The 983952-nt window shown below is 46.9% G+C and overlaps 1 protein-coding gene, 2 long non-coding RNA genes and 1 pseudogene across 6 annotated transcripts; 2 read left to right on the forward strand and 2 right to left on the reverse strand.

Moving 5' to 3' along the window:
- Positions 1-5457: 5457 nt before the first annotated feature.
- Positions 5458-927386, reverse strand: Tmtc3 (Transmembrane O-mannosyltransferase targeting cadherins 3). 4 transcript variants are annotated; one of them, XM_065440560.2, is made up of 25 exons: positions 927171-927386; positions 799467-799688; positions 600279-600341; positions 430907-431143; positions 363480-363616; positions 353141-353222; positions 291273-291372; positions 289202-289317; positions 235312-235440; positions 232514-232731; positions 196143-196425; positions 168635-168792; positions 153825-153911; positions 151242-151379; positions 135329-135422; positions 127045-127179; positions 125102-125184; positions 120525-120597; positions 119557-119643; positions 118142-118215; positions 97243-97363; positions 47074-47175; positions 34654-34737; positions 22206-22390; positions 5458-10902 (listed from the first exon to the last, which is right to left on the reverse strand). In XM_065440560.2, exons 1-25 carry the CDS (start codon positions 927228-927230, stop codon positions 10785-10787), a joined length of 3186 nt encoding a protein of 1061 aa, XP_065296632.1. In that variant the 5' UTR covers positions 927231-927386; the 3' UTR covers positions 5458-10784. The 4 variants fall into 4 exon arrangements, with proteins under 4 accessions (XP_065296632.1, XP_070392504.1, XP_065296634.1 ...); XM_070536403.1 differs by lacking the exon at positions 927171-927386 and adding an exon at positions 927030-927036; XM_065440562.2 differs by lacking the exon at positions 799467-799688.
- Positions 235329-289367, forward strand: LOC135908701 (uncharacterized). Its single transcript, XR_010566391.1, has 4 exons — positions 235329-235447; positions 235725-235778; positions 238124-238404; positions 289269-289367. It is a non-coding gene; the product is annotated as an uncharacterized lncRNA (long non-coding RNA).
- Positions 477183-480618, forward strand: LOC139057059 (uncharacterized). Its single transcript, XR_011512557.1, has 3 exons — positions 477183-477805; positions 478645-478783; positions 479764-480618. It is a non-coding gene; the product is annotated as an uncharacterized lncRNA (long non-coding RNA).
- LOC135908725 (U2 spliceosomal RNA) lies at positions 768534-768710 on the reverse strand (annotated as a pseudogene).
- Positions 927387-983952: the final 56566 nt, after the last annotated feature.

Here is a 983952-nt window from a genome sequence, read left to right on the forward strand (position 1 = left end):
GCGCTTGACCCGCTGATCAGATTTTCGACGATCGCCGAGCGTGTTCGCCGCCATCGTTGCGCTTTAAGTGTAGCCTGTTTTGTGGGCACAGGTTCGCCCAATAAAAGCTAGTTTTGTCTTTCACAGTACTGCTACTGTGTTCTTTAACGTCACTACCACGTGACAATATCCTAGTATGGTTAAAAAAAAACACCGGAGTTGCCCTTTAAGCATTAGCTTTACCTCGGAAAAGGTGCAGCATTGATCATTGCTTTTAACTATGTATACACTAGGTAGAACCAACGCCTCCTATAATATACTATGCCTGGAACGTGAGCCGCAAACGCGCTGCTCTTCCCTCGCCTGTACTCTCCTCCTTTTGGTACGGTGGCGAGCGCCTCTTGCGGCCAGCCCTTGTAAACACGCAGGTGGCGCGGCTACCGCGAGCGACGTCGGCAGCCAAGCGGCTGGCGCGTCGTGAGCTTTCGGCGGCGGCGGCAGTGGTTGCCATGGGGACCGGTACGGTGGCGCGCGCCGTCCTGCGGCATATGGTCGCAACACTCGGCAGAGAGCTCCCTATGGAAAAGAGAGCGACGTTCCAGGCATATGAGGCGTTGGTAGAACACACACGCAGCCGCGACGCGTACTTGTTCGGGAGCAGATGGTTGACGGCGCAGTGCCGTTAGGTGCCTCCTCCCCCCGTGTGGGTCTCCTCTGCCGTACACAAGCCAACAGACGGGTTTTTATTCGCGTGACCATACAGATGCTGATGTAGTAATAAAACTGGTTTCTATGCAGGAGGTATTTTGCTAGCTATCATATAAACACATCATTGGGGAAAAAAAAAATAGCCGGGACCTCCATAGCTGCAACTCGCATCTGAATGCACCCAGCTAGAGCAATGTTTCTGCATTCGCCGTATCACCTCTAATATTACCCCTTTCCTAAGCTTTTTCATGCTTCCTGATGTATGTACGCAGTTAATAATGCTTGTGGTGAAACTATTTTTTAATACACATCCGTTTTAAGTGAACGTCTTTCCTGTAAACTTCTGTGAAGCACCTTGCGGTGACATTTTAGCCCTCCCCTTTACACAATATTACTTATTACACTTCTGGCCTTATAAAACAATAAGAAGAGGATTAGCTATAACACCACATACATTCGTCTTAGATTGCAGCAAAAACATATTTATTGCCAACTCTCGATGTATCAACACACTAGGTAAGTCACCAAAGATTTTAAAAATGCAACAGACAGAAAATTGCACTGCACTGTGGAAGACTACTTGGAATACAAAATGAAACAAAGAACAGCACACATCAACACATTTCGCAAAGCTTATGCATGAGATTTCATGACAACTGTTGGGTTGCAGCCACACCAGCTGCCAACCTCTGCATCTCCTGACACCACGCAGGGCGCAAATGCTACATGAATAACACATTTTCTCTGGCATTTTCTGCGGAAAACACAGTTGCTCATGTAAAGTAAAGAGCAAAGTGGGCATACGTGAGATTAAAATGTCACAGCAGAAGGTGCACAAACTACCTTTCATGCCTATGAAGGACCAACGTTAAATCAAATGATTAGAGCACTGCTGAAAGCAAGGCTGCAGTCACATTATTGTTTTTCTTGTGCAAAAACAGCAAAATTATCTGGCGATGTGATTATCGCCTGGGATGTGGACTTGACTTTATGGCCAACTATACAGTGAGAATTGATCTCACTAGGTTACCAACCAATGACTAAGGGATATAGAGGGGGCTGGGCCCTGTGGGCCCAACCCCTGCCCCGCCCCCCTTTCTGAGGAGACATGCCAGCTGGCAGTATTGAGCATGCCTGGGAGCCTTCCCTAACACCCCCTCCCCTCTTTCCCCCCAATCTCTGCTTGCTTTGATGCGCCCCATGTCCTTGCAGGCTACCCTGGATCTACCACAGTACCAAATGCGCATGTTTTTACACTATGTGCAAAGTGCATGGTGCAATCTATGTATTTCCTAATGACCAATGACCAAGCACACAACGCCAAGAGCTACTACACCCATCTCTCATTTTTTAGTGCCCACAGTAATGTGCCTGCAAAATTTTGCCAAGCTTGTGCATGCACAAGTGCACAGAAGCAGCAATTTTTTTTTTTTTGCTGTTGGAGCTTTGTACATCGACAGGACTACTTATTATATGGAGAGGGCTATCTATTTAAAGTTTGTAGAAAGCATAAAAAAAGTGAGCTATTCAAGGTGCTCACAATGACAACATTTTCTGTAAGCATGTCTATATTTGGTCCCATTTACTACTTTCGGTCTGACATAGATGACAATAACTCAAACCAATCCTATCAATAGATATGCATTTACCTTTTAAAAGTGCAACAAATCTTTTATGTCCCACATCACTGTGTACTAGAATGAAATCAGTGATTTAACAATACAAAGAAAAGGTGATCAGCAAGAATATTTCCCAAGTTTTCTAATTACCAGCTCTAATAAGTACCAGAAAATGTGCAACTGCTGCACCCAGCTTACTTTTTGTATGTGGTTTCCCTCTTGCCACTCCACGGACTGGAAGACATTAGTTTCAAGAAAGTGGATAATGAAACAAATTGGGCAATTATTTCATGGTTCTGGGACCATCAAAAAAAAGTTCATACTGCATGAGCAAAGAAGCTTGTACACCAATCAGAAAATGCATTGCGGTTACTCTGGATTATCGCAATAAACAGTAGCGATATCAATGTATATTTAGTACCATTGTTGTGTAGAGATTGAATGAAACTGCATACCATTGCACAAACCTTGTAATGATCATGTTGAATAATTACAGCATAGATTGCATACCTTCCTTGAGAACAAATCCAGAATTGCAGTATGTGCACATCAGGCACTCCATGCATACATATCTCAGCTCCATCGGCGTAATGGATGCATGCCACATCTTGTAGCACTTGTGACATGCTGAGTAATGTAATATGTTGTACAACAACATTCATGCGAAAAACAAGACCTTGATTTACACAAAGCCAGCATCAAAGGCATATCTACAATGTAGTCTGCATTTTTCTTAAGAAATACTCATATGTGCTCTTCATATCAGCTGCCTTTAAAGGGCCCCTCACCAGGTTTGGCCATTTTAAACAGACAAGCTCAGCATATATTTTACACACAGGTCGGGTCTGCAAAGTAATACAGCGCTGTGCGCCACAAGAACTGCGGAAATTTTAAACAAAATGCTGCATGTCTTGAGAAAGCTCACAGCCAGAAAGTCGAGGTAACACGTACAAATGCTGTGACGTAAATGCTGTCCTAGCAACGTCTTTCACCATGATAGATTACTTTGGTCAATCGTTCAATGTGGAACGCGCAATGCTGCCACTGGAAATGGGCCACACAGCAAGAAAGGAAGAGAAGAAAAAGATGGGAGGTGGGACTCGCCACACATTAGCCCGACGCAGTGTTTCGGCACCGCTATCGGGGAAGGCGGGGAACGAGTGTCGCCTGCGGATGCTACTGGAGGCGGAGGGAGAGGGTGCCTGTGTTGACAGTGACGCTTGCTTCCTAGAGGTATGGTAACAGGGTGTTCAATTTCATCTATCTCTTCTTCTAATACTTTTGGCAGAGCAATCCCTAGAGAGGCTTTAAGAACTTTCAGCGTATAACAAAAATTTGAAATGGGACCTTGATGAGGGGCTCTTAAAATTTTTTTGCCCATTTACAGCCACCTTTCCCTTAAAAAATTAGTGCTGATTTGATGGCAACCAGGATGCAAAGTCACGATGATAAAGCAGTAAATGAAACTTAGGCTTCACTGCTCAAAGCCATGTATACTTTGATAAAAAAGAAATAGATGGATAGCTGGAGTAATTCCGAGCTTTCTCAGTTTTCATACTCTAACATTCACTAACTTTTCATATTTGAAGGAATGGGTGTACAAAACTTTGACCAATGCTGGGGATCCATTCACCTATGCTGTTGCAGAAGCTTAAAGACAATAAAAATGGGAATGCAATAGCCTTCGTCGTGCGGTAGTAATAGCCATCAACATATATAACAGTAATCCTTGCCAACATGAGCACAACAAAACAAACAGTCATGCACCACATTCATCGTGTAACAGCATGGAACATTTTACAAAACAACGATGTAGGTAATACATACATGCGAGTGCTGTAAATGAATCAGAGTGTCAAGAGTTCTCCTGTCAGAACTACCACATGGAAACAAGAAATAGTAATTTGTTAGGCAGGCTTGCCGATATGAAGTTAACACAGCCTCATACTTTGTGCTGCTCCAAGGGCTTGAGATCCGAATGAGACAGAGGTTCACAGGAAGGAATCAACTGTGGGTTTGAGCAATGTTTCGGCATCCTGGGCTCCTGCAACTGAAACCCTGGCTGCTCCATCTGACCTTCCAAGTTTGGTGGTGCTAGAGAGTATTTCTAGTTCTATCACAGCAAACACGCCAGAAACAAAACATTTTGGGTGGGAGAAATCTACTAATGCCTTATTTTTGCCTTTGAAAAGGCATCACAGAGAAATACTAAGTCAAACTGTATTAGAGAACTATGCATGTGTCATATCATAGCAGCCACTTTAATGGGAGAGGGGCGAGCAAGAAGCAATGCAAAGACCAGTGGAGAACCAGCTGTTCCGGCCCAAGTTGTCGCACCAGCTTGTTGCAACGTCATGGATTTTGATAGGTTCTATTCGGGTGTAGTTTGCTGTTTACGAGTAAAAGAAAAACTATGTTTCCAATTATGAGGCAGCACTAAAGACTTGACCCAGCCGTCACAAATTTCTCTTGTGATGAAGCAGCCACAATAGGTGAGTTCATGCTGACACACCAGCAGTAGGGGTCCGGTTCAAATTACAAAAAGGGGCCTCCACCAAATGAATGACAATAACATTTTAAAAGAATACTGTATCTTAACTGGCTAGGTGTTGCTTTTCAATTCAAAACCTGCTACCAGAATGTTGCTTTACTTTGTTTTTGAAAATGAGGCTGTTGAATTCAGTCCCCAGAACAAGTTTTTAGAAACCAACTCAACATGCAAGACTATAACTAGCTAGATCTATAAAAAGATGAAAACCACGCAAGAACAATGACACACTGAAGACGAAACACACACCACAGGCACCGACTAACAACTCCAATGTGTACGGGTGCATTCCGGACTTTGAAAAGTGCCAGGTCATGGGACACTATAAATGTGCATATGGCCGCCTGAGAGCCGAGGTCTTTGCGAATAGCCGAAGAGGTGAAGCTTGTGTAAGCGACCCTTTCTTAAAGCTCAGTAAAAACAGATCAGCTACCTTGAAAGCGCATAAAAAATCAGGGCTCGTGTTTCTGAGCACGTTTTCTAGTTTGACTGGTCTTTCACCCCATCTGTTTCACCATGCGTCAACGGCTTGTTGGCCACGTGTTGGTTGTTTCCCTGCCCCCTCCCCCCCTTTTTTTTCTTATATTGCTGATTCGCAATAAACCCTCAGTTGTTAGTCAGCGCCTGCGGTGCACGTTTCTTCTGCATGCCACCGTTCTTGCGCTGTTTTCACCTTTTTATGGCAATGCCTAACCAACTAGCCCAGCATTGCACACTTCTGCCATAAATAGCATATGATCAACTGACTAATGAAGAAAATTTTGCCGTCTAAATAAGCATGCGTTTTCGAGCACACATGCTTAGCCATTATACGAGACTAACTGAATGCACCTGTTGTCTGAGGTGCATGCTCTTTAATACCTACAAGCTCTTGTGTGCTAAAACCTGCAGTCCTTGCACTACCAAGTTACCCATGCGAACTACACCTCTTTCAAGGCACATAGGTTTGCAAGATGAAGCACCATGGAGACTGCTATTTTTGGCAATGTATGTCTTGAATTAGTATGCTTACAAGAGTATTATAAAGTTAAACTAAAAGTCACAGGTTTTAACTATGAAACTTGGACTATGAAATGCCATCATTTCTGTTAGTTGTGTATCATATTGATCCGACTCTCAACACACCCCCCATTATTTAAAAAATACCAAATGAACATATGCTACTGAAACAACTTGTTAAATTTTATACTTTGGATAATTAGACCCCATTTTATGGCTCAATCAAGATTGGATTATTGGAATATGTTGAGTGCATGTATTGTAACAACCACAAATAGAATATATTTGTTGCATACTTTTACTATTGCAAAACAAAAATGGAGTGTAATTCTATAAAAGTGCTTCTAGTTTGTATATTCCCATGTGTTACATCTGCAAAATGTGCTGTACTTGTATATTCGACTGGCAGTCTGTATTGCTCACATGAATGCAAGCTATCCACAGCATGGCATCTGCTGCCACCAATGCCATGGTGTTAGTGATTATCATTGTCATCCTGTTAGTTGCTACATCATAAAATGTGCCAAAAAGCTGGAAACATGTAAACCTCAGTGATAACAGTGATAAGACGTGAGATAACACCCCTAATAATTTAAGTTAGCCATGTTTAGAACTATATCATTTTCATTAATTTTAACTTTGGCAGCATTTTTGGATCTGGCATTTTGAATAGCCACCTAACCTCACGCTCATCTTTCTTGAACTTCACTTTAAACAAGGCTCCCACATGGGGGCCAAGATGTCCCGATTTAAATGACCTTTCACCTTGCTAATATCCATTTCACCTTTTTATTTATTCTTTTTCTGGCTCTTACGACCTCTTTCTATGGTCCCATAAAAGATGAACATGACCATGTTTTTAGAGTGTTAAATTTGTTGTTGCAACTTTTTTTCTGCCTTTGAAACCACGCTACAAAGCCAGCATTTGGGCGTTTGCCAAAAGCAATTTTCATATTATTTTTTCTTCCCTTCCCTGAGAAAAATAAATAAGTAAAAGAACATATGTGAGGAGCCTAAGTAAGTGCAACATTATTTTGTCTGAGCACACATTGACCTGTGACCATTAGTTGGTGCTTATTCAGAGATACCAAAATTTGGAGCCGTGTATCATATATTACAGGTGCATCACAGGGTGTTGTCCCAATAAATCTTCATGCATATGCAACGACTATGAACTGTTACTTGCAGAATATGTAGGCATGTTAGAAACAAGTCCTTTACATGCCATATGCATCTGGTAGCTAGTATTCTAAACCCCTCTCCCACTTATAAGCAGGTAGACCTGTCCACAAAAGCTTAGGGACTGGGAAAAGTGCAAAGATGTCTTGCCACCTAATAAGCCTGCCACTAAGGATTTTGCACTTGTACATGAATCCTATGCAGTGCAGGTCTTAAATGGAAGCTTTATCTCACGAGCGACATTGATTTCCTTCTCGAATACATGTGAAAAGCACAAGTGCTCTCCTCAGACAACCCCTGAATCAATTTGAACGAAATGTGCTGCATTTGAGAGAGAAGTATAATTTCTCCCAACTCCTTGAACTAGAATTTCGATTTCGGATCTCAAGTATTTTATAAAAATTGCTAAATATCAGCGATTTAAAATTTTTGAGGCACTTATATTTTACAACTCTTCAAAAACCAAATAAAGTACAGTGAAAAGTAGTTAGCCTTGTCATATTCGAAAAAAATTTATGGGCAGGTGTACGTATCACATGTAAATGTAGTAAGCTTAAGAAAGCGAGCAGCCAAAACACAGCACAATAGAACATGATTCATTCTGCAAAACGTACCGGCAGCAGACAAAATTACGTTCAAGCATAATACTCAAGGAAATTGCACTGCTTCTGCATGGAATGTTGAAGCTACAAGAAAAATGCATCGACATTTTTTGTATCATACAACACTGAAGTACCACTCACTGAGCTTCAACCCAACAGGCAACTGTCTTCAGTAGCTCCCTTACTGCTTCTTAGACAAAGACATGGCGTTTTTTTGTGGATTATAGTTTGCACAGCAAAGGTCCAACTATGAGTAGCTTAAAACATATTTTTTATAGATAACCGTACACAGTATAAAATGCAGTTCCAAACAAATGTAGAATTTACTGTTAGGAACCTAAATGTCACAAAAATTGAATGAAGACGAAGGAGAGAAACGGTCTGCACCATCCACATCTAACCTCAACTTTTTTCATGCATACCAAAGGTGCAAGAGCAGCACAAGAATAACCATACTGGGTTTGATCTGCCTGCTTTTCTTGCGACATGTATACTTGAATTTTTGTTCACATTCAAAATTTATACTGAAAAAGGTGCATGATACTATCTCACAAAAAATTTTGCAGGACACTTAAGCTTCGCCTTTAAGAGTGCAATGCAGTGGCATTCAAACATCCCTGACTGCTTCTCATTCTTTCGGGTAACTATATAAACGTGGTGTTTTCCTGGAAACAGTGGTGGCAAAACAAAGGCGAGCTTTCTGTTTCTCCTTTTCTAATGTTTTCCCGCCTACAGTGGATGCTGCCGCGCAGGCCATCTGGATGGTGTTGCAAGGAATCGAGTGGGGCATGCTGCTCCTACTAAGTTATACCTCAAACGGCAACTGGAAAAGGGGTTTGAGTTTGAGATCCCATGTAGCAGAATCATGTTTTCTTGTATATTCAAATTACAATCTGATGAATATCTGTCATGTCTGTAGGTTTTGCATAAGTTGTACTTTATGAATTTTCTGACGCATTTTATTTTGAGAAATTCAATTAGTTCAGTAATGCCCATGCGCCACGCAGAGAGCCTGCATGGATTGGGATGCGCGGTTCGGGATGATTTTTTTCATACAGACATCGCTGCCGGCGCCAACACCCAATTTTGTGCCACAGGGGCCTTTAACATTATCGGGTTAAAATAGTTCAAACAGCGTGAAATCATCTAAAATATGTTTTTCACATTTTAAACAATAGAGACAAAGCCTACCTGTTAAGCAAGTCAGTAACTGCGCAATCACTGTGAGTTGCGTATTTAAAATAAAAGCTGGAAACTATGTGAAGTAAAGCCTAAAATATCCAGTGAGAAAGATGCAGAGAATGCACAGTGTATGTACAAAATTGATATCCGAGCACTAAAGTAATAAAAAATAACTATGGGAAAGTGAGATCAACCTTTCCACATAATCTATTCTTTAGAGAAATTTGAAAAGTTTATTGTGGCTATTCCTGATGTGTGGATGCAGGGTTAAGAAATGATATGGTAAACTTGGTACTGATATAATTCTGAAGTTCTGCAAAGAAAGGAAATTGCTGTGAGTGATATGTCATGCTAGGCAGCCAACTTCAACAAAAATAGAACTGGAGAAAATCTCAGTTCCTGCACTAAGAAATAAATTTGCTAAATAACAATCCCCAATTAATTTTTGACAGCACAATGTCACCACATATGAACTGTTACAAACTTCCACAGCAAGTCAGCCGCAATGTGGTCCCAAGTGCTGCTAGCAGAAGCAGTTTATTTCATTTCGCTGAATTACTCTCGACTCCTGACACAGCGAACACTTCTACATGTGCATAAATACATCTCTTCAAGTACATGCATTTAGAGTCAGCTTTTTACTTGCGTGTTCTAAAGAGAAGCTAGCCGCACAGTCTCTGTACAGTGGCAACTGTGGTCACAAACAATCCTATGGTACAGCGCAAAGGTCTCTCTTTGAACATGTATGTACATTATGCTACTAACAAGCTGCAAATGTGTAGGTAGGACTTGCCTAAACATTTCATCTCCTGCAGCTCATGTGCGGTGTACATGGCGACTTCTCAAAAATATAATGCACATAGCTTAGCTGCCATATTTCATGGATATTTTACACTGTACAAGACAAACCAAAGTGCCTGCCTTGTTGACAGGCGCTGTCTGTGCTTTATATTTCCCCATTTCACTATTTTCACACCTCTCTTCAGTTATAATGATCATGCACAATAATCTGTGAAACCATAAGTTAGCTCATAAGTTTCCCACTGATATGTTCTAACTGCTCTTGCTAACATTGATATATATGTCTATAGTGCAAGTTGTTATGCTGAAACAGGTTGGTTAATTTACAAAAACAAAAAAGGTATAGTGTATGGTGTCTCTCATTACAATCAAGAACTATATACAAACAACATGAATGCGTGGATGGATTTCCCAGAGCTCTTCTTTCACTATGTTACCTCAAAGCCAACATGAAGGCCATCACCTTCGATTCGGAGAGCCTCAGCTTCATGCACATTTCTCACCTTCAGACCACAACAGCCATTGCCATCTTATTTTCCTGCCATAACAATGTTTCACATATACTAATCACTTCTGCTACATACAATTTGGTCAGGCCAACATTTCTGCAATGGCTAAACACATGTCAGGCACACGCGATTCTGAACCATCTTATAAGGCCAAGCAGCCCTTGTAGGTGCTAATCACGGTTAGTGCCATTCCAAGTCAATTATGCCATTGCCACATATATAAATGAAGGACTTATGGTTTGCTCGTGACTACAGTAAACAGGAGTATTAGGTATACATGATTCTTCTAACTGCCTAATTTGCACTCACATTTTGTAGAAACGTGTCTTTTCACAATACATGTAGCCTCACACTATGTTCAGTTGCACTGCTTGCCTTTTCTGCCAAAATAAAATGGAATTATGCAATTCAGCTGCACAAGCTCACCCAAATGGCCAAACAAAGCACACGTTGGGTTTTGCTTCAGCATGCATACCTGGCGCTTCAATTTACACATTTCGTACACGCAATAAAATGCCATGGAACAAACATCTGCACCTCCACTACCACAATACAAAGAATGCACCAAATTTGACAGTTCATCTGCCGGCTCCTGTAAAAACAGCTTTCTGTATGCAGCTGCACTGACATTTGGCACAAACAACGCTGCTCATGGGTTTCATGTTGCTTTGCTGGTACTCTGTGCTGCATGCTTCGAAGATGATGACGTCATGGGTGGCTCACTTGAGGATGCAGAATGCACAGGCGTCCCTGCTTTCCTCAAATGCTCTTGATACCTAAGGCAATGAATGGAAAGCACTTTTGAGCCAAGGCAGGGGTCGTGTATAGCACACATCTGTAGCACAAGCAACCTATTTGATGCCTTTATAAGGGTTCCCGTAATTTACACAAATTGCGACACGCAAATAATAATACTTTTGGTACAAAAAGAATAAGTGAGTCAACACGACAACACAAGAAGACTAGAAGACCATGTGGTTATTTGGCCTCCATAGTGAAAGAAAATGACTTGTCAGACGTTATGTGTATGCACCAAATAATCCCTCAAAGTCAGAAACCTAGCAAAAATATTAAAAAATTTTTTTACTGGTTCAATAGAGTAATCCTATAGGTTGTATTGGTAATGTACTCGAACTCTATGGGTTTTATTTTAATTCTATCGGTACCAATAGAGTCCAATAGGTGACGTCTATATGCCATCTATTGGACCAACAGAGATTGTATTGGCACCAACAGGCATCATCTATTTGCTGCCTCTTGGACCAAGCCTTTTACCGGCACCAATAGAGTCCAAGAGGTGGTTGCTTTTGACAAATAGGTTATTACTGATACGAATAGGATCCGATAAGGATAAATATTTGTTGCTTTTTTTGTTTCCTGTTGGAACAATGGGGAATGAAAAAATTTTTATCTAGCCTAAACCATGAATTCGATTTCATTTGCTTCAGTGAGACATGGTTCACACCTGATGATGGTTTTTTACTACCGGGATATGACTGTGTGTCAGCCTGTCGTTCATTGAAGTGTAGAGGTGGCGTTGCCCTGTATGTCCGTTCGGATCTGCCATACCAAATTCCACCAAATTATATTATTGTGAACGGAAATTTTGAGTGTGTTTTTATCGCACCTATGTTTATGTAGCGAGTGATTTACTGTGTTATTCAGTAACTGCTTGCATTTGTACATCGCGAGTGACCTATGTTATGTATCGCTGTATATTTACTTGGATGTTTTTCACTTTGTACCCACCCTGCTAAGGTCCTGGGAACAGGACCGCAGTATCAATAAATAAATAAATAAATAAATAAATAAATAAATAAATAAATAAATAAATAATTCACTGCTATAACATAGTTCTTGCTGTCGTGTACCGACCGCCATCTGGGTGTATAAGTGAATTTATGCAGTTTGCAGAAGGAGTAATTGTGCGTAGTATTGAAATCAACCGTGAATGTGTTTTTGTCGGCGACTTTAATGTAGATGCTTCTGAAAATAATGCTACCTTCTTGCATTTCAGAGAACTTTTCGAATCATATGGTTGTTCAAATGTAATTAACGAGCCTACCCATGTCACCCCAAGTACTGAAACGATATTAGACCTGTGTATTACAAGCTTTTGCCATGATGAAGTTAAGTCAGGTGTAATCACATGTGATCTTACCGATCATTTACCAATTTATTGTCTGATACCATCGAAACAAAAGCGTACATTAGAAAAAGAAACACTGGTTAGAGACTACTCGGAACAAAACATGTTAAGGTTTAAAGAACTCATGGAACAACAGAAATGGGATAGTGTCATAAAAGAAAACGATCCAAATGTTGCTTATAATGTCTTTCTGAAGTGTTTCACTTCTGCCTACAATTCCTCCTTTCCGCTAAAAGCTCCTAAAAAACACACAAAACAAGAAAGCCTTGGACATCGCATTAATTATACACCGGAATAAAACACAGGCAGAGAATTTTCGAGACGTTCTTAGACACAAGATGTGAAGGTGATCTTCAAATATTTAAGAAAGTGAGGAACAAATTAAGTGCTGATATCAAAAAAGCAAAATGAGAATTCTACATGAAAAAATTTTCTGAAATTGTGGGAAATTCTCGTCTTGTATGAAAAAGCAATCCAGGACATTATAGGAAAGACAAGTTCGCCAAAACATGTTTTGTATGAAAGTGAGTCCATGAGTGACAGCGAGGTCGCAAACTTGTTTAACGAAGACTTTATAAATGTGGGTGCTTCTGCAGATGACCGCGCTAAAATACCTTGCGAACATTTTGTGAAAACACACTCAAAATACTATATTTACGTCACCCACTGATCAATATGAGACAACTGATGTCATATTGGCTTTAAAAAACGATTGCACCGCTGGAGCTGACGATATTAAAGCTAGACCACTGAAAGCTGTTGCGCAGATGGTAAGCATCCCCCTTATGCATATTCTCAACCTTATTCTTTCAACTGCAGTGTTCCCAGATGCAATGGAGCTAGCCCGTGTGGCCGTAATACATAAAGATGGTTCCGTTAAAGACAAGAACAATTACAGACCAATATCAGTGCTTCCTATCTTTGCAAAGATAGCAGAGAACATAATACATAAAAGACTTTCTGGCTTTCTGACGGCAAACAATATAATAGTAAGTGAACAATTCGGGTTTAGGGAGAACAAGTCATCTGAAAGTGCACTTCTTGAAATAAAGGAGACAACATTGAAAGGAAAATAGTTACCCTGGGGATACTTCTGGATTTTAGAAAAGCTTTTGACTGTGTCCAACACGATGTGCTCTTCAAGAAATTGCCATCATATGGAATACGCGGCAAAGCTTGGTCTTTGATAAAAAGCTACTTAACTTCGAAAGCTGAATTCACATGCATAAATGGCGTAAACTCGGACTTAAAATTTGTAAAATTTGACGTACCATAGGGATCATTACTAGGACCAACGTTATTCTTATTATATATTAATGATATTGTAATCATTAACAAAAATACAAAGTTAATTTTATCTGCAGACATTATGAATGTGTTCTTCTCATGTGCTCATGGAAGAGAGGTATTTCATCGAGCTAACGAATGGCTAACAGGTCTGGATTTGTGGCTTCAATCTAATAGACTTCAATTAAACATCAGTAAAACGAAATACTTACTCTTCCAGCCGCGAGAAAACAACCTGACTGTAAACTTGGATTCAAAATTTCAGAACGTTACCATCGAACAATCTGTATCGGTTAGATTTTTGGGGGTGACATTTCAAAAAAACATCTCCTGGACGCCTCACGTTGACAAGCTCTGAAGTGAGCTAGGGCGAGCTGTTGGAATCTTAAATAAATTAAGATATTATATCCCATCTGCGGTGAAAAGGCAGATATACTACACGCTTATTCACTCCTGGTTATGTTACTGTTTCTTAGTATGGTCAACAACGACTTAGACCAACCTAGACGGTCTTTTTTTCTTGCAAAAGCGAGCGGTGCGTGCAATCGGAAATTTAGAACTTTCTGAAAACACTACACCCTTTTTTAAATAAAATAAAATACTGCCTATTCATAAATTGTATAAATATAAACTGGCCCTAGAAATATTGCATCAGCACCAAACAACACCTATCCAGACCAAATATCAAGTGAAACCTGGTCCGTACTGCCTACGAAAGAATTTAATACCCAGGCCACGTTCCCGTACAAAATATGGCAATCAAAAACTAAGTTTTATGATACCGGACCGAACGAATATCCGGAAATAGCTGAAGCACTCGTTACAGCTACCTCAGTGCATATTCTCAGAAAAATGCTCAGAAATGTTTTTCTTAACACAGACTAAAAATCGTGCCGGACTGATCCCAGTTGGTTTCCGCTTACTCTGTGTCTTGGCTTTTCATTGTGAAAGCCCGATATATTTTCTGTACCCGGATGACTGTTGTTTCGACATACCTGTACAATGTATCTGATTGTATCTGTATTGATGTTATTGATGTAAGAAAAGAAAGGAAGAACACTTGTTGGTGTTTAAGTTTTACCGTGTTTCAAATTGCGGCTGTTGTATTCTATACTTTTTGTTATTAATTTATGTGCTTGTATGACCGCAGCTGCCATGGGTGGCGAGGCCCAGTCAGGCACGTTCAGTGCCTTTTTTCGCGTCCCCCTAGGAATTTCTGTAAGGAATGACTTGAATAAATGAATAAAGAAAGAAAGAGTTCATTGTACAATATGGAAAAAAACATCCGATGGAGCGGTGCTGGTCATGGAACATGCCAGCTGGAAATCTAAAGCAGTTCCGTATACGGTCAACTTGATTCACCAGTAGTCCCTTCCACTTCGTCATGCTGGCGGAGTATGCACAGTAGGGTCGATGGCATTTCCACAACCCAACCACTTTGTGCTAAATGCCCTAATCAGTACTAAGCAGAAAGGGACTGCAGAACTGCGCCTGTGTATCTTCTGCGATGACAGGTAGCAAGCCAACAGGTGCTGGCAGTAAGCACATTGCTCCTCTGTCTTTCAATGTGTTTGCCCCGTTGCTCGTTAAAATAATAACGACAATAATGATAATAATAATAATTTCCATCAGCATATACATATTGACTTAGAAGGCAGGAATAAAAGCAAGAAAATTTTTGATAGAATTTCCACCCTCTTCAACCGAGGTGGCAAAGGGAGGGGGTGATGACAGGCGGCAAATTGCGCACACACAATAATAGTGGTACACGTAACTTGCAGCATATACCAACATTTCATCATTTGTAGCAAATATAAATAATATAAAAATAGATATACATGCATACAAAACTACTGCAGTGACAGTAAAGGAAGAAACAAAGCCTACCGTATGCCCATACAATACACACAATTAGGTGGAGTACAAAGCCCAATTCATCATCAGCCTGGTTACGCCCACTGCAGGGCAAAGGCCTCTCCCATATTTCTCCAACAACCCCGGTCATGCACTAATTGTGGCCATGCTGTCCCTGCAAACTTCTTAATCTCATCCGCCCACCTAACTTTCTGCTGCCAACTGCTACGCTTCCCTTCCCTTGGAATCCAGTCCGTAACCCTTAATGACCATTGGTTATCTTCCCTCCTCATTACATGTCCTGCCCATGCCCATTTCTTTTTCTTGATTTCAACTAAGATGTCATTAACTCGCGTTTGTTCCCTCACCCAATCTGCTCTTTTCTTATCCCTTAACGTTACACCTATCATTCTTCTTTCCACAGCTCGTTGCGTCGTCCTCAATTTGAGTAGAACCCTTTTCGTAAGCCTCCAGGTTTCTGCCCCGTAGGTGAGTACTGGCAAGACACAGCTATTATAGACTTTTCTCTTGAGGGATAATGGCAACCTGCCATTCATGATCTGAGAATGCCTGCCGAACGCACCCTAGCCCATTCTTATTCTTCTGATTATTTCTGTCTCATGATCCGGATCCGCCGTCACTACCTGCCCTAAGTAGATGTATTCCCTTACCACTTCCAGTGCCTCGCTACCTATTGTAAACTGCTCTTCTCTTCCGAGACTGTTAAACATTACTTTAGTTTTCTGCAGATTAATTTTTAGACCCACTCTTCTGCTTTGCCTCTCCAGGTCATTGAGCATGCATTGCAATTGGTCCCCTGAGTTACTAAGCAAGGCAATATCATCAGCGAATCGCAAGTTATTAAGGTATTCTCCATTAACTTTTATCCCCAATTCTTCCCAATCCAGGTCTCTGAATACCTCCTGTAAACACGCTGTGAATAGCACTGGAGAGATCGTATCTCCCTGCCTGACGCCTTTCTTTATTGCGATTTTGTTGCTTTCCTTAGGGAGGACTATGGTGGCTGTGGAGGCGCTATAGATATCTTTCAGTATTTTTACGTACGGCTTATCTACACCCTGATTCCGTAATGCCTCCATGACTGCTAAGGTTTCGACAGAATCAAACGCTTTCTCGTAATCAATGAAAGCTATATATAGGGGTTGGTTATATTCCGCACATTTCTCTATCACCCGATTGATAGTGTGAATATGATCTATTGTTGAGTAACCTTTACGGAATCCTGCCTGGTCCTTTGCTTGACAGAAGTCTAAGGTGTTCCAGATTCTATTCGCGATTACCTTAGTAAATAGTTTGTAGGCAACGGACAGTAAGCTGATCGGTCTATAATTTTTCAAGTCTTTGGCGTCCCCTTTCTTATGGATCAGGATTATGTTAGCGTTTTTCCAAGATTCCGGAACGCTCGACGTCATGAGGCATTGCGTATACAGGGTGGCCAGTTTCTCTAGAACAATCTGCCCACCATCCTTTAACAAATCTGCTGTTACCTGATCCTCCCCAGCTGCCTTCCCCCTTTGCATATCTCCCAAGGCTTTCTTTACTTCTTCCGGCGTTACCTGTGGGATTTCGAATTCCTCTAGACTATTTTCTCTTCCATTATCGTCGTGGTTGCCACTGGTACTGTATAAATCTCTATAGAACTCCTCAGCCACTTGAACTATCTCATCCATACTAGTAATGATATTGCCGGCTTTGTCTCTTAACGCATACATCTGATTCTTGCCAATTCCTAGCTTCTTCTTCACAGTTTTTAGGCTTCCTCCGTTCCTGAGAGCATGTTCAATTCTATCCATATTATACTTCCTTATGTCAGCTGTCTTATGCTTGTTGATTAACTTCGAAAGTTCTGCCAGTTGTATTCTTGCTGTAGGGTTAGAGGCTTTCATACATTGGCGTTTCTTGATCAGATCTTTCGTCTCCTGTGATAGTTTACTGGTATCCTGCCTAACGGAGTTACCACCGACTTCCATTGCACACTCCTTAATGCTGTCCACAAGATTGTCATTCATTGCTTCAACACTAAGGTCCTCTTCCTGAGTTAAAGCCGTTCCTGTTCGTACCTGTCCTGTTCGTGCCTGTTCTGTAGCTTGATCTGGAATTCCTCTATTTTCCCTCTTACCGCGAACTCATTGATCGGCTTCATATGTACCAGTTTCTTCCGTTCCCTTCTCAGGACTAGGTTGATCCGAGTTCTTACCATCCTATGGTCACTGCAGCGCACCTTGCCGAGCACGTCCACATCTTGTATGATGCCAGGGTTAGCGCAGAGTATGAGGTCTATTTCATTTCTAGTCTCGCCGTTCGGGCCCCTCCACGTCCACTTTCGGCTATCCCGCTTGCGGAAGAAGGTATTCATTATCGTCTATTATTCTGTTCTGCAAACTCTACTAATAACTCTCCCCTGATATTCCTAGTGCCTATGCTGTATTCCCCTACTGCCTTGTCTCCAGCCTGCTTTTTGCCTACCTTGGCATTAAAGTCACTCATTAGTATAGTGTATGTAGTTTTCACTCTACCCATCGCCGATTCCACGTCTTCATAGAAGCTTTCGACTTCCTGGTCATCATGACTGGATGTAGGGTGTAGACCTGTACAATCTTCATTTTGTATCTCTTATTAAGTTTCACAACAAGACCTGCCACCCTCTCGTTAATGCTATAGAGTTCCTGTATGTTACCAGCTATATTCTTATTAATCAGGAATCCGACGCCTAGTTCCCTTCTCTCTGCTAAGCCCCGGTAGCACAGGACGTGCCCGCTTTTTAGCACTGTATATGCTTCTTTTGGCCTCCTAACTTCACTGAGCCCTATTATATCCCATTTACTGCCCTCTAATTCCTCCAATAGCACTGCTCGACTCGCCTCACTAGATAACGTTCTAGCGTTAAACGTTGCCAGGTTCATATTCCTATGGCGGCCTGTCCGGAGCCAGTGATTCTGTGATTTCTTAGCACCCTCTGCTGCGTCGCAGGTCTGACCGCCGCTGTGGTCAGTTGCTTCACAGCTGCTGGGGACTGAGGGCCGGGGTTTGATTGTTGTGTTCATATAGGAGGTTGTGGCCAAGTACTGCACCAGAGTGGCCAATCCTGCTCTGGTGAGGGAGTGCGTTACCGGTTCTGGTCACCAGGATCAGGCCACACTCCAGGCCTGCTTATGCAATTTTATCAACACGCGGATTTTTTTTTTAGTCCGGTGGAAAATTGCCGGCACTGGGATTCGAACCACGGACCTCTTGCACGCGAGGCGGGTGTTCTACCTCTACGCCACCGCTGCATCTTCCCAATTAAAGCCCAATTATATGGTCGTAAATGCAAAACTCGCATGCAAACTGTGATGCCACATAAAAAGAGACAACAAAAAGAGGACAAAATGCGATCAAGGTTAAAAAGACAAGAAAAAGGCATGGCATGATGAGGCAAGATCAACATTGTGTGACAAAATCAAATAGTCGTGAATAGTGGAATAAATGATATTGTGTAGGTCAACAATTTTTGCTGGCATTTGCGCCATTGATTCACGGTGGTTGCCTGCAGCCCATATTTGTACAGAAGCACTGTTCTGGCACCCTTACGGCGAATACAATGGGAAGCTTCAGCCCAACGAACTTGACAGCATGACCAATGACTGCAATGACATGAACCACGGAATGGATCCTGATGACCCCATCTGTTGTATCTTTAGGAAGCATGCAAAGCAGACACTCGGTTGTGCGAACAAGAATGAATGTTTATTGAAAAGGCAGTACTTGTGGTTTTATACCTTGGCCATGCGGTCAGAGCATGCGCACTTTCAAGCCTGCAAGCACGGTCTATTATCTGTGTGTGTGTTAGATGATCTTTGATACAGCAGTGTGATCCACCTTAAACGTGCTCACTTTCATAGTAATACATGACTGTCACGAAGGAAGCTTGCCTGGAATATTGACATATTGCCTGCTGTGATAGGTTACATGCTGACGTGACTTGACATCATTTATGTAGGTAGGTGGGGTGCCCCGAGATACAAGTGACACTTCACTTGAAAGTGTGCCACTAAGGGTTTTAGCGATTTGTAGCAGATGTGCGCTTTTTATTCCATTTTTAATGTCACTGCGGACACATCTGAAGCTGTTTCGAGCCTGCATCAGCACCGCATTGACACGACTGTAAGTCGACTCGAATGTAAGTCGACCCCTCCCCCCCTTTATCGCGTGTGACAGGGAAAAAAGAAAGCATACCCGAGGGCGCATTCCACAATGAAAATTTATTTGTAGCTGGCATGGTAACTGGACTACTCGTCTTCAATTGTGCCATCGTCCTCCCTAGCGCTGCCATCGTCATCGCTGCTACAGTCTGACAGCGCGTCGTCGTCCAGCAAAATTCCACATTTGGTAAACGACCACATCATGACATCTTCTGGAACAGCAGCCCATGCCGCATGCACCCAACCACACGCAGCCATGAGAGAGTCTCTTTTGACAGGTCCGGTTGGCATAAGTTTGCAGTCTTCTGCCCCCAGCCAGTCATTGTACTCATGGTGGAGCAGGTCCTTAAAAGGCGAAGATCCAGGCTTGTTTCATGACCATGTCGCACTTCACTGGCAGGGACCGATCACGCATTTCAGCGATGTACGCCACAAGCTTGGCCTACAGCTCCGGAAGGCGTCCTGACTTCAGCCCGTGGGAAATTCCTCACTTGCCATTGCAGGTGAAAATTTTGCTTCGCTGCAGTCGCCGCTCTCGCACCACCCGTTCAGAAACACCGAACTTGCGGCCCGCTGCGCAGTGATTTGTTTCTTTGGCGTAATGGATGGCAGCCCTCTTGAATGCTGCTGTAAATGAGCGCCGAATGTTTAGTGGGCCTGGAGCACTCGTGATGACTGAGGAAGCATGGAAGTAGCACGTACCCAGGGGTGAATCTCTGCATGGCTGCCATTGGCTGTTTTTGAGCAGACACTCTTCGACGCTAGCGCCAAGGTCCCCTTCAGTTACGGCCCTAGCATGAGGGCGATACTTTGGCAAAATGGCGGCACACACGATTGTTTATGTTGCCATGGTAACAGAAACAGCAGGTGCGCGGCACCTCATCACCCTAGCGCCCTTTCTTTTGTCTGTTTTTATTATGACGACCAGCTTCGCTCCATCTCCACCCTTCCCCATGACCCACATGCCTTTACTTTTGCTTTCTTTTTGCCTGTTTGTGGCGCATATCTTTTTTTTATCGTGCGCGGGTGTCGTACATGTTCCTGTTTTAGTCTTCGTAGCGCTCTTTTCTTCCAGTATGCAAAACCAACTCGCCCACATCAAGCTTCCGCTACACCAGGCATTGTTTGTGAACTGGCGCATAATGCGCCAGGGGTTTCTTATGCGTTAGCATGCACGCAGTCTTGTCCATACTTTGATTATGCCAGCATATGCCAGAACATATACAAACTCCAGTTCCAACACAACAGATCTTTGGCCTCATTTTATTGACTGCCACTTCTGAAAACAAATATTTTCGCATAACTTGGTATGATACAAGATCTGGAGATGTGTCATTCGTGTGAGTATGGGTGGGAAGAATGGCATCTTCTTTAGCAGATCCTGGCTAAAGTACTTCTTGATTTCTGTCTTACGATTTAGTGTCATGTTCAAAAGAACTCCAAGAAAAGGTGTGTAATGTAGCACAGGGCCAAGGGAAGCTACTGCTCGCTGCATTAATGATCGACGACATGGCCATTAAAAAGCATGTGTGTGTCCAAAAAGATTGCAAACATGTACTTGAAGATCAGAGTCCATCACATCGCTAAGACGATCAACCAAAAGAACTGCAACAACAAGGTGAGGCAAATGCTCACCAGGGAGATAATTTTCAAGAATCAATAAAGAACATCCACATTTTTTTTTGCCTCTACTCATCAGAGCCTTTTCATCGCTTAGAGACGCGACAAAGCTCGACGCTGCTGGCTACATATCTGTGAAAAAATATTCTTTAATACACCCCTCCTCTGTAGCTATGGCCCATCTTGCAGATTATTTTTCTTCTCTGCAGACGCTTACCGAGACAACTGCTGTGCCAATTATCTTGTTTGATGTTTATTGCAGTCTCTATACTAAATTCGACAAATGTGATTTTCAATCACAACACTGAACATGCCAGGAGTTTGCGCACGCAAGATAAAGAAAATACAGCGTCATTTTGTATTTTCGTTGTTGTTGGTCACAATCTGGGTGTTCTCAATTACATGAAACATATTTGTTCTTTACTAGCTCATAAAATATGCCTGTCGATTTGTATGAACAGCCACGACTTTGGTGGCAGCACGAGAGCGAAGATTTCACCTAGCAACCTGTCAGACACAGCCAACCGGAAAACTCCAGCGTGACAAAGTAGCCGAGAAAAACAAAGCTTTAAGTGCAGCCATAATGTAAAAAAATGCTTTGATCGCCGTAACAAGTGGTAGCGAACGCTTCCAAGCTACAGCCACCCTAGCTCTCCAAGCCACGCAAGCCCCTTTTCCCCAAGCAAGATGGCCGCCAGCTGTGACACCAGGCTTCCCCCAGTCACATAGGTGGGTATGCAGGACCTCCACTCCGGCAGTACTAGTATAACCTCCTTGCTCCTGCCCCACAGATGGCAAGATGCTGGCAACACCCTGCCATTTTGTAGACATGTTGGCGTCTATGGAAGCTTGGCTGTGCCAATTTGAATACACCTTGTCAGTTCTTTCTTCGAGCGGCAGTAGCAAGCCACCGTCACAGCATATCCCATAGGAAAAAGCACAGTGCTCTCGGCAAACATCAACTCACTTGCGTATGCGATTGCGCACGATGGCCAAGTGCTTGGCAACGTAGCTCTCTCCCGGTGCAAGCTTCAGTGCTCGCAGGAGGCAGGCCTCAGCCTGGTACAGTGCACCCCTCTCCACTTGCACCACGCACAGGTTGTGCAGCGCCTGGACATGGTCTGGCTGCAGGGACAGGATGCGTTCGTAGCACTGCAATGCCGAGTGAAAGAGGAGCAAAAGAAAAAAGGAATGTTTCTCACAATTTACAACAATGAGCTGGAAGAGCGACTCCAACCAAAAAAGGGTTCAACGATTACGGTACTCTCTAATGCGAAACTTGAGCATAGCTCGATACATATTTTCATCTTGCAATATATTGAGGCAAAGAATTTGAGATGGAAATCCCCACACCGACTGGCCAGTGCCATCAGCGCCTTCACAGAGGGCTGATGCCGGTGTTCGCAGTATGGGAACACCGGCATGATGAGCAGCCGCGGAAGAAAGTGATGGCAAATGTACAAGCAGTGGCACGAGCTCATTCACGTGATTAAGTTGAGGGACACCGATGAGCCAGCTGTGGTAGAAGACGACAAATCCATGAGCAATGGCACACGGATTCGTAGGATGACGACAAGGGATGCCAACACTCAGCCCAGCAACGGGCGCTTAAGAACTGTGCTCTAAAAGTCGACTTATTAGACCCAACGTTTCAAAACAAACTTGGCTCTTTCCTCAGGCCATCATCCGTTGTCAAGCCCTGATGCAGGAGCTGGGTTCGGTTTGAAACATAGGGTCTAGTAAGTCCGCTTTTTGGTTATAGCGACTCCTAAATTCCTAATGAATTGTCCCAACATGTCGGTTCCACAACAATGAGTGTGATAAACAATAACAAGTGGATGTATGTAAACTTTAGTAAGCACAAACCAGGCAGTGACAGCTTTTCACATATAGAAGCAGCAGGTACACCACCATTGTGTTTTTTCAATGACATTTTCTTAGTGTTTTTAACTTTTGTCAATAACGTTACAATTTCTCTAACAAATAAATGTTCTGTGCTGGAAAAAGTTTACTCTACCCTCTAACTCCCTGCAATGTCTTGGAATCTCTTAGTAATCCAAATCTTCCTCAAAGCCACAAAAAACAATGCCTCTACAAAAAGTGCACAATCATAATTTTACAGCCAGAGCAAGAAATAATGAACTGTGGCACCCCCATGGCATGGTGTCAGGTATGCTCTGCACCACCAGCTGAAATCATGCATTCTCCAATCCTCGTTCTTACTGACAACCTACAGAAGAAATAAATGCAATGGCATGAAAGTCACAATAAGAATAAGGCTCTTTCACAAATCATAAACTCTAACAGATCACATTCTTAATTATAACGTATACCATTAAGACATAGCAACACTAATTTTGCAAACATGGTTTATTAATGTGACAGAATGACCCCAGTAAAATTGGCCTAGTGCTGACCATAGGGCAGTGCTCGGCAGATCGCTGGGAGCCGATCGTATTGGCACAAAGACCTTAGGCTATAAAAAGGCCGACCTCGCTTGGCCACTGATGTCAGCGCGGGTGCCTAGAGCAGCCACAGGCGTGTGCAGGGTGCAACAAGAGGGTGCCACAAGAGCACGCCCAACCCTCCGCACACACAAATTTGCATCCTTGTGTTTTTCCTCTACTCTGTAATGCGATTACATTTTAACACCAACTGAAACCCAAGTCGACAGAGATGCCAAAATTGTTCCCTCAAAAGCTGAACATGTGTTGAGCCCCACACACCCTTGAAGATTCAAAACACATTTTTGTTGTACAGCCGGTGCCATTCTGATGGCACCGGGGCCAAAGCCACGTAACTTTGCTGCAGTGGAAGGCCTTACTGCACAAATGAGAACCCATGCGTATATTTCACAGCAGAAAACTGAAACTGTATATCAGGCTGACAATGGCCTTGGCGCTAAATTCTGAAGCATCTTGCTCAGCCTCATCCTTGAGTAAAGCAATGAAGGGGGCTAGTTGGTGGACGTGTCAGTTCGAAGCTCATTTTTTCGCTTGACGAAGAAAAGCTGCAAATGTGCCTCGGTCTATTTCCACAATCTGTCCATGGATGAATTGCCAAATCTTAGATGTTCTGAAGAGGATTATTGGCATGAGAAATAACAACCTTGAAAACACAATGAGTATTATTTACTCCAGTTTAAGTGTACGTGTAGCAAATACATGGTAATAATGAGAGGTGGGGAAAAAAACATTACAGTCAAACTTCAATATAATGAAGTCGTACTTGAAGCGAAAAACGTAGTCAAATCGCGATTTTCGTTCATTTGAGGTTTTAATGTTTCAGCATTAAAGACAACTTCACAAATTCCCAGTGCATTCTGGGTGGATAATATCTTGTTAGTAAGCACTTATAAACAAATCGCAAGAAGGTCTGCCCATAATAGCGTGGTGATGAGCACCAGTGCGTGCGGTGCGGATCGCACTGCATCGCTGTGGCTCACGGCGTCCAAAATATGTGTGTTGCGTCATGCGGCGCCGCAAATCTTGGACGCCATAGCTGACTGTGCTTATTGCCTGCAGCCGGCACCCACAGGATAAAAACAAAAGTATAAAAAGATATGGGTATTGGTCCCGAGCCAAGAAAGAGGGAAAAAGAAAAGTCAGTTCCGCCATTGATGGCAATAGCAAAGAGACTACACGAAGTAAGAGTCGTTGTGTTATCGGTGTTGCGCGCACTCAGGGAGACATTAACAGCTCTCACTCAATGACCATGAACTCGCAGTCACAATGCGAGCGAGCGCTTCGTATTGTATCTCAGAAACTTGAGATTACGTGACTGCCAACACCAGACGCGCAGGAACAAAAAAAATGGGCGTGAAAGCACCATCCATTTTGGCTCCTGCTTTGCCGCAGAGAGATCACCTCCAAGATCGACATGGACCGTGCACAGACGCGTGCAAGCTGATGCACTTGCCAACCCCCCCCCCCTCACCCCCAGTGCGTGCTTGACCGCATTACTGCGCGTTCACTCCCTCCGATCCTTCCTGTGCAGAAATAACCATCAGCTCTTGTGTTTCTCCAAGTCCTTTACCAATGCAACAAATGGGGCAGCGACTCCCTGCCTACCACGTCCTGGCACGTGTGCTTTGATAGCGGATTTGCCACTGAAACTTTTCATACAGAAGGACGCTTCAAATAGCTTTTGCCGCGGCTGATGTAGTTTTTTGCTAGATTTACTAGCCATAGAAGCTCCAATGGAGCACATGACTGAAATGGTCGAAAACTCTGTTAAATCGAAACTGTGTCACACAGTTACTTTGTTAAATCGAGAAAAATAAATACGCGGTTCTTAATGCAACATCAGGAAATTCAAATAGTTCGTTACATCGTAAATTTCTTTAAATTGAAGTTTGTTATATCGAGGTTTGACTGTAATAGTATTCTCATCAGACAGAGTGGTAAATGGGAACTCAGAAAAAGCTTGGCAAATAGTGGAGAGGTCAGGCTATTAAAAGAGTACTTCCTGACAGCACTGATTTTCATACTGTTGTATTTTGCACTCACTGGTGCATGTCTTTCAAAGCAAATACTACAGAGTACTAGAGGTAATGTCACTTGCCCAATTTCAAGCGGTAATTCCTTTATAATGTACAACTTTGTCAATGACGAAACGAAATCTAGTGCACTTGGAATGCCAGCAAACAAATCACTGAAAATTGATGGGATAACTTAAGCTCGGGACCAAGTCTGATTTCCCTGTTTAAGTACACGCAAAATGCAGCAATGCTTTTATGAGAGAACCACTGGACCAATTTGAGTGAAATTTCAGACAGAAAATTAAGTTCTGGCAGCCCTAGCGATCACAATTTTGGTTTTGGATATTGAACAAAAAAATATGGCCAAATATCAGCAAATAATTAAAAAAGATAGCAGCACGAAGTTTATAAATCATTAACTCTGCACGGAGAACAGATATTGCAGTTCTGTAGACTGCATTTGTTTGAGCATCTCAAGCGGACAAATGCGGTAAATGAATTTGCAAAAAAAGGATACAAAAGTTGGGCGAGTTGGTACCGCAACATGGTCTTGGATTGTAGCGCAAAGGGACACGGACACAGCGCTCATCCTGTCTGCTTCTAGTCTGTGTCCATGTCCCTTCGCATTACAATCCAAGATCATGAATTTACAGCTTCCATAAAATTATTACAATATTCGTGAGGGTTTTCCAAGAGTCTTACTCTCAGATTTGTGATATATTTGTAAGTATGGTCTATAATAAACTAATTTTGTCTGCTTTAGACTAATGATTACGGCAGTTTAAGGAATCGTGACATTTTTTTACTTGATACTTCACATTTTCGAAATTTTGAAACTTCGAAGAACTTTTCAAAAAATAATCATTGCAATAAATTGAAGATCCATTTCCTGCAGTTACTATACTTTATTATCTTTTCTAAATGCAACAAACCTCACTAAAATTAGTGCAGCAGTTGCTGAGAAAAGTGAGTTTTCTTTTCCCATGTATTTAGGTAGGAGCTCCTAAGCCCAAGCTTCTTCTTAATTGGCTCATAAAAGAAAACTTTTGATGTTCTTAGCACCCATCCTGCTAGAAAGCTGCATAAGTTGCTTCCACATATAAAACCAAGGATAATTCATATTGTTGCGCCCACAAAAGGCGTTACTTTGCAGCCGGGTAGAGTTAGAGGCGATGGCCTTGATCAGCTGAGCGCCTGTCGAGATTCAGCCAGCCAGCCACACGTCGTCTTCCTCGTTCACCACTCTTCGGTGCCCCCGCATACTGTTTGTTGAGGCGTGAACCCACTATGCACGTAAGAGCGTAACATTTCCCTCCGCGCAGACGAAGCCCGCCGGGCAAGTCAAACAGACTGCCGAGAAATAAAGGGCTTTAAACGGGCGACATGCGAAAGTTCAGTCTTTGCTGACCGTCGGCCATTTGATGTGAGACGTGCTATGCGGTAGGTTAATTCGCTGATGCGCTCCGGAATTACATAGGGTCCAACATAGTGGGCCAGCAGTTTTTCACATAGTCCACGTTTCCTGGTTGGTTTCCAGAGCAACACTAAATCACCAGGGTCATATATCACGTGTCGGCGTCGGCGGTCGCAGCGTGCCTTTGAGCGGTCTTGTGAAACAAGAGTACGTACAGAAGCAAGTCGTCGGGCTTCTTCAGCAAGACAGACTGTCTCTGATATACAAAGATTATCGTGGCTGGAAAACGGGAAGATAGTGTCTAGTGTATAACGAGGCGGACGAGCGTAAAGAAGAAAGAAGGGACTGTAGCCCGTAACTTCATGCTTTGAGGTGTTAAATGCGTACGTAATGGAAGGTAGCACGCTGTCCCAGTTCTTATAATCTGACTTGACATACATGGACAGCATGTTAGTAAGAGTTCTGTTCGTGCGTTCCGTAAGGCCATTTGTTTGGGGATGATACGGAGTGGAATGTCGAAACCTTGAAGCACATAGACGAAGCATCTCTTCGACCACGTCTGCAGTGAACTGCCGCCCACGATCGCTGATGATGACTCTGGGAGGTCCATGTCGGAGAATGACAAAACGCAGCAGAAAAATACACACTTCGGTTGCAGTAGCCGATGGTATTGCAGCTGTCTCACAGTAGCATGTCAAGTGATCGGCACGCACGATAATCCAGCGATTCCCATCTGATGAACGCGGAAAAGGACCGAGGAGGTTGATGCCAACTTGCTCAAAGGGGGTGCTGGGGGGTGGCACTGGATGGAGCTGACCAGGAGGAGCACTCGTCGGACGCTTATAACGTTGACACTCGCTGCAGCTGGACACATACTGGGCGGTCGTCTGGCGCATTTTAGGCCAGTAGAACCTTTCTTGAAGGCGGTAGAGAGTTCGCGCAGAACCCAAATGTCCAGATGTTGGATCGTCATGCATAGCGCACAAGACGGAGACACGGAGACTCTCCGGGACCACCAGAAGATATCGTGGGCCTGTAGTAGAATAGTTCTTTTTGTAAAGAACCCCATCACGAACACAGAAACGAGTGGATGGTGCTGATTGCCTTGCAGTAATGAGCAGTGGTTCTAAAGTTCTGTCTTTTTGTTGCTCGAGCTTGAAGGTATTTATATCAGGAAATCCCGGCTCCAGTGATGCAATATAGCTGTCGAAGTTGTCCGCGTCGCAGTCCGTCGTTGGAAGCGGCATGCGCGAGAGGCAGTCAGCGTCGGCGTGTTGGCGGCCGCTTTTATAAGAAACGGTAAAGTTATATTCCTGTAAACGGAGTGTCCAACGCGCAAGCCGGCCCGACGGATCACGAAGATTAACCAGCCAGCAGAGAGAATGATGGTCTGTCACTACAGTGAAGGGGCGCCCGTACAGGTACGACCGGAAGCGCTGTACTGCGAAAATAACTGCAAGGCATTCTTGCTCTGTAACGGTGTAGTTACGCTCGGACTTACTTAAAGAACGACTCGCATAGGCGACGACATGTTCTTTGGTGTCGACGCGTTGAATAAGGACAGCGTCGATGCCAACACCGCTAGCGTCCGTATGAACTTCTGTGGGAGCCGCATGGTCGAAGTGTCGGAGAATGCGGTGAGACGTCAGACGAGACTTCAGCTCACGAAAACTAGCTTCACATTCAGGAGTCCATTCAAAGGGAAAGCCCTTCTGGAGGAGGCATGTCAGTGGATACGCGATGTTGGCAAATCCACGAACAAACCGGCGGAAGTACGAGCAAAGCCATAGGAAACTGTGTAGCTCTTTTATATGGCGAGGTTGCTTGAAGGCTTCCACTGTAGCAGTCTTCGCTGGATCAGGTCGCATACCGTCCTTATCCACTAGGTGTCCCAGAACGAGTGTTTGGCGCTCTCCAAAATGGCACTTCTTCGAGTTGAGGACCAAACCCGCTTTGTCCAAGCAGTCTAGCACAAGATCGAGACGTGCGTTGTGCTCACTGAACGTGCGCCCGAAAATCACTACATCATCTAGATAGCACATGCATACTTCCCACTTCAAACCATGCAGGATGTTGTCCATGAAGCGCTCGAAAGTTGCAGGCGCATTACAGAGCCCGAACGGCATCACATTAAATTCAAAAAGTCCATCGGGTGTTACAAATGCCGTTTTCTCCTTGTCTGCCTCGTGCATAGGAATCTGCCAGTACCCCGACCTCAAGTCAACGGACGAAAAGTAAGACGCTGATGAGAGGCAGTCGATAGCATCATCAATACGCGGAAGAGGATATACGTCCTTTTTAGTGATGGTGTTGAGGCGGCGGTAGTCAACACAAAATCGCCATGAACCATCTTTCTTTCTAACCAGGATCACTGGCGCTGCCCACGGACTACAGGATTCTTGGATTACATCCTTATTTAGCATTTCGTGGACTTGGTCATTGATCACCTTGCGTTCCGATGGTGAGACTCTGTATGGTTTCTGTCGCAGCGGTTGGGCAGATCCCGTATCTATGCGATGGTGTATGCGAGAAGGAGGAAACAATGGTGGTCCCTCTTGCTGGAAGAAGTCAAACAGTCGGGCATGTTTTAGCAGAATATTCGCCACTTCGTGACGCTGCTTAGTGCTGAGCGACTTGTTTACCATAGTCAGAAATGAGGAGTGCGCCGCAGGGCAGACATTAGCGAAATGGCGCTCATCCGCAGAATCAAGGGCCTCTGTAAGAATGGCGAGCGATAGCACGTGATCTTCATGGTAGGCGGCAAGTTTCAGACCCTCTGGTAGTATTGCAGGTTCACTGGAACAGTTGACGGCCCATAAGTTGGTGCGTCCCTGAACAACTGATAGCGTGCAATACGGTATCAGTACATTCCTCTTGATGCAACTCAGGTGAATGGGCTCCACGGTAGCATCAAACGTTCCGTCGGTGGTGGGGAAACAGGCGACTGAAACACACGTTGCGGATAACGGAGGCACAACGGTATCCCGGGATACACAAAGCACACTTTCACGATACGGTGGGGCTTCCATAAACGCAGCAGAAAAGCTCGTACCTACACTGATTTCACCCGTTTTGCAGTCGACGGTGGCACCACACAGTTTCAAAAAATCAAGGCCCGGGATTACGTCATGCGTAGAATGAGGTAGAACAGCGAACTCCGCGTTAAATATTTGACCACCCAAGGTTACGTCTACATTACACGTGCCCACAGGATACAACAACTCCCCACTCACTCCGCGAAACGTATCGGCACGGTCCCAGCGAAACATCACCTTTCGTCCTAGGAGGCTTTTAAACGCCAGACTCATCACTGAAACGGTTGCTCCCGTGTCCACTAAGGCCATGGATGAAACCCCGTCAATTAATACAAACACCTTATTCTTGAACATACAAATGGTTGGAGGTATCTCTGTCGACAGCGAAGATTGTCCAGCGACCTCACCTCCAACGGCCGCGCTGGCTAGTTTTCCAGAGGTGGCGACGGGTATCGACGCCGCGGAGAGGGCGATCGGCTTACACGAGGAGCGGGTGGTGGTGTCAAGCTGCGATCGGATGCTGGAGAACGGTTCTGCAGCGACTCCGGGTGCTGGTGAGGCAAGCTTCCTAAGTATGTGTGCGAGGGCGAGTATGTTTCGCCCAGAGGAGTGCGGTACCACCTAGACATCGTCGATCGGTCGAACCTCGGTGGTTGGCGGCGATTGCAGTACCTGGCAATGTGACCTAAGTCGTCACAGCTATAACACACAGGTAAACGACGATCGACGAACTGCCCTTCGAAGCGCTCAGCCGTGGGGGGTCGTGTAGCAGAGCGAAGCGGCTGAGCCTGCTGCACAGGAGGAACGGTCGGTCTGCGTGCAAACCTGCTGGGGCGAGGGTGTTCTGCAGGTCGGTGTTCGGGCGTAAATGTGTCCTCACGTGGCCATGGAGCACCTCTGCGGTTGACGTCTGTGACACATACCGCCGGTTGCCAGGAAGCGCAGGGTGCGGCAGGCGCCATGTGTTGCGTGTAATAAGCGTCAGGTTGTCGTATGACATTGTGCGCAAGTTCCTGGTGCCGCAGCAGTTCCTCACGCACGATCTGCCGTATAGTAGACGAAAGATCGGCAGACGGGCTCTCTTCGACGCTGGCTATGATTGTCACATTCGCCAGGCGTCCAAACTTTGGCACAATGCGACGTGTTTTCAACGTCTCAAACGTACGGCAATGACGCACGACATCTGAGACGGAATCAACGTGTTCCCGACTTATGAGGAAATTGTATACATCTTCTGCAATTCCTTTGAGGAGATGTCTGACTCGGTCTTCCTCGGACATCTGCGGATTTACGATTTTGCACAGTTTGAGGATTTCCTCTATGTATATAGTGCATGTTTCTCCAGGAGCTTGAGCTCTTTGAGCAAGTGTTCTCTCGGCGCGTTTATGTTTGGCCTGGGTGTCGCCAAAACACTTCTTAATTTCCTCGACAAAGTGCTCCCACGTTGTTAGGGAGTCTTCGTGGTTTTCATACCACATCAGCGCTGTCTCACTCAGAAAGAGCGCGACATATTCAAGCTGAGTGACAGAATCCCAACGGTTGAAGCGGCTCACCCTTGCGTAGCCACTCGTCGACGTCTTCGCCCACTTTTCCCGCGAACGAGCGTGGTTCCATGTAGTGCCGCAAAGGTCCAACTGGCGCTGACCTTTGAGAAGGTGAAACTTGAGCTGGCATTTGTCCACCTCCGTCCTGAGCCATAGGGAAGGTCGTTGGCAAGAGACCGGCAAGACGACGGCTCCGGCGAAGTTCTGGATGTTGCGACTCCGTGGTACGTCCTGTCGTACCCCGCACCTCCCTCACTCTGTTGCGCCCACAAAAGGCGTTACTTTGCAGCCGGGCAGAGTTAGAGGCGATGGCCTTGATCAGCTGAGCGCCTGTCGAGATTCAGCCAGCCAGCCACACGTCGTCTTCTTCGCTCACCACTCTTCGGTGCCCCCGCATACTGTTTGTTGAGGCGTGAACCCACTATGCACCTAAGAGCGTAACAATATTCTTCAAACAATAGGCCTGTTTCAATTCTCAATGGAATTAACAATGTTCCTTAAAAATTGTTGCTGTTGTACCGATGTTTAGTGCAAAGTATATTCTTCTCCCTTGTTGACAGTACAGCTTCAGACAAAATCACTCGGCCTCCATTGCTGCTATGAGTTAGCAAAATGCCTTCTTGGGCAACGTTGGCTCCTATAACAGGGAGCTGTGGTGCAAGAGGACGAAACACACTGCACAGGAGAGGCCCTAAGCTTCCAGCAATTGGTCTGTTGATTTCAAAATACTGCAGGCCCCCAATTGCATGAATATTTCAGGAAGTGGAAACCAGTTAATGTGGGAGATAACCGAGGCATAAACCAAACTTGGAGGACAGGTGAATCAGCACTGCATCAATTTTCTTGTCTGGGAAAGAGATTGCTTCCGCACACATGTGAAATCACATTGGGAACTAGGATTCGCTGAAATATTCGTTGCTGATTGTGGCTTGGCATGTGCCAAGGGCCCCTCCGCTTAGTGTGAAATAGTGTCGTGATTTGCTTAAAGAGGAAAGGAACCGTGACTTCAGGTGGGAGGTGAGATGAAGAAGTGGACAGGACGAGCAGTCACTAGCAAAAACACATAGCAGCAAAAGGTCACAGCTGCGTGCAGCATGTCTTGACATACTGAAGAACAAGATGAAACACATGTGGCAGAAAGCACCCTAGATGACTATGGAAAGTGCCAAGGGGCAAAAAAAAAACTATCACCAGTTAATCAAAAACCGGGTTTCTTTATCTAGGAGAGCCACAGAAGGCTTACTTACCCACATGTCTAGGCCAAGTCTGCGATTGTGTGCCGCTTCCATAACTTCTCGCTCAAGTCTAGAGTCTCCCCATCCTGCAATGACGGCTTGATTGAATTTGGGGTAGCAGCCCCAGACAACCCAGACACACCAAGGAATACAAAGGTTGCTATCCCAAATTCAATCAAGCCATCATAGTAGGACGGGGAGACCCTAGACTTGAGGGAGAAATGATGGAATTATAAAAAATTTAGACAACTGATATAATAAACCCCAAATTCAATTAAGCTTCCCACGTATGACCAGACGTGTGACGAGGTCACCAACACTTTGTTCGACAGTGATAGTAAGTGTTCTTTTTAAAGATTTGAAGAAGATTGAGTAAGGGCATATAAACAGACCTTCACTACCTTCGCTACCTTTAGCCACAAAACTTTTTTTGAAGCTTTTCTTAATTTTACATTGAAAGTTATTCCACTCCCTCTTTTCACCCAATTTGCTCTAGATTTTAGGTTCACTATCTCTTGGGATATTACGGTACCTTACTTTCAGCTATTTGTTGGCATTTCATTGCAATTGAAATTATATGGACACTCTAGGCACATTTCCGCCATCGTCATCACCGTTGTCATCACCGTGAAGTTCGATGTAGAGTCCAAGTGCAATAGCATCATTACTGTACGCCGTATGCTGTGGGTGCGAGTGAAAGTGTGCACAAGGGAGGGAAGGTGGGGAGGAGAGAGGGGGGTACTGCTCTGTAGCAGCTGTGGATGATGCAGCTGAGCGCAGCTGTGCAGGCGTGCCGAGGGCTCATAGCTTTGTGTGCACTGTGTTCTTGCCGCTTAGTTCACATTGAAGCGAGAGGCAGTGTCAAGGTCAACGCGCTCAATGCCACTCTTCCTCACGCCAGCATTTTGACAGCAAGTATCCGTGCTCATCGAGTGAGATGTGTTTACGTTTGCCTGTGCGCATGACACCTCGCTTGACATCATGATGGATTTAGTTAGTAAGCAAATGTTTAAGAGTTTATGCGGCCGATAAAACTACTATTCTTATTTTGTATATCTGTCTAACAATATGCTATCGCAATCGACGCTTTGCTTTTTGGGCAAAACTGCAACATTTTCATTCACTGCATATTTATAAATTTTGTCAAGACATCTGACTTTGTCACAAGTTACAGTTTTCAAAATATAGGATCTCTTAACCTAGATGACAACACAGAGAAATGAATTCACATTTTTTTGCTTACGTTATTGCATGCAGTCTATTCCTGCTAACCACTACAATTCATCTCTATCTCCTGTAGCTTCCAGTGTTTCACAGGGTTCAGTTCTAGGATACTTGTTATTCCTTACATACAACAATGATTTACCTAAACAACATTTTCAGACTGTGTGATTACTGTGCACTTGAAAGTGGCTTCTGTGACTTATGCACTCACTTTCCATAAGCAGAAAGGAAACAATCTCAGAAAACAAATTTACATCTGTACAGTGTGTTCAGCGTGCACCTTAGCCATAGTTATATGCTGCTGCATACACAGCTCCATTAGCATCCGTTCTGTTCACTTGTGTTCCCAGCCACATCCGATGTCCCCTTCCTCAGTCTATGCCTCTCTTCTTGCTGGTCGCCTGTTCTGAACCAAGATGCACCATGTGACTTGCCAACATGCAAACTGATAAAAGAATATAATCAAACCGCAAAGGAGAGTACCTGTTGTGCTTTGTCCAGATCCTTTATGTGGTTGATGTAGATGTCACCCAGCAAGATGAGTCCTTTAATGTGATCCGGGTGGGACTGAGAAGAAGATATGCCAAGTATATACACATGGGGTGGTATACATGAGCAAGCAGCACTCGTAAACAGCAAAAATATTTACCCTTATTAAGGGGGGAGGCTACCCTGGAGACCGAACTTTCTTATTTTTTAAGATATCCAGATGAAACTTTCAGGGTATGTTCACACCACCGAACTATGAGGAACTGCAAAGTTTCATGAAGATATGTTTATTAGTTCCAGAGTTATTGAGGTTTAACTAGGTGATTCATGTATATGCCTGAGGAAAAGCCTGGAGAAATGCCAGGACATCGTAGGAAGCTGAAATTCACTGTGATGATCCCTTGATAGATATCCCAGGGGGCTAAAGAGCCCTTTTCTTTAATTTCCCCTCCAAAAAATTTTAAGACAACTTTGAATTTGATGTAGCCAGTAATGACCACATTCATCAAAAATTAATTGCTTATTATAAATTAACTGCACCAACTTTCAAAAAAAGAAGCCTGTTACCCCCTGGCAAAGTCACTCAGGAACAGAATAAAAAAAACGGCGTACAAATCTGATAAGCGGTTCTTGAGATATCGCTTTCCCCAGCACCACTACTAGCGAAAAAATGCATTCCGAGAAAACAGGCCTTAAAGTTGAACACACGTGTGTTTTTATTAGAAAGCTCCTGCGGAGCTTCTAATTAGCTCTTGCGGCTCCAGGCACACTCAGTTAGTCGGATTTTCGACTGGCGACCGTCGAAAGCACAGTTTCGCCGCTGAAAAGCGTCTACGCAGTCGGCACTCTCTGCGGAAGATAGGAAGTTCGATGCTCGTACAAGACGCATATCGCGCTCCCGTGCACCGAAGATCTGCACTGTCTTGGGCTTTGCCGGCATCGCGTGCAGCGAAGAACTAACGAAAAAAAAGAAAGCTGAGCAAATAATCTAAAAGATAGCGCTAGGCGATAAACAGCTCGAAAGCAGGCGAGCAAGGGACGCGAGCGCGCCATCACAGGGAGGAGCCGCCGCCGCCCGCGCAGCAGCCAATGGCAGGCGCGCTTTAGCCCGCGGGATTTGTGCAGCCGCCGCCGCCCGCGCAGCAGCCAATGGTAGGCGCGCTTTACCCCGCGGGATTTGAACGCGCTGCTCCGGCCAATCAGCGCTCCGCATCACATCGCGGGAAAACGCCAATAGTGCCTCAACCGCGCCGACGATGCCATTTTGCAAGGCGGCAAAATAGAGACAAAGAAACCACGGTCAAAACGACACCAAGATGGCGAGGGCAGGCCGCATGGTCCGGGAATGGCGCGCGCGCGAAGTTTGACTTCATTTCGGCATCTGCGCGTGTTTTGTGGGCCGCGGTGGCCTCAAAAGTAGCGTTTTTTCTGTACTTTACGGTTGAATTAGGTGCTGATAATTACAGAACAGGTAGTTTATGAGACATACAACCCAAAAATAAGGTTTTTCAAAAATCGACTTTTTCGCGATTTTTCGGTTTTCAAGGGCCGCGTCCCCCCTTAAAGACCACATCTACAGATATTTGTGCCCTTCTCCAGTTCAAAAATGTACCAACTGCAAAGATGGGACAAGCAGCAGTAGCTGCGAGCTCTTTACAGCACGTGGTGACAATGCCCTTTGGTATTCACTTCCACTTTCCTGTGTTGGCAAAACGCACAAAGATCAAACGAGTCTCAGTGATGAGCTGCAATGTCACAAATGCTTTCTCGGTGCATACCGCACTGCATCTGCAGGGTAATGCGGATGCAATCCAAGATTTCATGAAACAACAGTGGCGGCGCAGAAGTTGCAAAAGGCTGGCACAGCAGGCAACAGAGGCCTCAGCTGAGGACACCGTGGGGACAGTGTGGCATCCACTTCCCTGTCGAAAGAGGAACTCGATTTCCTTTCATAGGCATGTGCCATGTATGGTGCAAAGTTTGACGTGCCAAAGGTGTGCCCATTTGAATGTCATTCTTTCCCTCTTTAATTATGGCTTATATAGTCTGCAGAAATGAACAGTTAACATTACCTTGGCTATTCTTGCTTTTACACTGGATTATGCCCAACCAAAGGGGGTATTTCACAAGAGTCTACCTAGTGGACTGTCCATTATGCCCGCTGCTGATTGGCTAGGGCTGCTCGTCTCCTCCTCTATCGTACAGCTGCACCCAATCAGCAGCGGCCGAAATGGACAGTCCACTAAGTGGACTCTTACGGAATACCCCCCAGCTCACCCAAATGTACATTCTCGACAGTACAGTGCAGTCTACTTATAACGATATGAAAAAAGAGTGAAAAATCCGTTCTTTATAACCGATCATCACTATATCTGGACTGCCATTTAAAAAAAGCTGCCAGACATAACTTTGAAGCCCCGAAACCAAATTTGCCACTTGCGCTAAAATATAGATGTTGTATAATGTAGCTTGTAAAAAATAGAATGTATATTTATGCCTCTAAACAGTATATTAATCGTTAGGCACGCTGAAATAGTAAGATATGTTCACCAGCTTTTGCGAAAGTTTCAGGTTCACAACCACGGAATGCATCGCGTCCAGCGGCTGCGCGAACAGTGGCGGCTATAAATTAGCGTTCATGAAATCAATAAGCGACTCCATCGACGACAGTGCGTGTTGCGTGAACATTGGGGTCGGTGTCAAAAACGGGCCACTGTCAATCTCGTCGTCACTGCCATTGCTGGCATCATCTCCGTCGCACAACGCCGCTGTCTCTGTTGCGACAATGATCGCCCCGTCGGAGATTCTTCGCAGAACGAGGCAGCGCTATCTGCACTCAGAAACTCCTCCATCGAAGCACTGCCTATTTTATCGCCAGTAGCAACGTGCTCCCAGAGATCAGCAATGTCAGCGGCTACTACCGTGTTGGTTTCACAAGTGGGGGGTTTCACACTGGCGCACAAAGCCCACCATTTCTGTTGATTGGCATAGTCACTGGTTCTAGCCTTCATGATCGTGGTGCTCGCGATTTTCAGAATTGTCGATGCCATTGACTGCGCTAGCCTGCAAAATTTGCAAATTGCAAAATTGCAAAACACAGGCAGTCACTCAAAACTAAATCTGACAAGGAACACGGCACAAGACTCACTGCACTGCAACAAGGAACACATTTTATACCTGTGTGAACGAAACATGTGAACTGCCTCTTGAATGTCAGAGCGAGGCCCCTAGCCGTGGCATTTCGAAGACGGAAAAACGCTCTACATTCAAGAAACACAATCATCGAGCCACGGAGGCCATTTTCTGTCACGATGAGGATGTGTGGGTACCTCAGAAGAACTTTGGGGGTTGCGACGCGTATCGGTCGACATCGAAGACCCAGTCATCCCACTACTATTTCCCTCCCCCTGGTTGGAAAATTGAATGTGGTTGTCGCTCAAAGCTGGAGAGGGTTGCCCAGGAAGCTCCTCTCGACGTCCCGACAAGTCCTGGGAGGCTACCGATTCCCCCACGGAATCAGAGACGACTGCTGACTGTGTAGACTCGGAAGTGATACAGTCAGACGAACTACTTAGCTGATGTTTATAACTATGAGAAGACGACGTCACTACAGACGAGTCATCGGAATGACTATCCAGATTTGAATACGAGTACAAAAAGTCTCTATCACTTGTACACACTGTACTATCTGCTGAATCCTTCATCACTAGGGTTAACTTAGACACATGCCACGTCTTCCCATCACTGAGTACAGAAATAGATGGTCCTATCTGGGCCTTAACTGTTCGAAGTTTACTGTACTTAAAAAATCCTTTCCTGTTAAATCTTATTCTGACGGTGTCTCCCACTTTGACACGAGTTGCCTGAGCACCTCTACGTTTGTCTACGTACTGTTTAGTCTGCCACTGTTTCTGCAAGACTCTTTCTTGAACTTGAGGCACAAGACTGTCCTGTTCCCGTAGATCTACACAGAGCCACATGGTTCCATCCTTCTTGCGCACCACCACGAGTGGAGACACACACTCAGAAGCCTCGACGCGCTCGATGACGTCGCAGTCCTCGAGACGTCGCAATTCATCAGAGATGTCATGGAGAGCAAGGGGTAGTCGGCGCAACTTTGAAGATACTGGTTTCGCATCTTACTGCCGATGAATTCGGTGCACAAAGTTGTTGACGAGACCCAACTCGTCACTGAAGAGGTGATCAGAACCCGGAGGCACACCTGTGGGGCTCTGTACTGAAGGAAGCGATGGTAGACGACATGTCAGCGACGTACCATCGATCTGTATGCCCAAGCGTTGGATGGCGTCTAAACCCAGCAGTGATGTTCCTGTAGTCGTTACGTGGAACGTGACAGAGCATGACCTTTGGAAAAACTGGACAGTGGCTTGAAACAGGCCTTGAATGTCAATGCGTTGCTTGGAGAAATTTTTAAGTCCACTGTTGTTTGTGACAGCCTGTGCAGTTGACCAAAGTGGTTTCTAAAATCTTCGGCCGTCATGAATGACACAGACGCTCCCGTATCCACCAGCAGTCGCATGGAGACACCGTTCACTACGACCGGAACTTCCAAATCGTTTTTAGTTTCAAAAGCGCTTACCGTCAAGACAGACGCGGACGGCTGCCCTGCGGAAGTTGAAGACAGCGTCTCTGCGGAAGAGACGTGTTGAACAGTACGGGTTTTTCGGCATACTGATGCAAAATGGCCTAACGTGTGCCAGGCGTTGCACCGCCGATGTCTTGCTGGGCAATTCCTGTACGTTGCAATATGTTTCGTGCTGCCACACCACGCCGAGAAGATGCAGCTGGCCCGAGGAATGCAGTCACGCGACTCCAGCGTATGTCCCAGCGTCGCCAGCACCCTTGGAAGAGGTCGCTCCAGGACGCCATCTACGCGGTGGCGCGACGCCAAGCGGAGCCGCTCCCATTCCAGAGGGCGCTCGGCGTCTCGAACGAGATTTCAGGAGGAGCTCACCTGGGCGGATCGAGTGGCGAAGACCCCCAAGCCCAGAAAGGTAACGCGGTCAGTATCGCCAGAGCATAGTGCAGAGCGGGAAATTCAACTACTACGTCAGGAGATTGCTAGTCTCAAAGAAGAGCTATGCAAGCAGAAAGTTGGGCAGGCCATCCAAAGCGGGGTCGAGGGTGCGAAAGCGGCGGATAATGCCGTGCAGAAAAGCACGCAGGAACCCAAAGTCGAGGTCAGCAAAGCCAAACGTAAGGCCCCCCCTCCACTTGAGGACGACTCGGAGATGAGCGAGTCGGAGATGGCCGGTGCGGAGAGCTCGCAGAACAAAATGCTCCAAGAGTTACTTAGGATTTCCAAAGAAAATCAAGCAAGCATTAACCAGCTCGCGCAGCGCATGGGAGCACTTGAAAGTAAAGTAGGAGCTATAGAGAATAAAGTAGTAGCAGTTGAAAACAAGATGGCTATAAAGGCCAATTCAAAGGTTCGTAGGCAAGCTGCAGCTAATGACGGCACTGGGATAGCCCCGAAGGGTCATCAAAATCTAAACTAGCATAATGGCGGGCACTCAAAAGGATCTAGTAATTTGGCAGTGGAATTGTGCTAGCTTTCAAAGGCGCAAGACTTCGCTGCAACAGTACATTACAGCTGAGGCCAAAAGACCGCAAGTAATTTTGCTACAGGAGACACTGTGTGTTACACCCAGCCTCGCAGGCTACAAATCGGTGGCGGCAAGGGGGGAGTCCAAGAGAGGTGTAGCTACGCTAGTGAGCAAAAAGCTCGCATACGTTGAACATGATATTCAGCCAGGTCGCGGCAGAATGGAGGCGCTTCTGGTTGAGGTTATCCCCAACAGCTGGCTTAAACAAAGCGTGTTCATCCTCAATGTTTACAGCCCGCCATCCGATCAGAGACAGTCTTTCCACTCCCTGTTTATGAAGGCGGCTTCGCTCGCTAGAGAGGCACCGTTAGTAATCGCGGGAGACTTCAACGCCCCACACAACGCATGGGGGTACATCAGGCAGACAGCTAAGGGCACAAATCTAGCGCGGGCCATCGATGACCTAGCGCTAACAGTCATCACCGATCCCCGTTTCCCCACGAGACTGGGCACGTCGGTGGCTAGAGACACAACCCCCGATCTTGCCCTTATCAGGAATGTAGAGCAAACAACATGGGATAACAAGCAAGAAAACCTGGGCAGCGATCACTTCATCATTAGTGTTACCCTTCAGGTCAGAGCCCCACAGGCCAGGGAATTTAAAGTTACGGACTGGGATGCTTTCCGTCAGCTCAGAAAGGAGGACACTGGCGAATACGCCAGCTTCAGCGAACTCGTCGAGAGACTCAGAGCAGACGTTGAAAAGGCTACAAAAACTATTCAAACCGAGCTCGAGGTTTCCAGGATGGACCCGCACCTCGCACATCTCTTGGAAGCTAAAGCCTCTATTTTGAGGCGATGGAAAACACAAAGGCTTAACCGGAGGTTGCGAAAGAGGGTTGCCGCACTTAGCAGGGAGATTGAACAGTACTGCACCGAGTTAGCTAGGCTACAATGGGATGAAATCTGTTCAGCAGTCGATGGGCGCATGCGCACAGGCGGAAAATGGAATCTCCTCAAGCACATGCTAGATGACACGCAAACCAAAAGCAATCAAAGACAGACATTGTGCCGCCTCATTCACAGGTACAAACAAGAAGGAGGAACCGAACAAACGCTCTTAGACGAGGTAGCCAATAGATATCTCCCGCTAGGCGCAGCACACTCAGAGGAATATCCCAACATCGAATGTGACACGGTAAAGGAGCTCGATGACCCTTTCACGGAGTCCGAAATCAGAGCAGTACTTCACAACTTAAATAGCAGGTCGGCCTCAGGTCCGGACGGCATCTCAAACAGACTGCTAAGGAACTTGGATGATAGATCAATTGAGCTGCTAACGAAAGAGGTCAACAAAACTTGGGAGAATGGGTGCGTCCCGGACGAGTGGAAAGCGGCCTCGGTTGTGCTTATCCCGAAACCGGGTAAGCCCCTAAACCTTGACAACCTAAGGCCGATATCGCTAACCTCTTGCGTAGGCAAGGTAGCGGAGCATGCGATCCTGCACAGGATATCGGATTACATAGAACGCAACGAACTGTTCCCGCACAACATGGTCGGCTTCAGGCCCGGCCTTTCCACACAGGATGTAATGCTACTCCTTAAGAAGCAAATTTTCGATAACAGCACTAGGGATGTTAGGGGCATCTTAGCCCTTGACCTGACCAAGGCCTTTGACACTGTATCTCATCGATTTGTCCTGCAGGCCACGGCCAGCCTAGGTCTGGGAGCAAGGTTTCAGGCTTTTGTTAGATCATTCCTCATGAACAGAACAGCCACCATCAGGATTGCACAACTCAAGTCAGATGAGTTCGCGCTAGGGGCCAGAGGCACTCCCCAAGGAGCAGTCATCTCCCCCTTACTGTTCAACATAGTCATGAAGGGCTTGTCAGAAAGGCTCAAATCCCTTCCTAATATAAGCCACTCGCTATACGCAGACGACATCACGATTTGGTGCCCCAGAGGATCACTTGCAGAGGTAGAGCACTCGCTACAATCAGCCCTAGACGCAATGGAGTCCTACCTGGAAGACACAGGCCTCCAATTATCACCAAACAAATCTGAACTGTTACTTTACAGGCCAGCCAGGCAAGGTGTTCGGGGGCTCACCCCCCTAAACCAACTTCCCATATCCCTCTTTGCGAGAAACGGGCAGCCCATTCCTCAAGTCGAATATATCCGAATCCTAGGATTACTGATTGACGCGCGTGGATGTAACGCCAGAACGCTCACGCGCATCACGGCGAAAACCGAGAGCATGCTGAGACTAGTTGCTAGAGTATCCGGACGAAAGAAGGGACTAAGTGAAGACAACCTCCTCAGGATCCATCACGCTTTCCTAATGAGCCACATCACCTATGTAGCCTCAGCCCTTAACTGGACCAAAACCGAAAAGAATAAGCTGAACATTCTCATGCGCAAGAGCATAAAAAAGGTACTGGGGTTACCTGTAAGCACTTCCTCGGACAGGTTAAACAAACTCGGTATGCACAACGACATTGATGAAGTGATCGAAGCGCAGGTCACCGCTCAGGTAGTCAGGCTCTCGTCAACCAGGGCAGGGAGACGCATCCTAGACGAGGCCGGCATGGCTCCAAGAATACTCAATGAACGGAAAATCACCTTATCCAGGGAGGCACGGTCAACCTTTGTGGTCAGCCCATTCCCTCGGAATATGCACCCGCAATACAATGTAGGGAGACGAAAAGCCCGAGCACGGGCGATTTTACAGAAGGCCAGTGAGAATCAGGATTCAACTGTCTTTGTTGATGCGGCTCAGTACGGCAACTCTAGCACGTTCGCTTTGGCAATCATTGACGGCAAAGGGGAATTACGCTCCTCGGCGTCGGTTAGGTTTGCTTCAAGTGGAGTCGCGGAACAGGTCGCCATAGCCCTGGCCATGACCGACCCCTCGCGCACCAACGTTTTCACCGACTCACGAGCGGCCATCAAAGCTTTCGAATCGGGTAACCTAGCCCACGAGGCTGCCTCCATTCTGGAAAAGAGAACAAACCCTGGCACTCACTTCATCTCTTGGTTTCCCGCCCATATGGGTGCGGACGTTCATCAGAACATACCTAACCTCAACGAGCTTGCCCATGACCGTGCGCGAGATCTAACACGCCGCGGCGGCATGGAGGCCTTATGGGGACAGGATGAAATCCAGCAGAACGATCCGCTCCTTACTTTTCACGAAATAACATCTCACTATCGGCTTAGCAGAAGGGCCTATCCTCTTCCTCACCCGAAGTTGGACAGGTCTCAGACAGTTTTACTTAGAATGCTCCAGACGGGCTCATTCCCTTCGCTGGGCTTTCTCAGCCGTATCTACAGAGACGTCGATTCAAGCTGTCCGGACTGCAATGAGATCTATTGTTCCTTAGCGCACATGCTCTGGCAATGCCCCGCGTTACCTAACGGCCCTCTCTCCAGCGAAGCCGACTGGGAAGAGGCACTCCGGAGCCCATCGCTCCAGACACAACTAGAGGCAATCCAGAGGGCCCGAGAAAGGGCGGAACATCACGGCGTTCCTGCCCCGACTTGGACGCGGCCAGCGGCTTCCGCGGGTCCCCGATAGGGGCCTCCGCTGAAGCTCCTCAGGATCAAATAAAGTTCGTTGTCTGTCTGTCTGTCTGTCTGTCTGCCACACCGATCGCATGCACCGCGGTTCCCGGAGGAGCCATGCGCGAAATGTCGGCCCTCTTGGCGGCTTGTCGGAAGAAGTCGGCACTCTTAGCGACTTCTCGGAAGAAGTCGGACATCTTGGTGGCTTCTCGGAAGAAGTCGGCCATCTTGGCGACTTCTCGGAAGAAGTCGGTCCTCTTGGCGGCCTCTCGGAAGAAGTCGGCCATCTTGGCAGCTTCTCGGAAGAAGTCGGCCATCTTTGCAGCCTCTTGGAAGAAGTCGGTCATCTTGGCGGCTTCTCGGAAAAAGTCGGACATCTTGGCGGCTCCTCAAAAGAAGTCATCCATCTTCATGGCCTCCCGGACTACGTCGGCTATCTTGGCGGCTCCCCGGAAGAAGTCGGCCATCTTGGCCCCCTTCGACAAAACGCCAAGTTGAGATGCCTCGATTCTTCGTACATTTTCGGAGCCGAACGCGCGGTTCGCTCGATGCCAGGCTCCTAACGAGTGTCCAATTTCTTCTGCCTTGTCCAGGGACAGGGTTTTGCCATGAGCCAATAACTTTTCGCGAACGCTGACGTTCGCTACCCCATGTATTATTTGGTCTCGGACGCGCTCGTTGTAGCTTGTGCCGAAGTTGCACTGTACCGCCTTCTCCTTCAATGCGGTCACGAATTCCAGGAATCCTTCTCCCTCGAACTGCCTTCGACTGGTGAATTCGTGCCTCTCCGCGGCGAACAGCCGGTCAAGCCGCTGCAAGAGTTTCTGGAACTCTGACGCTGGCGGGACCGCATCACTTGACGTTGATGCTGAGCCGATTGACTGCCTTGCTGCTTCGCTTGACGCTGCACTGGTTAACTGCCTTGCTGCTTCCTGCTCCTCCTCTGCAAAGTACTTCCGTTGTCCCTCATGCCCGAGAGCGCTGACAAGCGCGGGCGCGCTCTTCGCGCGTCCGTCCAGTCGCCACCGCCGGCCGCTTCGAGGTGGGCGAAGCTCGTTGGTTTCCCGGGGCTTCGGTCGGAACCGCTGCGGGAATCCCATCCTCGTCGCCAAAAGATGTTGTGTTGGCAGCGGCACACTCTTAGGCAAAGTTACACCCTTTGGCTTGCCCCTTCTGCCACACAACAATAATCGTTATCTGCCTTAATGCGTTTCCTTTCTTTAACGCTGCGAGTCCGGTAGTTTCCAGTAACGAATGGCATGCGCATTATCGGCATAGAACAGTTTACACCCTTTAGAGTGCCCCTCCTGATAACGCGCGTGCTGTTCGTTACTGGAAAGTTCCGGGCTCGCAGCGTTAAAGAAAGGAAACGCATCAAGGCAGATAACGATTATTGTTGTGTGGCAGAAGGGGCAAGCCAAAGGGTGTAACTTTGCCTAAGAGTGCAGGCAAGTGGGGGCTCGCGCCCAGCGAACGCGCGGCGAGCTCCGATGCAGAGAGGGAGACACAGAGCTAACTGCTCCTGATGAAAACCGGAATGAAGACTGAGCCGGCACGCGGCCGTTTATTACTAAAAAGGACTTCACACGCCAGATGACACTTCCTGATTGGTCCCAGCTTGTCACATGACAGAAGGGGGGTGCGCCATCTAGCTAAACTACTACAAAACATAAATGTATGATAACACAGAGATCTGACAGGGGGCGACACTATACTACAATACTCTGAAGTCGACTTATTGTTGTAACTGATATATCGTTATATGTGGTATCATTATAAGTTGGCTGCACTGTATTTGGTTGTCAAGCGTCAATGCAAGGCACCGAGTGACCATGCAGTTACCATTTTTGAACTCTATGAAACATATATATATAAAGTTTGCATATATCTAAACTACTCATACAATATGACACACCCAAGTAATCTGAACCGGACAGTCGTTCACCGGAAGATAGAGGCTTGCAGTGAGGAGCAGCAGTGGAATAAGCCAATGTTTGGATGAGGCAACACGTCTTCATCAGTTGCTGCCTTACAAGTACCCTTTGTCAAAACATTGGCTTCGGCGATGTTCCTTGTTTGATCACTGCTTGCACACCCATGTAATACGATTTCAGTGCCCCTTTGTGTGTTTAGTACAATACTGCTTGCACATTTTAATCCCATATAATGCAGATTTTCTAGTGCAGTGGCTGTTGTGCTTCTGTTCAGTGTTGCCCGTTAGGTCACCTGTTTTCACATGCCGTTTACCTTTTACATATCTGCAGCTGTTAATGCTGGCGACTGCAAATGGGGCCACAGTGCCCATCAAGCCAGCATCACTGTTGGTGCATTGACTGCATTCTGTTGACAGTACCTCTAGATATAAAGTAAAGCCGACAAGAAGTTTAGGAAAGATGCTGCTTGCATCCACATCATTCTTTTATAAGTCACCAATTGACAAACATATTACTAAAGGGGCCCTAAAGCACTCTTTCAACATTTCAAGCAAACCTGCTCAGTTTAACAGAACAGAAAGTTGGGATAGTTGGTTTACACTAAGCAAGATGGTAAGCATGACTCGGAGCACAAGAACGAATTGAAGGGGCAAAGAGTGTGTGTGCGGGACCCTTTATCATTCGTGTGTGCTGGTTAGTTTCCAGACAATGCTGTCATGCACATACAAGTTTAATGGTTATTCATTAATACTTGCAGTAGGGAGCCTACAATCTTGCTGAATAGATTGCCTGCTTTTTCTTTGAGAGATGCCCATTTTCATGTTTATTCCTATGCACTTATAAACACAATGGTGCTACCTTGTGCCAGAGAACAACACCACTGGACCGCTTGATCTTCAGGTCATGTGACATTAAGGCTCTGCATAATAATAGGTGGAGTAAGGCGGGCGTCGCTTCTGCATGGGTTTCGTGGGACAGCATCGAATGCAGTACAAGAACAACAAAAAGTAAGCAAAGGCAGTGAGAAGGTAGTTGCCAATTACTTATTTCACACAAGGAGCATTCATAAAATATTTCTTAGAAAACATTCACAATTAGACATTGTTTATTTCTGGCTGCACTCCACACCTTTGTAAGAGGTGTTATGCAAGGTACCTTTATAAAGCCCACATCAGAAAGGACTTGTAAAAGGACAGCATTGAACCTAAACATAAGGAACTTCATTTGTACTTTTGCACGTTTGCGTAAAAGTTAGTTTAGCAGAAAAGCTTCCCGTGTAGATTCAGTTCACATGTAACACACTGCTGCCTAATTTCTGGCATCCGACCTTATATCGAGAGCACACTGACCTCAAGAAGTTTTTGAAGGTGTGGAACAGCCTCCAGTGGCCTGTTTGAATCAGTTAAAAGCAGGGCCAGGTTGAACAAGGCACTACGGAAGTCGGCTTTGACCTGCAAAAGATATGAAAAAGTGATACTGCATTTGCAAAGCTGAACAAAGAAATCTTTTCAGCTCTGACAATCATGCATGGAACAAACAGTGAGGAGCAGTCGGCGTGACCTTTATGTTGAAAACAAAAGAAACTACAGCCCAATTACCTAGCAACTCTCATCTTGCCATGTGAGCAATACTTAATTGACAAGACACTTTTATTGCTATGCAAGACCATATTTTTCCTCTCACATAATCTCTAAGACACCTGATGTGTGAAAATGATGCACACATAATGCCACAGATTCACTTGTTAAATGGTGCCACCACAAATTGCATAAAATGTTTATAGTAAAGTACACAGGAGGAAGTTCAGGCAGGATGTAGTATTGCAGTCTCAAGTGACAATATATTTTATAGAAATGCTTCATGTTCATTCTTTATATATGAAGATTTTTTTTTTGCATGAGGAATACTTGAACTTACAAATGCTCATCACCCAAAAATGATTTTCAGACCAATCACTGCCCCAGTGTGAAATGCATCTTTACAAGAAAACTAGCAGCAGACAACCCAACTGAAAAAATGAAAGGAAGAAAAGGTGTACTATCTCACACTATTTAATTGCATGTTTTTCACATGTGACAGAGTCACAGCTAATATGTGGTAGCTCCTAAAACAGCTTATATGGAGAAGTGAGCTTTACAATCTGTATGCCCATATGGTGCAGCCACGGGGGCTTCCTAAAACACGATTTGGATGTCCTACGTACTGTAGGGGTTGAAGGACGGGACTTCGGGATGAAAAACCCAAAACTTGGGAGGATTTATTCTACATTATTTACAAGGAGGTGAGACGTCAAGTAACGGTCGTACAGTCATTACGGGCCGGCAGCAACTCGGACGCTGCGGCCCGCGGCAAGAAGTTCGAGAGAGGTGACACAGGGAATCAGGGCATGTTCCAGAATGCTCAGGTCTCTCTGGAGGGCTTCTTATAAACCCTTCGAGCACTGTAAGTCACGTCATGTTTGACCAATGGGAGAGTCCGCTCCGATGACGCCACTTTCAGCCAATGGTAGGCGCCCGTGTCGCGGTGTCACACCTGGCGGCTCTCTGCGGTCTTGCCTCGCAGACTGGCAATGCACTTCTAACGAGGAGAAGGGGAGGGCTGCTCATGCTCCATTGTCCGAGGCCCACCTGCTAATCCCGGCGGCGCACGAACTTGTTGGCACGTGAACTTGTTGCCTTAAACTTGTTTGCTCGGCCGCTCCTCTGGAATGTGCTTTCCTGCTTCGGCATTCCTCAATTAGCTGTGCTGCGACTCGAAGTGGTTTGGGGAACTCGAAGTAATCGCAGGAAACAGCTCCATATCTAACAGCTCGTCCTCGCCCCGGTTGTTCTGAATGGCCGGTGAACTCAATTCGCTGGCCATGAGGAACGCTGAAAGAAGCTGCACGGTGCTGGGGTCGAGCCTCGTTTGACGAACTTCGGGATCCTAGGCCCTGGAGAACATAAGTCAAACAAACCAAACAACACAGCGCTGCCCCACGTGTAAGCGCAGGCTCTTCACCCCTGACTCGCCAGGCTATTACTGAGTCAAAATGAACCCTGATCTTTTATTTCCCCAATTTTGACAAAACAGTTCCAACCACCCTTCCAAACAGCTATGCATTTCTCCTCGATTGCCGACAAGACCAGACTACTATTGTTGTTGCAAAACAAAAGGGTCGTTGGCGATGCAAACAACAAATGAAAACAGCCGAACATTACTTAAGTGGCCTAACTACACGAACAGCATGTTTCCAATCTATCGCAGTGGCGTACTTATTGCACGTATTGGTGCCACTGAACAATCTGGTCAACCTCACAAGTACGTAATCACAAGCGCACTAGCCTTGTGGTCACTAAACAGAACGCGTACTTGCGTTGTAGGCAAACTTTTCATTTACGCTTACTCACGTTTCTTCCCTGAAGTCCTACAGGACACGTGACTAAAACGAACAATTAAACTTGCGGGACTTACACACTCCGCAGAACTCTTAAAATAATGCGTCTTCTAATAACTAGTTCCAGGCACGCTCACTAAAGAAGTCAGAATACGGCTGCCCTCCACACACACCAGCAACCCAGTCATAAAGTCTGCTTCCTTCCGTCCACACAGGACACGCGCTAATGGAACTAAGAACGCTTCTCAATGCAAATGATGCACTTACTGAAAACCTACGCGCTTAACCTTACAAAATTCAAAAACACTTAAAAAGAAAGAAGGTTAAATAACACACGCGCTTTACCATAGGCCTTTCGACGATAACCTTGACCTTCAGGTTACTCACACACACACACCAAAAAAAGCCTATCTACTTATTAATGAACATCTCGCGAGACTATATGTTTACAGAAACCTCATCTTTCAAATCTCGGAGCTTCTCAAACGAAAAACGAAATGGTGCAGCCACGGGGGCTTCCTAAAACACGATTTGGATGTCCTACGTACTGTAGGGGTTGAAGGACGGGACTTCGGGATGAAAAACCCAAAACTTGGGAGGATTTATTCTACATTATTTACAAGGAGGTGAGACGTCAAGTAACCGTCGTACAGTCATTACGGGCCGGCAGCAACTCGGACGCTGCGGCCCGCGGCAAGAAGTTCGAGAGAGGTGAATCAGGGAATCAGGGCATCTCCAGAATCCTCAGGTCTCTCTGGAAGGCTTCTTATAAACCCTTCGAGCACTGTAAGTCACGTCATGTTTGACCAATGGGAGAGTCCGCTCCGATGACGCCACTTTCAGCCAATGGTAGGCGCCCGTGTCGCGGTGTCACACCTGGCGGCTCTCTGCGGTCTTGCCTCGCAGACTGGCAATGCACTTCTAACGAGGAGAAGGGGAGGGCTGCTCATGCTCCATTGTCCGAGGCCCACCTGCTAATCCCGGCGGCGCACGAACTTGTTGGCACGTGAACTTGTTGCCTTAAACTTGTTTGCTCGGCCGCTCCTCTGGAATGTGCTTTCCTGCTTCGGCATTCCTCAATTAGCTGTGCTGCGACTCGAAGTGGTTTGGGGAACTCGAAGTAATCGCAGGAAACAGCTCCATATCTAACAGTACATCCAAATCGTGTCCCGATGTGTGTGTACAGTTTCGGAAACAAATAGGACATCCACTGAACGTCGAGATTTGGATGTCCTACTACGCATCTCCCAAGGATATCGCACATGGACCTTTCCCAGCATAAACATGAAATCCTCCAAGAGGCTTTGTCTTTGAGTTTCCTTGTAACAGAATTATGTTCTCTTGCATGTTCAAACAACAATATTGTAACGCTGCGCTTGGCCAAGAGGCAACAGCCCGCGCTAGCTTCTAAATCGTCGTCGTCGTCTTCACACTGCTGGCCTTTCGTGATCGCACATATTGTGCCGTAGCACTACCCCCGGCTGCAAAAGCGCCGTCCCGGAGCGACTAAAGATCGGACTCGGAAGCAGTGTAGTAGGCCTTGAGCCTACTGACATGTACGACATCACTAGATGCCACAGGAGAGGACGAGCTTGAGCCCACAGGAGCAATTTCGTAAGTCACAGGCGTCACCTGGCGCAGCACGCGGTAGGGCCCTGTGTATCGCGAAAGAAGCTTCTCTGAAAGTCCGACGTGACGAGAGGGCGACCACAGGAGCACGAGCGCACCAGGTGAAAACTGTACGTCACGATGGCGGGCGTTGTACTGACACTGCTGAGTGGTCTGTGAGGCCGTAAGTCGAGCACGGGCAAGCTGGCGTGCATGGTCGGCGAGGGCGATGGCGTCGCGCGCATACTCGCTTGTTGAGACCGCAGCAGGAGGAAGTGCCGTGTCTAGGGGCAAGGTAGGTTCGCGACCGTACAGTAGATAAAAGGGAGAAAATTCGGCGGTGTCGTGCCGGGAAGAATTGTACGCAAATGTTACGTAAGGAAGGGCAATGTCCCAGTCGTGGTGGTCCTTGGAAACGTACTTGGCCAGCATATCGGTAAGAGTACGGTTTAACCGCTCTGTCAGGCCATTGGTTTGAGGATGGTATGAAGTAGTCAGTTTGTGTTGAATGGAGCAGGAACGCACAATGTCAGCGATAACTTTCGAGAGGAAGTTTCGACCACGGTCAGTAAGCAGCTGTCGCGGGGCGCCATGAAGCAAGATAATGTCACGCAAGAGAAAGTCCGCGACGTCAGTGGCGCAGCTGGTAGGGAGAGCCCGAGTGATAGCGTATCGGGTGGCGTAATCAGTCGCGACGGCTACCCATTTGTTCCCAGAGGATGACGTGGGAAAGGGACCGAGCAGGTCTAATCCAACACGAAAGAACGGTTCCACAGGGACGGTGATCGGCTGGAGATGACCGGCAGGTAACACCTGAGGTGTCTTCCGACGCTGGCAGGGATCACAGGCAGCAACATAGCCTCGAACGGAGCGAGCGAGACCAGGCCAATAGAAGCGGCGGCGGACACGGTCGTACGTGCGGGTTACCCCAAGATGTCCTGCAGTGGGTGCGTCATGCATCTCAAAGAGCACAGTCTGTCGTAGATGTTTTGGCACGACAAGAAGAAGATCAGGACCATCAGGGAGGAAGTTCCTTCGGTACAAAATGCCGCCCTGGAGGACATATCGGCGAACGGATGCGTCGGTAGGTGTAGAGCGCAGACGCTCGATGAGTACTCGCAGCGATAGGTCTCGGTACTGCTCATCGGCGATGTTAGCGAAGGCAGACACAGAGAAAATGCCGTCGTCGGTACTACTGTCGGCGTCGTCAGGCTCGTCAACCGGGTAGCGAGACAGGCAGTCAGCGTCCTTGTGTAGTCGGCCAGATTTGTAGGTGACAGAGAACGAATATTCTTGGAGGCGTAAGGCCCAGCGACCAAGTCTTCCTGAAGGGTCTTTCAATGAGCATAACCAACAAAGCGCGTGATGGTCTGTGACAACGGAAAAGGATCGGCCATATGAGATGGGCGGAATTTCGCAACCGCCCAAACTAGGGCCAGACACTCATGCTCAGTGATGGAATAGTTGCGCTCCGCGGGTGAGAGGAGCCTGCTGGCGTAAGCGATAACACGGTCGTGGCCACGCTGGCGTTGTGCCAGTACTGCTCCAATTCCGTGACCGCTGGCATCAGTACGGACTTCGGTAGGCGCAGAAGTATCGAAATGGGCCAGAACGGGAGGCGTTGTGAGAATGTCGATTAGATGAGAGAATGCAGAGGCCTCGTTATCGCCCCACTGGAAAGGAGCGTCTTTTTTCAAAAGGTCGGTTAGTGGTCGTGCTATGGTGGCGAAATTCCTCACGAAACGGCAGAAGTACGAACAAAGGCCGATGAAGCTGCGCACATCCTTGACACACTTCGGAACAGGGAAGTGCGTAACAGCATTGATCTTGCCTGGGTCCGGTTGCACTCCGTTCGCGTCAACGAGATGTCCAAGGACGGTAATCTGGCGACGGCCGAATTGGCACTTCGATGCGTTGAGTTGCAGACCGGCTCGCCGAAAAACGTCCAGGACTGCTGAGAGGCGCTCGAGGTGCGTAGCGAACGTTGGGGAGAATACGATAACGTCGTCCAAGTAGCACAAGCACGTGGACCATTTGAAACCGTGAAGAAGGGAGTCCATCATGCGTTCAAAAGTGGCAGGAGCGTTACATAGGCCGAACGGCATCACCTTGAATTGATAAAGACCGTCGGGTGTTACAAAGGCAGTCTTCTCGCGGTCGAGATCGTCCACGGCAATCTGCCAATAGCCGGAGCGAAGGTCAATAGAGGAGAAATAGCGAGCACCGTGGAGGCAGTCAAGGGCGTCATCAATCCGAGGTAGGGGATACACGTCCTTTTTGGCAACCCTGTTAAGGTGCCGATAATCCACGCAAAAGCGCCATGAGCCATCCTTCTTTTTTACCAGCACAACCGGTGACGCCCAAGGACTACATGACGGTTCAATAATGTTCTTGGCAAGCATTTTGCGAACTTCTGCGTGAATAACTTGACGCTCAGCTGGTGACACTCGATACGGGTGGCGATGAATAGGAGGGGCATCGCCGGTATTAATGCGATGTTTGACAGCTGTAGTTTGGGCTAAAGGACGATCGTTAAAGTAAAAAATATCATTGTAGGAAAACAAAACGCGGTAGAGTTCACGAGCGTGCTCGGAGGGCAAGTCGGGGGCAATCATTTTCCGGAAGTCAGCGATGGTACAATTTGTCGACTGCGATGGGAGAGGAGTATCGGATGAAGTGTCGTCTACTGCAATGGATGCTACTGAGTGATCCTCGAATGAACAAAGCTGGGCCAAAGACATCCCACGTGGCAGCACTTGTGTCGTCAAGCCAAAGTTGACCACTGGCAGGCAGACGCAATTCGCCGTAATAGATAAAACTGTATGGGGTACTGTGATCCCGTGTGTAAGGAGGACGTCTGGCATAGGAGCCGCGATGTAGTGACCGTCGGAGACTGGTGGGGATGACACTAGGTCAACGTAGGTCAGTGCCGAAGGTGGCAAGCAAACGAAGTCGGCGGAACTGAGGCGACTGGGGTGTGGTTCAGCAGGATCCAGAACAGGCAGGTCAAGGCGGAGAGTACTGGCGGCACAATCGATGAGAGCAGAATGTGCGGAGAGGAAGTCTAAGCCGAGGATGATGTTGTGGGGACAGTGGGCGATGACTGTGAATAGCACGATTGTTGAGCGATCGGCGAAGGAGACGCGGGCGGTACACATACCAATGACGGGGGCTGTTCCGCCATCGGCGACACGGACAACAGGCGTCGTGGCGGGCGTGATAATTTTCCTGAGCCGGTTACGAAGGTCAGCGCTCATTACGGACAAATGCGCCCCAGTGTCTATGAGAGCAGACACAGAAACAGCGTCGACTTGCACGTCAAGAAGGTTCAGATGAGTGGGCAAAGTCAGTAGAGGATTTGGCGGCGTAGGGGGCAACGCAGCGTCACCTCGAGGCGCTGCATCGTCTAGTTTTCCGGCTGGGAGCGGCGTCCGAAGGGAGTCGGCGAATAGGAGCGACGGGGCTGGGGAGAGCGAGATTGTCGTCGTTGGGGCGAAGGCGAACGAGAATAGGGGCGGTTCGTTGCAGGAGAATTAGTGGCGGCATTATCGGAGCGTGCGGCATAGGGACGAGAAGGGCCACCTGAGGGGCGAGAGTAGGCAGTAGAAGTAGACCGGATCGGGGAACTCCAGCGACTACGACAGTGCCGAGAAATGTGCCCGATGCGATGGCAGTGGAAACAAATAGGCTTGTCGTCAGCAGTGCGCCATTCAGATGGGTTGCGGAAACGTGGTGGGTAAGAAGATGCGGGACGGGGCGAAATCGAAGAAGCCGGGCGGGTATCAGGGCGATGGGCCGAGCAGATGGTGTGAAGACCCATGTTTGCAAACTCCTGGCGGACAACTGCCTGGATCAGTGAGACCGTGACTGCAGATGTGGGGGTGGGACTGGAGTCGAAGGCAGCCGGATAGGCGGCCTCGATCTCACGCCGGACGATCCTGGTAACATCGGCAGTGTTGTTGGGACGAGGAGCGTCGGCACAGGAAGATGTCGCTGGGGTGTTGGGCAGACGGGCAAACTGCTGGTCAATACGTCGGCTTTTGGCAAGTTCCAGGCGGCGGCACTCTTTTATAACAGCATCCACCGTGGCTACGTTGTTGCAAACGAGCAAGTTGAAGGCGTCATCGGCAATGCCTTTGAGGATGTGGGAAACCTTGTCTGACTCAGTCATGTGGGTGTCAACTTTGCGGCACAGAGCCAAGACGTCCTGAATGTACGTGACGTAGGACTCCGTTGACGTCTGCACACGACCGGAAAGCGCCTTCTGCGCGGCAAGTTGGTGACCGTAGGGGTTGCCGAACAAGTCTCGAAGCTTTTGCTTAAGCGAATCCCAACTGGTCAGCTCATCTTCGTGCGTCCGATACCAAACTCGAGGCGTGCCACCGAGGTAAAAGACGACGTTGGCGAGCATGATAGTTGGGTCCCACCGGTTATTGCGGCTGACGTGTTCGTAAAGGCTGATCCAGTCCTCGACGTCTTCCCCATCTTTTGCCGAGAATACGCCAGGATCACGGGGAGCGGAGAGGGTGATGTAGGTGGTCGAAGCGGCAGCAGGTGTTGGAGTCGGTGGAGTCGGGTTGGCGTCGCCGGGAGCCATGAAGGTAGGCTCGACGTACCGTCCACTGCGAAGCTCCGTGACGAGGTACAGGGAACGTCCACCTCCACCAAATATGTTACGTAGGAAGACGCAGACGACAAGCTATGTACAAATATATTTACAAGGAAAATAGGCTGCGCTTGGCCAAGAGGCAACAGCCCGCGCTAGCTTCTAAATCGTCGTTGTCGTCTTCCCACTGCTGGCCTTTCGTGATCGCACATATTGTGCCGTAGTAATATGGAGCTATCATGTCTTCAGCCTGTGTGTACTTCATACTTTGCAAATTTTCTGATGCAGCTTATGCTGAAAAGTTCAGTCAGTTCAATGAGCCACTTGTGCGAAGCAGAAGGCCTAGATGAATGAAGTGTATACTGCTATAGGATAGCTAAGTAGGATAGTTGGGGTCGCATTACAGTATCGGAACTTAGAACACAACAAAAGACTAAAGATGAAGACCACCGACTTAGAAAGTAGTCTATAGCTATAGGTGCCATGTGTTGCCACTGTGAATACTCCTTTACATCCATTAATATTGCCACGTGCATAACAGTTGGTTGTGTTGCAGGTTTGCCGCTTCTGCGGTAGCTGAGGACGACGAAGTGAACTGGGTGTTACAATGATGAAGACACACTTTCCGTGAAGGTGTCAGACGGAAACTGTGTGCTTCCATTAGATTAAACTAAGTAGTTTTTGCCATATATATAATAACATGACTGGTGGAGGTGCTGGGTGAATTGTTCCGTGCACTGTGACCTACAGGAAGCTTCCAACTTGGATCGCGACACCGGCGACGCTCACCTTTGGCGCAGCTGGCGAAAGCTAGGGCTACCACCAGAACTGGACTCTTTCAGTAAAGTGTACAGAACCATGACAACCAATTCAATGGCCAGCCAGACTAGAGAGACCACCACTCCACCTGCTCTGGGGATTTTCAACATGCCACGAACGCCAAGGTCATTTCACAGTGATGCTTTCGAGGATGTAGAAGACTGGCTGGACCACCACGATCGAGTTGCCAGCATCAATGACTGGGATGACCACCGGAAGCTCTAGTATGTCTACTTCACTCTCGAGGACTCGGTGTACATCTGCTTTGAAAACCATGAAGCAAGTTTGGTGGCCTCGCAAGAGTTTTGTGGCCAGCTACACCATACCTACGGAAGTTCAGAACGGAAAGAGCAAGCAGAATGTGCTCTCAATTCCAGGAATTAGAGGCCAAATAAGAATGTCGTCATGTTCGTTGAGGACATGTTGTGGCTATTCCGGCGAGCTGATCCCGGAATGATAGAAGAAAAGAAATTCCACTTGTTGATACAGGGCATGAAAGAGCAGTTGCTTGCAGGTCTAGTGCACAACCCACCATGTACCGTATAGCCAAATCGCTCAATGACGCACAACGATGCAGCAACATTGGAGCATATGCTACGGCAGCAGTTGTTGCAGGATGAGCACCCAAGCAGCGTTACGTCTATCTCATAGCTGCTGTTGACAGATCTATAAAACATCCTCCTCCTCCGATATGCCTGCTGACCACCACCGATTCACTTTCACAGCCGCATGCTATTGACTACAGAAGTTTTTCTGCAGACGTCCCCATTTAGGTCAACAACTACCCGGTCACTGCCTTTGTGGGCACTAGCGCCGATTATTCTGTTAGGAGTGCCAGACTAGCCGCTCAACTGAGAAAAGTCACGATGTCAAGTCATGGACTAAGCCTCCGAAGAGCAGGTGGTCCTCTGCTGAAGCCGATTCGGACATGCACCGCCAGGCTTCTAATCTGTCAGTCAACGTACATTGTCTTGTTTATCGTGTTGCGCAAGTGCTCGCGGAAAGTCATCCTTGGGATGAATTTTCTTCGCCAGCACAGTGCTGCTATCGATCTTCGGGAGCTGATTAAAGGGCTTGCCAACAACTACACCCTGGTACTGCAAGATGCCTGCAAGACAGCCCTGCATGATGTTGATGACACTGTGACACTCCCGCAGCGAACTAGCATATGTCCACAACTGCTGAAAGCAGCTGCAACCATAATAGTGGTGGCATCACTGAAGGAAACCTGTCGATGCTCTTGGCTCGGTAAGTCTGTGTCGCCCACAGCATTATTCAACTGAACCGCAGGATGACTGAGCTTTTAGTGATGAACTTCAGTGGCGAGTACTCATCATCATCATCAGAGTGGCTACGTCCACTGCAAGGCAAAGGCCAGCCATGCTGCCTTTGTTGCAGCATGGCTGGCTACGCCCTTATTTTCCCTACTACCCCAGTCATGTGCTAATTGTGGACATGCTGTCCCTGCAAACTTCTTTACCTCATCCATCCACCTAACTTTCTGTTGCCCCCTGCTACGCTTCCCTTCTCTTGGAATCCAGTTCATAACCCTTAATGACCATCGGTTATCTTCCCTCCTCATTACGTATCCTGCCCATGCCCATTTCTTTTTCTTGATTTCAACTAAGCTGTCATTAACTCACGTTTGTTCCCTCACCCAATCTGCTCTTTTCTTATCCCTTAACGTTACACCCACCATTCTTCTTTCCATAGCTCGTTGCGTCGTCCTCAATTTAAGTAGAACCCTTTTCGTAAGCCTCCAGGCTTCTGCCTCGTAGGTGAGTACTGGTAAGACACAGCTGTTATACACTTTTGTCTTGAGGGATAATGGCAACCTGCTGTTCATGATCTGAGAATGCCTGCCAAACGCACCCCAGCCCATTCTTATTCTTCTGATTATTTCAGCCTCATGATCCGGATTCGCGGTCACTACCTGCCCTAAGTAGATGTATTGCCTTACGACTTCAAGTGCCTCGCTACCGATCGTGAACTGCTGTTCTCTTCCGAGGCTGTTAAACATTACTTTAGTTTTCTGCAGATTAATTTTTAGACCCACCCTTCTGCTTTGCTTCTCCAGGTCAGTGAGCATGCATTGCAATTGGTCCCCTGAGTTACTAACCATATCATCAGCAAATCCCAAGTTACTAAGGTATTCTCCATTAACTCTTATCCCCAATTCTTCCCAATCCAGGTCTCTGAATACCTCCTGTAAACACGCTGTGAATAGCATTGGAATAGCTGTGAATAGCTTCTTATTTGGGATATTGTTGCTTTCCTTATGGAGGACTGCAATGGCTATGGAGCCACTATAGATATCTTTCAGTATTTTTACATACGGCTCGTCTACACCCTGATTCCGCAATGGCTGCATGTCTGCTGAGGTTTCGACTGAATCCAACACTTTCTCGTAATCAATGAAAGCTATATAAGAGGGTTGGCTATATTCCACACATATCACCTGATTGAAAGTGTGAATATGGTCTATTGTTGAGTAGCCTTTACGAAATCCTGCCTGGTCTAAGGACTTCTGTCAACCAGAAGTCCTTAGACTTTTGGTTGACAGAAGTCTAAGGTGTTTCTGATTCTATTTGCGACTACCTTAGTAAATACTTTGATGGCACAAGACAATAAGCTGATCTGTTTATAATTTTTCAAGACTTTGGCGTTCCCTTTCTTATGGATTAAGATTATGTTGACATTCTTCCAAGATTCCGGTACGCTTGAGGTCATGAGGCATTGCATATACAGGGTGGTCAGTTTTCTCTAGAACAATCTGCCCACCATCCTTCAACAAATTTGCTGTTACCTGATCCTCCCCAGCTGCCTTCCCCCTTTGCATAGCTCCCAAGGCTTTCCTTACTTCTTCCGGCGTTACTTGTGGGATGTCAAATTCCTCTAGACTATTCTCTCTTCCATTATCGTTGTGGGTGCTGCAGGTACTGTATAAATCTCTATAGAACTCCTCAGCTACTTGAACTATCTCAACCATATTAGTAACGATATTGCCGGCTTTGTCTCTTAAGCCTACATCTGATTCTTGCCAATTCCTAGTTTCTTCTTCACTGCTTTTAGGCTTCCTTCATTCCTGAAAGCATGCTCAATTCTATATTCATATTACACTTCGTTATGTCAGCTGTCTTACGCTTACTGATTAACTTGGAAAATTTTGCCAGTTCTATTCTAGCTGTAGGGTTAGAGGCTTTCATACATTGCCGTTTCTTGAGCAGATCTTTTGCCTCCTGCGATAGCTTACTGGTATCCTGTCTAATGGAGTTACCACCAACTTATATTGCACGCTCCTTAATGATGCCCACAAGATTGTCGTTCATTGCTTCAACACTGGGGTCCTCTTCCGGAGTTAAAGCCGAATACCAAACACCTCGCAAAGCAAATGGCCATTGCTCAGTTTGAAGACATTGGGGATGCAATGGGTTCTACGGTTGTTGAGCTGTCTGCAGCACACAAGAGTGACACCGTGGTTGTCATTACAGCCGATGTAAATCCTGAGCTCTCAACCACACAGAAAGAGCGAATAGGAAGTATTTTATACATGTTGAGTGACTGTTTTGTATCCACATCAAAAGTAACACAGACCCCCATCGTGAAGCGCCGTATTAAAGAGGGCCCGACCCGTGCATCAGCATGTCTACTGATTGTCACAAAAGGAGCAAGAGGCGATTCATTGTCAAATCAAGTAAATGCTTGACGACGACGTAATGGAGCACTCAACCAGCCAATGGACATTCCCCCTTCTACTTGTGAAGAAGGATGGCACTCTTCGATTTTGTGTGGATTACCACAAACTAAAAAAGGTGATGAAAAAACATGTCTGTCATCTTCGCCGCATAGATGGCTCTCTATAGACTGTCTTCGACACATCCGATACTTCTCCTCGATGGGTTTACACAGCAGATACTGGCAGATGTAATTTTATGGATGAGATCGAGAAAAGACTGCGTTCATAATTTCTGACAGCCTGTATGAATTTAAAATTAAGTGCCCAGCCCTTAACGCCTCTCCACCCATCACGAAGGAACAAAGGCAGGAATCTCTCAAGAGCAGCAATCTCCACATTCAACTCTAGGCTCTCCAGAGCTAGTGCCCACGACATTGTGGCGGGACTTCATCTTCTGGTCCTATCGTGGGCGGAGCCACCAACTTGATCTGCGGGAGCCTTCGGCTTCGGCTCCCCAAGATCTCAGTCCCTCAGGACTAAAATAAAGTTCTTGTCATGTCATGTACTCCACTACGGCATGCCTCATAATCAGAAAGAGATTTGGGCACATAAAACCCCATATTTTAATTTAAAAGAGCATGAGTCATGACCAAATTTGGGGCACGACTGTGAGTGGTCAGGATCTATCCTGTTAAGGGACCGAAGAGTGGGATACAAATGGGTTTGCAGAAGTCTGAGTGTGCTAGCCTGAGGTTTGTTCAATTTGGGGTGAGGGAGTGAAAATGTCCTCCTGCCCAGTCGATAACGGGAAACAATTTCGTGGAAAGTACATAATGGATCTTTGTGGATGCTGACCTTGTTCCAAGCCTGGCTACTCCCGACAACGCGGTATGTGAAATCGTGCACTCTCCAGTGTGCCTGCTCGTTAGAATTACATCCAAACAGGTTAATTGAGCTGTCTAGATGGGTTGGGAACCACAAGATGTGGCACCCTCCTTCGCTGCTCTCCCTAGTCCATTGAAGTGCTTTGTTCACAATACTGTTCACCTGTTCAGACACGAGGATGGACGAGAAGGATCTAACTGTGGTGCGCGAGTCCGAGAAGACGATAGTGGGAACTTTTGAGCTGTGAAAAGCCAGAGCGATCGCTGCTTCATCCGCCACATGGGCAAGCTTCGTATGAACAGAGGCTGCATTGACCAGGTTGCCCCCCACGTCTACCACCGAGACAGCAAACTTCACCCCACTGTCATATCTGGCAGCATCGACAAAGAGGGCACCTAGTTTCTGTTGATTGATCTTTTTAAGGATGGAGTAGGCTCTCGCAAATCTTCTACCCTCGTTATGTACTGGGTGGATGTCTCGCGGGGCAGGGTCAACCATGATGCGAATTCTGGTTTCTCGGGTCAAGCTAACTTTGGTCGCCAGTTCATGTCTGACACGTGAATGGCGTGAATGGAATAAGCTGGACCCTACTATTACAGACAGCCCATCGTTAACTACCTTTTTGACATTAGCGGAAAATGAATTGTGTGCTTCACAATTGTGACGTACCTGTGTCACCATTTATTTTTGTGCCATTTTATTTCATTAGATTGTGTACATATTCACAATTTCTTTAACGACACCTTAAACGTATCTTATGGATCGCTACCTCTTGTGTATACCTCACTTTTATAACTTGTATTACTTGCCGTTACTGAGTACTATTGTTTATTTATGCAAATTGTTTACTTCTTTTCCTGTTGTAATTATTGCTTACCACCATTGACATTTGACAGACTACCTCATTACCCCTTGTTACTCTTAAATTTAATGCTATGTATTATTGTGTAATTTATGGCTACTATTTTGTTCACCTTTGTAAATTTTCTACCTTTTGATTACCTGTTGTTGTTTTTTTCGTAACTTTATTACAGTGTATAACGTTACTTTTCTGCCTACTACATTGTCTGCCTCTGCTAACTGCATGTCTAATATACATAGTGTAATATATGTATATTACACTATGTGTAATCTTATTATTGCGCTAATTATTATTGTTACACTGCAAGATAACTATGTATGCCCTTCCTGTTATGATCCCTGATGGGATCGACAGTATGAATAAGTAAAATAAATAAAATAAATGTCTGGGTTGGATTCCCACTTCTTCTAACGACTTGATCCCTGGCTTAGTGGATGAAAGTCTTATTATTTGAGCCGCTGTGTGAGCTTCTATTAGCTCATCGATGGTGTTATGGAGTACCTACCAGCTCCAGCAGCTTCTCAGTGCTTGTGGACTGCGGAAGGCCGAACACACGCTTGAGGCCGGTTCTGATCAGGGAGCCGAGCTTGACCTTTTCCGCTTTACCCCAATTAACGTACGGCGCGATGTAGCTAACATGATTCAGGAAGAATGCCTGATAAGCTCTGAGCAAATTGGCCTCTTTGAGACTGCCTCTTCATGTAAGCAACACTTAGAGCGACTTCAGTTCTGGATGCCAAGTTTGGCCATAGTTGCTCGGTATGCGAACAACACTTTCGCTGGCTAATCCGCCACCTGAAGTGTTTCTTTGTTGAACCAATTGCACATGTATTATTTTCTCTCCTACTCTCTGTAATGCCATCTGGCCTTGAGAGTACTTGAAATAAAGGAATAGTGAGGACACAGTAGCTACTATCAGGAGCGTAGGCACACTGACCACACAGGCCTGCCTTTTACTGTGCATGGATGGATGGATAGATGGTTGGATAGATGGATGTAATGAGCGTTCCCTTAGGAACAGGGTGGTGGGTTGCGCCACCAAGCTCTGGCTATTATACTGCCTAATGTCCTACCTAGGTTAAACAATAAAAAAAGAAGAAAAAAACCCTATCAACTACCACACCCAAATTTTCTGATCTTCTATTTCGAACTGTGCTTTTGTATGTCTCCGTTTTTTATTCGTTTCCCTACTTTTCTTCCACCAATCCTCCAATCGCCTCATACTAATCTTTATTGCAGACATGTTTATTTTTCCAGTGCTCTCGCTGAACCCAAGGTCTTCAAGGAGGCCAGTGGTGCCTAAATCGACCGCTGGGTAGACGTCTTCACATTCTTATAAAACATGCTCCCTCGTTTCCCTAGCTTTGCCACGGCAAGCACATGTGTAATGGGGTTTATTCGGGTCGTAGAGAAGCAGCGACCAACGCAGCAACAGCAGGTAGGGCGCAGCCAGCGAACGAACTGGGTACGAGCCACGCGATGGCATTGGGGCTTTTCAGCCTGCCGATCTTCTTCGTCACAATCACCCCCGGAATTGAAGAGTAGCCATCCATGGTGACCTAGGAAGAGGTGGGCGGATCGTAAAACTGCTTCAGCCGGTCAATGTGCACAGTCTCTCGCCCCCGACGATGCAGATCGGGAGATGGCGATACGGGTTGGACCACGTAGTTCACTGGTGATGTTTGTGCAACCACTCGGTAGGGCCCGTGGTACTTCAGGAGCAGCTTGGACGAAAGGCCAGAAGCACCAACAGGCGGTACCCAAAGCCACATGAGTGAGCCTATAGGGAAGGGGTGAGGAGGTGGGCTTAGGTCATGGCGCTCTTTTTGGCGGCACTGTTGAGCGGACGTCAAAGAACGGGCCAGTTGTCTGCATTTCTCGGCTTGCTGAGCAATCGCAGAAACAGGGGAGCATTCAGCAAGGTCTGGCCGGTACAAGAGAACAGTATCAATGGTGCTCAAGGGATGGCGGCCGTAAAGCAGAAAGAATGGTGAGAATCCAGTAGTGGCTTGAGAGGCAGTGTTATATGCGTAAGTGACGAACGGAAGTACAAGGTCCCAGTTGGAGTGGTCAGATGCAACATACATTAATAGCATGTCACCAAGAGCTCTGTTGAATCGTTCTGTTAAGCCATTGGTTTGTGGATGATAAGCAGTAGTAGTGCGGTGAATAATTTGGCATTCAAATAGGAGTGACTGTAGGACGTCCGAGAGGAATACGCGGCCCCGATCGCTCAACAGTTAACAAGGGGCGCCATGGCGAAGAACGAAGTTGTTTAGAATGAACGAGGCGATGTCTTTTGCTGATGCGGCAGGCAAGGCGGCGGTTTCAGCATACCGTGTCAAATAATCTACGGCGACAACAATCCATCGGTTGCCAGCGCCAGTAGATGGAAGAGGCCTGTATGTATCTATGCCGACACGGTCGAATGGCTGAGCTGGGCAAGGAAGTGGTTGGAGAGGTGCGGTGGACAGATGCAGGACACATTTTCATCGCTGGCAGGCAATGCAGGAGGAGTATTTGTGGACGAAGGTGTACATCCCTCGCCAATAATATCGTAGGGGAAGCCGTGTGTAGGTTTTTGACGCTCCGCCGTGACTACACTGCGGGTCAGAATGAAAAGCGGAGCATAAATCTTGCCGTAGGTGGCAAGGCACTACTAAGAGCAATTTGCGGCCGTCATTGTGGCAGTTGCGGTGGTATAAAAGTCAGTCGCGGATTGTGAAATGCTGCGCCTGTCGGCGTAACGCTTGAGGTGCCGAAGTTGCCGGAGGATTTGACAAAACGTCGAATATCATGACGATCCATGGGTCTTTTCGTTGCTCCGATGCCATGTCCAGGATGTCAAGTGGTGAGATGTCATGTCTGTAGGTAGAAGTGCTGCTGTCTGAAGTAACTGGGGAGCGCGAGAGGGCATTGGCGTCGGCATGTTTGCGTCCAGAGCGATAGACGACTCGGATATCATATTCCTGGATTCGGAGGGCCCACCGAGTGAGGCGGCCCAACGGGTCTTGTAGGTTGGACAACCAGCAAAGAGCGTGATAATCTGTCACCACGTCAAAGCGTCGACCGTAGAGATATGGACAAAAATTTTGAAGAGCCCATACGATAGCCAGGCACTCTTTCTGTGACTGAGTAATTGGCCTCAGTTTTTGTGAGTGTGCGACTGGCATAAGCGACTACGTATTCAGCATTAGTGTTCTTTCGTTGTGCGAGCACAGCCCCAAAGCCGACACCACTGGCGTCAATGTGGAGTTCTGTAGGTGCGCTTAAATCAAAATGGCGCAAGACTGGCGGAGACGTGAGTAGGCGACGAAGCGTCGTAAAGGCATCATCTGAGGCTTCCGACCAAGCAGAAAGTACATTGTCGCCTTGGAGAAGTTGGTCAAGTGGTGCAATCACAGTAGCGAAATTGCGAACGAAACGTCGGAAATAAGAGCATAGGCCAATGAAGCTGCGTAGTGCTTTCATATTAGTGGGCTTCGGAAATTTGGATACGGCGCAAAGTTTATCAGGATCAGGAAGAATGCCTTCTTTGAAGACAACGTGGCCTAATATAGTCAGTTTTCGAGTGGCAAATCGGCACTTTCTTAAGTTAAGCTGGAAACCAGCATTCTGGAGACAGGTCAAAACTTGATGTAAACGCCGAAGATGGGTCGGAAAATCAGGGGAAAAGACGACAACGTCGTCGAGGTAGCAGAGGCAAGTATGCCACTTCAGGCCGCGTAGGATGCCGTCCATCATGCGTTCGAAGGTGGCGGTCGCATAGCACAGACCGATCGGCATTACAGTGAATTCATACAAGCCATCTGGTGTTTTACAAACGCGGTTTTAGAACAGCCAGCATCAGCCATGGGCACCTGCCAGTAGCCAGAGCAGAGATCTAAGGAGGAAAAAAACTCCGCTCCTTGCAAACAGTCAAGGGCGTCGTCAATACGTGGCAACAGGTATACATCCTTTCGGGTAATCTTGTTAAGCCTTCGATAGTCGACGCAAAATCGTATGGTGCCGGCTTTCTTTTTAACTAGGACGACTGGTGATGCCCAAGGACTACTAGAAGGCTGGATGACACCGCGATTGAGCATATCGTTCACTTGGTCGTTGATAACGTGTCTTTCAGTCGCCGATACTTGGTAGGGACGCTGTCGAATTGGTGCATGGCTCCCAGTGTCGATAGTGTACGAAACAGTCATTGTGTGGCCGAGTGATGTTGCTTGGCAATCAAAAGAGGAAGAGAAGGCTTGGAGCAAGGGAAGAAGTTCGTCTCGCTGCGTTGTCATAAGGTCCCTGACAATAGCTGGCGTAAAAGAACATGGCAGTGACTGAGGACGCGATGCCTCGAGAGCAGCAATATAAGTGGAGTTGTCCATCATGTCAAATATTGAAGATTAGGTCAGTGGCTCTGCTCTGCCAAGGCTTTCATGGCGGCGTAAAGTAATTGGTTGAGCCAATGTGTTTGAGACGCACATGAGAGAGGCGCCAGCTTTAAACTTGAGGACCGCGAACGGCAGTGGTAGAGAACGGCAGCGAACTAAAAGTTCAGACGGAGCGAAGAGTACTGTGCCGTCATCTACATAGTCACAAGAGATACTGACAAGAGTGGAAGACCAGGCAGGTATAATGGTGTCTTCTGAAACACAGATTTTGCGACAAATGGTCCTTATGGTCAGCAATAATATTGGTCGAAAACTGAAACAGCTCGATTTCGGCGCGGGCGCAATCAATGATCGCATGATGTGTGGAGAGAAAGTCCCAACCTAATATCACGTTGTGTGAACATAATGGCAACACGATGAATTCTATGATATAGAGAACCTCCTGAATTACGACACGAGCAGCGCAGGCGGCGGATGGCTTGACGTGCTGCGCGTTGGCTATTCGAAGAAACAGCCCAGAAAGCGGCGTCGTCAATTTTCCGATCTTGCGGCAAATACGGGCATCTATCGCTGAAAGTGCAGCGCCGGTGCCGACAAGTGCTAGCGTCAATGTTCCTTCGATTGCGACTTCAATAACGTTCTTCGGGGAAGTGTGAGGCCTTATACATTTCGCTGGTACCGCAGTTCTCGCCTCCTGAACTGTGATATGTAGTTTTCCTGGCGCAAAGGGCTCCGACGCCGGTGCATGGGGGAAAGCCAGCGACAGCGAGGAGAAGGTGAACGGCGAGCGGCTGAGAATGCGGTGTCGACGACAGGAGGAGATTCAAAGCTGTCCGAATAGTTGCGGCGTTGTTGGAAACGTGGCACATATGGACGCACATTGTTGGGGACGTTTGGTGTAAGGAGGCGACAGTGACGTGCTACGTGTCCAGCACGGGCACAATAAAACCAAATCGGGCGATTGTCTTCCGTACACCATTGATCTTGAGGTTGTGCATACTGCACCAGTGGCTGGACTGGAGCGGATACAGGTGAGCGCAAAGGCGGGCGAAGGGGACCGTAGGTCTGTCGTGCAGGCCTCGAAGCGACTTCGGCGTACGTCAGGGGAGTGGCAACCGGAGTCTGTCGGAGAGAAGGTGGAATGTGGTCGGCTACCTGCTCCTTGATGACAGACAGGAGAGCGGGCGCCAACGGAGAATTAGACTGGCCGTGTGTAAGGGGAATCAGAGAAAGCTGACGAGCCACCTCTTCACGGACGAACTCCTTGATCTGTAGCAGTAGTGACGTGTTATCCAGGGAAACAGCCAAGCTTGACGTTGAAGTCGCCTGAGGAAGAAATTGGTGGGTGGCTATGCATTGTTTGCGGGGTGTGTCGAAGCTTTGGCAGAGACTGACGAGTTCAGAGACTGTCGCCGGATTTTTCGCCAACAGCATCGATCTGGAAGGCGTCGTCTTCAATGCCTTTTAAGATATGGCAGATCTTCTCGGCATCAGCCATTGTGACGTCAGCGTGGTTGCAGAGGTCGACAACACCTTCTATATAACTTGTAAATGTCTCCCCGCACTGTTGCGCACGACTGCACAAACGTTGCTCGGCGTGAAGCTTGCGAACGGCGGGGCGCCCAAATACCTCCGTCACGTTAGTTTTGAAGGCTGTCCACGTCGTGAGATCACGTTCATGGTTGCGGTGCCACACGCTGGCTACACCGCTCAAATAAAACGACACGTAATTCAGTTTTTTCGTGTCGTCCCAGTGGTTGTGGATGCTCACTCAATTGTAGTCAGCAAGCCAGTCTTCTACATCATGGTCTTCGGTACCTCTGAAGATGGCTGGGTCGCGTTGACGCAACGGGCCGGGGCAGACCATGGTAGTCACCGGGGCAGCGGATTGTGGTTGCGGTGGTCCTTTTTCCGGCATAATGAAGACTGGCTGCAGTGTCTGGTTGCGAAGTTCCAGAATTCCGGTTGTACCCCGCACCTCCACCAATTGTAAGGGGGTTTATTCGGGTCGTAGAGAAGCAGCGACCAACGCGGCAACAGCAGGTAGGGCGCAGCCAGCGAACGAACTGGGTACAAGCCACGCGATGGCACCGGGGCTTTTCAGCCTGCCGACCTCCTTCGTCACACATGCTTCTTCTTCTGTCTTATATCTTGCTTTATAGGTGCGGGTTCTGAGGCATCCCGATCTCGCTTCGAAAAGTAATGAGCTTCCTTTTGAGTTATCATAATTTGTTTCTTTCCTGATTGCGTATTTTCCTCTTAAGTAGTTACTCATGGCAGGTTTTCTTACCATTGCCGCCAGTCATGAGATTATTTCGGCCTCTCCGACTTTCCGCTTGACCTTCTTTGTTGCTGTGTTGCCCACTGCACAGGCCGCATACTTGCTGGTAAGCTTCCTAGTTCTTTTCCTCCACTGTGAATCTATGTTTATCCTGTACATATACCTGAACACTCTCCCAGCCCATTTACTTTCTTCCATATTCCTCAGCCGTTCTTCATACTCAATTTTACTGCGCGCTTCCCTCACTTCAAAACTAGTCCAGCCCATTTCACCCTGCACAGCTTCATTTGTAGTGTTCCCGTGAGCGCCCAATGCGAAACGGCCCTTTGGTTCCCGTCGAGTCCTGATTGTACCCCTGATTTAAAGCAAACAACCACATTTCCAAAGTAAGTCCTGGAACCATTACACCTTTCCACATACCTCATAGGACCTCGTACCTATTGTATCCCCATAGCGCTCTGTGCTTCATTATGGCTAAATTTCTCTTCCCCTTCACTATTATTGTTTTTTCCTGTGTTTCCGTATATCTATTGCCTTCGTTTATCCATATACCAAGGTATTTATATTCTGTTACTCTAGGTATTTCCTGGCCCTGTATCTCCACTGTCTGTTCACTCTTCTCATTGAATACCATAACACCTCATTTTCTAACACTAATTTTCAAACCTAAATTGTTGTCTTCCTGTCCACGGATATAAGCTAGACATTGCAAATTACTTTGCTAATGTTAGCTAGCAACACAATTTCATCCACATAAAATAAACCTGGGAGCTGCTGCTCTACTACTGTACCCGCCTGTTAGTATGAGAGATTAAACTCGATATTACTTCCTTCTAGCGCCCTCTCCATCCTCACCATGTACATCATAAACAGCAGCGGGGATAAAGGGCACCCCTGCCTCCGTCCGTTGTTGATATGAACGTTCTCCTCGCTTCTCGTCCCTTCCCATTCAACGCAAAGGGTATTTTCTAGGTAAATCTCTCTCAAAATCTGTAGACAATCGTCACCAAAGCCTTCCCCTTTGAGAATACCCCACAATATGTTGCGGACTACATTGTCATAAGCTCCTGTAATCTCTAAGAAGGCCACATACAACCGTCTGCTTTCTACTTTTGATATTTCAATACACTGAGTCAGAACAAATGAGTTATCATCTAAACACCTACCTATACGGAAGCCACTCGGAAGCTCTCCCAAAATGCCATTATTCTCTGCCTATGCTTGAAGCTTTAATTTGATTGCCTGCATTGCTAGCCTGTATATTATCGATGTAATGGAGTTCAGTACGAGCATGGATGGATGGATGCAAGGTAGGAGCGTCCCCTTTCAAACGGGGTGATGGCAGTTGCCACCATGCTCAGCTTTTTATTTTTCCTTTTATATTTATTTACCTGTGCTCTGTGTAATCGAAATTCGCCATTTTCTTTAAATACGTCTTCCTACACTTTTAACCTTATGTCACCTCTCTGCTTTTGAGCCACCAAACCTTCAATCGCATTTTCCTAATTTCCACCGCATATTTATTTACATGACTATTGTTATCTATAAACCCTAGGGCCTCAGGAACCGTGACTGTGCCCGCACCAAAATCGGGATGAATACCATCACATTTTAGTATGAGGTGTTCTATTGTTTCTACAGATTTACCACACACAGTACATGTGTCTTCTTCTTCGTTAAATTTCTTTTTACAGCTGCGCACTCTAAGAGATCCTGACCTAGCTTCAAAGAGTAGGGCACTGCCTCTTGAGTTATCATAAAACGCTTCCTTCCTGATTTGCTGTTTTCAGTATCGATATAGTTCCACACCAAGCTTTTTTTCCATTGAATTTATCCAATTTTTATCTTCCCTGTTTTTAACCAGTCGTTTAATGCTCTGTCTTTTTCTGTCCTCGTGTCTGGCATACTTACTGGTCAGCTTCCTAGTTCTTTTCTGCTATTGTGAGTCAGCGCTCTTTCTGTATAGGTATTTAAACACCTTAGCTGTCCACCTGTTATCGTCCAATTTCCTCAGGTGTTTTTTTGTATAAGATTTTACTCTCAGCTTCCCGTGCTTCAAACGATGCCCAGCCCATATCCCCCTGTACTGCTTCGTTTGTGGCTTTCCCGTGGGCACCTAGTGCTAATCTTCCCACAGCTCTGTGATTTACTTCTAGTCTCGACTGAACCTCTGCCCTTAAACACAGCACCGCATTCCCGAAAGTAAGCCCCGGCACCATTACTCCCTTCCAAATACCTCTCAGTACCTCATACCTGTTGTACCCCCACAATGCCCTATGTTTCATTATCCCGGCATCTCTTCGCCCTTTTGCTACGAGAGACTGTTCATGCTTTTCCGTGTACATCTGCCCATTGTTTATACATGCCCCGAGATATTTGTATTCGGCCACTTGGGGTTTTTCATGGCCTTGTATTATAAGCTCCTGATCAGTTGTATCGTTGAAAAACATCCCACCGCACTTAGCTGCACTAAAACTGAAACCTAGACTGTCTCCTTCGTCTCCACAATAATTAACCAGAGTTTGCAAATCTTCCTGGCTATCTGCTAACAGTACGATATCGTCCGCATACATTAAACCTGGTAGTCGTTGCTCAACAACCTTTTCGCCTATTCTGTAGGACATATTATACCCTAGATTGCTTCCTTGTAGCCTTCTTTCCATACTTACATAAAGCATGAACAGCAGCGGTGATAGAGGACAACCTTGCCCTAATCCTGTGTGTACCTCGACAGTTGTCGTACTCTTAATTCCTTCCCATGTTATTTCAACATTATTTTCTCGATATATTTCCTGTAGGAAATCAGCTACCTCATGACCGATACCTTCACCTTTAATATCTTCCACAGGAGTTCTCTGTTCACATTGTCGTATGCACTGCTTATGTCCAGGAAGGCTAAATACAGAGGTCTATTTTCCGCCTTAGCTATTTCTATGCACTGGGTAAGCACAAACAGGCTATCATCTAAGCGCCTACTACTTCTGAACCCGTTCTGAAGTTCTCGGAGTATTCTATTAATTTCTACCCATGACTGCATTTTTATTTCACCGCCCCCATCGCCAACCTATATATAAGAGATGTTATCGTAATTGGTCGGAAGGATTTTATGTTCTTCTTATCACCTCTCCCTTTTTAATCGAATTCATTTTACTCTGTTTTCAGCTGTGCAGAATTCGCTTATTTGTTATGACTGCCTCCAAAACTTTTATCAGCGATTCCTTGCTTCTTGGGCCAAGTTAATTAACTTGATGGGAATTTCGTCTATCCCCGCGAACGTGCATTTTGGAACATTTGCTTCCGCCTTTTTCCAGTTAAGATTGGTCAGTTCTAAGCTGTTTTCTATTATGCTATCCTGTGTTGCTCCCTCATTTGGGGCGATTACCCTATCGTCTTTCCTAAATGACTCTGATATAACTGAACCAATGTAGTTCACAGCATCATCTCCCTCTAAACAATTTCCTTCGGCATTGTGAATCTGTTCCTGCTTTCTGCTATTTGCTTTACCCGGCCAGCTTATATGGTTCCAGAATTTTATTGACCCCCCTTTAGTTGCATCGCGAACTTCAGCCAGCCAGTGATCAGAGGACTGCTTTATTTTAGCCTGGACGAGGACCTCCACTTGTTTCTTTTGTCGATAATATTCCCATTTTTGGCCTATTTCCACTTCAGATAACTGCGCCGTCTTTGCTTCTCTGTGTTCCCGAGATGCCAACCGTTGTTGTTCGATGGCCTCCCTAATTTCCTTATTCCACCAACTTCGTGGCTTCCTCTGTCCTCTCCAGTGGCTTACTCCTTTTACTTCTTTTATTGTTGTACTAATAAGTAGTTCTAACTGATTATATTCCCGCCTTTCCATGGGATGTTTCTCTATTGTTTCCTCTATGCTGGCTGCTATTTGTGCTATTTGTTCGTCATTTAATTTTGCATACTCTTTTTGATTTCCCTGCATTTCTCTTTTGAGCAGGGCTCCCAACTGTAGACTAATACGCTTATGATCACTTCTGAGGCTGTACTTCCCCTCTTCGTCTATTTCCATTATTGTGAGCTTGCTATACATCCCTGTGACATTATAAGCAGTAGTCAATGGTCATCTGTCTGTTACGGGACTCCCACGTGATTTGTCCCTCAAACTTAGTTTCTCTATTTACTATAACTAGGTTGCGTCGCTCACAGAAGTCTAGCATCAACCTCCCATTAAATATTTGTATTCATCCAGATCCTCGATGTGGCCATTCATGTCCCCCAGCAGAATAATATCGGCACCTTCTACAAACTGCTTTATATCGTCATTGAGACACTTCACTAGATCCTTGTTCACTTGCCTGCATTTGTCCCCTGTCGCTAAATAAACTACTCCTAGCCATGTATTTTTACCGGCAATTGTACCTGATACCCAGACATGTTCTTTGCAAGTTGACTTTATTCTTTGCCCATTTGTTCTTTGATGTAGTATCAGCATACCTACTCCTCCTCCCTCCCTCTCCGTTGTTGTTCTGTTGCTCCCTTCCCAGACGTAGTCTTCAGTAAACGGTGGGTCTTCTAGATCACCTGAGATGTGTTTTGCATAGCGCGCGTATACACCTACTTCTTCATCCTTTAACTGCTGTTCTATTTCTAACAACTTCGCTCTCTTTGTACCACCTTGCATGTTTATGTACCTGATCCTGGTGTTAAATTAATTTTTTGTAGTTTTCTTCCTGCACCTCCTAGAGGCCATTTTATTGGTGTTAGACTCTATTGTTGCGATTTCTACATTGTCTCTACCTATGCCCTGAGCCGCAGCGGACCCCCTAAAAAAGCTACTGCCAGGTGCCAGCCAATCTCGGCTCCTAGCCTTGCATTAAAGTGGATGCCATCGCGTGTAAAGCCTCTGCCAAAGCCTGCTCTATGCACTTCTCTGTTTATGTCTGCCACTTCGATTTCTCCTGGCTTAGCTTTCTTATCTCTCGATTAACAGCCACAACGTCCTTAGCAATTTCTCCGTTGCGTCCTTGCACCTCCGGCACTGTGCATACCACGATCTGGACTTGCTGTGCTATCGCCCTTAAATCGTCAACTCCCTCCGCTAATCTTTCCACTACTTTTGTGGCTTCACCATTCAAGACATCGTTTAGCCCCGCCGCTACCACTACCAAATTGCGCTCTGCAACATTCTTAGGAAGTTCACTTTTTGTCTCTCTCAGTACTGCGTCCATTGTACTGCCTGGGAACGTCCCGACTGCTACCCCCTTATCACCCTTTGCACGCTCCGTTATAGCTCTTTTGCACCTCCTCATATTTTAATCACCACCGATAAGTACTAGGGCATTCCCTCCTTCCCTCCTAACTCCCAGGTTATGCTGCCTCTTATCAATGGCTATGAGCTCATTCCTTGGGGTTAGCTTGTTCCCCTCCTCTCTTCGTGCTCGTTGGCGCCCGTCGTCTCACTCGGGGCGCGTTGCGCTGCTTCACTATAACTACGCCGATTCACCGGCGGCGAGCTGACGACCACTTGCTTTGGCTCCCTGCCTCCCGCTTCGCCTGTTGGGTCTATCCTACTTTCTGAGTTTTTGCCACCGCTTTGTTGTCCGGACCCGACATTCTCCGCTGCCTGCGTCTCAAGCCCATCGAACCACCTTTCCAGATCGGCGCTCCTTTCTTTCTCTTCCTCAAGCTCGGCCCAATCCTTACTAACTTTGACGAAATTGTCAACTTTCGCCTGCAGAGCAGTTCAGTATGAGTTGTGCCACCTGGTGGTGCCAGTTACTACAAATAATTTATTGTGAGCATTGAGTAACGTAAAAGCAGTAAAAGTATAAAAATAGAAAACAAAATCTTTGTGGTAATGTTTCTTTAGCTAATGGACAAAGGGAATGTTATAATGACATTTCCTTGTAAAAACTGAAGAAAAATACACATTCTCTGTAGCTGGATGAGCAAGTTCAAGTTCAAGTTTATTGTTATTGTTATGACATGTACAAAAACGGGCTTACATATTATATACAGCATCAGGAGGTCCCAGAGTGAGAAACTGCCAGGGGGACCTCCTATCATTAGTGGGTGCATAAGAGTGTTAGAGCAGCAAGTAGAGGGCGAACTAACAAACAAAACAAAAGAAAAAAAATGCGTTAAAAAATACAATTCGTAGGGAACAAGTGCAAATAAATAGAAGACATTTAGATATATAGTAAAAACAGTGTTATACAGTAATATCACAATAAATAATCATAAGCAGGAATATCTAGTAATGTAACAAAAATTTGGCTCTTCTGCATATTACGAACTAAGAAAAATACAAAGTGTTTTACAGAAATATGAAGCCCAACGATACAATAATAGAAGTAATGTAAAGAAAATGTAATAAATATGAAAATGTTTTTATGATAAATGAAAAGATGCTTCTGCTAACAGTATTTTTTTCATATTGTGTTTAAAAAACTACAATGAAAGAGATGACTTAATATTAACAGGGATGCGATTCCAAAGCGAAATACCATGGAAACGAAGTGTAAATTTACCATAGTTAGATCTGATTTTAGGTAATAGAAAGTTATTGCGTTCTGCAAACCTAGTATTATTTTTGTTCATGAGGTTATGAAAAGGAAAACTGTCTAAGGTTATTTCACGATGAAAGAGACGAAATGTAATGAGTGACAACTTATGATAGAACAGCTGTTGAATGGGTAAAACGTTAAGACGTTGATAGATAGGTAAAGAATGGCACCGGAATGAGCTAAAGGTCATTAATTTTATTGCCTGATTTTGAAGACGTTGAAGTGGTTTGAGATGAATGGCATATGTATTACCCCATGAAGATAAACAGTATGATAAATTACTGTTAATATAAGCCTGATACAATGATCTAATAATATGAGAGTTGATGAATGCGCGTGTTTTAATGATAATGCGGATGCCAAATGAAACCTTCTTTATTAGCGAGTTCACATGGCTATTGAATTATCGAGAGTAATACCCAGAAATTTAACAGTATCAGATGTCGGTATAACATAAGTATTTAACGAGACAGTTATTGGAGAAGAAATCAGGTGGAAAAGCAAGAACACTGTCATTATCATACAGGCATGAGAGTATTACCATGGTCATAAGAAATTTCCTGCTGGAACCTGAAAGCATGGGACCTTAGGAGAAAAGTTGCAGTGTAAAAATATTTGCTGCATCTACAGGGAGACCACAGGTTTCAGACACCCTTTATGTCTAGTTGATGATGAAAAGTTGTCCCAAAAGTTACAAGTGCTTTTTGTTTTTTAGTGATTGAACAGGAGTTAGCAAACCATGGGTTCGCTTTATCATTAGCTGCCAACAATTTGTCAACTAACACGGCAATGATATTATTAAACAGAAAGCAGTTTTGATCGAAAGAGCTAAAAAAACAACTGAAAAGCGGAAAGAAATGTTTCATTCAAACATGCTTCAAGAGCTATGTTTATTTTGGCATAATGTGCTTTACTGTAATCTTATATTACTTGTGTTTGACTTGCAAAAATTTAGTTGGAACATTAATTCACAAGTACTTCAACGAAATGTTGAACTGGGTGAGTTGGTGTGGATTCATATGTTTAGAAAAGTGCAAAGGAACAAGGACAACAGAAAAAACACAGGGAAGAACTTGTTCTATATTCTGTCATCATTAATGCTTTCCTAACCATTAACTGAGAACTGCTGCAAATAAAACACAGACTGAGGAAGGACAGTCCTGCCTCATGACTAAGAGCTAGGCTAGTTAGTAGATTCCATAATGTGAAAAACGGCAAAAAAGAAAAGCCAACCAGAATCAGAAAATGATGAACACAACTACTGAACCCGGAGCTTGTGCTCTTCATACTCTAATTCTTGTTTGCATCTATTGCACTGTTTTTCACAGAGGAAGAAGGATGCGAGACATTGTGCTTAACACTGCCCAAACAGTTTATGCAAAACAGGGCACAAAGTGGTGCTGCGGTATCTTAAATTGTTGTAGAAATAGTGTCAAGCATTTTCGAGTAAGACTTGCAAACTACATGGATAAAATTGAGGACTAGAATAAAGTCAATAAAGCGACTGAATGCACTGCATGTAGAGGAGTAATGAAACCAGTTAATGTTTTGAAGGTTAAATACCCGAACTAATGAACTTTATTAAGGAAAATGTTAATAGCATCATGAAGAGAATGTATACTATGAAGTGAGGATGATAAACATTACCAACGGCAGCAGCATCATCAACACTTCACGCAACCCGACGCTGAAGTTACGGTTCAGAGCATTGCCTGATGTAACCACTCTAGCTGTCTGTTCTGGACAATAAACCTCCCTTTAATTGGTTGAGGTGCTGGGATCAACTGTCAAGCATCCATCCTGGAACTTCGCACCCGAGTGCTACGGCCCTGCAGCACTGCCTGAAGACGCAACCACGCCCCCTCCGCCTGTCATCTGCTCCGACATGCCTTACCAGAGGGATCTGGTGGTCTTCAGTGGCACCGACGACAGTTATGTGGAGGACTGGCTATCGTCTTAGGATAGGGTAAGCGTCCACAACCGATATGGTGATGCCACTAAACTGAACAATGACTATCTTTCTAATTTGGCTAACCTCTGGTTCAAAAACCACGAGGCAGACTTTCCAACCTGGTCCGTGGTCAAGGCCGCCCTCATAGAAGTGCTTGGGCGCCCTGCCGTACGGCAATGCATGCCGAACAGCGTTTGCGTGAGTGGGCACAGCAGCTGAGTGAGTCGTTTACAAGTTATATTGAGGACGTTCTCGACCTCTTGAAGCACATCAATGCATCCATGCTTGAATCTGATAAAATCAAGCACTTTATGAAAGGCATTGACAATCAAGTCTTTCAGATGCTGCTTGCAAAAAACCCGAGCAGCGTAGCGGAGCTTATCAAGCTCCAGGAAGAGCAGGCCTTGACTCATCACCTAATTACAAACCACAGGAGCCTCGCAGGCCTAGCTGTCATCTCGGACCAGTCAATACTGCTGTCACAGGTCAAGAGGTTCATACACAAGAAAGTAGCTTGGCAGCTCTCACTGGTGCAGTTTGCTCAGCAGCAGCCCCAGCCACATTCTGCTCCATTCCTCTCTCCCACTATTCAGCAGGCGATCAAAGAAGAAATTGCCGACACAGTCCCATCAGCCGCATCCTGTAGCTTGCGTACGCCAACGTCATGACAAGATCTCCTCGAACACGCCCTGCTTTCACATTGCGCCAACCTTGCGCCATAGCCGCAAACCTTTGGCGCACTCCAGACGACAAATCAGTTTGCTTTGCCTGCGGCTGCCCTGAACATATCACCCGCTACTGCCACCGCCACATGCCGCTAGCCGTCTCATATGGCTATCAACCGATGACTCATGAGGCAAGAAATGCGCCACTGTCACAGCATCCAGGTCCTCATTTTTCTCTGTCGAATATCATTGCAATCTCTGCTGAAGGTATCTCAACTCTTGCCCTGGTGTACATTGGAGCCGCTGTTTGTGTCATGAATGGAAGACTTTCTCGCTCCATCTGGCAAGTGACAAGGCCATTTGCTGGCATAGCCCTCCATAGAGCAACAGTGCGGCATGTTCAGCCGTTAGCACCTTGTGCAGCCCAAGTTGTAATTTTCTTTCTCTTTCTTTATTCGATACTGCAGGCCACTTTTTAGTATCCAAGGCAGGAGTGGGTACACGACTCCTACAACTGCTTGGTCCATAAAAAAAAAGAACAATAACAAAAATTACAAAAAAAGAAAAACACATAGGCACATAGTACAGTTTTCTGTGGAAGAAATCAGGAACAAACAAACAAGATACAAATGCGTTACATTCAAATTCAAAAACAGAAAGCATCAAAAGCATACCACTGAAGAATAAAACCAAGCATGCAAAACTTATTGGCTAGAACTTATTGCGGATAAAAATGCATTGGGTGATGATAAGGTGGCTACACGGTTAGGTAACTTGTTCCAGTCGGCTATAGTTCTCGGAAAGAAGGACAGCTTGTATGCACTGGGTTGGCACTGAGGCTTTACAATTGTGTTGTCATGTTTGTGCCGAGTTAGTCATGTTCTGCTGTACTGCATGCAAGTATGAAATTCTATTTTGGTATGATTATTAGCGATGCCAAACAAGGTATTCAAATGGCGCATTTTTCATGGGACTCTAAGGTGGGAAAACCAAAGCAGCCGAGAAGATCAGATGTCGTCACCTGTCCTCAATAGGCGTGGTATATGAATCGCAGTGCCTTTCTCTAAACCACCTCAATACTTTTAACATCCACCTTAGTGTGCGGATCCCAGACCACGTCAACATATTCCAGTAACAGACGCACGAGTGAAGTATAGGCTACAAGCTTTGTTTTAGTGGATGCATGTTTTAACCGGCGCCTTATTAGCCATAGTCTTTTGGGTGCCACTGAAACTGGATGTCGTTTTGTAATACCTATTACTGTATAATTATCGACTGTTTTTTTTTTTCCCTTACCACTCCTTTCTGTAATGCCTTCAGGCCAGGATAGTATCCGAAATAAATAAATAAATAAATGAATAAATAAATAAATAAATAAATAAATAAATAAAAATATAAACTATATATTTAATGTGAGGGCTCCAAGTGAGATTTGAGCTGATCGTTATGCCAAGGCACTTAAACTGGTCCACTAGTTCCAGAAAAATGCTATTTTTTTTAAGAATACTTCAATGTAAATTTTTTCCGGGTTAAGGTCATTTGTTTGCACTTCATGACATTTAATGACATATTCTAGTTGTCACACCAATTACTAACAGCACATAAATAGTTATTTACAATGAGCTGGTCACTTTCAGTATTAATTGTATGATAAACGCAGTCATCTGCAAAAAACAGTCACACACAGGAGAGTCTTCCGGTCATTTAAATATAAACAAAAAGAAGTGGCGCTGTGGCACTCCTGAAAATACTGGAGCGATGTGTGAATTTGAACGGGATATCTGGATGTACTGAGCGTGTTTTGTAGATCATGGAGTTCATTATGCTGCCATCCTGCCCTCGCAACGTCATTCTTGGATGGGATTTCCTCTCACAACACAATGCCATCATCAACTGCAAGCCGGCAGAAGTTGTACTTTCTCCTTTATGCGACCTCTGTTTAGACGATTCTCCCGAACATCACCCTAAATTAGTCGTCACTGCTGAGGCTGACATTTCTCTGCACACCACTGTTGTATTACTTGTGTCCCGTAGAAGCATCTCTGGCGCCACTGTTTTGGTCGCCCCCCTTCTGAGACATCCATCACGAAAAATACTCTACTGCTCCCCTCTACAACCCTCAATTTCTCTGCTTGTTTCAGCCATATTTTTCTATGCAACCTTTTGTCTGCACCACTCACGTTGCTCAGTGGCCAATGTCTTGGCCATGTCCAAGCTATTCAGTCCCTGCACATTGTTGACGTGCCAGATGCTACTCCTCCCTACGATTGTACCGACAAGTTTACCACTGACATCTTTAGCCCATTCATTGCCGACGGCCTTGCATCAGATCAACATTCCGAGCTTATCGCCTGCCTGTGCAATTTTCATTCTTTCGGCGCTATTCAGCCTACTCTTGGAGGCACGTCAACTGTGACACATCACATTGACACAGGCTCCCATTCACCACTGTGGCAACAACCATACTGTGTGTCTCCAATGGAAGTGCCATGTGATTAGGCAGCAGGTCAATAACACGCTTTGCTGCCACATTGTTCAGCCCTCTTGCAGGCTGTGGGCCGCCCCGGTCATTCTCATTAAGAAGGATGGCTCTACTCACTTCTGTGTTGATTTTGGCATCTAAATAAGATCACCTGCGAGAATGTGTACCCTCTACGGAGAATAGATGCCCTTGACTGCTTACAGGGGTCTGAATGCCTCTCTTCACTTGACTTGCGCTCATGGTATTGGCAGGTACCCGTGGCTGACGCTGACAAGCCCAAGACTGAATTCATTACTCCTAATGGATTTTATGAATTCAACATGATGCCTTCTTGCCTCCATAATGCACTTGCAACGTTCAAGCAAATGATGGACACTGTCTTGTGTGGCTTGAAATGGAAAACGTGTTTGTGTTACCTCAACGATAGTGTCATCTTCACTCCGGATTTTACGACACATCTTCACCGTAAAGGTGCATTCCGACATGCCTAACCAATGCTGAGCTGCAACTGAATCTCAAAAAATTCCACTTTGCCACTCAAGAGTTGACCATTCTTGGCCACGTCGCGTCTAAGCATGGCATATAACCTGATCCCACAAAATTGTGCATCGTTACTGACTTTCCAAGACCAACAAATCTAAAAGAGCTTCGCAGATTTGTCAGCTTATGTTTGTACTTTCACCATTTTATTCCCAATTTTGCATCTATAATAAGCACTCCGACGCAGCTTCGGGGTAGCTTGAGTGACCTGTCATCCTGGTCTCTAGCTTACAAAGAGGCAGTCACAACTTTACGCCGTTTTCTCGCCTTGCCTCCTATCCTGCATCACTTTGATCCTTCAGCTCCGATAGAGGTACACAAAGACGCCAGCAACATCGGTCTCGGCGCCATCCAAGCAGAATGAAAACCTGGGCATCCTGAATACGTTGTTGCTTGTGCCAGCCATACACTAACCAAAGCAGAGACCGACTATAATGTAACTGAAAAAGAATGCTTAGCCATCATATGGGCCCTTAGCAAGTTCCACCCTTACTTGTATGGCCACCCTTCTAATATTGTCACAAATCATCAAGCCCTTTGTTGGCAATCAACTTTGAAAGACTTATGTGGCTGCCTTGCTTGATGGGCTCTTCGACTTCCAAGAGTTCGACATCAATGTTGTCTACCACTCTGGCCGCAGGCATTCAGATGCTGATGATCCGTCGTGGTATCCTCTGCCTGCTTACCTTAGTTGCCTTTCAACACTTGCACCCATTGTCTCACCTCTCAACATTGACCGCATTGCTTTAGAGCAGCACCATGACCCCTGGATAGCAGCCCTCCTCGACCTGCTTTCTGACATGCCAATGCTTCCGGCATCGTCACCCAGCTGTTCAATTCGCCATTCGCTACAACCTTCTGCACCGCTGCAACAATGCATCTGCCGGCCACAAATGGCTATTGGTCACATGCTTTCACTCTGACTAGCAGTGCGCCCGCACCAGAGTCTTCAAAACACATGAATGACTTTGACAGCGCTACTGTTGGTGAGGAATGTTCACATACATCTGTGTAGTATAGTGTCGCCCCATGTCAGATCTATGTGTCATCGCACATGTATGTTTTGTAGTTGTTTAGCTAGATGGCGCACCCCCGTTCTGTCATGTGATGAGCATTGGACCAATCGGGAGGTGTCATCTGGCGTGTGAACCCTTTATTAGCAATAAACGGCCGAGGGTGGCCGAGTCTTCGTTCCGGTTTTCATCGGGAGCAGTTCGCTCCGAGTCTCCTTCACTGCGCCGGCGTTAGCCGCGCGTTCGCTGGTCGGGGCCCCTCGCTTGCCTGCCGCTGCCCACACAACATCATTTGGCGACGAGGATGGGATTCCCGCTGCGGTTCCGACCGAAGCCCTGGGAAACCAACGAGCTTCGTAAGTGAAGCGTCCCTTCCGTGTCTGCACGGCCAGCAAATGCCGCCGACGCACTTGGCGTCGCGAGGCTTCCGAGCCTAGGCCTACTCGCCCCCTTGTTCTTACGTGCCCCATTCCTGCGGCGAGCTCCGGCTTGCCTCCTGCACTGCCTCCTGCACGATACCCGGCATGGCTTTTACGGCGAACCTTCCCGTTTTTCTTGAAGTGCCCGGCCCACCGTTAATTCCCTGGTATCGCTGGAAAAAAATTTTTCAGGCCCACCTCGAAGCGGCCGGCGGCGGCGACTGGACGGACGCACGACGTGCGTCCGCGCTCGTCAGCGCTCTCGGGCGTGAGGGACAACGGAAGCACTTTGCAGCTGAGGAGCAGGAAGCAGCAAGGCAGTTAACCAGCGCAGCGTCAGCTTCAAGCGAAGCAGAAAGGCAGTCGACCGGCGCAGCGTCAACGTCAAGTGATGGGGTCCCGCCAGCGTCAGAGTTTCCGAGACTCTTGCAGCGGCTTGACCGGCTGTTCGCCGCGTCAACAAATGTCCTGGCAGAACAGCACGAATTCACCAGCCGAAAGCAGTTCGAGGGAGAAGGATTCCTGGAATTCGTGACCGCATTGAAGGAGAAGGCGGTACAGTGCAACTTCGGCACAAGCTATGACGAGCGCGTCCGAGACCAAACCATACATGGGGTAGCGAACGTCAGCGTTCGCGAAAAGTTGCTGGCTCATGGCGAAACCCTGTCCCTGGACAAGGCAGAAGAAATTGGACGCTCGTTAGAAGCCCTGCATTGAGTGTACCGCGCGTTCGACTCGGAGAAATTACAGAGAATCGAGGCAGCTCAACCTGGCGTTCCGTCGACGAGCCAAGATGGCCGACATCTTCCGGGGAGCCGCCAAAATGGCCGACGTAGTCCGGGAGACCATGAAGATGGCCGACTTCCGAGAAGCCGCCAAGACGTCTGACTTCTTCCGAGAGGCCGCCAAGACGTCCGACTTCTTCCGAGAGGCCGCCAAGACGTCCGACTTCTTCCGAGAGGCCGCCAAGACGTCCGACTTCTTCCGAGAGGCCGCCAAGACGTCCGACTTCTTCCGAGAGGCCGCCAGGACGTCCGACTTCTTCCGAGAGGCCGCCAGGACGTCCGACTTCTTCCGAGAGGCCACCAAGAGGGCCGACATTTCGCACGTGGCTCCTCCTGGAACCGTGGTGCATGCGACCGGTGTGGCAGCACGAAACATATTGCCACATACAGGAATTGCCCCGCAAAGAACCGGCGGTGCAATGCCTGCCACGTACGTTGGGCCATTTTGCATCAGTATGCCGAAAAACCCGTGTTGTTCAACACGTCTCTTCCGCAGAGACGCTGTCTTCAACTTCCGCAGGGCAGCCGTCCGCGTCTGTCTTGACGGTAAGCGCTTTTGAAACTAAAGATTTACAAGTTCCGGTCATAGCTAACGGCGTCTCCATGCGACTGCCGGTGGATACGGGAGCGTCCGTCTCATTGATGACGGCCGAAGATATTGGAAAGCACTTTGGTCGACAGCCCAGACTGTCGCAAACAACAGTGGACTTGAAAAATTTCTCCAAGCAACGCATCGACATTCAAGGCCTGTTTCAAGCCACTGTCCAGTTTTTCCAAAGGTCATGCTCCGTCACGTTCCACGTAACGACTACAGGAACATCACTGGTGGCTTTAGACGCCATCCAACGCTTGGGCATACAGATCGACCGTAAGTCGCTGACATGTCGTCTACCATCACTTCCTTCAGTACAGAGCCCCACAGGTGTGCCTCCGGGTTTTGATCACCTATCCAGTGACGAGTTGGGTCTCGTCAACAACTTTGTGCACCGAATTCATCGGCAGCAAGATGCGAAACCAGTATCTTCAAAGTTGTGCCGACTACCCCTGGCTCTCCGTGACCAGGTAACAAATGAATTGCGACGTCTCGAGGACTGCGACGTCATCGAGCACGTCGACGCTTCTGAGTGGGTGTCTCCACTCGTGGTGGTGCACATGAAGGATGGAACCATGTGGCTCTGTGTAGATTCACGGGAACAGGACAGTCTCGTGTCTCACGTTAAAGAAAGGGTCTTGCAGAAACTGGCAAACTAAGCAGTGTATAGACAAACGTAGAGGTGCTCAGGCAACTCGTATCAAGGTGGGCGACACCGTCAGAATTAGATTTAACAGGAAAGGAATCTTTAAGTACAGTAAACCTCGTAAAGTCAAGGCCCAGATAGGACCATCTACTTTTCTACTCAGTGATGGGAAGACGTGGCATGTGTCTAAGTTAACCCCAGTGATGAAGGATCCAACAGGTAGTACATTGTGTACAAGCGACAAAGATTTTTTGTACTCGTATTCAAACCTCGATAGTCATTCCGATGACTCGTCTGTAGAAACACCGTCTTCTCATAAGCATCAGTTAAGTAGCTTGTCTGACTGTATCACTTCCGAGTCTACGCAGTCAGCAGTCGTCTCTGATTCCGTGGGGGAATCGGTAGCCTCCCAGGACTTGTTGGGACGTCGAGAGGAGCTGCCTGGGCAACCTTCTCCAGCTTTGAGCGACAACCACATTCAACTTTCCAACCAGGGGGAGGGAAATAGTAGTGGGACGACTGGGTCTTTAAAGTCGACCGATACGCGTCGCAACCCCCGAAGTTCTTCTGAGGTACGCATGCGTCCTCATCGTGACAGAAAACGGCCTCCGTGGCTCGATGATTTTGTTTATGATTTTGCCACGGCTAGGGGCCTCGCTGCGACATTTAGGAGACAGTCCACATGTTTCATTAACACAGGTGTAAAGTGCTCCTTGTTGCGGTGCAGTGAGTTTTGTGCCGTGTTCCTTGTCCGACTTTGTTTGAGTGACTGCCTGTGTTTTGGTGCCCAAGACTGGTGCCAGTGTATGTGAACTTGGGCGGGGACGGATTGAATTTGTTGTGGACTTAAGTGTGCGTCTTGTGTGCGCGTTTCACTGTATGTTTACTTTGTTTCCAGGGGGGGATGATGTAGTATAGTGTCGCCCCATGTCAGATCTATGTGTCATCGCACATGTATGTTTTGTAGTTGTTTAGCTAGATGGCGCACCCCCGTTCTGTCATGTGATGAGCATTGGACCAATCGGGAGGTGTCATCTGGCGTGTGAACCCTTTACTAGCAATAAACGGCTGAGGGTGGCCGAGTCTTCGTTCCGGTTTTCATCGGGAGCAGTTCGCTCCGAGTCTCCTTCACTGCGCCGGCGTTAGCCGCGCGTTCGCTGGTCGGGGCCCCTCGCTTGCCTGCCGCTGCCGACACAACAATCTGCAAACTTGTTCGCTCATCTACGGACTGCCAACGTCGAAGATCTCCGCCTCGCCGTTCAGCTGGAGCTTTGCAGCCTCTTCACTGCCCTGCCCACCCATTTGATCATGTTGGAATTGATCTCTATGGACTGCTTCAAATGACACCTGCCAAAAACCGCTGGATCATCGTCGCTGTCGACCATCTTATGTGGTAAGCTGAAGCTGCAGCACTTCCTGCTGCCATGGCACGCAACATCGCCTCCTTCCTGCTCCACTGTTTCATCATCCGTCATGGCCCATCTCGTGGACTCCTCGGTGACAGAGGTCGAGTCTTTTTGTTTGAGGATGGCAAAGCTCTTCTCACTCAGTGCAATGTTACTCACTGAACCACAACCGCCTACCATGTCCAGACCAATGTACTCACAAATGTTTCAACCAGACCCTGGGTGACATGTTGGGCATGTATGTCACATCTGAATACAAAGATTCAGGCATTACTCTACCATTTGTTACATTCGCCTATAACACTGCAACCCAGACAACTACAGTCGAACCCACTTATAACAATACCGGTTATAACAATGAGAAGCTGCTGCACTGTCAACTTTTGTGTGTTTTTCATGGTAAAATAACCTGATTACTACTGTGCCACATTATCAGTTATAACGATGAAGTCTGGCTGCTGGGTGTCCATGCCAAAAGGTAGTGAAATGCAAAATAAGTGAAAAGAAAAAAAATAATACAAGAAATTCGAGCCGCTGAATGATGGCCTGCTGCCCCAACAGTGGCCGCACACTCATCTTCCAGCACTCTCTACGCGCCTCTCTCCCATTGTCCTTCCACCCCTCCGAACCCAAATGGGCTGCGGCCATAGCTCTATGCCACGCCACCCTCTGAAACATGAATGAACCACCCTAACTGTGCTGCTCTCAGATTGCTCGCTGGCTGCTCATTCAGCGTAATTCTGCAAACAGCTTAATCACTCGTGTTCATCTTTGTTGGTTGCGTTGAAATCGTTCCTGGCCACATGGTTTCTCAGCCTTATTTGGCTCGCCACCGAAACGGAAGATGGCTGATCCGTCCACTGATCATCGGCAATGCACAACATTGCCGGCGAAAAGAAGGTGCACAGCTACAGATTTGGAAACTAAGTGCTTCTAACAGATGAGGTGATCATCGCAAACATGTTTGCATAGGATAGCGATGGCGACGACATGAGCGATGACGTGGTGGGGTAGGCTGCCTCTTCGTTGTCCTCACAGAAGGCCCAGCTAATGATTCAGTCCCCCTATGGTGCTTCGTTTTCATGAGGAACCTTCCACTGCACTACGTGGAGCACCTGGATGCCTTGGAGAAGGAGGTCGGCAAGCTTCGTGTAAAGCATGCAAGGCTGACGGACATAAGGTTTTCTCGTGCAAGCCAGTGAGAAGTACGTGGCAAGATGCTTGTGGTGATCTCGCCTCTGCATTTCTATTGGATTTCTCAAGCTGGCAGGCTGCCACGGCAACCTTCTCGAATCTTTTAAAAGGCCCCTTTTGGGGCTACCAAAGCGATGCCTCAGCGAAGCTCGCAGATCGCTTGCCACCCATGACCCCTTTTTGCAGTTATCGTAGTGCCATTCTTTAATGCCGATAGCCACAGCTTGTTACATATGATTAGAGCATCCAGGAAGCAGTTAAATGAGTGAACACAATCAGCAGCCGGATGGAGGAAGGTGGTGGGACGGCGCACTGGCCTTCCCGCCATTATAGTTTTCACCCAACAGCTCAGCCATCCCCCTATTTTGATTTTTTCATGAAACCCAGTTATAACAATTATCGGTTATAACAATGGAATTTTCGTGGCACTTGAATATTATTACAAGTGGGTTCAACTGTACTGGCTTACTGCACTACAGCCGTCGCCCATTCCACACCATGGAAACCATACTGCCCTACCACCCTAATGCTTTGGACTGTGTGCCCATTCCAAAGTTGGCGCGCCACTTCACCACCGCTGAGCAACAGTGCCGGAAAAGGCTCGATGACACCCATGCTGTACAACCTGTTCCCTCTCCCGGCGACTTTGTCTGGTTGTCAGTACCCTTAACATTCCTGGCCTCTCGTCAAAATTTCCTCCCCGCTTCAATCGAGCTTACTGCATTGTCCAGCGCACGTTTTAGGTGACTTATCAGACCACTGATTCCCCCTCCGACTCTGTCATCTTGGACATGACATTGTTCACACAGATCACTTGAAGTATTACCATGAGCCACTCATAGTCACTACTGCTCGAGACGCCAAGATGGCTGCTTTTTCTACTGGGGGTGAGTGTGATGAAGAAGATGAACGCCACGAACTGGAGATGATGAACACCACCAAGAGTAGCACAATCGTCAATGTTTCATGCAAGATGACGCTAGAGTTATGGTTCAGAGTGCTGCCTGACGTAACTGCTCCAGCTGCCTGTTCCAGACATTAAACGTCATTTAAATTGTAATACTTTAACAAAACAAGTACACCACATGAAGGAATCAGATGGGCGGTAGCAAGCCCCTGTCAAGAGCTTCTCAGATGACGTTGAATAGGCAAATCAAACAATTTCAAAAGAGGAACATTAGCATTGACGAGGCAAGTTGGAAGCATTTATTATGGCACGACTTTGTTGGCACTAGCTTAGCATATAAAATTACTCATCTTTTTAATTTAATGACAAAAAGTGGTGGTGCGTCACCATCAGTATCCAACGCGAGAGCCTCATGTGACATGTTGTGATGACGATGGCGATGATGCAGACAGTAGGCTGTCGTGAACACTGTGAATACGGTTTCAGTTTCATGCCCAACTGCACCATGCAAGCAAATATCGGACCAATTTTGTTGGAAAAAAAGCATGTGCTGGAATCAGACACATATGGTAATCAATGAATTTCAGACCATAATACTGACAGGAAACATGTGCTACAATATTTTTGTTTGTGTGGCATCTTTCTCGATCACTTTTCAATATGCAATACACAATGATAGGCAGTATGAATGAGCACCAACTAACCTTGTTCATAGCATTGCTGAATCATACGCTTCCCATATCTGCATTATTTTCTCATAACCCCCGGCACACTTGCTCACATCATGCTGAGGCATATACCATGCATAGAGTGTTTGTGGACAGACACGAAATATCTCCAGTGAATTTTGGACGACTCTGGGGCTACAAATTTCGATACTAGAAGGACATCAGTTCCTGTAACGGGGTAGTTCAGCAGTTTCAGTTACAATGTGCCTTTTGGAAGTCTATGCAAGACCCTGCAAGAAAGAAAAACCTTACACACTGCTGCACATGGCAATTTACCACTAAAATTTAATTGGGCATATTAATCAGTACTTTGCCAAGGAAGCAATTAAATTCCATTACACTTGAAAAGAAACTAAGAATTATACACCAAGTGATGGAACGGAAAAGTAGGGCAGGTGCAGCTGGTATTCGAAATGCCATTCAGAAGTGCTTCGACTGGGGCTAGTTGGAATAGCATGACTGTAGGGTATTCTAGTTCACCATGTGTTACATGTAGTTTTGACAAACCTAAACCTAAACCCTAAACCCTAAATAAACCGTGGCCAAGCAGCTACCTCTCTGCGTCGCCTCCCACAAATTGGGGACACCGGACAACCAGGCCCAATCATGCCAGCGTTAGCACACCGACTCTAACAAGGCGAGAGTGACCTGGCCTCACGCGGTCCAGCAGACATCCCGCAGTTGTAGGGTGTCCGGGAATTCTACATCGACTTGACAGACATCCGTTTATCCAGCTGGACACCTACTTCTGTATCAACAAGGTTCCAGGCCTCGGCTGCATTTCAGGCTCCGGCTGCTACTTCCCAGCCCGGACTTCTACGACGACTTAAAACTTGCAGGCAGCCGTCTTTGCTCAGTACACCATTTCAAGCGCTTAAGTCACAACAGTTCTCGTTATTTGAAATTTTGCGTCATTCTGCGTATTGTCGTCCCACATCACCTGCACCCACCCGTGCTGATAGTCAGCACATGCCAGCCCCAGCATCAGACCTCTACTCGGTCCATGAGCCTCCTCCCCATTTCAAAGGCAGCTGCGTGACGACTCTCTCCAAGGGATTCACTGGGCCAAATGCAACCACTTTCAGCTAATCTATGGCCTGCGGCTCTTCTCCCTTGGACATTCCTGCAAAATATCTGCTTTCCGTTGGGGGGACACCGCACTCATCACCGATTCAGAGGCTCTCCCACCTGCTCCACTAGCCGCAAATTTCACTCTTGCAGGCGTGGCAACGCCGCAAGCACAACCTTGGCATTGCCTTCAGTGACCACCACAAGCCTGATACTATCGACATTCAAGATTTCGCTGCCAGCAGCAGCAGGCAAGTCTTCTGATATTCTGTGCTCGTACCTTCCACGGATGCATGGCCTTCCCGAAATTTTGCAGAAGCAGCTCTGCCATCTGGTTTCTTCAGCTCGAGGATCACTTCTACATCAACAACCTGAGCAACCAACACTTAATTTTTGCACTATCTCCATGCAAGTCGCGAGCTGCCAGACAGTTTTCTTTTGAAGCTCTGACTTCCAGGCCTGAGCATCTACTGGAGCTCTACCAGGCCTGGGCATCACTGAGAACCTGCAGTATGTCGTGGTTTCGCACTATGGCATCACTGTTGCTGCACCTCACTCACCACCTACGCTGATGGTGCTGCCTTGTACATCTCTCTCGTGAACCTGACCCTACCAACGAAGACAGTATCTGCTTTCCATACCCCTCTGAAGAAAGCCCTGGCAAATGAGGCACCAAAAGAGCAGCTGCCGGACTGACCATGCCATCTCGAGATCAAGGTCTTGCTGGTCTTGCTAGCCCTGCACAATCGTACCCGCACTAGAAATGGTGATGTAGCATGATTCAGCAATGGCAACAAGGCACAGCACCACTCACAGTCCTTTACCATTGCATGCCGTTTGACCAGACCGTCTTCTGCGTTATTCCCCTCGACGGACTGAACTCTTGGCACACACCAAGAACTGGCCAATACACCTCAACTGTGTTTGCTGAGTTGCACTACAATGGGCACGCAGACGTCGACAAGGCAAGACGGCGTCCTCAACACACAAGACAATGCGCCCTCTTTCCAGACACTCTCAGCCACGACCACCAGATAGCTATTTGTGCCCTTCATCGCAACACGGACTTTACTTGGACTTCATAACGGACACTATGAATTGCCCCCCATGTATATAGGCTTGCAGCCTCTGTTCTTTCTATACGAGCGCCTTTTCAATCGCGCTTCGCACTAGGAGGGTGGCCCTGTAGCGGCATGACAATCACCTTCAGAGCCGGTAAAGGTGGAGACGGCTTCCGTGCATGTTGGCACCTAAAAAAAAACACGCTAGCACACTCCACCTGAGCAGCTACAGTATTGGCCGCTCCTGAGATCCCACAGCACCATGGCCGGCCGGCCTAATAAACCATACTCATGGCAGCTCCCTCTTCACGCCACCTCCCACATACTCTTACTACTGTTACGTATTTGGCGGCTAGACGTCAAAAGTGGCAGGACGACCAGCCCAAAGAACAGATGACCCACACGGCGTCAGGAAGACAATCACCTTTATTCCTTCAGTGATGCGATTTTTGTGTGCTAAGTAGCCAATCCAGGGGTAGCAAAATAAAAAGAAAAGATATCGCGGCAAGCAGGGCAATCTTATCTACAGACCGCAACATGGAATGTGACCACCACCACAAATGTTACAGATCGGCCAAAGCTACCGGTTTCGGAAGGCATTCAAGAGGATGACGTATCTTGAACAATTGGAGGTGGGAACAGGTAGCCAACGATGGAAACAAGATTGTCCAAGCACAGCACTGACGCATTTTGCATGACCACATTGTCTGTGTGCTTGGAATTGGTGAAGATGCCGAGGTGCATGGTGGCACAGGCGGGCAAGTTGAGCTAGACATCGCAGGAAGGGTGGAGAAGGCACTGAGCATCTTCAGGGTCGAAAAAGAGGCCCGTGGAGAAGGGCTGGCATGCCCAGGAGGAGGTCACGCTCATAATTAGCACTGCTTGCTGAGTGCCGAAAGGCTGCCGAGCACATAGCAACAGGCAGCCGGCCGCAGACCTCTGGCGCAAGGTTCATCCCGTCAGCCTAAATGACAGGATCTGAAGTGGCGTTTTGAATGAGCGGAAGAAATGCAGTAACTACGTCCGAAGCAACCTCGCGCCCAAGCTTAGGAAAGCCTGGCAGTCGAATTCACTGGGAGCGGAACATATGAAAACAGAACATGAGAATGAAAAAGGCTTGCGTAGACTTCATGCACATGAGCAAAATAAAAAAAAAGCTAGGGACTGTGGCTAAGGCAGTCAGCATTTGCATGGCATTTGCCTTTCTTCTGTCACACTAGGAAATCAAACTGTTGAAGTGCTAGACTCCACCTCATCAAGCGACCATTTTTGTTTGACATTTGGTTCAACCACACTAAGGGGGAGTGATCGGTTTCAGAAACAAAGCAAGAGCCTTTCAGATAACACGAGAGCATTCTTTTTTTGTTTTGCTGTAGGCTTGCTTGCATAACATTAGCTTTCGACTCGCATAGACAACAGGGTGCTCCTCGAATTTTTCGTTCACCTGGCTTAAAACAACTCTGACAACAAACAACACTTGACAACAAACCAGATTTGTTCTACATATTAATGATATTGTTAACACGGTTGAAGGTGGTGTACAGATTCGATTATTTGCCGATGATTGTGTGCTCCTTAAAGATATTGTTTCTCTCCATGATCAAACTAGTTTATGTTGTAGTTTAAATAACATTCTTGCATGGTGCGGGTGCTGGGGAATGACAATAAACACACACAAAAGCGTATTACTGCGAATGACACATAAGAAATCACCCCTGCTTTATACATATAAGTTAGGTCCATCACCTCTTCGTGAAGTCACTAGCTATAAATACCTAGGAGTGGCCCTTAACAATTCACTATCATGGAATGATCACATTTGCGCTTCAGCCATCAGAAAACTATGCCTGCTGAGACACAAACTTAAGAAAGCCCCACGTAACGTTAAAATGCTATGCTACACGCCCCTAATTAGACCAACGCTCGAATATGCTTGCATAGTTTGGGATCCATACACAAAAACTAATATCAATAGTCTTGAGAGAATTCAGAGAAAAGCGGTCAGATATATATTTAACAAATTTTCCAGATGTGATTCCCCCACCGAACTTATGAAAATTAACAACCTTGAACCACTCGAACTTAGAAGAAAGAACCAGAGACTTGAATTCCTTAAACTACTCCACACTAACAATTTATCCCTTGACCCATCTGAACATTTATCGCAGTTATCGACCACGCCACCGCAGACATGATGCATTAACCCCTTACTTTGCAAGAACAAACAGATATAAGTTTTCTTTTTTTTCTCCTCAAACTGTAACCGAATGGAATTGTATAAATTGAAACCGCTTCCTAATCTTGTTTTTCATTGTTCTGTTTGTTTTGTCAATCTGACTTTCTTTGTATGTACCATATGTCTCCCTCCCTGCTTGGACCACGTGTCCGCAGTATTCAATAAATAAATAAAGTAAATAAATTACGCAGTCACTGGCGACATACTGAACTAAGACAGGGAGAGAGTAATCTGGTGCCGCAAGAACCGGTTCACTGACAAGAATCTTTTTAATTGCAGCAATAAATCATTACGCTTTGTATTCCAATGCACAATAGTAGGCTCGGTCTTGCGCAGAGCGTCTGTAAGAGGACTAGTGATATGTGCGAAGTTTGGAATGTAGCTTCTGTAGTAGTCAGCTAAACCTAAAGAGGAATGCAAGTTAGTCTTTGTTTTTGGCAAAGAAAAGCTAGTGATTGCCTCAACTTTTGGTTCAGAAGGACGTCGCTTCCCTTGGCCAACTACATGCCCGAAGTAGTGGACTTCAGTGCTTGCAAGACAACGTTTGCTCAGGTTGAGAGTCAAGCTTGCTTCACGGATTCGAAGGAATACCTGTTGCAGATGTTCCAAATGCGGTGGCCAAGTGCTCGACAAAACAGTGATGTCATTGAGGCACAGCAAAAGACTCGGTGCCTGTGAGCACTCGATTCACTAGTTTTGAAAATACGAACGGTGCACTCTTGAGGCCAAAAGTGAGCACCAGAGGGCGATGTGTGCCTGTCTGAGTCATGAAAGCGGCGAGCTTACTGGCGTTCTCCGTGAGTGGCACTTGCCAGAAGCCATGTACCATATCTAACGTAGAAATGTACAGTGCCGCAGAAACTTTCTCGATCGAGGCCTCAACATTAGGAATAGGAAACATCCTCGTTTTTGTTATCGCATTCAGCTTGCGATAGTCAATGCAGGGTCGGGGTTTCTTGCCAGGACTTTCTACGATAAACATTCGTGACATATATTTGCTTTCCGCTGGCATAATTAGACCCAGTGTCAACATGTTCTGAACGGAATCGTTCAACAGCTTCTCATGACAAGCTGAAAATCTGTGCATCCTTGTACAGAAGGGTTGGTCAGATGTCAACTCAATATCGTGTTCCACAAGGTTTGTCCCACTGGGATAGAGACTGAACAAATCGCTGAAGTTGCGTACAAGCACTTTTAACTCCTTTCTTTGCTTGATTGTTAAAGAAGCTTGTTTAGCGACAGATTCAATGATTTCTTCTGTTGACGGGGAAGAGCAAGGGGTCGGTACTTAAGGGACTGGAACATTTATTTCCCCTGGTTTGTTTAGGACAATGCTCAACGTTTCTGTGTGTTTGATAAACAGCTTCATTCGACTGCAGTGGCAGAGTGTCACATCATTGCATTTACCGGGCATCGTTACCAACTAGTTGGTGTCAGAAAGCTTTTGCTTAACCATGACTGGCCCATCCCATGCTACTTCCAGTTTATTTGCCTTCAACGACTTCAAAATCAGCACTTCGTCGCCTTCCTTGAAGGTTCGAGTGCGTGCAGATCTGTCGTAGTACACTTTTGCACATTGCTGGCTTCCGCCATGTTGATCTGCGCCAATTCTTGAGATTCACGTAGGCGTTTCAACAAGGTCAGCACGTACTCGACAATGGGTTTGTCTACAAATTTCTCTTCCCACTTTTAGCAAGGTGTGCGGGGAGCGAAGCGCTCGACCGTAAACAAGTTCCGTCGGGGTGAGTCGAGCTGCTTTGTGAGTGACGGAGCACAGAGCAAAGAGCATTGCGGGAACAGCTGCATCTCAGTCGGTGCCCTTCTCGAAGCAGAGCGCACGCAGAATGCGATTCATTACCGAGTGAAGTTTTTCGACTGAATTGCTTTGCGGGTAGTAGACAGTGCTGTGGTGAATGGGTATGCCACATCTCTGCAAGAATGTCGTGGTAAGCACACTTGTAAACACAGAACCTTGGTCACATTGGATTTCACTGGGAAATCTGATTCTGGAAAATACGCCGAGTAGCGCATTTACAACTGCTGTGGAGCTTAATTCCAGCAACACCACTGCTTCCAGGAACTTCGTGGCAGGGCAAATGAGTGTTAGCAAGTATTTGTTGCCCACCACTGTTACTGGTAATGGACAAACAATGTTGACTACCAATCTGCGAAAAGGTTCACCAATCAGAGGCACTCAGACTAGAGGTACCTTGTGTTGTTCATTTGGCCCTCCTGTCCTTTGGCGAACGTTGCAAGAACGTACCCATTACTCAGATTCCTTGAGCACATCGGCCAGTAGTAGTCGTTCAATAGTCTGCTCTTAGCTTTGTTTATTCATAAATGGCCAGCCCAGCTATTGCTGTGAACCAAATCGAGAAGTACAGCACGATACTTTTGGGGAACTACCAGCTGTTCAAAAGAGCGGCCTTTCTTGTTTTTGAACGTTTGGTACAAGAGACAGTCTTTGACAGTGAACAATACCGGTCCCTTTTGGTTACGACTTGATCTTTCCCAGCACGTTTGCAGTGACTCATCATTCGCTTGATCAGTTTTGAGAACCTTTTGTCTACCTTTGTATGAAGTTGAAAATTTTCACTAACTGGGTTTATTGTTTTGTCTCCGGGGCGCAGAAGCGACCAGGGAGTTATCAACAACTGGTGTGGCTGGAACGGTTTCGCTCACTGCGGCAGCTTGTGACGGATCACTTTGCTTTGGAATTTTGGTGGCACGAGTAGCATTAGTAGTTTGCACTGTTGTGCGGGACCTCATAATGACCATTACAGGGTCCGCATGAAAATCCATTCCTGCGTTTTGGAAGTTCCTCATTGATCTGCTAGAAAAAATATAAGGGATTTTTGAAAGAGCTGGTCTGAAACAGCAACTTCAGTTTGAAATTTGCCAAATGCGCCCATCATGTCAACTTTGGCTACCGGCAAGCACTTCGTGTTGGGCTCTAGTGTCTGATGCACCCATACACACGATCGGGTAAAGTCCTCAGGCTTAACAAACGATGGACTGACGATATCAAATGTTGCTCCCGTGTCACGTAGAACCTTGCAACTGATGCCGTTCACCATCATATCATAGGTGTAAGGCAAGAGTAAATCGCTCTCTTCAGTTAGCAAATTAACGGACACATGTGCTTGTTGGCACCCTACTGCGATATGGCCTGGTTGTTGGCATTTGCGACAGACTAACGGTCGTTTTTCTTCAAACTTGGAACTTTTTGGTTCACTCGAGTTGACCGCATGCACTTGGGCGGGGACATTGTCGGGTTTCCCTTGGTCTGTTTCTGTCGCTCCTTTCTGAAACTTCTTGAATGCTCCCGATGGTTTCTTTTGCAGTTCTTCCGAACTTTACATTCTGCGGGAACAGTACTTGTCAGCCAAACTAGCTGCCCTTTGCAATGTCTCCCCGTATGACTTGTGTCCTGAATCCACAGGTGCATTTGCTGCAGAATAGACGCATAGTATTGCCCTAGTGCAAACACTTCAGTCAGACTCTCCTTGTTCTCGTATGCGTTCGAACCTTTAAGCCATTCTTCAACAAGCTCATGGATATATAGGTGCATTCTGAGAATGACTCCCCTTGACTACGCTTCGTGTAATTAAACTTCATCCTTAAGGCTTCTGTAGACAAGCTGTACCTTCACCTCAGCTGAAGCTTTACTTTATTGTGGTCACGTGCATATTCATCTGGCATTCTCGCAATTACGTCTGCTGCTTCGTTTGGAAGCAGCGTCAAGAGGCGCTGCGACCAGATCACTTCTGCACGCGCTGCTCTAGTACAAGTCCTCTCAAAGTTGACGAGGCACAAAGTGATGCCACTACCAGCCTTAAAAGGTTGCATGTATCCGTGAATGTCGAAACTGTCAGTTCAGTCAAGGCTATGCAGCTGCATCTCATTTAACTTCAGTTCTACCTCTCGTGGGTTTAGCTGTTGGGAAATTGTCTTCCAACATTCCTCGACTTTGTGGTCTTTCACTCCGCATTTGGATATTGCTTCAATAATTGCAAGTTTACGCATCGACTTCTGTACAAGGATACCTAGCTCTTCAGCTAGCAACACTAGGTTGGGTTTCGTTAACAATGCAAGGTTCATGACTGCTGATAACAAGTGCCACTCTTACATGTACTACTTATATTCAGCAAAGTCAAAATGCCTCGACTACCAAGTAAATGTTGCTAATGATCCCAATGAAGTCCAGTAAGCCGTGCTCTCGCCAAACTGGACGCCAAGGCCACCGCCAACGTGCGCTCCATCCACCATCCCACTCCGCTGCCGCCAGCTGTTATGTATTCGGCGGCTAGACGCTGAGGGCGGCAGGATGACTGGCCTACGGAACAGATGACCCACGCAGTGCCAGGAAGGCAATCTCACCTTTATTCCTTCAGCGATGCACTTTTTGTGGGCTAAGTAGCCAGCCAAGGCGTGGCAAAATAAAAAGCAGGGCAAGCAGGTCAATCGTACCTGCAGGCCCCAACGTAGAATGTGACCAGCACCGCGAATGTTACACCACATACGTATGAACACCTGCAAGTACAGTTATTTCCCTCACAGAGTAGGCTGTTGAAGGAACTCAATAGCCTGGAACATTCACTCACTTCTTTTAAGTCTTGATCTATGTAACTTTCCTTCCTATTTGTTAGCATTTGTTGCTGATGCCTGATGTCAATGAATGTACTTTGTTTTGCTTTGTTTTGCCTTCTCTTGTTCTATTGTGTGCTCACTTCTGCCATAGTCCTCTTTTTCCATAGGGCTGCAATGTGTACATATAAATAACAGGCAGAAGACGCCACCTACTTGTATGGCAGAGTGGAACCATCGTTCTGCTTCTTCCATCTTTTTGTCGTCCATGGAGAGCATGCCAAGGTTGAAGTAGACACGCTCATTAGCTTTACCCTTGCGAAGCAACAGCTCCAGTCTGCGGCATCAGAACATAGGAGAAGTACTTCACTGGAGACAACCAATACCTTGTGGAAAGGAAAGCACGCTTCACTCAAAGGAAAGTTTTCAAGATCCAACAAGCTTGAAAGAGTGCATGCCGTTGTAGTAAAGCAGGTGTTTGTACACAAAGCTATAAAACAAGCATTCAGAGTAAATGTAAAATTGTTTAACTCTTTACTTAACACAGGAAATGTGCTCATTCTTTATTATTCATTATCATTTTTATTTTATATATACTGTATTTTAGACCATAGGTAATACCTTAGTGTTTTATTGTCTTATTTGAAGAAGTATAAGAACAATAATGAATTAGGCGAGTTGGTATTCAATAATCCTTTCTACAGCACAAAGGACAAAACTTGAAGGAACCACAGCAAGCACAGGACCATGTTTCTGACAGGCAACTGACGTTTTAGAGATCGGAAAAAGCCTTAGCAAATCACACAGGAAAATTCTGACACATTTATATTGACATAATAAGTTTTAATATTCTATGTATAAGATGTTTGTTAGTTTGATAGGAGTTATATTAGTCCAGTACATTTGTTTATTATTTTTCTCTCACTCCAATAGGAATTTACACTGAGCACATATTAGTCTATAGGTAGTTTGTGTTACTGCCTTTGTACATTGAATGAGAAGAAGGAAAACCAAGGGCCCAATTTTTACTAGCCATATCATAAGAAGCCAACAAAGAAACCAAGGGCAGCATAGGGAAAATTACTTGTACTTACTAACTGAATTGGAAATTAAAGATGGAAATTGAAAATGGAAATTAATGTAGATAAATAAACAACTGCCTGCAGGTGGGGCACGAACCCACATCTTCGCATTACGCATGTGATGCTCAGGAGGCATGTGTGGGTTTGCTGACCCATTGTCTCTTCACCCAAAAGGATCCTGTGATGCCTGAAAGGACATCCGCTGTCAAGGGCACGAGCGGTGGCATTGGCTAGCACTCCCAGGTTTAGTTCTAGCAGATAAGCATAAATACCTCAGAAAGTGGATGGGAAAATGGCGCCATAGTAGCTCAATGGGTAAGAGCATTGCACGCGCAATGCGAACACGTGGGCTCGTACACCACCTTCGGCCAGTTGTTTTTTCCTCCACTTTCATTTTCATTAATTTATCATTTCTTTATATCAATTAGTAAGTACGAGTAATTTCCCCCATGCTGTCCTTGGTGTCTGTTTGTTGCCTTCTTATGATATGCCTACATATACAATGTGACAGATGGTACTTGCTTAGTAATAGAAATATGCTTTAGACCCACTGCAAGTAAGGACAGTTACAGATACAGCTTTCTGGCCTTGTATGTTGCAATACCAAACTATAAAGTCATGCATACTTGTGTTGGAACCCATATTGAAATTAGACTAAATGCCAGTTCGTTTTGATGGAGGTAAAGGTGTCAGTGGGTCTTAATAGGCACCAATTTCAATTCGTCCGTTGAGTATAGTGCCTGTGAAGAAATAAAATAGTTAACAATAATGTCAGAAAAATTATAATTTCAGTTCTCGAATAAGATATTTTTGTACTTTGTAGATATTATTGTAGTTCACCCATTTATTCTTCACCATAACTAGAAACAAGCGCGAAAAAGACCAAACTAACCAAACAAGCGCGAGTGGTGCAAGCAGACATAGTATGAAATGAGCGGGTACGCATAAGACCAGTTTCTCGCACGCACTTCACTGAAGGGACCGCTCTCATTGGTCTCCGCCTATTATGGCTCGCGTCTTCCACCTTCCACTCCGCGTTCGCTCTTTCATCTTCCGCTGCGTTCGTTCGTCCCCCCACAATACGCGCCACCTTACGGAAACTGCATGAAGCGCACGCAAAACCATTATGCTGGAATGGGTGCCGCTCACACACCTTTCGTAGTATTCGTACACTGTGGTTCTTCTTATGGGAACATATTAGGTAGGCTATTATTTGTCAATATCCTTACAGGCTGCTAGTTCACCTACAGGAACTTTTGCTAGGATAGGCTCTTTCCTCATGCGATGTGCCATATCATCACTGTCATCATCTAAGAATTAAGAATATTTCAGTATAAAAGTAACAGCGAAATCTGTTAACTAAGCAGTCAATCTACTAACAGCACCATTTTGCTGTTCAAGAAATTTAGCTACTGACAGCTGACTCACATGTTTTCCCTTTCCTTGGTATATAATGTCTCCATTATATCCTACTACTATTTCCCTCTATATTTCCACAAGAAAGAGAAACACTGGAGGCATTACATATCAGCAAAAGCAGAGATAAGCATGTAAATGCACTGGTCCTGTCACTTCTGTCTCTCCTGTGGCCTCCGTCCTTTGTGCTGCAGAAATAATGAAAAAGTATTAGTCACAATTATGCTACCATGTGATACATGAAATTGTAGTGTAATCTTTGGTGTTCTACAGGAAAATAAAGCACAAGCAATTTCTGAAAAAGATTTTGATAATTCTGATCTGAAATTTCAAAGCAGCTCCCCAAGAAGAACATCAGAATGACCATTTTGTGATTTCACTGAAAGGTACCAGGTGCGAATAAGGTGAAACGTTCAATATAGGTGCTTTTCCCATGATTTTCATCTTCTACAAGCTCCCTCAATGAAATATTGCTATAAAATTTTTTTAGATGAATGTTAACGCTTGTTAGACCTGGGATGTCTGGGAACACCCAGACTCCGCAAATGTGTTTTCATATCAAATCAAATCAAACTTTATTCCAACATTCGGGATGATTATGCAGAAAGGAGGTATGGCATGCAGACAGGACACAAGAGTAGAGAAGTGGACAACACGAACGCCAACTATCAACTAAAGGGAGCACTGAGGCGAAAAAAGAAAGAAGACACAAAACTCATCTGCACAAACTCAGGAATCGTATCACCACATGTCAGTCGGGTACACGTGCTGGTCTACATGAGAGATGACTGTTAAGGCACTTAATCTCTTCTTTATGTAAAGTAATCGAAGGCTGACTCACGCACGCACTTCCACCATTATAGATATGCCATGCCTCCCCCATAAGATGCACATCTTCATTTTTGTGCCTGTACAATATCGCGCATTCATCTAGCTCTGGTGTGCAGTTACAATCTTGGCAATGTAGGTAAAGATTAGAAGGCGATCCACCGGTTAACAACCTTTTATGTTCCATTAGCCTCTGATTGATACACCGTCCCGTTTGCCCTATGTAGAACTGGCCACAGCTAAGGGGCATTTTATAAACCACACCCTTACGACAGTCAGTAAGCCTGTTGTTCTTACTGTGCTCCACTGGACAAATATCTGTTCTTTTTTTGCCTTTTACCTGCTCCTTTTTCATCTGTAAGGCAGCGCATATCTTACCTAGCTTATTGGGAGCAGTGAAAGCAACACTACCATCATATCTACTTGTCATATATACTTGTCATCATATCTACATATCTACTCATATCGTGGTTTAGTCGTAATCGTGTCATCCCATTGGAAGTTCAAATGATGTGAGGCTTCCTTCAACCATCAAGTAGGCATACCAGGAGGATTGGAGCTATTCTTTTCGCTGAATCATGGCGCCAAGTTAGGTTCTATCAGGAGTGTCTAAAGGTCCGTTGCGTGGCCCTGGGATATGGTCGCCATTGGAACCGCCCCTACGTCGATTGGAATAGGGTAGCCGTGCAACACGCGGACTTCCTGTGGAGGATGAAACTTCTGGAGCTTCAACAAGTAAGAGGAAACGCCTTTCTAATAATTCACCATCAAATCACCTACTGGTTCTTGGAGGCACTATCGTAAGTGATACCCATATAAAACCCTTGCTTTAGGTCGTAAGCACTGTTTTAAGCCTCAAATAAAACCCGTTGACGTTTTAAGCATACCGCGCTTCATAACCAGGTTTATCCTGGAAGATGAACACTCACGCTGTACTTCAGATTGCATTGCTTGCATTAAACGATCAAATTCTCATTTTAAGACGTCTGACCCTGTCCGACCGTTAGCTAATAGTTAGTTAGATCTTGGGGGGATGCAGCGGTGGCGTAGAGGTAGAACACCCACCTCGCATGCAAGAGGTCCATGGTTCGAATCCCGGTGCCGCGCGATTTCCCACCGGATGAAAAAAAAAAAAAAATCCGCGTATTGATAAAATTGCATAAACAGGCCTGGAGTGTGGCCTGATCCCGGTGACCAGAACCGGTAACGCACTCCCTCACCAGAGCAGGATTGGCCACCCTGGTGCAGTACTTGGCCACAACCTCCTATATGAACACAACTATCAAACCCCGGCCCTCAGTCCCTAGCAGCTGCGAAGCAACTGACCACGGCGGCGGTCAGCCCTGCGACGCAGCAGAGGGTGCTAAGAATCCCTGGCTCCGGACAGGCCACTATTGGAATATGAACCTGGCAACGTTTAACGCTAGAACGTTATCTAGTGAGGCAAGTCTAGCAGTGCTATTGGAGGAATTAGAGGGCAGTAAATGGGATATAATAGGGCTCAGTGAAGTTAGGAGGCCAAAAGCATATACAGTGCTAAAAAGCGGGCATGTCCTGCGCTACCGGGGCTTAGCGGAGAGATGAGAACTAGGATTCGGATTCCTGATTAATAAGAATATAGTTGGTAACATACAGGAATTCTATAGCATTAACGAGAGGGTGGCAGGTCTTGTTGCGAAACTTAATAAGAGGTACAAAATGAAGGTTGTACAGGTATACGCCTCTACAACCAGTCATGATGACTGAGGTGTTGACCAAAGGTGGAAGTCAGACTCCAGCCGTCCCGAAGTAAAAAGCCGTTTATTTAGCATATACAACCAATATATATAATGAAGAACAGAAGCGACCCCTGGGGAATAAAGAACTGAAACGAATAACGAAACTGAATATAACATACTCCCTCCCTTATTTTTAGTGGTTAGTTGTTAGTAAGTATTAGTAATGAAAACCCAAAAGCATGCACACTGTACCTATTTACACATATTTACAATGGATGGATGGATGGATACAACTTTCTTGTACGTCCGGCAAGGTTTAACGCGACCCGGGCTCAGGTCTCCCATGGAGGAACGTCAAGGCCCTGCCTCAACGCCGCCTCACGGGCTTGCTGGACTGCCCACGTCTGGATTCCGAGGTCCGAGCTGCGCAGAGCGGCGGCCCACCTCGACGACAGGGTCTCCGGAGTAACTGCCATCCCTCCTATAACTACATTGCACTCCCACAGCATGTGTTTGAGTGTTGCTGGTCCTTCCTGGCACAGTTTGCACGTGTCGTCCTGATGCTTATCTGGGAAGATGCGTTTGAGACGGAATGGATTAGGGAACGTGTTTGTCTGGAGTTGTCGCCAGGCGACGGCCTGCCTCCTGTTCAATTTGGGACTCGGCGGGGGGTATATCCTTCTGGCGTTCAAATATGCACTGGTGATGTCGTTGTATCTTGTGAGCCTGTCCCGTTCTGCTCGAGAAGCGTTCGCTATCGTGCGAGAGGCGTTGCCCTGTTCGGCGCGGCGGGTCATGTCTCGCGCCGTCCGGTGCGCCGTCTCGTTTAGGTTCGGGAGCGCGTCGCCTTCCGTGGTGACGTGCGCGGGGAACCATATGATCCTCGAGCTCGCGGTTTTGGATCTGCCCGCTTTGGCCAGAATGGACATGGCTTCCTTGGAAATTCGACCTTTGGCATAATTCTTTACTGCCGTTTGCGAGTCACTTAGTACGACTTCGCATTCCTGTTCTGTGAGGGCTAGCGCAATCGCTACTTCCTCCGCTATTTCTGAGTGTTTGGTGTATACACTACATGTGGTTCTGATTTTTGATTCTGCGTCTATGACTACGGCGGCGTATGTTTGGCCATTCGCATATTCGGCTGCGTCGACAAAGCGCGCGTTTCTGTCCCTGCCGAATGAACGGAGCAGAGCCTCGGCTCTTGCCTTTCGTCTACCTCGGTTGTAATCAGGGTGCACGTTTCTTGGGATGGTTGCCACCGTAATGGTCTCTCTGATTTTGTTGGGGATTTGCATTTTCTGCCCGTGCTGGTTGTGGTACGTTATGCCGAGCGTGTTCATAATGTGTCTTCCCGTCGTGGTGGTCGACAGGCGTTCGAGCTGCGAGATGCGTTGTGCTTCGGCTATTTCTTCTATGGTGTTGTATATGCCCAGCTGAGTCAGGAGCTCGGTGCTCGTCGATTCCGGTAGGCCCAGGGCTATCTTGTACGTTTTCCTTATGAGCGTGTTAATCTTGTTCTTTTCCGCGACGTACCAGTTGTGGTAGGCGGCTACATAGGCGATGTGGCTGACAACGAATGAGTGGATCAGTCGAATGACGTTGTCTTCCTTCATGCCCGCGTGTCTATTGGTTATTCTCTTTATGAGTCTCATGGCGCTGATGACTTTGCCTTCGATCTTCCTCACGGTTTCACCGTTAGCTCCGTTGGCCTCAATGATCATTCCGAGGATTTTGATCTTGTTCACTTTGGGGATTGTGTTTCCGTCTTGGGTGTACAGGCGGATTTCCTCGTACTCCCGGGGTCCTGTGTAGCTCTTTGGTGGCATGCCTCTGCGCGTGGGCCGGTAAAGGAGTAGTTCGGACTTGCTCGGGGAGCATTTGAGGCCCGTTCCTTGGAGGTACTCTTCCACCTTGTTAATGGCCGTTTGTAGTGCGTGTTCAATTTGCCCATCACTGCCGCGGTCTGCCCATATCGTTATATCGTCTGCATATATAGCGTGGTGGATTCCTTCGATTTCGCGTAGTTTGCTGGGGAGACCCAGCATGACTAAGTTGAAAAGGAGCGGAGATATAACTGAGCCCTGGGGGGTACCTGCACTTCCCTGGGTTCGTTCTTCGGACTCGAGGTCGCCAACCTTGAGGGTGGCTTTGGGATCGTTCAGAAAGTCCCTCACGTAGTTGTAGGACCTTTCCCCCAGGTTCAGATTAGACACTTGTTTAAGGATCGACTCGTGAGCGACGTTGTCGAATGCTTTCTCCAGGTCTAGTCCTAGGATGGCTCTGGTGTTTCTTGTCTTGTCATCAAGGATCTGGTTCTTTAGTTGTAACATGACGTCCTGCGTGGACAGGCGGGATCGGAAGCCTATCATGGTGTGGGGGTAGGCTTCCGTCTCTTCTAGATGGCTGCTGATACGGTTCAGGAAGGCGTGTTCCAAGACCTTACCCACGCACGACGTGAGAGAGATTGGGCGTAGGTTCTCCAAACTCAACGGCTTTCCGTACTTGGGTATGAGGATAGCCTTGGACCTCTTCCACTGCTCCGGGATGCGGCCTTCTCTCCAGCACTTGTTCATATAGCCCGTGAGTTTGGTAACAGATTTGTCGTGCAGGTTTTTGAGCGTTTTGTTGTTAACCCTGTCCGGTCCTGGGGCTGACTTGCTGTTGAGTCCTTGGAGTGCCGTTCTGATTTCCGCCTCACTGAAGTCTTCATCTAACTTGGGACTAGGACTGCCAGTGTACCGGCCGTGCTCGACCGTCGGTCGTTGCGGGAGGTATTTGTCGCAGAGTTTCATGACGATTTGCTTCTCGCTCGCCACCCCTTTTTCTTTGTGCAGAAGTCTCTGCATGTCGGCTCTTTGCTTGGATTTGCACTGGGTTTCGCCCAGTAGGTGCCTCAGCAGTCACCACGTATATTTACAAGCTATGTACACAATGACAGACCACCAACTAATTGGTCTGATAGTCTTGAAGCCAGGCCGGTGGCCGGAGCTCTCGGGTCGGCCGCATTGGACGTCGCACTGGCGACGGGCTCGTTGACTGCTGCTGTGGTATGCCAGGAGACAGCGCCTGCGTACTAGGAGAAGGAGGCTGTAGCACGGCAGGCTGCAGCACATCAGGAGACAGCAGCTGCGGTGTGGCAGGCTGTAGCGCCTCAGGAGACCGCGGCTGCGGCGTGGCAGGTTGCAGCGCCTCAGGAGACCGCGGCTGCGGCGTGGTGGGCTGCAGCGCATTAGGAGACCGCGGCTGTGGCGTGGTGGGCTGCAGCGCATCAGGAGACTGCAGCTGCGGCGCTGCAACCTGCCACGCCGCAGGCGCTGTCTCCCAATGTGCTGCAGCCTGCCGTGCTACAGCCTCCTTCTCCTAGTACGCAGGCGCTGTACGCCCATCTGAATCGCACGCTGGAGTGCACGATTGCTTTGCTACAATTTCACTGTTGAATACCGCAAGGGGTCCACAAACACTGTAGCAGATGCACTTTCTTGGCTACCAGCACCTACCTCGTAGGCAGAGATTGCTAAGGAGGAAGAAATTGTCTCATTCATTGAGCCAGCCTGCGTGACTAAGGAGAAGTTCAGGCAGGCCGCCCTCGACGACAGTTGCCTGGAAACCGTCAAGTCATTCGTGCTGAGTTCCTGGCCGCCAAAGAAGTTCATACGTTGATACGTTCATAGTTCAGAAGAGGCGAAACCATTCTACGCCATTCGGGAAGAACTTTCTGTTGTCGATAACCTGCTACTGCGTGGAGAGCGCCTCGTTGTTCCGTCCTGCCTCACTGCTCAGATCATCAGCACCGCGCACGAGACTTATCCGGGTATCACGCACACGAAGGCGTGACTGCGTGAGCGGTTCTGGTGGCCACGAATGGATCAGCAAGTGGAAACGGCAGTAAAGAACTGCCATATCTGCCTGCAGGCAGATAAGTCCGCCAAAACATCACCAGCACCGTTGCAACCTGTTGAATGGCCTGAGCGACCGTGGCAAAAGCTTGGCCTAGACATTGTTGGTCCTTTGGAGCATGCAGCTTACAACAGCAGATTTGCTATAACGCTTGTTGACTACCATTCTAAATGGCCAGAGGTGTATTTTTGCAGCGAAGTGTCCACGAGCACCGTGAAAGACTTTTTAAGAAGTGTTTTTGCCCGTTAAGGCTACCCGGAAGAGAGCGTTTGTGACAATGGACCTCAGTTAACTTCGCGTAAGTTCACAACTTTCCTGCAACACAGAGGCATCAGTCTTTCACATTCTTCAGTATACTATCCCCAAGCCAATGGGCAAATAGCAATGGGCAACAGCAATAGCAAAATGGCAATGCGTTGCTACGGCTTGAATGCGGCGGCTCTGGATGCCAGTAAGTACACGTTGAACATCTGCTCCCACTGCTCCCATGGCAATGACGGACGGCCGGGCATCGGAAGGAAAAACGGTGGCAGAGCAAGCCCGGTGAAGCTCATGATGGGCGGATACGGACGGCGCAGCGGGGCTGGGGGTACGTTCACGACATCCTCGTCGCCAATGTGGTGTTGACTGAAAGTGGAAGTCAGACTCCAGCCGTCCCGAAGTAAAAAGCCGTTTATTTAGCATATACAACCAATATATATAATGAAGAACAGAAGCGCCCCATGGGGAATAAAGAACTGAAATGAATAACGAAACTGAATATAACAATGACCAGGAAGTCGAAAGCTTCTATGAAAACGTGGAATTGGCAATTGGTAGAGTGAAAACAAAATCCACTATACTGATGGGCGACTTCAATGCCAAGGTAGGCAAGAAGCAGGCTGGAGACAAGGCAGTAGGGGAATATGGCATAGGCACTAGGAATAGCAGGGGAGAGTTATTAGTAGAGTTTGCGGAGCAGAATAATATGCGGATAATGAATACCTTCTTCCGCAAGCGGGACAGCCGAAAGTGGACGTGGAGGAGCCTGAACGGCGAGACTGGAAATGAAATAGACTTCATACTCTGCGCTAACCCTGGCATCATACAAGATGTGGACGTGCTCAGCAAGGTGCACTGCAGTGACCATAGGATGGTAAGAACTAGAATTAGCCTAGTCCTGAGGAGGGAGCGGAAGAAACTAGTACATAAGAAGCCGATCAATGAGTTAGCAGTAAGAGGGAAAATAGAGGAATTCCAGATCAAGCTACAGAACAAGTATTCGGCCTTAACTCAAGAAGAGGACCTTAGTGTTGAAGCAATGAACGACAATCTTGTGGGCATCATTAAGGAGCGTGCAATAGAAGTCGGTGGTAACTCCGTTAGACAGGACACCAGTAAGCTATCGCAGGAGACGAAAGATCTGATCAAGAAACGCCATTGTATGAAAGCCTCTAACCCTACAGCTAGAATAGAACTGGCAGAACTTTCGAAGTTAATCAACAAGCGTAAGACAGCTGACATAAGGAAGTATAATATGGATAGAATTGAACATGCTCTCAGGAACGGAGGAAGCCTAAAAACCGTGAAGAAGAAACTAGGAATTGGCAAGAATCAGATGTATGCGTTAAGAGACAAAGCCGGCAATATCATTACTAATATGGATGAGAGAGTCCGAGTGGCTGAGGAGTTCTATAGAGATTTATACAGTACCAGTGGTGCCCACGACGATAATGGAAGAGGTAATACTCTAGAGGAATACGAAATCCCACAGGCAACACCGGAAGAAGTAAAGAAAGCCTTGGGAGCTATGCAAAGGGGGAAGGCAGCTGGGGAGGATCAGGTAACAGCAGATTTGTTGAAGGATGGTGGGCAGATTGTTCTAGAGAAACTGGCCACCCTGTATATGCAATGCCTCATGACTTCGAGCATACCGGAATCTTGGAAAAACGCTAACATAATCCTAATCCATAAGAAAGCGGATGCCAAAGACTTGAAAATTATAGACTGATCAGCTTACTGTCCGTTGCGTACAAAGTACTTACTAAGGTAATTGCAAATAGAATCAGGAACACCATAGACTTCCGTCAACCAAAGGACCAGGCAGGATTCCGTAAAGGCTACTCAACAATAGACCATATTGACACTATAAATCAGGTGATAGAAAAATGTGCGGAATATAACCAGCCTTTATATATAGCTTTCATTGATTATGAGGAAGTGTTTGATTCAGTTGAAACCTCAGCAGTCATGGAGGCATTGCGGAATCAGGGTGTAAACGAGCCGTATGTAAAAATACTGAAAGATATCTATAGCGGCTCCACAGCCACCATAGTCCTCCATAAAGAAAGCAACAAAATCCGAATAAAGAAAGGCGTCAGGAAGGGTGATACGATCTCTCCAATGCTATTCACAGCGTGCTTACAGGAGGTATTCAGAGACCTGAATTGGGAAGAATTGGGGATAAGAGTTAATGGAGAATATCTTAGTAACTTGCAATTCGCTGATGATATTGCCTTGCTTAGTAACTCAGGGGACCAATTGCAATGCATGCTCAATGACCTGGAGAGGCAAAGCAGAAGAGTGGGTCTAAAAATTATTCTGCAGAAAACTAAAGTAATGTTTAACAGTCTCGGAAGAGAACAGCGGTTTACGATAGATAGTGAGGCACTGGAAATGGTAAGGGAATACATATACTTAGGGCAGGTAGTGACTGCAGATCGGGATCATGAGAAATAAATAATCAGAAGAATAAGAATGGGCTGGGGTGCATTCGGCAGGCATTCTCAGATTATGAACAGCAGGTTGCCATTATCCCTCAAGAGAAAAGTTTATAACAGCTGTGTCTTACCAGTACTCACATACGGGGCAGAAACCTGGAGGCTTACGAAAAGGGTTCTACTTAAATTGAGGACAATGCAACGAGCTATGGAAAGAAGAATGATAGGTGTAACATTAAGGGATAAGAAAAGAGCAGATTGGGTGAGGGAACAAACGCGAGTTAATGATATCTTAGTTGAAATCAAGAAAAAGAAATGGGCATGGGCCGGACACGTAATGAGGAAGGAAGATAACTGATGGTCAGTTACGGAATAGATTCCAAGGGAAGGGAAGCGTAGCAGAAGGTGGCAGAAAGTTAGGTGGGCGGAGGAGATTAAGAAGTTTGCAGGGACAACATGGCCACAATTAGTACATGACCAGGGTAGTTGGAGTAGTATGGGCGAGGCCTTTGCCCTGCAGTGGGCGTAACCAGGCTGATGATGATGATGATGATGTTATAGACCTTGTGGAGCATAAACTTAGACCAGTAATACCTGACAGAAAGGTTATTTCGTAATTATGCCAGATGATATGTTTTCAGAAAAAGCGATTTCAGTCATAGAAAAGAATATACAGGCAGTAAAACTTAAGCCTTCGGCAGTTAAGCAACGTGCGGTTGACCTCCTGTCAAGACATAATCTTGAAATGGTTGTCTCTAATGTCAAGAAAGCAAAATCCCTCACCTTAGAACTGTTTTTCTCGGCGAAGACCCACAAGCAAGAAATTCCTTTTCGTGCTATAGTGTCAGAGAAAGCGGCGTGGCAGGTCTGTGTCACTAGTTACCTACAGAACTGCTTAGCTTCACTAGTTTTTTCAGATCACTTTTGCTTGCGTAATTCTCAGGCACTAGTTCAGTATTTAAGAGAGGAAAATCCTGGTGATGGTACAACTTTTAGTATGGATATCGAAGACCTGTATTATTCCTTGCCGCATGACGGGTTGTTAAATTCCGTAAATGAGTGCATTAAAGAACAAGTGCAAGAGTCGGCTTTTACTGACAGATGCGGTGTTTCCACAGGAGCTTTTCTAGAAATTATTTCAATGTGATTGAAGTCGACGCCGATTGGGTGGAGAGATGGCGTTTTTCTGCAGAAATCAGGCGTTTGTATTGGCTCAAAGGTTGCCCCTATTAGCGATATTTACCTGAGTAAGGTTGACAGCTGCTTAGAGAAAGCCTAAGGTGATAGCGTTATCAAGATATTTCGTTACGTTGATGATTACCTGATTTTCTGCAATAGGGAAGACTCCGATTCCGCTGCTACCTCAGTAGGTGAGCAATTTAAACTTTATGGAGGAGGATTAATGTTTACCAAGGAATTTCCTCAGCGACGTGTAATTCAGTTTCTTGACATTTCCTTGGACTTCGAACAAAATCATGTTTGTTGGCAGTACTCTCCAAGATCTTCGAAGCCGTTGCTAAACTTTCAATCTAAGCATTCCAAAGTAGTAAGAAACGGAATTGCCATGTCGTGCCTTAAGTCGTCTCTCACCAGGTCCTGCATGCACAAAATGAGCACCAGTTTTAATGCGCAGGTCCGGCACCTATTAGAAGCAGGTTATCCTAGCGTAGCAGTGGCCACTGTGGCTGAGCACCTAAAGAAGCTGGTTTTCGAGGGGAACGGACGTGATTACAGAAAGCAGTAATAGAAAAAAAAGAGTAGTAGCTGTTCCGTATATTCATTCAGTGTTGCACAGGATTAAAAATGTTGCAAGTAGATGTGATGTTAATGTTTCTTTCACTGCTACCAATGAGCTAGTTAAGATATGCACTGCCGTGCAGAGGAAAAAGGAGCAGGTAAAAGGCAAAAAAAAAAGACCAGATATTTGTCCAGTGAAGCACAATAAGAACAACAGGTTTACTGACTGTCGTATGGGTGTGGTTCGTAAAATTTCCCCTAGCTGTGGCCAGTTATACATAGGGCAAACAGGACGGTGTATCAATCAGAGGCTAATGGAACATAAAAGGTCGTTAACTGGTGGATCGCCTTCTAATCTTTCCATACATTGCCAAGATTGTAACTGCACACCAGAGTTAGATGAATGCGCGATATTCTACAGGCATAAGAATGAAGATGTGCATCTTATGGGGGAGGCATGGCATATCTATAATGGTGGAAGTGCGTGCGTGAGTCAGCCTTCGATTACTTTACATAAAGAAGAGATTAAGTGCCTTAACAGTCATCTCTCATGTAGACCGGCACGTGTACCCGACTGACACGTGGTGATACCACTCCTGAGTTTGTGCAGATGAGTTTTGTGTCTTCTTTCTTTTTTTGCGTCAGTGCTCCCTTCAGTTGATAGTTGGCGTTCATGTTGTCCACTTCTCTACTCTTGTGTCCTGTCTGCACGCTTCACCTCCTTTTTGCATAATGAATCCTTACTAACTAGCTCAGCTTTCTGTCATTCTAAGATTCGGGATGACGAGGGGTCAAAAAGTCGTTACACGGGCTTGATTAGGACCACAACCCAGTACAAATGACAGGGACAGGCAGATGCAGCAACATAAGGATGCATATAAAACAAACAATTAAAATATACAAAAATAAAAAAGATTTGCGCATAGTTAACCAAACAATGACCTCAAACATATTATAAGCACAGATCCAAAAGAAACTTAATTACAATGCATGGTGTTAATGTTAAGAGCAGTCGATGAATACACTATATTCCAATAAATGCAACATCAGCAGTAAAAAATAGAACATACAAGAAATATAAATGTGATGGACAGAATCCATCGGTATCAAAGAAAAAAAAGTAAAACAGGGATTAGTTCAGTAATAGCATAATAAAAGCGATTATATGGCATTAGCAAAATAGTACACTAAGTGTGAGTTCAACAACAACAACAACAAAAAAACAAAAAAAAAACGATGAAGGGCTGTAATTGGTATTTTCAGATATAGCAAGCTTCTAACTTGCTTCATTCTATGCAGGGTTCCAAAGCTAAAATTGTTACGAAAACGTAAAAGCTAGGAAAGCTTTTGAAGCAATGCCTGTCAAAATGGGGAACATCCAATGCCTTTTTTGTATACACTTGAACCTCATTATAACGAAGTTGAAGGGGCAGCCGAAATTGCGTCATCATTACCACTTATTGCAATATATGCCCAACGGGGTGCACAACTGTAAACAAGGAAATAGGAAGACAGACTTGCAATCCACGGAACTACTACACGGCCACGCATGCAATGAAATTTGAATAAAGTAACAAAAGAATCCTGCGCATGTGCAACACATGACCTGATGAGATAACCTTTGGATGGCTGCCTTCTGTTCCACTGTGATGGTCGTTCGTGCCCGCTTTCCACTGAGCTCGTCACGGTCAAACAGCATGTGGCACACAACAGAGCGCTCTGTTATGTGGTCGAGGAGGCAAGCGAACTTCGCCGTGCTGGCTTGATTTGGCTTGGCCGGCTCATGGCCTCCGAGATTGCCATTGCGATCTCTGAGGCCATGCTCAGCTGCTAGGTCGTGCGGTGTGGCACAGGGAAAGGGATAAGTGAATGCGCAGCCTGGGCGTGACCCCTGAAATTGCGCCCGGAGGTCTCTGAGGCCAGGCCCAGCAGCGACTGTCTGCGCGGCACGCCGTGATAGGCAGAGAGAAGTGAATGCACTAATCCTTTGCACCGCTGCGCATATAGACGTGCAGCTTGGTATGGCCCGTGCAGCCAGGCATGCGCAAGAGAGATAGCGGGAGGTCACTGGAGAAGTGTGATAGTGAGCTGATGCTTATCCTCAGGTGTGCAAGTTAGGCATGGCGGTGAGAAGGACCAGTCTTGCTCGACAATCAATTCCACCATAGTTATATTGCGCTTAGTTTTACACTGACAATATTAAGTGAAGGACAGGACGTGGACGAACGTAGCGCAAGCTACCAACTCTGTGCGAGTTGCGAGTTGTGAGATGTGAATCTGCGAGTTGGTAGCTTGGGCTACGTCCGTCCACGTCCTGTCCTTCACTTAATATCGTCGGTGTAAAACTAAGCTCAATATAACCATGAACGTTCACCAACTAGGCCCCTTCATTGCTTTACTAAACAAATTCGACATGGGGATGCAGGAGTTTTGAACTGCCACGACAAACGAGTACCGTACCCCACAGAAAGTGATGCAATCTGCATGCAACAGTCGGATATTTCTTTGGTTTCGGAGATGAATCTAGTTCATTATATGCATTAGCAGGACAATTTCACTTCATTAAAATGATGTTTTAAATACATGGATCTCTCTGCAGATTTCAAGCAGAATTTTATTTACTCCCTTCTATTTGTTAGTATTTCGTTACATCCTGTTTCGTTATAACAAGGTTCGAGTGCATAAACACAGTGCTGTGTTAACATACATACGAGCTCACTATGCCAACTGGCCCAATTTATTATGTTTCTTAGGCTTGATTCAATGTGCTAGATCTGCTTTTCTCTGTAAGGAAGCTGGCCTCGTCATGCACTTTAAACTAGTATTGGAGCTTGTGTGTTCTGTGATTATTATCCTTAGTAAACAATACAACCATTTGCACAGGCTGTATCAAACAAAAAGCCAAGTCTCTGTGAAAGGTCAGCCTGAAATTGACCGTGTGCTTTTCTAGAGTGAAAGATCTGCACAGTGAAGAAGTCACTAGATTATAATGTTATCTTTTAAGCAAAGCAAACCTTATCAAAGTTTGTACAGTGGTTGTCGAGAAATATGATTTCTCCTTCCCCATGTATTTACGTAGGAGCCCTCGAGCTAAGCTTCCTCTTAAGAGGTGAAGCATCACAGAAAGAGGTGCATTTTATGCAAGAAGAAATAAGAGAAACAGAAATATAGCAAATGATCCAACAAAATAAAATACGATAATTATAGTTTATATGTATAGGCACTAGTGGAGAAAGAAATGCAGTCAAAGGAGTTACAGTAAAAGATAGCATCAGTGATGTGGAATATACACGGTGAAAAAATGCACCCAATGACTGGTGACAGAGAGAGTGTTATCGGCATAAATTCAGAAGGAATGAAGTTCTAGTTATCAGTAGTACTAGGCGCAAATTAATAAGAATGTGCTTTTGAGCCCATACATTCACTATAGCAACAATCACGCTTCGTCTGAAAGGTGGATTGGTCCAAGTGGTTGAACTGTTGCGCCTGCACATGCGGTGCCGAAATGCAGGCCAGTCAAGACAAAACAACTTTCTCGCACAGCCTTGGTGCAAGCCTATGGTGCACCTGCACAGCAAAGAGGGCAGTTGCTGCCCTGAGCCATGTTGAGATGGTGACTTTGCTGGCCACTAGAGCATAAGGTCAAGATGAGACTGTTAACGTGGGGCAAAAGTGTTCGACAACCTAAAAGGAATGATCCTAAAATTTAAGGTTGAGGGGCTGGCACTTGTAAACCGTAATTAAGTGTCAAAACCTGATTGTCATTCAATATTAATACTGCATATTTTAGAAAGCCTTTCCTTAAAAAAAAAGACAAGAAGAGAGCGTGTGTTGTGTTGTGTGTTGTGTTGAGAGCATCTACAAGTACTGAAGCATGCATAGCAACATTTGGAAATATGGCGATGAGAGGTGCATGCCAGACATACAAGGAAAAAGATAAGGTAGTGACTACAGTGACGGGGCCCGGCACTTTAACATATGCACTACAGTGACGGGGCCCGGCACTTTAACATATGCACTACAGTGACGGGGCCCGGCGCTTTAACCTCAGCCCTGCAGTGACGGGGCCCGTCTCCTTAACCACAGACGGGACCGGCACTTTACGTCAACACTGTAGCGACGTCAATGGCCGCACTTCTTTCAAACATTCTATGCAAACAACTTCGAGCACTTCACGGCAGGCAGTGAACTTTATTAAGGTCCTAAGGAGCGACTCCGAAAGCCCCTTAAGAGGAAGGGGGCTGCCGCGAGCCGTTCCGACGTTGGGACGGGCAGGCCGTGCCTGACCGCCTCCTCCCACTCTTCTTCCGTGGTGAAATGACCGTGGTCCCGTAATGAGGGACACCGCCAGAGCATGTGTTCTAAAGTGCAGAATGGATCTCCGCAATCCGGACACCTGCCCCACACGGACGCGGCGTTAGGTTGCCCCTGTGATCCACCACAGCCGCCGCAAACCGGTCAGACGAACCGTATTGGGCGACGTCGACGAACGCGACCGATCGTGGATCGTCGGCGACGGATCCGAGGAGTGCGGCCGCTCGTGCCCGGCGTGTGCCTACATTGCGTTGCGCGTGCACGTTGCGCGGGAACGGCGAGACCGTGACGGCCTCCCGCGACCTCGCGTCGAGCACGCACCGCCTTTCCCTGACAGGTTAAAGTCCAGCGCCTCCAGGATCCGCCTCCCTGCAGGCGAGGAAGCGAGCCTGACAACCTGGACTATCTTCTGTGACCCAAGCTCATCGAAGGTGTTGTGGACCCCCAGCTGCATGAGCTTCTCGGTGCTGGCGCCTATGGGAATGCCAAGCACTTCACGGACCGTGGTATTTTATTCCAGTACTGTCCACAACACCACGTGAATTTCACGATGTCAGCAACTTCCTTGCAGTAATGGAATACATTGATTGCACACATACGGATCGAACGATCGCAATGGGTACTTGTCTATGAATGTGCAATCTTTTGCGTATGCACTGTAACACCTATGATGATTATAATAAAGAAAGAAAGTTCACTCTAATGGAAGGGGAACGGTAAAAACACATTAAAAAAGGCACGGCACATGTTCCTGCTTGTGTAGCACCAGACAATGAATATTCTACTGAATTAAGAAAAAGAAGCAGCGGGTAATTGCTCGCTTAGAAGACCGATAAACATGCAGTTCGATGAAATTTGAGAAATAATGATATTGAAGCTTCCAAGACTTTAGAAGAAAAGCAAAAAAAATTAAGACTGAATCATCGCGATGGAACATATCTCAAGTCACTGTAGGCGTCAAAGACCCTAGCTATAACGAAATTATTTTTGAACAGCTCCGATAGTGTCCATGCAACAATGGTTGCTTGCGTACTGTCAAATGTTCATATGCTGTGGCATAAAGCTCACGGCATGGTGCGAAAACGTGCTCGGAGCGAAAGCGATTGACATGCATGCAGACGCGAAGTCGGTCACCGCGAACCCGTGCGATCGCTGCATTGCAGCTTCATTCTGTTATGCTATATTTAGTTACACAGACAGCCATCCCACTATAAGAACATATTTCACATAGTTTTCTCAGCGATTGCTTACGTTTCACGCAAACCGGTTCGGTGGAATCGATTGCGGCGACCGCTCGCAGTGTCCCAGCTTACTGTACGTAGTAGGCAAAGAGATAGTGTTTGTAAACCATTCTGTGCTTTCTGTTTGTCCAACATGATTATTTTAAAGGTAAAATACTGCCATTTCGAGAGTACTTGCAACATTGTTCAGGAGGGCTGCCACGTAGTATGTTTATTTAGCCTTTATTTAACGCCGACGCATGTGAGGTGCTTCCGACAGATGGCAACTCCGTAAGTCGTCCTCGCCATAGAGTTTCCTACAAGAATTTTGTAGGAAACTCTATGGTCCTCACTCCCAATACCGACATCTTTATAGTGACGGCCCCGTCGGTGTAGTGTTGTTGTTAAAGCGACGGGCCCTGTCACCGTAGTGTGGATGTTAAAGTACCGGGCCCCGTCACTGTAGTGCAGATGTTAATGTGCCGGGCCCCGTCACTGTAGTCACTACCAAAAGATAAATGCATTTTGCTCAAGTTTACTCTCTGCTTAACACTGCAGAAAACCGTCGTTATAATGAAGCGAATCGGATGGCGGAAAAATTTGATATAAGCGGCAATTTGATAAAAGCAACTACCCAAAAAAAGCTAAGAAAGTAGAGCTGAAATAGCACAAATCCTCCTCCAATATCCACCCAAGTCACGCAGCACATTTTCGATCGTGATCAAGCCAGATCGGGATCGAATTTCTCGGTCACGGTGGGCTCCTTTATATAGGAGGCCATGTCTCGGGTGACTTTGGGCATGCCAGCTACACGGAGGGCGGTGTGGAGTAATATTTGCTTGTTCCACTTTGTGCACTGCTTCCACAGTGCCACTCGCCACTGTGAGAGAGTGCAGCAGGGAGGAAAAGTGTGCAGGGCAGGGAGGTGCTGCCATGAGTGCGCGCCCGCAGCTGGAACAGCGTGGACAGTGCACAGGTGGCGGGGCTGGCCACAGAGCCGGGTCGCTCTGTGTGGAGTGCCGCCGCTCCTTGCTCCAAGCGGTGCAGCTTATCAGTATGCTTTGAGTCATCAGCCTATTGCTATGTACACTGCACGACGAAGGAGTCTTTCAGCACTCTCCAATTACAGTACCCATGTGTTGCACTGGCCAATTCTAACATGCACCTGCAAATTTCCTCATTTCATCACCCCACCTGATTTTCTGCCGTCCGCGACTGCGCTTCCCTTCCCTAGCTGGTACCTATTCTGCAACTCTAATGGTCCACCGGTTATCTGCCCTGCGCATTGCATGCCCTGCCCAACTCAATTTCTTCCTCTTAATTAATGCCAGCTAGAATATCGGCTATCCCCTTCTGCTCTCCTTCCCATCTTTTGACATTACATTTATCATTCCACCGCTCTTTGTGTGGTCCTTAACTTGTTCTTGAGCTTCTTGGTTAATTACCCTTTAGGTTTGTAACACATATTGCACAGTTTTCTATTCAACGACAGTGGTAAGCTCCAGTGAGGATTTGGTAATGCCTGCTGTATGCACTCCAAACCATTTTTTCTGTAAATTTCCTTCTCGCGATGAGGATCCCCTGTGAACAATCGACTTAGATGAACAAACTCCTGCACAGACTCTAGAAGCTTACTGGCAATCATGAATTCTTTCTTTCTTGCCAGACTATGCATTATATGCTTGAGTGGTAAAGGCAAGGCGCAGAAGACCCGGACTCAAGAAGAAGAACACAAACGACAGGACCGGCGCCGGTTCTGTCGTTTGTGTTCTTCTTGAGTCCTGGTCTTCTGCGCCTTGCCTTTACTACTTCAAGCATGAACCAACTGGCCCAAGCAAGAGTTTTACTTATGCGTTATATGTTTTGGTTAGGGTCCTCAATCACATGTTGCAATTCATTCCCAGTTAAGAAACATTGGGAATAAATTGCAACAAATGATTGAGAACCTCAACTGAGCAAATGTAAGAGTAGAATTGAAGAATAATATGCAGAAGACAAAGGTAACATTCAATGCTTGAACTATTCCGGTCTAAAATGCACGCATTTAGGTTGAGACCGGGAGAAATTTTGAATTAAGAGATAATTTCAGTAAAGCGGCTTCATTATAACGAGGGATTAATGTACTGTAACAGTGCCCATAGTGCCACTCGTCCTGTAGATTTGACTGAACTTACGGATCGAAGCAATACAAACAAGATTATTACCTTTCAAATGCCAGCTGACGGAGCTTTGAGTTCCCACTTTCTTGAATAAGAATGGCAGAATTCATCAGCGCTTGCTGCAAAAAGAGCAATAAGAAATAATCAATTTCAATGTCTGTTGTGTTTGAGGCCAATGAGTGCCAACACTAGTCACCACTCACGCACTCACCATCAGCCTCTCACTTTCAAAAGCACTCAAATGGCAGAAATGCTAAGCCCCCCTTTACACCATTTCTGACATTTTGAACACATTTGTTAAGTAAGCATGCATGTCGCTTGCAGCATCGTGACAATAATCTTTGGTGAGTGCTACGTGAAGCAGGAAGGCCACAAACTCCCGTCTCCTCTTGGCACGTCATGATACCACCACAGTCATGTGTCTGACGTCATTGGCGGATTTGTTGACCGGCGAGGGACAAGAGCACCAATGTGACGCAAGCCAGCTGTGTGTTCCGAGAAGGCTGCCGATCGTGTGGCACTAATCTGTCTTCCGCCAAGTTTGCATTCAGGTGGTGTCACACGGCCAGAGGTGGACAGTGGACGTCTTCCCTTGCCTGGCTGACTTGTGCCACCTTCCCTGCACTCCGTGGAGCACAGCACGGCAGTGAGGTAGAGAGAGTGCCCGTGTGGAGGGAATCGAAGGCGAGCAAGAAGCTGCAGCGGTTGTGCGGTCATTTATCAAATACCTGTAATTTTGTTATTTTTCAGTCACTTCAAAAAATCCTTATGGCTGCATGTCCATTGTATATTGGTGTGTGGCCACTACTATAAAACAAATTGTCATGCTTGGAGTAGTTTAGAAGCCCTTAAACGGATTGTAAATGCAGCAACAAAGTCAGCCTAGACTGATACACCATTGTTAAATATAAAAGATGGCCTGTGACTGAATTGTCGTAAGAAAGGAAATGACCTTCCAATCATCTCAATCTCCTTACTTGTCCTTTGTGTTCTCTCGCATCATTTGCTGGCACAATAGACCAACTTTTCCAATCATACATTTTGACCACTTTCTATGGCAGCACTTCAAGCTTGTTCCACATGCGTTACCACTGAAAAAAAATAAATAAAGAATGCGCTTTTTTTTCTGCATTCCTCCTTGAACTCCCTCAGCAATGACTTGACCACAATTGAAGGGCAAGTGGGAAGCCTGCAATCCTTGAGTGGTCTTCTTGTTTAACAAAACTAGCTGCATAGGTAGTTTTGTTAGCTTAGTGGGAGTTCCTTAACACATCTTTACTTGCAAGTTAGTGCTTTTGTTGTGCCATCTTGCATTCTGTCCTGTGCGTGCACTATACCGACGCTACACCAAGTGGCATGCGTTTCTACATATTTGAAATAAAAGGTTCTTACACCTGAGCAAAAGCGTATGTGACGGCCACAAGTGGCTGAGAAATTTTTCTATAGCCAGTTTCAATCACCTCGTGATCGGGATCCAACTCCAAGGCCTTGTTGAAGTACATGAGGGCATCCCCTGGCCTGCCTTGCTCCAGGAACACAACGCCAAGCTGAAAGTAGTGCAGGCTTGCATGGTGTACCTGACATTTCAAAGGCGAGCAGGTGCGACTTGACACAGATGTGCTTTGTTTGGCTGCACATGTGCAACAATTTTCACATTGCACATGTAAAAATACTGCACATGTGCAATCTTTTTTCCTAAGAATTGTTTCAAAAGCTTTGGAAGTTTATATTCTATGCTGACTGAAATTTTTTTCTGTAACATGCAAAGCTCTTCTGGCCTACCTACACACACAGTCAAATGCAGCGTAAAGGTTTGAAGCATGCTTCATGAATGCCAACATTGTATTTCTTTAATTTTTGGAAACTTGTGCAATACGACAGGACAGCGCTTAAGGGTGTGTCTTCCTTCTGCTTGTGTTTGTTTTGTGGCCTGTTTACTGTCACAGTAAGTGCACTTCATCTGTTGTTGTTCTTTTGTGTTGACAAAGCAGCACAAAAAGGCGATTTACATTTTCACTGTGAGTGGAGCATTCGTCATCTTCGTGACCACCAAAGGCCGAACAGAGGCACAGGCACTCTCTTTGTTTTAGGAGGACTGTGCCCATTCATGTGCTCATCACATATTCACAGCACAAAAATTTCAGCCCTCATCCTGTCTATTCTCAGCTGTGTTTCTATTTTTTTTACACTGAGAATAATACATGTCTACTCAGGCCCTCTTTAATAGACAGCACCTGGCTAATGGTTGGCACAAGTGTATCTGTATGAAGTTTGTTCAAATGAAAGCAGAATAGACAGGACAGAGAATAAGAATGTATGGGCTTATCTTGCAAACCAGATAAGGCTTCAATACATTACAATGTTACTTTGTTTCTGAAGCTGTCCACACCTTATAGAAAACATCAGAGAGTAAAGCTGGCCAACATACATTGTAGAAGATGTCGGGGTTGCTGGCGTCCAGTGAAAGTGCTCGCTCGTAGACCTCCTGTGCTTCTTTGGTCCTAGTTGAAGAAATGCGTAAATAAATGTGATTTGTTTCATAGAAGGAAATCAATGCACGAAATGGGTGTAGCAATAAACAAGAATTGATGTAGTATTTAATATTGGAAAGTTACACAAATTCAAGGCCTAAAGGATTTCAGAATTGAAGCAGGCAAATCTAGTCCCCCCACCTAACTGGGATGCTTAGAATACCTCTAAGTGGTCCGAATGTACCGAGCCAAAAGAGCGCAGTAATACTGATGTGTGATATTTGCGATGGAACTTTAGTACAGTGATGAAAGTGGCTTTTGGTGTTTTGGAGCAGGCTTTGGAGCAGGAAGAATAGCAGTTCAGAGCAGTAATTTATGCTTTTGGAGCACAAAAATTAGCGCTTGAAGCAGAAATTTATGCTTTTGGAGCAAAAAGAATAGCAGTGTGGAGCAAAAAACACAGTTTGGAGCAGTAACTGATGGCTTACCTGCACGTAGCAAACTGCATCTGCAATTAATATGACAAAATAATCTACGTACTTTAAAAAATATCTGTTTTTATTATTGATCACATATTGCACTGGTTCATTTTAGTAAAGAACAGAAAATGAACACATTCTAAGGAAAACTCTCATGATATATTGAACATTCCCTTTTTTACGTATAATAAAAGCACCACAAAGAAATACAATTTAATGTCACAATAAAAATATCAGCTGAGCTTAAAAATTTAAACGGGTTATTTAGCATGAATAAAATGATACTCAATATCACAGTTAAATGTATCAGTGAGCAAATAAATTGAGATGAGTCCTTCACTGCACATTTTCTTTTTGATTCTTTAAGCTTGTGAAGGCTGCTTGTAAGTTTTGTTTTGCTTGCCCCTGCTTCAGAAGTGCTTATCCACTTTCAATTCATTAGTTAATTTACTCATAAAGTAAATGAACTAATGAACAAATACATTTCCAGCCGTATCTTAACTTCTAACCCACAAGTCCCCTGGTATAACTCTCGCATTAAATTAGTTTCTATTCGTAAAAAAGCGTATCTATCACTCAGCTAAGTTGTCGTCGAGTGCTTCTCGTTGGGTGACATACAAGGCGGCTTCTAACGAATATATTCAAGCGTGAAAACTTGTTAAGCGTACTTTTCTTGCTGTTACTCTTCTATCAATTCTTAAAACAAGTATTAAAATTTAGGAAAACAATTAGACCTGTGTCTGATAACTTAATCTTATTAGACGACTCTGCTCGGCAGCCTGTTCCAAAAAATGGTGCTGCAACTCACCTTATCGAAGCCTTTGTCAAAAATTTTTCGGGAGCTCTTAGTGAGGAACTTCCATAGTTACGTAACTATGATGATCCAGCCATGTTCCTAGTAATATTTCATACACCTGGTGTTGCTAAACTTATCAACAAACTCGGCTACAATTCTTCACCTGGCTTTGACTCAATTAACAATAAGTTCCTAAAGAACAGTTCCGCTTACAGTTCTATGATACTAACGAAATTTTTTCGCCAATCACACAACACAGGCGCTTTAGCTTATCAGTAGAAGGTTGGGAAGGTGATTCCGCTTCCAACATCTGGTAAAAAAAACATAGCAACCAACTACTGCCCCATCTCATTTGCCAGCACGTGTTGCAAACTGCTAGAAGACATTGTATTCACAAACCTCGTTGACTAAATTTCTTGAAGATAACACATTTTTTCACCTGCACAACATGGCTTCAGGAAATCATACTTATGCCAGACTCAACTGTATCCTTCACTCATCAGTTGCATCAAATTCTTGATTGTTCGTCCTGCGTCCACTGCACATTTTTAGACTTCACAAAAGCATTCGATAAAGTCTGTCAAAAACTTATAGTCCACAAACTAACCCATTTGAATATTGATGCTAATCGTTTAAAATGGATCGAATGTGTTCTTGTTCATTGCTCACAATACGTTACTGCTAACGGCTACAATTTACCTGTGTGCTGCTCTGTTGCCACCGGAGCGCCCCAAGCATCGGTTCTTGGTCCTTTATTGTTCTTAATATATATTAACGACCTTGCATCACAAGTAACTTCTAACATTCGTCTCTTCACTGGTTTTTTCATCTTTAGAGAAATAACGACAGATTTTGATACTGACCGTCTTCCATCGGACCTTGATACTATAATATCTAACTGGTGCAGTTTATGGCAAATAAAATTAAATGTCTAAACATATATGCATGTATCTAGGACACCTCACGTCTCTCAGGTATACTATTTAAATTACCTTCCTTTAGAACACGTAACTTCGTGCAAATATTTAGGAATTTATATTACACACGACCTTACCTGTGCACCTCACATCATTAATATCGTTAACAATGCTAACCGCGCTTTTGGTTACTTAAATCAAAACATTTTTAAGGCTCCACACTCTTCGAAATTATTGCTTTATAAAAGATCATTACGCCTGGAATTAGAATACGCTACATCAGTCTGGCATAACCTAAACTTAATTAATGCATCAGAATTAGTTCAGGTTACCGCTGCTCGTTTTGTTCTTTCGAATTATAACAGAACTGCCAGTGTAACAGCCATGAAAACTAGCCTTTCTTTTCCATCTCTTGCAGCTCCACGTAAAATTTCCTGTTTATCATTATTTCAAAAAATTTTTCCCCCTACAACACTGCGTGATGTATTCATTCATATACTCCACACTACGTATCTCGTCGCATCGATCATTCTTACAAGGTTCACTTCCCTTCTTGCAGCACAAATACATTTTCCCAGTCATTTGTATGTCGGACGTCACTAGAGTGTAACCACCTTCCCGTAAACATTGCACCCATCAGCGATAATTTCTCCTTTCGTGATGCCTTAACCAACATTACTTGCTAGAATGGGGCTCCATGTACTTGTATATCTTGTCTTGTTTTTGTAATAGCTTTTGTAATTGCTCATCGTATTCCTACAGAATTATTTGTCAAATTGTATTTTTATGTTGTGTTTTTTTTTCTCTTGTAATGCTTACTGTTGGAATTTACCTGTAACCCACTCCCCTCTGTAAAACCTTCACAGGCCTTGAGGGTATAATAAATGAAATAAAATATCATCAAGCGTTTTGGTATTAATGTAATGAGCAGTTCAGCATTTGTAAGCATCTTCTTAGCAGAATCAATCTCCATATGTTCATTCTCTTTTGCTTCGAGTGGGTCTTGGGAAGGCTCTAGGCTGCAGGCCCACTTTCTGCAGGCCCCTTTTGAATGCCCCGAGAACGAACTACAGGGGAGCTGCGAGCACCGCTCCCATCACGTCAGGGCATGGACTCGCGCTTGTCGTCTGGTACAGTCCAGGCACTTTCTGCAGTGTTTTCGTTTGTTTGCCCTCATTCTCTCTGCTTGTATACTTATGGCGGTCGTTTCAAATATATTTTTACGACGTTCTTGTTCGTGAAAATTTATTCAAAGAGCTTATTTCTTAGATGACAATGCAGCTCTCAAAGGCAATGCTACAGTGCCAGCCGAAGGAGTGCAGACCATAGCCCATTGCGGCTTTTGCATGCACGGATCAACAACCGCAAAAACATAGCATATAAGAATTCAGTTATGATACCATACTGCTGTGGTGCAACAAGTATGTCACAAACGCTGGCTATATATGACTTCTACAACAGTTACCTTGATTTTGATCAGCTAAAACAAGTTTGCTCACAACGAGTGGTTCATGGTATAATATCGAATTTTTTCATTTCTTCACAGAAATGCTCGGCACTAACATGAATAACACTGCGGTTTAGATTCTGCCAGCACCACTTGCTTCATTAACTGCTTCTCAAAATTAGGCAGTTCTTCACGTGTTTATATTAGGTGGCGGTAATTTGAAGTAAAGCTAATGAAGGCTTACAGCTATTTGCAGAATACGAAAAGGAACGTACCAATATATAAGTATTCCCTTTTCCATGCTACACGTTCAACTCACTTGTGAAATTTACTGGTGCTTGTTGCTTGAGGAATATACATGCTAAATCTGTTTGGTGAACTGACACAGGCTGCTCGGCCCAAATCTTTTAGTGAAATATGCCTTTTGGACCATATGGCTGCAGTCAGAAAGAAGTTGAAGCATCAATCATTAGTAATATGGGACATATCGAAGATGTCATAATTCCCTGGTGGAGGGTCAAAAATCAAGTGAAATACGTAAGGCTTGTGGTGTTTTCTTTATGAAGGTTTGCTACTATTTATTGATGTTACAGAATGAAATCTGGGAAAATTACAATATATGAGCCAATATCGCAATTTTTGTGTGTTGCCTCCATAGAAGAACATGTAAACAATGGAAACATACCGGACGCATCATCTGTCGTGCTGCGGCGAAAACTGCATTTTCTCCTCACCCGACCGTAACTTTATCGTGCTGCCTGCTTGCATTGTTTTGGCCCTAGCAGGTTCCTCTCCTCAAATACTTCTTTCCCCAGGATTCAAGCATCGGTACTTTCACTAGCATGAAACTAAGGCGTATTGAAGGCCTGAAAAGAAGTGCATGCATCATTCCTACCTGTTGAGTTTGATAAGGATATCTCCCCGGTTTATGTATGCTTGGATGTAATCCGCACGCATGCTGATTGCCTGGCGGTACAACTGAAAGAAAAACGTGAGCAAATTATTAAATGACACAGTAACTGGCAACTTAGACAAGATGATGCACAGGGCCAAACAAAACCTTGAGAAGTAAATTACAGCTAGAATTCTTGCAATAATGGAGTAGGCAGCATATGAGATTGTGTGCCATGAGGCTTCAAGGGTTCCTGAAATGATTTATGCCGTATCTAAGAGTACCATGTAGACATTGGGGTCGTTAGAATGCTCTCTCACAAGAATTTTGAAGGAGCTACAACTGGCTACACATTACACTCCTCCCAACTTGTATTGTAGGCTGTCATGCCTGTATCCTTCCTCCTTTGTGTACAACTTTATGCAGTGATGCAAGTGTCCAGTAGATATGAACAGTGGCTGTTCCCATGTCTCTTTCTGATGCAGTTATTATTTAGGTAGGGTTGAGTAAGTTCAACTGGAGAGATTGGAAGCAGTACACCTCAGGCTACTCCATTTCACTTATACTGCAAAAAATAAGTTTGCCCTAAAATAAATTTAAAAATATAATAACAGTAATAAATGAAAGGGAACACTTAAGACTGTACAGACACTCACGTTTACAGGAGTGAAAAAAAAAAAAAACGATACCTAACACTGAAGGTGAGTCACTGCACAGAATCATCCCTAGTACATTTTGCCCACATGTTCGTACTCATAAAGAAGTTATTCACTGCACTGACAGTTGTTTTTGTTACTGTCATGGTGGTGGCCTTGAAATGACATGCAGTGCGCATGTCTTCTGCAGCACTTTACTCGCTGCACACACCTGCAGCACACAAAAAAAAAACATGCATGACAGAAGAGATAGCCGCACCTGTGTTCATACAAGTTTACACCTCCATGTCCTGCTGGCCACCATTGCTAATGAATTATTATGTATGCATGTATCTGTTTTGCTGGGCACAGGTTCACCCAATAAGCAGTTAGTTGCATGACTTGTGGTGTGAATGAATTAATTCTGGGCTTTTACATGCCAAAACCACAATTTGAATATGAATAAATTGTATATGAATACAATTTGAATTTTGAGCACCTGGGTTTCTGTAACGTTCCCCAGTTGTAGGGATGCAGTCGTTTTTGCATTTCGCCCCCCATGTGCTAATGTGGTTGTTCACGGGCACTACAACGAGACAACATTAACTTCTGTCACATTCCCTTTCACTACTGGTACAGTCTGCCAAGCCTTTTGAAAGAAACTCCTTAGTCCACTCCTTTCCTTGAAAGCATGTACAAATGCATGTGTACAGGCCAAAACTGCAACAAACAATCCGCATTCTCAGTGTGAAGTATACCACTTGTTTGAAGAAATGCCTACATTTATTGCCATTGCATTTTTAGGTGTACAGGTAAACAAATTACTATGTATAAATACATTATTTTAAAAAAACTTAGCAAAGAAACAGGCTTGCCCATGGTGACATCATCCGGGAGATCACTCATTCGAGTGTAACGTAAAATTGACAGAGGTGGATGAGAACAATGGAAGTGGTACTGCTGCAACCTGTACTGACGTAGATGTTTAAAACTTCATAAGAATGAACATGGTTTATGCAGAGCACTTAAGTTTAGTCCTGGATGGCCTCAAGGACCTACCCTGATGACTCAGTGCTATTTGTATGCAACAGTAAAGGTCGTTTCAGGGTCCCTTGGTGTGCAAATTAAAAGCTGGCAACAAAATAAAGACCACAGATGCCACAAACAGGGTCAATTTTATTGATTTGTCATTAGGAAAAAAAAAATTGATATATTGCACTTTTTATGATAAGAATTCCACCAAAAGTACAGTGCTGTAATGGCCAACAGTACGTTAAAGTATGACAAATATTAGAGTAAAACACCACTCACACCATCGGCTTCTTCAAGACGTGAACTATTTCTTGATATGAGGTTGGCTAAATTCAGGAATACATTAAGATGATTCGGAGCTATTCGTGCCTTGTATGGCTCGCCTGGCTTTGGTCGAGGCAGCAAATCCTTGGCCTGCAGAGAGAGAGAAAAATAAACGCAAAATACGTAAGACAAGTGAGGGTAAATCTTGGTAAATGTCTCAGTTATGATTTTGAAACTCAAATGCTCAGACAACCTAAGCAGTATAGATTTCCACTCAACATGGCAATGTTCACAAATTTATTCCCGGCCTTTACCACTTATCCTTATGGGAACCTGACTCATATCATGCGAGAGGCTCCCATGCCCTAAAATTACCTGTTGCCAAGCGTGTGAAGAATACAGCCATGGATTGAACTGACAAAATTCAACAAAACTGTCCACAATATAATATACACCAAACATTTTTTTATATGGATAGAGCATGTATAGCATGGCAAACAGTACAGATGACCAGACAAGGAAAAAAGACAGGACCGAGGAAAACCGGGGGGAAATCGGCGGTTTTGCTGTGTGGCAGCTGAAAGTTCCAGATTTTCCTGGCAACATTTAAAAAGACATAATAGAAGCGATAGTTGCCTTTTGGACAAAAACATTCCATCTAAACAAGTGAAGTCGCTCACAGGAAGATGTATTTAAAATGAGAGCTGCTCAAAAATCACGTAACAAACTAATCTGTACAAATTACTGTTATCAGGCATTATTATTACATTTATTAGAAAGCACATTAGTAAAAACAACGAATAGAGATGGATATGTGTATTGTTTCTTTTGTTCCACACACTTTTTAATGACAAAGACAGTACAAAAAAATGGATGTGGCTTAGCTACGGTTAAGCCCAGGATGCGAAGCATACTAGCCTTTATTTTAGTTGTTGAACCACTGCTTAGCCTGGTGAACTGCTGTTGCTTGGCTATATTTGGTTCGGCTAGACGAAGAAACAACTCATGCAGGCGAGCGCACGAGCTGAGACCCAGCTATGTAGCTACGTGGCCGCAAGCGAGCGCACGAGTTGAGCCTCCGCTTTTGCAGCTGCTATGACGTCATATGGTAGCTACGCGGCCGCGCGCGGCGCAGCAAGGAAGAGCGTGGTTGTGCGGCTAGTATGCTTCGCATAAAAGCGCACAGGGGGCACGCTTTGCCAAAGTGTAATGATTTTCCTCATCTTACAAACTCTCGTTGATGTAGATCATCAAATGCATTGGGAGCATTTCTGAGTCTATCCTAGACCTGTCATGTCTTTAGTCCTCGTATGTCATCGTACTGTTTAACTAGTTTCTAATATACGCTCCTGCAACAAAACTAATGCAATAACCACTAGACAAATAAGCAATTGTTCGTTTAATGTGACATAGTTGGGCAAATGTCTTCTCACTGTCAAAGCTACTGCTTGCAATGCAGAGCAACATCGGTGCTGCATTAATTCACTTTTACGTGCAAGCGTAGATGCCCCGTCAGTTAAATCAGCGAGATGACATTCATCACCGCGAGGGAAACATGCACCGGATGAGGAAGGTGCCTGGAGGTGGAGAAGGGAACCGCCATGTTCGCGCCCTTTCCATTTGTGCTTCGGCACTGCTGCGCTCCCTGTTCATGGTGTCCCCTCGTCCTCGCAGGCGCAGCAATGCACGCTTTCCCTGAGGTCACTGTGGCCCTTTCCTTTTGGTGCTTTGATGCCATGGTGCTCACTGTGCATGCTCGTGGCATTTTTACGCTTACATGCAACCCGCATTCACAAAGTGAAATGTCACTGTAACTTTATTCGTGCATTACAGCTATTTATATGCATGCAACCTGCTGGAAACGTGACATTATTTGCCACTGTCTTATTCATGTAAGTGCAGTTACTATAAAAGCAACAAGCTTTGGACAAGTCATGGTAAGCAGGCAATGAATGCAAAGTAACCTCGATATAGTGAAGTCAGTAAAATGGACTATTTGCTTCATTATATTGTAATCTTGTTACTTTGAAATTTGCTCTTTTATGCAAATAGGTGCAGTCGCCCATGGATTTTTCTTAGACGGATTGGTCCGCAATATTTTTGGAATTATCGGGCAACCAGAAAAAGCATACCTGAATGAGAAAAAAAAGAAATCATTTTGTTGAGCGTCAGCGATGAAAGATACAGTTTCATGCCATGTTGGTAGACATCTTCGCATTGGCAGTATGAAGTGAAACCAGCCACGCTTTCGCACCCACATTGCCCCCGCGGCTGACAGTGTCGCTCGCAGTAGGACACCAGGCCACCACGAGAAGTGCCAGCAGTGGGGAGCGAATGCTTCATCCGCCTCTCACTTCAATGCGTCTCCGTTACTCGAGATTGTAACCTCCAGTTCTATATACACACGGGAAGACAGCACACATGGTGCCATGCTCACTCTTTGCAAACACAGCAGATAAGAATGGCAATGAATAGTGTGCAGAGGACGAGACATTAAAAACCAGACACACGCAAACGCGCTATTCGATGCTGTCCGAATCATGCATCAACAAGCCCAAAAAGCTACACTGTTGATCAGCAGAATACGTCTAAAAAAGTGCGCAGGCTGCATATGCACGAAGTCGCGGTGACAGCCATGCGCTAAAATAGGAGACACCCACTGAGCTGGTCCTCCTTCTCTCCTCGCGCATGCTTGATCACATTATCGCAAGATCGCTCCCCCCTTTCGGCTTGATTGTGCAGGAAGATGGAGTCCTTCAGAATACGATCCTTCTCGGAGTACCCTCGCATGCTTACACGTGCACCCAAAGCATACAGGACGAGGTGTGGAGGAATCCTATCGCATGTGGACTTTTATATGGAGCATGATGCTGCTTCACTTCGGTGGTCATTGTAGGTCGCAAGGCGCACAATTTGAACGATGCTTACACAAAGACGCCGCTTGTAACTCAACCATTTTACCATCTGAGTTCGCGAAAGTTTCCATTTATTGTCTCCGTATTCTTGCGGAGTGGGAGTGAAATTTTTTGTATTAAGATTGTGCGTAAGCACATTTGCGATACAGAGGTTCTAAATATGTGGTGCTCTATGGAGAAGAGGTTATAAAGTTAAATACTTCGTTTTATCAATAATTTTGTTATATATTGAAGTTCGGTATATCCAGGTTTAATTGTACTGCATTTTTGTATATCTGGGTTTTCTCTTGCGTGTCAAGCAAACATGAGGCACAGACCACATTCATATATCAGTAACAACAATAATATGATCTATTTTGACCACTTGCTCACAGAAGGTTGGCAGGGTTCATAGTTTTGCAACACCTGCATTCATTATTAACCTCAACGAAAGGGCAAACTTTTGAGAAGAAGTCGGGTTTAACCTGATTCTCATAAATTTTTTGCAGATGCGAAAATCAGGAACTATATGGGTTTTACCCCAAAACAAAGGACCTTAGTTATAGGCAGTCTCGTTTTAACAAAATCTGATGGCATTTGGAAGAGCTGTACAGTGTTCAGAAACACCTTATGAAACTGGTTCCATAATGCTATGTTTAGCATAGTTCTCTTTTCCAAGGCTCTTAAAAAAGCAGGTGCATATAAAAAAAAAGACTAATAAATAAAGAATTTGTCCCTGCACATTTGAGCATTGGGATTGCAGCCCTCTCAATCATGATTTCAAAGTAAGAAACCTGCGTGCCTGTAGCAGAAACAAGTTCGGCATGGCGTCCAGTGTAAGCCAGCTGTGTCAGCATCGTCGTCGCAAAGATAGATATCTACAATGGTGCTAAATGATAAGCCACGTACTGGTACTGAAAGTGTATCTGAACACTCTCGTTGGCTCTGTTCATACGAGGGTCGATTGAGAAGTAAGGCTCCCATCAATTTTAGAAATAGACAACATTGTATTCTCATAAAAATTTACATCATTGGAAAGAAGAAACTTTGCTCTATTTTTCCACATAATCGCTATCTTTTTCTGCGCATTTTTCTAGATGGCACTCCAATTTCTGTATGCCAGGAATGTCGTAGAACTCTGCTGCCAACCCATTGAGGAAGCATTTCACCTCTTCTTTACTTCATCATCGCTCCGGAAACGTTGGCCACTCAAATGTTCCTTTAACTTGGGGAAGAAGTCATAATCAATAGGCACGAGGTCTGGACTGCACGGTGGGTGGGGGGGCATGACAGTCCACCGAATGTTTGTCAAAAGTTCCTGGGTTTGACGGGAGATGCGAGGTCGGGCGTTGTCATGAAGCAGCATTAAACCGGCTGCCAGTCGTCATCACTGGCAGTTCTGGATAGCTCGCCTGAGTTTTCTTAGTGTTGCACAATACCTGTCTGAGTTGATTGTTGTCCCATGTTCCATGAAATCAATCAGCAGTATCCCCTTACAGTCCCAAAAAACACTGGCCATGACTTTGCCAGCAGAAGAAGTTCGTTTGAACTTTTTTGCGACTGGTGACTCTGGGTGACGCCACTATTTGGATTTTTGTTTCGGGAGTGAAATGAAACACTCACATTTCATCTCCCGTAACAATGGAGACCAACAAACCTTCCTTATCTTCTTGACACTTTTGAAGAAACTGGTGAGCTCAGCCAATGCGTTCCTCCTCGTGGTCTGATGTCAACAGCTGCGGCACCCATCGAGCACAACGCTTGTGATACTCTAATTTTTCAGTCAAAATTCTTTCCACTATACCATAAGAACTCTCAGGAATCTGAGGAGCAAGTTGACGGACGGTGACGTTATGAAGCACTTCGCGTTGGACCATCTCGATAATCGCCTCCGCAACTGATGGTCTTCCACTCCGTTCTATATTGTGGACTTCCTTCTGACCGGCACTAAACTTCCTGCCAACTTTTGGGCGTGTTGAATGGACTCACATTTGTCACCACACACCTCTGTCAACTGACGATGAATATCCACAGGTGGAGTCACTTTGGCGTGCAAAAAGCGAATTACTGAACAAATCTCGCATTTGGCAGGATCAACAATGGGAACCTCCATGTCGGATGGCTGCTGAGCCAAGAATGAGCGGCGAAGCGCAGCCGGGGGGGAACAGGGAGTGGGGGAACGGCCGTGCACAGCAGTATTGCCGCCATTTCGCCTCGCACCTTCCCGTGTGGCTGGAGCTCTTTGGGAACCTTATTTCTGGATCAACCCTCGTATAAACTTGTTTCTTTGGAAATGCTACTGATGGAACTGCAATTGAGAAGCTCAAGCACACAATGAATTCATTGTTTAAAAATATTTTGTGAGCTCCCTTTGAGGGAGCTCACTTTAAGGGAGCCCCCCCCCCCCCCACTGCCCGCCCATGCCACCACTCCTCACACACATTCCTAAAGCGCCGCCAAATCAATGTTGAGATTTCACAGCTATTTTGCGGTCAACGTATTGCTGCATTTTTCAATCCTTTCGGTTGGTGGTAGTTATCGGCATCTCCTGGGGTGTGAAGGCCAGTTTTCTCATAGATTCGGTGCCCGCGCGATTAACTCGAGATGCGTTGTGTTGTCACCACCTATTCAACGGTCACGCGCATTGCTGTTGGTTCGATAGTTCAACCTTCTTTGTTTAGACTGATCCAGGGACCAGGAAAGAGGTTTGGTTCGTAGGCAGGTGGTGTGTCCGCACGAGAAACGAGTTGCGGCCGGACAGAATGCCAGTTGCGTTTAACTTGTCATTTTGCTTCATTATTTCCTCGAGTGACGGCTCGCCGCGATGGTGGCAGATCCTCGGAGCCATATACTGGCGATATGGGTTAGATAAGGTGCAAAATAATATAATGTGAAACAGCGTCCATCATCGAACCCTGCAATAACCATTAAGGGGAAGCTTTAGCTCGGGCCCAACTTCGACGCGGCCTATTCAAATACATGTAAAACACAAAAACGCTTTTTGAGGTAACCCATGGACTGATTTCAAAGAAATTTGTTGCGTTTGAGAGAGAGAGCTAAATTCTATCGACTGTTGGAAGTGGAATTTCGATGAATGGCCTGTATTTTGTGAAAAAGATTTTCAAAAATTAGAAAGCTTGAAAAAAAAAGTGACGCATGAAATTTATAAATTAATAGCTCTGCATAAAATCAGATATCACAGTTCTGCAAACGTCATCCATTAGATCATTCAAAGCGGACAAATTCGATACGTCAATTTATATCTTACGTTAATTTGTTGCGTTGTGAACAAGGGTTCAGCAAAAGCTCTATTTCCATATTACAGATTTTTTTAGATTCATGTATAACATATAAATGTTGTCCTCTTTAGATGTAACATCAGATGCAATTCACAGAATTGTGATATTATTTTTTCTTGCTGAGTTGGAGAGTTGTAAACTTGATGGTTTCGTTTCCTTAAAATTTTTGATTTTTGATAATTTTTAAATAAAATATTTACAATCTAAATCAAAGTTGGCAACCAAAAATCACTAGATTTTACGTTTCTCTTCCCAATGCAACAAACCTGGTCAAATTTCGTGCAGTGGTTGCCGAGAAAAACGAATTCTCTTTTCGCATGTGTTTAGATAGGAGCATAAGCAATATGACTGTCACCCGTTATCTCGTCTGGTTTTTTCGTAACTGTACAGCACTTTTCGTGCAAAATTGGCAACTAGAAACAAGAGTCACAAGGAGTTAAGAAATTAAGCGATCTACTAGGGGAAAGAGCCAAGGCAATAGCCAAACAGGAAGAAAAAGCGAATGTTAACAAATTTAACAGTTGTTCATGAAAATCTTTATGGATCAACATCTTTTTATTTAAAAAGGAAGCAGAGAAAACGCCGCCGGAAGTGGAGAACAATTCCATGAGTTTTGAATGACGCTTCTACAGTTATCAGTCGAGCCGCCTGACGTAGCCACTTCTCTGCTGTGCTTATGTTTAGATGGTTTCCTGACCTTCTGCGGTGGGCGCAGTACGTCTAGAACCGCAGTGTCCTGCACTCTACACGGTTATACGGGACTGGCGGCCACACATCGTTACGCAACTTCCCAAATAACAATACGAGCCGGTTGTGCCGCTTGGTAGAGCAGTAAACGAGGGATCCAAAAGAACTGTGATTGTTCCGCAAATGTATATTCCTCCATAATTCTTCCAGAGCTAATTAAAAAAACGCTGCTATAATCGGATACAACTCAAGTCTACAGTGCAGCCCCGCTCACACCCTTATAACCGCCAGCCACTGTTCCTCCGCGAGGCTGCAAATATTTCGTACTTAAAACTTTTTCTGTTACCCAAATCAGGCGGTAACCACAAATATAAAATTATTAGCCCGTAAATTTATACGTTTTCTCTCGCCTATTATGTTCATTGACGAATGCCTAATTCGTTATTGAACTGAAATAAAATGCTTGCTTCGCTGCAATCATGCAGTATATTGTCAAGCTGCACTTCAGTTGGCAGTGAAGTTTCATGAGGAAAACGGGCTCCGCAGTGAAATGAACTGTACTGCAGACTTTTGAAGATTTAATTAAATAATTATGGAAGTTTACGTGCCGAAACCATGAGGCATGCCTTGGTGGGGGACTCCGGAAATTCGGACCACCTGGGGTTCTTTAATGTCCACCTAAATCTAAGTACATAGGTGTTTTCCCATTTCACTCCAATGGAAAATGCGGCTGCCGTGGCCGGGATGCCGGGCGTGGCAGCCCAACATCATAGCCACTAAGCAACCATGGCAGACTTTTGAAGAGTGAAATGCTCAGACTCCATACACTTTGTCCACGCCCGTTGCACACCTAATTCTTTCCGTTGATGAAAAGACTCTTCAAGAACAGCAGACACTCTGGAGATATCAAGCACGATGCAATTTTGAAAAAAACCGCATGACGACGATTTTGTTTGCTTCTGTGATTGGCTGGTGGAGTAACACAACCCTGTGCAGGCCGTGTGCCTTGGTTGTCAACTGCTGTTTTTTTTTATGTTGTATGCTACCATAGAAATCATTATTTTACACTTTCTATTTTTTAATCGTTTTTGGCAGTGTTCTTCATGTGCTTCTTTCCTGCGCGAGTCCATTTGATCTGGTTACTTGTTTGCCTAGTAAAGGAGAGGTGTATCTCACAGGCGTACCTGTGACATACACCTTATTTCATTTCTCTTTTTGGAGTTTACGCGTCATTATGGTGAATGGCGGGTGTTATTAACATTTGTATAAGCAAAGGACCCCCCCCCCCCCCCTTGCCTAGAAAAGTTTTCGAGGGTTGCCCCCCCCCCCCCCCAGAAAAAAACAGTCATGGTGTGTTCAGTAGCTCTCCTGCTGCAGAAAGCAGACCTGCCAAAGCAAACGAAGCCATGCTGTAGTCACCTTCCTAAAGGCAGTCTCCGCTTCTTCAAACATCAGCAGGTTGTTGTACGTACGTCCGACGTTCATGTGAGCACCAATGTCATCAGGTTGCACACTGCAGAGAGAGAGCGAGTGAAAGGTGTTCACCGTAGGCACTTTGCTTGGCACACTTCAGCAATGCTGTGTTTATTCAAAATGTTCCGGTAAAAGATGGGAACAAAAAATGGCACTCATGGAAGCAAAGGTGCCATCTATTATTTATCTTTTATTTATTTCATCAATACAAATATTTAATTTTCAGCTAACTGTTCCTTACCATAGCACAAACTCAAATGTGCCAATCCTGCTTCTCCTTACGATGCACAGTAGACTCAGTGCTAGTGACCTCGCTGCCACAGAAAATACTACATAATGTAGACTGGCAGCAGCGGCATTGCATGACCCACATCTCAGCCTGAATCCTCTGTTTGCACAGTTGTCCTTGTCGGGCACTGTTTCTTCGGTGACCATCGTCATGGTGCCATCCCACCGCCTTGCATCTCTGGACGGCACTGAATCATCCACACAGGGTGAATCTGCGACTGCGTGCATCGGCAAATTCACCACTGCAGATTGCAGTGCGCCCTATAAACAAGAGCAGACATCGATGCCTGCTCTTCATTGGCAGCAGCGGCATTGCATGACCCACATCACAGCCTGAATCCTCTGTTTGCGCAGGTACTGTTAAGTTTTCCTTCTACTCCCTTTTTTATTTCTGCTGCTGCTGCTGCCATCAACCATTTGTTTTTTCTTTCTTTTTTTATCCGAGTCTCTGTTTAATACTCGTACCATGCCGACGAATGCAGAACTATAAAAAAATATTTACGAGCTGGATGTTAAGATTAACAACATGGCCAAAAGCAAGCATGGACTCGTCTTTGGTAAGATCTTGCTAAGAATGAAGGAGTCTGGGACTGATGTTGTCGAGTTAAAAAAAAGAAGTTGATTCCTTGAATACAAGTGCTGAGCACTTCAACGGACTTGTAGAAGAACTACGTAGCCAATATGCTACCCTAATTATCGAGAACAAACAATTGAAAGCTCAGAACCAGTCATTGACTCGGAAGATGGAGGAGCTTGAACAGTACTCTCGCCTTGGCAATATCGAGATCAAGGGCATTCCCTGTTCTCAAGGAGAGGACTGCGTTGCAATTATGAAAACAGTACGGGACAGAATTGGTTGTCGCATATCACCTAGTGATCTGGACATTGTTCATTGCATTCCCACCAGATCTAATGACAAAAAAAAAATATCGCTCGTTTCTGTTCTAGAACTAAGAAAGCGGACTTTGTTAGTAAAGCACGTAAAGCCAAACTTTTTCTTAGCGACATTAGATTCTCCAGCTCTTCCAACGCTCCTGTCCTTGTAAACGAGCATCTGACCCCGTCTAACAAGGCTCTATTTTCCAAAGCCCTAATTTTGAAGAAACAAAGGAACTGGATGTCCCTTTAGACGGACAACTGCCAAATGAAGGCTAGGAACACTATCAACAGCAAAGTTCACTGCATTCGAGACGTATCTGACCTAACCAGAATAGACCAGAGCTCATTTTTTAGCAAATCGATGTAACAATTATGGCTTCCTTACTGAAACCCCATCAAGTGAATTCCTTCTTTCGGGGGGATGCTAGGCTGAAGGGTCAACTTTTGAAATGCTCAACCAATTTTCATGAAGTTTGCAGGGGTAGTTGATCTTGTTGTCATTAGAATATCTTTCAAATGTCAGCACCCTAGTGCAAGGAGAAAAAAGGTTATAACTGTGAAATTTAGCAATCTTGTGTGTCAACTTAGGAAAACTATCGTTTACAAAATAATGAAAATATACAAATTATTTGTGATTAGATACCTTCTGGATGGTTTATAATGCAGGATAAGGTCAGTTGCACATTTTTTAAGTCATTTTTGTAAAAATGCCATCACTCTGAAAATGAAGTTTATTTTTTTCACTGTCGTTACATGACAAAGATCTGCTAAATATTATAAGTTGGAAAAAATTTAGGCATCTGAAAAGTACTTTATCTCGTTCCTCACTAAATTTCAGTCTAGAAAAAACGTTGGAAGCAGCATTTGGTGAAGCAGTTTGGAAATGATACTTTTCCTGAAGCTCTTTTTTTGCAAGAAGTGCAAACTGAGAAAAATCAGTTCAAAGATTTCAGAGAATGGCATTTATTCTTATGATCAGAAAAAAATTAATCGAAGTGCCCTGCTGCATATGTCAGGCTCTCCTCTTCAACAAGATGCTGCTCTGCAGTGATCACTTCAAGGTGTCGTATCTTTTTCTTTCAGCTTTAGAGCTATCCATCGCACTTGCCTGCGCTCGTGAAATGGCTTGCTTCATTGCTTCCTGAACGTGCTTATTCGTCTAGACTCCATATTCAACGCCCAGTTTGTCGAGAACTCTTGATGCCACGTGCTCCTTCATTGAATTCTAGCACAGCCAGGGCTGCTGCAGTCTCCACTGTCCTCAGTGATTCAAATTCTGTCTTTGGGCACCTTTTCCATTCAAGAGCATTGAAGGACTCGTTTGCATTCTGTGTCTACATCCTTGAACATCGCGCAAGGAGCTCTGGCTTACTAAGCATGTTGTAGAGAGGCACCAGCTCTTTGGAAACATCTCTGCTTAAAGCTGGACGATGGGATCTTGGCACTCATGTCTTTTCCGCTGCAACTATGGCTCTGTGTTGATTGTAGTGGCACCAAGAGTCCTCGCCAACTGGGCAAGCGTCACGTCATGGGACTTGCAACTCTTGAGTAGGAGTGAAAAAGTGTCGCAAATACTCCTCGTTGCATTTTTTTTTTTTTACATCTGGAGCATTGCCTTTCAGGGCAGATGCATAGTAAGCAGTGAGTTTTTTTACAACACTTTCTGTCAGCTTCCCCTTGCCTCCTAGACCTTTTGTCGTTTTATTTAGTTTCTCAATTTCTGTACAAAGCATGAAAAACAAACTTCCTATTGTGGGCATTCACTTTGCGTTTCGTTTCTTGCCCACTATGCGGCCGCGTCTGGAAAAAGATTGTTCAGAGTCGCGTCCGACGGAAAAGGCATGCCGGAAACTTGTGAAAAAAAAATATCATACTATTCAGATAACTACCAAACTTGGTGAGAAGATTCTTTATTAAACAAGTAATTCAGAACAACTCAGAATAAAAAACACGTTTTTTTTCACCGAAATCAGTATTTTAGCCCCGCATCCCCCCTTAAGCGGATTTCATTCCATCATTCACTTTAATGCGAGGAGTCTTCATAAGCACTTCGACGCAATCAATAATTTCCTATAATTGCTAATTATTTTGTTTTCACTAATAGCCATTACTGAGACTTGGTTATCTGACGACAAAAATTTGCATTGCTTCCTTAACTATAAATTGGAATACTGAAATAGATTAACGAGCAGCCGCGGTGGTGCGGCCATATATGTTTCTCCTAATATTGCTTATCGAAGAAGACACGACCTATCCTTAACCATTACTAATTGCAAATCTGTTAGAATTTAATTCAGTAACTGCTTTCTTGCTCAGGACAACAAGAATTTCGTATTTGGCTGCATTTGCCGTTCTCCTTCATCGTCAGTTAATGATTTATGTACTACCTATCTTGATCTTATTTTACACACTGTACCACTAGAAAATAAAAATGTTGTTATAATGGGTGATATAAATATTAATTTACTCGATGAAACATCATTCATCTGCATTCACTATAATAGTTTGTTCCATAGCCACGGATGTGACTCCTTAATTGACGTTCCCACACGCGAAGTTTCTATTGGTACAGGTACACTTATTGATCATGCTTTTCTAACCTGCTTCATTCACCAGAGGCAAAAATTTTGCACATCGACATCACTGATCATCACCCCTTGCTCTTACGCTTCAATTTCAACGTACGACCTTGCCCTCCTTCACATACTAAAGATGCCCTGGACAAAGTCGGCTGCATAACTGCTGTTGCTAATACAAACTGGTCTCAAATTAAATCACTAAACGACCGACAGAAGGCCTGTTCTACCTTTTTTTTTCACACATTATATCATATCTACGACAGTTCACCTCCAAAAAGAAATGTAATAAAGCTGTAGCATTTTCTAACAATACATGGATCACGCAGCAGTTATTAACAGCATTGCGCAAATGGGATAACTTGTATAGGAAAACCAAAAGGCAACCGTTTAACGTGAACTTACGTGCCTGATATAAAAACTTCTGTAACAAAAACTAAAATCAGCTAAACGACAGTATTTCGAGCCAAAGATTTTACAGGCAGCTAATAACACTGAAAAAAAAAAGGAGGAGATTGTGAACTTTTATAAATGGGAGAATGCCTTCTTAAATAGTAACTCACGACTAAACCAAGTATCCAGAATTTTAAATGATGCAGAAGGTCTCAATTCCCCTGCCAATATAGCTGAGGCTTTTAGTAGTTTTTTTTTAACAATTTACCTTCCCCTACACAGACCATCAGCATGAACCGTCTACCTCATTCATTCTTTTTATTTCCTACAACGCCAGAAGAAATAGCTGCTGTTACAAATAATCCAAAAGTGACAAGTACTGGAATTGATGAGGTCCACCCTGCTAACATAAAATTAATTCTACACTTAATTTCAGATATACTTTCGTGTATTGTTAATTTATTATTTAAGACTGGTTTATTTCCTTCTGAACTCAAGCATGGCAAAATCATCCGTTTTTAAAAAAGGCGATAGCTCATTATTAAATAATTACAGACCTATTTGCATTCTACCATTTTTTGAGAAAGTTTTTGAGAAACTAATTGAAATACGGCTAACGAAATACCTTTCTAAATTTAATATTCTCTCTTCATGCCAGTTTGGTTTTCGCCACAGTTATTCCACAGAGCTGGCACTCATTAACCTTACTGATCAACTGAAAAAATTAATAGATGAAGGATTTCTCGCCGCCTCAGTTTTTATCAATATAATGCAAGCATTTGATAGCATAAATCATAATATCCTTCTTTCGAAGCTTGAAGCAATTGGCATTTGTGGGCCTGCTCTCTCACTACTAAAAAGCTACTTATATAACAGAGTTCAAGTTGTTTCCATTTCCAACGTTTATTCTCGACAGCAAATTACCAATGTTGGTGTGCCCCAGGGATCTATTCTGGGGCCACTTCTGTTTTTTGTTTATATTAATGATTTACCTGTCTTTCTCCAACAAAATGCATTCTGTACGCAGATGACACCACTATATTCAACTTTCATAAAGATATCTCATTTCTCGTTAATAAGTTAAATGCTGACTTAGAAAATATCCTAAGGTGGTGTAATGTTAACATGCTATCAATTAATGCAACTAAGACTAAATTTGTTGTATTCTCTTCTCATCAGCAAAACATACCATCCATTCCACCTATCACTTTCGGTTCTCACCGCCTTCCTCCAAGTTCATGTTCATCTTTCCTTGGTATTCTACTTGATTGTAACTTAGGATATCACAATCATATTGCTCACATAAAAAGGAAAACATTATGGTACACGCATCTTAATCAAAACATGCCCTTACTTCACACGTACCACTTTACTCTCACTTTACCACTCTTTTGTCCACTCTCACATTACTTATGGCATAATATGTTGGGGTAACACCTGTAATACTTGCATTGCATCTCTCCAGACAGTTCAGAACCTAGCCATAAAAATAATTACTTGCAGTTCACGCATTTCTAATGCCACTTCCATACTACATGAGAATAACATCCTTACCATTTCTGGACTGACTAAATATTACCTAGGTATTTTTTTCTACAGATTTGTGAATAATGAGCTACCGTCGATCCCATTTTCACCATCTAACCTGATGATTCAAAGTACCACCAGATTTGCATTGAATAACAATTTTCTTTTATCAAGAATCCTCACTAACTATGGTAAACAGATACAACAGTAGAATTCACTTCCATATCAATATGGAACACTCTTCCTTTCATAATGAAAAATGCAAGATCTTTATTGCAATTTGAAAGAGAACTAAGAATGCATTTATTATTGACAGATTAATGACAAGGATTACTGTATTCGATCTTTGTTCGCTTTTTCTTTCTCTTTTGTTGTTGTAAATAAACTGTTGGTATTTTGTTCCTGCACAATTTTTCCTGCTACCATGAGATACACTAAACCTTGATATTATTTGTAATCAATTTTGTATTTTGTTCTGTAACCGTTCTTTTCTTGTTGCTTGCATACTTTCTTGTTATATGCAATTGTTGCTTTAAGATGTTAACTATAATAATTGTTCTTGTACAGGAGGTCCCTATACAGTCTCTGACTATGGGACCTCCTTCTGCCTACTAAATACTTGTTATGTGACCCAACTTCTAATAAATTCTGATTCTGATGTGAAATGTGAGCGTCAGATGTCACACAATTCTAAGACGTTGCAGAAATGAAGTTCACTATCACGACACTTTGGGCTTGTTGGTATGCCACTACTATACTCAGAAAAAGTTGGTTAAAAGTTCTTTTAGCACAAGTATGTGACAAAAAAGAAGCAATACAGAAGACCGTTAAAGTGGAAGTTAGGCCTTCGTCTTAATTATGTACTTCACTTTTGTGGTAAATAAACTTTTTTTAGTAATGTTGCTGAACTAGGTGCAGAGTTTTCTCAATCACCCTTTTTTACATTATGCTTTGCTGCAAATCCCTAAAATAAAATAAATTGCTGGCTCTCAAGTCGTTATTAAGAGTAGAAGTAAGCATGAAATGACAACCGGCAAAGCAGATTGGTGCCCAATTTTTTAACATCACTATTGGAAATGACAATTAATAGTGCAGCATACTATAAGTTACAGCTTGAATGAGATTGTGGACAAACATTAGGAAAAACTTGGAGGTAGCATTTTTCGTAACTTGTTTGGGCAGTAGCTAGCGTATGTAATGAGGTCACATACAAATGATTTGGGGTCACAGACCGCATTTTCTGAAGTTTTTGAGTGTTCACATTTGATGTTCATGTTTGAGTGCCTGAATAATGGCTCTGGGTTTTTGCTCAAAGTCACATGAAGGTCGCCGACAATGGGAGCTAAAAGCTGCAACCAGTACACATCCTTCTCTGTACAGCAGGTGTCCTTAATGCAGCTATAAAAAAAACAACATCAATGCTTCAAACCTGCCTTTAGTAATCCAGGCCACTATAACCTCTTGCACAAATCCCATGCAATTACCCAAGTCTGCCAAGAATGCTGGTACTGATGAACTCCTTGCCTGGTTGATAGAGTGCTGACCCTAATATCAACCAGTTCAGGGTTAGCTTCCCAACTTGATTAGTGCTCATGCATATTCCTTTGTTAATCTATAAATAAACCTAGCCATCCTTTGCAAAATTATATTGAACTTATCATGTCTATACAGTGCCTTTTCCACAGCAAGGATGGCCCAGTAACAATCGAAATTTGCACCTATATCTTTCAAGATTCATAGAATGCCTTAATCTAACCACATTTTAATATCTCTGGCATTCAGAATGCCTCATAACAGGCTCCGAACGATGGCAGCAGCAGGCTCCCCTCATTCCGAGAGCTTCTCTGCAATGCACGCAAGGCCATCCCACGTGCTGCTCTACCACATGTATGCAGAGTTTGTGAAAACTTATTTGCAATGCACACAATGTTGTCCTCATTCACTACAGTATTTACCCAGTGAGAACACTTCATCCGTAGAACATCCACATCATGTGCCCATGCACTATTTTGGAGAGAACAGGACATCCGCTGGACATCCAGTTTCGAACATCCTACCATGCATGTTCCAAGGATATCGCACGTGGAACTTTTTTGGCAAACACGTGAATATTCCTCCAGGAGGCTTTGTCTGAGTTTCTTCAAAACGGAATTGTGGTTTCTCACATATTGAATTACAATCTGAAGCTATCATTTGTGCAGCTTGCGTGTACATTGTACTTTGCCAATTCTCTTGTAAAACTACGGTTAGTTCAATGAGCCACTCGTGCATGGTGGAAGGCCTAGAAGAATTTGGAGTGTACTGAACTTCTGCTTGCGTGTGTGCATAATGTGCGCACATGGTGCATCTGTTCTTGATGCGAGGGTGCTCTGACCATTGAATCTATCACAGCATGTGCTGCGAACATAAGGGACATTAAAGCAAACACTGCAGAAAAGGTACTGGCATATGTTCCATATACACAGCATGTCCCCATGACGTCCCTAGCATACATCCAAGGAATGTCTGCAGGACATGGATAGTGTGGCCAAACGTCTGTGTGAGGGACATCCTGAGGATGTGTTCGGCACCCCTAGGATATCCATGTCCTGGCAGTGAATGCCCATAGGAGTGGACATCATTGTTGCCACTGGATAGCTAGAATATGCTGTCTGGTTAGCTGGCTGGGTATAGTGTTTTCATTTGTTATGCTGGAAAAATCCCTGTGCCACGCTGGTATTGCCTGTTCAGGGGCGGAGGCGGCCTGCAGTGGTTTGAAACAGCCCTGGGAGTAGAAAAATTCCCACCTGTATGGAGCAGTACAATTTCCATTTTGGGGTAGCTTGGTAAAGCTCAACCAGGGTCTAAATTTATAACGAAAAAATAATTTTTAATGCGTTAAGTCTAGCTTGTTTAACAATGGGCACTTCTCCCACTTTTCGGGGTGCTGGGTTTGTATGCATGTACCTAGCTGTTTTCCCACCTGTCTGGGTCACTGGGTAGTCCATAGTAGAATGGGCAGCACATGGGGCTGCTGTGCTGAACTAATAGGGTTCGAAACCAACCAGCAGACCAACTTGGGTCTCTGAGTGTGTGTAGATATGTGCCACTCTTCAATGAACTTTTTCACGCCGGCTTGAGTCACCACACATCCCACTGGACCACAAATATCCATTGGACACCCCATTAATATCCAAATGCCCCAAGCCCGGACTGGTCATTCAGTTAACGTACGTGGGACATCCCCTTTTGGTGTTAAAGAAATTTCCTTTGACTGTGTTCCTGTAGAGGTCTGCTGGATGTTCCACTTTGGATGTGTTAAAAGTTCTGTGTGTTGTTCCTTTAGTTGTCCTTTGTATGTAGGAATCTTTCCTTTAAATAATGTACATACATGCCAACATTTTTTATATGTATTTGAACGATGATATGCTGTGAACGCATTGCTGACGTCGTGTAAACCTGACGCTTAACTACTAGGTGGATTTTTATGGGCAAGAAAGAAAAAATAATTAAGCACAAAGAATTATTCCACAACTAAAGATTCCTCTCAATCTGTCCCGAGTGAAATGGAAACACATGAACGCAAACTGCCAGCTAATGAACGCTGTGTGGATGCCCATTTGATTTGCATTGGCCATTTTATGTAAGGAACAATTGCAGAGGGCATCTCAATCGTTACAGTAGCCTCTAAGACCCCTGAATAAAACAAAACCATAGCAACATTTTGCTCCATAAACTGGCGAGGCAAGGAGGTGCGAGCCTTCATGTTGTTGGAGCGGTGTCAAGTGGTTGTACTCGGGCCGTTTCCAAAACAAGCGCGCAAGCGTCGTTCTTTTTTGATCTTTTGCTACCTGCATCGGTGCCATAACATTGGCCGTGCTCCTCGCTGCAGTCAACGCAGTGGTTGCAAGGAGCGAGCTGATAGGGTGAGCAGCGAGAAGGGTGCTTTGTGGTCTTTCTCTTGAAGACTATAGCACCTCGCCAGCATTGTGCACCTCGCTAGACCTTGCCATCGTGGTGTTACGTGTGCCTCACATTGCTCTCGCTTTGAATAGGCACACGGTTCCAAACACGTGACCAAGTGCCTTATTTGCAGCATTGTTGTCCCGCCGTATACGGTGCCATGAAGTGCTATCGTTCTGTGGTAGTGTGAAAAGAGCTCTCCTGTAAAGGTGAGAGTACAGTCAAACCTCTTTAATGCATAATCCGCCAGGAATGACATTCAGGTACGCACTAAATGATGTATGAATTAACTGCCAATGCCAGTTCAGAAGCTACTTACCGGCCGGAAAAGAACTACGTCACAATGCTCTCGAACACGCACACTAAGACAGGATTTATTGGTAGGTGGGCGGCAAAAAATTGGCGATCTTCACTTGCCACCGTGCTGGCCTTGCTGCAACACCTTCGAATTCAGTAAGGCCATGAGCGAGTTTGTCTGCAACGACACTGTTGTTATCTACTTTCACTTCAAGAAGGAGAAGCAAGGACATTGCTGCTGACTCTTAACATAAGTAGATCAATCATTATCAAAGCATTAATCAATTAATTGGAAGGATAATCACTCGATTGCCCAGCCCTAGGAAAAATGCCATGTCAGTAGCCAAGCATTACACATACTTCTGGCGCAGATAAAGTCAGCCGGAATTGATCTGACTGCATGAGTGCTTTTTCTTCCGAACTTCGCAGAGGAGTACACGGTGGTTGTCGCGTGCTTTACTACTTGCCTTGTGTACAAAAGAGGCTGCGCTTGCAGTTACAGCCTTGTTAATTTGGAAAATTAATATAGAGCGAGTCAAGGTGAAGTTTACGCTCCTTCATCCAAAAAATAAACCATTAACTTATCGTATCAAATTAGAATTCATCAACTCACGTATTGAACAAGTGCATAGTTTTCAGTTTCTGGGTGTATGCTTCCGCAGCGACCTAGGGCGGACAGATCATGTAAATTATATTAGAATGAAAATAGCCAGATCTATTTGTATAATCTATCCTATCAGGTATCTTCCTCCACAGCAAGTCAAGCAACAATTATATTTTGCTCTCGTTCATTCCCATCTTGAATACTGTAACCTAGTATGGGGTACGTGCAATAAAACCGATTCCTTTAAGTTGTTTTCCCTTCAAAAAAGAGCCCTACGAGTGTTGTGTGCAGGCCCAGCAGTCGAAGCAAATGTTTTTGAGACTTGTCACGTTCGCAATTTTTTTCATTCCTATAACTTGACTTTGGCAGTTTACATTTTCTATAAAAATCAAGCAGGATCTTGACACTTTCTGCAATAATGAAAGGGATATAGCATATCATTTACGTGTTGTTGCATTGTCCACCACTAGATCTAGAACCAACTATGGAAAACAATGTTTACATAACCAAATCGCAACCCTGTGTAATACGTACCAATCGATTATGGAAATAGCTGTATAAAGTACTAGTGTATAGATGTTTAAGAAAAAAGCAAAGATGCTTTTTCCTTCTGTATAATCTTGAAACATATAGATTGGCATCAAGTGGTTTGTTCTGTCTTTAGTGATTTACTAATTATGTTTTTGTTTTCACTGTAGCATTTTCTGTATTTCGTTTACTGCTAAATATTTTGTCCAGTATTTTATCATTAGTGTTGGTGCAAGTTTTGCTGTCTTTTCTTGTGTTATTAATTTTAGTGAGCAGCATTCCTGAGAATTAAGTGCTTTGCCTCTCGCCACCGGTGCCACAACTTGTAATACTTGTAATCTGGGGATAAGGCCTTGTCAGGAGGCATGGTATGGGTATCTGCCTCCTTTAGCCTCCTCTTGGGAACACAATGAATATATATTGTATAATATGGCCGAAACAAAATGCTGCTGCTGCCGCCGCCGCCGCCTATCTAGCTAGCTAGCCGCCGCCTCTATCTAGCTAGCTAGCTAGCTAGCTAGCTAGCCGCCGCCGTTGCCGCCGCCGCCGCCGCCGCCGCCGCCGCTGCCGCCGCCGCCCGCCCGCCCGCCCGTTCGTCGGTCCGTCCGTCCGTCCCTCTGTCTGTCTGTCTATCTATCTATCGCCTCACCAAACATGTGCATAGTTAGATGACATTAAATGCTGACTAACTCGGAAGTCTTTCATCGTGTACTGCTTAATTTGGCGAGGCCTCAGAGCACAGTGAATACAGCAGATGTGCGGCTCAAAAGTGGTGCACAAATTGAAACAAATCGATGGGGTAAGCGCTGCTACAGTCATAACTAGAAAATTGACGAAATTTATGGTGATGATCACCAGGAAACTACTATAAAATGCTCGGTGATTTTCTTTTGTTTTTGCTTTGTCCTGTGCCATGTATGACACCACATTAGTGGCATGCCTGCAGAACTATGTGATCACTCGTGTCATGAGTGCAAATTCATCCACCATGGTTGCAGTGGTAGTTGTAAAAGCAGAATGTCAAAAAAGAAATAGAGCGGGGTACGGGATGTAACACCTCGTGGAAGGTATTGAAGAATGCTGCGCTCACATTACAACTTGCAATGCACAGGTATTTTGCCAGAAATTGAAATGCAAATCCAAAGTGTGCAACTACAGTAGAGCCTCGTTGATGTGATCCCATATTGTACAATTTTCTGGCACCAACGTTCAGCATCGAGAACACAAAAAAGTACAGTTGTGCTTATTTTTTACCAGCTAATACATTCCTGGACAACACAATCTTTCGGCCCCGACATTAAGTACATCGCCAAACTGCAACAATATGACACGTTTTCCACTACTAGATCTCATGTGAACAAAAAACAGCAGGAGGCACACATGATTGGGAGCAGTAGGCTGCTGCTACAACAGCTTCCTTCCCTGTAGTGCTTGCCCACCCGCAGCCCGTGAAAGTGCCGGCACGCACTCCCAGTTTCCCTAACGGTGTCAGCAAATCCCCTTGCGGGTTGCATTCCCAGCTATTGCCGCCAACCCTATTGCTATGAGCATCTTTACCTACCTGTTTCACAGCTTGTGTGGTACTGTGTACCATCGGACACTTATAAGTTTTCTTTCTGCAAGAGGGTTTCATGTATTGAAGTGATGCGAGAACAGAGTGAAACTGCTTCCGTTAGCCATGCAGTCTGATTCGATAAACATTGCTCAATCTCGTGCTCGCACGGCTTCATCAGTGCTGCCTCAATACATGATAAGCTTCAAGCAAGTACGCAAAGAAAGAGACAGGAGACCGGTGCACGTAGTGCCGTATGTGCACAAGTTATTGCGCAACTTAAAGAAAGTGTCCAACCAACATAATGAGAATTTACTTTTCAGTGCCTCTTGCTAGCTATCTACGGTGTGCAATCGAATAAAAAGGCATAATAGTACTTACTGCACCACCAATCGTAAAACTGGGTTCCCCGATTGCATGCGCAATGTGATTTATAAAATGCCCTTGAGCTGTGGTAAAGTATATACATAAGACAAACGGGACAGTGTTTTAATGATCGAGCATGTCAATACTGCAATAATACGAAGAATGGGCATGGAAGCCATTTGGCGGGCCATTCTGGTAAGTGCGCATGCACTCCCATGTCTGAGACGTTCCCAGAGAAAGGAGAAACTGTGGAGGGAGAGTGAAACGATAAGGGGCATTTTATATTAGAAAGGTTCGAGACAGCTGCGTGAGCACGCCTTCTTGCGTTATCAGAAGAAAAACCATGGCCTTTTTGCGTGATGGACTACGATTGCATCTTGTACATATATTTCTGTACACATGCCTATTCTGGGCTGGGTATATGAAAGGTGACGTTCTTCGATCAGCACTTGTTCTTTGGTATTTGTTTCTCTCTGTGTCCTTGTTTAAGCTGCGCTGTTTGAGAATAGTTCTGAACACTTTGATAGGCGTGCAAAGATTTATTTGCCTGCACTAGAAAAAAACAAAAAAAACAAGAACCCCTCGAAGTTCTTCAAATCAAAGTATGCGTTGTGGGGATGCGCGACCCTCGCACCTCCCCTGATGTTTTTCCTGCATAGCGCGTCTCCTGTACTCCCGCTTTGCCGCGTGGCCTGCGTGACGTCCGCGCGGTTGATGTGGTTGAAGCGCAGTGCGAGAGATGGCGCGAGTGTTGCGCTGCTAACGCCGCAAGGTTACTTGGGCGCCGAAAGGAAGGCGCTTGCTCTCTTGGGGGTTCGGGAAGCGAGCGGGACGGACTTGCCGTGCCGCGCGCCGACCGATGCTTCGGCGAGACCGTCTCGCGTGGCCGCCTTCGAACGCGCCACGATTCGCATGACTATACACGCGAACGACCAGGCGTTGGGATCCAGCATGGGGCGAACATATTCGCTCGCTTCCGGTCGCGGTGAGTCGGACTTCTAGATTTGACGCGCGCCCATCGGCATGTTTTGTGGATAGCAACTCGGCTAGCAGGCATTGATGTATGAAAGGTGCAATAAATGCCCTTGTGATTGTTTGCACTACTGTGTTGTCGTTCCTTTGTCCCAAGAGTACGGTGTGAGATATCCCACATCAGACCCCACAGCGTTGCTAGGCTAGTCAATTCGTAGTGAACAAGTTGAGATCTATGGCCACTTAGCACAGAATGGAAATAAAGAGGGGAGGGGACCAGTTGAAATTTAGCCCACTCACCTAGTCCCCTCCCTACTTTTTTCAATTTTGTGCTAAGTCACCATACATCTTATGGTCTGAAATTGTTCAGTTTTGCATCATGTGACACTACGTGTGTGTGGCTCTGGTCTCATGTGATGGACTCCAGTTGCCTGTGTAGTGACATTTCTCTTTTTGTTTGGCTCCACGTAACCGTACTACTCCTGTGACGCATGTAGTAATGCGTTCGTGAGCCAATGGTAAAAACCCAACAATATACACACCGGTAGATTAAAACAGTGCCGAGACTGCTGATGCGGCTGTAGGGGAGCAACTGTGATTCGAATCTTTACGGTGCTGGTGTCATGCTGTTACCCGAATGCAGATTTGCCTAACTCAGTGACCATTGCGTGATGGCTCACCAGTAACATAGCGGAACTTGACCATGCGTGCTGCAGCAGTGCAACATGTCCAACACTCTCACGCCAGTGTGCGCAATCGACAGCACAGCAAGTGTCTGGCAAGAGGCCCGTTAGAATTACAAACGGTAAGCCTATGACTCAAGCGTTCATTTGCAGAGTTGTTTTCGTCACAAAATGGCTTGCAGTCTTCCCCACGAACTGCAGAAGTGTTTCCTTCGCCAGTATCATCACCTCCAAATGTGAAAAATTATTGCTCAGTCCATCAAAGCTGAGAAAATTGCCGTGGATCACCCACTCACTTTTCGCACAGCTGCCCTGCAGCAATGGCGGTGCAGCTTGGCTGCAGCTGGGAGCGAGAGTATACGCAGGCGCCAGGTCCATTCTTGTCAACGTCAACACTTTCCGCCACAATGCCCTGTCCAAGAAAGCTGCTGACCTTGGCTGAATGTGGTGTGCGCAAACAAAGCTTGCCAAAGCCACAAAAATGACAATGCGCTGTCTTAGAAAGCTCGGACCCCACCAGCTCGGTGAACATTGTGCTGCAACAATTTGGACAATGCGCCGCATTACGTAGATGCAGTTGAGTCTGCCAAGTTTGTTTGCGAATTTAGGTCGTAGGTTTTCCAGGTTGGTACGCCTCTCTCATATTTTTTCCGCAATGCATGAATGAGGTTATACTGTATAGTGTGGTTCCGACGGCAGTTATAAGGAGCGTATTTGTTTGGATGCCCACTACATTTGATCCAGATCTGATGGCTACAATGTGGCCAATGTGTGTGGTAGTGTAATTTTTCTTTCCCTGTCACACGACCTCTGGCATCACCATTTTGATCAAAGGCTGGCAAGTGGGAGCAGAGTGGCCTAAAAAGAAGTGGCCGGCCTTTTGAGCGCAGCAACTCTGAGTTAATAGGAGGGAGAGTGCCGAATGAGCTGCTGCATTTTGTGGGGAAGGCAGTCCTTCCCTACCGTACGGATACATGCCTCACAGTGACCCATGTCAGTTGCACTCAAAATATGCATCATTATCAATCAACATATTGAAAGTCCCCGTGTGACATGGCCACAGCAAACAGCTTAATGTACAAGGGGCTAAACAAACGGAGACCAGACATAGTATAAAATGTGTACCAAGCTAAAAAACGTTTTACAACTTCAAGTTGATTCCTGCATAGACAACAAACGTGCTGACGCAAGGTACAGATGCAATCATTCAGACGTAATGGTGCTAACAGCCAGCATTGCGTAGAATCCCCACCTGGCAGCTTTGAGGAAGTACTCGAGCGCTCGGGCATAATCCCCCTGTCCCTCCAGTGCGTGGCCCACGTTGTTGTACAGCTTGGCATTCTGGCTGTTCACCTTGAGGCCTGCCATGAAGATGCTGTACTCGGACTCCCTGCACCGCCAACAGGGAAGACTTGGCATCAGTGCTCAAACAGTCTAAAGCCACGTAGCTGTAAACGATTCACGCGAGTTGCATTTGCTTATGCTAATGCCTTTCTATATAGGTTTTAAACGAAGGGTTGGCAAGTACATAACCAGGAAGTTCACATAAGAAATAAGAAAATACAGTAACCATAATATCAACGAGCACAGGAAGCCTTATAAAATGCAAGAATGAAACATACAGAAACCTGCAAATACAAGGACAGAAAAATAGCAAACACAATTGAGAAAACAATGAACACAACTAGAAGCTGAGGAATGCACAATAATGAGGTTTAGTTATTGCAAAGGATCAGCACAAAAGAAACAAAAGCACAAAATATGACCATGAAAGAGAAACAATATTAGCAGTGTTGTTCAAAGGCAAAGCATTGAATTTTAGCAAGGTTGCAGTTGAGCTCCTCGCACGGTGCTCAAACGGTACGTGGAAGGTGAACACAGCATGCAAGACTGGTGCACAGCAGGAATCCTGACCGAGCACGTCCAGCTCGTGCAATGGGGAATGCAGTGCAGGCAGCGCAGAAAGGGTGCAACTGTCAGCGTCTGTCAGTGCCTCCAGCCAGAACGCTAATGCATGTGCGCACAATGCCAGCACTGCTGCTCTGGCAGAGCCAATCGAGCAGAATGTGACGATGCATCCAATTTGATTTGTCACTCTTGCTTTGTCATTTTTGCAGCCAAATGCAGTGCGCACTCTGGAGACATTATGACCCAGATATTGACGATATGCATTGTCAATACCAGAACAGTATGGCGGTGCCAGAGACAACGGTGAAAATGCACCCTGAGGGTTCGTACTGACTGCTATCGAAAAAAAAGAAAGCACCGTAAAATCACAAAATTGACAGTAAACATGAAAGCTGGTAACAGGATCACCAAAATGGTATACTTGAAATAACAATAATTTTAGCAATCTCTGTTGAGAACCTTCGTGTACAGAATTAAACTAAATGATACGATTCTGTCCTGGTGCCTAATGAAGATTTAGGTGCACCACGAATTATGGAATGATGATTAAATTGCCACTAATCATTCCCCAGCAGCCTTCCCTCTCAATGCGATGTGCAGAGGGGCAGACAATTGACACCACAAATTGCTTCATACAAAGTTCAGGCATCTCTTAGATCTGCACTGTGCACATTTATTTATGTAGTGTTCAGCTCATGCTTTTTCAATATCCAAGCACAATTTGTTGCTCAGCATTTAAACATGTAAAGCAGCTCCTTATATATGGGGTTTTTACAAATTATACAAACATGCATTTTTGTTCTCTTATTTGATACTTCTTTGCGGTGAGGTCATGGTCTCCTGGATCTCTTTTTATTTATGAAGCTGTGATCAGAATTCGCCATTTTATATACTGATCATAATCATAGCAAAAGACCTGAATTAGGCAGGTTCACTTGTTGCACCAGCGCAGTCTGTACTGGCAACAAGGCCCTGGAAGTAAGCTAGGCTCTCTACATGCAAAACATTTCAGTTTGCACATCCTGCTCATTTCAAGTGCAGTGGTAGGAAACGAAAATTGGCACGTGGTCACTAATGTCCAATGTCACTATACCACCAGATGATTCAGCATTCAAAGTATTAATGAAACAGACATAAATCCGAGTAAAAGTACCTGCTGTACCCATTGGTCACTCAATGTTTTCAAAGCAACTACTGAATTAGGTGACAAGGAGTAACAATATATTCATGTTTATATGAACAATGAGCACGGCATTCTGCTCATTAAGAGATAAATAACTGCACAATTTTTCAATAAAGCTGATAAAGGCATTTATGCATGCAGTGATCCAGGAAGCAGGAGATGAATCCCTATTCAATATACTTAAGTTGGAGACTTCGAAGTTAAGTTGCAAAAGAACACTCTCTCAGGTTTCAACTTCAAAATCTCACAATTCTTGTTAAGGGCAGCAGGTCAATAAGGTTGGTCTTGGGGCATTCCTTGAACCCCAAAGAAGCCATTGATGCCTCATTTAGCAAAATCTGAGGAACTAATATTTTGCAAATCTTTGCAGAACATTAATAGGAGGAAGCTTGTATAAAACTAAATAAATTGAGTTAAACAAAAATAGACCTCACATTCGAAATAAACGCATAATATTACATATATGTATGAGTTTACAGCACCATAACTTGAATAAATTTTTGCAAAGGGTGATAAGAAGAACATGGTAAAACCGGTTCTGGTTCCGGATGCATGAGACTTGATATCCAGAGTGATATATTTACCCAATCGAAGCAATACCTAATTTTACCTTGTCTTTAGGTCTTCCATGTTTGTGTTTAGGCAAGGAAAAGTGGACCACTGAACTCTGAAAAGTGAACATTCGTGGAGTGGGATAGCAGTGAGTAACACTGAGCAGTTGCGAATTCCACTGACAAGTCTCACCATTCAAAGTTGCGCACAAATGTCTTCAGGGAGTGCGTCACGAGCAGAAGGAGGAGCCCGAACCACAAGAAGTTCTTGGTCAGCCGACTGCACAGTGGAAGAGGCAAAAGGGGGCAACTACTTAGCGGTGTACACCTTCACCTGCACGTCACCAAATGGAGGACGTCTCTTTCCCATTTTACCTGAAAGCATCTGAATCAGCAAAGTGTTATATTAATATTCTTATCTTTATTTACAACACTGTGAGCTCCTGTGGGCTGTGGGAGAATTTTATGCCATACTATGTACAATGCAGCTACACACGTTGCTGAAAAGTGTCAGCTGAATGACATTCCACAAACACATCAGAATCAAGCTCTTTCAATTAAGAAAAAAAAAATAAAGTTCGCTGCACTAACCCTTGTAGTATAGGATAAAATGGTACAAGGATCATTAGTACACAATGACAGTCTTCCTGGAGGGCACTAATAAAAACTAGAATCTAACTTTAGTGTTTTCTTACACAGTTGCTACAGGAATGTCAGGCGTGCAATCTGCTTATGCATAGACAGCTTTCGAAGATTAGCTCGGTGAAGTAGAGTCACTGACTGCATTCTCTGGAAGCATGAACCTGGCTGCCTGTTCCCGCTCATTAACTAGCCTTTGACTGCACAGATCCCTAAATATGCTGGACCTTCTCTTAGGTTCGTCACATTATAGTTTTATCAGCCAGGGGCTTTGTTTCAGGCACAGCATCTCTCAATTTTCATCTTAAAACAGAAGCTTATGTAACACTAAATTTATTGTGGCCTTTAAGCTAATAAAATGAAATGAAATGAAAGCTTGCATTCAGCCAAACCAGGCATATATTCTATGTACTTGTTCCAGTTTAAATTTGAAGTAAATATAATGCCAAGGTATTTTAACTGACTGGGTCACCTAACTGCTTTATTGGTAATTTTATATGTAAGCACCAATAGATCTTTCTTATTTGATACAGACGACTTTGTCAAAATTGATTTTCATGTCTTATTTTTCACATCACTCTTCAACCGCTTTCAAAAATCATTGAGCAGGACAGTTTTCGTGCGAGAAAATAACACACTGTCATCCGTAAACAGTTTCACATCAACAGAAGAGTGAACATTTTTTGCAATGTCGCTGATATATAACAAAAACAAAATAGGCCACAAGAACAAAGCTTGCGGGACCTTCCTTCTGGCAGAACTCTTGCCATCAACCAACCACTGTTCCTTCTTGTAATGACACATTAAAGATTGTGAACAAAAAATGTGAGACTCATTCATAATATCATTTTAAAGATCATTTGGTAACGTATCAGGACATGCTGATATTTTGGTGCCTAATCGTAGTAACAAAGGCAATATACCCTTCTTTTAAAATAACATTTAGGTTGATACTTTGTCTGTCACATACTATGGAATAGAAGGGTCAGTTGAACATTTTCCCATAAACATTATCACCATGCGTAAACGATTTCATCTCGTCTAAATATTTTCGAGCACACCAGTACACTTTCTCATGCAGATTGTTACTGGTTAATAGCGGTGTTTGAAAAGTGAAATTTCTGAATAACATTGAATACTAATATCTGAAAAAAAGCGATTACCGAATATTGAATCAAATATAGGATAATTTCTCATTATTAAAACAATGTGAAATATGAAGTTTCCCGACATCCAGGCAACTGAGGAGGTTGTAATGACAAAGAAGCAGGATTTGTACAGAACATCTGATTCAAAATTCAAGGACTTCAAGAATGCCAGGCACGCAGATCGCTCTCAAGATACGGCTGTGCGACCGTGTGCAGCCGTCACATGCGCAGCCGTAACCAGAGTAGAACGCCCCCCCCCTCCTCCTTCCCCTACCCCTGGTGCCCTTGCGCTCGACAGAACACTGCGCGCTTCCCCCTCGCTTTCGTCTCTTTCGCGTGGGCAGGATTGAGCAGTGATCGTTGGCTCCCCTCACACATACAGCGTAGAACGCATGGCCACGGTGTTATCGCCCTTGGGCTTTAGACGGAGGTGACGGCGACGGCGGAAATGCGCTTGCAGTGTCTGTGTAATAGCTATTGCAATAAAAGACTTTATCAGGTCTGGTGCATATTTGGGACGACTAGTTGATCAGGTTGGTGAGTTTACCAAAAGAGCAATGTTATTCAGCTTCGCAGTTTAACTGTTTCCTTACTGGGCCCAAGGAAATTGATAAATTTGACTGACAGTTTTTCGACGCGTTGTTAATCATTGCCATTGGAATTCTTTCCTGAGCAGTGCCATGCACCTTAGAAAATGATTGCACCTAATTTATTGGCAAAACTTGACAACATTAAGCACATTGAGGAGTCTGAAAAGAAAGCTTCGACAGGAGGTACTATTGAAAACAGCCTCGAGTGCTTCTAGCACTTCTTCATTAAACAAAGATCAATTGCTTTGGTTGGTCCAGCAATAAAATTTTAAAATTATACCGGCATTAAACACACAGAAGCTCATGACAGGTTGTCTAATTTACCGATCCGACGTCTGCCCTGAATCAACTACATCTCAAACATCATACGTACGTACATGCTCAGGAGTGCATTTTGCACAATTGATTTCCAGCAGAACGTTCTGACACGGACAGGAAGAGACGACGACACATGTTGGACTAGCAACTGAATCGTGCGTCGTCGTCTCTTCCTGTCCATGTGAGAACGTTCTGCTGGAAATCAATTGTGCTATGTGCAACCAACGAGCTCAGGCAAACATTATTCTGAAGTGCATTTTGTTTTGTTGATTGTGTTCGACTAACATTGAGGGCAACTTAATTTTTTCTTGGCACGTGTTTTTATGCCCCAGGATTTCAATAATACATGTACAACTCACCATGAGCAAGCAATATTTCATGCCGTGTCGAGTTTGCACTCACACAAGAGTGCGCAATCAATTCCAGACTGACCTTCGGCAGAAGCTTTACTAGCCCTTACATTCTGAACACTGCCTGTGCAAATGTCCACATTCCCATTGTTGTACAATACTTCACAACACTGCACATTACTGTACAATGCTCTACAAGTGCTGCGCAAAGCATGTGAAGGCTTCAGTGCCACTTCGAGGGACATGACTAGACCTGCTTCTTTGCGCAGAAAAGCTGATCGCACAAAAAAATCAAATAAGAGGATACTTGTGCACACTCCCCAAGCTGACAATGATTACTTCGAGAGCATAAAGAATGCAGTAAAGAAGGAACTCATGGCTTGCTGCCATGAGTGAATACGAATGCTCCTTGCACTGTAGGCGTGTTGTCACATTACCGGAGCTATGGTTCCTGCCCCCCCTCTCCCCAACACAGCATAGGCATCACATCAATAATATTCATGCCACCAAATCTCTATCACAATTTTTGCATGGTCTAACTTACAGAAGTTGGGAAGTAAGAGAAAGGCACATATTTTGTACATTTCACACTTTTTCACTCATGATTATTAATTTCATTCATGCTTCTTGACAAGTTTCTCTGAAGTTTCATGTAAGAATTCTCAAAATCTTTCTGAGAAATTATTTCTCCTTTACTTCGATTCAAATCACCCATGATAAGGAAACAATTTAATGTATAATTGTAGACATTGTGAATGATAAGCCTTCCAATAATGTTAAAACATAAAAACACAGAAAATGAGCCCATTTCTTTTCTCTGATCCAAACCGCTCTCTTTTTGTCTCTTAACATTATGCCTAGCAATCTTCGTTCCATCGCTCTTAATTGCATGGTCCTTAAATTTTTTTTAAGCTTCTTTGTCAGTCTCCAAGTCTCTGCCCCATAAGTCAGCACTGGAGTGCATCCAGTCCCCTTTCTCCAGCACTATTTCAAATCACATTATTCACTAAGCTAAAATGTTTAGCGAATAAAAAAAGATTGTGCTGGAAATTGCATGAAAGTGGTAGCCCAGAGCACTAGTTCTTACTGGCATCTCACAAATTTTTCAAGAATCCAACTACAGAAGCAAAGTATGTTTTTTATCATAAAACATTTTTGCTTCATTAAAACTTCTTTCTGGGCGAGTTGGTGCATACTTGACATAAAAACGTTTACAGCGCAAACACATGCAACCACAAAGTAGGGGACGGGACACAAGCGCTTGTGTCCCGTCCCCTACTTTGTGGTTGCATGTGTTTGCGCCGTAAACGTTTTTATGTCAACATTTTTGCTAGTAGATGAAAATTCTGGCATAACCAATCTCACGATGAATGTCTAAGTTAATGCAATTTGAAATAGTGCTGGAGAAAGGGGACTGGATGCAGTCCAGGACTGGATGACCATCCTGTCATGGCGTAAAGAACTATTTGGTCACATGAATTTCTCTCATGGTAAAGTTTAACCTATCCTCTAATTTAAATCTGTCTCTTTTTCTCGTTAAGAATTTTTTTTTTCTTTTTGCATGTGAACCCTCCACTCATGTCGGTGGAAATTTTTAAACATTTTTCTGAGGCGTAGTTTATTTATCCAGCACTTTAAGGTGTTGTGTACACAATTATCTGCACCAAGATAGTGCATGAATAGCAAAAGCATTGTTGAAAATAATTTATTTCTTTTATGTATTTATTTCATACTGCAGATCATGTTACAGGTCCAAGCAGATCAAATACAGAAATTGATAACATAGGGTCAAAAGTAGCAAGTGAAAAAAAAATATGCAACATCATAATGCATTGTCAGATATTGTGTCAGCAAATTCCACTCTCTAATGCTATGCGGGGAAAAAGAAAATTTGAATGTGTCAGGGTGAGCAAAGCAAGGTGCTAGTGAACCGGGTTGATGGTGACGTGCGCGGCGTGTGGTTAGAAACGATACATAGGGTGCAGGATGAAGCGCCAATGTTTTATTTATTGGCAAGGAAAGAAATTCTGGACGCATATTTTTTCTTCTTGTTTCAAGGAGTTGGACACTGTTATTTTTCAATAGCTCAGACAGTGAATTGAACGGGGAAAATTTTGAATAAGTAAACCTTATGGCTTTCCTTTGAATTCTTTCAAGTTTTTTAATATTGGTTATAATATATGGATCTCACACTACGCATGCATACTCGAACTTCGGCTTGATTAATGAGTTATATAAGCCAATAGTTTAACCTGAGTGGAAGCTATCGAAAGTTTATTCCGTAAAAGACAGTTTTCAAAAGTCGGACGAGCAGATATTTCCAACATGTGAATTCCATGAGAGATTGTTAGTTATTGTTACACCTAGGCATTTAAAACTGGAGACCATGTAAGGGTGATTGTCCAAGGAGATACCTGTGATTGAAAATAAATTTTTTCCATGATACGCAAAGGAAGTTCGTTTCGTCTTTGTTTAGAACCATACCTCGTTCCTGGCACCATGCTAGGATGAAAGAGTTATCTATGTCATTCTAGTGATTAGAACATGTCACGATACAGCATGCAATCATCCGCAAACAAACAAACCTCTACACCAGGAACAACTGTCTCAATGATGTCGTTACTGTAAACAAGAAATAATAAAGGGCCTAGTACACTCCCTTGAGGCACACCAGAAGTGACTGCAAGACCGTCCGACTCTTTTTCATCAATTGAAACACACTGCTTATGGTAAGTTAAATAGTCTAAAATCCAGACAGCTAATATTTCAGGAAGGCAAATAGTTTTGGCTTTAAAATTAATTTATCATGAGAGACTTTATCAAATGCTTTGCTAAAAACTAAGAATATGAGATCAACTTGGCCATTACTGTCTAGGGTAAGTATGAGCGAATGAACGATTGTTATTAATTGGGTTACTGTTGAATACCCTTTACGGAAACCATGCTGAAATTTGGATACAATACAGTGCTGATTTAAGAATTTATGCGATTAACAATGACATGCTTGATTAATTTACAGCATGATGAAATTATGGAAATTGGGAGATAGTTAACAGCAAATGATCACCTTTCTTGGGTACCGGAACCATTCGGGCAGTCTTCCAGTCATCTGGCAATTTCGCAGTTCGCAAGGTTGCTCGAAAGATCACACACAAAAACTTTGCAACTGATTCAGCACAACATTGTAGAAAAATGGTTGGGATGTTGTCTGGCCCACATGTTCTTTTGGTTTCTAGGTTCAGTAACATTGAAAATACCCAGGCACAAAAACAAAATTTACTTCTGCATCATGAAACTGTGCGGCTGCAGGGGTACATGAATTGGAATTTGAGAAGACTCTTAGAAAATAGGTATTGAAATGATGCGCAATGGCTCTCTGGTGAGTGATTATGGAACTGTTAACTGATATCCGAGACACAATGGGCTTTCTTCCACTTATGTATTTCCAGAACTTTACTGGCACGTTCTTTACAGAGTTTGGCAAAGACGTGCTGGAATGGTGGTAAGATTCTCCTGTAGTATCTTGATTAGCCCCGGTAGCGCTCGCTGCTTTTTTAATCATGTTATTTTGCGTTTCTGGTGTATAATATTACATGTAATTCATGGTGTGTGCTTGTTAACTTTCTTTCACTTGTTTGGCACAAAGTTATCAATGGCACATGCACTTAAAACGGTCTCACAGAACACAAATGTCTGTCATCGAATTTAGTCAGACAGCTTTCCATACATTCCACTATGCAGGCATCATTGGAACATGAGTAATCTTTAACAGATTTAATCGAGGAATCATAACATTTCTTAAGCGATAAAAGGGGAAATCACACACCCACTAGATAATTATCAGAGAGCCCCTGCTCAACATGCACAGAATATTCAGTGATATCACAATTTATGAATGCCAAGTCTAAAATAGAACTGCTCAAACCACGTACATGTGTTGACTTATCCACCACTTGTACCAAACCATGCACTAATATTACATCAAACATGACATCGATACTTTGGTTATGATGCGAACATGTTTGCATTAGCTCCCACTTGATGCCAGCTAGATTAAAATCTCCAATTAGTAGAATTGGGCTCTTTTGGAATGGTGACATGTGTATCTGGAGCTTGCTTAAGTAGTTCGGTGGAGATTCAGGAGGCCTGTAGATTGCATAAAGAACAAAGCTATAAACCCAGCATGTCGACTTTAGGCACAAGCATTCAAGGTCAGCAACATCGTTCAGAGTGAAAGCATCTATTTGATTTTTAATAAGCACAGCCACTCCACCTCCCCTAGAAGACCTGTGCTTTCGAAATACTTGATATGAAGGAGGGAAACATTTTGTCATTTATTTCACTGCGAAGCCACATTTCCATTACTACAGTAATGTGAAGGTAGAGCTGGAGTGAACCTATTTCAAAGAAGTCTGTTTTACTAATGAGGCTACGGGCATTTATGTTTGGCACATGTTTCTTTTGAATTTGAGAATGATGTCACGCCTCAGATTCCACGCATTTTACTGTGTGAAGTGTGATGAGTCATAAGCTGGACGCACCTGTTTTGCAATTCAACCCAAACGAAAACATCTTTTTTGATCCTCAGCCTATTATGCACACGAAAAACTTTCCTTTTAGCATCTCTTTCCGCCTTCGCACTTTCCCATAGCAGCTTGCGTTTTGTAAGACTTGAATGAGAATAGTCATTTTTAATGATATTAAAATGCGTTGCTTACATCTAGAAACACTTTTGATTCGAATAGTGCTGCAAGTTTAAATATAACGAGGAAAATGCTACAGCAAAATGAAAGGGAAAATGGATGGTTGTGTGTTTTTGCTCGGTGTCAGTATGTCATTGTGTGTAGTGGGTTTACTTCCATGCTTTTGTTTTTCACAATGATTATCACCAGGCATTATTTTCAAGTGACTGGATAGGTGCTCTTCAGGATTGCTGGACATGAAATAGTTGATGTTATCATTTTTGATGTTCCCGTAATGAGCTTTTGCATGGGATCCACATTCTGCAAGCTCAAAAAAACTTACTAAAAAATTGAAAATTCTTAATCTATTTTGCAAGCTGTGTACTTTTAATGATTTTGAAGGTTCAGGAAGTGCCATGAAAGTAAGCTTTCAGAGAACAGAATTAATCGGTGCCTGAGAGGATTAAAAGCTAAGGGCAATAAAATTTTGGTCCACGCAAAAAGCTTAGTTTCAGATAGCGTAAATATACAGGGTGTTCACGTAACTTCATCCAAACTTTAAATATATGCAAATGTCACGTAGCTGGATGGAACCAAGGCAATGTCGTTTGTGGTTGCTTGGAAATACTCAGATTATTTTTTGCATTATGCCTAATTAGATACTTCGTCTTAATTATTTATAAACTTCTTAATTATTATAATTAGATGAAAAATGTAAATGAGCAAATGGTACAGCAACATGAAAAACTCCCGATGCAGCTTTCTGTTGCTCAAAACACAGTTGTTGTTTAAAAAAAAAAGTTGTTTAACTGCCATGCGACTGGCTGCTCGAGGCACTTTGCATTTATTTGCGGCTTTCTTTCGCACATGGAAAAATACATTAATGTAGCACGTATTGAGCAACAGAAAGGTGTATTGGGAGTTTTTCATCTTGCTCTGTAATTTTCTCATTGACACTTTTCATCTAATTATGGTAATTGAGAAGTTGTTTAATTAACTAATTAAGACAATCTAATTAGGCAGAATGCAAAAAATCATCTGAGTATCTCTGTGTGACGGTAAACAACATTACCTTGGTTCTGTCCAGCTGCGCAGCATTTGCCTATTTTTGAAGTTTGGCTCAAGTTAGTTGACACGTACACCCTGTAGAGAGATCGCATGCAATTATTTTTTATTCAGTAAATACTGTGGACTGTTACAATTAGCTAGTGGGGGCAGCAAACTTCAAGCCACTCCTCATTTCCTGCGAGGAATTGCTTCAGCTTTGTGAAGCTAACAGTACGTCCCATCAGTGAGACCAGCAGTGACATCATGCTATGAGACATCTGACAAAGAATACGTGGCTTGTAGATGTCGCTTGGCCACCGACCTCGACACTGGGACTAAGGAACTCCAGAAAAAAAGCTTTCCATGCCACTGCCTTACGGCCGCTGCTAGCCACCGAAGCCAACCATGGTCAGATGAACCAGCTAATTGCTGGGCCATTCCATAAGCTAAAACGCATCAACTGAGGCAAGCGTAAACCCTTCTCTCAACGAGAAAGTCAGAGAACTGCGAGGTCGACAGCACCAGTCGCAGCAGCAGCAGCGCAGCAGCAGGGAGAAAGAACGGAGGCAACGCCATCCGAGATGGTTCAGCTCGGAGGGCGAGCGGAGCCGATCCCGGAGCCGATCCCGGAGCCGGTCACGGAACGTGTCAGGGAACGGGTCACGGAGCCAGTCACGGAGCCGGTCCCGGTCCTTCCCACCCCTGCCGCCCCCGGCCATCGAGGGCCAGCAGCAGCAGCAGAAAAAGAAGCCCAAGGGTGGCACAAAGGTGAGCTGGGAAGCAGGCCCTCCCAAAACTTTGTTTCCGTACTCGGGTAATAACCAGAACAACAGAGAGAAACAGCTAGAGGAAGAAAACAGGGCACTCAGGCGAGAGCTAGAAATTAGCCATAGAGTGCGCGAAGAGCAGGACGCAAAAATCAATAGACTAATGCAAGAAGTACAGGACCTCAGGTCAGGTAGCGCTCCCAGGCCGCCATCAACACCCCCGCAAAGTCAACCTACCGAAATGACTCAGGCCAACTTCACCAAGTTTATAGCAGAAATACAGCAAGCTATGCAAAGAATGGAACAGCGGATAACCATGCAGGGAACAGAAATCCGCACCCTACGAAAACAGAAAATTACCGAAGGCGTCAAAGACAAGTTCAACCAGAGACGTCCGGCGTTAGAAAACTACAGTACTAGAGACGACGACCCCAAAATTTAAGCATGGACAGTACAACCAGAAGAACTAAAAAAGAAGAAAAACTAGAAATATGGCAGTGGAACTGCAGAGGATATAGAAGAAAACAACCACTACTACAACAGTACATCAACACACAACTAACTCCACCCAACGTAATAGCTCTACAAGAAACAGGGATTACCTCAACACTACAGGACTACAGGTGCTACGAGAATCCTGAGGAAGGGAGAAGAACGGCAATCCTAGTCAACAAAACCCTCATCGCTATAAGCCATGACAGGATAGCCGACACAGACGTAGAGCACGTAATAGTTGAGATCATACCAAAAAATAAAAGGAAGGAAGGAAGCATATTCATCGTAAATATATACAGCACCCCGAGACAAAGCAGGGCAAAATTCGACGCGCTGTTCAAAGGAGCAGACAAGCTGGCTAAAGGAAATGCACTAGTCATACTGGGAGATTTCAACGCCAGAGAAGAGAGCTGGGGATACACGAGAATGGATCAAAAGGGAAGAGCGGTAACCGAGGCAGCTGACAATATCGAGTGTGAACTCATCACGGAAGTCGATACCCCTACGAGGATCGGGAACAGCGTGAACAAGGACACCTGCCCCGATCTCACGTTCGTCAAAAGAACAAGGCAAGCGGAGTGGGACAACCTAATGGAAAACCTAGGTAGCGACCACTATATCCTCAAGATGCAAATCACAATAGCAGACAAAATTAGACGACAAATAGGGAAAGCAAACATAACGGACTGGAAAGCGTTCAGAGAAGCATGTGGCGATACAATAAGAAGCATCGAATCTACAACAGACTGGGGGAACATGCTCAAAGAAACACAACGCAAATTCACCAAAGAAATTGAGCGTACGCCGCAGACGCCAGACGTGGACTCTAGACTTCTCAGACTATGGGAAGCCAGAAGGGGGCTCACAAAAAGGTGGAAAAGACATAAATACAACAGAAAGCTCGAGCTAAAGATCGCGGAAATCACGAAAAAAGCAGAAGAGTACGCGGCGCAGCTAGCGAAGCAAAATTGGCAACAATTTAGTGACTCTCTAAACGGAACCTTGAGCACTGCAAAAACATGGCGCGTACTCAAGGCACTCCTAGATCCGGCAAAATCAAAGACCGAAAACAACAAAGTCATATACCGACTGGTGCACCAGTATGAGGGAACAGACTCGGAACTATTGGACAAAGTACGCAAAAAGTGCTACGGCGACGGCGACCCAGCAGCCTACACAGGGCGCTACAAAGGAGAAGAAAATGGAAGGCTGGATAGACCCATCACCCGGGAAGAGGTGTACGCGGCGATAAGAAGTGCAACAAAGAACACAGCCGCAGGTGAGGACAAGATCAAGAACGCGCTCATCCGCAACCTCGGATTCGAGCTAGTCGAAAAGCTAACCGAATACCTCAATGGACACTGGCAAGCGGGAACAGTACCAGAAGAATGGAAACATGCGGAAGTCATCATGATCCCGAAACCAGGCAAGAAACTTCAAGTGGAAAACCTCAGACCAATCTCTCTTACATCATGCCTAGGCAAGATCTATGAGAGAGTGGTTACGAGGAGGCTACAAAATCATATGGAAGAAAACGAGCTGTACCCCCACAGCATGTTTGGAGTCAGAGCCAGGCTCTCGACCCAAGATGTACTGCTGCAAATCAGAGAAGAGGTACTGAGCAACATCCCGCTCAACGGAGAGGAGATCATCATGGCACTGGACGTCAAAGGCGCCTTTGACAACGTAAGCCAGAAAGCCATCCTGACAGGACTAGACAACCTAAATTGTGGCATGAAAATACACAGCTACGTCAAGGCATTTTTGTCCAACAGAACAGCAACAATCGGCCTGGGCGAGCTGAGATCCGAAAAGTTCAACACCCCAAACAAAGGCATACTGCAGGGATCGGTCATCTCACCCATCCTGTTCAATGTTGCCATGATTGGACTGGCCCAACAACTAGACCAAATCGACGGCGTACGCCACGCCATGTACGCCGACGATATCACTGTATGGGTCACCAAAGGCTCACTCGGGGAAAAGGAAGAAAGATTACAAGAAGCTGTGACATGCGTAGAGGAATATGTCAAGGCAAGAGGTCTAGCCTGCTCAACGGAGAAGTCTGAGCTCCTAAGAGTATGGCGAGGCAAGAAGAATCGCACCGTCCCAGAGGAAGTAAACATGAAGTTGAACATCCACCTCGAGGGACAGCCAATCCCGGAGAAGACGGTCATCAGGATATTAGGAATGTGGATACAATCGAACCAACGATGTACCAACACCCTAACACTACTTAAAACTGCAGCCAACCAAGTGGCCCGCATGATAACGCGGGTCTCGCGGAAAAGACACGGCATGAAGGAAGCAGACACACTCAAACTGGTCAGAAGCCTGGTGGTCAGTAGAGTGACGTACAGCCTCCCGTACTACCACTGTACAAAGCACGAAATGCAACAAGCGGACGCAATCCTGAGGAAAGCCTTCAAGACGGCGTCCCACCTACCGCAGTCAACATCGACCGACAAACTCCTGGCCCTGGGGCTACACAACAGTCTCGAGGAGCTCCAAGAAGCGCAGATAATCGTGCAAATGCAAAGACTAAAGCTATCGGCAACGGGCAGAAGACTCCTGAGCAGATACGGCGGTGAAGCTACCATAAGGAGACACAAAGCACGGAGACGATACCGGACGAAAACAGAAACACCATCAAAGTAGGACCGATACCCAGCAATATGGACCCGAACCTACACATGGCATGAAGACAAGCAAGAGCAGAGTATGTACAAAGAACACTGGCAACTAGACATGACACAGTGTACGTAGACGCCGCTACCTACACTCAGGACAGAAACCACAAGAAAAGCAAAGTCGCAACGGTGATCAACTCGGACCTAAAGGAAATCACCAGCGCATCAATTCGGAACTGTACGGTAGTTGAGGCCGAAAAGGCAGCCGTGGCTCTAGCGGCAGCGGAGGGCTACTGATCCAAGAGGTCCTTAACCATACTCACAGATTCCCAAGCGGCATGCCGCAACTACCTAAATGGCAGAATCAGCCACAGCGCGCTCCGCATCCTCCGCTCAAGTGGCAAAACCGTCAACAACCAGGCCAAACACACGATAGTTTGGGTGCCGGGACATACCGACATTACGGGAAATCAGGAGGCCGATAGGATAGCTCGAGGGCACGCAACAAACCGAGCATCCAACAATCCCGAACCCGCTGAGGAACCCGAGCCGGTAGCCCAAAGCTATTCAGAGATACTAAACTACTACAGAGACATCAGACGAAAATACCCGCCCCCTCACAAACAACTAAACAGAGAAGACGCCGTAGCATGGCGACAGCTACAAACGGGAACATTCCCGTGCCTAAACATGCTAAGCAAGATCTACCCCACGCAGTACGAGAGCAAGTGCCCATGGTATGGAGACAAACCAGCCCTATACCATACCACATGGGCTTGCCAGAAAACAGAAGGGCTAGCCATAATAAAAAACCCGAGCGCGGAGCAGTGGGAGAGGATGCTATCCAGCGACATCCTGAAAGTCCAACAAGGACTAGAAAGGCGTGCACGCAGGGCAGCTATCCTCAGCGGAGCCCTGGACTAGGGGAACCGACCCTGGGGAGAAGATGGAAGACTCCATCTGAAGCCACAAAAATCACTGCAAAATAGAGCAAATAAACGTTTTTCATCATCATCCTTACTCTGGGACAGTGAAGTGCATGTGCCTGAGAGTCTACTTCTCCAATCGTGTTCGTGGAACACAGGTGCCGGTGTGATGGCGCACACCCTTGCTGTTGAGGCGGAGCTTTCGGCGACTTCGGACGCTACGACTGGAGGAAGGTACGAGCTTAGGTTTTCCTGGCCTAGGGATCTAGGGAGGATGGGGGACTGAAGCAGACTTTTTCGGCTCCTCTGGGGTGTTTTTCGAGATCGATGTAGTAGCGTTGACATGTATATTCTACGTGCTATGATGTACTGGTCTCTGTGCTCCTGCCAGTATGAGTATGACTTTTCTCTGTGAATAAATTGGCCTCTCCTATGTAAATAAGCCCCCTGTTCCGTTTCTCCATCCTCTAGTATCCATCAGGAAAGAAGCAACCCTCGTCGTGAGAGTTCGGACGACGGCGTGGGCCCTTATACCTTGTGTGTGATGTCCCAGCAGCGCAGGACAGCGGCCCGTTTTGAGACGCACCGGCTGCATAGGCTGGAGAGCGACCTCCAGCGTGATATCAGATTCCAAGACCCTGACATCCAAATTCTACCGGAACAATAAAGGCCCAAGCAGTAGAGACGGTACAAAAACAGCCCACATATACATGAAGCATTTTAAAAGTTAAGAAACAAAAAATAAAGCAATATCCACAATAATACAAAAGTAAAACACAACTTCAGTTCACTCAAGTTCACGCAATAATTCACTCAAGAGGCATAAAAAAATGTGAACTTTTTGGTAATGCATTTCGCTCGGCGATTATCTCAGAGCAATACTTGTATAGATTGGCGTGCGCGAGAATGTTGGAAATACAATTGGATGTTCTACAGGAAGCTCACAAACACAGACACTTCTGGCAATACCAAAACTGAAGAAAAGGCTGCAATTAGCCCTCGCCAGAAACGATGCACTGCCCAGAATGTTGAGAATCAGTGCGGCTTCTCAGCACGACCTCTGAGATTAAACAGTGCCCATGGCATGCTGAAAAATTTTATGGTGACATGTTGGGATTTGCGTCGTGCCAGCTAATGATCAGATTCATGTCTCCTCACCTCAGATGCTGTTTAAAGGCTGTTAATGAGAAAATTAGACAATTACTAATCCTGCACCATTGCCAAGACTGCTCCGGTGTTACTCATTGATAAACAATTTAGCCGGAGTAAAATTTCGTAGCAGTTCTCCTTGAGATTTGGATTCCCCGTTAGTGTTAGCTTTAGAAGTTCTATAGAGTCCATTTAGGAAAACTTCGAATGAAGCTGCATGTCAGCAATGCACATTTACTGTGCGCAGCAGCCAAGCGTGTACCTGTCGGCGTAGTTCTTGATCAGCGTGTGCCAGCCATGTGCGACGAGGAGGCAGAAGCCCATGCTGGGCATGTACAGGACACGTTCAGCCACCACGAAGCCCACGGGAAAGAACAGGTTGGACGCCGGCAGGAAGGGAAACACCAGCAGGGAGAGGCTCTGCAGCACAAGACACCTCTCTTAGTCATCCTACGAAATTATTTTATCTACAGCTGTACATCCTGGTACTCACATAATTAAACTGTTTCTGTCATTAGGCTGCACATTATAAAACATGGTTTATTAAAAATCCGTAGGGTAGCATTAGAAATAGCTAAGCAGCTTAATATGTAAACTCAGGGCTCTTCAGAGCCCATGCAGGCATGCATTACCGCACAAAGTTAATAAAGATAATCTTCTGGGTCAATGAATACCTGTGTATATTGACATGCGTGCTTGTTCATCTTTCTCCAGTGACCGCTGTTCACCAAAATGTTAAACGTTATTGCTCAGTGCAAGCCGCACCTGCATGATTTGGAAGTTACGTGAATGTTATCATTCATTCTGTCTGTTGTGTATGTCCTCGCTGAACCTCGCTGAACCATGATTGCATGCGCGACACATATTGTGTAGTAGTTTCTGCAAATCAGGCGGGAACCAACTGTTACACTAGAACCTTTGACGAGTGATGTACAAAAGTCGACGCGCTTGACCCACTGATGAGATTTTAGACGATCTCCGACTAGTTCACCGCTATCAATGTGCTTTGATTGTAACTTGCTTTTGTGTGCACAGGTTCACCCAATAAAAAGTCCGGTTATCCACAGTTTCACTGCTGTGTTCTTCCTTGCCACTGCTACGTGACAATATCTTCATGACCAAACAAGAAATGCATGTCCATTGCACCGATAACAGAGCAAAAGAAAAGACACTTTTTCAATTACTTCACATGCTCCTGCCAGATGGTGCGACTATTATATATCAAGTACGCTGCAATTTGAAACATATTCAGATTTCAACCAAAGGGTGCTTGATCTACAAATACTTCATCACCTCGATTATGGTTAATTCGATCCAAACCAAAGGTTTCCACAGACGCTTATGCATTTCTATTGGCCTGAACCATTACATTTTGATCCTAAAACTGGCCTTCACCAGACAATTCAAACTTGACTTATCAGCAAGCATACGTGAGACATCTACAGTGATCTTATTGTGACCCTTTTAATATCAGCATTTCTCGACGTAGCTTAGGGAACAGCGAACGTGTTGAACACACATCATCTCCTGTCAAAAGTGCCAATTTTCGGCCTGTCCTAGGAAAATTTTTAATCAGGGTAGCTCACAATGTCTGATTACAGTATTTACATGATCCTAATGCGTGCCTTTTTTCCGTCATGAGAATCAGGCTGGAAATTGCCTGAACAGTGCAATCGGGTGCGGAACCAAGACAGCGCTTGAGGTGTTAGTATACGCTAGAAGCACAAATTTATTGCACAACACAGCTGTATTGCGGCTAAACTGACTCTGAAAGCTGTGCGGCAAAGTTGACTATAAAAAACCGGCTGCCACTGGACCCTTGTCCATTTTCCTTGTTAAAAAATCGGGTGTGTTAGATTTCTACTTTGCTTGGACCTTTAGTGTCATTGCTACGTTACTTTGGTACTTTAGACACATAGAAAGCGGGCGCACGCTTAACCTGGGGGCGTGTGAGAATCAGCCAAATATATTGCCAGATGAATCAGCGGTGTGTTTTGGAATTTTTTATTGCGATATTCAAGGCTAATTTTTGCCATCGTTTTGAGCTCCTGTATAAAGACCAAATGCAATAAGATCGCAGACGCGCGCTGTATGCTGCATGTGCGAGGGACTGTGGTCAAGGGTGAGCTGACAAGGATTGACACGGCGGCATTTTCTCTCGCGTGCATGCAGGGAGGGGAACATCTTTTGCGCATGTTTTTTACTGTGGCATCACATGGTGCTGCCCCATCTTGGCGGTAATCTGTGGGGCTTCGTGTGCGTGTCTTTTCGCACCTAGTTCGCATTGAAACAGGATCAGCAGGCAGCATGAAGGGGATTGACCGCTGCTGCCACTCTTCATCACGTCAGCATTCTGGCAGTGACTGTTCACGGTCATCGAATGAGATGTGTTCATGTTTGCCTGCTCGAGCGTTACACCATGCTAGTTAATAAGCGAATCTTTGCAGCAGTTTATATGACCGATAAAACAAGTATCCTTACTTCGTATAGCTGTGTCGAAATTTGCTATTGCACTCAATGCTTCACCTCTTGGAAAAAACAGCACCCTTTTCTGGATCTTGATTAATTCGACCCACCAGAAAATTAGGATCAGTTTTGTTGGTCCTGTGAGGGTCAAATTAATGGAAATCGGCTATAGTAACACCAACAATACGCATTGCTGAATGCCACGTCTAAACAAAATTTTATTGCAATTATTCGTCATTTTCTATGAAATATCTCGTTCTCGTGAGAGACTCAGCATGCTTCAGTATATTATGCTCACTGTGCATCGAATGAAATATTTCCCATTTTTGCTTGGATTTCATCCTTTCTTGCACACAGACGATGACATGAAGTATTAGAAAACTATTTGAAATATATTTTGGATTTTTGAATGGTGATCGACTGTACAATTCAATCACAGAATCAAATACGACAGTATTCAATTTGTTATTCGAAAGCTTCGAATGCTAAATGAATGCCTCAGTTTTTAAGGGTATGTCAAATAAACAAACAAATAAATAAATTTGCACATCCCTATGCATGCACAAACAGCCCACCCAGCTAATGTGGTGCTATAGAAACAATAGTGTAATAGTGTTCGACATGTTTTTCAATTTGTGTGTGGGAGACTTGTGCTCATAGGGCATCAACTCAGGCTTTCTTGCTCTGAGCTACAGATCAGGTTTCTCGTTAACGTGATTAATAGGGGTGTGCGAATACCGAGTAGTAGGTGCGGAATCGAATCAAGAAAAGAAAAAGCTGAATCGAATATCACATATCACAAACTTAATCACGAAATTTAAAGCTTACAAATATTGTGGAAAAAAAGAAAGAACAAAGCATGATGCTGCACATGCTCGGGAGTCTACTACAGCATGGCATATAACAACGCTGCAAGCTATCGTTACAACTTGGGTGCCTAGGAATACAGGCGTAGAGTATTACTCCTATTAGTATGCCAGCACGTATTGTTGACAGCTCAGTTCTACTTGAAAGCCTGAAAAATATAAATTTTTTCTCGATAGAACATCTGTTGAATATAATCAATTGCTTTTTTGACCTTTGAAGCTGAAGAGGCAGTGAAGTTATGCGTACTGTATGCGTACATGCGTGCAGCGCATTCGCACCATCATGCGCCCTGACTCGAATGCGCCCTGATTACAGTGCTCTCATGAGTGATTTGTAAAAATACCGCCAGCACTTTCCCTTCACTTACGAAAAAGGGCTTCAACCGTTGCTCGGTTCTCACTTTACCGGCAGCGGCTGGTGACGGTGCTCCGTAAATGCGCTTCTTCAGCAGCCACTCGCGCCTGTTGCCGAAGAACGCGCCATCATCAGCCGCTTATTTCGATATGACGAGAAAAACTATTTTTTTACAACGTTCAAGTCGATGCGGTATAGAAAATATACACACAAAACATGCGTCATACATCTGGAACCTGTGCGAGAGGGAGCATAATTTGTTACTCTTACAATGCTGCTTTTCTTCCAAGCTGTGCCAGCGGCTAGATGCGTGTGAGCTCGACTGTCTATTACTGTCGTGCCACGTAACCCTTTCGAAGAATTTGTTTGCAGTGCCTAAGGCATGCCGTACTCAAGCGAGCAGAAGGCGAACGTGGTCTTAGCCTTGGCAGTGGCACGGGGTGACAAGAGGAAAGCTGTCAAGGCATACCGAAATTGGCAATGTGGGAGAGACCTAGTGCGAACACAATTAGGAGAAGTTACTTGACCCTGAAAAAAACAGGTAGCTTCAAGAAGACGCGGCACAGAAAGGGGACCATCAGTAAAATGGCTGAAGGAGACATTTTGGCTGTCATGTCTGCAAACCTTCATTCCAGCGTGCGTGATGTCAGTGGTGAGGTCTGCATTTCAAAGTCTTCAATGTCAAGAGTTCTTAGGAAGGCTGAAATGCATCCGTATCACCTCCAACCGCATCAAAAGCTGCAAGAAAGAGACTTTCAATGGCGGCTTGGTTTCTCAAATTGGATCCTTGTGAACAGTGAGGAAATACCAGATTTTGTTGACAAAGTTCTTTGGAGAGATGAGGCAAACTTTTCCGGAAATTGTCAAGTCAACATCCATGATGCGCATTAATGGAGCAATATGAAACTGCATTGGGTGACACAGACTAGACACCAGTATCAATAGTCACTCAGTGTGTGGTGCGGTATCTTTGACGGAAGAAAAATTGGCCCCATATTTTTGACCAGATGCTCACTGCTCAGCAGTGAGCATGTGGTCAAAAACCGGCAGCGCTCTTTACGGTTTTGTACGTGAAAGACATCTTGGAAGGCCCAGTCGAAGGTTTTCGCTGTGATTTTCCTGTTGTGTTTTTAAAGCAAACTTGGTATCAGCACGACGGTGCGCCAGCTCAGAGCAGCAGTCTTGCCCGAGCCAGGCTTGACGAAGCCTTCAAACGCCAGTGGGTCGGGCGACATGGACCAGTGACATGGCTCGCAAGGTCACCGGACTCGACGCCTCTTGACTCCATCTTGTGGAGACATGTGAACGACCGAGTGTACCGCAAACCTACAACTACACCATAAGCACTAGAGGCAGAGGTTGCTGAGGCCTGCCACGAGATACTGTCTTGCGTCATCAATAAAGCTACATCGGACGTGCTGAAAAGGTGCCAATACTGCTACATGGCAGAGAGCGACTTGTTTTAACACATTCTTTAGACAGACATCATAGCCAATAAATCTCTACAACTGTTATCCACGAAAAGAGCCATCTGTGTGAAACTTTTGTACAGTGTGAAAAAGGCACGCAAGTAATATGAAATTACAAATTCTCTGCCGACAAGGAATGAAGCTAAAAAGCAACCTTCTGTGTCACTTTACAATTCTTCTTTTTGTGACAACCAGCGTAATTCACACAACATTATAAAGCTTGTTATGTGTGTTTGCTTGTTGGGGTCTTGCTCCCAAATTTGAACTCATGAGCTTGTCATTTTTTTCTCCACATGCATTCTGCTAGCACGAGAGAGCAATTATTATTGCAGAAACGGGAGCCGCGCTGTATTTCAACTGCCACCTGAACCCACTGGTGTTTATCTCGGAACCAAGCACAAGACGAAGCTTTGTCGTGGGCAGCACAAAAGGCGCGAAGCAAGCTATGTTTTTTACAAAGCACGGTTGAGAACGCTGTAATCGTGGTGCATTTGTGTGCACAGAGCATGCTGTCACGTGGTATTTTTTAAACTATGTGGGCTTTCGTTTTCCCTGAATAAAAACAGCCATGCTTAGTTTCGTTGGAAGTGCCTGGGCTGGGCAACATTTGTGGAACTCCACAACTTTCCTATTGACGCCTGAACGTTTCAAGCCATATTTGAAAAGTTAATTATTTATCTCAGCTAATTACTGAAGAAAAGACGAGCAAAAGAATGGTACTGTAAGTTTAGATAAACGCTAATAACATCCACGCGATTTCTGTTCTGAAGAACGCATAGGTTTTTTCAAAATCTTGGACCAAGTTAGCTGGGACACCCTGGATAATGGCTACTTAAAAAACTGTTTTCGCCCCCCGTGGTCCGACCGCAGTGAAAGAATTCGTACCAATTACTCTGCATTCTGTTACGCGAGGAAGATGAGAACATGAATGGAATGTTGCAGTTCTTTTTCTATAACAATACGAATTCCCATAAATCTGAGTGCTGGGTGCCCGATGGGGCACATTTGTTTTACTTGCTTGAAGCAGAAAGCAGGAAGTTTACATATGTTTTTCCATCTGGGTTTTGTAAGACCTACTGATGGAAAACTATATGCAAAAAAATACAGGCGGGAGATGCAGGCTGCTTGAAGAACAAGAAAAACATTTGTTCTCCAAAGGGACCCGTACAATAACATAACAGAATAGAGTTTTATAATAGGGGCCCCAAACCTTTTGGGGCCCCTAAGAATAACGTCGAAGTCACTGCGCACATGCGAGACGCAAAGTGCGTTTGGGTTTTGCGTTGGACGGGCAATTTTACTGATTTAGCATGATCCCGAAAAGTTGCCCAAAAGATATGCTTAAACAAACATGACGGCACCCATCCAAGCAATGGCTCTAACCTAGCACCAAACTGGTTTCGATTCACGGTAACGCATGAAGTTCGCAAGCTAGGAGAAGTGGCTGCAGTTATTGCTTTCTTTCAACTAGCGTGTGTTATGGAGATTGATTCATTAGACGCTGCTGACTCCGAATTCGATTGCGGATCTTATGGCTTGTAGGCATAACACAGCTTAGCTTGGCTGGTAAAGGCACGTAAAGTTGGTTACTCAAAACTAAGCGCAATTAATTGTTTTCTGCTTACAGAATAACCTCTCAATAGTAATTAATTGCGAGTACAAGAAAGTCAGAATTACTATTATCATAATCTGGCACATTTTATTTAATTATTTCTAACAGTTCTTCTTTAATGCCGTAGTGGCGCTGTTAGTGCAAGACGCTATCCGCAAACGCAAAGCCCTATTCTAAAACTCTTCACTCCTGCGAGCCCCAATGCTAACACCCACAAAGTGCTTTGGTGCCCCTAACTATTGCGGCCCCTATTCTAAAACTCTCTACTGTGGCAGTGCTACAATCAAAGTGGGCTGAGTCACATCAAGGTCGTGCCGTTGGAATCTGCTGGCGATTCTTGTCCACGTGCGCAAGCTTGTCATAGTAGCAGGTGGGTTAAATGACGTCCTAAACAGGAAAGGGACAGGACTAGCCCAGTGCTTGGCGAAGGGGGTGGACGACTGTGAGCTATCCCCTCAGGTGCAGATCGTGGTGTGCACGGTACCGGAGGTGCCTGTGTGTGACAGTCACATACAAAGAGCTGTAGTGGCTGCTGATGAGGCGATATAGAAAATGAGCCGAGAGAAAGGCTTCGAGATTGTCAAAGTAAACAGGGAAGTGAGAAGGTGTGGCGGTTTTAAACGAGACGGGATCCACTTCAATTACAGGCTGGCACGAGAAGTGGGCTGGTGATTTGGTGGTCGCGCTGTTGCTTCTTTAGGGGGCCCACGGGCCATCAGGAGGCCAGAGTAGATAGTAATGAAGAAGGTCCCCTAGGGGAACATCATACTTCTCGGAAGGGTCATTCATACTACTTCGCAGTGCTGCTATATGCATTCAGACCGTTCAAACGGTGTTTATAATGTATTCATTCCTAAGGCACGAATACATGCCCAATTATATATTACAGTATTATATATATTATATTTATCCAATTATAAACGCCGCTTGAGCGGTCTGAACGCATATCATCATCAGCCTGGTTACGCCCACTGCAGGGCAAAGGCCTCTCCCATATTTCTCCAACAACCCCGGTCATGTACTAATTGTGGCCATGCCGTCCCTGCAAACTTCTTAATCTCATCCGCCCACCTAACTTTCTGCCGCGCCCTGCTACGCTTCCCTTCCCTTGGGATCCAGTCCGTAACCCTTAATGACCATCGGTTATCTTCCCTCCTCATTACATGTCCTGCCCATGCCCATTTCTTTTTCTTGATTTCAACTAAGATGTCATTAACTCGCGTTTGTTCCCTCACCCAATCTGCTCTTTTCTTATCCCTTAACGTTACACCTATCATTCTTCTTTCCATAGCTCGTTGAGTCGTCCTTAATTTGAGTAGTACCCTTTTCGTAAGCCTCCAGGTTTCTGCCCCGTAAGTGAGTACTGGTAAGACACAGCTATTATATACTTTTCTCTTGAGGGATAATGGCAACCTGCTGTTCATGATTTGGGAATGCCTGCCAAACGCACCCCAGCCCATTCTTATTCTTCTGATTATTTCCGTCTCATGATCCGGATCCGCCGTCAATACGCATATAGCAGCACGCAAAGTAGTACGAATGACCCTTCCGAGCAGTATTGCCGGCAGTTTCCAACGGCGCAACCTTGATGCGGCTCAGTTTGCTTCAATTGTAGCACGCCACAGTATTTTTCATCGTCACGCGCCTCACTGCACAGCATGTGCCGGCCAAGCCGTTCGTTCCACTCAACCGTATCCTAGTACACTCTAGGCCTCGCTATAGCCTCGTGTTGGGCATGCACTGCGCCACCTGGCAACCACGTGGAAGGTTGCATCTGCGCCTCCAAGGGGAGGTCAGGTACCCCAAACAAATGATGCAGAGAGCCAACTTGCCCCTTTCAACTTTTATAACTCTGGTTGCTTTCATAGTTGCACTGCATTGCAGAGCTCCTCGTTCGGGGCATCTTTGAGTAAGATGAGAAGGTGTGCATGAACAGTACCTTGCAAAGATCGCTGCATATAGATTACAATAGTTGGATCGGCAGCATTTTTTTTAATCAGGTATTTTTTTTTTAATTTGTGCACCGCCATATATGGCAACGTTCTGTTTCGTGGTTTCATACATCACTGCGTAAAGCCTGTTTCAGATGCAAGCAATTTTGGGCCAGAAATGGCGCAGCGCCCACTGTGTGAGCAAGCCTCCTTTCCCAATACCAGTTTTCCGAGCATCGCTGTGATCACATACTCAACATTTGGAAAAATTCGCAAGCGGCTAGAGCAGCAACCAATGGCTGAATGCCTTGAGCAGTGACGTTGAGATTAAGTGGCAGGGGCATGGCTGAAGCGCGGGCGGCCAGGGGAACCTCGGCACTCGTCGCTCGAGCAGACGGTTCTAGCAGATGAAACTTGTAGCAGACGACGTCCGCTGCCAATTTGTAATGTCTTATGGGTATTCAACGAGCTGTTAATAACTCAAGTTGTGCAGTGTCCACTTGTTTAGGATGCTAAAATGAAGGATTTTCGAAATAAACAGGAGGATTCTTTGGGGCAAAATTATGGACTGAAGCCGAAGATACTCGTCGTCGCAAGTGACCACGGTGTACGAATATACTGAGGAGAGGGAGTATCAGCAAAGTACGTGGAGTGCGTGCAGCGTGATGAAGAGTTAGCTGGAAAGAGCGGAACTTGCTTTGAGGCCGCCACGCGGAAAAAGCAGGAGCCCAGGGGACAATGCCCCGTGTCGAATCCGAATCACGCGGAAAAGGACAAAAGCAAGCAGGGAGAGGTAGGAGAGGGTGAAAGGGTGATTATCGCCGGCGACTCAAACCTGGCTGGGTGCTCAAAAGCAATTGTGGAGAGGGTGAAAGACAATAAAAGAGCGGCGGTAGGAACGTTTCCAAGGCTGGGTTCTGTCATGGAGCGAGCAAAAGAAAAGCTCACGGAAAATGTCCACGTGCGCAAGCTTGTCATAGTAGCAGGTGGGCTAAATGACGTCCTAAACAGGAAAGGGACAGGACTAGCCCAGTGCTTGGCGAAGGGGGTGGACGACTGTGAGCTATCCCCTCAGGTGCAGATCGTGGTGTGCACGGTACCGGAGGTGCCTGTGTGTGACAGTCACATACAAAGAGCTGTAGTGGCTGCTGATGAGGCGATATAGAAAATGAGCCGAGAGAAAGGCTTCGAGATTGTCAAAGTAAACAGGGAAGTGAGAAGGTGTGGCGGTTTTAAACGAGACGGGATCCACTTCAATTACAGGCTGGCACGAGAAGTGGGCTGGTGATTTGGTGGTCGCGCTGTTGCGTCTTTAGGGGGCCCACGGGCCATCAGGAGGCCAGAGTAGATAGTAATGAAGAAGGTCCCCTAGGGGAACATCAGAAGAGCATCACCGTCGATAACAGAAAAAGGAGGAAAGCAAGAAAGAAAGCACGCCATGCAATAGGCTACATAAACATGCAGGGTGGCAGAAGAAAGGAAAAGTGGACAGAGATTAAGGAGCAGTTAAATAGCGGACAAATAGGGGTGTATGCGGTTACAGAAATGCACCTTAGAGACTCAGAAGAACCGCCAGTGATTGAGAATTATGTTTGGGAAGGGTGCAACAGAACTAAGTTGGAAAGAAAGGTAGGGGGAGTCGGAATGCTCATCCATCAGGGAGCCAAATGGAAAAGAGTAAATTCACAATGTCAAGGGCATGTTTAGTTATCAGGTACAATGAGTGGGAAAAAAACTTGGCTGGGCGTTACGTATTTGTGGACCGGAAATAATTGCACAGAGAAGAATAAAGTGTTAGTGGAATGCATAAGCGCTGATATTCAGGGTTTCGGGAATGGTGCTGAAATTGTCCTATTAGGTGACATGAATGCCCACATACAGGATTTAGATGGCTATACCGACAACAGGAAGACAATGCTAGACCTCTGTGAGCTACATAACTTCCTTATCACAAATACAGGGCTTAAGGGTGAAGGACAGATCAAGTGGGAAGTGGGAAACCAGCAATCGACCATTGATTACTGTCTGATGACGGAAGGAATTCATGATAAGTTGAGAGAAATGGTCATTGATGAGGAAGGGTATAGCAGTATAGGGAGTGATCATAAACACATCATTTTAAAAATGGAATAAGTAGCTGGGAAAGAGAGCAAGGAGCGCAAAATGGTCAGTCTAAATTTGAAGGCTGAACAAATAGCAAGTATAGTCACTAGAGTCGAGGAAGAACTTGGCAAATGCCCAAGAAAGAGTGGGAATATGGTGAGCTCCTAAGTGTAATAACGACAGAAACATGGAAAGAGAAACAACATGTTCGTTGGAAAGGAAAAAAGAAACCGAAAAGCTGGTGGAACAGGGAGATACGAGAAGCAATTGCCGAATGACAGAAAGCATCTCGAGAGCACAGGCAGGCAAAGAAGGCGCAGTTGCCACAGGATGAAGTAACCAGTAAATGGGAAATATACCGGGAGAAAAAGTCTATGGTTCAAATACTGGTGCAAGCAAAATTAAAAGGTGAAAGTGAACATTGGTTGTCAGAAACATGTGAGAAAAAGAAGGCTGCACCTAGAATATTTTGGAACCACATAAAATTATTAGGCAGGAAGTCAACAATACCACAACATATCCTAGACGAAGATGAAAACAAACTGGAAGGAGAAGCGGCAACAAATTACATCCGAAAAGTAACAGTAGAAAATTTCCAAGGCAATGACGAGGTTGTATTTGAAGAAAAAGAGAGCATGAAAGAGACCCAAGTGGAAAAGGAGCTGGTGCTGACAAACTTCAACTGGAAGAAACTGGAAGAGAAAATTCCTAAGTGCACAGCCACAGGGCTAGACGAGGTTCCCATTAGGCTGATTAATGAACTAGGACCAAAAAGTAAGGAAGCTCTGGTGAAAACAGTGGAAAAAAATTTAAAAGATAGACGAATACCAGACAGTTGGCGACAAAGTAGAACGAATTTAATTTATAAAGGTAAGGGGGAGAAACATAGAATTCACTTGTATAGACCGTTGACCATTACATTGGTAATATACAGGCCAGCAATGCAGGCAATCAAATTAAAGCTTAAAGCATGGGCAGAGAATAATGGAATTTTGGGAGAGCTTCAGAATGGCTTCAGAATAGGTAGGCGTTTGGATGATAACTTGTTTGTTCTTATTCAGTGTATATAAATATCAAAAGTAGAAAACAGATGGTTGTATTTTATTTATTTATTTAGCAATACTGTAAGCCTTTTACAGGCTCATACAGGAGTGGGTCACAATCAAAACAACGAAACATTGTTGGTCAAAACAGAAGAAAGCAATGAAACACGCCAATTATTACAATTCAAAGATATAACACACAAACAAAACGACAGACCAAAACAATTAGTACAAGGCATATAATACAGGGAAGTGGTAAGAGCTATGAAAAATTCAGATGTGGTGGGAAACGGCCAAAACACAGTTGCGCAACACAACGTTGTAGCGAAGCAGTACATAATCGTAAACAGACCTAATCATAAAAAAGTGCACGTATCTTGGTTGCAAATACTTCGATGGAGTCAACATGTGCAATTGGTTCCGGCAGACGGTTCCAGGCTTCAATTGCAGATGGAAAAAAATGAATATTTAAATGTGTTGCAACGCGCAGAAAACTGTCTGATGCACTTAAGGTGATTTGTTCTTTCCGAATGTTGGAAGGGTGGTCTAATGTACTTTGTTTTATCTATATTTATGTTCCCGTGATAAAGAAGGAAAAGAAACTTCAAGGCAGCGATACGCCGTCCTGATATTAGAGTCGGGATATGTGCTTGTTCACGTAAAGCAGTGACGCTGTCGTACGAAGAGTGTCTGGAATAAATGAAACGGAGTGCCATGCGCTGTATTCTATCAAGTTTATCAATGAGGTAAGACTGCTGCGGGGACCATACAATGCTGGCATACTCAAGTATTGGCTTTACGAGGGTTTTGTACGCAGTTAGTTTGACATCGGATGGTGCTGTTGCCAATTTCCGACGTAAGAAATTGAGCTGCTTAAATGCCTTTGCACATGTGATGTCAATATGAGTGTCCCATTTGAGCGAGCTCGAGAATGTCACACCCAAATATTTTACAGCATCTGATCTTATTATAGCCGTGCCTCTTATGTTGGAAGTGAACATGTTAGGTACCTTTTTATGTGTAAAAGTGATGCATGCTGTTTTACTGATGTTGAACTTCATTCCCCAGTTATCACACCAATTGGCAATGCTGTTTACTGAGGTGTTCAGTTTAATTTGATTATCCACAGACCGAACAGTTGTGTAGACAACACAATCATCTGCAAAAAGACGTACGGTTACGTTAGGCTCAACACATGATGGGATGTCGTTGACATTTACAAGGAAGAGCAATGGCTCCAGCACGGACCCCTGTGGCACACCAGAAAAGACTTCAAGGCTCTCTGACTTATTATTGTTTACTGATACATATTGTGATCTGAGTGCGAGGTAAGATGCTATCCACGCAACAGTGTTAGATGCAATTCCAATAAGTTTCAAGTTTTTCGATCAGTTCACAGTGAGGCACGCGATCGAAGGCTTTCGAGAAATCGACGAATATGGCGTCTCCTTGTAGTCCAGAATTAATTATCTCTGCAAAGTCATGCGAAATTTCCAATAGCTGTGTCACTGTAGAAAGGCCCTTCCTGAAGCCATGCTGTTTAGGGTATATCAGGTTATTGTTTTCTAAGTAACTAATAATGGATTTGTTAATAATGTGCTCCATTAATTTGCAAAAACAGCTTGCTAAAGAAATTGGTCGGTATGTGTCTATGTGCAACCTATTGCCACCTTTGTGAATTGGGATTACTTTTGCGACGAGCCAGTCTGAAGGTAATGCAGCTGCTTGAAGAGACGCCGTAAAAATCCTGTATAAGAACGGAGCCAGTTGGGCAGCAAATCTTTTTAGAAATGTATTGGAAATATTATTGGGGCCGGGCGTTATCTTTGTGTCAATGATCAAGAGCAGGTTCAATATGCCTGGCTCAGCTATAACTACGTCAGGCATCACTGAATCAGATGCAGACGAAACATCACTTGGACGGGGAGAGCGTGTGAACACGGATTAGAAATGGGCATTAAAAGCGTTAGCAATAGTGTGTGCATCATGGGTAGGAACACCTGCGATTTCAATTTGTACTATTGGGTTTTCAGGTTTTGACAAACAGCGCCAGAATTTGTGTGGCTGACTGTGCATGAAGTTCGTCAGAGTATTCGAGAAAAATTTATCTCGCCTTTTTTAATTCAAACTTCAACGCAGCCGAAAGATGCGCGATTTCCACTGGGTTATGTTTTTTCCTGCGCATCCTTTGCAATTTTCTTTTCAAGTGGATGATACTGCGGGTAATCCAGGGTGTTTTCCTATTTGTTCGTTTACGTATTGTGGGGATAAAATTTTCTTCACAATGTTTTATGGCACCCTTAAATTTTTCCCACAATCCGTTAACATCATATGAAGGCATTAGTGTGAAATCCTCAAACACAGTTTCTAAATAATCTATGATGCTGACGTCATCTGCTCTTCTATAGTCTTTAAAATCAGTGTAAGGATGATCTTGGTGACCCGCCTGTGACGTGAGCCCAGAAAAGGTCAACAAAATCATTTTGTGATCAGAAATACCATCTTCTATGCTAATTTCTGGTTTGAAAGTGTTCGAGACAAATGCCAGGTCTCGCACTGATGCGACGCCTCCCTGCTGCCTTGTTGAATGGTTAACTAGCTGCGATAATGAGAAGCTAAACATTATTTTCAGCAGTTGGTCACAGCTTTCCTTTTCCCTAGCCCCAAACGTTAGGTTATCCCAGTTTATTCCTGCCAGATTGAAATCGCCGGTTAATATCAGCTTGGTTCTGGCATTTACCTTGGTGTGGAGGAAATCGTGCAATTGCATCATGTATTCGATGGAAGCGTTAGGACGCCTGTACACACCACCTATCAGAACAGACATTCTGCACACGTTAACGGTACACCAGATGCTTTCATGACCAGGTATGCCCTCTTGTTTTTGAAATAAAACGCTATTTTTTATTACTAGGGCTACGCCCCCACCGCGACCATCACGGTCTGTGCGAAGGAGGCTATAAGCCACTGGAGCTACTTCAGAGTCATGAATGTCGGGGTGCAGCCAGGTTTCGGTAATTACCATGATGTCAGGAGAGTACAACAAGACAATTTCTTCTAATTTTTCTCTTTTGTTCACAATGCTACGTGCATTAAGGCACAACAGTGTGAAGGGGCTTGTGTTTTGCGGTCATTTATCAGTTCCGGGGGGAGCAGCGTCATCGTCAACGTGTGTACGCTTAATCCCAGTTCTTCTATTTTTCTCGCCGTCCGACGTGTACCAGCTGTTGCCAATCTTCATTTTATCAAACCGAAGGCTCACCTTTTCACCTTTCGCGCGATCAACCTTCGACGACTGCCGCAATTTTTTTCGCACTTCCCGAACAGCTGGCGAAAAATCCTCAGAAATAGATATGGTATTGGTTTCCAGTTTGAAACAGTTACGAAGGACGGCAGCTTTTTCAGAGAAGTCATACAAGCGTAGTATTACTGGTCGTTCTTTGTTCTTAATCTTTTTACCAATGCGATGAATGCGTTCGAGTGATCGCACCTCTACCCCAAGCTTTTCCTTAAATATGCTCTCCGTGACATGTTTTGCCAAGGATGTATTAGTTTCATCATTGTCTTCCTTTAGACCAAAGATGACAACGTTATTGAGGCGACTCCGATTTTCTAGATCATCCAGTTTTTTGGCCATGTGTGACACTTCTTTCTGTACGGCCGTAATTTCTACTTCACACTTATCAACATTCTCCTGGTATAGTTTAAGTGATGTGAGTGTTCCTTCAATTTCTGTCAGCCCAGTCTGCACAATAAGTAACCCGGTCTGAAGAAGCGTTTGAGAGGCCTGAATTTCAGTAACCACTTTAAGAACTTCGTCAATCTTAGGCCCCGGATTTTCCTCCACATCTCTGCTCAGTTGTAATAGCAAACGCACAGCATGCAATGATTCACAGCAACAGCGGAAAAGACAGCCGGGGCTTGGCAGCACCACTAACCCAACAGAGCTGGTTCTCAAGCATTTAGAAAAGGACCATTTATCACCAACCTGTATGAAGACGAACAAAGGTTTGAGCATTGCGTCTCGGATGGTGCCACCAAGCCCACTGAAGTCGGCGCGCCGTTGGCTCTCAGTGTTATACTGTCTCGACATTTTCGCCTTCGTCGCCGGTGCGCAGAAAGGACGGTCCACCTCCCATGATGACTCGGGTGGTGAGTCAGTCGACTCGACAACGTGCGCAATCGGCGCAGCGTAGGGCATGTGTAGGCATGGTACTGATGACGTTGTCGAAGGAAGATGTTCAATCAGTATCGGAAGGCCATAGCCGATGCGCAATTGCCCTTGCACGAACACCTGCATGAAGACGAACAAAGGTTTGAGCATTGCGTCTCGGATGGTGCCACCAAGCCCACTGAAGTCGGCGCGCCGTTGGCTCTCAGTTTTATACTGTCTCGACATTTTCGCCTTCGTCGCCGGTGCGCAGATAGGACGGTCCACCTCCCATGATGACTCGGGTGGTGAGTCAGTCGACTCGACAACGTGCGCAATCGGCGCAGCGTAGGGCATGTGTAGGCATGGTACTGATGACGTTGTCGAAGGAAGATGTTCAATCAGTATCGGAAGGCCATAGCCGATGCGCAATTGCCCTTGCACGAACACCTGCATGAAGACGAACAAAGGTTTGAGCATTGCGTCTCGGATGGTGCCACCAAGCCCACTGAAGTCGGCGCGCCGTTGGCTCTCAGTTTTATACTGTCTCGACATTTTCGCCTTCGTCGCCGGTGCGCAGAAAGGACGGTGCACCTCCCATGATGACTCGGGTGAGAGTTAGTCGACTTCACAACGTGCGCAATCGGTGCAGCGTAGGGCATGTGTAGGCATGGTACTGATGACGTTGTCGAAGGAAGATGTTCAATCAGTATCGGAAGGCCATAGCCGATGCGCAATTGCCCTTGCACGAACACCTGCATGAAGACGAACAAAGGTTTGAGCATTGCGTCTCGGATGGTGCCACCAAGCCCACTGAAGTCGGCGCGCCGTTGGCTCTCAGTTTTATACTGTCTCGACATTTTCGCTGTCGTCGCCGGTGCGCAGAAAGAACGGTCCACCTCCCATGATGCCTCGGGTGGTGAGTCAGTCGACTCGACAACGTGCGCAATCGGCACAGCGTAGGGCATGTGTAGGCATGGTACTGATGACGTTGTCGAAGGAAGATGTTCAATCAGTATCGGAAGGCCATAGCCGATGCGCAATTGCCCTTGCACGAACACCTGCATGAAGACGAACAAAGGTTTGAGCATTGCGTCTCGGATGGTGCCACCAAGCCCACTGAAGTCGGCGCGCCGTTGGCTCTCAGTTTTATACTGTCTCGACATTTTCGCTGTCGTCGCCGGTGCGCAGAAAGAACGGTCCACCTCCCATGATGCCTCGGGTGGTGAGTCAGTCGACTCGACAACGTGCGCAATCGGCACAGCGTAGGGCATGTGTAGGCATGGTACTGATGACGTTGTCGAAGGAAGATGTTCAATCAGTATCGGAAGGCCATCGCCGATGTGCAATTGCCCTTGCACGAACACCTGCATGAAGACGAACAAAGGTTTGAGCATTGCGTCTCGGATGGTGCCACCAAGCCCTTTTTGGCCTTTTTAGGCATTACAGGAGCCTATGACAACGTAGACCACAGTATTTTGTGGAATATTCAGGAAGGGGAAGGCTTAGGTGACGATTGTCTACAGCTTTTGAGAGAGAGTTACCTAGAAAATACCGTTTGCATTGAATGGGAAGGGATGAGGAGCGAGGAGAAAGTTCATATCAACAAGGGACTGAGGAAGGGGTGCCCTTAATCCCGCTGCTGTTTATGATGTACATGGTAAGGACGGAGAGGGCACTAGAAGGAAGTAATGTCGGGTTTAATCTCTCATACAAACAGACGGGTACAGAAACAGAGCAGCAGCTCCCAGGTTTATTTTATGCGGACGACATTGTGTTGCTAGCTAACAAGCAAAGTGATTCGCAATGTCTGGCTAATATCCGTGGGCAGGAAGGCAACAATCTAGGTTTAGTGTTAGAAAATCAGGTGTTAGGGTATTCAATGAAAACAGTGGACAGACAGTGGAGATACAGGGCCAGAAAATACCTCGAGTAACAGAATATATATATACCTTGGTATATGGATAAAGGAAGGCAATGGATATATGGAAGCACAAGAAAAAACCGTTACAATAAAGGGGAAGAGAAACGCAGCGATAATGAAGCACAGAGCGCTATGGGGATACAATAGGTACGAGGTCCTCCGAGGTATGTGGAAAGGTGTAATGGTTCCAGGACTTACTTTTGGAAATACGGTTGTTTGCTTTAAATCAGGGGTACAATCAGGACTCGACGGGAACCATAGATCAGTGGGTCACCTCGCAATGGGCGCTCACGGGAAGACTACAAATGAAGCTGTGCAGGGTGATATGGGCTGGACTAGCTTTGAAGTGAGGGAAGCTTGCAGTAAAATTGAGTATGAAGAACGGCTGAGGAATATGGAAGAAAGTAAATGGGCTGGGAGAGTGTTCAGGTATCTGTACAGGAAAAACATTGATTCACAGTGGAGGAAAGGAACTAGGAAGCTTACCAGCAAGTATGCGGTCTGTAGGGTGGGCAACACAGCAACAAAGAAGGTCAAGCGGAAAGTCGGAGAGGCTGAAATAATCTCATGGGTGGCGGCAATGGAAAAGAAACCTGCTTTGAGTAACTGCTTAACAGGAAAAAACGAAATCAGGAAAGAAACAATTTATAATAACTCAAAGGGAAGCTCGTTACTTTTTGAAGCGAGATCGGGATGCCTAAGAACACGCACCTATAAAGCGAGATATAAGACGGAAGAAGAAGCATGTGCTTGCTGCTGTAAAGCTAGGGAAACTATGGAGCATGTTTTATTAGAATGTGAAGATGTCTACCCAGCGGTCGATTTAGGCACCACTGGCCTCCTTGAAGCCCTTGGGTTCAGTGGGAGCAGTGGTAAACACATCCGCAATAGGCATTGGTAAGAAGCGATCGGAGGATTGGTGGAAGAAAAGTAGGAAAATTACAAAAGACGGAAACGTACAAAAGCACAGTTCGCAATAGGGGATCAGAAAATTTGGGTGTGGTAGTTCATAGTATTTTTTTTCCTTTTTGATTGTTTAACCTAGGTAGGACATTAGGCAGTATAATAGCAAGAGCTTGGTGGCGCAACCAACTACCCAGTTCCAAAGGGGACGCTCATTCCGTCCGTCTGTCCGTCCGTTCGTACGTCCGTCCGTCCATCCATCCATTTGTCCCTCAGTCCATCCGTCCGTCCGTCCATCCATCCATCCCGACCAGTGTAGCCTCTTTCCATTGTCACCGCCACTGATTGAAGTAGTGAGCTGTACTTTTTCATGTGTTAAATTTACTCAAACATTGTGACTGTTTAGTCTCTACACCCCTCTAAGGAGAGGTCTGCGTGGAAGTGTAGAGAGTGCACCGGGTGCTGTACTTGTGGGTATTCAAAACACACTGAAGAAATCGAGAGAAGCACACCGTTGTAAGCAAGCTTGCCTGTATGAACTGATCGAGACCAGAATACTCGAGCTGACTTCTGAAGCTGACGCGCCCAATAACAGTGACAGTGACCAGATTTACTCCCAGGGAGAAGTGCATGATAGCATCTCATAGTACTTTTCAGGCTGTGCACCACATAGCCTAAAAAGTAGTAGGAGATGCTATTACGCACTTCTCCCTGTGAGTAAATGTGGCCACTGACACAGTTTTTAGGCGAGTCAGCTTCAAAAATTAACTCGAGCATTCTGGTCTCGATCAGTTCATGCAGGCGAGCTTGCTTACAATGGTGTGCTTCCAAATTTACACATTATGTTCCCATTACATCCACATATATACTGACGGTTCGTGTCATAAAAATTCCTTCTCAATTTACTCATTATATCCCCAGTACATCCACGTATATACACAAGGTTAGTGTTATAAAAATTCCTTGACTTCAGCATTCGTCATTCCACATTTGGCGCTAGAGCAAATGTTTAAATTATCCCGAGAGACATCTTCCACCGTGGCAGAACTGTTCGCAATCCTGTGTGCTTTGTGTTTCATGACATCAGAAAAGAATGAGCAAGAATGGGTTATTTTTAGAGATTTGCAAGCTGCTTTCACATTACTACAAAGCAATGAGAAAAATCCTTTGAACACTTCGCTATTATACGAGATGCTCAAAAAACATACAAAATCAAGTGCCATGAATCCCGCAATTGCATTTTAGTGGATACCCAGGCACTGCAATATGCCTGGTAATACTGCAGTGGACACAGCTGCAAATCGGGTGCACAATAACGCAGAGGCAATTGATCTTCCCCTCTTGCATAGTGAAGTCCGTCTGCTTCTGAGATGTCGGCTCAGAGAATCTACCTGGTTTGATCAGCAATCCAAGAACTCAAAGTTATACTTTATAGACCCATCTATAAACCTGTCAACTCCGGAGAATCTAGAGCAGAAAATTTGAAACATTGGTGCACCACCTGCAGCTTGGAACTGCATTCACGAGACACTTCTTATACAGAATAGAATGTGCCTCTAGTCTGCAGTGTTCTTGTGGACATCCAGACAAAGATGTGTATCATCTCCTTCTCGAGCGCACTAAGTACGATCCATAACAAAGGGAAATTTGTTGCTTTCGACAGAAGACCATTCACTCTAAATAAGATACATGGTACATGGCCAACAGCGGGCCTTCAGAAAAGAGCACATCTTGCTTTGAGGAAGTTTTTTGAGGACACCAACATTCTGGGGAAATATTAAGTTTCAGATGACCCTAATAAGCTAAATGAGTGATACGGGTGTTGTTCTGGGTTAAAGATTGATTTATGTGGTGGATTTATGTGGTGATCGTGATTTCTACACAGTGTGTGATTGCGTTCTGTGCTTGCAGTGTAATTGCATGTGTTGTGTGTGTGGCTATTCAAAATATCTGTCTTTATATATGCAAATGTGTACTGAACTGATGCACAAAACTCTGCAATTACTGTACTGTTAGACTGTATAGTTTTTATTGATGTGGCGTGCTACTGAGCGCCATATTCTCTGTCATTATTCTCCCTTTTTGTGCATATTTGTTTCCTTCGCTAAATGACACGGAGTAGCCGGTGCCACCATAAAGGCCCCGACCTCTCCTAATATTCATTAAACACAAAAAAAATATGCGGTGTACAAATCCTCCAAGAGCATAACTTGCCCTTCCTGTATGGAAGATATCAGCTCTCCAGTGCCAGTTGTTGGCAGTGACTCATACCTTACAATGTACAAGAGCTTCAAGCAAGGGTGCCTAAAGCATCCAACCAAGAACATGCTACAGTTTACAAATACTGCAAACAAAGCAATTTCTACTTCCTTAAAGAAGGTTCCACTTCGGGGGATATCTTTTGGGACATGCTAGACAAGCTGGAATTGCTAAACCTTGCATGACTTGAATGTGCAGAGCACATGGCCACTTTTACATGGCAGGTGCGGCATTTTAACGCGATAGCGTTAAGGAGCTCGTGTCGCAGAAAAGCCGGTGTCGTCGGCGTCGGGTGTCGGCGTTTGCGGCGTTGACCGTGAGCGATAAATCACGGCAGGCGCTTCATAAATAAAAAGCAACTTCAAGATTGGCCCGGTGGGAATCGAACCAGGGTCTCCGGAGTGTGAGACGGAGACGCTACCACTCAGCCACGAGTTCGATGCTTCCAAGCGGTGCAAACGCGCCTCTAGTGAATGCGGTGTTGCCTTCGAAACGAGCCGTGGAAAGTTATATTGCGGTGTATATCGGTAATTATGAACATGTAACGTACAGAAGTCACAATTACACGAGTTGCGAAGTGCGTTTCCGCTGCATTTCTTCTGCGCTTTCCGCACACGCAGAGCCATCTTGCGGCAAACACAGAAGACCCCCTTCTTCTCAATGTACGGCGCTGCCCCGACAGGAGGCGCGCCGCGCGCGCATTGGGACCACTGCCAGGCGCGTCGCGGGACTCCCTCTCCCCTGACGACGCTTCGCCGTGCTCCCGGTTTAGATAACTATCTATCTCTCTGCCCGTGCCGATCACGACGTTTGGCTGGCGCAGATCGTTTCCCCTCCGAGACACCGAGTTCTTTGGTTCGTTCCGTTCGCTCAGGCGCACGTTTCGTTGCCACGCCGAACGCTGCGTTGCTCGACGCTCACCGCGTGATAGGTGGGCGCTAAGTCCGATGCGGGGCGCATCGTAAGTGATCGCTGTGCCGTAGCGCATTGTCGACCCCTTGGCGGGTCGACGGGAACGCTGTCGCGTCCCACTCTTGAAGGCGAAGCTTAAGCGTCCTCCAATTTTTGTCATAGTGACTCGCATACATTTTTATGTGAGAAACAGGAACCGCCGGCTGGAAAACAGAGAAAAGGCTGCCGTTGCAAATAAAAAAGCTATTCTTTTGTAGCTATTCCCACCATGCTTTCGACTATGTTTGTCTTCATTTATTGCTTGTTTGTGTTGACTGAAATTACCATTCTAAAATTTAGCATGCAATACCCTGCTCTAGTCTGTCCGGTGCTCCATGCGTCGGCAACAGAGCGCGGAATTTTGTGACTATGGTCTAGAAACAAAACGGAACATAGCTAAATAAAGCTTTTCCTAACTGTTTTGTGCATTCCTCTAAATAAGGGTTACTCTAACAAACACTAAAATGTTCAGGGTAAACGTCGGAAGTCCGTGCGATAAACAAAGCGCGAAGAAATTAAGCGATGAGTTCTTCGGGATCTTGCATTAGGCCGCTATTTATCTCCCCCTTACCACTCAGGCCAAACAGTTCTTTAACCATGAGACTGAAGTTTCAATGTGACAGCTTGAAAAAGGCTGGCGGAAAAGGCTCTCGCCACAGCTGCCGAGCGCGAGTGCTTCGGGCCTGACAGCGACAGCAGTGCTGCATAGTGAGTGGAGACGAAAGGGGGCCACCTTCTCGTGCGCGGCTCGGGGGAGCTAGCAAACTGGAAGGAATCTAAGAACGTTGGGGAAACAAAGCTGTGTTTGCACGCCGCAGCGCTGCTCTGTGGCTTGCCTGTGAAACAGGTACTATGCATTGTTCAACAGGAAGCTTTAGCGTGAGTCCACATACCGTAATGCCTATTCGAATACACGTACAGCACAAAAATGTTTTTGTGAGAAAATCGCTTTAACGATTTTATAGCAGTTTGTTACATTTAAGAGACAAAGTTATATAATGACTACAGCAAGCAACATTTTGATGTAGGGCATGTAATTTTTAACAAGAATTGCCATAAGTCAGTTAAACTGAAAAAGAAAAAGAAGCACCAACTTTACAAATATGTAGCTCTGCATCAAAAACACATATGGCATTTGTGTAAACTGCATCCCTTAGAGAATTCAAAGTAGACAGATTCGGTGCACAAATGTGCAGTTTATGTGAGTTTGTTACAATTGTTGGAAGGGTTTGGTGAAAGCCATAAGCACAAATTAGTGGTGTATTTCAGGGCAGCGTATATCATTTTTGTCCACTTTAGATGTATTACTAAGGAGAAAGCCTTAAGTGGCTCATACATTTGATGGTCTGGAAAACATGGCGTGCTGTGACAGAAACATGACAGAACTCACGTAACAGGTGAGCTCACTGTCACGTGAGCTCACCTCGCGCAGACACGGGCTCGTGCCACTGCTCGTGCGTTCGTCGTCGCTGCCTTCTTCCACAACTGACTACGATGCTGCTCATCATGCTAAAAAGAGGCAAAGTTCATAGAGCCCATTGGGGCACTCGAACCCACGACCTTCAGTGGGAGTCGAACTGTCGAGCTTTTGGAACCCGTGACCTCTGGTGTTAAGGCGAAGTGAAATAAGGCACAGTTAATTAATATAGAGTCAATTAACACACTCGAGCCCACGACCTTTGATGGGAGTCACACCCTCGACCTTTGGTGGGAGTAAAACCCACAAACTTTGGCATTAAATAGAGCAAAGTTAATCAAGGCACAGTTAATTAAAGCACTCGAACCCAGGGCCCCTGGTGGGAGAAAACAAGTAACAAGAAGCAACAGCGCATTTGAATGAGAATGTCAGATAATTGAATTAATGTCTATTGAGCACACAGGCCCTTGCCTTCCCTCTCCTTGGCCTATGCTAAAGTGACTGGCAATTATTAGGTGCAGTTTACAGAATTGCGATATTTTTTTCATTGCTAAAGTAAAGAATTGTAAACTTCAAGTTTCGTTTTTTTTTATATTGCAATTTTTATTAATTTTCGTAATTAGGTTGACAGCGAAATAAACAGCTAGCTTCCTGCAATCACTTCATGTGAACTTGCTCTTTTAAATTTAACAAATTGAACAAAATTTTGTCCCACGGTTGCTGAAAGAAACGAGGGCACATTTCTCATGTATCTTAATAGGAGCCGCCGTGCTAAAGCTCTCTCTTAAGTTGGAGTTAGAACACCGTAAGTGCATGTAGGATATGTTAGAATCAATGTAGAATCGGCTGTTATTCCATCTTCTCCTGCCACTTTTCCTCGTTTCATGCCTCACAAGGCCCTTCTAACTTCCTTGGTAGTTATAGAAGGATCCTCTGTAACCTGTTAATTACTATTTCGAATTTACGCCAAATGCATGTAAGCTCGGTGCCAGGTTCAGTCCTCTCAGGACACCGGAAAACAATGTGTATAAACTCTGTATAACAGTGTTGAACAAATGTAACTTTTCAAAGTTGGTTTTAACTGGCACTTTAAAAAGTGCCTTCTGAGCACACCTAAAATTCTCCTGATTCCTTTAAAATTCAAGCTATATAACGTTTTCAGTTATTTCAAGACATTATGCAAACTAGGTGCTCGTGTAATACTTGTAAGGCACTTCTTGCAAAAGATTAGGTACTCTATGTAAGGGAGAAATATAATTTCTGGCCCATTTTGAGTTTTTGCGCTTCCTCGCTAATTTTGAGGAGGCCAAAATGAAGATATCTTGATCAGAGGCCTGAACGTGGGCGGCGCTCAATTCAACAGAATGTAAGATGTCAGTTGTACCTGAGGAGACAGTTGTGTTTTTTATAAAATTGGTGATGGGTGTGCAGAAATGGATGAAAAATTTGATTGTAGAGCAATATGTGTGATGAATAAACACAAATTTTAAATTTAGTTTTGCAACGTCATGATAAAACGCTATTGGCACTACACCGGGCAAATTACCTGTTTGTTGAAATGCACTGATGATATCGTTTAATGTAGAGAAGCTAACTGTGCAGCGTCACTAGTGTTCCGTTTGCATGGCACTGACTCAGACAAGTGTACTGTAGAAGCAAAAAAATTAAATTCTGGGGTTTTACATGGCAAAAACACCATCTAATTATGAGGCACGCCATAGTGAAGAACTTCAGGCGAGTTTGGACCACATGAAGTTCTTTGATGTGCAACCACTGCGGGCATTTTGCATTTCGTCCCCATCGAAATGCAGCCAGGATTAGATTCCACGATCTCATGCTTAGCAGCGCAACAGCATAGCCACTAAGCTGCCATGGCAAGTGGAGAAGGAAAGTAACAAAAATTAATGGTTTCGATACGTAATTAGCACTTTACATCCACAGAGGTTTGTGAGTGGTGGCACTAGGTTAGTTCTAGTAGCAGCACATGAATATCCCAGAAAGTGGATGGAAAAACCTCTTTCCATTCCATCAAGTTATCATTTCTTTAATTCAGTTAGTAAGTACCAAGTAATTTCCCCCATGTTATCCTTGGTGTCTTTGCTTATTGGCTTCTTATAATATGATCAATAAATATCAGGCCCCTGGGTTAACCCCCTTGCTTCTCGTTCACACACACAAACATATATATATATATATATATATATATATATATATATATATATATATATATATATATATATATATATATATATATATATATATATATATATATATATATATGTACACGTGGAGGTTGTACACCACACAAAGACAAATGCCTAGCACTCCCCGCACAAGAATATTCTAAAGATGAGGATGCTCGCTTTTACATTGCCGAAACAACATTTTGCTTACCTTCTGACAAAAGTTTTTCGTTATTAAGGCGTGCAGCACCTTTTCACCAAATTATGCTATCATCCTTATGCTATTTTTAAAACTGAGAACATTAAAAAAGCTAAAATTCAGTTTACAAATTGATGCATTTACGTAATGTAGCGGATTGTAGCAATGAACCGCGGCGCGAGATGCGAGGAAAGACCACCATGTGTCGTTTATTGTGTTGTGCTGTTTCGCTGTGCCGATTCACCAAAGCTTCGATTACATTGATTCCCACAGTGCATCGAATTTGTACGAAGTTCTTAGTGTTCAAACAGGCAACTTTGATGTACTGATGCGCTCCCTGGAGGAAAAGTATAGAAACTAGGAATTCCACGATAAAGGAAATATTCTCTTAAGCCTATTGAATGAAACTTGATTCCAGTGGCATAGCCAGAAATTTATTTTGAGGGGGGGGGGGTCGTCAGTTTCCCTTTTTCTCGTTCCCACCCCTCCACACACACACACGCACACACACACATGAGCGAGAACAAGGGAAACCGAGGGACCTGATTCTTATTAGTCATACCATAAGAAACTGACAAAGACACCAAGGACTGCGCAGGAGAAATTACTTATATTTATGAGATTATTTAAAAAATAATAAATTAATGGAAATCAAAGTAGATGAAAAAACAAATGGTCGCAGGTCGGATACGAACCCACATCTTTGCATTACGCATGCAGTGGACAACGCAGTGGACGCGGTGTTATTGGCCCGTCAACTTTCTGGGATATTTATGTTTTACCACTGGACCTAACCCTGGCAGTAATGAACCAGAGGGCGGGCACTATTTTTCAAGCCGCCTATCACTCAATTGCGCTTTCGGCATTGTGGGCATGCTATATTATTCTAGATTTGAAAATACAGGAACGAAGCTTTGTGCTAGAACTTCAATAGTATAATATGATGCAAGTGTCACACACTTTCGGTGACCTGCTGTCTAACTTGTTTGAAGAGATGTTTGGAAGTATTGGAAGTAACTTGCAATCATGGTATTGTAGTCATCATACGACGCACATTGTTATTTGATCACACTCGGGAATTGATAAGGCTGACAGTCCGAAGCAGCACCTGCTTCCCGTTTAGAAGCCTTTGTGAAAATTAAGGCATCCGTAGTTCGCAGCAAAGCAAGGACCAGTAGCTCCGAGAGATCTGGAACCACCGTGTCTCCTGAAACCCATCTATTCTGAAAATTGCCGAGACGTTTATTCAGGATGGGCTCTCCACAGCAAGCAACACGTGTTAAGATGGGGTAGGTGAGCCTCAGCTACGTGACTGGCCACGGCCGTCTGGCGTTGAGTGATCGGGCAGTGAATAGACGCTCTTCCTATGTCCATAATTATTCGCCGACTTCGTTCTTGAGGCCTTTTATGCACATCCCCCCCTGTTGCTGACGCCAACACAGGAACGGGCAGCTAAGAGCTGCGCTCTAAAATGTTAACAAAAGGCACGCTGCACAGTGAAGTTGTTCGTGTTGGTGATGAGTGTGACTGATGGGGAAAGACGATTCCACTCAACGCTTGCACTATGGATGAAGGAATGATTCTTTAAGAGAGTGCTAACATGACGTTTCCAGTTTATTTTTTTTTCATTACCTAAATGGACGTCTTGCACTAGAAGCCCTTGGAAGAACACTGACAATTGAGCCTCAAAGGGCTCTACATAATTGTAAGAATTAGCTTTTCTACAAATTAGTTTCGGTTTCGTTTCTGATTAGGTGCACATCATGATGTCATGACGCAGATGGCAGTAATGTGGGAACAGTAATGTGGAACAGTAATGTGGGAGCAGACAACCAAACGCAGTAACTTTAGATGCGCGTTGATACCATGACAGCACAGCGGCACGAATATGCCTGGAACGTCCGTATAGTCACTAGGAAGCAGACCTCGAGCTACCCACCAGGAAGATGGCATTCTTCTGGTCATCTGTGGCGGGGGGCCGGCGGCGGCCGGAGGAGGAGGAGAAGAGTGCCACGTAGGCCAGCGTAGCCAGCACTGCGTACAGTGATAGCGTGGCTGCGTTCCGCGGGTCAGCCATGGAGCACACCAGTGGCACGCTGCCCATCGTCCAGTCGCAGCAGAGCGCGTGAGGAAACAGCAGCAACCACGTGTTCACTGCCGGCAGGTAGTGGAACGTCAGCTGTCGCACGGGGCTGGGTGCCACGGCCGCTGGGTTGTCGAACCTGCAGCAAGAGATATGCACCTGGTTGACCATTTCTACTCGCAACATGTGTGCCATCAGGGTCAAACGAAACGCGGAGCGCATGGCTGAAACCTCAAGTGCCCTACCGCCGGCCAGTTACCATGGTAGAGACAGGCGTACACATTTGGTTCGCGCACCGGGTGCGAGGATGATCGGCCTAACTGCGATTATATTGTTTCTGTTTTCGTAGATTTGAAAGCGAGAAAACGGAAAAAAAAACAGAAGGAACACAATCGTAGTATAATGAGCCTCTACTGTCAACCTTTGACACTGGATCCCAAATTTTTTATTGCCTTAATCTAGCAAACAATTATACTTGCACTTATATGTGCAGTTACACTTCGCATTACACGTTAGTCCATTTCAGTGATCGCACCGTGCATGGCTGGAAAAGTGTAAATGTGATTAAAGGTAATAAATAAGAGTAATCTGCAGTATTTGTCACTCAGGCATGTGACCTGGACCACCAATGACATAAACGTGAGTGAAGCTCTAGATGAATTTGGTGAAAGACAATGTCTTCCGAGGCAAGAATGAGGTGTATAAACCGCATCATTCATTGAGAGCCGCGCTGGAGTGACAACGCTTGATCCACCAGAGGTTGAATCGCCTTGTTTTTTTTAGTGCATTGCATAGCAGCACTCTCTGCAAGTTGCCACTGTTCAAAGTCCGCTTCCATCATCAATTTCTTTGGGTCTTTGGGCGGGGCATGGCAGTGGGAAGGTGCGATAGCGCCTGTCTCATTCCATGCCACTCCTCCAAATGCAGACGGCACTTGGTCATCGTATGAGGGGAGTAGGAAGAGCATCCCGTACCTTCGACATCTACCCGAATTTTGTTGCGAGAGCAACTATATGGACACTTTAGGCGCATTTCTGCCATCGTCGGCATCACCTTGGTGTTCTGCATCAAGTCCAAGTTCAATAACACCATGGCCGTGCAGTATGCTGCTGGTGCGAGTGAAAGCATGCGAGGGTGAGCCGAGGCTTGATCTCGCGTGCGCAAGGCGGAAGGTGGGGAGGGAGCATGCCGTCTTCCGCCACGGGCAAGGCAACGTGGGTGGGGGGTGGTATACACTGGCGGCGGCTGCGTATGAGACGACAGAGCGAAGCCACGCAGGCCCTAGCTTGAAAGTGATGTACAGGGTCTATGGGTGCACCAAGGGCTCATAGCTTCGTGTGCGCTTTGTTCTCACCGCTTAGTTCACGTTGAAACAAGAGGCAGCGTGAAGGTCAATTCGGTCGCTGCTGCTGTCGCTCTTCGTTACGCCGGCGTGTTGACAGCGAGTTTCCACTCATCGAGTGAGATGTGTTTCTGTTTGCCTGTGCGTGCATGACACAATGTTTGTTAGTTTAGTTAGTAATCGAATGTTTATATGAACTCATACGGCCGATAAAACTACTATCCTTACTTGGCATAGCTGTCTGCTAATTTGCTATTGCAATCGATGCTTCACCTTTTGGGCGAAACTGACCTTTTTTAGAGAACACTATCTCCGAGATCGACCCACGAGAGAGGCTTGAAGTTAGAAAGTCATAACCCTTATGAAAAAGTGGAGGCAATTCACCAAGGAAGAAATTGTCTTCAAAACAAGTAACACACAAGTAGCTGTAGCCTTCCAATAACCAAGTCAGCCCCTAAGTCTCATCCATCCAGATTTGCTGAGCCTAGCTTTTATACTTTTTTGTCAGCCCTTGGTGCCCGCTGTACAAGTACAAACAAAGGAAGGACACACTCCAGATTTCAAAGTATACAAAATAGCTAGTGCATGCATGCATGATGCAAGTAAAAATTAGAAGAAAGAAACTAACCTTGCCTTCTTGCTCTATATCTTGGTAAACGTTAGACATGTCGAATCAACTTAAACTCAATTGACTACTCACAAAAACAATTATTATTGGCACTGTTTGGTACAGTGCATCACAATGAAAATGACAGAAAACAGCAATTTCAACCTGAACAAAAATTTCCCACATTTAAGATTGCCAAGAAATAGTAACTGTAGAGGCGACAATTAATCCACACACACTGAAGTTTTCCTGCGTATTACTTATGGGGAGTCTGCACTGGAGTTTCGAGATGACATGCAGCACCCCCTTGCAGGCATCACGCGCTCATAGTTTAGTCACAGAAACAGAAGAAAATGTTCAGCGGCGTACAGTGGGGAATGTGCAAAATTCGCAAAAGAAGTTTGAAGGCCGTTGTTACTGCATGGTTAAGTGCCACAACTACAAAAGCGATAATATAGCCTTACCATATCCAATTATTTTTAGTGAAGTCTATGAGCCTGAGCGACGGCGACATTTGATTCAGGTAGGCACAATCACACGCCGTTTCAACTATTCTATACAGCTTTACCGGCAAAATATCCATGTGCATTTGCTTTTACTGAAACAGAAAACGGCAATGCTTCTAGTACAAAGATAAAGATATATGCATGTCATCAGTACAAAAATGTATACAACCGCTAAGAGTAATATTAGTATCAGCTGGTGTTTCCGGCGGTATGTGCATGGAGCATTTGACAGCACCTGGTGACAAATTGAAAATGAAGAAAGTGATAATGACACAATCTCATAGCTAACATGCACGGTGAACACTTCGTGTTTACTGCAGAAGCAGCGCATCGACGTTTCACAGGTGACGCTGGTTATACAGCTTCTATTCCTGGTAAGATAATGTCCACTAGAGTGGAGTGACGCATATTGTTGGTTATGTTTATTATTTTCACATACTGTCAATCCTTCATGGGATTATAACAGGAAGGGCAAGTACATATGGTAGTATTTGCGAACAAAGAATATAAATAGATTATATAATCATAAGTGTGTTATTGCAAAGGTTTTGGTTTCACTGAACAAAAGAAATACCGTATAATGCGGAATATAGGTCGAGGCGCGGAATATAGGTCGACCCCCTTACACTGAAGCAAAGAAGTGAACAGAAAAATTATAAGGCACAAAACTTCATTTTATTTAGTGGTGCCGCCAGACTCGTCACCTGCTCATTCGTTTGAGCTGTCTGAACTCTCGTCCGAAGACGACTGCTTTTCACTGGCTGCGTCCCGCAACATGTCATCCTCGGTGCCGTCCAAGGAGTTGCTAATGCAACACTTCTTGAATGCCCGTACCACCACATCGTCGGGCAGCGAGCGACAAGCCTGCGACACCCATGTGGCCACAGTGGCGAGAGGCGGCCTGCGCAGCCGGCCGGTTGGGGTCATCGGGTTGTCGCCGGCCATCCACTGATTATATTGTTCACGGGCACGGTCTTTAAAGGGCTTATTGAGCACGACCATAGAGAAAGAAATTCAACAAGAGGGGACACTCTTCAAAACCTGGCAACAGGAAACACGTCACGCCTAGTTTCAACAACATCCGTTAGTTGACGCAAGCATCAGAAAAAAAAGAATGTGAAATAAACTTCCAGACAACGTTTTATTTTTTTTTATTCCTTCACACTAAAAGTGAAAGAGTTTTGCATGTAAATGAACTTATACTTTGCAACTTTTTGTTGCGTTGCCTAGCAACAAGCTAGCGGCACGCCAGACACGCGTGCATACGTCATGCGCCAGACAAGCCGCAGGAGTGAGGGAGGCCGGTCGGGTAACACTGAACTTGGTGTCACACATTACTTCCCCCCCTTCCTTTGGCTTCTGCATTAGATTGGTGCGGCTCGCTATGTGCTTACGCGCACTATTTTGAGCGCAGATTGATGTGCGCCTGGTTTCTGCACTAGGCTTTTATACAAGGTTGACGACTGGGCGTGTTGGTATAACATATTGGAGGTTGGAATGCGCAACAGTTTGACGATACACACAGAAGAGACACACACCACAGAGCACTCTGTGGTGTGTGTCTCTTCTGTGTGTATCGTCAAACTGTTGCGCATTCCAACCTCCAATATGCCTTTATACAGTCGCTTTTTCGAGCGCAGATTGGTGTGCGTCTGGTTTGTGCACCGCGCTTTTATACGATCGCTTGTCGCTGCTTTCCTTTCCTCTGGCTTGATTCGGTGCGGCTTGGTGCAGGCGCACATACTTGGTGTGCGCCTGCTTTGTTGCGCTGGTCTTCGAACACATCGCTCGCTGCTCGCGCCTATATACAGTAAAAGCTCGTTAATTCGAACCGCAAGGGGAAGCCGCTTCAGTTCGAATTAACGAAAGTTCGAACTAACGAAAGTGAAGGAGAGCAACAGCACACTGCGATTTGGAAGCAGTAGGGCATGTCAGAAATTTGGTGTGTCAGAAAGTGGTGGCGTGTGCCGCGGGCACACGCCATCTTCAAGTCGAAGCTCTGGGTCCGACTGTGCCACACCACCGATGTCCACCGAAACGAACGTTAGCCGAGGCTTAACACCATCACAATGAATCGAGACGGCCGATACCTCCTAAGCTGAAAACAGAGGTGCACAACCGATGAAGACTGCCGAGACAAACACGCTGAACATGTGACGGTGGCGAAGGCCCTGATTCATTGGTTCTTGATAGGAAGCGCAGCTGCGACGTACTTGATTCGCTGTGTTTTGGCACTTGCCGTGCCATCTCCGCACAGCCTTAGCAGCTGTACAAGATTTGCAAAGCCTCCGAGATTCGCAACGGGCAAGAAGTCTCGGAGGTTACGTAGAACGGAGAGGCGGCAGCCGCCGCTGCCTTTTGTCCATGGAGTAAGATATTCAGGAGGTGAAACTCCGGTCAGCGCGGGCGACCAGATAAGGTCCCAATTTTTGTATGCGCCGACGGGGCCGTATACAGTGGCCGCACCGTGACGCGCGTCGTAGAAGCCGCAGCGAAAAAAAAATGCAGCGCCCGGGCAGGCGGCTCCGGCAATGCTCCGGCGCGCTCTAATTTCTTTCCAGGCCACCAGCACGATAACGGCTCCGCGGGCTTGTGACCTTTTCTGGTCGCCGCAAACAGCGGAGTTTCCACTCCTAAATATTTCTTCCTCTGTGCTTCTGGCTGACCCTGCGTCGGTTAGATTTTTTTTCCGATTTTGCCTTCTCTCGCCGTTCTCTCCGTTTCGGAGGCAATACAGCCTTGTGTGTAGGCAGTAGGCGCATTTTTCTGGCCGTGTGCCTGGCGAGCGTAGTTCGAATTATCCGTGAGGGAACCTTCTCGCGTTCGAATTAACAAACTTTTTTATACATAGACTTCTGTGGAGCTTGGCCGGACCAAATCGTACAGTTCGAATTATCCATAAATTCGAATTATTGAAGTTCGAATTAACGAGCTTTCACTGTATAAGGGAGTGCTGCGCCGCGGGCGTACCGTGTATGTAAGCACGCCAGAAAACTGTGTTTTCCATTACTTTGTCATGTACCTTACCACTGGGTAGCACCGAGCGATCGCTTCTAACAAACGCAGAAATGAGTCTTTGCAGCGCGTGTGGCCATTAATTGACTCCCACCATGTGAGGTGCGACTCCAGCAGCGGTGCAGTTACCCTGTAGCCGGCGGAGAAGAGGTGGCGCTTCAGTTTATTAACTTGCTATTTTTTGCGTGTGAACGCCCGTGATAGCTCGTGAGGTCGTGCAGGACTAGCTGCTGGCGTGACCCCCACTCAGTGGCCCCGAAGGATTGTGCAAATTGATGAATGCCTCCTTCGCGGCAAGCGAAAACACAATCGAGGCCCCCTGATGACGGGCGACAATGTTCCGCCGAGCCGGCAATTAAAATCACAGCGGCATTGCAGATCTTGGACCATGGGTATTCGGCATGACCTGCGTGACCACCGGGCAGCTCCGACTATTCAAGGTCGACAGTCGAGACGCGGCGACGCTAGGCCCCATTATTGCAGCCAACGTTGAACCGGGGACCACCATCCACATTGATGAATGGGCCGCATACAACTGCATCCCGAACTTCGGAGTGAGCCTCAATCTGCAATCGGAAACTAAACCACAGCATGAAGTTTGTGGACCCGATCACGGGCGTTCACACGCAAAAAATGGAAAGTTATTGGCATGCAGAAAGTGAAGCGCCACCTCCTCTCCGCCTGGAGTCGCACCTCACATGGCTGTGTTGGGTAGTCAATTATGGGCCACACGCGCTGCAGACTCATTTCTGCGTTTGTTAGAAGCGATCGCTCGGTGACCCAGTGTGAAGGTACATGACAAAGTAATGAAAAAAAATTACCGACGATTACGTTACTTCCTAATGCGAAATTTGAGCGCAGCAAATAAGCTGTTTCACCTTTTCGATAGATTGAGAAAGAAATCGAGCAACACATGTATGCGCTATCACAGAATTTTCTTTTTAATTTTTCACACGTATTCCTTTAACAAAGACTCTACTAACAGTTCTTGACAGTCATGAAGGAAGCTTAGTGGTCGGAGAAATAGACTGATATATGTTCGACTTGGTACACCAATGCTTGATTCTCAAAGACGAGATCTATACAAGTGCCTCACGAGGTTGTCACAGCCGTGGGACGCGTTACGAGCGAGAGGAACGGGATGTTCTCCCGCATAAGTGTTAGGAAATTGCTGTTTGTCTTTATGTCAACATTAAAGTCCCCCACTACTAACATCGGTGTGGATCGATGGACGGTTAATGCGAGTTGCAGGAAGTGCACGACGTCTTTCGTGAGTGCGGTAGCGGACTCACGAAAGCGGTACCAGTCGGTCGCTGCTAGCGCTGGGGGGATGAAAGGGGGGCGGAGCTGGTTACCAGGCCGACGATAACGCCGACGACGACGCGAAACCCAGGAACGGACGCCAAAGAGCCATTTGTGTAGCCAGCCCTCCTCCACAGTCTCTCCTCCTCCCTTCCATCATCCTCCCTCGCCCGGAGAGCCGACAGCGCGCATGCGCGGTGGCGGAGCAGCAGATTCGTCGGCGAGCTGGTTACGAGGCCGACGACAACGCCGACAACGCCGACGACGACGACGACGCGAAACCCAGGAACGGACGCCAAAGAGCTGCGCTCTAAAACAAAGCGCAGTGTTCTGACCCTTTGCTTTTGTATGAATGTTTCAGGGCATTGCTGCGCGCTTACGTACACGGTACGCCAGCGGCGCAGCGTTTCCTTATACATAAGCGCGAACAGCGAGCGATGTGTTCAAAGACCAGCGCAAGAAAGCAGGCGCACACCAAATGGGGCTCTTGCATTGCCCAGGGGGCGCTGCGAAAAAGGTGCTAAAAAGCGCCCTCTGTCCTAAAATGGGTCGTACCAAGCTCGGTCGTCTGCTTCGGAAAGCACGTTTACAATATGGACCCGCCACTTTCGGTTGTGTTGTATCACGGCCTGCAGCGGATAACCGGTGCCGAAGATTTTTTCAGCGGTGGCACGCTGCGTAAAGGTAAGAAATTATGCAGTGCCGAATACCTGTATGCCGTTCAAGAATTAAGCGGCGAAGTTTTAGCGCGGTGTCAATCGCAAGTGAAGCGAGTCGCGTACGAAGTGGAACTTCAGGTTAGGTTTGCACGCTGCTAGGTTCAGGCGCACAAACGCGAGGAAATGCTTGATATAAATGAACCCACAGCAGCGATAAGCAGACATCATGTGTACGGAACTGCTCGAGCACACGATCGTACGCGCCGCGAAGGCAGCGGTCTTTCAACATGCCGCGGAACGGCGGGCCTCCTGCAATCTTTGTTGACTGAATGCCGCTAAAGAAGTAGTTATGCCTGCGTTGTCGTAGCGGCCATCTGTCCCTTTTAGTAACTGGTAATAACTGATGCAATGCATATGAGCTCGCATGCGAAACGCGCTGCAGCGCGAGCTCGTGCGCTGCTCGCTTGACGTAGCTTTTAATGACAGCGCTCGAACATCGATCTGCTGTAATCAATACTACCTTGCTGCGCTGCCTCATCATGCTGTGTTGAGGTCAAGTATGAGCACATTTAACTCTCTTAACCTGTGCTGCTCGTAGTGGGGTAGTGAATTGTCACCGAATCAGCCCGGCCATTTGTGGTCATTTGCACACACCTGGCCACTTGACCACTTCGCATCGGTCGAATTGTTCATTGTCGCTGTGACCGGGTCTCGAATCGTGAATTACCAGCCATGCCTGCTGCTATGTCGGTGTGCTGTCGGGACTAAAGGTGCAAAAGACCGAAATTTAGAACGCAGATAATCAAGCAAGCTTCAAGACAGGCGAAGCAGTCAGCATGGCGTGAAGTTTCGCTTACTCAGCGCGACGAACTGCAGCTATGCAGCGCGCCCGACGCTCCACTTCGTGAGGCCTTGAAGGAAAACGGCAGAATCTGATGTTGGGATTCAGGCCTTCTTGTTCATGGCAGCTCACAAAGCAAAAGTAATGACGGTGACGCCTTCTCGAGGCTGGGCTAGGTCTCTCCGGATCGGCGTCACCGATTCCGTCTGCAGCATTACGTCCCTCGCAGCATTACGTCCCACGGCACACGGAGAGCCCGTTTTCGTAAAACTACAGGCTGCGGCGAGCTCGCAGCGTGGTCGGCATGGCCTGTGAGAAGTGATGAGCCTTTTCGCACTCGCAACAGGGCAGAAAAAAGTGCGGATCGACGCAAAACTCGGCCTAGAAACGTGCTTCGCCACAGCCAGGGCTCAATACGACCCAAGCTGGTACAACCCAGATGTCGTTTCCCGTGCCGCCAACAGGCGCTGCTAATATACCTCAAACTCCAGCGCAAGACGCCCATATGCACGCTGTAGGGGTTGAAGGACGGACTTCGGGATGAAAACCAAACTGGGAGATTTATTCTACATTATGTACAGGGAGGTGAGCGTCAAGTAACAGTCGTACTGACATTACGGGCCAGCAGCAACTCGGACGCTGCGGCCCGCGACAAGAAGTTCGAGAGAGGTGAATCAGGGAATCAGGGCATGTCCCAGCATGCTCAGGTCTCTCTGGAAGGCTTCTTATAAACCCTTCGAGCACTGTAAGTCACGTCATGTTTGACCAATGGGAGAGTCCGCTCCGATGACGCCACTTTCAGCCAATGGTAGGCGCCCGTGTCGCGGTGTCACACCTGGCGGCTCTCTGCGGTCTTGCCTCGCAGACTGGCAATGCACTTCTAACGAGGAGAAGGGGAGGGCTGCTCATGCTCCATTGTCCGAGGCCCACCTGCTAATCCCGGCAGCGCACGAACTTGTTGGCACGTGAACTTGTTGCCTTAAACTTGTTTGCTCGGCCGCTCCTCTGGAATGTGCTTTCCTGCTTCGGCATTCCTCAATTAGCTGTGCTGCGACTCGAAGTGGTTTGGGGAACTCAAAGTAATCGCAGGAAACAGCTCCATATCTAACAGCTCGTCCTCGCCCCGGTTGTTCTGAATGGCCGGTGAACTCAATTCGCTGGCCATGAGGAACGCTGAAAGAAGCTGCAGGGTACTGGGGTCGAGCCTCGTTTGACAACCCTTGGGATCCTGGGCCCTGGAGAACATACGTCAAACAAACCAAACAACACAGCGCTGCACCACGCGTAAGCGCAGGCTCTTCACCCCTGACTCGCCAGGCTATTACTGAGTCAAAATCAACCCTGATCTTTTATTTCCCCCAATTTAGACCAAACAGTTCCAACCACCCTTCCAAACAGCTATCCATTTCTCCTCGATTGCCGACAAGACCAGAGTACTATTGTTGTTGCAAAACAAAAGGGTCGTTGACGATGCAAACAACAAATGAAAACAGCCGAACATAACTTAAGTGGCCTAACTACACGAACAGCATGTTTCCAATCTATCGCAGTGGCGTACTTATCGCACGTATTGGTGCCACTGAACAATCTGGTCAACCTCACAAGTACGTAATCACAAGCGCACTAGCCTTGTGGTCACTAAACAAAACGCGTACTCGCGTTGTAGGCAAACTTTTCATTTACGCTTACTCACGTTTCTTCCCTGAAAGTCCTACAGGACACGTGACGTAAACGAACAATTAAACTCGCGGGACTTACACACTCCGCAGAACTCTTAAAATGATGCGTCTTCTACTAACTCTTTCCACGCACGTTCACTAAAGAAGTCAGAATACGCCTGCCCTCAACACACACTAGCAACCCAGTCATAAATCTGCTTCCTTCCGTCCACACAGGACACGCGCTAATGGAACTAAGAACGCCTCTCAGTGCAACTAATGCACTCACTGAAAATCTACGCGCTTAACCTTAGAAAATTCAAATCAACTTAAAAAGAAAGAATGTTAAATAACACACGAGCTTTACCATAGGTCTTTCGACGATAACCTTGACCTTCAGGTTACTCACACACACACAAAAAAAAGCCTATCTACTTATTAATGAGCATCTCGCGAGACTACATGTTTACATAAAAACGCGTCTTTCAAATCTCGAGCTTCTCGAACGAAAACATAAACAAAGCTCAAACCTTACACATTGAAAGAAATCCCAGTCTCAAATCGCGAAAACTTTCCGATGCTCAAAAATAAAACAAAACACTTCCTTTCTACGGAAGGGCTCCTGGCCTCCTTTTCCGAACGCTTATGTTTGACTCTTACTCTGAGCCGTCCCCGAGCTGGTCGCGGCTTGAAAACTGCTCTGGCGGCCGAGAGACAACAAAAGGGCTGACTAACTATCAGCTCCCCCAAGACGTTACAGTCTCCTGCCAATTTGCGTCCCCGCGCCCCGCTTTAAACACGAACTCGATTGACCGCGTCGCTACTCCCCACCTGGTCTCGTCCTGCCACCTTGCGTTTCTTCGAACTGCACGCTGAGCTGTGAAAAGAACTACGGAACGACGAGGAGTTTAGCTGCCTCGTGCCCTTTGTCCGCGTCCGTGCAGAATATTCTTCGCGGTCCCCCTTTGACCGGTGGCTTGAACGTTTTCGATGCGTCAACATCGTCCGAGACGACCGCATCTTTTTCCTCGCGCCCTGCCCATTTGGGTTTCTCGCCATCTTTGGCGGCGTTACATTAGTTACCGACTTTCGGTCTTTACCGCGCTTCTTTTTACGGCGCTTTCTCTTTGCACTCGCCTTCATGTCGCCTTCTCGTGCCTCGTGCGGGCCGGTACACATTTCGTCGGCCCGGATCGGTCTCTTACCTGCACAGTCTGAGTGATTTACATTTAAATCTACTCTCACTTTGCCTCGACTGGCGGACAGCCCAACCGACTCTGGCACAATGCAGCAGGCTTTACTCGAGTAAGACAACTCGCACTCTTGCGAACTGCCCTCTACTACATTGCCCAGCTCACGCTGTGAATCGGCACACAGCCCGTCGGTATCGATCGCTGTCTCACGCGCACAGTCCGACTGATTAATAACTGAACCATCCCTATCTAGGCCATCTAGACTGGCGGAGAGCCGCACCGATCCCTGAACAATGCAGTTGTATTCTCTTGAGCTACACAGCTCGCAATCCTGAGAATTACCCTCAACTGCACCGCTCAGCTCGCACTTCACTTCTGCACGCAGATCTGGCTCTACATGGGTGCTCGCTTCTGTCGGGTCAGAAGTACCCTTTTCTTCGCTAGCAACCTCGCTAACATTACCAGCGACGCACACACGCGGTAACTGTGCCAATTTGTTCGCAGCTGGCCTAGCTGTCTCCACAGTCACCTGTTAGCACAGCACCTCGTCGCTCTCACTACGGCCTTCAACGGCCTCTGTTGCCACTAAGGCATCGTTAGCAGCTAGCCTTTTCCCTTCACTTATGATTCTGCAGCTAATCTCACAGGCACTACTCTTCTCGTCGGCTTCTGGGAAAAATCCGCTCGATGCTGCCTCATTCTTTCGCTCTGTACTACGTACAGAATTCTCAGACAGCCGTTGTCTCTGTGCCAATAACTGATCACAATACTGTATCTCTTTGATCAGTGCTGCCTTCTCTCTCTCATACTTTTGCTCACGCTCAAGCTTACGTTGATTCTCACGATCGTGAAGCTCACACCTAAGAGTAAGTTCTTGAAGCTCATGCTTCCGTTCATTCTCACGTTCTTCACGCTTATGCTTACTCCTAAGTTCACGACGCTCTCGCAAACGTACACGCCGCACACGCTCCCGTGGCTCCTGTATCACCTCCCAAGCAAGCGCAATGCTTTTGTCATCATTGCCACTATCATTAATCGCCTTTATGATAGCTGGCGTTTCCATCCGTTCGTCTGCCTCAACTCCCAAATCGTCGCACACCAACAACAAGTCTAACCTCGTCAACCTTCTAAGATCCATGGCAGCTGCCCCGACAGGTGGTTAAAACTGTTTTCCTTAATTAATTTGTGCAAACACACAATGCAACAAACTCCCGATTCCCAGAACTATCAAAATTGAACACACAACCTTTGAGTCTGGCGAATCATAAGGAAAAAAACCACGCGCTCACTTACGGTTGCAGCACCCTGCCATCCGGTTCATTTGTCCGCTGCTCCCGGTTCCTCCGGACTCCCTGGGTCGAAGGCTTGCTCCTTCTTCGCTACTCCCAGTTTCTTCGGACCTCTTTCGACGAAGGCTCTCTCTTCTTCGCTCTTCCCGGTTCCTTAGGGTCTCTCTCGACGAAGGTTGATCCGTAGCGCTGCCACCAGCTGATGCATTCGGAGGCAATCCTACCGCTGCCAACCAGATGTAGGGGTTGAAGGACGGACTTCGGGATGAAAACCCAAACTTGGGAGGATTTATTCTACATTATGTACAGAGAGGTGAGCGACAAGTACCAGTCGTACAGTCATTACGGGCCAGCAGCAACTCGGACGCTGCGGCCCGCGACAAGAAGTTCGAGAGAGGTGAATCAGGGAATCAGGGCATGTCCCAGCATGCTCAGGTCTCTCTGGAAGGCTTCTTATAAACCCTTCGAGCACTGTAAGTCACGTCATGTTTGACCAATGGGAGAGTCCGCTCCGATGACGCCACTTTCAGCCAATGGTAGGCGCCCGTGTCGCGGTGTCACACCTGGCGGCTCTCTGCGGTCTTGCCTCGCAGACTGGCAATGCACTTCTAACGAGGAGAAGGGGAGGGCTGCTCATGCTCCATTGTCCGAGGCCCACCTGCTAATCCCGGCAGCGCACGAACTTGTTGGCACGTGAACTTGTTGCCTTAAACTTGTTTGCTCGGCCGCTCCTCTGGAATGTGCTTTCCTGCTTCGGCATTCCTCAATTAGCTGTGCTGCGACTCGAAGTGGTTTGGGGAACTCGAAGTAATCGCAGGAAACAGCTCCATATCTAACAACGCCTGCACCTAGCCGCGCCGAATCCAACCAGAGAAAAGGAAAGCAGCGGCAAGCCTAGTGCAAAAACCAGACGCTGTTAGATATGGAGCTGTTTCCTGCGATTACTTCGAGTTCCCCAGACCACATAGGATTGCAGCACAGCTAATTGAGGAATGCAGAAGCAGGAAAGCGCATTCCTGAGAAGCGGCCGAGCAAACAAGTTTAAGGCAACAAGTTCACGTGCCAACAAGTTCGTGTGCCGCCGGGATTAGAAGGGGCCCTGGGACAATGGAGCTCAATCGTCCCCCTTCGCCTTTGAAGAAGGCATTTGCCACTGCTGCGGAGCCGAGTCACCGGGAGCAGGTGGGCTCTTGCACAATGGAGCATGAGCGCCCCCCCTCCTTCTCCTCGTTAGAAGTGCATTGCCAGTCTGCGAGGCAAGACCGCAGAGAAGCCGCCAGGTGTGACACCGCGACACGGGCGCCTACCATTGGCTGAAAGTGGCGTCATCGGAGCGGACTCTCCCATTGGTCAAACATGACGTGACTTGCAGTGCTCGAAGGGTTTATAAGAAGCCTTCCAGAGAGACCTGAGCATTCTGGGACATGCCCTGATTCCCTGATTCACCTCTCTCGAACTTCTTGCCGCGGGCCGCAGCGTCCGAGTTGCTGCCGGCCCGTAATGTCTGTACAACTGTTACTTGTCTCACGTACCTCCCTGTACATAATGTAGAATAAATCCCTCCCAAGTAGGGTTTTTCATCCCGACGTCCCGTCCTTCCAACCCCTACATCTGGTGGCAGCGGTGGGATCGCCTCCGAATGCATCAGCTGGTGGCAGCGCTACGGATAAACCTTCGTCGAGAGAGATCCTAAGGAACCGGGAAGAGCGAAGAAGAGAGAGCCTTCGTCGAAAGAGGTCCGAAGAAACTGGGAGTAGCGAAGAAGGAGCGAGCCTTCGACCCAGAGAATCCGGAGGAACCGGAAACAGCGGACGAACGAACCGGATGGCAGGGTGCTGCAACCGTAAGTGAGCGCGTGGTTTTTTTCCTTATGATTCGCCAGACTCAAAGGTTGTGTGTTCAATTTTGATAGTTCTGGGAATCGGGAGTTTGTTGCATTGTGTGTTTGCACAAATTAATTAAGGAAAACAGTTCTAACCACCTGTCGGGGCAGCTGCCATGGATCTTAGAAGGTTGACGAGGTTAGACTTGTTGTTGGTGTGCGACGATTTGGGAGTTGAGGCGGACGAACGGATGAAAACGCCAGCTATCATAAAGGCGATTAATGATAGTGGCAATGATGAGAAAAGCATTGAGCTTGCTTGGGAGGTGATACAGGAGCCACGGGAGCGTGTGCGTCGTGTACGTTTGCGGGAGCTTCGTGAACTTAGGAGTGAGCGTACGCGTGAAGAACGCGAGAATCAACGGAAGCAGGAGCTTCAAGAACTTACTCTTAGGTGTGAGCTTCACGATCGTGAGAATCAACGTAAGCTTGAGCGGGAGGAAAAGTATGAGAGAGAGAAGGCAGCACTGATCGAAGAGATACAGTATTGTGATCAGTTATTGGCACAGAGACAACGGCTGTCTGAGAATTCTGTAGGTAGTACAGAGCGAAAGAATGAGGCAGCATCGAGCGGATTTTCGCCAGAAGCCGACGAAAAGAGTAGTGCCTGTGAGATTAGCTGCAGATTCATAAGAAAAGGGAAAAGGCTAGCTGCTAACGATGCCTTAGTGGCAATAGAGGCCGTTAAAGGCCAGAGTGAGAGCGACGAGGTGCTGTGCCAACAGATGACTGTGGAGACAGCTAGGCCAGCTGCGAACAAATTGGCACAGTTACCGCGTGTGTGCGTCGCTGGTAATGTTAGCGAGGTTGCTAGCGAGGAAAAGGGTACTGTTGACGCGACAGACGCGAGCACCCATGTAGAGCCAGATCTGCGTGCAGAAGTGAAGTGCGAGCTGGACGATGCAGTTGAGAATAGCTCTCGGGGTGGCGAGCTCCGTAGCTCACGAGAGAACAACTGCATTGTTCAGGGATCGGTGCGGCTCTCCGCCAGTCTAGATGGCCTAGATAGGGATGATTCAGTTAATAATCATTCGGACTGTGCGCGTGAGACAGCGATCGATACCGACGGGCTGTGTGCCGATGCACAGCGTGAGCTGGGCAATGTAGCAGAGGGCAGTTCGCAAGAGTGCGAGTTGTCTAACTCGAGTAAAGCCTGCTGCATTGTGCCAGAGTCGGTTGGGCTGTCCGCCAGTCGAGGCAAAGTGAGAGTAGATTTAAATGTAAATCACTCAGACTGCGCGGGTAAGAGGCCGATCCGGGCCGACGAAATGTGTACCGGCCAGCACGAGGCACGAGAAGGCGACATGAAGGCTAGTGCAAAGAGAAAGCGCCTTAAAAAGAAGCGCGGTAAAAACCGAAAGTCGGTAATTAATGTAGCGCCGCCAAAGATGGCAAGAAACCCAAAAGGGCAGGGCGCGAGGAAGAAGGTGCGGTCGTCTAGGACGATGTTGACGCATCCAAAATGGTCGAGCCACCGGTCAAAGGGGGACCGCGAAGAATGTTCTGCGCGGACGCGGACAAAGGGCACGGGGCAGTTAATCGCCTCGTCGTTCCGTAGTTCTTTTCACAGCTCAGCGTGCAGTTCGAAGAAACGCAAGGTGGCAGGACGAGACCAGGTGGGGAGTAGCGACGCGGTCAATCGAGTTCGTGTTGAAAGCAGGGCGGGAGGACGCAAATTCGCAGGAGACCGTAACGTCTTGGGGGAGCTGATAGTGAATCAGCCCTTTTGTTGTCTCTTGCCAGCCAGAGTAGCTTTCAAACCACGCCCACCGCGGGTTCGACTCAAAGTATGAGTCAGACGTAAGCGTTTGGAAAGGGAGGCCAGAAGCGCTTCCGTAGAAATGAAGTGTGTTGTTTTTTATTTTTGAGCATCGGAAAATTTCGCGATTTGAGACTAGGTTTTCTTTCAATATGTAAAGGTATGAGCTTTGTTTGTGTTTTCGTTCGAGAAGCTCCGAGATTTGAAAGACGCGTTTGTGTAAACAAGTAGTCTCGCGAGATGCTCATTAATAAGTAGATAGGCTTTTTTTGTGTGTGTGTGAGTAACCTGAGGGTCAAGGTTATTGTTAAGAGGCCTATCGTAACGCGCCTGTGTGTTATTTAACCTTCTTTCTTTTTAAGCGTTCAATTTTCTAAGGTTAAGCGCGTAGATTTTCAGTGAGTGCATGATTTGCACGGCGAAGCGTTCTTAGTTCCATTAGCGCGTGTCCTGTGTGGACAGAAGAAAGCAGATTTATGACTGGGTTGCTCGTGTGTGTTAGGGCAGCCGTATTCTGACTTCTCTGATAAGTATGCGTGGAACGAGTTATTAAAAGACGCATTATTTTAAGAGTTCTGCGGAGTGTGTAAGTCCCGCGAGTTTAATTGTTCGTTTACGTCACGTGTCCTGTAGGACTTTCAGGGAAGAAACGTGAGTAAGCGTAAAATGAAAAGTTTGCCTAAGACACAAGTATGCGTTCTGAATAGTGACCACAAGGCTAGTGCGCTTGTGATTACGTACTTGTGAGGTTGACCAGATTGTTCAGTGGCACCAATACGTGCGATAAGTACGCCACTGCGATAGATTGGAAACATGCTGTTCGTGTGGTCAGGCCACTTAAGTTATGTTCGGCTGTTTTCATTTGTTGTTTGCATCGTCAACGACCCTTTTGTTTTGCAACAACAATAGTATTCTGGTCTTGTCGGCAATCGAGGAGAAATGGATAGCTGTTTGGAAGGGTGGTTGGAACTGTTGTCAAAATTGGGGAAGTAAAAGATCAGGGTTGATTTTGACTCAGTAATAGCCTGGCGAGTCAGGGGTGAAGAGCCTGCGCTTACACGTGGGGCAGCGCTGTGTTGTTTTGTTTGTTTGACGTCTGTTCTCCAGGGCCAAGGATCCCGAAGTTCGTCAAACGAGGCTCGACCCCAGTACCCTGCAGCTTCTATCAGCGTTCCTCATGGCCAGCGAATTGAGTTCACCGGCCATTCAGAACTACCGGGGCGAGGACGAGCTGTTAGATATGGAGCTGTTTCCTGCGATTACTTCGAGTTCCCCAGACCACATCGGATTGCAGCACAGCTAATTGAGGAATGCAGAAGCAGGAAAGCGCATTCCTGAGAAGCGGCCGAGCAAACAAGTTTAAGGCAACAAGTTCACGTGCCAACAAGTTCGTGTGCCGCCGGGATTAGAAGGGGCCCTGGGACAATGGAGCTCAATCGTCCCCCTTCGCCTTTGAAGAAGGCATTTGCCACCGCTGCGGAGCCGAGTCACCGGGAGCAGGTGGGCTCTTGCACAATGGAGCATGAGCGCCCCCCCTCCTTCTCCTCGTTAGAAGTGCATTGCCAGTCTGCGAGGCAAGACCGCAGAGAAGCCGCCAGGTGTGACACCGCGACACGGGCGCCTACCATTGGCTGAAAGTGGCGTCATCGGAGCGGACTCTCCCATTGGTCAAACATGACGTGACTTGCAGTGCTCGAAGGGTTTATAAGAAGCCTTCCAGAGAGACCTGAGCATTCTGGGACATGCCCTGATTCCCTGATTCACCTCTCTCGAACTTCTTGCCGCGGGCCGCAGCGTCCGAGTTGCTGCCGGCCCGTAATGTCTGTACAACTGTTACTTGTCTCACGTACCTCCCTGTACATAATGTAGAATAAATCCCTCCCAAGTAGGGTTTTTCATCCCGACGTCCCGTCCTTCCAACCCCTACAACGCACACCAATCTGCGCTCGGAAAAGTGATAGTGTCAAAGCCTAGTGCACACAGCAGGCGCACATTATTCTGCGCTCGGAAAAGCGCGCGCAAGCAAGTAGCGAGCTGCGCCAATCCAATCCAGAAGCCAAAAGAGAAAGGGGGAGTAATGTGTGACACTAAGTTAGGTCTTACCGTGAGTTTCGCGTGTGCTGAATCTTACTTAATTGCAGCGAGTCAGGTAAAGTGGCTGCTGAATGTGGGACAAAAACAATAATGTTGTCAAGGTAACAAAGACAAGTGGTCCATTTGTAGCTCCACAGAAGAGAGTCCATCATATGTTCAAATGTCGCAGGAGCATTGCATAGGCCAAAGGGCATGACTCTGAACTGATATAAGCCATCCATTGTGATGAAAGCCGTCTTCTCGCGGTACATTTCATCAACTCAAATCTGCCATTACCAGGATCGAAAATCGATGGACGAGAAGTATTTAGCTCCATGCAAACAGTCCAAGGCATCATCGATGCATGGTAGTGGGTAGACGTCTTTTCGCATGATCTTGTTTAAGTGGCGATAATCAATGCAAAAACGCTAGGTACCACCTTTCTTTTTCACAAGGACGACAGGCAAAGCCCAAGGGCTGGCTGATGGCTCGATGACCCCTTTGCGGAGCATTTCGCCCCCTTCTGTTCGGATGACTCTATGTTCAGTATGCGATACACGATAGGGACGCCGACGAATAGGACTCGTGTCTCCAGAGTTTATACGGTGCTGAACAACAGATGCTGGACCTAAAGGCCTATCACCGAAATCAAAGCTGTCACTATACGATTCAAGCAGGAGACGTATGTCCGTGGCCTGTGCAGAGGTGAGGTCAGGTGCAATCATTTTTGTGAAGTCATTCGTTAAGGAACCAGAGCTGTCAGCTGCAATTGGCGCTAATGAGCCACTCTTGGCATTCAGACTCTCAATGTCAAATTCACAACCACTAGAAACGCTAGCCAAGAACATGCCAGCTAGAAGCAGTTGAGGGCACAGGTTGAAATTAAGAAGCAGTAGAACGACGTCGTTATTAGTAACCATGACCAACGTATGCAGAACAGCAACGTTCCGGTTCAAAAGCACATCGATGATGGGGTGAAGCACATATTCGCCATCAGGAACCTGTGGCTGGGCGGTCAAAGTGACGTAGGTAACTGCCTCGGGTGACAGATGCACATCTTGAAGCGAGCACAAGCATGGTGGGGCGGTACTCGGAGCATCGGCGAGTTGAGGCAATTCTAACTAAAGAATGCCGGTCGCGCAGTCAATGAGAGCAGAATGAGTGGATAAAAAGTCCAAGCCAAGGATAACGTCATCAGGGCAGTTGTCGATCACAGCAAAGAGAACAGAAGGAGGGCGGCTGGCTATAATTAAATGCGCAGTACACATTCCAAGAACAACTAGCACGCCACCGTCGGCCACACGAAGCACTCGCGCAGCTGCTGGGGTGAGGACCTTCTTTAAACTTCTATGTAGGTGGCACTCATCAAAGACACGTGGGCTCCAGTGTCGACGAGTGCTTGGACAAGTATGCCGTCTATTTTGACGTCAATTACACTTCTCCTTGTGGGCACAGACAGAGGATTTGCTGCAGTAGTAGACAATGCAGCACCACCTCCGAGGGATGCATTTCTTAGTTTTCCAAACCGGCGCGGCCAAACGCCACAGGGGACGAAAGGTGACGTGGCTGCGGCAAAAGGGAAGATGGACGACGTGTTTGCGGTGAACGACACTGGTGTCCACGTGGCGACTGTGAGCGGCTGTGCCAGGTATTCCTAGCAGAGTTGTCAGCGCTGTTAGACTCAGCGGTGGGCCGAACATTGCGGGCATTTCCATCAAAATGGCTCAGGTTGGTCGGCGTGCGAGGGGTTCTGAGGGCCACAAGTTGTGACTGTATTGGGTGACATGAGCAATGCGACGACAGGTGAACCATATTGGCTGGTCGTCTGCAGTTCTGCACTGAGTCGGGATGCGATAACACGTAGAGAAGTGTCGGTGTGGAGCAAAAATAGTAGAAGGGAGTTCGTTAGCTCTGGTATTGGTGACAGCACACACAGACTGTAAATCAATGTTTTGAAGTTCCTGGCGGGCGATGGCTTGTATGAGGGGAAATGAAAATATGGTCATCAGGGCTACATTGCATCCAGTTCACGTCTAACGATTCGCACCATGTCCTCTGATGGCGACGCATGCTGCTGTGTGGGTTGATCTTAACACGTCGCCGTTGCGGCAGTATTGGGAAGTGTAGCGAATGGTCGCAAGATCTGTCGGCTTTTGGCCTGCTCGAATTGTCGGCTCCCTTTAATGATAGTATCAATTGTAGAGCAGCTTTTGCACGTGAGCGGATTAAAGGTGTCGTCAGCAACGCCCTTTAGCACGTGCCTGACCTTCTCAGCTTCTGTAATGTCGTGATAAGCCTGACGACAAAGTGCCAGCACGTCCTGGATGTACGAGACATAGGACTCCGTGGGAGTAATACTTGTTGGGGGGGCTAGTTGGTGCATGTTTCCAGAAGAGGGTCATAGCGCCGAAAAAACACAAACGTCTCGCCGTCTCGCTTGCTGTGTGTTGTGTTTTTTCGGTGCTATAACCATCTTCTGGAGACTCCGTGGGAGATTGGGCACGGGAGGCCAGTTCCCGCTTTGCGGCAATTTTACGGCCGGCTGGTTTGCCAAACAACTCTGTCAATTTTTCTTTGCATTGGTCCCAACTGGTGAGCTTCTCTACGTGGTTTTTGTACCACACCTTTGCCGTGCTTCTTACGTAGAAGAACAAGTTAGCTAGCGTAAGCGTAAGATTCCATCTATTGATTCCACTCATGCGTTCGTACATAGCCACCCACTCATCATCATAAGTGCCATCGGTGCCGGATAAAGTTCCAGGATCCTTGGGTTGCACAACGACAACCGAAGGTGACAGCCATGCAGCTGGCGACGGTGACGTTGGAGGCGCAACGACATTGATCCCGGGTGCCCACCGTCATTAATGGTGCGGACAGTGATGCGACGACTGCTGTGGAGCTCCGTTTCCAGCCGTGGTACCCCGCACCAGGAGTTCTATAGAGATTTATACTGTACCAGTGGCACGCACGACGATAATGGAAGAGAGAATAGTCTAGAGGTATTCGAAATCCCAAAGGTAACGCCGGAAGAAGTAAAGAAAGCCTTGGGAGATATGCAAAGGGGGAAGGCAGCTGGGGAGGATCAGGTAGCAGCAGATTTGTTGAAGGATGGTGGACAGATTGTTCTAGAGAAACTGGCCACCCTGTATACGCAATGCCTCATGACCTCGAGCGTACTGGAATCTTGGAAGAACGCTAACATAATCCTAATCCATAAGAAAGGGGACGCCAAAGACTTGAAAAATTATAGACCGGTCAGCTTACTGTGCGTTGCATACAAACTATTTACTAAGGTAATCGCAAATAGAATCAGGAACACCTTAGACTTCTGTCAAGCAAAGGACCAGGCAGGATTCCGTAAAGGCTACTCAACAATAGATCATATTCACACTATCAATCAGGTGATAGAGAAATGTGCAGAATATAACCAACCCTTATATATAGCTTTCATTGATTACGAGAAAGCGTTTGATTCTGTCGAAACCTCAGCAGTCATGGAGGCATTACGGAATCAGGGTGTAGACGAGCCGTATGTAAAAATACTGAAAGATATCTATAGCGGCTCCACAGCCACCGTAGTCCTCCATAAAGCAAGCAACAAAATCCCAATAAAGAAAGGCGTCAGGCAGGGAGATACGATATCTCCAATGCTATCCACAGCGTGTTTATAGGAGGTATTCAGAGACCTGGATTGGGAAGAATTGGGGATAAAAGTTAATGGAGAATACCTTAATAACTTGCGATTCGCTGATGATATTGCCTTGCTTAGTAACTCAGGGGGCCAATTGCAATGCATGCTCACTAACCTGGATATGCAAAGCAGAAAGAATCCGCAGAAAACTAAAGTAATGCTTAACAGTCTCGGAAGAGAACAGCAATTTACAATAGGCAGCGAGGCACTGGAAGTCGTAAGGGAATACACCTACTTAGGGCAGGTAGTGACGGTGGATCCGGATCATGAGACGGAAATAATCAGAAGAATAAGAATGGGCTGGGGTGCGTTTGGCAGGCATTCTCAGATCATGAACAGCAGGTTGCCATTATCCCTCAAAAGAAAAGTGTAAAACAGCTGTGTCCTACCAGTACTCACCTACGGGGCAGGAACCTGCAGGCTTACGAAAAGAGTTCTACTTAAATTGAGGACGACGCAAGAAGCTATAGAAAGAAGAATGATGGGTTTAACGTTAAGGGATAAGAAAAGAGCAGATTGGGTGAGGGAACAAACGTGAGTTAATGACAGCTTAGTTGAAATCAAAAAAAAGAAATGGGCATGGGCAGGACATGCGTAATGAGGAGGGAAGATAACCGATGGTCATTAAGGGTTATGAACTGATTCCAAGTGAAGGGAAGCGCAGCAGGGGGAGGCAGAAAGTTAGGTGGGCGGATGAGATTAAGAAGTTTGCAGAGACAGCATGGCCACAATTAGCACATGACCGAGGTAGTTGGAGAAATACGGGAGAAGCCTTTGCCCTGCAGTGGGCGTAGCCAGGCTGCTGCTGATGATGATATAAAAAAAAAACATATGCATGGTCAAACGTTCAGCACCAACGAGAGTTGCAATAATATAAGTCGAGTTCTGCTGTAGTGAGTGGCTACTGACGGTACACAGTGAACAGTGTTCGCATTGCAGCTGCCGGAACCGCAAATATCAGTATGTTTTCTTCGTGTGAAATTACGGTGAAGTAAAGTGACAACAACGGCAACAAAACATTGCTGCTAGGGAGCGTCGGCGGTTTGTTCCGAAGCGCTGCCAGCTTCGAAGTGAACCGTAAAATCCTAGCGACGATATCGGTGGCTTGCGATCAGCAGCGGTGAGGATGCCGGAAACACCAGAACGTAGCCTCGACTAAGGCCGTACCCAGGAATTTTTTTTTGAAGGAGGGATCGTGTGCAGAACGTCTGCCACTTTGGAAGACTTATACTGGCTTATTTACGTGTCTGAATCAAAAATATCGCTTACATATAAGAATTAAAGGGTACTTTTAAATTAATTATATCTAAATAAGTAAAAAAAAAGAATTGGTGAGTTAAATTTGATTTCTAGTTAAGGCAAGCAATACAAGTTCTGATTATAACACCGCCGAAGCCGTGGACACCGCTATGTGGATGCCGTTACTGTGCACAGTGCCTACATAGTAGAAGCTGCGAGCAAATCAGTTTTAGGCAGTCAGTGAAATGTGTCTTTCGTTGCATTTCCGAACGCTATAGTTGCAAATTCTATGTTGATGAAAGCACGCACTCGCCACTGCCATTGAAAGAGACTTAAGCATTTTTCACAGACTCAAAGCCGTCAAGTGCGGTCCGCACAGGCGAAGAACTTCTCGCGCGGCAATGGCCAGGGACCCAATAAAGGAGCCGCCACGGGGTGAAAGGAGAAAAAATAAATAAATAAAGACATGAAGGAACGGGAGGGTGAGGTGTAAAGCTGCGCAAGAGAGAGTCAGTAATGAGAGTGTGCTGAGGTGGTCTTGTAGAAGAAAAGGTTTGAGGAAAGGAAGAAGATGGAGTAATATCAGGAAAGTTATAGTGTGTGAAAAGTTTGGGCAACTGGTGTTAGCTGTGAAGGCATGTATATATTTACTAATCCCTAAACAGTTAAAGCACGATAAAGATGTTGGGGGAGGAGTTCAGCCTCCCCCTTCCCCCCACCGCTAGTTACGGGTGTGGTTGCAACCACTCCTCTGGTGCTGAAGGGCCATGTCATTGTGCGACACGGAGGTCTCGGCGTTTGCCAGCAAGACCGCTGTCGGCCAGCGGTCTGCAAACTGCTAACAGTGTGCAGCGAGCTATAGGGGCTTGTTGGTATGGCATATCTTATTTTGTTGTAGTGCAAGCTGAACTGGGTCGACAGAAAGGCATACCTGACACACACAGCGCTAACTTTCAACGACAGATTTATTTCCCGTTTTCGTCGCTATATACACACCCTTGAAACGTTAAACAGCACATGTAAAATTTTGGTAAAAATCAACAAAAAATAAACTGGGAACCACACATAAGTAGTTTTTTTACTTGCATATTCACAGACATGTAAGTCGCCGATTGATTTTGCAGGCTCCGAAAATTCGAACATGCTCGATTATTCGGTCTGCTTCCCGCCACCGCCATTCTCCCCATAGACCATAATGCATAACAACTGCGAAAGTTCGGACACCTTGCAACCTCTCGTCTGATTTTTCGGACACTCCTTGAGCCAACTCGATCGAGAGCACCATGCACAGATTCTGACCGGTGCATAGTTCGACTTGCAGAACACCATTTTTGTTTTGAATGGAGCTTCCTTGCTGCCCCACGAAGTGGCGCTACTGCAAATCCCCGCTCATCACCATCGTTTCTGCCTGGTTCGATAGAGTGGCTACAGCAGTTCCGGTCTCAGCTTAGTAATAGCGTCCTCGATCAACCGCACCAGTGCGCACCGGTGCGCCTTGGTGCGCACTTTCATCCTCGATTAACCGCACCGGTGTGCACCGACCATCCTCGATCACCGGAAGCGCACCCTATTGGAGCGGTTTTCCATTGCCCAGTCTCGCACCGAGAAAATCGGCGGTGCGCCGGGGTGCAATCCCAGCAAGCACTGAAGGACCCGCGCGCGCACTGCCGACTCCAGAACCGCGGATGCTCTGGCCCGATAGCTGCGGTTGCAACGGAGTTGACAGAGTTAGCTAGTGGAGATGTCGGCAATGAGAGAAGAAGCACTGCTAATTGCCGCAATCGATGAGCTTTTTTCAAGTTCGTCTGACAGTGAAGACGACATGCTGATCGACCTCGTCCAAAAACAATGTGGTGAAGAGCGGCCAAAAGTGGACAGGTTCGTTGAACCGGCCGTCAGGATTAATTATAAAATCTATTGGTGTTTGCTTGCAACAAGGTATGTCGGAGCACGCAGTTTGACAAGGTTCGAGCGCTTGCCGCAGGTGCTCAGCACCTGCAGACAATAAAGTGTGCGTGCGCACGTTTTGTGCGCCAGGGGCAATGTAGCGCCGCATGCAAGCACCCTGCACGGGGTGTTTTATCCTCGATGTTGACCCTCCGCAGTGCGCTACCATGGCGGTGCAAAGCGCACCATTCTGGTTTCGGGGCAACCCCGGGGCAAGGTGACCGACGACGCTATAAGCCACATCAAGACAATCCAGCAGATGATTTGCTTCTTCTTCGTGCACAACGCCCACGTAGACGCTGCGAACAAGCCATATTTTTCGTTTGTGCGATTACTGTCGGCGGGAGGGCGTTTGCTTTTTGTGCTGTGTCAAGTTTGTGGTGATCCAACACGGCATACGGAAACATTGCGTCAAGTGTCTAATGGCGCCGACAGTGTCCGCGCAGACTGCACTGGGGAATGCCGGCAAGCGGGTGCCGGGAGGCCTAGGATTTTTCGCCTTCCGATGTGCTCCCTACTGACGCCGAAAATGTTTTACTGAGACCTGCGCAATGGTTGCATTGCGATTCCGAACACTGTATTATTTGACAGTTTCAGAGGTGCTGGCAAAGCTGTACCACGGCCGCTCGATCCAAAAGCACAAGGTGCGGCCCGCTGCGTCGTGCCTGAACGGCGTCTCGGGCCCAGTTCTCCGTGCGCCCGCTGCGGCGCCACTGCTCGGGGATGGCTGCTGATAGAGAGCGCCTTCACAGCTGCGTCGGCACGCGCGATCTCCACTCCAGTCAAGGCGGAAATAATGCGTTTTATATTCGGAAATTGCAGACAAAATCTTTTAAGTCGTCATTGGAAGTGCTGATTACGCCACAAACGCCAACAGATTGTCACAGGGGTGGAAATCTGTTATAGAATACGCCTGAACGCTATCCGTGACGGTTGCCCGTACGATGCACGACCGGGTGATGCACTTCTATCGAGAGGTTCTGCTTGAAGCAATCTATCAGTACTTTTATTCACTTATCGTGAACACGTACGCAAAGTAAAAACTTTACATAGGGAGAACTTGTATTGAGTTTCCCAAGCAATGCAAACTAACTTAGATGAAATAAAAACGCTTATCATTGCAAATAATCATCAGTAGATCGTTTCTCATGAAAACGAAGCATATTTAGTGATGCTAGAGGTTATCTAACGAGTGCGCCTCTTTTAATGAAGCTTCAGAAGGCCTTTGCTTTGAACATGCTCATACCCTTTATTTGAGCACGCTTTCCATAAAACACATTCCCGCACGATTCTTTTGTTGTAGGCAGTTCTTTTTTCTCCCTGAAGTGGCCACTTGGTTGCTGATAAAAAGAGCAGCTTTGTCTCCCTTTTCCGCTCTTTGTAATACCTGAACAAAGGACTGAATTTCGTTGTTTTCATAAACTAAGAGGCGGTTTTTCATTTCGTCCTGTTCAGACTGCAATTTTTTCAAAAGGCAACCTTTTTTTTAATCTCTTGACTGCTTTCTTTGACTGTTCTAGGACGTCCACAATATCTAATGTAGTTTGGCAGGCATAGTCAACAGAAAAACTACGTTCAGAGCATGATTCTAAGGCAGTCTCTAGAACTAAAGCTTCCACCTCGTCGCTGAGAAACTGCAAGGCGCTTTTGATGTTGGGGCTTCCTCCTGAGCTGCCGCAATTATCACTTGCCTCAAGTACTGTGTGATCAGTAAAGTTCCTTCGATGTCGCTTTTTGGGCTGCACATTCACTTATTGCAGGTACTGTGGATATTTGCAAAACACGGTCGGTATCGCATTCGGAAGCAGGAGCCCAAGTTTCGTGTTCTTTTTAAAGTCACTTTCTGTAAAGGGCAGGAAACATACCAGAGACCTGTTGCTCGGTTCCCGCTTGCTTCATTTTCCCGACACTCCTTGGCGAGAGATATTTTTTAGCCAATCCTCCCTCCTAGGGTGAAGCGGGCTCTGACTCGGTTTACCGTTTCGGAAAATAAAAGTTTAGTTCTCTCTCTCTCTCTCTCGATGCTCCAAGTCGCAGGGGAACTCGTGATACTTCACAGTCGGGTCCTCTTTGGGATTTGTGTCGCAGAGTGGCACACAAAAGTTGCGCGGCATCGCGCCACATGAACGAGGCTGACTACGGCACACACGCACACCGAATAGCTTTAACAAAGCACAGCAAGCACAGGCAAACTTGCTCACCCACACGCACGCGAAAAAGCACGAGATTAATGCATATCGCACGAGACAAACACGTTCTGACGCGAACCAACTTGCTCACACACTCGCACGCGAAAAAGCACGAGCTTAGTGCATAGAGCACGAGGCAAACACGTTCTGACGAGAGAACCAATGCCCGCTTAGCCCCGGCGCGAAGTCGCGAAAGCATCCCTGAGCAGTGGCGCCCTCACCAAGAAAAGCAGTCGCAACTGTAAACTCGGCCGAGACACGCCCGCCTATTGTCCGTGGCGCAACGTAGCTGGCCGCACCTTGCTGCATCGAGCGGCAGTGGCTGTACTGACATGTGCAGAACTCGACAACGGCGAGATCATTTGTCAGGTTTCTGCAACACCGCCGGACGATGACTCCCAGTCGGCTCCGATGATTACGAGTAGAAGCAGTGACTACTTTCGGCCACCTATAGTGACCGTACGACCCCCTCCGAGATTCAGGCTTATCTAATTGCGCGTAAACGGAACAGCGCGTAAACGGAACAGCGTGCAATGGCGCATTCACGATTTCTTCAAGCCTACTGCTGAGCCCGAATAAATGCGTGGAAATAAATGACTTCTTTTTTTTTTCTTAATCTGCTTTTTCGGACACCTGTTTATTCAGACATTTCCGCAGTCCCCGTGAGGTCCGAATAAACGGTCGGCGACTATATGTTCAGCACGAACAAACATAATTGAGCTCTTTTGAGGATAATGAAATGGAAGGTTTACTGACACATGCGTCGGCGTATGTTCTTATGTGTCTAGCTTCTATTATAAAGCGCATTATCTCACACCTGCTTCTACTCATGATAACTATTTCTTTAAATCTAGGTTTGCATTTGCATCTCTGGCAATCGATGGCAAAAAACCCATCAGCGACCAAGTTGTTTACTTTGTTATTGTGTTCTTATAGCCAGTCATTTATGCATCTACCTGTTTGAGCAATGTAGGATCACCCAAATCCGAGAGGAATGCAGTATACAACACCTGCGATGCAATCAATGAACTTGTTTTTATGTTACTTTTCGCATGCGGTACGTGCGATTCTTTCTGACCTTGTGTTTCTACCCAGGCTGACCAATTAATTAGGCGCCGAAAATACAATGTCGATGCCGCTCCTTCCAGCAATCTTCTTTAATCTATGGGAGAACCTGTGTATGTAGGGAACAACAGCAACCTTTCTTTTGTTTATGTCAGTGCTTGCGCCATGCACCTGCTCTGAACTGCTTTCCTGTGCCTTCTTAAGCAGTCCTTCTGCGACTGACACAAGCACGTGGCTCGGCTAACCAGCAGACCTTAAAGGGCCCCTGAAACGGTTCGGACAAATTTTGTAGGCGCATAGGGTACAGCTTAAGTAGAACATTCGCACCACAATTTAAGTGAAGCGTTACGTATTAATGGAGTTACAAGCGATTAGAAGTTACCCTCCTCCCTAGCCATGCCTTTCCTCCTCAACTCGCTCGCCGAGCGAGCGGCGCTAAGCTCTGCCTTCACTGGTCCTGCGTCACGATGCGACGTCACATCGTCTACTTCCGGTTGTTGGAGTACGCCTCCTCCCGCGCGAGACCTCTCCACTGGCCGCTTGGCCGTCGACCGAGAGCCATCGAAGCAGCGTGCGTTGCGAGCATTCTGTCGTAGTGCCGAAGGTGGCCGGTATTCCGGTAACCAGAGGCAAGCTGGTCATTTCGGCAAATGACTGGAGGCATAAACTCAAGCTGATGAAGGAACTTCAGAGTAGACGTACGTGAGCAGCCTGATCGGTCTGCACTGTCCAGACACTTGCTGGCGCAGCGCTTAACCAGTCAAACGAAGCGCTAATATTGCTCTAACCAAGTGTAAAACATTTTAAACATTTATAAGAACAACGTGTTGATGATTACACTCCTGCGAAAAATACACACCAGCAGCAAAGAAGAATGCACTTCGTTGCTGCTACTGTGTATGGTTGAGCTCTGTGCCACCAGGTGGCTGCACCGTGCAGACCATTCACATTTACCTTTCTGCTCATCTCATGGCTTAACCCGGCGCAGTCAAGCGGCCAGACCCTGTCCCCTTGCGCTTGTGTTTGCCCTAATACCGGACTTGCGAAACGCTATTGCGTTAGTAATCTTCCGCTGTAAAGTGACGGCCACAAACACGCAAATCGTGGCGCCTATCGGATAGCCGCAGTCCGATGCGCAGCAGCAGTTCGCTCGTATGATGCCTTGCAGAGAGACACGAATTCGCAACTTCACATCTTTCCAGTCGCTATGTCTGCAGCCCACAACGCAACAAGGGTGATTCATCGTGCTCACGAAAAGACTGATCGACACTGACGGCGGAGCACTCGTCAAAGACTGCGCACGTTGTAACACAAGCAGACGACACTTGCTGTGTGCCAGAAGTGCTCAAGTGTACTAAAAAACTATTCTTGTGTATTCTCTTTAAGTTATTTTCTTTTTACAAAAACAAAGTAACTAACATTCCAACTATTACGAGCATCATTTGTTCACCATAAAGTTGGAAAAATTATCGACCACGCGCCCTGGTCAGCCAATCAGATAGCTCGCCCATGTGACGTCATATGGGTTATTTGCATCATATGGGTAGGGGCGGCTTAAAATTCCGCCGAGCAGTGCGCTGCGATCGACAGCGATGTGCATTTTTAAAACCTTATAATAAATTACATGCTTTACGCAGAGCACTTAGATGTGTCAATTAATGATCAGAAGGACCTACTTTAACGACTCAGTACGTTTGTAGAAAATCGCCAAAATCGTTTCAGGGTTTGCTTGCAAAATCGTTTCAAGGTTCAAGGCTTGCCGCCGTCCGAAGCTATCGTGCATTAGGTGCTGGCATAATATCTTCAGTGCTTCGCTGAAACACATCTTCGTGATTCCCCTATTCACAAGCTTTGTATGCGCAGAATGAAATGGTAAAAGTGGTTTACTTGCTCTAGGTTCGTAACACCAGCAGGTTTTGTTATCGGTGAGCACAAACTTGATGTCAAGTAATCTAATCCTCCCGGCACATGGCATTTCAAAGGTCACTTCTAATGGGGTAAGACAGACATGAACAGCGGTAAAAATGGGAGTGCATTGATTAGTAAAACAAGCGGATGTGCAGTGAATAAGAACTAAAAAGTCAACAACATATCTAAAGACTTTTACAACCTTAGATTCGTGAAGCCGCTCTGACAGGTCTCTGTCCAGTTTGTCTAAAAGTATATTACTTAGCACTGGTACTAGCCAAGAACCTATACACACTCCCTGTTTCTGCAGACACAGGGTACCGTTGTTTTGGATAATATGTAGACCACAAATAAAACCTAAGCCATTCAAAAAATTCTCAATGGATGTACCTGCTTCCGTACTAAACCTAACGGCACCATATGTACCAATGCAACTGTCAATACAAGGTAATAATTCTGATTGTTGCAGAGAATAATAAAGGTCTTTAACATCCGTGGAGAAGGCTTTTACACCTTGATTTTCATGAGCTCTTACCAAATTTAAAACGTCCTCGGAACTTTTTGTCAGGAAAGGATCATTGATATCTAGCAAGCATAGTTTTTCTTGTAGGTACAAGGCGACAGATTTCTGCCAAACTAAACTTGATAGACATCAATGACCCTTTACTCACAAAAAGTTCTGAGGAGGTTTTAAATTTTGTAAGAGCTCATGAAAATCGACGTTTCAGAATTATTAACCTGTATTGACAGTTGCATGGATACATATGGTGCCATTAGGTTTAGTACAGAAGCAGGTACATCCATTGAGAATTTTTTTTTATGGCTTAGGTTTTATTTGTCGTCTACATTTGTAGAAAACAACGGCACTCTGTATCTGCAGAAACAGGGAGTGTGTATAGGTTCTTGCCTAGCACCAGTGCTAAGTAATCTGCTTTTAGCCAAACTGGACAGAGACCTGTCAGAGCGGCTTCACGAATCTAAGGTTGTGAAAGTCTTTAGATATGTTGTTGACTTTTTAGTTCTTATTCACTGCACATCCGCTTGTTTTACTAATCAATGTGCTCTCGTTTTTACCGCTATTCATGACTGTCTTAACCCACTAGAAGTGACCATTGAAGTGCCATGTGACAGGAGGATTAGATTCCTTGACATCAAGTTTGTGCTCACTGATAACAAAACCTGCTGGTGTTACGAACCATGAGCAAGTAAACCACTTTTACCATTTCATTCCGCGCATACGAAGCTTGTGAAGAGGGGAATCACGAAGATGTGTTTCAGCGAAGCACTGAAGATATTATGCCAGCACCTAATGCACGATAGCTTCGGACGGCGGCAAGCCTCGTGTTTAAGGTCTGCTGGTTAGCCGAGCCACGTGCTTGTGTCAGTCGCAGAAGGACTGCTTAAGAAGGCACAGGAAAGCAGTTCAGAGCAGGTGCATGGCGCAAGCACTGACATAAACAAAAGAAAGGTTGCTGTTGTTCCCTACATACACAGGTTCTCCCATAGATTAAAGAAGATTGCTGGAAGGAGCGGCATCGACATTGTATTTTCGGCGCCTAATAAATTGGTCAGCCTGTGTAGAAACACAAGGCCAGAAAGAATCGCACATACCGCATGCACAAAGGAACATAAAAACAAATTCATTGATTGCATGGCAGGTGTTGTATACTGCATTCCTCTCGGATGTGGACGATCCTACATTGCTCAAACAGGTAGATGCATAAATGACTGGCTATGAGAACACAATAAAAAAGTAAACAACTTGGTCGCTGATGGCTTTTGTGCCATCCAATACCAGAGGTGCAAATGCAAACCTAGATTTAAAGAAATAGTTATGAGTAGAAGCAGGTGTGAAATGACGCGCTTGAAAACAGACACTAGACACATATGAACATACGCCGACGCATGTGTCAGTAAACCTTCCATTTCATTATCCTCAAAAGAGCTCAATTATCTTTGTTCGCGCTGAATGTGTACATGTATGTGAATATGTGAGTCAAAAGAACTGCTTACGTGTGGTTTCTAGTTCATTTCTTTGTTCATTTTTACCAAAATTGTACCCTTGCTGCATGACATTTCGAGGGTGCATATATAGCGTCGAGAACCAGAAATAAATATGTTGTTGAATCTTAGCACTATGTGTGTCAGATGTGCCTTTCTGTTATTCTTGGTCAGCTTGCGCTACAACAAAATAAGATTGAACCATATAGTGGCTCCAAGGAAATCAGCGTCACTTTGCTTATGAAGGAACTGTCTCTATTTGCATCTCTAATGTGCAGAAATGGAACAACTAACCACTAGCTTGAATTCCTATGGCATTTATAGCTTCTTCACTGGTAAGTAGTATTTCGCTGAAACCCTGAGTCATCGTTGTCACGTATCGATTTTCTCAACCTGAAAACTTACTTACTACATGACATGAAATCGTCGCCCTTCTCAAGTTACTTTGCTTTAAAGAGCTCTTACAGTGAGCCAATACGTTTGAAACTGGACAGCAACATCATGGGCAACATAAGCTTGCAGTTGCTGGTGCATGGCTCTCACGTAGCTTTCTGCGCAAGACACTCCAAGGTCGCATTTCACATAGAAATTCGTCGTCGATGATCGTAGCCTCTTCACCGTTTTCAATTTCAGACTGAGAGAGACTACAAAGAAAACTTTATACGATGCTTAAGCTTCGCTTTTAAAAGTGGAACGCAATAGTATTCAAAGATCCCTGACTGCTTCTCACGCTTCCCGGCAACTGCAGCTTACCTAACCGTAATGTTAACCGGGAAAGGCTACCGGCGAACTGTATGCACGAAGGCGAGCTTTCTGGTTGAAACGTGGCCTCTTGCGTGGACGAATCTCCTGTTATGGTTTCGCACATTTAATATTTCAGTTGGAGAAGATCTAACATAAAAAAGTATCACTGTCAGTGTTTTTTTTTTCATGACATTCATTTGTGTGCTGTCATTCTCAAAATTCTGAGAAATAATTTTGTAAAGAATGAGCAACAAGGTATGAGCAACTTTGGTGATAAAAGAGCCATGGGGTATACTCATGGTTTGCAATAATTTTTTGCAAAAAGACGGTCAACGTTGGATGTGGTTACATTTTCGTAAAACTTAAAAACAACGTGCCCCCTGTGGTCGCACGTTTGTTTGGGAGAATAAAAGTTCCGGCGTTTTCTAACTTCCGGCGCTGACGGACGTTTTTTACGACAGCCCCCAGGGAAGCGCTAGTTTCCCATAACATACCTGTTACTTCTGAAAAATATAGATACCGTATTTATTCGAGTCTAGGCCAATAATTTTTTTCAAATATTCATATGCCAAACCCTAAGGTCGGCTTAGATTTGAGAATTAAAAAAAAAACGCGCCAGTTTTTCATTGAAACTGCTAAATATGGTGCATAGCTAGCGCCACCTAAAAAAGTCAGTATCGCAGCCGCTACTAGTCGTGCCAGTAGCCAACCATACACAAGCCAGGTTGCCATTTTTACGTGTCTTGTCAGCCGTATCGGTGTGCGGCATGGTGTTATCACGATGGCACCAAGAAGGAGATGCCACTACAGTGTCGCTTTCAAGCCAAAAGTTATGATGGCCGCAGAGGCATCATCGAACCTTCAAGCCGGGCGGGACGTCGGCGTTGACGAGAAAAACATTTGTCGTTGGAGGGGACAACAACAGCAACTTTTTGCGTGCGTCGCAACGAGGATGGCATTTAGCGAACCAAAGAAAGGCTGTCCCCACGAAGTGAAGACAGTTTTGGCTGACTTTGTTCGGACACAGAGAGCAGCTGCCGTTCTAGTGACAACAGAAGTGCTCCAAGCAAAAGCTAGGGGACTTTCGAAGGAGCGAGGCCTAATGCCAAAGGATTTCTGAAGCCAGCCGGGGCTGGCTTCAGAAATTCATGAAGCGCTTCGGCTTTAGCCTCCGACGTCGCACTTCAATCACCCAGAAGCTGCCAAGTGATTTCGAAGAAAAGCTGATAGCTTTTCAGTGCTACGTGCTGCGAAAGAGAGAAGCGGCAGGCTACAACCTTGGGCAAATCGGCAACGCCGACCAGACGGCTGTGTATTTTGATATGCCAGTGGCGTACACCGTGAATGAAAAGGGTGCCAAGGAGGTAAACGTGCGCTCTGCGGGCTATGAGAAGCAGCGCGCAACTGTGATGCTGTGCTGCACAGCTGATGGACGTAAGCTCCCTCCTTATATTTAAAAGGAAGACACTGCCTGCTCGAGATACTTTCCCAAGAAATGTCAATGCGCGGGCAAATGAGAACGAGTGGATGACGGGTGCGATGGTGGAAGAGTGGGTTAAGGCTTCGTGGCGACGGTGTCCAGGAGCCCTTTTCACAATGAACTTGCTCCTTGTCGTCGACTCTTACCGTGGGCACTTGACCGACAACGTGAAGGCTACGCTCGCCCAATCGAACAGGGACCTCGCTGTCATACCGGGCGGCATGACGGGCCAGTTGCAGCCACTTGACGTCTGCTGCATCAACAAACCTTTCAAGGATCGTCTGCGGAAATATTACACGGACTGGTTGACCGATCAAGACCACATGCTAATGGCAACAGGCCGCATCAAATGTGCATCGCTATCGCAGCTGGCGGGCTTGGTAGCTGCAGCATGGGACTACTTTGATAAGTGCAGCATATCTAATGCGCTTGATGGTACCGAAGATAGTGCACTGTTTGAAGGTGACAGTGACAAAGAACACAGCGATGAGTCTAGCAGCGACGACGACGTTGAATGAGCTCTGCACATTCAGATTCAATAAATGCTGTTTGCATTTTGTGAACGCTGTCCTCGCTTTTTTTTGTTCGGCCGAAATTTGAGGTAATATTTATATATTTTTTTGGCTTCTGACTTTAGGGGGTCAGCTTAGAATCGGGGTCGACCTAGATTTGAGTAAATAGGGTAAGCTGCCGTGATTAGTTCAGTCACTGAAGACTCTATTATCACGCACAAATATAGGGTGAAAGAAAACAAGCGTTCAGTAATGATTTTCCTTGCTTGTAATTAAGCTGGAACGTGAAAATTTCACTGTAGAATAAAGTTGAACTTTCCCTTATTTTCACCGACTTTGACAATGGTGTCTTGTACAATTGTTTGAAGTCTTTGGGAAACGTTGTGACTAATGGCGGTATGACACACTGGAAAGCTTGGACAAGTAACTTTTCGCAAAGGTTTTAATTAACCTGCAGATACTAAACCATTATCGCTTGTAACTCACAACATGCTTCCTACGGCAACAAAATATAAACATCATGCTTCACATATTTCACAGAGGAGAAAAGGCGAAATCAACTACATTTCTCGTACAAAGCATAAACATTGGAAAACGACAATGCAGTAATTTTCAAAGCACATAATAAAGCTACACCTATAAAACTTTACTTACATGTCAACTATAAAGTGGCCCACATTTCCTCAAAATATGAAATCTTCAGCATTCTTGGTCATTCCAGGGAAGCAGAAACACTTTTGAAGCACTTCACAGCCGAAAACGATGGTTTCACAATTTTCATTTAACCCTTAACTGATACACACATTAACAAAATATTGCTGCGTATTGCACCTAATATTCATCGCATTTACGAAAGATAAATTTCATAGGGATATAGTTTTTTTTTTCAGAAAACTAAAAACTGTCATATAATATTTTTCACTGCTTCTAGTTGCTTTAACATCTTCACTGAATGATTGTATAAGAAAATGGAGCGTTTATTAGAACAACGAAAGGAAGACAACAATGAAAGCAAAAAAAAAACATGCACATGTTTCTCTGTTCCTCCCTAATTTTGCAAGATTTTTTTCCAGCATTGACACATGTACTGAGAGGACAACATATCGAAACTACTAGACAAAGTACAAGGCCTCAGGCATGAATCAGTAAAACACCGGCATATGTTAGCATTTCTATGAAAATTAATGGAATGAAAATGAAGGACTTGAGAAATGTCGCTGGCCACAGGACAACAGCTCGCGCATCTCTGGAACCGCCTGGTGTTCGCCACCGTGCTGCTGCCGTCACAGAAATAAAGCCCAAAATCACGCTACACGGTTGCTCACTTGGTGAACACGGGCAGCTGAGCGCCCATGATGTGCAGCCTGACGGCCAGGAGCAGGAGTGCGCCGAGGGAGAGCGCGCCGATACGCTGCGTGCAATGCCACAGCCAGCCGCAAGGCGGCACTACAGACGAAGAGGCCAACGTGGTCGACGACGGAGAAACACATACTGGGCTCCCGGACAGGGAACGAAGGCCCCGAATCACGTGGTGGGGACGAATCTGCGCAGGAAAGAAAGAGGCATTCATTAGGCTGCGAAGGATGCAGTCATGTCGGGCAAGAAACGGACACCTGGTGAAAGAGAAATGTGGGCATTGCAGAAACCAGGACTGCGCGTACATCCACCAACAACACAATGCGCATAACTTGAATTTTCATGTTTAGAGCAGTTGCTGTTTAGAGATTAGTCAACATCAGTCAGTTCAGAATTGAGCTCATCTAGCACTTTCTGGGACTTGACAGTAAAGTTCGCAACCTTCTTATCTGGAAACTAGAAGCTGCTCTCAACTTTCTTGTCCGGTAACCAATACGAGCTATAAACATTCCTATGTGGAAACCAGCACCAGCTCTCTATATCCACAATTAGCTGAATGTTAGCGCTTGTCCTGTCTCGACGTGCAGCTCGTCCCTACTGTATTATGTACTTACATTACGATGAATAACCAACATTCCCAAACCTATTCCATTCCACCAGCTCTTAACTATCCTACCTAGAAACCAGCACCAGCCGTAAACCTTCCAACCTGGACACCCACATCAGCTCTCAACGTTCCTGCCCGGGAACTACCACCAGCTCTCAACACATGCAGTAAGATGCAGAAGAGGCCAAGCTGCAAGCTTAGATTCCTGTAACACAAGATCAAACGAAAATCGGAAGTTTGCTGTGTGAAATGCATAGCGTTCCTTTGCCTCACGAGGTCGGGGCACTGCTTCAGTGCATTGTACAGAGAATGCAGAGAATTATCTTTTATTATTATTTTGAAACATTGTTTCTTTGTCAAACATATGGATTTCTTTGGACATGTATTTTTAGAGCGCAGCCCTTTGGTGACTGTTCTCGCATTTCACGGCGCCGTCGGCCTCGCCGTAACCAAGGTCATCATCAGCGCGCGCTCCTGCTGCCATCGCTCGCGCGCGGCGCGAGCCTAGCTTGCTCCCCCCTTGCCCTCCAAAGCCGGATCACGTGTTCTCGCCCCCTTCCTCCGCGCGGCGCCGTTGCCGCTACCGTCCATTCCGCCCTCGCCGTCCTTCTCCCGCCATCTGCTGCGGTGCCGGCGGCGGGCGCTCCTTGCCGCCGCGCGCGTGGCTGTACGGCTCTCAGCCGTGTCTCGCGCTTCGCGGGGCGCGTTCCTCATTTGGCAGTGCTTGCGCCTGGTTGTCCTTCTTCCGCCTCCACTCTTTATTTATTTTATTTGTTTACATTACCCCTAACGGCCCTCATGCGAGGGTATTACATAGGGGAGGGGGGGGGGGACAGATGAAATGTACACAAGAAATAAAACTACATGAAATAAACAGCACACACAAGGAACATAAAATATATAGATATGAACAGCGGGTATATGCACTAATCCATGAAATCACAAGAGCTTCTTTACACAATATGTTAATATGTTCATATAACAATAAGTAATAGCTATTCCAGAAGAGGGTTGTAGCGCCGAAAAAGACAACACACAGCAAGCGAGACGGTACAGGTGCATACCGTCTCGCTTGCTATGTGTTGTCTTTTTCGGCGCTACAACCCTCTTCTCGAAACATGCACCAACTAGCAAGTATTGCTAAGTAATAACTAATCTACTACGTACCACTAACCGTTTTCTTGCAACAAGGTTTGAAAAGATCGTAAGTTAATTTAGTAGCTATGCGTGACGGCAGGTTACTCCATTCTATTATTGTGCGAGGAATAAATGGTCTTGCGCAGAGCGATGAGCGGCACGTGATGCGTTTTACTCTGTTAGCGTGCACGGGAAGACTGCGCGGGGCTGGTGAAAAGAAGTCACCGTGAAGCGTGGAATGGTAATGAAGTTTATGAAATAAGGTTAGGCGAGCAAACCGGCGTGGGCGTGATAGCGGATCCAACTCGGCACGTTGTTTTAATGACGCTAGCGAAGATGAAGCGAACAGCACAGTTTTGCAGAGATTCAATGTGGTTGCTAATGTATGCTTGATCGCCATCCCACATGGCAGAAGCATAATAAATTTTTGGGCGGATCAGCGTGATATAAGCAAGTTTTTTTAAGTGTGAAGGTGCGTGTTGAGGTTACGCTTAAGAAAACCGAATGCTCGGTTAGCCAATGCTAAGACGGTGTTAATATGGTAATGCCAAGTGAAATCACACTGAAGATGAAGGCCAAGATAGTTGTAAGCTGGCGCAAGTTCTACGCTAGCATTATTGATAAAGTAGGCGGTGGGAAGTCGAGTGGAATATGGTGCCAAATGACATTAGGTTGGTTTTGGCGTATTTGACGTCATACCACGAGGAGCACCAAGCAGTCACCGCATCAAGATCAGTTTGTAGGGAAAGGCGATCAGCGCGTCACTATTAATATTACGATATATAACGCTATCATCCGCGAAAAATCTAATTCCAGATGAGACACATTTAGGTAGATCATTATTAAAAATTAACAAAAGTATACCTGTATACCTCCCCTTACCTGGCGCAGAGGCGTTGCAGTGACTCATAGGACAGTTATGGCGCTTCGTTCTCTGACTTCCCATCCCAATTATGGAGGAAGGAAAAAGCATTACGTCACGCAGCCAGCCTTGGCAAGCGAACGCACGGCCCAACACGTCACCTCTCGCGTCGAGATCACGGAGACGTTCGGTGCGCGCTCGGCCGGCTGCTGCTCATCGATGGAAGCCTCGGTGGCTGCTCTGCCTGCGTCGCATTTTTCTCTGGATGCTTGTGTCGCTTCAGTCATTTCCTGCAAGGTATGTGTTCCGCACTTTGTGCGAGTTGTGAGAGGTTCCCAATCCAACATCAGTGCACTTAGGCTACAGCTAGGTATACTTCGGCCGAAGTAAACAGACGTCCTGAGCCATAATGAGCGATAAGTATTTGCCACATTTTTGACCGAGGCATTGCCCGCGTGTGCCCTGTTATGCGAGGTTTATTGATTTGCATTGTCGTTGGATCAGTGGCATCTTACGCATGAAGGTTTTCATGCATGCGATTTATCGTACTGCGGTAACGGAGTCATCCTTGCAGGCCAAACGCGGTGGAGCTTATTGCCTCAGATGACGCTGACTCACGCAAGAAACGGTGAGTTGCATTTGCTGCGTACGTGCTATGCTGTTCTCTCATGAAACGCGGTCCCTTGTCAATTTATCTGCTGCCAAGAAAAGCAGCAGCAACTGGAAACTGCGCTTGTTCCAGCTTTTGGCGTTTGAGACCGATATATGGCCGGGTCATGCGGTCTCCGCTATGTTCTCAAGCACTGGCCCTGCTTCGAAGTGTGCGTACTGCGAACACGAACAAACGGTAGGTCATCGGACGCATACGACCTTATTAAAAAAAAATATGATCGAGGTTTAGGTGCCGAAACCACGATCTCGTTATGAGGCACGCCGCAGTGGACTGCAGAACAATTTGGGCCACCCGTAGTTCTTTAACGTGCATCTAAATCTAAGTACACGGGTGTTTTCGCATTTCGCCCCTGTCGAAATGCGGCCGCCGTGGTCGGGATTCGATCTCGCGATGTCGTGCTTAGCAGTCCCACACCATAGCCACTAAGCAACCACGGCAGTTAAAACATAGCGTGTATCGGCGAACGAAAGCGAAAGGTGCAATCCAACTCGTAAACTAAACATTGCTTTATCCCTCACACGAGAACTCACCAGTTTATGAAACAATTTGTAGCCACCCTTTATAAGTGAAGGATATGCGTGCTTTGCTTCTGAATGACTATGCAATTTACTGCAACACAAACCGCTGCGCACACTTACCGCAAAAAACAGTCAGCAGTGTAGCAACGCCGCGTACCTTTCGGAGAGGCCTGCTACATTTGCTTTCTTCAACTTCCGACACGCTTGAGAGGCTTTCTCTCTGATGAGGCTTGCCGAACGGACACGCATGGCGCAACGCTGCGATTTGACGCCACAATCGAGAAACTTGAGCGCGGCATAAAGCGAAACTGCCGCGGTGGTAGCCATGTTTTTGTTTATTTGAAGAGTTCCGAATGTGTATAGAAAAAAAAATCAACCGGGAGTACTAAAACATACCGCGCGCTCTGACGTTTTTGTCACGCGCTGGGCCGCCACAACGGGTTCAATCGCAGTGCGGCATGCTCCCTCCGATTATTTCCTTCCTCCTGTTAGGATCGACCTGCAGCTATTTCAGCCCGCTGCAGGTGCGTCGATCGATCCGGGGTGGTGGCGCCCTTCAGAGAACCAGCGAGGACAGCGCTAACCAACCGTGAACTTCCTTTGGAGAACTGCGGACTACGGCAGCTCTGGAAATTAGGGGCGCCGGCCGGGTTCGGGCGTGAGCACCTGACTACGGGCACGCAAGACAATGGATACCACGACGACTGCGCTGCAAAGGTCGTCGGCCCTCGGAGAGAGCACTGAAACCTGTGCGGCATGTGTGTTTGTAAAACCCCTACCCCCTTCTCTCAAAGGCGGCCACGAGGACTTTCTGCGATGACGTCGAACGATGACGTCGAACGGAGTGTTTATAAGCAGCGGTTGTCGGTTGTAAGAGTGTGCACGACGTCGTGCTCTGTGATCGTACTCGTCAGCTGTGTGCTCGTTTGCTGTATGCTTCGTCTTGCGGGATCCATTTAGGAGTCACGCTAGACTGTGTAAATGTATCCCATGTTTAAAATGTAAATACTGGAAATAAACGCTGCTCGCCTAGTCCTGTCGCCCTAAGTTCCTCCGATCGTCCTACAAGCCTGACACCAAATCTTACACTCCATGACCCCAACCTTATGCGGCCACATTGAAGCCTGTCTGTGAGTGTGTGACCTCTACTCAATACTCCTCTACCGCTTCCTCATCCCACCTCAGAAAAAAACGACTGCTCCCCCGTCCCCCTCCACGCTGTGGGGACCCACAACCAGATGGCTCGATAGCGGCGGATCGCGGCGTGTGCTGCCCAATCCGAAACGCAGAACCGCCTCCGTTCGGCACTGCGTGTTCTGTATGCGGTTGCCTGTTGTTGAAATAAGGCAGCAGCTGCGCTCAAAGATCGCATTCCCAAGAAACATTATCGTCGGACAATTTTTTGTTTTTGATATACTGATTCTTCTTTCAGAGGGCTTTAAAAATGTCAGTTTTGCAAACCTACGTTTATAATTTAATAAACTTTTGTTTCTTGAAACTTATGTACTTGGAAACACGAATTAGTTTTTAGCGATTTAGAACGCTACATTAATGCCACAAAGCGTTGTCTATTACGTGTAAGTTGCGCTGTTATCACCTGCCTGTGTTCTGCGTGTGACGTCACTACGGATGGGCGACGTACGCCAAGCTACATTACCACGTGATGTCCCCCAAAGTGTACATTATCGACCATCACAATAACCAGGGGCTTTTTCTTTTTTGCCACCCAGAGCACAGCTTGTCGAGTGACTCTTTCCGACACGCATACGCGGTCGTACGCAGTGTCAGCGCATGGCGTCAGAAGTGGGCGGCGGTCAACTACCTTGCTGACGCCGTGAACGGCGGCACCGGAAAGGGAAAACAAGCCCGCGTCAGGACCAGGGAGCCAGCGTGGACGCCGTAGCCCGCCACAAACGCCCACAGCACAATCGAGGACGGTCTGCACCGGCAACGCCCACCCGACGTCGGCCTGCCCGGCCAGAGCTTCCAAGTGCCATAACTGTGACAACAGAGGACACTTTGCGAAAGCATGCCTCAAGGAAGCGGTGCCAGCACAAAGAAAGGTACGCGTCTTGATTCTCCAACACGACAACGGAGAAATTTTCCTTGGTGCGATTGACACGGTCGGGAAAGCGTGCTATGTGCACGTTCATATAAACTCCGTGCCTATCCTCACTAAGGTTGATTCGGGGGCACAAGTGTCGGCTTTACCGTCTACTTTTCCAAGATTGCCCGCTTGATAAGGCAGACAAAATACTGCAGGGGGCTGGCGGCAACAAGCTCAATGTCAGGCACGTACGCAGGATTTTTTTTTTTCATAGGTGGGGGACAAATCCAAGGTAACATTTTTATACAAATGAGGGGGAGAGTACTTTTACTAGTACAAATGTCAATAATGACCACCATTTGCCATAAGGACGCGTAAAGGTGCAAAGGAGAATTGAAGTAACGTGTATCTCACAGGCACGCCTGTGAGATAGACCTCTTTTTTACTTGGCAAACAAAGAACCACATCAAATGGACTCGCGCATGAAAGGTGCGCAGGAAGAACCTTGCCAAGAACAAGTTAACAAGCGAAAGTGCAAAATAAAGATTTCTAGTAACGTTTTCTGAACTAGCTCTGGAAGAATTTTAGAGGAATGTATATTTGCGGAACAATCACAGTTCTTTTGGATTCCTCGTTTACTGCTCTACCAAGTAGCAAAACCGACTCATGCTGTTATTTGGGAAGTTGCGTAACGATGCGTGGTGACCAGTCTATAGTACAACCGCGAAGAGCACAGGATACTGCGGTTCTAGACGTACTGCGCCCACCACGAAAGGTTAGACCCCCCCACATTAGCACGGCAAGGAAGTGGCTGCGTCAAGCGGCTTGACTGATAACTGTAGAAGCGTCCTTCAAAACACACGGAATTATTCTTCACATCCGGCGGCGTTTCCTCTACTGGCTTTTTAAATAAAAAGATGTTGATCCATAAATATTTTCACTAACAATTTTCGCTTTCCACCCTGTTTGGCTGTTGCCTTTGCTTTCTCCCTTAGTAGATCGCTTAATTTCTTATCTCCTTGCAACTATTCTTTCCAGTTGCCAATTTTGCATTAAAAGTGCTGTAGAATTAGGGAAAAATCAGACGAGGTAACGGGTGACAGTCATATTGCTTATGGGTTGAACGGTTATTGCAGGGTCTGATGATGCACGCTGTTTCGCAATAATTAATTTTCCACCTTATCTAACCGGAGATATATGGTTCCGAGGATCTGGCATCTTCGCGGCGAGCCGTCACTCGAGGAAATAATGAAGCAAAAGGAAAAGGTAAACCAAACTGGCGTTTTCTATGGCCACAACTCGTTCCACGAGCATACAGACCAGTCGACCATGAACCGAATCCCTTTCCTGACCCCTGGATCAGTCTAAACAAAGAAGATTGAACTAACGAAGCAACAGGGATGCGCGTCATCGTTGAATAGATGATGACATAAAAAATGTGTTGGGCATTATAAATAAAATAAAATATTATAATTAAAACAATAAACTACGTCCTGCCTGCAGAAATATATGGCGACAACTGAACAACTGAATTCATCTTGAGTTGATCGTGCGGGCATTGAATCGATGAGAAAACTGGCCTCCACACCCCAGGAGATGCCGATAACTACTGCCATCCAGAAGGAGTGAAAAAAGTAACAACCTTTCCACTCTCTGGAGATGGAATGGCAGCGAAAGCTGACGACAATCAAAGCTTTCAAACGAAACGCAAAGTGTTTCACCTCACTCCGGGTCGGTCTGAAGATAGTGCACAATATCGGGCCGACCCGCGGCGAAGGTGAAGCAGGCGTGGGCGGCCCCGAAGATAGCGCAACACCGGAGACAACAGCGGGAAGATGAAATGCACAAGATTCAACACTCCCAAGCCATGCACATGGAAGTTTGAGACAATAGAGAGTTTTAGAGGGGCCCCAATAGTTTGGAGCCCCAGGGAGCTTTGCAGGTGTTTGCGTCGGGGTACGCAGGAGTGAAGAGCTTTAGAATAGGGCTTTGCGTTTGCGGATAGCTGGATGGATGTTATGAGCGTCCCCTTTGGAACGGGGCGGTGGGTTGCGCCACCAAGTTCTTGCTATTATACTGCCTAATGTCCTACCTAGGTTAAACAATAAAAAATATAAAAAAACCATGACCTACCGCACCCAAATTTTCTGATCCTCTATTTCGAACTGTGCTTTTGTACGTGTCCGTTTTTTTATCGTTTCCCTACTTTTCTTTCACCAATCCTCCAATCGCCTCTTACTAATCCTTACTGCGGAATGTTTACTTTTCCAGTGCTCTCGCTGAACCCAAGGCCTTCAAGGAGGCCAGTGATGCCTAAGTCGACCGTTGGGCAGACGTCTTCACATTCTGATGAAACATGCTCCATAGTCTCCCTAGCTTTACCGCAGCTTTACCGTCTTATATATCGCTTTATAGGTGCGTGTTCTAAGGCATCCCGACCTCCCTTCGAAAAGTAATGAGCTTCCCTTTGGGTTATCATAAATTGTTTCTTTCTTTATTTCGTTTTTTCCTCCTAAGTAGTTACTCATGGCAGCTTTCTTTTCCATTGCCGCCAGCCATGAGATTATTTCAGCCTCTCTGACTTCCCGATTGACCTTCTTTGCTGCTGTGTTGCCCACAATACAGGCCGCATACTGGCTGGTAAGCTTCCTAGCTCTATTCCACCACTGTGAATCAATGTTTATCCTGTACAGATAGCTGAACACTCTCCCAGACCATTTACGTTCTTCCCTATTCCTCAGCCGTTCCTTCATGCTCAATTCTACTGCGAGCTTCCCTCACTTCCAAACTAGTCCAGCCCATATCACCCTGCACATCTTCATTTGTAGTCTTCCCGCGAGTGCCCAATGCGAGGTGACCCACTGACCTTTGGTTCCCATAGAGTCCTGATTGTACCCCTGATTTAAAGCAAACGACCACATTTCCAAAGGTAGGCCCTGGAACCATTACACCTTTCCACATACCTCGTAGGACCTAGCATCTATTGTATCCCCATAGCGCTCTGTGCTTCATTATGGCTGCATTTCTCTTCCCATTCACTGTTATTGTTTTTTTTGTGTTTCCATACATCTGTTGCCTTCGTTTATCCTATATAACTAGGTATTTATATTCTGCTACTCGAGGGATTTCTTGGCCCTGTATCTCCACTGTCTGTTCACTGTTTTCATTGAATACCAGAACAACTGATTTTCTAACACTACATTTCAAACCTAAATCGATGCCTTCCTGCCTACAGATATTAACCAGACGTTGCAAATCACTTTCCTTGTTAGCTAGCAACAAAATGTCGTCGGCATAAAAAAAACCTGGGAGCTGCTGCTCCACTACAGTACCCACCTATTTGTATGAGAGATTAACCTCGATATTACTTCGTTCTAGCGCCCTCTCCATCCTCATCATGTACATCATAAACAGCAGCGGCAAAAAGGGCACCCCTGCCTTAGTCCCTTGTTGATATGAACTTTCTCCTCGCTCCTCATCTCTTCCGATTCAATGCAAACGGTATTTTCAAGGTAAATCTCTCTCAAAAGCTGTAGACTATCGTCACCTAAGCCTTCCCCTTTCCGAATATTGCACAAAATGTTGCGGTATACGTTGTCATAGGTTCCTGTAATGTCTAAAAAGGCCACATACAACCATCTGTTTTCTACTTTTGATATTTCAATACACTGAGTAAGAACAAATAAGTTATCATCTAAACGTCTACTTATTCTGAAGCCATTCTGAAGTTCTCCCAAAATGCCATTATTCTCTGCCCATGCTGAAGCTTTAATTTGATTGCCAGCATTGCTACCCTGTATATTACCGATGTAATGATCAAGGGTCGATACGAGCGAATTCTATCTTTCTCCCCTTTACCTATATAAATTAAATTCATTCTACTTTGTCGCCAACTGTCTGGTATTCGTCTATCTTTTAAAGTTTTTTCCACTGCTTACACCAGCGCTGCCTTACTTTTTGGTCCTAGTTCATTAATCAGCCTAACGCGAACCTAACGAAATCTTATGATATCGTCGCCGCCACGGAGGCCCGAAAAGCACGTCCATTCGCCACAAAATCCAAACAACTTCACTGTCAATAACGTCTTGCGCTGACAGCACCACCATAGAGTAACATAGTAAACGACAAGAGCGGACACTCGAGCCGTTTCATGGCCGAGCTATGCAGCTTCGTCGATTCCGTTAGGTGACAGAGCACATCAAAAAGAATGACATAACGACATAATGAAAAATGACAGAATACTCGGAGAACTTCAGAATGGGTTCAGAAGTGGTAGGCGCTTAGATGATAGCCTGTTCGCGCTTACCCAGTGCATAGAAATAGATAAGGCGGAAAATATACCCCTGTATTTAGCCTTCCTGGACATAAGCGGTGCATACGACAACGTGAACAAGGAACTTATGTGGAACACATTAAAACATGAAGGTATCGGTCATGAGGTAATTGATTTTCTACAGGAAATGTATCGAGAAAATAATGCTGAAATAAGATGGGAAGCTTTAGATACGGGACCTTTTCACCAAACCACATCGAATCGCGCCACAGCTAAGGAGCGCAGAAGCACGTATACGTCATTCCCGAGGCGCGGTACATGCAAGCAAGTTGGCCGCCCCCACCTCGTACGCCGCATCTGGAGCTATTCATTGCTTGACTCTTCCCGAAAGTGAAGCGAGAGCCTGGCACTGTTCCAGGTAATGTGGGTCCAAGAGGCAAGACGGGTGTAATGCACCGTGAAGCCCTGGCAGCAATCCCCCCCGTCCGCCTTTGTCACGGTAGTGTTAAGCATGGCGAGCTGCAATGCAAGATTGCCACCCAGTTACGACTGGGGAAAACAACATCTCGGGAGCATCGCCGCGAACTTCTAGCCACAGCGTGACTAAAACGACTTTGTGTCGGGGAACAAGACGCGCATCCCCCACTCTCCGTCGCTTCAGCTAGGATGCGTTCGATGAAGCGGGCTTTGTGGTGACACCACCGCCATCTTCCTCTCTCATCGCCGTTGTGACGGAACGAGTTCGGCGGGCGAACTATTGTGCCCGAGCTCCCCAGCGCGTACCTGATCTGCTACGCGTGAGCAAGCTGCCGCGGGAAAGCCGTTTTTTGTTGCTTCCCACGCGCCGTCCGGGACGCAGGACAACGAGCTGCCCACCATGGCTCCGAGCTTCCCGGAACGGCGCCCCTCTGACGTCGGCGCCGGACATCGGAATGTCTGTGCCTATGTGTGCGTAAACTGTTCTGCGGGGCGGCGGCAAGTTGACAATGAGTAAACGAACGTTCGCGTCACCTTGTATCGCGGGAGGACCGAGTGTTTAAAAACTGCTGTGGTGCGAATGCTCGACACACTTCTGTCGTGCAGTCATGTTGGACTGACACTCTTTTTCTCAAGCAGTCATGTTAGACTGATTTAAATACTGTAATATTCCTCGTTCTCGATGAGAAGCAGTCCTTGCCTTCATCAACGTCCTCAGCGTGGATAAGTTGGACGACGGCATGGGCCAGCTACCTTCGAATTCGTACCGGACTCCAATCTTGACAATTTTGACAAACAATATGACGCCACTTTTGCTTTTAACGGATATGGCGTCACATTATTTTTCCTTCCACCGGAAGTGCTCCCACCACATACTGATGGCGCTAAGCCCCACGAACCGCCGAAGAACCGCCATGTTTTGAACGTATGGGCACCTATGGAAGCTTCGCTACCAGGTATACTTATTTTGGTGTCACCGCATAGTTTCTTTAACGTTATAGAAAAATAGTCATTTTTTCTTGGTAACTAAACAGTCTGCAGGACCTTTAATAAAGTTCATCCAATCCAAAATCCGAATCACATGGAAGCAGAACGCAAACTCTCTTAGTGCGAAGTCACCAATTTATTGTCGTCCAGAAGTTGAATGAAGCACATTCCAGCTTATCACTTATGGAGCAGCTACATTTCGAGATAATTCTAAAATCGCATACTCGTATTTCCGCTATACGTGAGCCATTTTTCCTATGCGAAACAAACAGTTGACAGTGGCACCTTATCGGGTTCTGATTGTTATCATAAACTTCCCGATGTTTTGCAGGCAGCTCGTCCTGAAGCTAGCCGTCACAACGTGCCTTCGGCTGCTCTCACCGCTGACCTGGCCGCCCAGTGGCCGTAATCGAAGCTAGAAAATGGCAGCGAAATCATGGTTCAACCACATCTCTAAAATTAGCGGATATAACGTCGCGAAACTGCGCAGTCACGCCGTAGTGGAGGGCTCCGGAATAATTTTGATAGCCTCTTCCGCGTCGTACGAGTTGATGCGAGCGCTTTTGGATTCAGCCCCAGTCAGAATGCTGCCGCCACATCGCGGCATATCTGGTTCGTATGCGTGTCTGAATATAGGCGCCCGACATCTGGAAACCCGCACCGAACATTTGCATCGCTTCGGTTTTGCATATTACAACTGCACTGCTTTACCTGGATCACGCTGAGCACGACTGCGGTGAAAAGCGCGGCCACCTCTTCAAGTGAATTCAACGCCAAGTCTATGGTCGAGCCTCAATGAAAAAGAAAAAAAAGGGGAGGGGGTTCGAGCTGTACATTTGTGGTGGACCAGTATATATAAAAACAAGTTCCACTGCAAAAAACGACCACCTAAACTGCTCTTCTAGCACGGCAGAAAAAAAAGCACAAAGTCTGGAAGAGATGAAACGTGATCAGGGCGGACGTTTTTCTCAAATGTTTTACAGGCTCAGAAAGCTGCCCGTCTGAAGTATCATCAGCGCGGCCTCGAGATTTCCAAGTTCGCCCAAAACGCCAACCGGCACTGCGACGCAAACCCACGAAATTGTGCATACAAATACGAAATTTTGCTCACCGGGATTATGGTAATGCAACGATGTTTGAGATGGCTTGGCTGCCCTGTTGCACTTTATGTTTAAATAAGGTAGCGTTAGAAGCTTTGACACACGTGACAGCGAAAATTCCCAACACTCCAAATAACTTGGGCTCACAAACTGGAATAGAATCGTTTTAGCTTTGAAGCGAGTGTGAAGTTATGAAATTTCGAAACAACATAACCACCAAAGAAGCAAAAAATGATGCTACTGGAAGCAGAATACTAGAAGTATTAAATTGTAATGCAAGAAGGAAAAAAACGAAAACACCGCGAGCACAACTGCAACCATAGTGTCTCCAAAATTCGGAAAACTCGACGAAATTTCATAAGGAAGTCCTAAAGAAAGCACGAGGGCGTCAAATAACGCGCGGTCGGCGGGACCTGCTACGAGGGTTCGAGAATTGGGCCGAAACGCGAAACCCGCCGAAACGCCGCGCCCATCCCCACAGGCGCGCGCTCAGAAAAATCGAGGCAATTGAAAAGAGGCCGGCACAACCGCGAGGCGACGGCGACAGCTGCGCGGCGCGATCGCACTGAGCGGAACCCGTGGGGTGCAGCGCGAACCGTCTCGTCGAACCTGCCCGCACGCCATGTACAGAATGTGAACCTTTCCGGCCGCCCGAGTGAAACAGAGCTGCGAACGCTCTCGTCGCCCTCCCGCCTCGCAAAGCGCTCGAGGACGTGTGCGACTTGGCGCGTGGCTGCGTGGTGTGTTGGCACACAGCAGGGCGAGTTGCTGTCGGGCGACAAAATATTATTCATTTTCGTGCCGAAGAAAACATTTAATAAAATCTGGGCCCCGACCGTTTTGCTGGAGGCTACGCGGCTAGGCTGACATTAACGGTGTCGGGATTGGGGGCTCAATTTCATCGCTCGTGATCCGTTGTCAAGATTGGAGTCGGGCATGAATTAGAAGGTAGCTGGCCCATGCCGTCATCCAACTTATCCACGCTGAGGACGTTGATTAAGGGAAGGACTGCTTCTCATCGAGAACGAGGAATATGGGTTTATTTACAGTATTTATATCAGTCTAACATGACTGTTTGAGAAAGTACATCAGTCTAACGTGACTGCTTGAGAGAGAGTGTCCTGAGCAGCCGCACAACAGCGGTTTTTAAACACTGGGTCCTCTCCCGATACAAGGTGATGCGAACGTTCGTTTAGTCATCGCAAACTAGCCGCCTCCCCGCAGGACGGTCTACGCACACAAATGCACACACGTTCGAATGTCCGGAGCCGACGTCAGAGGGGCCCCGTAGAACTCGGAGCCGTTCCGGGTAGCGCGTTGGGGAGTTTGGGAACAATAGTTGGCCCGCCGAACTCATTCCGTCACAAAGTCGATTTAGTCACGCTGTGGCTAGAAGTTGGCGGCGACGCTCCCGGAATGTTGCCGTCATAGTCGTAAGTGGGTGGCAAACTTGCACTGCAGCTGGCCGTTCTTAACAAAGGCGAAAAATATGGTAGCGACGATTTTGCTAATTAACAAAAATAAGAGAATAACATCCTAATTGCTAACTTTAGGGCTCATATATTTGCGGAATCGAAGCCGACAAGCAGTAAGTCGTGCCACTTTAGCGGAAATACTAGGCTAGCACGCCTCTGGGATATGCGACTGCAGACGGTGCTATGAAATACATAGGCGTTCCCGCTAACACTTTCCTAAAAGCGCGCCTTTAACGGTTTGGGATCAGCTTAGCTGAAGTGCCGAGGCATTACTGGCAGATTTTGTGGATTTTGTGATTTTGAAATTGATGCTAGTCTCCGGATTTTTACTGAGCTCGTATGCCTTCCCTACTCGTTCGCTTCAATTCCGCCGTTACATATGTGCCCCATGGTTAGTACCTGAAAGTAGCCAAATTTTGAATGCAATCTTTTCTTGCTGCTAATGTCCGCCTAGTCACGCATAGCATACCTACAATAGACGGCAGGAGCTTTATTTATTTTTAATATGTCGCGCATACAAGGGATCACAACGCGGAAAACCAACAATCAAGGAAAAACTAAACTTTTCCTCGCTTTATTATAGCTCTAGCAAGTATATGGACATTCCAGGCACATTTCTGCCGCCGGCATCACCGTTGTTGGATCTGGAGGACAATCTTAATTGCTGTCCCCCAGATATTGGACCTTGCCGTTGAGTGCGGGAGTTGGCCGAGGTTGAGGAGCACTTGGAGATGAAAACTGGAGGTTTATTTACATTATTTACAGTAAAGATACAAGGAAATTAACAATAATAAAGTCATTGCTGGCCGGCAGCAACTCGGACGCTGCGGCCAGAGGGAAGAAGCCTGGCTTTTAACCCCTTCGGTGTCTCGGAGTCCCGCCACGTTCGGCCAGTCGGCGATCCCGCTCAGTTGGCGTCATTTTCGGCCAATCGGCGAGCCCGCTCAGGTGGCGTCATTTTCCGCCAGTGGTAGGCGCCCGTGTGAGTGCAAGTCAGATTCGGCTCAGAGGGTCGCTCCATTGGCTCCACTTGTCCGAGGGATTACTTGTCTGTGGTATTGCCTTCCTGGTCTGCAACTGCCATCACAAAAACGGATGGTGGGGTTGCTCTCAGGCCTTCACGGTGCACTAAAGCCGTCTTGCCTCGCGGCTTGCAAACGCTCACCGGGGGCAGGCGGTTTGTTCTCGAGCGACCTTTCAGAGCCGCAAAGCAGCTTTGCTCGGGACCTACGTTTCCTGGAACCATGCCAGGCTCCCGCTACACTTTCGGGAAGAGTCAAGCAGTGAATAGCTCCACATGCGGCGCACGAGGTGGGGGACGCCAACTTGTTTGGACGTGCTGCGCCTCGGGAACGTGGTAGATGTGCTTCTGCCTTCCTTAATTAGGTGTGACGCGATTCGATGTGGTCTGGTTAGCTCGTAGGAGGCTCAGGAAAAGGTCCCGTATCTAACACCGTGAAGTTCCGTTTAAAGTACAAGGGCGATAAAATCGTCGCCGCGCGCCGTTTGTGCCATCGAAAGCGGGCGAGCGCGGCTCAATCTCGCGAGCGAGCAAGGCTCTCCTGTCGCGCGCGGGGTTTTCGGGCGGCTGCTGCCCGGCCCTCGATCTACGACGAGTGCAAGCGGGCCTCATCTCCAAGGCGATCTGCGATGTTTGCAGAGTGCGCGTGGTGCAGCTAGCTTCGCATGCCCTGCGCTTTCGACGTTTCGTTCGCGTTCAAGCGAGAGACGCACGAAGCTAAATTCGCTCGCTGCCGCGATTCCTCAATCCAGCATTTCAACTGCGAGTCCCCGCGGTCATCGAGCGAGATGGGTTCATGTTTACCTGTGCGCGCGTGACACCGTGCTTGTTAATTTAGTTAGTAAGCGAATTTTTACAAGTTTATACGACCGGTAAAACTACTACCCTTATACTTCGTATAGCTGTCTGCTAATTCGCTATCGCAACCCATGCTTCCCTTTACGGGCGAAACTTTTTTTAGTTGGGAAGATGTGCTATCTCTAAAAGACGTGAATAAGGCGTATAATGCATTTTTGTTCAAAATAACAAATGTCTATCACATGTTTTCCGCAAGTCCGTCCGCGCAAACGCAATCCTAAAAAGCAGTTGGTTACGCAAGAACTGCTGCGCAAAATAAAAACCACGGAGAAAATGTTTGCGCAATTCATAAAATCGCGCCCGCCTTCCAAGCTTGAGAAATATATAAAAAAAAAACGAAATCAGCAAAATCGAGCACTAAGAACTGCCAAGTTAAAGTACTTTAGTAATGCTTTTTCCGAGGGATCCAAAAGAAATGTTCACAACCAGTGCAACCAATTGAACAAATTACTAAATCGCACCTGAAAAACAACTATTACGACAATAATGAAAGATGGCATACCAATAAGTGGGGATCAACTGTGTAATGAATTTAATAATTTCTTAATGTAACCAAAACATTATGCTGTCGCTCTGACAACTGTGGGTTACGCGTACAAAACGCCATGGATTCCTGAATCCCTGTTCATGTATCCCACACATGAAGACGAGATCATAACAGCGTTTAGAAACCTAAAAACAGCAGAGCTGAAGATAAAGATGGCTTTCACGTCAAACACTTCAAGGTTGTAGTTGACATACTAGCCCCAATGCTAATGCATATCTATAACCTAGCTTTAGCATCTGGCGTCTTTCCAAGCGAAATGCAGGTAGCGACACCGGCGGTCATTCACAAAGGTGGTGCTACCTCGGATGTGGCTAATTACAGGCCTATTTCAATTCTTCCGATATTATCCATAGGTCTGGAAAATATTATTTACGCGAGAATTCATAGTTCTCTAGTTACACATTAAGTTTCATCAGACAGTCAATTCGGTTTCAGAAAACAAAGGTCCACGGAAGTGGCACTAATTAAGCAAAAAGAGATAATAACAAATGCGTTTGAGTAAAAGCTCCTTGTACTCGGAATATTTGTTGATTTTTCAAAAGCATTTGACCTGCTTAATCACGATTTACTGGTACATAAACTCAATTACTATGGCCTTAGAGGAACGAGCTTATCTTTAATGCAATCATATTTGAAATATCGTAGACAAATGGTCTCCCTTAATCACGCTATATCAAACTGACAACCTGTCCCCTCTGGTGCACCCCAAGGCAGCATTCTGGGGCTGCTATTATTTATTATCTACATTAATGATATATTTTCTGCGTCTCTTCCTGTATACATAATAGCGTATGCAGAGGACCTCACAATGCTTGCCTCAAGTAGTACAGAAACTGACCTACTAGCACTCGGCAATCAGTTCTTAGAATTCCTGCACCAATGGTCCTTTAGGAATTTCCTAAAAGTAAACATTACCAAGACGAAAGCAATATTATTCCGAGCTAAAAACAGAACGTTGCGTGCAAATCTCGACCTTCGGTTAGCAAACAAAAAAATGAGGTCGTACAAGTTGTGAAATGTCTTGGTGTTATTGTGACCGAGTCTCCTAATTGGGATAAACGTATTGCGAATATCTGCGCTAAAATAAACAGGATTAATGGCATCCGATCTCGCCAGAGGCACACACTTCCCCCTAAAGTGAAGATATTATTTTACAATGCATTTATATTGCCACATATCTCTTGTAGTCTCATGGTCTGGGGGACAGCAACCAAGCAGAACCAAATGAAAATTCTAATTGCTCAAAAACGAGCAATTAGATTAATAGCTAATGTACTGTGGTGTACTCATACGGGTCCCTACTTTGCAAGGTTTAATATCATGACAATATCAGAGTTACAATACAACGCTATACTACAACGCCGCAAATTGAACAGACGACAATACCCACCTCCAGACAAGACCCACTCACGTGAAGACGCCGTAACATGGCGACATTTATTTATTTATTATTTATTTCAAAGTACCTTACATGCCCCAAGGGGAGCATTGAGTAAGACGGGCGTCATTGGCCAAATGACAAGAAAAAAAAACAGATACATGAGCGCTAAAAAATGTGAGAGCTAAAAATGTTTATAATGATGACGTGCTTGCAAAACAGTGTAACAAACAAAAACACTAAATCAATACAAACAATTGTCGGGAAAGGAATAAAAAGCACAATTGACGGTACTATAAAAAGCGATGTAACACTGGCGCGAAGTAACGTACATAGCACGAGCACATAAAGCAAAGAAAATTGAAACAACAATAACAACAACGAAAGAAAGTCATGACCCGTGTGTGACAGGTATTATATGACATGACATATGTACAGATGAATATATTTGTTATGATGAGGACTGTAGGTTCAGTAGTTGTCTGAATTTATCATTGCTTATTTGAGCGACAGTGCTGTTAGGAAGCAAATTCCATAACCGAATCGCTCGTGGTAGAGCCGAGAAGTTAAATGCGTTTGTGTTGCCATAAATGCGAGTGAGGCTTAAATCATTATAGAGTCGTCATGATGTGCAAGACGCGCGTTGCAGTGGCAAGTTTGATGGCTTGATTTGGTGAACATATCTATGGAGCAAGGACAGCAGTGCTATGTCACGTCGGCTACTCAGTGGTTGAAGCGAAAGGTCGAGTTTTATTTGAATAATGCTTGACTGGTAGCTGTAATTTCCGGAAATAAATCGACTCGCCCGGTTTTTGATGGCGTCTAACATGCGGATTAAGTATTTATGGTAGGGAGACCATATAGGGGACGCGAACTCAAGCTGAGGGCGTACAAATGATACGAATGCTAATTTACGGATGTTAGACGGCCAATTATACGCAAGTTGCGACGGATATACCCAAGAGATTTGGAAGCGTTTGCGCATATGGCTTATTTGGCTAATTTACGGATGTTAGACGGCCAATTACGCAAGTTGCGACGGATATACCCAAGAGATTTGGAAGCGTTTGCGCATATGGTTATGGCCTATTTTCTATCTATCGCCTATCGCACCGTTTAAAGAAAATAGGCCAACGTGCGAATGTTAGGGTTGTGTTTTCAGCTGCTACAAAATTGCAATGCCTGTGCAGACTCACCAGACCAGGCCTCTCTGATAAGCGCACGTGCAAAAAGAAACACCAGGAACCGTTTGTTGAATGTGTGGAAGTAGTTGTTTATAACCTTCCTTTAAAGTGTGGGAAGAACTACGCCGGGCAAAGCGGAAGGTGCCTCAACGAGCGTTTAAAGGAACACCGGCACAATGTAGCAGAAAAGCGGGGCGGGTTCCTTGACGCCCACTGCAGGCATTGCAGCTACACTGTTGCCGGGGTGGATGATGGTGACCACTCGACGTGTGCTCCATTGTGGGAAAAGCCCGAGGTAGGATAACTCGCGAAATTATAGAAGCAGAAATGATTGATAGGCTTGGCGATAACTGTGTGTCTAAACCATCAATTGCCCTTTCCCGCAACGAGTTATCGTATCTGCGCAATAGTGTGTAAAGGTTTTTTTTTGTAAACAGCGCATGTATGATGTACGCGAAACAGTTGTATATATGTATGGGTCCCTTGCTCGAAATAAAGATTGTTGCAAGTTAGCGCCTGTATGTGTCACGCCTCACTTTCGTCCTTGTCTTTTTAACGCGCTATAAGCCTCACTAGTGTTCACGTTTTTCTTATGATATTTGGCACGTGCTTCTGCCAAGTTATTGTGTGCAAATGTTCCATTGTTTATTTTGGCTTGCACTATCTTCACCCTTTAATACCTCATCCACTACATTCTTCATTGGTCTTGTGATAATCCAACTGTACAAGCCCATTGTTTTATGCCTTTTTCGTATAATTGTAGAGTACTGAATTCTTTTGGAATGGGGATGCGTAAACTCGGTAAATGGCAGGCAGATACTTGCGCATTTGAGTTACGTTATTTCGTGTGAAAAGACAGAATATTTTATAGTCTCTTTAATGTTTCTTTGTTCCACAGCCGATGTGCAAGTATATTTGCATTTGGTGCAGTTATGTCTCGGGCCATTTTTATTACCCAATTTTTTAATATAGGGGCATACGTGTAAATGCCGCTTAAAGCCTAGTCTCCTTTCCGTTTTGGTATTTGTTCCTTGTTGACTAGTCATTTTCAATGAAATTTGAGACGAACATATCATAAGTGTATGCAATACTGCCACTCAATAAAGTTTACTCATTTTTAAAAGCAGTGTAATAATTTGTTTCATAGGTGTTTCAATTTAGGTACCTTGTTTCTTTTACATGCAGCTAAAGGTAGAGCAGGATTTGGCAGGCTAAGCCAAAGTTTCGACTGTGCCATTCCAGGTACCTCAAAGCTACTTTATAGAACTGTGCTCTAGTAGGCAACTGTTGGGAACTGCCAGGGACCCAACTGCTGCTAAAATTTCTACTTTCCCATTGTTGGTATCACCGCAGGCCACATGCCAAGGCTGTGCTCTCAAAATAATGTCGGTGGTTTCCTCCTGATACAAATGCATCAGCCAGCTTGGCATACCACCTCAGTTTGTACTAACAGGGAAAAGCAGAAATATTGCAGAAGTGGGAACCCATAGACAGTTTCCTGTCTATTAAAACACTGTTTTACATAAAAAGCAGGTCTGAAAATACCTGGAACGGTGCACCGGATATAGCCATGACGGTTATGTGGATCAACGTTCCAGTAACTGAAAGAACCCTTTTATTTGGAACTGGGTTCCATATACTCTTATGTGGAACGATGATCCACATAATTAATAAGTAAAAATAGGTGGTGCACTGTTCCATCTACTATTTAAAGTATGTGGAACATGGTTCCAAATATATAAACGGAACTTTTTGCAAAAAGGTTCCAGCTACTGAGTGGATCTTATGTGGATCCAGATTAAGAGTGTATAAAGAGAGATATAAGACGGAAGAAGAAGCATGTGCTTGCTGCGGTAAAGCTAGGGAAACGATGGAGCATGTTTTATTAGAATGTGAAGACATCTGCCCAGCGGTCGATTTAGGCACCACTGACCTGCTTGAAGTCCTTGGGTTCAGCGAGAGCAGGAGAAAAGCAAACATGTCCGCAGTAGAGATTAGTAAGAGACGATAGGAAGATTGGTGGAAAAAAAGTAGGGAAACAAAAGAAAATGGAGACGTACAAACGCAAAGTTCGCAATAGGGGGTCAGGAAATTTGGTTGTGGGAGTTGATCGTGTTTTTTTCTTTTTCTTTCTTGACCTAGGTAGGACATTAGGCAGTATAACATCATGAGCTCGGTCGAGCCACCCACCACCCCGTTCCAAAGGGGACCCTCATAACTTACTTACTTACTTACTTACTTACTTACTTACTTACTTACTTACTTACTTACTTACTTACTTACTTACTTACATCCATCCATCCATCCATCCATCCATCCATCCATCCATCCATCCATCCATCCATCCATCCATCCATCCATCCATCCATCCATCCATCCATCCATCCATCCATCCATCCATCCATCCATCCATCCATCCATCCATCCATCCATCCATCCATCCATCCATCCATCCATCCATCCATCCATCCATCCATCCATCCATCCATCCATCCATCCATCCATCCATCCATCCATCCATCCATCCATCCATCCATCCATCCATCCATCCATCCATCCATCCATCCATCCATCCATCCATCCATCCATCCATCCATCCATCCATCCATCCATCCATCCATCCATCCATCCATCCATCCATCCATCCATCCATCCATCCATCCATCCATCCATCCATCCATCCATCCATCCATCCATCCATCCATCCATCCATCCATCCATCCATCCATCCATCCATCCATCCATCCATCCATCCATCCATCCATCCATCCATCCATCCATCCATCCATCCATCCATCCATCCATCCATCCATCCATCCATCCATCCATCCATCCATCCATCCATCCATCCATCCATCCATCCATCCATCCATCCATCCATCCATCCATCCATCCATCCATCCATCCATCCATCCATCCATCCATCCATCCATCCATCCATCCATCCATCCATCCATCCATCCATCCATCCATCCATCCATCCATCCATCCATCCATCCATCCATCCATCCATCCATCCATCCATCCATCCATCCATCCATCCATCCATCCATCCATCCATCCATCCATCCATCCATCCATCCATCCATCCATCCATCCATCCATCCATCCATCCATCCATCCATCCATCCATCCATCCATCCATCCATCCATCCATCCATCCATCCATCCATCCATCCATCCATCCATCCATCCATCCATCCATCCATCCATCCATCCATCCATCCATCCATCCATCCATCCATCCATCCATCCATCCATCCATCCATCCATCCATCCATCCATCCATCCATCCATCCATCCATCCATCCATCCATCCATCCATCCATCCATCCATCCATCCATCCATCCATCCATCCATCCATCCATCCATTAACAAGCCCTTGTTATTATATTGCCTAATCTGCTACCTATGTTAAAAACTGAAAAAGAAGAATCCACGAAGAATTTCCATCCCCAAACTTTTTGAACCCCTATTGGGAACCTAGTTTTTGCGCGCCTCCATTGTTATGTCGTTTCCCTACTACTCTTTCACCAATCTTCCAGTCGCCTCTTACTAATCTCTACTGCGGATATGTTTACTTTCCCCCTGCTCTCGCTGAACCCAAGGACTTCAAGGAGACTAGATGTGCCTAAATCGACCGCTGGACAGATATCTTCACGTTCTAATAAAGCGTGCTCCATCGTGTCCCTCGCTTTACCGCAGCAAGCACATGATTCTTCTTCCTTCTTATATCTCGATTTATAAGTGCTGGTTCCAAGGTATCCTGATCTTAACAGTGATGGCGCCACCATCAAAAAGCGGTGAAGCGAAGCACTGCATGATGACGCTAAAAAGAGCCGCAGTGAGCGCGTTGGAGCTTCCGCTGCTCCAACGCGGTGTAGCCGGGTGTAAGCGATGCAGACCTACTGCTGCGATGACGACGCAGGTTCCGCACATGGTTTGTCTTTCGCGTCCATTTTAGCCTGCGACGCGCTGTCGTCTACCGAGTGGAGCTTCAACATGCATCAGCAATGCTTACACGTCACTTAAAGAAAAAAAAAAGAATTGGCTGGGGCAGCTGAGGTTAAGCCTGGATATCTCGAAGCGAAAAGGTTCGGTGATGTTTATGGTTTAGCTTATGGTTATGCTTTATGATTTAGCCAATGGATATGCTTACGGTTTAAGTTATGGATATGCTTATGGTTTAAGTTATGAATATGCTTACGGTTTAGCTTATGGTTATGCTTTATGATTTAGCCGATGGTTATGCTTACAGTTTAACTGATGGATATGCTTTGCTTAGCTTATGGTTATGCTATACGTGTGCCTTGTGTAGTTATGTAAATTGCTAATCAATACCATAAGTTATGCAGGATTATTATACCTCTTTATTCATCATTGTAGAGCACATTGTCTTGCGATTTCTGTACAGCCATAAACAAAGCTCTCTGTATCACTCTTTTGTCCTTCCATGTTGAATGCGCACGCCTATTCTCTGGCAAGCGGTCATATAGTCGGCCTCTGTTATAAACACGCGCTTGCGGCGAACGTCAAACCATGACGCGTAGCGCGGGGCAGTGGCCACCTGCGCCGACTCCGAACACGCACATTCACACCGAAAGCGGAGCGTCTAAGCGGACAAGCGGATTTTCAAAGCGGCGAGGCGGCGAGCGCCCGCGCCTGTTCAGACCAGCCGCGTTGTCTGGCTGTCCGCGCCGCCGAGAAGGCGGGGCATCTCGCAATATCTTTAGCAATGTCAGGGGCATGCCGCCATCTCGCGGCACTTTGGGTTTGTACGCGCACTTTCTATATTTTTTTTTCGTCGCTGGTTGGCGCGCTCCCGTCCGCTATCTACTTCTGCAAAATGATGAGCTCAGACGAAGAAGACGAGATCGTCGGTCGCTTGTATAGTCGCCTTTCAATATTTGTTACAGCGCAACACAAGACAAGGACAAAAGAAGGTATAAAGCGAGGACACGGCGCCGTGTCGTCGTTTTATACCTTCTTTTGTCCTTGTATTGCCTTGCGCTGTAACAAACCTTAGTATAAATCCCAACCAACTGGCCCAACTTGCCATTTTGACGCTTTTCAAGAACAGAAGCGAAAAGTCCAGAGAAAGACATTCGTTTACATTCGTTCACCAGCGCTTCCGCGGTGTCGGGTTCTGATTGGCTGCGGCCAAAGCGGCCAACTTGTCCGCGCGGAAAAAATCGGTCCGGGCGCGATCCGGCCAAGCGGCCGTGTATTTTCCGCAAAGCGGAAAATCCGCGGCCGCTTGGCCGGATCCGTTTCTCCGCTTGTCCGCTCCGCCTTCGGTGTGAACGAGCCTCTTTATTTAGGGAGCCAATTCCGAAATACGCCGGCTCGCGCGAAGCGCGGTGTTGACTAGCGTAGTGAAGCTTTTCGCTTAAAAAAACTGCTACGCTACGTCGACGGGCGAATCTCGCTTTGGCCCTCCGAGGCACACCAGAGTGAAGCAAAACACCCTCGCGCGTTCGCGGCGCACGCGGCGAACTCGAATCGCTGAAGCCTCGCCAGGCTGCCCCCCCGCGCCGCTGCGGGCCAAAGTGCTCGATCGTTGAACTGTACGCCGCCGCGTGCCAAGCGAATCCGCAACGCGGTCGCCGGCCCGACAATCCTGCGCCATTCGCTGCAGCAGGCCGTGAGTTCACGAAAGCATTGCCAACTACATGTGCCGTATTATTATAGGGTGATCCGGAAAAATCCCTCGATTTCGAAAAATGTGTCTGAAATAGTTTGACATACACATACGACGTTGTTTCACGGGGCGGCAGAGCTCTGCGCGTTTAAATGTATTGTTGAATGATAAAAGGGATCATAGACGTGGCTCACTCCTCTCAATTTGGGGGGCTATTAACTTTCACGCAGGAAGTAGTTCAGGTTGAGAATTGTTTCATATCTTTCTGGACGCCACGCAGAAATATATCTCTCTTGTGCAGAGGCGCGTAATAAATCACATAGTCTTCAAGTGTAATTTGTACGCCAGTTCTGTTCTTCATTTAAGGTGCTACGCTGAGGTGTGGAGCGCTTCATGCCTTCACTCTTCTACAGGCTGCGGTGTGTGCTGTAGCATTTGCTCTAAAACTGTCTCCGCCATTTGAGTGCCCATATTAAGGTACTTATGGACTACCTTACCTGCGAACTCGTTCAAATTCAAGCCAAATCGTCCCTATGAAATACACGCGCTGTACATAGTTGCCTATATTTCAGCCCTGTGTGTTTCACTGACATGCGCAACCGGCATCAAGTGTGCAAATCTGCGTCACAAGCCTTGCAGTGAAAATACACTCTTCCGTTCTTGCTTGGCGATAGCCATGCTTTGTACTTTGGACCAGATTCCCACTTAACTAAGCACACCTGGTCATATACCTTTGGTTTCCTTACTTAGCTCACCTTGCTCATCGCCACCCGTTCCTCAAGTTGCCATTCACTTTGGTGGTGCGTATACTGTACACAGAACTCTTGGAACCACGAACGTATGAGGTGCTATCAAAGTAGAGATATTGTAAACTGGAAAGTTCTCGAGCGCGCAAAAGATACAATTGGCCAAGCTTCAGAAGTTTACACGCGCTGATTCACCCGCCGTGGTTGCTCAGTGGCTATGGTGTTGGGCTGCTGAGCACGAGGTCGCGGGATCGAATCCCGGCCACGGCGGCCGCATTTCGATGGGGGCGAAATGCGAAAACACCCATGTACTTAGATTTAGGTGCACATTAACGAACCCCAGGTGGTCAAAATTTCCGGAGTCCTCCACTACGGCGTGCCTCATAATCAGAAAGCGGTATTGGCACGTAAAACCCCAAATATTATTATTACACGCGCTGCGCAGCATCTGTACCAATAGCCAGCCGCGACAATGCTCCCTCTCTCGGGAAGAGGAGAAAACGAGGCTTTCCATAACGAAGCACAGGCGGCAGCGCCGAACGCCCTTTTTGGTCAAAAGAGAGACTCTATGCTACTAGGGCAGCCTCAATGACAAGACTCTGCCGGAGGACACGTCCCACACGACCGTCAAGGGAACAGCGACACCCGCTCCACCCGTTCCTATTATGTTGCCAGAATTGAAAAGTGTCGCGACTGACTACAGCGCGGCTAGTTCTAGATGTGCTCAAGTCTCTGTGGTTACTTATGCATACGCATAGCAGCGAAAATGCAGAGATAACTGCATTTTTAAAAATCCCTAGGTACTTCGAGAAAGACGTTAAATCACTACACAAAAACATCCCTTAGATCTAGAGAGAAATCTATAGAGTTGGCATCACTGTTCACACGATGCAAACATGCAACAGCTTCTGTGAAGACACGTTCCCCTTTCGTGTTCTATCGATACCTATGAAAGATGGATCAACCATATGTTTCTCACTAATAGCCTAACTGCTGTAATAACTAATTCATTGTTAAGTCGGTCTCTTAAACCATCCACAGTTGAAACCTTACTTCAGCATATCAATAACGCAGCTATGTGCTTTGCATGAAGGTCCCCGCGCTTCAAAGAACATTTCAAGGCATCGAACTCAGCGTGCTTATATTATTATTACATGCTTAAATATATCCCGAGTGAACCCTGACGTCAACACATGGATCAGGAGAAAGCCCACTAATCACTCACAGCATGTGCATGTCAATTAACATGGCTTCCAATGAACTTCCTGTAAAATCAGGTGACCCTCAAGGTTCCGTACTAGGCCATGCTCTTTTCTTAATATGCCTTAAGGAGTTCTACATATGATCAGTAAAAATCATATGTTTATCGTCACTTGTGTTGTTTACCGACTTTGCAGTTAGAGACGCTAGTGCCAAGATCTCATGACAGCGTGATCTAAAGAGCATTTAAAGCAGTTGCTTGTTGGTTCTAAACCTAAACAAATGCACATTGATGTCAATGTCACGTAACCACCTAATCTTTTTCTAGGCATGGCATGGCAGCATTTGCTGCCATGCCATCTAGGCGTTATGTAGGTGTCTTGGGAATATTCTTCTACAGAAAAACTCACAAGATTGAATACCCCTTTAGGGCTATTTCTCTGAGAAAAGGGCTTGGCAGGTGCAAGTATAAGGCACTATGAGCGCCATTTATGCCAACCGCCTCTAGATGATCTTTTCCTCGTGCGGAGCTCAAGTGGAGTTGTGCAGAATATAGAAGAAGGGACATTAGAACGGTGTGTACACGTTTTCACTGGACATGGAAGACGTATCATGATGGCCTAGCAGGCTATGAGATCACTACTTGGGTCAAACGTCTTGACTGCAGGTCGATCAGCCACGAGGAATGTGGAGGACACACTCCGACAAGATTCGAAACGTTGCAGCGGAGAGCCACACACAGCCTTTCCAAGATTTTATATAGGCAATGATGAAACGTCAGCTTCAGCGTGAAGAACACATGAAAGAAAAATACATGCGCACTTTTTCACAGTTCCCAAGACGATGATAAGGTATTCTCTTCTTATTTCGTCTTGCTCCAAAAAACTGCTTCGACCCAGACGCCGAACCCGACGAGGAAAAAAGATGTTGCCCCGATATGTCAGCTCGGCGAAGTAGGGGAGAAAAATGATGTAGCCCGGGTAAGGGCTGATAGCCGGAAACCTCTCGAGAAATACACCATCCAGCACTGAAGGCACAACGGCAAATGGGAACTGGCTCCAACGGTTCGGCCTGAGTCGATGGAACAAAAATCGTTCTCACTTTTTTTTTCTTTTTTGTAATAAAGCGGATCAGCCATAGCGAGTTTTCATAGCTTTGAGAACTTGGGTGGCCGTAGAACACTCGTTTCCGACGAGATAACCTCTTAAAAAATTTCATATTCCGAAACACCGTCTTACGGCCACCAAAGTGAACAGGTGATCGAGTCTGCCCTTAAGTGCCACCTGACTATAAAGCGCGAAAGAAGTCATCGAGTCCAGCGTTCATCACTTCGTGCTACGAAAACCAAATGGTTCATATAGTTTTAAAGACACAGGCGTAGAAAACAAGGACACAAAAGCTATGAAAACGTCAACACAAGTGCCGGCTATAAACTGAGAGGTATGGCGGCAAAGAAGGCAGAGATCCCTCTTTCATCGGAATCGGTCGAACACGAAACGTGTCTTCGCAGAAGCTGTTTAATCTTCGAATCTGCTGCAGCGCGAGGCGCACAATTTGCGTGTCGGCGACCGTGTTTGTCTGGCGCGCGGCGTCCTGCTGCCGAGTCTCTTCGGCGAAGCATTGTGGTCCGCGTGTCCTGCTGAGCTGCGACGCGCCCAACTTCAGGAGTTCGCAGCGTGCGCCGCGAACGCGTTCGCTTCCTGCTGGCGTCACGAGGGGGCACTCGGCGAGAGCTGGCAACCGGAAACACGCCACGCTTATGTCAATGCAATACGTTAGTTGACGCGACCATCGGAAAAACAGAATGTAAAATGACCATACAGACAACGTTTTACTTCTTTTATTCCTGCTATAACTAAAAGGTGCTGCGCATAAATGAACTTCTAGTTTGCGACTTATTTTTCTTGCGTTCCCTATAGCAACAGGCTAACGGCACGCCAGACGCGACAGAGGCGACAGATGCATGCGTCACGCGCCAGACAGGCCACCACTGCCAGCGTGGTCGGTGAAGTTCGCCTGTTCGGCGACCCGTCTCTTTTGGATGTAGCGTGTTTGTTGGGCTCCTGGCATATTGCGTTCTTTCTGCACTTCGACACGGCACCACTGCGCTAATGGACTGCGGCAGGGTGAGAAATTTTGTTTGACGATCAGCGACGCATTTCAAGCAATTTTGGCGTTTACGGCAAGGAAGCGAGACTTGTGCTGCAGTTCGCGAAAAACAGCTGGGCCATCCTGGCGTAGTTTATTTGACTTAATGACTCATACTGGGAGATGTTTGCGACGCTTTCTATGAGCCCCAACATTCTTATAACTTATTCCGCTAGTTTTTGGGCACGCTCGCCGCACCTGGCTTTGTGACGCAGTTATGGAAAAGCAGCTCCGCCGTGTGACGAAGATTCGCGTGTACTGAAATCTACGGGGACAAGTTTTGGCAGTCGAACATTATTGTAACTAATTTCGTTACTTTTTGGGGTACTTTTCAAGCACAGTGGCGGCACCCGGCGTTGTGACGCAGTTAGCGAAAAGCAGCTCGGCTGTGTGCCGCAAGCAGTTAGTTTCACGTGTACTGAATCTAACTGGGACAAGTTCGTGATGCATTCTCTGACCTTCAAAATTATTGTAATTAATTTCATAACTTTTTGGGATAGTTTTGAGGCATGCTCGCCACGCCTGAAAGGGTTGTGAAGCAGTTGGCAAAAAAACAAGCCGCTCTTGGTGTTAGTCAGTTTGGCTTGTACTGAATCCTTAGTGAGCCAAGTTTGTGACGCTTTCTATGGCCCTGCAACATATACCTTCTTTCGGTACTCGCGCTTGTTGAAGACGCGACGCGCGATTGCCACGAGAGAAAACAATGGAGTGTGTTGCTTGCGCCGGCAGAACGTGCAAAAGATAATGCCGAGGAGCTCAAAAACCAAGAACTCGAAAATTCTGTCTTCTGAACGACTGAAAACAGCCTTTGCCCCCCCCCCCCCCCCCCCCGAAGTTCTCTTGAGTGCGAGTAGAAGACATTCTGCGAGTGTCTGGCATGGTCTGCCTAAGAGCCTGTGTCGTGGCAACCTCTCTGTGTATACAGACCGTTTTTTCATGGGCGCCACCATATTGCTACGCGGTGGAGCCATCTATGGGCAGTCGGGATGCTAGCTTGGGCGAGTGCTCACTCTTGCATGGCAGGTATACGCTCGGCAGTAGTTTCTGGCGTTTGTTTTCGCGCTCGTACGGTCTATTTAATATAAGGTGCATCTTGTACGTGGTAAACCGTTCTGTGAGACGTGCTGAAGTGGTGTAAGTCGGCATGGCCGGACTTTCTCCTGGCGCTGAGGCGGACGGAACACGCAGCGCGATGTGCGCGCGCATATCTGAGCCTAGAATCTGGTTTGGAGATCAATTGTGTACTTCTGAATGTTCCATTCACTAATATGAACTTATTGCAGCAGTATCCTCTAGTGCTAAGCCGCGGTTTAGGAGCAATGAAACATACGCGACGATCGTAACAGCGTGGGTGCCGTACTGCTACGATAGGAGCTGTGCTGTTATACTTCGACATGCGTTCAAACTGTTAGCTCATCATCCACCGAACCAAGTAATCACTGAGTGATTACTTGGTTCGGTGGATGATGTTTCCACCCATGAATAAAATGGCTTTGGTTAGTAATAACAGCATACCTTACAGTGTGAATTATACTTGTCCAGCAAAGCAACCGTTTACGAATTGCGCGAGCGTCCTAAGCAGTGGTAGGTGCTAGATGACAGGTATCTTTGTTCTATATAGCGCATGGTCCAAGCATGCGGCATCAACGTTTATTGATCTATAACCGTTGTGCGGCGTGTCTATGCGAGGTCTTATTGCAGCGTTAGCCCATTTTCTTTCTTTTTCGAGAAAGAGGATGTGTCACAAAATGCGTGCCCGCGCCTTTATCGAGATGGCCGACATTGCCGCCGCAGCACCACTTACACAGGGGGAAAGGGAGGAAAACTAGGGAGGAAAGCTCCCCATTGTTCCTGATCTCGCCAGACCGTTTCGTCACGTGGGTTGCCGGAGCGTGACGAGAGATGGGCTAGCCTCGGCGAGCGGGCACAGTGGTTTGGAAGCATGGTCGCGCATCGAAAGACAGCTGAAGATGCGGTCTGCAGGCTGAAACCCCCAGGCGGGAGTCTTCGCCGGTAGATTGACAGACGGTGCAAGTCCGTCAAGATCTTTCGCAGCGAGGTACCAGCAGCCCGACGCTTCTTCAGATCGGGATCTCGGCGAGCACGTCATAGATAAGTCTCGTGTTCCAAGCTGCTCTCAGAACTTACCGCCGGACTCTTTTTTTAAAATCGCGTTTCATCTTTCATTTACATATTCATCGCGGGTTCATTTCTGTATGTTCTCTTAGTGTAGTGTTTACCGCGTTTATTGTCGCGTGTATTTTTCATTTGCGTCGCGTACTTTTTTGATTATTTTGCGAGTGTTAGAAATTCACAAGTCGCGGGCTTTGTGTCGCGCGTCGCGTCAGAGTTGGTGTTGTGTGTGACCCGCACACATTCCGCGAGGCTTTGCAACATCTGCTTTGAGTTTGCGTATTTTGTTTTCATCATGTCTCTGGCCTGATCTTATTTTATTAAATGGAGCCTGTGTTTTTACGTCGCCTCCCGTCTCATGCCTGTGGTCCACGGTCGATCAGGCGAGAACCTCCGGTCAGGCATGAGCCGGTCAGCAATCGAACCATCCGTAAATGCACCCGGGGTGGGTTTGTTGTCGCCCCATCCCCTCCGTTTCGGAGAGTGCGAATACATTAGCACCAATCTTTGACAGATTAAATGAATTTTTTTTCGGTTGTGTTCATTCCACCCGGGGCCGGCCCCCAAGCCACGACGCACTGGACCCACAAGTCTATCAGGGAGTCCCGATATCGAAGGTCCACTCACTTCAAGTCCTCGGAGTCCATATACACAAGGACGGGTCCGGCTCCGCCACACTCCACAGGCTACACAACACCGTGGCACAGCTTACTCATCTAATACGACGGGTGGCCAATCGCCGCAATGGCCTCAAAGAGCACGACACTTCGACAATGGTACAAGCCCTCCTTTACAGCCGCATTACATACGGAACTCCTTACCTCAACTTGAAGACAGCCGAGAAACGAAAGCTAAGCCTTCTAATACGAAAGGCCACGAAGCTTGTCCTAGGACTACCGACAACCGCCTCCACTGACCGATTGCATTGCATGGGAGTTCACAACTCCTAAGAAGAATTCGCGGAAGCGCACCTCATCAACTAGACCGAGAGACTCAAGCTCACAACCACAGGCCGAGCAGTCCTCCGACGCACAGGATATGTAATCAATCTAGAACACAATGGCGAACGTAAGGAAAAGATCACATCGAAGCTGCGAGAATGTCTACAAGTTCTTCAGATCCCTCGGAACATGCATCCAGAACACCACGGAGGCAGACCGCTCGCCAGGCTAAACGCCATCAGACACAAGCACCGTAACGACCCGCAGGCGCGCTACGTGGACGCAGCCAAGTATCCGGGCCGAAACGCCTTCGCCATCAGCGTCACAGACTACAGTGGGACGACACTGGCATTGGCGACAATTCTCGCCAAACGCGCGGACACAGCTGAGGAGGCCGCTATAGCACTCGCCACCCATACAAGCGAGGATGCCATAGTGGTCTTCGCCGACCCTCAAACAGCGGCACGCAACTACATGAAGGGCAGGATATCCATCAAAGCGATCAACTTACTGAAACGTGGCGATACTCCTCCCCCCTACACCTGCATCATGTGGGTTCCGGGACACGAGGGACTCGAGGGGAATGAAGCGGCACAAACCACGGCCCGGGCAAGCATCAACCGGGCTTCCCCGCACGACATTCTAGACAGGTCCCGCCCACTCAAATCAGCGGAGAAAACGGAAACAATACCGTTAACTTACCAAGCCCTAGTACAACACTATCAGCTTGGACGCAGGGTATACCCTCCATCACATCTCAAACTAACAAGAAACGAAGGCATCGACTACAGGCGACTCCAGAGCAATAACTTTACCCACGGAATCTTACTGCATCATTTCCACCCGACGCTATAGACGAGCGCACGCCAAGTTTCGCCCGAGACGCCAGCGCTCGTTTCTCCCCTGGCGGCACGGTTTCCAATCCCCCGGGGGTTTGCTTCCGCCGGTTCCCTTCGCTCGCGCTGAGCCAGAGGAGGCCAGGCTGAGCGCGCGCTGCACGAGAGAAGGCTTTCTCGCGCGCGCTGCACGCGAGAAGGTGTAGGTTTCCGTCGCCGCTTCCCTTCGCGGTCGCGCCCGCGTTCAGTTCGCGCTGCGCGCGAAACGTCTCTTGTTTGCGACGGCGCCTCTTCGGATGACCGGAAATTATTATTGTGTTGTTAACTGTCACGACAGCAATGTAAACATGAAAAGGTTGATGCCACCAGTGAAATTATACCGATTCACAAGAAAATGGTACGAAAGAAGCAGACGACAGACATGGATTACTGCGGTGCGCCGAGCGAAGTAAACATCTGGCAAACGAAGCGAGATCGTTTATTGATCACTCCTGAGTGTATGACGGTTTCTATATCTAACCCACGTGAAATTAATAATTACTCGGTACATAATCCTTTTATTCATACAAAAACTTTAAGTTCAACGAGTGCTTGTCCTGTCTTCTTTCTCGTGTTTCGTTTGTGTGTGCGCTGTCTAAGAATGGAAACCACGTCTGTTGTATGCGCTAGCAGTGGCCGAAGTTCACGCGTGCCGAGAAATTGAATATGTGCATGATGCATTGAACATGACCGGAGTTCATTCCCGCTTCACCATCGCACCGATCGATCGGGTTACTGGACGATACACACCCGCGTCTTGGTCGCGCCGGCATTGCTGAAGCAGGAATGATTAATAATACTTTCAACTTCCGTCTCTTGAGTACTGTTAAAAAATGACCAAGCTGTCTACATTGCTGCCTCTATTCCATATTGTAGGGGACGTACTAGTTAAAGTTGTGTGCGCATGTCGTACTTGTGCTATGCAGCGATATATCTTGTTTATTTCCGCACAGTGTCGATAGAAGTCCGTTGTCGCCATCAGAGACAACACGGATTTGTAGCAAACATAATGTGAGAAACTGCAAAAATGACTTTAGCTCGTAGGTGCCGTATGTATGTGCCGCATCGTATGTGCTGACGATTTTTCCGGCGGCACATACGATGTCGTTTCCAATTACCTGCTCAGCGTCCCTTACATGGTTAAGCAGACGCTGCCCTTTCGCCGCATTGCAGCCATATAAAAATAATCGTCAAGCGTACCGATCTTCTTAAAGGCAAATATAGCGTGTGCAGTTTGTTTCACACTAAGGGGAAAACTCGGAATGTATTGCATCGCGATGCGGCAAGCAATGGAGTCGTGCGGCGGCAGCAGCTCCAGCAGGCGCACACGCTTGAGGGGCGGTGTCGTGATCTGCGTCGTCTGCTACGGCGGCGCGCGCTGGCCGCATTTTCGGGAAGCGTGGTACTGTCAGGGGCAGTGCACCGATTTCATCGGTACTGCGGGAACTGAGCTGATATTCTTTACTAAACGTTGTGCGTCGCCACACTCTGATCCTTCATTGGCGCTAATGGAGTTCCACAAACTTCTTTTGACAACATGGTTCATTTGTTCTTTCGAAGGGCCGGAGTACTGAGCGTGTGCACGTATATTTCTTCACTGTGTGTGCTACCGTAATGAGCAGCGACAAAACGCACCAAGATGTGCGCGCAACGTGCTCAGTCTTTGTTTGACTCGAAAGGAAAACAAAGCACTCAACAATGGGAGTCCACGGTGAAACAAACGGACACGATTAAATGAACGTTTTAGGTTCAGACAATGAGCTGGAAGTGATTTTTCTCGATAATCATTCGCTACACCAGACAGACCCTGCCCGCCGGTGGGGAATTGGACACGTCACGCTCGGAACTTCAGTTAGTATCTCGTCATGTCCCCAGCGGCAGGGATGACAGCGCTCATCCTGGAAGGCAGTGAAGTGTAGAATGACTTGATCAGGGATGTGTTCATTCGCTGCACGTCTCAGTCACTGACGATGGTGGATCGAAGCCTATCCTCGGGCGACTGATAGAGGGGATGTTGCGCCAGCGATACTTTCAACGAGCCTCAGACATTTTAAATGATGTTGGCGCCCGGGGATTGAGGCGGCCGCTCCAAGAGAGTGACTGCGCGCTCTTCTAGCAGTTCTTGCACAGCACGAGCAGTGTGGATCGGCGTCCTATCGCGTTAGAATATATAGTCGCCTTCCAGAAACGGGCCGTCAAGAATGTATGGAATCAGTACGTCGTCTATGACTGCCATGCAGCGATGAACTTACATTCGAGGCGTATCAGTGGGCGTCGCGCAACGCTTAGCAAAGAATACCGGCTCCTTTCACGCAGTAACGATGTGATCAGCGCCCTGCACCTGACAGTAGAACGTTTCTCGACAATGCGGCCAGCGTGCGCCGCCGTAGCAGACGACGCCGTTCAAGATCCCGCCCCTCGAGCATCTGCGCGAGCTGCTGCGCTTCGAGTTTTTTCCCCTAAATGTGAGAGAGACTGTACACCGCCCTTCGAAGGAAATGTCCACGCGCACACACCGCGCGCGGCGCGAAACGTGCCCAAACACGCGCAGTGCAGGAGGCAATCAAGGCGGCGCGAACGAGAGATGGGAGAGGGGTACCACCGCTAATAGAGTTTTGCTCCGCATGCGGCGCTCTCAACGCCGGCGCAGCAGCGCCGCTCTCGGTGCCGTTCTTGTCTATACAACTACACCTGTCCACACTGCAACGTGCCAGACACCCTGGCGCACCTCCTCCTGCAATGCAAGAACACCCGAGCAAGCACAGCGACACAACTAATAGCAGCAGACGCAGACCTAAACCTCCTCGCTGGAACGTGGGACGCTGCGATCTCCAAGCCGGACCTGGTCGACCAGCGCCAACTCGTAGCCCGGGCCCGGAGGGCGATCCAAGCCAGAGGGTTCCTGGAATAAGGGACCCTCCCACTTCGACTGACAAGTCACTACTTCAATTAAAGGTTTCATTCTCTCTCTCTCTCTGTTCGTTCCTTTCTCTACGGCGCTACTCACGCTGCCCACGCGGATCTGCCAACGTGATCGCATGTTCATGCTTGTTTTGAAACAAACGAATGGCGCAAGTTTTGCTGTGTGGTTTCAGACCAATCTAAAACTTAGACGGTCGGATACGCCCTGCCATTCGTCGCAAAGAGGAAAAGCTCTGCGCTGCCGGGCACGTTCACAGCGTGAATGAAGTCGCCGGTGTGACTATGCTGGCGAACTGCCACTCCCAGTAAGGCAAAAGGCATACACAACTACAGCGTATCTCTGGCCTGAGTACACTGAACTATCATCTTATGCTTTGATGAAGCAGCTAAATTGAGTGTGTGTGCTGCAGGCATGGCTGAGCTTATTAAGCGTAAGGCGTAGGTGTTCTTGGCCAACCATTTGAGTTACCGTAAACAAAACGTGTTCTTCCGTGGTGCTCTTTTGACAAGCTTGCAAAGTCTCAGTGGCCACGGATGATAGGCGCCATCTTTTCGAACTACTAAAAGGCTCTTTTAAACAACTTGCACACAAAATGTATTAGACCGCCAAGCTACTGCAGTACTTTGCTTACAACTGCCGAGGCACCGTCACGACCTTGGGCCACTCCGGCACGCTTCCCCTTTACACGCAGTATTCCCATAAGGGCTAAATACCAAAATGACACATGCTTGTAATTTACTTTCTTCAGCTGATGCCGGCCGGTGGAGGTTTGTACGGGAACTACTGCTGTTTACCTGGTGCCACAACGTTGGATGAACGCACAAAAAGCTTTGAACGAGCATTTATATACAGCAAAATAAACATTTCCTAATTTACAAGACGTTTTGCGTCTACTTTATGAAATAGCACGTGACGCAGATTCGATGGGGACTTGTAGAGATCGTTCGCAATAATTTTATTTAAATAAACGATTCCGCACTAAGATCGCGTGCGAATGAGCAGCAGAAGAAGGAAAAAAAAAAGCGCCGAGTAGCGCAGCCGGCGTAGCGCGTGCCAGCTGGCGTTCAAAACACGCCCGCCTAAAACCGAAACCGGAAAAAGTCAATCTCTTCCGCTTGGTGCGCTACAGTCAATTCGGCCGCTGGGCTCTAACGAGCAGGGTTGCCAGATTGGGCAATTAATAGCCAAATTGGGCCACATTTTATGCGGGTTGGCGTCGAAAATCCCGAGTTGGCTACACGAATATATTCGGGCTGTTTTTGTCTTGTAGACTTCCGAGTCCCGAGGACAGGTAAACACGGACGAAATCCCGGAAGGCCGCCGTAAAACCCAAAGCTCATTGCTGCTACAGAGATATGTAGGCAATCTCGAAGGCTGTGTTTTTAGCAATGCTGGCGCTGGGAGGATGACGTTAAGTCATGGCTGCCATATTTGTACGTCATTCGAGCGCTAAGCTCTCTTTGTTTCGTTTTGGTTTCGGCACCATCTGCTGCCGGTTCACGTGCGGTTCAATAATAAAACGGCGGACGTGACAGCTGTATAGTATGTGTTCCGTGCCGGCTGCTATATACAGCAAACTATCACGTCGACTTAACACAAAAGCTCAAGTGTTCGCACGCATGTCGTTGAGAGTCATTTTCGCTCGTGGTCATTCAATGTTTATCAAGGTGTTCCTCGAAGCCTATTGCTTGTTTTTACGCGAATCACCGCGTTATTTACTTACCCAATAAATTTACGAAAAAATCTGTCAGTCGTTTTAAACGACAAGGCAACGGTTCGAGTCTTTATGTACACCCGTGAGAAAAAGTATACAGGTCACAGGGTCGCCGAAGAAACTGAATTTCATCGTAATTAACGAAAGTAAACTGGAATTAATGAGTACGCTAAAAAGTCCACAATGCCAAGTTTAGACTGTAGTCCTCGATTTCAACTTGCCTTCACAGGCAGAGGAAAAAAGTGGCTTTGGTCCGTATACCTAGTCCATATGCTTTTGCTCACGGGTGTACATGCTCAGCAATGGGCAGTAATCTCCGCTGTTAATCAAACCGAAATATTCTGCTCTAGTATCACCAAGCATCAACAAGCATTAGGAATGCAAAAAACATTGCCGGAAAACTAATGTTCCCCCTGCTGCCTGAGCTCGCTTTGCGCCTACTTGCGCAGCCTCTTTCGAACGCACCAGACCAACGCGTCTTCAGCCAGGCTTCGTTGGCGAAGAATGATTTTTTGAGAAACCGCATGTCGGATGAGACACTGCAAGCTCTCCCTCACGTTGTTTTGTCTGGCAGAGAGTGGGCACCACTGCAAAGATTTTCAGCCAGATAACAGTATCTGTTGCGTTTCAACTCTGCAGTTCTATATGGTCGAAGTGGAACTAGAAGTTAATTGAGTGCACCCGGCTAAATGCTGTTCGTTTGTGCGCGGAACGCTTGGTAGCAGTGCAATCCCGACGCGCAAACGGGCATGTCATGTGGTACTATTTTTTTTATTCGCAAGTTAAGATCACGGTCTGGATCCCGAACACGCAACTCACAAAAGCGAGTCACGTATGCAGACGCTGCAGGAGGAAATACACGAGCACAAGAACTCACGGAAACCGAACGAGATCTCTGAGCACAACTTCAAAATCAGCAAGCCCTCATTGACAAGTTCATACAAAGATGCAAAGAACAAAAGAGCGCCAATCAAGCCCCGAAACCTCAAGGAATGCCAAACATCTCACCGCCCCTTACGGAAGAAAGAATCAAGGAAATTGTAACAATGGAGGTGCAGAAGCACGTACAGGAGGCCATGACCACTTTTGCAAAGGAGATAACACAACAGCTCCAGGAACACATTACCGCTCAGCTGGCCCCTATCCATGCTACCCTCCAAGACCTCAGCAACTTCATGTCCTATGCCAAGCAGAACCACGTAACGAAAGCGACAGTAGAAAAGCTCCTCAACAACACCGACACGGCTCGCAAGAAAACACGCAAAAACCTCCACAATGCAGTCAGACCGGAATCTATGTCCCGGGGCGAAAACAACGATATCGAACAAGATGGCTAGTAATACTAAGAAGAGATTACCACAACCACCATTGAAGCTGTGGCAGTGGAACTGTCGCTCTATGCGAACGAAAAGAACGAACCTCCATGAACTGACCAAACTGGAACAACCATATATCACCGCTATCCAAGAAACTAACACACCAATCTGCGCACACAGGGATATGATACACGCACCGGATCTCGGAGAACAGCCATCCTGACGAAGAAAAATCTCACCACGCAAAATCACGCAATCCAGGGAACAACCGTGGAACACACCCTAGTGGAAGTGTTACCTGAGAAGAAGACACACCAAAGACTATACGTACCATGGTTATATAGTCCACTGTTAGATATGGAGCTGTTTCCTGCGATTACTTCGAGTTCCCCAAACCACTTCGAGTCGCAGCACAGCTAATTGAGGAATGCCGAAGCAGGAAAGCACATTCCAGAGGAGCGGCCGAGCAAACAAGTTTAAGGCAACAAGTTCACGTGCCAACAAGTTCGTGCGCCGCCGGGATTAGCAGGTGGGCATCGGACAATGGAGCATGAGCAGCCCTCCCCTTCTCCTCGTTAGAAGTGCATTGCCAGTCTGCTAGGCAAGACCGCAGAGAGCCGCCAGGTGTGACACCGCGACACGGGCGCCTACCATTGGCTGAAAATGGCGTCATTTGAGCGGACTCTCGTATTGGTCAAACATGACGTGACTTACAGTGCTCGAAGGGTTTATAAGAAGCCTTCCAGAGAGACCTGAGCATTCTGGGACATGCCCTGATTCCCTTATTCACCTCTCTCGAACTTCTTGCCGCGGGCCGCAGCGTCCGAGTTGCTGCCGGCCCGTAATGTCTGTACTACTGTTAATTGACGCTCACCTCCCTGTATAGAATGTAGAATAAATCCCTCCCAAGTTGTGGTTTTCATCCCGAAGTCCGTCCTTCAACCCCTACACCACCCAGGGATTCGTTATCCGACTTTGTAAACTTCATCACGCAAGCCAGAAGACTAGCTAAAGGCCATAAACTTGTAATAATGGGGGATTTTAATGCCCCACACACAGCATGGGGTTACCAGCACACGACCGAGAAAGGAGCGCGAGTGCACGATTCGGCGCAACAAAATCAACTCACCTTCTGGAATGATCCGAAACTAACGACTAGAATAGGCAACAGTGTGTCCAGGGATACAAATGCCGCCCTCACCTTTACAATAGGAATAACCAACGCGGAATGGACCCGACTGGAAGAAAATCTCGGCAGCGACCACCACATCCTTCAGCTTGAAATCCTGCACCATAAGGAGCCGAGCAGAACCGGAACGGCAAGGCTGATGCACTGGAAGGCCTTCCGAGAACATGACAGAAGAAAACATCGAAAATATTGAAGAGTGGCTCACCAAAGTGGTCAAGACAGCGGAGAAGCACACGAAAGTCATTTACCTCACAATGGACACGCCGGCCGTAGACTCTCACCTCTTACATATTTGAGATGCCAGAAGAGGACTACAGAAGCGGTGGAAAAAGATGAAGCTTAACCGCAAACTGCAGAAACGGATCGCTCACATAACAAAGCAAGCAGAAGAATACGGAGATCGACTTGGCAGCGGCGAGGCAACCAGGAAGGACACATCTTGAAACAGCATCTATTTTCAATTCCACGCAGATAGCCTGGTGTCAGCGCAGGCTGCTGGATAAACGCTGCCCGATACCGCATCGCGGAACTTTGGCAAGCGCGTGAACAAAGCCACGTGCCCTCAACGTCGTCATCGTTGGAAAGGGTTGTGTCGTGACATACCTCAGTTGCGCAGCCACCGGAACTACCTGCGTGCTCTAAAACTTGAGTGACTTCGCCCGGATTGATCACTTGGACGCGGCGAGGCAACCAGGAAGGACACATCTTGAAACAGCATCTACTTTCAATTCCACGCAACCCTGTATTTTTCTCACCTCTTCTTTTTTTTCTTGCCTCACTGCTGGCAACAAGTGTGACTTGTTTTTTGCTATTTTGTGAAGTTGCATAATGTCACCTCGCATTGACGAGCTCAGGGAAGAGCTCAAGAAGGATCGTAAAGAATTCAAATTTAAACTCGAACGAGATGTCAGAAAGGATTTAAGAGACTTTGAAAAAAGCCTCGAGCACCTCAATGAGACGTGTGAACAGATAATTAAAAAAAATACTGTACTTGAAAAGGAGAACGAAATGTCAAGGAAGACCAATGAATCGTTGATGAATGATTGCACTTGTATGAAACAGGATCTTAAGGAACACGGTCTAAGAATGACTGCTAGTGAGCAGTATTCACGGCGGTGCAACATCGAGATTAAGGGAGTGAATGAAGAGGAAACAGAAGACCTCAAGAAAGTTCTATGCCAGTTAGGAACACTTGTTAATGAGCCTGTGATCCCGGATGACATTGAAGTTGTGCATAGAGTCAAATTCCGAAACGACCAAGCCTGCCCTAGTATTATAGCTCAGTATAGGAGCCATGCAAAACGCGACTCTCTTCTTCAGAAGTCTAAGAAAACACGTGTGTCAACGTATGACCTCGGCCGTTCATCGGGCTCCCCTGTGTTTATAAATGAGCATCTTTGTCCCCTTCTAAAACGGCTCCTGGGAAAGACAATAGAGAAGAAGCGAGTCTGTAGTTGAAAGTTCGTCTGGACGAAAGATGGAAAGATTGTGGCACGGAATGATGAAAACTCCCAAGTAATTCATGTTCGCAGCCCACGTGATCTTGAAAAAATGGTGTAGGGCCAAAACATGCAGGATTATTGAAAAACAAGACAAATTGAAAAATAGCACTACACAGGGATGATGTAAATAAGATATACAACGCTGAACCTATAAAAGGAAAAAAAAAATGTTTCCATCTTAACGTGCAGTCAGCAAGTAAAAGGCAGACGAACTATCTACTCTCTTGGAAAACATTAATTTTACTTTTGACATTGTAATGCTCACGGCGACATGGTTCACATCAGACAAAGATGTAATGGATTCAAGTTATTCAACGTTTTCCATAAACAGAACTTGCAGATCTGGTGGCGGACTATTAATACATGTAAAAAAAAAGCCATCGAATGTAGTATACTTGATCAATTTGCTTTTGTATCGAATGATATCGAAAGTCTTGTGGTAAAATCCAAGAATTATGCGATTGCTACAATGTACCGTGCACCTAGCGGGAGCTTGTCAGGGTGTCTACCAAGTTGACGTTTCCAAATTCCCTGAGTTTTCCAGGTTTTCCCTGAGTGACTTTGCACATTTCCCTGAGTGATGTAGAACTATGTTTTATGTCAAGACGGGCTGAAAACATATCGCCTGATTCTGTCACTCTCGAGTCATCATCATCATCAGCCTGGTTACGATGATGACTCGAGAGTGACAGAATCAGGCGATATGTTTTCAGTCCGTCTTGACATAAAACATAGTTTTGCATCACTCTCGAGTAAGCACATTAAAAAAATAAAAAGGCGACTTAATCCAATTTGAATACTAAGGAGTGGTGTTTATTCAAAAAGAGAATAGAAGGCAGGGGTTAGTAAAATGCACAGCAAATAAAGTGTCTTCGAAAAAAATTGCAAATGAAGTCGGACATTCACAAATACGAATAAAAAGGAGATGCACATAGACGCAATATATTCGAATATGAGCTATTTCTATCAACTGATAGCAAGCTCAGTGGTATGAGGCCCGAACTCTGTCACAATTGAGATTCTCTCTCAACCACTCGTAAGTGAACCTCAACTGTCCTGATGTACTCTCAGCCCAAGCACGACGCCTGAGTGTTGTGTTTCAGTGCTTTAACGAGTTTATTTTTGTTTGGATGAGGGACGCCTCCATCTCGGCATCAGCCAAAACTTTGTTTTTTGAGCTCAAGCTCCTTCAAAACGGCGACAGCAAGCTTCCTTTTCTGTTTATTCCTCAATGCGTACATCATTTCTGTTCTTGTACTCCTTCTGCCACTCGTTCGCCTCAGGGACCGTTTGAAGCATCTTGGTCAGTTGCACAGTCCACGGCCGATTTTTAGAACTCCCTAGGGGTCGCGAAAATGTTCGAAAAATCCGCCAGTTGGAAAAAAAAATGAATTCGTGTCATTTACTGCCCATAGGGGCTGAAACCGCCACAGGCACGTTCGAAAACGCTCTGAAGGCATGTCGGTACACATATTAGGCATATCGGCGCACGTACTGTGACAGGAAATACCGGGTGCACGTGTGTATAATTAAGGAATACATACTGTTTTCAGTGGCAATAGCCCCTTCCCACGCTTGTTATGCTTCACTGCAATACTTTTGCGTATGCTTTGCCAGCTGTGCGACCAACTTCAAGGCACACTCAGCACTAAGAAGACCTGGTATATACTGTCAGGATCGGGGGCTCAATCCCGTCGCTCGTGATCCGTTGTCAAGATTGGAGTCCGGCATGAATTAGAAGGTAGCTGGCCCATGCCGTCATCCAACTTATCCACGCTGAGGACGTTGATGAAGGGAAGGACTGCTTCCCATCGAGAACGAGGAATATGGGTTTATTTACAATATTTATATCAGTCTAAGATGACTGTTTGGGAAAGTACATCAGTCTAACATCACTGCTTGAGAAAGTGTCAGTCCAACATGACTGCTCAAGAGAAGTGTGTCGAGCATCCGCACAACAGCAGTTTTTAAACACTCGGTCCTCCGGCCATACAAGGCGGCGAACGTTCGTTTCCTCAACGCAAACTAGCCGCCTCCCGCAGGACGGCCTACGCACACAAAGGCACACACGTTCGAATGTCCGGAGCCGACGTCAGAGGGGCCCCGTAGAACTCGGAGCCGTTCCGGGTAGCGCGTTGGGGAGTTTGGGACAATAGTTGGCCCACCGAACTCATTCCGTCACAAAGTCGATTTAGTCACGCTGTGGCTAGAAGTTGGCGGCGAAGCTCCCGGTATGTTGCCGTCATAGTCGTAAGTGGGTGGCAATCTTGCACTGCAGCTGGCCATTCTTAACAACACTGCGAGCCCTTCTAGCTACCACCAAAACCAAGACCCAACAAAGACATGACCTCAAGAAAACCATTAACTCCCATCCAGGAACTGAAAAACAAATTCTGGACGAAATCAAACGTAAACTTGTCGGAGACAATGCCCCCAAGGTTACCGATCCCCGAACGTACAAAGGTGAAGCAAACCTCACCCACGACAGCCCTTTCACGCTTCCTGAACTCCATGCCGCCCTTGCCAAATTGACCGTAACAGATCGCCAGAAAATGACAGGGTGACGAACAAGATCCTACGAAACCTCCCAGACAAGGCCCTAAATAGACTCCTCGAGTACATGAATAAGTGCTGGGAAAAAGGTGAGCTCCCGGCAGAATGTAAGCACGCAGAAGTCATTATGATCCCAAAACACAAGCCACTACAAATCAGCGAGCTACGGTCCATCTCCCTTACTTCCTGCGCTGAAAAGCTTCACGAACACAAGGTTCACGATCGCCTCACCACATACCTCGAAGATTTAGGACTCATGCCTGAGACAATGTTCGGCTTCCGACAGCTCTTCTCAGCACAATATATGCTACTACATCTCAAGGAAGACCTTTTGGACTACCTAGAACGCCACAAAAAGTTCTCTATTTTAACAATAGATGTAAAAGGAGCATTCGATAATGTGAAGCATGAAGCAATTCTCCAGAACCTCCAAGACACCAACTGCGGAATCCGGACCTACCAATGCGTACACAACTTCCTCAAAGGTCGCACGGCTACGGTGGGTATCGGCAACATCCGAAGCGACAGGTTCGAAATGCCCAACAAAGGTCAGTCATTTCACCTTTGCTGTTTAATCTTGCCATGATTAGGCTCCCGCAACAACTCTATGGCATCGAAGGTTTAGGATATGTAATATACGCCGACGACATAACGTTATGGGCAAAAGCACCCACAACCGGCCAACAGCAAACTACCCTCCAAGAGGCAATCGATCACATAGAACAGTACCTCTCAAGATGCGGTCTCCAGTGCGCCCCCGAAAAATCAGAGCTACTTATCCTCAAGGCAAGGACCCGGGGAAGATCACCAGCCTACGTCGCTCCAGATCCCAAGGTCAGACTCAATGGAATCGACATCCCTCAAGTTGGCTCCCTCGGCGTCCTTGGCCTCATAATACATAAAGATGGTTCTGGCGCAGCTACACTTCCGAAGCATCAGAAGACCCTAACAAAAGTAACCCATCTCATTCGGCGTATTTTTATATATTTATTTGAGTAACCTACGGGCCCGTTGGGGCATTACATAGGGGGGGGACGGAAAAGTTCAAGCATGAGTGAAATCTGTACAATGTAAATATATGAAGGCATTAGGAACCATAAAAAACATCTAGCAGAAGCAAACAAAAGAAAGAAAAACAGAAAGAAAGAAAGAAAGAAAGAAAGAAAGAAAGAAAGAAAGAAAGAAGAAAAGAACGAAAGAAACGGGTAACAAAGTTCATACAATGTTTAGTAGCGTGAAACACGCATAAGAATCTAAAATGCGATGCAAACAATCAGTACCCATCAGAACACGAGTTTAAGGATACAATAGAATAATTATTTAGGAAAACAGCCTACACGGATACATATCAGATGAAACGGAATGAATTTTATACAATGCCAAGCACTTGAAAACACTGTTTAAGTAAATATTCAAGGAAATGTGGGTTCGGACAGGTTGAGACACTCTAAAAAGGTTAGCAGTGCTGCATGATATGATGATGATTCCGTAAGCGACGCAATGTTTGCAGGTAGCGAGTTGCATTCGGCAATAGATAACCACCCAAAGAACAGGACTTAAAGAGCAAGAAACCATCCAATTAATCCAAGCACTCCTTCTAAGCCGGATCACGTATGGCACCCCGTATGTACTCATCAATAAAGCTGAAATTGAAGAACTCAACATCATCATCGGAAAAGCAATCAAGAGCGCAGTAGCACTTCCCAGTACGACCTCAACCACGACACTCCTCAAACTTGGCCTCCGTAACACCTGGGAAGAAATGAGAGAAGCGCACAGAGACAGCCAGCTGGAACGCCTTAAGCTGACTCAAAAAGGCAGAGGAGTACTTCGCAAACTCGCATACAGCGAAAACTTCATAGCAGACTCAGACGCGAAAGCCCGATTGCCGCCACTTATTTGTGACTCTATCTCAGTCGCTCCAATACCACGCAACATGCATGCAACATACCACAAAGACAGAAGACAAGCAAGAGTTAGAGCGTTCGGCAAGAAATACTCAAAGAACCGCTACACGAGATATACAGATGCGGCAAAATACCCAGGTAGAAGAGCATACGCAATCACCGTGACCAACAACCAAGGAAATGAGCTAGTCGCTGTCACCATACCGGCCACAAATCCAGAAACGGCGGAGGAAGTGGCCATCGTCCTCGGCATCGCCACATGCAAAGACACAGCAATTATCTTGAGCGACTCGCAAACGGCATATAGAAACCTACGACAAGGCTGAATTTCTGCCGCAGCATTGACGATTCTAAAGGAAATAACAAGGCGCCAAGAACTGCCCGAAACCTATGTCGCATAGACCCCAGGCCACGAACACCTGGCAGGAAACGAAGCAGCACATGCTGCCGCCCGAGTGCATACCAGCCGGGATTTCCTGCCGCACGGTCTCCGAAAAGCGACGAGTGTGGAGGACGTTCCCATCAACCACGCCACAATATTGCAACATTACCGACTGGAAAGAAGAGAATATCCTCTACCACATCCAAAATTCAGCAAGGAAGAAGCCACCGCCCTCCGCAGACTACAAACGAATACGTATGTCCATGGAATTATCATGCACCGGATGCACCCCACGAAATTCCGATACCTATGCCGATATAGGGAGGTACCAGATACCCTCCAACATATGGTGTTGGTGTGCCCACACCACGAGAACAACAATTAAGATGATGCCTCAGAACCACTACAAGCGATCGAAGAAACGTGGGAGGCAATGTTAAAGGCAGAGAGCCAAGAATATCAGCGAAGTCTGGTGGACTGGGCCAGGGCTGCGGCATTAGCCAATGGCTTTCTGGACTAAGAGAGCCGCCCACCTAGGGCGAAGAAAGAACACTTCCTCGCTGTTTCTCAATAAACGTTCATTCCTCCTCCTCCACGCGGGAATCCGCAGTAAGCTGAAGAACATTAATACTTAATAGATAGAAAAACAGAAACTGTTTATTCGGACGTTTTGCAAACCGCTCTGCAGCTTTCTAATTGGAACTTTTTTCCTAGCTTCGCTGCTTCAGAAGTTGCTTTATTAATCTTGACTAATCATCTAATTAGGCAAAATACAAACAATAGTGTGACACACTACATACAAAACTAAGCAACATGCATTTGGTCGCGTCGTCGAAGAGTGCATCGGCATATTTTTAAACTATGGCTACAGTTAGCTGAAACACCCTGTATAGTCTTCTACTGACTTCCTATTCTTCTATGTGCTTGAATTTGCAGTAAAACACGTTGTGAGGCTAGTTGGCGCATGCATAGCTTTCAGATGATGAATCGCCAACAGCGACCGCACATTAAAAAGGGAACAAAGACAGGGCAATGGCGCCTTGTCGTGTCTTTGTTCCTTCTTAGTGTGCTGTCACTGTTGACGCTTCATCTTCTGGAATGCTTGAATTTATTAGAGAATGAGTTTACATTCTACTTGACTTCACGAAAGCTGTGCGCGACCCATATATATCGATTTTCTGTGTCCCCTAGTGAAATTACATTAATTTTTTTCCAAGTGCCACTGAAAGTAAGGTATCTAGGCCCCCTCGGAACTTTGACAACATGCGCATTCGGGCCTGTATTCGCAGAAACTTACGTACACGTTTTCAAATTGAACGAATCTTACCAGCGAATGAGTGCTTAAATATTGCACCGTTATACGCTTTTCGATAGTAACACCACCTGAATTATTGCCAGCTCCGTAATGCAGGTGGCAATTAAAACCATAAACTTTAATTAACCTCTTTTCTTTTGGGCCAGCAGGTAATTCTGTTTGTTCCCACTCAAAGGCAAATTGCAGTCATAACTTCCGCTTCTTCGCACAAGGAAAATGCGAGAAAGTTTCAAGTTTTCTTCAGAGTCCAGTGTGTCTCCAAGCGGCAGCATTTGCTAACTCAGCTTCGAGCTGTATTTGAGTAAATTAAAGAAAGAAAGAGATAGCAGCAGAAAGGTGGCATATTTATTGTGGAAATCAAGCTTAGGAAAGGCATCCCTATTTTAATGCCTTGAGCTCGAACCGCCTCGCGGGCACCCGATCGTGAATGGTCGAAGCTGATCCTCGAGGTTGGAGCTGGGAATATTTTGCCTGACTCTTATAGAAGAATGTTCGGGTGCGTGAATTAAAGTTAGCTAATAACGTGGTTCAGTAAATACCGATAACGTCATGAGTAAGTCGGAAAAGAAATCCTTCGGTTCATTGTAATATTAAGTGGTGTCCAAATCCACGTCTGAGTGGCAGCTCTCACTAGAATTTTTTACGCAGATGTTGAGGCCAGTGTTGTGCTGCTTGCATGCGGCGGAGGTAATTTCGGAGCCGGAAATACGCGGACAGTTTTCGGAACCATTTACACCATCTATAAGGCGACTGCTGAACATTATAAAACTTTTTGGCTTTGTTTTTGGCTACTTTTCGCTCACGAAAAAATTGGATGTGGCTATTTTTGGTCTAAATTTGAGATAATTTGGCTATATTTTGCTGGGGACACCTGGCAACCCTGCTAACGAGACGTTCGTTTCAGCGATCGCCAGCCGTTTGGGCGCAGGTGCGAGTAAAGCGGGCACGAGACAGAAAAATACTGGGAACTCTGCCTAGGCCCTACGGAGGAGGTTTCTTAGCGCGTGTTGTAGGCGTGTGTCCCTAGGCGTGCCGGCATTGCGGAGTGGGGCCCAGTTTGTGTACGCTCGGACACTGGCTGCCGGCGCGGTAAAATAGATGAAGCAACGTGCACTGACGCCCGATTTGGCGACCACTGTATCGGACAGAATCAGAATAATCCGAAGACTGGGCTGGGGTGCGTTTGTCAGGCATTCTCAGATCATGAACAGCAGGTTGACATTATCTCTCAAAACAAAAGTGTATAACAGCTCAGTCTTACCAGTACTCGCCCACGGGGCAAAAACCTGGAGGCTTACGAAAAGGGTTCTACCTAAATTGAGGGCGACGCAACGAGCTATGGAAAGAATGTTGGGTATAACGTTAAGCGATAAGAAAAGGGCAGATTGGGTGAGGGAACAAACGCGAGTTAATGACACTTAGTTGAATTCAAGAAAAAGAAATGGGCATGGGCAGGGCCTGTAATGAGGAGGAAAGATAACCGATGACCATTAAGGGTTACGGACTGGACTCCAAAGAAGGGAAGCGTAGCAAGGGGCGGCAGAAAGTTACGTGGGCGGATGAAATTAAGTAGTTTGCAGGGACAACATGGCCCCAGTTAGTGCATGAGCGGGGTAGTTGGAGAAGTAATGGAGAGGCCTTTGCCCTACAGTTGGCGTAGCCAGGCTGCTGCTGCTGATGATGTCAGACAGACTGTCTCGTTCCTGCGGCGCTCATGCTAAGTCTGCCGTGGCGGATCACAGCTTTTTCGCCCCCATACGGCGATCTAGAAGGCAGAGCGCCTAGCAAGCCCGGTTGAACGGAAGTGGCTGAAAGGCCGCCGGTGTCGATGGCTCAGCACCAGCGCCGCAGGCGCGAGAAAGTCTGTCCGACGTAACTTCAGCGGCAGAGTTCTGACTGGCGTTGCAGAAGTCACGGTAGTGCTGAACTTTGCGCCGTAAGTAGGCGGCTGGACGTAATTATATTTATACAATCGTCTTTCTTACTAATTGTAACGACGCGTAATTATTTTGCATTATTGGCGGGCGCTTCCAGGACATCGAAGCGGGGACACCAAAGCGAGAACCCGGACTGGTCCATGGGTTAGGACTCGCCGAGGCCCCAAACCACGGGCCACGCCGCTCCCAGCTTTGATGCACCCGCTACCCCTTGGGTGCCCTGGATATCCTGCGCCGCCTGCCTTTATTAAAACCTCAGGTGATCTGTCCTGTGGCCTCCGTTTACCGGTTACACGTGGCCTCCTGGAGCAGTGCTTATAAAAAATCCAATCTAACGTCGGGAAGAAAAACGCGACCTATACAACTCCAGTCAGAACCTTAGCCCTTCAGACACAGCGATCACCGAATGATGCGACCAGTGCGTCAGCGCGCAGGTAACCAGTGGCGGAGCGTAAACAAACTCGACCGCACTCCGCAATGCCGGCATGTCTAGTGGAGAAACGCACACAATACGCGCTAAGAAACCTCCTCCGTAGCGCCTAGGAAGAGTCACATATTCAAGGAGCAAAGGCCCCCACATTTTTATCTCGCGCCTGCTGTTACTCGCACCTGCGTACAAACGGCTGGCGATCCCTGCAATGAACGTCTCGTCGTGTGTTGAGGCCGAAGCGTGCCAGGGGGTGTTCGCATAAAAAGATGCCTGTGTGCGACAGCGGACAGCCGATCTTATACACGCCTGGCAAGCGCAGACATCGACGGCGTCCTGGATGCGTCGTTTGGTGTCCCGGAGGCACCGCGAATAATGAGAAATAATGACACGTCATTAGAAATAGTAAAAAAAAAAAACACGATGGAATAAATATAAATACGTCCAGCCGCCAACTTGCGACGCTAAGTTCAGCACAGCCGCACCCAGCGAATTCTGCAACATCAGCCAGAACTTTGCCTTTGAAGGTACGTCGGACAGACTCTCGCGCCTGCGGCGCTGGTGCTGGGTCAGTCATCGTCACCGGCGGCCTTTCAGCTACTTGCGTTCAACCGCTGCTGCTTAGGCGCTCTGCTAAGCCCTCTAGATTTTCAATATATGCGGCCCAGGCTCTACTACAGTTGCTACTGCTCCCACAGAAACATCTGTGACGTTGTTTACAAGGTACATCTCCGTAAGGTGCGAGAAAGCCACGACTGACTTAGCCCGCTGCTTCAGCTACGGCACCGAGCCTGCAGCCAGCGTCCGAGCGTAAACTCGACCCACTCCGCAATGCCGGCACCCCTAGGGACAAAAGCCTACAAAGCGCCAAGGTTCCTCCGCAGTACCTAGGCAGAGTCATACATTCAAGAAGCAAAAGCCCCCGGATTCTCTCTCTCGCGCCCTCTCTTGCGCGCGCCTGTGCACAAACGACTGTCGATCCCTCAAATGAAGGTCTCGTTCGCACAACAAGTGCAATGAGCGGAGACGTGAATTTCCGAATTCGGTACGTACGGGACGGGAGAATAATAAACTTGTACTGCAGATTCCATTCTTCAGTTTTTATGCGTTTGTTCACACGCTACGCACCAAATGAAGTGCATTTACACGTTTGCTTCGTCCGCCTTTGCGAGTTGTCAGTGCTAGGAGGTGTTCGATCCCCACCAAACGACGAGGTCGTCACAATTGTATTTTGTTCAGTAGCACGCGAAAATCGGGTTTACGGAGTAGCTTGAACTATTTCAACCTCGGTAAGCGCAAATGACAAAACAGCAAAGCACCCGAAGTTTCAATGTTGTGCTGAAAGCCGTACCGTTCAGTTGCATTTTGTTGTCGGTTTTCAAGCGTGAATTTCCTGATGCAACTTGAAAGCTTATCTTACCTCTTATTAAACTTGACAGAGCAAAAGTGTAGGCTATCGTAATGAATTTGCTACGATAGCATTAAATCTGTGGCTTGAATAAAATATTACATGCACGTTACGTTGCACCTCTTCTCAGGAGAATTTTTTTTTTTCTTGCACAGAAACCAATAAACGCTGACTATGATGCGGACTTTGTATCCTTACTGCATCTGTATTAACACTTGCTTTGAAAGGTAATTAACTCTACAGCTAGTAGATTAAGTAAATTACTTGCATGCTATAGTGGCACAGTGACAACGTACCCTCCTGCACAATCATGTAGAACGCGTGCAACAATGCGAAAATCAGGCAAACGGCCTATTCTTGTAGGGATAAAACAGTATCAAACGACACGCTGAAGAAAAGTAAATCAATACTGTGCAGTTAAGTCAGCCAATTCGGCCAGTACAAGCAGTTCTTGCACGTTCACAACTGATCAAGTGTGCAGGAACATTCATGCTTTACATGTTTCTAATAAGTTCGAGATCACATATGTTAGTGTGTAAACCTATATAACGATACATGCTGAGATTACTCTTTATAAGTAATGAAATACCATGCTACTTGCAAGAACATATCACCCGAGGATTTTAGAACAAATTTTTGCATTTCAACTATACACAATATGTGGTTTATTCAATAAAGGACCACGAACTGGGCTTTTTTGCAATGACAAACTTATTCCAAATTTTACTTACATACAGGCAAGAAAAAATCTATAGACAAAAATATTGTTCTTCAATTTATTCACCTGCCACTGTGGCTACAGCATTCTGCTGCTAACACAAGGCGAGGGGTTGATTTGCCAGCCATGGAAGTCGCATTTCGATGGGAGTCATAGGTAAAAAAGAAAAGCCCTTGCCCTTAGATTTAGTTCACTACCTTTTATTGAACCCCTAAACTTCAATATACTATTGCATAGTGGGGCAAGCTTATGCAAAATCTAACACTAATAGAAAGCAAAGGGCAGAATTGTAAATCAACCATCTTTCGTGATAATTCGAGTGTGTAAATATTAATTGCATCAATATATATTGTTCAAGAGCACTGCACAAATAAGCATAATCAGGTATAGCAAGTACTCTGTCAGGAAGCTGGTTCTACAGATGTGTAAATATCAAGGCATGAATGCTCATACTACGCCGCACACATAGCACAAAGAAAACCTTTTTCAAGAGTTCTCTCTTTTGGAAGATATGAGTAGGCCATCAGCAGCAGAAACATTATTGCAGGACATTGCGTAACACCGCTTATGAAAGAATTAAGAGAGTGAAGAAGCTTTTAACAGCAGTACCTCATGCTACTGTAATAAGAGGAACGATGAGCAAAAACATTTCTGGTAGAGCACTTAAACAGTAACTTTCGGAAAAACAGAAAATTCCAGGTGAGAGTTGAAAGTACATTTCGCCCACCCACACCAACACAGGCATACTACAAGAAGCACTACAGCCTATGGTGGGAGTCTATGGGAAAGCTATCTTATACAGAAATTAAGAAAGATGCAACAAGCCCTCGACAACACTGCAGACTTTCTTGGCCAGTCTGGCCTCTCGCTTTCTGATAAGTCGGCTTACATCGACGTCGGAAAAAAGACTGGAATCAAGAACTACTCCAGATTGCACATTGTGCTCCGAAAAGCTGGAGAAACATACCCGCAAGTCAACATCCACAAATCCTCAGCTAGTGTAAGACCATGACAGCAGAGCCAGCATGTGGGTGAAACAATTATGCCATGCCTGGATGCAAATTCTACATCTGGGGAAAAGAATAATCTTGAAATCATGGGGGATGGACGAGTGGATACTATTGAAAATCGCAGATGCTGTGCTTGTGTCCAAGGTATGGTACGGCATGAATTACCAGCAGCACACAAAAAGACAACTCATCGAATACAGGCATCGGGTATCAACAGGTAATTCCGACTCTACCATGCTTGAAGTCCTCTATGAGAAAGAGCAAACGAACAAGCACCTAGACAGAGTAGAGTTGCAGCCGGCAGCACACATTCTTTGCCTCAAGAGTTTAGAACCTGGTCCCAAGATACTATGCCAGCTAGCATATGAGATGCAAGGATGACTACACCTCCCTTCAGAAACATCCTCAGGAGCACCTGAACTTGAAAAAAAAAAGAAAACAGGCCCATACCGTGAAATATGGGGGCAAACAATTAGGCCAGGAGACTATGCTACTGCCGAACACAGAGCGGATGTTGCTAATCATGAATATGCAAGCAAATATCAGGCACACATAGTACACTGATGTGGCAATAGCAGTGTAACAGTAGTATGACACTACATAAAACTAAACCCCATATAAGTGAGTACCATTCCAGGTCACCCTACACATAGAAAAGCTGAGCTGAAAGCAATCAAAGGAGCACTTGTAGTGAAGGTTACACCCTGCACAACACCCTGCATGGATTCACGAGAAACTGTCTGGGTCTGCACATCACACAAGGCTGTCAGGAAAATCAGAAGATTGACACGCAACTTGTAAGCACATGGCCAGAAATTAAATGACAGTATACATAGCCATGCACATATTCCAGGACACAAGCGGGCTATGAGCCCGACATAATAACTGAAAACTCCATGAGTTTGTGTGTATTCATTATTAACTAAAGTGCAACAGCGAACAGACAAGAATGAAGCGCTTTGTGTGTTCACTTCTTTCTTGTCCATCGTGTTCGTGTTGCACTATAGTTAATGGTTAATGAATGCATAAGGCTGCACGGGAGCAGAATGGTACCTCTGCCCAAGTGCCCGATTTCACATCCAACTCCGCACACACACACACACACACACACACACACACACACACACACACACACACACACACACACACACACACACACACACACACACACACACACACAAATGTTGCAAGAGTGCATAGCATGAAGCACTATCAACAGGATGACACTAGAGATGGATAAAGACTAACTTTCAACTGAGGTTCCTTTGTAACAATGTGGCGATTTATACAAATTACCAGCAAAAAAAAGGCGATGCGCAAAACGACTACAAGGTGAAAGCAGGAGCCAACGTTTTGACAAATGGACTTGTCTTCTTCAAGGTCCACGTGTGGAAACGTTGGCTCCTACTTTCACCTTGTTCTCGTGTTGTTCATCGTCTTGAATTTCCATCTCCTGCCTTCCCTGAGTTTTCCCCAGAAAAAGAAAGACATCTTTGAAGGATAGATGAAAATTGGTGCTTGATGCAGCCAAACATCAATAAAAATGCTGCAGAAACAAAATAGGGAAAAATTTAAAGTGCAGGAAAAAAATCATTACAATTGCCAACCCTGCATGCCAGCACCTTTCAAGAAACACTGTTGTTATTCCAATAGACAGACTGACAGCTTGCTTATGCAAGCACATTTTTCCATTTCCAGACACACATCAGTTTTTGCTTCTGCTTTTTGTGTAACTTCGATTTATTGCTTGTCAACCAGCACTTACTCGGCATATTCAATAAACTTTCATTTGTTAGTGCGCCTTGGTCTCTAGCAGAAAGGTGTTTATTCTTTTTTACAGTGAAACTGTATATGCCTAGGCAAAACACTCATGGTCCGATCCCAAAAACCCTAGTGTAGGGGGATGAGCCATTGTTTAGGGGGGTGTGAACCATTGCATTCGTCTTGCATGATGGACGGAGAAATTTCTTGTTGGGTAGACATAGAAATGCTTAGGCATTTCAAACGTACATTTATCTACGTATTATTGCAGGGAAGGTTCACAGAGGGGGACGGGGTTAAGACAAGATCATGATGCCATTATTATCTTGCAGCAAAGGTGTGGTGGGCCAATGGCTATACCGATAATGACGTCTTTTCTCTCTAGCAGCAGAGCGCGCGTGAAGCAGTTTCTCTCCGACTTCCCAATTGGTTCAAAAATGTGTCCATGCATTTAATTAAATGAAATGTGCAGCCCCGGTGTGTCACTTGTAACTACAGTGCATAACCGAGTCATAAACATTATGATCAACGCATTACAAAACACAAATGCGTAACATAATTAAGAAAGACTTTGATGGACTCGCTGGATTAACACAATGAACCACTCATTGCACTTTCCATGATGGTGATCTTGCAAAGTGCGATGTGTGGCAGTCCAAATATTCCATGTGATAAACCCAAGCCAAACGCGTGCACAACTTTATTTATTTAAAACAATATATGTAGAGACATGGCGGTGACACGGGCGATGAGTTTCCTATGCGCGTATAAAGCACAGAGATTGAACTCAGCGGTGTATTATTGAAATAAATTAATAGCCGTCACTTGCTCTAGACACGCAGACAGCTAAGTGCACGAGCAGCAGGGCTGCACGCGCATAAAACACGAACGCTGTTGTGAGTGCACAAAGGAGATACCAGCATTGCCGCAATTTCATTAATGCCAACCTGTGTTCTGCAGATTTAAGAGACGGTATATACGCATAAAAACACGCGAATACACGAGTCAGTGACCAATTGTGTCACCAAAACACGCATGAGATACCATCCTCAGAAGTATCCGTTTTGTTCGCGGCATTTTTTTTTTGCAAAATATACCTTCGCTCAACTAGGGACAACCTGTCCTTGCGCATAAACATAGTCAAAACCAGCTAGCTGTAGTGTGCCAGAACCCTGCTGGGAGAGCCACAAGACAGCGATCGTGTCCTGTTGTCATACAAAACTATCTCCGCGGTAACAATAAACACACGCCAATAAGCGTGTGTGTGGCCCTTGAGCGAGGTTTTGTGACCTTCACACTCTTAGGCAAAGTTACACCCTTTGGAGTGCCCCTTCTGCCACACAGCAATAATCGTTATCTGCCTTGATGCATTTCCTTTCTTGAAAACGCCGTGCCCGCTACATTCCTGTCGGGAATGCTATCAGGCTGATAACGCGCATGCCGTTCGTGACAGGAAAGTATGGGCTCGCCGCGTTAAAGAAAGGAAACGCATCAAGGCAGATGACGACAATCGTTGTGTGGCAGAAGGGGCACTCCAAAGGGTGTAACTTTGCCTAAGAGTGCACGACTCCAGGATAGCCCGAACGATGGAGCTGCGGAGCCAGTGGCTGCACGTGAGGTGTTTTGCGTGGTTCACGCTTGTGCCTCGCGTGTTTCAGCAGGTTTTGCATAGATATTCACTGAGCCGTTGCGGCGCTCAAAGTACTGGAGAGGCAAGCTCACGCAGCAGCATTCGATACATTGCTCTACTAATTGAGGGCACTGACCTCCTGAACGACGAATATCTCGTAGGTGAAGCAGACGGCAACCACGGTGATGCCTTGCTCCTTGCAGAGCGTCGCCACCACCACGAGAGCCACGCACGCCGCAAGAGGGCGCCACTCTGTGCGCGGAACAGAAAAGGACGTGCAGCAAGGGTCCGTTACACGTTCGCACCCAGCGGACTCTTATGCTAGCTCGAAGGAAACGGCCCTCACCATGTGGAGAAAGAAAAAATAAAGCATTGAAACACAGAGAGGTAAGCGCGCAAAGACAGGGCTTTTGGACGACGTCCGTTACCCAAATTTGTTTTAGTTGTAACAAGCCTCAGGTCATTGCTTATCCCTTTCGAGACGAATAAAAGGTCTAACAAGAAATTTCCCTGCATAAGTTCTGGAACGTATATAGTTGACACTCCTAAGTATAGTTACAGAAGCCATCTCGGCAGTTCTTAAATTTCGTGTACTGACGTCGCATAGCACAAAATTGACGCAAATCCCATTTAAAGTTTTGCAAATTTCTCGTGCAGGCACGACACTGCAATTACACTTTTCCTTCGGTTAGTTGCTTCCGGTCAATCACGGTTTCGGTGTTTCGTCTTTAGTTTCTTACGTATATGCAACCAGAGCTGGAACCAAAGACATAGGGCAGCGGTCTAAAAGCGGCTGAAAATTAGAATAAATTTTGGGGTTTCACATGCCTAAGTTGCGCGGCGAAGTCTGCTGGTGAGGCAGCGGGATTCGTTTCGGCCACCCTGGGTTCTGTGACGTGCATCCACTGCGCGGGGGCACGAGCGTGCTCCGCCTCCCCCCCCCCCCCCCCCCACCGGAATGCGGCCGCGATTGAAGCCGGAGCTCAGCAGCGCAACGTCACTACGGAGGGTCAGCAGCAGTGGCAGCAAGCTTATGGTTGAAAGTGCGTTGCATTTTAAGCGGACAGTTCTCCAATGGGTTTGAAAAGTCCAGCAGATTTGCGCGACGTTGTAGAATCACGGCCCAATTTCCAGCGACAGTGCCTCTTTCGAGTAGTTACCTTAAGTTGAAGGCAATGACACCGCTAACCTTAAAACGGGGAACGCATAGGACTGAGTCACCGGGAAGAAGACATCGGATGTGGTCCAGAAAACGGCTAGGTAGATTGTGCAGAGGGTCTCCTCCACACTGGCTCCGCCATTAAAAACCGTCTATATATACATACAGTCTTATTCCTTCCCGTAACAATATTCACGTATGTTTCTTCTACACTCTTAGACACCCCAATGCGTTCAAGATTGCTCGTATATCTGTTGATTCGAACGTGTCTTGGTAATCTGTTAACGCCATATAGAGAGGGTAGCATATTTTTCAATGACCTAATTGATGTCATGTATTTTATCCGTTGGATGCGCTGCTGCCGTCGCCGATTTTGTATCTGTGGTTTAGTGACGGCCTCTTCACACTACATGGTTGCTTCTTGAGCCACGTGATCGCGATCGGCAAATGGGCGAGCGAACCACGTATGGAAAACAAACGCGCAAGTGTGCTTTCTCTGGGAACATACACAGGAACTCTTACATTGCGGTGACCTCAACGATCACTCCAACCAATCCTGGCGCTCCACCTTTTTGATTGTATCTGATCCTCTCCTCATTCCTTCTCTCAGTGCGGTGTCCGCCGGTGAAACACATGGCTTAAGCCGCCGACTGCAATTATCACGTGAGTTACAATGACACACGATTCGTTAGACAAAGCCAACATCACACTTACACGCTTATGTCAAGGACCAGCCTGAAAGAGCTCTAAACCACTTTTTTATTGCATTTGATATGCATTCAGAAAGCACGACACTATGAAGTTAGACCCTTTCAGATGGCTGACGTAAGCATTGCTATTTTAATTTTTTATCCTTTTCTAACGGCGAGTTGCGACTGTGAGCGTTTCATGTTTCACCGTATTTGTAATCGTCTACCGCATCTACTTGTTTCGTAGAAATGTGAAAGCTTTCAAACTCGACAACATTTCCGTCTGCCTCGCTTAGAAGGCGCCGGTCTTTGCAGTGTTAACAGAAAAAGCAGCAAGTCTTAAAGGTCGGTGCTCATACCAGTGCGTTTGGAGCTGTCGATGGCTCTGTTGTAGGCCAGAAAGGCGAGCAGGAAGAAAACAGACGAGAGGGACTCGGCTCGGCCAACCACGCCAGTCACCTGCACGGAAAGAGTGAGAAGTCGAGTTTCGACACGCGTCTCACCAGAAACAAAACTCCCACATATGGTTTATTTCAACGAGCATGAAATTTCCAGGGGGTTTCCTTGTCGGTAAAAAAAGACCCATCTTCACTAAGGTATATGTACCCATGGTAGCGAAACTTAGACAGAAACCCCTACGTCGTGCAATGGCGGCTTGGATGGATCGATGGAAGGATGGATGTATAGGGCTGAACTCTCTAAACCGAGCGGCGGCTCGCCCCACCTAGCCATAACTAGCATAATATATTAACGCGATAGCGTTAAGGCGCTCGTGTCGCAGAAAAGCCGGTGTCGTCGGCGTCCGCGGCGTTGACCGTGAGCGATAAATCACGGCAGGCACTTCATAAATAAAAAGCAACTTCCAAGATGGGCTGAATGGGAATCGAACCAGGGTCTCCTGAGTGTGAGACGGAGACGCTACCACTCAGCCACGAGTTCGCTGCTTGAAAGCGGTACAAACGCGCTTCTAGTGAACGCGGTGTTGCCTTAAAAACGTGCCGTAGATAGTTATACTGCGGTGTATATCGGTAATTATGAGCATGTAATTTACAGAAGTCGCATTTACACGAGTAGCGAAGTACGTTTCCGCTACATTTCTTCTGCGCTTAGCGCACACGCAGAGCCATCTTGCGGCAAACACAGAAGACCCCCTCCTCTCAATGTACGGCGCTGCCCCGACAGGTGGCACGCCATGCGCGCATTGGGGCTGTGCGCGGACCGGCCCCGACTACCTCTCCCCTGACGACGCTTCGCCGTGCTCTCACGCGGGTTGCAGAATCAAGCGCCGTTCCTTTCTTTAGATTACTATCTATCTATCTGCCCATGCCGATAACGACATTTGGCTGGCGTAGATCGTTTCCCCCTCCGAGACACCGAGTTCTTTGGTTCGTTCCGTTTGCTCAGGCGCACGTTTCGTACTGAGTATTAATGTACGGGTCAGCGCGGCAGTCGCCGTCTTCGATGCAGAACTGCCGGCGTTCATGTTCGCGGCTGCCGTCTTGCATTTCCCATACACGCTCGCGCGCTGCGTATACGCTCCGCTGGGGAGTGCTTTCCAGCGGGCGTAAACGCTGCTCCGTAAAACCGATGGCCGCCTCAGCGTGGTGCGCATGCGCAGTCGCGTCTCCGCTCGCCCGCTCCGCTCCGCTGGCCGTAAACCCGCTGGGCTAAAACTCTCTATTGCAGCGCCGAAGGCTGCGTTGCTCGACGCTCTCCGTGTGATAGGTGCCCGCAAAGTCCGATGCGCGGCGCCTAGTAAGTGATCCCTGCGCCGTAGCGCGTTGTCTTACACCCCTTGGCGGGTCGATGGGAACGATGTCGCGTTCCACTCTTGAAGGCGAAGCTTAAGCGTCCTCCAATTTTTTGTACTTAGTGAAGCACGAAATTTCACTTTTGCCTCGATTTAGCCGCAAACCAGATGACTTCCCTCTGGTTATTTATACCCGCTTGAAGTCTATTTTGCCTACACTGTCCCTAAACCCCAATGCTTAGCAAAATCAGACCCGTTGCTTTGAACTGTAGGACAAAGCCTCTTACACATGAGGCTTACGGACTTGTGGCTTGTAGGCGCCGCAGCGCTACCTACGTTTCGCGCAACTAACTTTTCATTGGGGAAGAAAAGTGTTGACCATTTGACGTTTGTTGCGCTCACATTTACTACCTACACAGAGGACATAACAGTATAAATGAAGCGTACGTGAGAACAATGGCCACTACGTCGTGTCATAATCCAACACGAATTGCTAGCTGATCAATCTGTATTTGCAGCCCACATTCTTTAACAGGAGCAATTACACCGGTGCGCATTGAAGTTTTGCGTGAATACAGAGCAGGGTGCTCACCTATATTTTGAACTAAGTACTGCTTGCATGGGCACGTGTACTAAAGCACATCTATCATTAATGCGCAAGTATTCTAAGCCCAATGAAGTCGAAAATCAGGCGAGCGTCCGGCGTTAAGAGGAAGCTTTAGCTTGGGTTCTCCTATATAAATACATGAAAAAGGAGAATTCGTTTTTCTCGGCAACCACGGCACCAAATTTGACGAGGTTTGTTGCATTTAAAAGAACAGCTTAAAAACGAGTGACTGTTGGTTTCGAATTTTTTAGTTAGGTCGTCAACTTTTTATTAAAAATTGGTAAAAATCAAAACTTTTCAAAAAACAAAACTATCACGTTTACACCTATGTAACTCAGCAATAAAGAACGATATCACATTTATGTTAATTGCATCTAATAGTAGATCTAAAGCGGTCAAAATTAGTATGTTAACATGAATCTCAAAAATTTAGTAATATGGAAATACAGCTTTTGCAGAACCCTTGTACAGTACGTAACAAATTCACGTAATATATAAATCAACATAAAAAATTTGTCCGCTTTTAATGATCTAACACATGTAGTTTACAGAACCGCGATACCTGTTCTTGATGCAGAGCTATTGATTTGTAAACTTCGTAGTTCCATTTTTTTAAAACTTTCGAATTTTTGAAAATTCCTTTAACAAAATTCTGCTTCCAACAATCACTAGAAGTTCACTTTCTCTCTCAAATGCAACACATTTCATTGAAATCGGTCCAGGGGTTATCTAAGAAAAGCGTTTTTACGTTTTACATGAATTTGAATAGGGCGCGTCGGAGTTGGGCCCGAGCTTCCTCTTCACATCCGATGGCACCGAAATCGACGCGACCGAGCGATGACGTCACGTTCCCGGTGCTGGACCTGCTGCGGCTCGCACTGCGAAATCCCACGGCGAACAGCCACGGCGTCGGGCGGACGCCCACAGACAAAACATTGACTTTCCCCAGTTAGAAAACTTAGCTGACCCACGTTCAAAACCGATCTGGCTCATCCTAGAACTGACTTCGCCCACCTTCAAATTGACTTCGCCCAATTAAAGCATGACCAAGTGAAAAGTATCATACGGAAGAGCCACATTGTTTTCGCATTCAATGCACATAAGTAGACTCAAGTGCCTTTGTAATTTTTGTCGGTGACAAGATAAAATCAACGCTTATAGAAATAATTCTCAAAAGTTGTACTTTGATACTAACACAGCACCCGTGCCACACGTAGTTTTTCTCTGCTACGGAATACGCTACTAAACCATAGTATTTAGTGAAAAGGCAGCTAAAAAGTAAAGTTTCTGATTAAATTGTATAAAGTTCATATTATATACATTGCCCTTACTTTTATGGGTACGCATAAGACAGCTTTCACCAGTTTTGACGACATTACAGTGTTACGACACTGCCGTTTGGCGACACTACAGTGTCGGGATCCAGAGTTGGCGTTGTACAGGAACCTTCAACATTTCTGCGTATTTGCGCCATTCCTCGTGCCGATGTAGAAATTTGTGCTACCACAGTGCTGTGCTCAAAGGTCTTTTAATTATTCCTTCATGGCCGTCAACAAAAAACGGCAAGGCAAAATGTATTTTGGCTTGTGAAGCGAAAACTTTGAGTTATCTTAATAATATTATTTGGGGTTTTACGTGCCAAAACCACTTTCTGATTATGAGGCACACCGTAGTGGAGGACTCCGGAAATTTTGACCACCTGGGGTTCTTTAACGTGCACCTAAATGTAAGCACACGGGTGTTTTCGCATTTCGCCCCCATCGAAATGCGGCCGCCGTGGCCGGGATTCGATCCCGCGACCTCGTGCTCAGCAGCCCAACACCATAGCCACTGAGCAACCACGGCGGGTGTTGAGTTATCTTGATTTGTGTATGCAAATAAAGCAATAGCGACATTTTACCCAAATTTCTCGCGTCAGCTTCTCTTCTCAAAGCTGCTACTCACATCATTTCCAGAACGTGCGTGCTGACGCCTGATACTTCCCCCAATTTCTTTTCAACACAGGCAACGAAGCATGCAGAAATTCGTAGTGATACTGCAATGTGTCCCCCTTTCAAGTGGTGTGCTTTCCACTTGTGCAAAATGTAATTATTAGAAATCTCCTACAATGTGATGATGGCATGGTACTGTTTACAGAAAACTATCAACATGGTCCTCGGCGGGTCAAAATACGTTGTTGCGGGTCGAACCTTGCATGTATACAATGCACTCACATCTACAAGCGCAGCATACTATGTATTTCATCAACTATTTTGTGTTTTGCACATTTAATCCTAGAATTTCCAAGCTTGTCCCAGCTTTTGTGCATCGTGCTTTTTATATTAACTGCTGCAAGCTGCCTTGTGTAAATGACTTGTGGTGTAAAACAGTACGGCGGCAAAGGTGATTTATACGCTGTCATTCGGACTGCCCTTGAATATTAAAAATATAGAATTTGAGACGAAATGTTGATTTCTGCTGAACAAGATTTATAGTAATCGCAAAAGAATTTCCGCAATAATCGTTAGTATGAATATATTTGACTGATCAGCATGTAAATAACCAATCGTGGCTAACGGCAGAGCTGGTCAATCAGCACTCTATATGCGTTTGCTGTAATCATTCTGACACAGAATAGTTCGAAAAACTTACAGTGCAAACATGCCATAAAATGTATTGCTGTTAAAGTTGAGACATTTCTTTACTGAATTTTGTTGCCGGTACAGCAGAAACAACAACTGAAACAGCCACGCACTTTATAGCAGATTCTGACTTCCAATTTCTCCAATCTGGTGCTAGGCATAATTTATAGCAAATTGGTACGCTTTCAGTACTGGCTGCCTTCAATATGCAATGACATGTCCCCGAAAGAAATGAAATAAGTTCATTAGTAAAATTTCCTATGCCAAGTTTCCTTCTCACTGATTTCATGCTGCGCCCATTTTACTGCTTCCTCAGACTTTCTGATGCTACAATTTCTAATATCCCTTATTTTCTCCTTGTTGATCAGTTTTGACAGTTCCACGAATTTTATCTGATTTCTTGAGTCGGACACTTTCACTGTTTCTCACTTCTTTATTAGGGCGTTCGCTAATTAGGAGAGCTTGTCTACTGGTTGCCTTGGTGCTTTACCTCCCATTCAATTGCTGCTTCTGAAGTCAGCCTATGTACGGTTTGATTTATTACCCCTATGTCATCTTCACCTCTACATTCTAAAGCTGCATATTTGTTTGCAAATATCAGCCTGAATTGGCCTGCTTTTACCCTTACTGCGTCTAGGTTGACCTGTTTCTTCTTGACCAATTTTACTCTTTATCTCTTCAAATTGAGGAGAATACCAGACCTTACTAACCTATGATCACTGTATTTTACCCTACCTAACACTTCTACATCCTGCATTATGCTGGGATCAGCAGAAAGTATGAAGTCAATTTCATATCTTGTTTCACTATTAGGGATTTTCCAAGTCTTTTTCTCGATAGATCAGTGCCTTAAATGCCTATATCTTCGGAAGCAGGTATCATGATTGCGTTGGTAACTGAAAGCTGTTGAGATTCGACCGATCTTTTCAAATAGAATTTTTTGTAAAGTACCGCTCAATTAGGTACGCTAGTGCATTGAGGTGAAGTTTGACGGATAGCCGAAAAGTCAGTGCGCTGAATTCATGGGCATGCGCAGAAGGGCGCTCGGGTGAGGATTTGCAAGACTGTATGCCTATACGAAATGTTGGGAAAACACGGGGAATGCGGGGGATGGAAATTCAAGACGATCAGCAAAACGTGAACAAGGTGAATGCAGGAGCCAACGTTTCGACAAGTGGACTTGTCTTCTTCAAGGAAGACAAGTCCAATTGTCGAAGCGTTGGCTCCTACATTCACCTTGTTCACGTTTTGCTCATCATATACGAAATGTTAGAATACAAAAATGGCTACGTGCACCAGTTCTAAAGATTACTAAATAACTTTTCATTTAAGGCTAAAAAAATTGTGAGAATATGCCCCTTTATTAAATATTACGTGAGTAAAGGTTCCAACTTTATTTCTTATTCATAGGTAAACATATTTGTGAGAATATGCGCCTGTATTAAAGGTTACTTAGATAAACGTTACAATGCTATTTTTATTTACAGGTGCATAAAATTGAGAGAATATGCCCCTTTATTAAACGTTACCGTGCTAAGAGTGTAGGTATGTACCACTTCCCTCTGTAGTTCCACTGGCCCAGATGATACCGCAGATAAATAAATAAGTAATCACACCAACATATTACAATCTTGGCGGTGCACCATCCAAAGATACATCAGACAGCATTTGTGCATCCATGCGTGGCGATAAATGATCAATAGCAGCAGAACTTTCATTGGCATGTCATATTTCTATAAACTAACGCTGACAAGATCTCTGTATTTAAAGACAGAACGGCATTTGCGAACGTTAGCATTGGCAACGTTACTCCTTCCCAAATTCCTCGCACCACCTCATATTTATTGTAACCGCGATGTGCTCTATTTTTTTATAGCTGAGTTCTGCTTCCCCTTCATCGGCATTGGTAGAAATATTTCCTGCGCTTAAGTATGCGCACAGGCATTCACACTGACTGACTATGGGTACGGCTTGCTGTCGAATCGATGCCGCGCGTTTACTCGTTTCTTCGCATTTGCACACTTTCCAATATGAGCCTTCTGGCATGCAGTAAGCAGATTAAGAAGGCAAGGAGTGCCTGCACAGCATTAATCACCGCTTCGACCTGGCGCTCTTCGATATCGGTGGATCCTGGCATCAGTAAATACGATTTCCGCCGCACACTGCGCACACATGGCACACGACCTATGTACCCAAACCACCCTTTGCAACAAAGGTGCATGCTGCGCGTACGATGTCAATCTGTAAGCTATTTTATATCGAATTTCGCAAATGCTTCAACAGAGCTAGGCGCAACTATGCGGGCTATAACTTGGGGCTGGTCGGAAGGAAGCGAGCAGAAACAGCGCCAGACAACAACGTGTCGCGGCTGAGACCGACGACTTTCAGCCGATATTTTTACTGCGCACGCAGCAATATGCAGGATGTCCCAGTTAACTTCAGCCAGAGTTACTTAAAAGATAGAAACTACCTAATCGGACATTTTGCAAAACGCTCTACCAATTTTTTACTGAAATCGTTTGCCTAACCTCGTTGCTTCTGAAGTTGTTTAATTTACCTTGACTAATTATGCAATTACGCAGAATACAAGAATAGTGCGACTTGCTCCATACAGTAATCAGCAACATGGATTCGGTCACGTCGTCTTTGAAGTGCAGTGGCATATGATGAAACTCTGGCTAAAGCTAGCTGGGACACTGTACATTGTTGTGTGCGCAATAAAATATTGGATGAAAGTCAGCGCTTCGTCTGTCTCAGTCACGTCCCGCTCGCCGGCGCTGCAACTCGCTTTCGTCACACACTTTAAGCTCTTATTTAAAAAATATCGGCCACGGCAGCCGCATTTCGATGGGGGCGAAATGCGAAAACACCCGTGTGCTTAGATTTAGGTGCACATTGGAAGAAGCCCAGGTGGTCCACATTTCCAGAGTCCCGCACTACAGCGTGTATCATAATCGGATCGTGGTTCCGGCACGTAAAACCCCATAATTTAGTTTAATTCGATTTTTGACATTAAGCTTTTTGACTATGAGTAAATAACCAACCGACAATTTACCATGTACGTTCGACCATTTGCAAGCACATATACGATGTCGCCTTCCATTCAGCGAAAACAGTACGCCTGCTTTCTTCGTCGTGGTTCCTATACGTAAGTTACCGCGGCGATCGTAGCTTTTATGCCGAAGGCATCAGCTACACGGAACCGAAAAATTGAGGTATACGTGAATAGGATATGAGGCTGTAACGTTAACTTCTTCACCGCTATTGATATGAACGAATAATTTGCAGTCGTCTCCAGTGCAATGTCATGCGCACGTTTTGCATCACAGCACTTCTATTACCAACTCTAACAAGTGCCAAACCATTGTTTGGCGGCGTGGGCAACGTTCATAATTTTTTTTCACACGGACGACATGGGCAATACTCTGCGGCAAATGCGGCATCGTGCCTCAGTCGCACAGAATTCACAGTCCACAATAATGCACGCGCTTCATTGGCATTTCACGCGTGAATTTAGGTCCGGTGTGCGCTCTTGCTTGGAGGGGGAAAAATCTACCTCGCCTCGAGACGGATTTATAATTAAAGCGTGAAAAGATAGTAAGCGGAGAAGCGAGTATTCAGGACAGCACGTGCGGGCATGTTCATTTTGATTCCAGGCGGCACTTGCCGTGCCTTTTCACCGCCGTTGAGGCGTGGAAGTGTTGCTACCGAGCAATGAGAGAAGCTCCGACGCTAATCCTCAACCCGCGACGCTCTGCCGCTGTTCGCATCTCTCGGATTCAACCGGCGAGAGAAAGACGACGCGCACAAACCGAGAATGTCTTTACCGCCCGAGGGGCTCAACGGGGGCTCAGGGCGAACAGAGATGCCGCGATGGGCGGCACACGGCGACTGTGCGAGGATTTGCGGACCAAAGGCCTCGCCTTGTTCCGTGGAACTCCCAAGTTCACGCGGACACATTCCCCGGAAGGAAATCCCCGCCGCTTCAATCTCTCGTGAGGAGGGGGGGGGGCGCAACCAGCGACCCCGCAATCACGCTCGCAAACCGGCTCCTCCCGCCGCATTAAGCCTCGCCGTCGATGACACCGCGTGCCTTTCGCGCAGCTGGGCCGTCCGAACTAGCGCGCAGCCGGCATACTGTCTTGCTAGACGGGCTCAAAAGAGTACGTTGTTCAAACCAACTTACAATGTGCCTTGAGAAGACAGCGGCCCAGAGTTACAAGCGTTTTATGAGACTTCTTGGATAACGCACTGATGAGACAACTTTTGGAATTGGGTTAGGGTTGGGGCTTGCCGACTCGCTCTACTTCCATCAGTGAACGAGGAAAGGCACCGAAGGCACTTCCAGCAGCGGCACTGACCAAAGCCCTCAATTTATACGAGGTAGATACTGTTCGTCTTATCGTTCAGTGAATTCGGCTCATGAGGACGAAAGATGTAAGCCACTTTGCTACGTTACACGGCATAAAAAACGGCAAAAAGGCACCGGGGCATTCCCCCCCCCCCCCCTCGAGATTTGAAAACCCCACGGCTTTGCTGAAAGAAATATATATTACACCGACGATTACAATACTCCCTAATGCGAATTTCGAGTGCCGCTGTTTAGGTGCTTTAAATTCCCTATGTACCGTGGCAAAGAACTTCTTTCCGAATGACAGGGTGCTCTCGTTGGCGGCGCTCTGCATCTACTCGGGCAGCTCGTTTAGCAGCAGCGGCAGACGAAGAGCTTCCGCCGGTTGCGTCGCTCATTGCTCAGAAGAAGGCGTGAACGCGCGCCTTTTTTAGCGGCAGCGGAGCCACAGGCGAAGCAACTTATGTGCAGTGGGTCCGAAGCCACCACCAGTGCTGTTTCTGCGCTCGCGCAAGCGTAGTCTCCGCCGGCACTCCGCTTTCTTCCTCACCATTCCGCCGTACGCTTTCCGCCTCATGGTGCCGTTGCAACCCTGCTCTCCACTTGCCACCTCGCGCCTCCTCGCTGTCGCCACATTTGTTGCGATAGACACTCCAGGCGCACGTGTGCCGTCCGCGTCGCCCTGAGGTTCCGTATAAAGTCCAAGGGCGATAATCGTCGCCGCACACTGTGCGCTGTATTGCGAGTGAAAGGCTGCGAGGGTGAGGCGAGGATCGAGGCTCAATCTCGCGCACTCAAGCGAGGGAAGCGGGGAGGAAGCGCGTCGTCTTCTGTCGCTCGCAAGTATCCAGGGAAAGGGGGGCGGGCGCGTTCTACCCCGAGCGGACCGGGAGGCCGTGCGCACCCATCCTGGCCGCTGCATCTTAAAACGCACCTGCGACGGGGACAGCCAACCGCGCGCTGTGTTTCGCTGCTTAGTTCGCGGTGAAGCGAGAGGCAGCAAGGAGGTTGATTCGCGAGCTGGTGCTACCGGGCTTCCTCATTACAGCGTTTGGCAACGAGTTTTCGCGGTCCTCGAAAGAGATGCTTTCATGTTCCCTTGTGCGCCCGTAGCACCACGCTTGTTAATTTTCTTACTGTGTCTACGTGTACAAGTTCATGCGGCAAATAAAACTGTTATCCTTGCTTGGTATAGCTAGCTGTCCATTAATTTGCTACCGCGATCGATGTTCGGTTTTCGGGTGAAGGTGCGACATATTTTTGTCATCCCCCGCTCCGCGCCGCATTCGCTCTCATCTTTCGCTGTGCTCGTTCACTCGGTTACAAGCGACGCCGACGCTTGCCGCAGGAGCGGCCACCCAAGAGCGGCGCTCTAAAAACACCAGCGTGAATTCCTCGCAACGGCGCTCGGATCGATCTTTCGCACTCGCAACACGCAGTGAGGTGCCATCATCGCTTCCAAATGAGAAAATAAAGCGTGGTGACAGGCGAATGGGAAATATTAGAGGGTAATGCTCCAGGCCAACTCAATGACGCGCGGTTTGCTTAAAATTCGTTCGAGCACGTGCACCGTGTTTTGCCAGGTGCGTTCGGCATGTGATTCGCGCTTCGAGTTCTTTGGATCGAGGAAAAAGCTTGGCTACCGTCGTGCCGCTACGGTACCATGTGCTCTGTCTGCCAGCACATATTACGCCTCGTATGACGTTTTATCCTAGTGACGAATTAACAGAAGTCACAAACCGAGAGCTTTATCGCGGCAGCATACGCCAGCACGTGCTCGCCGCTGTTCGTTAATGCAGCTCGTGCCTTGAAGCGATAGGAATGCTCGGTGACGTACACAAACGCTCGAACTTAACGTTATTACATGCAATGCTGCGAAACTGAAGAAAACATAAACACACACGTCCTTCGTTGTACGCGTCTCTGCATATTTTCTACAGAGTGTAATCTTTTCTGTGAAACACTTTAAAAATCTACTAAATTTAATTGAATTGTGTCAGTACGAATAAATTGTCTGCTCACGCGGACATCGATTTCAAGAAACACCAAATCGATCCATTCATTAAAAAGAGAGCTACTTACATCAGTATACTTCTTTATTACAAACGTTACTGCGCAGGCGTTGTAGGGGTTGCAGGACGGACTTCGGGATGAAAACCAAAACTTGGGAGGGTTTATTTTACATTATTTACAGAGAGGTGAGAGTCATTTAACAGTCGTACAGTCATTACGGGCCGGCAGCAACTCGGACGCTGCGGCCCGGCGCAAGAAGTTCGAGAGAGGTGAATCAGGGAATCAGGGAATGCTCCAGAATGCTCAGGTCTCTCTGGAAGGCTTCTTATAAACCCTTTGAGCACTGGAAGACGCGTCATGTTCAACCAATGGGAGAGTCCGCTCAGATGACGCCACTTTCAGCCAATGGTAGGCGCCCGTGCGATGGTGTCATACCCGGCGAAGAGAGTCGCCGCTTGGGCCCCCTTGCTTGATCACTTGATCCTCCTGCGGTCTTGCCTCGCAGAGTTGCAATGCGCTTCTTCGAAGGAGGAGAAGTGGGGACGCTCATGCTCCATTGTCCGAAGGCCCACCTGCTCCCGGTGCTACGGCCCCGCAACGGTAGCAAATGTCTTTTTCAAAGGCGAAGGGGGATGATTGGGCTCCATTGTCCCGGCGGTACGAACTTGTTTGCAAGTGTCCTGCCTCAGGAATGTGCTTTCCTGCTTTTGCATTCCTCAATTAGCTGTGCTGCGGTTCGATGTGGTCTGGGGAACTCGAAGTAGCCTCAGGAAACGGCGCCATATCTAACAGCTCGTCCTCGCCCCGGTTGTTCTGAATGGCCAGTGAACTGAATTCGCTGGCCATGAGGAACGCTGAAAGAACCTGCAGGGTATTGGTGTCGAGCCTCGTTTGACGAACTTCGGGATCCTGGGCCCTGGAGAACATACGTCAAACAAACAAAACAACACAGCGCTGCCCCACGTGTAAGTGCAGGCTCTTCACCCCTGACTCGCCAGGCTATTACTGAGTCAAAATGAACCCTGATCTTTTATTTCCCCAATTTTGACAAAACAGTTCCAACCACCCTTCCAAACAGCTATCCATTTCTCCCCGAATGCCGACAAGACCAGAGTACTATTGTTGTTGCAAAACAAAAGGGTCGTTGACGATGCAAACAACAAATGAAAACAGCCGAACATAACTTAAGTGGCCTAACTACACGAACAGCATATTTCCAATCTATCGCAGAGGCGTACTTATCGCACGTGTTGGTGCCACTGAACAATCTGGTCAACCTCACAAGTACGTAATCACAAGCGCACTAGCCTTGTGGTCACTAACAGATCGCGTACTTGCGTTGTAGGCAAACTTTTCATTTACGCTTACTCAAGTTTCTTCCCTGAAAGTCCTACAGGACACGTGACTTAAACGAACAATTAAACTTGCGGGACTTACACACTCCGCAGAACCCTTAAAATAATGCGTCTTTTAATAACTCGTTCCACGCATACTCATCAGAGAAGTCAGAATACGGCTGCCCTCAACACACAAACTAGCAACCCAGTCATAAAGTCTGCTTCCTTCCGTCCACACAGGACACGCGCTAATGGAACTAAAAATGCTTCTCCGTGCAAATCACGCACTTACTGAAAACCTACGCGCTTAACCTTGCAAAATTCAAAAACACTTAAAAAGAAAGAAGGTTAAATAACACACGCGCGTTACGATAGGTCTCTCAACGATAACCTTGACCTTTACGTTACTCACACACACACACAAAAAAAACCTACCTAGTTATTAATGAGCATCTCGCGAGACTACAGGTTTACTTAAAACGCAACTTTCAAATCTCGAGCTTCTCGAACGAAAACACAAACAAAGCTCATACCTTTACATATTGAAAGAAATCCTTGTCTCAAATCGCGAAAACTTTGCGATGCTCAAAAATAAAAAAACAACACACTTCATTTCTACGGAACGGCTCTTGGCCTCCCTTTCCAAACGCTTACGTCTGACTCATACTTTGAGTCGAACCCGTGGTGGGCGCGGTTTGAAAGCTACTCTGGCTGCCGAGAGACAACAAAAGGGCTGATTCACTATCAGCTCCCCCAAGACGTTACGGTCTCCTGCCAATTTGCGTCTTCGCGCACCGATTTCCTCACAAACTCGATTGACCGCGTCGCTACTCCCCACCTGGTCTCGTCCTGCCATCTTGCGTTTGTTCAAACTGCACGCTGAGCTTTGAAAAGAACTACGGAACGACGAGGAGATTAACTGCCCCGTGCCCTTTGTCCGCGTCCGCGCAGAACACGCTTCGCGGTCCCTCTTTGACCCGTGGCTCGCTCGTTTTGGATGCGTCAACATCGTCCGTGACGACCGCACCTTTTCTCTCGCGCCCTGCCCTTTTGCGTTTCTCGCCTTCTTTGGCAGCGCTACATAGGTTACCGTCTTTCGGTCTTTACCGCGCTTCTTTTTACGGCGCTTTCTCTTTGGACTCGCCTTCATGTCACCTTCTCGTGCCTCGTGCTGGCCGGTACACATTTCGTCGGCCCGGATCGGTCTCTTACCCGCACAGTCTGAGTGATTCTCACTTAAATCAACACTCTCTCTGCCTCGACTGGCGGACAGCTCAACCGACTCTGGAACAATGCAGCAGGCTTTACTCGAGTTAGACAACTCGCACTCTTGTGAACTGCCCTCTGCTACATTGCCCAGCTCACGCTGTGCATCGGCACACAGCCCGTCGGTATCGATCGCTGTCTCACGCGCACAGTCCGAATGATTAACAACTGAATCATCCCTATCTAGGCCATCTAGACTGGCGGAGAGCCGCACCGATCCCTGAACAATGCAGTTGTATTCTCTTGAGCTACGCAGCTCGCAATCCTGAGAATTACCCTCATCTGCACCGCTCAGCTCGCACTTCACTTCTGCACGCACATCTGGCTCTACATGGGTGCTCGCGTCTGTCGGGCCAGCAGTACCCTTTTCTTCGCTAGCAACCTCGCTAACATTACCAGCGACGCACACGCTCGGTAACTGTGCCAATTTGTTCGCAGCTGGCCTAGCTGTCTCCACAGTCATCTGTTGGCACAGCACCTCGTCGCTCTCCTTGCGGCCTTTAACGGCCTCTGTTGCCACTAAGGCATCGTTAGCAGCTAGCCTTTTCCCTTCACTTATGAATCGGCAGCCAATCTCACAGGCACTACTCTTCTCGTCGGCTTTTGGCGAAAGTCCGCTAGACACTTCCTCATTCTTTCGCTGTGTACTACCTACAGAATTCTCAGACAGCCGTTGTCTCTGTGCCAATAACTGAACACAATGCTGTATCTCTTTGATCAGTGCTGCCTTCTCTCTCTCATACTTTTGCTCACGATCTCGCTCAGGTTCCTGATACTCCCGTTCGCGTTCACTCTCACGTTCGTGACGCTCACACCTAAGAGTAAGTTCTTGAAGCTCATGCTTCCGTTCATTCTCGCGTTCTCCACGCTTGCGCTCACTCCTAAGTTCACGACGCTCCCGCAAACGATCACGACGCTCACGCTCCCGTGGCTCCTGTATCACCTCCCAAGCAAGCTCAATGCTTTTGTCATCATTGCCACTATCGTTAATCGCTTTTATGATAGCTGGAGTTTTCATCCATTCGTCCGCCTCAACTCCCAAATCGTCGCACACCAACAAGTCTAACCTTGTCAACCTTCCAAGATCCATGGCAGCTGCCCCGACAGGTGCTTAAAACTGTTTTCCTTAATTAATTTGGGCACACACACAATGCATCAAACTCCCGATTCCCAGAACTATCAAAATGAACACACAACATTTGAGACTGGCGAATCATAAGGAAAAAAAAAAAACCACGCGCTCACTTACGGTTGCAGCACCCTGCCATCCGGTTCATTCGTCCGCTGTTCCCGGTTCATCCGGACTCCCTGGGTCGAAGGCTCGCTCCTTCTTCGCTACTCCCAGTTTCTTCGGACCTCTTTCGACGAAGGCTCTCTCTTCTTCGCTACTTTCAGCCAATCGTAGGCGCCCGTGCGATGGTGTCATACCCGGCGAAGAGAGTCGCCGCTTGGGCCCCCTTGCTTGATCACTTGACCCCCCTGCGGTCTTGCCTCGCAGAGTTGCAATGCGCTTCTTCGAAGGAGGAGAAGTGGGGACGCTCATGCTCCATTGTCCCAAGGCCCACCTGCTCCCGGTGCTACGGCCCCGCAGCGGTAGCAAACGTCTTCTTCAAAGGCGAAGGGGGATGATTGGGCTCCATTGTCCCGGCGGTACGAACTTGTTTGCAAGTGTCCTGCCTCAGGAATGTGCTTTCCTGCTTCTGCATTCCTCAATTAGCTGTGCTGCGGTTGGATGTGGTCTGGGGAACTCGAAGTAGCCTCAGGAAATGGCGCCATATCTAATAGCGTTTACAATAGAAAGTCGAAGGCGACTGCCGTAAAAGTCCAGTAGTACGCTTCTACGTTCCAGAATGGCCGCGTAGACCCTGGCGACAAACGATTCGTCCAACTTATCCGATGGCGCGTGCAGCACCGCGAAGTGCCCCGTGACGTATACGGCGCGAAATGAATAAACGTTCAATGGGGAGGCTGCATTCCACACTACGCCAAGTTTCAGGGGTTGACAAGAGCCGCGCTGCATGGTGCCACGTCAAGCCAACTGTCTCGGTTTGCGTGCCCATTTTCACTCGCAGCTAGACCTCTGTTAGACCTTCAACTCTGCTAGACTGCTAGACCTTCAACTGTTTTTCATGAACATGTGTAGTAAGGTTTGCATTAAGCTAATTAAGTAATGCATTAGTTTATTAGTAGTTCAAGTACTTTGGTTTCTCCTTGCAAGTTACGTCCGCCATTGCATATAATTCACCTATACTGACGTAATTCGAGTAAACTTTGGACGCTTAAGATAAAAAATTTTTTACGTACAGACTTGGTTTAATGTCAGTACGTATACCAACAAGTCGAAGACGCAGACAATGAACGCATAAACGATTCCGACACATTGCGCTCCAACATACGACAGTGCTGAGCGGTGATAATTAACCGTGAATGACGCCAGCTGCTCACTAGTGAGCTTTGCTTCGGAGACCGAGTCGTTTTATTCCGCCAAAGTGTATTTCTAAAGGTCCGCCGCATGCCCAACTTGCGGACCTGGTATTTTCAACCAGTTTCCAATGGTTTAGGTTTCGCTTCTCTCGTAAAATCCCGGCAAGGGGCGCTGCCGGTGTCACTGCGCAGACATCGAAAGTCGCTCCCATGGCGTCGCCCCACGCGGCGCGATAAAAGCGTTGTGCTCAAAACTGTGCGGCACCTGCACTTCAATTTAGTGATGATGACTCGAGCTATGCTTCCAAAGGTGACATCAAAGCAGAATCAAGCTCTGATGGCGACGATGTTTTCAGTCAGCGTCGGACATCCGCAGCTGTTCATCGGCGAGTACATATCCTCTACGGCCTTGAGCGGTGTCCTTCCTTGTGCGCGCTTATTTGCCGATCTTTTTGCACGAGCTGGGAGCTATACCGGTCATCTTCAGGGTGCAAACTTCGCTTGGTTCTGTTGTGCTGCCATCGGCGGCAGAGAAACTTTCGATCCCGCCAAGAAGGCCGCGCATTGCACATCTCGGCCCAGCACTGGCGATGCCGCGCAAGGCAGTTTACAACGGTGTGCGATCTTTTTCTGCTATTCTTCTCTGCAGAGGCGATAAAGACAATCTGCAAAAATGCAACCACATATGCTTGGATGCAAAAATCTTGTAGTTGCCCAGCTACGCTGAGAGCGATCGGTACCTGAAGAGGTGCACGACTCTAACGAACTGGTGAAGTACGTTCCCTGAACTTCTCATTGGACCATCCTCAGACGATGCTGAAAAGACGGAACTGCGAAATTTGCTACGAGGACTGCAAAGATGAACTAATACCAGACATTTTGTGGGAAAAGTGCGGAGTGCACCTATGCTTTACAAAATCCAGGAATGGCTTCACCGCATCGCGTGAGCGATGAACTGGTCTTAGTGTCTTTTTTGAATCCGAAGAACGGCGGTGTACTGTGCATTTATTTTTTTCAGACGCTATCCCTTTGTGATTTATCTTTGAAATGCATATTCGGAATTTCTTTTGATATTATTATTTTTGCTGAGATCATGTTTTTTATTGTTGTTTTATAAACTAGCCGAAATAATGGCGCTTTCTTGAACTTTTATGTTTTATCTGATACAGTTCTTTTTGTTTCACTACTTATGTTTTTGGAAAGAGCCGGACTGCGGTGGCCGGGATTCGATCCCGCGACCTCGTGCTTAGCAGTCCAACACCATAGCCGCTAAGCAACCGCGGCGGATTTTTTTTTGTTTAACAGCCTTTTTCGTGTTGCGCTATATCCAGGTGAGCGCTTCTTTTCGGGAATTTTACGGGTTGCTACATGATGCTAATTTATTTTCGAAAAGCTTCCAGTACGATCAAACAAACCAGACATACAATCATCTAAAAACAATTCAAGTTCTGTATTATTTGAAGTACGATCTGCATTCGTGTAATCGCCTATTTTCTTAAGGGTACTTGTTCTGATTGTGAATGCAGCTGTTACAGAAAAATGAATGAAACACTGGTCGCTCAAACCAGGGGAACACACTGAGTGACCCTGTAATATCTGGGACAGTCGTAAGAACTAAATCGGGTGTGTTGGCTGATGTCGGGCCGATTCTAGTTGGTAGGGAAATGAGCTGCGCGAGATTAACATCTAGACAAAATCTTATGCAGGCTGCGCTTTCGGATTATGATTCTGTAAGAACGGGGCAGGAGATTGACCAGTTTATTTAAGGGAAAGTAAAATCACCTAAGACTGATAAGGAAGCGCACGGAAAACGCAATATTAAATTGCTTAGCACACGGTGCAACTGTTGACGAAAATCTGAGCTTGCACATGGGGGACCGTAACATGCACAAAGTACCATATTCTGATAGTTCACTCGGGGACGAACACAACCGAGCTCCAGTGGCGTACTGAGTACGACAACGTTGGAAACAAGATTGTCCGCCACAGCAATGTGTATCCCGACACCAGATCTGGCATCTCGATTACAGCGTTAAATGGCGTATCTTTTGTCACGTTTTAAACAGTTGATCATACCGATTCTTGCGGATAGCCAGATTTCCGTGAGCACTAAGACGTCAGCCAAGCATGTGTCAACAACAGAAGATAAAGCGTCACCTTTGCTTAGCATGCTCCTAATGTGAACGAACAAGAATGACAAACCTGTGTAAGGTGTATTGTGCTGCACATTGTTATTTAGGATAACAATGTGTCGCTACCGGCAAGCGAAGAGCCCGAAGCGTTCTCGTCTGTACTCAGGTTATGGCACTGACGAAGTTCAGCAACGCTGTCAGCTGGTGGAAAGTATACGCAGCATTTCTTATTTATGTCAAGTTCATTATATCGCACGGAGAACTGGCTTAATCAAAAAGCTTTTTTGCGGAAGTTTCTGGTTGTCCGGCAGAAATTTTCACTAACGAATATTCTGCAAGTTTCCAGGTTCCTGCGTGATAAAAGTACGTTGTCTCTGAATTTGAAAGACAGAGACCAAAGTGGCCGACATTTTCTTGGAACACACTTTCTCAATCGATGCGTGTGAAGTATGCGGTCGTCACCTCTGTTCAGATTTAAATTCAGAGCATATGTTCTGCTCAGATTGCGCCCGCGTTACTGCAGGACTGTTAGCGGTACAGTGAAAGATTCCTCTACGTAAACGGTCTTCGATGTCGTCGAGGCAGTGGTTCAGGTTAGTAACCAGCGGTCTGTTTCAGCTCTTACCGAGAGTGAAGCGCATTTTAACGAACAGGCCACTTCCTGACGGTGAGTGCCAATCATCGAAGTCATGCCTCCAAGGCCAGCCTGAGGCAATGCCGCGTGGTCTGATAAACCCGGTTCCGTGCCTTCTCCCTTTTCTCGTCAGCGCGAAAAGGCAAGGAGCGCCGCTTCACGCCTGCAACCTACACCACGTGCCGCGGCCTCTAAGATTACCGTCTCGGAGGTCCGCGCGAACGCTCGCTAGGAGGCGCTCCCGCATATCGGCGCCATCGACGCGCCGGCGCAAGCATTCAGCCACCGCCGGAAGAGACGAGTACCACCGCACGGAATTTGTGCAGAACCTTAAGGAGCCGCCGCTACAAAGGAAAAGCGCGCGACGCCACGGCCGTCTGGTAAAGGATGCATTGCCCGAGGCCTTGCACAGAAGTGGTATCGGCGTCTGCGTAAAAGAATGACATAAGTCTGTGGCTGCCGGTGACAGCTATGTCGAAAACAATAATTACATATGCCAACTTTCGTGCTCCTGACCCACCAGGTAGTGGGTCAGGGGAAATCGTTATTCAATGGCTATCGTATATCTTGCGAGATGAACGCACAATGCTTATTCAGAAGCGCGATGCATCTTCATTTTGTCCTGAGGATCGGAGACCCGTTATGCTCCTGATGTTGATTAGGATGATACTGGCCTTCGCGGCCAGTAGCCTTCAGCGCGTAGGAGGTCTGATGACATGAGTCTCGCTGTTAAGTTATGAGGTACTTGAAAGACAGATGCACCCAACGCCCCCTTCTTAAGACATACTTGAGTTTCAGAGCCCCCATGCCCGCCCAATAGCCGGCGGGGCCGTTGGGCGTGCTGCCGCTGGAACTACTGGCGCTGCAGTCGCGTTTTTCGTCACGCGTATGCTGCGATGCGTCGTTTACCCCAACTAGCCTGCACCGCTTGTCCATCGGTAAATGTAGTCTCTGAGTTTCGTGACAAACCTGCCGCGCTTAAGTAATAGAGACTTGACTGTGTCTACGTGTACCTTGCGGGCTCACCCTACGTCTCCCGCACGACGTCGGCCGCGAAAAGCGGAGCTTCACGACGCGGCACGAAGCGTACGGCGATAGGCCCACCACAGGTTCGAGCACCGAGCCGAAAGCCTGGCCGGCTCTGACCGTACGTATGGGTGCTCTCCAAGGGACACGAGACGTCCAGGGGCCCTACAACGTAAAACTATTCCAATATGTTTCTATTCCAATCTCCTGACGTCAAATTTGCGCAACCACCAACGCAAGCACCGGGCGGTCACCCGCTGGGTTGTTTGAACAGACCAATCAAACGCTCTCCTCGTTCATAGGAGGTCACTTTTGTTTGCTTGAAAAACGAATAACATCCTACACTGAGCGGCTTGTCGTATCTAATTGGCTGACAAGAAGCGAGGCGAACGCTCAAGTGGAGAGGAATTCGACGGGGCCGAGTCACTGCTCTGAAAGTCGATAACCGATGAAGAGGGTGGTGCCGGCGTCTACGATTTGTCGGCTTTCCCTTACTTAGCTTGCGGTGGCTGGTCGAAAATCGCGGTGGCATGCAACGGAAGCTCAAGAATGACGCTAAAACGGACCCTCAGCAAAGAAGAGTTCGCAGAACGAGGTCGTTCACGTGCCGAAAGTTCTCGAAAACGTTACACGGCCACGCAAAAAGTTTTATTACATGCAAATAAACCCATGCTCTCCGGCAGGGGCGAGTAGCTAGTGCCGGAGCCATCGACGGCAGCCATCTTTTATGCCTTTCGGAACGGGGCAGCCTGCGGCTATTCCGAAGAAAATTAAGTTTTGCTCGGCATATTAATGCATCTTTATCGCGTACGCGTTACTTTGACGCGTTGAGTTCTTGCGGTTTTGTGACGTCGCGTGACAGGCAGGTGAAGTGGGTGCAACCCGAAAACTCTTTACCAATAGCCAAGGGCTAATGACGAAAAGGGGTCGAATCAGAAAAAACGTTTTTCTTTTTTCTGTCAAATCATGCATAATAAGCGTGATGGGGAGGTATCGCGGTTTTCGTGACGTCGCGCGACAGACAGGTGAAGTGGGGGTGGTCTAAAAAAGTTTTTGACTAATTGTGGAGGGCTGATAGCAGAATTGGAATAGAAAAGTTTGGAATAGCTTTACGTTATAGCGCCCCAGGACAATTAATTCACTGATGGTTACAATGTGGCCAGTACATACAAAACTACCCTCAACCACGACGGATGGATGTTATGAGCGTGCCCTTTGGAAGGGGGCGGTGGGTTGCGCCACCAAGCTCTTGCTATTATACTGCCTAATGTCCAAACCAGGTTAAAGAAGAAAAAAACCACAATGAACACCCACAACCAAATTTTCTGACCCCCTATTCGAACTTTGCTTTTGTACGCCTCCGTTTTCTGTCGTTTCCCTACTTTTCTTCAACCAATCTTCCAATCGCCTCTTACTAATCGCCATTGCGGACCTGTTTACTTTTCCCCTGCTCTCTCTGAACCAAAAGGTTTCAAGGAGGCCACTGGTATGTATGCCCAGTGGATGTATGCCCAGCGGTGCCTAAATCAACCGCTGGGCATACATCTTCACATTAGAATAAAACATGCTCCATCGCTTTCCTAGCTTTACCGCAGCAAGCACATGCTCCTTCTTCCTTCTTATAGCTTGCTTTATAGGTGCGTGTTCTAAGGAACATCCTTCGGTGGGCTCGGTGGGCTCGGCGACTGCGCATCTGCACAGCTCGCTAAACCTTTTGCTCTTGCAATGCAGATCGTCACCTTCGCTACCGTGCGTTTCCTGCTGCCTACGATAACCGCAGCTGCTATGTCAGCTTCGTCGAGGTGCGTGGTCGAGTGCCAAGGAAGCGAGCCAGCCAACATCCAGGTTTTCCGTACCAGCGATGCGTCATACCCGGACATCCTACAGAAGAAGTGGCGGCCGGTGGTCCTCAGTCGGGGGTGGCAATCCCCATCGTCATCAAGGGCAACGGAGTCATCAGATATAAACTGGCGGCGGCCGTCGACACAGCTTTGTGGGCTCGGCGACTAAGCATCTGCACAGCTCGCTAAACCTTTTGCTCTTGCAATGCAGGTTAGTCAACCATACGCTCTCTTTGCTAAAAAGTCTAGCAATTATTTCCTGATGCAGTTGCCGAGCCCGCACTGCTGTGTCGCCATTGCTGTCGAATGTGCTCATATTATTCACGCCTTGCTGATTTTGGCCGGTAATGTGGAAACAAACCCGGGTCCTGACATTCCTGAATACCTACTAACCGAATTGCGAAAACTAACCGCCGGTCAGAACCAGCTGATCACCGAAATTCATGGTCTTAGGTCGCAACTTACTTCTACCGATAAAGCAATTACTGATCTACGTAAACGAATGAACGATCTTGAGAATCACTACCAGACGCTTTTGCCCATTCGAAACAAAGTGGATTGAATGCGCACCATGACTGAACAGGCTCCTTTTCGCATTTCAGAGCTCGAAGCACGTATCGACGATGCCGAAAATCGCTCACGGCGGGACAACCTAAGTTTTTACGGCATTCCTGACCCTTCCAGCTCGGAAACCACTGCCGACTCCGAAAGATCGATTGTGGAACTTTGCCGCGATAGGTTGCAACTAACCATCAACCCAAAAGAAATAGAACGTGCACATCGCATCGGTCGTCACTCCTCCAATCACTCTCGCCCCCTCATAGCAAAATTTACTTTCCACAAAACCACAGTTCCTTTCGAGTGGCCGAAAGCTTAAGGGCATTGACTACAGTATTAGCGAGGACTTTTCGCCATCAGTACGAAATTCCCGAAAACATCTCGTTGCTTTCGCAAAAGGTAAATGCGTTCCGTTTTCACTCCGCTTAAGACTTTGTTCATCGGTTCAAGAAGATACACCTTTGATGCCGCCTCGAGTAGTGTCAAAGAGTTGGCATAGCAGCTACATCACCCCAAACAGAAAAATAACATAACACCGACTCGCTCCAGAGATAGTGCTTCGCTTTCTATAATATACACGAACGTGCGCAGTTTCCTCCCAAAGCGTGAATAGGTGTCCAGCATAGTTTTATCTACCGGTAGCAACATACTATTACTAACTGAGACATGGCTGAGCAGCGCCGTCACTGATAGCGAAGTTCTAGCCGACGTGCCCGGTTTCTGCCTTTATCGGAACGACCGCGCAGGAACCCGTGGTGGTGGTGTGCTAGTCGCTGTTCGCGAGCAGTTGCCATGCTCGTTAATTAACGTCACATCAGATCTTGAGATGTTATGGGTCATAATGCATACCTATCCAAAAAAACTGCTACTTGGTATCTGTTACAGACCGCCCAGTGCTACTTCTGAATTATGCCATCAACTTAACAACGTCATAAGCGAACTGGTAACCACCCACCCAAACGCGCAAATCCTCCTCTTCGGTGACTTTAACTTCCCACAAATAGAGTGGCGTAACATGTAAAAATACTGAAAGATATCTATAGCGGCTCCACAGCCACCGCAGTCCTCCATTAAGAAAGCAACAAAATCCCAATAAATAAAAGCGTCAGGCAGGGAGATACGATCTGTCTAATGCTATTCACAGCGTGTTTACGGGAGGTATTCAGAGACTTGGATTGGGAAGAATTGGGGATAAAAGTTTATGGAGAATACCTTAGTAACTTGCCATTCGCTGATGATATTGCCTTGCTTAGTAACTCAGGGGACCAATTGCAATGCATGCTCACTGACCTGGAGAGGCAAAGCGGACGGGTGAGTCTGAAAATTATTCTGCAGAAAACTAAAGTAATGTTTAACAGCCTCGGAAGAGAACAGCAGTTTACCATAGGTAGCGAGGCACTGGAAGTGGTAAGGGAATACATCTGCTTAGGACAGGTAGTGACCACGGATCCGGATCATGAGACTGATATAACCAGAAGAATAAGAATGGGCTTGGGTGCATTTGGCAGGCATTCTCAAATCATGAACAGCAGGTTGCCACTATCCCTCAAGAGGAAAGTGTATAACAGCTGTGTGTTTACCAGTACTCACGTATGGGGCAGAAACCTGGAGGCTTTCGAAAAGGGTTCTGCTGAAATTGAGGACGACGCAACGAGCTATGGAAAGAAGAATGATGGGTGTAACGTTAAGGGATAAGAAAAGAGCAGATTGGGTGAGGGAACAAATGCGGGTAAATGACATCTTAGTTGAAATCAAGAAAAAGAAATGGGCATGGGCCGTACATGTAATGAGGAGGGAAGATAACCGATGGTTATGAAGGGTTCGGACTGGATTCCAAGGGAAGGAAAGCGTAGCAGGGGGCGGCAGAAAGTTAGGTGGGCGGATGACATTAAGACGTTTGCAGGGACAACATGGCCATAATTAGTACATGACCGGGGTAGTTGGAGAAGTATGGGAGAGGCCTTTGCCCTGCAGTGAGCGTAACTAGGCTGATTATGATGATGATAAATGAGTTTGCCGACGCACTGGCGTAGTAATTTTTCGGCAAGGTTTAAGTGCAAGTTGCCGCACTGTAATAAATTGCATATTTCAGCACCTCAAGGGTCTAAAGACTGCATGACTTCTGTAACTACACTAGAAGCATAGCGCAGGGAAGGATGATCGACAAAGACTAAACAGGACAAGCGCTAACTTTCAACGCAGCGTTTATTGCGGAAGAGGACCATATATATGCAACTGATTCTGCTAAGGGAAAGAAGGACATAAAAGCTTAACAAAAACGCCACATGCCGTCATGCCATAAATTCAAGCTCTATACTTGATAATGCCACAGACGCCTTGCTGGCGCATAGATCACCTGCCCATGCAATCTCAAATGCTTCCTTGATTTCTCTTGTCACGTCTTTGCGGTGCCGGTACAAAATGACCGTGTTATCGAGCAAGGGATGGCAAGGTGGTTGTGCAACAGACTTTTCACAATGTGCCGCCAGATGACCGTCTGTAGAAATATTGCCCACAATATTACTGTGCTCTTGGAGACGCACATTCAAACATCTGCCCGTTTGGCCAACGTAGTACCTTCCACACGAGAGTGGAACTTTGTACACAACCCCGCTCCTGCAAGGCACGTAAGCAACTCTGTGTTTAATTCTGCATTGAGGCTTCCGCGTTCGAGTAGGCCAGCTCTTTTTGCAGACACTCAACAGCTTTCTTGGTGCCGTGAAAACCACTTTTACGCCAGATCGTTGGCCTACCTTCCTTAGATTGTGAGACGTTATGCAGGTAAGGTATCAGGGCAGCCTTTTCTTTCTTCCTTTTTTCTTCCATTTTCCTTTTCTCTTCCGCTCTCTGCATGCTCGTCGTTCATACGTGATGTAATTTTCTTTCTGCGATGCAAACTTTCAGCGACGGAGACAGTTATACGTTTGGGATAACCCGCCGCCTACAAACGCTCTACCTGCTTATGTGCACTTTCTTCGACGGCATGTTCGCATGACTTGCAGAGCGCGTTCGACAAGAAGGAAAGAACAGTAGTCCTCTTTACCAGCTTTGAGCGAGCAGCACTGAACGGCAAAGGAGGCCTGTTAGCCCTGGGCTCGTACACCCACCAAGCACGATCGTAGTTAAAACGCAACCGCAGATCTAAAAACCTAATGCTGTCATGCGCGGGCAACTCATGAGTAAACGTAAGCGGGCTAAAGCATACGTTAAAGGAGTCGAAAATACGAGAGACAAAAGGATCTGAAAAAGCTGGTCCACTTAAAACTATTGAAAAGTCATCAACATAGCGAAACATATTTAAAATCCTCAGATCATCTAGTCATGGCATGACGGCATTTGGCGTTTTTGTTAAGCTTTTATGTCCTTCTTTCCCTTAGCAGAATCAGTTGCATATATATGCTCCTCTTCCGCAATAAATGCTGTGTTGAAAGTTAGCGCTTGTCCTGTCTAGTCTTTGTCGATCGTTCTTCCCTGCGCTATGCTTCCAGTGTAACTATGTATTACCAACCAGACCAAGCCTATACTCTCCTGAAGACCATTTCTGTAACTGCATTTCAGAAAGCAAAAGCTTATCACGGAATGAAAGCTGGTGTGGGATCTATGCATTGTTCTAGAAGTTTTGGAGTGGCAGAAAAATATTTGATGCTCAATTTCGAGGTACTAACAACAATAATGAATTCGGTAGCTGAGACTGGATCAGTCGCTGACAGGGTTACTGAGCATGAAATTATTAGCGATAAAAAAAAGTTGCAAGAAAGCCCAACAGTGCTGCGCCTAAAACTATAGATACTGCGCAGCTTGATGCTCGGGGAACAGTGCGTATATACTTTATGGTGAGGACGATATCCCAACAGCCCCACTTGAATAGACGGGACACGAAACTTGTTATGTGACAATAATGCCGTACTCACACTAAGCTTCTCTCGAAGATTTCGCACACGAATGAATATTGAGTCCCTGACAACACCTTGAATTCAAGCTAAGGAAGAACCTGCAAAAATCACATTCTTGTAATTTTCGCGGATACTGGTCCCCGCTGTCGGTGCACAGTAATGAATACCCGAGCGGACAAGACGGGATGCACCCAGCCAAGACAACTTCTAAATCAATCCGATCCAGCGGTATATTTCCCAGTAGGAACAAAAGCCAGCGCTTCGCAAAAGAGACGCCCGGCGAAGACGGCTCTTCGCAGGTGACATAACAACCGACTGAGACAACCGGGGGCACAACGAGCGGTTCTTCTCTCTGCGGGATTCCTCGGCACGATTTCGACGTCCAATTACAGAGCACCGCTAGACAAGACCAAGACATAAGCGCTCGACGATAACAAGCGGAGGGTGGTTGCGCGCACCGTAGCATGCGCCGAGAGAGACTGCTGCGCCGAATTCAATGCAGCAAACCTGCGAAATCCGCTGTTCTTGTGAAGTGTGACGTGCATTAGAAACCTCTACGCACGAGCGGTAATGATAACCAAGAGAGAAACGTATGCAAACCAAAACGGCAACGCGGCAGTTTCATTTTTTAAGAATGCGAAAAGTAGCTGGCATCCAAGCACCGTTACTGCAGTTGCGTTCAAGGACAGTGCATCAAAACGCGATGGTAAAAGCGAAAAAAAAGCAACAGACAAAGCGTATCAGAAAAACCATGACCAGCATCGTGCAAGATGCGACAACAAAATATTGAAGAATTTTACTATGACACCAGAAATTTCGAAAGCAGATTCATAACGGTGGTGTTTGCGTAGCGCACGAAAGTAGTAAAGCAAGGACAGAGACGAGTAAAGAGCGCTAACATCCAACTGATCTTTATTTGCGGACGAGCAGAATATATATGCGCAGCAAACAGGAAAACACACAGAAATAAAGGGGGGATACGAAGAGTCAAGTCAAATCACTGCACCTGCCCACGATTGCCCTGCGCTCGGCCAGGTAATCTCGCTCAGGTCGTGAAAGAGCAATAAAAGGGGTGCTTACACAGCGGTCAGCTCCGCTTCCATTATTTCTCGGTTTAACTGCGACCACGACGGTTAACCACGACCAATTCGCCCAAGCCCCTACCCTTATTCGAAAGCAGATCGTTCTCATATTTAAAGAGAAATACAGTGATGAATAACACACACACACACACACACACACACACACACACACACACACACACACACACACACACACACACACACACACACACACACACACACACACACACACACACACACACACACACACACACACGCACGCACACACACACACAAATAACAAAATAAAACGTCAGTTCGGATCTAAAAGATGCTGAAACCACGGTGGCTTCAACTCTCACGCGAAGGCTAATCTCTACCCTGCAAAAAACCTGCTTGGCAATATAGAAACACCTGATGCTTCCACAGTACCTAAAAAGATTCGAAATCCTTAACTTCCCCTCTTCAAATTCTCTACTGCTATAACAATATCAACGAATACGACCGTGTTAACGATCATAATCACTGAATTCGAAAGCTAACGAAATCACCAATGATTTAACCGGTAAGTCAGAATTAAATTACGGGATTTTAACTGCCAAAATCACGATCTCATTATGAGGCACGCCGTAGTAGGGGACATAAATATTGTGTTGGGCAATAAAGTTTAATGAAAAATAAAAATAATTTAAGTAAATACTAAGCCCTGCCTGCTGCACCTACGTATTGCAGGCTGCCAGATTAGGAAGTTAAATGAAAAGGACCGCAGTTAAATAATTTTGTGGTAAAAAAAAAACAAGGGGGGGGGGGCGGGTCGACCACCAGGGAAACCACAGCCAAGGGAACGGATGGTTGCGCGATTTATTGCAAATGATGCATAAACCACAATAATACATAATTAAAGTAATAATGTATTGTCTTGACTTACAAAGTTTCTTCTTTTCCTTTCTTTCTCCTTTGCATGCAGACATATACAATATTAAATCTTCTTTCTTGATCTTTTCTTCACATACAGTCATTGATTTTGAAGTCTTCTGTTGATGATGTCCCTGTTGTCTTACCCTTTCTTGTCTTGTCTCTATCTTGTGTTGGTGATATCTCCTGTCGTGCTTCATGACGTCTTCTTTCCCCAAGATCATGTACAAACCTTTCCCCCTCTACCAGTCTCCACAGCCTGCATAAGCTCACGATAATATATCCTGCCTTCAGGTATCTGACCAAAATTGAATAGTATAATGACCGAAAACACTCATTCTCCGCCTCTTTCGTTTTCCTTCATTCCAGTGTGTGCATACATGCATTTCCCTTATCTCCCTCTCTTTTCTTTTTAAACCTGACCTCATTTCTTCTTTCCTTTCTTGTATTCTTTTTTTAGTTTATTTAATATACATTTTCCTTTTGTTTTCCGTGTATGTCTTTCATCTTCTCCCTTACACACTGTATCTCTTTTCCGGAATTATTGATCAATGACATACTCAAAAATAAAGTGTCAATAACCGGCACCACGATGCCAATAGGACCAAGGAAGCATAGAGTCTGGAGGAGTGATTGATTTGGTTCTCTCTATCCTGCGATGCAGCATGTCAGACACTCCAACCCGAGGGGTGAGGTCACATCTCCCTCAATTCAAATTTCATTGACCACATGGAACAGGCTGTTCCGACACAATTTGCAGTCCAGTTTTCTATCCGCTATCCAGACATTACTCATGTGGGATGCATTTAATCACTGTGAGCCCTCTCTTTACTCCGGTGGTAGCCGCAGCCGTCATACCGTTTCATTAGAGGAACTCAACAGTTTGTTAGTATTGTGACTTCGGTGGTAGCCATCGCCGTCATGCCAATTCATGAAAGGTGAACAGTTGTTGATATCGTTCTAATTCGGTTGTAGCCTTCGTAGTAGGGGATATATATTATTTGGGAGCTCAAAGAAAAATATAGGAGAAAGGTGCTCCAGCGAATAGTCGTAGTAGGGGACATATATTATATGGGAGCTAAAAGAAAAATATAAAAGAAAAGTGCTCCTCGTAGTAGGGGACAGCGGAAATTGGGACTAGCTGAGGATCTTTAACGTGCACCTAAGTACAAAAGTGTGTTCGCATTTCGCCTCCGTCAAAATGCGGCCGCCGTGGCTGGGATTCGATCCCACGACCTCGTGTTTAACAGCCCAACACCAGAGGCAATCACGGCCGGTACCGGTGGTTTCTGTCAAATGCACGCACGAGCGCCTGACGGTGAGCTTCATTCCACGCTCCTCGGTCATAACGAAATTTTTTTGAGAGATATAGAACGCCACCGCGCAGCTTTCCGCCACCAAATGATTTAGGTTATAAATACGCTATTAAAGACGCCAACATTTTACCAAGACTGATTTTATCGTATCTCTTTTAGCAGCATCTATCATGAGGAGCAGACTAGAAGGTGGCAAAATTTTATTTTGGTGTATACAAAAGTGCCCTATTTTATGTGCTCAAATCTTTTCGCACACAACGCTGACACGCGTCTGCTCGTTTAAAGTTTCACCGCTTGCCACATTTTACTCGTAATGAATAGAGAGCTTTATAGCATAATCAGCAGTGAATTTAACAGTTGGCTCTTGCGAAACCCAGTTAAAGCTTTTTAGCGAAGAAATTACATTTTAAATTACATTTGAAAGGATTCCTTATTTCTAGAGCCGGAAATGTATGTTGACGCCTATATTTGAAATTTATGTAAATTATGCAACAAATTCTGGCAGAGCCCACGTCAGGATGACTGTCGGCGCTAATGTGACGAGGATTGAAGCAATGTAGCTCAACAAAGCCACCGCCGAAACGTGTGCGATTCCCGCATGCGGGATGGATGGATGGATGAATGTATGTTATGAGCGTCCCCTTTGGAACGGGGCGGTGGGTTGCGCCACGAAGCTCTTCCTACTATATTGCCTAATATCCTACCTAGGTTAAACAATGAAAAAAAAAAACACTATGAACTGCCACGCCCAACTTTTCTGATACCCTATTGCGAACTGTGCTTTTGTACGGCTCCGCCTTTTGTCGTTTCCCTACTTTTCTTCCACCAATCCTCCAATCGCCCCTTACTAACGTCTATTGCGGACATGTTTGCTTTACCATTGCTCCCGCTGAACTCGAGGGCTTCAAGGAGGCCAGTGGTGCCTAAATCGACCGCTGGGTATACGTCTTCACATTCTAATAAAACATGCTCCGTCGTTTCCTTAGCTTTACCGCAGCAAGTACATGCTTCTTCTTCCTTCTTATATCTCGCTTTGTAGGTGCGTGTTCTAAGGCATCCCGATCTCGCTCCGAAAAGTAATGACCTTCCCTTAGAGTTATCATAAATGGTTTCTTCCCTGATTTCGTTTTTTCCTCTTAAGTAGTCACTCATGTCAGGTTTCTTTTCCATTGCCGCCACCCATGAGATTATTTCAGCCTCTCTGACTTTCCGCTTGACCTTCTTTCTTGCTGTGTTGCCCACCCTACAGGCCCCATGCTTGGTGGTAAGCTTCCTAGTTCTTTTCCTCCACTGTGAATCAATGTTTTTCCGGTACAGATACCTGAACACTCTCCCAGCCCATTTAGTTTCTTCCATATTCCTCAGCCGTTCTTCATACTCAATTTTACTACGAGCTTCCCTCACTTCAAAACTAGTCCAGCCCATATCACCCTGCACAGCTTCATTTGTAGTCTTCCCGTGAGCGCCCAATGCGAGGCGACCTACTGACCTTTGGTTCCCGTCGAGTCTTCATTGTACCCCTGATTTAAAGCAAACAACCGCGTTTCCAAAAGTAAGTCCTGGAACCATTACACCTTTCCACATACGTGGGAGGACCTCGTACCTATTGTATCCCCACAGCGCTCTGTGCTTCATTATGGCTGCGTTTCTCTTCCCCTTTATTGTAACGGTTTTTTCCTGTGCTTCCATATATCCATTGCCTTCGTTTATCCATATACCAAGGTATTTAAGTTCTGTTACCCGAGGTATTTCTTGGCCCTGTATCTCCACAGTCTGTTCCCTGTTTTCATTGAATACCATAACACCTGATTTTCTAACACTAAATTTCAAACCTAAATTGTTGCCTTGCTGTCCATAGATATTAGCCAGACGTTGCAAATCACTTTGCTTGTTAGCTAGCAACACAATGTCGTCCGCATAAAATAAACCTGGGAGTTGCTGCTCTATTACTGTACCCACCTGTTTGTATGAGAGATTAAACCCGATACTACATCCTTCTAGCGCCCTTTCCATCCTCACCATGTACACCATAATAGCAGCGGGGATAAAGGGCACCCCTGCCTCAGTGCCTTGTTGATATGAACTTTCTCCTTGCTCCTCATCCCTTTCCATTCAACGCAAACGGTATTTTCTAGGTAAATCTTTTCTCAAAAGCTGTATACAATCGTTACCTAAGCCTTCCCCTTCCAGAATATCCCACAAAATGTTGCGGTCTACGCTGTCGTAGGCTCCTGTAATGTCTAAAAAGGCCACTTACAATGGTCTGTTTTCTGCTTTTGATATTTCAATACATTGAGTAAGAACAAACAAGTTATCATCCAAACGCCTACCTATTCTGAAACCATTTTGAAGCTCTCCCAAAACGCCATTATCCTCTGCCCATGCTTGAAGCATCAATTTGATTGCCTGCATTGCTAGCCTGTATATTACCGATGTAATGGTCAACGGTCTATACGAGTGAATTCTGTCTTTCTCTCTCTCATTATAAATTAAATTAATTCTACTTTGTCGCCAACTGTCTGGTGTTCGTCTATCTTTTAAAGCTTTTTCCACTACTTTCACCAGAGCTTCTTTACTTTTCGCTCCTAGTTCATTTATCAGCCAAACGGGAACCTCGTCTAGCCCTGTGGCTGTGCGCTGAGGAATTTTCTCTTCCGCTTTCTTCCACTTTAAATTTGTCAGCACCAGCTCCTTTTCCGCTTGGGTCTCTTTCATGCTCTTTTTTTTTTGGTCAAATATAACCTTGTCATTGCCTTGGAAAGATTCGGCTGTTGCTTTTTGGATGTAATTTATTGCTGCTTCTCCTTCCAGTCTGTTTTCATTTTCGTCTAGGAAATGTTGTATTGTTGTTGACTTCCTGCCTAATTATTTTACGTGATTCCAAAATATTCTAAGTGCGACGTTCTTTATCTCACGTATTTCTGACAACCAACGTTCATTTTCATCTTTTGAGTTTGCTTGCACCAGTATTTGCGCCATAGACTTTTTATCCCAATATATTTCCCATTCACCGGTTACTTCATTCTGCGGCAACTGCGCCTTCTTTGCCTGCCTGTGGTCTCGAGATGCTTTCTGTCGTTCGGCGATCGCTTCTCGTATCTCCCTGTTCCACCAGCTTTTCAGTTTCATTTTTCCTTTCCAACCAACATGTTGTTTCTCTTTCCGTATTTCTGTCATTATTACACTTAGAAGCTCACCATATTCGCACTCTCTACTTCGCCTTTTGCCAAGTTCATCCTCTACTCTAGTGACTATATTTGCTATTTGTTCAGCGTTAAAATTTGGACTGGCCATTTTGATCTCCTTGCTCTCTTTCCCAACTACACATCCCATTTTGAGAATGATGCGTTTATGGTCACTCCCTATACTGCTAAACCCTTCCTCATCGATGACCATTTCTCTCAACTTATGAATTCCTTCTGTCAACAGACAGTAATCAATGGTCGATTGCCGGTTTCCCCTTCTCACGTGATCTGTCCTTCACACTTAGGCCCTGTATTCACGGTCACGAGGTTATGCTGCTCACAAAAATCTAGCATCGAATTCCCGTTGTTGTCGGTGTAGCCATCTAAATCCTGTATGTGCGCATTCATGCCACCTAATAGGACAATTTCAGCACCATTCCCGAAACCCTTATATCAGCGATTATGCATTCCACTAACTCTTTATTCTTCTCTATGAAATTATGTCCAGTTCGCAAATACGTAATGCCCAGCCAAGTTTTTTTCCCACTTATAGTACCTGCTCACCAAAGATGCTCTTGACATTGTGAATTTACTTTTTTCCATTTGGCTCCCTGATGGATGAGCGTTCCGACTCCCCCTCCCTTTCTTCCCGACATAGTTCTGTTGCACCCGTCCCAAACATAATTCTCAATAACTGGCGGCTCTTCTGAGTCTCTAAGGTGCGTTTCTGTAACCGCATACACCCCTATTTGTCCGCTATTTAACTGCTCCTCAATCTCTGCCTACTTTTCCTTTCTTCTGCCACCCTGCATGTTTATGTAGCCCATTGCATGGCGAGCTCTTTTTCTTGTTTTCCTCCTTTTTCTGTTATCGACGGCGATGCTCTTGTGATGTTCCCATAGGGGACCTTCTTCATTACTATCTACTCTGACCTCCTGAGAGCCCGCGAGCCCCATAAAAAAGCAACAGTGCGACTACCAAGTCGCCAGCCCACTTCTCATGCTAGCCTGTTATTGAAGTCGATCCCATATCGTTTAAAACCACCACAACTTCTCACTTCCCTGTTTACTTCGACAACTTCGAAGCTCTTCTCTCGGCTCATTTTTCATATTGCATCATTAGCAGCCATTACGGCTTTTTGTACGTGACTGTCCCGTACAGGAACATCCGGCACCGTGCACACCACGATCTGCACCTGAGGGGATAGCTCGCGCAAGTCATCCACCCCCTTCGCCAAGCGCCGGGCTAGTCCTGGCCCTTTCCTGTTTAGGACGTCATTTAGCCCACTGCTACTATGACAAGGTTGCGAACGTGCGCATTTTCCACGAGCTTTTCTTTTGTTCGCTCCATGACAGAACCCCGTGTCTGGCCTGGAAATGTCCCTACCGCCACTCTTTTATGTCTTTCACCCTCTCCACAATTGCTTTTGAGCACCCAGCCAGGTTTGAGTCGCCAGAGATAATCACCCTTTCACTTTATCCTACCTCACCCTGCTTCTCTTTGTCCTTTTCCGCGTGATTCGGACTGGACAAGAGGCATTGTCCCCTGGGCTCCTGCTTTTTCCGCGTGGCGGCCTCAAGGTAGGTGCCACTCTCTCCAGCTAACCCTTCATCAGGCTGCATGCTTTCCACGTATTTCGCTGACCCTCCCTCGCCTGTCGCGCCGGGGGTCTGTGTTCCATTGTCATGCACATTCTCGGTCACAATGGCGGCACTGTTCAGCTTTTCCTCGGCTGCTTCAAGTCTCTTTTCAACTACCTTCCGTGCATCATGCTCCCTCTTTAGCTCATTTTTGAGGTTTTGCACCTGTTTCAGAAGCTCTTCCTGGAAAGCCTCCATTTTCTGCAGCCTAGTATCGACATCACATTGTGTGCCGGTTGATTTGACGCCCTCTCAATTCTCATCCATCTCCTCATCTGCCTTGAGGGACCCGCCGCGTACTGCCTGCTTTACCGGCTTTCTCGCCATGTATTGCACGGCTTTTTGCAAATACTATAATACTGTAATAATGTTCTACTGATGTAAATACTATAATACTATATCAACGCAGAGCACGTGCCTTTTAGCAAATACCTATACGCACCGGATCGAAATCCTCAAAATGCCGCAAAGCAACTCTCACTACTGTTTCAAAAACAATCAATGCCACGGAGAGCGAAGGTATGACACGCTGTCGCACGCACTCAACCACGTGGCCACGCTCTCACTTTTCTACCAAAACACGCACAGTAAAAACCACTAATAGATATTTGTCTTGCCACTTCCAAGCTACCATTTAAAACTACAAACACTCAACGTCCCACCCGGCTATAGTGAACTGTAACCCGGTTGCACGTGTTGGAGCAGGTGGCACGAAAGGACGCTCTAACAATCCTGCAAAACAAATGTACACGAAGCACACCCGCGCACCCGAAATACGAGATACAAAAAAAAGAAAACCACCCAATTACTATTCAAAGGCGAAAAGCCAGCAAATAAAAAACAGAAGCAAGCTCAAAGCATGCACAAAAACTTATGATTTCGTCGCCGCCACGGATCCCCGAAAAGCACGTCCATTCGCCACAAAATCCAAACAAACGCTTTGCAGCCTCTCGACGCGGTGCGCCACGTAGGGGCGCCGCCGCGAAGGGGAGGGTTGATGCCGCTTTAGTGGTCGCAGACCAGCGACTAACGACACGTTGTCAGTGGCAAATGTGTTGTATTCTTGGTCATTGCGAGGTTTACGTCGGCCACTGTGATTCCGTTTCATGAAAAGTGAGCGGCGGTTGTCGCCTAGTGCGCATTGTCATCGGCTAAGGACCAAGGGGGCAAAGCGTGTCCTGCTCCGTAGTACCAGAGTCCTTCAAGATTATGGAAGGACTCTGGTAGCGTCTAGGCGCAGTCCCCAGATTTTAATGCGTAAGCTATTTCTCTCGGAGATCTGTCAGTCCACTGTCCATTTCCCTGTAATGCGTCAAACGATGCGCTGCGTAGGCTCCTGTGAGGGCGTTATGACTAAGTATGACTACCGAGATTTATGGTTGTGACTGAGTACTGAAGAGTGACTACTGAAGTGGTGTTAAGAGTAATTGAGGTTAATAAGAATAAGATTGATTATGATGAAATCATGCCTATACGATACTCCTTAGGACTACGAAGGGTAAACAATCCTAAGGAAGATTGGTTGGTTTTTAATATCTCACTTAAGTAGCCCAAGCAAGAATAGCCAATGCTAAAATTATTAGGCCTCATTTCGGTTAACACTAAATTAATTAAGGCTAATCTAGATTAATTTGGGGCATTAGGATGACCTAAGCCTAATGAAGATTAATTACGAATACATTGCTTAAGTTCAATCATGATTACTAAGGGTAATCAAAATTCATATTAGAACCCTTCACCATAATTCTAATTATTACGGTTACATTATTTCCGACCGATAAATAAATTCGCACCAATTAGGCTCAACAATAGGTGAAGTGAAATACTCGTTGCGCACTATCCGACACGCGTGGGGAGAGTTGCTTGCCGCGATTCTTTTCTCTCTCCTCACACGCGTGCGCCGCGTGCACAGGGAGCGCCGACCTTCACAAAACCACGGACCTCGACCGCTCCAGTGTAACGACAGCACCCAGTATCTCACCTGCCGTTTTTAGAGCGCAGCTCTTTGGCGTCCGTTCCTGGGTTTCGCGTCGTCGTCGGCGTTGTCGTCGGCCTCGTAACCAGCTCCGCCCCCCTTTCATCCCCCCAGCGCTAGCAGCGACCGACTGATACCACTGGATGCCGCTGACGCCGCTAGAGAGTCAAGATAACGTGACTGCATAGAACACCGTCGCCGCCATGCAGAAAGAGGAGGAAAGGGTCCCCTCCCCCCTGTTCTTGTGTGGCGGATAGGGTGCTCTTCAGTTGCCGACGCGCCGGTTATTTCACGTAGGCCCCGGCACGTCGACGAATACGTGACCACCTTCCCACGGCTAGACCTGGTTCTTAGCGCTGCGGAAGCGAGGGTATCATATTGTTTGTGTCGGCTTGCCAACTCCGCAGCTGGGGTTGACTCACTATCGGCGTCAGCGGCATCAGTCAGTTGCTGCTATCTCTTCCCTCCTCCCTTTATCGTGTTGTCCGCTTGCTGCGCGCGCTTCTGCCCCCATCGTTTGCCGCTGGGTGTACACGCCGCCCCCCTCCCCCCTCTTCCTGCGAGTCTCCGGTTGTCAAAGCGCCGGCTCGAACTTAATTCCTTTCTTCGCTCCTCCTCCAATGCAACCCCTGTGCGGTGGCAATCAGAGAGCCAGATCGGTGGCGGCGGATCTGTATATGTGCACCGCCCGAGCCGAAATTGCCGCTGCCGTTCGCCCTGTGCGGTGGCAATCAGAGAGCCAGATCGGTGGCGGCGGATCTGTATATGTGCACCGCCCGAGCCGAAATTGCCGCTGCCGTTCGCCACTGCGAAATTATCTGCCAGTTCTTTCTGAGCCATGAGCGAGACGACCGATGGAAGTCCTCCGTCTGCTGCTGCTGCTGCTGCTGCTGCTAAACGAGCTGCCAGAGCAGAGGCCCAGCGCCGTCGCCGTCAGAATCCAGAGGTGCGTGCCGCCGAAGCAGAAGCTTACCGTCGCCGCCATCGAGATGATCCAGGAGTACGCGTCGCCGAAGCAGAGGCTAAGCGCCGCCGCCGAGAAGACCCTCCCGTTCGCGCCGCCGAAGCGGAGGCTCATTGCCTCAATCTATCGAAAAGGTGAAACAGCTTATTTGCTGCGCTCAAATTTCGCATTAGGAAGTAACGTAATCGTCGGTAATTTTTTTTCATCCATTTGTTGTATAACGTATGCAGTTAAAGCAACAAAAAATTTCCCGTGTGCTTTCCTTGGTGGCATTGTTGGTTAAGGATACTTACTAAAACAAAAAAAAAAATTCGGACCACTATATGTTCACTCTTGTTCTTCACATACCGGGTGTTTCAGCGAACACTTTCAAAAATGTTTAAACGTTGCTTGTGCCAGATAGCTGAATTGTAGTTTGTGAGCCGGTCTACTCGAAGCGGCGGACACTACTTGCAAAAAAAAATGAAATGCGGAATCGATTAATTACCAAGAATGCACTAATTAACTTTTTAGCTGGCTCTCTTGTGACCCATATTGCAATTTACAAATTGTAGCAGTGGTCTTCGCAAGGTGGATCCACTTGGAACGAATTCTCAGGACGACATCACTTTCGAGATATAAATTCCCGAACTTTGCGGAGAAATGCATTGGCGTTCTAGTTACTCGTGTGCTTCAGTGCATGAAACGACGTTTTGTAAACAATTTAACTGGAACGCCAATGCATTTCTCTGCAAAGTTAGGCAATTTATATCTCGAAACTCGTGTCACCTTCGAAATTCGTTCCAAGTGGATCCGCCTTGCGAACTCCCCGGCTACAATTTGAAAATTGCAATATACATGGTCATTAATGTAATTAGTTAAACACTTGATGAATTAATGCATTTTTATAATTTGTCGATTTTGCATCTCAATTTTTGGTGCAAGTATTGTCCGCCGCTTCGAGTATATCAGCTCATGAACTGACAGTGTGATATCTGCCACAGGCAACATTTAAAGCTTTTTGAAAGTGTTCGCTGAAACACCGTGTGCGTGCGTGCATGTGCGCGCGTTTGTGTGTGTGGGGGGGGGGGCGCATAGATATGTATAGTGCAACTAACGGTGGTTTTCTCGGGGCCACCGTCAGTTGCACTACGCTCCTCGAAGAGGCAGGACGTGTCGAGCAAGCTCCTGAACGACGCATGGTTTGGGTACGGGCTAGTTGGTATTCTATGGTATCAATCGTCACTTGCAGCGCATACATAGACGAGGGACAAAAAAGGACGACGAAGACCTTTTGTCCCTTTTGCCGTCCTTTTTTGTACCTCGTCTTTGTATGCGCTGTAAGTGACGATTGATCCTGAACGTCACTTTGCAATGTGGCGAACGCGCCTTGATGGACCCGGGACGTCAAACGACGTAATGATTTCTGTCTCATTTACCGCTACTCACGTTTCTCACCCCGGCTCATTCAGCAAGCCACTCTCAACAAGAAGACGGCGGGTTGGGTACACGCCCATCGTAGAGCTCCCGCTACCTTCATTGATTAAAGGGCCCCTGAAACGGTTCGGACAAATTTTGTAGGCGCGTAGGGTACAGCTTAAGTAGAACATTCGCACCACAATTTAAGTGAAGCGTTAAGTATTAATGGAGCTGCAAGCGATTAGAAGTTACCCTCCCCCCTAGCTATGCTTTTCCTCCTCAACTCGCTCGCCGAGCGAGCGGCGCGTCACAATGCGACGTCACATCGCTCACTTCCGGTTGTTTAGGAGCACGCCCCCTCCCGCGCGAGACCTCTCCGCTAGCCGCTTGGCCGTCGACCGAGAGCTATAGAAGCAGCGTGCGTTGCGAGCATTCTGTCGTAGCGCCGAACGTGTCCGGTACTCCGCTAAAAACAGGCAAGCTGGTCATTTTGGCAAATGACTGGAGGCATTAACTCAAGCTGATGAAGGAACTTTAGCGTAGACGTACGTGAGCAGCCTGATCGGTCTGCACGGTCCAGACACTTGCTGGCGCAGCGCTTAACCAGTCAAACAAAGCGCTAATATTGCTCTAACCAAGTGTAAAGCATTTTAAACATTTTTAAATCAACGTGTTGATGATTACACTCCTGCGAAAAATACACACCAGCAGCAAAGAATACACTTCGTTGCTGCTGGTATGGTTGAGCTCTGTGCCACCAGGTGGCTGCACCGTGCAGACCATTCACATTTGCCCTTCTGCTCATCTCGTGGCTCATCCCGGCACAGTCAAGCGGCCAGACCCTGTCCCCTTGCGCTTGCGTTTGCCCTAATACTGGACTCGCGGTTTGCAGGTCGCTAGGTTTGCAGTCCACAAGGCAACAAAGTCGAATCATAGTGCTCGCGAAAAGACTGAGACCGACTCTGACCGCGGAGCTCTCGTCAAAATGGAGTACGTTGTAACACAAGCAGACGACACTTGCTGTGTGCCGGAAGTGCTGAAGTGTACTAAAAAACTATTCTTGTGTATTCTCTTTAAGTTATTTTCTTTTTACAAAAACAAAGTAACTAACATTCCAACTATTACGAGCATCATTTGTTCACCATAAAGTTGGAAAAATTATCGACCACGCGCCCTGGTCAGCCAATCAGATAGCTCGCCCATGTGACGTAATATGGGTTATTTGCATCATATGGGTAGGGGCGGCTTAAAATTCCGCCGAGCAGTGCGCTGTGATCGGCAGCGATGGGTATTTTTAAAACCTTATAATAAATTACACGCTTTACGCAGAGCACTTAGATGCATCAATTAATGATCAGAAGAACCTACTCTAACGACTCAGTATGTTTGTAGAAAATCGCCAAAATCGTTTCAGGGTCCCTTTAAGTCCTAAGCAACGCTATCGCATGACGCCCGACTGACTCGCCTTCGGTTGCTGTTGCTTTCTCACAACTGATGCGCTCAAATATTCCCAAGTCCGAACGTAGCCATAGCGTATCGCCTATACATGCATGCAAAATCTCAGGTCCAAATCTTTATTACCGTGCTTCGACACTTTCAACGTGTAATTGGACATATGAGGAGCCGCTCTTGTATACCCGCTGGTAGTTGGTTAATTTCTATTTATTCCCTTTCGTTCAAGGGTCTTACATTGCGCAGGCATGTTGTGCGAGGCACAAGCTATATTTCAACGAGTCTCCAATCTTACTTACCGAGTAATTATATATACAATTGTAGCGTTCCTAACTAGAACGGCAGTAGAAAAGACATAATCCCAGTGAGACGGGTGTCGCCCGCCATTTTATTCTAACTTATTCTTCCTCACTTCTACCCTAGCCCACTTCATCTTCTTTCATGCACTCAGCGCAGACCGCCTCACACTACCGGACTTCCTTTGATTACACACCTCCTGAGGTAATACTTGAACAAGTTTCGAATAGAGGCTGACTCTGTTTGACCCGACGCTCCGGTGCACCAGACTTTCTTCAATATTCCATGCTGTGTTGCAGTCTTAATCACTTGAAATGGCCTGTAAAATATATAATTTGAAAGGTACAGCTCCTTTCCTTACAAGGGAATCGTTTCCAGGTTGTTTGTGCGGTATCTCGTCACTGTGCTTTTTATCAAAATTCCTTTTCATGCGGCGCTCGTAGACCTCCTCTTCTTTGACAGTTTTCCTTAATTCAGCGAGTTCCAGGTTCCCTAGGAGGTCTAGCTCACGATCTACATGAAGTATAGACGCTGTACCCGAAGTGGCGAAATGAGGGCTGCAGCCTAACGCAGTTGTGTACGATCTTTTGTCATGTTTAGCTGCGGCCTCGAGACAGCACTTCCAGCCACCGGCAAAGTCTGGATACATCTTCAGATACTGTTTCACGTCTCGTGTGGCACGTTCCGCTAGGCCGTTTGCCATCGGGCGGTATGGAGAAGAATACTTGATCATTATGCCATGCTCCTGTGACCACTTTGAAAATTTGGCACTCCGGAAAGCCGGCCCGTTGTCGCAGACGAGCGTCTTTGCGTGTTTAAAACATTCAGCCTTGAGGAGATCAATTACGCTGTTCGCGTTTTCTTTGCCAGCTTTAGCCGCAACCGTCCTTGTGCACTCATCTATGGAGAGCAAGAAAGCTTGCATTCGCTTGACTCCTTTCCCCTTCCTTTTGAGCTCCGCGAAGTCCAAATGAATTACTTCGAACGGGACGCTTGAATATTCATCGTTTGCCACAACGTCTGTCGATTGCTTGAATTTAACTTTGTTCACCTGGCAGAGGTGGCATATGCAGATGTAATGACTGATGTCGTTTTTCATGCCCGCAATGTAAATCTCATTAGCAATTTTTTATAAGTGCGCCGAAAGCCATCATGTCCACCGGATCAGGAGTGTCGTGGTACAGATGAAGACTCCTTGGAACCATAGTTGGTGGTACGCGATACTTTCCGTTGATGAACTAGAGCTCTTCGGTACCTTCCCACAGTTTAATATGATTGATTGCATCTGCATTCTTGCTTGATTCATGTACAAGTAATCTTGATAGTGCGTCACCGTCAGTGAGGCGTGGGCTGGGACGGCGCGAAATTAAGAAATCAAATTGTTGCAGATAGTTCACCCACCTAGCAATGCGACCTCTTGGCTGGGCCATGCTCAGAAGTTGAGTCAGTGCTTGATGATCAGTGAAAAGTTTGAATTTGGCACTTTCCAGGCAAGTACGGAAGTATTGCACAGCTTTTAAGACGGCCAGAGCTTCCTTTTCTGCGGTAGAGCAATAGATTTCAGCGGGTTTCGGGTATAGCTATAATACCCCACAACGTAGTGTTTGGTTTGGTCAACTTGTTTTGAGGGTTTATGGTATAGAACTGCACCGGTAGCACAGTGTTATGCGTACGCATTCAGCACGAAAGGCAGAGGAAAATCACGTATTCGCAAGATAGGGTCCGACGACGCTAGTTTTACAAGCTCACAATAGAAAGCTTCGCACTCCTTGTTCCATTGAAAAGCTACGTCTTTCTGAGTTAAACGTATGAGGCACCTTGTTCCTACTGCACATTCTTTGATAAACGCTCTGAAGTGTCCTGCTAGGCCAAGAAAAACGCGAAGGGGAGTGCACGTCCTAAAGCTTTACTAACTTGGAGATTCTCTCTACCGATTTTTCCTTAGTGCTTTTGGAGTGTCCATCAAACACCCTGCCAAGAAATACCGCTGTATCTTGAAGGAACGCATTTTTCTTGAAGTTTACTTTGAGCTGGGCAAGACTGAGAGCGTGAGGAACTTTGGAAGATGACTACGGTGTTCTTCCTTAGTCTTAAATTGAGTAGATGATGATGTCGTCGATGTACACATTGCAAAATGTGCCCAATTAAGGTTTCAGAATGTCGGTAATAATCTTTTGAAACCACGCAGGGAAGTTTTTTCAATCAAATGGTAGGCGGTTGTACTGACACAAGTCAAATGGGGTTATGAACGCGCGGTGTACTTTTTTGTTTCTTCACTTAGTGGAATCTGCCAAAGGCCCTTGCAGAGATCTAGTCGTGAAAAGCGATGGCAGCCACCAGTTTCGTCAATGGTGTCGTCGATTCTCGGCATTGGATAAGGCATTAATTCAGTTTGACGATTCAGAACCCGGTAGTCTGTGCAGAGGCGGAATGTCCCGTCTTCTTTTGGTGCAATAGTTATAGAAGCAAATGGGGATGCAGAGGGCCGGATGATACCTGCATCCAACATTTATTGCAGCTCCTTTTCTAGCCACACCTTTTTATCTCTCGGCATATTATAGGGGGGCTCTAAGAACCACTGTTTTATCTGCGAGTTCGAAAGGAACAACATGCGATATCACTGCTGGAGGATAGCTCCCCATGAATGTAAGCGCTGGGTACTATCTTGATGTCGTCCTGGTGAAAAATCAACCTCGATACACTATAGGTTCTTCACCAGGATCTTCAGTTCTTTTGGTGTCTTCAGCCATTACTTTGTCGTCCCAATATAGGTTTATCTTAAGCTTTTTCATGTGTGGGCGGGACAAAAGAAAATCACAGGTGACATTGGGAATTGCCAATACGTCACTGGCAATAGAATGTGCCTGGAATTCAAGAGCCAGGGTTACCAATTCGCCATGCATAGTCACTGATACATCGCAGGCTTAGACACGCGATGTCCTACCAGCGTGCAGACGACTGGAATCCACTCATGTCTTGCTGATAATTGATACCGAAGCCCCACTGTCGACGAGAGCCTTCACTGCAATGCCGTCTACCTTAATGTGGGCATACAGTAAGCTTGAAGACACCAAATACACTGTCTCACTGAAGCTCTTTCTCTGGGGCTTGTGATCCACAATGGTCAGATGATGTGGAACTAGTTTGTCGTAAACTGGGGTAATTGTCTCTTCATCATCCACACAGTCATGATTGACGCTTCCCAGAAGTTTATTTATGAAGCAATCTTCACATTGACATGACGGCAACGACTCAGAATGTACACTCAGCTTACGAGAATCAAGTTGCTCTGTTCTCCCACAATGTCTGGCTGTCTTCTCAATGTAATTCTTGGCACTGAGGTCTGTAGAAAGTTCAGAAAGTCACCAAACGTTCTTGGACCTTTGAGCTGGGCGTGACTACGGATCTCGATACGTAACCCTTGCGTTATCAAGTCAACAGCAGGAGGAGACGATAGCTTCGGTTCTGCACAATATAATAGGCGGCACTTCTCAAGACAGTACGTAAGCAAAGAGCCACGTGAATACCTTAACTGTAGTGCAGCATCCCATCTTTCTACTGCATTGCCTTCGAAAGCCGCTAAAAAGTTGCTTTTCCACACTTCCCAAGATGTTGGTCCCTGAACCATGAGTTGCACATATACAAATTTTGTGGCTATAGCGCCCAAATAGCGGCGCATATTCAAAATTTTTGCCTCGTCGGAGTGCCACATATTCTTGTCACAGGTGTGCTCGAAAGACCACGGCCAGTAGTGCGCACTTTGCGAGTTCCCGTCAAAAACATCCGGCTCAACAATGCCTCGTGCTGGTTTCTCTCGACTAAGCGCTTGGACCAAAGTTCTCAGTATTTCATTCTGTTGCATGATGTGCCTTTGAAGTTCTATAACAGTCAAGTCTAGGCTCACTTTCTCGGCAGGCGTTTCCTCAGTAAGGGCGCCACGTCGTATGGGTTCCAGAACGAGTTCGCTCAGTGCCTGGAGCTGTAGATTCACCATCATTAATCTAGTTTGCACCAGGGCTTGGCAACTGATTGCACCTTGTTGCAGCACCACGTTGATCGGCACGGTAGAACTAACTACGAGAGGAAGGTCCGTCGCTGGCTGACCGTGCACTTGGTATCGGGTGAAAACAAGAGACTCCGATGATGCATGGTTGACGAAAAACGTCACCCGCATGTCCGGTCTTCGAAAACTATCGGCTGCGCCGAATTGTAGCGTTCCTAACTAGAACGGCAGTAGAAAAAACATACTCTCAGTGAGAGGGGTGTCGTCCGCCATTTTATTTTAACTTCCTCGTTTCTTCCCTAGTCCACTTCATTTTTTTTCATGCGTCCAGCGCAGACCGCTTCATGAATTATATAAATTTATGAAACCTTCGAGACGCATTCATTAAAGCATATTTAATTAAGTTTCGTGGCTCGCCTATTCAGGCTGCAACCAGGAAGTTTTTGCACTTGTTCTTCCCGATTAGCCTATTTCCTGCTAGCTTTCAAACTGATCGGGCAAGCTGTTTCTTTGTGCAACACTTTTAATCCTGTACGTGGCTTTGGCTGCCATTTATTGCCAGGGTAAGAATGTCCAAGAACTCAGCAATATAACTAATATTTTTGTAGCGCTGCCTGCCCATATCACCCAGGAACGTTTTCTTTTGACACCGCTTCTGATCCCTGTCCCCAAAGAGCCAGAAGAAAAAAGAAGAAAAGCAGCCGGCTGCGACTTTCGCTCTTGCCGCAACCAATCTTGACGCATCACGGTATTTCGTGGCACAAGTTTTCGCAAGACGGGACATGCTTTCGCCGCACCCATTCGGAATGGCGAGACGAGAGCGGGTCTCGCGAGCGAGCACCGTAGGCAGGCAAAACGAGCGCGCGATTCGCGACGACGAGAGAAAAGCGCGACCAACGGGCACGGCTCTCTCGTCACTCGCAGCGAAGTCGCTTTGGACCCAGCGATTCTCCCTTCTGCCGAAGCTGCTGCGGTTGCGGAAGACGTCATCAGGAGCTTCGAACGCGCCCCCCACGAGAAAAATAATGACAGCGACTACATCTGGTCACGGTGCAGCCGGGAATGAACGACGCATCTCAGTACGCATTTCTATTCTCATTTTTCTCTGCGGCTGCTTCACCGCCAGACAGTGGTGGAACGCTGCGTCGCCCAATTGTCTCAATTACTTCGATGGTGTAAGGTCTTTTCTAACAAGGCCACGCACGGTTCACACGTGACGGACCAACTTTTCGGTGTCGCCCTCTCTGTGAACAAGGCTGTCGGGTCAGACGAAACAGCCTGCAGCTCCTGACCACAGCTCGGCCTCGCCCGCTTTGGCGCACAACAGGGCTGCTCATGCGCGACCAAGACGCATTGCGCGCGCGCAACGACAGCAGCAAATGTGAACCGTCTTGGCTAACGTAGTACTCACAAAATTACGACTTCTATATAGATATGGAAATATCCAGCTGTGGGGTGATGATGAAGCTTGCTGAAAACAGCGGTCGTAGGGAACAGCCGGAAAGCACAAGGAACCGCGATCGCAGAAACTCGGCACAATCTGAATTAGCATCACAATGGTAGAGAGTATCATCATGTAGCAGGAACTGGTTGAGGGACGAGTGCAATAAGACCCCCGAATATTGCATTCGTAGAGTGGTAGGTGTAAGACCGTCACCATGCACATATTGCGTCTTCTACACTTCCTAAAGAATTGTTTTAGTAAGAAGCACAAACAAGAGAGCAATCGGTATCTACGACGGCTGTCGCACAGAGGCCTCTGTAAACTCAAGTTATCCTTCCCTTTAGTTGCTGTATTGAGCCCAATCATCAAAGATCGTGAGAAACGCATATATATATTATGACCTATGTTCAAGTTATTGTCTTTTTGCTTTTAACCAGTCATCATGACATTGTCTAAGGAAAAATACTGTCACAATAAAACATGCATTTATAATCAGCGAAGCCCACGATGCTGTCCTTTATCGCAGATAGCACATACAGATGTGGTCTATGTAGAAGCGTAATTGTCCCAACATTCTGTCTTCGCAGCTGACGACTCTAATGTAGCACGTGCTGCTTAAGTACCTTTATTCAAGTGCGTAAGTTGGCCTATGCAACAGTAGAAACGCCGTCACGAACTTTTACTGGTAAGTCATGCACCTGAGCGGAATTTCACTGTAATGCACATGAGCGAAAAGCGAAGTTAATTATATTACGACATCTCAAATAACACTTGCCCCAAATAAGGCCATAATTCCATATATGTGTTGTTGCGCTATTGTGAATTGCGATATAAGGCGGCCGATTTTTCCAGCCATCAGCCTGATTTATAGCGCCTCACTGGAACCGAGATGCAGCAGACGGCAACAAGCCATTGCAGTACGGTGTTACGATTGGCGATGGGCAAAAAGGATGTTCAAAGACCATGCCTAATCAAATGCACTTCACGCCATCCTCCATCGCCCACTGTGCCCCGCAAGGGAAATCGCCCGTGATCGCCTACTGAAAACCCAAGAGAGTCAAAGGCGTTTGTAAGACCGGCGACACCGAGACGTGCACTTGCGGACTGGTTCTTTGGTGCTTCTATGGTCTCCGTCGCATCAGGTCGGCCTGCCAGAAAAACTGTTGGCTCGTTACACAGGCCCATACCGAGTGCTTCGTGCCGTGACTACCGTCACCTACGAGATCGCCCCTGACGCCTCATCTGCTTCCCAGTCCAGTGATATCGCGCACGTTACGCGACTGAAGCAGTATCACCCTCCCAGTGATTTCACTTAGACGCTCCCGGACGTCGCTTCTGCCGCCGGGGATTATGCTACATGCGTGTGATATTTGATTGTTTGAAAGATGCGCGTGGGCGCCATCAATCGAGAAACGATGAGGAAGAACGAACTGGGCTCGCGCTGTGAATCTAACCAGTCAGCGCTGCAACCGCTGTTGTAAATATAACCTGTAAATGGTTGGTCGTCTTACTGACTCGTCCTTCGCGTAACAATATCAATTGGCGCTACGTATCTTCTGGGGAGGTACGAAGCCGTGATTTTTCTTTAACGGTTGACGGAAGTTTTGAGTACATCGAGGTTGTTATAGACCGAAGAGTTGGGAGCACTAAGGGCAGCCATGAACTTGAAGGCACTAAACAAGCTGGAGTTTAGCTTTGCCAGAAAATTGGGCCTCTAAATTGCCGCATCGAAGAGAAAGCCGGAGAACACTGAGACGATCGAAGTGATCAGGGCAGACGACGATGAACTGAAGGAATGCCTAGAGAGCATTGCGGATAAGGAGGAAGAGCGTAAGCGTCTAGAAGAAAAGGAAGAGCGGGAGCGCCTAAAAAAAAAGGAACGTAAGCGCCTAGAAGAAAAAGAAGAGCGCGAGGGGGCAGCACGTGAGGCCAAACAACAGCGCGACCGTGTTGCACGCGGCACACTCGAAATGAGGCGCCTAGATATTGAGTTTCTGAAGGCTCAAAATACTGAAAGACCTAGCACAGAGGCACGAAAAAGAAAGCCCAGAATGACAGACTTGATGGCCCCATACGCGGTAGGAGGGAACATTTTTGGTGCAGTTCGAGCGCGCGTGTGAGAAGACATAATTCGCGAGAAACACGTGGCCGCAACACTTGCTTACGTTGCTGCCACGTGAGGTAGCTGATATCATTGACCGCAAGGGGAAAAAAGAAGGAGTGGACTTCGATAAAGTCAAAGCGAGTATGCTGAAAAAGTATAGATTAACAGCAAAGTATTCCGGCGAAAATTCAGGGAGGTCGAGAAGACCAAAAGTGAGTCATACTCAGATTCCGCATACACCTTGGAGGTAAACCTGAAAGAATGGCTCAGAGAAGAGGGTGCACTCGGCGACGGCGAAAACACAATGCAGTGCGTTGCTTTAGACCAGTTCTACCGCCGGCTGCCAGAAAACATCAAGTGTTGGGTTCAGGATAAGCCAGGCATAGACAATATCACGAGAGCGGCCGATCTCGCTGAGGAGTACGTAATTCACTGTGCGTTTGAAGGCAACCAGGCTCCTCAAAAGAAGATAAATAAATACAGACCCGATAAGCCAAAGCGATGGTCAAAGTGGAGTCAGCATAAATCAAAGGAAATGTTAGATTCAGTAAAAAATAGTGACGAGAACAGAAAGTGAAAGGAGGAGTCATCCGAACAGAGGGCAGAAAGGCAAAAGAAAAAAGCTTTCGAGGCAAAGAAGCCAGTAGTTTGTTACGCTGCCAGCAAACAGAGCATGTCTCTGTGGGGTGAAAAAATCCCAAACTAGTGTTGATGTCACTATGTGGTAAACTCGTGGTAAACGGCGAACCGTGTCGCGTGCTTCGCGACTCGGCAGCCACAATGGACCTGGTGTACCCGTCGTACGTGGAGGAAGGCCAGTTCACGGGAGAATGTGCTTGGATAAGGCAAGCTGTAGAGGCCTCCAGTGTTTGTCTCCCTGTGGCAAAGATTCGCATCGAAGGCCCTTTTCCAGTACCAGACACTGAAGCCACCGTCTCGGCACATCTCCCACCGCAGTATCCATATTTGTTTTCTAACAAGTCAGAGGATTTGCTGCGACGTACGGGAATCGGGTATAGTGAGGGGATAGTACAAGCCCTAACTCGTTCCAAAGTAACGGAGTTCGCGGCCAAGGTAGAGTACGAATGTCCAGTGGTGGAGGAAACAGGTTTGACGGAGGATTCGTCAACCAGCACAAAACAGGACAGCCCTATAGGGGGTATGCGGAAAGTACACTAGCTAATGAAGAGGTCAGGAAAGCACCGGATCCTGAATTGTCTCGAGAGTCAGAATGCAGAAGAAAGTTATTGAATGTAAGCCCTGCCACATTGATTGCTGAACAGGAAAAAGATTTCACCCTGCGGAACCTAAGGCCAGACGCGAGAGAAAAATGAAATTATGGGGTTTTACGTGCCAAAACCACTTTCTGATTATGAGGCACGCCGTAATGGAGGACTCCGGAAATTTCGACAACCTGGGGTTCTTTAACGCGCACCTAAATCTAAGTACACGGGTGTTTTCGCATTTCGCCCCCATCGAAATGCGGCCGCTGTGGCCGGGATTCGATCCCGCGACCTCCTGCTCAGCAGCCTACCACCATAGCCACTAAGCAACCGCGGCGGGTGACGCGAGAGAAGGTGTGGCCAAACAGACCATAAAGTTCCTCAAGAGGGCAGGCGTCCTCTAGAGAAAGTACGCAAGTTGAAAGGGAGTGCAATTCTACCAACTCGCGGTACCACATCCCTATCGTGAGCAGCTACTGCATCTGGTCCACGGGGGCTTTTGGACAGGGCATCTGGACATTCAGAAAACAAAGGACCGCTTACTGCAGAAATTTTGCTGGCCCGGCTGCTTTCGGGAAGTGAAAGCATTCGCGAGGAGCTGCGACACATGTCAACGCATAGGCAAGCCCGGAGATAAGGCTGAAGCGACAATGAAACTGGTTCCCATTATCACGGAGCCGTTTCGCAGGCTCATAATAGACAGTGGGACCACTTCCTTCAACGTAGTCTGGCTATTGGCATATTCTCACTGTGCTATACCCCGCAACGAAATTCCCCGAGCCGGTGCCCCTCAAAGAACTAAGCGCAGTGGAGATCGTCAACGCGATTTTACTATCTTCACGCGAGTCCGTTTTCCCGCAGAAATACAGTCAGATCAAGGATCCGTCTTTACGAGTGCACTGACCTGGACGTTTCTGGAAACGTGCGGTATTAAAATTATTCATAGATCAGTGTACCACCCGCAGTCAAACGCGGTAAAGAAAGTCTACACAGTCATGAAACAGCTTTTGCGAGCCCTTTGTTATGAGCACAAAGCCGATTAGGAAGTTTGCTTGCCTGCAGCAATGTTTGCGCTTCGAACTGCACCGCACGAGTCAGCAGGTTTTTCACCTTCAGAGCTCGTTTACGGTCGCTGCCATCGGTCTCCTCTTCGCATTGTTCGAGAAATCTGGGAAGGCCGGGCAGACGACCCTTCGGTTAGCCTACGTGCAAGAGCTGTTAGACCGACTGCACACATTTCAAGAATTTGCAGGGCAGGAAATGCGCATAACCCAAAGCAATGCTAAGTATTACTATGACAGGACGTACAACGCGACGCTTTGAAGCAGGGGAAAAGGTAACAATCTTGAAACCCTCATCGAAAAGCAAACTAGAGGTTCAATGAGAAGGACCGGTTGACAAAATTCAGAAAATATCTGAAACAAACTATACGTAATCACGGTACCGGGAAAACGAAGGACGCCAAAAGTGTACCACAGCAATCTACTTAAACCCTACCGGCAGAGGGAGGCCATTGTGAACATGTCACTTAACCAACCTGAGGAGATGCCTGTCAACTTTCCGGAGTTAACATCAATAACGTGGGTAAAAGACATTCACGCAACCATTGGCAAGCTAGTAGAGCAGGCGGAGTTGAATCCCAATCAAACGGCCGAACGTGTTTGAATTTAAAGACATTTTCGCACACACCAGGCAAGACCACTGCGATCGTTCACGATATCGATTTAAGCTCATCGGGCCCAGTTCGTTCGAAAGCTTATCGCGTTTCACCTCGTCAACATCAAGTCATGGCCGCTGAAATAAGCAAGATGTTAGAGCTAGGTGTAATCGAGCCAGGAAACTGTGATTCTACCTCGCCTCTTATGCTGGTTGAGGTCCCAGGAAATGAGCCGCGACCGTATATAGACTAGAAGAGGCTCAACGTAATCACGAAGGACCAGACTCACCCAATACCGCATATATAGGAAAGGCTTGAGAGAGTGAGCAGTGCTAATTTAATCTCTACGCTCGATTTATTCAGAGGGTACTGGCAGTTTTCAAAAGGGTTTCATGAAAAAAGAGTTAAAGACGAAGACAAAGTCAAAGGTACAAATACTACAGGACTGGCGCTACTTCCAACTGGCGTTTATTACAAACGGGCATCTACTTATGCTCTGCGCATCACGTACATCATGCACTCATTATCATACACACAAAGATTGAAATGAATCACATCATACATACGATTGTACGGTCAATCCGTTCAGGTCTCTAGATATGTCGACGGAGACGTCACTTCTTTCTGTTGCAAACTCAAAGATGTACAGCTGACGCGCTTGTCGTCTGCTGTCCTTATAAAATATGCCTCAACTATTTCTCTTTCTGTTTATTGTGTTTCCTTTCCTCAGGAAAGTTGTGTCACGAAACAGCACTTTTTGAAGTGCTCAGCCAAGTGACTACTGTATAATTTTCTGACATCATTGTTGCGCTATCTAGCCCGGTCACAGAAGTACTGGCCAGTTTGTCCTATATAAACGTGTCCAAAGTCTAAGGGCATTTGATACACAACACCTAAAGTGCATTCGGTGTAATTGGTCCGGTGATCAGTGTGACATTGAGTGCGTTTCTGGTGCGTCTTGTTTTGAAGCTTACACACTGCTGACAATTTGCAAGACGCTGAAAAAACTAGACTGACATTGTGTCGGTTAACCACCTTTTGCAAATGATGTGAAACTTTATGGAGGTATGGAATTACATGTACATGTCTTTTGTCGTGATCTTTAGTCGGGCACTTCCTTCCCCGTTTTAATTTTTGAAGCAATGCTTCATAGACATGAAATGACAGACACTGGAAATCCTGCAAGTTTGAATCTGTCCACTTGGTGTTAGGAATGGCCGTACGGGGTGGCAAAGTGCCAGCTTTCAGCCCGCTGCACGTGTTCCAAGCCCACCAAACGAGGCGCCCTTCCGAGAACTGCGGATGACCGGCAGCCACGTGGCACGCGGTCAGCTCAGGAATGTGGTACTCCGCCGCGCCACCCGGAACTGAGCACAGTTCTACGAAGCCCTCGGTCGTCGACACCGAGAGCTATGCGGCACCGAGAGTTCTACAAAGCCCTCTGACGTTGGCTCCGGAGCCTTTGTGTGTGTGCGCTCGAACTGTGCTTGGTGTGTGTGGGCCGTACTGCGGGACGGCGGCAAGGTTACAATGATTGGACGAACGTTTCCGACCACTCGGACTCCGTCCACGCCGAACGATGACGTCGAACTATGACTTCAAGCGGAGAGCTTATAAGCAGCGTTTGCCGGCTGCTAGAGCGTGCTCGTGTCATGCTCGTCGTCGGGAGCTGAGTGCTCGTTGTCATGCACGAAATGTAGTAGTGAGCTGTGTGCTCGAATGCTGTTTGCTGTATGTTAATCTTGCGGGCTCCATATGGGAGTCGCGCTAGACTGCCAACGTATCTTGCTTTTCAAATGCTTAATATGTAAATAAATCATGTTAACGGAGTTCCTCATCTACGACCTTCAACTCCTTCAAATGGTGGCAGCGGCGAGATAGTCCGACGACTCCTACATCTGGTTGACAGCGGTAGGATCTTCCGTCAAATCTAATATTGGCTATAGACATACTATGCTCAATTTGGTGAACACATAATTTTTGCAAAGCAGACTGAATGCATGTGGTGGCTATGCCCCTCTTTAGCAATTTCGAATGTGCGCTATCGAAAGGCAAAACAATTTTCTTTCATCTTGGACCGTATCTCCAGCATGCATGGTCATCTGATGAAAATAAAATTTTAAGATCGAGAAACTGAATACAGTTGCCATTGGGCTGTTCAAAAGTAAACTTGATCCCCTGGGAAAATTTGGTGAAAATTTTTTAACAATCTGCTACAGCTTCGTCAAGACACCGGACTGATGAATTGTTAAGGACTATTATATAGTCACCGACATACCTGAATACACGAATGATTGATTTTCCGGTTAGTTCCGCATTAACGCGGCTGTGAAAGGAGGCTAAAAATATATAATGTTGGCGTTATTGACGAACCAATAGAGATTCCTGTGCGGTGAATGTAATAACAGCCATTGTGACTAATGGCAGCCGAATCCAAGTAAAATTCTAACAAGGTAAAAAAATTGTCGCAGTCTTGCATACTAAGTTCTGGAATTTTACTTCACCCATTTAATCAATTTTTTCCCGAATAGCACGTAGAATGCCTTCTCGCGTCACAGAATTGTATAAGTCTTCAACGTCTAGTGAGAATGCTGCCACAGATCCCACACCATCTTGCAGTTCTAGGATAATGTCATCAGAAAACCTCACCATGGAGGGATCTTCGATTGGCAGTCGCTTCAGGTGCGCTTGCAGAAACTGTCCTACTTGGAACTGCCCCAACGTCTTCTCTGAGACGACTACGCGCAAAGGATATCCGGCCTTATGGGTCTTGCATGTAAAGAAGGCTTCCAGGTAATTATTTTCCGAAAATTACGCCCGCTTTTTCACAGAGTCCAACTGCATATCTTTCAACAGTTTGAGTGTTGCTTTCTTTTGTTTCTCCGGGTTAAAGTCGGTTACCTTAAAGTTCTTGCTTATAGCTTCATTAGCCTTGTCTTCTATGAGGTTTTCTGGCAACACCACGAATTGTCCTTGTTTATCTGCTTGGAGAATGGCAAATTTTTTGCGGAGGTCTGGGCGCCGTTCCAGAATCAGCTTTTTTCACGACGCAGTACACGGCTTCACTGGTGACTCGGCTACCCTCACTTTCTTCTGCTGTAACGCCTACGTTTCTTGCTAGAGCCAAGAGCTGCTGCCCACTGAGGTGCGGCTCGAAACTGTATTTCGGGTCTTCTCGAGGATCTTGCTTATGGTGCCAGTAGACTAGCATCTCCAATGATGGCGACCGTGTTTGCTTTCGAACTTCTTGCCGGCTGTTTAGGTAACGTGAGCCTTGTATGTTGCCAAATGAATTCCGCAGTCTGCCCTACTAACTTTTTGTAGTGTCTCAGCTTTCTCATGTCTTTGTTCGGGTCGTTACCCTCATGAACAAACACCTTCAGCCAGTCATTGTAGATTCGGATTTGGCGCCACTTCTCCGATTTTAAGACCTTGCACGTTCTTCTGGTGGATCGACAAGCCCGAAAATGGCCTGAACTTCCGGATGCACGAGTCTTTTCTTGGGATAGTACGACAATATTCTTGACTGACAGGTGCATATGGCAATACGGTTGATGCAGGTGATTGCACGGTCGATGGTAGCCGGCGATGAGAGGATAGAGCCCATAGTAGAAGAAATTTGTTGCAACTCTTTGATTTGGGCGAGTTGGTTCATCTTGACGGTTTAAAAAAAAGCGCTCAAGACGAAGACAAAGTCAAAAGAACGCATACGACAGGACTGGCGCTAGAGATAAATACATCACCATTTGTAATAAACGCCGGTTGGAAGTAGCGCCAGTCCTGTCGTATGTGTTCCTTTGACTTCGCCCTCGTCTTTAGCGCTTTTGTTATGAGAACCGTCAATATAAGCCAACTCGCCCAAATCAAGGTACTGTTGCAACAAATTGCTGGCAGGTTCCGTTGACCGAGAGGGCAAGGAGGCTTGCGGGCGTTCATTTCCCCGATAGGAACCTATCGGCCGAAAGTCCTGAGCTTTGGATTGAAGAATGCTCCCTATTGTTTCTCTAGCCTTATGGACCAGGTGATACGGGGAATGGAGGACATTGCACTCCCGTATCTCGATGACATAGCAATCTTTTCTTCATCATGGGCGGAACATAGGCAACATTTGCGAACCGTGTTGTGCCGTCTACGAGAGGCCAACTTCACTGTCAAGGCTTCCAAATGCCAAATGGGGCGCACGGTGGTAGCTTATTTAGGTGAAGTAATAGGACAATGCCATCGTCGGCCTTCAGAGGTTAAACTGGCCGCAATAGACAACTTCCCGCAACCACGCACCAAGCGGGACATCAGGTCATTCTTTGGTTTGGCAGGTTATTATCAAAGCTATATCCCGCGTTATTCCAAGATTGCAAGTTCTTTAACAGGTTCAGAAAAACAGAACCGTAAACGGTAAAGTGGGATGACGAAAAAGAAAAGGCTTTTAGTATGCCGAAGAAAGCATTAACGAGCCAGCTAGTGTTGAACGCGCCTGACTACTCTAAGCCATTCATTCTTCAGTGTGATGCCAGCGACCGGGGTATGGGGCTGGTGCATTGTCAAAAGAGAGATGACGAAAATGAACACAAAACAATGAATGACGAACAGCGCTGTCCTGTGTGTTCCTGACTTCTGTCATCGTCTTTTCGCGCTGCCCCTTCAAGATGTTCACCCCGTACTGCACGCCAGTAGGAAGCTTTCAGTTCGTGAGGTAGCACACAATGCATCAGAAAAGGAATGCGCCTGCGTGGTATGGGCAGCGCAGAAGCTAGCTTGCTATGTTGCTGGTTCAACGTTCACCATAGGGACTGACCTAGCAGAAAACTAAAGTAATTTTTAACAGTCTCAGAAGAGAACAGCAGTTTACAATAGGTAGCGAGGCACTGGAAGTGGTAAGGGAATATATCTACTTAGGGTAGGTAGTGACCACGGATCCGAATCATGAGACTGAAATAATCAGAATAATAATAATGGGCTGAGGTGCGTTTGGCAGGCATTCTCAAATCATGAACAGCAGGTTGCCACTATCCCTTAAAAGGAAAGTGTATAACAGCTGTGTGTTACCTGTACTCGCATATGGGGCAGAAACCTGGAGGCTTACGAAAAGGGTTCTGCTGAAATTGAGGACGACGCAACGAGCTATGGAAAGAAGAATTATGGGTGTAACGTTAAGGGATAAGAAAAGAGCAGATTGGGTGAAGGAACAAACGCGGGTAAATGACATCTTAGTTGAAATCAAGAAAAAGAAATGGGCATGGGCCGGACGTGTAATGAGGGGGGAAGATAACCGATGGTCATTAAGGGTTATGAACTGGATTACAAGGGAAGGGAAGCGTAGCAGGGGACGGCAGAAAGTTAGGTGGGCGGATGACATTAAGACGTTTGCAGGGACAACATGCGCACAAGTAGTACATGACCGGGGTAGTTGGAGAAGTATGGGAGAGGCCTTTGCCCTGCAGTGGGCGTAACTAGGCTGATGATGATGATGATGATTTAGGGGCCCCACAATGTTCCTTTTCAATTTATTCATTCTCTTCTTTTATATCCTGCGCCAACCATTGAATAAACTGCAACTTTCGCACTGGAAATCGTCTCGTCCCTGCCGGGTCGCCATGGTCTACTGGACGCCTGCAGCCTGCCGACAACGCCACGCTACCCAATAGTAACACCAGTCGAGGTTCGAGAAATAGGCGTCGCAACAACGGGCAATATCTGGCCGTGTTAACCGTGCCTTATTATCACCAGGTAGGAGATGAAATAACGCAGCTTCTCCCCAAGCTTTCTTCGTTCGCTTTCAAGTTGTTGAATGTGTTCTGAAAGTTACCTCTGAAGAAGAATACCTGAAAGTATTCACAGGGAATTCGTGAGAAAAATTGCTCTTCGATGACGATCGCCTTCGTTTAACAATATAATTAATTCTGCGAGAAATGTTGATTCAAAAACTCGCCAACATGTTTATGTGATCGTGAAATTATTCGTTATCATTTATCCCGGACACGTTACATAGTTTTCTTGCACGTACTTCCTTGGTTGTTCTCAATTTAATTTAACAATTTCATACGGCGAGGCAACTATGCAGGAAATAATGAGTTCATTCAACATGCAAATGAGAGCAAAATCAGATTTCATTGATGACATTGAGGGGCTGCAGAGCTCAAACGAATAATACTCGGAGAGGACGACCCCGCGTTAGCACCAGTCAATTTGCCTGACGCGCCCGCAGCATTAACTGCAGCAAGGAACCGTGCCAGTACTTGTTTTTTTTTTTTACGTTCTCTGCGTAGTAACCTGCTTTGCATTTCTGTTGAAGCGGCAGGTATAACGGGCACTACTATAAAGAATTTTGTGCAGTTCCAATGCACATGCTAGAATTTATGTGAATCGAAGGCGTAGTGAAGTGGCTAATTAACTTCTATCCACGTAAATGAAATACCTACAATTGTATTCCAGCGAAGCTGTACACGGCTAGGTTTCTATTTTTTTTCTGCATGCGTAGAAGTTCGCGCAGACCAAGAAACCCGCACCGCAACGCCGGTCGACTCCTCCCCGACGTGCACCGCGCTGGGCCGCCCGCGCTGCTGCTGTGCTCAACGGGTCTTCGCTGTGAAGTCACCGAGCGACGCTATCAGCAGGTGCATTCTGGCCGTGCTGTAGGTAGGACACGTATGCGCACATGTATTAAATCAATATAGTCATCACCAGGCACAGCTTCGCTGGTGACCCCACAGAGTGGAATGGCACTGCATTTTTTTATCTAATGTAACGTACTCTCATGTAACGTTTTGTTTATGCATCACACTGGTCACAGCCTTATATGCAATGCTAACGTTTATGCATTACACCAGTCACAAGCTGCTCAGAAAATGCGGTATTCGAAAGCGTAGTAGACAGCGTGCCCAGCTCTCAACTGCACACAGCTGCAGTGACATGCGTTCGAATCTCGGTGGCGGTGGTTGCGACGAAAGATTTCTGTGCCCTTTGGTGACGGTGAAGCTCGAAATCAGGAGGCGGCCTGACGACAACGGTCGTCGTCGGCGTAACAGAATAAATGGATGGCCGAGGCAAAAAAAAAAAAAGTTTTTTAGCACTTAATTGGCTTCCACAGTAAAACACTGCGGCGACGAGTGCGCCTGAAGGGCCTGGTCAACCAATGTGTTTCTCACTGATATCACAGACTGTGAAAGCAAAAGCAAAAACTCATGTTTGCGGAAAGCTGTCATTATAGTAATTATGAAAATCACAACGGCCAATAAATGTGCGTGCAACAGTTTTCCGGCGTCTATCTCCTGTTTCCTGAGAGTAGGAAAGTTATATAGAAAAGACGTCAGTATGGAACTTTTGCCTCCAGTTGGACAGAAACATCACCCGTTGACATGATTGGACTCCGCTGACGATGACCAACGCCCAAGCTGGATTCAAATAGCAAGATTCACCGCGCAATGTAGTTTGAAATATAGATTTCACGTCTACCGCGCTTTCTAGTTTCTGCTCTGGTAAAGAAGAGATTTATGAACGACGATAACATCGCCAACGTAACACAGGAGAGTGGCATTGAAGCTGGGACACAGCGCAATGCCATTTTGTTCGTTTATTGCACGTGATACTTAACATATTTGAGCAAGGTGACGGTCCTTGTAAGCTTTTAGGTAGGACATTGTAGTCGGCTTGCTAAAATTAGTGTGCTGCCCAGCCGGCCGCCAACGTTACGATTTCCAATAAAATTTTACAATTTATTCTGTGGGAGGTTACCACAGTCCCCTATAAGTTCACTGCGTGTGCGCTCTATATTAACTTGCTTCACTATACTCAACAGTGTCATTATTATTCAGACGAGAGCTCGTGGAAGAACGACGCATAAGTGAAACATTTCGTTAATTAAGTTATACGGGATTCAGTTACACTGGTGAAAAAGCGTACAAAAAAAAGAAAGAAACAGACGAATTACTGGGTCGTATAGAGCGCATCGGTCTATACGCGTGAAAGTAGGTTTTCTAACTATTATTTGCAATATTTCAGAGTGCAGTTGCTGGCGGTGGATAAGTGCTAAGGGACAGAAGCACAGGGATGTCGTGTACTGTGTTGGTTGGGGCTAGGGGTAAGGTGCGCAGAGGCTCAGAGCATAGACATCAACGAGGGCAATTGACGAGCGGGCGATCCACGTACGGCTCCCGCACGATCATTCTTGGTGCTGCTGTTTGGGCAGGCAGGTCACTTGTGTGACCAGGCAGGGAAGCACCCCCACGACTCTATTCAGCGGTCGTATCTAAAGACGAAAGTATATTCAGAGGCAACATGGTAAGTTCCTATGGACAAAAAAAAAAAACAGTGATGAGTAAAGAGCGGTGTCGTAGCGCGAGAAGTTACCCGCGAATGTCACCAAAGACATTCTCTATGACCGGTAATCACCAGAAATGTAGTCCGAGAGCATGTCGACTAGCGTGTCATTGGGACTCGATTAATGTCATCGCGTGTCTGTGTTGTGTCGAGCACGAGCGAGTATAGTGTCAGTGATGCTACTGGAGAGAAAGCGGTGAGCTCAGTCCACGGTAAGTACTCGAGGATAGCCGTATTGAACGATGCCATCACGTAGAAGAAAGCCTGCGAGATCTGTAGCTCAGGTGGCCGGGAAGGCTCGAGTGGTAGCTTACCGTTGGGCGTACTTGGTAACCACAGCGATAGAAACACAATTTGTGCAAATAAACAGGGAAAAGACCGAGTGAGTTGAAGAATAACTCCATGAAAGGGCTATGCCAGGAGAGGGAAGGCTAGATGAACGGATTTTTCGAGCTCTGGCAGAAATCGTATGCGGAGGAGATAACGCCGCACGGAACCATCGCGGTCATCGCGTGCCACGCCATGGTCCTCTGCCGCCAGGGCATCGTGGAGTTGTGCGATGACGGTGTATCATGGGTGCTCGAGGATAACAACTAGCACATGCAAGGCATCAGGGGGACGTTTATACGGTACAAGATCACGCCATGAAAAAAAAAAAGAAAGCTTGCAAACAGAGACATCAGAAGATTGAGGACTAAGGCCCTTGTTGATGTTGTTCATGACATCAGCGTTTCAATAACCTCTGCTTCTGAGGAAATGAGTTCAAGATACGATTATTTGCACCAGGACGCGGTCGCGCTCAGGAACAAAAATGAAAACATTTCACTTAAGGGCGCCCTTGCACCATGTGTTCATTACATACGACAATGATAAATAGTACGACAATATTAAACAAACAGAATTGAATAAAGGGAAAATTACTTCTTCTCCACCTTGCGGGTTTCCGCAGAACTACTACGTCAAACAGAATTATAAAGCAAGTTAACGAAAACGAGTGTAGTAAAAAAGATGCACCTGCGCAGTATAGCTTTGGAAAACACAAGGAACTAACAGGCTGAAAAACAGACAATTCGCAGCCTGGCAACAGAGTAATGTTGCTCTTGAAGGCACAATTAAATACGAGTTGAGTCTCGAAGTGACGACACGGGACTGTTGGCCAACAAATAACGAAAATTTTTTAGACTGCAAATTTACATGCTTAACAATCCCGCTCATTAACGGAACAGTTTCATTCCAAGTGGGAAAAAGCGGCAGTCGTGACCACGGTAAAGGTGACGGCTTAAATCCCATGGAGGCGGCATTATTGGGAACTCGCCAAAAATATTCACGCAGTCCTCAAGATAGGCCGGAATCGGTAATGATTACAAGAGGCTGACGAACAGCAAGAAGGAAGAAATTTGCAGAAGGTGACAGGAAAATAAAATGACTTTTTGAGCAGCATGGTCAAAGTAGGTTGAAACGGTTAAAACATATGTCAAAAATACCCGAAAATATGAAAAGAGGCCGACAAAAAGGTGAATGTCACGGTAAAGGTGAAACCACTGGTAATTTCAGGACAGCGCTAGTTGCTTTCTCGGGTAAAAAACCCATAACGCTAACAGGGTGGCCACATTTCGCGATAAATAAGTTGGCTGTACAAGGAGTTGAGCTGAAGCCCTGTGGTGCGAAATAAGGCGAGAAGGTCAGCGTCGTTGAACAGAGGACCAGTCGTCCATGAAGAATCAATTGGCCATATCTTGTGCGCCTGCCCGCAGTACAGTCCATAGACGGCATGCCTTCGCCACGCACTTGACCAACTGGACGACCAACCGCTATCCGAAAAAAGAATTCTACAACATCGAAAGAACCTACCGTCACAGAAGAAGGCCGTGCAAGCGCTATTGCGCTTTTTAAGATCTACAGGCCTGTGTGAACGACTTTAACTGAAACGCCTTTTGTGTGTGTGCCTCCATGTATGCGCGTTTTCCCCCCTTTTTTTTAGTGTTTTCCTCTGCCATCTTTCTAACCCCTATCCCCCATCCCCAGTGTAGGGTAGCAAACCGGAGACTCATATGTGGTTAACCTCCCTGCCTTTTCTCTTCATTCTCTCTCTCTCTCTGAAAACAAGTAACAAAAAATAAATCCTGGAACCTTACTGAACATAGGATATGAATGTGAATTCGGAAACACGACGAAATCCGCACGAATTCGCGACCACGCTGGACATCATTCGACGATTATATCACTAACGGCATGAAAAAGCGAAAATTTCCGCACGTGATGTGCAGGCTACGAAGCAAAACGCAGCTGCGCCGCAACTTTCACTGATTTGTTTGATTGGGCTTCGTAAACGTCTATGCAGACCTCACAACGAATACACTAGGCAAGGTAATCGTGACTTGGAGGGATGTGCGCGTGAGTCTGCATTTTTTATGTGATAGAAAAAAAAAAGAGCACACGGAAAACGCCGTTTGCAAGCTTCAGTATCGTGCAAACGATGAAAAAAAAAAACGAAATATCGAATGCGGGTGACATTCCCCGATTCTCCAGCCTTTCTCTTGCCTATTTACATTCACAAATTGGGATATGTCTATTCTCTCAACTGCCTCCGACACCTGCACGCGGCTGCACGCCTAGGCTAAACAGGGCAGTGATGGCGGCATGTAGGGAGCAGCCACGCTGCTGCGTGCTCGAATGGGGCACGGCATGCGTGCGTGCACGGCAAGCGACAGGGGCCGAGATGGAAACTGAACACGACAGCCCTGCTGCGTAGACGGGGCTCACGCGTCTCTACGGCACTCACTCCGGCAGCTCGCGGGCCCCACGGATGCCTCGTGCGCGCACTTACCGCTTCGGTGTGCACCGGGTGAACGGCGAAGAGCAGAGCAGCGGCGACACTGGCCCTGGCGGGGACCACCATGGAGCAGACCCTGCGGTTGAGGACAAAACGAGCGACGAACGCGCTTCACACGACTGCTTCCGAGGCTGCATCTAAGCACAGGGGCACGTTCTTCTCGGCAACGACTGCACCACTTTTGATGGGGTTCGCTGCATTTAAAAGAAAAAAGCTAAAACGTAATGAATCGAGGGAATAGTGAAATCTTTCGTTTAGGCTACAATTTCTTTTATTTCTTGAAATTTACGGCATTTTAATAGACAGTTTTAGTATAGCGTACGCTATACCATTGCGTACGCTAAAAAATAGCGGGTCGTCACTGCGCATGCGCTGAACGCTAAACGAAATAGCGGGTATAGCGGGCGTACGGAACGCAAACGAGTTAGCGTTAGCGCTTTTGCGTGGTTTGCGGAGTTTGAGGTAAACATGGCGGCGGTCCCGGCTGCCCGCTTCGAATTGAATTTGGCGTTGCTTTTGTAAAATGCGCTTCGTTCATAGCAAATGACTGTGTAAACGGCTTTCGCTTAGTCTCAGGCCGCTTCGATGACAGAGTATTATGGATAACCTCACGGTGTTTTCGAGATCGCTTCTCGTTTCGAACAAGTCGAAGCCTAACGAAAGAAACGTTCGAGATGTCAGCGCCGCCTATCGCTACAGGTGCGAAATAGCCGCAACGACTGCATATGGCCTCTAAGATCAGAAAATATCCCCGGTCAACTAAAATTGTAGAAAACGTGCGCTGCTTAGCATACGCTATATTAGAGCGTATAGCGTACGCTATAGTTGCATACGCTAAACTAAAACTGTCTAATAAACCAACGAATTAGGTTTACAACTCTGTAGGTCCACGTATAAAACACAACACAATTCTGTAAGCAGCGTCTAATAGAACATCTTGTTACGTTCGACCTGCGGAAGCTGACGACTTCGGGGAAGCGACTGTTCCAAAACCGAACGGCGCCACCATGTATACTGCGGCGACTTGCTTTGAAAGGACAACACTACGACAGTCCCCAGCCCATCGGCGCCACCATGTCTGGGCGCGGTTGGCGGACCAAGTATTGTTAGTGGATTCGTCGTCACCGTCACGGTTTGTTTCAAGCGGTGAAACACCTGGAAGAAGGTGCTTTGCGGCACCGTCTCACAGGTCTCAGCAGTCGTCAGTCAATGGAAAGACGCAGCGGCCACTGTCTGCGGGATCAACTCTGGGACCAAGAGGCCCCTGCTCCGGGCAGGACCCGTGTCTGCGAGAACCCTCTCACCTCAGCGTATTCAGTGAAAACTGTGCGGACGTGAGGGTGTAAACCCTCCCACTCAAAGCAGGGTCGGTTGCGATGACTCTGGACGCTCCGAATCAGACGACGGTTGATCGGCCGTTTTCCCTCGCTAGGGACCTAGGCAGGACAGGGTGTTTATAAGCAGCCGTGGCGCGGCTGCTGGGGGTGCATTCCTCTTTCAGTCATGCTAGACTGATGAATTGTAACGTTCTCATGTAGATACTGTAAATAAATCCGATATTCTTCGTTCTCGATGAGAACAAGCCTCTCCCTTCAACAACGTCCTCAGCGTGGATAAGTTGGGCGACGGTATGGGCCAGCTGCCATCTATTTCATGCGCGACCACAACCATTACAATCTAAAGCGGGAACATATTAATTTATTATACGCTACTATGAAATACTTCTGCGAAACCCTCGTAAACATTGCAACCATTTCAATTAAAGGGCAAATTCATACATTACGTTCGTACGCTTTGGACCATTCCATACAATTACTTTTATGTTTAAATATACTTCAATTTATAATTGCGCTATTCGATTTTTGACGAATCCCACTTGGTTACGCGCCACTGTCGTATAAGGCACTACAGCTACTGATACAACACGAACCACTTTCCCACCGTTGGTCATACTTACGAGTGAATGAAATGCGACAGTAGCCTGAGCGTCCCTCTATGAGCATGTGATCCATGTTTTGCCTGCTGCGGCTTGCTGTCTCAGCAAAGGAAAAAGTCTGAGAGTGATGGCATCAAATTATCGCTGACAAGCTCATTGCTCTTATCAGCCACCAATGGCAATGTAAGGTACCGTTCATGTATATATATATATATATATATATATTGTCACGAGCTCTGTCATGGATGTGTTATTTCCGCACTGCGTGGTCTCAGTGACCGATGGATGCGCGGGGCTGTGGGCGCTAAACTGTTCCACTGAAGCAGCAGTGCTACCTCAAGGCCTAAAGATTGCCATGGTTCGGGCAGACTCGCCCGTATCGGTGGCGGCACTTACAGAGCTACCCGATGGAGGAGCAACCAGTGTCTCGAGACCCGGGAGCTCAAAGATACTTTCCATGATAGAAAAATCAATCAGTGATCACGAGCGTCGAGTGTTGATGGCCCTGCTTACAAAACACACCTCGGTATTCGACTTTGCGTAGCACGATGGCTCGCCATCGATTCCTGCGTCCAGAACTCGTCACTGCATCAACACAGGAGCCACCCTGCCAATCCGGCAAAAACACTATCGTGTGTCCCCGTCAGAACGCAAGATAATCAGCGATCAAGCCCGAGAAATGCTATGCAAAGGCGTCAGTCGAGAATCATCTAGTCCTTGGGCAGCCCCCGTGATATTAGTGCAGAAGAAAGACGGTACGTGGCGGTTCTGCGTTTATTATCGTCGCCTAAACGCCGTTACTGAGAAAGATGTATATCCGCTCCCACGAATTGGCGACGCCATCGACTGTCTCTTTGCGGCATCTTACTTTTCCTCTACTGATTTACGGTCAGGTTACTGGCAAATTCCTATACACAAGGACGACAGAGAAAAGACAGCATTTGTAACGCCCGACGGTCTATTTGAGTTTAATGTGATGCCTTTCGGGTTGTTCAACGCGCCCGCAACGTTCGAAAGGTTCATGGACACGATATTACACGGTTTAAAATTGGAAGTGTGCATGTGTGACTTAGACGACGTTGTGATCTTGGGGCGAACGTTTAGTGAGCACAACAAACGTTTCGACTTGGTCTTGAACAGGTTGGAGAAAGCGGGTCATGTACTCAATTAAAAAAGTATGCCGTCTTGGGGAACGACAGGCTCTTGCGCTAAGACATCAGGTCGCTAAAGAAGGCATCCGACCAGATTCACAGAAGACTGCGGCCGTGGAAGCATTTCAGGTACCCAACTCTGTCAAGCCGTTAAAAAGTTTCTTGGGCTCGTGCTTCTACTTTCGCTGATTCATTCCCCGGTTTGCTGACATGGCTCATCTCTTAACACGCCTTCTCCAAAAAGACGTTCAATTTGAGTGGGCTGCTGATTGCGACTCATCGTTTCGGCAGCTCCCACGACCTACAACAGAGCCATCAGCACAAGAACTACGCCGAGGCCGTCACCTCGTCGGACTTTCGCCGTCGCGCTCAATCATGGCCACACAGCAAATTACTCTCACCAGCCGTGCCTTGGCGAGCCCAGTCCCTATCCAGCACTACCGAGAGCCACGCACGTTCTTGGCGAAGGCAGAGGAAGATGTGAATGAATGGCTAAGCCATTACGAAAGGATAAGCCAACACAATAACTGGAACACTGCCACTCAGCTTAGGAACGTTGTTTTCTTCTTGGCCGGCACGGCGTTGGAATGGTATGACAACCACGCGGACATGCTAACTACATGGGCACGCTTAGTTGAGGAGATCGAGAAGTGATTCGGTGACTTGGACGCAAAGAAGAAACGTGCGGAATTCACATTAGCCCAGAGATCTCAGGTACCCGGCGAGACTTGCACTACCTATATCGAAGAAATTTTGAAGCTGTGCCGAACCGTCAACCCTTAAATGAGAGAGGAAAAGTGGAGCACGTCGTAAACGGAATAGCGGATAACGTGTATAGCTTTCTCATTGGTAAAGAGAACTTGAACACTGTATCAGAACTGATACGGCACTGCCGCACATTCTAGGCACTGAAGACTCGCCGAATTACACCAAAGTATCGACGGCTGGCGAATGTAACGACCGTAGCAAGTGTTGACACGACTGCTCCTCAACAAGACCTTTCGTCCGGCATCCGCCAGATAGTCCGCGAGGAGCTCCAGCGGCATGACGAACAGGCACGTTATGCGGCGCCACGTTGCAGCTCCTCCGTTTTCCGAGACACTCTTTGGGAACCCCCTTCGGCTACTTGGAACCACTCGGTGAACGTCGCAGATCTTACCGGATCCAGAGAAGAACGGCATTGCGGTACGACCGAACCACCACGCAATGATTCGCCCCCTCAACGTTTTGAACCACGCCCGCGCAACTTTCGTTCACGAAGACTTGCCGCTACCTACGACTTTCAAGGGGAAAAGCCTCGTTACGCTCAACGGATGTCTTCGGCAGAATACTTATATCCGCATTCTGAAGTTCGTCCTTTGCCAGTGTATTACTTCTGCGGCATGCCTGGTAATATAGCTAGCAGGGGCGTAGCCAGGGGGGGGGCTTATGGGGCTTCAGCCCCCCCCCCGAAATTTTTTCGTGCTGTCCATGCACCGCCGACCAAAGCGACCCCCGGCGCCGGAAAATAAAGTTTTTGACGCTCGAAAAGACATTTAACCGCGAAGATTGCGAACTCGGGCTGGATTTCGTGGCAACGCCCGTACACCGGCAGTCACATAACGCCAAGCAGTGCCATCCGAGCACAAAGTTTCAAGGGCGCTTTGATGGTGAGCAGGCTCGCCACGGCATCTCACTGAGGCCACGGAATCTATGGAGCGCATGGATATCAATTGCGAAACTTTATGGGTATAAATCTCATAAGCTCTTGATGTGAAACGTGCATAGACATTTCCAAAGTTGTGCTTTAAATTTTGAATTGGGGAACTTTGTGGGTTTAATGTTGTTATAAACATTTGACGCCAAAGGTCCATTGACTTTTCTAAAGTCTTACATCGGAACATACAACGAGACAAGCCAAATCAACACACTAGCAGACGAGTTGACGAAGCACGCAGCGAGGTCCAATGAGACGATGCATTGGGGTGGTTCATTTGTGCCATCATGTCACATAAAAAAAAAATCAACATTGTTTTTAACCTACGCCAGAAAATCCATATCAAGACACTAAAGCCAGCCAAAGTAACTACGTTCTTATTTATTTTTTCTATTTTGACTTTTATTCGCTGAGGACACATTAAGCCTCTTAAATTTTTTGTTGTCCTCGCTTCCCTACCCGCGGGCTGCCAGAGCGAGCCAGAGCGTATATGTTTTTCTCGTATGGCCCCGACCACCGCGCGGTGCACTTCGGTGAGCGTTCGGTTTGCTCTGGCCGAGTGGATTTTCACCTGACAGAGTTTTGGAAGCTTTCTGGCTAGCAGACGAGAAAAAAGAAAGAATGGTCGCTCGCCGCCATCACTGTGGGGACTCGAAGGATTGCGCCGCGTTCCTTGAGCGGAACCTTTCCGGAAAGTCTTGTTTCGCCGGTGTAGGATACTGAGCAGTATGCGTATGGTTCTCAGTGGGCCAAGCGTCTCATGTTGTCTTCGGTATTAATTCCGTAGCCCGATTAGGTGCCCGATGTAGGCATTCGATTCTGGCCAACATACTTTCCTATGCGTTTTTTTTTTTAATTTCGGTGCCTCCGCTCCACAGAAAAAAAAAATACATTGTTGCGGCGCAGCGAATTGTCGCATGGTGAAAGTTCGATTTTGATACTTCTTTTGCGGAAAGTAATGGGGGACGGGACGCTTCAGTTGCCGGATATGTTTATTATATTATTGCGAAAGCAATTATATGGACACTCCAGGCGCATTCCTGCCGTCGCCGTCGCCCTCATGTTTCGTATAAAGTCCAAGGGTGATAAAATCGTGACCACGCGCTGCATGCTGTATGTGCGAGTGAAAGCGTAGGCGGGGAGGTGGAATGGGTGAGCCTACGATGGTGGCTCAGTCTTGTGTGCGCAAAGGAGAAAAGCGGGGAGCAAGCGCGCCGCCTTCCGTCGCGCGCAATACATCGGGGGGAGTGGATGGAATGGGGGCGGAATCTAGGATTCTGTGAATGTATGATTGCGCAACATGTTTATTTGCCTTGTTTGACGCATTATATACAGTTACTTTTTCTTACATACATAGACTCATTGGAGACTTATACGTATACTTAAATATCTTGTTGCGAGGTTTTGTGTATACATGCAGTAAGCTTTGTTTCCAGTGACACTTTTTTGTCCTTTATCAAGCCGTATTTTCGCATTTGTGTATCCCATCGTATCTTTGCATTTCTAATGTACGAGCGCGAGTCAAATGCAAGTGAGCCCACCCTAACCGTGCAATAATGGTTCGGTTCATTATCTGCGAGGCATGCGCGTAGGAGAACGGCATGTCTCATTTACAAAAGTGACACGCGTCACATAATGGGCACTTCAAAAGTTGAACAGCTCGGTGTCGCGAAGTTTTTGACAGCTAAAGGTGTTTCCAAAACAGAAATTAATCGCCGTATGGCTGCCGTTTACGTTGAACACGGCATTTCATTGACCACTGTGAAGCGTTGGAGCAAACGGTTTAAAGGACGTTGTAAAGACATTCCAAGACCGGGCCAAAACCATCGTGCAATCACCCCCCACAAAATTTCAAACGTTCATGAGCTGATGAAACAAGAACGGAGGATAAGCATCGATGAACTGGCAGACGGTCTGAACATCAGTCACGGTTCGGTTCACGCCATAATTCATGAGCTTCTCGGTTATCGGCTCTTTGGTGCGCAATGGATCCCCAAGATTTTGATCCATCGCGAGAAGACGGAGAAGTTTCGCGCTGCCTTGACTCATCTGATCGGGTATCACAATGAGGATGACGACTTCTTGTTTGCAATTGTGATCGCGGACGAACCTTGGTGCCACTACTACGAGCCTGAAACACGACGGCAAAGCTTACAGTGGAAACATTCGAATTTACCACGTCCAAAGAACGCAAAGGCCATCATTTCCACTGGAAAGGTGTTGTTGACTTTTTTTCGGTCGTCAGGGTCCATTACTGATAGAATTTGCTAAATCTTGAGATGCTATCAATTGTTTCCGATATTGTGAAACGCCAGAACGGCAGCGTGTCGCAATCAAGAACGAACAACGTGGAAAATTGACGAATGGGGTCATCTTGTTCCACGACGATGCCTGTCCCCACGTCGCTTATGTGGTTAATACAAAACTGGCAAAGTTCAAGTGGGAAACGCTGCAGCATCCGCCATACAGCTCAGACCTGTCACCTTGCGACTTCTACATTTTGGGGCAACCGAAAAAACAGCTCACGGGAACAAGATACAGACTTTTTAAAGCAGCAACCCAAGGAGTTTTATAAGACGGAAATCACGCGACTCGTTAGTCAATGGGGCAAATGTCTAAATTCTCATGAAGACTACTTTTAAATAATGTACCCCGTTGTTGGCTCACATTCATTTGAGTTGCCCTCGTATATCTTGCAGAATTCCTGCTTTTTATACGTGCCCTCTGTTGCGACTATAATTTCGGTGCAATTACTCACGATACACGACCGGTGACACCTGCTCCTGCGTAATACGTTAAAACAAATTACAGCGTCATTGAGATTTTTCACTGGCCATTGCATATATACAAGAATGTAAGCACGGTTCTTGAATGACAAAGTTTCATTAACATATTTGTCCTCAACTTGTTCAGTTCATTGCCTTTTAATTTTTCATATCAGCGGCATGCACTGCTTTCCTGGTTTCGAACTGATATAGTTCTAAAGTTCGTGTGATATTTTCTTTACTTAATAAATAGACAAAAATATGGAAGCATTGATATCAGTTATTTTGGGCAAAATTTTTGGCACATACGAGTATATTCTTTTATGAAAAAATACATATTTTATTGTTTTGACTGTGCGTAGGGTTCAAGAATTCGTTTCCAGCATCTTTGGCAATGGCAATGCAGTTATTATTCGTGGATTTGATCCCTTGACAAATTGTTTAAGAAGAAGCTTTAGCTCGGGCCCAATCCGATGCGGCCTATTCAAATACTTGTAAAACGCAGAAACGCTTTTTTTAGACAATCCTGCTCATCGCTTTTATTGAAATTGGTTGCATTCAAGAGAGAAAGTTAAATCCTAGTTCTCTTGGAAACACAACTTCGATTTAGGGCCTGAATTTTGTTTAAAATATTTTGAAAAATTCGAAAGTTTGAAAAAATAGAAGCACGACGTTTACAAACTCATAGCTATGCGTGAAGAACAGACATTGTGGTTCTGTAACCGGCATCTATTATAACAGTCAAAGCGGACAAGTTTGCTATGTCAATTTGTATATTACGTGAATTGGTTACGTTGTGTACAAGGGTTCTGCACAAGCCGTATTTCTACAGTACTAAATTGTTTTGAGATTGATGTGTAACATATCTATTTTGTCCGCTGTAGATGTACTATTGGGTGCAATTCACAGAATTGTGATATCATTTTTCATTGTTGAGTCACGGAGTATATATTTATATTTCGTTTATATTTAGTTTCGTTTTTTGAAAATTTTTGATTTGGCCAATTTTAAATAAATAACTGACCACCTAAATGAAAAATTCGAAACCAGTAGTCACTAGAAATAAACTTTTTCTTTTAAATGCAACAAACCTCCTCAAATTTGGTGAAGTGGTTGCAGGGAAAAACGAATTCCCCTTCTACATGTATTTAAATAGGAGCACTCGAGCTAAAGCTTCCTCGAACAAAATTTCTGGCTACGCCACTGGCCCCATATATATATATATGGGGCCAGTGGCGTAGCCCCCCCCGAACAAAATTTCTGGCTACGCCACTGATAGCTAGGTACTGTAGACGACGCCGAGCATCGAACCAGGGACCATCAGCGCCGGCTATGCGGTCTAGCGGTCGTACACTGCGCACTCCGTGACCAGGAGACTCCACTTCAGGAAGCCACTACCGCGAGGACCGATGCACCGCCCAGAAGACCTACTTTGGAGAAGAAAGCACCCGATGAATCCGGTTGATAGGCGTGTTTCTGAGAGCGGTCCCGCGGCAGCTTGGCGAACGTCGTTCTCCTCTTTCTTCCACCTGGTTGTCTGCACGGCAGCCGCGGCTCATGACAGAGCTCGTGACAATATATATATACGCAATGAGCAGCTGCTTCAAGGTGTACCAGAAAGAAAGACTCCCAAATATTGCGATGCTGCATACCTCCCTTAAAGCTTCACTAGGGAAGAACTGGTCTGAAGGTGTCTCATCTCTCATGAAATTAAATCAACACCGAAATTTCCATCCCCCCGTCTAAGATCCACACAAAAAGTTTCCATTTCGTGATTTTGGCTGACGCTGGTTTCTGTTTTATGCTTTCTGTGAGCTTCGGATCTCTTCTATAGGATCTTCGGATCTCGGCTATTTTATAAGGTAAGTAAAACTGTTTCTATGTTGCCTTCCTTTTTCCACTGAGTGGTTTTTCAACTCTTCTTATCCCTGATTATTTAGTCCACAACTCTACAGGAGCTTTTTAATTCAGGTAGTGTGCCCTCTGAGCTCAGCATCATTGGGATTCAATGCCCACTTTTTTCTATTGCATGCTACTCGCTGCTTCTATGGTTCCTCCTACTACCCGGTTCTTGACTTATCCTGCTAGTTGGTACAGATCATAGCTGGGAATACTCATAACTACCTTTTGCTTAGTGCTGCTGTAGCCCTATACGTTAATATATTGAGCTTTTTTCTTTCTTTCATATTCGAGTACCGAGACAATGAAAACGTTGAGAAATTACGTTTTGTAGCCTTGGGCTTTCATCAAATCCAACAGCCATTGTCTCCATGGAACCGCTTTAGATGGGCTTGAGCTACAGAAACTTCTTTATTGCAATTCACAACATTTTTAGGGAAGTTGCCTCTATATTCTATGTGCTTCTGCTTATTTATCATAATTAAATTTTTCGGATGATGTACCCCTAACAGATGTCTATCATCCGCTGAATTCTTGGACGATCCCACCGAGGTGGTAGGTGCCAATGGCTATAGGGTCATTACCAAAACTATTATCAGGGACGAAAACCACTCCAATGTGAAATTTCAAAAAGAAAAAAAAAACAAAAAACAGAAGAAAGGATTATTCTGTCTTTCGCGATTTCTATGCATTTTAGAAGTTGTCCCAAAATTCTTTTCATTTTCGCTATCTTTTCAATGGTGGAGTTTCTTTAGCTCTCACCCATGCTGTTATATTCTTGGTCGGCTATGATAGTATTCGCTAAACAAGCACCGTTGCACGATTACCTGCTTTTTGGGCATTGTGAGCCATTGTCCGCTGACAAGGTCTCTGGCGAGTGGCTCACCTGAGGAAGAGCACGCAGACCAGCGAGTGGAGAAGCACGTTGCCCACGTGGTATCCCATGGGGCGCAGCTCGTGCAGCCAGTAGTTGAGCCGGAAGGTGAGCACGCAAAGCGGCCGGTAGGACTTGTGGCTCTGTTCCTGCAACCACGTTTGGCCAACGGTCAGACGAGGGACGCCGAAATTAGACTAAACATACGTGCGCATTAGTCGAAATGAAGTGCATTATTAGGCGGCAATAAGCGTAGCAAGAAAAAGAACTAGGCCACAGCTTAGAACCGCTAACCCTCAAAAAGTACGCGGATTAAGAATGCGATGATTCTCACGACTCGAAACCTGCGGGAGCGTGCCTCACGGGCGACTTTGCACACTCTCATTTATCAACGTTTCCGTACGTCTTATGAACTCGCGATGTCGTACACACTGCGACGTCCACTCGGATGCGCTCAAAACACCTCAAGTTTTCCGTTGGACACCTCTAAAGCGGATCAAATCCACCTATATTGCCGACAGTGGGACCAAACCTGTCTTCCAGCACCGAGGCACACATGCGCCAGTCAGTGGGCCACGTACGTGCTTGGGCCGTGCGAAAGGCGCTCTTCGAAACACCTGGCGCATGCATTACCTGCCAGTTCCTAGCATTCATAAAAATAAAGTTATAGGGTTTTAGGTGCCGAAACCACTTTTTGACTATGAGGCACGCCGTAGTGGATGGCGCCGGAAATTTCGACCACCTGGACGTGCACCTAAATCTCGGTCCACGCATTCTTCCCTCGTTACAGCTAGCGCTTTGAGAGTATGTGTAAGACGTCGCTCCTTTAGGGATCGGCTCACATTTTCACTTAGACACCTCCAAAATGGGCCAAGTCCGTCTATAAGATTGCGACATTAAGCTCATGTTGCACCGTAAGGAACCATCGCTCGTGCAGCACAGGCTGGTTGAGAGCAAATGACAGGAAACTTTGTTGAGTCCGCGCTTGCTATCGCATCTACCCTGGCATGTGGCGGCCTCAACGCAACCTATCGCTTTCATTCTCTGCGTAGTTATTTGCTTCTTCTCGAGCTTCTTTGCTATCTTACAAGCTCCATCCCCATACGTCTGGTATAGCAGGCCATGACTCTATTTGCTATATTTGCCATGCGACGTTATACATTGACACGTGTATTGTAGCTTACTTATATTTAATTGAAAAATCTTGTATGTTGAAGCCAATTCTTTGTTTTGTCATAATTATCGGTAGGTGACTAAGTTTTGTGTATAGAGCAACATCTGTTAGATTATGTTCAGAAGTTGTTGCTCAAACGGCTGCGCAAAGCAGGCAGTATTGCACCTTCTTTGGCAGCTACCCAAAAGGGCCCCATTGTCAGGATTGGGGGCTCAATCCCATCGCTCGTGATCCTTTGTCAAGATTGGAGTCCAGCATGAATTCGAAGGTAGCTGGCCCATGCCGTCGTGTCGTCCAACTTATCCACGCTGAGGACGTTGATGAAGGGAAGGACTGCTTCTCATCGAGAATGAGGGATATCGGTTTATTTACAGTATTTAAATCAGTCTAAAATGACTGCTTGAGAAAAAGAGTGTAAGTCCAACATGACTGCACGAGAGAAGTGTGTCCAGCATTCGCACCACAGCAGTTTTTAAACACTCGGTACTCCCGCAATACAAGGTGACGCGAACGTTCGTTTACTCATTGTCAAATTGCCGCCGCCCCGCAGAACAGTTTGCGCACACATAGGCACACACATTCCGATGTCCGGCGCCGACGTCAGAGGGGCGCCGTTCCGGGAAGCTCGGAGCCATGGTGGGTAGCTCGTTGTCCTGCGTCCCGAAAGGCTTGTGAGAAGCAACAAAAAACGGCTTTCCCGCGGCAGCTTGCTCACGCGTAGCAGATCAGGTACGCGCTGGGGAGCTCGGGCACAATAGTTCGACCGCCGAACTCGTTCTGTCACAACGGCGATGAGAGAGGAGGATGGCGGTGGTGTCGCCACAAAGCCCGCTTCATCGAACGCATCCTAGCTGAAGCGACGGAGAGTGGGGGATGCGCGTCTTGTTCCCCGGTCGTAACTGGGTGGCAATCTTGCATTGCAGCTCGCCATTTTTAACAGCGCCTCCATGGCCCGAAAAATCTCGACTGTCTAGCGCTGACAACCGCTAGGCAGGAAGAGAACGGCTGGTGGTCAGGGGGGGATTGATGTCTTGGCTCGCAGGGACCACTTGTGCATTGATGTCAACGCCCCAAAACATCCAACAAGGACAGGGAACTGCAAAATGAACCCCACAACACGGCTCTGCGCCGAGATGACGTGCATTGGCTCTCACTTTAGACCCACTAGGCTTCAAAAAAAAAGTGCAGAAACAAAAAAATGCTGCATTTCGCTATGCCAATTTCTGAAGCAAATTCCTGCTGACAAATTCAGCAATCATGGAGGGAATCCTGCTAAATGAGAGGGGATCTTCTTCGCTTAATAAAATTAACACTAGTAACCCTAAAATTTAGGCGGGACTCTCAAACGCAGAATTCAAATTAGCCTGCTCAAACCAACCGCATTGCTATGCAACTTTCCCTTCTTATACCTAACGGAGAAGTTGTACTATTGGAGATTGAGGCTCCATCGGAGCAAGCGGCCATTTTTGTGTGACATTTGATTGAGCCACGTGAGAGGACAGTGGTCGGTCTCGAAGATGACCTTCGCTCCGTACAAGTAACACGACAACTTCTGGGCGGCCCAAACTAAACAAGCACATTCCTTCTCTGAAACGCTGTAGGCTTCCTCCCTTACATTTAGTTTACGGCTAGCATAGAGGATAGGATGCTTCTCGTTATCGTCGCCGACCTGACTAAGTACCACGCCCATACCTCTGTCGCTTGCGTCGCATTGAACTATGAATTCCTTTGTGTAGTCTGGCGCGCGAAGCACAGGACGAGAAACCAATAGCGTTTTCAAACTTTCGAAAGCGTTCTCTTTTTCCTTACCCCACTGTACGTTACTCGGTGCTCCCTTTCGGAGGGCGTCTGCTAATGGACTTGTCAATTGCGAGTAATTCGGAATGTACCGTTGATAGTACCCCACAATTCCCAAAATTAACGAAAGTCCGTTTTCGTGCGCGGCTGAGAAAATTCTCCAATCGTAGCTATTTTCAGCTCAGCCGACCGTCTCATGCCCTGACCGACAACATGGCGCAGATAAGTAACCTGCAAACAACCAAAGCTACACTTTTCCGCTTTCATCGTTAAGCCGGCTTCCCTCAACCGTGAGAACACCTGTTTGAGGTGCGATACGTGTTGTTCCCAGCTGTCCGGAAAAATGGCCACATCATCAAGATAAGGCAAGGCGAACTCCTGCAAGTCTTTTAGGACAATATCCATTAATTTAGAGAAGCTAATCGGCGCGTTCTTCAGCCCGAAGCTGAGTGCGAGAGGGCGAAAAGTGCCTACAGGCGAGATGAATGCGGCATAGCGGCTGGCACTTTCTGAAAGGGGAACTTGCCAGTACCCCCGCACGAGACCTATAGTTGAAATGTATTTAGCAGCGCTAACTCTTTCAATTCATTCCCCAATGTTGGGTATCGGGTACAGCTGATCCCTAGTGATGGCATTTAACTTCCTGTAGTCAACACACGGACGAGGGTCCTTGTTAGGGGTTTCTACGAGTATTAGCGGTGACGTGTAGTCACTCTCAGCGGGCTCAATAACTCCCAACTCTAGCATGCGCTGTATCTCTGCCTCCATAATCTCTCTCTGTCTTGGAGACACCCTGTAAGGTTTTGATTTTACTGGTTCGGCAGAGGTCAGCTCAATTTCATGCGTTATCAGTTCGGTTCTACCCGGCCGATCGCTGAATCTCTCGAGATATTCCCCTAACACCCCTTTTAGCTCATCTAGCTGCTCGGGTTTTAGAGCGTGCGAGCTTACCGAGTGTTCCACTACTTCTTCTAGGCCGATTTCAGAGTTGGAGGTCGCCCTATATTCGTCAAACTTGGTACTAGTGCCATCCGGCTCTTTGACGGTATAGTTAACGACTCCGCTCCGCTCTACATACGGCTTCATCAAATTACAGTGATATATCCTCACTTCCTTCCTGCGACCGGGCATTCTCAAAGCATAGTTAGTATCTGAAAGCTTGTGCAACACTTTAACGGGCCCGTCCCAGTGAACTTCAAGCTTGTTCTTTCTTGAAGGTTTGAGGATCATTACGTGGTCTGCGGCGTTAAACGTACGAAGCCTCGCATTCTTGTCGTAATAGAATTTGGCGTTCTTTTGAGCTATTGCCATGTTCTTTCCGACTAGTTCTTGGGTTGCGCTTAGCCGTTCCAGTAAATTTAGCACGTATTCAACCACTGTTGGACTCTCCCCTCTTTCCTGCCACATCTCTCTTAACATTCTCAGTGGAGAACGGAGTGTCCTCCCATACACTACTTCTGCTGGTGAGAACCCTGTCGCTTCATGCGGAACAGTTCACAAAGTAAACAAAGTTGCCGGCAGACAGTTCTCCAAGTCCTGCTTGTGCTCGTAACAGAGCACTCGCAAAACTCACTTAAGCACCGAATGCCACCTCTCTACACTGTTTGACTGAGGGTGATAGACAGAACTGTGTATTAACTTTACTCCGCACTTCTGCAAGAATGTGGAAGTAAGTGCACTCGTGAATACTGACCCTTGATCTGCCTGAATTTCGGCTGGAAACCCAACTCGTGCAAACACTGTCAAAAGCGCGTCTACTACTTCGGTGGAGCTGAGCTCTTTCAAAGGGATTGCTTCGGGAAATTTGGTAGCCGGACACAGCATGGTAAACAAGTACCTGTAGCCCGATTTTGTTTTTGGAAGAGGCCCTACCGTGTCTATCACAAGTCGTCTGAAAGGCTCTGCTATTAAGGGCACTACCTTCAGTGGAGCTTTCCATGTCTCTCCTGGTTTACCAGAACGCTGGCAGGCGTCGCATGATCTTACAAAGTTTTCTACGTCTTTGAAACAGCCAGGCCAGTAGTATTCCATGAGTAATCTTTCCTTTGATTTGTTTATGCCTAGGTGGCGGGACCACCCATTTCCATGAGAGAGACTGAAAAGGTCCTCCCTATACTTAGTAGGTACGACTAACTGATCTAAAATCCTACCCTTTCGATCTCTGTAATGCCGATACAACAATCCTCCTCTCTCATGTATCGTCACGTTGCGCTTAGCAATGCCTTCTTTAGCTGTGTCATCTAATTTAGCTAAGCTCTCATCATTCTTTTGCTCAGCTGCCAGTGACTCTCTATCCACACGTAAGAGCTGATCAAAGTTCTTCGAGGCCGGTGATAATAAAGACCCTGTCTCGCTTGTGAGTGCTTCAGCTTGCTCTTCCTGCAGGCTAGAACTTTGACACTCTAGTGCTACGCTCTCATTGAGCTGGTCAGCTGGCAGGCTCTCCGCAACTGTTCTTTTGTCCCTCGGGCATAGCTCGGATTAGGGTATTGAAGTTATCTCCTTTTCTGCTTCCGCTGGAGGAGCTTGAGCATTTTCAGCCGAAAGCACCACGATCTTACGAGCTTGGCCTCGGGTCAATGCTTGTACTATGCCCTCTCCCAGTTTGAGCCCTTTGGCACGCAGTAACTGATTCGAACGATTCGAAAAGATGTAAGGATACTGCAGTTTGTGAAATTTGGAAACTGCAGCCTCAGTCTGTAGCTCCCCGAATGGTCCATTGATTTTGACTTTGGCCATAGACACACGCTCTGTTCTTCTACAACCTGTTTTATCCCTGCTATTTCTCCGGTGAAATCATCTACCGTCACGTAAGACGGATGGACAATGTCCATCTTGGCGGCACTGTCTCTTAGCACTCGGCATGGTTTTCCATTACCTTGCAGGACGTGAAGATATGGACCTAAAAGTTCTATATTCTCATCTTTTTCCTCCACGTCGGAGAAAACTACACTAGATTTCTCGCAGTTTACAGCTATATGTCCCGGTTTGTGGCATTTGTAACAGCGAATTGGTCTAAAAGATTCGAATTTTCTTTTCTGTTCTTTTAGTGCGGTTTCTCCGTTAAGGTTCTCCTCGCTCTTTTCTGCGGGCTTTTCCGCCATGTCTACAGGCTCCGATCGTCTAGTCTGCGCACCTTTTTTGAACGGAAATGGTTTCCGCGGTCCATTTCGACCGTCCCAGTTTCCTTCCTCGGCATTCAACTTTCTGCGGGTTGCGTACTCTTCGGCTAATTCAGCCGCCCTTTCCACAGTGTTTACATTACCTCTATCTTGCACCCACAGTTTCACAGCTTCGGGGATGGTTTTGTCAAACTGCTCTAGACACATGGATTCAATGATCATGTCTCTGCTGTCGTACGCTTCCGCGCTTTTAAGCCACTCGACTAGGTTGGCCTTTAAGCTATATGCCAACTCCGGATACTTTAGTTTTCTGCAGATTAATTTTCAGACCCAGCCTTTCGCTTTACCTCTCCAGGTCAGTGAGCATAAATTGCAATTGGCCTCCTGAGTTACTAAGCAAGGCAATATCATCAGCGAATCGCAAGTTACTAAGGTACTCTCCATTAATCCTTATCCCCAATTCTTCCCAATCCAGGTCTCTGAATACCTCCTGTAAACACGCTGTGAATAGCATTGGAGAGATCGTAGCTCCTTGCCTCACGCCTTTCTTTATTGAGATTTTGTCGCTTTCTTTATGGCGGACTACGGTGGCTGTGGAGCCGCTACAGATATATGTCAGTATATTTACATACGGCTCGTCTACAACCTGATTCCCTAATGCCTCCATGACTGTTGAGGTTTCGACTGAATCAAACGCTTTTTCGTAATCAATGAAAGCTATATACAAGGGTTGGTTATATTCTGCACATTTCTCCATCACCTGATTGATAGCGTGAATATGGTCTATTGTTGAGCAGCCTTTACGGAATCCTGGCTGGTCCTTTGGTTGACAGAAGTATAATTGTGTTCCTGATACTATTTGCGAATGACTTAGTAAATACTTTGTAGACAACGGACAGTAAGCTGATCGGTCTATAATTTTTCAAGTCTTTGGCGTCCTACTTTCTTATGGATTAGGATTATGTTAGCGTTCTTCCAAGATTCCGGCATGCTCGAAGTCATGAGGCATTGCGTATAGAGGGTGGCCAGTTTTTCCAGAACAATCTGCCAACCATCCTTTCAGAAATCTGCTGTTACCTGATCCTGAGGTCCTCGAGGTCCTGAGGCCCTGGGGTACCTGAGATCAGTCTATCCTTGAAACAAGCAAGATGACGACAGCGTCATCCACTAAATGTGTGGAGAAGGTGAACACGAAGCAGAGGCGCGCAACCGCTGTCAGTTCATGTGGAATATGAGAAGATAATAGTTGGCAGCAGCGGTTACGGCTACGTGCACGCATACTGAACCACTTCTTTCCACCTGTACAGATCATAGCTGCAAGGAACTGCTGGCAAGAAGACTTCATCTACCCCGGCTGCGCCGCTTATCGCCCCAAGAAAAAGCATCCTGACAGTGGCCGTGACTGCCGCCTACCGTCTACCGCAACGCGCCTGCGCGGAATCCCAAGCCCCTTGGTTTAAAAGCCCTGCAAGAAGCATGTTCGCATCAGTTGGCGGGAGCGGTTACGGCTACGTGTACGCATACTGAACCAGTTCTTTCGGCCTGTACAGGTTGGTAATTTTCACGCCCCTCCTAAATAGTGGGACGCACATTCGGCCGTAGCTGCTGCCGCCACATTCTTGTTCATGCCACATTGTTGCCACATTCCTGTTACTGTTGTTTCCGTTATTTATCTCGCGTTCTTGTTCGCTTATCTCCGTTTTGTCCCGCGCTCTGGTAGCAATAACAGGCAAGCAAGAGCTCTCTAAACTTCTCGAAGAACTTAAACGTGAGTTGAAGAATGGATTTAGAGAACTGCGCGAAGGCCTGGAAAGAGACTTAAGGAAAGAAATTAGAGAAATGAAAGGATTCTCGGAATTTGCGAACAAGAACTATGAGGAAATGAAAACATCTGTCAGTGAGCTGAAAAATGAAAACTCTGATCTAAGGAACACAGTGGAGAGTCTGGAAAAGGACCGAGATGCCCTGCTCGCAAAACTCAAGGATCATGAAGTAAGGCTCATGCAAAATGAACAGCATACCAGGTGTTTCAACAGAGAAATCAAAGGTGTACCAACGAAGCCAAAAAAAAAAAACACCCTGGATATAACCAGAAAACTTGCAGGTGCACTTGATGTACCTTTCGAGGATTCTGATGTTGAAGTTTGCCACCGAGTTAGGACAAGCGGTAACGCTAATTGCCCTAATATTGTGGTGCAGTTCACACACAGGGCCAAGCGCCAAGTTTCCTAGAGAAAGCAAGGAAAAAACAGCTGACAACAGAAGATATTCAGCTGGAGCCCACCACTCCGATTAACATCAATGAACACTTATCTCCTCCCATGAAACACTTGTTTGGAGCGGTCAACAGCAAAAAGAAAGAACTCGGCTGGAAATATGCCTGGTATCGTAATGGCAAGATTTTCGCCCGGAAATCAGACGGCAGCCCCATTGTCCCCATTTGCCATCTTGATGACTTGCAGAAAATGACGTAGGAACAACAGTGGAGTCCATTTTTTTCTTGTAGCTCTTTATCTAAAATATGGGTTATGTACCATCCGAGGTAAAGGATTTTATATCATATAAACAACCAGCAATGACATTTTTTCATTAAGACTGATGAACTCACCATGTCAATACACAGCTTCGGAATACCGATTACGGTCATAATGTTAACCGAAACGTGGTTAACGCTCACATCACAATTGTTCCAGCTATCTGGTTATCAGTCGTTCTTCTGTAGTCGACAGGATAAGCGAGGGGGCGGTGTAGCGCTTTTGCTCAAAGATAATATTTTAGCTGAACCAGTCGACGATTTCAGTGGTGTAACTTCTGATTATGAGGTACTAACACTACAAAACCACACAAACTTGTTCTCTGTTGTGTGCAGATCACCATGAGGCGATGCCACCCGCTTTCTTGCTTTCGTTGAAAAGCTTTTCAGTTATGCAACAGAAGAAAAAATAAATCTTGTTTTAGGAGGTGACGTCAATATAAACATGCTGTTATCTTCGCTGCAAAACGATTTCCAGAGTCTAATTACAACTTGCGGTTTTTCAAATACAATTTCTACAGCAACACGCATAACTGTTGACAACGCCTCCTTATTAGATGTGTTCATATCAAATATAAATATTCATTCATTAAAGGCCAACGTTCTGTACACTGATATCAGTGACCATCTAGGCATCAGACGACTAGTTAGTAAAATCAATCGTGTGACTCAGAAAACTAAGGAACCAGTTTATATTCAGTCGATTACGCCATCAAATCTGGAGGCTTTCGCCATGCCATTGCTCAGCAAACTTGGAATAGCGTTTACTGTGCACAAGACAGCGACTCTGCATATTCCGCTTTTATTAACATTTTCAAACCATTGTATGATACGCATTTCTCACGCAAGAAAATTACGAGGCCACCTGAAGCGCGGGAACCTTAGCTGACCCCTGAGCTTCTTGACATGATTAAACAAAAACATGTTTTATATGCCAAATTCGTGAAATTTAGGGATGAAGCCTTGCTTAAGAAGTTTAAGAAATACAGAAACAGTTTACCAAATAAACTTAGAGCGGCCCAAGATGCTTATTTTTTAGGAATATTTAGTGAACCTAACCTAAGCTAACCAACGAAGTGATGTACTTTGGCGCAAATTGAATGTCTTGTTACAGCCCAACTCTTACTCAGCTATTCCTGATATATTGGAACATGATGGGCAAGAAATTTCCGGAGATGCAGTACCAAATGCATTTAATGAAGTCTTTACTCTAGCTCCGCAACAAGACCTAGAACATAGCCTCACTAACTACGCTCAGTTTCTACCAGTAAACAGGAATGGAGCATCGCTTTTCCTTGCTCCAACTACTTCTCCTGAAGTTTTTTCGTGTATCAGAGCTACAAACAACAGCAAGTCACTAGACGCCGACGGTATCCAGTTTCGCCCCGTAAAGTATGTGCTCGATATTATAAGCCCTATTCTAGCCCATGTTTATAACATATTATCATCAACCGGTGCCTTTCCTAAGAGAATGCAAATTACGCGCTTTGTTCCCGTTTCAAGCGCGGTGATAAAACAGCATTAAATAATTATCGGCCTATATCAATAATTCCAGTATTTTCTAAGGGCATTGAGAAAATTATGCATGTGCGATTACACTCATTCTTTAACCGTCACCATTTGATTGCACTTTCAACATGGTTTTAGAAAGCACCGCTCTACGTAAACAGCCCTCCTGAGCCAAAAAGAAATAATTTTAGATGCATTCAGCCGGAAGCATATGGCACTAGGCATATACATAGATTTCTCTAAGGCTTTTGATTTAATTAATCATTTCATCTTTCTTCACAAATTAGAAATGTATAGTGTACGTGGAACCGCCCACTCGCTTATGACATCTTATCTGTCCCACAGATGACAGTACGCAGATGCCAGTAACACAATATCTTCAAGGAAGACAGTTATCACTGGTGTGCCGCAAGGAAGCATTTTGGGCCCACTTTTATTTTTGATTTATATAAACGACATTGTACGCTGTACAGATAACGCTACATTCATTTCCTATGCCGATGACACAACCGTTTTTATTACAGGCAACGTGGAAACAGATATAGACATAAAGGCTAATAAGCCGCTGTCTGACTTAGAACGGTGGTCCGCGATAAACTGCTTTAAAATCAATCCTAAGAAAACAAAAGTAATCTTGTACGCGCCTAGAGGAAAGTTGTTGGTAACTAATATGAATTTGTTTCTGGGCAGTGAGCAGTTAGAGATAGTGGATTCCCTTAATATTGTCATGTGGTGGTGACGTTAAGAACACAGTAGCAATACTGTGAAAGACAAAACTAACTTTTATTGGGCGAACCTGTGCCCACAAGAGGCTGCACTTATAGCACAACGATAGCGGCGAACACGGTCGGCGATCGTCGAAAATCTGATCAGCGGGTCAAGCGCGTCGGCTTTTACAGAACAGTCGTGGAATGTTCCAGATTAACCGATGGCACCCGCGTGCCTTCCACAAACTTCTACACTATTCGCGTCGCGCATACATGCAATAAGATTACACAAGTTGCGGTGAAAGACAGTTGAGGGAACCATCGATAACATTCCAGAAACTTCTTTTACATGCAGGCGCGTCCTGCGCTGCACGATAACATTTGTTAGGCGGCCAAACGTGGTCGCCCGATAAAGATAAGTACACGTGTCAACATCCTTGGGGCACGTTTTACAAAGCACCTTACCTGGAATGAGCATGTTGATCATCTCCAATCGAAATTGTCATCTGCCATTGGTGTTATTGCTTGTCTGCGTCGCTTACTCCCGACCAAGGTAAAAATAATGCTATACAATGCTCTGGTAGTATCTTCCATGCAGTACTGCGTCATGGTGTGGGGCACAAGTGGTTTGACAAACTTGCACAAATTACATTTGCTACAAAAAAGTGTTGTGCGTTACATAGCTGATGTCCATTATACGCACTCCACAAAACCACTGTTTCCTAAATATAAAATTCTTCCTGTGTTTTGTTTTTACAGTTATAGGTTGATGTTGTGCTACAAAGGTTTCGTAAAATTTGGCATTGATGATACAATTGATCTGGAAAAACTTCGAGAGAATACAAATATTCGACAGACCCGACATAAAGAAATGTGGTTCGTACCCACCCCGAGAACCTCCTATGATGAGAAATCTTTATCTTATACATTACCTTCGCTTTAAACCTAATAGACCGACAAAATTTTGATCCCTCCAGAAACCGAAACTCTCGCATTAAACGTTTTCGTCAACTTACTTATTTGCTAGACTAGACCATGCCTTCTTATTCTCCTAATTTTGTTCCCCACTGTTATTTATGAGTGTTGATTATTTCTTGCCGTCTTGTTTCACTCTGTATTACCCATTACTTTGTGATGCTTTTGTCATTTGTTGTGCATGACTGGCTGTCATCTTGCTGTTATGCCAACTTACAAGGGGTTGGGACCTCGTCAAGCTGTCCAAGCTTTTAGTCCTGTACTCCTCCTTGTTTAAGGAAATAAAATTATTGATTGATTGATTGACGGATAATTCAATAATTCAAGACGGCCCCTAAAACGGGAAAGCCGAGCCGCTAGAACGCGAAGGAGGCTTTGACGACAAGCCAATGCAGTGCACAGCCGTATAAGTCGAGCAGGTGTCAGAAAATCAGAGTGGCTGCTGGCGCAATTGCGCTCTCCAGGTTCCTCCAATGCTCAAGCCTTGCTGGATTGAAGGAAAAGAAAATGCGGATGAGACATAGGATATCGACTGGCAATCTCAGTATCTGGTACCCTGGCGGGACAATGTGGATGTTTTCTTGATTTGTGAGTTTCTTACAAATGTTTCGGATTACACGGGTACCGGCACCAGTGGAGCACATCGAAACGATTAGGGGAGCCAGGCTTCAACAGCCGTCACCGAAACACGCACCATTTTGGATGCCATACGCACACCAGAGGCTGCCATATAATAATGAGTGGGAGGAATCATCAAGGAAGCAAAACTGCAGGTTCAGAATGCACCACGACAGCGAGAGAACTGAGATGTGACGAAGCCCGCGGCACGACGATAAGCTTGCGTTCCAATCGGTGAGAAAGGAATTGAAGTTACAAATTCGTTCACGTGCACGACATAGATGGCCACGTTGAAGAACCACCTCTCGCGAGCAGTGCTATCAAAATTGTTCGTTCAAGGCTTCTCAATTTTCAACGAGCTAGCAAGGAAAGCACGAAGGATGAAAAGAGTAGGAAACCACACGGCGATCAAATCTAGGCCTTTAGGACACGAGAGAAGCAACACACACAGGAACGCAGGCACGAGTCATGCAACAACAATAAGAACGATTTGGAACCGCGACACGTATGCGAAGCACCGGCCACTAAGGGGAAACATACATCCGGAAAACAACGTTGTCAAGGTGAAACTAAAAGACACACGGCGAAAAGTCCATTCGCGCTTCGTATGCCATCGAGAGTAGAGGCGGCTATGTGATTGAAAGAAAATGGTTCGAAAGACATGACCGTCAAACAGGCGGCACGCGTAAAAAGAAGCCTGCTCACCCTTTGCGACAGAACGAAAGTTGCGGGAGCAGCGTAGCGAACAGCCGGTGGGAGGCGCGACCGACCACGCCACCGTGAAAGGTTCCAAAACGGGTCGCTCGAATGTGTCGCCCACGTTTACGACTCTCCGATAACTTCTTTCCACGCTGCCAAACAAGTTCGCCAGCGAGCATTCTGCAGTGTGGGCTTTTTTCACCAGCTGCTCACGTTCGAGACTGTCCCGTAGGTTTGCTTGTTCGCCTTTTGCGAGTGCAGCATAATCACCACTGCACATTACAATGCGTGCGGAAACAAACAACAAATGCACAGGCGCAGGGGTCGTTCGCCGAAGACGGCCGGCCCAGTGCGCTTTGACCCGCTCGTTCTTGCTCGAATCATCAACAAAGCTGGCGCGCGGTGCAATGCACTCGTGCGGCTTGCGAAAAGTGCCTGGCCCGTCAGGGTGAGAAAGCTGCCTAATAATAATCGAGCAGGCGCAGCTCTTCTCCGGCCTCGTCAGTAAGACGGTGGCAGTCTGCACGGTCACCGCTATTCACAAAAGGCACGGAGTTACAAAAAAAAGCGGACAGCGCCAGAAAACGTGGCGCGTATTAAGAGCGCTGCTGATGGCAGCGTCGAGAGTTCGGCATGCAACATTATGTTCCCGGCTAAATTGCTCAAGTCGCTGAAACTTGGATAGAGAACGGGAGAACTGCCCATCAGCACAAGAGGAGCACCGATACGGAAACTCGTTTCTTTTCACTACCTTACCTGCCACAATTTCATCCTACCTGCTCTCGTACACTGCTGCCAAGCGCCGAAAGCCTTAGCCATAACCATTAATGCATCTTAAGTGCGTATACTTCTACTCACTCGCGTTTTGCCCCCATTTGTTGAGCCGGCGGAGTAAGTACTCCAGCCCGCGGTCACGTATTGCGGCTAGCCCACCCTTATGAAAATGACTGTTGAAATGTTGTTGGCGTACTGTTGACTCAATAGCCTTTCAACAATACCTCAACAATTATTGAAACCATAGAGCAATAATTCAACAGTAAAGTTGTTGGGAAGTTCACAACAAGAAAGTCGTTGACTAAATTTTGTTGGTATATTGTTGAATAGTATTGAGTATTATTGAGCCATTGTTGAGTAGGTGTCAACAATAAAGTCGTTGACTGAATTCTCTTGATATATTGTTGAATAGTATAAAGTATTATTGAGCCATTGTTGAGTAGTTTTCAACAATATGGTCTTTGCCTAAATTTTCTTGATATATTGTTGAATAGTGTTGAGGATTATTGAGCCATTGTTGAGTAATTTTCAAAAATAAAGTCGTTGACTCAATTCTGTTGATATATTGCTGGATAGTATTGAGTATTATTGAGCCAATGTTGAGTAGTTTCCAACAATAAAGTCGTTGACTAAATGCTGTTAACTTATTGTTGAATAACATTGAGTAACGAGGAAAATTGAGTTTCGAAGTATATGTGAAAAACAGACGCACATGCGTGTGTGTGTGTCTTTTGCACATATATGTTGCTTTACTGATCACTTGATCACCATTGCATATATACAGGGTTTTGTTTCACGTTACTTGAACCATAACGTATATACACGTGTTTCAGCTAACTTTACTCAGAGTTTAAAAATATGCCGATGTACCATAAAACGATGCGACCAAATGCATGTTGCTCACTCTTGTATGTGTCACGCTATTCTTGTATTTTTCCGTAAGTAGTTAATTAGTGAAGAAAACTAGCCATTTTGAAGGAACAAAGTTAGGCGAAAAATTCTAATTGGAAAGTTCTAAGCACTTTGTAAAACGTCCAATTAGGCAATTTCTAACTTTTTATCTATTAAGTGTTAGTGTTTCTCAGCTTACTGCGGATGCCCACGAAATACAAAAAAATATCACCTGACATACCCGCTTGCGCGCCGTGCTTGCAGCGCTCCCAAACGAGCATACCATCTATCAGGGTGTGTTGCCGCTTAAAAGGCGACCGGGCAGTGACGAAGGCGTTGGCTGTGGTATGGACGCCAGCGACGGGCTTCCCTCGCTGCGGTTCATGATTTGCGATAAGCAGACGGGTGTTCACACCGGTTAAATGGTATGTTTTCGTTTGTGCGCGGAAGGCTTAGGAGCAGTGCAATCACGACTCGCAGGCGGGCATATCCGGTGGTATTTTTTGTATTTCGCGAACATCCGCAGTAAGCTGAAAAACACTAATACTTAATAGATAGAAAGACAGAAACTGTTTATTCGGACGTGCTGCCAACTGCTCTGCAACTTTCTAATTGGAATTGCCTAACTTCCTTGCATCAGAAGTTGGTTAATTATCCTTGCCTAATTAGCTAATTAAGCAAAATACAGAAATAGCGCGACACGCTACACACCAAAGGGAGCATGCATGCATTTAGTCGCGTCGTCATAGAGTGCATACAGTTTACACTCGGCCTAAAGTTATCAGAAACACCCTGCATATATATATATATATATATATATATATATATATATATATATATATATATATATATATATATATATATATATATATGCAGTTTGCGAAGACAAACGTCCCTGCAAGTAGTGACACACAACCGATGATTGGACGCATCCTGCGTTTCCATCGGCGTCAATTACAAGGGGCCAGTGCCCTGGCTGTGTGTTAGGAAACGGCATTGCATGCCTCCATGTTAAATATGGTCAAGGTGGCGGAGAACGTTAACAAAATTCAAGTCTGGGGTTTGGGCTGCCAAAACCACGCTTTGATCATGAGCCGCACCGTAGTAAGACACTCCATATTTATTTTGACCCTCTGGGGCCCTTTAATCTGCATGCACCGAACGCACAGTACACGGGCGTTTCTGCATTTCACCCCCATCCAAATGCAGCCGCCGCGGCAGGCATTAGATCTCAAGCACTTGGGTTAGTAGCGCAACAACTCAGCCACTATGCCACCACAGCGGGTGTGGCGGAGGAAGGAGTGAACATCGTTTTTACAGAGTGTGTTTCGCTTAGATGTTACCCGTTAGCGCGCTACAGAACGAAATGAAACGCTTGGCCGACATGTACGACATTGAAGTAGGTAATGGTAAGGCGCAGAAGACCAGGACTTAGGAAGAAGAACACAAACAATAAGACGGGCGCCACTCACAACTAAGTTTATTTTCGCAACAAGCCTGCCTTGTGTAGGTCATTCACGCCGAGTCACGCACAAAACCTTAGAAGTAAAAAAACAGCAATCTATCGACCATTCAGGAATGTTATCTGCACAGCTATCGAAAGAGCAAAGAAGAACCACCCTTTCTTTCTTTCATCAAAGCTTTCGCACCGATCCTGCCATTTTGTGCGTCAACTTCATCGCCGTCTCAGCTTACCAGTCTCGACTGGTGTCGTATTGCTTGAGAAAAAAGCTGGTGCCTTTAGAAGTACAGTCTATCTTCGGCGTCTTGGAACCGTCTTCTGGGCACGTCAGGCGCGTATGCAAAATTCTCAAGTCCGAGTATTGGAGGCAAGTTAGATTGTTTCAAGATTGGCTGCGTGTGCTTGTTGTTCTCGGGAAACAACCAGAAAGCGAAAACAGGAGGTTGCAGCAGATGAAGGGTCTGGCAGCAACGTCCACTGAGTTTCTTTGGCATCGAGCGTTAGTGAGCCTAATATCCCGGTCAAAAAAGTCTCACGATGCAAGCACCGGCCAGGTCACCGTGCTAGGAGACGCAGCTCTGCCTAGACAAGTAGAGCGCTTTTTGAAAAAGGACCGAAGTTCAGCCTCGCACAAGGATCCCAGCGTCAAGAATTGCCTGCCACGGTGAGAAGAGTGGCTAGCGGCGGAATGAACCAAGAAGAAAAAGAATTGTAAGTGACGGTGTTTCCTGCCTGATGGCGAGTGGTGCATCCATTCCGCCGAGAAAGCCTCACCTCCAGAGGATTTCACAGGATCTGAAGGACAAGGACCATGTGGTGCTACAGGCCGATAAGGAGGACGGCTTTGCTGTTATGCCGACTGGTGTTTTTCGTGAGAAGGCCTTGGTTGCTCTAAAGAAGAACTTCAAACAAGTGGCGTTCAAGGTTCGGAAGCAAAAAGGTCAGGCTCTTCAACTTTTGGGAGAAATGCATTTGGAAAACTTGCACAAGATGGCAAAGGAGGAAAAAAGCGAGGTTTCTAGAGATCTTCTTCACTGTGAAGACACAAGCCTGAATGTCCGCTTCGCACCATGGTTTCAGAAAGGGGAACATGGCAACGTCTGGTTAGCCGGTACCTTCAGACACATCTGCGAAACGTGGTGAGCGACGACCCTTTCCTGATGCGTAGTTCTGTGGAGGTGCTGAAGGATCTGGACAACCTGCCGCCTCGTCAATACAATGCGTTCTCCATAGACATTGAAGATCTCGTCTATTCGGTCCCTCACCAAGGTCTCTTAGCGGCGGTCAGGGACAAGATCCAATGAAATGGTGAAGTCCGCTTCCAGAATGCGGCAGGTGTAAGCGTGGACAATTTCATTTCCTTATTAGAGTTCTACCTGAACTCAACCGCCATATTGTTTGAAGGCAAGTTTTATGTTAGGCAAGTTTTTACTGAAATTCGCACACACCATTCAACCAACAAATAAGGATTGTACAGTGATCCATTTTCAGTTAGATTTTTTTTTAACGTTGTCTATGCCAGGTAGCATAATTCTTGAGCTGGATTATTCACAGGTGGACATTACTAGCACAAGAAATGGAAACATTAAACTGATTCTCAAATTTATTAATTCACTTATAACATCACGGCACATATTTAAGTTTGCAAATTGTAGCCAGTGAGTTTGAAAGACATTCACTTCAACTTGATATAGAGGATGACACCAGTTTCGAGATATTTCCACAAATGTGAGAGAAATACATGGGCATTCCAGTTACTTTTGTGCTTGAATGCATAACAGTGCATTTTGTTAAAAAAAAGTAAGTGCTGCAGCAGTGCATTTCTACAGCCAGTTTGATGGCATGTGTCTCATTACTGGTGTCATTCTGGAAATTCATTCTAAGTGCACACGCCTTTCCATTCCATTCCATTCCTTTATTTCAGCATTCAACTTTAGATGTACAAATGCTAGGACAGGAGCAAAAAGCCGCTATTTTAAGCGGCTTGACAAAGGTCCCTGCCCCTACAGTATTTGGCAGCAGACACTTTTCTTTTCACGTAACAATACACGGGTACATAAAATATATCTTCAGAAACATGTCTAAGGGAATGATAACATGCCTTTTGAAAACACACTATAACCAACATTTTTTTTAACCAGCAATACATGCCTTCTCTTAACAGAAAAATACAGAGTTATGTAACGTGGTGAAACAATATTTTTCTAATTACATAACAATATAAAAGCACTTTCACATACAAGACAAATACAAAAACAATTCTATACTTAAGTTACAACCAACAAAAGGAAATGCAAATACAACATACTCTAATCACATGCAGTCGCACGGCTAATGAAATATTCCTTCAAAATTCTACCTGAAACAGTCCTAAGATCCATGTTTTCTTTTTCAAGACTGTTCAGTAATACCGATATGCGGTACGGTAGTCTGTCCTTACCATGATTAGTTCGTGAAAAAGGCACGGCCCAAGTTTCTCGTTCCCGAATGTCGTAGTTGAGTTGATGAGGTTTGCTTAGATTGCAAAGGCCAGTAAATCCCGAGTCGCCTCGTTTTACGCTTTCTTCTTATTTCATAGCAAGATTAAACTGATAATTGTAATGAAATGGAAGAACATGAAACTGAGAAAAGAATGTACTTGTATGACTGCCGTAAGAAATACAAGCAACGTGGCGCAATGCTTTTTTTTGTAAAAGAGATAATGTCTGAATATTTTTTGTGACGTTGTCCCCCATACAAGAATACAATAATTTGCATGAGAAATAAATATGGTGTTATACAGCAATAGCCGTAGTTTTAACGGAAGCACATCTCCAAGCCTACAAAGCGCACCGCACGCTTTTGCCATACTTGTTGCCACGCGTTCTACGTGTTTGTCCCAACTTAAATGCTGATCAAAAATCACTCCCAGCGTTTTCACGTCCGCGGTGACGTCATTTCGTTCTGAGCGATAGCATATGTTTAGATTACGATTTACATTTTTTTGGGCGGGTGCAAAAAGAACAGCTTTGGTTTTTTTAGAGTTAACTTGTAAAGAATTTGCCTTGCTCCACCAATATAGTTTATCAAGGACGGTGTTTGCTAGTTGTGATAAGTTATCAGCATTGCATGATTGGAAGAAAAGACTGGTGTCATCTGCGTATATTATATAGTGTGGTAGGTTACTGATGTTTGTTAAATCATTTATATATATGTTAAACAATATAGGTCCTAATATGCTTCTAATATAACACCAGCTTCTAAATTCAAGGGGTCTGAGTATTCTTCTGAGATGTAAACGCATTGTTTCCTATGGGTTAAGTATGACTTTAGAATGTCCAGGCGTAATCCACGGAATCCGTAATGCTCGAGTTTTTTTACTAGAGTAATATGATTGATCCTGTCAAAGGCTTTGGAAAAATCGATAAATACACCTAATGTTAATTTTTTTTTCTTCATAGCCGTTCAAGATTAAATCCTTCGGTGTTAACAGTGCTAGTTCAGTCGATCGGCCCTTACGAAACCCAAATTGATGCGGAGATAATAACTGATATTTTTCACAAAACGACATAACCCTTTTACAGATAACCTTCTCTAAGCCTTTTGATATGACAGGGAGCACTGACACCGGCCGATAATTTGACACGTCAGTTCTGTCCCCTTATTTGAACAGAGCAGTAACCTTTGCCTGTTGCATTTTTCTAGGGAAAACACCAGTAGACAAGCAAACATTAAATACGTGGGTGAAAGCGGGTACTAACAAGTCTATTGCACATTTATTTGGTTTAATCTGGAGACCATCGATGTCACGTGCCTTACTGTTCTTTAAGGATATAAAAACAGAGTAAACCTCGTCCGGTGTCGTAGGCTCAAAAAATGCTGTATTTACACTAGGCGCACCCAAGTAATTGAGAGCATCTGTATTGTAAGCGCTAATAACTAAATTTGTAAAGTGTTCATTGAGACGATTTGCTAATTCTTTACCCTTTAGCTGCTTCCCATTCTCTGTAATCTCGAGCTCTTCATAACGACTTCTGTCGCGATTTAGGAGCTTATTAAGCGCACGCCAAACTAGGTCGCCTTTGGTATCAGCATTACTAAATAGCTTTTCCAGATACTCTTTTTTTGTATCTCGAAGAAACTTAGTTACGTAGTTTCTGTATTTCTTAAATGCAAAAAGATCATCAGGGCTTCTAGACTGCACAAAGTTAGAGTACAATTGTTTTTTTACGAATTAGCTTTAAACACTCATTTGTTAACCAAGGTTTCCGTATCTTCCTAGATGTTTTTACCTTTTTTAATTTAAAACTACTAGTGTATGCATTTTTAATTATATGCATGAGCGTATCATAGGCCGTATCAGCATCGTTACACTCGAATACTGGTGCCCAGTTTGCACCTCGAAGTTGGTTTCGAAAGTCAGTCATTGTTCTTGGGTTTATTTCCTGAATGACGAAAGATTTACATTGGTTTCGGCTCGCTTTAAGTGAGCTATTTCGTTTAGAAAACATGTATATCGGCAAATGATCACCTAGATCGGCGGCAATGATACCAGCATTGATATCTAGCATTGGGCTGTTCGTAATAAATAAGTCGATAAGGGATTCAGACAGGCACGTGACTCGAGTGGGTGTTTTTATCACGTTCGCACAACCAAAAGAATCAAGGAGTAAGATCAGATTGCGGGAAACTGTATTTGATTGCAGTAAGTTTATGTTAAAGTCACCGCCTCTGTTCATGCACAGTCTATTCTGGTAAGCATAATACAGTAATTGTTCTAAAAAGACAAGAAATCTTTCACTATTACCATCAGGTGGTCGATACAAAACAGCGAAGATATAGGATCCACATTGTATCGTAAGCGCTTCGTAGTCTGGTGTGCTTTTTGAGAGATCTGCAATCAAGTCTCATGAAAGCCTTTCTGATACCATCTGCATCACACCTCCACCTCGGCGGTTTGGTCTATTCAGAAAGAAGCTTTGGTATCCGGGCAAGGAAATGACATCATCTTCCGAATTGTACCATGTCTCACTTATCATTATTATGTCCAACCTGAACGTGAATTCGTTAAGAGGAAACTTTAGCTCGGGCCCAACTCCGACGCGGCCTATTCAAATACATGTAAAAACGCAAAAACGTTTTTCTGAGATAACTCCTGGACCGATTTTAATGAAATTTGTTGCATTTGAGAGAAAAAGTTAAATTCTAGTGACTGTTGGAAGTGGAATTTCGATTTAGGGCTTAAATTTCGTTAAAAGGGTTTTCAAAAATTCAGACGTCTGAAAAAAATAGAAGCACGAAGTTTACAAACTAATAGCTCTGCATCAAGAACAGATATCGCGATTCTGTAAACGGCATCCATTAGACCATTCAAAGCGGACAAATTTGTTTTGTCAGTTTACATCTTACGTGAATTTGTTACGTTGTTTACGAGGGTTCTACAAAAGTTGTAATTACACAATTCCCCATTTTTTGAAGTTCATGTGTAACATATCAATTTTGTCCGCTTTAGATGTGCTATCAGGTACAATTCACAGAATTGGGATATCATTTTTTCTTGCTGAGTTACGGAGTTGTAAACTTGATAGTATCGTTCACTAAAAATTTGCGATTTTTGCCAAATTTTTATAAAAAATTGACGACCTAAATCGAAAATTCGAAACCAACAGTCACTAGATTTTAAGTTTTTCTTTTAAATGCAGCAAACCCCGTCAAATTTAGTGCAGTGGTTGCCTAGAAAAACGAATTCTTCTTTTACATGTATTTAGATAGGAGCACCCGAGCTAAAGCTTCCTCTTAAGAAATGCTTCTATCTGATCGTGTTTATTACGGGCAGACTGAACATTAAAATGCAAAAACGTAACAGAGTCTGCGTAACCAGGACGAACAAGGTTGCGTGGCACGATCATAGCAAAATAAGGTACAAAAAGTGTTGGTTGCTAATCGCCACTAGCAGATTTTAGCTAGGTCTGCCTCGCATGTAACTTTAACAACGCTAGACTCTTCCGTTTTTCGCGCGAATACTTTTCCGTCCCTCACCCATACAAAGCGCCATTTCATTTCCTTTTTCCTTCCTACAGTCATACCAAGCAGTTGCTTTAGTTGAGGGCACAAATGCTCGTTCACGAAGGCAGACTGCTTGGAAGAAAAACCGATGTCTTCTGCGGTGATCCTTGCTTTTCGCGCTTTTTTGATCACAGCATCACGTTTGGACAGACGATTGAAAGGCACTACTATGTTCTTATCAGTATCAGAATTTCGCACAGGAACGCGATGGCAAGCATCAATATCTTGCTCAGATATCGGCACGCCAAGCACTTCCCCGACCTTCTGCAAAACGTTCCCAAGGTTCTCATTCTGCAAGCAAGGAATACCTTTCACCTCAATGTTCATATTTCTCGAATATTGATCCTGTGTTACTATCTTTAGGGAGTTCTGACACACTTGCTTTCTCAGCTTCTCAACTTCTTGCAAAAGAGGCTCTTGTGCTGCTTTTAGGTTGACATTTTCCTTTCTAAGTGCTTCACATTCTAGTTTGAGAGACTCATACTGTCCACTAGTAAATTCTACACTTTGCCTGAGCTCTCGAAGCTCCTTACGGAACTCACGTTTGAGATCCGCAATTTCCCGTTTAAGTTCGTCATTTCCCATTTTGAGCAACAGCAGAAACACACGGCAAACAAGCAAAAAGTGCGAGCACCTCAGACAAAAGTTGGCAGCAGGGCAGCAGAGCAGAAAATAGGACTATAAGCAAAACAATTACTGGCTACAATTCACAAGAACTTTATTAGGAACTGAGTTTTTGTTCATCAGCTGACTATGATGTCTTGATTTCTCATGCAAGTGGTGTTTGGCACTCTGTATCTAGAATTATGTTAGCTGCAACAGCCAGTCTTTAATAAATTCCATGAAACTTAAATATAACCACCCTGCATATCAGGTCGCAGTTGACTGCTGTGGGCTCAAGCAAATCGTGCCATGGTTATAGTACTACTGGCTGCCTAATAGAGAAAGCAAGTACCTTTTTTGAGTGTCCTTATATACAATCATGTTAGTCAGCTTGTACATTTATTTATTTAGGTATTTATTTTAAATTTATTTCTTTTGGGAAATGTGTTTTACTTGAGGGCCACAAAGACTACACCTTCAGTATTCAATTTTGTTATGGTGTTAAGCTGCAGGAAGTTCGTACTTTTAATTTTTAAGAAGTTTCTGATGTTCTCAAACTACAAATGGTTGTACATTTACACAGTTCACCTAAAACAATGGTTTTTGTCTGCATCAGTTCAGCACTCTTGATTTTGTGGAGGACCATTCACTCTGACAATTGAAAAAAGTGGCATAACAGTACTGCTAGCAGGTTTACAATATGGTTTATTACAGGCAATCTGGGAGCATGCTTTTGTTATGAGCCCATTGTGACAGAGGCCTGCGATACAAAACGCCTGTATTTAAATTTTATCCCTATCCTCTCACAGCAAACATACACACGTGACATCAAAGCTAATTATATGCAACATAGCTCAGCAGTATTTTAAGGAAAGTGCAGGTTTAAACTGCTAAATACCCAGTGGGGCATAAAGGGCTTTCAACATAATTTGAGTGTTGATGTTCAACAGATCTGCAACAATTCTTCCATAGGCTTTCAATATTGACGAACAACGCATTTCAACAGTACCTCAATGGGCTTTCAATTTTGAGACTCAACATATCTTCAACAATGCTTCAATGGGGTTTTAACATTGACAAAAAAAAATTTCAACAATACCTCAATGAGCTTTCAATTTTGAGCTTCAACAATGCTTCAATGGGCTTTCAACAATAACAAACAACACATTTCAACAATACCTCAATGGGCTTTCAACACTGACAAACAACACAGCTTCAACAATGCTTCAATGGCCTTTCAAGATTGAAATACACCATAGTTTTAACGATATGCCAATGATCTTACAAATTGAGAGGCCACAATGGTGTTTCGACAAAATGTCGCGGGCCAATTATCAACACCTGTCAACAATTTCCTCAACGATGTTTCAACAATTCCCCAATGATCTTTCAAGGTTATTTGTTGACGTTGAACAATGATATATCAATAGCCTTTCAACAATTTTTTTGTAAGGGCAGTAGCATGGGAAACTAATGCTAGACGTCATGATAACGATGGCAGTATTAATGTATCTCAACACCCCCATAAAGCTTGTTCTTCGGTGGTCCACAATGTCATGGTTCGCTTTAGTTGACGTTTGGCGATATGCCAAAGCCGCACTATGTTTATGTACTTGCATGACCACATCACATGCTCACGGCGGTGCTAGCTCTCAGATCAAATGCAACCATAAGCTAGGACTGCCCCGAACATACGAAGCCATCTTGCAGACTATAGTTGGACGTGGCGTTAACCAACGCCTTCCGCACAGGAATGGCCGACAAATCGTGCTTTGCTTGTAGTTGCAATAACAAGAAAGCCGGCGTTACAGTAGCATAGGTCGAAAGACAATGTTATTCCGGGAAGACTAGAGCTTAAGCATCGATGTCACGTCCTGATTGTGGAATGATCGCCGCTGCACCTGTGCGATAGCCACGAGGAGTGGTTTGTACAAACTCACTAATTATGGTTGTCTTGTTTGTGGCAATACAAGTGTCGCACAACGGAGGAGGGTCATCGTGAGTCGTGGTACGTCACTCTCTAGTGAAAAGATTATTAAAAGCAATGGCCTCCGTAATGTGCTATCTTTTACAGATCCTGGCTTTCTCTGGCTGAGTCGCGAGCTCTGAAACAGAGTTCAGCTGAGCGTGCTCCTGCATAATCGGAGTGGGCGTAAAGCCTGTTTCACATGATGCGATTTTCTTCGCACTGGAAGTGCGATTTCCGTCGTTTGCGATGAAAATCGCAGTCGCAGTGCCGAGCCCCCAATTTTCAGCTGCGACCAACCGGTTGGTCGCACAGTCGCACCGTCGCACCGATCGCTGCGATTTTCCGTCGAAATTGCGCGGAGAGCTGCCAACGGAGCTATTCCGCCGGTTTGTTTTGGAAAATGGCGTCTCGCACGACAAGTGCAATGTGCGGAGACATGGATCGTCGAATTCGGTACGTACGCGAAGGGAGAATAAATAACTTGTACCGCATATTCGATTCTCCCATTTATGTATGTTTGCTGACACGCTACGCAGCAAATAAAGTGCATTTTCACGCTTGCTTCGTACGCCTTTGCGAGTTGTCAGTGCTAGGAGGTGTTCGATCCCCAGCAGACGACGAGGTCGTCACAATTTTCGTTTGTTCAGTAGCATGCGAAAATCGCGCTTACGGAGCAGCTTGAATTATTTCAACCTCGGCAAAGGCAAGTGACAACACAGCAAAGTACCCGAAGTTTCAACGCTGCGGTGAACGCGGTACCGCTCAGCTGCATTTTCTTGTCGGTTTTCAAGCGTGGATTTTCCGATGCATCTTGAAAGCTTATCTTACCTCTTATTAAATTTGACAGAGCAAAAGTGTCGGCTATCGTAATGAATTTGCTACGATAACATTAAATCCATGGCTTGAATAAAATATTACATGCACGTTAAGTTGCACCTCTTCTCCGGAGAATTTTTTTTTCTTGCACAGAAACCAATAAACATTGGCTATGTTGCGGACTTTGTATCCTTACTGCATCTGTATTAGCACTTGCTTTGAAAGGTAACTAACTCTAGAGCTAGTAGATTAAGTAAGTTGCTTGCTACAGTGGCACAGTGACAACGTACCCTCCTGCACAATCATGTAGAACTCGTGCAACAATGCGAAAAGCAGGCAAACGGCCTATTCTTGTGGGGATAAAACAGTATAAAACGACACGCTCAAGAAAAGTAAATCAAAACTGTGCAGTGAGGTCAGCCAGTTCAGCCAGTACAAGCAGTTCTTGCACGTTCACAGCTGAACAAGTGTGCAGAAACATTCATGCCTTACATGTTTCTAGTAACTTCCTAATAAGTTTGTGATCACATATATTAGTGTGAAAAGCCATATAACGATATCCGCTGCGATTACTATCTTTATAAGTAATGAAATACCATGCTACTTGCAAGAACATATATCACCCGAGGATTTTAGAACAAATTTCTGCATTTCAACTATACACAATATGTGGTTTATTCAATAAAGGACCACAAACTGGACTTTTTTTGCAATGACAAACTTATTCTAAACTTTACTTACATACAGGCAAGAAAAAAAAAATTAGACACAGAAATATTGTTCAATTTGTTCACCTGCCACTGTGGCTATAGCATTCTGCTGCTAACACAAGGCGAGGGGCTGATTTGCCAGCCATGGAAGTCGCATTTCGATGGGAGTCGTAGGTAAAAAAAAAGCTCCTGCACTTAGATTTAGTTCATCACCTTTTATTGAACCCTTAAACTTCAAAATACTATTGCATAGGGGAGCATACTTATGCAAAATCTAACACCAATAGAAAGCAAAGGGCAGAATTGTAAAACAACCGTCTTTCGTGACAATTCGAGTGTGTAAATATTCATTGCACCAATATGTATTGTTCAACAGCACAGCACAAATAAGCATGATAAGGTATAGCAAGTACTCTGCCACGAAGTTGGTTCTGCAGATGTATAAATGTCAAGGCATGAATGCTCATACTCCGTCGCACACATAGCACAAAGAAAACCTTTTTCAAGAGTTGTCCCTTCTGGCAGATATGAGTGGGCCATAAGGAGCAGAAACTTTATTGCATGACATTATGTAATACCGCTTATGAAAGAATGAAGAGAGTGAAGAGGCTTTTAACAGCAGTACTGCCTCATGCTACTCTAATAAGAGGAACGATAAGCAAACAAATTTCTAGTAGAGCACTTAAACAGTAACTTTCTGAAAGAGAGAAAATTCCAGGTGAGAGTTGGAGGTACATTTGGCCCACACACACCAACAACACGGGCATACTACAAGAAACACTACAGCCTAAGGTGTATTACAGTCTACGGGAAAGCTATCTTCTATAGAAATCAAGAGTGATGCAACATGCCCTCGACAACACTGCAGACTTTCTTGGCCAGTCTGGCCTCTCGCTTTCTGGTAAGTCAGCTCATATTGACGTCGGAAAAAAAGAAAGACTAGAATCAAGAACTACTCCAGATTGCACATTGTGATCCACATAGCTGGACAAATATGCCCGCAAGTCAACATCCACAAATCCTCAGCTAGTGTAAGCCCATGACGGCACGTGGGTGAAACAATTATGCAATGCCTGGACGCAACTTCCACACCTGGTGAAAAGAATAATCTCGAAATCATGGGGTGAACGAGTGGATACTATGGAAAATCGCAGATGCTGTGCTTGTGTCCAAGGTATGGTACAGTATGAAGTACCAGCAGCACACAAGAAAGACAACTCATCGAATACAGGCATCAGGTAGTAATAAGAGGTCTTTCCAACTTTACCATGCTTGAAGACCTCTATGAGAATGAGCTAACGAACAAGCACCTAGACAGAGTACAGTGGCAGCCTGCAGCACAAATTCTTTGTCTCAAGAGCTCAGAACCTCGTCCCAAGATACTATGCCAGCTAGCATGTGGGATGCAAAGACGACTACCCCTCCCTTCAGAAGTACAACCTCGAGAGTACCTGAACTTGAAACACAAAAGGCCCATACCGTGAAATATGGGGGCAAACAATTAGGCCAGGAGACTATATGCAACTGCCAAACACACAGAGAAGGTTGCTAATCATGAAGATGCAAGCAAACATAAGGCACATATATGTACACTGACCTGGCTATAGCAGTGTAAGAGTAGCATGACACTACATAAAACTAAACCCCATATAAGTGAGTACCATTCCAGGTCATCCTACACCTAGAAAAGCTGAACTGAAAGCGATCAAAGCAACACTTGTAGTGCAGATTACACCCTGCACAACACGCTGCATGGATTCACCAGAAACTGTCTGGGCCTGCACATCTGGGACCCCTTCAGTAGGACCAATATTAACAACATTGAAAGCGTACAGAAAAAGGGTGTACGATTCATATACACAGCTTTGGACGTTCTTCTGTTTCTGCCCTTTTAACCAGAGCAAACTTGCCACAAATAACGCAAAGAAACCGGTCATCTAGGCTCAAATTTATGTATCAGATTGTAAAGGGGCACTGTAAGTTAGACACTTCAGACGTAATAACCTTGTCATCCGGGTATGCCACTAGACAAAGACACCAATTAACAATTGCTCCGTTTCGCACACGTAACAACTCCTTTAAATACTCTTTCTTTCCGCGGACAATAACTGAATGGAACCAGCTTACTAACACCCAAGTTCAACAGCCTTCACTTACCTTGTTTACATCGTGTCTAACTTAGTACTTACCATATGCCTTCTATTTTAGTTTATATTAGTTTATTTACTCTTACGTACCTATGTATTTGTCGGCTGCCTTTTTTTGTGATCTTTTCAACATTTGTACACTCTTTCCAAAATCCCCAAAGTGGGATTGCAGTATCAATAAATAAAAAAAAATGTTAGAAGAGCAGTGAAGCGGCAAATCATTTTTGTATAAGAAAAAAAGGAGCGGTCCAAGGACAGAGCCTTGGGGCACACCTGATGTCACATCAACAGTAGCGGAGTCAGTCGAACTGAAAGAGACGAACTGGGAGCGAAATGAGAGAAAGCTTAAAATCCAGTTAAGTAAATGAGAATTATTCAGTACAGCATTAAGTTTAGCAATAAGTTTAGAATGTAAAACGGTGTCAAATGCCTTCGAGAAATCTATAAAAATGGCATCAACCTGGTTGCCTACGTCAAGGTTAAATGAAATGTCATGCGTGAACTCAACTAGCTGCGTTAACGTGCTAAAACCGCGCCTAAACCCATGTTGCATGTTAGACAGTAAATTATTTGATTCCAAAAAGAGCGTGATGTGCTTATGAATGATGTGTTTCGACATTTTGCATGACTGTGACGTCAGTGAAATTGGTCTGTAGTTCGACAAACACTGCTTATCTCCAGATTTATAAAGAAGGAGCACTTTGGCTAACTTCCACGAAGAAGATAGAGTAGAGGATGATAAGGACTTTCTGAATATGACTGACAGATATTTTGATGACCACAACGAATAACGAACTAGAAACGCGTTGTGTACCCCCGCTGGACCGGTGCATTTCTTAACATCCATGTTAAATATAAGGTTGAGGACGCCTTCGCACTTTATCTCAACGTCACTGATTGATTCAGAAGGAACTATATTGGTAAGTGTCAGGATAAAGTTGTTATCGGAAACAAACACGGATTGAAAATACTTGTTGAAAGCATCGAATATCACCGCCGGGTCGTTGATGACGTCGTTATCTATTCTGAAAGAAGTGGATGAAGCATCGCGAGGTAAAATAGAAGACCAAAATTTTCGTGGGTTAGTTCTTAACAAATTGTGCAGGCGAACGCGAAAAAAGAAATCTTTGGCATTGTGCAGCTTAAGATTGAGTTCTTTCTTTGCCTTAACAAATCTATCCAACGCCATGGAATCAGTGCCTCTTCTGGAACGCCTTAACCTGCGAACGCGACGGGACAAATGCAATATATCACGAGTCAACCATGGAATGTTAGAATTTCTTTTCTTAGTTTTAATGGGCACAAAACGTTGGACACATGATATGACAAGACGCTCAATGTAATTAGCAAGGCAGTTGACGTCCTGGTTGTCTGCAAGTGCACCAAACGTATCGAAATGTTGAGATAAGACATCAGTAATGGAGTTGTCGTCCGCACGAGTGAAATCAGGAAAACAAGTAAACGTGTAGGGGCATTTAGAAATTGGACAGGAGAGTGACACTTAAACGCCTTTATGGTCTGAAATACCATCAATTACCCCGCAAGAAATGTCACGTCACGCAAGAAGTGTCGCACTTAAAAAAAAACTAAGTCAAGGACGGAATTTAATCTGGTTGCACTAGGAACAACCTGGGTGAGACCAAAGGACAAGGAAATGTTTATTAGTTCTTTACAAATAGCTGTTTCGCGACCGGCTGCAGACAATGATGGCCAGTGGATGCCAGGCGCGTTGAAGTCACCCATGCAGATTAAACTCGACGAAGCGATGTTGATCTCGCTCATGAAATTTGCAACAGCATGAAGAACATCAAGAGTAGAGCTGGGGTGACGATATATAACACTAATCACAATACACCGATTATGAAGGTAAATTTCACATTGATGACATTGATGACGATTGTCAGGCAGATGGTAAGAGGCCATTAAAACCTAGACTAACGTTGACAACACAACCGCTTATTCGCCACGTCACATGGTCAGGTGTGTTACTATTAGAAATATCGTCTGTCAATGATGTGCTCTCGAAAGATAAAGAGCACCCCAAAAATGCATTTTCAGATGCTAGACTCATAAGTAGACATATATAGACACAATAGAAAGAAATGGGCATCTACAGGCACAATAATATCAGCGCTAAGACTGTTCTTAATTCATGCTTCGCGTTCATATGCCAAACAAGTGCGGCTCTGACGCCCGGAAAGGAAAGGCATTTGCCTATAATCCGGTCGTTAAGAAAAGCCACTACGACGAACGGTCGACAACAAGACCAGTAGTACTTCCGAAGGGTGCGGTAACTTGCCTATATAGCTTTGCTGTCACAGACTGGTATACACATGCGAAGAAGCTTGGGTTAATTATCACTGCCACTTCAGTTTTATTATTACTGTGTTTTGCGTTCTTTTCCAAGAGTTTTCTGTTAGCTTTGTTACTTTCCATTGAGTTTGTTTATCAAAAGGGTGTGGATATATCTGCGTGACAGATTGAACTTCACTCTACCACTGTTGCGGCCTGACCGACCATCATTTTCTGCTCACTTTCCTAGATGGCACGAATGTTTTATCATTATGATGTTGGCTATCCTTATCACGCCTCTATTTTTTTCTGTGGATAAACCACCAGTTCACAGCCAGCGGTCCTAATGTCTCTCCTTCCTCTGGTCCTGAAGTTAGCGCTCTTTCTTTCGAAATATAGATAAAAATGAGACTGAGAAGGAGGCGAGGTGAAGTCGAAGTTCAACAGGCCTCTCATGCCGCCAACCGCTGCACAGAGTAGAGAAGCCACTGATAGGTGAAATGGTTCAAGTGTCGCGAAACGAATACAAAAAGAAAAAGATGACGCCACATGCAGGACGACGTGGGAATGAGCCAGCGGCGACGATCGCAGCGGCACGTGATGGGAGGCATGAAGGCGGCGTGCGCGAGCGGAAGGTAGCGTGGGCCCGCGCGGCTCGTCGTTTGGGCGCGAACGAAGACAACAACAAAGCTGGCCTGCGCCAGAGCTACGACCGGCTTGCTTGTGCCGTATGCCGCGTCGGCTGCTCCGTCTGCGGAATAGCAAGCCACTGCAGCGATCTTACAAACGCCGAGAGTTGCCGAAGCGAAGAGCGTGATTAGGCGAATATATGTCCAAATCTGTTGATGTTAGGTATGCTCGGTCTTTATTAAAGGAAGACGTGTAGAAACAAACACATCGTTACCGGAATAGAACTTCTCTTTTACCGTGCAGCGCTCTGTATGCTGTACAATCGCGACCTTGCTAAAAATACACGATAATCTGAACACTGAATCTGAATTTCTGAATAAGCAGTGCCACGCCAAATGAAGGTCGGCTGACAGGTTAATAATTATGCTGTCTACTACGAAATTTCGTAGGGTATTTGCAGCACTCGTTAGTCCAGTCGCTCACAATGCGCAATTTTAGCAGCGCCAGAATAATTCACCGGCTGTCCAGAGCCTGCTTTGCAATTAGTCTACAAGGATTGGCTCAACTTTACTGCAGAATGTTCAACAACATATGCTGAGTTTCAAAGACATAGCTACAGTGTGCTTCCGTTTGCGTACACTGGCCGAGATTGGGCTGTCAGATACAAGGTAAGCCGATGACGGTTGTTACAATATATACGTTGAAAATTTTGACTGTCTGAGGCAAGGGTTTATTTCAAGTAGTTCTCAATCGCGTCAACTCCATCAAGATACCTCCAGCAGTTTTGTGCATCTCTTATGCATACACCACGTAATGAATTTTGTCCCTCTGTCTCTTAAGAATGGTTGCCACTTATTTGCTTCCGTTGCTTCTTTTTTTGGAGAGCAGGCTGTACTTTTCCACTAGAAGCAAAAAATGCTGCAGACCATGCCCGAAAATGGCGCTGTTCCAAGGACTCGGTAGGTTTGCTCTCTACCCACACACACATTGGGCGCTATAACGTAAAACTATTCCAAACTTTTCTATTTCAGTTCTGTAATCAGCCCTCCGCGAATGGTGAGAAACTTGTTCGGGCCACGCCCACTTCACCTGTCTGTCACACGACGTCACGAAAACTGCGATAGCTCCCCATATGATATGACGTGAACAGATTGATTATGCACGATTTGACCGAAAAAAAGAGAAATAGTTATTTCTGATTCGACGCCTTTTCGCCATGAGCCCCTGGCTATTGGTAAAAAGTTTTCGGGCTGCACCCACTTCACCTGCCTGTCGCGTGACGTCACACAACCGCAAGAACTCACCGCGGCAAAGTTACGTGCAGGCAGTAAAGATGCATTATTATGCCGAAGAAAACTGAATTTTCTTCTGAAAAGCCGCAGGCTGCTTTGTTCCGAAAGGAATAAAAGATGGCTGCCGCCGATAGCTCAGGCGCTTGCTACTCGCACCTGCCGGAGAGCATGGGTTTATTTGCGTATAATAAATCTTCTTGTGTGGCCGCACAACGTTTTCAAGCACTTTCGGCACGTTTATGACCTCATTCTGCCAACTATTCTTTGCTGAGGATACGTTTTAGCGTCATTCTTAAAGGGAAGCTGAAGCGTCTGTCCAATTCAATAAGACGCTCATATACGGATGCGGGAACCTTATAAACCACGAAAGTAAAAATATGGGGGGGATTTTTTACTTAGGAGCGACGTAATCGTCGGTTAAAATTGCGGTGTTGCTACGCCCCGTCGAGTGCCGCGGGCTGCTGCTGACGCTGACGATGCGAGCGGAGACCGGAAACCGCGGCGAAACTAGCGTGACGCATGCTTTATCAATTTAAGTTGATGTATTTTGCTGAAGAAGGAGCATAAAATATTTCTGAAGGTCTTGCACTAGGTTCTTATTCTTGCACGTGTAAAATTCTATAGTTTGCTCGTTCCGTGCGACAAACAGCAGTATTTGAGTTATGTACATCTTGTTTCGGCTTCGCACAATTGGCTACTCGCTCATAGCATTTCCGGGCGACGAGCGACGAGTTCTAGATTTCTAGAAACGAGCGATCGAGCGACAACAGCGAGCGATTTGTTCATGCGACGGCCCGTTTTATCGCTCGAAGCCGTCGCCCGTCACCGTCGCGCGCAAAATCGCTCTCGTAGAGTTTAGACTTAACGCCGAACTCCTCAGAGAAACGCAAGCTCTCGAAAATTTCCATGACCGCCTCAGCAAAACACAACCAAACTAATTTGCACCGTGCTTCGTGTGTAGCGGCAGCAGTCGGTCCGGATGAACACCATTGTCGACGTCACGAGGCGCCCGACCAATCACAGGCGGAAACGAGGCGCGCGAACTGGGCGTGTCTGCTGCCGCACTTTTCGTCGAAATAAAATATGTTTGCGCTTTCTTTCACTCAATTTCGTTGCGATATACGAATTTAGAGGGTTGGAAACCACGGCGTACTGATCTTCACTCATTTTTTTTCTGGAAAACATTTCAGCTTCCCTTTAAGTTTCCGTTGCATGCCGCCGCGATCTTCGACAAGTCACTGCAAGCTCAGGGAAAGCGGACCAATCTCAGACGCCGGCACCACCTTCTTCATCCGTTTATCCACTTTGAGTGCAGTGGCTCGGGCCTATCAAATCCCTCTCCACTTGAGCGTGCTCCTCGCCTCTTGTCAGCCAATTAGAAAATACAAGCCGCTCAGTGCAGACAGTGCTATTCGTTTTTCAAGCAAATAAGAGTGACCTCCCATGAACGAGGAGCGCGTTTGATTGGTATGTTCAGACAACCCTCCGGGTGACCGGCCGGCGATTGCGTTGCCGGTTACGCGAATTTGACGTCAGGAGATCGGAATCAAAACACATTGGAATAGTTTTACGTTATAGGGCCCATAGTTTGTTCTCGCTGTACGGTTTGCGCCCGACATAGACAGCGCAAAAAGCTCATTTTGCTTGTCCCATTTTTCTGTATACAGTGACAGTTATAGTGCTCTAGTATTTTAGTCATCACACTTATGTCGCTGCAGGTTCAACCCCCGCTGGTTCTGAAACCACAATAAAAATAAAAAAATAAGAATAAGAAAAGAATACCCGTGGGAGCATGCGTTGGTGGCCTGCAATAGCGAAATACGTTTTTATTTGTTTACTTTCGTTTTGAAATCATTTGTCAGCTCTATCTAAAAGAAGAGCCTACGTGTAGCACGGCTGGCATTTTCAGCTTATCCCGTAGAAAAATGACTGTTGATTAACCATTCATATATCGTTGGGGAAATGTTGAAACAACAGACTTTAACAAATTTTCACAAGCAATTGATTTCGCTCAACGCTTGCACAACAATATTACCGTTGAGTGTTCTCAATAAACAATTTATTGGGTTATTTGTGTTGATTTTTGTAGTTGTTTTTTGTTGTGCAGCAGTTCAGTCCAGTATACAATAATTAGGACTCGCATATGAAGACATTCCAAAAATTTATTGCGAAGCGTTCCAACCTCATTTCTGTCACTTTGCGGCAGGTAGGTTCTTCTTTCGCCTCATTTTCATAAAAAGAAAATAATGCGTGACCGATGGGGTGGCATTGAACGTCGGCCGTCGATCCCGGTGCTCTAACCATTAGGCCACGAACGCGCGCATGCTCCTCTCGTTCTACAGCCAGTAAGTTCTGAAATGCTTGGCGCGTGCGGAGCGTGCCACTTTCTCGTGTTGTCGCTAAAGCTGGCGCTTTCAAGCGCCGATCTCCGTGACCGCCCCACTTTCGTAGCCGTTTTCTCTCTCTAAAAACTGCAGCGTTAGACTAGCTTCATGACCGCCCACATTCATAATGATTTATTTCTTCGCCGGTGTACAAATGCCATCGTCGTTTTAGCATACACTAGATGACATAGCAATTGGTACGATCCAAAATGAGCACGTTTCGGGGAGCAGAAGAATGCGAAGTTCACTCGCAAACACGGTGACTACGCGCATGTGGAGTTCCTCAAAAGTAGACACGGCGCCGACACGCGACGACGCTACCTTCGAGCATCCGACGTGCTGTGGGAACCGTAGGATGCAGGCGGCGCACACGCTGCGAACATACACGTGAAAAATCTTCGAATTTCCTGGGACGCACCCTCTGCCCGGAAAGTAAATATAGCTTTTTTCATCCAACGGCCGTAGTACTAGATCAAACAACGAACACGCTTTGAGATCGCAGCGCGCAGCCGCTGTAACCATTGGCTTCAAAGAGCTTCTGATTCAGAAACAGCCGCAACAGTATCGCAGCTAATTGCTGTATCTGCGGCTGCTCCCGACTCTCGTGTTGCAAGAAGCATGCGATTTATTTGAGCCTCGCCGAACTGTCATCCTCTCGTCTCCCATGCCTGCAGGACAGGTCCCGTATGTTCAGTAAAATAGAACACCAAAGGGAAATGAAAGAAATACAGGTAACGGACTCTTACCATACCTTACTTGTCACCTCGTCATCTGCAAAGGTGCTATAAACTATTCTAATAACGTTACTTTTGTAAAAATAATAAAATGAGTAGTAATTTTTATTTCTAGGTGGCGCTGCGAACGTCAAGGTAGCATTCGGGTGTGTGTGTGTGGGTGTGCGCGCACGCGGTTGCAACCATTGTAGCTTCGTTTTGAGCGCACTTTTGCAACAGCACACATCGTTACCGCTAGTTTCGTTGTTGCATATTTTGGTCGTAGTATTTATTGTTTACGCTACAACTTAGGTTGTTCTTAAAACATTATGAAGGTTAGAGGATGAAAAATTATTACTAATTAATTAGTGGTTTTCCCGTGCGGTTATATTGAGTTTGAAAGGTTTTTATAACTCCATACGATAGTGAAACTGTGAACGGCTTTCGCACTCAGTTAGTTGGTTGCCGTTGTGTGGTGGATCACGCCTCGTGCTTTTTGATGAAAGTATTTTTTTCTTTTCGGACATCATGACTCACATTTTAGTGAAATGCTTTAACGACGATAAGCGGGATGTTTATCCGTTGATGTCGTTGGCTGACCCAGCTACTAGTCTTCGACTGATGTGCGAGCCTGGCTGTTTTGATGAGTTGCGCGGTAGAGGTCATGATGCCTGTTGGAGAGAAGGCACCCCAAAAGAGTCGCAGCCGAGCTTCTGAAGATAGGTAAGTAATCTCGTTTTCTTGGGCACGCAGCCTTTTTCTATTTTTACATTGACAAGCGTGAGACGTTAAGCACACCGTTCACTTTCTTCAAGCAAACCGTATGCCCCGGAGCGAAAGCGCGCGATACTAACGCTCGCTGCCGCCGTCACTTCGTTTTGAAACAATAGTAGGCGAAGAGGCAGCGGCGCCCACGTGCATAAAATTGCATTGCTTCATTTGTTCCTGCCTAATGACCTTACCTTAATTTGTATGAGATAACATAATTGGAACGTAAGGATCAGTTTCTCTGAGCAGTAATAATTTTGTACAGTGGCGAAGCCATCTATCATAGGGGCTCACGTGAGCCGTCTTAGCACTTGTTATCGCGTTCGGATACGTGAGAGGCGCTCTGCCTTTCAAGGTATTTAGGCAGACACTACGAGCTTAGGCGAACCACGACAAATAATTGTGCAGCAGGTGTGCAGCTGTGCTACTTTTGTAGCACACACATACCGGAAGGCGGTGTTGCACGTCACGCTTACGCATTTCGTAACTATGGCGGCCGCCGTGGCAATTTGGGGCTCGAGGTCGTGGATATGATCCCTGCAGCGGCCGCTTTCCAAAAGAGCGGATTGGAAAAACGCTCCTGTATTGTGCATTGTATGCTCGTAAAAACTTCCAGGAAGTCAAAATTAATACGGAGTCCCCAACTGCGACCTGCCTCATAAAGAGATCGTTGGTTTCGCACGTAGGACATCATAATTATTTTTTTTAATCCGCAGTGGCTCATCGTATATCATAGGGTTAGTGTGATCACCTTTTGTGTCGTAGCGGTTAAGCGCGCCTTGATTTAGGTTGCGCCTAAAGATGCGGCGCACCGCAAAGTATATTTCGCCTCTTTGGGATTTGCGGAGAACGGCCAACCGATACGTCGCAGCTTCCGCGCAGTGACTGTTCACGGATACACAGCGCAAATGAACAGAGGTGTGGTGACGACGTCGGCAAAGAACACAGCTGCCGACGGGCTCAGCTTATCGCCTATCACCGCCAAAACTACCGCAGTAAGCATCTTTATCTAGCGCGGCACGTTTCCGTTGAAGGCGTACTGTACAATTTTAATTGGGGATAACCGAAACAAGCCAGCGTTTTCTGCTGCCTCTTTGAGCTGGACCGATCCGAATGTGCGTTGCTTGCAGAAGCGAAAGGAGCGCCACTCGGCGCGTTGTCGCTTCGAGCACCGTTTGCGCGGTGAAGAATGACGCGTGCATGAAGCTAGCTCACTGCACAGACGCTACCGCGCAAAACGCGCAAGGGCGTGTACGCAACGTTCTGCACACAAATCGCGTGGGATGATCGGAGACACGCCGGAGCGGCTAGCTTCAAAGAAGCGGTGCATGTTCTCAGTCGTACAGGCATGTTCACACTCGCATTGCTCTCGGCGTATTTTTAGGCCATTCCTGCTGCCGGACTTCTACCCAAAGATTCTATATCTGCTTGGTATCGGCTATGCACTGTCGCGTGGTCTTTGGTTCAGCGAGAGAGCTGGGAATATTCCTCCCCGCTGTTAAACATCGCTGTGCGTGTCTTAGCTAACATCTACCGTAGCAATCCATTTCTTCCTTTTCTAGACGGCACTCGTAAAGAGTCGCAAATTTTTGCTTGCCAGTATAGTGTGTACTTCTATTTTGTGCGTAGTTATCTGCAGTGTGTGGCAGATTCTGAATCCGCGCAATCTCATCGCAAGCCACGCATGCAGCAAATGCCCAGATGCTAAATTGTTCTACGTCAAGAGCAGCTTGGCGTCGTGCAAGAGACACCCGTTGATATGTGGCTGATTCACTAGCAAGGTCGCATCTCTGTTGCCACTCTCTGTCAAGAGGGATTTTTAACTATTTTTCTTGTTGCTGTGTGGTGTACTAGCTGCCGCATGGCCGCTGTGAAGGCTTACTTTCGATTTGGTCTGGCTTGGGAGGTATTTTCTTTTTCTTGCGAGAATGTTTACCAGCCTAACCAAGTGATACGTGCGTACTGGAAACAGCAGCGCGAACAGAGGCGGACGACGGACTACGAAATTGGTAGGAGCACACACGAGCGCAAGTTTATTTTTGAAGACACGGGTATTAAAGGCGCTGGCCAACTTGACAAAGGTAAAGAGCCGTGCCTGCGTGGCAGAAACAGCCACGAGCGACAAGGAAAAAATATGAAAAAGCCATGTCATGTAGAATAAACGTGCGTGAAAAACGAGAACTATCGGACAAATCTTTTGAAAAAGCGAAATATTTGTCGGGTGAGTGATACTACACAACGAGAAATACTCTAGAGAACTGCAAGTCTTTCCCACTAAGGGCAACACATAACTTGGTTATGCATTTATTTCGTTTGTGATCAATAACTATTGCTTCAGGAACTCCTCTGGTGTGGAGGTATAGAGCAGAGAGAACGGTTGTTTCATGACAAAGACCAGAACACAAGAGGACTTATGGAAGAATTATTTATTGATCACGAAGAAAAATTCATAAGCAAGATTTCTGTGACCCTTAGTGAGAAAGAGTTGGTGCAGCATTTCTCGTTAATATCGCTTACAGGACAAACCTTTCAGTTTTCATCTGTCTTTTTTTTTTTGACGCACATGTTTGTTCTACAGGACATGTCTTTCGGTCTTTTTTTGTTGTGCCGGGTGGTTCCTGCTGCACATCCGTGGCTTTTTCTTTTTGAAATTGGCCAGTGTGTTTAAAATATTTGTCTTCAAGAATAAACTTCTAGATGAGTCAGCGTTAATGTGTGTTCCTACCTTAATTCATCCTTCTCGTCTCTGTTTGGGTGGTTGTCAAATATAAATGTACACCGAATTGGCGAAGCGTCCATAGAATTGATACATGAAATATTTGCGCTGTGTATTTCAGGAAGAACGCTATAGGGTCTTATCTCCTCTGTCTTTACCAGTGATGTACATTTTTCTAGTTCAACTTCAAGGAGTCCCCTGAGGAAGCCAATAAGAGTGATGGTAACTTCATTTGTGTAAGATTTATGAATTTCATCCATTCAAGGCATGCCATCTCAAATGCCTGCAGGTATGCAAGTATTCGTACTTTTTAAACATACTAAGCTCTAGTTTTCGCTTCTCGTGACGCTGCTTTGTACTGTGCTGCATTCTCCAGGCGCAGGAACCTTCTTTTATGCAGTCAGTGCATGTGTTCTTTTTGTATATACTGGTGAAAAAATTGTCTTGAGCTTAAATATTGACACGTGTATTTATATTTATCGGGCGACCAGGTTTCACCGCCTAACAAATCTTATCGCACAGCGCGGGACGCGCTTGCATGTATCCGAAGTTTCTGGAAAGTTATCGATGCTTCTATCCGCAGTCTGTTGTTGCCGAACCTTGTGTTATCTGATTTATTCGCCTGACGCGAATGATGTAGAACTTTATGGAAGGCACGCGGGTCCCAACGATTAGTCTGGAACATTCGACGATTGTGTATAAAAGCCGACGCGCTTGAACCCCTGATCAGATTTTCGACGATGGCCGACCGTGTTCGCCGCTATCGTTGTGCTATAAGTGTAGCCTGTTTTGTGGGCACAGGTTCGCCCAATAAAAGTTAGTTTTGTCTATCACAGTATTGCTACTGTGTTCTTAACGTCACCACCACGTGACATCTGGTGGAGGTGCTTTTGGTCCATGTACCGGACGCCCCCGTGTCAGGATTGGGGGCTCAATCCCATCGTCCGTGGTCCTTTGCCAAGATTGGAGTACGGCATGAATTCGAAGGTAGCTGGCCCATGCCGTCGTCCAACTTATTTACGCTGAGATCGTTGATGAAGTGAAGAACTGCTTCTCATCGAGAACGAGGAAAAGGGTTTATTTACAGAAATTAACTCAGTCTAACATGACTGCTTGAGAAAAAGAGTATTAGTCCAACAGGACTGCATGAGAGAAGTGAACCAGTCTAACATGACTGCTCAAGAGAAGTGTGTCCTCAGCATTCGCACAACCACAGTTTTTATACACTCGATCCGCCGTTCCTACGACGCGGCGACTGTTCGTTTACACATCACCAACTCGCAGCTGCTCTGAAGATCAGTTTACGTACACAAAGGCAACCGCGCTCTGTACACAGAGGCAACCGCGCGGGGTGCCGTTCCGGGAAACTATCGTTGCCGATCGAGCGTCGCTCATTGTTCCGTGCCACTCCGAACCGTGAGAAGCACAAAAAACGTCGTCCCCACGGCGGCTTGTCCAGGCGTGTCAAATCAGCTCCGCGTTGGGGAACTCTGGAATCATTGTCCACGCACCGAGCTCGTCCCGTCACAATGTCGAAGGGGCTGGAGGAAGGCGGCGGATTCCAGCGCAAAGGCCGCTTCTTTGAACGCCTCCCAGCTGCGGCGACGGAGAGGGAGAGGTGCGCGTCTTGCACCCCTTGTCGTAATCGGGTGGCAAGGTGGCAATCTTGTTGCGCAACTCGCCATTCTTGACAGCGCCTCCATGGCCCGAAAAGTCTCGACTGTCTAGCGCTGACAACCGCTCGGCAGGAAGAGAACGGCTGTTGGTCAGGGGGGGGGATTGATGTCTTGGGTCGCAGCGACCACTTGTGCATTGATGTCACCGCCCCAAAACATTCAACAAGGACAGGCAACTGCAAAATGAACCCCACAACACGGCTCTGCGCCGAGATGACGTGCATTGGCTCTCACTTTAGACTCGCTAGGCTTCAAAAAAAAAACAACAACATAAGTGTAGAAACAAAAAAAAAATGCTACATTTCACTATGCCAATTTCTGAAGCAAATTCCTGCTGACAAATTCAGCAATTAATGGAGGGAATTCTGCTGAATGAGAGGGGATTTTCTTCGCCTAAAAAAAAGCTAACACTAGTAACCCCAAAATTTAGGCGGGACCCTCAAACGCAGAATTCAAATTAGCCTGCTCAAACCATCCGCATTGCTATGCAACTTTCCCTTCTTATATCTAACGGAGAAGTTGTACTCTTGGAGAGTGAGGCTCCATCGGAGCAAGCGGCCGTTTTTGTGTGACATTTGATTGAGCCACGTCAGAGGACAGTGGTCGGTCTCGAAGATGAACTTCGCTCCGTACAAGTAACACGACAACTTCTGGGCGGCCCAAACCAAACAAGCGCATTCCTTCTCTGAAGCGCTGTAGGCTTCCTCTCTTACATTTAGTTTACGGCTGGCATAGAGGATAGGATGCTCCTCGTTATCGTCGCCGACCTGACTAAGTACCACGCCCATACCACTGTCGCTTGCGTCGCATTGAACTATGAATTCCTTTGTGTAGTCTGGCGCGCGAAGCACAGGGCGAGAAACCAATAGTGTTTTCAAACTTTGGAAAGCGTTCTCTTTGTCCTTATCCCAGTGTACGTTACTCGGTGCTCCCTTTCGGAGGGCGTCTGTCAACGGACTTGCCGATTGCGAGTAATTCGGAATGTACCGTTGATAGTACCCCACAAGTCCCAAAAATGAACGAACGTCCGTTTTCGTGCGCGGCTGAGAAAAATCTCCAATCGTCGCTATTTTCAGCTCAGCCGGCCGTCTCATGCCCTGACCAACAACATGGCCCAGATAAGTAACCTGCGAACAACCAAACCTACACTTTTCCGCTTTCATCGTTAAGCCGGCTTCCCTCAACCGTGAGAACACCTGTTTGAGGTGCGATACGTGTTGTTCCCAGCTGTCCGAAAAAATGGCTACATCATCAAGATAAGGTAAGGCGAACTCCTGTAAGCCTTTTAGGACAATATCCATTAACTTAGAGAAGCTAAACGGCGCGTTCTTCAGCCCGAAGCTGAGTGCGAGAGGGCGAAAAGTGCCTACAGGCGAGATGAATGCGGCATAGCGGCTGGCACTTTCTGAAAGGGGAACTTGCCAGTACCCCCGCACGAGATCTATAGTTGAAATGTATTTAGCAGCGCTAACTTTTTCAATTCGTTCCTCAATGTTGGGTATCGGGTACAGCTGATCCCTAGTGATGGCATTTAACTTCCTGTAGTCAACACACGGACGAGGGTCCTTGTTAGGGGTTTCTACGAGTATTAGCGGTGACGTGTAGTCACTCTCAGCGGGCTCAATAACTCCCAACTCTAGCATGCGCTGTATCTCTGCCTCCATAATCTCTCTCTGTCTTGGAGACACCCTGTAAGGTTTTGATCTTACTGGTTCGGTAGAGGTCAGCTCAATTTCATGCGTTATCAGTTCGGTTCTACCCGGCCGATCGCTGAATCTGTCGAGATATTCCCCTAACACCCGTTTTAGCTCATCTAGCTGCTCGGGTCTTAGAGCATGAGAGCGTACCGAGTGTTCTACTACTTCTTCTAGGCCGATTTCAGAGTTGGAGGTTGCCCTATACTCCTTAAACTTGGTACCAATGCCATCCGGCTCTTTGACAGTATAGTTAACGACTCCGCTCCGCTCTACATACGGCTTCATCAAATTACAGTGATATATCCTCACTTCCTTCCTGCGACCGGGCATTCTCAAAGCATAGTTAATTTCTGAAAGTTTGTGCAACACTTTAACGGGCCCGTCCCAGTGAACTTCAAGCTTGTTCTTTCTTGAAGGTTTGAGGATCATTACCTGGTCTCCGGCGTTAAACGTACGAAGCCTCGCATTCCTGTCGTAATAGAATTTGGCGTTCTTTTGAGCTAGTGCCATGTTCTTTCCGACTAGTTCTTGGGTTGCGCTTAGCCGTTCCAGTAAATTTAGCACGTATTCAACCACGGTTGGACTCTCCCCTCTTTCCTCCCACATCTCTCTTAACATTCTCAGTGGAGAACGGAGTGTCCTCCCATACACTAGTTCTGCTGGTGAGAACCCTGTCGCTTCATGTGGAACCGTTCGCAAAGCAAACAAAGTTGCCGGCAGACAGTTCTCCCAGTCCTCCTTGTGCTCGTAACAGAGCGCACGCAAAACTCGCTTAAGCACCGAATGCCACCTCTCTACACTGTTTGACTGAGGGTGATAGACAGAACTGTGAATTAACTTTACCCCGCACTTTTGCAAGAATGTGGAAGTCAGTGCGCTCGTGAATACTGACCCTTGATCTGCCTGAATTTCGGCTGGAAACCCAACTCGTGCAAACACTGTCAAAAGCGCGTCTACTACTTCGGTGGAGCTGAGCTCTTTCAAAGGGATTGCTTCTGGAAACTTGGTGGCCGGACACAGCATGGTAAACAAGTACCTGTAGCCTGATTTTGTTTTTGGAAGAGGCCCTACCGTGTCTATTACAAGTCGTCTGAAAGGCTCTGTTATTAAGGGCACTACCTTCAGTGGAGCTTTCCAAGTCTCTCCTGGTTTACCAGAACGCTGGCAGGCGTCGCATGACCTTACAAAGTTTTCTACATCTTTGAAACAGCCAGGCCAGTAGTATTCCATAAGCAATCTTTCCTTTGATTTGTTTATGCCTAGGTGGCCGGACCACCCATTTCCATGACAAAGACTCAAAAGGTCCTCTCTATACTTAGTAGGTATGACTAACTGATCTAAAATCCTACCCTTTCGATCTCTGTAATGCCGATACAACAATCCTCCTTTCTCATGTATCGTTACGTTGCGCCTAGCAATGCCTTCTTTAGCTGTGTCACGTAATTTAGCTAAGCTCTCATCATTCTTTTGCTCAGCTGCCAGTGACTCTCTATCCACGCGTAAGAGTTGATGAAAGTTCTTTGAGGCCGGCGATAATAACGACCCTGTCTCGCTTGTGAGCGCGTCTGCAGGCTCTTCCTGCAGGCTAGAACTCTGACACTCTAGTGCTACGCTCTCATTGAGCTGGTCAACTGGCAGGCTCTCCTCAACTGTTCTTTTGTCCCTCGGGCCTAGCTCGGATTCGGGTATTGAAGCTATCCCCTTTTCTGCTTCAGCTGGAGGAGCTTGAGCATTTTCAGCCGAAAGCGCCGCGATCTTACGAGCTTGGCCTCTGGTCAATGCCTGTACTATGCCCTCTCCCAGTTTGAGCCCTCTGTCACGCAGTAACTGATTCGAACGATTCGAAAAGATGTAGGGATACTGCAGTGACAAAAATTTGGAAACTGCCTCCTCAGTCTCTAGCTCCCCGAATGGTCCACTGATTTTGACTTTGGCCATGGGCAGACACACGCTGTGTTCTTCTACAACCTGTTTTATCCATGCTACTTCTCCGGTGAAGTCATCTACCATCACGTAAGACGGATGGACAATGTCCAGCGTGGCGGCACTGTCTCTTAGCACTCGGCATGGTTTTCCATTAACTTGCAGGTCGTGGAGATATGGACTTAAAAGTTCCATATTCTCATCTTTTTCCTCCACGTAGGAAAAAACTACGCTAGACTTCTCGCAGTTTACAGCTATATGTCCCAGTTTGTGGCATTTGTAACAGCGAATTGGTCTAACAGATTCGAATTTTCTTTTCTGTTCTTTTTGTGCGGTTTCCCCGTTAAGTTTCTCCTGGCTCTTTTCTGCGGGTTTTTCCGCCATGTCTACAGGCTCGGATCGTCTAGTTTGCGCACCCTTTTTGAACGGAAATGGTTTCCGCGGTCCATTTCGACCGTCCCAGTTTCCCTCCTCGGCGTTCAACTTTCTACGGGTTGCGTACTCTTCGGCTAATTCAGCCGCCCTTTCCACAGTGTTTACATTACCTCTGTCTTGCACCCACAGTTTCACAGCTCGGGGGATGGTTTTGTAAAACTGCTCTAGACACATGCATTCAATGATCATGTCTCTGCTGTCGTACGCTTCCGCGCTTTTAAGCCACTCGACTAGGTTGGCCTTTAAGCTATATGGAAACTCCGGATAGCCCTCGCTATCTTTCTTGCCTGTGCTCCTAAACCTTTGCCGAAAAGCTTCGGCGGAAAGGCGGTATTTCTTCAGGAGACAAGCCTTAACTTTTGCATAATCATATGCATCCTGCGCACTCAATCTGGCGATTACTTCCGCCGCCTCACACGGCAACATAGACAGCAACCGCTGTGGCCATGTACTCGGGCCGAAGTTCATCTTCTCGCAAGTCCTTTCAAAATTGCTTAGGAACAAGCCTATGTCGGTCCCGACCTCAAATGGCTTCAATAGCCTGTCCATGCGGTACGATTCTGCCTCACTTGATCGTCCCAGAGCGCCTTCACTTCCTTGAGACAACTCCAAACGTTTGCTTTCAAGTTCAAGTTGCATTTTCCTTAACTGAAACTCGCGATCTTTATCGCGTTCCTCTCTCTCTTGCTTTTCTCTGTCCCTTTCTTCTCTTTCTCGGTCCCGTTCTTCTCTTTCTCTTTCCCGTTTCTCTCTCTTTTTGAGAAGTTCCAATCCCATTTCAATATCTTGCTCACTGGCCTGATTGGAAATTAGCTCCAATAATTCCGATTTGAGCATTTCCTTGCGTACATCTAGGCCCAGTTCCTCACCAACAATCAACAACTCGTCTCTCAGCAGTGTCCTTAACTCCATGACTGCTGCTTTACTGCCTTGATTCTGCTCTCTAAATCTAGCTAGGAAAACACAACCTAGCTAACACACAACAATCTAGCTTCCCTACTGTTCTAAACAGAACAACCACAAAATGAAGCCTAGAGAGTCAAAGCAAAAACCAAGCACTCACCGCAGATACAGCACCATGTCGCAAAGTCCATCTCACCGCTGTCAGCCAGTTGTCAGGATTGGGGGCTCAATCCCATCGTCCGTGGTCCTTTGCCAAGATTGGAGTACGGCATGAATTCGAAGGTAGCTGGCCCATGCCGTCGTCCAACTTATTTACGCTGAGATCGTTGATGAAGTGAAGAACTGCTTCTCATCGAGAACGAGGAAAAGGGTTTATTTACAGAAATTAACTCAGTCTAACATGACTGCTTGAGAAAAAGAGTATTAGTCCAACAGGACTGCATGAGAGAAGTGAACCAGTCTAACATGACTGCTCAAGAGAAGTGTGTCCTCAGCATTCGCACAACCACAGTTTTTATACACTCGATCCGCCGTTCCTACGACGCGGCGACTGTTCGTTTACACATCACCAACTCGCAGCTGCTCTGAAGATCAGTTTACGTACACAAAGGCAACCGCGCTCTGTACACAGAGGCAACCGCGCGGGGTGCCGTTCCGGGAAACTATCGTTGCCGATCGAGCGTCGCTCATTGTTCCGTGCCACTCCGAACCGTGAGAAGCACAAAAATACGTCGTCCCCACGGCGGCTGGTCCAGGCGTGTCAAATCAGCTCCGCGTTGGGGAACTCTGGAATCATTGTCCACGCACCGAGCTCGTCCCGTCACAATGTCGAAGGGGCTGGAGGAAGGCGGCGGATTCCAGCGCAAAGGCCGCTTCTTTGAACGCCTCCCAGCTGCGGCGACGGAGAGGGAGAGGTGCGCGTCTTGCACCCCTTGTCGTAATCGGGTGGCAAGGTGGCAATCTTGTTGCGCAACTCGCCATTCTTGACACCCGACAAGCCGTGATCCAAGCCCGGAACGCAAAGACAACACCAACGCAGTCCCGGACCATCGAGCAAGCCGCCGTCTTCAACAACTGCCCCCGGAGCACGGACTTTTGCCTGAGACGACCAGAAAGATTGCCACCAAGTCCACCCCAATGGCAGCCCCGGCATCGCCCATCGTGCTACAGCTGCCCAGGGAGCCTCCGACGTTCCGTGGTTCAACTTTCGAGGACCCGGAAGGCTGGCTTGAGACGTACGAGAGAGTCGCTACGTTTAACAACTGGAACAGCGACGACAAACTGCGATATGTCTACTTCGCATTGGACGACGCGGCCAGGACGTGGTTCGAGAACCGAGAAGCCACCCTAACGACGTGGGAACTTTTCCGAAGCGGCTTCCTGCAGAAATTCGCAAGCGTCGTACGCCGAGAACGAGCCCAAGCGCTATTGGAAACCCGGGTGCAGCTACCTAATGAGACGACCGCGATTTACACGGAAGAAATGAGCCGTCTCTTCCGCCACGCCGACCCTGAAATGCCCGAGGAGAAGAAAGTCCGCCTGCTGATGCGTGGTGTGAAGGAGGAACTTTTTGCCGGAAAGGTACGAAGCCCACCGAAGACCATCGACGAGTTTCTTCACGAGGCCACCAGCATCGAGAAGACACTCAAGATGCGAAACCGGCAATTCGACCGCCGCACGACCTCGACAAACTACGCCGGAGTTCAGTCACTGGCCGCCGACGACCTACGCGAGACTATCCGAGCTGTCGTGCGGGAGGAGATACAAAAGCTGTTCCCATCATCACAGCCTCAAGTGGCTTCGATTGCCGACGCCGTGCGTGAGGAACTCCAACAACAACTTGGAGTAGCCCCTGAATCGCCGCAGCGTGAGCCGCAAGCGATGACCTACGCCGCCGTCGCACGTCGTCAAGGACCCCCTCCGCGACCGCGCCAGGGCCCTGTCACGCAACAGTTTCGTCGTCCGCCGCCGCCGCCGCCAGCACGACCACCCGTCGCACAGCGCACCTCCGCGAGGAAGACGGACATCTGGCGTGCTCCTGACCACCGCCCGCTCTGCTACCACTGCGAAGAAGCGGGTCACGTCTACCGACGATGTCCGTACCGGGAGATGGGACTGCGAGGTTTCGCCGTCAACGCGCGGCGTCCACAGCTTGGCGAGCGCCCACGTCACATCGCCGATTACCTCGCCGCTACTCAGTGGAGCCTTCGACGGCCGTCCCGTTCGCCATCACCAGGCCGCTACCTGTCGCCGCAGCGCCGACAATACACTGGCCCAACCCGGGGCCGGTCCGCGAGCCCATATCCGGAAAACTAAAAGCAGCAACCGATGGAGGTGCGGTTGCTGTTCGTCGAACTGACGAAGATCCTCCGCTGCCGACGAAGACGACGACGAAACGATCTCGACGACATAACAACGACACGCCGCCGTCCCGACGAAGTCAGGAAGGCAAGACTACACCGACGAACGACGACTTGACGACGCGACGTTCCAACTTCAGTGCAACACGACGCAGCCGTGATCCGACGCCACGACCTAACTGCAACGCCAGACAAAGAACCACCGACCTCGACGTGCTTCTCGACGGCCACGCAGTCACTGCCTCAGTCGACACAGGGGCTGATTACTCCGTCATGAGTGGACACATTGCCGCCCAGTTGAAGAAAGTTAAGACTACGTGGGAAGGCCCTCCAATTCGAACCACTGGAGGACACCTCATCACGCCGTCTGGAGTCTGCACGGCAAGAATTACCGTTCATGACCGAACTTACCCTGCCACCTTCGTTACCCTCCAACAGTGTTCACGAGACGTCATTCTCGGCATGGACTTCCTGAACCAACACGGCGCAATCATCGACCTGAAGTCGAAGTCAATAACGCTGTCGGAAGATCAAGCGATACCGCCGGAGAGCCCTCGTAGTCACCACGCCTTGAGGGTGCTCGAAGGTCAAGTGAGCATCCCGCCTCGCTCCAGCATTGTCATTTCGGTCGGCCCCGAAACACCCGTTGACGTAGAAGGCGTCATCGAAGGCGACCAACGTGTACTACTCGACCGTGAAATTTGCGTCGCAAGAGGGATCGCTCGACTGCACGGAGGAAACACGAAGGTGTTGCTGACAAACTTCAGCCAGGAGTTCAAGCACATCAACAAGGGCACGACGATCGCATACATCGAGGAATTTCAGGAAACCAGCGATGCGTTTGTCCTCTCGGATACTGTTCCATCTACCCCGACGACCGTAGTTCCCGAGCCAGACTTCGACATAAATCCAAGTCTCCCCGTGATTAAGAAGCAACAGCTCAGAAGTCTGCTTCGACGATACAAAGACTGCTTTTCGACGTCATCGAGGATTCGACAAACCCCAGTCGCAAAGCATCGCATAATAACCGAAGAGTGCGCTCGACCACTCCGCCAGAGCCCTTACCGAGTTTCGACGCGAGAACGCGAAGCTATAAGACACCAAGTCGACAAAATGCTGCGCGACGACATCATCCAGCCGTCGAAAAGCCCGTGGGCGTCTCCAGTTGTTTTAGTGAAGAAAAAGGACGGAACCCTACGTTTCTGCGTCGATTATCGTCGATTGAACAAAATCACGAAGAAAGACGTATACCCCCTCCCACGGATAGACGACGCATTGGATCGGCTCTGCAATGCTAAATACTTCTCATCGATGGACCTCAAGTCTGGCTACTGGCAAATAGAGGTCGACGAAAGGGATCGCGAAAAGACCGCCTTCATCACGCCAGACGGCCTCTACGAGTTCAAGGTTATGCCATTCGGACTGTGTTCGGCGCCTGCAACGTTCCAGCGCGTCATGGACACAGTATTAGCAGGACTGAATTGGCAGACCTGTCTCGTTTACTTGGATGACGTCGTCGTCTTCGCCGGGAATTTCGACGATCACCTCAAGCGGCTTGCGACAGTACTAGAAGCCATCAAGTCGTCAGGGCTTACTCTGAAGCCGGAAAAATGCCGCTTCGCTTACGATGTGCTTCTGTTCCTAGGCCACGTAATCAGCAAATCTGGTGTCCGTCCAGACCCGCAAAAGACAGCTGCAATCGCACAGTTCCCGCAACCCATTGTTACGTTTCGCCTACGACGCGCGGTAAAGCCAGCGCGGATGCAACGTACGCCGGAGCTTCCTTCCAAGCGGCGGACATTTTGGCCCGTTCGGAGCGGCCGCGAGCGCGCCCCGCCGAGCGCGTCCCGGCATGTTCAGTGCCACGTGTCTTTGTGTGTGCGTGTGTGTGTGTGTGCCCACGCTTGTCAAAGCGCGGCAGCCGGGGAGAGGAGCTCCCCCAGTGTGAAGCGAGGAGGTCTGATCGGCGCCGGCCCGTCTGATGCGTCACCTCCTTGTCCCAACGTGTCTCTCAGTCCGTCCGTCGCGGCCGTCACGTGGTGTCATCTCGTGACCTTCCCTCTTGCTCTCAACTTCGAGAGTATAAGAGCAGCTGCCCCCGGACGCCAGGAGAGAGGCTCCGATTTCTTCTGTTGAGTAACGTGCTCTCCCGTCTCTCTACTTCGGTCGACCTGACCGCCCGCTCTTTGCGATGCTAGAATAAACAAGTTGTTCTGTTAGCAGTCGCCTCATGCTTTGCTGGGACCTTCGGATGCTTCCAGTGTGCCCCAGGCCGCCAGGCCAACGCTACCCTTGGGGCTTGCGGCCCAGTTGCAATAACGGGCGTCAGCACTGAGGTTCCAACAGCTGGTGGCCGCGCTGAGATTCCAACAGCCGGTGCCATCGGTGCGGATCAAACATCTGGTTGCCAGCGGTGGGATCGCGACAACGGAGGCCAGCAGCGAAGAAATGCGGTTGACTGTATGCTGAGCAGCACAACGACCATCCGGGAGCAGTGCAACGAGCCCTGTGTGATGACTGGTTGCCTGCAGCGGAACGACTGCGCTGAAATCTTGGCTGCGAGGTTTGGTGAGTGCGGGACTTTCTTCTTCTGAGTTTTGCCAGGCTTTTGTTAGTGTCAGAAACAGAGCTGGTAATTGTGGTTGTCGTTGCTGCCGGGTTAGTTGCGGCAAGACAATAGTAGGCAGTAGAAAAAGCAGCATTCAGAGCAGCCATGGATTTGAAGTCGTTGCGCAAACCGAAATTGTTGGAGCTTGCAAGAGAGTTGGGTCTGGATGTCTCAGACAAACTCAGAAAACCAGAACTGCTAAGGGTTATTCTTGAGTTAGGAGCTGAGGATGACGAGCTGTCGGAATGCCTTGAGACCATTGAGGAGAGGGAGACTGCAAAAAGACAGGAGCGCGAACTTAAAGAGCAAAAAGATGAGCTTGAACGTAAAGAACAGAGAGAGAGAGATGAGCTTGAACGTAAAGAACAGAGAGAGAGAGATGAGCGCGAACGAAAAGAGCAGAAAGAAAAAGAACAGCGCGACCACGCTTTGGAAATGAAGCGTCTCGAGGTAGAGATGGAACGCGCTCGTAATGGAAGTCAGGCACACGGTGCAGGAGAACGAGTATTGTTTAAAATGACTGACCTGATGCGGCCGTTTAAGCTTGGAGAGGACATTGGTTTGTTCCTGGTTAACTTTGAGCGAACGTGCGAGAAGCGGGGGTTCTCTCGGGAAACGTGGCCACAGCGCTTGCTCACTTTGTTACCCGGCGAGGCGGCCGACGTAGTCGCTCGCTTGGAGAGAGAGGAGGCAGAGGATTTCGACAAAGTGAAATCGAGTCTGCTAAAAAAGTACAGGCTGTCCGCGGAGGCGTTCCGTCGGAAGTTTCGAGAAAATGAGAAAGGCAAAAGTGAGTCGTATACAGAGTTTGCCTACAGGCTTATGTCAAACATGCAGGAGTGGCTCAAAGAAGAGAAAGCGTTTGGTGACCACGAGAAAGTTCTGCAGTGTTTCGGGCTGGAACAGTTTTATAGTCGGTTACCTGAGAACGTGCGGTACTGGGTCTTGGATAGGCCAGACGTTAGTACGGTGGCTAGAGCCGCTGAGCTAGCCGAAGAGTTTGTGACGCGTCGGGCTCGCGGAGCTAAGGACGGTCAAAAGGGTGGATTTGGCTCTAAGTTCGAGAGGCCGAAGTTCACGCCCATGAGAGCAAAGGGGGACACACGTACTGCGGATGCGAGTGAAAGCAGTCCGACCGAACGTAAGGAGACGGCGGCAGCCGAAGCCGAACGCAGAAAGCGGTTCGAGACGAGGCAAGCGCGCGTGTGTTATACGTGCCAGAAGCCGGGTCATTTTTCGGCGCAGTGTCCAGAAACAAAAACAAAAGTTGTGTTTTTGTCATTATGCAGCACTGACGAGAACATGAAGCTTCTCGAGCCTTACATGCGAGACCTCCTCGTAAACGGGAAGGAGTGCCGAGTGCTTCGCGATTCCGCAGCTACGATGGATGTAGTTCACCCTTCTTACGTAGAACCCGATATGTTCACGGGCGAGTGCGCATGGATCAAGCAAGCCGTGGAAGCTCATAGCGTGTGTCTGCCCGTAGCAAAAGTGCTTATTGAAGGACCTTTCGGAGCACTTGAGACGGAGGCGGCAGTGTCATCTATGCTGCCCCCCCAGTACCCGTACCTATTTTCGAACAGGTCCGATCACCTCCTGCGCGAGAAGGGGCTTTTGTTTGGTGAGGCTAGCGTTCAGGCCTTAACCAGATCGAAGGTTCGGGAGCTCGCTGCAAAGGCGGTAGTTGCGGGGCCGACGTTGTCGAACGATGAGAAAGGGTCAGAGGCGCAGCAAGCTGATATTCAGAGCACGCCCGAACTGAATAAAATTGAGCCTGTAGCGTTAAAGGCACCAGATACTGGAGAGGAAATGTCTGACACGGGAAAGTTAGAAGAGCTATCTGAAGATTTGCTCATCGCGCCTACGTCAGACGGACTTAATAGGTTGCTAAAAGTCAGCCGGTCGGCTTTGATAGCCGAGCAAAAGAAGGATGGCAGCCTAGAAAACATACGCTGCATTGTCAAGGAAGGTGTCGCCAAGAAAAATGCTCGCTTTGTGGAAAGAGGTGGGGTTCTGTACCGGAAGTATGTAGACCGCAGGGGAGTGGAGTTCAATCAGCTGATCGTGCCTCAGTGCTATCGTCAGGATCTGTTGCGCTTGTCGCATGGGGGTTCGTGGTCCGGACACCTAGGAGTTAAGAAAACTAAGGACCGTCTCTTGCAAGAGTACTATTGGCCAGGGTGTTTTCGGGACGCAGACCACTTTGTGAAGACATGCGACACCTGTCAGCGTGTGGGCAAACCAGGGGACAAATCGAGGGCGCCGTTGAAGTTGGTACCTATCATTACGGAGCCTTTTAGACGGCTCGTTATTGATACAGTGGGACCTCTGCCGGTAACAGCCACGGGGTACAGACACATTTTGACTGTGATCTGCCCAGCGACAAAGTTCCCTGAAGCAGTGCCGCTTAAAGAACTCGGCTCAGTAGAGATAGTCAGTGCACTACTGTCCATATTTGCGCGAGTTGGTTTTCCTGCGGAAATCCAATCAGATCAGGGCACAGTGTTTACTAGCGCTTTGACGACGGCCTTTCTCGAAAGGTGCGGGGTAAAGCTGCTACACAGCTCAGTGCACCACCCCCAGTCGAATTCCGTTGAGAAGCTCCACTCCGTCATGAAGCGCGTGTTGAGAGCATTGTGGTTTGAACAGGAAACTGACTGGGAGCTGTTTCTGCCTGGGGTGACGTTTGCATGGAGGACCGCGCCGCCTGCGGCTACGGGGTTTTCGCCAGCTGAGCTAGTGTACGGTCGCTCGCTGCGATCTCCGCTTCGCATGCTTCGAAACGGATCACTGCTCTCTCCAATGGCTGCAGACCATCTCTTTCACAAATGGCCGCCTCCTGCGCTGGAGCCTCGATATGCAACCGTATTCCTTTGAGGTGCGTTACAAAAAGGGGAGTCTCAACGGTAACGCCGATGGCTTAAGTCGAAGCCCCTAACGTGGGAATCAGCCTCAAAATTGTTTCTTATTGATGTTTTTCTTCCTGAGGCAGGATTTTTAACATATTGCTTTTGTGTAGTGTTTCAAAGTGATGATGTGCTTTCTAGTGCAATTCTCCAATTTGTGGACGCGTTCTGAGTGCTGCTAGACTACTGTAAGGAACTAGGCAGTAGTATTAAAGGGGAAAGAGCCTGGCATGGCTTAGTGAGGGTTGTGCCGTGCTTGCTGACTGAGCGGCTGAGTTTCGGCGTAGTTCTAACGCTTGCTGGGAACGAGAGAAAAATGAGAACTCTCCCGAAGTCACTTTGCAGTGTCCTCTGTGAACCTGAACGTGAGAACGAGGCCTTCTCGGTGCGCTGCGCTCAAGAAACGCCGAGGGACGACCGACTTCGGTTATGAGCATCATCGAGCGACATCCCTCCGGACAGCGGATGCAGTCCCCTGACCATCGGGATCTCCCTCCCCCGGCGGGGCGGTCTGTTACGTTTCGCCTACGACGCGCGGTAAAGCCAGCGCGGATGCAACGTACGCCGGAGCTTCCTTCCAAGCGGCGGACATTTTGGCCCGTTCGGAGCGGCCGCGAGCGCGCCCCGCCGAGCGCGTCCCGGCATGTTCAGTGCCACGTGTCTTTGTGTGTGCGTGTGTGTGTGTGTGCCCACGCTTGTCAAAGCGCGGCAGCCGGGGAGAGGAGCTCCCCCAGTGTGAAGCGAGGAGGTCTGATCGGCGCCGGCCCGTCTGATGCGTCACCTCCTTGTCCCAACGTGTCTCTCAGTCCGTCCGTCGCGGCCGTCACGTGGTGTCATCTCGTGACCTTCCCTCTTGCTCTCAACTTCGAGAGTATAAGAGCAGCTGCCCCCGGACGCCAGGAGAGAGGCTCCGATTTCTTCTGTTGAGTAACGTGCTCTCCCGTCTCTCTACTTCGGTCGACCTGACCGCCCGCTCTTTGCGATGCTAGAATAAACAAGTTGTTCTGTTAGCAGTCGCCTCATGCTTTGCTGGGACCTTCGGATGCTTCCAGTGTGCCCCAGGCCGCCAGGCCAACGCTACCCTTGGGGCTTGCGGCCCAGTTGCAATAACGGGCGTCAGCACTGAGGTTCCAACAGCTGGTGGCCGCGCTGAGATTCCAACAGCCGGTGCCATCGGTGCGGATCAAAACACCATCAACAAGAAGGCAGTGCGTAGGTTCCTTGGCATGTGTGCCTACTATAGGCGCTTTGTCAAGGACTTTTCACGCATCGCGGAGCCGCTAACACATCTAACGAAATGTGATGTCGAGTTCAAGTGGGAAACACCGCAGGCCGACGCATTTGAAGAACTAAAACGACGCATGCAGTCGCCGCCGGTACTTGCGCACTTCGACGAGTACGCCGATACAGAAATCCATACTGACGCCAGTAGCCTAGGCCTCGGTGCCGTTCTAGTCCAGAGGAGAAACGGAGTCGAACAGGTGATAGCTTACGCTAGCCGGTCGCTGTCAAAAGCGGAAGGCAACTATTCTACGACCGAAAAGGGAATGCCTCGCCATCGTTTAGGCTACAGCTAAATTTCGCCCTTATCTTTATGGCAGGCCATTCAAAGTCGTCAGTGACCACCACGCGTTGTGTTGGCTAGCGAATATAAAGGATCCTTCAGGACGACTCGCACGGTGGAGCCTCAGACTACAAGAATACGACATCACTGTCACCTACAAGTCCCGACGAAAACACTCCGATGCCGATTGCCTATCACGCGCCCCCATTGACCCGCCGCCGCGAGACGACGAGAATGACGACGCCTTCCTCGGAATGATAAGCGCAGAAGACTTCGCTGCACAGCAACGGGCAGACGCGGAGCTAAAAGGCCTCGTCGAATATTTGGAAGGGCACACCGACGTAGTCCCCAGGGCATTTAAGCGCGGATTATCTTCCTTCACGCTTCAAAACAATCTACTCGTGAAGAAGAACTTCTCCCCAGTCCGCGCCAACTACCTTCTTGTTGTCCCGTCAGGACTTCGTCCAGAAGTATTGCACGCCCTACATGACGATCCGACCGCTGGACACCTCGGTTTTTCCCGGACACTATCGAGGATACAAGAAAAGTATTATTGGCCTCGCCTGACCGCCGACGTTGCCCGTTATGTCAGAACGCCATTGCTCTCTTCGCCATTGCTCTCAACAACTAGGCTTTGACATCGACCCTCATTTAATAGAGCGTGCTCACCGTCTCGGGCGTCACTCATCTAATCGTACTAGGCCTATCATAGTAAAATTCACATCGTTCAAAACTAAAGAAAGCATTCTATCATGTGGTTATAAACTTAAAGGCACGAACTACAGCATTGGTGAAGACTTTTCCGCTTCTGTCCGTAACACTCGCAAAAATCTTGTAGCCTATGCCAGATCGGTATCCGATAAGTTCTCCCTGCGCTTCAAAACTTTGCACATTGGTCCGAAACGCTACACATTCGATGAAGCTTCACAAACAGTAAAAGAAGTGAAATAGCAATCATCTCGCCGTCAATCGACAGGCCATTCTAAGCATGTTCAACAACAAGCACTTTCATTGTCAGCTATTTTTTCTAACGTGCGCAGCTTCATTTCAAAACGCGACATTATTTCAAATATCGTCTCATCTTCCGCCAGCAACCTACTAATCTTGACGGAAACGTGGCTAAACAGCGACATCTGTGATAGTGAAGTCCTTGCCGACCTGCCTAATTTCCGTGTCTTCCGCAAGGATCGCCCAGATAGGAGGGGAGGGGGAGTACTGATTGCAACCAGACATGAACTATCATGTACAACAATTAATATTTCATCAGACATAGAAATGTTATGGGTCTTATGTCACGCTTCACCTCAGTCCGTTTTGATTGGCGTTTGCTACAGGCCTCCTAACAGTCCGGATTTCCCCACAAAACTGAATAATGCAATAAATGAAATTAAAACGAAGCATCCAAACACCTGTACTCTTTTATTTGGAGACTTCAATTTCCCGAGTATTGATTGGCATAATCTAACTACCACAGGTAACAGAGATGCTAACGAATTTCTTGATGTTTGCCTTAATTTTAATCTTGTTCAAATTATATCGGAGCCAACCCGTGTAACTGAGGACTGCGCTAACATTCTCGACCTAATATTAACGGATAATCCGGAATACGTTCATTCCATCACGCATCTACCAGGCGTCAGCGATCACCAAGTCATACAAGCCGACTTCACCATTAAACCATTTTCACGGACAACTAGCAAACGTACCATCCGGCTTTATGATAAAGGAAACTATACTGCCATAAATAATGAACTTCGCACATTCTTACCCCGTTTTCAGTCTGACTTTAATCAAAGAACTATCCACGATAACTGGCACTTGTTTAAGACAAAAATTGAAGGTTTGGTTGACAGGTTTATTCCGAGCATAATTATAAGAACTAACCCCCTAAACCCTTGGTTCACAAACTCACTAAAACGCCTTGAAAACAAAAAGAAGCGTCTTTTTCGTTCAGCCAAGTTGCGGCCTAGTCAGAACGCTTGGGACAAGTATTATGCAGCGGAAAAAACTTACCTACAAAATGTGCGAGAAGCCAAGCACTCTTTCTTTCAATATGACCTGCCAAACATGTTGTCTACTAACCCCCGTAGGTTCTGGCAAGTCATTAATCCCCAGAATACACGCACAATTTCCCTCACTGATGCATCAGGTGAAACTATCCGTGAATCCGAATGCGCCAACATTTTTAACGCAGCGTTTGCATCCGCGTTTACTAATGAAATCGATCCGGTTGTTTCTTCAAACCTCGCAATTATTCAGGATACAATGCCTTCGCTTGTATTTTCTTCAGAAGGGATTTTGTCCCGAATAGAAAACTTAAAGCTTTCATCCTCTGCTGGCATTGACAACATCAACGCTAAGATTCTGCAGAACACCAAAGATACATGTTCATCCCTGTTGTGCATGTTATTCACTCAGTCACTCCTCACAGGCCAACTGCCCAAAGAATGGAAACAAGGGAAGGTCGTTCCAGTCCACAAATCAGGTAACAAGAACTCGCCTCTAAATTACCGTCCCATTTCTCTAACTAGTATTCCCTGCAAAATCATGGAACACGTCATCTATACTCACATCATGACATTTCTCGACACGAATAACTTTTTCAATCCTGCCCAGCACGGGTTTCGCCGTGGTTACTCCTGCGAGACTCAGCTTGCCGCTTTCTTACACGATCTGCACTCTAACCTTGATTGTAATCTTCAGTCTGACGTAATATTTTTAGATTTTGCTAAAGCCTTTGACAAAGTGCCCCATAAACGCCTTCTTATAAAGCTTTCCCGCTTAAATTTTGACCCTAATATACTAAAGTGGATTGAAGAATTCTTGACTAATCGTTCACAATTCGTCACCATTAATAATAGGAATTCTAATTCAGTCTCTGTAACTTCAGGCGTCCCACAAGGATCCGTGCTGGGCCCGCTACTTTTCCTAATATACATAAATGATTTACCATTAAACGTAACATCTAGCATACGTATGTTCGCGGATGACTGTGTGATATATCGTGTTATTAATTCCACCGCTGACCAATCTTCTCTTCAAAGTGATCTTGATGCAGTCCAGGACTGGTGTAACGAGTGGCTAATGGAACTTAACCCGCGTAAGTGTAAATATTTGTCCATTCACCGTCGCCGTAATTCCCTCCTATTTCCTTATGTAATATCTGAAGTTCCGGTAGAACTAGTTCATTCATACAAGTATTTAGGAGTAACAATTTCGAGCGATCTTTCCTGGAATCCTCATGTTACCAACCTAATATCATCCGCGAACAGGACTTTAGGATTTTTAAAACGCCATCTGCATCACGCTCCTCAACATGTAAAATTGTTAGCCTACAAATCATTTGTCAGGTCAAAACTAGAATTTGCATCGCCTATTTGGAATCCTCATCAGGCATACCTAATTAATGATCTTGAATCTGTACAAAATCGCGCCGCTCGTTTCATCCACTCATCATATTCCTTTGACATCAGCGTTTCCTCCTTAAAAACTGCATCCGCATTATCCCCCTTATCGCTCCATCGTCGCATTGCCAGCCTAGCTTTATTTCACAAATTCTTTCATAGCCATATGCGCATCCCACCTTATATCCTTCCTCCTACACGCATATCTCACCGCACCAGCCATCAGCTACAGGTTGCCCGTCCACGCGCACGCACTGTCACGTTTTCAAATTCTTTTTTTCTTCGCACAGCTGCAGACTGGAACGGCCTTCCTAACGACGTTGCTGTCATTATGTGCCCATCCAAGTTCACCGAAAATGTAAAAAACTTCCTGTTATTGTGACTATGTATTTTTATTCTTGCCACCCCTTATGTAACGCTCCATTTATTGGAGCCTTTAAGGTAATAAAATGAAATGAAATGAAAAAACATGCCGAGACTGTCAGCGACGCAAGACACCGCCGACAAGGCCAGCCGGATTTCTACAGCCAATCGAGCCTCCTTGCCGACCATTCCAGCAGATCGGGATGGACTTGCTGGGACCCTTTCCGACGCCAACAACCGGAAATAAGTGGATCGTCGTGGCGACGGACTACCTCACCCGCTTCGCTGAAACTAAAGCACTGCCGAAAGGTAGCGCAGCCGAAGTGGCGAAATTCTTTGTAGAAAACATCCTGCTGCGACATGGTGCCCCAGAAGTCCTCATCACCGACAGAGGAACGGCCTTTACAGCGGAACTCACCAAAGCCATTCTGAACTACAGTCACACAAGGCACAGGAGGACAACGGCCTACCACCCGCAGACGAATGGTCTTACGGAGCGGCTGAATAAGACCCTCGCCGACATGCTAGCGATGTACGTGGACGTCGAACACAAGACGTGGGATGCCGTCCTGCCGTACGTAACATTCGCTTACAACACGGCGGTGCAAGAAACAACACAGATCACGCCGTTTAAGCTGGTTTACGGCAGGAATCCGACGACGACGCTCGACGCCATGCTGCCCCACGTCACTGACGAGGAAAATCTCGACGTCGCTAGCTATCTCCAGCGCGCCGAAGAAGCCCGACAACTCGCCCGCCTGCGGATCAAGAACCAGCAGAGGACCGACAGCCGACACTACAACCTCCGACGACGCTTTGTCGAGTACCAGCCCGGTGACCGTGTTTGGGTATGGACCCCTATACGCCGACGAGGACTGAGCGAGAAGCTTTTGCGTCGACATTTTGGACCGTACAAGATCATCCGACGTATTGGTGCACTGGACTACGAGGTCGTGCCAGACGGCATTTCGCTGTCACAGCGGCGCCGCTCACGACCTGAAATTGTCCACGTTGTGCGGCTCAAGCCGTACCACCAGCGTTGACGAACTTTGGGACTTCGCGTAACTGACCTTTGGACTTTATTTCTTTTCGTTGTTTTGTTACTTATCCCAGTTGAAAAAGACAACAGGAATTCCTGTCGCAACTACAGAAATTTCTGTTGTACAACAGGATTTTTCTGTAGTAACTACAGATTCCTGATGGAGCGACATACTTTTCTGATGTACAACAGACATTTGTTGTTGCTACTACAGAAGTACAGTCTGTCGTATGTCTGTTGTTACAACAGAAAGCTGAAGCTCTACAACAGATTTTTGTAGCACTACAGAAAAATTTGTCATCACTACAGGCACCCTGTTGTCCCAACAGAAATACTCCTGAAGTAACCCGAAAAACTTCTGTAGTGCTACAGAGAGCTGTTGAAATACTACAGAAACCTATTGTGGCAACAGGCCCCCAATTGTCACAACAGAAGTGTTCCTGATGTAATGCGACCAACTTCTGTTGTACTACAGAAAAATGTTGTACGACAGAAACCTATCATTGCAACAGGCCCCCAGTTGTCATAACAGAAGTGTTCCTGAAGTAATGGACAAACTTCTGTTGTACTACAGAGAACTGTTCCACAACGGAAACCTATCGCCGCAACATATACCAAATGATGACAACAGAAGTGCACTGAAATTGTGTGATGCGACAAGCTTCTGTAGTGCCCGGTTGAAAAAGACAAAAGGAATTCCTGTCGCAACTACAGAAATTCTGTTGTACGACAGAAGTTGTTGACATTTCTTAATTGGGAGACATTTCTGACGTTACGACAGAAATTCTGATTTCGCAACAGAAGCATTCTGTCGCGACAACAAGAGTTCTGAAGTCGGAACAACAGCTTTATATCCTGACAGCGACTCCGACGTTACGACACCAATTCTGACGTCGCAGCAGAAACATTCGGTCGCGACGGCCAAGAGTTCCGAAGTCGCAACAGAAGCGCTTCCCGTCGCGGTCCTTTAAAATTGTATGTTTTTGCATCGGTAGTGTACACTGTACTTTTCTCCTGCGCGGTATTCAATCGCACTTCTCTGAAGCCGGCAATGCTGACACCGATGGCACCGACACCGGTATTAAAGTCGACGTGGCGAATAATTATAATTGTGCCGTGACGACGCGGCACCAGCAACGCCCTACCGGCCTCCTCAAAATCGGCCGCTGATCAAAATCATACCATCTGCGGGAATGGCTGCGTATCCGTTTTTTTTTTTTTTGGTAAGATGTGGCACACAGGCCTGTGGACTTACATGTGCTGTTACACTGACACATTAGTTAATTTCCCAGGAATATTTCACAAGCTTATGCGAAGCGGAAAAGAAGATTTCGGTTGTTCCACAAAGTTGCGTGAAAAGCTGTCTCGCTCGGGTCTCATTAATCTGATACAGTGCTGCCATGAGAAGCCAGTATGCTGTCAGAAAGAACTCTCATTCACGAATGTTTATGTAGCTATTTTGCATTGAACACACGAATTATATGCGCGCTCAAAAGTGTAAAGAACGAGAGACAACTGTCGAAACTAGCAGTAATAACCCTAAAAGTCAACGTTGTCTATTTCTGAATTTCTTATTTAATATGGATATCGTACATCAAAATCGATGTTCTAGCACTGCACGATGTACTTGTCGATGGTACGAACACTCTTGCTCTTCTAGAGATGCGGCACTTGACGCGGAGGAGTGATAGCGGATCTTGGCTCTCAAAATGCAAATGTAAACATCAGTGCATCAGCACGTCGTACTATTCATATGGCCAAAACGTTCACTCGAAGAGCATGTCAGGGGTGGTGCAGTGGTAAGATGCCGGGCTAGGAATCGTGAGGTCGCATGTTCGAATCCTAGGCAAAGACGTTTTTTTTTTAAATTTTTTTTTACTTTTATGTTTTTCTTTTTTGTGCTAACAAATTTACATATTCTTACGGACGTCTCTGTCAATTTTTAATTAAATATTGATCAAGAACTACAGAACTTTCTACTACAGGACGTCACACTACAGACAACAGAACAACAGGCAACAGAACTACAGACAACAGAACTACAGAAACAACGTCCCAAAATACAACAGACTGGTAAAATTTCCTGTTGTGTTTTTCAACTGGGATGTTTAATAAGTGTCCCTTTGTGTTTCGCTCTCTTTGTAGCATCGGGACGATGCTTTCTAAGAGGGGGGTATTGACACGTGTATTTATATTTATCGGGCGACCAGGTTTAACCGCCTAACAAATCTTATCGCACAGCGCGGGACGCGCTTGCATGTATCCGAAGTTTCTGGAAAGTTATCGATGCTTCTATCCGCAGTCTGTTGTTGCCGAACCTTGTGTTATCTGATTTATTCGCCTGACGCGAATGATGTAGAACTTTATGGAAGGCATGCGGGTCCCAACGATTAGTCTGGAACATTCGACGATTGTGTATAAAAGCCGACGCGCTTGAACCACTGATCAGATTTTCGACGATCGCCGACCGTGTTCGCCGCTATCGTTGTGCTATAAGTGTAGCCTGTTTTGTGGGCACAGGTTCGCCCAATAAAAGTTAGTTTTGTCTATCACAGTATTGCTACTGTGTTCTTAACGTCACCACCACGTGACAATATGCATGTATGTCACTTGTAATTTTTTTCAACATGGGTGCTGTATCTCCCATCGTCTTTGTTACTGCTTTGTCCCAATTTTTATGCAAGTTTTAACTATTTTATGCAATACAATTCTGGTAACATTTTAATGACTTTTTACCTGCGCAATTGAGGTCATTCGTTTTTCGTATACGCATTTAATTGCGTTTTTCACTGTCTCACCAATATGGCTGTGCAGTGATTGAAACCTTTTCCCATCCTTTATGACTATTTCTGGGGTACTTGATACTGCAAGTGCAGGTGAACATCTATTTGGCGCTTTGGAATTGTGTTAGCCGTGTGTAACTACCAATTTTCTGTGCTAAATAAGTATTTTTTTCTCTTATCGTTCAAGGTTTTAGTTTGGCTTATATTTTTATTGACTGATGTACAACTTAGTTGCTGGGTATAGCGAAAAAAGCCCCGAACAGTGCTCTAATAAAACTTGTGCAAGTCTAGAAAAATTAACTGAAAATGAGCTCACTAAATTGAGGAAATGCCACCAACAAACTCTTCTCTACATCAATTCAACATATACAAATGGTGTACTGTTCTTGCAAACCTGGCTCGTCAGAAACATGATTCAGGTGTTCCCCATGCCCGACAACTTTCTAAATGATGTCTCATTAATTCATGCCTAAGTTGAGTGATGTTATTTTATAAAATAGTTGGGCAACCTGAAAATATATACATCTCGAAGACAAAAAGCTCAGACAAGTCTAGTTTGGTACTTCATTAAATTTTAATCACGGTGAAAGACGTGTGCTAAAGCTTGTATATACCTACGTAATTTGTTTTAAGTCTGTTATTTTGCCCTCTCAAAGTTAGCCGTAACTGTTCCTGTGATGGGTTAGTGTGCGAAACATTTTATCTAACGTATTAGATGTCTTGTTAGTATTCACACGCAAGCACCTTCAAGCGTTCATGTGTTCAAAGTTGGTTGTTAAAAGGGTATGCGTAAGCCTTGCCTTTTGAGTCGCTTTGCCTTCTAGCCATAAACTTAGGTCGCAATTGAAGACCACAAGGATCGTTTTGATAGAATTTATATGTATAGGTTTTTTCAGATGTATTTACACTGTTAAGAGTGCTGTAGGTACTAGCCTATGTCTCCAGGTTCAATACAGTGGTGCCTTATGTACTGTAATAATGTTTCATGGGCGCGCATCTTTAGTGTAAATAAAGGTATTTCAAATTGATCAGTCTCTACTTTGCTTTTGTTTGTGAAAGTTAGGAGCAGGCACCGGGGCATGCAAGTGTGAATAGAAAATCAATTTCAATATATGAATAAAAATCAACTTGCCCAACGAAATGTCAATCACATTTCAATGGCGACTTCTGAAATCTCAATGCCATCTCAACTGGGCCACAACGTACTTTTCAGTGCTGAGACAACAATAACTCAACAGGTCAACAGAACTGCCACAACGTCAGCTCAATGCAGCATCAATGGTAACCCAACAACCATTCAACAAAATGAACACAACGAGCCGTCTAAGCGCAATGTAATTTCCATGGTAACTTAACAATTACTCAACATTGAGACACCCAATGGTGTTTCTATTAAATTTCAGTAGCCAATATTCAAGACTACTCAACAGTCAGCCCAACAATTCTCCAACAAAATTTCCCCAATTTCCCAATGAAAAACTCAACATTGACCAATGATAATTCAATGCCTTCACAATAATTTTTTTGGTACGGGATACCGCTCGCTTTCTCGAGCAATAAACCATCGCTCTCTCGAGCAAGAAACCATGTGCTAGCACAACACAACGTCTTGATTCTTACGACTTTCCCTTTGCGCACGCATCTGCCTTTATAGCTATGTGCATTCATATTCGGTATAACTTTTTTGCTCCCTTCAACTACTGGAATGACTGGGCGCAAATAGAAAGTCACGAAAACACGTCGCATGTGTAGAAGCCACACAAGTGACATGGCGAAGTGACAGTGACATGAAACTCGGGTACCGGCCTTGGTTGCTTAGTGGATATGGTGTTGGACTGCTAAGCATGAGGTCCCGGGATCCAATGCCGGCCACGGCGGTAACACTTCGATGGGGGCAAATTACGAAAATATCGGCATACTTAGATTCATGTGCACGTTAAAGAGCCCCAGGTGGTACAAATTTCCGGAGTACTTCACTATGACGTGCCTCATAATCATGCCGTAGTGAATCACGCGACGTGCCAATCACATCGTGGTTTTGGCATGTAAAACACCATAACTAATTTTGTTATGAAGCTCGGTTTACACGAGGCGGCTGCAATTACGTTCAGAGTAGTGTCAAAACGAAAGACTGCAGTCAGGGCCACTCCCTGCCGAGTGCGCAAAGCACTTATTTACAAGACTTCAGCGATTACTTCCACGGCAAAAGAAAACGGAGTAGGACGTTTGGCCCAGGAAAACCGCTTGAACCGAACCGCCTTCCTTCATTTTCGTTTTTAGCGAGTTGTTGTTTTTAGCCACAAACCAAGATAAGCATGTAGCAGTCAAGGTAGGCACAGGAAGATGGCCAATGACATACAGTTTCATAAAACAATTACCAGAGGGAACTCTGGCGCTAGTGTCTACGGGAGCTGCAATGATTGAGCCAGTATGGCATTATGGTATACGTATTTGCCTAAACGTCGTCATTCAGACTTCAAATGGCTTCGTCACTTTGTAAACTGATCATTTTCAACAATGTGTGGCGTAACAAATTATAAAAAAAACGTTATTAAAAGTGTCCGACAGCAGGATTTCAGCACAGCACCACCACACAGGATCCTGATATTGAAACCATTACGCCACGGACGCACACACCAGCAGGCGATGTTAAACGCCCTTATGAATTTATCGCGGGCATGCCAGTGCTTTTCGACGCTTAGCGCGTTTCGATTTGGCCACCTCACCAAGCTCTATCATTGCAGTTAGTAGCGATTGTGCGTGTTCGCTACGATTCTTGCGGCGATTCAATGGCGACTTCTGAAATCTCAATGCCATCTCAACTGGGCCACAATGTGCTTTTCAGTGCTGAGATAACAATAACTCAACAGGTCAACAGAACTACCACAACATCAGTTCAGTATCAAGGGAAACTATATAATTTACGCCGATGATACTAGCATATTCCTGATAAGAAAGTCGGCGGATGAATTAGTTGAGGAAGCAAACTTAATTCTTCAAAAATTGCATGAATGGACACGTAAAAATTGTCTTAAAATAAACACAAACAAAAGGAATAATTTTTCGAAGCAAAAATAAAAGTGTAATAATTAATACGCCTATATTGCTAAATTCAACACCTATCGATATAGTTCCGTACTTTAAAACCTTAGGTGTTATCTTTCAAGAAAACTTATCCTCGGATATGCACGTAAATTCCTTGGCGTCAAAATTATCTCAAATAATCGGGCTTGTTTACCGTAACCGTCATATACTGCCAAAAAAAAATGATGCTGATTTTCAACACACTCTTTCTTTCTAGTCTAAACTACTGTCACTTAGTTTGGGCTACTACCACACAGGGAAATTTGGAAAAACTTTATGTACTGCAATAAAAAATTCCTACGAGTCGTAGATAATGTTCCAAAATATGTTCATACGCGTGAATTTTTTATAAAATACAATGTAATTCCAATTACCGGTATGTACGATTATCGACTCTGTAGAGCGTACAAACAAGACATAAAAAATGGAGCCAGCTTTCTAAGAACATTAGCGGATTCAAAAATCAACATTACAGCATATGCGACAAGGTCCAGAGAGTTTTGGAAAGTAGAAACCGTCAAAACAACATACGGACAACAAACTATTCGTAACAACCTGCCAAGGTTACTGAATAAATTACACAACGAAACCACTGGATTGGAAAATACCTCTCTTAAAGCTCTGTATAGTTATTTCTGCCTGCACTAGATTGTTTCCCTGGCGTTCGCAAATTTTTCCTTATCGAAAACAACTAGTCCCATTGTATAGCTTATATTCTTGGTTTTTTCATTTGTTTAGTTTGTATAAGAAATGTTATTGTTACACCTTGTGTTATGATTATATCTTTCTCACCCTTGTGTTTCTTCTTTTTTTTTGAACAGTTGCGATACCATTGTGCCTATCATTGTTTTTTATCCTTATTGGTTCGAGATGATTTTTACTATGACCTGTTAGAGCACATCTTTCTTTTTCTTCATTTGCTTCGCATGGTTCGCGATGCTCACTATTGTGTAAAGGACATATCTAAACAATGATGTACTACCTTTGTGCTCGCTAACGCCGCGCAAACGCCAATGCGGGGGCCTGCGGCTTCGTGAAGCTGTCCATGTGGCAGCTTTTTCTGCATGCTCCTCGCGTCATGTACTGATGCAAATAAACATCATTGTCATTGTCATGCACTTCGAAAAGTACAGATTGCTCTGAAATTGACGACATTTGAAGCATATGAAGAGTAAAAAACAAAGCCACAAGAACGTCTGGATCCATAAGTACGAAGATCAGAGAAATCCGCGCACTTCCCATCATTCCAATGGTGGGTCGGCGACTGCCGTGCCAGATTTACCTCTAGTATATTGTAAGAATCACTATAAGCAATGGCACAGCAAAGTGCGCCGGTCACTGCTCCTACCTTGTGAATCGGTGTTCCCCAGAAATCGTTCGCAAACAGGCTGCCAATGGGCGTCGACGGCCGAAGGTCACGGTTGTCCCGCACGGCCGATGCGTCGTCGAAGACGAATCCGCAGCTGAGCGCGTTTACGTAGCACAGCCACGAGAGTGCACACACGGTCACGTACCAACGCCAGCCGACGCGGCTGCCGCCTGCGCACAGCCGCCATGCTGGGCTGCGGTCGGCACTGGACGGCGCCTGGGAAGACACACAACGCGTCGGCGCTAAAGCACACGGCCATGGGAGTGGGCGTAGCGTGGCGCAGCTTGCACACCGTGCGGGCGCAAGACAGCGCATCGCAGCTGCACGCTGTTCAAGCCAGGAGAGCTTGCTCCTATTGCTACGGCACAGAGTGACGGCGACAAGAACTACCTATCAAGAAAGAGGACAGGCAAGAAGACGCAATCTCTCCAATTCTATTCACTGCATGCTTAGAAGTATTCTAGCCATTAACTGGGAAGGCTTCAGAGCGAGGATTAACGGCGAATATTTAAACTACCCTTCGTTTAGAGATTACATGGTTCTGTTCAGCAACACTCGTGAGGAATTTCAACAAATTATTGAGGACTTTAACTGAGAAAGTGTGAGAGTTAAGTTGAAAGTTAATATGCAGAAGACAAAGGTAATGTCCAATACACTGGTAAGGCAGCAAGAATTCATGATCGCCAGTCAGCCTCTAGGCTCTCCGCAGGAGTACGTTTACCTAGGCCAGTTACTCACAGAGGCCCTGAACATAATAACGAAATTTACAGAAAAAAAAATTAGATTGCATTACATACGGCAGGCATAACGAAATCCTGACTGGGAGCTTACCACTGTCAACGAGAACAAGTCTGCAATCATTGCATTCTACCGGTGCTAACATAAGGGGCAGAAACTTGGATGTCAAGAAAGAAGCTCGAGAACAAGTTAAGCACCGCGCAAATAGCAACGGAACGAAAAATGTTAGGCGCAACGTTAAGAGACGGGAAGAGAGCGGTGTGGATCACAGGGCAAACAGGCTTAGCCGATGTGCAATTTAGCATTAGGAGGAACATCGTATTTGGGCAGGCCATGTAACGCGTAGGGCAGATAACCGGTGGGCCATTAGAGTTTCCATTTTATTTCATTTATTTCACCTCAAAGGCCCGAGGGCACTACATCAGAGAAGGGCGCCTGTTTGTGGTTCACGTGACCTAAAGCAACAATAAAAGAAAAGCAATAGAGGGGTGGACTGTGCATGTTACACTGAAACATGTAACATAATAATCAGCAATAAGAATAAAGTAAGAAATAGACATAACGAAGAAAATAGCATAGAAGCTAAACTCGCAGTTTGGTGTGCCCTTTTTGTACGTCGGCGGGTTATCGAGGGCTATGAAAAATTAACTGTGAGTTTTTCACGAAAAGTTGTGCGATCAGTGCACGAGGCTATGTATTCTGGTAGGGCACTGCCGCGCTTCATTGCTTGCTGTAAAAATGAAGAGTTAAATGCCGAACTGCCGTCACCTATATTCGCAATCTGATTACTATGATTTAGCGTGAAGATGGCCACGATATCGGATGAAAGTCAAAGGAATGTAGAAGACAGAGGCGCAATACCATGCAGTGAGAAGGAGACGTTGTCATAATGTCAGAATTGGTTCCAGGGAAGGGAAGCGCAGTCGAGGACGGCAGAAAATTTGGTGCGGTGATGAAAGTGGGAAATTTCGAGGAGCAAGTCGGCATGAGCAAGATAGGGTTGATTGGAGATCACTGGGAGAGGCCTTCGTCCTCCAGTGAACATAAAGAGAGGCTGTAGGGCCGAGCGCATTTGGTGGCTCCAGCTGTTTGTGGAACTTGCGCGCACGGCGCACAACGACCACCTTGGAATGAAATTACACTGATCAAGCCAGGCCGCTCTTAGTGCAACGCACCGAAGCTGGCGGCGCTTACGACATCAAATGCGTGATTGCTGTGCAACGAGAGCCGAATAAGGATTCGGAAATGATGAAGATGGCACGAAAACGACGGTGTGAGGACAATGGGATGACGACGATGCTGTGATGTGATGCTGATTTGTGCATTGACCGCTTGACAACTCTGGCACGTCGCTTCTACTTCGGTGGCTCAAACCGCTCGGTCGTGGCGATTAAGGCAATGTGCTTCTGTGGGTCGAACGGATGAGTCGTTTCCTGAAACCCCTTGCTGCGGCTTTCCCGGCATGAGGAATACTTTCTTGGCGGAGTAGGCGTTTCAGCTGCCGATCTCGAGCTCATCGGAACACTCGGGGACCTCGGGGTCCTCCTAATGCCGCAAGGGCACTACATCACTACATGGCCTGCACGGTATACAGCGGCCGCCAGCGGTTCCTTTCTGCCACTAGTCGTTCAAGAGAACCGAGCTGGGTATCACCCTGTCCCCTCTCAAACGACAATTTTGGAATAGCGTTTGTCGCCTTACGTACATTAAACGCAAGTAACTTTACGGGATGTTACGGCACGCGTCTCTTCAAGAATTTTAGTTCGGCGAACGGAAGATCAAACACAGGGGAGACAGTAGAAAACCGTCTTGTTCCTAGTATATCCAAGTCCAGGCAATCCATTGGCAACCACCCTGCCATTTCTATGCGGACGCGTCTCGTTAGGCGTTATTAGATTTGGCGGGTGATCCTACCGCTGTCAAGCAGATGTAGGACTCGTCGGACTAACTTGCCGCTGCCACCATTTGAAGGAGTCGAAGGTCGTAGAGATGAATTCGGTGAACAGGATTTATTTACATATTAACATATTTTAAGACAAGACATACATCGGCAGTCTAGCGCGACTCCCATATGGAGCCCGCAAGATTAACATTCAGCAAACAGCATTCGAGCACACAGCTCACTACTACATTTTGAGCATAACAACGAGCACTCAGCTCCCAACGACGAGCACGACACGCGCACGACACGAGCACGACACGAGCACGCCCTAGCAGCCGGCAAACGCTGCTTATAAGCCTCCGCTTGACGTCATCGTTCGGCGTGGACGGAGCACGAGTGGTCGGGAATGTTCGTCCAATCATTGTAAACTTGCCAGCGCCCCGCCGTTTGGCCCACACACAAAGGCTCCGGAGTCGACGTCAGAGGGCCTTGTAGAACTCTCGGTACAGCATAGCCCGCGGTGTCGTCGACCGAGGGCCTCGTAGAACTGTGCGCCGTCCCGGGTGGCGCGGCGGCGCACCACATTCCAGAGCTGACCGCGCGCCACGTGGCCGCCGGTCATCCGTAGTTCTCAGAAGGCGCCTCGTCTGGGGGGCTTGGAACACGCGCAGCGGGCTGAAAGCTGGCACGTTGCCACCCCGTACGGCCATTCCTAACAGCGTGCAGACGCCGGAATCACCGAATGACCTCAGAAAATGCACGCGCTATGTGCTCATAGCTAACGCCTCAGGTGAGTTTAGACGAAGCGAAAGCTCGTTTGAACAGTTACTGGCGAAAAACGATGGCCAGGGCGCAACCATCGCGAGAATTCACGCTGACTTCATCGGTTCGTTTCGTTTAACAAAGCGACACTACCTCCACAACATAAGAATTCACGATCCTTGGCTCCAGCGATTATGCCACACAAATTATGGAAATCACTCGTTATCATTCCAACCAGCTGCGCTCTTAAACAAATATGCCAAACAGGGCGTAATCACTGCGACTGCATCCACGCGCACGTTTTATTTGTTCGTATCAGGTCAAGATATACTTAGCTCACATGACCATCAAGTAGTTTGCTGGCTTGCTGCTTGCTTAGTTTCAGCAATACTGCGTATTATTTATTGCAGTAGTCGCAGAATGCTGTCAAAGTGTACTTGTATCAAATTGTATTTGTCAATGGTTGTCTTATTTTTCTCGAAAGCTGTTTGGTTTTCGTGGGACCGAATGTTTGACTATACGTCCAAATTTTTCTGTTTCCATGTATCTTTTTTTGCGCTTTTTCTTGATCTTTATTCTTTTAGAATTCTGAGTTTATGTTACTTGACAGGTGAGAGCAAATGGCAAGCTCTCTTTCGTTGCCTCTTTGTTTAGATTTCACCTGCTCGATGCGACACTGATTTTTAACCTTATATTTTGCGATATGTTTATATATTTTTTTTTTATTTCCTAAATTTCTGAGCTTTGTAATTCGTTTTGATCCCGTATCTCAGAGATTTCCACGTTGCATGACAAACTAAAACCCATTGCGCTTTCTATTAAGAAATTATACGCTGTTTTCGTATCTTTTGTCAAAGTGTCTTTTTTCAATAGGCATGTTTAGTTGCTTCCCATAGACATATTATTTAGAAGTGTACCGCGGCTCACTAGCTGCTAGACTTTGTAGGGGCCGGAGCCTTGTCAAGCTGCAGTTAGCGTCTTTTTCTTCCGTCTTCCTTATATTTCTAGTGGAGAAATGAAAGTTTCTTTGATTGAATGACTGAAGAGGGAGGCATAAGTGTTGCCATGTTGCACAGCGCTATTTCTCAGCGGATATATACTTTAGGTGCGTTAAGGTCGTCAGTTAACTTACGTTATCATAGCGTACGTAAACCGCCGAAAAGCAATAACGTACGGAGCATGAGCAGTTAGAACTACGCTATTCCTTTAAGTAGGCAATGCGCTTACGTTTGGTTGCGAACGTTAAAGCAGTCTAGTGGCGGTAGCGCACGCACTATCGCGCACGCCATTCCACCAAAGGCAGCCCTTTCTGGCGCGAAGGCAAGGTCTGCGCCAGGAAACGGCGCGAAACTCGGCAACGAGCCCAGAAAAGTGAACGCTTTCAAAGAACTGGCTTGGTAGAACTGCCGCCACTTCGGTTCTAAAGGAGGCGTCTCATCTTCACCGAGGAACTTGCTGCACATTAAAGCAGCACTTCCAGCTGGGCTTGTTAGTTCTGTTATGATTGACCTAAGTTTTCCAAGAAGCCATCGACTACGACATCTGGGGTCGGGGGGAGGCCCCACGAGCAATAAGCAGCTGTCACGGTTCATGTTCACGCTCATCATTTACTTCGCTTAAAACATTATGCAGATCCCACGCGCTATAGGAGTCGGTGTAAGCGAAGCTTTCCGTGCTGGATGCTTTGATTGACGATAATTAGCGGTGATGGTGACGGCTAAAGTTTAATTTCTGCAACGTTTAGGCTAAAACGAGAGTGGTGAGTTGATGTTAAACGTTCCATTGCGTGCACAACTGCTGTTTGTCTGCGTAGTACACAGAACACGCCGGGAGAGGTGTTTGCTTGAGGCGTTGCTGTGCGCCATATTTCATAACCTCTGAGAGGGTTGAGCGTTGCCATTTCCTCACATGGCACATCGCATTCTGGCAGACGTATTAAACTGGAATTGGATTGTGGGGCTATACATGCCAAAACCGCACTCAGATTATGAGGCAAGCCGTAGTGGCGGACTCCCGATTAATTTTAACACCATGATGTTCTTTAACGTGTCCCCAAATCTAAGTGCACGTGCGTTTTCTCTTTCGCCCCCGTCGAAATGCGGCTGGCGCGATTCGGGTCAAATACACGACCTCTAGCAATGCCATAGCCGCAAAACTAACGCGGCGGGCTCAGAAGTGTTGATTTGACGGTCGACCGCTTCCGTAGCGTCTCCTGGACAGTGCGGTGCGCTTTAATTATTGTGGCTCTGCTTCTGCACGCCCTGCGTAAGTCGCCCACTTGACGTATGTGCATGGCGTTTATTTTTCAGAAATGGCAGCAACTAACTGTACCGTACCTTGAACTTCAGCTTATATTGTTTCCCCGCAACCGCTGTCGTATATATTGTAACGTGGATTGGAGACGAGTCTTATAAAACATACGCTTCTCTTTAATGGCGGGCCAGAAGAAGAGCGTAAAGCGTATGCGCTTCGTCGTGGCGTCCATGGCGCCGGCCGTAGCGCGCGCCGTCCCGCGGTGCGGGAGCCCCACATCATTGTGTCAATTGCACCCCATGCGAAAAGCGACCGTCTCGTTCGCGTGAAAAAGTTCTTTCGGCGACGACAACAAATGGAGCTCCTCAGGTGCAGCTCGGCGTTCACGTACGCGGATAGTAGGGTTTCATGCGCACTACATCAACAACTTCAGCGCCAAGACGACGACGGGGAAAACCGGGGTCAGAACTGCAGGGGACGACTTCGTAGGTAACGTAACTGAGGCGGCGTGTAGCCTTGTAGGGACCAAAATACCGGTGGAGCAACTTTTCCGAGAGTCCACGGCGACGGATGGGCGTCCAGACCCCCACGAAGGCGCCGGTATTGTAATGGACGTCGCGTCGACTCTGATTGTACCGAAGGGTGTCGGCATGCTGTTGGCTCCGGATACGGTGCCGAGCAAGCTGGCGGGCTTCTTCAGCTCTTTGTACAAACTGTTTTACGTGTTCGCTGGTCGGGCTATTATCAGCCAGACGTAGCATGGGGTCAAGTGTAGACGTGACGTGACGGCCGTATACAAGCTCGAACGGCGTGTACTGCGTAGTCTCCTGTACAGCAGTGTTATACGCGAAGGTCACATAGGGTAAAATATCCTCCCACGTCTTGTGCTCTACGTCGATATACATGGAGAGCATATCAGCCAGCGTTCTGTTCAGACGTTCCGTTAATCTATTGGTCTGACGGTGATACGCAGTGCTCTTGCGGTGAGAGCAATGCGTCAGCCGGAGAGCGTCCTCCATAAGTTCGGCTGTAAATGCTCTACCGCGGCCGGTGATGACAACAGACGGTGCACCATGTCGTATAGGACGATGTGGCGTACAAAGAACTTGGCCATTTCATACGGCTTTGCTTGCGGAATAACTTCGGTTTCGGCGTACCGAGTTAAGTAGTCGGTAGCGACGACTATGCATTTGTTGCGCGAAGAGGTTCCTGGGAATGGCCCAAGTAGATCCATTCCTATTTGTTGGAACGGTGCTTGAGGAGGGTCCACAGGGTGGAGAAAGCCAGCCGGCTTAACTGGTGGTTTCTTGCGGCGCTGACAATAGCGGCAGGTCTTCAGGTACCTTTTCACAGAAGAATAAAGCCGGGGCCAGTAATACTTCGGTCGTATTCTTGCTAATGTTTTAGCGAATCCCAGGTGTCCCGCGCATGGCTCATCATGGCAGGCTTGCAAAATGTCTTGGCGCAGCGCCGATGGCACGACAAGGAGGTACGTATTGGGACCGCTTTCGCAGTTTTTCCTGTAAAGGACGCTGTTAGGCAAGCGGTACATGATGAGCCGCACGCGAGCGAGCGCGGTAAAACACCTGCAACTCCTTGAAGGTGCTCGATCAACGGCAGCAGCTCAGGGTCAGCGCACTGGTGCTCAGCCATCTTTATGGCGTCAATAACGCCGACAAATGACAAGTCATTGTCAGGGTTCAGGAGAACATTCATTTGGGCTAGATGGTGCATACTTGAATTAGGAAGGAACAGCGCCAACTAAGACGATCACAAGAGGGGAGAACGACACAGGACAAGCGCCAACTTCATCTATCTTTATTCACCGAAAATTCAGCAAATATAGGAAAAACACAGACATGCGCACAATGACCATCATGCGTATGAAATATGAAAAAAGGTGGCAAACAGACACGGCATCCCAGTCGTGTTTTCGGCTCCTCGAAAACAAGCTCAGCTCTGCCCCCGCGTCGCGAGCGAGGGTACGAGGAGCAACTGCACCAAAAAACATGGAAAGCAGTTTGTAAAGTGCTGCACCGGTGTGGTATATGAAATACCTTTGACGTGCGGGAAAACATATGTGGGCCAAACGGGCAGATGCGTGAACGACCGTGCTGCTGAACATGTGAGGTCGCTGAAAGAAGGAGGTGCGCATCTTTCGCAACATTGCGCAACTTGCACCGTGTGTGACCAAGCGGCAGAACATTCGCCACAAAAGCAATGCCAGTACTGCAAGAAGTGTGAACCACGGTTCGGAGAGATAAAGATTCTTGGCAGAAGTAGGGAAACTAAGGCACGTGAGGTTTTAGAACATTCCATATAAAGAAAAAAGGAAAAAACTGTGTTAGTGATACTTCCGTGACCCTCTTCAAAAGCGAAATGTCATATCTGGAACGGTTTGGCAGATGACGCATGATGGTCATTGTGCGCATGTCTGTGTTTTTCCTATATTTGCTGAATTTTCGGTGAATAAAGATAGATGAAGTTGGCGCTTGTCCTGTGTCGTTCTCCCGTCTTGTGATCGTCTTAGTTGGCGCTGTTCCTTCCTAATTCATTGTCAGGGTCCGATGACATCGTAGGGAGTGGTGCACGTGACAAACAGTCAGCGTCACTGTGCTTGCTCCCTGATCGGTAGACAACTGTTATGTCGTACTCTTGTAAGCACAGGCTCCAACGGGCTAGTCTGCCTGACGAATCTTTGAGGTTGGCAAGCCAGCACAGGGCGTGGTGATCGCTGACAGCCTTAAAGGGTCTACCGTACAAGTAGGTTCGGAATTTACCGATGGCCCACACAACCGCTAAGCATTCTTTTTCAGTGGTTGAGTAGTTCTTCTCAGCCTTGGTGAGAATGCGGCTTGCATAAGCAATGCGGCGTTCCGCACCAGCTTGCCACTGCACAAGAACTGCACCGAGACCCGTATTACTGGCATCAGTATGGATTTCAGTGTCAGCGTCTTCGTCGAAATGAGCAAGTATCGGGGCCGATTGCAAACGCTGGCGCAATTCATTGAACGACTGCTGCTGCTCGTCCGCCCAAATGAAAGGCACATCGTCCCGTGTAAGCCGTGTCACAGGCTCACCAATTCTCGAGAATCCCTCGACAAAGCGCCTATTGTATGCGCCGAAACCAAGGAAGCGTTGGACAGCCTTCTTCTCTGTGGGTGGCGAAAACTCGGCGACGGCAGCTAACTTGTCGGGGTCTGGTCGGACGCCTTTAGGACCAACGACAAGGCCAAGAAATTTGAGCTCTTGGAACCCGAAGTAGTTCTTTTCAGGCTTGATGGTGAGGCCGGCAGTGCGGGTCGCAGCGAGGACACTCTCGAGTCGTGCGAGATGTTCGTCAAACGTGCTCAAGAACACGACGACGTCGTCCAAGTATACGAGGCAGGTTTGCCATTTGAGTTCAGCAAGCACGGTATCCATCATCCGCTGAAAAGTGGCAGGTGCGGAACAGAGACCGAAGGGGAGAACTTTGAACTCATAAAGCCCGTCAGGCGTCACAAACGCTGTTTTTTCACGATCCTGTTCACAAACTTCGATTTGCGAATACCCTGATTTAAGGTCCAACGAAGAAAAAAACTTGGCATGTTGTAGACGATCTAATGCGCTGTCGATGCGGTGCAACGGATAAACATCGCGCTTGGTGACACTGTTTAATTTCCTGTAATCTACACAGAACCGTAGTGTGTTATGTTTTTTTCTGACTCACACTACGGGAGAGGCCCACGGGCTTGTGCACGGCTGGATCACGTCGTCTTGGGGCATCTGTTTTAGTTGATGCTTGATCGCTTCCCTTTCCACAGGAGACACTCTGTAAGGATGCTGACGAACAAGACGTGCAGACTCGTCCGTAATAATGTAGTGCTTTGTGATGGACGTGCGTCGTACTTTGGACGATATTGAAAAACAGTCCGCAAATTTATTCACGAGACTCAGTAGAGGGTCTTTCTGATAGTCTGGCAGAGCAGCGTTAACGTGAATCCGTTCTTTTTGGCTGGTTAACTCAGATTTCTGAGACGATGCGATTTCCAATGTGGCAATGTCAGTGACATCAATGATTTCGCGAAGAAATGCGATAGTCGTTCCTCGCTGTACATGCCGATATTCGTTGCTAAAGTTTGTTAGCAAAACGACTGAACATTTGTTTCGCACCTGAAGAAGCCCGCTGGCTGAAGGAAATCCATGCCGAGTATAAGGTCCTTTGAACATTCAGGAATAATGACGAAGTTGCCGATGTACGTGAAGCCCCGAATGTTGACTCGTGCCGTGCACCGGCCCATTGGAGTTATGAGGTGCCCTCCTGCAGTACGAATTTGAGTTCCGGTCTATTGTGTCGAAACTTTGTTCAGTGTGCGCGCGAGATTCTGGCTCATAATAGACGTGTCCGCACCCGTGTCGATTAGCGCCGTGTCTTCGTGGTCATCTATGGTACGTCTTAAGATACTGACACCGAACTACACTGCTTTCTCTGCGTCTCAATTACGTCATTTCGAGGTCGTCGTAATGGAGGATGTTCAGCGTTCACAACGTCAGCGTCCTCACCTCCGCAGATCACTGGACTCAGTTTTCCCGAGAGGCAGGGCTGGGTGAGCGACGCCTTCTTGCGCTCGGCGTGAAGACGGGGCTGGAGACCTGTATCGGGCAGGTGACGGTGACCGGGGGTGACGGAATCGTGGGCCAAACGAGCTCCTGGCGGCCGCGAGGTAGGCTTCAATCTCGAGGGGGCGTTCACCATTGAGTGGGCAAGGCGCATTCAGCGAAAATCCACGGAGCCAAGCTCGGCGGTAAGGACAGGCCCTATAGAGGTGATCGGCTTCACCGCAATGAAAACACAAGGGTCTCCGGTCTGCAGTGCGCCATAGGTCGATCTTGCGGGATGCTCGTGTTTCAGCCATGAATGGCGTGCGGGGAGTCCTGAAGTCGGCAGTTGGTTGTTCAACGGCGCGCACACCATGAAAGTCCGGGACATCGCACGCATCGTGAAAAGTCGGAGACAACGAACTGCGCGCAGCTTCCGCATACGACATGCGACGCCGTGGCTACCGTAACTCATGCTGTGGTGCCTCGCTTCGCTCCGGGACTTGTACTGCCTACCTGATTTCTTCCCGGACGACCTCATCCAGGGCGAGTCACGGTACCGACACCGGAGCCACCTCAAACTTTTGGAGCTCCTCTCGGACAAAAAGCCTAATGAGCTCCCGCAAGGCGTCGGTATTGTCCAAGGGTATAGCGAGAGGCACACGCGATAGGGTCGACACGTCGCGGTTGTACTGCGTTGTTCGTTGCTGCAGTGCTTTTTCCATTGATATGGCTTCCGCGAGAAACTCTGCGACGGTATTTCGTGAGTTGCGTATTAGGCCGCCAAATAACCCTTGCTTGACACTAGGCATCAGGTTCCCGACCTCCTTTTCTTCCGGCATGGATGGATCCGCGCGTCGGAAAAGTCGGCACATATCTTCGAGACACATTGCGACTCTTTCGTTCGGCCGCTGTACTCTTGCCTGAATTGCAAATTCAGCTCGCTCCTTGCGATCGAGGCTGGCGTATGTGCTGATTAGCTGGCGTCGGAATTCGTCCCATGTCGGTAAGGCCGCCTCATGGTTCTCAAACCATGTCCGCGCGTAGTCCACGAGGGTAAAGCAGGCGTTGCGTAGCTCGCGCTCTGGAGTCCAGCCGTTGAATTCTGCGACACGCTCAAAGTGATCGAGCCAGTCCTCAACATCCTCGAAAATGGCCCCTTGGAAGGATGTGGGCATTCACGGCTGGTTAAGGACGACCTCGGTCGGTGCCGTTGAGGAAGAAGACGGAACTGATGTACTCATCTTTCCGACTCGATTGGGTAGAGGCTCGTGCTCAGGTGGCAGTCTCTGAAGTCGATGGCTTACCCGTACGCGAACAGGAGTCAGCTCGACCAGACATCGTACTGGGCTTGTAGACAGCGTTCGATCTGGGCGTGGTAGCATGTACCCAGCACCTCCACCAGAAAAATGTAACGTAGATTGAAGACGAGTCTTACAAAATATACGCTTCTCTTTAATGGCGGACCAGAAGAAGAGCGTGACGCGTACGCGCTTCGTCGTCTTCCATGGCGCCGGCCGTTGCGCGCGCCGTACAGCGGTGAAGGAGCCCCACAGCAGTGTCAATATATAGTAGTGGGGTTTCTGTGCCTTCTCACGTCACCTCCTCCCCCTCTCTTATATGGGAACTGCCTTTTCTTCTCCCTCTCCTTCTTCTCCAGTTCTCCTCTCTACAGTTCTATCTGCGTCCTATCTGACCTCACACGTTAGTAGAAAGGGCAGTGCTGCCGTTTCTGAAAGGCTTCTGAGGGGAGTTACAGATAACTACAGCTGTCAAGCGGCTAATGCAGCGAGGGCACGTGGTTCCAGAGAGCATTGTGCACATTTGACGCGGTGGGGTGAAAACGAGTTTCTCCTGTCGCCTTTCATCTCTTAGTCGCCCTTTCATCTATATACACGCTCTGAACCACCCCCCGAGGGGTGGTTCACACCGCATTGTTCAAATCGCACTGTTCAGAGCGCGACAGCAGCGCACAGTGCTGCTGCTGTCACGCACTGATGCTGCTGCTGCCGCTGTCCGCGACAGCAGCAGCAGCAGCAGCAGCAGTGGGAAAGTCCAAGGAAGAGGCAAAGAAAGCTTCTAAAAAAAAAACAGCAACGTCGCAGTCCTGAGCGTCACGAAGTGGCCACTGATCGATGACAGGGCACTCGTCGAGAACTCCCGGGGAAAAGCGTCGACGACAGACGGTTGCCTCCTATTGGGCCACGTTGAGGACAGTTCCACACGTACACGAGCAACTCGTTGAAGACATGAGCACCCCGAGCAGCACTGTGGAGGGCGACAGAGGTGGTGAACGATTCGGCGTTTGTGACTGGCCAGTGGATTCTCTTAACGAGGGCAAGAGGGGTTATTTAAGGCCGCCTTGGCCCCTGTGTTAATCATAACCACACGAGACTCGGAGGAGAGCCCCAACCATGTACAACCAGCTGCGCCGCCGCAAGTATGTAACTCAGCCATAGATGAGGACGAGCTATTTTTGGCTTTGAAGTCTATGAAGCATAATCGCAGTCCAGGATACAATGGTCCGAAAATAAAATTTTATGTGAAGTTTTGGACACTGTTAGGGAAGCCATTCACATCGCTGGTGAACAGGCTTGAAGGGACTTTGTCAGCATCTCAACGAGAGGGTCTAATCACTCTCCTTTTTAAGGACGAGTCGAGAAACTCCGATCTGACAGCATGGCGTAAAATCACACTTCTACTGCGATTACAAGCTCATAGCAAGGTGCCTGTGTATGCGACTCACGGCAGTACTCAACACTGTTTTGGGTCCATACCCTGCATGTTGTGTCCAGGGGCACTCCACTCTGCTTCACGGTTTAGCAGTGAGGGATCTTCTCCTGCGGGCAAATACCAGCAAACTTCCAGGTATTCTGTGCTCCTTCGATCAAGGGAAGGCTTTCGATATCATTAGCCATAGGTACCTTTCCTGTGTTCTGGAATAGGCTACTTTTAGTGTAGGTTTTCGGCAGATGGTCCACGCTTTGTATTCTCGACCAACGTCTGCTGTTCTCATACAGGATCCCACCTCGGAGGCATTCATTGCGGGACGTTGTGTAAGGCACACCCGCTCTCCGTGGCCCTCTGTGTACTCGCTTTTGAACCGCTTCTGCAGAGGTTGTCCTGTGACAGTAGTATTGGTAGGTTCCTACTCACACCACCTGTTGCACTCTGCCTGTGCGGATGACTTGTCTATTGTCATCCCGGACAAGGCATCAGCTTGCAGCGTCTTGGAGGTCATGGTCAGCTAATGCAAGGTGAGCTGTGCAAGGTTGAATAGGTTGAAAAGTGTAGACATGTACTTGAACTCCACTCTATCCAGTCCGCAACCCTCTCATGGTCTCCCCGTGAAAACGCGGTTGCGCATTCTAGGTTTCCGATTCGAACCAGACAGTCTCTCTACTGAAAACTGGCAACAGGCTAAGGAGAAGCTTGAAACCACTATTCAGGAATCCAGCGCGTTGTCATGCCCATTGATTGCTCGAGCAACAATTCTCTGCTCACTTCTGTTTTCCTTCCTTACGTATGCGGCGTGCGTGTCTCCTGTTCCAACCCTAACCATGTTTATCCTGAAGAGGGTCCTCTTTCGCTTCCTCTGGAAAGGCACAACTGGCTGTGTAGCTAGGCAGGTGCTGAAGTTGCTCAAGGATAAGGGAGGACTCGTATTTCCGACCTGGGCACCGTGGCTACTGCACTACCACCATTTATGCGGCGGCTGCCAATTCTCTGATAAGCCTCCGGCATCGACATAGTTTCCATTCCAATCCAAGAACTAGCCGATATCCTCAGCCCAAGTCTGCCCCTCCGTTCCCCGAATTGCCAAAGGTACGATCTGTCCATCCACAAGCCAAGCTGGAAGCTCATTACGGCCAGTTTCCTCGATGCTAGACGAGCTACGTTCATGTACCGCCTGGCACGAGGGTGCCTGCCCTTGAGTTACAGGCCCTTGACAACCATCCCGGCTCGTGGAGTGTGCCCTTTTTTGTGGCGGTCGTGAGGATTCGATTCATATGAACTTGAAAAAAAGGTGTACCAGCGAAACTCAAAGGACGCGCACACAAGGAAAAGGCGTTAGACACGGATGGACGCTGGACGGAGCGGAGCGTCCGTCCGTGTCTAACGCTTTTTCCTAGTGTACGCGTCGGTTTTGTTTCGCTGGTACCCTATTTTTTCAAGTTCATCATGCACCAACTGGCCCAAGAGCTTGCGCTAATTCGGTTCATATATTTGCGCAGTTTTTGCTTCCTGCAGCTCTTCGCCAAAAGATTGGTAGTCTCTTTGAGCTCCCAGGTGTTCCATATCAGATTGTTCGATTTTTGCACCCTTTGCCTATACAGGCGATGGACCAGTACGTGCTTCTTCTTCGACTGCTCACACCAAGTTTGGCTGGCACGCTGTGAAGCGGTTTACGGGGGACAGGCCTGCACGAAGTGCTTGCGAAAGCACAAAACAAGGTCTGGTTCCACCTCTCCCAGGAGCATTATCGCTTGGGCAACAAGAAGTTTCTCGAAGTGAGGGCTCGCCCTGCCGTTATTTTTGATTAGTCAGGTGGAAATCTCTCCATTAAGTTATGATGCATGCTCCTAAGGGTGCTTGACTTGGCCGTGTGTGCCAGTGGATACACGGGGTTTGGTTTGGTGCAGTGGAACCCAGAGCCGGAACCGGTCGTGGCGCACCCTCGTTTGATGGTCGCGCTGATCCGCCGATCGCTTTGGTGATCTTCATGGTTGTATGCCTTGACCTCTTTTGCGTCAAGGCAGTCCGAGAGTCAGTCAGTCAGTCCGAGAGTCAGTGAGGCCTGTCCTGTCAGTCCTGTAAGACCGACATGGCTGTTCGTGTGTTGAGTGCATTAACTAAGTTATAATAACTAAGCAGCCCCCTTGTCCGGGAAGGACCGTTGGCCAGAACCAAAGCCCCCGCCCAGTAAGCCCAGGTAGAGGGGTAATGCCGGGGTCAATGTACCAAATGATGCTGGGTTGATGAGTACATGAAAGCTCTGGGACGCGGCACCTCCGGGTGCCAAGTCCTCTTCCCATCTGACAACGGCGCGCGGACCAACGAAGTGAGCACAATCTTTTCTACTTTATTTTTCGTCATCAGTATGCCGGGCTTCGTCGTCGTGTCTTGATTCTTGCGGCGAAGACCCACCTCGCCAGGTCGAGATCGTATCAATACGTATGCGGTGAATCTAAAGGACGACTCGTCCGGTCCTCTTTCTTCGTCCGTGCTCCAGGTTGCGCGCTACTTCATGTTTGCTTAGTATGGAAATGTCCTCAAAACGGGAGTGGTTGTACGCAATCCCGCACATTGAGTACAATTATAATTCTGCGGTTTTGTGTGCCAAAAGGCCGATCTGATTATGAGGCGCGCTGTAGTGGGGGAATCAGGATTAATTCTTGAACGTGCGCCCAACGCACGTCCCACGAGTGTCCTTTCATTTCGCGTCCATCGAACTGCGACCGCCGCTGCCGGGAATCGAACCAACGACTTTGTGCTGGACAGTACAACGCCACAGCGCTGGGTTCACTTTCCGAACGTTCAGAGAATCCACGAAATCTGCTAGAGGCGAAGGTCAACGGCGATAAAAACGATTGCATGGCGCTAAGTGAATTCTCAGTGCCCCACAGCGAAGCAATAAATAAAAACGCAGGGAGGCATGGCCATTGGACAAAGCCTGCTCGAGCTACAATGCAAGTAAAATATGAGATGGCAGACGACGTCTCTCCACGCTCCCCACGTGGCGCAGCCAAGCGGTGAGCGAAGCGCGCTAATTACAATTGATTACCCATCAAGCAATCCCGAACGAGGCGCCCACGAAAAGCCAACGTGTGATCCAACTGGTCAAAAGGAAGGAAAGACGTGAGCCAGAAGGAGAAATATGTTTCTACGTACAGGCGTTTTTCACATACGCAGGAAAAAGAAAACGCGAGGATAAAAGGCACCGGCTCTGGCGAAACACTCAGGAGGTAATTTGCAGTTCCTAGACACAGCGACCAGCAGATGTTGTCATATTCGCTTAAAATATTCTCGAAGACTAAAACTACAGACAGAAAAAAGAAAAAGAGGGAGGGAAATAGAGGAAAAGGAGGTCTTCCTACCTGTACGCTGTCGGAAAAGCAGGCAAACCCCAACTAGTTTCCGAAGTTGCCAATACCCGCGGAAGAAACCTCGCTTTGTGTCAACCAGAAAGGACTCATTCCAGAGAGGTCAGTGTCTTCTTGTGAAAAGTGCAACGGTATGTAACACCCAGTAAGCGCGTGTGCAAGATATTGAAGTCTGAATGACGCTTGATCTTTTTCTTTTTTCTAGGATTTCATTGCGTTCAGCTGTGCTGCTAAATATCATGCTCCACAATTCCAAAGAGCACTGGTTACAGCCAGTAAGCACGAATGCATTAACACAAAATACAGTGCCTTACAAATGAGGTTATGAAGCTACTGCGATCCTACAAATTTAACTAGCACTTCACAATATACCAATAAGTGGTTGTAAAGATAAATGATATAAGCACAAGAAAAAGTTGCTTATATTGTAACAAAGAAAACTTCTGATCGTACATTCTGAGCTAAAGCGGCGCGAAATCACTGGTTATAATTTACAGATACAACCTATTCGGGAAAGTGGCTGCAGTCAACGGGTGAGCAAGGCAAAAAGTACAGAAAAGAATTATTTAGTGCACATGGTCCAAAACCAACATTACAACGATGATCAATTCGAGGAGATGCGTAGTGTGGTTGATAAATTAGCTCCTTGCGTTGAAGCGAATGATGGTAAAGCTGGTGAAAAAGAGTTAAACCAGAGATGTTGCGACAAAATGATAGTGTCGTGAGCGCCGAGCTACTTTTCACAGCAGATGCACTGAGTTACACGAGATGAAAGGAGTGAATCATTCTGAAATTCTAATGAAGCTTATCCTTACACAGCTTTTGCATATTCCAACTTACGAATAACTAGATTCAGAGACATAGGGGATGCTAAAAAGCTACGACCCACATAGCCTAGCATGCGGGTAGCATTGTTAATTAGATAATTGCTACGCACCGGCCATGCTAGGTTGGTGGTGATGAAGACACCTAGCTATATATACGAGTCTACGAATTCCCGGGGAACATTATTTCACAGGCATGCAATCTGCCATTTGCTGTTCGCGATCACGCGTATCACATCGCATTTTGTTCCATTAACCGATCTTCGCACCAACATTACTGAGGTCCGACTGGTTGGCATCATCAGCAGTAATTATTTTTCGAAATATAACGCAAGCGTCGGCCGAAAGGAGAATATTAGCGGAAAGCGTGGAAAGCAGACCGTCAATGTAAATAAGGCACAAGAGACGCCCCAGTAGCCGACTCTTGTGGGCCATCGGTGGTTACATTCCTTGGGGGCGAGTTATGAAAATTTCTAACAAAAAAGTGCATGCTATTAGTAAGGAAACATTGAATGCGTATTAAAGATAACTGACGAGGCTAAAATTTTAGTTTATAAGGCAGCCTTCCAGAAGAGGGTTATAGCGCCGAAAAAACACAACACAGAGCGAGCGAGACGGGACAGGCTTCTGGAAACATGCACCAACTAGCCCCCCAACAAGTATAAGGCAGCCGCTTACGACATCATTTATCAGATTTTTTTGCGAAGTCTAAAACAATGCAATTTGCTAGTGTCAAGAACAAATGACCTCTGACCTGCTACTTCAACAACCCTTTTGTGAGGTATAACGGTTGCCAGTCATGTACAATTAATTATATGCAATATTAATCCAGCCCAGCATACTCATATGCCTAAGTATATCGGCAACGTAATTCTCAGTCACGCGTCGTTACAGCCATATAGTTATATATATACAGTTATATATTTAGAACAGCGGACCGCCTAAAAGATTCGAATTTTCTTTTCTGTTCCTTTTGTGCGGTTTCCCCGCTAAGTTTCAGCTCGCTTTTTCTACGGGCTTTTTCTCCACGTCTACAGGCTGCGATCGTCTAGTCTGCAAACCCTTTTTTAACGGAAACGGTTTCCGAGGTCCATTTCGACCGTCCCAATTACCGCCCTCGGCGTTGCGCACTCTTCGGGTAATTCAGCCGCCCTTTCCACAGTGTTTACATTTCTTCTGTCTTGCACCCACACCTTCACAGATGGTGGGATGCTTTTGTAAAACTGCTCTAGACACACGCATTCAATAATCATGTCTCTGCTGTCGTAAACTTCTGCGCTTTTCAGCCAATCGACTAGGTTGGCCTTTAAGCCCATATGCAAACTCCAGATACCCCTCGCTGCCTTTCTTGCCTGTACTTCTAAACCTTTGCAGAAAGCTTCGGCTGAAAGGCGGCATTTCAAAAGACTGGCCTTGACCTTCGCATAATCATATGCATCTTCCGCACTGAGTCTGGCGATTACCTCTGCATCCTCACACGGCAACATAGACAGCAACTGCTGTTGCCATGTGCTCGCACCGAAGTTCATCTTCTCGCAAGTTCTTTCAAAATTGCTTAGGAACAAGCCTATGTCAGTCGCGACCTCTAATGGCTTCAATAGCCTGTCCAGGCGGGATGATTCTGCCTCACTTGATCGTCCCAGAGCCCCTTCACTTCTTTGCAGCAACTCCAAACGTTTGCTTTCAAGTTTCGGTTGCATTTTTCTTAACTCGCGTTCTTTATCGCGTTCCTCTCTCTTTCCCGTTCTTCTCTGTCCCGTTCTCCTTTCTCTTTCCCGTTTCTCTCTTTTTTTTTCAGAAGTTCCAACCCCATTTCAATTTCTTCCTCACTGGCCTGTTGAGAAATTATCTCCAATGATTCCGCTTTTAGCATTTCTTTGCGTACATCTAGGCCCAGTTCCTCACCAACAATCCACAATTCGTCTCAGCAGTCTCCTTAACGCCATGATTGCTGCTTTACTGCCTGACCCTGCTCGCTAAATCTACCTAAGAAAACACAACCTAGCTAACACTCAACAATCTAGCTTCCCTACTGTTATAAACAAAACAACTACAAAATGAAGCCTAGAGAGTCAAAGGAAGAATTAAGCACTCATCGCAGACACAGCACCACGTCGCAAAGTCGATCTCACCGCTGTCAGCCAGTTGTTAGGTTTGGGGGCTCACTCTCATCGGTCGTAACCCGTTGTCAAGATTGGAGTCCGGCATGAATTAGAAGGTAGCTGGCCCATGCCGTCATCCAACTTATCCACGCTGAGGACGTTGATGAAGGGAAGGGCTGCTTCTCACCGAGAACGAGGAATATGGGTTTATTTACAGTATCTACATCAGTCTAGCACGACTGCGAGAGAAAGTGCATCAGTCTAACATGGCTGCTTGAGAAAAAACACTGAGCAGCCGCACAACAGCGGTTTATAAACACACGGTCCTCCCCCGATACCCAGGTGGTGGAAACGGCCGACCAGTCATCGTAAACGAGTCGCCTCTCTGCGAGACGGTTTACACACACTCATACACACACTTCATTGCGCGAGGTTCACGGTCCGGAGCCGACGTCAGACCGACATCGTTGAACTCGGGGCTTGTGTCAGGAAAGGTGCCTTTTATTCCCCGAGCTGACCCCCGCAGCGCGGCCGGGTGCCCATTGTCATGCGTCTTGGACGGCGCGTGGGAAGGAACCTCGAACTACGTTCCCGCGAGCACTCCGCCACTCGCGGCAAACCAGGGCGGCGGTGGCGGGCTCAGTAACATTAGTTGGTCCGCGGAACGCATTGAGTCACAACGGCAACGAGGCTAGAGCGTAACGGTGGCGTTTCAAGAAAGGTTGCCGCCACTGTCGCAACTGGCTAGCAAAACTTCCACTTCAGCTGGGCCGTTCTTGAAAGTGTCAGCACCTGGTCAATGTGAAATCATGCCGGAAATACTACTCATAGCTTACGATGCACCGTTTGTGCCGCCTGGGTTTATTCTGAGCCGTGATCCGGGGAAGAAAGACTGCAGCGAGAATCGCTGGCGCTGCGCTACGCTTTGCCTGAAAACAGGATCCCGCGGCGACACACCACTACAAACACACATCTTGCGTGTTTGTGTTACATGTTGTTTTATTTTGCTCCCGAGTGAAGTTACGAAGAGCAAAGTTTGCCAAAGTCTGGTGCCTACTGTTAGCCGCGGGTGCGTTCCTGTACTGTGTCACTGCGTTTTTCGCCTGACGGGGTGATGTGTTGAAGCAAAACAATTTCCAGGAGAAATGAGAAAAGCGTGCGCGCATGAAACAAACCTACGAGTGTCTCATCAAAACATATTTGCAAAAGCAGCCTCTAACGCAAACACTTGCTGCCGTCAACTTAGCCTGAACGATCGATGTCAATAATGAGATAGCCGAGCATCCAGCGACGGTCTTCCAGCGTTGTGCAGCAAAGTCGCTTTATTGCTGTCCACCAGTGCTCACAGCGCGCGCAAGATGTAGAATGCGTGCTGTGACACAATCGCATGTAAGGGTGTGCTGCCAGCGCTCGATGTGCTTTCCGACAACACAGCCCCGCGCTGCTTTTCGATTCTCGTGATATGCTGCTATTAAAGATTCCTAGAACAGTGTTAAGGGAACGGCCAAAAGAGAGAAAGAACATACTATAACGTAGGCACAGCAGCTTGTGAACCCGCTCCTAATACCTCTACCCGCACCTGTTTTAAATGTGTGTGTGCGTGTGTGTGTGTGTGTGTGTGTGTGTGTGTGTGTGTGTGTGTGTGTGTGTGTGTGTGTGTGTGTGTGCGTGCGTGCGTGCGTGCGTGCGTGTGTGCGTGCGTGCGCGCATGAGTTCTTGCATTTGTGTAATTTTTTATTCATCCCATTTCTTTATATTTGAGATTTTTTTAGTTTTCGCGTTTGTGTGTGAATATGTGCCGGCTTCCATGCGTGTTGGCGCTTACTCTTATTTCTGTCCTTTTTACATTATATTAGCATTTGTTTTCGGAAGTTTTCTTTCAACAAAGTTCTTTTACACATTTTTATTAACACATCTCATTCAAAGCACCAACCTCTGTAAACAGCATGGCTGGCCTTTTCCATTTCATTAAAACCTTACTCACTGGTCTACCTCATCTTCTAAATTTGCCTACTCGCTGTGTTTTCTGTCCTTCCTTCTTGTGTTGTTGCCGCAGTGTGATCCACCAACTTGCAGAAAACAAAGTTTGATCAGCTATGAAAACAGAAAGGTTTACAGATACATTTTCTTAAAAGCGTCACGTGGGTCGCCGAGAATCTTTGCCTCTTACCTCTGTTCATGTTTATGCATCAGTGCATGCGGCAGCTCGCCAGGAGTGTACATGAAGAAGTACCATATTGCGAAACAGCACCTTGCTATGCTGTTGCATTTTTCACGCTTCCAGTTTTAGTAAGCAGACAGTTTCGCTGCCCATCACATATGCTGGTACAAAGTTTCAGCATGAATAACATTGTGCAGTGGGGTGTCATTTTCTGTCTGACGCTTCCATCGTTAGACATTTTTCAGTGAATGGAGCCCAGCAAAGCAGTGCACCGAGAGCTTGTACAACTATGGCCATTTATTACTTCAACAATGTCATTGTCTCAATCGTCTCAATCTGGCCGTCGCCATGCCGACGGCTTGTGAATTAAAAATTGCCTCGATAGAACACACTCAACATTACTCAGCATTTGTTTAGTAAAAACGCTGCTAGAAAAGCTATTCAGGGTGAATAATTGTGCTTGCATTCGTGTTACTTGCCCAGTCAGATAAACAAATTAAACAATGGCTACCGTATGACTGCGATTTGAAGTGCAAGCATGCCCTCGACTACTGCCATTAATACCCTCCTGGTGTTAACAGGGCGAAACGTATACAGGACAGGACACGAGACGAGAAGTGGGGAAAGGTATAAGAAGCCGTATTTCTTTCAAATAAGCGTTGTTGAAAGTCAGCGCTTGTGGTGTCGTCTTGTCTTCTCGTCTCGTCTCCTGTCTACTTTTGCACTGTTAACACCAGGATAGAAAACCAAGAAGCCCAAGCTGCTATTCTAGTGCTATTATTAGCTACCCGAATGAGTATTCTGGGCCCCACTAAGCTAATCATGTTTGATAATTGTTCTCCTATTCAAATTAATTGCCTGAGCCAGATAACCAAAATAAACAATGCCACTACATAATAATGCTTTGGCATGGAAGCTGCTAAGAGTAGGTGTCAATTTCGCGTTGACTACTGCTGTTTCAGCTATAATAGCTGCGCATGACTGCCCTTGAAAATGCAGACTGCTAGAAGAAAGATAACCTTTATTGCACGAAGGAACTCCGTGTGGTTACTCTCGGATGGAACCCTCTTGTGGAGCCAGACAGGCCGTAGCGGCTCGCCGGGCCTGGTCCAGGGTCGCAAGTTGGCTTCCCAGTGCCAGCTCAGCAAGTCGTGCCTCCCGAGACCACCTTGTGAGTGTTTGTGATGAGCTCACCAGCCTGGATACTGTCTGGGCTGGGTACTCCGTACTCTGGTAAGTAATGTGTGTCAGTGTGGCTGTATGGTCTTTACACCAGGGACGCGCCTCTGCAAAGATTACGTGCCGTCTCCATATGTGCGGATATGTGTTTGTTTGAAGGCGGCGCCAATCCCTGGCTTGTTGACTGCTTCAGTTGGGATGGGGAGGAGTGCACTTCCATCTGGTCAGGCGCTGGTCTTCCAAAATCTGCCTGCTAGGGATGGTTTCTTCATGGTAATCTGAAGGGGGTCCCGAGGAGGGTTCTGCGGGTCGGCACTTAAGCCCTCGAGCTATGCATTTCGCCTCCTCGTTGCCCCCAAGATCCGTATGCCCTGGGCACCAGGCGACGGCATGGCCCTCAGTCAATCCGGGGCCCAGGAGTGACGCACCTGGGTATTGTGCCTCTGAGGTATAACCGACAGACGGCTTGTGAATCCATCAGGATGTATAAGGGGCGATCCCTTCGTTCTGCTTCTCTTATTGCGAGGTCTGTGGCTGCTGCCTCCGCGGCGGCGCTTGATCTGGTCCGTATAGACGCGCAGGACACCACCTTGTTTTCGTTGGTTACTGCCATTGCGTATGCCTGTTTTCTGGGGCTTTTCAGTGGTGTGTAGTAAAGGCTAGCGCCGGTGTGCTAGGTCGCTCGTTCTCTGGAGGAGTTTTCGTGCTCGCGCTTGCCGCCGCTGCATTCAGTATTTCACTGCTGGTACCCTAACACAAACCTTTACACAAGTTGTTTGGATGGCATAATCAACATATCTTAAATAAGCGACGGCAACAGCTAAATAAAAAAACTGCTGCCTCGGGTACTGCATTGGTCTAAAATATGCATTCTCACATGCAGTGGATACAGTCCATAGGATGGTTTACCCACAGGTATGAAATGTAACTGCAACATGTGATAAAATTTAAATAAGATCAGCTGAATACCATAAAGAAAACCTTTAATGGGGTATAGTTGGTGCAACATGCCATGATATTTATTTATTTATTCATTTATTTATTCATTTATTTATTAAGGAACCCACAGCACCAAGGCATTACAGAGGGGGGGGGGAGGCACCAGAAGAAATACATACGACACCTCTGCTCTTGGACGGTGTTAAAGTGATAACAAAAGAGGAAAAACAAAAAAGGCAAAGCCCTTAGCAATGCACATCTACAATCTACAACATCAAAAAGAAAGCATCATTTGATTCAACCCTCACGATATCACTCGGCAGTCTATTCCATTCCCCAATTGTTTTAGGAAAGAAAGACATTCTAAACAATTCAGTTTTTGGCACAATTTCACGGACCTTAAATCATGGTCAACATGGTTGGATCTATAAAAAGGCTCTTGCACACACTTTTCGCGATCAACCCGAACAGCTGAATATTAAATAGCATGGAAAAACTTCAGACTCAACTTCTTACGGCGCATGTCAAGCAATTCCCAGCTGAGTGCTTCCTTCATACGCGATGCACTGTACCGAGCCCCGCGTATGCCAGATACGAAACGAGCGGCAATGTTCTGCACCCGCTCCAGCTTATCTTTATCTCTACGAGTTGGCGGGTGCCAAACCGTACACGCGTATTCCAGAATTGACCTCACATAAGTCTCGTACAAAACGTTCCGACATGACTGTGGAAAAGTGTTTGCATTTCGGCGAAGAAATCCCAGGGTTACGCATGCTTTAGCAATTTGCATGCATATTAGAAGTTGTGCTGTTTTATTCACACACATGCACGTAAATGCAAGGTACACATACATTTGTGTGTACGTGTTACTGTGTGCATAAATGAACAGCACAACTTATACAAGACATAAAGACAAGTTTTTTTGTACCAGTCTAATTTCTATTAGCTACGCAGTGATTTTTTTCCTCACATGCAGCAACTCAATTCCGTGCACAAGTTAAGCTGATGTTGCTAATCTAAGCAATATATGGGTGTCATTTTCAGAATATGATAACGAAGTGACCATGTGTAGGGGCCTAAAATTGATGGTTTGACAAGATCTTCTCTGGCTTAGTAGTAAATTCATGTCAAAAAAAGAAAAAAAATGTAGCACACTGACAAAACAAGGTGGCTAACATATATAAGGAGCAGACACTCTGCCGGCAGAGTCACTCAAACATATTGCCAGCAGTTCATTCTCATTAGCTGGCTTCGATCACATTTAATGGTGACATAGTTGTGAAAACTTGCGTTCAGGATAAGGTCATGGCAGCCAATAGGCACGTTTTACATTGTGATAGCAGCTGACTTCTCAGGGGCAATGCACTCTGGCCATGAACATGCTAAAGAATGAAAAGAGGCGAGTCACCTCTTTTCATAGTCTGGCAGCACAGCTTAAGACAATTCAGTTAATGAGGAGAACCGTGCCCTGCACAAAATAAAGATAACTGAGATAGCCACTTATAGTGTCCAACATCCTACACCCAAGAATGATAGGCTTACAGATAAGCTTACAGATAGAGGAAAGTTCACCGGAAAAACATTCAACGGACATACTCTGCAGCCCCAAGTCAGTTTATTGCATATTATTTGCTAATGACTGTTGGCAGAATGAACACGAGGATAGAAAATAAAGCACTTATCAGGCACATAATGCTGGATTTTGTGCTATTATTCACTTTAAACTGAAGGCTCGTACAAAACAGGTGACACGAACCAGATAATCAAATAGAGATATATACAAAGTAACGCCAAACTTTCGCTTACGCAATTTTGCCTGCATTAGTAAAACGACCATAGCTAGCCAGTGAGGAAGAACTCTAGGCAAAATTTCTTTAACGTAGTTCTGCTGGCTGCTAGCAGAATATCATATATGACCATACTTGTGACACTTACTTGTTATTACTTGTCTTGCGTGTTCACTTTTACATTCATATTGATTTTTGTCAGCAAACGTAAAATTTGTATTTAATAAGAAGGAAGCATGCAGTTCTTGCCTATAACATATTCATCTACCATGCCACTGGTGCCTTCACACACTCTGTGCTTAGTCACCAGCCAAAAACAAGCAGTTAGGATTTTTGGGTATGTAAGCCGCTTCCATCACAAAAATATAAAGCAATTTACTTCATAAAATCTAGAAATATTGCTATTCACACCGATGTCTACATGATAAAAAGCAAGGCTGCCCGAAATTTCCATTCATGACATTAGTGCTATCATGCGCGTCTACATTTCAGGACAGCGCTGTATGTCTTGACGTACGTAACTACTATGATGTTCCCTAAACTCCACCACGATCGAACTACCTTCAAAAGTCCAGTAACTTCTGAAACAAACGATACATGCACGAAGCAGAAAAGGCCGGTTCGATAGGGCTTATCTATAAGGGTACTACATATGAAAACACGATCGGCAACACTTCTGCACAGTTTAATTGTGAGCGCACGCACATCGCGTAGAAAGAGCACTTCTACACCCAGCAACGCTGCGACACATCGCACATATACCGTATATCACGATTTGTAGCTTGCGAACACACTTCAAACAGCAAGAACACAGCTCTAACGTCGCGGTCACCTCGGCGCATCACAGCCAGCAAAACAGCTCACACGCTATATAGCACACGCGGAATGGCAGCGATAACGAGGCAATAAAACCTTATCGCTACTGATCGTATCATTACTTCTGAAAGTTGCGAGGGACTGAAGTTCACCAATTACACAGAACCGCATATACAGAACAGATACCAATCGCGTACCCTGGGTGCGCCGATCGGACACTACTTATTTCGCCACGCACTGAACATGTGTCCTGCTCAAAATGCACGTATATGTGATGGACTCCTCGTTTGCGACGCGCACGCGATGCATGAAAAAAAAAAAAAATCACGAAGTCGATGGCTTCAAATATTTCTTCCGACGCTCTCGTAAACACAACACACTTACTGCGTCCGTCTGTTTCTGTCGGCGATCGCACGCACTGACGACGCCTGGAAGGGTGCACCGGCTTGCCGCCTCCGGTGAATATCTCCGTGGGTGACAAATAACTCTAGTAAAAATCATAAGAAGGAGAAAAATAAGCTGTTTCTGACGCGGCTGTAGCTTAGGCCTCGCGTCCTCGCTTCGCTTCGAGCACGCGCCATGTTTACTCTGACGGCCCCGACACCGTCCGCCTCGGACCAGCCAATAAGAGACGAGCAGGCGTGCGCACGGGAAAATTGCGACCGCTCGGCGCTCTCCACTAGAGAGCCATCCGCACACGGGCGGACGAAGGCGGGACGGACGGGCGGATTGACCATGTTTGGGCCTGTGGTGTTGCGCTGCTAAGCACGAGGTCACGAGATCAAATCCCTGCCGCGGCGGACGCATTTTGATGGGGGAGAAATGCAAGAACGCATGTGTCCCGTGCATTGGTGTTACGGTAAAGATCTCTTTGTGGTCAAAATCAATCCGGAGTCCTTCGCTACAATGTGCCTTATACCCAAATCATGCTTTTGGGATGTAAAACCCCAGAATTTAACGACAGCACTGCGGCGACACGAACGGGTGTGGATGGCGGAGCAAGGAGCATTGATGACGGAGGCAAAGTACTGCTGCGTCATCAATGTACTAAAGATCAGCAAGTACTAAAAATCAAAAGTACTAGAAAAAGTAATAGTTTTCTTCTAGTACTTCGAATACTCTCTCCGTTATGTCTGCGCACTCAAAAATAGATAAAAAAAAGTATTGCCGTTTCCTGCCTCAGGGCAGCGCTGACCCGTTCATAATATGAGCGGGTGGCTAGTATCATCATGCACCAAGTGCACAGGCTCCCTCAGTCTAGGTAACCTGTGGCCCTGCTAGCGGCTGTTTGAGAAACGTGGCCAAGGCAAGGGCAGGACGCGACGCACTGGACGAAGGACCTCATGCGAGGAAAGCCGTCATATACCATAATGTTTCGCACAGATTGACCAAGGTCACAGCTGAAATAGGCGTACGCGTTTTGATCAGCACAAGGGACAAGCCCTCAGCGCTATGGCGCAAAGTCAACAAGGAGGGCCCTAGAAAAGTAATCTGGCAGAAAAATACACACCTTTCGTTGACTGCGGACACGCAGTTGTTTATAAGATTCTGCTCAAGTGCACTGTACGCTGATTACGACATCGGCGAAGCAGGCCGATGTTTTAATGATCGGCTAGAGATCATGCGTACTAACTGAAAGGGTCCGTACCTAGTCATTCAGCACAGCACTCCAAAGAATGCGGTTGCAAACCAATCTTTGGGAAATGCACAATAGTAGGCAGATATACAGAGCAAAGAGCACGCGAAATTTGCGAAGCGATTTGCATCCAATGGCATGGAAACCTCTGCGTCAGCATACCCTCTCTTTGCCTGCATAGGTGCGAGAGTAACTATTTGCTAAAAACACGACAGCCTGCTATGACGATGACCGAGATATGATGATTTCATTTCCATCCGGGCGCAGAAATTTTTTTTTTCTTCTTCGCTGAACCAGTGTTTTCTATATATTGCATTCCCCGCAATGAACCGGTGGTTGCTAGTTCATGGCCTTAGTCCAGTGCCAGCGCTTTTTGTTCCCGTTCCAACGATGTACCAAATAGTCCAGACCAGCACACTCCTTTAGAATGCATGTCAACGTCGAACAAAATATGAGGGATGCCGTCCTTCCGTACGTAACCATCGCTTACGACACGCCAGTGCAAGAAACAACTCAGATCACGCCGTTCAACCTGGTTTACGAAATGAACCCGACGACGCCTCTCGACGCCCTGCTGCTACACGTCCCGGATGAAGAGAATCTCGACATCCCCGCCTATCTGCAGCGCGCCGAAGCCCGACAACTCGCCCACCTGCGCATCAAGAACCAGAGATGGACGAACAGCTGACGCTAATAAACTCCGACGACACTACGTGGAATCCCTCCCCGGCGACCGCGCTTGCGTTTAGACCACGATACGCCGATATTTACTAAGGTAATCGCAAATAGAATCAGGAGCACCATAGACTTCTGTCAAGCAAAAGACCAGGCAGGATTCCGTAAAGGCTACTCAACAATAGATCATATTCACACTATCAATCAGATGATAGAGAAATGTGCGGACTATAACCAACCCTTATATATAGCTTTCATTGATTACGAGAAAGCGTTTGATTTTCTCGAAACCTCAGCAGTCATGGAGGCATTACGGAATCAGGGTGCAGACGAGCCGTATGTAAATATACTGAAAGATATCTATAGTGGCTCCACAGCCACCGTAGTTCTCCATAAAGCAAGCAACAAAATCCCAATAAAGAAAGGCGTCAGGCAGGGAGATACGATTTCTCCAATGCCATTCACAGCGTGTTTAAAGGAGGTATTCAGAGACCTGGATTGGGAAGAATTGGGGATAAAAGTTAACGGAGAATACCTTAGTAACTTGCGATTCGCTGATGATATTGCCTTGCTTAGTAACTCAAGGGACCAATTGCAATGCATGCTCACTAACCTGGAGAGGCAAAGCACAAGAGTTGGCCTAAAAATTAATCTGCAGAAAACTAAAGTAATGCTTAACAATCTCTGGAGGGAACAGCAATTTACAATAGGCAGCGAGGCACTGGAAGTCGTCAGGGAATACATCTACTTAGGGCAGGTTGTGACGGCGGATCCGGATCATGAGACGGAAGTAATCAGAAGAATAAGAATGGGCTGGGGGGCATTTGGCAGGCATTTTCAGATCATGAACAGCAGGTTGCCATTATCCCTCAAGAGAAAAGTATATAATAGCTGTGTCTTACCAGTACTCACCTACTGGGCAGAAACCTGGAGGCTTACGAAAAGGGTTCTACTCAAATTGGGGACGACGCAACGAGCTATGGAAAGAAGAATGATAGGTGTAACGTTAAGGGATAAGAAAAGAGCAGATTGGATGAGGGAACAAACGCGAGTTAACGACATCTTAGTTGAAATCAAGAAAAAGAAATGGGCATGGGCAGGACATATAATGAGGAGGGAAGATAACCGATGGTCATTAAGGGTTACGGACTGGATCCCAAGGGAAGGGAAGCGTAGCAGTTGGCAGCAGAAAGTTAGGTGGGCGGGTGAGATTAAGAAGTTTCGAGGCACGGCATGGCCAAAATTTGTGCATGACCGGGGTTGTTGGAGAAGTATGGGAGAGGCCTTTGCCCTGCAGTGGGCGTAACCAGGCTGATGATGATGATGATGACGACGCCGATCGAGCACTCCGTGAGATAAACTTGTGCGACGCTATTTCAGACCCTACAAGCTCATCCAACACATTGGTGCACTGGGCTATACGGTCGTGCCGGACGGCATTACGCAGTCACAGCGGCGCCGCTGACGACCTGAAGTACCACGCTGTGCGTCTTAATCAGTTTCACCAGTGGTTGAGAATTCCGGGACTTTGTTTCTTTGTTACTTTTGTCTACTACATGTGCTTTAGATTTTTGCTCTCATGCCTGTAGCATGGCGACGGTATTTTTAATGCGAATAGCATTCTTCGCTTAGTTCAGCAGTTTTAAAGCTATCTATCTATCTATCTATCTATCTATCTATCTATCTATCTATCTATCTATCTATCTATCTATCTATCTATCTATCTATCTATCTATCTATCTATCTATCTATCTATCTATCTAGTATCCTGTCTAACTCCGTTAGACAGGACACCAGATACTGATATCCACACTAGTTACTGATACTAGTTACACTAGTTGACACTAGTGACACTAATGACACTAGTTACTGATATCATGTCTAACTCCGTTAGACAGGATATCAGTAAGCTATTGCAGGAGACGAAAGATCTGATCAAGAAACGCCAATGTATGAAAGCCTCTAACCCTACAGCTAGAATAGAACTGGCAGAACTTTCGAAGGTAATCAACAAGCCTAATACAGCTGACATGAGGAAGTATAATATGGATAGAATTAGGCATGCTCTCAGGAAACGAGGAAGCCTAAAAGCAGTGAACGAGAAACTAGGAATTGGCAAGAATCAGATGTATGCGTTAAGAGACAAAGCCGGCGATATAATTACTAATATGGATGAGATACTTCAAGTGGCTGAGGACTTCTATAGAGATTTATACAGTATCAGTGGCACCCACGCCGATAATGGAAGAGAGAGTAGTCTAGACGAATTCGAAATCCCAAAGGTAACTCCGGAAGAAGTAAAGAAAGCCTTGGCAGGCTAAGCAAAGGCGGAAGGCAGCTGGAGAGGATCAGGTAACAGTAGATTTGTTGAAGGATGGTGGGCAGATTGTTATAGAGAAACTGGCCACCCTGTATACGCAATGCCTCATGACCTCGAGCGTACCGGAATCTTGGATGAACGCTAACATAATCCTTATCCATAAGAAAGGGGACGCCAAAGACTTGTAAACCTATAGACCGATCAGCTTACTGTCAGTTGCCTACAAATTATTTACTAAGGTATTCGCAAATTGAATCAGGAACACCTTAGACTTCTGTCAAGCAAAGGACCAGGCAGGATTCCGTAAAGGGTACTCAACAATAGACCATATTCACACTATCAATAAGGTGATAGAAAAATGTGCGGGATATAACCAACCCTTACATATAGCTTTCATTGATTACGAGACAGCGTTTGATTCTGTCGAAACCTCATCAGTCATGGAGGCATTACGGAATCAGGATGTAGACGAGCCGTATGTAAAAAAATGGCTGTGGCTTAGGTAAGGTTAAGCCCAGGATGCGAAGCATACTAGCCTTTATTTTAGTTGTTGAACCACTGTTTAGCCTGGTGAACTGCTGTTGCTTGGCTATATTTGGTTCGGCTAGACGAAGAAACAACTCATGCATTACTGCTTCGCCTTCAAGAGTGGAACGCGACAGCGTTCCCGTCGACCCGCCAAGGGGTGTAAGACAATGGGCTACAGGGCAGCGACTACGCGCCCCGCATTGGACGCGGTGAGCGTGGAGCAAAGCAGCGTTCGGCGCGGCAACGAAATGTGCGCCTGAGCAAGAGACGCACGCCTTAGAAACAGCTCGTTTCTAAGGCAACACCGCATTCACTAGAGGCGCTTTTGTACCGCTATGAAGCATCGTACTCGTGGCTCAGTGGTAGCGTCTCCGTCCCACACTCCGGAGACCCTGGTTCGATTCCCACCCAGCCCGTCTTGCAAGAGTTGAGCCAAAGCCACTTCTCCTCTGTCGTGACGTCACGGTGTCACGTGGTTTCATGGCGACACCGCCGCGCCTGAGGAGCTGGGTTGAGCTCTCGTAATATGCTTCGCATAAAATACTGAGAGCTTTCTATAGCGGCTCCACAGCCACTGTAGTCCTCCATAAAGAAAGCAACAGAATCCCATTAAAGAAAAGTGTCAGGCAAGGAGATACGATCTCTCCAATGCTATTCACAGCGTGTCTACAGGAGGTCTTCAGAGCCCTGGATTGGGAAAAATTGGGGATAAAAGTTAATGGAGAATACCTAAGTAACTTGCTATTCGCAGATGATATTGCCTTGCTTTGTAATTCAGGGGACCAATTGCAATGCATGCTCACTGACCTGGAGAGGCAAAGCAGAAGAGTGGGCTAAAAATGCATCTGCAGAAAACTAAAGTATTGCTTAACAATCTCGGAAGAGAATAGCAGCTTACGGTAGGTAGTGAGGCACTGGAAGTGGTTAGGGAATAAATACAGCTACTTAGGGCAGGTAGTGACCGCGTATCCCGATCATGAGACTGAAATAATCAGAAAAATAAGAATTGGCTGCGGTGCGTTTAGCAGGCATTCTCAGATCATGAACAACAGCTTGCCATTAACCCTCAAAAGAAAAGTGTATAACAGACGTGTCTTACCAATACTCACGTACGGGGCAGAAACCTGGAGGCTTACGAAAAGGGTTCTACTTAAATGGAGGACGACGCAACGAGCTATGGAAAGAAGAATGATAGGTGTAACGTTAAGGTATACGAAAAGAGCAGATTGGGTCAGGGAACAAACGCGAGTTATAGATGTTAGCTGAAATCAAGAAAAAGAAATGGGCATGGGTAGGACATGTAATGAGGAGGGAAGATAACAGATGGTCATTAAGGGTTACGGACTGGATTTCAAGGGAAGGGAAGCGTAGCAGGGGGCGGCAGAAAGTTAGGTGGGCGGATGAGATTAAGAAGTTTGCAGGGACGACATGGCCACAATTAGTACATGACCGGGGTTGTTGGAGAAGTATAGGACAGGCCCTTGCTCTGCAGTGGGCGTAACCAGGCTGATCATGATGATGATGACAAACCTTGCTCTTGTGGGAATGCGCGACCCTCGCGCCTCTCCTGATGTTTTTCCCGCATAGCGCGTCTCCTGTGGTCCCGCTTCGCAACGTGGCCTGCGTGACGTCAGCGCGGTCGATGTGGTTAAAGCGCACTCCGAGAGATGGCGCTAGTGTTGCGCGGCTGCGGAGTTACCCTCGGCGGGAGAGACGAGGCGCGCTCTCTTGGCTTCGAGACAGCAAACGGGCTGCACGTGCAGCAACGCTCTTCCCCGGCGGGTCGCCGAAGCAGCGCGGACATTCCGCGCGCGCGCGGCGACCGATGCATCTGCGAGACCGCCTCGCGTGGCCGCCTTCGAACGCGCCGCGATTCGCGTGACTATACACGCGAACGACCAGGCGTTGGGATCCAGCATGGGGCGAACATATTCGCTCGCTTCCGGTCGCGGTAAGTCGGACTTCTAGATTTGTCGCGCGCCCATCGGCATGTTTTGTGGATAGCAACTCGGCTAGCAGGCATTGATGTATGAAAGGTGCAATAAATGCCCTTGTGATTGTTTGCACTACTGTGTTGTCGTTCCTTTGTCCCAAGAGTACGGTGTGAGATATCCCGCATCAGACCCCCACATCTGGCTGCCCAACGTGGGGCTCTTGGGGCATGGGACGATAATTTTAAGTGTTGCTTCGTTCTAGACCTTTGTTTGAACCGAAGCGTAGGCCTAGCGTGGATTTTGATCGCTAGCGTCAGCGGCGTGCTTTCTTGAGCGAGGCGGCGGTGGCTGTAGTGTGTTTGAACATGTCAACTTACTAAGCCTTTTCGCAAGTGTTTTTTTTTAATGGCATTCGTTGGTACGAGAGCCACGTGGTCTGCATCCTGGGAGAGCGAGGCTGAGCGCCCGCGGAGCAGTGGCAAGCCTGAAGCGAGTGAGTACGGAAGCCTCGTGGGTGGTCCGAATTTCCTATGTAAATATGTAAATAGCTTCTTCTATCTCTTTGACTCTGATGAAGTCGCGGCTCTGGGAGCCGGGTGGCCGCGGGCCACGGGTGCCACGACGGGCTGACTGGTATTGCGGCCTGGCACCGGGCGCTCCGACACCGTCTGGGACGGTGGGCGCCGTGAACTCGGATGCTGTGTGCACCGAGCGGAGTAGGACCACCTCGCAGAGCTGACGTCTCCTCGCGGCTGCCTGTTTTGCGCCCATTGTGGGTGTTGTTTTTGGATGCCGGTTGTTGTCAGGGTAGCGACACTTTAGGCCTAAGGCTTTACGAAGCTGCCTGTCGCACGTGGAGGAACACAACCTGGTGGACCGTGGCGTTGAGGTGTTGCACTTTGCTTACCTCATTCTAGTTAGCCTCGCACGAATTGAAATTACTCGTTCGACTCAAGAAAGCGAGCTTCGTTCACGTGAACTTAGCATCTGAGTATAGCTGCCCGATCTTTTGCTAGCCGAGTTGAACATCGTACCACGTGGGCGATGCGCATGCAGACTTCCTCTCCCTTGCACTACTTTAGTGTTTGCCGAGTGTGTTGAGTTTACGCAGTGTGATTGGAGTCACCCCTGGTTTGCCGTCGCCTGCACATCGTCTGCGCTGCTGCCCCGGACTACGATCGAGCCACCCCCGGGCGATGGTGATGCTGTGGCCAGTTCGGCGCGACGACTTCGGCGGCCTCCTGTATCCAGCTCGCAACCCTCGGCGGCGGACAAAAGAGCCGGCGGTCACCGAGAGCTACTGCGGCTCCCGCCAGCAGGGCGAGTCGGCGCGAGCGACGCTTGCTCGTACCGACTACTGCGTCGTCGTCTCCGGAGTCCTGGCCTGGGATCGTGCCGTCAAGGCTGCAAAGCCGCTGCTGTGACCGGCGGACGCCAGCGGTGTACCCAAGGACAATGTCGGCTCGCATGCTATGGACAGCGTGTGGACATTTCCTCAGCGCGATCACTGTTGCATGTACCACCCTGTTCGCGAAGCACGGGTTAATGTTAGACCGTGTCACATGTTTCGCCGGAATAAGAAGTGATTTAAGGTTGGGGGGATGTGGGAATGCGCGACCCTCGCGCCTCCCCTGATGTTTTTCCCGCATAGCGCGTCTCCTGTGGTCCCGCTTCGCAACGTGGCCTGCGTGACGTCAGCGCGGTCGATGTGGTTAAAGCGCACTCCGAGAGATGGCGCTAGTGTTGCGCGGCTGCGGAGTTACCCTCGGCGGGAGAGACGAGGCGCGCTCTCTTGGCTTCGAGACAGCAAACGGGCTGCACGTGCAGCAACGCTCTTCCCCGGCGGGTCGCCGAAGCAGCGCGGACATTCCGCGCGCGCGCGGCGACCGATGCATCTGCGAGACCGCCTCGCGTGGCCGCCTTCGAACGCGCCGCGATTCGCGTGACTATACACGCGAACGACCAGGCGTTGGGATCCAGCATGGGGCGAACATATTCGCTCGCTTCCGGTCGCGGTAAGTCGGACTTCTAGATTTGTCGCGCGCCCATCGGCATGTTTTGTGGATAGCAACTCGGCTAGCAGGCATTGATGTATGAAAGGTGCAATAAATGCCCTTGTGATTGTTTGCACTACTGTGTTGTCGTTCCTTTGTCCCAAGAGTACGGTGTGAGAATCCCCCACATCAGACCCCACACTCTCTCCTTACGCCGACAAAGTGGTCCCCGTTGTTTACCTGCTTGGACCACTAGGTATATGTGGTCCTGGTCGTGATGCCGCCGAGGTCTTTACAGACTCATCATTCGAGCTTTGTAATCTTACTGTCATGTCATGCATCGTATCCACTCCTTTTATACCGATACAGTGACAAAAGTTGTGTTATAGCTTGGGTCACTACGTATGGACTCGTGGTCGTGATGTCGTCGTCGTCGTTCCATCATCGTCATTGCAGCTTTGTAGTCCCATACTCGTCGTGCCGCCGTCTTCACGCCAGCGCCGTCATACAGTGGTCATTCATTCGTAGTCACACCGCCATAGTGATAGTGCCGTGGTTGTTCAACTGTCGTAATTCGAGCTTCATGATCTGACATAAATCATGCTGTCGGCATCAGGCCTGCCGATGTCACGTCAAGCCATGGGCGCCATGCCGTAATCGCGATAGCATCTTCGTCATTCCCTTTGCGTAAACCTTCCTTCGTCATTACTGTCGTCATTCAATTGTGATTACCCCACACTTGTCACGCCACCGTAATAAGACAGTCGCTATCATGCCTTCATGGCCAAAGCGTCGTTGTAATACTGTCGCGGCCATGCCATGGTCATCCCTCCAGCTTCACCATGCGACTCTCGTCATGCCGTCGTCGTGACGAAGCTTTCGTGATATTCTCATCGTCACGTCGTTGTCATCATACTCTCGTCGTCATCCCGTTGTCCTCGTGCTGCTGTCATGCCATCGTAGTCATACGTTCGTTGTCACACCGTCATCGGGATGTCGTAATCGTCGTTACGTCATCATCATTGTAAATTTGACATCCCACTCTCGTCAGGGCGGTGTCCTCGTTGCACCATCATCATTTCAGTATCGTCGTCCCACTGTCATCATGCCGTCGTCGGTCCATCGACGTCATTCCTTGTTCGCCATTCTACTGTAATCCTGCTGTCGTCATTTAATCATGATTAGGCCTCCGTTGTTATGCCATCTTCGTCATCGCTCCGTCGTCAAACAGACGCCGTGATGCACCCGTTGTCATAAGATCGTCGTCGTTCCTGCATGTTAATTCGATTGTCGCCGTACCGTCCTCGGCGCGCCAGTGCTGTCATACAGACATCATCATCTCGTTCTCCTCATGTAGTTATCGTTGTACAATCGTCATAATTCACGAATCGACATGTCGTTGTCGCCCCGTCATCGTTATTCACCACTGTCGTCCCATCGATATCATTCGTTCTTCCTCATTCCATTGTCAGTGCGTCGGCGTCCACAGTCGTCATCGTGCCTACGTGCTCATGGACGACTTTGGCAAGCTAGCTCCATAGCAAAGTGGGACGACATTTCAGTATGTGGCATCGAAAGTCTCAGAATTACTACTGCAGGTGTTAAATAAACGTGAATTCGGAAATACGGCTTCTGCTACGTTGCTCGATAGTAATTCGCATTACTACTACCACTCATCGTGAGAAGAGTTCAGCCATACGTTCTAAGAGTGAGGCACTCAGACGTGCACTTATTTAGCATTTTCCCGGTGACTGCATTTCATCTGCCTTACAACAAAGTTATCGCTCAGCGCAATACGGCCTGCATGATTTAGAATACCCGAACGTTACCGTTGATTTTGTCTGTTGTGTATGGTTTCAGCGAGTTTTGTGTATTCACATTGTATGCGCAACGCGAATAGTGTTGCACTGTCTGGGAGGCATGGGAGCACAAGCAGCTGCAGCTGCTCTAGAGCCCTGCTAAATTTTTTGAATGCACTGCCATGCTTAGCGCAGCCAAACGACACGAAAACGGGAGGATGTCTTGCAAGGATCTATCCTCGTCACAGGTCCTCCGATTTGAGGCTCATGGGGGCAACCTCCCGGCTAGTACACGTCAGCGCAGTGCACGCGATGCATCGCTCCGCTCACGATGAGGGAAACGAACTAAGCTGGCGGTAAAGAAAGGATCCACCTTGAATTTCGGCGATAAAACAAATAAGCGATTCCGGACGGAGGAGGACTGCGCTAATGGAATGCCCTCGACGACAGAGCATGTTTCCCACACCACGATCGCTACAACATCGAGATCCATGCGTCCTTACTTTCAAATGCAGAAGAAAACCCCTGAACGCACAGAGAGACCCAGGGTAACCGTATCGTCGCATGGAGCTCACACAAAACTGCGGCTAGAAAAAAAACGGGAAAAGCGTGTGCCAAAAATGAACATTGTGAAACAGTTCACGAAGCCCATGCCAATTAATCACCTGAAAAGTCCTACCACGAGGAAGATTAATCGATCTCACCTACTCGGTATTAAAAGTACGAATCAACAGAGGGCACTGGATAACCTCCCTCTTTTGCGCTCCCTCGGTCATTTGACGCATAGGTCCCTCGTTTACCAGCATACATATGCTTTCTTTTTTCCTTTGTGGACCGGGAAATTCACCTTCCTTCCCTTCTTGGTAAATTTTTATTGCCTCATATTAGCACCACGTCTGCATTTTGCATTATTAGCTTGTTATAAGCACCGGTCTTTGTTATTCTTTTTTTATTTTTCAGTCGGTATTTTGTAAACTCTCCGACGTCCTACGCCTTTTGGCTTAAAGAGAGGTAGGCGCCAGTGCTCACAACATGATTTCAGCAGCTGGGTCTGGATAACTCTGTGACGTTATTTCTGCAACTTAGATCCGTATTGCTGCATCGAATTCTATATCCGCACTTTAATGAATGTATAAAGAATAAGCTGCGCACTACCGATTAAATTACCTAGCAAGAAACGCTGTGCGAACGCTATCTCTTTTAATTTGCGTTTTTTTTTTCTTTCGCCACGCTGTAAAGCTGCTAGTGGGGAGCTATAAGCCATTTGATCGCAGTCCAATCATGGACATATTCGAAGAAAAAAATGAGAGAGAGAGAGAGAGAAAACGACCACAAAGGCTTGACTTCACATAGCCAACAGCTAAGAACACGAAATTGGGAGAAGGCTGAAGAGACATCGGTGAACACAACCGAAAAAAAAGGAACGGCTGCACCTCTGAGCTACTAATGGCCGGAAAATGGGAACCACGCCGAGGGACCGTATATAGGCGCACCATTAATCGTTTCGTCCTTTTAATAAGGCGCAAAGAAAGAAATGCCACGAATAAGGCAAGAGGAATCAAACAGGGGCTGCGGTCACAGCTAACAAGACGCCAGGCAGCGATACTCAACACACTGGAACGAGAGTCAGAAGTACGCGCCAACAGTTGATGCCATTTATTCCTCCTCCTCTATCTTATGGCTCCACTACACGTGAAGATGACGCGAGGGGGGGGGGGGGGGGAGCGCCACCATGGCGGGCTGTACGACGGGCGAAAGACATTGACGCCGCGGTGGCACAGAACTGAGAGAAAAACGCATTTGCTGGAAAGCAGAATACCATTTCTCACAAGATGAGCGCTATTGCGGGATGGCCGAGCAATGCGCTCTACCAGGGAAAATGATTTGCCCGTAGTAATGAATGTGCTCGGGCGAGCGGGTGGCACCCCGTACACCCACTTACGGGCGGAGGTGCGAAGAAGAATGGCGGTGCGGCAGAGAATCGATAAACAAAGGACTCTCGTCCGGAGAGCAGGTGCAAGCACGAGACAGGTACACTGTCGGGCCCATAACCAATATGATTTATGTCAAGTGTGCCGAAAGTGTCATGGCGGCTTTCTTCAAGGGCCTTTTTTTGTCACCTCGGTTTTACCATGCCCTGTCTGCAGAAGAGCCGTTCAACATGCTTCCCGCAGTACGCAACAGCCCTCGCGGCAAAGCAGACACCACAGTTTCATACAATTGCTTGAGGGAACTGTGGCGCCAGATTCTGCAGGAGCTGCAGGTTTCAACCAGGATGGGGATGATGGGTTGAACATGGATTTGCCTAAACTTCGTCCTCCTGCAGCATCAAATGGCTTCGTCACTCAGCAAAGTGATTCATTTTTAAGAAACTACTGCGTAGTAAATAATTAAACGAACATTATTAGAATTGTCCGGCGGCAGGATTCGAACATAAGACCTCTATCACAGAAACCTGATATTGAAGGCTTGTCCATGGATGCATGGACAAGCGGAGCCACTGCAGTTAGCAGCGATTATGCGTGCTTCCAGTTTTTTTTTTGTCTTCTATATTAAAAGACGCATATACTGCTTTGAAACTTCGTCTACATTAGGTCCAGATAAAGCGTAATAAACGAAGTCACAAGACCATCTGAAGCCCGCAAACACGGAGATCAGACAAATCAATGTCTTGCCGATAGAAGGAAAGTCCATTCTTCCGGTAGTATATATATATATATATATATATATATATATAATGCGAAAGCATTCAATGCCCCAGTGACCGGAATATACGGCATTGGCGGCGTAACGAAAGTATCGTACAAAAAAGCTACGAGCCCTCGACCTTTGGTGGGAATTGAACCCACGATCTTTGGTGTTAATCAAGGCGAAATTAATTCAGGCACAGCTATATAAGTAAGATATATTTAATTAGGGCGCTCGAACCCGTGACTTCGGTGGGATTCGAACCCTCGAGCTTTGGTGGGAAGGAGCGGCTGAAAACCCACAGCGGGGATACTGAACAGGAGAGGGGATAACACTGAGCCCAGTGACGCGCACCAGTGGGAAAGGGTTGTTCGTGGCTTCGACCCGGCCTCTACGATGGCTGTTGTAGTGACTGTTGAAGCGAGATTTCGATTTAGCGTCTGAATGTTGTTAAAAATATTTTCGAAAATTCGAAAGTTTATAAAAATATAGAAGCACGAAGATTATTTAGAAATTGATACCTCTGAATCAGGAACAGATTTCGCGGTTCTGTAAGCGGCACCTATTAGACATTCCAAACGCACGAATTTGATATGTCATCCTATATCTCCCGTGAATTAGTTACGTTGTGTAGAAGGGTTCTGCAAAAGCTGTACTTTCATATTACAAAATTTTTTGAGATTCATGTGTAACATATCAATTTTGTCGCTTTAGATGTACTATTAGATGCAGTTCACAGAACTGTGATATCGCTTTTCATTGCTGAGTTACAGAGTTGTAAGCTTGAAAGTGTTCTGAAAAGTTGCTATTTTTGCCACGTTTTATTAAAAATTGACGACCTAGATAAAAGATTCGAAACCAACAGTGACCAGATTTTAAGTTTTTGTTTTAAATGCAACAAACCTCGCCAAATTTGGTGCAGTAGTTGCCGAGAAAGCGAATTCTCATTTTAAATGTATTTAGATGGGAGCACCCGAGCTAAAGCTTCCTCTTAAGACATAAAGCGATAATAGCGGAGAGGGAGTTGCGCGTCGCTGGTTTGTACCAGCGACGCCTTTTCCAACGTTTCAGCAGGCTACGCCGGGCTTCCCACATGTGGAGAAAGCGAGCGTGGATGCATGGAGTTGTGGCGGATGTTTCGAGTGCTTTTGTGTGGGTCTGCACATCTTGGCGAAGCTGAGTGATGAAGTCCCGAATCAACTGGTGCTGTTGGCTGTGTTCATTTGAATGCCTTTGTGCTCTTCACTCCAGTAGATTGGTCCAATTCGAGAGGCGAGCAAAGCCTATCGTGGCTTTGTATTCGAGCCCATGGAGAGTGGTGGCTAGTAGCACGCGGTCGCTGCCAAGGTGCTCTTTGATATTGGCCCTGCATGCTTTGGGGGTGTTTCTGGTGAGGGTAAGGTCGGCGTTGGTGTCTCTTGTAACACTTTTGCTGAGCCTCATGCTGTTCATGCTGTTCCAACAGCCCCGGTTGTTCCACTGCTACACTGTGGTTCGACCTGGGAGTCCCCCGCGCTTACTGCATAGATGTGGTGGAGGAGCCATCTTGGTTGTAATGGGGGGGGGGGGGGGGAGGTGAGGGGTTGCTTGCATTAGATGTGGTTCTGGAGAGTATGGAAAGTCTGGTGCGGTCTGGTAAGTTTTTTTTTTTTTTTCAGGGGGGGCACCGTTGCTGTAGAGCTTCCAGCGGTAGCATACGTTCCTCTAGTCTCGTGATGCATTCCGACATCTGAATGTTAGATTGTTGTTCTGCCGCTGACTGTTGTACAGGAGTGAGGTGTTGCATGGTAGCTTGTGGTGATGTTAAAAGGATGTGAATATCCTTTGCTACTATCGTCTCTACCTTCTGGGGAGCGGCATATTGGACGGGTGTGGTCTGACTCCTTGCGGTGTAGTAGTGCGCAGCTGCTCGTTGCAGGTGTCGGATTTGGAGTGACTACGAACTCTGGCTGTTCTTCGCGTTTCCGCTATTAGGGGGCTGGGTTTGAAGTGTCTTTTGAAGGGGTAGCTCTATTTCTTCCTAGCAATGGCCCTTTAAGAGCTACGAACTTTGAGTGTACGTAATTGATTTCTGCTAGTATTGCGTCCTCTTCAGTGAGACACATAATGTGTGCGCGTGCTTATGCCATCTTCGCGCAAAAAAAGGGAGGGGGTACGAGTTTTGGGAGAAACAGCTTGTGTCCCGTTCACCTACAGCGTGACATGCGCTGTTCCATTGTTTCCCCTCCTGCCACCGGCGGAACGACCTCGGCTCAAGTGCTGGGCAATGTAGACCGGTCGCGGAAATAGGGCAATCTAACCCGGCTCCTGAAAGCGGGAGCTAGCACAAGGTGACGAGAAAACAAAAACTGCGCTATATATATAAATATATATATATATATATATATATATATATATATATATATATATATATATATATATATATATATATTATAGTGCGGAACATGCATGTGGCGCTGCGCGGACTGCCACCGCTGCGGCGCGAGACCCGAGCTCGGGCTGCTGATGCGAACGGCTAGGACTCGCGGTCAAGAGTTACTTGCGATCCCTCGTACGAGCTGCAATAAACCCCCTTTCATTTGGTGAGATGCGGGGTAGACCTCGGAAACTGGAACTCCGAAGCCGGACGCTACCGACTGCTGCGACCATGCCTGACGAAACCACCCAGGAAGATGCACCACAACCTCCGGCGGTCATCGCTTCCGGTGTGTTGCGCCAGCGTGATCCTGCCGTCTTTAGCGGCACCGATGATCATGACGTGGAGGATTGGTTGTCATCTTACGAACGGGTGAGCCAGCATAACAAGTGGGACGACATCACCAAGTTGCACAACGTGTTGTTTTACTTAACCGGCGTCGCGAACCTCTGGTTCCGAAACCACGAACACGATTTCGCAACGTGCAGCACATTCAAAACAAGTTTTGCAGAAGTGTTCGGGCGCCCCGCTGTGCGCAAGCTTCGCGCAGAACAGCGCTTACGGGGGCGTGCGAAACATCATAGGGAAACTTTCACAAGTTACATCGACGATGTCATTGACCTGTGTAAGCGCGTCAATCTGTCAATGTCGGAACAAGACAAGATAAAACACATTATGAAAGGCATTGATGAGGACGCCTTTCGGATGTTGTTAGCGAAGGATCCGCGTACCATGGCCGAAGTTATCAATTTGTGCCAACGTTTTGACGAGCTACGGAAACAACGCATCTTAGCTCGGCGCCCACCGCGTAGGGAAGATTCGTTAGCAGCATTAATTATTGGCGACAACCACACAACTTTGCTGACGTAAATAAAAGAATTTGTGCGCGCGGAGGTCGCACAACAGCTCTCGATTTTGCCGACCACGGAGAATCCTCCTCAATGTTTGGCTCCGACAGATCATTCAAGAGCAAGTGACCGAAGCTCTTCCACCTCCGTGTCAGCCGGCGGCCGCGCCTCTGACGTATGCAGAAGCCGTTGCACGGGCGCCTCGTCTACAGGGGTTCTCTCCTCCGCCTTCAGCGCCTCGCCCGCCGGTGTTCTCTCCTCCGCCTTCGCCTCGCCAGCCGGCGGATCCCTTTTTCAGTGCACAGCAGCAGGGTCCAAATCCTCGGCGCACTGCTGACAACCGCCCAATATGCTATGCCTGCGGCACCCCGGGTCATGTAGTGCGCTTCTACCGCCGGCGATTGCCGGCCTTCGTGGTGTAGGGGTTGGGGACGGACTTCGGGATGAAAAAAACTTGGAGGTTTATTTTACATTATATACAGAGAGGGGAGAGTCAAGTAACAGTCGTACAGTCATTACGGGTCGCCAGCAACTCGGACGCTGCGGCCCGCGGCAAGAAGTTCGAGAGAGGAGAATCAGGGACTGCTCTGGTCTCTCTGGAATGCTTCTTTTAAACCCTTCGAGGACTGGAAGTCGCGTTATGTTCGGCCAATGGGAGAGTCCGCTCAGGTGACACCATTTTCGGCCAATGGTTGGCGCCCGTGCCGCGGTGTCACACCCGGCGGCTCCCTGCGGTCTTGCCTTGCAGGCTTGCATTGCGCTCTTCAAAGGCGGACAAGGGGGGACGCTTGGGCCCCATTGTCCGAGGGCCCACCTACTCCCTGCGGTCTTGCCTTGCTGACTTGCAATGCGCTCTTCGAAGGCGGACAAGGGGGGGGGGGGGCTTCAACTTGTTTGCTCGAGCGCTCCTCTGGAATGTGCCTTTCGCGTTTCTGCGCTTCTCAATTAGCTGTGCTGCGATTTGATGTGGTCTGGGGAACTCGAAGTAGGCGCACGAAACAGCCCCATATCTAACAGCTCGTCCTCGCCCCTGTTGTTATGAATGGCCGGTGAACTCTATTCGCTGGCCATGAGGAACGCTGAAAGAACCTGCAGGGTATTGGTGTCGCTGATGTGACGAATGACTATTGCTTGAGAATCGGCGAAGGATTCTTTAGGATTGCGATCATGAATAGCACAAAATATCAGATTGTTTCGGCACGAGTGGTTTTCGGTGTTGTCTATACGGGATTCAAGGTCATGATACTGGCGAGTTATTTCAGCGCTTAAAGTATTGAGGTCATCTAATTCAGTGCGCACGCTTGAGAGCCGACTGTATTGTGCTTCAAGGTCAGTCAAACGCTTCCATATGTTAGTCAATGTTACGTCCGTAGATAGCAGGTCTTTAACAGTCTGAAGTTCGGAGATTAGTTTGCTTCCGCTTGTGGACACAATTCTTAGTTCAGCGAGCACGGAATCAAGCGTGGGTCCCGTATTAGTTTCAATATCCCCTGACAAAAGCATTAAAGAACGGATCACTCGCGAACATTCGACAATAATAACAACGCAGCACTGCGGGCTTGCCAGCTGTACTAAGAAGTAATTGCTTGATTTTTTACAAAACAGAACCTGCGAGTTCCCAACCTGCATGATAAAGATGAACGGATTAGTAGACTGTGCTTTCACACAGCTACCAAGCCCACAGAGCGGTGCAGACGAGTGGCACTCTCTTATAGCGGCTGAGGTTGACGTTTGTTTCGTTGTGATTGGCCAGGCTGTATCGAAGATTGCGACATCTGGTGGCGGGAGAGTACCGTGCAGATTGGTCAGTGGATGGCGCCAGTTGTGACAGCCACCTTAGAAGTAGTTGGGGGCGGGATTCGATGCAAGTAATGCTATGTTCAGACTACGTTCGTAAGGCGCCGATTTTTCGTAGCATGCGTAAGCGGAAGCGCAACAAGCGTGTGCGTCTAGTTCAGACTGCGAACGTAAAGGTACCAACGTGCGCAATTCACGCAAAAATCGTGGGTGAGAGTGTTAAAGGGTCGGCAACATTTACGACTGTTATGTTACGACCGTTGCGACACAGCCAATGACCGATAAGCTTTCGGCTTTCAACAACCGGTGACGACACTTCCGTCCTCCCGTCTGCAGACAGCTCCGGGCACGGGAAATGCCATTCCGCCATTCCGTGCGCACGATTTGGTTGGCTGTGTTCGTGAAAATTTGTACAATGCGCCTTCCGAGACTGTTTTCAGTTCATCTGGTTTATCCGCCGAGGAAATCGATGGCCGCAGATGCGTGCTCCGCACTTCGATGAGTGGCCTCACTAGGTTTTCAAGAAAGCGGAACTGCTGGAGCGACATGCGCATGAAGTTATCAAACATCACAGCGTTACCAACTCGGAGCTTGGCGAAAAGGTTGTGAAAATCGCCGTCCACGGCCCTGTCGAGAAATACTTGCCGCTCCCAAACCCTTCTGCGTCGCCTTCGTCGTCTTTGTGCGATTGAATACATGACTATAAGTTTGTTTTGAGCGTGAATTTTTTCGATCTCGGACAGCGCTCGCATGTTGACAGGAGCCATATTGGACCGCTGGTGACGTCGATTCTGCAGCTCCGAATTTGATTGGCCTGTTGTAAAAGCCGTAATTTACGCAACAGTAAATGTGAACAAACGTGTCAGCTTAACTGCCGTAACTTTTTTTACAGCCGTTACGTTCGATACGCCGAAAGAGCTGTTAAGGGCAAGATATAGTCCGGCGTAACGCGCGCGCGCGGCCACGCGCGTCGCGGTTAAGCGACGTCGGTGATAAACGCGCACTCTACAGTTCGGCGTCACGGCGTAGCCGGCGTGCCCAGGCGCGCTTGGCGAACACAACGCCGCCGGCGCGGAGATAGAGCGTGTTCTATTTCACGCGGCTGACGCTAGATCACAATGCACTGCGCGCAGTAGCGGCAGCGAGCAGAAGGCAGAATGGCGGCCTGCGGTGCGCGTACTGACAGTGCGGCTGCGGTTTTTTCAACATCCGTGTTTGATGACAGCGCTAGTGTGGACGCCTGTTTGAAGCGATTAGCAACCATCCATGGGCCGTATTCTGTAGCGGTTCCTTTGGGAACCGGTTCCTTTTGGCTGTTGCCATTGGTCGGCGCTTCGATGTCGTCATCCCTGGTGGGCGGGACGACAAATTTTGATGACGTCACGCAGGTTGCCAATCTTCTGGAAAGGAACCGGTTCCCTGCTTGGAGCAGAACCGCGGAGAAGTGGTTCGTTTGAGAGTCGCGCGCGGGATCGAGCATGATGTCGAGGGTTGCTAGGGCAACCGCGGCTGCCGGCTAATCTCGCGCCAGCTGACGAGCCGGCACCTAGACGAGACGAGACAGAGACGGCAATGGCGGCTCCCTTGGTTGTGCTGCTGGCGAGTGCCGAAAGACAACGACGCGACGAGAGGCAACGACGCGACGCGTTCGGCATGGCCGAAGAAGAGTTTCGAAGGCATTTTAGTCTCTCCAAAGACATAGTGCGACGTCTTTGCGATGAGCTGGAAGGACATCTCGGACCTCAAAGATTGCGTGGTGTCGACACTACGATGAAAGTGCTGTGCGCGCTGCGGTTTTTTGCCACCGGGAGCTTTCAACAGTGCGTCGGGAATGAAGAAGCGATTGCACTGTCGTAGCCTTCGGTCAGCCGGATCATTACAGCCGTCGCCAAGGCCATTACGGTTGTGGGCAAGGAAAAAGGATGGGTTAGATTCCCATCCACGGCGCAACAGAAAGCCGCCGTCAAGGAATGCTTTCTTAGCCGTGGAAAAATTCCAGGAGTTCTAGGATGTGTGGACGGGAGTCTGATAGCCATCGTTCGCCCTAAGAAGCTCGGCCCCGGCGAAACGGAATCGTACTGGAGCCGTAAAGGGTATTACACCCTCAACTGCATGATCGTGAGTATTGTTCATTGACAAATATTTTCGATATGTGTTTGCGCGAGTGCACGTTGTAAAAAACTTCGTTTCGTTATTTTTCATCAATTGCCGGTAATACTTGCGTTCCTATTAGAGAAAGTAGCGTTTGTGTTGTATGTGTAATGACGACTTTGATCTTTGCATAGAACACGGCCGCACTTTTTCAGTGCTCTCCAATCACAGTTGAATAGCCTTTTCGATGCTACAATGTAAACACATTACGCGCGACTTAAACCGGAATAGACGCCGTAGCAGCGAAGGGAGTCTTCGTCTGCGAGCGATCCTAACAGAAGACGAGCCCTTCTGATTCTTATTCGACGTAAAACTAAAGCATTGTGGCCAACAACTGTAAACGCGAAAAGGAGCATCCCATCAATGAAAATGGTGTGAGGGAGAATGAGAATGTGTGGACACCCATTTGCTCAAGCTGTCAATACGGCACATGCTGTTTCCGCGTTCTTTCGCTTGTAATAGGCACTTTGTCTGAAAAAAAAAAAACACAGGTGGCACTCTTTAGCAGAATCTTGTACAATATGGACGGAAGAAACTAAAGGAATTATTTTGCACATTGTGTTGTTACCGTATGCCATGCATGAGCATGTGAACACATGCCAACATTGCATTTGTAGGTTAAGATGACATTGTTATCATGCTGATCATTAGTTCAACTGCCTACTGTGTATGTTGATATCTCCTTTTCTGTAATTGTGTTCACTGACTGAACAGTAACTGATTGGCAAGTAGTGTTGTAAGCAAAAGGTTGTGCCAGATATTTGTTGCAGCGACACTGACACCTTCTCTTTGCTTTCCCTTATGAGGTGTGCGACGCGAAGCTGAATATCCTGGAAATTGACCCACGGTTTCCGGGATCGTGCCACGATTCTTTCGTCTGGAGGCATCCTGCATTTCGCCGCCGCCTCACTCGTGGCCTGTTACTTCATGGAGAAGTCTTGCTTGGTAAGTGCACCTAAAGTAGCAGTGCTTCTTCCACATGTAAAACATACACAGTCTGCATCCTAGCAAGCTTTAAGAAAGCGTGATTTGCTAGAAATGTGTTGTGAATGCAGCAGTACCTAATGAACCTGCAGCGACTATCGAGAGAAACAAGTCTCTCTTAAAAGGCAGATATTTATACCAGCATGTATACAACAGCCGACATGTTATGCTGTTTATTTATTAATTTCAATACACTGAATACCATGTGGAGCGCTACAGGCAGGGGTGGAATTCTACAGAACACGTCGAAATGGCAGTATTCAAGTATAGTGGAAAAGGGTTGGTGACAATGGACTCGGGGACCTGGTCCCTGTCCTTGGAACAAAGGAACAAGCGTGTGCATGAAACTTTCGGCATCGACGTTAGTGATCGGTGTAGTATATATTGTAGAATGGTGCAAGTTGCGTTATTTTGCTTTGCGTCGCAATGTGTGCGATTTTTTTGTTACAGCGACATGTGGTGCTGGAGTGATTAGAAAGGATCAAACGGGTAGCTCGATTTTGGGTACCTTCATGAGAAGAGGTACGAAAGGTAGAGCAAGGATCCCAGATACTGGCAGCATATTCGAGAGTAGACCTTAGAAGTGTTTTATAAAATAACACTTCTGAAGAGAGAAGAGCTAATAAGTTTTAGTGGAAGATGTACATTTAGGGAGGGGCAAATAGGATGAACGGAGCAGAAAACCACGAGTATGAAATAAATATTACATGTCCAACTTAACCTGAGAACGAGATTTGCAGCCAAGACAACAGGTGAAATTGGACTTTCTTTAAAATGAGTTGAACTTTCTTTACAACTTTCCGGGAAGGTCAATGTTTGATAGATATTGCAACAATAAATCCAAGACCTGCTCCTGTTGTAAAAGGGCCCTGGCGTAGACTGTGTTCTTGCATTGTGCCTTAATGTATCCATTTCGTTCACTGACATGCAACACTTTACAGGGGACTCTGGGTACCCGCTAGCGCCATGGATCATGACTCCTGTGCCTGGTCACCCAAATCGCCTCACAGCAGAGGGGCGCTATAATGAGGCACACGCATCAATGCGAAATGCTGTTGAGCGGTGCATAGGAGTCGTCAAGAGCCGCTTCCGATGCCTGCAGATGTATCGGGTGCTCCACTACTCGCCTCAGAAAGCAGCCACTATTGTTGCAGCTTGTGCAGCGCTGCATAACCTCTGCCTTGCAGCAGGCGTGCCTCTGCCAGACGACCCAGATGATGACGGTGCACATGACGACAGCGCACAGGGGCCAGCCCAGGCACAAGTGCCGCTTCAAGTACAGGTGCCACCGCAGGCGCACCCTGTACAGCCTTCTCGAGCTTTGTTTCAAAGAGGCCGTGCGGTGCGCGAATCCATAGTTGGTGTGTTTCGGCTGCCCAGAAATTTGCGCATTGCCTACCTGCAAAGTGTGCGCCGGCGCATTCGCTGGCAAATAAGGCGGAGACATGTGCTGGTGTAACATGTTTTATTTTTCTTTTCATGAAGTAAATAGGCCGTGCACTTCAACATAACACATTGCGTGTGCTCACATGTGGCTAATCGTAGTATGCTGCATACTGCGGTAGTGAAAAGCACATGATTTGTCTATGTTGAGCATGACAGATACACATGCAGTGACAAATAGCCATGTGCCATTATGTTACTCCTTTGCTTTGTTCACTGTGCTTTGGAATATTGTCTCGCCAGGGAATTTTCTTTAAATAAAGGTTATTTCCAAGGTGAATGGCAACCAATCTTGCATAGTTGAATATTGCTTTGCGATGCCTATTTTACTGTGCAGTATGCATTGTTCCAAAGCTGAAGGCGTCTGTTCATGTGTGACACACAAGCACAGCACAAGTTGCACAGCAACTGAAATGTCGTTCAGAGCAATCTGTATAGCACATATTGAAACGTATAGCAACAAACGAGACATGCCAAGCACTTTTTGGAGCAGGATTTCTTTACATAGCAGACACTCATGCTTACTACTGCTTTGTTTAAACTCAAGAGTTGCTTCAACATTGTATTTCTTGCACGCATGATTTCACATAATGCTCGTAATTGCTGCTTAACAAGGTGCAACTACGCTATAACACAATATAAACAAAATCATGACAATGAAACATTATTTTATTCACTGGGTACCTGCTTCACCATTCAGGCATTACAGCAGGGAGGGTACAAATCATATAAATGAACACCCAAAATTACATTCATAAAGCATGGAAGAAATCATCATTTGAACACATACACACAGTGTCAGGTGGTAGAGTATTTCAATCCCTTATAGTACGAACATAGAAAGAGTAGCGGAAAGCGTCGCTTTTAACCCTCTATTGCATGGCGTCCCATATTTGGCACATACCAGTTACCATTCTTTTTCGCGTGTGTGAGATTCCCAGTTGAGAATGTGATACCATCAGAGTAAATCTCATAGTTATGTGCACTTATTATGGGCAAGTGCTGCCATCTCTTGAGCGATACGCAAAACAGAGGTGAAGTAGATTTTGGGATGCAACATGAAACTTGGAGGGGGCAAACACGAGCAATTGGTTTTTTTTCCTCTGAAAATTTTGACCGCAGAAGCATAGAAAAATTATTTTGGCATATTTTTTGGTCTCGTCAATTCAAGGCAGTTACTAGTTTTCTCAATTTTGCCTGCAACTACAGCAGAGAAACCGAAATCGGTGTGTCCCAGTTGAAAAAGACAACAGGAATTCCTGTCGCAACTACAGAAATTTCTGTTGTACAACAGGATTTTTCTGTAGTAACTACAGATTCCTGATGGAGCGACAGACTTTTCTGATGTACAACAGACATTTGTTGTTGCTACTACAGAAGTACAGTCTGTCGTATGTCTGTTGTTACAACAGAAAGCTGAAGCTCTACAACAGATTTTTGTAGTACTACAGAAATTTCTGTTGTACAACAGGATTTTTCTGTAGTAACTACAGATTCCTGATGGAGCGACAGACTTTTCTGATGTACAACAGACATTTGTTGTTGCTACTACAGAAGTACAGTCTGTCGTATGTCTGTTGTTACAACAGAAAGCTGAAGCTCTACAACAGATTTTTGTAGTACTACAGAAATTTCTGTTGTACAACAGGATTTTTCTGTAGTAACTACAGATTCCTGATGGAACGACAGACTTTTCTGATGTACAACAGATATTTGTTGTTGCTACTACAGAAGTACAGTCTGTCGTATGTCTGTTGTTACAACAGAAAGCTGAAGCTCTACAACAGATTTTTGTAGTACTACAGAAAAAATTGTCATCACTACAGGCACCCTGTTGTCCCAACAGAAATACTCCTGAAGTAACCCGAAAAACTTCTGTAGTGCTACAGAGAGCTGTTGAAATACTACAGGAACCTATTGTGGCAACAGGCCCCCAATTGTCACAACAGAAGTGTTCCTGATGTAATGCGACCAACTTCTGTTGTACTACAGAAAAATGTTGTTGTACGACAAAAACCTATCATTGCAACAGGCCCCCAGTTGTCATAACAGAAGTGTTCCTGAAGTAATGGACAAACTTCTGTTGTACTACAGAGAACTGTTCCACAACGGAAACCTATCGCCGCAACATATACCCAATGATGACAACAGAAGTGCACTGAAATTGTGTGATGCGACAAGCTTCTGTAGTGCCCGGTTGAAAAAGACAAAAGGAATTCCTGTCGCAACTACAGAAATTCTGTTGTACGACAGAAGTTGTTGACATTTCTTAATTGGGAGACATTTCTGACGTTACGACATAAATTCTGATTTCGCAACAGAAGCATTCTGTCGCGACAACAAGAGTTCTGAAGTCGGAACAACAGCTTTATATCCTGACAGCGACTCCGACGTTACGACACCAATTCTGACGTCGCAGCAGAAACATTCGGTCGCGACGGCCAAGAGTTCCGAAGTCGCAACAGAAGCGCTTCCCGTCGCGGTCCTTTAAAATTGTATGTTTTTGCATCGGTAGTGTACACTGTACTTTTCTCCTGCGCGGTATTCAATCGCACTTCTCTGAAGCCGGCAATGCTGACACCGATGGCACCGACACCGGTATTAAAGTCGACGTGGCGAATAGTTATAATTGTGCCGTGACGACGCGGCACCAGCAACGCCCTACCGGCCTCCTCTAAATCGGCCGCTGATCAAAATCATACCATCTGCGGGAATGGCTGCGTATCCGGTTTTTTTTTTTTGGTAAGATGTGGCACACAGGCCTGTGGACTTACATGTGCTGTTACACTGACACATTAGTTAATTTCCCAAGAATATTTCACAAGCTTATGCGAAGCGGAAAAGAAGATTTCGGTTGTTCCACAAAGTTGCGTGAAAAGCTGTATCGCTCGGGTCTCATTAATTTGATACAGTGCTGCCGTGAGAAGCCAGTATGCTGTCAGAAAGAACTCTCATCCACGAATGTTTATGTAGCTATTTTGCATTGAACACACGAATTATATGCGCGCTCAAAAGTGTAAAGAACGAGAGACAACTGTCGAAACTAGCAGTATTAACCCTAAAAGTCAACGTTGTCTATTTCTGAATTTCTTATTTAATATGGATATCGTACATCAAAATCGATGTTCTAGCACTGCACGATGTACTTGTCGATGGTACGAACACTCTTGCTCTTCTAGAGATGCGGCACTTGACGCGGTGGAGTGATAGCGGATCTTGGCTCTCAAAATGCAAATGTAAACATCAGCGCATCAGCACGTCGTACTATTCACATGGCCAAAACGTACACTCGAAGACCATGTCAGGGGTGGTGCAGTGGTAAGATGCCGGGCTAGGAATCGAGAGGTCGCATGTTCGAATCCTAGGCAAAGACGTTTTTTTTTTAAATTTTTTTTACTTTTATGTTTTTCTTTTTTGTGCTAACAAATTTACATAATCTTACGGACGTCTCTGTCAATTTTTAATTAAATATTGATCAAGAACTACAGAACATTCTACTACAGGACGTCACACTACAGACAACAGAACTACAGGCAACAGAACTACAGGCAACAGAACTACAGGCAACAGAACTACAGGCAACAGAACTACAGACAACAGAACTACAGACAACAGAACTACAGACAACAGAACTACAGACAACAGAACTACAGAAACAACGTCCCAAAATACAACAGACTGGTAAAATTTCCTGTTGTGTTTTTCAACTGGGGTGCCATATTTGGCACAGTATGAACTTGAAATACAAAATATGGTAACGTGCTGCCATCTGTTCAATAGCCCGAAGTTGCAGGTCACTCTATCACAAGATGGAATTTTGACGATCGGTACGGTAAGGGCGAATTGTCTACCAAACAGCCGCCTGAAAAGCAAAAAGGAACTTAAATGTAAAGGACGTGGTGCTTCAGAGGCACTCACAAGCGCAATAGATGACGTGGAGTTATCGTGTGTGCGTTGATACGATAACCGCGCAGTGACATTTCTGCCGAGCTTTGTTGGGAGAGATCCAGTCCAAAAGACTAAGCGCTGGTTTACCTCCGCCAAGGTGTTTCGCGAAATTGATTGCCCCAGCGTAGTAAAGGTCCATAACAGGCACATGGGTGGTGTTGACCTGCTGCACTCACTGTTTGGACTTTACTGCATACATATCAGAGGTCGAAGAAATGGCACTTTCGAATTTTTACGCCTATGCTAGACTTATCGGTAGTAACAGCATGGGTATTGTACAGGAGGGTGCAGGAGCAGCTTAGGAGGAGACAAGTACTACCGCTGGCTCATTTAAAAGCAGAAATTGCAGAAGGCCTTACCTCGCATAACAAGTGCCTACCCAACTAGCGACCAGGAAGGACTTCTAGTCAGGACATCGAATTCCAGGTTCAAGTCAAAAAAGCACAGGGACCAGCGGCTGCAATGCCACCCAAAGACGACCAATCTGACCAAGTCGGCCACTGGCCAGAATTTGACGAGAAAAAACAAAGATGTAAGCGGCCACCTTGCACAAACAAGTCGTTGGTAAGATAGAGGAAGTGCAACATTCATCTGTGCCTGAACGCAGCAAACAACTGTTTCATTTCATTCCCCACATCGCACTAAAAAAGACCACCGTCCGTGAAGCTTTGTTTTCCGCCCATGGCAGGAAGAGCGCTCAGCCATCTTCATGGTGTGCCATATTTGGCACAAAGCTTTATCTTTATTATTACAGTCGTGTTTGTTCATTCAATCAATAATGAAAGCTGAAAAAAATGACTTTTCATAATTCATGCAATAGAGGGTCAAAAGGAATCTCACATATTTTTAATTTGTGATCTCGCCTTTGAGAAACATGTGGGCGGCTGAAAATACAATTACCTGGCTATCCCCGCATTAGAGTGGTATATGTTATGAAGAAATTTTAATCTGAGGTTTCGGCGACGGTGTTCAAGAAGATGCCAATTTAATGCCTTTTTGCTTTCTGTCATGCTAAGCATCCTGTCATAATTGCCAAGGACGAACCGAACTGCCCTGTTCTGCACTTTTTCTCGTTTATCTACAAGTTCTGTAGTATATGGACCCAGCAAACACACACATACTCTAGTGTACTGCGCACATGTGTGAAATACAGTTGCTCCCTAAGTTTCTGTGGCAAGCTACTAAAGATACGTTTCAAGAAACCTAATGCTCCGACAGCCTTGTTCCTAACATGAGTAACGTGTCTGTTCCACCTTAGATCAGCAGAAAAAAATACACCTAAGTATTTATATTCTGACACTTGTTCAAGAGTAGCATTATTTATAGTGTTACGATTGCTGTCATATGAGCGCTTCCCGGTAAAGGTGACGTGGACACTCTTTTGCTCATTCAATGACATCTTCCATTTTTCACACCATGTGGCAATCAAATCCAAATCATGTTGTAGTGCTTGTTGGTCAGATTCGCTGTTGATGACCTTATATACTATACAGTCATCTGCAAACATTCTAAATATTTATTTATTTATTTACGTGTACCTTACAGGCCTTCGAGAAGGCATAGTGTAAGGGGGAAATACGGTAACATATTAGTATGGAATCGGGAAAGAAATAAACATCAGCATAATGAAAGGAGTGCACACAGAACATGGAAAATTAATACATTAGCAAATACAATATGTAGAGCAATAAAAATAAATGGTAAACAACAACATAATAGCATAACAACATTGTAAACGTTTTTACATGTTATACAGTAGTAAGTATTGTAAAAAAATTGGGAGCACTGAAATTCTTTAACTTGTAGAAAAAAATGCAAGTAAATTACAAAAGACATGACGTGTTTAGACGGTTGAAACGGCATATTGATTGCTTAGCAGATTGCGAAATGCAGTGTGTTTAGATTGGCATGCAATGGTATCTGGTAGTGCGTTCCATAAACGGACCGCACGGGGCAAAGTTGAAAAATTAAAAGCGTTGTGTGTTGCCATAAATTCGGGTGTAGCTGAACTGATTGTTCAGTCGTTGTGATGTCGAGGATGCTTCTTTCAGGTTTGATAAGGTTAGGCCAACTGTGTGAACAAATCTGTGAAATAATAATCGTACAGAAGATGACATATTGTTCGGCAAGTCGTTAATGTAAATTAAAAAGAGAAGAGGCCCAAGTAAACTGCCTTGAGGTACACCAGAGGTGACGTCAAAGAGGCCAGAGGAAAAGTTAGCAACAGTGAACTGTTCGCGATTAGTAAGAAAATTACGAATCCGTGATAGGGTTAGTGAGTTGAGTTTAATTGCTGAGAGCTTTGATATCGGGTGACTATGGGCTAAACGATCGAATGCTTTCGAGAAATCCAAAAAGATGCAGTCAATTTGTTTATTACTGTTCATATGAAAGTGTAAGTCTGACGTGAATTCTAGTAGTTAGGTTTCGCAAGAAAATTCTTTTTGGAAACCATGCTGTAAATGATGATGTAATGCCCGAAGTGGTGCCATGAATGTGACTTCTGGGGTACCCCAGAAGTCACAGGTACGTATTCAGAAGAACATCCATTGAGAGCCACAGACATCTGTCTTGAGCAAAGATACTCGGCAATACATGCGATAACCTTCTCATCCAATTTGTAAAGTCAAAGTTTAGCGATCAGTAGACTATGCGTAACGACATCAAAAGCTTTTCTGAAATACAGAAATATACAATCAACAATTTGTTTCTTGTCGACTGCTGAGACTAGCTCATTAGTGAATGCAACCAATTGTGTCGTACACGAAAAACCCTGCCGAAACCCATGCTGGCTAGGATGAAGAAGGTTATTGTTATCAAGATGAGACATGATGCAGGTATACACATGTGCCATAACCTTACATACATAAAATGCTAGTTAAGGATACTGGTCCGTAATTCTCAACTCTGTTCCTCTGTCCACTCTTATGAATTGGCACCACTCGCGCTAGTTTCCAATCACCAGGAACAACGCTGTTATTTAAGAAATTTTGAAATAAGCGACAGAAGTACAAAGATGCCCGAGCAATTTATAAGGAATGATGTAGGGATATCATCCGGACCACACACTTTTGTTCGTTTCAAACTCTGTAATAATCACTCGATGCTCGTCACACTAAATACCTCAGACATTTCGCCGGCTCCGACCGGAAAATCAACTCTATTAACCCCCCTAATGTTTGAATGAGTAGACTGAAATACTGATGAAAGGTATTTAACAAAAATGTCGACCTTGCTTGACGCAAGCGATAGTAAATAGCTTGACGATTTCCGCTCAAGCTCGGGCCATCTTCTGAGCGGCAACACTAGCGCGCGACCACACATCAGCCATAACGGCAGTGATTGAGCGAATCGCGACAGCACGTCGACTTGGCGTTGACCTATTGAAACCCATGCGCCTGATGTTCACCTCTTCGTCGGGCTCAAAGAACGGCGGGCAGACTCCGATGGCGCTCGCCCGCCCTCGCGGTCCGGGCAGGCTGCCTCCTCCGGTTCCTCTGTGATTAACACGTTTGTTAGAATATGGTGCGCAAAAGCTCCGTCAACGAATGTGCTTACCTGGCTGCATCACGGCGGGCGTTATACACGTCTTTCTTCCCCACGCCGCGCCATTGGGCTGCAGTTTTCACTGCCGGGCCCTCAGCGTTCAGCAAGGCAATCACTTGCTGCGAGAGCACCTCCTTGCGCGCCGCCGTCAGCTGTTGACCCAGCACACACGACGCCTTCGCAAGGTAGGGGTGCTCTTCAACAAATGACACGAGTATATCGCGTTGCCTCGCTGAAACATGAGGACCCAGCCGCCTAACCTTCTGCGAGGACAACGTTTTGGATCCGCGGCGCGCTAACTGGCAAGTCCAAAACGTAAACAAAGCGAGGCAACTTGTTTGCATAACGTATGGCACACCACCTAGCGACTAAATAAGAAAACAACACAAATAAACTTACAACTCCCAGTAGCGGTCTGCGCCGCAAGCTCACATTTATTACTGAAAATATATTTGCAAGTGTTCTGTACAAACCAATGTTTTTTTATCAAACCAACAACATCCTTCAATTGCTATACCGTCCCCCAAGTACAAACAAAAATGATGACGTGATTTTCCGGCAGACCGCCGCTCGTTGATTGGTTTCCCTCACGCCGCCCCGTTCCACTCTTTCTCCGAGTTACGTAATCCAGACGTAATAGCCAAAAGGAACCGGTTCCCAAAGGAACCGTTACAGAATACGGCCCCATGTGTACACGATGTGAAACGCATGGACTACCGCGACACAGAGCGGAAGAACAACGCGTGGGAAGCTATACGAAAGCAGTGTGGTCTCGCCACAGGTAAGCTGCATTTCGCAGCTCCTGTACTAGCTGGTGGTAGTCGCCGAGTTGAAGGCGCTTGTCGAATAGCTTTCGCATGTACATACATGGTCGGCTTCCGTTTTTGACGTAGCCGAAGTACTAGCAATATGAGTGCGATGTTCTGGCTGTCAGGCACGGCGGCCGCATTTCGATGGGGGGAAATGCGAAAAACACCCGTGTGCTTAAATTTAGGTACACGTTAAAGAAGCCCAGGTCAGAAAGAAAGTGGTTTTCGCACGTAAAACCTTGTTTTTTTTTTCTGGCTGTCAGGACAAGTTAACACCATCCCGCAAAAGTTTTCATTTTAGCGCACAAACAGCGCGCGGAGCGAGAAGCACGCGCGCTACCCGAACGACGCGCATGCGCCATGTAAACAGCTGTTCGCCGCGGTGAAGTTGCGCTCCCGGACGCACAGATGGCGCCAGCCTCGAGCTGCGCGCGCACGCCGAACTCTAGAGGAAGCAAATTTCTTGCACCCCTGGCGTCGCTAGCGCAGCGTATCCGACTTCGCCTGCCGCGACCTGGCGCGCCGAGAACGCCGGACTATATCTTGGCCTTTACGCGCGTTACGACCGTAGTGTGAACATAGCCTAAGGCGTAAGCAGGCAGGAGAGCCACCAGCAGCGTGCTGGCGACGACGGTGAGTGTCTGCATGGTAAAGATGAACGGATTAGTAGACTGTGCTTTCACACAGCTACCGAACCATTGACACCTGTACAGACCCATGGCACTACCACAGCGCTTACGCGGTTAGACGTCATTTTCAAAGAAGCGTGCGGAGAATCACACATGGCGTGATGCGACGAATTCTCGAGCAGGCTTTTTTATTACCAGCCGTCATGCCAAAATTACTTGCTCTGAGCTCGTGCAACTAAACTTCACATCTTCGCAATGGGAAGCGCAGCATGACACGTTCTCTTGTCGTTTCTGCTTCTTGTATAATTCTACCTGGGCATATTGAATGCGGAGATCATATGCCAACAAGCCTAAATTCTTCATCAACATTTGATACCCTCGTTACCGGGACGACAGGTATCCTATGCAAAAGGTAATTAACGAGATAAAAATTCTGTGAGTGCTACTCAAAGAAACGACAAAAAATATGGCGCATGCAGCAACTATCGATAATTATGCTCAATGTAAGTGAATAGCGTAAAGTATTTGAAAAGTATTCGTTTCATTAAGGGGATGACTCGCTTAAAGGCATGTATTTGTTTCAGCGAGGATAATGTAGTAACGTTTGTTGCCTGATTGCGTAATTTCGCACAGTACGCAACTGTTAGCCACGCACATCTGAAGCGGCCCCATTGGTGGACAGCAGGTGCGTCGCGATCGGCAACGACAGTCGGCAATTCAGCGACGAACGACCCCGTTGCATAGGCGGGCGAAAGAGGAAATGCGCACTAAACGGTGGCCATTTCATAACAGGCATCTCCGACTGACAACGCGTGTTCATTCATTGGTCTCGCGAACCGCAGAACCAGAATGGCCGAGCGGCTCGCTCCTCCGGCCGTTCGAGTCGCCACGGGCGAACCAGTGGCCCACCGTACGAATCGACTGCACCGAGCCGGAGGACACAAACTGAGATCGAAATGTGGCATTTCGAGAGGCCTTAAAGCGAAACTGTGGAATCGAGGCGATTTTTTGCGACGCCGTGACCGGCGGTTGAACTTTGTTAAGAAAAATAATGCGGAGGCACACTAGAGACAGGGATTGTGCAAAGGGGGGTGCGTGCGGCGAAGGCCGCCCAGTTTGCGCTACAAGTGCAGACGTGCGCCTGCCGCCGACGCTCGGACTACGCAATTGAGCATGCGACACAATGCTTGAAAACACCAGTCATAAAACGCCCTATTTGACCATGCTTTTGCGAGCACGATTCGGGGCAGCGTGTTTTCAAAGGCTGGTTCGCAAACACCAGACGCGGCGCACTCCGGCAGCTGCCAAGGAACGAGCGTCCACGCTGTGGCAGAGCCGCCTCTCCCCTGAAGGGGAAAGTAAATCAGCGGGCCGCGTCACCGTCGCTGTCGAAACAAGGCCAACCCTTTGCGTAACGGCTGCGTCATGCTGCTATACAAAAAGCAACGTCACCGGTTCGATTCGCGGCCGCGTTGATATATGTGTGTGCGCTGAATGTGAGAACGATCCTGTACCGACATTCGGGTGCTCGAGAAATAGCCCTACAGGTGGTGAAAATTAAACCAGAGACGTACGAAGACTGTTTGCCTGACGACGTTCAAGGTCAAATTCTATTTTTTGACAAGTGCCGTGTCGACATCCCCTCTCCTTCCCTGTTCGAAAACAAAATGTGCAGCTGCGAACTCGGAATGACGGGATTTAACGTGCCGAATCCACTCTATTAGGGACGCTCTATAGCTAATTTCGACCACCTCCGAGAGCGCCATTTCCTGTCCGAATGGTCTAACCCGCGACCATACAGCGCGGCACAGAGGCAAAGTCGCTCGCTTCAGTGCAAGCCGCCTGCGCAGCGGTGCACGCAATCTACGCTGGCGGGCGAGTGTTCCGCGTCAGCTGCAGGCACCACGTCGCCGCTAATTACCCGGTTCGCCGTGCTATGCAAATGCAGCCGGGCGTCCCCTGGCCGCGTGGGCCTTCCCTTGTGCCACCCTCGACCCCGCTGCTGGCGGAGATGGCGTCTGGCACGCCCAGCGCATCCTTGGCAGCGCAGAAAAGTTCTGCCATTAGACGCCACCGTCCAGACCATCACTCAAATCTCGATCCACCGTGACTCAAGTTTCCCATCTGCTGCACTGCGTCCTGGCGACGCATAATTGATGCTGAGACACAAGTTCACTTGCGGCAGTTTTTGCGTTTCACTTGTTCACCAAAATGTCTCGTTATTTCTCAGATTACTTTCTCGGCCGCAGTGGGGCGGTATCGCGGTTCATCTCGAATGGCGACTGTCGATGCAGGAAGAGTACATGCGGACTGTGTTCAAGAACACCAGTGTGCTCGATCAGAAAAAGAAAACAGATTTTACCGAGATTATCGTGAATCCATCCTGTGTCTTCGTGAAACTTATTTCGATTCCTTATTATATCTCGCAACGAGCAATTTGATGTTCCGGTGCTTTTTCGGCAAATGTGATTTCACTGAAAAAAAAAAATGTATTGCGCCGTGAAGAGATTTCGTTACACAAACAAGGCACAGCCCGTAAGGCATAACGATAGACGCATCAACTCAAGCTCGGGTCAGTCGATGTCAGCACGGGCACCAAATGAAATGCGGAGCATTTTCTTTCCTCTCTTTTATAATGCGACGCTCGCCATACGCCATCATATTATTAAGTGTGGAAAGACACTTACGAAAGAGTTTATTTACACTGTATTTACACTGGAGCCAGAAAGCCGTGCCGAAAGCCCAGACATTTGATCGTCGCTATCACGGCGGCTCGCCGTTTTATCCGTCGATGGTAGCGTACCCACCGGCGGCAAAAATGTCATCCAGGTGCTGTCAAATATTGACACGTGTACTTACCCATTTCTCGGGGATTGCATTTCACCCACTAACAACTTAAAGTACTCGCTCAACGCAAGACGCGCCTGCGTGATTATAACTTACTGGAATGTTATCGATGGTTGTATGCGTCGTCTGTTGTCACCAGAGCTTGTGTAATCCGACTGCATGTGCGGCGCAAATTGTGCAATACTTTCTGCAAGACACGCGGCTACCAGCGATTACCCTGGAAACTTCGATGACTCATGTATAAAAAAGCCGGCACGCTTGACTCGCAAGATTAGATTTCAACGATTGCCGAGCGTGTTCGCCACTATCGCTGTGCTTTGAGTGCAACTGGCTTTTTTGTGGGCACAAGTTCGTCCAATGAGAAGTTAGTCGTCAGTTGGTTTTCTATTAAGTGTGACTCTTCCATCTTGTTAGAAGGTAATTATTCGCCTCCAGTATCTGAGCTAGCTTGGAGTCCATTTTTGGGACTTCGATTTCTGTTGAGAATGCTGTAGTAGCTGTCTTAATCATTGTCTTTCGTTGATCTAAAAGGTCCTCATAAGATTCGCCATCTATGCTGGTTTCCTTACGCAACTTACGAAAGAAATACCTGTCCACGTACTCATATTTCCTTAGTCGTGGTGGTTGCGTCTGTAAGATGACCTCAATTATCTAATGATCACTTCCTAATTTTCCTGCAGATTATCCCACGAGCCTTCGATTCCCCGAAGGAATGTTAGATCCTGGGTTGTATCTCCGGTAGCGGAGGTAACAGTTCTCATGGGGAAGTTAGCATCTGTAATAAGAGCAAATTTTAACTCACAGGCCGAAGTTACTAAATTAGTACCCGTGACGCTCAGGCGTGCGATCTTGTACGCGTTCCAAAATAGAACGGAGGCGGTCCGATCCACCGAGCCGCACATGATTGGTCAATTTAAACCGTGACGAACGCCATGACGTCAATTGTGACGTGTTTGCTGCAGTCAATCATTCCGTGTCGTCTGATAGCGAATGAACGCAACGAAACGGACCGCCTATTTCGTGACGTAAAGAACGGACCGCCTCCGTTAGATTTTGGAACGCGTACAAGATCGCACCCCTGATGACCATAGTCCCATTCTTTGTTGGGAGCGTTGAAGTTCCCAGCCACTACGAGTGGGGCTGTACCTGCCTTCTTGGAAATGCGGGCCAAGAGGGTCTTAAAATCTTTTTTCCTATCTGCCGGAGAGCTATAAACGTTAGCTATAAACATGCTAGCTGCTTTCAGTTCTTCAGGAGGAGTTCGATCATTTGTGCTTCTGGACCAACCTTGTTCTTGGGAAGCTCGTGAGTTTCATAGGAAGTGCCCTTTATAACCAAAGTCGCTATTCCCCGACCCCCTGGAATAATGAAGGTTTCGGAACTGTAACCCGGTAGAGAGATATCCTCCTGAGCTAGTGTTTCTTGTAAGAGAATAACGTGCGGCTTAACTTTGGCTAATATATTGAGCTGCTGCAGGGGAGCCTTGCGCCTACGGAAACTCGCACAATTCCACTGCCCGATTTTAATGTTATTGCTGTCATTTGCAGCCATTATGATACCATTGGCTGACTACCCGAACCCCTAGAGTCTGCGCTCGTGCTACCGTTTGTGCCTCCGTGAACTGCCGATGCAGCCGCTGCGCTTGCCTTTGCCTTAACTTTGGGCCTTTCTAGTTGACCCACTGTAGCATCTAGATTAGTGATGAGCTTCATGATTTTCGTCAGAGTCCTGTCTACTGTTGCTAACCTTGCAGCTAGTGCGACTTTTCTTTGGTTTGGGGGGTGCCTCACTCTCTCCTATCTCCTCTGCCTCAGTGGTTTCTAAATCTTCCTCCGCCGTTTCGCTAATGAGAACAGGGTGGGAGTTTTACGTTTGGGTCTGCCGCCCAAGGGTTGCAGCCGTTGTCTCCATCTGACTACGGGGTGTTTCGGACCCTCCTTTAAAAGATTTGAAAGCTTCCCTGAGCTCAGACAGTTCTTGCCTCAATTTCCGATTTTCGGATTCTAATGCCAATATTCGGGGATTTCACTCACGTTCGGGCTGTGCCCTACCGTTAGTACTTTTAGATGTTGCACTTGTCGCTTGTCCTGGTTTCCCAGGGCCTCCGTTCTTGACTCGGTCGGCCCAGGTTGCTCTTGGGGTCGACTGTGAACGGTACCTCGATCATGCCCCAGGCCTTCGGGGTTGCTAGTCGACACCAGAAGATTCTCCAGGTCGAGAACGGCCCCTGGAGCGTTGGCACCCTCGTGAGCTGGAGCGTCCTCTCACGCGAAAGCGCAAGTTGGCGTCATTTTTTTGTATAATCCCTTTGTGCTGGGAATCGTCGCTGTCGTCAATGTCGTCGGCTACCTGTGTATAGCACTCTTGCTGTCGTTGGCGCCTTCGACGCCTTTGTCTCACGATATAAGGCATCTGGAACCTTCGACTACGCTATCAGTCCCCAGTTGGGTGTACGCCACGGAAAATAGCACACGTGGGGTGACATTGATGATCTTCAGGTGGGGAAGTGATTCCACAGAGCCGACACTTTCTAACACTTGCCGGATTGGGACACACGTCGGATCTAAGTGCAATCTGACCACAGCTCTAGCACACATCTATCTGTCGTCGGTAGAGATTACCATGAGTAGGTTACCCCAAATAACGTGGTTTGGTACTCTTTGTCCCTCAAAAAGTACCACCACTATTGTAGTTCTTCTGCTGCTGGTGTAAATTTTTCGCAGGAGTGTAATCGTTAACACGTTGTTTTTGTAAATGTTGAAAATGTTTTACACTTTTACTTTTTTAGCGCACGAAAAGAGACGAGAGACAGAAGTACGACGTGGACACAGCGGTAACTACCAACAATTGTTTTTTTTTTATTCCATGAAGCGGTACACACTTATATAGGGAATAGACAGCAGCGCACACATGCGCATATGTACTGGTTTTGAACAAATAAGATAGCAACGAGACATGTGTAATGGAAAGTTAAGATGATATCAAAGATGAAAAAGGCGACCATGCACAACCCCCCCCCCAAAAAAAAATTGTAACTGCAAGAATAAAATGCTATCTGCATCAAGCCACCCTCTGTGTCACGTTTAAAAGACGCGACGCAGAGCCAGTGAAGGCGGAGCTTAGCCCCGATCACTTGGCGAACGAGCTGAGGAGGCAATGCATGGCTACGGAAGAGGCTAACTTGTAACCGTCCGTAGCTTTCTTAATATGAGACGTATGACACAAATTCTGGTGCGAATTATTAACTTTAGCTGTACCCTACGTATCTACAAAATTTGTCCGAACCGTTTCAGGGCCATTTAAGTATGCTTGGTACGAGCTCCAAATCAAAGAGGCGTAAACCAACTGCGAGCGCACTAATGTGGAGTATGATAAAATCTTTGTGTCTGCATTAGCTAAATGCACTATGCGTCTGAGGCTGTTCTGTTCATAATTAGTTTAAAACAGTATTTTTTTTAGCTATCCCGTAACTTGCCCCAAGGCAACAATCGTTTCCTCGCCGAAGAGAAGCACGGTATTAATTGCAACTTTTTTATGTGTGTTCGTCACTGAGTTTCTTGGTTATATTTTGCTTATTTCATGATTTCTTTCTCTGCTCTGTATTCCGCTTTACTTATTTTTTTGTATAACTTCTAAACCAAGGGTCCCGGTGCAGTCTCTGACTTTGGGACCCTTGTCTGTATACCATATTTTGTAACAAGTTGTTATGAACGAATAATAAACTGAAACTGAAACTGAATGTTTATAAGGTTTGTTTTATATTATGTCGCTCGAGGTCCTTGTGAGGACGAGCGGGTCAGAAGTTATTGCCACTCATCAAGGCTGTCTTGGAGCAGGATATGCAGTAGCAGCGACATCTTCATCTCCCTTGTCATGTCCACAAGCAAAAGGTGCGCCTTATTATTATTTCGGGGATAAGTAACAAGGTCGATCAATAAATAATAGCTTCAAAACAAACGACGCTCCTATTAGATATTGAATGATACCTCAGAGGGACTGCACACCTATGTGTACATATTGATGGGCCGGTCTCATTCCCAAGCTTCACAGGTGCCGTAATAATTCCGGCAACGCCAATCGCACTGAAATTTAAATTGTCACGTGTAACATTTATGGCGGGAGAGGTTGCTGCCGTGGGTGCTGCTAAACCATCCAACCCACAAGAGCGACCTGACAATGTTTTGCGACTGATAGACGTTCCGAGTTTTCAGTTTACCTCACGACTCACGAGCAGTTGGCACAGGAGACAAGAAATTATCGCCATCAAGCTCTCAAAAAGGAAACGACATAATGCTTCAGTGGTCGCGACAATTTACTCGCACTGTACGAGTAATGACTTCCCCGACAAGGCTGCCCGTCCCGCCCATGAGCCCGAGTGACTCCGATCCACCTACTGAAAACTAACGCTGCAAGGAAGCTTTCTTTCTTGGTTTCGACGATCAGGCCACATTATTGATTGCCTTCTAGTTCCTCGAAATATCGTCCACATAAACTGGATCTTTCTTTAAGCTACAACTGCCAACAAAAATTTTCACTTTTAGGGAACATTCTTATTCAGCATCTGGATCACGGCGCCCTCCGTGAGAGCACATTGTTTCCGCGTTGGAATGAGTGAAACGCGTATGTGCAGTACGTGCGAGGACGAAAAAACTACTGGAGACGTCCTGTGCTTCTGCTCGTTTTAAAGGACCCCACACCGAGCCCCAAAGCAAACTTTGGTTATACGCTGGAAGTTGTTACGTGTCCTCTAGGGAGCATTTTGCCGCAAATGTTTTTTTTTATTCGGCCCATTAATAGCCGAGACAGAAATATTTAATTGTCGCGAACCCACGATTTTAGGAGGCGATCGAGCTTCACCGCAAACATCAACGCTCTTTCCACTTGCACTGTCTAGCCTCTGCAAGCGAAATGCCTTCCTTGCGTTCTCCCATACCGGACCTCCAGGTTCGCGTGAGGTATACGTCATGGGCACCACCTTCATTTTTTTTTTTCTCCTCGCTTGTTTTGCGGCGCGGCGCACTGCACGAACACACTTCACTAGCGGTATAAGTCAGTGCTACACGAATACTAAGGCAGACACAAGCTGATTAAAATTACATTATGGGGTTTTACGTGCCAAAAGCAGTTTCGGATTATGAGGCGCGCCGTATAGTGGAGGACTCCGGAAATTTCGACCATCTGGGGTTCTTTACCGTGCACCTAAATCTAAGTACCACGGGTGTTTTCGCATTTCGCCCCTATCGAAATGCGGCCGCCATGCACGTGCTTCGATCCTAACACCATAGCCACTGAGCAACCACGGCGGGTGACACAAGCGGACAATAGAGCATGATCCCGAACTGGAACACGGCAGAAAATGACATAGAATCGGTGTCTGCGTGCGAAACGGAAGTATACCTCTCTTGTTGCGGTGCGAAGTAAAACAAACCATGCAGACATTTAGTTGGCGTGTTTTATTATTTATCTAATCTTTATTTCATCTATTCTAGCAACATATTATTACGATATCATGGAACGATGCTCAAGAGACGAGCCACCGGGAGAACGACGAAATTGGTCGGTGCCCTTGGCACGAGCGAGTGTCAGCCTGGCTGCCTGACTGAAGTGTAAATAGCGTGTAAATAGCATCTTTCGTCTGTGTCTTTCCACACGTAACAATAGTACACAAATGACAGATGTTGGCTTGACTAATTCTAGAAGTCACTTGTCAACACAAGCGACATCACAACACGTGTACGTAAGTGCACTAGCACGTGTACATCATCCTCCGGCTTGGAGCGCAGCGGCCGCGAGGAGAACGGAAAACGGCATTCGGTTTGAAATTTCAGATCGTTCCGCGGTTGGTAGCGATGTAACACTTTGCAGATACGATGGTTGTCGCGCAATGTATGCTCTGCGTTTGTCAGCTCAAAATGGTCAGACCTGGTGAGGGGCTCTTTGAGACATGCAGCACCACCCACTCCTCACAGGCACTGGCGTAGCTACAGCAACAAAGTCGAGACGTCCCTGGCGACCATTTATGGACTTGATGCACACCTTCAACATTGCGCGCAACTTTGTGCTTTCTCTTTTCGGCCCTTTATTTGCCATCCCCGCGTGCAGGGTAGCAAACTAGGTATTGTTAAGCTCTCTGCCTTTCCTTGCTTCGCTCTTCATCTCTCGTTAAACAGACCATTTCCTTTCTTTTTCGTACAGTGGACACGATATTAGGACACGTAAGACACTCTAAGACGTAAGAATAATAAGTTGGGCTAGTTAGTTTTAGTTTGTGGTGAAATGCACGTTTACTAGCACAAAAGAACTCACACGCGTTAAGCACGTCAGGGAAAAAGGCTAAGGACACATGCATGCTGCACAAGTAGGCTGGTTTGTTACAGCGCAACACAAGACGAGGCCTAAAGAAGGTGTAACGACCACACGGCGTTTTATACCTTCTTTTGTCCTTGTCTTGTGTTGCGCTGTTACTAACCTTACTATGAATCCCAACTAACTGGCCCAACTTGCCGTCTTGAGGCAAGTAGGCTGTTCTACCAGAAATACATAGGAATGTGTGAGGCACATGTGACTGATTCGTAGAGAGCATAATGAAACCTCGTAATAAAACCTCGTAATATCTTTTTGTCTACAATTAACCATTCTCTCAGTGCAAGTTTTAGCAAATGTAACTTATTGAGACGAAAGCGTTATACGCCTCACGAAGCGGAAAATCCGGCGAGCGTCCGCCTTTACATTCGATGACAAGAAAACCCTCACTGAACCTGCTGCGGCTCGCAGTGGGAAATCCCACGGTAAAAAGCCCCGGCGTCGGATGGACGCCGTGGCGCACACCCCAAAAAGGTACTTTGACCAATTAGAAAATTGAGTTGACCGCTGTCAAAACCGACCTGGGCCACTCTCAAAATTCACTCGGCCGGCCGCCAAAGTTTGGGCGGCCCACACCCAAAAAAATAATGCAGAAGCTCCAATGGAGTTGTCCAGGTATGCGTAAGCATACCCCCAAATTTCAGCTGGCCCACCCAGAAATTTAAGTTGGCCCACCTCCTAATTTAATGTTGGCCCACTTCCAAGCTAAAGTTGACCCACGCCCGAACATTATGTTGGCCCAAGCCCTAATTTAAGTTGGGCCAATTCCAAATTTCAAGTTGGCCTACCCACAAATTTCAGTTGGTCCACCCCCAAATTACAGTTGGCGCACATCCAAATCTCAAGTGGGCCCACCACCAAATTTTAAGCAGGCCCACTCACAAATTTCAGTTGGCCCAACTCCAGCTTTCAGTTTGGCCGAACCCCAGATTTAGGTTGACCCCACCCCCCCCCCCCCTCGATTTCAACTTTGCATATTCCCCAATTTAAGCTGGCCCTCCTCCAGATTTAAGTTGGTATACCCGCGAATTTCAAGTTGGCATACCCCGATATTTCAAGTTGGCCCATCCTGCACGATCGGCAAGCGGGTGTAGCGACCTTCTGGCCTCTCCAGCCCCGCTGCGACGAATAGCTTCGTGGAGCCAACAGGCTACAACGCCAGTAAGGCTAGACACGTTTGGCGGACCGACTATTAGAGTGTTTCAGCTGAGCGTCCTTACGGTCCGCTCCGAGATGGCCTGCTAAGCCACAGTGGAGCGGCGGGCAATTTTCACGTTTTAATCACACGTTTAGCGTAGCGGAGCAGGCGGATGGATGGACGGATCTTATGAGCGTCCCCTTTGGAACGGGCCGGTGGGTTGCACCACGAAGCTCTTGCTTAGTGGCGCAACCTACCGCTATTACTACTACTATTATACCTTCTATTATACTGCCTAATGTCCTACTTAAGTTAAACAATAAGAAATTAAAAAAAAAACACTGTGAACTACCACACCCAGAGTTTCGGATCCCCTATTGCGAACTGTGCTTTTGTACGTCTCCGCATTTTTGTCGTTTCCCTACTTTTATTCCACCAATGGTCCAATCGCCTCTTACTCGACTTTCGTGGTTGCAGCGCCCTCTGACCAAATTCAGGATAATGACACAAAATACAGCACCTATTGATCACTTTTATAAAGTAAATATATGTATATATATAGTTCGTTAATCAGCCTAACGGGACCGTCGTCTAGCCCCGTGGCTGTGCGCTTAGGAATTTCCTCTTCCGCTTTCTTCCAGTTGAAATTTGGCAGCACCAGCTTCTTTTTCACTTGGGTCTCTTTCATGGTCTTTTCTTGTTCAAATACCAGCTCGTCATTGGCTTGGAGAGAATCGGATGGGACTTTTCGGATGTAATTGATTGGCGCTTCCCCTTCCAGTCTGTTTTCATCTTCGTCTAGGATATGTCGTTGTATTGTTGTTGACTTCCTGCGTAACAGTTTTACGTCTTTCGAAAACATTCTAGGTACGGCATTTTTTTTCTCACGTAGTTCTGACAACCAACGTTCACTGTCAATATATATATATATATATACATACATATATATATATATATATATATATATATATATATATATATATATATACATACATATATGTCTATATGTAGATATATATATATGTATATATACACACACACACATATATATATATATATATATATATATATATATATATATATATATATATATATATATATAACTTGTCCATGCACTATCTAGACGTGCGCTTGTAATTCGCTACCGGTCCATTTTATCCAGTAGAACATATAAAGGGCCGTGTTGTTGGACGCCACGTGATAGCCAGCGAGCTTGTTTTCAGCATCCAATCCAATCCTCTGTGACGCAAACGCTAGCCAACGCGCTGCACAGCATGCTGCTCATGCAGCTTAAGCTGTTCGTGTGTGTCGCTTCGCTAGCCCTCTTGCGGCTAAGCGGAGGGTACATGCGCATTATCGCTGCCGCTCCACTTAGCTGCTGAGCGGATTGTAAAAACGCCAAATTAAACACTCTATTGTTAGTTGGTTCGCTGTCGCCTTCACGGACCAATTGGAGCAAGAAAACTCCTGGAAAGCTTCTTCTATGGCGTTACCCCACGGACTCCAGTAATCGTCACGGTCGTTTGACAGACGCAGCCACTATCTACTGCGTCAGCTCAGGAACCAAGACGTGCCCGCTTGAGTCAAGCGTGACAAACCCTATCTACGAGGCCCCACACCTTTTCGTGTTTTCAGTGAAACAAAAGTGCAGGAGTGAGTGTGTGAACTGCCCCACTCCTTTTGGTGTGTTCGGTGAAACAAAAGTGCGGGAGTGAGTGTGTGAACTGCCCCACTCTTTTTGGTGTGTTCAGTGAAACAAAAGTGCGAGAGTGAGTGTGTGAATTGCCCCACTCCTTTTGGTGTGTTCAGTGAAACAAGAGTGCGGGATTGAGTGTGTGAACTGCCCCACTCTTTTTGGTGTGTTCAGTGAAACAAAAGCGCGGGAGTGAGTGTGTGAACTGCCCCACTCTTTTTGGTGTGTTCAGTGAAACAAAAGTGCGAGAGTGAGTGTGTGAATTGCCGCACTCCTTTTGGTGTGTTCAGTGAAACAAAAGTGCGGGATTGAGTGTGTGAGCTGCCCCACGGCTTTTGGTGTGTGGAGTCAAACAAAAGTGCGGGAATGTGTGCGAACAGCCCCACTCCTTTTGGTGTGTTCAGTGAAACAAATGTGCGGGAGTGAGTGTGTGAACTACCCCACTCGTTTTGGTGTGTGGAGTGAACCAAATGAGCGGGAATGTGTGTGAGCTGCCCCACTCCTTTTGGTGTGTTCAGTGAAACAAAAGTGCGGGAGTGAGTGTGTGAACTGCCCCACTCCTTTTAGTGTGTCCAGTGAAACAAAAGAGCGGGAGTGAGTGTGTGAATTGCCGCACTCCTTTTGGTGTGTTCAGTAAAACAAAAGTGCGGGATTGAGTGTGTGAGCTGCCCCACGGCTTTTGGTGTGTGGAGTCAAACAAAAGTGCGGCAATGTGTGTGAACTGCCCCACTCCTTTTGGTGTGTTCAGTGAAACAAATGTGCGGGAGTGAGTGCGTGAACTGCCCCACTCGTTTTGGTGTGTGGAGTGAAACAAAAGAGCGAGAATGTGTGTGAGCTGCCCCACTGCTTTTGGTGTGTATAGTGAAACAAGAGTGCGGGAGTAAGTGAACTGCCCCACTCCTTTTGGTGTGTTCCGTGAAACAACAGTCCGGGAGTGAGTGTGTGAACTGCCCCACTCTTTTTGGTGTGCTCAGTGAAACAAAAGTGCGGGATTGAGTGTGTGAGCTGCCCCACTGCTTTTGGTGTGTGGAGTGAAACAAAAGTGCGGGAATGTGTGAGCTGCCCCACTCTTTTTCGTGTGTACAGTGAAACAAGATTGCGGGACTGAGTAAGTGAACTGCCCCACTCTTTTTGGTGTGTTCAGTGAAACAAAAGTGCGGCAGTGAGTGTGTGAACTGCCCCACTCCTTTTGGTGTGTACAGTGAAACAAGAGTGCGGGAGTAAGTGAACTGCCCCACTCCTTTTGGTGTGTTCAGTGAAACAAAAGTGCGGGAGTGAGTAAGTGAACTGTCCCGCTCGTTTTGGTGTGTCCAGCGAAACAAAAGTGCGGGAGCGAGTGTGTGAATTGCCCCACTCCTTTTGGTGTGTTCGGTGAAACAAAAGTGCGGGAGTGAGTAAGTGAACTGTCCCGCTCGTTTTGGTGTGTCCAGTGAAACAAAAGTGCGGGAGTGAGTGTGTAAATTGCCCCACTTCTTTTGGTGTGTTCAGTGAAACAAAAGTGCGGAAGTGAGCAAGTAAACTTCCCCACTCGTTTTGGTGTGTCCAGTGAAACAAAAGTGCGGGAGTGAGTGTGTAAATTGCCCCACTTCTTTTGGTGTGCTCAGTGAAACAAAAGTGCGGGAGTAAGTGAACGGTCCCGCTCGTTTTCGTGTGTCCAGTGAAACAAAAGTGCGGGAGTGAGTGTGTGAATTGCCCCACTCCTTTTGGTGTGTTCAGGGAAACAAAAGTGCGGAAGTGAGTAAGTAAACTGCCCCACACATTTTGGTGTGTTCAGTGAAACAAACGTGCGGGAGTGAGTAAGTACACTGCCCCACTCTTTTTCGTGTGTTCAGTGAAAGAAAAGGGCAGGAGTGAGTAAGTGAACTGCCCCACTCTTTTTGGTGTGTTCAGTGAAGCAAAAGTGCGGGATTGAATGTTTGAGCTACCCCACTTCTTTTGGTGTGTTTTGTGAAACAAAAGTGCGGGAGTGAGTAAGTGAACTACTCCACATCTTTTGGTGTGTTCAGGGAAACAAAAGTACGGGAGTGAGTAAGTGAACTGCCCCACATTTTTGGTGTGTTCAGTGCAAAAAAGTGCGGGAGTAAGTGAACTGCCCCACTCCTTTTGGTGTGTTAAGTGAAACAAATGTGCGGGAGTGAGTAAGTGAACTGCCCACTCCTTCTGGTGTGTTCAGTGAAACAAAAATGGCTGTGGCTTAGCTAAGGTTAAGCCCAGGATGCGAAGCATACCAGCGTTTATTTTAACGCGACAGCGTTAAGGAGCTTGTGTCGCAGAAAAGCCAGTGTCGTCGGCGGCGGCTCAGGCGTGCGGCGCTTGCTCAGGCGCACATTTGGTTCTCACGCCGAACGCTGCGTTGCTCGACGCTCTCCGCGTCCTATGCGGGGCGCGTAGTCTTTGCGCCGTATCAAAGCCACCTAGAAACAGTCTCTGTAGCACGCCGCAACCTTCGCTTCTCATTCCAAAGAGCAGCTCTGCCTCCAGGAGGCATTTCACCTCGTGAGTGTCTAGCAGAGGCAAGCGCAGCTGCTTATATACCGCCGCGACGCCGCGATCGACGGCGCAAGTTGCAGCCCCGTTTCTCCTCTGTCGTGACGTCACGGTGTCACGTGGTATCGAAGGCGACACCGCCGCGCCTGAGGAGCTGGGTTGAGCTCTAGTAATATGCTTCGCAAAAAAGTGCGAGAGTGAGTAAGTGAACTGACCCACACCTTTTGGTGTGTCCAGTGAAACAAAAGTGCGGGAGTGAGTGTGTGAACTGCGCCATTCTTTTTGGTGTGTGGAGTGAAACAAAAGTGCGGGAATGTGTGTGAGCTGCCGCACTCCTTTTGGTGTGTACAGCGAAACAAAAGTGCGGGAGTGAGTGTGTGAACTGCCCCACTCCTTTTGGTGTGTTCAGTGAAACAAAAGTGCGGGAGTGAGTAAGTGAACTGTCCCGCTCATTTTGGTGTGTGCAGTGAAACAAACCTGCGGGAGTGAGTAAGTGCACTGCCCCACTCTTTTTCGTGTGTTCAGTGAAAGAAAAGGGCGACAGTGAGTAAGTGAACTGCCCCACTCCTTTTGGTGTGGTCAGTGAAATAAAAGTGCGGGAGTGAATAAGAACTGCCACACTCTTTTTGGTGTGTTCAGTGAAACAAAAGTGCGGGATTCAATGTTTGAGCTACCCCACTTCTTTTGGTGTGTTTTGTGAAACAAAAGTACGGGAGTGAGTGTGCGAATTGCCCCACTCCTTTTGGTGCGTCCAGTGAAACAAAAGTGCGGGAGTGAGTTTGTGAACTGCCCCACACCTTTTGGTGTGTTCAGTGGAACAAAAGTGCGGGAGTGAGTGTGTGAATTGCCTCACTCTTTTTGGTATGTTCAGTGGAACAAAAGTGCGGGAGTGAGTAATTGAACTGCCTCATTCATTTTGGTGTGTTCAGTGAAACAAAAGTGCGAGAGTGAGTGTGTGAACTGCCCCACACCTTTTGATGTGTTCTGTGGAACAAAAGTGCGGGATTGAATGTATGAGCTACCCCACTTCTTTTGGTGTGTTTTGTGAAACAAAAGTACGGGAGTGAGTAAGTGAACTGCCCCACTTCTATTGGTGTGTTCAGCGAAACAAAACTGCGGGAGTGAGTAAGTGAACTGCCCCACACATTTTTGTGTGTTCAGTGAAAAAAAAGTGCGGGAGTAAGTGAACTGCCCCCCTCCTTTTGGTGTGTTCAGTGGGACAAAAGTGCGGGAGTGAGTGTGCGAACTGCCCCACTCCTTTTGGTTTGTTCAGTGAAATCAAACTGTGGGAGTGAGTACGTGAACTGCCCCACACCTTTTGATGTGGTCAGTGGAACAAAAGTGCGGGAGTGAGTGTGCGAACTGCCCCACTCCTTTTGGTGCGTCCAGTGAAACAAAAGTGCGGGAGTGAGTGTGTGAACTGCCCCACACCTTTTGGTGTGTTCAGTGGAACAAAAGTGCGGGAGTGAGTGTGTGAATTGCCCCACTCTTTTTGATGTGTTCAGTAGAACAAAAGTGCGGGAGTGAGTAATTGAACTGCCCCACTACTTTTTCGTGTGTTCAGTCAAACAAAAGTGCGGGAGTGAGTAAATGAACTGCCCCACTCATTTTGGTGTGTTCAGTGAAACAATGTGCGAGAGTGAGTAAGTGAACTGCCCCACTCTTTTTGGTGTGTTCAGTAAAACAAAAGTGCGGGAGTAAGTGAACTGCCCCACTCCTTTTGGTTTGTTAAGTGAAACAAGAGTGCGGGACTGAGTAAGTGAACCACCCCACTCCTTTTGGTGTTTTCAGTGAAACAAAAGTGGGGGATTGAGTGTGTGAACTGTCCAATTCTTTTTGGTGTGTTCAGTGAAACAAAAGTGCGGGAGTGAGTAAGTGAACTGTCCCACTCGTTTTGGTGTGTCCAGTGAAGCAAAAGTGCGGGTGTGAGTGTGTGAATTGCCCCACTCCTTTTGGTGTGTTCAGTAAAACAAAAGTGCGGGATTGAGTGTGTGAGCTGCCCCACTGCTTTTGGTCTGTGGAGTGAAACAAAAGTGCGGGAATGTGCGTGAGCTGCCCCATTTCTTTTGGTGTGTAGAATGAAACAAGGGTGCGGGAGTGAGTAAGTGAACTGCCCCACCCCGTTTGGTGTGTTCAGTGAAACGAAAGTGCAGAGGTGAGTAAGTGAACTAGCCCACTCGTTTTGGCGTGTCCAGTGAAACAAAAGCGCGGGAGTGAGTGTGTGAACTGCCCCACTCCTTCTGGCGTGTTCAGTGAAACAAAAGTGCGAGAGTGAGTGTGTGAACTGCCCCACTCCTTTTGGTGTGTTCAGTGAAACAAAAGTGCGAGAGCGAGTGCATGAACTGCCCCACTCCTTTTTATGTGTTTAGTGAAACAAAAGTGCGGGATTGAGTAAGTGAACTGCCCCACTCAATATGGTGTGTTCAGTGAAACAAAAGTGCGGGAGTGAGTGTGTGAACTGCCCCACTCCTTTTAGTGTGTTCAGTGAAACGAAAGCGCGGGAGTGAGTGTGAATTGCCCCACTCTTTTTGGTGTGCTCAGTGAAACAAAAGTGTGGGGGTGAGTAATTGAACTGCCCCACTCTTTTTCGTGTGTTCAGTGAAACAAAAGTGCGGGAGTGATTAAATGAACTGCCCCACTCCTTTTGATGTGTTCAGTGAAACAAATTGCGAGAGCAAGTGAACTGCCCCACTCTTTTTCGTGTGTTCAGTCAAACAAAAGTGCGGGAGTGAGTAAATGAACTACCCCACTCATTTTCGTGTGTTCAGTGAAACAAAGTGCGAGAGTGAGTAAGTGAACTGCCCCACTCTTTTTGGTGTGTTCAGTGAAACAAAGTGCGAAAGTGAGTAACTGAATATTTTATACGGCTTCAGCCGATTTAAAATTGGAAACTTCCATACCTTTAACACGGTTTGCAAGAACACCTGCTCTTTGATTTCCGTTTATACGGAGGTGGCTTGGATCCTCGCAGAACATCGAAGCGTATATTCTGAGACTTCGGGAATTCATTAAATGGCATCAGCACGTATAATTTACGAATTCGTTTTTAATTCATGCAAGCTTTATTTGCACTAAAACAGCCAGTAAGAATAATTGCTTTCCCAGAGAAAGAGAGAAGAAACTTTGTTCAATTAAAAATAGATTGTTCTCAAGGGGGAGCCGTAGTCGAGAGCCCCAATAGTTTTAGCCGCCCGTCCAACCTGGTCGACCAGATCAGAGCTGTACAGCCGCGCTTCCCACTTCACGAACGTGCGTTGTGCTGTCAAATCTGTCTGTCAGGTGTGAGGGCCGTTTTGAGCCGGCCCAGGTAATGCGAAAATGTGTAGGACTTTCACCGCACAAAAAGCAGGAACCTCGATAGCAGGCTTGGAACATCGGGTGTTCTCTTTTCAATTGGGACAAACCCATGGTTGAATTTTTCTCCAATTGATGACCTCCTCTTCTATTAGACGTTTATGGGGAGGGGCACCTACTTGTCGGGCAAAACGCTGATGGGCGAGCAAATCCCTTGCGATTGCAGGGTTATAATTTTGACAGGGGGCAGTGGTTTGGAAGTTTTCCCAGGGGCCCAGTGTCGCCGCTCGGAAAGTTAAGGCGCGAGCCGCGGCCCCTGCCGTCCAACCTCTGGTGTTCGGGCACCAGAAGATCAAGTGGTACGTGGTTGTGGAGGCGATGTTGCATCACAGCATTACAGTTTTTGGAAATTCTGCGTCGTAGTAGGAGGCGACATGCGACCTGGGAGTCCGTGACGATGCTGCTATCACGTCCTGTACAGTCACCGTGTGTATCTCTAGCGCAATAGCTCTGGTCTCCGCTTCGGTCGCTGAGGACTCCCTCAAGCAGTGCGCATTTACCCTTTCGCCGTATTCGGTGAGCACCACAGCGACGAAGTGCTAGTGGTCGTGGCATTGCCTTTGTGGGTTAGCTGGTCTGTGTGGGGCGACGTAGACAGAGTAGACTTCCACTGTATTCACATGGCGGAGTAGTGCTCGTAGCCACACTGTTTCCTGAATGCAATTTTCTGTTATATTCTCCAGTGCTAACACAATTGCGAACAGAGGGATAGTTGACCTCTCTCTTTTTCATATCCTTGCAAGCAAGCAAATGATATCACACGCATACAAGGCAGGGAGGTCAACCAGACGGGATCCCATAGTAGGGGCGTATTTCTGCCATTAATTACTGGTATTTCTGGCAAGCCTCTTTTTACCCTCAGTTCTTTCTTGCCATTCCACAGCCAACAAACACTATAGCTATTTCACTTCGGCTCTGCGTAGTGCACGTTGTCATCGCACTACGACATTTCGTAAAAATCCCTTTGCTCTTTTCTTGGAGTCGTATGGACGGATATATTCCGAGACTAAAGTTACCAGGTGACTGTAATGATTGTGTGAACTTAAAGGCTGCAATGTGCCAAGCACTGATCGAGAACGTCGCACGCAAAAGGACACACTATACTAGTCATGCTAAGCGCAGGCCTGTGCGGGGAATCTGCGATAATAAGCGAAGAAGATTATTTGCACCACTATGCAGGCAGCGGCACGACTAAAGCAGCCACAAAGAGGGGAAAGACAGAGGGCGGGGTTAAAACTTTCATAATCTATGCCGACAAAGTAGGTTAAATTCACTCAGCTTTGCAAGTCCATTATGCAGAATTTCGCAACGTGGAGGAAGCTTCATGAATGAAAAAACCGACATCCACCCGTATATAGCACGAAGCTATAATCTACAAAACAAAGCTTTGCTCTTGAAGAAAAATTTGTCCTGGTCCTGGCCGACGAGTTTCTGAAGACAGCAGAAAAACCAAACAAATAACGGCTTCGAAACGGCGTTGCGCTAATTAAAAAAGGTGAGTGTCAGATAACGTCCGTTTGCGTTGCTTAGAAACCGCTCTCACGCACTTTAAGCACACCGCACAACTCATCGCCTGTCATTCGTGGACGCATGCCTCTTGTCTCGAGCGTCACTATTCCGCTCATCCTGAGAGTCGCGTGATGTATTTTCCTTTCTTTGCAAAATCGTCTTGGCTATGAGCACCCTCTAGACTTCACTTAGGGTCGCCTCAGCACGGATCCATTCGCTGCGTTAATTTTGTAGTGACACACGCGACGCGCGGGAACAGTGTAGCCGTGTATTCCAATGTGCTGGCATCGCGAAGCAGCCGACGATACCTTGAGCAGCGGCTGCAATAAAGCGATGATTTTTTTTTTCTCATTGCAGACAAGCTTTGTCCGACTAAAACTACAGAACGCTCACCGTGCTAGAGAACAAAATAGTACGTATTTGCGAGAGATCAGAGTCGAAAGTAATTAGGCTGACGTGTTTCACAGTCCTATAGACTTATTCAACGCCACCCTTGCCCTTGCTTATGATTAAAGATTACCGTGAATTAAAACATACAGTGACCAAGCACGAGCATACAAAGCACAATAGCTCAGCAATAAAAACTAAAGCAAAGGATACCAGCGCGCGTTCATGCATGAGCAAAATAAAGTACATGCTAATCTGAAAGTTAATTAAAGAAACTTCGCTTGCCTACTACAGACAAGGTACATATTTGATGATAGGAAATAGAAGCCGAATTGATCCGCTATCATTAATAAGTAAGTGAACCGATATGCGACTAAGAAGCAGCAGTAGATTCATGAAGGATTTATAACTGAGAAGATGGTAAGCCGGCCGGCGCTGTTTCATTCACCATCAAACTTTCATGCTTGCATTATCTGAGCTGCACATATAAGGTGTTCCGCCGCACCACGAAGTTTCCTTTTTCCAGAAAGGTGCAGAAGAGTTCCAGAAACGCGTGTAGTCGAAATACAAGTGCTGAATTTCTTTAAAAAAACGTTGGCGGGCTAATGGATTTCAATCCATGATAAAATGTGTAAGCGCGACTGAATGAGTACGTAGAAACAGACAGATACTGAGAGGCAACGCTACTTTGAACTATCTTTGAGTTTGAGTTTGAAAACTTTGAGTTTTATTTTCGCACGCGTCGATAAATATATACCAAACGACCGGAAAGCATACGAGACAAAAAATAACATTCAATGGTGCATGCTGATGAACCATACATGCGTCCAAGGCATGATCAATGCATACACTGCAATGATTGCCGCGATAAACCGAGGAATCATATCTCTTTTTCAGATAGCGACACTGACGGCTTGCTCACGAACTTTCTCTCTAATTTTGAAAGGCCTTCACAAACTCCCTTGCCATCTTGCAATGAGCCCTGTACAGAATAGAAGTACCTTCAAACACGCGTTTGCAGGGGCAGCCTCGGCAATGAATGGCCAAATGGCCCGAGATTACTCTAGGGACGTTATAGTGATGCTCTTTTAGTCTCTCATTGAGGCATCTGCCAGTTCGGCCAACATACGTTCTTCCGCACGAAAGCAGAATGGCATGGACAACGTTATAAGTGATCACAAATTGTTTGTGATGTAGAGTAGAACATGCGTTCATTTTGTTATTATCCGAATTAACCTGTTTGCATAGCTTCTGTAGACGCTCAGGGGCAGAGAAAACCATGTCCACCCCCTACTTTGAAGCTATTCTTCGGAGATTATGTGAAATGCAGTGAATGTATGGGACCACATAAAGTTTGCTTGCTTTAGCAGTGCTACTGCTTCCCTTCGATGCGTTTTTATACTTCCTGCTCAAGTCCTCTGCGAACGAAGTGAGGATACGCATCGGGTAACTAGCATCTGCCAGGCGCTTGACCTGATCATTGAAACTGGTTTCCACTTTGTGGTCACATGATTTCATGAGAACATACTCACCTCAATCATTTTCTCCATGATCTTGCGTAAACATCTCGTGAGATTCAAAGGACGAAAAGACTGAAGAGAAAGAGATGTTTCACGAGGCTTGAGTATAGGTATCACACGAGCTGTTTGCCAAGAGTTAAGGGACCCACTCCTTTTTCCATTAGTCATTGAGTAAGTCCAGAATTGCCATCCGAACATTACGCCCCATGAGTTGCAACACAGTGTAAGTAGCAAGGCAGAAAGTTGGGCGAGTTGCTTCAGAATGTTTCAGAATGTCTTTTCTTCCATGCGTATGTGCTGAAGTTGCGCTTTTCCACCACCACACGTTCATCATCATCATCATCATCATCCGGCCTGTTTTTTGTCCACTGCAGGACGCAGTCGAGGACGGCAGAAGACAAAGTGGAGCGATGAAATTAGGAAATTCGCGGGCGCTAGTTGGAATCGGTTGGCGCAGGACAGGGGTAATTGCAGATCGCAGGGAGAGGCCACGACACTTTATGTAACAGAACATGGAGCGCACATTTTTGTTCACTTCGGGAATTCATAGACCAACTGTACATGCTATGACTGGAAATACGCAACTATTAGTTTCGCCATTTTAACCTAGTATTGAAACTCAGCACAAGCGACAGAAACGCTGGTGCTAGTTATATGTTCGCAGAATTCATCAGCAATTATCAATTTTGAAGTTGCCGTGACTATTGCGAGAGCACGAAATGGGTTGTGTCTGAACAACAGGGCCAAGTAAAGCGCGAATAGTCATCCATACTCAAGGAATTGGCACCAATGGCGCAACGTATCACAGAATTCGCGCCATTTCTTTTCCCTAAACCTTTTGTAGTCGTCAACTCATGAGAGTGGACTTGCTTTGTCTATCAAAACGTTTATAGATAAAAAGAAAAATAAAGTGCAGAAAGCGAGTGGGTGGGGCCCCTAGTCCAGCGCCCCACTGGCTTGAACGGTTCGCCGTGCCTGGTCGAGGAGCACTAGTTGCATCTTCCAATCCTCGCTGGCAAGCCAAGTCTCCCACTGCTCCCTTCCGGAAAGTTTGCCAGTTAATATTGGTGTATTAATTTTGGGTGGCCTGTTCTGGCAATCCCACATAATGTGGGCGAGAGTTGGCCGGCCTCCGCACCAATGGACAGCGAGCGCTGTACAGCGTTGGGTGAATGGCATGTTTCAAATAAAGGTTTGGAAATGTGTGGGTCTGTATTCGGCGCCAGTCATAAGAGTCCCGCCTGGATAGGTCTAGGTGTGGTGGACTGTACTTTCGTCGCTCGCGCCATTTGTGCTGAAGGATGTCTCGTGGTAAGAAGGAGTAGTTCGTCAGAGTGGTTGGCCGCTCGGTTGACAAAAGCACGAGCTGCGCCGTCCACTCTCTCATTGCCCTCGAGTCCTGCGTAAGCCGGGCACCAGATGATCAAGTGTTTCTGCGTTAGGTTGGATCCTAATAGGTGAGTGGTGCTGTGTGGTAGCCTCCCGGTGAGGAAGAGTCTACATGCGACTTGGGAATCTGTAAGAGTTATCGACGATTGTCCCAGAGCGTCCTTAGTTTTAATAGCTAGCGCGATGGCTGAAGCTTCTGCGGTATTCGCAGATGCAACTCTAGCCGTGGCACAAGTCACAAGCCCTTGATCTGGGGCCGCTCCTACTACTGCGAGGGCGTGCTTGTAATCATCACATCGAGCGACATCTGTGTCTACTGTATCCGGGTTTCCACCGAATTGCTGCATTAACTTTCGAGCTCGAGCACTTCTACGACCACGGTGGTATTTCGGACTCATGTTCTTAGGTATCGGGGCTACTACGATCCTTTCACGAAGGACTTTGGGCAGAGATTCGAGTTCTTCTCGCGCATACTGTGGACGAGTAGGGTAACCTACGCGGCAAAGTAATTTTCTGCCAGAGGAGGTTAAGCTAAGCCTCTCCCGTTGAGATATGAGCGTCGCTGCCCGTAGTTCCTCGTAGTTATTGTGAATCCCGAGGGCCAGCAGGCGCTCAGTAGAGGTTCCCTGTGGTAGGCCGAGAGCCGCTTTGTACGCCGTTCTTATACACGCATCTAGGGTCTTTAGTTCTATTTTCGTGGGGTCCTGAAAGGGAGGCGATATGTGAGACGACTTAGCACAAAAGCCTGAACGAGCCGGATCGATCACGCTTTTGTGCTAAGTCGTCTCACATATAGCCTCCCTTTCCAGGAATTGCATTGTCCACTTCGGCCGATTAGCTCCCCCTTTGCGATCTTCTGGCAGCTCGCAAATATTCACATTCTCGATCAATTGATATGTACTAATCAGAAATGGGCCCTTGTTTCGTAGACGTTTTCACTGTTTCTTGTATCGCTGACGTGAGTTTCCCTATATCAGCTTCATAATCCACTCGACTGGACAAGCGTTGACAAAAAAAGTGCCAGTTTCCTGTTTCCGCGCATCCTCGTTTCGCAGTACCTTTCAATCGTGGATGTCACATAAAGATTGGGAAGAGATCACTTCCCGCGTTTCCGCGTCTTTTCCCCCAGCGTCGATAACGAGGTCATTAAATGTTACGTCTGTGCAACTGGCGATGCGATATCCACGCATATGTGTCACAAATCCATCGTTTAATACTGACAGATTGCCTATTTCAGAGGCGCATTGAACAATATTCCCACGGGCGCATCACAGTGATTACTCCCCCATGTTACGTTGTGTGCGTTGGAGTCCACACATATAATGTTTGAGCTTCTGATGCTAAAAGTGTTTGCAAAATTTTCAGCCGTGTCGCGTCTTTCTTTTCTTCAAGTATCGCGTTTTGCTTGCGGTAACTTCCCAAAATCATGAAGCACCAACTGGCCTACACCCAAACTCTGCTACGTTACATTACTTCAAAAGTAGGCACTTTGATGTGTTCACCGCTTCGTGCACCAACCCTTCCTTCAAGTCTCGTGTTTTGCTTGCGCAAAGCGAAGCATAGCCCATATGCAAGAAAACGGATTCACAAGCGAAGTGCGACCTTGTCAAAAGGGCATAATGAACCTCGATCACTGTACATGATGAAAAACGAACATTTGCGTCATATAGGTTTTGATCTCGTGGTTAACAAACCTAATTTTCCAACTGCAGATGGCTCCGAATGGGTCCCAAACGAATCAACCAAGATATACTCTAATCATTTCGTCAATTGAGAACAATGCTTATTCCGCATGTTTACGAAGTGCCGCAATCTGACGAGAATTATCTGAAGAATAAAATGACCTGATAAACAAGGGCTCGTTAGTTTCACCAATTGCCGCGCGAAGCGACTCGTGGTTGCGCCGACTACGTCGGCAAGTAGGTCCCGCTTCTGTGTTCAACAGTGAGCCACAACCGGCCGCTCACAACTGCTTCAAGACCGCGAAGGCATTCGTTTGACGCCGTGCCAGACGACGAAGGGCAGAGAACATTAGAACATCATGGTGGTCACACAGTCACTTTCAGTCAAGATCGCGCTCGACCGGATCACATTTCTCAATTTCTTTCGATCAAGCATGGTCACTGCTACATGGTCTAGCAATTCGAATCGAGTTAGGCTAGCTCCCTCGGCATGACGGTGCTGACGACAGCCTGCGATCGCGAACGTGAAGCTCGAGCTCGATGCGCGGATCACGATCGACTTAACGCCGACCGAGCAACATCGCCGTGCAATGCGACCGTGCAGATGTACCCGGTCCAGATCGAGCTGTATGGCGAGCTAAAGTACCAATGTAACATGGGTTTCAATTATTAGGCCACGGCGAAACGAGACGTCCATCGCCAACAGTCACGCGTCCATTAAATATCGGTCAAGCTATCAGAAACACAACGTTTTCAGGGTTGCAGTTTAGTGACCTCATTGTTAGTGTCACAATGGGTTTATTCATGTGCAGGATGACTTCGTAGGGTTGTTTTCCCTGCTGCGAATGACACTTGGCGTGAACGTTCAGGCCGTCCACTTCTTTCGCGGAAAGAACGTGTGAAGTAGCGTACGGCTTGTCTCCGCTGGTTAACGCAGCAGAATGAAAGTACTCTACTTTTCCTTTAATATCTCTGAACCCGCAAAAAGTATTTACGTCGTCCCCGAGGCCCACGACGGTTGCGCCTTCAACGATTGTACACAAAAAACGCCAAATGACTGATATGCGTGCGGCTTTCGGCGACATGTGCTCGTCGTTTAAATTGCGCGATCCTCTCACCTTCCCACTTTCGCGCAGCTCGCCACAGGCGGCGCTGAGCAGCTGCTGCTCAGTGGCTGTTCACTGGATGGAGCCTGTAGGACCATGCCTCGCAGCGTGAGCGACGGGAAGAACGCTGTAGCTAGAAGAAGGCACGACAGCTATTAAGCTAGAAACCACGACGGGTCGTGTACACAAATAGCCGACCCCTTGCGCTCGTGTACATTTCGACTGCCAACGACTGTGCTGTGCTGCTGTGCTGTGCGACTGTGCTGCTGTGCTTTGAGTGCAGGCTGTTCTCCTAGTTGCAAGTTCGCTCCATAAGGAGTCAACTTCTTAAATCGCGCCATCCGCAGCGCCTTCAACGTCACGACAACGTGTCAATTTGCTCGATGTTTCTTTATTGAGCCGGCGATCAGATACCCGCCCTCTTTATTTAAGTCATTATTACCACTGTTTCGCACGCAGTGTTGCACAGATACCCTGTACCCTGTGTATCGCATTTGCCGGCGAGTAGGAACGCCGCGACAGACGACTAACGCAGTTTCATCAATCGGCGCCCCTAATAACCGTTTGCTCCATAGAACCCAAGCGGAAAAGCTAAGTGACTGCGCGAACCATTTCGCTATGCAGCTGGGATTGTCAGGGGTGCCCTGTTTTTTCTTTCCTACATGGTACTAAACCACGCACAGCGTTGATACGAGAACTCGGAGGAAGAACCGCCTACCTGTAAGGCTTATCCAATACGCAGGAAGAAGAATACAAAAGCCGCTCGACGAGCAGGCATCTGAGCGAAACTTTATCTACGCGGCACCAGCGCCAGTCACTGCCGCCTCGCAAGGCACCGTCCCCGTATCGGCGCCATTCTTCTCGACCTGCTGCAAGAGTTTTCCGGCATGCAGGCTGGACGGCAGTGCGTCGCATATATATCCTGCGTCCTTCCCGACAGCCTGCGGTGGTAACGAGCGAAGTGAACGCATCTGCCTGGCGGCCACGCAAGGGACGCTTCTCTGATATGCAAAGTTCTCGCAGCGATCCTCCCCGATCGATGCCCCCACCCCTGGTAGCGAACGCCCGAGTTCCCCAGAGGTGTCGACTGGCCGGATCAATGCACGACGGGCAATATGCACGCACCAGGGAGTTATGAAGGCGCCGAGAGCCAATATCCCAAGCGCCACTAGCTAAACACACGCGCGGCTCCAGCACTGCACTTCCAACGCCTCCTGTGTATTATTTTTGCATTATTCTAGCTGAGCGCTGATTGAGAAACAATGAGGGCTTCGAGGGTAAAGAAGCTGCATACAATGATTAAAATGAAACTGTGAACATTTACAGCAAAATCATATCGTAGCAATTAGCAAAAAATAAGCACACGGCGTGGCCGTAATAATAATAAAAAAAGCAATGTAACTGTGCGTGTGCGTACAAATAAGTAAAAACTAATTACAAAAGCGTCTGATTTTCTCAGAAAAGTATGGCCCCTCGCGATAGCCGTCGCCTGGTTTGAAATGAGTATAGTGGCGGGCATCGACGGTGAGCCTGGCCTGCTGCGAGTGAAAAAAGAAAAGTCAAAAGTGAGGTGAAAGCTGCCGACTTGCCAGAGCACAAACCCTGCGCAATCAGCCGCATCAGCAATATATATGTATACGCGAAACACTAAGGCCTCCACGTGCAGAAACCGTAAAAATATAAACTAGCAATATGGATTTGCGATGTTGAAAACTTGCGCGACCAGCCATTACATGGCTCACATCGTGCGATTAACGCGCCTGAGAGACATACAACTTCACTCCTTCAAATCACTTCACCATATTTCTGACTACCGACTGCTTTTAACAAGTGACACGATTGGACAAACGAAGCCATTTTAATCATTTGTTCCACCGTGTTCGCCAGCACACCACTCAGTGCACTATCGCGTTCACTATACGCAGCGGAGGCACATGTGAGGGATTCAGTGAAGAGACCACGCATGGCTAGTCAAAATGAGAAAGAAAAGTCGTGCAGTTATCTCTTATACCCAGGAGGTGCACGTGTTCCTTTGTTCTTTTTTTTTTCAAACGTGTTCAAACAAGCTGTTCAAACAGCTTGTTTTGCATGTAAAGTGGAATGACACGAGAAGAATGGAAAATGAAATTGGAAGGAAAGACAACTCGCAGCTTGTGGTATATATCCAGATCCGGACGGTTGTCCCATATCCACCGGCACTGCCATAAGGCAGACGCTCCCAGGTCTATAGGTGCGCTGCACACACACACAAACACCAGAGTAATTGAACGGGAGGAAAGCCATTTGGAGAGCTCTCACCGGCGGGAGAAGTGGTCATCGAACCGCCAGAGTTGTGCAGGTTGGCAAGAATTGTGCAATACTGGCGAGCACTGGATGTCCAACGAAACCCGAATGGGAACGAGGCTGGAACCGAGCCCGGACCGAACGTGAACCAGGAAAAATTAATAGCGCCTACGGGCTGGCGATACAACACGACGGGTATACAGGTTTCTGCCCACAGGTTGCCAGCACATATATGTGCTGGCAACCTGTGGGGAGAAACGCACGCTTGCACTTCTGAACTTGACTTTTGCAAGCCGTGTGCCATGCCGAAACATTCTTTTAGAGGCTCCGTGGAATCACTATTTCTGCCGAGCTTCTCATTCAGCCGTTAAGTCCGGCGACCTTAACGCAAAAGGTGAAAAAGAAGAGAAGTTCGTCGCGCTGGGTATGTGGGAGAGAGCAGGAGAGTACGTGGTGCCCCGTTCGCGCACCAACTCGCTGACCGGCGCCCGTTCTGTCAGCGCAGTGCCGGCCACCCGGCACAGCTGCAAGCTAGAGAACGCTTTGCAAGAATTGTGGGTATCACCGACGGAAAAGCCAGCTGCTTACGGGATTCGGTCTTATACTACCTGTCCGCGGAACAACGTTGCTTAGGGCTGTTTTGCACAATGCAGGTGCAAGGAATGCAGCCTCGTTGCGATATATTTAAAGTTGCGAGAAGGCAAGCTAATGTCGTGCCAGTCAATGCACACGCAATCTTCCTTCCACTGTGGGCTGTCGATTTTCCCAGGCCAATCTCCTGCAATTATTTCAACGCAATCTCTTCTCTGCAATGTAGTTCATAAGTTCGTAATATCAGTACGTAATAGAACGTCGCAGCAGCACGCCCGAAGTTCACCGGGTTGTCACATCTGGAACGCTAGTGACTAATGTCTGCTTGTTGGAAAAATGTGGTCTGGCTCGACGGACGACGTCATTCATGTTTGCAAGATCTGCGTTACTGTTGTCATGCCAGGATAAGTTTTGATGAATCAAAAAGCTAACCTAGCGCTCCCTGCTCCCACAAACTTGCCACTTTTTCTGCATATAACGCACTTCATGTCATTGCGTGCGCGACGGTACCGCCCGCTTTCAGTGCAAATGTCACGCCGACTGCAAGGAGCGCCCTTTCATTCCGCTAATGCACAACCGGAGGCATGCGCGACGTGTGCCATCTTTGTGAACGAAAAACCACGTTGAAATGGGGCAAAACGAATCCTCTCTCCCGCATACTATTGACATGTCTTTGTCTAGAAAATTTTGCAGCGCCTCGCGAGAACGGCCGCGCCTTTCGTAGCGCATCTTTCTGTGTCGGCCAGCCACTGCATTTTTATTTCGGCAAGCGCGCTTCCCAAGAGCTTTTCGATTACGTCGATGGCGGATTTTCATGCAGCAAGCGTGACGGTAGCGACACCCGCCAACGGTGTCGCTCAACCGGCAACTTCTGCACGATGATGATGATGATGAGCTTCTTCACCGTTCGCGTGCCAAGCTGTTGTTGTATACGGGGCGATTATTTTAGGCTTTTACGGAATTCTTATAAATTGCCGATAACAGAATTCTAGTCCTTGAGCTTGTTATTCTGAGAGGAGGACATTACTTGCAAGAGAAATCGAAACATATTGTCAACTAATTACCAAAATTTATTATTTCACTTGTTAATTACTTTACGGCACATGCCGCGATTTACGAACTGTAGCCGGTGATTTTGCATGGCCTACATACTTGGAATTTCCCGGATGACACCAGTCTGAAAATAAGCGCCCACAAACTTACCCTAAAAATGCCCAGTGCCACATAACTATTTCACAAAAGGCTGTTTTATGGACTGAACTACAAAAGTAACTGAAACGCCTATTTATTTCATGCCCCACTTTGGGATGTAGTGCCTGGAAACTGGTGTCCTCCCGGAAATTCACTACCCCTAACGAACTCACCGGCTACAATTCGTAAATTGCAATATGTGCCGTAAATTAATTAACAAGAAAAGGAACTATTGCATTTATTGTAATTATTTGAATATGTGTTGCGATTTATTGTGCTAGTAGCGTGCGCCTCTTGGAATATTCCTGCTCAAGGACCAGAACTATGCCATCTGCCTGCCACCAGCGAACGAGGCAAGCGCCGGGGCACAGCGGCGTGTCGGGCGAAGCAGTGCGGCACCGGGGAGGCGGCTTATGAAAGCCCCCTGGAAACTCCCGTTGCAGGACAAACCGGCCGCTGCGCCATTGACCAAACGGGGGAGACCGATAATAACTCCCAGAAGGCTGCACGTCCTTCACCGCACTGTAAAGCCTGCTCTTGCCAGCCGAGATTTCATAATGTCAAGACAAAGCGGCACATTACCTATTGGAAGCATTCTACAAAAAAAGAAAAAAAAAATTCGTGCTCGTGTAAGTGAGACTTGTGTGTTATCCTGTGCAGCACGGAGCACACTTTATTCACACCTTTCAAATGATCCTGCTAATTCTGATAATCGTACTCTGTAACCAGTCCAAGGTGGTCGGTGCGCCTGCGCGTTGGCAATAGTTGTACCTCGCTGTCTTTCGAATAAATTTGTCACTTGCACCTGCGTTCGTGTATCTCAGTGATTTCGCGCTACAATATATCGTAAAGCAAACACCAACGATCCCAACAACGAGTCCTCCCGATTAAGACGAAGGTTCACTCGGGGGCTCCTACATAAAGCCCATTAAACTTCGTTAGGTAGCGACAGGCTTTGGAGAATGCCGCCTCATCCTCGTGCACTCTGGGGTGTGTTTACCGCCTGCTTCACCTCTACAAGTCGGCGAAGCACTGCACTATCTTTGGGATCGGCTCACGTATGGGGAGTGTTTAACGCCTGCTTCACCTCTGCTGCCAGTCGGCGCGGTATTGCACTATCTTCGGTATCGGCTCACGTATGGGGAGTGTTTAACGCCTGCTTCACCTGCACCGCAGGTCGGCGCAGCATTGCGCTATCTTTGGGATTGGCTCACGTCTAGGGAGCGTTTAACGCCTGTAGGATTTGTCGGAAGATCTCGCCGCTGCCACCATTTGTAAGATTTCGAGTCGGGCTTGTAGAACGATCGGAGGAACTTGGGGCGACAGGACTAGGCGAACAGAATTTATTTACATTATTTACATTTGAACATGGGATACATTTACAGAGTCTAGCGTGACTCTCAAATGGAGCCCGCAAGACGAAGCATACAGCAAACGAGCACACAGCTCACGAGTACCTTGACGAGCACACCCTAGCAGCCGACAACCAGCCGTTTTTAATCACTTCGTGTTCCCTAGATCCCTAGGTGAGGCAATACGTTCGACGTCATCGTAAACCAGCCGCCTCTCTGCTGTACGTTTTACAAACACACACACGCAAACACAGGTTTCAGTCCCCCCTCCACGGGCCGACGACCTTTGCAGCGGAGTCGTCGTGGTGTCCATTGTCCCGCGTCCCCGTAGCCAGGTCGTCACGCCCGAACCCAGCCGGCGCCTCTCAATTCCAGAGCGGACCTGGCACAGTGGCGTCCGCCGCGGTCCATTGCCTGGTGTCTCGTAAATCGCATGTGGAGGTTCCGCCAATTACCTCCCCTCGAGAACTCCCCTGAGCTGACCCTTGCCGCGTGGCTGCCGCTTGTCCGCAGTTCTCTGAAGTAAGTTCATGGTTGGTTAGCGCTGTCCTCGCTGATTCTCTGAAGGGCGCCCCCACCGCGGGTGGATCGAAACACGTGCAGCGGGCTGAAATAACTTGCACGTTGCCACCTCGGCAGTCCATTCCTAAAAGCTCCTCCATGGCCCGGGAAATCTCGCCTGGCCAGTGCTGGCAACCGCTGGGCAGGAAGAGAATGGCTGGCGGGCAAGACGATGGCCTTGCTCTCTGCAACCCCTGCGCACTTGCAATGCCTTCAACCATCTCACAACAACTGGCACAGACGAGTCGATCCCGGCAACACAATACCACTCAGCGTGCAAACGCCCGGAATTAGCTGTTAACCCACCAGGCTTCCTATCAAAATTTCAATGCAAGTCACTTAACTGCGAAATCACAAATTTTGGCCCAAAATTTCGTGCCGCCAAAGCGAGCGTTCACGTTCCTCTTGAGTTTCACCAAACCCGACCGTCGCACTGCACAAGAATAAAGGTTTACGCAGAACCGAACCGAAGGCTCTCAACCACCAATACCCGAAATTATCTTAAGCAGCCTAACTTCACGAACGGCCTGTTCTTACCCTATCGCAGTGGCGTATTTATCTCACGTACTGTTGCCACTGAACAGTCTGGCCAACTCCATAGGCACGAAATCACAAAAGCGCTAGCTTTGTGGTCCCTATTCCGAACGCGTACTTGTGTCTTACGCAAACGTTTCATCACGCTTACTGACATTTGTTCCTTTAGTCCACACAGGACACGTTCCTTAAATGAACAACCAAACTTGCGTAACTTACGCAACACAGAGCAACCTTCAAACAAATGTGTCTTCTAATAACTCGTTCTACACACCCGTACTAGAGAAGTCAGAAAACGGCCGCCCTAAACACACACGAGCAACCCAGTCAAACGTTCTCCTTCCTTCCCTCCGCGCAGGACACGCACTAAAGGAACTAAGAACGCTTCTCAGTGCAAATAATGCACTCACTGAAAATCTACGCGCTTAACCTTAGAAAATAAAATAAAAAACAAAAACAAGGCTAGCTAATACGCACACGCCTTACCATAGGCCTCTCACCGATAACCTTGACCTTCAGGTTACTCACATACAAAAAGAAAGAAAGCCTTTCTACTCATTAATTAACACTCGCGAAACTAAAGTTTTACCTAAACCGCATCTTTCAAACCTTCGAGCTGCTCAAACACACCATAAAGCTCATACCTTACTTATTGAAAGAAACTGAAATTGCGAAATTTTTCAAAATGCTCAAAAAAAAAAAGCACATTTCACTTCTACGGACGCTCTTTTGGCCTCCCGTTCTAAACGTCTCGGACTGACTTATACTTTTGAGCCAAACTCGACGTGGTCGCGGTTTGAAAACTATTCTGGCTACCGCGGAACCAAAAAGGGCCGACACACTAGCAGCTCTTCAACACGTTATAGTCTCCTGCCAATTTACGTCCTGGCGCCATGCTTTCATTACGATCTCGACTGACCGCGTCACGACTCCGTACCCCCTCGTCTCGTCTTGCTACCCTGCGCGCCTTCGCACTACATGCTCCACTCCGAAAAAAACGACGGAACGACGAGGAACGTAACTACCCCATGCCCTTTTTCCGCATCCGTGCAGAACATGCTTCTCGATCTCTTTTTGACCGGTGGCTCTAACGTGTTTGATGCGCCAACGTCGTCAACGACGACCGCACGTTTTTTCTCCTCGCGCCTTGGGTTTTCGCGCCTCTCGCCCTCTTTGGCTGCGCTACCTTATCTACAGCTTCCCGATTTTTACCACGCTTCTTTCTGCGGCGCTTTCTCTTTGAACTCGCTTTCATGTCGCCTTCTGGCGCCTCGTTCTGGCCGGTACACATCTCGTCGGCCCCGGTCGGTCTCTTACCCGCACAGTCCGAATGATCCTTAACTAAATCATCCATCTCTTGGCTACCTAGACTGGCGGAGAGCTGCACCGATCCCTGAACAATGCAGTTGTTTCCTCTTGAGCTACACAGCTCGCTATCCTGAGAGCTGCCCATCGTCCAGCTGGCACTTCACTTCGGCACGAAGATCTCACTCGACATGGGTGCTCGCGCCTGTCGGGTCAACAGTACCCTCTACATCGTTTGCAACTTCGCTAACATTACAAGCGACGCACATGCGCGGTAACTGTGCCAATTTGTTCGCAGCTGGCCTAGCTGTATCTACAGTGTTCTGTTGGCACAGCACCTCGACGCTTTCACTCTGGCCTTTAACGGCCTCTGCTGCCACTAAGGCATCATTACCTGCTAGCACTTCGAGTTCACTTGCGAACGTGCTGCTAATCTCTCAGGTGCTGCTACTTCTCTCGGCTTTCGTCCAAAATCTGCTGTCGATTTCCTCCCACTTTCGCTGCGTCGAGCCTACAGATTTATTCAACCGCTGTTGACTTTGTTCGATTAACTGCTCGAAACCTTCAATCTCTTTGTTCAGTGCACCAATGTACTGCCTCGTTACTTCTATTAGGCCTTCTTCCTGCGAAATACGTTTTAGTTCCTGCCTAGATTTTTCCTGTTTTTGCTTAAATTCATCCTGTTCTTGCCAAATTGCTTCCTGTTCCGGTTTTTTACTTAAAATTCGTTTGCCCGCTTGTTGTATGAATTTCAAATCATTCTCACTTTCGAGAATTGTCTTACGAATTTCTTACGGCAAGTCCTCCTCTACGTGTACCTCAACCTCTTCACACAACCACAACAGGTCAGCTCTCGTGAAACACATTAGGACCATGGTCGCTACATAGAGCTTTGGTTCTGCTGTTACATAATACTTCCTCCGATACCCACGCAAATCAGAATAAAAGTAAAAATATCCCAGCTAATCAAATCTACACACACATACAAATTGAAGCCTGGTAAATCTTACAGCCAAAACCAAACGCTTACCTACTGAAGCAGCACCATATCACCAGTCCTTCTCCGCCGTACCCAGTCAGTTGCAAGAGGTGGTCTAATTCAAAGTCGCCTTCAACTTGATCGGGATACCGGTCGGTCACCATGTGCGACCGCGAGCTGCCGTTGCTGTCTCCCGAGCCATAGGCCAATCTAGGAGCCGTAGGCCGACCTCTGAGCCGTAGGCTGATTCCACCGCTGTCAACCAGATGTGGGATTTGGGGGACGATATCGCCGCTGCCACCATTTGTAAGATTTGGAGTTGGGCTTGTAGGACGATCGGAGGAACTTGGGGTGACAGGACTAGGTGAACAGGATTTATTTACATTATTTACATTTGAACATGGGATACATTTACACAGCCTAGCGTGACTCCCAAATGGAGCCCACAAGAAAAAGCATACAGCAAACGAGCACACAGCTCACGAGTACATTGACGAGCATAGAGCCTGACGACAAGCACACCCTAGCAGCCGACAACCAGCCGTTTTCAAACACTTCGTGTTCCCTGGATCCTTAGGTGAGGCAATAGGTTCGACGTCATCGTAAACCAGCTAGCCGCCTCTCTGCGAGACGTTTTACAAACACATACACGTACACAAAGGTTTCTGTGCCCCCTCCGCGGGCAGACGACCTTTGCAGAGCAGCCTTCGTGGTGTCCATTGTCCTGCGTCCCCGTAGCCAGGTCGTAACGCCCGAACCCAGCCGGCGCCTCTCAATTCCAGAGCGGACCTGGCACAGTGCCCTCCGCCGCGGTCGATTGTCTAGTGTCTTGAAAAGCGCATTGTGGATTAACGCCGCCGTAGTCAAGTTCTCCAAAGGACGTTCAGGGTTGGATAGCGCTGTCCTCGCTGGTTCTCTGAAGGGCGCCCCCACCGCGGGTGGATAGAAACACGTGCAGCGGGCTGAAATAACTTGCAGGTTGCCACCTCGGCAGGCCATTCCTAACACGCATGCTTCACCTGCACCGCAGGTCGGCGCAGCATCGCGCTGTCTTTGGGATCGGCTCACGTATGGGGAGTGGTTAACGCCTGCTTCACCTCCACCGCAGGTCGGCGCAGCATTGCACTATCTTTAGGATCGGCTCACGCCTGGGGAGTGCTTAACGTCTGCTTCACCTCCACCGCAGGTCGGCGCCGCATTGCACTATCTTTAGGATCGGCTCACGCCTGGGGAGTCCTTAACGCCCGCTTCACCTCCACCGCAGGTCGGCGCAGCATTGCACTGTCTTTGGGATTGGCTCACGTCGGCAGAGTGTTAACGCGTGCTTCACCTGCCCCGCAGGTCGGCGCAGCATTGCACTTTCATTGGGATCGGCGCCCCAACGGGGAGTCTTCAACGCCTGCTTCACTTGCACCGCAGGTCGACACAGCATCGCGCTTTGTTTGGTATCGGCTCACGTCTGGGGAGTGTTCAACGCCTGCTTCACCTGCCCCGCAGGTCGACGCAGCATTGCACTATCTTTGGGATCGGCTCACGTCTGGGAAGTCCTTAACGCCTGCTTCACCTGCATCGCAGGTCGGCGCAGCATCGCACTATCTTTGGGATCGGCTCACGTCTGGGGAGTCCTTAACGCCTGCTTCACTTGCACCGCAGGTCGGCGCAGCATTGCACTATCTTTGGAATCGGCTCACGTCTGGGGAATGTTTAACGCCTGCTTCACTTGCACCGCAGGTCGACGCAGCATCGCGCTATCTTTGGTATCAGCTCACGTCTGGGGAGTGTTGAACGCCTGCTTCACCTGCACCGCAGGTCGGCGCAGCATCGCGCTATCTTTGGGGTCGGCTCACGTCTGGGGGGTGTTTAACGCCTGCTTCACCTCCACAGCAGGTCGGCATAGCTTTGCACTATCTCTGGGATTGGCGCACGTATGGGGAGTGTTAACGCGTGCTTCACCTGCCCCGCAGGTCGGCGCAGCATTGCACTTTCATTGGGATCGGCTCCCCAACGGGGAGTCTTCAACGCCTGCTTCACTTGCACCGCAGGTCGACGCAGCATCGCGCTATCTTTGGTACCGGCTCACGTCTGGGGAGTGTTCAACGCCTGCTTCACCTGCCCCGCAGGTCGACGCAGCATTGCACTATCTTTGGGATCGGCTCACGTCTGGGAAGTCCTTAACGCCTGCTTCACCTGCCTCGCAGGTCGGCGCAGCATCGCAATATCTTTGGGATCGGCTCACGTCTGGGGAGTCCTTAACGCCTGCTTCACCTGCCTCGCAGGTCGGCGCAGCATCGCACTATCTTTGGGATCGGCTCACGTCTGGGGAGTCCTTAACGCCTGCTTCACTTGCACCGCAGGTCGGCGCAGCATTGCACTATCTTTGGAATCGGCTCACGTCTGGGGAATGTTTAACGCCTGCTTCACTTGCACCGCAGGTCGACGCAGCATCGCGCTATCTTTGGTATCAGCTCACGTCTGGGGAGTGTTGAACGCCTGCTTCACCTGCACCGCAGGTCGGCGCAGCATCGCGCTATCTTTGGGGTCGGCTCACGTCTGGGGGGTGTTTAACGCCTGCTTCACCTCCACAGCAGGTCGGCATAGCTTTGCACTATCTCTGGGATTGGCGCACGTATGGGGAGTGTTAACGCGTGCTTCACCTGCCCCGCAGGTCGGCGCAGCATTGCACTTTCATTGGGATCGGCTCCCCAACGGGGAGTCTTCAACGCCTGCTTCACTTGCACCGCAGGTCGACGCAGCATCGCGCTATCTTTGGTACCGGCTCACGTCTGGGGAGTGTTCAACGCCTGCTTCACCTGCCCCGCAGGTCGACGCAGCATTGCACTATCTTTGGGATCGGCTCACGTCTGGGAAGTCCTTAACGCCTGCTTCACCTGCCTCGCAGGTCGGCGCAGCATCGCACTATCTTTGGGATCGGCTCACGTCTGGGGAGTCCTTAACGCCTGCTTCACCTGCCTCGCAGGTCGGCGCAGCATCGCACTATCTTTGGGATCGGCTCACGTCTGGGGAGTCCTTAACGCCTGCTTCACTTGCACCGCAGGTCGGCGCAGCATTGCACTATCTTTGGAATCGGCTCACGTCTGGGGAATGTTTAACGCCTGCTTCACTTGCACCGCAGGTCGACGCAGCATCGCGCTATCTTTGGTATCAGCTCACGTCTGGGGAGTGTTGAACGCCTGCTTCACCTGCACCGCAGGTCGGCGCAGCATCGCGCTATCTTTGGGGTCGGCTCACGTCTGGGGGGTGTTTAACGCCTGCTTCACCTCCACAGCAGGTCGGCATAGCTTTGCACTATCTCTGGGATTGGCGCACGTATGGGGAGTGTTAACGCGTGCTTCACCTGCCCCGCAGGTCGGCGCAGCATTGCACTTTCATTGGGATCGGCTCCCCAACGGGGAGTCTTCAACGCCTGCTTCACTTGCACCGCAGGTCGACGCAGCATCGCGCTATCTTTGGTACCGGCTCACGTCTGGGGAGTGTTCAACGCCTGCTTCACCTGCCCCGCAGGTCGACGCAGCATTGCACTATCTTTGGGATCGGCTCACGTCTGGGAAGTCCTTAACGCCTGCTTCACCTGCCTCGCAGGTCGGCGCAGCATCGCACTATCTTTGGGATCGGCTCACGTCTGGGGAGTCCTTAACGCCTGCTTCACTTGCACCGCAGGTCGGCGCAGCATTGCACTATCTTTGGAATCGGCTCACGTCTGGGGAATGTTTAACGCCTGCTTCACTTGCACCGCAGGTCGACGCAGCATCGCGCTATCTTTGGTATCAGCTCATGTCTGGGGAGTGCTGAACGCCTGCTTCACCTGCACCGCAGGTCGGCGCAGCATCGCGCTATCTTTGGGGTCGGCTCACGTCTGGGGAGTGTTTAACGCCTGCTTCACCTCCACAGCAGGTCGGCATAGCTTTGCACTATCTCTGGGATTGGCGCACGTATGGGGAGTGTTTACCGCTTGCTTCACCTCCACCGCAGGTCGGCGCAGCATCGCGCTATCTTTGGTATCAGCTCACGTCTGGGGAGTCATTAACGCCTGCTTCACCGCACAGCAGGTCGGCGCAGTATTGCACTATCTTTGGGATAGGCTCACGTCTGCAAAGTGCTAACGCCTGCTTCACCTGCCCCGCAGGTCGGCGCAGCATTGCACTATCTTTGGGATCGGCTCACGTGTGGGGAATGTTTAACGCCTGCTTCACTTTCCACTTCTGCCGCGGGTCAGCCCGGTTTTGTACCATCTTCGGGATCGGCCCACATATGCGAAGTGTTTAACGCCTGCTTCAACTCCGCCGCGGGTCGGTCCGGCGTTGCACTATCTTCGGGATTTTTTTCTACAGGCCGAAACGATAGTGGGGAATGTAGCCATTAACAGCTTCACTGTAAAATCTCAGCTGATTCAGAAAATAGCGCTGTCGAAAAGTTTAAGCAGTCCGACGCTCCTCCTCATGCAAGTGTGGCCGTGGGCCCTGCAGCCTTTTTCCTACGCTGAACTCACTCAGGAAGGCATTGTCTTTGATCAACGTCAACTAGAGGATAAATCGATTTGCAATTCTATTTTTTATTCGATCTGAAAAAGGGCAGCGATATTTTACAACACTGCAGGTTAGACAGAAGCCAGCTCATCCCAGCCTACCTAGGGAAGAGGCAGCATAATGCTCACGAAATTTCAAACCAACCGCTACGTCCACGGTATCCTATTGCACCGAATCTCACCTATTCAGCATTCATACTTCTCTCAGCGTTGTAAGAGTTGGGGTGGGGCGTGTAAAGAAGGGTAGCTGGCCCATGCCATCGTCCGACTCATCCACGCTAAGGAAGTTGTTGATGGGAGGAACGTGTTCTCCTCGATATCGCGGAGTACTGGATTTATTTATACAATATCTACAAGAAGAGGGAGAACAATACATCTCATCAGCCTAGCGTGACTGAAAAGGAAGCACACTGAGGAGCCGGAACTGCCTACTTAAAATCCCCTTTGTCCATCCTAGATCTCAAGGCCAGGGAAACCGCCGTCCAACCTTCGTCCCGTCGGAGCATCCAAAGTTGTCGACCGACCCGCTTTGAGGGCGAGAGTTGACACAATCACTCCTGCACCTTTGTTGACCGAACACACATAAAGCAGGGAGCTTCGTAGACAGGGGTTGCCGCGCTTGGCTGAAGTTGGCGCGTCTTGGTTCGTCGGATGACCCTGTAGTAAGCTGGAGGCGTTTGTCAAACGGCCGTGGCGATTACCGGGGTCCGTGAGGAAACGCCGTAGAAGCGCTTTTTCTAGGAGGTTTCTTGCTACCATTGGTCCGTCAAGGCGACAGTGTACCAGCTAACAATACTCGGTCCGCCAGACGTGTCTCGCCTTGGTGGCATCGCATGGTTGTCGGAAGGTGACGCATTATTGGTGCCCCGAAGCGATTCGCCGCAGAAGCCACAATATCGCTATCACCGCTGGCCGATCGTTACGCCGATAACTTGGCCTTCTCTTTAGCGGCCGAACGCCAGTGGCAGTGAGCCGAGTAGGTTGGTGGTTGTTTTGACCAAACTAGGGCGAGAGGATGGTCATCGAAGGGGAGGCGACTAACGTCACACTGTGTACGTCATAAGCGCAACGGGAAGGAAGGACGCAGGATTCTCAGTTTCAAGCGTAGACAGGTACAATAGCTTATTATATGGCAGTAAAATTTCGGAAATAATCAGGGATGACGATCGCAGAGGAAAAACTTTACCATGAATAGATGGCCAATGCATTAGGTACATTCAGCATGATTGCTTTCCGTTGCTTCGTGTGCTGAAATTCTCGGCCAGAAGGGACAAAAGCGAGCACAGCGCCACCGTTTAGCAACACTAAGTTACCTGTTTCCAGTCAAAGACAAAGATGGAACCGTGCCATGAAATACACCGTATTGGGGCGCTGAGTGACACGTCTATTTGTGCGCAGCAAGGGCCGCAGAGAGCAGACGACAGAAAGCTCAATGTGGGAGGCAGCGGATTGGGACCAAGAGCAATTCTGCCATCGAGCTTATTTCTCTTATTTACCTGGCAACCTGCACGGTCGCCGTTACGTCTGGGTTAAGTGGAGCCTATAAGAAAGAAACGACAACACGTGGCAGCTGGGACAGCAATGAGGTCGAAAAGGACGCAGAGGGCGAGTCTCGGGAGCACACAAATATAAGGACTGAACGAGGAGCGCCGGCCGGCAAAGCAGACACGACGTTTGTTTCCGTACGGATCGGAAAGGAAGCGAAGATCCCACCGTTGTTTTTCCTACAGAAGGCGGAGAAACGATGCCTGGATGCCCCGGACTGCAATTTTCTTGCCGAGAAAAAAGCCGCGACTGCGCTGCTCACATCGCTGGTTCTACGTTGACGGTCGGCAAAGAGGGGTGGGAGAGCAATGATTGAAGTCTCCTTATCTCGGAGGCGTTGCCACCACCGACGACGTTGGAACGTCCCGCTAGCCATTTGCGCAGTTCTGCAGGAGGGAATAAGAGTGCGCAATTTCGCTTCCCCACAAGAAGGACGCCGCCCATATTGTTCGACCGGAAGAGCAGGCGACGGCATTAGGGGATTGTCGCCGGAGTCTCCTGAAGCCCACAGGCGTGTAACGAATTGGGCGAACACTCACGATCGCAGAGAAAGAAGCAGTTTTTTTTTTTTTGTCATCCCCCGTATCACGGTTTTTCCGAAGACGTAGAATCATTCAAGGATGGGCTTGCCGCCCTGCCGGTAGAGGACAGAGACGATTCGTTTCAAAGATGCAAGATTAGATTAAAATGTAAGCCATATAATTCAGCAGCTGCAAGAGAACGTTTCGGCTGCAAGCATTGCTTTACTGAGTGAATGCTCAAGTGTCCACTCAGTTTCTAGCCGACAAAGTGGAGTACTACGGCATCGCGTTGTTTGTAGAATATTATGCTACCGCATTGTCGCTCTAAAGCCACCATGAGCTTTAAAAAAAGAGGTGGGGGGGGGGGAGCTATCTAAGTCACGATTGTCAATGCCAGCCAAAGCCGAGCGCTCACGGCAACATTGAGCGCCACCATATACTGTAAGCGTTAATCCTTGCTCGACCCGACGGCATCTTCATCCCTTTTTTGGATAATTTTTCGGTGATAACGCGTATAAGGGTCTTTTCGTGGCATCCTTCCCTCCCCGTGCTGCCCGAAAGTGAAGCGACCTTCCTTAGAACGTTGTCGTCCTCCTTACCTGCCCATTATTGTTCGCTAGAAACAGAACTGACACCATGTGGCAATAACATTGCTAATAGTTTCTCTTTTTCCACCCCCTTTATGAAATCAAATAATGCAAGGAACTCGTCCGTCACAACATGCTGGAAATAACCGTACGCGACAGTGTCACGAAGCAGCGCCAGGAGGACATAACGCCAAGACGCACGGGTTCATCCGTCCACAGCCGATTTCCCCGCTGTCGTCGGCAGCATGCGCGAAATCGCGCAGAACCAGGACAAGGCGGGAAGGTCTTGGATGGTGATGGGAACGCGCGTCTCCAAAGCCGGATCAGCGCAAGTGTAAATCTCATTGCGCGCTTCTTATTGTGCCTGCCGCAAAAGCGCCTGCGCTGCTTCTCCGCGCGAAATAAGCGTCCCGGTAACGCGATTTGTGCGCAGGTGTACGGAAGGAGGACGCGGCGTCACCGGTACACGAGGCGAAAGAACACCGCGAAATTCGCGCGCCTGCATTTTCATTCAGCACGGGAAAGTAAAAACGGAGGGCGTAAGCTCCTAATGCAGGACTTGTGAAAGAAACGAAAATAAACAAGTACTCCCGCACGAAAAGGAAAGAAGAAAAGGCAACAACGTGGAAAAGAAAGCGACACTATCCCGCTCGGAATTCCGCTACATTGCGCAGTTATTTCCGTTAAACGCATGTCGACTTCCATACCGGTCTGCCGTTACTGCCCAAAACTACATTTCGGTGAGCTAGGCCATATAATTTATCGTTTTTACCGCAGGCTGGTCTGCAGTGAATCTGGCCTTTAAAACAGACATATTGACACGTAGATATTTGCACAGAACGGCTATATACAATCGCAACTGGCGAATACATTTTTTCGAGAGATGCACTGGATAAGCGTTCATCCAGACAAGTGAGATCCAGACAAGTCATCGAGACAAGCGTTTGGCCGTTAAGCGTAAATATTCGTGTCTGTCTGCATGACACGCCACTCACATACACTTATTTTGCGAATGTAATAGAAACAGTACTTTGAAGGTAAACAGTTATATGTTGAATTACATTACACACTTAGCCACTTTTACGAGGAACGTGAGCTAATGCTGGCATTCCTCATAATTCTTCGGTTTAAGTTTAAATGGCCAACTAACGAAGGGGGCCGGCAAGAGCTCCACCACATTTGGCCGACAAATTCAAATGGCATTGCTATAACTCCACACCGATGGCCCCTTCGTAAGTTGTTTCCACCAAATCAATTGGTGACGATTTTTTTACCTTTTACCTACCAGCTCTGCGAGCTCGAAGAAAAAATGCGGAGGACGCTTGTGAGTGGCAGAGATCGCGCGACAGTTCTGGCCGCAACGCGACCGTCCCAAATGGTCGCATTGTTCGAAAAACGACGGTCGCTGGCCAGTCGCGAACCGCTAAACCAATCAGCGATGCCCCGAAAGTAGCGCGCGAGACTTCGTGCGTCCGATTGTCACTGCCTACGCGCTTGACGTGCAAGTACGGCCGCGGTGCACATCAAAACCGCCACGACATCATCACTCCGGTCGTCGTGGTACATCGCGAACAGCGAGCAACTAGAGCACACCGAGCTCGAATGCCGCAGACGCGGCAGACGAAACGCCCGCGCGCGCGCGCGACCGGCGTCGCGAGAAGGCGCGAGGTGGTCCTGGCAAGTGTGAACGTCGGTGTTGTCGAGCCGCTGCCTTGTCGCGGGCGACTCGCACGACCTTGCTACTCGCAAGTGCGAATGCGCCCTTAAGCTTCCGCTTTAAGAGAGGAACGCCATAGCATTCAAAGATCCCCGACTGCTTCTCACGCTTCCCGGCAACAGCAACTTATGTAGCCGTAATGTTTACCGGGAAACGCTGGCGGCGAATGCTACGTACGAGCACGAGCATCCAGGCAGAAACGTGGCCTCTTCCGTGGGCCCATCGCGGAGGTAGTGCACAGCCACGCCAAAAGATTACGTGGTTTTGAGGCTTATGTTATAGTTTCGCATTTTTAATATTTCGGTCTCAGAAACTTTAGCATAAAAATGGCATGCACTGTCGGTGTTTTGTTTCATGGCATTTGTTTGTGGGCTGTGATTCTAAAAATTACGAATGATCTTGTCAAAAATGTAAGCCAAGGTATGAATGATTTTAGTGACATAATGGTGCGGCAATATAACCCACATATACCGCATGTCATATATAGCAAGGCATGGCATATACACACACACATATCTATATTCCTATGATCCACCTGTCAAGAGCCAGAGACATTCAGGCGTACTTTCCCATGACAAGATGACTTTACTCGTCCCAGAAAAGGCTTTAACGGTATGCCTGGACCTCGAACTCTCAAGTGTCAGAAGCGTTCAAGCGGGCGTCCCCATGTCAAAATAACGGCCCTCTATTCCAAAACAGCCTCACCTCTTTTATTCCCCGAGCTGAGACAAAGGGAAGCACGAAGGGGAAAAAAAAAATCCTAAGGTCAGGTGCTCGACAGCAGAACCTGAAAAAAGCACTAATACTTCCACAGGCTCCCGAAGACGTCGTCGACAACCGCAAGACTACAAGGTTATTCAAGGCCGTCCTGGCGCCCGTGTTAACCAGAACCACTCGAGGCTTTGATATGGGTAAAAAACATCTACCAACGAAGCGACTACAATCTTTTCTACTTTTTTCATCATCACGATGCCCGCCTTAGTCGTCGTTTCCTTATTCTTGCGGTGAAGACCCAGCTTCCCCGGTCGAGATCGTATCAATATATGCATGCAAGACGAAGGGTTTCGCTTGAGAACCCAAGGTATACCATTCAAAAAAGAAAAGAAAAGACGAACGTTATGGCATATGCTTCTACTGACGTTTTGGCCGGAGGACCGGCCTTCGTCGAAGTGAGACTATGACGAAGTACTCAAGTAATGATACTTGTTTACGCAGGTAATGTTTCTGTCCAGGTACGAGACCTCATATCTAGGCAAACTTTATACCCAGATACGTGCCGGGCGAATGGAAAATGGCACATCTAGAAAGTTTTGAGACTAGCGATCGTTATCGCCTAATTTCACAGGCGACCATTCCTTCAAGTCACTCTAACACGTCACCTGATGCACGCTAATGGCTCACCTAGAGTTCAACAACCTCTTTTACCCTAAACAGTGCGGGATGACGAAGCGGTCATTTGTATGCGAGACTAAACTCGCTGACTTCGCAATTGACATCTCGCAATTTATGTACTTTCATTTGTGAATTGACCCTTGCTTTCTGATTACACGAAAGCGCTTGACCGCGTTTCCCATAGTCACCCTCTTCGAAGTCTGTTATCTATCGGGCTGTTACATAGTCTGCTTTCTTGGCAGGAACCATTCTCCAGGGAGCGAACACAGTTTACCTAATTAACTATTGCCCATCCCTCAGCAGCGCGTCATCTGGCGTGAACCTACCACACCAATAGGGTCAATTCTGCTGCTGCATGTATCGGAAGTCGTCGTCGTAGCCAACCGGGCACGAGCTTGCATGGTTAACCTCCCTATCTTTCACTCTTCGCTTCTCTCTCCCTGTCAAAGAATCGCGTGTCCACTGCTAGAGTAGGCGTCATCTATCTGGCACATTTCCCAATCATACCGACCCGTGTAGTTGTTAATGCGAAGGCATTAAACACCCAATTCCGCGAAAATCCAGCGTCGTAGTGGGCGGCGCGACCAAATGACGGTCGACGGGGCAAACAAATGGTAAACAGGTAAACAAATGCTCGGATTGACCGCTAATTTCTCAGGGAGGTTCCAGTAAACAAAGTAAATGGATGCCTTTGAAAATTTGAAAGTTTTGTAAATTTCCGTTGGCGCAGTAGACGAACGCGGGCCTGCGCGCTGCAAGACGCCCGCTCGCACCGACGGCTCCGTGGTGGACCGACAGTGTGCGTGGCGTCATCGGGCACGCAGCGGGGGCGCAGCCAATGGGGTGGCGCCACGTTACGAGTGTACGAAATGAGCGCGTTCCTGACGTTCCTAGGCGTGAAAACGGTATAATGCTTTCGTATACCCACCCGTAAGCAGCGTTAACTGTCTCCGCCGAAGTTTTAATCCTTTTCTCGGGGACTGCATTTCACCTTTGGCAGCAGTGACAGTGGTGTGCGCACGCTTTCACAAGCATCCATTGCATTTCCCAGGGCGTAGCACCGTGGGATATCGATAACTGTCAAGCACTGCTGAACGGCTGCGAAAACCACTATCTCATCGACGCATGCGAAAGAAAACGACGACTGACCGCAAGCGACTACTGGCGGACGAGGCCTCAACTGGTCACGGCGTCTGGTCCTCATATATCCAGCACCGCCCCACGGATCGGCACTTTGGCAGCAGTGACAGTGGTGGGCGCACGTTTTCACAAGCATCCATTGCATTTTCCAAGTTGGTGAACATGTCTTTGCATTGATCTGACATAGCTAGTATAATACTTAGCCGCTGTCCCTGCTGCCTTGTGCCCTTTCTTTTGTGTGCCTGTTGTACCTATCATGTCAAAAGAGTTCGCAAAGCTGTTGCAAGATTTTAAAGAAGAAATGAGAGCCGAGTGGAAAAGCACAAAGGATGCTGTCGAACGAAGCATGAGCACAGACGAGCGAAAGATGCGTGCGGAACTTGAAGAGATAAAATCTAGCTTGAATTACGTTAGCTCAAGTCTCGATGATGCGAGCCGTCGACTTGACTTTGTTCTCAACGAGAACAAAGGTATTAAGAATGAAAATGAGGCTCTCAAACTCAGGATCCACGCTCTCGAAAAAGATGTTGCCGACTGTCAAATAAGCATGCTAAAATCGGAGCAATACTCGCGAAATCGAAATATTGAAATTTCCGGCCCATCATTGCCAAACTTTCCTGCTTTAAAACAAAAGAATCCATCTTGTCGAATGGCCGCAAGCTTAAAAACACTTCATACAGCATGGGTGAGGATTTTTCTAAAGCGGTACAGAACGCACGAAAACACCTTGTCGCTTTTGCACGAAACCAATCAGTTCCTTTTTCTCTCCGCTTTAAAACATTATTCATAGGATCAAAACGCTACATTTTTGATCCAGCTTCCCAATCCGTGAAAGAACTATAGCTATCGCGTTGTCACCAGCATTTGTCCCGACGTGCTCTGCCTGTCCCCCGAGAACCTTTTTCAATCTCCGCTATTTTTACTAACATAAGAAGCTTTCTTCCAAAAAGGCAACAAGTATCCGATCTAGTATCTTCGTCTGGCAGTGACTTACTCATACTAACTGAAACATGGCTTACCAATGATATAACTGACAGTGAAGTTCTGAGTGAACTACCGAATTTCGATGTTTTTCGTAAAGATAGGCAGGGTACTCGGGGCGGTGGCGTTCTTATCGCAGTAAAAAAACATCTAATGTGCTCCACAGTTAATGTGGCCACTGACCTAGAAGTTGTGTGGCTTATCATTCGCGCTAATCCGCAGCTACTACTTCTTGGCGTCTGTTATCTGTTATTCTATCAATCATTTGAATTAGGTTTTGAAAATCGCTCAATGCAAGAAAACTGGTTACTCTTCCAAAATAAGATGACTAACCTCGTTGCGCAGTTTATACCAACCACCTTACTTCGCTCTAATCGCAATAAACTATGGTTCACTAACGCACTAAAGAAACTGGAAAACAAAAAGAAACGTCAGTTTCGCTTCGCTAAACTGAGGCCAAGTCCTAGCTCCTGGGAAAAATACTATGTATCTGAACGCGCCTACCTGATAGCTATCCGGCACCAGAAGCACTCATTTTTTCATTCAGACCTACCCCGCATGCTCAGCAGTAACCCAAAAAAATTTTGGCAGGTTATCAATCCCCAGTCATCCCCTGGTGTCAGAATTTCGAACGATGGTGAAATCTTACCTGATATTGACTGTGCTAAATTGTTTAACAATGCATTTTCATCTGTGTTCACTACCGAACCACACGTGCCTCTTCCTGTCTTCACTGTTGCTGCCATGGCTCCATTGCCGGATATTATTTTTTCGCCAGATGGAATATCCTCACTAATTGATAATCTTAAATTATCTTCATCAGCTGGTGTTGACGATATCACGTCAAAGCTTTTAAAAAACACGAAGCGCATCTCTGCCAAGTATTTAACCCTGCTGTTTTCCCAATCACTATCATCAGGCACGCTTCCTAACGAGTGGAAAAAGAGCAAGGTCGTTCCAGTCTACAAATCAGGTAACCGTAATTCACCCTTAAATTATCGTCCAATATCCATAACTAGTATCCCTTGCAAAATAATGGAACACGTCATATACTCACACGTAATGAATTTCCTAGACAGTAATAACTTTTTTCATCCGTCGCAACATGGCTTCCGTAAAGGGCTGTCATGTGACACTCAATTAGCTACATTTCTTCATGACCTACACTCAAATCTCGATACTAACACTGTGACCGATATAATTTTTCTTGACTTTGCAAAGGCGTTTGATAAAGTAGCTCATCAACGCTTATTATTAAAACTTTCTCGCTTGAACTTCCACTCCAATGTCCTAGCATGGATAAAAGAATTTCTTAGTAACCGATCACAGTCCGTCATTGTTAACAATACTACCTCAGAATTTCTTCCCGTAACATCAGGCGTACCCCAAGGTTCAGTCTTAGGTCCCCTACTGTTCCTAATATACATTAACGATCTTCCATTGCATGTTTCCTCTCAGATTCGTATGTTTGCTGATGATTGCGTTGTCTATCGAACTATTACTAATAGTAATGACTGCATTTATCTTCAATATGACCTGAACAACATTACAGCCTGGTGTGATCAATGGTTAATGGTACTAAACAATAATAAATGTAAATCTATGTCAACTTCCCGCAGCCGTAATCGGCATGACTTTATCTACACAATTAATGACACCCCAATCGACACTGTAAACTCTATTAAGTACCTAGGCATAACGATCACGCATGATTTAAACTGGTGCTCGCATATAACTAACATCATATCATCTGCTAACAAAACCTTGGGATTTCTGAAACGCAATCTCCGCAACGCTCCTCAACAAGTAAAACTACTAGCATATAAAACACTGGTTAGGCCAAAACTCGAATACGCATCACCCATATGGCATCCTCACCAGATTTACCTCAGCAACGCATTAGAATCCATACAGAACCGCGCCGTAAGATACATTCACTCGACATACTCTTATGATATCAGCGTATCACCATTAAAAGTAGAGTCTGGTTTGGACACATTAGCGCACCGTCACCGTATCGCGAGCTTATCATTATTCCATAAATTCTTCACAAGCTCGCTTCGCCACGCACCTTACATTGTACCACCTTCACGCATATCGCTGCGCACGGGCCACCCACTAAATGTTGCTCGCCCTAGCGCGCGCACTGTCACCTGCTCGTCATCATTTTTTCATCGTACAGCTAAAGACTGGAACGGCCTTCCCCACCACGTCGCTGCCATCACCACCTCATCTGCCTTCGTGGATGAAGTAACGAGTATTCTGTCTTCAAAATAAGATAGTGGGCAACCTCCTGTATTTTTGTACCACCCACCCCTTATGTAATACCCCGCAAGGGGTCTTTAAGGTAATAAAATGAAAATGAAAAATGAAAATGAAGGGAATAGTAAAAGCAGATGATGAGAACCTTTCACAGCTCCTGACGAAAGTTGGTGAAGCTATGGGAGAACCCATATCAGCCTGTGACGTCGTTATGTGCCACAGGGTGCCGACTAAAGATAAAAATAAACCGAATATCATTGTCCAGTTTGAACGCCGGGAAAAACGTCACAGTGTTCTCAACGTCGCTCGAAAAAAGAAGATAACGAACACTGCCATCGGATTGCAAAACGGCGCTCCAATCTATATAATGAGCACTTGTGCCCGGCAATGAAAAGAATCCTGGGGATGGCAATTTCCCGAAAGCGCGAAAACTGTTGGAAGTTCGTTTGGACAAGGAATGGGAACATCTTTGCCCGTCGTACAGAGACGTCACCTATCATTGCTATCTGTCGCGAAAGTGATGTGGAAAAGATTAGCAGCACCTCACAGTTGTAGTGTTAGAACCATACGATGATGCCTATTCGCAATGTCATGTCGGCTAGTTATATCGCCCCTGAGGACATTCAACACGTTGTGAAATCGAGGAAAAACGGTATTAAGTTGTTCAAAGTGATGCACTTAAACGCACGGTCACTTCAGCCAAAAAAAGAAGACATCACTTTGCTGTTGGAATCATGTGGTATAAATTTTGACCTCTTAATGTTCACAGAAACGTGGTATACTAGTGAGTCAGAACATTTCCTTCTGCCGGGGTTCAACCATTTCTTTTTAAAGCGCACGGAGAGTAGAGGGGGTGGCATTGCCATTCTAACAACTCTTGAGTTCTGTGAAGTAATTGAAAAATACAGCCTTATCACAAAAAAACTACGAAACCTTATGTATCAAAAAGGGTACAAATGTATTCGCCGTTCTGTACCGCCCTCCTAGCGGTTCTATGGCTGATTTCCTAACATTTTTTGATCGTCTTTTGTCACATGCAAATGCTATGAATTATATGCTTACTGTCGGTGGGGATTTTAATATAGATGTTTTGAAGAACTCAGTTACAAGTAATGAATTTTTATCAGTGCTTGAGTGTAACTCTTTTGAAAATGTCATTACTATGCCAACACGAGTTACTGAATCAACAATGTCATTGCTGGACATGTTCGTTACCAATTCTATAACAGAAGAAAGCATTTCAGGGGTACTAAGTTGCGACATAAGCGATCACTTGCCTATATTTATTTTCCTGAAAATGCGCACCAAGCCGGCCTACGTGAAACCAGAAGAATTCAGGTACCGCTGAGTGACACCTGCAACATTAATGCACTTTAGACACCGTATCAAGCAATTACATTGGAATGATATTTTGGCCGATGGAGATGCAAACAACTCGTATAATAACTTTATAACAACATTTGAAGAACATTACTTTGAATCGTTTCCGCTAAGACATATCACAGAACAAAGAAATCTCGGAAACCATGGATAACAAACTATCTAAAGCGACAGATAAACCATAAAAATAAAGTTTACCAGCAGTTCGTTAAAACACGTAATGCGGACTTATGGACTGAATACAAGACTGTTAGAAATAAGTTGAATAAAGAAAAGGAAAGGGCAAGAAGGGACTACTATTACCACATATTCGATCCACAACATCCAGAGCGACGTAATGCCATGTGGAACAAACTAAATGAAGTACTGAATAAAGGAGCCACTCCCACTAAAATCGAAAATCTGGAAGTAGTCGGAAAAACGTTAAACGGAACTGAGCTTGCAGAACAATTCAATGATTTCTTCGTGAAAATAGGGAATGCCAGCCACAGCGCACAAACAACAACCGGCATAAATCCGATACCAAACACGCTTTTTCTTAAACCAACTTCCAGTTCTGAAGTAATTACACTATTTAGTAGAATAAAAAATAGTCGCAGCTGTGATTCTGATGGCATAGAAATGCGACCAATAAAGTATGTATTACATATCATAGTGGAAGTACTAACACATATCTACAACTTGGTGTTGTCAACAGGTATTTTTCCAACGCTCATGCAACTAGCAAAAGTTACCGCAATATACAAAACAGGAGACAAAAACAATTTAAGCAATTATCGCCCAATATCCATACTCCCCATTTTCTCGAAATGCCTTGAAAAAATAATAAACGATAGAATTGATATCTTCTCTAGAAAGTACGATCTTATCACTGAATGTCAGTATGGTTTCAGACAAAAACGTTCAACTGAGAGCGCTTTATTAGCCCAAAAAGAAATCACATTATAGAATATCAAAAACAGGCTTTTGACACTTGCATTATATTTGGACTTCAGTAAGGCATTTGATCGCGTAAGTCATGAATTATTATTAAATAAATTAAAATGCTATGGATTTAGAGGAATCTCGCTCAAACTTGTTCAGTCGTATTTGAGTGCGCGGTCTCAGTACGTTGAAATAAATGGCTTTAAATCACGCACACAATCAATTAAAATCGGGGTGCCACAAGGCAGCATTCTAGGGCCTGTATTATTTCAATATTACATCAATGACATAATGAACATCGACGAAGATTGCAAATTTATAATTTATGCTGATGATTGCACACTATTTTTTACTGGAAGAAAGTTAGGTACTCTCGAGGCACTAGCAGCGAACACCTGTTATAAGATTCGCGATTGGTGCACTAAAAACAATTTTATGCTAAATGAAACAAAAACAAAATGTGTCCTCTTTCGAGCCCTTGGCACATCCCTACATTTACCTCCCCATATTACCCTAGGCCCATACAAAATTTCAGTAACCAAATCAGTTAAGACGCTTGGAGTGAGTTTTAATGAACATGTATCCTGGAATGAGCAAATAGATCAGATTAGCTTAAAGCTGAGACGCGTGGTTGGCGCTTTTAATCGTTGTCGATATCTTTTGCCTCTTGCCATAAAGCGACTTATGTACCAAGCTCTCTTCCATGCTCACTTGAACTACTGTGCTTCAATATGGGGAAACACTACATTAACCAATTTGAACAGGCTAAAAAATACTTCAGAAAAGAGCTATTAGGGCAATAGAGAACATACCATACCTTGAACACACCAGCCATCTTTTCGTGAAGCATAAAATTGTTACGGCGAACAATATATACAAATGCAGGCTGCTACAATCCTACATTAGTGCAACTCGCGGGAAGCTTGACACATTTCTCATACTTGCAAATCTTGAACCTACACAAAGTATTTACTTCCATCGGTATAAACCCCCCTGGAAAACTCCATTCTCACGCACTATTTACGGAACGCAAAGGCTTAGCTACACACAGGGTGTCTACCAAGTTGAAATTTCCGAATTCCCTGAGTTTTCCAGGTTTTCCCTGAGCACCTTTGCAAAATTCTCTGAATAAGCCAGAACTTTGGTTGATGTCAAGACAGGCTGACACTATGCTGCCCGATGCTGTCACTCTCTAGTAGACATGTTGAAACAAAAAAAAAATGACTTAATCAAGTTTGAATAGTAAGGAGTAATATCTATCTTATTTAAAAGAAAACAGAAGGAAGGTATTAGTAAAATGCACAGTGAAAAAAATGGTAAAACGCATTCCAAATTGAGTCGAACATATTCAAATACGAATGAAAAAGAGATGCATACAGAAGTAAATATTTTCGAATATGAGCTATTTCTATCAACTGATAGCAAGCTCATCGGTATGAGGCCTGAACTTTGTCACAACTAAGATTCTCTCTCAGTAGCTGGGAAGTCAACGTCAACTGTCCTGACATACTCTCAGCCCATCCGAAAAATCGGGCAGTCCGAAAGAAACGAATGTCTTTAACTGCCCTTAAGGGCTAAAATTGCCACAGGCACATCTGAAAAAGCTCTTAAGGCCTGCCAGCACACTTATTAGGCATATCGGTGTTCGTACTGTGACAGGAGACGGGGGTGCACGCGTGTATAATTAAGGAATACATACTGTGTCCCGTGACAATTGCCCCTTCCTACGCTTGTTAAGCTTCACCGCCTAACACTGCTCTACTGAGGCGAAGCTAACTTTCGGAGACTGGCATTACGCAACGCGCAGTGCTTTACGAGCTTCGAAGCCAATCGCGAGGATTACAAAGGCGGAGTCGGTGCCATTGCTGACAGCGGCAAATTCTTTCAATCAAAAACACGGCAACACATGGCAAGAAGCTTAATAGCGAACGCAGAAGCAGCTAGGCCTAACGCTGCCGCGGTGGTGGCCACGGCTGCCAGCGGACCTGCGTGCGAGAGTGCCGGTTCGAGGCGGCGGTGGTGGCTTTGATTAATACCATTTCAGAACTGCAGTCAGGGCGATATGCATTGACTATATGGAGTACGTGGTGGTGCCGCGAAGCCGTGCGAATCATTGGGCATGTCCGAAAAACCGGGCGTCTGGAAAATCGGTCGTTAACTACTCTGGAAATACCTCGTGCCGATGACACAGCGTCAATGACGATTCGTTGCAAATACTGGAGCCAGCGCTAACACGCCTTTTGGTCCCTTTCAATAAAATTACAGCTAATTTTCCCTGATAGAAGCACAAATTGCCCGAGTTTTCCCTGAGTATTCCCGGTTTTCCCGGTTGGTAGACACCCTGTAAACATTACCAAGCACCCTTAACGCATATGAGCAGCAAGACATAGAAATCAAAACACTAAACCCAACCAATGTAGTTAGCTTGTTTCTGTAACTGCGCATTCCTTAAATTGTACTGCATTATATCATTGTTTTCACTAAGCGTAGAAGTACGATGCCAATTTGTCTCCTCTTGCTTTATTATATGCAAAAATGACCCTATTTGTACAATTTTTCGTACTAGAGTATAATAATTATTTGCTTTCGCTTAAGTGTTTACCCTGTCACTTTATTTATTCACTTTTCGCTTGTATAATTCTCTTTTTGCTTGTATATTTACCCTGTCATTGCTCCTACAGGGTGGACGGTGCTTAGTCAAGCTGCAGTATCCGCAGCTTTTTCGCCATCTTCCCTTTTTCACAGATGTTTTTGTTTGGTGAAAATAAAACACTGACTGATTGACTGACTGACCCGATAACAACTTAAAGTTATCGCTTAGCGCAAGACACGCACGCCTGCACGATTTGGAACTTAGTCGAAGGTTGATGAAGTCGAGGGTACGACGGAAGCCCGACTGGCCGGGATGAAACACGAAACAACATAACGACAAACCCCGATCAAAAGAAATGCTGGAAGGGAATAATTCTTTAAGAGGTTTCGGCTTCGCTACGAAAGCCTTGTTCAGAATGGGCTCGAAGGTTACAGAAGGGCATCGTTGATCCTACCTGTTGCGTCTGTTGTCGCCTCATCTGGTTGTACGCGCGACGCGAATCGTGTAGTATTTTCCAAAAAACGCGCGGGCACCAGCGACGGCGCTGGAACTTTCGAACGTGTCGTGTATGAATAGCCGACTGTGCTCGCCGCTATCACTGTGCTTGAGTGCTGTTTGTTTTTCTAGGCTCAGGTTTACACAATAAAAAGTTGGGTTTGCGATTCACAGTTCTGCTATTGTATTCTTCATCGTCACCACAACATGACAATATATCACATTTGAGAGAGAACCAGTATAAGCCGCGCTACTCTATAACTTCCGAATGCTCTCGTGAATGCTCTCGTATTCTCTCGTGCAGTTGAAACGTAGTTGCATTTGCATTGTTTGCTTCCCGCCGGGCCTTCTCTCATCTCTGGTCTCTACTCCTTTTTCTTCTGTTTTTTTTTTTGCCATCTGCACTCGGGGCACTCCCTGTTAAATCCACCCGTACGTGCAACTTCCCGCCGCAACCACTGTTGTCCAACAGCACTCTATCATTATCACTTGGACATCTGCTATGAACACCGCATTCTACCAGGACGCAACACACACCCTGGTGTAGTCTACGGGAAAGCAGAGTGCCATGTAGTGACCCTAAATCATTGCGGGAAATGTCATCTTTTAGCACAGCACGGTCCCGGGCCGACGCGAAAGTCCGCTACGGGCCGCCCGAAGCGTTTTCTAGTGGACCCGGGCCGGGCCTCCTGACTAAAGGACCGAAGTCACGCCTTCGAGCACACGCGGACATTATGCATTGCATGATACAAGCCATTCTGTGCCAAGCTGAAGTGACACGTTCAAAGAGCTGCCTCTTAGTATGCCTTAGCGAAGGAAATAGAAAAACAGATCAAGTTCGACGTTTTTCTTTTCCGTAAAAACGAACATTGTTTTCCAGTAAGGAAAAATGAATTATAAAAAAAAAACAGCTCTTCAAGCCACTTCCCTGCTACCGCTTTTCAGATTGCACTATTATAACTCTCGATATTATAATATTATTTTAACGCTAACGCAAGGGGTGTCTCTTTCTACTTGTGCGTTCATGTTATGCTGTATGATCGTGAATTCGTCTGTTCGTACATACGATGAACTCTCGTTAAGACTAACTCGGTGAAGTCGAATTCTCACATATAACTAACATGGGAACGTTTGCTTTTCCATAGACTCAATGCAAAAAAAAAAAAGAATCCGCCAAGACGAACCGCCTAAAACTTACACTTCGGTTAAGACGAACATTCAGAGTGACCACCACCGCTACAGATCTTGGAGGGTGCCCTGATGCACCCTACTAAAGCCCTGCGGCGCACCTCGCCCGGCGACAGGGGCGAGAACAAGACGAGGAAACAAAACGAGACAGTGGCATTTTACTTCGTGAACGCGGGTGACGCGCAAGCATACGGTTGCCATAGCGGACACGAAGCTATCGGCCCTCGGCGCGCCTTGACTGTCCGCATCGAAGATCGCATTCAAGGCAGGACTCACACGGCCGCGCCATACGCAGAAGCCGCCAGGGTAGAACGCCCCCTTGTGAACATTCGCTTACGGACAAAACTAACAAACATGGTATGAGCGCGCACAGGGAAACATGGACACATCACACTCGATGACCGCGGACGCTCGCTGTCAAAAAAAAAAAAAAAAAAACACTGGCATGAGGAACCGCGACGGCATCAACGAGCGAAGTGACCTTCGTTCTGTCTATCCCTTCAACGCAAACCGAGTGGCGGCAACCAAGCGCAAGCAGAGCTACGAGCCGTCGGCGAAGTCCGGTGCCATGCGCGCGACCAGAACACGCGCGGCGGAAGACGGCGCCTCCTTCGCGCACGCGAGATGGAACCGCCATCGTGCGCCCACCGACGCACTCATTCACTCGCGCACACAGCGTACGGCGCGCGAGGACGACGTTATCGCAAGGCGAAACCTGCAGCCAAAGGAGGTCAAGCCAGCGCGCCTCTGCCTACGTTTCTCTTCGCGACTTTTCGCCTCGTTTACCATTCCCCACTTCGCTCAACCTCACGTAGACTTTCCTCTAGGTTGCGTTGCTTAACCGCACCCGCACACCTTCGTACTTTCGCTAGCTCGGAGCCTGTACCGATGACCTGCGAGGCCGCAGATGCCTGCTTCAAGCGGAAGCTTTAGGCTCGGGTGCTTTTATCTAAACACGTGTAAAAGGAGAATTCATTTTTCTCGGCAACCACTGCACCATATTTCGCGAGGTTTGTTGCATTTGAAAGAAAAGCTTAAAGTATAGTGACTGTTTCGAATTTTCGATTTACAGCGTCCATTTTTAATTAACAATTGGAAAACATAAAAAAAATTCATAACACGAAAATATCAAGTTTACAACTCCGTAACTCGGTAATCAAAAATGATATCACAATTCTGTGAACTGCACTTAACTGCAAATCCAAAGCGGACAAAATTGAGATGTTACACATCAATCTAAAACATATTAGTAATATGAAAATACAGCTTTAGTAGAACCCCTGCTCCCAACGGAAAAAACTAACGTAAGATATAAATGACATATCGAATTTGTCTGCTTTCACTAATGGGTGCCGTTTACAGAAGTGCGATATCTCTTCTTGATGCAGAGTTATTAATTTGTAAACTTCGTGCTTCTATTCCTTTTCCAACTTCCGAACTTTTCAATGTTCTTTTAACAAAACTCAGGCCCTAAATTAATATTCCACTTTCAACGCTCACTAGAATTGGACTTTCTCTTTCAAATGCAACAAATTTCATTAGAGTGGGTCCAGGGGTTATCGCAGAAAAAGTTTTTGCGTTTTACATGTACTTTAATAGGCCGCGTCGGAGTTGGCCCCGAGCTAAAGCTTCCTCTTAACTCTCTAGTGAAATTTTTCCAGCAGCACAAGGACACAAAATCACTTTTAAGGTTGTTACGTGAGATGACCTCGTTTGTGGCAGTTCGCCGATTTGCACAGAAGCGCCAAATATCCATCGCGCTCTGGATGAAATAAAGCAAGAGTATCACTTGCAAACGGTTTTCTATTAGGTTCAACCAAATAAATGCTATTATGTTATATATATGCGCACGCTAAATAACCTCACGGGACCAAATCGCGCGATCAAAGTGCGCACCACCGGAAAAATAACAGCGCATGCAATACGCCAGGTCACTGATGTTCCTATGGCAGAAACGAAGATCTCAGTCTTTTATTTCCTATATACTGCAGCTGCAGAGGTGAGGCTACACATACGGTACAATCTGTCAGAAAAAAAAAAAGTTTTTTTTTTCTGTGCTTTTGTAGTGACAGGCCGGCGTGGTAATGCACACGTGGGCCTTCGCTAAAATGAACGCCAGTGCCAGGGTCATGTACAGCCATGTACGCCCGGGTCGGGCTTGTGCAGTGCTGTAAGCTATCGTGCCTACTCTTCCCAAGCATATTCTTCACCTACTCCGAGATACCTGTGCCGTATTGACAAAAATATTTTATGCTAGAATTGTTTGGGAGAAATCATAGCGCAGATGCCAGCCAATGGCAAAGATGACTTGCGAACGACGAGCTTTGTGAAGTCGCCCCCACCCATTTCTTTTTCGTTGCCTACCTTAACGACAATAGGTTATATTTTTCGTAAAGTACTTTGTGAGTTTGCCTATTCTTTAATATATATATATATATATATATATATATATATATATATATATATATATATATATATATATATATAGAGAGAGAGAGAGAGAGAGAGAGAGAGAGAGAGAGACTTGGTGTACTGTCGTTATGCCTTGGTCGTTGGAATGTTCCGATATTGTAACGCAGAACCTTCCCGAAGAATAGCACGTTCTCTCCCGTGTTTCTGTCATGTCCACGAACTCTAGGAGTTTGTGCACGCATCCCGAGTGTAACCCCCTCTGGCAGATGTGCCACCGGTGCCTCTCGTACGGCGCGCTGTTTCCGTTAACGCTGCCTCCGCCTGTCCTCGACAAGCGCTGTGCTACTCGACCTTCGAAATCGCCAAGCTCCCCCAATAAAGTAGGCAAGTAGACGCGATGAAACCACAGGAGGAACATTATTGAACCTTCTGGGAAGCCATGACTACAGCTGGGGAAAAAACCCGCAGAGTGCGGAGAACCGCTGGGGCTTACATCTCTAGAATGCTTCTTAGGCTTCGTTCCTTAGCGTGCTTACCAAAAGTTGGCAACGGGCGCCAACTTTGATCCTATTCGAAACAAAAGCACGGCAATGCCGATTACGCATTTCTCATCGCTAGGCGGCGGCCACAATTCGTTCGAAACTGTGCGCATGCATATGAGTAATGCCAACGTCTCACTTGAGTGGGATTGAAAACTGCGTGTTTGCAAGGAGAAGACAATGAAGGTGCCTTGCACGCAGGTGCTATCGCATGAAACAAAGCGGCCACTTCATATTGGCCACAAAACTGAACATGCCGTTTCGTATTGTGGTGCATTGCGAATGTCTCCTGTCCCTATTTCCTTCCGCTCCTAGGCGAGGCACAAGGAAAATGGGTATGAAGCGGAGAAAGGACATAGGACTGTGAGAACCCAATCATGTTAAAAAATAAAGAAAAGAAAAAGAAAGGAAACTATTCGGCGGATCATACGCACTGCGAAAATCAGTTTAAGCGAGGCCTTGATCGGAGAGGAACCGTCTTTTTGTTGAGCAACCATTTGCAAGTATCAAGCACACGTTCAAGTTGGACGCATTTTCACCTCACTCGACATAAATTGATGGCGTTGGACCCCAACGACGACGACGGCCTGGCGGCGAGTGAACGACAGTGCGGACAACGAATGCACCACGACGGCACGGACTAGCGATGTCGATCAAATTAGGACGACGGTGGTTTGCGCTGTAGCTCATGTCGACGCTCGCATAGATCAGCCGCCGCCCCAGGCTGGCGTGGTTTCAAATAAGTTCCGTTTACCAAACGTAAAAAAAAGAAGTAAGTAAGTAAGTTGAAAAGTAAGTTTCACATTAAAAAGCATCAAACAGGGAAACGAACCAGACATAACTGACGAAAAACACAACAGTAACTTGGCACGCGCACTATGTCGTGACACTGAGAAGTTCTTGTAGTTTTCCCAACACCGAAATAAGATTAAACACACTCACGAAGACAGCCAAGAGTGGCCACACGTCACTTCCCTTTTCACCGTCAGGCCCCGAAGGCCATTAGGGCGCAGAGAGGGGCGCCTATTGTTTACCGAGCCGCTCGTATTTCAAGAGCTCTTCTTGCCCCGGGGCGAACGCACCACCGCGAGACCTGCGTGCGGGTTGATTTTTTCGGCAGTTGAAATTCTCTCAAAAGGGTTCGTCGACGGCCTTTGAGATTTTGGGGGAAAAAATGCAGAGCCACAAAAAGATAGCGCCAAGTAATATCACACAGCAACGGCGCTTCGCACTTAATGTAGCGACAACTCGGCGCCCACCATATGAGCGACGTATCGACCACTTCACGGGGGCGCACGGTTCGAACGGCGGCACAACCTGAGACATGCTTAAGCTCGGTCGTACGGAAAAATGTCCGCTATCCTCACACCGGTTCTGGCAGAGGGACGCTGACAGCATCATTTCGTCAGCTAACCGATGAAGAAGAACAACTTTATTGAAGAATAAAACGCTCAATAGGTGGAGCCCCTAGACAAGGGCCCCACTGGCTTCCGCGCACCGTCTAGCTTGTCAAATGATGGCCCTTTGGACGTCTTGCTGTGAACTGGACAGCGCCGCCTCCCATTGTGTATGCTCCGTAATTTCTGTGTTTGTCTTTGGTGTACATGCTGTGCAAGCCCATAAGATGTGGTCTACGGCTGGCGTGGCTCCGCACCATGGGCATGCGTCCGTATATATTTCGGGATGAATTTTAAGGATAATGTGCAGGTTGTTATATGAATAGGTTTGCACCTTTCTCCATATAACATGTTCTTCCTTACTGAGGTTCTTATCTGGGGTGGTAGTTTCATTCTATTTCCTCTGTGATAGTTTAAATTTGCATAGTAGTTCTGTTCAATCGGGATCAAGTCGTCAGAGGCGTCCTGTGAGCACCCACAATGTGTAGCATGCGCACCAGCTACTATGTCAGCCTCTTCGTTTTCCCTGATTCCCTCATGACTGGGTACCGATAAAAGGTGAAATCTGGCTCGGAGTTTTATATTTCGTATGATACTATCAGCTGCGGTGCATAAACGTCCCCTGAAGGAAGGAAGGAACGAAGGAAGGAAAGAAGGAAAACTTTATTTGGTCCTGCAAGTAGTGATAATTAACCACTAAGCGGGCCGCTCCTACTTCGGGACCGGAAGGCCAAGCCTCACGGCCAAGTCGTGAGCCTGCTGGATAGCCCAGAATTGTTCATCCAGGTCCGGGCTGCCAAGTGCAGCCTCCCACCTGGATGAAGCTACCTCGTCCCCTGAGGTAGCTTCTGCATGCCACTTGAGAGTCTGATAGGATGGTTATTTGTTGTTGGTTTGGTTCCGTCGCTTTAATACCAAGGGCTATTGCGATTTCTTGTGCTTCCACTATAGTGGCCTTGTGAGTGGAGGCGATAGTGATTTCTTTGCCCAAGTAGTCAGTGACAGCAGCTACCGTTCTTGTACGCCTTCCTGGGTATCTCGCCGCGTCCACAAAGCGGGAGTTTGGTTTGTCTCCGTGCGTTCTCTCAATGTATGCAGCTCTGGCGTCTCTTCTGTCAGCATCTAGAGTTGGGTCCATATTTCTGAGTATGGGCGTCACTTTGATGCTGTTTCTGATCCTTGTGGGGATGGGTTTAGCTTCATTGTGTTTCTCTAGGAGCTCGTGATACCCGAGTCTGCCAAAGAGTTTCCTACCCATGGTCGTTTGTGAGAGTCTGTTTCTTTTAGTTATCAGTTGAGATTCGCCCAGTTCCTCGAATGTATTATGAATCCCGAGAGACATGAGTTTTTCGGTTGAGTCGCAATGCGGAATTTGGCGAGCGATCTTGTATGCTTTCCTTATGCACGAATTGATCACATCACTCTCTGCTTTCGGTAGCTGGTAACACGGCAAGGTGTAAATGAAGCGGCTAGCCACCAGACTTCTGATTAGGCGAAGGGTGTCTGATTCCTTCATCCCCGTCCTTTTCCTGGCTACCCGCTTTATCGTTCTTGCGACTTGTGTTGCCGTCTCGATGAGGTTAAGCCAGCGTTGGCAGTACTGATTTGATTGTAGCCACATACCTAGTGCCCGGATTGTGGTCTTCTCAGGTATTGCATAATTTGCAAGTCTGATTTCCAGTTTAAGGGCACCGTCCCTCGGGACGTTACGATTTCCTTTGCCTCTCCAGACTCGTATATTCCCCAATTTCTCTGTCGTGCATTGCGGCCCTCTGGCTCGCACGTATGTTTCAATTTCATAGGTACCTGCTTGTAATCGTTCTTCTTTTTCACGTAGCGACCCGGTGACATACCAGACTGTAACGTCATCCGCGTATAGGGCATGCTGGACACCCGGGATGGCTTGTAGTTTCCTTGCAAGGCCTATCATCGCCACGTTAAATAGCGTTGGCGAGATCACTGCACCGTGGCGAGTGCCCTTGTTGGCTGCCTTGAAGGTCTTGATTTCTACTGCGTCAAATTTAATCTCAGCGGTTCGTTTGTTTAAAAAGCTGCGAACATAGTTTTATACCCGCTCTCCGCAGTTTGTTTCAGCCAGGCCACCGAGTATTCCTTGGTGACTTACGTCATCAAAAGCGCTCTTATGCTGATGGCCACGACAACGTGTTCGCTTGATCTTGGTATATTTGTAAGGACTTCTTCCTTCAATTGCAGGACGATGTCTTGAGTTGACAGCTTGGGTCTGAATCCAAACATAGTGTCTGGAATGATGTCATTGTCCTCTAAGTAGTTTTGTAATCTGGAGTTGACTATTCTTTCACATAGTTTCCCCAGACAGGAAATTAAGGAGATTGGTCTAAAGTTACTAATTGCTAATTTCTTGCCCGGCTTCGTAATTAAAATTTCAGCATGCTTCCAGTGCCCTGGAATAGTACCCTGTTGCCAAAGTTCATTTATAAATGTAGTATATCCCTGTACACCCTCATCGCTTAGGTTTTTCATCATGGGGTTAGTTATCGGGTCTTTGCCAGCCGCTGTGTTTCGAGTCATTTTCACTATGGCAGCACTAACTTCTTCGATGGTGATGGGTTCATCGAGTTCAGGGTGAGGCACCCCCCTCCCTCCCGTAGTTTGTCTCGCAGGGTGGGTGAGATAGGTCTGTTCCGAAGCAATTGTTATATAATTCTTCTTTGAGTTCTTGTTCCGTCCCTGGGTACGTATGGATTAGCCGTTCTACTGCTTTACAGCCCTCGTTCTTGGTTTTGGTTGGTTCCATAATTGCTCTTAGTATGCGCCAAGTTTTTGCGGTACTCAGTATGTCATTAAGGGAGTCACAGAAGCATTCCCAATTGGACATAGCTAGTTGCGTTGCGTACTATTCCGCTTTCCGATGAAACGTTGCGGGTGATTTCTGCAATGCGTACTTTTAGTTTCCGGTTGTGTTTTTGTCACTTCAATCTTTTCGTTAGTCCTCTGCGTGCCTCCCAGAGATGGAGTAAGTGAGGCACCTCAGGCACCTCACATGTGCGGGCTAGTTCTTTTGCGACTTTATCCTTTTGTGTTCTCATACTTTTACGCCATTTACTTAAATCATCGATTGTGGCGCTTTGCTTGTTTTGCATCCGACGGTGTTTCACCCAGTCGGTAATTTTGACTATTACCACGTGTCGTTTGAATTTCCCAGTCCGAATTGTGGTACTGATTATGTAATGGTCGCTACCTAAATCATTTAGGGTGTTTATCCATTGCGCATCTTCACAATTCTGTACTATCGTGAGGTCAGGGCTGGTGTCCATGGTCACAGTGTTGCACTGTCCAGTGGGCACTGCATGATCCGTCATAATTGTCATGTCGAGTTGTTCCGTTTCTTCCCGAACGTTTCTGCCTTAGCGTTCTGTTTCGGGTATCCCCAGCTAGGATCTTTGGCGCTGAAGTCGCCTACTATCACAAGCGGTCTTTCCTTTACAAGGCGGGAAGTTTCCTGCAGGAGGCTGTCAAACTTTGTCTTTCTCTGGCTTGGTGGACTGTAAATATTTAGTATAAGGCACCCTTTTTTTTTCAAGCCTCTATATATGATCTCTATAAGTAAATGCTTGCGAAAGTAAAGCATGCGGCCCTGGTTTGGGGCCCATATCAAGTGAGACTTCGCGAATGTACTAGAATCCGTTCCAAATCGCGCTGCCAGATTCATTCACTCGATCGTCACACCGGCCCGACATCAGCTTCTCGGCACCGAAAGCACAACCAATCCTATCCTTCCGTTGTTGTATCGCAAACTACTGCTATTAACTGCGCAGCCTACATCGCGCCCGTTTCACGCATTTCTCGTCGTATTGGTCAGCCCCTTAAGGTTTCGACCCGTTCACGTACCCATACAACTTTAACGCTTCGTTTTTTTTTTTTCGACCAGAAATACCTCATGGAAAAGGGTGTTTTACGGCGTTTCCTCACGAACTCCGGTAACCCTCACGTTGGTTTGACAGACGCTCCAGCTAACTCTTGGGTCATCCCAGGAACCAAGACGCGCCCTCTTGAGTCAAGCTCGACAATCCCTGTCTACAATCCCTGTGTATTCAATACACAAAGGTGCGAATGTCAGTGTGTAAAGCCTCGCCCTTAACGCGGGTCCTTCGACGACATTGGACGCTCCGATTGGAAAAAGGTGAAAGGGCAGATTTCCCTGGTTCTACGGGGCCCCTCTGACGTTGGCTCCGGACATTCGAACGTCTGTGCATTTGTGTGCGTAGGCTGTCCTGCGGGGAGGCGGCTAGTTGAAGGTTGAAGGTTGAAGGTTTATTTCCGCAACTGGTGTTGCGAGGACAGCCAGGGAAAAAGCTGTATAGACAGCTTGAGAGGTCCTGGCTTCCTCTTACAGTGCAGCATTGACGGCGGCGGAGTACAACAAACAAAACGTGAGGAGAAAAACAAAAAAAAGCAAAAAAAACACGTACGTTTGGTACAGAGAATGAGACATGCACGTTCAGTACGCACTACATTGTACTTGTACAGTACAAAACTACACGAACATTTGGGGCAATTCTTTCAGAGAAATATTATATAAATCAATATTCTCGTAGCAGTACAAATGATTCAGAAGTGTCGGTAAGGTATGCTGCAACATTTGTTTGCCATAGTTTGTGCGGCATTTCTTAACATTCCAAGGTTCTGTTGTGCGGGTATCATACACAGTTCTGCTCTGCTCTAACCCAGCAAGTCTAAGCAAGGAGTCATCATTTTTCATCATGGCGAGTTTATATTTATAGCACAGTCTGTAGTTATACATGGACTTCATCTGTATAATGTTGTGTTGATGGAGTTTGCGATGACGAAACGAACGTTCGCATCACCTTGTATCGGGAGAGGACCGAGTGTTTAAAAACCGGTGTTGTGCGGTTGCTCAGGACACTCTCTCTCAAGCAATCTTGTTAGACTGATGTACTTTCTCAAACAGTCATGTTAGACTGATATAAGTACTGTAAATAAACCCGTATTCCTCGTTCTCGATGAGAAGTAGTCCTTCCTTTCATCAACGTCCTCAGCGTGGATAAGTTGGACGACCGCATAGGCCAGTTACTTTCTAATTCATGCCCGACTCCAATCTTGACAACGGATCACGAGCGATGGGATTGAGCCCCCAATCCTGACAATCTGTGCTTTTCCGGATAGAGAACAAATGTCACGCTAAGAATTTTTTATTGACTTACCCTGGTTTAGCTGCGTTCACAACGCCCACATGTGAAGATCAATGGTTGTTTTTATGTTTGTGAACGACATCGTTACTGTTTTGTTGAAGTTAACTTCTATCTACCAGGTGTTGCTCCACTGTAGTGCCCCGAATGACTCTTGCAACATCATTATTATAAATAATAAATAAAGGAGGTCCAAGCACAGTGCCTTGAGGCACAGTAGAAACCAGCAATATGGGTCCATTGGCGGTATTTCCGGGCCGTCGCATTTGGCGAGAGCGACAGGACCTCCGAAACTGGTTGCCCGAGAATAATGCTAGAACACTGCAGATCGGTAACCTCGCACTAATACACATTTGCACGTTCCTACAATCCTACGCATGGCTACCTAATTCTTCCCATAGCATCCGACTGCCGCAAGGTTCTGCAGTAACGTACTCTGGTTCAGAAATCAAACATTTCCAGAAAAGTGAAAGGCAACTAGGTATCTCTACGTGGATGAATGAGAAAGCGTTGAGACGTCTTCCCGATTACGACTCGTTTTACGAAACGTAAAGGCGTTGTTTTCACGTCGCCTTGTGCCATTTATCGCATCACGTGCATCGGCCACATTCGCGTACTTGCGTGGAGGTGCAAAGGAGCCGGGCGCAGCTACAGACTGAGAAATCGGCCGACAGAACCCACCCAGATCCCCGCACCGACTGGCAGCTCCGCGACGCGCGGCGCTACGTACAGACCAGCACATAGGCCAGCTGCCGGCGTGGCCTGCATCTGTGACCACCTCACTTTTTGTGCCATCTCCGTCGAAGATTAGTCCATCGGAGCGCATGACAGAACTCACCGAAATCAGCACACCGACTGGCAGCGGTCCAGTGCCGTCAGCGCTTTAGCAGAGGGAGGGGCAGTATAGAAACGCTCGCATGATGAGCGGCATCAGAGCCATGGGGGAGGGGGGGGGGTTCTTCTCTAAGTGTCCACCTAGTGGACATGCCCATTTCGTGTGCTGCTGGAGTGCTCACTGGCTAGGGGCGCCCGTCTTCTTCAAACGCGTACCCCAGCCCAGCCAATCAGAAGTTCAGCAGCAGACGAAATGGACAAGTCCACTAGGTGGACACTTACAGAATATCCCCCCGCTCTGCGACAACGTGACTTTTTGTACGATCTCCGGCGATACCGCTGGATTCTCCGTTTCATGAGACATATAACGCTCGCGCATTAATATAAGCACTGAAATATAATTCAAACAGTGCTCATCCTGTGTCCTTCGTCTTTGTTGCGTTGCCGGTGTTTTCTGCGCTTATTCAAAGAATGTATCAATTCCAACTCGCCCAGCTTTCCACCTTACTAAATTAAAAAGTCCTAGGCCGCTTCAATGCTGGCGTAAGCTAAGTTGAACGTGAGTCATGTCGTCGTCTTAACAATATCTGCTGGTATACGCTGCGCTGACAATATTTACATTCTTTCGCAAACTAGCACCCACAGGCCATACCAATAAAACAAGATCATTTTTTCAACAAGTGAATGGTTGTCCCTCCATAACGACGTGGTTTGCGCGAGAACACATCAGTTGTTTTCGGATTTAGCTACAAAACAATTACATCAACCTGAGCCACTGTTTTCATAAATGTCTCCTTTGTGATCAATGCGTGATTATCACCGAATAGCCCAACGCCATGTTGTTTTCGACTTAGGTAGGCTGTTGTTCGGTAAGACACCAGCGGCAGCCTGCAATAACCGCTGGGATCCCAAAGCAACTGACTGTCTGTTACGGGCAGTGGGTGCTTTGCACCGACAATCTATTCGTTTTGACTGCAACTCGATGATCGACAGCGACCTCGTCACGTCGAGGCTAGAGTTCTTATGCGCAATACAATAGCTAATATAACTGCGTTTTCAACACCTCATATTGCACCATTACGTTGCCATGGGGACCGTAATTAAACAGAGTTGCGGCTCAGCGCGTTTGGCAGCCGGACTAACGCGCTGTGAAGGTGCCGAAGGCCCAGCGACCGCGGCGCACCGCAAACAGCAGCCCGAAGGTGAGATAAACGACGGCTGCCTGCGGGGTAGCGCTCAGCGAGCCGAGGTTGGGAACCCTCGCTCCTGGTCCCGCCACAAATTAGCTGGCAATGTCATAAATGGCCAGCGGGTGCGCAATGGCTTCCACGCAGCGACGCTGCATATGCACGAAGCAGGCGCCACGGTTCGACAAGCGTTTGCAGCGCAAGACTGAAGGAGGAGCGCGGTATCGAGCAACGCGAGTACACGACCGCCCAGAGATCCGTCGCAGCGATGGTGCAAAGGCGCAGAAATATTACGCGGACAAGGAAAGGCGCGGGAAAGGAAGAACCGGAAATTGCCGCTACCGACGGCCGTGAAGTCGGGGAGGGCGCAGACGGCGAACGTGCTCTAGTAACGGTGCAGATAAACATCGCAGCAAACCTGGAACTAGCGGCACCTGAACCCGCTACGGTCCCCTAGTCAATAAAAGAAAGAAGGAGAAGAATGACAAAAAGGCATCAAAAGAGTCGCGGCCTACGACACGCGCAACTGCAAAAGCAAGAAGGGCTGCGTAAGAGGGGAACTCCGGAACACAAGCAAGCATACGAAGACAGCCGCAGGGCAGCGGGCGCCTCGTCCGGAAGCCGCTTCCGCATGACAAGGACGTGAACGCGGCACATTGAGCTTCCGCCAACTGCACGGAATTCGTTCTTTCTATGGCCCCTGCCTTGAGCGTGTGCTTGTTTTTTTCTCAGTTTCTCTTTTTCAATGTCCACCGTTTTCACGGGACACACAGCCTGGGTCTCCATATTAAAGTTGCTGGCTCTTGTCTGCAACATTACACAACATCAAATTCCGGCAATTCAGCGAAAGGACACGCGAGAAAAAAAAAAACGAGGAAAGCAACCCGAAGCAAAAAGGGAAAGAGAAGAAACCTTCAAACTTGCTTGCACAAGCTATATACGGTTCCTTGGCGCGGCAGATTCCTTTCAGTCCACGTTTAAAAAGTCACTGATCCATGTTGCGCCTGGAAATCAGTCAAGAATACACGTCCTCGTGACGCTTTTTCAGAGTGCAGCTCTTAGGCGCCTGCGGCGAGCGTCGGCGTAACCGAACGAACGAGCAAAACAGCGAAGAATGAAAGGGCGAACGCCGAGGGGCATGAAAGACGCGAGGAGGAATGCGGAAGAGGTGGGCATGTCGAAAGCGTGAAAAGCAAAGCGCAGCGCTGCGACAACGCGTACGAGATGGTTGCAGAGTAGCGCGCTTTGTCTGGGAGGTCTGTCTGCGGCGGCTGCCGTGAATTGCGCCCACGCGTCACCGACGAGCGGCCTTTTGCGATCTCGATCTTAGCGAGGCAGTCGGGCCACACTTGGCTCCGTTTGCAACGTGCCGCAAGAGACAGGTTGTCCCCGCTAGCCAATATATCGCGAAATGAAAACACGTATACAGATGCGCTCAAATTTTGCATCAACCGGTATCGTAATCACCGGTGAATTTTTTTTCAATGAGAACTGCGATGTGCTTCGCGTTGCTTAGCAGAGCGGGAATGCGAAAGAAGTAAACGATTATGGAATTCCGGTGCACGAACACCGCGAATAATGGCCGTGCACGATACGAATGGCAACCCGCTTTCATTCACGCCGGCTTTTCTACCCGGGCAAGAAACAACTTGGATGGCGCTTCCGACATGCTGGTATGATAACTGCGTTTGGCGTAGCTAGGCGCCGATGACATTTACCTGCACGACACACGCGCAGTTTACAGTACCATCAGAGTGCACTCTGCGGAAATGACCGCATGAGCGCAAACAGTGCAAGGACGCTAAGAAATCGCGCACGCTGAATGCAGCTCAGCAGCTCGCGGTTTGCAGGAGACATTAAGCAATGCTGGAAGTGACACACAACCGAGTACGCGCTGTCAGTTCCGCAGGTGGTGCGCCATTTCTATGCAGTCAGGCGCGGGAGGTGCCGCCGCCTGTACACCCATGAGCAAAAGTATGCGGACCAGGGACTGCGCGATGAAGCCGATTTTTTCCTGTGCCTGTGAATGCAACTTGAAATTAGGACTGCAGCCAAAACTTGGTATTGCGAATTTTCCAGAGTGCTCGTAAATTCTAGTTTATGCATGTGAATTACAGAGAAATTTAGTTTTTTTCGGCAACCCTGTGTCGGTCTGCCTCGCCGCGAAAGTGGAACACACCAGTTAATTCGTTTTATTTATGTTTCGCGCAATGGTCATTTCTGTCCTAAAAAGTATACCGTAAAAAAATTCCGGCAGCACCCATCCCACGATGAATGCCAACGACAACGCGGTTAGCGGTAAAGGAATGTGGGGACACACAGTATGCACACCGCAGACATATGAAGTACTTGCTGCTAAGCGTGCACGATACCACTTGATACCCCGACACAGTATATCAATTTATATCAGTAACTGGCCCGTTAGTCCTAAAAAGGGCGCTTTCGTCCCTCAAAGGACTAACTGCATGAATGTGCGTGCCGTGTGCCAATTTTGTAGAGTAAGTGTTTAGTCCCTGGTTGGAAAGAGAGCAATGGGAGGACGAACGGCAACAGTTACTCCCCAGGCACTTCGCTGTTTTCGTCCGTGTCATGGAGCGATGCGGCGAAAACGGTATTGTCTATAAATCGTGAATGGTTCGAAGTTTGTGCATTGTCTGTTGAACTACATGCAAAGCAGCACCTTGCCTCTTCGTGAGAAAATTGCGTGAAACTTGAAAGCTGGAATGTGAAGAGCCATGCCCTTCGTGCGCACACCGTAAGTGAGCGATACCCATTAAACGCGCAAGTCATTGATAGAGGGCTAGATTTTCTTGGTCAATAGTACCTATTCCTTCCGTTTCAAGGAGGTTGCGAACTGAAGCGATCTGTAGCTCAAATGGGACACGCTAAGTGACAGAGGAATTGGCCTTCTCTGTCGTCTTCGGTGCCCCGTTTGAGCTCGCTACACGTATACATGGCGTAGTGCCTCAGTTTAAATCACCCTAAGAATACTCGGGCTTATTTCTATCCGCAGTCACTTATGGTTGCAAGTGACTCAACGTTAGACTCTCACTGCATTGCTTGCACAAAGTGCGGAGTCGCTTTTATATTGCCACATATGCGTTCCCATGTTTAACCATGTCTAAATATCCTGTCCTGTCAACACAGCGGCGTGGTGAATTTAAAAAAAGTGAAACGCGGCGTGGTGAAGTGGTTAGAGTACCTGACTTGTAAGCGAGAGGACGCGAGTTCGAATCCTAATATTGGGCACATTCTTTTTCAGCTCATTAATTTTTTAGGGTGTAATTGCCTAATTTCATTAATTGCACCTTTCCGGAGCATCGGAACGAATTACCGTTACTCCCTTGAGGCGCATCGGAAAGGGCAACTGTTAGCCCTCGAAGGAGTAAGCGCATGGAGAGTAACAGTTCCTCCCATGTCAGTTCGTCCCCAAAAGGACTAATTGTTCAAAAATAACGTACAGCGCAAAGAACAAGGACAGTGATAGACGACATACACAGCGCTGTGTATGTCGTCTATCACTGTCCTTGTCCTTTGCGCTGTACGTTATTTTTGATCATGAATTACCAACTAGCCCAAGCAACCACCCTAGACTAATTGTTGTGGCAAATCAGTTAGTCCTCAAAAGGACTAACCTCCCAACCCCTTTTAGTCCTTTTTTTTTTCCTTAGAGATCACTACACTTCTCTTGAAGCTCAGTAGTACCGTAGCTGCAACTTCGTTGCAATGGCTATCCATCAAACAGGCGCGCTCGACGTGGAGGTATGCCGATGGGGCTCTACAGCTTTCACATGTAAGGCTGCACACCTTTGTGCCCGTCCATTGTGTGGCACTGCAAACGAATACACACGTCTCATATAGACAGTGCTGAAGGTGTCCGTTCCGGCACGTGCCTTCTTCTCAGCAAGACAACAGTCATCACATAAGTAGCGGCACAAGCTATATAATCGGACAGTTTGACTCACTAGGCGAAAGGCGCTTGACACACACCCCAAAGTGGGTACAGTTCCCAAAGACCGCTAATTGTGTCAATAGGAGTTCGTAGCCTAATCGTTATTTGCGTCCCCGCCGACGCTAGCATCGGGCGGTCACCCGCAGGGTTGTCTGAACAAACCAATCAAATGCTCCCCTGGTTCATAGACGGTCACTTTTGTTTGCTTGAAAAACGAATAACATTACCTGCACTGAGTGGCTTGTCTTATCTAATTGGCTCATAAGAGGCGAGGAGCAGACTCACGTGGAGAGGGATTCGATAGGGCCGAGCCACTGCACTGAATATCGATAACCGGATGAAGAGGGTGGTGCCGGCGTCTGCAATTGGTCCGCTTTCTCTTAGCTTGCGGCGGCTCCTCGATAATCGTGGCGGCATGCAACAGAAGCTTAAGAATGACGCGAAAACGGATCCTCAGCAAAGAAGATTCGCAGAACGAGGTCGTACACGTGCCGAAAGTTCTCGAAAACGTTACACGGCCACGCAAAAAGTTTTATTACACGCAAATAAGCCCATGCTCTCCGGCAGGGGCGAGTAGCTAGTGCCGGAGCCATCGACAGCAGCCATCTTTTATTCCTTTCGGAACTGGGCAGCCTGCGGCTATTCATAAAAAAAAATCAGTTTTGTTCGGCATATTAATGCATCTTTAACACGTACGAGTCACTTCGACGCGGTAAGTTTTTGCGGTTTTGTGACGTCTCGTGAGAGGCAGATGAAGTAGGTGCAGCCCGAAAACTTTTGACCAATAGCTGAGGGCTAATGGCAAAATACGTCGAATCAGAAATAACTGTTTTGTTTTGTTGGGTCAAATTATGCATAGTCAGTGTGTACACGTCATATCAGATAGGGAGCTATCGCGGTATTCAGTGACGTCGCGTGACAGACAGGTGAAGTGGGGGTGATCCAAAATAGTTTTCGACTAATCGCGGTGGGATGATTGCAGAATTGGAATGGAAAAGTTTGGAATAGTTTTACGTTATAGCGCCCCATGTTGCGGTTCCGCCTTTATAATATACCCGCAATGTATACTAGCAGGTCATCATCATCATCATCATCAGTTTATTTTATGTCCACTGCAAGACGAAGGCCTCTCCCTGCTATCTATAATTACCCCTGTCCTGCGCCAACCAATTCCAACTAGCACCCGTGAATTTCTTAATTTCATCCCCACAACTAGTCTTCTGCCGTACTCGACTGCGCAACCTTCTCTTGGCACCCATTCTGTAACTCTAATGGTCCAACGGTTATCTAACCTACGCATTACATGACCTGCCAAGCTCCATTTCTTTATCTTAATGTCAATTAGAATGTCGGCTATCCTTGCTTGCTCTCTGCAGATATCGAACGCCAAGAAGGCTGCCCACATATTCAAAGGCCTCGCGCACAACTGCTCACACATGTATTCAAGAGTTGTGCGACTGTCATGGACATCATTAAGGAATGTTTTCAGTTCGAGCAAGGTGACAGTCAGCGCATGAGACAATTTGTTCGCATACTCATTGCGCGAGAATCGGTACGAGCTGTCGAAGAATGTCACCTTGAGTGCAATGTATTTGATGTGACGGAGTCCACGTCCCATATTACAGACCCGGCTCACCCTGTAACGACTGACGACATGGGCATCTCGCTTATATGCTGACCGACAGTTTGCGGCCGCTGGCGTAGGCCACAGGGCCGCCTGGACCTCTCGTCAATACTTTCCCACTATTCTCGCCTTATTTCGCACCATCAGGTATCAGCTGAACTAGTTCTACAGCCATGTGTGCCCAAATTTGGCCACCCTATCATTGTTATGTTTCTTTTTGTCTTTGTTATCTTTTATACTTAAGTTAGTGCTGTCCTGGAATTTCCAGCGGTTTCCCCTTTTTCAAGACGCCCGCATTTCCGTCAGCCTCTGTGTGTTAATATTTTGGGGGATTTCCGATAGACGTTGAAGTCATGGCACGGCACCCTGACCATGCTGCTCAAAAAGTCATTTTCCTGAGGCGTTCTGCTAGTTTCTGCCTTCTTGCCTTTCATCCACAATCCACTGCCAACTGTAGCCCATTTTTACGACGCCGCCGCCACAGAAGTCGGCAGTCATGCAACAGCCATGGGATTGAAGCCGTTTAAATAAATTCTGCCGTGGACGGGACAGCTGCTTTTTCCCACTTCGAGTGAAACTACGCCAGGAATGAGTGCCATTCTTCAGCATATAAATTCACAGTCTAAAAAGTTATGCTGATCCCACGTACTGTAGGAATCAATGTAGGCGAAGCTTTCTGGGCTGTTAATTACGATAATTAGTGGTGATGCTGACTCCGAATGTTTAATTGCCTCAGCGTTTAGTGCAATACGAGAGTAGTGAGACTATGGAAAATGTTCCCTTGCGTGCACCACTGCTATTTGTCTGCGTGGTACACAGATCATACAGTGAGATGTGTTTGCTTGAGGCGTTGTTGTGCACTAGTGTTTATAACCTATGAGACGGTTGAGAATTGTCACTGCTTCACATAGCATGTCGCAATGTGAGAGAAGTGTTGGCCGAACTATGTGGCTGTGCGTGCTAAAAAAAAAAGTCACGATCGGAATATGAAGCACGCCGTAGTGGCGGACTCCACGTTAATTTTGATACCTTGGTGTTCTTTAACGTGAACCTAAATCTAAGTGCACGACCGCAGGCGCTATAACGTAAAGCTATTCCAAACTTTTCTATTTCATGTATGCAATCTGCCCTCCATGATTGGTCAAAAACATTTGCGGGCCACCCCCACTTCGCCTGTCTGTCCCACGACGTCAAGAAAGCTGCGATAGCTCCCCATCTGATATGACATGTACACACTGATTATGCATAACTAGACGTAACAAAAGAACAATAACTATTTCTGATTCAGCGCTTTTCTTGCAACAGCCTTCTGCTATTGGCCAAAGTTTTCGCGCTGCGCCCACTTCGCCTGTCTGACCCACAACGTCACAAAACTACAAAAAACTCACCGCGTTAAAGTGACATATACGCGTTGAAGATACATTAATATACCGAAGAAAAAATATTTTTTGAATAGCCTGAGACTGCCCCATTCCGAAAGGAATAGAAAATGGCTGCCCGTCGCTCGCTCAGGCTGTGGCTATTCGCATCTGTCCGAGAGCACAGGTTTAAGGCATGTTGTTGCGCTAGTCGGTTCGTAGATTCAGCGAAAAAGAAGACGGGACGAGAAAAGAAACACACGCGAAGCGCAGTGTGTGTGCGCTTTGTGTCCCGTCTTCTTCGCCCAGTTTAATATTTTGCTGAAGCATGGATTTATTTGCGTATGTTATTCTTTGCGTGACAGTATAAAGTTATCGAGACCTTTCGGCCCTCTGCTAACTCTCCTTTGCTGAGGAACCGTTTTAGCGGTATTACATGCCGCCGCGATTTTCGACTGGCCACGGCAAGCTAAGGGAAAGCGGACCAATCGCAGACGGTGGCACCACCCTCTTCATCCGGTTATCGATTTTCAGTGGACTGGTTAAGCCTCATCGAATCCCTCTCCACTTGAGTGTGCTCCTCGCTTGTTGTCAACCAATTAGGTAAGAAAAACTGCTCAATGTAGTCACTTTTATTCGCTTTGAAAGCAAAGAAAAGTAAACTCCTATAAACGAGGAGAGCGTTTGATTGGGCTGTTCAGACAAAGCTGCGGGTCACCGCCCGATGCTTGCGTCGCCGCCTGTTTAAATTTGTCGTCAGGAGATTGGAATAAAACCGGGTCGAAATAGTTTTACGTAATAGCGCCCCATTTTGTATTTCGCGCCTGTCGGAATCCGGATGCCGCGGCGTGGATCGAACCTGCGACGTCGAGCAATGCCACAGCCACATCGCTACCGCGGCAAGGCACAGAAGTGTTCATTTGACAAGCGAGCGCTTTCGTAGAGTTGCCTAGACAGTATATATACGGTAATTTGGTGCGGCTTTGCGGCTGCACGCTCCACATCAGTTTTCCACTTGACAAATTTGCATGGTGTTTATTTTTAGGAAATAGCAGAAACGTACAGTACCATACCTTCAATTTGCCCGCAACCGCTGGCGTCTCAATAGTAGTATCGTTTGCTTCCGCAGTCCCCTGTGTTGGATGCGAGCGAAGAGTGGGACGACTGTTAACGCGAAAGCTTTACTAACTTCGTCGAGCCTAGTTTCGCCGTCGCCGCGAACTTGACCTTCATTTGACTGCAGCTGCGCCGTAGCCATGGCAACGCATCACGTGACTCGCTGCGCGGAGCTCCGGCGCCGCCGGTGCGATAGCCGCCGCCTGACAGCAAGACTCACCGCGCACCTGGCTAAGAGAAGCACCACGGTCTCGGTGCGCGCTTTGCCGTGGATGAGAGCACGGTGTAATGCCCCGTTCACACTGAGACATTCGGCGTCTGGAGCGGCGCCCAGTTCGGCGGAACCCAGTTCGGCGGCGGCAAGATCCGCCGGAATAGCCCCTTCCGCGCCCATCGCTCCCGTACCGATTTTTGCGGCAGCTGCCGCCGGATTGCCTCGCCGCCGCGCGGCGCTGACCAATCGGGGAGCGCGAAACAGAACTTCCAAAGATGGCGGCCGAGTCTCACGTCATGTCGCCGCCGTCTCTTCGGCGAATGCTTCTGCGCGTCATGCATCGCCCGAAAGGTGCTTGCCAACAGGCCGAGCAGTACTGCCTCTTCTTGCTCGGGGTTCATCATTGTCTTTCCAAGTAATGGTGGAGACGCGCAACATAAACACACAACTCGACGCGAGCGGAGACAACTGCGCAATTTCGAGCCGCGCGAACATCCGGGATATCCCACGCTTGATTGGAGGTTAGCATTTTATGGGGCAGATGGCGCTGTATGTCTTTCCGGCGGCGCGGTCCGCAAGCAGCGTGAACTACGCGATTTTCGGCGGCAGGAGAATTCCATTCGCTGTAGACGCCGGATTCCCCAGTGTGAACGTACCATAAGAGGTGGCCACTTCTCATACCGTGGGTGAGAGCGAGGCCGGGCCGTCTTCTCTGAGCGTTCCGCGGGAGGCTTTGAGCCTTCGTCGCCAAGCGGCGTCTGACCACCCCGCGGATAGCGCCCGGCGAACACTGGAGAGGGTCCGGAATGCAAAAGGCGTCGCACCGTCGAGATCAATGTAGCGGCCGCGTTCGCGCCCTGTCCGTCTGTGCTTCGACGCTGCGCACGTTGGCGGCCCCTTTTTGCATGTCGCGCACTTGCTCTTTCCCTGTGGCACAACAGGCGTCGCACTGTCGAGCGATGCGTGCCTACCCAAGCCTAATCACAGTCACGTCTAGCCAGCGACCTAGGCACAGCCGTCATACCTGTCTTAACAATGAATGTATATCTAAGTATAATAACTACAGCTAAATATCAAAAGTTAACCAAGTGAAACAAAGACTTAAGCAGGCTGCAACAAGCTTTCGCTTTGCATATCAGGGGTTATCTTAGCTAAGCCGCAGCCGATTTTTATTCACTCGTTTCACGACTGCCCCGGTTCTACGCATTCTCTGCCAGTTCTCCCTGCCCCCTCACTAGCTTCCATTACATCTGCAGGACTATTCGGTTCAGCCAAGCTTCTCTGCACCTTCTGCACTCATCCACCGTGCGCTGCGCCTAAACCTTCGATTCTCCGAGGCACAGCGGTGGCCCCTACACTCTCGTTCTCGATTGAGCGGGGGTGAGGTTAGGTGTTGCCGCGATGCAGCGCACATGTGAACATTGCTGCGACGAAGTCCAGGCGCACAAACCACCGACGTAACTGTCATCGCAGACACGTTGCAGACAACGGCAATGACAATGTTTGTGGACAGTGACGGCAGCCTGACAGAGTTATTCCACATTGTAGATGACCTTGGCGTGACAGCCTTTGACAGAGACGCCGAGCTTTGCACTGCAGCAGGTAACCTTGCCATTATCCTCTGTAAACGCTCGTGTACATTTGAAGTGGCGACATTTCTTGCCATCTTTTTGGAGATGGGAGGGTGCGAGTCCTTTCCACGCCAAGCGGTTCTACCGCCGCTTCCGCGCGCACACAGCGGCCTGGAGGGACAACTTGCGGAGACGCCACGCCGTCGACGCCTGCGACCACTGAATCTGCTGCCGTCAGCCATGACGCCTGCGCAACGCGACTCCGAGGAAGCTTTGTGGAGCGGCCGAAGGAGGAAGCCGCTTTTTGAACGTTATAGGGAGCATTTCCGCCGCATAGGGCGAAATGGCGGTGCTTGATGAGGTTTGTGTTTGCACTGCATTTTGTACTGTTCTGTACGCAGGAACAAGTCATGAATATGTGGGCTCCGTCACCGTCCTTGAAAGCGGAAATCGCTTGAGGAGCCTATAAGAAAGCTCGGGTCAATAATGATAAATCTGGCAACGCACCTGCCCAGTGCAGTTTTGAACGGTAAGTGTTCGCAGTGCTGCTTTTATTTTATTCATGGTGCCGTACACGAGTGCATAGTTCAGCTGACACCTAACGTCAGTGTTGCACATGATACATATGCAGTGAAAGAAGGGCTTATTCACAGCTTCTACACCAAATTAGTAGCAAAACTGGCTGTTTCCGGGCTCAAGGAGTCCCTGAAATACTTTACGCTAAAGCATTCAAAAATGAGCATGCAACACCAACAAGTGTCAAATTCAGAGAAGAGCTTCTTCTAGTGTATCGTTGCCCATGATTCAATTTAGGGAAAATTGCACCACTGTCGAATGCAGTGATGCTTTCTGTAAGCCATTTGCGCAATATGGCTAAGTGATTTGTTCGACGCCTATGTTTCGCACTCCTGGTCACTGTTTGCCCTGGGAGATATAGAAGTACATACAAAGGAATTAAAGAGCAGAGACTTCTTTGTGTTTTGCTACAATGTGAAAAGTTTTGCTTGTGCAAATGCACCAGTGTTACTGGTGTACAAAAGTTCGATGCCACTTGCATTTAACCTTTTAGAGACTTGCAAGACCTTATGCAAGACAACGCCATGTGTGTCCTGTTGTAACATGTGCACATGGATGTCGAATGGTGCCAAACGACTGGGAGAGGAGAGCGTGGTGATGCAAAAGTGGCAACTCTAACGTGTTGCATCCTGCGTGCTGTCTGCAAGGACTCATTGTCCTGTCCGACTCGGGGACCGCAGCTAGTACACACCTATTTGTAATTGCGATCCTATGAGCTAGTTTAGTATGCGGTGTGGCCTTAAGAGGCACTATAGGGCATTCTTACACCACATTCGGCTAAATGTTGCAAGTAATACAAAATTCCTAATGAAACCAAAACGCATATGGTTAACACTGGTGCCATGCGTGCAACGGACGTGATGAAATAGCCCACTTAATGTGTGCTTACAGGCGATTTACTTTAGAAAGCAGAGCCTCACAGTCCACACTGGACGTTCAGTGACTGCCATCTCTGCAGCTGTCACACTCTTGGCCCATGAACTAACACTGCCTGAGTGTCTCGTGTCAGTGCAGGCACAAGACACTGGTCTCATTGAGGTACTTTAGTCTGTTGATTGTGGTGGTATATGTGATGCGATGCGCACATTTTGTTTTTGATCATACCAATCTTAAGCAATATGCTAGTCATGCTGCCAGGTAAGTCTCTCTCTCTAAAGAAGTGTGAGGTTCTACAAACGAACACTGCATTTGCTGCATTGAACTGCAGGCTACAGAAGCGGAGCCCAGCCAAGCCGGAAGTGCAGAAAACACGCACGAGGAGCTCCATAAACCAAAGAAAGACCCACCCTTAGTGCAGCTGCTGCAAAAACTTGATGAAATCTAAAAAAAATAGGGCAACTCAGCACACAGAGAAGATAGCCCTTCTGTAGCGCTTTCTGAGCGCATACCGAGCCAATAAACACCTTATTTTCATGAAATATTGCTTTCTGCCATTTATACAACCCATATGCAAAACAGAAGGTACAGAATGGAGCTTTACGTGCCAAGACCAGGATCAGATTATGAGGCAGGCTGTAATGAGGGACTCCGGGAATTTGGACAACCTGGGTTTCATTAACGTGAACCTAAATCTAAGCACCCGGGTGTTTTCACATTTCCTCCTAATCGAAACGCGGCCGCCGCGGCCGGGTTTAGATCCCGCGACCTCGTGCTTAGCAGCACAACAGAAGGTACAAAGCTGCGAACAGTGTAATGCATGCAAAACAAAATTACAGTGGGCGGAATAAGCCAGAAAGAAAAGTTCGCGTTCTTTAGAAAAGTGGAGTCTGCAGCAGTAAACTGTCAGCACTGTGTTTCACCAATATTCTTGCGTATAAGCTAGCACATCTGCTTAACAGCTCCGGTGCTTGTGATGGCTCCATCATTTTCACTTGCGATGGTCTCCTCACAGGAGGGGGGGGGGGAGGGAGCACTCGCAGTCATTTAACATATCAACGTTGCTGCTACACAGGTTATGTAGCACACATACTCCAAGTACAATGAGACAACGCTAGTGCGCTTCACAATATACACAGGGTGTCTACCAAGTTGACATTTCCAATTCCCGGAGATTTCCAGGTTTCGCCTGAGTGGCTTCGCAATTGGCGGCGAGGAGTTACGGAATCGCCTCTGTCGGAAGCGCCGCCCTTGCGTAGTATGAGGGATCACGCGCCACGCTCCTCAAAGGTTTCGCTTACGGCGCTCAATAAAAACACCACGTGGCAGCCCTCATGGACTTTTATGTAAGTACTATCGAAAGGAGGGAAGCTTTTGACTGTCGATATAATAATCTTGGGCAAACTGAAAGCTCAGAAACGTTTACAGACGTTATCTCTTTACCGAATACGTACAGTAAACACCACTGCGCGCGATCACCGCGATGGATCCTTCCGAACCGGCTTCTTGCGTGAAAGGTAGGTAAAGGCTGACAGCAAACTATGTGAAATATGTTCTTATAACCTGTCTGTATAACCTTTGTAGGGTTTGGAGGACGGGACGTCGGGATGAAAGACCAAACTGGGAGGGATTTATTCTACATTCTATACAGGGAGGTGAGCGTCAATTAACAGTCGTACTGTCATAACGGGCCAGCAGCAACTCGGACGCTGCGGCCCGCGGCAAGAAGTTCGAGAGAGGTGAATCAGGGAATCAGGGCATGTCCCAGAATGCTCAGGTCTCTCTGGAAGGCTTCTTATAAACCCTTCGAGCACTGCAAGTCACGTCATGTTTGACCAATGGGAGAGTCCACTCCGATGACGCCACTTTCAGCCAATGGTAGGCGCCCGTGTCGTGGTGTCACACCTGGCGGCTTGCTGCGGTCTTGCATCGCAGACTGGCAATGCACTTCGAACAAAGAGAAGGGGAGGGCTGCACCTGCTTCATTGTCGGATGCCCACCTGCTAATCCCGGCGGCGCACGAACTTGTTGGCATGTAAACTCGTTGCCTTAAACTTGTCTGCTCGGCCGCTTCTCTGGAATGCGCTTTCCTGCTTCTGCATTCCTCAATTAGCTGTGCTGCAATCCGATGTGGTCTGGGGAACTCGAAGTAATCGCAGGAACCAGCTCCATATCTAACACCTTATACTGTCTGTATAACCAAGTGCGGCATAACAGAATGAAGCCTCAATGCAGCGATCGCACGGGTTCGCAGCGACCGACTGCGCGTCTGCATTCATGTCTGCGCACAATGTTTTGCTTTCGCTGTGAGCATGTTTTCGCAGCGTGCCGCGAGCTTTAGGCAGCAGCATATGAGCATTTGAGAGTACACTAGCAACCATTGTAGTGTGGACGCCATCAGAACTGTTCAAAAATAATTTCGTAATAGAGACTTCGACGCCTACGGCGACTGTGATGTGACGCGCGACAATTCAATCTATCTTGTCTTCTAAGTTCTTGGACATGTCCATATTATTTATCAAGTTTCGTCGCAGTGTATGTTTATCGGTCTTCTCAGCAGGCGATCCCCTTTTCTTTTTCGTAATCCAGTGCATTAATTCATAACAGAAACATGACCATCTCCCATGCCTTTTCTTTAATGTGCGTCTTACCGCTCCCTCTCCGTTCCAGTGAACTTGCCAGTATATCTAGCATCAAGTTCATAGACCAAACCGTCATGGCATTAACCGGTGTTAAGAAGGGCCAGCTGCAGTGCAAGTTTGCCAGCCATTTAGGCCAGCGGTGGCAACCTCATCTCGGAACGCCGCCGCCAACCTCTAGCCACGGCGTGAATTCGTCGGCTTTGTGCTGAAACCGCCACTGTTACGCTCTAGCCTCGTCGCCGTTGTGACGGAATGAGTTCGACAGGCCAACTATTGTTACCGAATTCCCCAAAGCGGACCTGATCTGCTACGGGTGGGGTGTTGCCGCGGGAACGTCGTCGTAGGCTCCTTCCCACGCGCCGACCAAGACGCAAGACAATGTGCTACCCGGGCGCGTTACCCGGTTCGGCTCCGAGTTCTGCGAAGCCCCTCTGACGTCGGTTCCGGACCATGCACCTGTGTGTGTGCGTGTGTGTGTGTGCGTCTGTGTGTGCGTGCGTGCGTGCGTGCGGGCGGGCGCGTGTAACCCGTCCCGGGGAGAGGCAGCCTGTTTACAATGACTGGACGAACTTTGCCGTCCCCTTGGAATCAAGGGGGGACCGAGTGCTTATAAACGGCTGTTGTGCGGATGCTCGAGACACTTTCTTAAGCAGTCATGTTAGACTGAGACACTCTCTCAAGCAGTCGTGTTGGACTGACGTACTTTCTCTCGCAGTCATGCTAGACTGATGAACTGCATGTAAATACAGTAAATAAACCCTTATTCCTCGTTCTCGATGAGAAAAAGTTCTTCCCTTCATCAACGTCCTCAGCGTGGATAAGTTGGACGACGGCATGGGCCAGCTACCATCGAAATCATGCCGGACTCCAATCTTGACAACGGATCACGAGCGATGGGGTTGAGACCCCAATCCTGACACCGGGCAGCGGGCGCGGGCGAGCGCCTCAGTACGCGTTTTGTGCTACTCACCGAATATGGCAGTCCCGGCGCCGTAGTAGAAATCTTCCTCGCCTCTGTGCTTGCTGCATACCCGAGTTGCAGCCGATGGCTGTCTGTCGGCTATACGTTTCGCGAGCCAAGCTTCACGCAGCTCCTTGTCCTGCAACTACGTGTGAATAAGGCTGACAACGGGCTCCGTTGCGTACGTCGGGCACTGCGGCACTCAGCAGTAGCCTACGATGCTGCACGCCACCAAAGGCAGCCGCTACCTATTATAGTACTTTCAAATGTTGTCAAGCAGACACCCAAGGCGATAAAGCCTAACCACTTAATCAAAACCGCAGCGCAGCTGGGTCGTTTAACTTTCGTTTTCAGCTCGCTTCGGCGCTTCCGAAGCAGCCGACGCGGCCGCTGTGTCCACGTGATTTCTTATGCCACGTCACGCCGACGGTGGCGCCAGCTCTTCCAGTGGTGGAGCGCGAGGACAATATTCCCTGAGTGACACAGAATTTGGCTTTACGCCAAGATCGACTGACACTGTGTCGCCGGATGCTGGCACTCCTTAGTAAGCATGCTGAAAAATAAAAGAAACGGCTTAATCCAGTTGGAATAATGACCTAATTCAGTTTGCATAGTAAGGAGTAGTGTTTATTTTATTAAAGAAAGGCGAGGAGTTAGCGAAACGCACAACGAAAAACATATCTTCGAAAAAAAAATGGTATAACACATTCCAAATAAAATTGTACATTCTCAAGCACGAATAAAAAGGAGATAGGAATAAAAAATAAAACTACGAATAAAAAGGGTCGGCAGGTTGACGGGATTGCTGCTGCCACTGGTCCTCGGTGGAAAAAGAGCAAGCAAGCTGGCGGCATTCCTCGGCATGACGAGCAGCTTCAGATAGCGGAGTATTTCCAGACGCGTCAGGTGTATATGAAAGAATGGTATCGAGCGTAGTAGAAGGTTCTCGTCCGTATAGAAGAAAGTAAGGGGAAAATCCAGTAGTACCTTGGGCCGCAGTATAGTACGCATACGTCACGAAACGGAGAACTTGGTCCCAGCTTGAATGATCAGAGGCGACGTACATCGAGAGCATATCGCCAAGAGTACGGTTGAAGCGCTCGGTCATGCCGTTAGTTTGCGGATGGTACGCTGTACCGGTGCGGTAGACAAGTCGGCATTCGTTGAGTAGTGCCTTCAAAGCATTGGAAAGAAAGGCGCGGCATCTGTCACTCAGAAGTTCGCAAGGCGCACCGTGGCGAAGATCGAAATGTCGTAACAGAAACCATGCAACGTCGGGGCGGTTGTTTCAGCCTAGCGGGTCAAGTGATCCACTGCAACAATAATCAAGCGGTTGCTTGCTGGAGTGGAGGGCAGCGGTCCCTATATGTCTATACCAACACGATCAAAGACCGACTAGGGCAAGGAAGAGGTTGTGGCGGGTAGACTTGTCCGGGAGGTAATTTCCGGCGTTGGCACTAAGCACAGGAGCGAATGAACTTTCGGGCGCAGTTATACATGCAGCGCCAATAAAATCGGATGCGTAGCCGAGCATAAGTCCTGAAGAGGCCGGCATGCGCGCACTGAGGGTCTGCGTGGAAAGCGTCGCAGATAAGGTCACGGAGATGGCTGGGTATCACATGAAGCCACTTGCGACCGTCAGTGAGATAATTACGACGATAAAGAAAGCCGTCGCGAATGCAGAAGAGGGTAGCCTGGCGGCGAAGAGCGCGAGATGGTGAAGAGGTGGTTGGATTCGAAAGGATGCTGATGAGAGCCAAAACGGCCGCTCTGCCAGACGGAGCGTCCAAAGTCAACGTAGCCGACCCACCTTTGAACGGGAGGGTTTACGCTGTCACTTCCGCACAGGTTTCATTGACCACACCGAGGTGAGAGGGTTCTCGCAGACACGGGTCCTGCCCCGAGCAGGCGCCTCTTCATCCCAGCGTTGACACTGCAGACAATGGCCGCCGTGTCTGTCCATGACTTCTAAGCCCCGTGAGACGGCCGCAAGACATCTTCTCCAAAGATTTCCACCGCTTCTAACAAGCCGTGATGGCGACGGCGAATCCACTAACAATACTTGGTTCGCCGACTGCGTTTAGTCATAGCGGCGCAGAGGGGGTATTGATGCGACACATCGTCGTCCCTACAAATTCGGGTCGCCGCAGCAGGTGGGGAAGGGTTCCACGGTCGCTTCTCGGAAGCTCGCCACCTCCGCAGATGCAGCTGGCTGGGAAAATTTTGTAGGTTGGTACCCTTGCAGGGCGTTCGTAACAGGGCCGAGTGAGCAAGTCGGCCACATGGGTCCTTTAGGGTAGACAGCCAAGCCAACAAAGGGCGTGATGACCAGTGACGACATCAAAAGAGTGACTACAGAAATAAGGAAGAAATTTTCGAAGGGCATTTTCCAAATAAGGGCTCAGCACTTTCTCTCTAACAGAGTAATTAGCCTCGGCCTTTGTTAGAGTTCGGCTCGCGTAGGCAACGACATATTCATCAAACCCCGCCTTTCGTTGCGCAAGTACGGCGCCGAGTCCGACGCCGCTGGCATTGGTGTGGACCTCTGTGGGGGCTGCAGGATCGAAGTGGCGGAGGATAGGTGGCGAGGTTAGCAGGTGGCGTAATTTCGTGAAGGTGTCATCACAGGCGGGCGACCAAGTGGAAAGTTCTTTGTCACCACTTAGAAGGGCTGCCAGGGGTGCACTGATGGAAGCGAAGTTTCGAATGAAACGTACGAAATACGAGCATAAATCAAGGAAACATTGAAGCTCGTTTAACTTCTATGGTTGTGGAAAGTCGGTGACAGCTCGGAGCTTGGCTGGATCCGGAAGGACGCCGTCTCGCGATACAACATGGCCAAGAATGGTGAGATTTCGGGCGCTGAAACGACATTTTTTAAAGTTTAGTTGAAGTCCTGCGTCAGTAAGGCATTTCAGAACGTGCTCGACACGGCTGAGATGTGTTAATAATCCGTCAGGTGTTACAAATGCTGTTTTAGGTCGATCAGATGGTGCCAAAGGGCTTTGCCAGTATCCGGAACGTTAATCCAGCGAAGAACTTCGCTCCCTGAAAACAGTCGAGGGCGTCGTCGATGCGCGTTAACGGGTAAACGTCCTTGTTCAGACGTCAATAGTGGACGCAAAATCGAATAGAGCCATTCGTTTTCTTAACGAGAACGACCGGTGATGCCAAGGGACTGGTGGAAGGCTGCTCAACGCCACGCTTGAGCATGTCAGCAACCTGGTGGTCAATGACACGGCGCTCAGAGGCGGATACTCGGTAAGGGCGTTGCGGTAAAGGTGCATGACTTCTGGTACCTATCTCGCAAAAAACGGTCGATGTGCGGCCCAAGCCGGAAGCATGGCTGTCGAGAGAAGCGCATAACTTCTGCAGGAGAGCGATAAGCTGGCTCCGTTCTGAAGATGACGTTCCATCGTCGATGGAGCAGTAGAAAGCGTCGAGGAGTGACTGATCAACCGCAGGGTCACAAGTAAGGTCGCCGAGGTCCGCAGAAGTAGAAACGGCAGGAGCGTCAAAGATGCAAAAGGTGTCGATCGGTTGAACGAGGCCTAGGCATTCACCATGAAATAAAGGTAAAGGGAGGCCGTGGGATTGTCCACGACCATTTTGGTGACGCCGCTGCGAAGAATAAGGAGAGAAACGGGCAGCGGAGAACATCGACGGCGAATGAACACCTCAGAGGGCATAAAGAGAACTGTGGCATCAAAAATAGCGGCGCGTGACACAGGCATAAGCAGGGAAGAGCGTGGAGGGACGGCATTGTCTTCGGACACAAACAGTTTAGCACTAGAACGGCCGTTTTCCATAGTCTCAAGGCCGGGAAGTGCAGGAAGTTCGAGTTCGGCGTGACAACAGTCAATAACGGCGTTATTATTTGCAAGGAAGTCCCAGCCTAATATAATGTCATGGGAACACGAGCGCAGAACGACGAATTCGACGATATACAGTAGTCCTTGAATCAAGACGCGGGCAGTACAGGCAGCGAGAGGCGTAATACTTTGAGAGCTCGCGGTTCCAAGGGAGAAGTCGGAGACAGGCGTCAAAACCTATGGTAGTGTGCGGCAGAGTTCTGCGGAAATTACAGATACGGTGGCTCCTGTATCTACAAGTGCCAGGACGGCGACTCCTTCGATAGACACTTGAATTACCTTGGCTGGAGAGGGACGAGGACTTCACCATTGCGACGTGGACGCACTTCGTGCCGCGGGAACTGCGGCCATCAGTTTTCCTGCTCGGTGCACACGGGACGGCACCGCATGGGAGAAAGCGAGCGACGACGGGGAGATGGTGACCGGCGGGTAGACGCGGTTGGGCGGTCAGGAGGAAAGGAAGAGGTAGGAAGGATGGAAGCCGAAGAGGAAAACGGAGCGGGGAAAGGTGGCGCTCGCCGGATGTTCCAAAGAGGAAGCATGCAACGACGACAATGGCGCGCCACGTGACCAGCACCACCACAAGCGAAACATATTGGGCGGTCATCGAAGGTGTGCCACTGGTGGGGGTAAGGTCCGAGTCGCGATTGAGGAGTCGGAAAATGCTGTCGGTCGAGTAGCGGCATAGGAGTAAAATGCTGTCGGTCGTGAAGCGGCATAGATGGCGGCAAAGATGTCGGCGGTCAATGCATAGAGCGCGTTTGTGGACGAGATCGGGAAACTGCTTCAGCGTAAGTGAGAGGTGCAGAGACTGGTGTCTGCTTAGCGGCTGGAGGAACGGCTTGCGATACTCGCTCTTGAATGAAGTCGCGGATCGTAGAAGGCAAAGCGGGTACTGGTTCCGGGACAGAAGATATCAAAAATAACTGGAGGGCGACCTCTGCGCGAACGAATTCCTGAATTTTTATGAACAGAGCAGCACGGTCGTCGTCGACTCCAAGGCTTGACAGAGAATAGGCGGGCGGAGTGGGACGTCGGGTGTGAAGCCTTTGCCTGCGTCGTAACTCTGACATTATTCTATCACTTCGGCGACATTGTGAGGACTCTTCGATAATAACATTTGGAACGCGCCATCCTCAATACCCTTCATTATATGTTTGATCTTCTCCTCTGACATCGACGAGTTCACCGGTTTGCAAAGGTCAACAATGTTCTCAATGTAGCTCGTGAAGTTCTCTCCGACCTCTTGGAATCGTGTGCGCAAACGTTGTTCAGCGCGAGGATTCGTACTGCTGGCCGACCGAAAAACTGGGTAAAGCTGGTCTTGAAGACCAACCAAGAAGTGAGGTGGGCTACATGGTTTAGAAACCATAGATTCGCAACGTCCATAAGATAGATTGCGACGTTTCTCAGCTTGGTAACATCGTCCCTCTGGTTATGGGATCTCACTCGCTCATAAGAGAAGATCCAATCTTCAACGTCTTTGTCATCTGTGCCGGAGAAAATAGGGGGATCTCGCTGACGCAAGGCACCGGCACAAACCAAGCTGGCCGACGCCGTTGGAGGAGTTGGAGGAGTACATGCGTCGTCGGGCATGATGAGGGCTAGAGTGCAACACCGAAGTTGCAGGGTGGTCGAAACCAAGCACCTCCACTACTTGCTAAGATATTTATTAGCAACGGGCGCAGGCGAATGGGTAGCAGCCACAAGCGTTCGGCCAAGGACAGCTACCACGAGCTGATACCGGTAGCGAGGGTGCTTTGGCGCAGGCAGGCTCCTCTTATTCGTTACAATATCAACTGACAGCGAACTCGTTGGTGTGAGGCCTGAACTTTGTCAAAAGTGAGATTCTCTCTCAACAGCTGGTAAATCAACCTCAATTGTCCTGATATAATCGCAGACCGTGCACAACGCCTCAGTGTTACGTTTCACTGCTTTGAAGAGTTTACTTTAGCTTGGATGAGGGATACCTGCATCTCGGCGTCAGTCAACACTTTGTTTTTTGAGCTCAAGCTCCTTCAAAGTAACGGCGACACGCTTCCTTTTCCTGTTCATTCCTCAATGCGTGGGTCCTTTCTGTTCTTGTCGTCGTTACGCCACGTGTTCACTCCACAAACCATTTGACGCATCCTCTTAGTCAGTTGTACAGTCAACGTCCAATTTTTCGAATTCCCTAGGGACCCCGAAAACGTCCGAAAAATCGGGCAGTTCGAAAAAATGAATGCGTCTTTTACTGCCCTTAGGGGCTGAAATGGCCAAAGGCACACCTGAAAAGCTCCGAAGGCCTGCCAGTACACTTACTACGCATATCGGTGCTCCTACTGTCACAGGAGATGGCGAGTGCACGCGCGTATAATTAAGGAATACACACCGTGTCCCGTGACAATTCCCCCTTCCCACGCTTGTTATGATTCACCGCGTAACAACGCTGTATAGAAGCGAAGTAGACTTTCGGGAACTTGCATTATGGAACGCGCCCTGCTTTCCTAGCTTCCAAGCCAATCGCGAGGACTACAATGGCGGAGTCGGCACCATTGTTAACAACGGTGAATTCTTCTCTTGAAAAACACGGCGCCGAACCACAAGAAGATTGGTAGCGAACGTCGAAGTAGTTATGCTTAGCGTTGCCGCGGTGGTGGCTACGGCTGCCAGCGGAACTGCCTGCGAGAGCGCCGGTTTGAGGCGGCGAGGTAATCAAATAGGCGGCGGTGGTGGCTTTGATTAATGCCGTTTCGGAACTGCGGTCACGGCAAAAGTCCGGAAAATCGGACTGTGAAAGATTCTTGCGCCCAAAATTTGATACATTGTGATACACTGATTCCGTGGGGTACGTGTAGTTATGATCGACCTGTCGGGTGTGAGAGACATTCAAGCGGTCGTCCCCACCTCAACATAATTGCCCTCTTCTCCGAAACAGCGTCAATCCTTTTATTCCCCGAGCTGACAGAAAGGGATGGACGAAGGCAAACAGAAGGGTGGGACGCTGTCGAAGACACAGCTTGACGAATGCTTCCACTGGCTGCCCAAGAAGACGTCGACAACCACGATACCGAAAGGAGTAATTAAGCCCATCTTATGGTTGACCTGTCCAGTGTGAGAAGCGTTAAAACGGGCGTCACAATGTCGACATAATTGTCCTCTTCTCCGAAACAGTGTCCACCACTTTTTCTCCGAGCTGACACAAGCGGCGGACGAAGGAAAAAAAAAAAACCGACGGGACGAGTGGACGGCAGAACCTACTACCACAGGCTTCACCCGGGAAGACGTCGCCAACCACAAGACCAAAAGGCGTCAACCCCGTTTTTCTCGAGACACAAAGGTACAGACGAAGGAAAGCAAACCCGACGGGCAGGGTGGATGGCAGAACCTACTCCCACAGGCTCCCCCGGGAAGATATCGCCAACCACATGACTAAAAGGCGTCAACCTCTTTTTCCTCGAAACAAAAAGGGACGGACGAAGAAAAGAAAACCCGACGGCAGGGTGGACGGCAGAACCTACTGCCACAGGCTTCGCCCGGGAAGGCGTCGCTAACACAAGACCAAAAGGCGTCAACCCTTTTTTCCCCGAGCTGACACATAGGGACGGACGAAGGGAAGAAAACCCGACGGTGTTAGATATGGAGCTGGTTCCTGCGATTACTTCGAGTTCCCCAGACCACATCGGATTGCAGCACAGCTAATTGAGGAATGCAGAAGCAGGAAAGCGCATTCCAGAGAAGCGGCCGAGCAGACAAGTTTAAGGCAACGAGTTTACATGCCAACAAGTTCGTGCGCCGCCGGGATTAGCAGGTGGGCATCCGACAATGAGGCAGGTGCAGCCCTCCCCTTCTCCTTGTTCGAAGTGCATTGCCAGTCTGCGATGCAAGACCGCAGCAAGCCGCCAGGTGTGACACCACGACACGGGCGCCTACCATTGGCTGAAAGTGGCGTCATCGGAGTGGACTCTCCCATTGGTCAAACATGACGTGACTTGCAGTGCTCGAAGGGTTTATAAGACGCCTTCCAGAGAGACCTGAGCATTCTGGGACATGCCCTGATTCCCTGATTCACCTCTCTCGAACTTCTTGCCGCGGGCCGCAGCGTCCGAGTTGCTGCCGGCCCGTAATGTCTGTACTACTGTTAATTGACGCTCACCTCTCTGTATATAATGTAGAATAAATACCCCCAAGTTGAATTTTCATCCCGACGTCCGTCCCTCAACCCCTACATCTGGTTGGCAGCGGTAGGATCGCCTCCGAATGCATCAGCTGGTGGCAGCGCTACGAATCAACCTTCGTCAAGAGAGATCGTAAGGAACCGGGAAGAGCGAAGAAGAGAGAGCCTTCGTCGAAAGAGGTCCGAAGAGACTGGGAGTATCGAAGAAGGAGCGAGCCTTCGACCCAGGGAGTCCGGAAGGAACCGGGAACAGCGGACAAATGAACCGGATGGCAGGGTGCTGCAACCGTAAGTGAGCGCGTGGTTTTTTTCCTTATGATTCGCCAGACTCAAAGGTTGTGTGTTCAATTTTGATAGTTCTGGGAATCGGGAGTTTGTTGCATTGTGTGTTTGCACAAATTAATTAAGGAAAACAGTTTTAACCACCTGTCGGGGCAGCTGCCATGGATCTTAGAAGGTTGACGAGGTTGGACTTGTTGTTGGTGTGCGACGATTTGGGAGTTGAGGCGGACGAACGGATGGAAACGCCAGCTATCATAAAGGCGATTAATGATAGTGGCAATGATGATGAAAGTATTAGGCTTGCTTGGGAGGTGATACAGGAGCCACGGGAGCGTGTGCGTCGTGTACGTTTGCGAGAGCGTCGTGAGCTTAGGAGTGAGCGTCAGCGTGAAGAACGCGAGAATGAACGGAAGCAGGAGCTTCAAGAACTTACTCTTAGGTGTCAGCGTCACGAACGTGAGAAGGCACGCGAACGTGAGCGAGAGGAAAAGTATGAGAGAGAGAAGGCAGCACTGATCAAAGAGCTACAGTATTGTGATCAGTTATTGGCACAGAGACAACGGCTGTCTGAGAATTCTGAAGGTACTACAGAGCGAAAGAATGAGGAAGTGTCTAGCGGACTTTCGCCAGAAGCCGACGAGAAGAGTAGTGCCTGTGAGATTAGCTGCAGAGTCATAAGTGAAGGGAAAGGGCTAGCCGCTAACGATGCCTTAGTGGCAACAGAGGCCGTTAAAGGCCGTAGTGAGAGCGACGAGGTGCTGTGCCAACAGATGACTGTGGAGACAGCTAGGCCAGCTGCGAACAAATTGGCACAGTTACCGCGTGTGTGCGTCGCTGGTAATGTTAGCGAGGTTGCTGGCGAAGAAAAGGGTACTTCTGACCCGACAGAAGCAAGCACCCATGTAGAGCCAGATCTGCGTGCAGAAGTGAAGTGCGAGCTGAGCGATGCAGTTGAGAGTAGTTCTCGGGATGGCGAGCTCCGTAGTCCACGAGAGAACAACTGCATTGTTCAGGGATCGGTGCGGCTCTCCGCCAGTCTAGATAGCCTAGATAGGGATGATTCCGTTGTTAATCATTCGGACTGTGCGCGTGAGACAGCGATCGATACCGACGGGCTGTGTGCCGATGCACAGCGTGCGCTGGGCAATGTAGCAGAGGGCAGTTCGCAAGAGTGCGAGTCGTCTAACTCGAGTAAAGCCTGCTGCATTGTGCCAGAGTCGGTTGAGCTGTCCGCCAGTAGAGGCAAAGAGAGTGTTGATTTAAATGAAAATCAATTAGACTGTGCGGGTAAGAGACCGATCCGGGCCGACGAGATGTGTACCGGCCAGCACGAGGCACGAGAAGGCGACATGAAAACTAGTGCAAGGAGAAAGCGCCGTAAAAAGAAGCGCGGTAGAGACCGAAAGTCGGTAATTAATGTAGCGCCGCCAAAAATGGCGAGAAACCCAAAAGGGCAGGGCGCGAGGAAAAAGGTGCGGTCGTCAAGGACGATGTTGACGCATCCAAAAAGTTCGAGCCACCGGTCAAAGGGGGACCGCGAAGGATGTTCTGTACGGACACGGACAAAGGGCACGAGGCAGCTAAGCTCCTCGTCGTTCCGTAGTTCTTTTCATAGCTCAGCGTGCAGTTCGAAGAAACGCGAGGTGGCAGGACGAGACCAGGTGGGGAGTAGCGACGCGGTCAGTCGAGGTCCTGTTGAAAGCGGGGCGGGAGGACGCAAATTGGCAGGAGACCGTAACGTCTTGGGGGAGCTGATAGTGAATCAGCACTTTTGTTGTCTCTCGGCAGCCAGAGTAGCTTTCAGACCACGCCCACCACGGGTTCGACTCAAAGTATGAGTCAGTCGTAAGCCATCGGGAACGGGAAGCCAAGAGAGCTTCCGTAGAAGTGAAATGTTATTTTGTTTTATTTTTGGGCATCGGAAAGTTTTCGCGATTTGAGACTAGGTTTTCTTTCAATATGTAAAGGTATGAGCTTTGTTTGTGTTTTCGTTTGAGAAGCTCGAGATTTGAAAGATGCGTTTTAAGTAAACGTGTAGTCTCGCGAGATGCTCATTAATAAGTAGATAGGCTTTTTTTGTGTGTTTGAGTAACCAAGGGTCAAAGTTATCGTTCAGAGGCCTATGGTAAAGCGCGTGTGTTATTTAACCTTCTTTCTTTTTAAGTGTTTTTGAATTTTGTAAGGTTAAGCGCGTAGATTTTCAGTGAGTGCATGATTTTCACTGAGAAGCGTTCTTAGTTCCATTAGCGCATGTCCTGTGTGGACGGAAGAAAGCAGATTTATGACTGGGTTGCTCGTGTGTGTTAGGGCAGCCGTATTCTGACTTCTCTGATAAGTATGCGTGGAACGAGTTATTAAGACGCATTATTTTAAGGGTTCTGCGGAGTGTGTAAGTCCCGCAAGTTTAATTGTTCGTTTATGTCACGTGTCCTGTAGGACCTTCAGGGAAAAAACGTGAGTAAGCGTAAGTGAAAAGTTTGCCTACAATGCGAGTACGCGTTTTGTTTAGTGACCACAAGGCTAGTGCGCTTGTGATTACGTACTTGTGAGGTTGACCAGATTGTTCAGTGGCACCAATACGTGCGATAAGTACGCCACTGGGATAGATTGGAAACATGCTGTTCGTGTAGTTAGGCCACTTAAGTTATGTTCGGCTGTTTTCATTTGTTGTTTGCATCGTCAGCGACCCTTTTGTTTTGCAACAACAACAGTGCTCTGGTCTTGTCGGCATTCGGGGAGAAATGGATAGCGGTTTTGAAGGGTGGTTGGAACTGTTTTGTCGAAATTGGGGAAATAAAAGATCAGGGTTGATTTTGACTCAGTAATAGTCTGGCGAGTCAGGGGTGAAGAGCCTGCGCTTACGCGTGGTGCAGCGCTGTGCTGTTTTGTTTGTTTGACGTTTGTTCTCCAGGGCCCAGGATCCTGAGGGTTGTCAAACGAGGCTCGATTCCAGTACCCTGCAGCTTCTTTCAGCGTTCCTCATGGCCAGCGAATTGAGTTCACCGGCCATTCAGAACAACCGGGGCGAGGACGAGCTGTTAGATATGGAGCTGGTTCCTGCGATTACTTCGAGTTCCCCAGACCACATCGGATTGCAGCACAGCTAATTGAGGAATGCAGAAGCAGGAAAGCGCATTCCAGAGAAGCGGCCGAGCAGACAAGTTTAAGGCAACGAGTTTACATGCCAACAAGTTCGTGCGCCGCCGGGATTAGCAGGTGGGCATCCGACAATGAGGCAGGTGCAGCCCTCCCCTTCTCCTTGTTCGAAGTGCATTGCCAGTCTGCGATGCAAGACCGCAGCAAGCCGCCAGGTGTGACACCACGACACGGGCGCCTACCATTGGCTGAAAGTGGCGTCATCGGAGTGGACTCTCCCATTGGTCAAACATGACGTGACTTGCAGTGCTCGAAGGGTTTATAAGACGCCTTCCAGAGAGACCTGAGCATTCTGGGACATGCCCTGATTCCCTGATTCACCTCTCTCGAACTTCTTGCCGCGGGCCGCAGCGTCCGAGTTGCTGCCGGCCCGTAATGTCTGTACGACTGATACTTGTCTCTCACGTCCTTGTACATAATGTAGAATAAATCCTCCCAAGTTTGTGTCTTCATCCCGACGTTCGTCCTCCAACCCCTACAACGGGCAGGGTGGACGGCAGTACCTACTTCTACAGGCTTCCCCGGGAAGACGTCGCCAAACACAAGACCAAAAGGCGTCAACCCCGTTTTACTCGAGACACAAAGGGACAGACGAAAGAAAGCAAACCCGACGGGCAGGGTGGACGGCAGAACCTACTCCCACAGGCTCCCCCGGGAAGATATCGCCAACAACATGACTAAAAGGCGTCAACCTCTTTTTCCTCAAGACACAAAGGGACGGACGAAAGAAAGAAAACCCGACGGCAGGGTGGACGGCAGAACCAACTGCCACAGGTTTCGCCCGGGAAGACGTCGCCAGCCACTAGACCAAAAGGCACCAACCCCTTTTTCCCCGAGCTGACACAATGTGCAGCGGTGGCGTAGAGGTAGAACACCCGCCTCGCGTGCAAGAGGTCCGTGGTTCGAATCCCGGTGCCGGCAATTTTCCACCGGATTAACAAAAAAAATTCCGCGTGTTGATAAAATTGCATAAACAGGCCTGGAGTGTGGCCTGATCCCGGTGACCAGAACCGGTAACGCGCACTCCCTCACCAGAGCAGGATTGGCCACCCTGATGCAGTACTTGGCCACAACCTCCTATATGAACAACACAATCAAACCCCGGCCCTAGGTCCCCAGCAGCTGCGAAGCAACTGACCACGGCGGCGGTCAGACCTGCAACGCTGCAGGGGGTGCTAAGAATCACTGGCTCCGGACAGGCCGCCGTTGGAATATGAACCTGGCAACGTTTAACGCTAGAACGTTATCTAGTGAGGCAAGTCTAGCAGTGCTATTGGAGGAATTCGAGAGCAGTAAATGGGATATAATAGGGCTCATTGAAGTTAGGAGGCCAAAAGAAGCATATACAGTGCTAAAAAGCGGGCACGTCCTGTGCTGCCGGGGCTTAGCAGATAGAAGGGAACTGGGCGTCGGATTCCTGATTAATAAGAATATAGCAGGTAACATACAGGAACTCTATAGCATTAACGAAAGGGTGGCAGGTCTTGTTGTGAAACTTAATAAGAGGTACAAAATGCAGATTGTACAGGTCTACGCCCCTACATCCAGTCATGATGACCAGGAAGTCGAAAGCTTCTATGAAGACGTGGAATCGGCGATGGGTAGAGTAAAAACTAAACACACTATACTAATGGGTGACTTTAATGCCAAGGTAAGCAAAAAGCAGGCTGCAGACAAGGCAGTGGGGGAATATGGCATAGGCACTAGGAATATCAGGGGGAGTTATTAGTAGACTTTGCGGAACAGAATGATATGAGGATAATGAATACCTTCTTCCGCAAGCGGGATAGCCGAAAGTGGACGTGGAGGGGCCCGAACGGCGAGACTAGAAATGAAATAGACTTCATACTCTGCGCTAACCCTGGCATCATACAAGATGTGGACGTGCTCGGCAAGGTGTGCTGCAGTGACCACAGGATGGTAAGAACTCGAATTAGCCTAGACCTGAGAAGGGAACGGAAGAAACTGGTACATAAAAAACCGATCAATGAGTTAGCGGTAAGAGGGAAAATAGAGGAATTCCAGATCAAGCTACAGAACAGGTATTCTGCTTTAACTCAGGAAGAGGACCTTAGTGTTGAAGCAATGAACGACAATCTTGTGGACATCATTAAGGCGTATGCAATGGAAGTCGGTGGTAACTCCGTTAGGCAGGATACCAGTAAACTTTCGCAGGAGACGAAAGATCTGATCAAGAAACGCCAATGTATGTAAGCCTCTAACCCCACAGCTAGAATAGAACTGGCAGAACTTTCGAAGTTAATCAACAAGCGTAAGACAGCTGACATAAGGAAGTATAATGTGGATAGAATTGAACATACTCTCAGGAACGGAGGAAGCCTAAAAACAGTGAACGAGAAACTAGGAATTGGCAAGAATCAGATGTATGCGTTAAGAGACAAAGCCGGCAATATCATTAGTGATATGGATGAGATAGTACAAGTGGCTGAGGAGTTCTATAGAGATTTATACAGTACCAGTGCCACCGACGACGAAAATGGAAGAGAAAATAGTCTAGAGGAATTCGAAATCCCACAGGTAACGCCGGAAGAAGTAAAGAAAGCCTTGGGAGATATGCAAAGGGGGAAGGCAGCTGGGGAGGATCAGGTAACAGCAGATTTGTTAAAGGATGGTGGGCAGATTGTTCTAGAGAAACTGGCCACCCTGTATACGCAATGTCTCATAACGTCGAGCGTACCGGAATCTTGGAAAAACGCTAGCATAATCCTAATCCATAAGAAAGGGGACGCCAGAGACTTGAAAAATTATAGACCGATCAGCTTACTGTCCGTTGCCTACAAATTATTTACTAAGGTAATCGCAAATAGAATCAGGAGCACCTTAGACTTCTGTCAAGCAAAGGACCAGGCAGGATTCCGTAAAGGCTACTCAACAATAGATCATATTCACACTATCAATCAGGTGATAGAGAAATGTGCGGAATACAACCAACCCTTATATATAGCTTTCATTGATTACGAGAAAGCATTTGATTCTGTCGAAACCTCAGCAGTCATGGAGGCATTACGGAATCAGGGTGTAGACGAGCCATATGTAAAAATACTGAAAAATATCTATAGCGGCTCCACAGCCACCGTAGTCCTCCATAAAGAAAGCAACAAAATCCCAATAAATAAAGGCGTCCGTGCAGGGAGATACGATCTCTCCAATGCTATTCACAGCGTGTTTACAGGAGGTATTCAGAGATCTGGATTGGGAAGAAATGGGGATAAAAGTTAATGGAGAATACCTTAGTAACTTGCGATTCGCTGATGATATTGCCTTGCTTAGTACCTCAGGGGACCAACTGCAATGCATGCTCACTGACCTGGAGAGGCAAAGCAGAAGAGTGGGTCTAAAAATTAATCTGCAGAAAACTAAAGTAATGTTTAACAGTCTCGGAAGAGAACAGCAGTGTACAATAGGCAGCGAGGCACTGGAAGTAGTAAGGGAATACATCTACTTAGGGCAGGTAGTGACTGCGGATCCGGATCATGAGACAGAAATAATCAGAAGAATAAGAATGGGCTGGGGTGCATTTTGCAGGCATTCTCAGATCATGAACAGCAGGTTGCCATTATCCCTCAAGAGAAAAGTGCATAATAGCTGTGTCTTACCAGTACTCACCTACGGGGCAGAAACCTGGAGGCTTACGAAAAGGGTTCTACTCAAATTGAGGACGACGCAACGAGCTATGGAAAGAAGAATGATAGGTGTAAAGTTAAGGGATAAGAAAAGAGCAGATTGGGTGAGGGAACAAACGCGAGTTAATGACATCTTAGTTGAAATCAAGAAAAAGAAATGGGCATGGGCAGGACATGTAATGACGAGGGAAGATAACCGATGGTCATTAAGGGTTACGGACTGGATTCCAAGGGAAGGGAAGCGTAGCAGGGGACGGCAGAAAGTTAGGTGGGCGGATGAGATTAAGAAGTTTGCAGGGACGGCATGGCCACAATTAGTACATGACCGGGGTTGTTGGAGAAATATGGGAGAGGCCTTTGCCCTGCAGTGGGCGTAACCAGGCTGATGATGACACAAAGGGACGGACGAAGGGAAGAAAATCCGATGGGCAGGATGAACGGCGGAACCGACTTCCACATGCTTCCCCCGGGAAGACGCTGTTAACCACAAGACCAAAAGGCGTCAACACGTTTTTCCTCGAGACACAAAGGCACGGACGAAGGAAAGAAAACACGATGGGCAGTGTGGACGGTAGAACCTATTGCCACAGGTTTTGCCCGGTAAAATGTCGCTAACTACGAGAACAAAATGCGTCAACCCCTTTTTCCGCGAGCTGACACAAAGGGACGGACGAATGGAAGAAAAACCGACGGGCAAAGTAGACGGCAGAACCTACTTCCACAGGCTTCCTCCGAATTGGCGTCGCCATCCACAAGACCAAACGGCGTGAACCGCTTTTTCCTCGAGACACAAAGTGACGGACGAAGGAAAGAAAACCCGACGGGCAGGGTGGACGGCAGAACCTACTTCCACAGGCTTCCCCCAGGAAAATATCGCCAACCACAGGATTAAGGGGCGTCAACCTCTTTTTCCTCAAGACACAAAGGGACGGACGAAAGAAAGAAAACCCGACGGCAGGGTGGACGGTAGAACCTACTGCCACAGGCTTCCCCTGGGAAGACGTCGCCAACCACAAGACCAAAGGCGTCAACCACTTTTTCCTGGAGACACGAAGGGACGCACTTAGGAAACAAAACAAGACGGGCAGGGTGGACGGCAGAACATACTGTCACAGGCTTCGCCCAGGAAGACGTCGCCAACCACTAGACAAAAAGGCGTATATCCCTTTTTCCCCGACCTGACACATAGGGACGGACGAAGGGAAGAAAACCCGACGGGCACGGTGGACGGCCGAAACCTACTTCCACAGGCTTCCCCCAGGAAAATATCGCCAACCACAGGATTAAGGGGCGTCAACCTCTTTTTCCTCAAGACACAAAGGGACGGACGAAAGAAAGAAAACCCGACGGCAGGGTGGACGGTAGAACCTACTGCCACAGGCTTCCCCTGGGAAGACGTCGCCAACCACAAGCCCAAAGGCGTCAACCACTTTTTCCTGGAGACACGAAGGGACGCACTTAGGAAACAAAACAAGACGGGCAGGGTGGACGGCAGAACATACTGTCACAGGCTTCGCCCAGGAAGACGTCGCCAACCACTAGACAAAAAGGCGTATATCCCTTTTTCCCCGACCTGACACATAGGGACGGACGAAGGGAAGAAAACCCGACGGGCACGGTGGACGGCCGAAACCTACTTCTACAGGCTTCCCAGGGAAGACTTCGCCAACCGCAAGACCAAAAGGGGTCAACCCCTTTTTCCCTTAGCTCGCACAAAGGGACGGACGAAGGAAAGAAAAGCCGACGGGCAGGGTTGACAGCATAACCTACTTCCACAGGCTCCCCGTGAAGACGTCGACAACCAAAGGACCGCCAGGGGTTATGTAAGGCCGTGGCGGCCCCGGTGATAATCAGGGCCGCTCGAGACTTCGATAAGAGCACGAACTATGTACCAGTGAAGTGAATACAATCTTTTATACTTTTTTTTTCATCCCTACGATGCCCGCCTTCGTCGTGGTTTCTTGATTCTCTCGGTGAAGACCCACCTCAACCGGTGGAGATCGTATCAGTTGTGGTGCCGCGAAGCCATCGGAATGATCGGAAGTCCGGAAAGTCGGTCGTTGACTGCACATTGGTTATTCTTCCAGCCGTCGACACGGCGTCAAAGAAAATTCGTTACGATTCGTCTCTGTTACTCAAGCCAGCACTACCGCGACTTTCATTCCCTTTCAAAAAATTTCAGCAAGTTTTCCCTGATAGAAGCACAAATTCCCTGAGTTTTTCTTGAGTATTTACACACTATTAAATCGCTGGGAATTCCGTTTTCCCGGTTGGTGGACGCCTTAATTGAATGCACTCTCCTGGAACAGTGTTTCAGAATTCCAAATACACGCTCAACTGCCACATGTGGTTGGCTGTGCATCTTGTTGAAATTCCGCTTGCAACGTTCAAACGTTGCCCCATTATCCTTACACGGTGGCATCAGCCGTGGGACACGCGGACACGCTGAGTCCCCCAGTCGTCAGCGCACCGCCACACACAGAACTTTCAGCACGCGCGCATCGTGTGCGCAGCCTTAACAGCCAACGAACATATTGAGGCTACTTAAATCACAGATTCCTTGCAAAACGATTCAAGCTCCTGTTATAGCATGACGCAGGGGACTCTTTCCTGTGAGGGATTTCCATGTAACAGCCGTCAACACACCCTATAGTATTTCTTGGTCCTTTAGCGTTGTTTCTAGCAAGAAAGCGTGCTTTGAGATTCTCCCGCTCCTGATCCCAAGGCCAAGCAATCACTTCTTTGCTGATATCACTTCTTTGCTCTTTTGCTGAAGTCCTGAATCATTTTGAGGCACAGAGACACTGATGACTTCGACACATCGCAGCTATCAGCAATTCTACAGATACTGTTCTGAGTACCTAAATAACTCAAACAATGGCTTGAGTTATGCGGCTTGTCTTCTAGAACCTGTCTGTCATGCTGTTTCAATATACGACTTGTACGTTTAAGTATTTGCGAAAAATCCGCTCGTTCCATAGAAAAATGCGCTACCTTGGCGCTGTGGCCGTTAGCGCGACGGTTGGTAACTGTCCAGAAAAGCTGGATAGCTGGAGAAGCTGGAAAGTTCTTCCCACCTTGGAGACATAGTTCTTTATTTCATTTTCCTTCCCTAAGCCTTTCGCCAGGACAGAAATATCCTGCAGTAGCAAAGTCCGGAAAGATTCCTCTAGAGAGCTTCGTTTTACAAAAAAAAAAAGTCAGTTTTTCTATAAGAAGCCATACAAGACCCAGGTCGTAAGAAGGAACTGCGGCGAAATAAAAAAATAAAGAATAAGAAGAATGCTGTCAGCGCTGCCATAATGGTCACAGAATAATTTTTTAGACGAAGTTCCTCATGTGCGTAGTTAAACGAGCAGTGCTTTCGGTAATCACCCTTGCAGATTTCTTCACCCGTCGTACTAAGGGTTTCCGAAACGCCTTTTCTTTTACACCTGCCCTTGGTAAGTGACGGCAATAATATTTCTTGGCCTCATTCCCAGAAGCGAGCCCAGAGCACACCGCAAGATGTCCCGAATAAGGCGGCTGGTCACTCTGACCCAGAGGCACCGACAAGCAGCTCAAAGTGCGCCAATTTCAAGCCGGAAGCAATGTTTCCTGCCAGTGCACACAGCTGTATTAATAAGTAATTTACAAAGCATAATATTCATTTGACAAAAACAAGACAGACTGAAGAATTACAAGTACACCACGTTTCTGTAAGCATAACAATGCTGAATTTTGAGGCCGCCCTGTGAGAAAAGAATTCAATTGCGTGTTTTTTTTCTTGTTTTTTTTTTAAAGCAGCCTGTCTGCTGGCTTACCACTTTTTGTCTTACCCTTAAGTAGTACCTCTTTGATGAGGCTGGGAGCTAATCACAAGAAAGCAATTCTTTCCTTAGCAGTGGAGTGTTAGATATGGAGCTGGTTCCTGCGATTACTTCGAGTTCCCCAGACCACGTCGGATTGCAGCACAGCTAATTGAGGAATGCAGAAGCAGAAAGCGCATTCCAGAGAAGCGGCCGAGCAAACAAGTTTAAGGCAACAAGTTTACGTGCCAACAAGTTCGTGCGCCGCCGGGATTAGCAGGTGGGCATCCGACAATGAGGCAGGTGCAGCCCTCCCCTTCTCATTGTTCGAGGTGCATTGCCAGTCTGCGATGCAAGACCGCAGCAAGCCGCCAGGTGTGACACCACGACACGGGCGCCTACCATTGGCTGAAAGTGGCGTCATCGGAGTGGACTCTCCCATTGGTCAAACATGACGTGACTTACAGTGCTCGAAGGGTTTATAAGAAGCCTTCCAGAGAGACCTGAGCATTCTGGGACATGCCCTGATTCCCTGTTTCACCTCTCTCGAACTTCTTGCCGCGGGCCGCAGCGTCCGAGTTGCTGCCGGCCCGTAATGTCTGTACGACTGTTAATTGACGTCTCACCTCCCTGTACAAATGATACTTGACTCTCACGTCCCTGTACATAATGTAGAATAAATCCCTCCCAAGTTCTGGGTTTCCATCCCGAAGTCCCGTCCTCCAACCCCGACATCTGGTTGGCAGCGGTAGGATCGCCTCCGAGTGCATCAGCTGGTGGCAGCGCTACGAATCAACCTTCGTCGAGAGAGATCCTAAGGAACCGGGAAGAGCGAAGAAGAGAGAGCCTTCGTCGAAAGAGGTCCGAAGAGACTGGGAGTATCGAAGAAGGAGCGAGCCTTCGACCCAGGGAGTCCGGAAGGAACCGGGAACAGCGGACAAATGAACCGGATGGCAGGGTGCTGCAACCGTAAGTGAGCGCGTGGTTTTTTTCCTTATGATTCGCCAGACTCAAAGGTTGTGTGTTCAATTTTGATAGTTCTGGGAATCGGGAATTTGTTGCATTGTGTGTTTGCACAAATTAATAAGGAAAACAGTTTTAACCACCTGTCGGGGCAGCTGCCATGGATCTAAGAAGGTTGACGAGGTTAGACTTGTTGTTGGTGTGCGACGATTTGGGAGTTGAGGCGGACGAACGGATGGAAACGCCAGCTATCATAAAGGCGATTAATGATAGTGGCAATGATGACAAAAGCATTGAGCTTGCTTGGGAAGTGATACAGGAGCCACGGGAGCGAGAGCGTCGTGTACGTTTGCGAGAGCGTCGTGAGCTTAGGAGTGAGCGTCAGCGTGAAAAACGCGAGAATGAACGGAAGCAGGAGCTTCAAGAACTTACTCTTAGGTGGGAGCGTCACGGACGTGAGAATGAACGCGAACGTGAGCGAGAGGAAAAGCTTGAGAGAGAGAAGGCAGCACTGATCAAAGAAATACAGTATTGTGATCAGTTAATGGCACAGAGACAACGGCTGTCTGAGAATTCTGTAGATAGTACAGAGCGAAAGAATGAGGAAGCATCTAGCAGATTTTCGCCAGAAGCCGACGAAAAGAGTAGTGCCTGTGAGATTGGCTGCCGATTGATAAGTGAAGGGAAAAGGCTAGCTGCTAACGATGCCTTAGTGGCAACAGAGGCCGTTAAAGGCCGCAAGGAGAGCGACGAGGTGCTGTGCCAACAGATGACTGTAGAGACAGCTAGGCCAGCTGCGAACAATTTGGCACAGTCACCACGTGTGTTCGTCGCTGGTAATGTTAGCGAGGTTGCTAGCGAAGAAAAGGGTACTTCTGACCCGACAGAAGCGAGCACCCATGTCAGGCCAGATCTGCGTGCAGAAGTGAGGTGCGAACTGGACGATGCAGTTGAGAGTAGTTCTCGGGATGGCGAGCTCCGTAGTCCACGAGAGAACAACTGCATTGTTCAGGGATCGGTGCGGCTCTCCGCCAGTCTAGATAGCCTAGATAGGGATGATTCAGTTAATCATTCGGACTGTGCGCGTGAGACAGCGATCGATACCGACGGGCTGTGTGCCGATGCACAGCGTGAGCTGGGCAATGTAGCAGAGGGCAGTTCGCAAGAGTGCGAGTTGTCTTACTCGAGTAAAGCCTGCTGCATTGTGCCAGAGTCGGTTGGGCTGTCCGCCAGTCGAGGCAGAGAGAGTGTTTATTTAAGTGAGAATCACTCAGACTGTGCGGGTAAGAGACCGATCCGGGCCGACGAAATGTGTACCGGCCAGCACGAGGCACGAGGCGACACGAAGGCGAGTGCAAAGAGAAAGCGCCGTAAAAAGAAGCGCAGTAGAGACCGAAAGTCGGTAATTAATGTAGCGCCGCCACAGATGGCGAGAAACCCAAAAGGGCAGGGCGCGAGGAAGAAGGTGCGGTCGTCTAGGACGATGTTGACGCATCCAAAATGGTCGAGCCACCGGTCAAAGGGGGACCGCGAAGAATGTTCTGCGCGGACGCGGACAAAGGGCACGGGGCAGTTAAGCTCCTCGTCGTTCCGTAGTTCTTTTTATAGCTCAGCGTGCAGTTCGAAGAAACGCAAGGTGGCAGGACGAGACCAGGTGGGGAGTAGCGACGCGGTCAATCGAGTTCGTGTTGAAAGCGGGGCGCGGGGACGCAAATTGGCAGGAGACCGTAACGTCTTGGGGGAGCTGATAGTTAGTCAGCCCTTTTGTTGTCTCTCGGCAGCCAGAGTAGCTTTCAAGCCGCGACGACCGCGAGGACGGCTCAAAGTATGAGTCAGACGTAAGCGTTTGGAAAGGGAGGCCAAGAGCCCTTCCGTAGTAATGAAGTGTTTGCTTTTTATTTTTGAGCATCGGAAAATTTCGCGATTTGAGACTACAGTTTCTTTCAATATGTAAACGTATGAGCTTTGTTTGTGTTTTCGTTTGAGAAAGCTCCGAGATTTGAAAGATGCGTTTTATGTAAACATGTAGTCTCGCGAGATGCTCATTAATAAGTAGATAGGCTATTTTTTGTGTGTGTGAGTAACCTGAGGGTCAAGGTTACTGTTGAGAGGCCTATTGTAACGCGCGTGTGTTTTATTTAACCTTCTTTCTTTTTAAGTGTTGAATTTTCTAAGGTTAAGCGCGTAGGTTTTCAGTGAGTGCATGATTTGCACGGAGAAGCGTTCTTAGTTCCATTAGCGCGTGTCCTGTGTGGACGGAAGGGAGCAGATTTAGGACTGGGTTGCTCTGGCAGCCGTATTCTGACTTCTCTTATAAGTACGCGTGGAACGAGTTATTAGAAGACGCATCATTTTAAGAGTTCTGCGGAGTGTGTAAGTCCCGCAAGTTTAATTGTTCGTTTACGTCACGTGTCCTGTAGGACCTTCAGGGAAAAAACGTGAGTAAGCGTAAGTGAAAAGTTTGCCTACAATGCAAGTACGCGTTTTGTTTAGTGACCACAAGGCTAGTGCGCTTGTGATTACGTACTTGTGAGGTTGACCAGATTGTTCAGTGGCACCAATACGTGTGATAAGTACGCCACTGCGATAGATTGGAAACATGCTGTTCGTGTAGTTAGGCCACTTATGTTATGTTCGGCTGTTTTCATTTGTTGTTTGCATCCTCAACGACCCTTTTGTTTTGCAACAACAATAGTGCTCTGGTCTTGTCGGCAATCGAGGAGAAATGCATAGCTGTTTGGAAGGGTGGTTGGAACTGTTTTGTCGAAATTGGGGAAATAAAAGATCAGGGTTGATTTTGACTCAGTAATAGTCTGGCGAGTCAGGGGTGAAGAGCCTGCGCTTACGCGTGGTGCAGCGCTGTGCTGTTTTGTTTGTTTGACGTTTGTTCTCCAGGGCCCAGGATCCCGAAGTTCGTCAAACGTGGCTCGACCCCAGTACCCTGCAGCTTCTATCAGCGTTCCTCATGGCCAGCGAATTGATTTCACCGGCCATTCAGAACAACCGGGGCGAGGACGAGCTGTTAGATATGGAGCTGGTTCCTGCGATTACTTCGAGTTCCCCAGACCACGTCGGATTGCAGCACAGCTAATTGAGGAATGCAGAAGCAGAAAGTGCATTCCAGAGAAGCGGCCGAGCAAACAAGTTTAAGGCAACAAGTTTACGTGCCAACAAGTTCGTGCGCCGCCGGGATTAGCAGGTGGGCATCCGACAATGAGGCAGGTGCAGCCCTCCCCTTCTCATTGTTCGAGGTGCATTGCCAGTCTGCGATGCAAGACCGCAGCAAGCCGCCAGGTGTGACACCACGACACGGGCGCCTACCATTGGCTGAAAGTGGCGTCATCGGAGTGGACTCTCCCATTGGTCAAACATGACGTGACTTACAGTGCTCGAAGGGTTTATAAGAAGCCTTCCAGAGAGACCTGAGCATTCTGGGACATGCCCTGATTCCCTGTTTCACCTCTCTCGAACTTCTTGCCGCGGGCCGCAGCGTCCGAGTTGCTGCCGGCCCGTAATGTCTGTACGACTGTTAATTGACGTCTCACCTCCCTGTACAAATGATACTTGACTCTCACGTCCTTGTACATAATGTAGAATAAATCCCTCCCAAGTTTTGGGTTTTCATCACGACGTTCGTCCTCCAACCCCGACAGGAGGCTGATGCCCTGCTACTGATCTACCTGCACAACGGGTGTACTTTCCGCGCACCCAGTGGTGCTCCAGCCAGTTTAGGAGTTGGAGCAATTTTTGAAGCAGAAAAAAATGTCGTTCTCCAGCAGTTTAAGAGCAGCCACGCCAGTATTTTGGAGCAGTTTCGGAGCAGAAAAATTTGCCATTTTGGAACTCTAGGAATAGCATACCAGTAATCTGCAGCTACTTGACAAAACTTATTACTGTGCGGTCAGTTAGTGCTGCTCAGCAGTGAAGCAAGATACAAAGCCACACCAGACACAGCTATCGTATTAGACCTAATACTCACAAGTCGGCCAGACAGTTTATCGTCAATTACCTATCTGTAGGAAATTAGCGACCATAAGTTTATTCACGCTTCCTTTCACATTGCGCCAATTCCACGCCAGAAACTTCAGAAGACAGTACATCTTTTTAACAAAGGCAACTACGAGGCTATACGCGATAATCTGTACGACTTCTTTATTTCATTTGAGGCATCCTTTAACAAACAGGATATCCATACCAACTGGCAAAGGTTCAAAGAAAAAATAAACGATCTAGCTGACAGGTTCATTCCAACGATAACGTTTCGAACGCAACTTCAGAAGCCATGATTCACCAATTCTTTGAAGAGACTTGATAATAAAAAAAAAACGTTTGTACCATGCAGCAAACGTCAGGACAAACACATGCGCCTGGGATAAATACTACGCAGCGGAACGCGCATACTTATCAGCTATTCGGGAGGCAAAACAGTCTTTCTTTCACGAAGACCTACCAAAAATGCTAGTCGCTAATCCAAGAAAGTTTTGGCAGGTAATCAATCCTCGGGAAATAAGCAGTATTGTGTTAGTAAACGAGAACGGTGAAACGGTCGATGATGTTGAATGTGCTAATCTTTTTATACAGCTTTTGTGTCAGTCTTCTCCTATGAACCTAGCTTGTCATTTCCCTCTACAGTTAACAACTCAACTAGTGTCATGCCATCAGTAACCTTTTTTGCCGATTGTATTTTGTCTCTAATTGACAATCTTAAACTAACATCCTCAACCGGAGTGGAGAACATGAACTCAAAAGTGTTAAAAAATACTAAAGACATCAGTGCTGCTCATTTGTGCTTGCTGTTCTCGCAGTCACTCTCTACTGGCATCATACCACATGACTGGAAGGTGGCGAGGGTTGTTACCATCTACAAATCAGGTGGCAAAAACTCTCCACTTAACTATCGCCCCATCTCACTAACAAGCATACCTTGCAAAATCGTGGACCATGTCATCTATACAGAAATTATGAAATTTTTAGACGAAGGAATGTTTTTTCATTTTTCACAGCACGGATTTCGCAAGTAATTTTCCTAGGAAAAGCAATTGGCACTTTTCCTTCATGATCTTCACAGTAATCTCGATGCTAACCAGCAGACAGACGCAGTATTTCTAGACTTCGCGAAAGCATTCGATAAGCTACCACATCAACGACTATTACTAAAGCTAACGCTGGCGAACGTGCACCCCGATATATTGCGATGGCTTACAGCTTTCCTTAGTAACCGCTCACAGTTTGTCCTTATTAACAACAGCTCATCCGTTTCTCTACCGGTAACTTCTGGAATTCCACAAGGATCTCTCCTCAGGTCTCTCCTCTTCTTAATATATATTAAAGACGTATACCTCTACATGCATCCTGCAATATTCGCATGTTTGCAGATAACTGCGTCGTTTACCAAACAATCACTAATATGTCTGACCGAATCTTCCTTCAGGAGGATATTAACCGCTTGCAACAATGGTTCGATTGCTGGTTAAGGACACCTAACCCACATAAAGGTGAAGTAGTAGTATTTTCCCGCCGACGTAACCCACTAGCTTACCCATACACAATAAATAACGCAGACGTAGAAACTGCGCAGTCTTACAAATACCTTGGTGTTATCCTTACTATTGACTTGACTTGGAGCACACATATTACTAACGTCGTCTCATCTTCTAATAAATGTCTTGGTCTCTTAAAACGAAACTTAAAGCTAGCACCCAAGCATGAAATTACAAGCCTACAAAAGCATAATCAGACCTAAACTCGCATAAGCACGTGCCGTATTGAGCCCTCATCAAGCATTATCCAATCAACGCACTTGAATCGGTGCAAAACCGTGCCATAAGGTTCATCCATTCAACGTATTCATATGATGTCAGCGTACGTGTCATCATTAAAAAAAGAATCCGGATTGGTTACACTCGCTGATAGCTGTCATATCTCAACACTCGCTCTTTTTCGTAAGTTTTATCATACTACACTTAATCAACCACCCTACATTACACCCGCTGCCCGTACATCGCACTCGGCACGTGTACCGAGTTGGCCGCCCTCGCACTCATACTGCCACATTTTCAGGCTCGTTCTTCTTTCGAGCAGCAACAGATTGGAACAACCTGCCCCACCAAATTGCCGCCATAATATGTGCACCTAATTTCATGCAAAAACTAACAGACCATTTATCAGAATAAAAATAATGTACGGAATATGCTATCTATGCGTGTACTAGATGGAATTATGTACCTAATTTTCACGTGTGTTGTTACATATGCTCTGTTATTCTTACACTGATGTATAATAAATATATGTATGCCCACCCCTTATGTAATGCCCCTATGGTGCTTTTAAGGTAATAAAATGAAAATGAAATGAAATGAAAGCCAACGGTGACCAATTAAGCTTGCCTTCCCACGGTTGATATACCATGCACAGTATGCTGCAAAGATATTTATTTGGGTACTCAAGGAACTTAATTTTGTAAAGCAGTTGAATGAAATTTCGTAGACTAACGAAAACAAAGACGTGTCTCGGTGCAAGATAGACATAAAATTACCAATGAGCCAGAGCAATTTCCGCCGTCAGGCACAAGACAAAAAGTGACAGCAAGTGTCCTCTGTCCATTCCAAATGACAGAGGCGCTTTATTTATTTATTTACTTGCTTACTTACTTCTTTATTTAATTTTTGAAAATTCCCAAGAACAGCTCTACGCCTTGATATATTGGTGCATTTGTGTTACAGAAAGAACATAAAACCGAAAAACAAAACCGAATATCTCAAACAACAGTGGTACAAAGGGATACAGAAATCTGAATTAATCAAAGGCAGAAGATAATGAGCAAGTAGTAAAGCTGAATATATTTCGCAGGATATTTTGTTGTGTTACAAGACGTATTATAGCCTTAGAGGTGCAAGATGAATTCACGTAGAAAATGCTAGGATTACGCAAGTTAGGGCGAGGCACACAAAACGTTACAGCTGACAGTAACCGCGGACAGGGTGCGCCTTGATATGCTTTATCACGCTGGAAGGAAATGTGTATTGCGCCTCGAGAGGAGACCGTGCATCTGTGAACGGCGAGACGCCTCCGTACGGTGTGTCGCAAAGATGGCGATTGCGGCGGAGAACAACGTTCGTACCATGCCGTACACTCGCCTTCGTTGTGAGGAAGTATGTCGTGTGCCGTGCGGCCTCTGCCAATAGGTACGAGCTGATTGGGCCTAACTTTTGTCGCCCGTACGCGAGCGACCTTTCAATGCACTATCTTCTACTGCCTCCAAAGGATCAAATGGTCACAGGCGCACGTCCGAAATAGCTATGAAGGCCTGCCAGTACAATTGTTAGGCATATCGGTGCTCGTAATGTGACAGGGGACGGCGGGTGCACGCGTCTACAATTAAGGAATACATTCTGCGCCCCGCGATAACTGCCTCTTCCCACTCTTAATATGCTTCACAGCAATACTTCGCTGATGCTTCACCGCGTAACGAAGCTGTACTGAGCGGAAGCTAACTTTCCAGAACCGGCAATATGAAATGTGTCGTGCTTTCCGAGCTTCGAAACCACTGGCGAGGATTTAAAAGGGAGTCGGCGCCACTGATAACAGTAGCGAATTCTTTTAATGGGAACCACCGAACAGCAAGAACTTTGGTTCTTGCTTAGAACCTTGGCTGGAAGCGGAAAAGCGCGCGAAAGCACCAGTTCAAGGCAGCGAGATAGCTAATCAAAACGGCAGCGGCGGTGACTTCATTCAATACCGTTTCGGACCTGCAGTCAGGGCAAAAAGTCCGGAAAATCTGATGGCGAAGGGTTGTTGCGTCTAATTTCAGGCGTTCTTAGAAACTGACTGTATGCGGTACCATGGCGGTGTCGCGACTGCGTCCGAATTATCTGGCATGTCCGAAAAATCGGACGTCCGGAAAATCAGTCGTTGAGAAACCCCACTGAAAACATTGCATTGCCGTGCAAACGCGAAAATATCGCACACTTGTGCGTAGTTGGCGCAAATGGCAGTTGAGTGGACGCAGCCAGGAGCAGGCAAGTCGAAATGTAGCAGAGTGGAGCAAATGGCACAGTTCGACCACCACTGCGCCCCAAGACTTTCCTTCCCTCGCGCCAGCCACGTTGGGGAAGTCTCAGCAGCAATGTCTGCCTTCTCCTTGTGCCTCGCGAACGAAACGAATGGCTGGTGCGCGTTCAAAACGTTCCGCTACACCGGAATATCAGCTGCAAGGACTCTTGGCAACGCTAACCAAACGCCCGACTGGTGTGTTTCCCTACTCTGCTTCACAGATCACACACTCACTAAGGCTTTGGACCTGTGTGGTTCGCGCGGTGTGCAGAGCTTATCTAACGCGCTTTGATGCACTCGAATCGGAACGCCAGGGCCATGCATTAGCGACTAACTCATACATCAGCACCAACAAATTGTACACGTGCTCAGCTGCATCAGTTGAGCACTGTGCCTCGGCACTTTGCGCCGAGTTTCACAGAAGGAAAATAAGGCAGTCGGGCTTAAGCCCCGTGCAACGCAGCACCTACGACAGAAGCCGATTTTACACTTTCCTAAAGACAAGCACCACTAATGTTCGCTTAAATAAGCGCTGGGAGAATGCTAAGGCTAGAGGCCTGAGCTCGATAAAGATCTCTTTTTTTTTCATGAGTAATTGGAGGCGTTACGCGCTCGGAAAGCAGGTAACGCTGTTCTACGGTTTCTTGGTAATTTAGAGCGCAGCTCTTGGGCGTCCGTTCCTGCGGCGAGCGTTGTCCCTCGTAAGCGAGCGAACGCGCAGCGCAGCCGGAGGCGAAAGAAGAGAGCACGACGAGGAAAGCGGAGGAGACTACAGTGAAAGCATGAGGCGGGAAGCTGGGAAGAGAGTGGAGCGAGGAGGAAAGCACAGTGCCGCACGACACTACGAGATGGCGCCATAGTAATTGTAATCTGATTGTATGCGCGACGCGAAATGTGTAGTACTTTCCGGAAGCCACGCGGGCACCAGCGATCAGACGGGTACCTTCGACGAGGCATGTATGAAAACGGACGCGCTTGACCCGCTGATCTGATTTTCGACGATCGCCGACTTGAGTGCTACTTCCTTTGCATGAGATAGATTGTCTGCCCGAGCCAATATATCGCGAAATGAAAACACGTATAGAGCTGCACTCAGATTGCGCACTAAGCGTGCATGATACAAACTCAGCTGCCCAGTGCCGAGTATCTTGGTGGAAGAAAATGTGCAGAAGGAAACTCACGTGGGTCGGGCTGACGTTCGACGATGAGGAAGGCTCTCTGCAGCCGGAGCATCCCCCGTCGCCCTGCGAGGAATAAGGACAGCAGTCAGGGGTGCTGTCCTAGTGCATACCAACACGCACGTCACATGTTTGCCGGATTGTTGCTTAAGAGATGTTGAAATGAAAGAAGCGGCGACCTAAGGACCAGTCTGGCACAAAATTACAAGAGTGCGCCCTCCCCCCCCCACCATAGTGCCAACGGCGAATGCTTATTTTTCTTCAGCGTTTAGTCGACTAAGAGAGTGATGAGTTGTTAAACGTTAACTTGCGTGCAACACTGCTGTTTTTCTGCATAGTAGACGGAACACACAGCGAGACGTGTGTGCTTGAGGCATCGTTTCGCGCCGTTGTTCATAACTTCCATGATGTTTAGCATTGCCAGTGCCTCACACGGCACATCGCACCGTGGCAGAAATGGTAACTGTTAACCGAATTATGGCGTTGCATATGCCAAAACTACAATTTCATTATGAGACACACCGTAGTGCCAAACACTGCATTAATCTTGACCACGAGGGTGTTTAAGGTGCACCTAAACCTCAGTACACGAGCGTTTTACAAGGAAGTTGTTAGCCTCTCATTGGTGGGCACTTTTCGTGTCATCGACCGTGGGAAAACATGTGGGTCGATACCGGATGTAGTGCAACACCGGGCCGACACGCGGCGAAGGTGAAGCCGGCTTCAAATACTCAGCAAAGTCAGGCGAAAACTGCACACATTCTTTGGAATCACGCATACAACATAGAAAACAGCATTCGTTTCAATAAAAAATTAACAAAACAAGCATCCGAATCACAATTAACTGATGATAAGGTGTTCCCTATAACAGTGCGAAGGGCGTAGCGCTCATCCTTCCCTGGTAAAGGTTACTGTTGCACAAGCTACCGCGGCGACGGCAACTTGCGACGCAGGTAGTGACGTCACTAGGCTTCCGTATACAGACGAACCAACCTAGCATCTGATTTCATTCTTGTTGCAGCACCGCTATGGGTAGGCAACACATAGTTAGGACTTCCGAGGAGCAGCGTGAAACCAGCAGGGGCAAAGGAAAAAAGAAACGGATATGCGACCACCGGCGGCGCGCCGTCAAAATTACTATTGCTCCCATTACTCTAAATTACCATTTCTGTCATTACTCTAAACCAATAAACATTGCCTACCCCACCCACCCATTGTAGTAGCAGTTTTCAACAGCTTCGCCAGAGATCCACTTTCGCAGAGCCGGGATTGGAAGTCTTTTTTTTAATTATTTCATCCCCGTTGTAATGCGACTGCGACGTTGTGACTGGCACAACGTGACATGCTTGCATTATTTGACTAAAATCACTGCTTCGGTGAGCGTCCATGTATTTATCGAAATGTAAATTATATGCTCTGACAGCATTAAGCATGCAGCTGAATAGTAATGGCTGGGGGAACGATGTGGAAACCTAATGATGAATGTGGCAAGCTTTCATGTAGTTGCAGCTCTGCAAAGAAGTGATGCCTATTGGGATGGTTTTACAAGGTTATAATCTACATTTCAAGAATGCCCAATGTTAAGATGTGGTAGGTGCACGTTAGACGGCACAGCAGCAGCATATTCTAGGACAATAGGATGCACAAATACGATGCAGGTGAGCCAAATAAATGGTCGCGCGTTTAGCTCGACATTCGAAGGCCGGCTTCGATGCTGTCATGTCATACCCACTTGGCGCAGCATTGTGACCCCAGTTTAATATATATATATATATATATATATATATATATATATATATAAAATTTAATTGGGACTCCCTCCGCGATAGCACACTGGGCCACAACTGTGGCGTCATTGCGAGAACGCAACGAAGCGGAAAACTGGGACGACACCCGAAATGCATGTTTCCTCCCGAGTGACACGTCACAGTATGTACAACTAGCAGTGCATCTTCATTCACGAAAGGCACTCAAAAGTACCTAGTATCAGCAGCCGAAGTCAACGCGAAGAAAATGTCACTTGACCTCCAATGTAGCCTCAACAAACGCATGGAAATCACAGAACCGAATCTTACCTACAAGTTTTTATCTGCCTCGTTCTGGTGTCGGTGCTGATGGTTAAAAAAAATTAAATTATGGGGCTTTACGTGCCAAAACCACTTTCTGATAATGAGGCAGGCCGTAGTGGGGGACTCCGGAAATTTAGACCACCTCGGTTCCTTTAACGTGCACCGAAATCTAAGTACACGGGCGTTTTCGCATTTCGCCCCCATCGAAATGCGGCCGCCGTGGCCGGGATTCGATCCCGCGACCTCGTGCCTAGCAGCCCAACACCATAGCCACAGAGCAACCACGGCGGGTATGTGCTGATGGTACTACGTACTGCTTGTGCAATACACAGCTCCGCTCAATTACTTGCATTTTCCGGATTTGCTGAAAAACAGGCATTACCCCAGCAACCGCCATACCTTAAGAAAAAAAAAAAGAACCAACAACGCGATCTGGCTAGCGGCGCAATATAAACAGATCTTTCTGATACTTTTCCGGTTTTCTTTGTTTGTTTGTTTGTTTTTATTTTGGCGTCCGAAAATCGCCGCGATCCGTGGGACGCAGTTTCAAAGAGAGATCGACACCTGGATTGCAATTTCCATCGCATGCGACCAAAAGCTCATGTCCAGTGCGATAAAAATTGCATCATGTGAAACGGCCCGTTTCTCAGCTTTCCTGGCTGCGCCGGTAGATAGCGCCGACAGTTGTCGGGCGAAAGAGGAGTCCCGCTGCAGCACACGCCTCACACGTGACTCGTTTAGACAATGCGTTGTGTCGCTCTATTGATTCGATGATCACCATCGACAGTGCTCGTGAGATGGCTTTCACCTACTTTATTACTAATTTCTTCCCTTTTCCAGATATTCCTACGAGCTGAAAGGGACGTCATCTTTTGTTTAGACGGATCAGTTTGCCTTTTCGTTGAATGCAAACAAAGACGAGCCGCATCAGCAACAACGTCAGACAGCTATCTGTAACGCCTCTACGAAGCAAGCTGCAGCCTCCTTTGCCAAGTTGTAAACAAGGATCTGATTGACAGTGCGCACGCATGTGTTGTGTGTTCTCTGTTGCGTGTATGTGGGTGTGTGCTTGTAGGCGGGCAAGCATAACTTGAATATCAGCAAGCCATGCACGAACTGAACCAAGCCAAGACTCTGCTGCACAAGAACAGTGTCTAAATACAAGCCCATGACTTCTCCCTTTTTCACGGAGACCATCGGTCTGCAACCCTCCACATCAACGAAGACGAGGAAACAAAAATGACTACGCGAGAACGCAAGACCGAACGGCGGGAGTTAGCGCACAAGTTGTTGCACTAGTCAAAAGTGCTGCTGAAGCAACCAGAAAAATGAAACGCTGCTCGAATGAACTAGCTCCTGGAGCGCTGCAGCAGCGGTCCAGCACGAGAAGCAGCAGCGGGAATCCAAACGAGGAGCACCGACTAGGACGGAAACGAGCGACGCGTTTGCGGCTCCGTATATATCTGCTCGCAAGCGGGAGCAGGCGATCGTCAGCGGACGGACGTTCGCGGCCCGATGATAACAGGTATCCAAACGTGCACGACGGAGGAAACTTGAACCGACCGCACCGTAAGAGTGGAGGAAAAACAAAATATTGCCTGAAGAGTAACGACTTAGAAGCCGGCTCAAGGAAAGGCAACCCACACGGCAATAGAGCAAAATGGTGGGAGGCAAAAAACAGACACGGAGAGGCGCTAAGGGTGGCGGCCTGATCGAACGCGTCCCTAATGACGTCCCCAAAGGCCGTCCGATAACAATGGCAGAGCGATCAATCAGCCGAGTGCCCGGCGATCCCCGATCACCGGTGGTCGATGGCGAGCGCGCACTCGACTACGGGCAGCAGCATCGCGTTGGGAAACCGCTCGGAGATGACGGCGGTGCTCAAGAGAGCGCCCGCTGCAGCACCAGAGACCTGGCGCTGCCGTGGCCGCAAGGGCTGCAGCACGGCGGCGCACACGTGACATTCTCTGACGCTGTTTGACAAAAGGCCATCGAACGGGCCGCACTGACTGCAGCGGCCATGTAAGCCTCCCCTGGTGGTGCTCTTCTTCACCGATATCGGTACTCGCGAGACTCGTCTTCCTACTCCAAGTAGCTTTCATACACGACATCACAAGCGCATCTCAAGCGAGAATGAAAAAAAAAAATAAAAATCACCGAGTACTCGACCTGCTACTACTAGCATGGCAAATGCAGCAGCAACATGTCGATTGCCTAGAGACGTCAGTGGTTACCTATTTGACGACGACAGGCGCTCAGGGCAGGCATTGAGTGAATAAATAACGAATGAGACACTGAGGTCCTCAGTCGTCCGTTAGAATTCATCGCCAACATTGTTGCACAGGACAACGCCATCGCACCATCCTATTCTCAACATTAAAGTGGCCCTGAACGACTTTTTACCGAAGTGGAGAAATGCATTTCAAGTGAAAATAGGCTACTTCAGAAATATTTTGCCACAGAAAGTACTTCAAGGCGTTCGGAAGAAGCGTAATTATTGGCAATCAAACACGGTCTGCGCTGTGCTCCCGTGCCTTCTCCAATGTCTTGCACTGCGAAGGCTACGACGCAGTGCAAGGGCGTGTCCACAACGTTCCGCCTTCTAGATGTCAAGGTGACGTGCAGTTCAAAGTTCATTTTGGAGACGCCACGACTTCCCCATTTGGTTCCTGCAACGCGCTAAACAAGACAAACGCGGCTGACCCCAGAGAGTCGCAGTGCGCTTAGCCATGGATGGATGGATGGGTATTATGAGCGTCACCTATGGAACGGGGGCGGTCGGTTGCACCACCAAGCTCTTGCTATTACACCGCCTAATGTCCTACCTAGAACAAACAATAAAATAAGAGAAAAAAACACTACGAACTGCCCACCCAAATTTTCTGATCCCCTATTTTGAACTGTGCTATTGTACGTCTCCGTTTTTTGTCGTTTCCCTACTTTTCCTCCCCCAATCCTCCAGTCGCCTGTTACTAATGTCTATTGCGGACATGCTTGCTTTACCACTGCTCCCTCTGAACCCAAGGGCTTCAAGGAGGCCAGTGGTGCCTAAATCGACCGCTGGGTAGACGTCTTCACATCCTAATAAAACATGCTCCGTAGTTTCCCTAGCTTTACCGCAGCAAGCACATGCTTCTTCTTCCGTCTTTATCTCGCTTTGTAGGTGCATGTTCTAAGGCATCCCGATCTCGCTTCGAAAAGTAATGAGCTTCCCTTTAAGTTATCATAAATTGTTTCTTTCCTGATTTCGTTTTTTCCTCTTAAGTAGTTACTCATGGCAGGTTTCTTTTCCATTGCCGCCACCCATGGTATTATTTCAGCCACTCTGACTGTCCACTTGACCTTCTTTGTTGCTGTGTTGCCCACCCTACAGGCCCCATACTTGCTGGTAAGCTTCCTAGTTCTTTTCCTCCACTGTGAATCGATGTTTTTCCTGTACAGATACCTGGAACACTATCCCAGCCTATTTACCTTCTTCCATATTCCTCAGCGGTTCTTCATACTCAATTTTACTGCGAGCTTCCCTCACTTCAAAACTAGTCCAGCCCATTTCACCCTGCACAGCTTCATTTGTAGTGTTCCCGTGAGCGCCCAATGCGAGGCGACCCACTGGCCTTTGGTTCCCGTCGAGTCCTGACTGCACCCCTGATTTAAAGCAAACAACCGCTTTTCCGAAAGTAAGTCCCGGAACCATTACACCTTTCCACATACCTCGGAGGACCTCGTACCTATTCTATCCCCATAGCACTATGTGCTTCATTATGGCTGCCATTTCGCTTCCCCTTCACTGTTATTGTTTTTTTCCTGTGTTTCCATATATCTATTGCCTTCGTCTATCCATATACGAAGATATTTATATTCTATTACCCGAGGTATTTCCTGGCCCTATATCTCCACTGTCTGTTCCCTGTTTTCATTGAATGTCATAACACCTCAATTTAACAATAAATTTCAAACCTAAATTGTTGCCATTCTGCCGCATTTCCAAAAGTAAGTCCTGGAACCATTACAGCTTTCCACATACCTCGGAGGACCTCTTACCTATTGTATCCCCAAAGCCAGACGTTGCAAATCACTTTGCTTGTTAGCCAGCAACACAATGTCGTCCGCATAAAATAAACCTGGGAGCTGCTGCTCTATTTCTGTACCCGCCTGTTTGTATGAGAGATTAAACCCGAAATTACTTCCTTCTAGCGCCCTCTCCATCCTCACCATGTACATCATAAACAGCAGCGGGGATAAAGGGCACCCCTTTATCCCCGCTTCTTCTTCCGTCTTTATCTCGCTTTGTAGGTGCGTGTTCTAAGGCATCTCGATCTCGCTTCGAGAAGTAATGAGCTTCCCTTTAAGTTATCATAAATTGTTTCTTTCCTGATTTCGTTTTTTCCTCTTAAGTAGTTACTCATGGCAGGCCTCAGTCCCTTGTTGATATGAACTTTCTCCTCGCTGCTCATCCCTTCCCATTCAACGCAACCGGTATTGGCCTTGAGCTCCACCACTGGAAAAGCTGGCGCCACCGTCAGCGTGACGCGCTAGGAGGGATCACGTGGACAGAGCGGCCGCGTCGGCTGCTTCGGGCGCGCCGAAGCGAGCTGAAAACGAGTTTAAATTCCCTCGTACGCTGCGGTCCTCATTTAGTGGCGAAATTTTCCCGCTTCGAATGTCTCCTTTACAACGCTTGAAAGCACTACAATAGGTAGTGGCTGCCTTTGAAGGCGCGCAAGATGGTAGGCTACTGCTCGGTGCCGCAGGGCCGGACGCACGTAACGGAGGCCGGTGTCAGCCTTATTCACACGTAGCCGCAGCACCAGAAGCTGCGTGAAGCTTGGCTCGCGAAACATAATATCGGCAAACAGTCATCGGGTACAACTCGGGTTTACAGCAAGCACAGACGCGAGGAAGATTTCTGCTACGGCGCCCGGTCTGCGATGTTCTGAAAACGCGCACTGAGACGCTCGCCCGAGTCCGCTGCTCGACTAATGTCATGACGGTTTGGTCTATGGACTTGTCGATGCTATAGATACTGGCAATTTCAGTGGAGTGGAAAGGCAGCGGTAAGAAGCACATTTAATAAAAGCATGGCATATGGTCATGTTTGTGTTATGAAGTAATGCACTGGATTACAAAAAAGGAGCAGCGGGGAATTGCACGCTGAGAACACGATAAACATACAGTGCGACGCAACTCGAGAAATAGTATTGAAAGGTCAAAGAATTTAGAAGAAAAAAAAGATTGAATCGTCGCGACGGCACATCACAGTCCCTGTAGGCGTCGAAATCTCTACAATGAAATAATTTTTGAACCGCTCTGATAGCGCACACACAACAATCGTTGTTTGTATACTGTCAAATGCTCATATTCTGCGGTCTAAAGCTAATGGCACGGTGCGAAAACGCGCGCGCGGAGAAAGCGAAACAGTGCGCGGACAAGCATGCAGACGCGCAGTCGGTCGCTGCGAATCTGCGCGATCGCTGCATTGAGGCTTCGTTCTATTACGCTCCATTTAGTATACAAACGCTATTAAAACATATTTCACATAGTTTGCTCTCACCGTTTACCTACTTTTCAGGCAAGAAGCCGGTTTCGGGAGACCATCGCGGCGACCGCGCGCAGTGGCGTTCACTGTACGTGTTCGGTAAAGAGATAGCGTCTGTAAACGATTCTGTGCTTTCAGTTTGCCCAAGATTATTATTTAGACAGTAAGAAACTTCTCTTGTTTCGAAAGTACTTACAGAAATGTCCGGGAGAGCTCGCGCGTAGTGTTTTCAGTCAGCGCTGATAGCAAAATCTATGAGGAGCGCGCCGCGTGATCCCTCATACTACGCCAGCGAGGCGTTTCCGATAGATGAGGACTCCGTAACTCCTCGCCGCCAATTTTCTAGGTAAATCTTTCTCAAAAGCTGTAGACAATCGTTACCTAAGCCCTCCCCTTCCAGAATATCCCACAAAATGTTGCGGTGTATACGTTGTCGTAGGCTCCTGTAATGTCTAAAAAGGCCACATACAACGGTATGCTTTCAACTTTTGATAGTTCAATACACTGAGTAAGAACAAATAAGTTTTCAGTGGACTCGTGGCGGCACCCCGCGGCGACCCCCATGTAGCCATGTAGCCTACCGCAACTTGATGCCAGCTATCGGCCAATAGCAGCCGCCTAAGGAAATGACGAAACAAAGCGTCCAGAGGGAGTGAGCACGGGGCCTTCTACTGTAAGGAGAGCGCTTGAGAGAAAGGTGACTTGGCGATCCGCTCGCGAGCTCGCACGCACGGCGTACGACAGCAAAACTTGGCTGAGGTGTTCACAGCAGCGTACGCTACTCGCGGCCTATGTTATTTCACCAAACCGGAAGGGTGGTTCAAGGCCCTTTTAAACGCGTCGTCACTCGCACGAGGAATACAGAATTCTTGCACCGGTTCCAGGAAATAAACTTGTAAGTGGCACTAGCGCTGTTGTCGACTCTAATTTGTCGCCTTGTTTCATGCCATTTGTACAAAGCCAAGTACAATGGTCCTCGGCACGTGTAAGCGCGGGGAAGTATGCCTACCTGTGGGCGGGCGTGACTAAAGCAGAGTGTGGGCGCGAGTCAGTGCTGACAAGCCTGAATGCAAACATGAGTGAGTGCCGTTCAGGATAAATGGACGTGAATACCAGTAAACGCCGGCGAGTGTTAGCGGGCGTGAAGATGAACGTGTGCGTGTGAGCCGACGAGTGCGCAATTTCAGTAGGCGTGAGCATGAACTGTGGAGCGAGCTCTCATTCAGTGAGCGAGTGACTGGGATGATTCAGATAAGCTTCCAAGTTCGAATCCAAAGAGCAAATTCCACGACTCTTTAGGACTCTCAGCTCATGACTTGGCTGCTAACTAGTGTGTCTGTAATTCCGTGAACCTGAGTTGGCTCGAGCGAGTGCGGATCGGTGAATGAACCAATAAATCTTTATTTGCATGCATTTACAAAAAAAAAGGTGCTACAACAGGAACTAAAAGCTGCTTGTTTGCAGCTTGAGATTTTTGCCTCTATCCATGACAACAAACACAAATACAAGGCATAACATGAAACAGTGTGTACAGTGACGCTGTGAGTAGATGCAGCAAATCTATACATCCATAAGTTCAAGAGGGCCTGCATTAGTCTGATACTGGTGAAGTTGTACGAGTGAACCCGGCTGAGTATGGTCTTAGTGAGTCTGAGTAAGGTGAGCCGGTCTGAGTGGAATTTTGGTGAGTCTGAGTGCCGTGTCAGCCAACAGGTCTTTTTTAGAGGGTCTCAGTGAATACTATTTGTTTTGCCACCTAACTCCAGCACCCAGAAGTAACGAAATAGGTTAAACACATGCGTATTTATAAAATGCTTACTTATAAGTTGACAGGAAGGAAGTTCACTTGGTACTAAGGATTTCTGGTAAATAATTTCACCACGAGCATTAATATGTTAGTGCCGACAGCGCGAAACCAAATGGAAATATTTTTTTTTAAAAAAAAAGGAAGAAAGAGAAGTGAAAACTTTATGCCCAAAAACATGTCCAATCTTTCCTTAATTTTCCGCACCAAGAGCAAACATTTTTTAGCGCCAGCAAACGAGGACGGAAGGCAGACGTGGACACCACAACGCACACTGTGTAATTGCTCGAGCCTTCCATTCGTGCTCGTACGCTGTTGCTAAAACTGTCGTCCAAGCTAGAGTACTAACATGCCCAACGTACAGCAGTATCAAGGGCAACATGGTCGGCACGACCGAACGTAGAAGAGCAGAGCGGGGGGTGGGGGGGGGGGGAAGGCGGGGGTAATTTGCTTTACTACAGGTTCAGTTAGAGGTAACGGCTGTTAGGATCGGCATGCAGCTATTTCAGCCCGCTGCACGTGTTACGATCCAACCGGGACGATGGCGCACTTCAGAGAACTGCGGTTAACTGGCAGCCACGTGGCGAGGGGTCAGCTCAGGGGAGTTCTCGAGGGGAGGTAATTGGCGGAACCTCCCCATGCGCTTTTCGAGACACCAGACAATGTGCTACCCGGGCACGCCACCCGCGACGGCTCCAAGTTCTACGAAGCCCCTCTGACGTCGGCTCCGGACCATTGCACCTATGCGTGTGTGTGAGCCCTCATCCTCCTCCAAGTCGAGAGCCCGCCTTCTTCAAAAGGGCGGGTCATCTTCAATGACGTCGAACTATGACGTCGAGCAGAGTGCTTGTAAGCAGCGATTGTCGGCTGCTAGAGGGTGCTCGTCATCATGCTCGTTGTCGTGCTCTAAATTTACTCGTGAGCTGTGTGCTCGTAGGCTGTTTGCTGTATGTTCGCCTTGCGGGCTCCGTTTGGGAGTCACGCTAGACTGTCGATGTATCTTATGTTCAACTGTAAATAACATGTAAATAAATCCTGCTCTCCTAAGTTCCGACGAAGAGTCAAGCTCCTTCCTACAGCTACGACTGCCAAATCTTACATCTGAATGGCAGCGGTGAGATCGGCCTACAGCTCTTAGAACGTCCGACAACTCTAACAAATGGTGGCAGCGGCGAGATCGTCCGACGAATCTAATACGACTCAGCAAGAGTCTTTCGGCATTGGCAAAATTCGCACGCCGTTGGTAGCAAACTTCGCAATGTGAACGATACGTAAGATAATTTATTATTCAGGCTGGGTGCAAGCTACGCCTTACTGGCGAGCGAAAGAGGGCTGTTGCAGACGAGCGCGTTTCGTGCCGAAACCCTACAGACAAGGCCACGCGAGGGCGCTGGACGGCCCCGCGGCTTTCGTGCTGTTCTGCATCGCTGCGTGCCCAGCCTGGTTCGTCCGCCTCGCGATGCACTTTGAATGAGGACGCAGCGAACGACGCACCTATAGCGTTATCGAGATTCTTAAACTCTGCTCAAAAGGGGTAAAACGACTGCCGGCCACGTTTTCGAGGAAGTCGCCCACAACCAACATCCTCCTTCTCGGTTGTATTGATAAAATTTAAGCAGTAACGACCAGTAGAGATCATTATTCATCGCACTTTTCGGCATCTCACTTTGTTTACTGCGGCATAGGTTTGGGGTAACGATACCCAGAAATCCACTAAAGCTGAGTGCTACTGCAAAACATGAAATAAAAACAATAAAAGTCTTACGTTAGGTTCAGAACTTGTCTTGGAATGCTCGTGTTTGACTTCCAAAATCAGAATCATAAAGCTCACTTGGATTTTTCAGCCCTGCATTGTGGTCGTAATAAAAGTCGAAAGTCCCAAAAGCAAAGCACTATCACATCCAATTGCTAACTTACATGTTAAAACATCGTCCCGCACTCTTTCTCATTATGAACACTGGTATGTTGTTATGCCGCGAACTAATATACTTTTCAATTATTGCAGCACATTCGTCGAAATACTCTTAACAAAAACAAACGATTGAATAGTTGCTATCACCAGCACTCAAGTTATACTATTTATTTCAAAAAACGTCGACTACTAGGTAACATATAGCATTTCAGTGCAGTACTATATTTTAAGTTTGCTTTCGCTGCCCTTTATATTTTGTACTTTTGCACTAGCTCAGTATAGCGAATGTACAGTAAGTGGTCTTTACTTTGTACAATACTACATATTGCAGTACTGTAGTACTGGGTCTTTATTTGTTTCTGTACTACAGATTCGCTTCAGGATGTGTGTAGTGCTTGTGTGGGTTGTGCGGTCATCATGCGCGCTGCCTGCATTCTATAGTTAAAGTTGCCTCGAAGCCTGTTCCACCTCGGGTTCCTCACAACACCTCGCGTAAGTGTAGTGGCTGCTGCAGAAAAAAGAACTAAATCGGCTTAGTCTCAACAGACGCAGGCGGATGGCAACACGCTCATTCGAGGCACACAACAGCAAAGGCTGAGTGCTGAAAGAAAGAGGAAAAAAAATATAAAGGGAATAAAGTAGGCTTATTTTGTTACTGGAAATGTGCTCCAACATATTTATTCATGACAGTGTCCCTAAGGTTTGGCGAGATAAGCCGGCTACGCCGTACAAGCAGTCACGAACTAGCATACAACTTGAACGTGGGACGATGTTCAGAACGGGAGCTCGCTTTTACGCCAGATCGGAAGCGGTCAACGGCAGCGCCGTTCGGCAAAGCTGTTGTAAACACAAAGGAAGGCTCCACAAGAGCCGCCCCGATCAGAAGCCCCTAAAGGTCCCAACTCGCGCCAGGGGAGACAGACCACGTAGCGGCGTGTACGTGCCGGCGAGCCTTGCCAGCCTCGAGCGGGAACTTCCTTCGAGTGCGCCCAGGTCGTACGTCCTCGCTTCTCGCTGCAGTCGATTCTCCTTGCACCACACCTACGACTCGAAGAAATGCAGGCACAAGCCTTGTGCCTGTATTCCTTCGAGCCTAGTGCAAGTCTAGGTGCAGCCGCCTATTTAATATAGCGCTAGCGGGTGTGCGCTCTCAGTTCAATCGAACGTGCCCGGAGCCGTCGCCTCCAGAAAGACTGGTAACACGGTCAATTACGCACCGGTGTAGTGTCTCCACTGCAGAGTTAAATGCGCTTTACACGTAAGTAACACGCCAATGCAAGAGAGTCCATAAAGTGATTGTTCTAGTTTTACCACTAAAGGCAGGATGTGCACCAAAACTGGGTGCCATTTAGTTGGTCGACTAAAAGGTAACCACTAGGCCCCCGCAACGGCAGGTCAGTAATCGCTAAACTCACCAGCACCCTTCAGGGAAACGAGCGAGCCGATAACATAATGCAGCAGTGGATGGGCCCATTCTGAATGACTAGCCGAATAACCACTTTCGGATCAAGAAGAGGCATATTCACCGGCTACGGGCCTCCGTGCAAGCTATCCCTTTGCGGACTTCGAATGCCGTATTTGAATGGCATTAAAGGCCGATTCCTGCTGTCACGGCGGACCCGGCGCGTGGAGAGGTGCAACTCCGCTCGGCAGCTGCTGTCCCTGCGCGCACCAAGCAGTGGCGCTCGTACCCCACGCATGCAATGGTGCGAGCGAAACGGATAGGATACCTCCAGCGAAGGTAAACAGCCGACCCTGCCACCCCGATGTGGTATTCTGTACACCAGCAAGATGGAGGCTGGCGGGGGTTGCCCGATTCCTCACAAATGCCCCTGGCCAGCCAATCAGCCGATGGGACTCTTACAGAATGTCCCTCCACCTCTTAGTATGCAGATTCATATGCAATTTTATGAGGGAAACGTTGCCATGCACCACCGACTGCGGCACGAAGCAACAACGGAAACCCATTCTCTAAACATTCTTACCCCTTCGTGGGTGTATAAACGGTGTTTCATTGTCCCATAGATAATGCCCTGATGCTTAAGATTTCAGATCAAACTGTTGGTGGGGACCAATGAAGGTATCTTGTTTGGCGAATTTTTCTGGCAAGTAAAAATGATGATAGGCGCGTGACACGGAAAGTGCATTAGGCAAACTTTGAATACTACTGCTATCGAATTCTCTTTTAAGACGTTTCTGTGCGCCCAAGGCAGCCAGAATTATTGTACAGTTGTCAGCCACGCCTGTTTTCATCGTCTGTCGAGTTAGAGCTCGTTACCGTGCACTATAAACATTGTTAAAAGCCTAACGGTGTTAACCATGGGTCGGGCAGAGCCTCCTAAGCATGCAAGATTTTGTGCAGTGCATACGCGTTTCGTTTCGTGGGCATAGTGGGCTTCAGCAGAACTGATTGGTCATATGCAATTTAAATGTCAGCATAGGTTTTTTTTTATCTACACCCCTTATTGTCGATAATACCGTTTTCGTTATAACTACTTGATCTGACACAGCTCATCCTGCACCCTCACAAGGAATTTCACTTCCCCTTCATAGAACCCTTCCTCTTTTACAACTTTATGTAACGCCCCTTCCCTGCGTGCAGTAGCAAGGGATCTGTGCGTCTGGTCTTTCTTTTCCTTCTCCTCCTTGTATTATGACTTTCCATCTTCTTCAAAGCACCTCGAGCCATACGCTCTTTCCACAGCAGCTAAAAGCAGGAAACTGCCATGAAAGCCACGACGACGGTATAACGTCGTCGCCGTCAAGCGACCTCCACATTCGCCACCTGGCCACAGAGTGAAGAAAGAACTTGGTTCACCATCGCCACCGCAGTGTTCCCCGCTGGATAAAGTCCAAGCGGTAACAAACCAGCTTATATCCCAAAAAATCTGCTCCGGCTTATCGCCATCCAAGCTGATATAGCACTGCGTTTTAATCCACAAAGTAGGGCCAATGAAGTGCCCTCCCTTGTGCGTTGGCAAACAATAAATCACCACAAAATGCCAGCATGTACATAGTTGTATAATAGATAAATCCAAAGCGTAAATACGTTTTAATGGAAGAGCGCATCCACGACAACGTTAGAGCGTCGTAACACCTAAGACGTCGCAACACACAATGTGTTCCTAGAACGCATCGAGGACAACCGAATAAATACTGAAAACAAAGACCAACCACCATCTCTTGCACCCTTTAGGATATGGTGTACTGGAGTGGGGCAGTGTGTCGTCTGCACAGCAAAACAATGTGAAAACCGGGGACGCTTCTGCGATGACGCCGCCAGTAGGGCGCTGCGATCGCTCGACGTGCCTGCCACGCGAAATTTAAACATGTTGTGCTAAACTTCCTGCATTTATAAACTGAAACGCTCTCTAAACAAAATTGAAATTATTATAATTTGCAAAAGATAAATTATACAAAATGTTGGGAGACATCAATGATGCGTATAAGCTTGCATATTTCGAACCACAGATAGAATAGAATAGCTTTATTTCCATCTACTTGATGGAGGAGGCTGCAAGTAAAAGCTGCTCCAGTAGGCAGCTTGACGAGGCCCGCAGCCCCCTCTACAGAATATTCGGCAACAGCATACATGCAAGCACATATGCATCATACATACATATATACACATACACATATACATACGTAATGTATACATACATATATAAACACATACTCGTATATACTCTCATGAACCCACATACTCGCATTTACACATGCACACCCATATCCATACAGAGCCACTGGTGACTAAACCAAGAATACTTAGGGTAGCTTGTGTGGTTCTCGTGGTGAATACAAATCAGACAAGAATACGCCGCTGAACATTATATACACACATATAAATACACACACATGCATTCATATACCCGTATATGCATACACACTCGTATGCGTACCTACGCACACACATATACAGAAGCATATATACACACTTTATATACATACTAGCCGAGAGGATGTACACTCAACCAGTAATTTAAAAATCCTGCATATACAAGTCTCTCAGTTGTTGGGCTGTTATTCGGGTGATATCAACGCCTAGATTATTATATTTATTTAGAAGCATTGGCATTGTGTGTGACAGCTTTTCCCTTAAATAATTTATTCTGGGTGTGACCACCCGCCATATCTCTTTATGACGGGTAACATAAAATTTGTCATTAAGTTCAAGGTTAGAAAGTTCTCGTAGAAAGGAGCAGTTCAGTTTTACTTCCCGCCTAAACGCAGTTGTTAACTTGTACTGGTATAACTTTAACACAGGAATTATGTTGGCTTCCTGAAATAAGGTTATAGTATGGAAGTTGTAGGGGACATTAAAGAGTAGCCGAACAAACTTCTTTTGCAAGACAAGTAGTTTATGCAAATTACCAAAGGTAGTTGTACCCCATACCAATAAGCAATAATAGAGGTACGAATAAAAAAGCGAGTTATAAATGAGAAGTTTAACTTTAAATGGCAATAGTGATTTACATTTCCACGTCATGCCAATAACCCTGGATAACTGGATTGTGACTGCGTCAATGTGTTCATCCCAGAGCATATTACTCGAAAACGTTACGCCGAGAGTTCTCATACTACTAACCATTTCTATCGTTTTTGCCCCGTACATAATGTTAATATTTGAATTCACTGGCTTATTTTAGGCCTAAAAAGCACAGCTTTGGTTTTGTTTGTATTTATTTCTAATTGGTTCATTATTGACCAGTCCCTCAGCTTAGAGAGCATGAGGTTCGTTTCTTACTCTATATCTGTACAGTTTGTTCCTGAAACAAATATACTGGCGTTATCAGCATACAGGACATATTTCGCGTTTAGGTAAATATTAGTTACATCATTGATATAGGCGTTAAAAAAAAGGGGCCCCAAGACACTTCCCTGCGGAACTCCTTTTGAAATAGGCTTTATACTTGAACAATGCATATCTATCTGAACAAATTGCTGTCTGCTTGCTAGGTAAGATTTAATTAGTGCTAAAAAATGACCTCGAATGCCATAGCTATGAACTTTCTCAATCAATGTTAAATGGTGAATATTACCAAATGCTTCGCTAAAATCCACATAGACGCCAAGCACAAGTCTTCTTTCTTCGAACTGGGATAAGATGAATTCCTTTTGTTTTAACAGTGCATATTCGGTGGACTTAAACTTTCTGAAGCCGAATTGGGCAGGTGATATTATATTGTTCTTCTGGAAAAAATTATTAAATTGGCGATGTAAGATTTTTTCCAGGCCCTCAGGAAAGATAGGCAATATGGATATAGGCCTATAATTTTGGATATCATTTCTGTCTCCCTTTTTAAATAAAACACTCACTTTAGCGATTTGCATTCTTTTCGGAAAAGTTGCACTGGACAAACATAAATTAATAATATATGTAAGGTACGGTGTGACAGTATCTAACACGTACTTTATCGGTCTAATTTGCATGCCTTCAAAATCACACGAGGAACTATTTCGCAGTGACGTGAAAGCAGAGAAAACTTCATGTTCAGAGACAGGCTCAAGAAATAATGAGAAGGGGCTAGCAACAGGCTTCAACTTAAGCAATGTCGTAGATGAACTGTTTTGATTGTTCCTAACGAAGTGATCATTAAACATAGTGACGAGAGGGATACCAGATATCTCATCGCCATTTATGTTCAGTTTTTCTATACGAGAATACGATTTATTACTATTAAGGACAGTATTTAACCTTTTCCATAAGAAGTCAGGTTTTGGTGCAAAGCACTCAAATTCAGACTGAATGTGTCGCACTCTACTTAGTTTTATTTCTTTATTCAGTTTATTTCGATAAGTTTGAATTGTTTCAGTGTATCTGGGTCCTAATTTTGAATAAATATATGATACAATTCGTTTTTGCGATGTATTTTCGCAAGCAGTTCAGGCGTTATCCAAGGTTTACGAATTTTTTTGCCTGAGGTAATTCTTTTTTTCGGGAAAGTGGTACTTGTATATACCAGAAATTATATCTATGAACTTTGTATATGCCTCTTCAGCGATCGCGATTTGACCGATAACTTCCAAGTCACAGGTTAACATCTGAGTTCTAAAAGCCTCAACGTTGGCTGCTTTGATTGGCTGAAAAGTGAAGCATCTCACATCCCTCTTGTCTCGAAAACTATGTTTAGGTATCATAATAAATATTGGAAGGTGGTCGCTTATGTCGTATAATAGCACACCGGCGGTTATGCTGTCGTTTTGCATATTTGTTATGAATGAGTCGAGTAGAGTTTCACTGCTGTCTATAATTCATGTTGGCGAAGCAATCAGATTTTCAAAACCATTTGACGTTATTATAGTGATCATTTCTTTCTGGTACGTGTAATTTACAGACAGATCTATGTTAAAAGCACCACCAGATATTAAGAACAAGTTATTCTCGGAAACAAAACGCAGAAACTGCTCATAGAAACAGAAAAAGCTAGGAAGACTGCCATTTGGGGGCCTATAACAAACAGAGAACACGTATTTGCCAGCACGTGCCGTAAGTATTTCGAAGTCGTCACATACACTACAGAACGATGGGAGCAATTCGCAATTCATTGCATCTTTCAATAGCAACATAACACCGCCCCCTCGACGATTTGGACGATTTAAAAAAATAACAGTGATAAGAAGCCAAGCTAAGTGCGTCGCGGTCTTTGAACCACGTCTCCGTGACCATGACGGCGTCGAACAAAAAGGAAAAACTGGAGATGAAATCCACGATATCTGTTAGTTTAGTGCAGAGCGAGCGCGCATTCAAGTGCAGACATTTCAAGGAATTTTTATGTTCGGTTATACCAGCTGCATCTAATTCTTGCGAAAGAAAATATCTATGTTGTGTCATACTGGACATTTAACAAAGCAATGTGCAATCATGAATGTACAAACCAAGCGGGAAGGTCATGTGCATTTCGTCTCCCCTACGGTGCCTCGTCAACTCGCCTACGGTGCCTGGACGGCCGTTTCCGTCACCTGAGTATCGGCGGAGGACCGAGTGTTTATAAACCGTTGTTGTGCGGCTGCTCAGGACACTCTCAAGCAGTCATGTTAGACTGATGAATTTTGTCAAGCAGTCCTGTTAGACTGATGTACCTTCTCAACCAATCATGCTAGACTGATGTAGATACTGTAAGTAAACCCATATTCCTCGTTCTCGATGAGAAGCAGTCCTTCCCTTCATCAACGTCCTCAGCGTGGATAAGTTGGACGACGGCATGGGCCAGCTACCTTCGAATTCATGCCGGACTCCAATCTTGACAACCGATCACGAGCGACGGGATTGAGCCCCCAATCCTGACAACTGGCTGACAGCGGTGAGATGGACTTTGCGACGTGGTGCTCTATCTGCGGTGAGTGCTTGGTTCTCGCTTTGGCTCTCTAGGCTTCATTTTGTAGTTGTTAAGTTTAGAACTGTAGGAAAGCTAGATTGTTGATTGTTAGCTAGGTTGTGTTTTCCTAGCTAGATTTTGAGAGCAGGATCAAGGCAGTAAAGCAGCAATCACGGAGTTAAGGGCACTGCTGAGAGACGAATTGTTGATTGTTCGTGAGGAACTGGGCCTAGATGTACGCACAGAAATGCTAAAAGCAGAATTATAGGAGATAACTTCCGAACAGGCCAGTGAGCTAGGAAGAAACTGAAATGGGGTTGGAACTTCAGAAAAAAAGACAGAGAGAAACGGGACAGAGAAAAAGAAGAACAGGACAGAGAAGAACGGACACAGAGAGAGAGGAATGCGATAAAGATTGCGAGTTAAGAAAAATGCAACTTGAACTTGAAAGCAAACGTTTGGAGTTGTCTCAAGGAAGTGAAGGGGCTCTGAGACGATCAAGTGAGGCAGAATCATACCGCATGGAGAGGCTATTAAAGCCATTTGAGGTCGGGACCGACATAGGCTTCTTCCTAAGCAATTTTGAAAGGACTTGCGAAAACATGAACTTCGGCCCGAGCACATGGCCACAGCGGTTGCTGTCTATGTTGCCGTGTGAGGCGGCGGAAGTAATCGCCAGACTGAGTGCTCAGTATGCATATGATTACGCAAATGTTAAGGCTAGTCTCCTGAAGAAATACCGCCTTTCAGCGGAAGCTTTTCGGCAAAGGTTTAGGAGCACAGGCGAGAAAGATAGCGAGGGATATCCGGAGTTTGCATATAGCTTAAACGCCAACCTAGTCGAGTGGCTGAAAAGCGCGGAAGCGTACGACAGCAGAGACATGATCATTGAATGCATGTGCCTAGAACAGTTATACAATAACATCCCACCATCTGTGAAGCTGTGGGTTCAAGACAGAGGAAATGTGAACACTGTGGAAATGGCGGCTGAATTAGCCGAAGAGTACGCAACACTTAGAAAGTTGAACGCCGAGGACGGTAATTGGGACGGTCGAAATGGACCGCGCAAACCATTTCCGTTCAAAACGGGTTCGCAGACTAGACGATCGGAGCCTGTAAATGTGGAAGAAAAGCCAGCAGAAAAGAACGACGAGAAATCAAACGGAGAAACACTCCCAAAAGAGCAGAAAAGAAAGTTAGAATCTTTTAGACCAATCCGCTGTTATAAATGTCACAAACTGGGACACATAGCTGTAAACTGCGGTGTTAAGAATGGCGAGCTGCAAGGAAAAATTGCCACCCAATTACGACTGGGGGACAAGACACGCATCCCCCACTCTCCGTCGCTGCAGCTAGGAGGCGTTCGAAGAAGCGGGCTTTGTGCTGAAAACCGCCTCCATCCACCAGCCCCATCGCCGTTGTGACGAAACGAGTTCAGTGGGCGAAATATGGTGCCGGAGCTCTCCAGCGCGGACCTGATCTGCTACGCATGAGCAAGCTGCCGCGGGAAAGCCGTTTTTTGTTGCTTCCCATGACCCGATCGGGATGCAAGACAACGAGCTACCCACCATTGGCTCCGATGCTTCCCGGAACGGCACCCCTCCGACGCCGGCGCCGAGCATCGGAATGTAAGCGCCTATGTGTACGTAAACTGTTCTGCGGGGCGGCGGCAAGTTGACGATGAGTAAACGAACATTCGCCGCCTTGTATCGCCGGCGGACCAAGTGTATAAAAACTGCTGTTGTGCGGATGCTCGATACACTTCTCTTGAGCAGTCATGTTAGACTGATACACTTCTCTCGTACAGTCATGTTGGACTAACACTCCTTTTTTTCAAGCAGTCATGTTAGACTGATTTAAATACTGTAAATCAATCCATATTCCTCGTTCTCGATGAGAAGCAGTTCTTCGCTTCATCAACGGCCTCAGTGTGGATAAGTTGGACGACGGCATGGGCCAGCTACCTTCGAATTCATGCCGGACTCCAATCGTGGCAAAGGATCTCGAGCGATGGGATTGAGCCCCCAATCCTGACAGCGGGAAGCCCAGTGTAGTTTTTTCCTACGTAGAGGAAAAAGACGAGAATATGGAACTTTCAAGGCCCTATCTTCACGACCTGCAAGTCAATGGCAAACGATGCCGAGTGCTAAGAGACAGTGCCGCCACGATGGACATTGTCCATCCGTCTTACGTGACGGTAGATGACTTCACCAAAGAAGTAGCATGGATCAAGCAGGTTACAGAAGAACACAGCGTGTGTCTGCCCATGGCCAAAGTCAAAATCAGTGGACCATTCGGGGAGCTAGAGACTAAGGCTGCAGTTTCCAAGTTTTTGTCACTGCAGTACCCTTACATCTTTTCGAATCGTTCAAATCAGTTACTGCTTGAAAAAGGGCTTAAACTGGGAGAGGGCACAGCACAGGCATTGACGCGAGGCCAAGCTCGTAAAATTGCGTCGCTTTCGGCTGAAAATACACCAGCTGCTCCAGCAGAAGCAGCAAAAGACACAACTTCAATAACCGAATCCGAGAAGACTCGAGGGATGAAAAAACGGTCGAGGAAGGCCCGCCAGCTGACCAGCTCAATGAGAGCGTATCGCTAGGGTATCAAAGTTCACTCCTGCAGGAAGAGCCAGCTGATGCACTCGCAAGCGAGACAGGGCCGTTCTTATCACCGGCCTCAAATAACTTTGATCAGCTCTTACGTGTGGACAGAGAGTCACTGGCAGCGGAGCAAAAGAATGATGACAGCTTAGCTAAATTACACCACACAGCTAAAGAAGGCATTGCTAGGCGCAACGTGACGATACATGAGAGAGGAGGATTGTATCGGCGCTACAGAGATCGAAAGCGTACGATTTTAGATCAGTTTGTCGTACCTACTAGGTACAGGGAGGACCTTTTGAGTCTCTGTCATGGAAATCGGTGGTCCGGCCACTTAAGCATAAACAACTCAAAAGAAAGATTGCTTATGGAATACTACTGGCCTCGCTGTTTCAAAGACGTAGAAAACTTTGTAAGATCATGCGACGCCTGCCAGCACTCGGGTAAATTAGGAGAGACATGGAAAGCTCCACTAAATGTAGAGCCCTTAATAGGAGAACCGTTCAGACGATTTGTGATAGACACGGTAGGGCCTCTACCAAAAACAAAATCGGGTTACAGGTACTTGTTTACCATGCTGTGTCCGGCTACAAAGTTTTCAAAAGCAATCCCTCTGAAAGAGCTCAGCTCCAGCGAAGTAGTAGACGCGCTTTTGACACTGTTTGCACGAGTTGGGTTTACAGCCGAAATTCAGGCGGATCAAGGGTCAGTATTCACCAGCGCACTGACTTCCACATTCTTGCAAAAGTGCGGGGTGAAGTTGATACACAGTTCCGTCTATCACTCTCAGTCAAACAGTGTAGAGAGGCGGCATTCAGTGCGTAAGCGAGTTTGGCGTGCGCTCTGTTACGAGCACAGGGATGACTGGGAGATCTGTCTGCGGGCAACTTTGTTTGTTTTGCGAACGGTTCCACATGAAGCGACAGGGTTCTCTCCAGCAGAACCAGTGTATGGGAGGACACTCCCATCTCCACTGAGAATGTCAAGAGAGATGTGGGAGGAAAGAGGAGAGAGTCCTTTAGTGGTTGAATACGGGCTAAACCAGCTGGAACGGCTAAGCGCAACCCAAGAACTAGTCGGAAAGAACATGGGAGTAGCTCAAAAGAACGCGAAGTTCTATTACGACAAAAAAGCGAGGCTTCGTACGTTCAACGCCGGAGACCCAGCAATGATCCTCAAACCTTCAAGAAAGAACAAGCTTGAAGTTCACTGGGACGGGCCCGTTAAAGTGTTCCACAAACTTTCAGATACTAAATATGCTCTGAAAATGCCCTGTCGCAGGAAGGAGGTGAGGATATATCACTGCAATTTGATGAAGCCGTATATAGAGCGGAACGGAGTGGGTAATTGTACCATCAAAAAGCAGGATGACAAAAGTACCAAGTTTAAGGAGTATAAGGCGACCTCCAACTCGGAAATCGGCTTAGAAGAACTAGTACAACATTCCGTAAGCTCGCACGCTATAAGACCCGAGCAGCTGGAGGAGCTAAAAGGGGTAAGGGAATATCTCGACAGGTTCAGCGATCGGCCAGGTAGAGCCGAACTAATGAATGAATGAATAAAGCCTTTATTTTAAGGAAGGGGACGGCTCTATGCGGCTGATGGGGTTTAGGAGGGAAGGAAATGTGGGTTCCCAGACTGTTGGCTGATGCACATCTTCATCTCAGTCCTAGGTCTTCCGCTTTATGCAGGCTCAGGCGCATGTTCAGTTCCGCCGATCACATATGGCCTGATCGACCCCTTCTACACTACTCGAAACAGGCCACATTGTCTGCCATATGTCGCAATGACTTTCTGTGTTTCAGGGTTAGTTTGTACTGCAATTCCTAATGTTCTGATGGCTCCGTGTAGTAAATGCTGAATGTTAGATCTCCCTTGTGAAAGAGCTGCACAGCTCAAAATGCGGTGTTGAAAGTCTGCTCTGCATGACTCCTGGCAATGTGTGCATCGGGTATAAGTCTTCGCAATTGTAGCTTGTCTGGGTTGGTGCCATTTCTCAAGTATGTGTGGTGTGTATGCAGCGTTGGCCATAACCTTAGTAAAAACAACTCTACCATGCGAGCAAGCGCGCCCTTGTCGTCAAACACATGTACTGGTGTAGCTTCTAATAATCTCTGTTTAATGTCTGCTTTTGTTTTAGTACGAATGTGATGCATCAGTGCTCTGCTAGGAGAGGCTTCGGCCAATATCTTTAGGTATGGATTTTGGTCCGCGGGGTTCGGCGAGGAAATGGAGTGTGGGGAGCAGTACTCGTAATCAAGCCCACCCGCTTGCGCGGCAGCTGCGTGAGCGGCTGCGTATCCCCCATCCGTGCCGGTGTGCCCCGGTGTCCATAGAATTTCAACATTTGTCCCATTGTCCTGTATTCTCGTTAGCTTTGTTCTGGTGTCGTTGGCCACCGCATCATCTGTCGTAGGCCCCATTAATTCGGTGACTGCTTCGTACGAATCAGTAAGGATCCAATAATTATTTCGCACACTGTGCTCTACCATGTCTCCCATGTCAATGGGAACTAATAACGCACGAAATAGAGCTGACATCAACCGAACCCGTAAGATCAAAGCCTTACACGGTGTCTCCGAGACAGAGAGAAATTATGGAGGCAGAGATACAGCGCATGCTACAGTTGGGAGTTATTGAGCCCGCTGAGAGTGAATACACGGCACCGCGAATACTGGTAGAAACCGCTAACAAGGACCCTCGTCCTTGTGTTGACTACAGGAAGTTAAATGCCACCACTAGGGATCAGCTGTACCCGATATCCAACATTGAGGAACGACTTGAAAGAGTTAACGTTGCTAAATACATTTCCACTGTAGTTCTTGTGAGGGGGTACTGGCAAGTTCCCCTTTCAGAAAGCGCCAGCCGGTATGCCGCATTCATCTCGCCTGTAGGCACTTTTCGCCCTCTCTCACTCAGCTTCAGGCTGAAGAACGCGCCGTTTAGCTTCTCTAAATTAATGGATATTGTCCTAAAAGACTTGCAGGAGTTCGCCTGGCCGTATCTTGATGATGTAGCAATTTTTTGGACAGCTGGGAACAACACGTATCGCCCCTCAAACACGTGTTCTCACGGTTGAGGGAAGCGGGCTTAACGATGAAAGCGGAAAAGTGTAGATTTCGTTGTTGGCAGGTTACTTATCTGGGCCATGTTGTCGGTCAGGGCACGAGACGGCCGGCCGAGCTGGAAATACTTACGATTGGAGAATTTTCTCAGCCGCGCACGAAAACAGACCTTCGTTCATTTTTGGGACTTGTCGGGCACTATCAACGGTGCATTCCGAATTACTCGCAAATGGCAATCCCTTAACGGACGCCCTTCGAAAGGGAGCACCGAGTAGCGTACATTGGGATAAGGACTAAGAAAACGCTTTCCAAAGTTTGAAAACACTATTAGTTTCTCGTCCTGCGCTTCGCGCGCCAGACTACAGAAAGGAATTCATAGTTCAATGCGACGCAAGCGACACAGGTATGGGCGTGGTACTTATGTAGGCGACGATAACAAGGAGCATCCTGTCCTCTACGCCAGCCGTAAACTAAATGTAAGAGAAGAAGCCTACAGCGCTTCAGAGAAGGAATGCGCTTGTTTAGTTTGGGCCACCCAGAAGTTGTCGTGTTACTTGTATGGAGCGAAGTTCATCTTTAAGACAGACCACTCTCCTCTGACGTGGCTCAATCAAATGCCACACAAAAGTGGCCTGTTTGATCCGCACCGATGGCACCGGCTGTTGGAATATCAGCGCGGCCACCAGCTGTTGGAACCTCAGTGCTGACACCCGTTGTTGCAACCGGACCGTTGGCGCCCGTTGTTGCAAATGGGTCGCAAGCCCCAAGGGTAGCGTTGGCCTGGCGGCCTGGGGCACACTGGAAGCATCCGAAGGTCCCAGCAAAGCATGAGGCGACTGCTAACAGAACAACTTGTTTATTCTAGCATCGCAAAGAGCGGGCGGTCAGGTCGACCGAAGTAGAGAGACGGGAGAGCACGCTACTCAACAGAAGAAATCGGAGCCTCTCTCCTGGCGTCCGGGGGCAGCTGCTCTTATACTCTCGGAGTTGAGAGCAAGAGGGAAGGTCATGGGACGACACCACGTGACAGCGGCGACGGACGGACTGATAGACACGTTGGGACAAGGAGGTGACGCATCAGCCGGGCCGGCGCCGGACAGACCTCCTCGCTTCACACTGGGGGAGCTCCTCTCCCCGGCTGCCGCGCTTTGACAAGCGTGGGCACACACACACACACGCACACACAAAGACACGTGGCACTGAACATGCCGGGACGCGCTCGGCGGGGCGCGCTCGCGGCCGCTCCGAACGGGCCAAAATGTCCGCCGCTTGGAACGAAGCTCCGGCGTACGTTGCATCCGCGCTGGCTTTACCGCGCGTCGTAGGCGAAACGTAACAGGCCGCTTGCTCCGATGGAGCCTCACTCTCGAAGAGTACAACTTCTCCGTTAGATATAAAAAGGGAAAGTTGCATAGCAATGCGGATGGTTTGAGCAGGCTAATTTGAATTGCCATTTGTTGGGCGTGTTGGTAAATTGAAAGCATACTTAGCGCCAGCAAACAAGGATGGAAGGGAGAGGAGAACACAATGCGCTTCAAGTTGTTGAAGTTAGCCCATTGTGTTGTCCTCTCCCTTCCGTCCATGTTTGCTGGCGCTAAGTATGCTTTTAATTTGAATTCTACGTTTAAGGGTCCCGCCTAAATTTTATGGTTATTATTGTTAATTTTGCTAAGCCAAGAAGAACCCCTCTCATTTAGCAGGATTCCTTCGCTCATTGCCGAATTTGTCAGCACGAAATTGCTTCAAATATTGGCATAGCGAAATGCAGCATTTTTTGTTTCTGCCCTTGTTTTCTTCGCCGCCTAGCGGGTCTAAAGTGAGAGCCAAGGTACGTCATCTCGGCGCAGAGCCGTGTTGTGGGGTTAGTTTTGCAGTTGCCTGTCCATGTTGGATGTTTTGGGGCGGTGACATCATTACACAAGTGGTCGCTGCGAGCGAAGGCACCACCCCCTGGCCACCAGCCGTGCTCATCCTGCCCAGCGGTTGACAGCGCTGGACAGTCGAGATTTTCCGGGCCATGGAGACGCTGTTAAGAACGGCCCGATGACGTGCAATTTTTGCCTGCCAGTTGCGACAGCAGCGGCAACCTTGTCTCGGAACGCTACCGTTACGCTCTGGCCTCATCGCCATTATGTCTAAACGGGCTCGGCGGACCAACTATTGTTACTGAGCCCGCGGGAACGTCTACTGAGACCCCTCCCCACGCGCCGGCCAAGACGCAAGACAATGGATGCCGGCGGGCGCGCTGCGGGGGTCAGCTCGGGGAATAAAATGCCCCTACGGTGTCTGGTCGTCTCCCCTACGGTGCCTTGTCATTTCCCCTACGGTGCCTCGTCAAGTCGCCTACAGTGCCTCGTCAACTCGCCTACGGTGCCTGGACGGCCGCTTCCATCACCTGGATATAGGGGGAGAGCCGAGTGTTTATAAACCACTGTTGTGCGGCTGCTCAGGACACTCTCTCTCAAGCAGTCATGTTAGACTGATGTACTCTCTCAAGCAGTCATGCTAGACTAATGTAGATACTGTAAATAAACTCATATTCCTCGTTCTCGATCAGAAGCAGTCCTTCCCTTCATCAACGTCCTCAGCGTAGATAAGTTGGACGATGGCATGGGCCAGCTACCTTCCAATTCACGCCCGACTCCAATCTTGACAACGGGTTGCGAACGATGGGATTGAGCCCCCAATCCTAACAGCCGGCAGATGCGAGGCAGGTCAAAATGTCATGCAGGCGAGCGAGGTGTGTCGGAAAATCGGTTGAGAAGACTACGATGTCGTCTACATAACATAAACAGGTCTTCCACTTGTGGCCACGAAGGATGGTGTCGATCATACACTCAACAGCAGCAGGCGCGTAGCACAACCCGAAGGGCATGACGTTAAACTCGTAGAGGCAATCGGGTGTAACGAATGCGGTTTTCGGACGGTGAGGCTCGGCCACTGGAACTTGCCAGTACCCGGAGCGCAGATCCAAGGAACTGAAATATTCTGCGCCTTGTAAACAGTCGAGAGCGTCACCGATTCGAGGCAGAAGATAAACGTCTTTCCTCGTTATCTTGTTTAGGCGTCTGTAGTCGACACAAAAGCGAATGGAGCCATCTTTTTTTCGCACCAATACAACAGGTGAAGACCAAGGACTTTGAGAGGGACGGATGACTTTACGTTTAAGCATGTCGTCCACTTGTTCCCTGAAGATCCGGCACTTTTCGGCGGAGACAGGATACGGGCACTGTCGCAAGGGGTTGTGGCAAGCGGTGTCGACGGTGTGATAAACACTGGTGGCATGGCCCAGTAACGTCTGATGACAGTCGAAACAAGAGGCAAACTTGTGAAGGAGCGCGAGAAGTTGGCGGCAATGAGATGAGGAAAGAGCAGGGTCGATGGCGTTGTCAAAACCCACTGAAGGTGATGAGCCGGAGACCGAGGCGATGGCGTAAACGTGACGGAGGGATTCGGTAGGAACATCGAGGTCGTCGACGTAGTCGACCGTTTGGGAGTATCCTACGGTCTCTCCGCGCAGTAGGCTGATCGGGTAATGGTAGTGTTAAGAATGGCGAGCTGCAATGCAAGATTGCCGCCCAGTTACGACGGGGGAACAAGATACGCATCCCCCACTCTCCGTCACTTCAGCTAGGATGCGTTCGATGAAGCGGGTTTTGTGCTGACACCGCCGCCATCCTCCAGCCCCATCGCCGTTGTGACGGAACGAGTTCGGCGGGCGAAGTATTGTGCCCGAGCTCCCCAGCGCGGACCTGATCTGCTACGCATGAGCGAGCTGCCGCGCGAAAGCCGTTTTTTGTTGCTTCCCACGCGCCGTCCGGGACGCAGGACAACGAGCTACCCACCATGGCTCCGAGCTTTCCGGAACGGCACCCCTCTGACGTCGGCGCCGGACGTCGGAATGTGTGTGCCTATGTGTGCGTAAACTGTTCTGCGGGGCGGCGGCAAGTTGACAATGAGTAAACGAACGTTCGCGTCATCTTGTATCGCGGGAGGACCGAGTGTTTAAAAACTGCTGTGTTGCGAATGCTGGACACACTTCTCTCGTGCAGTCATGTTGGACTGATTTAAATACTGTAAATAAACCCATATTCCTCGTTCTCGCTGAGAAGCAGTTCTTCCCTTCATCAACGTCCTCAGCGTGGATTAGTTGAACGACGGCATGGGCCAGCTACCTTCGAATTCATGCCAGACTCCAATCTTGACAAAGGATCACGAGCGATCCCCAATCCTGACAGTAGTACTTGGTGACTAGCATCACATTTGACCTAGATGTTACAGTAAGCACGGCAAACGGAAGAACAATGCCCTTGCGTTGAGCAAGCACATCGGACAGCGTGAATACTACAGTGCGTGAAATGCGGCATCAGAAGACAGGACAACAGCCATCGACGACTCAGGAGGTATGGTTGTGTCAGCATCAACAGTGAGTTTGCCGGCAAAGTGAGGAGAGCTGGTCCGCAATGATTCACATAGTGGTAAAAGCGACACTTCTGCACGCGAACAGTGAATGACAGCATGATGACGTGACAGGAAATCCCAACCAAGGCTGAGATCGTGAGAGCACGATGGTAGCACGAAACACTCGATTATGTACAGAACGTCGTTGATGATGACACGGGCCATGCATACAGCTGAAGGGCGAATTCGCTGCGCGCTGGCAGTGGCGAGCACCAGGCCAGAGCGAACTGTAGTCACTTTTTGTAGCTTGCGGCAAATGCTCTCGTGAATGACGGAAACGGCTGCTCCGGTATCGATTAGTGCCACTGCCGTTACTCCCTCTACAAAAACAGTAACAATATTTTGCGGCGAAGATTGAGGTCTTGAAAACGTCGATGTATTTGCAGTTACTGCCTCATGAACTGCACCAGTCAGTTCTCGACATTACTTGACGACGCAGGGGCGAAATCGAACGCCGACGAGGGGAAGGGGAACGCCGAGCTTCGGACCGGCGATCAGTGTCGAGACGTCGCGGTGAAAATGGAGGCGTGGCGGCGTATTGTGGCGCGTAGCTGGGCGCGTCAAAGCTGGTACGCGTAGTTGAGGCGCGGCGGCTACAGAAGCGCGCTACACGGCCAGCAATGCCGCAGGCGAAGCAGATAGGCCGGTTGTCTTGAGTGCGCCACGTCTCCGTGGGACGAAAAAACTGCGGTAACGGTCGGGCAACTGGAAATGAAGCCGGATGCATGGGCGATGAAAAGGAAGCTCTCTGCGCAGGTGGCCGTGCAACCACGGCTGCGTAACTGAGCGGCAGCGACGGAGGGTGAGCGGCAAAGTTGGTATGGGCCAGCGGCACACTCATAGAATTGGTTGGGGGGGGGCGAGGGGGGTTGTAGAAGCTGCAGGAAGCGCTTCAGATATCTGAGTTCGGCTAGCTTGCTGCAGCGTTGGCGGCAAAGCTGCCGTAGGTGCGTCACTGTGAGGCCGCAGCCAGAGCTGCCTGGCCACCTCTTCACGAATAAAATCTTTATTATGCTGCGAGAGGGTCCAGTAGGTTACTTCGGTAGAGACCGCGATGCTCGAGACGGAATCGGCGTGCTGAATGTTTTGGCGGGTGATGGAACGTCGGCGGCGCAGCTCGTCAAAGTTCTGGCAGAGGTTAATGGGGACGGATACGCTAGTTGGGCTTTTGGCCAGCAACATCTGGAATGCGCTGTCCTCTATATGCGCTTGAGGGTGTGTTTGATCTTGTCATGCTCTGACATGCTGGGGTTTACCCGCTTGCACAAATCGAGAACATCCTCGATGTAGCTGAGGAATGTCTGTCCAAGCTGGAGTGCGCGCTGGCGTAGACGCTGTTCAGCTCGTAGCTTACGCACAGCTGGGCGATCAAACACTTCAGCAAACAGAGTCTTAAACGCGGTCCAGCTTGTAAAGTCTGATTCGAGGTTGAAAAACCAAAGTTTGGCTACGTCGGCTAGATACAACTGCACGTGGGCCAGCTTAGACTGGCCATCCCATTTATTATGGGCACTTACACGTCCGTACGATGACACCTAGTCTTCCATGTCGTGTTCGGCGGTCCCGCTGAAATCGGGTGGGTCACGTTGACGAGGGACGCCAGCGCAGATGACAGTGGCAGCCGGTGGTGAAGGCAACGAGGTGACGGGATCAGGCATAGTGCAAGGCGATCTTGTTGGCAGGGTTCGAGTGCGGAGGTCCAAGACGAGGCGAAGGATCTCAGCAACCTCCACCAAATGCGACGAGGTTTATTGTCGTTTACAACGTTGTGGAACGCTAGGTAAATCAAGGCACTGCAAGGGCTGTCCGTAGCACGGGGCTCACTCGCGATCACGGCACGGCCCTTCGTCTTCCTCTTCAATACAGCCAGTGTTCTCATTGTGCAGCCCGGAGTTGTTCCGATCATTATGCAGGAACCTCAATGCACACAATAAAAAAAGACGTGTACAAACCCAGCGCTTGCCATGCACATAAAGCATGTGCGAACACGGTATGAACAGCCACAGCGAGCAATGGGCGAGCTGCGCACGTACACGAATGGCCTCCGCGTCAACCATAACTGCCAATCTCGGAAGCCCTGTGTTGCACCATTATTTTTCCTCTTGCCAGCAGTGACTCCAGGCTGCAGCGACAGATGGCACTGCAGTAGACCAGCGTGGTCCAACGCCCCAGGCTGTCATCGAAACAGACGCACGTTTTCGCCACCGGTCTTACACACTGCCCTATTCCAGTACACCATACTTAGGAGCAGGATGCGCAAGCCGCGGGGCCAATTGGCTATCTTGTATGACCCAAGATAGCTGCGCTGTTTATGTGTGTATTTCGGAGGTCATAACATTCAACAGTGTAGCAGGCGGTCTCTGCCTAACAACGAGCGCTGTGGAGCATTGACGCACGCATTCTAAGGCGGTAAGGTGTAACGCGATTCCGGCAAGTGACGGGACATTTCGAAAACAAGCGCAGTGCGCGTTCGGCTCGAGGTGTGACACCTTGGGCCGCAGACTGGCGCCAGCAGAAAGGGCAGCGTCTCGTTTAGCGCGCTGCCGATCGCGACGTGTACGCAGCCCGACACCTCGGGCCACGTGGCATGGTCATCCCGACAACGTGTCCCAAATACAAGCCGCAGACTGACGCGTCGCGCTGTCAAAAGAAAAAGAAAATTGAAAAAGAACGAGAGCGAAGCCCATCGTCGTCGCGTGCCACATCATCTCAATTGCGGCCTGTCGCTTACCACAGGCGCACTCGACGAAAGATCACGACACCCCCCCCCCCCCCCCTGGCAACTCGAGAGGGCGCTGAATCGAAAGCGCGGGAGGGAAGGCGCAATGTCCGAGCCCGCAGCACGGCATGTCGGGACGGCGCGCAAAAAGGCCGGTATCCTTTTCAGATCACGTTTCGCAGCAAGCGACGACCTCTCGCCGATGTCACTGCGCCTATGGCGGCACTACCAGGACGGCGATGGACGGCAAGAGCGCCACGCCCTCAGACGATGCAGACCACTAAATAGAAATCAAACAAGATCCCGATTAAGCAGAGAACGCAGACGAGGAAGCGAAAGCACCGCTTTCGGGAAGCGATGAAACAATCGGAGCGCCTCGACCGTGCGCGCACCACGAAACCACGTGGTCATCGAAGGATGCGTCCGCGACGACACTGGGGCAGCAAGAGCACACATCTCGGGACGTACTGAACTGCGACCCGCGAGGCGGGCACGCGAAGCCACAGCCGGCTCGCGCCAAGGCCGTCGACGAATCTGGCGGCGCAGGGAGAAAACAGCGCGAGCTGCGCTTTCAGACGGACCCCAGTCGAGAGAGCCGTAAGTGAACCGTACGGGAGTGTCCCACATTCGAATTTAATTGCTTCGAGGACGCCCCTAACCTGAGCTCGCATGGCAGGTTTGACAAGTTAGAAATTTTGCGGTGGGACATTTACCAGAACGCCAATAAGGATCAAATCGGGGCACCCTTTGCAAGGTACCACTAATAATAAAGTAGAGGATATTTGCTTATTTTGCCACGACTCCAACCAAACGCGCAAAGGCTAAGCATTTCGTTGAATCTTCTATTAACCTGTCAAGTAAATCAATTTTCGTGCATCTTTAATTATATATTAAAAAGGCTGGAGATTAATTTCGCATCCAATATGACATAGTGCGACAATCTCACACACTATATTTTATATTTTAGCGCGGTACTGCGCTGCTTACCTTTATCTACAGTTTTGTTTCTGTTATTTCCGACACTTAAAAAAGAAAAATCCAACAAAACGTACTCAACTTACGCGACTGCAAAACAATTATTCGCCCAGGCAACCAAAGCAACCCATGCGGTAGGTCAATTAACCACATAGTGGCCCGTATTTACACAATCCAACGTACTACGATGTCATGTTTAACTTCTTTATTTATCATACCCTCTGAGCCAGAGCCATTATAGAGGGCAGCGGTACAATATATGGTACATAGTGAGCAGCAAATGCAGTGACAAAGGAACAAAGAAAACAATACCAAAGTGAGATACAAAAACTTCTTAATATGCAATATTACATGCGTCATGAAAAACAAACAAAAATAGAAAACGTTCCTAGTTATACAATGTTGGTTGAAAATTTATGAAAAAAAAGTGTTATCGCTAATAGCCCAAATATCAGCGGGAAAGTGGTTCTAATCTACAGATGTGTGCGGCAAAAGACGCTTCGAAAAATGCCAGGTATGACATACACCTGTCCTAACATTATGACAGTAATCAGTACCGTAGGACACATAATGCGAACTCGTACAGAACTGTGCGAGCAATGCAGGATGATGTTAAAACCTCTAAAACAGTGCCAAACGTGCAATCCTACAGCGAAGAGACAGGAAAGGCACACCAATATTATTTTTCATTTATGTGGCACAAGCGCTTCCGTCATAATCAGAACAGATAAAACGAACAGCGCTAAGCTCTCAGGAAGTCATTACAATATCATGCCCTGGATCCCGCACGGATGCCGCATATGCTAATTTAGACTGCATTAAGGTTTCATGTAATAGGTGTTTTAGATCAGATTGAGCTCCAGAAAAGTTACAGCGCAGACACACTAAGATGCGATTAGCATTGTTAATAACGTCGTCATCATCATCATCATCATCAGCAGCAGCAGCAGCAGCAGCAGCAGCAGCAGCAGCAGCAGCAGCAGCAGCAGCAGCCTGTTTTATGTTCACTGCAGGACGAATTGCCCCTTGTAAAGAACGGCGAGTTGCGCAACAAGATTGCCACCTTGCCACCCGATTACGACAAGGGGTGCAAGACGCGCACCTACCCCTCTCCGTCGCTGCAGCTGCGAGGCGTTCAAAGAAGCGACCTTTGCGCTGGAATCCGCCGCCTTCCTCCAGCCCCTTCGACATTGTGACGGGACGAGTTTGGTGTGGGGACAATGATTCCAGAGTTCCTCAACGCGGAGCTGATCTGACACGCCTGAAGAAGCTACCGCGGGAACGTCTTATTTTTGCGCTCTCACGGTTCTGCATGTTGCAAAACAACGAGCGACCCTCGAGCGGCGTCGATTTTCCGGAACGGCACCACCTTCAACGCCGTCGCTTGGGCTTCGGAATGTGTGTGCCTTTGTGTCTGTAAACTGGTCTTCAGAGCAGCTGCGAGTTGGTGATGTGTAAACGAACAGCCGCCGCGTCGTAGGACCGGCGGATCGAGTGTATAAAAACTGTGGTTGTGCGAATGTTGGACGCACTCTTCTTGAGCAGTCATGTTAGACTGAGTCACTTCTCTCATGCAGTCATGTTGGACTGTTACTCTTTGTCTCAAGCAGTCATGTTAGACTGAGTTAATTTTCTGTAAATAAACCCTTTTTCCCCGTTCTCGATGAGAAGCAGTTCTTCACTTCCTCAACGATCTCAGCGTAAATAAGTTGGACGACGGCATGGGCCAGCTACCTTCGAATTCATGCCGTACTCCAATCTTGGCACTTGGACGAAGGGATTGAGCCCCCAATCCTGACAACTGGCTGACAGCGGTAGGATGGACTTTGCGACGTGGTGCTGTATCTGCGGTGAGTGCTTGGTTTTTGCTTTGACTCTCTAGGCTTCATTTTGTGGTTGTTCTGTTTAGAACAGTAGGGAAGCTAGATTGTTGTGTGTTAGCTAGGTTGTGTTTTCCTAGCTAGATTTAGAGAGCAGAATCAAGGCAGTAAAGCAGCAGTCATGGAGTTAAGGACATTGCTGAGAGACGAGTTGTTGATTGTTGGTGAGGAACTGGGCCTAGATGTACGCAAGGAAATGCGCAAATCGGAATTATTGGAGCTAATTTCCAACCAGGCCAGTGAGGAAGATATTGAAATGGGAATGGAACTTCTCAAAAAGAGAGAGGAACGCGATAAAGATCGCGAGTTTCAGTTAAGGAAAATGCAACTCGAACTTGAAAGCAAACGTTTGGAGATGTCTCAAGGAAGTGAAGGCGCTCTGGGACGATCAAGTGAGGCAGAATCGTACCGCATGGACAGGCTATTAAAGCCATTTGAGGTCGGGACCGACATAGGCTTGTTCCTAAGCAATTTTGAAAGGACTTGCGAGAAGATGAACTTCGGCCCGAGTACATGGCCACAGCGGTTGCTGTCTATGTTGCCGTGTGAGGCGGCGGAAGTAATCGCCAGACTGAGTGTGCAGGATGCATATGATTATGCAAAAGTTAAGGCTAGTCTCCTAAAGAAATACCGCCTTTCAGCCGAAGCTTTTCGGCAAAGGTTTAGGAGCACAGGCAAGAAAGATAGCGAGGGCTATCCGGAGTTTGCATATAGCTTAAAGGTCAACCTAGTCGAGTGGCTTAAAAGCGCGGAAGCGTACGACAGCAGAGACATGATCATTGAATGCATGTGTCTAGAGCAGTTTTACAAAACCATCCCCCAAGCTGTGAAACTGTGGGTGCAAGACAGAGGTAATGTAAACACTGTGGAAAGGGCGGCTGAATTAGCCGAAGAGTACGCAACCCGTAGAAAGTTGAACGCCGAGGAGGGAAACTGGGACGGTCGAAATGGACCGCGGAAACCATTTCCGTTCAAAAAGGGTGCGCAAACTAGACAATCGAAGCCTGTAGACATGGCGGAAAAGCCCGCCGAAAAGAGCGAGGAGAAACTTAACGGAGAAACCGCACAAGAACAGAAAAGAAAGTTCGGATCTTTTAGACCAATTCGCTGTTACAAATGCCACAAACTGGGACATATAGCTGTAAACTGCGAGAAGCCTAGCGTAGTTTTTTCCTACGTGGAGGAAAAGGATGAGAATATGGAACTTTTAAGTCCATATCTCCACGACCTGCAAGTTAATGGAAAACCATGCCGAGTGCTAAGAGACAGTGCCGCCACGCTGGACATTGTCCATCCGTCCTACGTGATGGTAGAGGACTTCACCGGAGAAGTAGCATGGATAAAACAGGTTGTAGAAGAACACAGCGTATGTCTGCCCATGGCCAAAGTCAAAATCAGTGGACCATTCGGGGAGCTAGAGACTGAGGCTGCAGTTTCCAAATTTTTGTCACTGCAGTATCCCTACATCTTTTCGAATCGTTCGAATCAGTTACTGCGTGACAGAGGGCTCAAACTAGGAGAGGGCATAGTACAGGCATTGACCAGAGGCCAAGCTCGTAAGATCGCGGCGCTTTCGGCTGAAAATGCTCAAGCTCCTCCAGCTGAAGCAGAAAAGGGGATAGCTTCAATCCCCGAATCCGAGCTAGGCCCGAGGGACAAAAGAACAGTTGAGGAGAGCCTGCCAGTTGACCAGCTCAATGAGAGCGTAGCACTAGAGTGTCAGAGTTCTAGGCTGCAGGAAGAGCAAGCAGACGCGCTCACAAGCGAGACAGGGTCGTTGTTATCACCGGCCTCAAAGAACTTTGATCAACTCTTACGCGTGGATAGAGAGTCACTGGCAGCTGAGCAAAAGAATGATGAGAGCTTAGCTAAATTACGTGACACAGCTAAAGAAGGCATTGCTAGGCGCAACGTAACGATACATGAGAAAGGAGGTTTGTTGTATCGGCATTACAGAGATCGAAAGGGTAGGATTTTAGATCAGTTAGTCATACCTACTAAGTATAGGGAGGACCTTTTGAGTCTTTGTCATGGAATTGGGTGGTCCGGCCACCTAGGCATAAACAAATCAAAGGAAAGATTGCTTATGGAATACTACTGGCCTGGCTGTTTCAAAGATGTAGAAAACTTTGTAAGATCATGCGACGCCTGCCAGCGTTCTGGTAAACCAGGAGAGACTTGGAAAGCTCCACTGAAGGTAGTGCCCTTAATAACAGAGCCTTTCAGACGACTTGTAATAGACACGGTAGGGCCTCTTCCAAAAACAAAATCAGGCTACAGGTACTTGTTTACCATGCTGTGTCCGGCCACCAAGTTTCCAGAAGCAATCCCTTTGAAAGAGCTCAGCTCCACTGAAGTAGTAGACGCGCTTTTGACAGTGTTTGCACGAGTTGGGTTTCCAGCCGAAATTCAGGCAGACCAAGGGTCAGTATTCACGAGCGCACTGACTTCCACATTCTTGCAAAAGTGCGGGGTAAAGTTAATTCACAGTTCTGTCTATCACCCTCAGTCAAACAGTGTAGAGAGGTGGCATTCGGTGCTTAAGCGAGTTTTGCGTGCGCTCTGTTACGAGCACAAGGAGGACTGGGAGAACTGTCTGCCGGCAACTTTGTTTGCTTTGCGAACGGTTCCACATGAAGCGACAGGGTTCTCACCAGCAGAACTAGTGTATGGGAGGACACTCCGTTCTCCACTGAGAATGTTAAGAGAGATGTGGGAAGAAAGAGGGGAGATTCCGACAGTGGTTGAATACGTGCTAAATTTACTAGAACGGCTAAGCGCAACCCGAGAACTAGTCGGAGAGAACATGGAAATAGCTCAAAGGAACGCCAAATTCTATTACGACAAGAATGCGAGGCTTCGTACGTTTAAAGTCGACTTAACGATGAAAGCGGAAAAGTGTAGGTTTGGTTGTTCGCAGGTTACTTATCTGGGCCATGTTGTCGGTCAGGACATGAGACGGCCGGCTGAGCTGAAAATAGCTACGATTGGAGAATTTTCTCAGCCGCGCCCGAAAACGGACCGTTCATTTTTGGGACTTGTGGGGTACTATCAACGGTACATTCCGAATTACTCGCAATTGGCAAGTCCATTAACAGACGCCCTCCGAAAGGGAGCACCGAGTAACGTACACTGGGATAAGGACAAAGAGAACGCTTTCCAAAGTTTGAAAACGCTATTGGTTTCTCGCCCTGTGCTTCGCGCGCCAGACTACACAAAGGAATTCATAGTTCAATGCGACGCAAGCGACAGAGGTATGGGCGTGGTACTTAGTCAAGTCGGCGACGATAACGAGGAGCATCCTATCCTCTACGCCAGCCGTAAACTAAATGTAAGAGAGGAAGCCTACAGCGCTTCAGAGAAGGAATGCGCTTGTTTGGTTTGGGCCGCCCAGAAGTTGTCGTGTTACTTGTACGGAGCGAAGTTCATCTTCGAGACCGACCACTGTCCTCTGACGTGGCTCAATCAAATGTCACACAAAAACGGCCGCTTGCTCCGATGGAGCCTCACTCTCCAAGAGTACAACTTCTCCGTTAGATATAAGAAGGGAAAGTTGCATAGCAATGCGGATGGTTTGAGCAGGCTAATTTGAATTCTGCGTTTGGGGGTCCCGCCTAAATTTTAGGGTTACTAGTGTTAATTTTATTAAGCGAAGAAGATCCCCTCTCATTTAGCAGGATTCCCTCCATGATTGCTGAATTTGTCAGCAGGAATTTGCTTCAGAAATTGGCATAGTGAAATGCAGCATTTTTTTTTGTTTCTGCACTTATGTTGTTGTTGTTTTTTTTGAAGCCTAGCGAGTCTAAAGTGAGAGCCAATGCACGTCATCTCGGCGCAGAGCCGTGTTGTGGGGTTCATTTTGCAGTTGCCTGTCCTTGTTGGATGTTTTGGGGCGGTGACATCAATGCACAAGTGGTCGCTGCGAGCCAAGACATCAATCCACCCCTGACCAGCAGCCGTTCTCTTCCTGCCTAGCGGTTGTCAGCGCTAGACAGTCGAGACTTTTCGGGCCATGGAGGCGCTGTAAAGAACGGCGAGTTGCGCAACAAGATTGCCACCTTGCCACCCGATTACGACAAGGGGTGCAAGACGCGCACCTACCCCTCTCCGTCGCTGCAGCTGCGAGGCGTTCAAAGAAGCGACCTTTGCGCTGGAATCCGCCGCCTTCCTCCAGCCCCTTCGACATTGTGACGGGACGAGTTTGGTGTGGGGACAATGATTCCAGAGTTCCTCAACGCGGAGCTGATCTGACACGCCTGAAGAAGCTACCGCGGGAACGTCTTATTTTTGCGCTCTCACGGTTCTGCATGTTGCAAAACAACGAGCGACCCTCGAGCGGCGTCGATTTTCCGGAACGGCACCACCTTCAACGCCGTCGCTTGGGCTTCGGAATGTGTGTGCCTTTGTGTCTGTAAACTGGTCTTCAGAGCAGCTGCGAGTTGGTGATGTGTAAACGAACAGCCGCCGCGTCGTAGGACCGGCGGATCGAGTGTATAAAAACTGTAGTTGTGCGAATGTTGGACGCACTCTTCTTGAGCAGTCATGTTAGACTGAGTCACTTCTCTCATGCAGTCATGTTGGACTGTTACTCTTTGTCTCAAGCAGTCATGTTAGACTGAGTTAATTTTCTGTAAATAAACCCTTTTCCCTCGTTCTCGATGAGAAGCAGTTCTTCACTTCATCAACGATCTCAGCGTAAATAAGTTGGACGACGGCATGGGCCAGCTACCTTCGAATTCATGCCGTACTCCAATCTTGGCAAAGGACCACGGACGAAGGGATTGAGCCCCCAATCCTGACACCCTGTCCTGCGCCAATCGATTCCAACTGGCGCCCGCGAATTTTCTGATTTCATCACTCCATTTTGTCTTCTGCCGTGCTCGACTGCATTTCCCTTCTCTTGGAACCCATTCTGTAACTCCAATGGCCAGACGGTTATCTAACCGGCGCATTGCATCACCTGCCCGGGTCCATTGTTTTCTTTTAATGTCAATCAGAATATCGCCTATACCCGTTTGCTCTCTGCTCCAAACCACTCTCTTTCTGTCTTTTAACGCAATGCCTAGAAATCTTCGTCCCATCGCTGTCTGCGCGCTCCTTAAGTTGTCCTCAAGCTTCCTCGTCAGTCTCTGCCCCATATGTCAGCACAGGCAAAATGCACTCATTGTACACCTTCCTTTTCAATAATAATGGTAAGCTTCCAGCTAAGAGCTGACAATGCCTGTCGTATGCGATCCAACCCATTTTTTCTCTTCTATCGATTTCCTTCTCATGATCAGGGTTCCCTGTGATTAATTGACCTAGGTAAACGTACTCCTCACAGAATAACGTACTCGCTGTGAATGAACCATGACAGGTTTCTTGTTATATGAACACCCACATATCTGTAATAGTAGACTGTTTCAGGAGAAACGTTGTTTATGCAGTACACGTTTTGGTGGCGAGCCACTCGGGACACATGTAGTACTTTAAGCTTATTAATATTCAGGGTAATCAACGAAGAGTCACCCAATTCGCTCGCATCGAAAAAGCAGCATTTGGCAACAGAGGCAGCGCGAAGGAAGTACGTCTCACATTTCCCTGATTGATTTTCCAGGTTTGAGACTTTACCATATAGTGAAACTAGTCGATCTGTTAGCTTGCTGTCTCTGTTGTCAAACCACTGTTGTATTTGACTGCCTTTTATGATGTCAATGGAAGTGTCAAACTTAGCAAGTGAAATGCGCAAGGAAATAAGGGAGCTTAAAGCTAGTCTTGACTTTATCAACAAAGAGTTTGAAACACTCAAGCAGAACTGCGCTGAAGTGAAAGCGGGAAATGTAGCTCTGAAAACATCACAACTAGAGCTTACGCAGGAAGTCGAGCACTAAAAAAACAACCGCATGATACATCGCTCAAGGTCACTGTTCAAGACCAATACTCTCGGAACAAAAACATCGAAATTAGGGAAATTCCGCATGAGAAAGTTGAAAATCTAGTTGATGTGCTAGGCAAAGTAGGCGACGCACTTTGCCTAGCACGCACTGGGTGAACCGATTAAGAAGGAAGACATTGAGATTTGCCATCGAGTCGCGTGACGAAGGGCGGACACGGAGCAGAGCATTGTGGTTGTTTTCAACCACCGCGCAAAGCGTGAAAAAGTGCGTGAGGAAGCACGGAGGGCTAGTATTAACTCGAGTCACCTAAGATTTGACAAGCGGCAAGCAATATTTGTAAATGAGCATCTTTGTCCGCACCTAAAGAAGCTTCTAGGCATGGCTACCGCTAAGAAACGGGAACTGAACTGGCGTTTTGTTTGGGTGAAGGGCGGTAAAATCTTTGCACGGAAAACCGAAACATGTCTAATGTTATTCGAATTGGTAGCGAGGCAGATGTGCAAAAGATGTGCGAGTAGACACGCCTACATAAAGATTTGCTTGATCTGTTCCTTATCTTATTTGTGCCATAGCAATGGTTTCACCACAAGACGTCATAAAGCCGAATTTGCGCGATTACATTTCATTTCATCCCTGTAACGCACAATCAGCTAGGCATGACGAGTTCATCGCGCTTCTCGGTGACTTCCCGTTTCAATTTGACAATGCAATGATAACGGAAACACGGCGCAGATCAGACGAGGAAGTGTTTAGAATGCTTCGTTTCCAAACCTTTTATTTCAACCGTTCTGATAGGTGTGGCGGAGGTATATTACAGCTTGTATCTGATCAAATTTCATGTAGCATGCTTCCAGCTTACTCTGCATTGACAACAGATTAGGAAGTGTTAAGTCTAGAATACCACAAGTGTGTTTTCACTGTTGTGTATTGTCCCCCTAGCGGCGACATTGAGAATTCTTTCGCGTTTCTTGAAAGATTGTTGTGCTTTATCAGTACAAATCACTTGTAATTTGTAATTGGCGTGGACTTCAATATTAACCTTCTAGTAAATACACCGAATTCGCGAAGATTGCAGATTACTCTCAACACTTTCTGCTGGAGAAACGTAATTACGGCACCCACACAAATTTGTGCCAACTCTGAAAGCTCACTTGATTTGTTCATCACAAATAGCTCGGACGGCTACGTGCAGTCTGGTGTAATTCAAGGAAACATAGGAGATCACTCGCCCGTGTACATAACATATAAGGTTAACTGCGCATTTTGGAAGTCTCATCGTTTTGAGCCACTTCAGATTCAAGCAATTAATCAGAAAACGCTGAAAAATTTCGCACGGAAATAAAAAAAAATACGCTTCAGCTCTGTACTTTACTGCACAGAAGCAAATGAAGTCTGTAATATTTTTATCCATACACTTTTAAACGTTTACAGATTGTTTCCCGTACAAAAGAAAATAAAAATCGAGAAAAATTACGAAACCATGGCTTACTGAAGAATTCCTCCGAATAATTCGCGAAAAGCATTCTTTGTATGCAAAGTTTCTTAAGACTCGGGATCCTGCGGACTTCACTTTCTTTAAAAATACAGAAACTGTTTAAATAAATTCCTGAGAAATGCCAACAACAGACATTTCGAAAACGTTTTTAATAGAGCGATGTCGTTTAATAAGAGCGATGTCGTTTGGCGCGAAGTAAATAAATTTCTACCGCCGGAAATCTCATAATAAGCAGGAATTAGAGCTGACAATTGACAACAAAGCAAGAAGTGGATAAGAATTAGCTGACAAATTCAACAAACACCTTACGCCTTTAACCTTAAGCATGCATAATAAAAATGCAATTTCCTTTCTGGGAAATCCCCATACTTACACAGCTTTTTTTGAACCCCCAACACCACAAGAATTATACTCGACCTTTATTTCCTTAAAAAACGGTACATCGCGTGATATAGATGGATTGCAGATTAAACCCATTAGATTTGTGCTTGATCTTTCGTTACATGTGCTAACTCACATTTTTAACATTTGCTTATTCAACGGCGTCTTCCCTGAGAACATGCAACATGCGAAAGTGATTGCTATATTTAAGTCCGGAAACAAATACGAGTTCTGTAATACTTCCTGTAATTTCCAAGGGTCTCGAAAAGATCATTTGGGAAAGAATTAAGTCATTTTGTGATACACATATAGCATCCTAACAGATATGCAGTTTGGTGTCCGGTATGAAATGTGCAGAGCTTGCCCTGCTGAGGCAAAAAGAAATTTTAAATAACTGTGAGAACATGACGTTAACTCTAGGTGTATTCGTTGACTTTTCCTAGGCTTTCGATTCGATTAACTATCAAACCCAATTTTCAAAATTAAACCATTATGGCTTTCGCGGGATTCCCGTTAAACTTTTGAAATCATATCTTGAGCACAGAAGGCAGTGCGTCGCATTGGATCAAAACTTTCATCAGCAAGGAAATTAACACAAGGCGTTCCACAAGGAAGTGTACTTGGACCGATTTTCTTTAACATATATATTAATGACATGACGAATATTAGTGAACATGCACAATTCATAGTCTATGCGGATATTACCCTTTTTTCAGATCACTTGGTATTGCGTAACTTACAAATAAGGCAAATAAAACATTAAACCTATTACTATTAGTAATATTGGTAATCTACTCATTACTATTAGTAACTAGTAATAAAGTATTAGTAATGTAACTCATTAGCAGTTAGTACGAATAAAACTAAGGCTGTGTTGTTTACGCTACCACAACAACAAGTAAACGGCAATGCTGCTCTTTACCTCGGCACAGTAAGGATAGAATTACTTGATAATGTAAAAACGTTAGATGTAATTTTTAATTAACACTTAATTTGTGATGCACACGTTGAGCGTATTCTGTCCACTTTGGCGAGAGCATTACGACACATACTGCCCTCTAAGTTAAAACTGATGTTATATAACAGTCTCTTCCTTTCACACGTTAGCTATTGTAATCTAGTGTGGGGTACAGGGCAAGATATAGTCCGGCGTAACGCGCGCGCGCGGCCACGCGCGGCGCGGTTAAGCGACGTCGGTGAAAAGCGCGCACTCTACAGTCCGGCGTCCCGGCGTAGCCGGCGTGCTTAGGCGCGCTTGGCGAGCACAACGCCGCCGGCGCGGACATAGAGCGCGTTCTATTTCACGCGGCTGCCGCTAGACCAGAATGCACTGCGCGCTGCAGCGGCAGCGAACAGAAGGCAGAATGGCGGCCTGAGGTGCGCGTACTGACAGTGCGGCTGTGGTTTTTTGAACATCCGTGTGGGATGACAGCGCGAGTGAGGACGCCTGCTTGAAGCGATTTGCAACCTTCCATGTGTATACGATGTGAAACGCATGGACCACCGCGACACAGAGCGCAAGAACAACGCGTGGGAAGCTATACGAAAGCAGTGTGGTCTCGCCACAGGTAAGCTGCATTTCGCAGCTCTGTACTAGCTGGTGGTAGTCGCCGAGTTGAGGGCGCTTGTCGAATAGCTTTCACATGTACATACATGGTCGGCTTCCGTTTTTGACGTAGCCGAAGTACTAGGAATATGAGTGCGATGTTCTGGCTGTCAGGCACGGCGGCCGCATTTCGATGGGGGCGAAATGCGAAAAACACCCTTGTGCTTAGATTTAGGTACACGTTAAAGAAGCCCAGGTCAGAAAGAAAGTGGTTTTCGCACGTAAAACCTTATGTTTTTTTTTTTCTGGCTCTCAGGACAAGTTAACGCCATCCCGCAAAAGTTTTCATTTTAGCGCACAAACAGCGCGCGGAGCGAGAAGTACGCGCGCTACCCGAACGACGCGCATGCGCCATGTAAACAGCTGTTCGCCGCGGCGAAGTTGCGCTCCCGGACGCACAGATGGCGCCAGCCTCGAGCTGCGCGCGCACGCCGAACTCTAGAGGAATCAAATTTCTTGCACCCCTGGCGTCGCTAGCGCAGCGTATCCGACTTCGCCTGCCGCGGCCTGGCGCGCCGAGAACGCCGGACTATATCTTGGCCTTACGGCATGGCAAGCAAACATGCGAAGCCTAAAACATTACAAAAGAAAACTGCCCGTAACTGCACGTATTCGGCAAAGGGGCTTCGGAAACAGAGGGCATGGGCAAAAGTCTTCCCAGTTGTGGAACCTCTGTCGATAACAGGCAACGGACCGGCCAGCGCCTGCAAGAATAGGCCGAGCAACGAGGAACCACATCGCTAGCTTATGCGTCATAGCAACTACAATCCGATGGAGTGATACCGAAACTTGAGCCTGCAGGAGGCCGACGGCCACAGGCCGCCAGTACCGATCACGAACGGACGCTTGCGTCGGCTGTGTTCCATATTTCACTGCGTTCGGAAAGTCATCGAGGCCTTCAGCTAATGAACAGCTCGGCATACCAGCGGAGGCTAACCAGCGACATCGCGAGCAAATTACGTCTCGACTGTCACCACAACACGCAGGCACCGCGTATACAACCTCCGACGGTGCAAAGCACAACTGCGCTTGGCAGCGTAGCAGTGCAGTAGGGAGCGGATGACGTCAGCGATGACGGCGTGCTTGATGGCCTTGTGCCCTTTTAGGATGAATAACTCTTCACGCATGCGCTCACTTCGAGAGAGAGAGAGAAATTTATTTGCCATTGCAGGGTTGCGGGTAGGCCTAGTGTGGCTCCCAGGTGGGGGCGACGTCTTGGGCCCACGAGACGAGTGCCAGTTGTGTTTTCTTGTCTGCTGTTGTCCGCAGCTGATTCCAATTAACCATCCTCGGAGAGAGCTGGCAGTAATGATTGTGAAGGAGGGCTACCCTCGCATCCAGAGAATGTGTGCCCGAGTGGCGAAGACTCCGTGGTCGCACTTAGTACAGACGCGGTCGTACGTAATCCCCGCCATTGAATACATAAAGCCTAGAATGACTGGGAACGGAATCGGTCTGCAGTCTGCGAAGCATGGTGGTTTGCGCTCGATTGAGGTGGAGAGGCGACTAGACGCGTCTCGTCTCTTTGTAGAGGTTAGTAATTTCAGCATTATATATATATAGGATTTGGGGGCCTCTGTGAGAGCATCCGGGTTCTAGGGGCCTGCCGCCCGGTCCGTTATGCCTCGGGCTAGACGGTCAACCCCTTCGTTCCCAGAGTTCCCCGTGTGATCAGATACCCACACTAAGCTTACAGTTCTGTCAAGAGCACAACCGCGGTGTATGTGTGCGGCGGGGAGACAAAGTGGGTTTTTCGACAAATTTTGGATGTCTCGTTTAGAGTCACTGAGAACCATGCGTGTGCGGGGATCCGCGATGGCTAGCGCGATGGCGACCTCTTCGGCAGCGGTGGAGGAGTGTGTGCGCACTGTAGCGGCACTGATGAGAGTGGTAGCTGGCGTGGCTACGCAGGCCATGTATGTGTTAGAGTCACATTTCGCCGCGTTCACGTACATGGCTTGTTCGTCGGCGGAGTAGGTGACGTCTAAGGCTTGTGCCTTCAGTTGGCGACGCCTATCGTGGCGGCCGGTTAACATATTCATGGCCATGGGATTGATGACCAGCCGACTGCAGACTCCAGTCGGGAGGGGAGCAGTAGGGTCGATGGCACCTTTAGGTTTGATGTTAAGACGGTTAAGAATGTAACGACCGTGTTTGGTGCGAGAAGGACGGTGTATCTGTGCAGTCTTGTGTGCCTCTATCAGCTCTGTGAGGGTGTTGTATACTCCAAGCTAGAAGAAACGCTGTGTGCTGGCAGACTGGGGCAGTCCCATTACCGCCTTGTACGCCGAGCGGATGATGCTATTTACCGCCTCTTCGTCTTTGCGGCGGAGGTGGTAATAAGGGTATGTGTAGACAATCCTACCAATGAGGTAGGTTTGTGTGAGGTGGCAGAGGTCGGTCTCCCGCATTCCCCTGCGGCGAGTGGCGATGCCGCAGATAAGGACGTTGATTTGGTGGGCTGTGGTTCGGAGGCCTAGGATGGCTTCCGAGTTCTGCGTGGTCTGTACGAGGGGTATGAGGTGGGTGGCAATGTGGAGCGCGATCGGCTCTTGCGGGTCGGGGACGGGTCGGCGAACAAGTCTGTCCCGTATAACTAACAGTTCAAATTTGGCGGGCGAATAAACGAGACAGTTTGTCTGCACGTAAGTGTGGACGGTGTCGATTGCCTGGTAAAGTGAATCTTGTGTCTCCCCGTCCGAGCCAGAGTTTGTCCCGAGGGTGATATCGTCGGCGTATATTGAATGCTTGATGTGGAGCACGGTATCCAGAAGTGAGGAAAGGCCTCGCATAGTAATGCTGTAAGGTCGCTCTGATTGTTCGTGTTCTTAAGTGTCACGAATCGGCCACGTGCTGTGTGTATAGAGAGGGGGTGCCTTCTCCCCCCCCCCTCCCCATGTCAGCGGGGCAACCATTTCTGCGTTATGTAGGGTCACGGACCGCGCGGTGTTGGGTGACGCGTCGCGGCAGGCGCCAGGGGGGCGAGTGCCGATTCCGGGAAGTCGGTATTGTGCGCACGGTGTTGGCAGTCCGCCGACGGTCACACAGACCAGCCTTGAAAGGGACCTTGAAGGTATTGTGGGTCTGGCACCCGAGTGCCTGACTAATTGGAGGCGCCGCCGAGGTTAAGAAGGACTTAGCAACTCTGACCCCGTGCCGCATGCAGTGAGCATGGACCTAATCTTCTACGCGTCCGGAACGCAATCGCCAGCCTTGTTGTTGGGTGCGACTGCCTGTGTGGTGTCGAAGGCCAGCTTACCGTGCACGCTGTAGGAATGCGGTGCACACGTAAAGAGTGCATTCGGACGACGGCGTCTTGGAAACACGCACTCGGAGAACTTTGTCTTGTAGACAATAAGTTTGAAGGACAAGGAGGGCCATCCGTCTCCCACACGGCCAAACTTTGAGTACAGCGGCACTACGTGGTGTCGATGCCCCTGCTTCCGAGACATTTGCGCCTAGACGCCGTTGGGATTTGAGGCGGTCTAGCGATAACTTGTTCGGGCCTGGCGTGTTTTGCTGAGCCCGTCACTAACTACGGAGAAATGAGAGGGCAACGGAGTTTTCGGGAAGAAGGAAAAGAGCTTTGTTTTCCAATATGTTTATTTTTAAGAGTAAGCCCATCCCTGTGGGTTGTGGCTTAACAAACGGTTGACTCTGATTGGCAACTGAACCTGTGGGACGGGCCAACGGCCCTACCGCCTTTTTTTCTTTGTATATTTTGGGCTATAAAAATCGGGACGACATGCTGTCCCTCAGACTGGGCTGAAATCAGGATTGCTGATAGATCAGTGAGCCTCCGTACTATGTACGTTAAAACGAGTCTGGGCTCTAACAGTCACTGAGACAGTAGAAGAGTGAGACTTTGTTTCTCAATTGTTCAAATTTGTAATGTATTTGTTTTACCTGCCATGTATATAGAAAAGTTTACGTATAAATATTTCTTGTACATCTGATCTCATCGTTTCCTGCCTGCGGTTGATCAACAACTGCCGATCATCGTCCGAGAAACTTCAAGTTCCAACGGGGAAGCGAGGACGGAGAACGAACGAAACTTTACTAATGCTGAATAGGAACAGGAACAAAACAGCTCCCGGTGCTGTTCCCCGGGTGCCCATTGTGACTTTGTCGCAGCAGAGGTCTCCAATGTGGAGTTCAGCAGTGCCGTTGTGGAGAAAGTTGGCAAAATAGTTATAGGTGCGAGTGCCTACATTAATCTGCGAGATGTTGATCAGTATAGGAGGGTGCCACATGTTGTTAAACGCTTTACTGACATGGAGGCCAAAAATTGAGCCGGGTCGAGTATGTCGTGTTGTATCTGCCACATGATGTCCTGGGAGTCTAGCCCGGAACCCAAACACGGTGGAGGGGAGGAGATGCGCCTTGTCTGCGTGAGTGTGGAGTCTATAGAACCACGTGCTCCATAACCTTCCCCAGGCAAGACGTGAGTGAGATGCGCCGGAGGTTGCCCAGATCGAGTGGTTTGCCTTTTTTAGGTATGAACATTACTTTGGCATGCTTCCAGGAATCTGGAAGGCGACCTTCATGCCAGTGGTATTTGAAAAGGTCCGCAAGTGCTGCGACCGAGTGGTCTTTGAGGTTGCGAAGCATTTTGTTGATGATAAGGTCGTCGCCGGCAGCCGCGGTAGTCTTGATGCGGTTGACAGCGGCGCGGACTTCCGACGCCATGGTGTCCCTGTACATTCCTGGGTTCTGGGAGCCTTTTTATTCCAAGCGGGTCGGAATGTCAATAGAGGTGTTGATGTATTTGTCTTTCAAGGTAACGAGTAGTTCCTCGGTCACTCCAGGAAACGCGTGTATGACGCGGTTGAGATTCTTGTGTGATGCAGACTTGGTGTGGGTCGGATCAAGCAAGTGCTTGAGCAGAAACCACGTGTCCTTGCATCCCAACTGCCCGTTGAGTCGGTCGCAAGTTTGATGCCATTGTTCCTGACTAAGTATGGTAGGGTAGGCTTCGATCTCTCGTTCGAGGCGAGCGAGGCGAAGCTTGAGAGGGCGGATGTGTTTGCATCGAAGCCAGAGAGCGTGGAGGCTGCGCTGGGCCTCCCAAATATGCATGAGTTTAGCACCTGCGGTGGGTCCACCTTCCTCCTGTGGAGGTAGCGTTGGCTGCGTCGCGGAGCAGAGCATCTGTCCATGTGTCGAGGTCGTCTACGGGGCTTTGCGGACGCTGAGCTCGTACGTACCGGAAAGCGTCCCAGCTGGTGTACGTGTTCGAATCTGCGGCGGGGGCCCTTGCTGTGTGTGGCTGCAAAGGTAGTGCTGAGGTCATAGTGATCGCTGCCTATGTTCATACCGAGATTTTCCCAGCGCACATGAGGGATGTTCCGGGCGAAAGGTCGGGGCAGCTGTCTTTCGTGTGGCTGTTGCGGAAACGGGTGGGCCGTTCGAGGAGGAGCGTCAGAGCACTGGAAAAAATTGAGCCAGCAACAGCGATAACGAGACGGCTGCTTCCCAGCCCACTGGACTCACGGAATGTCTTAAGGAATGCATGATGAAGAAATACAGTGTCGTTTAGCGCTGTTTTATTTTCCCTAACCACTGCAGTGTGTGTGTCGTATACAGCGGTAGTTTCCTTATTATACTATAACCTATTTCTTAACGACCGGCCCGCCGCCTTCTTGGCTCAGAAGATAGTGGTGGTAGCGTGTAGAGCCAGCGTATACGTCTTGGCATACCAGACTGGCTAGAGATTCCTGGAGCGTCCACATATATTTAAAAAAGGAACAAAAAAGCAGCGCTCATGTGTTTATCCATACCTGTCTTGGTCTTTTTCAGCGTTCTCCTTCTTTTTCAAGCATAACGTCAAGCATGAAGTCCACCTTTCTCTGCTATAGTGCGAAATACCTGAAGTATTCCTTAAAAGCGCCGAAACGTTAGTATTCGAATTATCCGTTATTTGTACCGGCGGACGCACACTATCCAATTGTTGGCGGTTAACCACTTCGTTCTGACAAAAGTACAGGAATGAAATGCTTGAATAGCTACTTCAGACCAAATTTTTTTATCGCAAATTGCTCTTCGGGGTAAAGGTCACCAGTTTCACGGTATACGTCACGCATCGGTGGCGAATCTCCGCAATGGCGTTGCCCTCACTTTTTCGCGTTTTCCTAAGAATTGTGGGTCAAAATTATGTGCACGACCGGAACGTTTCGCGGATGTGTTCGAGAGGGACACGTCGGGTAGGAGGACCGTGTGCTCAGCGGACAGAGCTCGAACGGCGGCCGGCTTCAATTGCTCGAACGCAAAAGCTGCGTCTAGAAGGTGATGTAAAGTTTAACGAAATACGGTTCGTAGCTAACTATTTATTTAGGAATTAGATTTAGAATTGTTGTCGCATTGTGCTGTCCAGAATAATTTGTCCATGCAAATACTATCAAAACACAGTTAATTATTACCATTACCATTATTACCATATTAATTATTTATCGCTCGAATATCTGGCATGTATACGTTGCGCAGCACCAATATAGCTACTCGGCCCCGAGCATTCAATAGTTCTTGTATACCTAGAGTTCTACTATGTCCGCGCAACCTTGAGCGATCGGAAAGCGCGTTTTCCCCTCTTGGCCGGCGGAGAATGGAGGCTTTGTTTCCGTCCGCAAAGCCCTCCTCGTCTCAGTAAGGTGCCTGGTGGTGGTCTCGCGCGGACGATGCCCTCTCGGTGAGCGCATATACCCCACTCATCTTTTAAAAGGTTCAATACTTACAAGCATTTGTCTCGCAAACCATATTTACTTCAAGAGAATTTTCCACGTCTCAATAATTTCTCTCGTCGTATTCGAGTGCTGATTGCCGTGTTCTAGTTTGTTAACGAAGCTTTCCCCTCAAGTCTAAATATTTTAAGGAAGTGTGTCGTGTGCATACCATGGCCACGCACGCTTATATCGTCTTCCGTTTCTCTATCACGGTTGCGCTTTAAAACCACGGCGCTGCAATTTTGCTTTCCTTTCCTTCCTTCTTCTCCGCCCTTAAACTGGCTCTCTTAACTACTACACGCAGAGACAAAGCAACAACGCGCGCATTAGATCCCATAGATGAGATGAATATTTACCATTATTATTAGGGTTATAATTATATTCGAGTGCTGATCGCCGTGTTATAGTTTGTTAACGAAGCTTTCCCCTCAATTCTAAATATTTTAAGTCATTGGTTAAATGATATTGCGCGACATAAAAAACGACACGGACGTGAAAGAAGACGACACACGCTTGGTGTGTCGTCTTCTTTCACGTCCGTGTCGTTTTTTATGTCGCGCAATATCATTTAACCAATGGATTACCAACTTGCCCGGAATGCTGCTCTCATTTTAAGGCAGTTTTCCTGGTCTATAAAGCCGCTCGAGTTCGCTCTTCTCCTCGGGCGGCCATTTTTCCATGAAAGTATGCCTTCCGACCACTCAGCGACTATCGCGGACAACATCAAAAAAAGCGACTATCGCGGACAACATCAGTCCCTTTCCACATAAGTATGAGGCTCGGAGCAGGAGCTATGGCGCTTGAAAGAAACGTGGGGCCTGACGAACCAACCGACTGAGCTATCTTTCCGGGCAACATCCAAGGGTCACGAGTTCAAATCACCTGTTATGTTCCTTTTTTTTCTCCCCCCCCCTTTTTTTCTTTTTGTTTCTTTCTGTTTATAGTCTTTTCCTTTATTTTATCACAGTACGGGAACCCTCCTAAAAAAATTATATATATCCTCAATTATGTATGGCCACACATGTGCAGGTCATAAATACCAGGTTCTCTAGCCGAGTGGCATCCGTGCGGTATAAGCGAGCTCAGATTGGCACACCTTGACTGATCAAATAGGGCACCACTGTAGGTTAAATGAGGCGTAAAACTCCTGCGGGACCCGCCGTGGTTGCTCAGTGGCTATGGTGTTAGACTGCTGAGCACGAGATCGCGGGATCGGATCCCGGCCATGGCGGCCACATTTCGATGGGGCCGAAATGAGAAAACATCCGTGTACTTAGAATTAGGTGCACGTTAAAGAACCCCAGGTGGTCGAAATTTCCGGAGTCCTCCACTACGGCGTGCCTAATGATCAGAAAGTGGTTTTGTCACAAAAAAAAAAACCATATTTTAATTTTTTATTTAACTCCTGCGGGGACGGTAGAGTATCCGTCTCCCGTGCAAGAGGACCGTGGTTCAAATCCCGGTGCCGCGCAATTCTCCACCGGAAAATACAAAAAAAAAACCGTGTGTTGAGAAAATTGCACAAACAGGCCTGGAGGGCGGCCTGATCCTGGTGACCAGAACCGGTAACGCACTCTCTCACCAGAGCAGGATTGGCCACCCTGGTGCAGTACTTGGCCACAATCTCCCATATGAATACAACAATCAAACCCCGGCCCTCAGTCCCCAGCAGCCGCGAAGCAACTGACCACGGCGGCGGTCAGATCTGTGACGCTGCAGAGGGCGCTAAGAATACCTGGCTCCGGACAGACCGTCATTGGAAACTGAACCTGGCAACGTTTAACGTTAGAACGTTATCTAGTAAGGCGAGTCTAGCAGTGTTATTGGAGGAATTATAGGGTAGTAAATGGGATATAATAGGGCTCAGTGAGGTTAGGAGGATAAAAGAAGCATATACAGTGCTAAAAAGCGGGCACGTACTGCTGTGCTACCGGGGCTTAGCGGAGAGACGAGAGCTAGGAGTCGGATTCCTGATTAATAAGGAAATAGCTGGTAACATACAGGAATTCTATAGCATTAACGAGAGGGTGGCAGGTCTTGTTGTGAAATTTAATAAGAGGTACAAATTGAAGGTGGTACAAGACTATGCCCCTACATGCAGTCATGATGACCAGGAAGTCGAAAGCTTTTATGAAGACGTGGAATCGGCGATTGGTAAAGTCAAAACAAAATACACTATACTGATGGGCGATTTCAATGCCAGGGTAGGCAAGAAGCAGGCTGGAGACAAGTCCGTAGGGGAATATGGCATAGGCTCTAGGAATAGCAGAGGAGAGTTATTAGTAGAGTTTGCAGAACAGAATAATATGCGGATATTGAATACCTTTTTCCGCAAGCGGGTTAGTCGAAAGTGGATGTGGAGGAGCCCGAATGGTGAGACTAGAAATGAAATCGACTTCATACTCTGCGCGAACCCTGGCATCATACAAGATGTAGACGTGCTCGGCAAGGTACGCTGCAGTGACCATAGGATGGTAAGAACTCGAATTAGGCTAGACCTGAGGAGGGAACGGAAGAAACTGATACACAAGAAGCCAATCAATGAGTTAGCGGTAAGAGGGAAACTAGAGGAATTCCGGATCAAGCTACAGAACAGGTATTCGGCTTTAACTCAGGTAGAGGACCTTAGTGTTGAAGCAATGAACGACAATCTCATGGGAATCATTAAGGAGTGCGCAATAGAAGTCGGTGGTAACGCCGTTAGACAGGAAACCAGTAAGCTATCGCAGGAGACGAAAGATCTGATCAAGAAACGCCAATGTATGAAAGCCTCTAACCCTACAGGTAGAATAGAACTGGCAGAATTTTTTAAGTTAATCAACAAGCGTAAGACAGCGGACATCAGGAACTATAATAAGGATAGAATTGAACAGGCTCTCAGGAACGGAGGAAGCCTAAAAACAGTGAAGAAGAAACTAGGAATAGGCAAGAATACGATGTGTGCGTTAAGAGACAAAGCCGGCAATATCGTTAATAATATGGATGCGATAGTTCAAGTGGCTCAGGAGTTCTATAGAGATTTATAGAGTGCCAGTGGCACCCACGAAGATAGTAGAAGAGAGAATAGCCTGGAGGAATTCGAAATCCCACAGGTAACGCCAGAAGAAGTAAAGAAACCCTTAGGAGCTATGCAAAGCAGCTGGGGAGGATCAGGTAACAGCAGATTTGTTGAAGGACGGTGGTCAGATTGTTGTATAGAAACTGGCCACCCTGTATACGCAATGCCTCATAACCTCGAGCGTGCCGGAATCTTGGAAGAACGCTAACATAATCCTAATCCATAAAAAAGGGAACGCAAAAGATTTGAAAAATTATAGACCGATCAGCTTACTGTCCGTTGCCTACAAAGTATTTACTCAGGTAATCGCAAATAGAATCAGGAACACCTTAGACTTCCGTCAATTAAAGGACCAGGCAGGATTCCGTAAAGGCTACTCAACAATAGACCATATTCACACTATCAATCAAGTGATAGAGAAATGTGCAGAATATAACCAACCCTTATATATAGCTTTCATTGACTACGAGAAAGCGTTTGATTCAGTCGAAACCTCAGCAGTCATGGAGGCATTACGGAATCAGGGTGTAGATGAGCCATATGTAAAAATACTGGAAGATATCTATAGCGGCTCCACAGCCACCGTAGTCCTCCACAAAGAAAGCAACAAAATCCCAATAAAGAAAGGCGTCAGACAGGGAGATACGATCTCTCCAATGCTATTCACAGCATGTTTACAGGAGGTATTCAGAGACCTGGAGTGGGAAGAATTGGGGATAAAAGTTCATGGAGAATACCTTAGCAACTTGCGATTCGCTGATGACATTGCCTTGCTTAGTAAGTCAGGAGACCAATTGCAATGCATGCTCACTGACCTGGAGAGGCAAAGCAGAAGGGTGGGTCTGAAAATTAATCTGCAGAAAACTAAAGTAATGTTTAATAGTCTCGGAAGGGAACAGCAGTTTACGATAGGTAGCGAGGCACTGGAAGTGGTAAGGGAATACATCTACTTAGGGCAGGTAGTGACCACGGATCCGGATCATAAGACTTAAATAACCAGAAGAATAAGAATGGGTTGGGGGGCGTTTGGCAGGCATTCTCAAATCATGAAGAGTAGGTTGCCACTATCCCTCAAAAGGACAGTGTATAACAGTGTAACCAGTACTCACATAAGGGACAGAAACCTGGAGGCTTACGAAAAGGGTTCTGCTGAAATTGAGGACGACACAACGAGCTATGGAAAGAAGAATGATGGGTGTAACGTTAAGGGATAAGAAAAGAGCAAATTGGGTGAGGCAAAAAACGCGGGTAAATGACATCTTAGTTCAAATCAAGAAAAAGAAATGAGCATGGGCCGGACATGTAATGAGGAGGGAAGATAACCGATGGTCATTAAGGGTTACGGACTGGATTCCAAGGGAAGGGAAGCGTAGCAGGGGGCGGCAGAAAGTTAGGTGGGCGGATGACATTAAGACGTTTGCAGGGACAACATGGCCACAATTAGTACATGACCGGGGTAGTTGGAGAAGTATGGGAGAGGCATTTGCCCTGCAATGGGTGTAACTAGGCTGATGATGATGGATGATGGTATACCTAGGAAGCCGTCGAACAGAGAGACAAAAATGGCTGTGGCTTAGGTAAGGTTAAGCCCAGGATGCGAAGCATACTGGCCTTTATTTTAGTTGTTGAACCACTGTTTAGCCTGGTGAACTGCTGTTGCTTGGCTATATTTGGTTCGGCTAGACGAAGAAACAACTCATGCGTTACTCTGCTTCGCCTTCAAGAGTGGAACGCGACAGCGTTCCCGTCGACCCGCCAAGGGGCGTAAGACAATGGGCTACGGCGCAGCGACTACGCGCCCCGCATTGGACGCGGTGAGCGTCGAGCAAAGCAGCGTTCGGCTGCTTGCTCGACGCTCATTTCGTACGCATCGACGCAGCATTTCGTACGCTGCTCAGGCGTACGAAATGTGCGCCTGAGCAAGAGACGCACGCCTTAGAAACAGCTCGTTTCTAAGGCAACACCGCATTCACTAGAGGCGCTTTTGTACCGCTTTGAAGCATCGCACTCGTGGCTCAGTGGTAGCGTCTCCGTCCCACACTCCGGAGACCCTGGTTCGATTCCCACCCAGCCCGTCTTGCAAGAGTTGAGCCAAAGCCACTTCTCCTCTGTCGTGACGTCACGGTGTCACGTGGTTTCAAGGCGACACCGCCGCGCCTGAGGAGCTGGGTTGAGCTCTCGTAATATGCTTCGCATAAAAATGGCGTCACGACATGACCATTCGCAACGATAGTGAAGTGCTGAATTGATTCGGCAACCACGTGTCATAAAATCGAATTGGAAAAACTTTAAGTCATAAGGGAAGAATTAGCGAGGCCCAATATTGTTTTGTAAAACAGAGCCTAAGGACGAGCTTCGCGCGCTCGGAGGAGACGCTTGCAGCCACAAGAATTATATATGCGCGCCGCCCGAACGTCGTCGTGCTATATGCGCGAGAAAGGCGCAAAACAAGGTGGATCGATGCGGTGCATCTCCTGCGATTCGCAGTTGTTGCAGTGAAAATGATGCGGGCCCGCCGAGCTGCAGGCTGTGGGAGGAGGCCTGCGGTGCGGCAGATACTACAAGCGAGCTCAACGATCCGCGTCGCGCGCTTTCCTTTCCTTTTCTTTTTTTTTTTTTCGCGCACGGCGCTGGCCACATAATCGGCGGGAAGCACGCGCGCGCCACGGCGGATTCCGCGTTGACACGCCGATTAACGCGAAAAGGGCAACACGACGACGAATTGGGCACGCGCACGTCTGGGGCCCCGGGTCGCCTGGGCGGGCAGCGATGGTGGCGCCCACAAGCGGCCGCGGCACAGCAGCGCTGCCTCCCCCGCACCGCGAGAGAGCGTGCTCGTTCCGCCCAGCGCCCGCTGTGCGCCAATTAGAGCCGCGCCCGGCAGGCGCACGTGTTGCGCGCGTCGGCGCTGCTTGCCGCCAACCGCGGCCCGAGCGCGTGAAGCTCTCGAAATGCGGCCTTTCGCGGGACGCGTCGCATAAAGCGGCCGTTAAATTTCTTCCGCAAGGGCAGTCGCGTTCCGCGGCGAAACTGAAACACGTGACACGAGCGTGTCGCCCAACAGAGCGCAATATTGTCGCAACGCCCAGTCCTTGATTTCACGTGGCGAGTTACGGGCAACCGGTAGGTAACACGTAATCAAGTTTTATTTTCGCAACATTTGTATAACGCGTCCGCAGTGTATCTCTTATTTATTCCGAATAACCTCTCCAGTATTGCGTTCATAAGTTATCCTTTCATTTTTCCGATATCCCAATACAACGCGCAGAGGGGGTACATGGCGGCCCACAGTATTGCCAGTTGTGGTGCAATTTGCGCTGTAGAAAAAAAAAAGGAAAAATCCGCGCGGCTCGTGTTCTCTTTGTAAAACATGAAAACGAATGTTACGGAGGTGACAGCCAGTAAACACAATGGGCTACGTGGCGACAGGATCAGCCATCGCACGCAGGGCGACTCGGAAGTCGGACACGAGTTTCGCGCTCGTGGCGGAACCGCTTCGAAAGAAAACGAAGCGGTTCCGCCACGAGCGCCCCTTCTTCTTAGTCGACGACGTTCGAATTCGTACAGAGCATTCCATTCGTTGATACGTGGTCAGTTGATTCGGCGATGCCGATCGTCACAATATCCTAACGCGGGTGGAGGCGGACATACGTTATTCGTACGCATACGTGGGAAAATGGTGAAATCTCCATCTTTTCTGCTGCAATCTCTTACAGTTAAGCAGCTGCTGAGTCGGAGGTCGCACATCAAGTTCTTCGGGTGACCTCTGCCTGTGATCACGATTACTGGGGACGGCGCGAAGCAACGGACGACGAGCGGAACAGCCCTCCTCGCCTGTGTTCTCTTGCTCCGAGCTGCCGCTCTGCCCGTGACGTTTCAAGGTTGACTTTCGCACTGTATACAGTGATGCCAATCGCCCTCTCGAATGATGGGTGGTAGTGTTCGGCTAAAGATGCTCGTCGTGCTGGAGCCAAATGGCAGACGCTCACCATGCTGCAGGCGTGTGAAGAGGCTCAGAAAATGGAGCCACGGTGGCTGCGGTGTGAACGAGCGACAACATAACCAAGTGCACGACTTGGTAAAGTGATCTGGCACGCCGCTTTCTAGCTGTGCCACGGCAGTGGCAATTTAAACAAAACTGTCATTGGTGGCTGCGGACATGCGACATCGCAATCGTTTAGCGACAGTCTTAAAAAGAAGATATCCAGGATTGCTGACCGATAGACAGTCTCCATGGCATAACGTAGGCTAGGTGCGGAGTTTCTTACTTTGAATCCAGAAAAGATATCCTGAACGTCAGATCTGAAGGAAATCAACGAGTGTGTTTATTTTCAACGAGTCCTACAAGGACACTTCAATCTCTATTTCTCAATTCCGGGGTTTTTCGAGGAGGAGCGCGAACCCTGGAAAGTGACTACTGGTACGTATACAGAGACGTGACTGCAGCCATAGGAGGAGGTTGTCCCCGGCGGAGGTGCTTGACCACCCTCTTTTGAAACACAATACGAGACCGACTGAACAAGTGGTTGACAGAATGACGGTGCACATAATAGCACCCTAAAACAGTGCCGTCGATTAGTCTCCGGACTTATTCCGAGCACACGTGCTTCGCTCGGAAAGGAGCGTCGTTTCGGGATGCGGCCTCCGAATGGAAGTCGGCAGAGGTGACCACTCGACCCTGGACGTGGGAATAGGCTGCTGCCGATGACGACGCGTGTCCCGTAGCCAAGGTGCGTCACTTGGGATCCAAAAGAAGAGCAGCCGCAGCAGGTCGGCCTGAGAAGGAACACGCCGCGACAGGCCGGCAGCGCGTGGGACGCTCAAAATGACGAGCGGCCAGGCGTCGAAGACAACGTTGAGGCGCGTGCACACACTCCCGTACGCCGGGGATGTTCTCGGATACCACGTTGGCAACGCACACTGGCCACAACTCGGGCAGGCCAGAACAACGTCGCCTGCACGGTAGCGGCCACGTTGCGCGCGCTTAACTAATTGCCACGTCGCACGCAGGCGCTGTGCCAAGAAGCGCGAAAGCCCTCGGGGCGCGCGTGGAGGCCGCTCGACGCGTTGCATGCGGGAACCGTGGGAGGCCGCAAAAGACGCGCAGCAGTCGCCGGTGAGCGAGCTGCCTGCGCCCATTCCACAGGCAGCTCGGAGGTCTCTCAAGGCTATGAAATGTGTTAAACACTGCACAGTGCGAGACAATGACGCACACGCCTTCATCAATGGTTGCGGTATCTCAGCAGAAGCCTTCCTTGAACTCCCTTCCTTTTACTTGAGATGTACCTTTGTTTCATAGAAATGGGGTGTGCATATACAAAAATCCGGGGTATGCATTGGTAGCCCCTATCATTAGTGACATTTTTCTAGGTTGTGTTGATAGGCAATTAGAGGGCCACCTTGCTAAACTTTCCAACAGGGTTTGTCGCTATGTTCATGACTTCGTTATATTTTTTTACCAGAGACATTCACGCCGAAGGTGTTGATGAAATTTTAACGTTATTCAGGCAGCACGGCATGGGCCTTGATTTTACTTTCCAAGTCCCTAAGGACCATCAACTGCACTTTCTTGACCTGAGAATAATTTTTGGTAAAAATCATGTGCGCTGGAAATATGGTCCCAGGTCGGTTAAGCCCATTTTGAACTATCAATCCGGTCATTCCAAAGTAGTGAAGCGGGCTATAGCGAAGTCTATCCTGAATACTGCATTAAAAAAGTCGTGTTTTCATATGACGAAGGCTGCTTTTTCCGATCAGGTAATTCGTTTACTGGACGCTGGTTACCCCGAAGCGATCATTTCATCTGTGAGTGAAAGTATGGTTCGCGGCGTCAAGGGCATAAATGACCAAGGTATTCAAACTAAATTAGAAGAAAAAAGAAAAAACGCAGTTGTACCGTATGTACGCAAGCTAGCGCACGGGCTTAAGAACGTTGGTTCAAGGTACAACATTGATGTTCGTTTTTCTGCGAAACATAAGATAGGTCGTATATGCCCGTTACTTGATAATTGGCTGAAGAAAAAGTAAGTGAAGGGAAAATGCACTGCCAAACATGTGAACAGATATATCAGTTGTGCTATGCAGGTTGTGTATGCCATTCCATTATCTTGTGGTCGAGAGTACGTGAGACAAACGAAGCGATGTGTGAGTGGCCGACTTCGGGAGCATGAGCTCTCTCTTCAAGGGGTTGCGCCACTTCATCTCCCCGAGCATTGCAAGTCGTGCGGTTATCGCCCTGAATTTAAAAGAACTAATGTCATTTCTAAACACGCAAGCCAATTGACAAGGGAAATCGCCGAAGCTCACAATATAATGATTAGGGACAAAGCGTGTATCAGTGAACCATCTATCACTCTTTATGACAAGGAACTGCATTACCTATGGCAATTTTGATTATGTGTATCTAGGCGTATGTGCATCTATGTGTATCTACTAGGCGATGTATCCACTGGGAATGATTTTTCGGAATGACAGCAGTTTCGAGATATTCATTGCCAACCCGTGCTATAATATACAAGGGCATTCTAGTTACTTTTCAGCTTCAATGCATGAAATAGCGCTTTGTTAGAAAAGTAAAAGGAACAACCCTGCATTCTTACCGTGAGTTTGGTGGCGCATATCTCGAAACCCGTGCCATCCTGAAAATTTGTTCTAAATGGATATGCCCTGCAATTCACCGGTTAGAATTCGTAAACTGCTATATGTGACTTCAATTAATTATGAAGATTTTCGTGATTTTTTTTTCCAAACAGTTGATAATGTATATCGATTTCTTGTACAAGTAATGTCCGCCTCTTTGAAAAAGCCAGCTCAACGACTAAAATTACATTCTCTGTCACGGGCAATTTTAAATATTCTGTGGTGTACTGAAATCACGCATCGAATCTTACATTTTTTCATAAGCAAAATGTAGTGTAAAGAAACGTATTTACTACTCAGACAGTGGCACGTAAACACCGGCAATGTTGCACAAATTGTGTTTTAGAACTTTATCGACCGATGTTTCGGCCTCAGTTTTGGGCATACGAGACACAGCCACTTTTGCAACACTTGTTGTGTAATGTCAGGTACGTCTCCACCGCTTACAGGTAAACAAGGATTACATGGTTGCGCACTCAAATTGGAGATCGGACGTAGGATTACAAAAAAAAAAGGCTTTTCTTAACTTTAGATTTACATATGTTTACGAAAAAAGAAATAAAATCGGAACGAAGCTCTCAAAGTCGAGCCAGCATCGCCGCAAAGAGAGAGTGCGTCACTGCAATCGTTTCTTGCGCACTGCTCGCATCTCACGGCGAACGCCAATTTGCTAGCAGAGCGCAGGGGAGGAGAGTCCTCGGCAAGCATCGAGCGTCCACCCTTGATAGTCAAAGAAACGCGCGTCGCGGTTGGGCAAACCGCCCGGAGACAGTGCTGACGTTTCACGTGGGAAGGTGGGCTTCATGACTTCGGCAAAGCACGTGGCACAGGTACGCATTTGAGATGAAAGGAACCCGCTGATGCAGGCTCGATTAGGCGAACACGATGGGTCAGCCCCAAAGGCAACCTCGCAGCCAGTTACTGCAGCTCTTCACTTTGTTTTGTTTCCGATCGCTTACATTTCAACTGAGAAACGACGTTCACGACGCCAGCTGCAATGCGCTGCCACCGTGTTTACAGCGATGGTCCGCCATGGCAGAACGCAGCACCGGAGAAGCAACGGCCCAAGCAATGGATCCAGCCGACTCGTGGAAGAACGACAGCTACATGCTCGGTGTTTTCGTTGAACTTGTTCTTATGAAAAACGGCCACGTCGCGCAGTTACCTGTATTACGTTTCCTTTCCACTCGGCGCTGCACGTTTTATTCGGGAATCCAGGCGTAATGTGTACGAAGTTCATGAAAGTAAATTCGAATGGGTAACGCAACTGAGTGGCGCATTCGGACGTTAAAACCATGACTTAGGCCAGCAGATACGTCTCGCACTTCCACTACGTTGCCAGAGCTGCCACTAACAGGCATTAATAATTTTACAACCTCTTGGAGCAAGCAAAGACATGCATCCGGCGCTGTGCTGACGGCGATACAGCAAAGTGTTGCAGGCTTCCGTTCCGTTCTACACATTCCCCCTTGAGAATGGTTGACGCGTTAAGGAGAGTTCGCAATCCAAAATATGTGCTCTTGATAATATGTCAAGCGGTTACGTGAAGCATGACCAACTACTGAGTTTTCGAAAGCAATAGCCCATGTTAGGGACGGCTGAGGCGGCACATCACAACGTGACGTGCTTTAGTACACTTCACTCCATTACAATGGTGTAACGTGGTGAAGATTATTGATGGGACAAATGCGAACCTGGCACGTAAAGCTCCCGCGAACAACGTTGTCAAGAAGTCATCTGGAAGAAAAGACCCAACCATGCAAACTGCTTTGGTGAGGACGGGAGCCTTCACATCGTCGTTGATCCTGCTTCTTGGGCAATAAAATGTGGAACTGTGTTTTGTCTTTCTACCATACGAAAAGCAGCAGATTCTCACCGTCGACACGAATAGGTATAATGTGAGTTAGATTGAAAGGTTTCTGCAAGCAGCGCATCTTGTAAGGCGAGGTCGGTATCCCCCAGACCTAAAGCACCTTCACACCACAAGGCATACTAGTTTTTATAAGAGGGAGTGCACAGCCACAAAATCGTTCTACATTAACTAAATTCTGTTTTCCGATCGCGCCCCTGGAATCCTGATATGCCTTCCATGGCGGAACGCTTCGGGCACGACGCCGACTTGCGCACCAGTTGGACGTGTTCTCGCGCCTGCCGCGTGCAGCACTGGCGCGGAAGTCGGTTTGCTCACGAACCTGAAAGGAAGACGCCGGTAGGCATCCTGCTGCACGTGCGTTCTATAAGAAATTTCTGCCCTGTTGCTGCGTTAATTGTAGTTTGAGGAACAGGTACGTGTCCCATTCACAGTGAAAGCACCTACAACCGCCAGCTCCTCGGCTTCATAGGCGCGGCCTGCTGTACACATGAGCTCTACTGACTGACTCGTGACTCGGGTACGTGACTCTTTACCCTTGAGGTAAAGAGTCACGAAAGAACGCGTCCGAGTTCAAGGAATCCTGTCATTACGATCCCCGTTGTTTGTTGCCATAACGTGCACCACGCCAACCTCGCGCGGCCGGTCGCACCGGCAAACTTCCAGTTTTCACCACCCCACCTAGTTTTCTGCCCTCCTCTAGAGTGCTTCCCTTATCTTGACACCCATTCTGTTACTGTAATGGTCCACCGGTTATTTACCCTACGCATTACACGGGCTGCCCAGCTCATTTTTTTTTTTCTCTTCTGGTCAACTACAATATCGGCTATCGGCGTTTGCTCTCTGACCTACACCGCTCTCTCGCTGTCTCTTAAATTTACGCCTAACATTTTTCCTCCCGTGCTTCCTTGCGCATTCCTTAACTTGGTATCGAGCTGCTTTATTAACCTCCAAGTGTCTGCCCCATATGTTAGCACCGCTAGAATGCAATGATTGCAGACTTTTCTTCTCATTGGCAGTGGTAAGCTCCGAGGCAGGATTTGGCAATGTCTCCCGTATGCACACCAACCTACTTTTATTCTGTAAATTTCCTTCTCATGAATAGGACCCGTTTCAGAAACTGACCTACACGACACGCATGTCACCGTGTCTTCATTCAACTTTGGTTACGATAGGTAGCGGGGCAATGGAAGTGGTAAGGGAATAACTTAGAGCAGGTAGTTACCGCGGCTCCGGATCATGAGACTGAAATAATTACAAGAATCAGAATGCGCTGGGGAGCATTTGACAGGCATTCTCAGATTATGAACAGCAGGTTGTCATTATCCCTCAAGAGGAAAGTGTATAACAGCTGTGTCGTACCAGTACTCAGCTATGGGGCAGAAACCTGGAGGCTTAGGAAAAGGGTTCTACTTAAATTGAGGACGACGCAATGAGCTACGGAAAGAATAACTGTGGGTGTAACGTTAAGGGATAAGAAAAGAGCAGATTGGGTGAGGGAACAAACGCGAGTTAATGACATCTTTGTTGAAATCAAGAAAAAGAAATGAGCATCGGCAGGGCATGTAATGAGGAGGGAAGATAATCGATGGTCATTAAGGGTTACGGAGTGGATTCCAAGAGAAGGGAAGCGTAGCAGGGGGCGGCAGAAAGTTATAAGTGGGCGGGTGAGATTAAGAAGTTTTTAGGGACAGCATGGCCACAATTAGCACATGACCAGAGTAATTGGAAAAGTATGGGAGAGGCCTTTGCCCTGCAGTGGGCGTAGCCAGACTGATGCTGATGATGATGAGTGACCGGAGACTCGAATAGCAAACAAACTCGACGGTGGGTGACTTGTCGATTTTACTTCCAGTTTACATTTCACGGGTGTACTGTCGCCTGTTCCGTGGCAAGGCGCCAACACTGATATTACAATAAAATATTTCTTTTTACCAAGCAGCTCGTCTTAAACGGTCCCTGAAACGGTTTTTATTGTATGCCTTTGACACAGAGAGTATCTCTCAAGCAATGTGTTCTCACGTTTTTTTTTTTTTTTTTTCGTGTCAGCGCACTGTAATAACGCATGTACAAGTGGTTAAACATTACCCTCCCCTCTGATAATCACTTTCGAACAAACACTTTCGGAGTGGAAGGCAGAGACGGTACCACTACAGTAGGTTTTTATAGTTATTATTTTGCTTACGCTCACGCTTTTCTGCCTAACGTCTCTTAACGCTGTAAGGCGTGCATGTCCAAATGCCTTCGAAGCGCTTTTTGTCCCCGTATCTCGGTTTATTAGGATAGTTTTCTTTTGTCATTCTAGTCAAATCATACATAAAACAGCTTTCTCGCAGATGTGGAACTTGCGGTTGCCGCTAGAGACGCTTTTCCTTTCAAAACTGTGGGTGACCGCTGGGCGAGGAGGCTGGTGTTGACGTGCAGCGCTCACCCTTTCTACACCGCGCCGTTACTTCCTGCTCGCACATGCAGCGCAATGCGAGCATGCGTTCCTGAAGCCAACAAAGACATCACCGCACTTGCTTTCACTCCGCGCCAATGGGCCGCCGTCGCCGCAGCAGACGATCGGCGTTCTCAGGCGGAAGTGGGCAATTGGTAGGAAAAAAGGAAAAGCGTTCGTACTTATTGCGTGTGCGTATTTAATTTTAGGATAACGCAAATTACTGCGCATACGTACGGTTTTTAAAACGCTATGCAGAACACACGCACTGTAGGAATCGATGTAAGCGAAGCTTCTTGTGCTGGTTGCTTTGACTGACGATAATTAGTGGTGACGACATCGAAAGCTTATTTTGTTCAACGTTTAGTCTGACACGAGAGTGGTGAGTTGATGTTACATGTTACCTTTCGTGCACCACTGCTTTTTATCTACGTAGTACACAGAACACATAGGGAGAGGTGTTTGCTTGAGGCATTGCTGTGCGCCATAGTTCATAACCTCTGAGAGGGTTGAGCACTGGCATTGCCTCACATGGCAGATCGCATCGCGACATAAGTATTAAACATGAATTGCATTTTGAGGCTGTACGTGCGAAACCACAATCGTATTACGAGGCACGCCACAGTGGCGGACTCTAGATTAATTTGGACACCGTGACGTTCTCTACTGTGTCCCCAAATCTAAGTGCAAGTGCGAGTTCTATTTCGCCCCCGTCGAAATGCGGCTGCCGCAGTCAGTATCAAATCCACGACCTCGAGCAATACGATAGCCGCAGAGCAGGGCGTCTACCAAGATGGCATTCCCAAGTTCCCTGAATTTTCCAGGTTTTCCCTGAGTGCCATTGCAAAAGTCCCTGAGTGATGCAGAACTATGTTTTATGTCAAGAAGGGCTGAAACCATATCGCCCGATGCTGTCACTCTCTAGTAAGCATATGAAAAGAAACAAAAAAAGACCTAATCCAATTTGTATACTAAAGGGTACTGTTTATGTTATTCTAAAAGAGAATAGAAGGGAAGGGTCAGTAAAATGCACAGAAAATAAAATGTATTCGAAAAAAAACTGCAAATCGACTCGGACACCCTCAAATACGAATAAAAATGAAATGCATACAGAAGCAAATATTTTCAAATATGAGCTATTTCTGTCAACTGATAGCAAGCTCAGTGGTATGAGGCCCGAACTTTGTCACAATTGAGATTCTCTCTCAACAGCCCGCAAGTCAAACTCAACTGTCCTGACATACTCTCAGCCTGCGCACGACGCTTCAGTGTGTGTTTCATTGCTTTGAAGAGTTTATTTTGGTTTGGATGAGGGACACCTGCATGTCAGCATCAGGCAAGACTTTGTTTTTTGAGCTCAAGCTCCTTCAAAACGGTGACAGCACGCTTCCTTTCCCGTTCATTCCTCAATGCGTAGGTCCTTTCTGTTCTAGTCCTCCTTCCGCCACTCGTTCGCCCCACGGACCATTTGAAGCATGTTCTAGGTCAGTTGCACAGTCCACGTCCCATTTTTCGAACTGTCTAGGGGGCAGGAAAACGTCCGAAAATTCGACAAGTCGGAAAAAATAAATGCATGTCATTTACTGCGCTTAAGCGCTCAAACCACCAAAGACACATTAGAAAACACCCTGAAAGCCTGTAGATTTACGTACTAGGCATATCGGTGCGCGTACTGTGACAGGAAATACCGGATGCACGCGTGTATAATTAAGGAATACATACAGTGTCCCGTGGCCATAGCCCCTTCCCACGCTTGTTATGCTTCACCAAGTAACATTTCTGTACAGAGGCGAAGCTGACTTTCGGGAACAGGCATTGTTAAGAACTTGGAGGCGCTGTTAAGACCGGCCCAGCAGAGGTGCAAGTTTTGCCAGCCAGTTGCGACAGCGGCGTCAACTTTCTTGGAACGCCACCGTTACGCTCTAGCCTCATCGCCGTTGTGACTCAATGCGATCAGCGCACCAACTATTGTTACTGAGCACGCCACCGCCGCCCTGGTCTGCCGTGAGCGCGGGAGTGCTCGCGGGAACGTAGTTCGAGGCTCCCTCCCACGCGCCGTCCAAGGCGCAAGACAATGGGCACCCGACCGCGCTGCAGGGTCAGCTCGGGGAATAAAAGGCACCTTTTCTGACACAAGCCCCGAGTTCTGCGAACTCCGTCTGACATCGGCTCCGGACCGTGAACATCGCGCAAGAAAGTGTGTGTGTGAGTGTGCGTGAAAACCGTCCCGCAAACAGGCGACTCGTTTACGATGACTGGTCGGTCGTTTCCGTAACCTGGGTATCGGGGGAGGACCTTGTTTTTATAAACCGTTGCTGTGGGGCTGCTCAGTGCACTTTCTCAAGCAGTCATGTTAGACTGATGTACTTTTCTATCGCAGTCATGCTAGACTGATGAACTGCATGCAGATACTGTAAATACACCCATATTCCTCCTTCTCGATGAAAAGCAGTCCATCCCTTCATCAACGTCCTCAGCGTGGATAAGTTGGACGACGGCATGGGCCAGCTACCTTCTAATTCATGCCGGAGTCCAATCTTGACAACGGGTTACGAGCGATGGGATTGAGCCCCCAATCCTAACAGCATTACACAACGCACCGTGCTTTCCAAGCTTCTAAGCCAATGGCGAGGACCACGAAGACGCAGTCCATGCCATTGTTGACAGCAGCGCATTCTTTCAATAAAAAACGCGGCACACAACGGCAAGCTTCATAGCGAACGTCGAAGCAGCTAGGCCTAGCGTTATAGCAGTGGTGGCTACGGCGGCCAGCGGATGTGCGTGCGAGAGCGCCGGTTCGAGGCGGTGAGGTAATCAAAATGGCAGCGGTGATGGTTTTGAATATTGCCCTTTCGGACCTGCGGTCACGGCATAACTTCCGGAAAATTAGACGGCGAAGAGTTATTACGTCAGAAATTTCAGACGTTCTGATACAATGACTCTATGGGGTACGAGGTGGTACCGTGAAGCCGTCCAAATTATCGCGAATCCGGAATGTCGGTCGTTGACTGTACACTGGAAACTCCTCCAGCCGACGACAGGGCGTCAAAGACGAATCATTACGTATCCCATCTGTTACTCGAGTCAGCATTACAGCGACTTTCGACCCTTTCAATACAATTACAGCTAATTTTCCCTGATAGAGGCACACATTCCCTGAGTTTTCCCCGAGTTTTTCCAGGCTACTCAAATTCCCTGAGAATTCCCGGTTTTGCCGGTTTTCTCGGTTGGTAGACACCCTGCCCGGGTGTCTAACAAGTTTAGATTTCGAAATTCCCCGAGTTTTCCAGGTTTTCCCTGAGCGGCTTTGCAAACTTCCCTGACTGACATAGAACTATGTTCTATGTCAGTCAGGGACATAGAACAATGTTCTAGTCAGCCTGTCTTGACATAGAACTATGTTCTATGTCAAGACAGGCTGACACCTTGTTGCCTCATGCTGCCACTCTCTAGCAATCATGCAAAAAGATAAATAAAACGACTTAATCCTGTTTTACTGGTAAGGAGTAGCATTTATTTTATTGAAAAAGAAATCAGAAGGGAAGGGCTAGTAAAGTGCAAAGCGAAAAAAAAATGGCTGTGGCTTAGCTAAGGTTAAGCCCAGGATGCGAAGCATACTAGCCTTTATTTTAGTTGTTGAACCACTGTTTAGCCTGGTGAACTGCTGTTGCTTGGCTATATTTGGTCCGGCTAGATGAAGAAACAACTCATGCGTTACTCTGCTTCGCCTTCAAGAGTGGAACGCGACAGCGTTCCCGTCGACCCGCCAGCGACTACGCGCCCCGCATTGGACGCGGTGAGCGTCGAGCAACGCAGCGTTCGGCGCGGCAACGAAATGTGCGCCCGAGCAAGCGACGCACGCCTGAGCCTTAGAAACAGCTCGTTTCTAAGGCAACACCGCATTCACTAGAGGCGCTTTTGTACCGCTTTGAAGCATCGTACTCGTGGCTCAGTGGTAGCGTCTCCGTCTCACACTCCGGAGACCCTGGTTCGATTCCCATGCAGCCCATCTTGCGAGAGTTGAGCGTCGCCGCGAGCCCCGTTTCTCCTCTGTCGTGACGTCACGGTGTCACGTGGTATGGCAAGAGGTCAAATGTCATTGAAGGCGACACCGCCGCGCCTGAGGAGCTGGGTTGAGCTCTCGTAATATGCTTCGCATAAAAAGATATCCTTAAAAAGTAAGTAAGACTCATTGCTAATCGAAATGAATATTATCAAATACGAATAAAAAGGAGATACATGTGGAAATAAACATTTTCGAATATCCCCTTCAGTCCCGCTTTATTAATGGCTGTTGATACATGTGAAAAACATAGATGTTGCCTGAGACTCCACTGAAAGGAACAAAATGACTCTTATAGCATTTTATTATGAGTCATTGTAATTACAGAGCAACTAAATATTTCAATAATGTAGTCAGTCATGCTATGTTTTTTCATAAAAATGATTAAATACCCTGCACGAATTACATGGACAAGTTGTTCATTGGCTTCAAGTATGTAAAGAAAGAAAATATATATATTTCGAGGTTGATACCGACATGCACCACGTCAAAAGTCACGTAAAACACGGTGGTGCCTTCACCAAAGCAGTACTCTGTGATGATACAAATCGCTTTGAAGTAAAATGGAAGTAATTTAGGTTATCAGAATGTTCAATAAGCTTAATGTTTGTGCTCTATTCCTTGCTACCTTGCCCAGAAATGGCAAAAGCAAGCCGCGTTCACAAATGCGGACAGCGTGACCTAAGGGGATGTGAGCTATTTTTGTCAACTGATGGCAAGCTCATTGGAATGAGGCCCGAACTTTGTCGCAAGTGTGATTCTCTCTCAACAGCTGGTGGGTCAACCTCAACTATCCTGACGTACTTTCATCCTGCGCACAACGCCTCAGTGTTGCGTTTCACTGCTTTAAAGAGTTTATTCTGCTTTGGATGAGGGACACCTGCATCTCGACGTCAATCAACACTCAAGCTCCTTGAAAGAAGCAGCGACATGCTTCCTTTCCTGCTCATTCCTCAATGCATAAGTCCGTTCTGTTCACGTCCTCCTACCGCCGCGCGTTCGTTTCACATACCATTTGAAGGATCCTCTTGGTCAGTTTTACAATCTCACCAGTTAACATACAGATTTTTTTTAGACACAGATATCCAAGTAACTAGTGAAATAGTTGAGGCATAACATATTAGGAAAAGGGGTAGCGACTGCGTCAGTGAGACAGCCGGCCATCACACTGCACGATAGAAAGTATGCGTATATATATATATGCAATTACGATAAAATTTTGAGGGGTCTGAAGTCTTGGCGCTGATGTGACGAGTCTCTGATCTTGCTTTGCTGCTCATGCGCGAGAATACTGCAATGTCTTTATAAATATTTTTCTGTCCATCAATAAATTCAGTTGAGATTCAAGCCAAGGCCGATTCAAATAGTTCGCGAAGATTCGGGCGAAGAGCGGTTCAGAACAAATTATCACCGACATCAGCCAGGGTGGTTATGGGAGCAGCAATTGAAGCACGACTATGTTTGGAGGGAACGAACAGTAGGAAAGAAAAAAGTTTTTTAATTAAAGCAAGACACAGATTCATTCAACGAAAGTAATGTTCCTTATCAATTTTACATATCGGTGACGAGTAAAGAGAACTCTATTTTATTTTATCATTATCAATAAATACCTCTTTTCAGAGCCCATCTATCCCCTGCATCGACTGCAAAGCAATGTAGCCCTTGAAGTGTGCAGAAATGCGCGCTCGCAAAGTTAACCTGTTACATCACGCCCCCCTAACACGTTGTGCTCTTTTGCTAGTCGACTTTTGTCTGAATTTGGAGACGCGGGTATCTTCATTATTTCTCAACCTGTTCATTGAAAAGTAGTGAGTTACGACCGCTAGATAATTGCTTACTTGAGTTGCTTTCGCGCGACTGTCACATCTGACGAGGTGCGGGTGGTCCTACAAGACCTACGCCGCAACACGGCACCGGGAGCCGACCACATCCGATTCGCCACCCTTCGTAACCTCGGTGACGCGGATATTAACCACCTCACCCATATCTTCAATGATTGCTGGCGCAAGGGCATGCTTCCCCAAGCATGGCGACACGCTGACATCACACTCATCCCCAAACCGGGCAAGCCTGTTAAGGTTGAAAACTTACGACCCATCTCCCTAACATCCTGCATTGGTAAGCTCATGGAGTATGTACTCTTGCGGCGTCTGCAGCCCTTCCTCGAAGAAAAATCGTTCTTTTCTAACTCTTAATACGGATATCGGGGTCATCTGTCTGCCAAAGATGTGCTTATACAATTGCGGGAGGAAGTCATACGACCTCCGTCGTCCGCCCAAACGAGAGCACTCATCGCCTTAGGCCTAAAAGGGGCATTCGATAATGTTGAACATGACCTCATCATTCGCAATGTTGCACATTCTCACTGTGGAATTCGTATGTACAACTATATCCGCGCATTTTTTCGAGATCGCACAGCCACTGTGGGAATGGGACGGCATCGATCCGGTACGATTCGCCTTGCAGGACGTGGGACACCCAAGGGCTCAGTTCTTTCCCCTACTCTATTCAATATCGCACTCGCAGGGCTCACCCGGCTACTCGACCCTGATGTCGCCCACGCTATTTATGCGGACGACATTACTATCTGGTCGACACGGGGTTCCGACGGAGCCATCCAGGACCGACTGCAGCAAGCAGTCGATACAGTTTCCGAGTACGCGAGAAAATGCGGCTTAAGATGTGCTCCGGAAAAGTCGGCGCTCAAAATCATTCGCCCCCGGAGCCGTTCCTCTACTCCCGCTATCACTGTGCACGTGGATGGCACACCGATACCACAGGTTAATCGCGCTCGTATCCTCGGCCTACACGTCCAAGCGGATGGCAGGTCAAACTACACTGTTTGCCTTCTATCCAGACAGATTGAGCAAATTCTAGCCATGATCCGGAGGGTCTCTAACAGGCGCTTGGGCCTTCGAGAAGAGGACCTGCTGCGCTTGGTGGAGGCATGCGTGATCAGCCGCCTTACATACCATCTCCCATCTCAGCGGTTGACCTAAGCGCAACAACTTCGCATAGACGCAATGATTCGCAAAGCGACGAAGCTGGCCCATGGTCTCCCGAACTATGCTTCCACACGCCGTCTCCTTAACTTAGGGACACATAACAAACTAGGCGAGCTGCTAGAGGCACATTGAGTCAGCCATCGCCAGCGCCTCCTACTCACTCCTACTGGCCGCCATCTTCTCACAAGGCTAGGATACTCTGTCCCAACCCTTGAGTCTGAAACCCATCCAACGATCTTGTCGTCAGCGACACGCCATGCACTAAGTATTCATCCATTGCCACATAATATGCACCCCGAGCATGACAAAGGGCGGCGCAAAGCCCGTGTACGATACATTGGCCGCATGCTTGCAAACATCCCGGAAACACATACTTTATACACGGCCACATCACGCACTCAAGAGGGCGATACCTCGGTAGTTTTGGATGGCACCGAATCCCCGAGAGACTCTGCTGCGATGCGCGGAACAAATGCCGCTTACGGAGAAATTCTCGGTGTTGCTCTTGCAATTCGATACGCCATCCGTGTTCCTGAGGAAGTGTATATATTGACGGACTCGCAACAGGCTTGCCGGACGTTCCTATCAGGACATGGCATCTCGAGAGCGGCGCACCAAATTCTCAAACAGATCGCGCAAAATACATCAACCGCACCTCCCCGCATCCACTTACTCTGGACCCCTGGTCATACCTCACTGCCGGGTAACGAACGCGCACATGCGGTTGCCCGAGAAATTTCCCTCCGGGCGACTCGGCGTGGCGAGGCGACAAGTTCAGAGTGGGGGGATCCCTTGATCCGTTACAAAGACATACTCCGTCATTATACATGCATTCGCCGCACCCACGCCACACCACCACCGTCCTTCTCGCGGGAGGAAGCAGTGGCATTACGCCACTTACAAACCGCAACTTTTCCAAATCTTGTCTCTCTCAATAAATCCTACCCACACTCTTATGCCGATCGTTGCCCTGGCTGTGGCAGCTCGCCCACAATCTTCCACATCACGATTGAGTGCACTGCAAACCACTTTCCTCCATTGCCAACTCTCCTTTACCCCCTACGCAACAAAGAGCTGTGGGACGATGCCCTCCGCGACGGACCTGCCGAGGTCCTCCCAGCTGTGATACAACGGGCTCGAAACATCGCCGGAGTCATATTAAGGACACGGGACTAAGGGTTCCTCGCACACTGCTCTCGCCATTCAAATATTATCAATAAAGATGTTTTACTCTCTCGCGCGCGACTGTGTAGGCTAACGGGCTTGGCATCCGGCGATAGAACAAGCACTCAACACCTAAAGCTTTCGGCTGCCTCTAGACAAGCTACGTTCGGTGCAGGGGTGCAATGTTGACACCCGTACGGCTGCATTTATTCTGCTTTCCACGCTGACAGCTCGACCATCAAGTCGAATGGCGAGCCACTTAAATATAGAGCTCTAATGCTAGACCACCAAAACAAATTTCGCGCCTTTGCGAACAAAATGACGCCACTTCTGTTTTTAACTGATATAGCGTCACATTCTTTTCCTTCAACCGGAATTGTTCCCTCCTCGTGCAGGTAGCGCTAAACCCCATGAACCACCGAAGAACCGCCGTTGTGAGGATTGGGGGGGGGGGGGGTGACGTCAATCCCATCGCTCGTAACCCGTTGTCAAGATTGGAGTCGGGCATGAATTAGATGGTAGCTGACCCATGCCATCGTCCAACTTATCCACGCTGAGAACGTTGTTGAAGGGAAGGACTGCATCTCACCGAGAACAAGGAATATGGGTTTATTTACACAACCTACATAAGGACGTTGCAGTTCATCAGTCTAGCATGACTGCGAGAGGAAGTACTCTGAGCAGCCGCACAACACCGGTTTATAAACACTCGGACCTCCCTCGATCCCAAGGTGAGAGAAACGTTCGACCAGACATCGTAAACGAGCCGCCTCTCTGCAGGAGAGACACACACTTCCGCATAGCTTCACGGCCCCCACCGACGTCAGACGGTCTTCGCAGAGCTCGGGGCTTACGTCAGGAAAAGCGCACCTTATTCCTCGAGCTGACCCCCACAGCGCGGCCGCCGTTTGTCCATTGTCTTGCGTTTTGAACGGCGCAAGGGGAAGGGGCCTCCGAAAACGTTCCCTCGGAAACTCCCCCGTTCATAGCAGATCGGGTCGGCGGTGGCGGGTTCCGTCACAAAGCCTGGTTCGTCGAACTCATCTCGGCAATCCCGCGACGCAGAGTGGGGGACGTAGCGCATTGTCCTGAGGACACAGTAGACTTAGTGACGCCGTGTGGCTAGGGGGTTGCGGTGGCGTTCCAGGAAAAGTTGACGCCGCTGTCGCAACTGGCTGGAAAAACTTGCACCTCAACGGGCCGTTCTTAACAGCGCCTCCATGGCCCGGAAAATCTCGACTGTCCAGCGCTGACAACCGCTGGGCAGGAAGAGAACGGCTGGTGGCCAGGGGGTGACGCCTTGGCTCACAGCGACCACTTGTGTAATGACGTCAACGCCCCAAAACATCCAACAAGGACAGGCAACTGCACAACGAGCCCCACAACGCGGCGCTGCGCAGAGATGACATACCTTGGATCTAACTTTAGACCCGCTAGGCTTCAAAGAAAACAAGTGCAAGAAACACAAAATGCTGCATTTCGCTTGGCCAATTTTTTAAGCAACTTCGTGCTGACAAGTTCAGCAATCACGGAGGGAATCCTGCTAAATGAGAAGGGATCTTCTTGGCTTAACAAAATTAACAATAGTAACTCCAAAATTTTGGCGGGACCCTTAAACGCAGAATTCAAATTAGTCTGCTCAAACCATCCGCATTGCTATGCAACTTTCCCTTCTTATATCTAACGGAGAAGTTGTACTCTTGGAGAGTGAGACTCCATCGGAGCAAGCGGTAATTTTTGTGTGACATATGATTGAGCCACGTCAGAGGACAGCGGTCCGTCTCGAAGATGAACTTCGCTCCGTACAAGTAACACGACAACTTCTGGGCGGCCCAAACTAAACAAGCGCATTCCTTCTATGAAGCGCTGTAGGCTTCCTCTCTTACATTTATTTTACGGCTGGCATAGAGGACAGGATGCTCCTCGTTATCGTCGCCCACCTCACTAAGTACCACGCCCATACCTCTGTCGCTTGCATTGCACTGAATTATGAATTCCTTTGTGTAGACTGGCGCGCGAAGCAGAGGACGAGAAACCAATAGCGTTTTCAAACTTTGCAAAGCGTTCTCTTTGTCCTTATCCCAGTGTACGCTACTCGGTGCTGCCTTTCAGAGGGCGTCCGTTAATGGACTTGCCATTTGCGAGTAATTCAGAATGTACCGTTGATAGTACTCCACAAGTCCCAAAAATGAACGAAGGTCTGTTTTCGTGCGCGGCTGAGAAAATTGTCCAATCGTAGCTATTTTCAGCTCGGCCGGCCGTCTCGTGCCTTGGCCGACGACACGGCCCAGATAAGTAACCTGTGAACAACCAAATCTACACTTTTCCGCTTTCATCGTTCAGCCGGTTTCCCTCAAGCGTGAGAACACCTGTTTGAGGTGCGATACGTGTTGTTCCCAGCTGTCCGAAAAAATTTCTACATCATCAGGATAGGGCAAGGCGAACTCCTGCAACTCTTTTTGGACAACATCCATTAATTTAGAGAATCTAAACGGCGCGTTCTTCAGCCCGAAGCTAAGAGCGAGAGGGCGAAAAGCGCCTACAGGTGAGATGAATGCGGCATAGCGGCAGGCACTTTCTGAAAGGGGAACTTGCCAGTACCCCCTCACGAGATCTACAGTGGAAATGTATTTAGCAACGTTAACTCTTTCAAGTCGTTCCTCAATGTTGGCTATCGCGTACAGATGATCCCTAGTGATGGCATTTAACTTCCTGTAGTCAACACACGGACGACGGTCCTTGTTAGGGGTTTCTACGAGTATTAGCGGTGATGTGTAGTCACTCTCAGCGGGCTCAATAACTCCCAACTCTAGCACGCTCTGTATCTCTGCCTCCATTTTTTCTCTTTGTCTTGGAGACACCCTGTAATGCTTTGTCTTACGGGTTCTGTTGATGTCAGCTCTATTTCATGCATTATTAGTTCGGTTGTACCTGGCCGATCGCTTAACCTGTCGAGATATTCCCCTAACACCCCTTTTAGCTCATCTAGCTCCTCGGGTCTTAGAGCGTGCGAGCTTACCGAATGTTTTACTACTTCTTCTAGGCCGATTTCAGAGTTGGAGGTCACCTTATACTCCTTAAACTTGGTACTAGTGTCATCCTGCTCTTTGATGGTGCAATTAACGACTCCGTTCCGCTCTACACACGGCTTCATGAAATTGCAGTGATATACCCTCACCTCGTTCCTCCGACCAGGCATATTCAGAGCATAGTTAGTATCTGAAAGTTTGTGCAACACTTGTCCCAGTGAACTACAAGCTTGTTCTTTCTTGAAGGTTTGAAGATCATTACCTGGTGTCCGGGGTTAAACGTACGAAGCCTCACATTCTTATCGTAATAGAATTTGGCGTTCTTTTGCGCCACTCCCATTTTCTTTTCGACTAGCTCTTGGGTTGCGCTTAGCCATTCCAGCAGATTTAGCACGTGTTCAACCACTGTTGGACTCTCTCCTCTTTCCTCCCACATCTCTCTTAACATTCTCAGTGGAGAACGGAGTGTCCTCCCATTCACTAGTTCTGCTGGCGAGAACACTGTATAGCCTCATGTGGAACCGTTCGCAGAGCAAACAATGTTGCCGGCAGACAGTTCTCCCAGTCCTCCTTGTGCTCGTAACAGAGCGCACGAAAACTCGCTTAAGCACTGAATGCCACCGCTCTATATACACTATTTGACTGAGGGTATAGGCAGAACTGTGTATCAACTTTACCTCGCACTTCTGTAAGAATGTGGAAGTCAGTGGGCTGGTGAATACTGACCCTTGATCCGCCTGAATTTCGGCTGGAAACCCAACTCGTGCAAATAGTCTCAAAAGCGCGTCTACTACTTCGGTGGAGCTGAGCTCTTTCAGAGGGATTGCTTCAGGAAACTTTGCAACCAGACACAGCATGGTAAACAAGTAGCTGTAACCCGATTTTGTTTTTTGTAGAGGCCCTACCGTGTCTATCACAAGTCGTCTGAAAGGTTCTGTTATTAAGGGCACTACTTTTAGAGGAGCTTTCCATGTCTCTCCTGGTTTACCCGAGCATTGGCACGCGTCGCATGATCTTACAATGTTTTCTACGTCTTGGAAACAGCCAGGCCAGGAGTACTCCATACGCCATCTTTCCTTTGATTTGTATATGCCTAGGTGGCCGGACCACCCATTTCCATGACAGAGACTCAAAAGGTCCTCCTTGTACTTAGGTACGACAAACTAATCTAAAATCTCTGTAGTGCCGATACGACAATCCTCGTCTGTCATGTATCGTCACGTTACGCCAAGCAATGCCTTCTTTAGCTGTGTGGTGTAATTTAGCTAAGCTGTCATCATTCTTTTGCTCCGATCCCAGTGACTCTGTCCACACGTAAGAGCTGATCAAATCTCTTTCAGGCCGTTGATAATAACGACCCTGTCTCGCTTGCGATTGCGTCAGCTTGCTCTTCCTGCAGGCGTGAACTTTAACGCTCTAGTGATACGCTCTCATTGGGCTGTTCAGCTGGCGGGCTTTCCTCGACCGTTTTTTCATCCCTCGAGCCTAGCTCGGATTCGGTTATTGAAGTTATCTCTTTTGCTGCCTCTGCTGGAGCAGGTGGTGCATTTTCAGCCGAAAGCGACGCGATTTTACGAGCTTGGCCTCGCGTCAATGCCTGTACTACGCCCTCTCCCAGTTTGAGCCCTTTTTCAAGCAGTAATCGATTAGAACGATTCGAAAAATTATACGGGTACTGCAGTGACAAAAATTCGGAAACTGCAGCCTCGGTCACTAGCTCCCCGAATGGTCCATTGATGTTCACTTTGGCCATAGGCAGACACACGCTGTGTTCTTCTACAACCTGTTTGATCCATGCTACTTCTCCAGTGAAGTCATCTACCGTCACCTAAGACGGATGGACAATGTCCATCGCGGCGACACTGTCTCTTAGCGCCCGGCATGGTTTGCCATTACCTTGCAGGTCGTGAAGGTATGGGCTTAAAAGTTCCACATCCTCGTCTTTTTTATCTACGTAGGAAAAAACTACGCAAGGCTTTTCGCAGTTCACAGCGATATGTCCCAGTTTGTGGCAGTTATAGCAGCGGATTGGTCTAAAAGATCCGAATTTTCTTTTCTGCTCTTTTTGTACGGTTTCCCCATTATGTTTCTCCTCGCTTATTTCTGCGGGCTTCTCCTCCATGTCTACAGGCTCCGATAGTCTAGTCTGCGAACCCTTTTTGGACGGAAATGGTTTCCGCGGTCATTTCGACCGTCCCATTTACCGTCGTCGGCGTTCAGGTTTCTACGCGTGGCGTACTCTTGTGCTAATTCCGCCGCCATTTTCACAGTGTTTACATTTCCTCTGTCTTGCACCCACAGCTTCACAGATGGTGAGATGCTTTTGTAAAACTGCTCTAGACACATGCATTCAGTGATCCTGTCTCTGCTGTCGTACGCTTCCGCACTTTTCAGCCAATTGACTAAGTTGGCCTTTAAGCCGTTGTAGGGGTTGGAGACGGACTTTGGGATGAAAACAAACTTGGAGGATTTATTTTACATTATATACAGAGAGGTGAGAGTCAAGTAACAGTCGTACAGTCATTACGGGCCGGCAGAAACTCGGACGCTGCGGCCCACGGCAAGAAGTTCGAGAGAGGTGAATCAGGGAATGCTCTGGTCTCTCTGGAATGCTCCTTTTAAACCCTTCGAGGACTGGAAGTCGCGTCATGTTCGGCCAATGGGAGAGTCCGCTCAGATGACGCCACTTTCGGCCAATGGTAGGCGCCCGTGCGGCGGTGTCACACCCGCCGGCTCCCTGCGGACTTGCCTTGCTGACTTGCAATGCGCTCTTCAAAGGTGGACAGGGGGGGACGCTTGGGCCCCATTCTCCGAGGGCCCACCTACTCCCTGCGGTCTTGCCTTGCTGACTTGCAATGGGCTCTTCAAAGGCGGACTAGGGGGGGGGGGGGGGGCCTTCAACTTTTTTGCTCGAGCGCTCCTCTGGAATGTGCTTGCTGCGTTTCTGCGCGTCACAATTAGTTGTGCTGCGATTCGATGTGGTCTGGGGAACTCAAAGTAGGCGCAGGAAACAGCCCCATATCTAACACCGTATGCAAACTCCGGGTACCCCTCGCTATCTTTCTTGCCTGTGTTCCTAAACCTTTGCCGAAAAGCTTCGGCTGAAAGGCGGTATTTCTTCAGGGGACTAGCCTTAACTTTTGCATAATCGTATGCATCCTGTGCAATGAGTCTGGCGATTACTTCCGCCGCCTCACACGGCAACATAGACACCAACCGTTGTGGCCATGTACTCGGACCAAAGTTCATCCTCTCGCAAGTCCTTTCAAAATTGCTTAGGAACAAGCCTATGTCGGTCCCGGCCTCAAATGGCTTTAATAGCCTGTCCATGCGGTATGATTCTGCCTCACTTGATCGTCCCAGAGACCCTTTACTTCCTTGAGACAACTCCAAACGTTTACTTTCAAGTTCGATTTGCATTTTTCTTAACTCGTGTTCCTCTCTCTCTTTGTCCCGTTCTTCTTTTTTTTTTCAGAAGTTCCAACCCCATTTCAATTTCTTTCTTGCTGGCCTGTTCGCAAATTAGCTTCAATAATTCCGATTTTAGCATTTCCTTGCGTGCATCTAGGCCCAGTTCCTCACCAACAATCAACGATTCGTCTCTCAGCAGTGTACTTAACTCCATGACTGCTGCTTTACTGCCTTGATTCTGCTCTCTAAATCTAGCTAGGAAAACACAACCTAGCTAACACACAACAATCTAGCTTCCCTACTGTTCTAAGCAGAACAATCACAAAATGAAGCCTAGAGAGTAAAAGCAAGAACCAAGCACTCACCGCAGACCGAGCACCACGTCGCAAAGTCCATCCCATCGCGGGTAACCCGTTGTGATATTGGATTCGGGCATGAATTAGATGGTAGCTGGCCCATGCCGCCGTCCAACTTATCCACGCTGAGGACGTTGTTGAAGGGTAGGACTGCTTCTCATCGAGAACGAGGAATATGGGTTTATTTACAGTATGTACATAAGGACGTTACAGTTCATCAGTCAAGCATGACTGCGAAAGAAAGTACCCTGAGCAGCCGCACAACAGCGGATTATAGACGAGCGCACGCAAAGTTTCGCCCGAGACGCCAGCGCTCGTTTCTCCCCTGGCGACACGGTTTCCCCTCCCCCGGGTGTTTGCTTCCGCCGGTTCCCTTCGCTCGCGCTGAGCCAGAGGAGGCCAGGCTGAGCGCGCGCTGCACGCGAGAAGGTGTAGGTTTCCGTCGCCGCTTCCCTTCGCGGTGGCGCCCGCGTTCAGTTCGCGCTGCGCGCGAAACGTCTCTTGTTTGCGACGGCGCCTCTTCGGATGACCGGAAATTATTATTGTGTTGTTAACTGTCACGACAGCAATGTAAACATGAAAAGATTGATGCCACTAGTGAAATTATACCGATTCACAAGAAAATGGTACGAAAGAAGCAGACGACAGACATGGATTACTGCGGTGCGCCGAGCGAAGTAAACATCTGGCAAACGAAGCGAGATCGTTTATTGATCACTCCTGAGTGTATGACGGTTTCTATATCTAACCCACGTGAAATTAATAATTACTCGGTACATAATCCTTTTATTCATACAAAAACTTTAAGTTCAACGAGAGCTTGTCCTGTCTTCTTTCTCGTGTTTCGTTTGTGTGTGCGCTGTCTAAGAATGGAAACCACGTCTGTTGTATGCGCTAGCAGTGGCCGAAGTTCACGCGTGCCGAGAAATTGAATATGTGCATGATGCATTGAACATGACCGGAGTTCATTCCCGCTTCACCATCGCACCGATCGATCGGGTTACTGGACGATACACACCCGCGTCTTGGTCGCGCCGGCATTGCTGAAGCAGGAATTATTAATAATACTTTCAACTTCTGTCTCTTGAGTACTGTTAAAAAATTACCAAGCTGTCTACATTGCTGCCTCTATTCCATATTGTAGGGGACGTACTAGTTAAAGTTGTGTGCGCATGTCGTACTTGTGCTATGCAGCGATATATCTTGTTTATTTCCGCACAGTGTCGATAGAAGTCCGTTGTCGCCATCAGAGACAACACGGATTTGTAGCAAACATAATGTGAGAAACTGCAAAAATGACTTTAGCTCGTAGGTGCCGTATGTATGTGCCGCATCGTATGTGCTGACGATTTTTCCGGCGGCACATACGATGTCGTTTCCAATTACCTGCTCAGCGTCCCTTACATGGTTAAGCAGACGCTGCCCTTTCGCCGCATTGCAGCCATATAAAAATAATCGTCAAGCGTACCGATCTTCTTAAAGGCAAATATAGCGTGTGCAGTTTGTTTCACACTAAGGGGAAAACTCGGAATGTATTGCATCGCGATGCGGCAAGCAATGGAGTCGTGCGGCGGCAGCAGCTCGAGCAGGCGCACACGCTTGAGGGGCGGTGTCGTGATCTGCGTCGTCTGCTACGGCGGCGCGCGCTGGCCGCATTTTCGGGAAGCGTGGTACTGTCAGGGGCAGTGCACCGATTTCATCGGTACTGCGGGAACTGAGCTGATATTCTTTACTAAACGTTGTGCGTCGCCACACTCTGATCCTTCATTGGCGCTAATGGAGTTCCACAAACTTCTTTTGACAACATGGTTCATTTGTTCTTTCGAAGGGCCGGAGTACTGAGCGTGTGCACGTATATTTCTTCACTGTGTGTGCTACCGTAATGAGCAGCGACAAAACGCACCAAGATGTGCGCGCAACGTGCTCAGTCTTTGTTTGACTCGAAAGGAAAACAAAGCACTCAACAATAGGAGTGGAACACGGTGAAACAAACGGACACGATTAAATGAACGTTTTAGGTTCAGACAATGAGCTGGAAGTGATTTTTCTCGACAATCATTCGCTACACCAGACAGACCCTGCCCGCCGGTGGGGAATTGGACACGTCACGCTCGGAACTTCAGTTAGTATCTCGTCATGTCCCCAGCGGCAGCGATGACAGCGCTCATCCTGGAAAGCAGTGAAGTGTAGAATGACTTGATCAGGGATGTGTTCATTCGCTGCACGTCTCAGTCGCTGACGACGGTGGATCGAAGCCTATCCTCGGGTGACTGATAGAGGGGATGTTGCGCCAGCGATACTTTCAACGAGCCCCAGACATTTTTAAATGATGTTGGCGCCCGGGGATTGAGGCGGCCGCTCCAAGAGAGTGACTGCGCGCTCTTCTAGCAGTTCTTGCACAGCACGAGCAGTGTGGATCGGCGTCCTATCGCGTTAGAATATATATAGTCGCCTTCCAGAAACGGGCCGTCAAGAATGTATGGAATCAGTACGTCGTCTATGACTGCCACGCAGCGATGAACTTACATTCGAGGCGTATCAGTGGGCGTCGCGCAACGCTTAGCAAAGAATACCGGCTCCTTTCACGCAGTAACGATGTGATCAGCGCCCTGCACCTGACAGTAGAACGTTTCTCGACAATGCGGCCAGCGTGCGCCGCCGTAGCAGACGACGCCGTTCAAGATCCCGCCTCTCAGGCATCTGCGCGAGCTGCTGCGCTTCGAGTTTTCCCCTAAATGTGAGAGAGACTGTACACCGCCCTTCGAAGGAAATGTCCACGCGCACACACCGCGCGCGGCGCGAAACGTGCCCAAACACGCGCAGTGCAGGAGGCAATCAAGGCGGCGCGAACGAGAGATGGGAGAGGGGTACCACCGCTAATAGAATTTTGCTCCGCATGCGGCGCTCTCAACGCCGGCGCAGCAGCGCCGCTCTCGGTGCCGTTCTTGTCTATAAACAGTCGGTCTTCCCTCGATCCCAAGGTGAGGGAAACGTTCGACCAGTCATCGTAAACGAGCCGCCTCTCTGCGCGAGGGATACACACACTTCCGCACAGGTTTACGGCCCCCACCGACCTCAGACGGTCTTCGTAGAGCGATTTCCCGAGCTGACGTCAGGAAAGGCGCACCTTATTTCCAGAGCTGACCCCCGCAGCGCGGCCGTCCATTGTCTTGCATCTTGAACGGCGCGTGGGAAGGGGCCCCTAAGACGTTCCCTCGGCAACTCCCCCGCTCATAGCAGATCGGGTCGGCGGTGGCGGGTTCCATCACAAAGCCTGGTTCGTCGAACTCATCTCGGCAATAAAGAGTTTTAGTATAGGGGACGCAAGCGGCTTGCGTACGCAAGAACTTGGGGCGACGGCACTGCGCAAGCGCAGACCGCTACGTCTACTTGCGTCCTTGGGTTGTTTGGCCGGCCGAACACATCACTGCCCCTAAGTGGTCACGTTACCCACGTGACTCTTGCGGTGTATGAGAACTTACGAGTAGCTAGCGGGTAGATAATCTAATAAATCTTTCGCCAAGTGTCGACAGACGTCGTTTTTATGTATTAGAGAGGTTTAGCGTGTCTGGTATTCGGATAAACGCAGTTGGGGTGTTGGGGCGGAGCCATAAACGGGAGCGTCCTGCATGGTGCATCCACCTGGCGGCGCAAAGCTCAAATCGACAAAAGCAGCTAATATTGCTGCAACCAAGTCTATTCTACTTCGCTGTTGGTGTAAATTTTCGGCACTGGCGTAATTGTGTTGCTGCTAAACATTTATACCCGCAGCAAAGTAAAATACACTTGGTTACTGCAATATTAGGTGTTTTTGTCTGTTTGAGCTTTGCGCCACCAGGTGGCAGCACCATGCAGGCCGCTCTAGTTCGTGGCTCCGCCCCAATGCCCCAGCCTGCGTTTACCCGATTACCGGACGCTATAAACCTCTCTATTAACTGCTTTTAATAAGAATAGTTTTATGTGCTTTACTTCATATGCTTGATTTCATGTTTTAAAAAATTATAACACAGCAAAGATCAGACGTTGATGGCGCTGCGAGCGCATGCGACCTCACTGCGGCTTGCGTTTGGGGCCGCTAACCTATAACGTGTTTCTGCTTGCGTACGTAAACGCGAACGCACCCAAGCACAAGGGGCCCCAACGCCTTGCGTCCCCTACACTAAGGGCCCGTACATGGTCGCTCCGCACGTCCGTTCCGCCCTCGTCCGGTCGCGTGCGGATAGCTCTCTACTGGTGAGCAAGGAGCGGACGCAAGTTTCCCGTCCGGCCGCCTGCTCGTCTCTCATTGGCTGGTCCGAGGCGGATAGTTCGGCTGTCGTCACAGCAAACATGGCGCGTGCTCGAAGCGAAGCGAAGCTGGGACGCAAGGCCTAGGCTACAGCCGCGTCAGAAACAGTCTATTTTTTTCTCCTTTTTGTGATTTTTACCAGAGATATGTGGCACCCACGGAGATAGTCATCGGAAGAAGCAAGCCGGTGTACGCTTCCAGACCTCATCAGTGCGTGCGATCGCGAACAGAAACAGACGGAGCGCAGGAAGTGTGTGTTGTGTTTACGAGAGCGTCGGAAGAAATATTTGAAGCTGTCGACTTCGTGATTTCTTGTGCCATGCTTCGCGTGTGCGTCGCAGACGAGAACTCCATCACATACACGTGCATTCTGAGCAGCACACACGTTCAAGTCGTGGCGAAATAAGTAGCGTCCGATTTGCGCACCCAGCGTACACGTTTGGTTTCTGCTCTGTGTATGCCGATCGTTGCCGCGGTGTGGTGAACGCCAGCCCTTCGCAACTTACCAAAAGTAACGATACGATCAGTAGCGATAAGTTTTTATCGCCTAGTTATCGCTGCCATTCTGCGTGTGCTGTACTGCGTATGAGCCGTTTTGCCGGCTGCGATGCGCCGTGGTGACCGCGACGTTCGAGCTGTGCCGTTATGAAGTGCGTTTGCGAGCTACAAATCGTGATATATATGTGCGATGTGTTGCAGCGTTACTGGGTGTAGAAGTGGTCGTACTACGCGATGTTCGTGTGCTCAGAAGTGAGCTGAGCATAAGTGTTGCCGATTGCGTTTTCTTATGTAGTAGCCCGATAGAGAAGCCCTATCACACCGGCCTTTTCTGCTTCGTACATCTATCGTTTGTTTCAAAAGTTGTTACTGCACGGTTAAAGATGCTTCTATCGGTGGGGGGAAATTAGGGAACAACATTATAATTGCATACGTCAAGACGTTCAGCGCTGTCGTGAAATGTGGACGCGCCTGAGAGCACTAATGTCATGAATGCAATTAAAATTTCCCGAGACAGTATTAAGAGAACGGTTAAAAAAGAAAACATATGAGAAGGTAAGCACAGCAACTTGTGAACCCGCTCCTATAATACCTCGACCCGCGTCTGTTTGTAAATGTATGTTTTCTTGCGTTTGTCAATTTTTTTTCTATTTCCCAGATTTCTTTACGTTGGAGTTCTTCTTAGTTCTCGCATTTGTGTGTGAATACGTGCCTGTTTCCATGCGTGCTTGCGCTTACCATTATTTCTGTCCTTTTATATTATATTAGCATTTGCTTTTGCTAGTTTTCTTTCAGGAAAGTCATTAGACATTTTCATAAACCAATCTCATTCAAAGCACTAAATCATGTACACGGCAGGGCAGGCCTCTTCCATCTCATTAAAACCTTTCTCACTGGTCTACCTCGTCTTCTCAGTCTGCCTACTCGCTGTGTTTTCTGTCCTTGCTTCTTGTGTTGTTGCTGCAGTGTGATTAACCAACTTGCTCAAAACAGATTTTCATCGCCTATGAAAACAGAAAGGTTTAGAGATAGATTTTCTTAAAAGCGTCATGGGGGTTGCACAGCAACTTAGCCTCTTACCTCAGTTCATGTTTATGCATCAGTGCATGTGGCAGCTCGCCAGAAGTGCACATGAAAGGGTGCCATATTGTGAAACTACACCTTGCTATGCTGTTGCATTTTTCATGCAATCAGTCTTAGTAAACGGATGGTTTCGCTGCCCATCACATATGATGGCAAAAAAGTTCAACACGAATAACATTGTGCAGTGGAGTGTCATTTCCTGTCTGATGCTTTTGTCGTTGCAAAGACATTTTTCAGTAAATGGAGCCCAGCAAAGCAGTGCACTGATAGCTTTTGCAACTTTCACCATTTATTACTTCACAAATGTCATTGTTTGAACCTGGCCGTCGATCACTATGCCGATGGCTTGTGAATTAAATAATTGCCTCAATAAAACACATTCAACTTCACTCAGAATTTATCAGTACAAACAATGCTAGCAAAGCTATTCAGGGTGAATAATTGTGCTTACATTGGTGTTACTTGCCGTGAGATAAACAAATACAACAATGGCTGCGACATGACTGTGATTTGACGTGCAGACTGCTAATGGCGCGTTTCAAGCGTGCCCTCGACTACTGCTATTAATAGTTGCCCGACTGAGTATTTTGGGCCTAACTAAGCTAATGATGTTTGATAATTGTTCTCCTATTCACATTACTTGCCTGGGCCAGGTAACCAAAATAAACAATGCCACCACATGAATGTGTGTTTGCATGCAAGCTGCCAACAGTGGCTGTCATTTTCTCATTGAGTGCTGCCGTTTCACAAACAGTGGCGACGACTTGACTGCGCTTTGACGTGCAGACTGCTAATGGTGCCTTTCAAGCGTGCCCTCGACTACTGCTGTGAATAGTTACCCGACTGAGTATTTTGGGCCTAACTAAGCTAATGATGTTTGATAATAGTTCTCCTATTCGCATTACTTGCCTGGGCCAGGTAACCAAAATAAACAATGCCACCACATGAATGTGTGTTTGCATGCAAGCTGCCAACAGTGGCTGTCATTTTCGCATTGAATGCTGCCGTTTCACCAACAGTGGTGACGACTTGACTGCGCTTTGACGTGCAGACTGCTAATGGTGCCTTTCAAGCGTGCCCTCGACTACTGCTATGAATAGTTACCCGACTGAGTATTTTGGGCCTAACTAAGCTAATGATGTTTGATAATTGTTCTCCTATTCGCATTACTTGCCTTGGCCAGGTAACCAAAATATACAATGCCACCACATGAATGTGTGTTTGCATGCAAGCTGCCAACAGTGGCTATCATTTTCGCATTGAGTGCTGCCGTTTCACCAACAGTGGCGACGACTTGACTGCGCTTTGACGTGCAGACTGCTAATGGTGCCTTTCAAGCGTGCCCTCGACTACTGCTGTGAATAGTTACCCGACTGAGTATTTTGGGCCTAACTAAGCTAATGATGTTTGATAATAGTTCTCCTATTCGCATTACTTGCCTGGGCCAGGTAACCAAAATAAACAATGCCACCACATGAATGTGTGTTTGCATGCAAGCTGCCAACAGTGGCTGTCATTTTCGCATTGAATGCTGCCGTTTCACCAACAGTGGTGACGACTTGACTGCGCTTTGACGTGCAGACTGCTAATGGTGCCTTTCAAGCGTGCCCTCGACTACTGCTATGAATAGTTACCCGACTGAGTATTTTGGGCCTAACTAAGCTAATGATGTTTGATAATTGTTCTCCTATTCGCATTACTTGCCTTGGCCAGGTAACCAAAATATACAATGCCACCACATGAATGTGTGTTTGCATGCAAGCTGCCAACAGTGGCTGTCATTTTCGCATTGAGTGCTGCCGTTTCACCAACAGTGGCGACGACTTGACTGCGCTTTGACGTGCAGACTGCTAATGGTGCCTTTCAAGCGTGCCCTCGACTACTGCTATGAATAGTTACCCGACTGAGTATTTTGGGCCTAACTAAGCTAATGATGTTTGATAATTGTTCTCCTATTCGCATTACTTGCCTTGGCCAGGTAACCAAAATATACAATGCCACCACATGAATGTGTGTTTGCATGCAAACTGATAAAGTGGCGGTCAATTTCGCGTTGACTACTGCTGTTTCACCTACAATGGCTACGACATAGCTGCGGTTTGAAGTGCAGATGCTGAAGGTGCCTTTCAAGCATACCCCGATGACTGTTATTTCATGGTGTACTTGATGTACACAAACGTGCACAGCTATTATAAAAATTAACATAGCATTACAACATTGGCTCATGTCATTTAGAACATACTCAAAAATTTTTAGAAGTGGAAACAAAGTTTCCACTTACCATATGCTCATCGGATACAAAGGCTCAACTCTTTGTATCCCAGCTGCAACACATGTTGCCATTAGGAAGAGCTGCACCACAACTTCTGTACTGTAGTTGGACCCCACTGAAACACATGTTACATCAGTGCTTTGATACAGCCACACAGATTGCACAACCTGAGGAGCAGTTACCCGCCGTGATTGCTTAGTGGTTGTGGTGTTGGGCTGCTAAGCATGTGGCTACGGGATCGACTGCCAGCCACAGCGGCTGCATGCAGAGGAAGATGATTTACGTATGTAACAGTTACTCATCCCTTGAAATGTGAATGACCCAAACCTTCGCGAGCATATCAGTCGCAACCATCCAGCAGCAGAAGTGGGAACACTTGTGCTATCACAAACGAAAACAAGTAGAATAGTACCACCGTCTCAGCTGGTTTGTTGTGATTACCTTGCCTGCAAGTTTCTTGTTTATATTGGATAGGCTTCCTACTTCCTACAAATAGCTTGTATACATATTTGACCTGCACCACAAAGAGCTGATGTGACAAAAATGTGTACACCGTAGTGTTATGTTGCTTTTCATGGTGTCTCAGTTTACTTAATACAGTTTTGAATTTACAGATTGCTTCACATGTTTATAGCTAAACACCACTGAAAACTACTTGCATTGTGACTGCGAGGTCACAACACGAGGATTTGTGTGGTATCCTTCCTGTTCATCGGTGTGTCCTTGCGCTATAAATGTAAAATGTCACACCTGCAAACCTGAGCATCCACCCTTACATTTCAAACACTTTTTTGAATGCTCGGCAGTTATGCTTACAAGCACATTGTGACAGCAAATCTACACCACCTTAATTTAAGTGCGATGTAAAGGATTGTTTGTGCATATCCAAGCTGTTCTAGCGTGCCTGCACGGATACAGCATTGTCCAGTGGCACCGTATAGTTCAGGCGTAACAGTGAACTAGTAAACAAAACGGCTGATAATACTAAGCTGACCCATATGTAGGAGCATTATTTTATCTAACCCACACGCAAAGTTGCTTTCAGTGTACTGAATAACCGCAGCTTTGATTTACCAAGTTATATTACTGCACACACAGAGCGCTGAAACAAAGTCTGTACAATGGTGAGAAATGTGCCAAGGAATGAAAGATTACTTGTGATGTGTGGATTTGAATAGCAGATGTGAATGCATACCCAATCCACCAGTATGCATGTTTTCTTTTGGAACAATTTTACATTTGGCACAGAGGCTGAGCCACTGTGGCCTCTTGACTGCAAATTTCTGTGCTCTCACAGTGCTAATGGGGAGTATCGTTCATTTGGCTACCCAAATAGTGTATAGGTAATAGAGCACTACAATCTTTCAGTTTTACGCAGAACACCTTGTGCATTATTCACAAAACTGAACCTAAGGAACTATTCGCTGGTTTGTTATGGAAATAAAAAAATGACAATGAATGTTTCCTCGCTTTTTGTGTGGCCCTGTCTTCTGCCCTACGCACCTTCATTTCATTGTCATGTGCATGTTAAAACAGCAACTAAGTAAGAAAGACAAACACAAAACTACTAACTACATCAACCTTTTCACACCACAAGAGGTCACTGAGCTCACTGCTAAGCTACACTTGATAATGTCGGTTTGCTCTCAAATAAATACAGGCACTAGCCAGCTGTTTATGTTATGCTATGCATTTTTCATTTTCCTAAAATATGGATGTGCATGTGCTAGCAAGGTTGTTACTACATAAATACATAAACAACATGCAGCTCATGCCCAACTAACTCATATAACCTGATTAGAGCTTATTTTTTATAAGTAGAGTAATCAAAATAGAACACGCATGTATGATGCCGACAGTATCAAACAATCTCTAGTCGAACATCCTTGTTTGGTGCCATGGGTGAGAGAGGGAGCATGCCTGTCAAGGTACTGCTTAATTTTGTATGCTTTGGTAATGTTTGTACATTGTTGAAATGTTAAATTAGGTATGTTAAGTAGTAAGCTGGCAACATATTGGGTAGCCAGGCTGGCAAGAAAGAATGCAATTGTTTGATTTCACTCAAAATAAGTTTTCCTATCAGCAATGTAAATTATATGCTTTCAAATAAGTACTCCCCTTGGAAACATATCTCATGAGTATGCATATATCTGCATAAGGTCACCGCTATACATACATATTGCTTTAAGCCAGTCATAATGAATTGTAGATTCACTGCTTAACCTTCAATTCCTTGCTGCATGAAGTTAACCACTTATGCATAACTTTTTTTTTTTTTGCACACGGTGAGAACTTCAGTCATCGCTGAGCAAATAATTTAAGGAAAAGGCATTCCATGAATCCAACTGCTTTAAGCACTCTCTTAAAATTGGCAGAGTGAAAAAAAAAAAGCAGGAGCAAGCGTGTCAGCAAGCTGTACTCCGAGCCTCACACGCGTGCTCAGTGGTAAAAAGGTGCGTCTTGGCTTCCTACGCAAATGCATTCCGCGACAGATGTGCGTGTGTTCCGTATTCTTGCAAGCTGTCACTAGCACTACAGAAACCGCGCCACCGCGCATCCGGCGACACTATCAGTTTCACGTGACGTAGAACGCATCACGTTGGATAATTAGAGAGGTTTTGTTCAACCAGCCAAGGCAGCGTGCACTGAAAGTAATCATCCGAGAATACGTCGCGTGCTGCGACGTGATGCGATTGCAATACATCTGTAAAAGGTGGCGCAGATAAGACGACTGTGCAATGTTTCGAAGAAGGATGACGGTGCCAATGCAACACATACGGCTGAAGAACAGAATGTGGCAGCCTAGAGTCGCATTTTCACCGGAACGCGGAAACTTGAAATCAGATCTGCAAAAATATGCCAGTGTCGTCTGCTGTCAAAGGTCGTTGCCAACCTTGAGCACCTTTGCTCCGCCGAACGGTTGCCAGCTGTCAACAGGCCGCGTCGCCCAATAGGAGTGCGCGTGCGTTCCGGTCGTGCGGATTGAGCGTGCATCGAATTTTGCGACACCTTCCGCCTTTCGGGCTTCCGCACGCGGCCGGGCGAGGGCGGAACGGACGGGCGGAGCGACCATGTACGGGCCCTAAAACTCTCTAATACCGCGACGCAGAGTGGCGGACGTAGCGTATTGTCCTGAGGACACAGTAGGCTTAGTGAGGCCGTGTGGGGTTGCGGTGGCGTTCCAGGAAAAGTTGACGCCGCTGTTGCAACAGGTTGGCAAAACTAGCACCTCAGCGGCCCGTTCTTAACACCATGTTTTCAACGTATGGGCTTCTATGGAAACTTCGCTAGCATGTGTCAAGCGCCGGCCAGTCTATTGCCCTATCTGTGTCCCCTGTGCGCTTCAGTATAATTCTGCTTAACTGTCAGGTGCGGCTAAGCGGAGACACGAGCACGAGTTTGGCACTTTCGTTTTCGACATTAAAGAAATTAAATGATATGGTTTCACGTGCCAAAACCACTTCCTGATAATGAGGCACGCAGTAGTGGAGAACTGCGGAAATTTGGACCACTTGGGGTTCTTTAACACCTACATCTAAGTACACGGGCGTTTTCGCATCTCGACCCCATGGACATGAGTCCACCATGGCCGGGATCCGATCCCGTGACCTCGTGCTTAACAGCCCAACACCACAGCCACTAAGCAACCACGGCGGGTTCGTTTTCTAGGTGTATCTGCTCTTCCCGACCGATTGATTCGATCGCAAATGTCTATATTATATGGCATCTATCAACTCTTTCCTTGTGAGGGTCACAAGGAAAGGCTAGTGTGTTTTTCTGCAGGCCTATGATCATGGATGCATGAGCTACAGTTGGCCGGTGTTGTCGGTTGACAGATAAAAAGGCACCAAACAAAATAAAGACACAATCCAGAACTGCAATCATGCTTGGGCGATTCAGAAATTTCTTGCTCTTATTTATTTTTTAAAAGCCGAATTACGGCAGCAAATGCGAAGTCAACATATCCATTCCCTGCGGTGGGCCTTTCTTGGACCGGCCCGGCCTGATCTGCCACTAGCTCCGCGGCACGGCGCTGCTGTAAGTTAGTGACAACAGTGAAGGGGAAGAGAAATGGCAGCCATAATGAAGCACAGAGCGCTATGGGGATACAAAAGGTAAGAGGTGCTCCGGGGTATGTGGAAAGGTGTAATGTTTCCAGGACTTACTTTTGGAAATGCGGTTGTTTGCTTTAAATGAAGGTACGATCAGGACTCGATGGGAACCAAAGGTCAGTGGGTCGCGTCACATGGGGCGCTCACGGGAAGACTACAAATTAAGCTGTGCACGGTGATATGGGCTGGACTAGTCTTGAAGTGAGGGAAGCTCGCAGTAAAATTGAGTATGAAGAATGACTGAGGAATATGGAAGAAAGTAAATGGGCTGGGAGAGTGTTGATGTATCTGTACAGGAAAAACATTGATTCCCAGTGTAGGAAAATGACTAGGAAGCTTACCAGCAAGTATGCGGCCTGTAGGGTGGGCAACACAGCAGCAAAGAACGTCAACTGGAAAGTCAGAGAGGCTGAAATAATCTCATGGGTGGGGGCAATGGAAAAGAAACCTGCCATGAGCAACTACGTGCGAGGGAAAAAAACGAAATCAGGAAAGAAACAATTTATGATAACTAAAAGGGAAGCTCATTACTTTTCGAAGCGAGATCAGGATCCCTTAGAACACGCGCCTATAAAGTGAGATATAAGAACAAGCGTGTGCTTGCTGCGGTAAAGCTTGGGAAATTATGGAGCGTGTTTCTTTAGAATGTGAAGACGTCTACCCAGCGGTCGATTTAGGCACCACTGGCCTCCTTGAAGCCCTTGAGTTCAGCGAGAGAAGTCGAAAAGTAAACATGTGAGCAAGAGGGATCAGTAAGAGGAGATTGGAGGATTGGTGTAATAAAAGTAGGGAAACGACAAAAAACGCGGACGTACAAAAGCACAGTTCGCAATAGGGGATGAGAAAATTTGATTGTGGGAGTTCAATGTGTTTTTTTTTTCTTTTTTTTATTGTTTAGCCTTGGTAACACATTAGGCAGTATAATAGCAAGAGCTTGGTGGCGCAACCCACCACCCCGTTCCAAAGGGGGCGCTCATAACATCCATCTATCCACCCAAAGATGGCTGTTGTGCTTGCCATTTCCGCGGCGTACGAGCAACGAAGTGCGATTCATTTTCTATGGAGCAAGGGTCGAACGCCCGTCGAAATCCACAGGGAATCTCAGCCCACGCATGGGGAACGGCGTCTCGCTTTGACGAGTGGGATGTGGTGGTGTTGTGAGTTTGCAAAAGGTCACGAAGACTTGCACGACAACCAGCGTTCCGGGAGGCCACGTGCGGACGAATTCTCCCACAGGGGCATCTCAAATGTAGTGCTGCGACGGGACAAATGTCTGAACCGGTGTGGGGACTATGTGTAAAAGCAGTGTAAGGTGCGTAGAATTGTACGTATATTTCTAATTACAAGTATGTATCCCCTTTTGGCTAATAAAAAATAGGGGCAAATACTTTCTGATTCACCTTCGTATCTCAGAGCACCTACGCTGTGTTCCATTTCTTTACCGTAATACTTTCACTCGGAGCACTCGAGCAATGAGATAACAATCGAAAGATTCTGTAGACTTGCCTGTACAGTGTGCTTGCAGATGCGACTTACGTGATATTATGGAATCGCAATAAAACGTGACCGGCACTCTAGTATAGATTTCGCTGGCTATCGAAGTCGTTTGCTGCGACATTCAGACTGTCTCGATACAAATTTCTGTAGTGCAAGAAAGTTTAATTCATCTGAATTTATACTACGTTTACCAAATCACACATGCCTAGGGAACGCGCTGGACATTGCGCATCATGACATAGCTCGAATAAGTAAGCCAGAGTCGACGCTCGATCTTCTACACTCCGTACCCAGACACATGCGTTAAGAGGAAGCTTCAACTCGGGCCCAACTCCGATGCCACCTATTCAAATACATGTAAAACGCAGAAACGCTTTTGTGAGATAACCAGTTAGCCAATTTTAAAGAAATTTCACGCATTCGAGAGAAAAACTTCAACTATGGTGACTGCTGGGAAAGGAATTTTCATTTAGGACCCGAATTTTTTTAAAACGAGCTTTCAAAAATTGGTAAGCATGAAAAAAAAATGGAAGCAGGAAGTTTACGAATTCGTAACTCTGCACCAAGAACTGATATCGCAGTTCTGCAGACTTCATCCGTTAGAGCATCCAGAGCGAGCAAATTTGATTTATGAGCTTGCATACTATGTGCGCTTGTTACATTGTTTGCAAAGGCTTTGCAAAAATCCCACTCACATATTAGTGGTCCAATGGAGAGCCATTTATAATGCACCAATTATGTCCGCTCCAGATGTACCACTATATACAATTTACAGAATCGTGATATCATTTTTCCTTGCTGAATTAGAGTTGGAAGCTTTATAGTTTCGTTGGCTGAAAATTTGCGATTTTCATCAATCTGTATAAAAAGATTGACGGCCTAAGTAAAAAATTCGGTACCGATAGTCACTAGATTTTAGCTTTTTCTTTTACATGCAACAAACCTAATCAGATTTGGTGAAGCGGTTGCCCAGGAGGAGTCTTTCTCGTTTCCCACGTACTTAGACAGGAGCCCCCGAGCTAAAGGTTCCCCTTAATTTGTTCTCGGTTGAGACTCGTGCCACTTGCACGCGACACAAGCTACTTCGCAAAGGCGCCAGATTAGAAGAAAGGAAAACCGTCCACCACCGCTGCGAACGATTCGGCGCGTACAAAGTGAGAGCCCCGACAGCGGCAGCGTGCGGAACCAGCTTCCCTTTGCGGCGAGCACCCCAATGATTCTCAATCAGCCCGCGCGCAGCAGGCGGCGCACTCGAACGGCAACAATGGGAGGAGGCGACCAACAACGGCGATGAAAGAGGAGGGCGTAATGGAGTCGAGTATCGACGAGGCGGCAAACCCGCCTCGGAACACACGGCGCCAGCACAAGGTGGGGGCCGGGTACCGCGCTTTCTCGCGCACAGCCCGCGCGCGGGTTCCTTCGGCGCGAGATCGTCGGCGTGCTGCGCCGCAGGCAGCGGTGCTGCGGACGACGGGGACGGTTGCTTTCTTGCCGAACTGTGCTCGTTCGAAAGCACACGCCCATAGAGTCTGTTTTGAAAAGTCACGGAGAAGTCACCTATGCATGAAAAAACGAAGTTTAGAAAAAACTGACACCGGGACCTCCTATGATCACATAACTAGAAAAATTAAATAAAGAGCGCAGCAAAAAAACAGAGCGCGGCCATGTGAACACTATAAATAAAATAACGTAAATTGACTATACCTAACAAAAAGAGTTAAGTACATACTTTATTGTTATTACCAAAAGGTAATCAATGCACAAGCACGTGAACAACACCAACAAACACCAAAAAGAATAATAACCTTCACATACCAGGCAACTCAATTCATTCTATGAAATATCGCTTAGCTATAGATGCTGATAAGAACGCGGGCGTGGGTCGAAAAACAAATTGCTCCACACGTTGCAAGCGTTTTCTGTTACGGCTGCTAACAACTTCTTTAGAGATCTACGCGCGCTATTCTGGCCCAGTAGGAAACGATACGTTACGTGTACCATCCAGCATAATAGTGTTAAAGGCATAACGCAGCGATTCTCGGCGCAAGAAAAATAAAATAAAAAAAGCAAGTAGAATTCACTACGCGCTGTGTGCCTTTTTTTCTTCTCCCCAAATAATGACCCCCAGTCAACGCAGGCGATTAGGCGAGAAGCCGGAGGGGGACGAGGCGAAAACAAACAAGTCAAGAAGCGCTTCCGATTCGCGAGCTGTCAGGCGGAGAAATACGGAGGAGGCATGCAGGCCGCGCGTCGAGTCGGTTGCGCGCCGCGCAGCATCGGGTGCGATTCTTTCCTTTTAACAATACTGTTTCTTTTTTTTTTTTTCATTTATATAAAATAAAGCTAGCTATGAGGGTGAGGCACCTGTCGTCTTTGCATACCACGGCGAGGCGGAAATAGTTTGCCCTGCTTAAGTTACCCTGCAAAAACAAATTCACAATTTATTAATTAAGCTTTTTTATTATTGACCGGGCCGGTCGTTTAAACGGCAGACTTGACGGAAATCGCATTTTCGTGCACCGTATTTTTTTTAAGGACCTTGAAAATCGCCCTTAATTCGACATATATTTACCGTCGAATTTCAGCGGAGAATCCGGGCAACATTGAAACAGCGGGCCCCGGGAGCAGGCGGCAGCGCTATTATAGAGGCTAGAAGGTTTTCCTAGTGTCACGACCGAGCCGGCGCAGCTGAAATAACTTGCTATGCGCAAGGGAGATGGCGCTACCGCCCGCTGGCGCGCGGGCAGGCGCAAGAAGCTCTCATGGGGGTAGTGCTCTTTGGTTCAGTCGGTTGATCGTGTGTGTGCTGCTGTCACTGCTTTGACAAGGCGTTAAAGTGCTAAAGACAGTGCAAACTCTGGCATAGGTTCTCTTGTCATTTAGATTCGACACGGACTATCTGTAACGCCGAGAGCGTGCCGCGGCAGGAGTAGGTCGCGTCACTTCGGGCCCCACCTACTGCGCCGTAAAGAAGCGTAAGAACACATCTTGTGCATGATACCGAAACGAGAAAATGAAGCGGGACAAATTGCAGGGCGGAATGTCTTTATTACACAAGGTTCCATGGCAACAATATACTAATGCCTTTCCTTGTGGGAAGTGCCCTGTGCGAGGCTACCGACAGCGCCTCATTTTCAGCAGCTTTTTCTTTTATCGCTGCGCGCTTTGTTTACTGACTTTACAAGAAAATGCATCCTAGTCAAGGCGTAAAACTTCATCACTTCTGTCGTAATTCGACGTCCATGCTCCTCGCAGCTCTCACCTTGAAGCTCACGTCCCTGACGAAAATGCAGAAAGCTGACCATGCTATCTGCGTGTAGCTTATTGCGACTGAAAAACACCGTAAATGCGTCCTCAAGCTTTGCTATGAGCTGTTCAATTCGCCTTGATGGATAAACTAAGCCTCCATGGTCAAAATTTCGAGTAAGCGAGGTATTGTTGTTTGACTCGGCTTGCAAAGACAAAGTGCTGAAACAAGTTGCACATTGAGGCCAAGGAAATCTTTTAAGTATTTTTCATACAACATACCCAGCTACATAAAAAGATTAGTCTGCTGTCACTTTTTTTTTTGTCTACACAGCCCTGAGGATCGCTCAGGCTGCTGTGCTCCTCGAGCAGCTCTGCATGCAGCAGAAGCCAAGTTTCCGCCATCCAGTAAATTATCGACAAGTTCAGTTATTCGCGCATTTTTTTCTTTGGGGACATGAGATGGCTGCAAGAGGGCAGTCACTACTTCTGCAGGTACTCTTGCTCCTTTTGGAGGCTTTGCGAGGCTGTAGAAAACCAGGTTGTTGATAATTATCAAAAACTGCCCCACTATTGGATGATCATTGCAACCGAAGCACTGGCACGCAATACCAAATACATTCTCCATCCTGTCTTGGCTTAGGTTTGCGGTCAACAATTACTTGTATTGCAGGGACGTGGTTAGGTATTTTACAAGCGGCAGTGTGCTTTGCAGCGTTACACGCAGCCCAAGGGCAGTTCCTGCACTTAAAAAGCCGCCACCATGCTGTGCAGCATATTCTTCCCATTCATTGAGAAAAACAATAAACTCATTAAAAAACTGTGCACTTCTTGAATCAGCACGAAGGCCTTTTGATGGGATTCTAGACGACATTATAAAAATTAGTCTTTCCATTAGTTTTAGAAACCGTTCTGTCGTGTCGATGTTTCAGACGTTGTCCCTTTGCAAATGCGGATCAGGAGCTGTAGGCTCCTCATCCGCATGAGGATACATTCCAACACCCACAGCTGATTGAACCGCATGCCCCGGGTTGACTTTCTGGAAGCTGCCTCGAAACATGCCTTCACACCAAGGCGCTGCTTTGGAGGAAGGCCTCCGATTTTCTCCTCCAGCACAATAGTTGGGATGGACTGCGGGAGTACCCGGAGGTCTTTGACGGTCTTGCTGAAAGTTTTTTTTTTTTGGGGGGGGGGGGATTAAGTCAAGGGATTTTCGCTTCCTTGCATTTAATTGTTTCAAAGTCGTTAGTCGTTTCTTATGCTGCCAGCTGAACTGGTTCAAGATAAGCTTTCTTGAGTATTTGCATCGTAGGCAAGTATTGCATATCGTACGTCGTCACAGTGCAGGGTTTCGAGAAATACGCTTTTCCATACTGTGTATGTTGGCCAGGTGAGAGAGGCTCAATCTAACAGCCGGGACAAAGTAGCAATTTATCTCGTGCTTTGAACGTAGCGTTCGTTGAAATGCCTTGAGCACACGACACAGGTTTCGTCGAGAGCCTTGTCATCTCGCGTTATGTTTCGAGCCCATTCTTGCGACCGATGAGGGTCGGACGGGGCGCGGAACGACACTTTTTCTTTCGACGACTTGTAGCCACCTTTGCAGAGCGGCACGAAACACGTGCGACCTTTTTTGTCGGCATTATTACACGTGCATCTAGAGGCACAAACAAATCACGCACAAATCCCAGCCCGCGCGCACTTGCCAACTGGCTGGGCGAACGGCGCGCCTAGAACAGCGCCGCCAAAACTCGCCTGGTAGCTGCAGCGCCACCTACGCAGTGCATCCAAACTGGTTTCACAGGGGCCCCTTGAAATGGCGGCCGTTCACGACACTAGGAAAACCTTCTAGCCTCTGTTACAGTGCTCTAGAATATGGGTAGTGGGTTCAGGGAGCGGCCGCCGGTGAGGCGGCTTGTGTCGACGATACCAGATGGCGCCACCAGAGCATAGGCTGTATGAGATGCGGCGCGCTGCGCCGTGGCTGCGCACTGTGTATAGAATTGTCGCAGAAATAAACAAGGCTCTGTCTTTTAAAAGAGGTCCTACAAATAGGTGAGGCTGTACACAGATATTGTCGGCGAATCAAGAGAATTAGATATAGTAGTAGCCAACAGCCGATAGCGCGGTTGTGCGGACGAGCGGCCCCGTTGATCCTTCGCAACGCTGATCGCGCTCTTTTGCAGGTACGGCTCCCATATTTCAACGTTAGTGCATAGTAGTATTATCGCCGCCCATAGGAAAGGCTGAGTAAAGGGAGAGGAGTAAACATTCTATAGATCATCGGGGTTATCCAGCCGCCCACTCGAAACTGTCGGCAAACGTGGCCGAGCGTACTCCAGCTTGAGCCATCGGAAGTGTTTTAGTAGAGGGGCGGGGCAACGAGAAATCGCAATAAAAAAAAAAACGCTTCACTTAGAGACCGTTGTGTGTACCGCGAACTATATCCGAATGCGATAATATTAAGTGTGGTATGCATGCCCCTGCTTTAATTGTTCTGATGCATGCATTTCTTTTTCTTCAAAACGAAGGGTCAATTGCCGCCGATGTATAAACGCTGATGAATGCAAGACAAGACAAAATAACTTTTATAAAATAAAGCACTCCTTTATTGCAGCGCTCCAACTATGCCCAATGTGAAACATATTCTTGAATTTAGCCGCGCGACTATGAGCACTTGCCCATCTTAGCATGAAGCTTCTTTTTCCTTCGAGCTTCTCGCGACTCATTGATTGATTGAACATAAAAATGTAACCTTGTCAAAACATAAAACTTGACAATGCTGGCTGTGAGCGCTTCTGAATGCTGGCTGCACCCTACACCACATGAAATCTGAGATTTGCCCAGCACCATAACATCTACTATTCTGAACCTGCACAGGCTTTCCTGACTAAAAAAAGTTGTGAAAAGGTTTTCCAGCCTTCTCACCGTCAAAAAAAGCACGCGGGACGGGTAGAGCAACCCTCCTTTGTCACAAATTGCAGTGAACTCATTGTCCTGGCTTTTCTCATTTGGCGCCTGTAGCAGCAAGTTTTTGCATTCAACACAGTCAGTGCGTGCAATGAACTTGCGCGCTACATAACCTGCCATGTAGTGTATTAGCCGGTCATCGCTGTTTTCAATGACATAACCGCTGTGATCTGGAGATATTTGGCGTAGTTTGCCTTCAGCCAATGAGAGATTGCCCGACTCTATGAGTTTGTCAATGTCTTCCTCTGCAGTGTTGGCATCATATGCATCCAGCAAGGAACTAAGTGGCTCATTGCTGTCGGCGTTTCCTGATCTCACTACGCTCGCTAGATTATAAAACGAAAGACAATTCACTACAATCAAAAAATTGGGTTGGTGTAGGGTGATCGTTAGATCCACAGGACAGCCTTACGATACCGAAAAAGTTCTCCAATAGATCCTGGCTCAAGCGCGATGTCATTAAATACTTAAAGCCCTGTGTACTCAGGCGGCTGGGTAGGACTGCTAGCCGCGCGGGCGGGCGCGCCGAGCCTACAGCCCACGCTACAACAGCGCCACCGCTTAGATCCGGGACCTGTCGACACTCGCCGCCTCACCGCATCGCATGGAGCGCGGCGGCTCCTGAACCCACTACCCCATATTCTAGAGCACTGTACCTCTGTAGCGCTATCCTGTCGGACCGCCACATGACGACGCTTCGCCTGGCAAGCCGGACTTGAGGCAAGCCGCGCCATCGTTCACATTTTGCCGCACGGGGCGCTGCCGTCTGACGCGCAGTGGGACGCGCTCTGTCTCGATATCGCCTGGATTTGGCCAACTTCCACGATAATTATCTCAGCGAGCGTGCGACATTTCGGATTTGCAGATAACGGGTATGCCACAAATTGTGACGCCCTACAGATTTTCCATATAAAGTGCCCTCGAGTTACTAATAAAAAGCTCAATCAACAAATTTTTCTAGTCTTTTCAGAGTAACTCAAGCAGCGGCAAAGTACTATTTCCGCCTCGTCGTATAACTGGTATGCGAAGACGACACGTGCTTCAGGAAAAAAAAAAATCTTTATTGCCTAAAAAAAAACACCCTGTGTAGTACGTGTACGCACCCGCAGACATGCAGTGATGGCCACATTGTCATACAGTCTCAAGTCTCTCGTTCTGAGCGAATTCGTACGCATAAGCGATGGCTGGCCTGAGCTATAGACTGTTTCCTTCCTGTCAGGGTGTCTACCAAGTTGACGTTTCCAAATTCCCTGAGTTTTCCAGGTTTTCCCTGAGTGCCTTTGCGAAATTCCCTGAACGACACAGAACTTTGTTTTATGTCAAGAGGCGGGTTGACACCACGTAGTCCGATGGTGTCACTCTCTAGTAAGCATGTTAAAAATAAAAAAAAACTACTTAATCCAACTTGAATAGTAAGGGGTAGTGTTTATTTTATTCAAAATAAAAACAGAAGGGAGGAGTTAGTGAAATGCACAGTGAAAAAAGACATAATGGAAAAAATGCGTAAAACTCATAGTGAGACATTCTCAAATACGAATAAAGACGAGATGCATAGAGAAGCTAATATTTTCCAAGATGAGCTATTTGTATCAATTTTATCCCAAGGTGCCGGAGATTGCATATGAAGGCAAGGCGGGAGCCTTTGAATTTTATAGTGACCTATCGTAAATACATAGTATGGTATGCAGAACTTTATTTAGGTCCTGAGGGATCAGTCTGGGACTGATGCGGGCCACTCCCACGTCGGTACAGAGAGGCCGAGCCCCTCTGCTATCACACGGGCCCTCTGACTAATATTCATTAATTGTACAGTGAGTCGTGCTATGTTTCGTCAATAAATATATTGAATCGCCCGCTCAAATTACTTGCAAAGATTAATTATTGGGCCCAAGCATTATATCAAGGGAAGAAATAATCTTTTGCGGTTACTATCGAAATCCCCCAGTTCGCTTTCACGAAGGCATTACTTTCTTTCAAGGGACGTCAAAGAGGGCAATGCCTTCGTGAAAGCTGTCGTTTGAAGCGATACATTTCACTGAGAAGTGGAATGGGTGTACCTTAAGAAAGCCGAATGCGCAATTTACTCAAAGCCTAATGTTCACTGTCTATTCCTTGTGACCACTACACAGTTATGGCAAAAAATAAGTTACGTTCGCAAATGTTATGCTGTGACTGAAGGGGATATTACGAGATTCGCAGTTTGTTTCACCGGTGTTCTTGGTGAGCTAAACAAGGCACCTTTATTTCTAGGGGAAATTAGGGGCATGGTATGGATAAGGTGTAGGCAGTGCTCCAAATGGGTGGGTTAAATGCGCATTTTCAATTAGAATAGGTATGCAAGTGGCCCACAGCCTTATTAGTCTGTTTTAAGAGCGCTGTAAGACAGACTGCTGCGCGTGCATAATTATAATAACTGAGATAAAATTGTGCGAACATAAGGGGAACAATACGCCAAGTTTATGTGCGATGGTACATGCGTGTTGATCAAATACAGCATCAAAAAATTGTGAACAAGTGTTCGAAATTATCACGCGACTACTACTTTCCCAATAGAGCTTAAGATACTTTATACTTTGAAGGAACAGGCAGCATTTCAAGTGGAATCTGTCGCATAGTTTTCATATTTCCGGGTTATCGAGAAGCGTTACGATTAATCATTGAACCCTCTTTTTTTTTCTTTGTCATGCGTGATATATTAGTTTCTGTCGGTGTCCTCATTGAACTAATGAAGGCAGCTTCGTTAGGTTTGGTGACTGTAAGGACAAATTAATGGGTGAGGGGGAGGTGAAGTTCAAAGTAGATGGCTTTCGTAATAAATTATGTATGCGAGCACTCCAGCGTGCTTGAGCGTGTCTAACGAGAGCGGAAGAATTGAGCCCGGTGCTCTGGCAGCACTGTAAAAGCCGCCAAGACCAAATTTAGCAAAAAATTGGTGCCCAATGGAAACTTCTTGTGCGAAATGGTCGGATCAAATACAGCCTTCGTAAAAATTTTCTTATTCAAGCAATAGAGCGTGTGATATAGCCGCTATCAACTGTGCTTTCCGGTGTCTCGACATAGCTGTAGCTTACAACAGGTTCATATTTTGTGGAAAGTGGAGGGGGGCCATTGTAACTGCAATGTGTGACAAAAATTTTACACTCCTGGTCCGGTTAAAAGCGTAAATAATAATGAGCCGTCGTTTTTATTTCCTTATTTTCATGCGTCATAACACCTTCCGTCCTTGTTTCAGCGATGTCCTCCATGAACTAAACAATACATTTTGTTTATATTTGGAGAAAATAAAGGGCGCGTTATCACCAATATGTAGGCAAACTTCAAAGATAAAGAACTAATTATGACATTTTTAGTATATTACGCATGTAAGCTATTCGGAGCTTTATGAATGTGTTTTGCGAACAAAATTTATCCCATTGCCCTAGCATAACTGCGAACTCTGCAGACATCAAATCTGGTGGAAATTGAGTGTGTGGGAAGGAGGGGGGGGGGGGCATTATAAAGCACTAAAGCATTGCATACCCCTCTCAGCAGTTGTAGTGGTGGTTTTTAGCAGCTTTGCTGGACGTTCACTGTCGCAGGGCCGGGATGGCGAGTCCATCTTTTTGTGTGTGTGTGTGTGAATATTGCAAGTAACTTATGTTGATTGTACGTCGTCGCCTATAACCTCGCCAGTACGATTACATAAACTAGCGATACATTTATGTTGTAGACTTAAACAGCAAGTACAATTCTTTGTTGAATTATTTAAATTCTTTGTAGCAAATGTGCCTTTTTATGCACGCGATACTGCTGCTACTGGGTGAGATCCGAGACCACTATGGGTGCACTCATTGCCTTTTGTCCCTGTACCATCGATATGTTATATATATAGTTGCAATAGATAAATGTAAATTCAGCTCATTTTGCTGGCCCCGTGGTACACCATGTGTAAGTAACAAATAGGTCTCTGTCGGTTAAACATACTTATAACAGAAGCATTTCCAGGCTATTTCACTTATTGTAATAGTAATTAGCAATATATATATATATATATATATATATATATATATATATATATATATATATATATATATATATATATATATATATATGGAGAGAGAGAGCGAAAGGTTAGACCTCCTGCAGTTTCCCCCCCCCCCCCCACGCACACGCACTCTAGAAATAGTACACCACTGCATGTCTTTTACTGCCGCAGCACATCAGAAAAAGCTCTGAAGACCTGCCAGTACACTTATTTCATCAAATCGATGCTCATCCTGTGACAGGAGGCAGCGGATGCACGCGTGTTCAATTAAGAAATACATACTGTATCCCGTCACAATTGCCCCTTCCCACACTTGTTGAGCTTCACCGCAATGATTTGCGCACGCTTCACCGCGCAATATTTCTGTAGTGAGGCGAAGCTGACTTTTGGCAACCGGTATTATGCAACGCGTCGTGCTTTTCGAGCTTCGAAGCCAATCGCGAGGACCACAAAGGCGGAGTCGGTGCCATAGCTGACAGCGGCGAATTCTTTCAATGAAAAACACGGCACAAAACGGCAAGAAGCTTAATAGCGAACGCAGAAGCAGCTAGGCTTAGCGTCTGCGGTGGTGGCTACGGCTGCCAGCGGATCTGCGTGCCAGAGCGCCGGTTCGAGGAGCGACGAGGTAATCAAAACGGCGGCGTTGGTGGTGGTTTTATTATTGCCGCTTCGGACCTGCCATGACGGCAAAAAGCCCGGAAAATCGGATGGCGAAGGGTTCTTGCATCAGAAATTTCAGACGCTATTATACATAGGCGCTATCGGGTACGTGGTGGTGCCGCGAAGCCGTCCGAATTATCGGGCATTCGGAAAGTCGGCCGTTGACTAAACACTGGTAACTCCTACTCGAGCCAGCTTTACCGCGACTTTCTTTCTCTTTCAGTAAAATTACAGCTAATTTTCCCTGCTATAAGTGCAAATTCCCTGAGTTTAATTCCCTGACTTTCTCCAGACTATTGAAAATTCCTGAGAATTCCCGGTTTTCCCGGTTTTCCCGGTTGGTAGACACCCTGCCTGTTGACTCCGCCATTATCATCATCGTCATCATAAACATTATCGTCACTGTCGCTGTCATGAACGGCGGCGCCGGCATAGTGCTCCTTTACGTCCTGTCACCGTCGATGCCCAAGCAGGACAACTGACGGGTAGGAATAAGCTTAGAAGAGTCTGGCGTCGGGCCTGTTGGTACGCAGAGCTTGACAAACGACGAAACCCAGCCTTCGAAGACGCGTACACAAGAGGAGAAAACAGGCAACCACACTTTGTGGGTCTTTGCAGCAAAGACCCACAAAGTTCATTGCCCGTTTGGAGCCATTGTGACTGAGAAAGGGTCTTGGCAGCAACAGCTGGGACTTTACCTACAATGTTGGCTCAAGACGCTAGATGCATCACATCCTTTTGCTGTCACATATTCGCACTGTGTCGTGAACTTTTTGCGTGAACAGTCTGTTGCTAACAGAGTGTTCTCCCTAGACCGTGAGGAATCTTTATTTCAGTGCCACATGCCGAATTGTTTGTAGCGCTTCGTGAGCTCATTAAAGAAAATGGTACAGTGTAGCTCCAGAACGCCTGTGGCGTCTCTGTTGACTCGTTCCTGTAGCTTTTAACCATGGACTTGTCATGGACGTGCACTGAATTTGAGGACAGTTTGTTCAAAAGAACGGAATTTGTATAGGGTTCAACGTGGCACCCGTATTGTTCAATATTTTTCTTTCTAAATTTGACAATGCTTTGAGTTCCTCGTTCGTTGACCATAGGGTGGGAAAGGTCTTCAGGCATGTTGATTTTTTATTTTGTTAAACCTGAAAAGCCCCGAAGATCTAGGTGTGGCATGATGTGACATTTATAACTCATTCAAATCACGCAGCAAATATGTAAGTTACACCAAGGAACTGGCGTCAGAGGACGCGATAAAAAGAAGAAAACATTATGGGGTTTTACGTGCCAGAACCACGATCCGATTATCAGGTACGCCGTGGTGGGAACTACGGAAATTTGGACCACCTGGGCTTCTTTCACGCGAAGAATGCAATAATGTTTTTAGACTTGAAACTGACTTTCTAACACCGGACACCATTGCTAGATGAGTGTTCCCCGCGCAAAGCAGCAGCTCCTACCATTTGAGTCGTCACACTCAAAATTAGTCGATTAAGGCATAGTATATAGCCCTGTGTTTAATTACTACCCTCAATAAAAGCTGCCACCGTTCAATGCAGGAAACTTTTCATGAGCATATTCAGCCTCCATAGGCGGCCAGCTTCCCTGATACCAATTTCAAGGCGGTAGCCTAAACCAAATTGAAGATCTTGAAAAAATTGGAGGACGCTTAAGCTTCGCCTTCAAGAGTGGAACGCGACAGCGTTCCCATCGACCCGCCAAGGGGTGTAAGACAATGCGCTACGGCGCAGGGATCACTTACGAGGCGCCCCGCATCGGACTTTGCGCCCACCTATCACACGGAGAGCGTCGAGCAACGCAGCGTTCGGCGCGGCAACGAAACGTGCGCCTGAGCAAACGGAACGAACCAAAGAACTCGGTGTCTCGGAGGGGGAAACGATCTACGCCAGCCAAACGTCGTGATCGGCACGGGCAGAGAGATAGATAGTAATCTAAAGAAAGGAACGGTGCTTGATTCTGCAACCCGCGTGGGAGCACGGCGAAGCGTCGTCAGGGGAGAGGGAGTCGGGGGAGAGGGAACCGGACCGCGCACAGCCCCAATGCGCGTATGGCGCGCCACCTGTCGGGACAGCGCCGTACATTGAGAGGAGGGGGTTTTCTGTGTTTGCCGCAAGATGGCTCTGCGTGTGCAGTAAGCGCAGAAGAAATGTAGCGGAAACGTACTTCGCTATCGTGTAAATGCGACTTCTGTAAGTTACAGGCTCATAATTACCGATATACACCGCAGTATAACTTTCTACGGCACGTTTTTAAGGCAACACCGCGTTCACTAGACGCGCGTTTGTACCGCGTTCAAGCATCGAACTCGTGGCTGAGTGGTAGCGTCTCCGTCTCGCACTCCGGAGACCCTGGTTCGATTCCCACCCAGCCCATCTTGGAAGTTGCTTTTTATTTATGAAGTGCCTGCCGTGATTTATCGCTCACGGTCAACGCCGCGGACGCCGACACCGACGACACCGGCTTTTCTGCGACACGAGCTCCTTAACGCTATCGCGTTAAAAACGAAACAGATGGTAGCGCACACGCACATGGAAATGAGGATCGTAAGCGAGTGCAAGTAATTCCTTATATCTACAAGCTTTCACACGACGTGAAACAAGTAGCCGCTAGGCATGGCGTACGGGTTGTGTTCTCGGCACAACTCGTAGCCTTTGCAGACTTTGTGCCAGGATTGAAAATCTGAAACTTAAGAGCTCCTGCGGTATTCGCCATGTTTCTAAATTCACAGACTGCCCCACCAGCGTTGCTTTTCACATACCGTTGTCGTACGTGTGGTAGAGTTTACATAGGACCGACCGGGCGCTGCATCTGTTCGCTTAAAAGAACATGAAACGTCTGTGACGTCAGCTGCAGGGTCGAACTTGCCTGCTTACTGCCCTCACCATCCTGTTTATTAATATACCTAAATTATTGGTAGGCGAGACTCGAAGTGCGAGAGAGATGTCATTGAAGCACACCAAATCCAAAAACGCGGTCACAATCAGTGCGTGAACGTACCCTCCTTATCGCTATCATGCAAAGAAGTGGCTTTTTTTGGAAAAATGGCCACTATAGAATGTGTCATTCACTGATGTTCTTTATGACTGCCTAGTTTCTTTATGGCGCATGCACGCATTGGTTTTCTTTTCGACGCAAGTATTTCATTAAACTCTGTTGCGTGTGTGGTCCTCTTTTCCCTCCTCGTGTGTACGCGTCTTCGAAGGCTGGGTTTCATCGTTTGTCAAACTTATGAATACGCGCTGCCTGTTTCTTCCCCCGGCGGCCGTATTTTGAATCGGAATCTTTCATCGACACATTTTTCAGTGGATGTTCACTAGGCGGCCGAATGCACATCGCTCTAATAATTAAGGCGTCGAGCCGGACATGATCCCGTCACGCAAAAGTGAAAGTGCACCGGTAACTCCGGAATACGGCCCCTTGCCTTGTGTGCGTGCTTCTTGAAGACGAACACTTTGACGTTTAATTGACTGCGGAACAGAAAACAGCGCCCTATAAACGCGATACGTGCAGCTTCACTGTGAAACACGAGCTGAACACACTTATCTGAAAGATACGCTCCTTCAGGCCATCGCGTCAGTTTGCCGACAACGCGTCACCACTGACGTCACGCTTGTGGGACGCCCGTTGCTGACCCGCCTTTCATTCGGGGCGCCTGACAGCCGAGCCAATGCGGTACATGGGGCCAGTTCGCGAAGGAGATGGCGGCCCGCAGTTGCGGCTGCCACAGGCCGTTACTCTTCGCCATACATTGCGACCTGTCAATGGGCGCACCCCATTCTGGGGCCTATAGAGAACGATGGCGCACCGTCATTAAGACGCCGCCAATGGCCGCGTGCTGCTGGCCAAAGTGGCCGCCGAGACAGGGTCGCCGACAGCAGCCAATATTGTGCGGGACAACCACACAGAACACAACGTCCCGTGCAACCAGAGTGGAGCGCGGTTTAGGGCACATCAAATCGTCTTCTGACTGGCGCCACTCTTGATCGCGCCGTTCTGTGTGTGTGTGTGTGTATATATATATATATATATATATATATATATATATATATATATATATATATATATATACTCCCAGACTTCTACTAGGACACGTAAATGGGGAAACAGCGCCGCGGTAGTTCAATTGGTAGAGCATCGCACGCGAAATGCGGAGGCTGTGGGTTCGGTTCCCACCTGCGGCAAGTTGTTTTTTCATCCACTTTAATTTCCATTAATTTATCGTTTCTTTAGTTAGCCTAAGCTAGTTTATTTAAACTAGCTTAGTTTACGGTAACTGCACCAGATCATCATCCAGCGCGAAGTTATGCGCTTTACGTGAAGTCATGGTACCGCCCATACTGGCATCGGCGCATGTTGCTTCCGCAGGAACTCACCACGTGCCTGACACTATCAGAAGACCAGTGCCGCAGAGGACGATAAGTGTGCATGACAGCAGCGCAACTGGCATATCTAGCTCGATGCTAAGCCATCTTTGCTTTATCGTGCAGGTCAGCAGACACTTGCCTACTCACTCCTAAGGAAGCGATAACCAATTCTTGCTACTGCTGCCATGCTTATTGATTTCTCGAAATTTATTTGTGCATTCAAAGTTAGCCGCTTGGTATGTGGTGACATTGAATCTTATCTAGGACCGACGGAACAGGAAATGCTGACACAGCTACTTTTAGGACAAACTACATAACTGCATTGATCCATAATATGTTAACTAAGCAAGGAAAAAGCGAACGCTATATTATGAATTTGAACGAATTTGTTGGAAACTTAGAACATCAGCTGGCCCTCTTACTTTCACTAAAGAAGAAAGTCGATGAATTGAAATTAACAGTAGCTCAACTTGAAAAAGTCGTTTCTTACTTGCAAAATATGATGAAACAGAAAACCATAGCAGGAGAAATAATCTAATAGTATACGGTATTGAAGAAACCTCTGAAACTACTGAAAGCCCTACCGATGCCATCAGAGATGACTTGGTCCTAAAAAACATATAACTATTAACAGCATAGAGCGATGCCATACATTAAGTAAGCAAACAACTAAAATCGTTCTGTGATATTAAAGTTATTAGATATTCCTGAAAAAAGTTCTACACTGAAGGGGTGCTTAAAGCTTAAAGGATCTTCAGTTTCAGTTTCAGAGCATTTTTCTGCCAGTGTAAGCGAAACTAGAAAAACAAAGAAAACTGGAACATTGCAACACATGAGAAAACAAATGGTTCTAAAGTCAAGCTTGCGTTTGATAAGCTCAGTGTGGATGGCATTATTTATGGCTGGGAAGAGGTTAAAGGAAAGTGGTGCAGAATTTCTAAAGGTAACAGGTGACACCCCAAACCAAGTGTCCAGAAACTATCTCAAAATTGCCGCAACACTGCAAATAAAGCAGCGTAGTTTGAAGCTTCCTTTCCAACTCATGAACCAGGAATTGCTGCGTTCACAGAGATTGGGCTATGCAAATATTTTACACAGCGAATGTGTTCCGAAAAGTTGCATGTGCTTGGGTAAAGATCATGCCAGAACGAGTGGCACGGTTGCTATTTTATTTACAGCTCATCAGAATGCCCAACGTTTGAGACGTTGACAGCATTTTTTCTACTACATGCATAACAAAATGCGACACATCCTCGGAGCCATTTATAGGCCCCTAAGCTCCTGTCTCGGTTCTTGAGATACAGGAGACAGAAGTCTTAAGAATTACATGTGCTCTCATATAAAACTATAACACAGATTAATTTTAGCCGGTGATTTGAATTTTCGGAGTGTAAATCGGAGCAGTTTCTTTGCGGATTATTCAGATTTTATTGACATTAAAATGCTAGACATTGCTTTTAATTTCGATTTGTTACATGTTGTATTCGAAACCACCAGAACTCAATATGCCATTTCATTCTTAGATCTGTTCCTTGTGAGTGGCACTGTGAAAAATCATGTCTCGTGTGACGTCACACCTGGTACATCTGACCACTAAGCTGTGGTGTTAACCTTAACTGATATTTTTTACGATCAGCGCATAGGAAAACGCCATTTCCCGAACTTTCATCGTGCCGATGATGAATCAATCATTGACTTGCAGGATTATTATTACTATAATGATTTATAAGTAATCCTTGGCTACCTTTCAAAAACATTATTCAGGAATGTATGGTACGCTTTCTGCCAATAACTAAAAAATCTACAGGTACCAAGGATTATATTACTCGATAAACACTACCGCTACAAAGCGAGCGTAGGAGACTGAAAAAGAAAGAAAGCTATACATGCGGGTAGCCCTTTGCTACAAGAAGCCATTTGTAAAGTATATCAATACAATAGAAACAACAAACTGAGAATGATCAGGCAAAATACTACAATAAATAACTTCCTTCTTTCATTAAGACATCCCCCAACAATTCTAGAAGTCGATTAAGCCGAGTTCATTTCGTTTTCATTTAATGGCCACTTTCTGTGCGATGACTCTGCTGTTTGTCAGTAACAGTCACATCTCCAATGCACATAGCGGCGAAGGGGTCTTTTCTAGATGAAAGATGTCACCAGAACTTAGCAGGCGATGAGAGAAGAAAGTTTTTCCTAGTTATATTGTGGTAATTATGTTTTGCGCTTTTTATACATGCCTTACGCTGTTGACGGATTTCATTAAGCTTTATAACATTAGCCGCAGAGAGAGTTGGACCTGTTTTCTTATTTATTTACTTTTGCGTTTTGCGTTTTAGGCGTACCATTTCTTTGATGATCCAGGGATTAGCACTCTGCAGAATTTTGCAACTACTTGGCACATATTCATTTAGTAAACCAATGAACAGTGAACCAATGAAACCAATGAATGAACATTAATTAATGATTACGTTGCGCTTAGTGTTACACTGACGAACATAAGGGACATGAAGCGGACCCGTACGTACGTACCATTAATCACGATATACATTTATACAAAAAGCTTTTTAACAAATAACTCCAGATTGTCGACAGAGCATGCGTCGTGCTCATAATGGGAAATCGGAGCCATCCATCTCATTCAAAATCCCGATGTCACTGGTACGTGTGAAGTTCAGAAATACACGTTCTCCTTTCTTGCATTTCGTGACGGTACTGAGAAGTAGATTTAAGCATATCATCTTGTGGCGAGATTTGTGTGTTATGACCTGCACCTCTGGCTCACGACAGAGCAGTTCACCAGGTACGAAAAATAAATCTAAGATAGGGGCAGTGCCATTTTGAATGTGTGTAGGTTGCCCGACTAGCTGACTTTAGTCATGGAAAAGAATGATTTAAACAAAACTCTAAATTTTCATACTGCTTGGGGCAATCTTTCGTCCACTCGATCAATGGTATATTACAATCAACCCCTCTTTTTCTAATGTCATCCCACTCAGACAGCTCATTTTGGACCTTAATTTTATCGTAGACTAATTCAACCTTCCCTCCTGATTTCCTAATTTCGGACGTGCTATCCCACAGTTTCTTTCTCTTTTGCGTAGCTGGCACTGATAATTCTTCTGAAATCCAAGTACCGATATCTTTCAGGTTAGAATATTTTTTGCCCCGAAATAGAAAGCTGTTGAGTTTACCAAAGAATGTATTGTCTCCATTAGATGGCCCATAAAATACCCCTACAGTTAGATTTAGCTCATCCAAGCAGATATTGATAACGACGGACTCAATACCAGATATGTCAGGCAACCTAATGGCTAGCAGTGTTTCTCTTAGCAGTATGGCAACTCCGCCACTTCTACATATTCTATCCTTCCCGTGGACTCTGTAGCCTGGTAGTGTTACCTCGAGATAGCCGATTTCGGAGTGTAACCAACTTTCGCTTATAATTGTTGCACGAGGTTTGTTCGTTATTATTACTTCCTACAACCTCCAATATATTTACTATGCTCCGGGGCTTCAGGTTTAAATACTGAAAATTTATTTGAGTACTAGTATGAATTCATTGTTCCGGTGCTTGTTTTGTGCGCCGAGGGCGTTTACTTGCGGGAATTCTCTTATGTCCAGTGTCATCCCACTCAGATAACTCATTTTGGACCTCCATTTTATCGTGGAATAATTTAACCTCCCCTCCTGATTTCCTAATTTCGTACCTGCTATCCAACAGTTTCTTTCTCTTCTGCCTAGTCTTCTGAAATCGAAGTACCCATGTCTTTCAGCTTATAACAAGTCTGCAGTATGCGAATCTTTTCGCGATGGTCGAAAATCTTTCGAATTACAGGCCGTGGTCGCAGTGGCTGTTTGCGGTCTATACGGTGTACGGTGTATACGGTGTGTCTATACGGTGTAAACAGAGTTATGGCCACTCTGTTTATAAACACGCGTTGTCCTACTATTGGGGTAAGCTGGTCGGGTGTTTGTTTCATCGGCTTCTTCGGAAATGCCATAAACGAGAATATTGTTCCGTCGCGAACGGTCTTCCAAGTCAATGAGCTTGCTTTCGAAATTTCGGACACTTCTTTCAATGTCAGACACACTGGTGCTGACTTCTGTTATAGCTGCTGAGGTAGCTTCAACCTTTTCCAGTTTTGATTCAATATCGTCCGGCCTTTTCTGTAGGTTCTTCTGGCCCTCCAGTATTTGAGACAGAAGTTCGTCAGCGGTGGGACCTGGGTTGGATTCTATATCCCCACAAAGCATCAGTAAGGAAAAGAGAACGAATCATAGCCGTTTTTGGTACAGTAGAACGTTCAATTGCCATTTCAAATATGTTTTTTACGAAAGATAATTGTCTTTCAATGTTCAACATGTCTTTATTACCTATACTGGATGTGAAAATTTTTGAGCACGGCATTTTCAACCTTTCACTGCAACTAGACGTTAAAATAGCTCCCTACCGGGATAATATCCCAAATACTTTTTTAAAACGGTATGCTGAATGGTGTACGATGTACTTGATTGTATTGTTTAATGAGTCTCTGAAAAATGGTGCATTGCCTTACGACTGGAGCAGAGCTAGAATCAAACCATTGCAGAAATTCGGTGGCAAATCTCATATAAAATATTTTCGACCCATTTAATTAGTATAAAAAATCTTGCAAAAATTTCGAGCACATAATTTAGAAACGTATTGTTGAGTTTCTTGAACACAAAGTGCCAACAAACGCTCAGCACGGCATTAGGCGCGGTTACTCAAATAGCACACAACTAATTGGAATTACGCAAGATTTCGCAACCGCAATAAATAAATGAAAACAAGCTGAAGTTATATACATAGATTTTAGTAAGGCATTTGTTTAAGTCCCTCAGAATGAAGTACTACATAAATTAGGTTTCGTAATAACAAATCACAAACTGCTAGCATGCCTAAAAATTTACTGATCAAACCACTAGCAATATGTTTCTCTAAACAGCTCTTTCTCAACCTGCGTTGGCGTTGATTCTGGTGTCCCGCAGAGGTCCGTGCTCGGGCCTCTATTCTTCTTGATTTTTATGAATGACATCATTACTGATATTAATCCAGTATTCCCATCGGCGTCTACTGTAAGTGGCCAGTTCTCTGGCTGTACGTTAGGAAACGGCCTTGCCTCTAGGGTAAATATGGGAAAGATGGCAGAGAAAGTTATCAAAGTTGATGTCTGGGGTTTCACATGCCAAAACCACGACTTCATTCTGAGGCACGCGGTAGAGAGGGACTCCGGATTCACACTGACCCCCTGGGGTTCTTTAACGTGCACCCGATGCACGGGCGTTCCAGCATTTCAAGTGCGGCCGCGACCAGATCCTGCTCGGGTTCAGCAGCGCAGCGGCTCGGCCACTCCACGGTGGGTGCGGCGGAGAAGTGGTGAATATGTTTTCATAGAATGCGTTTCGCATAGCTGTTACCCCTTCGCGCACAACAGAAACAAAACCTTGGCCGATGTCTACGGCATGGTGCTCATGCTTTAGATGGAGGCCAAGGTCTTTTTTGTGACATAAACGGGCCAATGTGCTTGAATCTGCTTGGCCATCAATCACAATCTGACCCACCGCGCTGGATCTGTGGCTATGGTGTTGAGTTGATGAGCAGAAGGTCGCGGGATCGAATCCCGGCCGCGGCGGTTGCATTTCGATGGGGGCGAAATGCGAAGGCACCCGTGTACTTATATTGAGGTGCACGTTAAAGAACCCCAGGTTGTCGAAATTTCCGGAGTCCTACACTACGGTTTGCCTCATAATCAGAAAATGGTTTTGGCACGTAAAACCCCATAATTTAATTTTTATTTCAATCACAATCTGCGCTGCTATACTTTTCCGGTGGCAAATTGTATAGCGCGGAAACACAGGCACAAATGTTTAAAGAATGTGATGAAAGACGGTCTGCGGTTTGCCATGGGGTTGAACTAACGACAGCGATAATGCTACGCGTTCCTGCCTCTTCGTCGTCTTGCGCTGCCCCTTCAAGATGGTCAACCAGTGCCAACTCGCCCAAGCGTCGATTCTTAGACAATCCTGCACTTTTGGGCTCAACAGTTCAGTTCGCACCGGTTGCTGTCTGTATTACATACATTCTTTAATCCAAACGATGAACACTGCGCGCGCACACAGGGTGCGGCGTTTGCGATGTTCGAGTGTTCAGCCATTTCCCGCGCACTCCGCCGGCTCCGGCCGGTGCACTGCATTACTGAATGTGAAAATTTTTGAGCACGGCATTTTCAACCTTTCACTGCAACTAGACGTTAAAATAGCTCCCTACCGGGATAATATCCCAAATACTTTTTTAAAACGGTATGCTGAATGGTGTACGATGTACTTGATTGTATTGTTTAATGAGTTTCTGAAAAATGGTGCATTGCCTTACGACTGGAGCAGAGCTAGAATCAAACCATTGCAGAAATTCGGTGGCAAATCTCATATAAAATATTTTCGACCCGACTGCGACAAAGAAAGTAGTTCGTCAAAGAAGCCCCGTAGGAAACTTTCACACACTTCGAAATAGTACCAGTTGTTAAGCAATAACAATATAGTACAAAATGTGTTAATAAATATTACAATTTTGGTCGATATAACAGTGTGTTTGTATGCGTCTACTTGTATGAATGCGCGTTTGCGCTGTTGCCTCTTCGGCGCATTGCCGGAGTTCGTTCACGCGGTGTGCTTGAGAGCTTCCTGCGTTTCTTTCTGTGCTGTGTTCTGACTTCTTCGGAATATCCCTGCGTGTTGCTGGCGTCTTTCTTTGGGGGGGGGGGGGGGGGGGCTGTTGCTTCGAAGATGACCATGACCAGCTCTGACTCGGCGACATCGCAGGTGAATGAGTGTTTCGAAGTCCCCTTGTTCGTCCATTGCGAGGCGGTGAAAAGCGCGAAAACGCGTACAGCGCCGTGCGTGTCTGCCACACGCCTCTACGGTAGTTTTTATTCGTAGTACCATCTTTCCGTTGCGAGAATCGGTTGTACGGCACTAGGTTTGTGGTTTTGAGCACAGAGTGTTGTCCTGGTTTAACATCACGGTGCGCTTGTGGCGACGTAAAGCAGCTACGTGGTGCCAGTTAAAAGAGGGAATGTTGTGGGCACGCTCTTCGAGCACCGATCGAGTCGTTAATGAGCGCTCTGCCGACGCGAAAGCTGCAGTCGGAGACGTTGGCGCCGTCCACTGCACACGGCGTGTGGGCGGGCTTGCAGCAGCCACGGGCGGTGGGACCGCGCGGGAAGCGATTTCTTGAAATGTCCCGTTTGTGGATCGCGCATACAGCATGTAAAGCCTTGCCGCTTAGCAAGGAGAGATCGTTCACAAGATGAGCCGCAAATGCTAGTCAACAAACTATGCCGCCTTTTATTAATACGAAGGGCAAGCGACGTCAAGCGCCGCAGTCTCGCATTTTTTTTAACATGAACGCGGGTTGCCAATCACGCTCGACCACGACAGACTAAACGCGGAACTTTCATAGCCGTGCATGCTAAGGCTGTCGGTCGGCAGTAACACAAGCAACACCACAAGAATTTGGTCATGCTCGTGCAATCACGAAGGTGTTTTCCACTTGAGTCGTCATATGTTTGTGTTCCAGGGCGCCCTGCTTCCCTGCATGCCGCACAGAACTGCAGGGCGACGTGTCCTTCACAATGCTTTGCGTGAACGATATCAGCGCCCTTTCTGGATTTACTGGCTACCTAAGAGCGAATGTTTCCTTTTGTAAACTGTATGAAACGCATCTTTTAACAATGCAGGAATCCTTGACAAATTTAACACGTATTTATTTTTTTTATTTATTTATTTACAGATCCTGCCAGCCCTTACACAGGGCTATAGCAGGAGAGGAATACGAACAATTATAAATCACATATTTTGTACATGGAAAATTGTACACTGAAACAAAAAAGGGACAATTAAAATTAATAACACCAAGAGGTAACAGCGTAAACGGCTGAAGATAACAAGAACACAAAGTTAAGCATATTATTTACAAACTAGGATATTTCCAATTTGTTTTGTGAAGAAATCAATTGATGAGGATGAAACGGCTTCTTCCGACAGGGAGTTCCATTCTTTGATAGCTCTTGGGAAAAAGATGTACTTGAAACAATCGGTATGTATAACAGGGGGACGAATAAACATTGAATGACGATGTCTAGAGGTTTCACCCGAAAGAATTCCAAAAGTCTGTATGCCTTATTGAACATGATGATGAATGATTAGGTAAATATATTTAAGTCTTTCATATTTAGATCTAGCCTGTAATGTCGGTAGGTCTGCCTGTACACAAAGTTGAGAAGGGGAGTTCGTCCGCCGATATTTATTGAATATAAATCTGACTGCCAGATTCGTTCGATTTTTGATATATTTATGGCAGTGTAAGGGTCCCAGACCACCTTAGCATATTCAATTATAGGTCTAATTAATGTTTTATAGGCTAGAAGTTTTGTTTCTTGAGTTGCGAATGGCAAATTGCGCCTCAGACACCAGAGTGACTTGTTGGACTTGGCACGCACATAATCGATATGGTGGTTCCAGCGAAGATCACTTGTGAAAATGATGCCAAAATACCTCTGCTGATCAACTCTTATCAGTTCATGATTATTAATAAAATAAGAGTAGTTTTAAAATTTTAATTTTTTAGAGACTGTCATAACTACAGTTTTTAACGAATTTAGCACCATTTGCCATTCATCACACCATTTGTTTATTTTCTGTAAATTTGCTTGTAATTTAGCCTGGTCTCTATACCGCATCAATTTTATTGTATATAATGCAGTCATCTGCAAAGAGCCTGATGGAAACGCCTATTTCATTCGGGAGGTCATTTATGAATAAGAGGAATAAAAGGGGGCCCAAAACACTGCCTTGGGGAACTCCCGACTTAACGCATGAAATCTGAGACCTTGTACCACTAATTTCGACATATTGCTCACGAGAAAGAAAATAGGATGAAAACCATTGAGTAATAGCAGCATTTTTGAACATAACATCAATTTTCCTTAGTAGTTTATGGTGAGACACTTTATAAAATGCCTTCGCAAAGTCCATGAAGATCATATCCGTCTGTCCCCGAGAGTTAATTGTTTCTGAAAGATCATGGGTTAATTCGATGAGCTGAGATGTTGTGGATAGGCCTTGACGAAAGCCATGTTGGTGGATAGATAACAAATTATATTCATTAATATAAGTTAACAGATGTTTCGAGATGATATGTTCAAGCATCTTTGAGCAGGTACTAGTGATTGATATAGGGCGATAATTTGCTAAATTATCAGCGCCGCCGCTTTTGAGGACAGGAATCACTTTAGCTTGCTTCCATACCTTTGGTAAAAAACCGCTATGAAGTGATGACCGAAAAATTAATGCAAGATATTTAGAATTCCATTCGGCATAGCGATAAAGAAACTCGTTAGGGATGCCATCGGGTCCAGGGTTTTTTCTATATGTTCCAACGAAGCAAAAGGTTGAGCACACCTTGTTCAGAAATTTAAACGTCAGCAATAGGCGGCCTGTCAGATGGAGTTTCAATACTCGGCATAATCCCGTTGTCTTCAGTGAACACAGATGCAAAATAATCATTGAAACTCTCGGAAGAAGGACGCTCATTAGATTGTGTCGTTGAGCGAACATTCGATGATGGATTACTATATCTCCAAAATTTACCCGGTGCTTCTTTTAGAAATTTTGGGATTGTGATGCCAAAGAACCTTTGTTTGGATTCTTTCACAAGTATCTTAAGATTCCTTCCAAGACATTGAATGGTGGAGCGAGTCTGAGAGCTAGGATTATTTTTACAATTCTTACGTTTTCGTTTTATTAGCCTCTTTAAGTGTACTATTTCTCTAGTTATCCAAGGGCTTCTATTGCTAGTTTTCTTTAAACGCTTAGGTATATACAGTTTTATAGAAGACATGACCAAATTAGCAAAGTACTCCCAGAGACAATCAGGACCTTGATTACGCATATAAACTTCAGAGAATCTCTCATAAGAGTCCTCAAGTTATTCTAGAACCCCAACATCATCAGCTCCAGCAAAGTTTAACACGACATTTTTGCGGGGATGGTTTACAGTATTGGCGGAAAGGCTCAAAGACAGTACTACAAGTTTACGGTCAGAGATGCCATCACTGGTCTCACAGTCTATTAGTTAAAGGCAACAGGTGATTAGACACGAAAACAAGATCGAGGATAGACGAAGAACGAGCACTGATTATAGTATAGTCGGTCACCACTTGGTTTAAACCAAAGCAAAAAACAAGATCAAGAAGCTCACTGCAATTCAAAATTTCTGTATCTCCAAGAGAGTACGCATTCCAGTTAATTTATTCCAGGTAGGTTGAAATCACCCAAAAGTATAATATTGTCTCCTTGTTGCATATTGCACTCCATAAAGTGCCGGAGAGAAGAAAGAACCTGGACTGGTGAATTTGGTGGCCTATATATGCCGCCTATGTGGACTGAACGATTCTTACAAATTATCCTAATCCAAACTGCCTCAATATCAGCGGGGCCAGGAAGTATAATAAAGTCAATGTCATCGCGAATCATTAACGCAACTCCACCACCTCTACCATCCCGGTCCTTCCTTACCATTACATAAGACTTTGAAGTTACCTCGCTATCTAATATACCTTTATGAAGCCATGTCTCAGTAATCAATGTAATATCCGGATCATGGTCTAAAATCATAGCTTCGACATCCTCGACCTTATTTAGTATGCTTCTTGCATTCACATTCAATATCCTGAAGGAATCGCTTTCCAAAATTCAAGCAGGGTCATCCTGAGGGCGTGCTTGACACTCAAAGCGCTCTTTAGTGATTTCATTCCACGCATAAAGGACATTATTGACTTTTATTTTGTCATATAGTAGTTTAACTTTCGCTCCCTTTGACCTTTCCTCCTGTGTAGAAACCCAGAGAAATTATTGTACTTCAACAATCCTTTTTGAATGATCCTCACTGATGCTTATATTCGTACCCTTAAGCATAAAGCAATGACGCAAAATTTTAGATTTGTCTCTGAAATCAGCCACCCTCATGATTATGGGACGGTCTCTACCTTCAATTTTTTTACCTAGGCGCTGGATTCTTTCAACTGAATTGATTTTCAACTTCAAGATGCCACTAAACACATCACCGCTCAACTTTTTCAACAAAACATCATCAGTTTCCCGTGCGTCCTCACCAATTCCTCTTATTATCAAGTTATTTCGCCTGGACCTGTTTTCAAGTTGATCAACCTTTCGGTTGAGAGCATCTAAATTCCCGTCATGTACATGCAGATAGTCCTCAATTAACAACGTCGAATTCCTTCAAGCTTTCTTCTACGGAAGAAAGCCTGGTATTCATTTGAACCAACTTTGCTTGAGAAGAGGCCTGTTTTTCCTGGATTTCAGAAAGTTTACCCAAAATCACTTTCTGCGTATCAAGAAGTTCCTTGATCATTTCAGTGTTAGTAGGCCCAGGATTTTTTTCAACATCCCCTGATAACGACAACAACATCCCTGCAAAAGAGAAACATTCGCCGATACAACTCACAATAGTATGTGGACACGGCAGCACGACCAGACAAAGGTAATCGCTACGAAATACATATTTCTTATCACTAACCTGCATGTACAAAGGTACGTCAGCCAACATTGTCACGGCCGTGCCGCCGAGTCCACTGAAGGCCGTCACTGCTGCAGCTTCTTTTATACCCAAGAATCTGTCATGCCGATGTCTTCTTAGTGACGTCAGGGTGCTCCAGGTGGGTGCGCGGCAGACAGTGTCCACGTGTAGATGGAACGATGGCTTGCCAAAAACGGCACTTGCATTGCGGAGACAGCCTTGATCGACGCTAGACGTAGGCGAGATCAGCGGCGCTTTCACAGAAAGGTGCACTCCATCCGCCCGTCCCACGGATCCGCCACCGATGAAGCAGCTCTCGAAGACAATCTGCATGTACAAAGGTACGTGAGCCAACATTGTCGCGGCTGTGCCGCCGAGTCGACTGAAGGCCGTCACTGCTGCAGCTTATTTTATACCCAAGAATCCGTCATGCCGATGTCTTCTTAGTGACGTCAGGGTGCTCCAGGTAGGTGCGCGGCAGAGAGTGTCCACGTGTAGATGAAACGATGGCTTGCCAAAAACGGCACTGGCATTGTCGAGACGGCCTTGATCGACGATATACGTAGGTGAGATCAGCGGCGCTTTCGCAGAAAAGTGCACTCCATCCGCCCGTCCCACGGATCCGCCACCGATGAAGCAGCTCTCGAAGACAATCTGCATGTACAAAGGTACGTGAGCCAACATTGTCGCGGCCGTGCCGCCGAGTCGACTGAAGGCCGTCACTGCTGCAGCTTATTTTATACCCAAGAATCCGTCATGCCGATGTCTTCTTATGTTGAATTCCAATGGCGGAGTCGGAGCAAGTTTTTTTGCTCGTTTCGGAGCAAGTTTGTTCCAATGGCAGAGTGAGCGCGGGAGTAAGGTGTTCCAATCAGAGAGTCGGAGGGGATTCAGAGCGGGAGTCACTCCGTGGAGCAGAAAAAGATGCCACGCCAAAATCGGCGGAGTGGACCGGAACTCTGCGTGACATATTTCCTTTACCACGTTTGTCTGGTGGGAGGCGCCACCGGTCACGACTCGCGAGGAAGCAAGAGCTGCTGCACACTTGACGAGATATCCATTCCGAACTTTAAAAAAAAAACAGGTGAACGGTGGTGAAGAGACAAGTGACCGGTGCGGCGGTGCTGGGAGCAAACAGCGGACGGAAATGACAACACGCAAGGTATCCTGGGTAACTATGTGATAGAACTTCCGCTTCCGTCTTGCTCCGGCGGCGCGGGTTGTGTTCCACTCGTGGATCTGGAGGCGTTGCTCTGCCCCAGAGTCGAGTGCTCGCTCGCGGAGTCCGTCGGCTGCTCCGACTCCGTCATTGGAATTCAACATTAGTGACGTCAGGGTGCTCCAGGTGGGTGCGCGGCAGACAGTGTCCACGTGTAGATGTAACGATGGCTTGCCAAAAACGGCACTTGCATTGCCGAGACGGCCTTGATCGACGATATACGTAGGTGAGATCAGCAGCGCTTTCGCAGAAAGGTGCACTCCATCCGCCCGTCCCACGGATCCGCCACCGATGAAGCAGCTCTCGAAGACAATCTGCATGTACAAAGGTACGTGAGCCAACATTGTCACGGCCGTGCCGCCGAGTCCACTCTATATTTGATATTTATATACAATGGTATTATCAATGGCTTGCAATAGTAAATATCAATGGCTTGATATTTTATATGCAATGGCATATAAATTATTTTAAATTTATTATTACAATACGGAATTAAAAAAGTGAACCTTTGTCCGAACCTGCATATATATCATCTCGTACTGACCATCGGCATAAATTTAGCGTTCCACACTGTGTTATGATTGGGGGTTCAATCCCATCACTCGTGATCCGTTGTCAAGATTGGAGTCGGGCATGAATTCGAAGGTAGCTGGCCCATGTCGTCGTCCAACTTATCCACGCTGAGGACGTTGAAGAAGGGAAGGACTGCTTCTCATCGAGAACGAGGAATAAGGGTTTATTTACAGTATTTATATGTCTAACATGACTCTTTTGAGAAAGTACATCAGTCTAACATGATTGCTTGAGAGAGAGTGTCCTGAGCAGCCGCACAACAGCAGTTTATAAACCCTTGGTCCTCCCCCGATACCCAGGTGATGGAAACAGCCGTCCAAGCACCGTAGGTGAGTTGACCACGAACCGTAGGGGAGACGAGGCACCATAGGAGATACAAGGAACCGTAGGGGCATTTATTCCCCAAACTGCAGCGCGCCCGCCAGCCGCCCATTGTCTGGCGTCTTGGTCGGCGCGTGGGAAGGGGTGTCAGTAGACGTTCCCTCGGCTAAGTAACAATAGTTGGTCTGCCGAGCCCGTATAGTCATAATGGCGACTTCGTCAAACTCGGCTCCAGCGACGGGGAGTCGCGGACGCAAGTATAGTTGTTCACACACATTCGACTTAGTCACGCCGTGGCTAGAGGTGTGCGGCGACGCTCCAGGAAAGTTGCCGCCACAGTCGCAACTGGGCGGCAAAACTTGCACTGCAGCTCGCCGTTCTTAACAACTGTCGCACGAAATATTTTTTTATTCATTTATTCATAAAACTACCGATGAATGGAATCATCTGCCGGCCTCAATTGTTAATATAACCGATACATCTGCTTTTAGAACTACTATTGATAAATACTTTTGTTAATCTGTACTTTCTATTTATTTCTATATCTATATTTTTATTTCTATATCTATCTATCTATTTATTATTATTATACCCTGTTATATGCACATGCTCTGTATTTCGTTCCACTCCCATCTGTAACGCCTTCGGGCTTTGAAGGTACAGTAAATGAAATGAAATGAAATGGCAGAATGGTTTACCCGACCCACACCAAGCAGAAGCCTCGTTGCGTTAGAACGTGAGTCTCTTAGAAACAAAACGCAAACTACAGCATCGCTTCTCTGTCATCTGTGTTGCAGACGAAGCCAGCTTCGTAGTCGTCTGCATTCCGGGCCGGCAAGCTTGTGTACGTGTCAAAGAAAGGCCAGTGCTGACACATAAATTTAAAAAAAGAATTCTCCCCGTTTAGAAATATTTTAACTCCACGCATACGTAGGAGAAATGTAGAGCTATTAATGATGTATCCCATATTTTTAGGTCAAGCACCAAGGCTGCTTTTCTAACCTTGAACACAAAGCTACTTGCAAAAGATTAGAACTTGCTTTTTTTTTTACAGGCAATCGGCTGAACCTTCAAATACTTTCCTGTCAGGTCAGGTCAGTTTATTTCCTTAAAGGCCCCTTTATCAGGGGTGTTACATAAGGGGTGGGGTACATCTTGTAACAGAAAATTCAACATGATAACAAACGAAACATTTGAAAAGTGATACATACTTTGTACAAACAAGTGTTTACTCGTGTCAAATTGTCAATTAGAATAAAGAAGCAACAGTAAATTTGGCCGAAGAGAAGAAACAGTGGTAATGGACAAATCATTTTAGTAACTAGTGTAACATATGAAGAAAGGTAGATACATTGAATACAATCAAAAAAGTACAGTAGGTGATGAATTTGTACAAAATGTTAATTAATTTGACAAAATAGAAGCAACCTCAGCAATGAACACATGGTGATTATTTGTATATACAACATGGTTGGGAAGGGCATTCCAATCAGTTGCTGTTCGCAAAAAAAAAGAAGCAGAGAAGGTAGTTGTGTGTGAGCGTGGTTTTAAAACTTGGAGTGGATGACGAGCGCGTTGCGATATTCTTGCGGGTGGAATGATGTATGGCTCACGATTAAGGGAACTGTAGAAAAACTTATGAAAGAGAGCAACGCTGGCTATCTTACGGCGGTGCGAGAGAGGCTGTAACTCAGATTTCTCTTTTGAAGATGATGTGCTTACGTCATATGAGTAGGATGAATGAATGTATCTTACCGTACGATTTTGGAAGCGTTCAAGTACGTTAACGAGATATTTTTGATATAGGTTCCAGATTGGTGACGCATATTCGACTTTAGGCCTGATAAGCGATTTGTACGCTGCAAGTCTGACATCCTGAGGCGCATGACGCAAGTGGCGCCTCATAAATCCGAGTGTTTTGTTCGCCGATGATACTATGGTGTTGATATGCGTGCCCCAGTTGAGATCACAGGAAATTATGACGCCTAGGTACTTGAATGATTTTACTGTTTCAATCTGATTGTTGGCTATTGTGTAAGAAGGTAAGAAGGGTGTACGACTACGGGTAAATGACATATGTTTACATTTTTTGGGATTAAGAGTCATTAGCCAATGGGCACACCAAGACTGTACATGGTTGAGATTTTGTTGCAAAATGTCTCCATCAGTGTCATTGATAATGGTATGATAAAGCACGCAGTCATCAGCGAACATCCGAATTTTGCAAGTTACATGAAGGGGTAAGTCATTGATGTATATTAAAAATAGAAGTGGTCCGAGAACAGACCCCTGAGGGACACCTGATGATACCGGAAGGTTGACGGAGGACTGGTCGTTGATAGTAACGAACTGCTCGCGGTTAGTGAGGAACGTTTCTAGCCATTTTAATACATCCATGTCTAAATTCAAGAAAGAAAGTTTATGTAATAAGTGACGGTGGGGGACTTTGTCAAAAGCTTTTTCGTAGTCGAGGAAGATAGCATCAGTTTGTTTATTACAGTCAAGATTCGTATGAAGGTCGTGAAGGAAAAGAGCTAGCTGGGTCTCGCAAGAAAAGCCCTTACGAAACCCATGCTGAGCAGGATGGAAAAAATTGTTGGCGTCTAAATGGTCCATGATGAGTGAGTAAATGACGTGCTCCATTATCTTACATGGAAGACTATGTCGACAGGGCTACCATTCTATATTTAATTTGTCTTCTGAATTGTTCTGCGCTGAGAGAAAAAATTCAAACACTGCAATTTTACTTGTTTCTGTCGCTGCTAAAACCACTCGAAGTATTCAAATATTTGAAAAATAGACTATTTTGGCAGTCACGTCACTTCACCGTCTTTCCATGCACATTATTTGAACGCCTCGATCCATACAATGTGCCTCTGAAAAAAGTAATGCTGACTGATGCCTTCTTGCTCCACTGAGCAGCAAGAATAATCAGTCAGCAAAATGGTACAAAATCTTTGGCAAAAACAAATAAAAGCGGGGAAGGAGTTTTGAACTCCAGTAAACATGTTGAACTTTTTCGAGCTATATCTTCGGCGCTCGTCGATTTGGCGTGGAATGACCTACCTGCAAGTGCATCTGTGTCATATTCTGAGTGTTCAATAAAAACTGTATTTTAGAAAATATGTGGGCAAATCGGTTTATTTTCATACTGAAAATACATGAGTTAGAATTAAGAGGTAGAAGTTAAATTAAAAAAAGCTACAGAAGCTCCCCAGTAATGGCAATGATGTGCCTTCCACATATGCGTGAAACCAGAGTTCTTGTGAAATCTTTCATTATTTTTGTGGCATTGAAAGAAATATTGCAATGGACTCACATGAGGAATAACTTTTTAAAGTCTTTAGCAGGTCACAAATAGCTATGGTTTTTCATATAAAATCTGATGTAGTCAAAATGAATATGTCGCCTGACATGGGATTACCTGCTTAGGCACCTAGTTACCATGGCAGAAAAAACTGGATCATGCAACATAAATGCAGCGTAATGAACTATATAATAAACTGCTCTCATGGCATCACTTATTTCACTTGCCATGTTGTCTCAAAAGTAGATAATGTTTCGTGAATTTGGCACGAACAATTTAGCCAAGAAATAAGGATTGTACTGTCATCATTTTTCAGTCTTAGGGAATTTTTTTAAATTGCGCGTGGCAGATAGCACAGTTCTTGTTCCCGTGCTGGATTATTGAGAGGTGGACACTACTAGCACAAGAAATGGAAACACATTCAACTGATTCTTACAAATTTACTGATTCACTTAATTACATTACGGCACATATTGCATTTTACAAAATGTAGCCGGTGAGTTTCCAAGACGTATACACTTGAAATTAATCTCCAGAATGACACCAGTTTCGAGATTTTCTACAAAAATATAGGAGGAAATACCTCAGCGTTCTAGTTACTTTTGTGCTGCAGTGCATAAAAGTGCGTTTTGTTTGAAAAGTAAGCGGAACAACAGTGCATTTTTACGGCCAGTTTGATGGCGTGTATCTCGTCACTGGTGTCATTCTGGAAATTGATTTTAAGTGCATACGCCTCGTAATCTCACCGGCTACAACACGTAAATTCTAACATGTGCCGCAAGGTAATTAGGAAGTAATTAATAAATTTTTGTTAATTATCTCAACAAGTATTTTGATTTCTCATGCAAGTAACGTCTAGCGCTCTTCATAATCCAGCTTGCGATCTAGAATTGTGTTAGCTGCAACAGCTTGTGTTTAAGGATTCCGTCGAGCGTAATGATGACCACCCTGCATATCACCGTCTAATGCCGGCTCATGCGAATCGTGCCATGCTTATTTTACAGCTGGCTACCTAATAAAGGAAGCAAGAACCATTCTTAGGTGTTCTTCTTTACTGTCATGTAAGTCTGCTTGTACGTTAATTCGTTTAGTTATTTATTAAATTTTTAAATATATATTTCTGTAGCGATATCTGTTTCACTTCAGGGCCACTCAGACTACCTCTGTCAGTATTCAGTTTTGTGTCAAGCTGCAGGCAGCTTTTACTCTGCTATACTTTTTGAGGAGTTTCTGATGTTTTCAATTAAGCTCCAAATGGTTGTACAATTACACAGGTGTTTGGTTACAGATAAACACTTCACCTAGAAAAATAGTTTTTGCCTGCATCAGATTTTGTGAAGGAAGAGTGACTCTGCCGTATACGTCGCCTTGAAGACGACAAGTCCACTTGTCGAAACGTTGGCTCCTGCATTCACCTTGTTCACGTCTTGCTCATCGTCTTGAATCTCCATCTCCCCCATTCCCCGTCTTTTCTCTGCCGTATTAAGCCAGTTGAAAAACAGTTCTGCTAGCACTAGTTTATTGCAGGCCATCTAGGAGCATGCGTTTGACCCCAGGGTGACCCAGGCTTGCAATATAGAAGCACCTGTATTTAAATTTGCCCCTGTCCTCTTATATGCCAAAACATATCAACGTGACATCAAAGATAATGCTATGTGATGCTACATAGCTTAGTAATCCACGGAAGACGCGGGGACTGCAAGATATGAAAATTCAAGACGATGAGCAACTCGAGAACAAGACGAGAGCAGGAGCTAACGTTTCGACAAGTGGGCTTGTCTTTTTCAAGGCGAGATATGCACTCCTCCGCACAATATATATAGGTGCGGTTCTTCTAAAGCGGGGAAGAGGTAACTCCCGAGGGTGTGTTAGCGGCGATGGGGTAGAACTGAATCGCTACCTCACATTCCTCCACAGACTTTCAGTAGCGCATCATCTTTCTTTTCAAACACGTCCTCTTGCGCAAGCTCCGATGCGGCGGAGGCAAGCGCCACACGGAAGTGCCGCTGCGTGGCCTCCGCGATGTTCGCGCGCGCAAATGGGAGACCGGTATACGCATGGTAGAAACGCTGGGAAAGGGGTTTGAGTTTTCGCGTACCAGAATTATGTTTTCTCGTATATTCAAATTACAATCCGACCCTTCTGTAGGTTGCGTATAAGTCGTACACTACGATTTTTCTATGTATATTAGCGCCACATGGAATTCCCGGGTTCGGAAATCTTTTTGCTGAAACAGCGCCGGTGTCGGATGTTCTGCGACAACGGGCCCTTACAGCTATCACGCTAAGATGCCGTGGCATGACAGCGCCGACGACCGCAGCCACAGTAACTAGTACTCAAACTGCACACGCCTAAACCGAAACAGGAAGTTGTCGACTCCCGCCGCTTGGCACGCGACAGTCGATTGGCCCGCAAGGCTATAGGAGAAGTGCCATGGCTCAACGAGGTAAAGCCGACCAACTCGCGGTAGTCTGTGCTCAAGCTGTGCCGTTCGGCGTCGTCCCGCGGAGCTGTTAAACATTATGCTTGACGTCGGCTCCTCCAGCACGTCGCGACGTTGTGCCCGATTCACGGAATGCACACACGTAAACTTAAGTAAGGCACTGAGACTAACCTTTGATGAAGTGCAGTCAGCGGCTCCACACTATATTAATCATAATAATAATAATAATACACGGTTTCCAATGATCAATCATTTAGTAAAGTGGACCCGGTGACTCCATGCAGTATTCGTCGTGGCAATACACGGTTTACAATCGTGTAGCTTTGGGCAGGAAATTGATAAAGCATGATTCGGTGTACAAAGCGGACACGAGAAAAAAATGGAGAAACGCGTGTCCCCGTGCTTGCCGCGAGCTGCACGCGGCGAGGAAGAATAAAAACGCCGACTGTGCATCAGTGTCGGCAGCAGCAAGCGACGCCGCTGACGGAGAAGGCCTTCTAGTTATATCCTCGGACTATATGTACACGATTTGCAAATTGAGTGAAGCTAAAGACTCCCTGTGGAGCTTAGACGAATCCTCATGACTTGCATTAAACTTAGTTATATCGCGTGTTGGTGACGACGTTCCGTTATCGGCAGCACCGCATTTCAACTTCGCGGAATACGGATTTTGTTGCCTTGTTGTTTTTCCCCCTCACAGCGGGTGCGCATTCCGTTTGCGGCTAGTGCGCACGCGCGCGCCCGGCTCGCAAGACGCCGGTAAACAGATTAGAGCCGCGTCGGCAGCGCGCACATCGGCGCTCCGCAAATGGCCCGTCGCGGAACAAACACGGCCAGCACGCAGGCCACTTATCGCCCCGCAGTGACTGCAGGGTACGGTGCAGCGCCCTTCGAAACCTCGCGTGTCCACGCGCGGCGGCGCTACCGGCGACGCGAAAGCTCGAAACGCTGCGGCGAAACGCGCATCCTCGAGTCGCCGCAAAATGCCGACAGCGACGAGGCGCCACCGGGGACCGGTCCGGAGGTCGGTGCACGCGAATTGCGGGGAGAGAAGACGGACGGGGGCAGATGTAAGCGCGAGGCACACACGCGTAATCCAAATATCAGCTGCACCCAGGCGAGGAAGCGCATCCATTTAGCGCGCCACGATATCCCCGGCGAAGGCCCAACCTCCTTCGTCGACAGTTTGCGTGGCGCGTCACACGAATGGTCGTGCCGAGCTTCGGAAACGCGATGCGCAGCGCAACAGATCCAAGCCAAGAAAAGACGAATCGAGGCGTAACACGCTACACGAACACCGGCAAGGGTCTCTTCTGTTGACCCTATGCTACGCTGGACATTCCCTCATTCGCCACGTCGCGTGACGTAGGCATGACGCGCCCATCATGGCGCCACGCGTAAAGACACACATATATATATATATATATATATATATATGTGTGTGTGTGTGTGTGTGTGTGTGTGTGTGTGTGTGTGTGTGTGTGCAGATATTTCACTTGACAGGAAGAGATTTTAAGGAGGAGTGGTCGGAGCCCCCCTGTCCAGGGCCCCACTGGCCTCGGCCGCCTGCCTGGTTCATTAAGGATGTTTGTCCTGCCAAGTGGGAAAGGGCGAGCTGTGCCTCGCATTGCTCCATTGTGTTATTGCTACCTGGCCTATGAGGGCGCTTAGTTGGTATGCCACCGCGCCAAGACCAGTTGGCCCTATAACGAGTGGGATACATGACGTTTAGCAATTTTAGATGGGGGATACGTGACAGCCTGTATTTTGCGCCAATCGGCGGCCTCTTCCCCGCTTAGTTGTGGGTGAGGCGGCGGGTATTTTCTGCGGACTCCGCGCTGATGAGCAAGGATGTCTTTGCCATTTAATTGATGGTATTTCAAGAGGGATAGTGCGAATGGTTAGAAGAAGACACCGTCGCTTGGTCGGTACACCCTCGAGCTAACGCGTTGGCCTGTTCGTTCCCTTGTATCCCCGCGTGTGCCGGGCACCAGAGTAGGCGATGACGGTGGTTGAAAGGGTGCGTAAACGTAAGCTTACCATTCGCTTTCGTAAGGAGAAAGAATGTTGACTCATTTTAAATTGCACTGAGTGGTACTACTCACAGTAAATGACACAAAGAGACACACCACAGAGGACGAGAGAGCGCAAACTACCGACTGGCTTGTTGTGGATGAAACGATTCCCTTATATCGGCACCCTACAGGTGTAACTCTGGTGTATAGATGGATGATATGAGCATCCCCTATGAAACAAGGCGGTGGGTTGCGCCACCAAGCTTTTGTACTTATTCTGCCGAATGTCCTCCTTAAAAGAAAAAGACACACACACAAACAAATTCCCAGCCTCAAACTTTCCGAACTACTACTGGGAACTTTTTTCTTGTGCTCCTTTGTTGTTTGTGCTCTCCCTATTTTTCTGCCACCAAAACTCCAATCTACTCTTGCTAATCTCTATTGCGGAGATGTTTACGAATGTGACATTCCCCCGCTCCTTTGTGTGTGTGAGTGGGTGCCTTCTTTTTTCTTCGTCTCCCTCTATTTCTATGTGTGTTCCCTTTCTCTTTGTGTCCCCCTTTACCCTTACCCGGTGCAGGGTAGTAAAGTGGATATCTGATTTCCGGTTAACCTCCCAGCCTTTCACATCTAATTTATCTTTCTTCTCCCTGTTATTGCTGAACGCAAGGGCTTCAAGGAGGCCAGAGGAGCCTAAACCGACAGCTCGTTGGATATCTTCACATTCTAATCAAACATGCTCCATTGTTTCTCTAGCTCTCCCGCAGCAAGCACATGCTTATTTTTCCTTGGTGTATATCGCTTTATAACTACGCGCTCTAAAGCATCCCGATCTCGTTTCGAAAAGTATAGTTTCCCTTTGAGTTATCATAAGTTGTTTGTTTCCTGATTTCGTACTTTCCTCTTAGGTAGTTATTCGCAAGCATATGCTTATTTTTCCTTGGTGTATATCGCTTTATAACTACGCGCTCTAAAGCATCCCGATCTCGTTTCGAAAAGTATAGTTTCCCTTTGAGTTATCATAAGTTGTTTGTTTCCTGATTTCGTACTTTCCTCTTAGGTAGTTATTCAGCAGCACATGCTTATTTTTCCTTGGTGTATATCGCTTTATAACTACGCGCTCTAAAGCATCCCGATCTCGTTTCGAAAAGTATAGTTTCCCTTTGAGTTATCATAAGTTGTTTGTTTCCTGATTTCGTACTTTCCTCTTAGGTAGTTATACAGCAGGTTTCATTTCATTTATTGGGGCAAAACAAATACAAGGTTTGCTCGCGAGGCCGGTAAGGCAAAAAGAGGGCGTAACCCTCCTGACTAAGGTTTTTACCTCGCTGGAGCAGCAGAAGTAGCAGTATACTAATAATACAAAGTACAACTAATAAGGCAGAGAACTTCAAAACTATTTACAGCAAAATTTTAAACACATTGAAGAGTATCAACCGTATACCAAATAGCAAGTAACTAAATAAATGCAGCACTGCAAAAATAAGAACATTCTGGTATTAACGAAAGTTATACATTCAGAATATAACATTAATAGCGTTACTACTCACATTAAACAAACTCCATTAACATTCGTTAAACACACTATGATCAGAGAATATTATGTTTTGCATTGCATGTTTAAATATAAGATGTTCCGTTGCCTGTGTGCGTGTGTGGTCTCAGGGAAATGTGCGGAGACTTTTTTAGAATGATGGAAGGTAAATTGACGCAAATAGACAATTTTCGTGCATAGGAATAGGAATTTTCCTGCAAGGTACGGCACATTACTGCCTCGCCCATCGCTTTGGTTTATTTCGTATCATTCACATTTCAACACAAAACCCACATTCTCGACGTAAGCTGCAACACGTCCGCATCAAAGCTCCGAAACCTCCTGTATGGTGGTGTGCAGAAACGTTCACAGCAAGGCTCCAGGCACGAAACGTTTTTGTCGGCACAGACATCGGCGAAGCAGCGGCCAAAATCCTGTACCAAGTTTGTTCGTCGAAGCAAGTCCGCAACATGCTCTGTATTTTCGCTAAACTTGTTATGATGAGAAACATCGTGGAGTTGTCTACGGAGCGTTTGTTTTCCACTCGGTTGCGCTTGTTTCGTTCGGGAGGCTACGCGTAAGTGCATGAAGTTGAGGAAAGTAATTTCGAATGCTTGTGGCTGCTTAGGAGCACTCGCAAGTAGAAACCGTTATGAAGGAGATACAACTCCGGAAGTGTCATTACCAAGCGTTAATTGTGTGATAACGCATACACACGCGTGTGTTGTGATCGTGATGACAGCTACATGCGGACGTCTTGCAGGCTGCCACCCCGTTGCACTAGACATCTTTCTTTAAATATTATTCACACGTGAAGACGAGTTGAACATTCCCAAATCTGTGCCCTTGATAATCTGTCAAGCGGTTACCTGCGCACATGACGCACCACGTGCTGGGTTTTTCAAAGCAGCAGCACATGTTTTGAAACGGTTAAAGCATTACGTGCCGACGTGACGAATGTGCTTGAATACAATAATAATAATAATAATAATAATAATAATAATAATAATAATAATCCTCATCATCATCAGCAGCAGCCTGGTTACGCCCACTGCAGGGCAAAGGTCTTTCTCATACTTCAGCAACCCCGGTCATGTGCTAATTGTGGCCATGTTGTCCCTGCAAACTTCTTAATCTCATCTGCCCACCTAACTGTCTGCCGCACCTGCTACGCTTCCACTCCCTTGGAATCCAGTCAGTAAACCTTAATGACCATCGGTTATTTTCCCTCCTCATTACATGTGCTGGTCATTCCCATTTCTTTTTCTTGATTTCAACTAAGATGTCATTAACTCGCGTTTGTTCCCTCACCCAATCTGCTCTTTTCTTATCCCTGAACGTTACACCTATCATTCTTCTTTCCATAGCTCGTTGCGTCGTCCTCAATTTGAGTAGATCCCTTTTCGTAAGCCTGCAGGTTTCTGCCCCATAGGTGAGTACTGGTACGACACAGCTGTTATACACTTTCCTCTTGAGGGATAATGACAACCTGCTGTTCATAATCTGAGAATGCCTGCCAAACGCTCCCCAGCCCATTCTTATTCTTCTGATTATTTCAATATCATGATCCGGATCCGCGGTAACTACCAGCCCTAAATAGATGTATTTCCTTACCACTTCCAGTGCCTCGCTGTCTATCGTAAACTGCTGTTCTATTCCGAGACTGTTGGACATTACTTTAGTTTTCTGCAGATTAAACTTTAGACCCACCCTTCTGCTTTGCCTCCGCAGGTCAGTGAGCATGTATTGCAATCGGTCCCCTGGGTTCCTAAGCAAAGCAATATCATCAGCAAATCGCAACTTACTAAGGCATTCTCCATTAACTCTTATCCCTAATTCTTCAGCATTGGAGAGATCGTATCTCCCTGCCTAAAGCCTTTCTTTATTGGAATTTTGTTTCTTTCTTTATGGAGGACTACGGTGGCTGTGGAGCCGCTTTAGATATCTTTCAGTATTTTTACATACAGCTCGTCTGCACCCTGATTCCGTAATGCCTCCATGACTGCTGAGGTTTCGACTGAATCAAACGTTTTCTCGTAATCAATGAAAGCTATATATAAGGGTTGGTTATATGCTGCACATTTCTCTATCACTTGATTGATAGTGTGAATAGGGTCTATTGTTGAGTAGCCTTTACGAAATGCTGCCTGGTCCTTTGGTTGACAGAAGTCTAAGGTGTTCCTGATTCTATTTGCGATTGCCTTAGTAAATACTTTGTAGGCAACGGACAGTAAGCTGATCGGTCCATAATTTTTCATGTCTTCGGCGTCCCCTTTCTTATGTATTAGGATTATGTTAGCGTTCTTCCAAGATTACGGTACGCTCGAAGTCATGAGGCATCGCGTATACAGAGTGGCCAGTTTCTCTAGAACAATCTGCCCTCCATCCTTCAACAAATCTGCTGTTACCTGATCCTCCCCAGCTGCCTTCCCCCTTTGCATAGCTCCTAAGGCTTTCTTTACTTCTCGCGTTACCTGTGGGATTTCGAATTCCCCTAGACTATTCTCTCTTCCATTATCGTCGTGGGTGCCACTGGTACTGTATAAATCTCTATAGATCTCCTCAGCCACTTGAACTGTGTCACCCATATTAATAATGATATTGCCGGATTTGTCTCTTAACACGTACATATGATTCTTGCCTAGTCCTAGTTCCTTCTTCACTGTTTTAGGCTTCCTTCGTTCCTGAGAGCATGTTCAATTCTGTCCATATTATACTTCTTTATGTCAGCTGTCTTACTCTTGTTGATTAACTTGGAAAGTTCTGCCAGTTCTATTCTAGCTGTAGGATTAGAGCCTTGCATACATTGGCGTTCCTTGATCAGATCTTTCGTCTCCTGCGATAGCTTACTGGTATCCGTTTAACGAAGTTACCACCGACTTCTATCGCACACTCCTAAATGATGCCCATAACACTGTCGTTCATTGCTTCAAAACTAAGGTCGTCTTCCTGAGCTAAGGCTGAATACCTGCTCTATAGCTTGATCCGAAATTCCCCTATTTTCCCTCCTACCGCTAACTCATTGATCGGCTTCTTATGTACCAGTTTCTTCCGCTCCCTCCCCAAGTCTAGGCTAATTCGAGTTCTTACCCAGGGTGTCTACCAAGTTGACATTTCCAAATTCCCTGAGTTTTCCAGGTTTTCCCTGAGCACCTTTGCGAAATTCCCTGAATGAGCCAGAACATTGTTTTATGTCAAGACAGGCTGACACCACGTTGCCCGATGCTGTCACTCTCTAGTAAGCATGCTGAAACAAAAAAAAATGACTTAATCCAGTTTGAATAGTAAGGAGTAATATCTCTTTTATTTAAAAAGAAAACAGAAGGAAGGTGATAGTAAAATGCACAGCGAAAGAAATGGTAAAGCCCATTCCAAATTGAGTCGAACATTTTCAAATACGAATGAAAAGGAGATGCATACATTAGTAAATATTTTTTAATATAAGCTATTTCTATCAACTGATAGCAAGCTCATCTGTATGAGGTCCTGAACTTTGTCACAACTAAGGTTCTCTCTCAGCAGCTGGGAAGTAAACCTCAACTGTCCTGACATACTCTCAGCTCGTACACATCTCAATGTTGGGTTTCAGTGCTTAAACAATTTATTTTGGTTTTGATGAGGGACACCTGTGTCTCAGCGTCAGTCAACACTTAGTTTTTTTAGCTCAAGCTCCTTCAAAAACGCGGCGGCACCCTTCCTTTCCCGTTAATTCCTTAGTGCGTCGGTCCTTTCTGTTCTCATCCTCCTTCTACCACCCTTTCACCACATGGATCATCTGAAGCATCCTCTTGGTCAATTGTAGAGTCAACATTTGATATTTCGGACTTCCGAGGGGCCGCAAAAAAAATTGAAAAAGAAACGGGCAGTCTGAAAAAAATTAATGCATGTCTTTAACTGCCTTTAATGGCTAAAATTACCACAGGCATGACTGAAAAAGCTCTGAAGGCCTGCCAGTACGCTTATTAGGCATATCAGGGCTTGTACTGTGACAGGAGACGGGGTGCACGCATGTGTAATTAAGGAATACATACTGTGTCCCGTGACAATTGCCCCCTTCCCACGCTTCTTATGCTTCACCGCCTAGCACTAATGTACTGAGGCGAAGCTAAATTTCGGAGACTGGCACTACGCAACGCGCTGTGCTCTGCGAGCTTCAAAGCCAATTGCGAGGATTACAAAGGCGGAGTCGGTGCCATTGGTGATAGCGGCGAATTCTTTCAATGAAAAACACGGCACCGCACGGCAAGAAGTTTAATAGCGAACATAGAAGCAGCTAGGCCTAACGTTGCCGCGGTGGTGGTTACGGCTGCCAGCGGATCTGCCTGCGAGAGTGCCGGTTAGAGGCGGCGAGATAATCAAAATAGCTGCGGTGGCGGCTTTGATTAATGCCATTTCAGACCTGCAGTCAGGGCAATATACATTGACTATATGGAGTATGTGGTGGTGCCGCAAAACCATGCAAATTATCGGGCATGTCCGAAAATCGGGCGTCTAGAAAATCGGTCGTTAACTACTCTGGCAATACATCGTGCCGATAACACGGCGTCAATGACGATTTGTTGCGATGCCTCTGTTACTGAAGCCAGCATTAACACGACTTTCGTTCCCTTTCAATAAAGTTACAGCTAATTTTCCCTGATAGAAGCACAAATTCCCTGAGTTTTCCCTGAGTTTTTCCAGACTGTTCAAATTCCCTGAGAATTCCCGGTTTTCCCGGTTTTCCCGGTTGGTAGACACCCTGTTACCATCCTATGGTCACTGCAGCGCACCTTACCGAGCACGTACACATCTTGCATGATGCCAGGATTAGCGCAGAGTATGAAGTCGATTTCATTTCTAGCCTCGCCATTCGGGCTCCTCCATGTCCACTTTCGGCTATGCCGCTTGCGGAAGAACGTATTCATTATCCGCATATTATTCTGTTCTGCAAACTCTACTAATAAGTCTACCTTGCTATTCCTGGAGCCTATGCCATATTCCCCCACTGACTTGTCTCCAGCCTGCTTCTTGCCTACCCTAGCATTGAAGTCGCCCATCAGTATAGTGTATTTTGTTTTGACTTTACCCATCGCCGATTCAACTTCTTCATAGAAGCTTTCGACTACCTGGTCATCATGACTGGATGTGGGGGCGTAGACCTGTACGACCTTCAATTTGTACTCCTTATTAATACAAGCGTGTAATAAGATGAAGTATATTGATTGGGTGAAGGGACGCGTCGGCATTTCGCTTGCTCTAGACGACGGCACTCTTTGAACACACTGTCAGTTGCGGACACGTTAGCTGATTGAACGCGTTGTCTACGATGGCTTTCAAAATATGGGCTATCTTGTCAGCCTCGGACATCTTCTGGTCATCTTGTAGACACAAGGCTAACACCTCCAGTATGTACGGCAAGCAATGTTCAGTTCACTTCTTTTAAGCTACCGACAGTTGTTTCTTAGCGACGGGCTGTCGACCAAATGGGTTGCGGAAAACGTCGCGGAGCTGCTGCTTGAACGTGTCCCAGCTGGTCCTCGCGCGTCCGAAACCAGGCGCGAGAGGTGCAACCGTTTGCCAGCATCGTGGTTGGATCCCAGCCACTGTGTTTGCTGACAGGCTCGTATACATGCTGAGCCACTCGTGCACGTCAGTGCTGTTTGCCCCGGATAAAGCCCGGGACCGCGGGGCTACGAGAGGGTGATAAACTGGGTGGTGGTCGCAGGCATAGCTGGAGGCGTCGTGTAATAACCTGGAGGCATTGTGGTAAATCCAGTGTGGCGCCCACTGCGAAGCTCCGGCGTCAGAAAGTGATCCCAGCACCTCCACCAAAGAATGTGACGTGAAAGCAAAGTAGGTAAACTATTGTTCACAGTGTACTTACAAGGGGCAGCAAGCACTGGCCAACATGGACGCCAGCCAACATTAAGCAAGGCGCATCGTCAGATCAGCCAGAGGCCGCTTACGGGTACTTCCCACTCATTCCAAGTGTCCACATCTTGAAATCATCAACAATCATCAACAGCAGTCGGGTCATCTTGGTTAAAAAGCGCAATACATACACGGACAAGAGGTAAGGAAGTGACGAGACAGGTGCTGAACTCTCAACTCAGAGGTTTATCGAAATGAAAACAATTTTTTAAACACAGACAAGTCGCGTGAACTCTGATTGCGATACAATAAGCGTGAAACCATTTCCTTTATGAGGCTTGCATTATGAGGCGCGCTATACGTGTGGGACTTTTGACCACCTAGGGTACTTTAATGTGCACCGAATGCGTGTTTACATTTTGCCGTTTTGTGATGCGGCCGCCGCGGCCACAATTTGAAGCCGCGCCCTAGAGCTTCGCTGCGCAACGCCAAAGCCGCTACACCACCGGGGCAGCTGTGTTCGGCTATCGAACCGTCTGTATCTGTGTCTATACCGTGAAAGTTGTAACGCACAAACTGACGAGGTGGCTTGCAAGGATACGCGCGTTAGCAAGCTTTCCGGGCCAATTTGTCAAATCCTTGATTTCTGGCTCCCGATTAGATTATTCGCACATTTATGTCGCCCAGTCCGAATAACTGTACATGTAAAAAACAAGCTTCACTGTAGCAGTTTCTATCGCCACAATCAACAGTTTTAATACTTCAGCTGTTTGTCAAGTTGTGAGTTAGTGGCCCTTGAACTTTCGCGCTTATTTGCCTGTTTCGCTCGTAATATTGTACATGGAATAATGGCTTTACTGTAGTATTTCGTGATCGCTGCGTTGTTGAAATAGTAAAATGCTTTACTGTATCGAGGTAATCAACAAGCGCCCGACAATTACGGCTCATTCCGTTTCTCTGAGGGAGTGCCTCGCGTGTCCGACGACTGCTTTTACGCAGCAGACAAGGCGTTTCCGAATCTTATGTTTTATGCTGATTGCTTCAATCTTATTACGAAGGAAAACGTGCTCGGTGGAGAGACGTATACAGGCTCGCTTCTCCCATTCCAGTTTGTGAGCAAATACGTCACGATTGTTGAGTAAGCCGATGATTTGGACAGTTGGGTGTTCACCCAGCTGGAGCTGGCAAGAACGACGTAAAAAAATGATAAAAAAATCAGAGACCTAGCGATAATTAATCATTCAGTGCATCCGCCGCTTTGTTAACGTGTACTTCCACTTCCAAGCTATTCACACCTGTTTGTTGTGTTGTTAGCTTCGGCGTTTGCGCATGCTTGCGTGACTGCAGCCTATATGCACGCTGTGCATTGCCAGACGGTGCCACTGTCTGCTATTAAAAAGCGGCACCACACATCCATTCTGGCGTCTGTTGGGGCATTGCCTCTAAAGTCGGGCAGCGCGCGATTTTGGAGGCGACGGTTGGGGTGATTCGGCCTCTAACATCGCCGCGCGAGGTTGGCGCAGTGCTCGTTCTGGCAAGCGTGGGCATAGCGACAGGACGCGTTCTTTCGCAGCGCTAAGCTCACGCTTACAGCTGGCCACGTAGTTTGTTAGTTGGCGGTTGGAAAACCACCGGGACGTCTCAAACTTAACCGTACGTTTTCTTACGTCTTCACAATTGAACCTGTTAACATATTACCTCGCTTCCCTCTTTCGGATCATGCAGTCATGCCTGATATTACCTTTGTTCCTTACGGCATTGAGAAACTAATCGATTCATTAAAACGTACATCATCGTCTGGTGTCGATGAAATAAATGTTAAAATGCTGAAAAACACCAAAACAAATGTGAGCGCGATGTTATGTTCTCTTTTTCAGCAATCATTGTCATCAGGAGTGGTGCCGGAAGACTGGAGAGTAGGCAAGATTGTTCCAGTCCCCAAAAAAGGCCCTCCATCGTTGTGCTCTAGTTATCGTCCCATTTCACTCACCAGTGTTTGTTGCAAACTAATGGAGCATGGTATTTACTCTCACATCGTAAACTTTTTAGTATCCAATAACCTCTTTCGCCCAGCCCAACATAGCTTCCGTAAAGGTCTTTCATGTGACACCCAACTAGCTTTATCTTTTCATGATCTAAGCTCTAACCTCGACTTGAACGTACCTGTAGATGCGATTTTCTTAGACTTTGAAGAGGCATTTGACAAAGTTCCACACAAACGGCTACTCCTAAAACTTTCCCGTCTCAAGATTAATCCATTTGTACTAGACTGGATACGTTGCTTTCTCACTAACCGACAGCAGTTTGTATTTGCTAACACACACCCATCTGGAGGATCTTCTGTAATTTCGGGCGTACCACAAGGCACAGTTCTCGGACCACTACTCTTTCTAATTTACATTAATGATCTTCCTACTGAGATCTCCTCTAACATTCAATTGTCCGCAGACGATTGTGTAGTTTATCGACACATAACTAACACTTCAGACATGGATTTGCTTCAAAAAGGCCTAAAACGCATTGAATTATGGTGCAACGAATGGTTGATGTCTTTAAATACCAAAAAAACCTCCTTTCCATCGCAGACAGCATCGCCAATCAGGGAAATACACCACATACGGCGGCGAAATGTCATCCGTAGACTCGTATAAATACCTCGGCATAACCTTTTCAACTACCCTAAATTCATCTCATTAACTTAGCCAATGCCGCGAATCAAACCCTCGGTTTTCTCCGCCGGAATCAAAGACTTGCTCCTCCATCAGTAAAATTGTTAGCTTATGTTACATTTGTCCGGCCTAAGTTAGAATATGCATGCTCTGTCTGGGATCCTCATCAACATAACCTATCTAATACTCTGGAATCAATTCAACACCAGGCAGCCTGGTTTATCTACGCTGAATATTCTTATCATGCAAGCGTCTCTGAACTAAAAACCAGTGCCGGTTTTACTAATCTAGAATCGCGACGTCTTATTTCTAGACTGCCTTTTTCACAAATTCTATCATTCACCACTCCACATTTCAGCTATATTACCAGCTCATCGTCACTCCAGCCGCATTAACCACAGCAAAGCCGTGTATCCTCCCCCGGCGCAGACTACCTCTCGCCTACGATCATTTTTTGTGAAAACCGCCAGGGAATGGAACGGTCTGTCTGCCGACATCACGCACCACTCCGACGCTCATCACTTCAAGGCTGCTCCCGAATCACTGTTTTGTTAAACTAAGCGCATCCCTCATGTAATACCCCATCTCTGGGGCCTTTGAGGCATAATAAATAAATAAATAAACTATAATCAACGAAGCGAAAGAAATTGATTATAGAACTTACCCGCAACATCGAGCCTAGTAACAACCAAAGCGCGACTGCCGCTCCAGGGTGGCGGGAAAATGTAAACAGGCTGTTGGTCGGCGATGCGTGCTCGGTCGTCATGGGACGCCTATCCGGCTTGAAGAATTCAGTAATGCTCAAACGGCTCGATGGCTAGCCACGCTTTTTTGAGGAAAATAGTGCTTAATTAGCGGCAACCGGTGCTTTAGGATTGGGGCATATCGAATACCCGTTACTCGATGCGATTCTTGCAGAAACGAACGGCCTTTAATACAAACTCACGTTACCCGATCCAGTTGCCGATGAAAAAGGGCTGGTTTTCGAATGGCAACAAGCCCAAATACAGTTCAGTGGCAGGAGCAACGGCGATGCGAAGGTTCTCGTCCGGAGCGAAGCAGTTTGTATGATTGGCTTATATTATGTTCCGGTAGTCGTTTTGGCAACCGTCTTTCGCGGTAACCCTACCTGCCAAGTTATTTATTTTATTTATTTATTGAATACTGCGGGCACGTGGTACAAGCAGGGAGGGTGACATATAACCCTACCTGCCAAGTTATTTTATTTATTTATTGAATACTGCGGGCACGTGGTACAAGCAGGGAGGGTGACATATGGTACATACAAAGAAAATCAGATTGACAAAACAAACAGAACAATGAAAAACAAGATTAGGAAGCGGTTTCAATTTATACAATTCCATTCGGTTACAGTTCGAGGAAAAAAAGAAAACTTATATGTGTTTGTTCTTGCAATGTAAGTGGTTAATGCATCATGTCTGCGGTGGCGTGTAGCTCTGGTCGATAGCTGCGATAAATGTTCAGATGGGTCAAGGGATAAATTGTTAGTGTGAAGTAGTTTAAGGAATTCAAGTCTCCGTTTTTTTCTTCTAAGTTCGAGTAGTTCAAGGTTGTTATTTTCCATAAGTTCGGTGGGGAATCACATCTGGAAAACTTGTTAAATATACATCTGACCGCTTTTTTCTGAATTCTCTCAAGATTATTGATATCAGTTTTTGTGTATGGATCCCAAACTACACAAGCATATTCCAGCTTAGGTCTAATTAGGGAGATGTAGCATAGCATTTTAACGTTAGATGGGGCTTTCTTAAGTTTGTGTCTCAACAGGCATAGTTTTCTGAAGGCTCAAGCGCAAGTGTTAGTTATGTGATCATTCCATGATAGTGTATTGTTAAGGGTCACTCCTGGGTATATATAGCTAGTGACTTCATGAAGAGGTGATGGACCTAACTTATATGTATAAAGCAGGGGTGATTTCTTATGTGTCATTCGTAGTAGTACGCTTTTATCTGTGTTTAGTGTCATTCCCCAGCACCCGCACCATGCAAGAATATTATTTAAACTACAACATAAACTAGTTTCATCATGGAGAGAAACAATATCTTTAAACAGCACACAATCATGGGCAAATAATCGAATCTGTACACCACCTTCAACCGTGTTAACAATATCATTAATATATAGAACAAAAACAAGAGGACCGAGCACACTTCTCTGGGGAATACCCGATGTGACCGGAAGAGCAGCGCGATTTTTCGCCAATTATCTTAACGAATTGTTTCCGGTTAGACAAATAAGCAGAAAACCAAGAGATAAACATCTGAGGGATTCCTGCATTTTCAAGCTTTAGAATTATTTTTATCATGAGGGATCGTATCGAATGCCTTACGGAAGTCAAGGAAAATTATGTCTATTTGTCCGTTCTTGTCAAGGGTTGATGCAAAGGAATGAACTACAGTGACCAGCTGTGTGACAGTCGAATACCCTCTTCATAACCCATGCTGAAACTTAGTTAAAATTGAATGCTTTTCTAGATATGTGGTTATGCTTTTTGCTATGATATGTTCGATGAGTTTGCAGCATGATGACGTTAAAGAAATAGGATGGTAATTATCTACAAGTAGCCGGTCTCCCTTCTTATGAATTGGTGCTATTCGGGCTATTCTCCAGTCATTCGGTAATTCAGACGACAATAATGAAGCACGGAATATTATAGCAAGAAACTTTGATAAGGTTACAGCACATCTACGGAGAAACATATTAGGGATATTATCAGGTCCACTGGAACATTTCGGTTTTAGGTTCAGCACCGTAGACAGTACACCAGCATACGATATAATATTCACATCAAATGTTTGGTACACTGGGCAGTTAGGTGAATAATTACTGGGATTTGAGAAGACACTGAGAAAAAACATATTAAAGTGATGAGCAAGTTCAGCCTTCTCCGTAACCATCTGTCCATTTATTGTATTTGAGATATTGGTTTCTTCTTCTCGGCAATGTAATTCCAAAATTTACTTGGATCGTTTGTAATAAAATTAGGCAAAGATGAGTTAAAATAATAATCCTTTGTTTTACGCACGGCAAGTGCAAGCTTGTCTTGTAGTTCAGATATTAAGTTTGGCTGCGTACGGGCCTTTTTCGATCTCTTGATTTTACGTTTCATATGAATAATGTTGCGATTCATCCATGGTGTTTGCTTGTTAACTTGTTATTTCTTATTTGGTATGAATTTATCAAGGCAAAAATGACACATGTCCTTAAAGCGTGTCCAAAGTAAGTTAACTTTATTTTCGTCAAAATCAGTTAGACAATTTTCCAAGTAATCAATCACGCATGCATCGTTCGCACGAAAATAATCTTTGACAAAATGGACAGATGATTTTTTTAGTTTTAGCACAGGAAACAAGCTGTAAACAAACACAAACAAGACAGTGGTCGGATAGCCCCTGCTCGATCACCATCGTGAATTCAGCGAATTTCCGAGCAAAGAAAACCAGGTCCAAAACTGAAGATGAAGTACCTTGCACACGTGTCGCTTCAAGAGCAACTTGTCTGAGATCATGTGTTAACATGATATCAAAGAGTACATTAATATCCTGGCTGTGATGTGGCCCAGGCTGAAGGCGCATCCAGTCTACACCGGGCAAATTAAAATCACCTAGTAGGATAATCTCACTGTGTAAATAGTTATTCATACAAGACCGTATTTCATGCAACAATTGAGGAGGGAAGTCAGGTCTGTAGATTGCGAATATAACGATGGTATAACCCCGAAGAGATACCTTAATGCATAAACATTCCAAGGTAGGTATTATGTCCAGAACGACAGCGTCTATCGGATCTTTAAGTAGGACCGCCGAACCTCCTCCCCTAGAAGACCTATCCACGCGACAAACACTATAGTAGCGAGGAAAGATGTCTTGGTCGTTAATATCTTCGCGAAGCCAAGTTTCCGTAACAACAGTAATGTGAGCGCCGTGTTGAAGCAACAGTATTCCTAAGGAATCTGCTTTATTTACAATACTTCTAGCATTAATATTTAATGATCATAGTTGCGCATTCCTTGAAGGTTCATTCTTTCACGACTGCGTTTGCTGAGGGCGAATATCTGCAACCTGTATCCGATCGTTAGCCCTCGCCTAAGTTGGAGCGTCCGGGAGGCAACTCCTTGTCAGCCATCAGACGACGTGACGATGCTCGAGGCTGCATAGCCGGCTTCTCATAAACCCACGCTATCCGAGACACCGGCTGTTTCACTGATCCTTGCCGTCGTCTCTAGTGTCCGCGATATGAACACTTCTGACGCCGCGCAGGTCTCTGCAGGCCGGCCTCGTCGCGGACCGTATGTCCTTCATTGTTCCTGAAAGCCGTCGAAATGGAGAACACCGGTTGATAAACCTGTACAATACCATAAAATTTCTTTTTGGACGAGTTCGTTGATATGCGCTGAAGCCACTGTAGCGCAAAAAAAAAAACGGACAATGAAGAGGACAGCACACCACGGACGCTAACTGCACAACGAGTTTACTGGGGTGCCCGACAAAAAACAGGACATAATAGGTACACAGAGCATAGCATGTGCGTACACCTTCTTCGTGGCAGAGAATAAGAGAATTCAGAACCGTGTCTTGCTACCAAATAAGCAGATCGACGCGTTGTCAGGATTGGGGGCTCAATCCCATCGCTCGTGGTCCTTTGCCAAGATTGGAGTACGACATGAATTCGAAGGTAGCTGGCCCATGCCGTCGTCCAACTTATTTACGCTGAGATCGTTGATGAAGTGAAGAACTGCTTCTCATCGAGAACGAGGAATATGGGTTTATTTACAGAAATTAAATCAGTCTAACATGACTGCTTGAAAAAGAAGAGTGTCAGTCCAACATGACTGCATGAGAGAAGTGAATCAGTCTAACATGACTGCTCAAGAGAAGTGTATCCAGCATTCCCACATCAACAGTTTTTATACACTCGGTCCGCCGGCCATACGAGGCGGCGACTGTTCGTTTACTCATCGCCAACTTGCTGCCGCTCCGCAGAAGAGTTTACGTACACAAAGGCACACACATTTCGATGCCCGACGATGGCGTTGGAGGGGTGCCGTTCCGGGAAGTATCGGTGCCAATCGTGGGTAGCTCGTTGTCCTGTGTCTGGCCGAGGCATGGGAAGCACCAAAATACGGTTTTCCCGCGGCAGCTTGTCCATGCGTATCAGATCAGGTCCGCGCTGGAGAACTCCGGAACCATTGTTCGCACACCGAACTCGTTCTGTCACAATGTCGATGGGGCTGGTGGAAGGAGGCGGTTTTCAGCACAAAGGCCGCTTCTTCCAACGCCTCCTAGCTGCAGCGACGGTGAGTGGGGGATGCGCGTCGTGTCCCCCAGTCGTAACTGGGTGGCAATCTTGCCTTGCAGCTCGCCATTCTTAACAATGGGGGATGCGCGTCGTGTCCCCCAGTCGTAACTGGGTGGCAATCTTGCCTTGCAGCTCGCCATTCTTAACAGCGTCAATGACGCAATCCGCGCCTCTTTTTCTAATGCGATAGGCTTCCGAAAATTCATGAACAATAGTAGCCTTTCTTCCGCCTAGAATATTAAGCTTACGTAACCATGGTAGGGCAGGCAGATGCGCAGGCAGATGCGCATTGCCTTTATTAATAATTGACAGTTCGTGCCCCCATACTCGGTCGTTAACGCACCTCCCGGTTTTATATATAGGCGTTCCCAGACTACAGCGGTATCATATCGAAGACACCGGTGGCGCATTTAACATAAAGCCTGGTATACTTCTGGCAATCAAGCCTTCTTTGTTTGCAAAGAATGCGTGGGCACGGGCCTGCTAGTTTGCGCGGCGCCGAAAAAAACTAATCGTACACTGTACCTACTGGCAACCTTTTTGATGTTGTGGGACAACACACGCACGTAAGGGACTACATCGGCCATTGTCTCTTTTCGGGCTGAGGTGCTGGGAGTGCGTCTGGGCCCTCTACCTTTTTCAGGAGGGTCTCCGAGACAGCTTCCAAGACCGAGCACAGATAGCCTGCAGCAATGAGCTTTGCCCACTGTTTCGCAAAACTGACCTGCATTGTATGTGGGCAGGATTTCATAAGCGCGGACTGTATGCATAGGTTCGCAATTCCTCTATGAAAGGGCCCCGCATCAGGCCCCATAGAAAACGTTACTTATACGCTGAAAGATTTTACGTGTCCTCTAGTGAGCGTTCTGCCGGAAAAATTTTTGAAATCGGCTGATTATTAGCCGAGGTATAAATATTTCAGTGCCGCGAACCCATGATTTCGGGAGACACGCGCCACTGTATAGCGAGGCACTATCTCGCTCCGTTTAGCCTCCACAAGCGAAATTCCTTCCCTGCGTTCTCCCATACCGGATCTCGAGGATCGCCTGACGCATACGTCGCGGGCCCCGCCTTATCTTTCTTTCGGCGCTGCGCGCGAGTTGTTATTGTCTGGTTTCGTGCAGTCCAGAACACGCGAATCGCAGAGCATGACCACGCGTTGGAACACAGTAGAAAATGGCATAGTTTCGGTACCTGCGCACGTGACTACACGACCATGGGAACAAGCAGACGAAGCGGAAGTACATCTCTCTTGCTTCGGTGCGAAGTAAAACAAAAAACACGCAGACATTCTGTTTGCGCGTTTTATTATTTCTCTAAACTTCAATTCGTCAATTCCAGCAACAGATCGCTCAGATAACGCAGATGTTGCCATGAGTAATTCCCGAAAGTCTCGAAGTCATGTGTCACCACGAGCGACGTCAAACTCCGCACCCGAGTACGTAGGCGCAGCGGCCACGAGGAGCATGGAAAACGGGGTTCGGATTGAAATTTCAGACCTTTCGGTGGCGCGTAGCGACATAATTCTTTGCTAACGCGATCGTTGGTGCGCATTGTATGCTCTGCGTTTGGATGGATGGATGTTATGAGCGTCCCCTTTGGAACGGGGCGGTGTGTTGCGCCACCAAGTTCTTGCTACTATACTGCCTAATATTCTACCTAGGTTAAACAATGGAAAAAGACAAAAAGAACGCTATGAACTACCACGCCCAAATTTTCTGATCCCCTATTGCGAACTGTGCTTTTGTTCGTCTCCGTCTTTTGTCGTTTCCCTACTTTTCTTCCACCAATCCTCCAGTCACCTCTTACTAATGTCTATTGCGGACATGTTTGCTTTACCACTGCTCCCTCTGAACCCAAGGGCTTCAAGGAGGCCACAGGTGCCTAAATCCACCGCTGGGTAGACGTCTTCACATTCTAATAAAACCTGCTCCGTAGTTTCCCTAGCTTTACCACAGCAAGCACATGCTTCTTCTTCCTTCTTATATCTCGCTTTATAGGTGCGTGTTCTAAGGCATCCTGATCTCGCTTCGAAAAGTAATGAGCTTCCCTTTGAGTTATCATAAATGGTTTTTTTTCCTGATTTCGTTTTTTCCTCTTAAGTAGTTACTCATGGCAGGTTTCTTTTCCATTGCCGCCACCCATGAGATTAATTCAGCTTCTCTGACTTTCCGCTTGACCTTTGTTGTTGTGCTGTCCACCCTACAGGCCGCATACTTGCTGGTAAGCTTCCTAGTTCTTTTCCTCCACTGTGAATCAATGTTTTTCCTGTACAGATACCTGAACACTCTCCCAGCCCATTTACTTTCTTCCATATTCCTCAGCCGTTCTTCATACTCAATTTTACTACGAGCTTCCCTCACTTCAGAACTAGTCCAGCCCATATCACCCTGCACAGCTTCATTTGTAGTCTTCCCGTGAGCGCCCAATGCGAGGCGACCCACTGACCTTTGGTTCCCGTCGAGTCCTCATTGTACCCTGACTTAAAGCAAACAACCGCATTTCCAAAAGTAAGTCCTGGAACCATTACACCTTTCCACATACCTCGGAGGACCTCGTACCTATTGTATCCCCATAGCGCTCTGTGCTTCATTATGGCTGCATTTCTCTTCCCCTTTACTGTTATGGTTTTTTCCTGTGTTTCCATATATCCATTGCCTTCGTTTATCCATATACCAAAGTATTTATATTCTGTTACCCGAGGTATTTCTTGGCCCTGTATCTCCACTGTCTGTTCACTGTTTTCATTGAATACCATAACACCTGATTTTCTAACACTAAACTTCAAGCCTAAATCGTTGCCTTCCTGTCCACAGATATTAGCCAGACGTTGCAAATAACTTTGCTTGTTAGCTAGCAACACAATGTCATCCGCATAAAATAAACCTGGTAGTTGCTGCTCTATTACTGTACCCGCCTGTTTGTATGAGAGATTAAACCCGATATTACTTCCTTCTAGCGCCCTCTCCATCCTCACCATGTACATCATAAACAACAGCGGGGATAAAGGGCACCCCTGCCTCAGTCCCTTGTTGATATGAACTCTCTCCTCGTCAGCTTTTGTCAGCGTTTGTCAGCTCAAAATGGCGCGACCTGGTCAGGGGCCCTTTAACGAACTTCGAATGAGCAGGATCGTGTGGAGTGAGAGCGGCGAGTATTGCTCATGCCCGTCGTCTGCTAGCAGAAGCCCGTTGCGGCGCCAGTGCCCTCTGTCCGGAAGTCGTCCACGTGCCGCGCGAGACGTTAGCAGGGGGGGGGGGGGGTATAGTTTCGGAACTGACGTTTGTTCGATAAGCGTTCACTTTACGATTCGAGAAGGCGTCGCAGAAGCCACCGCCGCATACGATGCTGTCCGACCCAGCGTGATTCGCTTCCTAGCTCTCTCTTGCACGAGCCGCGCGACGACACAGCAGCAACGCGAGGAAAATACACCGAGAGCAAAGCGCCGACAACGGACTGGCCGCCTCGTCCCGAGCGGTGCAGGAGTCGCCTCTCGAGCCTGCCGCTTATCTCCGCAGTGCGGCCTGGCCAGTGTGGACATATATCAATTTCATGTCCTACCAAGTTCGACGTACGAAGTTTAAAATACACGCGACTCTCTCCGTGATTGGCAATTGTTCAACAAAAGCAATAATTCGATTTATCGGTGTTAGGTATAAAGTATACGGAACCCGCCAGAGTAGAAGCGTGTCCGTTCTACTGTCGCTATTTCACGAGATAAAACTGCCGAGATGTGGCCAAGTAGGCATATGCACGCGTGCGGCAGGCAGCAACTTCGCGTCATGCAACTCGAAGGCGACACCTTGGCTCATCTTTTTTCACCGATACATTGAAGGGACGCCGCTCCCGTAGGTTACAGCAACGCGAGAGGTCATAGTTAATTAAAAAGGCAGTAATTATAAAAGTCGGAACAAGGTTGTACTATTTAACCATAATCATTTCGAGTAAACGCTTACAATAAACGCAATGATTGCTGAAGACATTATTTCCGCCATCTTCCGAGAGCTATGCAATGACCATGAGTATGAATCGTAAACGGAATAACTTGACGGCCCGAATACGCCGGCGGAAATTCACTCGCAACCACGTGGCGCATAAACACGTGCAGTTCGTGGCACCCAATATTATGGCGGTAAACGTGGCGATCTAGCACAACGTCCGGCAACGTCAAAATGACGAAAGCCCGTGTTCTTCGGGCAGGGTGCACAAGTTGAACCAGCCCGGCGGTCATTTGTTAAACAACGATCACACTTCAGCAAGGAAATAAGGCAATCCATTCAGACAGAAAAAGGACTACATGTACGCTCTCTCCTCTAGCGCACAGAATAATAGCCGTAGCGGAGGTTTCAATAGAACACGACGTGTCAGAATAGTGCAACTGGACCAGATTCTTGAATACCACGCAGCCTCCTAGCGTTACAGCACGAGCTGGCCAAAAGAAAGAACCGCGTCAGCGCCGACTAATGAGGCCAGTGTTGACAACTTATCATTGGCTTCTGCAAAAGCCTCACTGAATAAAGGTGTCTGGTCTTTGTGCGCGCATGTCTGCGTAGTCCAGCTGCTCTCGCTCAGCTTCGCGGGGAGACGAGCAGCGGGGCCATTGCGCGCCCGCCGACGGTGCTCTAGAGCACAACGAGCGAGGGGTAAAGCAACATATGCCCGAGAAACGCACGTGTCTGCGCTCCCCGTTTCCTCCTTCCGTGTCATCGGTGAAAAACGAGAGACGCCTATTCGCGCGCTGCTTACTGTGCTCGAATGGTCCCGTGCTGGCACTCTTATATCTCTCCGCGTAAGTTTGCGCTCGTACCCAGGCGCCATTTCTCCAGACCGCCTCGGCCGACGCAGTTTCAGAAACAACAAGACGAGCGAGCTGGGCACGAATCAGAGGCCAGCGACCGATTGCGCGCCTGCTGTTGTGCGCCAGCCCCCGCCTGCCTCGCGCGCTAGTCTCTCCGGGCGCAGCGAGGCGTCGGCAGCGCACTGCCAGTGTCACTTGCGTTGGCCGACTCCACCACATTCCCGCAAAAAACTTCTTAAAATGAACTTTTTCTCGAGAGATAAGTCACTACATAAAACCTCAACACATAATTTCGACTAATAACCGTATCTCGGAGCACACCAGCATCTCAATGGCGCATCGCATTCCAATATTTTATTTTAGTCTTCTTTTTTCTTTAGCCATAGGTATGTGCATGCCTCTCGGTGCGGTTTAGCATTCGGTATATGTGCCCATTCTTGAACAATCCTTTGGAATCAATTTGCGTCCCTGCGCCGCACACAACGGAATCCCCCCCCCCCCCCAAGTGCGGAAACACACACACGCACCTTTGCACTGCACACAACTGCCGCTGCTCCTCCTTCCATCGAGAAGCGTCGCACACACCACCATCGTCCTCGTGACGCCGCTTCGTGAACGTCTCCCACTCTGCGGCCGCCTCGCCTGATGTTGACATTTCGACATAACTTGCAAGCGGTGAGTGCACAAATCGAAAGCTTGCATGGAATTACAGGCCACCATGCACTCAGGTCGTGATGACTGGGCGTTTTCTCGACTCAAAAGCCACGTGCGAGCAATCTCGTCGAGGCAGACGTCCCGGAGTTTAGTGTCGTCCCTCCCAGTGGTTAAACGCAGTTCGAATAAACCAGCCAATTTCCGCCTGTTCACAGCTGTCGCGATGAAAAGCCGTTTGCACTCGCAGATTCTGAAGCGTGAAATAAGTCGGCGTCGCCTCTTCGATGCCATTCCTCGCAGTCATCGTTTTAAGCATGAAATTATTTTATCCCCCTTTGTCGGCAACCTTCGAGAGACCTTGAGCTGAGATCCAGAGCCGTTATCCGGGCACTCAATACGAGAATGGGGCGAGAACGAGACGAGGACATCTGGGCACCTTTGCGAGAGCAAAATCAGATGATGCGGGCAACCAGTCAAAACTTCAGCAAATGCGGTCTTTCTTATTTTCCAACCCCTTGTGCTGGACCGCCTTATATATGCTATATATATATATATATATATATATTGTAAGCACTATTAACGTACTTCGTCGTTTTCATTTGTACATAGCCATCATCATCTTCCCTCTTCGACTTCTTCACGCGTGAGCTGCGGGCGCTGCCTTTTTTGGAATAAACAGCGCTGGGCAACTTGATCGGTCTCGGTATTATAAAGTGGTGGAGGTACGTCGAGATCCCGACGTCCTCTCGCGTTCCCGTCCTCCCTGGAGCTCCGTTCCGGTCGCCGCCTGCACCCAGCTACCCCTAGAACAATGGACACTTCCAACCCCGGCCCTTCCGGCGCCTCTAACCCTACCACAGAGACGACCCCGCCTGCGGCGCCCTCTTGGACTGTGACGAGCCCTCAGCGCGATCCCCCTGTCTTCGCAGGACTCCGCGGTGATGACGTAGACGATTGGATCGACCACTACGACCGCGTGAGTTCTTGCAACAAGTGGAATGACACCCAGAAATTGAGGCACGTCGCCTTCTACTTGACCGGTGTTGCAAAGACGTGGTATTTCAACCACGAATCGGACATCGCGGATTGGTCCACGTTTACCTCGAAGCTGCGGCAAATCTTCGCTTCCTCGTCTGGCCGTGCAGAAGTCGCCAAACAGAAGCTGGGAACGCGGCGCCAACATCCCCAAGAGTCTTACACCTCATACATAGAGGATGTCTTGGCTCTGTGCCGCCGTGCGAATCCTAACATGACGGAAGCCGAACGCGTTCGCCACATCTTAAAAGGCATTGGGCCTGTCGCATTCAACGCCTTAATCGTGCAAAATCCGGCTTCTGTCCAAGACATCACTTCAACGTGTCAACGCCTCGACGAGCTGCAGTCTATTCGTCTTCCACATGACAGCAGCGATCCTCAGGTTCCCCATTCTCCAGATCTACGTGCTCTTATCCGCACCATCATCCGCGAAGAGCTTCACCTACAAGACCTCAGCCGTCCACCTGCTGCCTGCGCCCCAACCCCCACCTTCGACTTGCGCGAGGTCGTAAAGCAGGAGTTGACAGCGATGACCACACCCACGACGCATCTTGCTCCGGTTGCGCGCTCCACACCTACCTACGCGGATGTTGTTTCGCTACCCACCCCTACCGTGCCTTCCGTGCCTTCCGTGCCTACTGGCGTTTCCTATGACCATTTGGCTTCGATGGGACCCAGAGCACTTGCTGCGCCATCGTACCCTCAGTGGCGTCCACCTCGTCCGGTTTGTTTTTACTGCGGTATACGCGGCCATATATCCCGCTTCTGCCGCCGGCGCCAGCAGGATGAAAGGCGAGGCTATGCTGAGCACGAAAGAGACCGCACTCGCCGATCAGCCGACTACTATCCCGGACCGTACTCGTCCCCGCCACAGCGTTCTCCGTCTCCACCAGCTGCTCCCAATCTGCCTCATAGTTCCCGTTCGGCCAGACGTCGTTCTCCATCCCCTTACCGGCGCTCTACATCACCGCTTCGCCCCACTTCCCATTTTGTCGACCAGCACTCGGAAAACTAACTGTTGCAGTTTTTGGAGGGGAAACTGCTTCTTATCGGTCTTCAAAAATTCCTCCTGTTCGCCCGGCCAACATGCTTTCTGTGACTGTCGAAGGTGTTCCCGCGTCAGCTCTCATCGATACCGGTGCCGCCGTTTCTGTTCTGCGGACTGATCTGTGTTCGCGGCTCCGTAAAGTAAAAACGCCTTATCTTGGACCTATTTTGCGTGGTGCCAATAATGCATTCATTCACCCTGACGGACAGTGTACTGCTCGTGTTCTCATCGACGGCATACGCCACCACATCGAGTTTCTCATCCTTCCAACGTGTATCCATGAAATTATACTGGGTTGGGACTTCCTACATTCTGCTTCAGCCGTCATTTCATGTAGAGAGGAAGTTGTCCAGATCACGGATACAGAGCTTGAACCTGTTGCGGACTCTTCACTTTCATGCGTGAACTTGACCATCGCTGCCGACTACGTCCTGCGTCCTGGTCACGAAGACGTTGTAGCCGTAACATCCAGTCAAATCGCCGACGGAGACGCCCTAGTCGCCCCTTCTTCCCGCTGTACTTCTCGCGGAATTCTCATTGCCACCTGTCTCGTCCGGTTTTCACGCGGCTGCGCCCTTCTGTCTGCTTGCAACACGACCCCAGATCCTGTGATGCTGCCCAAAGGGATGACTGTGGCAACCCTCGCCGACACTCAACCTATCTCTCTAGTCACGCTTTGCCCGTCTTCATCGCCAGCCCCAACCTCAGGTTTGGATGATTCTTTCCCTCCTCCAGCCGTTCTTGGTTCTGACCTAACAGCCGCGCAGTCCGAAGCCCTAATGGTGGTCTTGGCAAAACACAAAGCCTGTTTCGACAGCTGTTCCCCTGTGTTGAGCCAAACTCCTGCGGCTACACACCGCATCGAAACCGATGGTTCCGCTATTATACGACGACGCCCCTATCGCGTATCGCCGTCCGAACGAAAGGTCATTGAACAACAGGTTGCTGACATGCTTGCGCGGAAGATAATACGACCTTCATCTAGCCCATGGGCGTCTCCCGTGGTCCTGGTAAAGAAAAAAGATGGCTCAGTTCGCTTTTGCGTGGATTATCGAGCGCTCAATAAGATTACACGCAAGGACGTATATCCAATCCCTCGAATTGACGACGCTTTGGACACACTACAAGGGGCGGAGTATTTCTCCAGCCTTGATCTTCGGTCAGGATATTGGCAAATTCCGATGAACGAGACTGACAAAGAAAAGACCGCATTCGCTACACCGGATGGCCTTTATGAATTTAACGTGATGCCTTTTGGCCTTTGTAATGCTCCTGCCACATTTGAACGCATGATAGACAACGTCCTTCGTGGTCTAAAATGGAAGACATGCCTCTGTTATCTGGACGATATTGTCATCTTTTCGTCTGACTTCAGCCAACATCTTCATCGATTAGACGAAGTTCTCAAGTGCCTTGCGAATGCTGGTCTCCAAATCAATACAAAAAAATGCAAATTTGCAAGCAAAACAATAAAAGTATTGGGTCACGTCGTCTCAAAAGCTGGCATCCAGCCTGACCCCGAAAAGATTAGTGCCGTTCTTCAGTTTCCTCGCCCCCAGCAACAGAAAGATCTACGTAGTTTCCTCGGCTTGGCGTCATATTTTCGTAGATTTATACGCAACTTCGCAGCAATAGCAGCTCCTCTACACAAGCTACTGGTTACCGGTGCCTCTTTCACGTGGACTAGCGACTGCGAGTCGGCTTTTCAAGCTCTCAAGCGGCATCTTACTTCCGGACCAGTGCTTCGCCACTTCGATAATCGTGCCCCCACCATACTCCATACTGACGCAAGCGCACAAGGTATTGGCGCAGTACTTCTGCAACGTAATACAGAATCTAAAGAGCAAGTCATAGCATATGCCAGCCGAACACTTTCTCCAGCTGAGCGGAACTACACCATTACAGAGCAAGAGTGCCTGGCTATCGTTTGGTCGATTCAGAAATTTCGCCCATACCTTTACGGCCGCCACTTCACCATCGTCACCGACCATCATGCTCTGTGTTGGCTGTCATCAATGAAAAACATGTCAGGACGCTTAGGACGCTGGATACTGCGCTTGCAGGAATATGACTTCACTATAACATACAAGTCTGGAAAACGCCATCATGATGCAGACGCATTGTCTCGCTGCCCACACTCACTCTCTCCCGGTAACGCGCCGTCGTCTTCCCAACCACGTCGTTCCGATGATACGCTTGCCTCCCACCAACTCTCGATAACGCCCCTGGACCAAGTTACGCTTTCATCACGCTCTGATTTCGTCTCGCTTCAGCGGGCCGACTCCTACTGTCGAGCTCTCATGGATCGCCTTAGTGGGTTCACCGAACCACCCAACAGCCGCTTGCGACGCCAACTTCGACAATTCCGCCTTCAAGGTGGCGTGCTACACCGCTACGTTTACCACCCAACAGGTCACCGGTGGGTCCCAGTTCTACCTCGCTGCCTTCGCTTGCGGGTATTAGAGGCACTTCACGACGATGTATCGGCTGGCCACTTAGGCTTCCACAAGACTTACGACCGCATAAAGACCCGCTGCTTCTGGCCTGGCCTATCAACAACGGTGGCCAAATACATTGCCTCTTGTGCGTCATGTCAGCACCGCAAACGCTCGACATCCCCTCCTGCCGGTTTACTACAACCTCTCCCTTGCCCGGACGCACCTTTTGAATTTGTTGGCATTGATTTATATGGTCCCTTGCCGTTGACACCCTCCGGTCACCGTTGGATTGTCACTTCGGTCGACCATTTAACAAGATATGCCGAGACTGCCCCTCTGCGATCCGGCACCGCTTCTGAGGTCGCCGACTTTTTCTTGCGCGCCATCGTCTTGCGCCACGGGGCTCCTCGCGTTCTTCTCAGTGACCGTGGCAAGGCGTTCATTTCACAAGTTCTCGAGGAAGTTCTTCGAGCCACTAATACCGTCCACAAATCTACTTCTACTTATCATCCGCAAACCAATGGCCTTACTGAGCGCTTCCACCGTACGCTGTCTGACATGATTGCCATGTACATCCGTCCTGACCACACTGACTGGGATAAAATTCTTCCTTTTGTGACATTCGCATATAATACTGCTATTCAACGGACTACCGGCTACAGCCCTTTCTTCCTTGTGTATGGACGATCTCCTTCCACCATATTCGACAGAGAACTATTTTTCGCACCTTCTTCGCCTAACGCGTCGCTTCCAGAAGATTTTGCTGCCCGAGTTGCACATTGCCGTCAAATCGCCCAGCAAAGCACTGAAGCTACCCAAGCTGAGCGCAAGCGTTACTGCGACAACAAACGCCGTGACCTACGTTTTCACCCAGGAGACCAAGTCCTGCTTTGGACTCCAGTCCGCACCCCAGGCCTCTGTGAGAAGTTCCTTCCACGCTACATTGGTCCATACACCGTTGTGCAGCAAACATCTGCAGTGAACTATCTCGTCCGCCCAGTACACTCCGTCACTGACCGGCGCCGCCGGAATGCCGAAATCGTTCACGTGTCGCGGATGAAGCCCTTCACTCCCCGTTTAGATAATCTCTAATCTGCGGCCAGGCTGGCCGCTTCCATGACGGGGGGAAGTTAGTGTAAGCACTATTAACGTACTTCGTCGTTTTCATTTGTACATAGCCATCATCATCTTCCCTCTTCGACTTCTTCACGCGTGAGCTGCGGGCGCTGCCTTTTTTGGAATAAACAGCGCTGGGCAACTTGATCGGTCTCGGTATTATAATATATATATATATATATATATATATATATATAGTCATATCATAAGAAGCCAACAAACACTGACACCAAAGACAACATAGGGGAAATTACTTGTGCTTAGTAAATTAAATAATGAAATGATAAATTAATGGAAATTAAAGTGGATGAAAAAACAACTTACCGCAGGTGGGAACCGAACCCACAACCTTGACATTTCGCGTGCGATGCTCTACCAATTGAGCTACCGCGGCGCTGTTTTCCCATCCACTTTCTTGGGTATTTGTGTCCTAGTAGAACCCTGGGAGTGTTAGCCAGCGCTATTTTACTATTTTTTAATTTACTAAGCACAAGTAATTTCCCCTATGTTGTCTTTGGTGTCAATGTTTGTTGGCTTCTTATGATATGACTAATCAAAATCGGGCCCCTCGGTTAACCCCCTTACTTCTCGTTTATATATATATATATATATATATATATATATATATATATATATATATATATTGCTCCTGGTTTCTTCCTAATGTTTCTTCACCGCATCACAAGACGCTCTTAGTACACCGATGTTTTGTCATTTCCAATAGCGACGTTCAAAAGGCAGATGCTGTCACATGTTTGCGACGCTGCGCGACCAGGCCGGCAGCGTCCGGCTAGAGTGTGCCACGCCCGAATGTGACGAGCGGCGCTCTCTCGCTGACGTGTGGAAAAATTGTGCGAGGGCGCTGCGAGCGAACTGGGCTGGGGCGGAGACGCGGCATATTCAACGTAATTTCGCTGCGAGCGCTGAGACGGATTGTGCGCGTTCGCTCTGACAATGGTGCTTTATTTCAAGTGCACGTTTATATTGACGCCTTTTTGCTACGTATACATATTTGACGCATAAGTTATACAACATGACGCCTTCAATATTGCCGTCGTTGTCAAGTGCGTCGTCCCCTAGCGAGCACGCGTTCGTTACGCGGACGCTGGCGAACACCCAGTTTTTCTCGTAGAAAGTCAGTGCAGTAAATTTTTTGATGTTTTTGCTTGCTTTGGTGCGCCCGCGACTCTTGTCGGCAGGCACCTATTGTAGATTTAGCCAGGTTAACTGTTACTTTGAACACTGCTTTTAAAAAGTAACACGTAATTTTTGCCACAGAAGCCGCCTATCTATAGTATAAAGCTACGAAATAAAATGGTAATAATATCGTGCCATTTTAAGCATTGTTCTTGTTGGTGCAATAATGATCAGGGACAATCATCGAAGAAAACAATATTACAGTGAAATACGCCAGGTTTGTTGACTGCATGGCGCGAAGAGATGCAGATAAATCTAAGGGTACGCAGGCATATATATCAAGTACGTACACACAAGAGAAAAGTAATCAAATTTCTAAATCCACTGACTGAAAAAGTGAATTCTTTTAAAAGCTGCAGCAGCCCCAGGTGAGCCAATCGACTTCCTGATAAAATGAATCAAGGCAAATTCGACGTTAATATGGACAGCAGTGTTCGGGAAAATATATTGCATTGCATATGTACTGTAGGGGTTGAAGGACGGACTCCGGGATGAAAACCCAAAACTTGGGAGGATTTATTCTACATTATGTACAGGGAGGTGAGCGACAAGTAACATTCGTACAGTCATTACGGGCCGGCAGCAACTCGGACGCTGCGGCCCGCGGCAAGAAGTTCGAGTGAAGTGAATCAGGGCATGTCCCAGAATGCTCAGGTCTCTCTGGAAGGCTTCTTATAAAGCCTTCGAGCACTGTAAGTAACGTCATGTTTGACCAATGGGAGAGTCCGCTCCGATGACGCCACTTTCAGCCAATGGTAGGCGCCCGTGTCGCGGTGTCACACCTGGCGGCTCTCTGCGGTCTTGCCTCGCAGACTGGCAATGCACTTCTAACGAGGAGAAGGAGAGGGCTGCTCATGCTCCATTGTCCGAGGCCCACCTGCTAATCCCGGCGGCGCACGAACTTGTTGGCACGTGAACTTGTTGCCTTAAACTTGTTTGCTCGGCCGCTCCTCTGGAATGTGCTTTCCTGCTTCGGCATTCCTCAATTAGCTGTCCTGCGACTCGAAGTGGTTTGGGGAACTCGAAGTAATCGCAGGAAACAGCTCCATATCTAACAGCTCGTCCTCGCCCCGGTTGTTCTGAATGGCCGGTGAACTCAATTCGCTGGCCATGAGGAACGCTGAAAGAAGCTGCAGGGTACTGGGGTCGAGCCTCGTTTGACAACCCTCGGGATCCTGGGCCCTGGAGAACATACGTCAAACAAACCAAACAACACAGCGCTGCACCACGCGTAAGCGCAGGCTCTTCACCCCTGACTCGCCAGGCTATTACTGAGTCAAAATCAACCCTGATCTTTTAGTTTCCCAATTTTGACAAAGCAGTTCCAACCACCCTTCCAAACAGCTATCCATTTCTCCTCGAATGCCGACAAGACCAGAATACTATTGTTGTTGCAAAACAAAAGGGTCGCTGACGTTGCAAACAACAAATGAAAACAGCCAAACATACCTTAAGTGGCTTAACTACACGAACAGCATGTTTCCAATCTATCGCAGTGGCGTACTTATCGCACGTATTGGTGCCACTGAACAATCTGGTCAACCTCACAAGTACGTAATCACAAGCGCACTAGCCTTGTGGTCACTAAACAAAATGCGTACTTGCGTTGTAGGCAAACTTTGCATTCACGCTTACTCACGTTTCTTCCCTGAAAGTCCAACAGGACACGTGACATAAACGAACAATCAAACTTGCGGGACTTACACACTCCGCAGAACTCTTAAAATAATGCGTCTTTTAATAACTCGTTCCACGCGTACTTATCAGAGAAGTCAGAATACGGCTGCCCTCCACACACACTAGCAACCCAGTCATAAATCTGCTTCCTTCCGTCCACACAGGACACGCGCTAATGGAACTAAGAACGCTTCTCAATGCAAATGATGCACTTACTGAAAGCCTACGCGCTTAACCTTACAAAATTCAAAAACACTTGAAAATAAAGAAGGTTAAATAACACACGCGCTTTACCATAGGCCTTTCGACGATAACCTTGACCTTCAGGTTACTCAAACACACACACATAAAAAAAAGCCTATCTACTTATTAATGAGCATCTCGCGAGACTACATGTTTACTTAAAACGCATCTTTCAAATCTCGAGCTTCTCGAACCAAAACATAAACAAAGCTCATACGTTTACATAATGAATGAAATCCTAGTCTCAATTCGCGAAAACTTTCCGATGCTCAAAATAAAATACAAAACAACACGTTTTCCTACTACGGAAGCTCTCTTGGCCTCCCATTCCAAACGCTTACGTCTGACTCATACTTTGAGTCTGACCCGAGGTGGGCGTCGTCTGAAAGCTACTCTGGCTGCCGAGGAAACACAAAAGGGCTGACTCACTATCAGCTCCCCCACGACGTTACGGTCTCCTGCCAATTTGCGTCCTCGCGCCCCGCTTTCAACACGAACTCGATTGACCGCGTCGCTACTCCCCACCTGGTCTCGTCCTGCCACCTTGCGTTTCTTCGAACTGCGCGCTGAGCTATGAAAAGAACTACGGAACGACGAGGAGTTTAACAGCCTCGTGCCCTTTGTCCGCGTCCGTGCAGAACATTCTTCGCGGTCCCCCTTTGACCGGTGGCTCGACCATTCTGGATGCGTCAACATCGTCCTTGACGACCGCACCTTTTCCCTCGCGCCTTGCCCTTTTGGGTTTCTCGCCATTTTTGGCGGCGCTACATTAATTACCGTCTTTCGGTCTTTACCGCGCTTCTTTTTACGGCGCTTTCTCTTTGCACTCGCCTTCATGTCGCCTTCTCGTGCCTCGTGCTGGCCGGTACACATTTCGTCGGCCCGGATCGGTCTCTTACCCGCACAGTCTGAGTGATTCTCACTTAAATCAACACTCGCTCTGCCTCGACTGGCGGACAGCTCAACCAACTCTGGAACAATGCAGCAGGCTTTACTCGAGTTAGACAACTCGCACTCTTGCGAAATGCCCTCTACTACATTGCCCAGCTCACGCTGTGCATCGGCACACAGCCCGTCGGTATCGATCGCTGTCTCACGCGCACAGTCCGAATGATTAACAACTGAATCATCCCTATCTAGGCCATCTAGACTGGCGGAGAGCCGCACCGATCCCTGAACAATGCAGTTGTATTCTCTTGAGCTACGCAGCTCGCAATCCTGAGAATTACCCTCAACTGCATCGCTCAGCTCGCACTTCACTTCTGCACGCAGATCTGGCTTTACATGGGTGCTCGCTTCTGTCGGGTCAGAAGTACCCTTTTCTTCGCTAGCAACCTCGCTAACATTACCAGCGACGCACACACGCGGTAACTGTGCCAATTTGTTCGCAGCTGGCCTAGCTGTCTCCACAGTCATCTGTTGGCACAGCACCTCGTCGCTCTCACTCTGGCCTTTAACGGCCTCTATTGCCACTAAGGCATCGTTAGCAGCTAGCCTTTTCCCTTTACTTATGAATCTGCAGCTAATCTCACAGGCACTACTCTTCTCGTCGGCTTCTGGCGAAAATCCGCTCGATGCTGACTCATTCTTTCGCTCTGTACTACCTACAGAATTCTCAGACAGCCGTTGTTTCTGTGCCAATAACTGATCACAATACTGTATCTCTTTGATCAGTGCTGCCTTCTCTCTCTCATACTTTTGCTCACGCTCAAGCTTACGTTCCTGATACTCACGTTTGCGTTCATTCTCACGTCCGTGACGCTCACACCTAAGAGTAAGTTCTTGAAGCTCATGCTTCCGTTCATTCTCGCGTTCTTCACGCTGACGCTCACACCTAAGAGTAAGTTCTTGAAGCTCATGCTTCCGTTCATTCTCGCGTTCTTCACGCTGACGCTCACTCCTAAGTTCACGACGCTCTCGCAAACGTACACGACGCACACGCTCCCGTGGCTCCTGTATAACCTCCCAAGCAAGCTCAATGCTTTTATCATCATTGCCACTATCTTCAATCGCCTTTATGATAGCTGGCGTTTTCATCCGTTCGTCCGCCTCAACTCCCAAATCGTCGCACACCAACAACAAGTCTAACCTCGTCAACCTTCTAAGATCCATGGCAGCTGCCCCGACAGGTGGTTAAAACTGTTTTCCTTAATTAATTTGTGCAAACACACAATGCAACAAATTCCCGATTCCCAGAACTATCAAAATGGAACACACAACCTTTGAGTCTGGCGAATCATAAGGAAAAAAACCACGCGCTCACTTACGGTTGCAGCACCCTGCCATCCGGTTCCCTTGTCCGCGGTTCCCGGTTCCTCCGGACTCCCTGGGTCGAAGGCTCGCTCCTTCTTCGCTACTCCCAGTTTCTTCGGACCTCTTTCGACGAAGGCTCTCTCTTCTTCGCTCTTCACGGTTCCTTGGGATCTCTCTCGACGAAGGTTTATCCGTAGCGCTGCCACCAGCTGATGCATTCGGAGGCGATCCTACCGCTGCCAACCAGATGTAGGGGTTGGAGGACGGACTCCGGGATGAAAACCCAAAACTTGGGAGGATTTATTCTACATTATGTACAGGGAGGTGAGCGACAAGTAACATTCGTACAGTCATTACGGGCCGGCAGCAACTCGGACGCTGCGGCCCGCGGCAAGAAGTTCGAGAGAAGTGAATCAGGGAATCAGGGCATGTCCCAGAATGCTCAGGTCTCTCTGGAAGGCTTCTTATAAAGCCTTCGAGCACTGTAAGTCACGTCATGTTTGACCAATGGGAGAGTCCGCTCCGATGACGCCACTTTCAGCCAACGGTAGGCGCCCGTTTCGCGGTGTCACACCTGGCGGCTCTCTGCGGTCTTGCCTCGCAGACTGGCAATGCACTTCTAACGAGGAGAAGGAGAGGGCTGCTCATGCTCCATTGTCCGAGGCCCACCTGCTAAACCCGGCGGCGCACGAACTTGTTGGCACGTGAACTTGTTGCCTTAAACTTGTTTGCTCGGCCGCTCCTCTGGAATGTGCTTTCCTGCTTCGGCATTCCTCAATTAGCTGTGCTGCGACTCGAAGTGGTTTGGGGAACTCGAAGTAATCGCAGGAAACAGCTCCATATCTAACAGTACTCAGACTGAATCTGGGAGACCGGGAAGTCTTTAACAATGTAATCATCGTGGCTTGACTGGCGATCTCCTTCAACCTGACAGCAGGAGAAATGAAGTAGAAACATATAGTCTAATCGAATGGTATTTGCCATTCAGGTCGTATTCGACTTCCGAATGCACTATTAAAAATTATTGAGTAGCCGTTTCCGTTCGAATGTAACGCATAACAGCACTTTCGAAGTGTCGAAGGTGAGGGCCCGATGCAAGTGAGGACTCTTATTCCTAATGATTGGGCTACTGGAGAGTCGTGGAGGTCATGCTGAGGCGCACCATGCAGTTCTTGAGAGAATGAACGAACGGGTGCTAATCAGTTCTACTTAACAAGTTCCTAGCTGTCATTCAATATAAACGCCCCGTTTTGGGGCAGCCTGTAAACCTAACTTGATTCAGGCAACGAAAACATTTTTTTGACAGTATCACCATGCCTGCAACCCATTAAAACTGGGTGCCTAATCTAGTACCACTTCAGCGAACACAGCAGATCTAGAAGTATCTCGACGTGTATGTGAGGCATGCGGTTCCTTTAATTGCCTCATTATTGTTCTTATGATAGTGCACCGGATAACTGAAAGCAGCCGTTTATATTTATTTTTTATTTTATTTATTTATCATACCCTCAAGGTGCGGTTGTACATTGCAGAGGGGAGGGGCAAAGTAAGTAAATACAGAGGCAAATCACAAAATAAGGAAGGAAGGCTAACAACATCGCAGAAAACATCGTATACAAAATAAGAATGGTAAATAGAAACTTGTAAGCGTGGCAAAAATACATGGCGTAATAAAATAAAGAAAGGAAAGAACATACGATATAAAAATACAAGCAATAATGTAAAAACAATGGCATAAAAGCAGTTATTATACAAAACAAGCAAACGCAACAATAATTTATAACATGAAGCTTTGAAGTGTGCTTTTAAAGTTATTGGTGTCAATAATGTTTGTAAGTAATGCGGGTAAGTTATTCCAATCTTTGCTCGTTTGGGGAAGAAATGAATATGAAAAGCCGACAGTGTTGCAGTGCGGAATGTTTACCTTTTGGCGGTGGTCTATGCGAGATGAAATGTATGGTGGGGGTTGGACAAAGATAGAACGTAAACATGTGTTATGGTAGTAGATTTGATGCAAAAGACATATGCGAGATAGTTTTCTACGGGTTGATAACAGCGGGAGGTGAAGGAGAGCTTTCATGTTAGTGACACTCGCAGTTCTTTGGTAGTTGGTGGGAATGAAACGGGCTGATCGATTCTGTACTGCCTCTAGAGACTGTATGAGGAAGCTGCTCAGAAGCTGCTCAGTTGAGCGAAGGTACAGTTGGGAACGGCATGAAATTTAGGCACGGAATATAAGGTAAACGCAAGATGTTCTTAGAAATCAGACTCAATAATAATTTGTTTCGTTTAGACCCCTGAAAAAGGCCGAAGGACTCAACTACCTCCTTTTTTTGTATTTTTTAAATCAAAATATTCTGCAGCTTTACGTCTGGCGATACGATTCTGAGGCACCCTGTTCAGTTCTCACCACCTGGGGTACATTAACGTGCACCTAAGCAGAAGTAGACGAGCGTTTTTCCATTTTGTTCCCATCGAATTCCGCGACCTGGTTTCCACCGGTGAGCTTGATTTTAGCAGCGCGACGCCATATCCACTATGTAGCCACTAATTAGGCTTTTTTTGCACTTGCTAAGGGTGGACTGGACAGAAAAATTTCACGCGGCTTACGGGGCAAAGATTAGGATATTTACCGGCCACCTACAACTGTTTACGGCGCCCGAAGCCCGACCGCAATAAGAGAACCCGTGCCAATTACTCCGCATTCTGTTACGCGAGGAAGACGGCAACATGAATGGAATTTTGCACTGCAGTTTTTTTTTCTTTCTTTTGCTATAACAATAACTTCCGTAAATTTGAGTACAGGGCGCCGGATAAGGCCGATATGTTTTATTTCTTTTAAGCGACGCGCAGGAACTTGAAATACGTTTTTGCGTCTGCGTTTGGCAAGACCTACTGATGGAAAACTACATGCGCAAAAATACACACGAAATACATGCTGCTTTAAGAAAAAAAAAAAGACATTTGTACTCCAAAGGAGACCGCACAATAACATAATAGAATGAAAGCTGACACTGCGGCCACAATGCGCGCACAATCACTGGGCGGCGTTAAAGATCAAAAATAAACTGAATGAAAGAAGACAAAGGAAGGCATTTATTGCTAAGGCATGAATACATGTCATACCCAATAGTAAACACCGTTTGAGCGGTCCGAATGCAAATACCAGCGCGCGAAGTAGTACGAACGACTCGTCCGAGAGGTACCGCCAGCAGTTTCCAACGGCGCGACCTTGCTGCCGCCACAGAACTGCTTGTTGGCCTCGTTGGTGCTTGCTAAAAGACTTTGCCGCAATTGAACACACACAAAAGGAAGACACATAAACACGCACGGGCGGCTGCCGCCCGTGTTGTCTTTATGTGTCTTCTTTTTGTGTGTGTTCTATTGCGGCAAAACGCATGTCCTCTAGCTTGCTGCCGCCCGATCCACTTCGATCGCAGCGCCGCCACAGTATTTTTCGTCGTCTCGCGGCTCGCTGCAAAGCACGCGCATTCTATAGGGCGCTCTAGTGCGCTGCGTCGCGATTGGTTGCGAGTAATCGTCCTAGTCACTCCAACCAATCTGCTCTGCCGGTACCTATTTCATGCTTACATCTACTCACGATACGGGATAGCCAGCGTTTTTTCTTTATTCTTTTTTTTTTTTCGGGAGGCTTCCGAGTTTTGCGGCAAGCCATCGGATTCACCGGCTGTCACGGTTACCTGGAGTCAGTTGCGATTCAGGGGCGGCCTCCGTGCTGCTTGGTAGAGTTAAGTGCACTTCATCCAGAGCCTCCATCAAAGTTATCGCGTGATAAAGGTTAACTCCGACTTCACCCTTTCACGTGAGCCAGAACAATAACCCTAAGCTTCTCGTCGACCTCGCAGTCCAGCCTTCAATCTCTTCTGCTTGCCGGGCCACTGCATTGCGTGGCAACACATGGTGCTGTTAAATAGGGTGTCCCAGCTGCCGTTATCTAAGCCATTAACAGAACAAAAAATAAAAACAGATTTAAAGAAGACCGTGCAACGTATAGATTTATGAACTGCGGTGTTCGGTAGTAAGACCTGAAGCGACCGAGCACCATAGGCCTTATAATGCTGTCTCGCACTGCGTCCTTTTTTCCCGTCAGAAGCATGGATAACGTAGCGGAGACACACGGTACAGAAGCAGTTATTCGCAACTGTTGCATTCGCTTCATTTGAGCCGCAATACATTACCACCGACGTGGCACTGCACAGCATTTATGTGAGGCTGTCAAGAGCACGTTTGTGTTGCAGGTTCATTTCTATCTGCTGTCATCGTGCTACCGCAATCTACTATCACGCTCACTATGCGCTACATTTGCACATCGTATTGACCGCACATAAAGAGGAGGACAGCGAAAGCCCTGGCGTGTGACAAGTCCTACATAGGGCAGACAGGACGGTGCCTAAATGATCGAGCCAGAGAACATGAACAAAAGTTAAACAAAGATGAATTGGCGCACTTGCCTGGCGCACTGCAATGCCTGCCCCTAGCTGTGCACCACTGTTTAAGGAGATACAGATTTTGGGGAGAAGCCAGGACCAGAGTGCACGCGAACTGATGAAGGCATACCACATAAATAAGAAAGGCCAAGACACTTCCATTAGGTTGTTTTAATATGAGATAATTTTTTTGATAACTGGTTGCCCCGCTAGGCTGGTGGGAGTTCTTGTTTGCTGCGTTCTGCATATGTTCTTATACACCCACGGATCGCCGTGAATAAACCAGTTGAAAGTTACCGCCCGTTGTAGTTTTCGTGTTCTCTTCTACTCTCGCCGTCTTTATTTGCGGTCAATATCATCTGCAGTAAACACCAACTAAGCCAAACTGAAGTTCTTCTGGAGCTACACTTGGCAAAGCGGTCGCGCGTTGGAGCTCATACTGAGCGCGATAGTACGCACTAGGTCGCATGGAAATTTAGCACATCAGTGGTTCAGTGTTGATGTTCTTTCTTACTTTTAGGAAGATTATGTCACCGATGCAATCCTTGAAATCCCGTGCAATAAAAAGGGTTTGCGCAGAGCACCGAAGAGAGAGAGGGAGAGGCAAAGGAATGACAGGGAGGGAGAATGACAATCTCCGATTGGCTACCCTCTACTGGGGGAGGGGATGCAATAGGTGAGAGAGAGAAGGATTTAAAAAATTAAGAAAAAAAGAAAAAACACACACACGCACGCACACGTACACATAAACTGTTTCTGTGGGCACTGTCACGCAGCCCGCAAAGGCGTTCCTAGTGTTATGCAGCGTCACCGTACAATCCTGCGTCACACAGTGAAGTCACAATCTGTCAGAAAGTCCAGTGTCGTTTAAATACCGCAGCAGCGCCTTCATAGACGATCGCGCTGATGTTCTCGTAGGCCAGTTTCCAAGGATCAAAGTGTTACACAGAAGATAGTTTAGTACATCCCAGCCCAGAAACCGAAAAAAAGCTCCCTTTTTTACTTTTCTGGTTTTTTGCCCATATGAATACAGTTGTTAATGAATTTATCGCATATATGCGTTGATTTCTACTCATTAGAAACGTTATGAGCAGCATGGGCAATTAATTCATGCTGCGATGGACTGAGTGCCGTAAATTACAGCAAGAGCGAGCACTTCTGCATGCTATGTGCTATACCCGTTGAAGATAACCCCGAACAATTATAATTTTTGAACCGCTTGCCTTCGGAACCACGGAGAGTAAACTACTTACGCACTTGACTCAGTCGGGGCCGAGTCAAGCGGAGCAGTGACCACTGTACTGTGACTTAAGCCTGCATTTTCTTCGCTGCTCCGCCATAGATGATTGCGTCAGTGCTGCATTAAATTTCAGAACGTTTTAAGTAAAATTCCTCTAATGAAACATTCTCAATACAGTGTCCTGCATCTTCAGTGATTTAGTGATTCAGTGAAACAAGATTTAGTATACAGGGAAGTAGGCACAAGCTACACCTGCCATTGATTTTGGCCAACTTTTCGTTAAAAACAATTTTGTGGCCGCAATGGAGAGCTGTATTTTCCGTGATATTGATATGATAACAAATCTGGCTACTAAAGCCCAAGAATGAATGGCCACAAGTAAACTGCAGATGCGTACGACTGGCACAATTAGACGGCTATGAAACAGACAGGGGTAATGGGAGATGGCGGGGGGGGGGGGCGGCCTTCGTTCTGCAGTGGACATAAACATGATGATGATGATGATGATGATGATGAATCGTAAAAATCAGCTTTGTGCCAACACTCGATGCTACAGTGTTTCACCATTTGCGTTATGTAGGTGCTCCCTGTCTGAATCCTAATAAGACAATGGTGGCAGCAAGAATTGTTGGTCCTGCAGTGGCTACGTCCTAAGGTCAACATTAAGCTGTTCAGCACTTACATTAAATGCTAGTACCGGGCCAACGATGGCATCCACATTCTGTTTATGGCTATGGTTCCGTGCATCTTTGTCCTGCGTGTGCGGGCCGATCTCGGAAACAGTGCAATACCGGACCGACCCGCGGCGGAGGTGAAGCAGGCTTCGAGCACTCCGTCAACTTGCAAAAACATCTTGGGACCAAACAGGTCCCGTATACGATATTAAGCTGATAAGAACTGATATACCACACTTTCAGCCGCGTCGGCCATGTCTACGCCATGTAGCGCCTGCGTATCTACTTTCCTTCCGCCCTCCCGCGGTGGCGGTCCCGTCGAAACGTGACGCGTGTCTAGTTTCCTCCGGCTCCTCGGGGTGGCGGTCACGTCGTCCACGCGAACGTATACTTACCAGTCACGGTAAATGAGGATTCTGTGTGACCTCTGTGTCGTGTGCTAGAGAGCTTCGCTGGTCATCCGCCTTCACATAGTGGAAGGGCTCGCGCTTTCTTTTCAGGCTATTTTCGCACAACTTCGGTGTGCTCCCCGTGGGAAAGCAGGCGCCATGGATGCAGCCGCAGCAAAGTGTCCTCACAGATGCGACGACTGCGGCGAGAGTACGCGAGAGTGGAGTTCATTATGAGGTCTACTTCACCGAACCCCGAAAGTATAAGGGATCGCACTTCAACACCGTAAAGGATTGATTCGCTCAGTAGTGAACGGCCACCAGTGTTTTTCGCGAGTCAACTATACGCCGTCTAAACGAACGTAGAGCATCCTCTAAATATATCACACGCATAAACGATTCGTATGATAAAGCCTATCAAAAACCAGAACAGAACAGCTAGCTATTAAAATGAGCAGTAAAAGCCTGAGGTAGATTAAAACACCGTTCTTAGATTCCTTCCAGTTTGCAAGCCACCCCAAGCCGCGCGAGGGAAGGTGACCTCCTCCCGTTTCCACTCACCACGCGGCGCTGCTGTCCCTGTCGGCCCGAAGCACTAGCGCTCGGCAGCAGTTGAGAGAGCTTTCTCCGCCGGCCTTTTCTGAGCTCCAGCTCCGTTGAAACTCCAGTCTCATGGTTAAATAACTGTTTGCCCTGAGTGGTAAGGGCGAGATAAATAGCAGCCTAATGCAAGATTCCCGGAGAATTTATCGTTTCATTTCTTTACGCTTAGTTCATCGCACGCTGATGCTTGCGTAACAATGAATGCCGAACCATCCCAAGTGAAACGCAACGAAGCACTTTCCGTCTGGCCAAAATGCGTCTATGTTGGTATCACCCACAATTACGATGGGAGTAGAGTCCATAGGAGTGATGCACCCAAACGTGCATACGCTTGGCGTTTGCGGCACGACCTTCTTTCGTACTGCGTGCCACACGCCGTCACTGCACACATTCCCGCTTCTGTTCACGACGGGGTTTTTGATAGCCGCGCTGTACTTCCGCAGTGCTCACCGCATGCGGCCTATCCATTGCACGGGTGGCAGGGAACTGAAATAAGGTTACATCGTTTGCCTATAGAGCCCCGAACATTTTAGTGTTTGTTAGAGTAACGCTTATTTGGCGGAGTGCACAAAACAATAAGGAAAAGGTATAACTAGCTATGTTCCGTTTCTAGACCACAGTCACGAAATTACGCGCTCTGTTGCCGACGCGTGGGGCACCGCACAGACTAGAGCAGAGTTTCGCGTGCTAATTTTTAGAATGGTAATTTCAGTCAACACAAATAGGCATTAAATGAACACAAACTTAGTCGAAAGCATGGAGGCAATAGCTAGAGAAGAAGAGCTTCTTTTATTTGCAACGGCGGCCTTTTCTCTGTTCCGCAGCCGGCGATTCACGCCTCTCGCATAAAAAGGCATGCGAATCACAATGACGAAATGCAGTGCTTGGCATGTAAAAGTGGCCATATGCTCTGCACATCCAACTCGAGCAAGGTATAGCGATTCCAGCTCCTCCAGCACGTCCCAAAAGATATCCCCCTTAAAAGGGACCTTCTCATAAGGAAATAGAAACTGCTTTGTTTGGAGTATTTGTAAACTGTATGGGATGCTTTAAGCACCCTTGCTTGAAGCTCTTGTACACCATCAGGTATGAGCCAACAACTGGCACTGGAGAGCTGAAATCATCCATACAGGAAGGGCAAGCTGTGCTCTTGGAGAATGTGTGCACCGCATAGCCTGAAGAGTAATACGAGATGCCATCATCCACTTCTCCTTTGGAGTAAATGTGGTCACTGTCTTTGGGCGGGTCAGCCTCAGAAGTTAACTCGAGCATTCTGGACTCGATCAGTTCATGCAGGCAAGCTTGCTTACAAAGACGTGCTTCTCTCGATTCCTTCGTGCGTCTCGAACACCCACAAGCACAGCAGTCAGTGCGCCCTCTACACTTGCACGCAGACCTCTCTTTAGAGGCGTGTAGAGACTAAGCATGCAGTCGGAATATTTGAGTGCCCACGTGAAAAAGTACAGCTCGCTACTTCGATCAGGCGGCCAAGGGAAGGGACCGCGGCGGTCGGGCTGGAGCGTCCCCTTTGAAACGGGGTGATGGCAGATGCCACATTGCTCCACTTTTTATTTTTGTTTAACTGTGTTGTGAGTCACTAAAATTCGCCATTTTCTATAAATACGTCTTGCTACACTTTTAACCTTATGTCACCTCTCCGCTTTGAAGCCATCAATCTTCCAATCGTTTTTTGCTAATTTCCACCGCATATTCACTTACATGACTATTGTTATCTCCAAACCCTAAGGCCTCGGGAAGCGTGACTATCCCCGCATCGACATCGGGATGAACACCATTTAGTATGAGGTGTTCTATTGTTTCTACAGATTTGCCACACACAGCACATGTGTCTTCTTCTTCGTTAAATTTCTTTTTATAGCTGCGCGTTCTTGCCCTGCGCGTTCATGCCCTACATTTTTACCTAGCTTCAAAAAGTAGGGCATTGCCTCTTGAATTATCATTAAACGCTTCCTTCCTGATCTGCTGTTTCCAGCATTGATATAGTTCGACACTAAGCTTCTTTTCCATTGAATTTATCCAATTTTTACCTTCTGCGTTTTTAACCTGTCGTTTAATGCTCTGTCTTTCTCCATTATCGTGTGTGGCATACTTACTGGTTAGCTTCCTAGTTCTTTTCCGCCATTGTGAGTCAGCGCTCTTTCTGTATGGTATTTAAACACCTTAGCTCCCCACCTGTTATCGTCCAATTTCCTCAGGCATCTTTTTTTATATATATAAGATTTTACTCTCAGCTTCCCGTGCTTCGAACGATGCCCAGCCCACATCCTCGCTGCACTGCCTAGTTTGTGGTTTTCCCGTGGGCACCTAGTGCTGATGTTCCGACAACTCTCTGATTTACCTCTAGTCTCGACTGAACTTCTGCCCTTAAGCACAGGACCGCACTGCCGAAAGTAAGCCCCGGCGCCATTATTCCTTTCCAAATACCTCTCAGTACTTCATACTTGTTGTACCCCCTCAATGCCCTATGTTTCATTATCCCGGAATCTCTTCGCCCTTTTGCTATGAGAGACTGTTCGTGCTTTTCCGTGTACATCTGTCCTTTGTTTATCCATAACCCGAGATATTTGCAATCGGCCACTCGGGGTATTTCATGGCCTTATGTTGTTAGCTCCTGATCAGTTGTATCGTTGAAAAACATCCCACCGGACTTCGCTGCGCTAAACTAAAGCCTAGACAGTCTCCTTCGTCTCCAGAATAATTAACCAGAGTTTGCAAATCTACCTGACTATCTGCTAACAGTACGATATTGTCCGCATACAATAAACCCGGTAGTCGTTGCTCAACAACCTTTTCGCCTATTCTGTACGACAGATTATACCCTATATTGCTTCCTTGTAGCCTCCTTTTCATAGTTATCATATAAAGCATGAACAGCAGCGGTGATAGAGGACAACCTTGCCTTAATCCTTTGTGTACCTCGACAGTTGTCGTACACTTAATTCCTCATGTTATTCGAACATTATTTTCTCGATATATTTCCTGTAGGAATTCAATTATCTCATGGCCGATGCCTTCATCTTTTAATATGTTCCACAGGAGTTCCCTGTTCACGTTGTCGTATACACCGCTTATATCCAGGAAGGCTAGATACAGAGGTCTATTTTCCGCCTTAGCTATTTCTATGCATTGGTTAAGCACGAACAGGCTATCATCTAAGTGCTTACCATTTCTGAACCCATTCTGAAGTTCTCCGAGTATTCTATTACTTTCTAAGAAGAAGAGCGCGGGCTAGAGCCATCCTTCGACGAATCGATCCTTACGGGGCAGATGCATTCTTCGTTGACGCCGCCAAATATGGCAGCGAAGACAGGTTTGCAATCACAGTCGTTGACGCTCGCGGAACACTTATCAGCGCCGCATCAATCTACGCTAAACACGCGAACGAGGCGGAGGAAACCGCGATAGCCTTGGCTCTTCAGGGCCGATTTACGCTCGAGCCCCCCATCGCCGCAAGCTGCACCGCACGCGTGCGGTCGCGCAAAAGATTGCACATATCAAACACTTGTGCACTAATTTCGGTTTACAATGCGTAAGGTATACACTGTGCGCACAGTGTAAATGGTAATTTGTGCACAAGTGCTGGATACGTGTAATTTTTCGCGCGACCGCAAGCGTGCGGTGCGGCTTGCGGCGATGGGCGGCTCGAGCGTAAATCGGCCCTCAAGCCGCAAAAGGCCCGGCGTCCATTTTCTCCGACTCACGCACGGCGGTCAGGGCTTTCTCGTCCGCTCTAGTTTGTAAACACGCAGCCGACATTGTTAACAGATGCTTTCGTATTAATACGCGACAAGAAACTGCAGGTCATACCATAGCATGGTTCCCGGCCCACATGGACGATGCAACTAACCGAGCGGGTTGCAACCCTAACGAGCGGGCCAACTGCCTGGCGCGTGAATTCACGAACCGCGCCCGAGCTAGCGGTCCGGCTCTCCCACAGGATTGCCCCTTCAAAGATAAACTTACAACCTTTCACGAATTTACGTCACATTACAGACACAGCAGGAGAAAATTCCCTCCCCCCAGCCCGAAACTGAACAGGGCTCAGGTTGTTACTTTCAAGCTTTTACAGACGAGATCGTACCTCACCCCGAGAGCGCTTAGTTGGATAGACCCGAACTTTCCGCAATCGTGCTCCAAATGCGGTCACGCGTGCTGCTCCTTCGACCACATGCTCTGGCTGTGCCCGTACAACGGGGACTCCGACTTTCATAACAAGTCCAAGTGGGACACCTTGCTGAAGAGCTCGTATTTCCCAAGCCAACTACAGGCCGTCCAGAGGGCCCGCGACGTCGCGGAGAGTCACCATCTCCCTGTCGCGTCGTGGGCGGAGCCACCAACTTGATCGAGGAGCCTTCGGTTCCCCCCAATCAAGTTCCTCAGGACACTCTAATAAAGTTCTTGTCACTGTAACTGTCTATTACTTTCTACCCATGACTGCATTTTCAATTTAACCGCCTGCATAGCCAGCCTATATATAGCTGATGTTATCGTAATTGGTCGGAAGGATTTCATGTTCGTCTTATCGCCTTTCCCTTTACAAATCGCATTAATTTTACCCTGTTTCCAGCTGTGCAGAATTTGCCTACGACTGCCTCCAACGCTTTTGCAAACAGCGCCGCCGCGCGGCAGAAGAGCGACAGTCCACGCGCCGCGGCCTTCAAACTGAATGTAAAAACGTCGCTTTAAAGAAGACTGGCCACGGAACCTAAGCGGCTTGGTCAGCAGCTGGGCAACGCCGAGTGCCGTGCACTGCTGTACAAGTGGCGTCCGCCTGGTGCACTGTACGCGGCAGACCAGTTTCGCAAACGCCATTTCGAACAGCAAAATGAAGCGCCTGTACTGGTAGCCAGGTACACCCGACAAAATTATTCACCACGAAGCACGTAGAGGAAGTTGACTTGCAATCGCAGATGTCCTTACCTGTTTGTGTGTACAAATGCGTCAAAGTAAACCTGAAAGCAGGATTGAACGTCTCCGAAAGGTTCTGGTCGTTTTGTTTTGCCTCCGGTCCAACGTGTTTCTTTTTACGACACCTCGCCCAAGAATCCAAAGGCAGAAAGAACTGCTATCGTCTCTCAACCAGACGTGTTCATGAAAGGCGCGCTTTTTGGAGGAATTATTGCTTGAACAGACGCGGCCCCGGTGTTCTGTTGGGCACCGAGGTTTTTCAGGAGAAAGAACAGGCCACTGTGTTGTTTCAGCCTGCCCAGTGTTGCTTTTTCGAATGCGGATTAGCGCTGCTCCCCGAGCTTTGCGATGTAGGTGCTTTGTCTCCAAGCAACATGCGCTGCATCCGCCAGCACCAGCGGCAGTTTCCCGACCGTGTGTGCAGGGAGCGAGAGACAGCCAGGCGAGAAACGCCCTTCGTCTGCACCGCCGAGGCGGACGTGCAAGCAAGCCCGAGTGGACCCGTTCCAAAACAACTCATCCGCACAGTTACTTGAACGCAATTGGAAGTTTCCGCGACAATAAATTGTTGAATGATTGCATGACGACGAACGACTATGTGTGATTATTATTATTACATTTTTTTACGTTCAAAATATAAACACACGAACACACTCAGGTAGAACCCATGTATCGGCGATATTCAACGTCACTGAGAAAGCACTATAATGATGACTCAAGTATCATCAAGAATACCGCAGTATCATCATCACCATCACGAGCACAAAAACGGAGCGTCCTTAGGCCATCGTTGCTCTCACACACGCAGCGTGCGCGCAGGACGACGACGAGGATGAACATTTATATCCGCATGCCCTTCGAAATGGAGCGGTGACAAATACTCATCCAGCCTGCTTGAACTAATCAGGTTTTACTGTAACCTTAGCGGTCTGAAATTTTGCCTGTCTCTTTTCCTTTAACGTAAGGTACCTTACAGGCCCATTTAAGGGCATTGGGTAAGGAGGGACACAAAGTAAGCGTTTCAACAGAAATAAACGATATAAATATTAATACAAGCAGTCACAAGATAAGCAAAGTTAAAAATATGTTTGCCTAGGCTAAGCTTTAGACAGCGTAAACACAGTAATATACTCATACACACAAAAAATACAAAAATACAAGTCTGAAACACAGGGAAGGAAAGCAGGTCAATAATATCCTTATACAATGTTTCTACAGAAAGCCTTGCAATTCTTCGCGAAAGGCGTTACGATTTGTTAAGCATGCAATGTTATGAGGAAGACTAGCTGTTCCAAACGGTTATGACACCTGGCAGTGCTGATGCGTTAAATGACGTGTGTTGCCAAATATGTGCATGAAACTATGGCTATGGTTAAGGCGACGTGACCATCTGTCGTTCACGTTTTCTTTCTAAATTAAAATCTATATCTCTAGATTATACAGTTGCATATCACCTCGGTTTTATCTGTCTTTTCCCTGCTTTTTTTATTCTTCTGCCGAAACTCGAAACATATTTTGCTTATCTTGGCCGCTGGTCGAATACTGTAGCCAACATAACCAATTCCAATAAGAGTCAGATCACAGAATGCCAACCAGCCCGGTCTCCGCCATTTCTGCTAACAAAGCTTCGGGTTTCCCCCGTCGTAATCGCCTCGTGGCGCCGTATTGCGTAAAATTAGTCGCGTGTGAGGCCGTCTTACGAGCCACACTTGCATGTGCATGTCCCACACTAATCAAACCTCAATAAAATCAATTCAGAACCGCGTTGCTGTATTCATTCTGCGGGACTACTACTACCACGAAATCTACACTATTCGCGACTCCAGGTTCCCGCAGTCGAGGCTTACGGCGACTCACTCGCTTCTCGACAGCTGCCGGGCGTCAGCTTCCGCGCCCACAGGCATAAAAGCGAAACACGTGAAAAACATGACAGTGTCACGTATTCACATTTCTGGGCGACACATAACTGATGGACACAGGGTGGCATATTTGGCGCAGGCGCTCTGTCGGAGCAATTGCCGGCCAGGCCTGCCACACTAACCCTGCATGTAGCAACCACCACCAACGTATTGCGACGCTAAGTAGCGAAAAACAAAGAACGCAGTTCGCATGGCACGGCCTCCGTGCGTACGCGCCAGCTCTCTCGGCAGCACACGCGCTGACGAGCGCCCACCGACGAAACGCGCTTCGCATCCCTGCACGCAGGGCTGTCAAAGCAGCCTTCACATCCAAAAGGAAGGCTGCCCATACTTGCAATTTATGGCAGAAAACTACGTAACATCCACACTGGCAAGTTTCGCCGCCAGTCACAGTGGGACACAGTATTGGCGTTCATTGCTTCTTCTTGGCTTTTCCTCAGCTCATAAAACACGATGGTGCCTCGCACCAGGCTAAGAGTTTGTTTTTGTAGGTTCACCAATTTTGACGACCGGTAATAAATCCTAGGTTGGTGACGTCAGGGCCTGGAGCCCCTACTACGCTGTCTGCCATGACCCAAGGGGCACCTCACAGAAGTCTATAGGCTAATCAGACAACATCAACACGATGCTCAGCACCAAGGTTGCCATAAATTTAGCAGCCTCATAAGAACACGTGCTCAAGTGCACGTCAGAATACTGCACAGCACCGTACAAGGAGCAGGTAGCGATTCGACATTCTAGCCGTTACGAATAGGTTCTAGCCGTCGATCTTGCGCCACGGTCACACTTCGTTCAGAGCAGTCACTGCTCATACGGTATGATGTCAAGGTGGAGGTATCCAAGCGGCGTCCGACACCGTGCTGTAAACATCCCAATGCGGCTTCGCAGAACAAAGCGAATTGCGGCTCAAGAGCAACAGTGCGTTAAAATTCCGCACGAGCTTTCGATGCTGTAAAACGTCGTCAGCGTGCTTTTATGTTCCCTGCAGGACGCAGGTATCTCCAACCGATCTCTAATTACGTCAGCTAGCTGATTCCATGTCATGCCGGCCTGTGAAGTGCCTCGAGCGACTGCAGGTCACGCGACGATTTTGCGCCTATTCGCGGGCGCACGCATTGAGCGAGAGAAAGCAGTATCGGGAGTTTTTCACCTTGCTCTTCAATTTTCTCATTGACACTTTTTATTTATTTACACATTGGAGAAGCTGTTTAACTAACTAATTAAGCATGATTATGTAACTATGCTGAATGCATTAACTAATCTGAGTATCTGCAAGCGATGAAAAACATTACCGAGGTTCTGTCCAGCTGCCTGGCATTTGCATATACATATATATTTAAATCTTGGCGCATGATAGTGTGTGTGTGTGTGTGTGTGTTCGTGTGCGCGCGTGTGTGTGGACCTCATGCGGCAATACTTCGCTTCGTTCATGAGGTGTGCTTTATTTTACAGCCCACTGTTGTTCAAGCAGTCTACATATGTTTCGTATCAATGGTGGTACATAATTGTATTGGCGCTTTCCTTTTGTTGAATGTCATCTTATTGACGTCCCGCTTCTTATCATAACAGGATTACCATCCGTCGTACCCATACGTGCGCTCGCACCACATGCCACAGGATGAGAAAAACCGTGGGCAGAGACACTATATACGTCGCTTCGACTGGGAGCTGAATTGAAATTATGAGTCATTTAATTCAAGGCTGAGGCTAAGAGTACGAAAGACAACAGCGAATTGTACAACAGCAACAAGTTTCGATAATTACAAACGTTTAGGCGCTCTATCGTTTGTTTCATCTCGCATGTAAAATTATAGCCTCAAAAGAGTCTGGGAAAATAATCATCCGCAATGCTATGAGCGTGAGAAAGCTCAAACTAGAAAAAAAAAGGAAACGATAGAAGTACTCAAGCCACATCAACGACAAACCTGCCGGTTGTCAGGGACACACACGTACACTTCCAATAGCCGCCACCTAATGGAGTGTCAGGCTCTTGAGCACACAGCGAAACGCAGCCTATCAGGCACTATAGGCAGAAGTTCGCTGCACAGCATTAATGCCACTGCCTTCCACATCAGCGCACGCCCAATACAATTGTGCACCAAACTTGCGCAATGCAGGTGACAAAGCAGGCACCGCCATCCTATCTATCAGTTGCCCGGTCGCCACAGCGCGTTCCAACGCGTCCGCTCGAGCGGCGCAGGTAGACATAATACGCTATTCCGGTAAACGGGAGTGGTTTGGGCGGATTACCGGATGGTCGGGGCGCAAACGGGAGCGGTGAAGCCGCCTGGTGTTGTAGAGCTCAACCAGACAAACGCATAGCTAAAACTGCAGTAACTCACCATATCCTGCTTCGCCACTCGCGCAAATTTTTGGCAGCGGTGTAATTGTGAACACGATTACGCCACTGTCGAAAATTTACGCCAGCAGCTAAGCAGAATATAGTAATTAGCTCTGTGTTTGTGTGGTTGAGCTTTGCGCCACCAGCTGGCGCCAACAATCTGGCCGCTCACCTTGACGCCCCCGCTAAACCGGAAAACCACCCGCGCTTGCCCGAATACCGGACACACTAAAAGTCTCTAATGGTGTTCGTAACAATGCTACAACCCTGTCGCAAAAAATTTCTTCTTACGTCGGCAGCTGCGACGGCTGCTTAGGTTTCGTGAATCGACTTACGCTCACTATACTGCCGCGAGTACTCAAGTTGGCACCTGTGCTAACGTTATACATACGCGCCTTTTTTCGGCTACAGTGCTTTTCAGCGGCAGGCATCGCCACCTCGCTGATCTTACAAGCAGTCTTAGCTTTGTGAATACGCTTTTGTTGTACGATATTTCTTGCGTCAAATTTGTTCGTAATCTCGGTAATTCCGCCCCTGATGCCGCTCGCTGCGTATAGGCCGGGGCTTTGCACGCACAGCGAAACTATTTCCGCCATTCGGTCGCTCAAATCCTTGAAACCAATTTAACTAAGGTGATCGGCAGCAACGACCCTTTCGGCCTACACGAGGCACTTCGATTCGACACCATAAAAGAAAAACGTGAGCAACAGCAACAAGCGAGAAATCCGCCGTGAAGCCGGATGTCGTAGCTATCTTTGTTTATTTGGGCAGTTTCGCCAGCACAAGTATCGGATTCTGTATTTGCCAGTAGACAGGCATTCTACTCTTGCGTCCCATAGTCAAATTTTTCGCCTCTGTCTCTATCAGTATTATTTTTTCGGTGCACGTCACGAGGCAGTCGGTACATCGTGTTCTTCACACAGGTCAACCGAACACCGTTGCCCAGCTGCAGAAGCGCACAACGTTACATTCCTGCAGTAGTTCTTTTTTTCTCCGAGCCACTCGATCATCGAGACTGCAACGACCTTCCGAGGCGAACTGCACTGATCAGCGATACAACGCGCCTTAGATCTGTCAGTGAGGGTTGCGAGTCATCTTTGTAACCGCCATCATCAATTATACCCTTCATACGGCCACTGGTCAAGCAACTCGGAGACCCTTAAGTAACAAAGAAAAACAGACTTCTAATGTGTTAAGGCTGCCATCGGTTTGTAAGGCACATGACAGCTTGAGAAGATGAGCGTTGCCAACGAAGGCCGTACAATATAAGAACGGTTTATGGCAAGACTTGTCCGTTGTGTATAGCCGATCGTATGTACAAACACTTTCTGCCTCTCTGTGCCCCCGCGTGCAAAGACCGCGTCATATGGCTGCTCTTTTGACATCTCTCGCGAAAAGGTCAAAGAATGAAAACTTGAATAAAGGGGTGATTGAGAAAGCTACAGCAAGCGTATACAGCGCACATGGAGAGGCCCGATGGCTGCACTTGCGAACAACGCCTATTAATTTTCCGGAAGAACAGGAAGGCCCGTTTTCATCTTGGAAAGTCCGCAAAGAATGTGCCCTGTCACCTGCAGCGCCACCAATGATTCCGCAGGCACACTGATCAGCTGCCCGATGGGGAGCTATCCCTATTTTATTATTCAATCGCTCCGCAAATGCAAAACATGTCCGCCCCTGCAAATGTCGGGGAACCCACTGGGAATGAACAAAGATAATGTTTATGCAAACACAACCGCGACGGAAGCAAAGCAGTAAAGCAAAACGCGGAGGTTGTTTGAAGCGGAAAGAGTGCGGAACAGCGGCCGCGTTGTCGGGCAAAACAAATGTCGGCGCGCGAAAAGCAGAGCGCGGGTCGCTCGCGATTGCAAATCGCGCGACGCCGCCGGAGGCTCAACGTGGGGCCGAAACAAAGCCGAGATACTTTGCGAACTGGTGGCGATCGTTTCCTTGTTCCCCGATCGTGGCGAGGGGGCGGCGCCCGCTTCCTAATCACGCGGAATGAAAACACGGCGCGGCCCCATCAAAAATTGATTGTCCCGGCCTTCGAGAGCGCACGGTCCGAGTTCACATGCGAAGCAGCCGCCGAGGAAGAAAGAGAGAACTCGGCAGGCGCCGGCGGCAAGTACACGCGCAGTGAGGAGGGGAATGTCTTTCATGAAAAATGGGCGAGACTCGATTCCCGAAGCCGGGACAGCTCACCCCCCCCCCCCCCCCCCATATCGTCAGCAAAAGGCGCGACGGGAGCTGCTGCGGCGCAGTGCTTTTGCGCGAGCAGATTTTGGCGACGGGATTTTCAGTTCACGGGCCAAACAAGCAGAGCTGTCAAGTTGAGAAACAACTCGAAGGGGTAGTGTACTACACCTCAAGAGCGGGCAAGATTGCTAGCTGATTAGCTTAGCGTTAGGCCAACAGAGCCCGCGTGCGTGTGAGCGGGGCAGCCGACTGGGTGATCCGAGTTCGCTCGAGCACAAGGAAACGAGACACGGTGCGAGACTCTCGAGAGGCAGCACCTGCTGATCCCTCTCCGGAGGCATATGGCTCAGGCGGGAATAAAGCAAACCGCGCGAACGAAACGTGGCGGGGGCGGCAGAAGCAAGACGAATGCTCTAACCAACAATTGAGGTTTATGAAAGCCACAATATGCAGAAAAGTGAGCATCACGAAGACCTGAACGTGACGCAAGCTTCGCGTAATGAAAATGTGAAAGGAAAAATGCAAGCACAAACAGGAAAGCAAAATGAACAAAAGCCGACATAATCTCACCATGACTGCCGATGACAAAAGGAACAAGCTTTGACCAAAATGTTCACGCAGTGAGTCCTGGAAAAAGTGAGTGAGGGTGTAACGGTATGTTCTCTGACTCTTTCCACTATAAATGACCCGATTAAACTGTAATACGAGCCGGACGGCTCTCTGACAAGGCAGAACATTAGGTGTGCACTTCTCGTGCAACCCATTTTCCCTTTGTCGAAATGGAAATCGACGAACCGACGGAATAGACAATCAATATCAAATTTGTTGTGAAATTGGTCAATAATTACACAGAAATCAATCCGATGTTGCAAAATGCCTACAGATTACGCCCTAAAAAACAGTTGCGTTCAAGTGGGCCCAGTGTTTTCGGTGACTCCAACGCAAGATGGGCACACCGCTCAACCCCGTGTGACGATGAAAATGTGCGCTCTTTCACAACATGTTTTCCTTGCTCGTGCTTCGTAGTTGTGGCAGCGTCGGACTCCTCGCGGCGAACAAGAACGCAGTGGCGCGTTCTTACTGGCTGCCACCCCGTCACGTGCACCGGCTGTCCGCGGTCGCACCAAACTATGACGATTGAAGATTGCCCAGTTTCTCAGGCATTAGAATCGCCAAAGCAGCGCAAAAGAAGAAATAGAACGGGAACACACCGAAGCAGTGAAAAAATGAAGAGAAAGTCAGGAAAAAGGTTTTCGCTGTTTTTGTGCTGCTTGGCCAAGCTGCGTTTAATGTGTGCAGCGAAATATCTGCAACATGACTGCCGGACTTCCACGTCCTATCTTGCTGCAGCACACTTTATTTGCAGGGCGCACTTGCATCGCAACTGGCAGCCGCTTTCTGCTTTGTACACTGTGCCAACTTATACGAAGTACGCACCCCGATAATGCCCGTGCCACACCGATAATGCGATACTTCTTCAATCACTGAGGCAACGACACTGTCAAAGTGGCGATTAGAACAAAACACCAAGTAAACGGCCGCATAATGGAAAAAAAAAGGATTTGATAAAATATCTCGAAGCGGGTAATTGCAAACACAGTTCACGTCGCTCACGAGATGGCGACAACCAGTCCACATCAGGAAATAAATTTCAAAATACAATCGAATGAAATAGGTGCTGTCACAAAGTGCGTGCCCACGTCTGTCTCGAGATGGCCGCCATTACCGCCGCAGTGCCGCTTACACAGTGGTGGGGAGGCAAGCTCCCTATTGTTCCCGAGCTCGCCGGACCGGTTGGTCACGCGAGTCGCCAGCGCGTGACAAGCTGGCCGCGGATAGCGGGCAGAGTAGTTTGAATGGATGGATGCTACGAGCGTCCCCTTTGGAACGGGGCGGTGGGTTGCGCCACAAAGCTCTTGCTATTATTCCGCTGTCCTACCTTGGTTGAAAAAGAAAAAAAAAACACTATGAACTCGCACAACCAAATCTTCTGACCACCTATTGCGAACTTTGCTTTAGTACGTCTCCGTTTTTCTCGTTTCCCTACTTTTCTTCCACCAATCTTCCAATCGCCCCTTACTAATCTCTATTGCGGACATGTTTACTTTTCCCCTGCTCTCGCTGAACCCAAGGGCTTCAAGGAGACCAGTGGTGCCTAAATCGACCACTTGGCAGATGTCTTCACATTCTAATAAAACACGCTCCATAGTTTCCCTAGCTTTACCGCAGCAAGCACATGCTTCTTCTTCCTTCTTATATCTCGCTTTGCAGGTGGGTGTTCTAAGGCATCCCGATCTCGCTTCGAAAAGTAATGAGCTTCCCTTTGAGTAACCATAAATTGTTTCTTTCCTGATTTCAATTTTTCATCTTAAGTAGTTACTTATGGCCGGTTTCTATTCCACTGCCGCCACCCATGAGATTATTTCAGCCTCTCTGACTTTGCGCTTGACGTTCTTTGTTGCTGTGTTGCCCACCCTACAGGCCGCATACTTGCTGGTAAGCTTCCTAGTCATTTTCCTCCACAGGGAATCAATGTTTTTCCTGCACAGATACATCAACACTCTCCAAGCCCATTTACTTTCTTCCATATTCCTCAGTCGTTCTTCATACTCAATTTTACTGCGAGCTTCCCTCACTTCAAGACTAGTCCAGCCCATATCACCGTGCACAGCTTAAATTGTAGTCTTGCCGTGAGAGCCCAATGCGAGGCGACCCACTGACCTTTGGTTCCCATCGAGTCCTCATTGTACCCTGACTTAAAGCAAACAACCGCATTTCCAAAAGTAAGTCCTGGAACCATTACACCTTTCCGCATACCCCGGAGCACCTCGTACCTATTGTATCCCCATAGCGCTCTGTGCTTCATTATGGCTGCATTTATCTTCCCCTTCACTTTTATTGTTTTTTCCTGTGTTTCTATATATCTATTACCTTCGTTTATCCATATACTGAGATATTTATATTCTGTTACCCGAGGTATTTCCTGGCCCTGTATCTCCACTGTCTCTTCACTGTTTTTATTGAATACCATAACACCTGATTTTCTAACAGTAAATTTCAAACCTAAATTGTTGCCTTTCTGCCCACAGATATTAGCCAGACGTTACAAATCACTTTGCTTGTTAGCTAGCAACAAAATGTCGTCCGCATAAAATAAATCTGGGAGCTGCTGCTCTATTACTGCACCCGCCTGTTTGTATGAGAGATTGCGGTACTGGATGGATGGATGTTATGAGCATCCCCTTTGGAACGGGGCGGTGGGTTGCGCCACCAAGCTCTTGCTACTATACTGCCTAATATTCTACCTAGGTTAAACAATTAAAAAAGACAAAAAAAACACTATGAACTACCACGCCCAATTTTTCTTATCCCCTATTGCGAACTGTGCTTTTGTACGTCTCCGTCTTTTGCCTACTTTTCTTCCACCAATCCTCCAGTCGCCTCTTACTGTCCAAAAACAGTGCCGCCACCTAGCGGCCGCCGAGACAGACCTCAAACGGCCGCTCGAAAAGTGACGTCGCGAGACAGAGCGCACCTGCAGCTGGCGTAAAGCCCCTTAAACTTCGTAAAGTACTGCCACGCTTTCAAGAATGCCACTTCCTCCTCGCGCGCTCTGGCCGACGCCGCGTCGCTATTGGCCTAACAGCATCACGCGGACCCTCACCCCGTGCATCAGCGCCATTTTTGCTCGAGAAGCGTCAACGGAGTAGCGAGGAGCGCATGTTGGCGCCGTTGCTACGCTCGAGCAGTGTAGGCGGCGCCACGGTCGAGGAGGGAGCGTCAAAGAGAGGAAAAATGAGGAGGAAAGAAGGCGGAGGAGGAGAGTGTCACTACGAAGTTCTGAAGCTGGCGGCGCGTGGACTGACGCCAAGCGGCGCAGCCCAACGGCGAGGTCCAAGGAGAAGCAGCCTGGCAACGCATTTCGCTGTGTGCAGGCCACGTATGCCTGGCGAAGAGCAGCGTGAGCAATGGCAGGTGGGAAAGAAATGGCAGTACGGCCAGCAGCCGCGCGCTGCAAAACTCGAGGAACTTCGTCTGCGGTCAGTTGGGGTGGTGGTACTCGTCTAACGTTGGCTGTGCTTGTCTAACGTCGACAACAGCTTCGCTGTACATACACTTTCACAGGGTGGAATACAGGCCAATTTTCTTTTTCAGCCAAGTGATGGTACTGATACTGTTATCATTAGTATTATACGTTTGGTATTATATGATTTTGTTGTTGCTGCTGCATTATACAAGTTCGTGGTACTTCACTACTCTCGTTACTGTACCACTATTGCATTATTCTGCTTTCTCTTCTGTACTACTTAGTTTTTCTGGCCAAGTGCAGCTATTGATCTGGGACGACAAATTCGTTACTATATTGAAATGATGGAACTGTGTTTATGTTGTACCTAATTTCATTACATGGAATATGTTTTTTCTTGTACTGCCCTCCTTACACATTGCCTCTCACAATGCTAGTAAGGTATTCTTAAATAAATAAATAAATACTGAAAACCACTCTCAACCATCATTGGGTCGAGTATTCTTCCGTGAATTTAAGTAGTACTCAGTGCATTATAAAACGTACAGTAACGGTGCTATGCTGTCCAAGATAAAATGGCATGGGACCCGTGCCAAGCTTTCGGTCTCGTCTCCTCCTTATTTTTTGATGAAAGGGAACAGAGCAGGTGTGCCCACACGCAAACCTCAAGGTTATGACACAGTTATACTCACGTTACACCGACGCATGGCACCGTCTCTTGTCACGGTCTTGCGTTCCGTAGGCGGCTCTCCCCGCGTAGTGAGGAAGACTACTTGTATCACAGGGGTTGGAACGCCAGTGCGAACACGTCACCGAACAATTGTTCAGTCATGAACACGGTAGCTGAGACGGCTTCAGCGGCTGGCCCACCAGGCTCGAGCGGACTGTCACGTTGCTTCGCCGGCGAGAAAAAAAGAACGGTACTGCCTTATGGATCCTCTACTGCCGCTCGACGGCTTGTCCGCAAATTTACACTCGCAAAGTGCTTAATATATATAAGCGGATGAGTAAACTGCGTACTGCCCGTGTACGAATCAAGGGGTAATGAGCGCGCAAATTTCGATGAACGCATGCTGACACATTTCGGCGCTCCATAGTTTGGCGGTAACAAAACCGCCAGAGCCAGACAATTGTATCGAAGCTGACGTTTGAACGCCCGCCTAAATCCACCAAGCGGTGCACTTCGTGCAGGCAACGACGATGCCGAGAGACTGTTTCGGCAACCTGCCTACGAACAGTGCGAAGGATTACCAGAATGCTATTCCTAAGGGAACGGACAAGTTCATCCGGAGTAGACGATAAAACAGCTGTTCCTCAATGAGCCTTCAAGACAGGCAAGCGTAGTTCCTTAGCCGAGAAACCCTTTCACGCTTCATGGCCGCCCTCACCGAGATACAGATGCTCCGAAAGCGGTCTCGATAGAGCACACTAGGAAGTTACGTCTAGGTGCGCACACAGCAGTATTCACAAGCAAAAGTTTCAAATACGTGAAACTCTACACAGTTCAAACTCTACAATCTCCTTCCTGCTCCATGTGACGCAATGAATGTCGCTAAACCCTGCGACCAGGGCTTTTGGGCACTTGCGGCTGAAAAGTAATAGCATTAATAAATAAATAAACAGGTGTATTTGTGAAACTCGATGAAATTACCTGGTGCGAAGGAAGAGAGATTATTTTACACGTAGTGAGATTTCAAAGGCTGCACAAGACCTAAGTTTACCCTGCTGCGTAATTCGCCCTGCAGGAGTCAGGTCACAGTGGGAACGCAATCTAGCCTCAGAAAGAAACGCGCTCGCGAAGAGAAAACGCTGCGCACCGCCACGAGGGCACCTGTGCAGCAGTAATGACCACCAGCTCCCAAAAAGGTGGGCAAAACAGCGATTCTAACGTGCAAAGGACGTACGGCAGCGCAAGGCAGACACAATTGACCACGGCCGTTACGTGAAGAAGGCTTGTAAGAAAGGTCGCTTGAAACACTCCACGAAAATCTACGTGTGACCGCAGCAGTACAACCTAAGATGTCTAAAAAACCCTGCAACAAGCAGATGCAATGTCCGAGAAAACTGCGGGTAATGAATGTGGCCGCTACTTGCTGGATATCAAAGTGAAGCACAAGAGTTCACATCTTTCGTGCAACAAATCCAGCGTTGAAGGGCAAGTCACCCGGCAACGTTCCTTTCAGAGACAGGGAGTACAGACGACTTCGTGCAATAAAGGCGTCATAATGGATTTTGGGGCAACGTGTCGCTTATAACAACTTTGCATGCAATTCAGGACCAAGCACTGAATACGTTGTGGCTTGAAGAGTTCAGGCGCAGCTACTTCCTGCATGCCCAAGTCGAAGCTTCCACTCCGACATTTCTCAAAAGCGCACGGAGGGCGCACAATGCAAGTCTGCGAACGTTCCTTTCTCGCAGACGATGCACAGGAGGAAGGTGTGAACACACCACGGCAGGGCTTACCCTGCGCACCGCACAGCAGCACTACTGCGACAAAACCAACCTTTTCAATGGCTTGCGTTTGTTGTGTCTGCAAAGCGCCAAGTCTCTGAAAAAGCAATATATCTCCGAGGAAAGCTCGTTCGTCTGTCATTGATGTGAACACGCAAACTCAGAAGATGGCAAGCCGGGTAGTCAGAAAATTACACACCGTAGTAAACAATCTATGGCATCAAAGTGCAAGTAAATCGGCCTCGTCTCCACCCACAAATGTGGAACCGCAGACGACAGATACTACGGGGGATACTTTCCCTAATTATTCGGCGTACTGCACGACTTACACTTTGAAGGCAAACAAAGCCATGCAAGATCGTGCGGAGCCTGGAAGATGAACAGCCTGAGTGCCTGATGAGGCTCGAATAATCAGGTTTAAGCTAACATTTTGCCTCAATGCGCGAGTCTGGATGTACTCAAGTTGATGAACATATCTGCGCTCTTGGAGAAGGCAATTGGAAATCCTGGCGAGGTATGCGACGCACAATCGTGTAGACCGTCTTCAAGTTCCCTAGATGCACCGATACATCTTTCTCAGCGACTTAACATCGCCAACCGACAAACAGGTGCAGCCCGTCCAGGCTGTTGTCCTGGGGCGACGGCGAGCGTCCGTCTTAACAAAAAGGTCAAGAGAAGAAAACTTGGGCAGCTCCAAGTTCCTCGACAGTTCAGAAAGAGCACAAATAATTAACCTGCCAAACTGCGTCAGTGACGGCAAGGTGTTCCTGAAATACGAGGCTGCAAAGTATACATAATCCGTAAACTTGGCACGAACACTTGAAACGATCCACGGTTCACATCACAGCCGACAACGACGAAATCGCCGCGACAATGTTAGAACAGCTTTGACGGCAACACCCAGGGAAGAGCTTCGATGCAGCGCAAACGTGACAGCGAATGGCCACGACGACTGCGGCGCAGTGGAGCTCCGGACAAGTCCGCACACGAGGTGGCTCGCCGCACCGAAAGCAAGCCACGCGAGTGCGCGCCCGGACCGAAGCCGCCGGCACGTTGACTCGAAAGTGGGCTGACTGGAGCGCCCCTGGCGGCGCAGTCAGCAAGCGCTCGCTGCTTGGCCGCTCTCCTCCCGGAGCGTGTTTCGTCCCTGGAGAGCCGTCCTTCTCACCCGGCACGGTTCTTTCCCGCGCGCGAAGCAACGATCGCTGGCACGTTTGCGGTGTGCTCCGGAAAGGCGCCGAACGCCAGCGGAGCGCACAAACGAACATCGGAGAGCAGCACTTAACCTCAATCAATTACGTTTGCCCGACTGTCAGTCGCCGCCATTAACGAACTTCACCCGAAGTGCCTGTTAGAAAGAAAGAAAGCATTCCCTACAATTCCAGTCGGCTCAGGGAAACACGGCTGCGGCCGACACCGCACTTGTAACAAGAAAGTAGACATTTCCCCCGTGATAGCGAGGCATGCAACAACAACGATTTAACGTAGGTAAACCTGTCCGCGTTGTTATCGTCGCGTGGACTGCACTTTCCTACAGCAGTTTCAATTGGTAGGCGACTCTCATTATCGCTTTGGTACGCTCGCATAAAATATGTCCTTAATTCATTGATTCGTCGGATCTGCCTAAGGCATATGTAGCAAATAATTTTCAAAATGCTCTAAGGAACTGCTGGTTCTCCCGTAATCGAGAGTAGATGTAAGCATGAAATGGGAACCGGCAAAGCAGATTGGTTGCAGATGATACTACTCACAATCTTAAAAATTGGAGGACGCTTAAGCTTCGCCTTCAAGAGTGGCACGCGACAGCGTTCCCGTCGACCCGCCAAGGGGTATAAGACAATGCGCTACGGGACAGCGATCACTTACGATGCGCCCCGCATCGGACTTAGCGCCCACCTATCACGCGGTGAGCGTCGAGCAACGCAGCGTTCGGCGCGGCAACGAAACGTGCGCCTGAGCGAACGGAACGAACCAAAGAACTCGGTGTCTCGGAGGGGAAACGATCTACGCCAGCCAAACGTCGTGATCGGCACGGGCAGAGAGATAGATAGTAATCTAAAGAAAGGAACGGCGCTTGATTCTGCAACCGGGAGCACGGCGAAGCGTCGTCAGGGGAGAGGGAGTCCCGCGACGCGCCTGGCAGCGGTCCCAATGCGCGCGCGGCGCGCCTCCTGTCAGGGCAGCGCTGTACATTGAGAGGAGGGGGTCTTCTGTGTTTGCCGCAAGATGGCTCTGCGTGTGCGGACAGCGCAGAAGAAATGCAGCGGAAACGCACTTCGCAACTCGTGTAATTGTGACTTCTGTACGTTACATGTTCATAATTAGGGAGTTTTAGTGTTGGGGACGCAAGCGGCTTGCGTACGCAAGAACTAGGGGCGACGTACTCCGCATGCGCAGACCGCTACGTCTACTTGCGTCCTTGGGTTGTTGGAGCGGCCGAAAACATCGCTGCCCCTAAGAGGTCACGTTACCCACGTGACTCTTGCGGTGTAGGAGAACTTACGAGCAGCTAGCGGGTAGATAATCTAATAAATCTTTCGCCAAGTGTCGACAGACGTCGTTTTTATGTGTATTAGAGAGGTTTAGCGTGTCTGGTATTCGGATAAACGCAGTTGGGGTGTTGGGGCGGAGCCATAAACGGGAGCGTCCTGCTTGGTGCATCCACCTGGCGGCGCAAAGCTCAAATCGACAAAAGCAGCTAATATTGCTGTAACCAAGTCTATTCTACTTCGCTGCTGGTGTAAATTATCGGCACTGGCTTAACTGTGTTGCTGCCAAAAATTTATACCCACAGCAAAGTAAAATACCCTTGGTTACTGCAATATTAGCTGTTTTTGTCTGTTTGAGTTTTGCGCCACCAGGTGGCAGCACCATGCAGGCCGCTCTAGTTCATGGCTCCGCCCCAACGCCCCAGCCTGTGTTTACCCGATTCCCGGACGCTGTAAACCTCTCTATTAACTGCTTCTAATAAAAAGAGTTTAATGTACTTTACTTCATATGCTTCATTTCATATTTTATAACATGATAACGCAGCAACGATCAGACGTTGGTGGTGCTGCGAGCGCATGCGACCTCATTGCGGTTTGCGTTTGGGGCCGCTAACCTATAACACGTTTCTGCTTGCGTACGCAAACGCAAATGCACCCAAGCGCTTGGGGCCCCAACGCCTTGCGTCCCCAATACTAAAACTCTCTATTACCGATATACACCGCAGTATAACTTTCCACGGCTCGTTTCGAAGGCAACACCGCATTCACTAGAGGCGCGTTTGCACCGCTTGGAAGCATCGAACTCGTGGCTGAGTGGTAGCGTCTCCGTCTCACACTCCGGAGACCCTGGTTCGATTCCCACCGGGCCAATCTTGGAAGTTGCTTTTTATTTATGAAGCGCCTGCCGTGATTTATCTCTCACGGTCAACGCCGCAAACACCGACGCCGACGACACCGGCTTTTCTGCGACACGAGCTCCTTAACGCTCTCGCGTTAAAATGGGTGTAGCGCATGTTTGCAACGGCGCACCCCATCACACCGCACCACGCCCTACTGTGTGCACTGGTTTATATGAACACTGCCCAGCTAGAAGAAGAAAACCGGCTCAAGGCTGCACTACAGGCAGTGAAACACACCAGGGACACAGAGCACACTGCCCAGCTAGAAGAAAAGTGCCTCAAGGAGCTGCGTGGCACCATCTCTCGACGCAACGCAACACCCGTATCGTGGAACTCACGGATCGCTAGCGTTCAAAAGGGCACAGGCAACACGGTCGCAGCGCCAAAACATGAAAATGAAGTGCATGGTGCCCTGTGTCTGCCTTTTGAACATCGTTATTGGAAATGAGACATAAAACTTAAGCGTACTAGAAGTTGCAGCTTGATTACATTGCGAACAAACATTAGGAAGAATTCTGAAGCAATATTTTTGTAGCTAGCTTGGGCGTATGTAATGCGGTCACGTACAGAGGGTTAGGGGCTTCCTCGGCACAATATTCACAGGTAGGGTTCTTCTAAAGGGGAGAGGAGTAAGCCGGGTGGGCGAGGCAACGCCCGATGGTGTTTTAGCGGCGAGGGTGTAGAATTGAAAACAAAGGTGTGCTATTCAACATCGGTGGAGGAATGAATGTGAAGTAGTGCCATGTGTCAGCCAGTTGACGTGTAGGTCACTCTGGCTTACGCACGCCACTAATAGCACACCTTAGTTTTCAATCCCACACCTTCGCCGCTAACACATCATCGGTCGTTGCTTCACCCAACTGGCTTACCCCCTCTCCCTTTTATAAGAACCCAACCTATGAATACTGTGGCAAGGGAAGCACATGTTGCCTTGAAAAAGACAAGTGCACTTGTCGAAACATTGGCTTCAGCTTTTACCTTGTTCTCGTTTTGCTTAGCGTATACGTGGCATCACCTGATGTGCCCTGTTACAATCGGCCAGTGGGGGTAGTGACGAATCGCTTCGTGAAACTGACAATGCGTCCAACACAGACAGCCCGCCCTCAAGGCGGGCCCTGCGACAACTTTTGAAGCTCTGACTGGATGAAGGTTGGACGGCAGTTTCCCTGGCCTATGGATCTAGGAAAGACAGAGAGAGTTTTAAGAAGCCCGTTTTCGGCTCCTCGGTGTGCTTCATTTGAGCCATGCTAGACTGATGAGATGCAACGTTCTCCGCTCTTCATGTAGATATTGGAAATTAAGTCTACTACCCCTCATTCTCGATGAGAACACGTTTCTCCCTTGAACAACGTCCTTAGCGTGGATAAGTTGGACGACGGCAAAGGCCAGCTACCCCTCTTTACATGCCCGACGCCTACTCTTACAACCCGCACTATGGTTGTAGCTAAGTGAAATTTCTTAATCGAATCGATCAAATACGAATATTCCAGAAAGATACCCCCAAATACCAAATGGAATGTTGAATATTTGCTCAATTCTGAAGTACCATAAGAAACGAACATTCCATGGAGTTTGTAAAAACAGGCAGATCAAGCTTATATGCATTGATAAATACTGTTCGCGAAAGACGTCCAAATAACTGAGAAGCTAGTAAATTACAAACGACTGCTTTAGATTATCGAGTAGCACGGGCACCACGGCAATGACAGTAATACAACCAGGGAACAGAACCCTCTGAATTGTACTGGCGTTTTGAAAGAATTGGTGCATTGCCTAAAAATGTCATTGCTGTTGCTTTGCGGTGACGTTGAGACCAATCCTGGACCAAATGTGGACCAAATGCTGTCGCAACTGCTGGCTGGGCAGGCCCGCATTAGCCAAGATATAGCTAGCCTATCTGCAACGGTTGCATTCTTTGATAGTCGTCTAAAAAATGTTGAGGAAATGGCGGCGACTATGTCAAACATTGCACCACATGTAAGCGAACTGGAGCACACCGTCGGTGCACTTCAAAAACTAGTAGGCAAGCTAGATCGTCAGAACGATGAGTTAGAAAATCGACTCCGTAAAAAGAATTTGGTTATTCATGGCTTGCGTGAGAAGCCTTCCGAGTCGGCTGATGATCTGCTTAAAACTGTATTGGAACTCATATCAGTTAAACTCGGTGTAAAATGTGATGACATAGAGCGTTGCCACAGGCTTGGAGCTGAAAGAAGGATGAACCTCGGCCGGTAATCATTAAATTACTGGATTTCAGAATAAAGGTTGCTATATTGAACAACGCCCGGAAACTTAAGGGAACTAATATATATATAAATGAGGACTACTCTGCACGGGTACGGATGGCACGTAGAGCGCTGTGGCAGAATTCGCAAGATATGCGCAAGAATGCTGGTAAATTTAGACTTAAACACGACACACTCACGATTGATGGTGTTCGTTACATGTGGGACACTGATAAGAATGTCATTGTTCAGGTTTCAGCACGTTCGCCTTCAACAGTGTCAGCCTCTGTGCCTTCGGCTCCCGTTAAATCGGCTTCTGCAAAAGTGACTGGCAAGAATAGAGCTTCGGCTAATACTGCTTCGGCTCGTGTTGACTGACGCTGCGAGCAGAATATAACTGTCCTCAATGTAAATGCGAGGAGTGTACTCAACAAAGTTGAAGCTCTCAATTGTTTGGTGGAAAGCCACAACCCATCAATTGTCTGTCTTACTGAGACTTGGTTACATGAATCTGTTATTGATATCGAAATTTTGCCTCCCGGTTATGCACTACTTCGGAAGGACAGAGATGTTGGCCGTGGTGGTGGTGTGGCAGTTCTCATTAAAACAAGCCTTAAATTTTCTTTATTACCTGAACTTCCTGGCATTGAGGCTATTTGGTGCAAAGTATACAGCAGAGGTATTGTAATAGTTGTTGGTGTTATTTATCGCCCTCCGAACTCTGACGATATTTTTCCTGCTATCGATGAGTACCTTATTAGTAACAAGTTGTGTGGTTGCAAATTGTGGTTAGCTGGGGATTTCAATCTCCCATGCATTAACCCATTAGGGACCGGAGCACACTTACCCCAACTGGCCGTGATATGGCGCTTTGTGCTTCCCTGATCGACCTGGTTATTTCATTTGGGTTAACTCAACTTGTGGATTTTGCAACGCGCGAAAACTCAATATTAGACCTTGTATTTGTAAACCAACAACTCTTATCGCACGGAGTTAAATGTGAAGTCACCGAAGGCTTATCTGACCACAAAGCAGTTGAAATTGCCTTGAACTTAATGTGCCCTCGACTAAGACCTGCATTCACAACCGTTTTGAACTTTTCTGCAGCTGACGATACTTCCGTACTTGACACATTAGCCTCAACTATTGATGACTTCCAATCCTGTAGTGAACTGTACAATGTAGACACGCTGCTCCTTAAATTTTGTGACATTGTCCATGAATGCCTGTCAGAGTACGTGCCCCAAAGATGTATTAAACGGAACCATAGACACCCTTGGTTTAATAGGGAGATAATTCAGCTCACTCGTCGCATTAAGCGGCTGCGTAAGCAAAGCCGATCAGAGTGTAAGAACAATGCTTCTTTACTCAACACGTTCAAGTCTAAATTAAGAGCGAAAATGCAAGAGGCTAAGAGCTTTTACTTTAATAATACATTGGCTACATTTATGAAAAAAAATCCATCTAGGTTTTCGAGATCGATTATTCCTGCATCGTCTGTACCTTCTTCCTTTATTCTTAATGACCAATCCTGCTCCCAATCTGAAACTATAGCCAATGCCTTCAACAACTTCTTCGAATCTGTTTTTTCTACCGATAATGGCACCAATCCCCCATTTTCCGCGTGCCGCAATCTGCCCCCTCTTCCAAATCCTGATGTAACCTCCTCTGGAGTACATAACCTCATATTAAAACTTGATGTAACGAAAAGCCCAGGCCCAGACGGCATTCCAAATATGTTCCTAAAGAGGTACTCGGAATGGTGTGCAAGCTATCTGACTATAATATTTAAAAAATCAATAGACTCTACAACAGTTCCCCGGCTGTGGAAATTGGCTAATGTCGTGCCCGTATTCAAGTCAGGAAACAAACAAATAATACCGAATTATAGGCCAATATTTTTACTTTCCACCAGCTCTAAACTCTTGGAGCACATTATTCACAAGCACATTGTGGAATACCTAATTGCCAACAATATTCTTTCCCAATCGCAGCACGGTTTTTGTGCTGGCTATTCCACTGCTACGCAGTTGCTTGAATTTATGCACGACATTGCTTCTTCCCCTAACAGCCGAGGACAGCTTGATGCCATATTTATTGACTATTCTAAGGCCTTCGATTTGGTTTGCCATGCTAAGCTTTTAGTTAAACTTCGTACATATTTTGGTGACAGCAAGCTGGTTGATTGGATAGCTGATTACTTATGGTCGTGCTCTCAGTTTGTTAGTCGTCAGAGGTACAGATTACATCTGGGGTGCCGCAAGGCTCGGTGCTGGGGCCGGTTTCGTTCATTATTTTCATAAATGACGTAGCAGAAATCATTGGCAATACTCAAGTTAAACTTGGAATGTATGCAGACAACTGCGTAATCTACAACACCATCTCTGATGCTCATGATCAGGTTGCGCTAAATAACGTTTTTTCCTTGTTTTGTAACTGGAGTGAAACCTGGCAAATGTCTATTAACCTAAAGAATACTGCAGCAATGACCTTTTCAAACAAGAAACAGCCCCTTTCTTTTACTTATACTAATGACGGGGTCGGTCTAATACATGTTACGGAGTTTAAGTACCTCGGTGTAACTCTAGCGTCAAATTTAAAATGGCGCAAGCATGTTGAAATAATCTGCAATAAGGCTCGTCGTAAACTTTGGTATCTCCAGCGCACGTTAAGCAACTCAACAAGAGAATGCAAATTGACTGCGTACAAAACTTTGGTCAGGCCCATACAAGAATATGCATCGGTTGTTTGGTCACCTCACCTCAAGCACGACATAGCTATGTTAGAATCTGTCCAAAAAAAAGCAATCAGGTTCATTTTTTGTCGCTATGACCGGCAATTCTCGCCTACTTCGCATGCACACGTTTTAACGTTGCAATCTCTCGAACATCGGCGTAATTCTGATCGCGTTATCCTTCTTCATAAGATAGTTCACACCGGCTTGAGTGTTCTGGCGCTGATTTCTTTTGTTGCAGCTTCTGCACGCTGTACTCGACGATCTGATCCCCTGAACATTGCGCCCTTCCGGTCGAATATTGATTCCTTTAAGTTTTCCTTCTTTCCGCGGACGGTGGATTTATGGAATAAACTTGATGGCTGTATCGGACTGTCCCAACCCTTTTCACAGTAAATAAATCCATTCTAGATCAGTAACAATATAAGCAGAGTGGAACTGCACATTCGGTGGATGGCACACTAAGAGGAACAAAGACAATTTGATTAGTCAGAATATTTCCAGCACAAAGGAAAGGGTAAATTTGTCGCTTACTGAGATTTCAATCCCGCATGTCTAGGCTCACATGGCAAGCTTTTCCGTTAGGCGTGGGTCCTTTCAAATGTTTCAACATGGCTGTTTACGCTTAAGGGTGGTTTCAGTAGCCACAAGAGCCCGTGTGAGTCTGAAGCCTAGGCACATCCAGTATCGCATGTTGTCCGAGAATCGCACACTCATCGATTCCACCAAGCGGGAAAAATCTGCCAGCGTTATCTAGTTCTACTGGTCTGCTCTGTAAATATGTGTTGCACTTTACCTTGGAGCCACATGTATATAAAGGTGCGTTGCAGTACATTAAAGGGGTCCTGAACCACCCCTCAAACTTGGTGAAAAAGCACATTCTGTGAATAGCATACGCTCCTGTCAACGTCTCAGTCAAATTTTGTATGCGGGAGCTGCACGTGGGGCTCATCACAAGCGGAGCAGGATGTCAACTTTCATTCTTAAATGCTCTCTTTTCAACAGAGGCACCTTCTCCTCCACCATTTTGGGGCTACCGTCAACGGCTGTCATATGTCATCATATAGTAGATTGCTATAAAGCACTGCCATTGATGGATACAAGAATCGTGTTTCAGTCAGTGCGCGTCTTCATCTGTATCATAGTTGTAGTAGTGAACGGAACAGGCTGATGTTAGCGAAAATCTGCGCTTCAAATTTGGTTAATATTATGCACTTCCAAAGGAAGCCAACCATCGTCTGCTTGCGCTCGGCCGAGCCCACCCATGTAGGAATGAATCACTGACCGCTTTGTTTATCGATGGCGTATAGCCATCAGGTCTCACTAATTTCGATTTGCAGCAAGCACCAAACTGTGCAAAAGTTAAGCTCAGACCACGCGTGTGCTATGTCAGCCGCGCCTTGCGAGGAATGATGGATGTTAGCATCGACACGAGTAAGCGCGCCAGTGCACACTAACTAGTGGGTATAAGCGGGCTTCGTATTGACCATTTTACTGAGCGCTAAAAAATAGTGACTCTCGATTTGCCTAATATCAATGCAAAACAAAGCCGGCCCGCTGCCCATAGAGCGGCCAGACAGGAAAATGGGGGCGTGCACTCCAGCTTTGCCGTGCACTTACAGTTGTGCAATCTGCGTCTGCTGAGCGTAAATACCATGTGGGCTGTTGTGACAAGCCCTCTATAAGTGGGACACTGCCACTTTAATGCATGCGGCGCTGCCCTGCTCCATCAGAATGGAGGACGTTGAAATCGAATGGGAAAAAGATAAATATTGCCAGTGCGGTATCTACGTTCATACACGGTCTCCCTGTAAAATTATTTTGGTAATATTTTCCTGGACGTACCATATTTGTTCCAAGGCGATTTTTAGGCATGAAAGAAAATTCACGAACGGTTTCGACCGTTGCGAAATGCGAAATTTGAGCGCTACTCTATATCTGTCTTGTGCGGCAAGTTGCAAACAGAGCTCTAGCGTGGGCCGGCTGCCTCGCTAATCTCGGGATTGCAAGAGGCAGCGAGCACAGTGTGACGTACGGGCACGATTCACAGCAGCTGCCGCAGATGGACCTTCCTCCCAGACGACGCATGCTACTCTGGCACGATCTTGTAGCCATCGTTGCTTTTTTCCTCAACATTTCGCCATACCCTCCACCCCTGCTGTCATCCTCACGTCTTTCATTCCCCGCTGCACTCTGCGTTCGCTCTTTCATCCTTTGCTCGTTCGCTCGGCTGGGCCGACGCTCACCGCAGGAATGGGCGCCTAAAACCTGCGCTCTATAACTTGGAAGACGCTTAAGCTTCGCCTTCAAAAGTGCAACGCAAAGCATCCAATGATCCCTGACTGCTTCTCGCGCTTCACGGCAACTGCAGCTTGTGTAACCGTAGTGCTTGCGGGAAAATGCTGGCGGCGAACGCTATTACCCTACAAAGGTGAGCTTTCTGGTAGAAACATGGCCGCTTGCATGGGGTGATCCCAAAGGTAGTGCATAGCCGCACAAAATGAATTACATCATTTTTAGGTTTCTGTTGTCGTTTCGCACTTTTAATATTTAAGTCTGAGAAGATTTAACATAAGAGGTATGCACTGTTCGTGTTTCATGACATTTGTTTGTGGGCTGTCACTCTCGAAATTCCGAGGAATAACTTTGTCAGGAATGTAAGACAAGGTATGAGAAACATTACTAATAGAATGGTGTGGCAATACAACCCGCATATACTGCATGTCACATAGAAAGGCGTGGCATATACATATACCCAAATATATACGGGGTTTTAGCTCACTAACAACTCCACTGACGCTGGATTTTTTGCGACAGGGGGCCCTTCACCCTATTGCATTAAAAGGCAAGATGTGCTGTTGCGCTAGGGTTATATATGTGTGTTTTGGATAACAATGTTAGGTTGTTGGAAGTCGGCGCTTGTCTCCATCGTTTCTTCCCGCCCTTCATCCCCTGCAGAGCAATGTGCACATATTCAAAGAAAGATGGTTCAGGACCCCTTGAATACAGGTTCATCATCATCATCATCATCAGCCTGGTTAAGCTTAAGCTATACTTCTCCAACTACCCTGGTCATGTACTAATTGTGGCCATGTTGTCCCTGCAAACTTCAACAGGTTCAGGGCCCCTTTAATACAAAGCTCTCCCATCCTTATCTTCACAGTCACCGAGCAGCTGGTCTCTGATGGGCGTAATGCATCTAGTCTGCGCTCTTCCTCTTATCGATCTTGTCCCAAGTTTTCAACAAATTGGCCTGAGTTGTTAGCATTTTCTGGGGACCGTGACTATGATACTTAAGGCAAGTTGAAGCGTGTCTTTTCTTTAATATATACGGCTGTTTCTCTAAAGTTCATATTTGCGCTATAACTGACCGACTGGGGACACACGACTGACCGACCAAGTGATAAACAGCTTTGCATAAAAGCTCTAGGCAAGCCTTGGCCATCATACCTTCCTTCCTATGAGTGGCTTATTCAGGCACGCCCTTGCACCCCTCAGGGAATGACAGAAATTATGACGAACCGACTGACCGACTGATAAGCCGCTTTACATAAAAGCTCTAGGTAAACCTTGAATATCCTGCCTTTTCTTCTGTGTGTGTGTGAGCGGCTTATTCAGGTTCCCTCTCACACCCCTCAGAGAAAAGGAAAGCAATATTAGTGAAGATTTTTATGCATATGTGACCATCAGCACTACAAAGCCAAACAAGACCTGGTATGTTAGTTGGCCAGTGTGAGTTAAAGGCGATGATCTCAGTCCCCCGAAATGAGCATGCACGAAAGGAAGTGTGAGAGAAAGAAGCAGAGCACAATACCCAAGCTGAGAGAGAAGAAGAGCCCAGCACTGCCGGAGAGAGGCAGCAGGAGCAGCAGTCGTGCCACCGATCTCCGCCCAAGCAGCCAGTCACCAGGGGGTCGCATGCAGCTACACAAGAGCAGGAGTCGTCCTCAGAGCTGCTCTCCCAAGGCTCAGGAGTCGAAGCCAGTCGACGAGGCAGGTTCGGACCGTCCATGGCACCACTCAGAAGTGCACTCACCTGCAACGATACGCAGCGAGACAGAATATCACACCCTGTGCAGTGGCTTTAATAATTGCTCGAGTGGACTGCACATCAACAAGTCACTGAAGATTTAAAACAGTAAGCTGCAGGGCTAGTTGATATTACATGATTTTCGCAAAGGGGAGCGCAGAAGTGTTGCAGAAAAAGGAGACGTAGAAAGGAAAGACGCTCACTTGCAACTAAGTCAAGGCCAGCACAATCACTCTTCTGAATGGCTTGAAACTGGAAGCCTTGTGCAAGCTCGTAAAGTCTTGCAAAGGCAACGGCCTCAGGGTATTCGTTGCTGCAAAAATGCACAAACCACTATGTCCCTTCCGATCCATAGTAACAGAAAGAGACATTTGGTGTATCAGTGTATTTCAACATCAGTGCATTTTCTTCTGCGTCACCTCAAAGCTCTCGCACCAGAGCACCCATTTGTGCTCAAGCATTTGGGCAGTCTCATGCAGACCTTGAGGATGGGAGTATCGGGGGTGAACTTTGCAATGTCTGTGGACATAGAAGACTTATTTTATTCTGTAAGGCATGATGAATTTTTTGTAAATGTCCGGGAAGCAACTGATTCATACGGTGTTGTTGCCTTTCAGAACGACTGCCTTATCCCGGCATTTTCTTGAGCTTTTCGACTGCTACCGCACGTCTACCATTGTTAACTTTGACAGTAAGATTCACATACAGAAAAAGAGTATATGTATTGGATCATGTGTGGCACCCATTCTGTCTGAAATTTTCTTAGCCAAATTTGACTGTTTGCTTCAGCAAGAATTGAACCAGGACATTGTTCTTAAGGTTCATAGATATGTGGACGGTTTTCTTGTCTTTTTATCTGTTCTGCATAATGACATTAAGACTGCAGTAGCTGAGCAAGTGTTGCTTTGTTTCAAATAATGCTCACTCTCGTTATCTTCCACAATAAAACATCCTGACAATGGCACACTCCGGTTTTTAGATTTAGCGCTCCATTTTAACTGTGATGAACACCTTCGTTGGGAATATTTTTCGCATTCTAAGAAGGCCACTCTACCTTTTGACTCATCTCCCACCAAACTGGTAAAATGGGGTACAGCATCCTTATGCCTCAAGTCATCCCTCACCAAGTCTTGTGCACACAGGGTCGGTCATAGTTTTAACCTGCAAGAGTCTCGTCTGAAAGCCTCGGCATTCCCTTCGAATGTGCTAGTCACAGTGGGTTCGGCTCTTTTAAAGAAGCTCCAGGCTCCACCAAATGCTATGCAACGCCAGAGGCCAAATAAGTGTGTCGTGATACCATATGCCAGATGATTTCACATAACCTAAAGAGGATTGGGCAAAACACGGCATCTTCACACATCCTCTCAAGCTTGCTCAGTTGTGCGCGCTTGCAAACGGCCATAAGAAGAACAAGACCTGGTAAAAGAAACACACAAAACTCCTCGCCTCCTGTGCCGCCGAAGTGCTAAATGAGGTACCGCTCGACTGTGGGAAAGTTTACATTGGGCAGATGCGGCGCTGTCTAAATGACAGGCTAAAAGAGCATTCCTCATTTTTAAAGGCCCTGAGCAACTCCGCACATCTTCCTGCGCACTGCAGGGATTGTGGCTGTAAACCGCTTTTTGATAAAACTGAAATTATAAGCAAATCTAAAGGCAGACTTGAAAGGGAAATCCTCGAGGCTGGTCAGATTCACGCTCATGCTAACCTTTGTATTAGTGCACTGTTGGTGCATCTGATGGATAAGGAATTTACGTTTCTCGCCCATGGCTGAAGTTTCTACGCCCCTCTCCTCTGTCCCCCTTCCACCGAAGGTTTTCTTGGAATGATTTCTGTCAGGCCTTGCACATGCCATTGTTGCTATCACCTACACTAGCTGTCATTATTGACGTAGTGGTGCATGCCGCGTTGTTACATGATTATTATATATAAAAAAATTTTACACTATTTTTTTAACAATTGTCGATGGCAGCGCATGCGCAACAATACTCCTGGTGGTTTGTCTCTGAACTTAGTTGCAAGTAAGCATCTTTCCTGTCCACTAATCCTATTACCGCAATGCTTCTGCACTCCCCTTTGCAAAAATCACCAGGGATGTTGAGAGATCGATGCCTTGGGAATAACGTTCCCACAGAAAGTCATTCCAGAGACCACCACTTTCAGCAGTGTGGCCGGAAGCCCCAAACTACGCACATTTATAGCTCCGGTTTCCCTTGTAATTTGGTTGCCAAGTCCTGCAGACTTTTAAAGCAAAGCTTTCTTTGCCTCTTCCTTCGACTTTTCCACTGCTGCTGCTGCTGCTGTGGCTGCTGCTGTGGCTGCTGCTGTCAAGCACACCGTGTCAGAAGGGGGTGGTTCAGTGTATGTAAATATGACAGGGGTGAGTTAGAGAGGAAAAGCAACTCTAGAAACTCGTTTTCAGCCCACCGCGTAGAATGTGCACAATGCCTTGTGGAGCTCCCTGGTAAGCAAGCGGGCAAGCAAACCGCACTACAATACGACGGTGGTTGCGGGGAAACTGGATAAGCTTAAGTTCAAGGTACAGAACAGTACGTTGCTGCTATTTCTGAAAAATAAACACCATTCAAATATGTCAAGCGGACAAACTGTGCAGGGCATGCAGAAGCAGAGCCGCATAAATTAAACTGCACTGCAGGGTCCAGGTGACACTACGGAAGCGGTCGACCATCAAATCAACACTTCTGTACCCACCACAGTAGCTTTGCTGCTATGGCATTGCTAGACACTATGTATTTGATCCAAACTGCGGCAGCTGCATTTTGATGGGGGCAAAATAGAGAATAAACATGCACTTGGATTTTGGGATAGGTTAAAGAACATCACGGTGTCAAAATTAATCTGGAGTCTGCCACTACAGCGTGCCTCATAATCTGGGTGTGGTTTTGGCATGTACAGCCCCATAATCCGATTCAAGTTTAATTCATCTGCCACAATGTGATGTGCTATGTGAGGCAATGACTATGCTCAATACTCTCAGAGGTTATGAGATATGGCGCACAATGCCTCAAGCAAACACCTCTCTCTGCGTGTTCTGTGTACTACACAGACAAAGAGCGCTGGTGCCCGCAAGCTAACGTTTAATATGAACTCTCCACTCTCGTGTTAGACTAAACGTTGAAGAAATTAAGCTTAATCGTAAACATAACCACTAATTATCATCAATCAAAGCATCCAACATGGAAAGCATCACTTACATCGATTCCCACAGTGCGTGGGATCTGCATATTTTTTATTTCTTTTCACCTGCTGTAAACGAGAAGCCTCTAAAACCTACAGAAGAGTAGCTGGTCAGTAGTATTATTACACGTCTTTACGCTGTCACACCAGAATGGTGAACTACCGGCCGACGAGAGAACAGCAAAAAGTGGTAACCATCGCCAAGACAGCATGGTGTAATAACCGTCAGGGCTTGGCTATATATCACTAACATACTTTCTGCGAACTTCTCGAACATGTGTAACTTCCTGAGCAGGGTGTAACTCTGAGCAGTTGGTATAGCATGATGGTATAGCCTGTACTTTGAAAGCGTGTAATCTACAACCACAATAAACCAACAGACAATGAAGCCAAGGAAAGCATAAGAGAAAATGACTGATCTACACGAGTAGCGTTATTGGCGAGCTTCGTCTGCTTTGTCATATAGAACAATTTTGTATGTCGCCTTTTCCGAACCATTTGCGGGAGCACAACAACTGCTACTTAAAAGAAAGGAAGATGCCTTAAAATTTCTTCGTTCTTCCACAGAATCGAACAGGCATCCCAAGGGTTCTGCGAACACAGATGCCCTGAGGCTTTAATAGCACTGTGCCACGAATGGCCGTAGGCAGTGAGGGAACATTTCTCAGCACCAGCCACGGTGACTTAGCAGCTATGTCCGTTGCTCTGCTAAACCCTAGCGTGCGAGATGAAATCCCTGCTGCCGCGGCTGATTTCGGTGGGGACGAAATGCAAGAACGCTCCTGTGCCATGCATCAACAAGGTTGCATGTCAAAGAAACCGAGGTGGTCAAAATTAATCCGGAGTCTCCCCACTATGGCATGCCTCATAACCAGATCATAGTTTTCGCATGTAAAACTCCAGATTAGTTTTTTTTTAATGTTTTTAAGCATTAGCACACACCGGCGCAACACTAGATGGCGCTGTGCCAGACTGTGGGAAGAAGACTGAAGCAAGGACGTCCTCTGTCTCCATTGTTGCTCACGCTTTATGTTAAGGGCATAGAAAGACGAGTGGAAAACAGTCAATTAGAACTTGATTTACCATGCACGCGTAGTGGACAAATGGTACAGAACGTTCCCGCACCGGTGTATGCGGACAACATGCAAGAGATTTACAGACACTGGCCAATATGTATGGAAATGCAACGACAAATCTATAGCCGTAAATTTAGCACGCAGAAATTGGGAGATATGATCTCTAATGAAGAGACAACTAACTACGTGGTGTCGATTCACGGGCAAGTCATACTCATAGTTAAATACTTCGGCATATGCGTGAATGAAGGAAAGACTTATTCAAGCATCCACAACGATATTCGAAAACAACCGCGCGGATGGACAAAAGCTGCTCAAAGGAAACGCTGTGCCAACCATCTTTTCATTCTGACTTAAGTTGTACCATATTTTTCAGTAGTGATTACTTTTGCAATGCATACCACTGTTGCTGATCTGTTAGTGTACTGGCGCAATTGAGGACTAAGCACGCATACTTCTCTACCTTGCATATCTTTACTTGAAGCTGCTTGCCGTTCATGCAATTGGGAAATTATAGTGTCATCTTTCGATGCTTTTGACTGAGTCCATTAAGCTCTAAATATTAATTTCCTGTTTATTGTGTAGCTTTAGTTCCCCACCGAAAGGAGCCGAAGGAAAGAAGCATATCTGTTCTAACATCTACACCCATCACAGTGGTGCCACAAGGCGAACTGGAAGTTTCTGCAGCTTTTGAGGTGTCTTCAGCATCTCATCTAGATTCTTTGCCAGTCCATTCTGGCACTGCACAAGACAGCACGAATTGCAGTCAGGAGGCAGTCTGCAATGAGTCGCAAACACAACAGGAGCAAGCATGCAATCGACATTCTTGTGCCGAGGTAAAAAAGCAACTAGACGATGCAAGACAAAGCTACATGCAGCTTCAAGAAGTTCACAAGGCTAACGTGACTATTCAGTCCCTAAAAAAGAAGGTGCGAAAACTAGAAAGTAAAATAGAAGCCTTTGAAAAATGAACAAAATTTCTTAATGAAGACCAAGTGCAGGCACTTTCGAGAAGCAGCAGTCAAGTTTCGATGTGGTTGCTGCAGACAATTAAACAGGGGCTGCAACTGAAGTTTGCTTGCGGAAAGTCTGGCTACAGAGCTCTGATACAGCTTGGGTATCCACTGCCGACAGATAGAACATTGAATCATCGCCTTCAGGGGTTGAAATTCTCGCCGGGAATTTTGAATGATGTTGTTGAACTCTTCAGGATCAAAGCGCAAGGCATGGAAAACATTGAAAGAGGCTGTGTTTTGTTTCTTGACGAAATGGAGATAGCGCAAGGGTTTCAGCTTGACCGTGCTGAAGACACTGTGTTCGGAGGTGTGACGCCCCCACCTAAGCCAGATAATCCCGCTAGTCATGCACTGGTGTCCATGGTAGGAGGCTTCAACAGCCGATGGAAACAGGTGATCGCATACCATTTTACTGGGAGCCACGTCGACGGCAGTACTCTCAAGGACTGCTTTCTCGAAATTGTCCACCTGTGTGCAGATATTTCACTCAGAGTCCGAGTAGTAACATCGGATATGGGCGCATCAAACCAAGCGATGTGGCGCGGTCTCGAGTTTTCCAGCCATTGGAACTCCAAGACTACGTGCTCTACAACACATCCGTTATTCGGTGAAATGGAGTTAGTTTTCAATGCAGACGCTGCCCATGTGCTCAAGAATATCAAGGGTCAGCTTCTAAACTCTATCGTGTTCACATAAGTGATGCAACCGTCAGCGAGCACAACCTGCCTTCACAGGATGATAAACTAGAGCATGTACGTGCTGTCTGAAGGTTTGACAAGGAAGGGAGCTGAAGCTTGCGCCGAAGCTTTCTGAAGCACATGTTTCCTCAGGACATTTCACAAAGATGAAAGTGGGACTCGCAGTGCAAGTTTTCAGAGAACAATGTTGCAATCCGGTACTTGGTGAAAGAAAAAATACTGGAGCAAGAAGCCGAAACCACAGCATGGTTTTTAAAACTTGTATCAAAGTGGTATACTCTGATGTCATTGCGTCACCCCTTCGTATCTCTTAGTCTTCAAGACATGGACAAGCATTATGACGCTGTCTGTACTCTCAAGCTGGCTATCAATACTAAGCATGAATATGGGCAGCACCTCGCAGTGGAAGCCATCAAAGGCAGGCCTTCTAATCACCACTACTGCTATACTTCAACTTGAGGACACCCTTTGAGCTCTGAAGTTTACGCTTTCTTTCGCACTAGCAGAATACTACAAGATTGCCTTGAAAACGTTTTCACTGCTGTTTGTCTGAAGAAGCCACTTCCAGATGCTTTGGACATGACACATGCTCTCAAACTTGTGTGCATTAGCCAATTTTGGCACACGCCGAAACAAATCACCTATGCTGTCGATGATTTGGAGTATTTGGTTGATCTACTGAAACATGGCAAGTGCAAGCTAGCTGAACCAGACCCATCTGGAATCGATGACTCTGAGATACTCTTCATTGAAGAGCTGACATCTACAGAATGTAGCACCCTCTTTCATAATGCCAGATTCCTCGTGAAAGGCATTACCAAAAAGATAAGCAGTTGCGAGCAGTGCAAAGCTGCTCTGTTAAGTTTGACAGACAGTCAGCATTCTTATCTGACAAGGCTAAAAGAATATATCCGGAACGGCGACAACCTGCACTATGCCAATGCTCAAGTTATGTTATGAGTATTCTAAAGTCATGCTAAGAACTATTCAAGGGGATCACGGAATGGACCAAAAGCCTTTTTACTGTGCAATCTCCTTTACAGGCTGTTGTGACAAAGTTGAGCAAAATTGTTAAGTTCAACGTGAATGCTTGCCAAGTGCACAGTGCAACTGTTCAGAAGCTTCTGATCTCCACCTATGCCCAAATTAGGTTACGCATTCACATGCGTCAGCTTGAAAAAAAAGATGTCAACGGCCGCTGAAGCAAAATGTGTGCTGGAGTCAACTTACAGTGACACCAATTTTGATATTGTCCGTAGAGCTGGTGTGCATTTTTTATAACATTTTTCTATAGCATTTCCATATTTTCCGCACATTGTTGTAATAAATTGATGGAGTGGTGTGGCAAAGCTTTTTATCACGACACCGTATTTTTTGCGGATTCTTTCAGTGATTTCTACATAAGTGGTTTGATGTAATGAAAAATAAATATTCAGTTATCGCGGCGCGAACTTTTCACCAAAGTAGGCTCAATAGGCTGGCATTGTTCGTTAGATCGGGAGTTTTTAATGGCTGCACTTCCAGCAAACTTTTTTTTGGTGGGTTAAGAAACTGCTGCTCAACGCTGTCCCGATGCAGTGGCTCAGTGGTTAAGGTACTTGAGTACAAAACCGGAGTACCCGCGTTAAAACCCGACTGCGGCGGCAAAGTTTTGATGGAGGCAAAAGGCAAAATGCAGGTGTGTGCTGTGCATTGTCAACGAACATGAAATATCCCCAGGTGATCGAAAGTATTCCGAAGCCCTTCACTACGGCACTACTCTCTTTCCCTACTCTACTGCATCGCCCACAGCGCGGTTGAGGTGTGCTCCTAAAAGAGAGTGGCAGTTACCACACTGTCTGTTTCCTATAACCACAATTGTTATTTTTAAGGCCAGATAAAATAACAGGTTTCGCAAAATATCGTAAAATAGTGTATGTCGCAATACATTCCAAGTACCGCACTTTAGCAATGTTTGTGTGTGTGCTTCCGCAGAATGACTGCCTTCTAATAGGCAGCCACTGAGGTTCTTGACTTCCCCAAAAGTATGACATTTTATCATTTCAGTCATTCGCCTTCTATTCATAATGATACGTGTCGCTCCGTTAGAAAAACAGCTTACTCTCAAGGAAGCGCGTTCGGCCCCAGTGCGTGCTCCCGAAGCGCAATGGAAGGAGTTCGCACAAATATGGCAGACTCCGTAGCAGACGACGTGGTTGCCGCCATCCTCCACAGAACGGCAGAGGGGGGCGCGCGCATCGGGGCAGCCTAAAGGACACCCGTGAGGCAACACACGGGCACAAAAGCAGATGTTTGCTCGGCCGTTTTCATGTAGCGTCCAACCTACAGATACCGATCCCTGGCAAGCACAGAACAACTGAGGCACAAGCGCCACAAGGCGAAGCACAATTCCTAAATGTCACCAAAGGTAACTGACAATTCTTAGTTGGGTTTGTCGATTAGCCAAATGTTGTTTGCAATTTCTAGTGCAACCAATGTCTCTTTCTTGAATAAAGCTAGCATAATCACATTGCCCTGGTTTTCTAGAATAGAAAGTTCGCATGTGGAGTTGATACAGGAGGCGGTATGTTGTTACGTTTGACCGGTGGGGGCTGTCGATCTTCGGGGAAGCGACCATCGGAAAAGGTGCCGGCATGTCTGCGGCGGCAACTCGCTTTGTAAGGACGGTAATGCACCGCGTGCCCAATGGAAGGATTCCGAAATGTCTAGATGCCGTCGGCGGACCAAGTATTGTTCGTGAATTCGCAGTCCCCATCACGGTTTGCTTGAAGCGGGGGAACTCCAGGAAGAAGAGGTTTTGCGGCGCCGTCTCACGAGCCTTAGAGGTCGTCAATCGATGGATAGACATGGCGGCCACTGTCTGCGGGGTCAACAGCGGGATCAGGAGGTGCCTGCTCAGGACAAGACCCGTGTCTGCAAAAACTCTCTCACCTTAGTGTGGTCAGCGCTACCTGTGCGGAAGTGAGTGCGTAAACCCTCCCCCTCAAAGGCACGATGACTTTGGACACTCCAAATTGGTCGAAGATCGAATGGTTGTTTTCCCTCACCTAGGGGTCTAGGGAGGACAGAGTGTTTATAAGCAGCTGCTCCGCGGCTGCTGAGTGTGCATTCCTCTTTCAGTCATGCTAGACTGATGAACTGTAACATTCTCACGTAAATACGGTAATTAAATTTCATATTCCTCGTTCTCCATGAGAACAGTTCTCTCCCTTCAACAACGTTTTCAGGGTGGATGAGTTGGACAACGGCATGTGCCAGCTACCATCTATTTCATGCCTGACCCCAACAGTTACAACTGGCTGACAGCGATGAGATGGACTTTGCAACCTGGTGCTGTGACTGCGGTGAGTGCTTGGTTCTTGTTTTGACTCTCTAGGCTTCATTTTGTGGCTGTTCAGTTTAGAACAGTAGGGAAGCTGGATTGTTGAGTGTTAGCTAGGTTGTGTTTACTTAGGTATGTTTAGCGAGAAGGACCAAGCAAGCAGCAATCATGGAGTTAAGGACACTGCTGAGAGACTAATTGTTGATTGTTGGTGAGGAACTGGGCCTAGAGGTACGCAAGGAAATGCTAAAACTGGAATTGTCGTAGCTGATTTCCGAACGGGCCAGTGAGGACGACATTGAAATTGGAATAGAACTTTTTAGGAAAAGAGAGAAACGGGACAGAGAGAAGCACGGGATAGAGCAGAACGCGAGTTAAGAAAAATGCAACTTGAACTTGAACGCACACGTTTGGAGTTGTCTCAAGGAAGAGAAGGGGCTCTGGGACGGTCAAGTGAGGCAGAATCATGCCGCATGGACAGGCTGTTAAAGCCATTTGAGGTCGGGAATGACAGGATTGTTCCTAGGCAATTTTGAAAGCACTTGCGAGATGAACTTCGGTCCGAGTACATGGCCACAGCGGTTGCTGCCTACGTTGCCGTGTGCGGCTGCAGAAGTAATCACCAGACCCAGTGCGCAAGATGCATATGTTTATGCAAAGGTTAAGGCTAGTCTTTTGAAAAAGTACCACCTTTCCGCCGAATCTTTTTGGCAAAGGTTTAGAAGCATGGGCAAGAAGGATAGCGAGGGATATCCTGAGTTTGCATATAGCTTAGAGGCAAACCTAGTCGAGCGGCTGAAAGGTGCAAAGGCGTACGCGAGCAGATACATGATTCTTGAATCCATGAGTCTAGAGCAGTTTTACAGAAGCATCCCACAATCTGTGAAGCTGTGGGTACAAGACCGAGGAAACGGAAACACTGTGGAAAGGTCAGTTGAATTAGCCGAAGAGTACGCAACGCGTAGAAGGCTGAACGCTGAGGACAGAAATTGGGATGGTCGAACTGAACCGCGGAAACCATTTCCATTCAAAAAGGGCTCGCAGACTAGACAACCGAAGCCTGCAGACGTGGAGAAAAAGCCCTCAGAAAAGAGCGAGAAGAAATCAAACAAGGAAACCGTACAAAAGAGCAGAAAAGAAAATTGAATCTTTTAGACCAATCCGCCGCTATAACTGCTCCAAACTCGGACATATCACTGTAAACTGCGGGAAGCCTAGCGTAGTTTTCTCCTACGTGGATGAAAAAGTCGAGAGTATGGAACCATTAAGCCCATATCTTCACGACCTGCAAGTTAATGGCAAACCATGCTGGGTGCTGCGAGACAGTGCCGCCAATATGGACATTGTCCATCCATCTTACGTTACGGTAGATGACTCAGGGTGTCTTACTAAGTTGACATTTCCAAATTCCGTGGGTTTTCCAGGTTTTCCCTCAGTGCCTTTGCAATATTTCCTGAGTGATGCAGAACTATGTTTTATGTCAAGACTGGCTGAATTCATATCGCCCGATGCTGTCACTCTTTAGTAAGCATATGAAAAAAATAGAAATAAACGACATAATCCAAATTGAATACGAAAGAGTAGCGTTTACATTATTCAAAAAGAGAATAGAAGGGAGGGGTTAGTAAAATGCACAGCAAATAAAACATATTAAAAAAATTGCAGATCGAGCCGGACATTCTCAAATAGGAATAAAATAGAGATGCATGCACAAGCAAATATTTTAAATATGAGCTATTTCTGTCAACTGATAGCAAGCTCAGTGGTATGAGGCCCGAACGTTGTCACAATTGAGATTATCTCTCAACAGCTCGTAAGTCAAACTCAACTGTCCTGACATACTCTAAGCCCACGCACGACGCCTCAGTGTTGTGTTTCACTGCTTTAAAGAGTTTATTTCGGTTTGAATGAGGACACCTGTATCACAGTATCAGCCAACACTTTGTTTTTTGAGCTCAATCTCCTTCAAAACGGTGGCAGCACGCTTCCTTTCCCGATCATTCCTCAATGCATAGGTCCTCTCTGGTCTTGTCCTCCTTCCGCCACTTATTTGCCCCACGGACCATTTGAACCATCTATTTGGTCAGTTGCACATTCCATGTCCGATTTTTCGAACTCCCTAGGGGCCCCGAAAACCTCCGAAAAATCAGCCAGTTGGAAAAAATAAAGGCATGTCATTTGCAGACCTTAGGGGCTCAAACCGCCACAGGCACATTAAAAAACGCTCTGAAAGCCTGTCGGTACACATATTAGGCATATCGGTGCTCGTACTGTGACAGGAAATACCGGGTGCATGCTTGCATAATTAAGGAATACACACTGTGTCCCGTGGCGATAGCCCCTTCCCGCGCTTGTTATGCTTCACTGCAATACTTTTGCGCATGTTTCACCAAGTACAACTCTGTACAGAGGCGAAGCTTACTTTCGGGAACTGGCATTATGCAACGCATCGTGCTTTCCAAACTTATAAGCCAATCACGTGGACCACAAAGGCGGAGTCCATGCCATTGCTGATAGCAGCGAATTCTTTCAATAAAAAACACGGCACCCAACGGCAAGAAGCTTCATAGCGAACGTCGAAGCAGCTAGGCCTAGCGTTGCCGCAGTGGTGGCTACGGCTGCCAGCGGATCTGCGTGCAAGAGCGCAGATTCGTGGCGGCGAGGTAATCAAAATGGCAGAGGTGGTGGCTTTGATTAATGCCGTTTCGGACCTGCGGTCAGGGCAAAACGTTCGGAAAATCGGACGGCGAAGAGTTCTTGCATCCGAAATTTCAGACGTTCTGATACATTTATTTATTTATTTATTTATTTATTTATTTATTGATACTGCAATCCCAGTATCGGGATTATAGCAGGGTGGGAAAAAGAATTAAGCAGTTTCACAAAAATGGTAAAATGTAAACAAAAGAAATAAGGGTGCAGGTTGAAGCTCTGCAGCCAGCATCAGGAATACATTTGAACAAGATATCAAACAGTAAAAAAAATAAAATACACAATAGAACAGTAAAGTGATGAAATGCAGTAACACAGACTAGGTAGCATGTTGAGCGAATAACATCAGTGACGCTTGCAACACTTCATTGTTGGTGAGGTTATTCCAATCGGTAATAGTTCGTGGAAGAAATGAGTATTTAAAACAGTTATTACGGATGCAAAAAGGAGTTAAAGTTAGCTGATTTCGTTGTCGGGTCGCACAGCCAGAAGAAAAATGAACTAAATGGGTGAATTCAGTGCTATAGTGTCCTTTAATTAATTGGTACATGAATTTAAGTCTTGCAGAACGATTTCGCTCATTTATTGTCGGCAGACCAGCTTTGATTAAAAGATGTGTTATCGATGTACGTCGGTAATTATTAAATATGTATCGAGCAGCGCTCCTTTGAACCCTCTCTACTTTGTTTATGTTAGCCTTAGTGAATGGGTCCCAAACGATAGCAGCATAATTTAAGGCAGGCAAGACAATACATTTGTAAGCAAGGAGGCAGACAAATGGAGTGGATAACCGCAATGGCCGTCTTAAGAAAAGCATTGACTCTATGAGGTACGTAGTGGTGCCGCGAAGCCGTCCAAATTATAGGGAATGCGGAAAGTCGGTCGTTGACTGTACACTGGCAACTACCCCAGACGACGACAGGGCGTCAAAGACAATTCATTACGATTCATGTCTGTTACTCGAGCCAGCATTATACCGCGACTTTCGACCCTTTCATTAAAATTACAGCTAATTTTTCCTGATAGATGCACAAATTCCCTGAGTTTCCCCTGAGTTTTTCCAGACTACTCAAAACCCCTGAGAATTCCCGGTTTTCCCGGTTTCTCGGTTGGTAGACACCCTGTGACTTCAAAGGAGAGGTAGCATGAATCAAACAGGCTGTAGAAGAACGCAGCGTGTGTCTGCCCATGGCCAAAGTTTTATAAAATCAGTGGACCGTTCGGGAAGCTAGTGACCGAGGCTCCACTTCCCGAATTTTTGTCGCTGCAGTACCCTTGCATTTTTCCTAATCGGTCAGATCAGTTACTGCGTGACAAAGGGCTCTTAAACTGGGAGAGGGCGTAGTACAGGCGTTGACGCGAGGCCAAGCTCGTAAAATCGCGTCGCTTTCGGCTGAAAAGGCAAAAGCTGCTACAGCGGAAGTAGCAAATGACGTAACTTCTGTAACGGAATCCGAGCTAGGCTCGAGGGACAAAAAGAAGGTTGAGGAAACACTACCAACTGAGCAGCTCAATGAGAGCGTATCACTAAGGTGTCAAAGTTCCCGCCTGCAGCAAGAGCCAGCTGATGCACTCGCAAACGAGACAGGGTCGTTACAATCGCCGGCCTCAAAACACTTTGATTAGCTTTTATGTGTGGACAGCGAGTCACTGGCAGCGGAGCAAAAGAATGATGACAACTTAGCTAAATTGCATCACACAGCTAAACAAGGCATTGCTTGGCGCAACGTGACGATACAAGAGAGAGGAGGATTGTTGTATCGGCACTACAGAGACCGAAAGGGTAGTAGTCTAGATCAGTTAGTCGCACCTACTGAGTACAGGGAGGACCATTTGAGTCTCTGTCATAGAAATGGGTGGTCTGGCCACATAGGCATAAACAAATCAAAGGAAATATTGCTTATGGAATACAACTGGCATGGCTGTTTCAAAGACGTAGAAAACATTGTAAGATCATGCGACGCCTGCCAGCGCTCGGACAAACCAGGATAAACATTGATAGCTCCACTAAAGGTAATGTACTTAATAACAGAACGTTTGAGACGACTTGTGATAGAGACGGTAGGGCCTCTACCACAGACAAAATCGGTTTACAGGTACTTGTTTACCATGCTGTGTCCGGCTACAAAGTTTCCAGAAGCAATCCCTCTGAAAGAGCTCAGCTCCACCGAAGTAGTAGACGCGCTTTCGACAGTGTTCGCACAAGTTGGGTTTCCAGCCGAAATTCAGGCGCATCAAGCAAGGGTCGGTATTCACCAGCGCACTCACTTCCACATTATTAGAGAAGTGCGAGGTAAAGTTGATACACAGTTCTGCCTACGCCCTCAGTCAAATAATGTATATAGAGAGGTGGCATTCAGTGCTTAAGCGAGTTTTGCGTGCACTCTGTTACGAGCACAAGGAGGACTGGGAGAACTGTCTGCCGGCAACATTGTTTACTTTGCGAAAGGTTCCACATGAGGCTACGGGGTTCTCGCCAGCAGAACTAGTGTATGGGAGGACACTCCGTTCTTCACTGAGAATGTTAAGAGAGATGTGGGAGGAAAGAGGAGAGAGTCGAACAGTGGTTGAATACGTGCTAAATCTGCTGGAACGGCTAAGTGCGACCCAAGAACTAGTCGACAAGAACATGGGAGTAGCTCAAGAGAACGCCAAATTCTATTACGACAAGAATGCGAGGCTTCGTACGTTTAACGACAGAGACCAGGTAATGATCCTGAAACCCTCAAGAAAGAACAAGCTGGGACAAGTTCGCTGGGACGGGCCTGTTAAAGTGTTGCACAAACTTTCAGATACTAATTATGCTCTGGAAAATTGGAGGACGCTTAAGCTTCGCCTTCTGTCGCGTTCCCGTCGACCCGCCAAGGGGTGTAAGACAATGGGCTACGGCGCAGCGACTACGCACCCCGCATCGGACGCGGTGAGCGTCGAGCAACGCAGCGTTCGGCGCGGAAACGAAATGTGCGCCTGAGCAAGCGACGCACGCCTGAGCCTTAGAAACAGCTCATTTCTAAGGCAACACCGCTTTCACTAGAGGCGCTTTTGTACCGCTTTGTAGCATCGAACTCGTGGCTCAGTGGTAGCGTCTCCGTCTCACACTCCGGAGACCCTGGTTTGATTCATACCCAGCCCATCTTGCAAGTTGTTTTTTATTCATGAAGTGCCTGCTGGGATTTATCACTCACGGCCAACGCCGCCGACACCGACGCCAACGACACCGGCTTTTCTGCGACACGAGCTCCTTAACGCTGTCGCGTTAAAATGCCCGGTCGCAGGAAGGAGGTGAGGATGTACCACTGCAATTTGTTGAAGCCGTACGTGGAGCGGAGCGGAGTCGTTAACTGTACCATCAAGGTGCAGGATGACACTAGCACCGAATTTATTGAGTATAAGGCAAGCTTCAACTCTGAAATCAGCTGGAAAGAAGTGGTAAAACATTCGGTAAGCTCGCACGCTCTTGGACCCGAGCACCTAGATGAGCTAAAGAGATGTTAGGGGAATATCTCGACAAATTCAGTTATCAGCAGAGTAAAAACGAACTAATAACGCATGAAATAGAGCTGACATAGACCGAACCCGTAAGATCAAAGCCTTACAGAGTGTCTCCAAGACAGTGAGAAATTATGGAGGCAGAGATACAGCGCACGCTAGAGTTGGCAGTTATTGAGCCTGCTGAGAGAGACAACACGTCACCACTAGTACTTGTAGAAACCCCTAATAAAGACCCTCGTCCGTGTGTTGACTACAGGAAGTTAAATAAATGCCATCACTAGGGATCACCAGTAGCGCTGCTAAATACATTTCAACTATAGATCTCGTGCGGGGATACTGGCAAGCTACCCTTTCAGAAAGTGCCAGCCTCTATGCCGCATTTATCTCCCCTGTAGGCACTTTTCGCCCTCTCGCCCTTAACTTCGGGCTGAAGAATGCGGCGTTTAGCTTTCCCTAAGTAAATGTATATTGTCCTAAAAGACTTCCAGGAGTTCGCCTTGCCATATCTTTATAGCGATTTTTTCTGACGGCTGGGAACAGCACGTATCGCACCTCAAACATGTGTTCTCACGGTTGAGGGAAGCCGGCTTAACGATGAAGGTGGAAAAGTAGAGTTGGCTGTTCGCAGGTTACTTATCTGGGCCATGTTGTCGATCAGGGCACGAGACAGCCGGCCAAGCTGAAAATAGCTACGATTGGAGATTTTTCACAGGCGCGCACGAAAACAGACATTCGTTCATTTTTGGGACTTGTGGGTTACTATCAACGGTGCATTCCGAATTACTCGCAAATAGCAAGTTTTTTAAAGGACACCCACCGAAAGGGAGCACCGAATAGCGCGCACTGGGATCAGGACAAAGAGAACGTTTTCTAAAGTTTGAAAACGCTATTGGTTTCTTGTCCTGTGTTTCGCGCACCAGACTAATTCATAGTTCAGTGTGACGCAAGCGACAGGGGTATGGGGGCGGTACTTAGGTCGGCAACGATAATGAGGAACTTCCTATCCTCTATGCCAGCCGTAAACTAACTGTAAGAGAGGAAGCCTGAAGCGCTTCAGAGAAGTAATGTGCTGGTTTAGATTGGGCTGCACCGAAGTTGTCGTGTTACTTGTACGGAGCGAGGTTCATCTTCGAGACCGACCACTGTCCTCGGGCATGGCTCAATCAAATGTCACACAAAAATGGCCACTTGCTCCGATGGAGCCTCACTCTCCAAGAGTACAACTTCTCCGTTAGATATAAGAAGGGAAAGTTGCATAGCAATGTGGGTGGCTTGAGCAGGTTGATTTGAATTCTGCGTTTAGGGATCCCGCCTAAACTTTGCACTTGTTATTGTTAATTTTGTTAAGCCAAGAAGATTCCCCCTCATTTAGCAGGACTCCCTCCATGATTGCCCAGTTTGTCAGCACTAAATTCCTTCCAAATTAGCGTAGCGAAATGCAGCATTTGTTGTTTCTGCACTTACGTTTTCTTTGAAGCCTAGCGAGTCTAAAGTGAGATCCAAGATACGTCATCTCGGCGCAGAGCCGTGTTGTGGGGTTCGTTTTGCAGTTGCCTGTCCTTGTTGGATGTTTTGGGTTGACGTCATCATTACACAGCTGGTCGCAGCAATCCAAGGCATCCCCCCCCTTGCCACCAGCCATTCTCTCCCTGCCCAGCGGTTATCAGCACTGGCCAGTCAAGATTTTCCCTGCCATAGAGGAGCTGTTATGTTCGACCGGCGGTGGCTGGCGATCTTCGAGGAAGCGACCGCCAGAAAGGCGCCACCACGCCTGCTGCGACGACTCGCTTTGAAAGGACGGCAATGCGCCACGTCCCTAACGGAATGGTTCCGGGATGTCCAGACGCAGTCGGCGGACCAAGTATTGTTAGTGGATTCGCCGTCACCATCACGGTTTGTTTGAAGCGGGGGAACACCGGGAAGAAGAGGCTTTGCAGCGCCGTCTCACGGGCCTTAGCAGTCGTTAGTCAATGGACAGACGTAGCGGCCACTGTCTGTGAGATCAACACTGGGATCAAGAGGCGCCTGCTCAGGACAAGACCCGTGTCTGTGAAAACCCTCTCACCTTGGTGTGGTCAGTGCAACTTGTGCGGAAGTGAGTCCATACACCCTCCGCCTCAAAGGCGGATCGGATACGATGACTTTGGACGCTCCGAATCGGTCATAGGTCGAACGGCCGTTTTTCCTCACCTAGAGATCCAGGGAGGACAGAGTGTTTATAAGCAGCTGTTGCACGGCTGCTGAGTGTGCAATCCTCTTTCAGTCATGCTAGACTGATGAACTGTAACGTTCTCATGTAAATACTGTAATGGAATCCCATATTCATCGTTCTTGATAAGAACAAGTCTCTCCCTTCAACAACATCCTCAGCGTGGATGAGTTGGACGACGGCATGGGCCAGCTACAATCTATTTCATGCCCAATCCCAATCATTACAACATTAAAACTGATGCATTCTGTGGTTCTTTTATGGAATGATCATTTCAGAGGAGTAGCAGCATCCAGCCTCCAATGGGCCCCGTGACAGCCGATTGGACAGAAACACCCACTCTGTCCAGCGTGTGTCTCGGTTCAATTTTCCCCCACCACAGACGATACAGAGCAAGCCCAGAATCGGCGAAGGCCTTGGAAATGCTTCCGTCGAGTGAACAATGCACTTCCTTTGAGCCGAAAGGTGGAAACAAGAAAGGCAAGTCGCCGGTAGGGGGATATGAGCCACACAGGCAAGGCGCCGGATGCGTCCGTTGAAATGCGCTCTCGCACCGCCTCCTGACACAAAGCAGCCTGTATACAGTCCGAGTGGTGGTGGCAGATAATAGACGCGGCGGCGAGAGACAAAGGTCCGCTTCCGAGGAGAACACCGAGTTGCACACACGACGCAATTATTGCACCGCCGCGAACAAAGCCCGCCGCGTCGATCACGCGTCGTTGATCCCGCGCGGCCATTTTTCGTTTCCTAATCTACGCGTCCGCTCGGCAGCTGCAGGCGCCGATAAAGCGAGAGAATTTCTCGCAGGGGGGGAAAAATTGTTCGTCGGGCCGCATTGCGCCGGCAAAATCTCGACAGCAATTTGCCACCGATGCCTCCGCAATCAGCGCTCCCCCTGAAACGAAATATTGCGGACCCGTGCTGTCGCAGGATGCGCTAAGCTACGTCGTAAAAGTATAGCTCCGTTTTCTTTCCAATACCACCATTGAGTCCTTTCCTAATTTCCTTTACTGTTTGCAAATATTGATTTAAATTTCACCACTGTCTTTCGATCTCCCTCTTTCATACTATTTTATGAGGTTTAGTAGCTTGCCGGGCGACCTGCTTCCGTTGCGGGTGGAGAGATTTCGGCGGACAGGACTGAATTCACTCAAAACTCATGTTTCCCTTATGTGCCCATTAAAAGCTTTAATAACATGCTGCTTGTAAGTATAGCGGCTGGTATATTATTCTGCAGCAGTGTGTGGTGGAGAGCAGTGGGGGGACCATTCAGATAAGGACAGTGACGGGGCAGACCGGGCTATTTCTTTCGGTGAACGAAACTTTATATATAACAGCCGAATCACTACAAAACTCGTAACCGAGCTACTTTTTTCAGAGCACGTCTTTGTTACAGCGTTGAACAAAAGGGAAAGTTGCAAAACAGCGTTGACACAACTGAGCGATGTCACGACTTTTGAAATAATTTTACGACATAATAAGAACATCATTTGCAGGTGTGTGCCGATGTGAGGAAGTCGCGCTCGAAAGGCACGGAAGCTGTGCGTACAAGCGATTCGATAGAGTTGGCCGATGACCGCCATGCGCGTCTCTCCATCGGCGCCGTTGTATCGGCAGTGAAAGAGCGACCCCCGCAGACACTGACCAAACAGCCAAACTCGCTTGAAGAAGCGAGCGCGTCGCTAGAGCGCTCATATACACCACGTATTTGAACTTTTTGTTCGGTCATTGGTCGTACGCTGCAGTGCGGCATTTCTGTCAATAATTTTTGTCCTCAAAATAATTAAATTATGGAGTTTTACATTCCAAAACAACGATCTGATTATGAGGCACGCCGTAGTGGGGGACTCCGGAAATTTGGGACTACCTGGGGTTCTTTAATGTGCACCTAAATATAAGTACACGAATGTTATCGCATTTGGCGCCCATCGAAATGCAGCCGCTGTGGCCGGGATTTGATCCCGCGACCTCGAGGCCAACATCGTGGCCGCTGAACAACCACGGCGTGAGGTCATTCTTGTCCTCCAGAGACTACGTAATCCAACAAGAAAAATTATGTCGTACGGAAAGGTTTTGTTTTTGTTACCGCGAGGAACGTGATAATGATTAAATAGCTTTTGAAAGCGGGTTATTTTTTCATTTTTTTTTTCAATGTTCGCTGTATAACACCTAAAGAACTACTACATCCTAACAAGCAATAAAGCAAACAATTTCCAGCCTGGCTTTTTACATGATGCGCAATTTTCGGCCAAGAAAACAAAGAATCCCGTAGACCTTGGTCGCGTCAGCTAAAGAAGCATGGAAGTAGCAAGTCAAAATAAAGTACTTGTGGCCGGAGACTCACGATTCTTAATGCGATACAAAACATCAGGCAACTGACGAGTACCGAATGTACACTAACAGCACACTGGAATGAAGGGGGGGGGGGGGGTGACGTACAACAACAATACCTCAAACCGACGCCTTGCGATCTGAGCCAAATAGAACAGCTGCTGGTAAATACATAAATCAAAGCAAACTGCTTCTTTTTAAGCGCGTACAAACCACTTTCCAACAAAACACGATACAAGAGAAGGCAAATGACAATCCTCTTTATCCAGGCAATCATGTACAAGTTGTCCGGGACGGTGGCGAAAAGGCAAATAAATGTGCGGCAAAGCGCCAGCTGCACATTCATTGCACTCATTACACTCATTACACTACATTCATTGCGCATAACAAAGGAGAGAACGGAGAAGGAGAGAACTGGATACAAAAGAAACTCAATGTAAAAAGCTAAAAGTGATTGACACATATACGCAGGTACAAGGGTACACGTTATATGCAAGATATTATGACATCAAAAGCTGAAGACTATACAAACACTAATCGACATAATGAACCATAATAAAAACAAGACGACAACAATTCTGTACAACAATTATTTGTCAATTGCTTACTCTGTCCATCGCTAGTGTGGTAGGTAAGGATTCTTTTTTTTTTCACGGCCCGATTAGAAGTGCTTCTCACGATAATTGATAGTGCAATGGGCAGGGTTATCAGATCATTTCAACCACACATCGCCAAACAGGCCGCCATAGTAGCCAAAGCGAAAATTTTCAGTATTCCAAAAGTATCCAATATTTCTTTATTTTATTGTAATTTTTTTTGTGTGTGTGTGTGACGAGATTGCGGGCGTAATAAACCATTTCTCGCAAGGAAATCTGCCCATTATTTTCTCTCGTAGAAATCAGAAGACAAAGATTTCGCCAGCGGCTTGCGCTTGAGTCCTGCGCTAGAGTCCCCGAATAAGCTTCCCAGAAGGCACTAAGTAAAAGTTCCTTTTAGGCAGTGTCTTTTTAGCAGCGAATCTGGTTGACGCGCTTCAAGTACTTCATTGTGCGCGGAAAAATACTGAAATATTCCGCAGGAGGTTCGCTCGCTTCTTCTGGTTCTCTGGAAGGAAGCCACTCCGGCGAGTGGCTTCCTTGGTCCTTGGTCTTGGCGACGCTTCAACAGAGATTAACAGTGGGCCTGGCGAGCACGATGATGCGCCGAGCTGCTCCGATTGGCTGACGCCACTGACCGATGGCACGCCATTTTCCTCTTTGCTTTTTCGCTCCTGGTGAGCACGACTCAGAACAAGGTTGGTTTCCCTATAAAAAAAAATTCCAGCGAAACTCATCTCACGATGACCGTTGAAGGCGGTGCGAATAGCATTCGAGCAATATAACGACAGATAGTAATTCTGGAGTGAAACTGATTTAACACTTTCTAGTAGCAACTCTGAAACTTACGTTGATTCGGGTATATGCACTATACTCCGATGTCATTCAAATTTACTTTGGCACTCGCTTGCCAAGTTCACCCATGAACGTGGGGGCATGAAATGAATGGAAAGAGGCGCCTCTCTCCGCAATTTGGCAGTGCAGCTTAAAACGTTTCGGTCAATGAGTGGAACCATGGCCTGTGCAAAATAAACGCCAACGGGCGCTTAAAGTGTCCAACATCCTACACCCACGAATGATTGGCCGCGATACGCTTATAGCTAGATGAACTACCACCGCAAAACACTGTGGGCATTGTTGCGGCTTGGGGGGTATTCAGGGCATGGAATCCACCAAGCCTATCGACTACGACGTCAGGTTTATTTACCTTAGTTACACGGCTCCAGTGCGGAACCTCATTGCATGCAGGAGCAAGTTAACATCTCAGTCCACATCAGGAACCTCTCTCACTCTCGAAAAGTATCTGCTTTTAATCCCGTCGTCTTCCCTAGGCGAGTCGACTAGAGGATCTTAAGACTGTGCAGCAGCAAATAACCATCGTCGACTCCGTTGCGATACCACGCCCAGGCTATCCATAACCCGAAGTAACTCCGCCTCGAAGAAACTGGTTTGGAATTTGCGGCAAGAAGAAATCATCCGGGCAAAAAGAAATCATCTGGCGACACATGGTTGGTTCGTCGTGGCCCACCCCGTTCTTTGCACAGTATGCAAGGTGAAGGTCAGCCTGACGACGTTTCGTGGAATCCTGTAGCAGCCGATTTGGGCGCCGTCTTTCTTCTTCGCTCGGCCTGCAAGGTGAGGCGCGTCTAATTAACTGCGCTTATCTATTCGTTGGCATATTCCCTCTCGTTCATCCTTTTCTCCGGTTTCCAGGTAATAGGAGATGGGGAGGGGGGGGGGGCGGTGTAAGCACCTCTAGTCGTTGTCCACGCCGCGCTTACGTCTGCTTAGCAGGTGCGGTGGTTTGACACGTGGTGAACGTATCAATTAACACCCTTGGTGGTGTTGAGACCTAACAGCATACTTTCCAGGCACGAGACTGATTAAGACACATTATTCGGCACTGACGGTCCGCAGATTCAACGAAAGCATAGAAGCTAACTCATTTCCTAAGCAGATTATGCTGGTACTAGTAATAAGGCTTTTGGCCTTAAACTGAAGGCCTTGAGCCAAAATTGATAACGCGAACCAGAGAACAAACTAGGGTGGATCAACGAAGTAGCGGCAAACTTTCATTTAGTTCACTCTCAGTGCATAACCAACGTGATAAGCTAAACTGTAAGAAAGAACTGTGGGCACAATTTCTCCTGATTGCAGGCTACTACAGCAGAACGATTCTGCTGGCTGCTAGCAGAATATCATATATCACCATACCTTTGTTCAGTCTTGGTTGTTTATTTTTATATGCCAATTGATTTGTATAAGAAAACGCACACTTGTACAGAATCAGAACAAAGGCTCTAGTTCTTACCCATAATATTGTCACGTAGTAGTCACGGCGAAAAAGGGAGAAAAACTGTGAATGACGAAAGTAGCATTTTATTGGGCGAACCTATGCCCTCAAAAACAGGCTACGCTCAAAGAACAACAATAGCGACGAACACAATCGGTGATCTCCGAAAATCTGTCCAGTGGGTCAAGCACGTCGGCTTTTATACGTGAGTCATCGAAGGTTCCAGAGTAATCGCTGGTGCCCGCGTGTCTTCCAGAAAGTACTACAGAATTCACATCGCGCATACATACAATCAGATTACACAAGGTCCAGTGACAGTATGCAGCGGATATAACCGTCTATAACATTTGAAAAACTTGCGATACATGCAGGCGCGCCCTGCAGTGAGCGATAACATTTGTTAGAAGGTGAACGCGGTCGCCTGATAAACAAGCACAGGTGGCATGCCTCCATCTTAAAAAAGCATCGTCCCGATGCTACAAACACATAAGCGAAAACAAAAACATGCATAAAAACAATAACAAATTAATAGAAATGCCAAGTCCCTAAGTTCGTCAGCGGGCGTAGACAGGCTTAAGGCGCAGCACGTAGGTGACTTCAGGTCGCTGCTGTGATTGCGAAATGCCGTCTGGCATGACCTCATAGTCCCGTGCGCCACTGCATCGGATGATCTTGTAGGGTGCGAAACAGCGGCCTAACAGTTTCTCGATAAGTCCTCATCGGCGTATCGGAGCCCAGATCCAAACACGGTCGCTGGGCTGGTACTCGATGTCACAGATTGTAGTGTCAGCTGTCGGTCCTGTGCCGGTTCTTGATGCGCAGGCGGGCGAGCTGTCGGGTTTCTTCAGCGCGCTGGCGGCGACGTCGAGATTTTCTTCGTCCGTGACGTGTGGAAGCATGGCGCCGAGAGACGTCGTCGGCCTTCTGCCGTAAACCAGCTTTGACGGTGTGATCTGCATTGTTTCTTGCACCGTCGTGTTGTAATCGAAGGTTACGAGCGGCAAGACGGCATCCCAGGTTTTCTGTTCAACGTCGACGTACATTGCAAACATGTCCGCAAGGTCTTGTTCAGCCACTCCGTAAGACTCTTCTTCTGTAGGTGGCAGGCAGTTGTCCTCCTGCGGCTTGTCTGGCTGTATATTAAGATGGTTTCGGTGAGCTCTACAGTGCAGGCCATTCATCTGTCGGTGGTGAGGAGAACTGGGCCACCATGTCGCAGCAGGATGTTCTCGACGAAGTAATGAGCGACTTCGGCAGCACTCCCTTTAGGCAGAGCTTTTGTTTCGGAATAGCGAGAGACGTAGTCGGTAGCCACAGCGATCTACTTGTTTCCAGATGTTGACGTCAGAAAATGCCTTAATAAACCCATACCGATCTGCTGAAATGATCGGCAAGGAGGCTCAATCGGCTGTAATAATCCCGCCGGCCTTATCAGTGGTGTCTTGCGTCGCCGACAGTCTCGGCTTGTCTTGACGTAACGGGCGACGTCGGCGGTGAGGCGCAGCCAACGATACTCCTCTTGTATTTTTGCGAGCTTACGGCAAAACCCGAGGTGCCCGGCTGTCTGATCATCGTGCAGGAACTCTGGCCGGAGTGCTGCAGGCACAAGAAACTAGTCTGCGCGGGCTGGCGAAAAGTTCATCACCAGGGTGTCGTTTCTTAAGAAAAACGAATACAAACCGCGCCTAAATACCCTCAGGACAAGTCGGCCTTGCCTTGCAAGTACTTAGAAATGCTTCTGGGCTCCAGGTCCGCTCGCTGCTGCTCGGCAAAGCCGTCTGCACTTATTGTACCTAAAAAGGCGGCCCCGTTTTCGTCATCTCGGGGCGGCGGGTCCACGGGAGCGCGAGACAGACAAGCGGCGTCAGTGTGTTTCGTTCGGACTTGTAGATTACAGGGATGTCATACTCTTGCAGTCTGAGGCTGTACCGCGCCAGGCGTCTTGAAGGGTCCTTTAATTTCGCCAGCCAACACAACGCGTGATGGTCGCTGACGACTGTAAACGGCCTGCGATAGGTAAGGGCGGAATTTTGCTGTAGCCCAAATCATGGCGAGGCACTCCTTTTTAGTCGTAGAATAATTGCCTTCTGCTTTTGACAGCGACCGCATAGCGTAAGCTATTACCCGTTGAAGTCCGTCTTTCCTCTGGACTAGGACGGTACCGGGGCCTAGGCTACTGGCGTCAGTGTGGATTTCTGTATCGGCGTCCTCGTCGAAGTGCGCAAGTACCGTTGCCGACTGCATGCGTAGTTTAAGTTCTTGACATGCGTCGGCCTGCGACGTTTCCCACTTGAACTCGACACCACATCCAGTTAGATGCGTCAGCGGCTCAGCGATGCGTGAAACGTACTTGACGAAGCGCCTGTAGTAGGCACACATGCCAAGGAATCTACGCACAGCCTTCCTGCAGAGGGGCTGCTGGAACTTCGCGATGGCAGCTGTCTTCTGCGGGTCGGGGCGCACACTCCATCTAGATTTGCTGATGACGTGGCGCACGAACAGAAGCGTAAGCGTAGCGGCAATATTCCGGCTTCAGAGTGAGCCGACTTGATGGCCTCTAGTACTGTCGCAAGCCACCTAAGCTGATCGTTGAAATTTCCGGCGAAGACGACGACGTCATCTAAGTAGACAAGACAAGTCTGCCACTTTAATCCTACTAACGCCGTGTCCATCACGAGCTGGAACGTTGCAGGCACCGACCACAGACCGAATGGCATGACCCTGTATTCGTATTGGCCGTCTGGGGTTATCAAGGCGGTCTTTTCGCAATCTTTCTCGTCGAATTCTGTTTGCCAGTGCCCAAACTTGAGGTCCAATTTAGCGTTGCAGAGCCGATCCAATGCGTCGTCTATCCGTGGGAGGCGGTATAGGTCCTTCTTCGTGATCTTGTTCAGTCGACGATAATCGACGTAGAAACGTAGGGTTCCGTCCTTATTCTTCACCGAGACTACAGGAGATGCCTAAGGACTTTTCGACGGCTGGACGATGTTGTCGGACAGCATTTCGTCGACTTGTTGCCTTGTAGCTTCACGTTCTCGCGTCGAAACTCTGTAAGAGCTCTGGCGGAGGGGTCGAGCGCACTCTTCGGTTATTATGCGATGCTTTGCGACTGGTGTTTGTCGAATCCTCGATGACGGCGAAAAGCAGTCTTTGTACCGTCGGAGAAGACCTCTGAGCTGTTGCTGTTTACTCGTGGGGAGACTTGGATTTATGCCAAAGTCTGGTTAAGGAAGTATGATCGTCGAGGTAGATGCGGCAGAATCCAAGAGGACAAACGCAGTGCGGGTTTCCTGGATTTCCTCGATGTATGAGATCGTCGTGCACTTGTTGATGTGCTTGAACTCCTGGCTGAAGTTTGTCAGCTTCACTTTCGCTTTCCCTCCGTGCAGTCGAGCGATCCTTCTTGCGACGCAAATTGCCCGGTCGAGCAGTAAACACTGGTCGCGCTCGATGACGCCTTGTACGTCTGTGGGTGTTTTACTGCCGACGGAAATGACGATGCTGGAGCGAGGCTGACTTGGTCTTCAAGTACACTCAAGGCGCGCTGGCTGGAAGGCCTCTCCGTCGGTACCGCTTACTTTGTGCACAAGCGTTATCGACTTCGACCTCAGGTCAATGATTGCGCCCTCTTGGTTCAAGAAGTCCACGCCAAGAATTACGTCTCGCGAGCACTCGTGGAGCAGAACGAACGTCGCAAGGTAGGTCCGGTCATGAACTGCAATTATTGCCGTGGAGATTCCCATCGGCGGTATGAGGTGTCCTCCAGCTGTCCGAACTTAAGGGCCGACCCATGCACTCTTTACTTTCTTCAATTTGGCGGCAAACAATCCACTGCTGACGAGTAGTCGGCTCCTGGGTCCACTATCAATCAATCAATCAATCAATCAATCAATCAATCAATCAATCAATCAATCTTTATTTCGCATTCATCCATTTACAAAAAGAAAACGCTGGGACAAGAGCTAAAAGCTGCTTTTTTGCAGCTTGACAAGGTTCTTGCCCGTATTCATCACAACGGGGACATAATAAATTAAGATTTGTACACTTTGGTGCGTGCAATGTACAAATGTATAAGTGAAAATGTGTAAGGCGAAATGTACAATAAGTGATACAAAGCAGTGTGTTTAGTCAGAACAAATGACATATACGAATATACAGTATATAACAGATATACATAATTATTTTAGATTGCTGAAACATTTATCATATAACATTATATTAACATACGAAAACATAAATAGCAAATGAAGGTTTGTATAAATGTCTTGCAGGTTACATCTTATATGCCAAAATGTCGCCAAACGTAAAACCACTTAATTAAAGGAGGTAAGTAGTGACTTCCCCTAGCCAAAGGAACGTTTAAAAATAATTACTCAGCTTGAATTAGGAAGTCTCGTATTGTTGTCCTAGTAATGTCAGTTATCTCGACACCGTTAAAATGAAGTTTATTTAACAAGGATGGTAGGCGATTAGATAAGCGATTTGATTCATATCTTGTACGGGAGAGTGGTCGCAGCTATCTCTTTCTTTCCGTAATGTTATAGGATATATCGGTTGGTTCTGTTAGGTTTCACAACCCCAAGAACGCTTCATTGTTATACTTACCTCGGGTATCTTTAGGGCAAGGTTAACTTCATACAAACTTGCTAGACAAACGATATTAAACTTCGAAAATAGTTCAGATGTATGTGCTTCGAATGGCGCGTTTGCGTCATGAAGAACAGCCCTTTTATTTTTTGGAGCAGTAATAATTTACTGATATTTTGCTTTGACATGGTACCCCACGCAGGGTGGCAATACATTAAATGAGAATAGTGCATTATAAAGGATTAGCTTAACTTTCGATGGTATCGTCTCACGAAGTCGACAAAGCACGCCGCATGCTTTGGCTAAATGAGATGCAGTAAGTTCCACATGTTCATTCCACATTAATTTTTGATTAAATATAACACCCACAGTTTTGACGTTAGGAACAAGTTCAATTACTTCAGAGCCAACCTGTGACAGTAAGTCTTTACTCAGATGTTTTTGTGGAGGTACAAAAATACCAGCTTTTTTTTTTGTTGTATTTAATTTGAGAGAGTTGACCATGCTCCATTCGGCCAATTGATTCATGCTATCTTCGGCTGGTCGTTTCTGAGCACTCTGGAGCGCTCTCGCGAGCGGCGTCGTCTTCGGCTGGTTGAAAGAGGGTGCGCGCCCTGCGTTCGGCTGGTTCTTCTCGATTGTTCTCCTCTATCTTAGAGCGCTCTGAGGCGCTCCGAGCTCTGTCGTTGGAGCAGTCATCGAGATTGAAACGTCATCGCAGCGCCGCGTCGCTGCTGTTGGCGACGGCACACCGTAACCTTGGCAACCTAGGCCACTGCATGCTGGCGCCTCGACGAACGTTCGTCCCGCCGGCACGTCCGCTGGTTTTTCCGGCAGCGCCGGAAGCTCTGGATAGGCGAAACAACGGACGTTGGCAGTAGTCACGTGGTTTCGCATCAGCAATTTCCTCCTCCGAGAGCGAGTTGCACGTTCGGCTTGCGCGCTTGTCGCCTACATTGGAGCTCGGGAAACGACCGATCTACCCGACTCTGCTTCGGGGCATACAGGCGACCAGTCGAAGATACCATTAGTGTGACATTTGCCAACAACGAGAGATCGCCGATATACGAGATTGAAAAAAAAGGCTGATGTCGTCCGCATAAATGATAAGTTCGCGTCATTAGAAATGTCGACTATGTCGTTAACATATACATTAAAGGGAAGCTGAAACGGTTTTCAATTTCCATGAACTGCGGGGATTGGGAAGAACAGACCTAATAATTTACGGTTCCGAAACTTTTTTTTTCGTTTTGTTAATATAAGGGGCGGAAATCGCTTTCTAAATCACCCGCGCGGACACGCCCCCATCGCTTCCCGGAGCGCCGGGTGAGGTTGTTGCCAGAGGAGAGAACCGGCGAGAGTGACGTCACGGGCGGAGGCCGAGCCAACCGAGCTGCGGACCGGCGTGCTGACATGTGCTGGCATGCCTCTTTCCGTCCTGCGCTTTACTGAACGACGCTACGAGAGATCTGCTGCCGCCACCGCCGCCGCCGCCGCCGCTCACGTTCGTTTTGCGATTTTCGTAAACTGTTCTTTCCTTTCTGTGCTGCGTGAGTGCCTACAGCCAAAGGCGCCCAACATGCCCTCGTTCTGTGCAGCATTCGGCTGTGCGAACACAGGCGGGCGAGACGATGTGGTGTTTCACAAATTCCCGAAGGAAAGGAAGCTTGCAGCGCAGTGGGTACGTGCGGTGAGGAGAGATAAGTTCGTGCCGACGAAATCAACTGTGCTGTGCTCGGACCACTTCCGCGACAGTGACTATCATCGGAGCTTGACAACGATGCGGGCAATCGGTATTCCAGTTAAATCGGCGCGACTGAAGCCCGGCGTTGTTCCGTCTATATTCTCCTACAAGAGAAACACCTCGCCACCTCCAAAAGCGGCCTTCGCCAAGAGGAGAAAGCGTGAGGTAAGGGTTTTAATGTGCACACGGGCAATTTTTTACCAGATCATCACCTTAGTGTCGAACAAACGGTCTACGACGAAGCGAGGTGGAGGCACAGGCGGGAATATGCACCTACGTGCAAAGTGCTTGCCGTTTTCATCCTGTTTTAACGCGATAGCGTTAAGGAGCTCGTGTCGCAGAAAAGCCGGTGTCGTCGGTGTCGGCGTCGGCGGCGTTGACCGTGAGCGATAAATCACGGCAGGCGCTTCATAAATAAAAAGCAACTTCCAAGATTGGCCCGGTGGGAATCGAACCCAGGTCTCCGGAGTGTGAGACGGAGACGCTACCACTCAGCCACGAGTTCGATGCTTCAAAGCGGTGCAAACGCGCCTCTAGTGAATGCGGTGTTGCCTTCGAAACGAGTCGTAGAAAGTTATACTGCGGTGTATATCGGTAATTATGAACATGTAACTTACAGAAGTCACAATTACACGAGTTGCGAAGTGCGTTTCCGCTGCATTTCTTCTGCGCTTTCTGCACACGCAGAGCCATCTTGCGGCAAACACAGAAGACCCCCTCCTCTCAATGTACGGCGCTGCCCCGACAGGAGGCGCGCCGCGCGCGCATTGGGACCGCTGCCAGGCGCGTCGCGGGACTCCCTCTCCCCTGACGACGCTTCGCCGTGCTTCCGGTTTAGATTACTATCTATCTCTCTGCCCGTGCCGATCACGACGTTTGGCTGGCGTAGATCGTTTCCCCTCCGAGACACCGAGTTCTTTGGTTCGTTTCGTTCGCTCAGGCGCACGTTTCGTTGCCGCGCCCAACGCTGCGTTGCTCGACGCTCACCGCGTGATAGGTGGGCGCTAAGTCCGATGCGGGGCGCATCGTAAGTGATTGCTGTGCCGTAGCGCATTGTCATATACCCCTTGGCGGGTCGACGGGAACGCTGTCGCGTCCCACTCTTGAAGGCGAAGCTTAAGCGTCCTCCAATTTTTGCATCTCCGCTTTGTCACGGAACACTGTAGTACAGCTGTTTGTTCGGCGCTGTTCTGATACGGTGAAATAACTGGCCGGGGGTACGCTTGCGCATTCAGTGATATTTGTTATTCGTCCTACCTCGCGGTGCCCGCAGACTTAGCTGTTCAGCATTCGTGTTCAAATCGCACGACATGAGGCGTTACGGTTATATTTTCATGTTCGCGTTAGAGTAGTTGAACTCGGCGTGTAAAAAACTTCGTTCCGTAGATTTCGCACTCACAGCTTGCTACCAGCAGTGAAATGCCGCAAAAGCGAGCGTCGGCACAGCCGCGCCCGTGGCAAGGCGAACGGGCTCAAATAATGAAGTAACGTTGTGAAGTATTGAAGTTATCAGCGTTCGACGTGGTCTAGCCCAATACAGGCATCGCTGCTTGGCAAAAAAAAATTTCTTGGCCTTGTTCCTAGGGAACTAGCTATGCATCACGCATGGGAAAATTATTATGTGAAAGTAATTATATTACATTACTCATTACTGTCTTATTACGCTCATTGATTTGAATGACACGACCAATTACCGCCTTAAAAAAGTAATGGTATTACTTTACGATTGCTTCCAAAAAGTTTTCATGCATACAAGAAGCAAAAAGCAAAGTATAAAGGGACGCCAACCTTTCTTTAAGGTAACATACACTTTCATGCCCTCCCCCCATGGTTCTCAACGACACCTCACCACATTACCAACATTCTGACGCCGTACACAGCCTACTGGTGCATATTTAGCGCAATTACTAAATTACTGTAGCCATGAAGTTACAGACAAAATATTTCACATTACTATCACTAGACAACTAATCCATCACATAAATTACTGAAAAAGTATTTCAATTATTGTAAGTAATCCAACTGCTGTCATGTATACTGATATGCTGAAATTCATGACATCCATGCCTTGCACTCTTTCAGATACTAGCAGAGCTCCTTGAGAACCGAGCCCCTGATGAACCTGTTCCACTACCATCACCAATCGAAGATTTTGAAGCAGCCAGTGTGACACAGGCAGATAATGAAGAGTTTGAAGCTAAGATTTCCAACACGCGAGAAGGTGCACACATCGCTCTCGCTGTTGGCACGCTCAACATCGTCGTTGCCGCCGTTGCCGCCATCGTTTTCCGTATCGGCTGTGGGTTCAAACATGTACGGGGAAAATACAAGCTGTCGGAGACAGCGAGAACGTTCCATCTTACAACTCAGCTATGAAGGCAGAACACCATAACCGCGTGCTACCAGGGAGAAAGGAATGGTGCTACGCTCTGAAACGGAGACATGCAGCGGCGCCGACCAGCGACTACCGCCAACGACGTCACAGCGGCCCCGACCAATCACGAGCAACAGCGGCGTTGGCGCGATGCCCTGAGGCGCTGGTGCGCGTTACCTTGAAAAAACAGCCGCTTGCGTTTGTTTCCGCCCTTTTTGAACCTGATATTCGTGTTCAGGGGACTCAAAACTGTAGAATGCCGCAGAGAACTCTTTTTTTTTAAGTGTTTCAGCTTGATGAGCACATAATAAACAAGATAAATTAAAAGTGTTATTGCAAGATTTCAATTTCCAGTTTGACATTATGGTATGTTATGTCATGTTCACCTAAACCTGGTTCAAGTCAGACAGTGATGTCATAATGGATGCAAACTACACATTTTTCCTAAACCGGACAACCAGACAAGGAAGTAGAAAACTAATGCACATCACGCGACGCGTTTGCTTCGAATCGCTGGACACGTGCATTTCCTTTTACTACCAATGATACTAACAGACTTGTTGTGATGTATAAGAACAAGAATTTTGCCATTGCGGTGATGTACCGTCCACCTCATGGACGTTTATCTACTTTCTTTGACCATATGAAAACACTTACTTAATTATGCAAACCAACATAAACTTACACTTATCCTTCGTGGCGATTTCAATATATATATATTAAAGATATCAACATTACAGCACAATTTTGAAACAATATTGCAGTCACATGGCTTCACTAATGTAATCAAAGCGGTGAAACGTATAAAGCCTAATTCAACTACATTACTTGATCTTTTTTATTACTAACCTAGATCCAGATGACACGTTAGGAGGCGTTCTCTCTTCAAGGATCAGTGACCACTTGCCGAATTTTTCGCTTAAAAAATCTTATCAAGCTGTCAGAAAAGGATCTTTTATTGATCGCGAAGCTCGAAACATTAATCAAAATACATTAGAAAGCTTTCGCACTACGTTAAATAATATAGCTTGGGATATTGTATATAACCCAAAGACGTCGGACGAGGCGCACGAAGCATTTCTATCTTTATTTAAGGAAGCCTATAATCAATCATTCACGGCGGCCGCATTGCGATGGGGACGAAATGCAAAAACACCCGTGTACTTAGATTTAGGTACACATTAAAGACCCCAGGTGGTTGAAATTTCCGGAGTCCTCCACTACGGCGTGCCTCATAATCAGAAAGTGGTTTTGGCACGTAAAACCCCATAATTTAATTTTTTATATTCAATCATTTCCTTTAGTTTCAATCAAAAGAGCAAACCGGTCAATAAAACCTTGGATAACAAACCACTGCCTCAATATGATAAAAAAGAAAGATAATCTTTTTAAGAAGTTCTTGACCACACGTAATTCTGCAGACTGCAAAAAATTTACACAACACAGGAACAAAACTCTGCTGCGCAATGCGAAGCGCAATTATCTGTTCAACTTTTTCTGAGTGATCAGAATAACAAAGCAGGTGTTGTATGGAGGAAAATTAACGAACTTTTCAAGCGGCCCTGTGCACATAAAAATAATACTGAAATAATTTTAAATGAGAAATCTGTTTATGGTGACAACCTTGCAGTAGCCTTGAATAACTTCTTTGTAAACATGATCAATAGGTCTTACAACCCTCTGCAAGCTTGCAGTGACGCCTTTCACCTGCAAAAGATGCCGAAAGCGAAAGGGGCTATACTAATCCAGCTACAACCAAATTAGGAAGGCCAACTAAGCTTCAACAAGACACTCTCTCACCAGAACAGGAATTGGCCTCCCTGGTGCAGTATTCGGCCACTCGCTCCCAAATGACACACTCAATTACCCAATGGCCCTCAGTCACCGGCAGCTGCGGAGCACCTGACCAAGGCAGCGGTCAGACGTGTAACGCAGCAGAGGGTGCTAAGAATCTCTGGGTCCGGACAAGCCGCCAATGGAAACAGTACCTTGCAACGTTTAACACCCGAACCTTCTCGAGTAACGCTAGCTTAGCAGGACTCCTTGAGGAACTATAAGACATTGTTTGGGATATCATAGGCCTCAGTGAGATTAGAACTAGTGAGGCTTATACACTGCTGAATAACGGACATGTCCTCTGCTATAGAAGTCTCCTGGATAAGAAGCAATACGGAGTAGAATTCCTAATCCATAACGTCATAGCCAGCAACATTGACGAATTCTACAGCATTAATGAGAGGGTAGCCGTAGTCGCAACCAAACTTAATGAGAGGTATAGATTAAAGGTAGTACAAGCCTATACTCTCCGACATCCAGTCACGATGATGAGGAAGTAGATCAGCTTTATGAAGATGTTGAATCAGCGATGAGAAAAGTGCAAACTCAGCATACCGTAGTAATGGGCGACTTTAATGCAAAAGTGCGGAAAAAGCAGGCTGGTGAACAAGCAATTGGCAACTACGGCGTCGATTCTAGGAACGCTAGAGGAGAGATGCTGGTAGAATTCGCAGAAAGGAATAAGCTTCGAGTAATGAACACTTTTTCAGTATGCGTAGCAACAGAAAGTGGACCTGGAAAAGCCCTAATGGGGAAACAGGAAACGCAATTGACTTCATACTTTGCGCTGATCTATGCGGAGTGCAGGACGTAGAAGTGATAGCTAGGGTAAAGTACAGTGATCATAGGTAAGTGAGAGCTAATATTTACCTCAATTTTAAGAGATAAAGAGCGTAATTGGTCAAGAAACAGGTCAATCTAGAGGCAGTAAGGGCAAAAGCAGACACACTCAGGCTGGTACTTGCAAACAAATATGCAGCCTGTTAAGAATGGCGAGCCGCTAAGCAAGATTGCCACCTTGCCACCCGATTACGACAAGGGGTGCAAGACGCGCACCTCTCCCTCTCCGTCGCTGCAGCTGGGAGGCGTTCAAAGAAGCGGCCTTTGCGTTGGAATCCGCCGCCTTCCTCCAGCCCCTTCGACATTGTGACGGAACTAGTTCGGTGCGTGAACAATGATTCCGGAGTTCCCCAACGCGGAGCTGATTTGACACGCATGGACAAGCTGCCGCGGGAACGACGTATTTTTGTGCTTCTCACGGTTCGGAGTGGCACGGAACAACGAGCGACCCTCGAGCGGCAACGATAGTTCCCGGAACGGCACCCGCCAACGCCGTCGTCGGGCATCAGAGCGCGGTTGCCTTTGTGTACGTAAACTGTTCTGCAGAGCAGCGGCGCGTTGGTGATGAGTAAACGAACAGTCGCCGCGTCGTAGGACCGGCGGATCGAGTGTATAAAAACTGTGGTTGTGCGAATGCTGAGAACACTTCTCTTGAGCAGTCATGTTAGACTGAGTCACTTCTCTCATGCAGTCCTGTTGGACTAATACTCTTTTTCTCAAGCAGTCATGTTAGACTGATTTAAATTCTGTAAATAAACCCCTTTTCCTCGTTCTCGATGAGAAGCAGTTCTTCACTTCATCAACGATCTCAGCGTAAATAAGTTGGACGACGACATGGGCCAGCTACCTCCGAATTCATGCCGTACTCCAATCTTGGCAAAGGACCACGGACGATGGGATTGAGCCCCCAGTCCTGACAACTGGCTGACAGCGGTGAGATGGACTTTGCGACATGGTGCTGTATCTGCGGTGAGTGCTTGGTTTTTGCTTTGACTCTCTAGGCTTCATTTTGTGGTTGTTCTGTTTAGAACAGTAGGGAAGCTAGATTGTTGTGTGTTAGCTAGGTTGTGTTTACCTAGCTTGATTTAGAGAGCAGAATCAAGGCAGTAAAACAGCAGTCATGGAGTTAAGGACACTGCTGAGAGACGAGTTGTTGATTGTTGGTGAGGAACTGGGCCTAGATGTACGCAAGGAAATGCTCAAATCGGAATTATTGGAGCTAATTTCCAATCGGGCCAGTGAGGAAGATATTGAAATGGGAATGGAACTTCTCAAAAAGAGAGAGAAACGGGAAAAAGAAAGAGAAGAACGGGACAGAGAAAAGCAAGAGAGAGAGGAACGCGATAAAGATCGCGAGTTTCAGTTAAGGAAAATGCAACTTGAACTTGAAAGCAAACGTTTGGAGTTGCCTCAAGGAAGTGAAGGCGCTCTGGGTCGATCAAGTGAGGCAGAATCGTACCGCATGGACAGGCTATTAAAGCCATTTGAGGTCGGGACCGACATAGGCTTGTTCCTAAGCAATTTTGAAAGGACTTGCGAGAAGATGAACTTCGGCCCGAGTACATGGCCACAGCGGTTGCTGTCTATGTTGCCGTGTGAGGCGGCGGAAGTAATCGCCAGATTGAGTGTGCAGGATGCATATGATTATGCGAAAGTTAAGGCTAGTCTCCTGAAGAAATACCGCCTTTCCGCCGAAGCATTTCGGCAAAGGTTTAGGAGCACAGGCAAGAAAGATAGCGAGGGCTATCCGGAGTTTGCATATAGCTTAAAGGCCAACCTAGTCGAGTGGCTTAAAAGCGCGGAAGCGTACGACAGCAGAGACATGATCATTGAATGCATGTGTCTAGAGCAGTTTTACAAAACCATCCCCCAAGCTGTGAAACTGTGGGTGCAAGACAGAGGTAATGTAAACACTGTGGAAAGGGCGGCTGAATTAGCCGAAGAGTACGCAACCCGTAGAAAATTGAACGCCGAGGAGGGAAACTGGGACGGTCGAAATGGACCGCGGAAACCATTTCCGTTCAAAAAGGGTGCGCAAACTAGACGATCCGAGCCTGTAGACATGGCGGAAAAGCCCGCAGAAAAGAGCGAGGAGAAACTTAACGGAGAAACCGCACAAAAAGAACAGAAAAGAAAATTCGAATCTGTTAGACCAATTCGCTGTTACAAATGCCACAAACTGGGACATATAGCTGTAAACTGCGAGAAGTCTAGCGTAGTTTTTTCCTACGTGGAGGAAAAAGATGAGAATATGGAACTTTTAAGTCCGTATCTCCACAACCTGCAAGTTAATGGAAAACCATGCCGAGTGCTAAGAGACAGTGCCGCCACGCTGGACATTGTCCATCCGTCTTACGTGATGGTAGATGACTTCACCGGAGAAGTAGCATGGATAAAACAGGTTGTAGAAGAACACAGCGTGTGTCTGCCCATGGCCAAAGTCAAAATCAGTGGACCATTCGGGGAGCTAGAGACTGAGGCTGCAGTTTCCAAATTTTTGTCACTGCAGTATCCCTACATCTTTTCGAATCGTTCGAATCAGTTACTGCGTGACAGAGGGCTTAAACTGGGAGAGGGCATAGTACAGGCATTGACCCGAGGCCAAGCTCGTAAGATCGCGGCGCTTTCGGCTGAAAATGCTCAAGCTCCTCCAGCGGAAGCAGAAAAGGGGATAACTTCAATACCCGAATCCGAGCTAGGCCCGAGGGACAAAAGAACAGTTGAGAAGAGCCTGCCAGCTGACCAGCTCAATGAGAGCGTAGCACTAGAGTGTCAGAGTTCTAGCCTGCAGGAAGAGCAAGCAGACGCGCTCACAAGCGAGACAGGGTCGTTATTATCACCGGCCTCAAAGAACTATGATCAACTCTTACGCGTGGATAGAGAGTCACTGGCAGCTGAGCAAAAGAATGATGAGAGCTTAGCTAAATTACGTGACACAGCTAAAGAAGGCATCGCTAGGCGCAACGCAACGATACATGAGAGAGGAGGAGTGTTGTATCGGCATTACAGAGATCGAAAGGGTAAGATTTTAGATCAGTTAGTCATACCTACTAAGTATAGGGAGGACCTTTTGAGTCTTTGTCATGGAAATGGGTGGTCCGGCCACCTAGGCATAAACAAATCAAAGGAAAGATTGCTTATGGAATACTACTGGCCTGGCTGTTTCAAAGATGTAGAAAACTTTGTAAGATCATGCGACGCCTGCCAGCGTTCTGGTAAACCAGGAGAGACTTGGAAAGCTCCACTGAAGGTAGTGCCCTTAATAACAGAGCCTTTCAGACGGCTTGTAATAGACACGGTAGGCCCTCTTCCAAAAACAAAATCAGGCTACAGGTACTTGTTTACCATGCTGTGTCCGGCTACCAAGTTTCCAGAAGCAATCCCTTTGAAAGAGCTCAGCTCCACCGAAGTAGTAGACGCGCTTTTGACAGTGTTTGCACGAGTTGGGTTTCCAGCCGAAATTCAGGCAGATCAAAGGTCAGTATTCACGAGCGCACTGACTTCCACATTCTTGCAAAAGTGCGGGGTAAAGTTAATACACAGTTCTGTCTATCACCCTCAGTCAAACAGTGTAGAGAGGTGGCATTCGGTGCTTAAGCGAGTTTTGCGTGCGCTCTGTTACGAGCACAAGGAGGACTGGGAGAACTGTCTGCCGGCAACTTTGTTTGCTTTGCGAACGGTTCCACATGAGGCGACAGGGTTCTCACCAGCAGAACTAGTGTATGGGAGGACACTCCGGTCTCCACTGAGAATGTTAAGAGAGATGTGGGAGGAAAGAGGGGAGAGTCCAACCGTGGTTGAATACGTGCTAAATTTACTGGAACGGCTAAGCGCAACCCAAGAACTAGTCGGAAAGAACATGGCAATGGCTCAAAAGAACGCCAAAGTCTATTACGACAAGAATGCGAGGCTTCGTACGTTTAAAGTCGACTTAACGATGAAAGCGGAAAAGTGTAGGTTTGGTTGCTCGCAGGTTACTTATCTGGGCCATGTTGTCGGTCAGGACATGAGACGGCCGGCTGAGCTGAAAATAGCTACGATTGGAGAATTTTCTCAGCCGCGCCCGAAAACGGAGCTTCGTTCAATTTTGGGACTTGTGGGGTACTATCAACGGTACATTCCTAATTACTCGCAATTGGCAAGTCCACTAACAGACGCCCTCCGAAAGGGAGCACCGAGTAACGTACACTGGGATAAGGACAAGGTGAACGCTTTCCAAAGTTTGAAAACGCTATTGGTTTCTCGCCCTGTGCTTCGCGCGCCAGACTACACAAAGGAATTCATAGTTCAATGCGACGCAAGCGACAGAGGTATGGGCGTGGTACTTAGTCAGGTCGGCGACGATAACGAGGAGCATCCTATCCTCTACGCCAGCCGTAAACTAAATGTAAGAGAGGAAGCCTACAGCGCTTCAGAGAAGGAATGCGCTTGTTTGGTTTGGGCCGCCCAGAAGTTGTCGTGTTACTTGTACGGAGCGAAGTTCATCTTCGAGACCGACCACTGTCCTCTGACGTGGCTCAATCAAATGTCACACAAAAACGGCCGCTTGCTCCGATGGAGCCTCACTCTCCAAGAGTACAACTTCTCCGTTAGATATAAGAAGGGAAAGTTGCATAGCAATGCGGATGGTTTGAGCAGGCTAATTTGAATTCTGCGTTTGAGGGTCCCGCCTAAATTTTAGGGTTACTAGTGTTAACTTTTATTAAGCGAAGAAAATCCCCTCTCATTTGGCAGAATTCCCTCCAATAATTGCTGAATTTGTCAGCAGGAATTTGCTTCAGAAATTGGCATAGTGAACTGTAGCATTTTTTTTTTTTGCTTCAGCACTTATGTTGTTGTTGTTGTTGTTTTGAAGCCTAGCGAGTCTAAAGTGAGAACCAATGCACGTCATCTCGGCGCAGAGCCGTGTTGTGGGGTTCATTTTGCAGTTGCCTGTCCTTGTTGGATGTTTTGGGGCGGTGACATCAATGCACAAGTGGTCGCTGCGAGCCAAGACATCAATCCCCCCCTGACCAGCAGCCGTTCTCTTCCTGCCTAGCGGTTGTCAGCGCTAGACAGTCGAGATTTTTCGGGCCATGGAGGCGCTGTTAAGAATGGCGAGCCGCTAAGCAAGATTGCCACCTTGCCACCCGATTACGACAAGGGGTGCAAGACGCGCATCTCTCCCTCTCCGTCGCTGCAGCTGGGAGGCGTTCAAAGAAGCGGCCTTTGCGTTGGAATCCGCCGCCTTCCTCCAGCCCCTTCGACATTGTGACGGAACTAGTTCGGTGCGTGAACAATGATTCCGGAGTTCCCCAACGCGGAGCTGATTTGACACGCATGGACAAGCTGCCGCGGGAACGACGTATTTTTGTGCTTCTCACGGTTCGGAGTGGCACGGAACAACGAGCGACCCTCGAGCGGCAACGATAGTTCCCGGAACGGCACCCGCCAACGCCGTCGTCGGGCATCAGAGCGCGGTTGCCTTTGTGTACGTAAACTGTTCTGCAGAGCAGCGGCGCGTTGGTGATGAGTAAACGAACAGTCGCCGCGTCGTAGGACCGGCGGATCGAGTGTATAAAAACTGTGGTTGTGCGAATGCTGAGAACACTTCTCTTGAGCAGTCATGTTAGACTGAGTCACTTCTCTCATGCAGTCCTGTTGGACTAATACTCTTTTTCTCAAGCAGTCATGTTAGACTGATTCAATTTCTGTAAATAAACCCCTTTTCCTCGTTCTCGATGAGAAGCAGTTCTTCACTTCATCAACGATCTCAGCGTAAATAAGTTGGACGACGACATGGGCCAGCTACCTCCGAATTCATGCCGTACTCCAATCTTGGCAAAGGACCACGGACGATGGGATTGAGCCCCCAATCCTGACAAGCCTTAGAACAGAGAGATGATCATGACATAGAACAAATGAATGAAACCGTAACTAGGCTGCCTTCAGAGGCAGCAACTGAAGTGTGAGACAACGCACCAAGGCAACCAGTAGGCAAGCTATCCCAAGTAAGAAAGGACCTAATAAAGAAACGACAAAGAATGGAACTGTCCAACTCAAGAGATAAGATAGAAATCGCGGAACTGTCAAAACTTAACAAGGCGAAAATAAGTGATATTCGTAACTATAAGGAGAGAAACACAGAAGCCGTAAAATATGGACGCAGCCTAAAATCAGTGAGAAAGGAACTTGGCATCGGCCAAACCCAGATGTATGCATTGAAAGGTAAGCAGGGTAATATCAGCAATCTCGAAGATATAGTAAAAGAAGCGGAGGAATTATCTACTGACCTGTACAATACCCATATGAGTCAGGATACCTCCATTGGAAACATTAATGAACAGGATACAGAAACTCCTCCTATAACTAGCTGTGAGGTCAGAAGGGCCTTGCAAGACATGAAACGAGGAAGGGCGGCATGAGAAGATGGAACAGTCGATTTAATCAAAGATGGAGCAGACATAATTCTTGGAAAACTGGCGGCTCTTTATACGAAGTGTCTATCGACTGCAAGGGTCCCACAAAACTAGAAGAATGCAAACATTATATAACAGGCAGAGGCGGGCTAGTTGGCGGTCGATATTGGAATGCATTATGTAACCACGCAAACGACAACGGACGAAGAAGGCAACACACAGGACAAGTGCGAAACTTCAACTCAGATTTACTACAGGAAAGCCCCACATTGATACATGTATCATAATCAAAATTGATAGTCATCGGGCAATCATCACAGTAAGCTTCATAGATTTCTCGGCTTGGTTGTGACGCAAACACCTTCAAGACGTTTTAGGTCGCGGAACCTAGGCGTGCAATTACGACAGTGGCAACAATGGTCAGCCAGTTTGCCACCCTCCGCCACTCCTAACCCTGCGCCGTGCTTCTGCAGTGTGACGTTTAAACACCATCCCGTCTGCACATTGACATGCGGGCGTGACTGGCACAAATTTTTATGTAAATAAAAATTGAAGTGATTATGATTATGAAGTGTGATTATGATAAATGTACAAATGTGTGGCTTTCCTGTAGTAAATCTGAGTTGAAGTTCCGCGCTTGTCCTGTGTGTTTTCTTCTTCGTCCATTATCGTTTCCGCGGTTACATAAAGCATTCCAAATATTATACTAATCCATAAAACGGGAGACGTTAAAGAATTGAAAAATTATAGCCCCATTAGCTTACTCCCTGTATTATATAAGATATTCACCAAAATAATATCCAATAGAATAAGGGCGACACTGGACTTTAGTCAACCTGGGAAATAGGCTGGCTTCAGCAAGGGATACTCCACAATGCATCACATCCATGTCATTAATCAGGTTATGAGAAATCAGCAGAGTACAATAAGCCCCTCTATATGTCTTTTACAGACTACGAAAAGGCATTTTACTCAGTAGACATACCAGCAGTCATAGAGGCATTACGTAATCACGGAGTACAGAGCGTTTACGTAAATACCTTGGAAAATATCTACAGAGATTCTACAGCTACCTTAATTCTACACAAGCAGGAAGATGCCTATAAAGGAAGGGGTCAGACAAGGAGACACAATCTCTCCAATGCTATTCACTGCATGCTTGAAGTATTCAAGCTATTAAACTGGGAAGGCTTAGGAGTAAGGATCGACGGCGAATATCTCAGCAACCTTCGGATTGCCGATGACATTGTTCTACACAGCAACAATACAGACGAGTTACAACAAATTATTGAGGACCCTAAGAGAGAGAGTGTAAGAGCGGGGTTGAAGATTAATAAGCAGAAGACAAAGATAATGATGAATAGCCGGGCAAAGGAACAAGAGTTCAGGATCGCCAGTCAGCCTCTAAAGTCTGTGAAGGAGTGTCATCATAATTTTTATTTTCACTACTAAACACAAGGTGAAAAAAATTAGTACGTTCACCTAGGTCAATTGATCACAGGGAACCCTGATCATGAGAAGGAAATTCATAGAATAAAAATGGGTTGGATCACATACGGCAGACATTGTCAGCTCCTGACTGAAAGCTTACCATCATCATCGAAAAGGGAGGTGTACAATCAGTGCATTTTACCACGGCTGATATATGGGGCAGAGGCTTGGAGACTGACAAAAAAGCTTGAGAACAAATTAAAGACCGCGCAAAGAGCGATGGGACGAAGATTGCTAGGCCTAACGTTAAGAGACAGAAATACAGCGGTTTGGATCAGAGAGCAAACGCGTATAGATGATACTCTAATTGATATCAAGAGAAAAAATAATGGAGCTGGGCAGGTCACGTAATGTGCCGGTTAGATAACCGTTGGACCATTAGGATTACAGAATGGGTACCAAGAGAAGGGAAACGCAGTCGAGGACGGCAGAAGACTAGGTGGAGCGATGGAATTAGAAAATTCGCGGTCGCTAGTTGGAATCGGTTGGCGCAGGAAAGTGGTAATCGGAGATTGCAGGGAGAGACCTTCGTCCTACAGTGGACATAAAAAAGGATGATGATGATGCTACAAGAATGGTACCAAGGAACATAAACAGCTTGTATCTTAAACCGACAAATGAAGTAGAGGTTCATGCAATATTCGCTTCATTAAGCAATACCACGTCATACGACATAGACGGCATAGAAACAAAACCTATTAAATATTAGCTTGGCTTAATCTCAGCACCACTTGCTCTTGTCTTTAATTGGGCTCTTTCTATAGGAGACTTTTCTAAAAAGATGCAAGTATCGAAAGTTATTGTGATTTTTAAAAGGGTGATTCAAACACAACTTGTCGAACTACGCCCAATTTCTACTCTGCCCGTATTTTCTAAAGGCTTGGAAAAGATAATACATGACCGAATTTCAAACTTCGCTAAAAAATTCAATCTAATATGTACCGCTCAATACGGCTTTCGCAGGGGAAGGTCCACTGAACAAGCGCTATTAGCTCAAAAAGAAATAATACCCAAAGCCTCTGAAGAAATGAAGCTGGTAGCTTGCTTATACATCGATTTTTCAATATAGAACTGGTACAGCGCAACATACAAAGGAAGAAACAAGCCGAGCCGGCCAGATAAAGGAACATAGCGCTAACAGAACTGAGCGCGTATAGCCGGCTCGGCTTGTTTCTTCCTTCGTATGTTGTGCTGTACCAGTTCTAGAATGCAATACGAACTCACCCAATCCTCAACGCTAGGATTTTTCAAAGGCATTCACACAACATTGCTCAATAAACACGAACTTTATGGAATACGAGGCTTGCCTTCAACACTTACAACTTCTTATCTCTCATACCGCATGCAAACCCGCCGCGGTTGCTCAGTGGCTATGGTGTTAGGCTGCTGAACACGAGATCGCGGGATCGAATCCCGGCCACGGCGGCCGCATTTCGATGGGGGCGAAATGCGAAAACACCCGTGTACTTAGATTTAGGTGCACGTTAAAGAACCCCCGGTAGTCGAAATTTCCGGAGTCCTTCACTACGGCGTGCCTCATAATCAGAAAGTGGTTTTGGCACGTAAAACCCCATAATATAATTTTTTTAATACCGCATGCAAAGTGTTGGTATAGATGGAACTTTGTCTACACTTAAAACAATAAGCACAGGAGTTCCCCAAGGGAGTATTCTTGGACCACTGTTGTTAAATATTTATGTCAATGATATTACCAGCATAAACCAAAAACCAACATTCATCATGTACGCGGATAACACAACACTTTTATTTCGTCATACTGATTGCAAATCGCTTCAACGAGACATAAATGAATGCCTTAAAAACTTGAGCGCAGGAGTACATTGAACGCATTAGAGATAAATGCTAACAAAGCCAAAGCCATTCTTTTCATTCCAAGAACATCGAGCACCGCACTAACGCACTAAAAGGAAATCTTATTTTTTAACAATTCTGCTGCGGAGGTGGTTGACTCGGTTAGAACCCTTGGTGTATACTTTCTTAAAAATATGTCCTGGGATATCCGCATCAGTTACATAATTACTCGGATATCAAAAGCTGTCGGCATATTGGCAAAATTCCATATTTTTCTAACATCTAGTACTAAATTGTCTATCTACTATGCACTGTTTCCTCTCACTTGAATAATTGCCTGCCTATGTTTGGGGTAAAACAACTTGAACAAACACACACCGTCTGCACGCGCTTCAAAAGAAAGCACTTGACGCACAGCTGGTGGGCCTTTCCACGCCCACACTAACCCCCTTTTCGAGCGTTTTAACCTTACCTGCGTTCCCAGTCTTTACGCATATACACTGGCAATAAAATACAAACAAAATGTTATCACCCCTGAGAAGATGGTAGGTTCTATTGCTCATTTAACATTCAATACACGCATTTACCCTACACGTCATTTTGAGCGTGCCATATACCCTTACATATTGTGGTACGCAGATGCTACGACACTCTCTCCCTGTTCTTCTGCATTACCTGCATGAGAACGAGCTTGCAATAGAAAATGTAAATAAAAAAACATTAGGCACATTCTTTTTATTCTGCAACTGTAGGACACCTTGTATTTATATTGTGTATATTTTGTATATTTCTCTCAAATTACACTCATTCACATTGTTATATGCTTTACATTCTCTTTTGCGTCCCTTTAGCTTCCTCATACCTGTGCTTGTATCACACTTGTATAATAATTGCGACTGAATTGTATTACTAAGTGCTTTCTTTTCTTCCAAGTCACCACGGCTGTTTGTTATGTAAAGGGCGGCCTGAACCTTCGTCAAGTGAACTAGTTTTCGCTTTTTGTTCAGGCATGCCCCCATTTCTTTATGGAAAAGTATGCTTGATTTGATTTGGTCATCACCATGGTCTTGCTGCTCTTCTCACACACAAGCTCGCTTCACACATAGATGTTCGTCTCACAAAAGACCCCATGGTTCACCTGGTAACGCTTTGCACAATCCGAAACGTTGCTGGGTAGCCAGTTGCTAGCAAAACGCTTCGCACAGCAGCGATCCCCACAGTAAGTAAGATCTGCTTCCTTTCATCTTCGATACGAGAATTTTGAGCTCATTCTTACCATCTTCGCACTACGCTCGTCTGGCTTGTCACTGCAAACGTTGCGGGCTGAAGTGACCTTTGGTCAAATTGACTTCTGCATACGGTCCAAGTACAGAAAAGCATCGGGTGGCCTCATTGGCTACCGCAGAGTGGGCGCGGTGTTCGCAGTTGTCGTTTGCCGCTGGTCCGTAGGTTCATTCACACTAGATAGGCGGTGGTAGAAAAAAGTCCCGTTTGCACATGTGCCATCAAGTAGGCAGCCGAGCAGCCGCAAACAACAAATTACTTATTGCGAGAGGCAGGTCCATTTATACAGTGGCAAATCAGGCTTGCGCAAGCGTAGCAAGCGTGTTCTAGATAACAACCAGCCTGGCTACAGGATGATGGCCAAGAACCTGATGGAACTAAACGAGTGGCCACTGCATACAGTTTTCTTCTTATCCTCTCGAAAGCAGATAGTCGCGCGCAGCTACAAAAACTGCGACAAAATGTTGCGAAGCTTCAAATAGTTTTGCTTTTAAAAAAAAAAATGTGCCCTCCGAAATTCGTTGGCGTGATGCCGAAGGTAAAAACGATGGTAACAATGAACGACTAGTTTCTTCTAGCGTCCTTGCAGGCCCCTGACGGGTGTACAGCTGACGTTTTCGCTAGCGGTGACCGCTTCATAAAAGACGGAAATCTGGCGATACGCTCATGGACTTGCCTACAATTTGGCACGGATTCGTTGACAAAAGCACAACAAGCTTCTTTTAGTGTACCTTGTGGTTACGTTTCATGCAGCTAAATCAACATTATTTTTGCGAATCTGTCATTCCTAATTCTTTTTGACACTCCTAGTAATTATTTTTATTTGCGAGGTTTTCAAAACAACGGAATGGTAGAAATCAGTATATTTCAGTAATCAGTAAATTTTGTAAAAAAGCGATGTAAGTACTGAACGCGACCATCAAACCCGTTGATAGGGCAATCCGTAAGATAATTCGAAGCCAGAAATTCGAAATTTAGGCAAATCCACGTAAAAAAAAGAATGAACTTGTGGAATTTGAAGTGCCAAAACCACGATCTGATTACGAGGCAAACCGTAGTTGGATTAGTTCTGACCGCCTCGAGTACTACCTCAGGATTTCCACGTAGGCCGACGGCGGAGAGACGCGTGCATTCCGCCGCGCTGCGATCCCAAGATTGCAGGCATCGCGGAGCACGGTCGCTTCAGCATTCCCGGAACTTGCATGTCGAGCCGCAAGCGCTGAAAGAATGTCCCATCATTCTCTGGCGAAATGATGGTTGTAGGGAGGACGAGCCTCCCTCCCACCCTGCTCGGTGTGTTCTTTTGTAGCGCGCGAGACGCCGCTCCAGAGCCAAATGCGCCGGTGAGAATAGCAGCGATTAAAACGGCGCGCAGTCGCAGTGGATCGATGGCTTAACACAACGGCTCTTCGAGGCAGGCGTCGCTTCTCTGTTCAGTTATTAACACCAAAAAAAATTACGGCAGAACTCATCCGACGATGGCTGTCAGCGGTGATACGAATTATGATCGAGCGATGTCGCAGCGACAGCCCATATAACTCAAGTCCCGTTTATTTGACACGTGCAGTGCATGGTAATTGTGGGTCTTGCTACTCCGATATCGTCCCACTTTGCTTTCCCACTCGCTTGCCAAGGTCACCCATGAGCATGGAGGCATGACAACGACTGTGTGGCGATGACACAGTGACGATAGAATAACGAATTATGTTGAAACTTGTACCTACTTATCTTTCTCCGGTGACCCCCTTTTCACAGGTTAACAAATGCTCAACATTATCGCTCAGCGCAACACGCGCCCGCATGATTTGAAACTTAGTCGAACGTTATCATCGATTCTATCTATTGTGTATGTCCTCGCCAAACCTTGTATAACCATACTGCGTGGACGATACGAATTGTGTAATAGTTTCTGGAAAGTACGCGGGTAACGGCGGTTACACAGGAACCTACGACAAGCCATGTGTAAAAGCCGACTGTGCCCCGACTGTGCTCGCCGCGATCGTTCTAAATTGAGCATCTCTTGCCTCATATGTCTTTGTCAATGGAATGACAAAGGTGCATAACGACGACTGCGTGACCGCAACCGGATGAAGAAGCGACAGTGACGATCATCGCATGGACGGGACGACGGCATGCACGACAGCGTCCGTGTGACGCAACGAGAGCAGCACGATTACGACGGCGTGACGACGTTGGCATAACGGTACTGGCGTGGTGACGATGCAGTGAAATGATGCAGTGACCACGAGGACATGGCGACAACAACGTGACGACAAATGCCTGACCACTGTGTGGCTGCGATGCAGTGACGACATGAGGACAATCGCATGACGATGACTTCATCACGAAACCTGTATGACGACGACGACGGCTTGACGAGTGCGATACGACGACTCACGATGACGGTCTGGCAATGGAGGCATGATAGTGACTGATGATGACGGCCTCACAAGGGCGCCAAAAGCTCTGCTGAGTGACGACAATACGATTACAAAACAATGACGGAGAAAAAAATTACCGACGATTACGTTACTTCCTAATGCGAAATTTGAGCGCAGCAAATAAGCTGTTTCACCTTTTCGATAGATTGAGGCAAAGAAATCGAGCAACACATGTATGCGCTATCACAGAATTTTTTTAATTTTTCACACGTATTCCTTTAACAAAGACTCCACTAACAGTCCTTGACAGTCATGAAGGAAGCTTTGTGGTCGGAGAAATAGACTGATATATGTTCGACTTGGTACACCAATGCTTGATTCTCAAAGACGAGATCTATACAAGTGCCTCGCGAGGTTGTCACAGCCATGGGACGCGTTACGAGCGAGAGGAACGGGATGTTCTCCCGCATAAGTGTTAGGAAATTGCTGTTTGTCTTTATGTCAACATTAAAGTCCCCCACTACTAACATCGGTGTGGATCGATGGACGGTTAATGCGAGTTGCAGGAAGTGCACGACGTCTTTCGTGAGTGCGGTAGGGGCGAAGTAGGCAGCTACTACCAGCAAGCCGTTGGGCAACTTTGCGGCGCACAGTTCGCCAACTTCAAAATTCGAGCCGGCGCTTTGACAACCGGAGACTCGCAGGAAGGGGTGGGAGGGGGGCGGCGTGTACACCCAGCGGCAAACGATGGGGGCAGAAGCGCGTGCAGCAAGCGGACAACACGATAAAGGGAGGAGGGAAGAGATAGCAGCGACTGACTGATGCCGCTGACGCCGATAGTGAGTCAACCCCAGCTGCGGAGTTGGTTTCAGGGACAACGCCGCCGATGCCGACACAAACAATATGATACCCTCGCTTCCGCAGCGCTAAGAACCAGGGGGGGGGGGGGGGGGACCCTTTCCTCCTCTTTCTGCATGGCGGCGACGGCGTTCTATGCAGTCACGTTATCTTGACTCTCTAGCGGCGTCAGCGGCATCCAGCGGTATCAGTCGGTCGCTGCTAGCGCTGGGGGGATGAAAGGGGGGCGGAGCTGGTTACGAGGCCGACGACAACGCCGACGCGAAACCCAGGAACGGACGCCAAAGAGCTGCGCTCTAAAATACAAGTCGATACGACTACGAAGGCGGTATGACGACTATGGCGTGGCGACGATGGGGTGACGTTACTGAAGTGATTCATATAAAACGACAGCGTGACGACGATGACATGATGAGAATCTGATGACAACGCTGAAATGACGACGATGTAATGATTTCGGTGCATCACGACCCTTGTAAGGATTGTGGGGGCAATCCCACCGCTCGTAACCACTTGTCAAGATAGGAGTCGGGCATGAATTAGATGGCAGCTGGCCCATGCCATCGTCCAAATTATCCACGCTGAGGATGTTGTCGAAGGGAAAAACTGCTTCCCATCGAGAATGAGGAATATGGGTTTATTTACAGTATCTACATAAGGACGTTGCAGTTCATCCGTCTAGCATGACTGCGAGAGACAGTACACTGAGCAGTCGCTCAACAGCGGTTTATAAACACTCGGACCTCCCTCGATCCCAAGGTGAGGGAAACGTTCGACCAGGCGCAGTAGACGAGGGCTGACACACACACCTCTTTGCGCGAGGTTCACCGTCCCTAACCGACGTCAGCCGGCCTTCGCAGAACTCGGAGCTGACGTCAGGAACGGCACATCCGATTCTCCGCGCTGACCCCCGCAGCGCAACCGCCGGTTGTCCATTGTCTTGCGTCTTGAACGGCGCGTGGGAAGGGACCTCCGGAGACGTTCCCTCGGCAACTCCCCCGCTCATAGCAGGTCAGGTCAGCGGTGGCGGGTTCAGTAACAATAAGTGGTCGGCCGATCGCGTTTAGTCACAACGGTGCCGAGGCTATAGCGTAACGGTGGCTTTCCAAGAAAAGTTGACGCGGCTGTCGCAACTGGCTGGCAAAACTTGCACCTCAGCGGGCCGTTCTTAACACCATGTACACATAATTGAGACCCAAGCTATTTTTACTGGGTTGGAGTAAAAGGTGTGACGACGACAGCACGAAGCTAGAGTGACGACGATTGAACGACTACGACGGCAACACTATTGCTGTGTGACAACGAATGACGGCATCAGGAGTGTCGAATGACAAAGGTGAAATGACGCCGGTGCAACGAGCCCGATGGCATCACGACCCCATGCCTGTTGGCCCCAGCTATTAGACAACTTGGGCGGCTGGATCGGGATGTCGAGACAGAGGGCGTGACGAAGATGACATGGCCAGAGTAAGATCATGAGGCTGGAATGAGGACAGTGTAACGACTACTATGGCATCTCGACCATCAGCATATACCTAGTAGCCCAGGCAGGCAGACAACTTGGGCCAATTGGTTCCTGTAAGATGCTAGGAAGAAAAATTGATAGATGGAACGACACAAAACGGCTGAAGTGGAGAAATAATTCTATGGGCATAAGGAATTCAAGTGAACCACGATTAGCCCCGACAACCATCCAGAGGGGCGCTGCGAGCGCCGCTCGCGTGACGTCAGGGCACTGGCTCGCGCGTGTCGTCTGCTGCAGTTCGGGCGGTGTCCGGGCGCCTTCTGCAGTGTTTCCGTTATTTCGTTCTCGTTCCGCATGTTTGTATACTGATGACAGGCACCTCAGATACGTATTTTACGACGTCTTCGTTCATGAAAATGTAATCAACGAGCTTATTTCCTAGATGACAATGTATTTCTCAGAGGCAACACTATAGTGCCACGCGAGGCACCTCAGACCAGCCCGTCGCTGGTTTTTCATGCGCGGATCGACACTTTGCAGCGGTAATAATATATGGGGTTTTACGTGCCAAAACCACTTTCTGATTATGAGGCACGCCGTAGTGGGGGACTCCGGAAATTTTGACTACCTGGGGTTCTTTAACGTGCACCTAAATCTAAGTACACGGGTGTTTTCGCATTTCGCCCCCATCGAAATGCGGCCGCCGTGGCCGGGATTCGATCCCGCGACCTCGTGCTCAGCAGCCTAACACCATAGCCACTGAGCAACCGCGGCGGGTACACTTTGCAGCGGTATAGCTCCGGTGAATAATAAAAGCATAGACGCGAAAACGGCATATCAGAATACAGTCAGGATTCCATACCCACCATGGCGGAACATGTGTGTCACAGTTAAACGCTGGCTATATGACTTCTGCAACATTTATCTCGGTTTTAACCCGCTAAAACATGTTTGCTCACGACGAGTAGTTCAAGGTATAACATCGTTTTTTTTATATTGACATGTGTACTTGTTTGTCTTTATCGGGCGACACGTTTTACCGCCTAACAAATGTTATCGCACAGCGCAGGACACGCCTGCATGTATCGGAAGTTCCTGGAATGTTATCGATGCTTCTATCCCGTGTCTCTGACCGAACATTGTGTAATCTGATCGCATGTGTGCGCGACGCGAATAATGTAGAACTTTGTGGAAGGCACGCGGGCCCCAGCGATTACTCTGGAACATTCGACGACTGATGTATAAAAGCCGACGCACTTGACCCGCTGGTCAGATTTTGGACAATCGCCGACCGTGTTCGCCGCTATCGTTGAGCTATAAGTGTAGCCTGTTTTTCTGGATACAGGTTCGCCCAATAAAAGTTAGTTTTGTCTTTCACAGTATTGCTACTGTGTTCTTCAATGTCACCACCACGTGACAATATATTTCTTCACAGAAACGCTCGGCAGTAACACGTGGACTTAACACTGCAGTATAGATTCTGCCAGCGCCGCTTGTACTTTTTCACTGCTTCTCAAGATTAGGCCGTTCTTCACCGGTTAAATTGAAGTGGCGGTAATTTGAAGTGAAGCTGATTGAGGCTTATGCTGTTTGCGTCACACGGAAAGGGATGTGCCAATATTCATTCCCTTTCCGTGCTACACGGTCTACTCACTCGAGCAATTTAGTGGTGCTTTTTGCTTGAGAAACAGACGTGATGATTCGGTTTGGAGAGCTGACACAGGCTGCTCGGGCCAAATATTTGACGGAAATATGCATTTCGGAGTGTGGGACTGCAGCCAGCAAGAAGCCGTAGCCTCGTTCATTAGTAGTGTGGAACATATTGAACATATCACTGTTCCCCAGTGGAGGTCAAAATTCAAGTGAATTCGTGTGAGGCTTGCGGTGTCTTCTTTATCAGGCGAGTATGGTAGGTACTTTTGCGTACTGGCGAAGTGAATAGTTTTCTATTTGTATAATTAAACAACGCAGGATTGAGACATGGTGTGGCAGGATGTGTCGGAATCTTTCAAGGCAGCCTAAGCTGCACTGTAGTTCCTCGAGTAGGCTATAGGCATTTTAATTGGCGCTGTAAAAAGCTACTTCATGGTTTCAATTTGAAGTGAACTGCTGGGTTTGGCGAACAGTGCATGCCATATTATCGATAAAAAATAGAGCCACTATGGCACAATCAATGGCTTGCAGTTTATTGGTTCTCGATCTTAACCACGAAATTTTCTTTCATGTGATTGCTGCTATGGTATTCGTGAAGTATATATATACTATACATGATGCACCGTCATGTTAACAGCCAATGCGTTTCTGGGTGCCTGTTTCAGAGAACGGTGAAAGTAGTATCAAACCTTTTCACGCAGAATGCGTGCCCAACTCTTTCTTTTAGGCCTTACACAGTTGCCACATTCGACTAAAACAACTCACCAGAGTGTTAACAGCCAATGCGTGTCTGGGTACCTGTTTCAAAGAAAGGCGAAAGTAGTATCAAGCCTTTTCACACAGAATGCGTGCCTAACTCTTCCTTTTAGGCCTTAGAACAGTTGCCACATTTGACTAAAACAACTCACCAGAGCGCTGCAACCACGACGCGCAAGTGGGCATGTACATGGCATTTTTTTTTCTTTTTTTTTGTAGTTTGCGAACATGTGTAGTAAGCGGGAAAACACTAATGCCTGATAGATAGAAAGTTAGAAACTGTCTAATCGGACGTTTAGCAACGCGCTCTACAATTTTCTAATGGCAATTTTTTGCCTAACCTCGTTGCTTCAGAAGTTGGTTAATTACTGTTGACGCAATTACGCAGAATACAAAAAATAGTGTGGCTCACTACCGCAAAAGTGAGCAACATCGTCGTCTCTGGCGAAAGTAGGCTGGGATACCTTGGATAAGCTCCATGCCGCGACGTCTTTGTGGAGTCACAGATGCCACACTTGTTCTGCAGCATGTCGAAGGCAGCAAAATCCTGGTGAAATACTTTTCGAAATTTCCGCAGTACGCACAGTAGCAGCTCGACCGAGAACCACAAAAAGTATAAATACTCGCAAAAAAACAACAAAAAAGATCCCACGACGCCTTCACACATTGACGGCGCACGAAACGACGCCACCGGGGGCGGCACCGCATATATCCGAGAACGGTCCATCACTGTTGACCCTGATGAATTCCCAGAGTAAGAATGGAGTAGCGCGTTCACGGTAGGCCAAGTCATGACCGGCAGCTTACCGCTATTCTTGAAGACAAAAGTGAGTGCAGTGATTACATGCTATCGTCACTAACAAAGAGGGCGAAGCATAGAGGTCAAGAAAGGAGCGTGACAAGTTTAGAAGCGCACAACGAGCGATAGAACGAAAAATAACAGGCATAACGTTAAGATACGGGAATACCGCAGCGTGGATTATCGAGCAAACGGGGTAACCGATATTCTAGTAAAGACGAATGGATTTGGGCACGCCATGTAATGTGGGTGCCGATAAGCAGTAGCAGAATGGCTGCCAAGTCAAGGAAAGAGCAGTCGGGGACTCCATGTCGCAAGTCGTTTGTAGCACTGACGAAGGTGTGAGGCATACAGAGCAGCGGAGTACTGTTCCGGGCGTCAGATTACAAAGTTTTGTTCTTGATCTGTAAACGATAGGTAACAGCGATAATTGACATGCCCGGAGCTTTGCGCATGAATGCCGTATATCGCACATTCAGCAGACGCTGAGCAGACGACGCGGCGGGATGAACACATCTAGAGGCGCACCCGTGCTTCATATTGACGACGGAGCCTCGCAGCATGAGGTGAACACTTCTGTAACAGGTCCAAGGCACGGCAAATGAATACAAACTTTCCCAAAACTGTCTCCATGTCGTTTACACGACGCTCATGCTCTTCCTTATTTGCATATGCCTTTAACAATATTACTTTAAATAGAATCTTCGAATTCAAATACTTGGGTATCCTGTTAACCCACGATTTGTCATGGTCGCAACACATTGATGTCACCTGCAACAAGGCCCTTAAAAGACTACGTTACTTACATCGCACACTGCGCCTTGCTCCTAAAGAAGCTAAACTTCTTACACACAAAACCCCCATTTTCCCCATCATCGCATATGGCCGCGTTGCACAGAGTCCATACAAACACTGTGACGCCAAAAAAACTTGAATCAGTGCAAAAAAAAGAAGGCAGTGCGCTTTGTTTGTAGGAGATATGACAAGAAATTTTCGCCGTCTAACTCCCTTTGCCAACTCGGTCTCACTCCTCTTGCAGAGCGTCGCAAACTTGAATGCCTAAAATTCATTCACACGATCATCAATTCTCCTCGCCTCTCCTCTCAAGATAAGTATTTGTCTTTGTCCAAGCCCTCATGCACGAGGAGTCACCTTGCGCTAAATATCTCAACCTTTTTTGCCCACACTGATTCCTTTAAAAATAGTTTTTTTTTTTCCATCAACAATTGAAGTATAGAATTCATTACCGGGCAACATCCGTTGACTACCACTGAAAACAATTCACGCAAGCTTGTTTATAAATGTTTGTGTTTGTTCCTCCCACTCCTGCAATAGCCTCTTTGAGGCTGCAGTATGTATAAATGAATAAATAAATGAAATAAATAAATAAGCTGGTCTCAGCTGGGCTTTCGTCCTGCAGTGGGCATGAATAGGGCGACGATGACGATTCCTTTATTGTGCAGGAAAGATGGCAGCGGCTGTATAATAGACCCCTCTGTCCAGAGCTCCGGATTAATTTCCTGCATTGCGCCTCCGTGCGGGTGCGGCAGACCCCGCTGCTACTCGGGCGGCCGTTCAAAGAAAGGCGCTCGTCGTGAGCCCAGGGCGATTCCGCCAAGAAGCAAAAGCTGCGACGGGCGAAAAGCAAGCAAAGCCGCAAAGCACAAGCCCCGCGATGCCTTGCTCCAGCCGGCGAACACTTTCCAACGACTCGCAGCGTCAGCAACGTGCCACGAACGTGCACATTAGGACCGTAATGGTTGGAGATAGGAATAAAATGCGCAGTGTGTCGACGTTTGCAGACATTGTCACCGTTTCGGGAGAGCGGCCATGAATTAAAAAGAAAAAGAAACCGCCCACTGTGCCTGCAGGAATGCGTCCATTTTCTTGTTCTTTTTTGCTGCTCGAAATGTTCCGATTTATGCGACTACTGCGATATGTGCAACGGCGCCAATGTCGCTGTCTTTTCGCCGTGCGCCGTGGTGAGGCCGCTTGACGCAAAGCGATTTTAAACAGAAAGTTCTTTTACTCGCAAAATAAACTGAAAGTAGCACAAACCTTCCGAACATGTTGAAAATAATTTTGATTCTTTCCTCTCTATGACTCCTTAGGCTGGGACGGAATTATTCGTCGCTCTCTTTGACGACTTTTTGCGACAAGCTTGAATGGAAACAAGTTCGCCACGTGCGGCCGCTGTGCGCGATGGCGCTCCGTTGCATCGCTTTCTGCGGCCCTTCTAAAGGGGCCCACTGAACAGGAGGAATAAGGTGCCCTTCTCTTGTGCACTGCGGGTGGGCGCCAGCAATGCAATCCTAAAAGGCATCGATCTTTCGCCGCTTCCCGCATTATGGTCGCATGACCCACGCGCTACCATCGACTCATTCCGTACTGCGCCGTCGGGATCACGCCGAGCATCGTCGAGTAGGCCCCACACTATTGGCAACGGTGCATTCGCATAAGGTGGCGAGAGTGAGGCCGCAATGCGTGCTGGAACCCACTGCCAGTGAGGACAACTTCTTACGTGCGATTGCCGCGAGACAAAACACCATTTCATGAAGATTATTCACGGAAACACCAGTACTCACCTACGGGGCAGAAACCTGGAGGCTTACGAAAAGGGTTCTACTCAAATTGAGGATGACACAACGAGCTATGGAAAGAAGAATGATAGGTGTAACGTTAAGGGATAAGAAAAGAGCAGATTGGGTGAGGGAACAAACGCGAGTTAATGACATCTTAGTTGAAATCAAGAAAAAGAAATGGGCATGGGCAGGACATGTAATGAGGAGGGAGGATAACCGATGGTCATTAAGGGTTACGGACTGGATTCCAAGGGAAGGGAAGCGTAGCAGGGGACGACAGAAAGTTAGGTGGGCGGATGAGATTAAGAAGTTTGCAGGGACCGCATGGCCACAATTAGTACATGACCGGGGTTGTTGGAGAAATATTGGAGAGGCCTTTGCCCTGCAGTGGGCGTAACCAGGCTGATGATGATGATGATGATGATGATGATGATGATGATGATGATGATGATGATTCACGGATTGATTTACTCGCGGAAATAGTTGTATAGAAACACTAGAATACAAACATTTTTGAAATCCCGCTTTGCTTTCTTCTACACTCAGCTTCCTCATCAGTTTTCTGCAGTTAGCTTTCTTTCGTGGTCATGCGTGCTGGGATATGTCAAGATGGTATTATCGTATTTCAGACTGTGATATCGCCAAAAGTGTCATATGTATGCCATAAAAAAGTTGTCACAATATCTACAGAACGAGCTTTGTATAAGTTTAATCGGTGATTTACCTTTGGAAGCGTCTTACTCCTCTAGTATAGCTATGTGTTCGGTATCAGAAAGAACTGCAAGTGGTACGTCTGCTAAGCCACTTATTTGAGAGCGTGGCCTGACTGAATTATTTTGATAAGCTGGTGCTTCTTCTGTACATCGAATTAACCGACGTGCGCTGGTTGTGTTGACGCATCTGGTTAAGAAGAAAGCGGCTTAAATTGACGAGAAACACCCGAAGGCTAACCTGTGGCTATCTATCGTTAAGGGCCGTTTATAGTCCGACGTAACGCCCGCGCGCGCGCGCACGCTACGTTACGTCGGCGAAAACGACCCCTCTATATAGTCGGGCGCACCGGCGCAGCTAACGTAACCGGCGGCTTCCAACGCGCCCCGGCGGGCCCGGCGACGATATGGCTCCTGAGCCATTCGCGCGTCGAAGTCGGCGTAAAGGCACCTTCGCAGTCCGACGTTATCGGCGCGCGGGCGAGCGCCGTTCGGGGTCAGTCACGCTACGTCGGTTGCGCTGCGCCGGCCGAGATGCCATCACCTCTATACTTCAACGCGCGAACCGTAGGCTGCTATCTTCGGAGCATGCGCAGAAGCTTCGCCAAGTCGCGCGCCGTCCGCAAAAGCTGTCTGCGGAGTTGTGTTGGCGACTTTTTCTTCGCGCGCAATGCATTGTGGGTCGACGCAGTCGGCGGCGACGGCGTGCGAATAGAGCAGGAGCCAAATTTGCGCAGGGCCCGTCGGGGCGCGCTGGCAGCCGCCGGTTACTAAAGTCCCTTGATAATTTGAAAGTACCGCCACTCTTTGAACTCTGCCGCCGCTGCGCGACCTCCTCGCCTCCTCCTCGCCCCTTGCGTGCCCCCGTTTTTCTGCACGACGATTGGTCTCCCTACCGTTGCCCTTGGAAACGCGCGGATCTTGAGTTTTGCTTGTGTTTTTCTTTTTCGTTCGCGCCATTTTCCTCCTGAGCACTGCTGGCTCGGTGCTTTAGCTCGGCGTAGCGAACGTTGTACGCAGTGTTTCTGGTCTATGTGCTAGCGCTATGCCAGGCTGTTGCGCATATAGCTGCAGTAAGAAGATTGAAGATGGTTATGCCGTTTTAATGATACGACAACGAAAGCGTGACGGCTTGCGTAGGAAGCAGTGGCGGCATGACATTGGCCAAAAGAACTTTGTTCCGACAAAGAACAACGTTGTTTGCGAGCTGAGGAGTCTTTCTTATAGCTCGTAGCAAAGCTTACCGTAATGCTGCATTTCTTTTTTTCATTCTTCCGGCCTGCTCACCAGCGTTTTTTGTTGCGGTTGTCCTCAGTATGCTTAATATTCTGGGGCGGCCCCATCACTTCGCACGTCGCTAACTGTTGTTATTCAGTCGGAAGTGCAGTATTATTGATTTTGTTTAGCACCCTGAAAAATTTAGTGGCAAGTGTACCCGTAGTATTGTAGGTGATGAGCGTTAACAAGTCAAAATTGAGCTTTTCTTTAAGTTTTAAGGCAAAAGCCTTTAGATCTTTATGTTTCAAGGTCGCGTTGTAAACTGGAAGTATCACGTGACCCAAGGAAGGCCAGAGGGGACCCAAAGCATGTCCACCCCTGTATGAGAGAATGATTACCCAAGTTAATTAATGAATCATTAGTGGTTGACATAAAGTGGATTAGGGAGGATTAAGGTTGATTAGAGTGTATTAAAGAAGATTAAGGTGGATTAGAGTGCATTACGAAGGATTAAGATGCATGAATAAAGATTTAGGTGCGTGGAGGAGAATTAAGCGGATTATGGTGGATTAAGGTGAAGTGTTCATGAAAGAGTATTAAGACAGATTGGGGTGGATTAGAGTGCATGAACGACAATCCAATCACTAATCAATCATTACTTTGGTAATCAATAATCATCTCTTATACGCGGCTACACATGCTTTGGTTCACTTCCCGCCTTCCTTCGGTCACGTGATATTTTCTGTAGCTCACAACGGGACCTTGAAACAGAGGTCTAAGGCTTTCGCTTAATTAGCCACACACAAAGGGATGTGTCACAAGCAATACTAGACCAGACGCACGAAGTAAAGCATCTCATCATGTGGCAGAAAAATTGTCTGGAGTATAGAACTCGCCTCAAAGCTCCCTTTAAATCAGTATACCCCGTTCATACGGCTTTAAGAAAAAACCAACCTCCTCATAAACGTTGCCTCCAGCATTATCGATGCTGTAATTAGCATTTCTCAAAATTTTCAACCCCACTGGGGCGCGCAACTGGCTCAATATAACACGCCTCCATAGAATCATGCGGCCCGTCCGCGGGACCCTAGGAGGAACAGCGTGCCGTGCGCAGCCGGCGGGCGAGGAGAATCGAGGAGGAAAGCGCCGTGAGGAGGAGAGTGTCGCTACTTTCAAATTATCAAGGAGCTTTACCGGTTACGTCGGCGCTGCAGTGCGTCGGACTATAGGGCCGTTTATAGTCCGACGTAACGCACGCGCGCGCGCACGCTACGTCACGTCGGCGAAAACGACACCTCTATAGTCGGGCCACGGTGTAAGAATACACCGTGGGTCGGGCGCACCGGCGCAGCTAACGTAACCGGCGGCTTCCAACGCGCCCCGACGGGCCCGGAGCCGATTTGGCTCCGGAGCCATTCGCGCGTCGAAGTCGGCGGAACTCTCGCACCACAATGCATTGCGCGCGAAGAAAAAGGCGCCAACACAACTCCGCAGACGGCTTTTGCGGACGGCGCGCGACTTGGCGAACCTTCTGCGCATGCTCCGAAGATAGCAGCCTACGGCGCGCGCGTTGAAGTGTAGAGGGGATGGCATCTCGGCTGGCGCAGCGCAACCGACGTAGCGTGACTGACCGCGAACGACGCTCGCCCGCGCGCCGATAACGTCGGACTATAAACGGGCCTTATAGAAGGAGTTGTTTTCGCCGACGTAACGTAGCGTGCGCGAGCGCGCGCGCGCGTTACGTCAGACTATAAATGGCCCTTAACTCCCGCACCACAATGCACTGCGCGCGAAGAAAAAAGGCGCCAGCACAACTCCGCAGACGGCTTTTGCGGACGGCGCGGGACTTGCCGTACGTTCTGCGCATGCTCCAAAGATAGCAGCCTACGGCGCGCGCGTTGAAGTATAGAGGGGATGCAGGCACGTACCCAGGGGGGGGGGGCCCGGGGGGGCCCGGGCCCCCCCCGAAATCAAGTGGCATACCCCCCCCCCTCCTCCCCACCCACGCCACCACTCCTCACACATTCCTAAAGCGCCGCCAGATTAATGTTGAGACTTGGCAGCTGTTCATCGGTCAGCCTTATGCTGCCTTTTTCACTCCTTTTAGATGGCGTTAGTTATCGGCATCTCTTGTAATGTGAAGGACAGTTTTCTCATAGATTCCGCACCCGCGCGATCAACTCGAGATGCGTTCAGTTGTCACCATCTATTGAACCGTCACGCGCGTAGCTGTTGCTTTTGTTAGTTCAACCTTCTTTGTTTATGCTGATCCTGGGACCAGAAGAGGAATGCGGTTGTTACTCAGCTGGTCTATACTCTCATGGAACGAGTTGCGGCCGGAGAAAACGCCAATTGCGTTTAACTTTTCCCTTTGCTTCATTATTTCCTTGAGTTACGGCTCGCCGCGACGCTGGCAGATGCCCGGAACCATATACACGTGATATGGGTTAGATAAGGTGGGAAATAAAATGATGTGAAAGAGCGTCTATCATGAAACTCTGCAATAACCCTTAAACCCATAAGCAAGATGACTGTCGCCCGTTACCTCGTCTGTTTTTCCTTAATTGCATAGCACTTTTCGCGCAAAATTGGAAACTGGAAACAAAATTCGCGAGGAGTTGAGAAATTAAGCGATCTACTAAGGGACAGAGCCCACGCAACAACCAAACTGCAAGCAAAAGCGAATAATAAAAATGTTAACCGTTGTTTATGAGAATATTTATGGATCAACATCTTTTTGTTTAACAAGGAAGTAGAGAAAACGCCGCCGGAAGTGGAGAATAATTACTTGCTTTGAATGACGCTTCTACAGTTATCGGTCGAACCGCCTCACGTAGCCACTTCTCTGCTATGCTTACGTGGGTGTTTTTCTAACCTTTCTTAGTGAGCGCAGTACGTCTAGAATCGCAGAGTCCTGCGCTCTACGCGGTTGTGTGGGACTGGCGGCCGCACAGCGTTACGCAATTCGCGGAACTGTCAAAACTGATCCACAAGGCGACAATAACTGATATTCGAAACTATAACATGAGAAAGACCGAAGAAGCCGTAAAAAAATGAACGCAGCCTGAAATCAGTAAAGAAGAAATCTGGCATAGGACAAACCATGATGTATGCACTAAAAGATAAGAGGGATAATATCATAAGCAATCTAGAAAATACAGTAAAAGCAGCGGAAAAATTCTAAGCTGACCTGTATACAGTACCCAGAGGAGTCACGATACCTCACTTAGAAACAGGAATGAACAGGATACAGAAACTCTCCTTTAACTAGCGATGAGGTCAGAAGGGCCCTGCAAGACATGAAACGGTGAAGAGCGGGAGGAGAAGGTGGAATAACAGTCCATTTAATCAATGATGGAGGAGACATAATGCTTGGAAAACTGGCGGCTCTTTACACGAAGTGTATATCGACTGCAAGGGTCCCAGAAAACTGGAAGAATGCTGACATTATACTAATCCACAAAAAAGTAGACGTTAAAGAATTGAAAAATTCTAGGACCATTAGCTTGCTCCCAGTATTATATAAGATATTTACCAAAATTATCTCCAATAGAATTAGCGCAACACTGGATTTTGTCAGCCAAGGGAACAGGCTGGCTTCAGGAAGATATACTTTACAATGGATCACATCCATGTCATCAATCAGGTTATCGCGAAATCTGCAGAGTACAATAAGCCTCTCTACGTGATTTATATAGATTACGAAAATGCATTTGATTCAGTAGAGATACCAGCAGTCTAGAGGCACTACGTAATCAAGGACTACAGAACGCTTACGTAAAAAGCTTGAAAAATATTGCTACATGCGTGTGGTATTTGTTTGTTTTAACGAGGTGCGTGGGCGCCATCACTCCAGAAAAGAGGAGGAAGAACGAACTGGGCTCGCGCTGTGAATCTAACCGGTCAGCGCTGCAACCGTTGTTGTAAATATAATCTGTAAATAGTTTCTCGTCTTACTGGCTCGTCCTTCGCGTGGGAATATATACAGAGGTTCTACAGCTACGATAATTCTACACAAGAAAAGCAGGAATATACCTATAGGAAATGGGTCAGACAGGGAGACACAATTTCTCCAAAGCTATTCACTGCGTGCTTAGAAGAATTCAAGCTATTAAACTGGGAGTAAGGATCAAAGGTAAAGATAAATAGGATAAGTAAGGATTAAAGGAGTAAGGATCGACGGCAAATCTCTCAGTAACCTTAGGTTTGCCGATGACATTGTTCTATTCAACAACAATGCAGACGAGTTACAACAAATGATTGGAGACCTTAACCGAGAGAGTGTAAGAGTGGGGTTGAATATTAACATGCCGAAGATGACGATAATGATAAATAGCCGGGCAAAAGAACAAGAGATCAGGATCGCCAGTCGGCCACTAGAGACTGGGAAGGAGTACGTTTACCTAGGTCAATTATTCACAGGGAACCCTGATCATGAGAAGGAAATTCACAGAAGAATAAAAATAGGTTGGATCGCATACGGCAGACATTGCCAGCTCCTGACTGGAAGCTTACCATTAATATTGAAAAGTAAGGTGTGCAATCAGTGCATTTTGCCAATGCTGACATATGGGGCAGAGGCTTGAGAATGAGTTAAGGACCGCGCAAAGAGCGATCGAACGAGGATTGCTAGGCATAACGTTAAGAGAGAGAAAGAGAGCGGTTTGGATCAGAGAGCGAACGGGTATAGACGATATTCTAATTGACATCAAGAAGAAAAAATGTAGCTGGGCAGGTCATGTAATGTGCCGGTTAGATAACCGTTGGACCATTAGGGTTACAGAATGGGTACCAAGAGAAGAAAAACGCAATCGAGGACGACAAAACACTAAGTGGAGCGATGAAATTAGGAAATTCGCGGGCGCTAGTTGGAATCGGTTGGCGCAGGACATGGGTAAATGGAGATCGCTAGCGGCTGGCCTTCGTCCTGCAGTGGACAGAAAACATGATGATGATGATGATGATGGTGATGATGATGGAGGAGGAGGTGGTGGGCCCCCCCCGAAAAAAAATCCTGGGTACGTGCCTGAGGGGATGGCATCTCGGCTGGCGCAGCGCAACCGACGTAGCGTGACTGACCGGGAATGACGCTCGCCCGGGCGACGATAACGTCGGACTATAAACGGGCCTTTACGGATGAAGCGCCGTCAGTGGAAGCAAGGCGTGGCATTGTGGTATAGCGCGAGGGTAAGAGCGTTTTCGCAGCAGGATTACACGTGCACGCCAGGCGAAATGACGCGGCTGCAACGTGCGTCTTTCTTGCGCAGCATGCGCCTGCCGCTTCGGCAGAGCACACGCAAAGCAAGAGCGACGCGTTCGCAGCAGTATAGTGCCTAGAATATACTGTATATTCTAGGCACTATAGCAGCAGTGCGCAAGCCGACGACGACGCAAAGTTGGTCGCGCGCCAGGTGGCGCTGCGGTGAAACGGCGCATCGGCGAGCGGAAGTAAAACGCCCTCGCGCCTTCTTTCCACGGGCGGTGCTGTTATAATATACAGGTTAGCAATGCAGGCGATTAAATTAAAGCATGGGCAGAACATAATGGCACATTGGCAGAAAGAATGGCTTCAGAATCGGTAGCCGTCTGGACGATAACTTTTTAATGCGAAGCTTTCTTTCCTCTTCTTTCCACTTTCCCGCTGCCGCTGTGAGCTGCTGTCGCGCACACCGCGTCGGGGGGTGCTTAAGAGCGCGTATATAGACCGTTCTTTCATGGGCGCCACCATGAATGGATGGATGGATGTTATAAGCGTCCCCTTTGGAACGGGCCGGTGGGTTGCGCCACCAAGCTCTTGCTATTATATTGCCTAATGGCCTACTCAGGTTAAGGAAGAAGAAAAAAAACACTATGAATACCCACAACCAAATTTTCTGACCACGTATTGCGAACTTTGTACGTCACTATTTTTTGTCGTTTCCCTACTTTTCTCCGACCAATCATCCAATCGCCTCTTACTGATCTCTATAGCGGAAATGCTTACTTTTCCCCTGCTCCCGCTGAACCCAAGGGCTTCAAGGAGGTCAGTCGTGCTTAAATCGACCGCTGGGCAGACGTCTTCACATTCTAATAAAACACGCTCCATCGTTTCTCTAGCTTTAACGCAGCAAGCACATGCTTCTTCTACCTTCTTATATCTCGCTTTATAGGTGCGTGTTCTAAGGCATACCGATCTAGCTTCGAAAAGTAATGAGCTTACCTTTGTGTTATCATAAATTGTTTCTTTCCTGATTTCGTTTTCTTTCTGCCCTTAAGTAGTTACTCATGGCAGGTTTCTTTTCCATTGAGCCACCCATGAGATTATTTCAGCCTCTCTGAGTTTCCGCTGGACGTTCTTTGCTGCTGCGTTGCCCGCCCTACAGGCCGCCAGGGGCGTAGCTGGGGGGGGGGGGGGGGGGGTCTTATGGGGCTTTAGCCCCCTAACATTTTTTCGTGCTGTCCATGCACCGCCGGCCAAAACAACCCCCGGCGCGGGAAATCATGCTCGATTTTGTCTATAATGTTCTTTTCATACTCGAAAACACTTTTAGTTGAAACAATGCGAAATCGGGCTGGATTTCACGGCAACGCCCATGCACCGGGAGTCACATATCGTAACGAAAGGAGCTCCATCCGAGCACGAAGTTGCAAAGGCGTGGCGGGTGGGCTCGTCGCGGCATCTCGCTGAGGCAGCAGAATCTAGGGAGCGCTTGGATTTCAATTCTGACACTTTATGGGTATAAAGTTCTAATAAACTTTTGATGCGAAGCGTGCATTACCATTTCCAATGTCATGCTTTAAATTTTCAATTCCGGAACATTGTGGCTTTAATGGTGTTATAAACATTTGACGCCAAAGGTGCATTGACTGTTCTAGTCTTAGATCGCAACATACAACGAGACAAGCCAAATCAGTACACTTTCAGAGAAATTGACAAAACACGTAGTGAGATACGATGAGGTGAAGAATTGTGGTTCAATTTTGACGTCATGTCACATAAAATATTATCAACATTTTTTTTCACCTACGCCAAAGCACCCAAGTCAAGACACTGAAGCAAGCCAGGGTAACTGCGTTCTTATTTATTTTTTCTACTTTGACTTTTATTCGTGAGGACACATTGAGCCTCTTAATTTTTTTTATTACCGCTACCTTACCCGCGGGCTGCCAGAGCCTACCACAGCACATGCATTTTCCTCGTGTTGCCCCGGCCACCGCGCGGCGCACTTCGGTGCGCGTTTGGTTTTCTCTAACCGAGTGGATTTTCGCCTGGCAGAGTTTTGGACGCCTTCTGGCTAGCAGACGAGAAAAAGAAACAATGGACGCTAACCGTCATCACTGTGAAGACTTGACGGATTGCACCGCGTTCGCTCAAGCGCAACCTCTCCGGAAAGTATTGTCTCGCCAGTGTAGGATACCGAGCACTATGGGTAAGGTTCTCGGTGACCAATCCTCTCACGTTTTCTTCAATATTCTTTCGGCAGCCACCTTAGGTGCCCAAAGTAGGCATTAGATTGTGGCCGAAATACTCTCCTTCGCGTTTTTTTTTTTTTTCCATTGCGGTGCCCCCGCCCCACAAACGAAAGAAAAATATACATTGTTGCGGCACAGCGAATTGTTGCATGGTGACAGTTTATTACTTCTTTTGCGGAAGGTAATCGGCTAAGGCACGCTTCAGTTGCCGGATAATATTATTATATTATTGTGATAGCAATTATATGAACACTCCAGGCGCATTCCTGCTATCGCAGTCTCCCTCATGTTTCGTATGAAGTATAAGGACGATAACGTCCTGACCGCGCGCCGCATGCTGTGTGTGCGATTGAAAGCGTACGAGGGGGGGGGGGGGGATAGAATTGTTGAGCCGACGATGGTGGCTCAGTCTTGTGTGCGCAAAGAAAAAAAGCGGGGAGCAAGCGCGCCGCCTTCCGTCGCGCGCTACACATCGGGGGGAGTGGATGGAATGGGGGCAGGATCTAGGATTCTGTGAACCTGTGATGACGCAACATGTTTATTTGCCTTGTTTGATGCAATATAGACAGTGACTTTTTCTTAGATACGCAGATTTATTGGAAACGTATACGCATATTTAAATATCTTGTTGCGAGGTTCTGTGTATACGTGCAGTGAACTTTCTTTCCAGTGACACTTTTCTGCCCATTATCAGGCATTTGTACATTCCATTGTATCTTCGCATTTATAATAACGAGGGCGAGTTAAATGAACGTGAGCCTACCCGCCCCCCGCAATAATGGTTCGGGTCATTATCTGCGAGGCATGCGCGTAGCACACAGGCATCTTTCACTTACAAAAGTGACAGGCAGGTGTGAGGGTAAATGTTCTTTAATGCTCTCATACACTGGGTTGTACATGGTTGCGTGACGTAACGAACACTTCAGAAGTTGAGCAGCGGGGTGCCGTGAGGTTTCTGACAGCTGAAGGTGTTTCCCAAGAAGAAATTACGCCGTGTGGCTGCCCTGTACGTTGAACATTGCATTTCATTGGCCACTGTGAAGCGTTGAAGCAAACGGTTGAAAAAGGATGTGAAAGCAGGGTGTCTACCAAGTTGACATTTCCAAATTCCCTGAGTTTTCCAGGTTTTCCCTGAGTGCCATTGCAAATTTCCCTGAGTGATGCAGAACTATGTTTTATATCAACACGGGCTGAAACCATATCGCCTGATGCTGTCACTCTCTAGTAAGCACATGAAAAAAAAAGCAACTTAATCCAATTTGAATACTAAGGAGCAGTGTTGATGTTATTCAAAAAGAGAATAGAAGGAAGGGGTTAGTAAAATGCACATCAAATAAAGTGTCTTCGAAAACAATTGCAAATAGGGTCGGACATTATCAAATACGAATAAAAAGGAGATGCATACAAAGGCAAATATTTTCTTATATGAGCTATTTCTATCAACTGATAGCAACCTCAGTGGGATGAGGCCTGAACTCTGTCACAATTGAGATCCTCTCTCAACAGCTCGTAAATCAACCTCAACAGTCCTGACATACTCTCAGCCCGCGCACGACGCCCGAGTGTTGTGTTGCACTGCTTCAAAGAGTGTATTTTAGTTTGGATGAGGGACACCTGCATCTCGGCATCAGCCAAAACTTTATTTTTTGAGCTCAAGCTCTTTCAAAACGGCGGCAACAAGCTTCCTTTCTCGTTTATTCCTCAATGCGTAGGTCACTTCTGTTCTTGTCCGCCTTCCGCCACTCGTTCGCCCCAAGGACCATTTGAAGCATCTTGATCAGTTGCACAGTCCACGACCGATTTTTCGAGCTCCCTAGGGGCCGCAAAAACGTCCGAAAAAATCGGCCAGTTGGAAAAAAATAAATGCGTTTCATTTACTGCCCTTAGGGGCTCAAACCGCCACAGGCACGTTCGAAAACGCTCTGAAGGCCTGTCGGTACACGTATTAGGCATACCTGTGCTCGTACTGTGACAGGAAATGCCGGGTGCCCGCGTGCATAATTAAGATATACATACTGTATTCCGTGGCAATAGCCCCTTCCCACGCTTGTTATGCTTCACTGCAATACTTTTCCGTAAGCTTTACCGAGTAACATTTCTGTACAGAGGCGAAGCTGACTTTCAGGAACCGGCATTATGCAACGCACCGTGTTTTCCAGGTTTCTAAGCCAATCGCGAGGACCACAAAGGTGGAGTCCGTGCCATTGCTGACAGCAGCGAATTCTTTCAATAAAAAGTTCGGCACCCACTGGCAAGAAGCTTCATAGCGAACGTCGAAGCAGCTAGGCCTAGCGTTGCCGCAGTGGTGGCAACGGATGCCAGCGGATCTGCGTGCGAGAGTGCCGGTTCGAGGCGGCGAAGTAATCAAGACGGCAGCGGTGATGCCTTTGATTAATGCCGTTTCGGACCTGCGGTCACGGCAAAACGTCAGGAAAATCGGACTGCAAAGAGTTCTTACGTCGGAAATTTCACACGTTCTGATACGTTGACACTATGGGGTACGAGGTGGCGCCGCGAAGCCGTCCAAATTATTGGGAATCCGGAAAGTCGCTCGTTGACTGTACACTGGCAACTCCTCCTGCCAACGACAGGGCGTCAAAGACGATTCATTACGATTCCTGTCTGCTACTCGAGCCAGCATTACCGCGACTTTCGACCCTTTCAATAAAATTGCCGCTAATTTTCCCTGATAGAGGCCCAAATTCCCTGAGTTTTCCCTGACTTTTTCCAGACAACGCGAAATCCCTGAGAATTCCCGGTTTTCCCGGTTTTCCCGGTTGGTAGACACCCTGGAAAGTTGCAAAGACGATCCAAGACCGGACCATAGCCATCGTGCAATCACCCCCAACAAAATTGCAATGGTTGATGAGCTGGTTAGACAAGAACGGAGGATAAGCATCGATGAACTGGCAGGGCGTGTGAACATGAGTCCCGGTTCCTTTCACATCATAATTCATGAACATCTCGGTTATCGGCGCTTGTGTGCGCAATGGATGCCCCATATTTTGAACCACCGCCAGAAGAAGGTTCTGCGCTGCCTTGACTAATCTGATTCGGTATCACAATCAGGGTGACGACTCCTTGTCTGCAATTGTGATCGGGGAAGAACCATGGTGCTACTACTACGAGCCTGAAACACGACGGCAAATGTTACAGTGGAAACATTCGAATTCACCACCCCCAAAGAAAGCAAAGGCCGTCACTTCCGCCGGAAAGGTGTCGTTGACTTTTTTTTTCGATCGTCAGGGGCCATTACTGATAGAATTTGCTAAAGCTGGAGAGGCTATCAATCGTTTTCGATATTGTGAAACGCTGGATCGGCTGCGTGTCGCTATCAAGAAGAAACGACGTGAAAATTTGATGAATGGGGTCATCTTGTTCCACGACCTCGCTATGTTGTTGGGCTGCTGAGCACGAGATCGCGGGATCGAATCCCGGCCACGGCGGCCGCATTTCGATGGGGGCGAAATGCGAAAACTCCCGTGTACTTATATTTAGGTGCACGTTAAAGAACCCCAGGTGGTCGAAATTTCAGGAGTCCTCCACTACGGCGTGCCTCATAATCATAAAGTGGTTTTGGCACGTAAAACCCCATAATATAATTTTTAATTGTTCCACAACAATGCCCGTTCCCACGTCGCTGATGTGGTTAATATAAATCTGGCAAAGTTCAAGTGGAAAACGCTGTATCATCCGCCATACAACTGAGACATATCGCCTTGCGACTTCCACATTTTGGGACAAATGAAAAAACAGCTCAAGGGAAATAAATTCCTGTCGAACGATGACGTGAAAGAGTCAGTGGCAGATTCGCTGAAGCAGTAACCTAAGAAGTTTTATGAGGCGGGAATTACGCGACTCCTTAGTCAATGGGACAAATGTCTAAATGCTCATGGAGACTACTATTAAGTAAAGTACACCGTTTGTAATATATTCGCATTGGCTCACGTTCATTTGACTCGCCCTCGTATATTTTGCAGAATTCCTGCTTTTTATACGTGCTTTCTGTTGCGACTATAATTTCGGTGCAATTACTCACAATTCACGACCAGTGACAGCTGCTCCTGCGTAATACATTGGAACAAATGACAGCGTCATTGAGATTTTTCAGTGGCCGTTGCATATGTACAATAATGTAAACAAGGATCTTGAATGACAAAGTGTCATTAAGATATTTGTCCTGAACTTGTTCATTTCATGGCCCTTACATTTTTCATATCAGCGGCATGCACTGCTTTGCTGGTTTAGAACTGATATAGCTCTAATGATCGTGTTATATTTTCTTTACTTATTAACTATAGTCGGATACAACTTTAGGAAAAAGGAGGCGTTTCTCCTCCGAGGCGGAGGCACACGAGCACCCACCAATGGGCGCGCACTCTGGGCTAACGTCATCAGCGGACGGCCGGTGAGCCCGCCGACCGAGAAGATGGCCGCCCACGCTTCGAACTGGGCGAGGTCGCGTCAGCTGTGTGTTTCAGCCCCTCGTCAGAGTGAATTCCAGAACTGTTTGTGACGGTCTATCATGCCGGAAATATTACTACGAGTTTACGATGCGGCATTTGTACCACGTGCGTTTATTCTGAGCCGTGATCCGGCGAAGGAACATTGTAGCGAGCATCGCTGGCGCTGCGCTACGATTTGCCTGAAAAGAGGAACCCGCGGCGACTCCTACGAACACACATCCTGCGTGTTTATTCCATGCTGTTTTATTTCGCTCCCGAGTGAAGTTACGACGAGAAAAGTTTTCCCAAGACTGGTGCCTACTGTTAGCGGCGGGTGTGTTCGTGTACTGTGTCCCTGCGTTTTTCGTCGGAAGGGGTGAAGTGATGGAGCAAAACCATTCTCAGGAGAAATCAGAAAACTGTGCGCGCATGACACAAACTTACGAGTGTCTCAACAGAAAATATTTGCAGAAGAAGCCTTCAACGCAAAGATTTGTCGCCGTCAACTTAGCGTGAACGATCATTGTCAGCAGTGAGATAACCGAGCGTCTAGTGACGGTGTTCGAGCGTTGTGTAGCACCGTCGATTGAGTGCTGCCCACCAGTGCTCACTGCACGCGCAAGCTGTAGAATGCGTGCTGTGAAATTGTGAAAACACAAACCAAAAAATTGTGGGCATCATTAAGGAGTGTGCAATGGAAGTCGGTGGTAACTCCATTAGGCAGGATACCAGCAAACTATCGCAGGAGACGAAAGATCTGATCAAGAAACGCCAATGTATGAAAGCCTCTAACCCTACAGCTAGAATAGAACTGGCAGAACTTTCGAAGTTAATCAACAAGCGTAAGACAGCTGACATAAGGAAGTACAATATGGATAGAATTGAACATGCTCTCAGGAACGGAGGAAGCCTAAAAACAGTGAAGAAGAAACTAGGAATCGGCAAGAATCAGATGTATGCGTTAAGAGACAAAGCCGGCAATATCATTACTAACATGGATGAGATAGTTCAAGTGGCTGAGGAGTTCTATAGAGATTTATACAGTACCAGTGACACCCACGACGATAATGGAAGGGAAAATAGCCTAGAGGATTTCGAAATCCCAAAGGTAAAGCTGGAAGAAGTAAAGAAAGCCTTGGGAGATATGCAAAGGGGGAAGGCAGCTGGGGAGGATCAGGTAACAGCAGATTTGTTGAAGGATGGTGGACAGATTGTTCTAGAGAAACTGGCCACTCTGTATACGCAATGCCTCATGACCTCGAGCGTACCGGAATCTTGGAAGAACGCTAACATAATCCTAATTCATAAGAAAGGAGACGCCAAAGACTTGAAAAATTATAGACCAATCAGCTTACTGTCCGTTGCCTACAAACTATTTACTAAGGTAATCGCAAATAGAATCAGGAACACCTTAGACTTCTGTCAAGCAAAGGACCAGGCAGGATTCCGTAAAGGCTACTCAACAATAGATCATATTCACACTATCAATCAGGTGATAGAGAAATGTGCGGAATATAACCAACCCTTATATATAGATTTCATTGATTACGAGAAAGCATTTGATTCTGTCGAAACTTCAGCAGTCATGGAGGCATTACGGAATCAGGGTGTAGACGAGCCGTATGTAAAAATACTGAAAGATATCTACAGCGGCTCCACAGCCACCGTAGTCCTTCATAAAGCAAGCAACAAAATCCCAATAAAGAAAGGCGTCAGGCAGGGAGATACGATCTCTCCAATGCTATTCACAGCATGTTTACAGGAGGTATTCAGAGACCTGGATTGGGAAGAATTGGGGATAAAAGTTAATGGAGAATACCTTAGTAACTTGCGATTCCCTGATGATATTGCCTTGCTTAGTAACTCAGGGGACCAATTGCAATGCATGCTCACTGACCTGGAGAGGCAAAGCAGAAGAGTGGGTCTAACGATTAATCTGCAGAAAACTAAAGTAATGTTTAACAGTCTCGGAAGAGAACAGCAATTTACAATAGGTAGCGAGGCACTGGAAGTCGTAAGGGAATACACCTACTTGGGGCAGGTAGTGACGGCGGATCCGGATCATGAGACAGAAATAATCAGAAGAATAAGAATGGGCTGGGGTGCGTTTGGCAGGCATTCTCAGATCATGAACAGCAGGTTGCCATTATCGCTCAAGAGAAAAGTATACAATAGCTGTATCTTACCAGTACTCACCTACGGGGCAGAAACCTGGAAGCTTACGAAAAGAGTTCTACTCAAATTGAGGACAACGCAACGAGCTATGGAAAGAAGAATGATAGGTGTAACGTTAAGGGATAAGAAAAGAGCAGATTGGGTGAGGGAACAAACGCGAGTTAATGACATCTTAGTTGAAATCAAGAAAAAGAAATGGGCATGGGCAGGACATGTAATGAGGAGGGAAGATAACCGATGGTCATTAAGGGTTACGGACTGGATCCCAAGGGAAGGGAAGCGTAGCAGGGGGCGGCAGAAAGTTAGGTGGGCGGATGAGATTAAGAAGTTTGCAGGGACAGCATGGCCACAATTAGTACATGACCGGGGTTGTTGGAGAAATATGGGAGAGGCCTTTGCCCTGCAGTGGGCGTAACCAGGCTGATGATGATGATGAAACCAAAAAATATAAATTTTATGCAATTTAAACCCAAGAGTATTTATTTAAAGGCCGGCGCTGGGTGCACGCACGTGGCAGCAGACGACCCCAAGTGGAGTCCGCTGCTGCCACGCATGATGACGTCACAAAAAGAAAACTTAGTAAAAAATACATGAAATGCTAACGTTATCGTTTTGTTGTTAAATACACTACGCCTAAATAAATAAAGCATTTATTTTGTGCTGCGTTTTAAAATCGAAAATGACTGTCGGTGCCTACACACGCGTGCACGGAGGGAGGACCGTTGCGATTCCTTGTGGCTGTGTGGTGTGTACTGCAGTATTGAATCACTGTGTAATATCGGCGAGTACGAATAACGTTGCCGTTACGAAGCTACAGAAGCTTCGAACGAACTGTGCTGCATCCACGAAACAGCACGACATGTCGCATCATTCGGACTGTCGGTTTCGAAGAGTCGTGGTAGCACAGCGCCGACTGCATATTGGGTCACTGTGTAATATCGGCGAGTACGAATAACGTTGCCGTTACGAAGCTACAGAAGCTTCGAACGAACTGTGCTGCATCCACGAAACAGCACGACATGTCGCATCATTCGGACTGTCGGTTTCGAAGAGTCGTGGTAGCACAGCGCCGACTGCATATGGTGCCGACACGGATCATGCATATTGCAGGGTGTGTCGTATGTAGCGATTCTTTAAGTTGTGTGTACGCCTTCTGGCAAAGTCGGATGCCTGTTTGGCCTTGGACACCACGTCGACACACTGCTCTCGAGCTCGAAAACGCAGAAGTGATGCGCGTCGGCATTGACGTCGATGTAGGGTGCATACACATTTCCAAATCGCTGTGCAAAGTAAGGGCGCCTTTTGTCGGTGAGCAAAGTGCATTCAGACATTTCGCGTCGCCCTACGCGCGCAGAAGCCTAGTAACGAAAGCCTGGACGTGAAACGCAAATCTAACAGAAAGGCCTGTTCCCGCCTGAAGGCAATGTCAGCAAATGTCCGTGACGAGTGTCAAGTGCCTCACACGAGGCTGGGCGTTGAAAAGTGTCTCTCGAGTGCCGCTGCTTCAGTCTGGCCAGGGCCCAACCCGCTTTCATGAACCATTTGAAATGCCCAGTGTATTAGTTGCTATAGATTGTGGTGCAGTGAGACAGCCATTCCATAGCAGCCATGAAAATTACCTGTGGAAGTAATAGTAATGCGATAGGCTTTCGTGGTGATTGTCATTATGTATCACATGCATCGGAGTGCGATCATTTACACCCTGTGTTTAGATAAATGCTTTATCTTCTGAAGATACGGTACAGCACCTGGATCTTGAGTGGATCTTTCACTGTACAGGCTATACCAAAACCTCTCTACCTTTGTGTGTTCCATTTTTGCCAACTGTCTTTGCTCCACAAAGAAGGCCAAGTTTCTTTCACTGAGTTTCACTCACTAAGGGAACAGGCCTGTGCGACTTGCAATCAACAGGGGTCAAACACATGTGGTAGAGCTTTAGTTGTACAATTGTAGTACATGCACCCCTAGGAAATCATTTGCTATGGCAAATACTAACGTAGTGGCATTTCTTTTTTAAATTTGTATGCCTTAACAATATTGTTAAAATATAGAAGTATGTCTGCAAATTTAATAAATTTGGAGAACCTGACGTAATTCCTAATGCATGTTGGTACATTATATTATTCCCAATGGACTCCTCAGTATCGCTGTTATTTCTCAGCATTCTCCCACAACAGGCATTCTTTCATCTCTGAAACAAACGAAAGTCCTCCCGCTTTTCAAATCTGGTGACTAAGGCATTTGTAGCTATATATAGATTGATCTTCTTAGCACCTTATTCAAGTAAAATGTTAGAATACGTAGTTTATAAGCACACTGTTGAATTCATTGAATCGCATAATGCCCATGTAAGTTCTAACATGGTTTTTTGCTTGGATTTAGTATGATGTCGCAGTTAACTCACGACGTCACTCATGCTTGTGTTTTCTAGCAATGTCAATCATGATTAATAGTTTGCACTTCATTTGCTTGCTTTTTTTCACATTGCATGGTGTGTGCATATTATTTTTGTATGTATACCTGAATAAAAAATTCAGTTGCAAGTCAGTGCTCCTGTTGCGTTTTCACTGTCCTTCATACTTTGTGCACTGTTTCTACTCTTTCAAAAACGCACTAACTTGTCCAGCTCTCAGTATGGAAGCTTAAAGTCAGCTGTTAAAATGAGAATCCAATAAACGTGGAAACTGTCTGTAGGACAATAACAATGATTTTACTGTTTGCAACATGCAGTTTGTACATGTTGGTACAAGAAGATTTCAAAGAGATATACAGAGTGTTACAGTGCGTAAAGTTGAATGGTCCCGTCCCTGCCATGAATACTGCAATATCATCATAAGTGTGCACAGGTCTTGCACTGCAAGCCAGAGACTTGCTCCAGGGCTTTCTTATTCTATTAAGTGTCAGCTGCTTGCATTCATAATGTGGTTGGTAAATTGCTTACCTATTTCCCACCTAAGTTCTCTGCATTTCATTCTGCTGTATTCATTGAATTGTTTTCAGCACTGGTCTATCAATGACATCAAGGGTTACATTCATTTTGTGTCAAGGTGTTTTCTAATGCACCAAGATTAAAGATTCTGACAAGTTTTCAAAGCTGACACAATGGCAAAAATATTCTCAGCCATAGAGTGTGCTCATTGAGACACCAGGCACCTTGTCCCATAAAACATCAATCAATTCTATTTTTAGATAAAAGCACATCAGTTTCTTACTTGTCAAGCTACATCTCTAGGCACCACATGGTCTTTCCAAAAAGAAGGTTGCACAAGTATTTAAATGCACTGTTTAAAAGTTTACTGTTAAGACTTGTGTTTCCTTCATTTCAGTTGCAATATGTGAAGTAGGTAGCAAGAGTGTTCAGCTTTAGTGCATCTGCTGTTGACAGAGCTAAGCTTACATGAAGGTGAAAGGGCATCGCTGCATATATCAACCCAATGTAAAGGTATGGCTTGATAAAGACATGTTGCGCTGGAAAGGTTAATTAAAGGTCAGCAGGATTCTCTGGTAATGTGGCATGCACAATACAGCTGGGATACAATATGCAGATCACTTTGCAATTACTCATTCGCTTCTTGCTTTCTTTCTGCAGCATAAGTCTGCATGCTATGGTGTTATTTATCTTCATAACATAATAAAAAAAATTGCAATTCATTGCTCCACCAAAGGCACCATCAGCCAGCTAAGCCATTCTCGACATAAAGCTTCTCAGCCTGGTCTCTACATATGTTAGCTTTGAGAATGTCTTTTCACACAAACTTATCACAGGAACTCTGGAAAGGAGGTCAAGAACGCAACATAAATCTTTGGAAACTGATTTGTCCAGCCCAGTATCATTTTACAGTCCTGGCTTTCTTGATGCCAGTTTGGGACTTAAGAAGCTGCAGCTTAGCATGCAAGGTGTCGAATTATATATATTTCAGAGGAGCTAGACTTGAAAAGTAGGGGTGTGCGAATATTCGAAATTTCGAATACGAATCGAATATTTTCCCTATTCGAAGCGTATTCGATTCGAGAATGCATATTCGGAAATTCACGAATATTCGACGATGGCCGACCAACGGTGGAAACGGTGAATATTCGGATAGACTGCAAATAATTGAACAATTAACCAATTGCATGCTTGCTCCGCATTCTCCTAAGAACATGTTTATTAACCGAGAACTTCGCATGATCCGCTCATTATCTGTATGCTGTGTTTCAGTCTATCTGCTTCAGGCCCTTGAGACATGATCAGTTTCGGTTTCTTTTTCCCCACCCTTTGTAATTCCAATTATTTTTGGAATGCTCCATCGCCTTGAAGGTTGCAAAGGCAACTCAGGGTTTGCTAACGTTGTTGCAAAATGTATCAAGACTCTTTGTGCGGAGTGCGAATTTGATGAAGCGGGCCGCCTAGGCATGTTTCTTGATCCGCGCTTTAAGGCCACAGTTCATCAGGCATCTGGTCAGGTGATCTGTCTGAAAGACCTTGTGACAAGGGAGCTCCAGGCAGCTGTCGTGGAACGCAGTGGGGACACTGCCGTGCCAGCGTCGACTTCGTGTCCACTGGTCGCATCGAGTGTATGGAATGCTTTTGACGATCTAGTGATGAACAAATAGAAGACACATTTGGCATCTGCCCCAGAGAGGGAAGTTTCAGACTACGCGGAAAAGCCTCTTCAGAAAAGGGGCATGAATCCTTGTGAGTGGTGGCAGTCCGTTGGCCGCTTCAGGTACCCGCCTTTAAGTGCACTCGCCCGGAAGTACTTGGCGATCCCTGCCACCTCAGTTCCTAGTGAAAGAGTCTTTTCTAGCAGTAGAAATGTGACAGTGCATAGGGAGCGTTTACTTTCTGACCATATTGAGCAGTTAATTTTCCTTCACGACAATCTGTAACAAGCGTTTTACCTGACTGAGAGCATTACCTGAGTCCATTATCCATAATGAGTACCTCTTTGATTTGAAGCAACCTTGTAAAATGCAATATTATTTTTAAAAGGGTAATAAAGCTATTGTTACCGCTCTTGAAATTTTTTAATACTACACATGTATTCGATATTCGAAGAGAGTTTTTGACCTTATTCGTATTCGATTCGTATTCGAAAATTTCAATATTCGCACACCCCTATTGAAAAGCCATTTTATTATCCCCCACATAAAGGTCCAAAAGGCTCTACATGAAAACTATGAGATAAACTTGCGTAAGTCCCACGCAATGTGAAAATTGATGTTATGTGAAGTATTTTACAGGTAGTTGGCTATGCCAAGGTGAGGTATTGCTATCGGTGATTCGAAATGAACACTCATGTGAAACTTCCTTTTGAATCTCAAACGGAGGTGACCAACAACGAGTGGGTGTGCTGCTGCTGAGACACCTGAATCTTTTCATGTGAGCCATCTGGTTCCAATGCAGGTAGCGTGAGAGTCGCATGACAAAGCTGGAATGACGACAACGTAGCGAACACGATGGCATCACAAACATAACACATCCACACATCTAGTGGCACAAGCTAATATACAACTTGGACTACTGGGTTGGCATAAAAACATGTAAGAGTAACAACCCCATTATTGAAATCTTTCAATACAAACTATAACAAAAAATTTTGTGCTTTCTTGCACCTATAAAACTACATCAAAAAATCGTATACTAACATAAGCAAATACACAATAAAAAGTCTATTACAGCAAAAGCAATATTGTATTACTTATGCGACATTATTTTATTGATGAGGCCATGAAAGTAGAAATGCCTGGTGATAACGCTTTGCCAAAGCTCAAGCAAATGTCTCGTTTAGTCCACTTCCTGTTTGGTGGACTTTAATTTGCTGGTCATTGATGCTTGTACACGTTGACATAGCTCCTGCCAATCATGGCAAAAGCTGATATTATTGTGATTATGGCATGCAGCTTTTCAACTCCAAGCCCAGCTGCTGCTCTTTTTTTTTTAGCATAGCTTCCTTCAGTTGCAGCAATAATATAAAATTAATATGTGCTGGGCCAATGTACAAATATTTCTGTACTCTTGCATGTCATCCTATCCTTTTACTTCTCCCATTTCTGCCCAGAATGATGCAGTTGATTCGATTTCCAAGGTTGCTTTTGCATTGCTTGTAATTAAGCTTGGAAGGCAGCATTCCCCACTCTTTTTCTGTCCTTGCTGGATTAAGCCACAAGCGAGAATACTGCTTCATGTGGCACAGTGGTTGCTTTATTTTGTCCTCCAGTGTAATAGCAGTTGCTACGAACTTAGCAAGAACCTGGTCCAGATGCCAGCAATCCTTTCTGCACCTTCGTCACAGATGTCTGACAATGCAAATTATTGGCAGAAAATTTGCAGATCATGCACTTCAACTTGCTCACCAGCTTCAATGCATGTTGCTATGCAACGCTTGCAGCAGTTTGTCCAGTTAACATATTCCACTGCCAAAAAAACTTGTGTGTCTGTATCAGCATCACTCTTTTCTCTGGTGTTTGGTCGGATGAAGTTCTGCATGAGAAGAATCTGCCAGTCATCGCACGAATTCTTGGGTATACATTAACCAAAATATTAATTGAATTGGTTTAAGCAATGTAGGTAGTTGGGCGAGTTGGTTCAGCATTGCAGGCTTGTAAAAGTATACAAGATACAAGGACAATTAAAAGAAAGCACAAGAATCAGTATTGCATGTGCTACATGTGTGTTGTCCTTTCTTTTGTACTTGTATTTTAGGTGCATTTACACGTCTGAAATTGTTTAAGCATGTCGCATCTTAGTTTCAACAGGTATGGCTGACTAGATATTGTGTGGTTTTTAGTTTTCCTGCATGGGGTTTACATCTGAGAGAGAAAGAAAGGAACAAGGAAGGCCAGGTAAGTTAACCAGACGTACATCCAGTTGGCTACCCTGCATGGGGGTGAGGGTATGAGGGTTTAAAAGAAAAAAAGGAGGCAAGTCGAGACAGTTCACTCACACTAAAGACAGATGGTGTCTATAAGTATCTTTTCAGATTCGTTTATTTGAGAAAGTCATAAGAGCATGTATGCATAGATTTCTTCATTAATACGGCCAAGCACCCAGGATCCTAGCCTCTGTGAAAGGTCGACTATCCAGTTGTGTGGGTACACTCTAAAAGGACTGACATTGGACATCAAAGACTGACAGGGGAGGTGTTCAATGGTCTTTTTGCAGTTACAGTGGTCACATTTAATAACGAAGGACAGTGAATTTGTAAAGGCACTTGATCAAGTATGCCTCTAAATACCAGGGGTTACAAAGAAGGCCCAGATGTCATAAACAGTTCTAATAGAGCTTTCTTTCACCCCGAAGGGGAAATGGTGATGTTGCAGCACATGCAAACATCTTTGAAAGTGGAGGCTAGTGAGTAACAATGGTTTTTGAAAATGTAGCCTGAGAGCTCACCACTTTCAAGCAAATGAGATGGTACTCAAGCAAGATGGTGGAATGTTGAATATGTGCTCTGAGCCCTGTAGTATGTATAGCTATGTAGGCCGAGATTAGGTCACTCTGCTGATTGCAATTGTAACAATGCAACTGTCAACAATCATGAGTGTGTTTTACACACAGTAGATTCAAGAAAATGGAATTCAGTAGCCACACAATACACGATTTGTGATGCAACCAAAAATATATGAGAGCTGTGCTCCACAAACGCAATAAGAAAATCAATTTTGTGATAGTGCATTTCGCACAGATGTAAGTGTAAGTCAGTGTGCATTTTTTCTTTTTTTTCGCACTTCCTTTCTTTAGTCCCTTGCCGTCTAACATGGAGAATAGCTTTCCAAGCCTGGGGCTGGCGCTTCTCTAGATGCAATTAAATTTTATCTCGAAAGAGAGAGAAGAGCTAGACGTTGAAGACTTCACAGCCACTGACAGTCCACAGTAGACTCTAAAAAAAGTTTACACCCTTTCGGGCTTGTCTTGTCCTACAGCGATAATCGTCATATCTGCCTTACTTGCATATTTCCTTTCTTGAAAACTCGGTGCTCGATACTTTACTGTCGAGACTGCTATGTCAAGCTGATTACGCACAAGCTGTTCGTGACTAGGAAGTACCGGCCTCGCAGCATTAAAGAAAGGAAATGTGGGCAAGATAAATGGCGATTATTGTTTGGGGACAAAATACAACCCAAAGGGGGCAAACTTGACCGCATCTTGTGGACTAAATTGTACAAAATGCAGTTCAGAGGAGCATATGTGCTAATATATATATATATATATATATATATATATATATATATATATATATACACACACACACACACACACACACACAAACCTACACGTGGGCAAAGGTCTTGTATGTGTTTCTTAATGGTTGTTGACAGATTTGCTTTATCTTCACCACAATACAGACAAGTTATGTGGTGAGTTATACAAACTGCATTGCTGTGAAGCATACTCAGATTGAAAGGGGGCTCAGTTCAACTCTCACGGGGACTATAATAAGAGTCCGTAATTACACACGTGCGTACACGTCGTCTCTGGTCACAGTATGAGCACTGAACCATCTAATATGTGTACCGACATGCATTCAGAGGTGTTTCTGGTGTGGTGTTTTAAGCCATTTTTTTTGCCCTGAGGATTCCTCTCTGTTTGCGCCCTCTTTACACAACCGCTCGCGAACAACAATAAAACCAACTAATAAACCCAGCTATTCGCTGCAATGCATAATTGTTGTCTGCAAATGGGCTTTGCAGCAGCATTAAGTATTATGCAGTGAAGCGCTATCATAAAAATTGTAAACTCCGGTAAGCACATTGCACTTCATCATGTTTTCGCAATGTTCAATGTCTCGCAGGTAGCCAGTATATACATCTCTCTCTCTCTGTCTGTCTCTGTCTCTCTCTCTCTGTCTGTGTGTGTGTGTGTGTGTGTGCGTGTGTGCGTGTGTGCATGCGTGCGTGCGTGCGTGTGCGCGTGCGTGCGCGCGTGCGCGCGTGCGTGTGTGTGTGTGTGTGTGTGTGTGTGTGTGTGTGTGTGTGTGTGTGTGTGTGTGTGTGTGTGTGTGTGTGTGTGTGTGCGCGCGCAAATCAAGTTTTTACGATAAGTTCTCAGCAGTTGCAGTGGCTGCGATGACCTAGCTTTTACACCAAAATCTATCGGCTTCATCGCATAAAATTTGTGCTGCAGTGAAAATGTATTCGACGTGTACTATACATATCCGACTGCACTGGTACAATAAACCATCAACAAAATTAAGCCAATAGCTGTTTAGCTTGAGTTTCGTAGTTTTAGTGTCTTCGTGCGAGTGAGATGTTTCCAACTTTCTAGTTTTTTGTCAGTGAGGTTCATTATTACGTTGTACTGCAAAGAAGCTGCATGTCAGAAGTACATATTCTTTACTCGTTGCACAGTGACTAACAAATTAGTGGTTCTCGCCATGAACTGCTGTCCATATTCACAATGGTCACATTGATCTCACAGTCCCTGCAAATCAGTACTCATTCAGCTCATACTACGTGTCTCTTGGTGTGCACTACCAATCAGTGATTCATTCTGTCTGCTGTTTGCAGTCGTCCATTAAAGCTGTATGTGTTAGTACTTAGAAACTTGGACAATATGCAATGATTTACTCATTTTTATGTTTTATATTTACATTTCTTTAATTTTTTCCTTTCTTATTTCCAATGCAATACAAGGCGTTGTGCAGGCTAACGATGCGGTACTTGTAAATTTATTAAGATTTTTGAACACTCAAACATGCATGGTTTTGAAGCTGTCTTCGGTTATATGTGTAAACGGCAGGAACTTCTTTCTGGTATAACGTTCTTGGTTGCAGTGAAGGATGTATAAATATAGCTGATTTCGTAATAGCTTCACGATTTTTCTGCGCCGCAGTTCTTTGATAGCGCATTACCAATACATACAGAATACACTATAAAAATGTCTTTCCGCACTACACATTAGAATTTTTGACGAGGTGTTTGCACCTGTGAAATTCAGGAGCCGTTGTGTTGTGGCTGCCCAATTTACGTGTCCGACATTTGTGGCACGTTCGCTAGTATAGGAAACAAAGGTGGCAGTCAGGAACTGCTCTGCTTCCTTTTTACCCAATCATGTTGGTGTTCTGATCTTTTAGGTAGTCAGAGTTGTCAGTTGATAGTTCTGTATCTACTGTCATCGAATGCTTCATAGTTAGCCTTTGCGAAACATGAAATAGATTATCATATCTTGGTGGTGAAGCAGTGCACTGACAAGGACAAGGGGAAGACACCAAAGAATTTATGACACTAGCTGCAAGGTATGATGATTAATCACCAACTAGCCCAGCTTTCCACATTAATGAAATATATCATTTACTTGTAGCGTGAAAGAATGACGCAATAGAAATGTCAGCTTTTCATATGAAAGTATGCATGCACGTGATTCATGCATGTGTGCTTTTTTGATCCAGCGATTCCACAAAGGCAGCCCTGTCAGAATAACTTATTCTTATGTGAGAATAAACCAAAGTTATTATTGAAATGTTCTTTCCCATACTCACTTGAATGACTGAGATGCCCTTGCACTTAACTAGAGATAGCTAGTTGGTCAGCACACTTGGTCAGGCAATGGCCTGGCCAACTAAGGTACCACTTTTCCAGAAATTAATGGTGGTTTTAAATTACACCTTATTGTGCAAGGTTTTGTGTAGAGAAAGTAGATCACCACACAATAAGTTAAATGACTGACAGTCACTGAACAAGAGAATCTTCTGCCTGGAATCAATGTTTGGACAAAGGGACTTGCCTTATTAAAAACTGATTTCCACATAGCTCATCGCTCGCAAGGGTCGAGGAGGACATCAGGTGCGTAAGATTAAAATGAAGGATATGAAAAGGGGAAGTGGAAAGCTTTGAAGGCAAGGATTAGTTTGCGATAGTAAAAGGGGTGTGCTAAGAGTTCTTCCAAGTGGGCTGACGAAAACAACCCACAAAACTTCAAATGAACCATTACATACAAGTAGGCGTCAACCTACTGTGGCAGCCTTTTAGGGAAACCTAATTAAGGTAAGGCTTGCACTGTCAACTCTGTGGACAGCTGAAAGTCTCATAATCATTTCACGTAATGTCCTGGCCATGACCAAATATAATCTGGAGCTCCTACTGTTCCACTTGCCCTTTGTATTTACTATGATATAGTGTTACCTGAAAACACATCTTTCTTGATAGACAGCTTTTAAACTTGCAAAGCCTTTGCTCACTTTAACATACTCGGGCTTCTTAAGCACAATGTCAATTTTATTAGCTTTTTGTCAATGGGTAACTGTTCTAAGACCTGTGGTGTACAAAAATTATTTATCTTCCGATGGTGCTTACTTGTTCAACATCTCCCAATATTGCACATCATTTAATATTTAAGACAACAGCAGTTATAGTGGACTAAGGATGACTGTATTGACTGATGGAACTACCCGCATGAAAATATTTCACTTTTAGTACTCTTAAGAGTTCAGCATTTGAATTGTTGAAACATTCAAATGTGGTCAAATACACTGGGTTACAATTATTGGATTGTGTCTACATTAGAAAGAAAAGAATGAAACTACTGCCATGTCATGTATGGAACACCTGGCTTATAAGTAAAGTCATGAACTCAAACCCTAGCAGGAACACGGATTTTGTTTTTTCTACAACAATGGTTTTTTTGTAGGATCATTTCTGATCACTAACTCAGCCACGCTAGCACCTATGACTGGTATATATGACGGCTAAATTAATATTTGGTACATTATATTTTAAGCTTGTTTTTTCAACTAGTATATGCACTTGAACTGACTTGACTTATGGTTGTGCAGCTTTGCTAAGGTTCCCTTCTTTATATATTGGATATGCGTTTAACGAGTTCACGGCAACTCCATTTTTATTAATCACTCTGTTGTGGCAATCTAAATGTACCGACAACCATCATCTTGCACTCATTTCTCTCCTTCCAAGTTGAAAAAGAAACACAAAAGAAAGAACCATGGTCACTAATAAAAATGTTTTGCCTTTAGTGTACTCATCTGACTAAACCTGTATTCCATACATACTAATACAACTAGGAAGACGTTACAGCATGGAGCCCCTCTGGTTGCTTGAAAGTTCCGAGATTCATGCAGCTCTAATTAATATCAATATAAGTGGCCTTTCCTCTGCATATGTTCCAAGTAGTACTTAATGAACAGGATTGTGGAAATATATGCCTAATGCTGATGCTATTAAGCTAATTTGTCAAAAGACATTTATTTATTTATTTATTTATTTATTTATCATACCCTCAAGGTACGGTTGTACATTGCAGAGGGGAGGGGCAAAGTAAGTAAATACAGAGGCAAATCACAAAATAAGAAAGGAAGGCAAACAACATGGCAAAAAGAAACATCGTATACAAAATAATAATGGTAAAAAGAAACTTGTGAGCGTGGCAAAAATACATGGCATAACAAAATAAAGAAAGGAAAGAACATACGATATAAATATACAAGCCAAAATGTAAAAACAATGACATAAAAGCAGTTATTATAAAAACAAGTAAACGCAACAATAATTTATAACATGAAGCTTTGAAGTGTGCTTTTAAAGTTATTGGTGTCAATAATGCTTGTAAGTAATGCGGGTAAGTTATTCCAATCTTTGCTCGTTTGGGGAAGAAATGAATATGAAAAGCCGACGGTGTTGCAGTGCGGAATGTTTACCTTTTGGCGGTGGTCTAAGCGAGATGAAATGTATGGTGGGGGTTGGACAAAGATAGAACGTAAATATGTGTTATGGTAGTAGATTTTGTGGAAAAGACATATGCGAGATATTTTTCTACGGGTTGATAACAGCGGGAGGTGAAGGAGAGCTTTCATGTTAGTGACACTCGCAGTTCTTTGGTAGTTGGTGAGAATGAAACGGGCTGATCGATTCTGTATTGCCTCTAGAGATTGTATGAGGGTGTCATGACCGGGGTCCCATACTGATGACGCGTACTCTAGTTGTGGGCGAATGTAAGTTGTGTACAGTAAGGGTTTTAGTGATGATGGTGCTTGAGAAAATTTTCGACGAAAGTATCCTAGTGTGCGAGTGGCCTTAGATGTTATGTGATCAATGTGAGTTTTCCAGGATAGATTGCTGGCAATGTGAACCCCCAAGTATCGATATGACGTTACACATTCTAGTGGGATGTTATTTAGCGTATAGGTGGGGCAGATGACGTTAGTACGAGAAATCCTCATTGACTTACACTTTCTAATGTTTAATTCCATGCGCCACGTACGACACCACTCATTTATTTTATTGAGATCCTCCTGAATTAGTAGAATATCTGAAGAATTAGTTATTTTACGATACAAGACGCAGTCATCCGCAAAAAGACAAATGTTCGAGGAAACGTGAGTGGGCAAGTCGTTAATATAAATTAGGAATAATAAAGGACCGAGCACAGACCCTTGCGGGACGCCGGAGTCAACAGGGGCTAAAGGTGAGTTAGCGTCATTAGTGGTTACAAATTGAACACGTGATGTCAGAAACGCGCGAATCCAATTAATTATGGAGGGGTCTATGTTTAGAACGCCTAATTTATGAAGAAGCAATGCATGGTTCACTTTGTCAAATGCTTTAGAGAAGTCGAGAAATATACAATCTGTTAAAAAACCAGAATCTAAATTGGCATGTAGGGCATTAGTGAAGAGGATAAGCTGAGTGTCACAAGAGAAGTTCTTACGGAATCCATGCTGCATAACTGTGAAGAAGTTGTTATTTTCAAGAAAATTAACCAGATGCGTGTATATTATATGCTCCATAACTTTGCATGGTACAGATGTAAGTGAAATAGGTCTATAGTTGAGTGGATCATGGGTTGGTCCGGTTTTGTGAATGGGGATTACTTTGCCAATTTTCCAATCGTACGGTAAGGTGCCAGAGTTGTAAGATTGTGAGTAAATGCATTCTAGTAGGATTGAACAGTATTCCGCTGTGTTTTGTAAGAATATAGTGTTAATTTCATCTACCCCACATGATGCTTTAGGTTTTAAGTTTTGTATTATGGCTTTGATACCAGTTGCATCGAAAACGATGGGATCCATGAAATGGTAGTTAGTTGATTTTATCTCAGGCATCGGATCAGGGGTCTGAGGTGATGAGAATGACTGAGTGAAGGTATCGTTAAGTACAGTAGAACACAATAGGTCAGGTACTGGGTCCCCAGAAGTTGTTAGCAATGATATTCCAGTTTTATGGTTGTTTCCTCGTATGGCTTCCCAGAAGCGTTTTGGATTAGTCTTCAATAAATTTGGAAGTGTACAATTAAGGAATGAAAATTTGGATGACCTTAGGGCTTTAATATATGAAATTGCTGCGTGTTTATATGCTAGCCAATGTGTCTGTTTTGAGGAATGTTTCGCTGTACGGAATAAACGTTTTTTCCTGTTTGATAAACGATTAAGATATGTGCTGTACCATGGTGCTTTATTGTTGGCATAGACGGATCGAAGGGGTACGTGTTTGGTGATAAGCTCACTTATTTTATTTTTGAAGATAGACCAGTTAGTTTCTACGGAGCGTTGCAGATAAAGTGGGAGGAATGTGTCTAGAAATATGCATAGTTCTCTGTTGATGGCTTGATAGTTAGCTTTTTTATAATCTCGGAACTTTTTCCGCTGTCGGTATGTTTTTTGTTGTGTTGTTGTAAGTGTAAAATGCAAGATGTCATGATCGCTCAGTCCGGGCATGTGTGTCACCGCAGAAAAGTTATCGGGGGATGACGTTAGAATGAGGTCCAGAAGTGAAGATGTGTTTTGTGCTACACGTGTTGGAAGTGTGACGATCTGCGATAAGCCGAAGTCAGAGCAAATGGAAATGAACCGATTGGCCTCGGCCGACGAAGGATTAGAAAAGGGATTGACATGTGACCAGACAATGTTAGGAAAATTAAAATCGCCTAAGAGTATGATTTTAGTTCCGGGGAAACGCATGGTAATCTTATTTAAACAATCATATAAGTCATCGCAAAAGGATGAGTCGCTTGATGGGGATCGGTAGCACACACCTAGTATTATTTTTTTAAAACTAATAGTTATACAGCACCAAATTAGCTCTAAATTGGTATCAATGGTCACAAAAAAACAATTAATACATTCTTTAACGGCGAGCAGAACGCCACCACCAATTCTACCAGTTCGGTCACTTCGGTAAACAACGTATTGGTTCTCGCACTCAAACAGTTCGGCGTTTGTTATTTTACTATTTAACCATGTTTCTGTGAGTACAATGATGTCAGCATTACAGTCGTTAATAACAGCACATAATTCATCTTTCTTAGGAAAATGGCTTTGATACCAGTTGCTTCACATTGCTACCTGATTTGTGTGAAGCCTGTCTGCAGCTCCTTTTTATAAGTTTAGGTGTATAAAAAAGGGTAATATTATAAACCTGATGATAAAGCAGTCATTGTAGAGAGAATCTGGTTCATATTTTAATGTTTGGAACAGGAGCTAGAGATATCACCGATGTCGTCTGCCACTGTTAATGATGTGTGGGCATGTCCTACATACATCATCCTTAATCTGCTTCTGAGCCCCCCACCCCCCTTGCTTTAAATCATTGTCCGAACAAAAAGAGCATGTAGGTGGCTGTGCTTAGACTTGTTCTTCATTACTGCCTTTCACTGAAAGCCATATGACCCCAAGCTCTTAACAGTATTCCTTTGTCTAAGCAATGCAAATTTGTGTCATCAAGCTTATTAAAAAGAACTGGTCTGCCAAAGGCATTTTCATAGTAGCCTAATAATTTACCCGCAGTTTCTTTGCAAAAGCTACCCAACATTTTTCACCGCATGCCTTGCATTCTTAGACTTTTGTCCTTGCTGTCTAGTTTTGGAATTGCTGACGTGCATCATTTCAGGCGTGCTTTCTAGCAAGATTGGTAGACAGCTTTCTGTCAATTGTACAAGCAATACTTGCCAGGTGTGCAGCTTGTGTTCCCCTACTTGATTCTGAAATGAAATACTTGTACACATAGTGGTATGTTTAACATTTTCCGTGCCTTCGACGAGCTAGGTTCGTCCGTGGCTTTTTGTTAAAAACGGCCAAAAACAAGCTCAGCTCATAAACAGTATTTCGCATTCTCTAGCATTGCCATGGACAAGCCAAGATGTGTCTCAATGCTTAGTCCGGCTTTTGATCGAAGGCAATGCATAATCCATGGGACAGCACAAGAAGCAAATTTATTCTTTCTGAGCAGGTAAAACACGTTGCCAACTGAGGTTCTAAAAATACATTAGCCACTTCTCGTCAGAATGAAATGAATTATGGGGTTTTACATTCCAAAACCATGATATGATTATGAGGCACACTGTAGTGGGGGATTCCGCATTAATTCTGACCATCTGGGTTTCCTTAACATGCGCCAAATGCACAATACATGGGTGCCTTTTCATTTCGCCTCCATCGGGGTAACAGTGCGACATGGAAGGGGATAAAAAAGCGCTTGGTAGTACATACTGCACGAGTGTGCTTAACTGAGCTGGTTAGTGCACGTTTAATTGAATTTATCAGTGCCGACGATGGGCGGAGAGAAGACGACAGACAGCGTTTGAGGGGTGAAGCCTCAAAACACCGTAAATAATTTAATATAGTAGCCTCTTTACAGCCACTTTTGTTTTCCAGGAGGATACTATGCCCTGATGTCACGACAAGTATATGGTCACGTGGGAGCAGGACATTACGATGTTATGACACTCGCTCTAGCTCATTCAGTCGTCCACTGTGCTGCTACATTGACCTTCAAAATTTGCAGTGCACAAGTCGACTGAGCTAGCCGGAGGCCTCAAGAGAGTGTCAAAACATCGCAATGTCCTTTTCTCACATGACCACATACTGTGTTGTGATGTCACTACACAGTATCCTCCCAGAAAACAAAACTGAAACCGGCTCTAGGAAAGCTATTATACTAAATCACGCCACTCCAAGGCTTGTTATTATATTTTTAGAGCTCTAAAGCCTTAATTTAATGAGAGATAAAAAGGAATAATTGAAGATATCATGTCAGTACCTCTTCAAATGGAACTTTGCAGACAATGTTCAGCCTAAAGTGTATTGGGTGCTTTGAATAAGCATTTATGGTCTTAGGATGTGTTGTAAATGCCAAAGAAAAGTCGAAGGGGGACAGCCCCCGGGCATAGTTTTGTTGGTAAAGTACTTTATTTAAAAAACCTGAAGGAGCTAAGTAACATTTTCTTGGTGCAAATATTGGCTTGCATAGCTGTAACTGACACAAGAATTGTTGAAGCTTGAAGCAGCATCGACTGTGTCATGGGCACTCAAGCAGTGGGCATTCCTTCTCTGGACAAAGACCTAGAGTGAGGGGGCAGGGTAGAACTGAAAAATATTGCCGTGCATTATGAATGCAAGGACATACTTTATGTTATGCACAACATACGATATCTATCAACAATAAACGTGTGCACAGTCATAAAATACAGATATGCCTGCTCGTGGATAGACATACATGGCTGCCTTATACATGACATTTAGCATGACAGCTATCTGGCTTTGCCAAAGTATGCAGTAGTCCAACAGCCATGCAAGTGTTGACAAACTGTATGGCAAAATCTATGCAAATTAAAGGGCAGGCTATTGCTTCATGTCAAGATAACTTGATTCAGTACAATACCAGTGCAATTTATATCTCCGTATATCTGCCCAAAATAGACCCTATTTACACATTGCACTTCTGCCCACGTTAACTCTCACACTACTGCACACAAATGTTAATGTTCTTTTCTTTCCCATTGCCAAACTCCTATTTTGGTCACCACTATAGAAGTTTGACTAATTAATAACTTTTCTGCTAAGCAATAACTGCACACATTCAGCTTATGCAAGCCACACATCCCGATTTGCTCACAAGGAACAAATTTTATTCCATCTATTTCAGGCTGAGTTTGCACAGTTATGCAATTTTGGAGCTGTGTATAATGTTTGATGTATCATACAGTGGTGCAGTGTTATATTAATATTGTGTTCAAAAGGAAATCCCTTTTCTTTAACATAAAGTATTATTTTTACTCTTTTCTTGCATTCGGGTGCTTGAGTTGTTTCCCGCAATTTTTCTGCATTCAATTGCGTGACTCTGTCTTTCCAAGCTGCCAAGTGCCTTTGCTTCATCCTTGTGCTCTTCTTGATGCCTTCAGTATGATGCCTGTCCGTTTGATCACACACAAAAGTGCAAAAACTCTCCTTTGACTTATCGTTCTGGTTCTGATCATGACTGCCACACCTTATCTCAAAGAATCCTTGTCTCGTTTTTCTGCAAGCTTCATCCCCCCCTCCCTCCCCACTTTGTTTTGCGTTTTTGTCTTTAGGATAAATGTTTAACATTACTTTAGCAGTGGTGCTAGATGGACTATCAGTCCCAGTTAAAGGTAAGCTGTCGCCGTCTTCAGGGCAGACACAGCACCCATTGACCGACACAGCATAGCAGACCTGCTGACAGGGAACAGAATGGCTTTTGTGGCACAAATTCAGATTCGCCTCTGAGTTTCTGTGCTTCTGGAGCTATGACTGTAGCTTCTGCAACGCATTTATTTGCTGTGAGAATATCGCTACTCAAGTAGTGTTAAATTCTTGCAGCATTCTTTAGACCGAGTTACTTAGCTTTATCAATGGGCATCCTCTAGTCATGTGAACAAACCCAGCTCTATGGCCGGCTTATTAAAATCCCTGTTGGCTTAGCGGATGTGTAACGCGCTTTCTTGTCTAATTTGGTCAATCGAACCTCGAGCTTCACTTTACTGCAGCAGATGTCCAATTCAAAGTATTCACAAGCCTCTACGTCACTCTTGTTGAAAGCAAACTAAGTTGAACTTAACAACTATTTGTGACATAGATGTAAGTATTCTATCACTTTTATTTGATGTCAGTGTGCAAGAATATTCCCATAATTCTCAGCCACTCAATGTCCCATATTTCAGTCTTTTAGGTCCCTAGGGCACTTGTGAATGCACAGACAAGGATGCTACATAATTGTTAGTAAACACTAGTGATCCTTGCAGTTTCTCCCATCTTTAATACTGCCATGGTGGTACTGGATGCTTGAAGGGCAAAGCTTCCAAATTTCAGATGGGATGACCTCAGCGTTCCAGCCTTGCAGACCTTGGAGTGCCCATCACGATGAAGGCACAGAATATTGGCAGACACACAGCTGGTGGTTTCAAGGGCTAGGCCTTCAAGATGGATGTCACTGAAGAAATTTATTGTCCCAGCCTTGCAAGCTTTGCAGTTGTCATTGCAGTTGTCCTTCGCATCGATAGGCAGGTCATTGGCTGCTCCAAGGGCTGGGCTGACAGGTTGTGTCATTCACCTCCGAGGGCATCCTGGCTTTGTGAACTTTAGATCGTTGTGCTGAAGGGCAAGGTCAGACAGGAGCTGAAGCAAGCAGAAGGTGCTCCCACCTCCCAAACCTACAGATGACGCCTGCAGCCACAGTATGAGTCCTGGGTATTATGGCACAAAATGTAAAGAATCGAGACAGATGCCATGGATACCCTGATCTTGCTCCTTTAATGGAACTCTAATGTGAATGATCATGATAGAAGAGTGGTGCTATCTTCCTTTTCTGTTTGCAATAGGTATGAGGGCATTCAAGGCAAGAAAACAGGAAAATTAAAGGACCTATTTGTACATATTAAGTAAGGGACTAATCACTGCGGACCACGAAGCCCCGGGTGACAAAAATGAAGGGAATAGCTGGAACACGGATGAAAGCCACATAGGAAGGTCGCCCCATGGATTGTGCTGAAGACATGCAGTCAAGACTTCACTGGACCAGGGCAACCAGTCAAAACCTGGCCAACACATCGCTACAAGAGTACGGTTTGTAACTTCACCAGGCTACAGAACTCTAACACAAGGCCTGTGAGCTCCCGCTTCTGTGGCCAGAACACAAGCTTCTCGATATGGTTCCCGCTTCTTTGGCCAAGTGTGGACATTATGTTCGAGATGTCTTGGACCCTTCGGTCAAGCCTGTAGTTGCTGGGGTGAGTGCAGGGCTGCTTCCCTCTTCTCACCTTGCAGCAACAGTGAAATGTTTTTATTGGCTGAACAATACTTTTTTCATTCGCGTTGTTTTGTGCCACTGCTTTATTTGTTGTAGTCTGCTGTTCACGTCGAAATACCATCTTACTCTCAGCTTCTAACTTAAATCTTTACGATTTACTTCCCCTTCCATGGGTGCATTAAACTTCTGTTGCATGTATGCGATGGATTCTTTTTTTGGGGGGGGGAGGGGGGGTACTATGAGGTTTTGAGAAAGTCACCAATTCCAAATATAAATAACCGACATGATATCTACTGATTATTGGTAGCCATGTGGAAAGCAGGCAAACGCAATGAATATGTAATTGCTAAAAAATCACTCCACATAGTTAGATGGTCTGTTGAGATTCTTAGGCCAGCCAAAGTTATAAGAACATGACAGTGCAAGCCATAAAGTACTTAAATTTAGAATATACAAAATAGTATTCGGTTATTCACTATGTTGACTTGACTGTTTATTAAATAAAGACTGGCAGATTTTATTCCGTAATGATGCTGTGAACAGCCATGCAGCTCAGTATAGTTGCAGCTGCAATGGGTCTGTGCTGCGCAGAAATGTATATGAAGTTTATTAATTAAATTTTCACATAACATCTGACGAGAACTTAGTTGCCATATACATGCAGCCGTGCAGGTAGGTCTCTATGATCAATGAGCGCAAAAACAATTAGGCCATAAAAATAGCTGGGTGGCTTGTTTTATTTGAAATTGATTTTGCCCAAACTACACACAAATGAAAAATCATCACATAATATCTATCTCAATAAGACAAACATAAATGAGGGGGGAAATGGTACGACGAGGAGGACAACAAAGCCAGAAAGATTGGGCTTGCTTCGAAACCTGACAGCAGCTTCAAAGCATGGCCAGAAGGTTGGCCCAGGATGCTAGAAAATATATGTATGTTGGGAAGAGTTCGAGGGCATTGTGGTCAGCTTCATGCTTGATCCATAGTACTATCTGCAATACGTGTCAATAATTGGCCTCCTGAAAGTTGTTTCCTATGTAAGCATGGCTGTGTATGTTTCAGCTCAAGAACAGGACCTGCTTCTGTGCCTGAATTGACAGATGAGCACGCTTAATAAACCAGAACGTGTCAATAGTGTACTGAGCAGGCGTATGTTAGCAGGCTAGGATTTTATTTGTCTTTAGTTATATTTCTCATCATTTTACCTGTTGCACAATGCAGACCAATGAAGGCCCAAGCACAAGAGGGAAGATGAAAAAGTGAATGCATACATGACTTTCCTTAATGACAAAATGAATGTTTTCTGCATCAATGTCATAATACATACCTGCCAACTTTTTCAATTTCATCACAACAAGTCAGATTTTTAGACGTTGCTTATAATTCTTCTATTGACACAAATAATTATAATGTGGGCATTTCTTAGGCACTTCATCATCTGCACATGACCATCATCACATCGTGTTCTTCATCTCTTGTGGGGACCCAGCTTAAGATTGAACTGTGCCTTCAGTGTGATCGGTCCATTATGTCTTCGGGGCGTATTAAAGGTTATGCTAAATGCTACGTCACAGTAACATTTTTTCATTTGCATTCTAGTAAAGGCAAAAACTGATCTTAACGGAATGCAAATATTATCAATGGGCAATTTTCAGAGCCAGACTACTCAGACCCACTCAGGTATTCAGGCTTACTGGCAGCAGTGCCACAATAAAACGGCAGGTAATATTTTGGCTGATGTTACATGAATATTTTGCAAATAAACATCACAAACATTTCTTTTTCTATGACGCAGATTATGTTTGCTGCAAATATAGAGCAGCGTGCCTTTTCCTAGAGCCTCTACAGAATGAAGCCATGTAAGGTTCCCAGAAATGTTGCATAATTCAGTTTCCTAAAATCAGCTTCGCCACAATACGGTCTTGTTATGCAGTGAAGCATATGCAATGTACGACGGCGAAGCTTATTATAAAAGTGGATTTTAGTATTTTATGTCTGCAATGGTAGTACTTTTTGGATTTAAAGTTCAAGAGTCTGTAATACAAATGGTTTGTTTGTGTGTGGGTTGTTTGTGTGACATAGTGTGAACACATATGTCAGGGACATATGTGTTCCTTAAAGGGACAATAAAGAGAAAAATTATTTCTTCTGCATTAGTAAATTACCTTTCTACAACACCAAAAACACCACTCTTACCAGTATAAGATGCTTGGTAGACCAGAAAAAGTGCAAAAACAAAAGACGGGTGGCGACGCCTCCTAGAAGTTCCCAGACCTGGTCGCTGTGACGTCATGGATTTGGATAGTATCTTCTAGGGCCTACTTAAGTACATAGCGGTACAGACTGTCGACATTGTGTACTAAAGGAACCAAATATGAAGTTTCGGGAATTTTTACTCAGCCAACGCTGCCCAAATGCAAAAATATACTTTGAAATCCCTGACGTCACACTGACGCAGCTGTGTCGAGGTTTTGGCGTGAATTTCAAATACTGATAATTCAAACTTCATTTTCACATCTAATAACCAATAACCAAACTATTGTTTTAAAATGACTGCCTGCAGGGTTCTAAAACAATGCTTTATTAGTCTAAACTGATTTATTGTTTTGCTTTAGTGTCCCCTTAATGATACGTGTGTGCACCCTCCGTCTCCTGTCAGTAAAAGCACCAATACACCTATTTATTGTACTAGCAGGCCGTCAGAGCTACTTTGGACATGGCTGTGACAATGTGAGCTGTTATTTTAACTACCTTGCAAGGATGTAGCTAATATTCTAGAAATATTAACACTTAAAAAACATGAACACTATAAACTTTCGCTTGATAAACAAAATGTTACTTTCTTACAGCTAGGGCTGCACTTTTCACCCCAGAACATGGGGGCCTTAAATCTCGACAGAAACAGCTTTGAATGGCTGCCAGTAGTTATTACATGTGTCGGTATTTGTAGTATGACAGGAGACAGCAGGTGCGTGCGTGTGTAATTAAGGAACACGCATGTCCTGTGACAACAGCCTCTTTTCACTTTTGACATGCTTCACCGCGTAACACAGCTGTATTACAGAAAATCTGACTTTAGGAAACCGACTTACACAACATTTTTGGACCCTTGCCCAAAGTCAACCGAATTTCTTGTGCAGAAAACAATTCCCAGAATTTTTTACCATATTTTAGTATTTTATGTCTGCAATGGTAGTACTTTTTGGATTTAAAGTTGAAGAGTCTGTAATACAAATGGTTTGTTTGTGTGTAAAATGTCTATCGGGGTATCTTAAGCACACGTGTAAGCACATGTGGTGCGCACGTCTGTAATTCAGGAACACACATGTCCTGTGACTACAGCTGTATTACAGAAAAACTGACTTTAGGAAACCAAATTATGCAACATTTTTAGACCCTTGCCCAAAGCCAACCAAATTTCTTGCGCGGAAAACAATTCTCAGAATTACTATATTCCAGTGTTTTCTGCCTGCAATGGCAATACTTTTTGCATATAAAGTTGAAGAGTCTGTAATACAAATGGTTTCTTTTTGTGTAAATTGTCTATTAAGCGCCAAGTAGAACACAAAAGCAAGATGACATACAACACAGAAAAGCTTAAATTTGGCCTGACAGCACAAGATAGCACGAATTTTAGTTCTTGTGTAAATGTCTTTTGACCATAAGTTGAAAAACCCTGTTCACTTAATGTTGAAGATAAAAGCTATAAGGAAAAGTACACAAATTCTTAAGGAATGAAAATGCACAGGGTAGGCTCATCAGAAAGTATAAGCTTTGCCTCTTAGTGAGAGTTTCTTGCAAATTTAAATGTGGTTTGCAATGAGAGCTAATTTTGAATGCTGATAATTCTAAAAATTCTATCACATTGAAGTCGTTTAATAAGGATCTAGCTTCGCTTTTTCCTCCAAGTTTGGCGTCGGCATCTAACCAAGTAGACGAAGCAGGATAGAGCTGTACAATGGACAGGGAAAACGTGAATATTTACAGGACAAAAGACTCCTGCCAGATAGACTTAGCGGAAGGGCTCTGCACTTGTGTGATGGGTGTATTTAATAGCTCATGCAATTCAGAGATGCTCAAACAGTAAACATGTTTAGTACCTCGTAGCGGCATGACTGTCACCTCCAACGCAGGCGAAAAAGATGAGCTCACATGCAGGTAGTGCGAGAATAGATCACGCTAGCGCACTTCACCAAAGCGGCCGCGGTGTCAGCCTGCCCCGAGATCCCGTGGCACCATGGCTGGCTTAAACAAACAGTGGCTACGGCAGCTACTTCTTCGCTCTGCTTCCCTCAAAGTGATGACACAGCTGACCGAGCCCAGCCTTCCCACAACTTGGTGACCAGGACGACAGAGCCCTGCCATGCCAGCATCAGCGCACCAACTTTACCAAGGCGAGTAGTGATGTGGCCTCGCACGGTTTGGCAGAAGTCTTGCAATTGTAGGGGGCATGGGAATTCTACATTGACATGCTGGACATCTGGTTCATCCTGCTAAACAACCATTTCCTTCTTAACAAGGTTCCGGGCTCCGGCTCTCAGCCCCTGCTCCGACTTGTACAAGGACTCGTGGGCAGCCGTCCTTGCTCACTATGTCACCTCGAGCACTCACTCTCCTCCAGCTGGTACTCCATCACAACAGCTCTCGCCATCTATCGTGTCATTCTGAATATGGTCGTCCCACATCACCTGCGTCCACCCGTGCCGGTCGTTGGCATGCGCCGACCCCAGCATCAAACCTCTACGTGGTCCATGAGCTTCCTACCCCAGCTCAAAGGCAGCTGCTCAACGATTCTTTCCAAGAAATACACTGGGCTAAACGCAAGCGCCTTCGGCTACTCTACAGCTCGTCGCTCTCCTTCCTTAGACGTCCCCACAAGCTGCCCGCTTTCCACTCAAGGCAACTCACTCATCAACTCGCCCAACTCAGAGGCTCAGCCACCGACTCAACAAGGCGCAAATTTCACTCTCGCTGGCGCGGCGTTGCCACAAGCACAACCTTCGTGATGCATTGAGTGACCACTGCAACCCTGATGCTATCGGCATTCGAGATTCCACTGAAAGCAGCAGCAGGCAAGCTTTCCGATGTTGTGCTCACATTTTCCGCGGATGCATGGCCTACCGAAATTTTGCAGGAGCAACTTTGCCATCTGGTTTCTTCAGCTCAAGAATCACTTCTATGTCAACAACATGAGTGACCAACACTTGCACTATCTCCACGCAAGTCCCAAGCTGCCAGATGGTCTACTTTTGGAGCTCCGACTTCTACGGGCTCGTGCATCTACGAGTGCCTGTGGCGGGTTGCGATTTCTCACTCTGGTATCATTGTGGCTGCGCTTCACTCACAACCTATGCTGCCCGTGCTGCCTGGTGTATATCTCTCAGATTGCAAGAACCCGACACTACCAATGACGACACCGTCTGCACACTTTACCTGGGGGCTTTACCATTGGACTTTATTTCAATTGCACTTCGCACTAGGAGATGGGCTCTGTAGCTGCGCGACTATCACTTCCAACATAGGCAAAGAAGATGGGCTCACACACAGGCAGAGCAAGAATAGAACATGCTAATGCACGCGACCTGAACGGCTGCTCCCAAGATCCCGTGACACCATGGCTGGCTGGCTTGAATAAGCCGTGGTTACCTCTTCATGCTGCCTCCCATAAATTGGTGACCAGGACGACCGAACCTAGCCTTCGCACAACTTCTTTGTACATACACCTCTGCTCACAGTGCTTCCGTCGCAAGTCTGAAAACATTGCCTTAGCCTGCAAGTCATTATTGCATTCATGTGATTAACAATGAGGACTTGTTAATTTGAATTCCAGCAAAAGGGTTAAACAATTACACAAGTCGGAAATCAAAATGGAGCGACTGCCATGCATTATGGGAACCAATGTTATGGTAACATTTTGCTGGTAACCCAACATTGTTATGATTAACGTGAAGTGTTGCTAGGCGGACCAACATGTTTGTGTAAAATGAACTATGTGTGTAACAAAAGCAAAAAGACGTCAGTGACTATGATTGTGTGACACTGACGGCATGATTTCTACTCCGACCATTTGAAGTCAGCTTACAACATGCAGACTGTTGCGTTCTACATGTGTACTGGACGAGCATATGAAAGAGAAGCATGGATTGTCAAGTTATCAGTAATTATGTGTTATACAATCGTACATACCTATGGCTATGTCATGTGATGTATGTTAAAACAATGATGGCTTCATAGGTTTCTCAGCCCAAAGCAGTTTTTTAAAAAACCATAAGGGATTTCTTCGAAAAAAAAAAAAGCTTCATAGCTGAAAAAAAATTTTCTCCAGGTCCTGGCATGGAACCCAGGACATTGTGCTAAAGTCAGGTTGATGAGAATTTTCCTTTTCGTGAACCCTCCTTGATTTTGCGGGCTTCCACAGAACTGATTTGCCATTAGTCGGGCTTAGGAGCAGGCAAATGGTCGACGGCCCTAACTTTGACCGCCGAAATGCCTTGGGGTAGCATACAACAGTTTATTGGCTACTAGCCTGCTTCTAAGGTCACATGCAATTAAAATTAATTATAATAACTAACACATGCAGGATTGTTTTAATAATATATGCCTCCATGAATTCACGCACTGCCCAAGATCATAACACGCAAAAAGCACAGTTCACATTAGTAGGCCTTGCAAAGCGTGCCAAGATGCACACCATGAAATTTATTTGAATTGTTTGAGTGCTTCCTATTATGGCCATTTAATGGGACACTAAAGGCAAATACTAAGTAGATGTGGCCTATTAAAGTTGCATTCCATAAACCTCACAGTGCTTGTTTCATGCCAAGAAGAGATAGTTTACGAGAAAATTGCATCTGAAGGGTTCGCATACCTAGAGAGCAATTCAATTCGCCTGCGCCTGAGGACAGAGTGGCGACGTTGTGCCATCACTGCCCTTCACTTCCATTGGTGAGTAAAACAGTACCCTACAGACGGTGCTACAGTTTTTTGTGCAAAATGCATAAGCCCAGCCATGTAGAAACCGAGCCAAGACAGAACGTTGGACTTGCCGCTGCAACTGCTCTTGATCAAGTAGCATGGACTGTTCGGGAATCCCGCAACATCACATAAACATTGAATTCTCTCTAACTTGCAGTTTGTGTGAGTTTCGCGAGCCAGAAAATCCAGCTCAGCACTATTACATAACGAAACTACTAAAACATGTAAGCGTGGGCGATGCTTTCAAGGGTAACCTCAATGGGTTCTTTTTCCTAAAAATCAAATAGAAAGAGACGAATAGCATTTTCTTTCATCTTATAACGCAATGCAGCAATCTTTTTATTACTAGTAGATAAGTCCTAGCGACAGAACTTTAATGAGGAGTGCCTTCATTTTCTTTCATCTTATAATGCAATGCAGCAATCTTTTTATTACTAGTAGATAAGTCCTAGCGACAGAACTTTAATGAGGAGTGCCTTCATCATCGTGCTGGTACTTTAATGTGCTGGGGCAGCCTCTAATTGTGTATTGCAGTTACTTCCGTTCATCAATTACTGAAGCTCTGTTCGCAATAACAGTGATGCCTTCGACGTTCTCGAGCACTAATCTATTACTTTAGCTTGACTTAATAATTGCCTTTAGTGTCCCTTTAGACACTAGTCCCTCTGACCTGCATAGGACTTGCCACAGCAGAGAGGTATTGCGCTGATAACCCCCACAGCACAACACACAAAGTGCTTGGCATGGTTCTTTGTACATCCTTGTCTCTCAGTACTCGTGTTACAAAGACACAATTGGGCTAATCACTTCGGTGCGGGAGAAACCACTGGGGCACCATATCTACTCGTCAAGTTTTTCAATTTGTGGCTAATTCTGAGCACATATGGCACAAAGTCATATCTAGTGATATCTGTTCTTCTTATGTCCGATGGTGTGTCCTAGTGAGGAACGCTTCACCTTTCAAAAAACAGATTTGGTAATGGCATGTACAACCAATTGAGTAAGTGGGATTTCAAATGCCTGTTCATTTGATCAAATCACATCAACAGGCCACTTGCCCCAATTGGGCAAATGGCCAATAAACCATCATACCCTGTCTTAGGGCATCAAGGGGCAGCTGAAGTCAGAGCCCTTGAACAGTTGCCTGCTGATGTATTTTATGATGCCTGCAGTTAAGACGTCTGCTGCTGTGGCTGTGAGTGGTAGTGGCTTATGCCAAGGGGATGGGAGGGTGAGTGCCACAGTAGCTGAATTGGTAAGGCACTACATGCCTAATGAAGGTGGTGTGGATTCAGCTCCTACATACAGCAAACTATCTTTTCGTCCACTTTCATTTCCCTTATCCATACTATTTATAAATTCCAATAATGCACATTTAATTTACCCTATGCTTTCTCCGAGTTCATTACCTATTTTCATCATCTGGTCAAACAATTTTGGCTCAGCTCGATAAAGGCTAATTCAGCTTGGAAGATAAGAACATCCGAGGAGGCCAAAGGAAGTGACTTGCTCGGCAATTGTGGATACTGTTCAGAATCAGCTTTAAAAACATAGAAGGTTTTCAGCTAAGCGCATAGCAAAGACAGTTGATTTGTCATAAAGGTGCTTAGAGTAACTACTCACTAGTGCACTAAACATGAAAGTTTTAGCTAAGTGTGCCCAAATTGCTGACAAGAAATGCGGAAATAAGGTTACTTGTCAATCTAGTATATGCTCCTGACAGAGCACCTTGGTGGCGAGCGCCGCAACACCCGTCACAGCAGAAAGGCAACTAGGGGACAGATGGGGGAATAGGCACCCTGCAAGACAGTGCAATTTGCGGCTTTGAAGCTGGTCGGCGCACAGCATGGTATTGGCGTGTTCAATAAAAGCATGAATCTTTTTAAAAGGCGGGAGCTGACGCATACGCTTTCGATTCCGCGTTGTGGTACTTGTTAAGCCGTCAGTCCTCAATCACCGGCAACTGTGCTTTCCGTGCTCGTATGTTGACATTTCTAACGGCATTGCCAGACATTTGTGTCATTCTTCTGCTTGTCTATGTAGAGGCTTGGTTAAGATGTCCTCATTGCGAAATTAGGGCGAGACAATTGCTTAATAAAGTAAGATTAACATAAAATATTTAGACTGTTGGTCCGGGTGATCTAGTGCCTCACTTGATTCCCCCTCTCCCCAATGCTTCATAGGCTTCATCGCCTCTCTTGTTTCATGCTGTCGGCCAGACCAGGCTCTAGTTACTTCAGCGTCCAGTGACGGTATGTGCCTGGGGGGTGCTATTTACATGGAGCAGCAGTGTCTGCCTAACCGAACCCTTTAATCTGATTTGCAACTAGAGACAATTTTTACATTTAAAATAGTGTGAAGCTTGTCACCGACTTGTGGTATCACTGCAATGCATACTAATAATGCGGCAAAAGTCGATCGTGAGGCAGCCCTATTACAAAAATCTGGACTTATCAATTATCAATAGCCCCTAAATCAATTTTCCATTTCGCTTTCCTCAATGGCACTTGGACTATCTTGGACTATCTAGTGACGTAGATGCGCTTGCGGCATGTTTTGAAAGCATTGTAAAATCATGTATAAATCTATTTGTTCCTTTGAAAACTAAGAAAAAGAAACAATAACCTTCCCTGGATGAACCGAGAACTGCTGCACTTGTCGCAGCGTGCAGGCAGACTTCGCACTAAATGCTCAAACAATCCTCAGGCATGCGTTTTGTACACTCAGGTAAAATATGAACTGCAGAAAAAAGAAATCCTCGGCCAAAAATTTCTTCTATAATGTTCAGTTGCCGAAACTGTTCAAATCTAACCCCCGTAAATTCTGGTCTTTCACATCTCCTGGCTCTTCTTCAACAACAGTGTTGTTAACAACAACAACAGCAACAGTGTTGTTAACGATCCATTAGAGATTTCAGAAGTGTTTAATACATATTTTCAGTCAGTGTTCGCCTCGGATGATTCCAGTCTTTCAACACTTACAACTAACGATTCTTATGCAATTGATGATATCAACATTACCCTAGATGTTTTGAATCTCGTACTAAACTTAGATACTAAAAAACCAGCCAGCCCTGATGGAATTCCGTATTCCTTTTTAGTACGATTCTCGCTATGGACTTATAAATATCTGTTCATTATATGTCAGAAGTCCCTTAATAGCGGCATTGTACCTTCTTCCTAGAGAAGAGCTCAAGTACTACCTTTATATAAATCTGATGGCACACAGCTCTCATCTAACTACACGCCTATTTCTTTAACCCCAACCTCATGCAAATTACTAGAACACATAATCTATAAGCATATAATAATGTTCCTTGAAAATAATACCCATTGAACAGATTTCAGCATGGCTTCAGGCGTGGTTTTAGTACTGTAACCCAACTTGCGGAGTTCACTCATGACCTTTCCCATTACGACGACTTAGGTAATCAGATTGACTATAAAGTCAATCAGATGATTGACTTTATGGGAAAGCTTTCGACAATATACTAGAATCTAAATTTCTTTTGAGACTCCATAATATTCAAAATAACCCTCAGTTAATGTCTTGGATTTCCAGTTTCCTTTCTTTGCGTTCCCAATTCATGTGCTATGATTTTGCGGATTCATCTGTAGTCGACGTCACCTCAGGGGTCCCACAGGGATCTGTACTTGGCCCTCTACTATTCTTATTGTTTATTAACGACCTTCCAGACCATGTTACTTCAAAAATACGCCTCTATGCAGATGATTGTGTTATGTACAGCCCAGCTGACTCACTCGCTGATCATCAGCGCCTTAAAGATGCCTTTGTTTCATTTTGTGACTGGTGTGCTACCTGGAAAATGAGCATCAATTTTGACAAAACTGTTATAATGTATTTTACTAACAGAAGCATGCCCATATGTTTTGATTATGTATTCAACGGTGCACTACTAGCACGAGTTTTTCAATACAAATATCTAGGCGTCATTTTTACACCCAGCTTGTCTTGGTCCAAACGTATAATTACACTTGTAGTAAAGCGTTAAAAAAACTTGGTTACATCGGCCGAACTTTGTCTGCTGCTCCGAGGGAGTCTAAATTAGTAGCATACAAAACACTGATTCGCCCAATATTAGAATATGCTTCCTCTGTATGGAACCCATATAAACAATGTGAAATTAATTGTATTGAATTGGTCCAGAGGAAGGCTATTCGTTATGTTTGCCGTCGCTTCGACTGAGACTTTTCACCGTCAGCTGCTCTTGCGGAATTAAACCTCCAGTTCCTTTCTAGACGGCAGCACATATAATCTCTGAAGATTTTCTATTCTTACAAGAACTCTCTTTGTCACCTATCAGATCCCTCTCTTTTAACGCCTGTTTGCCCGACTTCAACTAGAGCTTATCATGCCTCTAATATCAGACCACTCCATCCACCAACTAACACTTTCAAATAGCTTTTTACCCCGCATGATTGAACAGCGGAATTTGTTACCTGCCGAAGTTAGTTTGTTATCCATTTCTTAATTTTTAAATGCTATTGCTGATGTATAGTTCTTTTCATTTTTCTATTTCTATGTTCCTGCATATCATAATTAGTTTTACTCGCATGTACACCCACTCCTGCCATAGCCCTAACAGGCTGCAGTATGTATTAAAAAAAATGTGTGGCCGCAGTAGCAGATCCAGTGAAATGCATAGATATTTCAGTGGCGTGAATATAATGGTCACACTTCATCATTACCTCCGTGCATTAGCTTGAGAAGCGGCTAATCACTTTAAACATGCTAAAGTAATCAAAATTTGAGGGCTCACTAGAGCGTTGAAGCAGTGCCATGAAAAAGTGAGCTATTCGAATAACAAGCCGATTCATGCTCACACTCTTCTGAATTATTATCTCAGCAAAAAAAAGACCCCTTCTTTCACGCCAAAAATGTGCGCAGCAGTGTACAACATTTGTCTATGTGAAAGCGAATAATTTTGCTATTGGCGTCCAGTAACAAAGCAAAATTCGTGCCATTTCTGTTACTCTAAGCAAGAGCATGCATGCAGTTTCAATATTAGCCCAACACTGGCAGACCAGTCCCACCGTGCCAGTGTTGACTCAACTTGTCGTGCGAAGCAATGATAGCTTTTGCACCGACGTGCCGCCTGGGCAGTGCCAGAAGCTTGTACGTTATTGTGAAGAGAGGCATCCGTTTTTTGTAGGTTACTCTTAATGAATTGGCACACAGTTATTTTTGTACAATGTCAAAACAAAGAAAATTGAAGACATTTGTTCCCCTCAACCTAAAGAATTTAAAATCTAAATTTCTGCAGGTAAGGTACGGCATCCATGTTTTAGGACCAAACAGGATCACCTTGGACTATATTTAAGTGGGTGCTACAGTAACAGCAGTGAATTATTTATTACTGATGGCTAAATGAGGCAGATAAGATTGACAGACTTTTAAAAGCAGGTTTATCCTATAGGTCATGCGTGCCATGGCCGAATCCATTTCCCGAAAGCTGAAGAGCAGCTCGACAAGGACTTGCTAATCAGATGTAAGCGGAACAGACGCCACTAGGCCTGAGGAGTACAAATTGTACACCTCATGTACAAATATGTGCACAAATTTACCCACAACTTCAAGAACATGCCTGCTAGATAAATGTCCCATTTGTTCCTATATACACCTGTCAATTTAGCCCAATTGTGTTCTCGTACCAAAAGACAAGGGTGTATGAAAAATTACGCCAACCATATTGAGCATTGTACTGTGGGTTGGTCATAAGATATCTCTCAGCTGTGGCAAGTTCTACGTGGACCAAATGGCCCAATGCCTGAACGACTATTTGAGGGAGCATTCAAACAATTTAAATAAACCGAATGGTGCAGCACACAATGCAAGGCCTGCTCATGTGAGCCGTGCTTTCGCACATTATGATCCTGGGCAGGAGTAGCAACAAAACATCACATGAGCTCACGAAGGTATATTTTATCAGAGAGTGCACATGTTAGTAGCACTTCAATTGCCTTAATTCCCCAGAAGTGCACTTGTTAAATGGCTATTTGTAGCATTACAAGACAAACTAGCACTGTCACAACATTCACCTCTTGCCTGTGCACAAAATTTGTACACTATGTTTCATCCTTTGAATCATTAAATCACTTAGTAGTTCGCACTTTCATGTGTCCTTCCTCTGTAAATAGATTTTCGCACACAAAAACAATGTGCAGCAGACTTCACCAATTTGCCCAAGACGAAGTTCTAGTCAGACTCAAAAATCTCCTTCAGAGATTTTCTTACTGTGATGAGAATTTCTGTCACTGCATGGCACTCTGTTCGAACAAGGCCTTCACTGATAAGATGGGAGAAAAGAAAGGTTACAGAGGCAAAAATTGTCACATTGTCACTCAGATATATTCCCTAATGCAATGCCTAAAAGATTTTTTTTTTTTGTTGTTGGACAAGAGGATCAGGGTAAGGCTCACGACTAATGAGCATTCTATTGCACAGATGACGGGATTAACCAAACAAGCCCTGCGAAGTCAAGGAAGATTCATACAATGGAAACATGGCATTTGCTTGAGAGTGGCATGCATGGACCTGCAAACCCACACCGGTCATGTTAGCGTGCATCTCACATCTATAACCTAATGCAGGTTCCTGCAATGAACCTACATCCTGTTTGTAAACAAGTTGAGAGGAACATTTGCGCAAACCTGGTACCTCGCATAGTGCCATCACAAGAAGCAATACTAAATAGCAGCTTAGCAAACTAGCTGGAAGAAATTTAAGAAAATCTCTTGGTCTTCAAGACAGCCAAGCTTTAGAACAAAATTGAGCCAAAGTAGAGCTATGAGCGGCTGGGCCACGTTCTGCAATATTTGTCTTCATAGTTAACATTGGGGTTGCTCAACATGTTCCTTTAGAACTGTGGCGAGCAGGTGCTCAAGCAAGTCGCGATTAGCTAGCCGCCAAAATCCGATAAACAAGGAAACAGTATGAACATGCAAGACAAGAAACAGTACAGGTAAATGCGACATCGAGTGCCATATAAAAATTGCAACAGCTCACTTACTCAGGCAATATCTGCAACAGCAATCCTACGAAGGATGAAACATTTTTTTTTTTTTCGCAATCGATGCACAACACTAAGCGGCAACTGCAGCAACAAGCATTTTGAACGAGTTTAAACGTTTTTACCATAACAGCAAAATGTTCTGCCAAGCTGAGAGGCCACATATGCTCCATTCACATCAGTAAATTCAACAAACAAGAGCAACAGCACTGAAAAACGTAACAGGAGCTGCACAAGACCACACTACCAACCATAAACGCGCTCCAAGGCATAAAGAAACGAGCTGCTCCAGCGTTGCGCCTAAATGTGGCTTGAGATCGCAAGCTCGAACACCATCCGGTTCTTCCAGCGCAACTAACTAGAACAACATTCTATCACACAACACAGTAAGAAACCGTAAAATTGTGTTTTAGCTAAGCTGAAAAGCTGAAGCAGCTCCAGCAGCGCGCGCAAAACTATAAACCGGAACACGCCATACTTGTTTAAACAACGTCATCATAACTGTGACGTCACTTCCATGCGTGGCAGCAGCGTTTTAGTATGGCATTTCGCTTCTACCACGCGCGTGTCACCAGTTTACGCCTTATTTAAAACGATGAATGAAGCATTTTTGTACTTTCCTGCCTTGATCATATTCTCGCGGCAGGTTTGTAATGGTTGCGATAAATGCATTGTTTTATATAAGTACTTTTTCAATAGCAACTGATTTATTTTAAGCTTGGAAAACGAGTAGTAGATACGCCGTGTACATGTAAACAAGAGCAAAAGCCATGCAGAGCTGCTATTTCTACTTTCGTCACTCGCAATGAAGCTAAAGAGCAGACGACGGCAGTGTTGTAGAAGGTACGGGGTTATTTTTCTGTCGCTATCCGGCATGTGCTATAGCACATGAGAGCTCTACTAAACCAGTCATCAAAATACAAAAGTTTTTATTTATGCCGAGAATTGCGCATTTCAGGAGCACAATTTTTCGAGCTGGACTATTTTAGTCGCAGGGGCAATCGGCTGTCGCACTTCGGTCATCTGGGCGCGGCCTCCCCTTTTTTTCAAAAGTTGTATACCCGACTATAGATTACATTGTTATGCAGTGGCGCCATCAATGGGCCCTCGGCATGCTGGCTAGGGCGAGCACCCTGTTTTGCATGACCAGAACACGATAGCCTCGCACCCAGACTAACCGAACGCATACTCTCGCACCCGGATTATGGTGGCTAGAAGGTTGAGGTGGCGCCAGCGCCGGCATATCCGCCAAGAAAGCGCGATCCTCTCGTTCATGCGCTGCCGCAAAGGCCGCGGTGGCGCTGCGGTCAGCTTGGCGATGCAGTCACGCGGTAGCGCGCGTGTGCAGCTTCCCGCAGTGTCTGGCCGGCGCGTTCCTGTTCCTTCGCGGCTGCCAAAGTGTTCTCTCGTTTATGGCAATATGTGTTTCGCTGCTGACATGTTAATGTGAGTGCCGGACTTCGCCGAACAGATGAATTGCAACGCAAAAAAACACGAGGCAGCGTCACTGCTTCGCCCCTGGCTGCACGCCCGGCTATGTGTCGTCGAGGCAGCAGGGAGGGTGCTCTAAGTTGCATATTGCTTCAAGGTCGAACGTCCGAATTTTTTTATTCAGAGGAAAGTGATAACCCTGCCTCCCCATTTCTTAGTGGGTGTTCAATGTTTAATGTTTTTCTTTCAAATTACACGGAAGCATGTGTATATGTGGTATCTTGTATTTTGAATTACCCTGAATGTATGATGTGCAGTGCTTTGCTATTACTACGATGTGCAATAAATGCTTTGTATTACCTGTTCTGAACCCCATCCACATTTTTTAGGAGTAAGCTGACGCTTCATATTACTGAAGTTTGAGTGGAAGACAGCGGCCAAAGAACAGCCAACCTTTTTTCTCTCATTTAAAACCGCTTTTAATTTCCTTTTTACATATTCCTTTATGCCCTGAGGCAATAAACAACATTATTTTAAAAAATGCAATCGCACGGACCCGAAACATATTTCTATCCTAATTCTTTTGGTCTGTGTCTCCTACTGTCATCATGCACTATATTGACCACACCAGACTCATTCGCACCCTTCAATTTCTGAAACTGAAAGGATTCGCGAATAACGCTTTAGATACGCCAATGTGTTACGCAGCAGATGTATTGCAGAGGCAACCACTCGATTTTAATGGTTTTGTTTGTGGGGTTTCACGTGCCAAAGTGACTCAGGCTATGAGAGATGCCGTAGTGGAGGCATGAAGGACTCTGTAAATTTCGACCAACTCGGAGATCAACTGTGTATGTCTGAAAGCTCCATTCCCTGATGTGACCTTATTGCAGTATTATCCTCTAGTTCTAAGCTACGGTTTAGGAGCAATGAAACATATATGCGACGATCGTAGCAGCGTGGGTACCATTCTGCTACGATAGGAGCTGTGCTGTTGTACTTTGACAAGCAAGCGTTCAAACTGTTCGCTGCAGATTACATTGCGTGATTACTTGGTTCGGTAGACGAGGTTCCCACCCATGAATAAAATAGTTTTGGCTAGTAATAACAGCTTACCTTACAGTGTGAACTACACTTGTCCAGCAAAGCGACCGTTTACAAACTGTGCGAGCATCCTAAGCAGTGGTGCTGGATTACAGATATCCTTGTTCTATATAGCGCAAGGTCCAAGCATGCCGCATCAACGTTTATAGATCTATAAACGTTGTACGGTGTGACTATGCGAGGTTGCACTACAGCGTTAGCCCCTTGTCTTAATTTTCCGAGAAAGAGTATGATAACCAATTTCTTTTTTTCGGTAGTGTTCGTTCCGTTCTCTACGACGCACTCACGCGAATTACGGAAATTTTGTCCTCAAAATACCCACCGCATTCTTTTTATGCGATCCATCTCGGATATTATGGCTTTACAGTTCAAACAAGCAATGCTGAAGCACATAGCTTATTCATATGTATCATGCTGGTCCACCAACCGCAGTGATCGCTGTATTCAGCAGCGCCATCGGCCTCATCCAGGAGGACAGCGTAGACATATAGTGATTTCAAGCCTACTAGAGATGAAATGCGTGAGCACGACGCCGTTGTATCACAAATATTTGACAACGACTGCCACTTATATGTTTCGTGGTTGCCTTAGGTTGGCCGTACACGAGCATGCGCTCTTTTGGTTTGTGTTTTAGTCCCTACGCCAAGCGATCAGACAGTGAGCAGATTTACCATTTCAGGCTGGTAATACAGAGACGCCGGTTCTCTTCGTTGAATTAAAACCAATATACGCAGAATAATTCACAACACATACACGCATCGCGGCTGATAATGCGCGTCGGATGTTTGCTCCACCAAGGGATACTTCCGCGTGCTGTAGCTACCGATGCACCGAAAGGCTGCCCCGACGACCTTATATGAACAGACGGACATTGCGTAGATTTTACAAAGTGCGAGCTAAAACATCTCGAAATCGTTTCGCAGCCCGCGACAGCAATACTTTCAAGCAGCGTCGCGCCGGATCACACAAGCTAGAGGAGGGAAGGCTCGCTCTGCGCCCTTACCTCCTCGCCCGATGAAAAGGTCTAACGCGAGTCAGAGAGGAAAGGCGACAGGTCAAACTCATTTTCAACCCACCACATCGAGTGTGCAGAATGCCCTGTGGAGCTCCCTGGCCGTCATTTTAGCCGCTTGATAGCTGTAATTATCTGTGACACCCCTTAGAAGCATTGCATAAACTGCAGCAGTTCCATTTCTATTAAGGTGCGAGGCCAGAGGGGACGCAGATAGAACTGTAGAGTGGAGGAGGACAGGGAGAAGAGGCAGTTCCCATACAAGACATGGGGGGCGGAGGGAGGGGCGGTGCCGTGAGAAGGCAAGGAAACCCTACAACTACAGACAGTGGTTGCGGGGAAGCAGGATAAGCTTAAGTTCAAGGTACGATACGGTAAGTTGCTGCTATTTCTGAAAAATAAACGCCATCCAAGAATGTCACGCGGGCAACTTACGCAGGGCGTGCAGAAGCAGAGCCGCATTAATTAAAGCGCACCGCAGGGTCCAGGAGACACTACGGAAGCGGTGGAAGATCAAATCTGTTCCCGCCGCTTGCGGCTATGCTATCGCTAGAGGTCGCGGATTTGTTCCCCATCGCGGCAGCCACATTTCGACGGGGGCGAAATAGAAAACGCACGAGCACTTAGATTTGGGACACGTCAAAGAGCATCACGGTGCCAAATTAATCCGGAGTGCGCCACTACGGCATGCTTCATAATCCGAGTGTGGTTTTGGCACGTACAGACCCATAATCCAATCCAAGTGCAATACTTCTGCCATAATGCGACGTGCCGTGTGAGGCAACGACAACGCTCAAACCACTCAGAGGTTATAAAATGTGGCGCACAACAACGCCTCAAGTAAACACCTCTCCCTGTGTATTCTGCGTACTACGCAGACGAACAGCAGTGGTGCACGCAAGGTAATGTTTAACATCAGCTCACCACTCTCGTGTTAGCCTAAACGTAGAAGAAATTAAGCTCTAGCCGTCAACATCACCGCTACTTATCATCAATCAAAGCATCCAGCACGGGAAGCTTCGCTAACATCCATTCCCACAGTGCGCGGGATCTTCACAATTTTTTGTTCTTAGTCAGCGTACTGAAACATCAAGATAAAAAAGAAAACCGTAACATGTGGCCTCTTGAGACATTACTGGAGCGTGTGGCAGATTGACCACAACATCTTGTGGGATATTCTGGAAGGGGAAGGCTTAGGCAACGACTGTAACAGCGTTTGAGGTGGTTTTACCTAGAAAATACCGTTTGCTTAATGGGAAGGGATGAAGAGCAAGGAGAAGCTTGATATCAGCAAGGGACTGATGCAGGGGTGCCCTTTATCCCCACTGCTGTTGATGATGTACAGTGCTTTTTGCTTTTAACAGTATTAAACTTTCGTGATCACGTACGCTGTGTGCTGATGGGATAAACATTCCCACAAGCAGCCTTGAGCCAAGGAATCTTCAATGTGTATTCATGAATGAAAAAGCTAAAATTTGGGGCAGCTTCGCACTAGTGGCGCGAAGACTGGGCAAACAGCGAAGCTGGCGGCACACCCTACGTTATTCTTGGTTCGGCTAAGGTTATGCGTGGTTATGCTTGGAGACCGTCGGCGCCTCCCATGAATTTCCTAACTTTCCGCTGAAAGTTCTCCATTACTCGCAGGCAGTGGCATAGCCAGAAATTTTGTTCGGGGGGAGGCTCACGCTTGGCCTCCTCACAGAATTTGTCGAGGGATCAAATACATGAATAATAACTGCATTGCAATTGCCAGAGGTGCTGCAAACCAATTCTTGAACGCTACGCACTGTCAAGACAAGTAAAATATGTACTTTTTCGTAAAAGAATATATTCTTGTCCTAAAAATTGTGCCAGAAATAACTGATATCAATGCTTCCATATTGTTTGTTTATTTATTAAGAAAGAAAATATCACACGTAGTTTAGAACTATATCAGTGCGAAACCAGCAAAGCAGTGCATGCCGCTGATATGATAAATGTAAAGGCCGTGAAATGAACAAGTTGAGGACAAATATGTTAACGATACTTTGTCATTCGAAAGCCTTGTTTAGATTTTTGAACATATGCAACGGCCAGGAAAAAATCTCAGTGACGCTTTCCTTCATTCCAATGAAGGAAAGCGTTTCTAAATGCAATTTTTTTCCTAACTTCGTTATTTCAGAAGTGGGTTTATTTACTAAAAATCTAACTAAGCAAAATACAAGAAATAGCGAAACCAGAAACCAAGAAATACAATACGAAACCGGTGACAGCGCAGGAGCAGCTGTCACCGGTTTCGTATTGTAATTGCGCCGAAATCGTAGTCGCAACATAGATCACATATAAAAAGCAGCATTTCTGCAAAATATACATTATAAACTCGAAGTACAATGGAATACACAAAGGCCAAGATAAGGATTGATAAAAAGCAAAAATGTTTCTCTGGAAACAAAGTTCACTGCATGTATCCACAAAACCTCGCAACAAGATATTTAAATATACGTATAAGTAACAAATAAATCTACGTATCTAAGCAAAAGTCACTTTATACAGGGTCTTTCAGCTAATGTTAGCCAGAGTTTAAAAAATTCCCACGCACTCTAAGACGACGCGACCAAGTGCATGTTGCTCACTTTTGTACGTAGTGTGTCACGCTATTTCTTGTATTTTGCTTAGTTAGATTTTTAGTAAATAAACCCACTTCTGAAATAACGAAGTTAGGAAAAAAATTGCATTTAGAAAATTGCAGAGCGGCTTGCAAAGCTTCCGAACAAACAGTTTCTGTCTTTCTATATATATATTAGGTATTAGTGTATTTCAGCTTACTGATGCCCGCGAACTACAATACTAGTGGCATGCCCGCTTGCGCGTCGTGATTGCACTGCTCCGCAATGTTCCGCGCACAAACAGCCGTAGGCGCGCTACCACTTAAAAGGTGACACGGCAAGCACGTAGGCGTCGGCTGTGCCGTTTACGCCAGCGATGTGCTGCCCTCGCGAAAGTTCGTTATAGCGATAAGCAGACGCAGCGGTTATCGCTTGTACTGCCGCAAGCAACAGGTCCGTCATTTCGCGATAGCTGTAAGCAAATTGAACCCCATCCCTAAATTAAAAAAACTCAGTTTTCAGAAGGCTGGAAATGGTGTAATAAGAGTATCATTATTGACCAGACACAGTCTTTCACTGAACTTACGTTTTTTTCATGCGATTTCCCAGCAAGCGCCCGAAGAGGTCACCTTCTGCAGCGATACAACACTGGGAGCTTCTGTGAACGCTTGCTGTCGCAGCCTTAAGCCCCGTCGGTAGAATGCTGTGGCAGACTTCAATTATCTTCTCCTGTAAGGCTTCTGGAGTCGTCGCTTCCGTCGTGTACACGTGATCCTTAATATAGCCCCAGAAGAAAAAGTCAAGAGGGTTGAGGTCGGATGACATTGCCGGCCACAGCACAGGCCCGTTTCTCCCCATCCATTGCCCGGGAAAAGTAACATCAAGGCTTGCTCGTGTTTGACTGTCGTGCTTCACTGGCCCCGTCGTGCTGACACTACATTGCGTCAAGCCGGGCTAGTGACATGTTGCAGCAGAAGTCTTCAACCTACGCTTTAAGGAACTGACATACATCTTGCCATTCAGAGTGTTGTTAAAAACATTGGGATAATGACTGTGCTGTCATATATTGCGCACCAAACGTTAAAAGACCACTGATATTGGTGGTGGGATTTTCCGAGCCAGTGGGGTTTTCCACAACGCCCACAACGCCCACAATATCCACAACGCACACTATAGAGTGGGCGTTGTGGATATTTACTTGGCAATTTCAGGAAAAGTTCATCTCATCAGTCCGGATACCTTGGTATCCTCCTCCTGAATCCAAATCCAATTCGCAAAGATGAGTCCCTTTTGAAGATCCCTTGACGGCAGACATTGATGCAACTGCAGGGGACAAGGGTGCCAGCTGTTTTCAAATAGATCCACGCAGTTGAGTTGGACACACCGAGCTGGGCGCTCACGCAGCGCGTGCTAGCGTGTGGACTAGCCACCATGAACGACAAAGCGTTGGAGCGAACCTCACTCAAGCTCTCTGCCTCTTTCTTGTGAAGCTGCCGGTTTGCTTCAGCGACTCGTAGGTGCTGAATATTGTCATCGGGCTCAGTGGCGTACCCGGGTGCCAGCTTCGAAATATTCTTGCAGCCTGCCGTCTCTGTCTGCTTGCAGCTACTAGTGCAAGGATCGTGTTTCCTTTTTGCTCGTTGGATAAAGGCATCACGAAATTGCTCGCGCTGTAGCGGCCGATGCACGATAGTCTGTTTATCGCTGTCTGGAATTACCAGCTACCGCTACAACCACGTCCATCAGTCGCTTTACACAGCACAGGAGGTGACGGTTGCTAGCTTGAATCGAACCGCCAACGCTTGCGTCGCTGCTCCGTCGCTTTTGAAGTGGCAGCTAGTGCACCTGTGGCTGTCTGTGCGCAGAATGCTTGGGAGCAGTGCAATCACGACACGCAAGCGGGCATGTCACATTGTGTTTCTTGTATTTCGCGGGAATCCGCAGTGAGATGAAAAACACTATAATACTTATTAGACAAAGACAAACTGTTTATTCGGATGCTTTGCAAAGCACTCTGAAACTTTCTAATTGGATTTTTTTCCTAGCTTCGCTGCTTCAGAAGTTAGTTAATTAACCCTCTATTGCATGGCGTCCCATATTTGGCACATACTGATTACCTTTTTTTTTTTTTGCGTGTGTGAGATGCCCAGTTGAGAATGTGATACCGTCGGAGTAATTCTCATAGTTATGCGCACTTATTATGGGCAAGTGCTGCCATCTCTTGAGTGATACGCAAAACAGGGGTGAAGTAGATTTTGGGAAGCGACGTGAAACTCGGAGGGGGCAAACACGACCAATTGGTATATTTTTTTCTCAGAAGATTTCCACCACAGTAACATAGAAAAATTATTTTGGCACATTTTATGGTCTCACCAATTCAAGCCAGTTATTCGTTTTCTCAGTTTCGTCTGCAATTACAGCAGAGAACCTGAAATCGATGTGTGCCATATTTGGCACAGTATGAACTGGAAAGACAAAATATGGTAACGTGCTGCCATCTGTTCATAGCCTGAAGCTGCAGGTCACTCTACCACAAGATGGAATTCTGTCGATCGGTATGGTAAGGGCAAATCGTCTACCAAGCTGTCGCCTAAAAAGCGAAAAGGAACTGAAATGTAAAGGACGTGGCGCTTCAGAGGAACTCACGAGCGCGATAGATGACGTGGAGTTATCGTGTGTGCGGTGGAACGATAACTGCGCCGGGACATTTCTGTCGAGCTTTGTTGGGAGAGATCTAGTCCAAAAGGCCAAGCACTGGCTAAGCTCCACCAAGGAGTTTCGCGAAACTGATGGCCCCAGAGTAGTAAAGCTCCACAACAGACACATGGGCGGGGTCGACCTGCTGGACTCACTGCTTGGACTTTACCGCATACATATCAGGTCGAAGAAATGGCACTTTCGAATTTTTACGCATATGCTAGACTTATCGGTAGTAGCAGCATGGATATTGTAGAGGAGGGTGCAGGAGCAGCTTGGGAAGGAACAAGTACTAGCGCTGGCTCAATTCATAGCAGAAATTGCAGAATGCTTTACCTCGCATAACAAGTGCCTACCCAACAAGCGACCAGGAAGGCCTTCTAGTCAAGACATCGAATTCCCGGTTCAAGTAAAAAAAAGCACAGGGACCAGTGGCCGCAAAGCCACCCAAAGACGTCCAATGCGACCAAGTCGGCCAGTACCCTGAATTTGATGAGAAGAAACAAAGGTCTAAGCGACCATCTTGCACAAACAAGAGGTCGGTAAGATAGAAGAAGTACAACATCATTTGTGCCTGAAGGCAACAAACAACAGTTTCATTTCATTCCACACATGGCGCTAAAAAGACCACCGTCCGTGAACCTTTGTTTTCCGCCCATGGCAGCAAGACCACTCGGCCATCTTCATGGTGTGCCATATTTGGCACAAAGCTGTATCTTTACTAATAGAGTCGTTGTATCTCGGAAAATGTTTTGTATATGTGTTTGTTCATTCAATCAATAAAAAAGGCTGAAAAAATAATTTTTAAAATGACTTTTTCATAATTCATGCAATAGAGGGTTAATCTTGACTAATGATCTAATTAAACAAAATACAAAAATAGCTACACAATGCATACAAAAGTGAGAAACATGCATTTGGTCTCATCGTCTTAGCGTGCATCGGCATATTTTAAAACTCTGGCTAAAGTTGGCTAAAACACCCTGTATGATGCGTCAAACAAGGCAACTAAACATGTTGCGCGATCACAGATTCACAGATCACGGAATCCTAAGGCCCCCTCCCCCCCCCCCCCCTCCCACCACTCCCCCGATGCAGCGCGCGCGACGGAAAGCGGCGCACTTCCTTCCCGCTTTTCCCGGTTGCGTACACAAGACTGACCCACCATAGTCGGCTTCCTTCTCCACCCCCCCCTCCCTCCCGCTACGCTTTCGCTCGCACATACAGCATGCGGCGCGCGCTGACGATGTTATCGCCCTTGGGCTTCATACGGAACACGACGGCGACGGCAGGAATGCGCCTTGAGTGTCCACCTAATTAAAGAAACGCTAAGAAACACCGAAATGAAGAAACGCTAAGGAAAGCATCTTGGCCACAATCGAAAGCCTACTTGGGGCACCTAATGTAGTTACGTAAGGAATATCCAAGAAAACGTGAGACGCTTGGTCCACAGAGAACCATATGCATGCTGCTCTTATCCTACACTGGCGAGATAAGACTTTCCGTAGATGTTGCGATAACGTCGAAACGATGGTGATGCCCTCAAGCGAACGCGTTGCAATCTGTCGAGTCCCCACAATGGTGACGGCGAGCGACCATTGCTCCTTTTTCTCGTCTGCTAGTCAGAAAGCGTCCAAAACTTTCCGAGGCCGCTCGGCCAGAGAAAAACGAACGCGCACCGCGCGGTTGTCAGGGCAACAGATGAAAACGCGCACGACCTCTGGCAGGTTCTCGTAGCCCGCGAGTAGCGAGAGCAAGGAATGGGAGAGGCTCAATGTGTCCTCGGGAATAAAATTCAAAGTAGAAAAATAAATAAGAAAGCGGTTGCCTTTGCTGGCTTTAGTGTGTTGACATGGATGCTTTGGCGCAGGTGTTAAAAAAAATTATGGTGTTTTATATGCCAAAACCACTTTTTGTTTATGAGGCAGGCCGCAGTGGAGGACTCCGGTAATTTCGACCACCTGGGGTTCTTTAAGGTGCACCTAAATGTAAGTACACGGGTGTTTTCGCATTTAGTCCCCATCGAAATGCGGCCGCCGTGGCCGGGCTTCGATCCCGCGACCTCGTGCTCAGCAGCCGAACACCATAGCCATTGAGCAACCACGGCGGGTTAAGAAAAGGATGTTGATATTGTTTCCTGTGACATGATGGCAAATATGAACCATCACAACGCTTCGTCTCATCGGACCTCGCTGCGTCCTTTGTCAACTTGTCTGATAGCGTATTGATTTGGCTTGTTTCGTTGTATGGTCCGATGTACGATTGTATGGTCCGATGTACGACTTTAGTTATGTAAATGCAGCTTTGGCATCAAATGTTAATAAGAACATGAAACCTACAATGGCGCGGAATTGAAAATGCAAAGCACGACTTTGGAAATGTCAATGCACCTTTCGCATCAAAACATTATGTGATCTCTATACCTCTAAAGTTTCTTCATTGAAATCCATGCGCTCCGTAGATTCTGCGGCCTCTGCGAGATGCCGCGGCGGGCCAACTCGCCATCAAAGCGCCCTTGAAACTTTTTGCTCAGGTGGGGATCTTTGCGTTATGTCACTCCAGGTGCATGGGCGTCGCCACAAAATCCAGTCCGAGTTCACAATCTTCGCGCCGAAATGTTTTTTTGGGGCGCGAAAAATACATTTTAGAGAGAATCCAGAATGATTTCCGGCGCCCTGGGTTGTTTTGGTTGGCGGTGCATCACAGCTCGATAAAATTTCGGGGGGGGGGGGGGGGGCTGAAGCCCCATAAGCCCCCTCTGGCTGCGTCCCTGCTCGCCGGCCCGGATCGTTTCGTCGACACGTTGTCAGGATTGGGGGCTCAATCCCTTCGTCCGTGGTCCTTTGCCAAGATTGGAGTACGGCATGAATTCGAAGGTAGCTGGCCCATGCCGTCGTCCAACTTATTTACGCTGAGATCGTTGATGAAGTGAAGAACTGCTTCTCATCGAGAACGAGGAAAAAGGGGTTTATTTACAGAAAATTAACTCAGTCTAACATGACTGTTTGAGAAAAATAGTATTAGTCCAACAGGACTGCATGAGAGAAGTGAACCAGTCTAACATGACTGCTCAAGAGAAGTGCACCCAACAATCGCACAACCACAGTTTTTATACACTCGATCCGCCCGTCCACGACGCGGCGGATACACTCGATCCGCCCGTCCACGACGCGGCGGCTGTTCGTTTACACATCACCATCTCGCAGCTGCTCTGAAGACCAGTTTACAGACACAAAGGCACACACATTCCGAAGCCCAAGCGACGGCGTTGAAGGTGGTGCCGTTCCGGAAAATCGACGTTGTCGATCGCGCGTCGCTCATTGTTCCGAGCCACTCCAAACCGTGAGAAGCACAAAAATAAGTCTTCCCGCGGTAGCTTCTCCAGGCGTGTCAAATCAGCCCCGCGTTGAGGAACTCTGGAATCATTGTCCCCACACCGAATTCGTCCCGTCACCATGTCGAAGGGGCTGGAGGAAGGCGGCGGGTTCCAGCGCAAAGGTCGCTTCTTTGAACGCCTCGCAGCTGCAGCACGGAGAGGTGGAGAGCGGGAGGTGCGCGTCTTGCACCCCTTGTCGTAATCGGGTGGCAAGGTGACAATCTTGTTGTGCAACCCGCCGTTCTTTACAGCGCCTCCATGGCCCCAAAAGTCTCGACTGTCTAGCGCTGACAACCGCTAGGCAGGAAGAGAACGGCTGCTGGTCAGGGGGGGGATTGATGTCTTGGCTCGCAGCGACCACTTGTGCATTGATGTCACCGCCCCAAAACATCCAACAAGGACAGGCAACTGCAAAATGAACCCCACAACACGGCTCTGCGCCGAGATGACGTGCATTGGCTCTCACTTTAGACTCGCTAGGCTTCAAAAAAACAACAACAACATAAGTGCAGAAACAAAAAAAATGCTGCATTTCACTATGCCAATTTCTGAAGCAAATTCCTGCTGACAAATTCAGCAATCATGGAGGGAATCCTGCTAAACGAGAGGGAATCTTCTTCGCTTAATAAAATTAACACTAGTAACCCTAAAATTTAGGCGGGACCCCCAAACGCAGAATTCAAATTAGCCTGCTCAAACCATCCGCATTGCTATGCAACTTTCCCTTCTTATATCTAACGGAGAAGTTGTACTCTTGGAGAGTGAGGCTCCATCGGAGCAAGCGGCCGTTTTTGTGTGACATTTGATTGAGCCACGTCAGAGGACAGTGGTCGGTCTCGAAGATGAACTTCGCTCCGTACAAGTAACACGACAACTTCTGGGCGGCCCAAACCAAACAAGCGCATTCCTTCTCTGAAGCGCTGTAGGCTTCCTCTCTTACATTTAGTTTACGGCTGGCGTAGAGGATAGGATGCTCCTCGTTATCGTCGCCGACCTGACTAAGTACCACGCCCATACCTCTGTCGCTTGCGTCGCATTGAACTATGAATTCCTTTGTGTAGTCTGGCGCGCGAAGCACAGGGCGAGAAACCAATAGCGTTTTCAAACTTTGGAAAGCGTTCTCTTTGTCCTTATCCCAGTGTACGTTACTCGGTGCTCCCTTTCGGAGGGCGTCTGTTAATGGACTTGCCAATTGCGAGTAATTCGGAATGTACCGTTGATAGTACCCCACAAGTCCCAAAAATGAACGAACGTCCGTTTTCGTGCGCGGCTGAGAAAAATCTCCAATCGTAGCTATTTTCAGCTCAGCCGGTCGTCTCATGTCCTGACCGACAACATGGCCCAGATAAGTAACCTGCGAACAACCAAACCTACACTTTTCTGCTTTCATCGTTAAGTCGACTTTAAACGTACGAAGCCTCGCATTCCTGTCGTAATAGACTTTGGCGTTCTTTTGAGCTCTTGCCATGTTCTTTCCGACTAGTTCTTGGGTTGCGCTTAGGCGTTCCAGTAAATTTAGCACGTATTCAAGCACTGTTGGACTCTCCCCTCTTTCCTCCCACATCTCTCTTAACATTCTCAGTGGAGAGCGGAGTGTCCTCCCATACACTAGTTCTGCTGGTGAGAACCCTGTCGCCTCATGTGGAACCGTTCGCAAAGCAAACAAAGTTGCCGGCAGACAGTTCTCCCAGTCCTCCTTGTGCTCGTAACAGAGCGCACGCAAAACTCGCTTAAGCACCGAATGCCACCTCTCTACACTGTTTGACTGAGGGTGATAGACAGAACTGTGTATTAACTTTACCCCGCACTTTTGCAAGAATGTGGAAGTCAGTGCGCTCGTGAATACTGACCCTTGATCTGCCTGAATTTCGGCTGGAAACCCAACTCGTGCAAACACTGTCAAAAGCGCGTCTACTACTTCAGTGGAGCTGAGCTCTTTCAAAGGGATTGCTTCTGGAAACTTGGTAGCCGGACACAGCATGGTAAACAAGTACCTGTAGCCTGATTTTGTTTTTGGAAGAGGCCCTACCGTGTCTATTACAAGCCGTCTGAAAGGCTCTGTTATTAAGGGCACTACCTTCAGTGGAGCTTTCCAAGTCTCTCCTGGTTTACCAGAACGCTGGCAGGCGTCGCATGATCTTACAAAGTTTTCTACATCTTTGAAACAGCCAGGCCAGTAGTATTCCATAAGCAATCTTTCCTTTGATTTGTTTATGCCTAGGTGGCCGGACCACCCATTTCCATGACAAAGACTCAAAAGGTCCTCCCTATACTTAGTAGGTATGACTAACTGATCTAAAATCCTACCCTTTCGATCTCTGTAATGCCGATACAACAATCCTCCTTTCTCATGTATCGTTACGTTGCGCCTAGCAATGCCTTCTTTAGCTGTGTCACGTAATTTAGCTAAGCTCTCATCATTCTTTTGCTCGGCTGCCAGTGACTCTCTATCCACGCGTAAGAGTTGATCAAAGTTCTTTGAGGCCGGTGATAATAACGACCCTGTCTCGCTTGGGAGCGCGTCTGCATGCTCTTCCTGCAGGCTAGAACTCTGACACTCTAGTGCTACGCTCTCATTGAGCTGGTCAACTGGCAGGCTCTCCTCAACTGTTCTTTTGTCCGTCGGGCCTAGCTCGGATTCGGGTATTGAAGCTATCCCCTTTTCTGCTTCAGCTGGAGGAGCTTGAGCATTTTCAGCCGAAAGCGCCGCGATCTTACGAGCTTGGCCTCTGGTCAATGCCTGTACTATGCCCTCTCCCAGTTTGAGCCCTCTGTCACGCAGTAACTGATTCGAACGATTCGAAAAGATGTAGGGATACTGCAGTGACAAAAATTTGGAAACTGCAGCCTCAGTCTCTAGCTCCCCGAATGGTCCACTGATTTTGACTTTGGCCATGGGCAGACACACGCTGTGTTCTTCTACAACCTGTTTTATCCATGCTACTTCTCCGGTGAAGTCCTCTACCATCACGTAAGACGGATGGACAATGTCCAGCGTGGCGGCACTGTCTCTTAGCACTCGGCATGGTTTTCCATTAACTTGCAGGTTGTGGAGATACGGACTTAAAAGTTCCATATTCTCATCTTTTTCCTCCACGTAGGAAAAAACTACGCTAGGCTTCTCGCAGTTTACAGCTATATGTCCCAGTTTGTGGCATTTGTAACAGCGAATTGGTCTAACAGATTCGAATTTTCTTTTCTGTTTTTTTTGTGCGGTTTCTCCGTTAAGTTTCTCCTCGCTCTTTTCTGTGGGCTTTTCCGCCAGGTCTACAGGCTCTGATCGTCTAGTTTGCGCACCCTTTTTGAACGGAAATGGTTTCCGCGGTCCATTTCGACCGTCCCAGTTTCCCTCCTCGGCGTTCAACTTTCTACGGGTTGCGTACTCTTCGGCTAATTCAGCCGCCCTTTCCACAGTGTTTACATTACCTCTGTCTTGCACCCACAGTTTCACAGCTTGGGGGATGGTTTTGTAAAACTGCTCTAGACACATGCATTCAATGATCATGTCTCTGCTGTCGTACGCTTCCGCGCTTTTAAGCCACTCGACTAGGTTGGCCTTTAAGCTATATGCAAACTCCGGATAGCCCTCGCTATCTTTCTTGCCTGTGCTCCTAAACCTTTGCCGAAAAGCTTCGGCTGAAAGGCGGTATTTCTTCAGGAGACTAGCCTTAACTTTTGCATAATCATATGCATCCTGCACACTCAATCTGGCGATTACTTCCGCCGCCTCACACGGCAACATAGACAGCAACCGCTGTGGCCATGTACTCGGGCCGAAGTTCATCTTCTCGCAAGTCCTTTCAAAATTGCTTAGGAACAAGCCTATGTCGGTCCCGACCTCAAATGGCTTTAATAGCCTGTCCATGCGGTACGATTCTGCCTCACTTGATCGACCCAGAGCGCCTTCACTTCCTTGAGGCAACTCCAAACGTTTGCTTTCAAGTTCAAGTTGCATTTTCCTTAACTGAAACTCGCGATCTTTATCGCGTTCCTCTCTCTCTTGCTTTTCTCTGTCCCTTTCTTCTCTTTCTTTTTCCCGTTTCTCTCTCTTTTTGAGAAGTTCCAATCCCATTTCAATATCTTGCTCACTGGCCTGATTGGAAATTAGCTCCAATAATTCCGATTTGAGCATTTCCTTGCGTACATTTAGGCCCAGTTCCTCACCAACAATCAACAACTCGTCTCTCAGCAATGTCCTTAACTCCATGACTGCTGCTTTACTGCCTTGATTCTGCTCTCTAAATCTAGCTAGGAAAACACAACCTAGCTAACACACAACAATCTAGCTTCCCTACTGTTCTAAACAGAACAACCACAAAATGAAGCCTAGAGAGTCAAAGCAAAAACCAAGCACTCACCACAGATACAGCACCATGTCGCAAAGTCCATCTCACCGCTGTCAGCCAGTTGTCAGGATTGGGGGCTCAATCCCTTCGTCCGTGGTCCTTTGCCAAGATTGGAGTACGGCATGAATTCGAAGGTAGCTGGCCCATGCCGTCGTCCAACTTATTTACGCTGAGATCGTTGATGAAGTGAAGAACTGCTTCTCATCGAGAACGAGGAAAAAGGGGTTTATTTACAGAAAATTAACTCAGTCTAACATGACTGTTTGAGAAAAATAGTATTAGTCCAACAGGACTGCATGAGAGAAGTGAACCAGTCTAACATGACTGCTCAAGAGAAGTGCACCCAACAATCGCACAACCACAGTTTTTATACACTCGATCCGCCCGTCCACGACGCGGCGGATACACTCGATCCGCCCGTCCACGACGCGGCGGCTGTTCGTTTACACATCACCATCTCGCAGCTGCTCTGAAGACCAGTTTACAGACACAAAGGCACACACATTCCGAAGCCCAAGCGACGGCGTTGAAGGTGGTGCCGTTCCGGAAAATCGACGTTGTCGATCGCGCGTCGCTCATTGTTCCGAGCCACTCCAAACCGTGAGAAGCACAAAAATAAGTCTTCCCGCGGTAGCTTCTCCAGGCGTGTCAAATCAGCCCCGCGTTGAGGAACTCTGGAATCATTGTCCCCACACCGAATTCGTCCCGTCACCATGTCGAAGGGGCTGGAGGAAGGCGGCGGGTTCCAGCGCAAAGGTCGCTTCTTTGAACGCCTCGCAGCTGCAGCACGGAGAGGTGGAGAGCGGGAGGTGCGCGTCTTGCACCCCTTGTCGTAATCGGGTGGCAAGGTGACAATCTTGTTGTGCAACCCGCCGTTCTTTACAACGTCTGGTTGGCCGCACGCTCGTGCTCGGTCACGCGAGCTCGTAACTCCGGGTCTTCCGCCGCCGCGACATTCGGCACGAGGAGGGAAGCCGACGAACCCGTGCTCGAGCAGCGGCGGCTCCTCGGGGGTGACGCTTTTCTCCTGTCGCGCCACCTTTCTCTTTACCCGGCTGTTGGCCCGGCTTCATACCCCCGTAGTGACGTCACGGTTTAGAACCGCATCTGCGCATGCGCGACCTGCGTACCAGGCGGCGAGCTACGGTGAAGCTGTGCCGGCGCGCGCGATGACGTCATCTCTCGGCAAGGTTTTGCTGCGCACCGCCCTAGCCACTAACTTAAACATCGCTGCTAAAATATTGTCAGGAATGAAGTAGATCCCTGACCACATATGACGAAACTAAATGACGTTTTAAGATCCATACGGATCTTTACCTGACCAGATGGCATTGCGTCGAACCATAAGCAGGAAATCAGTAAAAAAAAACAGCTCGTGAATAAACTCAGCTCACATAGCCACAAGTAACTGGGAACGTGCTGCACGTTATTCGAGCCAGCACTGTCTCCCTGAATAATGTTGGCACAAAAGATCACGCCGCTGCGGTCTCGGAGGCCATGACTGAAGCGCCAGCACTTTTATGGGTGTGCATGCGCAAAAGACGCACGCACCGAACGGACAGAGAGCCCCAAAGCAAAGCAACAGTTAGGCAACAATGCGGTCGGTGATCACAGACTCAAACTCCCCCACAGAAATCCGGCCGCTATTTAGACATCCATTACCGTACATTTCTCAACAGTAAGCGGTAGGGTGTTGGCAGCGTGCTGTCCTTACAAAGTCTTCTGAATAACAGAATGTCCTAAACAACCCACATGCAGTAGGATATGCTGTATTGAGAAGCTCCGGATTGTCGCTTAGGGTTCTTTATTGTCCAACAAAGTGCAGCCCATAGACAACGCATGGTCATGGGATTCGTCTATCACTTGCCGCCAAGTTTAGCAACATTAAATGTGAATGTCCAGAATATTCACATTGATTAGACGTGCTTGATGATTTGATATGCCTTGTGGCTGAATTATGTTGACTGGTTGATAAATTCACAAAATTGAGAAGCAGCACACCACATAAGAACAGACATACAGAAACACTGAGCGCAGAATACCAAGTGGCTTATTCCAAGGTTGGCCATTACAAAATATGCAGCAACACAAGACAGAAAAAATGCCCAGGTGCATTTGATTCGAAAGACGGATAAATACCCTTAGCCCTTCCCCACAGAACTTTTTAACGCACGAGATTGGTAGAAAAAAAGACATTTCTGCACTGAACAGTGACATGTATGTCTCACACAGGCGCTGCCCCTGGTTATGATAAAAGAGCACTTCCAAAATATCTCGGAGACATGTGTTCTTGCTTCTCCCTAATATGATGAAATTGCGCCTCACAGGTGCAGGCAGATTGGCAATAGTCAGCTGACATGTTCCCGTGCGCTATGCAGCATCCCGCCTGCCATTCGTAGGATTGTCCAAGCCGCATTTAATATACCACTACCACTGCGCAGTGGCTTTTTCACGCTTTCTTACACGAAGCGTTCATGATGGGAACATAACCGCGCTACTTTTTGAAGTATCAAGGACACTGTCCTTATGGCATGGTGGTTCGCAACCTTCTTCTGGTCACGCGTAACATTGCGTAAGTAAGGAACCACTTGCGGTTTTTTTTTTTTTCACGCTATACATGTGACTCCTCGTGCCCCTGCTTTTGTGGGGGCCCTTTTGACTGATGCAGAAGGGTCTCCTAACATCCAACGTTGCAATAAACTAGTTGGTAGTCTGTGCTAGATGTTTCTGTGTTTCGCATTGTGTGGTGTCCTGTTTGCCAATGTTACGCATTTAGCAATCAGTCATTAGAATGATTGAACTAGCCCCCGCCCCCCCAAGACATTCTAATTACGGCTGCATTGCGCAACAACGCAGAACAGCTCAGACGTCGGGTTTTCATACCCACGTGCGGCGATACTGCTCAGAAAATGCCCCAAAGGCATGAATTACGATGGACCGAGAATGAACGTCTAAAATGTACCTAAGTATATGTCGAGGTGCCACCCACTCCACTGAAACAATGACGAGGATGATCCTGGTAATGGCAGACTAATTAAATTTCGACCGAGTGCACGGTCTGTCATGTGGCTTTTCTACATATATATATAATTCAAATCACAGGCGCAAGCCACATCTTGTACAAGTTACTTAGATGCTGCAAGCCCCCATTAGGAGGAAATAAAAGCTATTCCTTGAGCACAGCTGACAGTTAAGTAGTATGTCAGAGTGCCGTTTTTCAGCAGGAAGGCGAGGCAACAGAAGCATTAAAATTAAATTCTGGTATTTTTGCTCTCAAAACCAGCACCTGGTTATGAGGCGCCCGCCGTAAGTAAGTCCCTGAGCAATTACAGGTTTCCATATACCCCGGACCACCTTGTACCTATTTTATCCCCATAGCGCTCTGTGCTTCATTATGGCTCCATTTCTCTTCCCCTTCACTGCTATTCTCTTTTTTTCTGTGTTTCCATAGGGGAATATCGATTGCCTTCCTTTATCCATATACCAAGATATTTATACTCTCTTGCCCAAGGTATTTCCTGGCTCTGTATTGCCACTGTCTGTTCACTGCTTTCATTGAATACCATAACACCTGACTTTCTAACAGTAAATTTCAAACCTAAATTGTTGCCTTCCTGTCCACAGATACTAGCCAGACGTTGCAAATCACTTTGCTTGTTAACTAGCAACACAATGTCGTCCGCATAAATTAAACCTGGAAGCTATTGCTCTACTACTACTACATAAACAGCAATGGGGATAAAGGGCACCCCTGCCTCCGTCCTTTGTTGATATCAACTTTCTCCTCGCTCCTCGTCCTTTCCGATTCAATGCAAAGGGTATTTTCTAGGTAAATATCTCTCAAAAGCTGTAGACAATCGTCCCCTAAGCCTTCCCCTTCCAAAATATCCCACAAAATGTTGCAGTCTACGTTGTCATAGGCTCCTGTAATGTCTAAAAAGACCACATATAACGGTCTGCTTTCTACTTTTGATATTTCAATACACTAAGTAAGTGGGTAGCGCCGACTAGCGGTCGGTCCTCGTGTTGCCTCGTATTCGCACTGGAACATAGCACTATGCCGAACCACCTGGCCCCAACAGCACGTTGTTACGCCGAACATCCGGTCACACAGGGCCGCGTCTTTCGTAAAGTTGTCGTGTGTAGCAATTCTCTGCAGCCAGAATCGGATTGCACGGGGACAAATCAGCATTGCAACAAACGGGGCTTGTTCGTACACGCTCACGCTTGTCTTATACGCCGAGTTCTACACGAAAAAACAACTTCCGCTTGTTTAGCCAAGACGCTAATGTCGTGTACCTTTTCGTGCTCCTACTCTTTTTTTAACGTGTTCACAAGTGCACATGCAATCCAATTCGACCTTTACTACTCACAAAGCTTCTGGCATCACCTCCTTATTAAACACGCTATTGTTATGAATCAAACAATGAAATAAAAAAATTTACGCTTTCGCGTCTTCGTGTGGATCGTTACTTTTTTTTTTTCCTTTCTTTTCGTGCTGTGTGTCCGGGTACTGCAGCGCAAGGCAACACTGGACTGGGTACAAAAGGTGATCAATTACCCTGCAGCCAATGTGATTTTCTTTTCTTCCTTTGCACTGCTGCCCAGAATTAGCAAAATCAAATCGCCTATGGAACGGTGTACGCACCGTGATGGATGGGTATATTCATAAACGTGGTATATATTTGAACAACAGAACATTAACTTCGTTAGCGAGGGCGTAAGTGAAAGTGACAGTGACCGTCGCAATGTTTATGCAAAATTACTCACCTAAATATTACACCGCCGTGCTCTTCTCATGTGCTCTTTGATACAGAAGGAATCCACAGCTGAACGACAGACGACAAAATCTAACAGACACGCACGGACGCTTATACGGAGCCGACTGGCGTCACCACAACGCTCGAAAAAAACGCGCGAATCCGTCAGACCATCGCCCCTGGTCGGACACACGAGACAGTCCGGAGTGAGAATGGAGACAGCAGCGTCTTTAGACTCAACTCACCACTGGTTGCTCATCGTCCCACACTAAAATTCGACCAGTGAAAGAACCACCAAGCATGAGGTGCCAAGGCAGGGAGGGAGCGCGGGGAAATATGTAAGAACGTGACAGCGAGAGCCCCTCGCATGTAAACAAACTCCTCACCTTTGAAGTGGCCAGAGCAATGTGGCTCCGCCGGTGTAAGTCGCCGGTCTTGGCCGTCATATAGTCGGCAGGGCAGTATCCGCACAACGCACAATACCACTAGCACAAGGTGCAGCAAAAAAAAAGCAGGTGCACGCAGACGATCACTGATCACACGCAACAGATTCACCACATTCCCACGGTCGCGATCAGCCGATGCAGGACGCCATCTTGCAAGAGACAGAGTGGAAGAAACGTAGGGAAGGGGAACAAAAAAAGATCAGCGAGAAAAAAAAACCGGTTGGCGCACTGCTGCGACCTGCTTGGCGTCGATGCTCACTAAACAGACACGAAAACTGCCACCCAGCTCTGTTTCGGTTTCGATTTTGGCGTTTGGGAATGGGTAAAGTGAGTGTTTTGAGGCCGTAATTTTAACGAACGCTCGCTGTTCCTCCTGAGACTGCAGATGAAGGAAGGGCATCGGAGCCTTCGTGGGCAAGGCTTAATCAAAAATGCTAAAGTTATCTTTTTTTTTCTTTATTTCGCTTTATGCCCGCAGAAAGCTAAAGCTGATACAATTCTGCTTGTGAAGAGCATCGCACATAAATTTTCCTGCTTTCTTTTTCGAATGGGTCGATCTGTCTATCGCGAATGCTGGCAAACTACAGCGAACGCCTTCGTTGTGGAGTCGGGCATCGCCCGCATAGTGTCGAGCGGAACAACTCTCGACGGCTGGCCGACTTCATCCCTACCAAACCTGCCCATCCATCTAACTTTAGCTTAACGCGTCATCCTGAATGAATAAAAAACTTGATCATGGTCATGAAGCGCACCTTCTCAGGCGATGCCGTGCTCGCGCTGTAGACCGTTTCGACTCAAGCTCGACTATCGATGCGGCGCGGACCCTTCCTCCCTTTGTCAAGCGTGTCTTTCTTTCACAATATATACAGTCAGCGCCAGTCCTACCCTACATTATATGCCTACAAGAAATTGGGGAAATTACACAAAAACTAAAAGGATACGAGACGTATTCCAATCCTGATTATCCTAGGGTCGCCAGCTTTGCGAGAAAAGACCTGGCCCTCAGCGTCACGTATATGCCACAGCATCAAATACTAACGGTGTGGCCATGCAAAAGAAATAAAGCCAAGACTGTAGTCGTAAATATATACAGTCTTCCTCGAGAGCGAGCACCATGCTTCGATACCCTACTAATTTGTGCAATATCAGACATGGAGCGAAAAGACAAGCTGCTAGTGGTTGGTGACTTCAATGCACCACACTCCGCCTGGGGTTACAACAAAGATTCACTGAAGGGGAAATCACTACTTGAGACGACAGATCGATACGGGTTAGAACTCATTACAATACCGGGGTGTTACACCCGTTTAGGCAATAGTGTAGCGGCGGATACAACCCCAGATCTAGCTTTCTCGAGCCATCCAGGGGAGACGTGGTGGACAAATTTGGAGGAAAATTTGGGCAGTGACCATAACATTGTCTCGATAGGTATCAATTCCCCCAAAATCCGTCGCTCCCTAGGGAGGGCTTGCATTACAGACTGGACTGTATATCGAGATAAACAAGAGCAGCTCACTTTCACAGAAGATATTGAAACCTGGGTGGAGCAAATACGCGAAACACCCGAAAGAGCAACGAGGGAGATTGCTACAACATCGGATATAACAGCGGTAGACAGCCGCCTCATACATTTATGGGAAGCACGCAGAAGCCTGACGAGCTAGACGATGGAAAAGACAAAGATTAAATAGAAAGCTCAAAATGCGTATAGCTCAACTAACACAGGAGGCTAATGCTTATGCCCAAACACTAGAAAACAATAATTGGCACCAATTCTGTGAATCTCTACAAGGAACCTTACACACAAAAAATACATGAGCCATTTTGAGAAGCATGATAGATCCTGCAAGTACAAAAACACCGACGAACCGAGATCTGCGATTACTTGAATGCGAATTTCGAGACGCTGACACCCATCTCCTAGACACACTAGAAGACATGTATATAGGAGCAAATTCCACGCAAAACCATGATACTCCCACATATTTAGGAGGGAACAATGAGGAGCTAGATGCCTCTATATCGGTGGCAGAGGTTTTCGCGGCAGCGCAAACTTTCAAGAAAAATACGGCGCCTGGACCGGACAAAATAACAAACGCCATGATTCGCAATCTTAGCCTCAATGCTTTAACAGGGCTAACAGATCTTTTTAACAAACATGTATGGACTGAAGGAGGTCAAATCCCACAGGCATGGAAGCATGCAGAGATAATTCTAATACCGAAACCAGGGAAACCGAGGGACATAAAAAACCTCCGACCCATATCCCTTACCTCATGTCTGGGTAAGCTTTTTGAAAAGGTTATACAGACGAGACTCACTAAGGACATAGAAAACAGCAACTTTTTCCCGGAAACTATGTTCGGCTTTAGACAGCATACGTCGGTACAGGACGTGTTTCTCCTACTGAAAGAAGAAGTATTAAACACAGAGAGAGGAAATGCAGACAGATTCATAGTGGCATTAGATATCAAAAAAGCTTTCGATACCATCTCGCATGAAAGCATTTTAACGGAACTATCGAACATGCACTGCGGAAGGCGCACTTATGAATACGTAAAATCCGTTCTAGACAACCGCACAGCCACGATAGGGCTAGGATCCACCCGCTCAGATGTTCTACAGACCCCCAAAAGAGGAACGCCGCAAGGTTCAATTCTTTCACCGCTACTCTTCAATATAGGGATGAAAGGACTAGCGGTGAAACTACAAGGGATCCCAAACTTAGGACATGCGATTTACGCAGACGACGTAACTCTCTGGACCGCAAAGGCATCTTTAGAGGAACGTCAGGAAACCCTCCAGAAGGCAATTAGCATTGTTGAGGATCATGTAACAAAAGCTGGCATGAATTGCGCCCCGGAGAAATCCGAACTAATCTGAGTAAGAGCGCCTTATACACGAAAGGACGATAGACTTCCGATAAAGCTTGTTCTGGGAGGTCAAACAATACAGGAGGTATCTAAAGCTCGGATACTCGGACTATGGATACAGGAAAATGGAGCAGTAGGGCACACGATCGCAAATCTCCGGAAAACGGTTAACAGCGTGTCTAGGATGATAAACAGAGTAGCAAGAAACAGAAAAGGCTTCAAGGAGGATGAGACGATAAGGCTCGTACAGGCATTTATCATAAGCCGTGTAACCTTTGGCCTTCCTTTCCAAAAAGTATCAAACTCAGAGGAAACTAAAATAAACGCCCTTATACGCACAGCTTATAAGGCGGCGCTTGGTCTACCGATTTGCACTAGCACGACCCTTTTTAATGCAATGGGTATTAGCAACACATTTGAAGAACTCGTGGCTGCAACACTGATTTCACAACGAGAAAGGCTCAATTCCACGGAGCAAGGTCGAACACTTCTCCGTCGATTAGGGTATCCACTCAGACCGGCACATTGTAACGACCAAACAGAACTCCTCCCATCGAACACACGAGCTCAGATCTCTGTGTCCCCAATCCCTAAAAACATGAGCGAGAAATACCACAGACAACGGCGCCTTGCACGGGCCAGGACACTCGAACGCAGGTTCGGTAGAAATCCGGAGGTTTATTACACGGACGCGTGCAAACAGGATAGCAAAACTTTCACTGTGGTAGCCACAAACGCACAAACTACTATTTCCGCAACAGTCAGAACAGAGTCGATGGCCACAGCAGAGGCTACTGCGGTGGCTCTGGCTATACGTGACGCTGAAAATAGAGCACATTCTGCGTTAATACTAACCGACTCGCAGTCGGCATGTCGTCTTTTCATGGCAGGCACCCAGCCCAAGCTCACCATCAAAATCCTAGGAAGAAATCTCACGGAACACCACGCTATTACGTGGTGTCCGGCGCACACCGGAGTGAGGGGTAACGAGAGGGCGGACCGCCTCGCTAGATAATATAGCATCCGAGCGACGGAACGCACTCTCGTAGAATCTCCGATCGCAGCAAAAGATATCTTGGAGGCACAGAGACGAGGAAGGCAACGGTATAGCTTTCCAGACACGTCCTTGGACTCAGCGCAAATGCGGGACTGGCGCCGACTACAAACCCGTACATACCCACACCTACTCCTACTACACCACCCGGTATCCCAACACTTGCCCTAGGTGCGGAGGGAGGCCATCTCTTGACCATATCACATGGTCGTGCCAGAGTCGGCCACAAGAAATCCAATCACCCCTTATGGGGCAAAACTCCAACAGTAGGCAGTGGGAGGTGTGGCTAGCCAGCACGGTGCGGGAGGACCAACTGGCCCTTCTCGACCAAGCCCGGCGTGCCGCGAGCGCCAGTGGGGCCCTGGACTGAGGGACCCACCCATTGGACCTGAATGTGATTTTTTTTTAAATAAAAGTTTTGACTACTACTACTACTTCGACTGCATTCCCGCAATGCAAGGAGAAATTAAAAGTGTCTTTCCCTTGGGGGCTCAGTTCAACTTCTACCCGTTAATGAAACTTGATCATCAATAAACGCGCTTCACATTTTAAGCATTCTGGGTTGTATGTGCCTATTAGATTAACGCCGTCGCGAAGTGTTTCACGCGCGTACCGACGCATACAAGTTACAGAAAGGCGTTATTCTTCTTTTCCTTTAGCTTTTCTTACTTGTTAAGTAGGTAGGCATGGCATGACGTATTATATTGGGTGGGGCTGTCGGAGGGCTTTTGTGAAGTATCAGTGAATTGCGTTGGATCTCCAAATTGCTGTCATAAGAAGCGAGATGTTTTACGTTTTGATGGCCGCGAATGGTACAATTGTAGATATTTGTTGGTCACATTTAACAGGGGCGTCATGAAAAAGATATTTAGTTCTGAATAACACTCCTCTGATGCAAACGCGGCGGCGCGTATTCAGAGCACTTCGTAGCTTTGACAGCCCTTCTTCTCATAACACAGCCCGCATTTTTACTCACGTGCAATGCGCCTTCGACGCTATCGACAATCCGCATTTTTCATGGTGCGACGGCGCATGCGCTCTGCCCTAGTCGCGAAACGTTTTTGGAGCGCACGTGGCCGCGCGCCGGAAAAGTCCCCCGAAAGAAAAAATAATAATAAGCACTCGGACGCACGCCGCTGCAACCACTGTTGGCATTTATTGCGTTGAAACTCCAGTGGTGGCTCGACGTCGGTGCGGTGCCAAAAACGTGCATAGCTTAAGACTGCTACTCAACATTAAAAAAGAAAGCGACCAGGGCGTCGTCTGGACTGCCTACGTAGTTGCCGCCCTTCATTGATGGCTAGCAAATTTAACGAAAAGTACATGCGTTACACTTGGGCGACACTTAAAAACATCACGTTACTGACGAAGTCTTCTTGCAGCGTCGGCCCTCACTTGGAGGCGGTGGCAGCGCGTGCCTGACTTCTCGTACTCGTTTAAGGCGCGTTAACACTGGATCGATACTAGACCGACAAGACGCTCAAATCAACGATTGGCCGACTATTCCGTACAGTGCATCGGTGAAAACATTTTATCGCACCAGGGCGACAAGGAGCAACTGACGAGCGCGAGTTGTCGCACCGCGATGGGCTTTCTTGTAAAGGCACCGACAAGATCAGTGTGCCGACCATCGTTCGACCGAACCCAGCACGATCGGCCATCGAACCGACAACGCGCTATAGGAACAGCGCCTTTGCTTGTATATATCATTAATCGCGCTCAAAGTTAGTGAAAACATGCCTACGAAGTTGAAATGCACAAGCTTCAACTCTCCCAAGCCATGCACATGGAAGTTTGAGACAATAGAGAGTTTATAATAGGGGCCCCAATAGTTTGGGGCCCCAAAGATCTATGCGGGTGTTAGCGTTGGGGCATGCAGGAGTTAAGGGTCTTTGAATAGGGCTATGATTAGCGGATAGCACGGAGGAAGGAAACTAAGGAGAGACCCTGACGTCACTCTTTGTGAAGCAAAAGTGAAGCCAGAAGTTGGCGTTGCTCATGGCGATGCTCCGCCTTTTGTGCCACCCTCCTCTCTTGTTTACATCTTTCGCGAAACCACGCCGCGCTGCGCGTGGTTTCGCGCGCGGAGCGCTCGCGCTCGCGCAACATCCGGCAGAGCACGGTGCAGGTAACACAGCGCAACAAGACACGGTGACTAACGCAAACCCGCCCACGCAGCGCCTTTGCCACGGCACGAAACCTACCAGAGCAACACGTGTGAGCGCTCAAACAACGCCGCAATTGTGGCCCAAAAGGCGTGTCCATACAGCAAAAAAAAAAATAAAAAAAGCAGCAAAAAATGAGAACCTACTACGTCATTTCCGCCACACTTTTCTCCTAGCGCGCGGAGGGGGTAGGGCCTCTCCTTAGTTTCCTTCCTCCGTGGCGGATAGAGTTCTGCGCTGACAACGTCACTACGGCGTCAAGGGAATGCTATTAGGAATGTTTAAATAAAACATACCACTATGTGGTGAGAATAGTAATTTTGACTTTCGTGTTTTAGTGTGTAATTACAATTTGGGGGTTATTCTATTAGCAGCCAAAAAATGCGCTTAGTTTTTAGTAACCAACTTTACGAGCCTTCACCAGCCAAGCTAAGCTTTATGAGGCCTACGAGCAAAGAAGTCCACCATCGAATTCAGCATCAGTGGCGTCTAATGAATCAATCTTCATAACACACACTAGTTGAGAGAAAGCGGTAACCGAAGACACTTCTAGCTTGGGAACTTCACGCGTTACCACGAATCGAGCCCAGTATGGCGCTAGGTTACAGTGGTCGCTTCGACGGGTGCCGCCATGTTTGTTTACACAAATATTTTGGGGCAGCAGGGGCTCCCGCTCAATCAGTGAAATAGCGTGCCCGACGGAAAACCCAAACGCAGTTCGCGTCTCGCGCATGCGCAGTGGCTCCGACGATATTTCTTTCGGGGCCCCTATTCTAACACTCTGTTGATCCTGTGCAGCGAAGGCTGAACCTGGTGCCGCCGTGCTCGTGCACCCACCACCGGCGGACTCGAACTGAAACGCAAGTGGTGAGAACGAATCAAACTGATTTTAGAGTTCAGTTCCTTCATTAGCGATGTCAAATCAAGTACACTTCGCACGGCACGTAGACAATAAGTGGCAAGCGGCGACAGCGCTGTGCTAACAATCTGTACGTCACCGTACCGGTCGCGTTCGCTACCTGAATGGGTGGGTCTGTACGTGTTGTTATGCTGAACATTTATCAATTCCAGAGATGTACTATTTGCCTCTGCGTCAAAGAGGAAACAAGAGGCTGTGAATTCGGTATACAGCAGCATAAACAACCTTCTCGCTCAGTTATACGAACGGCGTCAGTGATGGTAAGAGCAACATGGCCTATACATGTGCACTTAATTTATGTGAGCGCAATTTTCTCTAATAATGTTTTATGGCACGCGCGAACTCTAAGATGGAGTTAAAGAAAAGCGGCAATCAAAAATAAATTAACAGCCCACAATATGTTATCTGGATCTCTACTTGCCGTTGTTTAAGCGGTTAGGCCGCTCATACTGATTCGTCTGTGGAACGATGCGGCACATACGCGCAGATATGGATGTTTTCAATTCAATTCAATTCAGCTTTGTTCAACATCTGTAAGATGTTTGGAGCACGGACAAAAAGCCGACTTGACTGGGTCCCTGCACCACAGCATGGCATACAGTGGCATCAATTTCGTGCAAAAAGCACAGCAGAAAATCAACTTGCAGGACATGCAAAAACTTCAGAAAATACAAAAACAATGCAAGCAGCAGGCAAATATGTGCATAAAGAAAATCCATGAATATATGGAAACATTGTGGGAAATTCAGTGGATCAGAAACTACGTTTGCTACGTTTTCACATTATTTCATATCAGCGAAGCACTTTTTCCACAATATTTGACGCTAACAACTATTTGCGTCTGTAGAAGTTGATGTAAAAAAGTCCACCGCTTTGATAAATCCGGCGTGGAAAGCTGTGCTCGAAGACTTCTTCAATATGCGAAATACCAAAGTAATGTTTAAAAAGAATACGAAACGCGAGCTCCAAGTGCAGAAATCCGCGACAGCAAACTCCCAAGGCAGCCGTGTCGGCAAACGTACTCAGCGTACCGTTATGGGCCGCACTATTTGCACAGCACCGCAGTCAGGCCCGCTCACCCAGTAGTCATAGAGTGTTTCATGGCTTCCAGGAACGACATTCTATCCCGGAGAAGCCATTAATGATGATTCGCGATCCACGACACGCACAGCTGACGCGGACTCAATGTGGGCGCAGATGCACACATCAACCGGTGCGGCGTGCGGCAGAGGGCAGCACAGGAAAATGAAAAAGGCCGATTGCGCTTCCACAAGGCTGCTTTCGCCGGTAACTATAGTCGGATACAACTTTAGAAAAAAGGGGGCGTTTACTCCTCCGAGGAGGATGCACACGAGCATCCACCAATGGGCGCGCACTCTGGACCGACGTCATGCGCCAGACGGCCGGTGACTTCGCCGCTTCGGTCATCTGGGCGGGGCCTCCCCTTTTTTCTAAAGTTGTATCCGACTATAGAGAATTCGGAGTGGCGCCCTCTCACGAGTGACGTCACGGCCAGGACGCCGCTCGCTCGCCTCGCTCGACTCGTTCCCTTCGTGTATGCTTGGGGCTCGAGCCGTGCTTATTGATCGATCAGTCGGCTTCTTTCTGCTGCCATGACTGAACCTTCTCCTAAAGCGCACGAGTCAATAAAATTTGCGGCCTGGATATCGCAATCTACGTAGCGTTGAAGGAGTCTACTGGCATTGCAATGGATATATGAGCCGTGCCTGCACATAAACTTTGCGTGAAAGGAATGTCTGCAAATTCAACACGTGAAGTTGTGTAGGATGCCTCGCTAAACACTTTACATTCCCTTAGTATTTAGCTATGACAGACATTGTATTTTACATAGAAGAAAAATCTCCGTAATTGGCGTCAGCATGTTATCCGTGTTAGAAAGACACTGCCCAGCGAAGCTGTCATCATGATTCTTGTTACTTGGGTGTGTTCTTCTATTCAAATATGGCCATTCATTAATGCGTAAAAAAATAGTTAGGCGCGCATTTATTATGATGAAGTTTGCTGCTACATTCATCCCACTCTGAAACAGGCCTCCAAAAAACGAATTGCCCGTGGCTGCTTACACGACGGCGCGTCATGTAGAGTATTTACATGATTAATTCACAAGCACCATAGTAGCAATCATCTGAGAGAAAAGTTTCGTTGTTAAGATCGAGAGCCAATCAATTGCAAGTGATGAAATGTTTCATAGTGGCCCTCAGTAGCCTTTATCGACAATACGGCACACACCTGATCACGTAATGGTAGCAACCGACTGTCGGTATGGCGAGGCACGCTATGTTCGCGTAACCCATCAGTTCACTACAACTTCGAATTGAACCCATAATGCCATAAACCATGCATAAACCATTCCGCCAACTGGAATGACTAAAGTATTCTAGAGTTACTACAGCGCAGCTTAGATTGCATAGAAAAGGAAAATTCAAGCACCTTCTGTCTCATCATGTCTTGATCCAGCATTTAATTATACAAACGGATTCTAATGGAACTGTTCGCTTCGTCGGTACAAAAAAGAGAACCTTGCCCAACTGTAGGCTAAATAAAGTTTGCTCCAATCCAATCGCAAACATTCATAGAGAAAGCACCACAAGCCTTCCGAATACTTTCACTTGATTTCTGACCCTCCACCGGGGAATTTTGATATCTTCAATATGTCCCAAACTACGAACGATTGAACTAGGGTGGTTGCTTGGGCTAGTTGGTAATTCATGATCAAAAATAACGTACAGCGCAAAGGACAAGGACAGCGATAGACGGCATACACAGCGCTGACGCTTTGACTTTTTTCTAGGTGGAGCCATGCGGTCCAACAGGCATATTTCACTAAAAAATTTGGGCCGAGCAGCCTGTGTCAGTTCGCAAAAAAGATTCCTTATGTATATTCCTCAAGCAACAAGCACCAGTGAATTTCTCAAGTGAGTTGAACGTGTAGCACGGAAAAGGGAATATATATTGGTACATTCCTCTTTGCAGTCTGTAAATAGCTGTAAACTTTCATTAACTTCAAATGTCCGCCGCTTAAAATAAACACGCGAGAGAGAGAGAGAGAAAAAAAACTTTATTTTCATGTTGGTTGGTATGGTGGAAAGGCCCTCAGTCCAGAGCCTCGCTTGTGGCATTCTTCAGTGCAGCACTGATAAACGCCGCAAGGTACCGTTGGTCGTCGGCGCTGGCTGCTTCTGTCAGCCACCCGGCATGGGGTTTAGGGGAAAGATTTGTGGGGGCAGGAAGGGGAGGTGGGGGTGGTCCACAGGACCAGAGGATATGGGATGTGTTCGGGTGTTCTCCACAATATCGGCAGGGTGGGGGATCTTCAGGTAAGAGACCACGGAGGAGGTGCATTCGCGCTGGTGTAGGGAGTGTTTCTGTCTGAGCCTGACGAATCAGTACACCCTGTTCACGGGTGAGCACTTTGCTGAGCTTGGGGAACTTGCGTCTTGCCTCTTGATATGGCCGCAGAAGCAGGGGAGCCCACCTTTTCGTCTGGGCTGGTCGCGGAATGCAGGGTGCCTGGTTCAAAGTCTCGCAGGCGAGCTGATTAGCTCTTTCATTTCCCGGCAGTCCGTCATGACCAGGTATCCAGATGATTTCCAGAGGACCCTGAAGGTGCTCTTGAATAAATGTCGAAATGTGGGCCGGGAGATCGTTGTGCAACAATTTCCTGCAAGCCGCCATGGAGTCGGTAAATATGATTCTTGGGTAGGCTGAGTTACTAAGGGGCATGTGTTTGATCGCGGTTGCGATGGCTGTCAGTTCCGCTAAGGTCGGATCTGTCTCTGGGAGTAACTCAGTATGTACAGTTTGCAGGTCGTTATTCACGACTGCTATAGCGGAGCCCCGTGCACCAACGCTAGCATCAGTGTAGAAGTATATGCCGTCAGGGTGTCTTGCCGTGTACCTCTTAAAGTAGGCAACTCGCTGTCGTCGCCTCTCCTTGCCTCGTTCTGGATTCATATGGCGTGGCAGTGGAGCTATGGTTAGGAGTTCGCGTTGTTTCGGTGGTAGTGGGCGCGTGTTCAGAAGGGGCGCAGCTTCTGGATGATGACCGATACTATGGAGGATGTGCGTGCCTTGACACGTGCGCTGCAAACGCAGTTCTTGGCGACGACGATGAATGCTGATTAGTTCCGCCACCGTGTTATGGCAACCGATGTCAAGGAGGAGCTTAGTGCTGGCACTAAACGGGATGCCGATGGCCAGCTTTGTCGCCTTGCGGATGAGCGCATCAAGGCGATTGATATCTTGCTGACGGAGATTGGTATAGGGCAGGTGATAGCGCAGGCGCGACATAATTAGTGCGTTTCTTAGTTGAAGCATATCTGCCTCTTTAACTCCATTTGCTCGGTTGGAGACCCTACGCATCATGTGCAGCACCTGTTCTCCTTGCCTGAGCAGGTGATGCACCGTCGCAGCGGGACCTCCATCTTTCTGGATATGGAGACCGAGAATCTTAATACATTTTGGTTGGGAAATCGGCACGCCTTCGTTTACAATTTGTATGGTGGGCGGTCTCCATCTTTTGTGATAGACCAGTAGCAACTCAGATTTTTCCGGCGCACATCTAAGGCCAATAGTTTGAGCAGACTGATGCACCCTGTTCATAGCCTGTTGGAGAGTTTCTTGGATATGCCCTGGCGAACCCGTGCTGATCCAGATGGTGATGTCATCTGCGTAGATCGCATATTTGATGTCAGGGATGTCTCGTAGTGCTCTATGGACTACGCACATGGCAAGATTAAAGAGTGTGGGCGAGATCACGGAACCCTGCGGGATACCTCTCTGCGGATGGGGATACTGTTGTGAGATGATGTCGCCTACTCGTAGCGTGTACGTGCGACTCCGTAAGAAGTCCCTAATATAGTTATAAAGCTTGGTTCCGCAGCCAGTAGCTTCGAGCTCTTGCAGCATAGCATCGTGGTCAACACAGTCAAAAGCTTTCTTGAGGTCTATGGCAAGAATAGCTTTAAGTTGAGCGCTGCTTGTTTCCTTCGTGATTTCTTCGTGTAGCTGCAGCAGAACGTCTTGAGTAGATAAGTGATGTCTGTATCCAATCAAATTATGGGGTAGGTGTTGTGATTGTTCAAGATGACTAAGAAGTCTGTTAAGCACGATGCGCTCCATTAGCTTACCCACGCATGATGTTAGCGATATTGGACGCAGATTGGATATAGCTTGGGGCTTGCCAGGCTTCGGAATGAAAATTATGCTGGCTGTCTTCCACTCTTCTGGCAAGCTGCCCGTGTCCCACACATTGTTAATTTGCTGAAGTAAGAATGCATGATCGGCTTCTGTAAGGTTGCGGAGCTGTGTTGTCGTAATTTGGTCTTATTCGCTTTATTCGGCTTTGCTTCTGCTAAGGCACGCTGTAGTTCCGCTAATGTGATTGGGCCGGTGAGACCGTCATTTTCTGGCTCTGCGCCTTTGTAGTCGGCATACTGTGGTTGCGCTGGATCCGCAATGTGTGTTGTTATAAGCTCGCTGAATAGGTCGTCGGTGTGCTCAAATGTTTCGAGCAGCTTTCGCATCTTGTGGGACGTTTCCGTCTTTGTCTGGGTGGGGTCAATGAGTGATCGGATGAGATTCCACGTGGAGCTCATATTCAATGTGTCATTGAGCTTGTTGCACGTATCGTACCACTGCTCACGAGTGAGATGTTCAGTGTAGTGGATGATCTGCTCGTTGAGCGTGTTGATGCGTGAGCGTAGTTTTCGATTGAGCTTATTTCTTTTCCATCTCTTAATGAGGGCATGTCGTGCCTCCCAGAGATGAAGAAGATGCTTGTCCGTGCTTGGTTGCTCCCACTTCTCTATTATTTCCTTCGTGTGTGACTGGATTCGTTGCCTGACCATCTCTACCCAATCTTTCAAGTGCAAGTTTTGGAAGTCTCCTACATGTGTCTTGCGGAACTCAATCCAATCCGTGAGGCGATGCTTGCGCTGGCGTTTTGGGAATCCTTTGATTTGCAGAAATATCTGTATGACAGTGTGGTCACTTGTTAAAGTATCGTGCGTGTTAACCCATTGCGCTGACAGTCGTCCTTTAATGAAGGCGAGATCGGGCGTGGTATCCCTTTCGACGGAGTTGCCGTGCCGCGTCGGGGAGTCGGCCTCGTTAAGGAGAGTTAGCTGGGCCTGTTGCATATGGTATAGTAGGGCGGATCCTTTGGAGGAGTTTTTTGTGTATCCCCATGAAGTGTGTGGCGCGTTGAAGTCGCCTGCTATTAGATGATCAAAATACTTCGTTGGCCGCAGATTCGCAACCTCCTTGAAGAAGTCTACTTTCTGTTTTGGCGGGCTATAAACATTCGTGATGAATAAGTGGGGCTGTGCCTTGCTCTTGACAATTTTAGTTGGAAAGACGCGTACAGTGAGGCTCTGTTCCGTGCTGTGGACAACATCTGCCGCTATATCTTTACGAATGAGAATGGCCAGTGTCGAATTATGGCTATACGTCGTATAGCCTGCAAGATGACGTGTTTGGTTAGTTTCCTGGAGTAGGAGGATGTCGGGTCGACGATCTTGAGCAGCAATGTACTGCGTGAGAAGGCCCCGTTTTCGAGCAATCCCTCTACAGTTCTACTGCCACACCACCAGATTAGTCGCCATTGTTCTACTGATGATTTTGCGGGGCGCCCGCTGTAGGGTAAGGAGTGGGTCGCGTTACGCTGGTAGATCGACGTGCTTTAGGTCGTTCGCACTCTTCCTGGCGCGGTAATGCGACCATCGCAGCCTGCACATGTGTAGAGACCATCGCCTCTGCCTGGCTGCTGAGGAGCTCGTTGAACAGGGAGCGCATTTGGCTCATTATTTGTTGAGTGTATGTTTTTAGCGCCTCCTCAACTTGAGCAGCAACCTGTTGAGCTATCTTGGCCTCTAGACTGGTTTGCATTTCTTTCATTTCGTCCCTTAGTTGTTTAAAATCTGCTTCAAGGTGTTGTAGGGCTGTTGTGTGGTATCTTGCCTTTTTCACTGCCGGTTGCAGTGACGCTGGTTCTACTTCCTGTACTAAGGGTTGCACTATATCACCCAATGGTGTAGCTTCAGGTGCGTGTGCCTCTGCTTGCATGTCCATGTCTTCGGTAGGCTCTAGTGATTGCGACGATAGTATTCACATTTGATTAGGTCTGCGGGTTTGAAGTAGAGCGTTCTTATAATCTTTGGCTACTTTTTGAGCTCGTGTTTGAACTTGATATGCATAGGTCGCGGGGGGGAAAGGGAACGTGCCGGGTGACTGACTCACGTTTCGCTGGTTGGCGGGTTGCTCGTCTTGTTGACCTCGGGAATGGTTGTGATCCGGAGACTGGCTGCCACCTCTGGGCCGGTTGAAGTCCCCGGACTGGCCGCCGCTCCCGGAACGGCCGCTGCTGCCGGACTGGCTTTGGCCCCCGAAGTGGTCCCGGCCCCAGGAATGGCCGCGTCCCCTAGATCGGCTGCGGCCCCTGGATCGGCTCCTGCCTCTGGAGTGGCTGCGGCCCCTGGACGGCTGACGGCTTCTGGAGCTACTTCTGTCTCTCGATGTGTTGTCGGAGTTGCGTTTTGGGCTTGGGCTTCGGCTTGCGATGGTGACTGTTTTCATTTGCTTGTTGCCCTTTCGTTGTTTCAAACGCTTCAGGTAGGCCGCTTCTCTGACTGCTTTATCAGCGGCTCGTCGCACTTCACAAGTCGGGTCATCGGCCTTGTGGTCCTTGCCACAATTAGGACAGCCTGGTTTGCAGTCATGATCCCCTACAGGATCTCCGACAGACTTTCCACATGTTCTGCACCTTTGTTTTCCATTGTCGCGACAAACGTCTGATCGGTGTCCTATAGCAAAGCATGTTGAGCAAAATTGCGCCTTGGGTCGGTGAGGGACGCAGCGGTATATACCTCCGCCGAAGATGACCTGGCGAGGTACATGCGAGCCCTTGAAAGTTATGATGGCAGTGGCTGTTTTACCCATCATACGAGCCGCAATAATTTCATAATTTGGGGCTCTGAGTTCACGCATCAATTCTTCGGTGGGGGTGTTCAATTCCACGTTGTGGATCACACCTCTACACGAGTTGTGGGGCGAAGCGATATAGATGTGGACAGGGTAAGTTTTGCCATTAAGAGTGGTTTCGTTAATGCGTTGGAGCTTTTCTGTCGCCGAGGAGTCATCACTGGTTATTATGGCCAAGTTCTTTTCTTTTTTGATGTCTACTGTAGCGGCGCGAGCCTCTGCAGCAGTCAGGGCTGCTGAGACGCTTAGCGCGTCGTGGAGCGTTCGTGGGCTCCACTGAGGTAGGAAAAGGCCAGTTGGCGGACGCAAAATGAGCGTTGCAACGTGCTGCGTACCTTGGGAATGTTTCGATACTCGGGTGGTCCATCCATCAGCGTCGGTGACGAATTTCGGGGCCATTGCTGCTGCAGGAGTGTGGGCCTTTGGCGTACTTGACGGTAGGTCTACTCTCCCACCCGTTAGGGCTAGCTGGGCGCCCTGCCAGGTCCGTGACAAAAGCACAGAAACTCACAGTACGTTGGTCCGATCACAGCAGAAGTTGGCCAGAATGTTCGGATGATGTTCTAGAGGAGCCGAGCCGTGTCTGAGGACTGGTCCTTGTCGAATAAGCTGGCATTCAGGTCTTTCCTGTGGAGCGATGCGAAGGCACGTATGCTCGGACAGGAGCGACGCTCGCGCCCCCAACACGCGAAGAACCGCCTAATGTTGACAAGCAGTTAAAGATGCAAGTGGTGCTTGTAGAATATAAAATGTAGTATTAGTTGAGCCCCCGTGTTACTGCCGAGCGTTTCTGTGAAGAAACGCAAAAATTCGATATTTTATCATGAACTACTCGTCACGAGCAAACCTGTTTTAGCGGATTAAAATCAACGTAACTCTTGTAGAAGTCATATATAGCCAGCGTTTGTGACATACTTGTTGCACCGCAGCAGGTATGGTATCCCCCCATAACTGGATTCTTATATGCTATGTTTTTGCGATTGTCCATCCGCGCATAAAAAAACCCACAATAAGCTGGTCTGCGCTCCTTCGGCTGGCACTGTAGCGTTGCCTTTGAGAGCTGCATTGTTGTCAAAGAAATTAGTTTTTTGAAAAAATGTTCGCAAAGGAAGACGTCGTAAAATATATGTGAGACGACCGCCTTAAGTATACAAGCAGAGAGAACGAGGGCGAACAAACGAAAACACCGCAGAAAGCGCCCGGACAACGCCCGAACTGTAGCAGACGACAGGCACGAGTCCGTGCCCTGACGTCACGCGAGCGACGCTCGCAGCGCCACTGTTGTTCTCAGGGCTAACAGCTTGCACGTGACGTCACCTCCGTCGTCTGCACCGACCGCCCGCCATTGCTCGGTACCATGTTTGGATCGCTTGCTCTTTGTTTGTGAAGTACAACGCGTCTATGACAGGCGTGTACGACGGTTGAAGCGTGGCGATGCTATAAGGAAAGTGCTCGGAGTTTTGCCCTGCGTAGTACGATGGTCTTGCCGGCGCTACGCGGGCACGATACGAGACGAAGGCCAAACTCTGTAACGGCGTGGACCCTTACACACTCAGAGTCGCCGCGGATGCGACTGCAAATGTGGAGCTGCTGCCAGCTACAACGCAGGTGGACATAATCAATTACCTGGTTTTGTCGGCCAGCTACGTCACCTTGCAGCAGATGAAGGTGTATAAATCGCTGGATGCACACAACTACTTCACCAGCGGCTGCGTGCGGAACATCGCAGCAATGCGGCTCCAGTCGGAGCGCGTCATCGTACTCGGCGAGGTTAGGCAACATCGAATGAAAACACCTTTTTTGCGTACGAGGAAGCGTAGACGACAGCGAGATACCTCCTTTTTATTCTACGGTTGCATTCAGAAGCAGCCGATTTCCCGCACTAGCTGATATTGCTGTTCAGTCTTTGTGCACAGAGCAGTTAAATGTAAACGTGGTGCAGCCTTTGTTAGCTGCCCAACAATAAAGTTCAGGGTGCACGTTTAGATGACGCAACCGTTGTACACGGCAATATAAAGCTTCGCGATAGGGTCATTAGCCAAACAAAACTTTCAAAAACTAATTCTAAGCAACATTTTTTTTCAGGTCAGCCATTCTCAGCGGCTTCGGGGGCCAGACCTGAAGGTGTTGTGCTTAGCAAACACAGATGGCAGCATCATAACAGTGCACTGCACCTGCATGGCAGGTGCAGCGGAAGCATGCTCGAACATTGGTGCTGTGCTATTTGCTGTAGAGACATCAGTGCGCTTAAGAGAAACGAGAACATGCACAGGAATAAAAAATGCATGGCTCGCAGCCAATTGCTCTGGCACACAGTCCAAGCGCCTAAGAGACACATTTCTCGACATCCAAGATGAGGAAAAGAAAAATGGACTCAATTCACCTGCAGCAAGGTGTTGAAAGCACATCAACGTGCCTCCTACAAGGCCCGCCAGCTGTGCCACTTGCTCCTACTGAAGAGTGAATACAACTGTTCCATTCACGTCTCGCTGATGCTGGAGCTACACCAGCTGTCTTCATGGTCCACCTAAGATAGAGGCTATGTTTGGGAAACCAAGAATGCTAGAACCGCGTGTTCTGCGTGATCTCTCATTTGCAGAAGCTCGGTCTCAAAACTTGGAAACACTGATTAAACGGGTTGAGGACTTCCTTAGTGAGCTTCACATCAGTCAAGAAATGTTGGACCACGTCGAAAGTGCCACAAGAGGACAGTCAAGTTGTCCAAAGTGGTTTGTGTATCATGCTGATATAATCACTGCTTCTGTGACATAAAGTGTGTGCTCGACGAGCTTGCAAAATCCTTCTATAAGTCTCCTGAAGAAAATACGTTATCCTGAGCAGCAGAACTTCACCTGAAGATCGACAACATTGGGATTGGAGCATGAGTGTGACAGAATCACGAGCTACATGTCTGAAATGAAGCAGCATCATGGTGACTTTGAACACTTAAAGCCGGGAGTTTACATAAGCACACAGCACCCGTACTTTGCAGCGACACCAGATGCTTCTATCAGCTGCCCATGCTGCGGCAGAGGTGTCGTTGAGGTTAAATGCCCGTACACACTGGCCAGGCGAGGAATACAAGAGGCGACCAAAGACCCAAATTTTTGTCTAGAGAATGTGAATGTAAAGCTGCCATTCAAACGAACGCACCCATACTACTTTCAAGTGCAAACACAAATGGCGGTATGCGAGACAACATATTGCAATTTTGTTGTTTGGGCCCCATTGTCAGTGTACAAAGAAAGGGTCGCCAAGGACGATGCCTTTTTGAGCTCCATGCTGTCTACTACAAAGAAATTTTTGCACATGTGATCATGGCAGAACTGCTTGCACAATATTTCAGCAGGAAAAGTACAGAAAGCAGCCAAAATAGCAATGATGAAACCTCGTACTGTTTCTGCGGAGGGCCTGAATCTGGCAAAATGCTGGCATGCGAAGGCCCAAATTGAAAGTATGGCTGGTTTTACTATGTTTGTCTTGGCATTAAGAGGGCTTAGAAACAGAAACAGTGGTTTTGTGAGGACTGTGCCACTGGAAATAGCCATCATCATCATCGTCATCATCATCATCAGTCTGGTAATGCCCACTGCAGGGCAAAGGCCTCTGCCATTTTTCTCCAACTACCCCGGTCATGTACTAATTGTGGCCATGTTGTCCCTGCAAACTTCTTAATCTCATCTGCCCTCTGCTACTCTTCCCTTCCCTTGGGATCCATTCCGTAACTCTTAATGACCATCGGTTATCTTCCCTCCTCATTACGTGTCCTGCCTATGCCCATTTCTTTTTCTTGATACTCGCGTTTGTTCCCTCACCCAATCTGCTCTTTTCTTATCCCTTAACGTTACACCGATCATTCTTCTTTCCATAGCTCATTGCGTCGTCCTCAATTTAAGTAGAACCCTTTTCGTAAGCCTCCACGTTTCTGCCCCGTACGTGAGTACTGGTAAGCCACAGCTGTTATAAACTTTCATTTTGAGGGATAATGGCAACCTGCCGTTCATGATCTGAGAATGCCTGCCAAACGCACCCCAGCCCATTCTTATTCTTCTGATTATTTCAGTCTCATGATGCGGATCCGCAGTCACTACCTGTCCGAAGTAGATGTATTCCCTTACCACTTCAAGTGCCTCACTACCTATTGTAAACTGCTGTTCTCTTCCGAGACTGTTGAACATTATTTGGTTTTCTGCAGATTAATTTTTAGACCCACTCTTCTGCTTTGCCTCTTCAGGACAGTGAGCATGCATTGCAATTGGTCCCCTGAGTTACTAAGCAAGGCAATATCATCAGCGAATCGCAAGTTACTAAGGTATTCTCCATTAAGTCTTGTCATCAATTCTTCCCAATCCATGTCTCTGAATACCTCCTGTAAACATGCTGTGAAGAGCATTGGAGAGATCGTATCGCCCTGCCTGACACCTTTCTTTATTGGGATTTTGTTGCTTACGTTATGGAGGACTACGGTGGCTGTGGAGCCGCTATACATATCTTTCAGTATTTTTACATACGGCTCGTCTACACCCTGATTCCGCAACGCCTCCATGACTGCTGAGGTTTCGACTGAATAAAACGCTTTCTCGTAATCAATGAAAGCTATATATAAAGGTTGGTTATATTCCGCACATTTTTCTATCACCTGATTGATAGTGTGATAATGGTCTATTGCTGAGTAGCCTTTACGGAATCCTGCCTGGTCCTTTGGTTGACGGAAGTCTAAAGTGTTGCTGATTCTATTTGCAATTACCTTTATAGGGGCGCGAAATGCGTCCGCTATAGACAGACGCGCGCAGAGAGAAGAGAACGAACTTTGAGAGCGACCGGCGAGCAGCCGAGCGCCGGTGAAACTGAAACTTTATTGTACGTGACTTCCACGCCGAGGAGGCCGGCGCCGCGAACATAAACATCCGCTCGTTGTGCAGACGCTCACGGCGGCGGCGGCGGAATCGGATCCACTACAGGGCTCCCTCCCGTAGATACAAAGGTCGCTGCTGTCGCGCGGATGCCCAGGACACGTGCTTGCTCACGGGGCAGGGTACGAATGGGGGAGAATCGGGCGGGGAACAAGTGGGGAGTGCAAGAGGAACGCACAAGTTTGCCATGTACGCAGGCTTCACATGGTCGATTGAAATCACGTCCTCACGGCCGTTCACAGAAACAGTAAAAGTCTTTTCTCCGCGCTGTAGCACTTCGAACGGGCCGTCGTACGGTGCAGTGAGGACGGGTCGGATGCCTTCGCGGCGCACGAACACGTGAGTTGAGGCAGCTAGGTCTTTGCTTACGAAAACGTCGTAAGTGGAGCGCTGTCGAGGTGATGTAGGTCGCAAGCGCTCAAAGAGCAACCGAAGTTGCTCAACGTAGGCAGGAGGCGAGAGGTGGGGGACTGCCGGTGGTGCGAAGAATTCGTCGGTTAGACGTAGTGTCGTCCCGTAGACCATTTCGGCAGCAGTACACACGAAGTCCTCTTTTATGGCCGACCGAATACCTAGTAGAACTAGCGGCAGGTCGTCGACCCATGAAGCTCGAGCGTCGCGGGCGATGAGGGCGGCTTTCAACTGGCGGTGAAGCCTTTCCACCATTCCATTTGCTGACGGATGGTATGCAGTCGTGTGGATGTGGCGGATACCGAGGATGCTTGGTAACGCTCCGAAGAGCTCACTTTCAAACTGTCGTCCGCGGTCGGTTGTTACCACGCTGGGGCAGCCGAAACGAGATATCCAACCGGCCACGAAAACTGACGCCACGGTTGGCGCCGTAATATCGTGTACGGGAAATGCTTCAGGCCAGCGCTTGTAGCGGTCAACGCAGGTGAGGATGTATCGTTTACCGCGCGATGAAGGCAGCGGACCGACAATGTCGATGTGAACGTGGTCAAAGCGAGAGTCAGGCGGACGGAAGGGTTGAAGTGGTGACTTGGTGTGGCGGGTCGTTTTTGCGCGTTGGCAGCGTTGACATTCTCGAGCCCAGCGGCGGACATCTGCGTTGATGCCGGGCCACACATAACGGGAGGTGATGAGGCGCTGAGTGGCGCGAACACCAGGATGGCTCGAGTCGTGTAGCTTGCCAAAAACTTGACGACGGTGCGAGGAAGGCACAAATGGACGGGCACAGCCTGTTGACATGTCGCAGACGATCGTACCGAAGGAGAACGGCAGTGGCACCTCAGCAAACGAGAGAGATGTGGACCCTGCACGCAGGTCACGCAGCTCGTTGTCAGAATGTTGTGCCTCTGCGATGATGTCGAAATCCACAGCAGCAGTGGAAAGCGCGTCGACACGTGACAGGGCATCGGCAGCCGCATTAACTGGTCCTTCGATGTACCGTAGGTCGGTCGTGAATTCGGAAATAAAATGCAGGTGCCGAATTTGCCGGGACGTGTGTGTGCTGTGGTTTCCACGGAAAGCGAATATCAGTGGCTTATGATCCGTCAGTACGTGGAACACGGTACCTTCGAGAAGGTGGCGAAAGTGGCCAAGGTAGACAGCAAGGAGTTCGCGGTCGAAAGTACTGTATCGAGTTTCAGCCGGCTTCATTTTCTGCGAAAAGAAACCGAGTGGACACCACAGATTCTGCTGGACTTGTTGTAAAACTGCACCAACGGCACTGGAGGAGGCGTCGGTGATGAGCCGCATGGGCGCGTCAGTTAGGGGATGCACTAGGAGGGTGGCTTGTGCCAGGGCATTCTTGGCTTCTTGGAAGGCGGCGTCTGCTTCGGATGTCCACTCCAAGATCGCAGATGGTGCCTTTGGAGCCTTCAGCATGTCGGTCAGAGGTAGAATGATGCGCGCTATATTCGGCAGGAACCGACGATGGAAGTTCAGAAGCCCGAGAAATTCGCGGAGCTTGCGAAGCGACGTGGGACGTGGAAAATCCCGCAGAGCTTGAACCTTCCTGTCCAATGGCTTGATTCCTTCAGGTGTGACAATGTGTCCAAGAAATTCGACGTTGTCAACACCAAAGACACATTTGGCTGTGTTGATAGTTAAGCCATGTTCCTGCAGTCGCGAAAACAGCAACCGCAGATGGTCAGCGTGCTGCTCTGGTGAAGAACTTGCCACCAGCAGATCATCAAGAAAGGCGATGACGAAGTGCAGACCGCGTATGACTTCATTGATGAAGCGTTGGAAAGTTTGGCTTGCATTACGCAACCCGAAAGGCATGCGGACATACTCGAATAGGCCAAAAGGTGTTGTGATGGCAGTCTTCGGTATGTCCGCTGGTTCCACAGGAATTTGATGGTATGCCTTGACTAGGTCAATCTTGCTAAATATGGTTGTTCCAGCAAGAGTGGTAGCAAAGTCGTGAATGTGCGGGAGCGGGTACCGGTCGGGAGTGGTGCGGGCATTCAATGCACGATAGTCTCCACAAGGGCGCCAATCTCCGGGGTCACGCTTGGGCACCATGTGCAGCGCAGATGACCAGCTGCTTGACGATGGGCGGATTATGCCTAACTGCAGCATGTGATCAAATTCTCTGCGAGCTGTGGCGAGGCGGTCTAGAGCAAGACGTCGTGGCTTGCAGAACGCTGGAGGACCCGTGGTGACAATGTGGTGCGTCACAGTGTGCCGCACTGGAAGTTCCAAATTGGTAGGTTTCGTAAGTTCAGGAAATTCACTGAGGATAGAGGCAAATTCTTATGATGGCGAATGCGGAGCTGGTTGCGTAGAGGCGGACAGCGGTGCGAGGATACCTTGCACGGAGAGGCTGGTCGTACAGTCCACAAGTTGACGGGAGCGGAGATTCACGTTCAAACCGAAATGGGTAAGAAAGTCCGCACCTAGTATGGCGAAGCGCACGTCGGAGAGGATGAAAATCCACCGAAATATGCGACGCAGGCCCAGGTCAATGGTGAGGGAGCTTTGGCCATATGTAGCGATTGTGGATGTATTTACAGCTTGCAAAGGCGCAGTCCTCGGACAACGGTGTCGGTCCTGGCGAGAGGCAGGAATGACGCTTACCTCTGCACCAGTGTCCACAAGAAAGCGATGGCCTGCGATCCTGTCTGTGATGTAGAATAGGCGGCTTCCCGTAGCGGTTGAGTCACGCGCCGCCATTAGTGACTCGCTTCCATGTTTCCCTGCCAGCGACAAGGCTGTCGACATTTTGCAGCGCTGGCGCCGAACCTGGTGTGGTACCAGCAGAAGCTGTCAGAAGTGTGTCTTGGGCGGGAACGGGAACGCGAACGTGAGCCACCCTTAGCCAGTGGAGAGCGATGAGGCGTGTCCATCTGCATTGCTGCCATGGTGTCCATCAGCCTGTCAATTTTCTCCTCGAGGCGAGATTGCCGGGCCTCGAGGTCTGATGTGACAGTGGTCGAGGACACCACGGAGTTTGCGCCGGAGTAGTCGTTCACGCGGTCCGCGAGTTCTGCCAGTTTGTCAAGAGGCATATCATCCGCAGCTGCCAAAACCACGACAAGTGTCTGAGGCAAGCGTTGCAGAAACAGCTCGCGCAATAGTGGACTCTCGGAGTCTTGAGTACGGTCGCCGAGTAGCTGTCGCATCCGATGTAATAGCTGCGATGGTCGGCGATCGCCGAGTTCTTCCGCGTTGAGGAGTTGCTGCAAGCGGCTTCTCTCGGACACGGTTTTGCGTGTGAGCACTATGGCCTTGAAATGGTCGTAGGGCGTGGCCGGATGTGGGGCTCTCATGACGTCCTCGAACTCATCAGCTACCTCGAAGGAAAGTGCTGAGACGACATGCAGGTACATCACACGTTGCGATGTGATGCGCCGCAGATCGAAGAGGGCTTCTACTTGCGTGAACCACACGGCGGGATTCTTCGGCCAAAACGGCGGCAGCCTCAGCTGGGCACTGGAAATGGCGTCCATGGCAGCGCTGGGGGCAGGGATGTCGCCTGGCACTGTTGATTGGGGCTGAGGAGCCGGGGCGTCGTTGCTGACTACTGTAGGGTTCATTTCGTCTTCCATTGCGTGAGCTTGCTACGTCTGGGTCACCAAGCTATAGGGGCGAGAAATGCGTCCGCTATAGACAGACGCGCGCAGAGAGAAGAGAACGAACTTAGAGAGCGACCGGCGAGCAGCCGAGCGGCGGTGAAACTGAAACTTTATTGTACGTGACTTCCACGCCGAGGAGGCCGGCGCCACGAACATAAACATACGCTCGTTGTGCAGACGCTCACGGCGGCGGCGGCGGCGGAATCGGATCCACTACAACCTTAGTAAATACTTTGCAGGCAATGGACAGTAAACAGATCGGTCTATAATTTTTCAAGTCTTTGGCGTCTCCTTTCTTATGGATTAGGATTATGTTAGCGTTTTTCCAAGATTCCGGTACGCTCGAAGTCATGAGGCGTTGCGTATACAGGGTGGCCAGTTTCACTAGAGCAATCTACCCACCATCCTTCTACAAATCTGGTGTTACCTCATCCTCCCTAGCTGCCTTCCCCCTTTCAGTTCAGTTCAGTTCAGTTTATTCAGACATACATTGCCTGGGTTGAAAGGACTAAAAGGCAGATGAGCTCTGCCTGACTAAGGTCCCTCCACCCATACATTTGCTCAGAAGCAGTGAGAATAAAAAAACAAAGAAAAACAATGGCTTTGTACATTAAAGCGCCACAAAAAAGATTTTCATGAACAGAGGTAATATCGTCATTAGGCATTTTAAATAGAGTAACGGAATCACACAATAATGCAACACCCATAAGAAACACAAACGCGTACATAAATGGCAACATATTAAAAAGCACAAAGTTTTTGCAAGCGTTATACAAAATGTAACAGAATTCCTAACAATGTATAAATGTTTGAAAACGCAGCAGAACACAGGTTATAGAACAATAAAAATGTTTTTTTTTAAACTCAAGAACTTATTTAGGACAGAGCACCAGACAGTAAGTACATTGTAACATTTTTCTTTAAACTGTGGATAGAAGTACAGTTTTCAATAAGTTTGTGGATACGACTATTGTTGCGGAGAAAGTTAGGTATAAGGTAGAGCAATGTTTGATTACCGTAAATGGTTCTGAATAACGGTATTCTAAATCGCTCGTGTCGGAGATCATAGGGAACATTAGTAGGGTAGCACTGAGACATATAACTAGTCAATTCATTTCCAATTTCTTTGCGAATATACAAGGCGAGCTTCAGATTAAAAAGTTGGTTAACAGTAAGCAATTTTAGCTTGATGAAATATGGCGCAGTGTGTTCAGTCGGTTCCAGATTTTCTATGCAGCGAACAGCTCTCTTTTGTATAATTTTTAACCTTTCAAGGTTCGTTCCTGAAGTCGTACCCCATATTAAGAGACAGTAATTGAGATGAGAATGAACTAGTGAATAATATAACTGGAGCTTTAGCCAGTTTTGTACTAGAGACCTAAGTTTATATAAGACAGAAATTGATCTAGACATACTGGCATGTACTTGGTTGATTTGCGGTGTCCAACTGAGGTTTTCATGAAAAAGTACACCTAAGAATTTAAACAACGGTACACGCTCGATGTCATTATTTTTAAATCTAACAGAAATGGTGTAATCTTCGCGTTTATTTCTGCCTTTGAATAAAATATATTTACTTTTACTAACATTTAATTCTAGCTGGTTACACTCAAGCCAGTAAGAAAGCGATATCAACCATTCGTTCGCCGCGATTTCTAAATCTCTTAAACGGCTTCCAGAGAAAAACAAGCTGGTATCATCCGCATACAGAACTATAGAGGAAGATTGTGGTACCGGCACGATATCATTTATGTAGATAGTAAAAAAGAGTGGACCGAGTATAGAACCTTGTGGTACACCGAATTTCAAAGGCTGTAGCTGAGATTTATACCCGTGAAGAAACGTATACTGTAGCCTGTCTGTTAAGTAACTGCGCACTAATTGTAGAGCTACCCCTCGAATGCCGTAATGTGGTAATTTTTCAAACAGTATATTATGCTTGACCGAGTCAAATGCTTTTCGGAAGTCTAAAAAAATTCCTAGGGTGAACACCTTGCTATCAATATTCTTTGCTAATTTTTCTTTGATACTAAGTAAAGCTGTTTCAGTAGATTTTTTCTCGCGAAAGCCGAATTGTTCCTTGATAAGCAATTCATGTTCATCAAGAAACTTGGTTATTCTTGTTTTTATTATGTGCTCTAAAACCTTTGAGAATAAAGGTAACACCGAAATCGGTCGATAATTGTTAAGATTATTCAAAGGACCACTTTTGTGCAAGACCGCAACCCTAGCTATTTTCATATTAACTGGAAAAATGCCTGTTGATAATGCTCTGTTGCAAATATGCTGCAAAGGTGCTGATAAAAGGTTAGCAACGAAAATAATTGGAGTAGCTTTAATGTCATCATTACCGGCAGCAGTATTTTTATTTAGCTTCTTAAGAAAAGAGTTTATCTCTATATCACTGCAAGGAGACATGAATATAGAATTCGTAATGCAAGAGGATATATATTTCTGTGCATCTAGCTGAGTGCTGGAAGATGAATATGCGCCTGAAGATAAAAAGTGGGAATTGAATTTATCTGACAAAGTCTCTTTACTGTATTCGACACCATCAGTAATTAGTGTACCAGGGATGCTGTTCTGTTGTTGACCAATAAGCAATCGTAATGTGTTCCAAATTTTTTTAGGGTCATGAGAAACAGCAATAAACCTATTCTTGTAATATTCACATCGAGCTTTCTTGAGATCAGAATTTAACTTGTTTCGAATTTTCTTATACTCAATTAGAAGAGAGATATCTTTTAGATTGATAAATTGCCGGTACATAATATCACGGGCTTTTATTCTTTGAAGTAACTCTTTTGTTACCCATGGTTTTCTACATTTTTTATGTGCTTTTTTCGCATAACGCAAAGGAAAAGCTTCTTCATAGCAACATTTAACTTTTTGCAGAAAGATGTCGTATGAAATGCTTGCGTTTTCTTCCTCGTAAACATCCGACCAGTCAACACACTCGATCATCGAGTGAAAAGCAGAGAGACTCATTTGATTAAAACTGCGATAAGGTACTGGGGGAATGCGAGCAGGATGTATTTTGTTTTTTGGAACAGGAAAGATACAAAACACAGGTAAGTGATCGCTCAAATCGACTGAAAAAATGCCAGGTATAACATCACTTTCATCATGACTAATTACACATAGATCAATCAAACTTTGACTTAATCCGGTTATTCTTGTCGGCGAGCGTATAACATTTGTACAAGAGAATGACTCAATTATATCTAAAAATTGTCCAGACTGTGAACTGTCTATTAGTAAGTCAATGTTAAAATCACCAACCAGGACAATGGGAAGCATTGCAGAGGACACATATAGCATAGCTCCGAAGGCTTTCTTTACTTCTTCCGGCGTTACCTGTGGGATATCGAATTCGTCTAGACTATTCTCTCTCCCATTATCGTCGTGGGTGCCACTGGTACTGTATAAATCTCTAGAGAACTCCTCAGCCACTTGAACTATCTCATACATATTAGTAATGGTATTGCCGGCTTTGTCTCTTAACGCATACATCTGATTCTTCCCAATTCCTCATTTCTTTTTCACTGCTTTTATGCTTCCTCCGTTCCTGAGAGCATGTTCAATTCTATCCATATTATACTTCTTTAGGTCAGCTGTCTTACGCTTGCTGATTAACTTGGAAAGTTCTGCCAGTTCTATTCTAGCTGTAGCGTTAGAGGCTTTCATACATTGGCGTTTCTTGATCAGATCTTTTGTCTCCTGCGATAGATTACTGGTATCCTGTCTAACGGAGTTACCACCGACTTCTATTGCGCACTCCTTAATGATGCCCACAAGATTGTCGTTCATTGCTTCAACACTAAGGTCCTCTTCCTGAGTTAAAGCCGAATACCTGTTCTATAGCTTGATCTGGAATTCCTCTATTTTCCCTCTTACCGCTAACTCATTGATCGACTTCTTATGTACCAGTTGCTTCCTTTCCCCCCTCAGGTCTAGGCCAATTCGAGTTCTTACCATTCTATGGTCACTGCAGCGCACCTTGCTGAGCACGTCCACATCTTGCATGATGCCAGGGTTAGCGCAGAGTATGAAGTCTATTTCATTTCTTGTCTCGCCGTTCGGGTTCCTCCACGTCTACTTTCGGCTATCTCGCTTGCGGAAGAAGGAAAAAATGTTGCAGTGGTGGCGTAGCGGTAGAACACCCACCTTGCGTGCAAAGAGGTCCGTGGTTCGAATCCCGGTGCCACGCAATGTTCCACCGGATTAAAAAAAAGAAAGAAAAATCTGCGTGTTGATAAAGTTGCATAAGCAGGCCTGGAGTGTGGCCTGATCCCGGTGACCAGAGCAGGGTTGGCCACCCTGGTGCAGTACTTGGCCACAAGCTCGTATATGGACACAACAATCAAATAGCCAACAGAAGGCTACAAACCCCAACAGAGCTGCAGCACCATTCGGCTGTTTGTCAAACGTTGTCAAGACTACACCTGGAGTGGCCACACACTAAACAAAAATAACGCGAAACGGATACAGGACGATACAGGACGAGTGGTAAACCGCTCGTCCTGTATCGCATTCCCGTTTCTGGGTTTTTTTTTACTACGTACCAGTCGAGGTAAAAATTTACTACCATGCTGACCAAGGTTTTTGTATGTAGAAACGAGAGTAATTTTTTAATCTGCGGGAAGGTTTTTAGGGACGATAGTGGGACTACATTTTTACTGCCATCACGAAGTTCTAGCGGCTATTCCTCAGAGTTATTTTTCAAGCCCATTCGCGAGTTTCTTGGGTCTGATGTGGGAGTATTTTTTTACCTCTTTCATTAACGTTTCTCAGCTTTATCTGATAGTAGTTTTTCAAGCCCATTCTGGAGTTTGTTGGGGGTGATGTGGGATTACTTTTTTACATCATTCATCCAGTTTTCTAGGCTATTCCTGGGAGTTATTTTTAGGCCTATTCTCGAGTTTGTTGGTACTGATGTCGGGGTATTTTCTTACCTCGTTATCAAGGTTTCGTAGCTCTACCTGAGAGTAATTTTTAAAGCCCATTCTGTGGTTTGTTGGAGCTGATCTCGGAGTATTTTTTTACCTCGTTCATCAGGTTTTCTCAGTTGTTTCCGAGAGTAATTGTTCAAGCCTGTTCTGGAGTTTCTTGGGCCTGATGTGGAAATATTTCGAAGACAATTGAAAGATTACAAAGATGATTTCATGGATCCCAAGCATGAGTGATTGTTTATTAGTTCTGACATGTTTCTCATAAAAAAGTCAGGCATGAGTTAATCATCACAAAACTATAGCCTTATAAAATGCTGTGATAAGCATAATAAATATTTGTACTAACACACAGACTGGGGGCTGGCAACTGCCCATTATATCTCTCATAGCAAAATAAAATACATCACAGCACATTCAATGTGCAATCCCACTAAAGTACAGTGAAAACAAGCAACATACAATAAAAATCTAACTGATAAATATACAGTCAGTACTAGAGACGTTCACATTAAACCCACTGAATATGCAGGTGATTCCTTCAAACAGGCAGTTGTCCAGAACATGGGTGTGCAGTGCATTCAATGGATTAGTATGAACATAACTATGCAACATAAAAATATTGCACTTAAGGCCAAATGGCATCTGCTGCTAATCGCCATTACTGCGCCAGACAAAATGAAACAACCATGTGGTAAATACAGCAAGCATTCATACTATCACATTAGTGCCGGCCACTGCCCACCATATCTCTCACTGCAAAAGGAAAACTATCAACGCATTCACGATGTAGTAAAACTAAAGCACTGTGAAAACAAAATGACACACAATACAAAATCTAACTGACAAATACACAGGCAGTACTAGAGATGTTCACATTAGACACACTGAATATGCAGATCATTCCTTCAAACAGGCAGTTGTCCAGAACACGGGTCTGCAGTGCATTCAATGGATGATTATGGACAAAACTATGCAACATAAAAATATTGCACATAAGGCCAAATGACATCTGCTGCTAACGGCCACTAGTGCCTCAGACGAAATGAAACAACCATGTGGTAAATACAGCAAGCATTCGTACTATCACATTAGTGCCGGCAACTGCCCACCACATCTGTCACGGCAAAACAAAAACTATCACAACACATTCAAGATGTAGTGAAGCTAAGTCAGCAGTAGAGATGTTCACATTAGACCCACTGAATATGCAGACAATTTCTTCAAACAGGCAGTTGTCCACAACATGCGCGTGCAGTGCATTCAATGGATCACGAACAATACTATGCAACATAAAAACATTGCACTTAAGGGCAGCTAGCATCTGCTGCTAATGACCATTAGTACCCCAGCGAAATGAAACAATCGTGATAAATACAGCAAGCATTCATACTATCACATTAGTGTCGGCAACTGTCCACCATATCTTTCATTGCAAAAGAAAAACTATCACAACACATTCAAGATGTAGTGAAACCAAAGTACAGTGAAAATAAACAAGTGACACAATATACAAAATCTAACTCTTCAGTATTGCAACAAGCAAATGAGAGGGCACTAGAGATTATCATTAGACCCATCGATAGCATACTGACCTTCAAACAGCTAGTTGCCCAAGACATGGGTGAACAGTGCAATGAATGGATAGTTAGGAAGAAAACTGCAACAACCATGAGCAACATGTTCTATAAACTTTCAAACTTTCTAAATAATGACCTCACTCAGATAAGGAAAGTGGTGATTGCTAATACACACGACAAAACATATATGTGAAAACAGCCATTAAATGATACTAAAGCCCCTCCATACCTGTTTCCGCCGACCAGGTTAAGTACCGCCAACCTACCCTCTTCCTCCACGCTCCTCTGCCACTCACCCCCTTAGCTTCCGGTGTCAAGCGGAACTTCCGTAGCTGCAGCTTCCTGTTCCGAGTGGAAGTAACGCTATGTTTTTCTTAACGTTGTTTACTTTGGCGTCGATGGAGAGGCTTTAATTGCACCAGCTGCGGTTTAAACTGTGAATGCGATTCCATCCAAGTACCACCGCCTATTGTAATCAGCGATCTGATCGTGTTCGCTGTTTCGCGTCAACCTGCGACGGGTTGTGCCACGAGAGACAACGTGCAGTGGAATGTAGTGCCTGGGCGCTTGGAGACCACTGCCGTTTTTCGTGCATTTAGAAAACAGCGACCGCGAATTACTACTTCAGCGGAATATAACAGCTTGTCGCCTTTGCATTCTTCTCATGGTGACTCCTACAGCTCTGCTAAGCACGCATGGGCGTCTGACCATCGGCAGTCAAAGCGAAAATTCCCGCAGCACAACTCCAGGAAGCGGTAACGCCGGAACCGGAAACTTTTAAACCGGAAATGCTGGAACCGGATTTGGTGTGAGGGGAAAAGGCGGCACACAACAAAGGTTGTCGCTACTTAAGAAAGCGGCAGTGGCGCGTGGATGGAGGGGCTCTAACTGATACCACTCCCCCTTGTGCTCAAAGAAAACATATGCAGCCCTTTTTCCACACAAGAGGAACATGTTGCACAACTGTATGGCAGTACTTATGGGTACAAGCCAGATTTCAATTTCGTTGCCTAAAAATTGTAGTGCTTCTTAGATAGACTAAAAGGGAATTGAGTTCGTACCCTTGTCTGTTTCTAGGCATGCAGTTGTGATGGATGCCATATGCTTGTGTGACAAATTGAACATAGTGCTATAGGTACGACTACAAGGATGTATATCTGTAGCTGCCCTCAAACCCCTTCATGTTGCCAGTCAGCATCTATGGTGTATCTTTGTATTGCTCATCTAACACTGTTTACACACAGAAGGCATGTCTGAATACCAAACCACCTTATTCTCCACAGTTACTTTAAAGTGAATGCGTTGTGACAAAGTGTAATGTGAGAAGTCCATGATGAAGAAAAAAATAAAATAAAAATAGCTAATTCAACTCCCCCCTGAATTACCAATTTCTGGGCCATTAAGTTTTGCATAATACACTTGTGGTGATTAACACAGAGCCACATTAGCGTAACCCTAGTGGCACAGGACATCCTTCAAGTTATCAGTTGGTACAGAATCATCGAGCATGCTGCTGGTGCTTTTGCACCGCTGAGAATACCTGTGGCATACTAACACACATTTTGTTGCTGAAGGTCCATTACAGAGATACTAAAGAGAAACAGTAAATCATTTTAGACTGATAAAACAATCTTTCAGAACTGTATTCATGAACATTGTGGCAATAAGCGCATTAATAGATGAGAAAATGAAGATTTAACTTTCATTTTTCAAGTTTTATGCAGTGCCCGCACATCAGTGTGGAGTCATACTTCAACTAAGTATATTCTTTGACACCTTTACAACAGAATTCATCAATATTGGCCAGTAGAACACTAGCTAGACCCGAACAGACACTGTCAAATTCCATATCACAGCGAGCTGGTGCAGGAACTATAAGGTGGTGGTGGCGACACCAGTTTTCGTTTTTGCAATTTATCTGGCTTATCAAGCCAATTCTCATGGTGGGAGCTCAAATAAAGCTCAAATAAATTTTCTATTTTGTGTCCCTTTAAAGCAAGCACTGTGCTACATGGCTTGGGCAACCTGCCAGCCACAGAACCCACGAGTACTTTTGTTAGGCAAAATAATTTTTACAGAAACTTTCTTGAGAATATGCATCTGAATTTTTTTTTGCCTAGCAATAGTTCTTGTAAAAATTGAGCAAATCCAATGCTTTCACCTGCGGCTTTGTGTAGCAAAAATCCAAAAGCAGTGCTCAATAAATGTCAAAATCCTGTGGGCCTTTTTCGAGTAGATAACGTGGAAGACCCAGAACGAAGCGAAAAGGCAGGCCAGGCCTGCCAGCAGTGACGCTGTCACAAACAATCGCTGCGCATCCATGTGTAGCGCCTCCCTTCAACCTCTTCTTTTGTAAAAGGAGCCTTAAGCAGCCCCCCCCGCGAACTGAAAGCCGAGTTGTTAGCATCCAGGCGCAGCCTCTTCAGCAGGCCCTTTTCAACATATACACCGTCGCCGATGTCTACCTGTGAAACAACAGAACAAGCACAGATTAATTTTCTACACTTTTGATCAAGGAAAGGTTAGGAAATAAGGTAAGGTTTGCAAAAACGGAAGTAGCTGCTTCTTGTTGATACGGTTTAAAGAACAAAGTACTATTACGTATACCATACATGCGTTGTGCTGAGCTGTGTACTTTCACGTAAGACTAGAAAGTATTGGGAACTTCAATGCGAAAGAAAGACATTCATTTGCCTAGCTCTAAGCAAATGCGTTCCACCCCTTGGCACAGAATGAAATCTGGTGCTGTTCTAGCGATTAGCACACATTGAAAGCTTCAAGCCTGACTTAGTATTAGGCCAAGGGTCAAGCTGTGCTCGATTATAGTCAGATACAACTTTAGAAAAACAGGGGCGTTTACTCCTCCGAGGCGGATGCACACGAGCATCCACTAATGGGTGCGCACTCTGGACTGACGTCAGGCGCCGGACGGACGGTGGCCCGCCGTCGGAGAAGATGGCCGCCCGGGCTTCGAACTGGGCCAAGTCGCGTCAGCTGTGCGTGTCAATGCCTCGTCACAGTGAATTCCCAAACTGTTTGTCATTGTCTATCATGCCGGAAATATTACTGCGAGCTTACAATGCGGCATCTGTGCCGCGTGCGTTTATTCTAAGACGTGATCCGGCGAAGAAACATTGCAGCGAGCATCGCTGATGCTGCGCTACGTTTTGCCTGAAAACAGGATGCCTCGGTGGCTGCGGCAAACACACATCCTGCCTGTTTGTTTCATGTCTTTTTTTATTTCGCTCCTGAGTGAAGTTAGGACAAGAAAAGTTTGCCAAAGTCTGGTGCCTGCTGTCAGCGGCGGGTGAGTTCGTGTACCGTGTCGCTTCATTTTTCGTCGGACGGGGTAAAGTGATGGAGCAACACCATTCTGAGGAGAAATTAGAAAAGCGTGCGCGCGTGAAACAAACCTACGAGCGTCTCAACAGAAAATATTTGACAAAGAAGCCTCCAATGCAAAAATTTGTCGCCGTCAACTTAGCGTGAGTGATCGTTGTCAACAGTGAGATAGCCGAGCGTTTAACGGCGGTGTTCGAGCGTTGTGTATAGCACCGTCGATTGATTTCTTTCCACCAGTGCTCACCGCGCACGCAAGCTGTAGAATGCATGCTGTGGCACAGTCACGCATAAGTTGTGTTGCCAGCGTTTCTGCTTCCATGCGTGTTTGCACTTACTCTTATTTTTCCTTTTATGTTATATTAGCATTTGTTTTTGGTAGTTTTCTTTCAGCAAAGTCCTTACACATTTTCATTAGCCAATCTCATTCAAAGCACTAACTCCTGTACACTGCAGGACTGGCCTCTTCCATCTCATTAAAACCTTTCTCACTGGTCTACCTCGTCTTCTCAATCTGCCTACTAGCTGCGTTTTCTGCCCTTGTTTCTTGTGTTGTTGCTGCAATGTGATTAACCAACTTGCTCAAAACAAATTTTGATCACCTATCAAAACAGAAAGGTTTAGAGATACATTTTCTTAAAAGCGTCATGTGGGTTGCACAGTAACTTTGCCTCTTACCTCTGTTCATGGTTATGCGTCAGTGCATGTGGTAGCTAGCCAGATGTGCACATGAAAGGCTGCATATTGTGAAACACCTTGCTATGCTGTTGCATTTTTCATGCATTCAGTCTTAGTAAACAAACGGTTTAGCTGCCTATCACATATGATGGTGAAAATTTTCAGCACGAATAACAATGTGCAGTGGGGTGTGATTTCTGTCCGACGCTTTCGCCGTTGCAAAGACATTCTTCAGTGAATGGAGCCCAGCAAAGCAGTGCACTGAGAACTTTTGCAACTTTCACCATTTATTACTTCACAAATGACATTGTCTGAACCTGGCCGTTGATCGACATGCCCATGGCTTGTAAATTAAATAATTGCCTCAATAAAACACATTCAACTTCACTCAGCATTTTTTAGCACAATGCTAGCAGAGCTATTCAGGGTGAATAATTGTGCTTACATTGGTGTTACTTGCCCGGTCAGATAAACAAATACAACAATGGCTGCGGTATGACTGTGATTTGACGTGCAGACTGCTAATGGTGCCTTTCAAGCGTGCCCTTGACTACTGCTATTAATAGCTACCCGCCTGGGTATATTGGGCCTAACTAAGCTAATGATTTTTGATAATAGTTCTCTTATTCGCATTACTTGCCTAGGCCAGGTAACCAAAATAAACAATGCCACCACATGAATATGTGTTTGCATGCAAGCTGCCAACAGTGGCTGTCATTCTCGCATTGATTGCTGCCGCTTCACCAACAGTGGTGACGGCTTGACTGGGCTTTGACGTGCAGACTGCTAAAGGTGCCTTTGAAGCGTGCCCGGATGACTGTTATTTCATCACAGGGCCCGTCATGCTCATAGGTGGCTGCCCAATAGAGTATTTTGGGCCTTCTGACATTGGCATTATTCATCTCAACGGGCTGGAAAAAACAGTAGGGGCAGCACAACTGCACGCAAAGCACAATGTGCTTTGGCGTGCAAGCTGCTAAGAGTGGCTGTCAATTTCATTCACGTTGACTACTGCTTTTTCGTGTGAAGCTGGACAGTGGCTGCCCGAATGAGCATTTCGGGCCCCACATAGTTATTCAGAGTTAATAACTGCATTTGCATTCAGATTTTACGGCATTTCATCACGTTTCCATGCCAACGCTTATATTGAGCATGATCTGTGCAGGACGTTGCTTTTTCGGAATTGGGCTTCCATTAGAAGGAATATGTCATCAAATGAACCGCTTATTTATTTGAGAGGTCACGGGAGAATGCTCGGCTGCTGTGCTTGACACACAGTACACCGCTTCAGTGATGGGAGATCCATTGTTGCGTTTGCCGAGGTATGTGTGGCTGGCAGGAGGTCTGGACATCGCTTCATGCAGAGTCAGAGACGAGGAGAGTTTTCTCTACGAATAATTCTTTATACAATGTTTACATGTTGTCGTCGTTATCAGGACAGAGACCAACAGAGCAGCTGCAAGCTGCTTAAATAACACCCCTCAGTCCAAAGATCCCCCAGACAGTCCCCAAGGACGAAACAAGGTCGTGAGAGAGAGGGTCTGGGCAGCCTCCGAGGTCATAACGCCGCTCTCGGTGGCCGGCGCTTCCTTGAACCGCGCTGCGGCGTCAGGACGATTTGGCGGTCGGCCAGAATGGTGCGCCGGGCAAGTTTTATGGCCCGCATAGGACAAAGGGAACCAACTGCAAGGCACCGGGTCGAAATACAGTCCTCCTTTGGAAACTGTCCCAAACCCAGCGGGAGTCGTTTGTGGTGCTGGCGCCGCCGGACAAACGAGGGGGGGGGTTGCATTGCTGCCGGGACGGGGAGGGGCCGAATAGCAGTCCGTGATCCGATGGCTGCTTCCGTCGTGGACGCCGTGCAGCCGCGAGGAAACTCGAGCCGTGCACGTAGTCGTGTCCGAAGCAGGCAGGCACCATGCGGGGATGAATGCTGCCTCCAACATCGACAAACCATAGCACTGGCCTTCCGTCAGGCAAATCCCAGGGCACAAACATAACTCGTTAGTGATCTTCTCGATCGTCGGTATCTCGTTGTGGTGAAAGAAATCGTGCACACGACCTCAGCGCACACGTGTCCTACTTCGTGCTGCTTCTTCTTTTCTCCACATTTTGTGGGCGTTTTCGCGAGGGCGTCGATAGTTTGCCACCCGAAATATGCGAAGCTTTGACCTCCTTCCTCACCTTTAACACGGTGCTTTCGCTGACACTGAGCATCTTGGGTTTGTAATGGTTGCGATAAATGCATTGTTTTATATAAGTACTTGTTCAGTAGCAACTGATTCATTTGAAGCTCGGAACAGGAGTAGTAAATGTGCCGTGTACATGTAAACAAGCACAAATGCCATGCAGCGTTGTGGAAGGCACGTGGTTATTTTTCTGTCGCGATCTGGCATGTGCTGTAGCACATGAGAGCTCTACTAAACCAGTCATCAAAGTCTTTATTGATACTGAGAATTGCGCGTTTCCTAAGCGCGATTTTTTGAGCAGGATTATTTTAGTCGCGGAGGCAATCGGACGTCGCGCTTCATTCATCTGGGCAGGGCCTCCCCTTTTTTCTAAATTTGTATCCGACTATAGTGACGCACAAGTGCTCGAGAACTATTGAACAAGACGCAATTGTTTTCGATTTACTGACTGCACTTGGGTGTAAAGCTTTTGTCTGAGAAATGAATAAACCACATACACAAGCAGCATTTTCTTAGTTAGCACAGTCTTTAATAGGTACTGATACCTTCAATTTAGAAAGCCCTGTATATTGGGCCTCATCAAACTAATTTCATAAAAGGTTTGGCAAGGTAGAAGCATAGAATTCTAGAGTCATGAGAAGACAGGTGAAATGAGTTATTTATTGCAATTATTACTCAAATTTAAAATTTAGACCACTCATCCCAATGAGAAATTGATGCAAGCAGTTTGTACATGCCACATAAGCATTTAGATATCAAAAATACGGATTCGAGAAAACCTTTTCTTGGAGGTTCAATATTTATTTATTTATTTATTTATTTATTTATTTATTTATTTATTTATTTATTTATTTATTTATTTATTGTACATACTTTCAAGGCCGGCAGGCACAACAGAAAGGAGTGGTAGAGTACAATATTTGCAGAACGAGAAAAAATAAAAAATAATGAAGGAACTATAAGGCACTTTGAACAGCAAGCTTGAAATTGGTGCTGTCACAAATGGTGACTAAGGAGGCGGGAAGGCGGTTCCATGCAGTGGCGGTTCTTGGTAAGAATGAAGAATGGTATAAATTAGTGCGGTGAGTTGGCACTTCAACTTTGTATTGATGATCGATGCGAGATGAGATGTAACTGGGTCTGGTGAAGAGATTTTCTTTCAGGAAAGGATTGAGGTAGTATATTTTATGAAAAAGACAAAGGTGAGAATGCTTGCGACGTAGTGAAAGGTCAGGTAGATCTAATGTTTTTTTCATGGATGTTACGCTAGAATGACGTGAATAATTAGACAGGATAAAGCGCGCTGCACGGTTCTGAATGCTTTCAAGTGAATTAATGAGATTGGAATGAGCAGGGTCCCATATGGCACACGCATATTCTAATTTTGGACGGACGAGCGTTTTGAACATGGTAAGCTTTAGTGAGGTCGGAGTGGATGCAAAGTTTCGTCTTAGATAACCTAATGTTCGGTTAGTATTGTTCGTGATATATTCAACATGCATGTTCCACGAAAGATTGCTAGTAATATGCAGGCCAAGATACTTATAAGAGTTAACAACCGACAGGACAGTACCATTAATAGAACAGGGGGGCGGATCAGAAGGGTTAGAGCGGCAGGAGACACGCATATGTTTGCATTTATTTGTGTTAAGCTGCATTTGCCATTTGTTACACCAATTTGATACACTAACCAGATCATCTTGAAGCTTACTGGAATCATTAAGGTTAGTTATTTTGTGGTAGATGACGCAGTCGTCCGCGAACAGCCTAATGATTGAGTTATAGATACAGTCAGGAAGGTCATTAATATAGATGAGAAAAAGCAGGGGCCCCAGTACGGATCCTTGCGGTACACCGGAGGTAACTGAACAAGGTCTAGAGGTACAATCATTAGCGGTTACATACTGGGTCCTGTTAGAGAGAAAATCCTTAATCCATGCAAATACGTTTGGGTCAATATTAAGAAGAGAAAGTTTGAAAATAAGTAAATCATGAGGAACAGAATCAAAAGCTCGCGAGAAGTCCAGAAATACACAGTCAGTATCAAGTTGCTGATCTACATTAATAAACAAGTCATTGGTAAAAGACAAGAGTTGGGTTTCGCAGGAAAAGAATTTTCTAAATCCATGTTGTGCGTGCAAGCAGTCATGCCCTCGAGGAGAAATAACTTCTTTTTCTGTAGGCAGAAATGAGGCTCGAGTATTTTATTGACACATATATATGCCCATGCATATATGTTATCTCTGTTGTAAACCTTTTTTTCATCTATATGCAAGGTGTGTGTGTAACATCTCATTGCGCACAAAATCAAATCCATAAGAACCCGACAAGAAGCTAAACAAACAAGAGAGCAATCCCAGTGACAAGCCATGTTAAACCAACGAGGTAGCCATCCCAGTAACAAACCGTATAAAAAATTTTACTGACGTGAATTCTGACCTTTGAAACATAACATGTGTATATGAATACTATCTACATTAGAGCAATGGGCAACTTTAAACAATGGCTAAGCCAACATCAGAACGATGTGGATGAGAAAAGAGTGGCATCAAATGCTTTGGCAGAGAATGCAGCAATGACTAAACACAATAGTGACTGGATAGTGTCTAGCATAATCGGCCAGGAAAGAAATTGGAAGCCATGCCTGTCCCCGGATTCCCTGGAGATGCAATCAACAGGACACACGTTTATCTGAAACCAATTGAGGAGCCCACGCCCATCTTATGCTAAAACTTACTTAAGTAAATATGCACTTCCACTTTTTTTAGCCTTATTGTGAACAAGGCTTCCTTATGGAAGCCAAAATGTATTGCTTTTAATGTTGTATTTGGTTGGTTTATGTCTGTCTTTGTCATATTTCATACCGACCACACAGGCTTCTCTGAAACTCTTGATGATACAACTTTTGTGCGAAAGCATTGCTTAAGGCACTTTTGCGTAAACCATGTCTTTAGGTGCTACAACGCATTTTTCTAGACACTCTAGAGCACATTATTCAAGGCACGAAACCTGAATTCATGGTTCTTAAAAAGGCATTTTGGCTAGATTAATATAGTCTATATGGAGTATATAAGCCATAATTACTCAAGCGCCCAATTATATTTATCTCAGAGGAGGCTACTTTAGGTAAATTCATTAAACTGAGGGCACTACACCAAAACGTAAAATTCGTGATCAGCCACTAGAAATCCTGAAAATGGCAATACAGTAAAATGATTGCATATAACACAAATGTATGCTACAACTCGAAAGGCAGCGCCAGTTTTGTACGCACATCTGAGAAAGCACACAGATCACGTGCTTTATTGTCGTGCTGTCCAGCTTCCAGCAGTGCAGCAGGTTCCTGCTCGATGTAGGGATGCCTCCAGAATCCGCATAGCCTTCAAAAGTAAGAAATGTTTAATTTATTGTGCTGTGAACCTGGGAATTTGTGATTTACCAGTGTCATGTGGAATCGCAAAGAGAGCCTCACACAGCCAGCTGCATGAATTAGCGCCTGGTTGCACAAATGTCTCTTTGTTATATCTAAGGAAGTTACACTGATATTTTGTAACAAGTGAAGTTTCAGGAAGGAACGAAATCAGCAACAACAGGCTACCAGGACAATCAAAAACAAAACTCATATATGCAGTAAAACGTGGCGCATTGGATTAAACAAAAATATTGAGCACATGAAAAGCATTCTGAAAGCTAGATCGCGATTTTGTAGCGATGCTATTCTTTTTTCGTTATTCGTTAGTGGTCTGACCGCCGCCCCGGCCCGTGCTACGTACTGGAACAGCCGGCCGTTTGCGGTGGGCGACAAGAGTGGTATGGAATCGAGGGGTAAGTATCGCTACAAAATCGCAGTCCTTACTTTATTACGCACTGCCGTATAACCTACAATTGCAAGAGGTGGCATCCTGTTCGTAAGAATTGGCCGGTCTATGTCTTTCTTAAAGGCCGGTGTCTGAAATGTCTCGATTAAAAATAAACTTCCTTACTGTAATATTGGCCTATGTCGGGTTTGCAACATAGAAGACAAATACGCGAAGACACTCAAGAACATAAACAATACACAGGTTCTCGCGACGTGGTCCTCCAAACCAAACTGTATACATATAAAAATCTTCATACAAGCTTCTATCCGCTTAAGCGTCAAACATAGGAATCGTGTGCCAACGCGCGAAGCCCATGATACATCGACGGATACATTACACATGTACTGTACTTGCGGGAATGCATATATAACGAATAACTTCTTGCCAGAAAACTACCGAACAAACAGCAACTTTCAGTGTTTTCATAATTGTGTGCCCATTCAGGCATAGCAATCAAGGCGGGTAGCATATATTTAACAGCAGAATGCAAGTACGCTGTAACATCAGAGGAAGCCTTCGTGAAATTGCTTGCTAAATGTGCACAGCAAGACGGCCAACCTACGATCAGAAAGCGCTTTGCTCTAGCTAGTTACACAACGTTCATTACGTAAATCATAAGTTCAAGAATGCGCGCAAGGGCCAAACTTGCTTACCTTTCAAAAAGACTTGGCCAACGCTCCTTCGTCTCAAAGGTACCGAGGCACCGACGTCTTTCTGGCGCAAGCACTGTAGAACTTCCGATGAACTCCAGCTCCACAAAAGCACAACCTTCAACAGCCTTCCATACACTACGATTCGAAGCTCCAGTACCAGACTTTTCACGGGAGCGCGGGCAGGCAGCTCGGCAGAACAAAGGCAGCTCGGACGGGCGCTGTAGTAAGACACTCACTGTCGACACTGGTAGATCGCACGAAACACACGGCGAACTAACGGCGTTACACGAGTCCGGAGGGTTTGCGATGCTTACTGCACACGACAAGGAGCACATTTTGTCTAGGCACTTCTAAAATATAACTCAAATACCGCCTTACTGCAATGTGCATTCACGACAACCAACGTGGTATGTCGACCAAAGAAATACTGCAGTGGCGCCACTCTGCGGTTTTTAGAAAAATGTGTCGTAAATGAGAAAATTACGTGTTTTTTCCTAACAACAATCGGTAGGGACACTTTAACAAATTTCTTGGGTCCAAAAGTGCTAACTTTGTATAAATATGCACTTTTTTATACGAAGTTTAAGAAAATGTATTTTATATATAAAAAAAAAACGAAGCGGATGTCGCCTTCAAGATTCGCAACCGCTTCAGTCGCATGCAGTTTGCAAAAGCACGGCCTTCGAAATCAGACTTTGTCGCTCAAACGAAACTGTAGCTGGGAGGAGGGCAGGCATTTAGGCCCCAATTGTTGGGTTTACAGTGCTTAGGTAGGCTTCCTTATTTATAAAGGATATACAGGGACTAACGCCGAACCATAAGCGAGCTTTAAGCAGGGGACGTGTGGATCCAACGTGCGTGTATCCGAACGGTCGAGCGGCGCGTAAGCTCCGCCCAGATCCAGCCCCCCCCCTCCCCCCCGCAGCTTGAGTTCAGATTCACGTCGAGAAACGCAATATTAAAAAATGGCTGTTGCTTAGCTAAGGTTAAGCCCAGGATGCGAAGCATACTAGCCTTTATTTTAGTTGTTGAACCACTGTTTAGCCTGGTGAACTGCTGTTGCTTGGCTATATTTGGTTCGGCTAGACGAAGAAACAACTCATGCGTTACTCTGCTTCGCCTTTTTTTTTTAATAATAATAATAATCTTTATTCAGCATAGTTAAAACAGTATACAAAAAACGGAAGCGCCGAAGCCACAAGAGGGCTTGTGCGGCGACAACCGGCAGCCGCGGCAATCTACGCGACACACCAGAACTCCATCAGAAGCTGGTTGTGCATTTGGCACAACCATCACACATTATCAAAGATACACTGATAACATCAGTACATAATAAAGGTTCTCTAACGCTTGTACAGCAACTCTCAGTGTTTTGCGGGTGGACAAAGAAAGTACATCGTCCGGTAGTTCATTGAAGATAGCAGGAACATAATAGCGTCTTGTTGCTTTACCGTAACGAGTGCGCACTCTCGGTTTAAGATAACGAGGAACATGTCTCAACGGTACCGGTTTCGTATTTATGTGCCTGTATGCACTGCACCAAAAATATTTAAGTACTACGATTTGTTTAAAAAGATTCTCGAAAGAAGGCAAACCGGCTGTTCTAAAGACACTGCTGGGCAAATTCTTCTGTGGCATGTGTAGGACGCTTGTAGCAATGTTTTTCAAAATCCTATTAACTCGACATTTCCATGTGAAAGAGCAGTTAAAAAAACAACACATACCGTATCTTAAAACACTATACCCCAGAGCCTGGGCGATTAGTTTTCTGATAGAAAAAGGCATCATGGTTTTTAAATTAAACAACAAACATGCAACACTTCTAAGTTTCTTACAAATGTGGCTCAAATGAGTATTCCACGTCAGATCACTGTCTATGTGCACACCAAGATACTTAACCGACTGGACGCTAGCTATAGGTTGACAAGAGCACAAAGAGCAATATGAAGGGTGTAAATATATGGAAGCGACGCTTGGTACATCTTTGTGCGGGTTACGAAAACAGACAAGTCTGGATTTGGTGCTATTTATTTGTATTAAGTTTGAGGCAAACCAATCACTAACTTTAATAGCGTCCTCTTGAAGGTTAGCCAGGGCACATCAAAACTCAGGGTTGCTTGACACTAGTAAAGTGTCATCGGCATAAAGGAATACGGCGGATGCTTTCACGTGGTCACATATATCATTCGCATATAAGTTAAACAACAAAGGAGATAAGATAGACCCTTGCGGGACACCGCACACCAGACTTACCGCGTCACTGCAGATAGGCCCAGACATGACTACCTGTGAGCGATTGTGAAGATAGTTTTTAATTAGTGACAAAAAAGGACCCTTAAATCCATGTGAATACAGTTTAGAGATTAAAATTTGATGATTTACTGTGTTGAAAGCTTTTTTTACGTCCAAAAAAAGCCCAAATGCCACCTCATTGTTTTCCAGGCTTTGGTGCAGTAAATCAGAGAGATTTTCTAATAGCACCTGTGTTCCAGACCCACTAACAAATCCGTACTGATTCACACTCATTAGGTCATGTTTAGCAACAAATGCATTCATCACAGAAAGTACGTGTTTTTCTAAAATCTGGGATATGCAGGAAAGAACAGAAATAGGGCGGTAGTTGGCAATATCATTCTTTTTCCCACTTTTGTACAGAGGAATAACGCGAGCACTCTTCAGTGAATCTGGCCATGTACCAGTTGCAATTATGCCGTTTAAAATAAATAGCAGAACATGTTTCAGAGCTGTAATGTTTCTGATCAGATCAGCTATGAAAATGTTGTCAAGTCCGGCGGATTTATTACGTTTCAGACTAGACAAAATGCTGAAAAGATCAGATTCTGTCATAAGAGGAAGGAAGGCTGATGGCGATACACTGTTTTTAATCTTTGTCGAGCTCAAACTTTGGACTGCGACCCGTTGCTCAGCCGAAAATACGTTATTGAACTCATTAGCCAAAATAGGCGACACTATGCCGAAATTATGCTCCACCGTTTCTTGGACGGACAAGCGTATGTTACCACGTAACTGGTTTATCAGAGACCAGGTGTTCCTTACGTCGCGACGAGTGTTGTGAAACTGCTGTGCAAAGAACTTCCTCTTTGATAAGCGGATAAGCGCAGTTACCTTATTTCTGATGCAACGATATTCTGCTCGAAGTTTGTCATTTTTTGGCGCCCTGCGGCATCGAGACCAGAAAGTGTCCTTTTCTTTGATAGCAGCCAGGATTTCCGCAGTCAGCCACTGGCAGTCAAGTTTACGTTTCTTCACAACCAAGGTTTTTTTGCACACTTTCTTTATTTCGCCTAATATCGTGACCAAGCAATCGTACGCAGTGTCGTTACTGTTATGATGAGTAAATGAATCCCAATCATATTCAGTGACATGATTATCGAACTTTTTTTGGTCTAGAATCGTCACAACACACCTGGTAGAGTTAGCGGGCTGCATAGAGTCTGTTTTCATAAGGCGACACGCAATGTAATAGTGATCTGCCAGTTTCTGTCTGATTACAGCTCCGGTCACTGAAGAAATGTCCGACGCACGGACGTTAGCGTGGTCAATGCAAGTAGTAGTAAGGCGATTATTAAGAAATTCTTCTCTAGTAGGATCGGCGATATGTGGTTCAATGCCAAATTCTGCGAGTACTGTTAAGTAACTTTCAGTGCCATGGCGATCACCCTTCATCAAATCGATATTGATGTCCCCTATCATGCACACGTTTTTAGCAACAAAGTTGGTTTTCAGTATAGTTTGTAATTCTTCAATAAATCCCAACACATTTTGACTAGGAGGTCGGTACATAGCAAGAAGATAAAATGAAATACCACGACAGGATACTTCAAAGGCCATGACCTCCGCTGTGCCGAAGGAAACGGTAACCTCGGAGATCATCAATGATTCCTTGAAGTATACCGCAATGCCACCACCCCTGCTGTTGTTGCGTGTAATGAAATAGGCATGGTAACCAGGAAGCCTAAATACATCGGTTAGAGTGTCGGTAATGTTAATTTCCGTTAATACAAACACGTCAACAAAGTCACAGAGAGCACAGGCCGTAACCGCAAATTGATCCCAGTGTTTCCTGATGCTCCGAATATTAATGTGAAGAATGGTACAAGAACAACCCAACGCTGGCTGAAAGGTCTTAACAAAGGAGTCGAAATCTGGAAACGACATACTCTTTTGCGAGGAACTACAAATCTTAGGCCATCTTATCAAGGTCGCTTACAGACGAGATTTTTAGAGCAGTAGCACCCTCGGTCTTCCTCGCAAATATTTTCCCATTTCGCACCCAGACAAATTTAAATCCCCTTGCTTTGCCTTGAACCCTAGCCCTCCAAAAAAGTTCACTGTTCGCACGAGTCAGGTTCTCACTGAAAAAAATGTCAGGAATCTGTTTGTTTTCGGCCAACGCCCTGAGTCGAGCCCTTGCCTGCAGCCATTTATCTCGCAAGTCTGGTGACGTGAATCTAGCCAATATCACCGGTATTTTTCCCTGGCCTCCTGATAAGCGGTGAACAGCACATACTTGTTCCGCCGTATGGTCATGCAAATTAAGCTTCACAGCCAGGTCCGACAAGACTGCCGGCAAGTCCTCATTTGCCGTGACCGGTAATCCGCTTATTTCCAGGTTAGCTCTGCGAGTATACTGTTCACTGTCATTTAGTTGCGATTGTAAGTGACTGATCTGTTTTGCCTGCTCAGATACAGTTTCCTCAAGGCAAACCACTTTCTGATCAAGTCTCATCGTTGCTTGCGAGTTGCTATTGCACTGTTCAAGAAGCTTGTCGTATTGTGACGACATGAACGTGACTGATGTTTTTAACTCAACAGTTGTGGTCTGCAGAGACTGACAAGTGAGCGTCAGCTTATCAACGTGTATTGGTATCAGTGCAAGACTGTCAATTACGTCTTTTAGACCAAGGATAGCTGTCAGCTTGTCTTCGAGGGAAGATAACCTTGCCAATATGCCTGAAGAGCTGTCCTGCGACAGCTTCCCAGAAGCGGCAGTGGCTCTAGAGTCTCCGCGACATGTACGACAACGCCATTTCTCACGTTTCGCAGACCCCATTGACGTGTATGTCGACTCAGCAATACCAGAACAGTGCTGCCCAAAATGATAAGACAAACTGCATTCCGCACAAGTAACGCTACATTCATCTTCAAAAATCGCATTGCATAAACCACACTCTGCACTGCTATCAGTCATAGTACCGGATCAAACACTGTACGAAAAAACGCTTTGCAGTCAGCGGCGGAAAAAAAATCTATATGTATGTATATATATATGCAGCTCACCTGCCAACAAACAGAGTAACATTCAGAGCACTGCAACAGATTGCCGCTGACTGCAGGGTTGCAGTGGCTCGCGTAGCCTTTTGTAGCTGCTGCCGGCTCCAGTAGCGCCTCCCGGTGGGAACTTTCTTGTCCTTTGCTCGCGTGGTTCCCCTGGTATGAAGCGGTGAACAGCAACGGCCTGATGATAGTGCAATCTTGGTGACGGTGATAACTTGAATACGGTTGTCGCTCCGTCCCTCACTTCAAGACGCACGGGTGGTCATTCGATGAACGCTGCCAACAAACAGAGTAACATTCAGAGCACTGCAACAGATTGCCGCTGACTGCAGGGTTGCAGTGGCTCGCGTAGCCTTTTGTAGCTGCTGCCGGCTCCAGTAGCGCCTCCCGGTGGGAACTTTCTTGTCCTTTGCTCGCGTGGTTCCCCTGGTATGAAGCGGTGAACAGCAACGGCCTGATGATAGTGCAATCTTGGTGACGGTGATAACTTGAATACGGTTGTCGCTCCGTCCCTCACTTCAAGACGCACGGGTGGTCATTCGATGAACGCTGCCAACAAACAGAGTAACATTCAGAGCACTGCAACAGATTGCCGCTGACTGCCTTCAAGAGTGGAACGCGATAGCGTTCCTGTCGACCCGCCAAGGGGTGTAAGACAATGGGCTACGGCGCAGCGACTACGCGCCCCGCATTGGACGCGGTGAGCGTCGAGCAACGCAGCGTTCGGCGCGGTAACGAAATGTGCGCCTGAGCAAGCGACCGCATTCACTAGAGGCGCTTTTGTACCGCTTTGAAGCATCCTACTCGTGGCTCAGAGGAACGCTTCCGGCCACCGAGCGTGACGGACGTGTTAATCATGAGCTCCGTAGGAGCGGCTTCAGCGGTCCAGACGGGCCGCGGTAACAGGTTTTCTGCCTCGGACGACGAGTATCAAGTTGTTTTGCCTAGTCTGCCAACAGGGCGTTTTGTTTTGAATACCGTTTTTCTACACTGTGATATCAGGGCCCGCCCATACCGGGTGGAAGATTTTCGCGATGCACTCGCTCAGTTATCGCTCCTGCCGGAAGTGGATGCTCTCGGGGCCTACCGTATGAGCCATGTATGGGCCGTGACCTTCAAGGACAGCGACGCAGTGAAAAAGATTGTCAGCGTTGGAGAGCTGCAGGTCAAAAAGGGCCGGTGTCTCGTCATCGACCCCGCCAACCAGGACGTACGCATGAAAGTGCATTGGCTGCTGCCCAGCGTTCCGGACGAGGACGTACGGCTTGCCTTCGCGCCGTATGGAAAGGTCACCGAAGTCGTTCGCGAGCGCTGGCGGGTTCACGGCGTGGCTTATAAGAACTCAGCAACAAGGCTGGTTACGCTGAAGTTGAAGCCGGGCGTAAGGCTCGACGACCTTCCGCATCAGGTGAGCGTCGCCGGGGAACTGGCTCTCGTGGTTGTGCCGGGCAGGGCTCCTCTGTGCCTACGCTGCCGCGGCACGGGCCACATTCGTCGCGAGTGCCGTATTCCACGGTGTGGTGCCTGCCGACGTTTCGGTCATGAAGACAGTCAGTGCGAGCGCACGTATGCCAGCGTGACCGGACCTGTGGGCAACGAGGACAACTCTGCCCTACTCATGGACGAGGCGGACATGCAAGACACGTCGTCCGCGGCGGGTGAAGCAGCTGACGTCGTGGCAAAGCCGGCGGTACGTCTTGAACAGGAGGAGAAACAAGTCGTTCAGGCTATTGCCACAGGACACCAACAAGCGACTGTAGAGGGCACCGCGGCCATGCCGAATGCTGAAGAGAAGATCCCACCTGAGACGGAGGTGTCCTCCTGCCTCGTCGAACCTGAAGGCATGGACACCCTCACCGGCCCAACTAGCCAAACGACGGGGAAACGGCCCTACAACCAGACCGTTAGCCGGACGGCGAAACAGGATGACAGCGGCGGAGACGAGCCACCGCCCAAAGCGCCAGGTATAAGGAGGTCGACCTTGAAACTGCGATCGAACATTACGGTCGATCCACGGCAGGCGGGTAAGCCGCCTCCGTAATTCCGTGCTGTAAGGTTCGAGTGGGGTAGGGGGGTTGGTGAGTGCAATGACCGTCATCCTGAGCGCTAGTTTTTTAGAACCTTCCCAGGAGGGGGGGCCCAAGTTGCACTTGAGTGCCCTTTCCGGAAGGTCGAGTTGCGTCTCCTTCAGAGGCATTAGACGTGGTTACCGGTGCACCTTTATGAGCACTCATCCTTGTGTAACTGTGATGGGCACCATTATACCGTGTAGCCATGGCAGTTAATATTGAAGGAACGCTACGTGTGGCCACGTTAAATGTAAGAGGGCACAGTTCAAGAAGGCGGCAATGTCAGCTAAGTCGTCTCTTCTTGGATAACGACTTACATATAGTGGGAATCCAAGAAACGAAAATTGAGAGCCAAGAGGTAACAGACATAATGGTGTCCAATTTTCGTGCTCACTTTGATGTATGCGTTTGTCACGCTGTTGGTGGATCAGGCGGCTGCGCTATATTCCTACGAAATCATTTTGGCATTTCTGTGCAATCAGTGTTTTCGTGTGAAACTGGGCGTCTCTTGGTGGCTGATTTTTGTTTTCGTGATGTGGATTATCGTGCTATTTGTATCTATGCGCCGAATGTTGAAACGGATCGTCGATCTTTCTTTGAGCGTCTTGAAGCGTACGTAAACTGTTCCAAGGTCGTCATACTGCTGGGAGATTTTAACTGTGTTTGCTATACCGAAGACCGAGCAAAATGTTCACGCGTTCGTGATAAGAGTGCCGAATTTCTAAATGCAGTGGTGCATGATTATGACCTGGAAGATGTGGGTAGTGTTTTTGCCAGCGGTACTCGCCCGCGATTTACCCACTTTCAGCGTGATAGCCACGCTCGATTAGATAGATTATACGTGTCAGCCGAATTAGTGCCCTTATGTTGTGAATATGATGTGCAAGCTGTAGCATACAGCGATCAGTTTGGTAACTGCCACGTTCGGGAAAAGACAAAGCAAACACACCTTTAATTGGGATCTTTGGAAAATGAATGCGCAGTTGTTACATGACGATGTTTTTGTCGATGCTGTAGTGAAGGAACTAGAAAACCTGACTTCAGCCAAGCCAGTAAGCTTTGCCATTCAATGGGAAGAATTGAAACAGAGAGTCAAAATGTTGGCCATTCAAAGAAGCAGTGTCATTAGACACAAGCAGAAACAAGCAGAAACAAATCTTCGCCAGCAACTGCAATGTTTTATCAGCATGGAAAGTCTCGAGCCTGGTGCGTATGTTGACGAATTAAAGAAAGTGAAAACTGAACTAGAAAGGATAGATACAGAAAAATATAAAGCAGCGCTTGTGAGATCAAGGTCTGAGAAGTTGTGGGCGGGAGAAATTCCAAAGAAACGAGCCTTATCAGAGGAGAAAAGGTACGCATGTCGGAAAGAAATCCGCCAGCTAGCTAAAGGCAATCACGTTACGCGCGACAAAAATGACATCAAACAAGGGATCGCCGATCACTTTAAAGCAATATTAGGTCACCCGCGGGACCTTAACGATAGCTACGAAAAAGAATTTCTCTCATTGATACCAAAGCTCGATGAAGAAGTTAGGACACGTCTGGAACTACCAATAAGCCTGAGTGAGATAGAGTGCGCAATAGATGAGTTGCCCATCGGTAAAGCACCTGGGCCCGATGGCTTGGGAGCCACTTTCTATAAAACCTTCAAGTCTGCATTGGCCCGCGTTCTTCACGAAGTTATAAGTGAAGCGTTTGAGCGAAAAAGATTGCCCTTGTCTTTCACAACTTCATATATCGTGCTAATTCCGAAGAGTGATGATGAGCAAAAACTTTTGTTGCCAGGGTCATATCGCCCGATAACTCTAGCCAACGTCGACTATAAAATATTCGCGAAAGCCTTGGCCAAACGACTTCAAAGTGTAATTAAAACATTGGTAGGGCCGCACCAGACTTGTGGCATTAAAGGCCGCAGTATCACAACAAATGTACACGTGGCTCGAAGTGTGCTTGAGTGTTGCGATGCGATTGGCGACCACGTTGCGATGATGCAGATCGATTTGGCAAAGGCATTCGACCTCGTCTCGCACAAGGCTTTGTTCTGCATACTGGAACATGCGAATGTTGGCAACGTCATAACGGAAGGCGTCACGATGGCGTACAGAGAATGCTCAACGCGCATTATTGTTAATGGGGAGCTCACCGATAGCTTTCGCGTGCGTTCGTCTGTGCGGCAAGGATGCCCGCTGTCACCCCTTCTATTTGCTGCTTATCTCGAACCACTCTGTTTGACGATCAGAAATAACGAGCGCATAGCAGGCTATCGGCTGCAGGCAGCACACGTAAAAATCTTGGCATATGCCGACGATATCGCGATTTTCTGCACAAACACAGCCAGCATTAAGGAGGCCACGACTGTGGTTGAAAAGTTCTGCGATTCAACTGGAGCCCAGATAAACTGGGATAAGAGTTACGGCTTCTGGCATGGTAGTTGGAAAGACACGCCGGAGGCCCTTTATCGATTGAAGTGGTCGTCGTTACCAACGCAGTACTTGGGTGTGCCTCTCGGAAGTTACCGTGAACCTGAATCGTACTGGCTCGATCAAGCTTCGAATGCAAAGGAAAAAGCTGACGGGTGGAGAGGAAAGCAATTGTCAATGTTTTCTAGAGCCACTGTCTGCAACCTCTTTTTAGTATCTAAGATATGGTACGTTATGAATGTGTTGTGTGCTGCGAGGGTAAGCGTACAAAAAATTCACCGAGTTTTCGCTACATTTATTTGGGCGTCTACCTGGGAGAGGATGAGTGGAACGAACTTGTTCCTCCCTGTCAAGAAAGGTGGGCTTGGTCTAGCTCATTTGTTTCTGCGACAAGTCGTGTCACGTTTTGTGTTTTTACGGGATCAAAAAGATCCGTTTCTCCGAACAGTGATACAGGTACGGCTGTGTAGACAAATTCCAGGATTCATTGTTTCGACTGTTCACAACATGCCAGGAGCTGTGACTGGTTACCTGCGTGAAGTGGTATGGTCATATAGGATGTTGAATGTACGTTTTTCACAGCTATACCTGTCAACCGTTACAAGGAAAAAACTATAGAGAGATCTCGTGGACACGATGTTCCCTGCAGCTTTTTACCGTCTTCCACACCGTGGAGGCCCAGGAGAAGATGTCTTAAAGAGAGTGAAAAAAATGCCAATACGGACGTCAGCTAAATCTTTCTTCTTCAAATTACACACAAACACACTTCCCGTTAAGACCTGGCTTCATGAAAAGGGTATATTCATCCCCTGGACCACCGACTGCTTATTATGCAAAAAACCGGAAACAATAGAACATGCATTCCTAGACTGCTGGGACGCCATCTTTCACTGGGATGTTCTGCAGAGAACATTGAAAAAACACTTACCCTTAGACCCATATGGAATACGCTTCTTACCGATTGATAACACCGAGGATGTCCCGTATGCAGTGGCGTAGCGATAGGGGGGGCCGGGGGGCCGTGGGCCCCGGGTGCAAGGGGCCAGCGGGGGGGGGGGGTGTCATATGCTTCAGAAGACACCCGGAACTTGTTGATATCCTCGCGTTCCTCGACTACACCCGGGGGGGGGGGAGGCGGGGGGGGTGACAGAAGACCTATGGGCCCCGGGTGCCAGAGGACCTAGCTACGCCACTGCCCGTATGACCTTATTATGGTCCTGAGCCTCCACGCAATGTGGAAAACTAGACTGCAATTCCAAAACGGAGACATTATTGCTCGACCGACTCGGGAAAATTTCATTGAGAGTGTTGTGTGTGTGAGAGACGGTTTCAAAGCGCTGCCTGATCCACCGCAATGGATCTCTGTATTTGATGAATTAGCGATGTTGAAAATATTTTAGTACCGTGTTGACCGAAGTGTGGCTCACATGTTTTATCCTTTGTAAAACCATGATTTAGAACGTCGAAGTCGGCAATAAAGAAAAAAAAATACTCGTGGCTCAGTGGTAGCGTCTCCGTCTCACACTCCGGAGACCCTGGTTCGATTCCCACCCAGCCCATCTTGCAAGAGCTGAGCCAACGCCACCTAGAAACAAGTGCAGCTGCTTATATACCGCCGCGACGCCGCGAGCGACAGCGCGAGTTGGAGCCCTGTTTCTCCTCTGTCGTGACGTCACGGTGTCACGTGGTATGGCATGGGGTCAAAGGTCATTGAAGGCGGCACCGCCGCGCCTGAGGAGCTGGGTTGAGCTCTCGTAATATGCTTCGCATAAAACTCTGCACAACACTGCTTCGCTTTACGTGAACACTGTCAATAAAATTATGCCCCTGCAATTGACAGAACACTTCACGACGGCGCGTTGTCCAGTGACGGCTCCGGTAACAGCCAGCGATACGGCCGGCAGGCATAGCTAGGCGGACGCTGCGGCCGACGGCCCTTGATTCAGCCCGAGCTCGATGAAGAGGGCTTATTTTTGCCAAAACAGTTAACGCTGTGCACTTAGGTAGCCCGTAATCAAATACAATTGGTTTACTCGACGCAGTCGTTGCGAAGGGCAAACGTGCAAGCGAAGCGAGCAGCCTCGCTCGGACGGTTGGTGCATAGAGATCGGTGTGTGCTGTTTGTCCGCGGAAAGGCCCTCGCGTTGCGGCTCCCGATTTCGACGGTAGCTTAGTGCTAGTGTACTAGGCGCTGTTTTGCATAATAAGCACATGTTCGAGATAACTTTATTGAACTGGCAACTATTTCGTGTCGGCAACAAACTGCAGCAGGCAAGGGAAAAAAAAAAAAGACGGCGAGAAACCGGCCTGCCAGCGCCGCCTCCATGGAGGGAACGTCAGAGAACGTCACATTAGCTGCGGCCAAACGACGGTGCGGAGAGTGCGGTTGTCCGACACACCGGACGATGAAAATTTGCCCGGTTTGTCGCACGCCGGACGTCCGATCCGGCGCTTCGGCACGGCAAAACACCTCGATTCCGGCTGCCGTTCAGGCGCGTCGAACGCCGGATCGGACCATGTGTCTCCCGCTTTGGTTGGCGAACACGAGCCCATCAGCGCGCCGTCCGTGCAGCTCCGTGTGCTTGCAATGGTGGATGGCCTACGGGCTTCTTTGACGCCTACTGAGCACAAATTCATGATCACCGCTCGTATACACGCTTCCTACAGCGCTAGCTGTCGTGTTTACGAGATTATGTGCCCTCACCTTGAATTGGTGAGACCGCTCGACATGATCGCATCTATTTCTAGTGCGTGAGGCTTTCCATTGACTGTCACTACAACTAACCAACGTTTTGTTTATTTTGTGCTACAGTGGGTCGTGACGATTCCGTTCACAGCTTCAAAGTGGACAAGAGACAGTCGTTTCCTCGCTCGTAGAAGCATGAAAAAGTGGGCTTGTGCTTGGCAATGAACTTTGACCGACACGCTTGCTTCCGGCCGGAGCAGCAGACGCGACAACTCGCCGTTTGTAGGCTGCTGGCCGATGGCGGTATCCCTCGCGAACGGCAAGATATTTACCTGCCGTAGAGAGGATCGGTCCAGGAACGATTCTTGAGGCGATTTTTGTCGCTGAATGCGAGCATGGCCACGCCGGTTCGCCGTGCAGAGCGGAATCGGAACATTACTTTTCGATGAGTTCGCACTGACGCAATGCAGTCGATTGGCTCGTCGGTCGTGCAACGGGCGGCGCGCCGGCAGGAAGCCGCGTCCACTTGAGACGCCTCTTACGCGACGTATGTAGTACATACGTTCCAAGTTTCCAACGTTCTGCCGTTCCGCTGGTGGATGCACCGCCACGGTATCGATCTTTGCCATTCCTGCCGCGGCCGTGCCTGTCGCCGAGCGTAGGCTTAACTGGATTGGGCGGAGCTTGCAACCTTGGGGAGTAAAGTGGTAGTATTTAATCACGTGATCTTCAGGTTGGTTCCAGATCACGTGGTTTTAAACTCTCAATAGATGGTTTTTGGTCACGTGATCTAAAACTCTGTACGTCGTAAAGCCGGCTCATGACATCCTTTTACTACGTATCTCAGAGATGGTAGTAAAACGATGTAATGTAACGCATTTTACTGCCTCATGCCAGAGTAATTTTCTGGTGCAAGGTAGTCTTCGAAGCTCATGAGCCGCAAAAACCCCAATGTCGGTTAACTTTTGTTTACAGTGTATCATGGAATTTACGGAGCGCGTGGATATCAATTCCGAAACTTTATGGATGTAAAGTTCTCATAAACGTTTGATGTGAAAGGTACACTGACATTTCCAAACGTGTGCTTTAGATTTTCAATTGCGGAACTTTGTAGGTTTAATGCTCCCATAAATATTTGACGCCAAAGGTGCACTGAATTTTCCAAAGTCGCACATCGGGCCATACAACGAGACAAGCCAAATGAACACGCTGTCAGACAAGTTGACAAAGCCCGCAGCGAGGCCCGATGAGACGAAGCGTTGTGGTGGTTCATTCGTGCCGTCATGTCACATTAGAAATATCATTTTTTTTCACCTGCGCCAAAGCATCCAGTGAAGACACTAAAGCCAGCCAAGGCAACTACGTTCTTACTTATTTTTCTACTTTGACTTTTAATCGCGAGGACACATTGAGCCTCTTCAATTTTTTTTTGTTCTCGCTCCCTTACCCGCGCGCTACCAGAGCCAGCCAGAGCGCACGCGTTTTTCTCGTGTTGCTCCGACCACCGCGCGGCGCACTTCGGTGCGCGTTCGGTTTTCTCTGGCCGAGCGCATTTTCGCCTGGCAGAGCTTTCGACGCTTTCTAGCTAGCAGACGAGAAAAAGAAACAATGGTCGCTAGCCGCATCACTGTCGGGACTCGACGGATTGCAGTGCGTTCGCTTGAGCGCAACCTTTCCAGAAAGTCTTGTCTCGCCGATGTAGGATACCGAGCAGTATATGCGCACGGTTCTTGGTGGACCAAGCGTCTCGTGTTTTCTTCGATATTCCTTTAATAGCCATATCAGTCGCCCAAAATAGGCATTCTATTGTGACCTACAAACTTTGCGTTGTTTTTTTCATTACGGTGCCCCCGCCCCACAAAAGGAAAAAAAGAAGCGTTGTTGCGGTGCAGCGAATTGTCGCATGGTGAAAGTGCTATTTCGTTACTTCTTTTGCGGAAAGTAATGGGCCATGGGACGCTTCAGCTGCCGGATACATTTATTATAATATTGTGATAGCAATTATACTGACACTAGGCGCATTCCTGCCATCGCCGTCGCCCTCATGTTCCGCATAAAGTCCAAGTGCGATAACATCGTGACCCCGCGCCGCATGCCACAAAAGAAATACACAAAATAACCACAAAAGAAATACCGCCTGGCCTCAAGGAAGCGCTTGTAGTTCCTCTCTTCAAAAGCGGACAGGTCAATGTTGTCACAAACTACAGGCCAATTTCGATACTTTCGTGCATTGCTCTTATACTTGAAAAGCATATTTTTCACGTAATGCAGAGCTTCATTGATGCGCACAACATAATGTCGCCTAATCAGTACGGATTTACTTGTGGGCGTGGCACTAGATTAGCATTAGATGAATTAACCGATTTCCTTAATAGTACTCTTGAAGTTAGTGCATTCGCTTGTGCATTATTTCTAGATGTATCAAAACCTTTTGACTCCGTCAACCATGAAATTTTACTTTGCAAACTTCATAGCTATGGCTTCCGAGGGCCTTTTCTAACTTTCCTTGAGAATTATTTGCACGGTCGAATTCAAGTAGTAGTTCTCGGAAATATTAAAAGCAAACCTAGACAGTTGAGTTGAGGGTCGATTTTAGCTCCCCTTTTATTCAACTTGTACGTTAATGATCTCAGTCAAGCAATTTTTCGCTGTCGGGTGTTTCAATACGCAGATGACACGCTTTTAGTATCTCGTCATACTAATTACCATCAAGCCGTGGCTGAATTACAAACTGACACTACAAATGTTATCAGTTGGTACCGTAAAAACTTAATTTCTATTAACCAGAATAAAACTAAATTAGTATGTTTTCACGATCCGCTGAAATCTATTCCTGTCATCACTCCACTGTTTCTTCATTCTCCTCTGTGTAACAATTGCTCTTGCTCTCCTATTCCATACCTCTCAAGTGTCAATTATCTCGGTGTTCACTTCGATTCTAACATGTCCTGGAACACTCACTTGGCTAACGTTTGTGAAAGGCTGCGCAAAATAGCCTGCCTACTGCATTCTATTAAAGCACTATGCCCA

The sequence above is a fragment of the Dermacentor albipictus genome, chromosome 3 (genome assembly GCF_038994185.2).
Source record: "Dermacentor albipictus isolate Rhodes 1998 colony chromosome 3, USDA_Dalb.pri_finalv2, whole genome shotgun sequence".
Lineage (NCBI taxonomy): Eukaryota > Metazoa > Arthropoda > Arachnida > Ixodida > Ixodidae > Dermacentor > Dermacentor albipictus.

Bases quoted from the DNA above. Each gene is read 5' to 3' on its own strand.
- Tmtc3 (XM_065440560.2), bottom strand. From the start codon at position 927,230: ATGACGGCCAAGACCGGCGACTTACACCGGCGGAGCCACATTGCTCTG. The intron at 363,617-430,906 runs GTAGGAGCAGTG...ACGTGGTTGCAG, and splicing joins GGGGAACACCGATTCACAAG to GAACAGAGCCACAAGTCCTA. The intron at 196,426-232,513 runs GTGAGCAACCGT...CTCTTGCTGCAG, and splicing joins CAGCTGCCCGTGTTCACCAA to GTTCGACAACCCAGCGGCCG.